This window comes from Strix uralensis, chromosome 1, assembly GCF_047716275.1.
Source record: "Strix uralensis isolate ZFMK-TIS-50842 chromosome 1, bStrUra1, whole genome shotgun sequence".
Classification (NCBI taxonomy): Eukaryota; Metazoa; Chordata; class Aves; order Strigiformes; family Strigidae; genus Strix; species Strix uralensis.
In genome coordinates this window covers 106252009-107138296 of record NC_133972.1, presented here as the reverse complement: position 1 = coordinate 107138296, position 886288 = coordinate 106252009, and the positions used below count along the sequence as shown (strand labels likewise).

At 39.2% G+C, this 886288-nt stretch overlaps 7 protein-coding genes and 1 long non-coding RNA gene across 29 annotated transcripts; 4 read left to right on the top strand and 4 right to left on the bottom strand.

Annotated features, from left to right (window-relative positions):
* Window positions 1-43311: 43311 nt before the first annotated feature.
* Window positions 43312-66552, top strand: SLC39A6 (solute carrier family 39 member 6). 6 transcript variants are annotated; one of them, XM_074876233.1, is made up of 11 exons: window positions 43312-43376; window positions 44549-45304; window positions 46564-46744; window positions 47004-47173; window positions 48430-48642; window positions 50242-50311; window positions 51618-51995; window positions 57502-57609; window positions 59057-59137; window positions 61133-61323; window positions 62101-66552. In XM_074876233.1, exons 2-11 carry the CDS (start codon window positions 44576-44578, stop codon window positions 62251-62253), a joined length of 2274 nt encoding a protein of 757 aa, XP_074732334.1. In that variant the 5' UTR covers window positions 43312-43376; window positions 44549-44575; the 3' UTR covers window positions 62254-66552. The 6 variants fall into 6 exon arrangements, with proteins under 6 accessions (XP_074732334.1, XP_074732375.1, XP_074732364.1 ...); XM_074876243.1 differs by having other exon boundaries at window positions 43346-43477; XM_074876253.1 differs by lacking the exon at window positions 43312-43376 and adding an exon at window positions 43980-44101.
* A 959-nt stretch (window positions 66553-67511) lies between these two features.
* On the top strand, window positions 67512-71902 carry ABITRAM (actin binding transcription modulator). Of its 3 annotated transcripts, XM_074876201.1 has the most exons (6): window positions 67512-67570; window positions 67645-67696; window positions 70463-70592; window positions 71322-71398; window positions 71471-71540; window positions 71609-71902. In XM_074876201.1, the coding sequence occupies exons 1-6, from the start codon at window positions 67522-67524 to the stop codon at window positions 71735-71737; spliced, it is 507 nt and encodes a 168-aa protein (XP_074732302.1). In that variant the 5' UTR covers window positions 67512-67521; the 3' UTR covers window positions 71738-71902. The 3 variants fall into 3 exon arrangements, with proteins under 3 accessions (XP_074732302.1, XP_074732321.1, XP_074732312.1); XM_074876220.1 differs by lacking the exon at window positions 67645-67696 and having other exon boundaries at window positions 67520-67570; window positions 71360-71398; XM_074876211.1 differs by lacking the exon at window positions 67645-67696 and having other exon boundaries at window positions 67520-67570; window positions 71360-71398; window positions 71471-71902.
* CTNNAL1 (catenin alpha like 1) lies at window positions 71550-131998 on the bottom strand. 2 transcript variants are annotated; one of them, XM_074876180.1, is made up of 19 exons: window positions 131841-131998; window positions 110932-111121; window positions 104542-104729; window positions 100234-100353; window positions 97964-98053; window positions 97481-97651; window positions 96266-96466; window positions 93339-93425; window positions 89295-89453; window positions 87579-87671; window positions 87119-87269; window positions 80997-81034; window positions 77774-77824; window positions 77522-77676; window positions 76736-76784; window positions 75851-75907; window positions 75617-75736; window positions 73257-73340; window positions 71550-73144 (listed from the first exon to the last, which is right to left on the bottom strand). In XM_074876180.1, the coding sequence occupies exons 1-19, from the start codon at window positions 131964-131966 to the stop codon at window positions 72983-72985; spliced, it is 2292 nt and encodes a 763-aa protein (XP_074732281.1). In that variant the 5' UTR covers window positions 131967-131998; the 3' UTR covers window positions 71550-72982. The 2 variants fall into 2 exon arrangements, with proteins under 2 accessions (XP_074732281.1, XP_074732290.1); XM_074876189.1 differs by lacking the exon at window positions 131841-131998 and adding an exon at window positions 112402-112490.
* Window positions 131999-185028: 53030 nt separating this feature from the next.
* ELP2 (elongator acetyltransferase complex subunit 2) lies at window positions 185029-234968 on the top strand. Of its 2 annotated transcripts, XM_074876172.1 has the most exons (22): window positions 185029-185175; window positions 185288-185366; window positions 193022-193107; window positions 194859-195009; window positions 196257-196334; window positions 200597-200661; window positions 205849-205915; window positions 206832-206966; window positions 207928-208023; window positions 209883-209983; window positions 211998-212129; window positions 212620-212769; window positions 215969-216157; window positions 217988-218057; window positions 220278-220373; window positions 220501-220558; window positions 225361-225433; window positions 225859-226045; window positions 229571-229692; window positions 230178-230320; window positions 230855-230968; window positions 231957-234968. In XM_074876172.1, the coding sequence occupies exons 1-22, from the start codon at window positions 185044-185046 to the stop codon at window positions 232111-232113; spliced, it is 2481 nt and encodes an 826-aa protein (XP_074732273.1). In that variant the 5' UTR covers window positions 185029-185043; the 3' UTR covers window positions 232114-234968. The 2 variants fall into 2 exon arrangements, with proteins under 2 accessions (XP_074732273.1, XP_074732264.1); XM_074876163.1 differs by lacking the exons at window positions 185029-185175; window positions 185288-185366; window positions 193022-193107 and adding an exon at window positions 194496-194588.
* On the bottom strand, window positions 185980-192033 carry LOC141946421 (uncharacterized). The gene is made up of 2 exons (XR_012629838.1): window positions 191477-192033; window positions 185980-187192 (listed from the first exon to the last, which is right to left on the bottom strand). It is a non-coding gene; the product is annotated as an uncharacterized LOC141946421 (long non-coding RNA).
* Window positions 234969-271683: 36715 nt separating the features above from the next.
* GABBR2 (gamma-aminobutyric acid type B receptor subunit 2) lies at window positions 271684-759416 on the bottom strand. 3 transcript variants are annotated; one of them, XM_074876133.1, is made up of 20 exons: window positions 759102-759211; window positions 724948-725173; window positions 656272-656409; window positions 573752-573922; window positions 535353-535454; window positions 527704-527769; window positions 521327-521518; window positions 519970-520206; window positions 483789-483849; window positions 443964-444044; window positions 440664-440814; window positions 440048-440180; window positions 427633-427740; window positions 413342-413464; window positions 313288-313398; window positions 299192-299416; window positions 292831-293013; window positions 290304-290433; window positions 281260-281377; window positions 271684-274162 (listed from the first exon to the last, which is right to left on the bottom strand). In XM_074876133.1, the coding sequence occupies exons 3-20, from the start codon at window positions 656344-656346 to the stop codon at window positions 273997-273999; spliced, it is 2433 nt and encodes an 810-aa protein (XP_074732234.1). In that variant the 5' UTR covers window positions 656347-656409; window positions 724948-725173; window positions 759102-759211; the 3' UTR covers window positions 271684-273996. The 3 variants fall into 3 exon arrangements, with proteins under 3 accessions (XP_074732234.1, XP_074732243.1, XP_074732224.1); XM_074876142.1 differs by lacking the exon at window positions 759102-759211 and adding an exon at window positions 744532-744768; XM_074876123.1 differs by lacking the exon at window positions 724948-725173 and having other exon boundaries at window positions 759102-759416.
* A 10135-nt stretch (window positions 759417-769551) lies between these two features.
* Window positions 769552-819333, bottom strand: GALNT12 (polypeptide N-acetylgalactosaminyltransferase 12). The gene is made up of 10 exons (XM_074893210.1): window positions 818957-819333; window positions 806055-806224; window positions 805141-805330; window positions 801690-801875; window positions 799259-799376; window positions 791871-792047; window positions 789130-789261; window positions 780804-780917; window positions 773950-774105; window positions 769552-771307 (listed from the first exon to the last, which is right to left on the bottom strand). The coding sequence occupies exons 1-10, from the start codon at window positions 819331-819333 to the stop codon at window positions 771170-771172; spliced, it is 1758 nt and encodes a 585-aa protein (XP_074749311.1). The 3' UTR covers window positions 769552-771169.
* An 8385-nt stretch (window positions 819334-827718) lies between these two features.
* ANKS6 (ankyrin repeat and sterile alpha motif domain containing 6) lies at window positions 827719-878535 on the top strand. Of its 11 annotated transcripts, none has more exons than XR_012629824.1 (20): window positions 827719-828133; window positions 830852-831351; window positions 835191-835235; window positions 838754-838958; window positions 843424-843530; window positions 845008-845156; window positions 850995-851205; window positions 851880-851929; window positions 852744-852947; window positions 854728-854893; window positions 855564-855733; window positions 859288-859477; window positions 860880-860996; window positions 868817-868884; window positions 870154-870270; window positions 871216-871312; window positions 873910-874000; window positions 874321-874388; window positions 877776-877821; window positions 878140-878535. XR_012629824.1 is itself a non-coding variant. In XM_074876079.1 (18 exons), the coding sequence occupies exons 1-18, from the start codon at window positions 827784-827786 to the stop codon at window positions 878141-878143; spliced, it is 2796 nt and encodes a 931-aa protein (XP_074732180.1). In that variant the 5' UTR covers window positions 827719-827783; the 3' UTR covers window positions 878144-878535. The 11 variants fall into 11 exon arrangements, 1 of the variants encoding a protein (XP_074732180.1); XR_012629829.1 differs by adding an exon at window positions 872527-872918 and having other exon boundaries at window positions 873889-874388; XR_012629823.1 differs by having other exon boundaries at window positions 873910-874388.
* Window positions 878536-886288: the final 7753 nt, after the last annotated feature.

Below are 886288 nucleotides of genomic sequence, written 5' to 3'. Positions count from 1 at the left end.
CTATATTACTTATGTACATTACTTTGAAATACATTTTAGTATGCAGGAAAGTATATTTTCCAGATAGATGTATTAGATGTATTGGTTCCAGTACTCCCAGATACGCACCCAGTTTCCACCGCTGTGGATAAGGAAGCTATTGCTTGAAATAGCTTCCTGTACATACCATGTTTTCATGTAATACCCACTTTTAGCAAGAATCTATCCTTGGGAACAAATGGTGGAAGGGCTGTTAAAGTCTCCTTATGCTGTACGATATCACAGTTCCTCCGGCATAACTGCTGCTAGGATGAGCTCAGAGCCAAATACGGTCAGCGTAACTGAGGAGAAACTGTTTTAAGCTGTTCTCACACTAAGAAACGAAGTGCTTTGAATTTGCCCTCCAGAGCGCACATGCACTCTTTCATAGCCTCATCGCACATGAGGTTCCCACTCCACCAGGATGGGGTTTTTTATGCCCGTCTTCACTTCCTCTTCCAGGACAAGACCCACATGTTGAGGTCATGCTGCTCACCCACTCACGAATGTGAAGAGGAGAGGCTTGCTACCAAGAGAACCAAAAGGGACAAATTAATGAGTGTGTCTCAGAGGTGTCCTTCTCCTTTCACTATGCACCACTAGGTAGGATCAAAATCCAACTTCTATTTGCCTTCTAGGATCGTGCAGTACCCAGACCTGTCAAAGCCACATCCTCCACTGCCTTTCTGAAAACCCTCTCTGCAAGGCAGATGGTGGGCCAGGAAGGAAAAGGAAACCTCATCTGCTACGCAGACCTTCATTTTTGGAGTTAGGAAGAGTCTGGAAGCTCCTCGATGGGTAGCTTGTCAGACCTCCCCATTCAGCTGAGATGCTGGCCATGGTAAGACTGGCACGGCAAGAAGCACTGAAGCTGGCGCTTACCAGAGCCACCGGTTCTGACAAATCAGGGGAGAAATGGATTTGTCACATCCCAGATTTATTTCAGTTTGAGATGGAAATGAAAGATGCTGAACTGTGAGGAACATTGTAGCCATAGCGATGATGAACAGCACAAGTGCACGTGAGCATGTATTTTATTAGAAAACTATTGCTGTACGTATTCATTATTTGCTGACTGACTCCTGTAGGCAATAAACACTCTTCTAAAATATTACTGTCTTGGTGGCAGGTTTTTTTCTACATTATTTTAAGATGAAAAGGTTTCAGTTTTCAGAATCTTCCCCCAACCAGCACTTATGTGGACTTAGCTTTACGTTTTTCAAAAAGATGATACATCTACCCATCTGAAAAAACATCTGTTTCCCTTAAGTATTTAGACGCTGAGTTGAAAAGCAACTTACAAACACCTGTGATACATAGCTAACAATCCCATCTAATTCTATCATATGCACTTGGACATATAAGAAGAAAACAATACAGCTGATTTGCTTCCATTGTTCTGAAGATTATTGTGAGAGAAATAGGAAAAGTCTCCTGTTAATTTATGGTATCTGGGAGGAATGAAGTGTGAGATGTCTTCACAAGAAAGGATTAGAAACGAGATAAATTTTTAATAAACTGATTTTTATTTCTGGTTCAAAAAGTTCTTATTTTTATGCCTAGACAAGTAAACATAGATTTGTAATGTTGAAAAGGCATTTTTCCACTAGGGAAGAGAATAAAATAATCCAGCACTACAATAGCATGATGTTGCTATTTCAAACGTCTTGTAATCAGTTTGAGCTATCTCACTAATGAGATATAGCTAGAGCTTTGTTAGGGAATAGATAATCTTTTTAATATTACAAAAAATGTAATTAGACAAGGAAATTTAATATGAAATTAAGAGAAATGTAATATGAAGATATGAAAATAGGTACTTGTTATGTGTAGGCTCTAAGACATATTTATAAATTCGTTGACTTGTAAGATATAAAGGCCAGTCTCATCCAGAAAAAAACCTGCTGCATTCGGAGATACTGTGCTGCCCCCACCAATGTCCTGGCTAGATCCAGACCAGGATCTACTAACTACTGTTGGTACATGCAACTACTGTATACATTGTGTGTACTAATACACAAACTACTTCAGAAAATCTGACCTTAGAGGAGTAGGTACAAGGAAATTCAGGAATGACATATGGGAGTTTAGGTAAGTCCTCAGACTAGGATATGTTTGGCAATATTTTACTAATGCTTCCAAATGCCCTGAAACCTAGTGGACCCTCATGCTCCAAAGAGCCCAGCATCCAGCAGTTTTCAGATCTGGGCTCTCTGGAAAACCTGTTCACCTATTTTGGTGTCTAAATGTAGATAGTTTGCCGAACTCTTCTGAAAAATCTAGTCCTTAGAGTCTGCTTCATTTATCATCCATTTAAAATAAAAGCTGTGACAAAGACTGTTCTAACTAGCAGAGAAATGCAACTTCTGTTGCAGTGTCTTCCCACCACCTTTCAATTGCTCCTAACTTTGTTATACTAATTTATTCTGGGTAGTAATGTTCCAATTATGCTTTTAGCACAGCAGTATTTTCTTTTGAAGTGAATCAGCAAGCTCTGTTGTATTATTTTAAACTCCGCATGGTAAGGCAAGAAGTGATGAGACCTTTATTTAAGATAACCAGCATTTTTCCATTATAAAATGTCTTGCAGCAGTATTTAAGGAACTATGGTTTCCCCATGATTTACTGTCTGGCACCAAGGTTGGCCAGGATCCGTTTTGTTGGCTTTATAAAAACCAGAAAAGGGCAAGTTGCCAACTTCCAGGCCCTGGCATTTTTCACATATGATTTATTTCATCCAACCTGGAAAACTGGCAAAACCTCTTAAAATGCCAAAAAACCACTCCTGTGCTGTTCCAGCATTTCAAGATAGCATTGTGCATGGAGGAGGAAGAAATGCTCATCAACCAGCCACTCTTCTGTCCCTTCAGTTCACCAGAATACTCCTTGATCAGTGGGAGATGTGCCCTGAACTGACTGCGCACAATGTACCTGCTCATTTTGCAGAGCACGTGGCAGTGTCCACAATTTCTCAAAGCCACATCTGTAGCTGAAGAGATAAAAGCTTGGTGATGAATTTCCAAGGTCAAGGCAGGTCACCACAAAGGCTATGTTTGCATTAGCAGATATTGCAGCCAGCAAGAGCAGATGTGTAAAACAGCTGGTTCTGACGACCTTCCATCCTTGCAATACACATTTGAAGATGTCTTCCTTCAGCCAGGTTAAAGTTGGTCCCATGAGCTGCACACCTATTGACACCTGGACTGCACCTTCCAGTTTAGTTTCATGCAAAAGGAAACAAGCTCATGTGTTCAGGGACCCCTCCATAATGTGAATCAGAGCATGATCATTAAGGAGGACTGGGAAACGCATTCCAGGGATGCACTACTGATCCAAACTCATGTAACAAGGTAGATGCATTCAAAAGAGAGTAAATGGCTGTGTTTTCTGTGTCTGAAAGGTGTCATTTCTCTCCAGGGAGGTTTGCTGTGTTCTGCTCCGCAGGGAGCTGTGCTTCTAGGAGGAAGATGATGAAACTCCAATGCCAGGTGAAGAGCTGTGGCTCTGGTGCATTGCCGTGGTTCCCCAGCTGAAATGAAGTGCCGGGGAGGTGTGGAGGAGAAGTGAAGAGAAGGCTAACCTACTGATGTTTACAAACAAATGATACATCTTAAATGGTATCAGTCTGAACATTTGCTTTACTTATTGAGTATTTATTATGAACCCATTCAGTATGAACCCACAGAAAGCAAATGGAGTAACTTGTGAGTTTTGCTCTGTTTCTAAGGCAATAGTAGGAAAGGGACAGTCTACTGCTGCGCCTTTACAGAACACTGTTAACTGCTGCACCCTTATTGATCATCTTATAATGTAAAATTGCATAGCATAGTTGTATCAATTTATCTTTTAAAGAGTTGTTTTATTAGGTCTAATCATCATGTTTCCATTGAAACTGAAGCCCAGCTGATGGAAGTGTGAATATGTGGCAGCTGTGGCCAAATCACCCTTTGATTTGAACTAACTCTTCCAACACCCCTCACCCTGAGCTCTGGCCCCGAGAAGATCACACAGGCTCAGGCCTGGTAGAAATGAATGCTGTCTAGAGAGCTAGCATTGATCAGTCACCACGAAAAGCGTATCTGAAGTGGTACTTGAAGCAAAAGGTTTCACAGCCTAATGCCACACATCACTAATGACTCTAGCTAATATTGTGAGATGTTAATTATGAAAATGCCTATGTGATGCACTCATAATTGGTCAGATTGCAAAAAATAAGTAGACATATTCTTGAAAGACCTGTTCATACAGGGCCTGGATGACAGAAACCCATTTATTTTTCCATTTGCCTGTATAGTATTATCCTGGATCACCGGTTCCTTTCTTTAACTTTCCCTCTCTCTGCCCTTGAACTTTTTCAGTTGTTGGGTTCAAACACTGAAGTCTATTTATTATTTATCTTATCATGGCACTTTGGGAGAGAAGCATGGCCTTTTATTCAAGTGCTTGAAAAACAACATGAAAACATTTCAAGCAGAAATTGATCTCTTGTTTTTACCACTTTTGGGGTGTTTTGACCTTTCAGGGTTTTAGCAGAGCGCTACCTGCAATCATCACCGTAGTTTAGCAACTCTCCCTTCATGATAGCAGTATCATACCCTAGCCAGTTTTTAACCTGTGCTTAATTTTTCAGGTAGTACATTACCACATGGACAAAAAAATCTGATCTCAGTTTTGCAAAATACCTGTGGGATGCCAAAATCCTGCAGATGGGCAGGACGATCCATCTTTTCCCCCACATATTAACTCTCTTTTCAGATGTGTGTCAGGCTATGACACAAATGTAAACATTTCTCTGGTACCAACTTCTGCAAAAGCTTTTGAGGTTTGACTTTTCGAGCAGATTTGAACTTTATTAGACTCTTGCATAGGAGCTGCATAAGTTATTTAATACCTATATTAAGGTAACTTATCTTGAATTTTGCTTATCAACTTCAGGTAATTTTGAGTTTTACTTATCAATCTTAGGATATTTGGGCTATAATGTGCAAGTTAAAAATACAGCAAGATCAGAGAATTAGAAAGAAACAGGAAAGAAATTGAAAATATGTATGGGGTGGAGGTGCCCAGGTGCTGGCAGCAGGGCCTGCAGGGGCAGCCCCTGTGAGGAGAGGCTGGGGCTGTCCCGTGCCAGACACGGCCGGTTCCAGCTGGTTCCAGCCCGTTTCAGTGGACCCGCCAAAGGGCACAGCTGAGCCCTGCAGCCAAGTGGTGGCAACTTGGGCAAAGTGCGTGTAAGAAAGTGCAAAATGCTGCCTGGAGGTGAGGGGTGAGGAAAAATGTAAGGGAAACAGCCCTGCAAGGCCTGAGGTGAGAGCTGAAGGAGGGGGAGGAGGTGCTCCATGCGCCCGAGCAGAGACTCCCCTGCAGCCCCTGGAGAAGATCATGGTAGGGCGGGAGTTTCCCTGCAGCCTGTGGAGGACTCCACGCTGCAGCGGGTGGATGTTCCCTGAAGAAACTGTGGCCCATGGAGGACCCACACCAGAGCAGATGTAGCCTGAAGGACTGCAGCCTATGGGAGGGACCCCAGGCTGGAGCAGGGAAGAAGCATGAGGAGGAAGGAGCGGCAGAGAGGAGCTGTTACAGACTGATGGCAGCCCCCATTCCCCATCCCCCTGTACCGCTCAGGGTGGGGGGCGAGGTAGAGGAGTCGGGGATGAAGGAGAAAAGTTGACACTGGGAAGAAGGGGTTGGGGGAGAAGGATTTTTAGCTTTTGTCTTTGTTCCTCACCATCCAAATCTATTTTACTTGGCAATAAATTAAATTAATCTTCCCTAAGTTGTCTGTTTTGCCTGTGATGATAACTGGTGAGTGATCTTCCTGTCCTTATCTCGACCCATGAGCTATTCCAACCTATTTTCTTCCCCGTCCTGTTGAGGGGGAGTGAGAGAGCGTCTGGCTGGGCAGCTGGCACCCACCACAACCAGAAAGCATTCCTGTCTGACTAGAAGGGGGCAATCAAAACATTTTAGGAAGCTGAGAGCTAAATCATATGCTGTCATGAAACCTGATGACTTCTGAGTTCGTGGGAGTTTGATGTTGTCTTGAGCCTATGACTGGAAATACAAGCACTCTATATAGTCCAACCTCTGGTAGCTGCAGAGCACATTTTGTATTTTAAGGAGAAATAAAGAATATTTTAAAGTTCAGTTGAAAGGTTCAGTGTTAGTTATAATAAACACATTGAAAAATCATAGAAAACTTAGGGGAAAAGCTTGCAAAAGACTTTGGTAGGACCAGTCAGTTTCCAGCTGAACTGAACTTTAGGTAGGCTAGTTCCATTCTTCTATGACAGAAGGGCTCAGTACTGGTTGATGAGCTGTTTGTGACTTTATGAAAAATTCAAGTGCAATCCCTCTGCCAGGACTACATGGATGTGACTGGCAGTTGGGCAGAGCTGGAGCAGAGGTTGCTCAGTAAATCCTCAGCATTATGATGAAGCAAGCCAACCAGCGCCAGACCCCTTGAGGATCCAGCTGCACACCAAAGCCACCACTGTTCCTCAACAGATCATCTGGGAAGCCACTGCTTGTCTTTTTATTTGTGAACTACACCTGGAATTTCCACATCTCACCTTCCCCAAGTAAGGAGTATGTATCCTGTAATTGCTGCCCTCATTCCAAGGCCTCAGAAGATGCAGACTTAGATTTTAATTACTGCACACACAAAACATGTCTGCATTTGTTTGCTTACTTTATACTTTACAGTGTTGCACCTACACTGGAAATCTAACTTTTATATTGATTGGATACTTCTGAATCTTCAATGCTGACCCTGTAAAATTCAGCACTTATGCATGAGTCGTCATCAGTTTTACCATTTTAGATCAAAGAAAGCCATACCATCTGGATTTTGTGGCTTCTGTGACTTAAAATTTATAGTAAGTCTGAAGTCAGTTCATGCACATAGTTTAAGAAAGTCATATAGGCTTCTGAGGGTTCTAGGTCATATGAGATGCAATTTTCTATAGCTGTTTCCATCTTCATATTTCAGAAACTGATATTTGTGTATAATTCTACCTAGATTGGCATGCTTTTTTTCCACTGTATATATGGAATGTCAATCATATCTGCTTTCAGTGGAAGTAAACAGTTATGGAATTTTCTGTGGACTGAGATATATGACATTGTACAATCTTTCTCATCTTGTCTAAAACAAGAAATTTATTCTGAACATACAGATATATATTGTACTTTTTGTGAACTGAGACATAACAACACAAACAGATTCCATATTCAGGGACATCATAGGAATCATAGAACCATAGACTGGTTTGGGTTGGAAGGGACCTTAAAGATCATCTAGTTCCACGCCCCCTGCCATGGGCAGGGATACTTTCCACTAGACCAGGTTGCTCAAAGCCCCGTCCAACCTGGCCTTGAACACTTCCAGGGAGGGGGCAGCCACAACTTCTCTGGGCAACCTGTTCCAGTGTGTCACCACCCTCACAGGAAAGAATTTCTTCCTCATATCTAATCTAACTCCACTGTCAGTTTAAAACCGTTACCCCTTGTCCTATCCCTACACTCCCTGAGAAAGAGTCCCGCCCCATCTTTCCTGTAGGCCCCCTTTTAAGTACTGGAAGGCCGCTACAAGGTCTTCCTGGAGCCTTCTCTTCTTGAGGCTGAACAACCCCAACTCTCTCATCCTGTCCTCATAAGGAAGGTGCTCCAGCCTCTTGATCATGTTTGTGGCCTCCTCTGGACCCACTCAAGCAGATCTGTGTCTTTCTTACACTGGGGGCCCCAGAGCTGGACACAGCACTGCAGGTGGGGTCTCATGAGAGCAGAGTAGAGGGGGAGAATCACCTCCCTTGACCTGCTATCCAGTTAGAGTGCAGGCTTTTGAACATCCTGATCTTAGATACCACTGTCTCTTCAAGGAAAGAAAATACAGCATGTGGAAGTGAGGATCTCCAAATTTTTCTAGCTGAGAATTACATATGTTAGTTACCTAATGAGCATCAGCAAGTAGTGTTCAATGGGTGGATTCCTTAAACTGACAGCCCATGTTGATGAATCATTATATTAGATACCAAGTCCTCAGTCTTCCAGATAAGACTGGCTCTTTTGCAGGCCGTGCGCCTTTCAGTCTCCTTAACTGCTGTTGTATGAAAAATAGCACCAAATATTTCAGATTTATAGAGAATAATACTAGTACTTTAAAGAAGGAGAACCTTCATGATAAAGATATTGCTATTAACATTTTAAAAGAAAAAAATTATACACTTGAGAGAACTGAGTAGCCAGTTATAATGGCTTCATTAAAACTCACAGCATGCTGAACTCAGTTTAAGAAATGAGATCCCTGCTAGTGTTTACAGACATTAGAATTCTTTTTATGAATATATTTTGTCTCCATACTAAATGATTAAAAAGAATACAGGGCAGCTAGTGTAATGAAACTGCTAAAACAACTGTTAAAACACTTTGAGGGACAAATGTAGCCCCTCTTTCACTACTTCATTCTTCTAGTGATGGCAAACAGGAAATTTCAAGAAAAATGAATACTTTTTTTTTAACCTTAACTTTAACCTTAATCCACAGTCTTATGTAGTGATTCAGACTTCAGTCTGATATCTAACACTGGATGTCTCACTTAGGACAAGGTTGAATCTAATCTCTCAAAAGATGCCAGTTAAACAGCACACATATTTCCACATGCCTTCAAGACTTTCTTACTCACAGCCCTTTTTAAGCATCCTTTTGTCTTTAAAAAGTATAGACAGACCTTATGCATTTCCTGCCCAAGAATATCCTATATGAACATTTTAAAGTGCTGCATCTTGCTTTTCATCCCATGTAATATGACAGTAAATGTAATAAGCTTTTCTGGAGGCAATGGGAAGGTGCATGTCTGTGCAGTGGTGAGAACTTTCTGACAGCATTGTTGAGCTCTCATTTGCAACTAGTTTTCCACAATTCTGATTTCTCTAAGACATATGTGTATAGCATAGCAGAACAATAAATATAACACAGGCAAGAAAGAAAGTACAACGTGTTTTCTCTAACTATACTATTAATCATTACACAGTCTCTGTTACATTGACAACTGCAACATAAAGTTCATTTCTTGAAGATTATTACCAGCTAACATATTCTTACAGATTTTTCTTTGATAAATCTGGTATATTTACAGGGCAGATGTTTTAAAACAGGGCCAAGAACCATTCTTTGGTCAAGTGAGGTCAAATGACATGGCACACTTCATCTCCAGATGACTCTCTCCTCTCCACAAACAGAGTGGCTTTATCTGCACCACCTTAGGAGGACTCGGCACTGGTGAGGCCGCACCTTGAATACTGTGTTCTGTTTTGGGCCCCTCACTACAAGAAAGACATTGTGGTGCTGGAGTGTGTCCAGAGGAGGGCAACAAAGCTGGTGAAGGGTCTAGAGCACAAGATTTATGAGGCGTGGCTGAGGGATCTGGGGTTGTTTAGCCTGGAGAAAAGGAAGCTGAGGCCCTTATCGCTCTCTACAATTACTTGAAGGGAGGTTGTAGTGAGGTGGATGTCAGTCTCTTCTCCCAGGTAACAAGCGATAGGATGAGAGGAAACAGCCTCAAGTTGTGCCAAGGGAGGTTTAGATTGGATATTAGGAAAAATTGCTCCACCAAAAGCGTTGTCAAGCACTGGAACAGGCTGCCCAGGGAAGTGGTTGAATCACCATCCCTGGAGGTATTTAAGACATGTAGATGTGGCACTTAGGGACATGGTTTAGTGGTGGACTTGGCAGTGTTAGCTTTATGGTTGGACTTGATGATCTTAAAGGTCTTTTCCAACCTAAATAATTCTATAATTCTATGATTCCTTCTAATGCTTCATCTTGAATATTTAGCATATATCTATGCAATGCTTTTTCCCCTAATTTTTTAATGTTTCTATTGCTGTGAAAGAACTTGGATCAGACTAGGATGAAATGGTGTATTTTTGTGTTTCTTTCAGTACTTTAGTCATCCTAAAGCAGTGTGGTGGTTTAGTCCCTGATGGGGTCCGAGACCACGCGGCCGCTGCCCCTCCCCCACAAAGGGAGTGAAATACAAAGCCCCGGGGCTGAGATAAGGAAAGGTTTAATGCAACAGTGCAACAGCAACACAACAAACAACAACAATAACAATAACAGTAATAACAATGAACAGAGCAAGATATGTACCGATACAGCAGTGAGAGCAGAGAGATCGCACACCACACGTGCTCACTGATTCTCCCACGCTCCCACGCTTGGGCGCCAGGAGGTGACGTCAGCATGGTATTGAATAACCCGGCTAGAGCTTCCCCCCACTGCTGGGGAAACTTAACCCTATCCTAGCTAAACCAGGACAAGCAGGATGGCCTGTCTAATACTGGTCTCATGATGGTTATTATGGGTTATATGGTAGGGAATTTGGGTTGAACACACATGTCTCACTTCATCTGCAGTCCATTCATACTCCAAAAATGCCAGTAACAAGAAATCATGTAGGAGCTTGAACTTCACTATCACACGTTGCACATTGCCCAATGCTTGAGCCTGGGCCCCAGTGTGTTTTCTAAGGGGTGGATATTAGCCAAGTAGGGACTCAAATGCTGGCTTCACCTTAGGTTTACATATGTCCTTACAAAGATATGTGAGGACACTGAGGAAGAATCCATCTGAACGTGTTCAGGGATTGTGACAATTGGTTTGCAGGTACTTCAGTACTCACTAAGACCTAATTGCTTTTTCACTCTTCTAGTAGTAACACAGGATTGTGCCAGGGTCTGGGTAAATCCAGACTGGTGTTTCCACAGCACGGGACATTTTGGTTATCATTGAGGTGCTTCAGCTACCTCTAAGAAGTCTTTGCAACCAAGCATTAATTAGATAAGCTATTAGGGGCAGGAGTAGCATAAGCCATTCTCTTATTTCTGTACTAACTGATCCCAAGCATGCTGAAATCACTGAAGGTCTTTTTATTGATATTCAGTGAACTTTGGATCAGGTCTTGGGTATAGCTCAGTTATGTATGGCAGACGGTAATATTATGCTCTTGTGATGATGTAATATTATTATGCAATATTGTAGACATGGTGTGTTAGTAATGGATACTGTTCTGCACTTTCAACCAAAGTACATATATAACAAACACTGCATCTGGTTTGCACTGCTTTTTCTCATTTCCATAATATTCCCATGCCATAACAGTAAAATTTTGCAATTCCCTTTCAAAGCCTGCTGGACTTTCTGACTCCATGACATTTATCAATAACAAAGTGTGTGTTGGCTGCAGTATATCCTTTGCCAATTTTAAATATTCTGCTTTCACATTTTGTATTCTGCTTTGTTACTTTCTCAATGTTCACAAAGTCTGCTTACCTTATAGTATTCAATATATAGAACTTGCACAATGTTCCTCTTTTAAAATTCTTATTATATACAGATTTCTCTCCTCTCCCACACATACTCTCTTAATTTTCATCACTGCTGTCAAACTTGTCAAGAAAAATAATAAAATCTGAACCAAGGATTCGGGCTGCAGATATGCTGCAGCAGTACAGCAAGTCACAGTTTACATACATTTTCTTAGGTAGAGTCATGCCTACTGCTTATCCTATAACACTAAAGGGATTTTGATCTGCTTAACCACTATGAGGCATGACAACATATATTGTACTGCATGGTTATGGCAGAGCACTGCTATATGCCCCTGCCATAGTAAGGTAGATCACAGATTACTGTTGTAAAGGTAGGTATGCTGTGTGCTCTAAGATCCTCATACTTACTTAGATTTTTCACCAGCCTCACTAAAAGATGTGCAGAAGATGCTCTTCTTCCACTACCTCAACTAGGAAGACCTAGATCCCTCTTGGGGATCCCTCATCTGGGAAGACATAGATGCCCTCTAAAACTCTCTTTCCTATGCTGTTGCTCTCAGCAGAAGAGAAAAAAAAAAGCAGATTGCCTCTTCATGTTGCCACTGCAGCTGCTTTTAGAGGGAGAAGGCTGTGCAAAGCAATGCAGGAGAAAGTGGGTAGGAAAGAATGCTGTGCTGTGGAAGGTGTGGGATGACTTCATCTTTGGCTTAAACCTTTAACATCATATGTTCTTTGAACACATTCCAACTGACCCCACGGGGATCAACTCTGCACTGAACTCTCCATCAGTCTCTGCTCAGTCCCACAGTGTGTGGCTTCCTTGAAGAAAAGAGGGCTACAATGAGCAGATGTGGAAGACAATCCTTCCAGAATCTCAAATGCATCTATGTTGCAACTTCTGGTAAAGGAAAATATAAGGTATCAGAACAATGCAACCATCTCCTGACCCTGTGAGGATTCTAGAACAAGGCAAAACTAGGAACCGTTCTTTTTGCTCACCTGTTAAGCAGAGCATGGGGAAAGGAGCATGTTAAGTCTAAGCTCTCATTCAGTGAAGGCATAGTTCAGGTGCTGGTCACAAGTCACAGACTTCTGCTCAATGTTCCTTGACAATACTCAGGCACTGAGTCTGCTGCAGGTAAAGGAAATTATATTTCTAAAAGTTACCACTCATAATCTCTTCTTGAAAAAGTTCATTAAAATATCACCTTCATTAATCTTTTAATATAAACTTCTCTGTACTTTTTCAAATAGAACACGTATCTTCTTCAGGAATTTCTCTCTGACCCAGTACATGGTCAGGGTCAGTTAGTATAATTCAGTTTTCTTTAGCCTTAAAAATGTTATGCTCCACTTTACTTTTCTTACTCTCTTTATTCTGATACATGATGATTTAATTTTTGATGTGTAGTTTTAAAGAGCAGAAATAACAGCTATATAATTCAGACACTTTCAAACTACATTGGTTTATTTCTCTTTCAGGGTCCACCTATAATTTTAGTAAGTTTAGGGGTAGAAACTATACTCCTCAAATTTCATTAGAAGTATCATATTGCAGAAAATATTAGAGAACAGTAGACTCATCTCTGTAAAATTACTTATTTCAGGTTATTTTTCGAGTTATTTTTCTGTTCACAGTGTTTTTACAGAGCTGTGTTTGGAGGGCACAAGTAGATAAACACATTTCTTCTGCTGTGCTACAAGAACTTGAGATTATTCAATTTTTGCTCAACTGAAATGCAAAACCCTTTTCAGTCACTACTCAGGAATTAGATGGCACTTTCTTCTTACCCTCCCTACATCTGCTGTTTATTTCTTTAGATAATTGATAGAATGGATGGTGTAAAATCAGCTGTTCTTCAGCAACACTATTTTTTCCTGCTTAGAAGCAGAGAGTATGGATAATTTGTAACTGTTTTTATTTTTTCCTCAGTAATAATGGGGACATGTATTTAAACCAAACACATACTCATTATAACAGGAGCCCATTGGCAGATACTAACAGGCAGCATATTAACTTATGCAGGGATAACTATGTTTAACCAATATTAATGGATAAGGAATACTTAATATGAAAGTCGATATAGCATGTGTAAGTTTTTAGCAATGCCAACCTTTAGCCTGTCAGAAAAAAAAAAAAAAAAAAGTAAAAAAAAAACCTGTAGTGCTGGACTGCTGCCCTAAGGAAGCCATAAAAAAAATAACACCAGGAGAGAAAAAAAGGAGACTGAGCCTTAGAAGAGCTCATGGAAAGAAATCAAACCGCTTCACCCAGAGGTGGAAACATCATGCTCTGCAGTACAGTTCTTCCATAAAGACAGAGATAATAGAGATCCGTTGCAAATGATCCCTGGTCAAGTGTCCATGTGTTCTGGGGAAACTTTCTGCTTATCTATGGCCATCAGTCAATCTGCCTTAAACTGACAGGTTTATTAGCCTCATAACTAGAGAAAATAAAAGTGCTCATGTAAAGAGATAGTGACTATTTCCGCTTCAGATTTATGAGCTTCTTCATGGAAAGAATAAAAAGATACTCTATCCTCATCTGAAAAGTCACTTGTCAATTCTCCGAAGTATAATGGGCTTGTTTACTTGGATATTGTGGATTATTTAACTGCTGGTTTGTTCTACATGGGGATATGTATATATTTTTATACAAATATATACATAAATATATGTATGTGTGTTATTTATATGGGCAGCATCCAGGTGTAGTTAAAGGTGTTTTCTACAGAGGAAATGAGGGCACAAAGATCCATTAGATATATTCTGAGATTTCTTTGAAATGAGAGAGAGGAGATTCTGCCACTGAATATTCCAAATAGTCAGGTTAAGAGCTTATTTACGAAGCAACTTGCCAAACACCTTATTAATGGCACATATAAGAGCTCTTTTATTAATACTATGACTAAAATTTTTCAACAGCTCAGTTTTTCAACATATATCACAATTGCGATGTGGCTTCCCAGTAAAAATTGTTATTACTGTAATGTGACTGCTTTTCTAAGCAAAGTTTGTGAAGCCATGATTGCATTTGTGACATTGTAGCTTCTATACTTTTTGTAATATTAATTACACTTAAATACTTTCAAATCACTCTTATAAACTTTAATTAAGCTTATGTACTTTCAATGAATATTTATGTTCTGAATGCCCAACCTTATCCTAAATCACCAGCGGTTTGGCGGATAAAGATGACCAACATATTAAAGTTCTCAAAAAAAGTGATGTTGATTTGAACTATGATTTGTGAATTTATGCTTCAATTTATCCTACTTGGTTCAACAATCACTGATATAGGCCAAGACCAAATTTAATCTAGTCCTTGTAAGAAAATTCACTTGTAGTCTAGGAATATAAAAGATTATATTAAATAGAGCTTAGAAAAATAAATAGGAGTTGTTAAAGAAAACGTGTGACTGTTCAGCTGTACTACTGCAAATGATGAAAAATAAGTTTTAACACTAAAAATATTCAGCCGTACACCCACACAGAAAAAGAGACAAAGAATGAGAGTGTTTATTTGATAAAAGTCCAATTTCATGTAGATATTTCCAATACCTGGCCAAATGAATAGTCTAGCTAAGATGACAGACACTAAAAAAACCCTAAAGAAAGAACAAATGAGGAACCCTTTGGAGATACAATCTCTGTTTTCATTTCATAGCCCAGATAAATATTCAAAGCTCTCAGACACATCATTTTAGATTGTATCTGGACAATAACCTAAAATGTATCATTTAGTTTCTACTTCATTTGGTCACACACTTCATATGTGAAAGAATAACCATTTTGACTGTTACTAAACAAGAATAGCCTAATAATGCTTTGTTTCATTCTCAAGTATTTCACAAAAGGCTTTCCTTTCCTTGGTGTAGAATTACAAATATTGAGTTTATGGCTGAATCTAGTCTATTTAATGAGTTTATATGACCCATTACTACTTATTCAAGTCCTGAAAAATGTAGTGTTCTAGAACAAAGTGTTCCACATTGCGATGAAAGAGAAAGCATACCTCAGAAGTGTATTATTACTGAGCAGAATCTGCTATCAGGATGCTACAATGCATTTATAAATAATGCATGAAATTGCCTCATTTGAACTATTTCCAACCTCTCATGGTGTCAGAGTCCAACAGTCTCTCATCAAGTTCTTTTACATATTCCACACAAGGAGGGTTTAACACTTTAACACCAAGTTTAATTATTTGATATATTTGGTGTTACATGCCATTTTGATTTAGAAGCATGAGACAGCAATATGCTGAAATCACAACACAAGCATAATATAGCAATTGCAACAGATAGTTAACCCACTGGACAAACAGCATGCCCATTGCTGGTCCCTGTGTGCCCACCATCACAAAGCACATCTACTCCTTTGAAGTGTTCAGCAGCCTTTGCCATGGGACCTCTTGACTTTTCCTTATAGGTCACAGTAGACTAGGACTCAGGAAGCTGCATGCTGTTCTTGTTCTGCAGGGTTATACTGGTACACTGAGGCTTAAAAGCATGAATTTTGGATTTTTCTAATTTTTCAATATTTGACTTTTCAATCCAATGGTTCTTTCACATAGTTATCTCCATACAATTTAAAATTTACATTGCAGTAGTACTCAGAGGAACCAAGTACCTTTGTAGTCTCATTGTACTAGGCACTGTCTGAAAGCTTATGAATATACATTTCAGGTCTGTAAGCTTATAGAAGAAGTGACTAGGATATAGATTACATGTAGACCGTATTAGGCTAAATGCATTTGCTTCCTAGGCACTTTCTTATTTTCCCTTTTGCAGAACCTTATGCCTCAGCACAGCCTTTCAATCCAGTATATTTGCAGAAGTTCCATTTTTCTAGTTTGCTGGGCTATCAAGTTATATTATTTCTGGAAAATTACCCATGCTTTTCAAAGGAAAAGTTAAAAACTAGGAGACCTTTTTTATTTTTTAAGGACCTAGCATTTTTAAGCAATTCATAGTGCAAATTGTATCCTTCAGATACAATTGATCTGGGTCAATTCTCCTCATACTACAATGGCTAGTCAGACACTAAGATTTCAGGAATGAATCCTTAGATCCAAGTTGAGAGACTCCAACCAATACTAACTCTGATACAACATCATCCACCACCCAGTTAAACCAAGTGATGCCACCACCTGTGACCTCCAAGACAGCCTATATTCCTCAATCCATGGTGGTCTCTAATGTAGATTAACTTTCACTTGAACAGAACAGAAACTAAACCTAATAAGCAAAGGTTCTGCTGCTGCATTTGTCCAAGGAAATAGAAGTTAAACCTAGGAACTCAAGTTCCTCTGTCATGCACAGTCCTCTCTAGTACACCTTTTCATTTGTACAGCTCAATGATGACTGGTTTCAACATCTTCATCTACTGGATTGCTACATGATAATAGAATAATTCACAGTGGAAGGGACCTCAGGAGGCCATCTGACCCAACCTCCTGCTACCAGCTGAGTCAACTATGAAGCATGGCTGGTGGAGATGCAAAGTGCATTTTGTCATTGCAAATTAGAGGATCAAGCACTGTTGCCTCCTCCAGCTGTTCAACAGCACAGCCCCCATGACCATCACCTGGGGTACTGGACTCCAGAGGCAGTACAATCCCTTCACCACTCTCCTTGGAGCCCCATCCACTGGACTGGTATCTTTCTTGTGGTGGGGAGCCCCAAGGGTGGAGCCAGCTGTAGTGTCACAAATGGCTGAGGAGAGGGAAGAAGTTGCTTCCCTAGCCCCGCTGGCTCTCACCTTGCTCGCAGAGCGGGGTCTGCTGGCCGCTGCCTTTGCCACAAGGTACCTGGGGGCATTGGCTGAGCCTGGAGGTGCCCAGGCACTGGGCTGCATGGGTGCTCCCGTGCCGTGGACACCAGCCTCCTCTTCTGTGTGACATCTCATGTTGCCAGCTAGATATAAGTGTTATAAGTCTCTGAAAACTGAAAGAAACCCTGTAAACATAAGTAATGTAAAATGTAGGGTAAAACCCACACTAAATAAGACAGACATCAATTATTTAAACTATGAGTCTTTAGGAGAGCACATCGTCCACACTCATTAGCCTGAGGGCTTATCCATGCCCTGCTAGGCTGAGTGAGAAATGCAACATGCCAGACTGCATCAGTATTCTAAAGAGTTGCTAATTCATGTCTGTTTTTCCAGGAAATTTCCCTATATCTTTCCACACAAGCACCTAAGCACATTAGTCTAGGCTGTTGTCTCCTCTGTCTCCCCACTACTGGTGGGGTTTACCAGTTCAGGGTCTTAACCTGGATATGGAAAAAAAACATGTGGAAACAAAAACAACCAGAGTCTGAGTCAAAAAAGAGCAAGAATCTGAACTTTTTTCCATTGGGTCAGAAATTCCATGCAATGCCTATATAATCTTCCTTATCAAAATTTCTCTGAATGTTAGATTTCCATGAAAAATTTTGTCTTTGATAAATAGAATTTTCTAACAAAAATAACCTGTTGCTGTAAATGCAGCCCAGCCTTCACCGATTCCTGATCAGATTCTAAGGCTTGCAATGTTTTCATCCCAATGTTCAATTAAATTAATGGGTCAGTCCCCAGCTCCATTACAAACTGAACAGCAGTCAGGAAATAGCTGGACTCCAATGACACTAGCAGGTCACAAAGCCAAGAGCAAAGTTGTATAAGATCCAGAAACAAGGCAATAGCTGTTCCATAAATCCACCAAAGACATAGCTAATACTATTGATTTTACATTGAAGATGACTCCCATAGTCAGTGGCAGTACAGAACTTGAAGTGACAAAAAAACCCCCCCTACTTCCGGCTTGTATCCTTGTAGAGATGCTGCAGGTGATGACACTGGGTCGATCCTTGTAAGCATACACAGAAGACAAAAAGGGGAGCTCCTAAAAGGAGCTTTTTTAGGGTGTCCTGTAGGAGTTTATATGTATCTCTCAACTTGAGCCTACCTGTCTGGGGCAAGTTTCAAAGGCTGTTTGTATTCTGGCTGAATTCACAGTACAGTAGCTGTGGTGCAAACACAAAGCTCCATGTAATACCTGCCTCAAAGAGTTTACACTCCAGCCTTCAAAAATTTAAATGACCCCCAAAAAATTCAAAGAAAGTTTGAGTCAGTTAGACTTGGGAAAATAATGTAGGACATCACTCCTTTTTAATAACAGAAACAGAAACATATCCCATATTTGCCCTTAAATTAGTCTCCACAAGTGTGACTTGGTGGTTCCTACACTATCACAGCATGTGAAATGGATCCTGCCTAGAGCTCTCCTCTATGACCTGGGAGAACCTTGCTTGAAACGTTTAGTTAAAGGAAATTGAAGTGGAGGTATTTTCTTCAAATTAATATTATTTTAAAACTAATTGGTGATGTTAGTGCTGTTTTTCCCTTTAATTAACAATGTATAATGCAACTTCAACTACAATTTAATTACATTATGAAAGCAGAAGGTATTTTCTGAGAGCTCTTGAAGTTTTTTTCTCTTGCTCTTAGGGAATTAATCCCATTAGTATTAATAGTTTATCTGCTTAAATTCCTCATGTATTATTATGAGAACTAAGCTCAAAGTTTAACTATTCTCAAAAAATGTAATGCTTGTAAATTAAACATGTTCTACTAAATCTTAGAGACATTAAAATGGAAAGAGATGTATGGAATTTCAATGTGATTTTGGCTAACTGTGTTAGAGAAACTGGACTTTTATTCACTTTAAGAATCATTGCATTAATGTAGATGATCAATTTTCTCAAATTGAAAATAGCTACTTTGCTACTCTCGGAAAAATTTTTACATTGACAGAGAACTCCTCTTTCCTGCCAAGAAAGGAAGGTGTGAAAGCATTCCTATTTACACTTCTCAAGAGAATGAGCTGATTCTTCTCCCCTTGGCTGCAACAGGAAAGACTCTTCATCGCAGCTCCTTGGTGTTTAGGTTTAGATGGCCACATGCACAGCATTCTCTCGAACGTGGGCATCAGAGAAGTGGCTTTTGGTGTTGATAACTCCTTGACATGGATGAAGCAAATCATATGCCAAAGCAGCTGTTTCAGGCTGTCTGTCAGCTTAGGTAGATAAATTTCTTTGGTTATACATAGCTCATGGTTCCAATTAGCCTGTGGGCTAGAGATCCACCTGTACAGAAAAAAAGAGAAAAAAGTCCACTCCCAAAATAATGACATTCTGATGCAACTATCTAACTTTCAAAAATAGTGCAAAAGGTAAGAAACAACAGATCCTAAAATTCATTTTGACCTAACCTGCAGAGGAAACTCAGACATACACAGCAGGCTATAAGCAGGCCACAAGAAAATCCATTACATCCCCTCAGCAGAGAAATTTTAGAATAACCACTAGAGGCAGAAGACCACCAACACATTGATCAGAGTTGCAAATGTGACTCTAACGAAAATCTAAATTTCCTTTAAATGTACAATGTTCAACTGGCTGTTTTGAATGTGAGTATATCTGCATTCTGAGTGCAAATTTCAAACACAAATGTTGTGCTACAGAAGCAGAGAAGTAAAGAAATAAATACTGGAACTCTCTCAGACAAACACTGTGAAGCAAGCCTACCTCAAATTCCCTAGCTGAGATCAGCTAACGTTAAGAGGAAACGGGCTGACTGGTGGAACTCTTGCTTTGACTACTGGAATGAGAAAATCCTGATGTATTTTTTTGAGGAGACTGATGCAAATGAGTGGTTCTTACCAGAGTTTCTCAAAAGCAAGTCCTATGAAAGAAGACGAAAGAGCTCCATTCTTTCTTTGTGTATGCAAAGGGAAAAGTACTATTAGAGAGACGTTTATCCAGATAAAGAAACTTTCCTTCAATTTCTCTAGACACACTTGAAGACCAATTGCAACAAATATGAATTTGTGTTTGATGGAACAGTAGGCTCTGACAGAGGTTCATAAATGAGGATAGGTCTTTTTTCATGCAGTCAGAATTGCCTCCAAATTTCTGATTCCACTTCTGAGGAGCTTCTGTGATAAACAATGCTGGAAGCTGGAGCAAGAGATCTGAGTAAACTCTGACAATCCCCTGCCTACTGAGCGCCTCAGTAAAACTGACTGATTCTGGATTAGGTGGGAAGTATCCTCCATAAGAGAGGGGAGAGACATGTAGGTAGCTACAACTTTTTATGTCTTGCTGGAGTCTCAGTCTCCTTGTAAGGTGGGAAGTTCTTACAAATCCCACCTAAAGTAGTGACGTTCACTTTCCCCACATTTCTGGGTGCAGATATCATCTTGATCATTTTAAAACAGAATGCTTAAACTTACTGACCCCTGGTGAATGCGTAACTGTGATACACAGACAGACTACAGTAATAGTGGGATTTCAAGCAATTTTGGACAGACAGCTCATTGGGAGTAGTCTGCCTGGTACCTGCTTTCTGAGAGTAGTTCTGGATAATGCTAGCTTATGGATACCTAGGGTAGACCCTCAGGAGAATTGACCTCCCTCCCTATAATTTCTTCGAGACCTCTGGGGAAACCCCAGAAGGTAATGTGCAATTTTCCCGCTGCTAAGAATGTCTTTAGAAATGCTGCAGTATACATCCAGGCAGCCCTGTGGCTATAATGGTTTAGAATAACCCAAGGTTTGGTGACATATCCTTGTTTAAAATTTCCTAAGCCAATTCAACTTTGTCAGCTTTGAATGTTTCTAATTTAATACCTACATCACTATCCTATGAGTAATAAGATGAAAAATGAAATGTAGATGGAATTTATAAACTCTCAGGTAGTGCAATAGTTCCCATCAATAAATAGTAGAAAAACCTTTACTGGGTGTATTTAAAACTAAACTGATGGAAAAAGTTAAGGATTAAATTTCCAGGCATACAGAATTGATCTTTTTCATTTCCATTTTTGTGTAATTTGATTGATACATATTTCCTGGTTTTATCTTATATATTGTATGTGATTTTTTCTATACTCATAATTCTGCCTGTGTCTATAGTAATCAAGGTCATAACTATCCACAAGAGGTCTCTAAATAATTAGGGTGGATAGTTAAAGCGTCAGTGAATCCAATACAATTGAAGCATAGAGCAACTGAACTGCAATTTGATTGCATTAAAAACTATGCAGCGTGTATACAAATGAGGTAGTTTACCAAATGAATTATCTTCTTATAAATCATAGGAGCACTAAAATAAAATCTTGACTCTGTAAACCTAACACTGCTGATTTATATATAGATGTGATGAAAAGACAAAATAAGAAGCTGACTAACATATCAGCTGAGTATATTTAAGACTTACAGATGACACTGCAATCATTGTAAATACACAAACATTTTATCTGGTGGTGACAAAGAATAAAAGAAATTCTAGAATCATAAATGCAATTTAAGATTATTTTCTTTGTTTTAAATATCAGACATATCATCTGATGTTCAAAGCATGAAAAGCATAAGGCATAAAAAACCTATGACATGTTTAAAAACAAAAGCAGAAATAGCAATGAAAACAATCAAGAGGACTTTATTTTTAATTAAACACTGACAGAAAAAATAATGAAGTTCCTGTTCATTTGTGAATGGCTCACACACTCAGGTAATCTTTCCAGCTTCTATGAACAATCTTGTTGAGCAAAATTCAGCTAAAAAAAGTGATTAAATAAATATGTCCTTGTACAAACTGTCAGTGGCAATGGTGGATTCAAGTGAGAAATGTAGAAAGTGACTCATATACACTACTGAGCTGCAAGAAAGAATTACTAAATTAACACCAGTTGTTATTTGAGTTTTCCAAAACCAATTTATCAGTACTTCTACTACAATAGCTTATTTAGCACTCGCTTTCCCTGCGCTGCTTAAAAACTCTTACTTCTACATTTATCTCTGTTCTCCCCAAGCTACATTTCAATTTACTAGTAAGGTTATTTGGAGGTACTGCTTCTAATCTTTAATCTTTGAGAAATTTCTTCACCAGATCATCACCATTCCACAATAGGGACTCATAATCATTGTACGTCATTGAAATGAGATAAAATCAAGGCAGATTCACAAGAGTATTAAGGCTCTGAATTTATATTTAGAAGCTTTATTTCCTATGAAACCAGGGAGTGGATGGTTTTAAACTAGAGTTGGGTATGTAAACATCCATAAGCACTGAGGACTAGAGAATCTGGGCCACCTCCTCAGACCGTCTTCCACTTGTACTGATTTTGCCCATGTAACACTGAAGTGAATTACTTTAACTTTTGTCTTAAAATTGCCTCATGTACAATTGCTGTATAATTATGCCCTGTCTCCACTGTCACTTTATAAAAGCCATAGGATTAGTTAATCTTTTCACCTCCACAATCCAGGTTTAATCAAAGCAACGTGTTTCTGAACACTTAGCATTTTCTTACTGAAAGTACTACAAGACTTAATACTTGTATTGACTAAAAGCAACACTCCTATTTCAGTCCATCTTCCCCCTCCATCTACCAGAACCTCAGACACAGGCGCAGTTTCCTCTCCAATTTAACCTTCTGAGAATGTCAAAAGAGAGAATAATTTATACTCCTTATTGAGTTACATTTCAGAAACTAGCTTTTGAAAACAGTTCACTGAAGCAACTAGTTCTTACGCTTCAGAGAGAAATAAAACATCCTTTTCAGTTATCTGGGAAGTTCAGACTTCAATGCTCTAAGGGCTCACTTGGTCTCTTATTTTTTTAGTCTCAGTCAAAGCTAAACGAGACGGTCAATCAAATGCCTGCTTAACTTTTACAATAAAGGCAAAAATAAAAGATGAAGGCTCTTTAGTGCTTCAAGATCTGGAAGCTGAAGCAACAAAAAAAATAGGAAAAAGTCAACTGGATTTTGAATTTAGTGAATGAGATAAAATTAGTAAAATTATGATAAACACTGAATATCAAGTGACATTTCCAAATAATAAGATCTGTTAAAATGTGTATTATCTTATGTATAGAAAGAAAAATTTTCACCACTGTAATTAAACGTTGACTAATGTGGAGAGAATGAGGTCTGTAGATGTAGAAGGATGATATCACTCCTCATCTTCCTGTGTGAATTAATTTCTATATTTTAAGAATGTTTTAAAAATACAAATGCATACAGCCTGCAAAACTCATAAAGCAAAAACTGTGAGGACAAATACCATGGGTTTAATTATGAGTTTATATTTGTCTGGCTGTATCTTAGTTATCAAAACTGCTACAAAGTCTGTGCTGATACACTACTGGTAAAGAGAAATTGATGGCTATTTAAGTGAAATTTCTGGAAAATACACTGAATTATTGTAATATCTTTCATAATTCTTTGGGAAGATGAAGTGAGTGAAGAACAAGCCTCTAAAAACATTCAAGGACATTCTGATTTTTTTAAAAAATACAGTCATTACCAGCATCTGTTAAGTAGTCACAGGAAAGATCATAAAAGTTAAGAATGAACAAGAATACAACTTGGTCTTCTATGAGAAGATGCAGTTAGCAGCAAGTTTCTGGAGAAGCATGATCTTGTCACAAGCTGTCTGGAGACCTACTACTATCTCCCACATAGTTATGGCAGAGATGTCAGTAGACATTTCACTTCAGCACATCAATATTTTTGAAATTCTAACCCTAAAGAGGTAGAGAAGGGCATTTCTGGACTTTCAAATCTACCTCTCTGTGTTACACGCGTCGCTCCCATTGAAATCTATTTATCAAACACATATAATTTATACATGTTTCTTTTCTGAGTTAAGTAAAGGCGGCCTATCCACCTGTGTCCAAATCAGTAATTGGTTGTCCAGATCAGTAATTGATGTCCTCTTACCAGAACAAATGGCATGTCATGATTTTGAGTCCCATATCCCTACATACTATCAATGGTTTCTTTCCAATACTCCTACTCTTTTTCCCAGGGACCTAACTCGCTCTAGTTCATCATCAGACTGGTTAGCTCCACCCTACTAATAAGGGATAGATAGAAGAATAATTCATTGAAAGCAATTCATTACAGAGTACAATAACAGATACAATAGTTAAGTTCTTACAACCGTTCGCAACTGACTAACAAAGATATGTACAATATCTACCAATGTAAATAGCACCCAATTTGATAGACAACGTGCAAATCTATAAAATCTGCAAAATCTACAAATTAAGTGTCCATGCTACTTGGACACTTAAAAAAAAATTTACTGCACCTCTCAATCTCTCTGTGTCTAAAAGTAACTGGCAATTTATCCATAATTAATTCTGTAGGCCAGAGTACATACTTTTAAATGAGAATTAAAAGATTTCATTAAATAAAATGGAAAATTATTTGGTGATGTCAGATGGGACATTCCAGAGAAGAAAAATATGTTAAATATACCAGAGAATAAAGCACCAGTGTAGAAGACAAGCAACATCTTTCCAGAAGTGCCTCTATAAATAACAAACTTAACTGACAGGAGCAAGAAAGGATTTCTCAACTGGTGAGTTTTTGGCCCAGAGTTAAGAATTTTTGTAACAGTCAGCAGCAAACTGGTTTTAGCTCATTCATTAGCTTCTGAAAACTTGTGCAGCTTTTCTAACACAATGAATCTGCTTAAGTAAGGGTTTAGACTAATTTAAAATTGCTTTGGTTTGAAAATAGTCTGTTGCTTTAGATATGAAAAATGTTCTAAACATTCGATACATATCATTACCAATATAATCTGTGACAAAAGGTTTTTTTATCTGCTTACATTTCACATAACTTTTTGTGATCATTTGCTGTGAACATTCTTTAATGTACTCGATGTTTCTGGGACTCAAAATATTGCACAAATTCATAATTCATCTTACATTTTAAATTATCTTAGCCACCTTTTTAAATCTCCTATCTCCCAGAACTACGTATACTACATTTATGGTGTTTGTTTCTATATTGTATTATTTCACAACTACTGGACTGGTAACTAGCAGCTAGACACTTGATTACTTTGCTGTTTCAGTCCAAATACTAATACTTTCTTTCTAACTTTTCCAGGAATCACTGATTTAACATACAAATATATATATAAAGGAGAACTGCATGCATCTTGTCTTGTTATGTAAAGCAGCACAATGAATCTCTAGACGATTTGTTAGGTACAGAAGTGTTTTTCTGAAGAATGCTGCATGCTGCTCATGACAATACACTGGCTGCGGTCTTGCTGAAAACAGACAGTGGGATCTGCCTACAAGTGATTTTAACCCTTGTTACCAAGCCTGGGCTGCTGTATTCACATCAGTTAATCTGCAGAACTCTCTTGCCTACTTCTTGCCACCCAGCTTCAGTTATTTTACACTGATCCTATGCATTAAATATATCAGTATATGCCATAAGCCCCTACTGCCACGACAGCTCTACAGTTTCTTGACACCTTCACAATGATTATGAAAATCAAAACCTATCATTCAGAAAATCCACTCTGTATTCAAGTTATTGTTACTGAAAGTGTATTGACCAAAATTTTGTAATACTACCAGATAGAAATTGTTCACTGTGATGCATGCACTGACGAGTGCAGCTCAGGTTTGCCTAAATGTCAGATTGATTTGTAATAGCCTGCTATCTATCTAACCTTTTTTCCGAGTTCTTTCCTATCAGTAAACTTAGCATCTTGGTATTAAAGGAATAAATATTTGTGGAATATCAACTAGGAAATCTGCAGAGGTTTCTGATGCCATTAGTTTAAAACAGGAGATTAAATTGTTAGATGTTCTGATGGAGTCCTACAATGGTTAGTTATATGCACAAAGAGGTTTCCAAACCATGCCAGATTTACTTTTTTTTTTTTTTTTTTTTCTTTTTACAGGGTTATTTATATCTGTCAAGTCTTGTTTTAGTGGGCTAAACAACAAAGAATCTTTAAGTAGTGCTTTCCTTGTGTAACTTCACAGGTGGCTTGTGTACCCATCCTAGATGTCTTCTCACTCAACCTTGTGCAAATTCTTTGTGAAGAGACATTTTTATTAATAAGGAGAATAAAGGGTACAGATCATAGTGAAGACAAAAAGGTACAGAATGAATTTATTACTTGATCAGTTCCTATTCCCCACAGACTTTCTAAAGAGAAGATTCATTTTGTCCATGATCCATCCAGACTTTGAATTCTGTATGGAATGAAGATTCAGGATACCTTCTTGATATGCATGCAGTGCTATCAGATGTCAGGAGTTTTGGCAGGAAGTGAAAAACCCTGATCTGTACAATATACAGTACATGGAAAAAATTATGATTCCTGACAGTTTGCAATTCTGCCAATGCTATAGAAAATTTTATAATGGCAGTAAAAGGCACCTCTCTAACCCAAAGACTCTCCTGTCAAGCTTCCAAAATGTGCAGCTAATCATGATGGAATTGGAGCTGTTAAAGTTATAACCATTTTTTTTTTTATTACAGAAAGCACTAGACAAACTGAGTTAGAGAAGGCTGCTATTCCTTCTATCACAATGCCTATACGGTAATGAAATAATTATGTCAAGCAATCACTTTTCAAATAAAAATATGCTTGCAGATTTTGAATATATGGTTCTAAAAACCTATCTATATTGAAGATTAGAAATGCAGTGGTTACATTTAGTTTGATAAGGCACCAATGACTTACAAGCTTCTGTCTCACTTCTAGACTAAGGCAGGAATTTTTCAGCAAATTCTTTTTCTGAAAAAAAGGGCATCCTCTTTGTAGCCACCCTTTAAGTACTGGAATACTGTGACAAGATCCCTCCAAGACCTTTCCTCTCCAAGGAGAGACTAACTCCATCATTCCTTCCTCACAAGGCAGGTTGTTCAGCCCTTCAACCATCTTCATGGCCCTCCTTTAGATCCTCTCCTGTCAGTTCATGTCTTTCTTGAATTGCGGGGACCAGAACAGAACACAGAACTCCAGGTGTGGCCTGACAAGCACTGCATAATTGATCTTGTGAATGTTACAGTTTGGAATGATCTTTATTAATTAAGATCTTTTTTTTTTTTTTTGATGTGGCTTCAAACCCTATTTTTAATTACATAAAATTAAGGATAATATACAAAAAATTTCTTATTTAAATCAGTAGATTTTAGACTTGAGAAAAGTGCTTTGGGAAGACAGGATATGCTTCAAAGGAAACAGTAAACAGTGCCATTTACAGGACACAAAATCTGCAATTTATATAAAATTTACAAAGAGAAAATGACAACAGAAATAAGAATTGCAGATTTGGATCAGCACACACCATACAACAGCAAAACTGTCTTGGGAGCAAAAAAGGCTGAAAGGAAAAGAACACTGCTTTGTCCCTTTTAGAGTATGACTTTCTACCTAGTGACATCATAAACTATAGAGTTGTAACAGTAGCACAGGGAATGATGTTTTCAGGCGAAAGCGTTGCTAGCTATGGTTTTTTTTTTCTATGATTGTAGGGAAGACACTTTCAGTCGAAATAACTATTGCAAATGTGGTTAAAGGCACCACAGATAAACTACTTTTAGAAGATTTATTTGTAAGAAAAAGAAAATGGAATTTTAGACATTAACAATGGAATGCTACTGACACTTCTGCAAGAATACAGTATCCAAAATATTAAAGATTGGCAGCAGCTCTTTCTTTTCTTTGGTAGGTTATACGTGTCTTTTTCGACTTGTTCTGAAACATACCTTCAGGTCTGAAGAACTGGTTATTGTTTTACCATTTTTAAATCTTTCAAACCTAGAAACTTTTTAAAGCTGCTCTTCTGCTTTTGCTTGTTATTTATCTCTTTTCAAGGAAGATGGTAAGACTTGTTTAAAGTATCAGCTTGTCAGTTCCTAATTATAAGCTTTTGCCTTGTTAAGATGTTTGTATACATATTCTTACAAGCATTTACTTAATTCAAAAATTATTATTTTTTCCACAAAAAGACCCTAAATATAAAAATATTGTGTCCAGATCCTGTAAAATTTAGTTTTTGAAAATAATGTTCAAAACATCTGTGGAGAGACACAAGGAATATAGAGAGCTTAAAATACTGTATTTTAAAAATTAAGAGACCTTGCCAGTAATGAATACTAACAGTATACTCAATGATATGATGATTTTGCAGCTGCATTCTCAGCTGGCCATAATTAGAATGAATAGTACGTATATATAGAACAATAATTATTGAGAATCTGTCCCAACATTGTGCCTCAGCTTCAAATGAACAACATCCTATGTGGACTTAGTAGAGTATGCATTCAGGCACAAAATTATCATCATAGAAATGTGAAAATTAACATCTTAAAGTATGAGTTACTTCATGATTAACAACCTTATTTACAGTAAAATTTGGAAAGCTAAGGTATTCCATAAATAATACTATATTCTAAAATGCCATTTGGTTGTCATTATTCTATTAGCAACAGAGTGTTCTCCCTCTTCCACTTGGTAACACTGTTGTATATTATGTTATTTTACTAAGTATGAGAAAGACAGATGTTCACAACCTGCTGTTATGCAACCAATGACCTCAGGTAAGTGAGTGGCTACCATGGAGAAAAAAGTTAAGAAAATGCAAGCCTGTTTACAAAAGGCTTGATCAAAAGCCTGCAGAACAAAGCTGTGTACAGCCCAGGCATACTATCAGACTTCAGTAGACAGGTTAATCTCAGTTTATCCTCTTATTTATTTTAGACTTTCTAAGTAAGTGGTCTGATCCACCTCTATGCTACTTAGCAAGCAACAAGTTTTTGACAAGTTTTCTAACATTATTACTATCACCCTTTCTCACCCCTCGGTTTGATTCTTGACGAGGGCACAAGATGAATTTCTGTTGCTAGGAAGCACAAAATCAAACACTAGGGCTTCCAATATTTTGGTGCTGGAACAAGTTTCCAGTAATAATGACTCAGTGGTTAACCCCTTCTCTTGCAGCTCACGTAGCTGACAGGAAGATTTCACCTATAGTCAAGAGGATACTGCCAACTTAACTCATACCTTTACATCTTCAACCAAATCATCCTAAGCCTCTCAGCAACATATTTTATATGCATATATGTATGTGTGTCTGCTTACTTACATATTCAACTGTTCAAATTGCTTAAGCTCGCAAACCTACTAAGCATACTTTATAGTGTGTGAAATGGACTGTCCATAAAGAAAAGTTTCTTTTTCATCTTTGTATAACCTTGTGGGAAAGCTGGTTTTGCTGACATATGTGTGACTGCATTAGTATCTGGCACCAAACCTCAACTAGTAAGTTCTTTGAGAAGACTGAAGAGACCAGCTCTGGCTCAGTGACTTGCTAATGTGGTCTCCGGCTTTTGGACCAGAGCAGACTCATGTGCTGTTGACTCAGAACACAGAGCTTGTTTGTACCTGCCAACCATACAACACTGTTGTTTTGTTTTACAAAGCTGCCTACAAACTAATTAAGCATTACTAACATGCCTTTTCTTCAGTATTACGTCTTACATTGTTGTACCTCTTCTTTTTCCTTCCCAAAGGAAGAATAGAATAGAATAGAATAGAATAGAATAGAATAGAATAGAATAGAATAGAATAGAATAGAATAGAATAGAATAGAATAGAATAGAATAGAACTGTTTCAATTGCAAGGGACCTACAATGATCATCTAGTCCAACTGACTGACCACTTCAGGGCTGACCAAGCTAAAGCATGTTGTTAAGGGCATTGTCCAAATGCCTCTTAAACACTGACACGTTTGGGCCATTGACCACCTCTCTAGGAAGCCTGTTCCTGCATTTGACCACCCTCTTGATAAAGAAATGCTTCCTAATGTCCAGTCTAAACCTCCCCTGACTGATGCAGCTTTGAACCATTCCCATATGTCCTGTCACTGGATCCCAGGGAGAAGAGCTCAGCACCTCCCTCTCCACTTCCCCTCCTCAGGAAGCTGTAGAGAACAATGAGGTGGCCCCTCAGCCTCCTTTGCTCCACAGTAGACAACCCCAAAGTCCTCAGCCACTCAACATAGTACATTCCTTCCAGCCCTTTCACCAGCTTTGTTGCACTCCTCTGGACACATTCAAAGACCTGCACATCCTTCTTAAATTGTGGGGCCCGCAACCACACACAGGACTCCGGGTGAGGCTGAATACAGCGGGATAATCACCTCTTGATCCGCTGATGTTTGATGCACCCTCTTGGCTTCCAGGGCACACTGCTGACTCCTAGTGAGCCTGCTGTCAACTGGCACCCCCAGACCCCTTTCTGCAGAGCTGCTCTCAAGCCACTCCTCTCCCAATTTATACTTGTGCTTGGCATTACTCCATCCTAGGTGCAGAATCTGGCATTTGGACCTGTTAAATTTCATCCCATTAATCATTGCCCAATGCTCCAATCTATCTAGAGCAAGGCCTCCTGTCCCTCAACAGGGTCAACAGCACCTCCCAGTTTGGTGTCATCAGCAAACTTGCTAATGGTGCATTCAACTTCTGCATACAAATCACTGATAAATATATTGAACAGAACTGGCCCTAAAATTGAGCCCCGAGGAACACCACTGGTGACTGGTTGCCAGGCAGATGTAGCCCCATTCAATACAACCCTTAGAGCTCTGCCCTTCAGCCAGTTCTTACCCAGTGCACTGTGAATCTGCTCATCCCACAGCTGGACAATTTGTTTAGAAGAATGCTGTGAGGGACAGTATCAAAAGCTTTACTAAAATCCAGAAAAACTACATCCAGCGCTTTCCCTTCATCTCCTAGGTGGGTGACCTTATCACAGAAGAATATCAAATTACTTAATCTTTCCCTTTTTGAACCCGTGTTGACTGTGCCCGATGATTGCACTATTCTTTAAATGCCTTTCAATAGTACCCAGTATAATCTTCATCATTTTTCCCAGGAACTAAGGTTAGACTAACAGGTCTATAGCGTCCTGGATCTTCCCTCACACCCTTCTTGTAAATTGGAATAACACTGCTAGTTTCCAGGGGGCAGGAAACTTCCCAGACTCTCAAGACCTTTGGTAGATGATGCAGAGGGGTCCTGCCATAACATCCACTCTCTCCATCAGTGCTCTGGGAGGAATCCCAGCAGGCCCCATGGACTTGGGAACATTCAGCTGATACAACTGGTCCCTTACAATTTCAGTGTCCACAAATGGACACTTGTGGTCCTCCAACTCAGGGGACCGAGCAGCCCAAGGTGTATCATTAAAGTATTATAAAGTATCATTATCCGTATTATTAAAGAGTGAGGTAAAAAAAGCATTGAAAGCCTCAATTTTTTCTTCATCCCTGTTAGACAAATGACCATCCACAAGTATCAGTCCAATGTTTTCTTTAGGCCTCCTTTTGCTACTAATGTACTTTAAAAAGCCCTTCTTGTTATCTGACACAACACTGCCCAGAGTCAACTCTAATTGTGCTTTGGCCTTTCGTGTCTTCTGCCTGCATATATGAACCACAGCTCTGTAATCTCCCTGCAAAGCCTGACCTTGCTTCCAGAGATCACAGAATTTCTTTCTCCTCTTGAGCTCCACCAGGAGTTCCCTGTTCAGCCAAGCTGGTCTTCTGCACCGCTTGCTTGGCTTTACGACACAGTGGAATTGCCTGCTCCTGTGCTTCTAAAAGGTGCTGCTTAAAAACTGACCAGCACTCGTGGACTCCTAAACCCTCAAAAGAAGATTCCCAGGGTACTCTGCTAAAGAGCTCCCTGAGTAGTGTAAAGGTTGTTCTCCTGAAGTCCAGGGTAGCAACTCTGCTGTCCTTTTTTCACATTACACTGAAAATTTTAAACTCAACCATTTCATGATCACTGTGGCCAAGACAGTCACCTACCATCACATCCCCCACAAGTTCTTTATCCGCAAATAGCAGGTCTAGGAGGGCACCTTTCCTAGTTGGCTCACTGAGTACTTGTGACAAGAAGTTAACACCTTCTACAAACCTCAAGAATTTCCAAGATCTGCTCGTCACAGCAAGATATTCCCAGTTGATGTCCAGGAAGTTGAAATCTCCCATATGGACAAGGACTACCAATACAGAAATTTCTCCTAATTGCCTGTAAAATAACTCATCGGTGCTTACATCCTGGCTGTGTGATCAGTAGTAGACACCCACTACAGTATCTCCTTGTTTTCCATCCCCCTAACCCTCACTCAGAGGCTCTCAACCACATCATCACTAAGGGCTGTACAATCAAACCTCTCCCTTACATACAGGGCTACACCTCCACCTTGCCTGCCCTGCCTGTCCCTCCTGAACAGCCTGTAGCCCTCCATCCCAGCACTCCAATCATGGAACTTATTCCACCAAGTCTCACTAATACCAATGACATTGTAGTTCTGGGAGCTGACCAATGCTGCCAGTTCATCCTGTTTGTCTCTTACTGTGTGTGTTGGTGTGCAACCATTTCAGATACACTTCTGAGCCCTCTGTGCTCCCAGGAGCAGTGCAAATGTTCCCCCTGGCATTGCCACCCTCAGGCGATGCCATGCCAACCCTTGGCTCACCTACTGCAATCCTGTTGGTATCCCCTTCCCCCATCAATTCTAGTGTAAAGGTCTCTTGATCAGTCCCACCAGTCTACACCTGAAGAGGCAGTTGCATGTGCAAGGAATATTTTCTTTGTTTTCAGGTCCGTAAACTTCATTAAAAAGACCCAGATGAAGAAATGTCTTTGTATAAGGAGCAGAAAGAGAAGACTGGCATATGCAGGTCACAGCCCAAATTGATCAGGGAAGCATTTGCAGGAAATAATACAGCAACCATACTCTAAATGCAGTATTAGATCTTTCTGCATTTTGCATCTTCCTATAGGAGCATTCTCTGGCTAGCTGCTAGCAATTGTGGAGGCTTTATCACAAGTCCAGAAATACACGATAAAGTGTGAAACATGGTCCAGAAATATATGGTGTTCAGCTTTTTGAGTTTGAAAAAGTCTGGTTTGAATATATAGACTTATGGTTGCAAAAAAACTGAAAGCAGAGATTGCTGAATCTCTGACATCAGAAGGTAACTTATTATTATTTTAACCTTAAAAGAGTAGAGATTTTGTCACTCAGGCTTGCTTTCAGCATTTGGCTGTTTTTTAATATTTATGATTAGTGATCCTTGGCCTTCTCCTTTCCTTGTTAATGTCTGAAATACTAAAGTGCATGTGGATCAATTTTTTTTTTTCCCCTGGAACTGCAAGAGATAGAAATTTATTTTAAAGACATGAATACTGATACTCATTGCTAAAGACATGATTAAGTAAGCAGTACTTTAGGGCTTTAAAATAAATATTAGAAAACAAAATTCAATATGGAGTCAGGAATTCACAACACGTAGGTATTAAGTCCTCTACACTAAATACATTTCATGTAAATTGTTACATGTCTCTATTCCCCTTTTTATGATTTAATCTGTAACTGCTTAGGAGACAGAGCACAGAGAATACCTGAAGGCTTTTCTGAATCCACCAAATTTGAGTTGGCAGTGTGACACACAAGATAATGAAAAATACCCTTCTCCTTTTCCTGCAACTACGCTGTTAGTTAAAACATTGTTAATTAAAACATTCTCCCTGGAGAACAGGACCCTTCTTGCACTTCAGATCTCAGTTTTGCTCCATCCTTTCACCAACTTGTAATAGTTAGTTGAAGTTAATCCTTAAGCATTGGGTCAATGGCTTCAAGTAAAGCTTTTAGAATATACCTCAGTGAAAAATCAGATTCACTAGAGCTGTTCTGCACTACATTAGTACAAGTTCCCAGTCCATCAAGTCAGGAAGCCCTCATGGGGTTGGTTGGACCAGATGGTATAGGCAATGGTTTTCATATATCTGTAGGTCTCTAACCCAAACCTCCGATCTCTGCATTTGGTGACTTAAGCAGACTGGAGGCACCATCCTTTCCCAGGACACCACTTACGAAGAGGTCTGCTTATTATCAGGAGGCCTGGGGACTACAGCTGACTTGTGTAACCACTACATCATTTTTTTTCTTCCCTGTTAAAAACATTCTGGTGACACGTTGAAGAAAATAAACTCTCCTCAGCTCTGGAGGAGGGGGAAGAGATGTGGTCATCTGGTCAATGATTACACAATGCTCATTTTATGGATGCTCACTTGCAACCTGATTTACAGACAGGCTGAGAACCTCTCACGGGACCATTTACCATCAGCACAAGTTTTACTTTCTAATAAGAAAGCAAACTCTGGGGGAAAAAAAAAAAAAAACACACAGAAAAAATTGACAAACTGGGTGCCTAGACTATTGTGCAGTAAGCACAAAAATCCTTTTCTGATTGCTACCAGTGCAGCATCTCTGCAGGAGCTCTCAGTGTTGATGCTATTGTTGAGCAAAACCAGTGTAACAACTCAGCACAGAAAAAAATGGCAAAGGCTTGAACTGAAATTCTTACATACAGAGTAGGATTTTTTTTGCTGTCACTCATGTTCTATTTCCAATTTTGTTTCTCTATTTTACTTTTGTACAGATATCTTGAAAGCATAAAGGGTAGGAGAATTAGTATCTGTTATCAGCATGTAGAGTTCTGTTATTTTTTGAATATGAAAGCATTAATGCATTTTTAGTAACTTTGTGTGATTGACTCAGAACTGTGAATAGCACCTTCCAATTATACAGTAGTAACTGGACTACTCTGGAATCTTGCAAAGTAGTTTGCTCTCAAGCTGAAGAAAGTAAAACAGGCAACTGTTTTACAAGAAGAAAGTTCAAAACCGAGTAAGATGAGAAATATGAAAAAGTTAGAATCTGGAACTTCTCTGATGTCTGAATGTTCTGAAGCATTGAACCAGTCATGGTTCACAGCAGAATATGAAGTGAATGACTTAACAGAATCCAGATGACTGAACCCAGACAAACTGTAACATCTCAAGTAATCCACCAGCTCTCATTGTCACAGAGTTGAAGAGCCACCATTCAGAGTACTAAAGAACAGGCTGCTGTTTCTTCTGGAAGAGATCGCTAAGAACTAAAACTGCAAGCAACAGCAGAAAGCAAAGGAAGAGCTACAGAATTTGACAGCTACGACATTAAAAGTACCCACGTACTTGTATGTCCAAGGCAAATAATATTGTACCTTAAAAGGTTAAGTTAGGAGAGCATGTTTTAGCTACAGCTCTCAGGCCATCAGATCACCTGGAACAAGTCAGAATTGAAATAGCGAGTGCAGCACAGCAGTTAGTGTGCTGTCAGTGCCCAATAACAGCTACACTACTTACCAGGCTGTGGTTTTGTTGTCATTGTCTGGCAGCAAGATAATTTGTTTTAATGACCTTCTGCCATCATGTGAAAGCAATAGCTGTTTTGATTGGATGTGTGGTAAAATTAAAGGCTAATTGGTATTCCACTGACAATGTACAGTAGGTGCCTCATTGTGCTGCTGACAAGATCTGATGGATGCTGCTTCAAGAACATACAGGTTTAAAGGAAATTAGTTTGATAGGAAAAAAATTGCAGTGCCATATTTTCAAGTTATCTACTAGTGTTCTATTTCACAAGAGATATTATACCATCCAAATTTAATACATACCAGGCAGAAGAAATCAGAATGACAATAATCCTAAACGTTATTGTGGCATCTGTCATATGCTGTATGGGGTTATTTTTGTATCACAGTTTTAAAACAAGCGCACCTGAAAACAGCAATAATTTAACAAGAGTGAAGACAACAGAGTACCAGTTTATCAAAACAGGCAGGTCTTGAGGCCAACAACAGGTCTCCTACCCACATCTCCTTTTTCTTACTAGAAATGTTACAGGAACTTCTGAAGATAAGAGCTGAGCTTCTAGACGTCTAGAGACCCTGCAGATGCTAAGTAGTTGCAGAGGTGTAGTGGCTGTAGAGTGTTAGAAGTGCTACATGCGGTTTTAGAATTTATCTAGGTATGTACAACTAGTACAATGCATTCTTAACACTGTCTATTCTGCAGAACATAAACAAGCAGTTGTGGCACGTCCCAAGACCTACCCAACACATGCGCTGCTATTTCTTTCCAGTAAGTGCCAGAGAGAAATATTGCAAAAATTTTTATGTATAGACTATACATTACAAACATCTGCATCTGTGATCTAGCCCTTGGGTCAGAACAGGTTTGCTTCAAATATTATCTTAATTGCAGTCATAAAAGCTTTACTGAGCTGAATTTAAGCTTACATTATTCATTAAAGACAACCTTTTAAAATGGCATGGGAACTCTAGATCCAGAGTGAAAAACATAAATAAGTGGCCTTAGATTCTGAGATGCTGAGTATCCATTAGCTTCTGTGATTTCAAAGGCATTTGGGTTTGAAAACTTTGATTTTAAACTTGAGATTAGAAAGACAACTTCCTGAATGCATGCCTTCCAATCATCTTCTGTATCTAGCAGAGAGCCTAAAATATAGCAAAAACTGCTGTGCTCATATACGCTTTTTGGACCCAGCTCTTAACTCTCCTAGCTTTGCAAAGGTGAGCACCAAAAATTTATTCTAACAGTACAATAAGAAGCTATGGCTTCCATTATTACAATCCATTTTCAAAACACAGAAACTAAAGTGGCATCATTTTTCCGTTATGACAAAGCAAAGCAGGGTGCAAAAAAGGAGCAGACTGTGTCAAAAGGAAAGATGGCCAGCCATACATCCAGTCCTGTGCTCAGCCCAAATAAAAGAGCTACAACAGAGGTCATCCTAATGTAACATCCTTTTTACAGGACACACCTAAAACTGGAGAGAATATGCTGCTACCATGAACGTCATTCTTCATCATGAATTTTCTCACTGCAAGTGAATGCTGCATTGTCGGCTCAGGTAAAGAAGTGAAGGCAAGGAGTGTCAAAAAGCCCAGTGTTATCCCAGTCAGATTCGCAGCTCACCTTTGCTGATTGAGCCTGGGCATTTGAGATTCAGGCTTCTATTTACACAATCAAATAAGAAAAAAAGGAACAGACGAACAAGCAAATTATCACTTCTGTGTTTTTCAAATATAACTTTTTCTAATTAAGCAGAAATTTGTTGATGAAAGAATTGCTACCCCTGTGTTTTAGACACACATAAAACGTGCACATTCTATGATGCAGAATCTCTTTGGCAACTTTTAGAAGTAAATAAAAGCTCTAAGCTCCAGAGGACAAAGTGTACTCAGACACTTTAACTGTTATACTCCTATGGCACAAAGGAACAGAATCTCCATCCTGGGACACCCTGAAATTATGTTGTAGATTCCCCCGTGAAGATACGTAATAACTTATGCTACTTAAAAGCATGTCATGCAGGAATATATGCTGTTATTCTCTTCCTTCAGCATCTTCCAGTCAATAGTATTTACAATAATGTATGAAATTATTGCATATTATTGTATTGTGTATATTGTATATATTGTGTATATATACAGCCTTGCTATATAACAAAATGCATAGTTCTACAATTCTGAATAGGTCTCTTTGGAGTGTTTATCTCTTTTTCTTTACTCATTTTCTCCATATTCTTTTCTAGTATACTTTGCTGCTCCTTATGCTCTCTTCCTTCCTAAAAACTCAGCCTTTCTGTGTCAAGATCAAATACCACCACAATACCCAAACAGCAATTACCACAGGTTACCGAATCTTGTGCCCAGTAGAGACCAGGCTGCTGCTGCTGTGGGTCCAGCCAGTAGGGAGGCTGAGCATGTCTTCTCAATAGGTGGAGGTGCACACAGTACACACACACGCACACACACAGCCAGCCACACAGATACACAAACAGAAAAAGCAGCCCTCACACAATCACCAACAGCACCAGCAGCCACAGCCTGGCTGATTAGGATGAAAGCCCATTAGCAAGGAACACGTACATGGATACAATACAGATCCCTCCAGCAGCTGCTCCTAAGACACTCCAGTGTCTGTCCAGTAACTGGCTGCTGGATCCTCCGGTGTCTCCAGTTGCTGGCATCCGGACACAAAATCCCGAGGCCTGTAGACCCACAGGGGTTGCTGGCACCCAGACCCCTGGGTGCACATGCACACACACACACCAACACACATGCTATGACTCTCTCTGGTAACTGGCCTTAGTCAATCTAGTACCTGGCCCCTGAATCCCCTGGTCTGACAGCTGCCTCATGCACAAAGGCACACACAAACAGGCTCTCTCACAGCTGGTCCCCTGGGTCCTTCCAATAGCTGGCTTGGACCTCCTGGTCCCTCCCATAGCCAACACTCAGGGTGCTCTGGTCTCTCCAGTATGCAGCCCAGCCTTATGGATTCTCCAGTACTTGGGTCCCAAGCTTCTTATCCCACTAGCCTGCTAGTCCAACTTAACGTTCATCAGCAATCACACCTGCTGATGTACACATCCACACAATATGCATGGCAGTTGCTGCCGCTGCAGACACACGGACACCTATGACACTTGGCCGTCCGCCCAGTGGCTGGCACTCAGACCTCCACGCACTCCAGTTTTCCAACTACTGATATCACAGAAGCCTGGGTGGGCCCCTGTGACTCCCGGTCCCCTCTCCAGCCGCCAGCGCTTAGATGTCCACCCACACAGAAGAGACACACCCTCACCCATGAAAACAGTTACAAATGGAGTTCAGTAACAAGACTGGACAAGCAGCAGTGATCACATACAGGGCACGGCCAGAGAAGCATACTGACCAGCAGCCTTGCAACTGGCCCCTTTTGTCACCTCTTCCCCATCTTCTCACATTTGCTCCTCCTCAAATCACCTTGATCCTCCCTTTCCCCACCTTGGCCCTTCCCCTAAACATTTTCTGTCTTGCACAATCCCAAGAATCTCTATCCCTGCATCCCATAATAACTCCAATGTCCCTCTCAGGGTGACATGGTGTGTGTAGTGACCCAGGGAGCCTCTTCCATTGACTTGCCTGGTGAGTTTCACACTTGGACGTGAGGCTGATCCTCCCCCTTTGACAGTCCCCGGCCCAGGTCAGGGTGTTTTCCCTGACTAGTTCACTGGAGTTTCAGCACCTGCCACTGCTCCTCTGTGCTCATGGCAATGAGCCTCTGACCACGTCATGTACAGCTTACACCAAGATACTTTTCTGTGTTATTGTTACATTATCAAGCAAAGCTTAACAATTTACAAATTATTTTCAATACTGATATTCTAGATTAATCTTCATAAGGATTGAAGAACACAAAATACAATCAAAATTACCAAAACCAAGAACTGCAACAGACCCAAACTGTAAAGTTCTTGGTTTATAAATACCTGGTGATCACATGCTCAACCACTAGGAGTTTTTCCACCCACTTCAGTAACTGATGGATCAGGCTAAAGGTAAGACATGTTCAGTGAGGAAAATATAGCATAACTTTAATATTTTATTTCTATTTATTGCTATTTTAATAATTTCAGGACTTATTCTTCAGAAATTATTTGTAAACAGGTCTAAATTGAAATGCCAAGACTGTAGCCAAGAGTTGTAAGAAAATGATACAAGTCAAGGCCCTACCCCAGCAGTTAGTGCTTCCCCAGGCATTTGTGCAGCTAAGCACAGCACAAAAGGATCTAATGCTCTTGCTGTGCAGCTTCCAAATAATTGTTTCTTTTGTTAAAACCTCTCTATTTCTGAGATGGAAAAGAACTTGTTGACGTGAGAATGAGCCACTAAAGAGAGACAGGAGCACAGTAGAAGGTCCTGGAGATTGTTACATAAGGACTTGTGTACTGCTTGTTAACATCTTTGTTGAAGGATGTATGTTTACATATGTTTTGTTACTTAAGAAATGGCTGGTCTGTACACATGCTAATTAAAAAAACCCTCTAAAGCTCAACTTGTAGGTTGCTGAAAATCTGCAGCTATTCAGCAGACATAACTAGTAATACTATTTTATTCCAGATATAATTCTAAGTATTTTGAAAACCAACACAGAACACACATGAACTAAGGACATTGCTACGTTAAACCATATCTTTAGGCCTTCGAGTATAATACTACCAAATACACAACCGCTAACTAGTTGTTCAGTATCATATTGGGGAGAGGAACTTACTGGAAAAATAACAGAAGGAATTGCTGCTTTGGGGATTTCTTTACAATTGTAAAATGGTGTTAATAGAATAAAAGGATTAGTGGAGATTTTAAAAGAAAAAAAAAAAAGGGAGTTTTGCATGTGGTTACACCTGTACAGAAATTGTGTGTTAACAGCTTTGTAGTTTAAAACTAATATTTTTGTAACTTTCAGAGTTTTCATTTATTTTACGCAACGTTTAAGATGTCTAATCACATAGCTGTTCCATGAAAAGTTAAAAGGTAAGGTAATATTAAACTTTTCAAATTTCAAGAAACTTTCAGGGGTAGAAGCTTAGAAGGACCACAGCACAGTGGTTCTCAGCATCAAGCTCAGGGCCGCTTCCCTGCCCACTTTCTCAACATCACCCCCAGTAAGTGTGTAATGTTGGGCTCACACAACACGTTTGTGATGAAGCCTTGCAATAGCAGGCAATTGCAAGCAAACAGCCTAGAACTGCATGAACAGCCAGATCCTTACTGGTCCCAAAATGGTAAGTGTTAAAGCATTTGTCCTGACACATACTCAGCAAAGCAATCAAGAAATTTTTGGGCAACATGAGCTGCAACAGTTAAGCAAGTGGTGTTATTTCATAAACTTTTCGACTTCCATCATATTCTTCCTCATTGATCTTTTTTCCAAGCTGAAAAGGCTGTCACCTCCCGAAAAGCCCTTCTGAACAGAAAAAAAGTAAACAAAAAATCCCAGCGAGGATGATCTTTTCAATTCCCAACATACCCTTTTTGAAACAGCCTGGAGCTACACGCTGTAGCTAAGATGCAGTCCCATGATGGATTAAGACAGCAGTCGAACTGCTTCCCGGTTCGCTCTCTGCTGACTCTCTAAATAACGCTTCCCATTTGTCCACAGGTTAGAAGATTTTTATACATTCATTAAAGTATCCACAATGGACACCAAGACCCTTTGTTTACATGATCACATCTACTCCAGAGGTCATGGTTGGACACGTATTCAGACTAAGTCACTGGATAACAGAAAGAGCAAAAATTACTAGTGCTTTAGTTTTACCACAAGATAAAACTTACTGAGATCAATTCAGGTACTGTGAAACAGATCTGACCTCAAGTTTTACTGCAAATAAGGTTTTTAGGTGGATTGTTTTTAACAGTGTGGGTTCTTTTTCCCTAGCTGATGTGTGTTAACTACTCAAAATAAAATAAAATTTTAAAAAAAGAGAGCATTTGAGCACTGAAGACCAGTTCTGTATGACCTAAGCTCTGACACTTAGATCTGTAAATGACCTTGACAAGATGTGAGAGGAAACTGCAGATTTGACACAATGAAACAGCCAGACAGTGGATGCATTCAAGAGGCTAGAAAAACAGGCTCCATCATTTAGCAGCTGTAATCTGAAAAGATTTTAAAAAAAAAGTCGTTTACATAAAATGCCTAACATTAGCATTTTAGGCATAAATGTTGTGTTACTGAAATATTACAAAGGCATCTGGTAAACAGTATTCATGCAAAATGAATTAGCATTAAAACCCCCCACCCACTCCTGCATTTTATAGCCTGTCTCTCTTCCTCCAGGGAAAAAAAAAAGAGTAAGACTGAGGGACACAGAATTTTTTCAGTACCTCAAAAGCTACTGCATGGAATAAATCCATGACCTCTGCTGTGTTGCTCTCTGTTTCTGGAGTTGTTCACAACACATACTTGCCTTCTGTCAACTGAACCCACAAAAATGTTTAATTCAGTCAGAGAGTTGGAGGTATTAGGCATAAAGGAGATAGATCTGTCACCTCCTGACCAGTGAGCAAGGTGGTACTGTCAAGTGCAGCAGACACCAAATGGAGAAAGATGGCTGAGAATGGTTTGGATGTCAAGTTTAAGTCGTTGGCATAACATTCAGGAGCCATCAGTAAAGCCAGATCCCAGGGCAGGATTCAGTCCTTCCTCCAGCAAACTAAAAAACCTTGGCAATCGATCACACAAGAGAAGCCAGATTCCAAAGCCAGCTGGTAAGCAGAACTACACCCAATGCACTAGCAATATTAATCGATGTGATGGTAGAAAATAAAACTCTGGAAGTGGTGGGGGAAGAAAGAATAAATGCAAGAGAGGCTATGCCTGGGACATACATTGGTCATGGGGTAATGGGAAGTTAAGAAAAGTGGTACAGCAAAGCAACATTTGAAAACTACAGTATGCCTATTCAGAAGAAAGCAACACTTTTCAGCAAGTTTCAAGCCTTTGTCCCAGGTGATCTCAGTCCTTTCTAATTGTCTCTTTGTCCACTTGTGCACAGCGCTCACTGCAATACCCTAGTAGATGTCATCAAAAAATGACATCGCTTGCCATTTACCCACACCCCTTGTTTACAACCAGTCAGTCCACTTCCAGTCCTTGCTTGCCCACACATGTACCCTTTCCAGGCCTGGGAGTCCTCGTACAAAATCCTTTCCAAGACTCCAAGGGATGCTACCATGCCCAGCACGATGACCTGAACCATAGCTGCAAGCCCAGAATGACTGGTGCTCTCAGAGAGCGTTGCTCTGATTCCCATCTACGGTTGATTTTAAGTCCCGTGGGAGTATTTTACACCTCCCAAGGAACCCCCATCTTCCTAACAACACTAAATCCAAAATGCCTGTATTTTCAGAAATAAGGAACCCCTCGGGATTCAGCCATCCTCCTGGGCCATCACCTCCCTAATGCCGACTCTCACCCACTATGCCCTTCCCCAGCTGACACGGTTCCTCCCGGGCCCTCCCGAGCTCTCCAGGCCGAGGGCCTCCCCCGCAGCCGGGCCGGGCCGGGCCGGGCCGGGCGGCCCCTACAGATCCCCGGGACGCCGAGGCAGCGCCCACCGCCCGCTCCCGCAGGACGCCCGCCCCGTGAGGGGCGGCGGCACACTGCGGGGGGGGAGGCGGGGGGGGAGGCGGGGGGGCCTTCCCTAACCACCGCCCTCACAGGCGCCGGCGGCGGCTGCACCAGCCTCGAAGCCGCGCGCCGCCGCCGCCACGCGCTCCGCCGTCCCCACGTGACGCCCGCCGCGCTTCCCCGTTGGCCGCCGGAGAGACGCGTAACGGCCGCCGCACCCGGAAAAGGAAAGGAAGGGGGCGGGGAGCGGCCGGCGGGCGCGCGTGGGCAGCGGCGGCAGGGTTCGGCGGCGGGGCGGCCCGGCCCGGCGGCGGGCGAGGTAACACCCCACCTTCCCCCCTCTCCTCCTCCCCCGCGGCGGCGGGCAGGTCGCGGGGCCGGCAGCTGCGGAGCGGGCCGAGCCGCTGGAACCGCCGCCGGGTGAGGCGGGGCTGGGCTGGGCTGGGCCGGGCGCTGCCTCGCTCCGGGGCTGCGCTCCTCCCCGCTCCCGGCGTGCGCTAGCAGCCCGCGGGGAGCGGTTACACGCGGCCCGGGGAGCGGCGGCGCCGCCCCTCCCGGCCTGTGCCCGCTGGGGGCCGCGGGCCGGGCCGTGGGGAGCGCCTCGGCGGCCGTGGAGAGCGCGGATCTCCGGGGGCGCCGCCTCCTCCCCGCCCGCTGTACCGTTTGCAGCGGGGACCGTGAGCACTGGTGCTGCTGCGGGTGCCGGCGGCGGTGCTGGGCTCCCAGGGCTGAAGAGAATCTTAGTGAGAGCTGCGAAGTTCTCCGCGTTGCGTTCCCTGCGCCTCCCTGGAAAAGGGCTGAGGCGGCCCTCTGACATCGTTTTGCACGCGGCCTAAACATTAGTTAATTCCCAGCCTTGCTAGAGTACCTTATGGAGTATTTATGGTCCACAGCAGTGGTCTGCCTGCCGAGTGAGAGGAGCTGTACGCCAGCAGTGTTAAAACGCAGACAGAATGTGACAGCATCTAAAACATTTTTTTTGTGGAGTGCTGAAAACTCAGCCCGCTGGCTTGCCAAGAGCTCTGGCAAATCCAGCGATGGAAGGTTAGGAATTATGATTTTTAAGCAGGAACGTATAATTTATACTACTTATTCCGTGCTAAGAGTGAAATTGTAAGGCTTCTTTTAAGTGTAAGAAAAAGCCTAACCTAGACCTCAGTTGGCACACCTTTGAGGATGGGCTTATTGTTTAGCTTGTGTTAGAAAACTGACCTCAGGCCAAGCTAAACAAAGGTAAGCTTACACCTGGGGGGTGTTTATGTCCAGCGACCTCCCTGTGGTATGCAGCTTCATCTGTTGCCTGAGGCCACGCATCTGGGAAAAATCCTGAATGTGTAAGAAATTTAAATGGCTCTTTACTGCATCCATACTTTGAGCAGGGTTTGTTTTGGTTTCTTGTGCGTTTCTTTTGTTTAAGCAAATTAATGAACATCTATTATAGAGGAAGATGTGATCAGTTTTATGCAAACTGTTAAAATTTTCTTTTTCTAGATTTTTCACTGCTAGAAAGAAATTGTGATGGAGGCTACGGTGCCGGTCACTCTCCTTGTATTGTTTTCCATACTACTGTGTGAAAGTTATCATGGAGTGGAGACAGCTACTGTTGTGCATACATCGGATAGAACTTTTCCAGAAAAGGTAGCTGGTGTTAATATTGACTTGGCAGTATTAATACAGAGGTTTCACCTTCAAGAACTTTTTCATCGTTATGGAGAAAACAACTCTCTGTCGATTGAAGGGTTTAGAAAACTGCTCCAGAACATAGGTATAGATAAAATTAAAAGGATTAAAATAGATCATGACCATGATCATGATCACGACCATGATCATCACCTTCATCATAATCACATTTCACTGAGCAAAAACTCAGAGAAGACTGTTTGTCCAAACCATGAATCCGATGCTAACAAAGACCACAGGAACAGTCACTCAAAGGAACCTCATAAAGTGGAGAATGTAGAACATCAGCAGAACTTTGTACGCAGCAAGAACACCATTAATGAAATAACAGCATCTATCATCACTGCTCCCACAGATGGCCACTCTGAATTACGGAATGTGCAACCTGGGGAAGTCAAGCTGGTTGCTCGTTTAGGTCTGACCAGCTCTAATGCTGTTAATGCCACAGGTGGCAGCAACGCAAGCTGGCTTGCTAACAGCAAAGCAAATGAATCTCATGCTTCCCCAAAGGAATCGGAAAGAGGAAGTTACCTGTATTCTAAACTGAAAAACCAAAATACCCAAGAGGTGAGACTAATTCTGTTGTATTCTTGGGAATCCAGATCCACCAGGAATGTTGTTATGGCTTATTTGTTAGGTGCTTATCATTTAACTGGGTACAAGCTTTGTGGTGTAACAATACTCATAGCAAAACACACACAAACAACTTTCCTTGAAACTTAACGTTTTGAAGGAATGTCCTGTTATGTTCACAAGCTCAGGAAAACATATGCAATCTAGTTATTCTTAATTTTTCCTAAAGAGAAAGATGTACTTATATTAAGTATAAACGTATGTTTGATTCTGTATATTTATTATTTATATAGTCTTTTAAAATATTACTAAAAATGAAAAACACTTAGCATTTAAAACTTGCTGTTCTGCCTTAAAGCCAGAATCTGTCTTGTGTGCCTAATAATGTGGTGAAAGTAAAAAAAAAATCTAGTTAAATACTGTCATTCTTATCAAAGCTATCTCAAGTGTTAAATAATCCTATGGCAGATAGTGTAGAACTGCAGGGAAGTAACTGGCACCTTCTTCCTTCAACCCCCTCCCTCCCCATCTTCTTTAAGATTGTATGTAGAGACCAACTGTGAAAAAGATTGCTGCAAAATATTATCTGTTACTTTAAAATAGTAACAATTAGTGCTGACAAAGTCTATAGTTGTGTTGTAGATGAAATTTTCTCATGCAGCTTCTCCATTAAAGGCCTTAAAGCAGGTGTCTCTCTGCAGTCTTAATGTACAGAGCCATGCCAGGTAATTCAGAGTGGGTGTTGTGTACTGATTGTAGGTGCTGAATTCACAAGTTGCTACTGTGTTCTGCACAGTCAGAGCAGAAATACTACTGCTGTTTAAACCCAGCAAAACTGTAGGTTGTACAGTGGGGAACTCTTCACTGGAGGAAGTGTATGCAGAACACTTTCCACAGTAATCACTTCTATAAAAAAATTTAACCTTGTTACTACTTCCTTATATGGCATCTAAAACTGAGTGAAAAGTGCTTGGCTGCTTCTATTTGCACAGCAAAGCACATGACCCCCTTGTGCTGAGAATGCGTGATAATTATGCATCATCTAGCCAGACTCCCAGACTAGCTTTCTGGACCAGAAGGGAGGTGGAGGTACAGTTCTTACTAAATTGGTTTGTTACCCATTTTTAATTACTGTTGATAGAACTTTTCATGTGGTGCAACTGCATTTCAACTGAAGTGGGATGTGCAGTCCTCTTCAGATTTATCAGGTATTTTGGTTCTGGTTAATCTTTAATGCATGTGTCTTTTCACAGTGCTCCAGTGCATCAAAACTGATGCAGTCCCATGGAATAGGCACTCAGGTGTTGTTGACTGCTACAGAATTCAGTTACCTCTGTCCAGCTCTTATTAATCAGATCGATGGTAAATACTGCATAGTCCATGCAACTAGTGAAAAAGCTGAAACTCCTCCAAAAAGTTACTCTCTACAAATAGGTAGGTTTTTTTTTTTTAACAGGAATAAAAGCTTATTGGAAACCCGTGTATGTTGGTTATAAATTTGAGAAAGCTGAGAGAAGTTTGTAGTTTTCTTTTGGTACTTGACCATGTCTAGAGAGAAGTCTTTATTGCATACCATTTGTTAACATCTAATTAATCAAATGATCAGGAGTGTTTGATAACAGGAATGTTAAACAAACAAGATCTCATACAACTGTTACTTATTGTTGTTACTTTTCTCTTTTTTTTTAACCAGCTTGGATCGGTGGCTTTATATCCATCTCTGTCATCAGTTTTCTTTCCTTATTGGGTGTTATATTGGTACCGCTTATGAATCGTGTATTTTTCAAATTTCTTCTAAGTTTTCTTGTGGCATTGGCTGTGGGGACTTTGAGTGGAGATGCTTTCTTACATCTCCTTCCACATGTAAGTATTAATTACTGTTTCATTCACTATCTCAAAGCAGAGAATTTGACATCTGTCTGTACTTCTTAGTGATAATTTTAATCCCTACTAAGACCTATTTGGTGAGTCATTTCTCAGCCTTGTAAGGTAGATTCTTTGATGGAAAGGTCTCCCATTTGGAACTGTTTGTGTCATTCATTTCACAGTCCTTACAGGGAACTTCACGCTATTATCTCTCAATCTATTTCCTGTTCTTAATCATATATACTGTCAAATCACCCAGTGTTCCTTGCATGCAAGAATTTTGCATAAATGTTTTTAGTCACTTACTGCAATGCTGTCTCTTTATTTTCTTTTTCCAGTTTAATGAACTTTATAGATAGTGGAAATCACTCACTGTACACTTTAAATGTGGAGTAGATAATCCGCTATCTTCTGTTATCAGCCATTTATGTTAATTGCTTATCCATTTTAACTTTTATCGGAATCAAACATTTCAGAGGTACTGGGAAAACATTACTTGGTAGACTTTAGAGTTACATATTGCTGTTATGTAATATGGACAATGAAATTGGAATATGATTGCTAAATTTCTACCTTTCTTGAAGCTCTTAAACAGACATTCCTCCATCCTGCTCCCCCCGCCCCCCAAAGATAACTTGTTCCATCTTTCAGATAAGATGGATAAAAAGGACTGCAGATGCTGTGGTGGTTTCTGATTCCTGCCTGTAATTCATTAGGTGGTGGTTCCTCCTTTCAGTTAATTTTGTTTGCTTTGTGAGGTTATGTAAATCTAAACATGTGAATGAGATGTCCTAGAAGTTTTTTGGTTCGGAATGTATCAATAGCCAGTGAGGAGGGGAAGAATTTCAGATGGAAATTACTACTAAATTCCTTGCATAAAAAGGCGTTTGATGCCTATGAGCAATCTTAGATGAGAAAGTAATTGGTGTGCTGGCTGTGACTACCACTTAAAATGAAGTTTCCTTGACAGTGTCAGGAATTTCTGTGGGGGCAGTTGCACATCTTGTATTGAGCAGTATACATGTAGCTTCAGTGAGAGGGTAAATACCAAGGTCTACTCTCAATCCTTGCAATGTTTCTTCCTATCAAAAGATTTCTTTGTAACTGTTGAAGTTTGTATCCAGATCTTTTACCCCATGAAAATTGTCAAGTCTGGACTCCAGACTTGAGGAAAAGAATGTGAAGAATACTTTCTATGTTTCTTATCCATTCTTTTGAGTATAATGACTTTCCCCATTTGGTTCTTCCTTTAGTCTCATGGAAACCATCACCATCACCACGAAAAACCTCTGCTTGAACAAAACAAAGGCTCTACCTTCAAACATCTTGTTTTTCAAAGTACAGAGGAGAGTGCTTACTTGGATTCTACATGGAAGGGACTTACAGCACTTGGAGGCTTATATTTCATGTTTCTAGTGGAGCATTTGATCACTTTAATAAAGCAGTTTAAAGACAAAAAGAAAAAGGTAGAGAAACTATTATTTTGAAGCTATATTGTATTGCATGACCATTTTGTGAATACACTTATAAAAACTTTTGAGTATCATATATCTGTCTGAATTTAATAGTGATTGGCTTGATTAATGTTATAATTTCATTTATAGAAGTGATGCATATACTTTTAAACTACATGGTAACTTATACTTTTAAACTACATGATAACTCTTTTGTGTGGTCCTGTTATGGAAGAGCTCTGAACGGTTTCCTTAACCAGACACATAGTACAGGCTTGACACTATAGTGAATTGTTTAATAAGCACCAATCCAATTGCACACTTTGTTTTAGAGTGATTTAAGAAGTTACTGTTCACTGTTGACTTCCTTCTAACATCTCAACAGTTCAGATAGTTATATAATCACCTTATTATTATTAATTCTCATACTGGATGAAATAAGATGGCCTCATACAGTTATTGTACTCCTGTTGAGGGGGGTGCTTACACAAAATGGTAAGGGTGGCAGTAAGTGCTTACATAAATAAGCATCCAGCTACACTAGAAAGTGACTTCATCAGATAGTGTTTTGTTTGGAACTACAGTCTGCCAAGCCCCTTGTTTCTTCCCCTTCTCTCCCCCCAAAAAGAAGAGCAATACAGCTTTCAGATTACTCTGCTGGGGTTTATGTGGAAGGTAAATAATAACTGAATTTTGGCAGGTCATAAATGTTGGTAACTCACCAATTATTGGTGACTGAGTTCTTTAAAGACTAGTGTAGCCAGGAGTAAACGATGTAAAAGTTGACTCAGTAAAAAAGATACAGTGAAAGCTGGCGATATCCTAAGCTTTGCTTGAATGTTAGTAAACTACTAATTACTTGGCCTAGAAATCAGTTACCTAGAAGCTACCACAATGACTGATAATCTCTGTTTAGTTTTATTGTTAAATTGGTCATTAAGGCAGCAGTCTCAGAGCAGATGCCATGTAAGCTCTTTAATTTGCGTCATGGGAGGTTGTGTTGGTGTGGCTTATACTGAAGCTAAACTAACTGCAAGCAACAGGATTGCTTTCTCCATCTCTAACTTATTTGCCAGGAGAGGACATGAAGAGTTCCAAGCAAAGCAGGTATTTTCTATGTCCTCTCAGCCACTGGGAATAGATTTCCTGTTAGACTAGTTATGCTGTTGTAGATACCAAGTCACTGATCATAAATTGTTGTGATACAGACATGAGTGAGCAATGATTACAGATTTTTGGTTTTGCTTTGGTACACTAGAAAACATATACTGACATTACAATGGAAAGGAATTAGTGGAATAACTTCTATTCAGTATTTCATATGTTTTGCTTCTCAGATAAACCCCTCTGCTTTTCCGCATGCAAAAATGAGGGATATTTACGCATGTGGGTTGTTGTTGGGTTTTTTCCTCCTGTGGAGCCTGAGGAACCTTTGTTGTTTTACTGTACTTAGCCGAGTTTCTAATGTTCCTCTTCTTCACTCTTTATATGGCTTCCATGTTGTCCTCTTTCTGTGGAGGCTGCATAAATATTGTGAATATAATGTTGCTCATGTATATCCTGAAAAATAAGTAAAATATTCATAACTGCAGTATTTTCTTTTGGAATAAGAAAAAAAATGAAGATGATGGAGAAAGTAAGAAGTTTTCAGCAAATGAAGAAAAGTTAGATACAGATGATCGTAAGTCTCAGTAATATTGCACAGTTGTTATTTTGTGGCAGTACTGTTTAAAAAACACCTGATTGATGGCAGCTCATAGATCTGTTTCTTGCTGTAGGTTGGATCTCTGCCTACTTGAATTCTTTTCAAAACAAAACCTGTCTGTGCATGGATATGTAGAGGACTAGCTTTACTGGTCTATGCTTTCCTTTAAAAAGGATCGATGGGTTGGAAGTAGTAAATTCACAGTTTTGAAACATTAAGCTGTTAATTCTGGATTTAACAGCAGAAGTTGAAGTCACTTGGTGAAGCTCTTCTGGCTATGCCTGTTGCAAATACAGCTGTACCTACTGGCTTCTACACTTCTCTTTAGACTATTAGATCTTAAGTGCATGATCCGTTATTTAGATTTCTGTATATCTTAAGTCTGGATTTTGTTAGTTTGAGTATGTATTTATTTATAAGGTTGATAATCTAAAGTCCTAGAGTCTACTTGAGGTATTTGGTCTGCAAATGACGATGTGTCCCCAAGATCATGCTGTAAGCCAAAACACACCTCACTAGATATTGTTAGTCCTTGTAGCTAAAAAAGGCATTCAGTTTCTCAGAATAATTTTATAACTAATGAAAGAGTTGTTGGTAATGCAGGAAAAAAAGTGTATTTTTTTGGAAGAATTTAGCAAGTTTTAGGAGTTAAAATAACTAACCTTAGTGTGCCACTAATGTTTATATGGGGATGCTTCATGGTCTGTGTTGATGACTTTATTTTTGACTGTTTATTTTTCAGGTGTTCAAACTTAAGGTCCTGTATTTATATGAAATACAGGAGTTTCCAAAATTATCTGTAGCATAATCCTCTTCTACATTCTTATTCTTCATCCCTAAGAGGAATAAATGGCATATGCTATCCAGACACTTCGTCTTTCTGAAACAATTGAACTAACAGCCTTCATGCTGTGAAACTGGGACACAGAACTTTGTGCTGTTGTGTCTAAATTGCACCAGGTCTTAGATTAAAAGCTTTTTTTACCTTTTAGGAGGCATTTGTGGCCATAACGTAGGGGCTGCTTCAGTAGGAGGGGGTAGAACCTAAAAGTATGTCTTATTTTGAACTATTGGGAAAAATCTTGGAAATCTGATTAAAGAAGAATAAGTTGTGGAAACCCTTGGGGGAAAAGCTTCTAGTACAAAAAACTGGTGTATCAGTCTCAGCTTCGACTTACTAGTTTCCTCTTTACTGCATCACTTATTCAACTTGTTTATTGTATCTTTGCTTCCTAGGTGATTTAAAAAATGTATAACATTATACTCTGGGTTTTTATAACAGGGCCTGAGGGCTATCTGGGGACAGACTCTCAAGATCCATCGCCCTTCCTTTCTCAGCAGCCAATTGTACAAGAAGAAGAAGAAGTAATGATAGCTCATTCTCGTCAAGAGGAGGTTGACAATGAATATGTGTCCAGGGGCTGTAGAAACAAATGTCATTCTCACTTACACGATACACTAGGACAGACAGATCATCTCAGTCATCATCACCATGACTACCATCATATTCTGCATCACCATCATCACCAGAACCATCATCCCCACAGTCACAGTCAGCGCTACTCACGTGAAGAACTGAAGGATGCGGGGATAGCAACTCTGGCATGGATGGTGATTATGGGAGACGGACTACACAATTTTAGTGATGGCCTAGCAATTGGTAAGTGCTGGCTTGGACACTGCACCTTTGTTGTATGTGAGGACAGCAAAGTCTTCTTGCTGTCATTTATCTCTATTAGGAACATAACTAATAAGTGGAGGATCTCTGAAGCCTAAACTCTTATCTGGTAGCAGCTTCGAATGAATAAGAAAAATCAGTTTAACAACCTGGATATCGGTGACAAATGAAACGGAAGTTATGTCCTTACAACTGTGTTTCTTTAGGAAATCTGTAAACTTTGCTTTATTTCCTTCTTTCAGCAAAGTTAAAGCTAACACTTTTCAAAACTAAAGCTAGGCTTATAAAACAATATTTAGGACTTAGAGCTGTCTTAGTTTGTCAATGCCTGCAAGTGCCCAGCAATTTTTAAAAACTTTTTTTAAGACAAGCTTGTCTTTTTGATCACATAAATTAACTGTCTTTCCACTTGAGTCAGGCCACTAGTATCATTGGCTTCTTTATTTCTTTTTCCCTTCCATCTTTACTTGTTACAGCAAGGTCAGGTTCTGTACTTTGCACATCTGGCTTTGCCTGTACTGGTTACGAATCATGTGTAAGTTTCCCCAGAGCGCTGGTGAGTAAGGAGATGGGGTCGTGGTTTCAGTCTGCTTTAGCCTGAAGATTATCTAAATGAATTCAGCAACGTATATATGTGTGATTTTTTTTTTTTGATTTTTTTTTTTGTGCTGTGGGAGGTAGGCATACATTCATTTTTACTGTAAAATGAATTTGGTCCAAGGCATTGTGTTCTCTAAGGTGCTTTTACAATTCCTGCACAGCAGTCCTATCACATCCAGATTCTCAGATCTTACTGTCTGCTGAAGAGCGGCACTGCAGTTCTTCCTAGTGTTTGTACTAACCTTCCAGAGAAGGCCTGTGCTGCTTTTTGTATCATAGGAATGTGAGAGTAGGGGAATAATTAATAGGACATCTGTTAGCTATTACCTGTCAGAAATAGAATTCACGGAGAAGATACCAGTAAAGCCACTGTATGTTGCCTTTGTGCAGGTTTTTGGATTGAGTGTCTCTATCAAGTGTAGCATACGTAGATTCCTTTGGATGCTCAGTGTGCTGTACTCAGTCTCAAAACAGGCTCAGTCTCTCTTCTTGGAAAAGTACTTAAAAATGTTTTCTTAAACACTAGTCATACTCTACTCAATCTTATTCTTAAAGTTGAGCGTAATAGTCCATTTTTTAAAATTTAAACAAATATAGACAGTTAATTTACACATAAACAGAACACTTATCTTGTTCATGTCCCTATTTTTCCCTTACATGTTGTAGTTGTTCAGTCTTTTTTTGACAATGCTTCAGTGAAAATACTTCTTTGTCACAAAAATAACAGATTGAATATTATATTTTGGACTTCTGGCTGAGAGATCAGGTTTGGGAACTCCTTCATTTTTTTCTACAAGGAGAGCTAGACCACAGGTATTTTAAATTTAAAACGTTAAAGTAAGCTAGAAAAAGTGAAGTCAAACCAGTAATCTTCAGTTCTTATGCTAGTCTTTTGGAATCTTGACTTTAGTATTTAAGACTTATCTTTACAGGTATTGGATTAATTTTCAGCTTGTATAGCATACTGGGGTCAATTCAGCAGTATCAGTCTTTCTGTAAATTTTACTGTAGAAACAAGTTCATTCTTGTTTGAGGAGAAAAACCAATAATTATTTTCTCACAGCAGTATTTGCAGTTGTTCAGATTCAGTCAATTCAAAGTATAATGTGAAAAGAGACTTTCTGATTTAATATTTTTGATGAAAGTTGAAGCGTGGAGCAGATCAGTAGTGAAAACGTGGTCAAAAGAGGAGGATTTGCATACAAATGACTCACAGAATCAATTACCTCTTAGCATTAGGAAGACTTGGGAAAGAGCTATGACTTCATAGTTATGAAAGGAAAAGTGTGAGGAAGGTTAATAAAGGCTTATTGAACAAGTGAGAGCAATAGCTTTTAGAAGTCCTGCTGTGTAGCAATGGAAATGTGACTTTCCTTCAGTTCTGGATGTGCTTAAAGTATTATGGAAAGACATCGTTTTGGTGATGTGAAAATGCCAGTACTACTTGTATAGTATTTTACCTGTATTTAAATGAAGATGTGACTGCTTCTGTAAGGTAACTTTAGCCAGAGTAACCCTTCACTTAAGTTCATTCATTTCATGGCATTTGTTATGAATAACTCCCATCAGTTACTTTTTTTACTCAAATGTGATGTGCTAATTATGTAGGAATTAGATTTAAAAGTGCTTATTTTTCTGTTAAAGTATGGAACAGTTGCATCTGACGAATTTGTACAGAATGATCTTCTGTGATTTGAACTTTTCTGTGTAGCTTCAACTAAATAACTAAAATGCCAAACACTATTTTTACACTAATCTTGCATATATTTTTTTCTTTCGTTCTTTTTTGAGAGAAGTAATATCTTAAAGTATATTTTAAGATACCATGACACTATTAAATCAACCTATCTAGAGGGGGTAATACCAGATATATTAATGTAGTCTTCAATTAGTTAATGTTTCAAGACATCTTTTAGCAGTGAAAAATAAAATATAGATATTCCTGTTATTTAAGCTTGTACTTTGGTTGCTATGTATCTGTACAGTATACAGCCATATCTGCCACCTAGGTACTTTGCAAAGCAGTTAGGTTTTGTTTGACTTGCCTGTGTGGTCCCAAAATTAGATTTACTGGATTCTTACATTTTTAGTTTTTCTCTAATAAGTGGTAAGACTGGGAAAACATTGTATAGAGATAGTAATATAGAGGAACCTGTAGATTATTTAGGATGCAGGCATGGGAGAAGGTAATTTACCTTTTTCCTTCCTCTCTTTTTTTTTTCTAGTCTTCTCAAACTGAAGCCTGACTGAATGCTGATGAATTGTCCTGTCTTAGTAGCAGATGACTGTAGCTGTCCTGTCTGTCTCAAAATCTGACTCCAAAACTATAAAGCAATGTTTGGAGGTGGGGGAAACAGACTGATACCTAGAAAAGATTGATAGTGTCTACTAATAACCTTTTGCTAGTCAAGCAGCACTAACTCCAGTCACTTACCTGTTAATTAGTGTGTAGACTACTATGACTAAGTGTTTTAGAGTGAAGTGGAAAATACTCCTGCTGGGAGGGGCTCAAGTCAAAAAAGCTGTTGTCTTGCATGCTGTGCACCTCTGAATTGGACTTCATGAATAGTCTAGAAATGGGTGACCTCTAGAGGTCATCTAGTCAAAGCCTCTGCTTGAAACAGCTCTTGGGAACACTAGGTTGGGTTAGTTGTGGCTTTGCACAGCCAAGCCTTGAAAACCTTCACAGGTGGGGAGATTCTGCCACATCTGTGGCTGACCTCTGCTAGGTTGCACTACTGTCTCTTAATAAGGGAAGTTTTATCTGTGTCCAGCCCAAAGCTTCCAAATTTTGATTTGCAGCTTCTCCCCTTGTTGTGTCATCTGTCCTGACCTCTGATCATCTTGTCAGCCTCTGTTAAAGAGTATTCATATCCACCTTGAACTGGGACACCCCAAAGTGGACAGAGAATCCAGGAACAGCCTCACCAGTGCATAGCAGAGAAGTATATGAACTTGGTATACTGGCCTTGCTTCTTCTAAGACTATGCAGTTTGTGGTTCACTGTACTTTCAATGAGAGCACGCTGTTGGCTTGTATTCCACTTGTCCATCATAATCCTCACATCCTTTTTAGGAAGGCTGCTATTTCAGCCAGCCAGTTCCTACCTTGTACTAATGCATGAGGTTTTTCTCTCCCGTGTGCAGAACTTCCCACTTTTCCTCTTCAAACGTAGTAAGATTTCTGTTGGCCTAGTCTTCAAGTTTACCATGGTCTGTCTTGTCTAAAGCTCTAGTGCTTGATGCGTCAACTCAGCCCTTACTTATTTCCCCCTGCCCCTCAACTTTTGTCATCTGCAGATTTGCTGATGGTGCAGTCGGTTTCATCCAGATCATTAGTGAAGATATGGAGGAAAATGAGTCGCAGTATTTGTCCTGGTGAACTCTTATGTGTTAGTAGCCAGCCATCAAGCCCTGTTAGCCCAGCAGTCCAGCCAGTGTGCAATCATCTAACTGTCAAGCTTGTATTTCCTCTGCTCACAGATGAGACTGCTGTAGGAGATAGTGTCAGAAATCCTACTAAAGTCAAGTTGTGTTATATTCACTGCTGTTGCCGTCTCTATAGTCAGTAATTTCCTCAAGCTGAGTCAAGCATTTGGAGAGGGATTTGAAGAGGATATTTAACATTATCTTTCCAGGAACTGAGGTGAGGCTGACTGTTCCCTGAATCCTGTTCTTTGCTTTAAAGATGGGAATAATGTTATCCTCTTCCTGGAGTTCCACGGGGGCCTTCTATAGCTATGGTTTCCCATAGATGATAGACTGCAGCCTTGCAGTCTCATCAGTCAGTTCTGTCTGCGCCCTTGGGTGAGTCCCATCCCAGGATGCATCTGAGCGTTTCCAGCTTTTCCTAAGCATCTCCGAAACTGTTTCTTTTCTGCTGTTCACTGTCCCTTTCTTTCTAGAACGGTGCTGGGATCAGGCTTTGTGAAGATTGAGATGAAGGTGGTGCTGGTGCTTCAGCCTTTTTTTATGTCTACTGCTTGGTTCCTTTCCCCGTACATCAACAGACCCAAATTTTTCCTGAACATTTTTCCTCAACTAGCATTCCTGTAGAACTGTTTCTTGTTATCTTTGGTGTCTTATTAGTCTTGGCTCCAGCTGGGCTTTGGTCTTCCTCCTTTTTATTCCACTGCTTTTATCTTCCTTGTTGCCAGTCTTTGTTTCTATTTCCTGTGTGCCTCCTTTTTGAGCCTTAATTCATTAGGACACGCTCTGCTTAGCTGGCATGTCTTCTGTTGGAAGTCCTAGTGTTCTTGCACAAACAGGGTAGTTCATTTGTGCACTCTGTTAAACATGCTTTACAAATTAGCCACCTCTTTTGGGCACTTTGTCCCCTTTGACTGATTCTCAGGGTATTTTACCCTGCAATTCCTTAAGTTAGTCTGCTTCATTAAAATCTAGTCTTAATTTTGCTGCTTCCTTTCCCAGCCTCCTTCTGTATCCTCAACTCAATTACCTCATGCTCACTGGAGCTAAGATGCCATTTTTTGCTGTAATTGCCATCAGTTCTTCCTTCTTTTGAGCAGTGGATCATAGAATTCTAATCCTGGCTGGCTCTTCTATCATTTGTATCGGGAAACCATTGCCCACACAATTAAGAAACATCCTGGATTGTGTGCCCAGTGCTGTTACCTTCACAGCTGAAAACACTCATGTGAATAGTGATGTCTTGTGTGGTTGTTCACGGGTAGCCTTATCCCCCACCTTTTCTTGGTTAGGTGGTTTGTAACAATGTTCCTTGTGTTACTCTGATCCTGACCACGAGACTCAATAGGCACAAGGAACTGCGTTCATATGTAGTTTTATACTGGAGCTCTTTGCAGTCAAGGAACTCCTTTATGTAGATAGCCCAAAACAAAATGTGACTTGTATTCTGTCTTTTCTAGGCAGTCTGTACCTATCCATGATGGGCCAAACGAGCTTTTCTGATGTCTCCACAGCATCATCAGGGCAGGCTCTGGACAAGCAATGGACTGCTCTGGGCAGTAGTTCTGGTCAGCAGATCTGCCTCTGCCCTCTATCCTGCATGGGAGGGTATCTCCTATTGCTAAAAACCTTTCCTTTCTTTTTGTATTGCTGGCCCTAATCTGATGTGCTGAAGGAACATTCTGGGCTAGGCAGAACTCATTTATCCTCTCACTGCTGTCGGGGTCATGACCATGTTCTTTAGATTAGTAGCTGTAAGTGGAGTTGGAGGGTTCTTCCTGCTGTCAGGCTTCACTATTTCAAATTTTACCCGTCTGGGAATTCTTGTTTCCTGTTCCAGTGTTACTTTTGGTGCTGCCTTCCTCTTTAGTCTGAAGGGGCTTGGGCTTTTGCCTCTGTAGAACCTCTTCTGAAGACCCTCTCAATCCCTTGTTCATTATCCCCCGTCCAGAGATGCCTGCTCACTACTTTTTGCATCTCCTTCACTGGGTGCCACAGCACGCATCCCAGAGGTAAAGCTGCTGTTGTCACTGTAGGGAGGAGCATCAGTCATTCCTTGCAGCTGAAGACCTGGATAGCAGTGTCCCCCCTCAGAAGTTACATCTGGGTAGAGGCTGCTGGAGTACTGGGGGTGGCAACCCCAGCAGAGAGAGGGGGGTTCTCTCCTGTGGTCTCATTGCCATTGTAGCTCTGCCTCTGTGAGCAGTACTCCTGGGTCCCTTCACATGCCAGCTACTGTGACATGGCCTCGTGCCTCTTGGACACCTTATTGACAGCACCTTGTTTGCTGGCACGCTCCTGCTCGCAGCTGAAGAGGAAGCTGGATGTGGTTCTGCTGCACCCCTCGGTGAGACTCCCCAGGCAGGCGGGGACCTCCCGTGCTGTGAGAGAGCTGTGGTTCAGCTCTTCAGCCCTGCTGCACGCTGCTTCCTCCCGAGCTGCTGTCAAATAAGAAAAATAGCAAGAATAGGAGTGGAGAAAACAAGAAAGATGAGGACTGTTGAACTAGTTTAAGGGGTTTTTGTGGGTTTTTTTCTCCACTTAAAGTATGATAGTTCACTTCGTGGATTCTAGGCTGCTTGCACGTATCTTTCACTGCTGGTTTCATGTGACTATATAGCTTCTTTTACTGTTGAACTGGCTTCTCTTTTTCCAGTGCCTGGCTCTCAAGACAGTTGAGCTGCCTTCTTCCCTTTGTATCTTTAAAAAAATGTCTCTTCTAACAGTATTTCCATTTATTGCATTTTGTTGTTGTTGAAAGGTATTGGGCTTAGTTCAGAAATAAGATAGTGAAGTTTGGTTTGCTTTAACTGGGGGATTTTATGTTGCTTCTGATTTTGGAATTTATGAATCATAAACAACAACTGTTCAGTTAAAGTTTAAATGCTTCCACATGCATAAGAAAAATTTGAGTGAAACTAATGTGTCCTAATCTGATACAAGCATATGCAACAATGCTTCTGCACTTGATGTCTGAATATGAAGTAATGTTGTTTTTTTCCTGTGTTTTCATAGGAGCAGCCTTTACTGAAGGGTTATCTAGTGGTTTAAGCACTTCTGTGGCTGTTTTTTGCCATGAATTACCTCATGAGCTAGGTAAGACTCCAGTATTTCCATATGCTGCAGGTGTAGGTACTTACAGGTGCACTTCAGAGAATTATAAGTGATTTTCTTTATTCTGTGGCACAGTAAAACTTGATCAGAAAACTTAATCTGTGTCAGATTATCTACTTAATACTTTTAATTATTTAAAGACTTATTTCTTAATTGAATTAATCTTCCTTTTAAAAATCTAAATATTTCAGCTACTTTATGTAAAACAGTTTCTTGCAGTTACTTATAACTTGTTCTGTATAGTACAGTTGTTCTTATTCTCCTTAGCAACATAAATTATGAATTGCAGGAGAATGCATGTTAGAATCTGCTTTTCTCACATCTCTGTTTAATTTTATTCTTGTGTTTGTGCTGTTAAAAGGAAGGTCACAATTCATCGAACTCCTTCTGCATAGCATTTGCTGCTATTTCATTAAGTCTTGCAAAGAACTGCTGTAGCTCTAAATTAAACTTGGAACTATTTAGAAATCTTTCCTAGAAATAGTTTGTCTTTCAAGCTCAAGTGATTTAAATTCATGACCTTAACTTCTCATGGGAATGCACACGTCTTATGTTGTGAGTTTAGTATTTGGCCCTTTTCGCAGAGCAGCTCGTGAGAGCAGGACGTAGCTGCTTACTTTAACTTGGAACGAAGCTGATCTTTTCAATTGTCGAATCATCTTGAATGTGCAACTGGTATTTCTTTCTTAGCTGTCATGGCCACAGTCATACTTGGTATATAGAATGAAGAAAGAACAGTTTGCTTGAATTTTTTTAAGGTTTTCATTCCCTAGAAAGTAGAACGTTTGATTTCATTTAATGAAACTTCTAAACCACTTTGTGTATGCATTGAACTATTTATTAAACAGTCTGATATATTTGTCTGTCTGAACAATAATGTCATACAGAAATACATTACCCTGGAGAAAACATACCTGGTTTCATGACATAGGAGGAATTGAGTCTTGTTCATCTTAATATAAATTCTACAGGAATTGTGGAACTTGAATTAATTATATGTACTAAATGTCGTTAGTACAAATATACAAAATTAATGTTATGAATCTCAATTTTAGAGTCAAATGTTTTGTTAGTTTTGGAAGCAAGAAAAATCTTTCAAAATTTAAATCATACTTTTTTAATCAGCACAAAACTTGACAAGAGATACCTTCATTAACAGAGGACACAAAGTGGCATAGGAATATTGAAACAAATGGGACTAGCTGAAGCTAGCTGGGGATAAAATTGGATCCTTCTTCTGTTAATGCTAAACAATGTTTGTAACATACCAGTTCATCTTAATTGCAATATCTTGTGGGAAAAGCTGTTGTAACAAATTACTCAGCTGTGAAGATTGCTTTCATTTACTTTTAACTGGAGATAACTTATGTTTTTATATAGAATCCATTTTATTTCCAAATAATAAGCTTATATTATTTTACTCTATTTTAGATCTAATTTGTATAAACAAAAAAAAATTCTATTCTGAATTATGGAAAACCTGTTCCTGGCTGGTAGTCTGCCATTCCTTCAAGTAAAAATAAAATGTTATGGATTGTTTACAGAAGTTAATAAAGAAATTATTCCTAAATTTATGAAACAGTTAGACTTAAAGTACAAAGAGCGTTTACAGGATAATAAATAGAATCATCACCACTGCTTTATGCAGTCAAGTGGGAATATTTTATTTTAGAAACTTCTTTAGAATGCACATGCAGACCAGGTACTACAGTGTTGGTTTAAATGCAAACTACACTAAAAGCTGCTTCTTCCAACTTATAATTTTAAGGTTATAAACTTACCATGTTTGCTGCTGTGTTGTTCTTCGTGTGCGCTTTTTAATTTTCTGTCCCCCAATGATTTCTGATTGTATGAAGGAAGATATAAGGCAGACAGCAGCATAAAAATAGTTTGCTAATCTTGTAAGGAAGAAAACTCATGAATACTGCAATAGTTACCTGAAGATGAAAACTTTCTTTTGTTTTTTCCGTGTTGTAGGAGATTTTGCCGTACTTCTAAAAGCTGGTATGACTGTCAAGCAAGCCGTGCTTTATAATGCTCTGTCAGCTATGCTGGCCTATCTTGGAATGGCGACTGGGATTCTTATTGGTCATTATGCAGACAATGTTTCAATGTGGATATTTGCACTTACTGCTGGCTTGTTCATGTATGTGGCTCTTGTGGATATGGTAAGTGGCTAGACCTACTTGAATTTTATATAATATAGTTTAAGAATTAATGCTAATTATACTTTTGATTTCAAAATAAATTCTTCCATCTTTTCTCCCTCAGTTAACTTTTTCTGTGCTTTAAGGTGCTGATGAGTATGCGGTGTACCTGCTCAGTTAAATGTTCAGGAAGATTGCTTTTATTTAGATTACTGTTGGAACAGAGATTTTTCTCCCTTAGTTGTTAAACAGAGGCAGTTAACAGCAGAAGTAGAGTAAAAAATTTGCTTCTGACAGAGGCTAGTATGGCAGGTAGCCAGTAAGACTGCAAGTTGCACACTACTGGCACCAAAAAAATGTGCTTCAGCTTTTGCATTAAATCATTACTGCTGCTTGGGATGAAGACAGAATTGTATTAAAACCTGTATTGTACCTCAGAAGTATGTTTGTACAGAAGTACGAAGTATTTGGTGGATGTTTGTGAAAGCTTAACTATTTAATAAAATTCTTGGTGTCGCTTGATTAAATAAGTTGGTAAATAATCATATCCTGAGTAAATGGCTGGCTTAAGACATCAGCATAATTATCATTAAAACAGTGATTAGAACGCTACACATTGTCTCTAAATATGAAAATAGACTGATAATGTTCATGTTGAGTGACACCTAATTCAGTATTAATGCAGTCAACAGGGAAGACCAGAGGAGTAAGACTCTGCTGCCTCATGCCTCATGTTTGAAGAACGGGGGTTGAAGTGGCTGTTTATTTTGAAGCCATTTAACTTTCTTGTTTGTTTAGGTGCCTGAAATGCTCCACAATGATGCCAGTGATCATGGATGTAGCCGCTGGGGATACTTCCTGTTACAGAACGCTGGGATTCTCTTGGGTTTTGGGATAATGCTGCTTATCTCCGTATTTGAACATAAGATTGTATTCAGCATAAACCTGTAATCCTGGTTGCCAGGAAGAGAGCTTGGTGTTAAATTATAAGTGGTAGGTTTTTTCTATTAAATTCCGTAATGGAGAGGTACGTTTGATATAGACTAGATATTTTATTGGTGTGCTTTGTTGTGTTCCTCCCTCCCCTCTCTCCCTTGATAGAAATGAACACTGTAAATTGGGCTTTTTTGTTTAGGATTTAGCATTGCATACGGTACTGTGGAAAGTTGTACTTAGTAAAACATGGTGAAAGTGCCAAATCTATTAAAGGAGTGTTGTTTGGGGGGTTAGGGTTGTTTTTTAGTAAGTTTATTTACTGTATGTAATTATATGTAACTTTTTTTACTTCAATGGTTTCGCTGGTTTAAAGAAATAAAACGACAGTGGTTTTTATTTTAGCACAATCAAAATCAGTGAATACAAAGCAGAGTGAGCAGTGTAAAACCAGAAAAAGATATGTAATAGGTAGCATGTGTTTATATTGGTAGAAACTCATCTTCTGCATCCACCTACTTTACATAGAGTGGCAGATCAGTCCATCCTTTTTGCAGTGAGTCTTCTTTCAATAGCCTGTGGATTTTTTTTGTCTTATTCCAGTTGGTTTCTACTCCAAACAAATTCTTGTGAAATCTTGTTTTAAATGTTTGCACCAAATGTTTTACTTGTTTCATCCCTTCTGATGTGAGTTGCTCTTCACAGATTTCTCAAATGAGCAACAAAAGTATAGCTATTAGATTGTAAAAGCATAGCTCTAGCTCTAATATATGTGAATTCCATCAAAAAGACTTTTAATGTAGTGCTATATCCCACTTATGCTGCCTGAAATGGAAAAGGTGTATTAAAGTCTGCTTGCTATGAAGGGGAGGAGTGCTACAGGCTGAGACAGTAATTTACTACAAAAGCTTCCTTAAGTAAAGTGTTGATTTACTTTGGGAAATGAGCTGAGTGGGAGAGCTGACTACTTCTAGTTCAGTGTGATTGCACACAAACCTGTGCTTGCAAAACAGTTACATTCTTTGCATCAGCTAAAGCTGAGAAATCCAAAATAGCAAGATTTCTTTGACAGCATATATGGGGAAGCAGCATGTTAAGGATAATTGTAAGTGTACACGTAAGTATGTAGTTTGAGCTTACAGTTTTAATATTTTAACCACCCTGAAACTAACTGAAGGAAGGAGAAGGATGAAAAAGATAATGGCAAAATAAATAAACTTTGCATTTGCAAGGAAGGTGAACATTAGGCACTTCTGTATAAATGAGTAAGTAACAGAATTATGCTATATTAACTAGCTAGCTTTTAAAAATTCCAGAAATATAACAATTAGAGCTTATTAACGATTCAGATTTACCACTGTTTCAAATCATCAGCTGAATAAAAAGCTTGAAGAGGAAAAGAGGAAGTGTTTGATAATACTATGTCTGACAGGTTAAAACGGTCTGGCATATCTTTGTCATACGATGAAAGCCGAAACTACTCTGTCACCTCAGAAATAGATGTTTGGAATGAATTGAGAGGTTTTGGAGTTTGTTTTACTAGTTAAGAAATGGGAATTGCAGGACTTCCTGCAGCCAGTGGAATATTAGCTTTGCCTCTTCCTTCAGTCTTCCCTCAGGTTAACAAGATCGAGATTTAATCTTCTGCCCATAGCGATGAAGTCCTGTTCCTTGCCTCCTTTGAAGTCAGGGGCTAGAGAAAGGCATACTTCCTTCAGCTCTGCTAATGCATCCTGAGGGGAGCACTACACTGTGGTAGGGTGTTAGCAGCTCCCCCAGATCTGCACATGTTCATACATGTATCTCTTTGCTTGGTGAGCGATTGTTTGGAGAGAACATGAAGCTTTTGGAAGCACTCACTTTCTTCCCCCTGCAACTTAACTTTCCATCACTAGAAGCTACTCTGGGTGCTGGGCTTTCACCTCCAACAAGAACATGGACAAAATATAGGTGCATTCCCTCCCTTAATCAAGCACTTGACATTTTGTGTCTTTTATTCTATGTTATTGCATTTTGGTTAAGCCTCTGGACTTTTTGTTAGAAGCACACCTCTGAACAGAAGTCATGTATGTCATGGTACTGTAGCAGTCTGCTACATTTTTATAGCATCTCCTTGATCATCCATCCTGTGCTCTTTTTTATTATAGCAATCATATTAAAGTGTTCCCAAGGTTGTATTAGTAGTATTTGTAAGTACGATGAAAAAGGGATACATATCTACCACTTGCTTCTGTATCTTCCATGCTCTTAAAGTGTTTGCTTATTTGAACTCTTTGAAGAGAGAGTAACTTATATTCTTTCAGTGTAAACTCTTATGATACTTCTGCCCTTACCTGTGCTATGTTCCTTGCTTGACTTTGTTGTAGCTAAACTTTGCCTAAACCTGATCTTCATCTTTCCTTTGCTACCTAGAGTGCTTGAATACTTTGGCTCATGGAAGGCTGTTTTGTTTCTGGCATGTGCACATCACTGCTTTCTTCTTTAGCAAAACAAATAAGTTCAAAACAGCCGTGCTGATACATATGCACTAAACCTGTCAAAACAGAATTTTCCATGCCTTGACTGCTGCATTTTCCTATACTGACTTGGCAGTCCTACCTCATTCCAGATCTCCCGAAATGTGGCTGCTTTTCCTTGGGAGGTCTCTTCCTGATGTCTGTATTGCAGTTGAATGTGCCACCCTTTGGAGTGATGTGATTTGACCCTGACCTGTTTAAATGAGTCTCACCTTTGCTAGGGGTGATGGTGCTGGTCACCGTTGGAGCTGCTGTTCATGCTCCTGTACTGCTCCTCACAAGCAAGATTAATTCCTGGGCAAAAAATTCAGTAAGACTTCTCCCCTCCTTCCCTCCAAACCTCCCATCACAGCTCTGTTCTGCTGAAATGCAGTGTCTGAGGTGCAACCTCACTGCATCCTAATGGCTTTTGTAGGGCTTGGGCACAGTGTTTACCAGTGGTCTGGTAAACCACCATGAACTCAGTGTGCTTCAGCCCATGTGTCTCTTGCCTTCTGTCTTGCACCCTCAGCCGTTACAGAAATGGGACATGCTCCATCACTTTGGTCGTGAGGGATTTCAGACTTGGATGAGCTCGGTTGACTTTGAATTTTTTTACTAGTGGTTTCTGTTAGCCTACAACCATAATAGCTGCTTGTTCAGCTGGGCTTCTCTTATCTGTGTGCTGGAGATGACATAGGAAGTAAGCATGTAGCCTAGTGTTGCCCAAGAGATTTTAAGATCTATGACTAATTGTGGAGATAAATCTATACGTGTCAGTCAGTGTTTCCAGTGGGTTCTTGGCTGGCTTTTAATGCGATCAACTGATATTAAAATATCTGCATATCAAAACACATTGCTAATGTAACAACATGAAAAATAAATTGCCTTTAGAATGTGGGCAGAAATGGCTTGGTAAGCTAGGCAGAAGCATGTCCTGCCCATTCAGTGTTCTTTAATCTTTGTGAAATGTCCATGATGGACAGCTGTCCAAACTAGTAATTCAGAAGACTATAGACTGAAACCTGCTGTAGGTTTGTACCAGCAAGATGACAAAAGTTTGTGTTTGTTTTTTTTTTTTCCCTTGGTCAGCCTTATAAGGTAGAATCTGCATCTGTTGCAGTGTACTTGCATTGAAAATCCTCATGGTTTGACAAACTGATGGGGCAGAGCCTATAAGCAGCATTTTATTTTTATGCATGTATTTTTCTGCAGCAGTGTGTAACATGCGTGGCTATTCCAGCTGATAAACGGAAGTGTTTCTGTTTTGTGTATTTTATATGCTGTTACAACTGCCTTATTTACTGTCTGCGTTAGATGCAGGTAAACAGAATAGGCAAACAATGCTGGAATCAAAGGGGGTTTTTTTGGTAACATGTTCTTCTGAGTTTTGGCACGTAACTGTACAGAAAAAGTATGTGTAGTTACTGTGTGCAGTGAGAGTCAAAACAAAGGTGTGGAAGGTCTCACCTGCCCAGCCGGTGGGGTTCAGGTGCCAGTACAGTTTCTCTGCTCCTTTGGGGCCAGGGCATACAGAGGGATGCCAGATGTGGTGTGGGAGCACAGCTTGATTATGTTGATGTAAAATACAGTCAAGGCTAAAATGGGATTCACGGTGGCTCTACTGCTGCCTGAACTGAGAGACCAGCATAATGGAAATATCTGTGGGAAAAGCTGGGTCATTCTGTTTGCCACAAGCAAGAAACAAAAAGATGTTTTCATGAAATGTGTTTTTATTTAAAATACTTTTTTGGTGCATATGTGATCACTATAGCTATTACTGTATTACTTTGTGCTAGAGAAAATAAACCACTGAACCAAATGCTGTTATTTTGAGCGTTTCCTTGCTTATGTACTTATGGCCAGTTACATCTTTTATTTACCTTTTCAGGGAAAAATAATAATTGAATATGTAAAATTATATTTCCTTATGACTTGTAAAAACAACTGCCTTCTACGGGAGGTGGGGTGGGGGCTTGATTTTGCTGTAGAATTGCTCTTGCCTTCTTGGTGCCTCCTCTCTCCCTCCCTCCTGGTCCCAGTGCTACCTAAAATAAAGATTAGTTCAGAGAGAAGACAATGCTTTATTCTGCACAGGGTGCTAGGCCCAAAGCACACCGCACAAAAGAACTTTGAAGTATAACACTCCAAACTACATGATTATGTATTTACTGGGATTAGTGGGTGCTTATCACCCCTATCCCTCATTGATTAGTAACTTGCTCATTGCAATTTAAAGTTACAGTGGGTTTTTAATTTTCTGCGCAAGCTCAAAGGGAGAGGTTTGTCTTTGGGCAGGGGTCTTTGAAGCAGTGGATGTGATTTTTATGATTATAATGAGCATAGTTCTTCCAAAGGACACTAATCTCTAATTAATTCATATTAAACAATTGTAACAACCTTCCGTGTTCCAGGACGTTTCTCTTCTAAAAGGACTGTAGCTCCTGATTAGAAGTTCCTATTAATTATTGTTGATGGTGTGATGAACAGACTGACCCAGCTGCTGCGTCCAATCTGCTCTTGTATTTTATGAGAAACATTTGTGTGGACAGTAATACGCCCTGTATGTCGTTGGGTGCGATGAGAAACAGTTGTGCGGCGTACACTTAGTCTCCGGTAAACAATACTTTCTTTCCCGGGGGTAGCAAGCACACACAATTTAAGCAACCCTGAACAAGGCCCCTTCTTCAGGGTAACACCGGGGCAGCGGCGGCGTGGCCCGGCCCGGCCCGGGGATGGGCCGGGGTACGGTGCCGCCTCTACCGGGGCGGGGGTGGGACACACACACAACATGGCGGCGGGCGGCGCGGAACGGTACTTCACGCGCTGGTACAAGCCAGGTACCGCCAGGCGGGGGGGCCGGGGCCGGGGCGGCAGCGGTGGGGCGGTCACTAGTGTTTGTGCCCTGTTGCAGACGTGAAGGGGCGGCCGTGCGAGGACTTCTGCGTGCTGCAGCACTCCAACAGGCGAGTGGCGCTTGGGGGGGGGGGGGGGAGGTGGCTCCGCCCTCACCCGGCGAGGGGTGCCTGCGGCCAGCCCAGAGCCGCCGGCGGCGGACAGCTGGGAAGCCTCGGGCTTTCGTTAGAGAAGGAACCGCCGGTGGTTCCCGGCAGCACGCGGGCGCCCTCTGCCCCGCCCCGCCGTGACCCACGCAGCGGCGTCCCGAGGAGCCGGGCCGCGCCCCCGCCCGCCAGCCCTTTGCCTGGCGCTCGGAGGGGGGCAGCGACGGGCACTTCTGTCAACGACGGTTGACAGAAACGCCTCGAGTGGGGCAGGTGCAAAATACGGGGCGAGGCGGGATTCTTCTGGAAGATGGGAGGGTGGGAGAGTGACACATCTGAGCCTCCCTATAGCCTTAATGACTACTCCAGTAAGAGCAGTGCAGCTTGAACTCACTCCCCCTCCCCATATTGCTCAGCAGATTTTTAAAAAGGCCCCTTCAGTGTCTGTAAGTGCTGCCCTTTCGTCCCTGCATCCTCTCCTGCTGAAAGGGCCCTTTACATCATCTTCAGTAGCAGAAAAACAAGAAAATCCGTTTCAAAAGGCTTTTCCATAATGGCATTTAGAAGTAGTCTGCTGAACTTGGTTTCCAGGAAATTGTCTCAGTTTGAACAAACATTTATCTTTTTCTGTATACAACTTAATTGCTTTTAATAGTATATTTGTGTACTACAGTGAATGCAAGATAGGAAATAAAATGTCACATGTTGTGTCTGCTTTGATGTAGCTGGATATCCAGTTATTTGGAATAAATCAACCCTCTGTCTGGTTTGGACTCTTAGTAACGTGTGTTACCTTCCCCAGCTCCTGCCCCCCTGCTAAAGCCTCTTCTGACTGCAGGGTGGATTGGTGGCATCGTGAGCATTTCTGGGGTGTTTAGTCCTGGAGGGAAGACCAGAACTTAACTACTATCCCTACAGAAATGGGCAGTGCCAATTGCTCGCATGTTGAGGGAAGATGAGGAGGTGTTTGTTGTTCCCAGTGGGTTGCCTGCTCCTGTTCAGAGTTCAGGGTAAGAGGAAGGGGCGTGCTTGGCTCAGGGCAGAGCCATCGCCTTGCCGCAGCCTTCGGCGCTGGGGCTTTTCCGTGCCTCTTCTGCACAGTTCACTTTCATGTTCTTGGGCAACAGAAACCCGAGTACCTGGGAATAACAGTTATGACGGCAACAGCAAGAAAGGACACCCTCGCATTTGTGCCAAATACTAAATATGTAGTCACTAGCCTAGTTAAAATCCTGTTGATACAGGAGAAAGGAAATAAAAATATAAACACTTGTTCAAATGTCTGTCAAGATTATTTGGCTACTTTGAATTCTGAAATATCAGGGCCCTTGGCTTCTACAGCAGCTTAACCAAATGCTCTATAAAGTATTTTACCAATATTATGTATGGAGCTGTGGCTGTTTGATACTTCTAAGCAGTGTAAAATTATCTTGATTTTTTGTTTTGCCAGATCTCTGCTCTAATAGGTGACAGCTCAAATAGATGATTTCTCATCTCCCCTGTAGAAAGAGGCTGGGGTCAAGAGGAGGAAGCTTTTCTGGTCCCTTTGAGCTGCTGGGACATGCAGAAAGCATTTGCCAGGATCCGGCTCCCTCTTGTGGGGAGCTGCACAGTAAGAGTGCAGGGAGATGGATGCAGCATCCGCAGGGAAAATCTGGTTCTGTGCTGTGATTTTCTCTACAGTTACTGTTAATTCTCATCCTTGCTGTAGGTTTTAAACTCTTATTAAAGAAAACAGAATAGCTTCATCTCTGTTCATTTATTGGCAAGTTCTGGCTCTGCCTGTTTGTGCGTTAAGCATGGTTCTAGCTCAGGGATGAAGGTAGGCCTGGTCTTTACAGTTGTGCTTGTCTCAAACTCTCCAGTTTTGTGACAAGAAATAACCTGCCTTTAGAAAAAGATAAATTGCAAGCAGCAGGTTAACTGAAGCCCAGATCACCAAAGGATTCATCTGCTAATAACTATTCACCACTAACCACCTATAGCTGTTCTGAGAAACATTGCCTTGTGACATTTTCTGACAAAAGCATACTGTGATTTACTTGATTGTCCTGAGTATCTACTTCAGCTATTGGCAGACAAGTGAACCAAGTATGCTCCCATGAGGTACAACAACAGATAGAACAGCTCTAGCTTATTTAAAAGCTGTGGTTCTGTTTAACTAAGAAGTGTACGGCTTCTGATGAGCCAGTCTGGTGTCCCACAATAAAGCACCTTCAGTGGGGGTTGCTTTAGGTCAGAATGCAATTTTCACTCAGTTTGGTAGAGCAGACATCAAGATGCCCTGAAGAAAGTGAGTCCAATTTGATCCTGTATCTGACACTTTTGTAAGTGGGAAACTAAAATTTGTCTCTGATCTACAGCCAACAATTATCCTTCGTTATCCTTTGTTATCCTTCGTTACCTACTCAGCTCCCACGCTGTCTGTCCTTCCTTCCTCCCTGAGCCTGGTAGGTGCCCATCCTGTGATTCCCATTACAGTAAGCTGAACAGTCAGCTTAACTTTCCTGCTAAACTAGAGAGGGAAGAATATTGTGCTTTAAAGAGTGAAAGTAAACAACAGCTCTCTCAACACTGAAAGTCCTGCTAGCATTTTACATTAGGAGCCCATATGAAGTAGTACCAGTTTTAAGTCCTACCAGTACAGGCGGAGGTTGTGGAGTGTGCTTAGAGCATGTAAGAGCATGGTTTCTCACAACTACAGTGGAATAATTGTATTTCTTTTTGCAGAATCTGTGTCATCACCTTGGCAGAAGCCCATCCTCTTCTTCAAAGTGGAAAAACAATTAAAAGCATTAATTACCAAATCAGTGCCAACTGTAGCAGACTCCAGAATAAGGTGTCTGGGAAGTCAAAAAGGGTATGGTGCTTTGATTTGGTTAGTTTTCACTTTACTCTCTCACACTGCCTGAGACTTTCTGTCCTTTCTAGGATAGAAACTCACCAAGTTAGTTACCCTTGCATTTTGTTTTAAAACAGCCCCTCCCCAGTTGAATATAGACTTTCTTAAGAGGGGCCTGTCTTAACTGTCCCAGCCACCAGTGCTCCTGCAGCACAGGTGATTTCCAGTGTTGCTCAAACCAAGGCTAACAGTCGCTTTTAGTAATTTTTTTTCATAGTGTACAGAGGGACTTAAAACATCCCTGAAAAGATAAAAAATTGTTTCCACCAAAATGCTGAGGATTTGGAGACTACTGTTTTTCTCAAACAGACTGAGATAGCAGATGGGCTACTTCAGTGTGTTTCATGATGGGTTTTCAAGTATGTGTAGTTTAACCTGGTTATACTGAAATCAGTGGTGCTGTTTTTCTCCTCTCTCCCCTGATTTTAATCCGATCAAACTACAAGTCTGTTATTCTGCAAGAAACTTAATTAGGACTAAACTTGTAAGCTCTTAAGCTTCTATTCATTTGTGTACATAACTATCTTCCCTTCTGTAGGGAAGCACAGCTATGTAACTTACAAGGACCTGTAACTATCACACTTCCCGGCTTTGTTCTGAGAAACAAACTTACGTTGATGATGCTGATACTTTACACAGGGCTTTTTAATTTAAAGTGTATAATGTATGTTTATTTTTGACATGCAGGGAGCTCAGTTTTTAACAGAACTTGCCCCTCTGTGCAGGATATCTTCATCAGATGGAGAGGAATATACCATTTATAGGTAAGGGGTTTTCCCTTTTTCTTCTTAGCTTGACATACCATGCACTTCTACTGAATCTAAACATTTTTGCAGCTGTATACGAGGGCGACTGATAGAAGTGAATGAAAACATTCTTAGCAATCCCGCTATTCTGCAAGAAAAGGTAAGACACTTTCTTGCTTTTTATTTTCTAACTTTTATTTCACTGCTAACTTCAGTCTTGCTTTTCAGCCATCAACCGAGGGATACATCGCTGTGGTTCTACCCAAATTTGAAGAAAGCAAGAGTATAACTCAAGGACTTCTGACGCAGAAGGAGTACGAGGAAGTTTTGTTGAAACGTCTTAATTCTTCTTCATGAAATTAGTTATACAGGTATCATCTGTATTTGATACTAAATAAGCTAGTTTTATTGTACATTGTAACTTTCATGGTATTGAAAGGCCTAGTGCCTCTTTTTAGAAGTGGAACTTAAATGCTTGATCCATAGAAGAATAAACTGATTCAAATACTTTGTATATTAAAATTTGCTTTCTCTTTTTCTCTGAATTCTGGCATTGCAAGTTTTTAAATAAGCACAGAATGGTATGTTGGAGAGTATTTCTGTTCCACAGGCAGCTTTGCTTCTGCTCAGTGCAAGCGTAGTATGTACAGAAAAACCGTATGCTTTAGCTGTCACTTAATTTAGCTAAACTAATGCAGTATGGAGTTTGACAAAGGTGAATTGAAAATAAAAATGCAAGAGAAGTCTATGTACAAAGAGCAGATAAATTTGAAAAATATGTATTTCACACCGGGTTGTATTTTCATGGCATCCTGAAGTCAAATAATGCCCTTTGTACAGAAGTCTGTCATAATGACTATCTATTTTCTTAACTTTTAAATGGTATAATGCAAAGTCTACATAATACTTCAGTGGTTCTACATGCAATTCAACTTTTGCTCAGTAAGTTGTAATAAAAAAGGAAGCAACAACTACCATCTACAAAGAAAGATGGCAAAAGGCTCTGAGTCAAGAGTATTAATCACTTAGAAATACACTTTCGGAAATATGAATCATGTCAACAAGTTTAAAATTCAGTGGTGCAGCTACTGAAAGAGTTTTTTTTCCCTAGAACTACTTCATTGCAGGTATAACTCATAACTAAGGTAACATTTCAGTGCTTTAGGCCACAGCCTTTCAGACTATATTCCTGATTCTGATTCTGCTTTATCAAATACATAGACTGAAATAGGCCAGAGATGATTTTACAGACTTCAACAGTAGTGTTACATATAGCATATGCAGCACAAGGTTCTTTATACAAAATGTCTATTAGCAGCATCTTTGGGTTGAAACATCCATTAAGACATTCATAAGCATTAATTACAAAACCGGTATCAATAGTGAGCATAGGAAAGGCATTCACATTATAAAAATACATAACAATTAGACTAGTTGGTGGTGTAATTGCTAAGTAATAGGACATCTGTTAATTAGATGTGACAGAGGTCAACAGTTTTAATTCAAATTAACCTGGATTGACTTTCCACAAATGAAAGCAATATTGAAAATTCAGCAAGTGTTATTTTCAAATGGGAGTTCCTGCATTTCTAAGTGCTAGATTTACTTGCTCTCTAAAAACGTCATGTTTGTTACATGATTTTCTAAAGACTTGATTCCAAATGTCTCAGCTCTCCTTTCTGGACTATGCGCATTTGTACCAGTTCGTATTCTGTCTTCTCTCCACGGTGGAGCAGGTTTGAGACAGCCATTTCCTGCTTTATTCTGTATATTTAAAAAAAAAAGATTTCTTAAAAACAAACAAACCCCAAACAAACTCCAAACAAACAAAAAAACCCCAAAACTTTAAAATACTGCAGATGAACCAAGTACTCACCTTTCTCAGTAATTTGCAGCAAAGTGGAAGAAGTTGGCATAACAGAGTCATCACGTTCCTTGTTTTCAGAATGCATGCATCAACCTAAACAAGACAATTAAGAGTAGAGTAAGACCACTCATTACTTTCATTAGGCAATTGTTCAATGCATGAGATGATATTCTATTTCAAACTGGAAGAGGTAATATTTGTCCTTCGTAAGTCCCTTCTAATCAAAAGGTTTTGCCTAACTTTTTTGAATTTCTCTATTTAGTATCTGTAAAGCAATAGCTTCCCTTCTGTTAACCCAAGATTTGAGCTAGGAAGCAGAAGGAACGAAACACATCCCAGGAGAAGGAACTAATAATAAACAGTAATATAAGTGTCTTGGAAAGAAGCTCTTGCCACCTAAGTATGATTCATCACAATTCTTCATGTTTTTCCTTTTGGTTTACATCCTATCAGCATGATTTAGAAAAGCCATGCATCATGTAAGCCTTACCTTGATATGAGGTACACTGAAAGTTAGCTAAATCTTAGAGCATTTGAGTTTATGCCTCAACTCTAACACTCGGCACAGGTCACAAGTCTGGGCCCTTGACAAACATGAATTTGATAGCTTATTATCACTATATAGTGATACATCACTATAGTATAAACAGCCTGAGTTCCTATTTAGTTTAGCTAGAGAGTATAAAACAAACGAAGCAGTAGCCCTGAGGTGCTCAGTTTGGTTTTGAGTGGCTTGAATGCTCTACCCAGTTTCACTCCATGCTGTAAAATTGAAACATCTTTTCCATAGCTCATTGGAAACAAACATCCAGGTGCACAGAAATGGTCTTGCTCACATTGATCATACTGCTGCTCTGGGATACTTGAAGTTCTTCAAAAAGCCTGACCTCTATTCCCTGCTAAGGTTGGCAGATCTACTTCCTGTGGTAACAATGCTGAAACTTTTATGGCGGCTGTATATGTATTTACTTATAACAAATATGAATAATACCAGAACAAACTCTGGGGAGTCTAGGGTAGACTACCTACCTACTGAGAAGCAAACATGTATTTCAGTAATAGTCTTTGGGGTTTGGAATTTGTTACATTTATGTTAAGCATCAATAACAATATGTATTACAATGGTAGAAATAAATACTGCCCTCATAAATACTTTGATCACTGAAGTCCTTTCTTAGTGAGGTAATCTTAATTACAATTCATATTTCTCTGAATGAAGTTCTAGTGGATTACAGTATTATTACTGTACTCTAGTGAATTACAATATTATTCTATATAGTATTACTCTATCTCGTTCTATTCAGCTGAAAATTATCAGTTGCAGCATGATAAAATTCCAGTACCTCTCTTTATCTAGTACGAAAGTTAATGGACGTGTTGACAGAAGTTCTTTAAAAAAAGTTCTCAGCAGCCAAAAGCAGTATGAAGTAGTGGAAGCCTACGGACAGCTTTCCACCTTTTTTTTTTTTTTTTTTTTTTTAGAGTGGTCCAGGAACATCATTGTCTTGGGAAACAATTCTGTAAACTCTTTCATTAACAGTCAAATCCAAAACCCAAACGATAATTTCAGTGCTTTTAGTAATAGGAAGGAAAAAAATCCTATTACGTACTTTACTGATTCTTAGACTCTAAAGTTGATAAACTAGGGGTAGGAAACTATTCCTTAAAACATTAATATTAATGGTATGTCTGTGGCCACTGGGCCAGTTATGTAAAACTTGGATATCCATGCTCCCTAATAACACCCGTTTAAGCCTGTAGCGTAATACTGTCCAAGCTATCAACTGGCAGGCTTCCATGTATGCTGGGTGCCAGTGTACCATATTTTGCCTCTTACCAAACTCTCAGCATGAATGAGAGGGTCAGGTCAGGATAAACTTCACTGAAGCCCTTCTCTGGTAGTGGGGAAAAAAAAAAAGAAAAGAAAAAAGGCTAGAAAACAGTAGCACCTGTGCTGAAGAAGATCCTTTCCTGAGACAAGGTAGTGTGGTAAATGGCTTGGATTACAGTTATGAGTGAGGGATGTCCCAATAGACAAAACGTTTTCAGCAAGGGGAACAGTTCCTACTGTTCTTCCTCTCTACTTCACACATCAGCTTCTCAAAACATGTTAAGTGCAACACAGTACTTCAAGTTGAAGTAAATTTCTCTTCTACATAAGGAACAGCAACGATGACATACTGCATAACAGAAAAATGCTTGCACAACAGCATAAAATTTTGTACTTCTTTTTATGGTCCTCTGTCAATCCAAGAAGTTCAGCTGTCATGAACCATTTCATCTTTTAACAGGAGCATAAATTAGTAAGTTACTGTATTTCAAAACAAGTTAGGTCTTACTTTCAGAAATAAATATAATTTTTACCTTACCTTTGTAAATGTAGCACTTTTGCCCTGAACAGAAGCTTTAGCTGTTATCTGGAGCTGCTTGCACATAGAGATCAGTTTTTCAGCCTCCAACAGAAGCACAGGTTTGTCATCATCGTGTACCTGAAATGCATTTCAGGAAGACAAAACCGCTCTGTGTTAAACTCTCCAGTATTAAGTTAATGGAGAAAACAGCACAACCAGCTTTTAAGCAGTATCACTACTGTCATACATCACCTGATCAGAAAAGGCATGAAGAGCTGAAGCAAGCTTTGTGCCCTCTGTAGCAAAAATCTGAAAGGGGGAGAAAGCATGTAACAAAATGAACCACAATGAAAGACGAGGCTCTTTCTCCTTGTTTTAATAACTAGCGTGCTATAAAGTAAAAAGGTAGCAGGAAATATTTGTGATAGTTATATACATTTATAATTTACAGGTCAGCAGTTTGAAATGACTTCTGAAATAACAATCTACACTACAAATTGCCATTCTCCCAGATAAGCAAAGTTTTTTTCTCCCAGAAAGCGAAGGCTTTCCCTTTACATATGAAAAAACCTGACTTCCAATTATTTTTTGCGCTGTAGCAACTCACAAGTGTTTTGTGGGTAGATGACACCTGCCATGTTTGTTTATTGACCTGACAAAGGTAACCAGTCTCCTGTTAAACACAGACATGTATCTTGGAAATATCACACCACATTCCTTCATTTGGCCCCTTGTCTTTTGTTTGTATTATTCAAATTTTTACATCTTCTTTCTTTCCCATGAAAATACTGCTGCTCCAACTAGGATGGAGTATCTGTTAACACTATCATGGACTGAACTAAGTGATACAATGACTGCTACTAATGCATTAAAGTCCACTATATTTGCCATAATGCCAGTTTGCTATTCCTACTCCTAATTGAAATCTGTCAGTTTAATGAATGCTGTCTTAAGCTGCTACTGGAACACTGAAAAGTTGGCTTTCAGAAAGTACGTACCAGAGTTAGGCTGCTTAAAATCTACAGTTGCCAGTCAATTCATCGTATACTGTACTTATGTGTATGGAATCAGAGAGTTAAGTTCCAATTTCTTCTTCAGTCAGAGTGTCTAATTCCTATTTTGTTAAAAATATATTACCTCTGCTTGATGAAATAAATCTTGAGTAGTTTTCAGAAGTCCTTCTCCTCTGTGTGAAATAATGAAAGCAGAATATATGTCATGCATACACTGCGGATTATTTTACCTGCTACTTGCACAATTTATAGTATCTCTCCCTCATCCCCATTCACACCACTGAACTGTAAAATATCACTCTTTTAGAAGATACTATGTGCAGCAATAACTTACTACAGGAACTGCATTTCAAAATATCATATAAACACCTCAGTGGCTAGCTCACTATTGGGATATTAGCAATGGTTCAGTTCTCATCAGCTGAAAAAGGACAGAAATTCGTGTCTGGCATACTGAGTATTATTGGACTAGTAAGTAAGAAAAAAACTCTTAAAAAAAACCCCTCTAAATTTCTCAAATAAGAAAGCTGACATTGCATGGGCAAGTTTCAGAAGAACACCTTCCAGTACAGCAGAAATCACTAATTCTAATCTACAGTTATATACGTGTGCTTTAATTCCCTTAATTTTGAAAGTATTTATGAACATGCTTAAAATGTTTCCCGTACCCAAGAGATATTTACATAGGTATTCTGCAACAAAACAGATGTTTAGCATTTAAAAAACCCCTAATTTTACTATTAAACAGCTTAGACATTTACAAGAATTTATAAAGTGTAAAGATAGAAATTAAAGCTACTTTCTGAATGTGTCCCTATTATTATACTCTGAAAATGAAGTTGTCTTTTTTCTTATAAACACTGTTAATGCTCTTCTTCCCACCAAAACATGCTGCATATAGTGTAATTACCTGGTAAATAAATACATAGAGTAGGCCATACTTGACATGCCTTGTCCGTGTTGCACAATCTCATTCTCCTGATCCTCCCACTTCTCTGTCTCAGAATCCACATCAGATGTGAGCAGATGCAATTCTAATCCAAGTTTTGCAATTTTTGCCTGTTCCTGTAAACGGTAACCATATTTATGACACTTAAAATACATTCTTCAGACAAGATAAAAAAAATTAAAAGTTTTTTTTACTAAAATGATGGCATCTTACCTCAGTATCTAGTTTGACTGGCTTTAATGCTTTCAGATTTGCATTATGCTTCTGTTTCAAACAAAAAAATAATATTTTTAAATAAAAGGAATTAATAATCATTTTACTAACAAACCATAAGAGGTGGCTCTATACTCAGAGGCAGACTTTGAAAGAGAGTTCCAGTGGTTCAGACAGACTTCTCAGTAGAAGCAGAGAACCTGTTCTGATCTGCCTGTCCCCCTGAAATGGCATGTGCAAACATGGTCTGTGCCCACAGACACCCTGAAGTTTCAAGGACAAGACCTCTTCCACAGTTTTCAGACTCCACTTCCTCATGCAGTACCATCCCTTACTCTCTAAATCCTCAGTAGTACTTCAGGCTAAATAAACAGTCTTAATCAAGTATGACTGCACTGATTTTTCCATCAAAGATGATATCAATATAACAGGGACTTGGAAGTTGATTTATCTAGTAGCAAGCTGATCTAGAATACAACCCATGTAAACGCTGGTGTGACAATGTAGCTCATTATTCTGTGTCACTTTGTTGATGTAGCTGGAAACAAATACTGATACTTTGATCTTTTTATGGGTTTCCATCTTTTATTTAACTCATGAACTAACTGAAATGCCAGTCTGGCTGCAAGCTAGATTAAACAATAATTAGTAGTACGATGTGAGTGGAGTATCCTGATAAGGCAGAGCTTGCCAACTGCATAACACATATATATAGTAATACGTGATTTGTTTCAAATCAATTTGTATGTAGAGAGCAGCAATTCCTGGCTTTAACTTCATGTGCTGGTGCTGTCACTGCACAAAGACTTTAGAAAAACAGACATGGGAGCTACAGTCCACATGCAGAAACTGCACTGGAGTGCAAGGAAGGGAAGGTACAAAGCTGGTGTCGTAACTTGGTGCAGTGTGAGCCACTGGAGGAGGCTGGATAACAGTGCAGGACTGAGATCCTTGTCAGAGAACCTAAAAAGAGCTGCTATTCATTAGTGGGAGTACTTGGGCAAATTAAACTCAGTAATGCCTGCGGGGGAAAAAAAAGTGCTATTCATTGTGAACAGCATTAGAAATAAGCTCCAGGTCCCATCTTCATCTCTCACTTCAAGAGTTTGAGCAAAAATAAAGTACTACTATTGAAGCTCCTACTGCAATTTGCTGCTCAGTTTTATCTCTGAATCTTATGAATGTCTACCCAGATCAGAAACTGTAATTCTGCCTGTGTATTAAAAATGCTGATCTCATATTGATTTAGCAAAAAGTGTAAGAACTCCTAATTGTCATTTAAGTTTGACCATATTGCATATTAGAGATGCAGTTCAAGAAATGCTGGTTTTAAGGCAGAGTCGTGAAAGAAGAAAGGAACACAAAGCCAAACTAGATCTGTATGTAACCACAAACTCTGGGCTACAAGGTATGGCAAATATTTAAGCTGCGGAGTGAATGGTATTCAAAAAAACCAGAACTCAGTTAAGTTGTAACAGTTAAGTTTTTCTATCCACAAGTAACTAAAGAAACCTCAGAATGTTTGTCAGATTTGTAGTTTTCTCCATGGTAGTGTTCACTCACCCTATCTGAATAGGAGAATTGGTAAAAATCAGATAAGCAGTTATTCTGCTTTTAAAACATGATTTGACACCTAATACTACAGAGAAAAATATACCTATGCATTAAGCACACATGAATCATCACTACTGCTCTGTCCTCAACTATAGCATGGTCTAGGATGCCACTCATTACCAGCAAACAGCACAGTCGCAATTAAACAGATGTAACAAAATATGTAATCTAATTAGATCGACAGGAACAGTGTGGTTTCTGTGCAGGCACAGTGTTGGCATTAGCCAGGCACAGCAGAGCTCTGTGATGGCAGTAGGGAGAGAAGAGGCACAGCACTGGGAAGAGAGGCAGTTCCAAAGGTTAGTGCATCAGTTCAGCAAACAAATTACTCTGTGAAGAAACTCTGCTGTCTTATGGACATAATCTACTTTTCCTGACTACTTTCAAACTGTATATTAATCATAACTCCCCCAAATGTATGTATCTTGCAAAATTCAAAAGAAGGCAGCAACCTTTCAAATAACAACAAAGCAGAACTGTCTAAATCCTGGGAACAAAGTTTTTATTGGAACTGTTTTTAAAAGGCATATGAATCAATAGTGAGAATCTGACTTCAAACATCTCTTCTTTAAATTTTGGCTGAAGTCCAGAAGCTGTGTAGCTTAGATAAATGAGGAACAAAAACCCTATCAAAAGTCACTGAACCAATCTATTTTCCAGCCTCAATATTTAGTTCCACAACCGTGAAATTCACCCATGCTCACCCAGCCTAACATTATATTCCATTTAAATCTGGAGATTGGATTTATAATGCATGACCTTTTTCCTTTTCATTAAGGGTCAGAAGTAGCATATTGTGTTTGAAGTCACAAATTGCACAACAGGAGACATGGAGATGGGATCATTTCACACCCAAATTCCTCAACACTACAGGTTAAGAAAGGAAGGAAAGAAAGAAACAAGCTAGAGCTTACTGTACCTTCTGAGATCATTCTTCCCCTTTTTCCTACCCATGAAAAGATGTAAGTATGTAGTAAGTGAATCAAATGACTGATTACATGATACCAACGTGGTTTAGGAGGTTTCCTAACAAACAGATGCTCTTAGAAACAATGTAATATCAATTATAATCAGCTAAGGATATTAATTACCTAACAACTAAACCTGAACATTCAAATTAGCTTTTTTCTCTGCATTAAAAACACCTAAGATCAAAGAAGGAAACAAGAACCATTATTTGAAGAGTCTACAACAGGCTCAAACATGTCCACTTGTTCTAAATAGGTCAACTTGGGCAACAATGTTAAAAAAATCAGATTACCAAGACTTATTTTCAGTATGTTGCAGGGTATTCTTACTGTTTTAATAGTAACAATGCATTTTTTATTATACAGTGTGACAGCTGAGTACGTGGTAAAAAAATGTCATATTAATGAACAGGTATTAAAGCTCATGTACAACCAAAGCATATTATGTAACTAATTATCCTGGTTTTCAGTATGTTATTTATTTAGTAAATTGACAAAGTTCGATATTTTACTGTCAGCCATCCAGTCAGGATGAATGTTACCAAGATATTGCTATGTCCTCATCAAGGTGTGACACAGAAAGAAGTCAATTAGTTAACAGCAGATATAAAGTAAATACAACAATCCCGAAAGCAACTTACCCCTGGTCTGGGCAGTGACAGGTAGACACGCTTCTCTCCTATGAAGAACACACACATTTACACCAAAATTTGTATGCAGATTCTAATCAATGGGATCACATGCCTTACTTCATCCTTCCTTAAGTTGCAGTACTATAAAAGCAGATTACTTACCTGTAATTCCTCCTCTTTGAATATTGCAGAGGATTCCCTCTCTGTCTCATGCTTCCAGGGAGAGACAAGCCAAGAACTCTGTACTGTTCAGATTTTAGTTCTCAGCAACTGGCAGGTAAGAAAGCTTCTCTGAACAGTGTCCCTCAATAAGGTCTCTAGTCCCTTGCATGCAATCCACAAGCGAGTAAAGAAACTCCCTCCAGTGACTGAGTAGCTATCGCTACATGCACTCATTTTATTGTAAAGTACAGAACATACAATGGTAGTTCCATGTAAGGCTTTTCTTGGCATGGGAATGGTCTAAAATTTGGAGTAGGTAATGCAACTAGTGAGAAATACGTAGGCAGGTTTTTCTAAGTAATGCCAATAAAACCCTCATGTTGTACTGTACTATACATATCCCATGTGCACTGTATTTTATAAAGAAAAAAGTTCTATAGCCTTTTACACACTTTTTGAATTATTTCTTATATCCCCAGGAGCCTCAGATATTCCAAGTCTAAGCAAAACAAATGGAGAAAAAAAAAGGATCCTTTTAAGTGTTACCTAAAAGCGGATAAGAAGAGTTTATCTGCGACAGGAAACAGTGCCTGGGCTAACAGCCTAGATTAGAGCTCCAGTTACCAGAAAACTTAATTATCTATGAAGAATTACATTTAGTACAATAGATGCAGGAGAGAAAAGTCTGCTAAATAAAATTAAAATAAAATTAATAAAAAACTTAAGATCTAGTGAAAAAAAGATTTTACCTGAAGAAACAAAAGGCTACTATAATGGATACTCATACCAGGTTTGCTTAGAGATGATGCATCTCAACAGACAAAGGATAAGCAACAAACTCCCCTACAATTTCTATTTCTTCCTCTTATATCACCTCCTAGAGAAATTCCATTCTGAGTCCTCAACAGACAGTTCTCTTATGCATTCATACCTTTTTTAAAGTATGCTCTTCATCTCCTGACACCACAGAAAAAAGATCGTAAGCTCCCTGTCTGGGCAACTGACTCCTAAAAACCAAATTTCAGTAAGTTCACAAGTGTCCCTCAACCCACTTGATAAGAATGAAAAATGTAATTCCTCCTTTCTAAGATCACCTCTTCCTTCCCCGACCCAGTTGTGCGTAAGATGAAATGAGCTATCAGGACACAAGCTGCCAGTTTTCTTCAGAATGCAGAGTTATTCAGATATTAATTGCCCAAACATGCATCCAAGCAAGATTTCTCACTAAAGACTGATAGAAATTCTAAGAAGTGATTTACAACATCCTATGTACCAAAATGTCAGCTAAAGGGCAATGTAAGAAAGCATGTAAGATCTGCCGAGAACAAAACCTAACTTGTAAATTTAAAAAGCTATAGCATGAAAGATTTCCTTGGTGCTACGTAAAGCCTATTGTGCCATGTTAAAAAAATATGTTCAAACACAGAAAGCTTTGACATAGCCAATGCAATATGAATGCATACTGAGAGGACATACTACTCGCACACACAAGGTGGGCATTCAAAATTATGGAAGCCAAGTGAGAAGAGGTGGTAAACAGAAAAAAAAATATTTTTGCTCTCCAAGCAGTCCCCATCATTTGGCTTTGCAAGGTTTAGTTGCTCACTATATTCAGAAAGAGGAAGGATCTCACTATCTATTTCTTGGAATATTTAAAAAAAAAAACCCCAAACAAACCAAAAAACACACACAAACCCCCCACTTCTCTGGACTCACAGATACCAGACCTTTCAAAAGTGCAGATCAACCCAGGCCAGAGATAATTCTACTTAATCAGAAAATACTTCATTACATCAGTATAATCACAGAATTTATATTTGAATCCATTAACAGAATACACATATTTTTTTCAGCTGTTTAATTTCCTCAGTTTGTAAGTCTGATCTCTGCTATAATAGCAAAAGGCTTTTCGCCATATTATGATCTTCCTTCTATTTATTTGAGTCTGCCTTTGTTCTTTCTAATGTGTTTTCTCTAACACGCTTTTCCTTTTTTATTTTTTCATTTAAAATTATTTTTTATTATTTCACCCTCTTTGTCTTCCAATTTTCTGCTTTCCAGTGGTCCCAGTCATGTTCTTCCTCCAAAATGTCTCTATTCCAACTAATATATCCTGCTTTTGACCTCACTTCTTATCTGAAGCATCCCTGCTTCATCCTTCTTTTTAGAACTCTCATTTCTAAATTCTGAAATTCTGATCTGTATCCCCTATTCATCAACCATGGCCCTCCCAGATCCTCAGGGTCATTTAAATCCTCTCAAATCAAGTGGGCAAAACAAAAGAAGAGGGCAGAAAAGGAAGTTATCTTCATAAATCATTCTCTTCTCACCAAGTTACAAGGGAGCAATCTGGGGATTATTCACATTCTTCTCCAGCATGTTGAAACCAAAAAGTTAGAAAAAAAAGAGATTGGATGACATCCAACAGATTGGATCAATGAGAGGTACTTTTGTTAGGTGATTCATCTCAAAATGCAAGAGCCTCAAAGTTAAGTATCTAACCTAAACTAGTAAGAAGTCTGGGAACAAACCGATCCCTTCACGGGCTGAACCAAATCTCCCAGCTGACAGGAGCCACCCTCTAGAAAAGCCCGGCACTCTCCCCAGCCTAGAACAGCCACACAACGCTTCCAACACCAACACTGTGCAGAATGGGTGCTGTGAGAATCCTCATTGCTGGATTAAAGAGAGGTTTAGGATTAAGCAAAAGGCGGCCAACTCTACCTCAATGTACAGTTCTGCATAGCACAGAGACATTTTCAAAATACACGTGAGAGTTACTGGGCTGTGGTGTGCTCACCAACCCCACCCCCCGCCCCTACATGCATGTGCATCCCCCTCCCCAAGACAAGCCCATTTCAATTTGGGCATGAGCTGGTGCAATCACCTTAAAATTGAGTAACATATTGCTTCATTTCCAAGCTAAATCCGGCACTCTACCATGTGAGTTTTGAACCTCAGTATGAGAAACACCTAATTTGCTGATATGAAAGAAACACTGGATAAGGAATTATGCAATTGCTCGTAAAAATAAATAAATCAGTATAAACAATGGGAATCCAGTATAAGCAGAAAAATGCTTCTTTTATTTGATGTGTCCAGCACATTTAGTCACCATTCAATTTTTGCCTCTTAAGCTGTATTTTTGAACTCTCTAACAAAGCCAAACATTTAAATTGGTAGTACAAAAATACAAGTTTTTAAACTGAGGAGAAAAAAAAATATATACCTTCTTACTGTAATTCTGCCTTTTGTTACACACAGTCACAATTCTACTAGGAATAAAGCACTTGTTAACATTTTAGTCTGTAAAATAAAGACACTTTTACCAACCTCAACATTAAGACAAATATGATGAGTTATGCGAAAAATAAAATCTTATAAAATATTGTGAAACTTCATTGTGTTTGGAGGCAAAAGTTTTGTGGATGCCATTCTTATAATCTGTTAGCAAACATAGTTTATTTATTGGGTCATCAGTTGTATTTTCTAGGACAAAAAAATGTTGAATGTGGCAAGGTAACTTTAGGGTATTTTCTGGAAGTAAAAAGGTGAGATTTTTTTTCCTTTTTTTTTCTTTTTTTGACAAGAGTCACTCTGAAGTCCAACAAGAGAAAACAAGCAAACCAAGATTAGCCCACAGTACAGAGGAAAACTGGTGGAAAGACAGGTGGATATAGAACACCAAATTATTTCTAAGGAGATAACTGACAGTTAATATGAAACAAGACAGATTCAGAGAGAAGCAGCCCCTTACTAGGCTGGGCCATGAGACAAGGAAAACAAAGACATGATTTCTTAAGCATTGCTTTGGCAATACGATATCTAATGCACCCAAGACCATATAACGAATACAAGCTATGCTTACTATCTTACCAATGGTGGTATCAGAACACTTTATGTTGAAAAAAGACTGAGGAAACAAGAGACACTAACAAGAACAGACTCATCTGGCTACACCAAACAGGAGAAGATAGTCTTCACTGCACCCAGGCCCATACATGCTATAGCCTCCAACACGCTCAGCAACACCTAGTCATTCTCTTTTCTCTCCTTCAAGCAATGACATTGGGTTGCCTTGTGAAATGATGCTTTAAAGAAATTGGAAAGTACCACTTGTGGAAACTGTTTGTTATCTGCTGTCAACAGCCATGAGAGAAGAGAAAGTTACTAACTACAGGAGAGACTGGGAATCTGTCACAACACTTCGAGAACTATTTGTTTGGAGAGCCAAGTATATGCTTTGCTGTGGCTGCAGGATTCTCCTCCTATTATTTTTAAATACAGTAATATATGTATATATATGTATACACACATGCACACATATATATGAATATATAAAAAGGTTATCATTCAACCCTGCTAGGCCATTGTATGAATATGAAAAAAATCAGATACTGAATGATCAGCCCTGCAAATTCTGAATTTATTGTAATACATTAATATTAGAGTAATACCATATTTTAAGTTGCATTACATAAAATTTAATGCTATGTTCAAAAAAAGTCAGTATGCCCTTGGCTCCCAAAACAAATAAAAAACCCACTGAAAGTTAAAAGGCCCATAAACAGGATCTCCGATTGCTACACATCTTTCTATGGCATACCAGACCAAGGTGGGAAAACAAGTAGGATAATAATCATGTAATTATCAAACACCTCAAATTCCCAATAACCTGTTACACACAATTATTGTAAACTCACTCAGCATTTCAATATATGTTTTCCTTTTACAAGTCTTCAGGCTCAGATAAGCTTTAATCTAGCAACCAGCAGCAACAATTTAAGATACTACTGCCCTGTGGTTGGTTATTTACTGTCCTCACAACAATGCTGGCATAAAAGAACTGATTACACAAAAACCTAATCAAGTACAGAAAGTTAAACTGAAAAAATAAACTCTAAAAATGAAAAAAGGTCTCATGTTAACAGCAAGATGAAGTATTGTATCATTGATAAAGTGTCATCTAACCTGAATAAGGATTTACTTTTTCTGTATCTTAGATACAAAAAAATGATGTCCCTGTATTTAACTAAATCTAAACTTTTAAACCTGAGTGATTTTCTTAAAAATACAAGACATTCATTATTATTATATATTACATTCTATCTGTATGCAATTATACCTTAAAGACTGAAACAAACACGTAGCCACAAGAAGTATGACAGGCTACACTAAAGACATCATCTGAAAAAAAACCTGTTTCACATAAAAATGAAAAACAAAATGGTTTCCATTTTAAACGTAAATTACCCTATGCTAAAAGTAAACACAGAATGTTTTTCTTAAGATTCCAAGGTTTTCTTCTACATGTTGTACAAATACCAATAAACTTACCAACCAGAGAAAATATCCCAAGATAGTGCAGAGTCGTCAGAGATTCCATCCAGGAGAAAGGACAGCAGTTTAAAAATCAAATAACTACATTCACTACATTATGAAGTGAATACAAGGCAAGCTGACAGTAGAGAATATATATGTGTGTATATATATATATTTTCCAGAAATACAGGAAATTAATTAAACGTCACACAATTCAAGTTATAGCTTGATTGTCGTGAACTGATATGTCCTAAACAAACCGAAAGGTGGGAGAAAGCCCTACACCCCCAATATTTGGACACTGCTGGCAATGAGCTGTGTCTAATACTTTTGTGTCCACTGAACAGTTCCATTTGATTTTGCTGGAACTAATCACAGTACAGAATGTTAAATATACCTCATTTTACACAAATCAACCTTTAAATTTTTGGCTGTTTTTCTTTGAAAAAAATCCAATATGCACCTTAATTCAACATCTTTATAAAAGCAATACATTTATGTCTTGCCACCTAGATTCCACATTGCCATATGGGATGTGGGACTGTTTATTGTGATCTTAAGAAAAGAGTATTTCGTAAATACACTTAAAATTTTTAGGCTACATGTTTTGAAAACTACATTTTTCTATTTCTACATAGCATTCTTACCTCTTCTTCCTTCAAACACATCATTGATTTCTCGTAACAACATAGACATGTCACTCAGTTGAGACTCCCAGGCCTCACAGAACACCTCAAGATTTTCTTTTGCAATCTTGCTAGATGGATGTAATGCCAGTGTTTCTGCAGCAGAAATTATCTGGACAGAGAACAAAATGTTTGCTGTTGGAAGTCCTAGTACATAGTGTTGCACATGAATTCACGAATGTTGTCACAGGCAAAACACAAAATTAAACGGTTATTATTAAGTCTTTGTAGTGTATTCATCTGATATTTGCAGGCTTGATGATCTTCCTTGTGCATTCTTTTAACTACTGCCCAACATTAAAGTGTAACTCCTTCTTAGAACTGCTTTGGACAGTTCAACATTAGGTCTCCAAAAAATAAATACAAGCAAATTTTATTGATTCATGTCCAGTAGAAGTGGCCAGATAAAAGCTAAACATACCTGTGGGCCAGTGACCTGAAAGGTATCTTCTGCATGTATGCAAGTAATCTCGAGGGGCTCAGTTCCAGAAACATGTCTCAATAAGCGACACATCTAAATATTTTTTACAAATTTAAAGATAGAAGAATGGTAAAAAATATGCTTTCATTAGTAGTGAAAAAAGGTGCACATGCGCGTGCACACACACACACACACACACACACAAAGTTATTGATAGTCCTTTCAGAAACTTATTGGGGACCGCAGAGCTGTGTGTTTCTCATGGAGTGTTTACAATAAAAGCAGGGCTAAATCCTGACTTGGAATGTGTAGAAAATCACCAAGAGAAAGAAAAGTCTTAATAAATAAATAAACAAACAAACAACAATGATTTCACATATTTATGACTGAATAACCTGAAAGTAATCAGACACGTACGGAACTTGGAAAAACTGTAGCATAAATGACGTCACCAATACAGTCAGCAATTAGCAACCATGTAGAAAATTCAGTCTTTCATCATCCAGGGGACTGAATTATCTTTGAGCAAATCAACATCAAATTAATCTGGGGAATACTAATTATTTCCATAGTAAACAAAATGTGGTCTTTTTTTTTTTTTTTTTTAAAAAATAAAATTAAGAGTGAACTTTGGCCTGAGAAGGAACATCGAAGTTTTCCGATCAAAAGGAGAATTTGTAAGACAAAAAAGACATGTGAAACCAACTGCACTGTCCATCATCAGAAATGCTGTAAGGCCTCACATACAAACACTATTTAACCTCATGTTTATGCCTGGAAAAAAAAAAAAAAAAAAATCAGTGTCTCACTGCAACACTACCTAGTCACAGAAAAAGGGGACATTAAAGCTGAAAATAAAAAGCCATAGCATTGATTTGCCAGTCCCAGAAGTTCAAGGGTGTTGCTTCTGCATATTCATATTTCTGGGACAAATCCTCAAACCCCATAGGATATCAGAATTTTTTAGAAATTAAGTATTAAATGCCATGCAAGTATAGCTGCTGGCATCACCATGTTCCCAATCAAAGTGATGTATCTTTGTATGTCTCCTACTGGTACAGTTACTTCTGCTCATCTGTCAGACGAGAGCAACAAGGTATACACGGCAGACATCCTCTCCACAGGCACTCCCAAGAGCCATGATGTCTTAGTAGTCTCAGAAGTCCTATTTGTTCACATGTGTGAATACGACCATACAAAACCATGAAGGTATTAGTACATGAAACATACACACTGCTTTTCGCAAAGAAGAAAAGATTTTCAGTGGCCCTCTTGTCTGACATAAACTACAAAAGATCTCCAAAACAGTCAAGTTCACTGCATTAAGAAAGTTAACCTTACACTTCCAGCATTCTTAAAATGTGTCTTTGGGTTCAGCTGTTGCTGGAAGCAGAAAAAGACTATCATCTCTACTTGGATCTAGATCTTATTTTTTAATGAATATTTTAGCCCCAATATATACATACAGATTGAGTCTAGATCCAGGAGGAGAATTGAGTATGGCTGTACATCCCTTCTACAACAACTGTATGCCACAGTGACACCTCTGACTCAGACCCTACCAACAACAATTTGAAATTCAACAGCATACTAGGAAAATAAAATAAATAAAAATTACAAAAACACAGACCAGAGCCTTCCTAAAGAATAGATTAAGACAAATCTGGCCACTCATTTTCTAAGTGCCTTACAAAATGAAAGCAGCTGTGAACTCACCTCAACAAGTTGTTCCTTCTGCTCTGATAGCTTGCAAGTATATTCTGCTACAGCTTCAAGATTTCCTTCTACTCCTGTGATTTTTAATGCTTTGAGTACCATATGATCCGTATGGTATTTTAGGAGATCAGCTGCCAAAGATGTTGCTGCACTGTGGACCTTGAGTAGCATTAAAAGAAAAAGAAGAAATAAACCTTGGAAGGAAAAAAAATTCATCCAGTACTAAGTCAAACAAACTTAAGAAACATACTGATCTTTCCACGAAGCAAAAAATTTACTGCCATGAAAGCTCGTACACAACCTGTGTATTATCTGGGGCTTTATTTCTTCTATTATTATTCAAAGATAAAATCCACTGCATTCAAAAAAAACCCAAACCCCACAACCAAATATGGAGAGAAATAAAAGAGCAGCTGGGTAAAATGAGAACATGAAGTTATCACACTGCAGCTTTCTGATAATGTTACAGCTGAGAAAAAAAACAGGTGTATGAATTTGTGGGGCACCAAGTTCAGCATAAGTATTGCACAATGGCTACTCCTCATGAAGAACACACATTAAACTGTGTGAATCAGACTGAAGCCACACAGCATCAGAGTTTATAATGTATTAGAAATTAAGTTCCTATGAATAGATTGAATTCTCAGTGATGCAAAGAAAAGCTTAAATATAATCAGCTTGTGACACAGCCTCAGAAAAGTAAAAAATATATTTTTTACAAGGAGACTGAAGCCAGAGATGGGTCTTGGAGAAGTCTCACTCTCCCCTACACTCCCAAAAAGCAAAGGAGAACCTTCCCCTTGAAGCACATCTCTACATCAAGACACACTTTCAGATCCACAGATCTGCCGAAACTGTGCTGTGAAGGACTCTGCTTGACAACAGCCATCGGCAACAGTTGCTGCTAGTTCTAGTGACTAGTCATAACAGGTTTACTTATGCCCTGTAATCAGCCTCTGTATCGGGTCTGGCTGAGCCAGAATTGGTTTTCCCCTGTAGCAGCCCTCATGGTGCTGTGTTTTATGCTGGGAGCTGGCAGGGTGTTGATAGCACACTGGTGTTGTGGCTCAGCCAGACCCGATACATATGGTATGGAATATCCCTTTGGTCAGTTCGGGTCAGCTGTCCTGGTTGTGTCCCCTCCCAAGATCTTGCCCACCCCGTCCCACTGTGGGGGGGGGGAAATGTCAGAAAGAGCCTTGGTGCTGTGTAAGCACTACTCAGCAGTAGCCACAACAGCAGTGTGCTATCAACACCCTGCCAGCTCCCAGCATAAAACACAGCACCATGAGGGCTGCTACAGGGGAAAACCAATTCTGGCTCAGCCAGACCCGATACAGTCTCATTTTAAAAACATAGGTAAAAACAAAATAGCAACCTCTTTAGAATCAGCAGAGCATTCTTATGCTCATAAGACTATTACGAATATTGTAATATTGCACTCACTTTGATGGACTGCACTGAATATTCAACAAACTTGGCTGTTCAAGAAGAAAATTATTTTTAAGTTCTTATGAATGCAGTGAGCTTGAAATTGTGACACTGGTGGGCCTTGACTCTGTAGAGAAGAGAATGTTAACTAGAATGGTATTCCACTGGACTCTACCTATTTTTACCCCCTTCCCCTGGCAGTACTTCCTGTGCAGTCCAGAATTAAGGGAGGTTTTGGTTTGGGTTTTGTTTTTTTTTTCATGTAAGGAACCTGAATTGTTGCCTCAAAACCTGCTGCAACTGTTTTTTAGAGGAAAAAAAAAACAGCTACAACAATGTGTTATAAGCTATTTATATAGTGTTGCTTGCATGCCATTAAAAATTAGCATGAACCACCAATCTCAGAAATTAAGTCAGCTCTGAAGAAAGGTTATCTGCAAGGCTTGTAATGTTGGAGTAGGATCTGGTAACTCTCATTTATATATAGGCTACATAGAGACTACCCTTTCATTAGAGATTCTTTTAATCCTGATCTAAAAAAGAAATTTACTTCTACTTAATCCTGTCTCTGATCATCATCAGGAAAATATCTCAAGGAAGGAACACACCTTTTGTTTCTTCCATAAAGTGACAGAGATGGGATAAGAACTACTTTTAACAAGGCTGTCTTGTGTTCTCAGCCACCCAGGCTCTCAAAAACATTTTAGTTAGTCACAATACTTAAATTTCACCAACAGAGATCCTGGTTGCTGACTGATACACTGCAGCACCCCAAGTTAAGACTGACAGGACAGTCCTTCTCAGCCATGTATAGAAGCATGGGATCAATCCAATCACTACATAGAAAACAAGAAAAATAACATAACATAATACTCTAAATCAACTTCTACGAGTAGCATCAATCCTGTGCATTTTAAAAAAAGCTCTTACTAAGCAAGCTTTCATACTCTGCAGGTCACCAAAGGAAGTCATACAGAACTTAGGATTTGTTAGTTTAGAACTCCACGCCCACTCAATTTGCTCCACAATTTCTAAAACAGCATGCCACATTTTCACCTGCATTGCTTTTAATATGGAGCTACATCACAGGGCACAGGTAACCCACTATTCTGTATTTTATGCCACTGTCTGTTAGCTGGTTTACAGAAGGAAATTTTCTATTATTGTCATCTGACAAAATTCTTTTAACTTAAGTGTGGTAAATGTGTAGTCTTTGTTGCATGACATTTTCATAAGCAGAAACCTGCAGGCAGGAAAATATGGTAAGATTTACATTTATGGAGCTGCAAGAAAATACAAGGCATTAATGATTTCTTCCACATACTATATTCCAGCCACCTTTGGCTTTATGATCTATGCAATTACATAGTTGCATACTATTTTGACTGGGAACCCGTCCTCCTCAATTCAGCACACGAGAGCGATGTTACTCTAAAAGGATGATCTTACAGTTAAAGCAGCTGAACGTCACTCCGGAAAAGCTCTGCTACTGACTTCCTACATAACGGTGACCAAAGAAAAACCTATTCATCAAAGTGCACAAATTATGTATCCTCCATTTTTGGGAGCCCACCACACTGCCTGACAGGAAAAGCACAAAGCACCTAACTGCACCTGAAGTAGATTCAAAGCACTGTTCAAATCTTCAGGACAGCTGCAAGAACTATAATCCGGAAGATGAAATTTCTCATTTTGCCTCTATTAAAAAAGATGCAGCATGATTTTTTTGAGCAGTCGAGGTTTTCCAGTCACAGCAGCAGAGAGCTCAGTCTAAGGAAGTTCACCATACTTCTCTAACATCTTTGCACTGCTCTGTAGCCTAGTACTGAAACCCTCGCTGTCCTTAGTCTTCAATTTTCCATCTGTTTAAAGGAACAATAATATGAAGCAGTTGAAAAGATATCTAAATGCTCCACAATATTTCAGAAGCTGCCAGAAACCAGTAATTCTGTATTTGGCTCAAATCTGTGGCAAGGCAGCAATGCTATCTGTTAACAGGGGTGGGAAGGACCCTGATCAGCCAGTGCAATCCATCCCATGTACCAAATGAGGCAGCTATCTCGTATTTGTACGGAAGTTCTCACCCAGCATGCTTGCATATAGGAGGAGAATGATTTGCAACAGGCACATACACAGCTGCCAACTGTCTAGAAAAATACCGGAGTATAGGGCACTGTCATAATACATTTCTGCTGTAGAAATCAATAGAAAAGGTTAAGTTCAAACAGCAAATGTAATTTATTCATTTAAGTACAAACTACAAGAAAAAATATTTAAAACTGTGATACATGCATCTCTGGGGAAATTTTAGCCTTTACATTTAAAGCAATGATTATATATATAGTATTTATTTCCAAACACTTCTCTTGTTTTTTTTTATTGTTGTCAGAGTTAGCAAAGAGCCTATGTAACCAACATATTGCTAATCACTTCCAAGTAAGGACACAGAAGATGACTGCATACTAGCTCCCTGATGCAATTCTGATTTAGCTACTCTTGTCTATAAATAGATGCTAGCCTTTTTGGGTACAGGATCCTATTGTACAACTTCACATAAACCAAGTCAGAAATTCAAGCTTTTATGCAGTATATGCTCACTTAAACTAGACCTACCTCTCTTTTAAGTTCATTCATGCACTGACATGTCTTTAAAATGGCTACTTCCAAGTCTTCCATGAGATCCTTTGTCTTCTGGTTTTGCTACAAGCCAAAGAAAGTAACCGACAAAACATTATAAACAAAACCCAGCAAATCCCACCTTCACATCATGTGTCATTACTTCAAGTTGCTTCAGAAGACAGCCTTTTCTTTTTAGATGTAATGTTTTCATTTGCACATCCTGTGTATATTCTACTTGAAAAATTCTTTTATAGAAACATTTATCACCAAATCAAATCTAAATATAATAGTGATGCAAACTAATTGACTGTTTCTGTTCAACAGGAATTTATTTCTAAACCTCACTGAACTTTTTTTCAGGAACAAGTTTCCTTAAGCTTTACAACTTCTGAAAATCTTCTGTCTAAACATCCTAAAATAGAGCAACAGTTTAAGGCATTTGTAAAATTTTCTTTTCAAATATAAACACCCTTTTAAAATAAAGTGGTACCTAAAATATTATACCAAATGTCTATACTGAATTACAAAGAAGTTACTTAAAGCATCCTTGTAAGACTTTAGATCATTGTCTAATTTAAGGAAGTACAGTAGCTAACAACATTTTGTTAAGGTACCTTCAAGACAGTTCCCACTTCTGCACATAGCACCTATCTATGGAACAACCCAAATGTCAAGAGGAAACAATACACTGGGGAAAAAAGTAGCACTGATTTGCATTCTCCTCCAAAATATACTGGAAACAATTATCCTACGTGGGATGGTTAACATGGCCATAGCTGAAGAAAAATTAAGCCCTTCAGCATCTAAATTAACATAAACATACACATACAAAATGTGTGTAGGTATGGACATGCACATACTCCGTTTTATTTAAAGGAAAAAAAACCCCACCCAAGCCAATATGATCATTATCTCAGGTACTCTTACCTGTTCTAAGTCTCAAAGCTACCTATCCCTCAAATTTAATGCTTTAATTAACTTGTAAAAGTGTAACATCACAAAACCACTTTTAACACAAGGAGCATAATGTTTCACAGTCACTAGAGTGTCCTTTTTATTCTTTTACTTATTTAATGTGCACATTTTTGCTCCTTCTATATGCATCTTTTTTTTTTTTTAAACACAAATAAAGAAACTGTCTAGTCAAAATAAGGTTACAGGAAAACCTAAAACAGGACAGTACCTTGCAATCTTATGAGCTCAAACACACACAGGAATGATTTCAGAAACATTTAAAATGCAATCAACAGCATTAGATTATCTGTTGTGTTCCAGCTAGTTTTCATTAACATACAATAATTCAAAATAGAGCAGATGAGTGATGTCAGTCTAATTTAGACCTGACCTAGGTTACAACACACTTCTTACAGTTACTCTGCTTGCTAAAAGAAATATGGTGAGTGGAAAGGGAAATAATTGAGTACTCTAAGAGCTCTACCTACCCCAGTTCATGTATCTCCAATGCACGATAATATTTTTTTTTTAAATCAACAATTCCACTTGAATTACATTAAGTCCCTTGGAAAATATTTACCCTCCAATGAAGTTGCTGAGATGAAACTAAAAAGCCACCTCAGTCAGCTGATGCAATTTTATCTGCTTATTGTGTTTTCAGTCACAGCTAGGCTGGGTTATTTATTAATGAAAATACTTAATGCATAAGCACACATGTATTTTCATGGATCATATATATGCATAGTCTTGTACTAGGCTCTCATTTCTATCACTTGAAATGTAGCATGTGAATTATTTAGAGGTGATCATTTTCCACCAATACCCAATACCCAAGTGTACTCATTTTGGCTGGGACAGAATTAATTTTCTTCATAGTATCTGGTATGGTGGTGTTTTGGATTTGTGATAAAAACAGTGTTGATAACGCTGGGATGTGTTAGCTATTGCTGAGCAGTGCTTACACAGCTGCCTACCAGGGCTAACCATCAACACCAAGCTAAACACAGTTTTAGTTTCTCAGAGATACGGGATTCTACACAATTAATATCCTGTATGCGTCTTCTTTGTAATAACAACGGTCTGTACTATCAGTAAGATTTATATGCTCTTCAAACTGCACTACTGCATTAAGAACACCTGACCGCAGCATCTGATTCAAAGAAGAGAAAAGGAATAAAAATGCTTCCTCATAAGTAATACACTCAGTTGAGTAAGTATCCTATACTTCAGTGTTGGTGAGATTCTGTGCTATACGTTTCCCCAGGAACAAGACTGAAAGCAGGTCAGCATCAGAAACACAAACTGCATTTTCCATCTCTGCTTTTCCTCCCCCTTTTGCATGTATCTTCTATTGTCTTCAAGGAACACGATAAGACAAATGACAGAGGCAGACTTAATGTGCTTCTTCTCTAAAAAGAAAAACTACCAACATTTAAATCTTGTAAAAAAGACCAACAAAAATTGCCTGTAAGTCTTAATGTCGCTTTCCTCTCTCTCCTCAAGATTAAAAAAACAGTAATGTTTTTTAGAATATTTTCCACTTTTCAATAGTTTAAGTGTTTTCAATATTCTGTTGAAAACAAGAAGCAGAAACTGTGGTCACTGCATGGGATCAAGACAACTGAAAGTTTCTTAACTACTAAACCAAAAGACTAACTGTTTTAAGACTGTGCAATGATACTTCCATTCGCCTTCATGTTTCCACTTACAGCTTCATTAAAATTAGTCTACCACCACTAGTAGCCTACTTCAGCCATCAAAGAATCAATGAAGCAATACTACTGGGGCAGAGAGAAGACAGGACATACTGAAGCTGCAGAAGCACAGAACAAACTCTGGCTTTCCTGATCAGCTCTCACTGTGAGGAATACACACATTTCTCTCTTCCTAGACCAGAAGAAACACCGCATTAAAAGTTTCTTTCCAAAGTAGAGGTGAAAAGATTTACTTTGCTAAAAAGCTCTTACAGCTTGCATCCACACTGAAACCAGCTGCTCGAGTTCCATTTTAGCCTGTTTAGACAGCTCCAAAATGTGTTCTCTATGCTCATGACTGGTATAGGCAGAGTCTGTGAAGTCCTCCGTATGTTCCAGGATAACTTCCAGCATTGTCGAAAGGTTCTCTTTTGAGAGAAAATAAAGATTCTCACGAAGACCCTCCACCTTATTCTGAAAAAGAAGCATATCAATTCCTTGGGAATTTAAGTGGTTATACAGTTGTGATGCAAATGCAAAAAGCAGATGCATCATTTTACACTTTATTTTTCTCCTCAGTGCTTTTTTAATTATTCACTTATTTTCAAAGTAATCCAACAATTTGCTTATATCCAGACCTCCAGTTTAAGGTTTGGGATTTTTTTAAAATGTAATAATACCATCAGCAAATTACTGGCCACTTACAGAAGTAACAGCAAATACATTACTGCTTTACTGCTGTCAAGAAAAAGTTTTAAGTTCAGTAAATTTCAGAAACTAATTGTGTATTCAGACTTTGATCTTTCCACATCCATATAAACTATTTCACGTATTTTTCTAAAAATTTACATGTAGCAAATTGAACACTTTGAAGCACTCTTCAAAAATTTCAACCAAATTCTAAAGGGGGGGGGGGGGGGGAGGATAAATAAATAAAAATAATAATAAAATCAAAGTGACAGACTCCAAAGAAATAAGACATGGTTGTTCATTAATTGTTCTTAACTGAGTATGAAATTTAGAAAAGCCTTTATCAGGAAAAATCAAATGAGCTACAAGATACATTTTCAATTCATAACATTTCCTTTGAAAGAGTTTGCTCTTTTAAATGTTTGGATGAATATTTTTGTGTGCAGTTTTAAGAATACTACCAATTACAAAGCAAGAATTCTTCAACAACTATTTTAATGAAGTTCTGATTGGTATCCTGATACTTGAGTTTGTTCAACATCAAGGCATCACCTCAACAAAACATTAAGAGTTCTGAATGCATTCTGATTCAGAAGATGGCAAGTATCAGAAGGTGTATTTTGGCAATGACAATCTTGTCAGATTCTCTAACATTTGGGACAGTTATTTAAGTTAACATTGCTGAAAAGATGAAGCTCCACCATTTGGTAATTTTAAAGTTTTACAATTTTTTTTTCAAAATCCTAGTTTTGATCTAATTTATTAGGCTGTAGAAAACAATACTATTTTTACTCTTACCTTGAATTCTTTGATGCCAGAATATATGCTGATGGGGGCCATTTCATTTTCTCCGTTTGGTCTAGAGTCGGTTACAATTTCTATTACCTGTTCTAAAGCTAATCTCATCCGATGAAAAACTCCATCTTTGTTTATACGAGCAGATTCACAGTCTGGATGCCTCAGACAAGTCTTTTTAAAGAAAGCAAAATAAATATTATGAAAGAGTACGCATGCAGTATAGCAAAATGAATGCTTCCTGCTAAGGCAAGTCTAAAGAATGTGTTAGAATATGATAAATTCTTTCTGTTAAACTGCTATTTTGTTAAGTAGAATTCATACCATACTCAGACTATAAAGATTTTCCTCTGTTCATTCTTTACTCTTACGCTCTTCTTTAACATAAAGTTTAAAGTAGGGATTAGAAAGAAGAGTCAGCTATCCTGCCAGATGTCATACTCTGTGATTTATCCAAGTTGTGTAAGAGTGCGCATACTCACTCACCTTTGAAGCAGTTAGAAGCATCATGGTGCACTTCTCAAGAACAGCTCTAGATGCTGCCATTCTGGCCTTTTTCTTCTCATCCTTCAAATCCTAAACACCAAAAGAAAAAATGACCTGAATATTACACAGTATCTAAAATGTTAACTGTTTGTGAGACTGGAAAAAGGAAACTCTTGCAGATGGATGGATTGTGAGAAAGCTTCTTTATGTCTGACAACTGCTATTTTCAGCCTAACTCATGATCTAGAACTTGCTTTTCAGACAGACCTTAATTTATGCATTTATTCTTGGCTCTATTCAATTCATATTTCAAAGAAGAAAGATCTCAGAGATACAGAGCATATTATGTAAACTGTCACTAATTTTGCTATCTTTATCATACAGCATTATTCATAAAACAGAAAAATGAAAAGAATAGCTGACTAAAAAGTATTTTCTGAAATGGAGGGAGGGTAAGGCAGAGACAGAGAACACCACTTTGTCACTGTACTGCAGTGAAGGAAATACAAAATAAATCTTTTGTCTAACTGAGTGTTATATTTACTACATAACAGTAATAAAGGAAGTTTTAACATACTAAAAAAGCAATTCCTCTATAGAAAGGCACTGAGTACAGAAACTTTTCAAGAACTCTCCAGGGAGAAGGATATACCTGCAAACTGAACTATACCCCTAGAAAAGTTCATCTAAAGGGAAGAATTTAGAGTCCAAATTGGGATGGAGGTGCGAGGGAGGGAAGAGCGCAAGACATGAATCCCTCAACATGTAAGATGATCTAATTTACAAAGTTAAAACTATGATCTTCTCAATGCTTACAAAGATAGCTGAGTATTAGACAGGCAACTAAATGAGACCAGCTGAAAAGGGAACAGTTTACAGGATGAAATTAATCCTAATTTACCCTGGATTAGCAAAAAAAAAATCCAGAAAAATCACAGCAGGTCTGTTTTGACATTCTTATAAAAATCTTATTTAGCAACTACAGAAAATATTTAAGATCAAAATCACATTAAAAAACCCAGCTCATTTCTGAAATTTTGACATTACATTCTGATAAATCTGGCCACAGTCTAGAGTTTCTGGCATACTTATTATAAATATACTAAGGAAAAATACTTTGAGGGATGTTCCTCCCAATAAAACTAACAACGACACACAGAAGCATACACAGTGTAAATTGAGTATATCAAGAAAGTCCTGATACAATTTAAAAAGTAGCAATGAAGCACTCTTTCCAAAAGAGTCAAGTAGGCAAGGAGGGGAGAGCCAAAAACCAGTTAACACTGAAAACCAAAAATAATTGAAAAGAGTATCACTTACCAATAATGCACCTTTGTCTTTCCAAGGAACAACTACTATGAATATTTCAGGAAAAAATAAAGATAGTTCATTTCCAAGCAAGTATTTCCTTTAACTATATGGTGCTTTTCCAGACTGATTCTTTGATACTGAGAATGTACTTAGCAGACTCAGAACACATCAACAGTAAAAGGAGATGCATGAGGTTGGCCAATTGTTTATACAAATTGAATTCTGAATTTTGCTGGATATTATGGACTCTGTATATCTATATCAGACCCTGGTTCAGTTCTGAATAGAGGACTTGATAGCTAAGGGGAAGTAACGACAGGTCACAGCAGAAGTCTTAAGCCTCACCAAACCTCTTATTTACATGGAAGTAGCAGCAGAAAGCTTCCTGCATGAATGAAAGGCTTTGAAAGAATAGCTGCATGTGAGAAGTAAAAAACCATTACCTCAACATAAGACGGTTTTGACTTAAACCTAGAAAAATATTCAATACTACTACTGCTACTACTAGTAATAATAATACAAGCAAATGCTTTAGTAGAATCTAAAGATTTCATGTTAGGTGTTTGCTAAAATAATTACTCTGCTTTCAAATCCCTTCACTATGTGCAAACATCAAATGTTTCTGTCAAGTAACAACAGACAAATTCTCTACCAGAGTAATAACAGAAAAGTTAAGAGCTAAAAGACAGTGACTGAAGTCAAAGGACATCTCAAATTACATGCACCCAGGCTTCTGGAAGATATGCAGATCAAACAACGCAGTGGTATTTCTCAGGCTGAGCTTTAAAATCAAAAGATTGCCTCTGGGTTGGAGCAAGGAGAAGAAGTTAGGTTTCAGAGATAAGACATCAGCAATTGTTTTGTAATAGTTAATCATCCCAGAAGAACCCAAATCTTCCAGGGAATCAGATGAAAATGACACCTCACAACATCTCTCCCAGCTTTTTATTAATACTTACATTTTGCCTATCTCCAGTTAAATGGGCAAACTCTACCATTTCATTTCCAAATTGGCTGAATATTTGTACAAACTCCTGGAAACTACTGACTTTTTCTAGTTGTTCCATTGTTGCAAGAACCTGCAAGACAAGGGAAAATACTGTAGATTTTAAAGACGCTAAACAGAAAACTTTATTACTAAACTAGGAATATTATTATTTGCAGACACTTCTAAACTGTGTTGTTTAAAATGTATATATTTTGTCACTATTTAAACATTAATAACTCAACAGCATTTGTTGTCAACCCTCAACCATTTCCTTCACTCTTCCCAGTATCAAGAGTAACATTATTACAGGATTCAGTTTCCAGACTTAGAAAAACTGTTACTGTCATATTAAATTTAAAAACATAAGTACTTGAAACTAATATACAGATTCTATCCCTATGTTGTAACTCTCAATTTCAAAGTTCTATTTCAGATGCATAACTTTCAAAGTCTAAAACCAGAGTTTCAATCAGACATGTGTTTTAATGGCTGTGTGCATTCAAAAAAAAAGCAATGACATTCCACAAAATAAACCAAAACCAGTTAGAAATTAGTTAATATATAGTTTTATACTTTCTGTTAGAACTTACTCTTAACTCTGAATATTTTTATTAGCTCTATATAAAACAAAGAACTAAATGAACCCAAGTTATATCAAGCTTTTAAGATACATAAAAGCATGCAAAACCAGCATTTTTTAAAACATTCAGCAAAAATTATACAGCTTATAAATTACTGAAGCTATCCTGCTGAAGTCACTACAATATGGTTTATAACAGAGATTAACATTAGGGTTTTTCAGATTAGAGGTATAGTTTTTAATCCCAAAGTGATCTTTCAAAACCACTAAATCTCTTCAGAAGCGAAGACAGTTAAAACAGTTCTTTATTGTGTTTCAGACTGGAGATAAGATACCTCATGAAAATGTAACAAACTGTACTTGAAAGGGAGAAACTTCAACTTATTTTTCCTTTCCTATGCCAAAAGTATCTCCCTCCTCCAAAAATAAAGCAGTCTAGATATGATTATGAAAAACTACCCCTTCTCTGCAACCCAGGTAAACTCTCCTAGAAGCATCCATTCTTTTGTAATACAGCAGCTGCTCAATCTCATAGTTATAATCTATGCAAAGCAAATGCTCCACTAAATCCTGGGAGTACTGTGGAACTGACTGCTTTATCATGCAACATTAGACTGCAGTATCTGAGTATCTTGTTAAGCAGTCAGTTCCACATGGGCTGCAGAAAGAGGAACTTTTGTGATTCAGGTGTTGATGCATGAGCAAGGCTGAGGTATAAAGGACTTGGAAAAAAGCTGCATGAAGATGAAGATGTGAAAACAGCAGTACAAGGGTGGAAAAAGCAAAGAACCACAGGACTGGGAAAATGAAGATGTAGGAAAATGAATGTGGAGAAAGAAGAAAACATACAAGGTCCAACTTTCTCTTCTAAGAATAGGTAAAAAAATAATAGCAATTCTGCTTAATCATTCTTGGTTTAAGCAAGTATAGTGCTTCATGAGTACAGTTTTGGTTGCAAACAACTCTGTTAGAGTTACCCTAGAGCAAGTATTTCTGTCATGACAAACCTCTTGTCAAATAAAAATTTCAGTGAAAGCACATGCATTAGCTACAGCTAACAATTCTAGACATTCCAGGCAGAGCTGACATTCCAAGAAACTACATACAGGGAGAAAATGTATAGACAGCTCTAGATTTGTCTAAAGCTTATTCAAGAAGCTGTTAAAATGCAAAATACCTGTGATGTCTTCCTAATTTTTCATTTTAAACTTTCTTCAACATGAAATACACAGACAGTAATTAAAATGTAGATTTTTTTAATGCAAGGTTTAAAATATGTATCAAAAAAGGCTTTAAGTTCCTATTAATATCTAAATTAGAACTTAGTATTACACAGCTACTGCTGCACTATGAATGTCACCTTTCAGACAGCAGTCGTAGGCTGACATCACTTCAGGGCACATCCATATTTTGATCCAAACCACACAGTGCGGCAACACCCCCACTCTGTCACTAATTCCCTGTTCATTGTTCTGGCACTCCTAACCTGACTGATGACAGTAAGCGGAGCAAGACTTTAAGCTCACTGATGCAGTGACTAAGTCTGATGGACAGTGAAACAAATTTTGTAAGGTAGGAAAGATGCGGGCAGGGGTTTAAAAAATGCACACAAACTAAAAACACAGAGATGGTATCTATGGTGCAGATGATGCAGAAGCAGGAACAGGATCACTGGGATCATCAGCCAGAGGCTGGATTCTGGAGCAGACCACCATTCCAGGAGATCTCAATCACTTTATCAGTCTATGAGACTGGACGTCCAACCACTAAGCTGTTTTACTGTCCTTTGCCCTTGGTTGACTTAACTCCTCTTGATTCATACAAGGAAGATGACGATGACAATGAAAATGAAGGTGTTCAGAAAGAGGCAGCAAAAAACCTGGCACTAAAAGTTTAACATTGGGCATTCTGTCTCTAAGATGAAAATGCAGCCGAGATCTTCTGGAACAGTGACCCACTCCAAGAAGCCAGCATCTGCTCCAGTTGGCAATACTGATGATCCTGTTCCTGCCTTTCCATCCTCTACACCATATTATACTACACTGCCTCTGAGGATCTGTGTGCACTTCTTAAGTCCTTGACCACATCATCCCTCTACCACAATATTTCTTACAGGAAGAAATGCTTTGCTATCCACCATACCAGTGTCTGACACACTTTTCAGGAGTGTACTCTATAAATATCAGGGTATGCCTGTATAAGACACTATTGTTTGTTTAATTTGGTCCTAGAAATGTGAATTGCTCTACTGGTACCATAAACAGAAGCAGACATTCTCAAACACGTGTAGACTACGCATAGAAAGGAGAATGCAGTAAAGCCCAAAAGACCACAAAGACTAGGGTGACTATGGCAGAGTCAGAGTCAGAGACACTCTGGAATATGAGACTTCATTTTAAATACCTTCAAAATTAAATCCTGCACCTATGCTTAATATATTAATATCACTGTATGTATAATAGTTTCATATATATTTAAGACCATCATAAACCACGCTCTGCTGCTGAAAGGATATATCCCTCCTTATCCCTTCATGACACAAGCACCTGCAGAGTTGCTCTGTAACCTAAATCTGTGTTAACACAGCCCCTTTTGGAAAGGTAAATTAATTCAGATCACTGCATGGCTGTAGACGATGGCAGAAGAAAAGCTCACAAAAGACAGCAAAAGGTCTTAAATGCACCATTCTGGTCTCCAGTGCAAGAAAAGGCCAAAACTGCAAGTAACTTCAGCAAATTAATATTGATAAAACTGTTGCCACCGTCACCAACCACTGGAAGGAGAAAAGAGCACTAAGACAGCAAATCAGCACGGCTAAGTCTAAAGCCGGACTGAAGAAGGTATTACTGTAATTTTTGATTCCTGGACTCAACTAAGTGTCTTGGATCTAGAAGGTGCAAAAGAGAGACTAGCATGTCTGGAAAGCAAATTGGGACAAAAGAAGAGAGATAACATGAGGAGTCAAAAGAGGAAAGAGGGGTCCTGCTTCAGATTACAAGTTGAAAATTAATGGAAAAACCCAGGCCCTATCAGGCTCTCATTTTTCAACCATGAGGTTTTTCTATTTTTGCTTGAGCACATCAGGGGAGGAAAAAAAAAGAATATCCTACAGGCAAGACAGTGCAGTACATGAAATAGATTACATTTGAGGTTAAATGGGCCTTCATACATTATTTAAATCAACTAAGTAGTTTCAAGCTAAGTTTCAAGACATAAGTTAAACTGCACAAAAAACTTTTAATCTGTAAACCTCACTTCACTAGCACAGACTTTTATCAGCATTCCTCACAGCTTTTTACCTTAGAGACATTCATAATGCTCTTCTTGTCTTGATCCCGACAGTACAAACATCCTGTCCTTAGCAAGTAGAAGCTTTTATTGGCCATTTTACTGACAGACTCACTTTACACCTTGCAGCAGACTTAAAGTTAAATAAGCAGTAACACAGCGTCTCCTCCAGCATACTAAGTCAATAGAGCAATACAGGTCACATAAAATGTAGGAAGTCACTGAGAATTATGTTATTCCTCCTGACTTACAGCCATCCCCCTTTCAGATATCTGGTAGGTGAACATGTGCAAGACCTCTTTATTTTTCATTTCCCCTAGAGATACAATGAAAATACCACTTCATTTACCACCACTCTTTTGCACTGACTGCAGGTATCAGTTAAAAAACAAAACAAAACCAAACAAATACCTTATTTCTGGAAGTTATAATTTGCTTAATAACAATTCTGTCTGCTAACACCAGCACCTTTGTGACAGAAGAAAGCAACAACCTTGCAGCTTTTACCACACCCGTTTTGTCTGTAAAGATTGTTATGTGGCTATCAGATTCTGGATGATCCAAGTTTGCCACATCCGTAAGCTGTGCGATTGTTTCACCTAGAGGGAAAAAATAAATAATTAACATTTCATACACACAGAAAAGATACGGGGCCATTAAACATGCTTAATATCCTTAGTATCCTTTGAGGGACAAAACTACAATTTCAGAGCTACCTACACCTTTTTTATTTCACTTCACTTCCTTCTACTGACTGTTGGTGGCACCCTCTCCATATTTAAATTTGGACTGTTATTCAGTACTGCCTCCTTCTTCCATCTGTAACATACACGGATTTTCTTACAGTAGTCTACAGATATTTGAGGTGGAAGGGGTAGAGCTGGGGAGTGTGGAGGGGGAAAACATTCATGGCAGATATTTTTCCAATTTTAATAGCAGAATTCAAATCAGTGTTGACACTTGCAGCATCAACCCCCTGAAGGAGTGGGGTGCAGCAAGGAAGGAAGAACTACAAATTCCCCTCTACTTTCCAAATTTCAGATAGCATTTCCATTTCCTATTCCTGTAGAAGTCTTCAGGCATGACAAATAAAGAGATTCCAAACAGAAACTTTACAACTTACAGGACTGAAGCATTATAGTGCAATGACTGTACTTTAAGTTCAAAGGATGACCACCGAACAGTATGTTGTCAGAGACAGGAGAGAAAAAAAAAGGCAAGGAAGTACTGATTTTCAGTTCATAAGGATCTTTTTATTCAACTAGCATTTAATATGATAATAGTTAAATAGAAGTACTTGACTACTCTTACTTTTTATGCAGTTAAAAATTCTATAATCCAATGCAGCCAATGGATATTCTTGTCTGAGAAAAATCACAGGCACTTATTCAATTAAATCTTCTGGAGTACCCTAGGTAATAGTGCAATAGCGGAAAGGCATAGAGCAGTTTCCTATTCCACAACCACAGGACTGCTGGGAGACTGGACTCAGGCAAGCTCTGAGACATGCTTTTTGTTAGCATGCAAGACAAGATGATCAACCCACAACTAGTACTACAGATCATCCTTGAAGATAAAATCTAGGACATTTGATCGAGTCCCCTATGACTCATCTTCAAAACCTCAACTAAGGTAATTCACCTAAACAGACAATATACTCCAAAAGCCTGATAAAGCCAGAGGTTCCACATGAAGAACCTAAGGGTGCATTATTACTCTGGGAAGCACACACAAACACTGTGGAACAAGGAAGACGTGACAGTCCTTCAGACCACAGAGCTCCAAGCTTCAGTGTTAATGTATAGATTTCTCTCCTCTGACAACTGTAATCCCTTGAGCTCCTAAACTGCCTGAATAGGTATTGCACTATGGCAAAGAACTTCCAGTACTTCTGCTAAGTACCAGGCTAGGTCATAAAAGCCACACTACAAATAATTAAGAGGGTCTTTCTAGTGTAAATATGCAAACATGATAAAGAGAATACACTCTGAGATGGTGAGTTTCACAGCTGAAGGGCCTGAAAATTAATAGAAGCAAGACGAACTATAGAAGTAGAGCTATTATCCAAAGAGTGAGGGCAGCCGGATACACTAACAATGAAGCTTTAGGACAAGTCTCCAGTCAGGCAAGGAGATCATTTAACAGCAAAACAGATTGGCCATTGCCTTCTCCACAGTTAAATTCATTTTTCAGGCCAATCTCTAGTTGGAACTGTACAACTTTGTCAGTAGATTAACCCAATCTCTTCCTTTGACCTCAAAATATATGTGACAACAGAAAATGATGTAGGAACACACAGAGAACAATTAAAATAGACATAAAGTGCTTCTGGTAACTAAGGAAGGATGCACCACATCATTATCCCATTTCTTATAATGTGGGATTCACCTTCCTGAAGATGAAAAGTCATAGTTGAAGCATCTAGTTATACAAAGAATAATCAGAGAACATAGAAAGAGCTGCAACATCTGCCTGTCAGAAGCTCCAGAGAGCCCTAGAAACTTGGGACTTCTGACAACAGAACAAAGGGTTCCTTCTCTGCCTACATATCTGCATCGACAGGAACAGGAATAATGCCCTGGGAGTAAGCTATGAGGAAAAAAACCTGTTAAGATTAAAAAGGCTGAGCTAGGGACTATTTAAGCCAGTTGGGCATACACAAGTCCATGGGACACATCTGAGAGTGTCAAAGGAGCAGTTCAGTGTCACTGTAATTTTGCTATCATGTCTGAAAGATCGTGACAACTGGGACAGACTTTCAATGATAGAAAGGCAACTGTCACACCCATCTTCAAGAAGAGTAACAAAAATTCAGGCAATTATGGGCTAGTCAGCCTCACGTCAGTCTCCAGGAACATTATTAAAATAATCTTGGAAGTCATTACCACATGAAGCAGAAAAAAGCAATCAGGAAGAGCCAGCACAGACCTGCAAGGGTGAATAGTCCCTTATCAACCTGAATGCTTTCTATGATGAGATGACACCATCTCTAGAAAAGAAAGTAATGGATGCTGCGTGTCTCAACTTTAGCAAGGCCTCCTACATGATCTCCCATAGTGTACTTATAACTAAATCATGAGATATGGACTGGATAAGTGAACAATAAGGTGGGTATAAAATGGACCTGACTGTTGGGCTCAGGGATGGTGGTAAGTGGTACAAAGTCCAATGGGCAGCCAGTTACCAACAGTGTCCCTCAGGGACTGATACAAGGAATCAAAACTGTTCCCTGGGTGATGGGCCAGCACATTCATAAGTGTGTGAACAATACCAAACTGGGGGAGTCTCTGATACGCTGGAGAACAGGGCTGCTAGACAGAGGGACAGGCTGGAAAGATGATCTGACAGAAAGTTTGTGAAAGCAATAATAGTCCTGCATCTGGACTAGGGTAACACCACACCACAGTACAGCCTGGGATCAGCTGCCTAGAGAAAACCTTTGCAAGGAAAGACATGGGGGTCCTGGAGGACAAAGAGTTGAACAAGAGTCAGCAATGATGGCCAGCTGCACACTGGATTTTTAGTAGAGGTGTAACCAGCAGGCTGCAGAAATGATTCTTCCCTTCTGTTTGGCACTTGTGAGACAGCATCTGGAGTAGTACCACGTCCAGTTCTGGGCTCCTTGGGACCAGAGAAAGCATTGACATAGTGGAGCATGTGAGGTAAGGAGAGAGGCTGAAGGAAGCGGGTTTGTTCCACCTCAAGAAGAGAAGGCCAATGGCAGAGTTTACTGCAGTCTACAACCACCTACCTAATAGCCAGATATGGAGAAGACAGAGACAGACTGCTCCCAGAGGTGCATGGTGATAGGACAAAAAGCAATGGACAAGATATAAGAAAATACTTTTGCCACTGTAAGGGTGGTCAAACACTCTAAGAGGTGTACAAGAAATTGCAAGGTCTCCATTCTTGGAATTAAATGTCCCTTCCAACCTAAGTTATTCTGTGATTCTATTTATCCATTTTAAATTATTGGTTTTCAACCTTAATTTAGTCCTTCTCTGCACTAAAAGACAAGGCAAAAATAGGAGAGTGCTATTTATTGCTTCCATTTTGCTCCATGTCTTCCTTTAGGGCTATGTAGTCAACTGGCAGAGAATACTGAAAATGTTATGACACTAACTCATTCTTGACATGTGTTTTCTCTTTTAAATTAACCAGTCTTTCCTAGTTTTGGAGAAAAAAAATCACAGATGGGCAGCTAAAAATGTGCTTCTTTGAGTTACATTCCACTACTATACTGTCACTGTAAATACTGACACAGTGAAAGACTAATGTTAGGCAAAATCTGCTATATGACCCTCTGCAGTGTTTTATGATTCTATTTTGAGTCAATCAAATTACGAGGTTTATTACAAGGAAATAGTCATAACAAGTCTGAAACACTTCAGATCACTGATTATATCCCTTCACAAGAGACAGATACAACATCTGTCATCCTTCAAAGCCTCTGCAGGATATGCAATTGATTTAAAGACTCCCTACTTTTCTTAGCAACTGAGATGTTTCATGTTCTAAATCCTTTAGTGTTGAAATCTATCTTCCACACCTAACAAAGTGTCCCTTTAATTTCTGAGGCACAATCTAATCTATTGGCTAAAAAGAAATATGAACAGCTCTACAACATCTTCTGTCCTAAACAGCAAGGGCTTTCTGCAGCCCAGTGCCGTCAGAACATGGGATTCTTTTATACAAGTCAATATTCTTGGCTCTAATTGTCCAGGAGATTTTACTGGCTTGCTTGGGAACACCAAAGTTGTTCAAAATGGCACTTCAACAACTGTGTTCAGAGACTACATTCAGAGGACAGTTATCCATAAGAATTTACCTGCACAAAGGACTGTCTTACCTTGTCCAACACCTAACAGTCCACAGAGATAATACTGGCACAAAAAAACCCACCAAGCAAAAAACTAGCAGCAAACATCTTTGACACACTGAATTTCCCATGTATGTCTTCAGTTAGATCTCAAATGGATAGCTCAGAGAGCATAACTCCCCCATGCCAAGGTAAATGTGAGGCTTGACAGAAAAGTAAACAGTCTGTATCTTCACTCTAAATTGAGGCACATTACTGCGTAACAGGAAATAAAATTTAAAATGTAAAAAAGTATAACCATTTGGTGAGAGAAAATACTGCAGACTATTTTTAGACTCTGAGCTCCTCCTGGATACACTGATAGGAAGAAAAAGCACTTGGCCACAACATAACTGGCAAGTCAAGAAATAGAGATCCAGACTGCACTGCTCTTCTAGCAGCTGAGATTATAGATGAAATTTCAGCAATTTTGGCTTGTCAGCATTTTATTTTACTTGGACCTCTGCAGAGAAAACACATGCTTCACATAACAAATGGAATGTTTTCAAATTAGGACATATCTGTTTGCAGCCGAGTTTACTGGAGCGACTATGAATTTTCAGTCTGAAGTTTATCTAGAATAGTCCTTCAAATCACAAAAACAATCATTCATCACCAGCACGTTTCTAGACATTGCAACTCATTGTTGAGAGATTTTCAGAGGATTTCTTACAGTACCATGCCCAATTTCTAAGCTTTTTTTTTTTTTTTTTAAATCACAAAAATAGTATGAACTCCATCCCCAAAGCTTGAGGCCAGCACAGTGATTCAGCAAGGAATACAGCAGCTAGGACAGCAAAAGGCAGGTTTCTCAGGCTTCTGAAGTTATTTAAAAGATAAAAAACAAACACCCACACACAAGTCCACTGTTTAACTGAACAGATCACTTTTAAGTACCGTAACCCACGTCTTGGAGTAGAGTACTACTCCCTTCTGCAGTCATGAAGACATTAGTGTTGAAGGGTCATTTATTTGCCTCCACATCTGAAAGCTCAAGATTGTCTCCCTGAAGCCACACTAAGCAGAGTCTGTCACACCTGTAGGTATTTCCATCTGCTTGAACAGGAAAAGCTTCAAGAAGACATTCCCATGATCTGAAGGTATTTGAATGAAAAAACAAAAACCCACCACCACTACCAACAAAAGGATCATTCTTCTAGATGTCATCTTCTTGAAGGCTGCACTGCAGATGTAAGAATATGCATTTACTAAGAGCCACTGCAATATCATGCAGGGAATAGTACTGGGGAAGTACTGCAGGGAATATGTGGGAAAATAGTTTTTAGCATGACACCGGCATCCTCTTACAGTATCAGAGAATGTAACTCACTATTGGCCTAGACAGAGGCTTTTGGGGGGAGGATGGTGACAGAGGCAGCTCAATCAATTATCCATACTTCACATTCAATCCACACACAGAGCAAGTTTTCAACAAAAGTTGAATCCAGCAAAAAGGCAAGTACGATATGATTTTCATTCTACTGAGAGGAGACATCAGATGACTGATGTGAGTCATCTTACTGAGTCCTGATGAAATAGGGGTTGACACTGACCTTCATTCAGACATTCAGATTTAGAACGCAGTGACCTCAACGGCATAACGCTCAAATTACTTTAAATACTGTTCTAGCTTGCGAGCAATAAAGTCTAAAGTTGTATTTTCAACACTCTGCTGTTTGCAGTAACATCATAAAACAAAGAGCAGTCAGGTAATTCCTTCTGGCAAAAGATTCTACAAAAATCAAGTCAACACACAATTCCATTCCCTGTTCATAAGATGACAGCTATTTAAGTAAGTGACAAAATTGGGTAACAGATCAGGCCTTGAATGAACCAGCAGAAGAGGGTTAAGCAATCAAATAATAAAGTTCTTACATTATTTCTCACACTAAAAATAGTGTGCCAAAAATGGCACAAGCACAATTTCGTGAGAAACTACATACCTGCTCTCCTTGCCTCGATGCAAGCAACGCTCATTTCCTCTTTCAATTCATGATTTTCATTGGCTATAGCTTCCCCTACCGTAACAAATCTTCCAACTGCCAGGTTAACTGCTTGGCCCACTCGCTGAATTGCTTGCAGAGTCTTGTCTGAACGCTTTGGTTTATCCTTATGATTAATAAGAGTAGTTATCTGTGAACAAGAAGAGTTAATTATTAGAATTGTATGCAAGAAGATATTTTAACTTTAGTATTAAAGGCAAGTTTTGAACTGAACTTTTTTACTATACTTCACTCATAAAATTTAGTGTTGAGTCATAAGGTATCATTTAACTTCTCAGAAAATGAAAAAAAAATTTAGAGTATAAGTTTGCTCATCTGCTGTGATCTCAGCTTATCTTACATCTCAAATGAATTGAGGGATTTTTTTTTTCCCTCCCATTTGCAGTATTAAAATAAGCTGCCTTAGGTCTCTCAACAGGCTTTCACACTACATAGTAAAAGTTGAGGAGTCCAATAGTAGACATCAACATCATTTTGGGTTTGCCAGCATTGGAAATCTCTGAAGTTTTTTTACTGACAGGTACAACTAAACACACTCATCAACTAGGATTTGAAAGCTTTGCCTCTTTTTACTGAAATAGCCTTTATAATTGATTAAGGCAGGCTTTGAGAAAGAATGAGCAGTAGCACAGTCTTTACACAAAAAGAAGACCCATTTGTCTTTTAGCAATAATCTGAAGTATTCAAGCCCTCCCCCCATTAAAATATCCACTCTACTGATAACTTAAGCATCCTCAATTACACGTGTTTTCTGGAACTTAGAAAAAGGTTGCCATTTAGATGCAAGTTATTAATAAAACAATTTGTGAGGACACTCTTATTCTGAACTCCACATCCTATATCGGCTTTTCTGCCCAGTACTACAGGGTGCTATACATTCCTTCTTGGATCACACAGTCCAGAGATCAGCTGCATGCAGGCTGCAGAGGACTGAAGATTTGCTCGAAACACCAAACACAAGGAAACAAACAGAGATCCCTCTCCCACCCAAAGAGAAAGGTAGGATTGCAGAAGTAGCTTCTTGACGAAGGCATTAAATATACATGAGAATAGCGTGCAATCCTGCCACTCAGAATTAACTAATTACAAACTGCATTACAAACAATACAGGAGCTTTATATTTTTGGTACGACAACCATTTTCTAGTGAGATGCAGGACAGCAGTTGAATTCTGTAGTTTCAAACATCCTAAATCAGCATAAAAGCCATCATTGTTGCCAGCAAAGACAGTCCTGCCTGTCCTTGCCTCCCTCTCTCACTTTTGCAATGAGTTTATCTGATGTGGGTTAAACCTGAGTTGTGGAGAAGGTGATGTTTGCTATTTTAGTTTTTCTCATAATCAGTTGCCTATTTCAGTTCACTGCATAGCTGTGTGAATACTTCCGGTGGCAAATGGGAAAAGGTACACACTGGAGAGAGAAAGATGGGCAGAAGTTCTCCTTTCAGCAGCAGCATGGTTTAAAATGCCCACGGAACTGCATTGTAAATCACATCTCCAGGAACTCAAAGATGTCTGCTGAGAGAATTTCAGAATTACATGAATTAGTTAAGTGTTTGAACACCTCAGCTGTATCAGCTTAATCACAGATGTCTTTGTCTGTTCCTCAAAAAAACCCCAGAAATCATCATTCACTCATACATCCTCCTACCAGTCAAGCCTATGGTAGGACAAGAGCATAGAAGTTGTACCTGTAATGCTCACATCGAATCCAAGGACAGAGCAGGAAGCAGTGTAGGAACTGTTCCACTTCATAATTTGATCAATGCCCAAGGCTTACCCTTCACATATCACTGAGTTGTATTTCTGGGGAAAAAAAATACTGGTGTTTTTTAACACCTTACTAGGGCTGGCTTTGAATGTCAGGAGCTGGTTAAGTCCAGTTTGCAGTATTAAACTCTTTGCAATGGAAAATGTCAATACTTCATAGAACACTTGGCACCAAAAAAAAGAAAAAAAAAAAGCCAGAAAAAGCTAAGAACTATCCCAATAAACAGTGCTGCCCTATCAAAGAACTACTATGGGAATGGAAGAATATTTTGTCCTGGTATGAAACATCACTACAGAAATGCATAAGAAGGCCCACTGCCTTCTTACATATGCCCTACTTCTCCAACTTGTACCGAAGCCACATGCTCTAAAGGAAGGCCACTTTCTATAATTCATACAACAAATCTGTCCCTCTAAGAGTTCCCTCAGTTCACCAAACTTCAACTCCAAAGCTATGAACCCCTGATGCCCATCCAGTGAAAATACCATCCTACGATGAAAACAGAGTCCTATTAAAGAATAAACTGAGCAAACATCTGAACACCTTCAGGTTCATTATAGAGGAGGAATGACATTCCCCAAAACATACTATTACCATCACTTCAGTGGAAATTCAGATTAATATCACATGGATATTAAAAACAACTGCACTATGCAGTTCTCCTGAATTCTTGCATTGTGGATGCTTCCAGTATACCAAACTATCAAATACCTGACAGCTAATCTAACAATCCCAATGGCAAATTCTTGACCATTCATGGGCAGCAAGCCTACAGAAAGCATTAGACCAAACACTGAAGAAAACCAATTTGACAAAGGGTCACTACTTTGTTTCCTCAACTGATTTTTAAGCAAACAGCAACTCAATGCTATGCAAACAAAGGGCTAATATTACATTCATAGAGTTTCTGACTTCTCAAAAGTATATATAAAATAACACCAGCCTAAGACAAATAGAATACTAGTTGGATGCATGTCCTGGCTGCAAGTTTACCTCCCACAGCATTTTATACCAGTAGAAGTTTAAACATGTTCTGCATAACCCTGAAAAAAATGCATATGCAACTAACTGCAGAGTGAAAGGAATCCCACCGTCTCTTACAAATCAAGGGCATTTTAATCCCATATGTTACTGTAGAGGTAGGCAAATGATAGAAGTCATAAAGATGTCACAGCTTAAGTTGCTTTAATAAAGTCTTAGAAAACATTTTCAGAAATGCTTTCATTTGAGACAGGGGTAAAGTTTACAATTCTATCACTTCTTCAGAACCTTTCAGAGGGGGTCACCAGTTCTGCAGAAAAAGACACCCCCTATGTCCCCCCCACAGAAGGTGAAGCAAGAATCAGAAGCTGTTTTGGCAGGTCCATCACCAGTGTCATCTTAACCTCATGAAGTTCAGCAAGGCCAAATGCAAGGTTCTGCACCTAGGTTGGGATAATTCCCAGTATCAATGCAGACTGGGGGATGAATGGATTGAGAACAGCCCTGCAGAAAAGGACTTGGGGATATTGATGCATGAAAAACTGGATGTGAGCTGGCAACCCAGAAAGCCAACTGGATCCCAGGCTGCACAGAAAGACGCATGGCCAGCAGGTCAACAGAGCTGATTCTGCCCCTCTACTTTGCTCTTGAGACCCCACCTGGTGTTCTGTGTTCAGCTCTGGAGTCCCCAGCGCAAGAAAGACATGGACCAGTTGAAATGGGTCCAGAGGAGGGCCACAAAAATGGTCAGAGGCCTGGAACACCTCTCCTAGATGAGAGAGTCAGGGCTGTTCAGTCTGGAGAAGAGAAGAGAAGGCTCCGGGGAGACCTCATTTCAGTCTTTCAATATATGAAGGGGGCTTATAAAAAACATGAAGAAAGACTTTTTACCAAGGCCTGTAGTGGCAATACAGGAGACAATCTTTTCAAACTAAAAGAGGGTAGATTTAGACTGGACATAACGAAGAAATTCTTTAATGCGAGAGTGGTGAGACACTGGAACAGGTTACCCTGAGAAGTTGTGGATGTCCCCTCCCTGGAAGTGTTCAAGGCCAGGTTGGACGGGGCTTTGAGCAACCTCATCTAGTGGAAGATGTCCCTGCCCACAGCAGGAGGGATTGGACTATATGGTCTTTAAAGGTCCCTTCCAACCCAAACCACTTGTGATTTTACGACATACTCTAGACACCCACTGGAATAGCTTGTATATGCAGATAAAACTCAGTTTGGAAGCCTATGGTTATACACAGCATCTGAGGCTTTGCAAATACCTCCTGGAATAATGAACTCTTAGCTGGGTAATATAATTTCTTCTCAGACTGGCTAACTCAGGCCACTACAGTAACTATCTTAATATTAGAATGGAGGGAAGTTTGTTGAACTCCATCTTTCTTTTTTTCCAGAAAAGTCAAAACCTATATGGATTACCAGTTAAAAACAAACATTGTGAAAGAACTAAACCAGTAATTGGTCAAGCAGTTCGAAACATCAAGACAAACAGCTTCATATAACACTGATTTCAAGTGTGATCAATGTTATGTAGCAAATTCAGCCTGTACTAATATAGTAAAATTTGTGTAGGATGTTTGTTGTAAAAAAGTAAGCAACAAACAGCCCTGAAATAGGAGTAGGTAAGTCATGACAAAAGAAAGAGATAGAGGAAGGTATGAAATATATACCAGTTAAAGGAAAAAGGGCTGTCTTCTGTTCTAGAAACATGAGTTAGACATATATCTAATGTAAAACGCTTAGTAACATCAAAGGCATGAGGAAAGCTCTTCAGATACAGATGAGCTTCTCATAACCTGCCCTGCAGAAAACCGCTGTGCAAACAAGGAGAATGTATAATTCTGAGAAATATCTTTCTCTTTCCTTCATGAAGTGTTAAGAGTGACAGGTATACACTCAGGTATATCCTCTATTTAAAGTTAGGAAAAAGCAGAGGTAATAACAACTGCATTTTTAGATTATTTTCGAAACTTAATCAAACATAATTAACAATCAGGGTTAAAAAAACTAAGAAACAAAATCTTAACTGAGCAAGGAGAGGAATTTCACTAGTATGTTAAGTGACAAACTGAAGGAAACTGTGATGCTAATAAGCAGCACAAAGATTATTTAACTAGTCAGACCATTAAAAAAAAAATAAATCCCTAAGCAGTACAACTGAATGGGTGTAGGGGAGAGGCATACAATACCGTCTGCTTCAGGATACAAATAAAGCAATAAGCGTTAAAAAGCCAATAAGCTAGGCTTCTATAATAATGAATAAGCAAAGTTTTGGCTTCTCACTTTTAAACAACATATAAAACAAAGATATAAAATTGCACAAGATAAATGGAGAAAAGCAAAGACCCACAAGAAACCTAACAGGGGACTTTCTCCCCAATGAACAACCGCCTTCCTCCAAAGATACCCTAAGGGCCTATCAAAAACTGAATTAGTGAAAACTTGCAACGTTTAAGGATATTTCAGGTTACAAAGAACTGCCTTTCCCCTGCAGCCCATCCAGTTGCAACCAGACCAGAACTATTACTGCTGTGTTTCTTTCGTGTTTTTTTTAGAAAAAGGAAACCCCTGTGACTCCAAGAACATTATCTAAACTCTCCTTTAAGCTTAACACCTCCCACATATTTAATCTGTCATATTCTAATCATGTATCATCCAGTCACTAACATTTGTGGTGCTTGGGTAAGAGTTAACAGCTGAAAGACCTGTGAGTCTCTTTGAACAAGAGTATTATGTTACATGATGTTTACTTAAGGATTTACTGATCAGGTCCTAGAAAGGAAACAGTCCTTTTGATGGTACTCATGCTCTGTTTAATATGAGCTTTTACACTATTTCCATGGAATGCTTATCTGAGATTTGAGACAAACAGTTTAAGGAGCGTGCAGTCTCAAGAAACGATCAGTTACAATCTTTTGTCACTTGTTTCCAGCCGCCCCAGAAAAATGGCCTTTTCCCAAGTACTTTACTGAAACTAACACATATAGTCATAACGTATCAAGACGTACTTCATCTTTAAGGAAGCAAGCTCAGTTGTGGCAGTTTTCAAGCAGCTGTTTTCAGAGTTTTTTGAGGGCCTTCAGATACTGACATTTAAGTTGTTATATGCTTCATGCACAGGAAGCATCATGACAGCATGCTTAGCTAAAAATATTCTAACGCCTATTTATTATCAGTGTAATTACGTTTTACATGACAGAATTAAGTGATACTTAAGAGACTGGGTTTCAGAAAGTATTTATAGACAACTGAAAATAAAACCAGGGAAAACATAGCTATTTCACAGCCACTTCTACAAACACAAGAGTTAAACTGAGAAGTCATGTTGGAAGATATTCTATCCACTTCCCTCCCTGGGTAAGTATCCACATTGTATATAGGATGATTTAGACTCTCAAGAGCAGTATTTGTTACTGCCTCTCACTAACTGGTTTTCCTGCTAGAAAAAAATATTCAAGATGTTTTCTCTATGCAATGAGGATAATCCTTAGAGTAACAGCTCTAGAGCATCCTTAGAGTAACAGCTCCTCTTTCATTTTGTGAATTTTCTGCTTTCTACCTTACATTAATTTCATAATGGTAGGGAATTCCTTTCTGAAAAAATGTAATACCAGGAATGGAAAGCCTTTGATAAGAAAATGTAATAGTGCTACATACTAGAGAAGAAGCCTCAATCCCCTACAACAGAAGTGTGCTGCGAAGTAAATTTAGTTGTATTTGATAGGACATGTAGAAAAATTGGTCAAAAAGACCTTTCCCACACTACCCATACTTTTATTAGTTCATCTTGAGTTTGAGGGTGGGGAGGAACTTCTACTATTACATTTTAGGTAGTTTCTCATTAGGTCTTGTGTACTACTTAAGGACAAACAGGTCTTCAGACTCATTTAACCAGACAGAAGCTCACGTTGTTCCAACACCCACTTCTGCTACAGAATGTGACCACACATGTGAGACAGCACAGAAGCAGCAGCTGGCATTTAACATCCAGTCCATAAGGCCTACAAGCAAAACTGTCACCCAGACTTCTCATCACAAAAGACGAGCCTCAGGGATCTTGAGAAGTGAACAAGGAATACCTGCTTACCTGGCCTAGAAATCACAAGTCTGTTAAGATTAGGTGCCTGTCTTACTAAGCATTTCCTACAATTTCAAGCACTAAAATATTTTTTAGAAGTCTGGCTGATGTGCAGATTTTTAGAATTGGAAAGCCTTATCTTCCTACTCAGTTTTCATTTTTGTAGAAAAATCCCACAAATAAACTTTGTAGAAACTCAACTTTGAAAGTTTTCAAAGGCTGAAAAAGATTAACCAAAAATGAAATGCAACTGAGTTAACAACTAATGCGCTAGTCAACTATAAGAACCCAAAACATTATTTGAGACAACTGCCTCTGCTTTATGGACACCTGAATCAGAAGTTTCTTCTTCACATTATTATTCAAAAGGGACAACCAACCCTTTCTTGCAGAAGTTGCGTAGACTCAATGCACCATTCAGGACCCTGAGTCACCACTTCTGTAAAAGAACTGCTTGCAAGAAGTGTTACAACCCTGCTACCCCCTATTTATATATTTTCCTCTTATCGCCTGTGCACTGGTGTCTAGAAGGGCAGTACAAATATGCCGCATGTCCAAAACCACTGAGTTCTGTTACACTTGTGGTAACAGTGTTGTAGTTGTATCTTTAGCTGAAGGCTTTTTAAAAGCATCTTCTGTTTGCTTTTGTACACATCTTTCATAAAAGCCTTCAGGGAATCACATGAAATAAACTACTTTAACAACCTGTAAGCTGGTTCACTTATCTATGGGCAAATGCTAACATGCTTAGAGGAGCCTCAGGCAATCTTTCACATATAGTGCCTAACAAGCTGATAAGCCACCTCCGAAAAGGAAGAAGGAATAATCCAGGACCTGCAGTGACAAGTAGAAGCTGACAAGCAACACAAGAACAGCCCTACCAAATCAGACCACTAGTATACCTAATCTAGTATTTCCAATAGTACCCAAACATGGGTGCTTAGAAAAGAGCATGAGAATAAAACAAGCAAATGAGACACTAGCTATACTGCAGTTGTAACCAGATTTTTGGTTAACTGCAAATGTACACTTCATTTTAAAGCACCACAACATTGAATTGTGCACTTCTCACAAGCACAATAGCTTCAACAGGTAGAAAATACTATTTGGAAGGGGTGATAACAGTCCTCTTCACCTCCTTCAGATCTAGGCTTCAAAACATCCTTTGTAAAGTTTGCCAGGAAAGACAAGAATATACAACTTCAACTTCGAATACACACCTCAGATTATTAGTACCATTGCTATGTACTTGTTACACATTCCTGGAATTGTTAAGAGATCAAAAGAAAGGATTCAACTCATAGGGAGACTCCTATAGTAGTGAATACCCTTTCTTTGTGCTGAGTGCATTCCTGGAAAACCAAGGGCCCTTTAAATTTCAAGATCCAAACCAAACACCACCGAGAAAATGATTATCCAAAATGTGATAGAGATGAACTTGTTCCATTAAGATGTAGTACTTTGATGACACCAATTTATTTCCTCCAGTGTGGGTTATTTTGCGTTTGGGGTTTTTTGTTTTTTTTCAAAGTAATGAAAACTCTGAAAACTTCAGAAATTTTTTTTCAGTGGGATTAAATTATTTCCAACTTTTTTGCAAGTTCTTGTGAAAAGGAACTCCAGAGAGCAAAAAAAAGATACGAACACAGCTGACTAGTTCTTGCAACCTGCGGATTCTCAGATATTATGTGGAGGTTTGAATTACTTCAATAATATTACTAAAGTAACACTACTATAGAGGAGAAATACACTTGCTTTTTAATGTTCACTTTTCACAGACTCCTTACAATCAGAGATCCCCAGGGATCTGCAGATATGAAGTAGAAAAGTACACGAAAACTGACCTGCACTCCTGCCATCCTCCCTTCTTTTTTTCCACACACAGAAGAATCACTGGAGAGAACGCTCAGTGAGGCTTGACCACAGAGCAGAGCTACCTTGTTTACTCTTATTGTCACATGCCTCACAAGTCAGAGGACTGCCCTATGTTCCCCCAGAATTTCTACAGAAGTGAGTGATGATGATAAAGATCTTAATTTTCAGACAATTCAAGTTCGAGCTTCCTTCTCTTTTTGAAAAGATGTATGGAAGTTTACAGACTGAATTTTGCACCTTTAAGTAACTTGATACAAGTTGGCAAAAATAATTTTTTTAATTGAAACTCCAATTTAACCTCTTCTGTTTTATGATGCATGCATCAACAAGTATACTGAACATCAAAAAAATACACGTTTACCTATCATAAAATGCATCCAAACAAAAAACGGCCTTTATTGCACCTTTCATTATGAATTGGCTTTCTAACTCCACCGCTGTCTTGAAGTTTGCTGAAACGCACAACTACCTCAGTAAAATAAGTGAACCTAAGCTAATAGACCCAAATATTGGTTTTAAGGGTGAACAAGCCAGTACATTTCCCTCCTCTCCTGTTGCCCTCCAGTTCAGTTATCTTCTTACCCAAATGGGTAGATTTCATAAACAAAGCTATTACCCTATTTCATTCTGCACCTAGAAATCCTGGGCATGAGCAAGCCTAAATAAACAAAACAAACTCCCAGGGAAGTTCATTGTTTAAAAGTGTACTTTCAGATGTGGTCAAAACAGATGCAGGCATGTTTTCAGCACCAGAGAGATGCAAGTCTCAGAAATAACTCAATTTACTAAGATGATCAGGTAACCTCAAAATGAGAGACTGAATGGCAAATTATTATTGTGGCTTTCTTCCCTAACTTGCCTTTGTTAATGTACCTAAAACTTCTACTGTTTGTGCAAACAAAGCCTGAGCCAGCTCTGAGCTGCTTATTCAAAAAGAAGCCACTGTTGTGGAACAAAAAATTCAGACATTGTAATAAATGATGTAACAGGCACAACACACTGATACCACCTGCAATTGAGAATTCTTTCTATTCAAATCGGGATTGGCTCCTGAAGATGCAGGAGAAGTTGCTTGTTAGTCCCACAAACATGCAGCTTCACTGGCACAAATACCAGCCATTCAGTCTGTCTTGCTGCAGACAGAAGGGTTCCTCCAGCCTTTTTTAGCAAAGACTTCCTTAGCAAGCATTTTGACATACCACTTCAGTGCAGAGCAACACCTGGTATTTCATCTTGAAAAGCACATACTTGCCCTAGGGATTATTAGAGAAGTACAGTGTGCTCTGGAAACGGCTATGCAAATCCAACTACTATCCACCTACAGGAGTGTAAAACAAAACAAAAACTTCGTATCATCCAGGAACCATTACCTTATTTATGTTAAAGAGCCTGTATATTCTTCTGCTTACTTCCTTGAAGAGCTCAAGGGCAACAAAAACTCATTCAGTTGGAAAAATTAAGAATATTTAAGTGTAACACTGAAACACAGTACAGAATATTTGATAATTAAAAGGGAACATTCCATACATGGGTCTAACCTCCTACATGCTAAGCACTTGCAACTTTGGACAATATTACCCTTCTAAACAATTTTGAAACCTGTGAATAAATAAATTTTTAAAAACAACACAAAAACCACCACACTAAAAACTACGTTTACAACATTATGTTACTACAACACAATTTTATTGTTATTTGAAAATACATGATTTGTGTGGTTATAGGTGGTTATATTCATTCTGCTTAATACAAAAAGTGAATGCAAAAATGTTTCTCTAAAGGAAAAGCAACTGCATAATTTTTTATTCTTCCATATACATCTGAGAGAATCTCAGGATTTACTCCTACATGATTTTTGTAACTTGTGTTTAGGGGTTATCTTACTATTTGGGAATTCATTCTATGTATAAAGACAAGAAATCATCCCATTCAGTATCTAAATTAGATTAACAGTTCCAATTTGGCACTAGAGTCTATATCACTACTCATTTTCCCCACTAGCTTTAAACAAGGCTAGTAATGGAATGCAATACAACTCAATGAGCAAAAATTATAACTTAAGGCTCTATCTAGCAAGGGTTATGTTTTGTCTATGAATTTATAAACATAAAAAAAAAAATTCATGAAGAAAGTCATAGGCTCATAGTACCATACAACAGTTTTACTAAACTATAATCAGTTGTTTGCAATCATTAATTCATAATTCATCCTTCAGGGATTTCCCTACCCAATCTATCTAAAACCATCTGTTAACAATGCTGAATAGCAAGAAAGCTGCTCCAATTCTTTTTGTGCAGGATCACTATGAGGCAGTTTTGATTTAGTACTCATTCTACAGGAGAACTACAAAAATTTGTTTAATCTATAGAAAAGTCATTAATCAGATCTCATAAATTTGAAAGATAAGATTCCATTGAAAAAGAGCAATTGATTTTCAGCTATGTCAGTAAGAAGCATCTGACTCCAGCTACTTGAAATATTAGTCTGACTGATTTATCACATCAAAGACTAAGGTATTGAACATTATAAAGCAGTAGCCAAGCTTAACTCAAAGCCAATTTCACCATCCAAGGGTTCACAGAAAAAAAACCCTGAAACCACAGCTGTTTCATGGTAGTGCTGTTGCTCATGTGATAAAATGTTCAAGTGTAATTTTTCTTGTAAAGCAGAATATCATTAGTGATATTAACATCATTAATTATTAATGTAACAAAATAATTTCATTTACCTATTTAGGATATTCTAAGGTACTCCTGTACACCCCAGCATACCTTAAAAACCACAACTGTAAATTATTAACTATTTCCATTTCACTGTTTCATAACAACCTAGCTTCAATGACTAAATAGCTGTCAATTAAAAACTAGCCTCAGTAAAGGAAAACCTGCAACCACAACAGCCCAGAAATACAACTGGTACTGTGACTGAAGTAATCACATTATCTACAGCCAGATGACAAACTCGTAAGATTAACTTTTCTGCATAAATCAAAGAGAAAGAATCAGGCTCCTTCAGGGGCACAAAATACCAAGTGTAGGCTGAGTAACAGTTGAGCTGCTGCAAGCTTCGTTGTCCAGAAAAATAATTTGTATTGAGTGGAAGATTCATAATACAAACCACAAGCTCACAACTTAACCCACAATACCTATGGAACCAAAGGGAGGGGAAGACTCCATGAGTTAGTGACTAATTGAAACTAATGAGGTGCACCTCTCTACACAGGCAGCATACCATATGCTTCCAGACTCAACAGCAGTTAATGCGTATGACTGCATCCGTGGCTCTGTTTCTCTGCGGTACATGATGTAAACTAAGAAACTACTAGCAGGAGGTACAACGCAAGCCTCTACAACCGTAATTCTATTTTATTACTCAACTTTATTACTCAACATACATGATTTTATTACTCAACAGTAGTGCCAAGTCTCAAGTCTAAAGTGAGTACCAAATTAATTCACAAAGAAGAAAATCCTGGAAAAGGGGAGAAAGCTTCTCAAAGCTTGCAAGTTACCAGAATTTTTAAGTACTGAAGGGTAAAGACTAGTACGCAAGAAGCATTTTAAAAGAAGTGTGCTCAGATTTTTTTTTCTCAGATGCACCGAAGAATGCAATGAGTTTAACACAAATATGGATTACCCTACTTTTTCTAAAAAGGAATTTTCCCATCCTCCAAAAAGAGCCACAAGGGACAAAGTGCAAGTCCTGGCACCATACTGGAGCAAGAGCAGCCAACAATGTAAGAACCTTTTAGCACCTGTAATGGTTTAGCCCCTGCTGGGGTCTGAGACCACGGGGCTGCTACCCCTCCCCCACAAAGGGAGTGAAATACAAAGCCCCAAGGCTGAAATAAGGAAAGGTTTAATACAACAGTGCAATAGCAACACAACAAACAACAACAATAACAATAACAGTAATAGTGATAGCAATGAACAGAGCAAAATATCTACCAATACAGCAGTGAGAGGAGCAGATGTACAAAACCATGCGCACCGCGCTCCCGTCCGCATGGTATCTGAATAACCCGGCTAGAGCTCCCCCCCCCTACTGCTGGGGAAACTTAACCCTATCCTGGTTAAACCAGGACAGCACCTTAGAAGTGGGAAAGGGAAAGACCTAGAGGTACCAAAAAATGTCTAGGGACTTGCTGGAACAAATCTCTCAGTGCATCTGCTGCACGGGAAATGCAAGTAAGTTTAAATGAAGGAGAGCTTGGACTGAATGCTGAAGTTCAGGAAGGGAATGAGACTAGATATATTCCTTAATTTTATGAATAGTGTTCAGAGAGTATATCAGACACTTCTATTCAGTCTCTGAAGGAGACTGGCGCCACACATGTGTACATCCCTCAAAAATAAGCCTTATGAAGCTCCTTTGCTACATCCAGAGGAAATAGCCTTCAGGAAGGAGACATACTAAGGTTCACATCCACAGGTATATTGGAGAACTGAACGTGAGTTGCTATTTGGAGTTCCGCTGCTACTGGGTACAATATGAGCAACCTAGGAGTTTCCAATCACCTGAGGACTTTCAAGCCAATGAGATCACAAAACAACTTCCCCAAAGACACTGCTAGCCTACAGACAAAATTCAAAGACCAGTGTCACGGAAAAGTAGCATACTAAACTCCATGTCTACAGTTTTACACTTCCCTTAAATCTCTCTCTTTGATAGAACATGCTTGTTCAGTTCCATGGAGAATAACATCAGTTCCACTAAACGTACAGTAACTTACCAGCTATTACAGTCCATTTCTTCAGGAGTTATAACCCTGATATACTCAGTTACTTCCTTAACACAGCTTTGCCCCATCTCTTTGACAGAAAGGAAGAACAGAGCAGAACTCGTATTTGTGCTCAACTACAAAAGAAAGTGAAGCGATCCCTACTCTAGAATTTATTTATGTGATGTACTCGGAGAATCTGTGTGGAATCAAAGTCACTGCAGAAGAGGCTATGAAAATAGTAGATAAAATGAACTGGAACAACTTGCCAACATGAGATGCTATTCACTAAGATTTCAAGGGACTCAAAGATGCAACAGATTGTATCAACTTTCTTATGCAATCTCCTGCTTAAAACTCAATTGAGGTATGGAGGTTGACTGACGCTTGTACATGGCAAATCAATACAAAAAATTAGGAAGAACAGAAATAGTGAACACCCAAATTAATATGACATACCAGCAAAGACTCAACATGGTGTTTGTTAAACGAATTTCTGCCTCATAAAACCAGATTTCTCTGCAGAGATCACCAATTACATGGATAAGGAGACACCCTGCTGAAAGAAAACAAGGAAACAAAGTCCATACCAAAGGTTTCAAAGGACACCAAGCAGGTCTCTGAAAAAAAATGAAAGAAGGCCCTTTGTATGAATATTTAACTCATTAAGAGACAGAATGATGAGAAGGAAGATGAAGCAAGACAGGAAGTAAATGATTGCTTACTTTAATAGGAGATGACCAATGGAGTTTCACAGAAACCTGCACTGGGACATGGATTATTCTACATAATCATAAAGAGGGAGGAGAGATAAGCAGGTAATAAAATGATGAAAATTTGCTGGTGATCCTAAGTTATTCAGGACAGTAAAGATAAGATCTGACTACAGAATTGTAGAAACACCTTGCAATGCTGACCAGGGAAGAAAATGTCAGACAAAAAATCATTGCAGATTAAAGTGATACAGATGGGAAAGTACCATCCTAGTTTCCTACATGAAAGCTCGGTCCTAGCTGACCATTACATCTCTCTTCTTGAGGTGGAACAAACCCGCTTCCTTCAGCCTCTCTCCTTACATCACATGCTCCACTATGTCAATGCTTTCCCTGGTCCCAAGGAGCCCAGAACTGGATGTGGTACTCCAGATGCTGTCTCACAAGTGCCAAACAGAAGGGAAGAATCATTTCTGCAGCCTGCTGGTTACACCTCTACTAAAAATCCAGCGTGCAGCTGGCCATCATTGCTGACTCTTGTTCAACTCTTTGTCCTCCAGGACCCCCACGTCTTTCCTTGCAAAGGTTTTCTCTAGGCAGCTGATCCCAGGCTGTACTGTGGTGTGGTGTTACCCTAGCCCAGATGCAGGACTATTATTGCCTTTGTTGGACTTCATAAACTTTCTGTCAGATCATCTTTCCAGCCTGTCCCTCTGTCTAGCAGCCCTGTTCTCCAGCGTATCAGAGACTTCCCAACTTGCTGTAGGGGAGTTCACACGCCTGTTGAACATGCTGGCCCATCATCCCAACATTTGGATCATTAATAAAGAAGAATTTGAGAAGTAGCAGCAGTCCAGTGAAGTTCCCGCTGACTGGAAAAGGGGAAACATAATCTCCATTTTTAAAAAGGGAAAGAAAGAAGACCCAGGGAACTACAGGCCAGCCAGTCTCACCTCTGTGCCCAGCAAGATCATGGAGTGGATCCTCCTGGAAAACATGGAAAACAAGGAGGAGGTGAGTGGTGACACCCAACATGACTTCACTAAGCGTTGGTGGATACGGGAAGAGCAGCTGACGGACTTGTGCAAAGCATTTGACACTGTCCCACATGACATCCTTGTCTCTAAATTGGAGACACATGGATTCAACAGGTGAACCAACTGGTGGATAAGGAATTGGCTGGACAGTTGCACTCAAAGTGTTACGGTCGACTTGATGTCCAAGTGGAAAGCAGTGACAAGGGGCGTTTCTCAGGGGTCAGTGTTGGGACTGGTGCTGTTTAACATCTTTGTTGGTGACATGGGCAGTGGGACTGAGTGCACCCTCAGCAAGTTTGCCAACGACACCAAGCTGTGTGGTGCGGTTGACACGCTGGAGGGAAGGGATGTCATTCAGAGTAACCTTACAGGCTTGAGAGGTGGCCCTGTGCAAACCTCATGAAGTTCAACAAGGACAAGTGCAAGGTCCTGCACATGGGTTGGGGCAATCCCAAGCATAAATACAGGCTGGACGGAAAGCATCCCTGCGGAGAAGGACTTGGGGGTACTAGTGGATGGAAAACTGACTGTGAGCCAGCAATGTGTACTCTCAGCCCAGAAAGCCAACTGTATCCTGGGCTGCATCAAGAAAAGTGTGGCCAGCAGGTCAAGGTAGGTGATTCTCCCCCTCTACTCCACTCTTGTGAGACCCCACCTTCAGTGCTGTGTCCAGCTCTGGGGCCCCCAATATAAGAAGGACATAGACCTGCTCGAGCTGGTCCAGAGGAGGCCACAAAGATGATCAGGGGGCTGGAGCACCTTCCTTATGAGGACAGACTTGAGAGAGTTGGGGTGGTTCAGCCTGGAAAAGAGAAGGCTCCAGGGAGAACTTATAGCAGCCTTCCAGTACTTAAAGGGGGCCTAGAGGAAAGATCAGAGGGACTCTTTATCAGGGAGTGTAGGGATAGGATGAGGGATAACAGTTTTAAACTGAAAGTGGATAGATTCAGATTAGACATGAGGAAGAAATTCTTTCCTGAGAGGGTGGTGAGACACTGGAACAGGCTGCCCAGAGAAGTTGTGGCTGCCCCCTCCCTGGAAGTGTTCAAGGCCAGGTTGGATGGGGCTTTGAGCAAACTGGTCTAGTGCAAGGTGTCCCTGCCTGTGGCAGTGGGGTTGGAATGAGATGATCTTGAAGGTCACTTCCAACCCAAACCATTCTATGATTCTATGACCAGAGAAACACAGAATACCTCAAGATCACCTGGTCCAACCTTTCTTGGCAAAAGTATGGTCTAGACAAGATATCCCAGCACCCCATCCAGCTGAATCTTATCCAAGGTTGTGAAATCTGCCACTTCTGTGGGGAGATTATTCCAGTGGCCAATTGTTCTCACTGTGAAAAATTTTCCTCTTGTGTCCAATCGGAATCTCCCCAGGAGTAACTTGTACCCATTACCCCTCATCTTCTCCATGTGACTCCTTGTAAAAAGGGAGTCTCCATCTTCTTTGTAGCCACCCTTTAAATACTGGAATATGGTGATAAGGTCTCCCCTACGCCTTCTCTTCTCAAGGCTGAACAAACCCAATTCTGTCAGACTTTCCTCACATGGCAGGCTTCCCAGTCCCTTGATCATCTTTGTGGCCCTTCTCTGGACCCTCTCCAGCCTGTCCACATCCTTACTGTATGGTGGGGACCAAAACTGAACACAGTATTCCAGGTGTGGCCTGACAAGTGCCAAGCAGAGCGGGATAATGACTTCTTTACCTCTGCTGGTGATGTCCTTGTTGATGTAACCCAGCATCCTGTTGACTTTGCTGCTGCAGCAGCACACTGTTCACTCCTATCAAGCTTGTTATACAATACTGGCCCCTGTATCAGTCCCTAAGGGATGCCACTGGTAATTGACAAAAAAAAAAAAAAAAAAAAAAAAGAGAAAAAGTCACTGATTATATACAGACCTCTAGCTTGATCCAGTAGGGCTATTCTAAAGTCATACCTTCAATCTGAAAACTGCATCAGTGAGTTTTTCGTATAAATGGGAAAACATCAGCTGTTGGTTCTTCTTTGGGCTCTAATATATAACTGCAAAACTTTCAGAAAAACAGAATACTGGCAGAACATTATGTAATGTTATATAACTATATAACATTTACTGAAATGGGAATTATTTTAGCTAGCTTCAGAGAAAGCAAGGAAACAATACCATAGTAAAGAACAGGCTTGTTTTATCCACCTCAAGGCATGTATCACTGTTAACTTCTGCAGAATCTAAGACTGACAGTAACAAAATTCAGAAACATTGGTATCGTGGGCTTTTTGTAGTTATTTAAACTCTTATTTTATAGGTCAAGCCAATTCCAAAAGCTCTGACAGGATCTCTTGTATCAAGGAAGTTGGAAAAACATGTAACATGGGCACACAATCATTCTCCAAAGTGTTGACACAAAATGGACTTTCTGAAGGTTGAGCAGCTAGCTGTAATAGCAGAGTCTACACTCAGGATGTTGGAGGATAGGTCCTCTTCAACTATGAAAACTTTGTTCTTTCAGGAACATACGCACACAGAGCTCAGAGTTCCCTCTCAGTGAACTTCTCCCAAGTGCCTAACTGTGAAGGTGGACAAAAACCTATTCTGCAGTTTCTCAGAGTGCTTCCTTAGAACAGATACAGACAGACGGACTCCTACAGCTGTCAAGATACCCAACTGCTGCTGGACTAGCAAACAGGTACATAATGGCAGCTGAGGAAGTCACTGGTGGAGCCACATCCTGGAAAGTGCTTTTTCCCTGTCTTTGCCTTTCCTCAACTGTTTAAATGACTTGTTATTAAATGAGTCAGCATCGACCACTTTAAACACCCTTCCTGACTTGTGTTGCCAAAAACTTTCCATAAAAAATAAAACCCAACATAATTAGACTGGAAATGGGTAGCAGCAGTGAAGCAGATGTCTAGATTTTAAAGAATTCTGTACTATTTACGTGTGGAACACTGAACTAAAGACACCTCTCCAGGAGAAGAGAATTCTACCTGTGCTAAAGAAAGTTGTGGGGTTTGACCCAAAAGCCCTATTTTCTGAACTGCATGCCACATGCTTTCCACAATACTGTAAAATGATTCTCTTCACAGTACAGATATGTAGATAGTGAAAAAGAGCAAATATGCTTAATACTGTGGCTTAAATCTCCTGTCTTCTTTTGTCATTTGTGGCACTATCAGAAAAGGGCCACATCAGGGTCTGAACAGATCTAGAGAAAATGAAGACCTAGTTTAACTCTGTAAATACTAAGTTTTAAAAACAAATTTATTAATAAACATCTCCAGTAATGACTCTAAGGGTAATTTCTCCTGTCAGGAAAACAGGACTCTTACACCACCACTGGCAGCAAATATACTCTTGATACTATATGGTCTATAAGAAAAATCAAGCTGCAAAGTGCAATTAAAAAAAAATCAAACAAAAATAACCCTCACATTTGCTGAGTAAGAGCAAGCGGTCAAAAACAAGTTTACAGTATTATACATCAATTAGGACAATGTACTATACAGTACATGAATTTAAAAAAGAATCAATGCAGCTTTTCTTTTTTTTTCTCAAACAGATTTAGCTCCACATGAGGTTGAAAGTGAGTTTGTCAGACAGGGTGCCTTTTGTTTCCTCTTTGCTTAAAATAAGTAGTGAAAAGCAGTAGCAACATTCTATTTTTTTCAGTAGTATGCAGGTATCACATAGCGCTTCTCGGCTTTTAACAAAAGGGTAAACTGTGAAGTTAACTTCACAGCAGGAACCAATCCCTTTGCAAGTGTATTTGATACAAACAGAAAAACAAAGTCGTGAGCATTACTAATACACTGCTTATGCAGAATATAAAAACAAATTCTGAGATTAAGTACTCTGTAAAAACCCTTTCTGCATAAATACCCAAACAAAGCCAGCCAGTGAGACCTCTGCTGAACAATCTAGATGAAACAGTACAGACAGAACTGATAAACCAGCACAGTAAGTGGGGCATTTTATCAGGCAAGCAGCTGATACCATCAGCAACTTCAGCCTGAATCTGAACGGAGCTCAGCGCTCACGCTTCAAGAGAACAAGCTCGCCCGAAGTCTGGAGCGCTTTACCAGGAAAACAGTGAGCTCTGAGTGTTCACAAATGCTCAGACACCTTAAACTGTATACAGGGGATGTGAAAGATGCTTAGCACTTCTGGAAGAGGCAGTCATAGGTGTTGTGGGCAACGCAAAATCATACATGACATATTACATGTGCAATGAATCCCCAGAGAAATATGACCACTGTTCTTAAAAGAGTATTCCAGAGGAACGTGCACATCTTCACAGAAAACTGTTAAAAGTAAGAATTTAACATACGCAATTAAATTCAGCCTTTGCAACTGGAGGCGTTGCTGTTTGCTCTCAAGCCTCCTAAAAGTGATCTCCATATTTTACCTCTCTCCACTGTTTCAGGAGTAGAAAATTCATTGAACTTTAATTTTACTTTGCTTTGGAACAAGTGGTTTAATCCCTTCGAAGGGCTGCTTCGAACTGACTGTGATTTCTTCAAACGGAGACAGACAAATTACCATGATAAGCACAGAAATACAATTACCCATCACAAACCCTTCCTGCAGCCCAGCTGTACAAATGCAAAACACGGCTCTCAACAGTGTTTCCAGATGGGCTATGACGGTATAAACATAACTCGACCTCACCAGGACTAGTTGTTTTTGTGAGGCTCTTACACACTGTTTAGAGATTTTGTACAGATAGGGTTCGGCTTGCTAACTTTAATAATCAGCGCTCAAATGTTATGCAGCAAACGCTGTGCTGTTTTCATACATTATTTTTCAAGAAAGAAAAATTGTATTGGGTATATCAAACGCCGATTTTGTAACTAAAGATCTAAAGAGGAACCCCCACCAACACCGAAGTGGTTGGCATATAGTTACTTAGCAGACCACTTGAAAGCCTGATTTTTATTTTTTGTAAGCTCATTTAGCACTGTGCGGGACACGTTAAGAGGTCACCAAGACACAGTCTGCGTAACATTTAACTTCTTAAAATTCGGCTGCTGCCCTGGGGTGCGAAAGAGCTCCAATCAATGCAACGCTCAGGCCAGACCGCGAAAACACAAAGCTTCGCCAAATCCCCTGGAAGTCTACCAGCACTGAGCTGTGAGAAAAGGAGAACGCTCCCATGCGGAAAACCGTCAGGCGAGAGAGAGGGAGAGACGGGGGGAGCCGGGCCGGCGGCGCGGCCCCTCCACCGGGAGGGGAGCGGGTCCCGCCGCCCGGCGCCCACCAGCCCCTGGCCTCGCCGCCCCCGGCCGCGCCATCCCGGCACCGCAGCGCCTTCGCGCCGCGGGCGTTACGCAACGGCTCCGCGACCTTGCGGGGCACTTCGGAGCCTTTTTCGGGGAGGGTCGTGAGAGCAGCATCACCCCCCCCCGCCTCATCCCCACCACACGCACACACGCCCCCCCGCCGGCTGGCGGGACCCCGCGCCCGGGACGCGAGGGAGCGAGGGGGCGCGGCGGAGAGAAGCCGCCCCCGCCCGAGCGGCCGGAGGGAGCGGGGCCACGGAGCGCCGTGACCCGAGCGCGCAAACTTTGGTGGCCGCGCTCCGTCCCAGGCGGGAAGGGGGAAGCCTCGGGGTTGGGGAGGGGGGTGGGGGGGGTGGTTCGGGGGGGGTTTGAGGGGGATCGGGCTGGCACGTTGGTATTTCTACCTGCGACACCAGCGGCACCAGCGTCTGCTCCACCGAGCGCGTGCGGATCTCCAGCCCCGCGTCCGCGCCCAGCCCCGACGAGGACGACGAGGAGACGCCGCTGCTGCTGCACGGGGACGTGGCCATGGCGGGGACCCCGCCGCCGCCGCCGCCGCCAACCCCGCTCCCTCCCGGCCAACTCCGCTCCGCTCCGCACCCGCCCCCTCCCCGCCCCCCGCCGCGCCCCTCCCCCGCCCGCCGGGGCACCGTCGCCTCGCCGGGGCGCCAGGCGATGCCGCGCGCGCACGCTCAGCCCCCCTCGCGGCCCCTTCCCCGCCCCTTGGGACGGGATTTAAAGGGGCAGCGCCCCCTTCCACGCTCTCCGCCCCGCGGCGGCGGCTCTCGGCGCTCACACTTTTCCCGCGCCTCGTTAGGCGCGCGCAGCCCCTACCCCACCCCCCACCCCCCCATCCCAGAGCCGGCGGAGGAGGAAAAGCGGGACCGGTCCCCGCCGCCAGCCGCTCCTACCGAGGGTTTCTCCTTCGGTCTCGCCCGAGGCGGGCGGAGGGTCCCTGCCCCGGCGGGGAAGCCAGACTTAGGCGGTGGCGGAGGGGCTCGGGGGGCCCCCAAGGGAAAAGGCGCCCGGGCCGGTAACCGGCCTTGGGCTGGAGCGGCACCGGCTGGCGCGAACCCGGGGAAGGGGCGGGGAGGCAGCCGGGGAGCCGCGCTCCCCTCGAGGAGTGTTGAAATCACGACTCGCGTACTTTATAGCGTCTGGGAGGCCCGATGAGCTGTCTTAAGCTCAGCTCCATCGGCTTTTCTTAGCAGCCTCCCCGGGAAGGGGGGAAAACCGCCTCCCACCTTTCAATGATTTGTATTCCATACCTGGCACGCTGGCTGCTCTCTGAGAACAGCTATCGTGCGTTATCTGCTACTGCCCAGCTTCAGAGCTGAAGCAGACTATCTATGATGGATCTAGCAAGAAGGCGGCAAAAGGCGTTTCAAAGGAAAAAAGTTTTTTCCTTTGGTTTTGGAGTGGGCTAAACTCACTTCCCCACTTTTGTCTGTAAGCTGTATTCGAGAAGTATCAATGCTTACTCGTCTAACTTGGCTATATGTATTTGATACGGCTGATTCTTCTACAGGCTTGTCTACGCAAAGTTGTCGAAACACAACGGAGCTCTTCTGGCCGTGATCCAAACACGCCAAAGCAGCCCAGTCCAGAGCTGGGGTACCTCGGTGCAGTGCTGTGCGAGGGCCAACACGCCGTACGGAGGGTCTGAGCTAGTCACCCGCTCTCACGTAACTGCTTAGTTTCCTGGTCAGAACTGATGATTTGTGTTTGCTCAGCTCTTGGGCAACACAACTCTGTGAACATGTCTTTGGCTTTTTTACATTGTTAGATCAAGGACTTTGTATCGTTTTCTGTCTTCAAGAAGATTTCTGACCCCTTTTGTGCAAAGCATCTTTTGCATAATTTTGAAACCTAGACATAAGACAAAGGACAGCATTTGTTGTCCTTTGGAGTCCTGTGGAGTTACACATATTTATTAAAAAAGAAAATTGCCAGAACCGCAAGTATAACCCTAGATAACGATATGACCCTGTTCCTAGCTCTTCAGGAAATTGGTTTCCAACATGTTCTCATATTTTCTAAAATGACATCAGGTGTTACAGGAGACAACTGAAGGCTTAAATCTGCCACGGTACAAAAACATCTAAATGATGGTGTAGAGTTGCAATAAGAAATGCTAGTCATGCTTGATCAAAGTGGTTTAGAGCACATGAGATTTCTTGGGGTTTTTCTCCTAAAATACTCATTTTCTTACAACATCTTTCATTCTTTTTCAGGTTATTTGTTTTCTCCTTACTTCTCAATATCCAGATTCTAAGCCTTTGGCAACAGTTGTTTTCTTCTACGTTTTGGTAGAGTAACGAGGTCAGGTGTGGTTGGAGCCTGCCCAGGACTGTACACTGGTACAGAAGACTTCTGGATCATATGAGCTGAAGCATACACCAGACATAGTGTCAGTAATACTGGAGAGAGAGAAGTGCATGCCTTTGCCCTCTTTCCCCTGCCCCTTTCTGCTTAAAGTTGTTTCCTCCTTCAGAATTGTTAATTCCCACTCACTGACTATTTTATGGATATTACCATAATATAAATTATCTAAGTCATCAACATCTACAGATATGAATCTACGATTCACATCAGAAATGAACTAGAAGCACATGCACATGTGGTTTATAATTTGATGTGCTCAGCCAAATCTGCATCACTTAATTTCAAAGACGGCTGCCTGTCTTCTTCAATGCAAGAATGGATCGGACTTCTCAGGGATGGCGTTTTCTGATTCAAAGCAGAGTTAGTAGCAGAGGTTAATGATGAATTTTAATGATTTTTACTTCACATGGAAAAAGAAAACAAGTTTGGCATAAAAGATGTTGCCAAAAATCACAGTTTAAAAATAATTTTCTACACAGATTGGACAAATGGTGGGAACTTTGCAATGCCTGTCTGCAGACAGAAGTCCTATTCCCAACCTACCACTCTCTTTTCCTGCTTTCACTTTGTTTTTACTAGAGAAGCAGCATTAGTGGGTGGTGCTAGTGACAACACTGTCTAGTTCTCCCACTTCTCCTCTTCAGGTGCTTCCAGTTTAAACACAGAAACCACATGCTCAACTTCTGGGTCCTGTGCTGGGCAAACCGAATGTGTTGTGATGGTTTTAATTTAACATAATTGAAAAGCTCTAGCATGCTGCAGACTAACCTCTTTGAAGACACCTTGAGGAGATCTTCAAACATGATAGCCTGGAGCTTAGTTGTGCTTTTTAATTACGTTAAGATAATTTGAATGAGCCAGTGTGATAGATTGCAACCACACCTTTGGCATGCCAACACATACTTCTGAGGCAGCACTCTAAATGTGCAATGCACAGCACTAGAATATTTTGCATACTATCATTTTCAGCTCATGCGATGGATTTTGGAAAGCAATAGCCCATCACCCCAAAAAGAATGTCCCTCGTGCCTGTAGAATGCAAGGACCACTGGCCATGGCAGTCTCTAGACAGCCACCACTGTTTAGCTCTGCCTTGCATCCAAATATCATTTGAAGTACAAGGATGAGTAATGCCTAATGGACTATATTTCTAACTTCATAACTTTGTCGGTGGTCAAGGGGAAGGAAGTGATTCATATCCTTGTAGCATTATAAACATGTCAATCTGTTCCTCCTCGTATTGTTTCCAGACTTCACTCAAAGATGTGACACCTTCTGCTTTCTGTCCACGATCTCCCACAAGCTTGGGTTCTGTGACAGGTTCCCACACAGAAGGTAAACCAGTTTTCCCTCATCTAGCTCCTCACCTTTGTCTTTCCTATCTGAAGCACCTTTTGTAGGAGAAAACATTACTATCCAGCACAGTGCCGTGCCAAAATTCTCAGACTTTTCTCTAAGCTAATGTCCCACACACCCTGACAGTGACAGTGCTCCTGAGAAGGACGGCTGTTTTGAGCCTTAATGCATAGTTAGGCCTCTGACCATGGATGTGGCCTCTTAGCTTTAATGGGAATCGTGTGAAATGTACTAAGGAGTAGGCGCATGTTATTCTACCCACACCATGACTTGTCTGAAGAGGCTGTCAGTCAGCCTCAGTTTGATAGACTAGCTAGCACCTGCTCTTACCTTCCAGCTAAAATGTGTATGTTCCCTAGTCTGTTTAAAGCAAAACAAGATGGGTAACACTTAAACAATTTAAATAATATTTTTGCTAATCTGGTCATTTTGACTGGCATAAGGTCAGTGACGAGGATGGAAACCTTTTCCACAGGAAGAAACCTTGTGTCTAACCCTCAGGGAACAGGTTGTTATAGTTATTGCGTATGTGCTGTTGAGGCACATGCAGCAAAGCAGATGCAATTTAACCAGTCAAGATGGGTTTGAACTTGTGTGCTGTGAAGAGAAGACCAACAGTTTCTGTCCACAAAGAGTAGTTGGTCTAGGAAACACGAACTTCAGGGAGAACAAGAAAATGCTGGTAAAGGCCAGCTGATGGGATCAGAGGGCTTTTCAGTGAGTTTTGATAATGAGCACTTTTCCATGCATGCTTATAATGAATCAGATAAGACATAGGAATTATCTAAAATAATAACACTTTCAGGATCAATTCCAAGAGCGGGTAATTGCTCTTTATCCTCCCATGGAGAGCATCCCAAATATCCGGGGGTGAGAGGAAGCGCTGCCTCTGTTGCTTCCTTATCTCCCAGCTGCAGTCTGGAAAGCAGAGCTGAGTGGGCTAAGTGTCAGATTGCTCCCTTTCTCTTTCCTCCAGGTGAGATTAAAGTTAGAGCACTGTGGGAGGGGAAGGCACATCAATCATCTTTCCAGGTAAAATTTAGAAATCCACTCTAAGGTTAAACTTTTCCCTTGATTGCCTCCAGTTTCCTCTAAAACTTGACAAAGTCATATTTCTTTTTGTTTCAGTGGGGATGTTTTGCAGGCAACTTGTGAAATCAGTAATTTTAAAGATGACTAAAAATTTTAGGCTTTTGAGAAATGTCAAAAGATGGGAGGCAAGCATTGCTTGAAATGTCTAATTTCTGATTATGTCTAATGTCTGATTATTAGTGGTTATTAACTCCAAAGTATGTTACACTTCTTTATAAAACTAAACAATCTTTTATGTTTACTTCATACCCCATAGTAAAATACTTCACTTTACAAAGATAACATTACTTTTTTTACATAGAGAACATTTTATGTGACTATACACTGACTATATATTTTTGTCATTTTGTGAATTACTAGTTCCACAATGGGATTGCAACAGTTATTACAGGAATTACGAAGATGAGGGAGATGTAAAAATTATGTATAGACATATCCAAAGGATTACAGCTAGTGTCTATTTTTATTCTCAGTGTTTATCCAGGATGCCTGTGTGCCTATACAGCCAGAGGATGATTTCAAGCAGTGGCTCCCTTTGAGTTTACAAGGTGGTAGCTGTCAAAATCTTCAGCAAGTAACAGCTATTTGTCTGTGCTACCAAATGATGTACTTCTCCAAAACACTTCTGTCCCTATGACTGTCACAAAGAAAATGAAGAACCTTGTTTGGATGGTCAGATATTGACCATTACCTGTATTCCTGTGTGGTTCTCCAACAGGTGATTCTCTCAGAATGACTTCTTTTAATTTCCAGAAGAAATGACATATCTTTGTTAAAAAAAAAAAAAAAAAAAAAAAAAAAGTGAAATTAGGGAAGAAAAGGCATTTGTCAAAACTGAGTAATTCTTATAATTCTTACCGTTGTTTTGCTGAGAAGATGCTGGCTGGCTCACAAAGGTGAAATTTAATGACGTGTATGTAAATGGGATAGAACAGTCAGAAAAATGCCTTTTGTAGTCCCTGTAACAGTTTGCCTAAATTTAGCTGAAGAATAAATGTCTGAAAACTGGGGGGTTTGGATACAGTTTGTAGAATTTATTCGGAAACTAACAACTAAATTTTCAGTATATTGAGTGGGACTATTTTTGAGAGTCTAGTGTAGGGGCCAAACGTATGGAGTAGGAATGAAAGAGAAAAGGGCAGGCCGAAGGAGGGCACAGCAAAATTCATGTGAGAATAAGTGCCAGGCTGCGAGGGAGACACGTAGGAGGAAGCAAGTACTATGCTAGTCAGAGATTTCGGTGTTCTCCAGCTGCAGGAACTACCTTCACAAGATCTTGTCTGTGTGACAGGCAGGGACTTGTGACTTTTACACAGGTACGATGTACTGCAGGAGATTCTGTAATCAAGACTGGTATTTGTTTAGAGTTTCCTTGTGCTGTCCTTTAATAAATATTACTGGTGTATGGACATGAGTCTAACACTTACTGACGTGAGTGTGACAACTTTTGGAGGTGAAAAGTCTCATCAGTTCAGCTTCATCATGAATTTATCGTTATTTCAAAAGGTATACCTGAAAAATATAGTTTCATCTTGAACTGCTAGTAGGGATTAACATGCAGTTTTATAAAATCATACCCTAGGAATGGTAGAGTACAGGACCCTTTTCAGACTAACACTGTACAGATTTATCAATGAGTTAATATATTCTTCAAAACTCTCAGTGCTGCTGTAATGTATCAGGCAAAATTACCTCCTATGTGGTCAGTTCTTTGATGCTAAGTAATAATTTGTGCTTTTTTTCCTTGCACTCTGTGAAGTTCCTGTTTCGTACACATATATTTTTCAAAGGACTATGTCTAAGGCTTATGCGTTACATCTAGGACCCTGTTCTAAACAGAAGCTGGCACACTAGTTTTAGAAGAAGGCATGAGCAGCTTCACAATATGCAGATACACAATAATCATCCCTCATGAAAGTGTTAAACTGACCTGTACTTGGGGATAGGATTAAGCTTTGATGCCAAATGTTTTATCTCTTTCAAATCTTCTATCACCCTGGCACTGAGGGTTTTGGGCTTTTTTAACCGTTCCTGTGGGTTATAAAATAAATATGGAGGATTAAAGGTTTGAAGAAATCTCTAGCCTGCAAAATCTTTAAGAGCATTTGCCACCTAGCAACAGCAGGAACGTGTGTCTCCTTCGAACAATCTGCAATTGTGTGACTCAGAAGAAACCTCCACAGTGTTTATAACTGCAATTGTAACTTATGTAGGAAGGGAAAATGCAGCAAAAGGCTCTGGTTACATCACTAACAAAAGGATTTCATTACCATAAGAAGTCCCTAACAGGGTGACAAATAATCAAGATTAAAAAGAATGTGTGAGACCAGCAGAAAGGGAAACAATGACGTTCCTATTATAGCTGTGGCCTTTACAATAAATGATATGTCAGCTTTTTCATTTTGAATTGTGCTGAATAACTTGGTGATTTTAATTCATCAGCAAATGAATACTTAGATTAGAAGCTATTTTCTTTTCAAATTCGCATTTGCTAGCTTAGTCATGCAATAAATACCTCATTCCTTGAAAAGTGAATTATCTGTGTATTCTTTTTAAATATACCATTTATAGATGTTAATGATTTAAAAATACTTACAGATACTCTGTTAATTTGCACAGATACATGAGGAAAGTATGGGAATTCTGTGAGAGGAAGGGTAATGGCAACATGCATGAGCTGGCTGACTATCAAAATGCCATGGGTCTGCATTTTGTGATGTTAATGAGACAGTAGGAAAAAATTACATAGATGCTAATGTACATGGGTTCAATTTAGATTGGTCTCATGCATAAGTCTTTGCAGCATTTAAGAATATGTTTCACCGGATATCAGCTATCCCAGTTGCTCTATTTTCCTCTTTTTTTTTTTTTTTTTTCTTACCTCCTTAGAGGAAAGAAACTGGGAATATCCAAGGACACTGTGCCTTTCATACCTGCCAGACCTCCAAACTGTTGATACTTGTAAGGAGTTCTACCCATGTGACATTGTGAAATTAACCTGGATCTGTTCTAAAAAAAATTGACAGCTTCTAGACTTGTGGTCGTAGCATTACTTAAAATTCCCTATTAACAGGGTACTACAAAATACTTTTTTTCAATATATGTTCTTTTTGAAACCTGGGTCATAGTTCCTCAGTTAACAAAACAACTTAAACTCAGCAAAGACATTGATAATATGCATTACTAACAAAATACTTTTAATGCTAAAATATAGACCGTGTATTGTTGCTAAATTAGATGACTGTACTATTTGGAGAAATCATTAGCCTAACCCCTTACAGGCAGCTGGTAGGATTCAATTCTGTTTCTGGCAGCAGGAGAGTACATGCTGGAGTATCAGAATTGGAGCAGAAAATTGTAAGTGCAGCTGAAATGGAAAGGGAAGCAGCAAGCTATTGCCAAGGGAACACAAGGATTTTTGTAATAAGTACATTCAGTGAGTTTATACTAAATATAAAAAGTTCCAGAAAGCATGATGTAAATAACTGAAAATTTATAAACCTCTCTTTTTCAGTCATGTTCAATGTACTAAGAGTATTTCTTAGAACTTGACATTTGTACTGAATTGCCAGTGCAATACCAACTATTTTTTTGAAATATCATAATGTAGACAGGCCCTAATGGGCAGAAGTTTTCAAAGCAAAAGGAGGTGTTGAGTGGAAGAAGCACGTTGACAGATCATTTTTTTGCTGTACTCACTAATGGTAGTCCTTGGCAACACTTCCATTGATGTAAACTGGTGTGGTGCCAAACAAGGATGGCATGTTTAGGTATGCTCAGGACATGTTCCTCTAACAGGGACAAGTTTGCAAATCACAGGTGGAAGTCACCTCAAAGTCCAAGCTTTCTTGTTTCACGGTTATTCTCTTCTAGAAATTAATCAGAATGTGAAATCTAATTTTGTGCTTTGGATAAGGAGAAAATAATTTTCTAATCAACCGTTTCTTTGATCCTGTTTATTTATAAAGAATGCCAAAAGTCCTACTTCTCTGAAGACAAGAGAAACCAACTGATAGGAGACAATTTGTATTTTCAGAGTTTCGTGCTTCTTGTCAGCTATTTAGTCCACAAGTGGCTTCAGGATTCTCAGGACCTCATTTAATGTCTATACCTATATATGTACCCATTTTGATTTTTTACAATACTATATATCTTAACAGAGCAGCACAATTAGAAAAATATCACTCCATTTTAAAACAGTGTATTTTTTGAAATTTAAAATATCACAGAGTAATATATATCCATGATTACATCCTGATGGAATTGCCCCCTACTCTACCTGTCAAGCTCAAATACTGATATGCATCGGGTAGGGAGTCTCATCCCTTTCAGCAGGTACTGTGCAGCAACTGTTATTTTCTCTACTTCTCTGTCCTTCTCAAAAGTGATGATCAAGATGCTGAGGGAATACAGCAAATGATAATATTCTTTTAGCTCTAGCAGAGCTTGTCCTTGACTTTGAAAGACAGATGATTAGGATTCTTTAAAAAAAAAAAAAAAATGGGCACGGTAGAGACAAGATGGAAAGTGTAAATCCACATAGATCAGTGTAGCCTGGTGTCCAGGTCACACGTGTAGCATACAGAACCTGATTAAAATCCCTGCTCAGTCAGCTTTAGACCATGGTCTTGAAACTAGATTCCCACTTCCTACGTGCATGTTCAGCTGTGGATGTTTCAGGGTAGTGTCTTTTTTTGAAGAAGTCTCAGACAGGCTTTGTCTTCATCCTGATACAAAACAGAAACTGCTGTGTTCCCCACAATTAATTCCTACCTAAATCTAGGAAAAATTAATAGATTCAATAGGATATTTTCAGTCTTAACATTCTACTAATGTATTTATGATTTACTACCCTTTTTATTTCAAAATAAAATTGGGACTAAAAAGTGTGATCTGGAGCAGCTCATATGTTTAGCAATGTTCCTGCAGGTTCACCTTTCATCCCAAACAAATGGTGCTGGAGTCCACTTAAGGATTTAAGCATAAATCTTTCTGTCTTCACTCCTACTGTTCTTTTCAATATCTGAAGATACTTTAAGACACTTTCCCCCAACACCTTCCTAAATGAAACTGAATGATTTTGACTTCTAAGTCATGCATCATTTTGGTTCTTCCTCTTAAAACTTTCTTTAAAAAAAAAAGTTATATATGAAATATGAGTTTCAGAGAAAGTTCACCATTCCAAGGGCACTGTATAAAAGGCATGAGCACCTGTCTTCAGACAAGGATTTTGTGTATATAGGCTGATCCCAATAGACTTAATGTGCATGATGAAATTGTAGTATAGCCACGCAGTTTGTATTAGACTGTTACTTTTATATATCTTATCACTACTCCCTTCCAGTTAGCATTCTCCTCATCTATACCTTGAGTTTCTTATCCCTTAGATTTTTTTCCAGCTTTTACACAACAAAATGTTCATACAATTAGAATCGCCAGTTTGCCATAGTCCTCATTTTAATACAGCAAACCTGCTTATAGTTGGTTCTGCAATAATTGGTTGCAACCCTCTAGCAAAGAAGAATAAAACCCAACAAATTGTTTTGGTACCTTACACATCTCCCATTAGGATTCCACTGAAGGATGTTCTTTGGTGACAGTCAAAATCCCTCAGACACTGGCCTAAAACTGTTGCCATGGAAGTCAGCTGTCATCTTCTGAGTCCTCTGGGTCAGGCACAGGCCAATAAATTTTGTGAATTGCCACTTCCTATAGCCCATCTTCTAGTAATCTCAAGCTCTATTCTTCAGAGACTGCTGTATTCTGGCTTCCTACCACCTGATAACTTTCCTTACTTATCAAGGTATCCTCTGTTCAGCACTATGGATGCTCTTAGTTTTTGGCAGGCTAACATGTAAAGATTGCTAGAAGGAATTAGGTACAGGGAACATGCACCTATTGACCCTTACAATATTCATAGTCGTCATAACTCTACTTTTTCCTGTGCTTCTAGGGTTGATAATGAGAGACATTTAACCCCTATTTACTCAGCTCTTTCTACATTTATTTCCTTTCTAATGAGATGGAAGCAAACGATGGGGGGAAACAACCCTTCCCGTCAGCTGCTCACTCTGAACAGTGCTGCACATCAAGTACGCCAGTAGCTGTAGGGACTGACTTCGCCTTCTAATGATGGATATGAGTTATGCCTCTGCTTTTCAGAGACACAGACTCTTCTAGTCAAAGATCAATGACAGTCTCTGACAAAGGGGAAGTAGATTTGCTCCCAATAGGAAGACAATACCTTCTTCTTGTCCTCTCTTGACAGTTTTCCTTCAGAGGAATTGGTCATAGATTTTCCTTGGGGTTTTTTTTAAGAGTTTTTCCTTTGATCCTAAGAATGCATGGAAAGCTGATCCAACCATAGTTAGTGTTTCTTTTCTGGATTTTTTATGTGAGGCTGCTGGAAGAATTGATGTATTCAGTTCTCTGGCTTTTACTATCTATAGATCCCAACCTTGGAGAGCATCCTAGGTGAGAAGTAGCAAATGGTATTATTGTCCCACAGGGCCTCATACTACTCCAACAGAAGAAAGGATGCCCATCATTTAGCTGAGTGGGTATTTTAATGATTACTAGTTGAGACATGTTGCTGTATACACTTTTATCCTTTTCCAGTGGATGACAGACAAAATTTTGAAACTGTTAATTAAAGGGAAACTTAGAAGAATTTGTTAAGTGTTTGTTTGTGTAAGACTGTATTAAGTTCAGCCTTGGTGGAAGACAATACAGGGAACTATGATCAAGGATAAAAAGGCTAAATTTAGCCCATTCCTTTCAATTTTCTATCTGAGGTCAAGGTCTTATTGTTAATAGCCACCTTTCTTTGTGCTAAGTCATGCAGTTTAGGTTATATGCTTCCATTTCAAAAAATATCAGTATGATCCAGCATGGACATTTAAACTTTTCATACTTTTCCAACCATGAAGCTGTTAAGCACTAACCAGTTCATTGTAACCATTCAATCTTAGAAGGCATTCTTCAGCCAACTTTAATATTATTTCATGGAAAAGTTCATTATTGTCAGAGGCACATTTAAAATCTAAGCCCGTTGGCAGAGATAGCCAAGTCTCCTCTGTTCCACAGCACTAAAGCACAGAGGACAGGCAAGGCAGGCAGACTAAGCAGAACAATTTCTCTAACATATTTTTCTAAGATATAAGTTGAATATACATGGAACATTTTTTGCTCCAGTATAACGCAGAGTGAGGAACCTTCAGCTATTGACATTTCTGACCTAGGACTTAAATACTTGGGGAAAGCTGTGAATCACTAAATATGAGATCTGAACAGGAATCTGGAATCCTATAACAAACTAAATTCCCAGATAACTTATGAATATGAATCTTAATGTTTATAGGTATGTAACACATCTTAGTTCAACCAAAATAAAGAGATACTGGATTAAGTTACAATATCTAGTACGAAGTTACAAAGCTTGTTCTTCCTGAAAATGCCTTTGCATCTGAAAGACTCGGGAACTATGTATCAGTCATGGTAAGGAAAACCTGAACTAGCAGTTACATAAAATTTGAAGTGTTTTTTGTGCAGCAGCAGCTACTTTGTACCAGTAATATGGTCCAGACACCTGTGATATCTTAGAAAAGACTATAAAGAGCATTACCATTGTTTGCTGACAGCCTATTATATAGTTTATAACAGCCTGATGCAATGAATATCACTTCTTTCAAATTTTTTTCCAGTGTAGGCTTTATGGAGAACGTTAAACAAAGTTTTCTTTAATTCCTTATGCTCTGCTGCTTGCTGGTTGAAAGCCAAAAATTAGGCTAACATCATTGATTATAGAGTCCCTGGTAATTTCTTTTACATGATTGAATATAGAGCTTTTATCAGATTTCTACAGTGAATATTTTCCAAAGTAAATTCAGAATTACGTTCAACAAATATTTCATAGTGAGACTGAAATTCATTTTATGCAAATAAATTACAGATGGTACCATTCAAATGAATGAGGGTAGAAAATAATGCATAAAATTGATGCATCAAATTAATTTAAATATCTATGGGAAAAATTTAGCCAATATGCTTTTCAACAGCTTTTGTATCCTCTCATAAAAAAATGCCAATCCCACAAACTTTTCTCATTTGGGATTGGAATGATGTTCTCAAAGAAATATGTCTTTACGTCATGAAGTATAGCCCTGCAGCTCCTAAGCTTGCCTTCCCTATTAATGCCTCCTAAATGTATTTTTTTAAAACCTCTTAACTTATTTTCTTTCATGAACTAATATGTCTAACCTGTATTTCTTCTCTGTAATTATTTTCTGTATTTTCCCTGTAATCATTTTCTGTGTCATTTATCGCAAGGGAATTTGAATAATTCAAATATGTACACTCTATTTTGTCATTCTAATTATATCATTTTGATAATGTCTTTATTATTTACAATATAGTTTTATGGATCCCGTCATCTAATAATGCAGTCCACAATAACCAAAAGCCTACAGATGAAATCTCTCTACTTAGATTGGTTGTCTGACGTTTGTCACTTTTTCCACAAAATGAAATTTACCCAGTGCAACTGAAATATTAGCTGGTGCAAAAAGATTGCTGGAGGACGTGTGCCTGTGGTGCTTCTATCCCCTGCCCTTGCTCAGATAATCAGGTGAGCAGCACATCCATCACTTTTAGCAGATGAGTGGTGCCGCTGCCTTCTGAAGTGAGAGACCTGGAGCGACCTTACCTGCAAAGGGCTATTTACACTCATGGTGTTGGACTGATTCCCATATGCAGTCTCTTCCAGGCACAGCTTATGACTTCCACCACATTTTTTAATAAAAACATTACTCAAGTTCTAAATATTTCTGATTTATATAATTTATGTAATATTATATAATATTCTGTTTGTCAACAGGTGCACTACGTTCACTTATAGTTGTCCAGTTACAAAAGCTACTTATTTGCTGTAAGAAAACTGAGGTGGTTTTTGTATATTTTAAATATATAAAACTCCTGAGTACTTGTAATCCATGCTACATCTTATACTTTCCAGTTAAACTCCTCTTGATAGCATTTCAGTATTTACACAGTTCAAGTTTTTGTTTACCTTTCATGTCCTCATTCTGCCAAAGTAATTCTTTTTTTTTTTTTTTTTTTTTTTTTTTTTTTAAATCTAATGTGAGAAAAGCACATAGCTTTCAGTAGCTAGAATTTTAGCTAGAATTGTTGTTAACCAAAATAACACAGTTTGCCATTCCTTTCAAATTAATTTCTCAGGCTGTAATGTGGTCTGTGCAGTTAAAAATGTGACAATAAACAAATAGTCTTATAAATTAATGTACAAGATGTTCCAAGAATGCAGTCAGAAGAGAAGGAGACAAAGAGGACTGGTGAAGGACTGCAGGCTCATTTGCAGTTCTACAGTGAATGCCTTTATGTGGCTGGTGCCTTTCCTTTCCCCTCCTTCTCAAAAGCAAGAGACTTCCAGGAGAGACTGAACTTTAAATTCGTTTTGGCATTTCTTACAGAGAGGAATTAGCTACAGCAAAAAGAGCTAGTGATTTAGGACTAACTTCAACATATTTCTGTAAAGGCAAGACTTTTATTTTACAACATAACTCGATATTTTTTTCTTTCCCTAGTTTGCAGACTGAGTTAGGGGAACATAAAGAGTTCAATTTACTTGGACTTCCGCAGCAAATCTGTAGCTAAGTCAGAAACAGATGCCTGGGTTCTCCTGTCCCTGCTCTAACCATGAGACTCACTGTGTGTTTTTGCTGATACACATGTGATAGCTCATGGTTTCTGAACCAATAGCATTCTGAATAATTAGGAATCTGCCCAAGCAGAAGCTGAATCATTGGTGGAGTATATTTTTAACTGGTGTCATCATCTCACCATCGACTCTACCCAGCATCAGTTTGGCTGTGTATTTCCTTGCAGACTGTCCATTTGCTTCTACTCCATTCTTGCCAGAGAACATTTTCTAAGCTGCTCTGCAGTACACTCCACTACTTATGCAAATCTCTTAAGATATTATAATATACTGCTTAAGAAAAGCTAGCAACCTAAGAGCTACATGAGAGGCAGTTAGGCATCATTTATATCTAGAATATAATTCTGATTATAGAGGCAAGATATACCAAACATTACATATACACAAAGATAGTTACATGTATAGTAGATGACTCCTTAATAGGCATATTTATTAGACTAAAGCCTGAGGATACTTCAGGCTTACTTTCACACTATTATTACCATTAATGCAATGAGAAACTATACCAGCCAAAAAATTGGAGAAGTTATCAGTTCCAAGACATTTAATAAAGTTTCGCAGTTACAGAACAGAAGGATCACTGCAGAGACAGATAACAACAAGATAAGAAGCATAGAGGCTGAGTCGAGTGGCAGGGTTCTTCAGTTGTCAAGCAAATTGGAAAGCTGACTAATATAACAGTTACACTTTGCTGCAACACAGTGCTAAATGGAAAAACACCCTTCAAACACTGGTATTGTTGAATCTTATGGGGAACCATCCAATCCTTGCATAACACAATGAAGAAGCTTTATCACCCTAAACCAAAGGAAACCCAGAGCAGATACTTTTAACAAAAGGATTTAACTGTTTCTCTTTAAATCAAACCCAGAACATTGGCTTTCCACTAAGCAATTCGACCTATATAAAGGAGAAGCGTAGCTAAACCACCCTGGGAACTCTGACTCACAGTGTGAGGCATCCTCCTCGTTGCAGAGGGGAAACAGCTTGCACCACCCTTTTTCCTGGCACAGCCTGTTTCCTCCTCTCCCGTGCTGGGTTGCAGCCCGGCCCACTGACCCACAAGGCTGTGGTGCTTTATGTACTCTGCCCATCTCAAAAAGAGGATAAATCAGTCCACTCATAGCTCCTTGCAGTCTCATACAGAACAGCAGGTAGTCCTTGCTCTCTGTGCAGGCATTCAAAAGGGCTCACAAAAGGGCTTCGAATATTTGTACAAATGTTGACATTTCGGGTGATGTTTTTAACTTCATAAAATAAATGAAAATGTTACTAATCTGACTAATACTTTAGTGAATTTACTATTATTTTTTGGCACATTTTCAGCAATTTCAATACAGTGTGAACTTCTATTGTTCAGTTTATCTCAAATATACTCTGTTAAGGGTGCCAAAAGAGATGTACCTATCACTTCAATGAATCAAATATGGTTGCTGATTCTGAATGTGTGGACAAGGTTTTATGCTAGCCCTCCCAAACCTGATCTTCAGTTCTGATTTACTGGTCTCCTCTCCTACCCACTTGTGGAACAAATTAAATTGAAGGGTATACTCTCAGTTCTGCTGTAATTAATTTTTAAGGTCAAGTAAAACATCATGAGTTCAGCTGCTGATGTGGTACTGGTCCTTTGTGGCACAAACTTCACTATCAGCCATCCTTCCAAGTCATACAAACTCTATCCAGGTCTGTAGCAGATCTCTCCATTTGGTCCCTAGTTTTGTAAGTTCTGGGAGTGGGACTTGATGATCCAACTTGATATGTTCTATGATTCTATGATTCAAAGCTGGACCTCCACCTTTGCAAATTACATTCCTGTTTTTCCTCAAACTCGAAACACTAGGAAAAGTACTGCAGGTAGACCTGGATCCCGTGGTTCTCTGGAATAGAACTTTCTTTCCAAAACTTGCTTCAAACACAACATAACTGTCCTCCAGTTTCTTGCCAAGGAAAAACATCTCCACTCCCTTCTTCTTACGTCCTACTCCTTCATGAGCCCTCCCAAGTGAGATCTATCTTTCCTTTCTCCTATGTGCGGATTTATGCATCGGTTCAAACAGGGGACAGATCAAATGATGATGGTGATCCCCTCCAGCAAGTTTCCACACATTGCCTGTGCACCTCAGAGATAGACTATGGCAACAACCCAGTCATGACTTGGTTTCCAACCCACTGAGAGTCTGAGACTGTCCATCTTCATTAAGCAGGATGTTTTACAGTGAGCAAGTGTACTAGTGCTTTCTGTTCTGCACCAGCTGTTTGAGGATTCAGAAGTGTTTCTTTAAATATACAAATCTCTAACTGGCCTATGAATTATTTTCACGAGACTGTATTTTCTCCTGTATTGTGCTACCTCGCAACTGCCATGTTCAAGTTAGAGACCTCTAGCTGAAGGATCTAGTGGCAGTGCTCTTTGTGCTTTTGCTATTTGTTTGGAAGGGGATTTTCAAGCATGGAGGAAACTGTCATTAGTTCCATGGTTGTATTAAGGTTCCTTTTTATCTATGTCTATATACCAAAGGAGACAGCAAACAATGAATCAATCCCTTCAGCAATATTCCATTGCTGTTATCTTTACAGAGAGTTGGTATCAGTGGTAGTCTCCAGATCTCAGAATCTTATTTCTGTTGCTTCTTGAGAAGGGGAACATCTCTTTTAATATTTTTAAAAATCCTTTTTCTTCCAGTTTATGCATCTTGTGGACAGATGATTAAAATATACCGTGAGTTTGGCAATGACTTCACAGTTATGGCTTCTCAGTTTAAATTGTAAAACTTCTGACATGCTCCATAAAAATATCTTGTAAGTTTTTCTCTTACAGTGAATTTTCATTATAAACTGCTGTATAAATTCATCATGAACATAAAAGGAAAAATTCATGAAAGCTGAGCACACTATTAGCTGTACTTGGCAGCTGCACTGGGTAATATACATGACAGAAAAATGGAAACAGAAAAATTAATAGAGAGTGGATATGAATATGAACTATGTCAGACTTGTTCTAAATCACTACTGTTTGACAAAAGATTTATTCTCCAAAGATAACTTTTAAATTATTGGATTTCCATCACTTTAGTATAAATTATAATTCCTTTGAATATCTTTTTGAAAAAGAAAGTAGAGATTAAAGGAAAATTATCAGATTTACTTTCCAGTTAAACTCCAGTAATGAAACACCTATCTAGAGATGCATTTCTTTCTCAGTGTAGGTCAGGCTAGTAAAAAAATTTACATTATTTCTTTTCTTAATAAAAAATATCTAGGCAAAAAAATATTACACTTTTTTCATTAGGAGATTTCAGGGGTGGCTAACTTGAATTGAGACAGCTTGGTTTGAAATGTTTTTGTTTCTTAGTTCAAATTACTCTCAGACAAGCAGTGTCCCCTGTCATTAAGTTGATACAGTGCACTGTGGGGGCCACGGGCAGTGGCAAAGGCAATCTGTCTGGGAAGCCCAGACCGTTGAGAAGAATGGTAATAAAAGTCACATCTGACGTACCAAGGAAAGGCCAGGGGATCAGTTAGTTTCAAAACAAGACAAAATTATGTGGGTTTACATTTCTCAACTGAAATTTGCTAATTGAAAATGAATAAATCAATAATTTGTCTTTAGGTTGTCATCCATTTTTCAATGGTGGAATTCACAGGAACTACAAATTCTCATTTTTAATAAATACTACTAGAAACTAAAATACATGGTGGACCTCTTAAACACCTTTTACACTAACAGCTACCTAAGAACTTCCTCTCATTTAGACTTCAGCTCTACAGGCCACAGGGGCACAAGAGTAATAACTTTCCAAATTGCTCAATTGCTAGTGCTGTTTCAGAGGATTTATTTCAAATTTGTAAAAGTTCTGGGTCCTGAGCAGCTGGGCTGTCCTGTGAGTCCTATGCCAGTGCTGCGGGGATTGGGATGGTGTAAAAACCTAGTCTGAGATAAAATGGCAGGTCACTGTGCAAAGTGGTGGACTAAGATTTAGGGGATCTCAATTCCAGTTTTGTCTTCCTAGACTTGGCTGCTTGCTGACTTCCTAAGCCTGTATGTCATTTGTAGAAAGATAAATTTCATACCCACAACGGTGACAGCCAGCATACCTTGTCTGTTCGAACAAGTTAGCTGTGTTCCATATATAGCAGTCCCCAGAGGGGCCCAGAATATTTAGGAACGGTGCCTTGGCAAAGAAGTACTCTCATTGCTACAAGCAAAAGAATCCCATCAAAATAATTTTTCTGTTCAGAGTATTTTTCTTCATCATTTGGCCCCTACAGCTTTATTCATGTTCTTCCAGGGACTTCCAATTTTTATGTTTTCTGTGCTGAAGTAGTCAGGACTCTTATTCCAGAGCATTTGTATTTTGGTGTGGGCATAGTGCATCCTTCTGTTCTTACAGAACTGAGCACGGCTTGCAACATGAAATAACAAAGGTTTAATAGATATGGATAAAATTCTATTCTGAAGAATTTTACCTCTAAGCTGTGTGATACTTCCAAGTATTTCAATTTCTAATATGTACCGCAATACAAGTTTGTGTTCATAGATTAGTAATCTGTTAAAGACTACTGGCTGAACCCTTGCTGAATGACATTTTATTTTCCTTGTTTCCATTCAGCATGTGTCTTTGGATTCCTCTTTTTAAACATTATCACAACCACTATTAAGAATCACCACCTTCCCATCACTGTCTTTCCCAGCATTTCCACAGGGACAAACTCCTGCCCAATGCTAACCGGCAGTTTTTTCTTCCAACACCAACAGTTCTGTTTCTGTTTAAGAGAATATGCTCTTTTATTCTTGGACATGAGATGCTGACTTCTTTTCTCTTGGGATTATCTGTGGTTTTTATAGGACTGAGATAGTGAGAGATAAAAGGACAATGGGGAAGGGGAAGGGGAAGGGGAAGGGGAAGGGGAAGGGGAAGGGGAAGGGGAAGGGGAAGGGGAAGGGGAAGGGGAAGGGGGAGGGGAGGGGAAGGGAAGGGAAGGGAAGGGAAGGGAAGGGAAGGGAAGGGAAGGGAAGGGAAGGGAAGGGAAGGGAAGGGAAGGGAAGGGAAGGGAAGGGAAGGGAAGGGAAGGGAAGGGAAGGGAAGGGAAGGGAAGGGAAGGGAAGGGAAGGGAAGGGAAGGGAAGGGAAGGGAAGGGAAGGGAAGGGAAGGGAAGGGAAGGGAAGGGAAGGGAAGGGAAGGGAAGGGAAGGGAAGGGAAGGGGTAGCCATTCACTCAACTCTTGCTCAGGTTTTGGCCTAACACACAGCTCATGCTAAAGCCTGATCTATGCTTGGGAGCAGTGCCATGAGGTGAAAGTGAGAGCAACATGTATGCCAGACACAACAGACTGGAAGCGATAAGGGCCATCTTGTAGCCATCATCTCCTGCATTTTTGCAACAGTCCCTGTGGGCAGTTTTTTTAGAGTTCACTGGCTTACAGAGACAGTAAAGACTAAACTTCCAAGATGGGAGGTACAAGTATGTCAGCTCACCCAAAAAACTTTTGGAGTGGATCCAAGAGCAGCAGGAATGCCTGATACCGGGGATGCCCGCACTATGACGGAGGAGGAAGGAGGAGCACTCCCACCCATCCTTGGCTGGAGACCTGTCTTGCACATAAGTGTGTGAGTGTAACTGGCTTCTGGTAGGACACTGACAATGTTTGAGAAGGATCTCCAAGTCAAAGCATTGCTACTGATCATTGTCCCTTTCCCTGATGACTGATACTGCTGATTAGTTAAATGGATGGCATAACTATTCAAAGCACCAGGAATAATAAGTGTAAAATCACTCGTCACACATGAGATGAGCAGCTACCGCTCTTGTTCCATACTGATGCACCTGAGGCATGTGAAGTTAGGATGCCTGCAGGAACTGCTCAGCTAAGAGAATTTCAGTGGTCCTTCACTGTGTGTTAGTTGCTGCTGACCTGTATTCAGATTTTGCCCCCATCTTGAGTAGTCTGAAGGGCTGTCACCTGTCAGAGTATGGGAAGTGCAATGTTTATGTCACAGCTGAGCAGTTTTAGCTGCACTATTGCCTTGTATCCTCACTGCTCTGGGTTACACCGCTGCAGTTGCGCTGAACTTTGAGTACAGCTCTCTCCATGGCAAATTCCAGGTGATTTTAGAGAGCCTCCAGGTTTAGGAGACTCTGGATTAAATCCCCCAGAAGCTGGTGTTGTTTTCTTCTGCAACTGGAAATAAAAATGCAATTATGATTTTCTTATAAGGTAAAACAGCTTCTGTTGAAGATTTTGGAAATCTGCCACAAGGTCTATGCAGCAGCTGTTGTGAAGCAGGGAGAAATGGCAGAGCACTGGGAACTGAGACCAACAGCTGCAGGATTATTTTTTACAGCTGTCTCATGCTCTTTTCCTTTCATATGCATCTTTTGTTTTTGTGGTATTCGAGAATGGTTTCTCATGATAAAACACCACTTCTGGGTCTGGGGTGCAGGGTGAGCACCCCAGAGTGACAAGAGGTTCTCTGCTTTTTTGTGATGAACTGCCTGAAGAGCACTTCCAGTGGGTTGAGAGAAAACAACATTTTTTCTGTGGAGATGTGCAAGAAATAGTCACTGCACTTTTGGAGCCCCCTGGTAGGTGATACTACTGAGGAAGACTGTCCAGTAAGAAACGCTGTGCATCCCCCACCCCCATCCTGTGTCTGAAGATGTACGCCATTCAGTGAGATCCTAATGGAAAGCTACCAACTCCTGAGCTGCCCTCATAAAGTTTTTGTCCTCACCTCCCAAGTAACACCTGATTAAGGTACCCACCATGCCATAACAGAAATATTCAGACCCCTAGGATCTCCAAGTTTTGCAGGCAGGCAATGGAGGAGCCCAAATGCCCTTTCTGTGTGCCACCTCTAATCTCTTCCCAAAGTCCAAAGTACCAGAAACTTACTGTGTTTCTCAGGAATGCCATAGTGACTCATCGTGGTGGGTCTTTGAGGATGTAGATAGAATAGCCAGGCAAGATTTGAAAACTCTGGACTTTACAAGAGCAAGTGAAATGATGTGATTATCCTTGGATGGAAGGAAAGAGGCATCAGAAAATGTTTTAAGCAGCAACTCTGTAAGCTTTAGGTATATGTTCACAGTTTCCTCAGATATATAATTCTCTACTGAATCTCTCAACACATATTATTCTTCATACATATTATTATAAAACAACCCAATTCCAGCCTTTTGTCACATTTCAGCCCTTCAATCATACTTATGACATGTTGAAAATTGATAGTTTTTCCACAGGATGTGGCTGAAAATTTGTTTACTGATACAAAAATATGAAGTCAGGTTTCTGAGAGCTGAGATATGTTACTGAATTAATCCTGTCTCACACCTTGTCCTTTGTTCTGATGTGTTTCTTAGATAAAAGTTACCTCTATGACAAAAGAATTTGTCATTGGTCCTTTGTCAAAACACTCTCTGCAGAGAATGCATCATTTCAGAAACCTCAGCATATAAAATTAAACTGCTCTAAGATTTCACCATAAAAAGACTTTTAGCATGCTGTAAAAGAAATATAAGTGGCATTCAGTTGCCAAAATTGGTTTTCCATCATCCACACCTTCATCATCTCTAACCAATTTAAAGATTGCATTTGAGAAATCCTCACCTAACATACAGAGGTGTCTTATAGAAGCTGGAAAACTTTTAAGTTCCTTTCAATGGCATTACAGACAACCATTTCTGGTGAATAAGCCTCAGAATATTTATGTATTCTGCTGACAACATAAAACATATCCTGAAATTCTTAGACTTTTTGGCATATGAGAGTGATTAGAAAGCTTTTTAGCATAACTTTCGAATAAAGAATTATCAGTTATGTACATCATTGTTTTATGCAGCATATGATCTGAGCAGTTAGGTAGAAGCAAATATTCTTGAATTTGTTCAGATAGATACTAGAATATTCTCTTGTAAACCTGTATTAATATGACTATGATAACTATTTCATTCTGATTATCTAAAGTATCAGAGGTCACTCAGAAAAGTACATCCTTTTCATCAAAGTTTTTAATTATTTTCTACTTTTAAAACAGGAGCTATTATATTTTTTGACATACATAAAGCTTTTTTTTCCTCCAAATTATAGGTGAAAGAGTCACCCACTTCAGATGTAATAATCTACTGTCACAGTCATGATTTCTTTGCTTAGCACACTTTTTATTGCTTCTGTAGAAATCACTTTTGCCTTTTTCTCTTTCTTACCAACAAAATAATTGTCCCTTAGCAGAAATGGTGGAATTGATTTTTATGATTTCCTCTTTTACTACACTGTCCTATGTCTGACAATCCAGCATGAAAAACTTAAAAGCTCCTCTCTTTTTTGATCTATGTAGAATTCTTCTACAGTGAAGGGGTATCTCTTGTTTTGCTGATGGGATGTTTTAATCATCTTTAATGTCGTGGCCATCACGTATATAGATATATAATTAAACAAAACCAGAAATACATGAGGGACACAGCCAACCCTACCACACAATCACTTACTTGCCTCTTCAGTGCATGTATACATGTCCGTTAGATAGACAGGCATCACATATGACTGTATATGACATTTTAAGCAGGTAGGATAGCACAACCCTACAGAGGATTATTATAGAGGATAATTTTAGCTGAAGATCTTGGAAGTAGACTAGAGCTTTTCTGAAAGATACCTAATGTTGCACTTCAGCAGCAGCTGAAACTTTCTATATGAAGTTTATGAATGAACTTATGAAATTAGAGGTTCAGGATTTAATTCAATCACTCATAAGTCTCTCTAGGTGTAAGCACTCACCATACTTCTCTCAACTGTTCCTAGTCTTCAGAAAACAGAAAGGATTTCCATTTCATGTTTTTCTCGGGGATGTGTTCCATCTCTGCTGTCTCTGGAATACTCGTATGATCTTTGTCCTAAACTCAGAAGGGTCCCAGCTCTCTTCCCAGTTCCCTCAAAAGGCCATAACTCTTATTTGTGCAATGTGATAGTATGTGTGTGAGAATACATCAGTGACACAGTAGAATTCCCAGTTGCTGAAATTGTCCTTTATTTATAGGATGCTGAGCCTGTTATGAAACTTCCATAAAACCCTGGTAAAGCCGCTACTTAAGAAGAAATAAATATAGAAACCAGAAGGGCTGGTTTGTTTCATGTTTCTGCCCTTCCCACAGTACTCACTAAACATGTGTAATAAAACATATTAGACTTCAAATAACATTAAGCATTCTCTGTTCATATAGCCCTACGTGAAGCCTTTGAAAATTTCCTTTTTTTGCATGACATTTCCCTAACTGGGTTACAAATTCAGAAATAGAAGTGTGGGGGAGCACCGGTCTTCAATAGACAACGGCTCAAATGCAACTCCACACCCATGACTTTATATTTCAAGTCTGTAATTCAGGATAGACTCAGAATAACAGAAAATTATATTTTTTCCTAGGCTTTGTCTTTAAATTTTTTGAAATGTTTCATTTCCTCAGGCTGAGCTCCAGCCTGAAACGGATTTTAGTCAGCAGTCAGATCTGTTGGTGTTGCCTGGCAAAACTCCTTTCAGTAACATTTGACTGAATGGGTCAGCCTTCTCCATATCCTTCTGACAAGTAAATGAAAAAAAGAGATGTCCCTTACAATTAAAGGTGGAGTGCACCCATGGTGAGAAAAGTTCTTCTACCAGCAGGGAGTGCTGACCCTTGTGAGGTCTAATCAACCTTTCAGACTTGAGTGCATCAAAATCTGCCCATTTTTTGACATTGTCCTTAAAACCTACCTCCGGTTAGCTAAGCCCAGGCAGATGCTGTCTCACTCAAAATGTGTTGTCATTAATGATGCAGTTCAGATTAGAAATTATGCTTTTGAAGTGATTATCCTGATTGTGTCCACTTACTGCGCTTTGGTTTGTGTCACAGAGAGGCCTTGGCACGTGTGGGTGAGATCTTCCTAAGGTCCCTAAAATAAACTTCCTTTTGGATGAAATCAAACCAAATGTTTGGTTTGGTTTCATCAAACGGTATACTTCAGGACTCCACTTGTTCCAGCCACTGCTGGGCAGTCAGTCCAGGAGACCAGACAAAAGCTGAAACATGTCTAATGTCAACATTGGATCATCACCACAACTTTGGATTCCAATCTACAAAGTTGGATTCACTCCTGATTTCTGATGTAGACATAGCCTTGGCAGGAGAGAGCTGTGGAGATGTTTGCTTTTGGAAGTCAGAGGAAACCATGTTTTGGGTGGCAGAGTCCTGTGTTCATGGTTCTAGTCACCATGCTTCCTGCATTTTCATAATAGAATTTGAAATAAAAATGGGGTTTGGACATAGTAAACTGGGAGGACTTTCTACAGCCTCAAGGTAGCCAAAAAAAAGCCCAAGTTGCTTGATTTTGTCTTTAATGAAGCTGTGTCTAAATCATGACATCTACAGGCACGTGCTTTCAGACTGGATGTTGGGAACTTGTGGAAGACCTGCAAATTAAAATTTTATTTAAAAAAATGGGCCACTTCACTGCCCCATTAAAAGAGAGCAGTAGTGTGTGCATTGGACCCAGCTTGAGTGAAGTGGGAGGTCACTGGCATATGTTTGCACCTGCACATCTTTGTTGTGAACCATTGTCCTCGCCTGGAAACTAGAGTATAGCTGACCTTTCAGGAGTGGGATAAAAACCTACCTTCTGGGTTGCAATGTTACCTTCCTTAACAGCTTTGTATCTCCCTCCTTGGCAAAGTTTTAAGTAAATAGCCTTGCGTCCTCTAAGTCTCAGTTTTTCCTTCTGCTGCAATTTGGTTTTGCTGCTCCACTATCACAAGGAGCTTAAAAGCCAATGATGGGCCCCAAGAAAAATTTATCATTTGGGAGGGAATGTGATGGGACACAGATACTTAGCATAAAACCATGCAGTATATTTTTGTCCCCACTGGTATTTAGGTCATCCCTGGTAAAATAAAGGAACAGCTGGATATGTGCAGCAGCTATTTTTGTCTTCTGGAACAATCGTTTTGGATTAGAGGAAGCTAGGTGCAAATTAAAGAGACCTATAGCTGTCTTAAATTTTCAAGGAGTAATGACTCGTTAGTTAGCCCTAAGAATGGTGAGCAGGAAAATGGAAGATAATCTGTTTTAGCAGAATTTGTGAGCTGCATTGTCGCCAGCGTTTGCCCAGAAGAAACACTCAGTCATGTCAAGTTTACAGCAGCTGCTCTGAAGTCTGAACAATCAAAACACAGATTTCTCCCGACACCCTGAAACCGAAGCAGGCCATGCTGAAGCTCCCGCACACAGATGAAAACTCCCAGCTATTATTTTCTGTTTATTTACCATGCCTGTGGAATGGACCGTGTCGGCACCCTGGTGATTTCCAGTCCATCCCGCTGTGCCTGCGTGGGCAGCGGCACCACGGCTCTCTCGAAGCAGCGGGAAGCAGCCAAGCTGCCTGCAAAGGCAATGCTGAATGTGGTGCTGGGTCTATCGCTCTGGAGAGCTCGCGCTGCCCATGGCGAGAGCCAGGATTTCCAGCCCACGGTGCTGAGCAGGACATTGTTCCTGTAGCAATCCTTCCCCAGGATGAGTGATAAGTAAGAGATTAAACTTGCAGTGTGATCCTGCTTCTGGCTGTTGGAGACTTTTGAAGAGACTTTGATGGTGATCACTTATGAGCTTGGAGATTAAATGCAGCTTCTCTTATTTTAAAATGCAGAAACACCACTCTGGTTACAGTGGATGTGAGACCCTCCTGGTTACAGGAGAAGAGGATAAGAGCTCACTTGGACTTAATCCAGTCCAGCGATAGAGAGAAGTACAACAAAATGAAGCATTTCAAAACATAATTATGCCAGAGACAGTAAACTGTGCCCAAAGGACAAATTCTGCACCAAAAATTCAAACCCTGCCTGCTTATGTGTGTTCAGGAACAATTTTACATCAAAGCAAATTTTTTTTTTTATATGATGGCTGAGTCAGAAGGCAGTGGGATTTTCTCTGTAGAGAGCTGTACAGCTTTTTCTTTAGAGAAACAAGGTCTTGCATGGTTGGCATCGAGTGGAAACCAGGAGAGCTGATGGACCAAGAGTGATAAGAAGTGGGATTTCTTGTCCAGATGAGCCTGATTGTGTTAAAAACTACTAAGAAGCTGTAGCAGAGCAGTGGGCTAAAATCCAAAATACCCCTTATAGCTTTCACAGGGCTACAGCAGGTATCTCCCACTCTGTTGACAGAGTGAAAGTAAGGGGCATGTTTCAGCCTTCAGGGTGATGAACAGAGCTTGAGGAACTGCATTTTACAAAATCTCCTCTCTCTTTTGGATGTATAAGTAACTAGGCTGGCACCTCCAAGGCATTAAGAGCCCAAGACTGCTCGATGGGCAAGGTGTAGGATCCTTTGCCCTTTGTTTGCAGCTTAGTCTCAGATTTTGTATGACTGCAAAGACACTGCAGTTTGAGAAATCTTAATATGCTCATTCCTTGAATAGGAATATCCACTAGTCAGTCCAGTTTCCTCGTAACTAATGACCTTCTTATCTGGCTTGCTTTCCTAAAACAAATTTTCAAACGCAAACACATTGTTATTTTTTCTTCTATTGATTTGCTCAGCCCTGTTCACAGGCCTGCAGGGTTACCCTCTCTGATCATATGTTAATGAGTCATTAGTACTGACTGTCTATTAATGCGAATAAATCACCCTTCTTAGTCACTCTGTCCAAACAAAGAAGTCTATTCTGATAACAAAAATGTTACAACCAGCCATCGAGATTTATTTTATCAGTGAGATAAAATTAGAACAGCTCTTCCTCAGGGCTGCCAGGAGCAGGGCTCAGCTTGCCCTGCCTCTGCCTGGCTGGTCCTCACTATCACTGTCCCCTTGTTTTATCCATTGGTTTATTTAAGCCTATGTGTTCACTTAACTACACTTTGAATCTAAGATTGCATAATCATGTTTCAGTCAGATTTTAACGTCTTTAGATGGGTAAGAACAAAAGGTCAACACTGTTATTAGCTGTGTAACTTTCCTGAAGTGTGACTTTTCACCATAAAATTGGCACAAGGTCATTTTAAGATATTTTTACACTTTCATTAGCAAAGGGGAACTACCCATTCACTTCTGGACAAGGTTAACTAGCTTACAACAGCTACAGGTTAAATATTAAGCTATTGGTCCTTTGTTTCAAGCAAGAAATTGCAGTTGTCTTCAAAAACACTTGAAAGTTCAGGCAATGACTTGTAAATTGTACAAGAAAAGACCGCTTTTAATCATCACAAGGGAACTGTACAAATTTTGAGCCAGACTCTACTGTCTTGCACCTTCATACAACTTTGCAAGAGTAACAAAGGCCATGTATTGTTGTTTGAAAAACTCAGCATATTTTTTTTCAAGAAGAACAATCAGTGTTTGCTTGTGTTATATTCAGCAGGACTAAAAATGCAATCATATGAGATGGCTGAGCTGACTTCACAGCTTGCTATTTCTAAAAAATACCTTTTTTTTTTTTTTCCTGGGTTAATTTCTACCACTTCCATGAGCTCAGCTGCCTCTTTGAAAGGTCGGATAGCACCAAGTTGGCCCAGGGAAGAGCTGGGCACTAGTGGAGTAAGAGGAAGAAGGAAGATGCTGGTGACAAAAAGGAGGAGGAGGAGAGGGAGGAGGACTGCTCCTTTTAGCAGCCCTGAGCTGCTGGATCAGTTCAGCCTATTTGGTCTGACTGGGCCCTGGGGGTCCTACAGTAGATTTCCAATAGCCCAAAGTCTACACAGTTCAAGCATTTAGATCCAGATTTATTAAATGTTTAGGCTCCTGGCTTTTTGCTAGACTTGTAACTTCCTTTTTGGTTTGCTTTTCAAAGAGTTTGGTAACGGATAGGATCTATACCTTAGTGTGTTTGGGTCTGTGGAATTATGATTATGGCAATAACTTTGAAAATATGAACTTAATTCAAGTTACCCATTCGCTCACAGCTTGCAGTAATAGCTGCCATAGGGGGTAAAAAGCAGGTTTCATTTCAGACAGGGACTGTGTGCTTCTAGAGTGCATGATTTTGGCATTTTTTCTAAAATGTTACTGAATTCGGTATTTGTACTCTAAAATGTACCAAGCTTGTTTTGTTTGGCCACCAGCCATTTCTCATCCCTTTGTATGGTCAGGACGTGCTTGTGGCTCAGTTTTCCTTCTTGTTTTCCTCACATGACTTTCCAGGCTGCCTGAATTACAGCACATGATGCCTGAACTGCTAAACCTTTACCTGAGTAAAAGCATATGCCCTCATTTATTATTCAGCCATACTACCAGCCCTGGACTATAGTGTGCTCTAGCCTACCTCTTGAAATCTCCTTAGGGATGTGGTTCAGAGCAGAGGTGAGACACAGTCAGCATTTCTAAAGGTGGCCGTGAGCCCAAGCCCAAGGTGGCCTAAATGAGTAAGTTGGGTAGAAACAGAGGTTAAAAGGTGTCAGAGCTGTGTAGAAATAGGGAAACTTTTTTAACTGCACTGAACACATGAAGGCTTCTAATTCACAAAGGTTCAAATTCAAACATTTATTACGGTTGTGTTTAAAATTGCCTTGAAAAGGACTGGAAAAGCCTAAGTATTCTAGGATAGCCAAGACGCCATTTAAGAAGGTGAAATGCCTCAGCTCATTTTTGTGGTCTCCCAGAACACATGTTGACTTGTGTGAGTCCTTCTAGTTTCCTTCAGCTCAAATTAAAAAAGATGCTTTCCACACACGTTTTTAAACTTGTGCAAAGATGAAGAGGGAACTTCCCAGAAAGGAGATGACTATGTAAGGATTGCTTAAAAGCTTTTCCTGACTGCACCTCAAATGATAGCTGCTTCTGGCTGGATGAATAGTACCTGGCTGTATGCTGATGTGGTCAAGGCAGTGCACTGGGAGAAAGGTCCGTGCTAAAGCTCGGATGTAGATGTGTTTCAGTGGTGCTGAAGTCTTCGTGCTGTGGGGAAAAAACCTAAAAACTCACTATTATAATGTTTTATAAGCAGTATCTACTGTTGCTTTGCTTTTGATAACAGGCACTTGACTATTAATGTAAAATTTCTATAAGGCCTCCCTTATATTGTATTTTATAGATGCCAGTGGAACTCTGATTAACTGTGACAGACGAGTGAGGATGCAGTCCTCTTTCCAGACGGTGAGAGGTGTCCTGTAACATTTGCCGGCCACATTTGCCTGGGTCTGGGGGTGGTGATCACAGCTATGGGACTGCTTTTTTCTTAAGTAATACTCTAATTAATTTAATAATGCAAATGTGGTCTCAGCAGTGCGGCTTTGCTGCATAATGACTAATCTCTGTCACAGCAGGATGCCAAGAATGAGTTTCTCTGGGAAGCTGTGGGTATGCATAATGAACAGCTATCCCTAATAAAGTCTTTTTAATCAGGCGTCTTGCTCAGATCAGTTGGGCTAAATGAGCTTGCACTTTGTAAACACAAGGGTCCAAGTCTCTGACTTGAGTAAAACACTGCATCTACTCAGAACTCAGTGAACATTTAAATAAATTGACATCCTAGCCCTAAGAGTTAACTTTCACGCTCACATGTGTGAAAAGGAAAGCCCATGTAACTCTATATTGCCCCCAGTTAATGTACATAGAGTATGTGATACTGCTTTGTGTGCATTCATTTCATTTTGCCTCTAACAACCTTTGAACACAAGTCATAGCCAAGGACTCTGTATCTGTCAGTATATTTCAGACATACTTGAAAAAAAAAATAGAGCTGTCTCAAAGATGTGAATTTTCTGTACATTTGAAGAAAGTAGATGAGAAAGGAGACAAACTGTATGTACGGGTAGTACTCTGAGTACTTTTAAAAGTACTAATTTTTAAGCAAATTTCCCATTTGTCCACTCTTGCTGTGTGTCATTTTGTGTCATGGGGTGGTCTCAGTGTGTACGAACAGGATTCTTTTCAGATGAAACTGAACTGAGAGATGCTCTCCAGGATTGTCTTTAATGTACTTCAGCCACATATGGGCATATAGTCCATGAGACCAGGCAAGGGGTGCTCAAAAATCCCTGTAATGTACATAGCAGAGACCATGATGTCCTGTTCCTCTGTACAGACCTGGTCCTCTTGCTCTGAACTTGCTTGCTAGTATAGACTTGGCCATCAGTGACCTCGCCCAAGCACCCCACCCTGGTTAATATGACATCAAAGAGTCTGTTAGATGCTGTCTAAGTGCTCCAACTTCAGGAAAGCTTCAGCTGGAGTTCATATCTTATGAGATGGTGGGGAGCCTAGTCTCCCATCAAAGTGTGTCTCTGTTGATCGCATCTCAGTGGGGAGATCCCACTGAAAGCAAGCAGGCCTCCTGAGGTCTGGTGTTCACAGGACTACCTGTTTAACAGAAACAGCTCTGCTTCCAGTTTGGAATTTATGCAGGTATAACTGCTAGAAAAATCTGGCCCAGGAGTCTGGACCATTGCAGTTGTTCTTATGTGTTAAGAATCACTTCAGCAACACATTTTGCATTTGGGAGGCTGTATTTCCTCAAGGATTTGCAACTGAATATTACAGCATTATAATTAGACACAAGAATTGGTATGTAAAAATGACAAGTTTGCCTTCGATGGCCATCCTGAGTGTCAAGGCCAATAACCTTTTAAAAACATAGGTATAATACAGGTATAACAGAATAATCTTTTATTCATAATATCACCACCCAGGAAATGAATCTGTCCTTCTCAATATGACATTGACTTGACAAGATTTTGCAGGCTTACCCCAAATTCAGGTGCATCTTTTTCCTTATTTCTCTTGTTAAATAGAAGGTAAGTCTGCCTTGTGCTGCAATAAAGATAATAATCTAGATTCCCAGTACAGACAAACCCAGGAAAGTAAGATTTTTTTTTTTTTCCTTGCTGTTTCTCTGTTGACTACAGAGGTCAGAGCAGTCAGTCATAAAAATTCAGATGCTGTTGTGGTTACAATCACTTTGTAAAAGAGGTTGGAAGCATCTTCTTATGTTTTTGGGTTGGTGGTGGTTTTTTTTTTTTTTGCTACATATCTAATGAAGTGAGAAAGAGAAGTTTTTTTCATGCCAAAGAGGCAAAGTAGAAAAGTGGGATCAGTTAATAATTTCTGTCTACTTTTAACACCATTGCCAATACTGTCCCTCTAGAATTTCACACTGAACAGTTTTTGTAAAATCTAAGCCTCTAAAGCTCATCTCTTCAGTTTTTATCACACACGACGTGTCTGGGAAAGGGAAAGCCCACAGCCCACCCAGGGACATCACACAGACTCTGCAGTTGTGCTGTCTATGCACAGCAGGTACTGCTCTCATGTCTCATGGAAATCCAGCATAGCAAATTATTTCTTCTGTTAAAAGCAGGGGGTTGCCTTTACTTTCTGGATATAATATCGTGATTCATTTTTTCTCACATACTTGTCCAGTTAAAATTGTAATTATTACAAAGCCATGTCTGGCTTCTGTGGCTCTGGATTTTCACAAAGCAAGTCACCACTAGAATGGGAAACCCAGGATGGTTTGTTGAAGAGTTGATAAAAAGATGTCTAAATTTGGTTACACATAGAGTCATAAAGGAAAAACAAAGGGAAACCCTCTGGGTTAATTCCTGGGTTCCTTTTTCCAATGCTTGATGGCAAGCATAAACCCAAGGACTGTTTCAGAAGGCCAGAACTTTTTGCCTGAATTTTTGACCAAGTCTTCTGGACGTAGACCTCCTTCCTGTCATGCTATGTGAGAGTGTATATAAGAACTATGGTGATGTGCCATCTAATATAATATGCTGCCAGTGAGCAGCAAGGAAATCTGTGAGGGACTACTAGATAAGGCTCAGAGAAAAATTAATCATAGATTATAAACCTGTTTTTTTTGTCTTGTTGTAAAATATGACATGGGATGTTCATGAGAGGGAAATTTAGTTCATGAATAGTACTTGGATTTTTCTATTTAGGCACAACTGCTATCCATTTATTTAAATGTTTTTAAAAGAGAAAGGGAGAAATTATTTCCAGTTCCTGCATTCAAATTTTTCTCTCACCTGATCTGAGAGACCTTCAATGGAAAATGGACTTAAAACTACTCTTTTGTAAAATTAATAACTGATAAAGTTGCATGAATTTCACAGCCATTCTTAGGAGCTATCTGAATATTCTCTGAAAATGAAATAGGGTGTTAAGAATATTTCTTATAAAGAGACCACTGGTGTTATGTGACCTAAATTAATTTGTTTGGCAAGGTGTTAGTCAATGTAGAATCATTTATAGTGTTGCTATTTTCGTCTTCACAAGCCTACATAAACCTACAATACATGTAGCTTAAACTGCCGCTGCGGCATAAATCAGAGACATTAGTGTATCTCTTCTGAGGGTGGTGTATATGTTAAATGTTTGTGCTTGTACACTAGATTAAATTTTATAATTAGTGAGATGCAATAAGCTTTAAGAAATATACTCACTAAGGAGGGTGCCCAAAAGCTTTTAAAAAATTATGTTCCTTAATAATATGTTTAAAGACTGTCACCGTGAGCAAAAAAGCACAGATATAGAAGTTTAAAGGAAATTCTGTCTCTACTCTGCCCTGTAAAGACCAGTGGGTTCACAGCACAGCCAGAACAGCCAATGTGCCTAAGGTGGCTGATGATCACAGGTTAGTGTCTCTGGCAGGCAACCTGCAGCTGAAGAGGGACACTTGAGCCCCAGTCCTGATGTGAGGTGGCGACCGAAGGGCTCCAATTACAAATCTGGCACAAGGACTGGCAGTGAGAGAAGAAACAGGGGGAAACAAACAGTATTTGGCTGGTCACTTCCCTCAAGCAGATTCTCAAGTCTTGTTGATGCCTTCATAAAGCAGATGTGTTTATAATGCTTCAGGAGTCTCAGGTTGTTGGGGAAATTGCCTTGCTTCCACCTCCAGGAACTGGTAATGCTATATTCTTTGGCAAAACAGAAACCCATTGGGAATTTTGGAGAAAAGGCTCAGGTAGCGCCGAACAAGAGCAATGAGAAATTGTCAAAATCTCTTCTGTAAGCATTCCGCAAAGCATTAAAGGTTGGTGGTAGTAAGTTCTTTGCTCACTGCTGTCTGCAGGACTCAGCTCTGCCTCTGCACAACCTGACAATTCCCTACTTAGTTTCTGGGGTTTTTGCATTTGGGCTTTTTCATTCTTCAGGGCCTAATTCTTTTCCAGGTTCTCTAAAATAATCTCTTTTGGATAATCGCTAATATGATCTGAAAACAGTTAGCCAAAGACAGTGTAAAGAAGACAGTGCAAGTACAGTGGTTCAGTAAAATGAGAAAAGACACCTACATTGTTGGAGTGTTCACGTTACTTGAAAAAGTGTTCTCAAAGCACATTAATCTCAGAAAACATAATATGGCAGTTCCATTTTATCCCTAGTCTACCATGAACTGGTACCACACCTTTATCATGGACCTCTGTATTACAGATATAGGAATGTGAGTATTTTAAAATTGCCACTCCTCAACAAAGTGAGCATAGCCTGTCCCAGCTTTTATCAGATCACAGTAAAAACATGTATTTTCTGGATGCAAAATAGTCTTAGGTTTTAAATTAAGTGTACCCACTATGTGAGAGAACCTATAACAACAACAGCTTTAGATGGGGAATGGTGTTTGCCTTTGAAATGTTCCAGACTTTGTCCAGCTTTTTCAAATTGTATTGTGAAAGCAAATAAACATTCACACTTAAAAATACCTTCACTGCTTTACTGCCATAACTCATTCTCACTGTATTTCTTTTGTTGAATATGAATTGTATACAATTTTTTTATAGAAAGCCATGCTCTTCTAGAGAGGAAGCAATTTCCAATTACATTTTCCTCATAAGTAAAAATATTAGACTGATAATGGTTCCTATATTTAATGCCAAATAATTTGCATTGTGATATTAAAAAAGCCCCCCCACAACAACAACAATGGCTGAACGTTTTCAAAGACTCTCTCCATTAACCTGTCTGTAAAACTGAGGGATACTAACACTCAACATTTACCTCAGGCTGGGATGTATAAAGCCTTGGTTAACAATAAGGAATATTGACAAACCTGAACATATGTGCTCTTAGTTTCCAATTGTCTCCATGTTGTAGAGGATCAAGAGTCTGTAATGGGACTCCCTCCCTTTCTCATGTAGTGGCAGACAAAATACTCCAGAACCAAGTGTGGAACACGTAACACTTTGGAAACATTGAGTTTGTCTTGCATTTTGTGGGCAATGGGGGTGCTACAGGCTCAATCCCAATCACACACTCCACTAACTGTCTTCTGCTCCCAGGGTCCCAAAGTTTTCTCCTGTGCCTCTAGAGAACTGTTTTGTCTACTTTATACTTCCATCAAGTGCATTGTGCTGTTTTTTTAAAATGATGCAACACCTCTTTTAGATAATAACATTAAAAATGGATAAAGATATGGCGTTTGAAGTTCTTCTGGCTTTCCCGGTGTTAATATTAGCAGATGGTGGAAATCAATTTGCTATTAATTTACTTTCATGTCAAACACTCAATATAATTAAGCAAAGTGTCATCTAAACTCTGATTACTTACTTTCAAATTAAAATGAACAGACTCCTAATTATCATGCTAATACCTGTGAAATGTTGTGTTCAGTTTCCAAGCTTCATAGGCTTTTTAGTATCAGACTTCAAAGCCTCCTGACAGGAATTATGGGTAGGAAGGTCAGGACTTAAAGCTATGTTTGTTTAATATTATCCTTCATGTGGGAGTACTCATTTCAGTTGTTAATTCCCTTTGCTGAATTTCACACGTGCAAGAAAGCATGACTATCAGTGTTATACTCCAGTACCATTTCCTCCATCTGCACACATCTGGCTACTGCCATAAAAGACAATGTGCTGGTTTTGGCTGGGAGAGAGTTAATTTTCTTCACAGGAGCTAGTATGGGGCTATGTTTTGGATTTGTGCTGGAAACAGTGTCGATAATTCAGGGATGTTTTAGTTACTGCTGAGCAGTGCTTACACAGCCTTTTCCGCTCCTCACACCACCGCACCAGTGAGTATGCTGGGGGTGCACAAGGAGTTGGGAGGGGACACAGCTGGGACAGCTGACCCCAACTGACCAGAGGGATATCCCAGACCATATGGCATCATGTTCAGCATACAAAGCTGGGGGAAGAAGAAGGAAGGGGAGAACATTCGGAGTGATGGTGTTTGTCTTCTCAAGTCACCGTTGTGCATGATGAAGCCCTGTTTTCCTAGAGATGGATGAGCACCTGCCTGCTGATGGGAAGTAGTGAATGAATTCCTTGTTTTTCTTGGCTTGCATATGGGGCTTTTGCTTTACTTATTAAACGGTCTTTATCTCAGCTCATGAGTTTTCTCATTTCAATTTCCAAATCTCTTCTCCATCCCACTGAGGGGGGGAGTAAGCAAGCAGCTGTGGGGGGCTTAGTTGCCAGCTGGGGTTAAACCATGACAGACAATAAAAGATGCTTCTATAAATACATTAGCAACAAAAGGAGGGATAAGAAGAATCTCCATCCTTTCGAAACACAGTGACAAAGGATGAGGAAAGAATTGAGGTATTTAATGCCTTCTTTGCCTCAGTCTTTACTAGTAAGACCAGTTGTTCTCCAGGTACCCAGCTCCCTGAGCTGGAAGACAGGGACAGGGAACAGAATGAAGCCCCCATAATCCAAGGGGAAATGGTTAGTGACCTGCTACATCACTTAAACACACACAAGTCTATGGGGCTGGATAGGATCCTCCCAAGGGGTACTGAGGGAGCTGGCAGAAGTGCTCACCAAGCCACTTTTCATCATTTATCAGCAGTCCTGGCTAACTGGGGAGGTTCCAGTTGATTGGAAGTTAGCAAATGTGACACCCATCTACAGGAAGGGACGGAAAGAGGATACAGAGAACTACAGGCCTGTCAGTCTGACCTCACTGCTGGGGAAGGTTATGGAGCAGATCATCTTGAGTGCCATCATGCAGCATGTACAGGATAACCAGATGATCAGGCCCAGTCAGCATGGGTTTATGAAAAGCATCTCCTCCTTGACTAACCTGATCTCCTTCTATGACAAGGTGACCCACTTAGTGAAGAAGGGAAAGGCTGTGGATGTTGTCTGCCTAGACTTTAGTAAAGCCTTTGACACTGTTTCCCACTGCATTCTCCTGGAGAAACTGGCTGCTCATGGCTTGGACGGATGTATTCTTCATTGGGTAAAAAAATGTCTGGATGGCCAAGCCCAAAGAGTGGCGGTGAATTGAGTTAAACCCAGTTGGTGTCCGGTCACAAGTGGTGTTCCCCAGGGCTCAGTACTGGGGCCGCTTCTGTTTAACATCTCCATCAGTGATCCAGACGAGGGATCGAGTGCACCCTCAGTAAGTTTGCAAACACCAAGTTGGGTGGGAGCATTGATCTTCTTGAGGATAGGAAGGATTTACAGAGGGATCTGGACAGGCTGGATAAATGGGCCGAGGCCCAAAAAGCCCAAACGCAATGTATGAGGTTCAACGAGGCTGAGTGCCAGGTCCTGCACTTGGGTCACACCAAGCCCATGCAATGCTACAGGCCTGGGGAAGAGTGGCTGGAAAGCTGCCCAGCAGAAAAGGACCTGGAGGTGTTGGTCAACAATATGAGCCAGCAGTGTGCCCAGGTGGCCAAGAAGGCCAATAGTATCCTGGCTTGTATCAGAAATAGCGTGGCCAGCAGGACTATGGAAGTGATCAACCCCCTGTGCTCACCACTGTTGAGGCTGCACCTCGAATACTGTGTTCAGTTTTGGGCCCCTCATTATGAGAGAGACATTGAAGTGCTGGAGCATGTCCAAAGAAAGGCAACGAAGTTGGTGAAGGGTCTAGAGAACAAGTCTTATGAGGAGCGGCTGAGGGAACTGGGGTTGTTTAGCCTGGAGAAAAGAAGGCTTATCTCTCTCTACAACTACCTGAAAGGAGCCTGTAGTGAGGTGGGTGTGGGTCTCTTTTCCCAGATAACAAGTGATAGGACGAGAGGAAACAGCCTTAAGTTCTGCCAGGGGAGGTTTAGATTGGATATTAGGAAAAATTTATTGACTGAAAGGGTTGTCAAGCATTGGAACAGGCTGCCCAGGAAAGTGGTTGAGTCACCACACCTAGGGGTATTTAAAAGATATGCAGAAGTGGTGCTTAGGGACATGGTTTAGTGGTGGACTTGGCAGTGCTAGGTTAGCGGTTGGACTCAATGACCTTAAGGATCTTTTCCTATCTAAATGATTCTATGATTCTATAAAGTGGTACACGCCCTGATACTAATAGAAATTATCCAAGTGCATCACAGGCGTGATTTAAAACCTTAATACAGTATATGTCTGTGCTTATATTCAGAACAAAACCTATTTATGTTAGTATTAATTAAAGCCAAATTAGAAGAACAGAAAAACAAGTCTGACTGAGGAAAACATCCTTATGCATGTCATTTGCTTTGTAATTGTGCACATACCTAATTACCCTTCCATAGAGATGAAACATCAGAAAGGACTCTCAAGTCCTTTTACTTATTATCTGCTTTAGTACAATATTTTTCCTCTATAAGCTATCGCATCCAACCTTGTTTTCAATGTTTCAAGCTACTGAAAATTCTTTTTTTTTTTTTCTTCCTGGGGAAAACTGTTTAATCTTTTACAGACTGAACGAGAAAATGTTTCCAGATACTCACCCAGCCTTTTTTATTCCTCTGAGTCATCCAATTCCTCCTATGTCTGCCGCTAGACTTCAAAATAGGATTATTATATGTGGTTTACAGCCTGCAAACTGGATATAAGATTAGCCATTTTAGCTTGATCCTACCTGATAAACTGTGAAATAGTAGTGGGGGAAGAAACCTTTTTCCAAGTAATGGTTTTCCACATTAAGTAATGTCTCTTTAGAAATATTGTTGCCTCAAATAAGGAGAAAATAATATCAATCACTGTGAGTAGGAGGGAGGATGATCCATGCAAAAATACTTTCTTGTTAAAATTTCTTGAAAAGGTCTGAAAATCAGCCTTAGCTGAACAACAAGGAAGAAAATCAAGGAGTGGGGCAAAGATTAGCAAGGCTATCATCATACTTCATTAGCAGAGAATACATGTGCCTTTGTAGCACAGCAAAAAGCAACTTACAGGCAGAAGCTCTTTCAACAAGTGGAAGAAATAAGGAGATCCACCTGCCAAGTTTTAAGAAAACTAGCCACATAGGGCTTTGACCAGCCTGTCAGTGGGAAGTCGAGGTCAGCCTGTGTAGGCAGTACAAAAGCAGCTCTGGGAAAAGTTTCTTGAACATCTCATACAGTGTTAGGTGATTTGCTTTTATATAGCTGACAAAACTCAGGACTGTCCCCAGGACTCCTGACAGCCCTACATTCAAAAAAGCAAAAAGATTTAGTTTCTACTTTGGAGATTAAAATTAATTTAAGTCTGTCATTAGCAAAGTTGCAACCTCAGTGTATAGTGGTAAAAGCCATGCTGAAGGCTCCCTAGCTTTCACCATACACCCTGTATATAGTGCAGCTCATAGACGAGCCACATCAGCAGGTGCTGGGCTCAGAGCACATCACATTCAGACATCTTCATTACCTCCTTCCAGGCCTTTATAAATGATGCTCAGCAAAACAAACCAAGTTTATTTTAAATCAAACTATACTCAAAGAAAAATAAAGCAAAACCTGCACTTCTAAAGTGCCACCAAAATAATTTGTAAAAGGACAATGCTTTTTATTAGAGATGCTAACATTAAATGTAAAAATATTTGCTGGACTCAGGAATGGGACCAAAATACCTCTGTGTCAGAGCAATAGGTTTTCAGGTAGTGAAGACCAGTATCACATCTCTCACTTGCCTTTGCATGGGAGGGCACTCGCTCAAACAGATCAAACCAATCACAGTTCTCAGAAGTGGAGGATAACACTGGGGTCACAGATATTACCTAAATGACATAGAATGACTGAAATCAATGACTACTTGAAACCAAATGACATCGAAAAGATGGATATGCTTTTGAGAGCTAGATATGCTTGTGCAAATTTTTGTTACATGTGAGAAGCTATATAGGCACTGAGATACCTGGCCATTGAATACAAACTGGATGAAAATACAATATATGTTCTTCACTTCCAATGTCTGTCAATGAGATGGGAATGGAAACAAATGTATGACATCATGCTTTAATTGAAAACATAACTGTTCTTGCCTTGAAGGAACTCTGTTGCTTACTAAATGTAGGAATATCACAACATCTCATGATAAAAGATGCCAGTTCTGAAAATCTGTATCTTATTACATGGTTGCTGGAAAAGAAAACAGTACAGAAAATAATAACATTTCTGACAGATAAGAAGCGTCTTCAGTTATGAATGTTGTGTCTTGCATGGTTATTATATTTGCTCTATAGGTTGAGGGGATTGATCAAAAAACTTGGGCAAAACTTACTGCAGCAATATAGGAAATAATAAAATGCACCAACCTGTGATCCACCTCGGCTGTAAGTAACAGCTCTCTAGTGCAGAGCTGGCAGGACAGAAGTGTTTGCTCAGAAATGCAGTGCAAAGCCTGCCATTTGAAGCTGCATTCAGCTTACTGGACTTCAGATCACCTTCGGTCTTGTGGGTGAGTACGTGTATCCCTGGGTCCACAGTAGGACAGGATTGATGCATTGGGGGAAGGTGGAAGAGAGAAATGCATTACCTTCCACTGTGCTCCTCTTTCTAGAGAAAGGACATGGGGATGGGAAGGACAGGTGGTGGCCTGCAATATGGACAGTTGGAGAACCAGGACTTCATGTTAGGGATTTCAGCAACAGGTATACTATTGAAAAGGAACATGAAGAACTTTCACAGGGTTGGAAAGGTTGTCCACTGAGAAATGCAAGAAGAGAAACCAGTTTCACTGGTCAGAACCAGAGAAGGTAGATCTAATTATTGCTGCTACCATGACATGTTAGGGTGTTAAGCAACACAGACAGTTCTATGGAGTATTTCTCCTTTAAAAAATATTTTACAGTGACCTCTTCTTCTCTTGGTAAATACAAAATTTAGTTTTGTTTAAGAAAGCTCTAGGTGTCAACTTGCCATGACTCCGGAAAGGAAGAACTGCAAATGAACAAACTCAACCAGATTTACATGATGGTGAGCAATTGCCATGCATAGATACAGGCAAGTTCTTAAGTATTTGCTCAGACATAAAAAACTTTCATTGTCTGGTATAAATTATTGTCTGTGAAGAAGGAAAAATGGGGAATGTCTTTATAGAAACGTAATAACATAAATATCTAAATAGGGCAGGAGCAGGGGACATAATACACTATGGGAAAAATGGAGGCTATGGAAGAACAGAATATGAAGAATAGATCATGGTCAAGTTTTACTCAGTGTCTTGCCTTTTAAACTTCTGTATGGAATTTAAAATTATTTATAATCATACACAGTTGATTGGGTTGAAAGGGTTTAAGGAGAAGAGAGGTTTGGGGTCAAAAATTGGGGGAAGAAAACTAGTTGAGGGAATGTGTGATCAGAGAAGACATGTCACCTGTAACAAAGAGCAGACAGAACAAGACATTTCAGTGGGATAACGCAATGAGTGAGAACAAGTCATGTCCACACCAGATAGGAGTTAGCACCTTTGCAAGGTAGGTCACCTCTGTTTCATGATGTTTAACTTGGATGCTCCAACTTCATGTTCCAAAGATGTGAAAACTTTAAATTTCTTTAATCTTCCTGTCCTATAATCCAAAAGACACTTTATCAGCCAACTTCTTGTCAAATGAGACATCATAAATCAACAGCATGATCACAAAGGGTAAACCCTAAACCAGATTATCTCAGGCTCCAACGTTCAAGAGGACTTTTGAGTTAAAATGTGATTCTCCTTTTATGGCTATTATAGATATAAACATGAAACTATTGCCATATTATTGGATTCTGTGGGTTAATATATTTTGTAGCTGTGTATAAAATTTGGTTTGCCATAGATCTTATCTTGAATTCTATCATACTCAGAATGAAGCAGATCACTTAGCAAAACAACAGCTGACACATTTAAGTCCCTTAGAAACAAAAATAATTTCTAAAGTTTTGAAAGGCCAAAATGTATACAAGCTAAAAGCAGAAGGATGTCCATGTACTGAAAACTAAAATATTCATGTGATAATGTGCTTGTAAGAATCAAGGTAGGACTTAAAGTAACTGGAGAGAAAGGAAAGAAAGGGAACTACTATATGAGAAAATATGGACAAAAAGACAAATGATAACTCTATGCTGTTTAATTGAACAAACCAATAAGTTGTTCATACAAATAACTTCCTTAAAAATGTCGGTCAATGTTTTCACTTGGAAGTGAACAGTGATGTGAAGTAAAACCCCCATTAGTCACACTTTATTTATTAAAGCTTATTCCAGCATATTGTCACATTGCATCTAATGATCTCTTTTGAAAAAAACAAAGAGTTCTGGACAAATGGAAATAACAGTATGTGGAATAATAGTGATGAAGAAAATAGAAAAAAAACCCCAGGTATTTTACAAAGATACATGAAGATGAGCTATTTTTAATATCTGAAAAGATTTGGATGCAATTATCTGTGATAAAATAAGGAAGGTAGATACTGTCTGTATGCCATAAAAGCAAAACCAAAAAAACAACAGAAAGTAAAAACGCTACCCAAGAGGCCTCCGATCCTTTTTTTTTTTCAATTTCATGAACGCCCACCTAAAATTTATTCCATTTGTTTTTAAACTGCAGCACAGAAGAAGGCAGATCAAATTTCCAATATTCAGAAGAGGATTTTTGTAATGTAATATGGCTACAACAAGATAGCAAAACTGATTTATGCCATAGTTTACCGGGAATATCGAACGCTTCCTAAAGTGAAGAATAAAATGCCACTTTCTTTCTTTCTCACAGTGCAGAGGCAAACCTTCAGAAGATGCAAACAATCAAAGATTTGCTCCAATAGAAGTAAAACAATTTCTATTAGCCTGGGACAACTCCTGTAATGTTTTGCATGTCTAGAGAGAGATTAGGTTTATTTTAGGAATTCTCTGAATCATGAATTGATTAAATAAAGGAAAATAAAATTTTCCTGTATGCTATGGAAATAGCAAGAAGGAAAACATATTCTCTTCACAGATCTCAGGGAAAAAAAAGGGATCATGTTAAAAAAAAAGATCATGTTTAAAACATTTTCTTAGAATTTTCTAGAATATCAACATCTTTCATACAGAACAAGAAAATCTGTGTTTACTTTCTAACAAATGTTACATATTTAAAGGGGGATCAGAAAATATTTTTAGATATAAATTTTGATACAGAAAGTGACAAACATACAAGATAGAAATCATAATGACTTACATATCCTAAAGCTAATCACTACCTCACACCATAAATTTTTATTCACATTGATGCCTTTTATTGGGAGAATTTGGAAAAGGCTGTGATAATTCCATTGATAAACATCTGGAAAAATATACCTAAGCATGACAGAATTATTACAGATTATATCATTCAAATAAAACCAGAAGCTGACCCTATGGTTTTAGAGCTTACCTGCTAATATTTTAGTTGGTTTTGTATTGCATTACAAAGTAAGAATGTTGGTTTTATTATAATTTAGTCATTCCTTCTACTAAAAACTCTATAAAGACGACTAATATTTGATGCAGTTGGATGCAGGCTGTAATAAAGTCCAAGTAAATAACACAGAGGGTTTTTTTGGCTCCACCACGAATATGCCAGCTTCTTTTTCACTTTTCCTTGAGGCTAAAGGTTTATCCTTCTGCCATCCTTATTATTATGCCCCAGTGTTCAAAAGGTAGAACTGTGCTAAGGGTAACAACACCATCTATTAAGCTCATGGTGTGTGCAGACTGTTACAGACCACCCCGGGGCTCGTGCTTTTTCCTGATACCCACCTGAGCTTGTCCTACCGCAGTGACCTTGGGTTCGCTGCAGTCTTCGGGAGAACTCTCTCGCTGGAGACCTGTGTGGAAAAACTTCTCATTAAAAATAAAGTTCCGCCATCTGTCACAAGCCTCATGTAAACAGCTGAATCAAAATGCCTTGTCTTCCCCAGCTCCTGAGTGCTTCCAGTACAAGTCAGGTAATGACTAGTAACAGTCAGAAAAAAATAGGCAAAAGGCCATTGAAAACAGAATAATTTAAAGCCATTTTCACACAGTGCCAAACAAGAAGCAGAAAAGCGAGCAGGTAGAAATAATCTCAGCAGCTTCTCTTTTTCTTGCTTGCTTGACACACATTTTTGTGTGACTTGGTACCATTTATCCAGCACATATATTGTACCACGAATAGTCTGGGAACAATATGCAGCTCCCCAGCTCAGCATAGCTGGTTTCTGTATGAGGCATTTATGCAACTCTTCAGCACAGATCTGTCAACTTCTATAGCACTCTATTTTTTTTTTCAATAGTATAAGCACAACAGATTTACACAATTTAGGGAACATGCCATAGTTTGAGAAATGTAAATGCAGTGCAAACACACTGAGGTGGATGATGGAGCCTTTCAGTCACCAGTACTTTGACTCTATGCTGTCTCACTAGCCACTCAACATCCTTCTATGGGCTGGTTCTTGGGGCTGTGAGGTGGGAACTGAGCAAAGGGTGTGAGGGGTGGCAGGCCAAGGGGGCAGGGTTATGTTATGGATATCAACAAGAAAGACCAGACAACAAATGGCTTAATAAAATAGCAGGTTTTGTAAGATAGGATAAAAAGAGTAATACAGATAATGAGTACATCTTACAACACTTCAGATGATGGGCACCCCATGTTCATGCAGCATCCAATGGGGCCCAGATGGATTTTCCCAATGAATGCTGTGCAGAGCAGATCCTGTCCATGGAGAGACGCTCTCCCTCTTTTGATCATTTGAGCTACTATTGGATTTTCTCACAAGAAAACAACTATTCCTAATATTCCTAAAGGACACTAACATGAGAACTTCTTGCTGCACAGTCAGATAAAGGCAAGGCCATGAAGGAGGCAAAATCTCTGGCACGGTGTGGGAGCTGCCCACAGACAGCTCTGTGACCATGGTGCAGCTGAGGTGATCCCATGGCTGGGGGACCCGTGCAGCCTGGTGTGGCCTGAGGGCTCCGCTGGGTGAGCAGCCCGGCACCCAGCTGCACCCGCTTGGGGTAATGGCAAGGCAGGTCACTCAGTCCTCCACAGGCAGCCCTCTCCTGGGCAGGAGAGCTGCGTTCCAGCCCTTGATCCGCACATAACCGTATTATAAATTACAGATTATCTGAGTAGGCTCTCCAGCTAATAGACAGTTCCCCAGCAGGCTGGAAAGTTATCTCCATCTAACACCCACCAGCACAGCTCAGGCTGGCATGGGGCAGCAAGCTCCCATGCAGATGCTGCTCACACTAACAAACAGGCTGCTCAAGCCTCCGTATGAGACCCAGTAGAGCAGGCATGTGCAGAATCACTACCTCCTCAAATACAATGTCTTCTGCAAGGCACCCAGTGCAGAGGTTAGGGGGGCAACAGGGAAGGGAATAGGAGAGAGGAAAAGGAGACAAGAAGGAAAAAAAGGTTGTAGAAGATAAAGACAGACTAGGGATTCTCTGTAGGGAGAACGTGGAGCAGCAGAGCTAAATAGACTCAGAATTCAATGGCTGTAGAAAATACAATCAGCTCTTAGGGCGACTACAAGAATTATGCAATGGTTTAGGCTGATGTGATCTCTGAAAGTTGCCTGGGCCAACTCCTGTTATCAAAAGAAGAGCTACTGGAAGGTTAAATTGCAGTCAAGAAAACATTTCATAAAGAAGGTGACAGCAAACATATGCTGCAGTTCGTGCAGCAATTTGTGCAGAAGGGCACAGACTGACTCTGCTCTGAACGGCATCCATGTCCTCAGCAATGGTGGTGACGCACTGCAGGGCACAGTCCCCAGCAGGCACTGCAGCAATTTCCTTTTAACAGAACCACAGCATGGCTGAATCTGGAAAGGACCTCAGGAGCTCATGTTTGGAAGGGACCTCTGGAGGTAATCTGGTCCAGCCTCCCTGCTCAAGCAGGGCCAGAAGCCTTGGCCCAGACAGAGCTCCAGGAGAATGTAGGTCTCCACGTCTTGGGCTATAGGGAATGCCTAGGGCCTCTCGTTGAGGCTGGGGCATCAGGAGGTGGTCTTTTAGCCTGTAGGAGATGTATGCTCACTCAGAATCTGTGTCACCAAGTTAAGGACCTGCATGAGGTCAGCAGACTGTGCAGCATCAGAGATGATGAGAAAGAGAGGGACTGGATCTTCTCTGAGAACCTGCAGCTTCAAGAGAAAGTAGAGACTGGAATAGAGTGGGTGAATGCACGTTTCTTCATCTGTAGAATATGCTCTGAAGCAAAAGAAAAGAACTGCTATTGTTGATTACATGGAGCATGGATTTTTTGGATGTAAGAAACGGGAGAACTGGCAAAGGAATGATGAGAAATGTTGCAATTTACCTTGACAGTATTCCTTGGTGAAATGACAATTTTTCATGTACTCAAAATGAGGTAAAAATTCACTCTAGCCTTGTGCAAATTTAGTTTTGTTGACAGTTTATGCAGCATGAAAGGTAAACATCTACTAAGTATTATTATTGCTGACTGTGCAGAAGTTTGCTTCTCATGAGTGAATTTCAGTGCGCACTGCAGGCTTTTAGGTACCTGCCCCTTCGGCTTGGTTTGTTCGTGCAAAGCTATTTGCAGAATGTCCTGCAAGGCTCACTAGTGCAGAGACACTTCTGCCCTCAGTCTCTAGACATCTCTGCTTCAGTATTTTACTTCTTTAAATGGATATATTTGTGACTGGAAATGAAAGAAAAATGAAGCAAAATAACTTGACTCTAAAAGCATTAGCATACGAGAGTTAAAACTTGGATGCTTGGAAAAGGCAACTTGAGTTATGTTGTCCGTGATTGTTGAAGTGATTAAACTGATGCAGTTTATGCTGTTTCTGTAAAACATTCTTTCATATTTTCATGATTTCATGGTGTTTTCCTGATGCAAATTCATTTTCATCTTTTCTATTTCATCCAGTGAGTCAAATCAACTATGTCACAGATTAAGCTAAACAATGTAGGCATGGATCCTCAGAAGCATTTAGAAACTGGGTTCCTAAGTCTCTCTGGTGATTTGAACCTTGGCCTTAACATTTCTCTTCACCTCTTCAACAGTTACTTTGACAAACCAGGCAGGATTCACCTCATCTGGTGGTAACAGAATGAGATGCCTTATTTGTGGCACTCTACATTTAGGATGTAGGAAGCAAGAATGATAAAATAATGAAATAGATATTTGTTTAATTATTATTTCTGATATTTTGGGATCTATTGTGCGGCTTTTTGTTGTTTAGTTATTTTAGTTGCTTTAGCTGCATATTTTCATATGTGAAAAGTATCTGCGTCATCTTGTAAATAAAGTAATTTTGCATAATAAAAAGAACAACATAGATATGGAATTTATTGATGGATGTCTTATTATTTTAATTATCAAAATATTTACTCAATGTCCAAAGAGTATGTTTTTTTAAATTATTATGCATAAGAGGGAGGTTGAATTTCAGCTTTAGGTGCAAAGTAAAACTCACTACCTTAAATCTGAAGATGTATCAAAAATTCCCATTCAGTGCAATTTCCTCTATCTAGTATACTTTATCTGATTTACGATTGCGATTTTTTCCCCTCATGTTCAGTCAATATTTTTCTCTTCTAAATGTGTTTCCCATCAACTATTATTCAGTCTTATAGCTCTGTAAGAAACACCTCTTCTTTTAACAATGTTTTCTACATGCTAGTGTGGTATGAAGTCTGCTTCTGAAGCACTTATTTAAACTGAGAGACACTAAATAGAAAGCACTTTTTCTGTGGGATGCAGGGATGTAGCCTGGGCAGACGCCGTGGACAACAGAGATGAAAAATAATACCAGGCACCTGCGATGCCAACTCTGACTTGAGTGGCACGGGGCACTTTGTGGCCACTGCGGCAGGACAGGTTCAAGCCTTTCTTATAACCTCATCTATAACAGGTGGTACAGCAGTTCATTAAATTCTCCAAATAAATTGTCGTTTACTACAGAAACTTTGTACACCAATATACACCAATATTCACATTAAAAAAAAAGTAATTTTAAAAAGTAAACTGTATTTTGACAGAAAATGGAGAGTTTTTCATTACCTTTCTTAGCAAACAAAGTTTTACTCAACCCAAGCAGGCTGCTGTATGAGCGTTGGATACCCTGTGCCCTAGTCCCCTTTCCCCTGCAGCTCTGAGACTCAGCAGACATTTGTCTCTGCACACTTAGCACTGGGAATGGGGATTTTCTCATACAAACCTATAATGCTGTTTGTATTTCCTACTAACTGAAACCCATGACAGCTCCAGACCAGCAGGCTAGAAGGTTATAACTTTTCATAACTGTGCTCACCAAGTTACTGGGTGTAAGACAGTGACAAGAAGCAAGGAGGACTGACATTACCTTACAGATAAAAAAGTCTGCCAGGTCCTGGTGTCAGTAACTGGAGCCCTGATTCAAAGCCTCATCAAATGCTGGGAATCTCTTTGACCCCCAAGGGCTTTGGATCAGGCTTATCCTTCCGGAAATTACTAAATATCATATAACTTGTGCTACAGTGCTTCAATATCAAATCCATTGTAAATATATGTATAGTGGATGTAGTTGCATGCAAATACATATGTGTGTGTAGAAATAAAATGACCCATTGATATTAATTCAATACATTTATTTTTAAATGACCATGAAGACGTGTCAGGAAAATATTGGAGTTTATTATTTGGTTTTGTGAGATGTTCTTTTTCAGTGTGGAACAATATCCTATCCAACTCATACAAGAACTGCTAGAGCTACTGCTAATACAGAAATTAAGCGTAAAATATGAATTTAACTATTCAAGATTACATTTCCAAGTACTCGTGTGTGTGTGTGTTTGTGTAGACCCTCTCAAATGCATGCCTATTATCATGTCTCATTTTAGAGCTTCTGCTTCAAAAACATAATGCATAATCAGTTTGATTATGTGACAAGCTGTTTCATCTTTTTTTTTTTTTCCCCAAGCAATTTTCTAGGTCATGTTTGCATTAGGTCTTCTTAAAAAAAAAAAAATCAGAGACGTTTTCTGTGGAATTTCTTTCAGCTAGCAATTACAGTCATTGTTTGGAGAGCTAATTTTGATGGTATTTATAAAGAATTAGTTTATTTTTTATCTGGAAAATCAGCAATCCATTATGCAGTGGGAATTTAAGCCATTCATAGAATACTTAAAATACCGCCTTCAAGAAAAATGGAAATAGCTATAGTTAGGATTTGTTCAGTTCAACTTTTTTCACCAGCATCATTCAACTTTCAGTCTTCAGTGAGATGAATTAAAGGAGAAATTGTCTCTAAGAACTTGTTCTAAACATTTTAAATTAAATCTATTCAAGTGACAGTATCTGCTTTTTTCTCTTGAGAAATATATTTGAAAAGGATGCCACAGGCTTACATTATGTGCAACATACACTGGAAGTCTTAACTTTTATTGAACACAGGACCACACTTCCAGGATCAATCAGTGGCAGTTAAAAACTAGTCTGACACTGAATTTTAATGGACCCAGTCAGTAACTTTAGGCATGACACTTGTCCTTCGTCACCCTTTCTGGCAGCCTACTGGTAGATGCAGGCTCAAGGGAAAGAAATCCCAGCCAACCCATGAGTTAGTAGTATTCCTCATGCATTGAAACTCTTTCTGAAGCAGATGATCCCACAGGTGGCTAAAAGGGAGAGGCTGGATTTGTACTCAAGATGTTGAAGGCAATGGAGTTGTTCCTAGCTGTTGCATGGGTATCCTCTGTAAAGCTGGCAAATAATTTAAACTCATCTTTATGTTTTTGGTCACTATTGTTTATTATTTATTTTCTCAGTGCTCCAGCTCTGATCCCTCAGGTGAAACTCTGTCCCCACAGAACCTGTCAGCAGTGTTCCTATGCTGGAATCTGATTTTCAAAAGTTTTAAACGTTTGCAGTGCCAGCTGGAGGCAACGGGTGCTGTGGGTGGTGAGCCCCCCTCCTGAACACTGCTCTATGTCTTCCACATTGGGCACTTCATCACTGAAGAACTATGGTGCATTTGTTATGAATTCTGGTCCCAGGAGGAAATTGTCACCCAGAAAATGAATATAATAATACCCCTCTGCCTAACAGTGATATTATAAAGAAAAACATAATTCATACACTTTTCTGAGACATTCAGGTACTGTGGCAGTAAAAGTCACCAAAAAAAAAAAAAAAAGGCTATGAGGAGAGGGATAATTTTGTGCTAAGAATACTGTACAGCAAATTAGGCCTAGGACCACAATATAACTAATGAGGAGAAATTGAAATACTGAATAGTTGCTTCATTCACCAGGCACTATTCATCCAGGTTGCTACTGGAGGCAAGCAGCCTACAGTAAAAATAGCAGGCAGTAATTTGAGTATGAAGTAACTTCATTCATGATTATTTCATAAGACGTGTATACAATGAAGAGAACTAAAGATAGTCTAAGTTCAACAACTACAAGAAGAACACACCGCCAACCTTTGAGTACTTGGTTTTGCTAATTTAATGACTTTTAAACATTCTTCTATAGAATAAACACCATATAATTAAACTTTAAACTTAACATATGATTGTTGCTTTCATAGGATCATGCAAAGTGACCCATGTCTAATATACATATTCTTGTACACCAACAAGACCCCACCCGATAAAGGAAAGCATAAAAATTTGATTTAATCTATCAAAGACCAGATTTCTTCTCAACATGGATTCAACTAACAATGCATGCAATATATATCCAACACTGTATTTTCCTCATAAAACCAGAGAAGAAGATGAGGCTAAATATGCTGTATGGTTGGAAACATGCTGCAGGAAAGCATATTTGTAACATTACTATATTTTCATGTCATTCTTTAGACATAATTAGAGAAATATATTAAATAGCATTTCTCATTTTTTGACTAGTGTTCTATTTTCCCAGCCTCTATCTAAAAGTTTGCAGGCATAACTGAGTTTGGTAGGGAGCACATGAAGATCACTAAGCCACCTCTGCCTGCAAAACCTGACTTGCAGACATGAGTTTACTATCAAAATAACTGTTTTGCTATTGGAGTAAGAGAAATTAGTCAAATATCTAACTGGCAAATTTATTTTAAGCTAAAGAATTATCAGTATGAACAGTATCTCGCTTATGGGAATTTGTTGATGTAACTCCATTGGCAGAACCAAACTGGGACACGTAAAAGATGTGAACAAGGCTACGGAGTGACTTCTGAAGTCTGTTTAGACACCATCACAACCTTTTCTGATGTTCAGTGAATTGAGGTCTTCTTGTGTCTCAAAAATTACACCAAAGAGGGAAAAAAGAGGAAGATTATTTTTACATGTATTTCTGAAAAGTGAAGAAGTCATGTTGTGGGAAGATGAAGGAAAACACCAAGGACAGATCTGAATCCAGTAAGGACACTAGCAATGAATGAAGACTGGCAGTTGGTGACTAGCCCACAGGGTGTCCTTTTCCATCCTTGGAACATCACTGACCATCACTATTATTTCCTTATAATGCATGTGTTCTTAAAAAGTGTTTTGATTGTTATAATTATCCAATCTTCTAAATTTCTCATACACCATCCTCCATTTCCATTTTCAGACATAAGAAAAGATCTCGTAATGTCAGAACTCACAAAAAAACTTTATTGGGTTATACCAAAGGCCCAGCATCCTATGTGAATGAGGACTCGGTCAGACATCATACTTACAAAAAGTAAGAAACTAGGCTTGTCTAGGCTGATCTGCCTGGATACAGACCCAGCTTCCCATGCTTTTTGGCCATACCACTGTAGTGCTGTTACAGCATCTCCCATGGTGCTTTCAAGCCCATATTCCATGTTGATTTATCCCAGTTCTCTTGGTGTTGGGAGGTGTCGGCGTGGCATGAAGGCAACAGTGACAGACCTTTGCGGCAGAGAGGGGGCAATCACTGGCAATACCTGGTGCTAGCAGCCCTCCGCAATGTGCTCCTTCAAGTTGCCTTGGAAAGCACCATCCCAGAGGTGGTAGCCTAAGCCTGCAATGACCAGCCCTACAAAACCCTGCAGCATGGGGCCACAGTGCCCTCGCACCCTCAGGCACACCTCCAAATCTCTCTGACACAAGCAGCACTCAAGGCCCTGCTGTTTACAGGACATCATCATCAGCAGGTTATCTATCAGATGAGTAAACTTCTTGTGTCAGAGGAATCCACCACCCAGATCCATCTTGGAAAGCCTACACTTTGCCCACAATCACAGTAAGAGCCTGTTTCCTTCCCACAGCAACAAACTCAACTCCTACAACATGCCCCAGCTTTTTGGCAGAGACCGACCTCCTCCTGCCAGAGTCCTGCCTCAGACCCTGGCAGGGCACGTTGAGAAGGGGGTTGCTGTGCAACCCGACTGCTGCGCAGCCATCCTCGGCAGCTGGAGACAGCACTCCTCAGTTAAAGCATGCTTTGATGACTGGATCTGTGCATTTTTGTGCAAGGAGTCATTTGTTCCCTTAGCAGCTAACATTTCTGGCTGTATTTGTATGTGACCAGGCATAGTTTCCTTCCTCTCATACCCACTGGAAAAAGCTGTGCCCAGCTACAACATTTTTGTATCAAGTTACAGCCAGTATTCATGAACATGCAGGCACACAGGGAGATAAAGGCCAGGCAGGAGTGGTTTAGGGTCCCAAGTGTTCCCTGTGCCATGCAGAGTGCTTCCCCTGGTTGCCTGCTTGCTTTCTGCTGCTTCTCTTCCTGCCTCCCCGTTCTCTTCACAGCCACGTAGAGCTGTCTTCTCCCCCCACCACAGGCTTTCCAGCTTTTCAGTTCAGCTTTGATTATTTCAGGATACCCCCGGGTGCAATTTGGGGGCAGGAAGCACAGGACAGCTGTAGGTAGTCATATCTCTGTTTCTTCTCACTTTCCACTTTCTGTCACAGGGTAGTCCATTTATACTTCAGCCTGGCCTCTGCTCCAGGGCCTTCTGCGTTTGTGGGGGAGGCGGAGTGGATGTCTCACAGAAGGTCCTGCAGAGACTCCTACACAGCCTGTGGGATAGCAAGTTGTAAAATTCTTGAGCCTGTGAAGCCAAGTGGCTGAAACGGTTCATGGCACACCCATACCGTGTAATACCCTCTAATGATCCCATTTCTTTAGGCCAGTGACCATGTAAGTAAAACTAGACTACTACTGCAGTATTTAACTTTTTGATTTGGTTTTAATTTCTTAGGTAGGAAGGGCAATAAATATATCAATAAATAAAAATGTGACAGAATTCTCTAATCTGCTATAATCTCATCTTTTGTCTTGAAAAATAGAGGTACTCAGACATACCCAGATCACCCCATTGGGGCCGTGGCCATTGCTCAGTTGCAAATTCCCATTATTTCTATGACAGTTATTCCAGGATATCATAACAAACTGTAATATTAAACACATCCTGAACTCAGTGACTTAAAAATGATCCTTTATCAGAGGGAGTCTCTACAGGTGACAGAAACAAATCAGAAACGGGTAATAACATCATGATCTCTTGATACTCAGCTCAGCTCTTTCCTAGAGCATGTGGAATCAACTTATATGCAAAAAAAAACCAAACCCTGAACAGAAAAGTTTTACAGTTTTTAAACCTTTGAGTGTCGGTGCAATAACGATTAGAACTCTCCCCTCTACAAAAAATAAAAACCCAACAAACCAAAACCCAAACTGATTTCGGTTTCACTGGATTTTACGCCCTGTTTTTTAGCGGCTGTGACGGCGAGGCCTGGCCCGCGGGGCTCCCTCACACCAAGCCCAAAGCCAGGGTCTCTCCACAGCCACCCCGACTTACGCTGACTCTCCCTCACCCCACGGCCGCGCAGCCGGGGCCGCCCGGGCTGGGCCTGAGCCACGCCCCCCGCCCCCAGCCCGCCCCCCTCGCCCCTCAGGCCGCGGGCAGCCCCGCCCCTCCCGCCTCAGGCCCCGCCCCCTCGGGCGCCGCGCAGGGGTCGTTGCTACGGGAGCTGCGCGAGGTCGCGCACGCGGCGGGGAGGAAGATGGCGGCGCCCGTGGAAGTCTGTCATGTCGCCTGCTGCGCCAACCGGGCGGGTGGCGGGGTCGTGTCCTGGGGGCGGGGGGGGCTCCTCGCCTTCGGCAGCTGCCGCGACGTCGTCCTCTACCAGCCGACGGTGAGCTGAGGCGCTGCGGGCCGGGGCCGGGGCCGGGGCTAGGGCTGGGGCCAGGAACCGGAGCCGGGACCAGCAGTGCGGCCTCACGCTGGGTGCTTTCTCTCTCCCGCAGGTGAGGCGGGCGGCCGCCGCCCTCCGCGGCCACGCCGGCAGGGTGAACTGCGTGCGCTGGGTCCGCCGGCGGGACGGCGGTGAGTAGCGCGGCCTTTCTCCCCCGCCTCCCCGTCCTCTCGGGTCGGGCGGCCGCGGGTGGGTGTGTGTGTCTGTGTGTGCGCGCGTGTGTCTGTGTGCGGGGGGGTGTGTGTGTGCGCGGGGGGGTGTGTGCGCGGGGGGGTGTGTGCGCGGGGGGGTGTGTGCGCGGGGGGGTGTGTGCGCGGGGGGGGGTGTGCGCGGGGGGGGGTGTGCGCGGGGGGGTGTGCGCGGGGGGGTGTGTCTGTGTGTAGGTGGGTGTGTGTGGGTGTGTCTGTGTGTGTGTCTGTGGGTGGGTGTGTGTGTGTGTGGGGGTGGGTGTCTCTGTGTGTGTCTGCGTGTCTGCATGTCTGCGTGTCTGCATGTGCGTGTCTGTGTCTGCCGACCGCGGCAGGGGCCCGGGCCGCGGGCGCTGCTGCCCAGCCCCTGGCTAGGGCGGTGAGGCAGGAGGATCAGCAACAGAGGGGCTGCGGTGTATACTTAAAGGAATAGGGATCTGCAGAGCATCCTCTCCCCTTCAGCCCAGCCTCCCTGTAGGGATTTTAATAGGTGGCTCCGCAGGAATTGGACCCAGTGTCACATCCTGCTCAGACAAAGGAAGACAAGTGACTCAGATTCGCAAATCCCCAATGGAGTGGACAAGTCTCCAAGTCCAAGCATTTATTAACTACCCACAATGTACTAATTGAGCACACGGTAATTGGCTAAGTATATAGCAAGTTGTGGCAAGCAATACCATATGCCTTGCATTTCTTAATGGGAAAGGGAAAAGAGGGAGATAGAGGGAATGGGGAAATACAGATCACCGGTCTGGGTTTCTGCGCTGATCCCGCTGGCGAGGGTTCCAGGAGGCACGGGAGGCAGCTGTCTTTTTCACTTGCATCCGTCTTCTTTGCTTCACTGCACTCTCCCGGGCTGCCCCCTTTCTTCCCCCCCTTGATTTATACACACTGTCCTTGGGTCCGTCCCCTAGGTTGACCCACATGCCTACGTATCCCATGTACGGGGAGGGGTAAGGTGTTTCATGGGATGATGTAATTAGCATGATCATGTTAGCCCTCGTTAGCATATTGAGGGGTGTTAACTTTAATATGCATTTTGTGGATAATGAAGCAAAGGTCATTCACCGGACAGATGGCCCTTGAAATTTGTCCAGGTGCACCAGAGCAGAGCCGTCCTGTCTCCACAGGGCTCCCTCCTCCAGCTGCATCTTGTGTTATTCGGGCAGCCTTATCAGCTTCGACCTCCACACCATCCACCCTGTGACTCACAGTTTTGTCTTGCGAGTGTTTGAGGCATTTCTTTAATCAGCCTCAACTTTTGCTTTCTCAGGCTGTTTTTCTTAGTTTCTCGCAGGCCTGGTTTCTTGTCTCTCACATCCCACCCCGTGACTCAAACACTCCAAGTTCTTCTTTGACCGTTGTGATCTCAAAAGATATAGGGGAAAAAGAAGACAGAAGGTGAGAGAGCATATAGCTAACTGCTGCAAGGCATAGTATTAAAAGCAAAAATTTGCATAATATCATAGTACTAATATTTACAAGCCATCTTCCCCACCCCGTGAGTCCTGAGGATCCCAGTGATGTGACCCATGACCCAGGGTTCCATCCATCAAACCAGTCCATCAGTCGAAAAAGTTCTCTGTTCCTGTTGGCGATCTTCATCGTGGCACGGGTCTCCTCTGTAGAGGTGGTGGCATTGTGGATGGTGATGCAGCATTCTCCCTCAGTTAGATTCAGCACACTGCACAGTCCATGTTCCTTCAGCAATGCTAGCTGGATTCTGCAACACCATCTTAGATGCTTGTTGGGTCTGCACCTTTAATTCCCTAAAGGCATACCTTGTTAGTACATATAATTGCTAAGTTAAATTTTTTAAAACTATTTGAGGTTATACAGTCACATTAGCAGGTCTATAAGGATTTAAATGGGAATACAATTTAATATTCAGGTACAATTCATTAATGCTTAATTTGTGGGATCAGACCCCTCCAGCTAGTCTTTGATTACTTCATGTTGCTGTTGGTGGATGTGGTGTTGTCAGGACCACATCCAGTTATATGAGCTAGCACTGTAATCTGTTTGGTATTTGCAAACACCAGTGTGCAGTCACAGGTGACTCACAGGCTTCCTTAATTTCCCAATAAGGTAACTTAAGGCACAACTCCAGGTTAGCATTCCAATAAGTGAACTCATTAAATGTACCTGTAAAATTTCCTGGATTGTTGATTGTAATTGATTGGCAATGATTTATTCCACACTCAGCAGGTATGATTCCACAAATTATATAATAATATAAGCAGATTACAAATAATAACTAGCCAATAATGCCTATAACTATCGAAAGTGCTAAAAGTAACATAGGTCTCCTGTCATCCAGGATCAATGCCCTGTAAAACAAATATATGCATAACAAAACAATAATGGTTAGAAAGAAGGGACAATCCACCTGGTATTGATACGGTATTCTTTCCCATGGGCATCAGTAGCCACCAATGAACAAATATTGATGGGAGTTTTTAGGGTTAGGGGTACTTGCCCCACGGTGGGCAAGTCTACTAGAACAGGTTGTCCAGGATAATGGAGCGGATTTGCAGGGTCTTTAGTCTCTTTTTTCCCGGCGAGTATGGATGGAGGCTTAGGACAGAACGTGGTAAGTCGTGGGCACCCATTAATTCCCCACCGGCTGTTTATCTTCATTACTGCATCTGGCACCCATTGTGGCCATCCTGGTTCAAGGGGTTTTAGGGCCTGCCTTAAAAGTCTGTTGGTGCGTTCCACAATCCCATTTCCTTGGGGATAGTATGGAGTATGGAAAATCCACTGAATTCCTTCATCTTGAGCCCACTCCTGAACCACCCCGGCAGTAAAGTGACTACCGTTGTCTGATTGGATCGATTTGGGTTTAGGCAAGCAGCTAAACCGGCGTTTTAACCCCTTCACCATATTTTCTGCAGTTGCTCGAGATACAGCTTTTGTTTGGGTTAGGCCTGACACTATTTCCACCCCCACCAATACATAGCATTTTCCCTCAGAGAGCCGGAAAGGACCAATATAATCCACCTGGTTGTTTAGTAGGTGGGCAGGGCAATTTCCTGACCGGGTCTGTCCCACTGCAGCAGCATCAGAGCCACCAATCAGAACATCATAAATATATTGATATATCCTGACCCCTTCCCTAGGAGGGATTTGAGTAAGCTCCTGTGCTAGTGCATAATGAGTAATGGTCGGCGAATGACAATATCCCTGGGGCAGACATGTAAAAGTAAATTGCACACCTTCCCATGTAAAGGCAGAGTGATCTGCCTCCTGTATGGTTGCAATCAGTTCAGCTATATTAAGTACTGCAGCTGTTAGAGGACCTGTATTGGAATTTAATCACTGATAGTCAATTGTCAGTCACCACTTTCCATTAGGTTTATGGACTGGCCACACTGCGGAATTATAGGGTGAGTGAGTTGGAGTGATTATCCCTTGTTCCCACAGCTCTGCTATTACCGGAGTGATCCCCTCTCTGGCACCTAACAGTAAGGTGTAAGGTTTCACATTAACAATTTTAGAAGGAGGAAGCACAGGCGCTTGCTGTAAAAGTCTTATAGAGGCAGTTGGGGACCCAAATTTCCATTCCCTTCCTTTTGAATCCACCCAGGCTTGTCCCTTCAATAGGTTAAGTCCCAGGATGTTTGTGGGGAAATTTCCCAGGATCATAATAGCTTCTGTTGCAGTTTCATTCCCAGGTAACCAGCATTTCACCTGAGCAGTCGGCTGTGGCTTAGAGTCCCTGAAAACATCTGTAACCCAGATCTGCTTTTTGTCAGTAATTATGCCATTCCGCTTGGCAACATCAGCTTGGAGTGCTGAGATCTGAGCCCCTGTATCGAGTGCTGAGATCTGAGCCCCTGTATCTACTAGAAATGTAACTGGAGTTTTAAGGGGGCTGAGCGGAAAGGTAATCAACAAGTCTCCTTTAGTATTCTCTGTGAGCCTCCTTAAGTGGACCCACCCGCCATCCCCTGGCTCACTTACTGGGGATGGCACGTCCAGTTTCCCGACCCTAAATCAATCAAGTCCTCTTCAGGGGCAGTTGGTGTTTGAGAAGCAATTACCACCATCTCGTTAGTTTTCAGTTCTGTCCCTCCCTTCGCCTGAAAGATCTGCTCGGTTGGGGGGGGCAGCTTCCTTTTGCCTTTCCAGGCTCGAATGAGCTTTTCTAAAACTTTAGTAGGCATACCGTCCATTAACTCTCGGGGAATCCCCTGTCCAATTCCCTCAGTCCACAAGAGGTTTCTCTTTGCTCTTAAAACATGCGGAGGGGAAGGAGACAGATTTTCCTGCTGTTTCACTCTGCGTACCGAGGGCTTAGGTTTACCCGTTCCCCCAGTAAGGCCCATTCTCTGGCTGTAATTTATTAAGTCCTGAGCTATCTCTCCCCAAGTCATGGGTTCTCCCCCTGCCCATCTCCCCCCTCGTGGGGCTAATGCATTCCGCAAACGATCTTGTAATTGTACTGCATGTGATTTCAAAGAGTCTGGCAAGCCCCGAATTAGGGGAGTCATTTGATTGGGGTTAGCAATTAATAGCATCGGGGAAAACTGCTGCGGAACCAAATGCCTGTCATGCATTAATTGGAGACAAGCAGCTTTCTGCAGACTTTTGGTCAAATGATTTATGGTTGGGGTCTCAATACATACTGGATCCCCCCTTTCCAAGGGGTCCAGACCCCCAGCCCAATAAGCAGCTCGTTGACTTAACGACCACGGTGCTCTCTGGTCATCAGTAACTAAGAAAACCCCTGGCCCCCAGTACCCCTGGGCCTCATCGTCTGATAACAAGATTCGGTCGCCACCAGTCAAAGATACCCTCCACACGTATTCAGTCTCAGTTTCCTGAGCTCGTCTGGTATATTTCTCTTGAATTTTCGCAAGCTCAGTCGCTGGATATGGTGTAGTTCGAATGGTGACCTGCGGAGCTCTTCCACCCTGACCCTTGGTGGTCTCCGTTTTAATAAATGGTCTTAAATTTGCCTTTTCATTTTTGGGGTAAAAAATTTCTTGGCTTATCTCTAAATCCTTTGTTGGATACAAGGGTCTGGCTGCTGCTTTTGCCAGATTTGTAACTCCCTGTTCACTATCCGGAACAGAGCCGAGATCTGTCCGGTTGCAGGTTTCTTGTTCATTCCCCTCTTTTTTGGACCGTGAGATTTTTTCTCGGTCCAAGGCATATAACAGAGCCATGTGAAGTCGCTGAGTGGTGTTACGCTCATCAGCTAATTGGCTTTTCAAAACTTCAGTTTGCTCTTGCCAGAGTTTAGCTTTTTGTTCAGTAACCTTACGTTCCTCAAGCAATTGATCCTGGAGAGCTTTTACCAGATCTTGTAAGGATTTGATCATTTCCCCTTCTAGTTGTTTCTTAACATGTTTATCTTTTTGGGCTGCAGTCAGTGCTGCCCCTAATACAGAGCACACTATAGCTTTTCCTTTGCCTGGTCGCGACCCTTGCACCCCCTCAAGCACACTGATATAGCTTGCCACTGCTTCCGGATTATGCCAATTATCGTGGGCCCAAACCTTTACTAAAGGAGGAGGACAAGCCTTATACTCCTTCAGTTTCTCAAAAATAGTGGAGCAGTCGAGCACCGACATTTCCTGGCCAGTCATGACTTGCCACTGCTTGAACCTCTCCTGGCTTATAGCTGAGGGGTCATTTCCCAATTCTCCCTGCCCTTATTGGATGGAGAATCGGTATCCCTCCGACCCTCTCCCAGCATATAGCTGAGGGGCCAATTCCCAGTTCTCCCTGTCCGAGTTTGTCGGATAGAGAACCAGTATCTCATAAGACTTTCCAATACCGAAGGGGATCCTTCTGACTACGCCAATTTTAATGTCATGTCCCGCTCAGACAAAGGGAGACAAGTGACTCAGATTCGCAAATCCCCAATGGAGTGGACAAGTCTCCAAGTCCAAGTATTTATTAACTACCCACAATGTACTAATTGAGCACACGGTAATTGGCTAAGTATATAGCAAGTTGTGGCAAGCAATACCATATGCCTTGCATTTCTTAATGGGAAAGGGAAAAGAGGGAGATAGAGGGAATGGGGAAATACAGATCACCGGTCTGGGTTTCTGCGCTGATCCCGCTGGCGAGGGTTCCAGGAGGCACAGGAGGCAGCCGTCTTTTTCACTTGCATCCGTCTTCTTTGCTTCACTGCACTCTCCCGGGCTGCCCCCTTTCTTCCCCCCCTTGATTTATACACACTGTCCTTGGGTCCGTCCCCTAGGTCAACCCACATACCTACGTATCCCATGTACGGGGAGGGGTAAGGTGTTTCATGGGATGATGTAATTAGCATGATCATGTTAGCCCTCGTTAGCATATTGAGGGGTGTTAACTTTAATATGCATTTTGTGGATAATGAAGCAAAGGTCATTCACCGGACAGATGGCCCTTGAAATTTGTCCAGGTGCACCAGAGCAGAGCCGTCCTGTCTCCACAGGGCTCCCTCCTCCAGCTGCATCTTGTGTTATTCGGGCAGCCTTATCAGCTTCGACCTCCACACCATCCACCCTGTGACTCATAGTTTTGTCTTGCAAGTGTTTGAGGCATTTCTTTAATCAGCCTCAACTTTTGCTTTCTCAGGCTGTTTTTCTTAGTTTCTCGCAGGCCTGGTTTCTCGTCTCTCACACCCGGGAAACCCGGGTGAGCTGCCCAGTAAAGCGAGGGGGTCCGGTCGGGTGTCTTCTCCAGGCCCCACAGTCAACGCCAGCCAGGGAGGTTGCCCTGCCTGGGGCTGCGGTGGCTCTGACAGGTTGCGGCTCTGATGCTTGTGCTGCCACCGGCCTCTTTAGTAAGGGTTTGGAGTTTTGCATCATTTGACTTTGTAAACTGGTTTACAATGCCTTTTAAGAAATCTCTGACTATAAAGCTGTAAATTTCATAGAGGTCATATCCACGAAGAAGTATTCTTTCAAGATAAAATGTTTGAGATCCTTATGAGGCTTTTGCTTGAGAGTAATTTCAGGATTTAAAGTTGCTTAGTGCAGGCTTTTCAAAGGCATGTATTCTTGCCCTTATGCCTTTATAGAAACTCACTGACAAAGTGAAATGGGGCCGTTGATTGGACCGTTAATGTAATGTGCCTGTTGCTTTTTGGGGGAGGAATTACTGAGGTGAAAACATTCCTTTTTAATAGTGATATAAACTGCCATCCTTTCAACTGGTTGAACTAAAACATTTTCTTCTTAAAACTGATTAAAAGAAATTATTTTCAGGGAACTTGAGAATTACATTTTCATGTGAAGCTTTGAATTCTCTTTGGTTAGATTTCTCTTGTTTTATTTTCCTATCCTCCAAACAAAAAAAGCAAATATTAAATTACACTGTTGGATTTGAGAATCTTTTTGGAAAGATATATTTATCACATTCATGCAAAACTTTAAATATTCCTGTGACTTTTCTTTTTATGTTGTCTTAGAGAATACCTTTGCTTTTAAGCTGTCCTGCACAGCACGACTCATATTAGCTGTACTTTATTTTGATGGAAACTTTGCTTACAGTTGGTACATATTTTGTGAGTAGTAACCAATGTAACTGCTTATGCTGTTGACTGTTGTTACAAAGTAAGTGTTCACAAAACTTACCAAAATGTGGTTTTTTAGCTTCTGAAACAGAGTTAGTTTCTGCTGGATCTGATAAACAACTCATTCTTTGGACATGGAATGGAACAGGAACGTGGAATAATCAGGTGAGCAGAAATAACCTCTTTTTAAAGCTCCCCCCACCCTAGTTTCTCGCATACTACAAATTATATTTTGTCTGTATTTCTTATTCATAGCTCTTCATTTTACCCTGAGTATTGAATGTTGTGTATATCTCCTTCAAATTGTTGGTATACTATCATGCTATGTTTTACTTTAAATGTTGTTTCTTGTTTTCTCTAGTTTATCTTTTTCAAATCAGCCTTTATTAAGAAATTAGCTAGCCAGTCATCAAGTGGATTTGTCTAGCATGTCTAAAAGATCCAGTTTTTCTGTTCGTGAGTCACCAGCTTTCTGATCTCATGTAGTTCTTGCCTTTAAACTGCCTTAAAATCTTCAGACCATGAGGTTTGAGTTGACATTTCCCATACCCTTCTCCTTCGTTTCTTTATATCCATTTTGTAGTGATTTCTGGTCAACCTGTGTAACAGTGTAGTGTTTGTATATAGGTAGTCTTGCAAGAATGATATGCAAGTTGGGGTAAGTGTTTAAAAAAAAATGAAAATGTGCAACAACTGAGTTTTTTCAGAGAAAAGTAAGGAGACTTGCTAATTTATTATTCATACTATAAAATGTAAGGCAAAGAATGGAGTATAGTGTAAAAGAGCTTTCAGAATGAACTGAAATTCAGATAAAATACTTTTTAAATTTATTATCTAACTTTTAAAATCTTACTTATTAGGCATTGGTTTGTGAATGGCTGTGTAGGTAACCCATTTCATAGGCTATCTGAAACTAGATTAGACTTGCCATTTTAAAATGCATGAGAATGCATACTAGGGGGAAATGCACCTAGTTTGATGGGGGAATGTTCTCAGAAATAAATAATTTCTGATCCTGATCCATTGTAAATGTTTAGTTATTTATTTAAAATAACTTACAGATTTCTTTACTAATCTTTTCTGCTGATGTGGTGCACGGGCTCATGGCAGTCTTTGAAAAAGAATGTGGCTAAATGTGCACATTTTAATGACAGTTCTAGACTTGTGTGAATTCTTAAAACCTGGCAAAGTTCCATGTTGGACTGATCAAAAATCCTTACTGGGGCCTGCCAGGCTATATTTTGGAAGGAGACGTCAAGTGTTTTTATGCCCAAATTTAGGCTGAACAACTTCTGGTCACAGAATTAAAAGCTTCTTCTTTTGTTCTTTGTGTTTATGAAGAACTGGTCACAAATTGAATCACCTGTATTTATTCATTAATTAAGAAAGTAGGTACTTAAGTCTAAATTTAGAGGTTTTGTTTTTCATGTTGGTATTTTGAGGGAGGAAAAAGGTGTTTTGATTTGCGAGAACACACTAAACATTGCTGATAGAGCTGCTGTAGCTGCTACTTATTCCATTGTGTTCTCTGCTCTGTCTCCTTCACTAAGGTTCTCCAAACTTTTATGAGATGTTCCTTAGGGTGAGGGACAAGAGAAGGAGAAAAAGGAAGGAAAACTGCTCTTCTTAACTTCTATGGTGGAATGGTGAGGTTTGTATAGTGTACACAGGAACATTTAATTCTGCTCAGCTTTGAACAAAATCTTACCAAGTTAATACTCATTACTGCTGTATCCCTTCTCTATGTTTTTCTGGAATGTGCTATAGCTTAAGCATAGCTTGGCAGATGCTCTGCCATTGCAAGTGTACAATTTGTTTTCAGTATTAAATTATTTTATTTCTTAAAATAGCTTTAAAAATTCTCTCAGATAAGTTATTGGAATTTAAAACTCTGTAAAACTTTCTGATGTGTTCAGCTTGTGAAAAGCATTCCTCTCAAAGGCCATGCTGAAGCTGTTTGTGCTGTGGATGCTGTCTACCAGTCGGATGAACCTGATTTAAATCTGCTAATAGCTTCTGCTGCTTCTGACTCTACTGTGAGAATCTGGTCTCGGCATGGTTCAGAAGGTAACTTTTTTTTTTAACCTTAGAGACAACATACTGGCTTAAAAATGATGAATGCTTTAATCCATTGAAGTACTTGGCTAAATACTAACATCTTTTAATGCAACTACATTGATTTCTCTTCAAACTTTAGTACGTCAAACCACTGTATTGCTCTTTGAAAGCTGAGGGTTATACTAGTTTAACAGCTTTGGGTCAGATTTGTTCTGCATAATGATTTATCTTTTTCATCAGTGTTGTGTTGGCTGAATTTACTTGTTTTTAATATGTGTTCAGAATCTGATGAGCTGAACCATTATTTTGCCCTGTAACATGGGGGCAGACTAGCTGTATGTGTGTGTGAAGTAAAATTCATTAGTAAAATTATTAATGCTGGCATTAGAAAGGTGAGGTTAAACTAGCCACTTGTTTGTTCCTATTGACTTGAGCCCAAAGAAGTTTGGGATAACAGGATCTTGACCTTCTGGTGAACGAGGTCATTGCACGGACGCATGGGAGAACAGCTCTTTGAAATATGTAAGAAATAGATAGGGTGGATAATCTAGATTTAAAGTGTTATTTGCTAGTTGAGTTTTACTGACTGCATCTCTCAAGCTACTTTCTTCCTTACCTGGTGAACTTGAGGATTTCAGATTGCCCTGCCTACATGAGAGAAATAGTTGGGAGTTGCCAATCTTCAGTCCCATGTTCTGGAAGGCATTTCTCATGCTCTCAAAGAACACCATGAAGTCCTGTCCTTTACTTTTTGTCTTGCTGTTGTGAGTTCCAGTGATGGAAGGACCAATTCTGCTTCTGTAGAGAGGTTTTTCTGCTATCCAGTTGATTACTCTGATCTTGATGGCTTACTAGTATAACTGCTCTGGGATCTCAGGGGTGGTTGCAGGTTTCTGCTCATTTCTCTATCTGCTCTTGTAGCAAATGGGTTCAATTTTAGCTTCCTGTGTAGTGGATGCTGTTGTTGCAGGATATAATTTGCAATATTTATTGCTTCTGATGTGTTACTGCAGCTGTGCAACTTAAATACTTGGTAGAGAATAGTGACTTTATCTTCTAACTCTGCAAACTCTGGATAAATTTCTGTGGCCCCACAGAAGGTAACATTATTTAGGCTTATGAAAAAAGTAGAAGTTTTTCAGCTCTTTAAAATAAATTTGAATGGGAGATTTGAACTACATAATGTAGTAGGAAATGACAGTATAAGTAATACTTAACAGTGAATGAGATCAGCGCTGTCTGCTCTTGTTTTCCAGCTAAATGCATTGAAATTCTGCAGTTTGGAAATGGATTTGTTATGGATGTCTGCTTATCCTTCTTGCCTGGCAGCAATGGTAAGTACAGCCGCACATCTTGAATATCAATGCAGGAAATGTAAGATCTAAGAAATCCCCCAAATAGATTTTAATTTGACCGACTCCAGATCCTTGTGCCATATTTTTTGTTTTCTACAGAATCAGCCTAAGCTGTTGCTTGTTTCTAAAGATTTTCACTGAACTCTACTTGGCAATTAGAAAAATACTGGATGATTACAGTTTCTTCAAAATGATGCCCAAATGGAATTCTTTAGTTGAACTCTTGAGACAGAGTGCTTAAGAAGGGAGTAACAGGGCTGTAAGTGAACAGGATGGGACGATGCTGTTAGTTTCACCCAGTCCTTGTGGTGCTGCTGTGTATATTTTTTCTTGTTGTTTGGATTGAAGGGCAAGATCCATAAAAACAATCTGCAGGCCTGCATCAAAAATTGCAGATTAATGAGCAATGTTTATCACCTGTTCAGTCTTAAATGTGAAAAAATTGAGATACTGAACAAGTTTAACCTGACTATTCAGCATGCTTTATGTAGTTTTCTCTTAACATAAATGTTCAGATTTTGTAGCCTGCCACAGACACATTCTTCTGTTGCAAATTTGTAGAAGCTTTTTTTTCTTAAAAAAAACCCCTCAATGTATGCTCAAGCCAGATACATACGTTGAATTAGGTTTGTGTTTAAGTATCATTAGAGCCTTTCACCTGGATGGAGGAGTACCAGGCTACCAAGGGGAAAAAGTACTAAAGTTTCTTACTGTATCTAGAGTTTTCAGCTTTGCTGCATGTGTTCCACGCTGATGTGTTGTTTGATTGTACACCTCCAGAGCTGTTATACAAAAACCTATTTTATTTTTTGGCTTGTGATAATTCTGAGGGATACAAAAACTCTATAAAGATGCATTGTCCCGTTTGGAAATGCTAATGTCCATTTCCAGAGTGTGTCTGGTATCAAAAGCAGCATCTGCACTGTTAAAGAACTGTAAACTTCTCTCTCTCTCTTTTTCCTGTAAATATTCTGTTAGGTGGTTGTTGAGATGAAGTTAAAAGGCTTGAGGGTAAATTAGAATCACTACCTCCATTGTGAATTTTTGTTAGGAGTGTCTGTAGTGCCAGTTTAATGAGTATAAAATTCATATTGCAAAGCAATAGATTATTTCTTTGTTTATGATACTATACAGGTAAGAAATTCTCACTGTAACACTCTAGGGCACCTATTTAATGTTGAAATCATGTTGTGTATAAGAGAAGTGACTTCATTTTGGAAAAATGTTAAATGAAGATTATCATGTTCTTAAAACTAATTGCTTCCGAAACAAAAATTGCATGGAGTGCTTGAAGCTTCTTTAAATGTTGGAATAGCAAGCATTTTGTTTTGCTGTGAAAATCTCCCAGAGTCCCCAAGACCCAGTGTTGCTTAAAGTTGCATTCAGAGCAGGACAATCCTTTATTATGGCCTCTTCCCATCCCAATTCAAATTAGTTATCCAAAACAACACAGTGCTCATAACCTGAAAAAGAGTACTTTACTTTTCTGAAGAACTGAAATTATTTTTAAATGATAAATAATTTGTGTAGGTCTTGTACAGAAATTAAAAAAAAAAATCCTATGCATTTATGTTTTTAATGCCAGTTCCAGTATGAATGATCTGTGCTGCTAAAATCGTCAAGAAACAGTTTAGATTATGAACCATAAATGTATGTTTAGAAATGTTTACCCTAGAAATCTATAAAGGGGCTTTTAATACAGCATAGCCATGTTCTGTGTGTTTTCCCTAAACCTGACGTAGTAGTCCATACAATTGGACTGTTTTTATTCAGAGGAGTATGTTAATTCTGAAATCTAAATAAAGTAGTTAAAATATATTATTAAAAATTTCACTGCTGATCATTCTGTCAGAAACATTAATCTGTAGTGGCAATTTGGAATTTTAATGAGCTTCAGGGGAAAATGATATATGATAACTTTAGGAGTTGCTCTGAAATCTTTATGAAGGTTATGTTGGCAGCTGTATTAAGATTTAAAGAAGCTTTTCTCTTGAGGACAATCTGCAGTTCTTAAGTCAGAAATTAAATACAGAATTACTTTTCTAAGAGTTCTAAACTACTCTCCTGAACTAGAAGGTTTTACAGTAAACCTCCAATTTCACCAAGCAAAGAAATTTAAAGCTCTCATTGAAAATTGAATCATACGTAATATATGCTTTCACTTTCAAAAGACATTGAAGTTCATGATGCCTAGTATTTTAACTGATTGTCCTTGAAAATAAATGATTTAAAAAAAAAAAAGTTAAGAACCATTTCTGTGAAGAAGTCAAATGGGGAAAGCCAACAGACTGCTCAAAAACCTGATCATTTGCAGTTGGAGTATAGCTTAAGCACTTTACTAGCAACCTTTTAGTTAAGGAGTTTTTTTACAGCTGTTTCCGGACTTTTGAAGGAAAGCTTCGTGCTATCTTGTTTGTCTGGTTGCTTTTTGCCTTGCAGTGTCTGCAGAAACTCTGCTTCTGAAATGCTGGGAATAGAATTTACAAGCCTTGATCTGCCCTTTTGTCATACACTGATTCTTCTTACTACCTGGATAATTGTGGTGCCATAGCTTGGCCTCTGACAAATAAGAGTTGTCTCCTCAGAACTGAACTGCAACAGGTGAAAAAAAAGAGTGAGCAAACTTGAAAAAGTTTTGCCGATCACACTGTCCCCATTGCAATTGGACCACAGTTTTCAATTCATTTTTTCTATTTCCTTTGCAGGACTTCATCTGAGTCAGAGCCAAATTCTAATACTCTAGAACATTTATGTGAAAAACTATGTGCTAGTCTGGTTTTGCCACTTACATATTTTTGATAGAACTTTTTGAGTGAAAGCTTTTGCATTTGTCTGGTACAGCAACTAGATCAATATTCTCATCTTTTTTTTGTTAATCAAACTTTTATTCCATTGAATAAGTATGTAATTACTATAATGGCCCCTAAAATGTATTTCTCAGGAAAGGGTGATACAGGGTCCAAGAACATACGTTGTATCATATTTTGTGGAAAAAACCCTCACTCTTGCCCAATTTCCGTGGACGTAAAGATCAGGTCTTCTTTCAAAACAACTCATTACCTCCAGTCCAAAGCAGTCTTTTTTGGCCCCATGTAAGGCAAGGAGAAGATGGAGGTGAAGTGTGACTTTGACACTGGAGAGAATCAGGTGGAGGTGTGAGAATGTGAAATGTGACTTAGACGTGCGAGAGGAATTGCAGATAACTAGGCACAGATTTGCTACAGGCAGAAAGAGGAAATTAGCATAGAACTTAAACTTATTGCAAATATTCAAATTGATTTTTTTGGTCAATCCATAATAAAGATAATTTTCCCTCTTTTAAAGGGATGACATTTAGGTGGTTTTTTTAAATGAAGTAGTTGATTTTAGTGAAATTTAGTATTTTGTTTTCTACCCAGACTTGAGAAATGTGAATGTCTAGTCCTGATAACTTATTTCTTCATAATTTTCTAATTAATTCCTTTTTTTTGCTATTTCAATCCCTAGCAGTACAACTTCATCTTTATGACCCAAAAAGAGTGGAGTAAGGGTTAACTGTTTTTCCCCATCATCTTCTGTGGGAGACATGAACTAATACACTGCCTAACTTCTCTTGTTTTCCCCTTTAGACATATCCTTGTCTTGTTAGATTAAGTAGACTTACGTTTTTTGCATACTTTCTAGATAGCTTGTAGAAGTAAACTGCTACTCAAGACTTGAGTAGGTGTCTAAAAATGTTAACTACTTTCATATCCTTGTGTACAATGAGTAGTGGTCTGCCTTCCTTTTTTTGTCTTTTTATTTGCTGTGTAATAATTATGCTACCTCCATCTATATACCTATTGATTTAGGTTGAACTGTATTGGTTCCGAATCACTTTGTTTTGCTGCTTTGCTCCTGTTGTATTTGGAACAAATGCCTGTTGATACCAATAAATTAAGCATAATTAATTAAAAATCCCTAATACTTGAACTTCCTATAGATATGTGAGCTTGAAGGAAACTACTCTAGCATCTTAACTATTTGTAGATATTATTTACATGCCAAAATAACTTGTAAGTTTTGCATTCTTGAAATACTAGTTTATTTCAAACAGTATTAGCTGTCTAATTTGGAAAACATAAAGTGGTATCATGCTTGCCTGTTTGTATTAAGATATTTATTGATACTATATTGATTTTTATGTTATTTATATAATTTTTAATGTCCTAGAATATTTGATTTTGTAACTTGAGTAATGAAGACCTTTTTTTTTTTTCCAGTACCAATATTGGCTTGTGGTGGTGACGACTGCAAAATATATTTGTTTATACAGCAGAATGGCCAGGTAATTGAAGTTTTTGTCTCTTGCTCAGAACATTACTCACTACTTCTGCTTCTTTTCTTTCCATATGTCCTGCTGATTTTAGGTTCTTCAGTAACTACTATCTATACAGCTATCTCTGTTCAAATAGTTCATCCATTTTTCTAGGTAATGATGAAGCGTACATACAGAATGTTGAAGTTGCATTCGGTGCATGAAAGTGTTGGTTTTTCTTATTTTCTTCCCTCTATGGAAAGATAGCCTGTGTTTCTATTCTCACTGATATAAAATAGCTACAACTGTCCTTCTTTACTGAGTATCCATGTATTGAATGGTTCATATGGAAATGATGTTACTTTCAGTCTATAAAGTCTTATAATAAAACTGTTATGACTTCGTTCTGTGGAATTGTATATTTGTTGCTAAGTATGCCTTTTGTGCTGAATGCTTCTGAATGTGGAAAGAAATATTTGAAGGAGTGTCTTATCTTCTAAAAGCACACACATTTTTCATCTATTATTTGGAAGCTGTAGCTATCTTCAGTTTTTCATATACTTAAATGTTCCTTTGGAGTGCTACAAAGAAATTTTGTCCTCTCTTGCATCTGTTCAGAAGTTTCGTTAGAGTCTAAAGCATATGTTGAATGACTGTCTTCCAAAACAGAAATCAATATCTCTCCTGTCACTTCCTTAAAAAAACCCTCAAGCCACAAACACTGCCCAACAATGCACCAGTGAACCTACCATTCAGAACCCCCCATTGAAACTAACGTACGTAGGAATGACTTTTCTGGATTTGTTCAGGCACAGTCCCCTTAGATTGAAGAATAGATCCTCCTTTTTGCAAGAGAGAAAAGCTACTTTATGGATAATTTTGCCTGTTCATGCTGCAGCATACAATAATATTTATTTTTTTTGTTGTCCATAAAGTAAATACTTCATCCTTTATCTGCTATGTTCAGCGATTTCTTGACCACTAAGCAGGAAATAAAGGTTGCTTCCTTAGCTTTCTTTTTTTCTTTTTTTATTAGGTAGCTCATGAGTTAAACCAGCTTAATGACATTCTCTGGAAATGTGCAATGGCAGAATGCCACTCATGGTTCTCTGTGCATGATTCTCTGCGTGCTAAAGAAAGACTTCTATGTCAGTTGATTCTTTCTCATTCAAAATCTGGAACTTATTTTCTTGTATGGTTCAGATTAACAAATACTGCGCAGTTTGACTGCCAAAAGTGTTCAGAGATCCATAACTTATTTTGCCAGTTGTTGACCAGACTTTCAAGTATAACAGCAGTCTTAGCCATTCTTAAATACAATCAATTTGTGGAGGATAAAGGAAAGTAATTGGAATAAAAAACCCTCCATCTTCAGTTTCATAAGGAAGTTTGTGCTGCTGTCTTTTTTTTGGAAGTAGGAAACTTTAATCATACAAGGATGAGGAGTTTTCTCTTAATTTACATGTGTTATTTTTCACACATTTTTCTTCAATTTTAGAAAGTATTTTCACCAGCTGTCCTGGCAGAGTTGGGGTTCAGAGTCTCTCTTATTTAAATGAGGTGGGACTTCTGTCTGTCTTTCCAGAACATCTCTTTTAGCTAAGTAGACTGTACAGACCTCAAAGAGAAGAGTCCAAATTTGATTCCCCGTGGAGTAAAAGTGCCTGTGTAGCGTATTACGGCTATTAACAGAATAAAAACATCCTTGTGAGCCTTCTGACGTAAATTCCTTCCTAGCTGCTAAAGGGAGGTTCTCCTTTTTAGTCTGTTTCTCTCAGATCTGCTGACACCTTTTCATGGCTTCTGTAGTTCTACTTTTAGAGGTATTTGAAGGAAATGTAGTGTCATCCTGTCATTTTTGACAAGAACTTAGTATAGAAGAGTGATTAGAATCTAAACTTCAGCATCCTTCTCTAACTGGTGAGGACCTGTAGCTCAGTCCTGTTAATTGTGACTCTTGGAAACCTCTTCTTTTAGTTAATGTCCTAAAAAAGATTGTATGAAGCCCAGGGTAGAATGTAAATTGATAACGGGACATTCTAATCAAACTTGGAGGGCACTGTTATGCTCTGAGGGAGGATGAGGCATCTTCAGTTAGCTGGTAAAGGCTGCCTTTTGATAAAGACATGAATTCTGCAGTTCAAATATATTTATTCATAAAAACTGTTTGAAATTGAGTGGGCAGGCTTTAAATCCTTTAAGACTCTCTACCCAGAGATCCCTTACTGTGTTAAGCAGTAGAGAGAAAATGAGCTCTTTGCTTATCTGAGTTCTTGAAAGAGGGTATTGATTTATAAAAGTACCCAGGGAAAAATCTTTCAGAAATCATTATATGTCTTCTTGCTTGAGGTATTACAGGCCTACGGAGGGGAAGTAAGTAAATCAGAAGATCAAAATAGAGCTTTAAAACAAAACATTTCTATGTTGAGCTTGGTTTCTGTGAGAAGATTTTTGCTGTGCATGTTCAAGTATGTTTCCCCCAAACAATTTGGACTAATTGAAAAGTGGAATAAGAGACTCAAGGATAATTCAGGCTCTTTCTAATTCTACAAGACTAACAGCAGGATAGAGGAGGGATATCTAGTGTCCGGTGGAGAAAAACTGAGAAGATTTTGACATCTGTTACCTTATGTGGCAGTTGCCAGATTTGCCAAACAATACCACCAGCCTGGTCCTAAAAGACATATACCCAAAGTGTTGGCAGAGTTAGTTGTGCAGAGTGTGCTGAGCATGTCCACAGACAACCAGGCTTCATTAATTCAGTTACCTACATAACAGCTTTATTCTTTGCCTAAAAGAAAAGAGACCAGATTGCTGCTATGTAAAATGTTCAGAGATTAGTTAAGAAGCATGGGAAAGCCTGTGAAGTATGTGACTCAGACCATGAGTTTTTGTTAGATTCAGCTGTTGGTATTGTAACTTCCAATAATCTTATGTATCCAGTAAGGACCAAGGGAAAAACTGAAATAGAGAAGGAGAAAGTTGAGACTGTAGAAACAAAGTCTATAAAAATGAGAAGAATGACAGCTCAAAATACTTGCAAATATAACCTAATAAAAACTTTGATGAAATCATTTAAAATGACTATGTGCATCTGCAAGAAGCTTTAAATTAATGCAGTTTTAGAACAGAATACATCTGAAGAAACTGAATGTGTGATACCAAGAGACGTAGACTTCAAAGAAAACAGCAAAACCAATACAAAAAATCCCAGGCAGAGGTCATAACACTACTCCTTGCTCAGTTTCAATGGACAATTTTTATTTTTATGGGAAACAATATCTTGAAAACTTTGAGTGCTTTTTCTATAGCACAAAATAATTGCATGCTTGACTTCAGGCTAAGTAGTGCCTAGAACCCTATTTAGGAAGCGAATTAGAAACCTGAGGTGGTACAAATAACCTCAAAATAATTAGTTTTACTCTCTTGAAAGAGGAAAAAAAAATCTGCTTTTCTTAATGGTTCTCTTTGATGTGAGATGAGGGTAATTTAAAAAACCCACCCAACACCTTGAAATTAAAAATTATTAGATGTGTGTTTAGATTAACATTAAAGTCAAGTTTCAGGAGATATGCACACTGTTCAACATGAAAGGAACCATAAAACACAAAAATGTTAGCAACAGTTCAGCCTGAACCGATCTTTCACTTGGGAATAATTTTACCAGCTAACCTTGATGAAAGTAAAATACAGAGCATTATGTCAAAGATCATATAAATAGGTGTTTTGTCTATTATCTGAAATGTGAATTGCTAAAAAGTTGTTTGTTTGGGGTTTTTTTTATGTATTCCTAGAAACACATAGCCTTTGGAAGAATTTTTAGATCACTGATCTCACTTCCTGGGCTGTTCCTGCCTTTAGTTACACATAACCAGTTGGGTAACATAAAAATCTGTCTGGAATTCCACATCCAGAAGTGCCAGCAAGTGCAGAAGTGACAAGCCAGATGAGATTTAGGTGGCTGTGAGAACACATTCTTAATCAAGACCAAAACATTTGGAAGTTTCTGTTAAGCTGTTCTGGTCACGTATCTCATATACAGATCATTCTGTAACATTAACAATGCAAATGTAGAATGAGGAGAAGCTGAGTACTGTTTTTTGATGGAAAGGTGATTTTTGTGAATACCCAGGAAAGTGTGGACCAAAGGGAAGAGGCACTGATTTCTGACTATGTTTAGTTAGCTGTAAAATCATTCGAATGAATTACAGTTGCTGACTCTCTTTTCTGAAGCTGAAGACAGATTTTTGAGTCTTTCTTATTGTGTTGCTCTTTTTTAAATTTTGCAAAAAATAATTTTATTTTTTATTACAGATAGGGAAAGAGAACTCAGTTGCAGTCTTGTGCTGAGAGCTAAGATTGTCACTTAATCTTAACTCTTAGTAGGCCTAGGTAAGGGATTTAGCAGAATAGAATACAAGAAATAATGTAATAGTTATTAAATTGTCCTAAACTACACAAACATTTTAACTATAATGACTATTTCAAACATTTGAAGTCAACTTGGGATCAAAAAATCTTTTTCTGAATCAAACCAAAATGGTAATATTATATGTCATGAATGAAAATATACTACTAATGAAAGTTCTTACTAGGAAATCTGGACTGTGTTTGCATTCGTGTGTTCTTGAGTCTGTGTTCATGAAGAGGCTTTCATCAGTGGATACAGTTCTTGATGTATGCCTTCCCTAGAAACTTAGTCAATAAACATAAGGAATATTTCTGGCCCCATAAGTAATAGTATTATATTACAAATTAAATACTGAAATAATTTCAAAACATCTACCCTTCTTCTTACGCATGATTTTTACCTGCATTCATTTTCCACATCATCTGTGGTTGCATCTGTCACACGTGTAATACAAATTTACCATGTCGTACCTGCATTATGTTGTTGTTCTTGTGCTACTATAAGCCTGATAAACTTTTCATCTATATCATAGAGAGACTACAACCTCTTGAAGCACCTTAAGTATTTATTCTTGCCTGCTCATATATGGGAAGTGCCCTGATGTGACACACTTACCCAATGGTGGCAAAACCAAAAAGGCCTATGTAGAATCTATCAATAAATTGCAATCCTTAGTAACAGCTTATTTTTCCAATTTCAAACAATAGAAGCTGTAAACATACAAGACTTGAAAATCCGAAGGTAATTGTTTGTACGTGTGTGGTAATTAAGTGCGTTTCTATGATATAACAGGAATTTTTATTCAGTTTCAGAAAACATTAATACTCCCTGGCCATGAAGACTGGATAAGAGGCATTGAATGGGCAGTTTGTGGTCAGTATGAAAGATGAATAAAGTAGAATACTGGTTTAGCGACAGTACTACTGTTTTACCTCTCCAACAGATGATTTTGACGCACCGTAGCGCCTCAGCTCTTACGGTTGTGAATTTTTTTTCTGAGATTGTGGTACAAATATTAAAAATCAAGGTAGAACTTTTTGTCCTGTTGAAACATAAGAATTGTTGAATTGTTGTACAGTTATATTTTAGTTATCAAAATTATGACCACAGTAGGATTAATACAGAACAATTATATCTTCTGTTTGCATCCCTCATTTTGTCTTGCTTGCTTTAAGTATGTTTACCTGACTGGTAGCTAAATGCAAACAAATAGGAGTTTTAGCAACTTGTCCTTTTCAATATGCAAATGTTTGTATCTGAGTGAAGAAAAGTTGGCTGCTTTTTCAAAGGGGGGAAAGTAGGAGGAAATAGTTCTTTTATTCTCCCCCCCTCTTTTTTATTTAAGAATAGGAGATTAAGAAGACAACATTCAGATGTTAACTAATCGGATAGTTCTTGCAATGGCAAAAATAAAATAGAAGGAATTAGAGGATGCTACAATCCTGAAGAAAGAGAAGGAGGAAAGGAGTTACTGAAGAGAATTGAGGCTGTCAGAAGTGAAGGCCATAGGTAGTAAAGAAGCATATGTACAATATGTACAGTATCTACCATGTCTTCTATGTCTTATAAGCAGAAAAATATCCATAGTCAATGTGTTTTAAACTAGCAGGGAGCTTGAAATGGGAGAATAAGTTGTTGAAATAAACCAGCAGCTTATTGTATTGAGTATAACAGGAAAAATTAGGATAATGCTGTAGTATGTTTGGAAAGATTGTGGATTAGTCATGGCAGTGATTGCAATGAAAATATGGCTTTAATTTTTTTAAAATTTTTTTTTTAAACCACATAGGTGAAGAGCTTTTCTTAGCAAGCTGTGCTCAGGATTGTTTAATAAGAATTTGGAAAGTGTGTACAAAATCAAAGCAACTTCCAGAAACTGAAGACGATTCCATAAGACTGAAAGAGAATGTTTTTACTGTCAAAGGTACGTAACAGCTGTAAAGTTCTCTTGTACAACTTCTCACTTGTGTATCTGTTTGTGATTTCAGGGTGGCTAACAAGGTGGTAAGGTGATTACCATATCATTTATTTTGTTGCTTGTATTAAAAGAATCTGAGACCGGTTTGACTTCATTATTTTTATTCAGCTCTAAGAAAAAGTGGAGTTACTGTTTTAAAGCTGTGACTATGTAAAGTTAATGATGTGTTAAAAAAGTGGTAAAGTGGTGAAAGAGCTTAATATCAACATGCATTGTTACACATATTCCAAATGCAGCACATAGAAAATATATTAGTGTGGGGAGGGTAAGATGTTGTGCAGTTCTCCAGTTTAATAACTTATCTTTAATTTTCTTTTGAATTCAATGCAGTAAGAGGTGCTACTATTACTTAATCTTAGAAAAATACTGGAGATAACAGATAAGTATGTGTAGGCCTGCTTTTCGGTTAATATACTCTTTGAGCACTGTAACATCAGAAGTTTGCAATGCTGACATTGTGGGGTAAATAATTAGGCAACTTAGGTAATATAATGAAGTTTTTATGACGTTATGTGTAAAAAGTGCTCATGCTACTTGCAGCAAATCCCAACTTCAGTTGTCTGAAGTATCTTAATGCTTGTATTTACAGTCATTTGGAGATGTAAATATGCTTAAGTTAAGAGTATGGGTAGAGGCAATGTCAGAGAGTCTATTTCAAAATTGCTGAGAGTTCTCCAGGAATTCTGTGATACCACTCGGAGGCAATAGGCTGACCTCTTAGTGTCAATCTGGTACTCGGGGCTTGCAGCAAGGTCGGTTTTCAAAGAGCTGTTCAATGTCAATAGTCTACTGAGATATTGGTAGATGCTTCAAGCAGCTGATTTTTTTTTTCCCTGAAGATATCAGAAATGAACCTGCTGTTTCTTGGCTTTTAGAAAGAAATGTGCTTTTCTCTGATTTGTGGTAGATACTGATACAACATACGCAGTTACTTTGGAATCTGTGTTGGCTGGTCATGAAAACTGGGTGTATGCAGTTCACTGGCAACCTTCATTTTCCAGAGGTAAAGCGATACCAAACACTTAGCTGTTATGTTAAGTGCTGTATACACAGAGTACAGTCACATGTCTTTGTATTGTGTTTGCATGATCACTTGTCAGTGTGGACTATGAAAATATTTAAATTCTGCAAATGTTATTTTATAAGTAAATGGATGTTTTGACTGAGTGTGCCACAATAATATATCTTATGACACAGGCTCTGTCTGTCATTGTGTATTTCGTGATGCTCTCTCTTGCTCATGTTTTGTTTAATGAATGAAATAACTGAGCTGTACTGGCTTTATTATAATTGATTTGCTGTTTGGGGAATAAAAATTAATCAGTATGAATTAATAGCTCTAATATTTTACCTTAATACATATATTTGAAATGTCTGTTCTTTGAAAGGTCAGCATTAACTCAAGAGAACTCCTTTCTTTTTCTTGGACTAGAAAGGAACAAATAGCAGCATTGAGAATATCAATCTTCAGTCATTTGTGCATTAATATAACATGCCAGGGATTCCTTGAGTATAGGTTTTCTCTAGCTAGCATATAGCTTTAAGGCATTAATGCAGACATTGAAAAAAATGTTATTTACCGTTTAATTTTGTATCTTGCCCTTGTCTTTATCTTTCTTTTTCAATCCTTAAATTCTGACAGCCTTGTTTGTGGTGCTGATTTGCTGGTATGTGTCTGCCTGGAGTGTAAGGGAAGGAGATTCTTGATTTGACATGCTTGCACCCTCAGAATGCCCTTGTGTATTTGTATTGGCAAAAGTGCCTTTTATTCTGAGGTGTTTTGGAGTTACTGATGGCAGCTGACTTCATCAGTACAAAGCACAGCTTTTTTTCAGTGTATATACAACAATTGAACAGTAGAGTGCAATTAGAATGTCAAAATACCTTCAGTGAAAGACACAGGACTTGCTTTAGAAATATTGGCTTAGTTATCTGTTCTTTCATTTATTTTTCTAAGCACCAATAAAAGATTTTGCCTGTTAAGGCAAGGTTTAGGCAAAATAGTCATGTAAGTTTTACACTGCAATCTGAAAAACTGTACTGTTAGATCATGAAGTTTTCCAGGTGTCTTACATCACGCTTCTGCATACATGGTAGCTGCTTGTGTTCTGTGGCCTGCCCAATCTTGAGTTCCCCAAAATAGATTTTCTTCTTCAGTAGAAGCAGACTGGTCTGAGAGAGACATTCTCAGTGCAGAAGGTAGAAGGTTTGGTGTGACATAAGATACTGCCTCAAGAGATGCCCACCAATGTCTCTGTTCTCAAGAAGGGTTCCCCAGCAGTTCTAGGGGTTTCCCAACTGGGAGGTGAACCAGTTTCCTCTTCCCTGTTTTGGCTGCGTTGGGCAGTTGTCTGGAGTGTTTCACTGCATTCTGGGGAGCAGTCCTTACTGCTGTAAGATGCTAGAGTCTATTGAAGTCTGTAGTGAATCTAACATTTAATTTGGAAAAGAATACAGTAAATACTGGGATAGAGATTATTTTGTTTTAAACTGGAAATCTCTCTGTAAAAACTAATTTGAGGAGTAGAACTGAGAACTGCTATGCAGTCTCTCTGTGAAGCTCTATCTTTTCCTCCAAATTACATTTGATTCAATGTTAATATGGAGCAAATAAACAGTAGAATATGGTTGTTCTCATGTATGTGTTTTATATTTCCTTTGAGAGATTATGGCTGAAAAATAACAATACTTCCTAATGAATGCCTAGTAAGAATGTAGAGCCTGTTAAGTCTGGCATTTAAGTACTGCTTTGCACATCTCTGATGCTGAACAATTTTCTTAGTGTGTTTGGATTTCAGTATGACCAGACTCTTAGAAAGTATTCTCATAGGTTGTAGGGTAATTGTTTTCCATGTACTGTAGATGGCAGCATGCAACAACCAATGAGGATATTGTCTGCATCAATGGACAAAACTGTGATCATCTGGGAACCTGACAAGGAATCTGGAGTCTGGCTAGAACAGGCAAGTGTCAGTCTTTCTTACAATATGTACTGTATTCAAGTTGCGTTTCAGCGTCGTGTGTGCACTGGAGGAAACAAAAACTATAAAACGCGGGGTGAGAAAGGCAAAAGCATTTTCTTGCAAAAATACTCATTCTGATGCTGTGTTGCAAGTAAAACTACATTTTTCAAAAATTATGTGATGCAGTATGGTTTTTTTTTTTTTTATTGCTTGTTTGCTTTCTTATTACCATATTGGGGAGCTTCTAAGGAGTTTGTGCTCACCTGGCATTCATAGTATGGCAAGCCAGGTGCTGCGTAGTAACACACCCTGTGTACTCCTGCTAAGAAGAGGAAGAAACCATCCTGAATTATTTGTAGTTAATCCTTGTGGGAATGTGCACCCAAGCAGTTACTACAGAGCAGCTGACATGCAATTCACAAGCCTGGTTTTACTCACAATAACTTGTTCATGGGCTGTAATTAGGGTTTTTCTTCCCTTTGAGCTGGATACTCATGTTTCACTACAGTATTTTAAATGCTGTTCTAATGGGGGTCATCCTAAACAAACAAGTAGTACAACCAGATTTATCTAGTACTTTGGTAGATGTCTTTGTTTTCAGTTGACCCGCTTTTCCAAATTGCAATAATTCAGCCAAAATTGTTTGTGGTGGGTTATGCCAACCATTGTTTATGGTCTTTTGTGTCACAAAGAAAGTTCTAATCCTCTCTTGGGAGAGGAAAAAAAGAGAATGATAGTAGGTGGATTTAATTTTTTCCCTGTTGCATTGAAAAGTTCTTGTGCCTTTCGCCTTGAAATAGAAATTAGTTCATAATAGGATGATCACATAGAGATGCCATTTGTTGTCCCTAGTTGTAACACTTAATTGTGGCTAAATTTACAAACTTCTAAACCAGCTTGTGCAGTAAAACTTGTTCCAAGTTGTTACTCTTTTCGTACATTCCATTTGCATTGGCTGGATCTCAGATGTGAAGCTTGCAGTTTGGATCAGACATTTTAACTGCAACAGTCGTTTTTGCATTGAGGGATGGAAACCTGAGCTGGAAGCCTGCAGGGAGGGGGGGTGCAAGGGGAACGTCCCATTTTCTCTCTCATTTTGGTATGATGAACAAGAAGTCTTCACAAAATCATTCCTCTGCTCAGAGGTGAGACTAGAATTCTGCCTCTAGCATGGCATATCAGTCACTTTCACATGAGTGGTATTTTTTGGAATGAGTGCTAATAAAATGGACATACTTAGTACATGCTGCCATTTAGAATGAGGTATAGATACATTTCATTGTGATTTTAAAGGCAGCTATGTAATAATGGGGGAATTGTTAAGAGTTAAGCTTGAAAGGAATTGTGTTCTCATCTCTTGAATAACACTTGAAAATGTAACTGTAATAATCTTTTAATGTAATTAAAAACTTGGAAGAGCACTAGAGTAACTATCAGGGGTGTGTGTGTGTGTGTCTGCATGCATACATACATGCAAAGTCACAAGGGAAGCACAAAACAGAGGCCAAAATATGCCAAAGAAGGAATGTGGAGCAAGTTGCAGGGATTCATGGAGAAAGAGGGAGGTGGAAATATGGTAGTAAATCTTGGAAATTAAGAAGAAAAAGAAAGAGTAATTGGGAACCACTTCTCCTTTGGACCTTTTTTTCCATTTTGTACAACAGAGCAATAAGAAAGCAACGGATGACAAGAAACTTGCATCCAACAGACTGGACTGAAACATAAAAAGATTGGGTTCTTGTCTCATCTAGTGTAGTGTTTTCTTCCCCTGGGTGATTGAGCAAGATCCTATCCTGAGGTGTTTATGAAGGGAGGCTCCATTAAAGTGGCATGCAACTTTAATTCCCATGATATTTTAGTGCTTATCTTTGCAATTAAAATATTCTTTAGATGTATTTTTGTGTGTAACGTGAACTGTTACCTATAGCTAAATTTTCATCCCATGAGATTAGGATGAATTTATACGAATGGAAGGCGATTTTCATGAATATTTCACTTCTGATCATTAATTCAGGTGCGGGTAGGTGAAGTGGGTGGCAATACCCTTGGATTTTTTGACTGCCAGTTTAGTCCGGATGGTTCAATGATCATTGCTCATGCTTTTCATGGAGCACTACACCTTTGGAAACAGGCTACAGTTAGTAAGGTATGTTGTTTTGTTATTATTATTACTTAAAAGAATTACACCTATCTGTCACTTGAGGTAAGTTCTGTTGTTAGTAGAAAAGCGTAACAGTACAGTTTAAAATTAATGATTGAAATAGTCCTTCTCTGCAGATAATATTCTGTAGGAGTCTCGCTCCTGCACAGAAAGGAGGTTGCAGTCTCTGAGGCTCTAAAACCTGTTGCTTCCCTGGGAGAACCATAAAGTCAGTGGAATAGACAGAACTCCTTTGTGGTTGTGCTTTGTTCAGAAGTGGCAGCTGAACCAATAATGCAAGTTTCTTTTTAGATTGGAGCATTAAATCAGTATTTGTGTCTATTTGGCCACTCTGAGTTCTAATAATTTGCTGGGGTTTTTTTTGTTTTTTTTTTTTTGTTTTTTGCCTTCTTAATAAGGACATTGATACTTTCAGTTAGAATATGCCTGTCAGTCAATTGAAAACTTCTTGCTTCTTTTGTGACTTTTTTGATAGAAAGAATGGACTCCAGAAGTTGTGATTTCAGGACATTTTAACAGTGTAGAAGATGTAAAGTGGGACCCAGAAGGAGAGTTTATCATCAGTGTTGGTTCTGATCAAACTACTAGACTCTTTGCTCCATGGAAAAGAAAACAAGAGACAGAGGTATGATCTTCAAAGATTTTGTGAGCTTGGTAAAGAGGGCTTTTCTGTCCTGAGTTTGGAACGAGTCACCTGAATATAACTCATACCTTAAATTTCCCCAAGCCATGATCTGTTCAAAACTGTTTGTGTAAATGGAGTTTAGTTATTCAGTATGTGCTGTTTTCACTTCAAAAATACTAGTGGAAGAGTTTTAGCAATCACATAGCATGACTGCAGTTTAATCCTGAGTTCACCTCTGGTAAGTGTTCTTCCAGGATCTTAAAAACCAGGCTGTGCAGTAATTCAGAAGGAGGAACGCATGGCTGGTTCTAATAACCATCTGTTGTCCTTGTTTAACACTTGGCTAAGCACAGCTGCAGGTAGTCATAACGAAACTCAACTTGGGTTGTGGTTTTTTACACAAGCTTAATCTAAGCAAAGTTCTCACTGTATTTTTTTTATACTATTTTGTTTATGACTGTGACTGTTTACCAGAATGATTATCTGAACTGCATGAGTGCAGTTGGTACCTGTGCAAGCGACTTTTCAGGAAGAATTATTCCTGAATAACTTTGTGTGTTCCAAAATAAGTCTAAATTTTGGTGTGGGAAACCCTGTCTAGGAATGCAGAAGTTCCTGTTTCTAGTTGGTCACGCATTTTCCTCATCCACAAATACAGCTTTTTCTGGCAGAACAGTACTAATGTTCTGTTCTGGAAACTGGCAGAAACTAGACTGAAGTCATGTAAGACCCTGTGCAAGCTGTGCTATTAGTTGTGGAGGCGAAGGGCAGCTATTACAACTGTCTCACCAAAGCTTCTATAGTGTACACCAGCACAGGATGTCTGATGTTTTTGGGAGAGTGAATTTGACATCAGTTCCTTGGTTTCCTTCTTCCAGGCCACACAGAAGTGGTGGCAATCCCAGCTCAAGTGCTAAGCTTTGCCTTGTGTTGTAGGAAGGGCATCTCCAGTTTCTTTTCCCTGCCTCTTCCCCTAATCTCCAATCTGGAGGGTACAACAGCCCTGTGAAAAAGGTAGTATGTTGGATTTAACATACAGAAACAAAATCCAGGACTAGCACATGATGTAAGTTGGCAGCATTCAAGAGAGTTGTGAATATCGTGTTCTCTGTGACGTACTGAAGCACCACTCTTCATTATGTATGCTGCTTGCTAAGTTTTTATCCTGTTTTCTGAAAAAACCGATTTTCCTGTACAGCTTTTCCTGCTGTCCCTGAAACTTTTGAATTAATTGATTTAGCAGAGTGATTGCAGTCTTCATATCTAAGTTTGGTGTGAACTGAATTACTGTACTTTCTCTTCCTGTCCTAACAAAGAGCAGCCACCTGGCTAGTTTGACCAGGTGTAAATCCAAGTAGCATCAACACTTTTTGCAGAGTGGGGTGTGGGAGAAAGCTATAGTATCCTGTTGGTAGGGTGAGGTGGAGGGTTGAGATAGAAATGGGTCATTTGAAGGCATGTGTTCGGGACTTCTGAACCCTGAAAACCGGGCAGGTTGTTCTGCTGCTCATGACCTTAGATAACACAGGCTTTTACAATGCCTTACTTTCTTTACCATACTGCGTTTAGCAACTGAAAAATTACAAGAAGTGACATCTGATGTTTGTCTTAACAAGACACAACGGATGGTTCAGATATCTATGAAAAGTTACTATTGCAGCTCAGCATTCACATTTTCTCTATAAAAAGGGAACTAAGTGTTAAATGCAACTAATTATCCCTTATTAAAATCTCAATTATGATATTGTACTGGGTTCAAATGTCAGAAATAAGGGATAACAATCAGCTTCAATTTGTCATATAAATTTGCACTCTGATTTTTCTGGAAGAAGCTTATTTGTATGACTTATACAGCCTTCTCTTTGTCTGTTTTGTTTGTTTTTTTTTTTTTTCCCATGGGGTTTTTTTCATTCCTGTTATATGTTGTGTTCTAAAAAATGCAAAGATGCAACTAAACTGAAGGGTAAAAAGGGTTTATTGCACTGTTTGTTTTTTGTTTTTAAAGAATTGAGGGTTTTTTCCTTATTAGAAAATAATCAAGATCTTGTGAAAACATGAGATTTTAGGATGTCTCAAATGTCCCGTTCAGATTTTATCAAAAGCTTCAACATTTGAAATGCAGTTTACAGCCAATGTAATGCCTTTACTTATGTTTGTATGATGTCTAGTACAATGTAAATTTTGTCTCGGCTGCAATTTTCCAGGAATTGTAATACTGAAGTAGTCAGAATTAATTTAATCAATTAGAATTAATTTAAATTCTGCTAGCTGTCAACTCAGAAGTGCACACTGTATTTTTCCAACTGAAGTATCGTGTAGGAGTAGTAGCAAATGACACTTACTAAAAATCTTTTAATGAAAGTGTATTTGCTAGAAAACAAAGGGGTTTCTTTAAGGATTGATTTTTTTCATATGTAGAATAATTTAGATTTTTAGAAAAGCAATATAAATAATATTTTTTTTTTTGCTAGTATAGTTTGCATAGTGTGACTGTAAAACTAACTTGCCAACCTAATTTCTGGTCAGCTGTTAATTCTGGTTTTCTTGGATTAATACTTGAAGCATGGATATGAATATTTCAGGAAACTAGAAAAAAATTAATACTTCAAATGAAAACACTTCTAAAATCATAGGATCTTCCAGATGTTTTTCCATAAGAAGCTATTTTGGTTGTGTCATTTTTTTGCGAAGCTTCTATTAAATGGTCTCACTAAAATCAAGTATTTAAGGAAAGGGGGGAAGTAGGAACCTGTAGTCTGCTGACAGCAGTGCTGCTGGGCTTTGTGAAAAACAGATGAAGGAAGCAAGGTAGTTATCCCTACCTTTCTTACATCTTTCAGAGCCACAGTTTTGGAAGTAGTAAGTAGCATACAATTCTCCTTCTGCTTAAGCACATTATGTCGTATTCCTGACTGTCTAGCATGAAGAAGTCATAGTAAGTGCAGTGTGCCTGTAGTAACAAAGATAAGCAAATGCCTTAAACATATCTGTGCAGGAACACAGTTTACTAATGACAGGAATTGTTTGGTAGAAAAATAGGATTTAACTGATGTATGTGAGCATTTATGAACGTCAGTAGAAAGTTGCTATTAACTTTGTTAATAAAGTCAGCAAGTAAAGTATTAGTACTTTTTTGGAACTCAAAATCTTGCTGCTTTTCTAGTTGAGCTGTATTTTAACTGTGTGTCTGTTCGTTTAGGTAACCTGGCATGAAATTGCAAGGCCTCAAGTACATGGATATGACATGCGTTGTCTGGCAATGATCGGCCGGTTTCAGTTTGTGTCGGGAGCAGATGAAAAAGTGCTTCGAGTTTTTCGTGCTCCCAAGAATTTTATAGAAAACTTCAGTAACATCACTGGTATTCCAGTGGAGAAGCTGTGCTCCCATGTAAGTGTGCTAAAGCAATGCTAAATGAAGACAGCCCTCTTTTCATGTAAATAAAATTAATGCTTTAGAAAATGTTAAATTGCACTAAACTCCATAAAAATTCTTTTAATAGTTCTGAAACCTTAATGTTGTTTTTCCTTTCCCTTCTATTTGCTTCCGTGCGTGTGGTTTCATATGTATTTTTATGGTGTTGTCTTATAAAACAGGTTATATTTGAAACTAAACAAGACCTAGTGTCTAAAGATTGCAGAGCGTATGGGTAAATTTTAAATAAGTCAGACCAAGTAGACTGCTGTACAAACTTGGCGATTTGCAAGCAAACAATGAAGTCTGGGAGTGTGATTCCCCTTAATTTAGGGGTGTAGTAGTCTTGTCTAGATGTAATTATTGTTGTGTGGTTATGTGTTGTTGCGTTTTTTTAATTGTATGCTTGGAAATAGCGTAAAGCTTTCAGCACTATTGTTAGTTGTTACATATAAATATTTATAAATATGTATTTGCTCATGCTTTATTTCCTCTTGGCACTGGAAATTTTCCTGAGGCCTTTACATTCCAGTTCTTAGTTGTTAAGTATACTTTTCCACTCTGTGGAAAGACAAGACTGCAGAGTTGCCATCTTTTCTTTGGTCCCCATTTGCTGTAAGATCTAATTCTGGTTTTCTCTGCATTCTGTAGAGCAGACCTCATTCAGGATAGCTGCCTCTGTACAGTGCCTTGCGTGCTCTTTGCATTTCTGGCTCAAAACTGGTGTTTTCTCTGCAGCTTCTCAGAGATAGATTAGCCTTTCCGTTTCATTTAACAATTGAAATATCTTGGAAAGAAATTACTCATTTTTGATAGCAAGAAGTTACATAAGTAGCTATTTAGTGCTTTAATTCTGTAAGACTTTGTAAGCATTTGCGTTAATGACATTGTGCAAATAACATTGTGCTTTTATAATGTTGGCAGATGTCATTATTTTACTTTTATGTAGACTTTACTTATCAGCTTTTCCTCTGAGTGCTATTTTTTGATCCATGATATAAAGTGTTTCACACAGGCTTTGTTTAAAGAGGAAAGCTTTATGAGCTCTAATGATACAGCTACTCTTAAATAGCTTTATTGAAATTGTTTTCTGTGAATGCTTTTTTTCATTAAAGTGGGTAAGCTTTTCCTTAATTTTGCTCAAAACCTTTCCCAAAAAAATTCTTAAAACCAAAAAAGCCAGCTTTATATTCAAAAAGGGTTGAATAGGATCAGATTCAGTTCAAATCCATGGGATTGTATTAGACTTTGGGTTGTAATGAAGAACTGGTTTTGGTTTAGAGGCCTTAGACAGGGGTGTGTGTGTGTGTCTCATCCATTTTCTTAGCAAATTATGAATATTTAAATAAATAATATAGTATTTTAAGTTGTCACCTAAGTTATTAATCCAATTCTGTAAAACAGTCTTTGAACTTTTCAGACACTGTAAGGAAGGGGTTTTACTGCTATTAAATCTAATAATTTTCCATCTCTGCACAAAGGTCCCCAAGTGTATATCCTAGAATAAATATAGTTATGGAAGAAAACCTGTAGTTAGGGCTAAAGATGCATGCTTTACAGCAAAACCTTTGAGCTGAGGTCTTGGAAAAGCTTTTTTTACCTAGCAGAGTACTGGTCTTTGTTTTGTCCAGGGTGTGTTCTGGATCAGTTGGGAGTTTTTCAAAGTGCCCCCCTTCACTTCTCTAGAAAGGTCACTTTTTATCACAGGGATTCCTTAAACTGTGGCCTTTGAAATATGAACCTACCTGACAATCTGTGTATGTGTAACCTTTTTTTTTTCTTTTTTTTTTTTTTTTAAAAAATCAGCAATCATCTGATCTTCCAGAAGGTGCAACTGTGCCAGCTTTGGGATTATCCAACAAAGCTGTTTTTGAAGGTACGACTAATGAGAAATAATGATGATGGTGCTTCATGTGAAACTTCTTTTAAAAATTATTGTTCTAGTGTACATCTTTTTGTTAGGTGTGTCATTGTAAGCTTGACTGCAAGTTTAGCACCTAAAAGTAAAATAACCCAAAGTGTTTATTTCTCTGGTAGCACTTAGATATGGTGCTTAAAAATCAAAAAAAGCACAAGTGAGAATCTTTCCTCCCTTTCTCTGCCTTTGGTTTCTCCCCTAAACACCCCCTAATGTCTTGTGCAAACCCAAAATGCTCTTTCCCTGCTTTTCATACTGTGTCCCACACCCCTGTAGGAAGTAACCCCACTCTGCACGGTGCTCCTGAGAGCCTCTTCTGTTGACTGATCTTGAGGAGTTTCATGTGGATGCTGGGGCTCATTGCTCTCCTGTGATGGGTCTGGGAGTAGCCAGGGCAGGATATTATTTGAATTCCCCCAACTGCCATTGTTCCTCTGTTTTCTCCATGCTCACTACCCGTGCCTCCCCTCCCCACTGCCCCCCCAAGACTGATGACTTTTAGCCAAAAAAATTAGTATTGAATAGTGTACTGTGAAATCTAGGTTCACAGTTGTTAAAGCAGAGCTACCTGTTCCTACTTGTGATTTCTCTGGAAAATACCGTGACCTCTGGAGTCCTTTTCACACTCTCCTCAACTGTTAGCACCCTTGTAAAGTAATGATTTGAGGGGGATAAGTCACATTTTGTGTTCCAGTGAAAATAGCCATAAACCTTCTCCAGATAAATGATGCTTTGTGAAAGTGTTTGGGAAGGCAGAATTAGTTAACCATCAGTAACTAATGTTGTTGGAGAGGTGTTGGGGATTGCATTGTGGGGGAACAAGGAGGGAAGGACAAACGTTTGTCTAGAACGATAAAAACAACTGAGTTGAGACGGGGGATGAACTGGTAATCTGGTGTTTAATAAAGTCTCTGGTAAAAATGCACTTACACTGGAGTCTACAAATTAGGTCAGACCTGTTTTTTTTCTCCACTTAAAGCTTTATCAGAAGGTGTGAATTAAAAAAGGAAGCATTTTAATAAGCTTTGTCTCCAGGGTCTTCAATGGCAATGCAGCTAAATTTTCCTAAATCTTCTATGAGAGAAAAGTAGCTCAGTTGTACTTGAAGTAACTCATAAAATGTATTTTGGCTAAAACTCTTTTTTTTCTGATTTCTCATGAGTCCTTCTGCTGAGAGGGGAAAAAAATCCTTCTAGAGTATCATTACACACAGAATAACTAATTTCCATTAATTTCATGCAGCACACCCAGAAGCAGCACTATGAGTAGAAAAGCTGTTAAATTTTCCTGCATTGTTCACCATTGCCCACCCAGTGCTGTCAGCACTGGTGGCTTAGGTTAAAGCCCCAAGACCTTTCTTGCTTACTCTGCAGAGGAATCTTCATGGTGAGCGATGATCAGATAGTGGTCTCAAATTAGATTGATGTTGCTAATTTCATTTTCAAGGGGAGAGAAGATGAGAAGATAATCTTTCTGTTCTGCTTTTTCTGTACCTGCTTTTTTAAACTGCTGTATTTGAATTGTGCATTTGGCATAAAGTTAGATTCTGTCTGAGAACAACTGTTGCCAAACTCTGTATTTTTTTTCTTAAATAATACCTTCAAAGTGAAGGACAGAGTTGAATTTTACCTTAAAATTAACAGGAGTAGTTTCAGTTACTTCTGGTACTTTTTCCTAAGCTAAGGACTGAGCCCTTGGCAGTTTTGCTGAAGTTTGCAAATTGTAGATACACTGCTGCAAGTATGTCTTTTTATTTAGGGGTCTACATTAAATTTAGGAATTCATCATTTGTATCTGAGATTTTTGCCTTAAACATTTTCAAATGTTTAAGGAAAGGTTTAATGTTGGGGAAGCACAGGTTAGACTCCTGATGACTCTTCTTTCAGATAAATCAAAATCTTTAAGAATCTCTAGGACTGTGCTGATGGAGAGAGGTCAGTCTCAGAATGGAATTAGTCCAAAGATTGGAATTTTTTTTTTCTTCTATTCATTCCCATGTGCATTAAAATAACTAGATTCTAATATTCATATTATTGTAACTCTGGAAGCAGAGAAACCTAATTTCAATTACTTATATTGTAAAAACAATAGATGTTTTTTACTTGTATAATAAACTCTCATATTTTCCCTCCTGTCAAGCATGTTCTCTCTAGCTAATGAAGTCCTTACTTTGAACAGGAGATATGGCTGTTCAACCAGCTGAGGATGAAGAAACATTTAATACCATTTCAAATCAGTATCCTGAGATTTATTTTCAACCCATGATCCTTACAGGTATGAGGTTCATTTCTATTGTGTGAAATAGAGAATTAGGGTCATTGGATATAAACTTGAAACATTATTTAGCTGTTTTCAGATTATTTAGTACCATATTTGAGTATGTTGTACAAATGTCTTTTAGAACCTCCCCCAGAGGATCACTTGCTGCAGAACACCTTGTGGCCTGAAGTTCAGAAGTTGTAAGTTTTATTTTTCTTTCTTTTGCTTAATTTGCAAAATTTCCAGAAAGCTATTGTTACATATTAATGTAGTCTGGTCTTGTAACTTTTCCTATTTTACTACCCAATTTGACTTTGTATGCAGTGTATTCCTTGTAAAATAAATAAATTATATGTATATAAATGTTAGGGAACAATGCAGAAAATAGCAATTAGGACTGTCATGTCACAAAATTTTATTTCATTAGTTGTTTCTGTACCAGTGAAATATGTATGTTTTTTAACACAAAGTTATTCTTTTGAGTCTGTAATGATCAAACTTTAATTGTCCCTTTGGATGTTTGTCTTTTGAAGGTCTGTTTAGGGCACTGGTTCCTGGCTTTTTTTTTTCCTCCTTGTTCCAAGAGAATAGTAACATTTCTGGTCTTCTCTAAGGAACTGTGGCATGTTTTCGTGGTCTTATCTGTGCTCTGGAATGTGATGCAGCATCTTTCCATGCTGCAGCCTTTATGTCTGTCTGCTCAGCACATCTGCTTAAAAAAAACCCCTTGTCTGTCTGCATAAGGAGTTCTCTGCTTCTTTCCACTTTGTGAAACAGACTTGCAGATCAAGTTTGTCTTTCTGATATGGAAGTAAAAGCTGAGGCATCAAATCAGAAGCTTTCCCCTAAAGCCTAACAGAATTGTAAGATCACAGAATCATTCAGGTTGGAAAAGACCCTTGGGATCATCAAGTCCAACCATCAGCCCTACTCTGCAAAGTTCTCCCCTACACCATATCCCCCAGCATCTCATCTAAACGACCCTTAAACACATCCAGGGATGGTGACTCCACCACCTCCCTGGGCAGCCTATTCCACTGTCTGACCACTCTTTCTGTGAAAAATTTTTTCCTAATGTCCAGTCTAAACCTCCCCTGTTGCAGTTTAAAGCCATTCCCTCCTGTTCTATCGCTAATCACCTGTGAGAAGAGACCAGCACCACCCTCTCTATAATGTTCTTTCAGGTAGTTGTAGAGAGTGATGAGGTCTCCCTTTAGCCTTCTCCTCATAGGATCTGTTCTCCAGGCCCTTCACCAGCTTCGTTGCTCTCCTCTGCACTCGCTTCAGCACCTCGATATCCCTCTCGTATTGAGGTGCCCAAAACTGGACACAATACTCCAGGTGTGGCCTCACCAGTGCAGAGTACAGGGGGACTATCACCTCCCTACTTCCGCTGGTCACACTATTTCTAATACAAGCCAGGATGCCGTTGGCTTTCTTGGCCACCTGGGCACACTGCTGGCTCATGTTCAGCTGTTTGTGAATTAGAACCCCCAGATCCTTCTCTTCCAGACAGCTCTCCAGCCACACCTCCCCAAGCCTGTGGCGATGCATGGGGTTGTTGTGGCCCAAGTGCAGGACCTGGCCCTTGGCCTTGTTGAAGCTCATCCCATTAACGTTGGCCCACCGATCCAATCTATCCAAGTCTCTCTGTAGTGCCTCCCTATCTTCTTGCAGATCAACACTCCCGCTTAACTTGGTGTCATCAAGATGCAATAGATGGAAGCAGCAGCCAAAACAGAATGTGTCTAGCAGTAGAGCAAAGTGATGAATGTTGAGTAAGACAGTTAGGAACCCAGTTTGGGTATTGAATGCTGACAGGGGGTGGTGAATTACAAAGACAATAGGGTTACGTGGTCATGGCAAGAATTGTTTTGTGGTTGCAGGGTTTTAGAATTTTTCAGCTGTGTTTTGTTCCTTCTTTTCCAAGATTCACAACAACTCGCAGATGAAGGTTGTCACCTCATTTGTTCCCTAAGGATCCCAGTAACATTAGGCTACACTTCCACAAGCTTAAAAGGTTTAATATCAAAGTATAGCACAAAGAAACAAATCATCTCAAGCTCTTATGGGTTTATTATCTGAATCTCCCAAAAGATGATCTCAGGCAGGAACAAGGAGAATGTTGAGCCTTTGCTGGTGATTAACAGCTACTTTTATACATTACCAGTTTTGTGACTTCAGTTGGAGGGGACAGGAAATAAAAAAAACATTGGGAAAATAGTTTGCAGGTTGCATTCATTTGTCCAAGTAGGAGGTTTTGTAGGAGCTCATCTTTACCTTTAACTGGGCAGTTAATCTTCTTTGTATGCTTTTAAGCTCTCTTACTGTGTTTGTACTCAAAAGTGCTTCTAAGAGGGAAGCTGGTAGGTATTAGACCATATCTGCACATTTTGTAATTTCCAGCTGTTACATTAAATGCTTCTCCTGTGCTTGCTATGCCCGCTAATGCACCCACTCACATAAGTAGTTTGATGAGGGATCTTTTAAGTGGTGAAAAGGCGCCAAGGCCAAAATTTTTCTTCATTTGCCTTTGACATTTCTCAAAGTCTAGTCAGACATTAATCTTTGATATTCTGCTACAGAAGTATTGCCTATCTGCTTTTATATCCTGCATTCATTAAAATAACTGCATTTTATGATGGTTGTCAGGGGACTTACCTGAGCAATTTTTCCTGTTTTTAGAGATACTGCGAATGACAAGGGTTCTTTTATGCAAGGGCAACAAGATGTAAAGCATTCATAGACTTTCAGGTTTTTTTGCTCAGGATAATCTTGAAAGAAGTAACATGAAATCGCATAATGTAGATTTCAAGTTGCCATAGCAGCAGAAAAACAGTGTGAGGAACTGACTTGCTAAAAATAGCTTGTTTGTCATTGACATTTGTGTATTCCCAGCACTAACTTGACACAGAATTTTGAAGGATTAGTGTTGGGTTTTGAAAAGTGTTTGCTTGAGTAGGTTTTAGTATGAAGAACTTGCTGAATTTTTTACATAATCTAACAACTTTAAAATAAAAATATGATAAATCCTGTGAGAGTATGCTAATCTTTATCCTCTTGGAAAATTACCATAGAGAGTTTATATGCAGCAGGCTGAGATTAAAGCCGAGGTGTTGACATAAATATATATGTTTATATGCATGTGCATTTCATGTAATACACTTGGAAGTCTTGAGAGATCCTTTTTGACACTAGAAAATTACTGTAATCATTTGTCTGGACACTAAAAGTCTAGTCAGTTTACCTCTGCATAAAAAATTGCTGTGAATTGCACATTGCTGAGGCAAAATCGCTTGTGGTTGAAAATGTCGTTTTGTTATTCATTCATGCAGTTGCTTCTCTCCATTGTGAACCTTTTTTTGGTGTTGGACTTCATAATGAAGGGATTGGATTGCATGTATGGGGGCAGGGGAAGGGGTTGTACTGGAGCATCTATACTTGCAAGGCTCATACACTCTTATAAACAGCATCTCCTATCGCCACTAACTATTCTCTTTACTGGAGACAGCACTGGGCTATATAGGCTGTTGGTCTGACCTGTGATAGTCCTTGCAAAAGACGGTATTTTAGGTTTTATTTTCATTTAAAGAGAAAGATTACATTTTAATGCTTCTATTTAGCAAGAACAAAGTTGCATGCAGAAGCTCAAAATGTTTCTGTCAAGCGCTCTTCAGTACTACATTTAGGAGATAAAACCAATGTAATTGAGAACTTGTTTCACAGGTTATTTTTCCTTCATTGAATTTCAGGAATTTTATACTTTTCATGGAATAAATACTTCTCAGTTTTAGAAAATTGACTTTCAATGGTTTTCACTACGAAATAGTCTCCAGGAATGCACTTTAAAAGTAAGCATTATGATAAAACTCCTGCAGGTGGCAGATTAAGAGAAAGACACGCAATAGTACCTTTCTCATTATAAGATACAATGCAATTTGCAAATTAACATTACACTTAAGCACAGCTACCAATCCCTCTCACCCCTGAAGACCCAGGCACAGTTACTCTTCATGAAAAGCCAGTGCATCCCCAGTCTTCAGACATGAGTGTGGCAGTCTGTCTATGGAATATGCCCAGCAGCAACTCTTCTGGACTCCATTCAACAGATACAGGCAGTAATTTGTCATTTAAACAGATGGCTGTTTTGGCAGCAAGTGAAATCCCATGAACATAATCCCATATAAGAACTTCTTTGCAACGCTACTGACCAAAACAGTTTATTAAGAGAACTGCCCATCTCTTCAGAGTTAGGAATCAAAGGAAACCACCCCCCACAACTGGTATTTAACTGATAGCTGTCCACTGTTTATAGATTGCATTTCCAATTTTACTTTATTTCCAGTCTGTTTTGTGACTGATTTTAATTTGTGTTAGTCTGTGTGGCATTTCTGCTTATTAGTTAAATCCCAGTCTGGATATGTGAGCTTGAATTCCAGCAGAACTCATGCAAAGACTGATTAAAAATCTATTTCTGGAGAACACTAGAAGTTTTGGGTTTTTTAGTGTTGTTTTCCTTTTCCAACATGATTCTTGTCCTCTAGTTCAGAAATCTTTCTTTCTGTATTTCACAGAACAGGCATCCTTTGGCTGGGTGTTTGTGGTGTATTTCTCTGGTGATCTTCAAGTCTGTGGCTTCTGTTTTTTATTTGTAGTGTTAAAATTGCTTTCCAAGGAAGTAAGAATACATTAAACATTGCTTTAGTTTGCTTTGTTAATCGTTAGTGTAGCTTCTGCCATGCTGATGCTTCAGGACTATGGAATGAGCTGGAGAGATTGTTCAGTAGTCAGTTCCTAAATGTGAAAATTTATACAGAAGTTTAAATTCAATGCTGAACATTGTTAGGAATTATTTGGTACATAATACTGAAACTGTGGTGAGAAGTTCCTGGCAGGTGCCTTTCATTTTCATCATCAGAGGGATTTAAATTAACATAAGAACCTTGATGCATACTGCAAAAATGACTGTGATGTGTTAAATACCTTTTCACATTTGTTTCAGATATGGACATGGATATGAAATTTTTTGTGTTGCTTGCAATAATTCAAACACTGTAATTGCCTCAGCATGTAAGGTAAGAAAAGATTCTAGCACCATCTAGTGAAAAGTGCCACTAAATTTCTAGGGCTGACAGAGCAGGGGTCAGAATTCAGTTTGGTCTTAATTCTGTTCTTTCACTTAAATGTGAAAGATTTTGTATAGATGACAGTTGCCTTGAAAAGGTGAGAGTGAATGCAGATAAGTTATTAGTCATAAATTATGTATGATTCATCTGAAGATATTAGTAAGATAAATCCTAACAAATATAGCTATAAAACATTTTCATACCGATATATTGTCAGGATTAGTGAAAATTCCCAGAGGAAAGCTGGGGGAACTTCCCAGAGGAAAACCTGATTGCAAGCCTTAAAACAAGCCGCCTAACATCTCAGTATTTTGAAACATGGACGTCTATATTTGCTTTCATTAATTCTCACTGATATTTTTTCCATCATACAGGCTTCCAAAAAAGAACATGCAGCAATTATTTTGTGGAGCACTACTTCTTGGAAGAAACTGCAGAGTTTGCCATTTCACAATCTGACTGTTACTCAGCTGGCATTTTCTCCTAATGACAAATTTTTATTAGCGGTTTCTAGAGACAGGAATTGGTCACTGTGGAGGAAACAAGACTCATCAGAGTCAGGTAAGATATGTGAAGTGGATATACACATTTGAAGACTTTGTGGTTTGTTCACTGTATTTGGTTTCAAAATATTTGAAAGAGAATTGGTAAAATATTTTAATTGGACGTTTTCCTTGCAACTTTTAAGAATTAATAGTGTTGTAGCCTCCTGTGGCTTTAAGAAGTGCAGTTAATGCATAGCCTCACAGTGTCCAGGGCAGAAATCGGGAGGTCTAAAGCCCAGCTGGAAGTTACTCTGGCTTCAGCAATCAAGGATAACAAGAAATGTTTCTATAAGTATGTCAGTAGCAAAAGAATGACCAGGGAGAGCCTCCATCCCCTGCTAGATGCAGGAGGAAACATCGTAACAAGTGATGAGGAGAAGGCTGAGGTCCTTAATGCCTTCTTTGCCTCAGTCTTTAATAACAAGACTAGTTGTATTGAGGGAATCCAGCCTCCTCAGCCAGAGGACAGAGACTGGGAGAACGACCCCACCGCGTTCCAGGAGGAGACAGTCAGTGACCTACTGCATCCATAGACACACACAAGTCTATGGGACCAGACAGGATACACCCGAGGGTGCTGAAGGAGCTGGCTGGGGTGCTCGCCAAGCCGCTTTCCATCCTTTACCAGCAGTCCTGGCTGACTGGGGAGGTCCTGACAGTTTGGAAACTGGTCAGTGTGACGCCCATCTATAAGAAGGGTCGGAAGGATGATCCGGGAAATTACAGGCCTGTCAGCTTGACTTCGGTACCCGGGAAGCTGATGGAGCAGCTCATCCTGAGTACCATCACACAACACATGCGGGACAACCAGATGATCAGGCCCAGTCAGCACGGGTTTATGAAAGGCAGGTCCTGCTTCACAAACCTGATCTCCTTCTACGACAGGGCGACCCGCTTATTGGATGAGGGAAAGGCTGTGGATGTAGTTTACCTTGATTTCAGTAAGGCCTTTGACACCATTTCCCACAGCATTCTCCTGGCAAAACTGACTGCTCGAGGCTTGGATGGGCACACGCCTTGCTGGGTAAAAAGCTGGCTGGATGGCCGGGCCCAAAGAGTTGTGGTGAACGGAGTTAAATCCAGTTGGCGGCCGGTCACGAGTGGTGTCCCCCAGGGCTCGGTTTTGGGGCACTCCTGTTTAACATCTTTATTGATGATCTAGACGAGGGGATCGAGTGCACCCTCAGTAAGTTTGCAGATGACACCCAGTTGGGTGGGAGTATTGATCTGCTCGAGGGTAGGGAGGCTCTGCAGAGAGATCTGGACAGGCTGGAGCGATGGGCTAAGGCCAACTGTAGGAGTTTCAATAAGGCCAAATGCCGGGTGCTGCACTTGGGCCACAACAACCCCCAGCAGCGCTATAGGCTTGGGGAGGAGTGGCTGGAGAGCTGCCAGTCAGAGGGACCTGGGGGTGTTGATTGACAGCCGGCTGAACATGAGCCAGCAGTGTGCCCAGGTGGCCAAGAAGGCCAATGGCATCCTGGCCTGTATCAGAAATAGCATGGCCAGCAGGGACAGGGAAGTGATCTTACCCCTGTACTCGGCACTGGTGAGGCCGCACCTTGATTACTGTGTTCAGTTTTGGGCCCCTCACTACAAAAAGGACATTGAATTACTCGAGCGTGTCCAGAGAAGGGCAACGAAGCTGGTGAAGGGTCTGGAGCACATGTCGTACGAGGAGCGGCTGAGGGAACTGGGGTTGTTTAGTCTGGAGAAGAGGAGGCTGAGGGGAGACCTCATCGCCCTCTACAACTACCTGAAAGGAGGTTGCAGAGAGCTGGGGATGAGTCTCTTTAACCAAGTAACAAGCGATAGGACAAGAGTAATAGCCTCGAGTTGCGCCAGGGAAAGTTTAGACTAGATATTAGGAAGTATTTCTTTACAGAACAGGTTGTTAGGCATTGGAATGGGCTGCCCAGGGAGGTGGTGGAGTCCCCATCCCTGGAGGTGTTTAAGAGTCGGGTTGACATATCATTTAGGGATATGGTGTAGTTGGGATCTGTCAATGTTAAGTTAATGGTTGGACTGGATGATCTTCAAGGTCCTTTCCAACCTAGACGATTCTGTGTGATTCTGTGTAATGGAGTACAGGAAAGCTGGAAGGGGAATTAAAATGTGGATAAGAATATAATCAGGCCTTAAATGCCGTTTAATTGATGGATGTAATGAAGTCTGCTGTTTGTCCTCCTGCCTTCTGCTTGTGATTGTATGTTTCAGATTTACTGAAATCGAGTACATAGTATGCTGGGGTGTAATGCTTGAGTTTCAAACTGGTATTCTGTTAAGGAAAACCTTCCTCTTGGTGTCTTTACAGGGCAAGGCTGGAAGGTTCATTGCTACACCCATGTCCTGCATACTGCTGCCTTGTCCCTGTTTGCAGGGAATGACACTTTGAGACTCTTGACAGGATTAATCTCTATCTTTGGTGTGGCTTTCTGATAATCCTATACAATTGATTAATTTGACTGGAACTGGCTCTGTCTGGAGAAAAAGCTGATAGTAAAGATTCAGTTGACTTTCTCATTAAGACTTTGAGCCTTGCAAAATCACGAGGAGATTGCTATTGAACATTTTAATGGATTCCTAGAACAGATGCTTGTGCTGAAAATTATTATCATTGCACTGTTGGCTTAAATAGCACATAAACGCTACTGGGCTCTGTAGAGTTTTCCTAGAGACTTGGCAGTGAGATTTGGCCCCTTCAGACATGTCCAGTTGCATCCTGGCTTTAGATTTCTGTTCTATTCAGACTTATATTCTAAAGCCTGGCATATTGTCCACAGTAGTTACATGATGTTTCAGGATAAGGAGTATGAATTCTCATAGGAAGTAGAGGAAATCCTCTTTTCATCTGTTCATCAATAACTCTTCTGTCTACAAAGAACATCACTGTCAGTGTAAAACAAAACTGCTGTTATTGGCATCCCAAGAAGTGGTTACTCAAAGTCTACACTCTAAAACAATAGACTTTTCTACTTAGGAAAAGCATTCCTATTTACTGATCTGCTGATCAGGTTTATTGCCTGATTGAATGCATGTTGAAATGGCAGCCTGTCTCTTTGGACACAGATTAATCTTTACAATTAGATCGTTATGATTTGAGCTTTTGGGGCTTTACTGGTAAATAGGAACTGCAGTGAAATTATTTAGGATACACGTACACATGGTAAATGTTGCACTATACTAAAACTTTGGAAGTCAGTGTTCTTATGAAAAACTTGTATAGAAAGAATGTGAAGGTCTTATACTGGGACTTAAATTCTTTTGAAAGAGATATTTGTGTAAAAGATCAAACTGTTCCGTCTGTTTTAGTGCTCTAAAGACTGATTGATACGGTCTTGATTGGGTGCTAATTATCATTGTGATAGTGTTGGAAAAAAGATATTTATGTGGTGCTAAGTATTCCCAGTTGCTTTGAAGATGAGTGGAGTAATGTCTGAGTATTCCTGCAATTCTTGCATAGAGTTAAGTAAGAGTAACAATTACTTTTAATATGTAAAGTAGTTGAAGCAAGGGTTTTGCTCTATATGTTTTATTCCAGGACCAGTCTTCAGTTGCTGTGCATACACAGACAAAAATACAGCTGTTCACAGTCGAATCATTTGGTCTTGTGATTGGACACCAGATAGCAAGTATTTTATTACTGGCAGTCGGGACAAAAAGGTACTTAATATAAAAGCAATTTTAAAAGCCCAGAATTATTTTAAATGTATTTTAGATTAGTAAATGCTGTGTTATAATGAGCCCATATTCTATAAATATCACTAAAAGTTTGTTGTGTGTATTTCCACAGAAATCAGTGAGACTTTCATATGCTAAAGTGCTTGAGTATGTATGTAGAAGACTGGTCTGCCAGTTGGACTTTCTCCGTGTTTTTCATACAGCAATACAAACATACGTCACATAACTCTAAATTTTTCTTTAACTTTGATAACAGAATCTGGTTTTGTTGTCAGGATCTTTAATGAAATCAGACAGACTGTTGAAAAAGTTGAATCTTTGTAGATAGACATTGTAGACTATTTTTTGTGTCATCCACTTTGTTCTGTGCCCTGGAAATATTTTAAGTTAGTTATTTCTTATGTTTTTGTAAATGCATTTACAAAAAGATTAAAGTGAAAATTCCTAGATGATTCTCTTTTTTTCAGGTCATTATCTGGGGCCAGTGCAATTTATCTGTGACTACTGAAGGAAATATGTTGGATTCAATCAAGCCCTGTTCAACAGTACTGGATGCCGGGGATTCTGTTACTGCTGTTGGTATCAGCCGTGTGCTTACTCCCCATGGAAGGTATTGCTGTTTTTCTGTAATACCATTTTGTGTTTAATTTGAAATTAGTATTTTTCCCCTTTAGTCAGTTTTCTGTGGCTAAACAGCTCCTAAAATCTACCTGTCAAATATTGTGACCATTCTTTGACTGAATGACCTCTACTCTTTTCTTTCCTACCCTTCTTTTCAGGTGGTGACTTCTCCAAACAGTGTAACAAGAGAAAAAAAAAAAAGGGGTGGGGGGGATGAACATACCTGAAATACATTAATTCTTTCAACAATATTGATGTTGTAATAAACTCTTCAGTTTTTTCCTAACCAAATATATTTTGCAGGTTTCTGCTTTACTCATTTTTTTTTATGAAGAAGCTTTGATTTAAATTGTGATTTTCTTTTTTTTAAATGTTATTTTCATGGAAAAGTAAATATTGATTTGAAGGGCAAGGTGCAACACAGTGTTTGAGTGCTAGTTCTTTCTAGCTTGCATTAGAGCCAGCTTCACTGAGCTGCCTACTGTAATCTCTTTCAGAACTAATGCTGTTATTCTCTTGACAGATATATTGTTGCAGTAGGCTTAGAGAATGGGAAGATTATTTTGTACACATGGAAGCAGAGTGGGCAAGAACCAGCACTAGCTGATTGGACCACGTGTGTTGAGATGGATAACAGGTATGTCTTTTGAATTAAGTTAAGAGCAAGGAAATATTATTCTTGAGACTAATAGTGATGGAGTTCTCTTATTCTAGTATAAAGTCATATGAAATGGGTTTATTTGTATATCAAAAATTGTTATCCTTTTAGGAAAAGGTTGGTCCCTGAAAGTCTAAAGATGTCTTTAAGCAAAACCTGGAAATAAAAATATGGGTTATTTAGATTTATTAAAAAAACCCAACAAACCCCAATGAAAACCAAGGGTGGGGGAGGTTAAACCCCAAAATACTTCATGCCATATGAATGCTTTGAGAAATATTACCCTTTGTTGGCCTCACTTTGGGAAAAAAAAAAAAAGCTTTATTACCTTTAGCCATAAAAATAGATAAAAAACACTGCAGAGGGGTGGAAAAGAATCATTGTCTATATATGTCAGCAAAACATTTTGTAGTGGACAATAGCAAGCTTTCAAGAGCAGTTTCTAGCAGAATCCAAAGGCATAACAAGCTATATGTGGTGCTGCTGTGGTGACAGCTAGAGAAACTCTCTGTAGAGAGACTTTGAATGTTTCACTTGAAGCACTCTCCTAGATTTTTCTTTCATATACTGGCATTGGTAGTACCAGAAATGAAATTCGATGGTGACTTTGGCCTGTGTGTGTTTGAAGTGAGTTGGAAAGAGACACCAGATAACAGGAAATCTCAGGCTAAAAGCCAGAAATCTGTCATATCTCAGTAATTGAGATGCTAGACTTGCAGCTTAATGTGGTAAAACTTGAAATCAATAGCTGTTTAAATTATTGATGAGTGAGAGGATAAAATGTCATTAGTGTTAATGGTCCTGCTTATTTTAAGAACTTAATACCTGCTGGTTGTCACAAGTCAGTTTTTCCTCAGTTGGTAGTGTTAACAGAAGAGTACTAATTATATAAATGTTGATGTTTACATTCACATGCCCAATGGTGTTTGACATTTTGCAGTTATGTATGGATTTCTTTTTGTTGCAGCCAAAGTCATGCTCTTGCTGTGAAACGTTTATGTTGGAGACATCATGCGGGCAGAGCTGGACATAATGACCTGAACAGCAGCGAGTGGTTGCAGCTTGCAAGTTGTGGAGCTGATCATTGTGTTAAGATATTCAATGTCAACAGATTTGCTCTTTAGCAAAGACAGCAGGCCTGTCTGTGCAAAACAGATTCACAACGATTTATTTCCTCTTTTAGCCAGTTTGATTGTTGAATTTTCTGTTTTCTGCTGTAGAAAGTGAAACATCTGACATGTAACTTATTAAAGCAGCTTTTGTGGTAGCTTGAAATGTCAACTATTTTTCTAATTCTGCAGTTCCAGGAATAGGAAGTATTTTGTGTGGTTTGGCTGGTGAACATCCTGGAACTGAGGGATGGGAGGTGGGGTAGGGCATGGGAGAAGAATAGTGAGACAGCTTTGTTCACTGTGACTCCAAGGGTATGTGGGAAGCTGCTGGTACTTGGGGGATTCTGTGCTTGGGATTGTGAGTGGAGTACTGAATTTTTAACTCCTTATTCCTGTTAAAATTAACTGTCAGTTGGCCTGCCAGTGCTGATATTGCATGTTTAAGCATGTGCAGTTAACCAGAGATCAGAGTAAAATATACAGCTCTCTCCAGTTGCCTTCTGAATGTATATTACAGTCCTGGTCCAAATCTTAGACCACCTTACTTTAGAAGCAGTAGTTTCTGTTTGCATGCTTGGACAGGCCTGCTTGTTTGTTTTTATTAATTTCTTATGCTGTGCAGAGTGCTGAGCTCACGCTTCTTGGTCATGTGGGGCTTAAAGCCTAACTCAGAGACCACTTAAATTTTCTGGTGTCTTCCCTGTGAGTCTGCTCTGAGCAGAGTGCTATAGAAGAGCTACCTCTTACTCTGCTTGAGGGCTATCCTCTACAGTTTGGCTGGAAAAGCTTATAGATATCAGTAAGCAGGAGCTAAAAGGTGGCAGCCATTCCTTGCACTGCCTTTGGACTCTTCCTGACTTTTGAACTCCTTATCTATTCTGGTGAAAACAGGTTAACTTAGTTGTCAGTGTAACTTAAATAGAATGGTAATAGATGGTGAGTACTTAAGAAAGAAACCTTTACCTCAGCAGGTCTCTATCTGATTCCAAAGTCTAATTTAGAAATCAGTTAAAATTTGGGAATTAAATTATTTTTGTTCTAGAACCACTTGCTACCTGAACTGGTAGTGCAGAAGTAATTTGAATTGTGTTTAACTTTTTACTGTGTTGCATCTTTAGATAGAGTACAGTTGTTACAGTGGGCCAAACTCTTTTCAGAATAATTATGTTTTAAAGATTTTTATATTTTCACTTTTTATTTTCAATTCTGTTTTTCAGCATTAAAAAGAAAATTCTTTAAAATTACTTAGAGGAATAAAAACGTGACTTCTTATTAAAGATGCTTTGCTACATTTAAGTTGTGGTACCCAGTGCTTTCCTTACATGTGTGCTTCAAGCATTTGAGTAGTGTATTTTACTTGTCCAGGAATTTTTAAACAACCGTAGACTGTATCCTGGCAAAAGAAAGTCATAACTTATTGCTCATGAGGTTTCAAAAAGCTGCCAAAAGTGGAACTTTTTTCTACGTCACAATTGTAATTTAGTATCTTACCTACAACTTGATGATAATACTTTCCAATGCTAGTACGTCTTGCCATGCGGCCACTCTTGCATATAGGCAAAAGTGAAACATCATGCTAGTTGTCCCTCTCTCCTATTTTGTGAAATGCTCTCATTAAACAAGCATCAGCTGTTGTATGATTTAGTAATCCATTCCATTACCCCTGGGACTTGTGTGACTCAATCGCATTGAAGAATATACCTCATTGTTCCAACTTTACATCAGACTAGTCTGTTGATCTGCAAAGTCTAAATGTTTGTAACAGACGCTTTTTATTTTCAATTAAGTTAGAGCTTGTCAAGAGACACCTCAACACATAACACTGTACATTAAAAAAAAAAAAAAATTATCATCTTTGTTCACATATCACTTTGCTATAAAGTGAGCGTGACTTTTACATATGCCTTTATCTTCTCAGTAAATCCACTAAAGTCTTCTCAAACCAGCATGTAAATCAACATCGGGGTAGCAAGTCAGATACTGATTTCATTATCTGAACTAATATCAGAAAACTATTTGGATCGATGTAAGTGTGGTATCAAGGAAAAATAGTGTAATTATAGTGATCATTCTGGGGATATCATTGGCTGCCTAATGAAGAACAGAGTTCTTTAAACAGCAAAATAGTACCCTTTAAGATTATTATAAGAGTGCCTAGAAAATTTGGGGTTCGGTTTGTTTTAAAAAATGAAGAAAAGCTAACATTTGCCAGATATTTCCTATATTCATTCTACTTCATTATTCTTGTTATATTGGTTTGATAAATAATTCTGGAATCAAGTGCCTTCTTGCTATATTTCCTTTTTGTTTTGTTCCCCAAAACTGTCTTAATTAGGTTTTTATTTGAAAGAATCTACTGTTGGTTTTGTTCACTGAATGGCTACCACTTCTGTTTTCTTCCATGTGCTTTTCTTTTGTATATACCTACTCGGAGAGACTCAATTCATTAAAAATAATGCATGCATTCATGTAGTATTTCATACATAAAAAAAAGAATAAATTATGGCTTCAGTCATATTCACCTGACTGACCTGACTGTAGTCCTGTTTACCTACCGAGATGTCTAACTGCTATATGTATCCATTTTTATTCTACATTTTCTTCTATGCCCTGTTGTTGTCTCTTGTGAAATGCTGTTGTCTCTTGTGAAATGCCATGCCTCTTTTCATTCCTACTCATCCTTTTTTTTTTTTTCTTTCTTAAAAATGTGGTTATTCTTCATGGCCTCCCCTCAATGAAAACTCTAATTGTGCTCAGGTGTATTTTGGAAGATGGAGTTGGCCTCTGTACTTTGCAAGTTGCTTGTATCACTCTTTTTATAGCAGATAGTAAAATGTCATACAATAAAACCAAAGTTGAGGTAAATGTGATCTTATTTCTTTCCATTTATCTTCAAGACTATCAAATAGTCCTGCCAACTCCAACCTTAGGAAGCTCTGACTTTTCACAACAGAGCCTCTGATATTGCATTTTTTTTCTCTTAACAATGTGATGCAAGATCATGTCTGATGGTCAAGGGTGAAAACTTGCTGTCCGGAATTGGGGTGGTCCCAGCTTTGCACTACCCTTTCCTGCCAGTCCTAAGGTAAGGTGTAAGGGTGGTGTTCAAGTGATAAAAGCCCAGAGGCAGATGGTACTCATCAGAATGCACCTGTCTATAGCAACCTAATACTCTGCATGAATTTTCTAACTATAGCATTACATATTTCTGAGTTTCTGTCTTCATTTCTGTTACCTGTTTGGTCAAAGGCAGTGTGTTTATATTAAACCGCTGTGATCTAGCAGGACACAAACCTGACGCAGTATCCCCTATAAACTGAGGCTCTCCATAGTGCTAGTTACGCTTTACTGTCCAGGGTTTTATTAACCAGCCTTTGCATCCAAAATGTGCAGAGCTGTGTCTATGCAGGTTTAGAGAGCTAAGCTGCTTAGCACCTCTGCAGCCTTCATGTGCTACTTTCTGAAGTACCATGGGCTGATTGACATATGTGTTCATGTACCTTACCACTAAATAATAGCATATGTTTAATTAAATGTTGCTATAAGCCCAGACTCAGACGAGGCCTTGTTTCCCACAGATTTGGGCTCTTTGCAGATTGTGAGTTTTCATCAGTTTTCTTGTGAATAAGTTACTTTTTAAAGCTTTTGTGTGTGGATTTTCATCTCCAGCATGTGACCTCAAGGCGCAGCTTCTTGTCTGATGGATTTTTTTTTTTTTCCTTCTATTTCAAGCCTATAAAATCTGTGGATTTTTATCTTTGAACATTCTACCTTTCAGACAGACCTGGGTTGAAATGATCCAGTTGATTAAAATAACGCGTAAGGATGTGTGCCCATGTGTGTAAACTGAAAGACAAGATTGGTGTACTCTTAAATTAAGAGTACCAGGGTAAAAAACCCAATTTACAAATATGTAACTAAAGCTCTGACAAAATATCAACACTCAGCTCATTTTGCCCTTATGTAATTAATGTTTTGTCTTTTAATGATGGGCTCTACCAATAGGTTTAAAGCTTGCATGGTACTGAAAGAAAAACATTACAGAATATCTATTTTTAAAACTCCTTTATTGTTTTGTCCATGTGGTTGCTATTGGAAAATATCACAATAATGATATCGGGTTTTACCCCAAAATCTCAATTCCAGGAAGCAAATTGCTTCCTACACTGCAATTGGTGGGTAAGTTTCCAAATTATTTCTTTTTTCATTTTAAATTATCAGCTGTTGCATCTTTCTGCATCAACTAGAGCCATAAATATATTTCAAAAGCCTGTAATCATCCCAGCCTGAAACTTGGTGGCATCTGCTTTCAAATACTACACACCATAGTGTTTTATTTCTACTCAAATTTTCATTGTAAGCTTATATTGACGTTTTATCTCCCCCTACCTCATTCAAAGCAATGTAAATAAGCTGGTGCCATTAGCCTCTCCAAGCTGTCCCATTAAAGAGCACCTGGAAAATGCACCATTAGGAAGGAGAGTGTCATGTTCTGCAGGGGGAAATCTTAATTCTGGCATCTTTATGTGGACAAAAAAAAAGCCCATTTATCACTGAGCAAAGATGTTTAAAGACTTCTTTAAACTTACAAATTAAAGAGCTGGTATACAGGAAAGACAAAAGCAAACAATTTACAGTTTCTTTGAGGCTTTTTCCTCTGTTTCAGTGAACATAGCCCTTATAAATCATCTGCTACTGAAAGTGAAGCTCTAGAATTATTCGAAGATCAAAACTCAAGACTTGATACTAGTCAAGTAAATAAAATTATTTTTTTATTGATTGTAAAACATTATGCACTAGAAGAAAGTGTAATAAACTGTAGTCTTTTGGGCTAGTCTGAAATAATGCTTTAAGAAATGAGCTGTTGGCAATGTATGTGGGTATTCTGAAATTCTCTGCTCATTGTACAGTGCCATTGAGAATGGAGTTGAAAAAATTGATGGGATAAACTACAATTTTGCAAAGAATGTTCTAATACCTTTTGATAATATTTGAGGTAAAGCAATCCCATTGATATTTTAGATGCACGCTATCAAAAGTATTTTACTGGCTTTATGCTTGTTCTGAGGAGACTTCATGGCCAATGATATGAACAGACTGTTTTATGTAGTCAGACTTAAAGGAGTAGGATTGTTTTGTCTTACAGTAGAGGCATCTGAAAAAGCAAGCAAGAAACGGCTGGATATTGTTGTTTATAATCTGAGATCTATAACCAAAATCAAATTATTATTGAGATTATCCAAAGCCATCTTAAACCTGTTAGTCCAGGATGTAGGCATCCTCAGGTCTGTGTTGGACCAAAAAAGTGTGCTAACACTGACTTTAGAGGTAAGGATGCTGTGGAGTCCACTGGGATCTGGAGGACAGAACGAGCTGCTTCTGTAACTGGGAAGATGAGAGATGCTGACATTCAGCCCTAGGAACACCTGCCTGGGCTCCACGTGGCAGGCTTGCTAAACACTTCTGCCCGCGGCGAGCTATCAATTGTGCCCATTTTTCAGTTATGAAATGGAAAAGAAGGAGCAGGTTCCATGTTATGCTAAGCCTTAAAAAACCCCTGTATAATCTTCTGCTGTCATCTGTCTTGTGGGCTGGGACTCCAGAAGTAACTAGAAGCTGGTGAAAATTTCAAGGAAGTCAATTATTGAGCTCTCAGCTATTGAAAACATCACTTTCACAACTCTGAGTAATCTCTGTTTTCCCAAATATTTTACGGGAAGAAATAAGAATGCTCCGAGGCTCACTGCCGATTGCAGCTATTGCGGAGATGAGGGAAGAGGAGGAAACAGCTGTGTCCTCATTTAGACTTGAATCTCACTTTAAAGAAGTGGCTGTTGCAAATAAGGAAACTTTAAAATAACTGAAATGGGCAGCAAAAATATTGCTTGCTCTGTTTTAAGGAGCATCTGGAGCTGTACAAAGGATGAGACAAAATCTCTGACAGTACAAAAATCAGAATTTGCCTTTAGTGCATTAGGAAGCTGTTGGAGGTGGGAGTTGCTGAGCACAGTTTAGCAATGCTCTACTACTGCCGTTTTACCAGCAGTACTTTATCAGGATCTGCAGTGGTAGTTTTGTGGTGGTAGGGCAGTGTGTTTACCCCACACCTTTCCCAGCTCTTGACCCTCCAACCATTCCCCCTTTTGCCCTGTGTAGCAGCACATCCTCATACCGTTGTGGGACCTTCCTTCAGACACTCCAGAGGCTGCTTTTGTGCCTGTGCCAACCACCAGATTCCCCTTATCCTGCTGCTTTTTCTGATAGAAAGCCTGGAGGGCTACAGGCTCCCTTTGCCAGTCCCTGATACTCATATTCAAGCACAGCTCCTGCTCTTACCTTGTGTGACCAGCTCTGGTGACTGCATTTGAGTAGCTTGTGTTCAATGGCATTTTTAAACTTTGCTAGCATCATCGTTTTATTTTCTGCAGTAATTCATCTATGTTGTAGTGCAGTCATAAAGCTAAAAATGATCTCTCGCTCTTTCTGAAAGGAGTTTAGAGTAGACCATATGACAAAGCCTGATGCTGTACAATAATAACAGGGCTAGCTCCAGTACCCCAGGGTACCTGTACCAACTGGGCATGCCCTAGACTTGAAGTCCTCTGAGAGCTGCTCAATGTAATTGGTGTTTGCATGATTCAGCCAACATTACTGCTGTACAGACGAGAGGAGAGGAGGTGTTATGCTTGAGGTAATTGCCATGTTACAGTAGTGTCACCCTTATATAAACTCTAGCTGATCCCAACTGAAATAACAAGGGATGCAGCAACCAGATTTTTTACTGCGGAGGAGCTATTTCCCCTTGAACCAAGAGCTTGTGCAAACAAGGATGCCTGATCTCGTGGGGTTTTTTCCTAAGCCTTTTTACTCATCTACTGTTCTTCTAAGAAGGCTTTTTGTGCTCTTCGTCCCTTCTCCATTCTTGCAGGTCCCTAAATCCTCATATAAGCAATCCTTATGTTCTCAACATCCTCTTCTCCCTTCCTATTGTTCTTGTTAGATAATCTTATGCTTTTTAATACATGATCCTAAGAGACTTTATGCATATCTAGTATAACATCCTCTTGGTATTTTCTCTTCTGCCTTCTATGTCTCTGTGTCTGATTCTTCCTTTGCTGGGTTTTGGGCTTTTGGTATTTACACAGGCTGTCCATTCTCATTACCTCCTTTTTCTCTGACAGCAAATTGCCGGCATATGTGTGAGCAGCACACCCTCCCTCCCTTGCTAAAGCATAAGTTGTCTACCTGCCACTGGGGGAATTATTCTCCTCTACAAAAATGAATTTACTGCAGTCTCCCCAAGGGAATCTCTCCTAGTGCTTTTCAAGATAAAGCAATCGTTATGTTTGCCTTTCTGTTTCATAATCTTGGAGAGTCTGCATCCTAGGAGTTTTCATATAAAGATGTGCCTCTGAGAGAATACCTGTACTCCACAGACACACTTTTTAGAGCATAGGAGCTTTCTGCTCTTTAAGCTCTTTGCTTTGACATGGTAGGCAGTGCTATATGGGGCAGTCGCCTATCGATTCTCTACATGATACAAGTTCTCATCACTGTCTGCAGAGAGCACTGAGCTGTACCCTGTGTTTCTCTTTCTCTGCAGAAGAGGTTCAGCCAGGGAGGTTGAAAAAGCTGCAGCTTGCGGAAGTGCCTAAGATGCCTGTAGCTTGCTCTGTGTATGTCTTCAGGGTGAGTCTGTCCAACCTACACTGGCACTAAAGGTGCAATGTAGAATCCTACCATGGGTGCTTTGGTCAAACTTCCATTTCTTTGGTGCATGCATACGATCTTTCTGTATCACAAACATTGCTGTGCCTTCAGCAACAGTCCCAGTTCACTAAGCCCATTGGTATTAGTTGAGGTGGGAGCCCCTCTGTAGCTGGTGAGCATTGATTCAGGCTGGTAGACTGCCCCTATAGTTATAGCTACATGAAATGTAGCCTGGTAAAGCAAACAAAAAGGTGTAAATACTGTTTCTGGTTAGCTACTACTAGGCTAAGGACATCTTCAACTTTTTCTACCCATCAAAATTAATTTGGGTATGTTTTATCATGTAAAAAGTATTATCATAACTCAAAACAGGATTTATGTCTGGGATGTGAAATTCTGCAATTCCCATTAATTGCTCAGGAATCCATTTCTGTAGGTTAGTGGTACTGAAATTTAGCACAGAGATTTCGTTAACTGAAATAAAACCAGACTGTGGTTCACAGAGCAATAGGGTCATGGGATTATTAAAATTGAAAGGGAGGTCAGGAAGTCTCTAGTCCAAACTTCTGCTCTAGGCAGGGTCAGCTATGAGATCAGACCAGGCTGCTCAGAGCTTCATCCAGTCTGGTCTGGAAAATCTCAAAGGATGGAGACTGTGCAGCCTCTCCGAGCAACATGTTTCATTGCTGACTCTCTTCACGGTGAAAAAGTTTCTTCTTATATCACAGAATCATTCAGGTTGGAAAAGACCCTTGGGATCATCGAGTCCAACCATCAGCCCTACTCTACAAAGCTCTCCCCTACACCATATCCCCCAGCATCTCATCTAAATGACCCTTAAACACATCCAGGGATGGTGACTCCACTACCTCTCTGGGCAGCCTATTCCACTGTCTGACCACTCTTTCTGTGAAAAATTTTTTCCTAATGTCCAGTCTAAACCTCCCCTGTTGCAGTTTAAAGCCATTCCCTCTCGTTCTGTCACTAATCACCTGTGAGAAGAGACCAGCACCATCCTCTCTACAATGTCCTTTCAGGTAGTTGTAGAGAGTGATGAGGTCTCCCCTCAGCCTTCTCCTCCTCAAACTTAACAGTCCCAGCTCCCTCAATCTCTCCTCATAGGATTTATTCTCCAGGCCCTTCACCAGCTTCGTTGCCCTCCTCTGCACTCGCTCCAGCACCTCGATATCTCTCTTGTATTGAGGTGCCCAAAACTGGACACAATACTCCAGGTGTGGCCTCACCAATGCAGAGTATGGGGGGACTGAACCTGCTCTTGTTTCAGCATATGCCCTCTCCTTCATCTTCCTGCAACTCACCACTGAGAAGAGCTGGGCTCCATCTTCTTCACAGCCCCCTCCTAGATACCAGAAAGCTGCTACCAGATGCCTCAAAGCCCACTCTTCCCCAGGCTGAACCAGTCCTGTCCCTCTGCCTTCCCTCATAGGGAACTGCTCCAGCTCCCTCACCACCTTAGTGGCCCTCTGCTGCACTTGCTCCAGTTTAACAACATCTTTCCTGTATTGGAGGACCCCAAACTGGGCCAGTAGACACAGACTCATTACAGTAGACCCGTCTAAAGTCTTGTACAGTTTCATCCCCTATGAAGTCCAAGTTTATAATGCGTTCTTCTTTAAACTAGCCTTATCACATCCCTTTCCTACAATATTATTTTGCACGTGCTGGACCGTGTGTGGTGGCCATGCAATCCTGAGACTGAGAGCTGCAGATTTTAACACGTGTGTCTATAGAGCTGGGGCCTTCCCTGTACCCACTGTGCAGCGTACACTGACATCTGTGCAAGATGTGAACTCAGACATCACTCTGACCATGTGACAAATGTACGGGCAGAAGAAAGAGATGATGGTTTGGCTCTGGCTGGAAGCTCTGCTCATCTCCTGCCTCCATCCTAGTGCGGGGTGCCTGCCCGGGGAAGCATGGCATCCAGCCCAAGACTGTCCAGAGCCCACAGCAGAGCTGCAATCCATATTAACTGTTTCCTTGTGACCTAGGGTGGCCAGCTCATCCATTTATTTAGATAATCAAGAGATGACTACATTACACCCAGGAACTATCATATTGGTGGTAAATCCAAACGGCCCCTCACCCTACAAATCCTATATTAAAAATGTACTTATCTTCTATCTCAGAGGAAAAAGAATGGATGCTATTTTAAATGCCTTAACTATGGCCATTTAACTGAAAAATCTGTGTTTATTGCTTCCATATGCCTACGACCACCAGGTGGCAATATAAGAAAAAGGATAAGTGCGTGTCTCCAGCACCTGCCATGTATACCCAAAAAATTGAAATAAATTACAAATATATTCAATGACAGGTATTTGGTCTCGTCTGAGTTGTTTAAATACAGTGTTTCAGCGATAAGCATGTCTCATCATGAAATGCTGATTTTGAAAGCATTCCTTCTTCTCTTTTCATCCTGCAGTTAGGAAACTGTACAACTTCAGAAAATGATGAGCACCTCCTAATCACACAGGGTCTTATTGTCTGTCATATACATTCTCCCTCACCCCAAAATCTCAGTCTGAAGAGGATATAAAAAATTGTAATCTTCTTACTTTACCTTGTTAAAGTATAAAATGGAACTGACTTTCCTGCATCTGTTTTGCTGTCTGTGTTTTGTATTCTGAAAGGTGGTCTAACCGTGTGGATGCCCCAGGAAAGGTTTAAGCTCATGAAGTCCTGTGTACCTCCTGAAGGCAGCTGTGATTTGTAAGCAAAGAGTGACGATATCGGATCATACGATGAAACTCTCCCAGACTCCAGTGACTTATGTTTCAGGAACATCTTAAACCAGAGGAAGCGCCCTTGTCCCTGTTTGCTATCAATGAATTTCCTTTTCGTTCCATGGGTTTGTCCAATTGCTTTTGAATCCATGCAAACCTGTAATTCCCCCAGTGATTAGGGGGAAAGAATTCCCCAGGTTAAGTCTGTGCTAGTAAGATGCACGTCTCTTTTGTTTTGAACATTTAATGCCTCCTTGTTATTGTATTAGTAAGGAAAAGGATTAGTTGTTTTTCACTTTCTCCTTGTCATTCCTGATTTTATAGACCTCTAGCATATACCCCACGCATGGATTTCTTTTCCAGTCTGAAGAGTCCTGCTGTAATTAAGTGTCCATTTTATGGTGGCTGTACTCTTCCTTTCATCGAACTTACTGCCTCTTCCTCAGCACTGCAATATTTCTACCCATAAAGAGGTATTTATTACTCTTTTTGCACCTTTTAATTTATTAATATTTGTCTGGGAGTGCTTAGTCAACCAAACTCTTTATTTAAAGTACCCACAAATAATCTTATTTTTGATTTTGAAACAAGACAAAACTTTGTTATTTGAAGCATTTAAGATACGTGATGCTGTCTTTTGGGTATTTTTGACAGAGTGTAGCTTCTTGTCCTTGAACTGTTTTGTTCTTTCCTCATTTAAGTCATAAATTGATTTTTCTAATATCATTCTGGTCTGCAGTGACAAGTTGCAGAGGCCTCAGAATCACCGCGTGATGTGGAATGATTAGCACTTGCTGTTAAAGGATAAACCTAATACTAAAATAACAGGGTAGCTGCAACCCAAGACTGAAGGTACTGGCAGCATATGTTTGGGATGTCTGTGTAGCAGCTGATATTATGCCTCCTGCATCTTTGCAGCTCCGTCAAAGAATCAGTCAATCACGGTGGTGAGAATTTCCTTTATTGACTCAGTAAAAATAGAGGAGGCTGCTGAGTGACTTCTATGATTTGGTGAGAGCCTTTCCAGCCACGTCAGAAGATGGGTTTTCACACTGTGTGGAAGGCCTCCCAACAGACATGGCAAATGCCAGAAACCTTTTCCAGTTGACCTTGACAACAAAATTAGCAGAGAGGGAAAAGTCTCCATAGGATTTTACAGGTTTAAAAACAAAAAAATCATTGATTTTTTTAAGTCTAGGGGAAAGTGCTCCAGCTCTTCAGCTTGTCCTTTTGCTTAACATAGGAGGGAATTTTTGTACCCTGATGAGTTACTGAGCAGTGCAGTGACTTGTGGGTTTTTTTCTGTGGCAGTACTTTGTTACCAGGAAGATCTTTTAAAAAGCAAATGAAGTTTGAAACATCTCGTTGCTCCTCCACAACTCACTATAATGTGGCTAAAAGAGGGTCACCAAAAGCAAGGAAGGGCTTGCAAGATTGTGCTGTTGGTCTTAGAGACTTGTTCTGTTATGGTGTTGGGAGGATTGACCACACCAAAATGTGGTCTACTAACCATTAAGAAAAGTCATGTAAAAAGGTAATACCCACTTGTCTCCAAATGTCTTGAGGAAGCAAATCAACGTTTTGTTTTGATATGCCTCTAAGAGGAAACAAATGTTAGAAAAGAGTTGCCCAGAGTTGTTCCTATCTCATCCTCCCCTGATGGCTGTTTGATTTGAGAACTGGTATTCTGGTCACAGGCAAAGAGCCAGTCCAAACCGGGCAATAATACCTGATTTCAGCCCAAGCACAGCTTCAGTGTGGCAGAACTACACCAGACGAAAACGTCACAGAGTTTTGAGATTTGCCTAAGAGTTCAGTGGTTGCAAACCCCCTGCCTGTAGCAATGACTATGATGTGTGCGTGGAGCCTGTTCTGCACCTTGTGCTTCTGTGTAGGTGTGGGAGAAAGGTGAACATATGCTTTTGAAGAAGCTCTTGTATCCCTGTTTTCTTCTAAAAGTGCCATATGTGCTGAGTTACTGGGACATAGTTTACTCTGTGATAGGAGTAGCTCTTGACAGAGCTGCTGGTGTGGCAGGCTCAGAGGTCAATGTGGAGGTTGAGGTGCTTTTGGATCTGGGATTCATATTCAGCACCGTTCCCTCAGCTAGTGATGGTGACAAGCCTGATCTTCCTACAGCTGGGCTGCAAGGGCTTGGAGTTGTTCTTCTTTGGGGTCTTTTTCTTCCAGATGTCTTCCCACCTTGTACCTCAGCCTGGTGGAAACCCTTTTTTAGGCATGTACAATATTTTGTCAACAGAGTGACATCTGAAACTGGCCAGAATTATGACTTGGACTGTGATGCCATTCCCATGTTCAAATCTCAAAGCACTTTGACATGTCTCATGGCATTGTGTCTGCAGACGACCAATTCACCTCGGCTTCAGAAAGCACACCATGTCCCAGGCAGACGTTCTCTTTTTTGTCATCAGCTGTTGGCTAATATAAACAATATTCACTTCCCAAGTGGCACAGATATGCAAATGAACCTTTCATAGGATAATGGCCATATGAAGCTTTGCTAGCAGGCATTCACGACATGTGGAGGCATGTTGGTGCCAGATGCTTGCAGGGTTTTGGCTGTGCTATTCTCTTTTCCAGTAGGATAGTCAGTACCAGGCTATTTTGGGAGATCCACTGCGGGCCCAGATCAGTGATTGGTGCTTTTTTAAAAGCTTCAGGCAATAGCACTCTCCAGGTTGCCACAGGATTAACTGGCCTCTACACAGTGTCATTCTGTTTCCTAAAGCCCTTGGCTTGTCTAGCTGCTATGAAGTCTTTTACAAACACCAAACCAATGTCATGTTGCAACATCTCTGAGATGTGATAGTCTTTCATGACACAAACAGAATAATGCATCATTCTTAAAGAAACCTTCTGGGGAATCATGTTGTGATGGGATAAGCAAAGCTGTAACAAAATCATCAGAGTCTTTTTGTCTTTTCAAACTAGGATAAAAACTTGTATCACTTTATATAGTCTTTTAGAATGAGGTAAAAGCCACTCACACTGGTATACATGGAACTGTACAATTTTTGCTTCTTTATTTGCCACGTTAAAAGACTGCCTGATATATTGAGGTCTGTTGCTTTATCAGACACAGGAAAACATTAACCTGGTTTCCTTTTTATTTCTTTGAGGCTTAAAGCTCACCTAAAATAGCTGAATTCAGTTTATAGCTTGGCCAGAAGCAGCTGTACAAATAAGATGGTTCTGGGGCTGGTGATCAAGCCACACTCACAGTCTTTGCTTGCATTCAAGTCACTTCAAAAAGTGACAAGGTCCAACCCACCCAGGACTTCCACTTCCATCTCACCCACTATAAACATTGCAGGACAGCAGCCATAGCAGGATGAGACAGCTCATTGCTTTGGGAGACCAGAAACTAGAACGGCATCAAAATGCCCACTGCACAGAAGATCTTCCCATAATGCCCAGTATTGTGTAATGGGAGGTTGAAAGTAGTAGCAATTGCAATGCAGTGTGGTCCATATGGACTTCCTTGGATGGGGGATGCCTCCCAAGGCATCTCTGACTTTCAGCAAGTTTGTTGTCAGGAGGACAGGTTCAGCCTTTCTCATCAACTGTCTTACTATTTGAGTGGCCACAGAGGAGTTGTCCTGGGTTTCACCTTGGCATTTTGCTCTGAGCAAAATCAAACTACAAGAGGCAGTGGGGACAGCAGGGAAGCCAAAATGTGTCATGGATGGCACAGTGGTTTTTAGTGTCCAAAGCTATCTGGAGCTTTGGGCTCTTGTTCATTCTGCTCACTGCAGAGCTAAGTAAGGCTTTCAGGCTAAGGCTGACAAAAATTTTTCCTACGCAGAGATCTGTGCTACATTACCCTCTCACTGGGAAGACTCCTGTCTTAATACCTCTGCCCATGGAGCTGGAGAACCAGTGTTTTTCCTGTTTTTTATGTGGGAATATTAGGGGCAAAGAAGAGCCCTGAGTGGTCTCTCTTCTCCCTAATCCACCTGCGTGTCCTGCTGTTGGGCAGCCAGCTTGCTACTGCTTGTCCAATGGTCAAGGCCTTCACAAGTGCACTGCTAATAGCAGCTTTTTTGTGATTACTGTTACTCATTCATGCCTCACAGTGCTCCTTTTCACTAGATCATGTTTGCTCCATAGACATTTATTTTAAATAGATCAGAGTTAAGTTTAAATAGACAGAATGTTTGAAGGGCCTGTCATGGTTTAAACCCAGCCGGCAGCCAAACACCATGCAGCTGCTCATTCACCCTCCCCCTGGGGCAGGGGAGAGGAAATTGGAGGGGTAAAGGGAGACTCATATGTTGAGTAAAAACAGTTTAATAATTGAAATAGAATAAAACAATAACAGAAAGTACAAATGGGAAATGCACAATGCAATTGCTCACCACCTGCTGACTGACACCCAGCCCATTCCTGGATAGCAATCCCAAAATACCAAGATCCCACAGTCGCAATCCTGGAAGGGAGAGAGAACCCCCCTCCTTTCCAGCCGACCCTCCTTTATATACTGAGAACAACATTATGTGATATGGAATATTCCATTGGCCAGTTTGGGTCCAGTGCTCTGGATCTGTTCCCTCCCAGCTTCTTGTATGCCTGTGCACAAGCAGGACATGGGGACTTGGAAAGTACTTGATCTCTTAGCAACAACTGAAAACATCAGTGTATTATCAGCGTTCTTCTCATACTGAATCCCATACTGAATCCAAAGTACAGCACTATTCTAGCTACTAAGAAGAAAAATTAACTCTATTGCAGTCAAAACCAGGACAGGGCCTTTACTTGCATTTCTGACAGTGCATGCAATTATTTCAGTGCCAGCATGACTGTTTTGTTTGCCAAATGCTGATCTGATTTATCTCTATACTAGCCTGAAAAGCAGTATAGCTAATGACAGTCAGCTCCAACATATTTTCCTGATTGCCTATTATTGTCTTGAACCAGATTAATTTTCTATTTTCTTTGTTAAAAATGTAGAAAGGGAAGAAGAGGTTGCTTTAGTGATCAATTTTGGACTATTGAGAATAGCCAGAATTTAATCTGCCATCAGGAAGGCAAAACTACAGCCTTGGGTTTTGGTAGTGACTCACTACATAAATTAAGCAAGATGGTCCCCAAGGCTTAGACTTTTCATGCACTTGGCATCATGCTAGAAACATTAAAATATTAACAAACTTTGATCCCAGTGCAGCTCAAAGCTCACTCAGCTCTGTTTTCAAGCTAGAATGCACTCCATCTTTGGAGTCTGTAGTAAACTTCAGAAAACTTAGCCTGAAAGCCAGAGCATTACCATTCAGCAGCATCTAAACTCCCTCTTCAATTATTTAAAAGCCACTCTGAGAGCCTCTTTGGAGTCATGTTACAGATATTTGTTGGTATTACATTTTTTCATTAAAAGACACATCTCTCTGGCCCTGACCAGTTCTTGTGAATGAGATCATTACCATTTCTGCACAGCAATCCCACCACTTCATTCTCCCTAATACCTTGAAACTATCAATGTCCTTCTTGTGTTTATGTCATGAGGATGAGACCTTAAATATCTTAAAGGCATTACTAGGTAGCTAGTGGTTCTCACACATGAAAACCACTGAGATCAAGATCCAGGGAGTGAAAGAGAAGAGGCACTTGAAAGAGTATACCTTTTTCTTTCCCTGAGTATTTCAACAGGAGCATTAGGTACTGGCCAGCTAGCAAAACCTTCCTCTTTCTCCCATGCATCTCTCCCTCCCCCCCCTTTTTTCAGGCACCTGTTGTAGCTGTAGCAAGGAAGCGCCTGTGTAAGGAAGACAAATTAAATCAAATCACTGCCAGCTCTGCCTCCTGCACCGAGCTGCCAATTCAGCACTGACGGTGTTTTCTTCACAGGCTCCCGCAGCTTTGTTGCGTAAGGCTGTCATCCCAACCGGATCTGGAGGCCCAAAGAAAACTGCCTGCTTGCAATAACAGCAGTCTTAGCGTTGCTATTACCTGACAAGTGGGTGGTGAAAAGCTAGAAAACAAAAGGAGGGGTACTGGCCTGTGTTCCATTATTTTTTTTTTTATCTTTACCTTCTCATCCCCCCACTCAAGGCTGATTGAGCTGTGCCTAAGCAAGTTTGGAGTATTTCCGAAACTTACTTCATTTTTAAAAGGTCTGAAAATTTTCTGCCAGTTACGGCCGTGTGAAATCACACATCAGAAAGAGGTCTGTTGTTGCAAAATTACATGCCCATCATCTCTATATTTCTCTCTCTGAATGCCTTCCAGCATTTGTCCTTTAAACTTCAGCAATGCCCTCACTCAGTTTTAATTGTTGTTTCACTCTGATCTTTGCACAGCAAATATTTTTCAGACAGCTTCACCAGAGGAAGCTGAAGTATCACCCAATGGTGATGGAGAAGGGGGAATAAGTACACATCTGGGGTAGGCACTTAGGAGGAAATAGCTCCTGCTGGCATTTGGGGGTCCTCAAGCGACCAGTAGCTCTGGACTATGATTTCCTTTTGAGGGGTAGCTATTGTCACTCACTGGTGTGAATTTCCAGATCATCAGACAGACATTAAGAAGCCCTTCTCACTATGGACTGGCTGTGAGTTGAATGAAAATGAAACAATAATCAAAATAGGCAATTCTGAGTCTTTTGTTGTCATTGGCAATCAGGTTACTAGCAAGTGGCTTTGGTGACCCTGAGATTGAGAGTCACTGAAGCTGGAGAGATAATTAAGAAGGGAAGGAGATGTAGAGGATAATGCATGCAGACCTTCAGTAGGCTGAATTGACTACAGATCACAACTTTGCTTTGTCTTTTTTTCCATCAGAATTTTTTAGCATGTCACTAAACTTCTGTTCCTCAGTTTCCCTCAGACAATGTCGCTGTTCCTCCACCAGATTTCTGCTTCAGTAGAGGGACTAGCTGATTGCAATTTCAAAACACTATAGACATTTCTTTTCTAAGTTATTACAAGATGCTTTATTTAAAACTTACAACTTCCTTACTGTTGGTCTTACAGACTTGATTGTATTCACAAAGGACACCTTCTACTTGCAGAGGGATGAACAAGCAAGTTAAAACTGCCTGAACAAACCAAGTAACATTATTTAAAGTATAAACCAGACCTTAGCAATTAGGCTAAGGTAAAAGCACCTGAAAGAATAAAATTGCTTTCTTGCTGGTTAAGCAGCTAGTCTCCATTCAATTCCCAGCCATGTGAAAAAGTGTATTTTCCAGCCTGGCTTGGTTTTGTTAGTAACTAAAATCTAAGACTGATCACAAAAACATAGGCGACCATGTCACGTTCCTGTCATGGGCAGAATAACGCTGATGGCAGCAGATGAATGAAAACAAAGGGACCTGGCCCAGGCAGGCAGCACAGCTTGCTACACACACACTGTAGTTTGCTGACAAGGGTCCTTGATGTGTGGGATAACTCCATAAAGGGCCAGGTGTACATGCCTGATGGATGAGTGGTACGTGGAGTGCAGCAGACATTTAAATGCATCATGAGGGTGATCAGCAAAAGGACAAAGCTGCAATGCAGAATGTGCATAAGGGAAGCTGTGGCTGGGGTACTTGGGAGTCTGGCTGTGAGGATGCCAGCCGCCACTTGCCTGTGTTTGGCCAGCAATATGCCTGCCCACCTGCCACCTACGTAGGTGAAGAAAACCTGAGGATGATTCAGGTACCAAGCTGAAATCAGCAGGGCTGAAGATCCCTGACTATGAGGAGAGATAGACCACAGAGGAAAGAACACAGATGTAGCTGCAACAAAACCAAATGCGTGGCCTAAACATCTTCCTCAGGCTCAGCTTTTCACAGTATTTCCCTACAGGGCCCACTCTCTGGTGAAGTCAAGTTGCCTCTGCTCCCCAGGAGATGGCAAGCGTCTGTGGGTTAATGAGTGGCGCTGATTCAGTGCTACTGAAATTAAGCTGTAATTATCCTGCATTTCTATGCAGAGTTGGGTTACCTGGCTGCAGGGTGGTTGTGGACGTGTTGCTTTCCTGGGGAGGCTCTGGAGGCTGCTGCAAGCTTTGAAAGAGGAAAAGCCTTGTTTATCCACTGGGTAAAGTTTCCAGAGGGCAGGTAAAAAGCTGTGTCCTTATTAGGAGTACAGAATGTGTAGGGTGTACTTGCCGAAGGGCGTTCTGGAAAGTCACTTGTGCATCTAAGAAGCCCAGTAGAAACATTGAAATGGGATTTTGAAAAGCATTGCAGCAATGAGTTTGGACAATTCAGTGATTTTGAGAATGGCAGGAGTAGGCAGAAAGAATACATCTTGGCACTGCTATCTTGTTTGTTCTGGAATTAGGATAGTCATTTAAAGTCCCTTCCTAATATAGGGGGACAGACAGCAAAGGTAACAGAAATTGGTATGGGAATGCATTAGCGAATAATTTGAAAACCAATATAGTGTACCTCTTTAAAGCATCTTTTATGCAAACAGTGGCCCAAACTGTTTAAAAAAAAAAAATCAATATAACTGCAAAATTAAGTGACAAAGAAAGTTTACTGCTAGTAGAGTGTCCTATTTTTGGCCTAAAAGTTGATGCACCCTGATTGCTGCTGCTGTGTAAGTGTTTTAGCTGTCCTTCAAAGTCAGCAGATGATTGAGTGTTTCTGGAAACACTGTTAACTAACTGAAGAAAGAAGCTGAACATTGAGTTTATGAAACAATTAATGTTCTTGGAGGAAAGTACAAAAATGTTTCCATTTGGAGGATGAAACAAGTGCCTGGCTTTTATTTGACTTAAACAGACGTATTGGGTGTACACTTGCAAGTTCCTGGTAGACAGTGTTAGACATGAAGCTGAAGTCCTCGGTCTGAAGGGTGAAAAGCATCGGCTGCATTTCCACACTGCTCAGGAGAGGTCTTCTTTGCTTCTTCCCTTTTGGTTAGAGAGAGGAGAAACTGTCCTGGATTCCAGCCTGGAAGAGAAGGGTGAGGAAAGGGAAGGAAACCTGCCTCATGATGGGAGAGCTGGTGACGAGTGAGAGGAGCCACAGGAGCGGCCTGGCACCAGGCACGTCTGAGTGAGGGGGGAAGGTGTGGTGGAGGCAGAGGCTAACAGCTGGTGGGGAACTGGCTGTGATCTTCCCTAAAAACCCTCCACTTGTGGTGGGACTGGAGCTGATCGAAATCAGATCAAAATGAAGCCTTAAAACATGAATCTGCAGCAGGTCGGCATGAAGCCAAGCACAGGCTCCCTGTCCAGGTGAGGAGGGCAGAAGCAGTCTGGTGAGGGATCAGGTCTAGTACTGGTAACTGCAGCCCTTACTTTTCAAAACAAGGCTTTCCTGACAAAATTTTGTTCTATGTAATTTAAATCCTTTACCTGAGAGTGGTCACTGATGGATACTGTGGAGTTTAACCACCAGCTGATCTTGGGGACACAGGTAGCATCGCTAAGCTTTGCTGCCTATGTTGTTGCCCAAGCACACAGTTAAGCAGAAGTATGGATGCTATGTGGAGCTGCTGTGCTATTAGTAATTCTCCCCTCTTCAGCGGTGCTTCTTGGCAATGAAATTGTCTTGCTCTCCTACAACAAAATCGATCAGCAGGCTCCTCTGGGGTCTCATCACCACCTTGCTGCTCACACAGCATAAACTGATTTTTAATATTCTTAGCTCTTTATTCTGTTTTGCTGCATTATATATAGCAATTCTGGCTGGTATTAAAAATGAACAAAGTAAGATGCTTTTACAGACCACCTAGACAGCTACAGAATCACCTATGAGCCTACTTCCTCTATGATCAGCTATGCCACAGTAAAAGTCCTTGATAATCAGTGTGAAATTGCATCAGGATTATCATCCAGGCAGCAAACCTGTGTCCATTTAGGTGGAAACAGGTGCTTCCCTGAAAGACTCTAGAAATGCAGCTTAGAATCCTGTATCTGAATCACTCTACACCAAATTAATTGTTTTGTTTTGCTTTAAAAATATATAAGCTGCTAAAGTACACCAGGAATCTTGCTTCTGTAATCTGTAGTCAGGGATCCAAGCTGGCGATGGCTGTACCTTTGCTTTGAGTGAATGAGAAACATAGCGGTTAAATTTTATTTGGGTCACTTGTAACATTTCATTTTCACAGCCAGTTTGGTTGGCAGAATATTTGATTATATTTTTTTTGCATAATGAAGCAATGGAAATCCACAGCAGTCCTCCTCGATAAAAGGCAGTGGGATGATACATATTTAAAAAGTCTGCATGGGCTTTCCTATAAGCATGAGGCTCAGGAAGGGAGAATTTTTCTCCTGTCAAAGCCAACGGAGTGGAGTTAGGCCTTTTCAAAACTGTAACAGCCCTCTAAGGAAGAAGAGAGATGTAAGATACAGTGATGTGGGGGAGGCAGAAACTGCCCCCCTCACCCCTAAAACGCAAGTGTGTAAAGGCATGTGAGAGTCATCCCTTTGAAACAGAAGAGCAGGCAGGATCCACCTCTTTTGGTGGTGGAACAAGAATGGATTTACATCTCATTTGTGTGATCCTCCAGGGCAGGAATCAGAGCTAAACAAAGGCATCTTCTGCGCAGAAGATGAAATCACAAATATTTTACATAACAGCTAAGTTTTATTCTTTGGTACAGAGGACTTGACTGCACTGTATGACCAGCTCAGGGCCTGGTTGATCCAGGCTGCGTGGCACCGGGTAAATGCAGCAGCCGACGCCGGCATGCCTCGGTAGCCGGGATCAGCTGCCAGCAGCGGCCGAAAGCATCTTGCTTGGCTCTCTGAGTCTTTGGGGTGGGGGAAGCAGAAAGCAAGCAGGTTGTATAAATTCACAACAAAACGAGTATACTGAAATTGCAGCACTTCTATTTCTTCCTTCTGAGTGTGGGCATTAAAAAAATACATTTTCAGGAGGCAGGGAGTGGGTGTGTGAGAGAGCGGAGTGTTTGCTCCCCATTCCCACCATCTGGAAAAGGGTGGACGTTTCAGGGGAAAGGATCCTAACAGCAGAGTTCATTTTTGATTAGCGCATTATAAAGAAGTCCCACATTGAGTTGCCCAGTCTTAAGTAACTGCAGAAGAGAAGAAATAGACAAAATTAGTATTACCAGATCAGCAGGACTGGAAGGTATTCATCCAAGTCTCCTAAAGGAGAATGCAAGGATGCAAGAGCTGATCTGCAGGCAGAAGTGTGCAACCTCTTGTCTAAAACCAGTTTGCTGTTATAAGGCTCTTACAAGCATGATGCCAGTTTTTAAAAAAGTTTCCAGGGGAGAGAGGGGAAACTGTAGGCTGGTAAATTTGACACTTGTGCTGGGAAAACTGATAGGAACTATAAATGCAAAAGAATTAGTGGACAGGCAGTAAAAATGACAAATGGAAATGTTAGTGTGACTTTGTGCTGAAGTCCTGTCTCATAAATGTATCAGAGTTCCCTGAAGGTGGGTAAGTCTGGGCTGCTCAGTATAATCCTCTTGGTTTTTCTAAAGATTTGTGAGGACCTGGTTTACCTGAGAGTAAGGATAACTTCACCTCTGGTAGCCCTGAACAGTTGGTAAGAGATGGTGGGGCTGATGCGAGGGTGCAGCTAGTAAAGGAGAAGAGACCATGGAAAGGTGCAAGTGGTAGGGTGCAGGGAGGAAGGTGTAGCAGAGCAGGGACCGGCACTGAGTGGGAATAATCCAGGCAACAGGACAAAGAAAGAGACGGAGGAAGGGAAAAACAGATGTGGGGAAGCAGCTGTGTACTGGATTTTTTCTTTCTAATTAAGAGAAGCTGAAAATGCAGGGGGATGGTAGGAAAGGCGCTGACAGAGGCAGCCAACAGAGTCTGCTGGGGACCATGTGCAGGTGTCACTCTGAGGACACAGTCCCCTGCAGCGACTCAAGTGAGTTGGCTGCAGTGGCAGCCCCCACCCACAGTAGCAGAGTGAGGTGCTGGCTCTGCCCCACTGAGAGACCAGGTCCTGGGGAGGCAGGTGGCAGGCTGGCACCCTGAGACCATTTTAAGTTGTTATTTCTGAGATGGAGATCTCAAAGTCCTGATGTTCTTGTGAGTGTTTTCATTTATTCAGATACCCAGTATATACCCGTCCCCTTTGTTTGGGCTTGGATTGGGAACTGGTGTCTAATCCATCAATCAGGCAAAAGGGGTAATGACAGAAGAAAAAAATATCTCTCTGTCTAAACAGAGAAGGATGAAGGAAGAGATGGAGAGAGACTGCAGAGGTCCTGGATGGGTAAGATGGAAACCATACCTGGCTAGTCTGTACAGCTTCACCAGGTGTCAGCAGGGGCAGGGTGTGGGTCAGAAACTTGATAGGGCTGACCTTAGCAGTTTTCCTTTATATATGGCTAGAAGAATGTATCTGTGTTATTAAGTGGTAGGTGGCCTGTTTCCACATGGGACGCACTCGTGAGAGAAGTTGCTTTAGCAAGGCCTCTCTTTGGTGAGGAAGGGAAACTGAACCTGGGTAGGTTGTCCTCCCACAGCTGGGAGGGCTATGTGGACGTTGGGGGAAAACTAAATACATGAGCAGTAACCCATCCCTTTTGCTCCCTGAAGAGTCCAAATGTTTTTTGGATATTGCCTCTTACCTGTGTCCTGGGGTCTTTGCCTAGGAGGCCCAAGCTGTTTGAGCCGGAGACCGCAGAGGTCTGTGTCCCCTGTTCAAGTCACTTAAGCCAGGTTGTACCCAGTGTTCCTGGAGGTGGGCTAGGGTCCAGTACTGTTTTAGTCAGTGACAGTAACCTGTTTGCCTGGGAGAAGAACCTGCAGGAAAAGAAGGCTCCAAGAGGGATCTTTTCTTTTTTAAAAGGAAGAGAGAGTTGGCACTCAGAGTCTATGTGGCTTTCACAAGGAGCATAGTACAACTCACCTAAGGAACAATCTGGGATTGCAGTCATTGATGGCCCAGCAAGACAGAGAGCAGAAGTAGTTGGAGTGCAAAACTTGTGGCACACGTGCTTCATAATAATAGCAGCAAGTGTGGCCAAAGTAATCCTAGCCAGTGATGGACAGATGAGTCAGATCATCAAGATTAGCAGCCTGGAGCACCAACTCTGATCAGGTTTCTTACCTAGCTGGGAAAGGCAATATTTCCTTTGTGCAAAAGGTTGATTTGTCCGTTCTGTGGATTAATTCATACTTAGGCATTAAAGTGAGAGTGTGATACAACCAGGAGCAGGGCTGAAAGAGGACAGAGTCAAGGCTCTTACTGCTGTCCTCTAAGATGTGAATACTCTGGGTTTTAGGATTTATTCCAGTTTTCTGTACTGACGTGTTGTCTCCCCTGTTAACTCAGAATCATTCAGGTTGGAAAAGACCCTTGGGATCATCGAGTCCAACCATCAGTCCTACTCTACAAAGTTCTCCCCTACACCATATCCCCCAAATCTCATCTAAACGACCCTTAAACACATCCAGGGATGGTGACTCCACCACCTCCCTGGGCAGCCTATTCCACTGTCTGACCACTCTTTCTGTGAAAAATTTTTTCCTAATGTCCAGTCTAAACCTCCCCTGTTGCAGTTTAAAGCCATTCCTTCCTGTTCTATCGCTAATCACCTGTGAGAAGAGACCAGCACCATCCTCTCTACAATGTCCTTTCAGGTAGCTGTAGAGAGTGATGAGATCTCCCCTTAGCCTTCTCCTCCTCAAACTTAACAGTCCCAGCTCCTTCAATCGCTCCTCATAGGATTTATTCTCCAGGTCCTTCACCAGCTTCGTTGCCCTCCTCTGCACTCGCTCCAGCACCTCGATATCTCTCTTGTATTGAGGTGCCCAAAACTGGACACAATACTCCAGGTGTGGCCTCACCAGTGCAGAGTACAGGGGGACTATCACCTCCCTACTTCTGCTGGTCACACTATTTCTAACACAAGCCAGGATGTCGTTGGCTTTCTTGGCCACCTGGGCACACTGCTGGCTCATGTTCAGCTGTTTGTGAATTAGAACCCCCAGATCCTTTTCTTCCAGACATCTCTCCAGCCACACCTCCCCAAGCCTGTAGCGATTCTGTTCTCCCTGATTGTTTAAAGCTCATTTACATAACACCACTTCTGCATTCAGCTTGTTCTTGAGCCCCCAGAAAGTACAATTTAACTTCCAGCTTTCTTGGTGCAAGTATTTAGTGAAGACCTCTCAGAATTGAACCGGACCTATTTCTGCCAATCAGTACCCAATACAAGAGTTTTTGTCTTTCTAAAAGTCATTAGTTACCTTGTTTTTCCAAATGTGGTTTTACCTTGTGTGAATGAACCCATCAGTTAAATTGTGATTAACCCCATGTTCGGCATTACATATTGACCTTGAATTCACTACTTCTTGTTGCAAATTGAAGTACTCTGGAAAGTGGTTAAAGTTCTCAAATATCTTAAAGGCCAACTTTCTCTTGAGTCATTTGGTGATAACTACAATTGTCTGAAGCGTTAAAGCTGACATCTCACAGCTTAGCTGAAAGAAGCTCAGACATACGGTATTTTCAACAGAAGAGACCTTAACCTTGGAAATAGCTTTTATGCTCATCCTCCAGGGATCGTACTTGTGCATCTGAAGGTTTTGCTGCTAAATTTCCTGGGTAAGAAGAGTGGGATAGATCAGGAGTTAGTGGGGTTCATGAATGGTCGATGATGGCTGACATTAACATATGTGTGGTTATTTCTTCTTTTAATATATTTCACCTTTGAGCCCAGAGGTTTGGATGACTTTTTAAATACCTATTTTATGTGTAGTTGAAAAGCAGACAACTTTGTCAGAAAGCCATTTAGCTAGAAACTTTCTTTAACTCTGTCGTTAAAGACACCATGTGGTGTCTTGTTAGAAAGCCTAAACAGAGTTGATAAGAGCTAGGTAGGACTGCCAACATCTTTGTATAAAGAGAACTTTCCTAAATTAGAAAGCTATCTAGAGACAGCGCATCCTCCTTTTCTTGAAAGGGAGACCCCCTGCTTTAAGTTTTCAGAAATGATTGGTGATTTTTAGATACCTCTGTTTTGCATGTCTGATTCCAGACTACTCTAAGGGTCAAGTGGTTTTGAACACTGAAATCCCTTAAATATGTTTTGGGCAGTCAGCCCCTTCAACTGGTTTTCTCATAGCTGTTAGCTTTTGTCTTGTACTGAATAAGTACAAGTTTTCTAGGTATGTGTTCTTTTTTGCTAATTCTGTGTACGGTTTTACTGAGGGATAGTACACTTCTTGCCACAAGTGTCAAAAGTACCCAAAATATAAAAGGCCCCCGTAAATTTGCAAAATCTAGCTTGCTGCTTCCAGAAAGCTACCTTTCTAAAAGCTCAAACAACCTGCTATACTGTCACCAGTGAAGTAACAGTGGAGACACAGTCAAATAAAACAGATAGCAACTCTGAGGCCTGGTTACGTGCCCTCCTGCTAACGCAGCCTCTTGCTTTGAGGATGCCTAGTGCTGCCAAAGCAGCCCCATGCATGTATGCTCCAGCAGCGTTGTAACTATATGGAGAAAGCACTGGCTGTGAAGACATCACCTGAGCATCTCCTGCTAGCTAATGCTTGTTTATTAGAAGGTGGGTTTAGTTGTGGGGGGAAATGTTTTGGAAAACAAAGGGTACAGGGCACTAGTTGACCTCTAAGTCCCTCTTCTACTTGGTGTTTCTCTTTCGTTAGTTTCACTGGCTGTTTGTCATCCCCAGCAAAGTAGCTGGGACCATTGCACTCTTCACCAGCAGCTGTTGAAGGAATTAAACATATACACTGTTATATCTATTGTGGTTAGAGTTCTTCTAAAATACAACAGGAGAAAACATCTGGGCTCACATATACCACAGCAAACATGAACGGATGTCTAAGAAAAAACTACTTCAGTAATTCATTCAGCTTTCACTGTGCAGTCAGACTGTTTGGTGGGGTCTGCCATCATGTAGAGCCCTCCCATCTGGCTCATCCTTTTGGTGTAGACTTCTGCTCTGTTCTCTAGATTTGGCCGCTCTAAGTATCTGTAGTGACAGAACCTAAAACTGGTATTTTCATGTAATTTAGAAACCTTCCAGCTGTCTGACAGACTGTTACAGAGGTGAGGATATGTTATAGACCTATAAATATACAGTACTCTGTAATAACAACAGAAAACCTATGTCAATTTTCTCCTCCCATTTGGCAAGACTCCAAGCATCTGCTGTCTAAGAATATCAACTTTTTGTATCAAATTGGTATACTGAAACAGAATAGGTCCAATTTTCTCATTCCCTTAGTGACTGCAAAAAAACAAAAAAATTGCTACCAGACAACAGAAGATAATGAGAGCTATGAGGTCAGATTTATGTTCCTTATAACATGCCTCTGGTAATAATACAGACATCACATTAGATTTTATTAAAAAATAACAAAAAAAAACCCCTATTTGCTTTTCTTTCCTTTAAAGTAAGTGAAAATTGGAACAGGCAGGGAACAGACCATCCATTTTGCATTTTGGGACATGTTTGTTTGCTGGGTTATCCATACTCACTAAAGAAACTCTCATCCTGTATTGGGTCTGGAAAGCTTCAGGGAAGGACAGGTTTAAAACTCATCGGGCAGATCTAGCTGTAGTTACCATCTGATCACCTGGTCTCTGGTCCTGAGGCAAGTTACCTCTGCTTACTGCTGCCTCCCCCAATTTTCCTGGTGCTGGGGAGCAGACAGGGATACGTGCCTCACCACTGGCCTAGGAGGTCTGCTCTCCAGCCATCAACATGGCAGGCAGAGGCAGCAAAGGGGTGAGCAGCTCCTAGTGGCACATTGCTCTCTGGGTGTTACAGCAATCTCGAGTTCATTGAAGTGATTTGCCAGAAGGCTTCAGCAGTGGAGGGAAAACAAATCAAGCTGGAAGCTGGCTAGTGGGGCAGGAGAAGAAAAGGGGCAGAAGAGCATAAATTCTGTGAATTCTCCATGTGGCAGCAGCTAAGCGATTAAGGACAGAGTACCAAAACCATGGCTGATTGCTTAAGTCATGCCTTTTGGGGACTGCAGCTGAGGCCAATGTCTAGGTGAACACCAGGCTTCAGAAAGTAGATTAGTAACAACAGACATAAGTCTCACTGCTTCTGCTAGGGCAGGCAAGCGGCAGAGTGACCTGCCTGCTGGACTAGCAGTTGCTGTTGCCTGGGGATTCTGACCTTGTGGTAGTGGCAAGATGTCCTCTTATCCCTTCCTTGAGGAAATGATGTGGGAAGCTGTTTGCACCTTTCAGCTACAAGCTGGGGAAGAAATTGTTAGGAGCTGCCAAATCTGGCAGCCAGACAGAGGCGAGGCTGCTGCAGCTAGCAGCGATGCTGAGCAGGTACACCCCGTGGGCACACAGGACAGACATACGCATGGCTGGCTGCACAGATCAGCGTGGACAGAAAATACAGTGCTCAGAAAAACACAGATAGTGCCAATGGCCTCATCCTGTTTCCCTTTCTGGCTGGTTGGGCTGAAAGTGCTTTAGTGGAAAATATATATACATATACACAGCCCAGACCCCTCCAGTAGCTGGGTTTAGACACTCAGTCTGTCCAGACCTGGACACCTGGTCTCCCCAGCTCCTGGCACCTGCATACAAGACCCCGAGACTCGCAGCCCCATTCCAGTTGCTGCTGTTCAGGCACACCAAGGCACACTACAGGTCTCTCTAGCTTTAGGCCCTCAGCCCAGTAGCTGGCTCTTGGATCCTCTGGTCTCCAATTGCCTCAGTCACACACATGAAAAGGGGTCTCTCAGTCGACCTCCTGATGCCAGGGTCTCTCCCATAGCTAGTTTGGGGTTCCTGGTCCCTTCAGCAGCTAATATTCAGACCCTTTTGTCTCTGCTATCTGTACAAGATTTCTGGCTCCTGCAATACCTGGTTCCCAGGACTCTTACCCAACTCAACAGCTAGTCTGGCTCCATTTTTTATGATGAGGCTGGTGAAACACTGGAACAGGTCAGCCAGAGAGGCTGTGGATGCCCCCTCCCTGGAAGTGTTCAAGGCCAGGCTGGGTGAGGCTTTGAGCAACCTGATCTAGTGGAAGGTGTCCCTGCCCATGGCAGGGGGGTTGGAATGAGATGATCTTTAAGGTCACTTCCAACCCAGACCAGTCTATGATTCTATGTTTGCTAGTGATTACACAGCAATATATACACCCATGCAGGCATGCCAGTTTTTCCAGTTGCTGTCATTACAGACAAATGAGCTCTGTGACTCATGGACCCCCACCCTGGTTGCTGGCACTTGGACCTCTGTGCACAGAGCAGAGAGCCCCTCACCCAGGAAAATAGTTAGAAATGGAGTTTAATGAGAAGATAGGACAGGCTGCAGTGATCCGGCACAGGGCATGGCCAGAGAAGTATACTAACCGATAACCTGTTTACACACAATCAGTTATTTTTATCCCCTTTCTTGTCTTTTTTTTCCATGCTTATTCATCCCAAACCACCTCGATCCTTCACTGTCCCTGCCTCTGGTCCTTCCTCTAAACAACTTGTAGTAAGTCTTGCAAAATCCCCAAGTGCTTTTCCCTTGCATTTCACAATAAATCCCCCACGCCTCAAGGCAGTAAACCTCCCCAAGATGATCCAGAGAGCCTCTCCCACCAAAACTCATCTTGATAATAGGTTTCCCACCAGGACGGTGGACTGAGCATCCATCCTCCTGTGATGGGCCTGGGAGTAGCCAGGTCAGGGCGCTCCTCTCTGTCTGATTAGGATATTGGGGTTTGGCTGCCTGTCATTACCCCTCTTTGCTTCTTTGTGTCGGTGGAGATGGACCTTTGCTGATCTGACTGCTCTCCAGTGGTGTCTGGGCAGTGGTGATGTCAGGTTGCTCTGTTTCCCTCACTGGGTTATCGGGGTTTCCTTGGCTGTCATTGTGGGGATGATTCTTTAAGTTCATAATCTAACAGAAATGACACAAATCCAGACTCTGTTCTGGTAAATCAGTTGCAAAGATGAGTTTTGATAGCAAAAATTTAAATCTAGATAAGAGAACTTGCAGAACTCTACTTTTGTAGGAAAGCTGCACATCCACAGCTGTCCTTGCAGTTAAGAGGAGATGAAGCTAATTAAAATTACTCAGGGTTATTGCCAGCAAACTTACATGGAAACACTGTATTTATTATTTAGTAAGCTTTGTACTCTAATCTTCACCACATAACCTCACTGTTATAAATCATAGTATATTCAAAGAGCAGCTAAAAGGGCTTGGGTTTTGCTATATGCTCGTTGCTCATTTGTTTAATTCTTGACTCATGAAGCTATTTTTGTTTCACACTCCTAAATTAAAAATGAATTGGCCCAAGGATGTCAATTTGAAGTTAATGATTAAAAAACTGACAACAACAGAGTAAGGAAAATGTATAAAGGCAGGACAATGAAAGCTATTGACAAAGTTAGCTATAAATCTTGGCATGCTGCATAGTAGCAATACAGGAAATTGTAGCTACTTGCTGGTGTTGTTCACCCCACATTTTTGCTTTACAAAAATAGCAACATTTTATAAAAAATGTATGAGCCCAGAACATCCTGTCAAAAATTCTTTACATGATAAATCAAAATAATATTTATGTAGTATTTTTTATCAGCTAATTAATATGGCTTATATTAACTCTGCACATAGGACTTCAATGTTCTGAACTTGGCAGCAAGGAGGTTTAATTCTGAAATACAAAATCAATGTGCTTGTACATACACAACTTGTTAATACGTCCAGACAACTGTTTCTGATGTAAAGCTCTGGTTGGAAAAAATGTGGAAACTTACTCTATATTTCCTTATCATTTTCTGGAAGACTAACTGATTTTCTAAAACTGCTTTTAATATATGCATCCATACATATGTTTTCCCCCTTCTCCAGACTCTGTTTTGTTTTGCAGTAAACCCTCACCCTGTTTTATGTTTTTCCATCTGGGAAACCATATGAAATAACCATGGTTCAATATTGAATCGTCTTCTCCCTCTGCAAGTTATGTTTTCTGCCCAGTCACTGGTTTGACCAGCATAACAACTTGGGGAGGAGGGGTAAGCAAGTGGTGGAAAACTCACTGTTACCTTCTTTTTTTGTAGGGTTTTTTTTTTTTTTTTTTACTGTTTTTGAGATGTTGTTCAGGTTGATATAAAAAAAATAGTGTAAAAACATTTTCTCCCAAGGAGAAAGAAGGGGGAAAGCATTCTTCTTACTTCTTCATTTATTCCCTAGTTATCTTCTTTTAATTTTGGTTTCTGGATACTTGCCCGTGTTTAGAGTGTTGATTAAAAAATTATCATAATAAGGCAATGGTCTGCTCTCCCTCATAGACAAGATGAACTTGTTTCAGTAGAGTAAACCTAAGATGAATTTACAGCAGCATAAATACTAGAAATAATGGTGAGTGCTGAGGCAGAAACGGGAAAGTACTTCTAGTTGTTGTCAGCCTTTTTTATGACAATTTCAGGGAGCACTGAATCATTCAGTTTATATAACTCTGAGGATATAGACTTGTTTGTACAGAAAATACCTTGCATCTCACATGAGCTAGTGAAGTCCCTCCTCTCTCACTCTCTGGTGCTAATGCTGGGGGATGGGAGAAGAGCAGCAGGCACATGTTTTTTTCAGGCATTTGAATGACGTGAGATGAAAGAAATTTTGCTTTTTCTTTGTTGCATTAGATCCCATGAAATTTTTGTGGGCTTTTGTGCACACCTTTCCTGTGCCCTTCTGGGCTCTAAAGGTCAACAATGCCAGATTTCCTTTAGAAGAAGGGGTTCAAGGTGAGCTGTTGGTCACCTAGCTTCTTCACCAGGAGGAGTTCAGTGGTGGAAGTGGGCTCCCTTCCTCCCATCCTGGGTTGGCTTAAGGGGTTTATCCTTCTATCTTCCTAAACAGTATGTTTGGCCACTGTTTCTTGTTGACAAGCTAGTTACAAAACGATCACTGTGTTTTCTTAGACCTTTACTGTATACGGTTAAACTTCACCATTGCAGTCAGCTTCAGGCTAAAGAAAAGAACAAGTTAAGTGGTTGTTCCTAACCCTATAGTGATTCTGCAGCCATAGCCAAACTGAGCTCAGAGCTGCCCAAAACACAATTCAGTAAGTCCTGATAGCAGTCATCACACAGTAAATGCGAGTAACTTAGCCTACCACTGCAATAGCAACACCGATCTGGTTTATATCTTTGACAGAGGCTTTGTTCTTGGGATTCATGCCAATTCACCTGTAAAAGAAGGGCTCGGTCAGTATTCTAGCAAACTATTAGGCAGCCAGATGAGCTTGACAGTTGTGAGGAGCAGTTTTGGCCACCAAAGAGACCCAAAGAAATGAAAGTGAATAGTCAGAAATGCAAAGGAAACTTCTTGGGGTTTGAAGCCAAAAGCTCTCACAAACAGGACTGGAAAAAAACGAGGAGGATGTTAGGTAGGGCAAGAAGAAATAATGTAATTTATGGGTAGCTAAATGACTGCCTGACAGGTGCAAAAGCAAGTTAGCAGATTGTGGGATGTTTTTATGCAGAAAGGTCTGTCTTTGGGGAACTACAGCTCTGCCCACAGCGATTGCATTGGGAACAGTGCCAGAAAGAAGGTATACATGATAGAGGACTGTCATCAGCAAAGAGGCATCCATTGTATGCTAAGCCAGTGATCTGTGTATTAAATGTAAAGAAAACTACAGTGCACAAAGCAGTGTGTTGATTGATGTATCACAAACATCCAAATAAATCTTTGCCAAATAAGTAAACGTATCCCTGAAAAGCATATGATAGGTTACTCTACCCTTCTTGTGGGATAATGCTATCTTACTGGGACATACAAGCCACCGATAGGAAATTTCCCTGTCACAGATGCAGCAACAGACACCTGTCTTAGACCACCACAGTTTACATGGTGCAGCTTAGTTCCATAATGAATAGAATACCCCTAGCCAAGAGTGTCTGTCCATTCAGCATGGGGAGTCTGAGGGTAAAACCAATTTCAACATCTCACCATGCCAGCTATGGCAAGAATGAAGAGAGCAGTCCCATGTGGTGTAGTGGAGGAATCTCATGATGGGAGTCAAGTGAGACAGTGGAGTCTGAGGAAAGTACTTTTTAAATAATAAACTGGTGACTGGGATTAACAAAGCTAAAAGATGGCCTAAAGCTTTGGGATGAGGATCGCTGATGTAATGAACTTCCTACCTCAGGGAGAGGGTGATGCTTTCCAAAGGGCCAGTTCAAGACTGGAATGGACTTTTGAAGGAACTAATGATCTCCATAAATATCTTTCCCTTTGTTGTGGTGTTAAACACATTTTTGAACTTCCATGATAAACACGAAATTTGTAGTGTAAGTAAAAAAAAAAAAAAGAACTTCCTTTCTTCACTCCACCTCAGTTTTTCTTACATAAGTGCAAACAGTATACTGTAAACACTGTTCCCCTATAGGAATAGAAAAGGAGAAAAATAAGTTGAAGAGTCCTTATTTGCATCACTAGTGTAGTGCTAGTAATGTAATTATAATGAAGGTAATATAACATCTATTTAGAACAGAGTAAAAGAACTGAATATCAGTAAAACGAAAGCATTATTGTGAAAGAGAGAGAAATTAATGAGAAACATCTTTTCATCATTTTGAATATACCCCATTAAATTAATTTGAGCAAGGTTGTCTAAATTCTGATATGTTCATAAATGTTTTTATGCATACCAAGCTGAACTAGGTCCTGAAAGAAAGAAAAGTGCCTTCCTAGACTCTTTCTGTATATGCAGCCAGAGCAGCAGGGTATTCATCAAAGCCATAAGCAAAGTGCATAACCAGAGATTTAATTCTTGAAATTGCATTTGGCTACAAAACATTCAAAACCATGTGGAGAAGGCCTTTATGTAGAGTGTCTTACTGTAGCTTTAGAATGTGATGAACTAAATTAATTCAAGGAATTTATTATTGCTTGCAGTTTGCCTGTGACGAGGGCTGGGAATGCGTTTTCTTTTTGGAGCTTGGATTTTAATCTATGTTAATATTCACATCAACAGCGTAAGTTAATGAGGCCCAAGCTCATTTTATTATCTTTTATCTGTCTGAAGCTCTGAGCTTCTACCCGCGCAGCCTGGGATACGCACTCTGCATGCTGGATGAGGAGAAGCAGTTTATACTTGAGCATTTGTACAGCACAGACGTGAGTGCTCTGTGGTTGGTGTTCTCCATATGGGAAAGTTCATTTTGTTTCTGTCTTGCTTGAAAACAAACAAACAATAAATCAGCAACATGGCCATAAAAAAAAAGGCAGGAAATAAGGGGCATGAAAAAATAATGCAAGCATGCCTGCGAGGTCTGAAACTGAGCTGGGTGCACACTTTGTAGAAGACAACGAGTGGTTGATGATTGCTGACGTACACTGGGAAAAAATAGATAGCTTATTTAAAAGGAGGCTATATTAAAATAGGCACTTTTAAATTCTTGAAACTATTTTTGTCACATTTGGGACTCCTGAAGTGAGTGTTTGCTACTAATGATTTCTCAAGTGAGGACTGACAGCCTTTTCAGAAGGATATGAAGTTATCAGGTGTTCCAGCATTGGTAACAACTACACAAAGAACAATGGAAGTGGCACGTGGACTTAAGCTGGTAGAGAAGCTGAAAAGGGAAAAAAAAAAAAATAAAAGAAAAGGAGAGGCGTGAAACAGTACAGCTTTTCTGCATGTTGTATTGCAGGGAAATGTGGTTTGGAGAGGGTCCGTCCAGCTGCTGAGCATTCCAGTTGCTCTGCCTGCCTGCGAGCACACAGGGTGCAGTAGCAGTCCAGCAGGTGCAGGAGGATGAAGGAGAGGTTTCACCTTCTTGGTGTATTTAAAAAGACTCAGCCAGGAGAGTTTGTTAAAGTCTGGAAGCAGAGAGGAGTAGTGAATCTTGCTGCCCTGGGATCAGATTAGAATAAAACGCAAAGAAAACTTCTGTTGAGAGGAATTGATGGATGTCTGATGTGACTGTTCCCATCCTGTGATAAAGCAAATAACCTAGTGTTCAATGGGGGGAGATGCCTTTGGATTCGTCAGTTCACCTAATACTGAATACTTCCTAATACTGAAATGCAGTGCCACAGACCAATTAAATGAATGTCTTTATATGTCTTTCCACCCTCATTACAATGTTGCTTGTGCCTAATAGGAGTAGTTTTATATCAGATGGCAGTATTGTAAAGAGCATAATGGGATGGGAGGAGTGGCAGGCTAACACAGAGCAAGAAAATGTCTGTGGAGAATTCGCATGTGCTATTCTGAATTTCACAGTTAATTCATTCACCTTCAAAAACTTACAAGCCAGTTTTTGCAGAGATGAGGGCAGTTTTAATAAGCAGTGAACAAACAGGCCCCAGCGGGTGGAGCAGTCAGGTTTGAGTCCAGGTTCTGGCAACCTGAATCAGCTGCTCAAGGATAACTGAGAGTTGATTTTGTCATCTAACTCAATGATCAAGTAAACGTGGGATACATTTACTTGATTTTATTTTGAAATTATTTTCATTTGTCCCAGTGAAATACCTCTGAAAGTTTTGAACTGTAGCAATTACTGTTCTTATTTGTTTGCATGGATTATGCTGGAACAACTCATGCGTTTTTTCCACTTTGCTGAGCTTCACTCTCATCATAAATTGCTTATTTAAGTTCAAATGTCAGTTAATTCTTAGGTAAATAAATTCATGGGTTTTAAAACTAAAACAAAGCAGTAAATACAGAATATTAGCTGGTGGGAAGGGTGAAGACTGAAAGGTCCTCAAAGAACAGGGGTGCTTATTAGAGAACTATTCCTTATTACAACAGCAGTATGACAGATTTTCAGCTGTACTTTCAGCTTGAAGTTGGAGAGTCTATAATCTCAAAGGGAAATTCTGTGGATGCCTCTGAAAACAGTAAAATTTGTATACATAGGATGAATAGTGAAATATGCCCTCTCTCCACACCCTGACTAAGGCAGTCCAGTTAAAAAACATGCTTCTGTGTGTGTAAGAACCAGTTTCCGTAAAATTTTCATAAGGATTAGTATTTTGCAAACTTCACGGTCCTGCAGCCCTCCAGGAATAACGAAAGCCTGGAAAGAGTCTAGGTTATTGAAGTATTGAATTGAATTTCAAACTTTGAGCCTAGTAGAAGCTGAGGTCAAAATTTGGAGGACAGTTGCTCCCATTTTAGTTACTAGCAACACCAAGGCAGTTAGTGATAGTGTTGGCTTCAGTTCTGACAATTTTAACAACTTCATTTGTACAGCTAGCTTTGTGGGATGACAGTGACTATCTTTTGCTAGGGGTGCTTTGTATCTGATGCTGACATTGATGTGTCTTCCTCAGGAGTGATTGTAGCTGAGTCCCTTGTTCATTTGCATCTTTATGACTCTCAAACCATCTTCTTGTATGTGTGTGTTGGTTGTTTTGATATTTTTTCCCCTTTTCTCCCATTATCTCTGTTACTTGGCTCAAATAGTGTCTTACAGTGACCAAAGTATGAGCCAAGGCAAACCGAAGAGGATTTCGTTCTAGTGTTGAGAGCCAGGATGAGTTGTGGAGCTTATGGAATGTTAACCTAAAGCCTTTAACCTTTATCTCACCACCCTCCCTCTGCAGTCCTAGTGTGAAGTTACTGTCCTTGACACCCCTGCTATTGTTAGTGTCCCTCCACCCACCATTCATCATGGGGAGAGTCAATGTTTTTGGAAATGTGACTGCCTTTAAGATGAGCAACTAAGACTTTGTTTCCTTTTATCTTTCTTGAGGAGAAGCTGTTCTATGCTCAACAATTTGTTTTTCTTAGCAGGTCTTTTAGTGGCACCTACATCTGCAGGTGCCCCTCAGAGCACCCTCAGACATGGTCTTAGCACTGCTGCATCCCTCAGAGTTATCTCCTGCTGCTCAAGAGATGACTTTCATCTCTGCTGTTTTGTCTGTGGCGCTCTTCTTCAGACACACCTCTAGTAGGGGTTAAAGTGAAGGGTTTCTCAGGTGAAAGGAACAGTTTTGTTCTCTGGGATAGCAAAAGCTGTGCTGGTGCTGTATTGTACAGATGTGTTGGAAGTAATAGAAACTCAAGGTTTCCCAAAGAGAGATGTTCATATGCTGGAGAGGCACACTTTCTTCTTACAAGGCTTGTGCTGGCTTGTATTACCAGTTGATAGCCTACTTAATAATGTGGACAAATTATTATGTCAGCTAGCTTATTTGGTGAGGATGTGAGGTTCCTCCCTCCTGTAGAGCAGATGTCTCTGTCCCTCTGTCTGGTGGGAGGTGTCCCTGGTGTTTGGAAATACTGGACTACCCTTAGATGGGGCAGAGTAAGAGCCACTTGGGTGAAAGTGCAGCAGAGCAGTTATGAGTACAAAGCTATGCATGTATTTCCTGATGGCTCTTTTCCAGTTTTTCATTTCTGCTTCATTTTGCTTTTTCCTTAGACCTGGACAAACAGGGGATGTTCAGCTGTGCATGCTCAAGGTTTTGCCCTGTGTGGCAGAGTAGGCCAGGGCCACGGAGAATTAATTCTGAGCTGGGGATGGCTTGTGTGTGTATGTCCTTCGAATGGGTTTTGCTTTCAGACGCTTGACAAATTCCCAAGGCAGAAGGTAGCATGGACGTCTCTGCCTTGGCCCTCACGGTGTTTTCCAGACCATTAATGCTGGGCTGCCTGTGCTTGCTCAGTGTCCTGCCAGCGCTCTCTGCATCACACACACTATTTTCCAGTCAAACTGACTTGCCAGAATGGATGACTTCACGTCTGTGGGGTGGTTTGCTACCAGTGGCAGCTCCCCTGCTCAAGCAGGCATCCCACACTGCTGCCTGCAGTAGTAGGTAGGTGGGTGATGTGGTCCCTGAAGTGGTTACAGCTGTAGGTTGTAAATGTAGTTGATACTTTTCTCAGCTTAAGTTGCACCCAATGTGTGTGGGTACAGGGCTCTTGCTGCATAACCTCTTGTCAGGAGATAAAAATCCTTGGTTCTAGTCAAAGCATGTGTTTATCGACTCATAAAATTGTCTGTCCTTTCTCCTGAAGCTCAAGGTCATCTGAGCTCCTTTCTGCTATGCTTCTGCTAGTGAGCCAGCCCAGAGGCTGCTTGCTGCTGGTACCTACAGCTGGCACTCCCACCTCCTGCTCCTGTCCTCAGATCTATTTGACCTATACTGAATTTAGCCTCTAAAGTTCAGTAATTTGTTTAAATGCTTGTGCAATGCTTGGCTCTGATGGCATCATCATCAGTCACTTTCTTGGGGGTTGTGAAGGACATGCACAATGATTGGAGATGCCTCTCCCTCCTTTCTCCTCCTGCCCTTCACTCTTTCCTTTCATTTGGCCCACTTCAGCAAGTCATCACCAGGGGAGGGGGTTTAAACCAGCTGCAGTTTGCAAAGCTGGTGGCTCAGAGTATCTGCAGGTAAGAGAGAGGTCTGTGGCAGCACTGACGGGATGGTACTGCTCCCCAGGGTTGCCCTTGCCAGCAGCCCAACACAGGCTCCAGCCATCTCCTCCCCACCTCTTCCAGTGCAGCCCTAGATCCTCTATTGCTCCTCTGCAATGTCATTTAGTTAGTAGTGATAAGCACAGTAGTTCACTGGCAGAATCCGGATCGGCTCAAGAGGCAGAGGGCTCTTGAAAGTGCACTTGTGAATAGTATTCATGCATATTAAAGTAATGGCCGTAAGTACTATTCACCATCTCAAGAGATGGAAGAGGCTGTCAGTAACTGAGGACCGAACTCAGATACAAATCATGATGTTTAAGCCACTGTAATAAACCTGCCAGTCTTCTCAGTGAGAAGAAAATCCCTATTAAACAAGTCAGCAACAGGGAGGGTCAGTTTGCTGAATGGCCTGCTGATATCCATAGGGTGCTGCGGAAGTGCTGGGACAGGTCTTACTGGGCTGGTGTCCAGTAACTAAGCAAGCCTGAGCACAAAGGGACAGAATCACTAATCCAGTTGTGGGGAGAACAGGCACACCGTACAGGGATTTGTAATGAACAAACAAGTTCTGAAAAGACCAGAAAAGATTTGATTATAAACCTTTAAGAAAAGGTGCTATATCTTTTAAAAGAAAGGTAAAACTGTAAAAGTGCATCTCTTGCTCTTCCCTTACCATCCTTGATTTTATTAATTATTTGAAAGAAGTGCTACAACATTAGTAATCTTCCATGAATTCAGTAGCAGTTTTATGATTTTTTATAGGAAGTGTATTGGCTGTGACTGTGGAAACTCAACAGTTCAAGTAAACTTGCTCCCCTGACATCCCCCTATTTTTCTCTTTACCTCTTAAAGCACTGTTTTACTTTGTTCTGATTTCCTATTACTCTTGAGCAACTCTAAGTTGTTTGCATTCTCCCACAATTTCTGGTTGAATATACATTTCAAAATAAAGTGTTCTAGACTTTTTTTTTTTAACCTTTCTTGAATGAGCTTTGATGTATCTGTTTGAGTTTCTCCTACCATCTGGTATTCTGCATTGAGATCCACGATCCATGCTGTTCACTCCTCGCTGGTATTTTCTCTTTTGCATGTGTTCGGCGGGACTCCTAAGCTGCATCAGAAATCTACAGAAAACACATTTGTGGTGGCTCTGAATTCCCTCATTTTGGTTTTTTTGTCATTTTGTGCTGGTGTGAGGATGCTCCCATTGAAAAGCAAACAACTGAAAATGCTCTTTCCTCTAGCTGTCTTGTTGCACTACATTCCCACCCTCCTCCTGTTCTGCTGTGCAGAAGAAACTGGTTTAGGACACAAAACCCACCACATGCGTGAAACTGGATGGAGGGATTTAGTGTTTGCCTTCACGAAACAATCGGTGATCATTCTCAGAAACTTCTCATTTGTTGAACCAGGGATTTTACTATAGAGCTAGAAGATTGGCTCAACGTCAATAATCAATGTGAAATAGTAAAATCTTTCTTTTTCTTTTGAATTTATACTCATTGTGGTGCAAGAGAGAATAGTGCATGTATTAAGTGTGGTTTGGATGTAAATGTTCAGTATATGTTTAATTATTTTCCCATTTGAAAAAGGGCTTAGACTTCACTCATGAATACTGCAGTAATTGTATTTCAGGGCAGAAGCTCATCTATTTTCTCTAGATGTGAACCCTTTAACTAGAATGTGTATTTTGACTTTTTATTACAAAGTGGTGGTCTAATAGGATTCTTTCTTCTCCAGGGAGGCTTTTATATATACGTATGTTTATATATATATATATACATGTACATACACATTAAAAAAGCTTTTGCTGTGGGGGAAGAGGGCACTGAGTCCAAAAAGCTAGGTTTTATATATTTTATTCATAAAAACAGATTTGCAACAATTTATTAAAAATTGATCTCATGCAGTATAAGGTTATACAAGAAATTCTTCATTTACATTTTATTCTGGCAGTTCCAGTCTAGTTTAAAGCATTTGTGCACTAACATCATTGGAAAATGCCATTGGGGCACAGCCTCTTCATAAATTTACAGTACATTTTTGCTGCAGTATAAAAGAACAGAAACATTAAATAGCTATATTCACTTGGTTGGTCTTGTTATCTGCAGTAAAGTAAAAAAAAATGTTATGGGAGAAACTACAGTATCATTGAGACAAAGAATGTACTGCATGGTTTAAACCTAATAAACGTCACACAGTCAGTATTCACGAAGTTACAGACACACACACACACTCACCTCCAATGGTCCGATACTTCTGATTTTTTTTTTCCTGCTAAGTTGGAATAATATTTCTACAGAGATCTTTGTGTATACATTATATACAATATTGTAATGTTCTCTTTTTAAAAATTAACATTCCTTTTAAAATAAACCAGGCCCTGATGATATTAATAAAGCAAGAGAATACTGTCAACACACATTGAGTGACAACGTCAGTGTTTAGTGCTTAAACAGAGTAATGAATTCTATTTTATCTGTGTTTATACTTACATGTTTTTGTTCTAAAAGCTACAGATATTTCCATAACCTCTCTTACTGTATGTGCCAAGTGAAATATTTTGTGATGCTCCTGATTGTAAGATTCAGATACATATTCATGTTGGTTTTGGCCACTATGAGGTGTGTTTTATTTTTAATGGAGATTTATGCTAGCTCATCAAAGCTGTGGTCAAGTCCCTCAGCTAATGAACCTCTTCAGCTGTGCTTCAGTCATTGTTGATTTATAAACCTTTGTAGAAACGTCATTCCAAAGGTTTGGTCTGAGGTGCACAGGCGTTGGTCAAAGAAAACTGAGAGCCCAGTGGGTGCTTCATGTGGGTTTTTTTCCCCTACTCTTAGCAAACAGCCCTGGCAGTGAGATGCCACATTTCCAGTCCCTTGGAAAAAGAAGCTGCATGTGTGTCTCACCTGTGCCTGAGAGTTTGGCTCCAGAGCTGGTCCAGATGGTATGCCACTATCGTTCCTCCTAATTACTTCAGTTCAGGGAATGGAGCTAAAGTATAAAAACCGCTGTTTTTTTCACAGTCCTTTTAGGATTCAGATAAAGTATTCTATTGGTAAATTTGATTTGTCCTCTCTATTATCCACTACAACTGTCACACACGCAGGTACAAAGCAAACATAGTGTATATTCACATCTATGTGCTCTGCAGGCTTTGCCTGCAGCAGCAAAGTGCTGTGCCCTAAGCCCTCCCCCCCAAGTCCACTAAATTAATTTTATTGTAAATATGTGTGACATAATTCAAACAAACTATGAAAAACAATCCGTCCTGTGACATTAAGACTTTACTACCCATTTGTCCTCAGCTTGTTGAATTATCAGCCCTAGGACTTTTCCAGACTGTTTAGTACATTATGGTTGGTGGTGTTTATTCTGAAATAGGTGCAGAAACTTTGCTAAAATGAAGCTGCAGATGGTCAGCAGTCAGTACCATCATCCCTGGAGAAGGGTTGAAGTGCTCTGCTTCAACCAGCAGCTCTCCAGCTGGTGACAGCTCGGAGCTGGAGCTTCAGCCTCTGCTTGGGTTTCACGTACAGCTGCAAGTCAGAGGTGACCCTGCTCACAGCACTGCAGTCTCAATGACACCCGAGGAATCATTTCTCATAACCCTCCTTTCCTGTCGAACATCATTCCTGAAATGAAAACAAGCAAGACTAACCAGTGCAGAATGTTTCCAGCAATTTAACACAACTCTTGTAAAAATGAGTGTATCTATTTCAATAAATATGGTATAGCTCAACCATTGTATTTTCCTTACATGGATACAGTATAGAATTGCATGTTCTCAGCAGCCACATAAAGCTCAGTGACATTTGAGTGGTTGTTTGTTTTTTTTCTGAGTGTCTTTTTTGCAAGATCCGTATTTCCCAGCCTCCTTGTTGCTAGTTGAAATTTGGGAAGAAACGTTTTTCGGTGACTTCTATGTGAAGAAATAAAAACTCCATGAATAAGGCTACAGATCAAATTCCTTGTGTCCTTCTCCTTTGCCTTCCCACACGAGTTACACGGGCACTCCTGTGATGATGGCCTCAGCGGTAGTTCCTCTGCGGTAAGAGCCAATGTTGTATGCTTGTAGCAGAGTTCTAGGTCAGATGTTTAGTCCAGTCATTGAGTACTTAAAAGCAGTTCAGGAAGCACTGACCTCCCTTTCCTACAGCCCTGAAACCATTACTCGGAAGGAGGGTGGCACGTGTCTGTGCCGAGGACTGGCACTGGGGCTTACGCACGGACTGGCACAGCTAGCGTCAACTCCTCCTATGGATGGCAAGTAGGCATGGTGAAGAATGGGCAGCTGCAAAGACAGCCGACGCTGTATGCTGTGAGAGACACAGAGAGAGAGGAGCATTAGCCAAGAGGAAAATGTAATACCTTATATGCTTGATATGTTTGCAGGTTGCTGCAAGGATATTTTCTGTGCCTCCCACTGTGATAGAAAGGGTTAATGCCAAGAGCATTACACTTGCTGCTGTTGAGTTATGCCACTATGGTGTTATTTCCCCTTGGGGAATTTTTCTGACAGGCTAGATATGACAAAGGAATCTAAGGGTGTGTTCTCAGCATCCCACAACCATCTGAAACTCCCAGGCACTTTCAGAGTAATTGTTAGACTGCTGATATCGGAAAAAAGTTAAGTGTGCAATGAGGGCATATGGCTTAGCAACCCCCTGCCCCTTGCTAAGTGATCTATTGCATGCAGAACCCCAGCTAAATGCATAGACATGCGCGAGGTCACAGCCTGAGTTTTAAGCCATGCATCACTTAGCACAAGGTTGTTGGAATTAAGAACGTTATTTTTGCAACTCCAGCTAAGGTGAACACAGGCTCATGGAGGGAGGGAGGGAATTTGGACTGACACTTCTTCCAAGTAGTTCCTCTTTGCGGTTTAGGTCTGTGCTTTTGAGGTGCTGAATGCTGTTGAGTTCCCACAGTCAGTGCTGTGGGACTGAAGAGTTGACACACTAAAAGCAGTCTAACCTACCACCTACATCAAAATTCAGTATTTAGGAACCCAGCTTCCTGTATCCAATTTTCCAAGCAGACTGACAAGATCATAACTTGTGAGGCTTTGTTTTGGTTTGTGTGTTTGTTTTTTTCAAAGGGACACTAAACTCTGCTCACAGATAGCCCAACTAACCCCTCTCTGTGGAGTGGACGGTGCCATGGGACATGGGCTCTGCTACCCTCATGCTGTCGATACACTGGCACCATACACAAAATCAAAATCCAGTTGAGGTTTTCAGTGATTAAGATGTTATCATACCAGGATTGCTTCTGCATTTGGAGGCATTCACTTCTGAAACACAGAGGGACTTTTTAAAGAGAAGACAGGTGTCAAAGTGACAGAGCTGAACTGAAGACTGACTTTTTGATTGCAGAAGAAAAATGCCCATACAAAGCATTGTTATCAGTACAATAGAGGTTTAAATTTATATTTCCCTGTTAGCTGATATAATGACTATGTATAGACAGGCCTTTATAAGAAGTGTATGTTTGAAAGCTTGCCTTTGGACAGCCTTTCTGATTCAAACATTTCATTTCTTTTTTGCTTTGCTTTAGGAAGCAGAGGCAGTACCAAGACATCCATTGCACTGCTTGGGGACCAAGCAGTATAGCTTTCAAATTCAAACAGAAAGAAATGTAATGCTGCTCCTCTTTAGCTTCTTCACTAAAAACTAAGGCTTGTTTATACAGAGATGTGGTGGAAATAGTTGTAGTCTGCCTAGACAGGAAACTCTTTCTCATTTTTTCCCCCGCAAATGCCCTTTCAAAGTTTGATACAGTATTAATCCACAGTGTTGATCAGTGTAGTGCTGGCAGAGCACTCCTGGGACTAAACAAAATCCATTCATTGTTATTTTGCTACTGTGCCCAACTCTTTCTGGTGCTATCAATGAAATCATGCCTCGTTCCCAAGGAGTGCAGAGGTGGCACGGCTTGCTGCTTCCATGTGCTGAATCCTTATGAGCCTGACACTGCAGATTGTCATTCTCTCTCTCGTTGCAGGGTCAAAAACAGAATTGCCTGCGCTTATTTTCCCACCGGTGGAAATGCCTACTTTGTTCGCCTGTTACAGACTTCTCATTAAAGAGCTTTTTAAAGCTATTCCAAGAGAATCCAGTTGCATAATCAAGTGAATGGGATTTTTTTTCACCTATTTAAGTGTTAGCCATACCATGGACAAAGCATGTTTATTTGGCTATGCCAACAGTGGCTGCAGTGGGTGGCAAATTTTGCTTTAGCTGTACTTAAAGATTACTTTCACTTGAAAACTTGGTTCCTGGAATTGGGGCAGAGGACTGTAGCCTGGAGACCTGCACACAATTAAGACTTTAGGCAAAACTCTTAGGGGGAAAAACAAAACAAAACAAAACAAAACAAGTAACAAAATCCAAACAAAACTGCTATTTTCTTCTTAAGCAAAAGTAAATCTTGTACTTTGTCTCGCTCTTTGTAGGTTTTTTTTCCCTCCAAGATCAGTGGCTTTTCCCTTCCTCCACCCCTGCCACAATTTGCCAATACTTTTGGGGCAACCCCTGGTATCAACACAGGCTGGGGGATGAAGCAATTGAGAGCAGCCCTGCCAAGAAGGGCTTGGGGGTACTGGTGGATGAAAAGCTGGACATGAGCCAGCAATGTGCACTTGCAGCCCAGAAGGCCAACCATATCCTGGGCTGCATCAAAAGAAGCATGGCCAGCAGGTCAAGGGAGGTGATTCTGCCCCTCTGTTTTGCTCTGGTGAGACCCCACCTGCAGTGCTGTGTTCAGCTCTGGGGCCCTCAGCACAGAAAAGACATGGACCTGTTGGAGCAAGTCCAGAGGAGGACCACAAACACAATCATAGGGATGGAACATCTCTGCTATGAAGAAAGGCTGAGAGTTGGGATTCAGCCTGAAGAAGAGAAGGCTCCAGGGAGACCTTATTGTGACCTTTCAATACTTAAGGGTGCTTATAAGTAGGGCCTGTAGTGATAGGAGAAGGGGTAATAGTTTTAAACTAAAAGAGGGTAGATTTAGGCTAGATATAAGGAAGAAATTATTTATGATGAGGGTGGTGAAAACTGGAATGGGTTGCCCAGAGAGGTGGTAGATCACTGGAAACATTCAAGGTCAAGTTGGACTGGGCTCTGAGAAACCTGACCTGGCTGAAGGTGTCCCTGCTCACTGCAGGAGGTTGGACTGGATGACCTTTAAAGGTCCCTTCCAACCCAAACCATTCTATGATTCTATGAATTTGTTTCAAGTTGTCCATACAATATAGATATGTAAAAGCATGTATATGGTAAAGCATATCAGGGAAGGAATGGTTATTATTAGTGGGTTTAGAATCATATAATCAGACAACCGCTGAAGGAGATAGAAAGGAAAGGTGGTACCACACACAGAGCAGTCACTCATCAGGGTACTGTGTTAGAATATGGCATATATCCTCAGCTCTGTACAGAAATACCATTTATTAGGGATAAATAAAATCAAATAAAAGCTTGACTTCCAATGTCAATGAACATGGGAATGCACGGTGCTACAAAGGGGGCAGAGGCATTTGAAAAATATCTTGGTTCTGCTATAGAAAACCACTGATGAGATCCATTGGTAAGTGGGGGGACTGAAACAACCGCTGCTACAATCAGATATCTGAAGATCTGTGGGAGTGTGTAAACTAAGCATTCAGGGATCATTTAAGTCAATTCTTCAGCCCATTAATGTTGATTTTTAGTAACTGCTGAGATGCTGGAGAAGTTCTAAAAGACTACAGTAAAGCAAAATGTTGTACTAGCAAGAAAACTAACCATTCTAAATCTACCTTATTTTAATGGTAGATTTGAGTAGGATCATAGCCTAATATGAACCACTGTCAATGAAGAAACTGAATAACAGAGGCATGTTCATGCTGAGGCATATGGCTGTAATACAATAATACTTTTTTTTTGATGGGAATTTGTGGCTCCAGCAGGGTATTTGACTGTCTTTTAAATGCTGCTAAAAGCAGAGCTTTAGCTCAAAAAAAAGAGCAAGGTGGTTTCTATTATAAGGGTTACACAGCGATTAGCTGTTTTAAAGATTACAAAAATGACCACATATAGGAAATAGTCTATCAAAATGTCATGTTTTAGTGGGGTCCTGCAGAAATCTATCATCACCTTTACTCAGAGGTCTGGAGGACTGTTACATATTGTTGCTGTTAAAATGAGAACAGTATAAATTTCAACAGTGCCAAAATCTAATTCACTGAATGTAGGTCACTGATGAGATGGGACAACATGCAGGAATGGAAGTGCACAGAATAATGTCTTTAAGGGTCACGTAAGATATCCCATTGAATGTATTTGTGTGGCCATCGTGCAGATAAGCTGACTGATGCGGTCTTTAGTTAAATAAGCAGGACTGCCCAGCAGGAAAGAGTTGACTGCATGAGAGATGCCCCAGTCTACTGGGAAATGAACTATTATATCTATTCTAAACTGGTTCAGGCTGCTCTCTGGACCTGAGATGGACTGGCATGGTGCAGCTTCCATCCATGCAGCTAAGCTCCCCCCAAAGAGGGTTACGGAATACCAGATTGTGCCCTGAGCATTGCCTGGGAGAGCAGTTGATACAACTGTGCTAGGGAGTACGCTAATAAGCACCGTGGGATATCAAAGAGCAGGACTTGAGCCTGTCAGTACTGCTTTGCCTAGTATAGGAAGGGTTAATTTATACTGTGTAGCATGTGAACAGGAGAGAAAACAGCCAGCACCCACTTTTTGCTCCTTGTGTCTGATGGTCTGACTGAGTATGGCAAATTTTACATGGCCCTGTGGATAATGTACGGAGAGAGAGTAGGAGACAAAGGGAATAATGAATCATCTATATTCACGCTCTAAGGTTGCTTCACAGTCATACAGACTGCATTTTCCTTAGGTGCAAGGTTCTAAATCTGAGCCAAACATGAAACAAATGTTTTCACATTCTGATTGAGATGATATAAACATCACACCATCAACAAACATGAAACAACTTCCTGCACTACTGAGCCTGAAGTGTGTGTGTATTGCTGTGTCTTCACTTTGGACACAACTGTAGAATAAGGGATCACACTTTCAGTTAGTCAAATACAGCAGTGGTGGTAAGAAAAAATGGAAAAACCTCCAAATCAAACTCTTTTTTTGTACTCTGAAAGAACTTTCATGCTGGAAGATGTCAGCTCTCCTGAGTGCTGTCAATAAGAGGAAGCTGGGATGCTTCTTTTTGCTATGGGCATTAAAAAGTTAACATTTCTGCAGGCAAATTACTATCTTAACATCCTCCTTTCATAGGTTTGTGGCAAAGAGGAAATCTTTTTTAGACTAACATCCTCGAGATTTGTGTTCTTGAATAAGAAATAGGTTCGGCAGACTGTGTGACTACCTCTCTATCAGATGCCCTATTGTATGAAATGAGAAAGTGAAGGTACAAACTACAGCTTGTCTTTAACTCCTTTTTTTTTTTTTTTTTTTTTTTTACAAAAATGATATATTTAATAACCATGGAAGGCCAGAAGTGCTGCCAGACAAGTTGAAAAAAAGCCCATGTGTGCAGAAGGATATTCTTAAAGAGTACAAAGTTTATAAAGAGGCAATCTCTTGCCAAAGAGAGGGAATCAAAAAACCTTAGTCCTGAAGATGGCTACACTTCCCCTCTCTGGCAGGTCCACTGTGCCTGGGTGGTGTGGCTCTGGTACCCAAACTGCCAACGCATCCTCAGGGCAGACACTGACCCTTGGACCTGGCACAGTCACAGCTATGGAAGTGCTGAATGACACTGTTTCGATTTAGCAGGACTTTATTAATTGCTTTCCATAAATGTCAGTGACTGTTCAGATTTGTACTGACCCGCTCTTTAAGACCTTTAGGAAATCTCAGTCTTCTCACCAGTTACCACTAGCTGAGAGGAAGTTCTGTCATCACCAAATGTTTTTCTTTTTTTTTTTTTCTGTATTAAATCTGTATTGGGACAACTGGATTGTCTGAGTGTGTTTTTCTTAGCATCCCTCTTAATGTAAGGGGGCCACGTGCCGATGAGGCTGCATTCACACTATATTATTTCTGACAAATGGTGCTGGAAAACGACAAACCTCTAACAGCTATGCATTAAAGCACTCTGCTGACCCATAAAGTCACGAGAGCTTTCTCAGCAAGAGCGCTGCTTTTGTGAAATAACCAGATATTTCAGCTACTGGGGGTTTTTTTTGGTGCATACGTGTGCATGTGTGTATTAGCTCCTGTGCAGATTTGGGTGGGGGCTTTTTTTGAGTGCAAGGACAGAGTTAGAAATGCACGTTTTCCTTCAGCAGGTAGTACAAGGCAGTAACTGCTATCTGAAATCAGGTTTGCTGTCACTGATGTAACATGTGACTCAGTCTAGTAATTTGTTTAATTTATTCTGTTTTTAAATAAGCTTTTAGGTTGCCCATGTACAAAACAGGAGTCTGACAGCTATTAGCTCAGCTCCTGATAAAGTGGTGCCCACATAACTAGGCTGGGAAAATGGCTGATCCAGGGACAAACGAGCACGGCGCTTCCTGAGCTCTGGCCCATGTCAGGCCCTGCGGAGCTGGTAGCGGGTAGTACGTTTATTGTATAGGTTCCTGGAGAGGAAAGCTGATACCATAAGACTCCTCCTCCATGAATCTAGCAAGTGCTTTGTGCCATTCCTCTCCTTGTAGCCACAGCATTGTTTCTAAGGGAAACTACTTGGTGAAGGGTTTGCTATGCCAAAACTGAGGTCCAGCTGCTATGGCAACGTTGAAAAGCCCTCAGACTGTTTTTATTTCTCAGCTAGCCTAAGATCGAAAGAGAACAAAACGGATATGTACACCATGAACTCCTCTGGCTGGTGTGTGGAAGGATTTGGACTTTTGATAATAGTCATAACATGTGCGTGCACATATGTGCATCCTCTTCTCTCCTTAATATACATTGGTGGTTGGGCACAGCTTGTCCTGTAACTCTCTACAGAAACTTTAGACATCACGTTATAGATGTTTCTGATGAGAAAAAAGTATGTTAGTTTGCCTTTGGGGGCACTTAGGACCTAGTGCCCCTGATACCCTCTAAATTTGGTGGGGATGGTGAGCTGGTGCAGGAAGGCATCACAGTACAACATTGTTGCCCACTGGTGCTTTACATCTTCTTTTGTTTATAATTCAGGCTCTCTCTGTAGCTGTGACTGGCTGAAAGGGTTTACAGTGAAGGTCTTTCCATAAAAATGCATGAAAGAGAAACACGCGGTTGGATGAAATGTAATAGTTTAAATTAACATCTTATCAGCAAGGCATCTGGTGTCCAGGATAGAATTTATGGCTAAAACAGTAGAAAGTTTGCGTGCCCAGCACATGCATACCCGAGAGAGCAAGGGGTGCCTCTTTCTGTACCAGTATATAATAGTGTATACTTACTGTTCTGGAGAGTTGATATCTTCTATAGGATCTTTGCTTGTTCTGGAAGGGTCTGATGACCCCCATTGTGCTGGTGGATTTTGATCAAGATGATTTTTCAAAATGGCTTTCTCACCATCTGGATGAACAACACATTCAGTTTTATTTTACTATGACCAAGTGACCATTTTAAAATTATTTAATTTTAAAATTTCTCAGATATTCATAATGCCACAAAGTAAACCCTTTCTGACTATATTCCAATACAGTCTCAGGTTTAACTGTGAGTCTTTGCTATTCTCTTATGCTTTCAGTGATGAGCTCCTTCATAGGAACTACCATGAAGAAACAGAAAAGGGACAAAACCTCTTTTGTCCTTCCTTTGCTCCCCCCCCACCTTTAAAAAAACCCCACAAACCAAACCTTGTTGCCCACCTCTATGTAGTCCTATCATGCTCTCTCCCCTAGTCATACGCTGTGTAAAAAGATTAATGTAACTGCACCATCATATTATCTCACACTCAAGAATTGTTACCTTTTCATATGAAAAAAAGCTATTATTTAAGTCTTTTCCTAGAAAAACTATAATCTTATTGATGTATAAAACCTTGGTACTCTTGCAATCACATAAGCAATTAAGTGCTGTCATTCAACTATCTGCCATCATTTAGCACAGAAATACAATTCATATCAGTTGCACTGGTCCATAGGCTGTCTGCAGGAAGGACAGCTAATGATTTCACTACACTTTTGCCTGCCATTCTCTTTTCTGAATAGTGATAACATAGAAGATCATCATTTTCCCCATAGGTAGCTTCACTTGATTCTGCTGGGTATCCCGGGAGTCCCTGGCTAGCTGTGCTGAAGCCCATGGCATCAGTCCCCCTGAGAAACACAGACGAACACAGCCATTTTAAGAAGACTGTCTTTGCCGGGGATCTTTTCTATTCATGCCTGCTTTTCCAAAGTCTCCTGCTGTGTTAAGCCAAATAAAGTCAGATGGAAAACATCTGAGTAATGAGGACAGTGCACAGTTTTCATAAATAATTACAGAACAGCTCCAAATCTATCACCGGTAGTTGTTTGCCACACACACACAGAGAAACAGTGATTGCTGCAGGCATTAAGGCAGCATGGAAGAGCACTCAAAGGCAAATTCTTCAAAAGGACAGTGGAGGATTTGAATGTAAAAATGGGTATGAGGGGGAAAAGCAGGAAAATAGTGAAGAGAAAATGAAAATAGCATGAAAAACCCACTGTGTATTGAAGGCTTAATCTGCTTTTCTGTTCTACTAAAGCTCAGAAGCCCCAAATAATGCTTAGGTCCCAGCATGCTAGGAATATATACGTTCTTGATGAGCAGCAGAAATAAAGAGCGAGGAAAGAAGCTGGAAGCAGAAACAGGAATGTTTTGATGGCAAATTCCAACATATATAATTGCCCTCCCAGCACGGTCATCCCTGGCATTATTTTGCAGCATTCACTTTCTGCTGTGAAAAATCTAACAAGCATCTTGGAAAGAAGTGAACAGGGGACGATGCAGAAATGTGCAGACACAGGGTTCGCTACAACTCAGAAGAGCAGGAGAGAAGATCTTTCACTTATGTTGCGTGGAAGAAAAGCGTCTGGGTGAGAAAGGAGGCGACCAGAACACATGAAGCTGCTTCTGTTGGGGCAACAAAATGTCAGTAAAAGAGCACTAAAGAATTCAGTTGTAGCAAGAAGAGTGCTTAAAAGGAAGATATGACAGGATTCAGTGATCGTTTAGATGTGAAGGGAGGACAGCAAAAAGTCAAATCTGACAGTGGCTAAGATAAGCAATGAAGTCTATCATCTCAGGCCAGCCTGAATTTTGCTGGTGTGGCATTTGCTGTCACAAGAGTTCAGTTTTTATTTTCCATTTATTGCATTTCTATGTATATTGAGCTTGACATTTGCATAAAAGCCTTGTGATGTCTATAAACATACACATAGAAAAGAACACATTTTACTTCCATGATTAAAACCAACGTTCAGTCCTGAGCTGATCTAAGCTGACAACGAAAACTGCTGACTTTATGATATAGACCAAAGTTAAAATCTGAGTAATCCTTGTAATTAGGGAATGGAAAAGGTCTATTACTTAACTATTTTAGGGTTCCAACTACTTTGGCCAAGATAAGCAATTTAACCTTTTACAAAGCCACTGAAAATACAATTCTTCATCAAATGACTGGAATATGCAACTGTTGGGCTTTGGGAATACGTGATTTCATATATTAATCTGTGATGTACACCCCTAAAGGGGTTTCTTGTGCTTTCAGTTGTGCTGTGAGAGAGAGAGAGAAGGAGGTGGTCCTTGTCAAAAAGGTGGGGGATTTAGTTTAAAGTAGAGCAGAAATCATATATTCTCTGCCTACTCACCCCTCAACACCAACTGCCCATATATCACTGTGTGTTATTCTTAATAGACCCTTTTCTACCACTCTTGCAGATGACTCTCCCTTAATACACTGCATAGATGTCTGTATACGAGGTTACCATACACAACTTTTAATGTATATGTATAAAATACAGAGAAAATCCACATAAAACTCTCACAATGATGAGATTTTTTTCTTTTTCCTTTGCTTCTTTCAAAATACAAAAAAGTTGGGTAATTCTTATTTGTTAAGCTTTTTGGGAGAGGAGTTGTTAGATTTGTATTCTGCAGCTATGGAAACTAGAATACCTTTCTTTTTTCTTTTTTTTTTTTTTTTTTTCCATTTACCTTTCATTTAAATAATGAAGAGCAAGATTCTCACTTAGTCATATGCTTCCAGGAGCAGGAGCTTAAAGGAAAAACACTATTACCATATGCACTTAAAAAACTTAAGGATGGAGGAAACTGATTTTATATACGTAAACAACTGAAAGAAAATAAATTGAGGGTAACGGTAAACATTTGAATTCCCAGTTTCCCCTGGAAAGTGTAGCACTTCTTTTAGTGTTTCCCCATCTTTTCTTCCTCTGTCCATTAAGTACGCCACTTGAAAGATGCCCTTCATTCTCAGGGTACTGTCTGCCACTGCAGATGCTACGGAATAAGTTGCACTGGGATGATCTAACTACCTTCAGAATTGAATTTACATTAGCCAGAAGCACTTTCTAAGTAATTTTCACCTTTGTAGACCTCAAACTGGAACTCAGAAGTCTGGATAAGTGATGCCTGAGCACTTTCCATTCATGAAACCACCGGGCAAAAAGACAAATAGATCTCAAGGGCCTTGCACGGCACTCACTGATGGGTTCATTAGAAAACAAAACCCGCTGCCCAGTTGTCAGTGAGAGCCAGGCAGCTTTAGCTCAGGACCTTTGCCTACCTGCAGCAGAGAAACAACTTCCAATTACAAAGCTCTGAGCTGCAAGAGCACATCTGATGCTGGCTGCGGAGAGGCTCAGCGAGGAGGTCACTGCTCCCAGCTGCTCACCTCTCCCTCTGCCAGGGGTGATGCTCGCTTCAGACCCACCATACGTATAATCACTCCACGACCTGGTGCTGTCAAAATTACCTAGGCTGGCTTAAACGCATCATGCATTTTAACAACTGCAGAAAACACCAGGTTACTGCCACTGCTGCTATTTCTTCCAAGATTTTAGAAACTGTATTTCTTTAACTAGAAGTTTGTTTTGTTCACTTTTGTACACTGCAGCTTTATTGAACATCTTCATCATTACGCTTTAGTGGCAATATTCCTCCGATGGGTTACAACTTGATGACAGAACTGCTGTTCACCCTGCAGCTTTCAATTCCACAGTTGTTTTCTCTTTGCTAGAAAGCATATTTTATGCTCCACAAAGAAGCAAGTGTGGTTTAATAATGACTTATAAGAGCTGGCAGAGATAACCTTGCTGATTTACTAAAGAAGTCTGGAAACTTTAAAGCTAAAGGTAGATTTTTTAAATCTACTGTAATTTTTCACAGTTCTGCTGTTTGGACCATGAAACAAGACTATCCAGTTTCTGGTTTTTATGTGAACAGGATGAAAGGAAAGTAAAACAAAAGGAAAAATTAAACTGATCACATAATCTGCTGGGTATATCAGAAGAGTTCTCCTGAACTAAGCTCACAGCACCAGGCATGTGAACATGACTTCTGATAATTATGTTTTGAAAGGAAGATCTTTTTTAAAAGAAAAGCCAGCAAGATTCTGCTCTGATTTATACTGCTTAAAATCGGAAGAAAGTCCTTTTACTACAGATTTATTTCCGTGCAAGAAAGCACAGGCACTGAACCTCTGGCAGTTCAGTCTCCCTGTTGAAATGGAAACAAGCTCCAGTTTCAGGACTGGAATCCATTTGCCGGGATTCATAGAAACTAGTATACATATCTTTATGTATCTCTGTATACAAAGGATATAATAAACTATATCCTGCTTTAAAACAGCATTCCTTTAAAGTCTTGTACACCTATTTCGGAAAGCCCTTCCTTTGAATCTGTGGTTTCAATCTCAGGCTTAATGCTCGACTCACGCTAATTTCATAGAAGTAATATTTCCTCCCTTTTATCACAGATGAACTCTGTTTTGCTTTGCATTTAGAAGCAACATGCCTTTGAAATCTGTTTTTCTTTGTGCTGCTTTTACATGGGGAAAAACTAACACTAGGAAACATTGGAGTGGGGTGACAACTGACAGTATGTAGGCATATCTGACATGCAAATGAATGCTCCCAGTCCATTTACAGCAATGAGTAAAGGCTTTTCTGGCTCAAAACAGAAAAGGCTTTCTGAGCAAGCTAGGGTGCCTGCAGAGAGAGAACTTGCAAAAAGGGTTTGTTTATAAGTGGGGACTATTGCAAGGCTGTCTCTTGCTTGTTATGTACTTTCCATAGGATGGCTGTCATTCATCAGTTTTCCTATTACACTACTCTGAAAAATACTGGCAAAGGTAGAAATAAATGGAGATTCTCCTGCAGGATTTCTTCTGAGCTTGGTTTTATATGAAACTCTTGCAATCTATGAATCATTCATGTAGAAATAATTTCATGTAATAAAGTGTCAAATAGAAGTCAAATAGAGTAAGATTATAAGATTCCAAGTGTAGCAAAATTAGCCAACCCCCCAAACCACATAGTATCGTCCCTCTGTATTTTTTTCCTCAGTAACTGTTATCTCTGCAGGAGCTTGCATGGTAGAAGTAACCTCTACCTTCACAGACTCTCTCCTGCTTCTGGCACACAATCTGCAAGGGTGTAGGGAGCCCTTTTGGGAAGCTCTGGTTTGTGCTCGTGCCAGGTTAGTTCTTCCCTGGAGCTGTGCAGCACAACTTTCCTTTTTACGCAGCATCACAGTTACAAGCATTTGTCCTCCTTTTTCCAAATGTCAGCCTGGAAAACTCAGCTGTGCCTCCAAGCTTGGCTCTCCTGGCTAAACAGCACTGCCAGTTACAGGAACTGCCCAAGCCAAGCGTGGGTCTCACCCACAGCCGATCCCTGCCTCTAATCCAGGCTGCAATGCGGCTCCAGGAAGGTGACCAGGTCCATAAAATGCTAGGGGAGAAGCTGATGGGCTGTGCACAGAGCCCAGGTCGCTTACAGACACAGTGACTCAAAATCATCTGAGGAATGTATCAAATGAAGTTAAGGGGATGCCCTTTTAAATTCAACTGGGGAAGCCATCTGACATCCCAGACCCACAGTCCATGGAGAAAGTTGAGAACTGCTTGACCACACAAAGCTATCTAGCTGCACAGACAAAAGCCTGCATTAAAAAAAAAAAAAAACAACAATCAAACCATAAACTACAAACCACATTTTACTAATTGCTTTTCTTACATAGCCAATTGCTGTAGATGTCTCAGGGACATTACGCGTTTGTGAACAAGAGATGAGTGTCTTGGATAATATCTCTCTTTAAATGAGATGTACTCAAATGTGCTGTAAAGAAGGAGTTCCCATGCCAGTAAAGAGCTCCTGGACTACACCAGGAGCTGTTGCTGTTAATAACTAACCAGGAGTCCCAACATTATGAAACTGCCTGAGGTCAGGCAGTTATAGGAGTGCACAGCTGTGTCTACCTATTTTGGCTAAAGTAATTTAACTTTTGTACCCTAAATCCATATTTGATGTAAATGAGGGTGGTGGGGAAGGAAGGGAAGAATCAAATAACCTCCTTTGGCACTTGGCTAAAGGAGTTAGGAATTTTAACTCAGGACAATTTTGACAGATCAGAAACCTACTGAAGTGTACTATGACATTAAAGTTTTATTAGGACTTGTTCGAGATGCATTGCATAAGTCATGTGTTATTATCTGCTATCTGAAGTGCAGTGCCCTGAATTTGTGTAGGCAATAGCAATGGAGACACACTACATGGCATTCTCTACGTTAACTCCTTCAGAACAGTATTTTATAAAGATTGACATACAATTCAGCCATGTCCACAATACAAATGTGGCAAATGATCTGCTATGATTTTTAGCTCTGAGTCAGCTGCTATTTTTAGCATCTCTCTTCACTGTCCTACTCCCTCTCTCTCAGCTCACATTTTTTGAAAGGTCTAAGGTAGGCACAAACCTTTTCATCACCTTAAAAACAACATTGGACTGGCTTCCCCAGTTGCATGGTGGAGGTGAGAGACATGGTCAGTTCTAGGTGATGCTGATAAATTATTTACAATTCCGAAGATTAGCTCAAGTACCATTAGGGATACATAATTTCAAGGTTCTGTACTTTCATTTACAGAAAGTTACAGGAAATACATAGCTACAGAAAGCATAGTTATGTCAGTCAGAGTTAGATTTCCTGTAGCCGTAAGGGCCAGAATTTTTTTAAGTACCATTTAACTGATGTCTGTTTGCATCTGCACAGAAGCAGCAGTGACTCAGCAGCATGAATTCTCCAAAGCCTTGTTATTTTGATTGGAATGGCAAATTTAAATTAAGCACAGAGGTTGACTATTGGGAATGGATGCAGTGAGAAATAGAGAGGAGATTCAGACATGTAGCTAAGGGACAGGGAATTGGGGAAGGAGAGAAAACAAGAGGCAGAAGAAACAGAAACGGAGGGACAGAAAAAGGCTAGCAAGGGTGGCTCAGAGCCCAAAAGTATGAATATTTGTTGTCATTCGAGTCAGGATTAGCATACTCCATAATATTCATGCTTGGGGCATTTGCCACCAGGCTTGGGGCATTTGCCACCAAGCTTCAAACACCTGCTGCAAATTGGGATCCAGGTCTTCCTCATTCACAGGTGAATGGTTGCTCTAACCTATTCAATATAAAGATGGCCAAGGGAAAACACCCTTCTTACCCCCATCCCTTCTTTTGTGTGGAGCTTTATGTGGTAGCTCCATTCAGAAAACCGTGTCTAGCAACTTCAGTATGCAGAATATCTACCCTGTAAATCCCGATAATACATAGTTCCAAGCTACTCTGTACATTAAGGCTCTGTACTTAGAGGTGATCTTAAATATGTAGCTTGCAGCAGAAATGTAGAAGTTGGGGAACCGTACTGAGGAAAAATTAGGAACACAGACAATCTTGGATGCTGCTGCTTAAAGCAGCAGTTAGGCATTGATGTCTTTTATAGATATAGCCACAAGTAAGTGCAAAAAGGTTATATTTTCTCTTTGATTTCTTTGCCAGCATCCTACTGCTAATGGAGTGCAACCTGCTGTGGGAAGCATCCCATCCTAAATTTATACCCAGCGTATCTCTTGAGAATAATTTTTATTTCTCATACCCAAACTCAGATGGGCATTTGGCACAATGTAATGTATCTTTTTTGCTTGAAATATTATTCATGATTTATCATTTTTCCTGGAGCATCTGACATGAGTGGAACATTCTATGTGTTCCTTTCAAACACTTGGTAAAACTGCCTCATCCCACTCACTGATGTTAGTTCTTGCTGCTGATCTCAGCCCAATAATCACACGCCTCCAGCAGCTATTTACGTTTTGCTTTTCCTCCTTTCCCCCCTTCTGTTTTTTAATTTTAAAAAGGACACTGGGAACTCTATGGAGCTCTTCCTTTTTTTTTTTTTTTTTTTTTTTTCCCCACAAGTTACACAACCAAGTGTATACCCAGGCTAAAACAAAAGACACATGAAAAAGTAACCTCATCCAACCAAAATTTCAATACACTTCAAAAGCATATGTGAACTGTTGCTGTTGCTCTAAAATTATTCTTCAACAACTATATTTACAGGAGTAGCTTCTGTTCCACTTAACCAAGATTATGCTGCCACTCCAATAGGAAGCCCGAGCCTAGCATTGCAACAAACATGCAAGTCTACGACTTCCCAACACAGGGCAACTAGTTTTTCACATACTATAGTAATATTCAGCTGTACAAAGTCATTTGCCAAAACTCACAAAGTAGATCCATTCTAGAGTAAGAAATGGAAGCTGTGTGTCCTGGCTTCCACTTTATTGCACTATGCACCAGATCTTATTACTTCCCCAAAGCAAAATAGCTTTAATGGAAGCAATTATTTCGCATGTATGTCTTCAGGGAGCAATGCAAGAGACACAGTAGAAACAACTTAGGAATATTACAGTGGTCATGAAATCCTTTTTTAACAGTTCCTAGGGAAGAATTTTCATACATGAGCGCCTTCAGTTCTACATTTAGAGTCCAAATCAGCACTGAAATATTTACATGCTTCTCTTCTGCGTGCTTGATAGCAGTGTCCAACAGCAGCAGCTCAGACGTCCTACTCAGACAAGCACATATTCAACTGGGCTTCCTACTGCTGAAGGCTGGCTCGATTAACTCTCATAAGATCTGAAACATTCTGTGACTTTCCTTCCTCCATGCAGCACAGAAAACTTGACTTCTGAATACAAGTACACTATGGAAAGTTTCCCACTTTGCCATGTGTATTAGACACACAGAGCATACAATAGAAGACACACATACAGAGAAATAACTACTCAGTGGGTACCACATAGCTCGTTATGTGAATCTGCGGGCTTTCTGTAACACAACCAAAATATATAAAGCTCTCTCTCACCAAGGTCCGAATGCTCTGGAACCAATCCAATGAGATTGCTATTCAAAACTGTGGTGGGTTAAGCTACTAACAAATTTTACTAACTCTCACCTTTGCTGTCTGTAAAGTTCCGTATACTAAGAATGTCGTTAAGATCCTGATAGTGGTTCTGCTTAATGTATGTTGTTTTCTCAGGAGTGTCCTGAAGTTGCATTGTAACCTCTTCCAAGTCTTTGTCCAGCTGCAAAACAGAAAGAGTATGAATCCCTAAAAATTCAAGAATCATTGCTTCAGGTATCTGCAGTAACTGCATAGCTTTCTATAATTAGACTAGAAGGCAGGTGGTAATGCAATTGCCACACTGTGCCAAACACAGTTTTCTTACAGCACTACAACACTACCTCTAAAAATCATGCCACAAGTAACAAACCACATTCATCTGTGATATTGCACACAGGCCATATGAGAAGAATAAGCTTTAGTAGTTGAAAGTTTAAGCAATTCAGGTGTACTGCTGAATGAGAAAGAAATGGGAATTAGAAAGCCCAGTCTGAAAACCTCTCTACTAATTATTACTTAGGCATACAAATGTGGCACACGTAGCTATAACCTCTTTGTTGAGTCAATCAAATTATCGAAAATACAGGAGAATATAAGTGAACTATGGCATCAGTGTCATTGTCCAGCCATGCAAGTGACTGCAGTCTGTTTTCCTAAAGATTATTTTTACTCCTTTTACCTTTCTTAGAGAGACAGACTCCTGTTGGACTTTTTGTTTGTGTCCTGTTAGACTTTTTGTTTGTGTCCCCACATGTGTGAAATTCCGAAGAAAATCCAACTCACAGTTTTTAGTTTTCGGGCTGAGAACACTCTATCCTTCTGTGATTTGAAAACACCCCCATCTTTTGTGTCTTTTAGCTAGCACTAAAATGCCGTTGCAAGCATAACTTTCCAAGAGGGAAAAAAATGGAAATGAGGGGGAAGAAACAAAAATCCCAGTCCTCTCTCCCCCCAAAAGGACCCTTTAGGACTAGAGGGAGAAGGACAGAAGCACAGATGTTTTCTGACTGGAAGAGCCGCAGCACAAATGCTGGGTTAGTACACCCCTACCTTTTAGCACTGGGCTGAACACAGGGTACTCTCCCCACAGGCTAACTTGTATTCAGCTGGCTACAGCCTCAGTAGAAAACAACCACACACGAGCATCCTAATGGTGATCTGGGATGCTCTCTGTAAAGTTGTCCAGGATGCGGTGTCCAGAGTATGTCCCACTCACTACTGGCTTAACTGAATTTTAAAAATGCTAAATTTAGATTTACATCATTTCCTTATAGAACTGGAACATAGCAACTCAAGGTAGACAAGCCAGAGATGTAGCTGCTAGCCATGGCAGGGCATACTCCAAATCCCCTTGACAATGAAACTCTTGTTTGGACCTATGGGTTCTGGGTATTTAATTTAATCTATTTAAGCAAAGCCTAAAAAGATCAGCAGGGCCCTGCGTGCACTAGTATGTCTCAATTGCCCTGACCAGCCTTACCTGTGATCACCATCATGAGACTTGCAAGGCATAGACTGAGATCTTGTGAGTAGAAAAAGCTTAGTAGAAAAAACTACAGTAGGACAGAGAAACTGAAATAGCCAGTAGCAAGCTGAGCCTTCATTAGAAATTGTAAGTCTCTCACATGAAAGGGGCCTGGCAAAGCTGAACTAATTTTCTTCAAAAAGGCAGAGATAACTTTTGCTTTTGGAGTCTTTGGTAGCCTGAGTAAATGCCTTTTGATTACCTAGGCAATTGTTGTTAGTTAAGACCTGGATGAAGAAGTAATGGTAGCAATAAAATACCTTTTCTTCAAGGTATAAAAATGCTTCACAGACTAGACAAGAACAGGTTAATTTTTTGTAATATATAGATCAGTTAGGGTTATCTTGTCTGACAAAATGGGCAGTCTTTGAGGCTGATTTGTCATTGTTTGAGATCTCCTGGGCAAGGATGGACATAATTAAAAATATACCTGTTATAGCTCTAATGGGATTAATACACTCCATGTACTTAGCCTTTCACTCAGTAGAGACTGAAGAAACTACACAGTCTTTGTGCCAAAATGGTCAGCTTACATGATCATAAAGGTCTTTTCTACCTTAAGAAAATACGTGATTCTGTTTCATGACAGATGTAAAAATCAGTCTAGCAAGTTTTTGAGCAAACTCTCAGAGAGGATGGGAAATAACAGCAACAGCAGTCTCTGAACTCAGCCATGAACAGGAACAAAGATAGCTCTTAAATGCCCCTGGGGCTGCGGGTCTCTGTTACACTGGCATGTAAAGGTTGCACTTTTAAAGCTATTGCTCTATGGTGCTCAGCAGGGCCATGTGGGTAATTTGCCTGCTACAAATAAATAGGGGAAGTTTCATTTTAATTTGCTAAGCCACATTTTCATTTTATCACACCTGCTAAGTATTTGCTGTATTAATTAGCTATTCATATCAATCATCTGTTTCCTATTCTTTAAATATTTTTCTATGGGGAAAGCTAATTTTGTCCTCTAAAAAGTAGTCAATATTTAAGCAGATTACAGAATTGCAACAAAAACAAATACAAAAAAATTTCTTAGGCAGTATATACAATAAATAATACCTCTGTAATTTTCATTCTCAAGCGGTGGTTCTCTGACTGCAATCCTTCTAATCGAGATGTGCTGGCCTGATTGACGCTGGTGACTGATGTTGATGTTTTTGAATCTTCTTTCTTTTGATTTTGGGTGAACTGAAATCGTCTGTTCTGTGTGGCTGCATCTGGATTTGTCCTCAGTGTGATGAGCTGAAATGTTTAAAAGCCTTAAGAAATCCTGTCCATGGTTTATTTTTTGTAGCTATTTCTTTTGTATCTCAAAATATCTAACGGCAAACCAAGAGTTCCTTTCTGACTTTCAAGTACAAAATTCTGGAAAGTGATCTCTGCTTGCCATGTGCAGTACTTGAGATGATTTCTGAATAACTTTACAGAGTAGGTTGAACCAAAATGATTTTGCAAAGGGAGGTGTTCAAAAAATTAGGAAAATCTAATTTAAAATATATTTAACTGGATTTTTATTATGTTAAAAATATATTTTAATATTTCATGAAACATATTTTTCTCTTTCATTGATATCTTTACACTTTCAAAAGATATCTTCCTTCTTTAAGAAAAAAAACAACCCAAGCCCTTTTCTTCCCAACCACAGTTTCATCTGAAATTTCTCCTTTCCTACTGTTACAAGTAACACTCAAGCAGAGAGAGGCATGAAACAGGAGTATTAACAGAAAGAACTCATGGGAGATTGCACTCGAGATAACAGAAACTTAATTAGGTTTTAGTGGCCCAAAATAGACCGAATCTGTTCAAATAAATTAAATAAGCCACTTTAAAAAAGGTTAACCTTAAACATATTTAATTTAAGCAAATATAAGTAAGATTTAACACTAAGTGACAATGTGAAAATATCACCTCGACATGAGGAGAGAAAGCTACTAGCTGTTTGGCAAGGGAGAGAGAGCTTCTCAGATTACTCTAGAGAATACAGAATTTATGAGTACTTGCCAAGCAGCATACATATATATTTGTAACCAGACAAAGCTGAAGGAGCTCCCTGCCCTGAGAGCATAGTCATGGCATCATAAATCCAAAGGTGTTGAATTGTCTGAAAAGAGAGAAGGAGCAATCATTTTGTAAGCACAGCACAGCCAGGTTTTGTGGTACAGCCCCATTTTGGAATTGGTTCTTCTTGTTCTTCAGAGCCTCAAACTGTTTTCTGCAGCTGCGGTGGCATGAATTAAGGACCTAACTTCTGATAGAGATCTGACTGAGCAGACACTGAAGCACTTGGTTCCTGGCATGTATTCACAGACCAAGTTTGCAGATCAGGATGACGCTTGAAGACAATAAATTTCCTTTTTCAGGTGATAAAGGAGATGGAGAAGGTTGAGGTACTCAATGACACCTTCACCTTAAGTCTTCACTGGTAAAACTTGCCTTCAGAAATCCCAGACCCCTAAGACCCCTAAAGCAATTGAACACAATAAGTTCACGAAACCTGATGAGGTGTATCCCTGAGGACTAAGTGAGCTGGCTGATGTAATTGCGAGACCACTCTCAATTACCTTTGAAAGGTGATGTTTACTGGGAGAGGTTCCTGAGGACTGGGAGAAAGGAAATGTCACAGATGTGTTCAAGATAGTTGAGAAGGAGGATCTGGGAAAATACTTCCTGGTCACCTTCACCTCAGTCCATGGAAGGTGATGCAGCAAATCCTCCTGGGAACCATTTCCAAACATATTAAGATCAATAAGGTGATTAGAAGCAGTCATCATTGATTTATGAAAGGGAAATCCTACCTGAACAACCTGAGAGCTTTCTTCAGTGACATGCTTGGGCTGGTAGATGATGGGAGAGAGTTATTTTTCTTGACTTAAGTAAAGATTTCAACACTGTCTCCCATAACATCCTCACAGTCAAACTGATGAAGTAGTGACTAGGTAAGTTGTCAGTGAGGTGGACTGAAAACTGGCTGAACTGTCAGGCTCAAAGGACAGTGGAAGCCAGCCACTAGTGCTGTACCTCAGGGGTTCACACTAGTACCAACACTGTTTAACACCTTTATTAGTGACCTGGATGGTGGGATAGAGCACACCCTCAGCAAGTTTGCAGATGATCCTCAAAGATACACCAGATGATTGCACTGCTGTTCAGTGGGATGTCAAGAGACTGGAGATCTAGGCCAACAGGAATCTCCTGAAGCTGAGCAAAAGGAAATACCAAGTCCTGCCTTTGTGAAGAAAGAAGCTCCAAGCACCCACCCAAACAGTCTGAAGAGTGTTTGTTTGGAAAGCAGCTTTTCTGGCGGAAAGGGCACTGGGGACTGTGGTGGACACCAGGTGGTACATGAGCCAGCGGTACCCTGAGCCAGTGGAGGTGATCCTTCCCTTTCTACTCAGCTCTGGTGAGAGCACACTTGGAGTGTTGTGTCCACGTTTGGGCTCCTCAGTACAGGAGATACATGAGCGTACTAAAGAATACCCAGTGAAGCGCCACAAGGATGCTGAAAAGAATTGCAGCCTTTATGATACAAGCAGAGGCTGATGATTGTTTAGCCTTGAGATGGAAGAGATTAGTGGGGGGAACATTACTAATGTGTACAAATACATGATGGGAGAGAGTAAAGAGGATGGAGCCAGACTCCTCTCAGTGGTGACCAATGAAAGGAAGGGAGGCACAAACTGGAAAACAGGGAATTTCATTTAAACGTCCGCAAAAAACTTTTTCTACTGTGAGCATCATCAAACACTGGTATAGACGCTCAGAGAGGTTGGGGAGTATTATCTCTGGAGATAATCAAGACCCAACTGCACAAGGCCCTGAGTAACCTGCTGTAGCTGTCTTCCTAGAGCCCCCTGCCTCTCCTCTTCCCCATTTCTTTGATTCTAATTAGGCTGGTTGTAATGACTGGTGTGTCTAACTCCCAGACCAAAAAAATGCATTAAAATGAAGTTAAAGGTGAAGAACAGTAATTACAAGGCTTCTTAAATTAGCACGCAAAAGTGTTACAAGATAAAAGCTCTGCAATTTTATGTGGTTTAAGTTCAAGCTGAATAGAAGATGTTGGCTCACACTGTACAAGGGATGAGGTTAGATGATCTTTTTTCTTTTTTTTTCTGGACATAAAGTCAGTGGAACTTGTGTCTTGCTGCCTCACATCTGTGCAGATTCAATTTCAACAAAGAGTCAATGCCAAATAGACAAAAAATGCTACCAACACAGAAAACTAATGTTTTAATTCTGGCCCCCCAGTACTGATTTTGCCTTGCTGCTCTACAGGAAACTGGATCAGAATTAATGTGTTAATGTCATTGCAGTCAACGATGGTACGCACTCGGTGGACGACTAGAAGTGAGCACAGTGTTCTGTCTCAAAAGGGATGGAGCAGAAAAACATAATGACATGGAAGTCTGATAAACATGGATAAACATGGCAAAGGTTTCATGAAGAGAGAATACATATTAGGATTGCTTCTAAAGAAGTGATGAATATGCTGAAAAATACTATCGGCATATTGGCCCTTAAAAATATAATTAGACATAGCAGTTAACTTCTAACAGGAAAAATATACACTATGTATGTTTGAATTCTGCAGATCACTTCTACAAGATATCCTTGAACCCAGAAATCTATTGTTTTAAAAATTTTTGGACATTTTTTCATCGAATAACAAGAAAGCCTACAGTTACTGTAAGTAGGACGCAGTATAATGGATATCAACATTTGTATTTGAGGATACCTTTTAATGGAGAGAGTAATGAACATTTTTTTCCCCGATCTATCTTACTCTACTACGGCATTTTCCTCATGTTTTTCTGAACGTGCTTGGTGCTGAACTCATTGGCAGTGGATGAAATGGACATTTAACAGGAGAAGTATAGTAATTGCCATGTTATAAGTAATTAAGATTAGAGCTGACAAGAAGGGGAAAATGTCATGTTTCATTCCCTAGTTTGCCTACATCATTGAATAGTTGCCTATTCAGATTCATAAAAGGGCTGTGGGGCAAAACTGAATTTCACCACTGTTGACCCAGGAGACTGCTGAAGGTTAGTTAAAAGAAATGTGGTTTAGTCTGTATAGCAGAGAAGTAGAAGTACTCACCCGGCCCAAAGCCATGTTACTGCTTGCATCTGTCTGGCCACAGTTTAATAAATAAAAAAGTGCAGTCTTTCAAGTCTTCATTATCATTTCCTGTGCTTGATGAGCCACAGGCTTCAGTATCTCACCAGCAGTCTTCCTATGTCCCCAAAATTGTACTAATTGACTACATACTTGTTAAGGGGGGGGAGATTTGGTGCCTATCTCACACTGACATCTTACCTAGATGTACAAACTGGGTGGTGTTGGATCAAATCTTTTGTGGGGTCCAGACAGACTGTTGTGAAACCTGTGCTGGAGCAGACTGCAGGAGAGAGTGCTTGCCAACTGTCCTGCTGTAACTGTGGCACAGCATGGCGAGAAGAAATGTAGAGCAAAATATATGAGTGCAAGAAGAAGAACTCTCCAGCTGTGAAAACACTCACGTGGGCATTGGAAGTGCTGCATTCCAGCTCCTCTTTCAACCTCTTTTTTTGTATCTTATCCAATGACCATTTTTAATGCAAAATAGCTAAGCATTTGGAAACCTGACTATACATAGTATGAGATGAAGTACTTCACAAAGAAGGCTACAGTTCATGTTTGTATTTTGAGTAGAAAGAACTGAAAGGACAGCAGGGTAATTGGGGTTTAAAAGAGCAGATGAAGGGGTTAAAAAAAGGAAACAGAAAAGTCATTTCAGAGCCTGTGGCAGCAGAAAAGGATGCGCAAAGGAGCATGAAAGCAAAGGGGCAGAAGAGCATGTCACAGCATTAATAATATCTTCTCTTTGAAGAGAGTTCTGACATTCTGTAGAGGTATTTTTGGCATCAGAGTTTTAATATGCATTTTCATACAGCTTATACACTTAAATCTTGCAGTATTTCGAAGTACTCTCCATTGCTGTGTTTATGAATGTTCCCTTAATTTAGAATGAAGTTGTGATTCTTCTCTAAGATCCAGAATAAAAATATGACTATTTATATCTGTACAGCTTTTTAATATTTGAGAAGTGAATTGCAGAACTTGTAAAAACATCCTGGTTAGTCTGTCCTGGAGAACAAATTACTTTGCCTTTTTGCAGATCAGAAGTCAGATGCTATTGCTAGTCTGTACCTCTAATTTCTTTCGGAGGGAACACTTTGAGATACATTTTTTTAGCTTGTTCCTTTTACACATATAGTTCTTGGAGCCCTGTTAGAATCATCACCAGGGACGCCACTTAGCACCAGAACCTATTCACTATAATTTGCTCAATACATTGATTGAGCATGGACCAGTAAAGAGTCACAAACTGGGTGATAAACAAATGAGTATCAGTACTCATCTGAAAACCTAAAAACAGATTCCAGAGGTGAAAGGACCTGCATCTTGACTCTTTTCTTGCAAATGTTTCAGACATCCAACTGCACATGACTCTGATTTGGGGTGATAAGCTAGGTTTATGCAAGTCACTTAAAATGAATGTAATTATATGTCTTACTTCAAAAAATCAAATATATTCTCCAGTACTTGAGGCTTTGCTTAAAGTAAGCTTACATAGAAAACAGTTTTCCCTTCATTCACGATCTGTCATATTCACGTCTAAAGCTTAACTCTACAAGTGAAACGATCAAGTTCCAGCCCTTTGTGGGTCAGTGTCTTCTCAGTTCTTCCAACAATGCACAACAAATACATCCTCAGAATCCAAAAGAACAGAAAGAACAAAAAGCATATGCGCCCCAGTCTGTGCCTCACTTAGCCCATTAATATACCCGTTCATAAATATAACTTCAGTGTCGGCATCTGCAGAGTATTTTCCTCTGAAGTACTGATAAAGCCTATTGCACCACCATACTTGAATACCTTAGAAGTTTCAACATAGTTGACCTTACAGCATGCTAGTGAACCGAAAAGGCCTTACTGTTTTGTAGATAGAGAAGCAGAGATCCTGATTATCGTGCTTAGGGTACATAAGAAACATGGCAGAGTAGGCAACTGGACCTGTCCCTCCTGAATCCCCATTTACCACCATTTCCAAAAAGTTCCTAAAAGTCAGAAATGGAGACTATTCCATTGAAATTACAGAAAACAACCTGTTTTCCCAGACACAGATTCAGTAAAGATTTAGGCATTAGAAATGCATGTATTCACACTCCTGTAACTGCATACTCCACTTTCTCCAAAATCTCATGAAGGTTTGTTCTTCCTCCCAGGATTCAGAAACAAGAGATTATAGATGGGTTTTGTTTAGAATTCACACACGTCCCCTGTACTTGAAAAGGCAATGAACTTTTACATATTTAATCACAGCTACAAAACAGAAGGAAAAAAATCCAGACCCATGCTAAACAAATTCACCTACCTTAGGTACAAACACAAGGCAGAGAGTAATGGTGCTGCAGAATATTATGACTAAAGCAACGATGCAGAACTGCACATTGGGTTGGTCCCGAGTAAGGAATGAAACAGCAGCACCAATAATACACATTATGCCCACGTTGTATACACTCATTCCAATGTACTTGCTATCATTCAAAGCAGGAATGCTGACATTTCGTGTCTCCCAGGCTAGGAAACACCCAAATAACTGAAATGGTAAAAGAAGGAAAAAATATTGTAATTACAAGAGGAATTGGCTGACATCCAGAAAAAGCATTAATTCAAAACTGGTATGTTTTTGTAACTTGACAAATACAGGTGATATTACAATACAGAGATATACACCTACCTTTACCCAATATCTAATTACCTATGTGATTTGTTTTGCTTGCTAAAACAAATTCCTGCTCTCACAAGAAAAATGTGAAACTTGGAATTAGTTGTGATGGGAACAAATTTCTCTAAATGCTATGTCTATCTTTATTTTATACTTTTAGCAATTTTTAGAGACAGTCCTTCCTGTTTGTTTTCAAGGATTACAGTAAAGATATAATGTGCATTGTTCTTTTAGCTACTTTTAGCAGCTGTTCTCAATATACTCTTATCAATCCAATCATTCATTGTATGATTATCACCTACATTAATAAACAGCAGTGCCAAGATGCGTCCCATGGGAGACAAATGTACAATGTAGAAAGAGCCACCCTAGTTGTTCAGACTGCAATTATAATGTCTTTTATTATAGTGGGAGTTGGTAATGGCCTTTCAATTGCAGTTGTCTAATGATTTCTGGCATAAAACATTCTTGTGGCAATTTTTTGTTTGCTTTTTTCTTTGGTGTATTTTTAAATTTTAGCCCCTTTGTTATTTGCAATATGCTTTTGTAATTCAGCAGGAGAAAGTCTTTAGTGTAAGGAATCCATCTTCATCCCTTGAAATTTAATTAGATTTTTCTACAACATGAACCACTGCAAACGATTATTTTCTTTCTCTTGCATTCCTCAGAGAAATTCTGGCAATGCAATAAAACCATAAATGAACTCAAGAAGTTGTAAATAGGTAATCCTGCCTACAGTCTAGGCAAAGCCCGGTGAGAGTGTATGGTGTCCTGTGAAGAATGACAGATAGCAGATGGTACTGAAGGGATAGGAAGGACAGAGGGAGGAACCATCGCTAAGACCCAAGACATGGTTTCTATGTTTTCTAGCTTTTTCTGATCACACTGCAGGGACAGACAAGAAGGAGAAAGAAAAAAGGTGCACTCCCATTGACACTGATACCCCTCCTCCCAGACCATCACATTTATCCACTACCATGTCATGGAGATAATCTTCTCTTTTATACAGCTGCAACCCATGTGGTAATCCAGGAAATTAGAAGTCTATGATCATGGCATTTGGGAATTAATTGCAGTTGCCTAGTAAAAATTTACCTTTTGCTTTTTTCCTGTGGGAAAAAACATTAAAAATTCCAAAGGCAAATAGCTTGGACTAGAAGAACACTGGTTGCCAGTCAAGCAGAAGAGAGTTGGGAACTGACAGATTTATGTTTGCTGGTCAAACTCAGTTTTGCCCTTACATGCTTTCAACTGTAATGTGTCCAACAACTGGACATCAATAACTGCAAATTCCTTGACTATTGGCTTAGTTTTTACCTCAACTAACAATGGCAACAAACCCAACCATTTGTGACTCAGCTGCTTGAACTCCCACAGAAACTAGCAGGCTGCAGCCACCTACCTACTCACCCAGGCACTTCAAACCAGGATTTACTGCTGAACTGCCAGCCCTGCCCTCCCATTGCTGAGCTTGTCTGCAAGCTTATTTCATTCTCTTGCCTACAGCACATATGCCACCCTGCCACATGTTCATGTGCAGACCCAGCTGGAAGGCTTTGGTGGATCAGGCACGTCCTCTCAGCCCATGGAGTGCGGCAGGCTGGAGGTGCTGCCTAGTCCAGGCAAGCCTCTTGCTCACCCACTTTCCAATGCTGCCATCACTGACACAATGCGTATCAATATATGTAAGTGAGGTGGCCCTTCCCAGCAACAGCAGAAGCAGCTGCCCTTGCAATCCTTACCCAATTCTTCCTTGGCACCATTCCCACCCTGTCCCCTCCACACACTCCTGCAGGACATGATCCTATCCAGGGCACTCCCTTGCCTCCTTGTCCTCTTCTGTTTTACTGCTCTCCTCTAGTAGGACTAGAACCCACAACTCACCCCTGCTCCTTGCCTCTTCCCCCACCCTTCCCAGCAGCCTAAGAAGTGCAGGAAGCAAAGTAGTAGCTGCTGCAGGCAGAGCATGGGAGGGGGGCTACTCTTGAGGGGTCAAGGTGTATGTAGGCAGATGTGGGGATTCGGAAGGAGTCCCTGCAAGAAAATGGGCATGTGAGCAATCCTGCATATGCGCAAGACTGGTAAAGCCCCAGCTTTGGCAAGGATATGATGAGGAAATGACCCTGAAAGAATGAGGAAGAACCCAGGAAGTTAAACAACTTCAGGGTGTGGGTTTGGGTGAAGAAGGAAGTTTGTACAATGTCAATGTGGCAGTTTTTATCCAATCAGAAGAAAGAGCTTAAGGAGCATGTGCAAAGCTAACTGTCCAATCAGAAAGAATTATACCATGTGATTATATCATGTGATTCTCACCTGCATTATAAAAGGCTTGCTTCACCACAATAAAATTGGCATTGCTTAATCACACTGATAGTCTGCACTGTCTATATCTCCTGCAGGCAGATACCTGGAGCAGAGATGGGTCTCAGAGCTATTCAGGTAGGGCAATTGAGGTCAGTAAGCCGTTTATTGAGTTGGGTAGCTTTGTGTCAGAGAAGCAGCTCATCCCCTGATATGTTTTCAGAGCTACTCAGGTAACCAAGATGATACTTCCAATAAGGAAGGATGCAGGCAGGGCTCCTCTGCTGTTGGGTCTGGCACTGTGCACAGATGGAGCAGGGAATGTACTGACTCCTTAACAGGCTATGCAGAAGCAAGTTGTCCACTGTACATACCTGGCTGCACTGGGGACATACACTGGTGATACCTTTTTTCAGGATACAAACCTATTCCTCCCAGACACTCCACCATCTCAGAGATTGCCTCTTCTGCACTCCCTACACTCACGGTGCTGCACAGCTCTGCTACGCTTTAAATTTACACTTTGCCAGACTCTGAACTGGCAAACAGGCTTGTCTGGGCTGAGCTGTTTTGAGGGGCAAAAGGAATCCTTGTGTGTATGTCTATTCATGTTTTTAAAGGGATGAGACCCTGATTAACTATAGAGAAGACTTCTATCTTCTCCTGCTACAATTAATTATTAATGAGATTTTTAGGGTTGTGCAGGTCATTCCTCACTCTCCCCCACTTCTCCCAGTATGAACAGATTCCCTTCCAAAAGCATTATTCTGGGAATACAGCCAACACACTTAAATGAGGCCAGCACTTATTACAAATAATGGGCATGAATTTATAGCTGAGGCAGTTATAAAGCGATCTAAAATATCAATTATAATGGAAAAAGATCATTTGGACAATGTTGTGGGGGTTATGGTTTGGCCCATTCTCATTTATAATTGAGAACAGCATGGAAAATGGTTAAGTATCTTCCAGATGAAAGGAAGATATTTATTTATATGATAACTAAAGAAAGGGAGAGGCTCTTGCAGCAAGTGGATTTCCTCAGAATTGTGCACTATAAATTTGACAGCATTTTAATTTTTATTGGCATTTTGGGTAAAATGCTTGCCTCAGGAAGAGGGTTCTCCTTTTCTAAAAGTCACAGCTCATCTTTGAGACTCAAACATGAATAACAGCTGAGAGTTTTCTGCAGTCTGCTGCCAGGACAGTGGTGATTGCAGAGGTGCTCCTTGTTTGCTTGCTACAGGTGCCTGCAGGGCTCCACTGGGTTGGTAAGATTTCTCGTGTGAGATAGAGTCTTCCTGAGTTAACCTGACACCTTGCTTTCCCTCCATCTGCCCTTATTGTCCCCATTCCTGAGGCTCAGCCAATCTGCACAAATGAAAAATTCACTTCTATGACTGCAAAAATCCTGAAAATCCCTAAAATGGCTTGGTTGAGGAATGGGATGTAGACATTGTCAATGAAAGGTCCAGATTCCTGTGATTCCTTGACAAGTTTTGAATATGAAATTTATGAGTTCCAGTTAAAAACACAGACTCTTAGTCCCCCAGTTCAGCTGCTCTTTACTCCTGGTACTTAAACTTTAAACATTAATCTTCTCCAGCTATGTAAATCATGCTTCTCATTAGTCTTGAGACTGATGTGCAATTTAAGGACCATTTGATATTTAAGGCTGCCTGCTGGGATATGCAATGCAGCTGTCTCTCCTCCTATTGCTCCTGGAGGGCTCAAGCTGGTAAAGGCTTCTCGGAGTGTGTCCTCCGGCTTCGGCTTGGGCCCCACACAAAATACAGTGGCAGCCATCTTCATTCAAGACAATGATGCTGGTAATAACCACTGCATAGTTTCGTGTTTGGATAACATGGCACAATTCCACATTTTGCCGGAGATGTGCTCCCTAGCCCCAGAGTAGAGGTTGTCTTCAGAAGGAGCTCTCAAACTTCTTTCAGAGCTGTCAGATTTTACGTAACGAGAGACTGACTGTCTTAATTACTTGGGCACTTGTGTGGGATGTTAGTTCTGATTTCTGCTGAGAATTTTGATTAAACAGTCTTTAGAGAAGGCGTGCATGTACACACTGGGATGGAGGCAGGCAGCTCTTAGCAGTGCTAATGTGCTAAATTCAGGGAGGGGTAGGACACATCTGTCCCCACTGTTTTATACCAGCTCGCTTACGCAGCTCCTTGCTGGCAGTTACAATTCCCATCCTGAGGCTCCTGATGGATCCTATGCATCACAGAAGGAGGTTGAATAACTCAGGGCTATGCATTCTCCTATAGAAAACACTTATCTAAAAGTTAAGGAGCACAATAGTCTACTGTCAAGTCTAATGGTCTAATTTAAGTCCCTTTGGGAATGTCAACCAAAGATGCATTGAGAATGTAACTAGGAAGGCTTCCTACATCATTACTCATTAACTTAAAGCCTTTTCCCATTTTGGTCTACTAAATACTGATCTTGTTGATGTAGAAAGTGTCATAAAATGTTGGTTTGGATTTTCTCTGAAGGTATGGGCCGTACAGGCAAGATTGGTTTGTTTCATCTTGTGTTTGAGGGTAGGCAGCTTCCATTTGACACTGCACTGATTTAGAGTATTACCTTGGTAGCAGTTGATATAGTGGGTTTAGGCTGTGTTGTCAGTGCACCTAAAAAGGCTGTGAGAAAAACAGTATCTGAAGACAATGAGATTATACCACTGTGACTAAAGATAGATTACTGATTACTAAGAGAATTCTGTGTTAAATTCTTAGAAGGAAAATACAATTAGATACAATTAGATGGAAAATACAATGTTTATGTTTACAGGCAAACTTTAGTTTTTAAAAATCTTGTACTGACTAAGTTGTGATAGCTAGGAATATAATAAAAGTGTTTGTAGCTGAAGTATTGGAAAACATTTAACACTGTTTTTCAAAATGCTACTAGTTCATTTAAAATCTTGTTCACCGGAATTACTGCTAACCACAATAACGATTGCTTACTGATCCACAACATATATTAATACAATCAAGTGTCTAATTTGCTATAGACACGCAGATGACAGGCAGGAAATTATTTATCCTCCTATATTCCTTCTTGCCCTGTACTGACCTTAAACCATTTTGTTTATGTGTTTCATTTCAGTCATGTCTGCTTATACTTTGAACATGGGTTATGAGCAGTATTAGGAAAGAAAGATAAAGGAAGAAAATTATACTGAGGATATCAGACAAGAGCAGAGAAATACCAGAGGAAAAGTCTCCAATCTTGTCAGAAGTCATGCTTGCCAATAACTAGAGGGTATGGTTTTGGAAAGATTATATATTGGACCAGGCTGCAGCTTTGCAGCTAATTACCATATTATAGTAGCACTTACTGAGCTCACTTGTGGATCATACATTGCCCTGCTGTGCTGTATGAAAGACCAAAACCAAGCCTTTGCTTCAGAGATCTTACATCTGGGGATTTTTTGTTGGTTTTGGCTTTTTGAGTTGTGTGTGGTTTTATTTTTTTTTTTCCCTACCTAGATTACTGTGATACTTCCCCTCCTGCCACCCCATAAAAAAAACCCCAGTTCTGGACTCTGGCCTGTAAGGACCTCTCAGTCTGAAGTAACTGTGAAGCTGGAGTTGTGGGTTTCCCGACTCATGTTCATTCATTAAATTCAGATCATCACAGACAATATTTCAGTGAAATGGCTGCAGATTTTTTTCAATGAGAATTTTCAAAACTAAGAAAAAGAAAAAAGCATTTTGATTTTTAGGTTTTCACTGGAGAATGGGGCAGTAAAAAATACTGGGCATTTTTCAGGAAGATGCATAGAAAAGTGATTTTTTTTTTTTTTTTAATTGCCAGCACACCAAGTAAAGGTAGCTAACTGAAAGACAAACTATACCCTTATAGGTCTCCTATCTTCACAGTCAGTACAATCTGATGTTTAACCATCACTCGCTCCCCTGATCTGGTATGAGTCAGCTGTGTATTTAGTTCATTTTCACAGAGGTGCTCTGGATAGACAGTACTAAAGGGAAGCTTGATATTTCTACTGAGCATTAGGATAATAGCTAAATATTTTTTTAATTGCAAGATATGATATTCAGCTATTCAGCTGAAGGGCTTTCTTTGTAAAGATCTTGGAAAAGTCCTTTACGTCTCAGGGCAATTGGTATGGTCCTGCCTAAGGCAAGATGGAAGAGCAGCTGCACAAAGCTATGGACATTAACATGCATCCAGATAAAATTTTCCACTTTATGCTCCAGCCTCCCAAATCAACAGGTTAATAAAATATTTTCCCTTCTTTCTATTCTGACTGTATTTGACTTTCTTCTGTGACAATTCTGCTTAGTCATGAAGTACATTATAGTGACTAAGTTGAAACAAATATACAATTGGTTATTAGCAAATATCCATTTGGAATAGCTTTATATCATCTCTGTCATAAGATTACCACTGACAATCACAACACTGTAAAATGATCGAACATCTCTGATGAAAACAAGTGTATGCTACAATTTATTTCTGCTATATAAAAATCGGTGCCAAGAGACATGTAAGGGAATACTGCAATATCTGCAATATTTCAAGAAAATATATGAAGTTTATTTATGGTCATAGCAGGGAAAAATTTATCCTACAAAACCATATGGTAACTTATGTTTTGGATGCTAAAACACTGTCAATGTTTTATTAAAGATACAGCAAATATCTGGTACCACTATAAACTACCTTCCCCCACCACAAAGATTAACTATCTTCCTCTTTAATGATTGTAAGATGGGACAGATGGGTTGGTGCTAAACCCACCATAAATATGAGTTGGAATCATTCAAATTAATTGAGAAGGTAGCAATCCCTTCTTCTGAGTAGTCTTTTTGATCATAAAGGTAATTAGCAAAGAATGCAAGTAAATGTGTTAAAAATCAAAGGCATTTTTAGAAAATAATTGGGAATTTTAACATAGTCTGGAGACTATTCAATTTTTATACACATAAAATCTATTAATTTGATAAAGAGATTAATAAAGAATAGTCATATTGTTGATACAGTCTCATAAGATAATTGGGAGGGACTTGAGGAAATCATCTAGTGCAACCTCCTGCTCAAAAAGCAGGTTTAGCTGTGAGGTCAGACCAGACTGCTCATAGCTTTATCTAGTCTGGTCTTGAAACCTTTCAAGGATGAAGGGTGATCAGCCACTCTGGGCAATCTGCTCCACTGCTTCACTTTACTCAGAGCAAAACAAAAATTCTTTATATCCAGTCTATACTGAGTAAATACAGCAAAAATGAGGGGCACATGTTACACACCACAGCTGTACTGTTCATAAGCTCTTGGGCTAAATCTACAGAGAGGGCTTAAGCACCTGAGGTGGTAGTGAGAAGCTACATCCAGTATCCAGCAAGGATGGTCAGGCCATCCCTCAGTATCACCTGTAGGTGCCTGAACGCTGTTAGTGCCAAAGTTTCTGCTTCTGTGCATGCTAACAGCTACCTGGACTCTGACTGGGTATTTTCTTACTGGGGCCTGTCACACAACCAACTTCTGCTGGAGTTCAGAGAAGATGCATTTCAGGCTAGCGAGGACCATGTACCCTGGCCAAGACACTCTCCTCACCTGCCCACCAAGGGAAGAGCACCAAGTGCTGACTGAAGACTGCCACTGGGCACTGACTGCAGCCCAAACTCTAAACCATGGTACTTAACTACTTTTTGCAAATCTGCTTTCAAGTAGTGGAAAACATTTCCATGAAAACATTGGAAAAGTAATGTTTACAGATTAGCCATCAGAGCAAAGGAAGCTATTGGAGAAGGGAGCAGGGGAAGCAACAGGAATATTTACAAATAGCAACTGAAAGATGTTTGGGTATGTGCTGTAAACAATCTGCCCTAAACTTCCTAAGTGTAAAGAAGCTTTCCTTACTTTAAAAATTGTTTTGATTGTTGTGGAATTTAAAACAAGTAAGCAATGAAATTAGACAAAAACTAGACAGAATGTAACAACAGTTAAAAAGAGGAAATTCCTAATAATTATGAAAAAAAAGTTCTAAAACACAGATAGTGGAAGGGGAAGTAAAATACATGGTAGAAAATGAATGGCTAGCAGCATTAACAGAATTCATAAGGATTTTTAAAAACGTGTGTGCAGAAAAAGGAATCCTAATAATGATTCATTCCTTGGAAGATGACAAATTCAACAGTAATGATGCATGGTAAGATATGCTTAATGAGTATTTTGTCCTATATTTATATAGGAACAATGCATTCATGCCTTGCCAAAACAGTGAAATGCAGTTTATTCCAGCAGTAAGAGAGCTCTTGAAACCCCTGTTAAGACAAACTGTTGTAATCAGAGAGACCTGGTAACTTTCATGCAGGAGTTTTAGGAATTGATTTAGAAGTTGTCTGGACTGCTGGACTTAATTGTTGATATTTATTGGAATTCTGGCAAAGCTCCACTTAAGATGTAAAGAGGCCATATGGGAAAAGAGAAAGTGGAATATCGTCAGTGATTACAGAGCTATTACAGTAATTTCTATCCTAAGCAAATTAATGAAATGGCTGATACATGAACTCAGGCAATAAATGACAAAAAAAGAGATAGCGATATAATTCAACATGCTATTATTTTTTTCAATGAAAGTGTAAGCCTGAATAAAGATAATCACATTTATGCAGCTTACTTGGATTTCTCGGTAATGTTTGTCTTAATACTGCACGGTATTGTTATTTAAAAATAGTATGTTACAAAATCAATACAACAAATTTAAACTGATTGAAATCTAGGTGATAGATTTCAATGTGTAGCTATTAATGAGAAACTAGTGAAGAAAGTTACCGAAGATCGTTAACCTAATTCTGTCCCATATTTGTACATTGAGTTAAGGAGGCTATAAATTCATGGCTGAAAATGATGCAAAGGAAGCAAAGGTGAAGAATGGTAAACAATTAATAGATGTCATTATCATAAAGCAGTAACATTTTTAGAAAAGTCATGGAAATTTGGCCAAACAGTGTAGTTTGCCTAGAAATAAAGGCATCAGGTCATTTTAGAGAAACAGGGACAACATATATGCAAGACCTACCAAGGTTCAAGGTTTCAAAGTCAGAGCTAGACAAATTCAACTTAGTGATTAGAGAGCCTCAGGAAGCAGAGGATTCCTCAGATTTCAAATTAAGACTGAACATTATCCCAAAGATATATTTTAGTTGACTTAACACTTTATTTGCCTTCATATATCAATTACTGAGTTGTGTTGTGCATTATGTCAACTATAGTGACTAAAACAGAATGCTGGAATATGAATCATTGGAAGGAATTAAATTTCTTATTCTTAGTGACCTTGACTATGCATCAGCTTTTCCTATCTGTCTCCACCATGAAATACTGATGTTTCCATCTGTAGCAAGGTTAGCTAAGGACTATATGTTAAAAACCGTGTATCAGATGTGGTCAGTAATATTACTTATAGCTTAAAAACCCCTCAGTTAACACTTACAGGGTAAAAGTAGGATTTGATATGCAGAGCAACAGCCAAACTGAAAATATACCTTGGCCTTGAAAACCTGTTTCTCAGTAGCTGAACAATAGGTAACTGTAATAATATGTCAGCAACACAATGAAACTTCTGTCATATGTACACCTTGAGTCTAATGTTAATTAAATGCATTATCAGGAAGAGGGGAATCAAACTGTAGACAAGTCTAGTATGTGTGGTTAATAAGCAAAGTGCTCTAGAGTCCAATCCATCCTTAGTCTGGTATTGTTCTGGCTGAGATCAGAAAAATATTTCATAGCCCTCAGAAAAATGTTACTGCACTCACTAATAATGGATCACTGGCAAGTTTAAGATGGTGTGATTTCTATCATCCTTTGGAATATATAAAATAAAGGTACTTTTCAACCATGTCTATTTAGAAATCTAAAGCTAGACATACTGCAATGGATGGTCACCATCTACACACAGACAGACCTTGAACTTGTATGTAGCCTTTGAGGAGCTGAACCTGAGATGGTAAGAAAAACTGAGTCTTATGTGTATGGTGGGACTTGGTCAGGCTCACCAAGAAGACTAATACAATGACAGAGGCAAAATTTAGGATGGTTGTCTTCCTATTATTCTCTGGTCAGTAGTCTTGAGGAATCTGAATCCAATAACTGAGAAGCCTTCATGCAGTTGATAAGCACTTCCTCACAACCCTTCAAAGGCAACTGAAGAATTGTGAATCTGACTTTTAATGTTTGCTTAGCTTAATATAGAAGGAACCTGTGCATCCTGGCAAGTAATGCCTTCCCTTATTTTGCCTTGCCTTTCCTGCCCTTTCCTGCCCTTCTGTGCTCTGCCCTACCTTGAGTGATTTATTCACTGCATCAGTACACTTAAGTCATCAGAATGGATAGTATTGCTTTATCTTCAAGCCAAAAAAGAAAAGGACTTTTTTAGGTTAACCTAATTTTTTGTATTCTCATTTTGAGACAACAAGAGGTCACTGTAAATAATTTTAGCCTGAGTAAATCATTAAGCCATTTCACCTTAAATACAGCATTGTACTGTAATTAGCAATAGTAGCTCTTTAGTATAAAGTATGTTAAATTAGAGATAAGTATTTTATTATTACAAACTGCAGAATTTCATATTAGATAAACCTTTATAAAATGATACAGTAACACGAGAGGTTCTGGGTTTTGTTCTGAAGGCAAAGTACGTGTGGTGTAGATAAACATTTTTGGTGATAAGATAAACTGCATCAATCTTGTCCTCATATAACTCACCACAGCAATTATTTAAGTGATTCAGAAGAGTATATTTTCCATATGTAGTGATTTGTGTGATAAAAGGGCACTAGAGTAATAAAAAGTCTATATTTCACTGGTGATTATGAAACACTTGTGCCTGAAATAAGTATGGGGAGTAATGCCAAATGTCATCTGCAAACTGAAACAAACTGAGTCACATATCTTACAGAAAACAGTTCAACAAACACACCAACAAACCAATCTAGGGCAAAGGATTAATGAGAACCAATGCAGTTTGATTACTGTCCAGCATTTTTCAAAGAAAATTACTTGAGAATGTATTTTTTAAATATATGTTATTTTCGCTCTTTAATTTTTAATTGAAAACATTATTGAAGTTATTTTTTGAAAAAAATCCTACCATTTGTTTGAATCCTTCAGTATTTTTAAAGGAATTTAATTTGATTTGTTCATTTACACTGCTCTAAGTGAACCAAACATTTATTTGTTTACTTTTCAAACAGAACCACAGAGAAAGATCTCTTAGGCACTTGTAGAAGGAACACTGGAAAATTCTACCTGGAAGAACACAAAATGAACTGTTCAAAATTTCTATACAAGAAGACTGGAAAGTAACAAAAATATGGAAAATATTGTTTCTTTTAACAAATTTTCTGAGAAAAATCTTGTAAAATTAAATATGCAAAGTGAAAAATACTCTCACACGTGAAGAGCAGGAATTTATTGATAGATATGTCAAACCACTAATAAGGTAATATACTCAAAAAGGGACAAAAAGTTAAGAACTTAATCCCTGAAGGTAAATAAATGACCTAACAGATACAAACCATCACTTCATAGAATGTGAATATTGCAATAAAGTTAAATACATTGTCAGCAACTGGGTATTAAAGCTGTACTTTCCAGTTTAGCTGTATCTCTTTGGAAGATTTGGCTTTAAAAAGAGACAAAATCAGAAATTGGCACTATTCAGATTAGGAAGAATCAAACAAAGAAATACAAGTAGGAATTTCAGAAGCTCCCAGCTCCACATGGGGACTTGCAAATGGGCTCTGCAGACAGGTACAGGGGCTTTGACAGCCTGAAGGAGCCCTTGCTCCCTTTTATTTGCAGCAATCTGTTTTGAGCTGGACTAGTTCACTGGTGTGGAAAGAAGCTCCACATACAATATACTGGTACAATTTTGTGTGGTGTGCTGTGTTTTTTGCATAAAGCATGATGTTTTATGCAAAAGGACAGTTATATCTTACTGCCAAACTATGGCCCCAGTGCTGGTCAATGTCACGGCTCCTAACCCTGTCACAGCTCCTAACTGTGCCTTCAAAACACAAATCCCTCGATGCTGTGATATATGCTGAGGTTACTGTGAACCCAGAGCCACTCAGAGCTGCCCAGTAAGGCATGCTGAGAAGCAGAATATCTCCTAATTCCTGATCCCTTTGGGGGGATCAGGTAGGATCTAGCTCTTGATTTCACAGCCTGCTTGGACATTCTCTGAAAAGCAGGCATCTACACCTAAAGTTGTTGGGTTTTTTTTTTCTTTTTTAAATGGGAATGTGGGAAGGCATCCTTTTGGCTAGTAGCTCCAGGATCAGAGCTCTCACCCAGGAACTGGAGACACTTGGGGCTAATGACTTCTCTGCCTGAAGGCACTCCCCAGCAGACCAGTCTGACCACAAAGCTACTGACTGTGTAGAATTTTTTTTTTTTTTTAAAAACGCTCTCATCCTTTCCTGTTGATCTTCATATTTTCATATTGCATATTTAAAGATCTGTCAGCATGAAAAAAGCAGCATGAAAAGCAGCAGGCCTCTGCAGCCCAGCAGAGCAGCCATTCGTTGTGGAGAAGGAAGAGGACTACTCCAGGCAGCTCCCTCTCCCCGGCTTCCCCCAAGGCAGCAGCACCAGCCACACCAAGTGGAAGCAGCTGAGCCAGTCTTTCACGGGTGTCCTAACGAACAGGCATGCTACAAATACACAGAACAGATGGAACCCTTCGGGCAATGTAAATGAATGTCTATCTAGGTTTAGAATCCAGATGGGGCTCAACTCAAGATAGGTGTTCAGCTGGTCAGTGCTATCAGAATCAGATGTTTTTAAAACCTTCAGGCTTAGGGGCTTTTAATCACTAATAGTCACCTTTGCAGGTTTGGTGGTTGTTTGTTGGTTTTGTTTTTTTTTTTTAAACTATCAAGGTTCAGGATTCCTGGTTCCTGAGGTCCATTTTAGTAACTAAATATTTTTGTGGAGATGGGCCTCAATGACAAAAGGGTTATTTTGATTCAGGCTCCAAATTAATCTTGCATCTCCTGTGACTGTTTCTAAAGGACATTTGCAACTCAGAGGCAAACATCTAGAATAACCTAGTCCCACCTTTTTGGAGAACCTAAAGGAATTCGGATGATCGGGCTTCTTTATTTACAAAGTTGTCTCATTCATAGATCCATCTTCTCACTATTGTATTTCTTTGTTTGTGGTATATCTATAGTATTCAGCTTAAGTGCTATTAATGTCTTATTTATTTTATGTATGCATATATCCACATATTACCACCTAATGAAATTTAGAACAGGTCCAATTATAAAGATGTATTCAAGGAAGTTTTAACTCACTCCCAGCCATCAGGAAAGCAAATATAATTCAGTTCATGCCTATCAGTAAATAGCAGCTTGAAGTCAGTGTTGTGCAGAACAAGCTATGCTTACCATCAGCAGCCCTTTATAAGCGTAGACAATCCCAAGCCAAATTGTCATGTGAGTGTTTTCGCAGTGCTCCAAGATTGGTCGGATGGAAATATCTCTGCCCGCAGGGTCCGGCTGCAAAAATGAAAGGTGAAATATCTGGATTCAAATTTCATTTGTATTCACACCTCAGAGGTACTTAAATCTATTCTTAGTAGATTGAGGATGTGTAGAAAAGAGTGGACAACTTTAACTTGTGATGACTGCAGACCCATGAACCTGCAAAGGAGTACAGTGAAAAGCAAAGATCTGAGGAAACAACTGCATGAAAGCTACCACCAGGTGAGGTCACCTCTACTGCAAACTAGAAAGAAAATGTCTGAAGTCATTCTGTCTTTAACAGTGTCAGTCACATTTATCAGCTTCAGGACATCTAATTTTTCTACAAGGCAGACAGCTTGAATGCACAGGCATGAAAATAAATGTACTTAAAGTCATCCTTCCTTTAACCTGCGGTTCTTGTGTCATTGGCAAATGGCTGATAATGTATGAAACACTGCTGTGTTTCAGGTGTTTTTTCATTGCTAACCATGAACTAAATCAAAGACCATTTACTATGGAAACTACAGCAGTAGCTTAGAAGAGAGTATAAATCATCAAAAATCTGGAAAAAACAATCCTTTAGAGCAAGTAAACATCTATGCAAAATTTAATACTGCTGGAATCTTAGTAGCTTTCCATTTGTTTTGAAAATGAGATTGTATAAAAGTGCAGAATCAAGAGGACTTTCAGACTATCAGGACTCCAGGTTTGTAGAGCAAGAAGTTATAACTAAAGACTCAGAGAAACCTGCAAGAACAACTTCTTCACCCTTTTTTTTTTTTTTAAACAGGACAAAAAACAGTTGAGGCAAATGCTTACTAGTGACTATGCTGTCTAAAATTAGAATATATATTAGGGTCTGGTAAAACTGCTTTTTAATGGTGTACATTGTGTAGCAACACAAGGTGATTCTAAGACATCTTGTTTTAGTTAAACACTGCAGAATATTCCTGTTGCCTATTCTGAGCAGTGCGTACCTACAGTGTGTTTTGCTTTACAGAAAACACTAAAATACTAAAAACTATTTTTCCTTTCTACTTCAAAACACTGGATCTGAACTTCAGCTATACTAAAATCAACCCAGACATAACTTTCCATACCTGGTTGTCCCAGTGGGCTTTGCAGTTTCCCTTTCTGATGAATAACATGTGTAAAAAGTCTTATGCAGAAGTATAATGATTATTATATGAGATAGGGAACAATCTTGTTTACACCAATGAAAACACAGAATTGTATGTGGAAGGACTTCAGAGAGATCTGAATAATTTCCTAAAGCTTATTCTTGCTCCTTCTGATGCTGGTATGAATTTTGCTATGGATTTCAGTGGTCACAGCATTAATCCACAGCTCAGTCTCTTCCAACGGTCTTTTTGTATGTGAAGCATTGCCCTGACTTCATACACTGTAAAAAAATAATGTAACAAATAAGGAGGTAGATAGGGGGGTGGGGGGGAACCCAAACAACCTTGTGCTATGCACTGCACAGTCAAAGGATTCACAGTTTTCTTTGCAAATCCTGCAGTAGGCAAGACATTAACATCTAAAACCTCCTATCCTGGACTTCTGTAGAAACCCTGAACAGGAGAATAAAGATCTTTGAAAGAAGGTGTCCTAAAATAAAATAAGATAAAAACCAAGAAGGCAATATTAACTCTCCCGGAGAGCTTATGACTCCACCCTAATGGTTGCTGATGGCAAGCAAACAACCATTAGCTGAAAAACTGAAATGACTGAAAACATTAAGTGACATCACAACATTTAAGATGCTACAAATGTTTGTCAGGGGATCAGTTGAACTACCTCATTCTCCCTCATCAATGACAAAAGCCCAATGCTAAAATTTAGGTGCACTGAAGGGAAAGCACCCTTTCATGTCAAAGTTACAACCTGCTATGTTCAACATAATGTTTGACTAGTATGAAATAAAGTTCACATGACAAATCATTCAAATATAGTTCTGAATGTGTAACTGATGTGTGAACAGGACGGTACTACAGAGACATTTTCCTGAAATTCTAGATTACACCTAAGACTGCTATAAAACTTTTTTTCCCCATCTTTGAGTTACAGTATGCCAACAATTGCATCCCTCATGGAATTATAGAAGTTACATAAAATTCAAGTTTGTGGGCATCAGAATGTCTTTTTTTTTTTTTCCCCCTTCACACTGGGAAGTCAGCACGGGATTGTCTCTTCATTTCTCCAGGTCTACGTGCTTTCTGCTATGTATTCTTTCTATTTCAGTTTCATACTTTTGTGAAACACAAAAGTTTATAAATAATGTAAACTTCCACTTGGTGTGATGGTCAATGCCATGCATTCATTTCCCTTGTCCCTGGATAGAAACCTCCACTCACACTTAGACTGAAGGATTCCACCACTTTTAACCAACTATGAGTAATCAGAATGATTCCTTATTTCAAAGAATATTACTGAAATGAGAACTCCTGTTAGGCCAGCGGCAGATTATATTTTTATTTTCACTAAGTAGTTGTTCTCTAATGCAAATTTGCTCAAAATTGGAAAGCATATATCCATTTCTTACTCAAAACTGAGACCTGGGTGGAAAAACGATGAAATGGAAACATAACTTGTTTTCAAATACTCTTAGAGAGAAAACAGTTGCATCGTTTCCTTAGTAGGAAGATTGTCAGATTTCATTAGGTAATGATAGTTTAAAAATTATGTTAATTGAATAAAACAGTGTATTCAGATTTTCTATGTGAGATAAGAAAATCTTGTGAAGTGCTCTAGGGGGAGCAGGAAAAGAGAATACCAATTGCAGCATCAGCAAAAGTGTACATAGGGCAGCACTTCTTTCAGAGCGCTTTCCAGATCTGCAAGTTGGTAGTATTTTAAACAAAAATTTGCTGAGGTCTTGTGCATGTGGAGTTAAGTGTTGGCAGGTAGCAATAATTTTACAGTGAACTGATTTTGCTGATTACTTATCACTACTGCAAAATGACATTCCTGTTTTACTGCTTTTAATTTTCCATTCTGTTTCTTCCCTGATTTTGCATGAATTAACTAATCATAGCAAAAAGCTGGTTAAAAAAACATATGATATTTTCTGATGTCAAAAGAATTTTTAAAAACTCTACAATTACAGCTGAACGGAGCACTTCACTGACCTCTCTAATCATCCACCATTTGTGCACTTTGTTACTGCTTTAGAGAGGATGACAACATAAATGCTACCAGTGATTATATATGTATTGGAAATTTGCCCTTTCCTTTTATAGAAAACAATCTAAATGCCCTTCAGATGTCATTCTCAAAAGCCTGAAGACCTCCTATCTTGTGATTAGGCTGAAGCTTTCCTACCTCTTATGAAACCTAATAAGGTTTCTGACATTGACATCAATTTCTGGAGTGTTTTCAGCAGTTGAACATAAACAGTTTAATCTGTTCACTTCATACAAGAGTTGTGTATCATCACCAGTAAAATGCTTGTTTTACATGAGATCTGCTAGGTCTAGAAAGCAACTCAAGCCAGTAAACAGATTACCTATAGAATGTTTATAACCCCTCTGTGTGTGTTCAAATTTTTATTAGTCAATTCTGTAGTTTTGCTGCCTTTTCATTTTCTTTGCTCTTCAGTCTGCTGGTGGTCTAGCAGATTCTCATCATGATAGGTGAGCGATGGCTTAGGTGGGTACTGCCAGAGGGAGGAGTGAAGTTTAAAACCACCCGGAACCAGCAGGAAAATTTGCAGGAGGGACCCTGGCAGGGGCGATGGCAGAGACTGCCGAGTGCCTCCTGTCTTCCTACACATCCTCAAACTAACTGAGCAGCAATGAGACTCTTGTTTCCTTCACATCTATGGGTTGCAATAGAAAACTACAGGCTTGGTTTAAGTTGTTTTCCAGAGTGGCTCATGTTAGGGAAGCAGAAAGGCGGTGGTCCAAGCGCAAGTGCAGTTTTACTTGACAAATTATCTCCAATTCCTTTAAGGATCTGTCTCCACTGGAGTAAACAAATGTATGCAGTGTAACGGACAGCTTTCCTTGTCTTAGACTAAGGTGTGCAAAAATAGGGCAAACCACCCTGAGGCACCTGTGCCTTCTGGTCATGATGTTATTGGATCCATATAAAGACAGCTCTTATCTCCTTTTTTTCATCTATAACTAGAGTTTCATAGTGGCTATTATACTAGCCAAAATCCCTTTAGAAAAGACCCTGTGCAGTGGGGAGGTATTTACATGATGATTAGTGTATAACTTACTTATTTTATGTCTTTATTGACATTCCTTCTCTATAGCTCCACATACATTTTAAAAGGAGGAAAGGTCTATGTTCTATGAGGCATTTTATCCAGCAAATATCTGTGAAGAACAGACTGGGCCACTGCACAGTATCCAAAAGTCCTTGACCGTCCTAGGGTACTTCTACGTGGTCACCTTTTCAGGTCCCATTGCCAGTACAGCAGATGATCCTTATTTACAGAGTTGTGGTGCTGCTGTGTAACACAGCTCACAGGTGGACAATCTCAGCAAGCTTTCTAAGAAACTTTGCAGCAGATTTCCAATGTGACATTTTGCCATTTCTTCAGCTACACTTTTATCAGTGAGAAAATCAAAACATTAGACCTCAGTCTTTTCCAAAGATGGATATGAAACATAAGGTAAATAGTTGCAGCTTCTATGTTTAAAATAAACTGTGCAGTTCCCATAGTATAGGAAAATACAGGATCATACTCTTCTGTCACACTGTTAAAATGGTCTTCATATACCATCCCACTCTTTGTTTTATTTTCCCTTTAAATGACTTCCATCTAACTGGCATAATGACTGTATACTATTGCTAGTATGCAGCATGAATTAGATATCCCTGGCATTTTTAATTTGGCACATTTAACAGTCATATGGAGCTCAAATGTGATTCTTTTTCTGAAACCCCAGACTTTGCTACATTAGAAGATTATCCTTACTTCTTTTTAAATTAACTTTTTTTTTTTCCAAGGATAACTATAGTTAGTTTATACTATAAATTCTGTAAGAAATTAAATTTACTTGCATGTTGTAACAGGACCTTCTCTGTGCTAAACTGCATATCTGTATGGAAAGGTGTTCTACAAAAGGTTTTAAACAGTTTTCACATGCAGTGTGTTGTAGCCAGGCTCTCAATTACTGATGAAAAGAGAAAGAGAAGGTTCAGAGGCTGTCTACTTTTCAATTACTTAAAAATTTGAGGGTATTTTAGAGAAAAACAACTGTGATATGAAAACAACATTTGCCAGGAAATGGATCCCTTTTGTTTCATATATTTTTTACTTTGTGTAGTCATGCCTTCCATGAATGCAAAATAGCAAATGAAATACTAAGCTGGGGTAGCCCACTTGGAATGTCTTCCAATTAAAAATTTGATAGGCAACCTAGAATAAAAGCTTGTTTGTCTTTGTTCATATCTGAGCTTGGGTTCAGATACATTAAGAATCACATTGTATGTTGTATAGTAGCTCAGCTGAGTACAAAATTGTTACTGGATTCTTGCAGTCCAGTCACCAATTTCATTTCCCTTCCAAGATTAATTGAGAAGTTCGGTCATTTCTGTAACAGTCTAATAATCCAGGACAGTGATTTATTTAAAGACTTTTTCTTCATGTATTTTTGATTCAGAGTCATAGGACAATTTGATCATGGAACAGAAAATCAGCTTGTAATAGGTGAGCACAGTACTATTTCATATAGTAAGGGCTGTTTTCCAGTATAGGAATGCAAGATTCTTTTAATAAAAGCAGGGTTTCAACTAAATAACTATCCTTACACCTGGCCACTCCATGACCCCTGCAAGAGAAATGAGAAACACAGATCTGACCTCAGGAGAAGGTAAGGCTGAGGTTCAGAGCAACCACAATGTCCATTGCATCCAGTGTGCATAGTTGATGCTCTTTCACGCAGACCCCAAGGAGAAAAAGATTTTAGACTTGAATTTAGATTTGTTTTTTTCAAATTGTTTAAAAATCTAATTTATATTTGTAAAAACATTTACAGTTGATGACTAGGAATATGCAACTGTAGCAAGATAGCATGCTATATCAGCTCCCATATGAATAGAAAAGCTTCTCATAAGGATCAAAAGTTTATGAAAGTTACTTTTTTTGATTTTTTTCCATAATCTGAGGTGGAAGACAAAATTTTATTTAATGAAATAGTTACAACTGCTTCAGCTCCTAATCTGTGGATTTACTTACTTTGTACTGAAACAATGGATTAATGCTCATGGCACTATCAGAAAGGGAGCTGTTACCTGATTTCTGTACATGAGGAGGAGTTGTCATATGAAGGTTAAGCAAATTGCCTAGGAAATCGGAGAGGGATTCAGTCTATTGTGCTTTACTTCTTTGAATTATAAAAAAATCTTTATTTCTGATAACTAGGATCAAAATAAAAATTTTCACTCCAGTTTTTATTGCTTCAGAGATAGAAGCAGTTTTCTACAGTAAATTTCTAATTAGGAAATTGAATTAGGAATTTCTAAAACTCTAATTCTAGTTCTATAATTAGAAATTTACTGGAAAAAATGTTGGAGAAAACTTTCTCTATTTGAATCTTTTTTTGTTTGGAAAAGATCAGTTTCAATAAATTTAATGACTTGAAGTTACACTTAAAATCAGTTTTTCAATTCTTTATAATGTTCCCCTGTAAAGTTATTTAAAATGAAAATGTGTGATTTTTAGATTGTGACTAACTTTAAAATTAGTATTTATTTATATTAACTATACAGATTAAAAATAAATTACTGGCATTTCAAGTTGATGCAAAACAAGAAAAAAAACTGGCTTTGTGTTTTGTAAAACTTTTAGAAACTTTATCTTAGTTTGCAACAGAGAAGATTCCAGCCACTTCAAATACATTAATGAATGAGGCTAAGGATTGCACTTTAAGTTTCCAATGGTTCCACAGTGGTGATGAGTACTTCAGCAATGCAGTATAGCATTATTATTTTAAACTATAACTCCACTGTTTAGGCTCAGGTGGGAACTGTGTGGGGCAGAAGTCAGCCTTGGGCCCAGTATGCCCTTTCGTCCCAAACCCAGAACAGGAGTGGCTCGGTGGAGTCCTCCAGAGAAGGATTTGCACAGAGATGTGGTATGAAGTGTTTCAGGATGCAAGGTTTCTCACGTAGATTTGAATACACAGCCCTGCCTATGTGACATAAAGTAAAGGATATCTTTAGGTTATCCAGGGTGATTAAAGGTATTTTCTGCTTCATTCATGTTCTTGATATACTGAAATTCATCTCCCGACCCCACCTCAGTCAGTGGACTGGACTTAAGCATTATCTGCCTTCACAAAAAATTTAAAAATTAAACTTCTGACAGTTCAGAAGAAATCCTGTTTATATAGTAACTCCTAAAAATCTTCATTCCAAATGGTATTTTAGCGTAGCATACACATGGGACAGTAATGCTTGGCTAACTAGAAATCATCACACAATGAAATTACATTTTCTGGAACAGCAACATGTATATCCCTATTTTTTATTTGGTCACTTTATTTTCAATTTGGTTTTCTAAAACATAAAACAGATGTACCACATAAGCCAAGGAAAAAACTGCTAACACATTTTGGGGCTTCAAGGATATTATTGTAGATATTTTACATCACTCAACTTGCTACAAATACATAATCTAGGTCTAACTTTACAAGTGGATGAGAGCAAAGAAAGAAAGACAGAAAAAAAAAGAAAATGTGTTAAGAGACAACCACTGTATTTCCTACTACCCCAAAACAATAAGGTCTGGTAATACAGTCACAGTGACAGTCACACTGTAATATCTTTAAAACAAACCTACTTTCTCACTCCCCATCTGTCTCTTGCACAAATAATTCCATAAAGCAGTAAGCATACGTACTGTAAGTTAGTGTGATTGAAAGATGATAAAATGTCAGAAGAGTTATTTATAAGCTCTTTTATTGTAAATGTGTCTACACATTTACTTGTAAAGAGAATCTCTTAGCAGCATTATTTATAACATCACTTTACCTAATGATTTTTATTTTGCTGTTATGGTACTTCATTTTTATTTAAATTAAACTGTTTTTTAAGAGCCAAAAGGTTCCCAGAGATTTCTTGATATTTTTATTCCTATCATCCCCTAATCCAAGCAGTTTCATTTATTTGCATTAATGTAAAACACAAAAAAATAGAGTAAAAAGTAATTGAGTAAAGAAACCCCTGTGATCCCTGCAAACAAATGCAGACTAGAAATGAAAGGGAAAAGGCAAAATCATCTTGTATTTTGAAGTGTTTCAAACAACTGTGACTAAGCCTTCCCACTCTGCACTCAGAGATCTCTTCAGTAGAAATTTTACATTATATTATTTCCTCAGAGAATGTTGCCCCAATTACATATCTAGGGACTGAATAATGAAACGTTTCTGTGTATGTGCATGGAGGCAGCAGGACAAGTGTTACAAAGACTTACTAAAGTATTCTCAGCAGTAGAACATGTGTTTTTCTTTGAAGGGAGGGCAAAAGGCCAAGATATTTAAGAAAAGTAGGTTAGAGGAATGAACACCTTTGTTACTACCCAGACCCTCCTGTGCTACAGAGATTCTTCCAGAAATGTGCACTTCTTGGTATCAGCTTCACAAACTGAGGAAGAATATTTTTCCCTCCTTTCCTGTGAAGCTGCCCTGACTCGTGGCTGACAACCTGGACTTGCAGTTTCTTCTAGTTTTTTTTCCTATCCTAACTAGATTTTCTGCTATGCTGGAGGCCATGCCAGCCACTCTCCTTGGTGGCCGGAGCAATTCAATACCTCCTTGCTTATGGTAATGGAAACAGCGTTAATGTGGAAGTACAGCAAATGCATAAAGGAGACAGTAGAGCAAAATGCACAGGACAGCCATAGAAGGCATATGTGTTAGGGTGGCCCCTGCAGGATCCAAGAGAGAGGCTCTTTCTAGCAGGTAGGCTTTGAGTTGTAAGCGAGCATATGACTTATTGTTCTTTCTGTGGCACTTAGAGAAACAGGATTTAGCACTTTTCCTGCAAAAAAGCCACATTTGCATCCAACAGCTAACAGAATCTATCATCAGTTGCTCCTCCCAACAAGAAAAGCTCTCAGGTCCTCAATTGTGCCCAGCTATTCAGGCCAAGGAGGGCAACAATCTCACCTCTATAATCATCTTACATTTTCTGTTTAGTGCTATAATTCCTTTGATTTATGGATTCTGACAATATTTATTAATATGCCTATTTGCATTGCAGTGACAACGACAAATGGACACTGTATGCACGCAGAAAGTGAAAAATCCCTTCCCTAATAGGATTAAAAACATACATATGTGGTGTGGGAGAAGAGAGAAGCATAAAGTAGGGTTGTATGACATTTCCAGAGGCAAACATCAGTGGACACCACTGTCCCCCTATGTTTCTGGGCTGTGGCAAATAAAAAGGACTACTTCTCAACATGAAGGACATATTAATTTCCTCACCTATTCTTTTATACTCTCCAAAATGGTTAGATGATGGTCCATCAACCCACTACTGGAGGATTTTGTTGCTATTTTTATGACTACATTAAGACATAATTCAGAAACTGTTGTATTAAGTGCAGGTCTTTTCCTAGTTTTCAAAAATTTTGAGCAAATCTTTCATTCTCAAATGTTAAGACTAGCTTAATAATTACATCACAATAGTTGTAGCAGAAGCATCTACATCTCCTCCAAAGTATTTCTAGAATTACGTGATTCAACTCCCCTATCACAAAAGCTGCAGTGTCTAAAATCAACTCCTAATTTCTTGTTGACAGTCAAATATAAGGTGCATCTTAATATATGGAAGTACATAAAAACATTTGTCTTTCATAAGAATTTCGAAGATTTCAATTTTTTCTCCCACCTTGCAACACTAGTAATGTCTCAGATATAAACATTTTTGCATACCATCATAAAAAATTTGAATGGATAAACAATAAATAAATAAAGGTCAGGTCAACAGAAATAATTTTATTACTTCAAAAGATTTAATTTGGTTTTGACCTTTTAAAACTGTTAACGTTATTTGATACAACCTAACTCCATTTTGAAAAGAAAGGTCATTTTGAATTAAAAAGAGATTTTCTTTAGTTAACAAAGGTCAACAAGAACATTTTGGCACTTTTCTCCATGGGGAAACTCACTGAGACTGCCTTTTTCTTACAAGTATATGAATCTTATGACTATTCAATGTTTTATGAGAACAATATCTCAATATCTAAAATAAGGAATATCATCAGCAATAAGAGTGTAAATCCATGATCTTGACAGATTACTTCTGAAGATTCACACGTGATAACATAACTGATCCTATCTTAGAGCAGAATGACACCAATGAACGAACCACATGTCTTTACAACTTTTACTGGCATAATTATGCCAACAAAGCCTACAGACTGGAGGTGAGTATTGGTGACTAAAGTATGCCTTCATCCTTGGTAGAGTCCTGCTTCAGCTGTGAAAGATGTAGCCCTCAGCACATTAATTTACTCTTGGAATCTTACATTGATGGCTTTCCTGCCTTAAAGAAGGATTTTGAAATAAGGCTTAGAATTCCATAGTTATATTTGCATTACAGTTAAATGAGACCACTTTTATAATTGTCTCATCTTCTGTAAAACACAGGATGTAGCTTTCTCTTGCATCAACTCCAGTTTGAAATAAAACATCTTTTTTAGAGAAAACATTCAGTGATGATGAACCTATGTAGCTCTTGCTGAGTCAATTCTGTTGACTGCAAAAAAAAATTTGCCCTCATTTTGCTCCTCATTTCTAAAATGTATTTAGTGTCAGGTTCCCTTAGTTTCTACTATGTTTTGTCTAAGGAATTGAAAGACTATGTAACAAAATCTTGTTCCTATGTTGGTATTTATAGATTTTGGCCCACTAATCTCTTAATGTAGTCCTTGATAAGCCAATCCCAGTGATTTTCACTATGGACATGTTTTATCTTTCTTTAAAAAGTCTCATTGCTCTTCATTGTACCACTGGACCAGCATGTTTCCTGAATTGTGAAGAGTGGAATAGAGCACACTATGTTTGTCATGGTTGCCCTGGAGGCATATCCAGGATTAATTCTACCATAATACCCATAAAATCTCTCAATTTCTCTTTTCTCTATTCTAAATGAATAGAGAGATGTTAAGATAGTTTAAAAGCTATAGCAAAGAAAATAAATAATTTTGAAATCTTATTCACCAAGTATTTCTCCTGATTTCATAGGAATAGTTGACATGAGTAAGAACCAATAATAGTTGCACTAAGCTACCTTGAAAGTTACATGCCCTCAAAACACAAAAAGAATAGCAGTTACAGAGAACTTTGATTTTTCCATTACAACTTTCTTCTACAAATAGCTATTTCAGTGTTGCCACTTCTATTGACGTTATTCAGAGCAAAGCAGGTAGTCATGGGAATTTTTCTTTCTCTCAGTTCAGTAAAACTTTTATGCAACATTTTTCTTAAATAATTTATCTTCTTTCAGCATCTGTCAGACCAGATTTCATTTAACACAAGTCTACCACACAGTTTAAATGTTGCAGGTCTTTTGCTCTGGTATACGACAGAAGAATTTTCAGTTGATAAGAAAGCAAGCCAACATGAAACAAAACCTAGCAACCATAAAATCCATTTTATATTTTCATAGAATTGTTTTTTACATTGTTAAGCTCCATATCATATAGTTGATTTTTTTTGGCTTTTGAAGCATATGTTTGATATATATGTATATATTGGTATATATGTACAAGCAGATAACTCTGAACCTACTCTACCTTGTAATTCCTACATCTTCTTGACAGCAGTACATTTTTTTTATTTATAAGATTATGTTTCAGTGAATTCTTGTATTAAAAGGTCTGGATGAGACAAAATGCTTATTTTCAACCTAAAGAATTAGAGGAAGCATTGATCTGTAACCGTTCTCTGACGTATTTTCATTTTTTTTTCTATAACTAAATATACAGTGTATGTCTATAGCTGTACATTTTTTCTCTTGTCATATGAACTGTAAGTTGTCTTGGTAGATACAGATGATCTTACCTACAAGCATCTTCCCAGTATGGATGTGTCAGGTGTCAGTATAAAAGGATTGTTTCAGCATCCAGTATTGGCAGAAAAGTTTATAATCTTCACTGGCCTTGAAGAATTCATTGAGGCAGTTATTTTTGAGGTAAAGTGCTTCCACTGTCCTCTGAATCTATCCATCCTTTTTTTTAATAGGGTGTACTTAGGGATTTTATCATTCCTCCTGTTTTTTTTTTTTTTTAGGAATGCCTATTACATAATTTTATTTTAGCATGTGAGCATGTGTAATTCTTCTAGAGCACTTCTAGAATGGACACGAAAGCCCTCAAAAACTCTTTCTCAGCACAACCTCTGACAGCTTACATTTACACCCAAGTTTTCATTTCTGAGATCAAGGCATTGAAAAGAAACTGTAAATGGATCAGTGCCTTTGTTCTTCCATGCCATTTTTCACTGCTCCCTGGAGGACTGGCAGAGGACGAGATAAGCACAGGCAGACAGGCAGTATCAGCACGAGGGCATGAAGAGCAGCATATTTCTGAGCAGTGATGGTTGGTGTCAGCTAGGTTCGTCTGACGTGGGATTCACCTCCTTCGCGGTATCCACCCACAGACACTGGCCTGTCACACATTTCAGGACAATCCTCTTCTGTTTGAGCTACCTGAGTGATTATTACACTGTCACCTTATCCCCTTTAAGGTAGCAGTGTGACAAGGCTTGAGGAAAGGCAGGAGTTGCGACCTTCTGGCACTTTGCACTGGACTGCATGCTGCAGTGCTAGAGGATTTCCTTGGAGCAGCACCAGCCTAAATAGCTGTGTAAGGTTAAGCAGCAGTGGTGTGGCCCCAGGAAATCTCAAGTTTGCTGATGTGCTTTGACAAGCTAAGGAAAATGCAGAATGTTCTGCTACAGAGCTCTTAGTTGATCTTCCCCAAAGTAAACCTACACTGAGGATCTCTGGAGCAGCTATCGCAAGAGCCAAATTACAGAATCACAGAATCATTCAGATTGGAAAAGACCCTTGGGATCATTGAATCCAACCATCAGCCCTGCTCTACAAAGTTCTCCCCTACACCATATCCCCCAACATCACGTCCAAATGATCCAACTTGTCAGGTTAGACATCTTAGCTCCTCTGCTGGAAGAAGCTTTCCTTACCAATGAGAAACTGAAGCTGGAGTTTGTGTTCACAACCCATCTGAGGCTTGAAAAAGTGTCAGTGGTGACAACCCTTGATCACTTGATTCTCTAAACAGCAGAGTAGACATTTGGTAAATTGATCAGAAGGTGAAATAAGAGCCTCACAAATACATCAAGGATATAAATAAACCTTGGGAAAAATGCAGAGTTCTGACGGAACAAGGAAAATATTGAAATCTTAAGAAGACTGAAACATCAGACCATGTTGGTTTGAGAAGACTGTGGGGAAGATGTGAAATGGTGGTGAAAAATATTCTCTTTTGCCTTCCAAACTAAGCAGAAATGGAGGAAGGGATTAAAGCAGAAAGCGGCCAGGTTCAAATGCTCCCCCTAAATAGCATCTCCTTCTGCCATTGTCTGTGACAGCTAGTGAGATATAAACTGACTCAGCATCAATCCCATACACAATCCCCCAGTTAACATATATAAACAAAAACCAGAAAATAGTTCTTTCTGTGACTTGGTCAATATTTTTCTGTCCAAAAAGCAGAATTTCATTCTAATTGTATTAACAATTTTATTTTTTGATGAACTTTTATAAAAGTGATTTTCCTTTTTGAAACATGTTTGTGTAAGTAAAGGTGTATTTCCATGGCAACAAGGCCTGATGTTCCCACAATCACCTTGACATTACTTTATGAATACATCAGGCATTCAATACAACAAATTAAACAACAACAATGATTTGTTAGAAATGCAAACCCCACTTTCTTAGAAGGTGGTTGAAGGCTACAAAATTCACCTTTATAGTAATCAGAAACTATATTATTATTTTAGGAACAGGTACTCCTATCCAGGCAAAATAGAAGTGCATCACTTTGATTTTGACTTAATAAAAACAGTGAGTACCAGCTTGAAAAAAAAGTCCATCCAGTGTTCCCATCCAGGTAAGAACAGACAGGGAAAGACATATGACAGTTACTCCCACACTTGTTTATCTTCCACTGAGCAGTGCTAGGATATCAATAGGATATCAATAGGATGGACAAACGTAAAAATTTGAGTAGACCATGATTTACCTAACCTGTTAAAACTCCAAGAGTTACATGTTACATAGAATGAATAAGTGGCATGGTTTATTTGCATACAATTTAGGGATTAGAACATCTGTTGTTCATGAAAAATTTTAAAACTGCCACCAAAGTAAAGTTGGTTCAAAGTACTAGTAGTATTATTTTCAGGAAAAAACCCCAAAATCTTACCTTAAAGTTCAGAATATTAGAGTTTTCATGTTTTTACCTGGATTTATACCAGGTAAATATTATAAGGTAAGCCTGGACTTTGACTTTAAATTTAACCTTTAACTTTAACCAGAGTTAAAACTTACATGAACCTACTCCTTACAGACAGTTTGTGATAGCCTTCCTCCATTAAATAGTACCATATTCCACAAATAATTCTCGTTGTAGTAATTTGGGCAACAAGTGGAATTCAGTATAACCAAATATTAATAAAGATATCTGAATCTTGCCCTTCAAAAGCAGATAGTCCACATTACCTAATTTGAATGTTAAATGGTACCTTAGTGCTGTATGAGCAAACTGTCACAATCTGGCCCTATGAATTTAAATTTTTATGGATGCATATTAACTTCTTATTGTTCTTTAAATATATTTTTTTCCCCAAAGAAATAAAGCGTATGGTATCTCAATTACTATATCTGCTAATTATGACTAAATAAAAGGTTTTAATTTACAATGTAGTATATTTAAATACACTGATTTCAAGTACTGTACCAAATAAAATAGTCACAATATGCAATTTGGATTGAATCAAGTGAACATGAATCTAAACATTGAGATATGCACTGTTCACATGTGGATCAAATCAAACCTGAGGACCAGTGTCTCTTGTGACAAGCAATAACAGCTTCCTCCAATACTCTCTGATCTAGTTAGCTGTGTAAACATGTTATTTTTTAATCAAAAAGTATACTCTTACAATGCAGGTGTTATAGTTTAATTTCTATTCCCAACATATTTTCAAAAATATGACTTCTGCTTCTCTCTTTAACATTCTCTATGTTTGCCAAAATAGTCTCAAACGAATCCAGTAACATTTAACTCTACGGTTAAAATAATTTGCCTATGCCACGGGTTACAAAGACACAGCATGTAGCTTACAGACTGAAATCAAATCCACCAGGTACCATTTGCTGCTTCTGGATTTTTTTGCCAGAATATTTTATTTGGCGGAGAATTAATATAACTATATACCTGAAATTCCCTGATCAAACACCTGCCTATATGGACATACAGTATCCTGGAACAGGATGTGGGCTTATTTGCATGTGTGAATGGCTATCTTCAACCATTAGCATTCCATCAATATGTAAGTGAAGCAATAGAAATAGAAGTAATAAAGACACAGACGAAGGACATGACTGAATACACTTTTTTCCCCATCATCATGTCACTTATTAACAAATGGAGAATGCTCACATCTGTACAAAATAGTGTTTAAAATGGCTGTAAAAGACAGGCAGGTGCAGGCTCTGTTAGCAGAGGAATTTATTTTGTGCGTATGGACAGTGGCAAACAAACAAGCTATGATGTTATTAAAGCTATCCATTAATGTGACTTCCCAGCAGGGTTAATGTGTCTTTACTAAAGGGTGCAAAAGGATGTATTTTTCTAGCTCTGCAGATAAGTGCAATTCTGAGTATATTATGACTTTGGATCCAGTAACCATTATCTAAAAATTGATTGCTATAGTTGTTCATTCTTGTCACCCAGCTGCCAAAGTGGGGAGAGTGCCTACTCTAGATATAATATGCCTTCCTCAAAGTGAATGGGAATCTTATTTTTCACTTTAGTGGAGTCAGGATTATGCCTGTGATCTTTTGCATTTTTCAAGTTTGAGTGGGTTCCTACAACTGCAGCTACTTTGAATCACCACCTGTATCACATCTGGGGTTAGGCATACCGATTTAACAAATTCCTGTAGTCTGAATACCCATCCATGGATGGAGCACATTAGGCACACTTTTGAAGTGCACTTCTGATTTCCTTTCACTTGAAAAGGATGCCAGTTCTTGTCTTCATCCCTGAGAACCATTCCAGAAGCGTTTTCCAAAATTAAAACCCTGATGCAGACAGACACAAAGTTCCTTGGGAGGGAAGGCGCTTCATATCATAAGTCAAGACTTAGATTAAACTGGGTAACTTATATTATCAAACATACATGTGTCTATGTGTGTCTAGTTTCATATGACATTTCTCTGATACAGGGTTGGGGTTTTTTTTTAAAGAGGAAACTGACATTTAAGAAGCTGCAAGTTGAAGATTCATACTTTCTCTTTTAATTTGCATTAGAAAGCTGAACTATAACAAGAAGATCAAAACAGAAGACCAAACCATCTTACAAAAGCTGTCTTTCAAGAATGTAGATATTCAGAATGCTTCTGTAAATTGTAGTCTTCAGGCTGATTAGACATTCATCATGACAGCATCATCATAGACAGAAACCTGGAGGGTTTTTTTAGCTATACCCTCACTCTAGATCTACGTTTTTTAACTTATGTCAAATAGTGATAGCATAGTATCTCGTACGGTAAGCCTGATTTGTGTGGGCAGCTCCTATGTACCATAATACAAAACACTAGTCATTCTTGATAGTTCCTTAGAGGTGTTGCATCCAGCCAGTCACGTGTGATACTGTAGCATGTACAGGTACGCCTCTGCATGTGCAGCAAGTCCAGGACTTACTGAAGATGATCAGGAGAGAAGCCACAGTCTGCCATCTTCTTCTTACTGCATAGAGCTTACACAGCCAACAGTTTGAGCACCTGGCAAAAAGCATGGCCCCCAAGGATTCCTTCTTACAGCCAAAAGAGTGTCTTGTGAGGGAACTAGGCATTTTTGGAGTATCATGCAAATTGCATACTTTCAAATCCTCAGTCTACGTCAAATCCACAGTGACCGGAGAATGGGTGTGAGTGGAATTTAGCCCAGTGTCCTTTCCTGTCTTTTTCACTTTATATCTACATCTTCTGAAGAACTGTTGTAGCTCAGTGGACACTGTTGGAAGGGCAACACAGGCTATTCACATATTCCAACTTCAGGGAACCATGGAATAGCTGAGGTCAGAAGGCACATCTGGAGGTCATCTTGTCCCCTCTGTTCCACACAGGATCAGCTAGGGCCAATCACATACTGTGATCTTCTGTGGTGGTATACAGAGCCTTTCTAGAAGTGACTCCATATTCAGCATGTTTGCCCAAAGCTGGCCAAACTGTAGTGCTGCAAGTGAAGATAGAATAGTTGGTGGCACAATTAGCTCAAGTCCAAGTTTCTGGCTTATCCTGAAGTTTGCATAGAAATACTTTGGTCTCCAAGTGTGGGCATTGGTCTGCACTCAAAATGAAGTATAGATATTCCAGTGGAATATTCCATACACAGATCCGCAGAAAAAAATCCCATATCTTATCTTCTGCTTAGTTTTTATGTATATGGCTTTTCCCCTAACATATGTCCCCAATTCCCAAAGTGCTGGGTATATTGAAAATTTATGCATGCTTTACATTTAATTTAAGCATTTCCATAGCAACTGCTAGATTTTAGGATGTTTTGCTTTTCTCCCAAGATACAGAATATATTCTTCTTAGAACAATCTCCCAGGTTGTGTTTAGCCACATTCATATGACTTTCTACAATTCAATTTTCAATGAAAATTACCATATCATCTACCAGAAGCAAGGGTTTTAACAAACAGATTGACTTTTATGACTTCTTTCATTTCACTCTGTGTTTAAACAAGTAGGTCTGCATCAAATGGAGCTAATGAAGACTGATTGCTCAGAATCAGTGCTTTTGATTGATAGATGCAGGGGTTTAATAAGGTCCAAGTCCCAACTGACATGTGTGTTCACTCTTGGAATAGATCCCAGATGTGTCTTCTCCTTTCTTTCTCTCCCTCTCCCTCTCCCTCTGTGTCTTCTACACAGGCACTCTACTGTCAGAAGAGTCTAAAGGATGAACATGGTTACCAGAAGCCTGATATTCAACCAGTGTTTATAACAACATGAAAATAGGTAAAATAAACATATGACTGTCTGTATGCTGATGTCTGAAACAAAATTAAAGGTACTCGAGGTGATGTATGGTGCACCTAGCAGTAATGAATTGATGACCCATATTGCTGTATGGGTGACCTTAAACCACTTTTAAAAACATCAGAGATCCAAGTTGGAATAAAAAATACAATACAGGCAAAAGAGGAAACATATACAAAGAAAGGAAAGCAGAGGAGGTATGGGAAAGAAGATCTTCCTTGCAAATTTTCACTTCTTTCTCATCTGCATTTTGCCTTTCTAAATGTCACTTCTGGAAAGCATTCCACAACTGCAAGCTGTTCTTCCTGCTCCTTTATTGTCACAATAGTAAACTTCCATCATGTCTGATTCCTGTTCCAGGAGCACAGCTGGTAGAGCATGCATCCTTTATACTGGTATACTTCCATGAACAGTCAGCATAAAGCACAAATCTAATGGAGAGTAGGCAAATTAAGAATTTAAATTTGCCATCAGGTTATGCACACATTACCTTCATTTTGTGCAAGCAGTAATGCCTAAACCAGGTGGTGAACAATCAGGCTTCCTATCCTGTCAGGCAGCAACCTGACGCTTTACTTGCCTGATATGTCACACAAACCTGAGCTGCTATGTAAACAGCAATAAATAACAGAGAAGTGGGTGGTGGCACATTTGCATTTGCAACTTGCACATTTCTTTCAGTCCCATCACTTTCATTGTAGGAAGCAAGCGAGGCAGTAAAGAGAGAGGTACTCTCAGGATCCTGGCAGGCTCCAGGATATAACCATCAAATAAATCAATTAATTTAACCCTAATGTAATTATCTGCTTTAGATGAAGGGCGATTTTAGCTTGCTGAATTCACTTATAAGATCAAACAGTTATCCTAATAAGTTTATACTGTTCTAAAGACGATAGTATTCTCAGTGGCCCTGGTACAACTCCAGTGGCTTGACTGGAGCTGCTCTACACTTACATAAATGAGAGCAGCTTACAGTCAGGCAGCAAGGATTTGATTTCCAATTAAAAAATACATCTTCAAAAATAAAGCCTACCATTACAATTACATTTAAACTGTTGTGGGACCTACAGTGAGAGTGTATCTGTAGCATTGAAATTATGCTCAACTTATGGATAGAAATTTCAATAACATTCAAAATCAAAGCCATTTCCTCTGTTTTCCATGCCCAATCTGTTGTAAATTGCAATGTCCTTGGGAGGAGGTGAGGTTCACAGTAAGGACCTAGGATATCAGATGTTACAACCAAAAGATCTGATGTTTATTTTTTTTGGTAAAAATGAAGGGGAACAATGTCAGACAGGGATTCATAAAAATTGAGCACTTGGTTAAAGGGACGTGATAGTTTCAGCTCCTGATCATGTAAACAGAAAGGCCAAGGCACTTTTCTAAGAAACGTGATAAAAGGCAGGAGAAAAATTTATAAATGTGTATCCTGTATTCCCACAGGTTATTAGAGTAAAGAGACTACCACTGCTGTGATCTCTGTTTTGAGTCCTCTAATGCAAACAACGTGCTCCAAGAGTGCAAACAGAAGATCAGATGGAGGAGTGCTCAGCCCATGAATTCTGGCAGAGGTGGAGGAACTCAGCTGCTCAACAGCAAACAAGGCTTAGGCAGTTCTCCCCTAGAAATGGCACTTGGGCATCTCAAAAGTGTGAGAGTTAGGATTTCAGAAGCCTGCAAGGAGAAGTGGCAGCTACACTGAGGTTGTGAGAAGGTTAATTTGCACTTAGGTGCCTATGAGGCAATTAAGAATTTAGATTAATTTGGGGTCACAGCTCTGTATTCCCACATACCTCCTGCAGCGCTTTGGCTATTGCTGGCCTTCCATGAACAATGCACCACCATGCAACAAATACTAGTGCTAACTCAGAATCCATGTGTCTGTCGCCACCAGCTCCTTTGCTTCCCTTGCCACTGTCCATCTTCTCCTGTCCAAAGGAGATCCCCTCCTTATCTCTGAACATTTTCCGGGTAGCTAATGAATTTAATTCCTTGCATCCCTGGCATTTGTGGGCACGTTCTCTGTTTATGATTTCCTTCTTTTCTGGTGGCGAAGGTGAGAATGAAACAGCCAGGTTGCTACGAGGCTGAGAAAACCTGGGAAGCACTAGGGAGGCAGCCACATCGCCCGTATGGTCCAGGGCTGCTCAGCCCGTGGGAGGCTGAGCGACAGGCAATCCTTTACTTGTGGCATGTGGGAAAGGGATATAGATGTCTGAGAGGAGGCTATAAGAGTAAGGCTACAGAAACCTGGTAATAATTTCTCACTGAATCCAGAGCTCCCCAAGCCAAACAGAAGCTATTATGTTTAACTTCAAAACTACATGTGTATTCAGTCCATCTGAAACACAAAGTTAACAGGTTATAATCATGGCCTCCAATCATAAGAAGTCTATTCAATGTATAACACCAAAGGAGATATACATCAGCTGAAACTATTAAACTGTATTATTTCAGCTATCCACACACAAACTGGTCAAAAGTCACATTGGGACAAAGTTTAAAGAAGAAATTTATTTACAAATTAAATTACTGCCTCAAGCAAGACCTAGTTCTGAATATCGAGAAGAAGGCATGAATCTCAACCAAAAAAAAATTACTTCAGCTAAAAATGAATGTGGATGTTATTATTCTGAAAATATGAAGGTTACACAGATTAACAGTAAAATAACCGAAGGTAGTAATTGATTCCATTATTTCAGTTCATGTTTATTTGCAGCTCAGTTCTCAGTCCTAAAGCTAGAAGCAGAAGTTTGTTTTAGCAGTAGCTAGAGTTGAACCTTAAATAATAATTAAAAGCAATTTCCTTGGAGGAGAATAGATAAGGATACAATGAAAAACCTATTTATATTTATCATGAAAATTCAACCCCCTCTCAAACACAGCCATTAGAACATGAAGAGCAAAGGGTTATATAGACACAGGAATAAATAGCAGGCAATTCTTTTAAATGTGTTAGATGGAGGACATTTTATGAGACTATTCTCACCAGGACCAAAGACAACAAAACAGAACAATTAAGGCAGAGAGAACTGTCACAAAGACGCTCAAGGCTGTATTTACAAAGGGGACAGGAGTGCTGGGTTTCAAGGATGCATGTCTGTCATTTTGATGTCAGTAGTACCTGTGGGGCAGGCCATCTCTGTGAACACCTGATTCCTGTGAAATCTCTGATGCCTCTGCAAACATTTCTAGTATGCACCTCTGTTTCTGCAGCTAGGTGCATGCATAGCACCTAAGGACATTGGTTTACCTGTAGCCTGTCTTATGACCAGCCTTACTACAAAATGTTTCCCAATTGGCTGACTTGTGGGGCCTGATTTGGTAAAGCTGCTTAGGCAGTACCTATCCCTGTGTAAAACACAGCTTGTGGGAAGGAAGGGAAAGTGTCCTTTTCCTCTTCCCTTCCCCCATCCTAACTCTCATCTATCAGGATGGAGGAGAGATGGGCTCCAAACTCTCTTCCACCTCATCAAGCTTGACCCAGCATCTTCCACTTGAGTACCCTAACCTGCTGGAGTACAGTGGTGTTTAAAACCCAAAGTGGGAAGAGAGAACATGAGAGGAAAAGTCACCTCTTCATATATCCTGCACCTTCATGTATAGCTGTCAACTGGAGGATAGGAGATGCAGAAATAAGGCACTTCAAAACCTAATTTGGGCTTCTATTAACTGGTGCAAGTACTTGAAAATGGACCCAGTTCTCCATTTGGCTAAGCAGCAGTGAAGGAAATGGGAGGAAGGCAGGCAGCTAGCCAACAGCAGGGTATGCAGATTAGGAAGGAGGTTGAGAAATTTTGAGATGGTGTACTGGAATACAGAAATCACTGGCCATTGAGTGTCACTAATCCTCTTCTATTTTTGGTCTAACATTTCATTACGTGTGGCACAGAAATCAATCCTGTCAGCTGTTTTGCTGGCTTTAAGAAGAAAACCAAGTTCAAAATGTGGTAAAAGTCAAGGTAGATTAAATATTTCTTGATAAATCACTGTATGACTCAAATAGCCAAGAAGGTAATAAAATAAAGAGGCAGCATGGTCATCAACACTCTGAACTACCATCAACAGATCTCTTCATATTTTTAAATAAAATGATCTCCAGTGCCTGCTTGTGCACAATAAACAAATAATTTATTCTAAATGGGAGTAATGCTGTCATATGTTCATATACTAGTCACTTTTTGAAAAGATGGTGACGGGAAGATGCATATGTACTATCTACATTGACTTTTAAAAATCATTCGTTCAATCAACAGCCAGTCCCTTTAATTTGTTTCCTGAGGATGAAGACAGTTTCTACAGCTAATCCTGACTTTAAGTCCTTAATATTCTAATCCTTCTCATACATGGACAACACTTGATTAGAGGTAAGCTGCATTTGGTAGAATATGAAACTGCTCAATTATCTGTGTCATCATTCAGTTGGCTGGCAAAAAAAGAGGAGGAAAACCATGTATTTTTCAAAGGAATTTTGTGAGTATGACAAGAATTATCAGAAAGACATTTTACCATTCATCTTATTATAAAGTAATAAAAAATGATACTGTTTTAACCCCCCCCCCCCCCCCCGTAGAGTGAAGAAATGGTACCCTAAAATTGATGGTTTTAAAAATAAATATATCTTTTACAGAAATTTTCCCACTCCCAACAGCAGAGTACCTCCAATATATCTTGAAGAAAAGAGTGATTCTGCAATTTCAGTAGTGGGGAACTGTGAAAGTGAAAGATTAAATGGATTGTCTGAAGTCACAGAGGCAGTAACTACACTCCAGTGGACCTAACTGGAATCCTGAGTTAGTTATCAAACCATTATGTCAATCTACTACCCTAGTTATCAATACCTTTGATTGTATTTTGTACTGAGCATCGCAAGATCCTACCTGTACCTTGCTGCAAAACACTTTTTCATGGTGTAAATGACAATTATTGAATTACTATCAAGGACAAACGCAGTAGGAAATGAAGCTTCAACCTTACACTTTGATATCTAAAGTGCTTCTGAGAACTGGAGTGGGAGGGGGAACAGGGATGAATGACCTACCCAGAAGTGTCATGACAACATATAAGCAACACAAACTTCTACTGTGGTAGTAGAGTTGCTTCATTTACATAAAGAATTGATTTATTGCTGCTAATAAGGAGCATTTAATTTCATTTAAGTGGACTTTAAACAGAACATTACAGAAAAAGTCAGGTCTTTGCTATTTTGAAGTAGTGCTCATCTTTCACAAAGACAGGTGTAAATCTGCACTTAAAGACATAATTTTTCTCAATGTTTTTGCATTTTTTGGGATAATTGATATATCTGCACTGCCCTACAGCAAAGACAAAGGAACTGTCACTGTAGATAAGACCGATAGCTCACTTAGCTGCTTCCAGAGGTGCTTTGCAAAGTGTACAAAACTTGCTAGCTAACCATATTCTCTGGGAAAAAAAAAACCACCTTCCCTCAAGCTGCTGGAATTTTGGTTTTCTCCGAAGGAATGGTAAAGTCTTTATTACTTGTATAAAGGTTAGACTCTTTATTATTTTTTTCTCCTGCACGTTTTTCTTCTGCATTTCTTACAAAAGTGAGTTCAACAGATTAATTATGCACAGTCTGCAAAGTACACCCTTTTATCTTTTAAAAATGTGTTGATAAAATTCAGGCTTCTGCTGTCAGTTTGCTTATGTCACACTAGAAAGAGTAAATACTCACAGTTTGGCCTTTTTCACCATTAATTATTTTATATACTGCTGTCCTATTAGCTCCTATGCCTTTTCTGAGTTTTAAGGAAGCATCTGAACTAAACTCTTTTATGATTTTTGTTGTCCTGTTATTTAAAATTTTTTCTTTCATCTCTCTGTTCTTGCCTTCCTATATTTTCCACTTTCATCACTGTGAGCCACAGACATCTACCACTGTTATCAGCTATAAAATTGCTCTTCAGAACTGAAATTCTTACATTATGCTCTCTTTGCTGCTCTTTCCTCAGTCCTTTTAAATTGTCTCACAACTCTCCTAAATTTAACTGAACTGATTAACTTGTGGTCGGCTGTAAATTTTGCTACCTAAATATTCATGACAACTTTTATATGAACTGGTTAAAGAACTGTGATTTTCATACTGATTTTGAGGCATTTTTTGTTAGATCAAATCTATACATTTTTCTGTTTATTTCTAACCAATGAATGTCAGCCTTTTCTGAACTGTTCCTTGTTTTTTGAACTAAAGTAGCTGAACTAAACCACCATCTTCTGACTTTTACTATTAAAATGTAAGGTAATAATACCACAATGCATTTTTGATAACAGAGTAATGATTGCCTGGATCATCAGTTTATATAATACATATAAGTTCTTTTCTTGTGATATACTTACCACTTAAATGTCTTGTGGCAAGATAGATACTGTAAGAAAACCCTTTGAAAATGTATGCAGTTGTTCAAGTCTGTATACATTCAAATTTTGCTGCTCCTCGTACTTTTTCTCAGGTATTCTTGAGAATAGAATATTTCGGTATAATATAGGTATTCACAAAGTGCTTTAAAGAAAATATAAAGGACAGGAACACTTTGCTGTTTTTGTGATGTCTGAAAGGAATGGTAATCTCGTATTCTTTCAAGACACCTAAAAGGTGTTCAGGCCATTTCACTTTCTGCTGTACTTGAAAAGTGGAACTCCAAAGGTATACTCATTAACTACCACACATTTTATTTATTAGAATTACATTTATCTCCAGGCTTCATACTTGAAAGTGGGAGGTTTGTCCTACAAAAGTGTTTGAAAGTTTCTACCTTCTTCATATATGACTATTAGAGCATGTAGGATATATTTAGTTTCTGTTTTTCACAACTGCATATAGTGACTCACACTTTGTGGCTGTTCTCTTCATTTTCAAAGCAATTATTCCTGAAAAGGCTCATATACAGAGGTTGTCAGCTAAATATTTCTTATATGCCTAAAAAGAATTCTTTGCAGAAACCCATAATTTGACAATTTGCTGGCGTCTATGCTAGTTATATTTCACTGAATATTTCAATTTGGATTTTAATCACTTTTGTTCATAGGTGCTAAATTAATGACATGATAAATCCAGGACCAAATTAATCCCTGACTGAAGCACAGATTTACTACCTTAAAGCAAATCTCTGTTTATTCACAAAAACATCAAGAACATGAAGAAACCTTCAGGAAGCACTATATTGAAATTGAAACTTCCCCATACCTAGTAGTTAAAGCATACCGAAAAGAGAAGTTACGTTTAGAGTTTGTTCTGCAGTCACCACAAATAACCTGTATTTTAAATATGTAACTCAACAGTACATGAAATCTGTAAGCACATCTCATGTAGGATTTTACCCTGTTGGCTGGGGAGGAAGAAAAAACTATGACAGCCACAGCAAATTGTCTAGAAGAGTCCTTTCAGACTGAGCAGAAACAGCTCCACTTAACATGAATCTTACATCTAAATGATATTCAAATGACTCCATAAAAACCTCCAGAAATCTTACAAAAACATATGAGCCTTAAAAATATTTAGCTTTTTTATGCTACATTTTTAAAAAAGAATGGTAGAAGCAGAAGCAACCCATTCTAGTGCATAGCCAGCGTTACATGAGGACGAGACACTCATGACTTCCTCTTGTCAGAACTTCCCATGACTGTAATTATTCCTTCCCAATGTCAACCTTGCTGTAGATATTTCCATACCTGTGACAAGGAGAGGAAAAGATATTCTCCTGTGGCTTTAGGGATCATTAGGTATAATCATGGCAAAGCTCCTTTATCAGAACAAATCCTGTTTAGCGTGACACTGTTGGAGGTCTCTTGAGATGGGTAAACCTTAGAGGTTTCCTCATGTAACTCTTATTGTGTCAATATTGCATTTAAGTATGTTTCTCACATATTGCTAGACAGTTTTCCTTTAAAATAATGTATCATAGGTTCACAGGAATTCTAGTGGAAAGGGACCTCAGGGATCTGTCTCTAGTATAATCCACTGCTCAAAGTAGGGTCAGCTATGAAATTAGACCCGGTTACTCATCCAGTTCGATCTTAAAATGGACAGAGACTGTACAGCCTCTCTGGGAAACCTGTTTTAATGCAGGACTATGCTCACCATGAAAAAGATTCTGTCTGTGTCGTTTCAATTTGTGCCCATTGTTTCTCATCCTCCTGCTACGTACTTTCGAGAAGAAGCTCACCCCATCTTCTCAGTAACATTCTCGTAGGTATTAGAAGGCTGATGTTAAGCCACCCTGAACCTTCCTCTTCTTGAGGCTGAACGAGACCTATTCCTTCAGCCTCCCCTCTCAGGTCAAGTGCTCCAGTCACTACCATGTTGGTGGCACTCTGCTGAACTTGCTTCAGTAACAAGCTTATGGATGTTTAGAATGTGGTAGTGCTTTGCTTCAATTCCTGTAATAGTACAGTTCTCTACAAGTCAAACAAATGGTATTCCAAATAAAATTGCAATTTTCTGAATCACCAGTGATATAGGAGGCATGCCAATTGAAACTGTAATCACACGCATTTTAGACTTTAACAGCAGGAATTTTAGGACCACAAGCTGGCTCTGTCCCAGTGTGAGAGACTGAAATGTCCTATGACTGCCTCAAAGCTTGCTTGTGTCTGTGCAAACCTCCAAGAGAAGCTGCTGCGGCCTGTGAATTGGTCTGGGGGATGTCGCCCAGAGAAGCAGGAGTGTATTGAAGGATGCACCCCCTCACTTCTTTGCGGTTGCACTGTCCTGTCCGGACTCTTTACACAAGCCTCAAAGGGGCAGATGTGTGCTGAGTTGGCCCCATCCTTGTGTAGGCCAGACCCCATACATGCATTGCTAATGAACTGACAAGAGGCAAACGTTCCTGCCCTGAAGCCAGATGCAACAAAACCTGTTGGACCAGAGAAAAAAACCTAAAGTTGAGCAGATATGCTAATCAGCAGATACGATGAACTTAAAAAGGCAGCAGAAAATTTTGCTCGGTGTGCATCCACCATCGAAGCCAGATCCGTGTGCACCCACCACCGAAGAACTGAAGACTGAGGACCAACGGGACGCCGCTGGATCCATGGTGGTGACTATTCTTGCAGCCCTATCCCGCATCCTTGCTTTATTTCTGTCTTTTCCTTCCATTCTGTCCTATCGCTACTCTTCTTCACCCTTTTAATAATAAAAACCTGTTTTGGGTATACGGCATTTGACCTCGTTTGTGTCTTAATCTCGCTCTTGGGATCGTATCGAAACCTCCCCCGACACTGGATCGGGACACCTAGTTTCTTGTTCTATCAGACTTAAGATCACACGTGACCTAGTTCACAAAATAATGTTAATTTTTCAATCTCTGTTTAATGTGACATGGCTTTGACAGGTGGATGTGCATGTTTGTAAAATCAGCAACTCTACTTGAATGCTCACAGCGAGTAGCTGAATCTGTAAGACAGAACTGCAACAAAAGGCTTCTGCACATAACAAACCAGGTGAAAAGTACAAAGCAGTTCATGTTTACTCTGAAGCATCTGCCATGGTTTATACTTTATCTGAGATAAGGATTTTAAAATGTCCAACATAAGAAATTATCTATTTAATGTCAGCAAACACATTTTTTTGTCTGATAGTGTTTACAGTGAAAATAGTTAGCAACAAGGTTATATAATAATTTGAAATATGATGAAAAGGATTCTCTATCGATAATTTTTTCTGAGATGGTGGGATGTCTTGTTGAAAGATTTTCTAGACAAAACAGCAGTTCGTGTACTAAGCAGAGGAATGTTACTGTTACTCTGACATTCAGATGCCTCTGACAGAAAATATTTCAATCTGAGAATGCATTTTTAAAAATTAAAGAAAGAAATATGAGACCAAAAATACGAAAGAATTTTGTTGAAGGATCAGTATTTTAAAAATGGAGAAATTTGAGGAGGCTGGATGTTAACTCTGGACTGACTTTTGTTCTACAAGTTGGGTGCTTAGCCTGTGCTTCCGAGGTTGTGAGCAACCTGCCAGGACGCTCATTCAGCCCACAGCTGCCCCTCTGTGCTCCTGAGACCAACGAAGAAACAGACTGCAGGCAGAAAATATACATTAGATCTTTATGATGAATGAGCAGCAAGGTCAGAGCAGCCAGACATGTGCAATGTGATTGATCTGAGGATATGCAGTCCACCTGGCTCTTCAGGAAAGCAGGGGGCATGTTATGCAGGCTCAGACAAATGCAACCGTGCTGTAAAGAAGGTGATGAGGTGAGATGGGGAGAGGGTGTGTGTGGTAAGTAGCTCTCCCAACACTGTGAGAAAGGTGGATTGCCCTGCAGAAGGATATAAATAAGTGGTTTTCCAACCTGTCTTCCAAGAAAAGAGCTATATTATCTAGCACACTCAACTCTCTCATAACAGTTCTGCATTGCTTATTTAATTAATTACATAGAGGCAGTAATTTAAAACAATAGAAAACAGAGTAACTATACTTGCCATTGTTTTTCCCGCAAAGAGATAAAACTTCCTAGATATTTCTCAGGCTAAAGGATGTTCAAAATTCTGAAAGAAGCTTCAGTTTGTCTTCAAGACTTGGAAATTGGAAAATTCAATGCCTAAATTTCCAACTCTCTCTTTAAACTCTGATGCCAAATATAGGTGGAGCACTTTTTGAATGCTCTTTTTGAAATGTCAGTAGGAATATGAGTACTTAATAAAATGTATCTCACTTGGAAATAAGGCTGTGAGATTTTTTTAAACTTAGCTGAATCAAACAAGATTTGAATTAAACATCCACATTTGATGTGGATCATATAGATTTTTCCCACTTTTTCTCTTACGGTGCCTAAAAAAAGGCATTTTCTGTTAAAAAAACCACATTTCATTTGCCCTGAGAGAAAACCCTGTTTCAGAAGCTTGTGAAAAGAACAATGCTGAATAAAACCTGGACTCAACAAAACCAAGAAGAAAGGGTGGGTTCATTCAACCATTCAGGGATTTACAGCTCAGGAGCTCCAAGTTCAGATGTCTCCTTTGCTTGAGGGGATCTGAATTCCTGACTCCTACCTTCCCAGAAAGTGACTTACCCTGCTGCTATAATGGGCTGTGTGCTTTGCATTTCACTTGTTGATGTTCTTTCACTGTATTAATAGATACTAAGTGTATTAATAGATAGTAACTCATATGAATGCTGATGCATATACTGCCTAACCAGCAAATGCCCCAGCCACATGGCTGGAGAATCAGTCTCAGACTGCTCTCATTTTTTTGTGTAATTATGTCAGCATTTAATAAATAATGAAACAACCTCAATGGGGAAGAGTGAGGAAGCCCTTGTTTAGAACATCATATAATCTGGTTATCGGTACCTCCTCCTCAGCCTACATCCAGCCTTCAGTCTTGCAGAAGGTGGATTTTAACAGAACTGAATCAAGTCCCTTCCAGTCTGTCACAGTGCTCAAACCCTAGAGCCAGCAGGCAGAGACACACTAATTCCCCTTCTCTAGCTCAAGCATCCATCTGGCTGAAGCATTTTGTTTTCACATGAAACTATTTGGTGAACTGGGTCTACATCTGTAAGATATTTCAGAGCAAGTGAATTTGCGCTTCAAAGTGATTCCTTTTTTTGCTACAACATTTTGTCCAGCTCTAACAATAAGCTTCATTAGTGAATACTGTTTGGCAAAGAATGACTACAATTGCATGCCTAAAAAACTAAACACAAAAACAAAACGAAGAAAAAACAGCATAAAAAATTAGGAGACCACTAAGATTTTGCAAACAGAAATCCTAAGAATAATAACCAAAGGAATACTGTAAACAGAGTATTTTGGGTTCTGTACGTGAACAGAGCAATACGCTGCTGCTCGCACCCACCAGGTGGCTCTCCGCTCTGGAGCATCACAGATTGTAAAAATCCCTTTTTGTACGAGAAAGGGGTTTGTGCATATTCAAAATTACTAAGATTTGCTTGGAATCTAAATATCCACCTCAGCTGCTGAACAGATGCTCAGCCTAAGAGACGGTGCGAAAGCCTCACGCTAAATTCTTCTGTCTATTTTAAGACTGTTGTTTTTGAACTATTGCTCTGGATCTGGTAGGATTGTAACCCCCTGCTTTACTCAACTCCATATCCCACAGTATATGCAAACGGGATGTATGTCTGAGTTTGCTGGATGCCTGTCTACTCTGAAAAATAATACAGCTAAAGTCTTGTGCACCACTAGTATCCTAATTAAAAAAATCATGCGATCTGACCTTTAAATTGTGTTTTTGCTTGATGGCTGAAACTTGTATTTATCTTGAAATCTTTTCTATCTCTATCCATGCTTAAACCATTTCTGAAATAAAGCTCCCATTCCTTAATCATGGAATATATTGTCACTTTGTTACGGTGTCAGGCATTTATAAGATGTTGTTTTCTTCCCCACCCTGCATACCTGAGATAATGATCATCAAAGTCATCATGCTAAACTGAGATGTCATTACTGGGTTAGAGTCTGAAAAGGATGCAGCAGAGAAAATCAAATCATCTTTATGTGGGCCCAAATCCTGCTTTAATTGAAGGGCAGAGCAGAATGACTCCTGTTTCACTAACTTTAAATGACCTTGGTCTTCTTTGAAATTTTAGAGGAAGACACAGTCCTAAACTCTGAGCACTTCATTTTTTCATACCTCACAGCATTACATCATCTTTCCCCCTCTTCCTGTTTAATAACAAGGTTTTAACATTGAGAAACAAGCCTTGTTTGAGAGCAACAGCAGTGGAGACACAGTTATGTTTGTTTTCTTTCTCATCCTAATTTTTCTTTTTGTATTGATTCTTCATAATGCTGGCACCCAGACAAAGAAAGAGCACTTTGCAGCCTGGCATTGCTTCTTTGTGGGGTTATCGCATAGTCCTCACTTCAATCTTTACAAAGAAGCTGCTTGTAATGTAAAATGTTATCACCAAAGCAAGCTAACAAAAAGAGATTAATTTACTGAGAAAGCAAAGCTATTCTTACAAAAATAGGAATATTTACTGATATTATAGGATTGCTGTGAAATAAGCTAAAGTGGTGAGTATGTGAGGAGATAATCCCTGAACCAGCTCACAGGTGCTGCTCTTTTTTCTCAAAATTCGAACCCAATTTTCATAATCCAAGGAAACCTAAATTTATCATCTAGGTATAATGTGTTATATAATAACTATGTATTTAGAGAGAGTTTTTATTTACAAATACATCTTTGTATTTTTTTTAAAGTAAGAAGATTCCTAAATTTAATGCTAAAATGAGCAGCACAAACTGCCTGCAGCTGAAGACCAGGTTCTGGTTTGCCCACTTCTGTGGTTAAAGTCTCATTAACTTCCTATATTTTACTGGTTGCATCACCAAGAATCATCATTCTGGCGCGCTGATGTTGCACACAAGGAAGTGGAAAGTACATAGACAATCTCCTGGGGAAGCAACACGATTGCACTCTTCTCCACTCAAGGATGCTAAGAGAGAGAATGTGGCCATGGCAACAGCACAGGGATGGATGGGGCCTGCCTCCTAGGAAATGCAAGAAATCCCTCTGCCAAATAGCACATATGTTGCAGATGGTGGTAGCATGGGCGACCCAAGGATGCTTTCTGCCAGCAGCAGGTGTGTTTCCACACATACACCCGACCCCACTCTATGGAATTACAGTTGACAGGATTTTAAAGAAATACAAGAATTCTCTCCCAATACTCTGTTCTACCTTAATGTGCAAGACCCAAAGCAAAATGTAGTGCTTAAAAACTTCATTTATGTCCCTAGCATATCCCTACTTTAATCTTAGTTTACGTATTTTTAAATTATATATGGTATTGACTTGAAAGGAGCTTAAACAGTTTAAATATATTTCCTTTTTTTTTTTTTTTTTTTTTAATGAGAAGGCTACATATGTCCTAAGGATAATTAAGGGGACAATTAACAAAGCAGCAGTCCCACATTTTTTAAAATATGCAATGAAGAACAGACTTTGTAATGTCAGGAATGAGTTCACTTCTAATTTCAAAGAAGTATGGCCATGACAGATATGTTAATCATGAGAAGTATCCTGTTGAAATTAATAGGACAAAGAAACCATTTTGAATAAAGGCAAAATTTTTCAGAAGAGCTAAGAAAGCTAAGAAAACCCTCAAAACCATGAAGCTTATGATAACATCATGAAAACTGCAAGGCAGTAGGCTGATCTTTCTTATTTTCTATGATTAAAATCTAGTTGGACTTATAGATGCATATATAACCATCTTTAATATTACCTGGTATTATTTCTGAAGAGAGAATATTATTCACTTTCTGCTTTTTTAGTGTTTTTAAATTTGTGATATGGATTTACTAACATAGTTTTTGCATTCATTCTTGTTGCTTTGCATTGCCATGAGGAAAAACAGAATAAGAAAAAACTTTCTGCAATTCTAATTGTTACCAACTCAACAGCCCATGGGGTTCATGTTCACAAAAAACTCTGGATGTGGGTCAAGTTCAGACTTGTCTCTTTTTTACCTTGAGGCATTTTTCTGCAAGGCTAATTCTATAGGGCAGAAGCACACAACATTATACTCAAACAGACAGCTATTTTTAGTGCTTAAAGACATATTTTTTCTAACAATGAAGGCATTAAAATTTGTAGAATAATTGTGCTATGTAGCAAAGATTACACAGATACCCTGAATGTGCAGAAATGGCATTTTTTTCATGACTGCACTTGTCTTCTGTCCTTGATAACAACAGCTTATTTAATTATTTTTTTTTAGAGATTCTAGAGTGCCTGAAACACAGTCCCAGTGTTTTTCATGTAAAACAATTCCAGCAGCAGCCTGATATGGAAGTTCTTACAATCAGGTCAAAGACAAAGAATGCAATATTTTAACAGTGGGAAAGGCTAATCATGTAGGAAGCACTGTTTTGTAGCGTAAGCAATATTAGGCAGCAAACGTTAGAGCAAATTACCACAAAGAATGAAAAAAGCTGGATTTTGAGCACTTATCAAGTGCTTTTTCCAATCCCTGCTGCTCTGGTAGATGCTTTTATGAAAAGTGGAGCTGGGGAATTTCACATTTCCAGCCAACAGAGGAGTATCAGAGAGGCTGATATCTGTCAATAAACCTGATATTTACAGCAGAACAAAACATGATGAAAACCGAGATACAGATGTGTCTGAATTACCCTTGGTATCCCAAACAAGGAGATAGAGTGGAGCCCTCCTAACAGACAAGACTTGCCTGCTGATCCAGGAAGATAAGCATTTCAAAAGAGGCTATCAAAAGCCACTCATGAGCAGTCTTTTCTTCCAAAGCAATTTTCCTTGAGGATACAGGAAATCAAGAGTTCATTGATAATGTTTACTTTGTAAAGGAGTCATATGGGCCGGATTATCAGATCTGCTTCACTTACTTTTCACAATTCAAGCAGTAGCAGGAGAGACAAATTTTGCCAGCTAGGAATTCTTTTGGTACAAGACAGTTCATTACCATCACAAATACAGTAGTACCCCACCATTTCTAGCAAAGGAAACGTGTTGGAAAGGGCTATAGTTTTCTTGTACTCTTCTTAGTTTGGCAGACAACTCCTTTAGGCCAGTTGTTAATTAGCAGTCTTCAGAATAGTGCTAAATTCTGCATACTCCATAACCCATGCACAACCATCCCCAGAATCAGGAAACAGGCAGTCTCAGCCATGATCATCACGGATGTGAAAACAAGCTTGTTACAAAAAATCACTTTGTTCTATTAAAAAAACAGATATTTTAATTTAATGCTAATTCAGAACAAATGCAAATACTAAAATATCTTAATTTTTTCAAGACATTTTTTCCCCACAGCCTCAATAGAGATCCACAGCAGTACCTTGTTTAATAAAGCTGTATAATGCTTCCTCTTGAATTACAAAGGTGATTTTTTTTGTTTTGCATCAAAAATATAACACAGAGGTTATAGAAAAACACAGAACTTGTGTGTGTGTGTGATCTATATCTTAATTATTGATTTTAAAAATAATTTAAATTTAGGATTATGGATTTGTCCCCTCCAAGTGTCTGACTTATTATGTAACTGTTTTGGTCATAATAAATAGTTGACTGAATGTCATTCACATTTTTAGTGCTATTGAAAGTAATTTTCAGACACCTCTGATCGTATTCTTGAAAAAATTATGCTGTCACCAAGACCAATTATGAGTGACTGTTTCTTTTCCCTGTCATTCTGATTATATTCACTGTTTCCCTTTAGTTTTCTCTCCTTGCTGGATGGAAAGATGAAAATTACCCATGCTCTCAATTAATTTTCTCAGTCTGCAAATTAAACTTCCTGAAAATTGTTCCTTTAAAAATGAATTTATTGCTTCTGCAACTGCAATCAGTCTGCACCCAGATAATCTCATCTTCACTCTCTCTCACAAATATCTACTAGTCCCAGATGGTTCCACTTTATTACGCTCAACTATTGCATTAGGATAGTCATGCAGAAATGGGTGAGTTCAGAATAAGCAGGCATTTTTTTTTTTTAAATCTGATCCCCAATACAAAATAGGAGTATGATGTTTGAAGATATTGTCTGACTATGTGGAGCTTCACTAGCATTTATGTGATGCTAAAAGTTATAGTCTGCTTATTGTTGAGATGGAAAAGGGTAAGTGACATTTGACTAGCAAGATCACTGAACTGAACAAAGCCTCAGTGTTGCTGACATGTAAACTTTCTGTATTATAGTAAAAATAAAAAAATATTTTGCATTTTTCTACAAAGGATTGGAAAATGCCTAAACCACAATGTGTTTGGAAATGGTTCCCAGGGGAATTTGCTCCATCACCTCCACAGGGAATAAGGTGTGGTTGACTGGCCTGTAGTTCCCTGGATCTTTCTGCTTGCTCTTATTTGAGGTAGCAGTGACCTTTGGTTTTTCAATCCTCTGGAACATCTCCCAGTCACCACAATCTTCCAAAGATAATCAAGAGTGGCCTCACAATGACATCAACCAGCTCCCTTAGTCCTCATGGATGCATTCAGTTGGGTCCCATGTATTTGTATATGGCCACTTGGTTTAATGTTCCCTAACATCATCCTCCTAACAGGGTAAAACTTCATTGCTCCAGACCTTCCCACTGGTCTCAGAAGCCTGCAGTGCCTCAGGGCAAATTTTATCAGTAAAGTCTGAGGTGAAGAAGGCACTGGATACCTCAACCTTTTCCATGTCCTTTGTCACCAGGTCCCCTGCCCCATTCAGTGTCAGGCCCTCATTTTCCCTAATCTCCCTTTTGCTGTTGATGGACCTGTAAAAGTCCTTTATATTACCCCTTCTGTCTCTCTAAAGTTTCAACTGCAGATGGGCTTTTGCCTTCCTAATGCCATTCCTGCACATTCAGAGTGTGTCTCTATATTACTCTGGTTTCACCTGTCCCAGCTTTTGCCTCTTGTACAATTCCTTTTTAGGTCTGAGTTGAGTCAGAAGCTCCTGATTCATCAGTTCAGGCCTCCTGCTGCTTTGACTTGATTTCTTTCACATTGGCATGGCTTACTGTTATGCTTGGAGGACGTGATACCTGAAAATCAGCCAGCTCTCATGGTCTCCATGACCATCCAGCTCTCCATGACCATCTCCTGTGGGATCCTTCCAAGTAGATCCTTCAACAGGCCAAAGTCTGCTATCCTGTGATCCAGAGCTGTGCTCCTCCTATTTGCCACCTTTTCTTCTCTCAGGATTGGGGTCTCCACCACCTCATGGTCACTGCAGCCAAGACTGCCTCCAACTTTCATATCCCAAACCCTTCCTAGTTTGCAAACATCCAGTCCAATGGAGTGTTAGCCATTGTTGGATCACCAGTCACCACTGCTAGGAAGTTCTCATCAATACATTCCATGTATCCCCAGGATTGCTTGTTTAATGCTGTGTTGCCATCCAGCACATATCAGGTCTCCCATGAGAACCAGGGCTTTTGAAAGTGAGGCTTCTTCCCCTTGTCTGAAGACACCCACATCTTCCTGATCAGGCAGTTTGTAGCAGACATCTGCCACAACATGATCTACCCTGTAATCCTAACCCATAAACTGTTGACTGGTTTATCATTTGTCCCAGGACAAGGCTCCATGAATTCCTGATAGTCTCTCACAAAAAGCTGAATGCCCCCACTACCTTCCTCACCTGTCCTTGCTAAAGAGTGTGTGTCCGTCCATTGCAGCATGCTGGTTGTGGGAGCCTTCCCGCTGCGTCCATACAAGATTGTAGTCCTGCAACTGCACACGTGCTTTTGATTCCACCTTGTTTAGTCCCATGTTACATTCATGCATTAGTGTGAAGGCATTTCAGAGAGGTGTTCCAGTCTGTTGATTTCTCAGAAAGTATGAAAGCTCCCCCCATGATGCTGTCCTCTTGGCACTTCCCTGTTTGTGTGCATGTGCTTGAAGTGGGCCTCCTTCACCCTGCTTTGTCATTCTTAAGCTCTATCTTGTCTATCATACCCTTTGCACTTTCCTGTCAATGCAGCCCACCTCTTCCTCAATGGACTGTGGGTCACCATCTCCCTTCATCCCCTCATTCCTAGCTTCAAGGTCTCCTCAACAGGCTTTGCTGCCAGTCTGTTGGCAGAGATGCTTTTGCCTGAATCCACCTAAGAGCTATTTTCCAGAATTCACCTAAGTACTAATTTCAGACATTTGCATTACTAAGTAGAAATCACACAAAGCTAGGCTGAAAGAAACCTCTGAGACAGGATGAAGTATACCCAGCTCACTCTTGATTACACATTCATCTAACATGTCCTCAGAAATCTCCAGTGAAGGAGACTGCACAGTTAGCATGTTCCAGCACAATCTGTCCTTACACTTACTTTTTCTTAGTATCTAACTTAACTCTCTCTTGGGTAAATTCAGCTAACTACCTTTGTTCTATCCTCAGCTGATAGGAGGAAATTCAGACTTCCTGTCATTATAATAATCTTAATATTTCACTTTATGACAAGCTTTCTCATATTTGTGTAGTTTAGAACAAAGAAGGCACAACAAATCAGCAAATTCTCAAACTTCCCTCAAAAGCCATTTTCTAAACCTCTCATACCTCTTCTGACTTTCCTCTGGACTCTTAGCAATTTGTTCACCTTTTCCTGAAATTCAAGCATCCGACATAATGCTCTAGTTATAATGTCATGTCTAAAAAAAATACCTCCTATCTCCCATGCTTTAATGCAAACATTGCAATTCATCTGCTCCTTTTTTACAGCAGTATTAAACTGTAGTTTCATATTTAGATTGTGATCCACCCCTGCCTCTTTGTATGATATTATCACATTTATTACAGATTTTCTGTTTGGTCATTTTATTCTTCCTTAGTAACTGTAGCACTTCTTTCATGTTTATTGAATGTAATTTTATTGATTTCAGACCACTTCTTCAAACTACCATGACTTCAGAATTTTAATTCTGTCCTCCAAAATATTCCCTCCTTACCAGTGGAAAAAAAAAAATCCCAACTTTTTGATGAGCATTTTCTGCTCATTAATGAAACTGTAACAAAACACAGGAAAAGTCTGTAAAGCACGTTATATAAAACATCTTCCCAAATTGAACTGTCATAACCATTTTTTAGTACATTTCTGCAACAAGTAGGTGAACCCACCAGATGGCAATTTCATCCAGAACATTTCCCTAAGTTCCTTATGAGAATGTAACTGGTAGTGTGTCAAAAGCCTTATTAAAGTCCAAATATATCACATCCACTTCTTCCTTTGTATCTACTAGGCCAGTTATACTGCCTAAATGGAAAACAGATTGATTTGACTTGATTTGTTCTTGATGAGTTGCTGTTGGCTGTTTCATATCACTTTGTTATTTTATTATCTATGTGCTTGTAAACTGATTATTTAATATTTATTAATATTAAATAAAATTTATAATTTGTTTTGGTAACTTTTTGGCTATTGAAGGCAGGGTGACTGTTCTACAATTTATATTCTATCAGCAATATTTTACAAAACTATGATCATTTTGAATGTAGTCAAAACATTCTTGAATGCTTCAAAGTCAACAATTTATGATGTAATTGCAAACATTACACATGGTTTTAACTAAATTAAAAATTCTAACAATAACTTGTGTATCTTTGTCCCTGCTTTTGTATTTGTGTTTTGCCTTTTGTTTCTTCTACTATTGCAACTGTGCCTGCTCCAAGGCTGTTTCTTTGCTCTGTAAGAAAAAGTAGTGAGGACTCTACAGAGACATTTCTGATTTCCTTCTCTGAAGTAGGCCACAAATCCCTTTTCTCACCCTCCTTCAAAGTCCTCAGGAAGATCTTCCTTCATGATCCTTACACAGAGTTAGCAAAACAAAAGTAGTTCGCTATGGGCTTGTCTGCTAACTCTTAACAATGATTAGCAAAACAAAACTATGGATTACATGTTTTATCCCTTCTTTGCCAATTGTCTTTGCTCATCACAAGTGTTCAAGAATTCAAACCAGCTCACTGGACAGTGCAGCCTGACAGGTCTAAACAAGAAATCCAGTGGGATCTATGTACATCAATATCAATTATAGATCCGCTTTTACCCCCAAACTTTTTCTTCATGTTCAGCCTCACTAAATAAACATAGAGCAAGGAGTCTGTAACTTCTGAGGGACAACAGTTTTAATTAGCTCATAGTACAATGCAGTGCAGCAAAGGATTGTGAGAAAAAATAAACTAGAAAGTGCTTCAGCCTTGAGACAATATTGCTTACAAGTGTTACTCTTACAAAAAACTTCAGTAACAAAACACTAAAGTTGCTGTAAAAAATCTGGATGCTTTGAACAAGAGGTTAGACCATTATGTTGTGAACTGTCTGGTCTTAACCAGTATTTGAACAGTGTCCCCTCACTGTGTGACTCCCAGGACTACTCTGGATAGAGTAAGGAAGACAAAGAGTTTCCTGTGGTACACAGTCCTACAGCTTCATCTTGTTTGAAGCTGCTGGACTAGTAGAACATATTATCCAATACTTGGATGAACTTAGCACTCAGATGCTACACAGTTAACCAAGACAGAGATAACATCATCCCCATTTATATTAGCAATTTATTTTAAACAAGAGGAACTCCTTTTTGTAACACAGGGCCTTCTTTTGGTTGGCCAGGCTGCTCCTGCACCCTAATGCGGAGTTGAGTCCACTCCCCCATGCTGCTTTCTCTCCACTTCAGGTTTTGCCAAAGTAAAGTCACTGTAATACACTTTTCAGAAAGAGCTTGCCTGTGATGCCTGAGATGTGGAAACCTGGATACATGGAAGGATGAGTAGGAGTTCAGCCCATTACACTACTACCCTCAGCACCACTGTACTGGCCTCCAGTGATCTCCTGGGTAGAAGTGAAAGGAACAATTTAAGCCTATAAAGCCCTTAATAGTTTGACAAGGATCTAAATAATAAAGGCAAAATCCAGTACCGAAATAATTATTTCGTACTGCAGCCTCTGAAAGTACCAGAGAAGGAGAGTCTCTGCAGAAGATGTGACAGGCAGCTAGCATTTTGCCCTAAGAGATCTTCAGTTTTACTCTCCTCACCCATGTCATTTTTTAACTTTTAGCATGTTGTAACAACCATTATTATTCTTCTTGTATTTCAGAGGAAAAGGCAAGATCAAAGTTAGAGAAGGTGGGGAATAATTGATGTAAGTATACAACAGAGGACAGAATTATGTATTACAACTTATACAGTCAGAGCACAGATATATGTGGGCACCTATAACTATTGTAGTGAATCCAGATGTTCATGCTTTCCCATCCTAACATCTATGAAAACTATCTATCTAAACTTACAGATAAAAAAGTGCCAAATTTAATCCAAAACTTATTGAAACGAGTTAAATCACATTAACGCCAGTTCACAAGCTTTTCCTCAGTCATGTTTCTCTCTCTTCAGATCTCTCAGACAAGTGATATAAAGACAAGACAGTTGATCAAAGTAAAATTTAACCGCCTGTGGCTGAGATTAGGGAAAAAAAGTAATAATTGCTAAATGAGAGAAGACACTTGTTAACAGACACACAAAAAACGTAGGTCTGTATTTGAAAAACTGTGGACTTCACAAGTTGCGGGAAGGCTCGCATGACATTAACCGTGTGCTGCTTGGCACTCAAGGGGACAGAAAAGCTGCAACAGTTAAGTATTCAAAAGGCTTTTTTGGTAATTTGAATTTAAAGTTTCAATTGCTGTTTTAATCGTTCTTGTTGGTGGACAGGAGTTCCTATGAAACAGACTGCCAAGAAACTGGCTTGTTTTCAACACCCTTTATATTCCTGTCAAAACTGAAGTGGGATAACTCCATTTGTCAGTCATTTTGCATTTTCTTAGCCCTTTCTTTTCTGTTTCTGCTTTTGCTATTTACAGAAGAAAAAAAGGGAGCACAGAGAAAATATTTCTTCTCCTTCATAACTGCACACTCCTTCTCACCAAAATCTGCAATTTTGAAATTCATGCAATTTCCACAGAGGACAATATAATCTCGTAATTCCTCTAATGTATTTCAAAGTGTGTTTACCATTTGCTGATGCTATCAATTGTCACTCCACAGGGAATTGCAGGCATTCCAATATAGAGCACTCCTGAAGTTGTTTTTGCATGGAAAAGTAGTGTGAGCTGTTTCTGATTTCTCAGAGCTGTTTAGCACTGACCTCCATTCTCAAAAGAAGAAACAAGTCTTGATACTTCCATCAATCCCCTAAATAAACTGTTACATCATATAAACATACTTATGAATAGAAGACACACAATTTCTTCATGCTTATTTTAAGGCAAATGTCTGCAAAGATTGAGTCATGTTTGCCAGATTCATGTATCTTTGCATACCATGTAATCCAGAACAACTATACTGTGTTTCACAGACCATATTAACATGAATAGACCACTTTTATGAATCCAAATACACCCTGGAAAAAAACACACCCAATCAGTATTAGAAGAAATGCTCTCCTCTCCTCCAGCTCACCGTTTCTCTGTCTCTAAGATGCCAAGGAGAGGATATCAACAATGAGACAGATGGAATTAGAGAAGTTTAAAATTAATATGTTGCCTTGAGATAACTAGTACTGATATTTCTAACTTCTTTCTGACCTTTACCCCATGTTTTTGTTATTGATTTTCTTTTTTAATGTTTCCACCTGATATGCTAACTTTGACAGCAACATGGGTCCTCTTCTGCTTGGAATACAGTCCCCTGCAATGCTGTCAGATGCTACATGCCTTTGCCACTTCTCTCTGTGCTTTAAAAAGACATTGCTGAATGCTCTTTTAGGAAGGAAGACACTTTGAATGTCCCATGGCAGGGAGGAAGATGGGGGCTGGAGGGAGTAGAAGAAGAATAGGAGGCCTGGACAATGAAATTGGTGAAAGAGAGAGCTGAAAATTATTCTTTGAATGTTTGCTGAATGTTTGTAGAAGAAAACATTACCATGTTTCACTACTGTCTCTGGACAGGGTCTCCTGTTCTAGTCCTTACAGATGAACAAGCGAGGGCTGGAGTACATAAGGCAGTGACAGTAATGTCAGTGTTTCTGAATGCCTGTGATCTCCCCAGGATTACAGTGCTGATCTGCAGACTGCACTCTGGTCATGAAGAATTTCCACTTAATTAAGGCAACTGAGATGCCTGAAGTAGGAGCACAGGGTTCAGATATTGTCAGTGGAGTCTTTACAAAGTAACCAAGATAGCACAAATGCTCCCTTAAAAACTCCTGCTTCATAAGAACTCTTCAAATGTGGAAATTCAGATTATGGTTTGTATTCTTCTTTCATGCTTGCAGGTATGACGTTCATTGTGAATCAACACAAACTCAGGATGCAATCCAGTCTTCTGACTTTGACACAGATACCTTACTCTTTGTACCATGGTTCTTTCTCATTTCATGATTAACAATGTATTTTCATGCAACCAGTACTTTTCCTGAGGTGTATTCTGTTATAATGAAGACTGTATTCCTTTGTAAAATCAATAATCCTGTTAGCATAAAACTGAAGAACTCAAGTTGTTAAAAGAGAATCATATTTTGAAGGATAAACATTAACATTGTACATGGTAAAAAACTAGAAAGCAGATTTCTTGTCAGTTAATTTTTCTAAATTTTACACTGATTTGCTAATTTGAAACTAATCAGAATATGAGTTCTGCTTACTGAACACTGTAAAATTAACATCTACAGGCAATTTTTCTGCAGCTTGGCAATGCAATGCATCAATCTGAAACCCATGTTTACACCAAGTCCTTTGGTATTTCCTTATTTTCTAAATAAAGGCCACATAAAATGCAGTATTGTTACGATGGTGTAGGCAGGTTACTTCTAACAGCATTCAGAATTGCATGCAGCTCATTTAGTACATCTCCCCTTTACAGGGGATAGAAAGATAGAAAGTTTATTGTTGTGTAGAGCTCTGAAATAAAACAGTTGCTCCACTTCTGGAGCACATATTTTTAACCTGATTTACCTCAGCAAAAATTAGCTGCTTTTTCTTTTAGTAATGTTCCTTCCACATCTGACGTGTGCCCTTTCGTGTGGCAACTGTACTATATAGCATTACTATTGTCTGTATGTGCACACAACACATACAAGACAATATATGCCTGTGTATATGTATATAGGCCAAGGTATATATGAAGAGTATTACATAATTGTAGGTTAGAACATAAGTAAACTGATAACCACTAAACACAATCAGGTTCAATTAGAATGATAATATCAAAAAGGAGCAATTCTGTAGCCTGATTTGTAAATGGTACCTTGTACCAAATACTACTCAAAACCTGCCCCTCAGTGCTCTAATGAACCACTGGATGGCATCAACCTATAACATAATCAGTTGCTCCTGCTTTTATCTTTTTACAATTCTACTAATTATTCTACCATTTGCAACTGCTTTATACACTCTGTGCACTCTTCATCTAAAAGCCCAATCCTGTGAGTCCACCCCTTTGGGAAAAAAGTTAACACAATTTATTATCTTAATAGAGATACTAACTGTGACCTTATCACCATTTCAGTAAATGATTTTAATTATACTACAATATACAGCACCAGCTCTACAATACTGGAATAGAAATCTTTTGTTCTCATTTATACAGTTCATAGAGTCTAATAAACTCGTTAGGGACTCATGATCCTTTTATGCTCAACACACTTTTAAATAAAAATATAGTTTTAGAGTATGAAAGCATGTATTGTCAAAGAATTCTCTTGTTTGATATCTGGCAATATCTGCCAGTAAACCAGGAGACCTATATATCTAGTCATATTCTATGAAGAAGAAATACTGCTTCTTCTAATTTCTGAAATTCAAATACAAGAACTTTTACTGAATACTCATTTCTAATGGCTGTGAAAAGCCATGCGCCTCATGTTCAAAAAAATTCCCTCTTGTCAAAGGTAATTGATTTCACAAAATCGTACATCTGGCCATAAAGTTAATGCTGTCAATGGGAATCTTTGTAGGATGACTTATCTGCATGCACGTCACACTCTGCAGGAATGGGGCCTTTATGGACTCAATTCTGCCTTCAAGTATACCTGAACAACTCCATTCCAAGCCAATGCAAATTAGAAAGAAGAACCAAGTGCTGTTTGTATAATTTGGCATCACTGATAGTCTTCTTCTAAGGAGAGGAAAAGTGCTTGCCTGGGACAGCCAGGTTATTATAGATTGAAACATTGAAATTCACTGGCTCAGCTGTAATGCAATACTGTCAAATCTGTACATGAATTTGTACATACTATTCCAGCTATGCTATGTACATCTGGCATGTGGTACTTGCATGGATGGCCATTGGAAAAAAACCCAAACAACTAAACAGGATTGACAGTATGTCTTATGTACTCCCTATAGAAATTACAGTCTTTTTCACTGCCCATACAGTGTCTATTAGCCAAGATCTACTGGTAGGAGCCTCATAGTTCTAGTTCATGTTACAATTTGCCGTCTCATGCCCATCAGTGTTTATGCCCTCATGCTGTTTGTGCTTCACTCGAGGGCAGGAGTCAGTTTCGTTTATCTCTGAAATATTCAACAATGAGCATCCAGTAACAGTCCCTATAATTCATTTTGGGCTGTCTTAATTAAAATGAGATTTATTAGAGAGAAAGAATGAAATTAAACTTTAAGCAGAGTAAAAACATAGTCAGATTAATGTGATGATAAATTTAACTCTCTAGGCCAGACTCTCTCTTTTTTAAGGTTGCAATTTATTAGATAGATAAGAAGGAATTAAAAAAACTACATTTCATAAAGTTAATTTGCTGCTGCCCAACAGCAATGTGCTCTCAAGGCTGGATCCAATAAATGATGATCCCAAAAGTAAGGACAGAGATGGCTATCTTTCAGGCATCTGCCTTCACAGGTTTGGTGGCTAGATTAGATATGTGGACTTAGATAGATATCCTCAAATGGGAACCAGAACAATTAGTATCTTGAGAGGAAAGCTGCCTAGATTTAGGCAATAGGATAGCAGAATCATTAAATCTTGCCTCTTAGGCACATCATCCAGATTCCTCCTTTTTTCTCCAGCACGAAATCCACTCATCAAACATACCTCAGATTTTATTTAAAAACAAATCTAACAAAGTGGTCTTCCATTTCCACACAAAAGTTGGTATCTTAGCACACTGATCAGAGAGAGGAGAATCGCTTCTTGGTTCATTGAATAAAATGCAAAAAAAAAAGTAACCTTATGATTAGGGACCTAATCTACAAAAGCCAGTTTGTGTCTCCAATCCAATAATGCAAAGTAACAATAATTTTCCAGGAGACAGACAAATGTTCCTACAAAGAAAGAGTCAATGCCTAGTGATTAGGGCATTGATCAGTGAACTGGGAGCTTAAATGGTAAGGAGGGAATTGAAACTGGTGTCCCAGTTCTTGGGCAAACAAGCTCACCATCATCTTGTGCTATATATAGGGCTATGTTTTACAAGGAAGGGCCAACTGTCACAGAGGTGAGTTTTTTGAAGTCTAAGTTGGTCAGAGTGAGTTAAACCTAATCATGTCTGGATTAAGCTGCTTGAGTTTAATAAGAGGACTGATGCTTCCCTCCCAAATACTGGGGTAAAACAATGTAAGAGTTTGCTCCATTCTGCCAAGACTGAGGCAACTCACCATGTGTGTTATCATTCTGGAGGATTTTAAAGCAACAAATGGAGTGTTACTGGTTTAGGTGACAGCTGCACAGTAGTCTTCAGAAGTTCTGGATTTTATTACATAATTGTGCTCAAGTCCCAGTTAAGGTGCTTGAATTTTTTCTCTTTAATTTCAGTTTTTAATTTGTCTGTTGACCTAGCTTCTCTTATTCATATTGCATATCAGCTCAGCATTGCAAAACTAAGAACAAAATAAGGCAATCAGTAATATTATTTGGTAGGCACAAATTTCTCTTCACAGAACCTTAAGCCTTAAAACAAAATTTACTCAACCCTAATATAACTCAGTCTGTGAAGTTGGATGGGCTGATGTTTATGCACAAGAATCCAAGATGTCTGGACTTAGAAAGCATCAAACAGAGTGGCTTTAGCACTGACTGATGCAGATATCAGAAAAAGAGAGAAACTGGTCTTTTTTGGCCCTAAAGATTGATGAAGTGGAGGGATGCAGTCACAGCTTCAGTTTCCTCCTACTTTATTCCATCACAGCACAGAAAGGCCAATGCCACTGCTCACATCTCTTCAAATGTAGTGCCTGAAAGGATCTCTGGCTATGTCTACACCAATAAACTTTTGCAGATAAGTACTGCTGGAACAGTGGTGTGCCTTTTGGGTTGAAAGGAAGTTATCTCTCAGAAAATGACCCCTTTTTAGTTTGGTTTGCTATGATGACTGACTTCAGGTGATGCAGAAGAGGCCAATACTGCTAGTGTGCAACAAAATATCATCATGTCAGCTGGTAACATGCCCAGAATTGCCACTATATTCACTTCTGCAGAGCTGCTCTGGCTGATTGACTGCATATCACGGCCCATACTGTTCTTTTTATTAACAGTGTGGTTAAAGCCATGCCTCTAGCCACACAATGAGAATATCAGAACATATCATTGTGAGGTTTCTGGGAAAATCCCTTGTTGCCTCAAAAGTCAGAAAAATGCTTTTCTCTGTACAGTAATGTACACCTCCCCTCCATTTCCCCACAGGAGCTATCAGTAGGATGGCAGACGTGCAACAGTTTTAGAAAGTCGCCTCAGAATTCAGGCATTCAATTTTTAGGCTGGATTTCAGACCATTAAGGAATTATTATGGCCTTGTATTTTCATCTCAGCTATACAATCTTACTCTTATATTATTTATATTGGGTAAGAGAACACAGATTAAAAACAGATTTATACAGAATAGACAGAGACCAGATTAAAATAGCCTGTCTGAATATTTTATCTAGTCTGACTCTCTGGAAGGCTCATCTAGATTGGTTTAGTTATATTGAATAAAAAATTACTTTTCTAAGAAAGCACTTTCGCTTTCCCCCCTTTGACCCTTTCAATCTCTCATGCTGTCAGTTACTTCTGGATTAAATCCACTTTTCTCCTCAAATCCCAGTCCGGGGAGTCCATGTCATTTGCTTGTAAAAATCCAACAGAATTCATCATCCTATCAGAGAAATTGACTGGAACTCTATCACCATTCCAGTGATATAGTGTCTGATCGGGTGCTCTGTCTGAAGTGGGTAGAATAGTTTTGTGTTCCTGGTATATTAGCCATGTCTCTCATTTCTGCTGACATACATATCTAGCTCTAGTTGTACTTCCAAGTTCCATCAAAATTTAATATTTCAAATGTACCTGTCATGCAACTGGTGTGTTACTCAGCAAAAAGAGGTCAAGGTGCATGGATCTTGGGTGACATTTGAATTACTCTTGCTTGAAGACAAATCATGTGTTTTGTCTCTGTGTCTTAAAAGAAAGGGTCCATAACTCTTAGATTTCTGCCAGCATGTATTCTTCTCTTTATTAAATATGAATTATTTATCATGTAATACGTTTTAAACTGTCAAAGTGTTGAGCAGTTTAATGTAAAATATTCCATTCCAACATTTGCTGAACAAATCCGGATAAATGCTAGCACCTTTCCTCACACCAAAAATAACCTGAAAACAAATAGCATGCCGCTTATCAAAACAACACGGAAATGGTGTTTTCTGATTTATTGCCTATCACATGAGCACTGTTTGAATTTCCTGCATGGATGATTAATACTTTACAAAAAGGAGAATGTATAGTGGACAATCACTGTGTTGGAAAAGCAGATTTGCTCTATTAATAGGTATTAATTTGCCATAAAGTTCACAATGCTTTTAGATTTGAGAATGATTTTGCTAAGTATTCTAAACCTAAATCCAGAATAAGTAAGGACCTCAAAAATCATAGAAATATATTCTTCTAGTTAGGGAAGGATTTTCTAACCAATAGCTAATCCATATTATAATAATGTCAACAGTATAAAAGTCTTTGTAGCAGTGGTGGTATAGCTTAACAGGAGAGACACCAACAGTTGCAAAGATAACATTCAGATTTGTACACACACAGGCTCCAGAAGAGGGACAGGACTTCAAAAAGAAATCAAGTAATCCAGGTTGTTTCTACATAACCCCTCCTCCCACCAACCAAAGCAGTTAACATTCATATGTTCACTGAATTTACTATAATCACAATTTTCCGAAATATTTGTCTCTATGTATTCCTTGTATATAGGGATACACTCATATCTCTCATGCACTTTGACTGGTGCATACATCTAAGGACTTCAAATGTCTTATCTCAGAGACATTAGAAACTTGTATTCCATCTACCACTTTCAGTCACCCTAGAAGCATGGCGAGGTGATGGTGTAGAGAGAAAGAAAAATAGATAATAGGGGCCACATAGACAAAAAATTTTGAACGACTGTAATTTCTTAACAACAAATAGGTTTGGACTCTAGTAATACATGTTTTTTTATGAGGATGCCAAAGGGCATCTCAGAGAGGGCCTGGAGTGTGGCCTCTTATGGCACAAAATGGTTTTCAACTCATTACTCATTCTCCTTCTTGTACTGGCTGGATTGGCCTTTCACATTACCTGGCAGCCTGGGGATTGTTGACTGTTTAAAATAGTCTGGTGGATGGTTGTTTACACCTGTTAACTGCTGTGCCATACAAGTTATTTCATGCTGAATGCATAAGGTTGAAAACTGCTCCCTCCCTTACAGAGTGAATACAGCCAATGTAACATGCACAGTGCAGTCTCTCAGGATGTGAAGTGTGAATTCTGTTTTAGGAGAATGAAATTGTTGCAGGTGAACTGGATTGCGTGAGTTTTAATACATTTTCAGGAAGAGTGGACAACTGAGGGTCAATATGCCTTCTGTTTGCATGTGTTGAGGAATGTGCTAAGACCATATATTTGAAGGGAAGGAAATACGGCACTGAGACTGTGTATGTTCACCAACCCTGTGTGAAGACAGCACTAGAGAAGTGATACTGTTAATGCCCTTATGCTGCTTCAGTCCGGCAGCCAGCTCTGAAGTAGCCTCAGGTGAAATCTTGCAAGTGAAGCCATGTGGGATAATGATTATAATCACATTACGATGCAAGGATTTATGCTGACCACATTGCTGATATTGACCTGAGATCTTTCTGAAACTGCCTAGGATCTTGGGGCTGTTCCTATGGAACCAAGAACTGAGCTGAACTCAAGAGCTGCAAAAAAAAAATCCTGAGATCCTAACAAGCACGAGCATGTCACCATCCGGAGCTGAAGATCCATATGGGGAAACTGACTGAGTGGTATTGGTTATATCCTCCCATTTTCTCCTGGATGGTATAGCTAGCAACAGAAAGTTCTTCTGTAGCTCTGACATGGAAGTAAGGTATGTCATTTCTTTAAGAGGCATTCATTTACAAAACCTATTTGCAATTTCAGATATTGGAGAGGAAGAAATAGCAACTGCAAAATGCGGGAAGCAAGAGGTAGGGCTAAACATGCTGCATTTTCTTAGCTGAAGATGTCTTGTGTCTTGCCCTGTTTGCAGGATGCTCTTTTGTTAGGCTCTCTGTTACTGGTTCATGCACCAAAAAAGGTTTTCTTTATGTGTTCTTTTAATTGAAGTGTGGGCTTGAAATCTATCAAAGAATAGATGTTTAGCTTTCATGAACTTTCAACCTTCCAGTGACATCTGCCATTAACTGGAATGCTTCAACAACTTGTATCTATGAGCCATGATGCATTCATTACACCATAACTACAGGGCCAGAAAGATGCATGCACATTGATGAGAAAATGCGTGTACATCTTTTTTCACTATTTTCAGTATTTCAAAAAGTCAGTGTGACTTTGAGCAACATCAGAATAAAGCACTAAGGAACAGGGACAGAGACACTGAATGCAGGAAAGCCTTCCATTGTAAAGGTATAATGTCAATATGATTGACAGTGATAATGTCAGTCCTAAGTCTAGAAAGATGTAAGCAACAGAACTAATAATAAAGATCAGATTTTTCAATGCTAAGGAGTTCACAATCCATCTCCTTTCTTTACTTGTCTGATCTGGAATGTATTTTCCAAGAAAAACATCTCTAACCAAAGCAGCATTTCTGTAGGCCAGAAAAATCCCACCTTGTAGTAGCCATTATCCTTCTACACTGTTTGGATACAGTGAGATGTAGAAAGAGGAGAGTCCTGATAACTGAACTGCTATACTGAAGGCAATTTTGATGGTAAATCAGAATATGTCTTTCACAGAGATTGAACTCTCTAAGGAGGAAGTTACAGAGCAATTAGAGATGCAATTACAGTAAGTCATCAGAACCAGATGGTATTTCATTCAAGGATTGAAAGGAATAATGTGAAAGAATGTACTGAAGAGGATATTTATTCTGCAGCTTCCAATGATGCAGGCTTCACTCTCTCAGCAGAATGAACAACTTACTGAATAGTCACTGACAGTTGTCCACAGTCTATGGTGACACAAGAGCGAGCTCTGGTCTCTGGGTCCTTGCTGCTCCCTCAATAAAGGAATGAGTCTTACACTGTAACTCTGAAAGTCAACACGTTTGGACTGAAGAAAATTTGACTTTCACATCAAGTGATTTCTACTGAGAAAACAGGTTTCAAGAGGTCAAGATGAAACTCACCAACTTTAACACAATCTCACTGTGCTGGTTTTGGCTGGTCTAGGGTTAATTTTCTTCATCGTAGGTAGTATGGGGCTATGGTTTGGATTTGTGCTGAAAACAGTGCTGATAATTCAGGGATGATTTAGTTACTGCTGAGCAGTGCTTACAGGGGGGCATCAAGGCCCCTTTTCTGCTCCTCACCCCACCCCACCAGCAAGTAGGCTGGGGGTGCACAAGAAGTTGGGAGGGGACACAGCTGGGACAGCTGACCCCAACTGACCAAAGGGATATCCCAGACCATATGGCATCATTCTCAGCATATAAAGCTGGGGGAAGAAGAAGGAAAGGGGGGATGTTCAGAGTTATGCCCTTTTTCTTCCCAAGTCACTGTAACACATGATGGAGCCCTGCTCTCCTGGATATGGCTGAGCACCTGCCTGCCAATGGGGAGTGGTGAATGAATCCCTTGTTTTGCTTTGCTTACGCGTGTGGCTTCTGCTTTACTTATTAAACTGTCTTTATCTCAACACATGAGTTTTCCAACATTTACCCTTCTTCTTCTCTTCCCCATCCCACTGGGTGGGCAGCGAGCAAGCAGCTGTGTGGGGCTTAGTTGCCAACTGGGTTTAAAGCATGACACTCAGCAAAATTAGTAAAAATGCAGACATAATTGCATTTGTTCCTTCATGAAATAGGTAAGCCATGTGGTTCAAGATGGATTAGTTGTATCTATGAAGTAAATACAAAACTCTGGTGAATAAGAGATGTACCAGTGCAAAGCGCCAAACTGTGGCTGATGTGTAATGTACAACGCAACTCTCATGGCAAGGGTATGCTACAGGATTACAGGATTACCCAAAGGAATATTGCCCCATCCCAGAGTAAGTCGTATGATTCTTCTGAGCTAAAACCACTTCTTCCCTGTGAATTGTTCCTGAAACTCTCCTTGATTCTGTTAAGTGTTAAATGTTTTGTGGCTGTTGACCATAAAGAATTTTGTCTCATATGGTCTGGAAGCTTGGGCTGGATTTTGTGCATTTGTTTTTCTGGCTGCCCAAAATTTAGCAACAGCCTCTTGTATTCAATGGTGGAGAAGAAAACTTTAGCTGAACATAAAGGAAATATAAATACATTAATGAATACAGACATTTATAAATGTTTTAATTTATAGCAGTATAAGAGTACTTAATGTGTCATACCTTATTTGTCACAATAATCTGAGAGGAACAGTTGACGGGGGAAGATATTTTAATTGCCATTGTACCAATGGTTAAGAACTAAGCAGCCTTGGGCTTATGATAGCAATAATGAAGTGGACCCGAGTAGGTACAGATAGCTACATATGACACAATATTCTGGTATTCAATACTGAAGACTCAGAAAAGTTTATTGGATAAAAGACAGAATAGATGAAACTGATGTCAATATCTGGCATTCAAAACTTCAAGACTGGTAACAACTATTCCAATAGGCAGCATACATAGGATTTTACACTGAATGTGCATGTATTTCAACCATGCTATGCTGTCCAGTAAGAACTAATTAAATATTGAAGATTAAATCAACACCTAATATTTAACAGCTAGAAAAAGACATTTCCTTTCTTTTTCTAGGCATTTCTGCATATTGAGCTAGCTCTACCATATATCCAGAAAACACTGTGCATGATCCAGTGGAATTAAACCTACTGTTTATGCAAGTTATTCTTAAAAACAGCAACTGTTTCTAAAGACAGCAAAGCTGCTCCTAAAAAGACAATCTTGTAAACTGTACAAAGAAGCAACTTAAATCAGAGCCAGGAAAACTGTCTGAGAATCTAGTTGATAATTTAGTAAGAGACTGATAGATACAATTTGAGATGATTAAATTTAACATATGACCTATCATGTAAAACAAAACAAAAAAAGAAGAAGCATGAACTTTGGCACATTTTGTCCTCCCTGAAGTGTGCCTGTACCTAGGGTACTTTTCTTGTGTGAAACACCTCTGCAGAAACCCCCAGTAGTCTCTACCCAAAAAGCCAATCCCATTCCTGGGTGCCCGAAGCGTAGCTAATAAACCAGTAGAATGACAATGCGTCTAGTTTTATACTGGGTTACAGCACACAATAGCAGAAAACTTCCATTTTCACACTATTCAGCAGGGTGAAAAGTCAAAAGGTTATATCATTCAGAGTTAATATAAGCAATACTTATTTTACATATTTATATAAAGAGAGAACGGGACCGTGTATTACTAAACTTTGCTGATTGTACTAAATGGTTTCAGGCATTAGAACACTACAAAGGACTTAAACTGCAGAAGGATTTGCTCAAATTGGGGGGATTGGACTGTCTTATACCAGATGTTACAGAAATGAGCTCTTCGCCTCCTGAAAGCACTATGCCAACATTAACTGAATCCCTGGAAAAATTTACTTCGGTTTGGGCTGTGCCAGAGTATGAATAAATAACTTTTATGACACAGGTGGGAAAACTAAGACGAAAGATTATGCCAGCTAATACTATGCCAGATTTTTGATTCCAGCAGTTCCAGGGCACCCATCCATATTCCTCAAGAACACTATCCATATCCATATATTTATAATTTTGAATGTGTGGTTGAAACTACGAGATGTAAGATAATGCACATAAACAAGTCTGCATTTCTAAATTTTATTAACGAGACCCAAATCTGTGGCCCATTAGAAGGGAAATAAAACTCTGAAGTGTTGTGGGCAATACATAGTTCACCAGCCATTTAAACTCTGAAGCCAAACTAAAAAATGTGTACTGTTTATATTCTATTAAAATCCTTACCATCCCCTCAGAAAAAAATGCTGAACATATCTGGACAATTTTCAGAGCATCTGGGATGGAGAACCTGTTAGAAAATAAGTGTATGTAACCTGTTTTATTTAACAATTTACCTACATGATTTGCAAGGGCTGCAGAGCTGAGTAGCTGGGATGCTTCTGTGCTTTAACGGTTAATTGGGATGAATCCTTTCTTTTCTGCAATATGCCAAAAGGCAGAGACTGGCTCTGCCATTCTTTTTCCAGGCCTGTGACACAGCAGTTTCAAATCCCATCTGATGGAGCCCGAGCATGGATTAGTACATCTGTTCTCTGACTTAGTCCTTCCCTATCTTTGTTCAGCTCTTTTAATCTTTTTAGATGGTAGGATGGCCTTCAGTTCTCCAGGAGAGGTGACTTATGAATAGTTTGATATGCTGTTACCCTATTTCGGGTAAAATTGTTGTCACCCCTGGCCTGAAACTGTGCTTCCTCAGTTATCATCCATACAGTCTGTTCAGCTCGCTCACTAGATAAGCAGAATATCCCTGGCAGTCAGATGACACAGAGTTATTTGAAAGGCTTGTTCCTGAGACAAGAGACTCTTCCACAGAAAGTACTGCAGGGAAAAGGCCATGAAATGACCATCTCAGGAAATGTTTTCCACAACATTAGCAGCTCTAAAGGAAAGACTGTAATCCTGATATTGTTGACTCACAGTGAGGATTGCAGTAGGATGCCTGAAGCTGTTGTATACCCATGCCAAAGGATGGCTGAACCACACCTGAAGCAGTCCCTAAACTGCTGCAGAAAATAGTCTTTCATCTTCTGGGTTGCAAACTTCTTGTGTGGTCCAGCCACCTCTGCTTTGGAAGGGGCAACACCTGGGGCTAGGGGTGGGCAAACTGGTAAAGGCAACATGCACTTCTGCTGCATCTATTAATTCACCCCGTGTCAACTCAAGTGGATTAAAACAGCAGGGAAGAAAGGTAATCAGTGCACCAACCTGGATGAGTAGCTACACATGGTTTTGCTATAGCATGAACTTGAATGCTTCAGGCTAGTTCATCAGACTGTGAATTGGTATAGGCAAAGCATGTAAATAGATGTTTTGCCAGCTCTCTGCTCTTTTGCACAACAGAACATGGCTTGTGATCTAATGTGATCAGCACTGTAACAGGCCTGTAAGGTGTTTTTCTTTATAACTGAAAACTAGTACCATGTAAGGATGTTCAGCAGCATCTTCTTTTAACATAGATAGGAATAGAAATCTGCTCGTAAATTACAAACAAAAACTATGATATTTTTCTCTCCTACCCCAAAACACATAAAACATTGTAAATCATGAAATAGTTTTGCAATTCTTTGTTTGAGTGCTGTGGTTTGGCAGAGGAGGATGTCAGTCTGTATCAAACTATTTAATCCAGTCCTCACATTAAGTTTCAGGGCCACACTCAACCCAGATGCAGAAATACAGCTCATTGTAGCAATCTTCGTAGTAACGAGAATAAAATTTTAGCTACAATAAAATTAAAATGGCTACTGTAAAGAAAGCTGTGAGTAACTTCCAGATTTTGGATGTTCATGCATGACCCTGGCTGAAATAGAAACAATATTACTGCTTATCTTTCAGGGGTACTGGGGAACAAATAAAATGATTATGATTCTTTTTGATTTTTTTTCCATAAGTCAAAAGTTAATTACTTCACAGATGGCAGAATGGCAAATGGAATGAATGCAGTCAGCTTGCCTAGAAAACTGGATTCCAGGACATATGCAGTGAAATGAAACAGAAAAAAGGGCTGGCAAACAATAAATATCTATTTCCGTTTTGCTTTAAATAGACTCAAAGGTCAAGAAAAATATATGACCAATATTTGTCCAAGTAAATAGCAATTACATTACTAGGTATATTGGTCCACAAGCAATCTCAGACAAAGGGATGAACACTAAATCGGCTAGTAAAAGATATCCCTCCATAATAATTTATTTCTTTCATATTCTCTAATCAGAATAGATTGAGATAAATAGTCCTAAGGTTCACTGCTATTTTGCCTTATTGCTAACAGTGATAGAGATCAAGCTTTTATTACATATTTAAGAGATATAAAGAAAATATTTTAATGTTCTGAAGTGTATTATATGTAGGAACACTATAGACAGTAATTTGCAGCATTCATGGTTTGCACACATGAAACATTTAGTAGCATACCAAAAGATTCCTTTTTATTCTTTTGTGCCAAAGTTGTTTGTCCTCCTCAGTGATTTAACACTGACAGGCTGTTAGTAAACTATACTAATAATGAGAATGGCTAAGGCATCCCAGAATGAGCTGAACTAAAATATTAGGGAGCTAACATTAGAGATGAGGCTCAAAAGCTACAAAAGTGATGTATCAATTCTGGTTATCTGCCTAAATTTAGTTATCTATCTACATTCATTTAGTTATCTAGCTAAATTCATGTGGCGTGACTACATGACTGCACTGGAAACAATGGATGCAAATGAGTGCTGGGTTTTTCTTAGCCCTTAACTTAATCTGCTAGGTTTAATTATTTCAAATATCATATTGTACAGGTTTACATCATGGCCATCAGAGACTTCCTACAGAAGCCAACCAACTCCCTTACGCATCACCTGAGGTTAAGGAAAGGGTGTATTTAAAATCAGTTTTGTTTGAATAGCCGCTACATAGCTGATGTGAAGATGACTGAAACAACATATACTGTCCGAATTACAACACTTCATCACTAATTTGTTTTAAACTTCTTCATTACAGTGGTAAGAGTTCTTTAACTATGAACACTGAGGATCCTCAGCTCTGAACCGCTGTTGTATGAACTTGGATAGGCCGACTCTTGCAGCAAAAGTTCTGGGATCAGATTTTGTCAGTCAATGTACATGAAATATTTTCCATACTCACTTTACAACAGTGACAGCATTTAGATAGCCAGTCATGGATCCCTTACGGTACTAATGGAACAGTATGATCCACTGTAAAGGATTTTTATTTTGATGTGATACTTTGGCACCAGATGTGATTTACACTCATTTCTAACAGTAAATTTTTCATATGTGACCAAACATCCGTTGGACTCGGAAGTGTATTTACTGGTTCTGTTATGTTCAGTAGAACACCAAAATGAAGCAAACTCTCAATGCGATAACTGAGACCTACACGTGGGTCAGCCACAGTGACACATCCCTGCTTAGATGAACTCTCAGGTATGGCAGAACTTTCGGCACCTGTGAAAACCTAAATACAGGACACAGAAGGCTGGAGTATGGAGGTGAAACCAGCATATTCCTGCAGGGACCCTGGGTGCTCAGCTCAGGATTCATCCTCTACAATCAATCATTCTTCAGCAAACACCTTTTAAAAGGGCAGACCACATTTTTCATTTATGTAATAGTCATCCTCAGTACAATAATTTGTACGTTAATATGAAGCCTTTGTCCTGCTGGAATTTCACTGTATAGGTAAGACTGCAAAAGAATCTGAGAGGTTTAAGTGCCTGATTCCCTTAGCTACCAACTGGGACTTCAGTGCATATTCCTCCACATCCCTTAAATATTGTAGTCTGGGGAGAAAAGAGTCTGTTTTGGAAACAGATATACTTAAAAAGTAGTTACAAAAATGAAGTACTATTTAAGCACAACCATGTGGTTATGCCTGTATTTTTAAAACCTCCAGGGCTTGATCTTGGCAATTCTATGCCAATAAACCTCACATCTAAACTTGGCAAATGAGTTGAAATGATAAATTAAGCAGAATGAAAAGGGACCTGAGAGACCAGGCTTGCTGGCATGATCTAATTGGCATGGATTCTGCAAAGGAATTATCTCTTACTGTTCTTTGACTGTAAATAAAATACTGGCTATGGGAGAAAAGGTTAATGTATTTCATTTAAAAATCCAAGTTTTTACAGAAGAGGTTACTGCAAAGCTGTGAAGTGATGGGCAAAATACATGCAAAATCAATGAACTGCAAAAGATAATACCAATATGCACATGACACAAGTGGCTGATTCCCAACATCTTCTTTAAAAGCCCAGTATGGGGTGGGGTGGTGGTGGTGGTAGGGTGTTTGTGAGGTTTTTTTGCTGGTGTGATTTCAAAGAGTGATTCAAAGTACCTAAGTATCAAAGTATCTAAGTTAGACATTTAAATTCCCAGTGCAGTCAATGACAGATTTACAGTCTCTCCACAGTCTCTGGGAATCAAGAAAGATTCAAGAGGTCACCAACCTGAGCTGTTTACCTCTGGCACAGGTTATTACCACTGTAGCAGGCATGGCAGAATGGATGCAATTGCTGCAATTCAGTGCTCACACACTAACTTAAAATCACTGCTGACTTTCTTTTAGGTTAATAACTTAGGTGGCACACGGTGGCAGCCAAAATGTCATTCTGTCTTTTTTGTTAGCGATCTGGAGAGCCCTAGTAGATATCAGGCTTGAATGTTGGGTGACAGTAAACTGGCCAGAGACCATCTGCTAGAGCATAGCTGATGTCAACTGAGGTGCTTCTGAAAGACATTCCAATGCTCTTCCACAGTGGAAGCTGTCCTAGAAGGAGTGCTAAACTGTGCCTGACCACTCCCAGATGCTTCAGCTCGTGAACTAAGGTTGCATGGTAGGCACTTCAGTCTGCTCAGATCCAGAACTGAGAATCCTCCTCTGCAGCTATTTGCCTCTCCTTTCAAACGGGAGGAAGACTGTATATACAGTAAGCAACAGCACTGAGTAACAGCAAACTCACCAAAAAAGAGGAATTCCTAATATTCTTGTTGACATGGACCTGTTTCCACACAAATGCCAAAGAGAGTAAAAATCCACAGGTTAGCTAAAATCCAAGATGGAAAGAACATAGCTGGATTTTGACCCTGCTCCCAAAAGTTGCTCTGCTTTCCATCACACAAATGGGCAACATAAAATACAAAAAGATCTGATTTCATGAATGGATTATGCTAAATACCCTAACACAATCTCATTCATCTGCTACAATTTTGTATAAAGAATGCATATGAAAGAGAAGTGGCAATGATAACATTCGAATCTAGCCCCTTCAAAGTTAATGAGCGAAATGAACATTGAAAACCTAGTGCTATTTTGTGACCTGAATAGAAACTCTTTGCAGAGCTGTACAAAGAAGTAAACCTGGAATACAGGGTAGGACACAATCTTGTTTAGCATCTATGCAACGAAACCTTGGTTATTGTACCAAAACCTGATATTATTCTGTCAGTCTTCATAGAATTCAGATAGATTATCTCTGCAAAGCATTAGTAGAACTGTTCATCCAGCCTTCCAGTTACATAGTGAAGAATACAGAATTTGCTTATGGTTGTATAGGATCATGCTACATCAGATTTTCCTCTAACCTCATACACATATATAGAAAGAAATCCCACAAAATATAGCTTCATGGCACACAGACAGAAAATGTGGAAATATGTCAGGTGTTCTGCTCTTCCACACAGTGGAATAACAGCAGTTTTGTTATATTCAAGATTTTCCAGCATGATTTTAGATCCAAATCTGGAAAAAAACTCCACCACTTAACCATATGCTTCTCGTTAAGTATGAGTCACCTGTTGACTTCAGCGTGACTACCCATATGCTGAAGGTGTACAACATATTGAAATACTTTCTTGGTTTGGAACTAAAGTTAGTAACAAGATATATCCGTCTTGTAGAGACCTGAAATGGTGTGAAGTTCCCAATGTGAAAGATTTACAGATTGTTTCAAGATAATGAAAAATATAAAATAATTATCAACATAATTGGGAAGATCAAAAAGAAAGGGATTACAAAATGGCAAGAAAAATTCTATATTCTGGGATGACTAGAAGGAGATTAATTGACAGTAATACAAAATTGGATCAATATGTCTTTTGTGGTTTGAATGCTACAGAGCACTTTAATTTCAAGTTCCCTACCTTTTGCCCATAGTCAGTAAATAATTCTCTGAGATTGAAGACTCAGCATAGCGAACATTTTTGGCAGGTAAACATGGAAATGCAAGGTTATAATGGTATCCTCAAGGTTAATTTCTAATAAGTACCAAAACTCCCCAACCCCAAGGCCAATCCCTTCAGCTAAATTAATACTATCAAGTTTGAAAAGCGAACAAGCAAAAATTAAGACATGTCAGATAATATTTGGAGTACAATTTCAATGCTTTCACACTGGTCATTTGGGAAAAAGTCCTTTAGGGAAAATACAACTGAATCAGAGTACAAGCTCATAGCAACAATGAATTACAGTTGCAAGGGTGCAAAGGTAGATTTCCTTCCCAATTTATTCTAAGATCAAGGTGACATATTGAAATGAATTCATTACTGTGAACTCTTATTAGCAATGAAATAGTCTGCAAAATCATTAAATATGAAAAATTCTATATATAAGATATTATAAAATTCTAAATTATTTTATTAGCAGGCAATAGAATTTAGGTCAATTATGGGAATATCAGTTATGTTCTATGAGGAAAACCAGAGTAAAACACTTAAACTTGCTTGTGTAAGCTAAGTATCTTACATTTAGTCTGATGAAGAAAACTGTCAGATTCCTATCTTTCTATAAATCATACCAATGTAGGCATTCATCTTCAACTTTAGTTACATAAGCTCTTGACTGTCTCATCAAAGTAATGAACATAACAGGCAAATTCTGTGTATTAATCAGTATCTCTCATATATGTAAACTGTTACTGGTTTGATGCTCAAAGCACAGAAGCCATATATTTTCAGACCAAAAAAGGCTGTTAGAGTTAAATAATCTGCACTGTGCATCAATGAGACAAGATCTTTTATCCAGTGATACCTTCACAGAAAGAATTTTCTCTTTTATTATGCAAATTAAAATGATCAGCCCTAGAGTACATTTTGGAGAAAGCTATACAGTTTTGAATTGAGGGTTGCAAAAAGAGGGGGATTTACTATACGGTCAGCATGGCCTAATGGCTGATTAGTGGTGTATTTAAAATGTTTTGTTTTGCTTCTTAATGGGGGCACTGATAATTTTGATTGTCACTCAGTAAATCACGCTCTTCTTGTTTGCCAGATCAAAAGACTAGCTAACTTGTATCTTCTCTGTGTATAGGTATTTCTGAATTTAACTTAATATTGTATTTGAAAATAAGCAACCGAGATTCAATAACTGGCACAAGAGTTAGATCAGTCTCTAAAAAGCTCAAAACCACTCAGTAACACAAGACAATAGGGTTATGAATTATGTGTATTTTGGCATTTTAAAATTGCATTTGATACCTTTTCCAAAAGCTATTTATAGCTCAGAGGAATATTCACTGCGCTGTGCAGTCCCAGCTCTCCCACTTACATATGGTAATATTTCTGAACATTCAAACTCCTTAGTATCAGTCAAGGCCTCTTAGTGCTATTGTTTAGGAGTAAGTATGTATCATGCATTTTACGCATGAGGTTACATAAGGATATTTTAGGCGGAGCTGAGTATAAACCCCAGGTTTTTAATGAAACAGCTAGAAATATTTTCCCTTGCTAAACTGCACCACAGAACAAATTTCCTAAAATATATGCACTATTAGTGTTGTTCCAGGTCTAGTGTTTTAATGACATAAGAAAAGCAGGTTTTGCAGGCGGAGCTGTTATATTTTATTAGACTGACTGGAAAAAAATCAAATAAATCTATGGATTTATGAGCTCATCATCAGGTCTGAAAAAGAAGAAAAAATTTCAAACTAATGCAGGAAGAGAAAAAATGTTCTAAATCTAAGCTAAACTAAACTAAACTAAACTTAATTTTGTTATGTACTTAAGACAACTTGAGATAAATGGATAGTTAGCTCTAATGGCTAAAAGAAGTATTTTTATTGCTTGCTTGTTCCTGGAGTGAGGAAGACAAGCCAGGCATCAAATATATAATTTAGAATCTCAGCATCATTTATGATTGTACTTCTTACTGGGTGCTATGCTATGGTCCTTCTTATAGTACTAAAGGAAAACATTTGTTCTGAATATCAGAGAGATCCAAAAGTGGAAAAACTATTTATGGCCCAGGATATGAGACACATAAATACAAGAAGATTGACCTCAGGAATACCTTAGCTCAAGTGCTGTTCTAGATTTTGATTACCTGATGATATCTAATGTGGTCTTTTAAAATTTATTTTATTTATAAGTAACACTAAACTAGCATTTTCTCTTTTGGACTCATTGGCAACAGAACATTTCCTCTGTATTATATATACTGTACTGCAGCCCAGTTAGTAGGGTGCTAGAGCTGTTCTTGCTTAAAGGACTCAGGAGGTGATCTTGTTGGCTGTCAGATTCAGCTTCTCTATCCATCAGCATGGTCTGCATGCTTACTGGAAGGCCAGAGCTGCACAAATCATTGTGATTGAAATGCCTGTTACCTACAGAAGTTCATTCTCCCTCCTGGCTTTAGTTTGCTTCCAGACCAACTGAGACAAAAATTTGCCTCAATCCCAATCTGTAGACATAAAGCCTCATTCAATAAAACTACCAACTGTTACTTTTTCATCAGTACTACATCTATGTCAAAGAAGGTAATTGTCAGAGAAATCTTCATTTTTTTTAAATCTCTAAAAGAATTAATGGTTAATGCATAATGCAGGTCACAACTGTAGGTAATAGGAAGAGCTGCACTCATTACCTTGGGATTCTGCACTACAAAGGACATCATACCATCCCACTTTCAGAGCACCACTAAAAAAAGATCAGATTTCACTAGAGCAACTCTACCCTGTCATGTATCTGGAAAACATCCAGATCTCTGAAGGACTCAAGTTCTGTTTCCAGCCTTCATCTCTGGTCTCCCCACTGAACTAGATTATTCAATATGGTTATACTGGCAGTATACACTTATTGCCCTGCTCTCCTCAGTGCAGTAAGTAACCGCAATGAACACTGAAAATCAGCCTGTTATGAAATTCCTTTTTCTTCCAAGGTTCTTACTTAATTCCCAATGACAACTTGTTCAGTCTCAGAAGTACGTGTGGGGAAGTAAACTTTCTCCTTTCCTAGAAACAGTCCAGATGATTTCTTTACATCCATATTACACTAACAGACAGATTTTAAACTTGTGAAAGCAACAGACCTCATAAAAGCAGCTTTGGGAAGACTAATTAACTAGTTCTAAGAGATGAAGTTTCTGTTTTCTTAGTATATAATCTATTTTAATTAACCATGAAGTGGAATGTTAATTACTGTTGTCATTTCATTTTAAGACAGTCACATCAGTTTCAGAATGGACTTCAGTGGATGTTATTGAAAACGCATTTCAAAATCAAACATGTGACAAATTAAAGTGTTTCAAATAAGCACCATTCAAATTCTATTCTGTGAGTAGGTGGGAAAATAATTTTGGCCTGCAGCCTAGATCCCGGATGTCATGTCACTGTAAGGAAAAGCCTCTGTGGCAAGGAGATTAACATACACAGTGCTTTACTTTTCCACTTAACCAGAATTTTTGCAGTAGGCACAGGCTGCATAGACATAGACTGGAAAGGCAAAAAGAAGAGGGGTATTTCTAGACAGAAAGCTTCCCTTCAGAATTTTGGAATATTTTCTTGTACTAGTACATGCATTTTCTTATCTGCACTTTGCAGCTGTCTAGCAGACACTAATGAGGGATTTCATGTTCATACCAATTACTTGAAATATTTAATGTCCTTCTTAAGGTGCATTTACACATCAAAGAAATGACTCAGTGCAAGCATCCCACAATGCTGCAGAGTTAAAAAAGTATGTCCCCACTTTGTGCTGTAATAGAAATGACTTTGAGTTCTTCTGTAGCTAAGGCTACATCGTCAGTTATATTTTAGACCTTCATTTTCAGAGGTTGATAACCCAGGGCAAAAGTGCTGTATCCATACAATTCTGCGTAGACCAAGTAAACACTAAAGTCATACCCTCCTTAGCCAATTAGTGACATTTTCAGGTGGGCAGCAGTCAGGATCCCAAACACAACTTGGACACAACAATAGTGAAAGACATAGTGTATAACTAATAGGCAGCTGGACTCTGAAGCAAAATAACCCATCCTATGCTATGCAACTAGGGTTTTGGAGATCAATTTTTAAGGTCTGAGACAAATCACTAAATTTCTCTGTCTGTAAATACACCCTTCTGAAAATAATAAATTATCTTACTTTATTGGTTTTGTCAGAACTCACTCGATAGCATTCATAAAATGCATCTGTGAAGAACACTGGGTGCTAATTTACCTTTTATCATTTAAGAAAAGAGTTACTGAGACAATAGGTTACAGTTGGTGAGAAAACTATAAAACATGTAGGTTAGGTTCTAGTGATGTGTTGCAGTGATGGTGGCCAATAACTTTTGTAACGAGTCTCAAATGTACAGGATTTCTTAGGGTTTTTTTAAAAAAGACCTGCTAGAAAATATATTCAGCCATCTCTACCATAATCTACATGAAACTAAAGAAAGCTGGGTTTGTTAAGTGAAAGGATTCTGTTAATTGTATATCAATCTCATTTTGTGTACTACCATCTTACTAAAAAATTCTGATCATGCAGCTCAGGGTGGTTGGTTACAGGTCACTGTTGTCTATGTGTGTATTAACCTGCCCCTGCCTAAGCCTGTCTACACCTACAGCATTTCTAGCTGGTGAGAAGGGATGTGATCCATACAGAAGGCAACAGATCAGCTGGGTGGGAAGTGGTGAGCCCAGCAGTGTCTGCGTGAAACACCAGGCACTGAAGCACCCTCCCTTCATTGCACCATGAGGCATCCTCCGTCTTGTCATTTTCCATCCAAATAAATAGTTGTTATTGCCAGAGATTGTTGCTCACAAAGACATCTCACCCTCAGTACATAAACATTATCTGAATTTAGCCTCACATCCTTTAAGGTCTTATTATATCTGTCTCTGGTAAGGAAACATCTTTAGCTGTTAAAATGAATAACATTTTCCTAGCACACATATTTCAATGGCTGGATTTGGTTCATAGTCTACTGCTTCACTCTGTACATACTTCTGTCTTTTTAAGAAACACAAGTCAGCATTGGAAACACATTTTCAGCCTTAAAATAGCTGGAATCATAATTGTAATTATTTTTTGTTTAGAATACTAATAAAAATAAATACAATCACAGATATGAAGTGTATTTCCCATATGAATAGAATGTTTATAAATAATGTAAGGATTTTAAAATCTGTAATTGTCTCACCTTTTTCACTGTTTTAAAAAGAATTTAAAATCTTAAACTTATGGAAATTAAAAATGAAAGTGTTAGTCTGAAAAACAATATAGTTCAAAGCATGACAAAAAGACTGCATTTTATTTTCATGGGAAAGAGTTAATATTCAAAATACCCTGTTTATCTTCTCTATACTAAAACTAACAGTTCTTTTTTTAGTAAAATACATACTTGTCATTCCATTAAAAAAATTTAGTTGCTGAATTTGGATGAGAAAATTTGTTATTATTAGTGTAGGCAGTCTTGGTGTGATTTGTAGGTCAGATGAAAAAAAAATGGTCCCTTTGACATTGCCAGTTTCATGTTTAAGCTTTTTCTTCAGTCAGTACTCCCTTAGATCAGAAACTATTAATCTTTGTGGCTTCTCACTCCTAATAAAAATTAGCTGTTGGTATTTAACCTCCTTTAAAATAATCTTTATTTACTTTCATGTGGTGAAGTACAGCTGAAATGGTTCAGAGGTGCCCTTTAACTTTTGTGACTGTGTGGTGAGTATGGTTCCAGACAGAGAATAAGAACTTCAGTAAGTTTCCCAGAAAATATTTGTATCCTCATTCAGAACCCAGATATTACACTGTCAAAATTACATTAAAATCTTTGCAGAAATGTGCAGCTGCAGATGGAAACCAGATAATGATGTGTGTAATTTCACAAACAGGTGTGTGGAGTGGTGGGGTGGGTAAGAAGAAAAATCTACCAAAAGAGGTTACTGAAACGACAAAATCCTGGGACTTCAAAGGAACCAGGAACATAATTGTCACTGATCCTCACTAAGACCTGGGCACAAAATACTTTCAGGTATCCCTTTTGCAAGTTCAGCTGAAATGGACACAGGACAGGCGACAGGACATAAGTCAGCCGTAAGTCAGCCACAGACTATAAACTTTCTATATGGGTACATAACAGCACAATTCATGTGTGTGTGTGTGAAGCTTTCACACTATCTTCTGAAGCATGTGGTATTGCCTGTCACAGAAAATTAAAATTATTCATATTTCTAATGCATTTCTTAATGTACTTATAGGAAAATTTCTATGTACACCAAAACTGGAGGTGATGTAAGATTGTGAAGTGTTACTATACCCACAAAAGGAAAGAGAAAGCAGACAAGACACTTTCAGAGGATGATTAGGGGCATGAAATACAAGGGGATAAAAAGGTAAAACTGTCCACAGGATACCTGTATTACTAATGCCAATAAAAATTCTGCAGGTCAGAAACTCATAATATTAAGAGAACTGTGGAGAGTGAACCAAGTGGATAAAAGTTTTTAGTGAAATATTAACAAGATCTTCATCCTTTTGCTTGGTTGTAATGGGGACAACACACTTTCTAGAAGAGCCGTGATAGGATCATGAGTGTACGGAGCTGGAACAGTTGACAAAATAGAAGAAGCAGTATAATAAAAAGAGAAAAGATTACAATATTGATAGGCCTTTAGTAGTTAATTTAGAAATAAATGTAATTAGCATAGTTATATGATGAATAAATGTGTCCCAGACACCCTACTACAAGGATTTAAAAGGGATAAACTTCAAAAAAGTATTTCTTTATGTTGATATTAATAGTATATCTAAGAAGTGTTTACAAGTAAACTAAGCAAGGGAAGACTCAGGATTGCTAAAAGCCAACACTACGAAAAGTGAGGTGTCTCCAGCTGTGGAAGGGTCTCGGCAGTATGACAATGAGGGAGGATATTTTAAACTGTGTGGGGCTAGCACTGTCGTATTTGATACTTCCAAGCACCAGCATGCAAAAGAACGAACTGGCACAGAGATGGAGTGGAGGTGGGAAGTGATGATTAACAACATGTGGTGTCCCCGTGACTCAACAAGGAAAGAGGACAGTCCGGTCAGGGAATTTGGCATGCTCAGAGCCCACTGGCTTGGCTTATCCAAGTCACTCATCCAAAGAATCCCTGCCCTGCCTCCTGCCAGTTTGCCCAGTTACCAAACAAACCCATGACCGGAAGGGGCTGCCTCAACCTGCTACCCGCTGAAATGGAGAGCCAAGGCATTTAGTGTGAAGCGCATTCCTGCAACGCACAACAGATGAAAGAGATGACTCAAGTGTTGTCCTTCAGTGTCTAGATTCTGTGTGTCTCAGATTAAAAATGTAAAGTTGCGTTATGCAAAAGGATGCAGGCACAGTGTGAGAGCCGGTATTGTGGTGCCTGACTTTGAAGTGGTCGCCATCTGCTTCTTGAAGTGCAATCCACAGCTTCGCGTTAGCTGCCTGCACTCTGCAGTGCTCTTCTGAAAGACATTCAAAGCAGTAGCACACTGAGCAGTGAGCCATAAACACTACTCCAAGGAAAAAGCTAACAAGGGAGGTGTGCCTTAAATCCCACCCTCCTTCAGCTTTGGACTCCCAGAAGAGGATTAGCTGTGCTAGGGAGCCACATACTGGAGTCTCTTCAGTACAGTAAACCATCTTCCTAGCCTCAGACAAAATCTGTGGAGAGTCTACTCCAAACTTTTTGGACTAGGACACCCAGTCAATGTAGCTGTAGTAGTCCCCACTTGTATAATACATGTCTTATTGAGGACACAGGTAACTGTAGATGTTGAGAAGCTGGACCACCATCACACTTTCAATCCCATCTGCAGAAACTGTTGTTGGTACTAACAGAAACCATCCTGGATATGTTGGGCTACAAAGAGAAAGAAAAAGGTAGCACAGTACAAAAGGTAGGCTGACGAGCAACATCCCAGTTAGGGTGGCTGAACCAAGAACAGTCTGCATACTTTTTTAACAAAGCATCTGATCCTGCTGTGTTTCCAGTCGGCCTTATTCTACGTGTATGTATTAGACTTGCTCTGACAACACACAGTAGACCGAATGCCTAAAGGGATATATGTAGAGTTACAACACGGGTGGTGAACTTCCACTTACATGGGGTACTACGCACAGATGCAGAATTGTAGGCGCGAGAGAGAGACCAAGGGGCAGGGATTTCTAAGTGAGGTATAAATACTGCTAAAGCTCCCCAGAAAGAGTCCAAGTCCTTTTGTCTTCTCAGAAGATGAAATTGAGAAACAGGAAAGAACAGAACTGAAGGAAATGCCAAACAAATAATGAAAGGTAGTTTTGTTTTTTTGTAAATAGCAGAGGTGCAAAGTATGGTGTAACTTACACATGAAGTGTGAATTTTAGACAAATATAATAACTGCACTGAGTAAATACAGGCCACCAAAGCCTGCTCTCAAAGGCTGCAAAGCAAATAATATAACATTAGAGTAAGACATGACAGAAAAAAGTGAATGCAAACCCCAAAGATAAATTAACGCAAAAAAAATTACCACTGTTTTGGTTATGAGAGCACTTCAGAAATTGATACAGGATTACATGCCACTGTGAAGAGTGCTGCACACACAGGCAGAATATTATTCTTGCTTTCTATGAGTTAAGCCTATCAAAAAACCTAAATCATAAACAAATACATATGTATTTTACTAAATGTAAGAATTTGTGAGTTGTAGATCTCATTCATTTACCTTTGCCAGTTACCATAACCAACCAGCACCATTGCTGCTCTTTGTCTGTATCCTTCCTAATTCTCACTTGCATGCTCCTGACTGCTTTTGTCCTTGTCCAATGAGGCATATAGATGCGCACCAACAACTGGGAAGACACTGTCCTTCTCACAATCCAGAATCTTAACAATAAAATAGAAATAAAATGCTACGGAAAGGGATTAATCTTAATGACAGAATGACAAAGGTAATGTTTGGCAGATTCTATTTTAGTGCATACAGACAATGGTGCTACATACACTTTATGTACAAAAAACTCCCTGCATTATAAAAGATCAATAAAGTTGCAAAGTAGCATTTAAAGGATAGGACCTTTATCTTTGTGGAAGATTACAGGTATGATTTGGATTCCTACAGTAGCTTGAATATTGTAGCAAACTTTCCTGTGAGTGGCACAGCTTGTTCCGAGTTGAAAAGTCATGACTTAAAACCTAAATTCAAGTACTGCTCAAAACCCCACTACTGAAATCAGTTGGATGCTTGATGATTAATTGGTTCATGCAACAATGACATGCAGGCAGAAGACACAAAATGAATACCCCAGAAGAATACAGGAGAGCACTATTAACAGATCCAATTACATTTGCAACGGTAGGTGACAGGTCCTTTCCCTCAGTTTAGACTCCTAGGTCAGCAACGATTACTGTCTTTGGTGAGAGGCTTTTCATCTCAGGCTACTGAACAGCACTGACAAACACTGACCTTGCCTGACCATGGTCATTAACTATGTTCACCACCATGAATTTAACACTACTTCTGTTTTACGCTACTTTCTCTGACCCATTTCTTCCTGGCTTCTCACTCAGACCTGGCTCACGATTCCTCTTTGCCAGGATGAAGCCTCAGTGTCAATTTTTCCCTTTTTTTTTTTTTTCTTTTTTTTTTTTCCCCCCAATCTATGACCTTGCCTGGATGGCTAAAGGGGAGAGGCTGAGCAGTCTGTCAGGTCTGACAGTTCCCCCAGGCTAGAGAAGCAAACATGGCTCTTTCAAAATGTGTTACAGTGCCAAGGGGACTAGTAAAAACAGAAAAATAGGAAAGGAAAACAGTCCGCTGGGTCCTACTTTCTGAGCATGCAGTATGGGATAAAACAATTCATGTCCTAAGTGTCAGAGACCAAACAGAAAAGCAAGCTCTCCAGAGGAAAATAAAAATGTAAGTTTTCTTGCATTCATAGTTAGAGCATAGTAATGCAGGTAGTTCAGCTTTTCACAATACACATTTTATTTAAGCAAATTTTCTGTGTTTCTCAACGCAACTATTAAATTATTAGATGCAGTTGTGCAAAATTTCACACTAAAGAAAGTGTATATGCTAATTTGGTACTGTCAGTGGTTAAGTTTGGTGCATGGAAAATATGCAGCAGTGAGAGAGGAGACCTGAGTAAAGGGAAAAAAAATAAGCACCATAAAATATCATACCTTAAAATATCATTGGTTCAGAAGTCTCACTATTGTTCAGATGGGCTGATAACAGTGAGCAGTGGAAATTCTGTATTTCAGGGAAGGATAAATAGACTTTTCTTTAAGTGTCAGATGTTTGGACTCTAATAATAAGCATGTATAGGTTAATGGAAAGAATGCAGCTAAAACTGTCAATGGTGGTTGGATCTACAATTTATAATCTGGGTGTCACCTCCAGAACTAGGATATTTCTTGGAGCACAAACCAGTCTTGCTTGCCTCTCAGGAGAGACTTTCCAGTGAGGAGTCTCAAGTGAATTATGATGTTCTTCCATTCAGCAGTGAGGCTAAAATCGATAGACCATTGTTCAATGTTAATAATAATCTTTATATAACAGCAATTTTTAAAAAAATGACAAGAATATTTATGAAAAAAATCTGATTTATCACACATTGAGAATATGCTTTGCCTGCAGCAGCCATCTGTCTATGGACTTCACAGTTCTGTTTTCTGTAAGAGACAGGCTGTCATATGAAACATTTCTTTCTGCTGTTTATTTTGGGGTTCTCAGTTTGAAGGAGATCAAGTATTTTGTATATTTTTTTCAGCACAAGAAGGCATATTTGAAGGCTGACACATGAATCAAAGGCCCAGGGAAGGTGTTAAGCTTGTATAAAAGTTTAAGTGGAAGTGAAGATTGGGTCAGACGACTGTCAATGGCTGGAAAAGCTTTCAAGCAAAGTGATCAGAAAAGGGTAATACTAGTGTTCAGATCTGAATGAACCAGTGTACTGAAAAGAGTAGTCTGCAAAAAGAAATACATTGTCTGCTCCAACACCAATATGTGCACTTTTGACCATGCCCTTTTACAATTCTCTCCAAACAAGCATTTTTTGTATGTATGAACATTTATGATTAAGAATGTGTATTGTTAACTATCTAAAGATTAATTCATTTTTTTATCATTTTACTTCTATTTTCTTAAGATTCTGGAATTTTGTGAGAAGGACAGTCTCTTCCCAGTTGTAGGTGCATATCTATATACCTCATTGTCAACTATATCTAAATATACATAAAAGGCAGGCTCCTGGGGGAAAAAAAAAAAACCAAGAAAAAAAAAAAGATAGTTTCAGAGGTTGATAAAGATCTGATCTGCATTGGATGTAGATGTTTCAGGGAGAAAATAGGAGGTGCGCTTTACAGCTTGTTTTGCAGCAATATGGTAAACTTCAAAACTGCAGCAATAAAAAAAACCCCAAAAAAACCCCAAACCACCACCAAACAGTAGCAGTGACCCTAAAGTTTTTGTTGAAAAATCACATTATGGAACATTCAGCTGGGCAAAATTAGTGCATATCTCACCAGATACAGAGGTAAAATAGCAGAAAAGAAAGTACTCCAGTTAACCAAACACAGGTGTGTCCTCAGGAGAGGAGAGAAAAACAAACATCTTTCCTTGAAAGAGGAGCAAATGCAAGTTTTCAATGGCAAAAACTGAGATAAGAGATGTAGTAGGTTAAAAATGAATGAATAAAGAGGAAAGGTGTAACCTAAAAAGGAGGCAGCTGAAAGAATGAAAAGAGTAAATGCAAATTATAATTGAGAGAAAGGGAGAGAGAGAGAAAGAGGAAACTGAGGAACGAGGGAAGAAGAACATTTAAATAATTACCTGGATCAGTCCAAAGCCACTAATTTCTGTAATACTTTTTCATCGATTTCAACAGGAATTGACTCAGAGTTATAACTTCTGTTTACATTTCAATTAGACATGCCACTGTGTACAGCAAAAGGACGAGAATTTGCAGGATCTGGTTGTTTCAAGATAAACAGGAATGCTGATCTTACAAGCTTGGGGGAAAATAATTCTGCCCAAATAAGCAATAAAATGGCTTAGAGCATATTCTAGTTTTATGTGTGTTTCACATGGGTTTACTTGGAAAGACTGTGCAGATGTGGTGAATACACACCTCACTGCTCCTTTAGTGGTTTTGTTCTTTTGGAATAGAAGTCCATTTAGGACAAGTTGTATCTGGAAGGGAAGCACAAAATAACAGACAATTCTGGTACAATTTTGTCAGATAGTTGCCACATAAAAGGAGCAGATGTAGGCTGAAATGGAAATACACACTATAAGTGTTATGAAGAAAGACTTGGAAGTGGACTCCTTTTTATGGCTTAGGTACACAAAATCCATAGTTCCTTCAGTTTAGTGACATGTATTATTGAAGTTTTTTCCATTCACAGAAGCAAACAAAATCTTAAGACGTCTAATCTCAGGCAAGAAAGTTTCAGATTCTGCTTTCCTTCAAGGTAAAATCAAATAATCAACCCAAAGGGCCAAATTCCTTTTTCAGAGAAGTTTAAAGGACTCATTATGTTGGCTCACCAAAGCCCACAGCTGCAGAGAACCTAACTCAGGAGCAGATGTAACTTATAAGCGACAGTGACGGAGTCAAACTTTTCATAACTGGCAGCAGGGCTGCTTCTCCCCACATTCCCCTATTTGAAAAACAGATCCCACCTTTCTGCTCCTTCCTCCTGTCCTCCTTCTATCTCTGCAACAAGCCTGGGGAGAAGATGGGTAGGAGGAAAACAAGAAAGGGAGAAGGCAGACTTCACAGGAGATGTCTGGTGTGGAAGTTGCCAGGGTGCATAATTAATTGCTGAACTGGTGAATCAAAAAAGAGTGTAGGAAGAGCACAAGCAGGCTAGACTTCTTACAATAAAAACATCCAGTGGAAAATTGAAATCTGTAGTATATTAATAACATGTGTAAGAAGATAAAAGTTTTCTACAAGTCACTTCCAAAACACGGTTTCTCAGGGCAGCAATCTATTTTGGTCTCAGAAGAGCTACAGCACACAGCCTGGGGACTTCTGGAAAGAGCATTGACCAGGCTGAGCACCTGCACTGAGTGTCATTGTACTTGCTGTACTTTAAAGGAAGCAATTCAGCAGATACATCTGCAAACAGATGAATTTTGAAGCCGAAGTCACGGCCTCCAAACACCCAGTATATTTTATGTCTAGGTAATACGTGAAAACTACTTTCATTTAGCAAAAGATTATGTGTTAATCATCTTAGTGCCCCAGCCAGAAGAGCCACAGGTATTGCCATAATGCTAAATGAAAAGGAAAAAAATTATACGTTTTCTTGCCAAAACATGAATATGTGCCAAATGCTTTTCAAAAATTTAAAAAGTCAAAACACACAGAAGTGTATTTTTGTGTTTTGAATATTGCTAGATATTGGGAAGAAGTCCTGATAACAGACATCTGTTAAATTAAAATGACAAGCAAGTAAAGAAAAAGATAGATTTATAGTATGCCTAAACAAAACTCTGATCATTTCTATTACTCACAGCTAATTCTTTCAGCAGGTGATATCACTTATTGCTGTAGCCCTTATTCCATCAGAATTACCCCCGGGGCAAATACTGCAGCCTAGGGATAACCTGATGAATGGTGATTCCTACACACTGAACAGATTTACTCTGCAAAACTAACAGAGAAGGAGATCCATCACAGGGTCTGCAGATGTTCAGCTGTACCAGCCAAAACACAGAAAATAGGTCACATAAGGGGCTATTCTGTAGCTCAAAGACCTTGGAGATATTCTGTTGTGATAATCCACTCTTTCTAGTGTTACAAAGTGAATTACTTTCACCAAATTTCACGTAGGTCCATAAGGAATCATCAGAAGACTGGTTTTCACAGAGTCTATAATCTGTATTTGATGATCCATGTAATTTCCAGTTAGTGTGGTTCTTAGTGGTTTCTGAGTTCTTGAGATTTTCTGCTTATTAGAAATTAGTTAGAAAAAAAGAATAATACAAAATACTTCAGACTGCTTGCCAGTTTCCTAATGCTTTTCCTTATAACACATCACAGTTTTTGATAAACAGCCTCTCATTGCAGTTTTCCCAGTAGTTACTGACCTTACAACATGCCACCTTCATGTTTTTGCCCTCTGTAACTGTATTTGACCCTTAGAGTCCTAAAGCAGTACTCTTTCACCTGGACTGTCTCAAGTGAATATTTATTTTCTTTGAAGAGAAACAATACAAATAATGAAAAAAAAAAAATAGAAAGGAGGAGGAGATGGAAAAGGAAAAGAAAAAACCCAGCACCTCTCTCAATAATCTTCAATATCTTAATGCAGAATCTGGTGGTAAAAGGAATACTGCGTGTGTTCAGAAAAGCCACGGTTCAGTGACTGAGCACACGCTGGTGGATGTGCAGAATAGCTTGCAGAGTCAGGGCCTGAATCAGCAGTATAAGTTGTAAGAAAAAAAGACAGAGACCAAAAATCTACAACATATGTTATGAGGAGCTGCTTCATGAGACATGGATGACAAAATGCCATTCTGTAGTCTGGATGTTAAGGACAGGAATTTCTACCAGTAGTTTTACCCTACTCTTTTCTTTTTCAAATGCTAAACATTAGGTACAATAAACCACAGTTTGTGCTGGCCATGTTAATGATGTACTTCATTTCACAATGGTCTTCTACCCAGTCTCCAGGAAAAATATTTGTGAACAGTTAATACTTTCTTTTAAAAGCAAAAAATTACAGTGAAATTCACCTGTGTGTAGGACAGCCATCTAAGCCGCAATTTGCTCTTAAAACAAGACCTGGTGGATAGTTTCAGTGGTCTTATTAATATTGTTTGTGCAGAAAACATCAAACCGTGTTATTGTGTAAAGATGATACTAGTAATAAACTAAGATAATATGGAGAAATGACATATTAAACAAAAAGCAAAATACTAATCCAGACAGTTTTGCATTTAAAGACATACTTCTGTTTCTTTTTCAAGCATTCAATGAAGTGAGCAATAGTTCTTGTTTTATTTATTATCAATTTACCTTATTCAGTTCCTCATTCCCTTGAGAAACTACTTGTAGGTTTCATTACTTGATTTCTTCTGTTTCTCTGCCTTTGGTTCCATGGCAACCAAGGTAAAATTAGTAGAAGAGAGGAAATCCCAAGCAGCCCTGAGCTAGAACCTTAGGAAATTCACCTTCTTACTTCACAGAATCAAAGAATCACAGAGATGTTGAGGTAGGAAAGGATCTGGAACAAAGGGCCACCTAGAGCAGGTTTCCCAGGACCATGTTCAGGCAGCTTTAGAATACCTCTGAGGATGGAGACTCCTCCACTTCCCTGGACAACCTGTGCCAGTGCTCAGTCACAGTGAAAAATTGTTTCCTGATGTTCAGACAGAACCTCCTGTGTTTCAGTTTGTGCCCATTACCTCTGGTCCTATCACTGGGCGCCACTGAAAAATACCTGCTTCTGTCCTCTTTGCCTCCTCCCTTCAGGTATTTATACACATAGATAAGATCCCCCTCAGTCCCAGCTCTCTCAGCCTTTCCTCATAGGAGAGATGCTTCAGTCCCTTCTTCACCCTGGTGGCTTCGTTGGACTTTCTCCAGTGTGTCCATGTCTCTCTCGTACTGGGGAGCCCAGAACTGGACACAGCACTCCAGGTGAGGCCTCACCAGTGCTAAGTAGAGGGGAAGGATCATCTCCCTTCACCTGCTGGCAATGCTTTGCCTAATGCAGCCCAGAATACCATTAGCCACCTTTGCCGCAAGTACTCATTGTTGGCTCATGTTCAACTTGGTGTCCACCAGCACCCCCAGGTCCTTTTCTGCCAATCTGCTTTCCAGCTGGTCAGCCCCCAGCTTGCACTATTGCATGGGGTTGTTCCTCCCCAGGTGCAGAAGTTTGCACTTCCTCTTGTTGATCTGCATGTGGTTCCTGTCAGCCCATTTCTCCAGCTTGCCAAGGTCCCTCTGGATGGCAGCACAATGCTCTGGTATATCAGCCACCCCTCCCAGTTTTCTGTTATTGGCAACCTTGCTAAGAGTACGCTCTGTCCCATCATCCAGATCATTGATGAAGATGTTGAACAGGACTGGACCCAGTATTGGCCCCTGGGGTACACCACTACCTACTGGCCTCCAACCGGACTTTGTGTCACTGATCACCACCCTCTGGGCCCAGCCATTCAGGCAGTTTTCAATTTACCTCACTCATCCAGCCCCTACATCTTCTCTGTGAGGATCTTAAGGGAAATAGTGTCAAGGTAGACAATACCCACTGGTCTCCCCTTATTTACCAGGCCAGTCATTTCATCATAGAAGTTTATCCTCCTTATTTAAAAAGGAGGACGTTAAACTCAATGTGTGATTTGATGAGATAAATATCTCTGTATGCGTGGAGTGATAATTGCCAATATACCTGTATGTAACAGGCAGTCCTTAAAACACCACAGTGTTTGGACAACCACCGAAACTAGCCCAGTATCAGGAGCGACATTGTTAAAAGCAGTCGGCCAGCAAACAAAAACAAAACTAAAGAAGCAAAGCTGGAAGAAATGGAACTGTCACCATTTAAATAGGTTAGGATGGAAAATACCATTTAATCAAAAAATATCAGTAAGTAGTTAGTTTTGTTTGAACTTCTCTCTGGCATATAAAGCCACTGTGAAAAGCTTTGCTGTTGCCATGACTGTCACTGCCATATGACAAGATAAGACGAAAACTTTTAAGCATGCAGTTGCAGGGAACAGTTTGAAATTCCTGTCCTTTTCATTTATCAGGCCATAAGCTAATTAGTTGGAATGAGTAAGAAAACTTCCCTCATGGCATATTAATTCACAATGCATATTCATGGGGGTTACTACTCATCCTCTCAAGCATCCTGGACTGCCTACTGAGAGGCAGCATGGTTTGCCCTCCAGTACTGCCCTGCAGAAAAGTGGGTATAACACCACTTACTGTGTTTTGAAGTCTAATTAGCTGTTTGCAAAAAGAATTGAGGTCGGCAGATGAAAAGTGCTTCAGAAATGCAAAATATTATTATTACTATTAATAATAATAATAAAGAACATGCACCAAATAATTATCATTGCAAAACAACACTGATAATTTTACAAGGTTCCCAAACCGTATGAAATGGATGTTAAAGGGAAGTTAGGAAAATACCTTCTTTTCCTTCAGCAAAACCACTTAAATATCTTTGTTCTTGATTTTTAATAGATTCCGTTAATAATACAACTGGCATTAAACGTTATGCATAAGCTAGGTGACTTTTCTAAATAGAGAAAATAATATAGCTAATGTTTTAAAAACAAGTCCATATTAGGGTAACAAATACTGAATGTTAATCAGGAGGATTTTCCAGATTTTCAAGCACTGAATTGGCTGATCTCTTGAAAAACATGACCTATTTTTAAACACTGATCTTCAAAATGCTCTACTTACAGTCTTATGTTCAAAGTATTAGGCTGCAAGGTTTGGAACAATCTAAATAATTGATGATCTCCTAATCAAAAGGGACATACATCAAAGAGAAAAAGCTACAGTTCTGTTCATTGAAAGACTCAGGCAAACATGGAAAAAGGAGGGTAGTGACTGAAAATGTGGGAAAAAAAGGAATTAAATCACTACTGAATGTTTTTTTTACAGACCACTCCTATCTTAAATCCCACAAATTGTTTATGATGAATAATTCAGTTGACAATATCAAGAAAAAAAATGAATCCCAAAGCAAACTAAATTTTCACTTGATTTCCATAAATCATACTTTTTATCCCTTTGTACACAAACCAGTAATAGACCCTAATCCAAGTATTCAAATGTCTAATAGCAAAGATTCCAGTCCTTCAGCTTATTCCACCTAGAGTAAGTATGCCTTTGTGACAGATAACTTGCTAGCTTGGAAATTCATGGCTTCCCTACATAATAAACATCACTGGCTTGATTTAAATAAGTTAAAAATATTTTGGTTAAACTGGTAAAAAAACCTGCAGAATTAGAAGAAGGTTTTACCTTAATAACTGTACACCAGCAAGAGTTCTGATGAGAAATAAATGACTATAAGCCAGGTCAAAATCAATTTAGAGATGTCACAAAATATGTCCAATTTAGAATACACTTTTATTTAAACCCTCTCAACTTCATATGTAAATCACATTGAGGGATACACAGACATCTTAAATCTTTCAGTACCGACAGAAGTAAATTTCCATGGATTCTAATTTTTTAAAAAAGGAAAATAGACTCCGTTTTACATAGGTGCAAGGTATTTCTAACACAGAAGAATATTGACATCACTTCACTATGCAATTTTCTGAATAGATCTTTTCAGGCAAGAATCTTCTTTTTAATTAATGTTTACTAACTGCACTAAAATAGTCCTAACTGCCCAAACACACCCCAAACCCCATAATTTTAATGGCTAGACTTCATTAACCTTTTAAAAATAATCTATCTGCAGTCTGTGTCTAAGACAATAAAATAATTATCTTGGTATTTTCTTTATAGATGTGTCTTAGGTATGTCCTGGCACAGTCAGTTGCCACATATTTTTGCCTTGTTTTCTTTACTGGCTTCTGGGACTATGATCCAAAAGAAGAATAGTTTTCTGCTCCTCTTATATTTTTTCCTTAGGTTACCCTCACCTTCACTCCTGTTTCTCATGTTTGGTCAAGTAAGATCAACAGAAAAGGGCTTCTTGTTTTTCCATATCACTAGTGTATATAGGCAGCCTTATAATTCAGAAAAGTTTAAAAGATTCTGCATCATCCTAAAATTAAATTATTTTAAAAATAAGAATATGTAGTTTATAAGTTGTTTTATGAGTTAACTCCACCATTAAAAGTAACTATTTTTTTGTCCTTTCTAGAGCTTTTATGCAGAACTTCAATAAGGTAGTATTCTCAGTGAGCTGAATATGGTGCATATGTATGATGGAGCATCTATGAGACAGGATGTAGGACTGCAACCAAACAAGTTTGCTTTGTATGAATAGCTACCAGACACTTGGTGAGGTACATCAAAATCAGAGGAAAGCTAGTCTTGATAGCACAATTCCTACACCCTAAGGCAATCACACCCATAATTATTAATACAACAACTTGGAAAACAAACTTTTTTTGAGGAAAAAATTATGAAACTAAATTTTGTCCTTTACAGGATATATATATGTAACGCCTTGTACTATTCAGATACAAAGACAAAATTTCCTGCAACTCTCCTGCACCCCCACAAATATAAAAAACAAATGCAAATTTTCTTCTAACTAGAATGTTTGACAGGGTGAAAAAAAAAAAAAGTTCAGCACCTACACTTGGCACTTTCCCTGATACATACATACATGTTTTTCCCCTTTATCCCTCTAAATTACTGTCAGGCTTTGAATAACACCAAAATAATAAGTGGCTACTTCCTCTAGCTGTCTCCCCTTTCAAAACAGAAAAATAAAGGAAGATAGTACAAAAATGAGTAATGAGTTACTAAGCTATTTTAGAATATGGGCTGAATGTCAGATGCTAAAATCAGATTTTATTCCCAGACTTAGAAAAGGAAAGGTCTTGGGAATAGTTACAGACTGGACAGCCCAACAGCTTGCTATCCCCTATGTCTGAATTGCACCCAAAGACTAAACTAACAGCTCTCCATGTAAGAGAACAAGAGTCTAAAGATCTACAAATTTGCCTTTTATCACATTCTTGAATATTTATAATAATTTACTGAAGGGAAAGTCAGAGCCAGACGATTTAAAAATGGCACACACTTTTGACTCTCTAATTGAATGAGAATTGGATGTCTTAAAGAACATACTAGGGTCCTGTTGCCATCTGAAGCTGAATACAGAAGGACCTACTTAAATTGTAAAATTTCCTTTCACTTCAGGATGTCAGCATGGCACTGTAGTTAACAGGGCTGTTGGAAGTGCAGAAATGCATGATGTAAGGAGAGGATGTTCACTTACAACTCAAGTCTCTTAGCTTGCAGCTCAGACCATTTCCCATTAGATTTCAAGGTACGCAATATGGTTCTTTTCTTCTCTGCCTGCTCCAAAACATGGAAGATAATTGCTTTGTAATGAAAGCAATTAGCTTAAAAATGATGCCATTTTCTATGAACTTGACAGTTGTGAGAAGTCACAGCCATATTTGGTGGTCAACATTAGGTTCATTCACCAATGTACTTATTGGTTTGCTTCAAACACAAGACTGCCAACAAGAAACTGAAAATGTTTTCCTTTAGCCCCTTTTCATGATTCATGTATGAATTTCCTGACACAAATTAGAGTACACTGCTCCTAGTTAAAAGGTGGCAGCTGTTTGCTGAAGGACTGGTTGTCACTAACTATTAAACACTTCTGTCACACAGTTGGAAGCACCTTAACTCTGAGTTTAGATGAACACGCCTCTCTTTCACCAAAGATTAAACAAAACTTGGGGGACAATTTGTTGCAAGCATTGACATAAGTCTCTCACGCTTTAAGCTGTGTACTTTTTTTGTAATTTGCCTCATCCAGCTTTTCCTGTTAGTTTTTACAATACACTCTGACAGTTTGATAGATTAAAAGCCCTCACAGTAACTCCCAGAGCCTTCTTCCATAAAATGAAAATAACTATTTCAAATAGGTTAAATATATTTACACACACACACACACACATATATATATATAAAAGAGGTTTTGAGGTTCCCAGATGTGTATTATTCCATGTTGGGCTCCTGAAAAGTAGCTGTGATCTAAAAGAGACTTTATTTAGCCATGCTTTTATTTCTCTGCATTTAGTACAGCCTTTTACTCTCCTAGTCAGCAGCATGCCACCTGCTCTTTCATTTCCTCAAAGTAGGTCAGCAGTCAGGCATCAATCTTTCATCTTCATTACAGCTAAATCCTAAAGCCTGAGGCAAATGAACCATTTTAAAGGAGATGCAGTGATAGCTGTGGTATTCTCTCTTGTGTTAGCCATTTGTGGCTGAAAAAGTATCACAAAATCCAGATGAATCTAGCCAGTCTTTAACTGGAAAATAACAGGAATGCAAGCAGTTTTCACAAGGTCTTTGTAAAAATTTGGGGCCCAGTTCATAAACACAGAAACATGGGTCCAGTTTCCACATCCTATGATCTCCTTCATATACTTATTAAACTCTGAATTTTTAATGATAAATCATTACCCCTCTAAAAGAAGATAATTCTAGATCTTCAACTAATCTAGTGCCTTAGAAACATCTCACTTCCAGCTTCTGTTTACTCCTGATCAATTTTTAACTATTTTTCTCATGTATCAGCACTGACACACAGTTCATCTCCCCTCTTGGTCTTTAATATTCCATGAAATATAGAGATAGTAATCATATATCCTCCTGGGACCAATTCTACAAAATCAAGCAAAGCCATAGTTTTTTAGACTTCTTTAATAACAGAGGTTTTCAATTTTTTTTATGAGCTCAACATTTCTTGCATGCACCTCTTCCTTTATGGGTTCATTTTTTGATCAGACGTGACCAGATTTAAATAAAATACCATTATCCAGAATTTATTAACAAAGTTTGTAGAAATTAGATTTTCTGTCTAACAATTGTACATATTTGTACTGAACCCTGAAAGCCTTTTGCTTTCACACAGCACTTCTGTTTCTATAAGTCAATGAAGCACAGTGAAGTTCACTGAAGCACTGAACAGTTTTCAGAAATACAGGTATCTGACAATCTCACCAGACACAGGCCATAGCTCACTGATTTTTTCTTCAGCAGCAAAAGATTAGGCAGGGTGAGGTAGACAAGAAAGAGCTTTAAAACAACAAAAGAGGATGTAAGGAAGCCCACATGAAGTGCATGCATGCAAATGTCAGGAGGACAGGGGTGAAGACAACAGTGAGGGAAGCATTCACACTTTTTCCAGGAAGTCAGCATAATGGCTCATCTCTTCAAAGCGCCTGTACACCAATGCATGCATGTAGCATGGAGAACAAACAGGTGGAATTAGAGGTATGTGTGCCATTGCAGGTCTGCATCCTCATTGGGGTCACAGAGATGTGGGGGGAAGGCTCCCATAACTGGAGCGCTGCAACAGATAAATAGGAAGGAACTGGCTAGGAAAGGAAAAAGGGAAAGTAGCCCATTACATGACAGAGCAGCAGCAATACATTGGGCTCTGCCTTGCAACGGATGATGAGCCACTCCAGAGTTTATGAGTTAAGATTAGAGGGCAGAACAAAGTGGTGTATGATCGGGACAACAGGAAAAAGCTTCATGTTTGCAGATTTTGGTTCTCATGGGGGACTTAACTGCCCTTGATATATGCTGGAAAGACAACACAGAAAACCACAGATCCTGGGGATGTGTGGATTGCATTGATGAGAACTTCCTGACACAGGTGATGGATGATATGATGAGAGGAGGCACTCTTCTGGACAGGATAACTAGAAAAAAGGCAGAAGTGGTGGAGGAGGAGAAGGTTGGTGGCAACCTTGGCTGCTGTGACCAAGGATGAGGTACCCAATGCCTTCTTCACCTCAGACTTTGCTGATAAAATTTGCTCTGAGGAATCACAGCCCCTGAAAACAGTGGGAAGGTCTGGGGCAGTGAAGTTTTATACTCAGTTAGGAATATCACATTAAGGAACATTTAAACCAAGTGGACATACACAAATCTGTGGGACTCAACTGAATGCATCCATGAAGGCAAAGGGATCTGGTTGATGTCATTGTGAGACCACTCTTGATTATCTTTGGAAGCTCGTGGTGACTGGGGGAGGTTCCAGAGGACTGGAAAACCCAAAGATCACTGTTACCATTGATATAGGCAAGCAGAAGGATCTAGGGAACTACAGGCCAGTCAACCTCACCTTAATCCCTGTGATAGTGATTGAGCAAATCCCACTGGGAACCATTTCCAAACACATTAAAGACAAGAATGCAACTGGCAGTAGTCAGCAAGGATTTATAAAGGGGAAATCCTGCTTGATCGACCTGATAGACTTCTATGACAAAATCCCTAGCTTGGTGGATGAGGGGAGAGCAGTTGGCACTGTTTATCTTCACTTGAGCAAGGCTTTCAATACTCTTCCATAACATTCTCATAGACAAACAGATGAAGTATGGACTAGACAAGTGGACCATGAGAGAGACTGAAAACTGACTAAACTGCCAGACTCAAAGGATTGTGATATCCAGCAGCATGTTGTTCAACTGGAGTCCAGTCATGAGTGGTTTATCCTAGGGATCAGCACTGTGGCCAATACTGTTTAACATGTTAATGATGCAGATGATACGACAGAGTGCTTCCTCAGCAAGTCTGCTGATGATACAGAAGTAGGAGGAGCTATTGATATACCAGATGGTTGCTCTGCTATTCAGCAGGATGTCGAGAGGCTGGAGATCTGGGACGACAGGAATCTCCTGAGCTGAGCAAAGGTAAATGCCAAGTCCTGCCCCTGAAAGGAAGAACCACAGACACCCGTGCATAAAGGCTGGGTGCCTTTTGGCTGGAAGGCAGTTTTGCAGAAATGGCCCCAGGGGTCCTGACAGAGACCAAGTGGCACATGAGTCAGCCATGAGCCCTTGCATTAGGAAGAGTGTCACCAGCAGGTTGAAGAAAGTGATTCTTCTCCTCTACTCAGCCCTGGTGAGATCATATTTGGAGTACTGTGTCCAAGCCTGGGATCTGTAGTGCAAGAGTGACATGGACATACTTAACTGAGTCCAGGAAGGGACCACTAAAATGCTCAAGATATTGGAGCATCTCATATGAGGAGAGGCTAAGAGCTGGGAGTTTACCTTAAGACAAGAAGGCTCAGGAGAATCTTATCCATGTGCATAAAAACAGAATGGGAGGGAGTAAAGAAGATGAAGCCAGACTTTTGACAGTGATATTCAATGAAAGAACAAAAGGCAGAAACTGAAATGCAGGAAATGCCATTAAACATCTGAAAAAAAGCTTTTTTTTTTTATTGATGAAGATAGTTGAGCACTGGAACACGTTACCCAGAGAGGTTGTAGAGAGTCCATGTTTGAAAATATTCAAAACATGACTGGACATGGTCTTGAAAAACCTACTCTAGGTGACTCTGCTTTGAGCAGGGGCACGGGACTAGAAAATATCCAGTGGTCTCCTCCAGTCTCAGCTATTCTATAATTCTATATTTCAGTTCTTAACTTCAGTTTCATTTTCAGGAGTCACCGTTCTGTATGAGTTAAACAAAAATGGGTAAACACTGGAGACCTCTTCCTCTTTATGACGTATTAGATGAATATGTTTTCCCATTGTAGCACAACTACGTATTAGATGAATATGTTTTCTCATTGTAGCACAACTACCAAGTGCTACAAAAATATGATATTGTGACATACTTGGAAAAGAATGCAGGACATCTGGTGTTGAGAATTACTTTCTAAATATTCTTCCATCAACGTTCAGAAGGGCTACCTGCAGTTTGTCAGAACACCTCTCTTTATTCTATGAAAATGTTATAAAGAATAGAAATAAAATTAAATCCAAAGAGAATGAAAAAAAATACAGAAGTAATTTTTTACTCTGCATAGCTGATGCATATAACAACAGGTGTACTTGCTCACAGAGATCTATTTAGCCCAATACATGTCTCAAATCCTACTATAACATCATTTCTCTAGGGAAGAATCTGAAAAGGCCCACTCATATAGAAACAACTCTCTAGAATATTCTGTCTGCCACTCAAAGATTTCTTGAGTGTGAGGTCTCATCTTCGTATTTAACACCTCTTGATAGATTCCTCTTCCTTGAGTGTGCCCAGCTGCCACATTAATCCCATGTAAACTTTTAGGATGGACCACACTGCAAAAAAGTTCTCCATCTGTACTATGTGTTGTATGTTTTTTGAACCTGCCAGTTCCACTTCATACTCCTTAGCTCTTGTATTGGAATAGACTATGTGTGATCATTTCTGTTCACATTTTCTAAACCACTGAAGATTTTATACTTCCCTGTTCTCAATCATCTCTCTTCTAGACAAAAGTGATCCCAGCCTGTTCCTTGGATGGAGGCTATTCCACACTTCTCAATCCTCTACATAGCTCTGTCTGTATGTTTTCCATCTCCTGAAGGTAGGGAAGTGTGTTGGAACTGTACACAGTGTAGGTATAACTCCACTCTGAATTCATATAGTGGCCTAATATTGCTTTACGTTTTGTTCCCTACTTCTCTTCTTATAATTCCTTACACTTGGTTTGCCTTTTGACTCCTACTGAGCATTGGGATGACATTTTCTTATAACTATGTGCTATTGTATCAAGATCTCACCATCACCTGACATTTATTTACATTCAGTTTCACCTATCATTTAATTTTCACTGAAAACAGAAATCTTTATTGGGATTTCAATTTATGAAACCAGTGTCATAGTGACTTGTGGAAATGACTTGTCAAAGTTCATCATTTTAACAGCTTAAATAATTACTCTGATCACTTCTGATATGACTCTCATTTCAGATTAATTAAAATTTTATTAATTTATTTTAAAAACCCTAAACAGTGTCCAAATAGGAAAAATACCCAAATTATCACACTCTTGCCCTCTCAGTGATCTTTTCCATCTTGCTCCAGCCTAATTCCTTTGTAATGCCATTTCTTATAATGTTGTTTGATAATCTGCCATCACACATACATTTCCATCCTGAATGTGTCTCCACAGTGCTTTAACTGGCTGTTCTTTCTTCTATATTAGTATATGCAAATGAAGACTATGAAAAAACTTTGCTTTAAAACCGTCATCACAGCATTATCGTAAGATTAGACTCCAATGAAAACATTGAAGATATGTGCCTTCAACCTATATAACAAAGCTGAAGAACACCTCCATGTTGGCAGTAAGAAATTTTCACTTTGCTTTCATCTGCCTCACAAAGTTACATGCTAGCTCAATGGTATTATTTAAAATAGAAAATTCCATAGTAAATTCCTTTCTATCATTAGTTCTATAAATTTATGATGTAGGTGTTCTGTTCCACTTTTATTTGCAACAGTATCACAAACTGAGAGGGGACTAATCAAAGTAGTTAGATCAAAATTCCTTTTCTGCAGAAAAGTAACCAGCACACAGAAATATATAAAAGGGGGGATATTGACTTTTCACCTACCATAATCAGAACCATGGGTTGTTTCAATTACGTTTGGGTCCTGTACCATTCCATAAAAGATTCTTGAAATTCACATAAAGTAGGAGCTCACACATTCAAGACTGCCAGAAAGCAAGAAAGACTCCCTGCTCTGTGCCTTTTGGAAAAATACATGTACATCAAGTTTTAGAAAAAGTAGAAAGGAAAAAGAAAGAATTCTTTAATTGGACATGTGGCCCCTGACCAGATACCAGAACTGAAACATCAATGGTCAAGATATTAAATATATATGTATATATGTACATATTAACACACACACTCCTTCATATATATATGTAAATATGCAACATACTGAAATTAAATATTTAGAGAAATATTTTTTCACAAATACATGCTTTTTGGAGTATATAATTCTGTAGCACACATCAGAAGATATTTTTCTACACTACTAAGAGTTAGACAATATTTTATTTGTTAATGAAAAAAGCCAGCATAATGATTTTAAAATGTAAGCAGGGTATTCCCATAAAATGAGGATTCTTGCCTCATAAACCCTAACCTGATGTAGTAATAAAGGAACTATCAACTGCTTAGAAGATTCTCCAATCTTTAAAATTCTTACTTGGGTCACAGATGCTGTTGAAAAGCAATAAAAATATCTCAGAATTAATAAATATTTAATAAATAAAATAGCAGTAGCAAAGAAATCAGTACACCAAGGCACTTAAATCCAAAATATTATTTGAGATAACCAGAGTCCCTTAAAATACAATCATAATAAGGATGTTGATACAAAAAATATATATATTAGAGAAAAAATTATTTGAGAAAAATTAGGATGGCTAATGCAGGTTCTCAAGAGCAAGTAGCTAAAAGACAACAGTGAGATTCTTTAAATGTACCTGAAAATCAAAAAATTTGATCCATGACATTGCTGGATTTAAGGCAAGAAGTAAAAATGACAAAAGAATGAAGTCTCAGCATTTTCTGTTGAGGAGACTGTTGACAAAATTTTTACACCAGATCTTTCTTTTCAGGTAAGAGAAATTAATTACTCCACCAAGATTCAGAAGATTTTAAATAAAACAATACATTAAGTATTCATTATCTAAAGTATGCTCAGAGACAATACTGCTGTTTAATTGTCAAAAAGAAGCTAACAAAAAATGTAGTTTGACAAAAATGTATAGGCTTTTCATGCAAATTGCTTTTAAGCCAGAGGACTGAAGGGCAGTTAGTGCTTCTCCTACATTTTAAAGGCTGTAAGAGATATGGTATAAGAACAATGTCTAGGAATACATAGAAGCATTTACGCAAGCTGTGAGATGACTGCCCTACACAGGCATGGACTTAGACTTCATAAGCAGTGGTACAGGACAGGTAGGCAGCTGCTACAGGTCACAGAACAGCTCCCGTAAGGTGCAATACTCTTGCTGTCTACTTAGACTATACAAAGAGGAGACAATGCATGCTGCATAGACTACCACCAAAAAAAATGACAAGGAGGGCTGCCAGGCAGTTACAGCTGTAGGGAATGTCTTTCTCCCTTTATGAGGCACTGTTTCCACATCTTTCTGGCACACAATCAGTGACAGCAGCAAGCCCAGCTCTTTCATGTCTCCTCCAAATCTGACTCTTCTCAGTTACCTTTGGCCACTATCACCTTCTCAAATTCTGCAAGGCCTTCAAGTTAGGCCTTATCCCACCCTCATTCACTAAGAGCTTACTCCACCACTTCCACATTATTAAGTTAGCATTTACATTAGATTCTTACCACAAACCATTAAACCAGGTCTTACTGGGAAGCCTTGAGTTGACTCTCCACAACCATATCAACACTAGCCTCATGGTACCTAAACCATGGCCACCTGCAGGCTTTAATAACAGCTGCATTGCCAGTCTTTAATAACCACTCACCTGTGGGTAATAATCTAAAACTGAGGTGACATAAGCCCTGAGTTTGCTGTCCTTTCACACAGTCAGTTTTATCAATGACTTGCAGATTATGGCAGTGAAAGTGAGCATAAGGTAAGTTTTAGTAAGTAGGAGAGTTCATGGATTCATGGAGAAAGGAGAAAGTATTACAGGGGGGTGGAGAAGCATGGAAGGCAGGCATATGCTTCCCAGAGTACAGATGCAGCTGCTGGTGGTATAAGAACAAAGACAGTTTGGAAAGTAGACTTTAGGGTGAGTCAGGCCATTATAAAGCACAAAGCCCCCAGTTTTATAGCTTTTAAGAATATATATGTCACTGAAGCATTGGTAATGCATATTGGTCCCGCTAACAATATGGTTAACAGCTGTTATGTGTTTCTTCTCTTTTCTCCAGGGAGAGAGCGGGATGTTTTAAAATAAAAATACATATGCATAAACACATTCTGATGGATATTGATGCTGGAAAGAACTAATTCAGAAACAATCCTTGCTTTTGTAGGAGTGTGAAGCTTTGTGATAACCTGCAATTTTTGTAGAAAAGTTCATTCTAGTGTTTGGCAGATCCCAAAAAAAGCTTTTTCTCACATATGAAATATACATTTGAATTTTTAAAGTATGCTTATCAGAGAAGTTTACCATCTAGAAGAACTTTACCCTCTAAAATGAAGCAATCTTTACATATATAAAACATAGGTATCCAAAGGTCTGGCTTACTACTGTATGGGAAACCCAAGCAGAGAATGGTCTAAGGCACTTGCAGTAAATATCCTCTGCTGGTACTAGCAGGATTTTTAAATAGTTTTCAAAATATCTATATTTTCATGTCCAAATATACTGTATGTGTGTTTTGCAGATGATATGGCATAAACAACTAAGACTGTATTGGTTTCAAGGGTGGGACAGAGTCTTCAAGGTTTGGGTACAAATATGGTATAGTATTACTTATGAATGCTGCTTAAGAGTGCTTAGCAACAGTGAGGAATCCAGAACTAAATACAGAAGTGAAATGACTTGTAGTGCATAGACATAAAGAGGATGGCTTTGTACATAGAAGTTCTTTTTCAGGCCTTCTCCCCACCAGCATAAAGTCTGTTTTACATCGGTTAAGTTTCCAGCAATCTGCCATCTGCTTATTGCCTGTGCATCTGCCCATGCTGTCTAGCTAAGCTAGTTGTGCTGGTTTTGGCTGGTCTAGGGTTAATTTTCTTCATCGTAGGTAGTATGGGGCTATGGTTTGGATTTGTGCTGAAAACAGTGCTGATAATTCAGGGATGATTTAGTTACTGCTGAGCAGTGCTTACAGGGGGGCATCAAGGCCCCTTTTCTGCTCCTCACCCCACCCCACCAGCAAGTAGGCTGGGGGTGCACAAGAAGTTGGGAGGGGACACAGCTGGCACAGCTGACCCCAACTGACCAAAGGGATATCCCAGACCATATAGCATCATTCTCAGCATATAAAGCTGGGGGAAGAAGAAGGAAAGGGGGGATGTTCAGAGTTATGCCCTTTTTCTTCCCAAGTCACTGTAACACATGATGGAGCCCTGCTCTCCTGGATATGGCTGAGCACCTGCCTGCCAATGGGGAGTGGTGAATGAATCCCTTGTTTTGCTTTGCTTATGTGTGTGGCTTCTGCTTTACTTATTAAACTGCCTTTATCTCAACACATGAGTTTTCTCACATTTACCCTTCTTCTTCTCTTCCCCATCCCACTGGGTGGGCAGCGAGCAAGCAGCTGTGTGGGGCTTAGTTGCCGGCTGGGTTTAAACCATGACAATATTGGTTCACCAAGTGTCTCCTTTGTATGCTAGAAACAGAAGTGTTCCACATGGCACTTCACCTCTAAGTAAAAGTACATCAGTACCTATTAAGAGTTTGAGCAGCAAAGCTGCTTTTGAAGCCGTTTTAGTGCAAAGCCAAGGTGCATCTTTTAGATGAGAGAGCATTACTTCATGGTCAAGCACTGCATAAAGATCTTGTGGCAGCTGACGGGATGGTTTGCTTCTCTCCATTGACAGCAGGACTAATCCATCACTGCCACTAATGTGTTTCAGTACAATGTCCTGTCCAGAACTCAGGACATTCCTGGTGAACGATACTGACTATAATAACTTATATTATAAGCTGAAGCTTGTCTTCTCCATAAGATTGCTCATGACTGAAGGTATGGTTTTAAAGGAGTACCAGGATAGCCAGGGTGTGTCTTTTCAGTATCACCCTATTAAACATCTGAAGGAACAAGGGAATATTCTTCCCCCAAAGAAGCATTAAGTACATTAGACAATTTGTTATCCTGAATAGCTATTTTAATGCAGAGTTCACTATCTTCAGAGAAGTCTGGTAGAAGGATTTTATCTGTCTCTATTGCAGTCTCAGCATATTCTTGGAGTAGTTCATTATGCTTCATTTCATCTGCATCAGCATCTGTTTCCTGACATAAACATTAAAGTCTGTCTTTCTCTATAGAGTTGTGTTTGCTTCCAGAAAACAACAGGGAGATGTTACAGGGCTAAGAAGGGATGAACTTTGAATGCCCAGGATAGAATGCAATGGGGAAGATTAATCAGTTCCTGGAGTCTATTTTCTGGAAGTTTTTCTTAATCAGGCTTTGGTGTTTGATGGAGGGAGAGTATTCTTGCCTTTCTTGCTTCTGATATTAAGAACAACTCAAATCACTGACAGAAGAGTGAAAAATGTTCCTGTCTGGATTATAATGTCTCTAAATCTTGACACTTAATATGCAGTTCAAGTAAAAATGTGTCCAGAGATCCCTCAGAGATTTATCTTTGAATGAACAAGGAAAGCATGTGAGGAGATGAGCTTCTAAGCCCTGGCAAGTGCGGCACTGCTGAATGAATGCTGAAATATCCTAAAGCCAGGTACACTGCTCTTTGTTACTCAGTTCCTGACTGCCAAAAAGCATCAGTGTTGTCCTCTGCCAACTCTGAAGTTGTTTACAGCCTTATAAGGAAGCATAAAATCAGTATTAACTTTGGGTCTGGCTTCAGCCTTCAGAGGAATAAATCTGAATGAATGCATCCTATGCATTTGAAGTTTAAAGTGAAGAAGTGCCACTGGGTCTATCGTATACTGAGCCTCCTCAGTGAAAGAACAAAACTGTCACCATGCCTTCTGTGTGAACCAGCCAGGTATCACTGATAGATGATATGTCTGTTGCTTTTAATGGTGATTAGGTTGTGAATCATATATTAGTAGTCTCATGCTATACACCGCAATCTCAGTAGTGTTGTTACCAAAAGAGGTAAATAGCTGCTTTTAATCCATGCGTATGTAATGACTTTACTGGTGTCAGATATCTGCCATCTGATTTCCTTTACTCCAATAGTCTATTTCTCTTAGGACTGGTGATTATACCTTGAAATCCCAAAGAGAGAACAATAGTCTGAATTGCCAACTACGGTGGAAAGGATGGGTCCTGTTGGGTATCTCTGAAAGCTGAGTCCTCAGAACCAGAAGAACTACAGAAAAGTGTTCACAAAACAGCAGCGACATGCCAGAAGTGTGATTACATAACAGCAGCACACGTGACAATAATTATACATTAAAAACCCCCAGTACTATGCTTCCATATACCAGAGTAATGCTTCCACTCTAAGAAACATAATTCCACCCTAAAACCAGTGTTGCTCAACAGCACAAGAAGGAAAATATGCAGACAAAAAATTGAGGTTAATTGAGTCTAAAGATTTGTGAGGAGAGTAACTAGGATGAGTGGGCCATATGATGACAAATGGAATTCAATTTCAGTAACTGTAAATCCATTTTCACCTAAAAACAGTGGAACTAGTTACACATTTCTTAGGGTCTTAATTAGTGCATGGAACTGATCTGGGAATCACTTTGACAGTAAAGTCCAAAATTTTGTTTAATGGTGTACAACAGTGAAAAAGAATACACTAAATATAACAAAATGAATAATAGATAAAACCATTACACAGATCTTCTAAAATATGCAATATTAGTCATCCTAACTAAAATGATGCTTTAGAGGTTCTATGTCATAGGAAAAACAGCTTAATAAGATTGGGACTGTCTACCGAAGAGAGAAGAAGAAAATAAGGTTGCATAAATACACAGATGTATAGTAATGAATGGTACTGCAAAAGTAGTTGTAGAAGATTCAATTCTTTTCTTCCCAAAATGAAAAATAACGTATATTCAATGGGACTGAAAAGCAACATTTACAAGACTGAAGAAGGAAGTTCTTCACATAGTGCCTAATTAGCAGTTACACTGAACTGTGAAAAGTTAGCAAGAGTCAAAACCAACTGACAATTATGGGAATAACAAAAGTATTCAAATAGTTAGTGTATAAAACAGTTATGAGATATACACAACTGTACATTTGAAGTCACTACTCATTATGAATGATGGCTGAAAATTTAAGCATGGCAGATGAACTGTCAGATGTGCACTACACATTTCTAGCATCTACCTCTGAAAGTATTTGTGCCAGTCACTGTTGCAAACAAGCTGCTGAACAAGACAAGTTACAAGTCTTGTTGATGATAGTGGTTCCTACCTTCCTGAGGTTGGGAAGTACCGTTTATTGGGAAGTGAATAATGGAGCCAGAACTAAAATTGGAATTGCTTACTGAAGAGGAATAAATACCAGCAAGTCTCATCTTAAGTAGCTGAAGCAGCAGCCATTCATTCTGCCATTTTGGAACTGACCCTGCCCTATTTCTTTATTTTTGCCAATTTGATACGTGTTTCCATGGGAACAAAAGCAGGACTAGCCACCAGCTGAGTCAATCTCAGCTGCTGGCTCCCAGTTCTCACGTTTTGTTCAGTTTCCTTGGAAACTGATGTCAAATGAGAAAGAGAAGTAAACCAGCTTTTGCTCTTTAATATTTACTCTTTCTTTGGACCTGCTCTAGATACTCTGGGCTGGCGGAAGGTTTACAGCTGACTCTAATGGCTGTTCATTTTCTTCCTCTCTGTAACATCTGCCAGCTACCGGTGGGCCCCAGCAGATGCAAGTAAGAGTTCTCAGTTTCAGCTACTGCTGGCCGGCCGCCTGCTGTGAGCTACAATGGCAGGGTTTGAAAGCAGGCTACAGATTTCAGGAGACATTTGGCTCCCACAGTCTGTAATATTTCAAATTGGAAGGAAAGAAATTAAATTTATTTAAAAAATAGTAGGGGAAACAGATGGGCGTAATGATATTTAGAGAATAAATTAACTAACAAGCTCTGACCTGCATTAGGCTGAACACCCCCAGAAACCACTTCAGCCAATTATATTCTTCATTTTATAATGCACGTTAGACAAAGTTCTCACTAATCCAGCTGTTAGCTGACTGAAGAGCCCAACAGCACAATGTAAACAACACCCCCTAAACACATCTGTTTATGCATATATACATATGCTGAAAGAGAAAAGAACGTGATCTGATTGTTTTGAAATAGTGAATCTGCATAAATCTACTTGAGCACGTGAATTTGAACCAGACATCTTTATCAATTCCAGGCCTATGTTACTCCCACATTTTTTTCATGTGTATACAAACACACGCACGCCCTCTTCTGTATATAATTTTGGGCCAGAGTATTTTCCAGTGCTTACAGCAGCAGTGTCATGACTGAAGATGAATATTAAAGAAAAAAATTATAAAAAATGCAAAAAAAACCCCTTAAAAGAATATTAAAGAATATGAAAGAACACTGGAAAAGCATTCAGGCAACTAATCCATGACTTAAAATTTTCTGTGAAAATGATACGTGATCTACATCTGTTCAGTTGAATCCAAATTTTCACATATCTTTTGTTTGAAAATGTAGAGACAAATCAATTTCACAAGACAAAGGCTGTCCTAAAGAAAAGTTTTGTATTTGGTGGCCTCTTCTCTTAGTTAACTAGTCTAACTATTAGGGTACAGCACCATGCCCACCTTGGACAATCTTTTACCCTTCCTTTTCTTTCACACCTAAGATATGAACTCCTTCCTGAGTTTTCTTTACATCATATCTCAGTTATGTTCACACAACTCTCACTTATCAGTGAGTAACTACCATGAGTAACTTCTAGAATTATATATTCATTTGAATTCACATACAGTTCAAATAATATCTCTGGAATATTAATTTCTTCAGGTACTACATTAGGAGCAGTCTTACAGAAAAGACAATCAGATACCGAGTAACAACATTCATTCCTCTAGTCTTGTTGCACTTGCATCCATCTACTGAGAATATTCTCAACATCTCTGGGTGCTCACAGCATTGTGTCAAGCCAGTTAACACTGTGATTTTGTTCTGGGTTACTTATTTGAATGAAAAACTTAGGCAGTTGTAATTGTTTTAAGTCAGGCTGATTCTGTCTTATTCAAAGGGATGTAAGATGTATTGAATTTACCTAGTCTATATATGGGTTTCCTCCAGCTGAACTTAAAATCAAAATCTAAAATCCCGTCTTCCTCTATCAGTAAGACTTTGCATAGCAAATGAGATAACAATTTTTAGGTTTGCTGCTGCAGCTGCAATCAGGAAAGATCATTTCACTTTATGTTGAGCTTCACAATGTCCCTCCAGAATTCTTCACAATCAGCCCTCGTTTTAATGTTTTGGAATAACTTACTATAACTACTAAAATTTTGTCATTTTGTCATCTCATCACTCACTTCCTCTTACACCAAACAACACAGGTCCCAGCACAGAGACGGGGACTTGTCCTGAAGGACTCTACAGGCTACATCCCTCCTTTTTTTATTTATTATTTATTCCTTAATTCTGTTTCCTTGTTCTAAAGAATTCTATATCCATTTGAGGGCTTCTCTCTTATTCGGTGGCTATTTAATTTCCATGAGAGCCTTTGATGAAAGAAATTGCTGAGTTCTTTTTGGAGACCTAGCAGGCTGTGTCAGCTTCTGTTCACATGCCTGCTGGCTTCTTCAAAGGACTTCACTGAGTTTTTGAATGATTTGTTCCTTCATGAGTGCCATGTCAACTCTTCCTCAGTGTAGGATATTTATTTCTAATTCCACTCCTGATTATAATTTTAATAAGTTGGCCTGCTACAGACATTAACTTACAAGTTTGAGGTTTCCACCCTGTCTTGAAAACATGGCAAGACATTTGCAACTTTTCGCTCAGCTATCAAAGCAGTTCTGAGCTAATGATTACATATTGCTGTCAGTAGTTTGACTATTATTCCTTTGAACTGCTTTAGAAAGCCTGTGAGAATAGAATCTGTTTCCAGTGATTTATTTCTGATCAGTTTCTCTATTCCTACCAGCAACTCTAGTCACTCCTCAGTGAGTTCATCAGAAGGGTTCTAGCATAGCAATCTCCACAAGCTTTTCCACAAAGAATTTTGCTGAACAAAGCAGCAAAGCAATCATTTAATCATTCTACACAGCCTTGTTTTCTGCAAGTAAGGCTCTTATATTCTGATCAAATATTGTCCCCAAAGATTCCCTGGCAAACTTCCTGCTAGCGACATTTAGAGAAAGATTTATTATTAATTTTTTTACCTTTTGCAAGATTTGTTTTTAGATTGCTTTATTGCGTTCTGCATTTAACTTACCAGACTTTATGATCCTTTTTATTTTCCTCATTTGGATACAACTTTGGTTTTTTGAAGGATGTCTTCCCGCTGTTTTGTCATGCTGAGTCTCTTCTTTTTCAAGTCTTACTTGATGTGTAGCATGTATTTACTCTGTGTTTCCAATACAATATTCTTAAAACACTCTAGGCCACCTGCAAAGATTTAACTCTCTACAGTGTCCTCTTTAGCATCTCTTTAAGAGGCTTCCTCAGTTTTATGTTGTTCCCCCTTCTGAAGTCGAGTACCACTCTACTGCTCTTTTTTGGTTGTTGCTTCTTCAAAGCTATCAAAGCTAAGAATGATGTATTTGCAGCTACAGGGAAGTCCTTTAGATATTAACACTTTGGAACAGATTCTGTATGCTATTCAGAATGAAATCAAGGGTTAATTCTCTCTTTGTGGATTTTCTAATCTGTTGAATTACAAAGCAGTCACCTGAATTAGTCTGAGCAGCACATTTGTCCAGCTTACATAGCCATTTTTTGCTTCTGCAATGTTTATGACTCCCTCAAAATATCAGTCAAAGCTGACCTTCTGGCTTGTTGGTTAGTAATATGTGTCCAATAGCATAGTTATACATATGGAATGCATAGAAATTCTGCCTAACTCACTGAAATTATTAATTTGTTAATCTGAATTGACATCAAGTTTTCTTTAACAAACTGCATTACTCTGCCACTGGCATGGCCTATTCAATCTTTCCTGCATATTGATATTTTTGTTATAGCAATGTCCTCATATAAATTTGGGCATTCTTAGTTTCCACATTTTATTTCTACATCAATGCAAGAAGCCCAAATAGGATGTGTCTCATTGATCTGTTTTCCTCTTCTGTATCTTCTAAAATGGCACTTTGTTCTGTTTTTTTCTCCATTTCATGTTTATTACCATCCCAGGACAATTCAGTGTGAAACTTCAAATACTGATATTCCAGATACCAGAATGAAGTTTATTTTAAAATATTGTTAATGTTATCATAAGGTTGCATAAGAGGAAACATCACAGAGATAACTAGATAACTGATACTAAGACATCAAGGATTGCAAAAGTTACTGCCCTGGATAAACAGGCTCTGAAATTCTACAAGAAATATTGGCATCCAGTATGCAAAGTATTACCTTTATTGATTCTAACACTAATGCAAGATCTTTTTACCTTAGGAAGTATAAAAACTAGTCCATCTCCCCTAGCATACAAGTTATTACTTATTAAACATTATCACTGGTTACCTTCCAAGGCCACAGTAATTCAATCTGTGTCATAGATATTTGTGTTGGGAGAAGACAAGCCAGTCAGAGGCTTTCAAGCTAAACTCTAGAATAAAAGAATTACAACCCCATTGTATTACAAGTGAGAGGTGAGTGTGACTGTATGTCTACACACAGACTTACAGCACTGTAGTAAGTACCTAACTGAATTATGATGTGGCTATTGCACAGGGAGAACAGATTCCACTTTGTAAAGGATTTTGCTATTTCAGACTCTGGTTTCATTCCAATGCAGGTGTATCAGTGAGCAACTGAAATTAGAGCACGCTGGTTTCCTACGTATTTTTTGTCTTGTGGCTGGATTCTCTGTGTCTAAAGTGTGAAGCTCCCCTGCAGCAGGTCATTTATAATGTCTGTCTTTAGACAGAGGGATAAACTCACTCTGTGACCCTTCTCTTCGAGGACACACTACTAGAACCTCTCCTCCACAGAGTTGGCTGTTTCCATCAAATCTATAGCAGTGCTATGTCCTTAAGAGCTGTATCTATTCTGTCAGGTTTGACTGAAACCAGCAAACAGTTTGTTAGGCAGTAGGAAAAACCACACAGAGCACCCTTCCACATAAGCATTGCCTTCTTAAGAAACCAGGACAAAATCCCGATGGTTGGAAAAAGGTAGTAGAGTCTTGCCACCGGGGCAAAGCTCTTCCACAGTCACATACACAGAAGCACCATAATTCCTCATGGCCTGTTGAGCCCAGGAAGCCAGCCAAGGTGACAGTGTGTTTACAGGACTGGGATAAACTTAGTCTGGCAGGAATCTAGTCAAGATCTGATCATATCTGAAGAGCATTTTGATTATGACAAAAAAGGTGAATTATGATGAAAAAAGCAAATTCCAAGTTCAGCCTAGGAAGAAGCTAGTGAGAAAAAAAGCGATTGATCTCTTCACTGGTCTGAAACATTAGTAAAAGGAGAAATGTTACAGTCTGTGCAATGAGCAAAACAGATGAATAGAGGTAATGTTATGGATTAATTCCCATTTTTTACACTGCTGCTTGAAGTTTAGAAGCATTTTGCATTAGAAAATGTTTTTGCATTACGTGAGAATCAAGCCTACAGTACTGTATATGAAGTGTACATAGAGAGAACCTTAAAGTTCTGCAGGAGATCAGCATACAGCTATGGAAATTTTTAAGTGGTCCCTGCCTTTACCTGTAACCTGTTTGCTTTTATGCAACCATTTTATTGTCTAGATATCATATAGCAAATAACTGCCCTACTGATGGTTAGAGGATCTGTATACTTTATGGCTCAGTCATTAAAACTTTTAACACAGTCTCTTATGGCAGCCATAGATGTGTTTTTCATAAGGATACCTGACATCTAGGGTCAGGATGCCAGAGACCAGTCTGAAAATTGACAGACCCAACATCCCATCTGATTTCTTCCTTCTGTCAGGGGCAGAGGGTCACCACAAGCGCCTCCACTTGCCTTTGTATTTTTAGATGTAGACTACACATCCTCAGCTTTTAATGTATGGATGCCTTGACTTTACAAACAACTCTGGAAAAGGAGTCTGGATTTTTAAAAAGTGCTTGATAATTTGGTGGTGTTGTTATTCAAATGCACTATTTTTTGAATTATGCCAAACAGCAAAGGACACTGTGAGTTTTTTGGCTCCTCATCTTGGTTACTTTGATTGACGTGTTTATGAAGACACACTTAACAGAGGACCACCTGACAGTAGTCAAATGCAGAACTTTCACACAGGAAGCCAATGAGTATTTGTAGTTAAAACAGCACTCAAATGGTTCATTAGCTAGAATGACTGATTGCATTCATAACTTTAGAGCCTACATTTAGTTCCGTTTCTATCAGTTGGATCACCTTTAATTGAGAGCAAATATCCCTTTAAAATTATTTCATAGAAGCAAGTGGGACAAGGAATATACATGACACAATAATCTTGAAATAAAACAGAAACTTGCCTCCAGTAGTGTTTACTATGCGGTAAGTACTTTGCAAACACACAAAAGATAATATCTGCTCAGGCAAACTCAACTAAAGAATTCACCATTGCAGAATGCACTTAAAAATCCTAAAATAAAAAAAAGCAAACAACAACAACAATAATAATAATAATAAAAGGAAATACAGTTGTCATTTGCTTTTACCAAGGAGTTTCTGAGACCTGAAGAGGTATGTTTCAGGAAAGCAAGTTACAGTTCACTGCTTAAATAAGATAAAAACATATGTACAGTATTTTAATGACCAAATTTGTTTGCATAATACTTTTATTTCCTTCCCTCCCCAAATCCATTATTTTAAGAAAGCATTCTGCACAACTTATAGTAATAGCTAAGATCTCTAAAAGTAAGTCAACTCTATGATGAGCGTTCAAAATATTGCACATTCTCCTCTGTGCATTCAGTGAATGTGAGTTTGCATGGGCTTACACAATTCCCAGAGAATTTCAGTTCTGATACAAAGTTCAGGCAACTGGTGTGCAGCCCTGTGGTCTAGTTAGCACCTAATGTGGAACACACACACTAAGTTTTTAGTGGTATACATTACATGACCAAAGAATATACACTGATAAGTTCAGATGGAAATAACAATAATTTAAAACTGCAATAAATATTATTTTTCAAATATATGGTATTTATGGTTTGATAACTTCATGGTTACTGCTGCTGTTTACAGAAGTTTCACTCAAGTGATTCTGATAAGACTAGATATCAGGATCTTTAGTTATGACTTCCCTCTGATCAGGGAAAAAAGTAAAAGTCCTTCTAACTCAGTCACCCACAGGACTGAAATGAGCATTATTTCAATTGGATTTTGTGACTACTCATCATATGTTTGGTTTTATATGAGCAGTGAAACTGTTAACAACACTGACAATTGAAATATCAGTTGCAATACAGTTAGAACGAAATGAAGTAAACAAGGTTATTGACAAGCTCTATTGTTTCAAGCTCTACAAACATGGAGCAGAAGTATCTCCACAAGACAAATTTTAGTTACATTTTTCATTTTTTATTGACAACCGTAATAACTGGGGAGTCTCTTAAAAAAAAGTTCAAACTCTAGGGAATGACTTAGAGGTATCTTTTCAGACTCTAAAATGATTTCTTGAAAGGCATCCCTTGCAATGTAGGAGGCATCGCTCCAAGATATCTTCTACAAATTATATTCAAATAAAAAGTAAAATCTTCTAATAAAATTCCAGAGCTACACTGCAAAGTAAAAACAAAGTAAAAACAATGGAATAAAATGTATCTTTTCTTGCAAACATTAACATCAGAAGAGAAAACTACCATTCTTTTTTCACTGATTACCATGTACTGGAAAAAAAGACTAACACTTCTAGATTGTTCTCATATTATCTAGTTTTCAGATATCACCAGTTTCCATGTTGGAAGTAATGAACTCTCAAACACTGTTAATCTGCATAAAGATAGAATTTTTTTTCCTAGTTCTGCACTGTTGCTGTCATTTTTCTTGCTGTCAGTTTGTCCAGAAAGCTCTACTTCTAGAAACCTACCAGAATGATGGAAAATTTGTACAGGTGGCATTAAGCTATTAGCTCCTCCCTATCAAGATTTCTAGCATGACCTTTCTGGGAATGACATTAAGATAGGAACAATCAGTATGTATGTATGCACACGCTATTACTGAAAATAAATATAGCAGTAGGTAACATAATTCCTGAACATCTCCACAAAGAATGCCGTCTAAGCAGTGACCTCTCCTGCACTTATCTTGAATGAGCTCTTACTGAAATCTACTAATGGGTTCTGATAATCTATTATTTATTACAACAGGCTCTAATAGAGAGTCTTAGTAGAAGACTCTCCTGTGTTTACAACACTTTCATCTAAAATCTCTCACAAGTGACAGACACGTGACACCTTCAACTACAGATACAATTTCTTTTGGCTGCAGTTATTTCATTTTTATTTGCTTTTAAAAAACAGAACCCTTCTTCCCCCCAAAATACACAGCTTGACCTGCTTTCATATAACCTAGTGCATCTTTAGCTTGGTCTTATAGAAAGCTGTAGATACTGATATGCAACCGTAAGTAATACTTGGGCTTGAGGACATACCTCCATGTTATACTTTTCCACTGTCCTTCTCAAAGGATCCACAACCTGCCAGCAAATCAGGATGCAAAGATCAATCAGTAGCATCCCTCCAACTATCACCAGTAGCTTCTGGTCTTTAATGATCTGGAGAGAAAAAAAAAAAAGAAAAAAAAAAGGGGGGGAGATTCCCATGAGCCATAGATAGATCCCTGTACAGCTTTATTCCTATATAAGGAGAAAAACACAAGTTGCTAATAAAAATGGTTTTTAACAATGAAACAAGAAAAGTTTCCGAAATATCAAAAGATGAAAGCAAGAAGACACAAATTATTTTAGTCCCTTTCATGGTTATTAGAAGTATCTAAAGTGCATTCTGATTTCTAAAAAGATATTGGGAAGACTCTTAAATATTAATATTGAAGTCCAGGTTTAATATTAACTCCTGGAAAATGAAAAAAAAAAAAATATTCTAGAGAGCCACTACTGTCTTTATGTATGCAAATGTGGAAAAGTGTCCATTACATCTCTCAAAGTAGCAGGAGTTGAGATAGTTTTCATTAAGATTTACAGCGTTCACTTCTTCATAACCTTCTCGGATGTGGAAAACACACTTGCAAGGTATTAAAAGAGAAATTAATTTTTGAGGTTGTGTGTGTGTGTGTGTGTGTTTAACATTTGCCTCTGTTACCCACGGAAGAAAGGGTTGATGTATTTTTTCTATATTACAAAGGTTAGAGGCTTTTATGCACGTGCAACTTAAAACATGTTTTTAATTTTGCATGGATTTTAGGTTCAAAAAAGAAAACAAGAGTTGCTAATAAAAATAATAAGCCAAACCATGTATCACAGTCTTGTATAGCTGCATGAAATCCCTGTATTATTTCTACTGTTATACACATAGCAACACAGAAAAAATACACTGCAAGTACATTATTTCAGTTGCAAGGTTGTAAGCATGTTCAAATATCAGGCAAAAATTAACTTTATGTCAGTCCTCTTGTGTCTATGTTCATGTTTTTTAAATTAATATGTACTTCTATTACTAATGAATACTCAGCCAGTATTCAAAGATACTGCCAAATTGTTTTAACATGGACAAACCCACATATTTTTCCCTAGTTTTGGGTATCAGAAACAGTTGGTTTAATCCAAATGAAATATTCAAAAGTATTAAGCCTGAGCTGCTTAATAAACTTATGATTATTTCAGTTCAATTTGATAAACTTATTAGGATTTTGAAAACGCATTACAAAGCCAGAAGTGTCATCTAATCTTAACACAGGCAAGGCTGGTATTCCTGCCTAGAATAAATTGTATTTGCATTGAAGTCCTATCAAGCTTAAGGAAATTATAAAAATGAATGTAATTTGAAATAATGTAAGAGGAACTTCAGAAAGTTTGTTTTTCATATTATTTAGTGAGATACATTTTTTATTTTGAAAGATGTTTCTGCAATATTGTGCACTGCTTTTTGATAATCTGCTAGTTTATTTTATAAATAATTTGGAGTCAACTAAGTGTAAAACAAAGGTCATTAATCAGAATGATTTAAAGGACATGATGCATTATTTTCATTTCTTGATTTAAACCTATGTAGCCACCATCATTATAAAGGATCAGAAAATGATGCTTTCCATACGTTTGAAGCCATAATAAAGCAGTATGTCCATCTTATTAGAGACAGCACCAGCATGCCTGGAGAGGACGGGTGAAGGGGAAAGGTGCAGCTTTCATGGTGGTATGTCTTGCTGCTGGATGGTTTGGCAAGGAAAACTTTGCAAGGAAAAGGTGTCTTGGTGGGAGGTGCAGGGAGAGGAAGACTCTTGCAATGTCTTTCCTCATTAAACTAAAAGGAAGTCAGATATTAAGCAAAGATTCTCAAACACAGCTTGGTCCCTCATCTTCTTCTGGAAATCATAACTATTTCTAACCTTTTAGTTGTTTACCAAATTGCAATCAAAGCTGAAAAGGGACTCCTTATTACTGAGGTTATCATCTGTAGAAAAAAGCCCATGCTTTTTTTTTTTTTTTTTTCTAATGCCTCTAAACAGGACTTGGGTGAAACATACCTACTGCTGCTCCTAGTGCTAGTGGAGACATAGGAGAAAAAAACATGGGGAGTCAAGTCCAAAGAGAATTTGGATTTAGATGAAATGCAGACACCTCAACCCAAATTTCTTTTTCTCCCTCTTAAATAGCTAGGTAGTTTAATTTATTGGCATATTTTAGTTGGTCTTTCTTTTTAACTGATGGGGTTTATTTTACTAAAGTTGGCTGTTTAACCATTATGTGTCTAGCCTCTCTCAGTAGCCAGTGGGCAGAGCAGAAACCTTCAAAGGGTGCTTCATCCCACTGGTCTTGGGTACAGTTTAGGATTAGAGAATTTAGTGTTCTGAAATGTGTCCTTCCCTTCCTCCCCCCCATGAGGGTGTGAAGACAATTAACTTCAGCTAAAAATAATCATTTGAGAAACTTAAAGATATGTGAAAAGAATCTGCCAGAAATGTTTCCCTCTGCTCCACTGAACCATAGAAATTCCTTATTAAAAACTCCAAAACATCGGTAATGACACCTTATCTTTCTAATGAAAATAGTGAACATTTTACCCAGGACAGGTAAAACATGAGGCAATTAGCCCACTGTCTTCCAAATTTATACAGACTATATTGATACTGAAACTAAGTTTGCATCAGATACAGATTTACCAACTCCTGGCAATATTAATCAAACTGGTACAGCAATGCCAGAAGCAAGAGAGTAAAAGGATACTGTTAAAAACAGTAATTCTGATAATCCACTCACTAACAGGGTCAAAAGAAATCTCATATTAACACTTCCTACTCAGGATCATGTTGCTAACCGCCCACCCTTGCTCTTGTGCATTTTTTATTTGTATCTGATCTTGCACTACTGCAGGTCAGTATTCATATTCTAGTTCACATGTAAGTTTGGTAACCTTTTTTTTTTGCAGGTAATTATTAAAACAAATAAAAACAGAAATCCAGAAAACTGCAGCTCTTCCTTGGATACCTCTTGGAGCATTCTTCCCTGTTGTGAATGGCCCTTTCCTGGACAGAAGGGGAGAGGTGCATAACAGCAGCTGTCACTGGCAGCAGGTATTATTCATCCCTTACTTCTGCCAGACAGCCAGGAGGAAGGCAAGCAAAAGAAAGCCCATAAAATAATCTGAGCAAGCGATCTGCACTGCTGTAATGAGCTCTGTACAACACGGTGCTACCAGTGCTGCATGCAGGGTGGGTGGGCTGAAAGCAGGGCTCCTGAAGCTGCCTCATGCACCCATCGCAACCCTGGTCTGCCCTTGGCAAAACCATTGCAGTAATGCAGCTCTGAAGCACAACTCTTCATGAAAACACTAGCTTTTCAGAATGAGACGTTGATTCAATTATTTTTCATGATTAGCAGTTTTGTCCTAATATAAATTTGCTCTGAAAAATGCTGTTGGTATATCACTAGCAGCATTTCTAAAATGCTTGCTGATCTCCCCCCTCCACCCTCAGGAAGCCCAGCTTTCCCTCTCCCCAGCCAGCACTCCCACCCACCACCACTCCTTAAGTTCAGTACATTCACTCCTTGGGAAACACCAGATGCACTGAAGGAGTCTTGACTCAGATCTTGTGAATCCAACAATTTCTCTGTCTGACAAAAGAAAGTCATGAGCAACTGAGGCTCCTTACAATCAAATATATTATTCTTCTTTCAGAGGAAGATTCTTATTTTTTTTCCTTTTCATCTTCCTTCTAGCATACAGTAAATCAGCCTTGGGAGAAATGCACGGTAGCTAATAAAATCCATTTTTGTGAGTGCTCCTGACTCCTCGCTGGAGCCAAGCTCTCATACAGCAGCATCTGTGAGTAATATTTTCTACCATCTGTGATTGGATAGGTGAATCTGTCTCATCCTGGCAGATCTGCCCGCTGTTATAAATGCCATTGCTACCAGTCTGGACTATATATCTGGATGTGAAGCTATCTGTCCTCAAAACAAATTCACTCAGAACAGAAACTGGTAGGCCATTTTCTTCTCAGCAGCATCGCTGTATCAATTTTTTTTCTGAAAACTTGTGACCATGAAGACAAGTTCAAGATCGAAGTCCTTATCTTCTGTGGGCCTTGCAGTCTGATCACAGGAGATATAAAATCTATCTAAAGCTTTGGGATGAAGTTTCTGCTCATGAAACTCTTGGGAATTTTCTAGAACTATCACAGGCTGTACTACCTGCCATGGCGACTTCAACTGTCTATATGGTTATCATTTCTCAGACGTTTTGTGAGTCTTTTTTTCATTTGCTTTTGAAAGCACATCCATTGTACCCTGCAGGATCCTATCCTGAACCGGTTTATGGGATCACCTGGCAGTTTGGCAAACAACAATAAATCATTAGGCTTACTTTTTGTAGTTAAGGCTAAGGAAAGCTTTTTATTTCTTACCTTATTAGAAACCAACTCTGCAAATGTATATGAAATGGACCTTAAAGCTGAACTCCATTCTAAAGCAAGAACAAAGTCTTACACATGAAGACTTACACTCTTCTCCAGGATGCAACATCAGCTTTGGACTCCCTGAGTTCCACAAATAGCTTTCTAGCATGGATAGAATAGTTCATTTCCTCCTGTCTTTTTTTTCAGTTAGTTTCTTTGTTACCAGGAACTTCACCTCCCTTTGTCAGAATAAACTAAATTTAAAGGAAGATCTATTAGCTAAATCTTGGTGGTTTGGTTGGTTGTTTTTCAATTGAATTCAGAGAAGCATAGCAAGGCCAGGAGTATTTCTGCATCTATTTATAGGTTTTGAGATAAAAATATATTTTCTTTGTCCTTGAAAATTTAGGGGGTTTTCTGTTTAAGAGGGCAATTCTGGTTTTTCTTATGTAGACCCCTTCTAGTCTAGCTGACAGATCTGTCCCTTGCCTTCTGGCACTAGCTGGATGCTTAATGCTATTCAGTAACTTTGTTTCAGTTGTCTCTTCCTCAGACTCCTGGGATGGAATCTGTAGAGAGAAACCCTCTTTAAAGCATCCCTCTCTGAAGCTTCCTAGACCTTATTCCATTAAATGAATAACACTGACAGCAATTATTGAAGCCCTCAGATATCTGAAACCCAATGTTCCTCTCCCTGGTACATACAGAAATCATGCTGATAGGAGTAATCCCTGTGAACTGGAGGGGAAAGAGAAAAAATAACAATTTTGTGGAAAAAAATTATAAAGTCTACAAGGCTGGAAAAAGGGACCATATAACCACTCCTACCCTTGCCTTTGGGATATTCTCTCTGTTGCATAAACGACCCTTTCATTTCTCCCAGTATGATTAATAGACACCTTAGGGTTGCTCCCCTACATTTAGTGAGGCAGCACAAGTGGGAGGGTGCCATGAGGTTGGTGACGCAGAATCAGTGGCAGATAGGTGGACTCTGCCATACATGGGCCAAGGGAGATATCTATCTTTGAGTTATTAAAGTCATTAATATTTTAGAGAAATATTCTGTAATTTCTATTGTGTAATGGAATGAGGAAAAAGGACTATTGAAAACACATTATGCATTGTTCCCAATAACTCCACAATGTTTTTTTCAACAGTTATTATGAGTATTTTCTATAATAGGTTCTGTGATTAGTATTGGGAACACTTTTTGCACTGCAATTACATTAGTTTTAATGAGTGAATGCTAACATTTTAAAAAGCATATTTTGTAGCAGCAATCTTTTTTGACCAGTAAGCCACTGGTAGTAAAAAGCTAATCTTAAGACATTTTACTCTCTTACAGATATTTTGATTAATTTGATGAAAGATTTGTATGTCTACTTACAAAATAAAAAATAAATTTGCTTTCTCTGAGGTTCTACTGTGAACCCTGCAGTCTGAGAACTTGATTTTTACTGCTTTCCAGGATAGTGGAATGCATGATACTACTGATAATAATGGACAATTGGATACGATCAGAAAGCTTGGTTTTGAGAATTAAATAGCTAGAGTCACTAGCCTGGATAAAGTATGTATTTCTAGAACGTGCCTTATTTGCTGACTCATACTCAGGATAATTGTGGAGTATCTTTGGGCAGACTCACCCTCTCAATAACTGCATTGCAAATATGAATGTGTTGACTCTACGCCTTGCTGTCAGGAGAAGCTATCTGATTAGAAGACATCTTTCCCCTTTTCCAACTCATATATAAAAAAGGGGAAACATCCTAGGGGGATGCTCCCTAGGGGGAGCAGAAGATAGAAACTTTACAAGGTTAGAGAAGGACAGGGATACTGTGGCAGGTTAAAAAAATTATAAAAATCTTCGTCTTTGGAAGCCTGAGCCTCAGTTATGGCTACAATGCATTAGAGAATTGGAGAGATGATTTACTAACATTGCTAATTCAACCATAACAAACACACAGACTGATATAACATGGTTAGTTTCACAAAACTCTCTTGAAAGGACAAAACCAAAAAACACTGTAGTCTTAAAAACCAAAATGGCACTAAAGAAATCTGACTTGACAGCATTAGAACCAACCATTCTTGCGACAGTGTTTTGGAGAACAGCCTTAGAAACAAACCTCAACACAGTATTAACTTCTCTGCTATGATAAGTAAAGCAAGATATGCTGCCTTGAGAGAACTGCATGTCCCATCAACACAGCAGGTCAAATTCACCTTTGAGAGAAATACATCTGCTGAACCCAAGACTGCACAGGCCGTAAGTGTGGAGGAATTTCCACTGGGGCTGTGAATTCTCATCTTTAGTGCTAAAAGCGATCCCAATCTTCAGGAAAAAAGTGCACAAAGGATTTGAATGGCCTAGAAGAAATGTTCTGATTTTGTTTGAGATAACATTAAAATACCTAGACTTTAATATTTTCTTTAATGAACAATTCTGTGGGAAAGCATACTACATCATTACCAAATAGCTGGGGACATCAATGCACTTGATTACATTTACAATCCAATTTCAAGCTATTCAGGAATAAATTGCCTCATACTGTATAGCGACATGTTCTTTATTTCTCTGTCAGCCATTAGTCTCATAATACATAGAAATTATGGTTGTAGCACCATTTATGAACAGTTACATTTCACACAGAGTTTTCATTGTTTTCGTTGCTACTGAGGTTTAGCCTTATCAAACTGTACCATGCAGAAATTTACATACATAAATTACTTCAAAAGCAGATTTTTCTCCTAGATGTACAGTTCATTAGCTGAACTTCTTTCTGTGACAGGAGCTTGAGATTTAGCTCCCCGATCCATATTTATATGAATGTAAATTTTAGAAATGTGTTTCCTATTGTTCCCTGGCTGGCATTTTGGCTGATCGGCTCTTACGAAAAACAGGATGCTTATTTTATATCTAAATATGGATTCTAGGATTACACTGACTATTTTCAAAGCTTTGGACTTAAAATTTATAGATACAGCTATTTGGGGGAAAAAAAAATTTGGTTTCCGCTTATATCACTTTAGGAATTACTATATCTGGATATTAATAACCCATGAAGCTATACCTGAATAATTTACACTGCACTGTAAGTATTGTGGATTACTTGATCCAATGATAAATATTCATAATGAAAAGAAAAAATAAATCCCAAACATAAGCAAATTTCAAACCTCTGTCTTCTTTCTTACTTTTAAAGACTGAACAATAATGCTGTACATTTCTTTAGGTATCCATATGCTGGTTCATTTTCAGCAGATGGTCCCTAATAGATTGTTGTACTGTTGGTATGGTTACCCAAAGCAAATTTTTGGATCCTGATATATCTCGTTTTCAGACTTATGATCTCTCATACATACTTAGTGAAATATATGTGTATCCTAGGGGAAATCCAGCATATAGCTTTTTGTTATACACACAAAAAGCTCTAGCTAGATTGAAAAAAATGTCCTGGAAAAGTACAAATATTACAGTCTGAAAAGTGACGTGGAAAAATATTTTATAGCAGTGGTTACAGAAAGAATCAATTAGGTAATATGATCTACATGTATTCTAATACAGAATTATGTCTACAAAGGCATTTAAGCAATTAAATAAGATGTGGCCTGTGAGGTTCTGACCTAAACCCTCTGTGAAGATAATCTAAAAAACTTTGCTTTGTCTATTTTAAATGATTAAGGGTATGAGTATCTTTTTTGAAACATCTTCAGAACTTTTGTGAGAAAGATTATAGATTGTAATAAATTATAAATTCCATAGGTGGCTTGAAAAACCTATAGAAAAGTTTATAACTAGAGATTATACTCATCCTATGAACTTTTTTGCAGAGGTTTCCAAATGAGGGATGGAGACAGCAATAAGCAGAGGCAAGTTGTGAGGAGAAGGCAGCGGCACGTAAGCTCAGAAGCATGTGGCCTCCAGCTGCTTTCTTCTCTCTGTTTTTTGTTTTTTTTTCCTCAGGGACAGTCTGTGCAATTGCAGATACTGACAGCTTTCCTGCAGCTGGTACCAGGGGGTGAGAGCGCACAGCCAGCTGCTGCCCACCCTGATTGGAAGGTCAGAACCAGGGGCTGCTCAGAGCAACCCACATGCCCTGCTCCCCAGAAAGGGCACAGACAGTCTCTTACCACTTCCAGTCTTCCATGCGCCTCAGTTTACGGATCATTAAGTATATGAATTAGGGAGGTGGGGTGGCTGAGTTTGTGTTAAAAAATGGAATGGGAAGGCAACAAGCTAAAATCTTTGAGAATTCCTGCCCTGCTGCACTCAGGTAATAAATCTGCCTCTCAAAAACAAGTGCTATCCTTTTCTGAAAACTGTGCTAAAACAGATTTCTAAAGCATAACAAATAATTCTGGAAATTAATTCTTTTTCTTCATGTTGGCACTTAACTGTTTTATACACGAGACCACCTTTCTCAAAACTCCTACTGCCCTTTTCATTATGTATATTTTTCTGGTTTAAGTGAAAAAGACTGCAACAGAAAACAGCCTCTTTTATTATAGAGTCCTATTGCATGCCCAGAGCAGACTCACTGTGTCTGCTCCATGACACTGGCATCATGTAAAAAACTAAGGCAGCACTGGTGTCCTAATAACACACATGGGGGAAAAAAATGTACATTGTAGAGATTCTAGCAAGCTGTAGTTTTTCAGTGATTGACTTTTTAGCCACAATATAACCCTTTTAACATTTTCATGAGCCCATTCTTTTTAAAGAAAATGAAAAGAAAGAGAATTCAGAGAGCTGCATGTATCAGGAAAAGGGACCTTTAGATCTTTGCACACCTCATCAGCTTGAGCTAAAAGTGTAACTAGAAGCTACCATGAGCTGTACAACAGCATAACAGGAAGACAAGGTACATATTTTGTCTGTAGGTTTTACAGACACATAGTAATAAAGAACAGTGAAACCCTAAAATCCTGTGTTCAGATTTTATGCTCTGCCCACACTTCTGTGCAACCATTCCAGGCAGTCCTAATTTCAACTTCTTGCCTCTTATTCCTTTTCCACTCTTATGTTCTTTTCCTAGTCTATGTCCCTACTTTTCAGGCCTGCCGTCCTGTTTCTAAATGTCAATCTTAATCTATTTTTAATCCAGATGTAGTCCCTCAACTGGATTTTGCCACTTGACTCTCAAACTCGGGGTCTATGTTGCACCATACTCAGCTTTCCTGACCACTTCTTACAGACTTCCCTGCTTCAACTCTTTGTTGGCTGTCAATCTTATTTAACTCTCTGGGAACTCTTATCCAAATTCAGTCTCCCACGTCAACTCCTTCTCCCAGTCTATAATCCCAAACTTTTCCCTATTACTTTTCTCTGGAGAGGCTCCCATTCCCTCTGAAGCCCTTAGCAGCTAACCTGATTTCTCATTCTCAGTTTCTTCTCTGTTCCCTACCTCTTGACCTCATGGTTCTTTTGCAGTGCCAGCCTCCCTTCCCCATGCTAGTATCAACAATGTAGGCTGTACGATCTCCTATCTGTCTTTGCAATGCATGAAGACCACAGCTCTCTTCAGAATTCTTTTAAGGACTTCGTAGGCTGAATGTAAGAAAATAAGTTTGCCAGACTGCAGCCTGACAGGCATAGCTAAGTCAAGTTGGACTGGTAAATCGTTTTTCTCTGTTGTGGTTGGTTGTAGGTTTCTAACCCTGTGATAGTACCAATATCTTTTCTCAATACTTTAGCTCTTTAAACCTTTCTCATCTGTGAGAACTCTACAGTCACACAGTAAATTTAAGAACAGAGAAAACCTTATGAAATATCATCAATGAGTAGAATAATGTTGGCAAAACCGTAGCAGCACAAGCCTTAAGGAAAGTTGCTGTTATACAACCCCTGTGCAACTATTTTCTGTATTTACCTTGTAACAACATTGTCAACATAAAGACATATGCCACCAGAAATCTACAGTGGTAGTAATAACTGAGTACATTGACAATATTTTCAGTGAAAATTAAACATAAAACATCCCTCCCCTGGTCTCACAGTTAAAAGGATGAGGTACAAATAGAAGTAGAATGTACTATGTTAAGGATAAGACAAGCTTATCATAGTGATGTCAACTGAGAAGTATTGTACTTTCAAATACAAACTGCAACAAGCAACACTGTGACCCAGATCATCATGCTTTATTGTACTCACCTACAAATGGTCAAACACTTGTCTTTGTAGGAGCACCGTATATAAAGCTTATGGAAGCTTTAAATACCAGTGCTTTGAATTTGTTACTATTCTGGTATTTGTCAAAAGTTAATAGTCTTTATTTGGCATACTGGAGTTGTGCAGGAGCAGTCACTATGCAGGACTGCCTTAATGCCCCCTAAAACCTAAGACAGCACAGTTTCCATCAAAAAAGAGCTTTCCAACCTTCTAAATTTTACCAGAAGGGCTGGCCTCTTCAAATGGTTCAGCTAGCTAAAGCTTCCCCACGACACCTCATGCTCTCCTGCCACTGATATTCTCCTTTCTCTCCCCTTATCCACTGCTGGTCCTCCTGCTGGCGAGGGAAATAGAAAAGCAGTCCCCACCTCACACTGAGCAGAAGATATTCTGCTGCCCAAACCAACAGAAAGATGATGTATCAAAACCAGAATTGCACCTCAATTATAAGTGTTACAGTTATTTTTAATACTAATTCTATTCTACTTTACATTATCTCTACTAACCTCTTTAAAACTCAAAATTAATTTATTTCCCCCTATTGATTTTGTCACTTCCATTTTACAGAAATTGATTCCTTTGCACCCCTCTGTTTCAGATCCAGCTAAAATTAATACATTTTTAATTTGCTTCCTTTGAGCCCTAGCAAGATCAAAGATGGTAACAGAGCTCTGGGAATATTGCAAAATTTGTCAGTGAGCAGCCTGATAGCAAAAGAACTGTATTCTGAATTTTATTGTTTATTTTTTCCAGTAACAAAGCAGTGGATGTATAAATGGGTTAAAATAAAAGAGATTTTTGAGAGCTTTATAAACAGAAGTTAACAAAAATTTTCAACTAATTCAAGGCACTCTAAATGATTTTTTCCACTCTCCACCACACTAAAATGGAGATATAGTGTATTATTATTTTAAATTCTATATATTTTCTCACGATGAGACAGAAATCCACTCATCTCTTCACAAAGCCATGTTGTACACTTAAGATAAGTGTCCAGTAAAAGTTTGGAAGCAAGCTTGCGCTATCTGATGAAGATAAATAGATTCACTCATCATATTCTTTTCTCCCTTACTTAATACCCATGTCCATGAAATGAATGAACCAATCTTTTGAAAAGCCGCACAGAGATTCTTCCACTCTGTGAAGAAATTTCACTGTAAAATTTTCGTGATGAAAATATTCAGGATGACAGGCAAAAGTGGCATACCTAAATGTCAGATTTTACTGTCATATACAGGTGGAAACTGAAGTGATCACAAATTAATCGGACCCACAGTACCTATATAATTTTGGAACTTTGTTCTCCTCATACTGAAAAGCCAGTCTGTTCTCTCGTGGCACAACTAACTCAAAAAAGATTAATATGCTTTTTCATGCAGCACTACCTTTGTTTATTTGTCAGTTTAGATATTGTTTGTGAAAATTTCTATTGTCTGTGCTTCCACAGATTCAAAATACTTTGTCTGTAAACTATATCTGCTGAAAAAGAAAATGTCCATCTTGTAAGTAGAGAATGCCATGTTTTTCAATCAACTCTTAAAAAGTTTTATCTATCCTGGCAAATCAAAGACAGAAAATGTTTACCTAGTAAATATCATGAATAGCTAATTTGTTTTGCATTAAGAAAACAGTTTTTTATGATTCATGCTTGTGTTCTGAAGTGGGATATCCAAATAAACCAAACCAATATAATTCTGTGGAACAGCCATTCTTTAGATTTTACAGAACAAAATGCATTATTTACTTAATTACAGAATATTGAATAAGGTGCCCTAATAGCCTTGATGTTTCCAGTATCACTCAGAGCAAAGCGTCTCATTGGTCAGCATCCAGAGGTCTGAAAGTTTATCTCCCTTATACTGGTCAGTGTCTTTTTAACTGATCTTAAATAATTTTTTAACATCCAGTGTGAATAAACAATAGCAATTTGAAGTTGCTGATGGGCCTGTTGAAGAACAGGCATTACAGAGAATTTGGGGATTATGTTTAATTAACAGACAGTGAAATTTAATATTGAGTAGCAACTTGAAGCTCTAAAATGAAATGTTTTCTAAAAAACAATAAAGCAAATACTTAGTGGCAGTCCACTGAAGTACCTCTTCATTCCTATTTGGAATAGTATGTGTTGTAGAAACGATAAAATTCTGAGGATAATAAAGGTTAAGTAAATGCTTTTATGTGTTACACTGGTAGTATCTTGTGTAACTTCACTAATTTACAAAGATTTGTACCAATATAGCTAAAACCATATTTGCAATATAAAATTTCATTTTTCAAGAAGGTGAAACACTAGCTCAGCTTTGGTAAAAAATTTTTAAGACAGATAGTTTAAGATCCGTGAAAAATATCTACGGGACTCTGGTAGGATGTTACAGTGGCCTCTTTGTACAGGTGCAGAAAAGGTGGTCTCTACTTCCTTCCATCCAGAGTATCCCGTTACTGGTACAGAAATTTCTTATCGTTTTATTTAGTTTTAGAATATTTGTTATTTACTCTTCATTATTTTTTACACTGAATGATATTTGGGATTTAATTAACAAACATTTAAACAAACCTGACTTGACTGTATAGTAGAGGGAAGCACTAGGGCGTTGTGTTGTTAACGTGCCAGAGTGCTAGGTCCAGTTCCAGTCACGGCATGTATTTCCTTAATAACCTGGGATGTAAATCCTCTTAGAAACCAAGTTAGCTCTCTCTCTGTCTATCTAAAGTCCAAACCTTCTTAGGGAAAGGTGTATCTCATGGTGACAGCAATTCCCTACATGTTGCAACTGTAGTACTAACAAAAAGAAAATTAAAAAAATACAGCTTTTCCATGACCACACACAGAGGGAAACAAAGAGAGGAATCTGATGAGGTTTTTGAATACTGCTCTACTTATTTGGGGTGTAAATGACTCTTTATCACTTGTTAGAATAAATCCATTCAGCTGCGTATACGAACTGCATTTGGCAATACTTCTCACTCTATAATAATATTAATTTTGTTTTTCTGTTTCATGCACATTTCTCTTAATGTTTTTTCCATCAAAATTATTTCTATTCACCAGTTTTCCCATTTTTAAATAAAACGATCTGATTAAAAACACTTCATGTGTGAAAAGAAGCTCCATGGGAAAAATATCAAATGAACAATACATACATGAAGTGTTCTACTACTCCTAAGCTGAGCCTAATCGTTTACAGAAAATGTGCTGTACCAAAAATGATGGAGATGACTGCTGTGGTTCAATTCCAATCAGTCTTAGGGTGAGCTTATGCAATTTCAGTCAAAATTGGAAATAGGAAGCTGTATAAACAGCTTTCTGTTGCTTCTTCCTACTAATCCATGAGAAACTTGTGTGTAATACCTGTATTTCCAACAGACATATAGAGAAAACATTTCATAACAGCTGTGAATCTACCAGAAGGAGACCTCTGGATGTTGAAACAACATACTAAATAAGAGTGAGGTTCCAAATTCACTTTTACAGTTTACATCCATCTTCACTGTCCACCTCTCGTTACAAAGACTGAAGGGCTGGTACTCGATTCCAGCTCTCAGAGACTAAAAAGGAGACCAAGAAAGCTTCAATATCAAACCACTCAGCATATTTGAATGTGACACATCAACAGAGTCAGCACAAGTATGGCCAACCAGGAAAGGTAGCAAAATAGAAAATTATATTAACAGGGCAATGAGAAAAGTTTACTTCCCCTCACCTTTTTCTTCATTTTTACATTTTTGAAAATTGCATGAACTCTCCATGTTTTTGCAAACATTGCTCCAAATGCAGTTGTGTATCCCACTGTAAGAATCCATGTTCGGACCTAAAAATATGTATATATAAAAAAAGACAAAGTCATTTAATTTTCAGTAGACAATGTGGATATCATCATTTCAGCCAACTTTTTTCTCAAGAAAAAAATACGCAAAGAACTTCACCAAAATATTGACATTTCAAAGTTGTCTCATTCATTGCTTTCTTGCTTTTTTTCCTCCTCCCTCCATCCCCTCTCCAAGTATAACAAATCTGGATGCTGAATTAACAATCTCTTCCATATAAAAAACTACAACTCTGTGACAATATTCTGCATTTTTTTCATTTTTATTGTGTTCTGTGCAGACAGAGGAAGGAAGTAGTGGAGGACACCAAGAGACTGAGACTATAAAAAGTACCCAGGGAACTAATAATAACAGCAACATTTTGAACAGAAATGAACAGAGAAGTATAGATGTTATTCAGACTAAATAAGAGGAAATTGTACTATGTGAGGTATACATCACTTAATGAAGACCTTGAGCATTCTGGAAAGGTAAGAAAAACTGACCTTAAATTATCATACAGGGAAAAATGGCAAGAGAGGAACATAGCCTTGGTGGGCAGGCCTCAGGGACAAGACCTGAATCAAAGATAATACCTGCAATATGGGCCTAAGAAAAAGGAGATGGTGAGCTTACAGAAAACGATGGAGTAATGGGACCCTAAACTGGCCACAGCTTTGACATAGACCTATCTAGACATTTTCCTCATAGTGAGCTTCCCAGAGAAAAGAAGATTTTTAAACTAAAAAAGATATAACGTCTTTAGACTACAAACTATAATGACTTTTTTTTTTTTTTTTAATAGAAAAACCTCTCAAATTGACCAGAGAGGACAAAACACAAGTTACAAAAGCTTTTTGTGCAATTCCCCACCTGCCCATAGCATCCTTGTAGGTAGGTCCTCGCTTTCAGACTTGGTTTCAGCTAAGCCAGTGACTTTCAGAGTTGTAGTAAGCTCTGTACAGCCCCCTCTAATTCCTTGGAAGTTTCTCTTTTTGTTACCCTGGAGGTTTGGCTGTTTGAAAGCTTTTCTGCCCTGAACAGACTATTTTCTTCCTCAAAGATGGACTAGAGACTACACAGCATAGCGGGTGGAAGACCACATGGGAGGCACAGCAGGGAGCTGGAAGCCTACAGGTGTATTTGAGAGCCTAAGAAATCACAAGGAGGAGGAACGATCTCTTCCTCCCTCTAGAGACTTCACATGGGCTGGCTGCCAAAAAGGGAGACCGCACAAAAATGAAAAAAGAAATAAAAATAAAATGCACTGCACATTGCAGATGTAAAAACTGAGGGAGAGACAATGGCTAAAGACAGGGAAGGCAAAGCTAGAAAAAGGGAAAGGCAGCCTTCTTTCGGCCATGTTGACCATGCATCTTTGGCCAGTAGCGCTGTTTCTTGATATAAAACCAATCTGATTTATGGAAACCTGGACATTCTGAGAAAGGATTTTGAAAAAAATCTTCAGATGACCTAAAGGCAATGTTTTTCATTGGAAACCATCCTCATTTCACATCTGACTTCTGGAGAGTTTGGCATTTCTAATTTGTATCTTTATCACATGCATATTGATGAGAAGCTAGGTGTTGCAGTAAGATGCAAAACTTGGGATCTAAGATAAATATTAGGAATAATCAAATGTTTCCCTCCTAAATGCACGTTATCTAGTTTTTTCCTTTCCAAATGTCTTCAGAATTTTCATTTTTGTATTCAAAAAATGATTTTTCCCTCCAGATTTTCTGAAATAGAAATCCTGATTTTTAGTAAGCACTAATGACTGGGTATCAAGGCAGAAAAGAAAAAAAAAAAAAGAGATGACTCATTCAAAAAATATTGCTAAAGCAATAGGACATGAAATGACTACAGTTCCTTAAAATAAATAAATAAGATACACATGATCAATAATGAGAGAAAAATACACACAGAACAGGTGCCTTGCATCTTGGCAATGAAGAGTGTATACAAATGAACACCCAAAACTGTCTGAGGGGGCATATGCCCCAAAGTGATAACACTGTGCACTATGCAGGGACACACACCTTGAGTGTGCAAGTGTGAACTTGGGGGGTGCTGTCTTATGGGCGTAGGCATTACCAGGTTGCAGAAGTACACACAAAGGTACACATCTACAGGACAGCTGTGTATAGGGGAACCTGCAGCCCCGGAAGAAAGGGTGTGCTGGTAACCCATGCGTCCTGCGAGCAGGAGGTGGCTGCATGTAACTCAGTGTGTGTGTTTATTAGAAAATGTTGCAATTATGTATAGAAGACCATTTAGATATTCATATGTATATATTAACATTATATTAGTGTCTAATGTTGCGATTTATCTGTTGCATTGCTGATACTTGCTGGTTAAACTTGCTATTAATAAAACCAGTAAACCAGCTGTGAATAGATTCAAACCACATGAGCTTTGCCACTTTGTGACATTCTTGAATACAGCATTGAAAAAAAAACCTGTAACCAAAAAAAATAGGAATAGATATTTAGGTCAGTAAAGTATTATTTTTAACTTAAATATTTTTTTAAGTCTTTGCTTGTTAACCATTATCATACATTATGCTAATAACTTCAGTAAAACCACAGTTAGGTCAATTCTGAGTGATTTAAAAAATACGTTTCATATCAATATGTTCATATTAGCCCGTTACATCTTTTTTTGACTTCACATCAATTGAGCTGTGATAACCATACTGAGCATTCAATCTTTTTGCTGCTATTAATAAGTATTCAGCTCCTTTGTGTACAGTTTAGTGATATATTTGGCAAACAGATACATGGTATTTTCATGTCTCTAATAAGACTGTTTTGTTCTCACTGAAACAGTAATTGCCTCTTGGGAATAGTAATAAATTCAATTATGCTCATAATATGTTTCTAACCCGATATTCAGAAAAATGTTATTTCTAGCATGCTTGGTTCAAAAAGTTTTATGTATTCCTGATCTGGATTGTGCAAATTAGGATAATATAACTATTGGCTATATTGGAAACATTCTAGCTTAAACGTACCAGGAGATTTTGTCAAAATGAGATCTCTGCTGCTAAGAACGAGGTGGTAAGTTTCGGATGAAAATAAATTTTTAATTTTGAAGAGAATGACCTCGAATCTGTCTACTATAATTCATTAATGAAGCCAGCAAAATGAAAAATTTAGAAAACAGCAAAAGCCTCTAAAATTCATATATCTGCCCATTTATATTCTTCAATGTATTTTACCTCCAAATCCCACTCATTTGAAAGAACATGATAAAAATAACACCAATAATTGGAGAGCATGACCATGATTTTATACAATCGAGTTTTTAATGATGCATTTTGACAAAAGAAGCTGAGGAAGATCAACCTCCCCCCAGTACCCACCAACTGAGCAGGAAAAGCCCCTCCTTCGAAGATGGGAAACTTGCATTCAAATCCCTACTTCAAACTAGACACAAAACCTGAAAACATTCCTATGTTCCTATAGAAGGATAATTTATAAAAATAGCCACTGTTTAACTTTTTCTTAAAAGGTTAGGTCATTACAAAATTCCTCATGCCTTCACTGAATTTTAGGATACACCTTCAATTATCTGCTTATATTTCCTGGTTACTTCTTTTTTGACTAATTGAATATCTCCCACAAATTTTTTGTTTTCTGTCATTCAAAGATAACTTGCAAGTGTCAAAGGAGATAATTTTTCCATCATATAATAAGCACTGATAGCTTAACAGCCTTATATAAAGTTACTTCCATTTGAATCATATTTCCTCTCAACCTTGAGCTTTAGCTGGCTAGCCTACGTTCTGAATGTTGCTATTTGATATCTTCACACAAATCTATCTGCACCTTTCCCGATATCTTGTTATGAGAATGGTGAAGCGGTTACTATTTATATATCTATGTAATAGACCTACAAAGCTACTTGATAGTACAACTCATTATTAATAGAAGCAGCTATCTAATTGTAAACAATGAGTTAGTGAGGGGAAATTAGTAAGTGGTGAAAGCATCAGAAACATCCTGAGCAAAGAAGTAAAAGTCTCTGCTTGTTTATACGCTCTAAGAATGAAGCTTATAAACAAACCCACTATTTTAGGTACTCTTTCAGATAAACAAAAATATTATTTGCATTTATTTTAAATTATTTTAATATCATTACAATTATATATAAAATTATAAAATAATCTTGGAAAATGGACTGAATTGATGAAAGGTAAAAAAGTTCCACTTTTAAAGAAGTTCCATTTTCCCATATTTGACTACCACTGCCTATGCATTCAGAAGACTGTCATGAACTGACAAGGAATGCCTGGGAAGGTATTGAGCTCATGAAAGCAATAATAAAAGTTTCAAATGCAGTTGATAAAGAAAGTGATGTGTTTTATTCCTCTGTTAAGTTGAAAGAAAACAAAAAAAACAACCTTTTGAACTGAATGTACTACACATTCTCTCTCTTTTTTTTTTTTTTTTGTGCTGCAGCTTTAAATTTGCTATACTAATCCAGTTTGCCAATATCAAGCAAACAACAAGAAGGTGGGATTAAAGATTCAGAATTAAGAATAAATAAAACATCAACACAAAGAACTTCCATGTGTTGCATAAAAAGCTACAAACTTCTTATCACCTCTCCAGGTCACTTATTTTTTTAAAATAACAAATAAGTTATTTGAATGGGATAGTGAAACAGCTTAGTTCTTTAACAATTTCCTCTGCAGTTCACAAAACATTTAGATTATGTTCCTGCAGAGGAATCAGATTTAAGATTCTTAAAAGCATCATTTTTATCATCTCAAGACCTTAGTTTTAACGGTTTCTTTTAAATAAAAACTTTCAATTCTTTCTTTCATAGGACTTGACACTCCAGACACTTCAGTTTAGTTTCTGAGACTCAGATTGATTCATTTTGGGAATATCAATAATTAGCCGGTTTTGCACACGTACCAGGGTGGAAGCTGCAGTGCCCAGAGGGTTAGACTGAGGCTGAACATTACTGCCGAGCAGCTTGGTGGCATCTTAGTATTAGGCTTAGGCACTTAAAAGTGACAAATGTGAGAATAAACCATGCTGTGGGTTTGGCCCTGAAGAGCACAATTATCTTTAAGTAGACAATTCTGTTGAGTTTCTATGGACTACTCATGAGTTGAAAATTAGGCACCTTCTACTTTTCCTGGCAAACTGGGGACATAAAGAATAATTACGATGAACAAAAATGTGTCATCTCAACCAGTTTACACTGGGACTTGATCCTGCTTCTATTAACCATGGCAAAATCCCCTGTGTGAGCACAGGCAGGCCCCAAAGAATGAGTTCATCCATTTGAATTACACTTTTCTCATTTATATCAAACATTTTTTTGACATGTGTTTACAACTTTTAACTCATTCTTTAGAATTTGTAGGGCACCGGCACAGTTCTTGTAAAACCTAAGTGGCAATAACATTAGAGAATTGAATCCTGCTGTTTTCACATAAATTAAGTACAGTCGTTCTTCACATGCTGTGAGATCTCCTGGAGTGATTTCTTAATACATTTCAGACCATTTTTCAGAATTAATCCATGGGTAGTGTAAAAGATATTACAATTGGTCCTCATTCTATTAGGGGGCTTTAAAATCTGGCTGTTGTCCTACTGAAGGAGAGGCAAAATGTTCTAAAAATATTACCTTAATAAATCTTTGGCAAGGTTGTGGTGTATTTGCTTCAGCATATTAAATAATTTTGTTTCAAGGATCTATTCAGCCTTGTAACTTTTGTCTCTACTTCCCCCCCCCCCCCCCCCCCCCCCAAGAAAATGTCATTTACTAAAATAGAAGCTGATCAGGCTTATGTTAAACTCAGTAACAGAATTGCCTTGAATTAAATAGCAGTGAGATCAGTCTCAGACTGAAAGACAGTGAGGACAATTATGGAAGTGATTATACAGAAAAGGGAGATTAAAATTAACAGCTAAACAATTAAGTGGGAAATAAACTAAAGAATACATGCAAAATGAAAAAGGCCAGACTAAAAATACAAACAAAAGCTATGGTTTCCAGAGACAAAGAAATGGATTAGAGGTCCAAATCCTCTTGCAGTTTAGTAGGAGCTGAGTGTCTATCTGTTGCTTTTTTCATTCCTGGCCAAAATTTTAAAATTTGAGGAAAATAATTAGGCAAATATAAAGTCCAAAGGGAGAAAAAAAGCCCCAAAACCTATGGCAATGACTGAAGAGCATAAAGGGTAGGAATAAGGAGCACATCATCAACTACTAACCAAATATCAAGGCTAAATGCTATTTGGTAGCACAGGGTCTAGTCCAAGTGGCTCTTGCCCACAGTACACCAAGACAGTCACAGCTTTGAGGTGGCACTGCCCAGATGATTTCCTTTTAGTCAGTTCCCCCAAAAATGGTTAAACAGAGAAAACTTGAAGTGATAAGGGAAGAAAAAGTATAAATAAATAGACAGAAGGTTCATACATCTTCTCCCTCTCCCTGCTTTACCATTAAAGGCAAGTCCCTGTTTCCAGAGCTGCTCTCAGCCAGCTCCATGACTTTCAGAGTTTTAGCAAATTGCCCAGCATCTCCCTCACCCCCCAGCCTGCACCCACCCCTAGGAACCTGTTCCATAACCTCTCACATCTGGCTTTTCCTCCCTGCTCCTCACCGCAGTCTCTTGGTCTATGTTTGATGTGGTTTTCAGGATGCCTCTCTGCTCTTATACCACCCTGCAATCCTCACCTTGTGCAGCTTCAGAATTTTCCAAGAAAAGGTGCAATGTGGACCATGAAGTTCCACCTTGCCTAGCTGTTCTCTCAGTGGGGCAGACATAAGATTATAAAAAAATCAGTAAAAAGGAATAAAACCTGCCTTTCACATTGCTACAAGACACAGAGTCAGAAGTGTTCATGATCCGTAATTAAGAATAATATTAGCTGAAAAACCCCAAGTGCTTCTGAAGATCTGGATACATTTAAAGGTCACATTTTAAGGTACACCTTTGAGAAGATAAGGTCTATAACATCTACTGTTGCCACGAATGTACATGTTCTCAGGATGTCTGATTGAGAAAAACACAAAGTCCGGATAGTCACACACACTACAGTAGGTAGCTGGACTTTATGAGTGGTATCTTTACTCTTTCCTTCTCTCTTTCTGTCTCTCCACCCCACCCCACTGTTTGGTTCCTTCTTTCTGTACAAAGCCTGTTTCCAGGTGCCTGTATCATGGTTGAGAACAACTGACTGAAATCTGAAAGCCTGAGTACAACCTGGGATGGATGAAGACCCTATTGAACACCACAGGTGTGCAAAAACCTTCATGTGCTCTGTTTACTTTATTCAAGGCAAAACACTGACAGGGCTCACTGAGATCACCAGGAATCACAGAATATCTGCCTGTTTTTGGCAATTCATATAAATTATGCTAATTAATGATATAAACAAGATAAAGCATGCTTAATTTTAGTGACTGAGTAAATCACAAGACTTAGATCCTCTTATCTTTGATGTAACACCTTTGCAGAACTCTGGATTGTAAAGGAGACTAGAAGACAATTGCTATCTCCAGAACAGATAGTGTTCCAGAACAATATGCATCCTATCTTGAACTATTCCAAACAGATCACTTGCCCCTTCCCTATCACTCCAATCACTCAGTGCAGCACACTCTCTAGGAGAAAGTGCTGCTACACATCAGGACTACCAGGACTGAGGAGAAGCAGAGCTGTGCAGTCTACTACTACCTAATATACCAGATCTTTTTGGGTGGAGACTATGGGCATTGTACTGCAACCTGGAGTACTTAAAACAATCTTCTTTTCAGCCTCAGCCTAATCAGTTATATCCAGAGAATACTGGATATAGAGAATACAGAGAACATCATTTTATTTACCTACTTGAGGGAGATGCGTAACAGAGAAGAGGAGACTATGCTCCTCCTTAGGGCCATAGTAGCCTTTCATCCCATAGCAGTTCCAACTTGCAAAGGCATTACTCCTCTTAAACGTAAAGCATGAAATTCTCAGTAGAACGTATTACAGAAGTCTAAACGTTATGATCATATCTAATATTCTCTCTATTTTAAGTATCTCTATTTAGTATGTCAGCTTAAACTCTATTCATAGGATATGTCACTGGCATTGCTAATTTCGAGTCTCTCTCTTCCATGTAATGAATGCTTTCAATTATTTTTCCACTTGCTTGCATTTTTCCAGTTGGCATCACATCTCGTTTCACACCCTTACTTCTAACTTCTTTTTTTGCTGTGATACCATGGTAATTCTGAGATTAAAAACAAAGATAGATCATTCTCATTCTCTTTCTCCCACATATCTGAAGCACTTTCTACTTTGGCATACATATGCATTTAATGAAATATTGTATTGCTTTTCCTTTATCTGCACAACCAATAACGTTGCTATTAAGTAAGACATGATCTAATGGTTGTATAATACACTGACCACCTTCTCAGAGTCACTGCTTTGGATAGCTTTAATTCCAGGTAGTTGGAGTTTTACAGTATGACACCTAATCTCCAGGTCTGACATGGAACTAAATAATACTAAATTTGGTGTTATGAATTCTTACCATAAGAAGACAACTATTATGCATTTAAATATACTTGATTACTTTTCCATAGAAAATGGGCATACCAAGGTAAAAACTAGTTAGTTTGGGAACCAATTACCCACTCTAGCACAGAGTCAACACTATATAATTTCAAAGACTTACATAATACCCCTATTCAGCAAATTATTTGACCATATGTTTAAAGTGCTTTGCTGACTCTAGAATACATTTAACACTTGCTTCTGTGTTTCAGCATATTGATTTATATACCACATCCTCCTACAACCAGTGCCTCACAGAGTGGAAAATGGTAGTACAACTTATCAAAGAAATCCTTTCAAATTTTAAGGAGTTACTGGTGTAATTTTGGATCATGTTTCAGTGTCCTTGGAATATTACAGCATAAAACATATGCCGTATGCAGATGTAGGTTGTAGAGAAGTCAAAAAGACCAGAGATTGCAAAGCACTTCACCCTCCAAACAATGCTACAAACATTGTGCCATAGAGGAAGACCACACAATAGATTTGGAATGTAATACCTACAATTTGGAAAATATTTTTCCTGAATTTTGTGGGTAGCCTCAGGAGTATTTAAGGACATCCTATAAGTGTTGTTAAAAAATTATTAGAAAATTAAACAGAGACCATATATAACATACCTAATTAAATAAACTTGCTGTTGTGTATATACTGCTACTCTGGTCAGATCTAATCACTTTTGAAATGTCAAATACAAAGAGGGTGATTACTTGGCTTAGAGAAGGGATAACACTAACCACAGCTTTTTAGTTTTGCATGTCCTTAAGAAAGCTGAATAAAATTTTTTTATTTCCCTTCATTGACATGGCTCTTGTCTGTGCCTGAGATGTAGTTGTTATACCCACATGTTTTTGGCTCAATGACTTTTCATGATCACTTTCCATTGTAGCTGTTTCTTTTAAAGACTAAGCCACAGTCTTGAACAAAATGGGAATTTTAAACTAATCTCTAATATGGCTAGAATGGGTAATCAAACTCATGCATTTTCAGGGAAATGGACCATCAAGAGAAATTTGTACTGGTCTGATCCTATAAGAACCAGTATCTGTAAGTAGCCCTCAATAAAACCATTAAGTAGATTGCCTACACGGAAATATGGATGTTCATGACATGGAGCCAAATGCACATGCTGTACCCAGCACTTAGTGGATGTTTTGGGGAGAAAGGAGGAGAGACAGAAGAGTTACTGAACACAAAAGTAGATTTGTCTCCCATATTTATGAATACCCCAGCATTAATTCAGAGTTTTCTAGATACAAGGGAAGTTCATTGCCACAGTCACTGTGGCCATGTAATTCTAAGAGAAGCATAAGCTGTACCATTGAAAAAATTATAATTGGAGGAGGAAATTTTATGAGAATTGTTTTAATGAGCAGGGGTTTAGAAAAAAAACTCATAGTCTGCTTCTGAAGGGTTTCCTGCATCTATGAGTATAATACTAATTGCTGTCAGAGCTGGGATTCATAAGGTAAATCAGTAGGCATGCATAGGAAAGCACAATCAGCAATGCTTCTGTACTGGACTGAAACCCTGGAAAGCCAAAACTGGGGACAAATCTCAGAGATTCTGCTCTGTTGATATATCATTTAACTATGTTAAAAAAAAAAAAATCTCCATTTAAGGCATGTGGCAACACTTCTTAATCAAAGTTTGGCTTTAAGAACACGGTATTCTCCCTCACCCCTTTCTTTTATTGGTCCATTAAGCCAAGTGGTTATCTTACTCAAGTGCCTGTCCAGATCTTTCCCTCTGTGGCAGACAAACAGACTTAACTGAATGTCACAGGTATAAATAGAAATAAAAATAAGAGATATGTAAGGTAAGACAGAACAAAGCAGCCCTCACTTAAATTTTGTTGCATTTGGAATATGAGAGTACTGATTACATTTTGAGAAGCAAATTAGAGAAAAAATCAGATAGCAGAAATGTTCTAGCTCAGAGGCACGGTATTTTGGATATTGGTTCATTTTTCAGAGTTAAGACTGAGTTGTTTCACATTTAAAGGAGGACTTAAATTTAGTTTTATATAGCTAAATCTGGATAGAAACCTGTTCCCTAGAACAGCTCCATGCTGGTAAGTACCTCTGGTTCCCACTTTCTTTCCTTCTGTTCAGCAGTGCTCTGCTGCTTCAAGAGGAGGGTTGTAGCCTAGTCATACAACAGCCTACGGTCTGGCAGTGAAGTCAGGAGCTCTGAATACAAATGCCTCAAGGCTGAGCAGACATCAGGACCTAAAATTTGAACCTCCTGCAACTAGATTCTTCTGCAATGGAGGGTGAGAAAAGAATGGGGATTGACATCAACAACTGGCTTCCTAATGACACTTCTGCTCCATTAGAAGCTGTTTCACAAAAAAAGGCATAATTGCTGGATAAAAAATGGCTGCTGGTATCTTCCACTTCCTATTGGCCCCTATGTATTCAGAGAGTTATATACTAGTTTGGTAGAGGTGGACAGAATCATCCTTTTGAAGTTTTTGAGGCACATCTTTCTACTAACTGTATAGAGATTTTGCATTCTAACTGTAGGAAGACTGAATATTCTCTTCTTCTCCTTTCTTTTGCTGCTAAAATTTAGGTGTCTAAAATACAGCTGTGTCCAGGTCCAACTAAGGAAGCTAAGACTTTGCACAGAAAATCCTGTAAGTTCACCTATATTTTCTAGTGCATCTTGGCATGTACTAAAGAGTCTCCAGTGTTTTGAAATGGTATAACTGAACAAGTCACATGATATTTCACTTCTATAATGGTTCTAGTCATTATGGAGGATTTCAGTTGAAATATTGGGATGTATCTGCTAACTAGGTTTAGGCATCCAAATTTCATGCTTTCAATTATTATCTGGAAGTAGAGTTTTTCTCTCTCCAATGATGATATCAGAAATTCAGACTGCTAAAAAAAGGTGCTATGAACTGCAACTTTCTAGAGACTTGAAGAAGGATCAAAAACATAGGGAGGATAACTCCTGAGTAAGTCTGATATTCTTAGACAATGGGCCAAGCATTGTATTAGGATTTTTTGAGGACAAAATATTTGATAAATTAAAATGCTGGTTTTTATTGGTTTTGGAAGGAATACCCTTGTGAAGTTCTTTCCCTTTCTTTGAAATGGCCTCTGTAAGTCAGATTGCATATTACAGTGAGGAATTAAGACATTACAAGCTTCTAGGTGGACATATTTAATTTGGTTTCAGAGTTGCTTGTTTTGATTTAACTAGAATAAATTCTACGTGGATCTAGGCTTGTGTGAGTTTATAGTGTATCCTGGAAGTAGTAGGAGAAGTCTTTGGAGATTCAATCAAGAAGACTGAATAAAAGACCTGGACAAACAGCAGTCATGAAGTCTAAAATAATACGGAATCTATAAAGAAAACACAGCAGCTTCACAGATATTATTAGCTGTCATGCTATGAACACAACCTTTAATAAATCATCTTCATATATATAACTGCAAAACAAGAAAGTACATCTACTCTTTTAGTCTGAGGGCCAAATTCCAATGCATCTGAAGCTTTCACTACTACTACTACTACTACTACTACTACTACTACTACTACTAATAATAATAATAATAAAGCTTTGTGCATGTTTCAGAATTTAGTCTCAGAAAATATCCCAGGAAAGAACTAAGAGAATCAGTGATAAAATGCAAAGAGACATCGAACTACTGAACTCTTCTGTTTGCATTTCTTGCAGAGCTTCCTCAAAGACTATCTTCAACTAGAATATATGGAATTACTTACTGTGCAGAGTGTCTCAAATGTCTTTTCGGAGACAAAGGATCCATCAAGACCAAAAAGAAAAATAGATGCATAAGAAAGCATCCCTCCAAGGATAATAAGGTTGTTCATGTAGGGACTGGACATCTTTATTAGTCTATGGACAAAAGGTGATAGTGCATTAAAGAGGAAAAGATAACTGCTAAGCTATTAGAGCAATAAAGAAGAGCTTTTTGTAACCAGGCAAAGAGATAACCATTCTTGTAGAACTCCATTAAATCTATAGGCATGCACACTATTTGCTGTTTTATAAAGTCTAGCATTGTTTCAGGTTTTTGAATGTTTAGTAAAAAGGTCTCCTATTTTACTGATGGATTAATTAGTTAGGGTTAATGTTAATAGCAGACAGTCAAACATAAATTAAAAAAATTACACGTTCCAGACAGTATAAAAGAACCTGTCTTAACAGATAGACAATCTGTTTCAATGTAAATATATTACACAGTGATTTCAATTAAATAGTTCTAAAATATCGTATTTCCATATTTTTAACATTTTCCATATATATATATGATAGACTCTACAAACATGGAATTTAAGTATGAAAGAAGTAGTGATAGAAGTAACATGAGTGTCTTACTTCTGATTTCTGTTTTTGATGTTGAAGAACAAGAAAGCACTGGCCATTATCATTCCTAGGATGGTGAGGGCAGAGAGGATACTGTAGAGAGGCAGGGAGATCTTGCGTAGCTCCTCTTGTATAATTGTTTTGTCCTTTGGAGGCTCAAGTCCTAGAATTACAAGAAGAAAAAAAGGCTAAATCTCAGTCAGATGTAAAATTTCTGTAAGAAAGTTTGCCTGTCCTTAGTACTATACCTTGATTTAGCATATTTAGCAACTGTGAACCAAATCAGTAGCTGATGAAATCATTGACTTTGACAGACATATGTTAGTCACATTGATTGACAAGAAAGTTTGTATTTCTGGAGCAGGTAAACATCTTCTTTGGAAGAAAAAACACAAGTAAACTCTAATGCAGAACCCCATAAGATATATGCTAACTATCCTCATTTTAAAGTGTAAACAAACACTAAAATGCGTACTATGACTAAATTTTACCATGAGGTTATGCTTTCCTGAAACAAGTGACAAAGTAACGAGTAGAAAACAGCATTGTTTCTCTGCATACTGTCATTATGACCAGGGCAAATTCAAATGGCCTGTGTGGATACCTACCACAGCTGGAGACCAGCCTTGGTGTGGCACCACTGGGGCAGGGCTGATGGCCCTGGAGGGCTGAAATGGAATCCTGGGCTGTGTGCAGGGTGGGGGAAGCCCTGAAGGGGCAGGGAAGGCAGGGCTGTTGGTGCTCTCAGGACTCTACAGAATGGAACAATATGGAAAAATAGATAGAAAAGGTTTTATAGGGACAGACCCACTTTGCAAATCCCTGCAGATGTGGACTTGAATGTCTGAACTTAAAAACTATGTTTAAAGCCATTTACTTGATTGACAGTCAGCTCCCACTAATTAAAGGCTTCTCGGTTTAATGAGAAGAATTACTTTCCGACAACTGGAATAAAGCTCTGCATCCCCTACTTCCCACACTGCATTTTACCTGCTTACTAGATTTTTTCTTCATGCAGAAGATTGGCAAAAGGCCTTTTGCATCACTGTCTTCCTTCAGAAAGGGATTTGTGTGCCCTGCAGTGCCTGAGCCTGTCCTTTCACATCAGCTCTGTGGGGCAGCAAAGACAACCACACCAGGCTGAGCAGCTTCATTTCACAAAATGGCTGCACAGGCAGATCTCTGTGGATCTGCTGATCACAGAGCTGTAAGTAACTAACTAGCAGCTGCCATAGCTAAATTTCATGTCCACTCTTCTGTTTTGTACCTAGAAGAATATTCAAGGATTTGTACAGTAAAATAGCTTTATCCATATCAGCTAGGCTAAACAATTCAGACCATGGAAACTTGCTATCCTTTGGTCTTTATGCCCAACATTTCTGCAAAAAAATTTCCTTTTAGGTGATCACAATAAAGTGGCAGTCAAGGGACCATTTGCTGATTTGATATTGGAGAAAAGTACTCAAGATTTTCCCCGTTTCTCTTTCCCATCTCAGAGCATGCATTTACAGTACACTTCACAGAATTAGGCAACAAGTAACATGCCAAAAATACAATAAATAACTGTCTGAATTAAAAGACCTAATACCAAAGAAAAAAACCTCACCCTGATGTATCTAAAATATACAAAGTATATTAATGATTATTGATTTATTATGATATATTTATTAAATATAAACAACCAGTGATTCAATAAGATGTATTTTCTTATTTGTACACTGGCCATTCAATTCAATTGCTTCTAATATCATGAATTGTGGTTCTTTTGAGTGCAATTTTATGCAATGGCTTAAACAGGGCTATATTTACTACTCTTCATTTCAATACTTAAAGTTACTAAGTTTTTTATACTGCCTGGAAGACGTAACAACAGCGTCCTCCACATCAAATACATGACTGCCTCAATGAAAGTTAAGGTGGCTAAATGGGGAAGGTTCACTGTGAGTCACATAATGCATCTTAAAACAAATATAAGACAGGCTATCTGTGGAAGGAATACCAGATGTGGTCAGAACAAGAACTAGAAGTCTGATCCTGAAAAAAGTCTGAACAGAGAATTTTCCCCATCATCTACTGTCCATAAAGTCATGGAGCTATGAACAAAACCTGTCTCCTGTTAGTTGTTTCATCCTGTATATATTGTCTGGAAATTAACGGTATTGAATCAGTATTCAACCACATCATCAGTTCCTCCTTGCAGCAAAAATAATCTGATGGGTCCCAGACTTTGGCAACTTTGGCAACCCAACTTTGACAACCCAGACAGATTCTGCACTCTTCATTTCCAAAGCTTCATCTCCAGACAGATGTGAGAAGTGCATGTAGATGGCTCTTTTAAGTGCAGAAAGGGATACCAAAAGGAAAGATGGAAAGCTCCAGCAGATGCACAAGTAGTCATGGGTTAGATAACTGCAGTTAAACTCCAGTCATGCTCATGCAAACCTTGGGTGTTGGGACACTGGAGGCAGGTGTAGTAGAGCATGGGATACAGCAACTTGATACTCATCCACCACACAGATCTCACAAAGCTGACTTTACATTCTGTTACTGAATTGCACCATAGCAGAGTTTAAGATTAAATCTTTATTAGCTTTAAAAATAAGGTATATGCCTATATTCAACAGGAGAGACCCTTAAAACTAATTTCAGCTGACATCTCAGAAAGCCATGGGTATGACTGCACTCCAAGTACTGTGAAGGCAGAGGAAGTCCCCATGTTAACTTTGAAGCAGTACGGGACAAAAAATGGAAAGAAGATACAGCAACACAGGCTATATGCCTGCTGTGGACCTCGGCAGTGCTGCTGGGCTGAACATCCTCTCTGGCCCTGGTTCACCTTAAAGCTAGTCTTAGTATTTTGAAATACTATTTTTTAACTGCCTAACAGACATCTCCCAAGGAAAAACAACCACTGCCGCCTTGTGTGTGCAAACACAGCACACAAGAGCATTCCTCAAGTGAGATGAACTGGGGGAGTGGGAAATGGGGATAGAATTAGAACATTATTGATCAGTGACATATCTGCAGCTTGTTGAAATATCAAAGAATATTTGTGTACACAAATAAATTTGAATTTGTCCTGGTCATTGGAATGAAAAACAAGTATACAATATCAAAACATTGTGATTTTCTGTTCAGAACTCTCCTTTTTTCTTTTTAAACACAGCTCAGTTCCTTCCCTTTCTCTTTATACAGTGTCATAGCTTTTTGATATTAAAAATCCTGAAACAGTGCTCTAACAGTATGCAATCTTACAAACTACATACAGCTATCCATGTCATTCCTGTACCTCTTTCCAGTTTTCTCTCCTACCTTGGAACCTGATGCTGTTGTTGCTTATTTCCAGTGTGTCAGCCACAGCATTGTACTCTCCCACCTTGACTTCCTTTCTTTCTGCAGAGAAACAAACAAGAGTGATTGTTTATGGCAGTTCACATGCTCTCAATTATTTAACTGATTTTGCCTTCTTTTTTGACAGTACGTCAAAAGGAAAAGAAATGTGCCTGAAATGCGTGAATTATTAAAGCAGAATGCCAGACAGCTAACATCATTAAAAGAAATATTTCTTATTCTTTAAAGAAACATGAAGCATTTTTAAGAACTCATTTACATAATCAGGAAATTGTTGTTGCTGGGCACAGACATCTCCAGCTGAAAGATCACATACTTGCTTACTGGTTCACACCACACAGGACATTTTGCTGGGAGAACAGACATGGCTAAATCACACATTCCACTCTCATTTAAACAACTAGGACATCTTGCTTAGTGAAATATTTCCCAAAGGAGTTGTAGTGGCAGGATCCAGCCAGTATGGAGTAGACTGGCTAGTTAATAGATATGCTGGGAATCTAATCTCTTGTTCTGACTGGGAATTAACAACTCATTAGTACCCTGACTGCAAAACATACTATGTTATATAATTAAAGCCAATGTGCACTCGAGCTAAAATTTTACTGTTACTCTCATCTCCTATTTTGGGACTATCGTCACATATATGGCCTTCTTGTACCTAATTGAGTAGAGTAACACAGATATAGAAACTTAATTTGTTCGGCTGCCTTGGCCACTGCAGCTGAAACACATTTGTCCCAGCTTTCTGGTAACATCTGGCATAAATTAATTTCTGCTACTTCTGTTGGGGTTTTGGTATGGCTTAAAAATGCAGGAACTTCGTAAATTATCACTTTTACACTAAAACTTTTACATTTTGATCAGAGACTTATAAACCACAGTCACATTGGCAAAAGTTTTCTTTGATGAGCTGGCTCAGCAGAGCCAAAAATTTCCTTTCAGGCCTCTACATCCGGGCATGCACAACCCAATTTACATTTAAATTCTGAGCTCATGACCCTATTTGTGACACTGATTTTGGAAGCTGATGATCTTGAACTAGATGGCAAATTTGAAAAGACTGTATTTCACCCAACAGCTCCACATTAACCTTTTCTCCTTTCTCACTCAAAGTGATCGTGCCTGTTCAGCTCTGCTGAAAGGAGCAGCTAGCTCCATTTTTGTAAAATCTCCAGGTTGATTAATACTAATCTGAGAGCTCACAGGAGGCAAAAGTTTTCCTTACATAAACTACACTTCTTATTGTTAAAATTGTTTATGCAAAATAGTAGACTGGGCTGCAAATCTGGCAGAGATACTATACCCCCATCAAAAGCTGGAGTCTGCAGTTCTGAAAATTCATTTGCCTTTCACATGATCACGATCCACTTGTGGGGCCTTAAGACTAGTTTGGAATAAAAGTGCAATCCCCTGGTATCCAGCAGCAGTTTCACAAAGCCCATCCACACAGCATTACATATTCTTAAGAGTAAATATAAGTTTATACTTTCTGTCACCAGTTGAAAATTCTCTGTGAAATAGACAGTCTGAAACAATAAAATCTTCCCAGTAGTCTTCTAAAAGCTAAAATGCTTACTGCTAAAAACTGAACCAATTCACTTCCATCTGTATTTGTAGCATGACAGCTATTACCTGTAGATCTAAAACACCAAAACACAACCTAGAGATAAGAGAGACAAACACCAGAATACATACCAACATACAATTTGCACATTAGATGCCAGATAGTCCACAGCATCTGTTTATACCAAATAGGGAGGACATGCACCTTGGTGTTGGTCTAGCCACAACTTTACAGCAACAGGCTAAAACCTGATATCTCTGATGAACAACAAAAATAAAAGATTAATTGCTCCACAAACATTTTTGTGTGGAGCACTTACTGGGACTAGATTAGATGTGAGCAGCACATAATAGGTGGGGAAGCATACACAAAAGAGAGCATAAATCTGTGGTCTAACTGATTATGGTACTGCTATTGAGAAACTTTTTCTGTGATTGCTTCATGTGACATACAATGTCATTCCTTTTCAACATTTATAAATTCTTACACGGCCTGCTTTACAGATGAAGTAACACCGAGAATGTGCCTATGATGGTAACTGGAATGTAGTGCAATGTAGATGAGGTAGCCTACAACTAGCTAGCTTGGGTACCAGGAGCTAGCCCTTGTAGGAATGGAGCTTGCTAGAGCTATTCAGAGAAACAAACTTTCTTGGCAGACTGAGCTGAAGAGAGAGACTTTTTTTGACTTTGAAACCCAGGAGTGTTGGAAAAAAAGCATTTAGTACATAGCAACCACATTATCAATGCCTCCTCCTCTACAAATGGGAAAGGACAGTTCATAGAGCACATGCCAAGGTTTATTGAAGTCAAGAAAAGCCATAAAGTTATTTGATATCTTAAAGTAGTTACAGTTGTGGAAAGTAGTCTATGAGGGAAATAAACCATATTTTTATTGATAGGAAGTATATACTATCCATTTCACAGTATCATTACAGGGCTGCTGAGGGAGAGACACAGTCTTTGTGCTCTTTTGTACTCCCAGCAAGGAGTACAACTGCAGCTGTTGGTTTTTCAGTTCCCCAAGCACAAGTGCTGATCAGTGACAAAGTCACCTCCAAATATTAATTAAAGGAAGCAAGGAGGCAGCACTATGGCTCTCTGCTCTCTTGCATAGGCCAACATTGCTAAGAATGCGACTGCAGGCTCTATGTTTCTATATGACATTTCCTCAAATTCCCTTTGGAAATTCTGAATTATTCAAGTAAGTATACTGTTTGTATAACGTAGCTCATATCTATCAAAATCCCTTTGCGTTCAACAAAATGACAGGAGGAAGCGGAACTCCTCCAAACAAGCACACCAACAAAGCACAGTATTCAGAATATGATGTCAGCTTCTTTCTGTAGTGCTTTCATTATTTTTAACTTGATCTTTCCATTCTCATGATAGAACAATTGTATTGAAACCACCCTGCTCAGGTTAAAATGCAGAAGAAAAATATGAGGGAAAATATACTTGTTTCATGAGATAATGTTTGTCAATACCATGACAGGAGCTGTGGGATTTTAGAACTTGAATCTGCGGCAGTTCTTTCACACAGGAACAGAAAAGTATGAAAACTAACCAAACCAGGGAAAACTGGCCCAGAAATATGTGAGTGAAAATTATACCTAACAATTATAAACAACTAATCCTTATCATTAATTTATTGTGACAGAATAGATTACTTATATGGCCAAGATGAAAGCCTTCTGCCAACAAAGAACTGAACTACTCTTAAAGGTGAATTAAAACGTTTCCTTCTACATGTTTTATTACAGAATTTTATAGCCCACTTTAAGTAACTCCAGACAAATTGATGCACTACCACTTAATTAATTGGGTCACATTTCACAAAGCTAATAAAACAGATTTTTTGACTGCATATCAGGTAGTTTAGTACATGTTCTTGTTAGATAAAAGCAAAAATAATCCCGCAACTGACATCAGCTGAGTAAAACAAACTTACCAAAATGCACAACAGTATTATGTTTGCCAGTATGACAGTTACCCACTTACACTGAGAATTTCCAGATGAGACTATGCTTAGTTTCAGTTTATTGCATTATGTGTCATGATTTCCATTTCCACAATTTTATAAGTGTACTTATACACACCTCATGAAGATAGTTTCTACTGAGAGATATTTAAGGATGAGCAAAAGCACTTGCAAGGTATAAGAGATGGGACAGATGGATTTCCTTTGTTTTCCTCTATGTAGACAATGCTGGCTAGCTCCTAAGGATGCTAAGACTTTGTCTATATTTAAAGCTTGTAGCACCTTCAAGTATGTCAGTCTGACTGAAATGGTACAAATAACACTAGTGGTGATTCAGTTAAGCCAATATAAAAATGTTTACACCAGTATAATTTATGTTTATAATAGTAAAGGCATTCTGAAATAACGCAGTATCCTACAAAGTTACGAAAAGCTGTAGATTGATATGTGGATGCATTCATGAACTCCTACATGTCTAGTTGGTTATATCAATGTAAGAAACTATGTCTAGGCCACCAGAACAAAGACAAATTAACAGATCTGCCCTAACTTTACAGTGGTGCCCAAACCACATGGCTGTAAATGAAAATTAAGGACCTCAAGGCTCTAGTTTACTGTAGCTTAACACTACTAATACTTTGTTATGTCACTCTAGCCCTTTAGAAATTTAGAATTCCATGCAAACTACAAAGGTAGACATGTGCAAGTGGTGAGTATTCACTTTCCAACAAATATAAAGTAAGTTTTAAAGTAAATTTAATAAACTTACTATGGACTATTCTCCAGATAAACTAAGGGTCACTGAGGTTTCTCATCTAAAGGACACTTAAGCTATTCTCAACTTAGAAGCAACAGAAAAAAGACATAACCTATAGCTGAAAGCATACACAACATCTAGGTCTTAGTTTGTCCCGACAAAACATCCCTGCATAAGGTTCTGACTCCATGTCTCCTTCTCCTTGAAAAGTTTTTCAGATTTTTTTTTATATAGCTTCTCCGGCTTCTCCATTCAGGAAATTATCACTGTGCTCCCTGAAGACCTTCCTCTAACATGAGTTTGCCACTCTTTGTCACCTGCCCCTCTTGCTTAACCACTGTAATTCAGTGGGAGTGGTTAGATGCTTAGCACATTAGAAAATCTTCCTGCGATATGCAGCACTTAGCAGCCTATCTCAGGATCCAATATTATTAAACCTTGTCCTACAACAGAAACACTTAGCTCTCACACATTGTTCAGCCATGCCTCACAGCCCAACAGGACAGCTGGCAGCTATGGGGAATATTTACTCATCAGATCTCAGAAGAATTCTGGAAAATGCCCAAGTGGCTGCCAACAGGTGAAAATGGGCATGGACCATACACACCTGAAATGTTTAAAGATCCTTAGGAAGAGACTGACACTTAAATTTGGAAATATTTTCATTTCAAATCTCAAATCAATATCCTAGATATGAATCAAAAATGATGCCACTGCACAAGTACTCACACTTTCAAAGACACATCTCACCTATCTGAAACTTCACCATTCAAGCTATTGGCAACTCACTGACAGGTTCAGTCCAGAGACAGGAGAATGGGTGCACAGACACATTACATTATGGTGTCTTGCCTTTCTCCAGTTTGGCTCCTGGTCACATTCCCTTCTAAAGAGTGAATGTTTTTCTTTAGCATTTTAAACTGTCAGTCACCTAGCAATCATTTGTCACTGACAGGTCTTAGCTCTTCTTTCTTATTCCCTCTATTGGTTACAATGAAGGCTCCTGAAGAGCTAATGTGTCACACTGAACGACAGCAATCCTGCGACTAAAGGTATTAAGAGAACCCAGGAAAGAAGATGGGTTGAACACAAGCTGTGAAAAACCTAAACTGGAGACTGAAAACTGATGGCAAGTCCAAGAACACTTCCGATATTTCAGTAAGTCCTGTGCAAATTGCCTTCAAAGTCTCTTCTAACCTGTTTTATTCGTCTCACTCATTTTGAAATCTGTTTCACAAAATAATGATCTATCACAAAAGGTGGAAATGCTGTTTTAAATGCCTTTACATTACTGATTTAAAGCAAGTGTCATGAAAGCTAATTTCCTTCAGAATAAATACAGAAACATTTCATGTTGTGGATCCTGTAGAAACTCTTAGCAAATTAATGTAATCTTAACTTTCATAATATATCCTTGTCAAACAGGACCGGGAAGCTTTTCAGTTATCCTTATCACATATCAGCAATAACCAATACACGTTGAAAGCTTCCAATTAAAAAAATAAATCACAAGAGAAGCTTATAAATAATGAATGAGCAAAGTCTTTTTCATTAATTTCTATCCACTTGTAGGCAACCATTTCTTTGTTTAAAGACAGAAATGCTGAGATTAAGAATCACAGTTCAAATAAGTAAGAAAACGTCTGGTCAGATAGAATATTATTCTTCAGCAGAAGCTGCTAGAAAAGAAAGAAACAAGGAAGAAAAATATGTTACCTTTGCAAGGATTTGAATTACCAACAGTTTTTCTCCTTGTAATTAGAGTTAAAATTCTGTTTTGCCCAAACAAATATTACCTTCATCTTTACCTCCTGCATAACTATTTCCTTCATTTGAAGTTCTTGTCTAGTGTTTTATTTCTGAAATCCCGGATTCCAGTGCACACAACATACAGGAAATCCTGAATTATGAAAGCACTATATATAGCAAGTGATAATTACTGTTCATGGACAGTTCTCAAATGCTTATCTTTCATTCATCCATAAAGCAAAACAGACAGAAAGGTTAAACCAGACAAAGGCCAAACTGTGTATGTCAGCCTTAGAGTCAGGATAAAAGCTAAGAAGTCTTAACCCTGAGCTTATTTCACTATGTTAGTAATGGTATTTAGCCAACAGGACATAGCAAGCCAGCAAGCAGCACATAAAATTTCATTAAGTACCCTGAACTCGTAAAAAATCTAGTTGTTTTATAGCCCAAGAAGATTTTTCCATAAAAACTTCAAGCATCTGTATTTTTAAAAGCTTATGTTTTTACCTTCCTGATTTCACATCTGTCTCCTATTTTGCTTGTTAGACTGGCTTCTAGCTCTGCATAGAAGTTTAGTAATATAGTTCATGTGGTTTAATACCTAAATATTTAGGTATTTATTCATTATCAAAGTACAGTATCAAAGAGGTATACAATGAAATAAAAAAATTATGACTTTGAGTTTAAAACAATTACTTCTTAAAATCTGAATTGGTAACACCATCATTATACCTTTCACTCAGGAAACTGAGAAAGGTATGAACAAATATACAATAATGAAGGCAGATTATCCATGAAGTATAATGACGGGTGTGATGAAGCAAGTGTACAGATTTACATTAATTCTTCTAAAAAGAAGTTCCTGTTTCTTAGGATGCTTAATAAATTCCTTGATAGTTTGAAATAAGGTTGTATAAGAGATCACACTTTTTTTTTGGTTTTAATATTTCTAGTATAAAATCTTAACTGAGAATCATAATCAAACTGTGGAACCACTGAAACATATGTCAGTAATTTGAATTACTTTTAACTTCATTAAGGAATTTAACAGATACAAACAAATATTCAAATAGGTAAGGTATGATTATAATTTAGGATACATGCATGTGCAATAACTGCAACATCTTAATCCCGTTAAGGTTTTTCCTATTCTATTGTTCATCCTCTTTTATGATTTGATTGCCTTTTCAAAGAATGAAAATCCTCATCATTCTGAGAGTTTATTTGCCAAAGTAAATTATTCTTTGAAGTCATACAGTACCTCAGTGTAAGTATACATGTGTTTTATAATATTAGTATTTATCTAAATATAACATGGACTACAAACAAAACCTGATATTTATTTCACTTATCACTTGGAATCACCTCTTCCTAGCAAAGTCCAAAGCCAGTGTGCTTTTCTTGACTCAGAATTTAGAGTGAGAAATAGCAGTGCATGTGTAAAACTACAAGCAGCCAACATGAGAAGGAATTTTCTATTTCTCAATTATTAAATAATAACATGACTTTATTAATTGTTGTGTGCCTTTAAGTACCTTTACCCTCATACACTAGTCCATTTTCTGCAGTGGGTGTGCTAGGAGATCAACCTGTGCAGACACAGAGGCTTGGGCTGGCTTCCCAGGAGACCTCCCAGGAGCTTCCCAGGTTTGAAGGGCCATTCAGGCAGTGACATGTTTGGACATGGATGCCACTGCAGAGTAGTCCCCCTGGCAGCAGCCCAGGGCCCAGCAGCAGCTCCGTCTGTCAGAGTCTGTCCGAGAGAGGGACAACTGAAACCAGGACTATGCAGGAGGTGGAGGTGCCAGTGAGAAAGGCTGTGGCCACCTTTTGTTGCCTCTTGAGATTAATTTCAGAGTGCTGAGATGTCAGAGACTGTGAGACACAACTCAAGACATACCATGATATCGCACTAATTCAAAGATAAGGGACAGCAGACCATAGGATGGCAGAGTATCCATTTTGACAATCTATGAGACTTCCAGAGAAACCCAAGATGACAGAGCAGTAGTGTTTCCAGATCTCTTATACAAGGGTAATAAATGCAATTATTATCTCTCTGCTGCTCTGGAAACTGAGTCTGAGTAGGCACAGTGTGCACTACTAGAAGAGTCTGGCAAAAGAAAGATTTGAATCATTATCAAAATACCAGAGAATGTTTTTTTTAGTTAACCCAAAAGTTACTCATGACCTTAAGTCAAATTCATCAAGCAATGTCATTTAGCGAAGAAATGACTACGAGTAGCACTGCTGTCAGTCTTTTTGGACTCACCAGGTTAAAGTTCATCTGTAGCTGAAAAATGCAAGACACCCAAGACAGTAGCCTAATCCTGACTTCCATCTGCTGTCTTAGCATTTAAGCTTTCCATTCAAACCTGACCGAAGATGTGACTGGCCACCACCAGGGGATCTCCTGACAGGAAGGACAGCCCTGGGGACCTGGATGACCCTGACTCTAGCCCAGCTGCACACTCTGGTTGAATCAGACAGATCAGGGTGACCTTTACATCCTCCGGTATATTTAATATTCTAGTACTTCATTTGATCTGATGCCCAAAAGAAATATTTCACTACACTTACCTAAACATTACTCATCTAACCAAAATTTTAAATTCAATTCAACATGGAGTGTCACTTATTTTTTGCAGTTGAGAAATAAAAAAACCCCAAATCAGTTACTTAATCTTGGATGGGTACTTCTTTTCCCAGAGAGTCTTTTCTGTCAGTGCGGTGATGCACAGCACAACCATTGACAGTAGCCCTGGTCTGTGGACAGCTTCAGCTGACCTGAACAGTGCTGCCAAGTGTCTGCCACTGTGTTTTCAGTGACTGCTCAGACATACAGAACAAGCTGCATGATGCAGTCCTCCTTTTGAGGGTTGGGTGGCCCTTCGTAATTTTACAATAACCAAACTTAAATGCATAACATGACAGAAATAAAAACATCCCCCACCACTAAAGACACATGCTTGGCCAGAAGACAGGATCAGAGCAGCATGCCAGCTATTGCATAGACGTGACGAAGTGTCTGAGTGCCTCACAAGGTTGTTTTCCCTCCACTTAGCAAGGCATGCCTGCTTTCTGGTAATCTCACAGAACGCAGGGATAAAACAAAGCCTCAGTTAGCGCACATTTGGATGCATACCTACGATTATATGATTAGGGCCTTCCCTCGCCATCTGTCAGGGCTGTGCTTCCCCTCCCCTGGGAGGGGAGGGCTCAGCACATGCTGAGCAGCCTTGCAGCAGGCTGTGCCTGGTCTGCTCCCGCTGAGTGGTCACAAAACGAGATGCTCTGGCTTCTTCCTTACATACTGCATCCTTAAACTTTTTCAGAGTTAAGAGTGCATTATTTAGAGGCTGGAGTTGCACAATTACCCTGCCTGAGATGGGAGGACGGAGCAGCAGCTGTTGTGTGTATTACGAGTGTTGGATCTGAATTACTCACTATGTCCTTGAATATCCACTCTTGCCATTACACCAGGTGGCCTGTGAAAACACTGTAGCACATAAAGAGTTTTGAATATCTTCTTCATGATTCAGGGTCAAACTCAAAGTCAGAATTCCCAATTGCCCTCACCCTAAAATACAAAATAAGGTAGCTGAGTCAGCGTTGAACACATTTATCCAAAGTTGCAAACTCTATGCTCTTTTCTGTCTTGCAATTTGTATGGTAACTACCAGGGCTTTTTCCTGTACAAGAAATCCAGTTTTGACTCACCCAGGCTGGTTTATTTCAGGTATTTTATTCAGGAAGAGTACGGGAAGCATGCCCCCCAAAAAATTTAGAGCAACAAAGACCTCACTTGTGTTAACAACCTGCATCTACAAGCAACCCCTTGCTGAGATATAGGGGAGACTATAAAGGCTCCCAAGTAGTGATACTCCCCTAGATCCTCCAGCTTCCACTGCTGAGGTGAAGAGCGCTGTCACTTAAAGAGCCATTGAAAGCCACAGACATTGAGCCTTTCAAGCTGTAACCCTCCCCTGACAACCAGCTCCCCATGCAGAAGCCTGTCTCAGGGCTTAGAGGCACGTGGGAACACAGATTTCCCTGTCCTCAGGGAGGTACAATCCCCATCAGGGACAGGCTTGCTGCTGTTACATTTAGGGACCTCACACCAGGGAGTGAGAAAACAAGAAATGTTACACAACCCCAGGACGCCCATCTAAGCGAAGTATCGCATGATTCATAGCGTGAGAAAAGTGTGTTCGGAAGTGCTACTTTCAGTGTTTTTACAAGCAGAAGTGGCTGCTGGGAAATTCCTCTTCAAAGTCTGTTTCTTGACTGTCTTTTTGATCCCCAAGAGGCTACCTGAGAAGTTTGGAAAGTTTGGGGTACCCACCAGGAGGAGGGGTGCTGTGAAACCATAAGCACACATGTGAGGAACCTAAAGCCTGGGGACTGGCCGAAGGGTGCAGGTGGTGAGGCTGTGCAGCACTATGCCCTAAGGCACTGGAAGACATGAAATCTCTGTGTGAAATACTGGCAGCTAGAAAAAATGCCCATGCCCTACTCAGTTCTTACAGGCTTTAAGAGACAGGTCCAGCAGATGGATCCACTAACAGGAGACTGCTGATCTACAACAGAAGTGGTGGGTTTCCAAAAACCAGCATTTGATAGGTCCTGTGTACCAGCCCAGACCACTAGGCCCCTAGTGATATTTCTCACTTCATGAATTTTTATTTGACACCCTTTTTTTTTGGATGTAAATGTATGTGAATTGTATGTCAGGATAAGGCCAAAACCAGTTTTGAAATGTAAGATGATAGTAACAGTCAAATCAGACTTTAACCCACCCTGATACACATTTTTCATGTTGGTAGAACTGTTTGGCTTCCTTTACCACCAGAACATTTTAGCAAGATGCATTCTAGTCTTCAAATTCAAAATTTATCACCACTACTATTTCTTTGTTTTTTCTTTTAAATTTTAATGGTCTCAAAACTTAGAGGAAAAAACCCAATAATATTTGCAAAAGAAAAGTTCATTCAGGAGATGATTTTGGTTGAGATAGATTTTTTTTTTTCCCACAGAATCACAGAATTGTCTAGGTTGGAAAAGACCTTGAAGATCATCCAGTCCAACCATTAACCTAACATTGACAGTTCCCAACTACACCATATCCCTATGCGATATGTCAACCTGACTCTTAAACACCTCCAGGGATGGGGACTCCACCACCTCCCTGGGCAGCCCATTCCAACGCCTAACAACCTGTTCTGTAAAGAAATGCTTCCTAATATCTAGTCTAAACCTTCCCTGGAGCAACTTGAGGCCATTACCTCTTGTCCTGTCACTTGTTACTTGGTTAAAGAGACTCATCCCCCGCTCTCTGCAACCTCCTTTCAGGTAGTTGTAGAGGACAATGAGGTCTCCCCTCAGCCTCCTCTTCTCCAGACTAAACAACCCCAGTTCCCTCAGCCGCTCCTCGTACGACATGTGCTCCAGACCCTTCACCAGCTTTGTTGCCCTTCTCTGGACACGCTTTTTGTAGTGAGGGGCCCAAAACTGAACACAGTAATCAAGGTGCGGCCTCACCAGTGCCGAGTACAGCGGTAACATCACTTCCCTATCCCTGCTGGCCACGCTATTTCTCACACAAGCCAGGATGCCATTGGCCTTCTTGGCCATGTGGGCACACTGCTGGCTCATGTTCAGCTGGCTGTCAATCAACACCCCCAGGTCCCTCTCTGACTGGCAGCTCTCCAGCCACTCCTCCCCAAGCCTGTAGCGCTGCTGGGGGTTGTTGTGGCCCAAGAGCAGCACCCGGCATTTGGCCTTATTGAAGCTCCTACAGTTGGCCTTAGCCCATCGCTCCAGCCTGTCCAGATCTCTCTGCAGAGCCTCCCTACCCTCGAGCAGATCAACACTCCCACCCAACTGGGTGTCATCTGCAAACTTACTGAGGGTGCACTCGATCCCCTCGTCTAGGTCATCAATAAAGATGTTAAACAGGAGTGGCCCCAAAACTGAGCCCTGGGGGACACCACTCGTGACCGGTCACCAACTGCATTTAACTCCGTTCACCACAACTCTTTGGGCCCGGCCATCCAGCCAGTTTTTTACCCAGCAAAGCATGTGCCCATCCAAGCCACAAGCAGTCAGTTTCGCCAGAAGAACGCTGTGGGTGTCAAAGGCCTTACTGAAGTCAAGGTAAACAACATCCACAGCCTTTCCCTCATCCAATAAACAGGTCACCCTGTCGTAGAAGGAGATCAGGTTTTTCAGGTAGGACCTGCCTTTCATAAACCCATGCTGACTAGGCCTGATACCCTGGTTGTCTATTATATGACTTTTAATGGCACCCGAGATGACCTGCTCCATGACCTTCCCTGGCACTGAGGTCAGACTGACAGGTCTATAGTTTCCTGGATCCTCCTTCCTGCCTTTCTTGTAGATGGCTGTCACATTTGCCACCCTCCAGCCCAATGGGACCTCCCCAGTTAGCCATGATTTCAGGTAAATCATGGAAAGCAGCTTGGCGAGCACATCTGCCAACTCTTTCAGCACCCTTGGGTGTAACCCATCCGGTCCCACAGACTTGTGTGCATCCAAGTGGTGTAGCAGGTCTCTGACCACCTCCTCTTCAACTGTGCTGACCTCATTCTGCTTCCCCTCCCCATCTCCCAGCTCATGAGGCTGGGTGTCCAGGGAGCAGCCAGTTCCACTGCTAAAGACTGAGGCAAAGTAAGCGTTGAGCACTTCAGCCTTTTCCTCATCCTCAGTTACCATGTTTCCCTCTGCATCCAGTAAAGGAGGGAGATTTTCCCTAATCCTCCTTTTGCTGTTAACAAATTTATAGAAACATTTTTTATTATCCTTAACAGCTGTAGCCAAGTTGAGCTCTAGCTGTGCTTTGGCTCTCCTAATCCTCTCCCGGCATAACTTCACTACATCTTTATAGTCTTCATGAGTGGCCTGGCCCCTCTTCCAAAGGCAATAGATTCTCCTTTTGTTCTTGAGATCCGGCTAAAGGTCCCTGTTTAGTCAGGCCAGTCTCCTTCCCCGCCTGCTTATTTTTCAGCACACGGGAACAGCCTGATCCTGTGCCTTTAAGACTTTGCTCTTGAAGTATGTCCAGCCTTCCTGGACTCCCATATCCTTCAAGGCAGCCTCCCAAGGGATTTTGTTAATCAGTCTTGTAATGGTTTAGCCCCTGACAGGGTCTGAGACCACGCGGCCGCTGCCCCACCCCCACAAAGGGAGTGAAATACAAAGCCCCGATCTGAGATAAGGACAGGTTTAATACAGCAGTGCAATATCAACACAACAAACAACAACAATAAGAATAACAGTAATAACAATGAACAGAGCAAAGTATATCTACCAATACAGGAGTGAGAGGAACAGATGTATAAAATCACGCGCCCCGCGCTCCCGCGCCAGGATGTGACATCCGCATGGTATCTGAATAACCCGGCTAGAGCTCCCCCCCCACTGCTGGGGAAACTTAACCCTATCCTGGTTAAACCAGGACAAGTCTTTTGAACAGGTCAAAGTTAGCCCTCCAGAAGTCTAAGGTGGCAGTTTTACTAATCCCTCTCTTTGTTTCTCCAAGGATCAAAAATTCAATCATCTCATGATCACTGCACCCTAGGTGGCCTCCAACCTTTACTTCCCCCACAAGCTCTTCCCTGTTCACAAGAATCAGGTCCAGGAGGGCACCTTCCCTGGTCGGCTCACTCACCAGCTGTGTGAGGAAGTTATCCTCCACACATTCCAGGAACCCCCTGGATTGTTCCCCCTCTGCTGTGCTGTGATCCCAGCAGATATCTGGGAGGTTAAAGTCCCCCACAAGAACAATGGCAAGTGACCGCGAGATTTCTCCCAACTGTTTATAGAAAGCTTCATCCACCTCACCGCTTTGGTTGGGGGGTCTATAGCAGACTCCCACAGCAAGATCTGCTTTATTGGCCCTTAACCTAACCCAAACACTCTCAACCCCGTTATCACTATACTTGATTTCTGAGCTGTCATAGCATTCTCTTACATATAGGGCCACTCCACCACCTCTCCTTCCCTGTCTATCCCTCCTCAAGAGCTTGTAGCCATCGATTGCAGCACTCCAGTCATGTGAGGCATCCCACCACGTTTCTGTTATAGCTACTATGTCATAGTTCTCATGCTGCATCATGGCCTCAAGCTCACCCTGTTTGTTGCTCATACTGCGTGCATTGGTATAGATGCACTTGAGATGAGCTAGTGAATCCAACACCTTTTTGTGAGTGTGGGCCACATTCCCTACCAGACCCTTCTCAGGTGCTTCCACGGTTCCTAAACATCTTTACCTTCTCTCAAATGAAGTGGCAGAGGGAGAGCCCTCACCAGTCCACCATCCTTCAAGCTTTGGCACGCTTCCCTTGAGCTTGTGCCTAACAGGCCCAGTTATCTCCCCATCCCTCCTCATATCTAGTTTAAAGCCTTGTCAATAAGCCCTGCTAACTCCTGCCCCAGAATCCTTTTCCCCCTCTCGGACAGCTGCATCCCACCTGTCTCATTTGTCACCAGCAGACCAGGTGCCTTATAAACCTCGCCATGGTCAAAGAACCCAAAATTCTGACGGTGGCACCAGTCTCTGAGCCACGTGTTAATCAGATATGTTTTCCACCCTCTATCAGTGGTTTTCCCTTCCACTTGAGGGATTGATGAAAACACAACCTGAGTTCCTGAGCCTTCCATTAGCCACCCCAGTGCCTTGAAGTCCTTTCTGAGTGACTTAAGACTTCTCTCTACCACCTCATCGTTACCTGCCTGGATAACCAACCTGGATAATCAGAGGGCCGCACCAGAGCGGTGACCTTCCTTTTATTATCTCTGGCCCGAGCCCCAGGGAGGCAGCAGACCTCTCTATGGTATGGGTCTGGTGCACATATGGGCCCCTCCATACCCCTCAGAACAGAGTCACCCACTACAATTACTCTCCTTTTCTTCTTACTTGAAGAAATCGCAAGTCTTGGGGCTGAGGGACAAGCTGTGGATGCCTCACTAGATGGCTCCTCGTTTCCACCTTCATTTGGCTGGCCATCTAGTTCCAAAGCCTCAAACCTATTGTATAATGACAACTGGGAAGGTGAGGGGGACCGAGAAGTTTTTCGCTTGCCTTTCCGAGGAAGGACCTGACTCCACTCTCCACATCCCCCACATGCCTGCCTTCTGCCCGGTGAGAGGAGGGGAGGGAGTCATGTATTTCTTGTAGAGCTTCTACCTGCTGCCTTTGTCAATCTCGTTTTCACACTCTTTGATTGTTCTCAACCTTTCTACCTCCTCCCTCAGTTCAACCACCTGCCTGAGCAGATCCTTTACTTGATCACACCGTACACAAACGGTGTCTCTGACTCCCTCCGATTCAAGTGTCAGGCTCAGGCACTCTCGGCAGGCAGAGACCTGCACAGCCGCCTGTTGGGGCGGCTCTGTCTGGGTTCCCACATTCCTCATCACTCTGCCTCTTGGCCGTGTTGTGACCATGGTCTTCTCTCTGGCCGGGAGGGAACCAATCCCTGGGTGCTGTTTCCCACACACTGTGCTCTCACGTCCCTGCAGTGCTGTTTCTTCCCTCCCCTCTCTCCGGCACGGGTCAATTGCTTGAAAGTACCTTGTCCAGTGGCAGAGGCTCAGCCCTGCTCTACAAGCTGCCTCAGTGCACTCACAGTCAAGTACTGTCTGATCACCCTGAGCTCGGTGGGCAGTCGCTGCCCTCCCACAGGATTCTTATCACCTAGTCAACGGTCTGTGGTGCTGGTTCCACCCACGGTAACCCGGCAGAGCCCACCCAGCTCGTTAGCGAGGGGAGGGGGGTGAGCTGGTCTCCTCGGCGAGTGACCGTTGGTGTGGTTACACCTCGTACAGAACAGGCCCCACCGGCACTTGGCTCCGCCCTCAGCCCACGCCGCCTCAGCTGCCCGCCCACCGGCTTGCCACCCTCCTCTGAGCCGGCTAGCCAGTAAGAACCTGTAAACTGATCTTGTATTTGAGGAAAGAAACACAGTCCAGCTGGAACCTGTTAAAAGTCAAAGTTCCAGAGAAATAACTTAATTTTCCTGCTACTTCAGTGAACCTCCACTTGCTTTAACCTGTTTTGAGTAATCTCTTTGTACTACTAATCCACTGGAAAAAATAGAAAAGAGGAAAAAGAACCAACAGTAATCTCCTTTTAGTACTAATTAGGAACAACACGTATTCTACTACAAGCAAAGAAAGTAGTGTAGAAGACTGATTAAGATACAAAGAAGAGTTTTGAAGTAATAATTCCTGATTTTTTCTTTAATGATTGCTTCAAAATTTTCCTAAAATATGGTATACTTCAGTGTTGTGCTGGTTAATTTTAAGTTCTGATTTATTTTTCCTTTTATTTCTTCATCTGGAGTTTGAATAGGTATAGAAAATAGGCCTGCATTAAGAGAAAAAACCCTCCTATGGAAAGCTACAGCCATTAAATTATAATTACTCTAAATAATAAAGGTTTAATAATTAATATAGAGCAGTTATGTAATATACCTGACAGACATCTCTGGAATAAAGTTGTCTGGCAAAACACAGCCAGAGCACACAAGCATTTATGCATAAACATAGCTTTGTTTTTGTGTATAACATTAAATACACTCATCTAAGAGTTTCTAGAATCAAAACTGTTATTCTAGGTACTGAGAGAAAACAGTTTGAAAAAACACTCATAGTTTGAAAGAATCTATTCTGCCCAGAAAATTGATAGCATACAGCAATGATGATTTTAGTTTTAACATTAACTTGTTACAAGAGGACAGGATTTATGCCTCTAGGAATGAAATATAACATAAGGCAAAAGTCCTTGAGAAGCTGATTAAAACTAGAAAAGCAGAAGTATGCATTTTTTCTCATGTATCACTGTACTGCAGTATGACAGTGAAGAACAGTAGAGACTTAACAATTGACTGGGCATAAAAAAAATGGATTAAATAACATGTGTAGACGCACAAAACTCTGGAAAATGAATGTACAAAACTAATGTCATCCGTTTTTCATTACAACTGGAATCAAAACTTGAAAAATTCTATTGTTTCAAATGTGATGGACATTTGTCTCCCTGTTCTAGTATAATGTTTTACCTTTTGTCCGAGATAATGTTAAAATTGTACATGCATGATGAGTAAAGAAAGCTGAGGTTTGTATGGATTATGAAAGCAAGGGGAATTCTGGAAGCAGGAAATGACAAAAACAGTTGCAAGAAATAAATATTTCAAAAAGCTTTCCCCTGAAACTGTCAGCAAAATATTACTATAAACCATATACAAAAGTGAATTGTCCCATGAACTTTAATTGTGACAAGTTCAAAAGTCAAAACCACGGTGATTAAACTGTGAGAAGGGTATTTAAATCTTACTTGAAGTGAGTATGTATCTCAGTGCATATGCATGTAAGAAATTGCTACCAATCCCTCGCTACTTACAGCATGCAATGGAAATTTAAATTATAGAATGTTTTTGGAAGGAAAAAAAAATGAATACAGCAGAATCATAATCTATGTCAGGTGTTTTATATAGTTAGCAGAACTATGAAAAGCAAGAACTTTACATATTTGACCATAAATCTTCAACTCTCCACATTTTCATAACCTCAGTACAAAATGGTATTAGAGAAAGACTAGTTAAACTTAGGTACAGTTTTTGTCTCTTCACCACCTTGTACACAATTGATTCTGGAATAGCCTTTACAGATTAGTGGGAGCTAGCAATGCAAGTCAAATGCTCTTACTAACTGCTTTTCAGTATGTGAAAATGTTGTCTTGCTTTCCTGTGTTTTGGGTAGGTACAGAAAAAATCTAGCACAAATCTCTTGTTTCTACATTTAAATAATTTTGATTTAAGCAAGAGCAATGGGATGTAAGACAATAAAGGTCAAAACTCATGAGCATGCAGCAGCTAGAAACATGAAACATAACCTAGAGAAGCACTTCTTGTGTGAGACCAGTGCCTGGATCCTCGCTTCCATATTTAGAAACCCAGGGCCCCCAAATTCCAGCTACAGTCCTTTCCTTATACCTGATGCCCTCCCCACCTCAACCCTGTTACTGTCTCAGCATCTAGCACCTCCTGACTTTCTGAGAGGAAGGGAGATGTGCTCATCTTGGTCCTGGAAGGACCAGGACTAGAAAAGAGAAGGGACAACAAAGTGGCCAGGATTTATGGCACATGTTGCATGCCACAACACGTGCTAAGACAGGATTTGCCTGTGCCAAAAGCCCACCCTGCTTAAATCACTTTTTCACTCAACTAGACCATGTTACTCCTTACTGCACCAGTAGCATGTGTAAACACGGGGGAAAACACAGCTGCTGAACAGAACAGTGCTTGTGTGGCATCCTCCTCTGCTCTGGCCTTGCTGCAAGAGGAGTCGCTGGCTCCTCTTCAATCGCACCATTCACGGGAGAGCACTGCTGTTTGGCAGCGCCCCCGTTTCCCATGTACGGCACCAACATTGAACTGTAGCTTGCTTTGCCTCTGCTGAATAACTTCTGGCACACAGCAGCGGATATATTCCTAGAAATGGAAGTTTCTTTCTTCAATGGAGAATATTCTATAACTTCTATATCCTATTCCGGGAGATAGACTGTTTCTGCAGACGCTTTTCGTACCTGAGCTGTAGAGGATAAGTGTTGCAATTCATGTAACCAGGGTGAAAGCGATTCTCACTTCTGCAACTGGTATTGAGACCTTGTCAACCTGCTGCATAACCTGAGTTATTTCTTTCCTGTGTAGTGTGTCCCCTGTCATTCTGGCACATTTTAAAGCTGCTGTTTTATTCAAAGACAGCACGTTGTGGGTTTTCTGGTATTTCTTCTGCACATATATGGGAGGGATGGTGGAGCTACCATGAAAATTTTATGGACTCTTCTGGACTAGCCATTAACAACACAGCCCTTTCCAGTTCATGCTCCTACTCTCAAAATACTGAATCCCTTCACAGCTTTGACACCACCCTCCCCCCCAGTATATCAACAATATAATTTTTATATGGCAATATACCTCAACTGTCCCTAATAAAGCCAACAAAAAACTTAACCTGTGCCAAAGTTTCCTTTTTCATGGTTTGTTTTTAAATTTCAGCAGGGTTATAGGGCTGAAAAATATTTTGCAAGACTAGAAGGACAGACAAAGAGACTATAGAGAGACCAGAGAGCAGGCTAACACAGGTACAGCTGCGGGACACACACAGCTCAACTGTCAGGTAGGGCAACCATGCTGAGCCCAGTGACAAAAAGGCACAAGTGGCGGGAGGTGCAGAGAGATGGTGGGAGGACAAGGACACTGCCTTGCCATGCTTCATTACAAAAAGTTATAGTAGCTAATCTTGGAGAGACCAGAGCCCAGAGAAACAGCCATGTAGATCCATAATCCTTGTATACCCTCAAAATAAATATTATTTACAGGCCTTTTTACCTATCATTAAGTCCTCAATCTTCTCATATCTGGAGAGTCTAAGTTCTTCAAAACTAATCAACTCTTTTGGGCATATCACTACCATTTTGAAGTTTTCCAGAAAAGGTCCAAAGAGTTACAGGTGTCATTCAACCAGGTCCAGTTCAAAAGAAGCAATTCACCAACCAAAACAGTGTACCTACTCAGTTCGTGATTTTTGTTTATAAATCTGTCCTATTGAGTTTCCTGATTTTGCTTATAAAAACAAAGTAATGAACAAACAGACAGAAAACATAAACTCATACTGCATTTTGATAATGTATAAAATCATTATGATTTTTTAAACTCAGGGCATGATGTTCTGAGATGTACTGTTTGTATTTCCTTCAGTCAGACCTTCCATATCTTAGAAGGTTTTTAGGGGAAATGCTGTAAAACCTATACGGCTGAAAGAAAAGCTTCATTCAGCTGAAAGCAAAATTTAAATCCATCTTATGATCTCACTTGTACGTTGTCTGTTACCTTCAATAGTTAATATTGTTTTTGTGAAAACCTGCCCACTGATTTTAGTAAGAGAAATTGAGTAAGTCTGTTTTTGAAGTGGTCCAATTTCCGGCTCCTGTTTTCTTAATAAAAGCCTCCTTCTTTACACCCCATCCAAACCTTTCATTGAGCTGAAACACAAAATTACCTGCTATCTGAAACCAATAATATGCTTCTTAATTATCTAAATCCCCTTCACTTAAAACAAATGATAATCATTTATTCTATACCTTGACCTAGCACAGAGTGTAATTTAATAATCAAGAGAACACTATACACATAATTTGGTGAAAAATCCATTTGAAGAATCTCGAATTTCTTTGCTTCTTGTATGAAACATTTTCTAGAGTCATTTTCTTAGAATCTCTGTATGACTAATTTAGTTCTATATCGGAAAGAAAACAAGCCTCTTGAAGATAAAGTTGTACAGAATTATCACAACTAATTTTTGCTGAGAGCATGCCAACTCAGATGATATTTTTCTAAAATTATATTACTATAGCTTTTATAGCAATCACAAATAAAAGAAAGAGTTTTAAAGGCAGTTTTAAAAGGACTATCTCCAAATCAAGTTACAATTTTTCTCAGTATTTCATTTTTGGTGGAAATAAATTGTGAATTAATGAAACCAACTTACAGTTCTTATTACTGTATAAATTATAATTTTTTTCTTCTCTTATTAAAAATAAATTAATCTTGCAACTTTATTTGATTGACCAGCAAAACCAAAAAGTGCAAAATATAACTTTTTAAGTATTTAGATCTCTTTCCCAGGTATTAAACAGGATTGCTACATTTAGTAAAATTTAGTAAATTTTAACAAATATTAAAAAAAGGAAAAATAATGCAGAAAAGAAAGATATAAAATGGTACAGTTATAGCCAAACACTCTTTTTTTTTTTTTTTCAGAGCTGTGATCATCAAAATATTCTGCATTGATAACAAATTTGATAAGAGAGAGACACAGGAATAGCTCCGTCTGTATTCAGGCCACTAGATACCAAACTGGCTTACTGCACTGAACAGCAGGCACCACAAGGGGACAAAGTCAGCCACAGCTGTCCACCAAGTCTGTGACAACAAGCAATCAGAGAGGTACTTCAGGAAGCCCCCAAAAAAGCCCACAAAGTCTTCAAAACCCAGGTATGACACTAACAATTTCTGTGCTCTTAGAGTTCATTTCGGCACTGAACTCAGCCTGAGGTGATACATCCCACAAGACTGGTCAGACAAGACAGTCTTCTGCTGACAACACATAAACTACCACACACAACAAAGTCTCACCATTTCACAGTCTGTTGAGTCCCTAAACCAACTACACTGTTCAGGTACAACTGAGCTTTGGCATCATAAATACACATTCAAAATAATTTCTCATACCATTATCTTTTACAAAATTAATGTGCTCAATTTTTCAAAATTAATTCTTATTCCCAACCACCTTTAAAGTCAGTCTGAAGGCTGAAGCCCGACTGTAACAAAAGTCCTTTTCACCTGTGGATGGATCTCACCATTCAGAGTTCACCATGGAAAGGGTAAGAAGTGCAAAAGAGCCTGGCATTATCAATCTTGCTGAAAGCCTCCTGGTTTATGGATGGTGTAACTGTTTGGAGTTTACCATGATTTGCCTGTACAAGAAAACTTCATGTGCCCAAACAGTATAAGATAGGATGATAAAGCTTCTTTTTTTCACTTGTCCTGCTAGCACAAGTCATTCAGGGTAATATCCCTATCAGGACTGCTATGAGGAACTAGTTTTCAGATTTGCTCCATTCTCCAAATTACTGTGCTGGGAAGGAATCTAAAATTATTTCAATCTTAATTTAATCTTAATTGGCATTACTAAAAAATATAGTTTGGGCTTTCTCAGCAAGGATGCTGAGTTCTCAAATTTACAGATTTAATTTTGTTTGATTTACTCTTCAGCAGCACCCAAGTATTTTTGTGAGATCTAAAGCCAGTAAATAGTAAGTGTCTGAACTTGGTTATTTAATCTTTATTATATGAGAATTGACTGCAGATTTCAAACCTACAGAACAGGCAATTGAACAGTGCTTGATTTAGCTCATTATTACTACTGTAGTTAATTCCTCCCTTTCATACACTGTTTATTAATTAGAAGAAGATCTGGTGCATTTCATCTGTCCAAACTTCAATGAGTATGGTGTAGACTTCAATATCTCAATTATCTTTTCCAGGCTCCCTGTCAAGATGTTGAAGAAAACAGGCACTTTTTATAGAGCATGATTTGCTTGGTCTACTGGGGACACATACCTAAGGATAAGACTGAGTTTCATTCTGGAATGGCCTGTATCTTTCTTTAAGGTAGACCAAGACAACTTACCCAGGTGCAAATACCTGGGTAAGTTTTTTGACTTTTCATGGATATCATAGATGAGACAGATTTAATCTTCCGAAATGACCATTTTACAAAAGAAAGATGAATGAAACCAAACATAGATCTAATAAATTATTACCTTCTTACACACAGATTTATTGTGCATAGTAGCATAGCTTTGAAAAGAGTTAAAGAACAAATGTTTGGAAGAAATGTTTGTAAAAAGGCCACTAGACAATACCTGCTCACAAAAAAAAAAAAAAAAAAAATCCTGCTGTCAGTTAAATCTATACAAATAGAGCTGAGCACACAAACAAGTGAGTTCAGCCAAAGATGACTGCTGTTGCACTGATATGTTTGGGCTTAGGCTATGTCTTGAAATTTCCCACTGTTTTAACTAGTTTAAGCTAATTGTTTAGCTTTTCCTGGTAATGAAAAACTTCAGAGGTCTATGACTTCTGAAATACAAGTTAAGGAATTTCCACTTCTGTTTCCAGTTGTGTTGGCCAGGAGATTCAATGACGGGGCTTATCATAAACCTAGGCATGGAGGTCAAACACAGATATGGGCATAATTAACAAATATATCCTAGAACCTACCCAATACTTTTTTTTTGACAAGAAAGAGGAATTTCTGTTAACCTCACTTAAGGTCTCTTGCATTGTTTGTCAGATTGTAGGTTTGATTGCGCGAGATGCTGGAAGTCCTGAATGCCTGGTCAATTTAACTTTCAGAATCTACTCAGAACTTTGTTGGATCATGAACAGAGTTTACAACAGTACAACTACACTGTCTTCATAAAGCACTGCTTAATTAAAGTATTTATATACACAGCAGTAATTCATCATACCATAAGCTACTGCTGATTAAAACCAGTAAGCTGGTTTTAAAACCTTGTGCACTCATTATAATCAACAGTAAGGAAGGATTCCTAAAGGCTTGACCCACTTCCAATGCAATTTGACCCAATTCAGTGTGATGCAGCTCCATTTATATTTTATCTGTTGATTGGGTTTTATCCAACAGATCAACTATTGATTTCTACAGAACAGCACAATTTATAGAATCATTCCAGATGAAAAGGAGAGACATCTATTGTTCAGTTTTGTTTGTCCTTGGCCACTCCATCAGGATTAATTATCTAACATCATCTTCAGTAGAAAAAAAGGCTAGCCTGTTCTGAAAAAATAAAATGTGGATGGCACAACCTTCCTGGGAACTTGTTCCACTGCTTGACTATTACGTAGCTATCCAACAATTTGGCTGACATTTAATCTAAGTATTCTCCTACATCTTTATCTAGCCTCATAATTATGGACTAGAGGCAAAAATCCTTTCTTTGACAATGGCAGCTAAATTGTAGTATAGGAAGGGAAACCTACCATGTGTACAAGCCAGGAAGCTTTCCTCCTGTTTTAGACCTTTATGAGGTAATCAGTGGCAATTTCTTGAACAGCAGTTCACAAAACTCAGATGAGGACAATTCCCAGCAAACTCATATCATCTGAGAAAACGGAATACACAGGAGAATATTCTAGTCAAAGCACAAAGGAGTTTATCAATATTTCAGGGACTGATTGCTTCTGACCCTCTACAAAGACTGGAAAATACACACATAATGGTGACAGAGGGCATACTGTATGTTGTTTATGCTGGATCTGAGACAACAGTATATGTCGATCACTATTTTTTATACAAAATTTAACCAATTGTAAAGTTATGAGCATTTTTCCCAAAGGAAGAATGGAACCTAGTTTTCAAGGTCTAGTTTTCTAGTAGTCCTCTGCTCTGGGAGAATACCAACAAATATGAATATAAAAGGATTGACAGAGGGGAAATTCCTGTAGTTTGTATTTTCTTTCTGCCCATCTTGTGCAGCCTTCCTGTTTCTATATTAGTCAAGAAACTATATGTAAATGCTAAGTGGCAAACCATTTGACTAAATTAGAGTAACATTATGAAACATTTCAACTCTGTGTTTCCATCTCCATCATGAGCACAGGGACAGAATTTGGCTTTCTTGATGCAAAGTGACTAAAAGCCACTTTATGACCTAATCTTTCACCTAGTTAAAATTGGGTCTGTCAGCATAGAGTATTCCCGTTTCTTTATCTGGACCTTGAATGAGCTTACCTCAGCTGCTTGTAACTTTTCAATTGCTAGAGATTTTCAGCATTAGTTATTTTATACTTAAGAATAGAAGGGAAAAAAATACTTGTGAGCTTTTACCTTTGATCCTGTAATTGCTGACTTTTGAGTGCTTGGTTTATGACATGCAAATGTCACATTTCACTCCCTTACTCCTGTGTCCCCCTTTTTTGCTTGTTTTTAATAATCGTTGTGAAGCCGAGAAGATGAAAGGAAAGCAAGAAAATGGAATATACCTAGTCTTAAATAAAGCATTTCATAATATTTCACCCTACATTTATCCAAAACGATGAGAATATAAATGCTACCTGGAATGAATACTGCTTGAATGAGTGTAAAGTACAGACAGTCATGAAATCAATTATATTGTAATGAAGGATACTGCTGAGCTACTTTTATGCCTGTTCTTTTAGTCTATATATTAGTGAGCTGGTGAAAGCACAAAACAACAGATACTGCTAGGGCCTAGAAATCACCTTTTCTCTCACCATCCTTTGTATCCGCAGCTTGTATTTATCTGGAGTTCAGGAGAAGCAGTGCAAAATCTGGAGTTCAAACAAGCATAATTTCATTGCATACCAAGAGTCCATAGTTGGCAGCAGCCCCTAGGATGAGTGCACCTTCCCCCTGGTGCCCATGCCTAGCTATGGCAGCACTATTTGAGGGGAGAAGGCCGCATGTAATTAATTCCTCAAATCTGTCATGAAAGGGGCAGTGCACATTTCTGCTAGTCTCTGCTGCCCAGCACAAGGAGGTACATATGCAGATTGTGAAGGCTCAAAGTTATTCTTCTAGTACATCTGTCGATGCCCTACAGGATACAAAAGCCTGCCAGGGATGCTAGCTGAATTGCTTTGTATGGGTGCATCTGTAGGCAGAAAGAAGAGCCTTTTCTTCCAACTTTTCTGACCATGCAACAGCAGCCAAGGTTTTGCTAAATGGGAGAGCCCCAGGCCAATTACTGCAAATAAATTGAACCTGACAGATCATTTAAGATAAACTTTTATTCCCTTTAGGATCTCATGTTAAGAAAGTCTCAGTGCAAAATTCCATAAGGCAGAGCTGAGAGACTTTGCAATGCTCCTACCTAGACCATTTTTCTTTTTTAATTCAGTAAAAGAGCAAGAAAACATTATCATTACTCTGGCAAGGTCTCCTTTGTCAATCACAACAAATGTCTAAGGTGAGAAAAGCTTGGAAAACTGCTTATATGCTCAAGTCTTCAGTTATGAAGCCAAAGGAGATGCATTTATCTGACTATATCTTACAAAACAGTTAGGTTTCAGATTTGCTCAATTTGGGGAGAATCCATTTTGGGTAGCATTTTCAAAATGCCTGAGTGATTTAGAAATATAAGTCTTATGACTCAGTTGTCTTTCCCCCTAACATTTTATCGTTTTTATTTCTTACATTTAGTCAGCCTCTTCCATACATGTAGAGAGATCAAGAGAGCTAAAACAAATAAAATTCAACTGTGGTTAAAAAAAATTACTGAAATATTAATCAATAAGGGAAACAGAACTATAATTCCAACTCAAGCCCAGAGGAGGGATGGAATATTGTACTTACCCGCTGGCCCATGGCATCAGTAGGGCATTCTATATCCATAGGGCACATTTATGACCTGCAAGCCCAGAGTCCTTCCCAGAACTCATGCTTCTGTAAACCCCACTAATTCGAGAGCCAGCCCACAGTTTAAGTTATGTGCAACACTGATTTTTATCTATCACAGTACATCATCAGCTGGCCTAAAGCTGCCTGAGTCTTGGGAGGCTTTCAGTGATTAAAATAGGCCTACAGTGCTGAAAAATGAAACTGTAACACACAGACAATAATCTAGCATTTGGCTGCAGGTTATCACTTAGATGGCCAGCTGAATTTATCAAACCTGGATATGAGCAGTTAAAAAGCTTTTGATGATCTACAGCTTCCGTATACAACTGCAGCCTTAAATCCAACTTAACATTTTCTGGGCGTGAAAACTCATGAATGATTTTTCAAAAATTTTGCTCTCTCCTCTGAATTCAAGAAGACTTTCATGTATTTGCTGATCTTTGTGGTTCACACTTCAGGGGTTTTTTGTAGTCTTTCCCTCTTGAGGGGGTAAGCACAGACTAAATATGTGAACAACTTCCTCCTTTTCATCAGGCCCTCTGCCATTTACTAACACAACACAACATTTGCCTGCTGTCACATCAGACTGCCACAACCATGCTCCAAATGTCACATTAGCAAAGTCAGGTTAAAATCACTTTGTGTTATAACACTTTCTGCACTGACCTTTTGAAGGGCCAGAATGGGAGGAAGGCTTAGTTCCCTTTGCTCTGCACAGGGAGCCTCTCATTTTCTCTCCTAAATGCAGGAAGCACACGCTTCATATTCAAGAGCCTGATGGAGTTGCCAGCTTTTCTGAACGTGCCACATCCCTGAAATCCACCAAACTCTCTTGTGACTCCATCCTATAACCTATGTGGTACAAGCAGTCTTGTAAAAGAGTAAAACTGATTGCTCAAGGATTTGGGTATCTGTATATGTTAGACACCTTGTTCTTTCCAGTATGCTGGTCGAGGAGCACAGGAATCTGCTTCGTACTCAGCTTTCCATTATAACACTATTCAGGGCAGAATGTGGAGCTATTTGGCTCACCAGGCTTATAAATAACCTGACCTTTTAAAATGGCCACAACAGGGAACCTGTATTACTAATTTGGGACCTATAGCATACTTTTAATTGAGGCAAGGATCCACCATGGCTTTATGATAGATGGGAATATATGTTTCACAGCAAAAAGCTATCCAGCTTGCTCAGTGCAAAAGCTGGTGTGTAGCTATGCAGGTGGACTTTAGGAGATATCCTTTCAGTGAGGTATTGCTCTTTTCCTTCTCCTTCAAACTAGCCCTTATCAGTAGCCCCAGGATGATTTGCAGTGACCCAGCCACTGACAGAGAGGCTGTGCCAGTGTTTCCCATGTCAAGCAGGGCTTCTTAGCCCACCTGGTGAGACCAGGCAAGTCCCAAATCTGGTAAAAAAAAAAGGAAATTGATTATTATACATAAATGCTCCTACACAAGTGATTAACCTGAAAAGACTGCACCTAGTCTGTCAAGGTCAAGCATGGCCTGCATAGTTCTGATTTGGATATGCAGAAAGCAGTTCAAGGAGGAAAAATGTGTCCATGGTGTAGAGGTTAAAAAAAGCAGGGAGGAATACAGTGAAAACACAGCAGGTTTCAAACTGCTTTGTGTCAGTAGTTAGGGATCATATAAAACAGCACTTAATTTTATGTGCAAAGGACAGTTCCCTATTCCTCTGTCTGACCCTGTTTCTTACATGCACAGTATTAATTCAATGCATTTTTCATTCTGGCAGTAGTTTGAACTAAATCACTGCTAAATCATCTGTGGTGAAATCACTTTTTTACAGGTAGATGTACTAGATCAATCTAATGAAATAACTTACGAAGAATTCACCCCTTGTCCTCTATAACCATTTAAGGAAAAAATTATGCATGCTTTCCAGTTGAAGATAACAAATACCAAGATGGATGGAATTGTAAGCAGACATTTTTCTCAACAGTCCACACTCATGTTCTTCCTTTGGTTTTAGTTTTTGAACCAATAACTCAAGAGTAAGAAAAGTATGACTCAGTCCTTTTTTTCCAGGAGCAAGGGGACATTAGAGTCCATAGTAAGTTTTTTAAAGATGTTTTGCTTAAGTCCTAAAAATCTGGGGTTTTTTTGACTCCCAGAGTCTGCAAGAGGGAACTCTGAAAAATGAGCTTGCTCTCAGTCAGCTTATGTGACTACAGAGTGTCTATACTGACACTGGGAATAAAGAAATGGAAAGGTACTATTTCCTGAACTGTCAAGCCCACTTAGTTTCTTTTGAAAGGAAGAGTGATAAATTCCTGTTCAAGCATCTCAGCAAGATTCACTGAAAATAAACAGAGAGATACTTATCACAGAAGTATAACAAATTTAATATAGTTATTTTAAATAATGTGATTCAAGCTGGAAAATGACACCTGTGCTGTTGTAGAGTGTTACTTAAGGTCAGACATCTAGAAACAAAATTCAAAAGTTTTTCTCCTCCTAATTCTATTAATTACATGTGTTCATTTTCTATTACCATGTTTACAGAATCAGAATTCTTTAATTTCTGAACAAGATTCCAGTGATGATGTATTGAAACAGATTGTTTTCACAGAAACTAAAATGTCAGCTTAGAGAACAAGGTGCCAATACAATGACTGCATGATCAGCTATGATTTGAAATTAAATTAGCACTTGTAATGACAGAACAAAACTAAATTATGATTAGGATGCAAAAAGGGGGACTAGTAAATTTGGAAGCAATTTAGTCTTTTTGTACCCTTAATAACTAGCTAATATCTTGATTAACACTGTTCCTGTGCTCTCAAAGGTTTAGTACCAACACCTGCATGAATTCTGCAGCATATGATTCACAACTGCCTTTGGTCACCTACACAGTGAACAAATCCATCTTCACTGTTTTTTAAAAAGTGTTCCTTGTTCATCTCCCTTATCTATGATAGGCCTGCCTGTCATTTTTGTTTTCTCCTAACACTATGATATTGCCTACCATCCCAGAAGTAGTTGTCTAAAGGAAATTTTTGTCAAATATTCTTTGCTATAAAAATCCATCAACTGAGAGATCTGTCAGGCATTATAACCTTATCTTGGTATCTCTAGCCTCCAACTACACAAACCTTTACATGCTGGCATGGTGTACTACTAAACAATATTCCGTTTTTGTCTGTTCAAATGCTGTAATGTCAAGTAATAAATCTATGTCCTTTTAGTGACATAGGTAAACTTCATTTTCTTCTTTTCCATTCATTAAGAATTAAAGTTGTTCTATTTCATGGGTTTGTATCTCTTGGGGAAATGTTTAAACTACAGGTTAGGGACAATGTCATTGCAATAGACAGCATTCTCTATTAATTACATGAAATGAAATATTTTCCCGCAATATATACCAGCATCTGATGGATTTCTTGTAAGTCATCTGGCTCTGTTTATCCCCCTGCAGAAACTGTATTACAACTTCTTCCAGAAAAAAAAGCATCTCTCCGAGATGCTGAGGGGAGACACTTGCCAGCACACAGCTCTGCAGAGAGCAGAAGGTCGGGGCAGCTCCGCAGACCTCAAGAGAGACTCTGCCTCTCTTCAAAAGACAGAGACGACTGGGTGGTGAAAAGATGGGACAGCATTGTACATCACTTGAAATGAAATATCTGAACAAGTTAACTCTAGTAGAGGTAGGATTCTGAATATTGATTGGAAAAAAAAAAAGTATTTTTTAAATTGCAGTAAAAGTAGGAGAGCTCTGAAGGACACAGCTGACAATTCTTTCGGGTCTTTCTCAGACACCATTTCTTTAGTGGGGTACTAATTTCTGTTAACTTTGTGGACCTGGGTAATTCAAACTTTTGTAGAGATTAATTATTGTAAAATTATTTTCCATTGCTTTCCAACTTTTTTTTCCTTGCTGTTACTTTTGAACGTCAGTCCTTTTTCTTGGTATTTAAGACAGCTCCTAAGACATTTTTGCACAAAATAGTGACAGAGACTTATCAGTTCCTATGAAACACTTTGTGCCTCAAAGTATGCCAGATGAACTGGAATCCTATAAAAACTACAGCTATTTCTATAATGTGTGTGCTTGTCCCAGTAATCATTATATGCACAGTCCAAACCACCTCCCAAGGGATGAACTGCTCTATAAAACACAGGCACAGAGACACAATGATAAATAGGTCTCCTCTGCTCCTCACACATGCCTGCCTCTGATGCCTGAGGGGGAAAAAAATGAATCCAACTTTTCCCAACAACTCTTTCATGCCTACTGCAAATTTGGGTGGCACAGAAGTACCCAGCTAGCCTTAAACTAGCTAGCTTGAATGCTGATAGCTGCAAAGCTGTGGTCTCCCAGAGCTGTGCTCCCAAAGGAAAGGCTACCTACCAAAATGCTTATTTTGTTCCTGGGAAGATTTCCAGTTTACGGTTTGCTCCATGTTATTGTTGCTACACTACTAGCAGCAGCCCAGTTGACCAGTTTAAAGCTAGCTCAGGTAAAACAAGATAAGCTGCTGTGACAACCAGCAGCTGCAGTATCAGCATACCCTTTCAGCATGTCCTCTCTGGCCTTGCAATTTATATCTACACAATACAGCTTGATCTAAATGAGGCGACTCTAGCAACTCCAAACACTTAATCCCACTAATATTTCTTTATAAGTAATGTCCTAAGACCCCAAAACAATTTCTGTAGCTCTTATCTGTCCTTTCTCCAGTTTGACAGTATATGTGCACAATTTAGGTACCTGAATCTCAATATGTTATTCCATGTTTGTTTATAAAAACAAAACAAACAGCCCCAACAACTAGTAAATAATACCAATAGAATAGATTACAAGAAGAATAACTGTTTTAGGGGAAAACACTGCTGCTTGTAGGTATGGAACAAAAAGAGAAATTGAACAGGAAATGTGTCCAAAATAATCTGACAATGAAAAGGGAAAACAGCTATAAACATATACAAAAATATAATCCCCTTTATGTTTTCATCTGACAGAAGACTGGTATAAAAGTGCCTGAGATACAGATAATAAAATGACAGGTAATGTTCAGTGTTAGTAAACTACAGAGTAACATACAAGAGAAAAGTAATATCAAGTATACATACATAGTGGTTGGTGCTAATTAATTAATAGCATCCAGGATTTACCTTGGATTTACTGTGGTTGGTTCTTTGAAAACATCAGTGCTGTGCTCACTGCTGGCCAAAGAGGCAAAGAAGGGATGAATGTGGGAAAGCAATTAAAATAACACGAAAAGGTCATTGAGCAGTGTGAGGTATGGAGGTGGATGTTTCAATGCTATGTGTGGCTCTCATTAAGCTCTCACAAAAAGGGAATAAGAGCATCAGGAGAGGCAGGACATTATTAGAATCTATAGATTATTAGAGCAGCTTTTACATGATGAAAAAACTAAACGGATGACAATGACTCGCATTTCTAAAAGAGAGTCATTGATAAGAGAGATCTGTAAAACATGAATGATATGAAGAAAGTGAATAAGACACAATTATTCATTGCTTCTCACACTACAAGAAGGAGGGTATGCCCAATGAAGTTGTGAGATAGCGGGTTTAAAACAAACAAACAAACAGATGGAAGGACTTTAATCATTACATGCATAATTATTTAGTGAAACTCATTGCCACTGGATGTGTTGAAGGCCAAAAGTATAAATGGATTCATGAAAGATATGACAAATTGGTAGAGGATAAATCCACATGCAACTGTTAAACCTGATGGTCCAAAGACACCCTCCAGCTCAAAAAGTAATAAAAACACTTGCCTTTGGGAACTCAGAGTGTGAAACAGAGAAAAAAGAATTCTATATACACCTGTTCTGATACAGATATCCATAACTGGCATATGCCATATCCTTTCCTCAGTGTCCACTACCAAGCACATACTGAGCTGGACAGAGCTTGTTATCTGACCCAACACTGCAATTCTTCATGCACTAGACATACAAATAATTATGGTCAGATTCAAACAGGTTATCAGGTGTCCCATCATCAGCCATCAAAACACTAAAATCTCTGCACTCCATATCCTACCACTTGGTATACAGACAAGGGATAAGTTTCAGTTTTCTATTTGGGGTTGTCAGGAGGTAAATGGTATCTCTTGATAGATTTGTTAATTATCATGCTTTTTTTTAATGTGCCTGTGTATGTTTGTGTGTTGGTGGGGGAAGAAACACCCCTTTCTGTCAAGAACTGACCAGGAGTCCCTTCTTTCAAATGCATCAGCAGAAGGGAAGGTACAGCACTTCCCTTTCATATAGTACCTATTTAGATATAAACAGTTAGAAGACTCATCATATACTTGGGAAATCCCAGCTTTAATTCACTTTCTGCCTGAGGAGAACTGTAATTTTCACCTCTTTCTGTTTATGACCAGGCTATACATATGTCTGGATAATGACTTTCACTATTTGTCCTGCTAAAATCTTGTACGACATAGGAAAAAACCCAAGACCAGAAGGCAAAGGGTGAGAGGGCCTGACACTATAACCTATTAGTAGTTATGATCCTCACTCGGATGAGGGATCCAAGCCCTAATGATTAATTAAGCATTTTACATTCAAATAATACATTGGATTTAAATGAAAAAAACAAAACATAGAACCGATGGAAGAGCAACTAAATCTATGTTTCCTCCTTACAAACAACCTAATCAACAGTCTAGGATTTCATGCTTATCCTACGCTTCCTACTAGAAACAATTCAAAGAAATACAACAAATGGTATTAGCAGCATGCAGTGGACAAGTACTTGTAAATAGAGCATCAGAATCATTTAACAGACACTGCAGAAGAGCAATAGCTTAAGATTAAATACAGCTGGCCTAGCAGAAACCTCAAGATGTAATAGAAGTTATCTGTTTGTCTCAAGGCACAATGAATACATCTACACCACTTTAGAGGTCTGTTTAACTTGTTCATCAAAACTTTCAGAGGTAGCAATTTTATGCACCTTCCAGAGTTTCAAAACCCTTCTCGTTAGAAACGTTTTCCTAATATTTGGCTCAAATCTCCTCTGCTACTACTTAAATCCCGCAGTTCTCAGCCAGCCGATGTGGGCAGGACAAGAAAATGTTTCAGCAGCACTTGTCACATATTTCAACCATCTTCTCTTCTCTAAGCAGCCTAGATCCTTTACTTTTCATAATGAAGTATGTTTTTAATCTTCTGTCATCTTTACACATTTTCCTTAAATCAGCACTGGACTGGTTAGTTGTAGCCTTTTGGTACTGGGTAGATTGAAAGGATACTATTATTTATACATCTCAGTATAAAATTTTTCCTTTTTTACCTCTTCATGTTTTGGCTTATTCATGTGACCCATTCTAATTCCTAGTTCCTCTTATGTATAACTATGGCCTGGTGAATTGTTCCCCAATTTGTATTTGCAGCAGTTTATTCCCAATGTAGCACCAGGCATTTGACCTAAATAAAATGCATTCTGTTTTTTCCTGATTACTTCTTCAATTTGTTAAGATATTGTTGAATCCTTGTCTAGTCCCCTTGTGCTTGCTGGCTTCCTCAGAGACCATTGTACATTTCATAATTACACATTCTAGATCATCTTCTTAATCAGCAACGACAACATTCAGTGACTCCAGATTTAAGGCACACCCTTTCAGGACTCTACTTGGTATATCTCTCCATATTAGGAAGCTATTCTTTTCATTGAAATGGGACTCTACATCAGTTTTGTGGATACCTTGTAGTTTCATATAGATGATACTATCCCAAATTGGTTAACAAAACATCACTGCCAACAGAAGAGGGAAGTGGTACTCTGCAGAGGTAGTGTGACTGAAATGCAATGCCTAAAATATTTGTTGAACCAGCATTCTAAATGACAAGTTATAAGACAAGATAGCACCAATGGGTTTTTGTATACCACAATTCAGACTATCAGGATGAACTGGTATTGAAACATCTGATAGCATGTAGAAAACTATTATTTGGGGAGATTTCAATTGTGAGGGACCTATTAAAGGCTCCATGTAGTTGCCACTGACTGCCCTGGAGCTGAAAAAGCAGGTTTGGGGCAGGGTGGGTGTGGGGATTCATTTGTGTGGTGTGCTGGAAAGCTGCTACAAACCACTATGGGTATTGTTTAAGAGACTTAATTTGACAGGATAAATTAATCACTAAGCTAAGAAAAAAACAGTGGTCACTAAGATATGGATGGATACATTCTAACTACACTACCCATATGCAGATAAAATGAAGTGGATATGGTACACCAGGAAGTCTACCAAACACACATTTTTGTGACCACAGTTAAGCGCTCCAGTTAGGATGCGTCAGAAGTAAGTTTTCTGACTCCTTAATTAATTCCTTTTTTTGCATATCTTTAATGACAGAGTAATCTTTTCCAGAAGAATCCAGCTGCCCAGGATAAACTGCATGCAGTTTGTTTTACATCTTTATTGTTCATTACATGACATTAGCGATTATTTATTGCTTGTTATTCAAATTCAGTTCAGCCAACAGAATTCTGTACTTCATTCACTTTTCCCATAAATTCATATCCAGCTATTCAAAGGTACTCCTTAATCTTTGAAAAAAATTAGTATTTATAAAGAGATTTTATTCTCACTTTGTAAATATGCTGCAGAAGCAGAGGAATTTAAATCCACTGATTCTGGATATTTGACACTACAGATTACAGATATACAATATGAGATATTTCAAATTTGAGTTTTCAGAGTTGTTACTACATATTTTCTGTTTCTTGGATTATATTCCTTCAACATGATCACGGAAAGAAAAGCCATGAACTGGTTTTGTTGTTTATATACTGGACAGGTGTTAAATATAAAAACATATTAAAAAGCAATTAGTCTTATTATTTATATGAACCCTTATGGAAGTAAGAACCAGAAGTACTTAAGAGTCTGATGGATTGTATTTAGAATAATAGAAGGAAACTTTTTCAGGGTTAGATTGATGCCCCTGGAGAACAAGCTGTTGTATCTGCAGGTGATTCTGGAGAACTGCCAATGTCTCCTTCACTGAAGCAGTTGTGGACAGCAAACAAGTCAGAACTAGGTAGATGAACTGAGGCTCCAGGAAAGCAATCCTGGATTCTCGTGTACCTTGCTCTTGACTGTAGAGTAGACATTTGTTTGTCTGTTTCTGTTCATAGAATCACAGAATCCCAGAATTGTCTAGGTTGGAAAAGACCTTGAAGATCATCCATTCCAACCATCAACCCAACATTAACAGTTCCCAACTACACCATATCTCTCAGCGCTATGTCAACCTGACTCTTAAACACCTCCAGGGATGGGGACTCCACCACCTCCCTGGGCAGCCCATTCCAACGCCTAACAACCCGTTCTGTAAAAAAATGCTTCCTAATATCTAGTCTAAACCTTCCCTGGAGCAACTTGAGGCCATTCCCTCTTGTCTTATCGCTTGTTACTTGGTTAAAGAGACTCATCCCCAGTTCTCTGCAACCTCCTTTCAGGTAGCTGTAGAGGGCGATGAGGTCTCCCCTCAGCCTCCTCTTCTCCAGACTAAACAACCCCAGTTCCCTCAGCCGCTCCTCGTAAGACATGTGCTCCAGACCCTTCACCAGCTTTGTTGCCCTTCTCTGGACACGCTCGAGTAATTCAATGTCCTTTTTGTAGTGAGGGGCCCAAAACTGAACACAGTAATCGAGGTGCGGCCTCACCAGTGCCGAGTACAGGGGTAAGATCACTTCCCTGTCCCTGCTGGCCACGCTATTTCTGATGCAAGCCAGGATGCCATTGGCCTTCTTGGCCACGTGGGCACACTGCTGGCTCCTGTTCAGCCGGCTGTCAATCAACACCCCCAGGTCCCTCTCTGACTGGCAGCTCTCCAGCCACTCCTCCCCAAGCCTGTAGCGCTGCTGGGGGTTGTTGTGGCCCAAGTGCAGCACCCGGCATTTGGCCTTATTGAAACTCCTACAGTTGGCCGTAGCCCATCGCTCCAGCCTGTCCAGATCTCTCTGCAGAGCCTCCCTACCCTCGAGCCGATCAACACTCCCACCCAACTTTTACTCCAGAAATTCAGTAAGGCCTTTTCTAAGAAGACCAATGGTGTCACACTTGACAAGCCACACTCTCACTCTTGCTTGATACCTAGATCAGCCTTCAACACTACCAAATGTCATATTACCCTAAATAAGTTGAAACTCTCAAATTCTCCCCAGAATGATACAGCAAATGACCACCCACTTTCTTCAAGTTTTCTCAAGATGCACCGACTTTTGTTCCTATCTACAAGAAGCATGATTTGTGCACATTTCAATGGTATTTGCTTACAATTCAGCTTTAATTTTCCTTTTTAACCTATTCCAGCACAGAAGTCTCTTAAGATTTCTCTAATGCCTGACAGAAATAGGAATATGACTGAAAGCAAGGTGCCTCTTAGGCTCCAGTCAGATTAATCAGAAAAGATCTGTCAAAGGGAAACACTTTGAAGGACAGATATATCTCTGTTCTTGCAGCCTCCTGTATCACAGTATTCTACAATCTCAGTTTTGTTGCTGCCCTTACTGCTCCTTGATATGCACACAACAGTTGCCAAGACCCTCTTTCAGCTCTCACTAGCCAAAAGATTTTGGCCATCTACTTCAACTATGTTTGACAATGAGAATAGTCCTTAATTGCACCCATGGAAAAATTGCCATTCATTCGGAAGGATGCCAGTTTCAAACATCACTTGGATATTTGAGCTAGAGTGACAGACTGCTCTTTATTTGCCAGTAAGGTAGGGAAAGAAAATGCTATTACATGTGCTTTGTATCCTCTGCTGCATACTAAATCATTCCTGGGTGGTATTCATGATCTATAAAGCAGTAAGCAGTTCGGTCACAGCTATCTCTGGCACCATCTGTTTGACCACTTGCAAAACTAACAGGCTGCACAGAAGCTGAAAAAGAGACATGACTAGCGTGAGTTTGGGAAAAACTATATCCAGATTCAAAATTAAACCAGCTATTCAGAACTTCATCACAGCGTGTCAGGCATACTGCAGTTACCCTCTGAACCCTCACAGGCTGGTTTTCCCTTGCCTCTGGCAGACATGGCTGTCTGCTTTTTCCACAGCCAAATGTTTGCAGATAGTCTCATTAACACAAAAGTTTACAGCAAAGAACAGAAAATGAAGCTGCTGAGTCTACCCAGCTGATTTTCTACCCTGGCAAACGAGGAACAGCATTTTTGGCCAAGGAATCCTACTTCTGATATATGATTACCTATTTACCTGTTTTATTTTTCTGCATTAAATTGTAACTGTGCATTTTCATTCAAATTGTTAACAAAACTATAAACCAGTGTAGATGAAGAAATTACTCTTGAGGTATAGAATACTAAGACTGATGATTTGCAGTTATTATTTTTGGATAATAAGCTACTGATACATTTAATATATGCTGCACTCATAACTACAATTAATCTCATAAAAGCATTTACAAGACATGTTTGATGTGGTCTTTTTTTTTTTTTCCTAAAAATCATCATGATTTGTATTATATTCTAAAAAAAAGATTTAATGAATGAGTTGTATCTGTCTCGAGTTTGATAGCACCTAACAGCTATAACTACAAAGGAAAAGCCCATTTACAATTTTTAGTACTGGACTTAATTAACTTCTTTCCATGATTAGAAATTTCCCCAATAGTCCAAGATTTATTAAAAGTTAATGTGAATGTTTCAGAAAGCTTCCTAACCAATAAAGAAGTCTTTTGAACAAATTAATAATTTCTACAATTATACCACGTGTTGAATATAAAAGCCTTGTATAAAAACAATACCAATGAAAATAACAGATTAAAAAAATTTTAATAGTTAGAATATTATTTGTAGTTAAAAAAAGAGATTACTTTCACCTGTGTTGTTATACTGTTCAGATTACTTTCACCTATGTTGTTATACTGTTCCTTATTTCAATTTCTCATACATTTTTGTACATTCTTTTAATTTCAAAAATTAATACAAATCTAAAAAAAACTTAAAACCAGGCTTCAGATGTGTTGACAGATGATTGCTTGCATGAGAGATAATCCAGCCCTTGTCCTGCATTTCTCCATAGAATGCTTGGGTTATTTTTTCCTGTAGGTTAATTAGAACCTTCAGTTGATGATCAAAATCCTAAGTATGTGCCTGAATCAGTTCTAAAATAGTAATTTAGTAATTGCAAGGAATTATAAAATGGGCGTCTGTCTCCTATGTTTGTATTGACCAAACAGTACTTCAACTGATGGTAAAACCATTGGTGTTAAATACCATCTGATGTGAAAACGAAAACATTATAAAGAAACTCAATTTGAATGGTTGGAAACAAAAATCTACATAAAATCAGCTATCCTGGATTTCTATTGCTCCTCCAGACTAGTTCAGAAGATACATGTTGCATCTCCCCATGATCCCTAATCACATCCTTAATGCGCAGAGGGAATGTGCCGATATTTTGTACAATATTTTCTCATGATTCTTTCATGTGGCTGTAAACACTGCTACTATGAAAAAATGGGGAGAGGGGTGAAGGAAGAAGATGAAACAATAAATATTTATCATTAGTGTTGAGCAAGAATTTCTAAATTATATTATCATGAGATGACGTCTGCAAAGTTTTAGTGGGTAGAAATGCTTCAGGGAACATGAGTTAATAGCATCAGTTATAGTTGTGAAGGCAAGAGCAATCCCAAAGATTGCTTCAGTAAATTAGAATGAGTAACAGATCCCCTCAAGTGCATTGCTGTTCATTAATAATAATGCCCATACAGCAGACAATTTCTGTTTAAAGGATAAGCCTTTGTAACTTGGTCAGCAGGATTATGTTTAAAGTGATCTCCTGAAGACAAAGGGAGTGCACGCTTCTTTCTCATGCGTTGTCTGAAAAGGACTTTCCAGCTTTCTCACTACTACTCTCATGAGACCATCCAAATGCAATCATGTCCAGTTTTATCTCAGCCTTAGCCTAGGAACAAAAACATGAATTGCATTCTATAAGCTGTAGAAACAACTATAACATGCCTTCTATGAATCACCATTTCTGCAGAAAACTCTCCCCAGGAAGCACCTCGTCCCAGCTGCAAATGACCCTTGACAAATCCCCGCGGCTACACTTGTGGTCTCTGCTGCTGAGACCATTCCCTGGAGGATCAGCTCAGGCTGAGAGGATGCAGCAGGCTTGGCACTGTGGAGTGTGTTGCCTCCAAGGGATGAGGTCAGCAGTTTGTGTCCTCTGCACACTGAGGGACTGACTCCTGAAGCAACTTTTAGCAAGCAGTTGCAGAATGTCAGAAGTGAGTCTTCAGAGAACACAAACACTAACTTGAAAGAGCTTAACAGCAAAAATCCTCTCTAAATTCCTCTTCAGATTCAGTTTTCAAAAACAACTCTATTAAGAAGTGGATGCTTAGCTGACAAGTAGAGCTTTTCCAACAGCTGTTCGCTGTTATAGATCAGTAGTTTCTATAAGTATGTGGATTTTCTTCTAGAAAAATTCTTGGAAGTATCTGGGAATACCTCAGACCACTCAGGGTTCAAAACACAGTATTTTAAACAGGTAACAAAACTTTCTAAATACCTTGTTGCATCTTCCAAGTAGTTCCTTTTCAAAATAATTGTACATATTTAAAACATCCTGAAACAAATGCAACTGACACACAAGTTTGAAATTGCATACATAATTATAATGAAAATTGAATTTTTTGCAACCTACCTTGGAATTGTGTAAATTTGATGGTTCCCATCCTCTCTCCATTTCTGAAAACAACTTGACCCTAAATAAAATAAATAAATACCTTAAAAGTTTTATAAATCTCTCATAACACAGTTTCATTAACACTGCAATTATTTTCCATTCACTATTAAAATTAACCAAACAAGGCTTAAACCTTGAAGACAGCAGATTCAACCAAGGTTAAAATAACTCAATAACACCTCCTTAAAGGTTTCTTTCACAGATTTCAAATGTCCTTAGAAAGTTGACCTGTACTATCACCCACTTTTCATGGATGAAAATGGAGGTACAATAAAGCCAGTAACTTACTGAATCTCAGAGTACAAGAGATATGCAAACAATTGATTTTCACTATGTGACTGTTTTTATCAAGGATATGTAAGAGCTATCAAAGATCACACAAGAAAATCATTCTCCATCTCATTCATCATATGGTTCTCCAAATGGCTCTATAACCTACTTATGTACTTATCCGACTTGATTATGGATACCAGTAGCTCTTGTGGCTTGGTTTTGTACTACACAAACATGCATGTCCTAGTATTCTTAAATGTAATGCCTTTAAGTCAGTACTATCCTTTGTGCTACATATTGTTACTCCTCAAAATAATGGTCACGTAACACTGAAACCTCCTTACATATCCCTAGCAAATTACTCCTATCTTTCATCCCATCTTTCCGACTTAAATTAAGAAAAGATCTTGTTAAATTTCTTCCTTACTTCAGCTATTTCATAACTGAGTATGAAAGAAGAGGTTTTCATTCACTTATGCAAAGAAGTATTTTTAATATTTTGAACCTGCAGTGGAGTGCTGAGTCCTGTCAATATAGATTGCTGTTTTACTGCATCCCCAGTTTGGTTTACTATTATTGTCTCTGTTAATCTTTGTTTTAGCAAACAGGGTAAGAGAAACCAAACGATAAGCTTGTAACACTACAATATATTTCTCTGTGCAAGCCACCCTTTTTTAGGATAACCCTTTCTGGTCACTAAAGGGATGCACTGAAGGTAACCATCTGAGTTACTGAAATCAGCTCCCTGCAGGAACCGTACAACAGATGTGTAGTACAGCACACTCACCCCACTTTTCCTGCAAGCCACAAAACATGATTTCCCTTTGATAAATAGTAAATGACACCCTTCAACAAGTGTAAACTACCTTGTGCTAAGCCTTAAAAGCCCAAAGCCCCAATCTATGACAAAAAGAGCAAAAGAACACTGGTAATGGGAGTGATTCTGGGGACAGTCACAGAAGGACACAGGAGCTGCTCCCACTGAAATCCAATTGAGCTAAATCTCATCCAGTGGCTGTTAGCACAGCTCCAAGAGAGAATGTAAAACATTAGCAGGCAGATTTATGTGTGCACCTTAGCAGCCTTCATGCAGATGTCCTTTAGTTTGGGGTAGTTTTTAATATCCTTCATTTGTTTGAACATGATCATAATGCATTTGTCTACTTAGTTTAAGTGGCTACTTGGTTTAAGTAAAATATAGTAAAAAATATTAAAGACTTGTAATGATGCTATGCAAGTGTCACTTCATTTTAGACATGTATCTGTAGTCAATCCAATCTTAACCTTGCTAAATTCTCGGTTCTGTGACCTGTGTTGGTCACAGAACCAAGTACTTAAATTTTGTGTAGTTAAATTTTTCACTGTGTGGAAAAATTACTTTTTAATTTGGTTTTAAATTTATTGCCTTTTATTTTAACTCTGTCTCCTCTTACTCTTTTATTACAAGTTAATAGGCCTGTAAATTGTAGTCTACTAAAGTGCTATTTATAGATAAACATACAGCAAGCATCACTTCTATCATCTATGATAGCATATGACTGTCATCTATTATTGGTAGTATACCAGTTCAGAAAATTTTCTAGATTCCAAGTGCAACTGTTTTGCAATATTATCATTGCTTCTTGCAAAATCATCCACATTTTCATCGTTCAGTAGGACAGACATACACCATATGCAGCTACTGACTAAATACGTACGTCCTCATTGACATGTTCTGAAGCTATCAACAAAACATAAATCAAGTCTGAATGCTTTGAATAAATGTAAAAATTTTGATTTAAAAAAATATAGTTATAGATTTAGAAGTATTTTTTTAATCAACTTCCCTTTGCTAAGATTTGTGTCTTATACTGATCTAAGCAGTAGATAAAGAAAGATACGGATGATGGTGCTGAAAGAGTTATGGAACAACTCATGTGAAAATGTCTTTATTATCTGCAAAATTATTCAATCACAGTATTTTACTGTCATTAAAGATTACTGGAAAATGATAAAAAGTCAAATGGGTTATTATAAGGAATAACAATTTCTAAATACTATTTTATGAGGTTTGACATTGTCCTGGGTATTGTTCACAAACTACAGCGTTTGTATGTTACACATGCAGATACTAATAGAAAAAAAACAATTTTGAGAAATTGAAATTGGCTATTTATTCTACATATAATCCTATTAATAAATCTGTTTTCAAAGGTAAAATCAACAAAAAACATATCAGCAAGAAGTCTCAAAGCAGGAATCTCTAGCACAATCCATGATGATGACAGCACATATTTATTACCCAGGCATCAAACTGCAACTGCAGCTGCAGTTACCGCTTGGTTCTTTGCTCCTTGGGAACATGCTGCTTCATAATAATATGTGACAAGTAGCTACAGCATCTCAAGTACCTTAAATGCCTCGAGACTCTAAAATTCCCATGTGCTGGGTGAGGAAGCATTCCTAGATTTTTTTCTGGGGCTTTAGGTAGCCCCAGCAGACACGGACATAGTGTTGTTTACTGCAGTATTTGGTTCTGCCAATGTGGCAGAAAGGAGTGCTCCTCATGAACACTGAGAAATTGTATAAATTGTGATAGCTTCATTTCTTAAAACAGGAATAGGAAGGAAACTAATGAGAGTCACCCATTGCTCTATGCTTTCACAGCCATTTTATGAAAAATAAGACAATTACATTTGGGGTAAAAAATGTGATATAAATATATAATAAAATGTTGTACTTAATTTAATAAATTTACAGCAATACTAGTAAGAAATAAGCCAACCAGTGTTTCAGAAACGTGTTTTGTGGAAATGACGTGCTGATTTTTGGCATGAGAAGTAAGCTATAATCTGATGATGTTCTATGGCTCACATCAAGTCATTTCTCTGCCACTGCGGTAACAAACCATGTGATTCAACTAGAGAGTTATCTTCTTTAGACTTGAGATTCACAAATTACTAAGAGTGTTTTTTCTTTATTTAAAATAGCGGATGTTTGAATAATAGATATTACTAATTTGGGCACTCTCAATGTTAGGTTAATGGTTGGACTAGATGATCTTCAAGGTCTTTTCCAACCTAGATGATTCTGTGATTCTGTAATACACACATTAAGTTCTGACATTACAAAAGCCAATCTTACTACTATTTCATCTTTTATTTTTACCTCAACACATACTCCAGCACATGTGCCAGTACAGACTGAAACTTATGGTGTGATCCACCATAAAACCTAGATCTTATGAAATCATGAGGAATATAACAGACAAAATCCTCTTTTACCTTCCACTGTGTTTTGGTGACACTGCATAGGCATAGATACTTATTAGCAAAAGGATCAGTGATTGTATAGATGAGAAATACTGTTTTAATGAAAATAATAGAAGTAATGCTAATACTAACTTATTCAGAACATGATTGTCAGATTCAAACAATATTTCTCAGTCAAGTAATTATTCTACTTCAAGAGATGTAAAATATGATCTCCTTAATAAACATTTAAATCAACTGCACAAGTGAATTACTTGCACTTAGATCAAACCACATATTTTACTATATATTAAAATAGTTAATTGACAAAGCTTTCCTCTTAATTACACACAGATCATCTCAATGGAGACCAATAGAAACCATGCTTATATCTTAGTGCCTGTTTTATTTTCTTCAATCTACCATCTACAGATTTTTTCTTTCTTTCTTTAGTATATACGAATTCTATAACTGATCTGCCCAACTTTGAGCTGTGGACAGGCATCTTCACATAAGCAATTATCCTTGAAAATTTTATGAGAAGGAAATAGAAAGTATGTGGCTTGGAGTCCAATAGACAGCAGTGTGAACAGAGGATGAAAGAGAAGCTGAATGAGCTCAGTCTGGCGCAGCATGGTACCCCAGATGTTGCTGCTGGTATGTACAGCCACTGCTGCACACAGCATCCCAATAACCTATATTTGCCATCCATTGCAGCTGCATAACTCATAATGCAAGTGTACTTTACTCAATGTTTCTAAATGGACAACCATCCCCTAAGGGAAAAACTACTAGTTGCACATTGCAAGTTAGGTGGCTTGGACAATAGAAATATAGAAGCTTATGTTGTGGATTTTTAAGGTTTCTGTTTGGATGGGGTTTGTTTGGTTTTTTTTTTGAGATACATCTCTGAGCCCAGCTGCTCTTCTTGTAATTGTTTGGCTTTTTTTTTTTTAATTTTTCCTCCGAAAGCTACAGTGCTTTAATATTCTTTATAAATGATGAAAACTAGAACTGGACCAAACATTTCAACAGTATTGGTCTCACAATTGCCACATACAAGGACATCACCTTCTTGTTTCTTCTCCGTACTGTCTTCTTCCATGTGCTTTGTTTTACAAGTCTAACATTGATTTTTGTCCTACTCACATGTACTTTGTTATACAGCATAATGGCATTTCATCTCATTACTAAAAAGACAGTCTCTACCCTTCCTGTATTTAGAGACTTCACCTTTTTTCTTGATTTGATGTTCCTTAAGCCATGAGTCCTTTATTTCTAGTCAGAATAAGAAGTCCACAACAATCATCCATTCACACTCACAAAATATTAGCCAACATTTGCTTTATTTTAGATGCATGGGACTTCCCCTGTCTTTATAGCAGTTAGTCATTGTCTAGCCTTGGAAGTAGCTGTTTTTATTATACTTTATTTTCCTGGTAGATAAAAAGTAGTTATCTTTGTTATATTATGAACATGTCATTATGCTTTTTTGGAGCTATGGAGCACTAGTATTTATTAGAAGTTTCTTTGCATTATCACTGACAGTATTATTATTCAGCTCTGGACATAGGCCCATGCCTGTTCGAATTCTTTCATTCCTCATACACTGAAATCCACAGCCAACACATTTTTTAATTCATGTCTTAAACTTTCTTCATCAGTCAATAAAGCCAGAGTTCAGAAGATTCTAAACTGTTCTCTCAGCCAGGGTGAGGTTTGCACTTTGACTACAATTTATTTTACTGTGTATTTTCTTCTGAGAAGTGTCTCAAATATAGTAAACAGAAAAATAAATTAATAGCATTTATTTCCATGATTTTCAGTACTATACCTACAAAAAAGGTCTGCTTTAGACCATGCTTGCTTCCTTCTCCAACAGTCTTCCCCCATATGGCACCAAACAATTTTATATTTATTCAAATTTGCATTATATACTCAGTTTATACTTGATAACTTATTGTTGATTTTAAATGCCATAATTATATATTCAAGCTAAATTAATAACACAAATACCCCTTCATCAGAGGAGAGATCACGAGTATGTTGACACACACATTGCAGTTGGATGCAAGACAATTAAATGCCACAGGATTTGTGTCCCCTGAGCATTTTCCAATGGGCCAATACATTTCAGGGCTCTGCCTCAGTTCCACTTTACTGTCCAGGAACGTGGGCTACTCTGCCCTACAGGCAAGTCATCTCCCCATGTAACAGTGTTTATCTCCAGTGGCTTTCCCTGAAATGCCTGAGCCTACACAGTCAAACCTGTTCCAAAAGTGACCATCACTACTTTTTTCCAAAAATAAATTAACTCAGTCACTTTTGGGGTTCTTGAGTTAGATATTTAATATAAAGTAATCCATGTAAATAAATGCATGCAGAAATACCTGAAAAGCAGTGGGATAACTAAGGCAACTGAAGTTATATTTTTAATTTAAAACACAGTGCATTATTATCAAAGAATAATGAGTATACAGTTAAAATTGTCCCTTTAAGTTCTGTGACATCTGCTGAAATCAAGGTGTACTTCTGATCCTCTAGTGTCATTATTGGACTAAGTCAAATAAAAGTAGGAGCCAAGGAAGGTGAGTTTGCTAACATAAGAGTTTGCTAACACCCAAAGGGCAGGTATTGCCCTCCCACATTGCTCCTACCTGCACAGTTCTACACCTACCTGGTGGTAGCTCAGCATTCATCAGGCCCCTATGTGAGCTGTAGAGACCTATTAAACCAGCAAAATCTATTCTGTGATTTTTTTTTGGTTTTATTTTGTATCATTTTGGCAAGTGGGGAAGATGTTGTCTCTGAATTGCTTTCCAGTGCCAGAACCACAGCCAGCACAAAGGAGCCCTGGAAGGACGCAGGTGCTAGCAGAAAGAGCTAGGAGGGAGGGAGGGAGGAAGACACCCTCCATTGGTCTCAGCTCCTTTCAGAAGCCTTTCTGTGTTACCATGCAATCCACACAGGCTGCTACTCATGTGTTACACACACTCAAATTACTCATACAGGACTTCTAGCTACAGACATGCCTTCCCTGATATGCACAAACCAGCAAGCTGGCATTCTGTGAGTCTTGGCTCTGCAACTTCTATGTGGTGAAGAGCTACATAACCTCTTCCAGACTCCAAACACCATGTCTAAGACAGCAGTGTTATAGAGAAAGGGAATATCATTTAGTCTATCAAATTATATAGAATAACCCAACATGCTTTTAGGTCTGAAAGTCTAACCTCGCTTCTGAAACAAAACAGCAAACTTCCAGCTGAGGGCAGCTTGTGCACAACTCTTCTGGTTTCAACCTAGCTGCATCACTCAATTAGCTGGAGACAAATAGCTAAGCACAGGAGACATAAGCACGGTGCAAGAGAGGATACTAGGGAGACAGCAATAAAGTTGTCACCCCCTGTGGGATAAAGAGGTAATTGTCACCTTTGGAACAGTGAGAGGAGAGCAGAAGGCAGAGGGTGATGAAAATTAAAATGCTCCATAAAATCAACAATGCTCCTGAATCCATGATTTTATATCCTTAGACTGCTGTGGATAAAATGTTTCTAGAACATTTGATCAAAGCAGACCCAGCGACTGGCTGCTTTTCAAACCTTGAGACTATTTTCAGAGAAGGTTTTTCTGTCAAAATTTTCAAGATTGAAGATTTAAATTTGAAATATTTTATGATCCAATGGGATTTCTTTTCCCTGCCTGTTTTTCTCTCTTATGACATTTTCTGAAAGATCTGGGTAACTGAAAACTGGTGTCTGGAGAGCAGCAGAAGCAGAGCAGCTCAAAGAGCAGGATTGAAGCATAGCTAAAAAATCTGGTCTTGGCTAACATTTTCTAAATGAAGCAATACCACCATTCTCATCTAAACAGATACTTGTGTTCTAGCTATGACAGAGCAGGCATAAAACAGCATTAAATATCTGTCTGCACCACAGGAATAATACTTGAAAAATATACTTGCAAATGAGTAAGTTTTCTAAACACAAAAACGGAGAAGGAAACTGGCAAAGAAGGAAGATAAATTGATGGAACAGAAGTGCCCAGAATTTTTTTTTTTTTTCTGGTAATCAATACAGTGATGGAAAAGAAGAACCAGCATTCATCAAATCCCATATTATTGGAACTAGGAGGCACTCATCGAAACTATTAGAACATCAGTATAACAGAAGAATCAGTGATGTTGTCATGTTGTTCCTTTGCACAGCAGGTAGTGAACTTCTGAAATTTGCATTGAGTGGGGATTGCTTATTTATTTGGTTTGTTTAAAAGCAGAGGACTGGGAGGCGAACCAGTCTACTGACCTCATGGGACACTTCATATACCCTTACATAGCTTGTTCTGTGAACTCTTGGTAGACAGAAAGGTAAACGGAAAATAAGCTTTATCTCAGAGTTCAGGAAACATTCATGATTTTTTAAATAAGTTACAGAAACTGCTTCAACATGAGCGAAGTATGGGATAAGCAGATGTACATGTTCACATCAGAGGCCATTTGGAAATAAACAACACAGGAAAGAGACATATAAAAGCTTTTTTTCTTTCCTTCTTTTTTTATTTTCAGGGCAAAAACTGTTCTGGGCAAAATTATCCAGCAATTTTAACAATAAAGATGGGCTTGGTGCCTCATATTTGCCAAGAGAAGATCTCTGTTAACAACAGCGGATACAAGTAGTCTGTGGCATTGGCCAGAGTTTGCTTTGGCACACATCTCCCTTAAAGGCCTATAGAATAAGTAATAGAGCTTCTAGAAATTAAAAAAAATAAAAATAAAAATTCCCTGGTTCCTTTAGTATGAACCATCTTGAATTACAGGCATTTCTCAAAACCAATTTTCCTCAAAAAATGACTACACCTTGCATCTCCTCATCTCATGATAGGAATGATAGAGTTGTATTTCACGGTTGGGCTAGAAGAAATTGCAAGTGAAGGCCAGCACCTTAAGTTTCAAATTTTGTGAAAAGGTGATCAAGTATAACAACATCTTTATGTGTCTATCATTCACATACATCCTGAATCTAGGATTATTTGAAAATACAAAGTACTGTAAGCCTTACCACCATGATTTCATCTTGCTGGTACTTAACTCCCTTCTAAATAAAGAGTTTCAGTCTATTCAGTCTCATCTTCATAGGAGAGGGAAATTTTTTTTGCCTATCTCCCCTCTCTAATCCCCTTTTTCAATTTCCTTATGTATTTCCTGAGGAAAGCTATACATAACTAAAACACAGATGCTCTTGCTGTGTAGAAGGGTGCCTCTAACTAATATTTTGCTATCTGAACTTTACCGTATTTTGGGCAGAACTTCATCTCTTTTTCAGGGAAGTGCAGGAATCAGATGGGGAATGAACAGAATTTATTTGGATGAAATTTCTTCCCTCCATCTCAGCAACGTCCTCTGTCATCAGTTGTCTTTGCACAAAAGTGTGCTGATGCCAGCACAATTACATAAGTCCAGACTAACTTGTTCCATTAGATTAGTATTTAGATGCATATACACAATTTTACACAGCTACGCTGAAATAAGACAGCACAATCATAGCATTTTTTTTCAGCACAGCAAGCTGTGAACAATTGTGATTTGTGAACAGCTGAGCACTCTGGTTTACACACAGAAGCAAGTCAAAGGGAGTAATGTTCCTGACAAGGTACCAGCAATTCATAAGCAGGCGAAGGTGGGGGGAAAAGGATACTAGCTGGGAAATCATGCATCAAACGGTATTGCACTTGTTGGCCATTGCAGGTGAAGAAAGAAGAAACCTTTATGCTTTGTCACTCATTAATGTGCTTTAGACATTCAGCTAGTCTTATGGTTAGCACCATGCACAGCAGTTAGATGTTCTTTTTTACCATTCTTGCTTGCCATATCATTTTTATCCAGTGATAGAGTTCTGCTATGTGAGCCATCTCTTCCAGTGCCTATGTAAGCTCTTTATTGGATGCCTAAAATATGGTCATCATTAGTGGTCTTAGGTTTAAAAGTATGACAGGAAAAATATTAAAATATATACTTGAAAAACTTTTTTTGCAAGTGCTTCTGAATACTTTGGAAACAAAATGACAGGCACTGGAATTGTTTGCAACAAATGCTTTCAAGTCTGGTGACATATGTAACTGAGTGCTGACTACTAACATTTAGCCAGTTTCCTGATCTATGGTTGGCCTCTGAAGTATGAGCAAAATAATTTCTTTACTCTTGACTCAAACTCTTTCAGACGTGTGCAGAAACACTGATGTAAACAACCTGTCTTTCAGGGTGGCAAGAGAAGAGGAAACAGTCTGAAGCACTAGGACTAGGAACTCAAGCCCTTTTCAGTATGTATTAAAAAGTAAATATGAACTGCTGAAGCAATGTTCAGAACTGTCCTTTTGAGGTTGAGTGCCTGATGATTTCAGTTTCTAGCTGTGTGTGTCTGCAGAAGCAGCATAACAGCACGTTATATTCCACCACCACAGGGTTTTTTTCACTGCTTTTGTAAGAATGAATCAGAAGAGATGGCATAAAGCCTTTTAAGGACACCGTATTAAGCAGCAGTGCTATCTCTTCAACAGTGCAATTTCAGATGATGTTCTGAAGTAATTTCTTCCATTTTCTTTAAACTACATTAATCTCAGCAGAGAGTACAACCACACAGGCTGTATTTCATTTGTTCTGATGGTGACCTGAAAGACTGCAAGAGCCACTACCTCCTCTCCGAGCACTTCTTCCTGTCCAGGCTCTGTCACATTGGCTGGACACAGGAGATTACTCCGTTTACTATGGACTTTCTAATGAGCATGTTATTAGCAAGGTCTTTGCAACCAAAGTAGAGCACACTGGCATTATTCACGTGCCAGTGCTGAGCACAGTATATTCAGACTATTATCTTTCTAAGTGAGCAACTTTAATTCAAAACTGCCTTAATGAGAAAGGAAAAGAAAAAAGGCACAGAGACCAGACAGCTTTACTAATTTCGTTTTCAGTATGAATACCTGTCAGTCGTGGATGATTCTTGCTACTGGCTAGAGAAAAGGCTATGATATGCAAGTTATTAGTAAACACTCATTCCCAGTGTTATATGGCTACTCTACATGCAAAAACTCCCCTGCAAGCAGAAGTGTGAGCTGATGCCGACCAGGAAAGAGTATTTGGAATCAGGCTGGGTTTTTTAGTGAACAGACATCCATGCCTAGAACACAAACACTGATTTTCTCTCTTTACTCAGTACAAGCCCTAAACCCTTTTGTTCAATATTCATGAAATGTTTCTAGAAACTAAAGGATTTTGAATCTTTCTTTGGCAAATCAATTAAGGCAGCTCAAGGCATGCAGGAACTGTCCAGGGCATTAACTTTCTAATATATATTTCCCAGCGACAGTCACTGAAATGGGCCGGTTTTCTATTTCCAAATGGAACAACAATAATCTTTGTTCATCTAAATTTACAGCAAGCTTCTAACAGCCTTTTATTTCAGCCCAGTTGTAGTTTGGCTTTACCTGACAACTGTCAGAATTACTGTGATGTTTAAGATGGCTATTTCTGTAAAGCTAAAAAGCCTAAGCTAAACTACTTCTAATCCTAGGACTCTTAGAATTACTTTTCTTAAAAATTTCAGATTTTATCTATATTACTTTCCATATCAGAAAGCACTCTTGAAGACAGCTATGTCTGATGATAATGAAGTAGATGTTTCATCCTCTTCCACTTTAGCACTGCATCCCTCCAGGTGATGCTTTCATCAGCATCAAATTCTGACCAAAAGCTGCAGAGAACAGCATTAGTGTTGCTGGGCACGGAGATTTGAACAGGCTTGGCAGTGGCAGGAAGGAGGTCTAACCAATATATTCTTCATAAAATCAAATTCAGCCCTTTTCATTGTCCATTTTAATCTTTCAGGCATTCTAACCTCTGTCAATAGCCTGCAGAGAATCAGTGAGATACGATAAAGGAAAGACAGCAGTCTCCATGTTCTTCAGAAAACAGTCAGATCCAAAGACATTGGAAGAGGCTCAGTTTGGTTTCTGAGTTGTGAGTGATCAGTGTCGTATACCATTAGATCCTACACAGTGTAACAGCTTTCCAGCTGGCCTATATCAGAGCTCTCAAAGGAGTAGCGCTCTTCAGGTTCCTTAAAGCAATGCTTAGAGTAATGATGTTACTTTGGGGTCACTTTTTCTACATTTTCAGAACACTAAAGTCAAGGCTTACTGATATTTAAACATCTTCCCACTGTGATGGATGCTTTTAAAAACATTTGGGAAATACTTTGTTGTTTTAAATACACTCTCTGCCTAAAATTAATTTAAAATCAATGTCATACTAAAACTTGAGACATACCTAGAGAAAGTGGTTCTTTTAAAGAAAGATATTATTTGTAAACTTTTCAAGATTCCTTGTGGACATGATGATGGAGATGAAAACAAGGCAACAGATAATATTTCATTGTCACCCCTTACGTCACACTAGCTAATTTGCAGAAATGCAAGTTATTAGTAAAGTGAGTCCTCTTTTTGCTTTTCTTCTAACTCAAGGCAGTGTGCAAAGTCCAATGAAATACCGAAGGGCTAGACATCTCTCTCTTTTTTTTCCCCCCAACATTCTCATACCCAACATGGTATCTATATCAAGTCATGCAGACTAATTCAGATGCACTCAGGCGAGTGAACTGGTAAATCTACATAGGAAAGCACAATCAGTTTGAATCTGGATGTACAATCAGATTCCTAGGCTACCAAGCTTTGTCTAGTGAATCCCCTTTCTTAGCTCAGACATAATTAAACTGCTTCTAGATGAAAAAAAGGAAAAAAAAAAAAAGAAAAAGAAAAGATTTGCCTGTATCTGTAAGGTACTGCTCTGAGTTCTAGCTTCAAGAGGAGCACAGGCAGAATCAGAGTCAGTAAATTTGGAACTGGAAGGGCCATCAATGCATTTGCAAGGGGCTGTATTCATATCTAAGCCCTTTCTTGGAGTTACAAAACTCAGCATGGGGAGCTTTTCACTTCCATCATACCCATCAGAAGACTACTTCTGAACCTGAATCTTCTGATCATTTTAAGTTTTCCTGTAGCTTTCAGGTTCCTCCTTTTTGCCCATATACTTACTTTTAAGCTCACAATATGATTTGGACTAAACAGGTTTTCCCCCTGTGTTTTTTGGCTGATATTTATGCAGACAACAAGCAGTTCTCCTCTGAGCATATTAGGTATTCATGAGCCACCACACGGAGAGGCAAAAAAACAGCTGAGTTATCTTTCCACCAAAAAACTAGTGTTATATAGGAGGTAGGTTTTTACCTGCCCAGTCTGAAATGCGTCTTTCATGCTCAAAGCGTATAGGGAACTTCATGTTCCAGAATGGAGACAAGGATTGAATTTCAGCATCCATTCTGGGCTGCTGTTGTCTGAATCTTGGACACCTACAGTCTCTTTAAATGCCTCTGGTATGTCTATAGCAGACAGTTGCCTCAGTGCATACACTTGCATTTTTTACTTTTATTTCCTCCAGTGTCTTTTACTGGAATCTGCACAATTCTTTAGCTCTTCCTACTAATACTGTAATTGTTCTCTATCTTAAGAGTGCCTTTTAAATCATGTTATCAACAAATTGCATGATTAACTCTCCTACTTTTAGTGTGAGGCATTAATGCACATACTCAATATTATTGAGTTCAAGAGCTGATATTGGCGTTTTGGAGAAATTCTGCTAGAACTGTCCCCTGTCGAGCCCTTTCAGTCCAGCCTGGGGTCAACTCTCCTACAGCTATATTCTAGGTGCCTTTTTTCTCATTTTTCTTGTGACCCTGCACCAAATGATTATGTGAAACCCAGACAGACACACTCTGCTGAATTTCCTGTGCACTCAGACAGGCTTGCCATGAGGTAGAGCTGACTGTGTACTGGGCATAGTCCAAAGAACAGAGACTCTGAACTTCTAGACTCGGGCTTGATCTAGTACATTTTACTAACATTTAGTTTAAATGATGTCTACACGTGGGCTGAGTTGTGTAGTGGAAGTTAGCATCTTGTCACTCGCTCATTGAGTGGCTAAGGCTGTCCTCTGATATTTTGGCAGAATAACACAATTCAGTTATTTAATATGTAAGAGACTTTGAAATTGGTATACCCCTTACTTTTACTTGGTTGCAAAAAAAAAAAAAAAGGAAAAAGTAGATTTTAAAGGAAGTATAAATAATGCTGGAAAGCAGGAAAAAAACCCACAGAATTTTCTTACATGGAAAATGGACTTAAAATCAAATTTCATATTTTAAAAATATTTTATTTGAAAGGAAAATGTTAAACGTTTTCTTTTGAAAATGTAAACACAATTTTCTACATTTTTTAAAATATTGAAAATATTAAGATATTTTAATTTTTTTAAAAAAACCAACTGTGTGTGTATCAGAAGGCTGATGGTGGCAGAATATGACTCAAAAATCCAGATAATTTGTGATTGACTCATAATTGTACTCTTTAGAGAATAATATATACAAATGTACGCAAATTTCCCTAACATTTATTCATAAAGGACTACACTCATTTGAATACAAGGTGAGGTTTCCTTTTCCCCAGATGAATGTCTTAATAGCAGTACCCCAGCCTCATGCCCCTGAATCATGCTGAGCTGGGCTGAATTGCTGCTAGAGCCCCAGCAGTGTGCTCTAGCAACCAAGCAAGCTGATGCCAGTGAAAATCCACTGGGACCACTGCTGGTGCTGAAGGAAGTCCTGAAACTCTGTTCTGTGGAGGATGCTGAACTGATTTTAGGGTAAGATCTTTGAAAGCAAGTCCAGCAGCCCAGCCCTTGCTTTGCCCATTTTTCTGTTTCCAGAGAAAGAGAAGGTTGCCTCATACTCAAAAGCCTCCTGGGTCAATGTCAGTATAGAAACCATTATCAGTTTGGCTGCTTTCTTCGGCCCTGTTTGAGAGATCAGACCTTCAAGGTCTAGGAAGCATTATACTTAGAAGAGCCTGCACTGGCAAACAAAGAAACCATTGTTTAAGGATGCAGTATTCTTCATTTTCCTACAAAAGATCCAACACGACAAGTTCTAAATAAGCACAATGAGTTGAAGCTCACGCTAACACCTCTGTAATTAAAGTATTCCGGCATCAGGCTCTTGGCTTCTTGGAGAGGAGAACATGAAGAAAGACAGCAATAATATCTAAACAGCCTGAAGGAAGACAAATGACAGATTCCATTATTTTCTCTGGCTATCTCCAGTATCATAACCTTTTCCTTATCTCGGTCAACACACACACACCGAATTGAATGGGACTACATTTCTTTTTAATACTTTGACAAACTGCACTGGTCTGTACAATAGCAGCAAACCCTGTGTTCACAGCTGCCCTTAAAAATCAGTTACTTCTATTTTTTGAATACTTGTCATCAATCATCTATGCTAATTGGCCAAGTGTACGGCATTCCTATAGTGTATTAAATGTCCCAAAATAACTAATGAGAAGCCTTTTATTTCATCTGTCTCAAATGAAAATGGTATTAGAATAAAAAAGTATTTCCTTCTCTGCCACTGGCATTCAATGAATATTTATGATGTTTTTCACTACATTGCAGTGATACGACAATGCTGAATTCCAGCTAGAATGAGGATACAGCACTTAAAAGGAGATTCTAGTCTCTTTCTATCACTCATAAAAGGAATTAATAATTTCAAAACAGCTAACACAAACAATTGCTTCTCAAATTAGATCATATTTTATCTTTATATTCTAAGCAGGAAAAGGAGTCTCTTAATTTGTAGCAACAACTATCTTTAAAACACTAATAATGTGAACCCATTTACTAAATATTTGTAAAGCTATTTTATGCACAGTACTAATGCTGACTGATCAAAGTGTACGTAATTAATGGACAAGAAAGCAATCGTTGCAATAATGGCAATCTTATTAGCATATAAATTATCTTGTTTTCAAAAGCTTAGAATGCCCATATAAGGAAGATACCGCTTATATCAGACTGTTTTTCTGAAGCCATTAAACCAAGTCAACTTTCCTCGAAGGGCCATATTGCTGTGTCTCATGGTAACAGAAGAAACTTTATCCTCCCGACAGGAACTCCGAGGAAATGATTAGGAAGTTTCAATGCAGATCTAGATACCAGGTGGTACTGTTGGGCTACATTACTGTCCAAGTTAGATAAAGAATTTATGCAGCACTGTTTTTCAATCCTATTTCTCTCTCTTCTATTACTAGCCATCAGATAACATGCATTGGTAACCCCTGGAGACAAGAGAGGGCTTTATCTATCAGGCTCTTCCTTTTTTTCTCATCAGAAATCTTCCCTCTGCAATGTGGCAAAGGGACTAACAGGAATAGAAGAGGTGAGACATATGCTGATGAAGATATGACTTTTTTGACTCAATGTATTCAGGAGAAGGAATTTTACTTACTAAACTCTGACAATAATTTTTGTGGCTTAAAGCCAGGGACAATTTCCAGTGCTCTCTGATTTATCTCCCAGGGTGGACACGGTCTGTCCTACAGATGAAGACACAATGTTCATACTCTTGTCAGGGTATGTTCATATTCTTGAAGAGAGACACAATGTTCATACTCTTACATTTTAAAGACTGAACTTTATTTTGTTCCCTATACAGTGGTGTGCACATAGGGAGTAGTGGATCCTGATAAAATTGCTCCTAGTTGCAAACCTTTTTATATCTAACCCCTAAGAGACTATCCATATCCTATTTAGAGATGTCTGGGGAGCAAACTCATGTCTCGTCATTCTAATCCGTATTTGATCAACAGTATCACAGAAAATATCTGAAGTCTTCTACTAACATCAGTGAAGGCTAATTAATACAAATTTTTGTCTCAAGACAGCATTCATCTTTCCTTTTTTGTCAGAATGTGTCCAATTGATGACTATTTTTACCCAGAACATGCACTACTTATTAATAAAGACCATAATCTGGAGGTTTCCTGAGCCTTTGAACCTCTTTAAGATTTAGTCCTAGAAGTCGAGCCAGTATTCACTCCACCGAGATTTTATTCATGGAAGTATCCCCATGGCAAATAAAGGACTAAATATTCTAGATCACATCTAAGCAAAAGAAACTTTCTTATTAACTGCTCTCAGTGAGAAGGATGAGACTTTCTATTTTGTATGTGGACTACCATATGCCACTGTAACCTTTTTGTCCAAAGGAAATGCATTTTACATGGGGCCACATATTCCCACTGAAGTTAAAGCAGAAGCCAGCTGCTTGTCTTTATTCAACAGTGCTTAATTTATACAATTTACACATGCAACAGAGCACTATGACAACTCTTTATTTGGTCCTGAGTGAAAAAGATGGTCAGGTGGATATAAAATATTCCCATTTTTAAAATGTGTAAGATAAAGTGTATATAAAAATCAGTATGTCACACATCACAAATATACTGAATATTACTTACAGGTGAGGAAGAGGAAAATGGCAGACAAAGTATTCTCCATTTTGACTGTTTAATGAAATAATTGTAAATTCCATATTATGATAGTCTAGCAGTACAGCACATAAGAAATGATCTTGCAACTATTATGATATTATAGAGTTTTTCTCTAAAATTTTCTTTTTATCAGAAACAGTTTCCTAAAAGAATATCCCCAGTTATAGCTTGAGATGAACCATCTTTAGTTACAAATTTATCTAAGGAATCCACAGTAGGAAAAGCAAGTACTCTTCAAATGCACAACCTCCTACTGGAGTTTTATTTAAAAATTTTCTGTGCATCAAATCCTAGAAACCTCTTGCTCCTGATTCTCTTTTTCCCAATAGATATTAGTTATAATAAAATTATACTTTTTGTTTCTATGTGTCTTAAGTCAAATCAAGATTGTTTGGTCACTGTATCCAGTCAAACAAATTTGGTGTACCTCAGAATGGGGCTAATCAGGGAGACATGATATCATTCCACAACTTTAGCCCACCCTGTAATGAATTAAGGGTGGTGTCGTAGTAAGCCCTTCACAACTCTTTAGGCATTTTGCTTCTTTCCTATTACTTATCTCTTTTACCTGATGATGTAAACAGAAAATCAACTGAACAAAAATGCTGTAGCTCAACGTTTGAAATAAACAGCAGATTTCCTGAAAACAAGGTACATTCAACAGAGGTAAAGTCTTGGGTTAGTTCTCTGTTTCCTGCTTTTCCCATTTTCACCCACAACCACTGCAGAACTTCAACAAGCATCAGAGCCAGCCAAAACTTTCAACTTTTGTCAAATCTGGCTGTTCATTTAAATGTACAACAAATGCAAGAAAAGTTTTTCATGCAGACGCACTGCATGAAACACCATCCATTAAAAAGAAAGATCATGCAGATGTTATAAGAATATGCATTCAAACTGGCTGCTGGTTACACTTCTAACACAATCCACAACACTTAGAGCTGATTCTTGTGTCTGACCTTCAAAACCAAGTCATCTCACCACGCAACAAGTAAATTGTCAGAGTCTATCACAGAATATCTCTTCAGGCAAAGTTGGAAATGGTGCCTAATCCACAGCAGGTTTGACTCGAGTGCTGCCTCTGCAGGGTGCAGTATCAGGATTCACATACGCTAGCCCAAGACTACTGCTGCTGGGTTACTCTACTTCTACACTGAGAAACAACCTTGTGAGCAGCAAGAGAGCAGTTATTTTCAGACTCCCAGTTCCCATCGGTGCTCAGTTTATTGTCCAGCACAGTGAGTTTGCAGATAGCACAAAAGTGAAAAGGAAACAGGAAGAAAAAAAATGGGGGGAAAACTGAAGAGCAGGCCTGAAACAAGAGCATGAGACACTGGTTTTAAAGATGAATCATCTTTCCTTCTTTCATATCCTGGATGGCTAATCTGAAGAGAATTATGACCCCTTCTGCTGAAGCAAACAGTACCATCTGGTTTCTAAGGAGGTTTTATTTTTTCTTATTTTCACCTTTTTTAGCAGTATGGGGGCATATGGCCTTTGAAAAACTGATGGTTTGTGAGTTACATCATCTTTAAACTTATAATTAATCTTTGCTCCACAGTGAAATCAGGTCAGGTCAGGTCAGGTTTTATTTCTCCAATAGATTGTAAAACATGTATTTGTCAACAACTTCCCAGAAGCAGCATTTAATATATAGCTTTCCTACATAACTAGTAGGAACAAGCTTCCATGTTTCTCCTGTTTACTTTATGATAACTTTTGATAACCTATTTTGAGGCTTGGAGGGTTTTTAAAAGTGGTTTCCGCTTCACCCAGACTTCAAATAAAAATACGTTACAATTTCTTTTTGCTGACACAATAGAACATAAAAATGTCAGCAATTGCATTGTCAGTAGTTCTGGGGAGAATTTTGACACTTCCAAGTTTTGGAGAAATATTTATTATTTTTAATGTTAAATGTCTGCAATCAGTGAGTACAAATGCATGCTAATTACTGCATATTTTAGAAGTACATTCAAAGGACTTGCTTTGCCTTTATTAACATTAGAGAGAGACAAACTGGACACACTCTGTCAGTAACGGCATCCGTGTTACCCTGTCTGCAAAGAGACTGCACAGTGGAAGAAGGCTGGGGAGGGTGCCAGCTATTCCCACCTACATCAGTACTACCCTCCTGCAGTTAATTACAAGACTAAGCTAACAAAACATGAAGGCTTCAGGAATCTGGACAGCAAAATAGTCAGTGTTTACAATAAAATAAGGTAGTTGTAAACAAACTAATGTGACTAGAGGTAACAACAAGAAATGTGAGAAGGAGAAGCAAAAACGCCTCTGTCTCTCTGGAGTAAGCTTTGGAATGACTTATACTGAGAAAACTCCTATGACTTACAAACACTGCCACTGCAGAGAGATGTGAATTAATGAAGGGAAAAAGAAAGCCACAACACAAAAAGCAGCTTTTGCCAACATCATGCATGTCAAATACTATTTACCCTCTCAGATCACAGCATTTAAACCAATGGCCTTCTCACTGCCACATAAATTCTTAACATATGCATTGGTAGAGGAATTTAAATCAAATTAAGTACATAGGGATTAATTTCCTGAGAAGGATTAAGATCTTTCCATCTATACAGAATGGTTGAATAACAAGTGAAAACAGATATTGCCACAAATATTTGAAGGAGGCAATCAGCAAAGTAAAAAGCATTTTCATTTAGGTACTGCAAAGGTAATTAAAGAAGAACTATAGCAGGAGAAGCAGATTAGATCTACAGCACAAAGAAGGCCAGGAGACTTTAATAAAGACTTCAAGCTTTGGTCATGACCAGTAGTTTTCTGCTGCAAATATAGAATAAAAGCAAAGGACAGTGCCATCTTGGAGTGGAAGAGAGATGGTGGTAAAGAGCAAATCGCATGCTGTGCACCACAGCATCTTCATTGTTGCTCTGCAAAGCAAACCATGCACATTTGATAAATTACAGTCAGTGTTTAAGTCAAACATAGTCTGAATTATGAATGTAAACTGTGCCCTATTTTGACTGCCAATTAACAAAGGTTAAAGGGACATGAACTTAAAGTTGTATTTACCTAAAAGGTTGCAGTTATTACGAGTAACTTTTCTCATTGTTATAACTGAAAGACAGTTGAAACAACAATAACAGAATCATGTAAATGTAATAGAGCTTAAATATTTTACCATGATGAGTTAATTCTTTTTACAAAAATGGAGAAAATAATTTTACTTTGGCAGAGAAAGATAGCCTCTTTTCCCTTCCTAAAATCTCATTAAAGCATGAGGGAATTGCTGCGTTCCAGAATTCTTCACTTGTTCCCCTTCCTGTATGAGATCCACTGCTGAATGAGATTATACTAGTGACTCACGGGGAGTTTGGAGCAGGTTCCTTCCTGGCTACTCTCTCCTATGTACTGCCAGGCATTACTGAGCATTGTGGAAAGCAGTCTGAGATGTAGTTGGTATGAAAGACACAAGAGAAAATAAGGTTACTGTGTTGTATTAGGATTGCATCACATACAGCTGCGTTTTGTTACTGAGAGGAGTCTGTGGTTTATGTATTTTAAAAAGCATTTGCAAACCTTAAGGAATAAAGCCAACCTAACACTGAAGTTATTATTGTAATTTTATTATCTCCATTTGATACTCCTATTTATAGCTTAAGATCATAAAATACATGCAGTCCACAAAACCTAACTCATTATATCTCTGCTAGCATTGTAGTTTGGGTTGTAGCACTGTCTTGCATGTCGCTCAGAGAAGTGAAATGCATATCACAAACTAGATTTTCAGCCATGACAAGCCCCTGGGCTGCGGCATGGCTTTATTGTAAAACCTAAGTCTGACATGCCTTTAATTTCACTGAGATGCACAGTAAGAATTGTATAATATGCACATTTTGTGTAACGAGTTTATTCTCTCTTACTCTTAGCATTTGGGATATTGTAAAACAGTTCCACAAAGAGAGGCTACTAAACGTTAACTCTATATGGGAAATGTTTCTTTTAGTTTGATACAACCTCGCTTGCAAAACAAGGAACATACTCTTTTAAGGCTTGATTCTATACAGCCCTTCACCAATCTATTTGCAATACACATGCTTAATAGTCAGTGTGCTCTTAAGCACTTCACTTAATCAGAGCCTAAGAGAAAGACCAGTATAAACAGTTTGAAAGCCTCAGGGAAAATATTTTTCAGAAATGAAATAGGAAATTCAGATATTCTGTCCCTGATGTTTTTAAGTATCTGTATTAAAAAGTAGAGAAAGAACACTCTACAGTTTTTAAACATGTGGTTACACATTACATGTTCCCTTCATTTACAGTGGAGAAATATGCAGTTTGACATTTGTAAACAGGCAATAGTTAGTTAGGATCTTCCATGTTTATTTTATAATTTTTTATGGACTTCTTTCTAATACCACTCTTTTTTATCACTCATCATTGGGTGAGCCTTTGACCAATTTACCAATTCATCAAAATGCTTATCTAAAATACCCTGAATGTATAAGGTAGATGATCATCAGGATATACATAAAGCGCATCATCCACTTTCCTGTGGAAATACTCTATAGATTTATTTCAATCAGAAATACAATGCAGTATACTTATGTTTAAATACCTACTAAATAATAAGTTGCAAAGAAAATCAATATTCTAGGTGCTTAGCTGCATCTTTACTTGCCTGAACATTTTTAACAGCTGACATTTACTCACTGATGCACCATACAAATATAGAAATCTAAAATGCCCAGATCTTAAAAATCCCCAAATGCCCAAATATAAAAACCAGATCTGAAAAGAAATAATTGACAAGGTAGTTACAATATTTTTCTTCCTTTCTTGCTTCCATGTATATTCTGTTTGCAGTAATAACTACAGAAATTTATGAGCCCAATGACTCAGATGCCACTACTTCGGTTTTAAGGGAAAGTATGCTTAATATTCATGATCCATAACACTTACTTATCCAAATGTTTTCTGAACCACATCTATAGGGATTTCCGTTCCCTCTGCCACAGCTTTTCCTGTAGCTCAGGAGCAGCTGGGATGCATGTTAGAAGTGCTTTGGACCAGGTTCCCTCCCTCGCAGGTTAGGGGTTGCCTCAAACTAGGGAAATGACCCCTGCTGTGTCCCTTGGGACATAACGGCTGTGCTATGGAAAATAGACCTAAAGCAGAGAAAAAGCTTAATTTGCTCTACAGCACTGTCAGGAAATACCCTCTCATAAACTTTCACTTTACTTTCTGCAGGAGGGAAAACTTGACACTAACACACAGATCTGAAACATTAGGCTGAAAACTGAGCATTGAATCTTTTCTAGAATACTAATTGTGGCCCTTTGACCTCTATAAAATAACCTGCATCTTCAACATGGAAACTAACAGAAAACATTATCTAGATACAAAGAGATCCAAATTTCCACAGCACCACAGTCATTGCATTCAAAGAAAAGGCCATAGGATAAATCCCATTAAAATTAGTAGCTTTAAAATCACACAGAAATTCACAAATCACTAAAAAACTTCAGAGTTTACAATGGAAAGGTGCTTACAATGACTGTGTGACTGCTGAGGTCTACACACAACTCACAATGATCAGTATGTTACCCAGTATTTAAAGCTGTGTTGGTTTGTTTTGCACTCATTCAAAGGGACCAGCAAACAATTATTCCTCAGCAGTACGTGTAGTTTGGCTGATTTAATTCTAGATGCAATTTAACTGATCTATGTGTTCTTACCCGAGGCAACTTATATTTTTAATCCCCTATCAAATTTTGTGGTGTCATAATTGCTTTTTTAAACTTTTGCCTTGTTTCCATATCAATGAAACTGTCACAATGGAAAATAAATTGTGTAGCCAGACACCAGGAAAAGGTTTTCATTAAAAAAAAAAAAAAAAAAAAGAAATTATCTGACAAGATAGATATTTTGGGTCTGAAATGCCAAGCTTCGGGGTTATTCATAACATAACAAAAGCACTAATAATAAAATTTCTGAGATGTGACTGTGATGTTAGAAAACTCAATGTTAAGAAAGTCTAACACTTCCAATTAGAAAATATCATTGCAGCCTCTTTTGGAGATGCTCACATGCTTCTCTGGTCTGCAGCAAACATCTGAGTTGAGCAGAAGAACCTCCAGGCTACAGAAGTTCACCTGTCTCACAGAATTCACATTCAGCTGAGCACTTCTGATCACTGTAACTTCTTCTCCCCTTTGTAACTCCTGAAGAATGTTTTGACTCCCAAAGAACATTTGAACCAAAGCAGCTCAACGTGAACATGCTGAGGCTGCAGCCCCACAGTCACCAGGTAGATGCAGCACCATCATGAGAGTGCATCAGAAAGCAAGCCAAGCAGTGGCACACAGGACTAGAAAGCCAGGTGAGGCAAGTTCCTCAGACTCCACAAATGATTCCACAAGCTATTTCCTCCACTGTAGGACCCTGTCCTTCACTGAGGGTGGTTGAGGGAGGGAGGGAAAATTGCCAGTCTTTCTGCTGCTGTCTCTCACTCCTGGGACAATAGCCTTTGCAGTCTCTAGCTGTGCTTTTTAGCTCTGTACATTTTGCAGCACTCATAATGATGACTGCTTATGCACAACATCATTCTAATTACATGATCAAACACAACTGAACCGCTGTCTAATTCAGCAGCTAGAATGAATGAGGCAGAATTGAAATTGCACAGGCAGAAGAATTTCACTAGAAGGTTTTGGAGCACAATTTACAAGGTGGAAAAGATGTAGAATTTACAACGTATAAAATAATTCATAACTGTATTTTTCAAAGTTTTCCAATTAAAGGGTTGGCTCCTATATAGCTAATTTATGCCTACTGATAATAGGTTTGACAAAAAAACATGTCAATCCATCATAGATGTAAAAACACTGTAGTTTTTGCTGATTTTGAAATACAGCATATGGACAACTCTTCCCTCAAATCATTCTCTATAATCCTTTGATTTGTGTTGATGTACTCTGGAAAAATCTTCAGTCTGTCAGTATTATGGTGACATTCAGAACATTATATGTCAGCACTCAGCATGTAGAGTGTCCTCTGTAGTGATGAGGAAACATCAGCCCTGGACAGCTTTATTTACATGATCTGTGATATTGTTTAACTGTAAATTCACTCTTTGGATTTAACTTATGTTGCTTTGGTTAGAGCTGGGTTGTTTTTATCTAAATTACCTCTTATTATACCTACTGATACTACATGAGTGGCATGACACAGAAACTGTGCAGGTTAAGCTCAGGGTGAAGGGTCACAAGTAAGTGAGAGAGCTAGGTACAGCTTTGCTTATCTTGGTCACATACACAAGAATTAACGTTGTCAAAGCAGTCCAACAAGTTCTTGGATGAGAGGCAGAAAGACTTGTTAGGAGAGACAATAATGTTTCATGAAGCTTTGGCTAGATGTTGGAGGCTGGATATGTAGAAATATAGATACTGTTAAAAGTATCAACAACACAGAGATGTGTGAACTTCTTTTTAGACCATGCTCTAAAAGCATAATCTGATTCTTGACAGTGCTTAGTAGGCATGGTTATAATTTTGATGCATTGAGGTCATTCTAAATCACAAAACAGAGAAAATTACTGTCACACAGAAGGATTCAACAAGTGAAGCATGATGGGTCCTAGATTTGATTAAAACTGTTTGCAACAAAATGAGAGAACAGCCTGCTTCCTGTCCAGTGGCTTGGGTTCATATGCTGACGTGGACCAGATATAAAGTGGGTGATAATGCAGAAGGCAGAATCCTGGGATTATTTTTCTAAAACTTATAGAACAAAAATACTCACAAATTGTTCAAATGAGGTGGTCAGGGGAAAAAAAGGCAGCCTACTTTAGTTTGCAAAGTGCTGCCTTTGGCCGCTGCCTATTTTGCAGCAGCTCTGAAGTTGGGACTCAGCATGAGCAGAGCATGCTGTCCTAGACTGAAGGGGCTTCAGTAAGCTGCACTTTCTGCCTCCTCACCTTCCACGAGTTTCTTCATGTGAAGAACTCCAAGGGGGGAGTCCTACCATACCCTCTACTGGAGTGAAAGATCTTTGTGTTATGAAATCTTAAAAAAGAACACTATCTTAACATTGGTCTGGCAGAGGCTAGATAATTCAAGAATGATCATCACCAGCAACAGCTGAGGCAACAACCTGCTATGAGTAGAGGTGGGGAGAAGAGCAGAAGCTAACAAATACAGAAGTCCTAAAAGCCAATTCCAAAAATACTAGAAAACTATTTGAAAATGTACTGTGCATTTGTCTACAGTAAATGCCATTATAATACTTTAATTTTCCTGTGTTTCACTTTTAGTGCTCACAGGCTCCAAGAATCCTATTTGCAACTGGAGCACCTCTCCAAGGAAGAAAACTAGTTCATCATAGAAATCATGACTGCGAGAAAAGAGGAGCAGTGATGTATGAAAATATAATCCATTGAACATCAGACCTGACAACCTCAGAGCATTTCCAGGCTAAGTCAGCTAATAACAACATTTTTAACAGTACAGGTTAATTCACACTCAGCAAAATGCTATATTCAAGTTAAGGAATATTTTTGCCTTGAGCTGTCATAAAGATTAACAACAGAGGAGAGTATGGTAATTGGTGAAGTCGAAATCTCAGAAGTACTGCAGTGTGAACAGAGAATTAAAATACAGTTTTAAAAGTTTACTTTTTTTTGCTGGCCAGAAAGTAAAAATGTCACATTGCAAAACATTCCCCAAGGGAAAATTTTGTTATTAGGTACACACAAAAATTCCCATCAGGCTGAATTCTAATTCTTGTAACATCAATGTGGGTCATTTTCACTGAAGACAAAAAAGACTCCTTTTAAAAGCTTTATAAAATTGCCCACTGATGGGGTAACCTAGATGAAAACAGAATATAAATTAAAGTTTGTCATGCAACTTCTTCAGCAATTGAGAGAAGTAGTCCAATTAACCTAAATTAACAGATCTTTGTAAATGTAGTACAAAAGTTATCGTAAAAATGGATTTCTTTTATTTCTTTTCTTAGAGTATCCAAATCAGTGATGTAAAGGATAAAAATAAGCAGGTTAGAACTAATTTTATACTTCACAATATATTTCCTAAATGAACCTGCTTTAGGATTTTGGCATATTTAGGAATATATTTATCATTTATGTGCTTTAATGAGTCTTGAAATTGTCAATACTTAATATAAAGCAAACCAGATGTTGAGAAAATTTTAGAGTAGTATGATAACAGCTCTTTAAAGAACAGTAGAAAACACATTCATAAGATTTTCACAAACTGGTTTATGAATAGTTTTCCTATTGCTTCAACCTTCATATTATCTGTACACTCTCTGAGATTGCTCCTTTATCTTTCTTCCGTATTTCATATTCCCAAAAATCTGATACCCAGTTAAGAATTACACAGTTGTGCCAAAAGAATATATATAATGAGCACAACAGATCGCTAAAATATACAGCATTTCTTTGATTTACATGATCTGCATTAGAAGTTGCAGCCTTTTATAGGCATTACTAGATGTTACATTTTAAACTGCTATACTCCACCACATTATTTTAATTGCTCACAGTTACGTGACATCCAAGTCATGTAATTCCATATAGTACACTATCTAGAGGCATTCTCCAAATGTGCTTGAACATGCTTTTGTGTCTGATCGTTCATTACTAACTTAGAGCACTACAACTGATCAGCACTTTAAAAATATATTAATTAATTCTAGAAAGCATTTCAGAAGAAGTTTCATCTAAATTTTCTGTGAGCAAAAAGTATTTTAGAATAACATTTTGAGTTATATCCACAAATTATTTATTAAAGCAGTTTGCTAGGTAAGGACATCCTCCTGCTCACAATGAATTGAAAAGAGATTCACCACTGACTGAAACAGGAACAGGATCAAACCAGTAAAATCTTACTATACTTTGTACAGTGAAATAATAATAAAATGCAATGCCTAATAAAAGAAGCAAGAACAATAATAGTAAAATTTTGCATCTTTATGGCATTTATTGTCCCAGAAGAGTCCCAGTGTAAAGCTAATAAATAATAACTTCCTTATCTGTCTGAAATCTCAGTGAGAGTTTTAGGTACACAGAATGGAATTACCAGAGCTGGAACGATCCCAAGGCAGCATGGCTAACATCTGTTCCCGTGGAAAATAAAACAAGAACTGTAATACCCTCAAGCACTCAGGAATTCAGTTTTATACCATTTCTCAAATACATTATCTCCAAATTCATAGTGGTTTTTAACTCTAGAGTCATGACTGAAAGGCATTCACATCTCAAACTGTAAGCTAACTCAAGTACTTCTGCAGCACTCTTTTCTAGGAGGGAAAGGAGATAAATCAGAGGTAGGTCTGAAGAAAGAGTTTACAGACTGAGGCTGATGCAGGATAACTAATTTTGCTGCTGTGACCACTGTGCATACTGAGAGAATATGCTGCAACTGAAAGCTGTACCATGTTTAGTGAATTGCATCCCCAAGCCACTGGGCAGCTGAGGGATTAGAAGTAACCATGGAAGGTGTCTTTGCTTGTCATTTCAGTTGGAGGTGTAGCAGATAGAAGCAGTAGCATCCCTAAATTTGCCATACGTCTTTTTTTCTTCTCTTAGTGACACCAAAAGTGGAAATATCTATACCACTGAAAAACACTGTTACTCTGAAATGTCTGTAATTCATAGATTTTTGCCTATACATCATTGCATCATCCACAAAAACTCACCTGGGAGCATGGTTCATCTGTACCTGTACCACCTTATACTTGTTTCATTCACACACCATCTGCCAGGTAACCGTAAAAGAGCCTAGCCTTCAGGACCATCATGCTCCATCTAGTAAACACTTACATGGCCCATCTAGTAAATATATGGCCCATGCATGTATGTCTATATCTGGACATATTTCTATGGAATGAATAAAATCTGTTAGTGATTTGTTCTTCAACAAGGACAGTAAAACCAGTTTCAAGAACATCACAGTCAGGTGAGATGATGTTCATTAAACTCTATGCACTATTAAACAAATCAGAACAAGAGGCACTGGAGACTGGAAACTCAGAACTGCTCACTGATGCAGATTATATGAAAGCCTTCCAGGAAATCTTTTCCTTTCCCATTACATTCTCCTAAATACACCTTTTCCTGCAGTCTTCCTTTCCAGACTCATTGTTCTTAAAAAAAGTGGGGGGGGGGGGGGGGGGGGGGGCGTGCAGGGGGAGTGGGGACATAGCTATGGATTTAAGTCCTCTCCCAGGGCCTCCCCATCCAGAACCCAGACCCTGCTGACTCTTTGTCTGTCCCCTCTGCACTCAAGACATTTCTCTTGGGGAAGGAGCAGTCTTCCTTTACAGGCAACAGTCCTTGAAAGGGGCTTGAAATAATTTTAACCTGTGCTATGTAATCATAGCACTCAAGAAAGTTGTTTGCTAGGCTACTGTACTAATTGACACATTATGTGGTACCACAGCTACGAAGAACTGCAGCAGGTCCTAGGGGAATTAAAGCACCCGAGGCTTTCCCTTCTCCATCACGCTTCACCTTCCTTCTGCACTGTTAACAGCAATGTTCTAGTCCCTGCTTGGAGGTTACAGCTGTAGTTTCAGTGACAGAAACAGCTAAATTTCACAAACAGCAATTTACAGATTTGCAACATTATCAACACCACACACCTTGCACTACATTTTCCATTTTGGATTATAATTGTGGGAGAGACTCTGTCCAAACAGTTCTCAGAGCATCTACTGCAAATCCCTAACTCTTTTCCACAGGCTTGTATATGGACAACAGAGACATGTTGTGCATATTCTCTTGCTGATATGGGATCATCACCAGAGATCCATGCTGATGCGTCATCTACCTTTGATCATAAAATACTGTTGTGGTTTGAAGCCATGGTATAATTGGATGGAGCTACTCCAGGTTTTCTATTATATTTCAGAGATGATATTTCATTGGTACACTTACTGCAAGAGGGTCACTTCTCCGTAAGCGTCTGTAAAATTTTATCCTGTGAACTTTTTTCAATAGGCACATGAACAACATTTCCTATCTCTTGTCAAAAAGAACTTGGTGAAGTAAGGCACAGGGCTTTACTGCAGTGAAAGAAGGTACATAATACTTTTCCTTCTTCTACTACACGCTGGAGAGATAGCAAAGGAACACCTTACCTACGTAGTACTTCTGTCTAAATAGAACACAAAAGGCCATCTAACCATCATGAAAAACAATCTCCTACTTACGCAAGAGATACCTCAACCTGTAGTTTCTATGCTGCTTGTCCAGCATGTATAGACTGTCCCCTCTTTCAGTAGGTTTTTTTTTCAAATGGCCCTCTATACCAAGCTCAGACAAAACCAATTGGCAGAGGAAGAAACTGTCTTGAAAACTCTCTTTGAAACCACTGATACCCTCTCCCAACTTAACTGCTGATCTGGAGCAGGACAGAGCTTCCAAATTTCATTTTTTCTTTAGTCTTTCATCACTCAAATTCAAAGAATATAGAAAAGAAAAACAGAACAAGAGAAAACAAAATCAAAAAATATAAAACATAGGTAGATTGGAAGCATGCAGCTACCAAACAAATCACACTTCAGAAAAAACATGTAGCATGGTGGAACTAGTGAAATGTGCTTTGTTTCTTCAGAAGCTTGAAAGAGAACTACCCTGTGAAGCACAAACCTGCACCACTACTTAGACAATGCAATCACCTTCACTAGAGCTTTGTTTCTTTATTTGTAGGGACTTTCACTCTCTGTACCCAAAGTAGCAATGAAGCAGCTTCTAGGACATATTATGTATTATGTTAAACACTGTCTAGATAATGGACAAAACTAAATATAGAGCAGAGGAAGCTAAGAGATTTTAGCCAGATCTTAGAAAATGTTTCACTAGCTTTTCTGAAAATGTTGCTTGTTTATTTTCAACAAATATCCACATATTAGAATGACAGATGCAGTAATAAGTGTTCTACAACTTCAGACTAAAGCCTTTTTTATTTGCCACCTACTACATCTATTAAATCGTCCACTGCTGATTAGCTTGAGGGCTAATCTTGAAATGTCATGGTTAATCTCAGTTCTCACTTTAAAAAGTTAGAATTTCTTTCTGTATGCAGTTTTACATGGTTGGCAGATGAAAATATTTGCACTGAATTTTCCTAATGAGCAAACGTTGTCTATGACCCTATGCAAACTTGCAGCTCTCTGTTTTGAGGAGTCTCCTAAACAAACTGCTCATATAGAGAGCATATTATTTCACCAATCCACTGTACTGTTCTCAGTTGCTCATTTGAGTTGGATAATGCACTGGTAGTCAGGAGGGTGTGAGGAAGTAAGAGATTCACTGTGTTTATCTCCACTGGGGGAAGCTCAGATTCAAGGTTCAGGAAAACCAAAAAGAGATGTAGGAGGTCTTGCACACAGCCAGACCCCAAATATTTTTCTTTCTTGTGCTACATGAGAAACCCTGTAACAGGAAACAAGTTCTAAAAAATCAAAGGAAACACAAGGCATTAAGTTCAGATTAGTTCATATTCATAACCCATGGGGTCAGGTGTGGAAAAAACAGATCCACCAACAGTCGAGTGGGGTTGTGAGCACATGCATTTGTGTGCATACATATGTACATATATACAGTTTCCTGACTATGCATTTTGCTAGCTTATTGAACCCCTCAAATCACTCAATTATGGATAACAGCCAAATGCAAGTTTTCAAATGCTCAACATTAAGACCAAGTCAAATTCGATGGAATATTCAAAAGCATTTCCCAGGAACAGATATCTTTACAGTGTTAGGTATTCCACTACACACTGAAGTTCTACCCATCCACCACCTTTATAAAATTAAATGTACTTTTAAAGCACTATTCTAGATTAACAAGAAGTTACTTGATTAAAATTTCTGCCCTTCCCCCAATACTTTTACTATCTGCCCTACTTCAGCCATGGCAACAAAGAAAATTGACTCCAGGTATAAATAGCTCTGGAGGCTTAATTCAGAACTGTTCATGCAAAATTAACTGCACTGATCAATGCCACTGTAGAAATGTTTGTTAGACCCCTATATGAAGCATAAGTTCACTCTGTTGAAGTCCACCCTAATTCCATCTGATTCTCTGCCAAAGACTGACATACTCTTTAATTTAACAGTCTTAGGGTATGTTATTTTTTCAGGATGACAAGAAATAAATACTTTCTCCCTGCTCCTATTCTGATGCTAACACCTATATTTCTGAGTTTTCTGTGCAGCACAGTGGCTACTGAAGCCTGGGGAAAGCGGAGTCAAGCTGCTAAAATCAATCTTCAGAAATAATCAGCATCAAAATACAAAATGAACTCCATATCAGTAAGCATTTTTCCAGTTATGAAACATGACTGGATCTATTCAAATGCAGGATGCCAGGGACAGACATGAAAGCTATTTCATGGCTGTGGTTTCAATTGTGCAGCAGCTACTGTGATGGAATTTTATCCTACTGTGCTAGAGTCTCTGGCTGATAAAAGGAAAAACAACACTGTATTTCATTTTCTCTCTCCTCCACTGTAATTCTTTTTCCATTACACACAAATAATAGAAGGCCATAAGGATGAGAAATAAATTAACAATTCTGAAGCCTGATTTATAATCACAGATAATAGCAATAAAGTCAAGCAGCAGAATACCCTACTGCAACAGCTACAGGACTTCAGGCATAAACCAGGGAGAATGGTAACATTCATGACATCACATCAGTGACAAAGGTGAAGTGATCAGAAAATCAGAGGAAAGCATTTTTAAAAATAATGTAATGTTTTGCATAAAAAATAAATTTAAAATTATCTCAACAGTCATTGCATTTTTTCCACCACTTGGCTATCCCATGGAATCAATGCAAACTTTTATCATACCAAGAACAAATGTGGTATTTAATATCTTTCCAGGTATAACCAACATTTTTTCACTAACAAATATAAACATTGCTGTAGTTGTAAGGTATGATGTAACCATCCATAGACTTTACAAAGAGAAAACAAAATGAAAAAAATTACTAAAACAAAATCCTTCTATTCTCTCAATAGATTTTGATTCGGTATGTACTAAATATGACTCAGTGTCCTGAGAAGACAGCACTAATTCTTCACTAATTATCAAGCCTACAAGTTATACTATGGTAGTATTACACAAAATAAAGTTAGACCTTTCTTCTTCATTTTTTTTTTATCCTTTAGACAAACAATCTTGCTTTAGGAGAATTATTCTAGCACAGTGGAAAATTCTCTTCAAGTTTCGCACATACATGATGGGCATGTTACAGGTAGTACTATAAACTGCTGTATGACTGAAATGCAGATATATAGATATCCCAGATACATATTTTGTTTCCCATCACTTTATCACTCTGTACTGATTCAACGTAGTAACACTTCAACAGAGACCTCAGTAGATTCTCCAACTCTAAGTTACCTCCAGTGGCTCTACGAACTCCATAAGGGGACTCCAGAGAGATCTAAACTCTGTCAAAATAAATTATGTGAGTACTTCTTTTCTTATCTTTCATTTTCTGACACTTAGGTTATCAGAAAGAATGTGCACTATTTGAGAAGAGGGATCTATTTAGCAAGGAAACAGACATCTGGCAGTTTATAAACCATTAGGGTGTCAGGGTTGCATTCACTTTATAAAACTGGCTTTGTCTGGATTAAGAAAAGTTGAAAAAGTTGTCCGAAGTCCTTTAAGAGATTTTTTTGTTTCAATAACTTTCCCATTAAAAAATAAATAAGTGCTCTGATAAGCAAAGAATTAGAAAAATGTATGCCATGAAAGCCAAGCTAGTCCCAAATCAAAAGGACTCCTGTCCTGAAAGCTTGTCATTGCAGATGGACCATTTTAACCACACAATGCCCTGCTTGATTTGAAAACAACCAGATTCAGGGCATCTGGCTGCAGAATTAGGACGTTGAGATTAACAAAACTGTAGGAACATCCCTGCAGGTCTTTTGTTTGTTCATATTGCATTTCTCATCACAAAGTCCTTTTGTACCTGTAAAACAGTATCCATTTTACCTTTGAAAAAGTGTAGCAGATAACTATATTACTGTTTTCTGATAAAATATTAAGTATATGCTTCCTTGCTCTATATTCAAAATATACATGAAAATTATATGGTAATCAACATGACTGTAAATCAGGTAAGCATGAAGGAAAAATAACAGAAGAAATCTCTTTGGTAAGAGAAAAAAAAATCTAGAAAATGAGCAGAAACTTCAGGAATGTTTAAGGAATAGCTACAATTTTCCTCCTAATAGATTTCTGACAGTATAATTAGAATAAGTAACATCTATGTCCTGAGTTTCTGATGCACAAAAAGAGGATTAGCCCTGTCAAGTCTTTGGACAATAGCCTAAACTGTTTTCTAAATGTTGTCTCCTAAGAAAAAAAAAAATCAGAAAAAAGAACAGAAAACTGAAAGAATGACATTCTGCGTAATCAGGAACTAGCACACTTGACTCCCAGCAAGACTTTTCAAAATTGTTTAAAAAATTCTACAAAAACCACCACTCAACAGTGACTGTATTTTTTGTGGTTTACTATAAATAATTTCAAAGAAAATTAAAATTGGGTAAAGGGATTCATCTTTTATGATATGACAGTATTTCTGATATCATATTCACAGAAAGCATGAAGACGCCTCTTCTTAATAGATGTTGCATTTTAAGATTCTTGTCTACAGCTTGTCTATCTTCTCCTCTTAGCTAATAAACAACATATTTTACTGTATCATTGGATGAGTTTTTGAATATTGAAAAGATTTAGTCCTTTCTTTTACTTATTCTTTTTTCAGAAATTCATTTTATATTTGGCATAGGTACTCTAGAATAAATGAATGTCCTTTTCATGTTTAGAATAAGTTTTTAAAAATAAACTGTAAAAATTTTATAGTAAAATACTTTTTCTGGAAAAAATATTAAAATTAAATTTGGCACTCCAAGACCCAAAACTTAGGTGCCAGTGAAAGTTTTAAATTAGTTCACAAATGACAGCAATTTATTAGACTGAAAAATAAAATTTTTAAAAGTATTTCTGGTAAGAATCAATCTGTTCCTTCAACTTTCAGAACATTTTAATGCAAAACTTTTAATATCTGCTATAAAACTCTTCTCCTTCACACTATCTGGAAAAACGAGTATTGTTTGCTCCAATTATATCCTAAGAAAGTGTAGCTGCTATAGATTTTCTTCTCTCCATATCTTTCTGATCGAAATGTTTTTGTGAATGTATTATAGGAACAAGAAGTATGATCCTAGCAAACATCAGATTTGGGCTGTGCATTGTCACCATGACTTGGTAGACCAATCTTAAAGAGAAACATTTTACAAAGTGCCTCAGACAAGCACTAAATGGAGTGAATAATTGTGCATTAATTTCTTTAAAAACCATTATACCTGAGGGAATAAAGTAAGTAAACATAGCTGAATATGCTTGGTGAAACTTTGATTCATTCCCTACCTATAAGGATGCAGTTCATATGTGAGGTTTTGCTGCTGTCTCTGAAACGAATAAAAAAGAGCCTTCTTTGTCTTAGAGGTTTTGGGTTTGTTTGGGGTTTGGTTTTTTTTTGGGGGGGGGAGCAGTGAAAGGAAATTAAGCAGTGCTAATGAAATCTATCAATTTTACCATAAGCATCTGTCAAGACTAGACAGCAGGCAAAAAGTCTAAGACAGGGAAAGAAAAAGAAAGGAACTACATAGCAATATACAATTTCAACCGCATTGAGAGATACTGTACTTGGAATAACTCAGAACAGAGATGTCTGAGTCCCTGTGGAGTCTGGTTCACAGCTGCTACTGACTGAAAGTTTTATTAGAGATCCAGTCCTGCTGCGGATGCAATGGGGTACCCAATTCTTTTACTGAAACCTTCAGTCAAAATCAGTGTAAAACAGAAAGCAAAAATTATATTCTAATGGCAACTAGATTCTAGTATTTTCTTGCCATATGAATGCTTTTACTTACAAATCTTAAATTAGTTTCAATTGTACTGTGATACAAAACATGGGCTTCTTCAGTAATTATCAAGGACACCAAAAATTTGAGCCTGCACTCATTGATGATGTCTATACATATGCATTTCCTCCTTGAACAAATTGGTGGCATGCATGACAACCTTAGTTTGCTACTTCAACATGTTTTGAGGTTAACTGATACCCAAGCCAATTTAAATTAACATGAGGAAGGAATCTGACAAGCTACTGCACAGTGGCAGAAATGATGCCAACCTTCTTCATGCTCTCGCTGCAAGGAGGTGCCTAAAAGCACTCTTTGTGCACTGTCGAAACATAAATTTCTTCAAAACTCTGATTTCCTTATCTAGCTATGTTGCAGCCCAAGTACACTGCTCAATGAAGCATGTTCCAGTAGGTTCCTTGTTTGATGCTATTGGAAACTGTGAAGACCATTCTCCCTGAAATGGAGTCTGTTCATCTCTCTTGGTGAAGGAGTACGGCTCTGCAGACTCCTGAATACATATGTGCCATTAACTTCTGACTTACATTGCCTCAAATATTGACAAGTTTTAGGGCCACACTTTTATTGCCCATTTTACTCTGCTAAAAACTAGAAGCAATGTCAATAAGAAAAAATTTACTATGAATTTGCAATGGTACAATTGAAAACAGAATGAGGTAATTAGTATATGTGACCAGTTCTTCTTAAGTCATAGTCAACGTGTTTTGAACTTGACTGTGAAAAAATACAAATGATAAGTAAGCTTAAATGGCAGCTGAAGTATGTTGTAAGAATATCTAGGATGCATGGCACAGGAGTTGTAGACATTAGTGTACCATAACTATTACGAAAAATAAATGATGGAGGGGAATAGGAGGTATTTTCAGATCACATTCCATCTACTCCTCAACTGCTAAAACAGTCACTTAAAAGGTCACTGCAGCTTGCAACACTTGTGGTTCCCTTGAGACCACTCTGAGTTGTTAATTAAGATGACATCTCTGCTTAAGAATAGGAACTATACAATGTCATCACTTAGCATCAGAAGACAGATAATGTGCAAGAGTCTCAAGGCAACAATGTTAATTTTTAAGGTAAAGTAGAACTGTGGAAGCTCTGAAGGTATAAGAAATACACAACTGTGTTTCTTTTTCAAGAATATTTAAAATGTAATTCTTGCTTCAGCTACTGACATAAAATCACAAGCCTCTTCCACCCCACAAGTATCTGTTTAGGACTTACCGTTACTCCAAAGAAGTTGGTTTCATTCATAGCATCCAGAAATATTTTGCCAAGTTTGTGATTTGTGTAGTTAAAATCTTCAATCTTTTGATGCTTGTTGGTGGCATTCAGATACTTCATTGCCCGCTGCAGGGTCTTAGCAATCACCCATATTCCATCATAGGCATAACCATGAAATTTGCTGGATTGCCCATCACCACGCTTAGCATTGTATTCCTTTTCATACTGCTGTGGAGTCTGCAGTGGAGAAAAACTTGAGTTTTACTTCAATACTTCACATTTTAAAGTTGCGTCCAAACCTAACCTCAAACTGCACCCGCCAGTTTAGAGACATGTGTGACTAATATAGAAAAGGCCACCAAAACAAAAACTAAGAGACTAAAATTCCAACAATATGTGCTGCCTGACTTACAAGACTGATGGTGAGACTGGAAGAGAGATCTAGGAGACAGAGAGACTGAAAAGCAGTTGTTCTGCTTCTTTGTATGAAGGACAACTTGCTTTATTTTACTTTTGCACAAAAGGCTTCAGTTCAACCAAAGTTACCAGCATATTGGTGAGCCATAATACTGGAACAGAGAATAAGTCTGTATCCTTGTAAATTAGTGGTCTGATTTCACTTTATAGGATAATGCAAATCAAATAACCCTTACTTGAGCAACTACTTGCTTAATATCAGTGGCAATTATCTCAGTGGCAATTTGTCTATGTTTTACAAGTTTACTATGTTCTTTATGGTGTGCTATCTTATGATGAGTTGTCTTTTTGTTGTCTTTTGTGCTTGCTCAGAAGATGAAAGAAGATGAAAAAAAGATGAAAAGCAGCAAAATCAGGCTTGTTTATTCATTGGCCAGAGCTTGCATGAATTTGTTCTGTGATAAAATGTTATGCACTTTATGGAAATACCACACATTTACATATTTAAAACAAGCCCTACCCCCACCCACTAGTTCTGAGAAGCACAACTCACCAGTGAAATTAGCTGGTAGCGGGATTAGGTTTAAACATAAAAGTTTTCTGTTTCTGTGCTCAGCTATGTAACTTGCCATGACACAGCACATGATACTGTAGACTACAATTCAAGCTTTACTGTACATTTAACTGCAATGTTCATACAGGGGGAAGAGGACATATTTGAGGCAAGGGACTCTACTGCTTCCTTACCCCGTAGAGAATTGGAATTGAATTCTAAATATTTTAAAATTGCAAAACAGTGGGAAGATGAGACTAACATGATGACTGCCAACTCTCTTTGTAGAAAAACCCTTTAGCTTCACCTCCTTCCTCAGTGCTTTGCTGTGTCAAGACACTAATGAGACAACTGATGGTATAAAATAGTTGGAGGAAAAATACTAACCCTTCCTGATATGGTCTTTATCATTTTTGAGCTGAGAGGTTCAAAATCCACTCCAATGTAACCTTCCATGGCTGCAAGAAGATTTTTGCTGAGACATTGTGAGGAATTAATCCAGGATTCCCACCAAAGGTTCTCATACCACCCTGGAATAATCCACTGATATTTGCTGCCATACATTTCTTCATCATAAGCCTACAAAGAAAGAACAATAGAAAAGCTAATAGACATTGTAATAGACATATTGAACATAAAAGTAATTGTTTTCTATTCATGTTTTTTCCATTATTAATGAAATTATGGTGTATTTAAAGGATATACAAGAATTTTGAACCATTTACAATAATTACTTGCTAATAATGAAGACTCCTTTCTTGAAGATTCCTGTCTTTAAAATTCAGATCACAAGAAGAGAATTTACTAAAACCTATTTTGCTTTCAATAGACCATTTATTCAAAACCAGAAAAATAAAATACTGGGTTCTAAAACCAGGGGAGATGAAGAGGAACACTGGCAGAAGGCACAGAATGTGCATAGAAAATTCTCCATAATACATGAGTGGTAGGACCACCATGCTACCACCTTTAAACTAATTTAGTATCATCCTAATATCCTAAAGACCACATAAACCAGGATAAGGTTAAACAAGAAAAGTTGGATCCTAGGCACCATCAAATCACAACGTTGCAAATATGAATCACGTGACTGTGCTAAAATGGAGACCACAGGGACTTTAAGCAGTTTCTTCTGAGGAGCATCAAGCAATAGTAAATTGATAAAACATGCAAATCTCAGTGATTTTTTTCAGCAAGAAATTTCTTCAGGTGAAAGTCTATATTGTTTGAATACTAAATACAGCCCACTGTACTCCAAGACACTGAGATGATGGTTATCTCCTTTCAATACATAGCAGATATATATAACAGGAAACAGAAATACTTTATTAGTCAGGCACATATACTGTTGTGCTGATCTATTTACAAAAGATATTCTATTCCATTGTGAAGAGTGTTCTAGGATAAAATTAGCAAATTTTATCTCACATGTTTCTCTCACTGTTTTGTAACTAGATATTTTCCTTTGACATTTCAGTCAGACTCCATTTCAAAACAGCAGGTTTCATGCTTCTTTGGCTCCTAATATAAGCAATACTGGAGATACAAGACATTAAGATAAAAAATTCCAGTTTTTAGACATCACAGTGCAACCTTAGAGCTCTTAACTGGAAAACTGCTACATCTTCACAGAAAATGTTACAGGAGGAGGAAATTATGAAAATGCAAACAGGACATGTTAGTCATTCAGAACATAACTGTTTTGAAAAGCATCCCAAAGATCATACCAAAAGCCTATCAGATAAAAAAGATGAATAGCAAAAACTACGAAATAGGACAGCCTCTTAAATATGTTAATACCTGAATTAAAATTGGGATTAAATCTGTGAAGGCTATTATAATGGTGCCAACTCAGTTCATACATGTATTGTGCACAAACCAGCTTTGTTTGCCCCCTGGTTACAGGAGCTTTTGTTCAGCCAAAATCAAATTTCATGCATTTGTATATAAAACTGCTTGAAAGTGCTCCTGTCTGAAACCCACCGTCTTGCACCTTATATCTGACTTATTCCACAATCCACATAAATTTTTTGTCCTTCCCTTGCTCATTAATTCTACCCTTCCAGGAATGCATCTGCTTTTGCCCTCCTGCCCATCTCCACTGCTACTAAAGCTGTGGAAACACTACATCCCAGGTCCACCTGCGAGGAAAACAGCAATCCCCTCCTGCAATACTTCATGATGTCTAAAAGATTTTCCATTGCACAGTTAGGTCATTTAAGATCTTTCAATGATATAGTGTCTTTTATTTGACAGTTTTCAAATCATTGAGGACACAAAGTGACACCGAATAGTGCTTTTAGAGAAGGACAATCTTCTGTAGCTTCTCCTGCTCTATACAGATTAAAGTATCAAATTGTGTGTTGCAAGAAAGTATTGGCTGTGAACTATTCTGAAATTGGAGCTGTTGGAAATTTTCTGTTTACATAAGCATGTGAGCCTGTTTCCTGCATAATCTGTAAATGTCCTGGGATATGAGCTGAAAATCAAAAGTTTTAAAATAGCCAGAAATTCCATCCTGGAAACAAGGGATCATTCCCAACAAGGTTGCACTAAAACTTTCACATTCCTGCAAGAATTTGGTTAAAAAAAAACCAACCAACAAGCACTTTAAGAGCTGGTAGCTCTTCATTTGAGACTTAGTGGAATGGTAGCGCTTGAAGGTTAGTCTGGTGAAGGCAAAAGAAGGAACAAAATCAGTTCCTCCAAATCTGAGCACCATGACTACGCAGTAATTTTTCTAGTGACAGCACAAGTTTTTAATGTTCAGGCATTTCAGTGTTTGGGTTCCAGAAGACTTATTTCAAAAAAATGCTTTTTGTCACCATTTCTTCCCTGTTGTTTCTGCTAAATGGAGGTTATTTTGATGCTTAAGAGAAACATTTCCTTGAAATACGTGGATCTTTCTTGAACTGTTTGAATGCATACAGATCACTTACAGGTTTTGGTTTCTAAGGGGAAGATTTAATGGCGCACAAGAGCAAGTCAAAGAAAGTTTACAAGTGCTTTGTAGGATCAGAACAGCATAAAGTAGTCATATGTCTTCCCTAATCTTTCCTGCATGCCCTATCTAAGTTGCAAAGCCCTGAGTTGCTGTCAAGCAGCCAGGAAACTGTCATGGACATTTTTTGCCCTTGTGAGACTGAATTTTTTTTGTTTTTAACTTTTCATTCTTGTTTGAATCCATAAAGAGATGCTTATTTACAACAAAAAAAAATTTCTGTGAGATCTTTTTATGTGTAGCAAACAGTTACTGGCAGCTTGTGTAAATGGGCCTGCAAAACCTTACCCCCATTGACTTTTCATCATCTTTCCATCATGTCAGCACGGACAGATCCTATACCCCACCCTTACAAGAATGCCTGCAGACTTCTGAATTGTAAGGAACCTCCATCTGTTTCTCATTAAAAATCAATAGTGCCTTTAATTCCAAAACAGAGACTCAGCAGTAAAACTCTTATCAGCTCAAGAAGAAGAGAGTCCAGTTCTTTTGTAGCAACCATGCTGATTAAGCCTGGCTTTAGTTATTATTAAATGTTTACTAAAAGAGTCACCTAAAGCTCATGCAGTGACCTATGTGTAATAGTTATCTTCTTTAATTGTCTTCAGACAGATAATTGTATCAGCTAAGTGTCAGTCTGGAGGTGTGCATGGCTATACTGCATTCTTTCTATGGTTTAAAGATAATATGTTGGAAAAATTCCCACTAACAATTTTTCTTAAATTAAAATTTTCTGCTGAACTGAAGTTTTTGTTGGGAAGATGCAATTTCATGTTAAACCAATTTCAAGTGAAAAGAATATTATGTCTATCCAACACAGTTGACCATTTTGATTGTTGAAGTGTTAAGTTTTGAGAAAAATACCCTGATTTCCATTCCATGAAAAATATCACATTCATTGCACCAAGGTGAAAACAACATTAGAAAGCTATGATTTCCCATGGAATTAAAATTGCTAACTGTTGTTGACACCAGTGTTAAATGAATAGCTACGCTTATTTAAAACATCATAGGAAACACCTGCTAACATTCGCTTTGGCTTGAATTAGTCCTGTCATGTTTTTAAAGTTTGCCACTGAATTAGACTTTCTTTTAGTCCATTTATCTTTGTGTTATGTTCTCTGCATCGTTTTTGTGTGTGTGTTCAGGAGGAAAGTGCAGGAGATAGTCAAGCAAAATGAAGATGAGCATATTGTGTCTAAGGAAGAGCAATGAAGTTGGTGAAGTCTAGAGAACAAGTCTTATGAGGAGTGGCTGAGGGAACTGGCGTTGTTTAGTCTGGAGAAAAGGAGGCTGAGGGGAGACCTTATCGCTCTCTACAATTACCTGAAAGAAGGTTGTAGTGAGATGGGTGTCAGTCTCTTTTCCCAAGTAACAAGTGATAGGACGAGAGGAAATGGCCTCAAGCTGCACCAGGGGAGGTTTAGATTGGATATTAGGAAAAATTTCTTCACCAAAAGGGTTGTCAAGCACTGGAACGGGCTGCCCAGGGAAGTGGTTGAGTCACCACCCCTGGAGGTATTTAACAGATGTGTAGATGTGGCACTTTAGGGACATGGTTCGGTGGGACTTGGCAGTGTTAGGTTTACAGTTAGACTCAATGATCTTAAAGGTCTTTTCCAACTGAAATGATTCTATGATTCTACATAAACAACAATGGATGTCCTGAGGAAACCTCATAGCATATGATTGTTGAATCCAGACAGAAAACTGAGGCAGACTTTAAAGATTTTCCCACCTACATAAATCATTTGCAAATAATATTCCGGTTATAACCACAATCAGAAAAAAAAAATAATCTCACGCTAGTACAATAGCACCTTCCTTTAACAAACTCAAAACCTTTGGCTGACATCAGGGAATCACAAGTGAAACCTGTCTGAAGATACACCTGAGGAAGTCGGTTAAAAAACTTGACATATCTAAATTATTGTGTTCTTAGACACATAGCTGTAGGAGTCCATGAGTCCACAATATATTTTATGACTACTAACAAGCTTGCTGACATATTGTAGTGCATTAATATATAAATGACCTACTTTGAACTGCCCTCTCCTTCATTCAGTCTCCTGCTGAAACTCTCATATAAATACATTTATATAAGCTTAAATACATGACCTCTCAGATTTCTCCAGGCTCCAGAAAAATCCACCTTATTATTTTTTTACACTAATGTACTTTAGAAGCAGCCATCACTCTTCAAACCACTCTAAGTTACACACTTCCCATGGTAGTACCAAACCATTGCTGCAGAAAGCTGCAGTGGGTATTCATGTAAAAGAGACATCCCCCACCTGAAATCCTTCAGACTAGAGAAGTGTGGACAAGAGGACACCCTGCCCCCCTCTGAGGACTTCTAGGATTTCTTCAGTGGCCTGACATGCCCACGGACTTGGAAAAGAACTGTCAAGGAAGGCACCTAGATACTAAGAGCAGTGGCATAAGCGAGGCCAATCTCTTGTCTAGCATTGGGTTGGAAGACACTTCTGACCAGGACCTCTCAGCTGGGGAATCGCAGCCCAAACACAAGAGATCAGAAGAGGAACTGGGCTGCAGAAGGACCATTCTTTCTTCCAGGAATAGAAAAATGGGAGGTTATCTCTGTGAATCCAATTTAAATGCCAGAACAAAAACATCTACATACAAAGACCTATCAGAGATGAGAAGAATGAAAAAGAAAATAACACTTTCCATTTCCTTTTGGATGCAAATAGATTTTGTTCCTTCCAAATGTACTCTACAATCCATTTTCCAAATTTTACCAGCAACTAGGACAGCTGCTGAGTATGAGCCAACATGTGTCGGAGGCACATGTGGCACTCAGATTTTGAACTTCTGCCCTTCCTTTATTTGCTTGAACAGGTAACTTTCTCTCTAGGTGAACACTAAAAATGCTTTTCCGTTATGTTAATCGTATTCTTGGCTCATACAGAATTAATCTGGTTATTTAGACTAAGAATTCCATACCAGTGCAAAATTTAGGCCACTAAAATCTGCCTGTTTGGGATTTTTTTTTTTTTTTTTGAGCAGGTACAAATAAAGATCCACATTTTAATCCTGCTACTTTCAGTGGCAATCACACTGTGCATGTTTGCAGCACATTCACACACACAAACAAGTAGTGAGGATAGGGAATTTTATTTATGCTGGTCTTAGTACATTTCTTTTAATTCAAAAAACTTTATTTTTTACAAACTAATAATTGCTTTCATATAAAACATGTAAAACGTACAGCAGTCAGAAGCGAATGACAACTGTACAATTAGCAACATTTTGAGCAGCAAAAATTATTAGGGTTGCTTAGTTGGCATGTATAGGAACTGCTTCAATTTCTTATTCTTTCAAAGAAAAACATGCAAAATGACATACACACAGACATTACCACCAGAACACAACTCTTGGACAAGATTCAAATCTTGCCGTTCTCTGTATCTGCTGCTACATACACAAGTGTTTCCCTGGATCTGACATGAAGAGAAATGCTCAAGCATTTGGCATTTAATTCCAATACAGGAAAGCAATAAGAAGCAGCTAACCATGCAGTCCATGACTAAATTCCACTGAAGTCAAGTACAAAGTGTTCTATTGAAAGAGAACTGGAGCTAAGCATGTGTAACCTCTCTTTAGGATATAAACCGTGACAGAGCTGAACCCCATGAAGAAATGTTTATGTTCTAATTATTTTTTATTCAAATGTAACACATTCTTTATTCAAATGTAACACATTCTTTATTCTGATATGCAATTAAATAAATTTACTTACACAGCAGAAAACTTTCACAGCCATTTCCTCATCAAACTGGCCAAGGATAATCCGAACATCATTACCCTGCAGATTGAATAAAATACGTGGCAGTTAAATACAGTCACAGCCTTTCCAGAAACCACTTCAGTTGGCTATTCAAATCGTGTAGAGTTAGCACGGATTACAGCTGCAGACAGCAAAATTAAGTTAGAACTATTTAATTTTCTATAAGTTCAAGAACTTGAAATACTGCAAGAGAGAGCAGCTGAGGTGTTTGAAGAAAATGATTAAGCAATAGCACTAACGAGAATAAAACCGTAATGTTTATCTTGTCAAATATTACTATTCAATAACACTAAAATGTCGAATATTCTTTTGACCCTTTGCAAGATTTCTTTTAAAATTTTGCATATTAAAACCAGTTGAAAATATATGCTTTTCACTGCTTACATGAACTAATGCTGTAAAGTGGAGAGACTGAGATTTGTAAGATAAAAAGCCTTGATATTACGCCTGATTTAGTAGTTTTTAAAGGTTTCGCTCATACAACATCTTCTCTACAGTCACTATAACACATTGTCAATCCCTCCTTTCCTCCTCCCTGCCACCTCCACACATTAAAAAAAAAAATCAACACTTGAAGAATCTATGACTGAAGTCAAAGAGATAATTTTACTTTCATACTTAGAAACATATTAAGAAAATATTCCTAAATTCAGAAGCATATGCAGGAAAATATTTCTTCAGGAACAGGGCTAGTTTTTTTCTCATGTGAAAATTGCTGCTAACATTACAAAACACAGAACAGATACCTTTTATGACTTAATATTACCTTTTCTTTCACACAAAAGCTGAGTTCTCAGCAAAAGCTTGAGCAAATCTAATTTTTCATTTTTTTTATAAAACACTTGGGTAGAATTACTAATAGCTCTTTCCCTCTCCAAGGAAAAAAGAAACAGATGATTTAATGCAAATTTCAGTAGTGAAAACATTTTGGTTTTAATTAAATCAATTTATCAAAGATTTTCCATTTAGATAATTTCAATGTTTATTTCCTGTTCGGCAGAAAATATTATGATGGACAGTGCAAAAAGATACTAGAATGCTTCTTCAGTTAAATGCATGAAATTAGTATCACTCTTAGTATGGTTAAAGTCAGAAAGAACGTAATATGCTTTGCTCATTCTGAACCTGTGCATTTTCAGTAAACCTGCTTCTCTTTATTTTTATATTTAGCCACAGATTGATAAAGTAATGTAAATCTTATCGAAGCGGATTAGATTCTTTTTCAACAAATCTAACAAGGTCACATGAAACTAAACAAACAAATTACACAAATTACAGCAATAGTATTACAGTTTTTTAAAGGACAATAAATAGATTTAGGAATTATGCAGCAAAAAACCCCTCTCATCCATTCTTTCTATTTTTCAGATTTTAAAAATAATTTTGGTCACTCTTGGAAATCTGACTCTGAATCGCTTGACCTCTCTGAACATAAAAATGCAGATTCAATATTTGAAAAAAGAGTAGCAAAGTTGGATTAAAAAATGACACAGCACCTAATTATTAAATTTAAAATTGAATAGATTCCTTTTTATTTTATAACATGATGAGAACCAATTTTAAAAAAACAGAAAATGTGCAGCCTCATAGTTTATGAGCACCAGAGATTGTAGGCAGGGTGTAGAGAATAACCCTATAGTGCATGGGCATCAACACTGCCTGCTGGCTGTACAACAACCTTCAGACTGAAGGCATAGTGTCTGTGGTTCCATGCATTGTTCCATGTGTGGTTTCATGCCTTAAAACATTGCTTTCACCTGATTATCACATAAACCAGAGTACATTTCCCACAGTGACTATTCCTTTACTGTAAAGCACTACAAGAACTGTATAGTCCATCCTTTTTTTTTTTCTCAGAAATAACCCATCCCATTTCAATAACCTTACTGTCTGCAAGGATTATCTTATACTAATGTCATGGTGCAATTAGTCTGGCAACGGCACTCAGACCCAAATCTTGCACATTCGGTCACATAAGCATGTGGCTCTACAATTCTGTCCTGGTTTAGCTAGGATAGCGTTGTTTCCCCAGCAGTGGGAGGAAGCTCTAGCCAGGTTATTCATATGCCATGCTGACGTCACATCCTGGCGCTATAGCGCGGGAAGAATCGGTGAGCGTGTGGGTTTGTGCAGTCGGTCCTCTCACTGCTGTATCGGTACGTACCTTGCTTTGTTCATACTGTTATTCTTATTGCTATTGTTGTTGTTTGTTGTGTTGCTGTTGCACTGTTGTATTAAATCTCTCCTTATCTCAGCCCCGGGGCTTTGTATTTCACTCCCTTTGTGGGGGAGGGGCAGGAGCCGTGTGGTCTCAGACCCCGACAGGGACTAAACCACCACAAATTCCTTCAGTCTATAGGCACGCAAGCAAACAGGCACACAAGAAATTAATCTTGAAAATGTTTTTTACACAAGGCATAGCAAAGCACCCATTCTAATACTGGCAGTCAATCTGTTTTCAAACTTGCTCTGCTCTTGTTCAGGCACCCAAGCAAATGGGTGTATCTGCTGATTTGTCCAGCTGTCAGAAGATGCCAGTTCTGAATATTTGACCATCTCGATATTTGACTAAGGATTTCAGGGAAGCTGGATTTTCTGTCAGGCAGGAATCTCCACTTCCAGCATGAGCTGAGCTTCCAGTGCTAGAGCAGGAAATCTGCAAAGTGAGAAAGAACCACATCCTAACTAAGTTCTCAAGAATCCCTAGTGCTCAACTAAAAATCTTCATGACCCAAGTTCAAAGATCAACTACGGCTTCTAGAACTTGACAATCCCTGATGTTCTGTCATCTTTGGGATGTATGATCAAACCAAGATGCAACACCCAAATCTTCTTTTGCCTAAATTAATGAGTTTCCATGTTAACACATAAATTACTGCTTTTGAAGCACTCAGTGCAGTAAGGAGGACATTAATATTTCTGTGTTTACTAAAAGATTTGGATGGTATCCCACCACAAACTGACTGAAGAAGATCAAAAGAAATGTTCTATTACCACCTATTAAAGAATAAGTAATGAGTCCTCCATTTCAAGTATTATGCCATTAAAGACTACAGCAAAAGAAAGTTGAATTCTGATTTTTTTCCAAAGACTTAAAAGTTTTAACCTTAATAATGTTCTTTTCCATGTTTTTTTATGTGCAAAATGCTAAGAAAAAGAAGGTTGTTCTGACAGAAATATGAAACCTCAGTTCTCCCCCACATTTGTCCAGGTATTAACCCTTTGAGGGGTGGGGAAAATCACAATCCACATATGCTCAGTACTGGCCAGGAATGGATCCAAGAAGATCTAAGAGTCAGTAAATAAAGTGACTGGAGGTAGGATCCAGTGAGAGAAAAAAAAGGCACATGGAAAGGAGAGACAGACCCAATAAAGAATTTGGGCAATGAGTACTTGCACTTTTTAGGCAAAGATGGAGCAAACATCTGGGGCGGTAGCAGTAGGCTTGAGACCATTATCGAATAAGGAGCTTGAAAGGGAGAATTAGGACTTTTCAAGAGTATGGCAAATAGGAAGCTTGACAAATAATTACTGTTAGGACAAATGCAATCTCTGCAGAGAAGCAGAACATAACATTGCATAAGCAAGGAACTTCAGACTGGGATGAAGATCCACAATGAGATGGGGATGCTGCTGGGTTAAGTGGAGAGTACGGGATCGTAGGGTCAGGCTGACAGTGAATATATGGCTGGATATATTTTTCTTTGTCCAGCTTCATAAAGTTGCATCACGAAGAATATAATATATAGTTCTAGTTGGTTAGTCATGTATGGGAAATCATAAAAGATTCCTCCTGTTTATAACCACTGCATCTCACCAATGCTGTGAGATGCAGTGCCTGGGGTTTTATGGCTTGCAGTTAAAAAGAGTGGAAAATTTAGTACACAATCATGTAACCAAAGAATTGTACATTAGAACACATGTAGAAGGAATTAATTTAGGAAAATCTGTACAGTAGCTTTTCCTCTTCCACGAATAACATTTTTCCTCTGTCCAGTGATGCACTCCTCAGTAAGCCTCTTTCTCTCCAGCTCTCCTTTTTGTGTCCCCTTCACATTTTTTCCAAATTTGTTCCTGAAGAATTGCATGCAGGATGGTAAATAAGCCTATTTACCATTTGATGTCAGGCTTGGGTTTGCTGGCTCTGTCCTGCATAAGAGACACTGAAGCTTCAAATTCATGCAACTGGACATAGTTCAAATCACTTGCGGAGATTTTATCCGGATGGATAATGAAGTTTATTGGAGCTGGGTTCACATCAGGGCTCACCAGTCAGGGTATATGTCCACATTATAGTCTCATGCAAAAAAATACATCAGACACTTACTGGGACATAATTTTTTTTCCACCTTCAGTCACAGTGTTAACTGACTATCAACCAGTATGATTTCCTGGCAAGGATATACTATTCCTTTACATCAACCCTCATGGGACTGATGCAAGTTAACACAGCGTAACTCTGTTGTAGGAATCAAAGAAGTCACCCACTGTATCCCAGCAAGTGTCAAGTACTCTGTCTTTCTCACAGAGTTGTAAATTGCTTGCATGGAGCTAAAGTGTATTTGACAGAAGAGTTTTTAATTCATGGAACTAGGCAGGTGATCTATGAGATGATTAAAAACATCCCAGGGGGAAGGCAACTCCCAAAACTGCACTTATATAAAAAGACCAATGTTTAGACCATTTGCCAGATGGTGAGCTGTCATATTTACTCTTCTCAGAGATTAGAGTAGCAATATCAGCATTTAAGCTTTGCCCCTCAGTAAGCAATACATATGTTCCCATATGGACTAAAGTTCAAACAAGAAAATGAAGAACAGTTACGTTTCATTTACCCACAGTTGTGGCAGACTCTCCATAAAAACATGTTTTATAAATGAAGACTATAGCACAACCTCAAAAACGAATGACTCTCTTGCTCCCTTGTTTCTTTCATATAGGTGAGGATATCATTCATCCACTAAATATAAAGTGTTGTTAGTACTACTGGCAGCTGAGTAGTATAAACCCTGAAGACAGTGAGGATCAAGACATCTAAGATGCTCAGCTGAGGGATGAAGAACTCCTCCACCACTTCTAACAGCTTCAGATATGAGGCACTCTTTAGCCTTTTCAGAGTTTTTGAGTGACGCACATTATACTGGAATAGGCAGCTTTTTTTTTTTTTTTTTTTGGCCTGCAGAGCTTCCCTTCTGTGATCAGATTTTAATCTATCTCATTTCTAATGAATAACATCACAATGTTGTATTACACAGCTTTCCAGAGAAGGATTGCTACAATATCTCATCTGCCAGGAAAAGTCAATGTCTTGGCAGGCTCTTTATGAAATATCTAAATTGAACAGCTCAGATACTCTGTCTTATTCTCCACCATGTATCTGACAGTCAAGATGTTATCAATAAACCTACTCAAAGCTGGGTAACTTTGTCAATAGAGGTATCCACATGTTCTGCCTTCTAAATACCTGGATGTCCACTTGGAAGAACTATAGATGAGCCTCTGACCTTAGCTATGGAATCACTGATGGTGAAGGTGAACTAGAGGATGTCAGCTCCCACCATCATAACATGCTGGCAAAACTGGATGATGTCTGTGTTAGTGTGCATGTCACTCACTTAGATTGAGGCCACATCCAAACCTGCTCATGGCCCAAAATTTTAAAATTTAATTAACTTGCCTGTTAGAACGAGAGATCATGTTCAGTCAGTATCCAAAACACCTACTGTATTTCGGAAATCAGATGGAAACGGTTTCATTGAATTGGAATTCATATATTGCACATTTTTTGTCCTACGTGCAAGATACAAGAAAGCTGGAAGCAGAAGTGCTATTGCCTGTGCATGCTTAGAATTTTTAAACATTTAAGTTGATGTACAAATGCATATCCTCCAACATCCCTTTCTCTGAACACAAAAATGAGCTTTAAAGATATCCTTAAGCCTAAATTTACTTTCCAACTGTGATTCAGAGCCTGGATTCAATGCAGGAAAAATTAAGGTGTTGCTGGGAAAAATATAGATCATATATTCCTACAAATCATACCAGATATTTCTATTTTGTATTGCATAATCTTTAATTTCATTAATTTAAACTGTGTTTATGAAAAGAAAACCTATTTTATGGCTATTTGAATCACAAGTATAGTAAGCAGGTACCAGTTTACCTATATTAGGTTTACATCTTGAAGAAAGGAATGAATATTTTTAGAATTGGATAGCTAAATTGCACCTGACATATGTACCTAAGGAAAAGTAACCTTATATTCCCATCAAGAAAAAGCAATTGTCTAGATAATTGCTTATTTATTGTTGTATTAATTTGTTTTGAAGAAGAAATAAAGAGATAACTTTAATATATTGTTTGTTAGAGTCTTCTGGTCTTCCCAATAAAACAAACAACATGTTTTTGACGTACATGAAGGCTAGAATCTCATTGCTTCTTCTACCCTTCAGTCTAAATATACATGCTTATATGCATTTTTTCTTGTTATTACATCACCCATTTGTTTAAATAGCTCTGCCATCAGAATTGTCAGATTTCTGATGCCAGGGGTTAAAGACCTTGTCAAAAATGTTGACTTTACTGATAACACATACTGGAGTCTTTTCAACCCCAGATGGGAAATGCAAACCGGCTTAGACTGGACAAATGGCTTCCTATAAGCATAATCTGTACTTATTTATACTTTAAACTTTCTGGCTTGCATCTCTAAACTGGAAATAATAAAACACGTTTAGTTTAGCATGCTTCAGACCTTTTCCAGTTAGCTTCAGTAGTGGTCTAGCCTATAGAGGTTGATATCCTTGCTTTAATTTTGATTTTTTAATACCATTCAGTTTATCGGGGGGGGGGGGGGAGGTGGTTAACCTGTTTACACGTATTTAAGCATTTGCAGGATTGTGGCTTTGATTGTGAGTCATATGTATTTGGTGCCAGCAACCATTTAAAAGTTCTTTCTCTTTCTGTTCAATCATTTCTCATGTTCATATGCAGTTTAAGATTTATATGTCCTATGTCTAGTTTATTGCTGGTTGCACTGCACGGTAATGCTAAAATATAGTTTTAATTTTATGAGATGCCAGGAACCTAATAAATCATTACAATAAGAGAAGGATGGTAAATTATTCTGCTATCAAATTTGTTTTTCCTTTTTTTTCCTATGATTTATATGAAATAATGCAGATGAAATAAGCAAAGAATTCAATCTAAAATGTGTAATGAAGCTAATGGAAAGATACTCAATGCTTTTGCTACATGATAATTTACCTTAAAGGGTTCTGGTTCCAAACCTCAGGAGCCTTCACGCTCATATCACTAAGATATATGCTTTACGTACAAACATTAAGCCAGCAACAACTTTACTTAGTGTCCCTATCAGGAACTATAAAAATATTTATTATATGCATAGACATTCATTGACTTAAGCAGGACTAGACCCTCAAAACGTAAGTTTTTGACCTTATTATGCAATGGATTGTAGTAGTATATACTTCTTATGCAAATTTTGTTTTATTAACCTTCTTCATAGGAAAAAATAAAATTAAATACAACGGCATGATATAATACCATTTTCTCTTTATTCCTCAAACAGCAGCACATACCTTAAGCTTCTTTACACTTGTGCAAGGATCATTGGAGAAACTCTCAGTATCTGAAATCTCAATGTCTTCACCATACAGGACGCCAGTCAGATCATTCCTCACCTGTCAGAAATTGAGAAAAAGGCAAACTAGTGAACTGAGGCTCAGTGAGGAAGAAGCAGATGGACTATATTTAGCACTGCACATTTTTTTTCCATTTCACCTAAAATCTCGTCAAGGCACTATTCTTTTAAGACAATAATCTACTATCAATGAGTGTACTACATAAAGAGATTTAGTATATGTGACAAAAAGTTCACAGTGGGCTCCCACTTTGCATCATGGGGATGACAATTCTTGTGTATTTCTAGCGCTGTTAAGACCAAAAGCTTTCTTGTAGACAGAGTGATGGTTGAGACTGTATAAAGGGAAAAGACTCACCAAGGAAACTTACATATTCTCAGTGCTGAGTACTGATTTGAAACCACTGTCAGCTGGTCCTACCATGAGTCAGCAGAGTTTAGCTTACATCAGTTAGGGATTGGTAAAGCTTAATGAACTCCTCTATGCCCTCCCCCTTTCTTAAAGCATCCATCTTACCATGGGGCAGTGAGTGGTACGGTTTGCTTAAAGGTGACACATGCAACTATGTACCAACAGGTTTCCACACCTGTTTTTTTATAGAGGCAAGATTCTGTCCTCTTTGAGCTGCCTAATAGTGCAAAGAAGCCAGATGCTTACAAAGCAATCTGGTTTACAGATTTAGGGGTTTTTTCCCATATAACTACTTCAAGGTTTTCTGTCTTAATCACTGCTGATTTTCCTCCAGCCACATGACTGTGAAAGCAGTTTCACGTTACTATTCCTAATAGATGAGCAAAAATAATTTTAGCTGGATATAAAGTGGTTTCAGACTGAAATGAAGAGAGCGGCACTCTGATTTTGATTTAATAAAATTATGATCACATTCATTGCATTCGTTGTATTTTTGATTTGTTTGTTATACGAGAAATAAGAGAAGCAAATCACAGTGTAAAGCAGATATCTCCAATGCAAACACAGAAAATACAATACATGGAAGAGAAATATATGTGATAGTAAACAGGGAAATTTAGAGGTCCATAAATCATATGCAGATACTTTCCAATGACCCTCTGTATGGGTTATTGGAATTACACATTTTAAATCTTCCCTCCTAATTCTCCTTTTCTTTGACCTCCTTTGAGAGAAGTACAGTGCTTTCAAACCAATTTGAAAATATTTGATACACAGTGACATGGACAAGTAAAGAAGAGGAAGTGGTATCTGTCCTTCAGGAGTAGGAACTTCTTCCTTTGAATTGAAATAACCACCCAGTTTATATAATAAGGCATTTTATCCATGCAAAAATAAGACTCAGCTATTGCTAGATTTCCTCTGCTGAAAGTCTATCACACTCATGCTTAAGTATACAGCAAAAGCAAGGGGATGCAATGAGATATGAAAGGTCACAGGTGAGACTTCTGCTTTCTGCTAGTAGCTTTATTTTCAAGACAAACTCATCTCTTCAGTAATCCTTCAGCCTTTCTTTAATATATGTTTGTGAGTATCCTCCCAGTCTATGCATGTTAGTGGTTCTGTTGAGTGCATTTCATGCGTTTATGTTTACCATGCCACTAAATATTTTTTTTTGTATATGCTGCTTAACTGTTTTAGATAGCAACACAGTTTTTGGTAAAAAAGAAGAACATTAAAACTATCTTTGTACTTTTGCAAATTTCTTAAGGACAAAGAAGCATAATCTGGTTTCTGCAATGTGGTAATTGCATTAATGCTCAAACAGCATTTCACCTTTTTATTGTTCCCTTTAAGTTGGTTTTGCCAAGTTTCTTGCAACGATATGACTCTTTTTTCTGAGCAACACTTACTTAAAATCAGCCACTGAGAAATTTCTTTGACACCCTTTCACACCCCATCTGCTAGAAGTCCAATACTCTGCAGCATTCAGAGCTCTTAGACTTTTCATTGAACTACTGATTAACCTCCCAAAAGACACACCTTATTAGATTTGGTGACAGAGAAGCTGGAAGCCTTTTCCCTTCACTGCCACAACCAGATATTGGATGCTTTTCAGATGCAGCTGCTGTGGAGATTTTACCAAAAAAAAGGTGTTTCTTTCCCATTATCACAACAAGATATTAGGAGCTTTATAAGAATTTAAAATTTAAAGTTTACATTGTTGTTCTAGAAGACAATGGGTTTTTTTCCCCTTTCAATGCTATGTCGGGTTCTTTTCTTTCTTTCAAAATATTCTAAATATCTCACAGAATTGAAACTTCTGGTTTTCTTCCTACAGAAGTTCTTCATTTCTTTCAAATAAATTTAACTACAGAATTTTCTGATTTGGGTCCAACATCAGAATTTGCAAAGCCTCACCTCCAGTTCTAGAGCTGCCAATTCCTGTAGCAAATGTTGCAATTTTGGATTAAATTTGTGAAACTCAGAATACAAAATGCAGCATGTTTTGTTTTAGCAGATGCTTGCAGTCCTGGAAAGTGTATCACCAGTGGTACAAGCAGTTTTAGAGCTCAGCCGTAATTGGTTCATTCCACCATCTCTGAGTAAAGAAAATTGTAAACTACTACACTTTGCTTCTTTATTGAATAGAATCATTTCAACTGGAGGAAACTGCTGTAGAAAGTTGTAACAAAACTGCATTAAGCTCTGGTGGGGATCTGCAGTTCCTAAGTCTTTCACTGATTTATAATACAGAAGTAGTTTAATTCCATGTGGTTTTAGTCCCTTGTTAACAATTTAATGAAGGTTGTAACGTTATGTCTGTTTATATAAGTTTTACACACTTTAAGGTATTTAAATTTAAGGTAATGAATTAATTTGGTAAGAGATTAATCCCCTTGCATTCTAGCCGGTCCTCAGAGATTAGAGGGGCTAGGGACGGCTGGACTTATCTCTTAATAGGTATGCCAATTATGGCCGTAACTATAGGCCTGACACCCGATGCACAAACAGCCCCTATGCTGTAGGTCCAGTTGTGTTCAAGAGAAGCAGTCAGGTTCACAAATAGTATGGTTTATTCTTATGCAACATCTACAGATTCTTTGAGATTGCCTACGATAAATGCACAAACTGCGGGTAGGCTATATAGCACTACACACAAAAAAGATTGCAATCACACACACTTATTTCCCAGGTAATCACTTGGTGTAGCTGAGGGCCTAAATCTTACCAAAAGGCATCCCTTTGGGCGGGTGGGGTGGGGGGGGGGCGCGGCGAGGAGCACAAACCCATCGATCTGTCCCTCTGATTTGGTATCGGATTATCGTCCCTCTGAGTTAGATACAAACTTGGGGTAGTATTTATCTAAGTATGTATGTGTGAGTGGGTGGGACTGTGGTCAAGCTATTGTTTCTTGAGTAATGACACAGCACATTCCTTGGTGCAAGGTGTGCACTGTTTTTGTGGGAAAAGAGGAAGAATGAGAGATACGGTCCACAGAGTTCTGAAAAACAATCCTTGAAAGAAGAGAAAGAGCAGGAGATAAATCTGCATAGTCATGTCAAATATGCCTCGAGAAAAGTGGAAGAACGGGACCGTGCGGCCTCCACCTCGCTTCTCATTCCTCCTTGGTGCCACAGCAACACAAATCACTGGATCTCCATCCCATCCTATGTTCTGGGCACCATGTGTTAAGGGAATGTGTGTTTTGCAGTTTTTTTCGCTGTTTTGCTTTTTGCACACTTCCAACACTAACATTTCATTTTCCCAAAACAGGAATTACAAGACCTGACCATCAATAAACCTGGAAGATTTCACAGTCCACTGCTTAGTGACCCTAGTCCTTTAGTCACAGCAAAAAAGAGCACTTTTACGCTGTTTGCATACAAAGCTAGATGAAATCAGTATTTCACAATACTACATATTTAACAGATCTATGTATTGTCAACTTCAAAAATTACTGGAGTATAAATATGTTTACTCAGGAGCAAGCTACAAGAAATGAAGGGTTTGTATCATGTCTAAGGGATGCAGTTGCAGTAAGAAAAGGGCGGCCCTTGTGCTTGAGGCACAAGAGAAGATGGGATGCAAGACAAGTGGCTTTTACCCCTTATTCTTCCAGAGCTGCTCTGTGATACAGCTCATATGACCAAAATAAGATTTTAAAGTTTGCTACCAAGTCTGGCTGTATCTATTTTTCTGTGAAGTGGATGGCAGCAATACTTGCCTACCTCATAGCTGTTGTATCAAATTCAGCTTGAGAGGCAAACAACAAAGTCCCTGACCCTGCACCTGTGAAGGAAGAAATACAGGGGTTTTGAGGTGCCAAGAACTTGCATTGCCAAGGAAGAAATTAATTTCTTTCACCTCTAGCAAATCAAGAGAGTAGACAGAATGACAAAACGGGCTGTATAAAAAAAAACAACAGCGAGTCTAGACGAGACCAAATTGCAACACTATTGAGGTCTGTATCAGGAAAGATGGGTGTGTGTTTAAGGAAAGGAAGGGAATGTTGGAGAGTGGGATGGATCGGCTGTTCCCTAAGAGGGACGCGAGTGCAGAAACACAGCCCCTGGACCAGGGACTTCACCAGCCAGCACCTCTGCAAGAGGAGCAGAACAGGCTTGGGGAAAACAGCCAGCTTCAGCTATGAGGCTACACCTCCAGGCAAGTTCACAGCAATAAGGCAGCTCCAGCATAAAGCTGAGAAGTCCATCCATGAGTGTGGGACAGATTCAGGTCTGGTGAGAATAACCACAGTCAGACACAGTCCCATGATTGCTGAACAGGTCTGTACCAACAAGACAGGTCTGAGGACAAGCCAGGAAACAGGTCCAAACCAACAGGGTCCATGACAAGCACAGCTGTGATGGAGAGAGAGAGACCAGCATTCCCACAGCATCACTGGGGCAGGGTGCTGGGCTGAGCTGAAATGGGGTCCTGGGTCACAGGTGGGGGGGCTGCGTTGGCGGGTCAGTCAGGGGCGAAAAGGGCTCTGGGGTGCTCTCAGAGCCCTGACACTGAATTTTGGTTGTTGGCATGTTTTTTTACTTCCTATATGATCTCTATATTATGATTCTCTGAGTACAACGTATAAATGATCCCCTACCTCGCAGGGATACAAAAGTTGCACACATATTGATTTTGTTTTAGGTGAACAGATATTGCTCACTTTAGTGGGATTATTAATGCAGGCACCTGCTCACCAGTAGTAAATAGCTAGAATCCATTTAAACACAATATTTCATTTTTATCAAGCCAATTTTATCCATGTTTCCCAGGAAAATAATAAATAAAGGCAATATTCCTGATGAATTGTCAATCTAATGATGATAGTTTGGATTCAGGGGTCTCCACTGATCAACGGTTCAAACTAGGTTTCGGATTATATGTTTAAAGGCACAGTTCGCTCATTTAATCCTAACTCTGCCAGTTACAAAATAAATTTAATAACTTTTAGATTAATCATACTACTTTGCTTTCAACAGATATTTCCGATGACCTTTTGGTTCACTAAAGCTGCATGTAAGTACTGCAAGCTAAATCCTTGTTGTTCAGGGAAGTCTAATCCTACCAGATGTTGATCACAAGAGACTCCTAATGAATGAGAACTGGTCAGACCAGATGGATTATACGATCAGATATTTTACTAAGATTTCCTGCTGCTGAGATTTATACCATGTACTTTAAAATGTTGTACTGTAGGAGTTGCAGTACAGAGATATAAATATATGTTTACAAAACAAATGCATGAATTATAAGAAAAAATATTTCCTCATTACATGGACAAAACGTAAATTATGAGTAATTGCAAAGGACATTACAATTTCTGAGATTAGTGGAGATGGAGAGATCTCACCATATACAATGCATTACAAGCAAACATAATTATCCCTATTTTCATTCCAATGAAACAAGCACATTACTCACATTTAGAGGCTTAGAAGCACCGAGTGAAACTTACTTTCAAGAAATACTGTATCTGGAGAAGATAAATTGTGCAATACTAAATACTGATACTTGTCATTGCCCTTAGATACAGATGAAAATTGAGGTATACTTTCATTGATATACACATCATTTGGGATTACAAAAATGAAAGAGGAAGCAGAACCTTATTTTGAGCAGAGAAATAACACAAAACAAAAGATAAAGCGTAGATAAACAAAAAGAAAACAGTAAAATATTATTTAAGGTATTAGGAAACAGTCCCATTTACAGGAAAATTAAAAAACTAAATATATCTTATTGTGCTAAGGAGAAATAAAATCAGAGTGTTGGATTTCCTTTTTTGTTCAAAGGAAATCAGATACTTTAAAAAAATCACATATTGTGTGTGGATTTCAGGGTGAGAGGAAGGGAAGAAGGAACCCTGGGATCTTGGGTTTTCACTTGAGAAAACTGTCAGTATGGGCTTTCAAGAAAAATATTACTTTTTTCATTGAAGTAGGACTCTAGCACATGGATCTAACCTGGAAACAAATGCAATCAGAATAACTCTTGCCGCAAGATGTACCCGAGTGTTTCACACTGAGTGTTTTGGACTAAAGTAATAGTAATTATACTAATAATAACAGAACAAAAATAGGATATTGTATAGTTTTACTTTTTTATATATATAACTACATCTTCCAGTTAAAAAATGCTAATTTTCCTCCTTTCTGTCTGGAATTTCAATGTGGTAAATATGACTTCACATAAAACCTACATATGCGTGACTACCACACATATCATACCTATTCAAATATAAACCTTTATAAAGTCACATACAAAATGCTCTAATTCTCTTCTCTGCTTCCCCCAGTTCTCTAAAGTAGAAAAATTCCTTCTCATGTTTTTTGGTCAGAGAAGCTAAATATAATTATGAACTCTGTTGTTAAACCTAATAGTTGTGGGTAAAAGAATTAATAGGAATTTAGGGTTCTTGTGGTAGGGCTGATGTTTATCAGGGCTTTTTAAGGTGACTTACAAACAGTTTGAGTTAGAAAGTGATTTCTCTGCAACAAAAAGATAAAATCAATCCATCTTATCAAGAAGTGGTATTCGAAGATGCCAGTATATTACAGTGAAATAAAAATTTAGTTAGCAAAAAGAAACAGGGGCCAGCACTATGACAAATGACAAAGTATGTACAGATTAAGTTCCACTGCTAAGGAACTTGCATGTTAAGGATCTGCACAATAGGTTCAGCAGGACTTTGAGCAGTCCAAAGAAACAAACTCTCTTCAATAAGAGTTGTTTCTAAGACATGTAAACACACAACTCAGTAGTATAGCAGAGAAGGAAAAGGCATGGTACATTCCTTATAGGAAAAAATGCATAATGCATTGCAAAGCCAGAAAGGATCCCAAAGATAGTAGGCAAGGATTGAAAGTTAATGATATATGTTGTAAGAAATAACATCAGTTCACATGAAGATTTCAGGTGCACCAATGATCAAAACTGAAGAAAATATATACAGAATATACTTCTGGTTCCTTCAGTGTGAGATACCATCTACAAAACTGAAGGTAATGTGGTTCTGATGGCTTCCAGATAAATAGGACAACCATTCTTCTACAAAGTTTATCAGCCTGACCCTTAAAGATAGCAGAATAAAAGCAAAGGGTCTGGAGGTTGTAATATTACACAAAAGTAATTTTTATGCCAGATATTATGAAAGTAAATAGGGGCCACACTGACAATAGATTATTTCATAATTTGTAAACTGATGCCAGAAGCAGAAGTAATTAAGCAAGAATTTAGAAATGCTGCTTTATTAAAGCAAGTGAATGCAATAGGACTATTGGAAGTTGGTGCAAGCATTCAAGTAACTAGGAGTGCTGAAATACTAAACATTTTATCTTAGAGGGAACATAGAGGCAGACAAGTAAAGGTGCTCTATATTATGATGTGTGGAGTGTAAAATGCAAAAAATAGAATATATCTGGATCTTTTTCTGACAAAATTTCAAAAGGTTTGGAGTATGTGTTTAGACAAAAAAATACTTAAAGAAATAAAAAATCTTTTAGAAACTACTTAGAATACATAGTAAATCTGCTTTACATTGGTGAATTTGGTCTAGATTAGGAAATAAGAACACAACAAGATGGAAAGTCTCATGCTATCACAGAAAAAAGAATAAATCGCAGCTTAGAAAGCTATCATGAATTTCTTTTGAAGCACAATTATATCACCCTCAAAACCAATTCTGTAGTAGTTTTCATGTAGCAAATAGACTGTTTGATTACTGAACCAAAAATGAGTGACTCAACATCTGATTACAGTATTACAGGTGGACAGCATATAGAACTCATTAGTAATTACATACGCACACATTTCAAACACATTTATTACTCAGAGCCCATTTACTAAAACAATTCTGAGCAGAACTCATTGAGAGGGTTAATTCAAACAAAGCAATATGAATGATATTTAAATATTGTTTAAGAAAATGTTATCAGTGCCAAAAGAGCTATGACTTACAAGTACAAAAGAAAGCATCTTTATGTAAAATCCTCCTTGATTAAGCAGAATGAAAGCAACAGTAACATTTACACATTTACAGTCTCTCCATCCATGATGGATGAAATATTTTTTTATTCCAGCACTTACTCAGAAAGGTGTTACACAGATATTGCCAAAGTTAAGATAAATGGGCATTTCTAAGCAATGAGCCATCTCATCCATAAATAGATGTCTAAAACAGGTGAGATGAATTGCACCCTGGAAGTGCCTCTCTCTTTTTCTCCATTAACTATAAATGAAGCTTAGATGACTCTTCGATACAGACAGTTACAGACAGCTGAACTGTAGCTGAATCTCAGGTCTCAAAATATAACCCTGTCTCAAAATGGTGTTCCAATACTGGTAGCATCTACTGAAACTCAGAAACTCCAAAGATCCCTTACCTTCATAAAATGTTCTCAGGACAAGGTCAGAGGAGTGGGCTACTTCCCTGCATCCTTTCTCAATCTGACCACCCAACCTCCAAGGGAGAACACGCAGGTTCTTCTTCTACTACTTGGCTGGTAGAGGAGGTTTTTACAAACCATGGGGTTTCTGAAAAGCTTCAAAGTCTTATCTATCCAGGATTTTTTCTTTCAGAAAACCTAGGCCAGGTTTGAAGTTTTGCTCAGTTACTGTACTGGAGCTATAGTTATTTACTAACAGTTTAATTGCATCAGACACAGGGGACTATGTCAACATTTATGAAAACCTCTGTATTCAGGAGTAAGTGTTGTTATCAACTGAAAACTATGAATACAATCCTCAGGGGGAAACTAAAAAGAAAGAAATGTTTACCTAATATAAAAAATTGGATGACATTTTGATGAAGGGGAGATTATAGAAAACATACCTGTGAGAATACAGATGGTATGAAATTATTACTTTTTCAACAATCTTCCAAAATAGCAATCCACATTCTTCAGAGTTCCTAAATGTGGAAAGGTCTGCAATATCAAGCTAAGATTTAATTCTATTCTATGCCTGAACTATGGGAATAGTTGTCCTCATTGCAATATACTGGGGTATTGGGCTTTAGGCATTTTAGGAGTAGAGGGATAGGTTTGCTTATAATTTGAAAACAGCTTAATAAAGCCTTTCATTAACTTACTTTACACTTGGCAATGCACTGTTCCAAATAGTTTTGTTTAGATCAACTTTGCAAAAAAACCCCTGTGGTTTCGTCCAGGTGAAAATGGGAAAACAGACACCACTTCGGGGATATAAGATCATCACATGATAATGTTGCACCAAATGGTAATGCTAATATAAATAGACATAAAAAATTTACCATATGAACCATGCTTCAGCCGCATGTTCCTTCCTTCTGGAAAAACATAGAAGTTACCTTTCTATCTCTTCTGACCCAAATAGGTCACTACACTAGGGAACTAAATTAGATGCTAACTGGAGTGATATTACTGAGCAAAGACAAGTAATCAGGAGATTTAAAAAATTGGTTTTCTTCTTTTTCTCCATTGTGTATCATTTACATTCAAAGAACTTTTTTCGCTTGCAATTGTCTATTAAATTGTGCTATCCTTTTCTGTTTTCTTAAGACTGAAATTTTGTAGCACATATTACTGAGGACTGTAACTTTAATCCATTTGGAAACTAAAGTTAGAAGAAACTAAACTGAAGATACATGATACTAAAGTAGTAATGTGTTTCTTACAGTATTATGTATTGAAATTTCATACTAATGTTTTATTTTCAGAAATAATCAAAAAACCTTTTGGAGTCTTTAAAGGAAGAAGCATAACATACTAATTAACTTTCTTCTGTCTTGTATACTCACATGCTCATTAATACCATTCCTGTGATCACTGGGATTATTATCTGAGGAAACAATTGATTTACAAACCCAAATGCCCACCTTCTGCACATGCAAGTGCTGTTGATCTGATCATTCTGTCAAAATGCTTCAGCATCAGCTCTCTGTGACAGACCCCATCTTTGCTTTATTCATTTTTATAATGCAGGAAAACAAAATAATTTCACAAATATTTCTGAAGTACAATTTTCTTTTGCATCCTCTTTGTTTGTGGGACCCAGTAAATCATCAGCAGCTCAGACCTTCCAAAGCAGGAGTGGGAATCTGGCTATAACTGTTGGCATCAAGAATTTGCACTCATCTGTACCAGATGAACTGAGGAGTTATGAAACCACGAAGAACTGAGATACTGTCAGTGTTACAGAAAAATCTCTTTCCTTATCACTTTCAAGCCTACAATCCAGAAGAAGGTTGAAATCCACAGTTTTAGTAGTGGCAGTCATCACAATGGGAACCACATCCTTCTCTTTGGATCTCCTCACAATATGCTGTATTTCAAATAACATACATACTATCTTACAGGCTAGCTGAAAGGCTACATAACCTAGGATATGTGCGGAAAAAGATCTTCCCCAGATGTCCAACCATGGTTTCATTTACAGAAAGGACTTCTGTAAATTCCATCTGTAAATCCCAACTGGTGCCCAAGGCTGTTAACTTAGCTGTTACTACATTCTGACCTATATATTTTACATTACTTTGTACAATGAGCTATAAAATTTCTGATAAGAATACTTAATAAGTTAAATTTTATTGTCATTTGATGCTGCAAGAAGGTTCAAATGGCCAAACACAACTAACATATTTTCTATTGGGGAAATTCATTATTCAGTCACTTCTGTGTATACCATTGTGAATGTTCATAGAGCCTTCTATGGTATTCATTCAAGTAAAACTTTTCCCTAATCTTTTGAAGACATCATCTAATGAGAACTTAATGCTATAATTAAAACTTTTGTAGGATGCAGTTGGTCCAGCCTTTAACTGTATGAAAAATAAAACCCCTAAAAAGTATTTTCATCAGTTGCAGAAGAGACAATTTTGAGGCAGAACACTGCTTTAAGAATGAGTCCTTGATGACTTGACTCTACCAAACAAGCATACACATGATGGAGTATGCTGTCCCACTGGGAACTACCACACGTCCTTAAAGATGGGTCTTAGGTAAAAACTTGTTAAGAAATTGGAGCTGCTTACCAGGTCACCCTTGGTATTTTAATAGTTACCAGACAGATTCTACTGGCTAAATGTGAAGCTCCTTTTCAGGACAGCACAAGAATATACACAATCAACAATTATTTTTAATAAAGAAACAGAATAGGACAACAGATATTCAACCACTTTCAACAGCTCAAAACTCTTCTGTTTCTTAAAGCAGTATATTTATATGTAAGATCTTCTCTGCCAGAGCAAGCAGGCCAGGAAAATAAAATGTCCAGAAAACAAAAGTATTAGAGTCTCTGCCCTTCATGTAGGCTTAAAACATACTGCAACAGAAGATTTACCCTAAGCAGGAGCTGAAGATCCAGATACCATGATGATCTTGCTAAAGTAAAAGTAACTAGTACAATCCATGTCCTTCCCTTTTCTTTTTTGGGTCATCAGTGCACCCAACAATACCAATTAAAGTTTTAAATTAGGGGTGTACCTTCAACACAATTTTTCCTCCATCTCACTGGCAAATTAAAATCAAGAGTTTGTTGACTTGTTCAATAAAGAGTTGTTAATCACCCCTTTGAGAAAGAGACATTAACTTTAGGAACCCTGAAGCACTGATTTCTGTGGAAGTTATCCCGGTAGAACAAAGCAGCAGCCATGTCAGAGCTGTATGGTGGCTATGCACCCACCTTTGACTACTGCTGCTACAACTTAAGGACAGCAGTGGCCAAATTCTACCCTACTATTAATCCGCCAACTATTAATCATTATAGGAAGCCCCACTTGAGTCTACGTATCAGTGAATGCTTCCGGAAGAATTGTCTTGATTTTACGGTTCTGTTTCCAGACCAAAAAGAGGAGAGTCACGTGATCCTAGAAGATGTCAGAAAGGCACATGAAGTGGAAGTGGATCACGTGCAAAATTAATGATATCTAACATTTAGTTAGCATGATAATGACATCCATTGCCTCAGGAAAAAGGATAAAATGAAAAAAATGAAAACTCAGGACTCTTAAAAGACACCCAGACATATGATTTCAACAACTTAAATGTATTTTGGAAAGGTGCCATGCACTTGATACAAAATTAAACTCTGCTTTTCTGGGAAGCCCATGAAGTTATGCCCCTGTCCCTTATATGTAGTAGCAAGTTGAAGTTCAAGGCTGCTTAATGGAATGAGAAAGTTGTTAAAAGTCTGCAACATTAAAAATAGTTGACGTTTAAATGGCACACTCTGGCATAAGGTGAGCTACAGTCGTTGCTGTCACATGGGGAGAAGCAAGTCACAGGCTAAACTACTATTTTTGCTTCTAACCTCTCTTTCTCTCTCCCCCTCCTTCCCCCTAGGAACTGATAATGGCACTATCATCTAGATATTGCTGATTCTCCCAAATTCATCATGAGAGACGTGACTGTTCTCTGCTGAAGTCTTTGGCGAGTAACCACTTCTATTAAAAAAACCCAAGCAACTTCAAAATGCGTAGGAACCATAATCACATTTTTTTGGAAAACAGGAACTTAAGTAAGCTAGTTAATAGCTCAGTTAACCCATGTTAGTTAAATTAATCCAATTAATATATGCTATGCTAACTTTAAATTACCTTCACTTTTTAATCTAAATTAAAGTAAGGTAAAGCAAGATAAAGTAGTGGCTCTATTAGAGCATTTTCATCCTATTTTCTAGGACTACTAGATGATTAAACATTATTTCAGAGCTTGGGGATTATCCCTTGGTCCTTCAAGTTTAAAGAAAACACAGAAGCTGTATTAACATTTTTTTGAATATTGAAGAAAACCTTGCAGCAATATTTCCAGCAATGGCGTATGACTGTTATTTCACACTTTATTTATTTCAGAATCCTCCGAAGGATACCATATGGTGGTGATAATTTACTGTACTTGAGCGTCTCAGTTTGATTCACATACTTCCTCCACTGAGATTTCAATTGTCAGCTGAAGCCGTACTCCTGTTACCTGTGAAAAGTCCTTCTAGAAAATAAATCTTCCCCTGGCTCTTGTACATATCTTTTGGAACCCTTTAATGCCTTTGTTAATTGCTCTTGCTCTTTCTCTTCTTTGGCAGACTTCTATGTTCTGAAATTTCTTCCATCTAATATCTTTTCCTGAAGCTTCTTAAATCACAATAATTCTTGGCATATCTTATATCAAGTCCTTTACAAATAAATTCTGCACATTCTTTTATATTATTCTGAATGGGATTTTGAACAGGCATTATGCTGCATCTTGGCATATTGTCTTAAGTAGCCTTACTGTGGTTGCACTCATTCTTAACAGCAATGTAGTTAAAAATACTGTGATGGCATCTTTTAATTTGATTGGCTTCACATTCCCTTTTCCTGCAGAGGAATCTTCCAGGGTCACGTTAATACAAGCTATTTGGTTTAAGAAAGTAAAGCCAATTTTATCCATGACTGAAAAAGGATACAAAAATATAAGCAGTTTATCAGTACTGTCTGAGATGAAGTCCCTAATTCAGTATGGAAACCAGAAGACAAAATCTTCTAGGTTATCTGAGAATTACTTGAAGTGTTTTATGCTATAAATTAAGCAAGCAGTTCCATTCTGTGTCTTTAGGTAACTTGTTGGCAACTTCAATTGGTGAAAATTATGTCTGTTTGTTATGGACTGGTGATCACCTCCTTGACCATGAGTTCTAATACTTTTTACTGTCACAGCCCTTTTCATTTTGACATTACGGATTGTGCCTGGAATACACAGAACACCTGGAATCAGACTTTACCCTTCTGTATTCCCACAAGAACTAACAACAATCTGGCATGAAAAAATGTTCTGTACCTTCATAAGCACATATAATGCTTTCTTTTAGCTCTCTTAGGGAGGTGAGAATACACATAGTGTCATTAAGGGTTAGGCATTTGACTTCACCGGAATTGAACAATCTCCTTAAAAATAACTTCTATCTATTTCTGAGTTTTAAACAAATTCCGTGCATTTGTTACATGTTTTTAATTGGTCGGAATGCTAATACCCATTTAGCATTTTTTTTTTAAACTGTAACATTAATACCCTGTAATATTAATCTCCCTCCTTTAAACAAGAAAGAGACCTAGAAGCACAGGGAATAATCCCAGTAGCCCATACAAGCAAACTGTTCCGGCAAGAAGAAGCTGTACTGGACTGGGAGTCAGGAGAAAGACATTCATTTTGTTTAGGTAATGTGGGGATTTTTACAGAACATTTCTGCTAGAGCTCTGAAGGCATATTTAAGTTCAGAATTGTTGATCATCCAATCTGAATAATTCTTTAAAGTTTCATCTATTTACTAATTTTATTTATTAATTTTAGTGCTCAGAGACTTTGGTGGATAATATCTGGAGAAGCTTGTTTCTGAAAAACCAGGGGCACTCCAAAATGCCAGAAGTGTATGTAGTATGAGAGCTTTTAAGAAACCACCATGATATCTCTACAGGACACATTTCACCATTTCTACCAACCATTCATCACTAATCTGTGTGAATAAATGTTTTAAATATCAATCCATTGACATGGAACCAGATTCTCCTCCACCTTATATAAACACATAAAATTAAGGGGAACCCAAAAGTTGCTACTGACATTTGGATCTAAAAAGGTATAACAGAAAGGAGGAGGGGAATCGTCCCTCTTCCTCTCCCTCCTCTCCCCTCCCTATTCCCCAGGTCACCAGATGATGTGATACTTTTAAGTATCTCCTAAAGGAGAAGAGAAACAAAGAAAGTGAGAATATCTTATAAAGCAGTGTGTCTCTTAGTTTCTAATAATTTCTCCAAACTGTTATATAATAGAGTTTAAGAGATTAATTTTCAGCTTTACAAGGGGAAGTGACATGCAAGTCAAACTTTTTTGATCATGCACCCTTACCAGCAAAAAACTGTTGAGATGCATCCCCAATGTATGTATATTTATTTATAAATTATATGCATGTTCTTGCTACTGTACTAATATATTATGTTTATTATAAAACAAACAAAATAGAAATTTAAAATTATGAGATAAAGATTAAATACTATTTTAAAAATTATTTTATTTATTAGAGATATAAAAAAAACCCTTCTTGCTCTAAAACAATGTGATTGAATATCCTTCATTATTTTTTTAAACTCTTGGTTTAGCGATACAGCAATTTGAAGGCCCGGTTCTAAGTTCAGTTTATTTCAATACTTGGTTTTAATGACTGCTATCTGAAAATGGCACTTCAAAAAGATACGTAGATCCAAATGGAGGACATACATTGCTAGCTACACTTACTAAACCATGATATGAAGTTTTAAGTCCCATCCACCAATTATACAAAGGTTTTTGTTGAATTTTGGCTAGTAAGTTTCCATCTTTCCTGAATCAGTTGTTCTTGCAAACTAATCAGAAGGAGTTGCATTTTTATATATTTAATAACTGGGTTCAAACCCCACAAATTCTTGTTGGGAAGATTTTTAAACTGTCTAGAAAATTCAGTTTCCATGGGTTTTAAGTGTATACATATGAGAGTTTTTATTAGGTGACTGGCTTGCATAATTTTTGGCAACAAAATCATGTAACAATCAAAACATTTCCCAACATCTGTTTCCAAAATGCTCTCTCCATAGCGCAAGTTTCCTCTGAAAAGCAGTGACTTCCTCACTCATTGTTAAAGCGTCACTTTCACGGTTAAGGGACACATTAAGTGTGTTTATTTTTCTAAAAATATCTACTATGGACAGCTTCTTGTCATCACGGAAACAGTCAGCAAGTTTGGACCATCTGTCTTTTTGTAAAAGAAAAATGCATAACATCTTCAAGTTCAACAACTTTTTTAAGCACTTCACCATAAGAAAACCAGTGAACCTCCGTGGGGTACAAAATATTTTTCTGGTCACTCCCCATCTCATTACAGAGTATTGTAAATATTCTACTGTTTAAAGAAATTTTTTTAAATAAAATTAACCACCTTGATAGCACCCTGCAGCACTTCATGCACTTTGGGCTCCAGCTTCTTGCTGCAAGAACTTGCCTATGACTGACACAGTGAAGGAATTTCACATGTGATGCTAGCTCAGTAACCTTACCCTGGAATAATTTTTTTTATTCCAGCTGCTCCATCAGTGGTTACACTTACACAGTTTCTTCATAAAACATTACTCTTATTAAAGAAGTAATACTGTCAAGAATGTATCTTCGGCAGTACATTTTTCCTTTAGTGGCTCACAAAAAGATACTAAATCTGTTTCATTATTGAAGCAGAAGCCAGCAAATACCATAAGCTGAGACATGAAACATCTGTATTTTCACCCAGCTGCACCAAACCTCCTACATGGCATGATTTGTTCTAATATCTGTTTCTTCAACACTTCAGCAACTCTTCAACTCTTCTGTGCATCTTCCAACAGTATTTGCTGACAAAGGCTTCAGTTTGTTGCCATATTGTTTTCAATGCATTTTTTCAGCCATTTTTACTGCAGCAAGAAGAACAGGTGTTGGCCCAATAGTATGGGGCTTTTTGTCTTTTGCTATTAAGTAAGAAACCCCAGAATTGTTTTTAAACATTTATGATTATGTCTAGTTATTTAAAGTACTAGACTGAGTATCACATGACTTTAAACATCGCTGAAAAAATCGTAGAGGTTTGTCTTCATGTTCTGGATGCTTAACTTTTAATGTCATTCTAATCATAATGGCTTCATATACTATCAATAGCTAATGTCTCAAGGCACAATATATTCTTAGGGCGAGGTTCATCATTAGCAACAGTAGCTATAAATCCATATTTCAAATAGTCTTCTTGAAAATTTTGCTTTTGTTTTTTGGCCAACTTCTTGTCAGATCTGGTTACCTTGTTGCTGTTTTTATCCATAATGTGGCTGACGAAAAGCTTGCACTAGCAGTAGGAGAAGCGTCAGTGCTGCCATTTTCTTCTTGTTCACTTGTACTGGCATTATCAGTATTATCTTCAATCTGTGGTTTGTCTGCAGGAACCTTTTTAAGCCACTCTTCCATTTTGTAGTTTAGTAAAAACTAGATAATATAATCCATAAATCCACTTAACTGGGCACATGTAAACTGTAATACATCACAATACGCTGAAGGTGAACGAATGAGTGAGGATGCCACTGCCAACCCCTCCATGCTGTGAAGTACCCACTCTTCCCTTAGGGCACCACAGGAACCCTATATGACCATCTGACCTATGGTGTAAAGCTTAATTTCTTCCTTTTTTTTTTTAGATAAAAATAAATATAAATTGAAGTTCAACTATTTTCTTCCTTCACCCCCGCACACACCTCTGTTTGGAGACCACTGCTCTGGGCATCCTTAGCCCTACTTACTCTGTAGCTGGGCACAGTTCAGAGTTTGCCAGCACCTACATGGATTGCAGCATGGATTGAAGGCAATCTGTGCCCACCTGCAAAAAGACATACACTTCAAGACATATGCCTATATAAAAGACATATGCTTAAAGTACCTAGAGTCCCTATACACTCCTCTCCCAAGACTGAAGACAGCCAATTCTATACAGTTTTTCCACTAAAAGCAATGCCAAGAAAAAACTCAAAATTTAGAGGAAAACCATAAGATTGATTTGCAATTTGGAAATAGACTGTACAGTAAGAGACTAAATGAGTTCTAAGATGGATTAAGACAGAACTGAATCATGATGATACAGTCTGTACATGATAAATTACCTACTTAAGGAGATTTTCTAACTCCAATCTCTTTAATCTAGCAGACAAAAATACATAAAATATAGTGACTGGAAGTTAAAGATGAAATAGGACACATTTTTAATGTGTATGGCTAGCCATTAGGACAGTGACAAAGAATATAGTAAATTTCCCAGTCTTCAGGTATTCTTGAGCATGAATACATGGGAAACAGGATTATAGATATATGAATCAGATTCTGTAGCATTTTCCTTCAGCAAACCAAGAAAATATCTGGGTTTTGACTATGAAACAATGATTTCATGGCAGAGATATAACCAAGCTTTCATATTTCGAAGTTCTTACTGGCATCCACTCTAAGCCCCACTCCAAAAATATACCCTTCACTTATTTGCACCTCAGTGTCTACATTAACAAAATGAGAATAAATACCCACAGATAATAAAAATATCAAGTTCTTTTTAACTATTTAAGATCTACTGATGAAAAACACTGATGACTTCCATTTCACTGGCAGCAACCTGAGCACAAAGCAGCAATGTGATGTACTGGGTCTGTCTGGAATGAAGTTACGAAGTCAACTTTCTTCACAGCAGCCAATATAGTGCTGTGCTTTGCATTTCTGGCTAAAAAAGTGATGACAACACAGCAGTGTTTTGGCTATTGCTAAACAGTGCTTGCACAGTGTCAAGGCTTTCTCTCTGCCCCCTGCCCCCAAAAGTCAGTAAACTAGGAACAGGTAAGAGGCTGGGAGGGGACACAGATAGGGCAGCTGACCCAAACTGACTGAAGGAATATTCCCAACCATATGATATCATAGTCAGCAATAAAAGCTCAGGGAAAGATTTTTACATTATACTACACTGTATTAAGATCTACTGCTATGTAAATCTTTTTAAAGAAAAATACCAAGATTTTAATGCCAGAAGGAAATGTATCGATCACTTAGTCTGAACTCCTGCAAAATAGAGGGCATAACGCCTTAGTCAAGTACTGCATCAAACCCACGTAACAGAGATTGACAGAATCTCAGCCCTAATAAACAAAATCAGTTTTGAAAGTCCTCTCTGCCTTGGAGACAGGTGAGAACTTTTATTTTATTGCAGACACATTCTTAGGGTCACACTTGGAATCTCAGGTCCCACAGAGTTTAGCATTTGCTAATCAAATAATTGTATTTAGCTTTCTTTTTTTCACAGACAGTTTGCAGATAGGCCTAACAATAGCTGAGAATGTTTTCCTTCCTTGTATTGCTGACTGAAATGTAAACATCCATGCTATGTACATCTGAAAATACTTGCATTGTTTTTCGTTGCTGTCTTTCATTCTTATATTAAAGAGGTCTTTCATACTGTTAATTGAAAATGAATGCGCATTCAATTCTAGTCTACAGTTTTATTTTAAATTGACATAGAATTTCTACCATGGTATCAAAGGATCTGGGAGCCCTGTTTAAGGTTACTTGGATTTCTAGTAAATGTAAATCTCTTCATTGTGAATTACCGAAGACTGTTAAACATTAATTCAGCAGAAGTGATATTTCCACAAGAAAAATAAAAATCAATCCATTTAATTACATTTAACCACTTTCTTCTTATGTAAATAGGTTAAGCCAGTATTCAAATCCCAGTATGTTCCATATTGCAGGCAGAACTGCCTGATTTGTTGACTTTGATTACTGTCACTAAACTCTGATTAATAATAGCTGTCACAACATAGCAACTCTCTACCATATTTTTTGGTAAGGGGCTATAGACAAGGGAGGTTAGAGGAGGTGCTAAGAGGCTATCATCTGGAAAAGATAGGTTAAATGTTGATACTCGTGTCCTGTTGTGCTCAGAATTTATGGAATTGATGAGTTATTTGCCCATTCCTGAAGGAGAATGGGGTGTTTATCTTTGCCCCTTACTCCTAAGCATGTTATAACATGGATCCTACAGGTTCTGAGTGCTTGCAGCCAGAATGCTTTATGGTGGTTTCTCCATGCACTCCTCAGTACTTACTTGGAATGAAATCAGAAGAATTAAATATTGCTCTTCCTGCAAGAAATAACAATGTATTTGTGGAAAATATTTTCCTTGAGTTGCTTAGAGATGGCTTTGTCCACTTCGTAAACCTGACTGGGTGGTGACAAACTTGCACCGCAGCATCACCCCTACTGGCTTCTCCTCAGATTCTGCCAAACTCTCAGCCAGACTCTCCTCCCTCCTGTAGAAGACATCTATGTGTCCAAGCTGCTCCTTCACAATAGAGGCCAGCCCTATTCTCCTCATTCATGACCTATATTTTCTGTTGAGCTTGCATCCATCCACTGCAGCAGACCAGCCATGTAAATTCTCGCACCGTCTCTCAGTTATTCCAGTGATGGAGTGTGGTGACTGCATGTGCAGCTCAAGTTCCTCCTGCTTGTTTCCCAGGCTGCATGCATTTGTGTACATTTGAGGCAGGTGTCCCTTCACCCTGCTTTATTGCTCCTGAAGTCTCTCTTGTTTCCATCACTCTGCACTCTCTGCTTTTGACCCTGCTTGTCACTCAACCATGGGTCATAATCTCCCTCCCCTGTGGTTCCTAGTTTAACTTAGCCAATGGAAGGCAGTAGGAATCTGAACAGTATCAGTGATTTTTTTTCTATTGAGACACCTCAGCTTAGAGTGAAGATGCCCATGGGCTGTAAAGGTAACTTAGATGATTAGCTTAGGCTAGACACCACTATTTAGGTGGCTAACATTATACAAAATGAATCCTAAACAATGACAATTCCTGTGAGCAACGGGTTCATTCCAGCCCTGAGTCATCAGTTACGTTGGCATGTTCTCAGCTCATCATTAAAGCTGAAGCTTTACATGGGTCACACACCTTCAGTCCAGTGAACGTTTAACAGGACCAAATCTGAATCTGGCCTTCTTTATAAGAAAGATGGAAAAAAGTCTCTTTTACCAAGCCTATTCAGAATCAATCTTTACCTAGTTTTGTAGTTAAAAATATACTGGAGTCCTCCCTTAGAAAGAAAGGCTCAATCATAGGTAAATTTAAGAAACTGATGGCAAGTATTTTATATGGAAAAAACTAAACAACAAGTTATGCAAATCATTTTAAGGACACAAAGTTTATGCTGAACAAGGCAGTTAAGGTGAGGGGATTTCTTTAGTTTTGTATTTGTAGAGCTGCACAAAGGAAAAGCTATTCCAAGGGAAGGGAAAAGCTAAAAACAACTAGTTTCCAGTGTTGACAAGTTCTTGCCTTTTGCCTTTGACAAGCATTTGTCCTAAAGTGTCTAATATATTTATATAAACAAAAGCATCCATGAAACCATGGGTGATGGAATCCATCACAGAAACATTCATAGCAAATACCATGGTTTTTCGTTTCAGCAAGCTGGACAAACGAAGCAAAGCTGGTCCGAGGGCAGACCTCAGGACCGATTGCAGAAGGTTGACAAGGGTAACATAGAGCACTTGTCTGTTCCACCAGTGCAAAAGCAAACACTTTGGCAATCATTAGACCTGACAGGGGCAAAAAATGAGATTTTTACTAGGCTGTAGGCAAATTAGTTTGCTAGTACATCAGAACATCATACAGGCTGAAATTAAACAAATAAAGCTAAAGTGAGGAAAACGACTGGAAAGTAAAATAAGAGCTGAAGGCTACACTGCAGCATATCATAATCAAAAGATAATTCATATATTTCCATCCTCTCCTTCAGGGCGTACCATTTCAGTGTGATGCAGACAGCCCTAAAATCTTCAGTACCGTGAGAAGTATAATTTTTCAGTATCGCCAAAGAAATATATCAGAGCTGGGAACTTCACAGGCTACACACTGCATGAGCATGGCAATTCGGATCAGTGCTAACCTAGGGGTCTCTGAATTCTTATTTATTTTTACTGTGATTGTCAGGACTAGCTACAAAACCTTACAGTAAAAATACAGATTTATATAATTTGTTCTAAGCATTTTGAAACAGATTTTCCTCCCTTATACCTTCCAACTAGTGTTTTTAATGCTGATCGAAATTGCTGGTTTAGTCTTAAAGAGAGAAGACTTCTTGAAAGATATGTGGGCATCTTTTTGATGAAGCTGGGCAATGATGAAAATTACTTGGAGGAAATGAAAGGATACACTTTTCATTGATGAAGTTGCTGCAGCTGGATTCTGCAATCCCATTCCATTTGAAATTAGTATCTCATATACAGAATCATTTAAGATAGATGAAGGATAGAGTAGACCATACCTCTACTACACTCAATCTCAACAGGCAGAAGTATCACAGAAGGGAAGTTTTCAAGCTGGAGGCATGACAAGATTCAGAGGAGTTCAGCACAAAGCAGGGGGGGGAAAGTGGGCCAAGTAAGGTCTGGGGAGAACACTCCTGCTTCCTTCTTAGTGACTGCAGACAAGCAGTTTGTTGTGTCCTGTGTCTGAAGGCAAGAGAAACTGTGGGGGAGTATGGTTCTATATTGAATAGGATGTTTGTTTTATGGATGGATTCTTGCTTCTGTAGCAATCACCATGCAAAGCACCATGCAAAGCACCACTCCTGATAACTGCAAAGCCATAGCCATAGTCTCCTGTTTCCCACACATACACTTTGAGTAATGCATTTTTCTAAATAATCCTGTTTACTTATTAGGAAAGGCAACTGCATCCCAGGGTATGAAAATGAGATGTTTTAACAGCTTCCCCCAGTCCTTGATACCCATTTGTTCTGTTTGGCAAGTTTCACTTGATCACAGAGTATTATTAAGGAAGCTTTGACCTCCCATTAGGACCTACTAATGCCCATATATCATTTTGTCTCTCATGGCGCAGTTTTAGTTTCTCTTAGCAATTCCTGTTTAGATTGGGGATGCCAAACGTGTCAGAACAAATCTCCACTATGTCTCTATGCTGCAAAGACACTCCTGCTCATGCCACATTACTAGCTGCACGCATCTAAGGAATGACTAGAACAGCCTCTGCAGAAGAAAGACCAACATCTGCTCATTTGTCATCATCCAAGCAACTGCCAGCTCAGTGTCCATATACAGGCTGAACCTTAAAAAAGTTTTGTAAGTGAAACATTCTCTACAACACTATCTAATTCTGTTCTGTCCTCCTCCCTTTAGTACATGTGTAATTTGCAGAATGAAGTACAGGAATTCACCACCCACCTTCCTCCCTCAGAGCAGTGTAGAGCAAATACAAGCATTTCTTGTTATGCATCTGTTTAAGAGTATCTGGACACGTTCCTTGTTTTCCACCTACACCGTACCCTTCTGGAATGGGCTGCAGTCCCATTTATTACAGTAGCAAAAGTACTTGGAGTTACTGCCATAAAAAGATGTAGATGTCTGCCGCTCTGCTGATTAGGGCTCCGTCCTGGTGGTGGGCTGATGTGAGTTTGAATTCCTTTCAGAGGATTCAAAGCGAAGGGAACAGAAAAGAGAATTTCCACTTCCTTGGTGTGTTCTTGAAAGAGAAACTAAGGTAAAAATATCATCATCTGCAGATGTAGCTTCCTGAAAGAAAGGACTGACCTTCATTCAGGCTTTCAAGTACAGACGGTAGCACCCTGGGGTCCAGAAAATGATTCAGGGATGTGAAACCTGCATGTACAGAAGCACATCTCTGTAGCCCCAGAGGAAGGCTTTAACTCCCTGGAAAATGTCAGGATTTATAACACATGGAAATCCTAGTGCTGACTCTTGGCTACCTTTACTAGTTCCTTGGTCTGTGTGCTGTCATCTCTGACCCTGGTTTTGGGAATGTATCCAAAAACAATTTATCCACTGCTCCATCAATTGTGTAAGGAGGAAGAACAACTAAACTCCACGGGTCTTGGAGCTAGGGACAAGGAGCCTAAACACTTCTACAGACCTAGATTTATAAGCCTCCTTAAAGCTTCCTCTAGTGTCAAAGCAATTGCAAAGAGCTCTGGAGATGAAGCCAAGACAGCCACTGCAATAACGTATTTAGTGAATTTAACTCCTATTCAACATGTATACAATTCAGCTTTTGACATTTACAGAAAGGGTTGGATCAAGTTCCCTTTAACTGTATTGACTGCAATCAAAGTTTAGAAATGTGCGTGCTGGAAGCACTCATGCATTCATTCAGCCAGGGAATACTAATACAATGTCCAAGTAACTTGTCTGATCTGGACTAAAAAAGAGGTATTTGGCAAGAATTGTTCATAATGAACTCAACATCTTCAAGTGTATCTTCAATATCATAACAGTTTGATTATTATCATAACATTTTCATTAAGCATCAGAGTTTGATTAATTCTGTATTTTCTAACAAAAGAAAAATATATTTTTATTAAATATGTTCTCCACAAAGCGATGGAACCCTGATTAAACAAACTGAAAATCTTCACTTGAAGAAGGAGCTCATTGTTACAATTCTGTTTGATTAGATCTAGGAAAGAACAGGGAAGGGATATCCTTGTTGAAAATGAAGCATGTCTAAAATCCACAAAAACTTATCACTGAAAGGGACTGCCTGGGATAACCAAACAGTAGATACATAGATTAAAAAAATCCACACATGGGAAGTCTCTTCATATGCTGTAGGCTGTAAAACACTTTCCAGAACCAAAACTTAAATCTGTAATAAAATATTAAAGGTTACACATATAATGTTGCACAGGAAAGTTTAAAAGGGAGAGAATTTGAAAGCATCACCAATGTCTTAGGGTCCTGCAACAGCTGGGATTCTGGAAATTCTAGGAATCTTACCACATGTAAAGCCTACCACATGTGAAGTTCTACACTTCATTTTCTGATTCCTGTTAACAAAATCATACAGATCATCCTTTATGTTTCTTCTTGTTATGGGAAGTTCTTTATTCCCTGTGTCATGTACAACTTTCACAAGTTTATACAGTCTTCTCCCCAAAGTAATGAATTAATACACTGAAAACAATTGATCCCAGGGCTATTCTTTAAAAAAAAAAAGTCACTGTCAACTTCTCTATCTTGAGAAGTATCTTTATAATACTATTTGCTGCAGTCTTCCCTCTGACTGTGCTTCTGAACTGCCTTAGAACTCCCCACATCCATCCTACCATCTCTGTTCCACCCAGCTCCTGCAGGGCATTGCACCAACCAACTTAGATTTCAGCTAAGCATTAAAATCCACTTTAGTAGTTCTAAGAAATCAATTATCTTGCCATCTCTGACATAATCTTTCTTTGATAAAACTATGTTATGATTTATCTTTCCTGCCCTCTGCCTCCCTGTTTATTCTTTCCTTCAAGAGTTTGCTATTCTTGTGACTCATGCAGACACAGCAGTCTGTGCAGCAGCCTATGGGTTTTGCTTGGGGATCCTCTGGCAACAAGGTCCAGGACCACCAGGGAACTCCTGGTAACCCTCTGAGAAACTTGAGGGTGCCTGCTGCTGTCAAGAAAAGATGAGATAAGGGGAGTCATGATGGTGTGGGCCCAAGGAAGCTCCAGTAACTTCTAATGAGCATGATCAGATGCCCTTGACCCAAGGTGCCTGGAGCCTTTGTTTCAGCTGCCTTCTAATTACAGAGGGCCAAGAATCTTTTCAGGTGGTGCTCAGGAGAGGCCTATATAAGAGCACCACTCCCAGAGGCAGCCAACAGTACAGCAGCTTGTACAGAAGGGTGCAAAGAAAAAGAAAGGGCGGTGGAAGAGGCACACAACTGTCTTCAAACCAGCATAAACAGTCTCAGGTATAGTAGTAACACACTACAGAGTAGTTTGCTACCAGGTTTTGGAGCAGGTGACCCCACAAGGGTAGGAGCTTCAACCCACATGTTGCTTTGGATGGTGGATGCAGCCCTCCAAGTTCCAGCCTACACAGAGTGACTGGTGCCTCTCTCTGATGCCAGGAGAGATGGACCTCTGTCCTGCAGGAATTGTACTGTCTTTGAAGAGCTGTGTCACCAAGCAGAATTTTTACAGGAGAAAATCATCAGGCTGCATAAGATCAGATAAGGTGAAAGAGAGAGAGAGAGAGGGTCTTCTTGGAGACACTACAGTTTGAATAGCCCTGGATCCCAAGCTGCAGTGGAGATGCAGGCAGTGCCCATCCCAAGTTGATGACCTCTGGCATCAAGAGGAAGTCTCCTGCTCCACCTAAAGGCTTACAATTACAAAAGAGATTCACCACCCTCAGAGTTGACGATAAGCCAGATGTGCTTTCAAGCAAATATCTAGGTCAACTGACCCTAAACCATAGAAGACTACCAGGAAGAAGTGGCAAGAAATAGTAATGCATGGCTCCTTGCTGCAAAGAACAGAGGCACCCATCTGTAGACCTGACCTATCATCTAGAGAGGTTCACTGCTTGCTGGGGACCTGGAATCCAGGACATTGTGGAGACACTGCCAAAGCTTGTTGAACCCTTTGACTATTACCCCCTGCTGTCCTTCCATGTGGGCACCCATGATGCTGCCTGGAGAGTATCAAAAGTGACATCAGACCTCTGGGACCAATAGTCAGGGGCATGGGGGCTCAGGTGGTGTTCTCCTTTCTCCTGCCAGTGAGGGAAAAGGCTGTGAGGAGGAGGAAGAGGCTGATAATGCATGTCTATAACTGGTTGTAGAGCTGGTCTTGGCAACAGGGTTTTGGTTTCTACAACTATGGGACCCTGTCTGCGGATCAGTGTTTGCTTGAGAGAGATGGGATCCTTCTCACTAAGTGGGACAAAGGTATCTTTGCCAACAGAATGGCTGACCTCCTTTAAACTAGGAATGACAGAGGAGAGAGAGTTACTAGCAGCCCTGTGAGGGAGTGATGGACAGGGAGGCTTGATGAGCGAAGGGCCTGGAGTGATGTTACCAAAAGGGATCACAAAATCAACAAAACAAGGCTTAAGCAGGATCACCTCCAGCATCTGCATGTAAGCAAGGACATGCCTACAAGGACAAAGTTGTGTCCTATTATTCTGGACACAAACAGAATAATAGAGAAATAATCACAGTTCTTAGGAAAATATTAGGTTTTCTTAAAAAAAGTTCCCAGTAAATAAATGTAACCATGATCAGACAATAGCCCTGAACAAAACACACAAGAACACTTAAAAATTACTCTCATATCCTGAGCTAATTCTAGCTTTAATCATTTACAATGAAAGTGATAGGAGACAGACATATCTTTGAAACTGAACTTAAGTAATGGCCATAGTCCTGCACATGCTAACTTTGAGCAGTTTAACAGCAGCTTTATCTTCTTGACTCCAGTGCTTGCAAATTGTCCTTCACAGGGAACAGATTCTGTTAAATTTGCGTACTCTTCTGGGAAGGTTCATCATTCCAAAAGACATTCCATGACTTTTCCAGGATTTTATTTTAACCTCTTAGCAATCAAGACCCTAAATTTTCATAAATTGTTTCAGAAATGGTTATTTCAGTGAAGTGAGCTTATTCTCTTCTGATTTGGACAATATGACACTTTCCTGCTACTCATCTACATCATGTGCACAACTGTGCCCACTTCTAAATTTTATTACTGCACTATCAATTTTAATTTGAAAATAGCCTGCAAGTGCCTGATGAATGGAAGATAATTAGATACCCAAACAAAACTATTGTGTGGGGGAATGCTTGCAAGTTAAATCACTATTTAGAATCATATTTCATCATTGTATTACCATTTTCTAAAAAAATGCACCAAAGCATAGCAAAATCCAAAACAGAACTAGGACAACGCTGTGGTATAAGCAATAAAATTTCAATGTGCAATGCTAACATCTGTTACAACAAGCATTGCCTCGGAACATTTTTTCAATATAATCTAAATGGGAAATTTTTTCTTTGAGTCTGTGTAAGTCTTGGTTGTAAATAGTTATGATTTTTATATCAGATCCGTTAGGAAACAACTACATGGAGTTTCTCATCCCCGAGGTATTAGAGGTCTAGAAGGTACTGAACATTCCACTCCTTTTTCTCATGTTGCAAATTTCATCCTATCATACGTGCACAGTATAAGGTTTAAACATGAAGGAATGGTGAGGAGTTCTCTAAAATATTCTTAAATTTGATTCGGTTTTGTTCAAGACACCTGAAGTGTGACAAGGACTTATTCAGTTCATGGGATCCCTGGAGCCTCTTAGGGTGACAGTGGAGTGTGAACCTTCAGTGCAAGATGACACAACCATATAATACCACTGCATACCTCTAATTCTCTGCTAGGTGATGTTCTAATCTATTTTCTTTTTTTGTTTTTGGAAGCTAAAATGATTTAAATGTATTAGGAAACAGAAGAAAAGGTGAAAAATATTGGAAAAAATACTACTGTCATAAGAAAAAAAAAAGTTTCCTAGTATGGATGATGCACGACAGGCCAAAAAGACACCCTTCAGAAAATTCCAGCAAGTGACCATCTATATTTTATATGCCTAAATATCTTCCTTTCAGACTCCAAAATTTCTTACTGAAAAAAATGTCTCGGTCTCTTCCATTTTAAATTACTGCAGTGATTATTCCCCCTTAAACCACTTATAAACACCAGCAAAGATACAGTTTCCCATTTATATTAACAGTATCCTGTGATATTAGTAGAAGTCATTTTCAGAGACTGCCTTTCTGTGTAAAACTTAACATATCAACTTGAATTATAGGAGAGCATAATTATAAGACAGAACAGGGGAATTCATTCTTCTTCACAAGCTCAAGGGAACTTGAAGTAAGTTGTTCCTAAGATTTTTGCTGTAGAAATCGGGCAAGAACAGGGGCAATATGAAGGAAGATCTCAGGCACTGTCCTTCTGCTTTGCAGGAGGACAACTTAGAAACCACAAGGAGGACAGAATCTCTATATTTCTGTTTATCAAACTCACTGGAACTATCTTTGGTGAAAAAACATTCTTGAGAACAGGAAAAAAACCCAAGCAAAAAAGCAAAAACTAATTTCTTCATAATGTATGAAGTTGGATTAAATACAGACTTTGTTTTGCTAGCATTTTTACATCAGTAGTTCACAGCTTTCAAGGTATACATCTAAGCTTGGTGAAAATTTGCTTTTGTTTTTCTTTTAAACCAGTGAAAGAAAAATGAAAAACCTCTTTGTTTGATACAGTATATATTTCAACACCATATCAAGGCATCTCAAGCATCCTCCAAACACAGAAAGAATAGACTATGTCAATAACTGTTCAGTAACAATAAAAAAAATAAACACTTTTGCATCAAAAACTTCCTATCTAACAACTTATTTTACTTCCAGTCAGCTTTATAAATATTACTGAATACTGGACAGAAGTTGTCTATTTATTTTGTCCTGACTATAGCAACCCATGTTAGATGATTGCTCCTTCCCCAAAAGCAGCTGAGCACATGGAGATGGGAGAAATTTCTGGGTGGAAAGCCGTGGTAGATGGAGATCTTTTCATTTCCTTTAGAGACAAAAATATGAACCAGTAAAAGGAATCTGAAAGGCTTTGTGAAAAGAATGAAATGACACAAAAACCAAAGAAAAAGATGGACAGAATACAGGATGAAGACACGACAGCTTGAAAAAATAAGAAACATTAGGAAGAGATAGTTTGAAATGATGACCAGCAGAAGTAGGGAGGTGATAGTCCCCCTGTACTCTGCACTGGTGAGGCCACACCTGGAGTATTGTGTCCAGTTTTGGGCACCTCAATACAAGAGAGATATCGAGGTGCTGGAGCGAGTGCAGAGGAGGGCAACGAAGCTGGTGAAGGGCCTGGAGAACAGATCCTATGAGGAGAGATTGAGGGAGCTGGGACTGTTTAGTTTGAGGAGGAGAAGGCTAAAGGGAGACCTCATCACTCTCTACAGCTACCTGAAAGGACATTGTAGAGAGGTTGGTGCTGGTCTCTTCTCACAGGTGATTAGTGACAGAACAAGGGGGAACAGCTTTAAACTGCAACAGGGGAGGTTTAGACTGGACATTAGAAAAAAAAATTTCACAGAAAAAGTGGTCAGACAGTGGAATAGGCTGCCCAGGGAGGTGGTGGAGTCACCATCCCTGGATGTGTTTAAGGGTTGTTTAGATGAGATGCTGGGGGATATGGTGTAGAGAACTTTGTAGAGTAGGGCTGATGGTTGGACTCGATGATCCCAAGGGTCTTTTCCAACTTGAATGATTCTGTGATTCTATGATTCTATGAAAAAGTTCTACAGTTAAACAATGACATTTAAAATGTCTCAGTTTTCCTGCCCTCATTCTTATCTCTCCATGTCTTTTTCCATATTTTCTTTTACTGCCTCCTGTGTCTCACATCTCTTATCTTCTGCCCCTTTTTTCTACTTTCCTGCTCTCAAAGTTGAAGGTACAGGGCTCCTTCTAGGATTAAATCACTGGGTACACTATCTATTCAGAGCTTCCAACTTAAATATTGCTGTTATCTGGTAAATTTGATGCTTCGAAGCTCATTCTTTGAGAAAAACTGATGTTTTTCTTACTGCCCTAAAATCTCTTGACAACTATGATTGGAGAGTGGAAATCTCTGTTCTTTCTTTCCTCAGAAGCAAAGCTTGAGAAGTCAGAGTGTAATCACACCTTGAAGTCTGCATAATGTATACCTACAACCATCAAAAACTGGTGTCTCAAGCTTGTTTTCTGGCTGAAATCTGAAAGGTCACCAGATATCTCATTTCTTTTTCCTGCCTAATCCCTCTCAGCCCCTCAGCAACTCTCTCATTGCATCTGCTTGTCCAGTGAATTCTTACCAGAACTGGCCACTAACTCAGATCCTAGTTTACAGACTCCACAGTGAGAGAGCAAGGCTACAATAAATAAACTTCTAGATTAATAAGACTTCTACACTGCTTTCTCCACAGGAATAGACATCTACTATGTTGAGAAGGCTTGTTTACTAGCTGCTTTTCTTTGGAACAATTTTCTTTTTTCCAGTATTACATTTTCTGGGATGAGAATTGGAATTTATAGATGCTAAATGCTTTCAACTTAGGTAAAATGTACCCTGATGACCTGCTGATTTTTTGAAGTAGATGTTAGTGTACAAAATGCAGCACAACCTTAAGAAATCCTAAGAGTGTTAATCATGTCAGCCAGAAAAAGTGCTGTTTTGTCCACTTACAAGGGTTATTTCTCCTTAGGTTTTGCTACCAAGGTATTTTTAGGTTATTTAATTCAATGAAGATCATGACAGATTCACAAGAGAGAATATTTCATCTTTTATTTTTCATATTGTTAATCTATTTCATTAGCTTACTGCAAACTTCTCATTTCTTCTGTCTTTTTGAAATGCCACCTACACTGATAAAATTACATTAGTTCTCAATATTTCCAGAAAGAAGCAGAAAAATCACATAAAGAGATGACTATTAAGTAGAGAAAAACAAAGAGTCACTTGAGATGATCAGAATTTAACTTGTTTTAAAAACAATCCCAGACAAGATACTCAGTGGGAGGGAATATATATTTTTAAAAATCTAGAAATATCATGAATATGACACCAAATGTGAAGTTATAATGCAGCTTCACTGAATTTTAACATGACAGGGGAGCAAAAAGAAACAACTGAAGCCAGTCTAGAGGAAGGTCCTATCACAAAAAAAAAAAAGGAAGCCAGAATCCCTGTTAGTGTACCAGTGACATCAAGTGTCAACTTTCAGTTTGAAACATACTATGAACCAAAAAATGTGTACAAATAAAATGTGCAATATACAGGAAAGAACTGTAAAATACTGAAATAAGGTAAACTAGAATTACTGATCAGCAAATACAGTATTACCTGAAAACCAGTACATGATTACACATTTTTCTGTTTCACAGTCATATTCTGAAGCCTTTACATCTTCTACAATACTGGTGGGCTCCCAACACTTTTGAGTTATTGATAGTTAAGTATGACTTCATTCTCATGACTCTTCCCACTGAAACATGAAACACAGACCACAGAAATATTGCTCGGTTTGCCTAATTCAAAATACAATCCCAAACAGGTAGTGCTAGACAGCAGCAAAATTGGAGGCATCAATTGCTGCATAATCTTCAATCAGCTAAAAGCTCAACTGGGAATTGGAAACCGGACATGGTCAGGATTTTTCTGAGAACTCTGTGTGCAACAGCTATAATTCTTCAGGGATAATAAACATTAAAGCTAGCCTTGCTTTGAGCAGCAGGTTGGACCAGACAACCTCCTGAGGTCTCTTCCAACTTAAATTATTTTATGATTATATACCATAGCAAACACCTAAAGCTGAAAAACCTGAAAATATTTTGTAACCTCATTTATAAACCTTTGCCACAGAATTATTAACTTCTGAAACAGAATCTTCTCCCAGAGGATGAGAACAGGGCAGCAATCCACAAAATCTAGGACACAGAAGCACAACAGGTATGAACTTGTCCTAGTTAAGTAACAGAACTGATGAAGTTTGTATATTATCCTTATACCAAGATGACTTACACAATTTAAACAGTAATCCAATGGAAGAGATATTTCTGGTTGTACAAACAGACGTGAATAATTCGCAAAGGATGCTAACAGTGAGCTGTGCTATTGGCAACCATAGAATTCAGGTGAATTGAAAAGTCATAATCCTTGGGATCCAAGCAATGCCAAGAAAGGGAGCCTCAAGCCATGCTAGCAGTATAAGATATATCGATATCGCCCATGTGCTTCTCCATTCTCTCTACCTGCCTTTTGTCTCTTTATGTGACCTGGAGAATAAGGAAGATATAACAACTGTTTATAAGAAAGAGTTTTTCCACCATATAAAAGGAAATGGGTGATAATGCAAAGTTTCTGCAAGAAGGGTTCCCAAGGGAAATGGCTGAAATAGAAGTAAGAGATCCTCTGTAATTTTGGCCTCCAGAGATAAATTGGAGCAAGACTGATAATCTAAGCAACTAAGACAACTGCCTCATTACAAAGCAAGGTAAACTTACAAAATAGCTTTATGACTTTCAGGGGCAGCTAACTTGTGGCCAAGTTAGGTGATCTTTAATTATCAGGATACAAGATCATAGTACAAATTGCAAAGAGACAGTGATCCAGCCAAAGAAAAAAAAGTGATCATCCCAAAAAAACAGAAGTTAGATGGAAGCTGAAGAGATGTAATTAGAATTCCTGATGACTAAACTATATGGGTATGAAGTCTCCTGTATGTAACATGAATAAGAAGGCAATATCTATCCCCACATGTGTTTAGGCAGAAGGACAACTGGAGGAAATTAAGATAGATATGCAAATTGTTCTAGATTAAAAAAAAAGAGATCTGTCAAACTGATACAGTCTTCCTGTGAGATAGAAAAATGAGAGAGAGAATTGCTCTGTCTTGCTGTTAAAAGTAAAACCACTGGAGTTACTACACAGACTTCTCTAAAGACCCCATTAATTTATTTCTGCTTATTTTATATGCGAGTAAACAGAGATGACATTCAGTTACATCTAGTCTAGTGTCTTTTAATGCATTTTCAGTAAAGAAAAATGAATCACGTCCTAAACTCAGTGGCATTTTACAACAAAGAGATAAGTTTTAGATGCTATTCAACAATTTTGTCACTTTCAAAAAATCTTAGAAGGATAGTTTTGCTTGATGTTCCTTTAGAGGGAAAATTATGGTTTCAGTGGATGCATAGACTTATACCATCACCTGGAGGTCACTAACAGGCCCTAGTGGTCCCTCCTCTGAGACCTCCATCCACACCTTTAGTCCTGTGTCTTCAGTCTCTCCCATGGACCTGCCCAGCAAATTACTAGACCTGATCCTGACCCACGGATTGACATCCCAGCATGGCCATGGACTTGCCTCATTGCCATGGACTTACTGGCCGGATGGTCTGCACCCTTGGCTGAGCCTGGCCTTGACCTCCGGGCCTCCCCTCCTCCCTTGCAGTGGAGCTGGGCTCTGCCTGGCTGTCGCAAGTTCCCTCCTCTGCTGCTGGTGGCTCCCATCCCTCACTGCTCCTAGACAGCCAATTAGTTATTTCCTCCAGTTTTTCCTGTGCTTTCACTGTCTGCATAGGGAAGAGAGAAACTGCATGGAACTGAAAAAGGAAGGATGGAGCTCTGATAATTTCAGAGATTCAGGACTCAACATGCTCTGCAAAAATCACCTGAATTCAAGGAAGTTTTAACTGGATCTTGCATTACTTGAAGGCTTTAATGAATCACACTAAACTGAGTTTTCAGTCTGACACAGAAGGTTGTTGTTTACCTTTCAAGAGGAATGGAAAGATGAACTCAAGTGCAGCACTCTAGTAAAACCTTGAAAGCTGCAGCTTTAATGTTTCTTAAGACTCTAACAGACATGAAGTCCACTCCTCTGTCCCAAAGGAAGACCAAGAATCCCTATGTTTGTTTGCTTAGTCTTATCTTAATAAACCCTACATGATGAATGTTCAACAACCTACCGAGTCTATTCCATTGTTTTCCATGTTTAATCTTTCTCATAAAACATATTTCTAGATTACTGAACTTTTGCATAGACATCTCTGATTTACTTCCTTCTTGAAGACGATACTAGACCTGATGTTCCAACTTACATCTAATGAGCACTAAGTAGTGTTGATGTTTATTCTGTGTGTCTTAAGTGTCAATATTGCATTATATCGGGGGTGGTGAACTGAGAGCTGTTTGCTTCCTTTCTACTTTTTACAGTAGGTCAAGCAATTTGACCTCTTGACCCTTACCCTGTTTGTGCTTCACTGTAGTGCTTTCCATATCTTTCTCTGGTGATCTGCTGCCTAGATAGCCATTTTGCACTTTTTTAACATACATATTATTTATATTAAAAATGTTCTCTACTTGTCAAGATCATTCTGAAACTTAATCCTGTCCTCTGAAAAGTGCTTGCAGCTTTTCTGAAGTAGGTATCAACTGCAGATTTAATACATTTTCTCTATCCCGCTATCTGGAGAAAACCTTATCCCTTTCTAGAGAAAACCACTTGACAGAATCTCATCCTTCTTGTTTGACAGTGAACCACTGATAACTATTCTTTGAAATTAAAATTTCAAGCCAGAGAAGAATAAAGCATATCGTACTTTTCGATAACTTTTTGCTTCAGCATTTGTTTTTAAAACAAACATTCAGCCATCTGATGTCAACTAACCTTGGTGGCAGGAATATTGGTTAAAGACTGCTCTTACAGTATCTTCCTCAAGACCAAGTTTCCCTACTTTTCTTTAGGAACATGTTTAACATTTTTATAAGTCATAAAACATCACACTTCACATAGAATCATAGAATGGTTTGGCTTGGATGGGACCTTAAAGATCATCTAGTTCCAATGCCCCTGCCATGTGCAGGGACACCTTCCACTAAACCAGGTTGCTCAAAGCCCTGTCCAACATGTCCTTGAACACTTCCAGGGAGGCAACCTGTTCCAGTGCCTCACCACCCTCACAGTAAAGAATTTCTTCCTTAGATCTAATCTAAATCTACCCTCTTTCAGTTTAAAACCGTTACCCCCGTCCTGTCACTACACTCTCTGACAAAGAGTCCCTCCCCATCTTTCCTGTAGGCCGCCTTTAAGTACTGGAAGGCCACTATAAGGTCTCCCCAGAGCCTTCCCATCCCTGGGCTGAACAACCCCAATTCTCTCATCCTGCCCTCATAACACAGGTGCTCCAGCCCCTTGATCATCTTTGTGGTCTTCCTTTGGACCTGCTTGAGCAGGTCTATGTCCTTCTTATGTTAGGGGCCCCAGAGCTGGGCACAACACTCCAGGTGAGGTCCCACGAGAGTGGAGTAGAGGGGGAAAATCACCTCTTTTGACCTGCTGGCCACGCTTCTTTCTATGCAGCCCAGGATGCAATTTGCTTTCTGGGTCACGAGCACACAGTTTTGCATCCACCAATAACCCCAAGTCCTTCTCTGCAGGGCTGCTCTCATTCCACTTATCACCCAGTCTGTACTTGTGCATGGGATTGCCCCAACCCATGTGCAGGACCTTGCACTTGGCCTCGTTGAACTTCATGAGCTTCACATGGGCCCACCTCTCAAGCCTGTCAAGGTCCCTGTGGATGGCATCCCTTCCCTCCAGCATGTTGACTGCACCACACAACTTGGTGTCATTGGCAAACTTGCTGAGGGTGCCCTCAATCCCACTGTCCATGTTACCAACAAAGATGTTAAACAGCACCGGTCCCAATTCCGACCCCTGAGGAACACCACTCGTCGCTGCTCTCCACCTCGTCATCGAGCTGTTGACAGCAACTCTTTAAGTGTGACCATCCAGCCAATTCCTTATCCACTGAGTGGTCCATCCATCAAATCCATGTCTCTCCAATTTAGAGACAAGGATATCATGTGGGACAGTCAAATGCTTTGCACAAGTCCAGGTAGATGATGTCAGCTGTTCTCCCCTTATCCACGAAGACTGTAATCCCATTGTAGAAGGCCACCAAATTTGTCAGGCACAATTTGCTCTTAGTGAAGCCATGTTGGTTGTCACCAATCACCTCCTTATCTTCCATGTCCCCTAGCATAGTTTCCAGGAGGATTCGCTCCATGATCTTGCTGGGCACAGAGGTGACATTGACTGGCCTGTAGTTCCCCGAGTCTTCCTTTTTTATTTTTTTAAAAATTAGGGTTATGTTTCCCCTTTTCCAGTCAGTGAAAACTTCAGCAGTCTGCCAATTCTCAAATATGACGGATAGTAGTTTAGCCACTTCATCTGCCAGTTCCCTCAGGACCTGTGGTAGCATCTCATCGGGTCCCACGGACTTGTGCACATTCAGGTTCCTTAGGTGGACTCGAACCTGATCTCCTACAGTGGGTGGTTCTTCATTCTCCTAGTTCCTGCCCTTCCCTTCTGCAACTTGGGCGGTGTGGCTGGAGCACTTGCCGGTGAAGACTGAGGCAAAAAAAGTCATTGAGCATTTCAGCCTTCTCCATACCCCAGGTAACCAGGTCTCCCATTTCCTTCTGGAGAGGGCCCACATCTTCCCTAGTCCTTCTTTTATCACCGACATACCTGTAGAAGCTTTTCTTGTGGCCCTTGATATCCCTCGCCAGATTTAATTCAGGGCTTTGGCCTTCCTAACCTGATTCCTGGCTGCTCAGACAATTTCTCTGTATTCATCCCAGGCTATCTGTCCTTGCTTCCATCCTCTGTAGGCTTCCTTTCTGTGTTTGAGTTTGTCCAGGAGCTTACCACCTACCCCATCTCATCAAGACCTGTTATCCTGTCATAGAGGGAAATTAGATTGCTTTACATGATTTATTCTTGACAAATCAATTTTGGCCACTGTTTAGCATCTTTTTATCTTCTGCGTGAATCCAAACAGATTATCTGCTTGAGTGTCTTTCCAGGAATTAAATTTATCCTGACTGGTCTATAATTCCTTGGGTCTTTATGTGGTTTTTGGAAAGACAGACATAAAGGTTTCTTTCTTCCCCTACAATTCACTTACTTTTTATCCTTTAATTCTCAAAGCTCATAAGGGAAGACTAAGATTTCTTAAGTACTTCATAGTGAATTAATTGTGCCAGACAATTTGAAAAGATCTGACTCATCTAAGCAGACTCTAACCTGTTCTTATACCTCTTCACTAGTTTTAATTATGCTAGTCTTCAGAACAGTCAGCCTTTTTTCTAATAAATGATGAGAAAGAAAAAAAAAAACAACAAACAACACAAAACTGGCATGCCTTTTCTAGTTTTGCCTCTCTGTCAATTAATGGGTCAACTCTTTTCCTTGTCTTGTTCTGATTAACTACCTATAGGATGTTTTCTTCTACCTACTTTATTGTTAAAACCATGCTTAAGGCACTTGGCCCATACTTTATTGCAATTTCTGTGACCAAAACATTGTTCAGGGTGAAATTCAGAAGATTTGGAGGGTGAATAGTATGTGATCTTATCAGTTCTGGGGGCTTCAGTCATTTCTGTCTCAGTAAGCTCCTCCAATATTTTCAGCCATAGACTTACCAGATTTTATCCCTCAATGTTCAGACTGTCCAGATCGATGCTTATAATAAATCAGAGCACAAATGAAACATGATGGAATTAGATTTATTCTTTCCTTTAAGTGAACCAATGTCAGGATGCAAGCCTCCTTCAAAACTGTACACTTTGGCAAATCAAAGAGTATAAAGGAACCTTTGCTACAAAAAAAAATGTGATTTTTTTGCACTTCAGTGCAATGATCTTGGGTATAAAAATCAGACAAAGGAAAACATGGGTAGTTTTTACTGTAGACAGTCAAATAAACCCCAGAAGGGAATTAAGTTTATTCAGTACAGCAAATGTGACCTAGTAAGACAAAGACAAACAAGGCTGTAACAGTGGGTCTGTTTCTTTTAAGTTAATTGCTATTAACGGAGGAACTAGCTCCTTGGAAGTCTGATATTAGTAGCTCTATTTGTGTACTGGAAATTATGCAAATCTTACCTCAGAGAACCTTTGTACATCCTGAGTTAAAGTTCCTACTCTCTTCCACTGATAATATTTGAGTAACTTCAAAATTGCTGGATTCACTGCATTATCAGATGGCACTGTCCGGAAGAAATAAGGATATTTTTTCTTATCAGCCAGTTCTGGGGTTGTTGCTGCAAATGAAAGCTGAAAAAAAATCAAACAACAAAAAAATGAAAGTCACCATAAGTCATCTAGCAGCCAGAAGAAAACCTTTGTTCATCTCAGTGGAACAAGACACAATCCACACATTGCAGTCATGTAGGGAATTTTCATCATCATACAGTTTGGAAGTCCTTCCAGCACCATTTATTCATTTACTTTTAAAGGGATTTTTGAAATACCTTGGCTTTATAAACCACCTGCTACAAAATTAAACTAGGTAATCTTCAAAGTCAGTGATGTAAAATCCTCTGAGATCATGCATCTTACACGTTGTGCACAGCAAGAAGTTCTAAGGGAGCAAATCTGTATTCCCCATCAACTTCCTTCTACGTTCTCTTCATAAAAGTTGAGAATAGCTCCAAGGGGATATTCTCAAACTCTTATATATCTTTAAATTAGAGGGTGAACCTCTAGCAGTACTTCTTCCTACCTTCAGGTAATAAAACAGATCTATGTAGCAGAAAAAGACAAAATAATTATGGCAACCAAGGCTACAGCTCAGAAGTTTACCTAGCTCCCAGTTTCCTCCACTGAAGCAGTCTCCTGTGATCTGCATTATCAAAGGGGACTCAGTGGCTAATTATACACATCTGAAAACACCAGAATTTGTACATGGTTTGAGAATTCTTATAATGAAACAAAAGAGAAAATCTTTTAACACACACCCCCCCACACACACACACACCCCAAACCCCTAAACAGAAAACTTGACTGAATTCTTCTGCCCAAGTTAAAGGCAGCATATTTTTGTGAATGATTTTCAAGCAGTGTTATGAAGTAAATGCCTGCATATTCACTTTTTGAAAATGCTCATATTCCAAAGACACTTGTGGTCATTTCTTCCTGTAGTTTTTTAGGTTGCTAGGAATCTGTTTCTCAAGCTTTTTTTTTTTTTTTTCCCAGCCATGCATAGCAGTTGAGGGTTTTTTTAAAGTACTGATTTAATTGGTTTGACTGTCAAAAAATAAGCTCCCTAATACAGTTATATTAAGTCTTTCAAACTCAATAAATTCAGAAAACATAGGTGAATTCAAGCCTATATAAGTACATACAACCATAGTATTAAGTTTACACTTTCTTCAATCAAGCATTCAGTATATTTGGGCTAGATATCCTTTTTTGAAATTCAGAATAGACAAGTTTAATCTGAAATAACAGTTCTAACCTTTTCTTCATGTTTGTAAAATCTAGATTTCACCTGGCAGAGACAGGACTCATTCTCTACATGATTTTAGACTCACAAAGAACACATTGCATTGTTATAACTGCCTGAATATAAGGTTTTTTTCCTAACTGAAACCCCTGAAATCCAAACAATTTAAAGTGTGCATAACTAGACAGTTTACACTATACCATTCAAAAAGAGAAGATTCTTTCTCTTCACCAGTCAGCAGCTAGAGAATATTTTTAAGACCTCCTACTGCCGTGTAATTCTAAGGTAAAACATTTTTAATATAGCAACTACTTTTTTATTAGATTTTATGAAAAAAAGTATACTATGAGGTGCTGTGATATTGTCATCTTGATTTTCCAAAACCATATTGGTTGACTCACCTAGAACTTCATAACATTTAGTAATCAGCAATGAGTTTGCGAAGAGCTGATTTCAAGGGAGAAAGAATGAAGGTCTGCCAGGCAGACCTAGCCAGCCTTTCTGTCTAGCCTTGTAACACTGAACATCATCCATCCACTTGTCAATGAAAGTGGAAATAAGGACCTGTATCTCTGACTGAAAAAGAGAGAAAATTTGACTTTAGAAATCCAGCATGAAGAGGAATGCTTTTCAGCAGCCTGGCTTCTTGCAGCCTGGTGACTGTAAAGGACTTGCTTTTCAAGTTATTATGGTTTGGGATCGAATGTAATTTGATTGATCCTTCAGAAAAAGACGTAAAGAGCAATGCTGAAGTAATAGTAGTGACAAGCAACGTCAGCAAGGTTTGCCTAGCTCAGGTTCACAGATTGAACAGTAAATTTTTCTGATCGGAACTAAAAAAAGCCTTAGTAATGAGGAGTATCTCTATAGCTGTGAGCTGGCTTTAGGATGAAGATCTATGATATAAGCAAGGCAATTCAGATCCATTCTTTGACATTTTAGTGACTTAAAGTGCCTAAATTAGTATCTAATTGCCCAAATTTCCTTGGGAAACAATGAAGCAAAACCTTACCTCTCTTCATTGACTAAAGAAAGATGAAGAAGACACATAACTTAGATTTCTCAGCCATGTAAAGTGAGATGAGATGAATCCAGGTTTATGTATAATACTAATGACACCTGAATTACAAAATAACATTCCTTTTCATTTTCTTTTTGAAGAAAGGTTTTATTAAAATATAAAATGAGAAAATTTCATGCTCAAACAATTCTTGGAATGTAGGATGTTCAGAGGCTTTTCTTTCAAGCATCACATATACCATAGTTGATACCATAGTTGGTCTCATTCTGCATCACTCTGCCATTTTAATAAGACACTCATGAGAGATGGACAAATAACCTGAAATAGTTATGTTCTTTTTTTTTTTTTTTCTTCTTTCTTTCTCACAAAAGTTAAGTCATTGAAAATATTTAACTTTTCACAAAATAGCCCGTATGAGATTTTGGGGACAGGCTATGAACTTAACCCAGCAATCACCAGCACTCAGTATACTGCTTGAGACGGACAAGGAGGGAAAAGGAAGAAGAAAAAACTCATAAGGTTTTAAAAAGTGGTAATGAAAAGATTGTGTTAATAAAATAAATTGACACAATGTAGGCTTACTGGACAAGTATGTGATATAACACGGCTATATGGAAATATAAGTAAAATATTCATCACAAAAACTTTATGTGATAAACCAAATAAAATCACAACACAGTCCACCCATGTATGCATTGAGATGGTACAGTCCTTGTTAACTGAACATAAATTCTCTGTATTTTAGGGCTAGAGTTCTTTATTCATGGCTGATTTGAAACTTGAACCTATTGAAAGGCAAAGTTTTCACAGTTTCCTCATTTCATTCTACAGGACTGAAAGCCATAGAGATATGATTCTTCTTTTTGTTACAGAACTTCTTTTTATAACTTTTAGTTATTTAGTCAAAAATCTGTATGAACAGCAATCTTACTGCTCATATAACTCCTTGCAAACCAAAAAAGTACTATTTTTCACAGTACTGTATTTTCAGAGCATACATATTCATCCATTGCTAAAAAAACCAAATGTTACAGGTGTTACATAGCTGCCTCTCTGCATACAGGAAGAGTGAGAGATAAAAAAGGTATAAGCAGGATTATAATTCAGCAATAAATGCCTGTGGGGTGTATAATGTCATTCTTTCACAGAGAATTATTTCACATAACTGCTAAAGGTGATGGCCAAAAGCCAGACTTCAAGAAGGGATGAAAGACAGGAAAAGGTTTTTTTCAAATGGCTATAAAATGGAGGACAGAGTAGACATATACCAGGTGATAGATCATAATTGTGTGTGTGGCGTTTGTATGTGTGCATATGCAAACAGGATCTGTGTGTATGTGTATGCAGATCTAGAGAAAAAAAATCATTCATATATAAATAATATATATCAGTTTGAACACTGTCAGAAAAAAATGAAGCTACTTCTCAGGTTATCCCTGAGAAATCTTTCTTTGGAATATCTGCTTACAATTTGATACTATTTGTGAGCAACTGCTTCTGAACTTAAAATGACTGTATGTAGGGAAACATACATAAATTATGACTCAGAGGGAGAGTTCAGAGATGAAAGTTTAAAACTTTTAAATGCAAAATAAGATAACATTTACTGTTCAAGTAAGAATATTAACTATAGTACAAAATAAGAAACAAATAAAGTATTGAAATAAAAAGTATTTATTTCTTCATAAAAGCCATAATTTAATAAAAGTTATGCTGCCTTAATACCACAATGAAGTCCGCTCAAATTCCAAAATGAAAGAATTTAACAGCTAAAATGCACTGTTTCTGACTTTTTATATTATTCCTATTGCTTGTATGCTCACTATTTAGATAAATTATAGTTAGCAGAGTTTTATCAGAATGTATTTTGTCTGCACATGTTAAAGAAAAACAATAATGTTAATACATAGAATCAGTATGAAAGGAATCAGTGCAAAAGAACTTTCAAGCCCATCACCTGAAGTTCATTTACATATGCAATGTTTAGGTTACTGTGGTATTCCCCCTGTAATATACCACACAGACCATGTGGGAGCAAAAGCACAGCTAACTAGAGAGGTCCACGTAGGATGGCTGCAAGCCAGTATTTCAGATGAAGTCCCAATCCCACTGAAGTCAGTGCCAAAACTTTCACCAACTTCCTTAGAGCCCAGATTTCAAGCCTGGAATCTGAGCACCTGGAAATCAGATCTAATCAGTGAGATTTAGCTAAACCGGTATAACTGTAGCTTTGTAGGTCATCCTGATATTTTGCAGTGTGCCTAGACTCAGATCCGTAGTCATGCATATTCTTCTGTTTGAAAGATAAATACAGGGCTGGCTCAAGAGTGAGTTGAGCAGTTCTGATTCATTGCTAGCAATGGAGAAGCAGAGCAGAAACACAGCTAATGGCTTTATCTTACTCTGTGAATAGAAAGGAAGCAACACGTAACTGTTCTGGAATGGGTCCAAAGCAAAGTAATTCAGGAAATGGTGTGAAACAGTAAAACAACAAAACATTAAAGATGATGGAGAAAGGACCCAATAGCACTATGTGTGTAAAAGAGTGTCTTATGGTAAAGAGTTTTTTGCCCATAAAGTGTAGAGCATTTTTGTACTTTAAAAAAAAAAAAAAGCAAAAAAAAAAAAAGCTTGGAAATTATCTAAAATTGAAAAAGTCAGTGAGACAGATTTTACTTTCAGATTAAAAAATTCCCAAGCAAACATTATTCTACAGAAATCAAAGAAATTTCTTTGTCTTCACACTGAATGTTTGATAATGGAGCAGACAGGAGAGGAGACAATGTTATACAACTGTTATGAGAAATGCTTCAGCCTAATATGAGAGATGGCCAGGTTAAGGCATTTGAACTGGTGGACTTCACTGAAAAACTGAAAACTATACAGAGGATTTTATTAAGGAGGTTTTGGGGTCAGGTATACATTTTGATAAATTAAATTTTCTCCAGAAAGATGATTTTTTGTTTTTAAACAGGAAAACATTAATTGTGTTGAAAATCCATACAGTTTCATGGAAGGGTAGAATTCTGCAGAAAGGGAGTAAAATCTACCTCTATAACCCTACATTAAGCTGAAATGAGGTGTGTTAGATTAAACTAAAACTATCAATCTAAAGCGTGTAAACAGTCACCCTCATCTAAGGCAACAGGTTTGTTTAGAAGTCACATTTATTTAAGAGGATTGTATTAGCTAAAGTAAATCAATAACAGAAACCCTTAGCAAAGTTACTGTAGGTCCATAAAACCAGTAGGACAGGAAACCACACTCCCCTCAGAAAGTGGAGAGTGGCTTGTGGAGCAGAGTGGCTAGAGGATCGGAAGCATCCCCCACCACAACCTCCCTAGAAGCTCGAAGGAGGCCCCTGACATCTGGCAGGAGGTGCCAGAGCATCCAGATTTGTCAATCCCAAATTGAGAATGAGGTGTCACTCTTGCCACTTGCCTCTCCAAAGGAGAAAGCTGTGAAACAAAGCTGCACACTGTGTGCAAAGAATATTATACACTGGAGGAAAAGAAGAAAAAAAAAAAAGCGCCTTAGGTAACAGGGTAATCTCCCTTTAATAAAATGTCATCTGCTAAAACAACTGATTCATGTTTTCAAATGGGGAAAATTAGCTTACTGAGCACCACAGAGATTAGCTTAATTTTCCTAGGCTTCTGTACTGTGGCTTGTACAAGCATTTTGTTAACAATCCCTAGAAATTTAAATCTGTCCCTGTTGCTGCAAAACTAGTCTCGATGGAGATTTTTTTATATATGGCATATATCCCGTACCTTTTCTAGCAAGCTCAATTATGCTGATAAATCAACACTGCTAAACAGGACATAAACTGCTGATTCAATAGATTGTTGATATAATTTATTAACATAATAACTAAAGATTGCATGTCATGTATGCTTAGATAAAAAGCAATATTTCTGAAAAAAAGGAAAATGCAAATAATTTTTTTCCAAAAGGAAGGCAGAATGTCAGAAAGCTCCATAGAAAACATGCTTACAATGGCACACGATTGCACATATAGAATCTTGTCATAGGAAAATAACAAGGATGAAACTCAGGAAGATGGTAATTTGCATCAATGTGTACTTGTGACACCACACACCATTCCTTTGTGTGCTTTGCCAGGAGTTCTAATGCTTTGACAAGGCTATGCCAACAATAATAATACTTGAGTGTGGGCATGTGATGACTTGATGGTCCCAGGAGCTTGAAGGACGAGAATGGAAACTAATGAATATTGAAGAGTTAAAAGATTTGCCTGCTGCAATCCTTGAGACAGCATTAGATGATGTCACATAACAAGTGAAAAAATATACTCTTAACCCAGAGACATAGATTGAAGCGTAACAATTAAATTGTATTTTTAATTGAATGGTAATTGATGCTTTGTAATAAATATTAAAAGGCACAAATAATGATTTAGGTTAAATGTTAACTCACTATTTAAAGATTCACAGTAACCTTCCTATACAAGCCACCTTGCCCAGATGTGCAGTCAAACTACCACTGAACTCGATCTTACCACTAGTCAAGTTATGAACAAACTTTAATACAATAACAGTACTTGAAATAAGAAAATAGTGATATATAATCAAGAAGAATATTAAAGAGAACCTTAAGAAATACAAGATAGCATGTAAAGTAAAAAAAATATATATATTAGACTGCTCCTTCCCACCCCAATGCATAAAATGTATCATCTAATCAACTTTGATGGATGATTTAGAGAAAAGGTATGTGGAAATAACATTGCAAAGATGTTTGCAAACACCTCTATGTTTGGAAAATATTTCAACATAAGAAGCTAAGTGCAGCAATTTCACTGATGGAGGCATTGCATAGGTCTTCAAAGCAGGTGAAAGCAACACACAGTAATAAAGACCAAGAAACAAAAATAATGTTTCTTGACAATTTGCCTGCACAGCTGCTGGTGATAAGAGTGTCTCTATATAGACAGTAAAGGAGCTGTTTCTGAACCAGACCTAGGAATCAAAGTGGCAATCTTCCTTACTAGCTATACTCTAATCCTGATCCCCAAATAGCACAGCTGATGCACTAACGTAAGTGGAAAGAAGAAAGAAGGGGGACTAAAGAAAAAAATATTAACAAGAAATTATGTTTTTCCAGCAGTGATAAATCAGCTACATTTTTACCTGTCATAAACACTCTTAAATATTTACTTTAATGAAAGCTCTGGAGACTCCATCATACTTACATTCAGAAGATTTTATGGGATTGGACAAACTTCAATGCTATAACAAATAAAACTAACGATCATTAAAAAATGTTCTGTTAACTCTGTAAGGGCTTTCATTATGACAGTTGCAAGAGCAAAATAAAAGTCTGGGAGAACATCTATGATGGCTCACTAGCTGGTACATGGGCAGGATGCCTCATCCAAATGGGAACATAAAAATACACATTGTATTAAACACACTGGACAAGAATGGATCTCATGGATGAACATCCTTTTCATCATCCATAACACATTACCCATCTGATTAGAGCTACTGTTCCTTTTAAAATCAGATGTTTTGCCAAATACTCCTGCCCAATATCATCTGCTGTTACCTTCATTAATTCTGTGTCTGAAATTGCTTCCACTGACTGCCTTTTGGCACCTGGGAGTTTCCAGAAAAAGCACTTCCAGCTGGTCTCAAGGTTGGAAGGCACCCGCCTCCATGCTGATGGCATTCCAGTGAATTAATCCAATCACAATAAGACTGATATTCAGCTGCATGCTGCTCTGGAGGCATTTCAGGAAGCAATTCTGGCTACTGATTGAATCAATATTTTGAGGATAGAAACTAGTTTGGATAAAATAAAATCCATATGAGAAGTACTTCAGCTGAAAGATGTGTGCCTATACGGTAACGGGAAAGGAGGATTCAGTCCTGTTTGCTTCCCACTTGGGCAGCCTGACCTACTCCCAACACGACTCAGTAGGAAGTGCAGATGTCTGAATGCAAGAAGTCAGACCAGATGGTAAAGTTTGGTCTTTTGGTGTCAGAACTTTCTACTCCCATAAAGTCTGTGGGCTATGTTGAAGAAAAGTAATTGCACTGATCCTCAGCTGAGGGGGTTTTTTGTCTTCAAGTAATGGAGAGGATAAACACTAGTTGAAAATTGTATCAGATCTGCTGAAACAAATGAAGAAAATGATCTAGACATTATCATTACCGCTTCACCTGCCTCTTGGGCTGAAAGATTAAAACTTCCACCCATCTGTTCACACCAGCCAGAGCCTACATTTAACAACTTTGTAGAAAAAAAGTAAATTAAGGGAATGCCTAGAACAACATTTCAGGTGAACAGAAAATAGCATAGTGTTCAGAGCAGAAATAGTTACAGATCAAATCTGAGTCCAAGTTATGGGATTCACCGTAAATTCTAATAAATCGTGCCTAAAAAACTTAATGCATTCACGTTACTTCTGAGACATGCCATGGAGTTATGGAGAGTGTCCTTCAATTCAATGGTTAACAGTGCAACCAGTAAAGTTAATAGAGACTTTACGATTTATAGTTTCAGCAGGCAGCCAGCTGAACATGAGGCAGCATCACCTCAAACAGATTACCCCATCCAAAAGTCAAAATTCAGCATCAGGCTTAACTTGATTCTTTCACTGTTAATGGAAAATAAACAACTGCTATCCCCTGTTCATTGTATATTTCTTCGAACCATTCATTTGAAAAGGTCTATCACAGTTTGAAGCAGATCTCAAAAAAATAAAAAAAAAAAAAAAAAGGAATAAATCTGGCAAACATTAATTGCTTTTCTACTCTCCAGAAAGTATTTTCAGATCGACATTAGGCACAAATCATTTACACCTAACACAGGTGCTTTGCCTACTGCTAGAGGTTGACCAGAGCATTGAAATTGATTTGCAGATCTACAGAAGTTCCTTCAAAATTTGTCTTCATTTCCAAACAGAATGAAAGACAAAATCTTTTGAGCATTTTCATAAATGGAGCTGCAATGAGAAAGAGGGTTGTATATCTTTGTCTGTCACACTCAGTTGCTTAGCATTTGGCTACTGGTCTGGATTATACAAGAATTCAGCTTCAAATCCCTGCTATGCTTCAGTCACAGCATTATTGTTTATCCCAAATCAAGAAGAGTCTAATACACTCATAGTTTCACTACCCAGTTGCTTGTCTCTTGTCTATAACAGATTATCCTCAAAATTTAGTGAAAACCAACAACTCTGTACAATATTTCTCCTTTGATAGAACAGGCTATATTGCCATAACCCATTTAAAAAAAAGTATTATTTCCAGACCTATTCACAACAGCGTGTTCCTGGCTGGCTGCCCAAACTATTATCATTCTATTAGTATTGTTTGTTTGTCAGACTTCATCCAGATAACACATGTTAAAACTACAGCTGTTCTGTCTACATTTGGATTTTAAATAAGATATCTGTTTTATTATTTGTCTCCCTCTAAATGATAAAAAGGAAGGAAAAACTTCCCCAGTACGAAGATACCTTAATTGTGCAATATGGAGGTGTCTTGTTCCTGTGAGTGAATGAACCCTACACTCTATCAGAAATGGGGAGAAGGACCATTGGCAAGATTCAAAATGAGAATTCCCCAGTTCTTCTGTGAAATGGACACCCTAATACAGTCCCAATTTCATCATTTCCACCTTTTATTTCTTTTACTGAAGAAATAAAGCACACCATGTTAACTCATGATTTACTAAAATCCTTACAAAAATACTTTTTGCACAGCCCTAAGTCATGATTTAGTGGTTTGTTTATTTCTTCATTCTCTGGTTCAAACCTAAGCAAGAAATCCCAGATTTTTCAAGCCAAAACAGGTGACATCCTCACTATGCAATGTAGTGATACATGGAGAAGCACAGCTCAGAGATGCCTTATCAGCTCCTGGGAGCAATACCCCAGCACTAATTCTGCACTCTGACTGGGCTAATATGTCTCTTCTTTCAGCTCTGTAACTTTTCTGATATCTCAGTGCTGCATGCTGCAGTCACACCCCACCAGAAGTGTTTAGAGAGTAGTCCAACATCAGTCACTTGAAACTGTACCTTCTCTAAAAATGGATAAAGAGAGGTTATGCTACAGAAATCAAGGACTTGCTGGAGGCAAGATGATGAAATAAAAACTGATAAAAAAATCAGGGAACTTTCTTTGCCAACATACATTGCCAGCAAAACAAGTACTGCTTGCCCATCAGCAAGGGCAACTTGGGTTACATTGTCACTAAAAACCTTCAGTGGAAATGCCAATCACAATTATGATTGTAATATATTTGGCATTAAAATGTCAAACATGTCATTGATCTTCCTCTAAGAAATAACCAAGATCTCACATACTTTATTTTTTTCTTTATCTGCAGTCAATACAGATTTTAACAAGATGCTCTAGATAGAGCAAAACCTTTCAGTAACGTATGCAACTAGGAAATGTTCATGCAGATATATATATAGACAACCTAAATCACAAAACTATTTGTCAACTTAAAGCTGTATTCTGTGCTTTCAAATCTATAAGTGGTTGAAAATAATCTTACAAGGCATTATAATTTGTAAAATAAAAAATGACAAACAGTCTTGGTCCAAGTATAGTTACAGAACAAAAAATCCCCTCTCAAATGTCACTGAGGAAGTGGAAGAAAGCCGGTGCCTCCGGGACATCAGCTAATTGTTGCCTGAGTAACCCTCAATGTGTTTTTCTCAATACCTATGCCTTGCAGGTCACTTCAGCAGTTACGATTAATTTAATAAGTGTTTCTTTATGTCTGCATTTGATTTTAAGTACAGTACTTGCCCCTGGTCTTAGAATGCATGCTGGGTAGAAAGCATTAACGTTATCTACACCATTTAAGATTACGCATACTTCAATTAGATCTCTCAACCATTTTTAACTTAGTTGCTGCCATCATCCTAGTTCCTGCAGGCTGAAAGCTGAATATTTTCTCTAGACCTTGTTATCTTTTTTGTCACTTACTCTATAGAACTGTTCACTACAATCCCATCTATTCCTGAAAATAGTCCTTATCAATCTGCTCTTACAATATTTTCCATAACTTACATCCATTCAGGTGAGAGAAAAGCTGAACTAAATCACATCCATATGTAGTACTAAACCCAGTGTAGCCTTAATTTTTCACATGCAAGTAATATCTTTGTGCTTGATCTTTGTCATGGAGCCAGGAAAGTGCTTTAGAATATAGTTTAATTTTAAATATTTCAAGAGTTATATTGATTTGAGAGAAGGAACTCATATATGAAAACTCAGTACATGCATTAGAGTTTGATAGTGCTTATTAGTTTTGGAAGGCTGGTTTAAATATCATCTTCCATAATTCAATCTCATGTAATTCATTATTTATTACTCACTTCTTATGTGCAGTAATTAAGTTGTAATTTTTAAAGTCACTTGCCTCTTCTCAACCCTCTCATTTGCAAATCAGTATTTTTTTTGAGTTGCCATTAATTCTTATACAACATTTCTGACCAAATTGTTGTCATATTTGTGCTTTTTGCCTTTTTTTTTTTTTTTAACCATATATCTTACGGCTTTGTCTGCTTGGTTTTAACAGTTTACTGACTTGGGCTTCTGTTATTTTGGGTCCTGCTGAGTTCTTTTGGTTTTTTCCAAATACCACTCTTGGACATATTCCTGCCAAATGTGAACATGTCTACTATTTTTACTGCCACTACATGGGACAAACTCTAGATGGGACGAACAGCAGGGCAAATGGAAAGCATCTTTGATAAAGGTGACCAGTGTGATTCCAGATCAGAAAATATAAACTGTTAATACTCAGCTGAAGATTTCAGAAATTAAATTGGTGATCTGGATGGCTTTTCCTGAGGAATTATACTTTACTCTGTGCTAACATACTTTCACTGTGAATTCTGAAGTATGTCCCATGGTTAAAATGATGTCAGCTTTATCAAGAATACACATCAAGAGATGGACTAACAACATGTATCAATGTACTGTGTATCTGGGTGAAAGACAAAATAAGATTAATTATATTCACTGTCTTTTTTACAAGCAGGTTATACAGAATTTCTCTGAAGTTGAACAGTTAAGTTTGCTAAATGAACAGCATTTTTTCCCCCTTTTAGACTTACCTACTGGAGAGAACTATCTATGTCTTTGAGAATTGAGACTCCTGGTATATTTGATCACTTATCCAGTAATAAAACAGAAGGTAAACCACAAGTGACAGACCACCTCTCTGACTAAGCAGTAGTAAAATGAAGGTACTTTTCCTAATGTGTGTATGGTATCTTTACAGCAAGTTCACAGAATGTCCTAGAAATTAATAAGATATTCTTATTTTTTCTTTTCTTAATTTGGTTATCAGATTCATCCAGTTTACTAGCCCTAGGTTGCTGAAATTGCTAATAGTTTATTTATTCTCCAGCTTCCCAGACTCCTGATTTTCCCCTTGCAGAGAGATTCAGATTATTCTGAGCAGAAAAGCACCTCCCAGAGTACAGATAAGGAGTGACCAGAAGGCGGCCAGCTTGAATACAACCTCTTGACCCATTCCAAAACAAGGCTCTGAAGATAAAAAGCAGGGAGGAAACCCTGGCAGGAAATAAGCAACAGCACGAGAACTGGATAAGAGACCATGAGATACATGGACAAATGACAAAAGAGAACAGAATAGCTGCTGTTCAGAGCACAGAAAAAGAAAGACACATTGTAAGAAAAGAAACGGACGAACAGACCAAAACAAAACATGGACAGACACCATGGACAGATGCAGTGAACAGGAGGAATCTTGGCATTATTTATAATCTGCTGAAAGCCTGGCTTTGTGAGTACTTGGGCTGATATATGCAAACACGGGCATCTAACCAGCTGCACAATTACATGTCCACATGTTCAATGAAGGAACTTCAGAGGTCTACAGCCACTGAAAAACCTGGGTCACTTGGACCTCAGAAAACAGTAAGTAGAGGATAACCTATGCTTTCTAAGACTTTTCTTAAGTCTAGGTGAGGGGTTTACCTCCCAGTATATTTGCAGCAGTGTAAAGCTTCAAGTTTGATGTGATTTATATTGGTACATCATAACTTGTATTGACTTGCCTGGGATAAACCTTAAGGTGAGATGAATCACTCCCTAGAAGCATCTGCTTCTCACTACTGTAGGCACTAATGGGAGACTACAGTGACTGTATCAGATGTAGCCACCTACACTGCACTTGGTCAAATGAATCCTATAAAAATTATCAGATCTATATAGATACTTAACCATGTGAAGAAGCAGTGAGGCCCCTAGAAGACACTTCACCCTCCTAACCCCTGAAGATTTTTAAGTATTTGATCTCCATAAGAATTTAAACTAAATGGTTAGTAAAACTGATGGTGCCTTAATTCTTCAAAAATCATATTAAAAGGCAAATATAGATGTCACAAAATGTTCAAGTGGATCCATATCTTTACTGTCTGGAAAATTTCTTACCATAGTGCTAAGGTTTAAGGTAACTGAATTTCTCTCTATCTTAAAAATACTTGGAGATTCAGGTCAGGTGTGTCAAAACAGTCTTAAACTTGTCCTTATGTGAGAGAAGAATTATAACTCCCCAAAACAGGGCCTGAGAGAAGCAGGCCTGCAAGATAAAACAGCCTGTGAGAGACAAGGAATGGGAGGGAGCAGAGGCCCTCCGAGCCGAGGAAAGTCTCAAACACTTGCAAGTAGCGAAACTATAGGCACGGGGTGGATAGTGTGGAGTTTGGAGCTGATAAGGCTGCCAGGATAGCACAGGATGCAGCTGGAAGAGGGAGCACTGTGAAAGCAGGATGGTTCTGCTCTGGTGCATCTTGTAAAGTTTCAAGGGCCATCTGTCCAGTGAATGACCTTTGCCTCATTATCTGTGAAATGCATATTAAAGTTAACACCCCTGAATATGTTAATAAAGATTAACAATAATTACATCATCCCATGAAGCACCCTACCCCTCCCCATACATGGGATACATAAGTATGTGGGTCGACCTAGGGGACAGACCCAAGAAAGTGTGTATAAATTGGGGGGTGAGGGTGGGTGGGGTGGGGGAGCAAAAAGAGAAAGAAAAAGAAGACATGAAGAAATGAAGGTGACAGATGCATCCCTGACAAACTCGGATGGGACCAACACAGGAACCTGCACTGGTGATCTTTTCTCTGTTTTCTCTGTCTCCCTCCTTTTCTTTTTTCCCTTTTCCCTCACTACCATTAAGTAATGCAAGGCATACTATATCGCTTGCCATAACTTGTTACGTACTTAGCCAATTATCGGGTATCCAATTAGTACATTGTGGGAAGTTAATAAATGTCTGTACTTTGAGACCTGTCTCACCGTTGTCCACTCCTTTGGTGATTTACAAATGTAAGTCACTTGTCTCGCTTGTCTGAGCAGGATCAGACACCTTTCACCATAGTGTAATACTTCCACTTCTACATAAACAGTCGAAAGCAACTTATGGGGCAGCTGTTTACTTTGTTGAGTAAGAGTTGCCATTTAAGCCAGTGATTTTTTTGTAGCATCATTAAGCATATATTATCATTAAGCATGTAGTATCACTATATATCATGCCCATAAAACATGCCTCTATGACCAGCAAGCTCATTTACTTTAAACCTCAAGCAATAGCTGAACAAAACAATGCCCATATACTTGCATCTTCTCCTTTTAAGCTTGTGTACGTATATCCACATGGCTAAGGCTGCAGGCAGACCTGTGGTACATACAAGCCCAACCAAAATCTGCTGCTGAGCTTCCACTGATATGACCTGTTGTTAAATCAGGCCAATGCTACATGCCCCTGCGACACCCCAACTGCTGCAGGACAATTGAGCTCTTACAAACAGTGATGGAGCTAAACACTCACTCTCTGTTGTCAGTTTTCTGCATGCTCTGCTTCACCAAAAGACAAGTGCAACACAGCTGAAATATAAGAGGAAATGTACTTTAAATGACTAAATCAAAAAGAAGGGACTACAACTTTAACCCACCCTTTTCTACACTGAACTGCATGGCTTTGCAGAAGCAGTGTAGCAAAACTGAGGGTAAGAGGATACTGCAGCCAAACCCAATCCATTTTTGGTTTGGGGATTCAGGCACAATTATCCCCCTATGACAGCCAGCTAAATATGGAAGAGAAGCAGATGGGTAGAAGGCTTTCTCACTGTCCTTTGCACAAAATGGTGCACCATGGATATGAAGTTTCCCTGGAGATAGTAGGAGCTACAACCAAAAACAGAGTAAAGCCTCAAAAACATATGGTCTGGAAGTGTTCTGAATTAGTGGATCCAGAAAAAAGACAAATATATGAAGTATACTCTCCTTCCCTATGCTGGCTATAAAATTTGTTGATGGTGTCAGGATGTCATTCAAATCGTTGTTTCAAGTCCTTTTGTGTTAAAGTGATATCTACTTTCAAGTTATTGATCAAATGAAAATGGAATGGCCTCACTGCTGATGGAAAGGATTTTTTTTCTGTATTCACATAGAGTACGTAATAATTCAGAAATGTTGATGCTATTAATTATTGATGTTATTGAGAACTCACAGGCTACACATAAAGATCAATACACATAATTTTCCTATGTTGACACCCTCTATCTCTCACTGCCAGTAAAACCATGCATTTATTCAAGTTCTGAGCCTGCAGGACTTAATTCAGTGTGGTGGCTGGAAGGGAGCTGGTTGGGAGGCGGCAGGGGAGGGCAATGACTCCAAAAGGAATATTACAGCTTCTGGGTAATTCTGGGTTTCTGGGTGATTGTTTCAGGAAGGTACAGTGCTGTTTCACAACAGCTTTCAAAGAGTGAGAGCCCAATTTTGGAGGGGTGAGGTTGGAAACAGACATGTGCCCCCCCCACCTCCCCCATACGTCTTCCTACCTCTCCCCTTTGTCCTCCAATACACGACATTTGCCTCCTCCTTGAGGCCCACAATACAAAGGCACAAAACAGACATCCTTCTATCCCTGGCGTGACCTCAACTCGTCACCTCTTGAGCTGCTTGGAAGAGACAAGAATCAGAAGCTGTTCCCAGAGAAGGTGGGGTAGAAGGGTGAGGGTAGAACAAGCAGCCCAACAACTGAAAGGGCTAGAGAAAGTGGTGCCTGCTCTGTCTGATCTGCCCTTCACTTCATTCCGCAGTGATCCCTCTCCCTAGCCCCTGCCCCACAGCTGCCAAAGGGAAGAAGCAGATAGCAGTGGGCCACCAGCCCCCATGTCCTGGCACAGAGGCAAGGCAGGCCACCCCCACAGCACCTCTGCCTGTTGCGGCTTTCATCCAAACCCAGCACTGGCGGCACATGCCAGCTGCTGCTGTTGGGCACGACTCGGATTCATAACTACAGCCTCTTGCAAGTGTGTGAGCCATGCTTATTGTTGATTCTTGGAAATGAAGAAGTTTTTCGTAATGCCAAACACTGTCTTCATTCTTACAAAATCCAAGTATTAAAAAAAAAAAATTCTATACGTATAAGATCTCCCCTAAGCCTTCCCTTCTCCAGGCTAAATGATCCCAACTCTCTCAGGCTCTCCTCATATGATAGATGTCCAAATCCCTTCATCCTTGAAGTTGCCCTTTGTTAGACTTGCTTCAGTATGTCCATGTCTCTTGTGTTCTGGAGAGCCCAGACCTGGACATGCCACTCCAGATGTGCTCTAGTCAGGGCTCAGCAGAGGAGAAGACTCACCCACCTCCCCTGACCTAGTGGTAATGCTCTCCCTAGTGCAATCCAGGTGCTGCTGGCTGCCTTTGCTGCAAGGGCACTTGCTGGCTCATGTTTCACTTGATATCCACCAGCAGCCCCAGGGCCTTTACTGCAAAGCTGCTTTCCAGCCAAGCACCACCCAGCCTGTATGGGTGAGTACCTGGGGTTTCTTCCTCCCCAAGGGTAGGACTTGGCATTTCCCTTTGCTCTGCTTCAGGAGATTCTTGCTGGCCAAGACCTCCAGCCTCTTGACATGCCACTGAATGACAGCACAACCATCTGGTGTACGAATCAATTGTCCTATTTTTGTTACAGCTGCAAATCTGATGACGGTGGGCCCCACACCATCATCCAAGTCATTACTGAATATGTTAAGCAGTATTGGACCCAGTATCAATCCCTGTAGCCTAAATACTAAATAATATATTTTTAAATGCTTACATGCATACTTGAATTCCATGCTTGTCATCTCAAAATATTCCTGATAAAAATAAATTAAAACAGAAAAATAAAACCTGTGAAATAAAAGTCGAAAGATGACTTTTAAAAACCACTAAGGTGCAGTTGTGAGTTAAAGCTCTAAAGCAGAATAATATGTATGGTATATCCCTCTATTTTCCTCATTGCCAACAAATTGATAGTAGAGCAAACACATTATTCCATATGAATGATGCCCCCTAGCCCTATTATTCATACACAGTTATACAGAAAATACCTTCACTAAATCCGAACTAACAGTGTTCAACCTCAATCCTTTGTATTGTTTCTGTATATGCAGTTACTGTGCAGTATTTCAGGCTCAGGTAGCCAGCTTACTGTCTCATTATTTAGGTGACTGTCATTGAAAAAACAGTGTTATTTGAGTCACATAATTCCAATACACGATTTCACAAATGCAAATTCACAAATCCCACAAATGTAGTTATCTCATTGCTTCTGCACTCAGAAACTGCCATCCATCTAAGAACTGCAGATAAGAGACTAGCTTTAGATTTCACCTAAGATAATCAGCCATAAATTTTTTATCACTTCACTCCTCTTCATGAAGCCTGAGAGCTGACAGTCTGAGGATATGAATGGGAAAAATCCACACAACATTCAAATTTATTAATTCAAATTTATTCAATCAGGTTGTTCACAAAGGAAGGCAAATACCTATGCTGAGGTCCACTGTGCCTGAGCTACACACTCCAATCCAGAAAAGCTTAAGAATGTTTCAGAGCAATGGCCACACCAGGTCAAAGCTAAGATATACACTGCTGTTTCCTTCACCTCTGCGCCTGCTCTTTCCTAGACATCTGCTCTCAGCCACTTTAGAGACATTCCCAAAAGAAACTCCCAAACTAGAAATTTGTGGCTCACAGATTTCTTTGGATCTTTTTGTTGTCTTTGCATTTAATATTCCTCATGCTTTTTTTCCTTCCATGAATTTATCTAATTCAGCTACTTTTTGAAGTTGTAATTCTTGGCCCGCATAATAATCCACAGCAAAGAGTTCCACAGCTTAACTGTACTTTACTTGAGGAACCATCTTTTCTACTTTGTTCTGAACATGTTTCTTTCATGTTTTGTTTTGTACTGCATAGTTCTTGCTTAGAAAAGACAGTGAATAAGCTACTGGCTTGGTAAAATTTCACAAGAACTCATGACCAACACTTTTAATTACCTGAGTAATACAGTGTGCTCATTATGATATAAACAATATTTGTATTTAATGAGAAAGTCAGGATTTCAAGATCTGAGTACAGTTGCTTAGCAGTCCAAGGACTAGTAAACACAATTTTGGCAGAGACAGTGGAAATATTCCTTCTACTAACAAAAAAGTAGATGTTGTACATGGGTAAATACTGGTTTTTGGCCTGTTACGATCCTAGATTAATCAGTATGTTTGTGTATCCCATTGGTAATGTTAGAGATGTTATGATTATCTGCATGCCTTAGAACTCCTATATAACAACATGACATATTAAATTCTGTAGGACAACTGGTCTATGCACTGACCTTTTATATGCATATAGATGGACGTCTTTAAAAGTTTATGTTTTATAACTAAGTCTTCCTATACTCACTGCAGCTTCCCACACAAACAAGCAGAGGGTGGAAGCTGCTGGCACAGTGCTGCAACTCTGGCAATTCTTAGTTGGAAGCTAAATCTCTAATCCTCAGGCTGCTTTCAATTATACCAAGATAGGAAATAGCATGGAACTGCTCCCAGGATAAGAATTTTGTAAGTGGTTCCATAAAAGCCCAACCCCACCCCCTGGCAATAAATAGAGAGTACAGCCACACAGAGAATTCAGCCCCCTTCTTTCTTGAAAAGGCAAGGACAGCTGTAAATTACAAAAACCAAATTTAATATTTTCACATATAAAGCTTATCAGCTGATTTACCAGCAAAAATAACCACACAGACATTCTAAAATTCCTCCGGTTTTATCTTAGTAATTGGATTTCACCACAGCCAAGCAAAAATGGACAAAAGAGAAGATGCTGTGAATCCTGAATTTCAGGGTTTGCGGCTGTCACATATATAGCTAGGAAGTCAGCAACACTTGCAGCCGTCAGGAGTCCTGCAGTTCAGAGTTCCTGGGTGTTACAAGCTCCACCAGGCAGCCAGCAACGTTTAGAGCTGACATTAATCACCTACTTTGGGGTTCACAGCTATTACAAGCAGTTCCAGCAACTTGGTGGTGCTAGTAACAATTTATTTCACTTAGCAACAAATGCTAGCATATGGGTGTTGCTTATAATTTCTGAGGAGCTTTTTGCCAACGCTATTAGCTTCCACAGTCAGCTGGGGCCATAGTAATGGGAGATTTAAGACATTTTACGAACATTTCTAACAGTGGTGCCTAACAACAAAGAGTACCTTTAGCTATAGTAACTGTGCATACAAACATTGCTAATATGTTGGCAACTTTCCTGATAAAAACCAAGTGCCTGATACTACCTACAGCTATGGAAGCATTAGTCAGTGCTTCAAAACACTGCTGCTATGTCAACAACATGTATAGAGTTTAACAAGTAATTCTTACAATATCAGGAAATATTCTGCCAGAGCTCTGTGCCGCAGCTAAGTCCCTCAGCAGGGTATATTAGCTCAGGCTCAGCACTGTGCTAATAAAGTCACACAGATTTTGAGCAACGTGAAAATATTGCAAGCTATACCACCGAGAACGCAGGATGCCGAGAACACAGAAAGAGGCTCTCCTTCTGAATATTGAAAAAAAGCGTTTAACACAGTGGAGAGTCTGAGTAGAAAATTTTAATTCAGACATCACTGTCGTTATTCATGAAGATGTCTGTAGATTTACTTTTTTAAAAATCTGAATTAAAAATGAAAAGGAAAATGCACAATGCCGTATAAACAAGTTGTGGATTTACTCCATTATGTCTTAATAAAGAGATGTTCAAGGAAGTAGAGTGAAATAATTCTCAAAATCAACATATTATGAAAGATATATGGTAATTCAACTCATGAATGCTCTAATACAAAAGTGCATTTTAACATTATTCTACTACAGAGCAAGCAAAAACCTATCAAATCCTTCCTTAACTTTAAGTTTCACCATATCTGCAAATTCCACAGGAGGGTTTTTGAAAATTTTTTATGTTTTTATTGGCTGAAGACAAACTTCTATCAGAATTAAATACCTGTGAAATTATTTGTTTCAACTCTTCTTAATAGAAAAAGTGTATTACCTTTAATTTTCTCATTTCATTTTGAAAATGTTTAAATATTTTCTTCTACAATTCTTTAGTTAGCTTGGTTTGCATTTTATATACTGTACATCTATATATCTGATATTAACAATGCTTTGAGATGCATTAAGGCATCTTATGAAAAACATGTCTAAAGGTAATTTTGATTTTTAAAATTTTGGACAGATGTTAAAGTACCCAATTTTACTGCATAACTGACTCTGGTTTTAAGTTAGTTTCTTTTTCACTGCTGAATCCTTCATAAACATGAAGGGCAAATCATGTTAAACCAGTCTGATCACCTTTATGATAGAGAATGAACTTTGTACCTGAAGGAGAAACAAGGGAAGCCACACATCTTGTTTTTGACAAGGCTTTTGACACTGCCATATGATATTTTCTAAGCAGGCTAACAACTATCCTAAGCAGTTTGAACTACTGTTTAGTTGGTATAAAACTAGCTAGAAAACTACAAAAGAAAATTAGCTATGAAAATTTCATGGGCTGTCATATGGTGTACTCCAGTTTTATACAATCTATTCCAGTTCTACTATCTTATGGGACTAAATGATGAAATCACACATAAGCTACTATGTTAGATAACAGTTCAAAGGGAATCCAAGATACAGAAATGCAAGCAGTAGAATTCAGAACAATGGTAAATGAGAGAAACACTCTGGAAAAAATAGGATGGAATTCAGTAAGAAGAAATGAAAAACCTTTATACATTTAGGAACAATGAAACCCACCACATTAAAAAAAAAGGCTAAAACCCAACTTGTTAGTCTTGCACAGGGGAGAAAAGATCTAAGCATGTAATAGTTCACAAGGTTGAATGTGAATCGACAATGGCATTCTGCAGGAAAAAGGGCATGCTGTTGTGTACGAACAGGAGTGTTATCTGTACTCCAGCGGGAGTGGAGTTTATAATCTACTGCTGATATATGTCAATACAGCAGCTGAGTATAAGAACATATTGTTGTTATGAGTACCAGAAGGAGGAGAGGTCAACCATTTCTTTTGTGCTTCTTTCCAGAGGTTATGCACAAGATCAACCCAGAAGCTCCAAGTGATATGACTATTTAAAAAGCAACCATTTTCAGTTGGTGGCATATACTCAGTATAATTTGCCTACTACAATATAAAACTAGACCTTGATCATTAAATCCCATTTCAGCAATTGCAGGATACCACATAATATGAAGAATCTAGAGAATATGTGCTCCAATAACCCAAACCCACAAAATATTCCCTACACACTTTATTAAACTGAAAACTTGTAGTAAAACCCCCATCAAGACAGCAATGATATGCCACAAAACGAGAGCATAGAAAGATGAGAAACACTGCCAATGTCCTTAACCTACATAGAAACGGGGAATTTATTCTGTGAAACTCCCCAGCTCCTGGCACCTGGACATACCAAGCCCCTGAGACCCACAGCCCCACTCCATTTGCTGGTGCTCAGACACACAGTGACACACTACGGGTCTCTCCAGTCACTGGCCTTAGACCCTCAGCCTACCCAGTAGCTTTCCCTTGGGTACCCTGGTCTTCAGTTGCCTCAGTCACAAACACACACATGCAAAGGCCCCACAGTCTCTTTCATAGCTGGTTTTGGCTTCCTGGTCCCTCCAGCAGCCAGATCTCAGATTCTCTGGTCTCTCCGCTTTCTGGCCCAGACTTCTGGCTGCTTCAATACCTGGCTCCCAGGACTCTTACCCTGCTCAACAGCTAGTCTGCACTGTTTGCTAGCATACATCACTGCATACATACCACACTTGCTCCACTTCCTGGCACTGCAGACACAGGGGCCCTGTGAGTCATGGTCCCCACCCCAGCTCCCTACGCACACATGTGCACAGAATAGAGAGCCCTCAGCCAGAAAACTAGTTAGAAATGGAGTTTAATGAGAAGACAGGACAAATGGTGCTGGTCAGGCACAGGGCATAGCCAGAAAAGTGTACTGATCAGCAACCTGTTTACACACAACCAGCCTCTTTTAACCCCTTTCCCCACTATTTCCCATGCTCGTTCCTTCCCAAATCACCTTGATCCCTCTCTTTTTTTCCTGCTTGTGGTTCCTCCTCTAAACTTTCCGTAATAAGTCTCACACAATCCTGAGACACTCTTTCCCTGTGTCCCATAATGATTCCCACACCCTATAGGCAATAACCTCCCTGTTTTCAAAGGTGGTCCCAAGTCTAGGTCTGACACCTGGACAACCTGAGCTCATCACTCCCTTGCAGCAGACCTGTAAGTAGCTGGGTCAGCGTGCTCTGTGTCCCTGATAAGCTTCTGGGGTTCCTCCAACTGCCATTGCCCCTCTGCTCCTTTGTGCTGATGGAGACAAACCTTTTATCTCATACTGCAAAAACCTGAAGAAATGGGTGATATCTCACATAGCAGAGGAGAAGTGGAAGGAGAATTGCCACTAGCCTGAGGTGGCAGACTCATGATCCTGATTCCAACCAAGGCAGCCACCCACACTTATGAGCAGGACACACCAAGTGAAAGAACTGCCTACGAATAGGAAAACCATCATGCCTTGCCCTGCTCTCTGTCTCTTTCTGTAGCCAGTTTCCAATGCTTAAAAGTAAGGCAACAAACAAATAAATGAACAACCAGAAGCAAACCAAGTTATTAATCTTAGAGGTTGAAATCCTTCCTGGTCCTTCAGGGCACCTAGCAGAGAACATTAAGTAATATGATTATTTATGTGATATCCATATAATAATGGTCAAAATCACCCCAACCAACAGAGCTCAAAACCTCTTAACCCTTCCAGGGTTTACCAACCAGTCAAACATTCAATGACTTATCCTAAGCCTAGCTGTTTCACCACAAACTCTCTACAGTTTCTCACACTTTCCCTATGTAAACTCTGTAACATAGTCTACACACAGCCATTAAATATTCCCCCCTCTGCCTCCACCACCTCATTTGATGTAGGCTGTCCCAGAGTTTCACTCTTTAGATCTTTAGAAACTTTTTTAAAAGCTGCTAATTTAAATACTTTATGACCACTGTACATGCATTTGCTCTTTCAACAGAAAGAATTATTCTTCCTCCTTGATAACTTGCCTCAAAACTAGTTGGAAAATATTCATGTACTCTCTCATCATCATTTCAGTAAACAAATTATGATATTTTTAATCTCTTCCCCCAAGATACATCTTCCATTCTCTTCTTCACCTTTTGGGCTGTTCCAGTTTAAATTCTGTGAACATTTTAGCCAGATTTTTGCACAATATTCAATGATTTAATGAGGTATTACCAATGTCTTGTACTATGGTACTAATTGTTTCCTGTTTCTATCAAGAACTCCTTGCCATGAAAAAACTGAATTACCTTTTGCAAACACATCACACACTGTTTTACAGACACAGGTGGCTCAAGCCCCATGTCTGTAGCAGAATTTTTCTTATTAGTTTCGAAATGTATGATTTTGCACAATGAATCCCTTCTTATAATTTCCATTGCTCCTTTCAAAAGTACATGTCTTTCCTCTGGAATTCAGCAAGAAAGTTCTCTTCAGTAATACAAAATGTGACAGCTTTGACAAGAGGATATGCAACTTGAACAGCCAACACACTGATGGTTTAGGGGGTCTTTGTGAGAAGATGATAGATGTGGGTTTGAAATCCTTTAGAAGAAGAAGGGCAGTAAGTCTGCATATAGCATGCTTATGATTCCCAACAGTTTTAAAGCAGGAGTGTGTCTGTGTATGGGCAGAGGAGAGGAGGAATAACAGGAAATGCTGAGGTATGTTACACAAACTTATTGATATTCATTGCTCTTGTGGAGGAAATGTAATTTATTGGGATGGTCTAAGTAATGTTCTATTTTGGGGAATATTCTGATTTACCCGGTTTTGTTATTTACTACAAGGCATAAATACAGCAATGGACTGGTGTGATTGGTGTGCCCTTTTATCTTGTATTTATCTTTTCTAAGGAAATTTACAGAATATTTAGCTTTGTTAATATGCACTTAATTGTGGTGCTAGGTAAGATTCATTTTTACTTGATAAAAAACCAGTTATTATCTCCCTCAATTTAGTGGAAACCACGAGATTTTACAGAAATACTTGAATTTTTTACTGTTGAAGATATTTTGGCTTTTAAGTCTTTTTATTTTATTTTTTATAAGTCTTTTTAATTTGCGTGCTAAAAATTTCCCTAAGCAGTATAATCATGAGCAGTAGTCAATGAAGAGAACAGAAGGTACAACAGAGACAAAGATGAATAATTTTTGATACTAATTAATTACAAATGACCAATTAGAGGATCCATTAATTTCATTTTGTGGCACCAAATCAAATGGCCCATGTGTAAAACAAGAAGAGTGCTTCTTGCAGGGGAAGGAAAAGAACAGGGCCATTAGGGTATAATCTGTTAGCTTTCACACGCAAAAGTCCTAGCGAGGCCGAGGATAAAGAGAAATCTGTCTAGCATTCAGTGGCAAGATCTGTCCCAAATTTGCCTAATTGCTTCGTAAGTGCTATTGAGACAGGAAATGTAGCTGCTACTGCAGTTGTAAAATGAAAGGCAGAGAAGGAAGATGCTTATTGAGTCTATTTTTAAGTATGAAAAATGCACTCGCGTAGTACAATGATGCAGACATTCAGACACACCAGAATGGAAATACAAATAGTACAGTGAAAGAACTGGCTTGTGGTACATTTCAAGATAATGACAACCACCCTAGACCTACACATTATAAAAATACAATGGCTGAATAGCTTATAATGTTTAAAGGTTAGTAGAAGCATCCCACAAATAATATTTAATGTGAAAAACTATTCAAGAACCAGAGGGCTATTGTCCTGTGAGTTCACATAACTTGAAGGCTGTCAATACTTTCCTGAAGTCCCATTAGTTGGAGAAACAACTGACCACACTGACAGTGGCCCTTCTAAACAAAAAGCATCCATTGGGACTTTTATTTTATGCCCTACTACAGTGACAGAAAATTCTAAAAAGTACTCCTTCAAGAGCCAGGTAGCCTCAGAAGAGACAACATATCTTTTCTCATTACTCATAACAGGAGAGAAATCACCGTAAGGTACACCAGCATCTGGCAAACCACTTGTATACAGGTAGTCCTGAAATGCCAAGCTACAATGAAAGTGACCGATGAACTTTATCACAGAGCTAATCCCACCCCTGAACGGATGGATGGGGCACGGCACTGACGTAGCATAATGCCACTGAAGCGTTTCCAACTGCAATTCAGAAACAAAGAGAAACTGTCTACTGAAGACAGATCACAATCTCCCCATGACTACAGCAAAATGCTTCTTCTGAGTAGTTTACCTGGGATGAATCTTGACTGACACTGAAAAAAACCCAGGTATTTATCATTAACAGAAGTATTATCTAAAAAAAGCCATTTTGGAGGTTAACCTATTACAATTTGTCTACCACTGCTGATGGAGATAAACAGATCGAGAAAACAACCCTCAGTAATTTTTACAGTGCTACCAACATCAAACATTAAAAAACTCCACTTGTTCCCTTCCTCAGTTAAAACAAGATTAAAAAGAAACTACAGTGGCATTCCCTTTTTTTCCCCTCTCTGTTCTATAAAGTTCATAGTTCAAGCCTGACCTACTTGTTTAGGTGGAAAAAAGAAAACAAGAATTTATTTTTGCAGGGAGAATGGAGGTTCTTGCATAACAACAACAATGCAGGAACCAAGGCATTAAGTAAAACGCCAAATATCACAAGTGTTGCAATTGAATCCTGAGGGCTGACAGCTCTGTTCAGTCCATGCCTCCAGGGCCAGTGGCAGCTGACAAGCTGGGGCTGAAAATGAGGGAGTTTGTGTACGAATGAGGATCTGATGATGTGTACCCACCGACTAGCTTGTGGGTGATGACTCAACTAAGTTTGTTAATCACTTACTAAGAATAAGGCCCTAATTAACAAGTTAGTGTGAAAGTGGATTTATGGCTTTCCAGCAGTCACCAAATTACAAACCTGATGTCGATTTGAATAAATCAACTATCTTTAAAAAAGCATGGGTTCCCCGCCCCCACCCCATGGATAAATAATAAAATTCCACTGCAATTTAACCCTTATCTTCCTAAATCATTTACCTAGATTTCAAAAAGGTATCTTAATTAAATTAAAAGAACATCCCTCCGTGGATGGTTATCCTATTTGTGAGTTCATCAAACCAGAAGGTTGAATCCTGCAGGGTTGGCAGATGAAAAGTCTGCTTTCTTCACACCTCCCCCAAATCCTGCATCCATCAGTGGCTCTTTCAGATTCAATCACAAATAATTGTAATTTCAGAGTAATTCTAACAGTTCTCAAGACACTGCTGGGGTAGCTGGAAATCACAGCAAAGTGGAAGACCCTCAGTCAGGAACCATTCACAGCTTCTCCTTTTCAGCGTCTCACAAGTGTTACCATGAGTTGGGAGACCCATGAATAACAGACATGGATGCCTTTCGACTAGCAGTTCATAATCCTGTCGTGCAGGTAGGTATATAGGGCGGAACACGTATATGGCCTTTGGCAGGCAGCACATGAGAAGAGTCGGACACCTCAGAGCATTCATTTGTGTAACTCTCAGTAGTCAGAGGGAAATGGCAAGCCGGAAAGCAGGTATGAAACTCTGCCTTTCTGCCAAGATTATGTCTATCTTCTGTGTAAAAGCCTTGTGGCCAGGATTCCCAGGATGTATGCCTCTCTCTAATTTCAGGTATACACGTCTTCCTCTCCCATCATCCAGGACATCACCATAATCACAAGACCACAGCTACACCAAGGAAGGGCACACTACTTGCACCATACATCAAGAGGTCATCACAAACCATGCAAGGCATTCATTACCTCCCTTTCTTGGCCCAATCTCCTTCTCTTGTTACATCTTGGAAGAAAGTGTGGAAGCCACTGGATTTCCTAATAGGTCTGACCACACTGATATGGCACAGACACTTTCACAGCATGATTCCTGGTCACTGTTGTCCAGAGATTTATGCAAAAAAACAGGTTTAAGCAGGAGTCAGGTGTGACACCACTCAGATTACAGCAGTTCAGGCATGTGTACAAGCAGAAGTGTCAGTGCTAGCAGAACTTTAAGTTAAGTAGGGACATGACAACCCACTGTATGTAGAGACCCCATGAAAATTCAGCTTCTACAGCTTTTGTTTCAGGTGCTCAAAGCCTTCCTACGTTCAACGTTAAGTGCACGCACCAGCCCATATTTGAATTATCCCACAAAATTGTTGTAACAAGTTGTTTCATATCGTAAGTGGGTTTCTGTTGCCTTGGTTTCAGTTAACTAGTTATGTCGAAGACAGAGAGAGAGGTTTAGCCACTAACTCTCCATTTGGTTTGTGACAGGCATTTCCACAGCAGCTGGTTGTGATCTTAAAGCTAGAACCATGAGTTCATGTGGTGATTAAGCAGACTGAGGAAAATGGTAACTTTATAAATACTCAGCAGAACATATACTAATACATCTTCCACTGGAGGATTTCAGTCTTTGCCACTGCAATGCTCTTTTGTGCCTAAGAGAGGTTTGAGAGGAACACAGAATACAACACTTGCTTGAAAAAAAAAAAAAAAAAAAAAAAAAGTTAGCCGACATTTCTTATATTACTAAAATGAAGTTTAAGCTTATTTTTGTCCATTTTATGTCTCAGGTACTACTAGAAAGACCCATAGAAATTCTGACTTAATAGACTTAAACAGATCTATATAGAAATGCACGTGTGCTGACTATCAGTATAAAAGCTACAGATAACATCACCTGGGAAATATGTCTAGGAGGAAACAGAAAATTTCCACCCATTGGAGGAAAAGGACTATACCCACTAAATGAGACACAGGAGGAAGAAATTAAACGATAACCCAAGAACCAGGATAAGGAAAATACTAGCTGGTTTTATAAATTCTGTAAAAAGGTAAAGATGGAGTAAAGAACCCATTGTTTTGCCAAGAGGAATTTGTTTGTGTTTCCTTGGTCTGAATGGGAACTTGGTACAACACACAAAGCAGAAATTTCTTGGGAGAAAAATCAGAAAAATTAATTTCTGAAGACCATTAGTCAGTGATTGCAGACTTCCTGTTAAATGAAGTTAGAGGTTTAAAAATTATTTTTCCATGATGAAAAAAAATTAAAATCATTATGCATATACATCTACAGAAAAAAAAAGAAGCTGAGGAAATGCCTTTAAACATGCAACAGCGGGAACAAGACAGGGAATGAAGTCAGGTACGGAGGATAGTGTAACAGGAGCCAAGTCAGAGAATCCTACAGGTGGCTGGAGGGACCTAAGGTCTTCTGGCAGACAGACTGCTCCATTTCCTTAGATAATCTGACAAACACTTAATAAAGTTGGAAAGTTGTTGCTGAAGCCTGAGCCAAGTCTTTCTCACTGCAGTGGAAGAAAGATCCTGTCTCCTCTCTTCTTCCTGCCAGTGACCTCCTTCATGCTTAAAGCTTCTCTCTGTTCTTCCTTCGCACCCCTCCTTGACTACCTTCAGTTCTTCTGGCCTTTCTTTGCAGGTCAAGTTTTCTGGACTAATTATCATTCCCATTGCTTACCTCTGAGCACATAACCTTCAAATGTCATGCTCAGGCATGGACACAGACTTTACTGGGGTTGAGGGTTTATCCCATTATCACATTTCCCCTAGCACTTCTCCCATGGGTCAGAGAGCTGAGCTAATTCTTTGGGCTTTATTATGTTGTTTCCTTTAGGAAGGTAACGACAGGGTCAAAATTCAGACAGCCCTTGGTGGTTCAAGCTGTACTAACTCACTGAACACAGAACAACAGAGCTGAAACAGCTCATGAACTTGTTAGTTTTTGGACTCCTCAAGGACATTCTTCCACGTTTCTTCAAAAGCCAGTGTGTTTCTTACTGTTAGTTGGCATTTTTGTCCCCATTTTTTAAATGCTTCAAATTCCAAAATTGCCTTTCCTGTCAGAGAAATAGGCAAACCAGAGAAAACTTCCTAGTGGCCACTCACCAGTAAGCAAAGCTAACTCAGAGGGACAATGAGGCTACACTGTATTTCTGAACGCAGCCATAAAATATCAGGAGAAGGAGATTCTTATGGAGATTTCTTTTTATGCCACTGCTACTCCACTGCTATCTTTGAGTTTGAGATTATTGCTTTAACTATTCCAACGGCCTTCCAACACAGCACACTTATTAAATCATCAGATAGCACTAGGTAAAGATGGGCTGTGAGCAAATTAAAGGTCAAAATTAGAACTAATAAACAAAATTTCAACAATTTAAAGAAATAGCTTGAAAATAAATTAAGAATTCAATAGAAACATGGACAACCTATCACATTTTCAGGCAGAAATAATCACCTGCACAAACACAAGATGAGAAATGAGTGTTTTTTCAGAAAAGAAAATTGGTTCAGTTTAGCAAACACTTCAAGTAGGCTGTGAACCAAAGAGAGGTTGCCCAGAGATGAGCATAAGGAATGACCAGAGGTCAAACAGCTTTAGGGAAAAATTGTGTTTAACCTTGCTGGAAAGAGACAGTGGATCTGATAGGAGTGTTTAAAATATAAACTGCTTCTTTCATAAAGACAGTGAGAATAATCTTTATTCTTTTTCAAAAAGAAAGAAATTATGAGTTTAGATTACAGCAAGAAAGATTACGGTTAGATCTGATGAAAAAAAATCTGCTAGACAAGCACTGGAGAATGCAGGTTGCACAATAACCATTTTGAAAAGCTTTAAAACCAGACTAATAAAAGAAATTTACCAGTAATGATACAGATATAATTTCTTTTACTCAAAGTCATTTCCAACTAGAATTGCCACGGTGACAAGATAATGACTTCTGTTTTTTTTTTCTCTATTGTGATTATTAGGTTAAATATAGAAATAAAATTAAATTTTATTAAAGATCAAATATTTCACTGTATATATAGTCCCAGTGGCTTGCAAAATGAATCAGAAACTGAAGTGCCCAAACACGAGAAAAATCTTCGGTTTTTACGAGCAAGTGAATGCTGCGACCACCTCTATCTTTCAGACCTATGCCTGTAAGTTCAGAGTGATCACTAACCCAGTCTGAAAATTTTATTTTAGCCCTATGCCCTAATTAATGCCCCATACAGACTCCCATAAGCTCATTCTTTGAGCTAGGAAGCAAACTTTGTGTTATCTTTAGAAATTAAAAAAATTAAAATTAAAAACTGTTAAACTAATAGAAACAAACATACTAAATATGAATGGAAAGTTGAATAAGAAATCATTTCAACTGATTCCACTCTACACCTGATGTAATGTAGAAAGAATACCAAAGAAATGCCCTCAATCTCCTACTTTTCCACTTTCATATATTGTTTAACCTACATTTTTGCAATTTCTCTTGTTATATAAATTATATGCAGAGAGCCAATCAAATATTATATCTTAAAATTTAAATGACAGATGTACGAAGAATTATATTTTTATTACTTTATTTCTAAGCATAATCATTTTGACAGTATGTGAAGCAAGATTTATAAGCCTCATTACTTTCTATAAAAAATTGTATTTTGTTTTCCCCAACAGTAGAATCCCATACTGAATACACAGTTTACAATCTTTGGGCAGCAGTTTTAATTATCTACACCTTTCTTCAACTTTTGGCAGCATTCAACAAATTTTCCATTATCTAGGTTTTCTTTCTGCGTCACTGGATAAGTCAAACTATCTGTACAAGAACTGAATGTTTACCCATACTCAGAAAATATACAAAAGCAGCATGTTTATGATGAATAATAACACAAAAGTCTGAAAAATTGTTTTAATGTACAAGTCCCAAAATAACGGGAATGGCAGACAAGTTATCTGATTATATAGAAGGTACTTCTTCATCTTAGTAAAGCAAAGGCACATTCCCCTTGGTCAGAAGCAGAACAGCAGGTTTGGGGTTTTCTTTTTTGCTCGTTTGCTTTGTTCTTATGATAATGAAAAAGTCAGTCTATCCCAACTGAAACATGACACAAGGACAATACTAAGAGCAGATGCTAACTGCCATCAGTTTTAAAGTACCTAGTGAGCAATAACTGGTTAGCCTTTAACTGAATATATATAATGTTAAAAAAAAAAGAAAGACTGTGGCAAATATTTGCTTCAGCTTCCACTTTTTCACATCCGAATTTATTTTTAAGCAAGGAAAAGAATAAAGAAGATTGCTACCAACATGGCTTTAATATGATTGGTAGTCACAGCAGATACACTCAACAAAATATCCTAATTGCTGCATATTTGTTCAAATACATTACCCAATGTAATTGGTCTTACGGAATAGATTTATCTAAATGTGTAAAAAGACAGATTCTCTTACTGAACATATTTATCTCAATGTGTAAAAAGACAGATTTTCTTTAATATGTTTTTATCTGATGGTGTAAGAGCAGTTATTTTTTAAAGTGGTTTGGAAATAACATGCATGTTTTACTTTCCCATCTGCCTGCAGGCGTGAGTTGGCATTTGCTCTACTGCAGAGTCTGTGGTAGCCTACTGAGTTGCCATCAGGACTGCATAGGATGTTATGTCACGTCAGGCCAATAGTAAATGCAACCAGATTTTTAATTAAAAATCGCAAAACTAAAGATGATACTTGTATAAATGTATACAAAATGACTAAACACATATACAAAGAAATAATCCACTGAAGTATAGTCAGGGCTTTCTCGGTGTTTCTGCGTGGGTAGCACAGGTCTTTTTATTTTCCCTATTCACCTTTTTGTTCATGTTTGCTTTTTAAATAAATTCTCACTAAAACTAGTGGACAAAAGTAATATTGTCTGTCAATTAAGGCTGAGGAAGTACACTGTCCGTAACTCCAAGCTCCACTTAGTCCCCTTAGGGGGAAGACTTTTGTGATTTTATTTCCTTAATGCCTGCAATGCAGTTGATATTTTCAACAAGTAACAGCAAAATATATGTTACTTCACAATATGCTGCATTTCCCAAGACCTCATATTCTTTGGCATAAAACTCTCTAACAGGATCAGTATATTTAACTTGCAGGCATCTTACAATTTGGGAAATTTTTGTGCCAAAAATGACTGCCAAAGTCACGCTAAAGGCTTTGCTTTAGCCTGCAAGTTTGATGCATATGGGGCACATATTGCTTTTGATATTTGTCAAAGACAGTTCCTTCTGTGTGTTGTCATTAGCTACTGGTGAAGCAAAATAAATGTCTGCAGAAATTATGTATAGATATATACACATAACATACACACAGAGTCCAACGCTGCAAACACTCTGTAAACACCAATCCTTGATCATTAAAGTGCAATAACTAAGCACTGAAGGTCACCATATGCCTGCCTTTTGAGCTACATCATGACTAAACACTCAGTGTGCTGATGGAGTCTATGCTGCCTGTGACACCCATCCCTGGAAAGGCTGCAGAAAAAAATTAGTGTATGCTTGTTTTCCTGTAAATCTCTAGTCATATTGTGCAACCTTCATGATGTAAGCAAGAGTGTTACAGGTGACTTAAAGAACAAAGTGGACAAAATGTGATTTTGTAAACTTGATTTCATAATAAAATAATGAAATATTCACTTATGTCTATAGGATTAAAGTACTAATGGATTTCTACTGAAATTACATTTACAATTAAGCAATCATGGCAGACAACTTCACACAAGACTGCAAAATTTAAATATGCAATGTATGGACTTAGGCAGAGTATCTGTCTCCAGGAGTCTTGCCTTTTTACTGCAATAGATTTCAAGACAATTTCAGAAAGACTGAGACACCTTGACTGAAGATTAATGGTAAGTCGCAACTAACAGAGCGGTTTCTTCTACTCCCTTCTGCTTGCATGGTAAGAACAAACCAGATTAGAACACTATTAAGATGTGATTTCCCTGAGAAATGCACCCCTGTACCTGTATACATTGCCACCTTTGATATAGAAAGAAACAATTAATTCATTTGAGCCAGCCAGAACACTGCTCCTCTTCCCCAGCCAAGAAAGGAGTTGCTGGATGTGGTATCTGGAAAACAGCTCTACCCCCAGGTAGTCCAAGCAGGAGGTAGTCCTCCTCCCACAGTGTTAAGAGCATAGGGCATACAGCGTTACCTCGAACACACTGCTGGGCAGATCTGCATTGTCTCCTCTTAGAATAAATGCTTTTAATAAGAACTTGAAAGAAGGAACTACGAAAACTACATGCGATCCTCCTCAGAGGTTGGGAAGGTGCAGGAAAAAGGTGAGCTGTTACTGCAACAACTCAGGCCCTCAAGTAATATTCTGTTCAGTGTTTAATTATTATCTTATTAACTGGGTGTTGGACTGTAATTTTAGAGGCATCTGAATGTAAACTTAAACTAATATATTTCAAACAGCGTGAAATAGCAAAATGCTTGGTGTAATCATCGTTGTTGTCTCAACATCTTTACCTTAACAAAAACTATGGTTGTGGCTACTGTTTTCCCTATTTTCTGTGAGAATGCATGCCAGTCAACCTTTTCAAAATACAATGATTTTATCTACACTTAAATATTCAAACTATTTTTGAGTGTTTAACAAAAGTGCTATATTAAAAGGTTTCGGTTTTTTGCATCATATCTCTTTTAACGTAGGATTTATATGTCTCTGAAAAGGTTAATGCACGGGGCTGCAATGTGTTTTATTAACATACTGAACCAGCCAGATTATAGTTACTTGTGCATGTGAAATGATGTACTAGTGTGGATGCTCTCTGTATTGTTAATGTCGGATAAGGGGAAAATTATGAACCAACTCTTTTCTTTTTATGCAGAAGAGAGGAGCAGACATGCTAAGCAGTGTTGGGTGCTACGTGGAAAGTAAGAACCTGTAAAAGTAACTAACAGTTACATCAGGCAGGCTGCTGGTGCACACCTCATCCCTTTTAACGCACATTATGGCACAGCCAGTTGCTAGTCACCTGTGGTGCAGTAAATTCAAACTATACTTTAAAATGTCATTATGAACTGTGAAATTTAGACTTGTTGAAAAAAACCAAAAACGCAAAAAAGAGCTTATGGGGATTTATTTATTCCTTTTCTGAATAACTTTTTTCCCAAGATTATCCTACCTCAATATGTACATTTTCTTCTTTCCTAGAAGACATTTGAATACTGATTCATTATGCATCAATGATTTTTAACTCCTTTTTAATCATAAACTTTGCTCTCAGCAAAGGATATCTCTCATTCTTACAGGACAGCTTTAACTCAGAGCCCACTTTTGCAATATGCATCACAAGAGTGTTGTTTTACACCCACAAAAAAGTTATTGAGATCTCTTTTCTGGGCACTAGGTTTTAACAGAGCAGTAGAATTAATTATGTCTTTAATTTGTAACAGTACCTGATAGGTTGAAAAATGTCTGGAAGCTAATAAATAGAAGTTGAAAGAGGTCCTTGTGCTTGTCATTTAATGACAACCTGTTTGTCACTTGTGGTAAAAAGCTGGTTTGAAAGAGTTTATTTTCTCCTTTTCCTTCCCCCACCCAAGCTGCTTCTTTACAATGCCCCCTACTTGTTTTCCAAGGCCATGCATGATCAGGTTTTGCTCACTGCAACAGATTTTGGTATGTCAACGGAAAAACGATGAGGGCATTGCTGTGCACTGTTGATATACAAGTGTTAGTTTTGAAATGCCCAAACTTATGATAAGGACTTTAAAAATCACTGTTATGAAGCTGATCTTACTGCTTAATTCAGAATCTTTATTTCAATGCAACCAAGGCTGTATAGCTAGAAAACAAAATAAAGATTACACATATTCACTTACCTGAATTTCCTTCTGTGCAGATATTATATTTCAGCAGACCCTGCCAAATGGCTGCATGCTCAAACAGTATTTTACAATTACATAATTTTAAATATTTCCTATAAATTTTACTCTATAAATTGGTGCAACTTTCCTATAAATTTACACTATAAATTGGTGCAACTTGCAGCCTTTCCATCTTGGTGGCATCTATACTTCAGTCTCAGCAGAAAATATCTAGATTTTTAGGAGTCAATAACTAAAGATTTCAAACCAGCTATGCAGTAGTTCCCTGTTTATTGAAGACAAACATAACATGAACCAGCAATGCTGCCTTGTGGCAAAGAAGGCTGATGGTATCCTGGGCTGTGTGAGGAGCACTGCTAGCGAGTCAAGGGAGATGATCCGTCCCCTCTGCTCAGCACTGGTGAGCCCACACCTGGAGTACCGGGTCCAGTTCTAGGCTCCCCAGTACAAGAGACATAGACATACTGAAGAGAGTTGAATGAAGGGCCATGAAGATGATTAAGGGACTGGAGCATCTCACACATGAGGAAAGTCTGAGAGAGCTGTTCAGCCTGGAGAAGAGAAGGCTTGGGGGGAATCTCATTGATGTATTTAAAATACCTGAAGCAAGGGGGCAAAGAAGATGGAGCCAGGTTGTTTTCAGTGGTGAGCCAGGCTCTTTTCAGTGGTGCCCAGTGACAGGACCAGAGGCAATGGGTACAAAATAAGGGAGCTTCTATCTGAACATCAGGAAATATTTTCTACTTTGAGGATGACTGAGCACTGACACGGGCTACCCAGAGAGGTTGTGGAGTCTCCATCCTTGGAGCTGTTCAGAAGCCATCTGGACATGGTCCTGGGCAACTGGCTCTAGGTATCCCTGCTTTGAGTAGGGAGTTTGGACCAAATTATCTCCAGAGGTCCCTTCCAACCTCAACCATTCTATGACTCTTACATATGTTTTCTACTGGTTATGTATTTTAATAATGTTGAAGTATATATCATGAGATCTATTGTAAAAAAAATTGGACTCTCTTTCCAGGTAACGTTCATTTAAGACTCATACACTTTCAAGAAGAACAACTTTTTTGTTAACTATCTCAAACTTCAAGTTTACTTTATGCTCTGTTGTGTCAAAAAGAAGCACAGTTAATTCATATTAGCATTTGAACAGACTGTTACAACTTTACTGTATTGTATCTTGTTTACTTTCAGATTTTTTGAACAACTTTCCTCCACCGCCTAATGTATTTGTCAGTTTTTCACTGTTATCAAGCTTTCGAAGCAAAATAAGAGATGACAGCAAAAGAGGACCATGTAGAAGACTGTCTTTGATTTCTGCATAATTGTGTGACTACATTTTTTTTGTAACATAGAACAATGTGCATCATATTTTAAATTGGCTGATGGGCTACTGGAATTTTAAACTAAAACAACAACATGAATTTGTCAGAATACCTGTATAACATCAGACCACCCAATTTCTAGTGGAGCTGGAAGAGTCTTGATTAAATAATCCAAGTGATGCTGAGTTTAAACCACCACTCTGTTCCATTAGATAATTATGGTTTCTGTTAAGCAGTTGTATCTAATTTTTAATTTGCTAATTTTATTTCTAGACACTGGGTACTTATATTTTTCATGATAGTTTAAATGGCCTTACTTAACATCTTTCTTTGTATGCACTTATAAGGCCATGGATGAGTCATCTCTTAATAGGCACATTATCATAGAATGGTTTGGGTCAGGAGGGACCTTAAAGATCATCTAATTCCAACCCCCTGCATGGGCAGGGACACCTTCCACTAGAACAGGTTGCTCAAAGCCTCATCCAACCTGGTCTTGAACACTTCCAGGGAGGGGGCATCCACAACTTCAGTAAAGCAAATATTATATTGTACTTTACACTACTGTACTCGTACCTAAGATCACACAAAAACCACAAGGATTTTTAAACTGATTCAGAGAAGATATGACATTCTTGGTCATTATGACACTGAGTAGAGGATCAGCAGAAGTGTTCAGCTTCAGAAATCAAGTTATTTTCAGTTTCAGTTGAATTGTTTTCTGAACCAGCTTAAAGAATTGCAATTCTTAAAAATACTTCAGTATGAAAGGAAACTTCTAACTTCACATTCTCTTTTTCTGGAAAATTGCATATCATTGTAAAGTGTATACTCAAGAATAAAATCAGCTAATAAATTTAGACAAGAATACTAGGAATAGACACTTAAATATCTCCCATCCTGATTCTGACTTCAAGTTATTTTGGATTTTTTAGGGGAAAAAAATACTGTACATGTGCTACAAAAAGAACAGTTCTGGTGAACTCTGGAGGTTCTGAGGTTCTGTAGGATGTGACGAAACTCTGTTTTCGAATCACAAGAACTCAAATATCTTGTTACTACTGGGTGCAATGATAAGAGATTTCTAAAAACCACTCAGGAAAATTTCTGAAAACCACCTCAGAAAATTGGGAGCTTCAAAGAACATACTTTCCCTAAAGCATACCTTGTACTTTCTTCAAATCAAATAGCATGTGATAAAGAGAGTCTTTGAGTTTCAAGGCAAGACTAGCCAAGACAAAACTGCTACTTGCTTTTCCTTCAGTGCAATGAAATGTTATTTGTAAGAAGCAACTGCTCTGAGAAGCTAGTCAGATTCATTATTGGAATATTTAGGGGATGAGGTGGGGGACAACAATTATATTCTGGCCCATACGGAGATACCTCGCATTAGTTACCTTTATGCAGCTGAAGGGAGTCATATTTGCTCAGCATTTATTTTGCAGTTATATATAGCATGGTAGGATTATCAGATATAAAGATACAAATGCTAATAAAAGGCAGAAGTGCCTTATTCCATGTTGCATTACAGATGCTCAAAAGTCTCCTAAAATTGATATATTGCAAAGCTTGCCAAACCTCTTTTCTGTCTAAACAGACTATTTTTAAGTTTATATTGAAAAATCTACAGTTTTCATGAAATTCCCTCCTTGCTGTTAGAGCAATTAAGAGATGCTAGTACATAAGACTATAAAATATATAGAAACTTTCATTTTTGCACTGTAGTATTATTTTAGTGACTTTCAAAAAACCCATGTATATTTCAGTTTTAAGAAATACACCAATATGGAATTGCTGTGATGCTAGAAAAAACATGAACTGTGAAAAGCTATAGTGGAATATAATGGGATTGGATGAAAAGGAAAAAATAAAAAAAAAAAGGGACCTGAGCAAGGACTCAGATTTATACTGTATGCCACAAAACTGCTGAAAACTGTTGTTAACACAGATTTAAATCTGATCATGTGCATGCTTGTGTGGAAAACAGCTACTCTCAGATGCACAAAACCAGGAGGTATAACCTAATTGATACATCTCATTACCCTAAGCGTGGGCAACATGCACAAGAGCATAGAACTAAGAACTGTGAACTCATTTTGAGCAAGCAAAGTGCAGTGCCAGGCAGCAGTTCTAGCTCAGGTCCCCAGCACACATCTCGGTGCGACACCGAGCTAATTTAGCCTTCCTCTCAATAGGAAATAATTTCTGGGGAAAGCTGCATGCTAAAACACAGCCACTGAGTAGCTCTGCCATTCTCTGCTTCAGAATTAGCTTAGTCACAGTATTCCTAGGACTTTTGGACCTCTGACATAGTGAGGTCACAGAGTGTCTTAAAGAAAAGGTGAAGGGATTAAGAAAGATGCAGAGGGAAGTCATTAAGTTTTGTATCCTCTCTTTTATCATGCACCAAGAAGGAGGAACAGAAGGCGAGCCAAGCTTACAAGACATAGAAAAAACAGAAAGACAGCAGAGACTGTGGCTCATTGGAATCCATAACTGAGGAAATCTTGTTGACCAGAAAGATAAACTGTCAGGACACAGCTAGTGTGAAGAGAGGACAGCATTGGAAGAAAAAGTGGCAGGCATGTCTCTAGGGGTACATCCACAGGGACCTTTGTGCAACATGGAGTTACAGTCTTCTAGATGGATTGTCTCTCATATCTCAGGGGACAAAAACAACCCTACTGGTGAATTTACTATTATGTCATTTTTTTATTCATTGATTTTACTTCCATCTTTAATACTTCATTTATGTAAAATCAGATTATTTTTTTTTTTCAAGTAGTTCAAGACCTTTCCACCTGACAGCTATTCCAGACATACCATGTAGGTTGCAGGGACGCTCAGAACAGTTATGGGAAGTTTTCTGGGAAAATAATTTTGTTGTAGACTCACTTTTCACTCATGTACATTTCTGAGTCCAAGACCTCTGAGCAGTTTCCATTGTTCTGGAAGGACCAGGGTGAATAAGTTGGGCTGGATGATGGTAAGACTTGCAGCAGTTACAAGACTAGTCATTACTTTGTAAAAACAGAAGAGAATACTCTGCACTTATTTTTTAAGCTAACACAGCATCTGTCTGAAACCTGGTTTTACTTTATCTTACATCACTACTTACCTTATCATCCTGTTGACAGCTGATCAGAATATATCACTCTAGGACATTGTCACCAAGGTTGTAAATATAAAGCAAACATTAGACATTATTAATAAAGTGGCATCCTAATTCTATTAACAGAAAGAAGGAAGTTTTGGACAGTGAAAATAGCAAACTACTGTATAAAGACAGCATCTTTCAATTTTTTCCATATTGATAAGAGGAAATTCACTGTGAACTGTACTTCAAAGTTCCATCAGCTACAGCTGGAGTATTCTGTCCTGAAGGTCAAAATTAAGATTTTATTTCATTTCTAAATTAAGGATATGGCACAGAATAAATATTGGTGCATTTTAAGTCTCTATCACTACTCTGTGTTCAAAAAATACCCCCCAATTAATAATATTTCTATATTCAATGTGTGAGGTTTTATTCAATATTCCACCTGAGAACAAGACATAGATTTCTTAAATATGATTTTCCTTTCAGCATTATGTTCATTAACTAGAACAGTATTAAGAGAAGGAAATTAAAACAAGGCAAAATAGATTAAAAAAATCCAAGAAATTAGATCTAGTCTGCTGCCTGAAAAAGGCCAATATTGGATCATCAGAAGACAATGAAAGAAACTGAAAACCAGGCTATATGTGAAGTTTATGGGGTTTTTTATTTACCCCAGCTAGTGACATATTATGTCTTGAAATTTAGGGGTTTGCATCACTTATATTTAGGGTTTACTTTTATTCTTCTGAAGCATGTAAAATTGTAATTTAAATAAACAATACTGGAAAAAAAATTAAGTGATTGCTTTTATTTATATTTTTAATCAATACATTTTATTGAGTGCTAAACACAAAAGAAAGACTTAAAGCTGAAAGAGGGTACATTGGACCCAGGCAGCAATACCTAGCTATGTAACATAAATAAGCACAAATGGTCGGAATCAGAAGCAGCAGGGGGGATTGTGGGTACTGTTGGTGGGGGGTATGGGTGCTGTTTTCTAGGTCACAGTTTAAAGAGTGGGAGGGATTCAGAAAGAATTCAGAAAGGTGAAGGAAGCTGGTATTCTCTGATAAAATAAAGTACCGCTGCCTAGTCTTATACAGGACAGTGTTGTTTTCTTTCAGTTGACATTAATTGGGTGGACTTGTCCAATTTCTTTGTTTACAGCAAATAAAAGACACTTTGAGTTTCAGGTCTGGATTGCTGTGGCTTGGTTGACACAAAGCCCCAATTTTAAGACCAGTACTTTTCCATTTTACTTGATGTGCATTTGCAGAATTGTAGAAAGGAGATTCCAACTTTACTAGTTTTACTTTGCTACTGATACTGATGCATACAGATTCTAGAATTGCGTTTGCAATAAGGAAATGGCAATCTGAAAGAGGACTCATTAGAATATGCCACTTAAATGTCAAATAAGAGAGTAAAAATAAATTAGCATTTCTGAAGAAACTGTCCTGAAAGAAAGATACGGACTTTGGGGAATGAGTCTAGCAATGACAACAAAGGCAATTAGGGGACTGGAACATCTCTCCTATGAGGAAAGGCTGAGAGAGCTGTGACTGTTCAACATGGAGAAGAGAAGGTTCGGGGGAAACTTATCAATGTGTATAAATACCTGATGGAAAGGAAAAAGAAGAGGGAGCCAGACTGTTCTCAGTGGTGCCCAGTGACAGGACAATCCAATCAGAAACACAGGAGGTTCTGTCTGAACATCAGGAAACACTTTTTTTACTATGAAGGTGATCAAGCACTGGCACAGGCTACCCAGAGAGGCTGTAGAGTCTCCATCCTTGGAGATATTCAAAAAGCCATCTGGACATGGACCTAGGCAGCCAGTTCTCTGTGGCCCTGCTTGAGCAGATGGGTTGGACTAGACAATCTAGAGAGGTGCCCTCCAGTCTGAACTAGTCTGTGAATCCCACAGAAATGACTGGAGTTGTCGGATACTAACCCTACAACATGTCAGAAACTCACCAGCTCATACCAAAGATAAGGCCTCTTAATTGGTCTCAATTTATAAATCAGTAGGTGGGAAGTATGTACATTCTTAAAACAGAAGCTATAGATGGGTTATGAGGATTATTGAATTAAACAGCTTGTGTTTACACAGGAGGCAAGCCTAAGTGATGATAGTAGAAATGCATGGATTTCTTTGCCCATAAAGACCTTCTAGGTGGTGTTTTAAGTTAATTTACTCTAACTGAACCTTTATCAGAAATCAATTTAGTCAAAAGATAGGTAATACGGAATGTTACATCTGACATGTGGCTAAAATTTTGGAGTTCTATGCAACTTTTAAATTCTCACTTTTGAGCTTTTAAACCTCATAATCTCCTGTGACTCCAGTGGTTGCTTGATCACAGAAACAATAAATATAGGACTAGTGCATACATTTATATAAAGGTAAAAGTCTTAACGTTGATATAAAAGAAATTCTTACCAAAAAAGGGTGATCAACCATCACTGTAACTGATTTCTTTTCTAGAACAGAAGTCAACTGACAATGTCACTCCTCTGTGGCTTATATCTTAAAACAGAAGGTGCTGAAGCCCCGCAGGAATCATTTGCAATAAAAAAATGTATCAAACCAAGTAGGTAGATACACTTTTCCATGCTGGTTGGTGTACTGGTTACAGACTGGATAAGAAAGTGAAGACTATGGCAGGCACCAAGATGAATGCAAAGGGTCAGTGTTGGTGACATGGTGGGAAAATAGTTTTCTTCTGCTCCGTTTGCCACGTCAATACATTTCACTTCTCAAGGAGCATTAAGGAATCATCCACATGACTGACAGGCCAAACACTCTCTTAAAATATCATCCAAACTACCAGCTTTGGTGACTTAAATCCAGAAAAATCATGTTTTGCTAGTCTTGAAAAATGTCTTGTTAGCTAGGATGTGGGATGACTTTACAATTGTTACTTTAGTTGCAGTGATTCAAATTCTCATTTAACTGACTTGGTTCTGCAGTGCTACTTTTATCTTCTAATTGCATGTGGCAAAATATTCAGTCTACGCCTCGCAGCTGCACAGGTGATATTATAATAACATGCAATAATTACAGTTTACTATCTCAGTTGTTATTAACACTTGTATTCAAAGTTACACATAGTTTTCAGCTGTCAACTTCAAAGTTAAGACTGCAACAGGCGAGAAAATCTGCACTAGTAACTGCCTTTTAGCTGTGAGATCTTCTATATCAGTCTTGGGTTTTTTGCTACTTTATTTCCTAACAAAAATGCAGCACTTCATGGAACATCATAAACTACATTGAAAATGCTTTCATGGCAGTGTTTTCAGTTCTCTCAAAAATTTATGAAAATGATAAATACTCCCTGCAGATTTATCTGTCCACATAAGACATCAAATTGTGCCATAAATATTTTTATGTGCTACAGGCAGATGAGCAAGCTTAAGGTGGACATATTAAGTGCAGTAAATCCGTACATTGATAGTATTTGTGCATGGGAAGCCATATCCATGCCATAGTAAAACCAAACAAAACCTGCAGCTCTAACTAGGTGTATACAAGTTGTGCTCTAAAACACTAATCATCATGTGGTTATGACAGATAGGCTTCTGCAGACATCACATTAATGTTCAATGGTAGCCAAACATTTCAACAGAATATTAAGAACTTCTAGAAAAAGTTCACAGCACAAAACAGAGGACATCCTTATGACTCTATTTACGTCCATGATGTCACCTTGCCTAGAATACTGTCTCCGGTTCTCTTTTGCATAATCTGCTTCAAAAATGAGAGGAGAGAAACAAAGTAGGTACAACAGAAGTGTGCCAAAAATAATCAAAATCATGGAATGAATCCCACAATGTGACACTATAGAAACCAATGAGAGACACAAATGAGTTTGCAAAGGAGTTATGAAAACGTAAATGATAGTGGAGAAGATGGCAAGAAAGAAAGTGGAAAAAAAACCAAAAACATGTAAAGTGAGAAAAGGACGGTATTTCTCTAGATTCTCCAGATGAACCCTTCCAGGATATATTTAGATACATGGTCTTTCAAGTGTGCAAGTTAAAAAAAACAAACAAGCCAAACAAAAAGATGACCACTGCTTGTATGCCCCTTCTCCCATGCTTTTACACTTCCACAGGAAGAAAAAAAAAAAAAAAAAAAGACAAAATAAATCATACAGTCCACCATCAAACAGTTGAAGTAAAATCTTAGCAGATGCTGTGGCATTCCACTGCACTTTTGTTGTTTTTTCCAGTATATAATCTTATAGCATAAAACATCACTATAGCTGTGAGCTACAACCCCTCAACATACAGCAAAGAAAACGGGAGAAGTTTCCATAAGACAACAGTACTCTTATCTTTCAGCCATATCCTTGTGGTTTTCCAAGTTCATTCCAGAAGCAGTCTATAACATGGGCCTCTCACTCCCAGTTCCTGTGCAAAGGCCTAATCCAAATCCAGGTGGAGCCTTTCCATTGCCCTAAGTAGATCAGGTCCTTTGAACCCAGAAATTAGTGACTATCGTCACTTCTTACAGTCTCTTCTGTAGGAGATCAGTTGTTGCATTAATGTTTTACAGAATTTCAGATGAAGGGCAAGTTCTCATCAAAAAAATGTTGAGTAAAATAAATGCAGTTCACATAACAATTTGCTTCCTCTGCTGTGAAAGGCACTCTCATACCATTCAAATTAAGGTTTTTCCATTGGAGTTTGCTCATCTTTTCTCTTTCAATTCTATAAAAAGAAAAATCACTAAGGAGCAGCTGCCTGTTCTTCAAGAGCAAAAACCTGCAACCTAATCTAAATTCTGTTTTTCTTGCTATATAAGCATTTTCATTTCTTGACTTGCATTTTAAACTCATTTAGCAGTAAACATACATTTAAAAAAGAAACCAAACATGTTCAATTTTCCACACAAACAATCATGGTAAGTGGCTTAACAATGGAAAAGGACAAAATACTTTTGAAACCTAAAAGCTAACTGACCTCAAACTTAACTTTACATATTACCATACTCTGACATGATTTGGCAGACATGTGTTGTTGGTTTTATCTACTTATTTTTATCAAGTAACTTTAAGACAATCCCTGCTAAGACATCCTAGAGCAGACTTTTACAAGTAGTGCAATTCTCACACAGATTCAACACAAAGCCCCAGTAGTGCAGTTTGCTTTATTTCTAAAGCTCCTGTAATGCAGAAAAGTGCAAACCTCTCTAAAAAAACAAGGAAAAAGATGTGTCATATTTGTCATGGAGCTTTTCAGGGCCCAAAAGGGTTTCTTGAATGTCAGAAATGCTTGATATAAATGAGGTCTTTTTTTCTACGACTGCTCAGCCTGATTCAAGTCAGGAAGGATCAGAGATTAATTGTTCCTACTACAAACTCTTTTTCTTTTTAACCACCTTGTTATTTCTTTTTAAATAAAGATGTATGTACTACTATATTCCCTGTGTTTTTCTGCCTTTTCTAGATCTGCAGAAACATTTGTGCACTGCAACAGGCTTACTTGCAGCAATAAGTTTTCTTCTGGTTGACATTTTTCTGAACTTTTAGCTCTGTAGCTCTTACACAGCACACATCTTGAAGCATTTGAAGCATTAAGTTCTTACTGTTAGTTATAAACACAAATTCATTTTCTCTTAGTTGAAGGTCACATAAGGCGTTGGAAGACAGTTCATGTTTTCCTTAGTACCCTATAGTGTTTAACATTATCATATATTATCTTTTTTCCCCCTGTAAGTTGAATAACACTAGTTCTTTTAATTGCTTATGTTTTTGGCTAATAATCTTTCTTCTTGAAGATCCTCTCCAATTTAACTACTCCTGTCTTGTAGGTATGTATCTACTATTGTGGAAATATTGATTTCATTCAGTACAAAGAAGTAATTAAAATGTTATTCCTTCAAAATAAGAGCACAAACACTAACTAAGAAAAGATTAAAAGCCTGAAAGCTGTAAAATTAGGGTCTGTGACTTATGCATTTAAAAAAGCTAATGATCTGCATCAACTACAAATGCATCAAATGACTGAAATCAAAAAGCTCTATTTCTATTTTTACCACAAAGTCATTGACAGAATAAAGAGACTAAAAGTAGTGCAACATTCATGAATGATTTAGTAAGAGGAGAAGATGCCGATTGCATCTAGATTCAGACGTCAGTATTTGTCAGCCAAATGGGACAGAAAGCTCCTTATAAATGAACCCTTAAAAACAGCTGAAATCGAAAATGGAAGTGCCATCAACATTTTTTATTCATTATCTATAGATAACGCAAATGTCTGGTATGTTGTTCTTACATCTCATAATATATTTTCTTCTGTTTGCTGTATCTTATCATGTGAGACATAAAAAGATACCTCTAAAATGAAAGGAATAATCTTTATCTGACCAAATACATAGTCTAAACATCCTCTACCTCCCCATCCCTATTCATTATAAAATTAAATCATTGAAAAATTAAGCACAAAAAAATGTATTAGACTCCTCTTCTGTAGAAGTCTGACCAGGTCTCCCCACCACATATTTCAATAGAAGTACCTGGACCATACAGAAGGTTACAATTTAGTAGCGTTTTTCATAGCTCCATCATTTTAATGATGGATTTCTAAAATCTGGTTCGAGAGACTCTAACCCAGCCCAGATAACCCAAAGTAGTTATCTTAGAAGGTTAGTGGGTGTTTGGTGATTTTTTGTTCTGTTTGCATTTCATTCAAAAATGGAAATTAGAATTACATCTTATATTCTAAGAGAGATTGTAAGATTAATTACTCGGCAGCTATAAAATATCAAAATTAAACTGTTGATGCAAGTAGTATGCGTGACACAGTACATACTGACCGAAATTATTCTTATCACATTGTGCTTAATTTATGTTCCACTGAGGTGCATTCTCAAAAAAAGCTGAACTGATCCAGATGTAGCAAACTGACTTCGAACTGAAAATATGCAAAACCCCAACAAAATCTGCTTCAGAAAGATTTGCAAATGAAAAAAGGTCAGCATAGCCATCCAAGCGAAAGCAGGTCAAAGTGTAGTAGCAAATGATACTAGGAAAAAGTAAATTCCATGCCCAGAGAAGGGGAAAGACAGACATCTGGAAATTCTTGAGGGAGCAAGGGGAATTTCAACAAATTGCTAAGAAAAGAAAGTGGCATGCTGTACGATGGATAACCTGAGGAACTGGAGCCATTGATTCATAAGAAAATAGATTCTAAAAATGGATAATAAAAAACAATGAAGCATCTCTCCATTTTCTTTAGGGACAAGCTAAAAGCAGAGAAAAGCATTCCATTATGCCACCACTATGAAACTCAGGAATGGAAGTAGATTTTCCCAGTACTGTGATCCACATCAAGACTTTAGAGATTAAAATGAAAAGACTTTAAGAGAGTTTGTAAGGAAACACACCTAAGCAGCTTAAAACACGCAGCACAGCATTCTGTAGATACTTTACTAAACAGTAAACTGAGGAAATATGCAGCCACTTTCAGATCTATCTAAATGAAATATCAAATCTTGTCTCAACTCCTGCAATGTAACACTGGGCAATAATCTTCAGATTCAGTGAGTTTCATGAATTACTTGAATATCACAAGACCTTTCTCTAGATTCATCAAGTACATCAGTTCCATCTAACCAGGACAGTTCCCAATTCTGAGTTATCTCCTAAAATGAAAGAAACCTCCAAAGAGAATACCTAAAACTCAATAAGCTCTACTGAGCCAGCAGTTTGAAGATAAAATTATTTCACTTCCATAAGCTACAGTGTAGGTTTTAAAATAGAATCAGTTTTGCTCATTGCAGTCATTAAGGTCAGTGAATAACTGCCCAGCAGGTGACCAAAGTGATGGTACTTGTCAGTCCGACTGCACTGTGATTAGCACCAAGACACGGAGTCCATTTTTTAACCATATTCATTTGTGTTGCATGCTAATTACATGGTGACAGAAATAGAGCACTTCAAAATATTATGCTTCCATTTGCATCTTTCAACCCGCAAGGCACTATTTTCCTACCTTCCGGTTCTTTTCCAGGATAGCTGAGGTAACATCCTCTTATCCCTTCCAAGAAACATGACAAGTCTCCATTTAATACCAGTGGGAGCAGTAAATTGACAGAAAACAACAACTATGTGGAGAGAGAATTTGGAGGACGAATTATAAAAGATGAGCTTATTCTGGATAACTGCAAAGTAACAAAATTTGTAAATCTGTACAAAATCTTATTTTGGGCTAGCTGAAAAGTCTTATTTTAATTTCCACTTTTTTATATTTTATTGCTATACCACAAAAGAATGAAAGCAAAAATAGTTTCAAGAGGACAGTAAACTTTCTTATTTATAAAATGTATAAATTACTAATTTTGGTCCATCCATTCTGATCTCCCTGAAACTATATTGCCAGTTTTTTTCTTAAAAAAATACCCCATATCAGAAAAACCTCACACAAATTCCTGTAATGTTCCTTCAGTTTCATAAACCATTTATTTTTTAGCACAACTGCTTGCTCCAACAATGTAAGTTTCTTTAGTCTGCTCTCCAAAAAGTGATGGCCTGTTTGAAATCTCCGAGTGACTCAATGATATTTGGAAGTTCATTGTCAGGAAACAACCCATTTTTATTTTTGTGAAATCAGCTGCACCATAAGGCCCTGAGTTATGGTAAGCAACTAAGTAATGCAGCTAAATCACATCAGTGTGGATTAACTGGAAATGAAGTTTATTTATGACAAAATTGAATCTGAATATAGCGAGGTTACTTTCGGAAATAAACTTGACTTGGCAGGAAAAGCATGGGCTTAAAAGGTACATGAAAATAAAACTGTTAAATGTAAGAGAAGAATAAAACATCCATAGGTAGAAGTACAACATGCCAGAGAATAAAAAAAAAAAAAAAAAAAAAAAGAGTACAATCATTAGCAAGCAAAAACTACCAATTGCAGATAAAAAAACAAATGGCAGTTCTGCAAAAACACACTTTCAACCAGAAATTCCAGCCTTTTTCAACTACAAACTAGAAACAGCTATTAAAGAGTCAGCACAAAGGTGACAAAAAAAGAATCTTATGCTGAAAGTACAGAGACGTATTTCCTTGGGTTCTTCAATTAAAAAAATATAAAATTAATATGTTTTAAAGAGTAGGTTCTGATATGGGAAATAAACAGAGCAGCAATTCAAAATACATATTGTAGCACACTCATTTTGGTAAGGGAAAAACTTTCAATAAAACTTCGTGGTACAAAGAATAAAACTCTGTAGCCTGCATTTAAAAAACACAGAATTTTAAGGGAATCAGGAGAACAAAAAAATTCCATGATCGAAAGATAAAGCTTCTAATGTAAACAAATACAGATACATATTTCTCCAGAACAAGTGAAAGCAAGTATGTGAAATCTAGTTAGTTGTATTAAGAATACATCGTACCTAGCTTATTGCAGAAAATGCAGGTTTCATGTGCAAGTGATGCCTGATCTTTATCAAATAACACTGAGAATGGGTAAAAGAGGTAGGTGCTCTGAATGTGTGACAAACAGCTTTCATTTTAAGTGGTACTTTCATGGGCTGTTTTAAACTAAATACTATCAACTGTGTATGCAAGCCAGAAAGAGTGCCAAGCTGCTTGCAAATTCCTTTTAAAATGAACAACATGCAGTAAGAGGCTATGTAGTGTTTTACTGCCTCCCATGCAAATGATCTCTACATTTTTCTCAAAAAAAATTTCAGAAACAGTTTTCAGTGACATTCCTATATTAATTGAGACACTCATGGAGAAGATATTTTGACTAGAAGCTAAGAAGCTAAAAAATAAGGATGAAAAGGTTGTGCAGATGGAAGGTGAATTTGTATCACAGAAAAATCTCCAGCATGTTGATATAATTAAGTCTTCCTAATGAGTTAGAAATCCCAGCTAGTCACACAAGCTATTTTTGTTTCTCTAGCCTTCTTCTGCAGTCGATGGAGAAAGACTTTTCTTGAAGGCAACGCCTAACTTGGGAGTTGATCTTGTTCTCTAGAGGGCAGTCTCTTGCTCTCTCTGCACTGACTACAGAAAGAAATCAGAAGGATTAGAAATTAGCAGCATCCCTTCGTTAATAACCCCATTCCACACTAAACTGGTGCATGGAAAGATTGGCAAGAGCAATTACTTTGAGGAATTAAATATTTTCCCAGGTATAAAGCTGTACTGAAATGTTTTGAGTTTAACAAGGAACCCAGGATATCTGTTAATGCAACATCATCAGGTTAGAAGGCTTCTTTCTCGATGATTAACCAGTGACATGTTTTGTTAAACAGTGACTAAAGCAAAGTGAAACTATATTCTTACTGAGAAACTAATACTAGAAATTTGTCTTTATGTTTGACAAATATTTATCATTTGAAATTTATTGAAGGCAAAACAAACTAACCATTAGAAATGGCTGTATAGGAATTCTAGTGCAAAGGTCCATTAAGGTCTGTTTAAGCTTTATAAAGTGATGCAAACTTGAAGAAGTACTCCTAAAAATTAAATACTGTGCCAGTAAGAAATTATTATTGCAGACAAATTTCAATGACACTTTCTGAAAATGAAATTAAGGTGTAGGAAGGGAAATTCTAAATGACTCACATACCATCCTATCTTGTAAAAAAAAAAAAAAAATATATATATATATAAACACTCTGAAAAATTCCAATGGGAAACACTTTTTCAGGACCACTGATTCTGAACTTCATACAGATAACAGGGAAAGAGAATACATTTAAGTCAAAATGTAACTAGCTTGACTCAAAACCAGAGTTAAACCTAGAGGAGATTACTTACAAACTGGTCTGAGCAAATGAGAGACAATGTTGGATACTCGTGTTTGGCAACCTGCCAAAATAGCAGCCTGCACTAAGGTTGTATATCCTCACTATCTCTGAACTTCTGACTTGCTGCACAAATAAAGGACGTCTAAATAAAAAACAAGCAATAAACTGACTTTGCATTTTTGGGGAACTGTTGTAGGCAAAAATAACTTGTGCCATCTCCTTCTCTGAGGGAGAGACTAAAGGAAGGTGGTGAAAGGCAAGAATAAGATACAGAGAACAGTAAATAGTCAAATGTAAGAATTCATCTCAGAAATTCAACGGGGAAACTTATTTCTATTCTGCCAATGAGAAGCAATGGGAAGAGCAAGTCACATTCAGTGCAAAACCTCTGGAAGACTAGTCTATGCCTGTGTGCTGGCTAGCACTGAATATTATCGTCACTTGGCAGGGGAAGGAGTCTAACTGAATCCGTTATCAACAATGCCAGCCAGTAAAGGTAACGGTGTTGACCTCTTCTGTGGCAGTGACACTCATCTCAAACACACACTTTTTAAAACCTGGTCCTGACAGCATTTTTTCTGAGGAGGGGTATGCGTGCATGTGTATTTTATTTTTTTATATATATAAGTAAATATGTATATAAATGTATTTTACCAACACTTCAATAACAACTTTGTCTTAGAGCTTTAAAGAAAAAACTTTAAGCATGAGAAGTACAGCTGCAAAACCCTTCAGAAATATAGGAAGCTTGATCAGGAGGGCTAGGAAAAAAAAGGAAAACACACACTTCTTGGCTGGAAAAGTCACCTTTCTTCTGTATCAGCCACATTGACTAAATAATAGAAAAGTCATTTTAGTGATGTTTTATTAACTTCTGAGACCAAGCACCATGTTCTCTATCTCCAATGTCCTGTGTTCTTCAGGAGCAAAGATGTGAATTCTTGATCCGCAGGAAGCTAGCCATACATATGGATGAATTGGTGAACATCTACAGAGCAGATCAGGACTGGTTACTGTCTTTTACTCTCAGAAAGGCTTAAATAGTTATCTTTTTTTGTTCACACCCAAAATCTAAACGATTGAACCTGTGAAATCCTCTTATTTCTTCTACCCCGGCAAACAGCAAATGTCTTTATCCTCTACAGGCAGAAAACAGTGACATCATCACCAGCATGGACATTATGGTCCCAATTATACGTTGCACTGCTATGCTTGGCAGAACCTGGGAGTTGTTTGATATTCTTTTGTCTTCCTGAGTTGGCAGAAAATAAAAGTCGGAGATGTGAATTTCCCTACCCTCGGTTAATCTAATTGGGTTGTTCACTCATTTTAAGTGCCAGCATTAACTGTTCAATGATCCTTTTTTGGAAAGCTGTTGTGAGAGGATGTGGAACTGAAGCACAGGAGGATCAGCTGGGAGTTCTCAAAAGCAATAAAACACAGAAGGAAAAAGCAAATGAGAAACAGAGGATGAACTGGAAAGAAAATGCTAAGAATGCCAGGAAAGAAAGACAATAAACAGCAGCTCTAAAATCGGCTTTCCAGCTCTTTGTGACATTCAGTCTCACTGAGACATTTACTCTGTGTACCAGCAGCACATCTAGATATTATTATTTATTTCATCATCTTTAGAACTTTCTATTCACTTTCCTGGGAAATCTGCTGTAGGTAAGGGGACGTGGACAGTTCACAGGCTGTCTACAAAGGTGAAAGGTGGCCTTCCCATGAGGGTGTGTTCAGATGCCATTTCTAATGCAGAAGGCCATTTTAATTTTTAAGTGCAAAAAAAATTACAAATTTTTACAATGCACTGGGTATCAAGTCAAGCAATATGTGCTTTTCTAAACAAAAATACCTTCTTGTCTGGAACTTGCAAGAGCAGAGATAGCATAATAAGCTCTTAGCTTTTAGGGGCAAGTTAAGATAACTGCATAATAACTGCACAGTTATCTGTGATGAGATGACATGCAGGAGAAAGTAGAAAACTTGATTACTCACAACGAAAAATAAAAAAGGGGAGGTGTGGGTTTGCGGCACCTGTTGCAAAATCCTGCACACTAGGCCATGTTATTAGTACAATAGTAAGAGGATTTTATAATATTTGTTAGCAAATTTTTTTTGACACTGCTGACAGAACCAGTCAGAGAATAATCAACACTGCCTAATAACACAGACAGCTGTTCATTAAGCAATAAGAAGAACCTGAGCTAAATATTGTAACATAAATGAGTAGCAAGCATCTTTCAGATGTATTATGTTACCATGAGGAAAGCTGTGGGGTTACAGGCACATTTTGGTTCTAACATACTGAAGTACTGAAAATTTTTATGACTGTGAAATTCAAGGCATTCCAGCAAGTAAACCTTAACCAAGTATTGCAGAGAAAAGGATAAATGAAACATTCCTCTCTTGACATTCAATTAAAAATATTTTTTACTTCAAAGTTTTGATAGTTATTAAAAGGAATGACAGCAAAACCAGGGTTCATCTTGTTTGTGAAGAAAGAAAATGATGATTGTTAAGGGATATCTTTTGGTACCTTTGGTATCAGAAATGGAAACCTTCCACCACAAGTACTAAGTTATGGCACTGAAAACAAATAAGGTGTTTAAATCAGGGTGACATAACCTATCACTTGAAAACACATCTGAGTAAAAAAGACAAAATGTACTTTATCAAGGTGAAAATTGGATTACTGTTAGAAAAAGAGAAAAATCATGACCAATATTAACATTTGCATACATGGAAGATGTTTAAGTTATAAGCATCTCAGTCTATAGACTTTGTTTACCTAAATTCAGTATTTAAATGGCTCTTTTTAGAAAACAGCTCTGATTAAAATCTTTCTAAATTCTTTGGGTTAGACAAAGGCCAGCAGAATTAGCAGATTATAAAACATATTATTGTTTACACTGATTCATATCTAATTATTTAAATCCAAATATTTTCACAACTTTTTAAAAAAGTGAACATATATTAAACTTTGTGGGTGTACAGAGAGATCTAATTTTTCACAAGAACTTCTTAAATATCCTTACAGTAGAACTGTAGTACATGTATTGTATTTTGCTTTCTTGAACCAGAAGAGTGAAAATTAAATACTCAAACACTCTCAAGCATACACATCAATAAAGATTTCCTTCTTTACTAGGATCTTACTGTAATTTGGCCCTTTAATTTCAAGAGTGAGAATATTTCTGGTAAAATAACCAAAATCAAATTAGCTTCCCATAAACTAATACTGAAAGCAGGAAGGAAAAAAAAATTCATATGCACTCTTTTCAGTCACTTAGAGAAGATTCAAATGTCACAACAGACAAAGTATTTCTCTGGTCAGAAGATACTTATTAATAGCCTACATGCATTCTTTAGCCTGCTCTGCAAAAAAAAAAAAAAAAAAAAAAAAAAAAAAAATCAACAAAGCAAAAAATGAAAGTACCTTATTTAAAAATATGATGCTTTGTTCTCAAGAGAAATAAAGAAATCTAAGCAACTGAAACTAACATGAAAAAGCAAAAGCAACGCAAACAGGATAAAGTCACCTGCTCTAAATAAGTAAGAAACTGACAAAGCTTGTTTATCAGAAATTCATTCTATAAAATAGATTTAGTCTAGAGCATGTGTTTTTAAGCATGTATTTATTATTGACAAGGGCAGTAGATTCTTCACTAGGGAAAACATGTCTTCTAACTTCCTTTGATTAAGCAAAAATTAGAAACTTAGTGGAAAGAAATTCTATCACTTTCAGGAGATTTTCCAGCAGCCTTAGAACTATTCTGGCCATCCTAAACATATTACCACTGAAGCAAATAAAAGGTAAAAAAGATGGATATCAGTAAAACAGCTTGGGTACCTAAGCAGTCAGTAGGAAGCTAATAGTACTTTTCTGACTTGATGTTATGTGTAGTAAAGGTATACATCATAAGACAGCATACTGAAAAGCACTCGAAAGTATTTTCTAGTGTTTTTCTAGCAAGTTACTTTTCATTTTTTAGTCTTTTTGCTTGTTAACAAAGCCCTTTTTGTACTGTTTTCACTGTAAGAAGGGCAGCGATACCTGCCTAACCCCCCTGCAATAGTTACCACACTGCTGTTTTAATGGCAGATGCTGAAAAGTGACAGAGGAAATGAGACATTTTTAAATCTTCCCCTTACAGAGTACATAACTCACTGTTTGTGAAGTCCTCATCTATAAGATAGTTAAGAGTCTAGACAGTCTTCTTCTTCATGTGTAACCATTAGAAAGTAATACAGAGAATAACCACTGTAACTTGGATTTAAAAAGCCCTAACGCTGTCAACAGGTAGCACAAGGAGCAATGCACCTTCTCTGCTGTCACAACAGTTGTAAAAGAAAGGTATTGGGAACAGACAGAAACATCCCTTTCTAATTCAAACTTTCATCTCTGTCCATCGGTGGCATGGTAGCAAATAGTCCCTACAGGGTTAACATGGGGGACATGTAGGGTGTGAAGACCAGAGAGGCACCAAAGGTCCCCATATCCGCTCCTCACGTACAGTAGGCAGAAGAAGGTCATTCAACACCTCCCACACCAACCTCCAACCACCTGTGCTTCACCTAGAATTACTTCCAGTAACAGCAAAGCTCCCACAACTCTTAGGAAACTGCAGCTAGCCGTTGCATAGAAAGAAGATGTCTCCCCATACACACATTTGAATTTTTGTAGCTGAGCAAGGGATCACATTATGTTTTGTCTGCTAAGTCAGAGAAGGTCAGGAACATTATAAATCAATGCCCTGCATACGAATCAAGTTCTCTAAATCTTTATTCGCTCTCAGAGAAACTAGAGTGAAGAAAGAACATGAAAAAGATTGCCAAAACGTTCCCAGACAGTTACAGCACATTTTCATAAATTTAAATTTTAAGGTCTTCCAATACATGTAATATTTGGGTCCTCAAACTATTCTTCCTACAGTTTCTGCAACATAGGAACAACAGATAATTCAGTAGTTCCACCTGTGCTGGAGTTAGAAGTAAACCCACCTACTTTCTTCTGTGTTTTCTTGCATTTGCTTTATTAAAACCATGGAACCATGTGTTCAGTTCATTTACCAAGACTACTCAAATGACTTCAAAGTCACTAACGTTGAGTCCTTACAAGTCTTTATGCTTGATACACAAAACGTATACAAAGTTAGGATCTATTTTGTCACATTTATTCCAAAGAAGCAAGCTTGCTACACTACTGTATTACATGTCAGTAAAACTCCCTTTCTTTTACATTAAAGAAGAAATTCTAGACCATGTAATTCTAGACTCCATACACATGGGTGAAGGTCAAGGGAAATCAGACTTGAAAAACCTACCATAATACAGAATGGAAAAGGCAGTGACATTGAGAGCTATAGAAAGGCTTGAAAAGATTTGAAAAGACAAAAATGAACATTAATAAGTCAACCAAAAGCATAAAATGTTCAAGAATGTACTTTTAGCATGGGCTTCAGGATGAAAAAGGGGTATTCTTGTTTTGAAGATTACAAGCATTTCCTTTCACAATTCATCTTCTGTCACAGAACGATACACCAGAATTTCTTCTTTCATCAAAAATTAAGTCCCATAACACTGGACTATAGCTCAGCAGGTACCTAATTCCTCTCCTTCTTGTAATCACACTCTAAAATCAAGAGTCAACAAGGAAGCTAAATAGCAGTGAAGAAACTAAATTTGTAGCACAAATTGGTGTGTGCTCTGCATACACTTGCCAAAATGACAGCTCTGAGAGGTGCCTTTTCTCTTCGTGCCTTTTTCCATTTTTATTATGTTCACTTGGTAATTTCTGATTTCACTGTTTCACCAGAACGTAGACTGGACAGGACCTCTTGAGTCAGAATCTAGTCCCTTGCTATAACAGGCCTGACTGGTCTTATTGATAGGTCCAGAGCATCACTACTCTGCTGATGACAAACCTTTTCATTTTCAACATAAATATGCCAAAAAGTTGCATAAGCTAAAAGGTAATGTTTCATCTTCCCAGTTCATGTAGAGGAAGCAATCAGCCATTCTTGTTTGCAGCTGACTCTTGAAGGCTTGCCCATTGAGCACTTCTAACTAGATTACAATGAATGGTTTAAAAAGACAGGAAGCAAACACTAGTGTTCAGTTTGCAGAGGGAATGGGAAGAGCTGGAAATATTGGCAATAGCTTCAACCACACAATGTAAACTCTCTATTCCACAGGGATTCTTACATTGCATCAAAAACCCAAAACAACCTAATGAACATAGCAGTAGTAGAGACTTGTGGAAATTATGAAGAAAAGCTTCTCTAAGAGACTCCAAGCTGGCACATGGGGAAAAAGCAGGTTCATTCAGACAGGGTTTGTGTGCGATCTTAGTGATCAAAGCGCCTTGGATATGTGGCCATACTGCTTGGAGAGCATGTGAAAGTAATTGTTGAAAATATTATTCCAACATAAAATTTGTTAATTATTTTCAGCTACAAGTCACATTTTGTGCCTTTGCAAGAGGCAGAACTGAGGAAGTAGTATATTACTTAGCAATAAAATAAATTGATATTGCCAAGGAATTTAACGGCTGCTACTGCAAAATACAGAAGTTGCTATCAGAGAATTTGATGTCATGGTGCAGCAGAATACAAATTACTTCAGCTACATTTCAAACTATCTCTATGAAAAATTTCAATTCATAAATTGCTTGCAAAACTTTCAAACCACACATATGCATTACCATGCTCTGACCAGTTTATTTATGAGAAGATATCATCATTCAAATCAAAATATTTCCTAGTCAAAAAGCTGGAAGATCATTCAGTGTAAAGAGAAAACAAAGCTACCCACACATACATGCATAACCAGCATACAAATAGTCTTCAGCTTCTCTTTTTATGATTCTCCAAGCAGATTCAGACAAAAATCAAACCACAAAAATAGAAAACAGAACCACACCCTTCCATCATATAGAAAACACATCAGAAATTGATAAGTATTGTGATTTTTTGAGATTTTTTTCAATTGGGACTACTACAAGAAAACAGAAACATCTCTTTCAGAAAAAATCACCACTGCTTTGTTCCCACATACAAATAAGCAAATACTGTGTACAAGGATGTTAATAATGGTAATAATAATGTAAAAGGCACAAATATGATAATTTAGATGAAAACAGTGGCTTAGCTTTAGCCACAGTGATCTTAAGATGATTATGGGAAAAACAGAGGAAGAAAAAAAGAGGAGTTTAGCAACAATTGAAACATGATTCATAATTGTATATGGACACAGAGCACAAAAGAGGTCATGGAATTAAAGAGAGTTGAATTGTGTTGGTTTTTTTAGTAACCATATTTGATCAAACTCCTTGATTGTATGACCACTGTTGTAACCTAAGGAGTTGAAAATTTTGTTTAAAATAAGTTTAAGTCCATAACAACTGAAATATTTGACCTTGCTAAAACAAGCAATCAAACCAACCAACCAATCCACCAGACATATTGTTAATGATCAGTAGAGCTGAAATGCAGTTATGCTCCTAACAATGACTCTTGACATTCAATAATTTTGAATGAAGACATGTGTGTACTTACTGAATACTACTGGGTTCACTTATATGCCTAAAAGTTAAGCATGTAGTTAATTTCTTTGCTGAATCAGGACCTTATGTAACAAGTTTATTTTTATCAGATGCATATCAAAGAGTATAATCTTAGAGACAATTTTGAATTTGAATGCTGACAGCCTGGCTTCCCTGACTTAAAAATTTCCAGACTTCATGGTTTATTTATAGAAAAATTACAAAGACAGGCATATCCTTTGTTTGATTAAAAGGAATAAATTAGGTAATGGAATAATACTTGTTTAAATTTTGTGACACAATACACAGTGCTAGAATGAGAGATTCATTTTTCTCTTAGCTACTAATTTGCATTGCTTGTACATTACCTTGTCTGATAGAGGCAATATTTTGTAATGGCTAGAAAACTAGGAGACAAACTGTAACTGAATAAAAATGAGTTCTGTTTCCTGATTGTTAGTGTCTTCCTGTGTAATTTTCAATAAATGCAAACGCCATGCCTCAATATACTCATTACAAAAAAAACCCCAGTGGAATTAGTTTTAGGCATCACCATCTACCCAAATGTGACTGTCTGTCAAAGGATCAAGTTGTGAAATTGAGATTTAGTAACAGCAATACAAAACATGGGTAGTTTATTGTTGGATATCAACAAAGCTAACAACTTTGATTACCAGTTCAATAAAGCAGTTTCACATGCAGCATGTGCTTAGGCAATATGGTTAAATGGAGACATGCTGTCTGTTTTGGGCCTCCTTGACTAAGAAAGTGAAGCTAGTTGGTCCGGCCATTTGTTTGTGGGGTTGTTCTCCAAACTGCAAAGGCACCAGTTTTCAGCAAGCTTCACACAAGTCCTCAACCATGTGGAGGAGAGGAGGGAGCCTTTGTCAGCTTCCCTCAATGACAGAAAGGCTGAAACACTCATGTAACCCCACTTTGGTGTTACTTCATAGAATCAAAGAAGAATTCAGGGTGGAAGCAACCCCTGCAGATCATACAGGCCAACTCCCTGCTTTAAGCTGGGCCTTCTAGATATGGTAGCTCAGGGCCATTTGAGAGCTCAAACTCAGTCATGTTTTGAGCATTGCCATGAAAAAAGATTCAAAAACCTCTCTAAGGAACCTGTTCCAAGCCTCTGACCACTCCCATGGAAAAAATTTCTTTATATCTAACCACGTTGCAACTTACGTCCATCACCTCTTGTCCTACCATTGTACACCTTAGGCCGGAGAGCCTGGCTCCACTTTCTTTACACTTCCCATTAGATTTTTATAATTTTATCACTCAGGGGGGAAAAAGAGCTTTAGTAGCAGCTGCAATAGGAATGACTTTGAGACACAACTGATTTAAAACATTTTTTTAAATCCCATATGGTACCTCTCTGAAAATGGTGTAACAAAAAGGAATGCTATTCCGGGCTTTCTTCGTTTCAAGTCGTGGCCATGGTATGGTAAAAAAAGCTCTCTCCAGCTCAGTATTACTATACTATATAGAAAGAACAAAGAACCTCTCCTTTCCTTGTTATTCCCCTGAAATTGGAAAGAATTGAAAACAAAGTCATGTTTTAAATTCTGGTTTCTTTTCTTTTAAAGGGTTTTGAAAATGCACGTCACTTTTACTGAACTATTTTCCCAAGGGCAGCAAAGTCTCAGTTTTAAGTACCTATGTATTAAAAGACTTTTCAGTGAGAAGAAGCAGCTCCTTGACAGAGAAAGGCACAAAGACAAATGACTGGAGACTGAAGCTAAGCAAAGTCTGACTGGAAATATTTTAAGAGTGAGTGCGATTAATCAATGGAACACCTCACTTAAAGGTATCCTGGATTCTCTGTAGAATATTTTAAATCAAGAATGGATGTCTTTTATAAAGATATGGTCTAGCTTAGCCATAAATTACTAGGGTGTACAAAGATGTACAGTAGATGAAAAATTTTGGTCTGAGTTTTAATTGGATGTCAAACTAAATGTCATAGTTGCATCTTCTGACCTGAAGATTTTTGGACTCTGCAAATAAATTATTTTCAATTTCTACAAAACAGAAGTTTCAATAAAAGTTTGTAAGGCCCAGAATAGGAGTGTAAGGCCTCAGATACACAATGGGATAAGCTCTGTGTGATAACTCCAGCCATATGGTCTCAATGTCCCAGCACTGTGAATATTCGTGATTCTAGTTGCAAGATGATTCTTTGGGCTTCTAAAGATGCAACAGCAAAAAACAGAGAATCCTGACAGCTGTTCAGGACCAATATTTACCAGGCATCATCCTTTCCTCCACACTAGTTTATGCTGCTCCTGCCACAGAAAGGGAACAAGGATCTGCATGCTTGCAGCTCTGTCAGGCTGTGTGAATATCAGCAAGCAGTGCAAAAAAAAAAAAGCTGATCTGCCTAGCAAAATAGTTGGTGCTGAGGACCCAGTGTCCACCACATTGTACAGATTAGCTCTAAACTGGTACTGTGAGAGCACCAAATACTAGAGGAAGAAGATTTAGTTGTGTTCCTGAAGCATACATGGCTCTCAGTTTTCCTTGTGGAAGCTAGGTCATGCACTCCAACAGCTCCCCTTGGTAAGAATCAAAGCATGGTAAGTGGGGACAATAGTGGGATTTATGTCAAAACCACACTCCAGATCTGAACTAAAATGCTACTGTAGGTATTGCCTCAGAGTCCTAGCCAACTGGGCCCAGATGCAGTTGAAAAGCACACAGACAATTTTCCTGAGAAGGTACATTCCTGTCTTCATAACTGCAAAAGAATCTGTTACGTCTCTGATATCTTGGGGCATAGAGACAAACTTTTCTTCACAATACAAAAGCTAGAAAATTACTAATGATGAAAACTGAGTTTACCTTTTTTACATGATTTAAGGAACTGGTGTTCAAACATGTAATAAGATTATTTTTGTTTTAGTTTAAGAGCAAAGTAAAAAAATAAATGTATATTAATTCCTTCCTCTCCCGGCAAACTAACGTGATTTGGACACCATTTCCTTTCCATCTTCCCCCAGAAAACAGATTTATATGAACATGTTCTCCAGTTAAAAATGAAAAATATTCTGTTTCCTGAAAAGGACAAGTACTTCCTCTACTGAAAGACACTTGCCTGCCTCTAGACTGTCCTCAAAAATCAGGACAGAGTCATTCTGTCATTTTTTCATTGTGGCTTTCTCACCAAAAAAATTCTACCAAAGTATTAAAAGACCTGAGCAAAGAACTTAGTCAGTCATGCTTATTCTTTTTTTTTTTCCCTTCTGCAATTACTTTATCTTGTGTACAGTGAACTGTTAATATCCACTGTAGTTTCACTTCATGCAATTTCCAGATGAGTAACTTCCTTCTAATACTTTTTCCTCAATTTAACATAATAAGTAGCTTTCTTCATTATCTAAGGAACGTTTTCTGATTTATTTTTTTTAAAAGGTCATTTTCCATGCCTTCATACTATAAATTATAACACTTCAATTTTCCTGTAAAAACATGTGTGTTCAGGTGACTTGCAGGTAAGGCTGGACCACAAAATTTTGAGGATCTAGGGTGACCTCATATGCATGACATGCCACAGGACCGCCCCAAATTACATTTCCTTTAACCTACAGTATAGCTTTAGAAAAACATTTGCTCTTGATTTACTAGTAAGGTAGAATTGAATGAAAGCTTTTGTAAATTGTTCTATTAAATATCTCGGCTATTAAAAATGTATACCTTATTTCTAGCCTTATTTTGTCTAGCTCCCACTATGAATGATTCTTGATATTTTTCTTTGTAGTCTGAAGTGATTATCAAAAGTTTTTATATAGTTCACATGACAATCTGCCTGGGGGTCTGAACAGAATTCTTGGAATCTCTCCTTATAAGGAGATCTTTTTACTGCATTTTAGCAATTTACACAGATGTTCTCTGAAAACTTCAGAATTTATGGATATCTTCTGATACGGGCACAAGAACTAGACACAGAATTTCTTATAGAAATTCCCCTATTTATTTGCCTATCCATCCAAGAATCCTGTCTGTTGAGAGCAGCATGCCCTTTTCAGGAACACTGCTTTTCACAAGAGATGAGTATGATCCAGAAGAGAGAAGTATGAAATGTATTAAGACATGCTGTTCTCTCACTAATCAGGATCACTCTGTGCTGGTGACTTTTTGTTACTTATAATTCCCTAACCTTTGCAAGGCAAACGACTTCTGAGAGATTACTTAGAAACTAACTCAACTTATAATTTTTTTTTTTTCCCCTCAACAGAAATTGTAATTTCAAAGCAAGACGAGTTTGGCAGAAAGTAATTTTTCATAAATCCATATGGTCATTTTTATCTTCCTTTTGTCTGTTTGATACTAGTCAAAACCTATATCACATGTTTCATTTTGTAGGACTCACTTCAGCCTATATCAACTGAAACTACCCTTTACAGTCTTTTAACTTACTAGTGCAGTGTTAGCTTCCTTCCAGTTCATTTGAAGTTCTTCAGTGGTCCAAGACATTAAAATTCATGTTCTTTGACCAATTTTCAGAAAATTTAAATACAAAATTATTTAGAACTTGTTTGAAAATACCTAACTATCATCCTCACAGGTTACTGCAGAAAAGCTTACAGTATTTGTTTTTAAATCCATTCTCCCAAAACACACACAGAAAATACAAGAATATTAAATCAACACTTCTACTGTTTATACATTGTTACTGACAATACTATTTCCTCCTAACAGTGAGCTAGTATCATTGTTAGATTTCCTTTGGTTCCCAATATACTTAAACATGTCTTACTGCTGTTCTCCTTTCTCTTACCATCCTAGAATTGCAGAATAATTTAGGTGGGGAGGGACCTCCAGAGGTCACCTAGAACAAATCTCTGCCCAGAGCAGTGCTAATCGCATCAGATTGCTCAGGACCTTGTTGTAGGAGTCTGGGCCACGCTGGGAGAAAGTTAGTGCAGACAGAAGAATGCAAGGACGAAGACAAGGCCAGCAAAATAAGGCTGGCAAAAACACACAAGACAGCAGATAAGTGAGAAACACCTGTGGTCAGCAAAAGCACACAAGTCTGAGCAAAACAGGGTATGAGATAAGGGAGTTTTGGCAAGTTTTGGGCTTTATGTGCTAATTGCAATTAACCAATGCAAATGCTTGTAGAGGCGCGTGAACAGCGCGTGTAGATGACCTGTAGCCTATTAGAAGATAGATGAGTGCGTGTACGGAACTTAGTAGAGTATAAATGTAACCAGAAAAGGAATAGAAGTGGACAATAATATATAATAAAAAAGATGGACGACCTGATCATCACATTGGTGTTGCGTCGTTTCTGTTCCTGCACGGAGAAATAAGGACCCCGGCTAATGGTGACTCCGACACCTTGTTATGTTCCAAATGGTCCCACTTTCTGATTTCCATTAGTTGTTATCACTTCCTCCTTTTTATTTTGTTTTCATGGTGTCAGACAGTAAGCCAGTTTGTTTTTCATTGGTTTGTTTTTTATAATCAGGGCAATCTGTAGATGTCTGGATATGGAGTAGTATTATTAAACAATTCACAATTATAAACTATGTTAATTTAAACATAAACCTCTGTGTTCAATACTCTTTTTTATTGTTGTTGTTCAAGAAGTTGACATTTCTAACATACTTCATCCAGACTGAAGTCCTCTACCATACATCTTCATTTTTCCCTGTATATATCATAACTTCATTCTGAGTTCATCTTGTTTTCTAGTGTGATCTGATGGTCTTCTGCAAACATCAGGAAATAACTTTATAGTGATTACTTGCTTCACATTTCTCTAATCTGACAGTAATCTCTTAAATATTAATTTTCTTTCGAGAGGTCACTGACACAGCAACAAGAAATGCTATTTTTGAGTGCTCCCTCTTGACTTCTGCCCACTTGATTTTCCTTAAAGAGGCTGTGACTGTTGAATTTAACACTCCAACCATGTCAATCTTTCCACCAGGATTCAGTAATATATAAGGTTGAATTTATGTTTATAGATGAGCAATTATAGCTCTTCTCATTTGAAACTCAAGTACCACCAAGTAAAGAATGCCTTGACCATTGGTATTTTTACATTTTGTATTAAAATAGGTATATTTTCTCTCTTCCCTGTGCTCTTTTCTTACTTTCAGTGCAGTGATCTTGTGACCATTTAAGTCAGCCTGTCTCCTCCCCCTCAAGTTTCCATCCTTGTTTTAGTGAAGAGGGAGCTATACAATTTATTCAGTCTCTGCTCAGGACAGAAGGCAGCCACTGCTTCCTTACGCTATTTCTGTACATTTCTGTCTGCTCTCTTCTTTAGCTTTTAGGCTTGAAAATATTTTTTGAAAGATTTTTTAAATGTTACTAGCTGTCATATTTTTCAATTGTTAGGGTCGTTTGGTAACTAAAAAAGAGGCCCAAGAACTTTGCTTTTAGAACAATAGCTTTAACACTTTAGTGACCACCAAATGTCATTATGGCAAGAAATGTTGTAAATTCTGTTTATCTGCACATAAACACTATTATTGTGCTTTTTGGAAAAGTGCTTATTATCAGCTGGGAAGCAGTAAGTTTTCAGTACCATGCAGTTTCTGGAAAGCAATTTTTCCTTGTTTGAGAAAAATTTTAAGCCTACATAAGCTCACATCACACACTGCACACCTGTTAACATTAATGTCTACCTGCCACATGGAGTTTTCTGAAATCCATTTACTTTGACAACTTTTCAATCCTCTTGTCAGTATACTCAGCAAGAAGCTATACCCTCCAAATCTAGGCACAGAAAGCCACATTTGTATCCAGAAATGATCATACACAACTGAGACAAACAAGTATTTTCCATATGCACTAAAAGCGGATCGTAAAATGAGCAATTCTAAATGCCTATTTTAATTTCACACTTCTTTGTAGTGTAAATCACTAGTTTGGATACTTGATAGGAGTTGTAGTTAACTGCTGGTAAAGCACTATCATTTCCACAATTCAAGAAAAGTATTAAAAGTGACTTCACAACAGATACTTTGCTTTCTTGAAAGCCATTGCTGTTGCAGGAGTTCTCTGCTGGAACTGCTTCAGGAGTGTCCTGGTTTAACCAGGATAGGGTTAAGTTTCCCCAGCAGTGGCGGGGAGCTCTAGCCGGGTTATTCAGATACCATGCGGACGTCACATCCTGGCAGGTCACATTTTCCTGGCGCGGGAGCGCGGTGCACTCGTGGTTTTGTACATCGTGCTTCAAACTGCTGTATTTGGTAGCTATTTTGCTCTGTTCATTGCTATCACTATTACTGTTATTGTTATTGTTGTTGTTGGTTGTGTTGCTATTGCACTGTTGTATTAAACCTTTCCTTATTTCAGTCTTGGGGCTTTGTATTTCACTCCCTTTGTGGGGGAGGGGTAGCAGCCGTGTGGTCTCAGACCCCAGCAGGGGCAAAACCACCACAAGGAGTAACCTAGAAAATGGCCCTAGATTAAAGGTTTCATGGATCTGATGGCAGCTCAAAGAAAAAGTGATGCATGGTCTACCACAGAAAACAAAATTCATTACTACACAAAAGATCTGTATAAAGACTGACATCCCTAGTTTGGAGGTTATTCCCCTCTCCCCAGCACAATCACTACAAAAATCATTACCCCCTCTACAGAAAAAAAAAAAAAATAAAATTGTAGCACTATAACAAAATAAATCAGTTATTTGTATGTGAAAAACAAACAAACAGATCACCTTGCAAAGACTCTACTATCATCTAGAAACACTTAAACCCAAAATTAAAAGTTTCAAAGTTTCAATGCTCTGGCAATTAACAATAATGCCAACACTTTCAGAACTATAACGTATGAAAGATAAACCATCCTTAGTGTTCTAAACATAACAGGAACCACCATGGATCAGCAATTTCAGAATCACAGCATCACAGAACAACAGGAGCTCAGGAGATCAGATAGTCTGACCTCCTGCTCAAAGGAGGGTCAAACCAATGTTATTTGTATTATCAAGATCTCTGTTTTTCAGAAATACTTATTTGCACATGGAGTCATATTCAATTCAACTCGGAGGTTATAGCTCTCCATTTCATTGTTATTGCTTTTAAAGCCTGAAGGAGGATTTGGAAAAAAACAGTAACAATAAATGCATACTGAATTAAACAGGATTAAAATAAAATCTGCTCATCATTTTTAGTTGATAAGGGAATCTGTAGTGATTTCAGCCTATCAGTGTAATTTCACTGTTATTACTTCAATTTTATTTTAGTTTACCATACAAAAATCAAAATGATGACTGAGGGCTACATTCACAGAATCACAGAACAGCGGAGGTAGGAAGGCACCTCAGCACATTGTCTAGTCCAGCCTTCCTGCTCAAATCAAGGTCCAGTTGAGCAGGTTGCTCAAGGCCCTGTCCAGTCACATTTGTGAATATCTCCAGGGATGGACTTTTCACAGTTTCTCTAGGTTTGGTCACCGCTACAATGACATGGAGTTTCCTACATTTCAGTTTGTATCCTTCCTCCCGTCCTTTCACTGGGCACCACTGAGAAGAGTCCAGCTCTGCCTTCTTCACTCATCCCCATCAGGTATTTGTACACGTTGACACAATCCCCCCAAAGCCTTCTCTTCTCTAGGCTAAACAATCCCAGCTCTCTCAGCCTCTCTTCATATGTTAGATGCCCCAATCCATTCATTGCCTTTGTGGGCCTCCATTAGACTCATACCAACATGCCCATGTCTCTCTTGTACCAGGGAGCTCAGATCTGGATACACCAACACATCACTACAGATGAGTTCTCACCAGGGCTGAGAAAAGGGGAAGGATCACCTTCCTCAACCTGCTGGTTACAGTCTGCCCAATGTAGTCAAGCCCAGGATACCAAATACCTTCAAGGATGGAGACTCCACACCACCCCTAGAAAAACTGTTCCAATGTTTGACCACCACTTCAAGAAAAAGAAAATTTTCTTGCCTATCTACTCAGTAGTTCCTTTGTATCCAGACAAGGAAATACATTTATGCTAAAACTAGAGAACACATTTAAAACAGGATCCGATTTGTGCACTGCAAATATAGCTCCCCTTTTTGTGGCTCCATATATTACAAGTATATTTCTAGAGAAAAATTAAACTTAGGGTCACAAAGACATAAGACATCACTGTATAATGTTTGTAACCTTCAACCACAATACTAAGGTATTTCTCCCTGAAAGAACCACCTTTTCAAAACTGTTTTAAGCAGAAAATTATTAAGAATTTACATCTTCATCCAAGAGGAAGCTAAATAGACTAATAAGGGCACAGAATTAGAAATACTGCCAGATATCAGGTTTTAATTTTGTTCCATTTCATCAAATTATACCTATTTTAATAAATACTTCCATATTTTTAGCTCTGATCTGCATGTTCTATCATATTTTTACAGTGCAGAATTTTACACTTTTTATGATCAAAATAAAAATAGAGATACTGCCATGGAAAAAATTCTGGAAGTTCATAAATATTTATTTATACATAATTAAAGTAGCGCATAGGATCTAGGAATCAGCACAAAGAGATAAGTATCTTCAAAATATGTAGATACTTAGTCTGAATTTCCTTGAAGAAAGCTTAGATAACATTAAAATTAATTTTTATTAATATTTAGGTATTGAAATATTAGATTTCTAGACTGCGTATAGAGCCAAAGAGCTAGATGATTACAATTTTTGGTACATGTAGAGTACTTTCATATATGATGTCATAACTCCCTTAGCTGCAGTATTTAGTAAAATAAGGAATGTTGTGATCTATGTGTTAAGGTGGTAAAGAGTCACTATAGTGATTCTAGAAAACACTTGCTCTGAAGTTCCAAAAATTGAGTCTAATCAATACCTAAATTATAAATTTCTCCCCTTTGAGTGCTTTTTGAAAGTTATCCACTAGATTATAGATAAACTGAAGGTTTCCGTTTATAAAAAATATTTCCAGTCACTTGTTCTTGTAAGACAGAAAATTTGAGTGCCCTATCCTGAATTGACTCCAAAGAATTGACAACATTCTACACTGACATAAGTTCAGACATAGCAAATGTCACATCCTACATTTAATAACAATTGAAGCTGACAAGATCAGATACTCTTCAAGTTATATCTTTGGGACAACTGGAGACTGATTGCTCCTCTATACATATCTAGAATCTTTGAAAATGAACCCTAAGCATAATCAATAAAACAGCTATTTTCTGGTTCTATCCTTACCATTTGTTTATTTTGTACAAGTAACTTCAGGTAGCATAGTGAATACAAATTCATTTATAGATTAAATTAAGTATCCCAGTACCTACAAGTTAAATACTGCAGAACACAACTCGTGGGAGCTGGGTCCCAGAAGAGGACCCTGGACTCTGTGCACATTAAGCTTCCTTACATGAACTGGAAATTATGGTGGTATAAAAACACAGCCAGCAAAAAGCCATATACTAAAAAGGGCATATTTAGCTGACAGGATTGCTGAGGGCAATGGTGAGTGACAAATCCCTTTCTCTGCAAAGACCAGGCGGGTCACTCAAGGCAGCAGATCCCTACATCCATGCATGCAGGTCACAGGCTGAAGGGAAGCACCGATACCTGTTCTGCCAAAGCAGCTGGCTACAGTTCATTATTTTTATCTACACATTCACTGCCAGAACATAGGAGCACTCATGGTTTAGAAGCAGTACAATGGTGTAAGTCTTGTGCAGGAGAAAGGAAGTGCAGATGGGGCACCACCTCAGTTTGATGCACTGGAGCTGTCTCTACTATCAACCTAAATTCAGAGTGCCAGCTACCCTGTGCAGTCTTCTCCTGCCTCATGTCAGTGGTGCCCTATTGCACAGCAAAGTAATTAAAAGGTTCATGCAACCAGAAAAACAGAGCATGTGAGGGACAATGACTCCATAACCTACTGGTTATGGCACTCAGATGTGATTTTGACTGTCTTATGGGAGAACTGTAAACCTTCATATTTCTGGGCAAGTGTTCAAATTGTAATATTTTAACAGTCATAAGCACCAGCATCTCCTTTACTATCTTATCCACTGTCAACACCTTAAAGAAAAACAGCGTATTTTGTTTACAGGCCTATTTCTGCTGCTACGTGACAGCAACCTGCATCAACTAGAGCAGGTCTAGATACAACGCACAAAAGCAAATTCATACATACCCAGCCACATGAGATAAAAAGGGAGCTGCCTTGTGCATTTAGGCATTCCTAAAATCAGGCAGAATCTCCATGAAGGGGATTTTTTTTCAGTGTGTTGGTCTTCAACGTATAATACTGGCTGAAAACCTCAGTGGAGGCATACAACTTGCTCTGTACTGAGCGCATAAAGTTGTTATAAAAACTTTGAAGAGATTTCTCCAGATGACTATTAGACTGCAGATCAGGAAAAAGGATTTGGCTAATAACTTTTCATTTTGTTCATTACAGCCACTTCCATAGTGGCCAATTGTGATGTTAAAATTAGAACTGCAATTTTATATATGGTGATTAAACATAGCAAGCAGTTGCAGTATGATGAAGGACAGACATGGTTTCAGAAATACCTGGCAAACACACACATGCTCTGAGAACACCGATGCTTGCTCAGAGTAATGGAATATGAAGTTAGGCTCTTAAGCTTGCTGTACAACACACAGGTAGAGTTAAGTGCCTCAGGATGGGACTCAAATATATCAAGCATGCTGAGCATGGAGGTAGTTAGAGCTAGAGCAATGAGCCATTCCAAGGAGACAAGTACACCAGAAATCCCAGCCTCTGCAGGATTTAGGCAGCAGACTTTGTAATTTCAAAGCATGCTCTGAAAATGCATACACTTCATTCTTGAAAGGTGGGTATGCTTATTATTCCATATAAATATTGGTTAGAGCACCCAAAGCCCTTGTGGTTGACTACTGAGAAGACATACAGAATACGAGACACTCTGAATCAGTGCAGGATCAAGAGTAAACTCCAACAACAAGTTTATGAAATGAATGCTGGGACTGGACCTCGAGGTGTCCTCATACAGTGGGGTTACCAGAATTCATTTCATACATGGACAAGTCTGAAACTCTGTAGAATTCATGTGATCCACATTTCATCATTCACCTAGGGAGCTGAGGCAATAATGTTACACTTGAGGGTAAGGTTTCTTTCTGGGACCATACATCTTACACATTCAGCTTTTGGGAACACATTCATTTTTATATGGTCTTTATATGATTTATATAGTCTCTGGACAGGCAGCTAAGACTTCCAAAGTAGCACTCTCAATCCACTTACTCTCCGTAAACAACAATCATTAGACTTACTACACATTGCCCTCTCCCCTTTACAACTACACTAAGAATGTCACATTCTGTGTGAATTCATTTGTGACTAGAGACACAAGCTGTCTTTCTAAGGCAATTATAATACTATAATAATCTGTCTGTAAAACAGTGGAATAGTGGACAACCACATTTAAAATTTCATTTTCCTGGTTCACATAGCCAGTTAGACCATTGAACTAACTATGAAATTACACCCTGTTGGTTGATCTGCAGTAATAAATGTGGACTTCTGGACATAACCATAAATGCCTACTGTTCAAATAAGCAGTCTGCAAGCCATGACTAATTGGCAACATGTTGCCTTTAAGTCCTTCTAGCACTGCTCCTGGCAGTGGGAAACTAAAAAGTTAGGAATGAGGCTAACAGAAAGAACAAACCACAGAATTATTTGTACAAAGTTTACTACTCAGTTTTGTTGTCTTTTGTTTTAATGATTTAACTGAAGAAAAAAACAAAAAACCCACCGTCTTCTTTTAAGGCAGTGTAAGTAGCAGAATCATCCATCTCTTATTGTGGTCTAACCATTAGACAGTGAATAGGAGACATGTCAAGCCAGCGCAAGCACATTTGTTATGAGGGAAGATTTGTGTTATAATTGAGGACATGCTTCATGCGACCTTAAGTACAGTTTATAAGGTGACTCTATGATAATTACAGTTGCAAAACCAGTAACTTTAGGTCTTAATAAAAGGTGGATGCATCAAGCAGTGAAACTCTGGGCCCCATAGTTGCACCTTTCTGCCCTTTGCTCAAAAAAGGAAAAAAAGAAAAGCTATTTTCTGCATTTTCTCTCTTCTTCCCAAGCCAGAACCAGCATAAAGACAGTTTATCACATCATCAGAAAGACTTCCAAAAGCAAGGACAATACCACATTGGTCACAAGAGTTTTCACACTGACAACTCAAAGAACTCATTATTAACCTTAATGTTAATGTCAGTAAGCATTATCAGATTTGGCAACTGTAACATTACTGAATTTTAATAGCTAAGATACAAGATTTGAAAAGATTGCATGAAATTTGCTAGGTAAAAATTGTTTCTTAAACTTCTGTCTCTATAGCCAAATTTCTTCCAGACTGGTCTCATTACAGTCTGTAATCTGTAATTCTGACCTCCTGTATCAATCGATAACATACAGGATCTTTATATAACAGTAACCTATTGGTTCTCATCCTTCCTTCTCTTTCAGATTTGCAAATCAGATAATTTTTTTAACTTATCGTAAGCAAGCAGAATAATGCAAAACAGGTGAAGGGCAAAAACAAGAGGGGAGCAAAAAGTCACAGGAAAAACATTTCAAAGCAGGTTGCTTATGTAGCACCCACCTATGCATGTCAACCACATTTCTTAATGAGAATTAATCCTGATTTGATGTAAGAGAATGCAATTACATTTATCTGAAACACAACAGTGCCCTATCAGCAATAGACTGAGATATAAAAAGGACTGAAAACAGTTTTAGATAACTATATGTATGTGCTTGTGTGTATACATATATAGGTAGGTACACACCAGAGAGAATCAGCACCTTAGTCTTCATACCTTTCTTTATTTGATTTTCATTTTGTTCATAAGAGCTAAACATAACACTGCTTTTCTCTACTGCTCGCTCAGTCACTCTGTTCTTCTCATTAGCATTCAGAGCCTTCAAAAGAGAATCAGTAAAAAACTGCTTACCTTAAACAATAAATCCAGAGATTTGTTTAATTAAACAAGAGACATTAGGAAAATAATGTCTTTCACATGAGTTTATCTTTATAGCAAAAAACCCCATTATTATCAATGATGCAAGTCTATCCCACTTTCCCAGAATGGATCTTTTCCTTGCAGCTACAGATATTCTTAAACAGAATAGTGGATCTAGCTTTTTATTTATAACTGTAGACTATTTCAAATTGAGTGTTACGATGAAGAACTTTCTTGCGAACAAATTAAATCTTTATGTCAAGATGGCAATGTTTAATAAGGAACACAAAGTCATAGCTCCCAAGCACTTTATGCAATACTTCAGACTGCTGAACTGGAGATCTTTCACTCCTCAATCACATATATTCTTTTTCCCTCATCTGAATATTGAAGGATTTGAACAAACCTTTCAGAAGCTGTGCCACTAATCTTTTTACTTTCAGGAAGGAAACAGACATAATGAATCCACATCCTGATACATATTGTGTCCTCACAGTAGCTTAATTATAAATAATCATAGAAGTTTCCTAGCTTAGTGTTACAGCATAATACAAACAAAGCTCATAGTGGTTATATTGTCAATCCTGTTGTAGCTTATTAATCAGCTTGTGACAGGCTGTCTATTGGATAACTAATGGACTTGTGCAAAGTAAGGGAAGATGAGGACTACAGTTCACTGGGGAAACGCTTTCTTTTACTCTGAGCATCGGGAGCAGAATGTGCATAGCTTAACACAGAGTTCAGACATCTCAAGCTACTCATCTCCTAAAAAATGAATGAAACCAAGACAAGACAAGAAATGAAACTAAGTCTGGAGTTGCAACTGCAGTTAGGAATTACAACACAGAGAGCCAAGAAAAGAATCTTAAAGACTGGAAAGGTGCAATTGTGGAACAATTTTTTGGTAAAAAAATAAGTTTAGACTCAGTTACATAAGTCTTCTATAGCTATAAGTCTTGAATGTGACAAGAAGAAAAAGGAAGTGCCTTACTACAAGTCTGTATTAAGAGCTGTGCAATATGTTCCTGTTCTCACTGTAATCCTAGGACCAAACCTTCTTACTCCAACTACAGATTGTTTCAGCAGCAATTTTGTATGCATTTATTAGTGCTTTTCCAGGAGAGCCTGGAGGCTCTTAAGCTACAGCGATCATATCTGTTTTCCCTGACAGTGAGATTCTGGTTTTGCTATCTGTGATAACTAAGGCTAAAGGAAATAAATGTGTTTCCAAATCACTTTAAGTTCAATTAAAACATAACTATCCCTTGTTTTACAGGCCTTATTTTTCTCCAGTTGTTTTAAAACTTCACTGATGCCAGGAGAAAGCATGCAGCAAGATCTACAAGCCCCCAGGAACTGCCCTAGAGGTATGGAGTACTGAGAATACCAAGAATTAAGACGGGTGCCGTACTGGTCATAACACTAGGTGAATCGTATATCAAGAACACTACAGTGCACTTGAGAATGAGGCCCTTAGAACAGCTTCTATTATATGCAGATTTGTACTTTAGCACTTACTTTTCTATAAACATATCAGCAATGTATTACTTCTTCAACAGAGCATAATTAAGGTTTTTCTGGTTTTAAAGGCCAATAAATATTTTATTTCAATTTCAAAATTATGTAAAGGTGCTTTCTTTTTGCAACTGCTTGATTTATGAGTTTGTTCAATCTATGCCCAGGAGCTGCTGTTGCTGAATTTGTATGAATTATGCTATCCCTCGAAATAAGTAATTAAGTAACTGCTGCCAAAGCAGCATTCAAGGGAAAGCAGGTTAATTTACCACATGAGAAAGCTTTCCTTGTCCTATAATAGGACAGTAGCATGAAGAAAAACGTTTAAGTAAGAAAATGAAATGAAGAAGTGGATTTCAGACTGTGGGATTAATACTATGAAGCAACAAATTTTATCATACCAATTTTGCCTTGACTTAGTGGTATTTACCTTCTTAATGTGGCCAGGTTTGTATGTTCCAGGGACGCCAACAGCTATGGCAGATGGTTCTACTGGCTATGGCAAGGCTGGTCAAAGGGACTGGAGAGAAGGAAATCCCAGGGCTTTCCAAGGTGGCTGTTGAGAAACAACAGGCCAGCAAGCTGGTCTTGTAGAACACACTCAACACTACCTTTCAGAAACAAATTAAAGCAGTCACTGGCAAACAGCATACCAAAATAAACAGCTCCAGCTTCACAGAAATTATAGGTAAGGTGAAAATAATCAGAAGGACCACATTTGGGGAATTGGTGGTGAAAGAAGCTTGAACCAACTTTCTAGAATATTTTAAGTGTTGCAGTAGTCAGAGAAATACAATACTATAATCTGATCATTTTGGAGTAAATTAATAATGATTGCCAAGAATCAACCAAAAAGTGACAAAGTTATATTTTCAGTGAAATAAGATAGTTTTCAATCAATATAACCTTTAAAGCAGAAAAATCATATACAGATGGGTAACCAATTAGCATCCGATTTCCCTGAGCTAGCTTTCAAATGAGAAACATAAAAACAAGATTTGTGTAAAGTCAGACACAGGGAGAAATGCAACAGGGAGCTCAAAATTTAGTGCTGCAATTGCCAAGAAACTATAATAATGCCCCCACTTAACAATGGGAGACTTCAGGTTTGTGGGTCACAGAGTAATGAAAGCAATGGTGATGCTTTGGGCTAGCAGAACTGTGAATAGGATCAAAGATTATCATTAATGGGGCGTTAGTGTCACACAGGTATAACCCCACAAAATGTATGACATTTCCCAGAGGAAGTCAAGAGGAGACAAGCTGACAGCTACGGGCTAGAAGGAAATTTAGCAGCAGTGGGTTGGACCATACAGAAAACAGACATTAGCAAGGTATTAGAAAATGTGCCATAATTAAAAAAAAAAAAATAATCAAATCTCAAATCTGAAAGAGAAATCTGTGTATATCACAGTCATCCTCATTCATCATAGCAAAGATGCCAAACCACAAATGGTTTCACAAAGAAGCAAACCTTAAGTCTGCCTGTCATATCGGGACAGGGAGGAGGAGAGAAGGAAGAGATGGCAACCAAAGCTACCCATCTACTTCTCAAAATGACCTTCAGAAAACGCAGCAGAAAACAGTAATAGACCAGACTGAGAGGACATGAAGGAATACCATTTGTAGCAGGGAAGGAACCTGCAGCAACAGCTGCAAGGTGCAACACTGAAACATTTTGGTAACTGAGCAAGATTCCACCTGGCAGGTCTATCCTAGCTGAGGGGCTGCAAAAGCCACACAAGAAAAGACTTCAACACTGCTATAGAAATTATCAAAACAGGGCAGGGGGCAAGAAGAAAAAAAAAGAAAAAATACAATCAGTGAGACAGGACAGAATACTTTGATAAAAGTTACACAGGCAAAAAAATCTTCCCAAAACCCAAACACACAGCCATTGTTTATTCTGATAATAAATTAAGCTGGATATTTTAAACACCTTACGTTACCAATAAATTGAGCTAGCATTAAAACACAAGGCTTTGTGTTTGGAAAAACGTCAATGCTTGTATGTTATGCTGTGGGTTTTAGGGATTTTTTTTAAAACTTATTTTTCTTCAAGACACTGTTCAGATTCAAGGTAGGAATATATGGAGAAGAGGGAATATCTGATTTTTTTCAGAATTAAATGTGTTTTCCCAAACCCAAAGTATACTGCACAGAAAAGTGACACCCTTGCCTTTCTAGTCTGGGTCTGTTCCCTAGGCCATCACTTATTCATTCCATATTTCTGATCCAACACTAAATGGAAGTGAATGAATAATTATGGAAAAAGAGCTAAGAAGAACAAAAATAATTGAAAAATATTTCTTCTGCCCGAACATGCAGATCATAGTTAGAATAAATATACAGGTTCAGTCTTCAACAGCTTTGAGCTAACTTTAGAGCCATATTAACATACCTTTATTCATGCTTTATGTAATGAACTGAACTTGATGCTGTTAGATCAAAGGAAAAAACTAAACAGCAGAACTACAGTATACAGTCTTCTCCAACAGTAGAAATACAAGACAAACAAGATGAAAAAAGAACAGCTAATCATATTTAAATAAAGTGAATACTGGGTAGAAGCCAATTTCAAACTGATGGAAAGCCAGGCTAAGCCATATAAATCAATTTCATACATTTAAGCAGAAAATGGAAAGAAGGGAGTGCATTTGGAATATAGGGTGTGCATTTCTTACCATACCTCAGCCTGGAAGTTTTCTGAGATTTTCAATTTAAATTTTGTGGACCAAATTTCTGCTATTAACAGCAATGTAATGCTAATGTCTCCCCTGGGACACAACTGAAATAGTGCACTGGGAATCAGGGTCAGTGTTTTTATTGCTTTGAAAGAACTTTTGTCACTAAATTAATTCTTCTGCCCTAGACTAGTCTCCCCTGCTGCACCACAACATTCATTTCTCTAAGGGTGAATATACAACTACTTTCCAAGTCTAAATCTGCTCTACCTTGTGCATGTATGCATCCGTCCGCACACAGAGAGACACAGTCTAATTAGGAGGTATGATACTGCTGATCTGTTTCAACTCCCCATGCATTTTCCTCCCCAGGAGCAACCACAGACCTTCAGGAGGGCCATATCAAAACCAGCAGAACTCCTGCTGACAGCTTGTATCAAGGGGAGGATTTGCAGAACTAAAAGGTCTGTCTCACTCCAAATTCACCAGAGCTTCTCTCAAATGAGGAGAAACTTCACATGAAATTCTGCCTGAAGGTCAGTCCTGCTGTGTTTTCTTCCTGTTCAGGAGCTCCCAGGCATTCCTACGGTGAAGTGAGCAAAACTTCCTTATGTGCTCAGCTAACTCCCGAAAGCAAGACCAGAATATCATCAGGTTTGCACCTTATATAAGACGTCAAGAAGTGTTTCCCCTCACACACTTTGCATATTAAAAATGCACCACCAGTACAGAAAGTCTATAAAATCCCTCCAATCCCAGGAGATAAAATAGGAAAGCAAAGCAAAGCAAAAAAAAAAAAAAAAAAAGATTACAATGGTGAATTGTGGGCCAAGAAGCAAAAGACTCTAGTTTTGTGGTGCATTGGGTCATATTTCAGTAAGAGAAAGGCCTGTTCAAGTGGGACCACCTGCATCTCAGATAGAAGTAGCTAATCTTCTTAGTCATAGACTAGTTTAAATGCCCCTTTCATTGCTCAAATAATAATACACAGAAATTGTGCAGTGAAGGCAAAAGTACCACAAACTCACCGTACTGGAACAAATGTGACAAGGAATGTAAAAAAAAACCCCAGAACCACACATATTTTTTCCAAATGTTTACGTGCCCATGCCAGAGCTCCAGGTAACAAGCATGAGGATTTAGAAAATTCAGATATTAACAAGAAGAAATTTGATTCAGTGGCCAGTATAGAGATCTCCGTGATGACTTGCATTACTTAAGTGTTAAAAACACCAGTTATAACCTGCATATAGTTGTGAAATTCTGTATTAAGAAGAATTTTGATGAGTAACAGAGCCAGCTAATAAAGCCTGTTTAGGCGTCCTATAGATAGACATGTCCTAGGCTTACACACCCTGCCCCAGATCCTACTTTATATCTTTCTGGGCTTCACCCCTCATCTGCATTTTCACAACTTACTTTCTGTTGCTTTTTTAACTGTTCTCAACGCAGTCAGTCCCCTTCCCATAAACAGCAGCTGGACGAGGAGCACCACATGTCATGGTTGGCTCGAAGTTCTCTGTGCTCAGCCGCTCCTTCGTTCATCTGGATTCCTCTCCTCAGAAGCTCATTTTCACAGAAATGTATAGAAACTAATAATGTTTGGGAAATTCTTTGTTAAAATTTGGTTGCAATTGGCCAGTGGTCAGAAATTATTAGGAGGAACTGACAATGCAATCAACATCAGCCTTGTTTCAGAAGGAAACCAAAGGCTAGAAACACCACTGATTTTCTCAAACACCAGCAGTCTTTCTGGCAATTCAGAGATGGGATCTTGAATACCTATGGATCTCTGAGATAATAAACCAAATCTGAGAGTAGGCTCTTTAATACTCAACTACACGAGCTAGAGAACTAACATTTTCCCTTTTTAACATCCCTTTTTAACATGTGAACTTGCCCTATATTGATATGCCCACAAAGTGAGTAATACATCGTAATTAGGGTAACTATAATTTTCTTAGAAAATCTTCCAACATGAGATGCTAAATCCAAAACAAGGTTTCTCTGTTTTGAGTTTCATTATGATCTAATCACTGGATCACCTGTAGCAGCTACTTGCCTAGAAAACAGCAGTTATGATTAGATTATATTAACTATGTAGAAACAGAGGAAGCACTAACATTTATACTTTGTTTCTGGCAGAGGCTTACTTTCAGAGTTAAAGGAAATTATAAATTAATTAGGCTGTGAGGGAATGTAAACAGCACAATGAAAGAAAAAGACAAATCTCCAAAATGAAGAAAGAGTTCCATAAATTAAGATGACCAGTTTGGTCAAAATCCTCATCCTGGTTAAACGTTTATGTTAATATGGCAATCAGAAAAATTGAGAGATAACAGTGGAAAACAGGAGAAACATCAATCTATACAAATTAGCCGCTTCTGACACTAAAAAATTCACATGGAGATATAAACAGTTGATGGATATCCTGAAATAGAAGAGAAGGACTGAATTTCAAACCACCTCCTCTGTTTTGCACTACCTGGACACTATCAGGTATGTTTCAGTGTACGAAATAAAAATATATAACTGGTCTTTTGCTGTATATTGTAGATACTATTAATGGTTCTTCTTCACTCTGTTCAATTGCCTGGAATACACGTTGAAAGGGAATGTGGATAAGATGAATCTGGAAGAATCTGACATAGAAATATTCCCCCTACAGCACAGCAACTGCTCAGTTTTATACCTTCATGCCTTTGTGACCCACTGTCAGATGCACAGAATATTACTGGCACTTTTTAACCAAAATACCAAAGGTTCAAATGGATTCCACACCACAGACTGGAGATAAATGGGCACGTGCAGCCTCCAGTCCATGGTCAGACTGTCACTCAACATAAGGACTGCTGGCACACAGAGGTTACTCACAGGGAAGCTTTTCATTTGCGAAGCTAAGGAATGTGAATCTGCGTCTGTCCTAAGAACGTGTGTTCAGAAAACAGTTTGCAGGTTTCAGCATACCTCAGTGAAAGTCCTTAAGGAAGTCATAAGTGTTTGCAGACTAAAACAACTTGCTATTTCCACAGATACAAAACACTCTATTAAAAAAAATCATTAATTTTGTTACAGTAAGAGATAATTAAATCAGCCAGCAGCTGGAGGCAGCCAGTTGAGAACAGAATGTCCCTTTCTGTTACTGAGCATAAGTAAATCAAAATTTGTCAAGATGGGAGAGGAAAAGTACCCTCTGTTTAGATATGGTACAGAAATAAGGCAAGTCACCTTCAAACTGAGACTCTTCTCAACTTCTGATAGTCTTCCTTATTTCACATTGTTGCAGGCCACCAGTGTCCTGAATTAACCAGTTATGTCAAAAAGACAGTATCATTATCAACAGCATACAGCTGGGAGAGTAGCGACTGAAGCTGCCTTGCAAGAGTTGCTTTTTCCCCTCACATCACTACTATAATGTTGCCTGAGCAGCAAGTGCAACATAATAATTTCCAGCACATTTTGTTTCTGTTTGTTTTTGGAGAATGGAGAAGAGGCAGAAAAGAAAAATTCCCCCAAACAGAGGAAAAGCAGTCACCCAGAAATATAGAATTCAGGGCTAAAAGGCTTTCGGATTAGTTTTGCAGGCAGCCAGACTCATACTATATTTGCCAAGGAAAGTAATTTTTCAGTTGTTATATTCTGTTATTCTTCTTTTTTTTCCCCCTATTCCTCTCAGTAATATCAGTACCATCCTGCATTTCTCTTGCATGGAAGATAGTCATCACTTTGCTCAACCACATGACACCTGTGTAAATCAAATCAAATGTTCCTGCTAGGGTTAAGAGCTCTCTTTCCGTGACTGTCTGCACAGGGACAAAGTGATTGAGTCAGGCATCCAAATGCAAATCCTCTATTCAATAATACAGTGTCAGGTTAGGTTTTGTCTATATGTTCTTTTCCCTCTTCTTGACTGCAACATAAAATGACTTCACCATGATCACGAATTCATATAACTATTTATGTGAGTTTGCTGTGATTCCTTGAGCTGAAGTTTCAAGTTTTGAGGGAGGACAGTCTTGTATTTTATCAGGCTGAATATTACTGCTCCATTTCCGAGAACTACAGATTTCTATCTATTCCCTCTATTCAAGTTATGCTTTTAATCAAAGCTGCTTATGACAGTAGATCCTGAGGACTGAAAGGATTTATACTCCGTTTCCCCACTATCTTACACATATTACATCTGTTGATTTGCAGATACACATATTGCTGTCACCGTATGACATAACAATTTCACAAATTGTATTTAGACTGTTTCTGTTGCTGCTATACCATCCACTAAGCCTTGCCACACTTCCCCCAGCCATGCTGTCATTTGTGTTCTTTCATCATTCAGTCAATCAATATATAAAAACCTGACACGAAGTGGAGTTATGCCATGTGAGGATTTATCTAGTGCCTGCAGGATACTAAACCCAAGCAGCAGAGAATCCCTTGATTTACTGATATCATTAATAACGGTTTAAGACTTAGTCATAGGTGTAGTAGCTAAATACAAAGAAATAGATGCTGTCTGGTAGCAATGCTTCTTATCATTATGTAAGTTAACACATATATTGACAAATTCAGACATTTAAAAGCAAACAATCTTTCTAATTGCCCTTCCTTATTGACTGAGCAACTTCATTAACAAATTGATTTTCAGACTTTAGCAGGCAGAACTTGACTACAAATGAAAAGGATTTAGCACAATGAAATCCAACTCCTTGAAACACCCTACATCACCTGGAAGTTCCAGCTGACAAATTCCAAAAAAACAGAGCTCCAGCCACATACTTCACCACAGAATCATCTAGGTTGGAAAGGACGTTGTAGATCATCTAGTCCAACTGTTAACCTAGCACTGACAGTTCCCAACTACACCATCTTATAGGCCATGGTCTAGGCCATTTTTAAGAGAGTGTTAAAATGACAGTTTCAAGCTTGCTGTTGCTTTCTCCATTCTCCCCAGAGATACACTATTATTTTGTTTCCATAGTAGAACTGATGTTTTTCACATCAGAAAAAATCCTGAAGCATAAGAAAAAAAAGATCTGATATGACAAGCATTGCAAACAGAGTTAACAAGCTACTTTAATTATCCTCCTAAGATTTTCTCATTTGTACTCTGATCATCATCTTCACAAACTTAATTATGCCTCATTTGTTCATTCTGCACTCATCTCAGTGAGTATTCCAGGTGGAAAAGGGGAGTCTGTTTGTAACTGAAAATTCAAGTTTCATATGTTATTATTATTATATATATATTATTATTTTATTATTTTGCTAAAGAATGTTTTGTTTAATTAAAATGATACAAACTTATCATTGGCCAATATGAATATTGAGTAGGAAGCCAGAGGATTTCCACTCTGAAAAACAAAACTGGCTGGCTACCTTGCACAAACAGCCATCAATCCAAAGATCATCACTGGACAGATGATTGAAGAAATTAGGAAAATTATGCTGTTATCATCTGCATTTTAAAGATTAGTATTAATAAATTCTGATTCCTCAGCAGAGGGAACCTTTCCACAAACTTGACCTTTGAGAAAGTCAGAAAGAACAGCTGGGAATAAAAGTGCTTTGTGAGTCAAATACTGAGATACGTAGCCAGTTACTACTTACAATTTATGCACTTCCAACACTTTTAAAGTCAATAGGAATTATTGCATTATGACTGAGTAGAGACAGAGTAAAGATCCCAGTGTACCATAATTTAAGGCCTGAGAAGTTGTTTCCTCTAACTTTGGATGAGTCCTCGATTTGCTCACCATGACTGAACTTCATTTCATTTAGGTTGCTTTTTGAGGTACATTAAATAAATTTTAATTAATTAATCTACTGAGACACACAACTGCTGCCCCATACTCACAAGTGTTTTGAGCACAATGCCAAGCATTAAAATCTAGCACTATAGAGAAGTATCTGTTCTTCTTTACACATAACTTCACTGACCTTCAAAAATGAATATACTAAGTCACAAAATGTTAAGCTTGAAAAGCATCAAATACTAAGTTTCTAAATTTAAAAAAAAAAAAAAAAGATATAGAGATACAAGATAGTCAGCATTTGAATATATTCCACTCCATGCCTTACCTGAACCAAATTCCATCCCTTTAGAGATTCAGCAATGATGGAAGTAACTGTTGCACATACGCCACCAAAAACCATCAGATGATTAGGTCCATATTTTATTGCATCGTAGAAGGCTTTGAGTCCTTTTGCATTGTCACACTGGGAAAAAAGAAAAAAAAAAAAGAGGCAATATTCAACATCACAAATAATATCACTATGAAATAAACTACTGGGCAGGAAAAAGATTCATGGGTTGCACTGATGTAAAAATTGTAAAACATCTTAAGACCCAAACATAAAAAATTTAACCACTCTGTCCTGGACTCTTAATGTGCAAAAAGAACAGGATACGTTCACATATTAGTGAACCCCAAGGTGTAAAAGAACAGGAAAACCCATCCTTACATCATTCAAAATCCCTTATGTCTTCCTTCCAAGCCAAAGCTGCAACGTCTGAGTTTTGATACCACCATTTGACAAAGAATAGAAAACCCAAACCAACAAAAAATCGTCAAGTGAAACCTTTTCTACACTCAGAGCTATTATTTTCCAAAGCAAAATTCACAATGTCAGCAGGACTTCCATAGCTGGTGGAAAGATTGACACTACTCATTGGTCTCTGTAAAGAAAGTTCTGTTTCTAATGAAGACTCCTAAGTAACCTCTCCTTAAGGTCCAACCTCAGTATTCTGTGCAAAAATATACAGTAGAGAGCCTGTTATTTAGAAGGACAACACAAAATCTCAAAAGAATATTCTTTTAAAGTGCTAAGAATGAATTGTTCTGCTCTCATAGCTCACTTTGAGCAGAAGACTGGACTAAATGACCTACTGAGGTCTCTTCTAAGCTGACTACTTCTGGGCTTCTCTGATAATTAGTTTGACCATTATTTCAGGTGTACAGGATTTTACCATAAACTGAGACCAGGACTGAAAATTAAGAAACAAAGGGTGATGCTAGTCAGTACTGCAAAAGATATATCAATCCTTGAATAGAGTAGTATTAATCATTGATAATAACTTATGTAGTCATGGCTTAATTCCTGAGCTTGCAGCAGAGTATTAATAAATTATGTACCTGAAGTTAAGAATTTGATTCCAAACCATATTGGAAGTCAGGAGTGCCAACAGGCTATAATGGTAGCTGCCACTGCTCCACTAGGCAACCACTTCTTTATCTCTCTTTTTGAAACAAAATTTTCTGCCCTCTTTTGCCTCCTCTACAAAGTCTTCCTCAAATACATTCTTTATAAGAACTATCATACACCAGCCTCCAATATTTCATTATTAAAATTCAATAAAACAGTTCATTTACTATCAGCATCCAAGTAGTAATTGTATTGCATTCTGTGGAGAGAATAAAGATTTTGACTAAGAAGTTTGCAAGCTTATATTAATCTCCTTACTGAATTAATATGCTAAAAGAAAAATTATTCTATTTGCATTCTATCCGCAAGAATAGAATTACTTCTCCCACTTATTCAAATGGATACAGATTTTTACTGCATAGACTTTTTAAAATTGCATAATACAGCACAACATTTTCCTTCTTATTACAGAAGAAAAACCCCAAACATTCAGTATAGTAGAGGCTCCCTTGTCAATTTGATGGATTGGTGGCTAGCTCACATAGTGAAGGAATGAGGGTTATGATTACTGGCACAAGCAGTGTCCTCCATTCTTACTCCTCCACTCCCTCAAGGCCAGTTTATTCCAAGCACAGTTAGAACACTCAGCTATTTCTTTACTTTTATAAGCTGGCAAAGACACTAGAGCTTTAAGTACCTGAACGTAACTGACATTTAGGCAGGTCTTTGCTCTCATCCACCTCACCATCTGAAGCTGCAGCAACAGAGATTGTTGAATTAGTTCTCATACCAACTTAAAACCAGATAATAATTTATTTTTTTGCATTGTCGCATGTTTTAATTGTATCACTGAGTAATAGTTTAAGAAGAATACAAGTCATATATAAATAAGGAGGATGTTGATAGTAAAATAACAGTCAGAAGCTGTAGCCCATGAAGGGCTACATACACAAAAACTTACAGAGACATAAAATCTGCATTCTAAACAATAAAGACCTACAGTCTCTTATTTGAATTTAAATTCATACTGAAATTCACCCTTACATCACAAAACACTGATGCATTTTTAACTATTATTTGCCCAGAAATTGTTTCTCACTGCAATAAAGTAACCTTATGCGGTTATGGATCCCAGCAGGTCGATTCACTGGAAGGTTCAGAATTGCTATTATGATAAGATTTTTTCTTTCTTATTTATTTGATCTTTTCATGTTTATGAAGATACCTGCATGACAACAACCCTTTCTCAATCACACAGAGATTCTCTTGGGAAGGTATGCTGAAAGCTTCATTTATCTCCCCAAAGGTGAAAGAGTCACACTGCCAAGATATATTACTGATCAGTCTAAAGTACATACAATAACATGCGGGCTTCTCTTCAGTGTGATTCAGTTAAAAGCCTACCATGTTTTCAACTTCATACTTTCTTCCTGACTAGTCTCAGCTCGCTCTTTTAGGCCACCACAGATTTGCTCCTTGAGCAAAACTTCCAAAATAGTCCAAAGTATGTCTTGGACATTAAAAAAAAAAACCAAACCAACGAACTACTTAATATTGTGGCTGGCCACAACTGGACAGAAACAAATGGAAAAATGAGGAAGAAGGGAGAAAGCAGACTTTCACATCTGTTTAATGTCACATTTCACAACATACACTGAGTATAACATTCTTCCCTGCAAGCAACAGAACAGTCTGTCACAAGCATTCAAAAATAAACATTCAGATAAAAAGAATAGCCCTACCAAGCCAGACAGACAAGCAGTTAGAAAAGGTTTCTTCCTGCCTCTAGTCTGAGGAACATATCCTTAGTGAGCTCCTGAAGCCCTTTTAACAACTTTACTTTTTCAGAGATCCTAGAAGGCCACCATTGCTGCTCATGATCATCTATAGACATATCCTACATATATAACCCTAAAACTGGACAACACTGTTGAAAGACAACAAGTGCAGACACCACTGAAATCCCAACCATATAACCACCAAATGAGGTCTTGAACTGTTGTCACCAAGTGACTAGAACTAGGTCCACGAGCAATGCTATGCAGCAATCTAATTCCAGTACAAAAGACTGAGTAAGAACAAAAATCCACATTAAAAGTAGAGTCTAGAAAGTCCTGGCCACATGTGGATGACAAGCTGACTGGCTTATTAATTGGAGCATGACCAACAGCAATGAAGGAGAAAGAATCCCTCATAAAAAGTCACAAATTTAAATGATGAAAAATATCACTTCAAGGAGCCAACACTGCTTTTGCTAGCTAGTTTTGCTCTTTCACCTAAATTGTCATCAACATCTCTATTTTGCTGAGCTGAACTGCAGCCAGCTCATTTTCAACTCATATATAAAAACAGACAGCTGTGCTGTGCTGCTGATTTTGACTGCACATTGAAACACTAAGGATGGTTGCAATACCTTCATTGGAGAAATGTAGTTTTACCATAACCAGAATTTCAAAATAGATGTGATTTGGTACATGCTACAATTTTCTTCAGAGGAAGGGGCTGAGAGCTACTCACCCCAAACACATTAATTGCTCTGCTTAGTCTCAGTCAAAAGCCAGTAATAAGCCACATATAAATAGCAAACATGTTTATTAATGAAATAATTACATTAAATGTATCTCTTAACATACTGACTCAGTACAGATTATACGGACAATTCACATGGAGAAATACCAGCAAATCACCAAGCAAAAGTCTGTGAAGGGTCCTACCTCTCAGTATGACAAAGACAGATTAATATCACAAGTGGTACCTGACAAACCTTTCCATTTCCAAGGGAACAGAACCACTTATTTTAATTAAAATAGCCAGATGAACTGCTGCATAGGAGAGAGGTTGAATGAGTTTGGGGATTAAAGTGTTAACCTTCCTGAAGCCTCTTCTGAAGGCTGTCAAAATAAAAAACTATGTCAAATAAAAACCTGTCAAATAAAAACTATCATCCTCCACCAAGGATCTGAATGCACTGAGAGGAAGCACTGCCTGAAGCATAAGGGGTGCACAAGGACAACAAACCTTCCTGGGGAGAACAGCACAGCAGCCAAATACACGACCGAGACCCTCTCTGCTGTATCCAAAGGCCCTCTGCAGCTGCAAGAAAGGATGTCCCATTGGAAGGGCACACATCATGGAAATCAGGAGAAACAGCAGAACTGACACATGAGGGTTGCTGGCTGCCAGGAAGGCTGTCTGGCAGGTAGTGAGAGAGATACTGAGGTGTGTACTCAAACCCTCAGGGCTGTAAGCATAACACAGTGCAAATACTTAGTGCACAGAATGGAAATTGTTATGGGTCTGATACATAAAGCTTGCTGACTCCTATAATATTGATGGGTTTTAATTATTATGGGACTAGCAGAAGAGCAGATATTTGTAATTTAACTAATCTCATTAGATTCACGTAGCGATAGCTATTGGGAACTGATGCACTGGTCAGATGCATGATTATATTTAGATTTCTAGCTGTTAGATAGCTATGCCTAGCTGTTTCTCAGTTAGCTATATTCTGGCACAACTTTACTTGTCTAAGTAAAAGTAAACCTGAGGAACAATTTTGGTATCTATTGAGCTATTGACTACTGAGGTTAGAGATCTGTTATGATGAGAGAGAATAACCAACAGCTGTCATCTGCATCATAAAATACCAAACTTTTTCAAGAGATATGAGTGCTTCCAGCAGCACTCTGCACAGAATATCATTGGAAAGAGAAGAAAGTGCTCATAAATATATGATGAGACTTCCCTGAACAGAGAGAAGTACAAAGCCTTATTCCTATCCTCTGCAAAATCTTGCTCAGGAACTAACTCTACATTAGACTATCAGCTTGAAAGGAGCTAAGAGATGAGGAACACCAAAAATTATTTTCATTTAATTTTCATTCCATTTTCATTCACTTCTTTAAAAGTTATCAAGCAATACAGACAATTCAGTGAAGAACATATGGACAACTGCTCTGAACTACAACAAAAGTCAATCAGGTTAACATCCTCTGCCTGGGTTTATGGGCAGGGCATGCTTCTCTGTTTTCAAGTATCTGCAACTTAGGTACTTTCAAAGCAATCATTTATATTTTTGCATTTAATTGTTGTAACTGGATTTTCTTTCCATGAGTTTGACAACTGCTCTTGGAATCACCACTTTGACAACCACATCTGGTGACAATGTAATTATCCATTGAAACAAAAAGCACTTCCCTTCATTTATTCTAAACTTCCTCACACCATGCGAAGTAGGTGTGAAACATCTTGCCAGGGGATTATGAATGTTAAAAGTTCCCAAATACATTGAAAGAAATTGGACTAGTTCATAGATCAAAAAACAATTCAAAACTTCTTGAGAGAGACAGTGATTTTCTCACGAAACTCCTGAATCACAGATCATTGGTGGCTAGGACAGTGTTCTGGGGAAGCAGGATTAAAATCTGGCCCTGTCCTGCCAATCAGCTGCTCCAGGACAATGCTGAGTATTTTCACCAAGTCTGGTCTGAACCACTGTAGCGATCCCTGTGTTCTGCATTTGAAAAACAAAACCAAAAGCAACCCCCTCCAACAACTACACCAAAGTTCTGTGTCTTAAAACTGAGGTTAACTCATCCCAAACTGTGGGCTCTTCTGTATAGGATTTCTCCATCATCTTCTAACTACTAGCAATCAGATTTTGTTTTGGTTTAGAAGGAGTGGACACAGCAGAGGCTGACTTTATTCAGTGAAATATTTCCAAGTAAATTAACCCCCTCACCTTGACATCTCTTGACACACTTTGAGACTTTACCTAGCAACTCCTTTATCTGACGTCTCCTGTGCAGGGAATAGTTCACCAGGTGCTACCACTAAAGTACTGATACATGGCATCCCACTTAATAGTTTATATTCTGCCTCAGGTGCCACCTGCCTTTTAAGTAACTGACTCCACAGCATGGGTAATCACTCTTCTATTGACTCATTTCCTAAGAGGCTGTCTAAACACGTCGTGAAGACTCAGCTTCTTGCTCAACATAATTCTCTTTTTCTTGGTTCACTATCTGGGAACCGAGTCCACCCCGGCAAGATAAACAGAAGTTTAAGTTTCCTGTCTCTCCTTATAAGAGGAGTATATATACTCTCCATTTTTTTAATCTGGTTTTTCTTTGGGGGGTGGGGGGGGTGTTCATTTATATGACTTATATTTTCTGTCTCATCACTATTTCTTCAAGTATATAACATTTACACTGGATGATTCCAATTTAAGAACTCAAATATGAGATGGAGGTGGAGTGTAACAAATAGATAAATCCTGTGTAATGAAAACTGACTCTGCCTAAGTTTCCACCATGATTAAATATGCAATAATAGCAGAGATCAAACTGATTTCCTCTTTTCACAGTAAACCTGCATTCAGACTGGAAGCTGAAGTCTTTCTTCAAAGAAAGTTGAAGCCTTTCCTTGATCTGTACCTGTTACACAGACAGAAGTTCAGATGATTATCAAGGAACATTTTGTGTATTTGTGGTATGAAAATCATTCCTTTTCAATAATGAAACTGCATTGGGTTTACATGACAAGGTTTTGGTAGCAGGGGAACTGCAGAGGTGGCTCCAGTGACAAAACACCAGGAGCTGCCCCCACATCCAACAGAGCCAGTTCTGGCCAGCTCCAAAACAGACCCACCACTGCCCAAAGCTGAGCCCATCAGTGATGCTGGTGGAACCTCTGTGATAACACATTTAAGAAAGGGTAAAAAACCTACTGCAAAGCAGCTGTCAAAGAGGAATGGAAAAAAAAAAGTGGAACAAGTGAAACAGCCCTACAGACACCAAGGTCAGTGAAGGAGGAGGATGTGCTCCAGCGCTCTGGACCATGGTGACACAGGTTGTCCCCATGCAGCTCATGGAAGACAACAGTGGAGCAGATACCCACCCTGTAGGCCATGGAGGACCCCACACCTGAGTAATTTTAGATAGGGTCCACTGTATCCTTTTTTCTGGCTGTACCACTGATCAAATGGAGGAGTCGTTCTAGGGCTGCATAGCAATGAAATTCATAATTCAGGTAACACTGGCCAGGATATCTGTAAGATGGTGAACATGAATTCAAAACATTAACATCTCATTCTGAATCACTAATGGAAAGCTAACATTTGGGCCTTCGAGAGATCCTATTGTGCAATATGAGCAATTAGTCAGGTCCCACAGTATAAGTTATTGAGTTCTGCTGGATTATTCTGCAGCTGGACCCATTATCTAACCAGAATCAAATTGGTGTCGATTCAAATACTCCTGGGCCAGAGAGGATTTTATAACATCCACACTGTATTTGCTCACCTACAACATACAGTCCATTTTATTTAACTCATTCACTTCCGCATCAGTCCAATAATATTACACAAGACAGTTTTACAGTGTTTTCTAATTAGCAGTGTTGATTAAAATGGGTGTTCACACACACAATGTCATTTTGAATTAGAAATTTTTCCAGGTATCCTTAAAGTTGCACATGGACATTCACAGTTTTATAGCATAACTATATAAAAATCAAAACTAAGTTTTAGTACTGTACTGTTTTCTCCAACATCTCAGTGCTCAAACACTTATTAGATATTTTGGTACATTCAGTATCAACAGGGAACCCAATGCCTTTCTCACTTCTGCTTCTTTCTCCCTGCGTAATCTCTACTGCTCCATTGCTATTATGTTTTATGGAAAAACATAAAAATCCAGAGGAATAGTGTAGGAAAAATAATATATTCAAACATATTTAGAAAACAAATAACATGTCCTGTTGTTGAGAATAGGATGGCTCAATTTTCTCTAGCTCTTCCAATTTTTACCAAAATAAGTTCAACATCACAATGATTTCTAACAAAGCAAAGAATTAATTTTAATTAGTCAACAAATGAGGAAAATATCTCTGTTCTTTATTTGCATCAAAATACTTTTAAAAATTCCCCCAGGAAATCAGTTGTGGTTTTGCATTTAAGTAACCTCAAAAGGTGCTAATTGTTTCAGATGCTTCAGCCCCAAGATCATTATCACTTAAATTTATTGTTGCAAACTACTTACTATTTTGTTGCTTCTCATTTTGAGAGAAAGACATGTGCTGTAGTAGATTTACAAGGCATTTGCCAGTTGCAGCTCAAGTACAAAATGAGGAGCTAAGGGAGATAAATTTGGCACGCTCAGCACAGAGTCACTAATGTCAATTGTTCAATTTTGTACTTGCTTCATCTTTCTTTTTCTTCCCTTCATTCATTACCATTTATTATTACACTACCATAAATAGCCTATGTTTTCATAGTCACACTCTGTTGGACTATTTTGGTTAGATTTCCTTTCATTCCATTCCCTGTGCTTTTTAGATACAGGGAAGAAGTCACAAAAGTGAAAAGATGTGTCATTTAAATATGAGAATTGGTTTTCTTTTCCAGATCTAGAGTATGAACACTGCAAAGGATATGACTTTCAGCATGAACAATTGAAAATAATACATCAAAACTTAATACAGAAGTTTTTCATTCTATGTTTAGTAAAATAAATTTTCTGAAACTGCCTTTAAAGAGTCGAGTTTTACCAGTGTACTCCTTTTCTTATGTCTACTACTGACTATGCACTTGGTTTCAATAGGAGGATTGGTTTTTGCTCGGGTCACTTTGGGAGAAGAAAAGATCACCTAATGCAGGGAAGGGTCACCATCTCAACTGTTGACTTGCTTCTTTCCCGTACACTGAAAATTGTTGTGTACTGAAAATGTGAAACTCCTTTTGACTGCAGCTGTGCCCCTTGCAGCAAATAAAAGAAGGGACTGAAATAAGAGAAGAGAACATACAAGGAGAAAATCCAAGTTTATAAATAACAACCAGGAAGTTTGAGCAGATAGAAGAAAACAGAAGTGTACTAGCACAAAACATTTGAAATAACAGCAATGTACATCATAGTACGCCTGCCATCCCACTCTTGAGTAATAAGCTGAAACCCAGATAGGAGTGCAATGGTATTTTGAATCAGTTGTGGGGGAAGTCTGCTATATGAATGCTTTTCCATGATCTACTCACTCCTGAAAAAGACTTTATTTTCATAAGGGAGGGGGAAGATAAATCTTTCTTGATACTTTTCTGATGTGAAATTAAAATAAGACATTGTTCTGAGTGTGAAAAGATATGGAAAAAGAGCTCCTCGGTATCTTTATGGTTAAGTGTCATGTTGAAATAAAGTCTGTTGTATGTGCCTCCATCATACAGCAACAAGGCCTGTCTCTCACTGTGCACAACCACAGAAGTTTCTAAATAAGCATTCACTGGAGATGTCAAGAGTCACAGATGACTCCGAGGCCCTTCAGAATTGTTCTTATAGCTTATGAAAGTCACTTAACTGGAAGACATGAGAAGATCTCTTAAGATATCACAACAATGTCAGTGGCATTCTTGAGAATATATCTGAGTTTTATTAAAAGGTCAGAAAGCATCTGGTATTTTTGGAAAATAAGATAAACCCTTTTACTCTTTTCCTTTAGAGGATGGTGTTCTTCATGAAGAGTGCTAAGTGGTACAAGTAGCTTAGCTCCCTGCACGGCTTTTCCTGAAGCAATATTGTTTGAAATTCCTTTTTTTTTTTTTTAATTTTAATTTGCCAACAAGAATTTTGCAAATGCAGACACAGGTCAGAAGAACAATACAACTGACAAAACAAGAGTTTAAAAGGGGCTTAATGAATTAAGAGTAGCAAAAATAAATTTCTTGACCCAAAGGTCAAGAAAATCTGGTGTAATAGTCTTCATCACACATCTATGATTTTTAATTAAAATATTTTTGTTATGTAAAACAGTTGAATTTTGCCTGTAGTGAACAACACTCTACTAAACTAATTTAAGGAGGAATAATATAGAATCATAGAATCATTCAAGTTGGAAAAGACCCTTGGGATCATCGAGTCCAACCATCAGCCCTACTCTACAAAGTTCTCCCCTACACCATATCCCCCAGCATCTCATCTAAATGACCCTTAAACACATCCAGGGATGGTGACTCCACCACCTCCCTGGGCAGCCTATTCCACTGTCTGACCACTCTTTCTGTGAAAAATTTTTTCCTAATGTCCAGCCTAAACCTCCCCTGTTGCAGTTTAAAGCTGTTCCCCCTTGTGCTGTCTCTAATTACCTGTGAGAAGAGACCAGCACCAACCTCTCTATATTGTCCTTTCAGGTAGTTGTAGAGAGTGATGAGGTCTCCCCTCAGCCTTCTCCTCCTCAAACTAAACAGTCCCAGCTCCGTCAATCTCTCCTCATAGGATCTGTTCTCCAGGCCCTTCACCAGCTTCATTGCCCTCCTCTGCACTCGCTCCAGCACCTCGATATCTCTCTCATATTGAGGTGCCCAAAACTGGACACAGTACTCAAGGTGTGGCCTCACCAGTGCAGAGTACAGGGGGACTCTCACCTCCCTACTTCTGTTGGTCACACTATTTCTAATACAAGCCAGGATGCCATTGGCTTTCTTGGCCACCTGGGCACACTGCTGGCTCATGTTCAGCTGTTTGTCAATTAGAACCCCCAGATCCTTCTCTTCCAGACAGCTCTCCAGCCACACCTCCCCAAGCCTTAGCAATGCATGGGGTTGTTGTGGCCCAAGTGCAGGACCTGGCACTTGGCCTTGTTGAAGCTCATCCCATAATCATTTGGATAAGCTACTATTTAAGTTAGCCCATAAAAGCCAAATTAAAGTCACGGTATGTTCTAATTTGGCTTAAATTAACATAGGACCAGACTACAGTAATTCACCATTTTATAGAAATCTCAGGCTGGAAATGGATAGAGTGCATATCAGCACAGGTAAACATCATCCTTTTTTTTCCCTTAATACCTGGGAAAAGCAACAGTATGGAGAGAATACAACAGTTTACAATTTTATTTTAACCACTACTCATATGGTATGATATTCAGTGCATGAGTAGGCACAGCCATTCCCAGTTGACAGGTACCAAAACCCCTCAAAATCTAAGTATCAGTTATGACCCTTGCTCTTTTTCCCCCAAATACCAGTATCTTCCTCCCCTTCCCTGGCTGAAAAGCAAATTTTGAATGGTGACTTGGGCTTGCCTTAGTTATGCCTGAGAGTGGATTTCTCCAGTAGGTGGAATATGTCTGCAATGCCTGCAGCACTCAAGCCTTCTCCTGACCCCATTGGCCACCATATTTCATGCAGTGCAAATTGTCACAATAAACTGTTATTCACAGGAGAAGTACAATGCTCCAAACAATTTACCATTTCTGGAAATGTTTTGGAAAAGAGGAACTTTTAAAATAATTTAAAAAAAAAAATGCAGCAAAGTGTCTGTGCCACCCAAGAGACTGAACACCCTGGTTCAAACACACTGTGATCTGGTTGGGTTTTATATTCCAGGGAGCTAATTAGTAGAGATTAGGAACCACTTCAAAACCATGGAATGGTGGATTTATCCGACTCATGGCAACGGTCCTGTCACATTCACCCATGGACACTAAATTTCTCTGGCTTTAAAGCTATGCAAGCAAGACATTGCTTCCATGCTGCAAATTGCAACCTAGTTAACAATGTTCCTTTCCAAGATATGACAGGCTAGCAGACTGCCAGAGAAATCCTCAATGCCTGCATTCAACAGCATAGTATGGGATTTCTGTAAGCAGAATGACCAATACTCTTCCCCCCTGGAGAAGCTACAGAGAATCTTAATTAAGCTTGCCAAGAGCAAAGTATTACTCACCTTGATGCATCAGCCCTTGGGCGTTCCCTCCTCATGTTCCATAAAAAACAGAACATGAAGAACAACAGTGAAATAGAGCTGGGCTGTATGCAGGTGAAGTGTCCACAGAGTGCATAGATCAAATCTACAGTCAACCCCAGATCAACCTCCCACATGTTTAAAAGCAAATACATCCAGTGCAAGCCTGGAAACTGCAAACAATCCATGCTAGAAGCTAAGGCCTGCTACCTTGCCCATCTTGGCCTAGTTAGGTCATCCTAATTCTCTTCCTTAGTTATCTAATTTAGTTTGTTAAATGTGGTATATGCTTGTGACAGACAACAAACCCATTTGCCTGTTTGCCACCCAATGTGAACTATAAGGGTAGTAACCCAAAGTAGTATCTCTGAGTGCTACTCACCTTCATAATAAAATCCCAACATGAACTCCCTCAGACATGTCTTGCTGAACTAGTAATTCCTGCTGGTGTGTATAACCCAAGTCCACAGAGATCTCACTGATGCACCATGAAGTTCCAGACCACTGAATCCTCTGTCATTTGTCCAGTTACCTTCACACTGTGGTTATATTTGGCACCTCACTGATTGCTGCTACTAGTTTGGCACATAATGCTCTGCTAGGCACTGCTAACTTGTAGGCAAAGCTCATATGTGTAAGTAGAATTCACAGCTGTGTAAACTGGCTTTTTTGACTTGTCCAAGCTCTACTAAAAATGGCTGAACTAAACTCTAAAGGACTAAACCCTACTGAATCATCACAGCAGAAAATTCTCAGACTAGTTTAGTACCTGGATAGACAAACAGATCAGTTTTTCCATCTACAAAGACCTCCCTGCCTTAAAAATCTCCCTGATTTTGCCAGACTCACTCAGTCGTAACTTGCCCAGAGATTTTAAAAATTTTTTTTTCTAAATCATACAAATATCAAGCTCCTTGAGACAGCCTGCTTTCTGTTACACTATGTACTCCAACAGAGCTAAATTGTTTTAAGATTGCACAGGGAACTGAGCAGATTTTTGACAGCCCTTTGCCAAATAAGTACTGACTGTCACCCAGAATTCTAACAGGTTGAAATGGTATAAAACACTAATAGGATGATTTTAATCATTTTGTCAAGCATGGCTGACACTACATTGTCAAGTGACAAAAAGTAATTTGTACAGCTGTGGACCGATTTTATTTCTTACTGTGGCATCATAAAGTTAAAAGAAATGATGTGAATGAGTAAAAATTTTCTTGGTGTTTTTTTAGGCAACAAACTGAAGGAAAATGTGCAAGTCCTGACCAGGTAAAATACTAAATTGACAGTGACTCTGCCCGCGTAAACCATTCTCAAAATGAGCCAGTGGTCTGAATACCTTAATAGATTTCAAATGTCTTTCTTAAATACAACACTCAGAATGCCTCAAGGGGAGAAAAGATGTTACTGTCATCAAGTCTTCTGGTCCAAAGTAGTGGTGCAGTAGGAAAGACCTAAATAGGTTTTCTGTTGGCTACCTGAAACTGCATAAAAATTGACAGTTGGGGAAAGATTTGGTGCAGGAGGGAGGCACAACATCCATTTTAAAACCAGTAGTGAGAAAGCATACTAGCAAGCCTCTATTAGGATTTCAAGGTTTTGAGAAAATACGAGAGCAGACACACTCCAGTACTGTAGACCAGATGGAACAGTAGTGCCAGGAAAAACGTTTTCTACTTAGGCTGTGGTCAGAAACCATCACCTGGCTGCTACCTTTCCACAGCCCAGGGAGAAGAGTTTATGTGAGTGGTTCCCACTTCATGTAAAGCAAGTTGACAAATTACAGCCAATATTTATAGTCATTCAAATAGAAGTCTGTTGACCTCACACTGAAGTGGATGAAAAGAGTTCACGCTGTCGTTTCCACTTTGGCAAATCAGGATGTATGTATGTGTGTGTGTGCGTGTCAGTGCGTGCATGCACAGGCAGGGACAGAGGGAGGAGGACAACTGTATTGCTGGTTGCCACGGATCTTCTTGCAGCACTATTTGACACCCCAGATCTCAGCTTCAAGAATATGACAGTTTACCAGCAGACTTCTATATACTAATCATAAAAAAGAAACCCACAAGTAGACAAAAAACACCCACCACCCCACTGATCTCTTCAGCAAATAGAGCTGGAAGCACAATACAACTTGCCGAGCTAAGAAGCACATGGTGATAACATCTCAGGTGGCAGTTCATGAGACCACAGAACAGTCTCTTCCTCAGGCACAGTGGAGACTGTATTTCCTAGCAACAGGAAAACCAGTGAAACAAACTGGGATAGATTCTCCCACTGCCTTCTACTTAACACTGCTAGATGCAAACTGATGTGAGACTGAGCGAGTACCAGCTTCCAGCATGCTCAAAATGTAGTGTAAGTTACTACTTGTGTTGGAAGATAGGAGACTCACACCCACACCAAAGAAGAAGAGAGACAGGCAAAGATGGGTATTAATCATAAAATGCACAATATTAACATGGATTTGGGTGGCATACGGTGTGTAAGCATGCAAGCATGTGCCTGAGTTGGGGGGGGTGGGGGGAAATCATCATATGACTCCCCTAACCACAAAAGCTTATTCACTTTAAGCTCAGCTTACCAGAATTTTTCAACAGATAACAGTTAGAAGCAGATATGACAAAACATCTACACCTCCAGATTTCAGAACTCCTCATGCTTTAAATTCACTATGATAACAAAACTCTATTGAGGGAAGGAAAACAGAAAATTTGTCCACTTTCTTCGTTTTGTTGTAACCACTTCTGTGAATTTACTTCATTCATAAACTATGAACAGTGTGCATTCAACCATAAACATTTGAAACAAATAAGAACATAACTAATGAATTGAGATCATAATAGAAAACAAATTTAGAAAAATTATACTACATGAGTTATTTGCAGTGTTACTCAGAGAAATTATTTCTCAAGTTTGTATGTTGATTTGAATGTTAAAACACAAAAGGCTTTTTTAGTACTTAAGACTTGATACATAGACTATTGATAATCAACTTCTGAGTGCCATGTACTTCTGCTCTATATCACAACATATGGAAAACAGATTTGCTCACAGCTAACAAAGTACTAGTAGTTCTTTTCACTAGCTCCTGACAATTTAAGAGACTCTAAAGAGTCTTGTTTTGGTGATTTTTCAACTTGTTTGTGCATTAACTCCATCAGGTATATTATGAGCAACTTTATGCTAGTAGCCCCCACATTCCTCACCGAGTAGAAATAATTTGCCTTCTAATGCAATTCTTGGTTTATCACTGTCAGTGAATTTGCACACACACCTTGAAATGTCATTTAACAGTCTAGTTTGGCCTTTTCAAAAAAAACAAAACATTTTGCAGCATTAGTTCCTGTACTTTCTCATCTTCAGTAAATATTGAAGTTCTTAATTACAAATTCTTAGGGTCCAGCAAATAGGATGCTGTGATTCCTAAGGCCATTTAACCAAAAGCATGTAAAACAATATGACTATCTTATGAGACACCTGTGGAAATTAATCTGATATGAAGTATTAGTTCAGCATAGAGACAATCCTTTTCTTCCAATAAATCACATTTTTATAAGATATCTGTGTTATAAGTGACACACAGATTGTGCAAAAGAACACAACAGCACTGCTTTTTATTTAGAAATAATAAAACAGACAGGATATTGGCACAGCTCTAATCTGTTATAAATAATTTAATTCCCTGCCATTTGCAAATAAGCCCCATTTTAAAACCTCACAGAGTTTCTGAAAGTACTCCTATTAACATTAGTCACTCTGGGACTTTAGCCTTCAAGAAAATATTTATGATTGAGTAATGTCTTCTAAAAGATATTTCTTCTGCTTAATGAAAAATGTTTATTTTGTGTGGGATGATTTTGTTTCCTTTTAACATAAACCACAAAAACAGGCATCAAGGACCTGAGAGGAAAATACCTTTTTTTCCATCTGAACATCTGCTTTTAATTTAACTCAAATAATTTCAGGACACCTTTAGCAGAAAAGTAGAAGCTTACCTTGTCCAGACCATCTTGGTCCTGGCAGTTAAAAAACTCTTCTGAGTGGCAGGACTGAACTACCTCAAGCTGAGAAGAGACACAAACATGAAGCTCTAAATATCAGCTAATGCTCTAAACACAAAGGTCAAAGTCAGCTAACCCTCCTTTTATGCGAAGTCCAACCCCTGCCAGCAAGTGCTTGTCAGACTAATCCTTTTGAGACTCAAATCTAAATGCAGTAACTCCTTGATGCCATTGATCTCTGAAGAAAGAATTTGGTGATATACAAATGTAAAACCTTCTTTTGATGTCATTGATTAATTCTATAAGAGGCTAGCAACGCAGATAATATTAGCTTGGAATTCAGTTACAGTAATGATTGAGGAATTCCTCAAAAAGTACAAAAAGGCAAAAGCTGAATGAGCTACAGGGAACATCAAGGCAACCCCACAAACTGTGGAGCCAAGTGGAAAAGGCCAGAAGCCAAGATTTCACCTTGCCAGATCTCTGAAAGACACAGCTTTGTCCTTCAGGAAGTTGCTGGAGCAGCAAACTGAAGTACATTGCTCATAACTCGTTTGCCTAAGCTCAGCCAAGTGGAATTGTTATGTTCGTCACTGGTGGGCTGGGCTGCCCTTCAGTGGGGCCTTGACGAGGCAAAGGTATGGGTTGACAACACCCTCATGAATTTCATCAAGGTAAATCCGAAGTCTTGCATGGAAACAGCATATGAAATATGAAACATTTCAGGCTGGGGACTGGCAGGCTAAGTAGCACTGAGAAAGGAAAGTGGGAGTCTGGTGAACAAGAAGTTGAACACAAGTCAGTAGTGTGCCTATGCAGTAGTGAGTGCTAACTGCAGACTGGTCTGCATTAGCAAAAGCATAGCCACTGGTTTGATGGGAGTGACTATTCCCTTCTAGTCATCATTGTTGAAGCTGCATTTCATAGTTGTGTGCTCGTTTTTGAGCCTTGAGATACAAAAGAAATATCGTTAAACAGGAGAGGCATCAAAATGGTGAAAGAGCACATAATGCATGAGGAACAGCTGAGGAAGCTGGGCTCCTTCAGCTTTAAGGAGGCAGCTACCAGGATCTCTAATTGCAGTCTTCTAGGCCCTAACAGGGGAAATATAGATGGAGCTTCTCAGATGCCTAATGAAAGAACAAGAGGTCACAGTCCCAAATTACAGCAAGACACCAAGTGATCAAGCACTGGAAGGAGTTAACTAGAGAACCTGGGAAATCTCCATCCTTGGAAATTTCCAACACTAACAGGACAAGGTCCTGAGAAAGCTGATATATCTAGAAGATCAGCCCTACTTTGAGCAGGATGTTGGACTAGATGACCCCCAAAGGTCCTTTTCAATCTAAATTAATTTGTGATATTTCAATAGCAAGTAGCCACAAGAGCTGGAGCAAAGAAAGAAAGGCAAAAATCAGCCTCACAAGACCACATCCAGTCACAGCAGCCTTCAATGCAGCACTAATTCTAGCTAATCCAGCAGCAATTCCAGCATTGATGCAACGAGGTCTGAAAAATTTTGAGCAGCACTCAAACTCTGAAAAAAAATAGGGTCTTCACCCCATTTTTGGAATGAAGTTGTGCAGTTAAAGACTGCAAGGTTTCTAGGCTAAGGCTTGTATCACATCACATCTTTCCACCACCTGTAAGAATCACTTCGCATTGGGAAAGCTGAAGATGACTTAGGCTAGCATTTAAGACAGCACTAAGAACATATATAATGTGCTTGAGAAGGAATGACATTGTTAATTTTCACAGAACAGCAGCATGATCTCTGGCTCTCATGTGAGATTTTATTTGAAATCTTGTTTTTTGTTTTGCTTTTTAAAATTACATTTCCATCATGATTCGTTCTGCTAGCATAAAGAGCATTATTTACAAATTGCTATGGATAGTTGGACAATTGGTATCATCTGCTGTTTTCTTTGTACTAACATCAGACTGTTTTGCTGCAATTTTTCTAACTAGATGAATTTCAATTTGTTTAGTAAAAAACTTTTTTTTTTAAAATATCATTTAGTCAAGCAAGCGATATTTATGTTTTTTCATTTTTTATGGACTTATGTTCACCCAGCAACTTCAAACAGGTGAGGAGAAATACAATACGATAATATTTAGTCCACAAACACAAGTTGTGTCACCTTTTGCTAAGGTCCCAGAATATTTCCTTGCAACTCAGAGTTTGCAAAAGCAATGACAGTATTTTTTGTTGTAATTGTTTAAATGAAATACTGAAATACTATAATCATTTAAGGTATTTATAGCTTAATGTTATTACAACTTCCGCTAGAAAACACCAGATTGTCTAGGCTATATTCCTAGAAAGAAGGCATCTGCTAATCTTGGTAAACAGAGGGGAAAACCAGGATCTGATTTAGAATAAACATTCTTCATATCCATTCACTGCTTTTCTCAGGAGTATTCTTTGAACTGAGACCAGCCCCAGAAGTTGCCAACATATGCTACACCCTTGCTCCCCAATTCACTTCTCTCCCCAGCTATAGGGTGCATAGTGTTTCACACTGGACTTACTACTGCTCAGGAGACATACAGAAGCCTGTGGCTACAAGAGAACAACACTTAAATGTAATTCATGTGTTCCAGCATCAGGCAAGTACTATACTCTATGGATCTAGGAGACAGAAAAACAATATTGGGAAGATTAGTTTGGGGTAGCAAAATGAATGAAAACAGAGAGATGGTAAAATTAGAAGAGGTAAGGGGACCTGAAACAATCCTGACAGGCAAAAATGGCACTGAGTGAAATATGCGCTAAAACATTCTTCATCTAAATTGTGATTGTGAGGCCTTGTCCTTTAAGGACAGATCTCATTTGAATTACTTTAGGTAATTAAATAAAAAATTCTTCTGATTTCCTACCATCTGATTAAAATAGGGAGGGAAATAGATGCTAGTTGTATGTGCAAGGATGTAGTACCATATAGAGTTCCCATCTCTTCCCCGAGTACTCCATAACCCTACCACCACTTCTACCCCGAGACATCACAACTATTTTTATTCCAATCCTTCTCCTTCACACCCTGTTGAAAGTCTTTCCCCATTCATGCCTTCTGCATACTCTTACTCCAGAGCTAGGCTTACTTACAGAGCCCAATTAAAGATAAGCATAATCTTTTCTGCTAGAGTCACAGAAATAAGTGTCTGTCTATACAGCCTCTATATGCTTCCCTGTGTATCCTACAATCTCCTCTATATCCCAGCTACACTAATACTTGATCCTGAGCTCAGAACTGTGTCTAACCCAACACTCTTGGTAACTTATCAACGCTTCCGTCCTACGTTCCCACTGACTACTGGCATCCCTCTTCAAAGGATACATCCTGAGACATCTAAGTACGTACAAGAGGCTGGGCATGCTACTGCAGCAGATGTACCTAGAGCAAATATCCTCAGAGAAACCTGTTCTCTCATAGACCTTCGAGAACTGATTAAATACTTTTATAAGATAGCCTTACCACACTGCTAATTTGGATCTCTAACAGACATCCAACATTTCTTACTGAGCATTCAGTATCATTTTCACTTGGGAGAACATCATGTATGTTGCCTCATTATTGTATGCTCTGTTATTCAGTGTAGTTTACACAAGGCTTTTCAGATCTAGTATTCTCAAATGTTGGCATTCAAACAGAAAGGAAGTGGTCCAACACATTGCAGTATCTGTATGGAAAATGGATTTTTAAGCAAATTTGCATTAGAAATTTTTTTAGTATAAGGAGATGAAAAACAAGATATGCTATCCCTATGCTTTATATAGTACTATTGACATTGTATTTTCCTTTTTTTTTTGTTTTCCAATAAACATGAATGAGATGTCAGTCCCAAATATTCACCACATTAACATTAATATACTCTCTTGAGTGTAACGTACCTGTGTTGATTTGACCAATAAATTACCCACGGAAGATAATTTAGGAGCTTCAAGCGAAGAAGTACCTCACACTAGATGCCTCCTCTTCTTGCTTCCTCATCTTTGTCCTAGATCACTGCCCATGAAGAGAGGGAGATACAAGACCTTGCATCAGCAGACTAGTATAAAGCCACTGTGATACAAGGACCTTTAGGACTGTCACCAGACAATTACCTCAGCAGAGAACAGCAGCATGCAGCAGCTGTAATAGCTTCTGTACAGTTCTTCCCCATCCCCCACAGTGTTCAGCAAACACTATAGGACCAGAGAGAGAATAACTAGCAGTTTCTTGTATATCAGGAATAATCAGCTTCCTATCACCCACCTCATACAGGTAGCACAAGTTAAAAACCTAAGACCTTTAAAATTTTTAATTAAAAGGACAAGTAAGGATTATAGCCAGTCAGCAGATGGGCAGCAGAAGAGTGGAGCAAGCCCAGCATTAAAACTCAACCTGCTAAACCGCAGTGTATGCATTCCTTTGCATGAATTATTCTCTGCAAGAGAAGAGGCGATATTGTTGCATTCCTGATTCTCATATTGACCTGTAGTTTGTCATCAGGCCATGCATTTTATTTCTATACAGGCTCTGAATTGGCTAAAATACAGCCCTTAGTTGCTAATACAGCGGATTCAAGTTCCACAAAGTTATGTATAGGACCCTAATTCATTGCTAGACCCAACAGTGTCATCAGCAAACACTAGAACAAATATTCTTCTGGGTCCAGAGTAGAAGATGAGTTTCTACAATTCCTAACATTTTCAGTTAACAGTAGTGATTAATCACTCGCAAAGTTAATTCTGTTCACACACACAAGAAAATAATTTACTTCTGTTACCAGTTATCCTTAGTTCAGGAGGTAAAGATTTGTACTGTATATTTTAAGCTTTTTCTTCCTAAACATGATGCTGTCTCATCAAGAGCCTGCACTCTGAATTGTTCAAGGTATCAAAAAAAACATTTCAACTTACTGCACAATATTGTTCACAAACACTCAACAAACACTGTAGAAGATTAGACACATCCAGACTGATAAATCTACTGCTACTATTCAAAGTCTATGCTAAAATCATTGCTGGTAAAACAAAAAGAGGAATGCAAGGGGAAATTAAACGTCAAGCATCAGTTTTTGTGTAAGTGATGAACAGAGAACGAGAAGGATGAACTACTGTCACTCATCACTCCATTTAGCCGTCTTTAAGGAAGATGCCGTGAGGACAGCAACCTAAGGAGCCTGACAGAGTCAGAAGACTGAATCTCACCGAAGAGCTACCACCCTGCTGCCTCTGTACACACTGAAGGTGCACAAGGAGTGAGCTGGGGCTGGGACAGCCTGACCAGGCTGGGCAAGAACCAGATAGCACCACCATGGGAAACACACGATACGGACACCTTCTCTGCCTTCTGTTAGATTATGAACACCTGGGAAGCAGCATCTATGTTCCTGCTCTCCCAGGTTTGTTACCTTCTGCTACTTCAGTGTCGCATGGCCAGAAATATTCTCCCCACAAGCATAAGACCTTTAATAAGACTACCATGAGCCTGTCCTCAAAACGGCAAACTAGAAGATGTTTTTCAGGTCACTAAGATCTCCTCTGAGGACAGGCTAAATACCTATACTTATCTGTGGGGAGAAACATTCTTTTTTAGGGTGAAAGTTCTTGTATGAAGGTAGAGCTTTTGCTGCTTCTTTGAGTCCTTATTTAGAAGTCTTGGCACTTACTGAAAAATATGAACTTAGAACAAGCAGAAAAAGCCTAAAAGCTAAGTTGTTATAACAATCCACAATGCACTTTCTCCACCCATGCCCTTAACACAGCTGAGGGTACAGCTTATCATAGTGACTGAAGCTGAACTAACATCTTGCTGCTGATCAGAGCAGGAGGCCCTGACCTTCTGCTCCTGCCACCCTCCCGGTAAATCCTATTTTCACAGTCATCTGATCCCACAGTGAATAGACTGAAACTATAAAAGAGCAGAAAAGTACACAAGTACACAGGTGATTTCCCCCCCCAGCCAGTGAGCTAAATCAGCTTACCCTGAAATCAAGGACAAGCAGGTAGGGGAAGGTTCACGCAGGGAAGGCACAAGAAGTCTCCCCTTCTGCAGCAGCAAGCCCATAGATGGGCTAGCTTCACTGCAAGTGTGCTCTTGATGACAAGTGCAAAGCTGCCTCCCCAGCATGTTTTATAACAAAGGGCTTGTTCTTTGCATCTGCTGAGGCCGTACTCACACCTCTTCTCTTGTTCGTTTGCTGATTTTCCATTCTTACTGTCCTAGCTTTGTGGTTTGGGCACTCACACACGTGCATACTTTCAATGTATGCTTTTAGCTTACAACTGTAATCAAAAATAATAATAATATAATAATCTGGCTTTACTAGGCATCCAGCTAGCTTCCTACCATGTCTAGGTATCACTGTGAAGAAGGACATTTAATGCCACTTACATATAGCTTGATTAAAAGATGATTACGTCAGTAACTTTAACCAGACCCATGACTGTGTACACATCAAATGGGCAGTGGGTGGTAGCCATTAACACTACCAACAGTAACAGTGATTTCTTTTTCTGGCAGCATTTCTGAAAGTCTTGTCTTGTGGCCTAATTTTTAATTTATGGTTTTCAATAGTTCCTTGTAAAAGCAGTTTCATGAAGAATTCTTTTGATATTACACATACATGCCTGATCCTCCTCTTCCTTACAGTGTTATTTGCTACAGTAATTTCACTATCTTCAGAGGACTTGGTTCTAACTACATTAATTTAAGTAAGTTCAAAAGTAGGGCATGGAAACAAAATGAAGTATGGGCGAAGTGCAAAAACTCTTCAACAGTCTCATTTAATTTGACATTTAAAATAAATATGGATTTTATTCAGGGGTGTATTGTCATCTTCAAAAGATTGCTAATCCTAGAAGTCACTTTATTGAGTCTTTGGTTGGTGATTTTTAAGCAATAATTTATTTCAATTAAATGACAGAATCTTTTAATCTCAAGGAAGTGACTTGGCAGACAAGCAATTCTGTCTTTGGAGCTTTCATACATTTATTCATCTGCCTAAATTTCCTAAGACTTTGGAGTTCAGCTGAAGTTTCATCCTGAATTAATGATTTGGGGAAAGCAATCTGTTTCATTACAACTCATAAGAAATGAAACAAGGTGAATGTTAAGGGAAGCAAGGTTAATGTGATAACTTCAGGTCTGAAAAAAAGCAGATGCGAACCCACTGTAGTCACTGGCCAGCACATCTCCATGTGCCAGAGTTAAAATTAGCCCAAAATAGCTATGATTTTTATGTCAATAAAACCATAGCTTTCCCTGAAAATGATACATATGTCATACAAAGCTGTTCAACTCTCAAGCAAGCAAAGTGGTCAAACACTGCTCATACAGTTAAGAAGTATCTCTGTGCCTGGGAGATAATGTTTAACATCACTTAGTTGTAAAATGAGGCAAAATTATTAAACCCAGCAGTAGGCACCAGACCTTGGCACCCGCAGCAATCTGACCATCCCTAACAGGGCTTGAGAACATGCAAAGCTCCATTCACTTATACCAGGCCACCATGAATGACTGTGCCCTGCTATAATACTCCATTTTTGAAATCTTTTTCCCTGCATATCACTGGAAAAACAACAACAAGGCCTGAAGCTTTCTGATAATACTTCCCCCCCCCCCCCCCCCCCTTGTATTTTTCAATTTGGAAAGAGCCCTAATAGCTCCATTTTCTATAAATGGATGTTTTCATTTGGCAGAAAAGCAGCCCATAGACACCAGGGCACTTTTTTTTTTTTTTGTTCTGATGAAAATTGTTCTGCTGGAGTGCATCAGGAATTGTTGAAGTCTTCTTACAGAGTTTATCACATTTGCTTTCCTCAGCCAGCAATAAAAATAAGTTAAAAAAACTAAGCCAGCCACTTAAAAAGAAGTTTCACATTATTAGACCACATTGCTGTAATTATAAAAATTCCACACAAATACTCAATTCCTGGCCTTATTAAAATGTTATTTTATACCTACAGATCCAAACTACATAGCTGCTGTGTTACCTCACCATCTCCCAAGAACACAGTTAGGAAATACAAATAAATGGATTTCAAAATGTGCAACAGTAATATCCATGAAATTGCATAGTGTGCCATAAAATAAAAGCATTTAAGAAGGCTCTCTGACCACATCTCTTGTACTCAATCCAGAAATACACCTCCACACTGCTTAGCCTAACAGTCCAGTTTCTGTTGTGATCCCCACATCTGTTACAAAAAAGGAATTAAAGCAATCTACCATGAATTCTTCTCCTCTCTGAATCTAAGATTTATCTCCAAGGTATGCGCGAAGTTGAGTGCTGTGCAGCGCAGAAATCCTGAAAAGTTCATTACACATCAAATTAGAGGAGCAAGAAATAGGTACTTAAATTCCTTAATACCTTGATGCTATGATTTACAGATCAGCTATTTTAATCATGGAAAGAACCTAGTATCTTATCACTAGGATCCTTTGCTACACCTAAATGAGCAGTGGGAAATGATCTAGGAGAAAACTGTCTTTTCAAACTCAAGGTCCAGGCAGCAGACAGTCCTATAAAATTTTACCTTAGAAAAGAGGTCATGGTGCTGTGACAGAAACGGGGAAAAAAAAAGAAACAAAAAAACCCAAAACAAAACGCTCAAACTAAGAACCAAACAAAAACCAGTCATCACCTTGAGAAACTGCTACAGAATCCAAAACCTAGACAGATCTACAGCTTTTTGCTAGCAGGAAGAAGCCATAGTAAAAAGAGGTGCAAAACATCTTTCAAGCAGAATGAAATAGAGTTAGAACAGCCATGGGGATTCTCACTTTGGTGCACATATATCAAGTTGAATTAGAAAACGCAGTGCTGAGTAATGAAAATAAACATTCTTATGGCTTTAACAGTCTTAGTAAAATAACAGTGCTTATTTCGACGCTGTGTTTGTAAAACCCAAGAGCTTTAATCTCTAGAATAATAGTCCTATCCAGGTTTAGCTTATAGCATAGGTCAGAAATTTAATTCTGTGCAACCCCAAATACCTGGATTTTCCCATGCTCACAACCCTGGAGTATCTGGAAAATTTACACGCTCATTGAGCAATGAGACATTTAAAGGGTGTTTACGAAAACTGCCATCTGAATAGCACTGAAATAAATTAGGCCAAAGTTCAAAATTGTTTTCTCATCAAACTCTGAGATACACCTTATAATAACCTACAGTTGGTTTATATTTTAAAGGCTAACTTACTTGAAAGAGGGAGGAGACAAGCTGATGGAGGCTGTGACCGTACTTTTTCCCCTTATTAAGTGTTTCTATTGCCTGGGGACATGCTTTGTTTTGGGGGGGAAGTATCTCCAAATTGTACATTAAAACATTTATAATAAAATGTGTGTAGTATTGCATGCATTTGATCTATACCTTTCTGTGTATTCCATCATTGTATCATTAAGATTTGGTACAAGGTAGATCTCTTCCTCTTTACAGTGTAAAATTGGCCATATTTCAACTTGTTTGATTTCCTAGCAGTTACATAGTTTCAATGGCTATCACATACAATATTTTCTGAGTATATAAATACACATAAATAATTGCAAACTCTACAAATGATGAGGTTACATTTACTCGTATATCTTGACATTTAGAAATTCTTATGCATTCTAATTACTCTTCCCTCTGTACAACATTTAGACACCTCCAGAGATTTCACTATGATGATTTCCACGTGTATCAAATCACATCTAACAAATCTCAGTAATGCAGAAAAAATCACCACCTCTGAGACAAGCTCCAAATTCACAATTTCAAACTTGCTCAAACTCTAGCAAAAACACGTCTCCTGATTCTTTCCCAACAAAGTACATTCGTTTTTACACTCCTTTAGCCTAATATTAAACATGGATGACATCTTAACAAATAATTTCTTCAAGAGCACTCCGTCTCTCACTTCTGTCACTATATAAGTCAATTTTACTCCCATAGAGAATCAAGCAATCGCTTGGTTTCTCATCTGCTATTGCATAACACCCATGGGGCAATCAGCAAAAAGGATTATTTTTACATTAGCAGAATATTAAATTATTTCATCTGTCTTTTGATTAGGCATTTCAATTGAGGCATTATTTTTGTTTTTCTTACATCTTTCCTTGCTCTCTAGTTTCCTTCAGCTGGAAAAGAGATACAAATTGAAATCACAGCACTATTCCATACAAAACCCATGGGTGGCATATGTTCCAAAACACAGGTGCTGCTGCTTACTCAAAGCACATAAAGCATCAGCATAAAAGGAATTCACCAGAATTAGGCCTGTAGGGACCAATCTTCCACAACTATCAATTCTTTTATGTCCTGGCAAAGTAAGCTCACACCAATAGTTTGGTCTACCCTCTAGGCATCCTAAACACCGCTCAGTGAAAGATCATGCTTCGTAACTGGCACTAACACCTTGCTCTTTGCCATCTTCCTTGAAGTTAATATTTCTCAGCCTATTTTGTAGTTAGATCACAGCCACTTTTTAATTACATCTTAAATACTGTAGCCTGGTATATTAAAAAAAAAAAGTATCATTTACTTCTCTTGATCTAGTTAGAAGAATCTCTACTTCTTGAGTAGCTCAGGAGATTATTTTTCTTGGCCATTAACTTGTCTTTAGAATTTAAGCTTTAAACCTCCCCCCTCTCCAATTACATTTATAACTTCAGGTTAAAATAATGAGACTATGCAATATTCTGCATTAAAACTGAAGTATATATGGGATAGAGTGGTACTCATTAAAAAGCGTTTAAGCTTGCGTGTCTCAAAAATGAAACAGACTGCTTCCATGGCAGTATCATACACACATTGCTACCGCAGTAGATCAAGACTTTGTCTCTCTAGAAGGCAAGAGAATTGTGCAGTGGCAGAAATTAACTGCCTCGTGGCACAGGACTGCGTACCATACTGGCTGTTGCTAATAAAACAAGGAAGCAAAGAACTACCCCTCCCAAACCTTCCACAATAAATCTGTGCCTTTTTAGCCATATTAATGTGGCAAGTTTTTACGAGCATGGCCATTTGCACTCCATGCTACCCATTCAAGAAATTTCTTCAAAGAAAATTTGGTCCTTTACTGCCATCAAAAAAAAAAAAAAACAACCCTAGGAAAAAAAAATAATCACACTACTTGTCATTTAATCTTATAAATGCAGTGCACTAAACCAGTTAGCTTATGATGGATGCTGTACAAAATGAGGATGCAGTACTACAACACGCTGAAGTTGATGGTCAGTATTTTACAAAATTAAACCTAAAGTTGCACTGATTAATGTGTCATACATATGTGATACATTAATTCTACATTAATCTTTTGAGCAGGCCTAGACATCTATCCCTTAATCCTTAAAATTAAGGACAGAAACAATGCAGTGTTTAAGACTGCATGCCTCAGTGCCAACAGCAGAGTCCTTTCCAGACAAGTCCTTTGAGTTGTGTTCAGAAATACAGAACATTGTCAGTCAAAAACTCCCAGGCTCAGACCCAGAATTACCTGTTACAAGGGCTGTCTCAAACACACGTGTGGCAGTTGGATTTTGGCTCTACTAAGTAAAATAGAGGGTAAGATAATGTTTTCCTTCTTCCAGATGCCTCATCGCCCCTTTCCCTAAGGCTATGTTGGCCTCCCTACCCAACCACTCCCTCTCCCACCCGGGTAATGCCTCAGCATTGCCACGTGGCTCTCGAACATATGGCTCAGGCACTTGGCTCTGGAGCTGCCAGGCACACACAACAAAGCTAAAGTAGGTTAATGCTAGAAGACTGCAGAAGTCAAATTACAATCTCAAATAGATTTAAGTGAGCAGAATTAATGAACTCCACTGTTGTTCTTAACAGCATTGCTGTGATCTTAAGTACTGAATAGATTCACTGATCTCTGTGTTGCCCGTTCAGCTGACCTGAAGGCAACCACATGGCTATATCAATGAATGAAGGCTCTAGTCTCTTTGTGCACAAGTGATAACCCTTTTTCTAATAAAAGGGAAAAGATACTTATCTGCTGAAATTGATGCCTTTATGAGAATCTTAACTACACTGCTATTATCTCCATTTACTCAAACAATTTATTTCTATCTGTAATTAGCAATGTGAAACTCAGTTCCCCAGAGACAGGTGGAGGTAGACCACTGCAAAGGTTAGGAAAACGGGGTAGGAAATGAACAACATGTCATGCTCTGTTTAGAGGTTTGCTGTAATTGTGTCTCATCTCCTTAGTAGTAGTGCTTAGATCCATCCACACCTGAGCGCAGGACAGTAGCCAACAAAGAACAGGAGGTGAACAAGTTTTGAAATGCTTCAGCTTTCAACACCCTTGTAAGACTTTGTTATAACAGAAATAATTTTTCACTGTTCTAGCTTATTGGTTCAAGTCCAAATTATATTAAGGTATATAAGTTCATAGTAAGTACATAATGCTAAACTAGAGGTTGGAAGTTAGCATAGATCTAGTACTACCAGTAAAAGGTCAAACAGGGAACCCAGGCAGCAAGGAAACTGGATATCAAACATTCAAATAGAACAAAAACACTACTTGTATTCTTGATCTACAGTTAAACACAGCACCATTTAGCTGAAAAACATGTTCATGTCTGCTACTTCTCACTTGTGTTTATTGCAATCCCCAGTTCCCACTTCTCCACTACCATACATTCATTCCTTTTCTCATTCCCCCAACAGAAGCAATCACGAGCTTATTAGTAACGCATACTAATGCATTGTTAGTTATTTCTTAAAAATGCCCCAAACTTCTCCTTCAATCTCCTCACAAGAGTATCAATTTTCTTTGATGTATGGACTAAAGGACATTTCAGGTTTGTTTTGAAAGTGTTGAGGCAGAAGCTTACTTTTGATTTTTGCATGAAGTTTACACTTTAAAAAAATTTAAGCATACACTTCTGATGCTATTCATCTAACAGCATAAATCTGTCCCGTAACTCTAGATTTTCCCACCATGAAACTAAGAACAGCCAGAGAACCTAGGTACTACAACAGCAGATTAAAGGATATATCTAGTTAAAAGAAATAAATTTACTGAAACGAAATCACACAGTTCCTTGAGAAATAGAAGGGCAAAGAAGTCTCCCACAGTTGTCACTTGTCACAAAAAGAATACTTAAAATAGTAACAATTATATTTTTTAAGAAAAATTAAATTTTCTCCTTGTACTGTGTTATTATACAAGATAACACAATTAAACAGCTTGAGGATGTAATTTTTTTTTAACATGTCTTCTCAATAAGATTAAGATCATCTCATTACTCATTTGGATTAAAACATCTTGATTTACAAAACTGAAAAAATGGTCTTCAGTTTGCTGACAGAAAGCAGTTCTGAGGTTATACTATGACAAAAGACCACAGCCATACCAATGAATTGGCATTAGGTAACGAGATGGAAAAGGGACAGAGTTCTTTTGTACATTAAAACTATAGTGGCCAGTTAAAAACTGACACATGTACAAAGGGATGAGATAATTAACACCTATTAGTTCTCTTTTTGGTCTCTAAATTACAACCTTCTTCCTCATGCTGGCACACTATTAAGAGTCATTTTGTTCCTGCAGTAAGTTAGAGATCTGATGCAGCATTCCCGACTAGTGTCATTTATAACAACTGGAAACACCATAGATGTAAAAGACTCAGGTCAGTCACTGTCAGTTAATAAGTGAGACTACACATTCATAACAAAGAAGTTGTTGCAATCTTAAAAATAACTGAAGTGAGGAACCAACTTAAGGGCTTCCACATAGTGGAAATGAGGAATTTGCAGCTAGACATTCTTTAAAGTCTTAAATCCAGATTCTCAGAAGTATTAGAGATCTTTGTTACCTCTGCATCTCCAAATTGACATATATAAGGCGGCCCTGACCATTGGTAGACTAGGGCTCTACATGTTATCAAAAATATGCCCCACAATCCATGAAAATTTCCAAAACCTCAGAAACCAAACCAAACAATCATTTTTAGAAATGTAAGGTTTGCATTTCTAAGTCACACTCCTTTCCCAGTTCCTATGCTTAGCATTTGAAATCAGCAAGTCTCTGGTGCCACACATAACACACTCAATACTGCTCTTTATATCTATCTCCATCTGCCCCTTGTTCTGGTTTTCTTGTTCCTCTATCATGTTTCTGTTCCAAATAATGGGAATTCTAGTTTCTTGAAGACATGCTAGCATGGGCAAATATCCTTAGAGCAGAGGTACTGTTTGAGGTAGACACCAAGAGCACTAAACATATTAGATACCAGATACTGGACACATATAAAGATTAAGATTTAGGACTAGACAGTCTCCTGGTTAGAGCTGCACTGACAGATGTGAATTTGTCCCTGTTATATATTAAGTTATGCTGCAGAGTTTAAATTTGACCTTAGGATTTTGTCTCTTGCAACTAATTCTTCCTGTTGATGAAGCAAAATTAAGCAGAGGACTCTACTGTACTTCTTGTACAACTATAAGAAATCTGATATTTTCTTCTCCTCCTCCCCTTTACCTCCTAAATGAATGCAAGAAGATGAATGCAAGAAAGCTAACACTGCACAAGAAAAATCAAAGACAGCAATTTGATTCTCCCATTGTTTTGCAGGAGGAAATGCGCCACAGGGGCAGACCACCCAGGCAAGTAACTCCTATGGGATTGATGGTTAGGATTCTCCTACTTTGAAGGCAAACATATGCCCTGCAGCAAAGGGCTGCACTCCATATGGGCAATCTAGCCTTTATCAATTTAGTTTGCATAACAACAGTCCACTTGTGCAGCCTTGCCTTTGTGCTGAGACTAGTATACCGGCTCAGTAGCTCGTGCTTTTTGCCCCAGAGCATCACTGGCTTGCACCCAGGCTAACTATATATCCTGCTCCAACTGGGCTTAGTGGGATGCAGACACACTTCTGACTACAGCAGGCACGATAACGACATTGTTCTAGTCCAGAGCTAACAACTGGACTATATAACATACCTGTTCATGTAGGTGAACAGTAATTTATTTAGTCTAGAGAATCTATAGAGAAACACAGCACTGTAGACATGGGATACTCTCTGTATTTAGGCACACCAAAAAAGCTTTTCTTTCTAGGTGACTTCAGAATCTCCCCTTGTGCCTTGAGACTCACTACCCAGTGAGCTTTGTGTCATGCAGATAGGTGGACATTACTTTCTTTTTTTAAAAGTGGTTTCTAAAGGTGGGATAGCAGTTTTATATATTGGTTACACTTTCCTCCTTGAGTTACAATACTGTTAAAAAAGGTCCACTTTGCAGATGGAAATACTAGGTTCTTTCAGTAATCACAGTAATTTTTTGCCTTCATCAGCACATATTCAGCCACATCCTCCAGCTTAGGGTTTCCCTAAGCATGAAGGACCACAACGAAAGAGAGTGAAGGTGTGTTGGGGTTTTGTTTTGTCAGTTTTGAGTTTTACCCTTTAATCTTTCAGCCAACACCAGTGAGGTTCCTGCCTGGGCTCCACCATGCAGACCAACACTGGGCCTGCGCTAGGCAACACAGTGGAGCAGAAGCTCTTAACTGATTTTCTACCACATCATGTAATATAAAGTATGCATGTTTCCTTAACAAATTGAACAGCCTTATTTCACCTATTTCAATGGTCTAGATATTCGCTAAAATACTACAACTTTAAGATATAACATAATGAAACACTAAAATTCAGCAGAGTTTGGACGTACACTTATACATGGCTAAGTTTAAATGGATTCATTTAATTCTAAAGCATCACTTATTAGAACACCATGTCCGTTATCTGGAAAAGCAGGTATACTTAAGTGATTTGTACAATTCAAATATATGAAGATTTAAGCACAATTCTCTTTCTTCCCAAAGAGAATAAGTGCAATATACTGCAATCAAGAAAACCATTCAAATCATTCAGCCTTCCCTTCTGTACAAAATGTCAGTGTTATTAATGGAGAATTTTTAGCGGATGTTTTCCATAGGGAGATCATATAGATGAATTACATATGTACAATATTAGCATTTATTTCTTTTTATACTTACTATAGTTGTCATATAAATGTTTCCATGAGATGTGTTCTTACGGACACTGAAATTTCATTAAGAGAATAAATATTTCTCTTGTCTTCCAGTAATAATCTACTTCTAGAAACATCTCATTTATAATGCCAGTTATAATCACAGGATTGGTTGGCTGACTAGACATGCCATCATTATAAAGCACACATTCCTCCTGTAAAGCAAGCTAATATTTAGGAGTGATTTTAGAAAGATGGAGGGGGTCTTTCCCTAACCCTTCATCCTGGGAAATGATATATTCAAGTTCTTTATCACAAAGCCGTTTCATACAAGTATTTATTAACAAAGTACTGACGTGGTAATTCTTGCAGAAGCAAACTCATGGTCTGTTTTAAATGCAGAATTACCCAGTACACATCTGATACTGGTCCTTTACACATACAGCAAGAAAACCTTAATGTTTCATGATCATATCAAAATACAACTGCAGTTAAAAATCACAGTTTCACTCACTGGAAAATTCATTAAAAAAATCCCTGCAGTTGTCATAGCTTACAGTTTAATGAATTGGTTCTTTTCCTTTAATTTAAAATCAAGCATGAAATACATAATAAAATGGAGATAGTTATACATTTTATTGGTACGTTAAGGTTAAGAAATAAATATGCAAATAAGGAATTTCAAATTACTTTAGAGACCACGCAAGCAGGCAGGATTTATAAATATGAAAGGAAGTCATCCCTGGTGAAAACTCATGCAGCTCCACTGACATTCTTAATAAATGTGTATTTTTAGAAACACATTTATACCAATTCTATTAACACTTTGGGCTCTGTACGGTACAAATACACCTGTTTCCATATTAATTTTTTTTTCCTAAATTCTGCCCTATCAACAGTTTTCAAGGGGTTGCTTCTGTTCAAGAATTATCCTGAGCTGTTGGTTGCAACACTTCCTTTCACTTTAAGATGAATTTGAAATTTACCACTATTTCAATGTGATGGATTTTCCTTTAAGTGCTAATTCTCCCTCCTCCATACTGTTCATTGCTTCTGTTATTGTTTACAAATTCTGGTTTTGTGCTGACTGCAACTGAAATCCAGAAAGGATCATCCTGTTCCCAAAACCAGCAAGGTTTGAAACTTGCTCTGAGGATCAATCTGTCAATTCCTAACAGAGGTGTTCGCACAGATTCTTCCCTAGACTAAATGCATTACACGAGGAGGGTTTGTTTTACCTATAGCAAACAATCACAGTGAGGAAAAGCTTCATTTTAATCCCCAGGCACTGAATTATAAAGATGAAAGAAACATCACATCTTGCTCTTCTCTTTTTCACTTCTTGAGTGATTTTCTACATGCATGAGTTGTTTTTAGCCTGGTTTTAGTCCACACCTCCAGGAATTCATTCTCTCCTCCTATCCATCATTCTTCCTTTCATAACCCTTCACCTTTTTGAAGTCCCAAAGGATTATTTTTAAGTTGAATGAAAACTAATGACCAAGTAACAGGATGATGCAAACTGAAGCGCTCTAACTTGTATGGCAAGACAGTACCACAAGCTCAGTCATCTGCCAAGCGTTTAGCACATGGGTGCTGTCTGGCCACACAGAAACTCCACATTAGCCACAGCTGCCTCTTCCCAAGGCGTTAGGGCACACGAGGTAGCTGGCAGTGCTATAAAGGCTGAACAGGGACAAAAATCACAGTGGACACAAAGAAAGCTTGAAATTATATTTATCCCAGTGCACGCAGAGATCAGGCAAAGAGAGAGAGACACGACTCAAGTCTCCAGGACACCAGGCTTTATTAAATATTTTTTTTCACAGAACAACACATTTCTAATTGGATTCTACACATTTAATGAGAAGCACACTGTGGTTACTCCTTTCCTCCACAATTATACGATCAGTTACTGAATACCAGGGTCTTCCCCCCCTCCCCAGGAAGAAGAAATCCAGTGAAATTTAAGATATCTTTGAGTACTTGCTGAGCTTTTCCCATTATCTGCACTACAACTACCTTACTACCATCAAAATCCTGGACTGTGCTATCTGCATTTATAAAACAATAAAATAGTAAAGTCACAGCTTTGCACTTCCAAGCAGACACACCTGCCAGTGTGGAAGGTGAAATCAACTTCTCTCTTAATTGATTCTGTGGAATCTCAAAACAGAAACAGAGAAGAAAATAATCGTGGTGGGAGGCTGAGAAGTTTCCATGAAACTTTTCAAAAAGTTTCCTTGCTGTGAATCAGCACAGTGTAAGAATCTACAAAGCCAATGTCCCATCTAAAAAAATGGTGATCATTGTGATCTAGTATGAAATCCCTTCCAGTTGCATTACTAGACCTTCCTCTTCTAACTTTACAGATAGTAAACAACCCTTTACACTATCCCCAAAGCAGCCTGGCCATTCTGCATCAGTTAAACCACAACACTGAGTAAACTCAGTTTTTCACCACATCTTAACATTTAATTCATGATTTTCTGGAAAATAAGATTGAAAGGCAGCAGTTTCTTAGCTTAGCTCTATTGTCAAACCTACTTACAGAAGCAAAGTTCAAGGATGATGAAAACTTCATCTTAAACGCTATCATTCCCTTGAGAAAGTAATAGTTATTTAGAAGTGGCATGCCAGTTTAATGTATTTGTAAAGAGTGTTGGACGGGAGGTCACAAAGTATTTCTTTCCCATCTTCCTGCTACACTTACAGTTTTAGTTCCCAAAATGCTCTAAAGTCCTCCAAAATCCAGATCTCCTTGAACACACGCATATCAACTGAGATTGAGCAACAAGGAATCAGGACCATTCAGTGGTCCTGATATTCAGTGGTCCAGATAACTGCTGATCACCACAATAAAAATACGCAAGCTAAACACAGACTGAGCTCTGCCAGAGATTTACTGATTGCAAATACCAAGCAGTATACTTACTCCAGAGCACAACATCTATATTCTTTTCTCATAAACTCTGTAGTGGTGACCATATGAAGGCTGGAATCGGCACCTTTCATATATCCTAATTATTCTTTTTCATGCAGATAGGAATCTTGTGAAGTGTTGATGACTTAAAATAAGGAAGAGAAGACAAAAAGGAGTGATAGTAACAGGACCTGCACCAAGAGAGATCGGAAACAAAGACAGTCATCACAACTGGAAGACTTTCAGCAATAAGACACTCGGCTGCTGTGGACTCACAGCAAGGAGCTTTTCTTCTTTCCATAATTCTCTAATACAGGACAGGTAGTAATAGAAACACCACAAAAGAATACCTGGGGACCAACCATCTATCTTCCCTTCAACCTATGAAAATTATTCATACCTCTTCTACTATTCCACTTTTGCCCCACATCCTTAGGTATGCCATAGTCTATGTTGCTTGCTGCATTCATGATGTGCTATGAAATGGTTCCTTAATTCTGCATTTTCAGATTTTCTGTTGGTTGGGCTAAGGAGGCGAAAGGATAGATAGATAGACAGACAGACATGAACATCTTGTTGGAAACTCCCAGCTACCAACTTCTGTGCTCAGGAAGTACCTGGCACACAGACAAGCAGATCCAGCCCTCCAGTTCTGAGTAATGAGCATGACTTGGCTACACCATCAATCAAGTTATGCTTTGACACAAACAGTCTGCCAAATCTCAAACCTCTCTACTTTGATTAAGGTCACCAATAAGGCAGACCCATGCCTGAAAGCAAAATACAAAAATCTCTGTTGATAAAGTCTGCAGCTGACAGGAAAGAAAGATTAAAAAACAGGTGAAGTGTCAATGATAACAGCTCTACACAGCTTTCTGGAGCATAGAGATGGGCTGAAAAACCTGAGTTTCAGTACTGCTAGACCAGCTTATTTGCCACACAATCAGGAACATATCCCATACTCAAGAGGAAGGATTGCACTTGAGAGGTGTTAACTCAGGATCAAGCTTTGGGACTGCAGGGAGTTTCCAGATGAGTGGGACCAATTGCTGCAGAAGACAGGACCTGCTGAGGGAAGCTTCACCACACAGCAGACAATACTTTGCTGCCATTTCCCACCAGGGCAGCACATAAGCAAAATGAGCAGCAGGCAGGAGCACTCAGACTCGTGAGAAGATGCCTGCTCTGGAGCAAAGAGGAAAAAGCCACATCCCAAAGCCTGCTGCCAGAGTAAAGGTGTGCGTGGGGACCCTGGGATGCCACTCAAGCTGCTGGATGCTGGGGGTGTTTGCAGTTTACAGGCTGTATGTACCACATCACATGATCAAAGTGAGGAAGTTGATGAAGCCACCTTTAAACAACTTGAGGAACCCTCTGGATTAGGCCTTCATTCTCATAGGGGACTGTAACTCCCCTGACATCTGCACGAAGGGCAGCTTGGCAAGACACAAGTAATAGAGAAGATTTTTGGAGGATTAGAGATAACTTCTTGATATAGGTACAGGATGGGCCAAGCAGATATGATGCACAGCTGGATCTGCTGTTTACTAACAAGGGAAGAACTGGGTGGGCACGTGATAATCCGTGTTAGCATTGGCTGTCATGACCCTGAAACAGGGTTAAAGATCTTAAGCGGAATGAAAAGTACAGACCCCATGCCTGGAAAAATAATGGAATGAGTCCTCCTGGAACACGTTTATGGGCACATGAAAGATTAGGTGACTGGGAAGAGTCAGCATGGGTTTACCAAGAGTAGATCCTGATGGACCGACCTGATTGCCCTACCTCAGGACCCAGAGGAAGAGTAGATGGGTGAGCATAACACCAGGAATGGGCCAAATCCCAAGAGGTTTGTGTGTAACAATTTTAACAGCATTGTTAGTCTTGCTTTTTCTACAATTAATAATAATCAGACTCATAATATTTCAATTATATCAAGAATAAATGCTTGGCTTTACTTATATAAAAGTATATGCTTATTTGCATCTTTGTCCATAAACAAGATTTTCAGAATAATGGAAGGTCAAATCATTTGAGCCCAAATCAACAGTGGCCACTGAGTCCACAGTACTCCTTTGAGTTGCTGGAGTTGTGGATTCCCCACGTCCACCTTTGCATGCCTTAGCTTTGTTGGAAGCATAAGTGGAGCATTTCATGGGAGTTTGTCTTTTAAAGACAAAAATTTACCAGTCCTGTAAAGGATCTGTTAGATACAGTACATGCATCTTGCAGATGCAAATGATAAATATGCACCACATATTTATGTATATATAATATAATTTCATGTAAATGAAGACCAGCCTTTCACATATTCATGAAGTGTCCTTCTGGGCTGCCAGCTGAATAGGAATGCCTTGTGCCCAGGAACCGGGCCACCTGAGCTGCCACCTGCAAGGGCAAGCCAGGGCAGAGGGTAATCAAAGCCAAAAAAGAAAAAGAACAAATTGAAAATCTGATGGAATAAGGTTCGGTCATACCCACCACCCCTCCCACATCTAACTGTAAGAAGAAAGGGACAAAGAGACAGGACTGACAATTGAGGCAACAGGGAGAAGGATGATATGACCGAAGCCAATTTGGGGTCCCAAGATGGAAAACCCTGAGTCCAGCATGTGCTGGTCTGCCCCTATGAGCAAAGCTCCCTGCTCTCCATGAATGACTACTTCTCCATGGCACCCTCCCAGGCACCCCTGGAGTCTCCCCAGTTGCACCCTTCCCCTGAGAGCAGCATAGTGTGCAGCCTGTCCTTCCAGCAGAATGATCTTCTCCCTGCCTTGGAGTGCAGCAGCTGGCACCCAGGCAGCCCTCCCCTGTCGCCCAGGTCCAGTAGAAAATACTTTTTTTTTTTCTTCCTTCCTTTAAAACACAGAACTGAAACTGAACGGTATTACAGAATAATTTATGAGCATGAGAAAGAGGTATCTTTTGAGTATACACCAACAAAAAATGCAAAGAAGTCTCCAAGGCAGGTGGTACACAGTCACCCAGTTTCAAAATATGCACGGACTACACCCAAAACCAGAAAGGATGTAATGTGCAGATTAGCCTTTTATCCAGGTGTCACAAGCCTCTGAATAATTCCACCTGATGCAACAGGGACTTACTTCTCATACATGGCTTTCTGAATAGCTGACAGTCCCATCAATAGAGCTGCTGTCATTGTGAGATTGTAGAAGTGCAAGCACAGATGCAGCTCTCAAAAAAAACACCCTTATCCATTTGCTTTTTGAGCAAAACAATTTCTCATAAGAACATGCTGGTTTATATATTTCAAGACTCTGAGCACTCTCCTCCTCCTGCCTGTTACCCAGGGAGACTATATGATGGCATGGTCACCATGGAAACAGTGGACAAACTTAAGATGTTTTCATTGCTGTAGATAAAAGCCATCTGCATTATTTTTTCATTTCTGTTTCTCACACCACCAGCGCAGACTCCCCAGCCAAACCGTAGCAGCTGTGGTGCTGCATAGCAGCCAGGAAGCATGTACCGCTCCGAAAGCCTGGCCCCCGCCACATCCCCGCGCCTGCCCATGGGGAACAGGGCAAACCACCTACAGGTAATAACAAAATGCAATTGCAGCAGCAGCCTGTCCTCCTTCCTCCCCCGCCCCATAAGAGTCTACTTGGAAGACATTTTTCTGAAAATTTTCTGACCTCATTCCAACAGGGAAAGAGTACATAGTTCGCCTGAACACACAAAAAAAGGGTTGGAGAGCATTTGTGTAGGTTTATACAGAATATATTTCAGCTCAGATTTTGATTCTTTAACTATGGTTCTGGGTTATTTAAAAAGAACTTTTTTCTCCCAAATGGATTCATTTCCATTCCAACACATCCATTCCAAATGTAGCCCTTCCTGGCTCCACAAGTTTCTAAGTTTTATTTCCAAGATCTTCTGTCACAAGTGTGCTCTACTCTCCCAAAGATACCATCTTCTACACATTAGGGACAAATCTTACGCAAACACACCCTACTTCAATCAAATAATTTTAATAGATACCACAAAGAAAAAATTTGCCCACATAGGGAACTCTGGACTTCTACCCTGATATAATTTTGGCAACAATGTATCTGTGCCATTGTTACTAATACAGCATTTCAAGGCTGGTGCCCAGCCTTGAAAACTCAGGAGTGGAATAATAATTTCAATTTTTTTTTTTCCTCTGATTTAGGAATCAGCAATCACCATGAAAGGTCTTGTCCATGGTGTTTGGTATTATTTATGTCATCTCTGTGTTTATTCAGGTATAGTCAAACAGAAATTTATAAGTAACTCTTTTCACAATACGTGAGGTGGAAATTCAGTAAGAACTCTTGAAGCTGTGCCGTTTCTCTGTGGCTAACAAATAAAACCACTTTTTTTCTCTGCAGTAGGCTGAAATGACTGAGTACGACCAGAAAGATCTATTAATTAAGCATCAAATTAAATTTCTGCAGTGTTTTCTAGACAACAACTGGATGTTCTATTACGCATAATTTATTTGCTCGAGGTTGACTTTTGGGTTGCTGTTCTTGCAAGGGTTTTTTTTGGTTTTTGTTCCTTACCAGAACCAGAACTTTAAGAACTTTCTGTTTTCCCAATCGTTAAGCTGAATTTGTGACATTGTTACATGAACATACCCTTTCCATGTATTAAAAAATTATTGTAAAAAGCCAATTTCTTCACAATGGCACTTCAATTAAGATGACACACATCTCAGAGGATGCTTCTTAATTTCAGTAATCATTTGTAATTCTGTTATCTTTCAGTGGATAGAAACAGACTGTTTAACGTTACATGCCTGTTACCTGCTTATGCTGTCTGTAGCCTATAAATCCTCTGTCTCCTATCAAAACAACAGTATAAAATAGTTTTCTTATTTGAAGTTGGGAGTTTCCTACCAAATCAAGACCTGACTGTAAATTAAAGACAGGCACAGAGGGGGCAGCTGGTGTTTTAGACAGCAGGAGTTTATTCTCTGCTTGTTTACAGTCAATTCTACCCTGCAGAAGAGTCTCCAACATAATCCTGCCCCAGGCTGTGATCAGGTCACTTCTTAAACAGCTCTTTAATAAAACAGACTTTTTTTTTTTTTCCCCTCTCATGTTAAGGTTATTTTTTCAAATGCCAGATCATTCTTATTGATTTTTTTTTTTTTTTATTCTGAATTATTTCCAGCTTCTTTGCTGAATGGATAAACCAGAACTGGGTACACTCTTGGAGTAAAGGTCTTAATGTTCAATTAAGAAAAGCTATAAAATGTTCCTATTACTGCTTGATATTGGAATACACTCAAGAATCACAGATATTCGTTCAGGCATCAAGTGCTCCCCAAATCCTTCTTCAAGTTGCTATATCCATCATTATACCCAATTTTTATACCCAACACTGATATTGTACACAAAGCATGAATACAATTAGCTGTGGTAGCTCAACACTCTGAATTAAGAACATAAGTACATTGCTGTTAGTTGATTTTAGATCCCAACTTCAAAACATAACTGATTTTTGAGTTTAAAATTTATTAGACTTTCAAATCAGTGAGACAGCCTGAAATCAATTGACAGCCAGAACTATCTAGCTTCAAGAAAAGTCAATATAAGCTATAGAGAAAAGATAACTGAGATTGAAAGAAATAATATTAAAATATATGATTTGCAACCTTTCTGACAAGATTTGCTGCTTCTGTATACTTTTGTTTAAATAAATGGAGGCAAACAAATGAAAAAATAAAGCTCTAGTACAATGGAGTGGCATTTTCATTCAGATAAAGAATCCATCAGTAGCAGATGCAGAACACTGGATATTTTGTGTTTCCTTCCCAGCCTCATAAGAATGCAGGACTCAAAAAGAGACAGTGGCAGGAAAATAGCTGCAAGACATTAGCAGATTTTGGTCAGTCCGAGACTTAAATCTCTGTAGGCTCCTGAAAGAGTGTGTCTTTCTCAAGAAGGCAGAGATCAGAAAGAAGAAAATGAGAGTCTTCATGAGATGTTATAGTTTTTGCTCCAGAAGGACTTCTAAAACAAAAGCTGTCCTTAAGAAGATCAGTCCTCCTGCAGCGTTACCTATCCAACATTTTTGACTGGTTTTTCCCTTTCTCCAGCGTAGTAGCTGGAGGCAGGGACATTTATCATCCTTTCCGTGGACAAGATAACTACAATTATGACCATCCTCACTAATACAGCCTATGAACTTACTAAGTGAATGTAGCCTATACAGGCCACAGTAAGTGGTCATGCATAATAAGTTTAAAGATCTTCCATTTATCTTATCAAAGGTGAAATCAAGAGGCATTTTGTCACAATTTGTAAGTGTCCATAGGGAAGCATGGAATAATTTTTAATGACCAATCCACCAGCCAGAGTTAAATGAAATCTAATGGCTGCATGTTGTATAAAAATATAATACGGAGCTTTTCAGTGCTCCCTTATGTACTGTATCAAGCTGTAGCAGACAACACACAAGCTTACGACTCCCTCAGTGCAGCAGAAGTGATATGAAGATTTGAAATTGAAGCATGTATGATGAGATTCAGTTTGGAATTTGAAATTCTACCCATCATTTGAAGTATAATAATTTCTCACTCTTCAGTAAAACTTCTCTACCACTGTAGAGAGGAAGAACGATTTGGTTTACAAATATTCTTTGGGATATAGACTAAATCAAGGCAGCTAAATGCTTTCTCTCCAAAGTTGTTTTACTGTAAGTCAAAGCTATATCTGGAAGGATGCCTGTGGAGAAGCAATGCGTGTGAGGACTGATGCCACATTTTGGAAGTTTGGTGAGGTGCAGAGCACCAGTGAGCAGAACAAGATGGGACGAGTACAGAGGTCAGGGAAAGGAGATGACAACAGACCAGTAGGAGGAAGGAATATCTGAGGAACTGTCTTTAAGAAAGGAGAGGTAAACCAGGCAACTGTAAAAGTCAAGGACACTGTAAGAGAGCAAGCCCAGGTAAGGCGATGTTTACAGAAAGTGAGATGTACTGCACTGGAGGGCCTTGCAGCAGGATGCTTGAGAAAAGCTGTTGCCAATGAAATGGCTTGATGAATACTTTTCTTTAACAGAACTCTGCCTCATTTTGTAACTAAAGAAAGATGCTTTTGGATACAAAAGACATCCCTCAACACCACAACTAATTCCGGGAAAGCAAAGGATGAGGATGAGAAAGAATGTTTCAGTAATATCACATTCAACATTAGGAACTAGTGAGAGATACATAAACACTAATACTACTTTGGCACTTAAGTACATATGCTAAGCAGCTCTGGGGAAAAAAAAAAAATCAAGTTATATTTGAGTGCTCTTTTTCATCTGTTTATATAGGATTTTTCATCTTCACTTCAACACTCCTGTTCCTGCCCGACATGGGAGACAGTCTAGCGGGCCTCTTAGAGATTCCAATAGACATACAAGTATTTCTTTACTACACTAAATGTTATCCCCTGCACTGGACCAGTTACTAAGCAACTCTTTGCTGCAATGAAAGCCTAAATCCTTGCCTTCCCTTTTGGCGGCTATTTGGCTTTATGCAGCAGCAAGAAATGCATCTTTCACTGAACCTTACAGTTTATATCACTGTAAATTTAAAAAAAACCCCATGCAATACAAATATTTTAGCAGACTAATTGTATGTAGTTTATCACTGGCTCTTGACTGAGACCAGATGTGACTATAATCAGCAACTCTGGGGTGCCAGCAGCATTGAGGCGATTGTAGACCTGTCTACAGAGGACAGGAACTACCTAAATCTTACCGCTTGACTACAATCCACATAAAAACAAGGCTGAGAAGAAGGTAGTTATTTATCAGTTCCCCTACATATTGCGTTTTTCCTTCTGTGTTTCAAGGGAAAGCTGTTCTTTCATATACGAAAGTAAAAAGAAAAAGTATATATAACAGGTCGTTTCTCCCACACATTTCTAACTAGTCTAAGAATCTGGTTAGATCTTATCAAGCTGGCATCCAGACTACATCTCTATATGCCATAAATCTTATATCTACTCACTTTTGCAGCTTACCCTCACTGGATCAAAGATTTACTAGGTCTACAGACCAGCTACTAGAAGGAAATCATATCTTAATGCTATGTGAAAGACACGTGTGCTGAAAAGACATTTGCTTTTTCTCTCTCACAGGAAATCCACAGAGATAATTAGGTAATCACCATTGCTATTGGAACAAACCAAAACAAACCCCCACCAATTTCATCCAATCCCCACAATTCGTAAATTCTAGTTTATGACACAATACTGAATTTTAATAAATTCAGTTGATTTTATAATCAATAGAAATGTTTAAATAGATACATTTAAAACTTTAACAGAGAGAAATAATACTCTAGGACATACCTAACCTAGTTTAGAATTGCAGGACTAAAGGACCTCATGAGATTATCTACTTAATCCCCAGTCAGTGTATATTCTCATCTTGCTCTATATTCTTGCACAACTACTGAGATCTTACAGAGGAATAAAAGGAGCCCCATTTCATATATACATGAACAAGCATGAGACAAGTCTATGTTAGTTTTGTCTTTTTTTCCACCATTCTCCACAATGTAATTTAAAGCTTTTTGTCTGAGCCATTTTCAAATGTTTCACTTCATTGCTTCCACTTATTTCCATTAAGCAAAAATTTTCTTTATTCTGTTTAATCCAATTATTAAACAAATGTTAAATTAAAAGGTTAGTCAGGGGATTAGGATGGCAGGAAAAAAAGACTGTTCAGCACTATGTTTCCTGTCTAAATTTCCATTTGCATCACATTTCTATCTATAAATAGCACCGATTGCACGTCATGTTAGGTCTAACCAAGGTTAGATTTCTGCTTTTTAGAACAAACAGGCCCGCATTATTCCTGATTTTCATATTTCATTCCAAAAGCTACTCCACTTTCTCAGGAGGAAGATGCATCTCTTACGTTTATGGGTTATCAAGTCAGCTGCTAGACTTCATACGGTGGTAACAAACTCTTTTACCTGGACTGTATAGGCTGGATCATGCCCATCGTGAATGTGTACCAAGGAGCAAGGTTTCACTACAGCATATACCTCAGTTTCTACAAAGGAGCAGAGCGAGAGACCAGTGTGCCTAGCACATGGCAACAGCAGGGAGAGAGCAGGGCTTCTGCTTGCTAAGGTATCAGGTGGCAAGTCACACCCAGACTAGACGACTGGAGGGGCAGTAACTTGTCTCTGCAACAGGGACATTAGAAACTGGGAAGTCACCACTGGAAATGAGGGTAAATCATGAATTCTTATCAATCTTTTGGAGAAGTATAAAGCTCCATTCTACCCATAGTTTACTGCATAGGCTTAAATTAACTTTACATAAATTACCATCTGCAAGATGCCCTAAACACTTTTTTTTGTCTTTGCAGCTTTCCACATATAGTTCATTCTGGGCAATACACTCACTAGCTATGCAAACATTTTTCCATCGCATTTATTAGCTGGTATTGTTTTAGAATCAGTGCTAGTTTGTTTTCCAAGTGTATCATTGTACCACAGAATGATTTAAGAGCTAAATTGTCATACTCAAGACCAAGATTTCAAATCTTAGCTCTACTCATGAGTTACTGGACTATTTTACACAAGTTGCTCAGTTGCCAGTACTTCTGCTTCCCCACCTTAAATCCTGTTATTAGCAAGGTTGGACCCTCTCCTTAAGACTATAAGACACATAGCTGATAACTCTGAGTTTTAAAAACTTTTCAGATTCGTATGTATTTTTTTACTCAAAATTTGAATGTAGAGTTTAGTAGAGCAGATTAGGTGAGAACTCTGAGCCATTTCCATGCTCCCCTCATTCCCAGTTAAGTGCTTTCTATATTATTTTTTAGCATCCTCTGCCCTTGCTCAGGAGTTCAGATAACCTCTCATGTGCTAGGTATATCAAGCACCTTTTGCTTAATGGATAAACTTCCACAGGTGATAAGGAAAAGTGTTTCACTGTTTCAATATGATCAGTTAAATGCATGAATTATTTTCTAGAAGATAGGGAAATATGGAAGGAAGGAAGGAGATATTGCACAGAGATTTCTTCCCATAAGTAGCTAATAAATTGCTTTATCAATGCTAAGAAGCTAACAAAAAATTGTTAGTGTAAAGATAAACACAAATGTAGAGAACAATTGTTTGTCTGCATAAGAAGTAATAAGTTTACTGGGAATACCAGGGGTTTTCGCATCTTCACTGTGAGTGATCTAAGAAGCTCACATAGCACAATCAGAATCATCACCAGGAAAATCACTAGTCATAGACACAAAAAACTTCAAGGACTTTTGCGTTTTCTGGCTTTCCTTGCTTATGTAGTTAGTAGCTCAATGGGATTATAGATGTTGTTCACATCAACAAATAGCTGATCTTACTTCATCTTCTAGACAAAACCAATTCAAAATGGTGAGAAATTTGTAATGTTATTTTTGACAGTGCCATCCCACACACATGGAGCCGCATTCTGCAAAAGAAAAAGATCTATTAAAAAAATGAAGTAAAAGATACATTATTTTGAAAGACGGCTTATCAAACTGTTTTCTGAAGTATTCCATAAATTGCTAGTCTGAACTAAAGATACTTGTTGCTAAGATCTCAGTGCTGACAGCCTCAAGTCAGAATTCGCAGACAACTTCGAGTACCATATCCCAAATGTCACTCAGCTGGGAAACTGACAGTACACATGGACTCAGAGGTACAGCTTTGCTATAAAGTTTCAAAATTAAATAAAGCCACAGAAGATTTAGTCTGCAAGGGTATAACAGAAACAATTCCTGTGTAAAGTAATACAGCCAACATACATGCACTGCTTTGAATAGCAGAACAGGTATGTCTTTTCACGATGTAGGACATGACTGGGCTTCAGGAAGAGCTAGGAAGAACCAAGTAGTCTATTCCCTGACTTACTACCATAAATACATCAAAAATCCACACGCACTTGTATAGATATGGGCCTATGAATGCCATTTGTTTCACTGTGAAACCATCTGACAGCAGAACCTTTCTAAGTCCTCACCTGAACTATAGACTCCACTCAAATACATTTTGAGTTGATCTTCTAACACCTCATCTTTAATAGGTTAGAAATAATTTATAAGCTTAACACAACCAACATCCAACTGATTGAAAATTAGCACTTTTTTTTGTTTTATGCAAGAAAAAAGTAGTCCTCCTCACTGAATAGCTTGGTTTGGCTAACTTTTTAGGATCTCCCATTAAAATCATCAGCCTCTATTTTAATTCAGAAAGAACAAATGGAAACTTTACATTTTCAGATCTATAGATATAGGATGAATTACTATGCTGGGGGGGGGGAAGGGGGGGGCCAGGGGCAGGTCCTGATCTCTTTTCAGATTATGATGCATTGTATACTTCATTAAAAAAGTAAGCACCATACCATAATACACAAACAAGAGTATTGCCCGTAAGAAAACCAGAGCAGTCCTTTTGCTCTGTGTGGCACTTAGCAAGGTCTTTCCCAGCACGTCCAGCTGTGGCTGCTAAAACTAAAATAATACCCAGACTCTCCACAGTTGGCTGCTGGGCAAGTAATGGAACCAAGCAGAAGACTAAAAAATATAGCTTGTAAGGAAAGGTTAAAGGATTTGTGACAGCTTGCCCTGGAAAGTGAAAATTGGTAATCATTCATGAGAGTCTTCGAGTAAGTGAGTGGTAAATTAAAGGAGCTTGGCTATCATTTTCTCCTCCATGTCTGCTGGCAGTAAAGTATGGGCTTGCATCACAGATTTAAGGTAGAAAAAGTTTCCTGTGCCCAACACTGAAAGCTAGAGTATATGACTAGAAGAGGATCTGAATCTCCATCATAGGAGGTTTTTAAGAATAGGTTAGACAAACATGAGAAATGACAGTTACAATCTATCCATTTATATTTGGACAGATATATGGAAAACACAGCCTCTCAAAGTCATAGAATCATAGAACAGTTTGGGTTGGAAGGGACCATCGAGTTCCAACCCCCTTGCCATGGGCAGGGGCACCTTCCACTAGATGAGATTGCTTGAAGCCCCATCCAACCTGGCCTTAAACACTTTCAGGGAGGGGGCAAGTACCTTCCAGCTCTCTTCTCTCCAGTCTGCCTCTCAAGGATTTGCAGAGTTTACATCACCACCATAATTTGAACATCTCACATTCTTCCCACACCACAGACAGTTTAATGGCAAAACATACACAGCTTTCAAGAAATTATTACCCAGGCAAATTAGGATAATAGACAACGAATAGCAGAACTAAGATTCACCAACCAAAGGAGCAGGCAGCAGTATTGCACTGCACCTTGTTTCACCATCCACAGTTTATAGCCCACAGCAAATTAGCTTATGAACCCAACAGTAACAAAAAGGTGAAGGAAAACATTTAAGATCTGCAAAGATGTGACAGGGTATTAAAAAGCTCCCTTCATCACTGAATCCCAGCTGCCTGCCAACAGCAGATGTAGAGAAACACTGATGCAACACTACAGGACCCCAGTAAGTGCTTTGAGCACAGGCCAGGACTGGAAAACAGTGAGAACTGTGAAGTTCAATTTACCAGCAACTGACCTTCAAACCTTGACAGATTTGGACAGTACGAAAGCCTCTCAGGGACAAACATCAACCAAAAGCAGAAACAACAGGAATGAGAGCAGCCAGGATTTGAACAAATTTTACAGGAAGAGGTGCAACAAAGATTCTTTATACTAGAAAAAGCCAGCATGTAAAAAACCCATATGCTGACATAACGTTATACACGTTTCTGAGCAAGGCAGTAGGTGGAATACAATATATTTGTCAATCATTGTATGTAGTTTCCTTTCCACAACCATTATAGCTGCCAGATAGCCGTGCAGCTTATGATCAGATCAGGGCAGATGACCCTCTACTTTAATTTGAATTGGGTCAAACCAGATGAATTGATGGTGACTCATTTCAGAGAATATAGCTTAGCAAAGTAATAAGAAAAGCTGGCAGAATTTATTCTCCCATCTGAAGTAGTATTATTACTAGGAGTTCGAAAGTCTCCTTCACTTGCACTTTACTGAAAGCATGCAATCTTTCTTGTGACTATGCTGTCCCAGTTTTCAGGTATTGTCATCCTGCTGCATGGGGCAACGCTTGGAATCATTTCAGAGCTGAAATCCAGGGAAACAAAAACTCAGTGTTTTTGAAACACTGACTGGTAGGAGGACTCAGAACTGTTATCCAGGGTTTACAGTGGCCTCTGCAGAAAACTGCTAAAATATACTCAGTTTGCTGCTAATTAAAGAAGCCAATTATCTTTTCAGGGACACTACCAATGTCAGAAATAGTTTTCTTCACAGGTTTAAAGGTATCTATGCATGCTTTCATACTTTTTTATTTTATCTATTATGTACTAGATAACATTGATCTTGACTTCTTAGATTGCAAAATCCTGCTGATGTTCAATATTTCAATTGTTTAGTCAGTGGCATGAAAAATTGTTCAGCTTTAGAAAGCATTCTTTAGATATCATACTTTATCAGGCATCAGGTTCAGTTAGGAGCACTAAACCCACAATGACTTCTGTATTGATAATGTATGGAGATCGAAAAAAAATAATCACTGCATCAACCTGCAGGCTGATATCACAGCAGTAATAAAACTTTAGACGCAGGGAAAGGAGGGTTGGCAAGATCTTTAAAAGTTAGCACTTGGGTACTAGTATGAGCACCAAACACGATTGCTCTGCCCCTAACTTGGCCTTTAGCAAAAATGTGAGCTTGCACTTCAGCCCTTCCTATTGACAGCCTGTCTTCTTACCAGAAACCGACTCTCATCAGCACTTCAGTCTAATATGGGTTAAGAAACGGAGAGGCTGAACCACAAATACTTGCCTCATTCTTCTGACTATAATGAAGATGGTAATTTCCAACATCCAGGGGAAATCTTAACTCAGTGCAAGCAGATTCATCAAAACTCACCTTCCAACTTCTAAACTAATTGCAATGCAAAACTGCCATAAAATCCTAAGCACAAACAATCATAAACAGACTGACTGCAATTAGATACATGGATACTAATCAGAATCAGCTACAGCATTTCTTACATCAGCCACAGTTATGGAGAAGAAAGAAAGTGCAAAACTTTAAGGAGTCCTTATCCTTTGCCAGGTCACTCTTTCCCCTCTAACATTTTAACAAATAAAAGAAACCCAGCAGTTCAGGCACACAGTTGGTTTCTCCTCCTATCACAGGAGGTGACCTTATTAGACTGCCACATCAATGACTCTTTGATGCATCTCTGACCCTACACTGTCCTGATAATAAAGCAAAAGCATCAGTAGCCACAGAAGCTACGGATAACCACTATGCCATGTTTCATATACTTACAGTAACATTTTTTATAAGCTACCACTAATTTCTGAAGTTAAGGCTTTGACTGTGATGCTCACCTGGCACTACTGCAGGCCCCTTGCATGAGAACTAATTGCTTATAATATTCTGTGTCTGGTTACAGCCCACATGATAGCCCACAACAGTACAGGACCTCTCTTTGCCCTGGGGTGAAGGACTTCATTCCTTCAAGATCTTTTCTTCCTCATTTACATCATGATAAGGTAGTAGTAATTCAAGTGAAGTGAATTACACAAAGTAGAGAGGACCGTACCTGACCTAACAGATCCCAGCATACATTTAAACCATTTCATGCAATTCTGAGAACAAGACAGAAGGAAAAGAAAATGATAGCTACTCTTTGTCCTGTCGTACTTGATTCAGCACACAGCTCTACTATATTCTACTTCCATTCTCTTTCTATAAGCTCAACACAAGTTCATACTGAAAGCAATTAATTTCTTCTGTGATTTCTCTGTAAGTTCATTATTACATCTACAGGCTTCATATACTTTAATAAATTTGTTTTCATGACATACCTACAGCAAGAACAAATTATATCATCTTTAACATTAAAATAAGGCCCAGAGAGGTTAAAAAAAAAAACTACACACACTTACTACTAATTTTGGGTGCTCAGTTTGAAAGTGCTGAAAACTGCTTTTTCAGAAGACTTGTTTCATGGTACTCTTCCATGTTCAAAGCCCAGCTACTATTAACTTCAGCAGCAGCTGCAAGTACTCAGTGCTTCTGCAAATCAAACACTGAGGTCTCAAGTCAGCAACCCAGAAAATGAGAGCCACCTGTGAAATGCTGTGTTTCTCTGCCGTGACTGGCACTGCATTAGCAGAAATGCTTCTTCACAGCTGTTCAGCTGTGACTAAGACTAGGCAAGATAGCTGTTTGTTTTGTGGAGTTTTTTTTATTTTATTTTTAAAGAAAATAGTAAACTATTTACAAACTCAGGTTGAATTCAGTTAATATGGAGCTTGACAAGTGGGAAAGCTCTACAGACCTCTTCCCTCTGAAGCAGCCCTGGCTGAGGGGTGGAGAAGTACCTGGAGCAGCCAGCCCTGCTGCTGCATGGCCATCAGCATCACAGAGAGTTTGGCTGGCTCTCTTTCTGTGAGAAGCAATCACCTGCCATCTGCCCTTTCTTTCAATGAGGAAGCACGTTGCAAAGAGTTAGTTTCAGCTCTTGGAAGTAATTAATATTTCCTACCTGGGAACAACTTCCCATTCCACTGCAAAGTAGCAGTGGTCTGAACTGAAGTAAGCCATGGAGCAGGAGCTTGTATAGCCCTGTTGGCCCCTTGCCTGCAGCACCTAGTATGCACCATACCCAGCAGGAGCTGTGCCAGCTTGCAGGTGCATGGCTTTGCTTCAACACAAAAATTGCACTTGGGCCACCTGAAAGTTGTGAGCTTCAAGAATTCAAGAGCCACAAAAGCTCGTGTTCAAGATACAGCAGTGATAAACTAGTCTTTCCCAGTTAGCTGCCCTCTGGGGGAGCTCCTCTGCTGATTCTCTCCCTAAAAGGAGAAAGAAAAAAGTTACGTTAGTTGGATGTAAAGTCTGTAGAGGTTTTTAGACCACTTTACAATTCACCCATGATTTTATTCAGGTGATATTTTTCATTTCATGATTGCCTTCAAGATACTTCTATGCTTTGAATTTTATTTTTCTTGCATCATTTTTGCCAAGGCTCAAGTCTTCTAGTAAATAAACTATCCTCATAACCAGGTCATAGGAATAATTCAAATGACTCCCTAAGGACGACAGCTCAGTGTTTATTCTTTCAGAATTATGGTTGTAGAGGTACATGACTTGCACTTCCATTGTATATAACCTTGCTGCCACTCACAGTATTTACATCTCAGCTATAAATCTCTTGTCTCTGTTACTTAGCGCTGGCCAGTGCCTCTGGCCACACACAAGGAATTACAGTAGTAAAATTGGGCTTACTTCTGGCAACATGCTGGAAGTAAAATTTTCAGAGGAATTATTTTTGGATCAAGTAGTCATTTGAAGTTTATAAAACTACATGATGCTGCATTATCTTAGCCCCTTCTATTTCCAATCTTTTTATTAATTTCCTTTTTATTCATAGATATAACAAAATTTTGTAAATACCACTTGCATAAAACATTCAGACTAATGAACAGTAAAGCATTATTTTATGCTAGTAGGCTTCTGTCCTTTACATTAATAGCTTTTATAAAGGACATTTTTATTATTTCTCAGATTGTTTTTACTGAAATACAATGACATTTTTTTCAGTTATAAATAAAAGGTTTACAGTTTGCTTTATTCAGCTCTTTATAGGACTTTGTTTTGTTACTTTTTTAATAGTTGTCAGGCTGCATCTCTCTTGGTAAGTTGTCTGGAATGATTTTTATTGCCTTAACTTGGTCACCTTGTCTCAACCCATATTGCTAGGTAGCTGCTGAACCAGTCACGTGTACACTTGAATCTGTCGCTTGTTCTTTGTGCTAGAAACCAGTCTTCCATGTGTGTCTTCTTGTGCCCTTCGGACCTTACCTCTGGTTTTAGATGCTAGTTGTGTTCTTGGTTAGCAAGAATATTTGAAGTCCCAGGAGTCTGGCTATCACTGCATAGTAATATTTGATTTGCTACCACTGGCTTGATGCTTGCAATCACATTTTCAGCTGCTGCTGACTTCAAAGCTTCATTTGCTAGAAACAAGGTTGTCCGTATATGGTGTGACATGAGCTGTACTAGAAGGCTGTCTTTGCCTTCTGCTGGTGTTTTTCTCTAGTCTACTAACTCTTTCTACACGCTTTGTTATTCTGATATGCTCCCGCTTACCTATCCCTCCTCATCTGGAGGAGGTGGGGGGGAACCAAGAAAAAAAACCAAACAAACCCAAAGTTTTTAGCTGTCGTGACAACTTTTTCTGCCTTGTCATGGTGGAAGCTGTGCTGCAAAGATTAGATATGTTCAAGCTCGTGACAAGAAAACTGAGGCCCATTAACTGTAATAACACTCGACACCTTCTGTTGTTCATTATGCTATCAGGTTACAATCAAAAATTTCCTCAGCCAAACGTTACAGTGTCATCTGTCTACGTATCTAACCCCCCTGAGGCCTTGTACAACTAAGCTAATGTCATTGGCACTACTATGGCACTAAGAAAAAAAGCAAAATGTCCTTCAAAGATAGGTGTATCAGCCAAAAGGCATCCAGAAGGTCAAAAAGTAATTGTTTTCTTTGTAAACTGTTGCTTGAAAACATTCTAAAGGGAAGCATCTAACACGGAGTCTCTTGCCTGTGTGACTGCTAGCTTTTTAACAATTTTCAGTTAGGAATAATTTAATATGAAGTGGAAAATCAGTGAATCACTAGCTGTGAATTTACCTGTGTTTCTGTAAAAGTTATTACACTGTTGATTCCATCTGAAGATCATATGATCTTATTTTAAAGCTTCTGTTTCCCCCAGGCTATCAATTTGGTTTGATTTCTTCTTCCAAAGACACTGCTGTTGTAATATTTCTGCAGGGGTGATCTCCAAATGCCATTTTCAAGCAAATCACTTCAAGCCTTTGCCTAATGTATCCAGGTTTTTATAAAGGACAACCTACATTACAGCATGAGGTCATAAATGTTTCTATATACAGCAGACATTCATGATTATTAAAGTCATAGGCCTGAATATCTGTCTAGTACTGATATCAGACTATTACCCCACTCGTTCTTCTCCCTCCATGCATCCTGGCAGATTTTAATTTCTTAACTCTGAAATTATGTCCAGATCTTTATTTGTAAAATTACTTTTTCTTCTTTGTTTCACAGCTCCACCCCAAGGAGTAAGAAGCTCGTGGGAGTTGAATTCATTTCCCATGTAACATACACTTCATGTTTGCTTCTGCTAGTAAGGGAGTCGCTGTTTAATCCAGCCACTGTACAAGCAGAGTTACAAAGATGTCATACAAGGACTGCCCTTCTGAACAATAGGATTACCAGCAAGCAAATTGTTTTCCTGTTGCATTTGCACAGATTAGCCACATTGGATATAGCAAATAGTACCACAAAGCAAAACAAGTTATCTACATTGCATGACAGTCATTGCTTCCAGAAATGTTATTTTATCAAGGTAAAGAGAGATGCTTATAAAACTATTTTAAATAGTTGTAACTTGGCCTCAAACTTTGCATCTGCAGTAATGTAAATACTGTTATTTACTGATTTATAAACCCTAATTTGCACGATATGTATATTCATATACTTTCAAAAAGATGTTGAAATGATAAGGAGGAAACCAACAGGCAGCGTAGCAGTGTTTTGTACACCTAGAAGATAAACATCACATTATCCTAAAACATTTACAAATAAACACTTGCTCTGATTTGGGAGGCGAAAAAAAAAAAAAGAACCACAAAAAGCCCAAACCAAAACAACAACAACAAAACCCAAACCACATCTGCCTTGGTAAACTAGGTTCACCTGTCCCTCACTGCAGCAGCTTGATAAGAACTGAGCCACTGGGTCAGCCCAAAGATCTGCTCAGGCCACTAACTTTTATTAGGCAGTGTCCGGGATACTTTAGAAGGCAAATGTAGCTTGAGATTGGCTTTGGTATATTTCCAACTGGAAGGTGACAATATACTGAGTTCCAAAACCCATTAAAATCTTATTAAACTGCAGTTAAAACTTTTTAGGCATAATCTTTCCTCCTTTCCCCTTTCAATCTCATTAACAGAAAAATTTTAGATGGCCAAAGTTAGTTTGATTGAATACGTGTGTTAAAACATTTTTCTGTGAAGAAGCACTGAGAGAGCAGTAAATGAGTTTGTAAGATGCATCCATCGCCATCCAACCCATGTCATTTTAGGGTGGGATGGGGCCCAGGATGTGCGGTCCCCTCAGTCCTCTTGTGCTCTGGTTTCTGGTGGAGGGAGAGCTGAGCAAAGGGCTCCATGTATTTTACCAGGCTACCCCATCTGCGCAACTGCAGTGCCAGTGCTGCAGAACTCAAAGCAAACACACAGCCTGGGAGTGCATTACTGTAACAAGAGTCTTTGCTAAAAGATGTGAGTAGCCTCTTAAATCAAAAACCTGTGTTACCCTCACTTACAGCACTACAGACTCTACTGGGATGTTTGAGGAAGTGGAGAAAGCACTGGTATTGTCCCTTGTCTCAAAAAGAGCCATGAAACCGGTACCAACGTCATTAATTTAAAAGAACTTCCCATCTCAGGCTTCCTATGAAGATTCTGCTTCTTCCAAAAAAATGTAATCTGGAAAAGTTATCTGAAGACTGTTTTCAGTCATCTTTTTGTTCAGTCACTTATTTTCACCAGCAGCTAGAATTAGAAATCAGCACTTTAGTGGCCACTGAAAGCAGTCAACCAAAAAACATAAAGCTTTTGTCAAGCGGAGATTTCAACAAATGAGAAAGCAATATTTAAAAAAACCCCAAAACCAAACACACAAAGAAAACTTTTTAAAATATCAGTAGTTACTATTGCATTGGAAGCATCAGTACTGAAGATTTTTCTTCTATATTAATTGTTTGGCTGGTGTATTCAAATTCATCTAGCTGGGATGCATTTTCTGTCTTTTGGAGCTGGGGAAGGGGGAAGGTTAGCCTGAAAGCTACAGGGACTGCTACATCCCAGGTAGAATCTGTATCAAGCATTCAAAATATATTTTAGTGTATACAGCAGAGAAAGGGATGATAGACACAATTTTCTAACTACATATTTAAATGATTTTATTTTCATAACTAGCACTGGAAGTGTTAATACAACATATTGATTGTAAAGTTACGCTCTGGAAAGAAATAATAGCCTGACACAGATGGCCCCAATTGTCGGAAATCATCAAGATAGCTGAGAGAGACAACTCTGGGCCTGCTTCAATTTTATTGTTATCACAACAGCAAATGTAGTCTTCACAGACCAGTCTTGGCCAACTCAGTGACTCTGAGTTGCAGCAAACTGTGCCCAGCCTCCTCTGTCTCTAGGAAATTTTTTCTGTCATTTCTGTCACTGGCGCTTTGGTCCCTGCTCCTCCCCACAGCCTCCTGGATGCTCTCGCTGCTCCACAGGTTCCCTGCCTCTTGCTGCCACCCTGCTCCAGGCAGACCTCTGTTCACCTACACCAACAGGAGCAGCCTCCCATGTCCACCGAGGTCCTGCCCAAACAAGTCCTTCCAGTTGAAGGCAAGAGAGAAAAAATTAAACAAAACAACCAAAACAACAACCCAGCACAAAATATGCCATCAATCATGCCTCCCAGTGAGGTTTTATTCCGTCCCCTTCTCATCTACTACTTTTTCAGTCAGTGCAACTGAGATAGGTAGTTGGTTTTCTTTATTGATCCCTCCACTTGATCCAGAAATTCAACCTTAACTTATCCCTTCCTCTGTCCTTCTCTAACTCTTAGCTCTTCATCTTTCTAGTCCTTCCTTACCCTACAGCTTATTCAGCTCAATATGACTCTAAACTCAGTCTTCTTCTTACTCTTGATTCTGCTTGGCCATTCAGTCACTTCTGTATGTAAGATTTTGTGTCACGTTGAATTTTGCAGGATGTGAGATTGATTGGAGTGTTCTGTCACATAGTTGGATAAATAAAATTTCAGTACTGTAAAAAAAATTTTTTGTCTTCCAGAAAATTATGTTTTCTATGTGTATAGGGGGGAGATTTTTGCCTGTAAAAATTGGAATTTTTACTTTTTGCTCTGAATCCAGAGTTGGAGGAAATATGTCTGAAGTACAATTTCTCCTTCCACCCTCCTCTCATCAAGAATATTTTTGTTTAACTATTTTTTTATTATTATGGCTAGCTCCTATTCTCACTCTTACTCATGTTACCTTATTCACTGTATAAAATATGGGGCTGGGGGTTTCTCATTTAGTGCTGTTACAGTTTATGACTCACCAAATAATTCAATAAACAGTTAATGTATCAAGTCTTTGTCTCCTCCCTGCTAACAACAGCAACCTTTTATGCCTAATTGTCATCTTCCCTACAAAAATCTTCATACTTCCATTCATTACATTACAGAAAAATGTCTATGCACAAGAATACACTCTTTCAAATACTTCCTTTAAATCTGTCCCAACAGGACACTTACAAATCCTTACACATCTGTTAATCTGTTTAACTTTTTTTCTTCCACTAATTGCTTGTGCTTTTCTACCCATTGGCTGCATGCCACCATTATCATACATCTTGTACCAAGAGAACAAGATTTCTGGGATAGGAACATCTTTTTGGCTACTAAAGTTACATCATATGAAAAAGCACTCTTTTCAGGACCTTTCTGGTTATAAGATGAAAAAAACCAAGCACTTTCGACACCAAGTCCTAAACTGTTTTGTAATTACAAGCAGATTTGACCCTTCTTCTTTATGCAAGTCATATTTCATTTAAACCCCAGTTCTGATGTGGTTGCTCACAACGAATATATTTCTAAAGGAAACCAATATCCTTTGAAGTTGAATTGAAAGAAAAAGCAAGCAAAACAGGAAATATATTTCCACTTTTTTATTAAAATGAGAGCTGTTGTAAATGTCAAACTGGACAAAGGACTACAAAGAAAGTCAAGAGGTTAGAAGCAGTTATAGAAGAGATTCTGCTCAAATACAATTTATACAGAAGTTTACATGACTTACAAAGTTTGTGATAGGGTGCATCTACTGTTTTCTTAATATTATAATGTGTACTGTACAGAATTAAGATGGTTTCCACAGTTACTATTTTTTGAGTAATAAAACATCTCAGCTTTAAAAATACAAGTTTTTAATAATATCACCATTTAATTAGACAACTAAAAATGGGTGTCAAAAGTAGTAGTGAAGGAAATCCCTCAAATCATCTTCAATACCTGTGTGAGGACTAGGAACATCTCTTTTGGAAGAGGTGGAAGGCAATCTGCACGCACAGAGATACCACAAATCTCCCCTGTGCTGTTCTCCCTGCAAACAGCAATGCAAGAGATGTGTATGTTGCAAATACTCATGAGTCCACAGCCAGAAAGCAAAAATGAAACTAGCCTGCAATCAACTTCCATGTTGCCTTCCTTCTGCAACTTAATCATGTGAACTTCAACACAAGTCTGAGGAAGAAAGGCCTTGCATCTTAGTCATTTTTTACAATTACAATACAGAAGACTCATGCATTGACTTCTCACATCTACATAGTACTGTTTATGCTGGCAAGGCTTCAAGAAAGGATACCCCATTTTTTGTGGAACTTGTAAGAACAGCATTATTTTAGAAAATATCTTACCATATTTCTCAAACTTTTCTCAAACACTCTGACATGATGCAATTAGCCTGTAACATAATTAGATGCAATTAGACTATAAGAGGGAGGTTTAGACTGGACATTAGGAAAAAATTTTTCACAGAAAGAGTGGTCAGACAGTGGAATAGGCTGCCCAGGGAGGTGGTGGAGTCACCATCCCTGGATGTGTTTAAGGGTCGTTTAGATGTGATGTTGGGGGATATGGTGTAGGGGAGAACTTTGTAGAGTAGGGCTGATGGTTGGACTCAGTGATCCCAAGGGTCTTTTCCAACCTCAATGATTCTATGACTCTATTCTATGACTTTATATTATTCTCTTCTGTTTGGCACTGTATCTGGAATACTCTATCTAGCTTTGGGTCTCCAGCAAAAGTCCAGTTACCAGGTTGGTCAGCAGCCTGGAGCACACAGTCCACCCAGCATGGAGGCACTGAGGGTGCTGGGCTTGTTTAGTTTGCAGGAGAGCAGGCTGAGTGGCAACCCAATAGTACTTGACAAGGAGCCACACAGATGACAGTCCTGGCAGATGGTCTAACAGTGGGCAATAGCTGCAGACTGCAGCCTGGGAGATTCAGCTGGACATCAGGAATAATGTTTTCCTAGAGCAGCACTGGGGCAGGTGGCCCAGCGAGGCTACGGAGTCTCCACCATGAAGACTTTTGAGATTTGGCTAATGGAGCTGTGGCTGACCCGCTGCAGTGTGGGCAAGAGTGCTACTTGGAGCAGGAAGTTAAACTCAATGACCTCCAGAGGTGCCTTCAAACCAACACGTCTACTATTCTAATAAAGTGTAGGCCTAACTGGACAGAGCTCATACTATCATATTTTAAAAGAGACTCCTGCCTAAAAGTTAAGTATACTACAAACACCTACTTGCAAATATGTTCAAAAAGCTGATGCAAATGTCTCCTGAAGTATTTTTGCTTTAAAAATTTTTTAGTATTTTCTGTACATATCTGCCAGTTTAACAGTTTTGCTGTAGTCAGTTCAGCTTTTGTTTGAACTTTTCATCCAACAGCACAAGGTAGGAAGGGACCTAAGAGAATATTTAAATCCATAAAAGGTGCTATACAGCTTGACTAGTAGTTACACCTGAAATATAAACATACCTTACTTTTGACTAACCCTAAAGATACACTTTGAAATGTGGGCACTATCTAACTTTAAGAACTCCGTTTAAAATTAAAATGGAATAAAATTGTTCTGAACTGAAACTGGAGTTATACACCTCCTCATATTGATCCTCACTGAGAAAGAGCTAAAACGTATTTATAGCTTTGAATGGTAGTACTTTCTCTGAAGATTGATTCAGAGATTTACATAAGCGGGTCTACTCACATGCTTAAAGCCAGTTCTCATTTGTGTTTTCTACCCTTCACTGCTTTAATTTTCATTCTTCTTTTTAAAGGGGGGGGCGAAGAGACACAAATTACATTTCATTCCAGTCACATTGTGGCTTTGCCATCTATATGCTATTCAGATTTTAAAATACCAGAACAACCCACTAGCATAAATCCAAACAGTATACATTTGCTATTAATGAAAAAGGCTAGAAAAAATAAGAAGCGTGTGCACTGTCCCTGGAGAAGCAAGGAAAATATTATCATTTTCACATATATTACCTACATGCTACCCCCTGAAACAAAACAAAGCATTAAGTACACAACAAAAACCTTCATGCCAGCAGTACTAAAGGTTGAAGAATACTCTCTCTATCTCAGAACCCTCTCTGGCTAATATCTGTCATCTCCCCAACTCCTCCTGAACTTGCTGCTTCTTTTCCAGATCACATAGCCTCTCTATGAATTATTTGAGGGTCCAGGCTATCCAGGGGTTTTCATGTCATACTACATCTAAAGGAGTGTTGATAATACACATTCAAATACTCTTTTGAGGGGAAGAAGGAAAGAATCTGCTCATCTTGGGACATCCATCAAGGTCACCGTTTCAAGGAATCTGAAGGAAACCATATCCACACCTGATAGACACTTTTATATAGCTTCTGTACTTTTTTTTTTCTTTCCAGTACCATGGCACTTGAGATTCAGAAAAGAAATCTTTAGGGAGCTGACTGTTGTACCAGAAGCACGGGTAAAACTGGACAAAAAGCGGTGCTAGGAGAGGGAGCTGATCCTGTATCAGGCAACTCAGAACTGGGTAAGTTGTTGCGAGCTGTCAGTAACGACGATGTAATGGAAGCTTCCTGCCTTACCGAGCATCACTACCATGGATACAGAAAATATCTCAATCCAAGTTTTTTGGCTTTTTTTTTTTTTTGGCCAGTAAAGTGCTTGCTGTGCTTCACTGCTGAAATCACATAAAGTTCTAAAACCATGTTGCACTGCAGCTGCCAGACATAATGATGGAGTCTGATGCATAGCAGTTCAGCTGGAAACTGCCAAGGGACAAACAAGGAAAAAAATCAGTGCTGCATTTGCAGATACTCACACAATTGCATGTTGCATGTAAATGGTTCATTTTCTATATATTTATTTTCAAATATTGCAATATTAACCTAAATTATTTCAGTTATAAGCTTGACATTCTCTTCCTTGTCAGGCAGCAACACCTTTCGATACTTTCTGGTAGCATGCACTAATTAAAACTTTTTAAAAAAAGTTTATATAGGAAATATATAATACATAACTAATATATATATAAGTATTCTATACATCTTCTTTAATGACCTGGAGCCTTATGTCCCCAAGGTACACCTTTGCCAGTGCCAAACAACAATCAGCTCTTCTGTGTGTGCATATGTTTACATATTTTAGCAAAAACACCAACAGGAACACTTTTTTATTGTATACATCACTTCAGAAATGCAAAATAAGATATCCACTTGGATGATGCAGGAGCTGGAGTATAATCCACTTAATGATACATTTTAGCAGTGTCATTTTTTTTCCCCAAATTAATCTGATGGGCAATTCTAGTACAGAACAGGAATGCAGTAAATTATCCCACCTCCATCTTACAGATAATGGAGCAAATCATTACCCATTGTAACTGAGTTTTAATTTGTTACAGCAAAAGAAGACAATTACAGGTCAACCTGTCAATGGAGTAATTTGAGCATCTGAAACTAGTTGACCTTTCTGGTACGCTGTTCTAGGACCAGAATCGCTCCCCTGCTAAGCAGCAGCAGATGGCCAGAGCTGTGCGGTTCTGCTTCCCAGTGAAAAGTAATTTGTTTTTCAGGATTGTTAGGTATGTGAAGAAAGAAGATGCAGGCAAGCCCTTATTTAAGAATCCCAGCCCAGCAATAAAGCATGTCCACAAAAGGGGCAAACGAAGTAGCTGGCTGCTTGGGGATCCGCTTAATCAAGTTCACCTGTGGCTCATGCGGCGGCTTGGACTCCTACATTAGCCTGGAGTGTCCACGTTGACCAGAGCTACCCAGAAATGCTCATCATAGCATGCTGCATGCCAGAAACAGCACATGCCAGTGTGACAGCACAAGAATGAGAACTGTGGAAAAGAACATTTGATAGAAAATACAAAAGCAGACAAACATGAAGAGGGAAAAACCATGAAGTCAAGAAGATGAAAACATTACAGGAAAAAGAAAACTTCATTTTGTAACAGTGACAAAAAATAAAATTTTAAAACAAAACCCAAGGTTGTGGAAGAACGAAAAAAATCTCTTAAGCTTAGCTAAATAGTTTTCTCTTACACATTGTGGATTCAAAATAGGAAATCTGGAAGAAAACCCTACAGTGAGAGTGTTACTGGTCAATTTCCAAAAGCCAAGAACCAAAAATTTTTTTTACTTCTGTCCTCATATATTAAAATACAGGATCTGATTCACTCCACTATTAGTCTGGTTTTATTCTGTTCAAATTTCTTTTTGCCAGCATGAAAAAGGAATAACCCTGGGGTATTAAAGGAAGCTTCTACAGAGGAACACTTACACTATCCCAAATAACTGAATCTATTTTTCCCTCGATATTCTTAAGGCATGTGGTTTTCAGTATCAGCAGATCACTTTACTGACCACCTTAAATATGAATTTTCTGGAATGTTTATGTAGTATATTGAATACAGAATGACAATGCATGAAGAGTATGTACTCATATCTTAGGTTGCCCAAAAAGTACCTGATGCTAAGAAAAAGATTCATTTCTGGAGGTAACTTTTCAGAAGTCTGTAGTTACTAATAATCTGGATATTTTCTTCTTTAAGCATGCTGCATCTTTTTAATGTGATGTGAAGTTATGCTGCCATTTGGGCAAATGGCATTTGTTAATATGGTTGTTGAGTATTTTTTGAAGTCAAGCAGAGCAGGTTCCCTAAAATAACTTGTTTAAAATGAATTCATATTCAACAGTGCTCATAAATAAACAGAGCTTAAAAAAAATCCACTCATTAGTGGTGAGTGGGAAGCCACTAATTCCCTGTTGTAGGTCCTAAGCCAACAATTCCTGCTAGTTTTAGGCTTTCATTTTTAAAGCTATTAAGATTAATCCTTTTGAAGCAAATAAAGCATTTGAAAAGAATGTATGAAAACCAAAAGAGTGAGTTCTTAATTCTGCAAAGACCTTACGCACTACTCACATTTTTACCAAATTAAAGTTTCTGATCAATTTTGCTGTTATTCACTTAAAGATATCCAAAGAAAAAACTAATTGATACTCCTAATATTCCTTAGACACATGCACCTGATGTGCATACAACATGAGATTAGTTAAGAAAGAGGCAAAGAAATTAAGGTCTTGTATTGGAACCTCTTAGCTCTGATGCATGACCTACACACTAGCGTTAAGTCCCTTGTTTACACTTAGCCATCCATGTAAGAAGCTAATCTGGCTACATGCACTTTTGGCAAACTCTTCCCAGACCGATGAATAGATTTTCCAGAAGGAGGTGTGAACCAAACATTTGTGATCTGCTGGCAATACTTACTGGGTCAAAAGTCCAAAAAGTTTTGCTTGTTGGAATGATGCATCAGCTTAAATTTATGCTAAAAATTCTTACTATCATTGACTTCATAAGGCATTGTGACCCAAATTATTGCTGTATGTTGAATCCCTTGCAGAGTGCTCACAGACGCTAATCTCACTAATTCCTCTTGTGCATGCATAAGACTTCACTTAGTGTAGCTCAAAAAAGCCTATCTGCACTAAATTAAATTTGTAACGCAAATGTCCAGGATATAATGATCAAGCTTAATATACATTACATCTGGTCTTAATAACAAAAGACAGAAATAGGCTATAACATAAACTTAACCTATTCTATGGTTAGTAAATATGGCTTTTGGGGAAAAAAATGTTGTCAATCACGTGGAAAGTTTGTAAGCATGTATATGTGTACGTATACATATATGCCTACACACACACACACAGATGAAGTGCTCAATCTGAAAATTAGTCACCCAAGAATTATGCAGGCAGTTCATGTTGCTTTAATTAAAAACTTTTGCCACACAGGTAGCAATTGGAAGAGTCTGTTTCAGGTCTTCACTTTAAGAAAATTCAGAAATATTGCAACTGAGGAGCATTAAGGTATTACATACAGTCTTCGTCCTCTAACTTGGTTTTCTTTGCACATATGAGCCATCTGCTTGGAGGAAAATGGGAAAAATGTCACTTTTAATAAACATACAATGCCTGTGGCAAATTAAGATTGTATTTGACAATCCTACAAAAGGAAGAGGAGGCAAGTTTGTTAATGCTGATTATCTTCCAGATCTTCAATAGATTTTCAACAGCCATTAAAATAGGCATCTTCAAAGAACTTGTCAGGGGAAAAGTTAAATATGGTTATGCGGAACAAATTCCTTCATACAAAGATTCTTTTTACATGGTTCCTACTCAGGATCATCGGTCTTTCTGCAAGAAGAGGATAATGCTTTGGATCACATTTCCTATTGCATTCAAAATCATTATTGTTTCATTTTGTGACAGTATTCTCTTAATTGTCAAACATTACATGTCATTTTGCATTTCTTATTGTCTGAGCAAACACGTTAAACTTTGTATTTTAAATCATTCATCTTGAAAGCAAAAGCATACATGGACTTTAACAGACTATGCAAATACAAAATTATGCCAGAATCTGGTAACATATAATGAAATTATTATTAATGGGTCAATTTTTAAAATCAGCACAAAAATTGTTATTGTTGCTAAATAACTTATGCCTTGAGAACAGAGCATAGGATATAATGAATTTGTGAGGTCTCATTATGCTACGTCTGCCAAAACCAGTATTCCGTCTTCTACCAAAACCTTTGATCTAAGTTTTACTATAATTTCCACTTTATAAAAGAATTTATCTTTCTTATACATTTATTAAAATTAAGGTTGCATTAAACCAAAATAGCAGGATGAGAAAAATGTTGAAACCAGCTCTGGTTCCACGTCATCTGTGCATCTGGACTTAGATCTCTGCAATCCAGCCAGCAGCCAGCAAACTACTGAACAGCAGCTTCTGGAAAGGACAACTTCTGCCCACAGTACACCTTGCTTGCACTGAAATTGCTCCCAGAACAGCAGAGAACAACTGGGGAAAAGATTTCCCTTTGGCAAAGAACCTAACTAAAACCACTTCCATTTTAAAACCACACTGAAATTCCCAGAAAATATTCTCAGATCAAAAGCAAAACCTGCATTCTCAAAAAAGATATCCTGGACCTTCCCAAAATAGAAAGACAAGTTTTCTGTTGCTGGCAGGTGAGTTGGTGCAAGAGCCGAGCACTGCAACCTGCTGATGTAATTGCTCTTCTAGCAGCTCAGTGAGCTTGTACTTCTGATGCCAAAAGATCCAGGTTCAGCCTCCAAAACCAGACCTGAAGGAAGCTTCACAAGGAAACTGCAAAGCAGAAGCCTACTGCCCCCAAGGGCAGGAGCAGGCATAAAGTGTTCCTGGAAAGATTTTAATTTGTAAGGGGGCACAATGATGCAGACACTTTTGGATGTTGCTGGTACTGTCAGACTTGCCCTCTGTTCTCCTGAGTTTTTGGTCTGCACAATACATCCTTTCTGATAACCAATGGATTATGTATGTCCTTCCCATTCTCCTTCCATCATCAGCTCACCTCTGAGTGACAGAAATTAGGAGATTCCCTTTAGTGGCAAATAAACTCCAGTTTGGTCCTCTAATACCTGTCTTTAAAATTACAACATTCTGGACACTAAAGCTGCTTCAAAATACAGCATTCTAACTGCATACAAAAGGAAACCAAGTTCTGGTCAAAAACAGAGTTGTAACCAACTTTGAACCATCTTTCTGTATTAGCTCACATATACGTCCAGAAAGAAAAAATATTGTAAACAAGTTCCTTAAAGGTGTTTGAAAGTCTGAAGCCAACTCTGACATTATTTTATTTTATTTTATTTTATTTTATTTTTTTATTTTTTTATTTTTATTTTTATTTTATAATAAATGCTACAATATATTTATACACTATATATCGTGTATATACCATACTGTTATTATATCTTCTGACATATCAATATATTAGTGAGAAGACAATACACCATTAAGTGCATTATAAATGAAAAAAAAAGTTCATGAGAGCAGTGTAGCAAATGCCTCTGCATAAACCTCTGGCTGCCATATCTACTCTCTGCCCATTACTTTTGTCTTATGGGTAAAGAAACACTTGGACCTTCTATGCAGCTATCTGGTAACCTTCTGTATTTTTCATTTAGATAACATTAAACTTGACTTAACAGTAAACACATGACTTTCCATGATAAAAGCCATTTCTATGGAGATGTAGAACTTTAAAAGGTGGTGTAGTTAGTCCCTGAGGAACAGAAGTGTCTTTTGTGGTATAGATCTTTATATAAAAATCAATACAGATCAAGACAATTATGCAGATCAGATTATAAAAAATAATTTGCTGTTTCACACCAAAAAAAACCCCCGCCTTGGGCTTGGGGCTTCAGTTCCTCCATCATCAACTAGCACAGTATATGAATCACACTCATGTAATTCATTAGTCTACATAAAACATGAACCTTCAGCAGGAAGTGAACAGTTGCCTCTTTCAATGAGACAAGAGGCAAGGCACAGGTGACTTCTTTTTTCTTCCTTGCTGGTTTCAGGAGGTTTTTGTGTTTTAACCAGTTTTAACGTTTTAAGCAGTGTTTCTTACTGTTCATTCCTCAATGACGACACATGTTGCCCTAAGTCCAAGACACTATGAAGTACTGTTCAGGAGCAGCAACAAAAAGTAAGCCCTTGAATATGGTTTGTTTGGGACATAGTATTCATTAGCTACATGGACAGAGAACGAAGGTCTCCTGTTTGTCCCGTTCTGCCAGGGATTTAGGGCTAAGGAAGAAAGGTTCAGGGAAGGAAGCCCTGGCCTGAGGTGTTTTTACACGACTAGGAACAGTGAGATGGGTTGTGGACAAATGACTTTTGCAGAGCATCATATGATAGATTAACAAATGGGAACAGGTATGAAAAAATACACAGAAGAAGAGTAAATGATAACTATAAACTTACCCTAGGTCCTAACTTGGGATCATCACTCCTCTCCAGCTCCCCCACCTCTGCTAGCCCACAGCTTGGACTTTAATGGACAGAAACAGAGCCTTTGTCTTTTGGCTTGAGGAGCTGGGAGTTTGCTACTCGCAATTGGGAAGCAAGAACTGTAATTGCTGCGTATGCAGTCAGACTGTATTTTCTATTTGAGTATTATGTTGTTTTGGTCCTCTTCTCCACAGAGAACAAGGGAAGATCAATCTAGCAGGACTTTTTTGCTTGACAAATGGTTTTGTTCACGATTCCTAAAAAGATCTAAAACCTCTCTACACAGGCAAATGAATGCAACAGGCACTGCTTGAAAGACATGGAATTTGCAGGTATCAGGCAGCAGCGAAGATGTACAGGATAAGTGAATGTACCTATTAAAAACTTCGGAACAGAGCTGCATGCAACACAAATCAGAGTAGGCACAAAGAATCTCAGAAGAAATTAAGTGGGAAGGGAAAGAGAGTAGAGATAAAAGCATTTATATGTATTTACATAGATTAAGTTGGGCATATTGACAACAAGCCAGTATACACTTATGGAAGTGGCTGGTGACGACTGATTACAGGAAAAGGAGGGGAGGAAAAACAGAAATTTGCAAGTGCTTCTAGGATGTATGTGTCCATGTAACAAGACGGAATAGCTGAAGAGAAGAAAGTGATTTGCCAGAGCCACACAGAAAATCTCTTTAGGAAAACATCACTTGATTGGCCCCAGGGAGAACAGAAGTTAGATTACACATGCATGCTCTATCCTATGCAATGGGGATAGCACTAAAGAAATGGATATATAGAAACAGATAAATAGCACTAAAGAAATGGAAAACTGACTTCAGCTCTGTGGATCATATAAGCTTTTTTTACTGTAACTTTCTCACACATAAACCTGAAATACACTAAAATCAAAATTTTTGTTTTCAGTCCTCATTACTGTTAAATAAACTTTATTTAAGACATGCTTTGCATGGAGACTTGACCCACTCTTCTGAAGAAAAGCACTTAAGCTTACAGAGTAAAGTGGCTTGAAACCCATTCTTGTATCTGCCCAAGTACCCATAGTCAGAAAGGTGCCATCCCAACACGCTGCAAGAGGCAGAGCTAAGGGATATTGTTAAGATTAGAAATAGGCAACATAGAGACAAGGATCATTTATTACCTACTATCCTGAGACTGGCATCATCATTTTTCTGTCCATGTCCTGCCTTCTTGCTGTGTGACAATCTGCCTCTGCTGTGACTTGGCTACTTGGGCAGATCACTTCTCAGCCCACACCCTCTGATGTTATCAGCCTTATTCAGAAACCTAGGAATAACATCTCTACACAGACCCATCAGCACTACTTCTAAATGCGGTGGTGCAACCCTTCTTTAGGCTCTTTCAAATCATAAGACCCATGGCATGGCTCTTCCTTGACTGGCATGCTTAATCAGAAACTTACCCTGGAAAGTTCTGAAGAATAAAATGATTTACACATCCTCTATTCTGGCTAACATTTCCAGATCTACCCAAGCATGTCTCAGAGGTCCCTGTTCTTGCAAACCAGCCCCTAACAGCATTCCAGATCTTATTCTTTCTTAGGACAAACCCCCAGCGTCATGACAGCCTTCTGTAATCAAACTTTTGTCTCAATTTTGTACCTTCCTATGGTTTGTTTTAACACCACTGCAGAACTGCCCAAGAACTGGTTTTGTGTTCATCTCCAGAGGCAGCAGTCCAGACGCATATTAACCTGTGTCAGCCACTGCAAGGGTTACACGCTTATTTATTTAGTGCATTTATTTCTCAAAACCAACAATTGTATGAAAGAAAAAAGAAAAAAATAATAAAGCTATAGATCTAGTTTCAGGATAACACTAAAAAAAAAAAAACAAACTCGCTGGTCAAAATGTTATGTTTGGTCTACTCCTCACTCTGATGCACTCTCTCAGTTTAAAAGTATGTTGTTGATTACCAAGTCATTTATACTAGTGCCTTGTTACACCTATGAAGATAAACAAATATATTTGTTAATGTATATAGATTTCACTGATGCACACATTTTGTTCCATAAAAAGCCAGCAGCTGGATAGATTGCTGCAGCGCTAATGGAAGAACACTGTTCCTTCCTCTTCCCAGTTTCTTAGTTCTAGCAGGAATCTCTCATTTGACCTTGGGCAAGGCATTTAAATTCTCTGTGCCTGTGTCTTCTCATCTGTAAAATTAAGGCTATAATGCCTACCTACTTCACAAGAGGGACAGTGTTAAATTTAATGTATTAATGTTTTAAAGTGTTTTCAGACAGCTGGATCAAAACCACTACAGAATGTAAGTTATTATTAAATTATGCTTCACTGAGTTAATGCTGTTGCATTACTGTATCTGATTAAATAAGGAAAAATATTCAAGTGACACCTCCTGGATTTTTTTTATTCCAGAGGATGAAACTGATGTTCTTTCACCAGCCTACAGATGGGCTTGAAGGCTTATTCTGGAGAAAGAAAGAAGGCGAGGAAATGTAGCAGTCAACCGAAGTGAAAGAGTCCTGCAGAGCGGATGATTATGAGGGCATTTAAAGCAATTGTGAGGTAGAGCAGAAGGCAACTGCGCCTTGTGCCCCACTGTGACACACCAGTCTCTGGTAGAAATACGGTCTCCGTTCATCTCCATGCCAGTGGGACAGGAACACCCCCTCCGTACCATCGCATTAACTACTGCATATGGCCTCCGCTCAGAGTAATGAAGTGCAAGGTCTGTAGCCTGGAGTCGCTTTCCTGGTGGAGCCAACCAGCTCTCAGGCACAGTTCAGAAATACTTTTGAGTCTGTTCAGTCGCAGCAGCTAATCCGTCTATGATGAACGTGGCACATAAAAATGTCAGTTATAAAAAGGGGGATTTATCGCAGGAGGGTTGTTCATACCTGATGCCTCTCCTACATCTCCTCTTGACCTGATGCGCAGATGCCTGGTCTTGTCCTGTGATCTCACATCAGGATCTTGTGTGGGGGGAAGGGGAAGGAGTGTTTGGAGCAAGAGCTGCAGGAAGATGAGAAGGGTTTTTGACAGCATGTTGAGTTGGATGTTGTACTGGTGTTGATGCCGCTGGTCCCAATGCCATCAAGGCATTTCTTGTGGATGACAAGGAATCTAGGAAAGTAGTGATTAACATGCATATCAGTGTGATTGACAAGCTATGTTGTCTTCTTTGTGCTAATGTATTGCATGGACAACACCTATTCTAGGCATATCAGAATCAGCATATAGAGTACAGATTTAAATCAGAAATATTTAGCATCTTTCCCAGGAAACAAAGAAAATTTGTTTGATGGATCTATCTGCTCAATTGACCATGGAGATCAGACTCTGTCTGGTGCGGGAACGTTTTCACCTCGTGGGGTACAAATGGATAGTAGGCAGCATTCTTTCAGATTGCAGAAAGACCAATTCATTTGCTTTCCCATTCCTCCATCCCCAATTTATCACTCGAAAGGCAATAAAAAATAAGTACAACATCAGGTTTGATAACCTTCTGATAGTAGTGTTCTATTAAACATACACAAATCAGGGAACTTGAAAAAAATATAAGCAGGGACAAGCATACTGTCTACCTTCCAAATCTGCCAAAACTGAAATAGAGGTTGCAAAGTAAGGTTGCATATATTTTATGACTTTTCTGACACCATGCTGCATACATCAAGGTATCCATTCTCTCTTTTTCTTTTTTTTTCTTATCAGATCTGCAGAGAGGCTTGACTACACGTTTTATTAAAATACCAGTCAAAGATCACACAGCTTTCTAAACAACAATGATGCTACTTCAATTTCTTGAGAAAAATCCATGGGACATGAAAACTTACCACAAAAGCAGTGATGCCACTTATGTTTGCTTGAATCCCTGCAGAACTGCTGCTGTGTAAAATGTGTGCAGTAGCTCCTAAGATTAACTCTGTATGTTTACTTTCTGTTGGTAGAAACGCTCCTTCTCAATCTTCCTCTCTTCACCAAGGCACAAGTCTTTCACAATGACTTTGCTTTTTTTTCTCCACCTCACATTTTACAAAATCTAAGCCAGTCAAGCACCTGAAGGTGATTTCATAATGACATCTGTTTTATTTATTTGCTTATTTGGCTCACTGGTAATTTTTAAGTAAGTCGCTGGTATAACTCTAACACACGATCATCCAGAATCAGCCTCCTGCTGCCAAAAATTATCTGTGTCCTTTGATTGAAAGATCAGTCACTTCCTTTGGCATTTTTATGCCAAATGTTAACTCTGGATCATCTATCAGCAGCAAAGAGGTAACATTTTGCATTCTGTTACACATGGAATAGGCTACTTCTGAATGTAACTCATATCAGATGGTTTAGTGTAAGGATCTGAATAATGATATTCCTGAGTGGTAAGCATGAAAGTGTATTGTCAGAATATCCTCAACTAGGAGATCACTACCTGACCACTACTGCAGCAAAACAGTTTTCTTCCACCTCTAATTTCAGTGACACCGTATCTTCTAATATTTACAAGTCTATTTTACAATATCCAGTCTATGTCTGCAAGCGAGGCTAGCTGGAGGAACAATGATGTGATGTATGTGTGAAAGCCATTTACCCAAAATAAACTACAGTAAAATAAAGTATGCTCAAAAGTATAATTTAAGACTACCATTGTCATGAGAAGATAAAGTACGTAAATTTGTATTTCATTTAGGAATAGTGCAGCAATCAATGTTTCCAGTAATATTTCAAGTGACTAATTCAGCAGGCTGTTGCAGGGCAGTGTGGCTGTTTATGTAAAAAGCTAATTTCCTGATTTTTTTTTTTATGCACAGAATATAAAACCTTATAGATAACCATTTGGCTAATTACAAGGGAAATGTGAAACAGCACTGTGTGTGAAAGAAAGGTGTAGTGAAGGAAAGCAAAAATTAGACAGAACAATTAAGCAGATACACTGAAAAGTAAGGCAGGGGGTTGGTGTCAGAGGTGCAAAGAACCGGAGGAGGTGCAGAAAAGATGACTGCCCTCTAAACAGGTAAACGTGTAGCCCCCTGCTGTGGATTTTTTTTTTTAATGATCTAGAAATGAACTGATTCGAGAGGTTTCCACGTTTCACTACTCCTGGCACAATAAAACCCCACTATATTTAAAAATTTAAGTTCCACAGGTTGAAAGGTCTGTTCCATAGTTTTTAATCTTCCTAGCTGTTTCACAACAAAAAAGGAGAGGGAACACGGGGTTGTTTGTTCCGTATGATGCAGCAAGTACATTTATACCCCTGGCATTTCCCTTGCTTTGGCAGCTCCCCCACAGAACGCCCTGTGCATGGAGAATATAGAAGCAGCAGGACAGAACATCACAGCAATCACAAACCTCCTGTGTATCTGAAGCTGAGATAGTACCTCCAGCACTGAAGCTAAGAACAATTTCAGTGACATCTGGCTGAATTTGCCAGATGTGAATATGTGAATTCATGCATGGTAAGAGAGGAAGAAATGCAGATCTCCAGTGAATGAGGTGTACAACATTGAAGAACTGAGAAGAAGTGGCAGAAATTAGTCATAAAAGACATAAGCGAAGAAAAACATAGTAGGTTCTTCACTGACCATTTCTCAATCATACTTTAGATTTAAGTGAAAGTTAATAGGTCTTTGTTTTCACCAGATGACAACTTCTTATAAGAAGTACCTTATGCATTTAAGGTAAGAGATCTTGACTCTCTCTATATAGAAAATAAATAAAAATACATAATGATTAAGATTTAGTGATTCTCTGGGTAGCTGATGTGTTATAGCCAACATAAATATGTGACAATTGACACAGAAAGAATTGATGGTCCCAAACCCTCTCTAATCACATTTTTGTTAAAATATATGTACCATTGTCAGTAATGAACAAAGATATAGTTAACCCTTTACCTAAAACTGAGGAAAACTACCAAATTAAGTCACATGCATCAAAGACTTAAAGACAAGTAAGGAAAGTATTTATTAACTTTGTCTATTGCTAAAGCTGGAACTCTGCACATGTCTCTATTGAATTGTACCTATTTTTTCCAGACTGTTTCTTGAATTCATGAAGATCATATTAAATTTTAATTCCATCCCTCAGCTAACACCAAGGAAAAAACATCAACGTAAATTTACAGATTGTGTCCTGAATTTCTGTGCAGATGTCAGGAAGAATATGTTGCATTTCTATTCTTAGATTCCAACAGAAATATTCAAAGATTATGGCCCCAAGTTTGCTTGTTTCTGACTTTCAGAAGGACTTAAAATATATTACTCTAAAATACTTAATTCACTTCAACAGCTATGGAAGTCCTACCACAAAAGCCATTTGAAGCTACAGGATACCACCAGAAGTCAGTTACCAGACCTGTTACGTACAGAGTCTTCAAGAAACAAATGAAGCAGCCCCTGTTTCCACAGACTCTTTGTTTTCGACCAGGCCTTCACCAGACAGGATACATCTATAGGTTTTCAGGCAGAATTTCCTTCACACAATTTTGTGTTTGTTTTTTGTCTCATTGATACACCCCTGTTTCACTCTCCAAACACTGTCCATGCAGGCTCCTACCAGACTTGTGTAAACCATTATTAAATTCTCATCCTGCAGTGCCCCACATAAGAAGAGTGTTAGATCCCACCTTGGATTATACCAGATGATGGCACCACCAGTGCCATATAAGAAGCACTGTATAACTCTGTAGACTTCTGTGGCCTATGAGAAAGCCCACGAGAGTATTCACCCAAGCCACTGCTTGCAAACTAACACATGCCGGTGGTGTGGGCTCCCCTGTACAGAGGAACTGAACAGTACTCATCTGATGATTCAGGATGATGGGAATTTGACAGCTGCTTCTCCCCAGGACTACATGTTGTGTGAGACTATACTACTGCTACTACTACAACTACTACTCCTCCTCCTACTCCTCCTCCTCCTACTACACCTACTACTGCTATTACTGTCAGAAACAATAAATACATAATAATGATCTTCCTTTATATTGAAATGCCATTCTTTCAGATTTAGAACAACACTGACTTCCAGACAGGAGACTATTCTATAACTAACAGAAAAGTTATTTTCTTTTTTTTTCCTATAAATTATCTTGCTTTCAAATAATAAAGATTCCACTTTTTTTTTTTTTCCTGATGTATCTTAAAAATTCCAACCTAAATACATTTGGAGTTTCATGATGAGTAATTGTGATTCTACCACTGTTAATTTTACATACAGATTGACATTTGAGTCAGGTTTAATATAACAGATGAACCCGACTGCTGAGTGGTTCCAGTTATGTTAAGATGTTCAGTGACTTGTAAAAGTTGTAAAAAAATTACTTCTCTGGCAGGCTGAGGAATTAACAGCATACTGAAACACAGAACTCTTCTCAGGTTGTTTGCTTTGTTGGGGATATCTTTTCATCCGCCTGTTATTAAGAGAACTTGTTCATCTGTCAGATGACTGTTGCGACAGTGCAGGAGCAGTGAACAATTCACTCATTTACTTCACTGTGATTTTGCAAAAATATTTATGGTAAAATGCAGATTTGTATAAATACTGGCAAAATGCAGGTTTGCTCATAACTGATTAACATAATTCCTTTTTCATTTCTACTGTTCTTACAGAATTCAAGTTATATATGGATTATAAGACTGTAATGTCCTTCCTTGTATTCATTTCACTATGCACTTCTCTCCCTTGTCTTGCCATTTGTTTAGGTGTTGGGATTTTTTAAGCTCTACTATTTCACGTTACTAACACTTTGCAAATTTTTAGCTGAAAAGGCAGTGGGGTAACGTGCATAACTTTGACTTTTTAACATCGTTAAGTTAAATCCTTAGAAATTCCAACTATCTTTCAGGTTTCCTATTAAATAGTAAATCTAGGTAACCTCATACTTAGTTCTTATACAGTGGTTTTCACCATGAACAAAGCAGGAAATTATCAGTCTGCCAATACTTCAGATATTCCTGAAATTTTTTCAATGCTTCTCACTCAGGGTCAACTTAGCTCATCTTGTCAGACAATCACAGAAGCATAGAATGGATGAGATAGAAAGGGACCTATGGGGATCATCTAGTCCAACCCCCCTGCTCAAAGCAGGGTCAGAAAAACAAAGTTGTCCAGGACTGTGTCCAGTTATGTTTTGAGTATGTCCAAGGATGGAGACTATACAACATCTCTTCATCCAATGTTCAACCAATCTCACAGCAAAAACAAAAATCTCTTACATTCAGATAGAATTTTCTGTGTTTCAATTTATGCCCATTGCCTCTTGTCTTCTCAATGGGCATGAATGAGAAGAGTCTAGCTGTTTCTTTTTTACACCCTCCCATGAGACATTTATAAACATTGATAGGTTTTCCCTTGACCCTTCTCTTCTCCAGGCTAAATAATCCCAGCTCCCTCAGACTCTCCACACACGAGAGGTGCTCATCATCCTTGCAGCCCTTGGCTGGACTTGCTCTTGTAAGTCCGTATCTCTGTTGTACCAGGGTGCCTGGAACTGGCACTCCAGATGTGGCCTCACCAGTGCTTAGTAGAAAAGAAGGATCACCTCCCTCAACCTGTTGGCAACACTCTTCCTAATGCAGCCAGCCCAGGAGGCCGTTGGCTTTCTTTGTCACAAGGGCGTATTGCTAGCTCATGGTCAGCTTGTTGCCCACCAGGACCCCTAAGGCCTTTTCTGGAAAGAAGCTTTCCAGCTGGTCAGCTCCGGTGTGTACTGGTGCCTGGTTTATTGTTACCCGGGGGTAAGACTTTGCACTTCCCTTTGCTGAACTTCGTAAGGTTCCTGTCTGCCCATTTCTGCAGCCTGTCAAGACCCCTCTAGCACACCCACCTGGTATATAGGCCATTTCTCCCAGTTTTGTATCATCTGCAAACCTGCTGAGGGTACAGCAAGATAGTTCAATATGGTAGTTGCACTTTACCTTCATACTAGTGATCTACCAGATATCATCTGTTTTGCCTTGCCTTACATATGGTATTTCAAAACTAAATTTTAAACTAAATTTTGTATGTCATGTGCTCCAAACCGCTTAACTATCTTGGTAATCCTCTGCTGGACTCACACCATTATGTCAATGTCTTATACCCAAGAGCCCCAGATTGGTTCCTTTCAACCAAATCTTGTTGAGTTCCCTTTTAATTTATAGAGCCCTGACTCCAGTCATCAACCATTCTTCCAATCTGGTGTCATCGACAAACTTGCTAAGGGTGCACTCCATCCCATCCTCCAGGTGAATAATATAGGCACTACACAAATTCAGCTCCAGTGTCGGTCAACCTCTGAAGGACACCATTGCTAACTGTCCAGTCCTCTCAGTCTATAGAAGGAATATATTTAGTTAGAGGGACAAGTTCTAACTAAGTGACATGTTTTAGAACTGAAAAAGAGTATTTATAATTTGTTTGGAGCACATGTCTTATGAGGAGCAGCTGAGGGAACTGGGGTTGTTTAGTCTGGAGAAGAGGAGGCTGAGGGGAGACCTCAAAGGAAGCTACAGAGAGCTGGGGATGAGTCTCTTTAATGAAGTAACAATCAATAGGACAAGAGGTAATGGCCTCAAGTTGTGCCAGGGAAGGTTTAGACTGGATATTAGGACGCATTTCTTTACAGAACAGGTTGTTAGGTGTTGGAATGGGCTGCCCAGGGAGGTGGTGGAGTCCCCATCCCTGGAGGTGTTTAAGAGTAGGGTCGACATAGCACTGAGGGATATGGTGTAGTTGGGAACTGTCAGTGCTAGGTTAATTGTTGGACTAGATGATCTTCAAGGTCTTTTCCAACCTTGATGATTCTGTGATTCTGTTTTTCTATTTAAGGAGCTGTCTCTGTATTTTTTCTGACCCATAAAATCCATTCACTGTAGCAAAGTTTATAAAGTATTATTACACTACATTTCTATTTTCAGAGATTTTGAGGACTCTTTTCTGACCAACTTCATTCTTTGTTTATGAATTACTTGCTCTGTTATGCACACAATTTCAACTCATATTTCTGCTTTAGCACAATCAGACCTATATGAATTGCACACTGTTACCAGAGGTAAATTTAAAAGCCTCTTAGGAAACATGCTCAATCTCTTACCATTATAAAGATGAAATCCAAAATAAAGTTTCATATAAATAAACTACATTCATTAAGGTAAGTCTGAAGTTGTTAAAAAGGTGTATTTCTTCAAAGTCAAATGGAACAATATAAAGAAAACGTCTACTCTACACAGGAAAAAAAGGCATGAATTTAAGTTTCACCGCAAAAGGGCTGACAGGGTATTATGCTTCTTACTTGACTGCTACACTATGAATCTCTTTCATATTTTTCTAGTATCATCCATTACAGATATTCAAAAGTCATGAGTCAGGCTCCAAGATATCATGAAACTAAACTTAATCATAATAAATTTTTATTGCTTACTTGCCTTTTGATTTCTGAATGCATGCCTATTACCTTTTCAAGTTTTACTCTGCAACCACACAAGAGACTACAAGTCTATTTTTAAATGAAAGCATTAAAGTGGCTTCCTGACCATTCATCACACCACCTTCCTCACCACTTCCAGCACTCACTTCAGAGCTCTCTCCTACTTGTTTTTTTCTTGCATGCCATGGAAAATCTCCAAGACAACAGCTTTATTTTGAGGACCCAAAGTTTTCCCACATTTCCTTATGCTCTAAAAAAGCCATGTTTGGGCAATCCTGAGTCAAAAGAAGGAAAGGATGATCTGAGGCAACTTTTACATGAAATAATAATGGAAGCAGCAATTTTATATATCAGTTCAAACAAATCAGAGGAACTGGTACAGGACAGAATTGTCTGGGTGTGACTCACCTGTGCATTATGCATTAGGTAATACAAGAAGTGGACTGACTAACACTCAAAGAAGACAGGCAATACCGAGAATCTATACAGGTATTCCAGTGAAGCCAGAAACCACAGGCACGGGGTTCTACTTGTGATGTCTGAGCCAATGAATATTTAATTAACCCAAGTAAAATGCAACAGTAAAAAAAAAAAAAAAAGAAAGCTTGAAGGGGTTTTTTTAGGGGAACTCAGTTGAAGTCTTCTGGAACGTGATACTTGGGATTCACCTACTTTTTCAAATCAGGCAGCATGGGGATTTGGTCAGATCCCAGCTGTGCAAGTGTCTTTTCTGACTGAAGCATCTGCAGGCCTCTGACCAGCCTCATCGCCCATCTCTGAACCCCTTCTATTACTACTGTATTCATAGTTATAATGGAGTACAACTCATATATAGATGTATCACTGATTTATCTAATGTCTGTTTATAATATTGTATCTACTATTTTCCACTTCATTTGTTATGCATTGCACTTTGATTTTAGTGTATTTGCTTTCCTGATGCATCTGCCCACTGAGTGGGAATTTTAATTGAAAACTAAACTTGAACTCACTTAGAATATTTGCAATTTAGCGTATCATTTTATATTATCTCACCAAATCAATTACATACAGTTACACATGTGTGACAGGACAGCCTGAACTGTGGCTGAAGTACTACAATGACGATAAACAACAAATTTCTAAGTTTGGGAAAGGTGATTATGATTATAATGGCAAAGGATCAGTGTCAGAACAGTCCTGTTTAACATTTTAATTTTTGTAAGGAAGGAATAAACAACTGGTTAATTCACTGAAAATTTGCTGATGCTATTAAACTGGGGACTACTGAGAATACTAACAAAGACAAGGAAATAATAGCAAGGAACTTAGTTTAGAAACATGTTTAGAAAATAACAGAAGAGATTAAATTTTCAAAGCTGTAAAATCATTAATTAGCAAAAGCATCCTGCAAAATTAAGACAGTCAGTAACAAAACCAAATCTGAACACAGTGCTGGAAGAAGCACTAGAAGCAAAAAATGAGACAAACATGAAATCTACAGTGGAGGTAAAAAGAACATGTGTTAGGTATAGGCAGATGCTGGAAGGTAGCAGTCCCTCGGGTACAAAGATGTATTTTCATTAGTGGGTTTAATTCTCAGACACTAAATGGCTGGTGTCTCATGTAAAAACCTAGGTGGTATCCAGGCACTCTATTACTACACATACAGGCTTGAAGTATTTCCTGGATTAAAACAAAATCAGTTAATGAATAGGAAAGAGTAAGAAAACTATAAATGCACAACTTTGCAAAGCAGCTGGTCAACAAGCTAATGATCTTCATGTATCTGAACAGTACAAACAGCAATTCCCTATCCATATGCCCAGATACATACTGTGATTCATTTGACCAAACTTAGACAGTTATGCTAAATATTCTAAATTAGTTTTATAGACAGTGAAAAGAAACAGACTCTTCTAGGACAGGATTCGTCTCATCCTAAAGCATACATCTAAATGTCTTGATTATAAAGGCTGACCAGCTCAGACACACATATCTAAAAATATGTGTGATGAATCAGACATCATCTTTCTATCCATCATCATCAGTTCAGTTCAGCTTTGATGGGTCCTATCCATACATATGGAACCTGGTTATGGATCAGGTCTTAAGAAGGAGGAGGAAACATTTAGGAACTTTATAAGGCTAAACTAGCAGTACTTAGATAAAAGTAAGAATGAAAGTATTCTTGATAACAATCAAGGCAGAAAGCCCTACATGTTAAGTGTATTAGAAAGTAGTTGTTTAAATAAAAAGTAATGGGAGCTTTAGAAATACCATAACTTCAAATTAGCTGATTTTATTAGTAGTTCTTTTCCAGAGGTTTAAAGAAATGTCTATAAAGCATAAGAGCTCTCATACTGGAGAAACAAAACTTGAAGCAAGAAAACAGTCATTTGGATTTTGTACTCAGAATTAGCCACAATCCCACACCTTTTCCAAACGTACTACATAGGTACACATATTTACACATACAGGCTTTTTCGGTAAGCTTAAAGTCAAAGTATGCAGTATGTCTGGAGTGTCATTTCTACTCAGAGAACTGCATATTTATATATGCAATGTCTGTAAATAAAGATTAACAATCTTTTACTGATATGTGAAACACTAAAATTTTAAAATATCCTCAGTTTCTCATGCTAATGAGGTTTTTTTGTCATCAGGGAGATGGGTTTCAAATTTCTCTCAAGCAAAAAAGGTCATACTGTGGCTCTGTCTATCAAGAAAATTCACACTGAAACAATTACAGTTTAAACTCCTTATACTTTATGAAGACAGCTTGTATCTTAGTGTTACTTCAAGAAGGAAGAGTAAGTGCTCTCTATGTGCTGACAACTCAAGGACATGTCAAAGTTTCTAGAGACACTTTTACTTTCATATACAATTTTAAAATAAATAGGGCTCTTTTCCTATATCAGATATTGTTCTTTGGACCTCAGCACATCAGTAGGAACAGCAGAGCCAATTGCTATGGGAACCATGCTTCTACAGTGTGAGGACGAAGTAGGAGTCAAGTAGGGGAACAGAGAATGGTGATACTCTTCTGTTCTCTCTCCAGAAAGCTAATTCAGTGAATGATATAACTCCTGGAAATTTTGCCTTGCAGCAAGAAAATATAAGCACTTCATCTGCTTATCACGGCCAGTAGAAAGTGGTGAAATGAACATGATCCACAATCAGTATACAGAGATGACAGTATGATCTTAGATCTAACAGAGACAGCCTTATATATTACAACTGAAATATGAAATCAGCAAAGTTTTACCAGAAATAACATGTGAAATTGCCTGTTGGTACAACTTTGCAGAAGATGTAGTGAATTCTTCACCCTTGGAAGACACTGAATAAAAACTGCACATCTTTCAAAAAGATAAATTACAGTTCTGAGGGAGACTGGTGAACCTGAGGTAGGAGTCATCTGATGGATAGAGTAAGTGGTCCATGGAAGTTCAGGATAATGAAGCCAAAATTATCATATTTCACAAATTAATCCACTGGTAGTTTTGACCAAGTTAGGGCAGACAGCAGTAACAACAAAAATTAGAAACCAAGAACCCGCAGTTCTTGTTACAAGCACACCCCACTCAGACTACTAACACTTCTATCACCATGCCCATCATCACCAAGATTATTGTATTAAAATAACTGACATACCAGTATCTACATGCAAGTATCCCTTTCAAGGCCTCAATGTTTTGTTCTGCTTTTCAGTCATCTGGTTTTCTCTGCTGTTTGGTATGTAGGTTATGTTACAAAGGAGAGGCTTTCCGATATTCCTGCCAGTTCCTCCCATGTTTTCCCATATAGAAAGTTCTTCATATGACCTCTTAATAAATAGATCTTAGTCCCAAGCATAAAGGCTTGGCACTTCACTTGGCTTAAAAGCATGCCTGTATTACAGCACCACATTTCAGCTACCAGCACACCAAACTTAAGACAAACAACCCTCTGACTTTTATATCTTATCATTGCATTTCTACCCATTCCACAGGTTAAATATCTTTATTAACACTGTTTTTCAAGCTTTGTGGAGGGAAGTTTACATTGAATTTCATTCCTCTGGCTGTGGTTTCTGTCTATGTAGACTTAAAGATCAGACCTTTTTAAGGCACCTTTACCTTGTCAGGATTCAGTAGAACAGTCCTTTGTGTAATTGAGAATTGAATTAGGAGTATTTTTCCCATTGTAATACAAGTACCTACATGACTGCTTGTATCAGTATTTAATTATATAATCAGTAATTAATAATTTAATAGGTATCATATAAATATTATAAACCAATTCCAGCTACCTGTCAGATCTTCATGTGAGTTTTCTTACATATTGAGGAATTCTTATTTCTATTGGTGTTGGTTTGGAATTGGAACATTGTTGGAACAAAATGATGAATGCAATTCAGCGTCCCTGCCTTCATAGTAAAAATGAACAAATATTTAATTGGAGACCATTTAATCACAAAATGGAGAAAAATCAGAAAAACCTCATGTTTTCCCTTAAATGATGCATTTAACATCATTTTCAGAAAACTTTCCATTCCAGCCTGCAATCTATGAAATACCCTTGGTAAAGTACTGTAGCAATACTGGATCCACTCAGCAACAAGAAGCCAATTCCAGATAAAAATGTGAATAAAAATGCATTTCTCTCTTCCTCCTGTTGCTAAATACCTCTGGAGTTCACATCCCTCACTACAGCTTCAAACCCCACTTCTTCAAATATAGCACTCTGTTCACAACATTTGGGTTTTTGAATTTCTTGTGGTTTAGATGGTACCAAGCCATGTACTCCAAAAGGATTCCTGTGCTTGGAAATTGCTCATAAGATATTGGGGCAACACTTTTTCCTGTTCCTTCTCTTTTTAAAACCCTGTGAAACGCCTACTTCCTCTTCACATTTCATCAGCCTCCTGTTGATGACTCCTCTCTTGGATCCCTGCCTCTCCTGCTTGCTGTGGGCAGATGAGAAATCACAGAGCACTCAAGAGTCAGTGGTCACGGGCAGGAGAAAGGAGCTCTGGAGCAGTAATGATGTGAGCCCAGATAATGCTTATGCTAACTGCGAGCAAGAAGACCCCTGCAGCGAGAAATAAGAGCCACAGACAGAAGAAATGGACAGCAGGACTGAGTACTTTGACTATTATAGACATAGAAGATTTGGAGAATAACCAGAAGAACTGGGTATGAACAGCCTCAGAGAACAGTGCTTCATTCTTTTTTTTATTCCAGATTTCTTCTGTATGTTTAAAATATTTACTGTACCTCTGTGTCAAACAAGGAAATGCTTCTAATGATATGGTATCAGTTGGTATCTGAAATGGATAGATGATACCTGAAAGTGGAAGACATTTTTATTTTAAATGATTACCTATGCAAAAAAAATTAACAAACTTTAATTGTGATGCAAAACCAAAATGTTTAATCTTTCAGTGGAACTACTCAAATCAGTCAAGTGGTCTGATACCTCTTACTTTGAAAGAAACCCTGGTTTACTTCTCCTGACATTGTATTAGTTGTCCAGCAGTACACCATTCTTGGAGTAGTTTGTGAGGCTGACACACTTTAGCCTAGCCACAAATGATCCAGAACTTAGCAATTTATTTTTTTTTTATTCCTTTCCTTCAGAAGCAAAACAGGTCCCTGATTGTTTTATCATTGCTTTACCTTGAAAGCTAGGAAAATTGCAAAATGTGTCTGAGAATGACAGCAGAATGGTGGTGTTTCTTTAGAGGCTGACTGCACAAATCACGAATCAAAATCACACAAATTGCTCCAAGAGCAATAGTATTCATCAGACACTTGGATTCATTCAAACACAACACAACAGCATAAAAACTTGCGCTGAAGTTGCTCTAAACAAAGTGTACTCAAATGCACTAATTTTTCCAGAACCTGATTATTCTGAGAGATCTCATTTTAGAATCTGAAAAGAGGCATTTTATGAAACTTTTACAATAAAGATTACAAAATATATATGTCTAAGTAGAAGTTCACACAAGCAAAACATCCATAAGGAGACATAAGCAGGGAGGTGTAGAACAGGAGCAAGTGATTTTATGAGTAATTTTGCAAGGGGTTTTCACGTTATTAGGAACAGAAAATCCCAAACACTGAATTTGTCCATGAAAGAGAATGCTGGAAATAATCCATTCTGTGTTGACTGCCATGTTGAATCTTCAAAAACCAGTAATTTAAATGTTGACTTTTTTATATTTTGAATTTTAATATGCAATATAGTTCAAAACTCTCTACCATCTTAATTAATTTTGAAAGGAAAATATAAGTGCATGTAATTTCAAAAATTACATCAAGACTACCTAAACTATCCTTCCTTGGGCTTTTGAAATTAAGGCTTGGTGACACTAATGTGATTTCACAGTCCTTGCAATTTTGAAAGAAATTGTGCTCTGCATGAATAGTTCTCCTCACAATTTTCTCTTGATACAAGAATTAAAAGCAAAACCAGAGAGCAGGATGTTTCCCCAGAGTCACAAAATTCCATCTATGAAAAAGCTATAAATGGGGTGGCATACCCATGCCACAGCCATGCGCCATGTGGCAGCAACAAGCCCTTCATCAGCTCAGGTGAGGGGTGGCCTGGGTGCCCACGGTGGCGGCAGGGAGGAACTTCCCAGTCTTCACTCCTGGCCGCAGCGCTGCCACCACCCCAGTTCCCAGCACACGATATGGCTTTGCTGACCTGGTTTCCAGGTTTTCTGGCTAGACATGAGAGACCAAAGAAGGATTTTTTGTAACTGGTAAAGATGAAGTGGGGGTGGTGGGAAGTGAGTTCTCTGGACCGTCTGCTGAAATCCCACTGAAAGCCGGAGGTGATGGAAACACATTGTTACTACAGCTTTTTACATTAAAATTCCCACAGACTATCTAGGGTAAGCTCTAGCTGACGCAATACAGATCTCCACATAGGAGACATCTACATCTATACTAGCCAGCTGAGGCTCCCTTTATACTTCACGGAGAGAAATAAGCTTTCTCTAGGATACAATTCTTTTTATCTTAAAATAGTCATCTAAAATAGGTCAGATGAATTTTTCCACACAGAAGTGTCTACTCCTTGCCAGCACAGGAAACCCGCCACACTAGCTGAAGGGAGATATCTACAGCCTAGGCCTCCAAAGACAGGTCAGGTGAAACTCAGTCCTAGAAGAGCCCTCCTGCCCTGGACATGCCTGGAAACACCCCCAGCTTCACAATGCCAAATCCCTCTCCTGGGTTGTCAGCCCTCACTAGATCTACCAACCAACTCCTCTGCTCAAAAATCCTTATGGCTCAGAAGCAGTAACATGAAAACAAAAAATGCCAAGCCCAAATCATTTTTCTCACATCAGATGTCTGCATATACATCATCCATATATATAAGGTGCATTCCACCAAGCAACTTCAAAGGCCTGAAATAAATGAAGGGTGACACTAAGAAGATACAGTAAAAAGAATTATATCAATGAATAAAGACTGAGTCCTTTGGGGCCAAAAGATAAGAAAGACTACACTTCTTTTTGCTATATGAGACTTAGCCCAGATAACATTTAGAAAGGGTTAACATAAGGTAACTGTTGTGTACCTTTGTACATCTCTGAACCTCTGCTGCACTGAACAGTGAAACAATAAAATACATCTTAAACTGGATACCTTTCATGGCAGTTCACAAGAATAGCTTATAAGGAATTTAGCCAGGCTCATCTACTTACTCTTTTTCTTAAATATATGATTTAGAAAACAAAGAGCTGTTGCCAGGAATCATAATAAAGACTTTTTGGGGGAAAAAAGTATAGATAACAGAACACCTTTTCTTCTTGTTTTCAGTTAGACAGTTCTAATAATAGGGATAGTGATACGGCAGTTTAGGAAAGCTAAAATTAGCTTTGACAAGTATTTTATGGTTCACAATTTTCATGCCTACAATACTGTATTGAGAAACAGTATTCTCTAAGAGGCAAAATACAATACCTTTCTCATGTGAGTATTAGATGTCAAGAACCAGCTTACCAAACGCGTGGTCTTCTAACAACTTCCTAGGACACCAATTTACAAAAGTTTCCAAAACGTCAAGTCTTTACCAAACATGAATGATATGATGCTTTTTTTTCCTATGCCTGCCCTGGCAGATGGTTTCATAGAGCATCTCAGAAGACATGAACATACAAGATTAAGTTACAGATCATATGCAATGAGTTGCACACATGAAAACTAGTAGCTATTTTTAATGTTTATGAAATAATAATACCAACAACAACAACAACAACAACAACAATAATAATAATAATAATAATAATAATAATAATGTGGTGCATGTTAATGCCATTGCAAAATGTCTATTTTTCTACTTGCTTTTAAGCAGAAATTCCTGTACACGTACAATCCAAAAAACTTAGTGCAATGCTTCGGTTTACTGCATCTTGAGCCTGAAGCAGAAATTCTTTTCTTATTTAGGTACGACATGAAAAACATGCCTTGAAATTTTCACTGTAGAAATAATTTGCTTATCAATGTCACTTTCAGTGACTGTTCCATTGCTGGTTTTTTTTCTTTTAATAAGCACATAAAGGTATGCCTTAAGTAAGCTGACACACAGCTATAATGTTATTGTGTCATTCCATTAGCAAGGAACCAGTTTATTATCAAAGAAAAGACAACCAGCCTTTAAGTCAGACTGGGACATGTTGTATCATTCCTGTCAGAGATGATACACATTAGGATAGACTCAGCCAAGTGTCAACAAGCAATCTGAGTGCAAATCAGCACTACTCAGAAAATCCCAGTGGTAGAGTTAAGTCTATTTGTATGCTCAAGCCATGTCCCAGTTACAGCACGTGAACATTTCCTGTTAACATCATCGCTAATCACAGCACTGGCTTCACAGTCCTTGTATTGGCTAACTCAGAGAAAACTAGGTAAGAACAGAAGAATAACTTTGAAGGACCAAAATATTGTTCTTTATCCACCAGTAAAACTATTTTTAGGTTTGCCTAAGCCTGTAAGAATCCACCAGCCTGGTCACCCTGAGGATGGCATGGAAGGAGAGCCTCCAGATGTCAGCCATACGGTGAAAGACAGAAATAAAGTGATATGCAGACAGCTCAATTATACTTGACTGCTCACCCCCATGGGTAAAAATCTCAAGACCATAATTTCCCCTACTACACTAAAAAGCTGCTCTATGGTTGCATTCACAAATCTGTAGAAGCAGTTTTTCTGCCTTCCCACACCCTTTGTCCAACACTTCAAGGATTAGGGCTCTCCACACAACTCAAGTTCAGCCCTGCTTCAGTTAGAGGGGGGAAACACATCACATCCCTCTCCAAGATGCCCCTACTTGGGGTGGCTGGAAAAGAGGGACATATCAGTCCTGTTAACACTGTCCTGGTATAAATAAATAAACATTGCAGACATCGATGTACCATTTGAGGGATAAGCAGCCATCTACCAAACTAGATCATTTTCACTTGCTTGCTCTTCATTCTCAGTGAATATTTAAGCATTTTTTTACATGGAGGTGCTACATCATGAGTATTCAAGGGATTCCAACTTCCAAGGAATTGAAAACACGGTAATTAGGAAATGCATGTTAAATCATAGGAGACCTGAAAAAAATCAGTCAAAGAAAGCATTCAGTTCTCAGCTCAGTGCCAAAGCCACCAGGTTATAGAGTACTCTGATGAAGAAAGTTTTCCCAAAAGCTCCCACTGAAACAGCCTCATTTAATACAAAGAACTCAGGCAGTTCTTGCAAGAGTGCTCCCTTTGCCTCATAGTTACCATGCGTATTCTGGAGTAGCGGCAGCTTAATTACTTGAAATAAAACAGTAGTAAAGAAAAAGACTGAGAACCCTTCCCAAAACACCCTACCATGCACTAAGGCAGTGCTCTGTCATGGGAGGCAGAGGATGTGGATTCAAAACCACAGGGACACAGAACAAAGTGCAACCCTGATCCCCTGTGCTCAAGTCCTGTGCAACATCATATATTGGGTGATGTGAGTTCTTTCCATTTCTTATTTCAGCAAATGCAACACAAATATTTTTGGATGTAACTTTTCTTTTCTCTCTTCCTAGTTAACTATGCCAAAAAGTCAATTATCTGTCCCAGTCCCAAAAGATCTCACATCCAAGGAGCCAAGCATCTGTATTTTCTACTTAAAAGAAAGTTAACTGAAAGGTTGTATAAGGTCACATATGGCAGATCTGGGCTCACAACATTAATAAACAGAATCAGCTCTCTTGCATCCATACTGTCCCTGAGAAACGATTAAATCCAAGGACCTCTGTAGCTTGTCTGTAATCAGTACTTAAAATTTGAGACTGTGCGATCTACTCTCAGAACCAAGAAGAAAAATCAGAAATCTTAATGCCCCCCATTTTGTTAATCTCTTACACGTCTTTTTTCATGGGTTGTTTCAAAAAGATAATTATAGATTACTTCAATATTTCAATTCAAATTGTAGGGGTCAGTGCAACAGAGCTGAAGTTCTGCAATTTGAATCTATTGAACGTTTATGTGGGGAAAAATATTTTGGAGTTGCTCCTAGAACTGGAAATTATGCAAACACAAATAACAAATAAACATCCACCTACACCTTCCAGCTCAAATAAAACAAGATTAAAAGCACTGAATCTGAGCAAATACCAGTAGGTTTTAATTGCTGCCCACTTAAACTTATGTGTACACTTCCCAGTTATTTAGGCTGAATTGTTACATCTTCATCTTTTTACATAAGAAACTGACATACGCATTTTTCAGGACTGCATATCTATAATTACATTTCTAGTAGGAGCTTATAAATTAATAAATAAACCAATGAATTGTATTAAAAGTAATTTACAAGACATTTTCTTAATGAGTATATGCAGTTGATACATTTGTGTTACATTACTAAACATGGAAGCTATCCTCAAGTAACTTTATAGCATATAGGATCATGTTTGTTATATGTTAAGCACTTCCAAAATTACACATAAGTGCTTATGAACCAAATGCACAATTAAAATTGCATTAGAATTTCTCCCTTGGATAATTTTCTAGAGCTTCAAAAGAAGACATATAATACCTTCTTCCCATTATATAATGCAGTGCAACTGTTATTGGTATAATAATGTCAAATTTTAATAACTTAATCATAACAGTATAGTCCATGTTTAAAGGTTTATAGATAACCAAATATGTTTAGATGCACTACTTTACAACTTCAAAATATTAAGCAGTTTACTGCTGTACATGGAGCCTGTATGCACACATGCATGTAAATGTGCATGAGTCTGAGGCCATCTGCTCCACAACCCGCCTCTGATGCAGGAGACAGAAGTTCAAAAAAAAAAATCAGTGAAAATCCCCTTAAGAACAGGTTTAGAGTCCCAGATCACCCTGGTACGTGAGTCCCTCCTCTTAATTTTGTCGCAGTTGTTTTGGCCAGCCTAAAAGACAGTCCTTAGAAATAAATTGTCTTGAATTAATTTCTGCACAGAAGATTAAAAGATATCTCAGTCCTAGAAGAAAAAGTAAAAAAACACAGCTTTTATCAAATTTGAAAGTGTTACGATGACAGATCTCATCTCAATACTCTTTATATCTAGCTCCTCAGAACCCTCAGCTCTTGTATCAGCCTGTAATTTTTCCCCAAAATTTCCCCTGCTTTACACAGGCAAACACCCTGCCCTGATGGCGCAGCACAGACCTCTGTCCTGCTCACACAGAAGCAGAAATAGAAGGCAGCGATCTATAGACCTGTCATCGGAGAAAGGAGGAAGAGCAAGACGCATAAGACAATGCAGAAGAACAGAGCAGCTCAGCAAACCATGAATTTGGAGAATGCTTTCCCAGTACCTCAGAAACACCTGAAAAGCCATAGGTGTTTGCAATCCCTCCTAATTCACACTCTCTTTGTTCCTGCTTCTAGCACCAGCACTGCAAGGTCCCCATCGCAGTCAGGCATCCACCTCACAGCCCAAACTTTTCCGGATAGCCACATTTGCTGTATTTCAGCAGAGCAGGATTTGCCAGGAAGGGATTCAGTCACAAGCGTTCAAAAGCATGCTCACAGAAGAGGCTCAAATGTTACACAACCCTACACCTACGTCCATTTACCTGCGTGTCGTGGAATGATACCTGGAGTTCATAGTTCTTCAACATCCACGAATGCTTGTATAAATGTTTCAAGGCTAAATGGACAGCGGGCAACACGCCTGCCGTTAGGTTTCTCCGATCAATCAGGCAGCTGGCAGGTGAAAGCCCGAGGAGAGAGAGGCGAGTGCGATCCAGTTCCTCAGAGCACCTGATTATTAGTAACACAAACAGCACCAGCGTGTCTAATTTCCAGTTCCAGAAAACCATCTTTCTTGGTGCTTTTCTCTTTTTTCCTTCCCTTCCCCTGCAGCCCACATCCCTGAAGAGCAGGCCTTAGATTCCCTGGTTGCCCGACATTTTGCAGCTTTCCTTTGCTTCAGTCAGCTGTGTCCCTCTAAGAAAGGAGCTAATTGTTATTAAAGGATAAAGACCTCTCTACGGCTGGCTTTTCCAATTTGGACAGTAATCCAGCTCACAGCAGTGCTGTGAATCAATACTTCACAAGAATAATCTCTCGGCAAATTGCTCTGCCAAGTCTAATTTTAAACGTGTCATTTTAAACATTTCTGTAGCAGAAATATTCATCCATAGGTGACAAATCAATAAACAAACTAGTATGATTCCTTTGAAAATAGATATTCTAGGGATTGATTGAAGTGGTTGCATACTGAACTCATATTTGCAGCAATCTGTAGACCATTGGGTCAGAAGATTGCTTCGGTTTGTTTTATCTTGCACATATCAGATTTTCAATTGGCTTCATACAGACCAAACAAGGAATATGCAGTCTTGAGTATTGATAATATTTTATATAATTCCAATGCAAAAGCTGCATCAGCTCGAAACTGTATATCCTCTGCCTGATTCTGCTCTTCTCAGAAACCCCATGCTTCCCTTAAAATCAATGCTAGCTGTGAGCATATACAGAATTCAGGCCTATTCCTCCCATGTACAGTCACATAGCTTTTGACAGGCATTTCACATATTGTTGTAGCTAGCTAAGTAATTTCATCACACTATTTGCAGTTTTCCAAGTAATATGCCAGGCTACAGAATGGAACGAATGCTGTGCATGCAGAAATGCAGAGAAAATAGTGATGCTGGAGAAAATCTTCTTTGCTGCAGGATAATCAAAACTCACCAGGGTGAGCAGGGAATATATACAGGACCACCACACTAGAGAAGAACCTGCACCTCTGTTCCCCAGCCAACCTCACCCCTCAGGCAAGCACCATCCTCCCTGACCCCCTCACAGCAGCAATGTCACTCTGCTCTCGTGTAAGCAGCCACCTGTGGCGTATTGAAATGGCTTCTTTCACAGTCACCTGGGTGATCCCTTCCCCCCATTCAAGCAGTCAGCTATCCCCATGACAGAAAGCCCCCAACACCTACTGGGATGCTGTCATAGGCAAGGGAGGGAAATGCAAGAGCTAAGCCCAGAGACAAGTAGAGGAAGAACATCTGGCCTGGGAAATGCTTGTTTGTCCAAGAAAAAAAAAGCTCCAATTTTCAGCGCAGTGTCATTATACATGCAGCTAAACAGCAAATTGTTTTGCCATCTTGTGGAAATTCAAGATTTCAAAAGAAATGCCCTGGGCCAAGCTGGGATGGAAACCCAAAACCTCAAAGGTTTTCATGACTCAATAATCCGAAAAGAAAACAAATGGAAGGGCTCATAGGCAGAAGTTTAATTTGGTATAAATCAAATTTGAAATTATATGTTCAGAGCTTGGCAATTTATTTTGTGAATAGTTGACATTTCAAAACAAAGTATTAGATTGCTGCAGAAAGTAAGGGTGTTTTTTTAATTTTAATTTTCAAAACACAATGTTCCAGGTCAATAAATTATTCTGAAACTGACATGCAACTAAAAAGCTTCTACAGAAAATCTCCAAATAAAGTCTAATTATAAATGTTCTAATTACAATCTATATATTGCATGATATGAGGGCATGGAAGTAAATAGATAAATAAAAGTAAAAAGATCAACATAATATTGAATAAAGAAGCAATAACTGTCTGCCTTGAGCCCAGCAAATAGCCCCAAGCAGGAGATACGCTCAATTTATTAATAACCGTCCACAGTGACTCTTATGCCAACTCACTTGTGCAACTGGGTGGGCAAGAAAAGAGCCCAATCAATTATTATTCCTCTCCATGCATTCTTGGACACAAACATGAGGTGAAATAAAAATACCTGGTGCATAACCCTTGCTTTTCTTCATCACCATTGCCTATAGTCAGAAAGCAGCAAGGCTGTAGGGAGCCCTTTCTGCGGGGAAGGAGATACTGTTTTTCTTCCTGTACAAGGCTGTACAAGGCTATGCCCAAATCACATGCAGCAGGGTCAAAATTTATTATGGGATTTCCCTGGAGTGAGAAATTTAGCACATTAGCCGGGCACAACACTAAGTAGGAAGCACACTCTGGTAGCAGAGTCCAGAACAGCAACAGTTTAACACAATGTCTTAATAGGTACTTTCTGCTGCTTAGTCTTATGATTCTATAATGTGATTACTGAAAACATATTTTTTAAACATTTTTTAAACTCAGGATAAAATTATTCTCTGAGCAGAGGGCCAATATAGGCCAAGAAGTTGCTGAAATCCCATTTAATACCTTTCTTAGAGGCTTAAACGGGATTTTGTTGGTGAATAGTCCTTGGACCAGCCTTCTTTACCAGCTTTATTTCAGCACTGACTACACCAAGGGAGAAGAGGGGAGGAAAGTGGGAGGCATTCATGCTGTCAAACCTCAGCAGCTAAGGTGCTCTGAACTGCTCTTCTTCCCATGCCTAAATCTCTTCACCAACTAAGTGGGAACGTGGGGCTCCATGAGTCATAGCTTTGGCTCATATTTAGGTAACAAAAGAATGTGGTTCAAATACCCAGTATCCTCTTCTGTGTTCAAAAAACAAATATGCCATCACACCTCATTCAAACCCCACTGACCAAACAATGGCTTGAAATTCATGAGAGAGCAATGGTGTATCAGAGGCTATGAAATAATTTTCAGCACTATATAGATGGACATACATTTTAAGAGCAGACATTTTAGGGAGCATCACCGCATTCTATAGATACATGCCTAGCTTCAACCTAGACCAGTCTTTTTTTCTCCTTATGCTACTTTTAGGTCTCCTCAGCATTACTGCATTTAACCCATGTCTGACAAAAGAACAAACAAGATCATGTACTAGTGCAGCCTCATGTTACTGGCTTCCTTAAAATATGCTTCCCAACAGAAAAATTTAACTATCTAACCAGATAATTGTTTATTACATAGTATTTTTATTCCTAATTAATCCTGTAATAATTGTGTCAAAACATGCCCATATGTTTTAATTTTGATGAAAAACCTAGACATGTTTGCCATGCACATGATTGATCATACAGGTATAATTTTGACGTTTAGAATAACATCCCCCAAGGCTTAATACCTACAAAAGCACATTGTTCTGCCCCTGTCACACATGTGAAGATAGAGTCTTTCAACTGACTTTACTCAACACCCTCAGAATTTATTACCAAAACATAACAATTGTGAAATCCTGATCTGATAAATCAACTCACTGTATCTTACATTCATTTCTCAAACATGAAGCTGAATTTCCACAATTATTTGAAATAGTACTAATTTTGAGACTTGATTTCTGTGTCAGAAAATGAAGGCCATTTCATTTTAAACCCTGCCTTCCCCACTATTTTGGGAGGCTTTACCAAAGGTAAATAATTGTTCTTTAGCACAGTAAGGATCACTATAGCTTTTGCAAGAGCTAGCTGAAAGCCTTAGGACAGAGCTGGTGACCAGATAAGTAATGGTGACCATAGTAATTTTCAGAGAGGGAAACTGCAGGAGGAAATTGTGCTCCCTCATAGGAGCACAGTCCCTAAGAACTTAAAAAAGAAAAAAACCCAAACACCTGGCATAAATGTACTGCCTATAGCAAATACTTCCCAAAGGCAACAGGAGAAATCTTTTCTGCGTTGTTCTCCTTACCACATTATCCTCTGCCTTTATAGCATTTTAAATTGAGTTCTCAATCCCCTGATCAGTATTTCTGAACCATAAATCACTTAAAGAGTTATTAGTTCATGTAAAAGGTTGACTATAGACTGTATTAACCGTGTTATAGGCTGGCTATATATTTAAACTATATGTCACCTCACGCCACCCACACAAAACCTCCTCCCCCTTGAGTAACACCCATTAACATTTATAAAATGTTCTAATTCCAGCCTCAAATGTTAGTTTTTTCAAAGTAGGTTATCATTCACCATTCTTGTCCCATGTGTCTCTGTTCTTGCTGCTTAATCGCTCGGTGTAATTAGAGTACAGAGCACTCACACATCCTAAGAAACCTTGGTAATGCGTTGAAAACCATTATGATTTATTTTGGATGGCAACTCCTGTTCTTACATCAAGACCAAGCCTCTACCTACGCCAAGAGCAGCTTCAATATTGAGACACTATTAACTGCTTTAACGTGTCCCAGCTTTTTAAGTAGCCGGCTGTTCAGCTAAAATTATTTACTTCCCACAGCATCACCCAAATGACCAGGTTATCTACTTCCAACTGCCCTACCAAGACTGACCATATTTGCTTGTAGCTAGCGAGATGCACCCAGAGAAGGCAAATGAAAATTTATTTTTGCCACAAATCCTAGTGTCTCACTCCTCATATGTAGCCTGAAAATCTCATCTCTGCTTCCTTTCCCTCTTCCCTGGCATTGCAGCACAAAGATCAAATTCATTTCCTCCATTCTGAACAGAAGGCTTGGAGAAAAGAGATAAAATTACTAGTATATACAGCATCACTGATATTATTCCTGAAGTAATAGATCAAATTTTAGTGGCAGCACTTTGAGAGTGAAGATGACAAACTGTAAAAGATTCAAAAGAAAGCCACAGGAATGCATAAAAAGCTTGGGGGGAAAAAAAACCCAAAACCCTCAGTCTATCTAGTTTAATGTTCCGAGGCGGCTTAATCTGTAACTTGCTCTATAATGGATGAAAAAATTATTTCTAATAATAGAAAACTTTTGAACTCATTGGTCAAGGAAAACACACTTTCTACCCTTCAGTAAACTATTCCCTTTAAATGAAATAACCTTTATTAGATCAGTTAGAAAGAGCTGTTTGCTGCTGTAACTGCACTAAGGTCTTCTGTTAATGCTGAGATAACACCTCCTGATACCCACCAGTGACATAATTGTGCCAGTAGTATAGACCTGCCTTGAGTAACAAGGCCCTAGGGACATAGTACTCCCACCATGTCACTCCTTCTGTTTACATCATACAAGCTGTTATTTTTGCCAAGGTCAAACATACTACTTCCAAATATGTATTAATCACAAAAATTACTCTTTTTAAATGACTGGCTTTTAAAATACCTGTACCTTGCATATTTCTCAACCACAACATCTTTAAAAAGCAATAAAATAATTCTAAATGATATTTAATCCTGATAATACTGACAGAGATCCTGAAAGGAACTGTATCCCAAAGGCTGAACAAAACCAGCATTTTATTCCACCAGGCAATTTGAAACTTTAAAGCAAGTAACTATGAATGCCTTTGTTCTTAATTAAAAGTGGCAATTCTAGGTCTCCTCCTCACAGAAGCACGTTGCATTTTCATAGGTGGGCTGGCTTTCTAAAGTGCTGAGCATCCAGCAATTCCCAATGATGTTGACAGAAAATGCAAATCACTTGGTGCTTTTGGAAAGTAAATCTTCAGTTCAGGGGCCTAACTTGAAACTCTTTGTTTTTTAAAAAAAAAAAAAAAAAAGCGATCTGGAGCTGATACCATTAGCATTCTTCACAGCAAGAAATGAGGAATGGACTGGAGATGTCGAATACAAAACTTTTTCTATCACTTTCTCTACATAGTGGTAGCTACTGCTATTTAATTTCTTTTACTACATTGCATAAAGTCTTCCTGCCACTAGCACATCCCTCCAGATTAGATTCTCACCATCAACATGGAATTTGGTCCTGCTTATCATTTTTAGAAAGGGAGAAAATGGAAGGGAAAAAAAGAGAAAGTTGGCTCTCTATCTCAGTCAACCTCCTGTAAATTATTAATACTTAGAGCTCTCCAAATTCACAGGGGAGAGAGGAAAGCAAAACCCAAGATGCTTCTACAGAACTTTAAAATTATACGAAAGACTCCACAGAAATGCAGAGTTTAATATTTTTATACTATATGTGTATACTAAAATATCTCTATATGATGCTGTTAAGATACACAAGAGTGTATGTCTGATAATCAAAATGCTTGAAAAACGTTACGTGTTGTATTTTGTACCACACGTTAATCTGCCAAAAACTGTCACTTCATATAGAGCAAAAATTGTAAAGAAAGATACGTGTTCTTTGCTAGAAAAACATTAAATTCCCTGTGAAAGCAGGAGTAGTAAACAGTAGAAAGGAAGTTAATTAACATCCCAAAAGAGGCCTCTTACTACTTCTCCCTGGACATTTTGGACATAAAATGGTTACTTAGACACCTATTGTGTGTATGAATCTTCACATAATTCTGTAGTTCAGTGAAGCTGCAGCAGAAGCTGAGGTCTACCATAGGTAAATGGTAAATTAATATACAGAACTACTCTAACGAAACTAAAGATTGAACAAATATATTCTTTTAAAGATATATGGTAGTGATTCTTTAATAAAAAAAACCGAGATTCTAGAAATAACTTAATCGGGCAGACAGGGTGCATTCCTCTAACGGGGATTGTGGCAAAATGATCTTACAAAAAAGGTGGATGTAGAAAAGAAAATGGGGTTCAGCCAAGAATTCAAAAGATGTTCTGCAGAACCATATACCCAGTGAAGGAGCACATGAATCTGACATACCCAGCTTGCCAAGAAGCCAGCTAACAAAGTTTTCACGTATGGTCTGTCACAATCTGAAAAGAAGACTTCCGATTCCAGCAGGATCTAATCCGTCAGAGCTCTTCATACAAGGCTGGATCCCCTGGATAGCCATAAAAAAGTCAGAAAGCCGTGGTCACCCTGCACAGCCCACCTTGAGGGTGATTGCCCAGCTCTGTAGCCGGGAAGGGATTGCAGGGAGAGTAGCATCAGCAGTTACAGGGTCAGCAGAGTTTAAGCTGGAAATAGCAATGGACTTTTAAAGGGATTTCAAGAAAATCAGAAAGAAAAGTTTTCCAGGGAGAAGGATTTTGAGGGATCCTGAAGACAAGATCGGAGGGCTTTCTAAAGTACGTATTCTAGTTCACAGTGGAGCAGGCAGAAATCCCCAAGTGAAATATATCCTATATGCTGTAAGAGCTAGATAATCCTGATGGTCCTCTGATCTTAGAACTTGTTAATTATTTAAGAGAAGTGCCATGGCCATAGTAGGAAACCTAAGTCCCATCCCTCAAACTTGTGATGTTCACTTTAAAGCAATTAGTCCATTATCTGGGCCTTTATCTCTCAGGAGCCTCAGTAACAATTTGGACAGCCCTGCTGAATTAGCCCTTATATTCTTTGTTCTTTGTGACTATTATTTTCAGAGAAGGTGGATATTTGCCTTTAATTTGCTAGCTTTCATTTTCACATTTGAGAATACTTATTTGGAAAATACTATGGATAAAATCGTCAGAACTAAAGGCCGATGATAATGAAAAGCTAATGGCACAGAAATTGGACATCAATCACTGACTTGGCAATGAGATTACATGGTTATGCTATCACAATGAAAAAGAAAAAAAAAAAAAAAAAAAAGTGTTTCCCAGTCAGTATGTCCCATTTCCACTCAGTAGGCAGTATCAAGTGGCCCCCATATCCAGCAGATCTTACCCACAGCAAAATCCTCTGCAAATAGAGGAATCCCTGTCTAGCAAAGAAGACAACCCACAAGTATCAGTAGCACAGCGAGGGGAGACCCAGCATGACTGAAATATATTCCAGCTATTCTTAGGGGCACTACCTTCTTTAAGTCAGAGCAATGCTGTGGCTGAACCAGTTTGCTTCAGAAGTCAGGCTACTGGTCCGTTAATGCTGGAGCCTGGGGACCACGAAAGTACTGCAAATCTCACTTCTAGCTTAGCTAGACCCACAAATCAGAGAACAGAGCATCTGGCTCCTGAAAAGCTTCAGGCTCTGTCACTGATTTAGTTCCAGGATTCCTAGTACAAAAATAAATTCAAAAAAATGTGATGTATGTGCACTGTACCCTCTCAGTCTGGAATCCCACAGTCTGAAACAGAGCCCCTGGGATATATGGGGCTGCTGCGTATCAACACACATCTCCACAGGACTGAGTCACACCCGTGCTGACAGGCCTCAATGTACCTCTCTGCTAGTTCCAGCTGCTCCAAAAATTATCTGAGCTAAAATGGATCACGAAAGATTTTCCTCTGTTAACTTCCACCACTTGATTCCCTGAGCCAGACCTCCGTATGCAATGGTTCAGCCCTTCCTACGGAAAAGTATCTCCTTTCCTGCAATAGCTATGGCCTCCTCCACTTGAGTTTCATGAAAGAAATGTTTGGTTCACAGCTTCCGCAGTTTGCTCAAATGTATTGTTCTTCCACCATATGGCATGAAAACGTCCATAAAACAGTGAAATTGAAAGCAGAGAACAAAGCTTGAGACACACATGCATCATCATGCTCAGATCACGAGTGTCAGATGGTGTTTTGTAGCCTTGACATGCAATGCTATTTATGTTGTCACCCCAAATAGTTATGTGCATTTAATTAAAACAATATAAATATTACATTGACAACTTTTTGTGTGAATGCCGTTATTAAATCTCTCTCTTCTAGCTCCTTCCTCTCCCTTCTCCTATCACAAACATTTTCTTCACAGTTATCACCAGGATATACACCCCATCTTTTCCACAAACTTGAGTAATTCACTCTGGTTGATAACCATATCAGAAGATAGGGCCTTCCCCCTCTTTCTTCTAATGTAAATGGAAACTCCTTCCTGGATTTATTCAAAAAATAATTTATCCCTGCTGACAGAGCGTGTTTGGCATTTGAATCAAAAGATTCCATAACAGTGTGTTTTGCAGTATGCATAGGATAAGTTATACATGAAATTGCAAGACATATGCCAGAAAATGATACATTGGCTTTAATCTCTTTGCAGAGATATTTAGAGGATATACATTCTGCAGGTCTGGGATCCGCACCCAGAGGAGTGGGTGCCGTGAATACATGATTTCTCTCCTCTCCCCACCCACATCTTAGCATCAGTGGAGAAGTCAGCATAGAATTAACATAAACACTTAACTTTTAGATTATTCCCTCCAAGTTTACAAAACTCTAAAGCAAAAAGAGGTTATGTCGCAAATGGAGCCGTATTACGCGAAAGTCAAAGGGGACACTGACTATTTAAAGAAATATGTCCCTTCCAAGCAGAACGTCACCAGCAGAGTAGACAGTGATCGTCATGCACACACGCAGTGTACTACATTTTAATGCAACACTCTTTGCATATATCAGACAGCACAAGTACTTGGTAATATTTAAAGGTAAGAAATTACTCAAATACTTCAACATATGCCAGACAGAAGCTCATCTGACGATACAAGACCAAATGTCTGACAGTTCAGTCTGCTGTAAACTGGACCCTCTTTTAGACCCTGACATCTCCTGTGTATTCAGCCGACTGCTACTCTTACATGACCATGACAACACCTTAGCTGTCCCATTTTGAGCACTACTTTAAAAATGAAAATAAGGCTGCTGACAATTTACTACTCAGAGGACTCACAGGCACGTCAGGGCTCACCCCCAGAGTCCCGACTTGGCTTTGGTACACCGTACTTCCCCACACAAATCCAGCTGCTGCTGTCCGAGTGACTTGAATCTATGCCTCCTAAGACAAAGGGCCTAACCAACACATTGTGTGGGCTTCTTTCTGGGGGGGTGCCCTTGCTCAATTCTGTTAGGGCAGAGTTTGTGAGATGGCACCTGGTAGCTGTTTGTCCCTCTCTAAGGACCATCAGGTGCTACTGAACACTGAGCTCTACACTCCTGGATAAACAACTTACTTTGCACCACTGACACAAACCTGCTCTCCTGTTTCCAGAATATGTTCCCCATCCTTAGTAAAAGTAAATATGACTCTTCACTCCCACTTGCAGGAACAAGATATGAGTCGACTTTGTCGACACCATTCATGACTGGACTTTACGGAAAAGGCATCTTTATTTGGAGGCTAAGGGTCTTTTTTAACTTAGAATAGCTGGTCAGAGCGCTCTTTTAACTTAGAATAGCTGGCCCAGACTGGTGCACGACCTGTGCAGCTTTCTTAAACTTTGAGGGAGGAGGGTTTTACTGAAAGTACAGATAATTTTTTAGTAAAAGAAGAAAATAAAGAGAAGATCTACTTATAATATACCTAGACTATAACTTTTTGTCAGATAAATTAGGCAAGGCACTTTCCGCTTAATTACAGAATAGGAGAAGGCAAATATGTATTAAATGTCAGTAAGTTCACATTTTCCTTCAGATTTGGTGGAACCCTGTGCATTTTCCAGACTCACCCTTCTATGCCAACCTGCTATTTAAAGGTATTAGAGTGTATTATTACACAAAGATGAGATTATATCAGGATTACCACAAATTATTTGTAGTACTTAGAAAAAATGAAATAATCGCATCCCCATAGTACGAATATTCTTCCCTCTTTGTGATAATATACCCCACTTACGTCTGGAAGATATTTTTTCAGCTTGCCAAGACTCACTTTGATCTTCAGAAACAAGTGACAGAATTCTAACTTGCATACACAGCCCTCTTGACTATACGTGTTTAGATTCAAAACAAATTCAGCCTGTCTGTGCACCACTTGCAGCACTGCTCCAACAAGAAATCACAAAATATATTCCGTGTTTGAGGAAAGATGTCCAGATGCAGAAGGGCAGATATCCAACTTCCATTAAAGCCCTTGTCTTCTTCCACTATGCCTCTTCCTCTATCTTCAGCATGGTCAGTTTTTGCCTGATGCAAATTAAACACTATTGAAACTGATAATATTGTCTACTAAAATGTTTAATTCATTTATTTTAGGGTTATTCTGCTTTTTTTTCCTGTAACAGATGTGTGTCAGGGTGCTTAAGCAGAAATCACCTTTCCTGACTTACATGAAGTTGTGAACTACTTCTAGTGTATGTAGAGTTTTTCTATTTCATTATTTTGCAAAATATTTCTTTGCATTTTTTACCAACTAAAGCACAATCACGGGGACGGGAAAAAGAAGAAATATTATATCACGGTTATTGATCCAAAGCCATAAACTATCAAGCACCCTTAACTTCTAGGACCTGGTCCAAGGGCTGTTGGAATCAGTGAATTACTGCCATTAATTTCAATGGGTTTTGGATGAGACTCTTTACAGATGATCACTTTATAAATTCTCTCGTTTCTAAAATAACGTAATTACAAAATTTTGCCTAAGAGTCTCATCTAGACTTTGCTCCTGCTCTCATTGAAATGAACAGCACAAATTAAAGTCACTAACTTAGATCAGAGTTCTGCAAATGCCTACACCTGAGCTTTATTAACTGAGCCTCCACAGGAATGTCCAAACAGATAAAGACATGGCCATGGGGTAGCAAAACAGAGTTCACCGAAGTGGATCAGGATCGCACTCCAAATACATTTAACGATCAAAAATAGAGACAGAAGCCTCTGCATTTTTATGTACTTGCTGTAACCTGTGGTCATATTTTGTAACAAAGATGTAATTCACACAATCACAACTGGTTGAGATGTAGACTAAGAATTGTACTTAAGTGCTTAATTCAGTTTAAATGCTTTGAAAAACACCAGGGCTGCTGCTCATGTGCTCAAAGATTAGTGAGTTCAAGTGCTGACAAACAACAGTTGAACTTAGAAGGCACACTGCAGTTCTTCAGATGGTTGGTCAGAAAGTAAAGGCATTATAATACTTTGCTATACAAAGCAGAAATACCAAACAAACAAAATATTCAGATCAATCCTGACAGAAAACTACCTGAATGCATAATAAATAAAAAAATCCAATTTGTTTATTTTCATTATTATTTTTCACGAGCTTTTTGTTAAAGTATTACGCAAAATTGCAATACAAACATCAGATTGCAACAATGGGAGATTCTGGAAAGACACGAGGGAGAACATACGAGTTTCTGAATCACTGCCATACATTTCCTAAGCATTATAAATATACTACACTTATTTCTCAAGCTATTAAAAAATCCCACGTGTTCAAGGCTCCGCATTCTCTTTTCAAGAGCCGACAATGTCACAAGCACCACCTGCGAAGCCCGGAGAGGGAGAACTACTCCCTGGTCTGTGATTATGTAATGATAAGGATGCAGGCCCTTCAGGCATATCTATTTATTGGCGACCTCAGAAAACAGGCTGAGGACCAAGTGGGCATGATGAGCCATCTACCCTCCTGCTTACCGTAAGTGCACTGAAGGAATAAGGTAATGTCTGAACCGAGTGAAAAAGTGTGCACTGCCATTATGTATTTAATGGCTATTCCAGCCATTAGTCTACTCCGTCTTGGTGCGGTCAATCTAGCGCTCTTCATGAACACTAAGTTATTTACTTGTCACTATTAAGCATGCAATAATGATCCAACCATAGTCCAAATACATACATTCGCCTGACTTAGCATTCCATAATCATCCATTTATTAATTGCTTAAAAGCATTCAAAGCTACACAGCAAGCTGGCAACATGACCCTGATTCTTTATGTCCCTAGAGTACAAAACAGTAAGAATGCAATTTTTAAGAAACTGATACCCGTTCCAGAACAAACAGGGCAGTTTTTTTCTTGAATATTTTAATGCTAACTACCTAGTCCAGAACCCAAAATCTGTATTAAGAACTTCAAAATATTTTGACTGCAATCAAGCACAGCACCTTATTGATTATGATATTACTGTATGAAGAAGGAAGATCCTGCCCAGGCTTTACTTCCTATGCATGTGTTATTTTTGTGTAACAGTTCTATCCAAGGGAAGGATTTAAATAGAACAATGAAATGAAAACAGGAGAACTGTGATTTTTTCTAACACGTACTTCACTTTATGAAACAGGTAATGCCATTCAGAAAATCCCCCATAATTCTTTTCATTACGATTGCAGAGTTCCCTGAGATGCATTCTTTTTTTAAGGAAACAAACAGCTACTAGGATGATCTTGCCCGTATTCCCTTTCAATATCTCAGTCTTGTTCACTCAACACAACACAGTGGCAGCACGCTCTCTCCTAAATGACGTCTTCAGCAATATTGCCCTCCATGCATTTCTGCCCAGAGATATCTGAAAAAATACTATGACAAATGTATGTCAATAAAAAGCAGCCACACTAGGAGAGGCTTCTGTAGGAATTTTGGGGATGGAGACACTATCACAAAGCAGTAGAGCTTTCCCCGGAGCAAGCTGAGATCCTCTCAGGATCCTGAGAGTCGAAGGGGAGAAGACAGGGGCTCCCTTAAATTACAGCCAGGAAGATTTTCAGTAGTCGCTCGCTTTACCGGGGGTTGTCTTGGCAAGGAGCCCCCGACGCCAGCATTACCCAAGAAACGACTGCCATCTTCAGGAAGGCCTCGATACTGGCTCAGCGCGTGCCCTCCGCAAACACACCGGTTACTGAAGTTGTGACCAAAAGCAAATGCAGTTGTGGGTGGCTGGTGGTGGGAACCAACTTAACAAAGCCCTCGCCTCGCTCCCTGCCTCTCCCTCGCTCTGCCAGGTAAAGGAAAGCTGTTTCCCAGCGCAGCTCCGCGCAGGGCCCCCCCAGCCCAGCGCAGCGCCCTCCGGCCGGCCCCGGGCAGCGGTCCGGAGCGGGGCACCTGGCAGGGACCCCGCCGCGCTGCCGGCCACTGCCCCCGGGGCTGCAAATTTAACTCTTTCCGGGGAGCGTCTCCGCGCCCCGCCGCCCGCCCGCCGCGCACCCCCGGGGCGGGCGCCCAGGTGCTCCCGCCGCGCCAGCCGGAGGAGAGAAAGGAGGGAGACCCGGAGAAACCCTGCGAGAGCCTCCCCGCCTCCTCCTCAAGCTGCGGGTGCGACCGCTGCCCTTCGCGTCCCAGCGCCGCATGGGATAAATCGGGACGGCAGCGTGCGCCCGTTGGCGGAGAGGGGGAGTAAAGTGACCGGCGTGCATCTGTTGCTGAACGGGTAGTGGCTGGGAGAGGGATGCGGCCGCCGGTTCGGAGCGCCAGCGAGAGGCAGCCTTCCTCCCACCCGTGTACGTGCGTGCCAAGGGCACCCCCGCCACCCGGGCACCCGCCCGGGCCCACCCCCGCGCCGCAAGCGGCCCCCGCCGCGCCGGGCAGCCGCGGCCCCCCGGGGGCGAGCGGCCAGGCGAGCCCCGGCTGCCGGGGGGGAGCCGCTCCGGATATGCGGGGCGAGCAGGGTACGGCCCCGCCAGCTCCGCTTCCCCCGGTCCCTCCGCATCTGCCGGCGGTTGGCGGGGCCGGGCGGGCAGGGCGGGCGGGGAGGCGCCGCGCACGGCCCCGCCGGCAGCCGCAGCCCCGGCCCGGGCGTCCGCGCTGCCCTTGCGCCCCGGCACCCGCAGCGCCCCGGGACTGGGCGGCGGCGCCTCCCCCCGCGCCGGTCCCTACCTCCGTGTCGTAGAGCCGCAGGTCCAGGAAATAGGGGTTGAGCAGGGACTCGTTGCGGATCTGATCCATGGCCAGCTGCACGGCGGGCAGCACCCCCCGGCCGATCTTGCTCTTCTGGTCCTCCTCGGACTGGCTGAGCGGCATCAAGCCCATGATGGAGATCGGCGTGGTGGCGTTGGGGGGCAGCCCGGCCGCCCCCCGGGAGCTGCCCCGCGGCCAGCCCCAGCCCGGCGGCGCCCAGCCCAGGCACAGGAGCAGCAGTAGCATGGCAGTGTTGGAGGTGGCAGCGGCCGGTCTCCGCGGAGAGGGATGCATGCTGCTGGATGGGGGGGAGGAGGAGGAGGAGGAGGACTTGGGGGGGGGGGGGGGGGGGGGGGGCGGACAGAGCGGCGGAAGGGAGCCGAGCCCCTCTCAGTCCGGGCGCATCCCCCGGCGGTAGAAGCCAAGGCGGGAGGAAAAGAGCCGCCTCTCTCAGCTTCCCCGGGAGCCTCGGGGTCTCCTCTCTCTTCCCCCCCTCCCCTCCCCTGGCAATAATCCTTCTGGCAATGGCGCCTACTCCTTCCCAGGTCTGCCAGCTGCAACCACCAGGAGCAATAAATAAATAAATAACCCCCCCGACACCACCACGCACACACAGACACGCTGCCCACCACCCTCCTCCGCTCTCCCCGGCGGCAGAGCAAGGGAACGGGACCTGCCTCTGCCTCCCTGGCTGCTCTCCCCCCTCTCAGGGAGGGACAGCACCTCTCAGGCGCGGAGGGGGGGCCCGAGCAGCCCTCATTGAACACCTCCCTCCTTCCCCCCTCCTCCTCCTCCAAAAGAAAAAAAAAAAAAAAAGAAAAAAAAAAGGATGCTCCGGCAGAAAACGCTGAAGAGGAACAACCCCCCCTAAGAGCCGGGGAGGCGGAGGAGGGGAGCGGTGCCGAGCCGGGGCGGGGGTGCTAGTGCCGCATTCCGCGGGAGCCGGGGCAGCGCAGCGGGCGCCCCGCGGGCCGGGCAGCCGCCGCCGCGGGGGGGAGGTGCCGCCGCCCGCGTCCTTCGGGTCGGGCAGAGCCGCCGCGCAGGATGCGCAGCCCGAGGCCGGGGGCAGAGCGCAGTGTGCGGCGGCGGGGCCGGGCCGGGCCGGGCCAAGCTTCCCTCACGGCATCAGCGAGCAGTGCCCGTGGGTCGGGCACCTCACCCAGGTGCCGGGCTCCACGCGAGCGCAGGTGGCCGCCTGCTCGCAGCGGGGGGAGGTGAGGGGGGGGGTGTTTCTGTGGCCGCTGCCCACCGGCGGGCAGGGGGAGGCCGGCGACTGCCGCGGTTGCCCGCGGGCCCGCCCGCCCCGGCCCGCGCTCTCCGCGCGCGGAGGCGCAGCCGCCCCACGCGCGGCCCGGCAGAAGCGCGCGCGCGCGGGCGCGCTCCCAGGCGCGGGCACGCAGCGGGCTCCGCGCGCACGCTCCCCGTCCCCAGCGCGGCCTCCCCCGCGCGCGCGCGGGCACTCAAACGCGCGCCCACTCCGGCGCGGCGCCTCCGCCAGCCGCCCTCCCCCCCGTCCCCCGCGCGCGCGCAGAGGCGCGCGGCCGGCCCGCGCCGTGGCAGCGCTGCGGCAGGCGGCAGCGCGGGCGTTCCGCAGGAGCAGGGCTCGGGAGTTGGGAAGCGCCTCCTTTTCCCCCGTACGCAGAACCGACCGCGTCCCGCAGCCCGGCGCCACTCGTGGCTGCACGAAACCGCGGCTGCGGCGGGACTCCGGCTTCCCCGCGGGGTCGGCGCAGCTCTGCCGGGCGCCTGGGGCAGGCGAGCCCTTTCCACGCCAGTTCTCCCAACCAGTTACCCCCGCACCCCGCCCACCCGCCGAGGCTTTCTGCCCCGCTCCCGGCGTGTCCCCCCGCCCCGGGGAACACGTTCACACCTCCCACCCGCGACCGCGGTTTGCGAAGTCCCCCCGCGCCGCGCTGCGCTCATTTGCAGCCTACTGAGAAGACCCGGGAGGCGAAGCAGGTCGCGGTGTGTTCCAAGGCAGGTGGGTCCCAGGCAGGAGGCGAAATGCAAAGCTTTGCCTAACCCTGCCCTACACACCTCGCTTTTGATACGTAATTCTCCTGAAGTCACTCACAGCAAACCCCTGAAGATCAATCTAATACATGTAATTTGTATCAGATACGCGACGGTGGCATCTGTGCAATGAATGGGAAAGAATCTTCATGGATTAATAAATTCTAAGACCATCATGATGTGACTTGGGGTGAAAAGGCCTCAGTCAGTAGTCTTGTGACATTCATTGCTTTACAGCCTTTTCCCTCGGAGTGACACCCAGCAGTGTTGACTTAAAGGCGTTAGTAGTGAAGGGTCCACCACATCTCTTGATTAATCATTTCAATCATTAATGAGTTTGCTAAGAAGTGTATCTCACATTCCGTAACAATTTGTCTTATTCCAGCTTCCAGCCAGTGGTTCCCATCCTGCCTTTACCAGCTTAAGGGGACGTAGTGTCAGTGGTCTTCCCCCATGCACATGGGCTAAGATCAATCACTGCGTTTTGCTTTTGTAAAATAGTTAGACCAACTTTCCCTACCCCCAGGAATCATTCTTGGAGGTGTTTCCAAGACACCTCTCCTTTTCCCGCTTTATGTGGAATTGGCCCTTCTGACTCAGTAACCTGCCAGCACCGGGCCACCAGCAGCAACCTCAGCACCTCCCTCAGCACCAGCTGCCTCGGAGGGCTGGGCAGGTCAGGAGAGCTAATCCCTACAGGCAAACCAGCCATTTTGTTGGCCTTGTGGGGCTGCGTCTTCGTGGAATAATCTACACCGTGTTTTGAATCCATACTGTCTCAAAGCATGACCTACTTCTTTGCTTCTGTGCCCCTGATGTTGCATTAGGATAAATCAAAGTATATGTACTTTATTTGTAGAAGTGACCTGTCCGGCAGTTTCTTTGTCACCTGTAAACTTATCAGTAACTTATTTCGCTCCGGAAAATTAATTATCATGACACCAAGAACAGATCTTCCTAGGATGCTGACAGGAATAGGTGCCATATTGATTTTGTATAATGTTATTTTTAATCAGAATTTCCTGTGCTAAATTATGTTTCACCATTCTCAACTTGATCTGCAATAGATACCAAGTTTGTTTGTCAAAATCTGTTTTGCAGAAAATCATTCTTCACTGCTTGTATCTTGTATCATTCAGTGATTGTCTCCAGCAGTTGGCTACCAGGATCCAGCTACTTGGATCACTGAGGTTATTTTACGATATTGGCAGTATATTAGCACACACACTCACACTGACTCTGGAACATCATCGGCTTTCCAAGCTTTTTTTTTAAAAAAAAAAAATAATTTCCCAGTTTTTGAGAATTCAGTCTTGCTGAACAAAAGCTTGAGTCCAAGTTATGTGGTACAACAGAATTAATACCTTGGATACTATTAGCAATGCCTGACATCCTTCTTTGTTACTGATGCACCAGCAAACAAACATCCCTTTGTTATTTTAAGAATCAAATACACCTCCTTGCTTCTTTCCAAACATGGGTTGGCAAGAGTTGTTGCATAGTTCCATTCAGCGTAAAGCTCGAGGCTTGCCCTGGCACGGGAGGCAGCGCCTGGGCACTGGTAGTGCCCACGCAGTGCAACACCGAGTCAGATGCTGGGGAGGTAGGTCAGAGAAACACGCCTAGCAACTGCTATGTCACGGAGCTTATGCTGACCATGGAGTACAAAACCAGTTCCAAAAGCAGACCCAGGAAGACAACATTTACCCCTATTTGTCCAGAAACCTAAAGCAGGCTTTTCAGAGGTAGTCTCTGATGACACCTTCCTCATTTTGGGGGCCCTTGGCAGGAGATCCTTTCTGTGTGTCAGCTGTGCATCATTCTGCCTGTAACGCAAGCCTGGGGTGATAGTTCATCTGTATGCGCATTTCTGATTTGAAGGTGACCACCTTTGGTCAAATGTATTCCAGCTCCTGTATCTGAACTGGAGAAGTCTGGAGTATTGCTGGATATCATTTAAACCAAGCAAGGCTACACTTCACATTACGGTATGTAATAACGTGGTACTTCTGACAATCTTTTTGTCACTGCCTCCCCTGTCGGTAAAAGGAACCCTGTCGGTGCTCTTCCTTCATGGTCATACTCTGAAGCTTAATAAATATTTGGGAACCACTAAGACACTGTAACATTCAAGTTCCATTAAAAAAAGTAAGAAAATATCCTTTATTTTTTAGGCTAGGGATTTACTATGGGGAAGTAAATAAGGCCATGTATTGAACAATGAGGATTAGGCAAAATAAGCCTCTCAAAATCTTTCCCGTATACTCAGTGAGGCATGAAAAATGATGATCAGGCCCAGTCAGCACGGGTTTATGAAAGGCAGGTCCTGCTTGACAAACCTGATCTCCTTCTACGACAGGGCGACCCCCTTATTGGATGAGGGAAAGGCTGTGGATGTTGTTTACCTTGACTTCAGTAAGGCCTTTGACACCATTTCCCACAGCATTCTCCTGGAGAAAGTGGCTGCTCACGGCTTAGATGGGCACACGCTTTGCTGGGTAAAAAACTGGCTGGATGGCCAGGCCCAAAGAGTTGTGGTGAACAGAGTTAAATCCAGTTGGCAGCCGGTCACGAGTGGTGTCCCCCAGGGCTCGGTTTTGGGGCCACTCCTGTTTAACATCTTTATTGATGATCTAGACGAGGGGATCGAGTGCACCCTCAGTAAGTTTGCAGATGACACCCAGTTGGGTGGGAGTGTTGATCTGCTCGAGGGTAGGGAGGCTCTGCAGAGAGATCTGGACAGGCTGGAGCGATGGGCTAAGGCCAACTGTAGGAGTTTCAATAAGGCCAAAGGCCGGGTGCTGCACTTGGGCCACAACAACCCCCAGCAGCGCTACAGGCTTGGGGAGGAGTGGCTGGAGAGCTGCCAGTCAGAGAGGGACCTGGGGGTGTTGATTGACAGCCGGCTGAACAGGAGCCAGCAGTGTGCCCAGGTGGCCAAGAAGGCCAATGGCATCCTGGCTTGTGTCAGAAATAGTGTGGCCAGCAGGGACAGGGAAGTGATCTTACCCCTGTACTCGGCACTGGTGAGGCCGCACCTCGATTACTGTGTTCAGTTTTGGGCCCCTGTTTTGCTGATTAGGGATATCAATTAAACTCAGACACCACAGTGAAAAGAGCAGGCGTATTTTACTAGAAATAACTAAATAATATAACAGAATAATACAGAAAGCATACAGTAAGAAAAGACAGAATAGTGCACTTAAACAAATAGGAAAATACAGGGTAATGCATCACATCATTACTACCTGAGAGAGAGAATAGTGATTAAGAAAGATACATCACCACTTGCATACGTTACCATCATCCAGATCCGCAGTCGATGGGGAGCCCCGGTTACAGCGAGGATTTGCAGAGCCTGTCCCGGCAAGTGGGAAATCCTACGCGGTGTGTCCACCCATAGGTGAGGTTTCCAAAGTCGCTGTGAGTGGGTCCAGCCTTATATGCTAAAAATCAGCAAGCCAGAATAGCTGGCACCTTTGTTTTAAGCGGAAATACCTGGTTTAAATTTCACATTAGGTTCCCCCCAGAGCCTGGCCAGGGTTCAAGGAAGAAACTAAGGGAATTTCTCTGCTTATCTGATTGGATTATGCGCAAGGTCTCACACCAGGCCTCGAGGACAGGCACCTGTCTCCATGACTCTGTTATTCTATTAATATACAAAGGAAGGGAAAGATACATTCATCACATCAGGTCTTGGAGACAGACACCTGCCTCCCTGACTCTGTTGTTCTATTCACATACAACGGAAGGGAAAGACACATTCAAGATAGCTACATCCTCCATGCATATTTCATTAGGGGTTACATACTGAGTTAACAGTTTCAGTTCAAGGCCTGTTGCTCAGGCTTCAACACTTCCACCTTTTACATCGGACTAGGTGGTTTGTTATAACTTAGTATAATACCTGTTAGCACAATGGTTATCAGTTATAAAATATACAGTATTCATCTATAGGTCAACTCTGGCTTGGGCCTATTGTCCAAGCGCCTTAGCACTTCAGCCCCTCACTACAAAAAGGACATTGAATTACTCGAGCATGTCCAGAGAAGGGCAACGAAGCTGGTGAAGGGTCTGGAGCACATTTCATACGAGGAGCGGCTGAGGGAACTGGGGTTGTTTAGTCTGGAGAAGGCTGAGGGGAGACCTCATCGCCCTCTACAGCTACCTGAAAGGAGGTTGCAGAGAGCTGGGGATGAGTCTCCTCAACCAAGTAATAAGTGATAGGACAAGAGGGAATGGCCTCGAATTGCGCCAGGGAAGGTTTAGACTGTGTATTAGGAAGTATTTCTTTACAGAACAGGTTGTTAGGCGTTGGAATGGGCTGCCCAGGGAGGTGGTGGAGTCCCCATCCCTGGAGGTGTTTAAGAGTCGAGTCGACATAGCGCTGAGGGATATGGTGTAGTTGGGATCTGCCAGTGCTAGGTTAATGGTTGGACTAGATGATCTTCAAGGTCCTTTCCAACCTAGATGATTCTGTTCTGTTCTGTTCAGATACACTGAGGCTCAATTTAGATTTAACAAAGAAGTTTATTTCTGACAAATATTTCATTTGCAATCCTATAAAAAAACATTCATGTTGTACACATGTAAGTTTCCAACATGATATATACATAGAGTCATATTTTGTAAACCCTGCTTCTTTCCAATCCTCATCACTGAGAAATTTCTTCTTTCATAGGTACTATCCTTTGTTTATGCATAACAGATGCCCAGGTAACAGCTCATTTTAAATAAAAGGAGACCTAAAGGAAAATTGCATCAAGCTGCTTATTAAAGATCATGTCAGATACAGCTGCTTACCCAGCTGCATTTTTTTTTTCCTTAGAAATCCCCAGAATATTTTGCTACCATGAAATTGTTGAAGTGCATCCCCTAGGATGAAATCCTCTAAAGTAGCACATATCCTTTACCTGTTATGCAAAAAGGCTTTATATTCTTATTTGGTGATCTACACCAGATACCCTCTGTATCTGTTTATTCCACCAGTTCACAAGAATTGTAAATCCTGTTCTTTGATTGAAAATCAAATGTCACTTTCTTCCCAGCATGTTACCCAATCACTTCAGCATTTCAAGCACATGTATCCTTCAACTATATTTCAGTAAAAACAGTTATGTCAAGTATCATCCCACTAATAATAATTTCCAATTTCTCTCTGTTATTACTAGGTCTTCTCACAGTGTATGCACAGTTAACATTTTTGTTCTTTATAGATTCTTTATATTTGCTCATCAGAGAGTACTAATTCATGAATTTCAGGTATCTGTACTGGTATGACTCCCTTGACCACTTTTTCTTCACCTGCAAGTTAAATATCTTCAGAGCATGGACAGGTTCAAGAAACTCAGGAAACTGATTTTTTCCTTATGACCAAGAAAGAAATTGCATCTGCTACAAGTCCTCTCCCACTGTGGGAGATGCTCTGATGCTACATGAAACATGTAATGCTGCCCATCAAGCCAGTGACTCACTTCCTGCATCTTCCATCTTCTTTCCTCTTGCTTTTGGAGTTAGGAGAAGTCACAGAGAAGGTCCTGCCCTGTTTTTGTCTTCAACCCCCTTTGGAAATCCTGGAAGCCTCTGAAAGTCTGTCATCTACAGCCACATCATTCCTGTCAGTGCTGACTAGGACTGGTCTAAACAGGCTTTGTCTATTCATATAAACGTCAGTAACGGATTGAAAAAAAGACTGAAAACTGTTGATTTGGGCATAGTAATTTTAGTATTGCATATACATACATAACTGTTTTCCTTGGTAAATGGGAAGTGAAAGAATACTGCGATGCTCTAATTCAAACCCAGCTATTACTGTTGCAGTCAGCTGCTAGCACCCCAACAGAGCTCTGCTATCCCTCTCTTCCCTCCCTCCCAAGGACTGTCCCACCTACCTCAGCTAACTTGCTAGCATAGTCAAACCATCTTTGTTATGAGCCTCTACAGCATCCTGAAACACTGCCAAAACCCCCCACAGTTTCAAGTGTATATATACAACTGCATGATCCTAACTCTATAGTCTCTCTAGATATCTTGATTGCTATGTCTTTATATCAGGGTATCAGCACAAAGCTCAACTTCAAATTAATCTCCATATCTAAAGGCTTTAAGAGAGCCAAATGAAATGAAAAGACCATCAGCTTTTGCATTACCAACCCAGCAGTATCACTGTGTAACTGCCTGTGTTTTCATACATAGGGAATAGGAGCACAACCAACCAATATGAATTTCCCCTTCCAGTAAATCTTATCACTTCCTATAACAAAAATTGAACACAGTTTTGAGTCTTTGTTTCAGCAGAGCTAGCAAGAAATGCTGCTTCCAATTCATGTTGACCGATGCGAATACAGTAATAACTGTTGTTCCTGGTGTTTGTGCAAGCTCTAACAATCCTCCATTATAAAGGTTTGGTCAAGACTGCACATACAGAGATTTTCGTGGTTTATTTCTTAGAAGGAAGGTTCATATACTGTCTTCTGCTGAAGTGAAAAGCCAGTAAGTTCTAGTTCACATCAAAGACCCACAACGTTTAAATGAAAGGAGAATGGTAGAAGAATAAAAGAAAAAAATTACCTGATGAGTTCAAAGAAATGTGGTAAAGAATTAGGCACCAGACTGCAATCTGGATTGCAATTTATTATTTTTTTCATAAAGGAATACAAAGACTAAGAAATAAGCATTTTTAAAATGAATTCTTTTATTAATTCCAGAAAATCAGCAAGTTCAATCAGTACTTACAACCCCAAATTCTCATTTTGGGGATAATACCATCAGGTAATTTATTAAAGACTCCTTGCATATTACTACTCCCCTCACAAGGTGTATTCAGCACAGGAGATGGAAAATTGGGAAAACATTTTGCACAGTTTAGTTTTGTCAAATACTTCTCCTGGCTTAATCTTCTGGGCCAAGTATGCCCCATATCTAGGGACATCCATGGAACATCAGACAAGGGGAAGGGAAGGAACCTGGGAGAATACAAAATCATGCTGATCCAGTATAACGCCTAAAAAAGGCTAGTAAACACAGGATGGGTTGTATTTTTAGATAGGCTATCAGGAAGAAATAAAATCCATTTGAAAGACAGATTTCCTCATCTCTATCCTAGAATTTTATGTGACGTACTGTGCACTGGGACGATACCTTCATAGGAAAATTTGTTCAGTTGATCTCTCTGTATTTAAAAAATGTCCTTTCTTTTTTTGAACAGAGTGATGGTACAAAATGGAAGAAGGACCCTTGACATTTCCCAGTTTGTGCTGCCAGTATCCCATTATTTCAATCTAAGGTTATCAAGAAGCTTGAGTTGCAAGTTTTGGCTTTATGGGTGCTTCACATGGTTAGTTGCAAAGGGGAAAAGAAACACATGGCTCTAAGTATAAAAGGAAAATGAATACTAAGAAAGGGGTGACCTACTGGCTCTTGATTTGGACCATGTGGAAAGTGTTCCTCTCTCTTTTTCAAAGAGAGCCCTAGGAGGCCAGAACCAGATGAAGTATTGATTTGTGACTGAAGTCCTCCAATTTTTCCATTTCTGTGAGGGATCCAGCCCCTTCTCTGCTCAGGAGAAGCCCAAAGTCCACCATCCATTCCTCAGCAGGTAGCCCTGACCTCCCGCAAAGGAAGTCTGAAGCTGTGCATTGTGACTCAGACGCTTGATGGAGTCCTTCAGCCTCAAAACCTGAAGCCAAACATTATACAATTCCAGTGAGTTGAGAAATGATATCAAGGAGGAAAAAGGGTAAGTAGATAGACTAAAAGACCAACATAAGGGGAGCAAGCTGGTGATGTTGCTATGCTCAGTGTCTGTTTTTGAACTCAACATAAGTGTGTTTGCCTAGCAAATATGCAACCCAAGCTAGCAGGTTCGCAGGTATATGAGAAAACAGCTCAGCTGCATGTCACCAGAAGACCAAAACATCAATACTGCCCTCTAAAACAAGTGCAGAGTGGGAAGACGTATGGAAAATAATTTCCAATTACTAAGTTTCACTTGCATACCACCACCTGATGATGGAATCCTGAAACTAAAAAACTAAACTCATTGACCATGGAGGTCAATGAGAGTTTTGTCTACAACTGTAATAGCTGGGCTCTCATTAACTTACTAATGTAATTCAATCAAGAGTCAAAAAGGCAAATCAGAAATTAATAGAAAATCCTTGCTGTGTTGCTGGAGCTATCACAGTTCTCTCATGCAGCCACCCAGTTTTGATTTGTGACTCCACAAAGTGCACACCACTGCTGCTAACAGGTGTACAGAAGCATTACTGAGTTCAGGAAAGGAAAGTTGAGAGACCGTAAAATAAAGCTGTCTTCTCCCAGGTGCTGCAGGGATCAGAGCCTAAGAGATCAGAGCAATGATTAAAACCACTGACCGCAAGAAAAAAAAATAGTTGTAAACACAGTTCCCACTCTACCGAATTACAAAATATTTTATTAATTCTAACATCAATTTCATCAGTCCATCCCACAGAGACAAAACTGTAAAGGTGCTCACAAAAACATTCTATCTACACATGGGTTTAGAAAGACCTCTGAAGAACCTACATACGCATCTCCTACAGGCAGAAACCCAGTCCCACACCCTAATCATATAAATAGGTATGCCAAAATGGCATGAGCTTATGAGAATTCAAAGAAAAGGCTGTACATTTTTAATAGAAAACATGAACAAAGGCAAATAACAAAACACATCCAAAAGTAATCGAAACAGATGCCAAGACTTCTGAGGGGGAAAAGGTTGAAATTTTCTAAACATAAGCATACCTCTAGCTGATACAGAAAGAAACTTTCCTTATGAGCTGAAACCCTTTTAATCAACATTGTAATGATGATGGTCAATGACAAAATAGATTGCTGTACACACTACTTGTCTGACTGGGTAAGGCAGGTCCCACACCATGGCAGAAAACATCTTGTACGGGTGCAGATTCAACCCCATGTTTTCAATAGGGATGTAAGTGTTGACATGGCCAACTTATCAGAAAAGGAGTCCCAAAATGCAAGTTATACCTGAAAGACAACCCTTTTTGTATTAATATCAGTTGCCTATCATATCAATGAGTTGCAAAAACATTTTTGTTCATATAATCATTTTTACATGAACCATTTAAACTTTTACAATTTAAAGAAAGATACAGTTTCTTAGATTCATTTTCTCTAACTGTAATTTTGAAATTTGTCGAAAGAATTATTGCTGGGTCTGATCTTGCAAGTTTATGAATGTTGAAAATCCACATCACGTTAAAGTAAGTTGTGCAGTCTGGGACACAGTCACATAGCTAGATCCATGTGAACCTAAATAACTTTTCCCAGAGCATCACCTTTAAATATCGTTGTCTTATTTAAGATGAGAAAATCCCCATTTTACTCCAAAACCAGACTTAAGCATGATTAGAAACTCGTCAAGTGCCATGAGCATCTAAAATTGTCACAACATTTAATGTATAGTATTGTCAAGCATGTGCAATCTGTATGCATCTAGATTGTTATTTGTGCAAAAACATGCAGACCTACTCTGCCTTCATGTGCAAATCCACACAGTGAGGGTTTTGTAGTCACTTAGGGCAGAATCTGGCCTACGCTTACTTTCTTGGTATTTAAAAGACAAGAAGAATTATTAACTAGTATCTGTTAAAAGGCCCAACTGCAGAATGTTTTAGTAGAAAAATAAACATTTTAAGTTATTGGCAGATAACATTAGTGCAATTATTTTGACTGCCTTACTTTCACACAGTAGATTAAAAAATATAGTCACTTGTGTAAAGAAACTAAGACACTTCAGAAGCAGTTATGTAGCTGCCAAAGAGAGAAAAGGAGCAGATTCTGTAGCATGATATAACCACTGGACCTACTTTACGTAGCTCTCAATGCTTAGTGCCTTTTAATGCTCCAGAAAATGAAATCCAAGGCTTGTAAACTAATTACAGTTCTTTCCATACAAAAATATATCACTTATGTGATTTTCAAAAGGCTAACTGCTGACTAGAAAGAGCTCATTTTCATATTCAGCTATATCCTAGATGACATCTCGATCAACTTCTTTCTTTGAAGAACCATTTTTGGTAGTCCGAGTTGGTACACGGTCGTAACAATGGTGCTGGGTTACCATTGTAAGCATTTGACTCTGCTTGTACGCACTTCTGGGTTTGTAGATGAAACAAGGTACCATCCTACAAAAGACATAAATAATTTTTGCTTTTCAGGTCCTAAAAATTACAGGCATATCACTGTGTTTTAAAAGTAACAGAAAACATTCATAACAAATAAATACCACACATATCCTTTTCATGAGGCCATGCAGTGAAGCCAAAATGCCTAATTTGAGGATCTCTGAAACTTTATCAGAAGACCCTACTTTTAAACTTACATTAGCATTGCTTTAGAGTGATCAGTGTCTTAACGTCTAAGCCCGTAAAGGATGTGCTAACTTTATTCACTTTCATTGCCTTTTGTTACTGCACCAGAATATAGTCAGAGAAGATCAAAGCCAAGTACAGGCATTACCCAAATTCATCAACTTATTACACATCCTGCAAGTAAAATGTAACTATTGTTAGGCAAGTGTAGATGTTGGATATATTTTTAGAAAAAAAAAAAAAAAAAATTCCCCTTTCTTGACAGGGTTTAGTTTTAGTGGAAAAGGCAAAAGTATTTAAGCATGCCCCTTGCCTGCAGATATGTGAGGAGTTAGCTTGCCTTGCCAGAAGACAGCACAGCTGCCTGAGAGGTGTAAGGTCTGACAGGCCCCCACATTCAGACTCCCTAAAGAATACATTTTGAGGCCTCAGGCCCTCCTATTATGGGAGTCTCCAAGAACATTTCATATCCAGTTCACGACACTTGCTCCAATCCAGGAGCACTGACAACTAGGATAGCAAGCTGCAAGAAGGCAGCATAGCCAGCTGTGGAGAACTGCCCTGCTCTGAGACCGTTCCTTTGGCCCGGGTGACACTCCCACATGTAACCATTTCCAAAGCCTCTGGCAGCTTCCAAAGAAAAATGCCCTGTTTCTGAGCATAACCCTGACTCCTTTGAAAGTCTGCTCCTTCCGTCGTCAGGAGTGTCGCACTAATTGTGCCTTGAGCCGCAGCCCCTGATGTCCAGCAGTGTGTGCTTGCTCACGGGTTTGCTGACAGACTTAGCTGCTGAATGACTTTCCCATTTCTGTCATGATAATTCAAATTTTTGAGTGGACTAATCAGTATCGTATCTGCCTCACTCGTTTTTCACTCAGTGCCCGTAAGAACTTAATTCTTGCCAAGCTGCTGGGAAGGCTGTTCAAATCTTTGATTATGCTACATCCATAAGGACAGCTTTTCCATTGTCTGACACTTCTCCACACAAAGCAAGAGAAATGCGGTACTGACATCTCACCCATCACTTGCCTTGAAAGGTGGGGACTGGTGATTCTGATTTAATGCAAAAAGAAGAGGAGGAATCAGAGCAGAGCAGTACATTCAAATCACAGAGACACAAATTCATCATGAGAAAGAAAGAGGATGTATTATCTGAAACTTTGGGAATTATTTTAAAAATTAATGGTTAGGAATGCAGTGGAAACACATGTTACAAAACTGTGTTTTCTCAATTATTTCCTGAAGTGACTGAGGGTCACTCAATATATGTCATCTTAGGGATTAATGCATACGACCTTGAAAAATTTTGTTAAATGTCAGCATTAAAAATGAAATGTCATTTATAAAGTCAGCCTTTTAAATATTTTGTTTTACTCAGTAATATCACTGTGAACTTCAGTCTGGACTAGATTTAGTGAATGGACAATAGTTCTCACATTCTTCTGTAGAATTTACTCTGCCATCTATCACTGGTGGTAGTATCTAAGCATGAAATTTGTCAACCATGGAGCCTCTAAAAGTTTAGATGCATTATGCAGACACATTATGTAAATATACCATTTTGATATATTATGTGACCTTTTCCTTTAACCAAATAATAACACTCCAGAACCTGACCAAGGCCATCATTTTTCATCCAATTTATTTTCTCTCAGGCATCCCAGGAACTCCTTCAGAGATCAAAAACTACTGAACACAAGGTTTTCTAAGATCACATGTTATGTTTATTAAATATACTCCATACTTCTCACCCTTTGGGGTGTAGGCATTAAGGCTGAAGAAGAGAGGCACAGATCGGCTGAGACCCCACAGCCAGTAAGATGTGTCCTGTGTAGGGGCAGGAGTAGGGTGGAAGGTATTTTTTGATGGTGCATCAAATTACACAACTGCACATTACATTGCAGAAAAGCTCAGGGAGCAGTTCTGGTGCTCACGGGGAGGGTCATGAGAGATGGTTTGCAGAGCAGAAGCAGCTGCTCAAAAGCAGGGAAGAGTGTAAAGTAATGGTGGTATGAATACCGGGAAATAAAAGAAGTCAATGAAAGGAGAGCAGAAGTAGGCCAGCCATGAGACTGGCTTGGGAAGGGGTATATGGACGCACCTCAGTTCTCAGGAGAAGACAGTAGGGGTGAGATGTGAGAGAGAACTAAGCAGCTCGCAAAAAGTGCTAGATGCGGACAGGGCAAAGAGAGACCTCTGCCAACCTTCCCAACCCCTCTGAGGTTAAGAAGGGCACTTCCCTTCATCTCATCTTCCTATTCTTTATGACTGACATACTCTTCATGTATGCACTGCTTCTACCTGGTTCTATGTTCAGATATTAAAAACCAAGATATTTCTCCCAGAGATCTATGCAGGTGCCTGCATGATGTGTAGGCAGTAAGAAGAAAAAACCTCAACAATTCTTCCACCCACTCTCACAAATAACCAAACCAAAACCAAGCAGACACACATACCTCTCTAAAAACAAACTTCTGGTTTTCAGGAACACTGTGGACATTTTCTTGACACAAGTACATTGTCAGGTAGTCGGTCCCTGAATCGACTGCTGCACAGACTTCTGGCTGTCGGGTGTTGTAACGTATTTCATTATGGGATGTGTACTCAAAAAACTGCAAACCCAAGAGAAGAAACAAAGGACAACAGTCATTTCATATGTACACAAAGTATTTATAAAGGAGGATATACTAAGATACTATAATTAAGTTCACATATTAAAGTTGCTGTCGTGGAGAGAAATTCTGCCAAAAATATTCAAGGAGCCTTAATTTCTGCTGTTTGCTTACTATTTTACAAAAATCAATCTCTCCACAACACTGCTTTACTCTGGTAGCACTTAAAAATGTATGAAATGTTGAATAAATGTCCTGGAAAACAGACATTCCAGCATGAAATAACTTACAAAATTCGACTGTAATATTCTACTTTCACATTCTAGATCATCCTTAAAAATAGGATGGAAAACAGTTTGTAGCCTGACATTATGCCTTCTTAATTCAGTTGTCACAAAACAATGTTACTTTTAATTAAGGAGTTGCTCACTGCATAGTTCAAATGCAATTTGGTCAAGGTTCATTTCCAGTTACAAAATACTCAGGATGCATGGTGATTAGCATTTTATTATATAACATTTTAAGATACTATTTGAAGCAGATCAGCTACAGCTGCTTTTAAACATGAACAGAACTTTATTAAAGACAATTTACTGGCTTTGCTTGTTGTATAATACTCTACAGAGGTGTTCTGAACATGCTCTAAAATGTCTTGGCTTCCATAGCAATTATGGTTGAAGACTTCCTTAACATTTTTGTATTTATCATGGACATTTGCCAAATTTTGGACTTCATTAAAGAGTAGCAGAGTTTGAGAGCTGTTTGTGTTCAGCACACTTGTAAATAATTTAGATGACTACAGTGCATGGATGTGTGTTTAGATCTGATTTAGGTTCTACTCAGTAGAGGAGAACTTTACACACGTCAAAAAATTGCTTGTTACCAATACTACAGCTGCATTAGCGGAAACCAATCAAAGGATGAGTGAGAGAAGGAATCCTCTTTTATTTTGTTTCACCCCTGGAGAAAGAGACTGTAAGGCCATGTGAAGCGGGCTGTACCAATTCAGAAATATTGTATATACTTGAACTTACCACAAAACCATCCTTAACAATCACCAAGGCTAATTATCCTTGAAAGAGAAACTGCAAATGGGGTTTTAATGTAAACAAGACCATGTGATTACAAAGTCTGCAGTCATCCATTTCCAGGTGTAAGAGCTCTGATCTAGATTACGCTGATGGTCGTTGTTTCATGAAATCTGTCCCTGCTTTTATCACAATCAGGAATTTCTCTGCTGAGGTGGCTGTCGCAGCCAAACACAGACCAGTGCTGTCCACTGCATCAGCCTGTAGAGCTTCATGGCCTTTTTTTTTTTTTTTTTCTCCTGTCAGTGGTGCAAGTGACTGACCCCCCCAGAATTAACCTGTTTGACGCCATTCATTTGTGGTAAGCTGCAAAGGGAAGTGAGTGCTTCAAGAAAGCTACTTCAAGTCTACCTGCCGACCTAATACCCAGGAGACCCCGATTTCCCCTTGAAACCTAGTGCTAGGACCTGTTCCTATGAGGTAGGCTGCACTACCTTTACGACATTTGCTTTATGCCAGAAATGTCTCATAATCAACAGAAGTCAATTGTGATAATACTGGCCCAATTTTTTTTTTAAATTACTATTATTTTTTACCCTAATAGGCAGGGGCTATTCCCTGGGTCTTCAGGCTTTAGTTCCCAGGTTCAGTATCTGATTGGCATGTGGAAAGCCTGCTACTTTGGGCACCACAGTGAGCTACAAGGGCACTCATTTTAAGCCTACAACTCATGAATAACGAAAATGCTTCACTCCTGCTCGTTTGTGTCTGGATGGATAGTTTTTTACAGCTGCCACTTTTACAAGTCCACGTTTAGAGCCTTACTCATTAGTGGATTTATTAGATATAATAACTCTTTTCAGCAATTCATATTCAGCATCAGTGAAAGCCTGCAAGCTGCTGATTGTATGAGGTGCATCAAGGGTAGATGGAGCAGCTACTAGGTCAGAGCGCTCCTTACTACTGATGTCCTTCCGGAATGGCCTCTCAAAGACTTGCAACAGATTTTGGAAGAGAAGAGCAAGTAAAATGGTTAATTTCCAGATAACATTAAGGATTGCGGTTACAGTATTAGCAACCAAGCCCTCCTGCCTCCTTGCCCAATGAACATTATACAGTTCTTTACCCTATACTGCTTTAAATGGAATAAATACTTCAGGCTTTGGGCTTTTTCAAGCTCCGGTAATACATGATATAAAGCTCTTCCTCCTGAAAAAGTGAATAGTGTTCTTTCCTTGCCCAGTGGCTTATGTGGACAGAAAGGAAGCATTTTCAAACTGATTCATGGCCCAGTAACTAGTAGCCTTACTGCCTTTCTGTCCTTCAGAGAACCAGTAGATTCCCTTAAGTGCTACTGAGAAACTTGATAAGGCCTTTTATCCGGTGCCTACCATTTCTGAGCAATCTATGGGAATCTGAGCAATCCCAGCTGCATCAGTGCTCTGTGGTATGAGAGATGGAGGCAGATTTTGGATACCTCACCAGACCCTAAAAAACACCGTCATCCCTCTCTGTGCCTGGCTACTGCTCTTCTGCCTGCAGGAAGAAGTTTGCACTTGATGGGTAGAACCAGCAGAGAGGCTATACTAAGTCTGATACCCCTTTCGCAGAAAACCCAATGGCTTTGCTAAACTTTTGTCTCTCCCTATTTGCCTCAAATCTATCAGTTGCAAATGGGAATATTGGGGGGTACTGTCAGACAAAGCAGGCTGCTTAGTGCCTTCCCATCTTCTTACCATACCAGGTTGGCTTGCTGCCATCACACATTGGTGCCCTCTGTACCACTTCCCAGCCATAACAAGAAGGTCAATGGACTTTATGGGTGTTGAATTTCAAAGCCTTTCATTCTCATCTACTGGGGCAGACACTTCCACAAAACATCAGCAGCCTGAGGTACAAGCACCAACTAGCCAATATTTTGCATATTTTCTGCCTCTCTTCCATACACACTCAGCTCCTATCACAGTCATATCCTCACCTTCTTGCTATAATGGAACATACTAATTTTAAACAACCCACAGTTAGTTTTCTTACGGCTGACACAAAAGCAACTCAAAAGGACTAAAGGGTACCCTCTCACTTTGGCCATGGATTCAAGGAAAAATAGCAGCAAATTATCAGGGACCTTAGTTTTCTGAGAGTGGTTTTACTTACTGAGACATAAAATGGGAGCAGGTGCTGGCCTTTATAGATAATCGAGAGCACAGAGCTCTCTCCTCTCGACACAGTGAACACAGAGGTCACTCTCAGCGGAGAATTGCTTCCAGTGAAAAGAGCTTTTGCAGTTGTCCTCTACATAAACAGCCACCTGCCACTAGCATACCATGCCAGAGGATGGATGTACTGGAGTGTAAGACCAGTGGCTGACCAAGTTAACCTTCATTAACGTTAAATCCTATCAAGATGTTTTTGGAGAATAACTTTACTGAGCTGTACTCTTGAGGATAAACTTTATTCCTTGATACCATGAGACAGTGTGAATGTGCAGCAGGGAGTACTATTTGAGGAAGAAAGTGATGAATGCTGGAACAAAACTTGCAACAGGAGGAAGGGATGAGACAACTAGAGGATTAAAAACGGGAGCTAGCCAGGAAAGAAGAAAGGCACGTGAAAAGGTGCAAAACATAACCTAGTGTAGGTAGTTACTGGTGAGGGGAGAGACAGAGCAAGGGAATTACAGAAAGACTGGGAGCCAGCCAGCATGGAAAATAAAGTGTTAAATAGCATGGAGTAGAGAAACTGGAGCTCTCTGTGACATGTGGTGCAGGACAGGAATGGGAGTGAAGCTTTGTAATGAGGGTTTGCTGCTAAAGCTGTAGAGCTTGGGATTAGGATGGCAGATTCCTTCCCAAGGGCAAAACAGAAGTTAAAGGCTGCCTGTTGTCAGCAAACATCTGTGAAACTGTGTGGTGAAGTGCCTTGCTCTCCTTAGCGTTGATATAACTAGAGGATGACCAGCCTTGTCACCATCAGTTCCATCAGCTGACAGTGGGGGATGTACATGTGGGAGATTGGACTGTTTCAGTCCTGCCACTGTCACCTGCCAACTGAGCTAAGGAATTCACACCACCAGCCTGTTACCTTTTAAGAACGACTGTCAAAAGGGACAGGAGATGGGAAGGAAATGGAGACAAATATCTTGCTGGTAGGTTTCACAGCTATTTGTGAGCCAGAAGAAGGAGGTGCAAATTCAGCAATCCTGACTTCCATTTCCCATCTCACTTGTGCTTCTATGTCTTGTCTTATTTTAGCTTCCCTCTGTTCCCTCACCCACAGCTCTTCCTGCTGTCCACTCTTCTTGCAACTACTACCTGTCACCCCTACCCATGCCCCCATTTGCCAACTAGTATCCCTGCCCCCATTTGCCAACTGGTATCTCTGCCCCCACATTCAGTCCCCCTGCCCCTTTCCACTAAAGGGGTCTCCAGTGATTCTGCTTGTTTCACACTCCCTTCCTGTAGCTCCTAACTGCTCCTTCCTCTGTCACACATTCCCTGCTCCTTGTCTGTTGCCCTACCTCTGTCCCAAACTACTTCTGCCCTCTGTCACCTTGGCCCCCTTTCACTTGCTCCCATGTCAGCCATCCCATGCCTTGTGCCCATATCACTAATATTGTTTTGCCCACTTCCTGTGTTTGGCCTTCCCTCCTCAGGCTCTGTAATTCTCTTGTGTCATCTCATATTTTCTTTTATCGGTTTATATTGCAGTCTGGTAGTTTCTCCATTTCTCCTTCCTCCTGCTGCCTGGATGTCAGCAGAGGGAGCACTAATTGCACAGCTCCAAGAGCATCACAGCTCTCAGTTGAGTGCCTGCTATTGCAGGTATGCAGAGACATAACAGTATTAATATCCAGTGATGTGGTATCTTTGCAGTAAATTCAGTTAATCTTTTAGTGCTACCTAAACAAAGGATAACTGTAAAAATGTCATCTCATGAGAATTCATCTCTGAATTGTACTCCTCTTTCGTTTTCACCTTTTATTCTATGTCATTATTTTTTCTTGGTGGAAGGGATAAAATTTAAATAAACTTTTTTGCTCAGAGCAATACAAAAAGATTCAACCCCTCTCCTCTCTGTAATCTGTAATGCAAGGAAAAAAAAAATCTATAAATACCTTTCGCATGTGAGCATGTAATCCCATACATGAAATACTTCTTAATCTACAAAACCAATCAACTCTTCCTCATAAGAAAGTGGCTTAACTAGGTTATCTGATTACGAACTTATCATCTATATAGGTGTATAGAAGTATGCTTTACTTGGGCATGGAGCTGAACTGAGGGGGTAAAATGGGTTGGTGTGGTACGGCTTAGCATTCTTGACATACATCTGTCAATACCAAGAACTTTGGCTTTTATGACACAAGATTCTCCTCCTGCCCTTCAGGACAGAAACATTAGAAAAGTTAAGACATAAACTAATAAATAATACTAACTAACAGTTCTAATACTTAAGACAATAAACTTGCTATCAGAAACAAATCTACTTTCTTTTAAGATCCAAAGCACAGTGCTCAGGCTGTTGTTTTCCTTTTCTCATGTAAAATGCAATTCATATTAGAAGCTTTCTCCTCAATACAGATTTGGTTTTCACTCCTGAAGCTTTTATATTTTTTTAAAGCAGGATTCAGAAAAAGAACAGATACACTGCTTATATGCCACATCTCTGGTTCATTTCCAAACTTGTTTTTCCTTTCCTAATTGAATGTTTGGATTAATTTCCTTAAAAAAAACCTAGTCAAGCCACCCAAACTGTCACACAGTTATGCACTTACTCTCAACAAGACCCTGCATATTTCTTCACCCCTACAACTAGGGGCATGCCATATAGTCTAATCTGTCTTAGAAGCCAAAAAATCAAGCTAGACAAGTACATGTTACATGTCACACATCAAACACCAAACCTCAATTCTAGAAGGTGGCCACTCAAAACCATGCAGAACAGCCATTATAGATTGGCACATGGTGCCCCAAACACTTTTACCACAGCGTTACGCAGACAGCTTTATGGCTATCATAACTAAACACTGCTGCACACAGTTTCAATCAGCATGGAGAAAGATAGCAGCAAGCATTTTCAACTTCAGAAGTCAAAACCAAGAGAACAAGAATGAAAGTATTAGAGGGGATCCCTGCTCTCCAGGATTGTGGATCCCAAGCCCAGGAGGACATTTCTGTAGAGTGGAGTACAGGGGAAAATGACATCCAAAAACCTCTTGCGCAGTTAGACAAGCACCAAGAGGAAGAGGCACGATGACAGAGACAGGCTAGGTGATGTTTGCAATCTTATTAAGGGCTTTGGAGATGTGGACAGACAAAAGCCCAGAGATGTGCTGGTCTGCCCAAGACCAGCTGGAGGTGAGTGAACACTGGCCTATAAGCACTACAGCTGCACTGCTGTGCTATTAACCCCTGCTAATGAGCTCTGCGGAAAGGTATAATTAAGGTATGCATGAGTTCCCTGGTCTGGGTAGACACATCTTTAGAATGAAGAAAATCTAACCTGAAGATATATCAAAGTTAAAAGCATTCAGTGCAAGAACCAAAAGTAGATCTAAGATCACCTTGCTGTGACAACATATTCTCTCAGCCCTACTGCAATGCCTTTACCATACTTTTTTACATTACAACCACAGCGTTAGTCAAAATGAAAATAAAAAATGAATCTTACCTGATTTTGTCCCATGCCATGACACGGGTATAGTATGATCCTGTGTCCAGTTACTTGATGTTCATTTGCAGGGTTATAATCAAAACAGAAGTTTGCCATTCCTCTATTCTTCAGCTAATCAAAACAAAATAATATTTTAAAGTATTAATCCAAAGTAAGGAAGGTATACTCTAGTCACTTTACACCCATCCTGCTGGGCTGTGAGGTTTGTATCTCAGAGCTGGTGCAAATTAATGGGAATAGATCAAATGGATCCAATGGCAACATCTCTCTGACTAATGTGAAGTAAAACTGTTGGAACCATCCTGACCCTGGGCATTAAAGCAGCCAGACACAATGGCTTCCCTTAGAAGTGACACCATGTTCCAGTGTATTTGCAGATGAAGTAGACAGGAACTATGAAAAGCTATGCTGAAACCCAAAGAGCGAGCAATTCATGCAGAACAAGAGTGTCTGCCATGTCTTTCCCCCAGCCCAGGATCTACTTGTTCAATTTTCTTATGAAAAGAAGACTACATACTTTTCTCACTTCATCAAATGGGAGATATAAGAAGGATTAGTTTTTGAAAGGACTCCAGTACCCTCTTGAGGTTGAAAAGCAGACAGATTTTAAGACCAGAAATCATGAAAGTGGGCAAGATGTATCTTTGGAATGAGATACTAGGTGTGATATTAAACACTCTTTACTAGAGTTACTTATCTCTGACAGAATAGGTGCATAACTTTTAGATTAAATTTTAAAATATTGTTAGCTGGTTTTAAAAACATCAGGCTAATTAACAAGGATTTGCATTTAAGTATCCAGGAGGCAAAAGTAACTGAAAGTAAGTTAAGCAACGCCATAACAATTACTGACTCCTAGTATTAGCCACTTAACCAAATTTAAAATTACACAGAGCCAAACAGGTTCTGTAAACATAGGTTCAAGCTGAATGTCCCCATTAGGGAGTGTAATTATATCACAGACAAAAAGAATAAACAGAGTAAATCTCAGAAGAGTTACTCAGCAAGGTGTGATTTCACCGCTCTTCCCCAGTCACGATAATTGTATCCTCAGTTCTTAATGTGGAGAATGAACGGACACGAAGGGATTGCAGAAGGCTAAAACCAAACAAACAAGACAAACCTCACAGGACCCACCACAGAGCAAACCACACAAGCTGGAAAATTAAATACTTGTGTTCTACATATATTTTGCTTTCCCAACTTCTACTTTTATTGCTAGCTGACGTCTTCTTTCCACTGCTTTGTGCCCACTCCTGCTGAAAGACAGCCAAAATCTCAGTGCTCTGCACGCCTGGGCTGCCAGCCCAAGGCAACAGCAATACACTGGGGGGCTGGGGAGGACCACCGAGCCGCCACAGCTTGGGGCCCCTTGCAGGGCTCCTGGAGCTGTGAGGCTCTCCTGTCGGAGCCAAATGTATAAATGTAGGACTGAAGCTCTACCCTTACCGGCTTTGCCTCTTAATTCCTCTTTGAACATGTTTCCACTATGCATTTGGTGTAATTTTTCAGTACTGGATAAACTAGCATCTGAATTTGGTGTATGATAAAATTCATCTTTAGTTTTAGTGCCCAAGTTTACCAGAAGCAAAAGAAACCCCTGGGCACCCTCTCTGTAAGTGCTGCTTGGCTTGATGGGAACTCACTAGATCACTGTACCCCTCCTCGAGCTGTCAGAAGAAAACATTTTGTTTATCTTCATAGCACTAGGCAAGAAATACACTTATAAAAACAGGAAGGAAAAGTATCTTTTACAAATTATTTTTAACAGTACCAAGGAACTACATAAACCAAACAATAAGCTTCTCATATTTCTACATTCTACATCAAGAAATGTCAACTTAAAGTCATAACCACTTAAAAATGGTAATTGTATCTCTAAAAACGTAAATTGGTTTTGGTTGTTGTCAGCAACTGTCCTCAGGATCAGAGGGTCTCTCATTAGTATGTTTAATAACGTATGACTTTGCCTGACTGTCTGATGGCTCCAAGGGAAGATAAACGCAGCAAAGCCCTTATCCGTGGTGCCCTTTCAGACAACCCAACGCCTCTGCCACCACTCCAAGCGTGTGCTCTTTGCTGTCAGCCCCCAGCACATGCTCAAGCATGTGCTCCCTTTTGTGGCCTGGAATTTTAAATAATCTATTTTAAAATGCCGTGCACCTCCAGAACTACGGTAACTCCTACGCATGTTATGCAATGGCCAAATACAGACAACAAAACGAAAGCTGTGTAAAAGATTACTAACTTAAGCTTCATTCCAGATAGTTCAAAACTGAGCCTGTACTCCCAGGATGCTACCACGTATGTTCTCTCATTTTTCTCTTTCACGCATAAATGCTTGTGATACGTGCAGACATATTCCTAAACGTACACAGTCCATATTTCAAACTGGTTCTTCTAGTTTGTTTTACACCCAACACTTCATCAGGAAGCCTAATAAATATTGAAGACCAAGTTTGTGGGAATAGTGCATACTAAGCTGTTAAATAACCCGATTTGAAATGACAAAGATTTGAAAATAATCAGATTTGAAAATCTGACCAGAGCACCATTTATGCAAAAAAATAGTAAAATCTATCCTCTGTTCCAAAGCAGAAAAAAGTATGAGAGAATTTGTGACAGTAATATTTTTCATTTGTTGAATGAGAATACACTGTTTAAGTTCCTTTTATGTGCAACAGCTCTATCAAAACAGTAATCATCCATTCATTTCTGAAGCTACCTTTGTTCCCATATCCACCATAAACAAGTCATGCAATAAGAACAAAATTTTCTCCGTGACTTACCTTAATTCTTTTGCAGAATGCTGCATTAGAGAAACAGAAGCAAGAGAAAATGTTGATCACCTTGCCATTAAAACTCATAGTTCAGTTCTAAAAAGTTCTGCCAGGATTATTGGCTGTGTCTTTCTACAACATTTGCCTCCTATTGAAACACTTCAGGTGTACTCTACAATGCCACTTAGTTAACACTCTGTTTGGAGGCTGTGACAAGTAACAAACAGCAACTACAGAGATATTTGCCTCAGACCTTTATCCCTTACTGCTTGGAGAAATTTAAATCTGTTCTTTCCTAACATCTGGACACAATACAGATGGCATTCTGTAAATAAATCTTCGTTTTGGGTTTTTTTTAAGATAAAATCCATTTCATGTAACTGTATGCAAAGCATCAACAACAGATTTTTGACATTAAAACTTCATTACATTAGTTGATAAATACAGCCAGTGGAGCACAGCCAACCTTTCTCTTCATCCACAAAATAGATCAGAATCCTCTTTATTCTGCTACAGTGGCATTGGTGCTGATGCATTAGTATATGGGCAGATGATACTGTAGGACACAGTAAGATGTGAATTTGTAGCAAACCAATGGCTTCATGGCACTGACCAGGTGTAAGCTTTTACCTCAAAGGTAATCCAAGCAGTCACAGGGAATGATTTTACTGAGCGTCTGCCATTTCACACCACCCTTTTTCAAAAAAAGATTGTGAATATCCTCAGATTTCTGTTAACTTCTTAAGTGCAATGCTGAAATGGGTATGGAACACTGATGACTAAGATCCTTTGAAGGAATTGATGATAAGACACTGCTGTTGGAATTTAGTTGCTCACCCCAGGAAGTCCAGATCTCTCTGGGAGGCTCAAGAACATACAAGCACATGTCTCAAGTGATGGTGTGTTCACTTGAGATTAATATCAAACACTTGAATTTCTCCCACTTTCTTTAAAAATGTCTGTCTCAAGCTTTCAGAGGCTGTACAGCCAGCGGAGTGGTGCACCTTTTCCTGTGATGGGCACAAGATCTCCAGGTCTAGTCAGCCATAACCTTAGGTACCAATTCAATCTCAAGTGGCAGCTCTACAGATTGTATTATAATGTAGTTTTAGAGGTATACCCTACACAAGTCTGTTTTGGAGCCTGATACCTGTGAGAACTTGTAAGACAAGACATGAAATAGTCTTTTTGATTACATAAGCCACATAGCTAAGATGTCTTCTTCTGTAAGCCTGTCCATATATCATCTATTACTTAGATAATTTACAGAATGGTCTCTTTCATATCACAGCAAAACAAAATTCTTCATAGTTTTAAAGGCTTAAAATCTTTCTTTCTGATTTTTTTTTAAGGTTATATCTGGTCTAAATTAAAAGAAAATTATGACTAAGCATTGAGAAATTCTTGGGCGAAAATGTGGAAGGAAGCTGACAATAGAAAAATTCAAGTTTTTGATCACCCAGCTGATTCAGTTAGTTGCAGATGCCTTTAAGGATAGGTGGTGAAAAGAGCCATCAGCTAGATAGACAAAACAGACATCTATCAGCTTAGCTGCTTCACATTCAGCTGGAAGATCAGCTAGAAACTGAGAAGAACAAAGAAAAACTTCTTGTATCAGAACATAATATGGTGCAACTGCCAAGTGATCAAACTTACATAAAAAGGAAAGATGAAATCCCAGTTGCTGTGACAACACTGTCTTCTAAAAGCAATCTGGATGCCAAGTTCAAAGCCAAATTCACTGACTGACCAGGATCTTTATCTTCAGATATGCACCTTGAGTGCCAGCTATACTTAGTACACCTTAGAGGGGAGAGGAACTCTGACTATTATGCTGCTTTGCAGCCATGCATTTCCACAGCCACCAGTAACACGAAGAGATCACAGTGCTGCCCAGTTCCTGTTCCTTCACCTAGCTGCACAATGCAACAACGTCACAGTACCAATATTAAACACAAGATGGCTCAAAGTCCCTAGTGGTGCCCATATCATCCCTCCCCAGGGCAGCCAAAATCTGTAAGCAGGGCTAGTCTGGGCTATCTAGGCAGGCAGTCTGCACAGTGCAGAGCTGGGGTTCAGGTCTTTTTAAGATTTCACACCCGCTGAAGCACAAGTACAGCATGCTGGTAAAGCGCATATTCAAGGATGGCCAAATCAGATGCTATACCAGAAAAAGAAGGGCATTAGTGCTCTACACAAGACCCTAAAAGGGATTATTAGCCTTTCCAGAAACACTGATATCTTATTATTTTAACCCACTATATGCCTACCAGCTCCTCTCCTACCATTAAAAAAAAAAAAAAAAAAAAATCGAAGTCAAAATGTTTAGTTCATGTCCCACACAAAGTTCCAAAGCTACGTGCAGCCCAAGGACCAGAAACACGCTGCCTGTACAGCTGTCCAAGGCACTGTATGGCTTAAATATGGCACCTGCTTGAGCCAAGGAAGGAGACAGAATCATACAACCACAGAATGGTTTGGGCTGGAAGGGACCTTTAAAGACCATCTAGTCCAACCCCCCGGCCATGGGCAGGGACATCTTCCATTTGATCAGGTTCCTCAAAGTCCTGTCCAACCTGACCTTGAGCACCTGTTCTAATGCCCTACCATCATCATTGTAAAAAATTTCTTCCTTATATCTATATATATAGATGTAAGATAGACCATGCCTATGGCCCCTACCATGGCAGCTGAGGTGTCCTGAGAAGAAATTTAATGCACTCTCATTCAGAGCTCTCGGAGCTTCTAGCTCACCTTGTTTTAATATGCCACTGCACAAAACGGTACTAGGAGCTCAGATGGGAAGTCAGATTAACCTCTCCAAATTTTCTTTGCTCTTTCATTAAAATAGTGAATAGGGACTTACAATGTACTCCTACAAAAACGCTATGCAAGAAAGGGAATAGCCCTTGACGTTGTGGCAATTTAAGTTGTCCATGCAGTTATCCTTTTATCTAATGCTGCTATCTCATAGAGCAATTTGAGTGTTTTCCAAAATTTTGTCTCATAATGGCCTCTGTAGCCTTAACGTTTGAAATTTTATGTTTTGAACTTCACTCCACTGTTCCAGTACCAGTACTTTTATGGACAGAATCTGACTTAAGTTAAAAAAAAAAAATTATGAACGAGAACACTCATGACACTGATAGTACCACTTCTTAAAGTATGATTTTGTTCAGAATACTGAGTGAAATCAGTATTGTGGCATTCCAGATTTATTGATGCTATATGATTTTAGTATAAAGGGTACTAATTTTACTAGTAAGGAGATGCATTTCCCCCATTTCCAGGCCTCAGGCAGTTTATAAGAATGCAAACATAGCTCAGGCAAAAATATTCAGAATTCTGTATGTTTAAATCAAGTTTTAGGCAGCTAACCTTTTAGACAACCAAGTTCAGTACAGACAGTAAAACTTTATGTATCAGGAGAAAAATTTTAGCACAAGTATCTAATTGACAGTGCATGGCACTGAGTGCTGCTCAATAATTCTCGCATTTATTTCAGTAACATATGGCTGACCTACAGGTAATCTTAGACTTTTCAACTTCAGTGTAAAGATTTTCAAGGGAGGGAGAAACCCCCATATCCCTTGCAATCTCTTTGAACAATTAAATAAGCTCACACTAAACTGAGCTGTTAACAAAGGCGACACTTTTAAACAGAGTATTTTTGTGAACCAAAAAAGCACTACACAGCTAAGGCAGAAGTAAAGAACATGATCAATGATTCATTGAAGTTAGCAGATGGGACTCAATATCCACAAATCAGTAGGTGTCATTTTTGCACTGTCACTTTCTTGAAGTATAACTCTACTTTAATCACATTTTAAATTCTTTGTGCCAAAAAAAAAATGGTGTATTCTTATTATACTCACAACTACATGACAGCATTTAAGAATTGTTTTTAGAGAAATATATAGAGCACACTTAAATTACACTGTAGATACCTCAAGCAGCTCTGAACATGAATTATTATTTCTAGGTATTGTCAACACCTTTCCTGAGGATGACACGTGCAGTTAAATCATGAAAGAAACTGCAAGTCCCTCCCCCTTCCCAGGAGGCTGAAGCACTATTATTGCCACCAGTCTAGGCTTTCTTTTGGAGGGTGAAGGATGGAGGTGGAGGGGACGATAAGGTTACTGAAATGCTCCTGGAAGGTACGTCTTATAATACCTTATTGCTTCAACTGTCTCCGACCTTGTCAGTTAGCGACCTGTCACGAAACAACAAAAAGCGAACCAATGTTGTACCGGGGTCTGGATAATGGCGAATAGTACCTTTCATGCCAATGATCCCACAGTGATACCAACTCAAGTGCAAGCTCCAAGACAAATGGAGGAGGGTGGCTACTCTCTCAGAGGCTCTGAAGGGCTTTGCTGCCAACTGATGCACTCCTATGGGAACTCCTACAGCTACCCCTGGGAAATACAGCTCCCTGTGGGAAACTGCAGCTTTGCCACATTAGGATCTTTTTCATTCAACAGGAAACAAAGCTATTAGGGAAGACTGAGGGGACACATGGTTCCTGTACGTTTTGTATGCCTACAGTGATCAGGTTTTTCCCTCCATTGAAGGAGATCCAGCAGAGACTGAGTAACTGAAGTGCAAATGGCAGCAAGACAAGACTGTTGTGATATGGGCTGGATGCGATGCAGCAGTGTGGGAATGCAGCTTAGCTAGATCTGCTGAGTGATCGATTTACCAGCAAAAATACTTCTAAGTCAATGTGGCATTGGTGATCAGGAAGATTATACATCTGGTAATCAGGAAGGTTTATACATCTTTGCCTGGCAGAAAGGTGCAGTCTTGTCTTCCTAATAAGACACGCAGCAGGTATCTGCTCATTTTTCAGAGGAAGCAGGTATTTGCTGCATCATCTCTGCCTTCACCCCTTCCAAATGAGATTATAGTAATGTGATATACATGGAGCTATAGTTTATATTTATTTGTAAACTACAAATAGCATGGAAAGTCGTCAACTCTTAAAAAAGATTTGATATTGAATCAATGAAAATGGCTCGTGATCCTGTGCTGGTCTAAAGTGACCTCCAGATTAAAAATCAACATGCTAGTTTTGACATGCAGAATCCTATATGATCTAGGAGCACCAGCTCTCTCTCTTGTCATCAGAGCATCATAGTTTTCATCAGATAAAGTGTGCAAACACATATTTTAAAGCACACTCTATTTTCTAGTTGACAACTAAAACCCAGAACATTGTGGTGCTCTCTTTTTTTGCCATGCAACATTTTGACAAATTAAAAAGTCATCCTTTGCTGCCTTCAACACTCCCAAGATGTCACTCGGAAGGTGTAATTCATGTCAACACTACCTGTTCTCCTACCCTTTCACACAACTCCTTTAGAAACAGCATCCCCTACAATAGAGATTCTGATAGAAACCACATTTTAAAGCCTGCCAATTCTAACTGAATTCTATCAAAATCCCAAACTGTTTTCAGCATAAAAATACCTTCAGACTGAGTTAATAGGAGAGAGCTCAGAGAACCACAAGCAGGCCCCTTCTCTGCAGCCACATACCATTCCAAAGAAGCCCGGTCTGTCCTCGGGTACGTGAAGCTCTGGGTACACATTCTCCAAGAACCATTTGAAGTCCTTACATTTCAGTTTCTCTCGAAGGAGTCTCCTTTCTGTCACATCTCCATATGGCTCCTGAAAGACACAAAACAAAAAAAAAAAAAAAAGGAAAAAAAGTATTTTAAAAAACCCAACCAGAACAGATGCTCTCTTTTAAATTATCTGTATACATTATTAGGAACCGTATGCTAGAGCAATGAGTAGGACTTTTAGCCAGGAAAAATCCCCATGTTTGGGTGCTGAATTTGATTTCATTATCCTTACATTGGTTAAATGTTGACTAAAAAGAACTGGAATGATGCACGTAAAACTTTAAAATATTCTAGAAGACAGTTGTCTGAGAAGACTCCCCAAACCTGCAAGTAAGGAAGTCCTTGCATACAGATTGCTGGGAACCTAGAAGGTGTTTTTAAAAATAAAACTTCCTTTAGCTGGATAATTGAAAATCTCAAAGGCAGTGAACGAATCTTGAGAATTTTAAATTATTCCACCATCCATTTACAAATTACCTGTACAGTTTTATACTTAATGGATGAAATTAGTAAAATCTGCTAATGTTTCCTTTGAACTTCATAGTTTTATGGGGTGGAGAGTATGAAATCTTAAAACTCCAGAGAAAAGCTTTCATTGCAGACTTTTCCCTGTCTATAGACTGGAGCAGAGTTCACATCTTTTCACACCTGTCTTCAAAAAAATCTATCTTTATATTGACTAGGGACTTCAGATAGTCAGGCACGAGCTTTGTTTGCAGCCCCCAGATTTTTACAGGTCACTTGACACACTCTTTCATAAAACTACAAATATATTTGCATTTCTCCAAGCTGTGGAAGTATCACTGAAAACACAAAGCAGATATAAAATAGAGGCAGAGATGCCTGCTTGAATAAACAAACAGCATAACATATTAGCTCTGAGGTCTGAACATTAATCTTGAAGCAAAACTTTATAGAATCAAATGCTGCAGCCATAGCATCAATCACTTTTCCATTATGCTATAGAATTGAGTATTTGGATTAGATGAAGTAGAAGGGTCTGAATTTTACTGCTGCAACAAGTGGTTCATAGAGTATTATGGAAACCAGAGTGCATTGGTGGCAGCTTTGACACATGCAAAAAAACCCTGCATGCACTTACATGCTTATACGCACTGCGTTACAACAAGCCAATATGCAAAACTCCCAATACTAACACGCAACTACCCTTTAAATTTCTGTCATCATAGACATCAGCTGCCCAGAACTTCAGAAGAAAAATTGTCAGCATTTATTGTTGTTTTCTCTTTGCATATGACAAGCAGAATCAGCTTGGGGTTGCCTGTGAGCTCCCATCTTCAGATACACAAAATGTGTATTTCTCTCAAAGACAGACTCTAATAATAAAACCTAGATGGCTCTTACGATGTTAAACAATTATTACAAATGCGAGGACCATAATAATCTAATTACCCACTTTAATCCAAAGGAACACGAGATGGAAGCTAACCAAATTCAGCTTCCTCAGTGTCCTCCAGCATCTCTTTTAAAAGCCTAATGGTTTCAAGAGCATTTTTTCCCCTGGCATGTCTGTTGGGATAGGCCACTCAAACATGTGGGGAGCTCCCTGTCCTCCTGCCTGGTCCCTAAGTTCTGGTCCAGTGTAGCTAGAGGTGGGTGCCCAGCAGCCCACCACAGGGCAGCTCTCCCCATGCACAGAACCAGAAAGCTGGCACTCAGAAAACCTTCCGTGCAAAGAGAAACGCCCCGGAAGATTAAGCACCTCCAGAAACAAGCAACAGCAGAGAGTGATTTCTTTTCGGCCTGAATTTTGGACTTTGTGGCAGAGGTTCATTTATTTCTAGACATTGGGAAGATATTTCAGCGTTACTGTCTTCCAGCCTACAGGCCCCTCACAATAAATATATCCAAGCTATGAATTTGCACACAGCTTTATTGTTCTGACCCACTCAATGTTCACAGTATTTATCTCCTGAAAAATTTTGCAAACAAATGATCTTGTAGTTTTTTACCTCACAGAAAATAAAAAACATTATTTTTTTTTTTTTTAAAAACAGAGCTGATACTTCAAACATTTCATTAGGAATATTCTCACCTGAGTTACCAGGACTGATTTTAATTAATCTTTGTAATATTGATTTTGGTGTTTGTTTTTTGTTTTGTTTTTTTAATCAAATGTTGTGCAGCAGTAAATCAAACAGAAAAATCCATTTTGTCTTACATCAGGCCAAAGTTTTACGATTATCACAAGACAGGTAATTTTGCTAAAGATTATTACCATGCTGTCCACTTAAAGATCTACTGTCCATTGAACCTTGTTGATTAGCATTTGTTAACTGTGTGTCTCTTCCGTAATTCTTTATTGATAGAATCCTGTATCAGCTGTTTCAAAGCAGTGCACATTTTAGGTTAAACAGCTCCTCCTGACTTGGGTCACCTTGCTTAACTTTATTCTTTCGTTTATTCATTCATTCATTTAATATTGACACAAACGTGGCCTTCTTCTAGTCTTACAGAATTTCTCACTTTTTCAAAGGAATTAAAAATTAACTATATATACACTTATTCTATGTTTGGGAAAAAGTTTCAGAAGAAATAGACATAAAAAGCACTTCATGTTAAATATGAGCTAAATTAATAGTTATTACACTGAAAACGAACTCTACTGAAATTCCAAGAACTTGAACTCACCAGGCGAGCGTGTGGGTTTCGATGGTAGTAAATTTCTTTATATTCATCCATCCACACTTCAGCTGCACGCACACTATTTGCCAAAGCTTTTGACCGTGAGTAGGGAGCTTGTTTGGGGAAAACGTGACCTACATGTGAGCAAGGGTGGATCTCAAGACTTCCTCCACACTGCCATATCTGAACAAAGAATTGACATTGTGCATCATTAATTTGAATCTTTGCAAGCTGAAGGATGCAGTAACAATAAATCTTTGGAAGGATAATACCTTCTCAAGAACATCACAGCGTACTATAAGCAACACATACAATAATTGATTGTCATTTAATCTCATCAAATAAGACACACTTGTGAACTCAGAGCAAATCACTGGGAGTAACAAGGAGATAACCCCACCTCTGGTTTTATGTGGTGTGCAATTATCCCTTTCTTAGCTTTACTTTCTCTGAAGGCATGATAAGAAATGGTCCACAATATTTCTGCAGGTCAAACTGTGGTCTACAATTCAAGTTATATGGGCATTATCAACAAAAGAGCCATTTTTCTAGTCCAAATTAGCCATACGAATAGCCTCATCAAAGAAACTGGCGACTGATTTCTTAACAGAAACTTACTCTTGTATTCTGCAGGAAAGCTTACTTGATGAACCATGTAAGCTCATCATATTATTGGAGAATGGCAAGTTATGTTTCCATTTCTATGTTCACCATGTCAGAAGAGAGGTATGGGTGCCTGGTCATAAAATATAACTAATCTTTTTCATTGGAAAGCTGGGAAAAGAACCCAAGACCCAATGCACGAAAAGAAAAAGCAAAGTAAATCTGTAACTGACCCATGGTGGTCCAGTCAAGATCAGTGAAACAACCTCTTCTATCTAAACCAATATTCCTACTTGCTGTCAAGAAAAGTACTGGAACCTGAATGTGGAATCGGCAGAACTCATTCTGCCCTCATCCTCATGCCTCTGGCTCTCCAAGTCAGGAAATACATGGCCCTGGAGATAAAGCCCATGAATGACCACCAAGCAGGGACACTAGTCTCAGAACTCTGTAAAAATTTCTGTAATTATTCTCATCTCCTTTGAAAACTGTGGACTTTTGGCAGCTCACCCACACAGCCACTGACTCAAGGTTGATGTAATGAAAGGAAAGCATGGCTAGACATTTTCCATTTAATACTATGCACAATGTGGTAGACAACCTGTTTTGGCTGAAACCTGTTTCCGGTGCCTGAAACAAGGTTTCTGAAATTGTCAGATGGGAGGAAAAGCAGGACACATTGCTGCACTTGAACAGGCTTGAGGCTCTCACCAATAGCTCTGACAGACTTCCCGCACAATTTTTTTTTGAGAACTGGCACTCCAGTGAGCTAATGCCCCTCGTGTATTCAACCATGCATAGGTGGCAGCTCACCTTTCCTTCATAAATGGAGGACAAAGGAAATTAGCTGAGATATGTTTAAGGGGTAGAGAGGTTTACTCCCCAACAACCTTCTTGTATAACAACTACATTTTTAATTACATGTTATTCAAATGAACACACAGCAGGAGTGAAAGCTATGAGGTAGCAAATAAAACTTCTGTACTTAATGACAATAGATCAGGCGAGACTTCTTCTATCTCTCTTCCCGGGACTTTAAGGGATCCAGAAAGTCACTACATATGAAGGCTTTCAGAATACACAAGATGGATGTTGTCTTCAGGCTGGGTTTTTTTGGTTTTGGGGGGGGGGTTTGGTGGTTTGGATTGGGTTGATTCAGGAGTTTTTTTTAAGTTATTTAGGATTTCTGCCAAATTTCTTAATTTAGAAAGTAATGAATGTTGTCTCATTTGATTTGGTTTTGGATAATAATGTCAGACCTTTACATGTGGCACAATACTGTGCTTATAACAAAATTGTAAGCACTCTAACACATATGTTTACTTTTAAAACAAACAGTTGCCTTAAAGGTATAGGTAATTCATTATTAAACTATAGGGAGCACTGGATAAACTTCCTGGATTTTAAATTTCATTTCTTGCTTTTCATGAGAGGTTTCTCTCTTCTTTTTTGTTGCTTTTTGATGAAGCAGTGTATTTGTCATTTGAACAGAAAGATGATTAAAGGAATTATACAAGAACTCTAGAATTCTGTACTGATCTTTTAAACAATTTGCATATTTTTGCATGTAAGTTAGGCTACTGCCATTTTGAAAGCTGCTATGAAACCAGTTATCCACTTTCACTTTAAGATCTCCCTTTTTCAGATTTGTTTCAAAACAATAGCTTTCTTACATTATTTCTATATCCAAGATTACTTTTTTAAAGTGTAAATTATCACACAAGATGTTTGTCAGCCAATATTAAGCACCACTGAAATTCAAGTTTAACAACTTCCATATTTGTTATATTCCATGTAAGCATTTTTTTAATTGATCATTACTGTCTTGATCTGTTTTTAAACAAGAGATGAGGAACAGACCATAAAGACTACTGACATAAAAATGTACAGTTAAGAAGGAAGCACATTCTCCTACTGTCATTATAAAGTCTGATTTAAATGGAGTAAGAGACTGACCATATATCTGTTAAACTGCCGCCAAAAAGAGAATGCCAGAACAGCTGATTTTTCAATAATTAAAATTCTGAATTTCTCTAAAAAAACTGTAAGTTGCTAAGCAATGCTCACTAAATGCTCACTGCTTCTTTCATTGAAAGTTTAGAACTTCTTATCTTCCTATTACAAACAAAAATTAAATATTTTTCAACTAAACAATTCCTCAAAAGGTTTATTTGTTTTTATTTTAATGGAAAACATTTTGACCTCTATATAAAATCAGATACAAATGAACATCCGTAAAATGAAGCAAGGAATTCAATAGAGATACCAAATGCTGAATAAGTGACTCTGGAGAAGATTCTCCCCCAAAACTACTTCAATCTTCTGTAACAGAGAAGCACATTAGATTTCACTTATATTTTGCATGTTCATGTGCATGAAAATACGTTTCTTTACTAGGTCTGGCTACCTCGCAGCTCTCATTATAAAAGCATACTTTTTTCTTCACCGCAAAAAGGAAACAAGGTGACATTCCTTTTTACTTTCACTTTCCTCTTGATGCATGCAGACTATCAATATTTTTTCTTTTCCTTTCAGAGATAGATGGTGGCATTATGAAAAGCTACAGTAAATGTTCAGATCTTGCCTTGGGATCCCTATCCCTGCCAAGGTCTCTGGACAACTGACCTAATGCTGGGTCAATGAAGTAAGAAAAGCTCTATAAGCTCTACCACCTCCATTCTAACATTTTAGAACTCTCTGGAAGAAATAAATACCCAAAAAAAGTATGCTACCTGCAAAACAAAGTCAAACTGCAGAAAAGACTCTGTTCCTGCCCCTCCCTCTGCTGCAATTTTGCTTGCTGGCTTGCGGCTGAACCGCCCAGCGTGGTGCTCATGCACAATCTGCTGGGAGCTGGGTAGACAGAGGAGCCTCCTCAGCTGCATGAACCCATCCTGGCTGCTCCCGACGCAAGACATATTTCCAGATCCGGACAGAAAGAAACAATACAAAAAGATCAGAAAAGAGAGGCAATCAGAGGCATATCATCCAGGCTCATCAACAATGAAATTTCCAACAGAAGAAAGGACTTACCAGTAAATAATTTTGTCTTTTTGCACATGCGTGGTTTCCTCTCATGCTGTGATGGTGGGTTGAAGGACAGACCACAGGTGTAAGAAGCAGTGGTCCCCAGAAATAAACTTACATTGCAGTGCCACTAGCAGGACCAAGAGCAGAGTTGGAAAAAACTATAACCACGTTGCCCTCGCTCCATGTACAGGAGGAGGAAGATGAAAGGGCACATTCTGCATCCCTCAGAAAGAGGAGTTTCAATGCCCATTATGCCCACGAGGTGAAATTTTATCCAGCCAAATAGCATTAAGCAATTTGAAATCAAGGCACATTGACTCGATCCTGCATTCAGCACACAGCCTCCATCTCTCTTAGTCATCATGCTTTTAGCCGAAGTTTTGTCCTTGTTGCTCCTCTCAAAACCACAGAGAATTTTTTCAGTTTATTATAACTGAAGTATGAGAAAGAGGAGGCTTAAGGACAAGTCCTTTCATGTCATCATGGTGGTGTTTTCAGAGATGAGAAGAACAGTGAATTAATTTACAATGTTTTTCAGTATCCCTGCTCCTAATTTTCAGATCTGGCAAGTCTAGAAACCACGGAGACAACAGAATTAACACTGATCTATTCCTCTTGACCTTCTTCAGCACCATGGGCAGCCAGAAGAACACAGTTAAGCAACATCATAGCACTCTGCTCTCTCCCACAGAAACCCTCACCGCAGGAAGCACGAGTACACGGTCTTGAAATCAAATAGAGGAAAGCACGTTGTGCACAATTTGGATCCAAATGCCCAGATCCTACTGGCAATCTGCACTAGTAAAATTAACACATTCAGGCATATCCACTGGCCATTGCACGGTCCGTCCTGCAAAACTGTAGGCCGCCCAGAAGAGAGCCTCTCAATCTGCCTGCAGGCACCTCGCACCAAAGCTCCCACTCTGCTTTCTCATTTAAGCGCCTCTCTTACCCACCATGAACCACATCCCTGCTCTTGGACCGGTGCATGATACGCTGCACGCCTGTGACTGCTGGAGGATCACCCCAAGCCCCCAGGCTGGTGCACCCATGTGCCTGCTCAGCCCCAGCGGGCCATGGCAGCGTGTCTGCACACAACCCCCAGCGCACTGGCTCCTGCGGACTCTGCTGCTGCTCCTTTGTGACTCTCCTGCATGCTAGGCAGCCTCTGATGCTTTCTCTGGACTGTGCGGAGACCACTGTTCTCCATGATGAAGGAGCAAAGTCACTGCTCATACATGCTGCTGTGCCCCATGGTGTCAAACACCTGGTTCAGGGGAACCACATCAAAAATGAGACTTGGTGCCAGAGCCTGGTAGAGATCAATAGATAGCTTGGGCCTAAAGCAGCAGCCAGTGCAGGGGCACTCCATGACATACAGGGCAGGGGTCAGGCTTGTCCCGTCTGCAAGCCTTGGTCTCCCAAAAAGCAAGACATGAAAGACAGAAAGCTAAGAACTGCATGCCGAGAGGGCTGTCTTCAAGGCTTCTACAGCTCCTTGTAGAAAGCCCCCACAGTCCACTGCAGAGGATAAAACCACTGTCATCTGGGGTGGTGCTACCCCTAACTTCTGCTGGTTAGGGGGCAACCATTTTGGTGCCACCAAATCTGTGGCAGCCAGGGTCACAGAAGATTGCAAACACTTCAGCAACGTGAAGCAGATCCTGTAATGTCCAGTTCTGTCAACTGTGTCTGTTTCCAAGTTTGCTGCTTTGGGAGAGATGCAAATTTCTGCTAAGAGGCAGAGCATATAGTACTGCTTTCAAAAGCAGCATTCTCTCAACCTCACGGGTGCTCAGTCTGGTTGCACACGCACTAGCAGACACAAACAAGTGCCTGCAAGAGCCAGTCTTGCTCCAGAGATGAACATATTCAACATGCTGGCTACTGTTAGGCTACATTTGTGGGAGACAGCGTCATGCTCTGATGTAGCTTGCTGCTAAACTGACAGTCTCCTGTCTCTGCTTATTTGTCTGCTGCAGTAGTGTCATAGCTGAGAAAGTAAGAGACACAGCAAGCCCAAGGTCAGCAAGCATCTGTACCCAAAGCTGCATGACTCCCTCACTGTCACCACCCCTTCCAATCCCTTGGGAAGCAAGAAAAAAAATTTTCCCTTGCCAGAGTTAGCTGGGGATGGTGTTCACCACCAGGCTGCTTTCCTGCTTAATCTACCTGGGGTTGTGACTGATGACAAGCATGATCATTTCTTTGTGCCCCCAAGTACAAACCCAATCTATTGCTACCTCTGGCTCCCTGAGCAGCCTCTCAAAAGGAGGCATAAAAATAATTTCATCAAGGGCTATTTCATAGCTCCTGACCCTGTGACTAAACAATTATCCCATGAAAAGAAAATCCCTTCCAGTGGAAAGAGTGGACCCACTGGAACATACACATCAAGGCAGGCTACACCATAACTGGAGACAGCTGGGAGACTCCTGCTTCAGCAGCTCCTGGAGCTCCTGGGGGTGGGTAAGATGCTCTGAGCTTCAGGCAAAGGCCTGCTGAATTTACTGTCCCAAGACAAATAGGCTGTGTGTTTAAACTTATGCGCCAGAAACTTTTCTCTATGTGAGAAAGCAGGTGGTCATGAATTAGATCAAACAGTGATTCTAGCTGAGAAATCCCCCTCCAGAGAAAAACCATGTCAACTCTAGGTCTGTGCTTATTATCCTCCCTTACCCTTTTCTTTCCTTATTTTTGTGCCACCTTTGCTAGGATTTCTGTACTACAGGCAGCAGGAGACAGGAACAGCAGCTAGGAAGACTCCATGCCTCTCTGGTTAACAGGCAGACATCAAATGAGACAGTCTGCTGATGCCTCCTTTCTCAAGAAAGTGGGTTTATAACACTAAAATGCTATTTATCCCTGAAATCTGCTGTCACCTGGTAATAAACAAAACAAAAATTTCAACCCTCCTGTCCCACAATCCAGTGACACACAGACATGCAAATATGACCATAAAACATACCTGATAACAAGGAAAATACAGGATACTAAGTTGCTCCCTGCAAGCCAAAAACGGCCCTGCAGTGTACCTCTTACGCCACTACTAGACTGCTTCAAGCAAGGTAAGTGTGACACCGGGCAAACCACAGGCAGCCAGCACTCAGTGGGAATCAGCAGCAGCACAGGCAACAGCAGAGTTGGAGGACAAGACTTTTTTGCTTATCAGTCTGGACTGTCTTGTATCTCCTATCTCTTCCCCTACCATAAATCCTTTTCATTCCAGCTATCTGCCTCACACCTGAGCACTGGTCCACCCTCCAGTGGGATACACCTCTACAGTTCCTGGAGATTTTTCCCACCACTTTTTATAACCTTTATACAAACTTTTCCTGAAGTGAAACAGAATAAACCCTTAGAGAAGTTCAGGGGCTGGCTTGTCCTGCCCCACTGGTAACTGCCGCCATCTACCTCCTGCTCAGTCCATCAACGACAATGAGAGCTCCAAGTCACATTAGAGAATTATAAATGTTTCTTTCCAACGATCCTCTTCAAGCCACAGAAAGTAAACTTCATCTGATAATATCAACCACTACTTACATTTTATACTGGCATTCAAAACCAAGACACATTCTTAAAAATTATTTTTAAATGGCTATTTGGAAGGAAAATAAAGTTACAACGAAGTGTGAGAACAAGGAAAAGAGATTCCTATAAACATCTCCCAAAATATTCTCATTAAGGAAAAGGGTGTGAAGAAAGAAATAAGAAACTTGTTTTTATTCTCAGGAAAAAAACCTTTCAATTGAGACACTTACCCTAAATGAGAATTCAAGATTTTCTCCTCCCCAGACTTCCATTCCTGTGTCATATGAACCAAGATAATCAAAATATTTCTTGCTCACAGAAAACAATCCACCTGCCATGGTTGGAGACCTATAAAAGACAACAGTAACTCTGAATTGAATAAAAAGAAAAAAAAATTAACAAACCAATGCAACAGCTAAAAAATACAATATATTTTTATTTTCCATTTTCTCAGTCTTTTCTGGATACAAAGTAACAGTCAGCCATTGATCTGTTATCATCAGGCCATTTGAATTTAACCTTGTAGTAAAAAATTGTATCAGAAACAAGCTCCAGAATGTATTAAAATAAAAATAACAATGAAATCAGAGAAGATAAACACTGTGTTAATTTTTGAAATTACAGTGTCTTTGTGACAATAAATGACTAGTCTCTTACCTTCACATAGTAGAACATAACTTTTTTGTGACAGAATTACATTAGTCAGCTCTGAAATTCGAAGTGCAGTATCCTTATATATTTCACTTAAGTAATAAGTAAACAAATATTTGTGCTTTAGTAACTAATAACAACATTCCTGATCCCATTAATACTGAGTGGAAAAACTCTCAGACATCAATTGAGGAAAATTAAATAAATAGAGCCCCAAAGAGATTTTTTTTTTTCTTTGATAAGAAGATCTGCCCACCTGTAATTTTTAAATTTTTTACTAAGTTTGGGAAAAAATTAAATCAGGGGTCAAGACCAGATCGTCATCAAAGACCACAAGACCCAGAGCAACAGCGGACTTAAGGGATGTACTTTCAGTAGGGTAATGTATGTACACATAAATAAACTTGTATTTATTCAATGTTGTTCCAAATTGTTTACAGTCTTAGAAAATTATTCTCTTTAAAATGCCAAGCATATAATACTGGTTGGAACTAAATTCAGCTAACACTTTATGAATTTTGTTAAATTGCTGTTGAGGTAAATATTAACAAATGCTAGGTGCAGTGATCAGTTACTCTTAATCTGTCAAAACTAATTTTACCAGCCATCTTTTTGAAGCAACACTGTCTTACACTGTCATATATTGTTTCAAAGAATGGAATGAGATGAGGTGAGACAGAAGGAAAAAAACCAAACTCCATAACCAGTCAAGCTCTTCTGTCTCACTCCAGGTCTCATCTTTCCAAAGACAGCTGCCAGTGACACCGCTCTTGGCACTGCTGCTTTCTCCAGACACTTGCTGAGCTCACAGTCCTCAGGCTACTGTGAAGCTTTATCCCTCATCGTTTTCCCCTTGGCACGCCAAAGACTATTATTTTTGTTGTGAAGAGGAAAAGCATCATATTTAAACTAAAGGCTTTAAAAACATTTACTCTATTTTGAAACTTTTTAAAATGAGAATGTGGACTAATATATGCTGAGAAGGGCTAAATTACTGTCTCGCTTTTCCCATTTAAAAAAAAAATATCCTTTCAGTTGAGGATAAGATCATTAATAATTGTGAAATACTGGGTATTATTATCCTGATAAGCGACCTAGAAAAGACTGAGAAAAATTAATCATCCTGTATCTGTTGCAGTCCATAAGGTAACAGATTATAAATAAAAGCAAGGACTAACAAAATCATGATGTTAAAAATGCCAAACAGCTGCTTCATTTCTTACAACACACTGCTGGAATACAGCAACTTCCACGTTGAACATAACAGACCTTCAACTGTCAGGAGTTTGTCTACAGTGTCCATCTTCCAGATGCATTGTTTGTACTCTTACCTTCCCTCTCCTAAAAATACAGCATGTAGTGACAAATAATACCGACTGACTGCAACTTGTCTTGAAATAAAATGAAAATAAAACCCACAAGGAAGACATCCACATGAGCTCCTGTGAGTTAGCCCTTCATAGAAACTATGGTGGATAGAGCTGTATTATTTCATCCCAATAAAGAACTAGCAAACTGGTTCACCTTTGAAAACAGTGCGAGAAACCACCACTATCACTACAGCACAGATAAAGTCTTTGAAACTACTTTTGCTTTCTTACTGGTTGATATTTTTTTTTTCTCTCCTTTTTTCATCATTGACCATGATACATTTTTTACAAAGTGGACCTCTTTGCTTTGCACAGAGGACATCCTTCAGTATTAGTTAATCAGTTACAACCTTTCTGTGTGCTGATAAGCGTCTGTGGGAGTCTGCCTGTAGGAGTCAAGAGACTACTTGTGCAATAAGGATTCCATATGGAAGATTACACAGAAATTTCAGCTTCTAAAGCAATATTTTTCCAGGAGCATAGTGAACAGGAGCTATTTTGGAAAAAAGGGGAACTAAACAAAACATGTAATTTTTAGTAATATGCTCATTTCTCAAATATTTTTCAGCACCTGGCACTTCCAAGTTAAATCAAAACCACTTGTAACATTCACAGTTTCATAAGATGCATAAAAATTAACCTGATCACATCGGTCTTGGACTTCCTCCGTTTTTGTTCTCTTTCAGGGGTACTATGCCAAGTGAAGACCAGCCTCCAGTCAAATCCGCCAATCTGTGGCTCACCAGCATTTCCCAAGTACTCAAATGTATTCCAGTCAATAACATCAATAACAGGGCAGACAACAGCTGATTCTTCTTCTGCAATCCTAGTATGTTTTTAAAAGAAGAGAGTGACTTCCATTAGAAACTTCTCTCAAAAACTAGAACTGTCAAGAACAGAGAACGCCTAACAGATACCAAACATGAAGCTTTGCTCCTTTTCAATTCATGCTGCAATACAAGGAAATAACAGCTACAAGAATAACCACTAATTCCTCCTAAGGATGCATCGGGAGGATGCATCAGGATGGACTCCACTGTAGGCACCTGGCAAGCATCAGTCTTCCTGGACAGTGAAGTAAGGCATGTCAGATGGCTTGAGACAACAGCTTCAGCATCTGGCTTGGCTGCCATAGCCAGCATCACATTCTCAAGAAAAATGTCTATTTTGTTTTGTACAGGTAGCTGCATTCAAGATATCAAGGAAGCAGCATGATTGTATAGTTCTGCACAAATGAATAATAAACTAGCTAGCCTCTTGGCCCTTAAAGTCATGATTGTTCTTGCAACTGTGATCACCTGCCAAGTTATACTGAGCACTACAACTAACTCAAAAAGAAGCCATGAACTTAAAAAAAACATGCGGCATGGGAATTAGACCTCCAAGAATGAAACATACATGAAGGAAGTCCCCAGAGACTCTGACAATATAGGAGATAAAAAGGAGAAGCAAGGTAGTACTGCAGAATGACAAACCTATCAGCAAGGCTGATCTTAGTATGATAAAGATCTCAGCTATCTTTAGAATACATCAGTGCTGATGACATTTCTTGCATGTCTACTTCTGCAAAGAGATAAACTCTTTCCTCCCATTTCTCAACACCATGCAGGGTTTTCTGGATTCCTTTCCAAAAGCATTTGCCCTTACAAAAAGACAGTGGGATCCTCTGTCTTCACCTCAACTTCTGGAAAGGTCTCAGTACTAGGAGAGATCAGCTTCCAACATGCAAGCTCAAACTAAGGTCTTTCTGCTAAACCACGTTTTAGCAATCTTCTCTATACTAGTCTTAGACATCTCCTGTTAGTTCAGTGAAACAAAGTGACTTGATTAAGATGCTGGTACTTGTTTTAGCTCTGCATCTTCTGATTTACATATTCCAGAGGAGAAGGAAAACTAAATGTGTTACATTGCCAAACAAGAAAGACTTGTGACGTATCTGTCATTCAAGGGGAGCTAGTTCCTCATGGGATTATTAAGCTTAAAACCTCCAGGCTGACCAAGGGGCTCTGACTCTAATTTTAGAGCAGCTTGGGGTGGTTAAATGCAGCAGAGAACAGCAGCAGTTGCAAAGAAGTATTGTCTGAGCTGAAAAAGACTGCCTTAAGTATGAAATGGTCTCTTGCTGCTGGAGGGAAGATGTGACACAGCTGTTTCCTTCTTTATGATCTCCCATTGAAATACTGTTTGGTACAGTGCACGAAAGGACTTATAAAAATATTCCTATCTCTTGTCTCACTTGCATAACGCTTATGTACAAAGCAATGAAAATGGCATGTACACAGAGGAAATAATCCCAGTAAAACATAAAAATGCTTTGTTGCTCCTGTAAAAGGAAAAGGAGTAAAAACTAGGTAGCTGTCACAATTTCAGTTATGAAAAGAATCAGGTAAGTGAAAAGCCATCACCTTTAAATTAAGAATTAACTGGACGGTACAATCCTCAGGCAGTTTACAAATACAACTATGTTTGCACTACAAAACGCTAACACTGTTGTATTGCTCCCATACATCCGAGTCAAATATGCCATGCAAACATCCCCTCAGAGATATACGTCTGCATCTGCAGCAAGAGCGAAAATTCCAAGACACATCTAGGGCTAACTTTTTACAGGTGGTGATTTAAATTATCCTAATCCTTCCTCAAGATTGCCATCTAGTGGTTTGCTAAAGTAGTGAAGAAATTACAGACTCGTCTCCACAGTTATGTACTGTTCTTCAGAGGACAGTCGTTAAAACCAGGCTTACTCTTTGTTTTTTATCCCTTTTCCTTTCTTCATGCTATCTATACTGTTCATAGTTAACCCACAGCTATCTGGAATACACTCGGTGTGACATTTATAAACAAGTTAAATATGACAATTTTGAGAAAAAAAAATATTATTCCAGATGCAATTTCAAATGGACATAGGGAGTTTGAGAATGCAAGTTCCAGTAGGAATCAGGAAGACTTGCACACCTTAAGACAGCATGTGCTTTTGGAAATCTCTCTCCAGTTTGCATAGGGCTGTTTTTTTCCAGTCCTTCTCTGAAGTCTACAGTACCTGGTGGGAATCTTTATAGGATGCAAATCAAACCACTGACCTTGAAGAAAAGATTTTTTTTTTAAAATTATGTTTTAAAGAGAGCTGGTTTTCTATATACAATATCTAGAAGGTCTGATTCAGGTACTGAATACTGATACCAGTATCTGCTAATGCCATCCAAGGGGGTAAAGATGTAACCTGTCAGCAAGAGGGGCAAAAGCAATACAGCCTCGTGCATGTGATGCAGGGGCAGTAGGGTGCTGCGGTGAGGTGTACCAGTGGCTAAACCAAAACCAGAAAAGTGCATGTGTAGCTGCTGACTACATGTGGGTGAGGCTTCAAGAATATCATAAATATTCTAAGTTGTAACAGAGAGCTAGAATTCTGTCTTTTAAAGCTTTTTGTTGGGGTTTTTTGGAGTTTCTTTGCTTTGATTTTGGTTTTGGGGTTTTTTTAATTAATGTAAGATTTCTGAACTGCCCAGCAAATCTGCAGTATAGACAAAAAACTACATAGCTGTAAAGTACAGTGTCCCAAGACAGATGGTGTCCAAGTAAAAGTGTTGACATAACATTAACTCCTTCCTATCCTACCCTGTGATGCTTTATATCAGAACCAGTTTGGAAAGATGGATTCACTCAGGACTAGGAAGCGAGTTTATTGTCTTCTATTCCAATCTGCTTATATGCATGTTGCCCTGCAACAGGGGATATGTCTCAGGGCACGCATCTTTCCAGACCTTCTTCTCATCCACCACCCAGGCTGATAGAAGCAGACACCTTTCCCAAGGTAGTCTGAAAGCTAGGGGAGGATTTCTCCTCCTGAAAACAAAACTTTCTGTTCTCTGAAGAAAAAGAGCAGCCTGGTCCTCAGGAGAAAACACAAATCTACCTCCTCATCTTCCACACTTCTATTCACTACCCCACTGCCAGGAGACAAACGCTCACAGTGCCCCAGGCACCAGACTGCAGTAACCTTCGGCAAATGTCTGCAAAGAGTCATTTTTCCACTGCAGAAGTGTCTCTTCTTCTGCAACGGGAAAGAAAACCAGCCCAGAGCACAACATCACCTTGCCAGCAGCGGCTCCAGCCAGCCCTCATGGCATTCACAGTGGCAGTCCAGGAACGTCAGGATGTCTCCTTTCGCCACAGACGCCCCCAACAGCCGGGCTCGAACCAGCCCCTCTCGCTTATTTGCACGGATAAGACGCACCTTGCGTAAGCCAGCCACATAGTTTTCCAAAGACTCCTTTAAATGTTCTGTAACAAAGAAATGAAGAAAGAATATAGTTCTGGAACAATTGGTTTATGCCACGCTACAGAAAGCTCTTTTTTCAGTAGCATATTACTTATAGCAGTGCCTTAAAGACACCTGAATTTGGAACTCTGATTCTGCTATACTGCCTCTATTAAGAAAGAACAAGGAAAAAGCACAGAACTTGGATGGACACAAATCACAGTTACTTTCAAGAAACTGAATGCTTCATATTTGCCTCTGCAATTAGTCTCCAAACTGTTAAGTGCCTCTCACATGCTACGTAAAACCTGTTCCATGTAAAAGTTTTATTCTTAACACAATTCATGTGTGGTGGAAAACACCAGTGTTGACTTTCTGTCACATAATTTAAGTGAAAACAGATAACCCGGTAGCTCTCGCTATACTAAACACCAGGACAACCCTGGAGCAATTGGAACTTGCTCGCTCAAATTAGGAAACCTGAAATGCTCTGTACCAGACTATGGGTTATCTATACATGCAAGCACTCATGTTACAACACAACAAACGTGCTTCCCCATTCTAAACCAAATTTGGTGCACAGGACAAATTTTTCACTGGCACACTACAAGAAAAAGTATTTTCCAATTAGATACCTATGTTGTACAAATTTATGGTATGTTACCCAAACAGCATATCTTTTCCTCCCGTGGACTGGCTGACCATAAAAGCCCATCAATCAACATTATTTAGACTTATTCTTCCTACCTTTGTCACTGTAATCATCCACAAGGATAATTTCTTCCAAAAGTATATCTGGGGATGTCTCAAGAACACTATGAACAGTTCGCAGAAGTGTTGACCAAGCCTCATTATAAAAAGCTATCACAACAGAGGTTTTCGGCAGGCTGTAATAATCATACTTCTTCTCTCTGCACCTGTAAGGGAATGGATTACATTTAGTACAAGTGCAAAAGCATTTGTTAACTTTCAGAAAACTAGTCTCGAATGAAGATTTTGTATGCTCTTTACTAACTGTAAGCAAGAACATATAAAGGATCTTAAAAGAACTCTATGTACATGGAAAAGTCATGCAAACACTTTCAGGAAGTTGGTCTTCTAGAAGTCCCATTTCTACAGCAGCATTATGACCAAAATTCTGTAACCCCCCAAAATGTCTAAAACCAAAAATAATAGGAGGTATTCTGGGCTGGTACCTGTGCAGTAGCTGTCTTTGCACAGTATCACCTTAAGTACAAGAACGAGCAATGGTCGAAACATGACTCAGATTACCAAAAGAAAAAAAACAAACAAACCCTAAGTGCCATAAAAACAGTAGCATAAATTACTGATAACTTGTGTTTTGGAAAATAAAACAAGTGTTAGACAGTAAAAATATAACTGTGAAGGAACAGCAACATATAAAGAGAAAAAAATACCAGCAACAGAACTGAGACGTAAGTGTACTGAAGTAGAATTTGGTTAGACTACAGAACTGCCAAGATATAATAGTGAAATCCGCAAAAAACACAGACAGACATAGAAATGCATGTTCTGGCTCTATGGAGAGCCAGGAAGTTTGCAAACCTTCGGATTAAGCTCCAGAATGTATTTCCTATAAATATATACATGAACTTCCCTAAATGAACATAAGCATGCCAAGAAACTTACAGCTGAGCCAAATGTGTAAATTGTTAGATTCCCCTGGTCTGAAAGAATTTAAAAATAATGATGGTATTTATTACCATTTCTCCCCTCTTCTTAGAGCATTCTGTATGAGCAGTTTTGTTAAAAACCAACAGAAATGGTTTAGAGATGTTTGAATTTTTTTATGCCTCCAGCTTACCGCCTGGAGTCACACGGAGCTTGTAAGGGGCAGAAGGACATACTTCAGCTTCTGTAGACTGCTAGGTCACAACAGATATCGAAACAGGTAGGACATCCCTCCTACCAAAACAGAACAGCAGTGAGTCATCCAAAACCTATGCTACAAGGGAGCTGAAGAGGGAAACCAGAACTGATCAGCAGAAAACGTGGCAGCAAAATCCCTTAGGTCAATTTAGGGGAACCAAAATTCCCCAAAACACCCAGAAAATGACATTAAAAGAAAACTGCTTATCTATAGCACATGGAGAATATATTTACTATTTAATGCTGCTGTGTTTGCAATAAAAGAAGACTTCTAGGCTTCTTTAAAGAGCAGGCAATATCTATTAAGATCTGTGGTACAGAAAGGAAAAAAAAAGTCTGAATCTGAATATTTCTAAAATTAAAATTCTTATGGGGAAAAAAAAAAAAAGTCTGTAGAGTACTTTCGTAATAAATACCTGAAAATGAGGAAGCAATGAGGGGGAATGACACTTGGGCAGAGGCTGCACACAGAAGGCTGCTTCTCAAACATGAAATGAATGCTGTGCAACAACACTCATTGTATATGATGCATATGCATGCATACACACATACAGATATACACAGACAGGTACATACACATACACTTACACAGTGAAACACAAAAATGCCCGTCCCTCCAGGCTGTAGCTTGTCCTGAGGCAAACGCATTCACACAGAGAACTGCCTCACACCAGTGGCTGGTGACAGAAGTGATTTGTTTTGCCAAATGTTCATGCATTAACACATGAAAAAGGAGTGACATTTTAATTAACTTTTTTCTTAAAAAAAAACACAGAAGAACTTACTGTATGAATCCAATTTTAGAAATACATATTTACTTTAGCCTGTTGAAAAACATTTATGCTCAGTGCTGCTAGGAAAAGATTCTTCTTATATATCACAGTCACTTGTACCAGGTAATTTCAGTTCATTTCTTGATGGAAATGGGATCTTTACCTACCCACTTCAGAAAACTGAAAAAAGAAACAAATAGAAAACCTCCAGGAAAGTTTTCTCTGGAAAATATGTCAGAACGATTCACAGAATAATAATGTTATGTTCCATTATTTTAAAAAGGAAATCCAAAAGGTCTAAAGAAGCTTATAAGCCTAATTATAGATTAAAGACTTCAATGGATTTGCCTGAAAATTACATGCTGGAGACTGAAAACATAATTTGGCACAGAGCAAGGCAATCCCCAGACTGTTTGTGATTCACTGTGCATTGCCGCCTTCTTCATTGAGCGTACTCTACTCTGTGGAAAAAGGTCAGCCTCCTACGGGACATACCACAGTACACGTTTCTTAGGTTTCTGAAGTCAAGAAAAAGGCCAAAACTAAAAAGGGTGTTTTATTTACTAGCTCTGTGGTGGAAGGCAGCATGCAAGTGCATAGAAGTGACTCACCATGGCGGCAGGGCAGCTGCCCCTTATCTTTCTGTACTGAAAGAAATTTCAAAGAGTTTTGCTAAGTCTTAAAAAATAATCCCATTGGGGAGTTAACAAACCCAAAACATTTAAATGCTGGAAAAATAATAGTGTAAGAACATCTTTTTCAAAAGAATGAATCCCTGAAATGGAAATGCATAGAAGCGTTGTTGAATAACAATTAAGTGGCATGCATATGAATGCTTAACATTACCACTTCACAAGTTATACAAGCTTCAAAAAAACACTACAATTATGAAACCTGACTTAAAGACTAGTGGTCATAACTCAGTTTTTCCATTTCCCAACTTCTATTTGCAACAGAATCACTTTAGCAGTGCATCTTCTGTATTCACCTTTGCAAACTTCAGGATGTATTTTTATTCTCCATGTGTCAGCCAAGTATCCAAGCTCCTACTTTCCAAGTGAATCATTTCACTCCTACTTTGGGTTATTCAGAAAAACAAATGCGTATCAGTTACAATATGTCATTAAAATGACAGGGAGGGTACAAACTAGTGACAGCAGTCCCAAAATATGTTTTTGCAGATACTGGAAATGTATATTTATACTGCCTATACTGCAAGCTGCTTTTGGCTTCTGACTAAAGCACTCTTTAATGCCACCCTCAAATGCGTAACACTGTCCTTTCCCAATATAGGGGATCACGTTAAGACAGGATTAATTGCATCTCACATTAGCCATCTAAAAGATAGGTGCTATCTTTGAGCTAACTGTCTGGACTCTACATGTCCGTAAAGACAGATCCAGAAGGCAATTTACCTCACCCTCCTTAAGCCATTTATCTAGCACAGATAAACAGTGGGCCCCCATCTCCCCCTTGTCCATAGAGCAGACACTTAACTTTTCTGCGGCTGAAGTTAAACAACAGAAAACTACCTACAGTCCCTACTATTGACTGCCTGATACATCACCTTGAACCTAGTCATCATAACTACCAAACAGTTTGTAAAAACATAACACAGACACAAGAAAATGAGTTGCCTGTAAATGTGACATTTCCAAGCATGGACAATAAATGCAGAAGCACTGTCATTTCAAGTCATATCACAGAACCATAGAACGGTTTGGGTTGGAAGCGACCTTAAAGATCATCTAGTTCCAACCCTCCTGCCATGAGCAGGGACACCTTCCACTAGACCAGGTTGCTCAAAGCCCCGTCCAACCTGGCCTTGAACACTTCCAGGGAGGGGGCAGCCACAGCCTCTCTGGGCAACCTGTTCCACTGTCTCACCACCCTCACAGGAAAGAATTTCCTCCTTCTATCTAATCTAAATCTACCCTCTTTCAGTTTAAAAACGTTACCCCTTGTCCTATCACTACACTCCCTGGTGAAGAGTCCTTTCCCCATCTTTCCCCATCTTTCCCCTTTCTAGACGGGACAAGAGAGAGAATAATGCTGGTAGGTACCTGAACACAGACTTAAATCCACATTCACTACACACCATCTTTTCTGGATCTTTCACTACAGCATCTACTCAAACATTTAACTCCACAGAATGGAAACTGAAGCAAAGCATGTAAAAGTGTATCATCACACATCCACATTCCTGTGGGTTTTTCATTTCACCTTTTTACATGACATTTGCAAGTCACAGTCTAACCAAGACTATACAGCTGACCAGTTTAATAATTTAATACTGAAATCTGCTAAACTACAAAGTCTTCTCTTAACAAGCTTTACAATAGGTTATTTATTCGAAACTAAGGAGACATCAGTCAGGAAATGCCTAAACAAAATTAAATGGTCTATTTGGAGAACATTTGTGTCAATTAATGTAATCACTCAATTTATTTCATTGTAAGGAGCTGTTTCTCTTAGAGATGCGTATCTATACACAGGGAGAGAGAGCATGAATGTGTGCACACTGGGCATGCTGCCATGAGTTAATTAGCAATGGTTGCTGACATACTTTTATGTAAGACTTTTACCACAACTGCAACAATGATACGGCAAGGGAAAATACATTTTTAATCTCCAAATTCAATGTTCTGTATGCATATCATATTTTCAGAAAAAATATGAAATGTTCTGTGAGTTTTCAAAGATTTGTTAAGAATACAATCTGTCCGTAAGTTATTTAATGCTTTCTAAAGGTATACTACGTAAGTTTTGCTTTTGAAGTTCCAATGTGAATGCCCAAGAATACAGGCAAGTTCAAGATTGCATAGCTTCTCTCAAGAAGTTCAAAACAGCACATGTCACTGCTGTATCTGATTTAACATGATTTATGTGACTACGGTACGTGACATTGCCATATATGCACCATCATACTGTCACCTAGCAAACACTGTTAGGGTCCTACTTCAGGCTGGGTTTCACACAGTGGGTTAAGAACCAGGCTTGCTGGGTTGGTTACGGTGGGCTGTGGACACACTGACTCACAACACAACCTCCTTTTCTCTTCCTAATTTGAACTGAGTTAAGACATTGAATTAAACAGCAGACACCCTTTTAGTACGGAATGTGATCAAATGCAGCGTTTTGTAGGCTATAAGTAAATACGGCCGATCTGGATGAATGGCAGCAGCCATGGGTGTCTCAATCTAGTTTTACGTTCTCCACTCCCACCCCATAAATGGCAGAGGCAGCAATGTGGACTCAGGAGTCTGCCAGGTACCTTCACCCAAGAGAAAACACCTTCTTCTCCCACCCTCCCAAAGCACAGGACACAGATGTGCTGGGGTTCTCTTCTCCCCCCTTTTCTACTTCTCCCTTTCCTCTGGCTCCCAGCAGCAGCTCAGGGTTCAGCAGGTCCACCCATGAGCACCCCAAGCTCAGCAGCACGACACAGGTCACAGGGCTGGTTTCTGAGCCACCCTGCAGAGTTACCAAGGCCACGTTACCTACTCCAGACTGAACGTGTGTTTGAACAGCTGCTCCTCACCCCTCCTTGGGGGAGGGCAACCTATAGATGAAATCCAGCATGTGAGCCAAAAGCAATGCAGCCCTATTACCTCAAAACCCGGGATACAGAGTTGCGACGTTTGCAGTGGAATTAAAGGATATGATAAATCAGGTTATTCTTACCTCCTCCAAATGCAACCCAACTTTCAATACTAATTTATTTTCTCACATAAAACTACCTTGAACCGTCAGTTCTGTTAAAAAAAAAAGTCTTATCGGAGCATGGAAAGGCTGCACCTGGTTTTGCACACCGACATACCCCATGTGTGTTCGGATATTACAGAAAAAGGTGCTGACGTTTACGGAAGGTGTGTCTTGGTCCGATTACCAAAGCAGATAGCAACAAGGTGCTGATAACTGCCAGAATGGCCGAATTATCTGGGGCAAGGCTGGAACACGTAAGCAGCATGAGTTAAAGTGATGCTGGCCCACACTTCCCCATCACCCAGTCCCAGCCCAGCAGCCTGGGTAAATGCTCCCTAAATTGCATCTGCTGAAACAAACCACATTAGGAGAGAGCCCCCCCAGTACAGTCTACGACACTGTGATATGATCAAGTCTCTGAAACAGAGGCTAGCTAGATTGTGAAATAGTTTTCCAGATTATTTGATGTTTTAAAAAACAATTCCGCCAGTGACAATAAGGTCATGACAAGATAGACTGCCAAACATCATTTTAAGATTTCAGATAATAAAGAACTGTGCTGGCTAGTATAAACATTGTGAGAAGCAAGGAAGAAAGCTGAGAAGTCTGAAATAGAAAAGAATACTTGCCAAGAAGTTTGGGGAAAAGAAATAAAAGCAAATCTGTTCAAGACAGATTAAAAATACATTAAGAAAAAAATGTCTAGAAAGCCCACCTATGAGGGTGGACTAAACCTATATCCTAAAATTCAAAAATTCAAGAAATCCATAGATTCTCCTAATTCCAAATTGTTAGAAAAGGCAATAGAAGCTCCTACCTAGCCCAGATTCCAGATGTGCAGATGAGAAAGCATTTCTGCATGTGTCTATGGGGAAAAAACAATGCATTTTTATTTTATTTTGCCAATTTGAAACAGTGGTTTCATTTTCCTCAAATGGCTACCTGTGTTTGGAATTTTCTTCCAATGTAGTGAGATACACTTAACACCTGCACAGAGCCATATGATCTCCTACACCTACATTCAGAAACTTACTTTGATGCGAGTAATTTGATTCAGGACAAGAAAAATATTTTGCAAAGTAATACAATAACTGAAAGAAGTTATTGTAACCATCACTAATAGTAGGGTGTGGATGCACCTGATCCTTACAATTGTAAAAGCACTGTTTGAATGAAGAAAAAAAATAATCATAATTTGTGGTTACTATCACTGATCTGGGAACTTTCTCAGGTTAAAAATCAAATCAACCAAAACCAAACACTCATCTAGACATCAGAGTAAGCTGAGGATCTCTACCAGAAGGTGCAAAGAAAAATGGTCCAAAAATAATCATGTGGGCTCTTCTGGGAAGCATTTGCAGGTGACTATTACATGCAAGCATAATGACAAAGAAAACTGACAGATTTTTTCAGAAGATAGGAAGCAAAAATAGTAAAATATCCTAAATATCAAAGCGCTTGTGGAAGCATTGCTGTATTTTGTACTGCCATAAACTGCAAGCCTGCTTATTTAAAACAAATAAAACAAGCAAAAATGATGCAGATTTATTACTCCCCCACTTAACTGTACGAAGTAGGAATGAGATGTCCCAGAGACACACTGCTCTGCAGGTCTAAAGCCTGTTTATAAATGCAAGGAATCTCATCAACTAACAATACAGTAATGACTAAAAGGTATTATGATTAATGTAGTTATTAGTAACCAATTATCCATTCCAGAAAAGCTCAGAAAACAAACAAACCCAACCTGAAACCAGTGACCATAATGTCACAAAACTACTAAATCAAATACACCTAAGAGTGTTTTAAGCAAAGCATCTGCTCATAGGAAGAAGAGTGTTGTGTCTTGTGGACTCTGAACGTAAAGCATGGGAATACCGACACCAAAGCAAGGCCTGGGCATGGAGCGTGCCATCAGCTGCATGCTCAGAGTGAAGGGATGCACCCACAAGGCCAAGCCACTGCAAATAAGCTCTCCAAAGAGTTCAGTTTCCCTATAGGCGCTGCAAAAAAAGTCACTGCAGTTACTTCACCTTGAGATAACAGATGAAGGAGAAACTCCAGGGCATAGTCAGGCAGTTGTGGTGGGCTGAGGAGGAAACACCCGGCTGCCGTGCCATTTCCTGGAAGGGCATCAGGTTAAAACTCCTGGCAGGAGCAGAACACCCATCAAAATCAGATGCTGCGACTTTTTTTGGAGTAGAAGAGAGACCAAAACCTAGTCTTGAGGATTATTCTGTGAATTTGCTGGCAAGATACTATCAGATGAGCAGTCTACATAATTTGGTATTTAAAACCTAGTAAACAAAACAAACCATGGTAACAAGTAAGACTGTAAGACAATCACCTTCAAATCTGGGAACAGACAGGAAAAGCAGTTTTGAAAGTTGGAAAAAATCTTAGCACAAGATTGCTATGCTAAACTCAAAGACAGTGTCCCAAAAAAATAAATAATATTATAGGCATAAATGATGGTGACAGAGGAATTTCAGTGTTTGTGTATATCTATCTATACACAGATACTAATATACATACATATAAAAACATACATATATAAAAAAGCGCTCTCTCCAAAACATAGAAAATTATCTAGAATTAAAGAACAAACCTCTATTTTTATAGCTGCTAATTATTATGCAGACCATATTCAATATTTGGGGGGCTTTTGTGGCTACTCAAAAGCATTTGCCAGGTAAGGAATGACAGGAAAGACAAATCCATTTGCTTGCAAGCACAAGTGAAATGAGGCCCAAGGGCTGATTCAGGCTTCTACCATGAAAGAGACAACACAAAACGCTGAGTCGGCACAAAAGTGCCCATCCCTGCCTTGCTCCTTTTGTAACAAGAGTCAGCCAAAAGAAAGCTGGTGTGATTTTACAGAAACCATCCCCGAAATAAATGTGCAATGCGCCCCTACTGTGAGAAACATAGAAAGAAAATAAAAGAAGGTAGAATGTCTAAAATCAGGAAAAATTTTTGAGAACAGTCCTCAATCTAAAAGAATCCATGCAGAAAAACTGGAAATGCATTTCTTACACACCATAATAGTCTGTAAAAGCTGTCTAAAAGACCCTATCCATTGTCTGCCTAATCCCGCAGTCCTGTAAAATGAGTACATGATGAGAAGCCCCACAGGACAGGATGTGGCCCTGCTGCTGCACAGCACGAAGGCAGAGCAGCAGCAGCCAAAATGCACAGCCCAGGCCATCAGCCCCAACACAGCCCTCAGTAGGTCAATATCTGACAGAGGATGCTTGCTTCTTTTAAACCTGCTATAATGGTTGCTTCCCATATGTGTATAAACTCAAGAAATGAAGGATAAACACTGGGAAGACAACCTGGGCCATCTAGACAACTTTATGATTGGGGGAAAAAAAATTCTCTGTGGCAGTGATGTAGCCTTGAAAGTGGTAGCCAGAGAGGCTGTTGAATCTCCATCCTTGGACACTTTCCAAATTTGACTAGACAAGGATGGCCTTCAGCAACACGCTCTAACACTGAAGTTGCCCTGCTTCAAGCAAGAGATTGGACTAGACACCCCAGAGGTTCCTTCCAACCTTCATCTTCTCTGACCCTATGGCATGTTTCACTTCGACCTTTGTACAAACTGTATCACCATTTAGTAATTTCATTTTTATGCATAATATTTTATAAAAAGAACATTCTTAATAGTTTATGTATATATGTTTGTTTATATGTTTAAATATATATATGTACACATATAGGTACAATTATATGCATACACACACAGAGACAATTCTAGCCATCAATAAAACTAAAAAGTTTCTGTGTGATGAAACACGTTATTATCAGCTGCTGACCTCAAGCGCAGACAGTTAAAGGAAGCAGAAACTGTCTAAAGGAAATCATACAAATTGTGAAGTTCTCCAGGTCTGTGTTTCAGTAGAAATGGTATCAGTTCTGAGAAAAACACTTTACAGTGGTCTCTGAGAACAAGGAAGAATAAAGGTCTTCTGAATGTTTACATTAGCAGGAATATATTAGTAGGAGAAACACCTAAAGTTGAAGAAACTTTATAATAAAGTAAATAACATCTGTATAGGATTCATAATCAAATACCATCAACCAATACATTATATGGGGAGCATTCTCAATCAAACTATTATTCTTCTTCTCTTCCTGCACAGTATTTACCAGACACAGGTATTAGCAAATAACTACTGTCACATTTCTGGTCTGATAGCAAGTACAGGATGTACAAAACATAGCACTGAGAAAAATTTTTTGTCATCAGTTTCTGATAAAGCAACACCTTGTATACATAATTTTGCAGACCAGGTTTAAAGGCTTACTGGTTTGGATATTCTCAATCTTACTAGCAAAATTCTAGTTTTCACTAGATTCATGTTTGTGATTTTCACAATTCACACCCAGAGTGAGTTCACTGATGAATGTGGGAGGGCATGAAGGTTAAAAGAAGCAGTGGGGCATCCAGGTGGTGGGGATGTTGTCTACCTTTATTTCCCTTCCTTTCCTCCTCCTGTTTTCCTAGGATCTAAAATTTCCAGTCTCACCTCCGCACACATAAGAATATGCTGAAACAGACCAAAAGCCCAGAATAAAGTCTCCAAGCATAGTATCTGTTAGTATCTCATGAATACTTGATGTCAGTTTTCCAGTAGATGAAATTCCTTATACTTTACAGTAAATGGATTTTTGGAACCAGGAAGCGGCAGAAATTTTGCTATTCACTTCATGTGTTGGCCTAGTATTGCAGCGGCTCAGCAAGAGACACCCTCTCAGTAGACTGTCTGTCTTTCAGGCTGAAGAGCTGTAAATTAATTAGTCACTTCTGTATGGAATCCATGCTGCAAGTTGAACAGCATTGGGTCCAATAGATTTCTGTGGAACTACCAGTGACCCTCCACTACTTTAAAAAAAAAAAAAAAGGAGAGAGAAAACAAGTGCTTCCCAGTTTTTATTCAGTTATTGATAAATGCAAGACATTTCCACCTTATTTCACAGCTGTTTATGGAACTCAGCAAAAGCCTCTGGAAATAACACCACACCTGCTTATCCGTATAATTATAACCTTCAAAGAACTCCAATAGGTTTGTGAGACACGTCATACTTGACAAAGGCCAAGTTGACTCTTTCTCAACAGATCATACCTACCTATTTGCTACTAATTCTTTTCCTTACCACAGCTTGTAAATAATATGCCTGGAAGAGATCCAAGGCTTGCCAGCACACAGTTCCCTGGTTCTCCTCTGAGACTCCACTAAAAAAAAAATGGTCTCTTTGTCACCTTCTGGTCTTCAGGTACCAAAACTGCTTCATTGATCACGTGTAAAAATTCAGCCTTTGCATCATCTTTGTGGACACCTGAAGTTTAGTTAAAGTGTACCATTACTACTTATTTCCTACCACTGTAGCCTCACCCAAAGATCATGAATGGTCAAGCATTACCAACCTTAAAATAAAGAAACTAAACCATATTTTTCCCAGACTTGACTTTTCAACCTATATAGGCCCTACATTGTTTTGGGTTTTTTTTAATTTGTTGCGTGAGCTGGATAGATGTTCTGCGATATTTCTGCCATAATTGAGATTTAGCTGTGTGAAAAGACATGAAGGATCTGCCAGCAGATTCTACAACGGTACAACACAGCCCCATCCTCAGAAAGCAATTATCTCTGAGATTATGTCATTGATGCCTTGCAATCCTTTTGGTCTGGATACATTTTGTCATTTCAAACATACAACTATTCAAATGAAAAAGGATGTACCATTGTAGCAAAATCCATCTGCCCACTTATTTTCATTTCAAGAATCTTTCTCCCATCTATAACGTCCTCTGCTCAACAACTGTGATCTTCCATTTCCTCCAACATCCTGTCTGAAAGAAATGGCAGGAGTCCAGAATAATTAATTGAAATGATTTAAATTCTTTCTGTAGAAATGCAACTAAAAAGGTCCTTTTTAACCTATGGTCTATAGCCTGTTTCTAAAAGGGGAATAAAAGGTAACCAAGAAAAACAAGCCTACTGTCACGCTTAAATTTACAGTAAAAAGATCATGAGCTTGCATTGCAATTTTTTAGGAGCTATCATAGGATTCATGTTTTAGATACAGCATTTATAAGCAGAGTTGGGTGAACCACGGGACAGGACACACTGATGTGAACACGTCAGAGACAGAGCCCTGTTTTTTCCACAGCTCTTTGCTACCATACCACACAAACCTGTTGCGACAAAATAAACTGGCTGAAGCCAAGCTCAAGTGAAACAGAGGAGAGGACTCGGCCAGTAGCAGCCATGGCTCTGCCCCGACCCCTCTGGCCGAAGGCACATACCCACAACTACTCAACCCATTCCTCTCACCAGCCGGCTGCTCACTTACAGGACAGCCCGTGCGGAGGTGAACCCCTCCGCTAAACTGAGTATTTGCATTAGGCCAGAACTGACCATACAGCCCGATCCGCTGCGCAGCACTGACTTCACAACTGTGCCGAACAGTTGCCTGTGAAGTGCAATCATCTCATCAAACAGGATCTAACCCTTAGTTTACAACTGCTTATGTCATCATCCGGCATTAGTGTTATAAATGTAAATGTGATTTGTAAATGTAAATTGTCCCTGCAACCAAGTATCCAGGAACAAGCAAAGTCCCAGTTTAGAAGAACATTATGCATCTCTGTGAGCATTTCTACAACGCTCCTGGTAAATCTGATGATGAAATAATCTGTTTTATACTGTGTGGTGTAAGACATTTGAATACTACACAAGGCTGAAGTCTGGGAAGCGTTAACATTTGTAAACCTGGGAGCAACTGGAAAAGTATACTGCTGCCTACGGTGACCTACCCAGCAGACAGGAGAAGCACGGGAGAAGCACGGCAGCGTCCCCTGCCCAAGGGCTCCAACCCCACTGCTGGGGCTGCCAGGGGAAAACACTCTCTCTTGAGCTGCACAGGCACCACCAACACGCAACTGCCGCTACCTTGCAGAAGGGCGGGAGCCAGGCAAAATCCGCGACTGGTTTAACTTCGTGGGCAAACGCTGTGACTCGAAAGCGGTTGCAGAGGGGGTGAAGAAAGGAGAACGTTTTAAAAGCCCCCGCGTTTCGGAGCGAGATGCAGCCGAGACACGGTGACCCCGCGCTGACCGCTGCCACCAAACGCTCCTCTGCCTGGCAGAGCTGCTCCGGTGGAGCCGCACCGGGGCGGGCGCGGCCCCTCCGCCGCCGCCCCCACCTGCCCCCGGGTCACCGGGCGGCGGAGCCCGGCGGGGCGGGACGGAGCGGGGCGGCGGGTACTCACAGCGGGTGCCAGCGCTCGGGCAGGCGGCGGTGCAGGGAGATGCGGTCGCTCAAGTAGGTGTTGATCTGGTGCCGGCGGACGCTCTCCTCCTGGAGCCGCTTCTCGGCCGGGCTCAGCTCCAGCCGCACCGCCCGGCCCAGCTCGCCCAGCGCCCCCGGGTCCAGGGCCGGCTTCGTGTACACCGGCTTCCGCAGCAGCTCGGCGGCGGCGGGCGGCGGCGGCGGGGCGCGGCGGGCGGCGTGGCGGGGCGGCGGGCCGTGCCGCCAGGCGAGGAAGCCGACGGCGGCCAGCAGCCCCAGGGCCAGCAGCGCGCCCCCGCCCCGGCAGCCCCGGCCCCGCTTGCCCCAGCACATCCCGCGGCCGAGGCGGCCGGCCATACCGAGCAGGCGGCGGGGCCGCGGAGATGGGGGCGCCTCTCCCGGACACGGACACGGGTACAGGCACGCCTCCGCCCCGGGCGGACTCGGCGAAGTTCTCACGGACCTGCCCACGCCGCGCTGCCCCCGCCAGGAAACCCGCCCGGCTCCTCCGCCGGCGGCTCCGCCCTCCGCCCTCCCCGCCCCGCCGCCGGCCAGCCCCGAGGGGCGCGGCGCGGAAGAGCGGCGGGCGGGGGGGCTGCGCGGGGCGGGGAGCGGCTCCCGCCGGCGCCCCCGGGCAGGGGGGAGCGTCCCGCCTGCCAGCGAGGGGGGACCGCGCCCCGGCCGGCTCCCCGGGAGCGGTGCTCTGGGGTTTCGCGGTGCTCGGCGGGCTGCTCGGCCCCGGGGGCCCCAGCAGCCCCGGGGGAGGCACCCGGCTCCCGCTCGCTGCGGGCTCTCAGTGGGGACGCAACTGGTGGAGCCGGTCATGGTCCTGACCCAGCCCCGGGACCTTGCCCCTCCGGTCCCGGGGCTGGGAGGGAGCGGAGAAGGGCCAGCCCGGTGCCTCTGGGCCATGCACTACTATGATGTGGGGGGGAGGCACGTCCCCGTCGTACAGTTGCTCTTACCCTTCGAGGAGGAGGAGGTGATCTGGTCAGCCTGAAGCTCGAGGGAGCTTCGTGAGCGCTGGTAGCTGTGTGGCCGACACGCAGGGGTACCCCCAGGCGAGGGAGGGTTCGGCTGACACAGGGCTGGCACGGCCACGGCAAGCTGCTTTGGTCATTGGAGATGACGGGGACGGCCCCAAGGCTTGCTGTCTCCCGACAGAGGTAGCCAGGGCTGCCGGAGGACGGCATGGGAGGTTATTCGTCACGAAGGGACCAAGAAAATCTTTGGAACTGAAAGAAACAAGTCAGTAGGAAAGCAGGCTTCATCCATTCTGCTGCCTCTAGAAGTAAACAGAACGTGGGCCATGAACCCATGGGAGTTAATGACAAACTCTTCCACTGGCGAAAGCAGTGCTCTTGGTTGAAAAAAGTCAACCTGTGTGGCCTCACAGCTCAGAAATCCAGAAGACAAGTGAGAAACCCAAATTTATTCTCCAGATAATGGGCAGTCCATTTCATGGCTTGACTGAATTATGGGAAAAAAAGCAACTGTGGCATTTAGTTGAAACTTTCTAATTTGCTTCGTACTCAACAACACATCCATACTGCTTTTTCACTTCACCCCCAAAGAGGATGCAGCTCTGTCCAAACTTGCAATCCTGAGGCTATGAGATTACATGAGAATTTGTGATTTTGCTTTTGAAAAACCTTAAGTATAACATAACTGCTAAGAGTTTCTCTCACCTTCAGCAGGGAGCTGAACCTCTGGTTTTGGGGTGTCGTTTGCTGTATGCATTTTTCAAAGAGACTCTTTACTCCACTACCCTCTGCAGAGGACTCCTGTCGTCCCAGAGAAGGACTTCAGCCTGGTATGCAGTACTGGGCAGTGCTCAGCAGCTTTGCTGAGCAGGTAGATGAAAACACATCTGACATAAGGAAGGGGAAAAACCTCGTCGCTACCAGACAGGGTCACAGCATACAGCTATGAACTGTTTCAGGTTTTACATGATAATAACTATCGTATATGACAACAAACACAGAGACTGTCAACTACTGTGGAGGCCTTGCTCTGGACAGAAGGGTGCTGCATAATAATAAGTCATCCTGACGCTGGCAAACTAGCATAAATCAAGTAGTTTAGGTGGATTTGCAGATGAGTGTGTGTGTATAGATATTTCATTATTTCTTATTCAGCTACACACCTATCACAGATAATTATATATGCATAAAATCTACTTTCAAAGCACACGTACCAGCTAGAATAACTTAAGCATAATACTAGCAAAGTATGTGTGTGCAAATATGCATTGTAGACAACTACTAAATACCAATATGCTGGACATGAGAATATATATTTACATAAAGGAAGCTGTGTCTAGCAAGTTTTGGGTCTGAAGAGTTAAGTGGCACTAGTAATTGCATGTCCAGTGATTGCATTGTCTCCTTGCTCTCCGTCCTTCCTGAATAAAGGAAGCCCAGCTGGCATCAGTGGTATTGAGTTTCTATCAGGCTCCCTAGTTTTTGGCTGGTGGAGGGATAGACACTAAAAAAAAGATACAGCCAGCATTTCTGGAACATGCTTCTGGTTTAGATCTGGTTGTCTGGAACAAATATTCTTGGGTTTTTCCCTTTGTGTGAGGTTGCAAACTACTTAGAATTGGGAAACAGAAATATTAAGCATGAGGAGCCCAACAAGGACTTCCTGAAATGTGTCAAAGGAGAAGGAGATCCTCCTGGACTCCCGAAATAAATTATTGGAGGAGATTGGGAAGATGTAAAGAGCAAAATGTAGGACTGAGTGTTCATTAAGAACAGTGAGAAAGAGAACAGGACAGTTCTGCTGCAGGCATTCTTAAGTATTAGAATAAGTATTTTATTTAAGTATTTTAAGTATTTGAACAATATGGAAGAAACGCAATATGATAACATGACTGAAGTTTTTTTTCCACAGAAGCAAGAAAGGTTGCAGCTGGTGGGAAAGTAAGGGAGGTGGCTCTCAGTACTAATAACAACCTTAGAGCAAAGTAGCTGGGAAGGCTTGCTGGGATCATCATCACAGTGAGGATTGAAAGCAATACTAGTAAATGGTAGTTCCCCAGGGATGATGTCCAAGCACATAAATCTGAGGAAATTCAGAAAGGGAAAGTACAATAATGGTGTTAATGCAAAAATCGTTAAGAATAAATCAGTTGCATTCACAAATAACTTTGGACAAGATGTAAAGAATGTGAAGTGGAAGACACTTTTTCTTAAACCTTTTTAAAAGTCTGTGGGCTTTAATTAAGATGAGAAGACTGAAATTTCTGAGCTGAATTACTTAAATTATGAAGATTTTTGCTCTGAATGTAAAAATAAGCCCTGGAGAAAAAAAATCTACAATTAATAAGGCAAATGAGTTCCCTGCTAGCCATAAAGCTTGTAGCAATGTTTTCATGGAAAAGTTCCTTTTAAGCAATTCGTTTTGTTCAGGCTTAATAACAAGGGAAGTTAAAACAATTGGTTTTGAGAGTTTTTTTAAAGATTAATAATGTTTAGTGAGCTATAAATTCAGTTGCTTCAAGAGTTTCAGTTAGAAATAAATAAATGACAAGTCATATAAAACCTATCATTACTTATCTAGGAAGATCTATTCTGACTTCAGCTGTCAAAATTAAAACAGAAGATCGGTGGAATAATGAATACATTTGAAGAGTTTATTTTTAAAAAAGTGAAATCGTATTTTTTCACAAATGAAGAAACAAAATATTAACTAAACCTTTCAAAAAGTACTAAGAGAAGAATACTAAACACAATTCTTATGGACAATATGTAATTGTCCACAGGAACTTACATTATAGCAAATGTAATAGCTGAAATTAAGAATGTATCTGTTGCTTACTGAAATATCCATTTAAATTGCAGGCAATATTTAGTTTACCTAAAATATATGAGCTTATTGAAGGAATTGGTTCACAGACAAAGAAAACTTAAAGCAGTAAGTTAAGATGAACTATTTTACACATCTAATATTCTTGAAAGTTATTCTTATTTTGTAGTGATGACATATACATTGCAGAAAAAAATAGAGGTATTAAATTTTGCAAAAGCTTTAAAATCTTCCTCATACGATGTTTTATTTTAATTTTTTTTTGGTTAGATCTGTATTTTCAGTCAAAATGAAGCAAAATTCTAAAATGGAAATGGGGTGTGGAGAAGTATCAGCATACTGCATTTTAAAAAAACTTCCTGAATTCATACTTTCAGGGGAAAAGAAAGTACCAAATAATGTGTTCCAGAATAATGTTCCTAGTTTTAGCAACAGCCAACACTTACGAGTTCTAAAGAAAAGGGAAAAAATTATCAAAAGAACATGATACATTGCAGATAGATAGGAAATTTTGTCAAGAAAATTCAGCCAAGTTATAAAGCATACCCACTGGCAATAGCTTTGGATCTATGGATCATTGTTCACCATCGCTTTAAGTGGGTGTAAAATAGCATTGTCCTGCAAAGAAACAGCCCCCTCCAACTCCCACCTTGGCTGTTCTTTCTCTCTTCTGTCAGCACAAGTGTACCTGTATTTTTTAAATGTTATTATTCGCCCCATTGTCCTACCCGTGCCAAGGATTTTTTTATTAATGGGTTTGTGTTGAAAGTGTCTGTATTTGAGACAGCTGTGTAGCACAAGCAAAACATGAAATGGGCTGCACCCCGCTTTCCCAGCTGCAGGTCTGCACAGAAGGGTGGGTGTTGAGGTCCTTGGTGCTTCTGCGCGGACCCTGTCTTACAGGGTAGGCTTTGGGTCAAGAGTTAAGCTGGGTGCATAGCGCAGAGGCAGAGCGTAACTGGAATTTAGATGAGAGAAAGAACGGTGGATACAGAGGCCTAAAAATAAAATAGATTAAAACCACAGACTTGATGAGTGAGATAGAAACTGTCAGTTATTTCAGGGATCTTCTATCAGACTGATGAATGCTGCATAATTCTTATACTGATATGCCAATAAAAACAGGTGGCATTCAGTGGATTACTAAGGCAAGACCTAACCTGTACTAGTTTGCAGATCTTGGTAGTACGTATATGTGCATATGTACATATGTATGTCTGCATATATACACATACACACACACACAAACATAAAAAATACCTTGTTCAAAAGGTCATATGCAAGCCAGGATAGCTTAAAAGTAGGAAGGATATGCATGGCAAGGGCATTGATTGGTATATTTGCTTGCTATAGGTATGTTTTCTTGATATATGAATGTACTCTTAGCTAAATACCAAGCATGAACTGCAGGCAGTAGAAGAGATGTTGTACATAAAGGAAGCTGTGGCTAGCAAGCTTAGCTGTCAAAAAATATTGGAACAAAACTGCAGTTCTGTGCACAAAATACGGTATGACGTGACCTGTTACTGAACGTCTGTTATATTGGAAACCTAACTGATTTTTATACATTCTTGTGCAGGAACAGTGAATTAAAATACTGAGTGGCAAATAATTTTTGAAAGTTTGGTCAAAGCTATGGCATATTCTGCAACACATAAATGAAGTAAATTCCTCACAAAGCTATAGCAGCTGGTTAGAGTAGACAAAGTGGAGAGTTGCTATATACACCATGATTAAAATTCTGAACCAAGAACTCAAGGGTGTATTAAGTGGTGGAATTAATCTTAGTCATCCTATACTGTAGGCACTTACCACCATTTTTTTTTTAGTAATTTTTTCAAGGTTATTTCTGTTTCTGTGCCTGAAGGGACCAAAGTTAACATATATTAGTCTAATGATACTTGGCGAAGCATCTGCTTTTCTGTGATGGTATTTCTAATATATGTGTCTGTCTTTTCATTAGGGCAGAGAGATGAGAGTCTTCACACAAAACACATACTAAAATTTTCAGGTTTTTTTAACTCATAAGTATGACTTCCTTGAGATTCAGATCAGTAAGGGTTTACAGTAGAAAATAAGCTCTTTATTCCTTGAATTGTCATGAAAATAATGCCATCATATTTGGGGATTTGAGATGTTGTCATACCCAGATACTCATAATGAAGATTATGACTGAGTCAGCTATCTCTAGTTTCCTGGATTTCTTTGAAACAGATTGCTTGACTACTTGCATTTTTCCCTTTCTGAGATGCTTTCGATTATGATGGTAATTTTATAATCTTCCATATTATGTGATCCTGAATTATATATGAGGTAGAAATGTGCTCATGTGTCATGGTATAACGGTACGTCCAAATGTGTTACATCCTATTACTACCCTAAGAGCAACAGAATTTTTTGTCACGTTACCTGGCCAATTTGTAGTTCTACATCACTGCATATTTGCCATATTATACTTACTTCACAGGTACATTACATGCCCTAATGGTTTCCTAGGCTTTGTTTCACAAATGATGAGTTCTGTGTCTTGCAGAACGATGATTCTGATTTTATCTCACCTTGTGTCACCTTGTATTATGACTAGCTTTAATAAAGCTTACATTGGCCCATTTATCTCCCGGCTGGTGTTTTGTTACCATCTACAATGGAGGCTTCTGTTAGAAAACTTTCACAAATGTTGACCTCACATGTTTGCTCTTGCCTTTTCTGCTTTTTGTGGTGGGCCTGTTCTGTTCCTTGCGCTTTTCTCATCTCCTTTAGTCTAAAGTAATTTTCTCATTCATCAGTTTTTTCTCTGTCATTTTAAATTATTTTAACCTTAGAGCAATCCAACACTGACCTATACAAATTAGCGCACTGATGACATGAAGGAATTTCTTCGTCAAAAGCAATGCATTTTTCCCAGATGAGGTTTGGACAAACCTCCCAAACGATTAATGCACAATCTACACTTGAGAATATTGGTATTGTTTTCTCCTGTATTATCTTCCAACCTAAGTCTTCTCCATTATCTTACCTTAATGAACAGTTTGAAAGGCTTATGTTGTTCTTTCATTGGTGAAGAAATCGAGTCCTATATTTTCCAGAGAGCTTAGTACTGCATCACCATGAGAATATTCTATAGCACTTTGTTCACTTCAGAAGAGACCTGATTATTTTTCCCTTGCCTCATGGTATTTTGATTCTCAATCAGTGACAGAAATCACTGAGTGATCATATCTGTATAAATGCCTAGGATGCTAACTGAAGATAGTAATGACCATCCGATGACAGCAGCAGAATTTAGCACAAATAATTTCCTCTCTCATTTTGCAAACCCCAACAAATATTTCCTATTGCTTACCTGTGAGTTTCTTAAAATAAGAATGGCATCTTTTGCTGTTAGGTTCCTAATCACATTCATGATATCTTTGTCTGGAATTTCAAAATACTAGTTAGTAGAATTTGATGGCATAATCATCAGCTACATAACATAGATTTGTATGATCGACATGTTCAATAGCTTATATCCAAGATAAACTGGAGTGATCCTGTCACTAATTTGACTATATACGAACATGCACTTTGATATGGTAAGTATGACCCAGTTTTCTTCAATCATGAATAATGTATTGCATTAATCACTCCTGCCATTCCCTTTTTCCAGGCTCTGAAATCTATACATAGAGTGAATTGTACTGTCCAGTTTTACTGTAATGATAAATTTGCAAAGGTAATTTTTTTTTCTTTGCTGTAAACGGTGCTTTCCCAGAGGATTGGTTTAAGTGGCCATTAACACAGCCAGTACTCATTTGCTGGAGTCTCTCTCCAAGTGTAATTTCTATGGCCCTTTGCTGCAATGGTCTGGCAATCTGGATTTGCAAGTGGATCAGAAGCAGAAAGCCATGTAACTTGGGAGATAAGGATGCCACTGCCTAAAACCAGGGGATGGCTTCATTTTAGTGTCATTTGGTGGTTTCACTACACTCCCCATAAACCTCTCCTAGTCCTCTCATCCCCAAACCCTCCACCACTGTAGTAAGTGCCATGTTCTGATATTGAAGTCACTGATTGTAATAAAGAATGAACTGCCCAAACCTCTAGGACATGATACTATCCTTCAGTGACTGGTCAACTGGAGCCCCAGAGTTATTTCATCAGTGCTTTATTTATTTTTTTTCTTCATAAATCAGTCTAACCTGGAAAAGATTTCAGGTTACAAGGGAGGCTCAAGCTAGAGAGAAGATACTTAGAAATGCCACAAGAAATCACAATTTTATGCCCAAACTCTTTAAACCATAAGCCTAACTGATTGGTTATCAGGGGTTGGGAAATTTGTTTTTTGACTAATAACTGTGAATCTTGAAATTCAGTGAAGGGACTGGTTTTGAGCTAAAAAGGGAAAACAAAGTAGGAAGGTGCAAGTGAAGGCTGAACTAAGTGGAGTGGGGCTGGCAGAGAGAGACCACACCAGGCTGTAGAAGTCATATTAGAAAGCAGGATAAAGGGATTGTTATGTCGGGTGAGCACGAGTAAGCCCCGGAGCGAAGGCTTGCTGCCGTGACCCCACGCAGAAAAGCACCTAATGCAGAGACGCTTCTTTGTATGGGATCCAGTAACGGTAGCAGGCACACGGCGTGGAAAACGGCTGCAGCCCAGATGCGAGTGGATGCCAGGAAACACCTGGGGAAGGGGCAGGAGCCGCGGTGACCCAGGCGCTGGCTGGGGCCAGGAGGGGTGACACCGCCGGGGCAGGGCCAGGGCAGGGCGACCTGGCGGGGAGAGGCGCCGAGGCCCCCGGGCCGGGCGGGGAAGCCCGTTCCCGTCTCGGAGGAGCGCTCCCGGCTGCCCCTCCCCGCCTGGCGAGAGAGGCCGGGGCGCTGCGGCCGCCCTCGGCCGGCCTCCTCCCGCCGGCGGAGTCCCCTCCTCCCCGCTGCCTTCCCAGCGGCCGCCGAGCCGCCGGCGGCGGGGGGGCGGTCGCGGGCGGCCGAGCTGCTCGGGGCTCGCCGGCGCTGCCCATGGGGGAGTGCGGAGTGCCCCCCCAGGTCCAGCTCTTCCTCCGCGCCTGCGAGCAGGGCGACTGCGAGACGGCTCGGCGCCTCTTGGGGCTGCCCGGCGGTGGCGACCCGGCGGCCCCCTCCTCCTGCGGGACCGAAGAGGCAGCGGCGGCGGAGCCCCGGGGCGGCGAAGCGTCCGCCTCGCCGGCTCCCGCCGTGCCCGTGGACTGCACCGACGAGGCCGGCAACACCGGGCTACAGTTCGCCGCGGCGGGGGGCCACGAGCAGCTGGTCCGGTTCCTGCTGCGGAAGGGGGCCTCGGTACAGAGCAGGAACCACTACGGATGGAGCCCCCTCATGCAGGCGGCCAGGTAGGGGAGGGATCAGGGAGAAGGGGGGCGTCTCCGGACGCCATCTCGCCTCGCCGCGGGGCACCGGCCTAGTCAACGGCAGGGCGGTTACCGCTGCCGCCGGCGCTCGGCCCCTTCGCCCTCAAAATCCCGCTCCCCAGGCCGGGGGAGGGCGCCCGGGAGCGCCGCGGGGGCTCAAGGCGGGTTAGCGTGCGTGAGGGCGGGCGGGCGGGCGGGGAAGGTGCCATGTTGTAGGCCGCGGTTGCTCGTCGCTGGTAGAGCGGGGTGGGGATCCGAGGGGTCACCTGTTGCCTTCCCCGGGGGTGGGTGAGGAGGGGTTGTTGGGTTTTAAATTTGGGTAAGCGTTACGCTGGGGTGTTAGGTTTTCCCTTTCAGTGGGAAGGATGTGGTGATTGAAGCTGTGCGTGCTGGGTTTTTGGGTAAAGCCAGGGCAGAATCGCAGTCAGAGGTGACCTGAATGTGAAAACGCTGCGCCCATCTTTCCTTCTGTGGAAATAAGATATGTATACACCCTTACTTCATGGTTTTGGGTTTTTTTTTTTTTTTTGGTATGTGTGTGTCTTACCTACCTGTTGAGAACTCACCTCTGACATAAAACATACTGAAGCAAACAGAAATAATTAATTTCACTTGGCTTTTCCATATTTTCCTAAGCAGCTCACTGGAGAATTATGGAAAATCATTGCTGAGGGTTTTAATGACAAAACTGGATTGTTTTCCGCATCAGTGACGCCATGCCTCATGTAACCCACCGCTGGGTTGTGGGAGGTCCCTGTATTGCTAATGCTGGTGTTTGTGTTTATATATACCAGTACCCTTTGGGTTTACAGATGTGTTTTGCAAGGTTGGAGGGCAGTGCTTTCTATAATAATTGATTGCTTAATTGAGAGGAGAAATGTTTTTTGGTGGTTTTTTTTTTTTCATAACATTAAAGTACTTGGAAGAAAAGAGTCTGTTTCATTTCTCTTTTCAATTAAAGCCCATAGAAAGTTCCTAAAGAATGAGTCACACAGCTGGTTTCCCAGTAAGAACGAGGAAGACAAGGTTCAACAATTTTGTTATTTTATGAAGGTTAAAAAAAAAGGAAAAAAGTTGCAGGAACATTCCTGGATTTTTTTTTTTTCCCCTTAATGAAAACCGTACTCTCATTCTCTAAGAACAATAAACTCAAATCAGAATAACCATTTCACTGTTTTAAAGAAATGACTTGCTGCCATTTGAAAAGTAGGTATCACTGAAACCTGTGGAGAAAGCATAAAGTGGGAGAGCGTGTTTCTTTCTTCTTTTTAATGGATAACCAAAAAGGAAACGTAGTGTTTGTACAAACGTAGGTTTTGAACTATGTACATGTTTAATTTTCTGGCTGTGGTTAGCCCTGTTGAAATTGGACAGGAGATAGCATATATGCATTAAATTAATCACATGTACAGGGTTGCAGGCTCTACTGAGGTGATGCAGTGAAGGCTACCAGGATAGACCTAGGGATTAGACAGGCCCCTCAGGCTTACTTCTGCAGCTATGTACTTTCTGAAATGAAACTAGGGAGTTCTGGTCTCCTGTTAGCAGTTAGTAGCATTCTTTGGGATTTCCTCAACTAACATTTGCTTTGCTGCAGTATACAAAGGCTGCTTTGAGGATCAAAGTTTGATTGTGTTAAACACTGCACAAACATGTAGTAATGCATGATATCTGCAACAAGAGCACAAAGTACACATCTTGTCAGTGTATTATGTTTATTAAGATATGGGATTCCTCAGCTGAGGAGCAGTAAAGGGTTTCCATTATTTCACGGTTAGCTAGATGGTTGGGTTTATGGCTTGCATGATTGTCTTTTACTCACTGACAAACTTCTGGTAGTCAAGAGGTATCAAAGCTGGGTCACTGGTAAAACTGGTGTCAAGGGTTTAATGCTTTAATACTAAGTTTCCTTATTGGAAGATATCTGATGTTACACAGGATTTTCATTTAGCCTAGTGATCCAGCTATATCCTGAAGTCATAACACAAGCCTCACGTAGCAACTGCAACACAGAGTTGAACCACAGGACAAATGACATGCCCATTACCAGTCCCTGTACGCTCACCATCATGATGCTGGGTGTCCCCAGTTGTCAGGAAGGAATATGTGGCTGGAAGCCAGCTCAAGCCCCTTGCTCTTTTCAAAATTGGTTTCATTGGTTGCTCAGTTTTGGTGCTCTGTGTTGGGCTTAACACAGTCTGGCTGACTCAGGAGGGTAATACTTTCTGTTGATTGTTTTAGGAAAGGCCTTTCACACAGCCAGTTGTCCCACTCTGCTGATAGAGCTGTTTCTTTAAAACAAAGGCCACCCTCTGGACCCCTTTGTGTTGAAAGAAGTTCAGCTTTACAACAGCTGTGACCACTGGCTGTGTTCTTTGAGCTTCATGGGCACATGCCTGTCTTCTCTGAGCCTTCTTCCATTGTGGGGGTTCGTTGATGGTTCACAACTGGAAAGCAAGGGATGATGCAAATACAAAAGCCTGGCTATCAAGTTTATAGAACGGTCTTTTTTTTTTTTTTCTTTAGCTTTGACTCTTTGAAGTTTTTATCCTACTTTTTCAGTGCATGCATGATCCCACATAGTGTATTAGTCAATAAGCCAATTTGGTAACAAAGTTTTCTGTGTTCAGAGTATGTCGCTTTTCTTTGAGAAGCCTCTGCCATCCAAGGTGTTAATTCTCCTTATCTCTTTCTCTTAAGATTTGGACATCTAAGCGTGGCTCACATCTTGCTGGAGAATGGTGCTGATCTCAACGCACAGAATAAGTTAGGAGCCAGTGTCCTCACAATGGCCTCCAGAGGTGGCCACGTCAGCATGGTGAAATTGTTGCTGGAATCTGGAGCTTTTGTAGACAATTATGACCATTTTAGCACAAGTGTACTTAACAGCAGCAGAGATGACCTTCCCGATATCACTCCACTAATGGCAGCTGCTCAGCATGGACATGAGGCAGTGGTACATCTGCTATTAGACTGGGGAGCTGATTGTAATTACACTGTGAAGACTATGGGCTGGAGTCCTTTAATGCTGGCAGCTGTTAGTGGAAAGGTGAGCTTGGCACAGCAGCTCATGGAGAAGGGTGCCAATCCTGATCACCTGAATGTACTACATAAAACACCTTTTGAAATCTCTGTTGGCTTCAAACACAAAGACATGAAGGACTACCTGGAATCCCTCACAACAATCAGACCCCAGGCAGGTAAGGAGCGTTTTTTGTTTCGCTTTCATGAAGTTTTGTTTGTATATTTAGAAATTGAAGGGGTTATTTTATGTGTACATGATGTTCTTTATGATATGCAACTAGACTCTTTTGAAAATGTTGGAGTAGGTACACCTACCTCGGGTGAGGGAGGAATGCCCAGCTTCAGCAGATTACCTCCACGTTAGCATGACGAGATTCCTGTCCTGCAGTAAAAATAATGTGAAACATTTTAAAATGTTTTCAATGTTTTTTACTTTTAAAACACATGATCCAGGTGGTCATTTAGGGAAGAAAATTACAAAGGCCTACTTGAAATGGCACTAAAGAAGGGACATAAAAAACAGAGTAGGATATCAAAGAAAGACTATCACAGACTCAAAGAAAACCTAAAAGATAGAAAATCTAGAAAACCTGTATTGTAAGGGGAGACTGAAGAAGTTCAATCTGTCTAGTTTCATGAGGAGGTGGTTAAGAGGCATGATTACTGAAGTGTCCACATTAAGGACAGGACGTCCAATATTGGAGGACCTTTTTATATGGCAGCCAAAGAAAAAGACCCGTGAGTTTGAAGTTAGAAGAATTTGAATGGATGGTAAGACACTATGTTTTGTGGTGAAGCTTAGACTTGGAGTGACTTAGTAGAGGTGTGCAGTCTCATAGTTGCATTCAAGGTTAAATGCCTTTCTAAAACCCATCGTTGGATTGTCTCCACTGGGTATCACATACAAGGCCTGTGACATGCAGAAAACCAAATGAGGTTAATCTAACAGTTTCTTCTACCACTCTCTGAATATATGAAATCTCCTCAAAGTCCTTTGGTAATGGGCTATATTCTAAGAAAACCAGGTATTAATGTGGATGAATAACAAGTCAGCATGTCCCCTACTTTTCTCTTCCTTGCAGGAGAGGGGAATACTTAGTTAACTTCAGGACTCCATAAAATTTATAAGCAACCTCCTCCCTTCAAATGGGAATATGCCTGTTTCTTTGTGCACACGCACAAATAGGCACGCAGACTGCTTGTGTATGTACAAAACTACATTAAATTAACATTATTTCAATGCAATTCTCAAAATGAAGTTAAATGCTGCTTTTATGGTTTTTACTTTTGCTCTGTAATGCATTCGTTATGTGCACTGAATGGGACAAGAGAATTGATAAAGAAACATTTAGTGACCCTGTACTTAAAGAATGCGTGGTGGTCATGTAGCTTTAGCCATGAGGGTGGAAGGATATAAGAAATTGAAGATTTTGTACAGAGAGGTAATGTCTTATTCTAGGAGATCTGAAAGCTTAGGAAGGTGTGAGCAAACTTAGAAGACAACATTTTTCCTTCAGTCTTAACCAGTATGTCCAGTATCATACACTCAACCAAAAGGACAGAATAGTATATTGTACGTCTTTACCAGTAATTTTCCAAGTTCTTTTAATTACTAAGCAAATTTGTATTCTGTTGACAGTTTTTTGTATGTACTTTCCCAGGATTTTTGGTTTTATTGAAGATAAAGGGTAAACCTATTTGCTGTAACCTGTCAGTTTGAAATGTTAATGAATTTAGTTTTAAAAAATCTTTTGCTTACTGTGGATATCTCTCCCAGATACCTTTCCAAATTAGCTTTTCTTTCTAGCTGGTTCTATAAAATATTGTTATTAATGTCTTATGTTAGTTTTGTTAAAGTATTGTGGATTTGCTTCTCTTTCTTCTTTGGAAGTTTGTTTATGCTAACAGAAATGCATTAAATCTGTTCATGAAATCAGACAGTTTGGTTTGGTCATTGTGTTGGACGTTTGAATGGACGATAGTCCACTCTAAGCTCTCTGCCACTTGTGATACCCAAATAGGCTTATTTAAATCTTACCTAATTATGTCTGTATTACACTGCCGTGTAGACATGTCTGCAATCCCCAAAATTGTTAATTTTTATTTGTATTTGGTGTCATTCCTGCAGGTCAAGCTTCCCTTGTACTTTAAGAAGCAAGGACAAAAATCTGATGTTTGTTTCTGCTTCAGAGAAGGTGTTAACTTAGTCAGATGTTGACTCATAGGTTAAGCCATGCTATCAGACCGAACCGGCTGACTGTACACGTTTGCTCATGACCACTCTCTGAGGAATAGCCATCGTGAATCAGACATCTGTGGGATTCACTAGTGCAGCGCTTTATACCTTGCCTGTGCGTTTGCACATACAGAACATATGTGCAGGCAAAGTTGGCCTGATGAGTCTTGGAAGTCTTCTGTAGTCGTACGACTGAGAGTATTGGAGAAGTCTGTTTAAGTTGGGAGAGTGGACTTGCTTTAAAGCAGATGAGTATTCCTGTCACCTCTGCTGAGCAGGAGTTTCCATCAGCAGAAGGGTACTAACTAACTGGGGCAGAGAGGGGCATAAAAATGTTAACGTTCCACACAAATTTCTGCATTGGTTTTTGACAATGGCTTAAAACTCCTCTTGGAGTCTTGTATATCCTGGGAAGAAAAAAGATCCTTTCTCTGATACGGAAGGCAGCAGAAAAGGAACTTTTCTTCTGATTGGTTGCCATAGATAGGGTGAATTGCCTCCCAAAAGAAGACAACTCTCTTCTCAGGGCTGTTTTCAGTAGCAAATTCAGAACTACCCGAAATGGCCTGGGTGTTGCTGGTGTTCTGTCTGTGTCTTTACTTCGGCTTACCTGGACAGCAGTCCTTCCTTCTGGCATCTCCCTGTGGTCTCCCTGAGGCTGTCTCTCTTCCAGGCTTTTCACATGCCAAGTATGGCATCTGGTCCTTTCCTAAACTAATCTTCTGAAATCTGTTTTCCAGTGGTGAGCTCATGCACAGTTCCTTCTATAAGAGCAGTTTCTGAACCAGGAGAAAATGTAGGACCCACCGCTCTCCTTCCCGCTGTTAAAATAAGAGTTTCTCATGGCTCTTTGGACTTTCCATCAGTTGCTTTTGTTCAGCATTTTCAAATTGCTTCCTTTGGAGTCCAGCTATGAACATTAATTTTTCTGTATTATAAAACCAGCAGAATTTGGCTCAGGAAATCTCAACACCTCCTTGCCTTCCTTAAAATCTTTTTACCTGATTGGTTCTGTAGTGTCAGTAATGCTTTGGAAGATGGACGAGGATATATTTTTCAGGCTTGAGTGGAAGGTGCAAAATACGTCACTATTTTTTCCTCATCTTACCTAGTGTCAGCAGTTTCAAAGCTCTTTGAAGGCATGTCAAAGGAATGATCCTTCACTGAAAATATTAAAATTTCTAATAATTACAGTTTTTATTATGGGGATGGTGATCTGGGAGCTGAAGGATTAATGCACAAATAGCAAGCTGTGTAGTTAAATCATCACTATTATTTTGTGACCTTCACAAATTAACCTGGCAATATTCAAGAGGAAATAAAAATGGCACAGTTTGTAAAACTCCTTTTGAGTCACTTTTCAAAATAATCCTGTGCTATTTGACTGTTGGCTGTTGTGTGGAGGATTACACCAGACCACAGAACCATACTGTGTTTCTTTAATTGATATTTCAGTCTTCCAGGAAGGAAACACAGAAGTTTCCAAATACTGGAAAATTTCCTGGTAGAGAATGGAAGTTGAAAGGCAAAAGCCTGTACTGGTGCTTTATTATAGTTTGTAGCGTTAGCTCTGCACAGAGAACCATACAGGTGAGTCATTCTTCCCAAAGAAAATAAAAAAGTTATCAGTGTTTTCTTTGTTCTTATTAAATGTATGTCTAAACATATGTTTTATGGTATCTTTATGTAAATTTTAAAATAGTTTTTGCTATAAAAATTTTACTAGAAATTTTTGATTTTTTTAATGATTGCTAGTAGAAATATTTATATTTCTTCCAGATACAGAAAAGAGGCAACCTGATGTCTTTCATGCTTTGAAATTAGGTAAGTACTTACAGGATTTTTTCACCACTTCTGGTTCTTGTAATTTCAGAGCATGTTTGTTTGCTAGCATGGGAAACCAAGACATGTTCTGTTTTTACATGTGGCTTTGGGTATTTTCTTATTTTTCTTTTAATTTAAAAAATGTGTTTATTTCTTCACGTTCCAATATGAGAAAATCTTTATGAACTCCTGGTTGTGCTCTTCATGCCAAAATGGTGTGTTACAGTAGTTCCAGTTATTCTAAGACCATGCTACCTTTAATACGATGTTTTTGTCCTTCCTCATAAACTTGAAGTGTGAAAACAAAATTGCTAATTGGTGCAAAAAATATGAGCATTGTATTTGCTCTTTAAAGTTCTTTCAAGGAAAGAGTGTTTCAGATTTTGCCTGTTCTCTCATGAGCAAGAGTGACTTTCATGAGCACACAACTGGTGAAACCGTTCCGTGGCAAACGGAAAGAGCCAGTGCCATCCTGTTGACTTAAATTTGGTTTGGGTTCTGATGGGTTGCACCCCAGTGGATGGCAAGCTGCTTTCTGGTTACCTCTTTTCCTGGATCTTCCAGCATAGAAAAAAGTGCTGAAGGGAAGGGTTTGGCCTGAGGCTTCCTATCTGATGGCTTTGGCATGGGAAACAAGACTATTCACTTCCCGCTGAGATTCCGGGTACTGTTGCAGGTCAGAAAACTCTGCACTGTTTGCAATCTCTTTGACAGGCTAGAGAGATTCAGTATTTGAATCTTATCTGATTCTTGCTCTTACAGTTGGCATTTTGCCATTTAAATGTTTTCAGCTATTTGATAGCATGATAGCACGTTTAGCCTATTGCCAGCAGTATTATTATATAAGCAGTCAGAAAAAAAAATAGTCACTCGGTAGTAAAGTTCCTGATGGATATTTTTTTTTTTCCAAATATTGGAAGATGTCATTCCCATGTGAGATTAAATCTTATGTCCAGTGAAGCCATGAGATGTGCCCCATGAGACCTAAGGGGGGGGTCTCTTATCCAGTGAGTCTGCCCTTACTTGGGACTGAGATGCTCCAGACAGTGAGGAAACATTGGTAGTACATCCTTGCACATGCAGTGAGCCTAATAATGCTTACTGGTGCTGTGCTTTCTATGTCCGTGGCAGAGAAAATCTGATCATAGTGCACTGAAAGTTGGCTCTCCCCCTCCTGACTGAGATACATGCATACAGAATAAGTGAGCTTTAGAGTTGAGCACAGCTGCCTCACATTCCAACTTTTTTGTCCGTGTACCCACTCCTGACTGTAACATAATCATGAAGCCTTTAATATGGTTATGGTTCACCTTGCTTTCAACAGGGAGCTGCAACCTGAAGAGAGCTCTGAGTTAGTAACTGTCAGAGTTTCTGCTGGATTTTTAGATCTTTTTTATTATTACTATTATTATTTGTAAATGAGTGATTTTTGTGAAGGAAAATGCCATTTTTTTCTGAACATCTGTCCAAAAGGATTTCAGCAGTGCATCTTTAAATCAACAGTTATCTTCCAAGTTTTATTGTGGCTGCATTCCTATTGAAAAGTTAGAGGTGTGTTCTAAGTGGGCAAGCCTGGCCTTAGTGTTCAGATCTCATCCTGGGTTTGGTACAACAATTTCACAGTTGCTTTTCAGTTACCCATTGTAAGTCACTTTCTCAGGAACTTTATGGCTTTTCAGACTACCAGAACTAGAAATGGGCAGATGTATTAGTGGAGAAGAAAGAGGTTATAGGTAGCAGTATCAGGAGCACTCTCTTAAATGTTAACTCTTCACACTTAAGCCACGAAAACCTGTTCCTAGGAAAGCCTCACGTCTGTTAGATTTTAGAGAGTTCAGCTGCTCTTCTTGTACCGCTGTGACTTTTAGTTTGAGATTTATAAACGTTAGCGCTAGGCTGGAAGGAGGCTTAGGGGGAGAGCCAAATGAATACTTGTCAGCACACTCCTTTAGTTTTTTTCTGAAATACTTGGCTATGGATGGCAGCACTGTGAAAAGAACAGCTTACTAGGTTAAGAAGTGTCCAGGCCAGAGTTCAAAGTCAATTCTGGAGTCTCTGTAGGTTCCACAGTTTCTATTTAACAAAGTCTGTGATGCGGCTCTGTGTTAAAAAAGCTACCTGCTGTCTTTTACTAAATTGAGACATAAGAAAAGTAGTTCTGTGCTTTTGTATCTTTGTTGTTCCAGTAAATTAGTTGAGTGGCATGGGTGGGTGTTCGTTTCAGTGAGTGCATTCAAGTGCCTGCAGGGATTCTGGGATTCTGACTGTTTTTCCAAGGAAAATGTTCATGCCTATGATTGAGTTGAAGGCAGCCCATGTCATGAAGCAGTTTACCATCTGAAGTTTTTTTTAAAGGTGAGAATTTTTCCATTTGCATGGCAGTGGATGATTTGCTTTTTCTTGCCTCTGTTCCTATGGTAGTAAATACTCAGTCACAGAGATCTCTTTTTCCTCTTAACTTCCCTACTTTTGCCTGCCATATGCCATCAAAAAAGTGAGATGGGTGAGCTTAAGCACTCAAGATAACCCTGACTACTTCATACATAGTGCTTGTTCCTACTTTTGTTAAGATTTAGAAATAAAACCACCCTGTTTAAAATATGTTCAGTAGCATGTTTTGTACTGTTTTTTGTAATCTAGACAAGAACTCAATGACTACCTGCCTCTTTCTGTGAACATTAGGTTCACTTTTAAAGAACTAGAAAGATGACAGGAATAATGCAGTAGTCTTGAGCAAGAAATAGGGAAGTTTTGTATTGGCGATTTAGTTTAAGTATTGGAGGCAGAGTTAAAAAATTCCAAACTGTCTGAATATAAGAAAATTGAGGACTGGAATATATTGGTTTCTTGGGAGGTTGTGGAATTGTATCGATAGAGGTTTTTAGAATCTGAACCACCTTTGTAAGAGGAACTTACAGGCTAGTGTGACATAGGTCATGGTTCTACCTGCTTAAGGCAAGGGATGGCCTGTCCACCACCTTTCAGAGTGCCTTTGTACCCACTCTCTTTGATTCTAAAATTGCTGCTTTCTGTGTTTTCAGCCTGTGGAAATGGAACAGGGATCTTCATCCTGCTGAAGGACAAATCATGGTGTCTCAGCTTCATCAGTTTTCCTTGCATGACATGATCTTATGACAATTTAATAGAAATATACCCTACTTGTGTCTTCACATGTGGGATGCACTGCAGTTTATACAGCCTTTATAGCTTAGTTGTTCATTTCAGAAAATGATTCTTGTAATGCGATTGTATTGTAAGCGTACAGGTAGGGAAAATGAGGCACAACAGTGTCTCGTGTATACCACAATTTTATGTAGCCTGGGAAGATGTACTGATTAAGTAAAAGACAAATCAGTACAAATATTTAGCTTTAGTGTTGCAGTTGCTCTTGTACTTTATTTTTCTTTTTTATTTCCACGAAATGTAGACCAATGTCAGCAAATCAAAATACAGATTAATTCAGTGGCTAAGCAGTTCTCTGTTGCTCATGTAGATTATGTTTTATCACTGTTTTGCAGGAAACTTTCAGCTGGTTAAAGAGATTGTTGATGAAGACCCAAGTCAGGTCAATATTACCAATGTTGACGGTGCGTCTCCCTTAATGATTGCGGCTGTAACTGGACAGCTGCCCCTTGTTCAGCTCCTTGTTGAGAAAAATGCTGATATTGACAAACAGGATAATGTTCATGGCTGGACAGCACTAATGCAGGCCACATACCACGGGTAAGATACATGTTCTCTTTGGGTTTAGCAGTAAAGAAGTTTCTTCTTACATCCCAATAGAAGAAATCTTTTTGATACTGACTCTGGAAGCAAAGGGGTCTTACAAGAAATTGGGAGACCTGTGATCTCAGTTTTCCAAGACTCTTGCACTGCCCTCAGCTTTTCAGAGCAGACCTGAATGCCATTTGGTTTTCAGAAGGAATGGCATGTTTGGAAACTTGAATCTTGCTCAGTAAGTGCTGGGAACATAATGCTTCAGGCAGGCACTAGGAACTTTGGTGCAGATTTCAACTTTCATTCTTTGATGTTTTTTAGTGTTTTGTAAGATAGTATCACCTCCTGTCAGGGTTGTAGGCCTAGATCAAGTTGTGAAGCTTCAAGGCAAATCACCCTTCTTATGTGCCATATTTTCTAGTTTTAAAACTATTCTTATGTTCCCCTATTCAGCCTTTAGTTTTCATGGAGTTTTCTGAAATGCACCCACTGGAGAACTGGTTGTCATTTTCTCTAAAGCTACTTTATAAATGCAGGTAGGCACTTAAAGAGTCAGACCCCAGAAATTGGCTTGTTACTTCACATGTGATCTGTGTCATATACTTGGCATTGTCTGAATACAGGATATTCCATTTAGGAAGATGAACTTTTTTCTGTTGTAGACAAGGCCCTCAGCAAGGTTAAGACTCACTTCACTGCCTGATAATGCTCACGTTAATTGTACAAATGCAGATATCCTGCTCCAGCTTCTGTTTTTAGTCAGCATATCTCACTGTACTGTGAAAGTGCAACAAAGGGGAAAAATAGGAGGTCAATTTGTCATTGCTTTGTGAAAATTTTCTGAAGTAGTTCCTGGGACCTACAGAAGATGAGATTCTCTGCTTCCTCACCAGTGCAGTACTGATAGCAACAATAGGCATTTCACAGAAGTGCCTGAAGATAAGTTTTTCTGGTGCGGCCATTTCGACTAGCAGCAGCCACCGCAGCACACAGCTGGAGTAGAAGCAGCCAGCAGAAGGTGATGTGCAGGGCTGCTGGCATGTCCTCTTGCCAGTACTCAAGCACTCCTTGTTTGTGGGAGTACAGAGCACAGCGGAGTACTGTATGTGTTCAGATACTGCCCTTGCAGTTTCCTGGAGGACTGTGTTATGAAGATCCCCTTCCCTATTATATCAATCAGTCCTACTTTATAGTATGAAATTGTATTAACTTGTTAAGACACTTAAAATTTGAGGTAGTGGAATTTTACTGGAGACTTTCATATTGTTCATGCTTAAGTAAAACAAAGTAAAGGACACCAGCTCAGTGGAAGAACCAGAAGAATATTCCAGCCCTGGAAATAAGGACTTGACTTATTGGAAATGTAGAGCTGTGCATAAAGGATAAAAGATACCCTTAGTCAACCAGGATAACACCGGCATCATAGCCCCTCTAATGCATCATTGAAACCCTCCCAATGTTGTCTGGCATCATAGATAAGTAACGTTAGCAAGCCTGACTCCAGGATCAATAGATGAGCAGCAACAATGCTGCAGGAATACAGTTGCTTTGCAAAGTTTTACTGTGATTAGTAATTGGTAGTGTGGGTGTTAGCGATTAGTCACAGAATCATTCAGGTTGGAAAAGACCCTTGGGATTGAGTCCAACCATCAGCCCTACTCTACAAAGTTCTCCCCTACACCATATCCCCCAGCATCTCATCTAAACCACCCTTAAACACATCCAGGGATGGTGACTCCACCACCTCCCTGGGCAGCCTATTCCACTGTCTGACCACTCTTTCTGTGAAAAATTTTTTCCTAATGTCCAGCCTAAACCTCCCCTGTTGCAGTTTAAAGCCATTCCCTCCTGTTCTATCGCTAATCACCTGTGAGAAGAGACCAGCACCAACCTCTCTACAATGTCCTTTCAGGTGGTTATAGAGAGTGATGAGGTCTCCCTTTAGCCTTCTCCTCCTCAAACTAAACAGTCCCAGCTCCCTCAATCTCTCCTCATAGGATCTGTTCTCCAGGCCCTTCACCAGCTTCATTGCCCTCCTCTGCACTCGCTCCAGCACCTCGATATCTCTCTCGTATTGAGGTGCCCAAACTGGACACAATACTCCAGGTGTGGCCTCACCAGTGCAGAGTACAGGGGGACCATCACCTCCCTACTTCTGCTGGTCACACTATTTCTAATACAAGCCAGGATGCCGTTGGCTTTCTTGGCCACCTGGGCACACTGCCGGCTCATGTTCAGCTGTTTGTCAATTAGAACCCCCAGATCCTTCTCTTCCAGACATCTCTTCAGCCACACCTCCCCAAGCCTGTGGCGATGCATGGGGTTGTTGTGGCCCAAGTGCAGGACCTGTCACTTGTCCTTGTTGAAGCTCATCCCGTTAATGTTGCCCCACCGATCCAATCTATCCAAGTCTCTCTGTAGTGCCTCCCTATCTTCATGCAGATTGACATTCCCGCTTAACTTGGTGTCATCTACGAACTTACTGATAATGCACTCTATGTCCTTATCAAGATGATCAATAAAGATGTTGAACAGAAATGGTCCCAACACCAAGCCCTGAGGAACACCACTTGTGATCGGCCGCCAGCTGGATTTAGCTCCATTGACCATCACTCTCTGGGACTGTCCATCCAGCCAGTGCTTGACCCAGCAGACTGTTCACTCATCCAGGCCATGAGCAGCCAGTTTTTCTATGAGAATTCTATGGGGAACTGTGTCGAATGCTTTTTGAAAATCCAGGTAGACAATATCCACAGCTTTTCCCTCGTCCAATAGTCGGGTCATCTTGTCATAGAAGGAGGTCAGGTTTGTCAGTCAGGACCTGCCTTTCATAAACCCATGCTGACTAGGCCTGATCCACTGTTTGTCCATTACATGACTTTTAATGGCACCTGAGATGACCTGCTCCATGACCTTCCCTGGTACTCAGGTCAGGCTGACAGGTCTATAGTTTCCTGGATCCTCCTTTCTGCCTCTCTTGTAGATGAATGTTACATTAGCTACCCTAGTCAAATTGTGTTGTACCAAAATGCTCAAAGGGTACAAGAACCCTGTGTAAAACCACATTAGGGGTGCCCCAATTTGGCTGTGACACCTCATGTGCATGAATAAATATTTACCCTTGTAACTCTATACTTTATATTCTAGCCTTTCTCCTTGGTCAGCATGGGCCAGCTGTGAATTTTTGTAACTCGAAATCTCTGCAGAGCCTCAGCTTTACCTTTCTCAGAAACAACAGTGGTATGGAGGGTCTCTAGTTTGAAGGAGGGAGCAGGCAAGGTCTGTGTGAGCCAGGGGCACTAAAGGATTGTGTCTCTGTGTGCCTTCGTGGTGCAGGACTGGAAAGCAGGATGGGGGGATGACACAGTTTTAAGGAAGAGAGGAAAAGTAGTGGGAAGTATGCAGAGGAGCTGTGAGGATAAGCAGAAATTTTGTTAGAACAGAGAAGGAACATTCTTCCTCCATTTTAGGTTTATTTTATCTGGAGTGAGTTCAGAAGTGAAAACTTGGTCTGTACAGTAAGAAGTAATGCTCTGGAGGGGTTGAGATCTGTTTGTCAGCTTTAGTATTAGAGTTTGCAGTCACCTATTGCTACTTAGGAAAATTTTTGCTCATGTTGCTTATGCATGTCTGTTTTTATACAAGGTCAGTCTCTGCTCAAGAGGAGTTTTGTATTAAATACATTTTCCCTGGCTTTTTTGCCTGTTTGCCTATTTTGCAGACTGAATTACAGTATTGTTTTTAACTCATGAGGCAAGGCCTGCTTATTTATTCAGGTGTATGAGAAGGGAAAGGGGCTAATGGGAATGGGATGATGAGTTCCATTTACGCAAGTAGCTTTTATGAGCTTTTGTTGGAAGGTATTTGTGTTGGTCATCTTTTAATGCTGATTGGCTGTGCATTTTAAACACCTCAAAGAAGTGATAACGTGCCTTCTTAATTGTATAATTTATATCTCTAATTAAAGTAAAGTACTGTTTGGAGTTTATAAATTATCTTCAGTCAGTTCGGCTTTTCTGTACGTAGTTTCTTACCTGTTCTGAATATGAAGTTGTGTTGAAGTATTAGTGATGGCACATGATGACTACTGGACTGACCTTTGTCTTTCCACCTGCATTTTTGCCCTAGGCATTAATGGCTTGTCACTGGAAAGGTGTTTGGCAACAAATCCAGAGTCAATTGAAAAAGGTCAGTTTAAGAAACTGACTGTTCAGATTAGGTTTTTTAGGCTGACTTTTTGCATGTTGATTAGTGTAATTCATAGCGAGTAAACAGTGATTGACAAAGGAATCATGAGAGCTTCTGAATAGCTTGTGAACAAATTTTAGACTTGGTTAGCTATGGAAAAGGTAAAACTCTGATCTCTAATTGAGGAGCAGTGGTATAAAAGGATGAAAATGGAGTATTAGGGGTTTCTTTTTCTAAAAAAAAGGTTTTAACATGAGCAATGCATTTTTTTCTTCCCTTAAAGAAACAAAGATGTTGTAAAGTATTTGTTAAATCAAGGAGCTGATGTCAATCTTCGTGCAAAAAACGGATACACAGCTTTTGACCTGATAATGCTGCTAAATGATCCAGGTATGTTATTTCAAAGAGCACAGAGGAAATGTACAACATAAACAGATAAACATCCCTTCCAATCTAGAAAATACATTAAAGTTCCTAGGAATTATCCTCTGAGGTCCATCCTTTGAGGTCCAGGCTGCACTGGACCAAGAAAGGATACTGCCTGAAAATGGTGGGGTGTGAGTTAATTGGTTAGATGAGTATATACATTTATGGGATAATGGATTTTGTGCATTCCTCTGGCCTTTGTTTTTGAAGATGCTCCAAAATGTGGTGTTTGTGTCACCAGAGCCAGTTCAGTGGCATTTGACTGTGGTAGCCCAGGTATTCTATAGTGTCATTAGCACAGAGCTATGAACTGGAGCTAGAAATTTCTGCTCAGTAAACAGCAGTAAAGGGACAGGACAAAGAGAGTGCAATCAGAACAAAATTAGTGACTCCTGGCTGAACCTCCCACTAGGTCTTTAAAGGCTGAGAATAAATCACACTTCAGGATTCAGGTTGCTTTTGTGGGAGTACTTTAGAAAAAGGCAGCACATTTTGGGGAGACTTCAATGAAACACATCTAGTTTTTGTTGTAGTTTGTTTAGCCTATATAATTTGTTATTGCTAACCTTGCCTGGTACCTGAATTGCTTTATCTGAAGCCAAAAAATACAACTGCTGATGGAATTAATGTTTGTTTTCTCTGTATTTACTTACTGTGATGGTTTTGGTCACTAGCAGATACCTTTACTTTGTCAAAAGTAGATCACTAATAGTATGAAATTTTAAAAATAAATGCAGTGAATTATTTCATAACTAATTTCTTGTACGACAGAGTAGTTTATCTTGTTACCTGTCAGTATATATATAGGTCAGTTCTGTCTGCCCTTCTGAAAGTGTTTCCTGACTTCTGTACAAAATACAGATTTACAGAATATTTTTCTTTTTTTTTGCTTTCCTGTCCTCATCTCATGCTCATTCTTTTTTCTTCCTCTTCCTTTCTTTTTTCCTTACTTTTTTTGTCCACCTTTTTTTCTTCCCATGTCTTTTCAGCCCCTTCATTGTCCAGGCTGAACATCTCCTTTCTCTTTGGGATTTAATTTCAAGCTTCTTTTCTGCAACCTACGCTTGAAGAAAGAATATTCATTTTTCTCTACTCTCTTCTGTGTCAGGTGAGAAAAGGGAGCATCACAATATTGTTCTTCAGCGAAGTGCGAGAGGAGGCAGTTCACTTGGTCACACATGACTGATTCCAACTGAATAGCATGCTTATTTATTTTGATAAATACGTTTAGAGAGTGATGGTAAGACTGCAGCCCACTGTGTGGAGAGAAGGCATGGGAAACCTAGGTCAAGAGAGGAGGTTTTGGGGGTTCATCTGCTTTGTGTTTGAGAGGTAGATCAATTACAGCTTATGTGGGATTTATAGGGAGAGTGTCAGCATATCAGTCGTAATTTGAGAAAGCAAAACAGAATAAACACTACCTTAATTTGTTTTCTTTTAGACACAGAGCTTGTACGGTTACTGGCATCAGCATGCATGCAAATAGACAAAGACAAGAATAAACTGAACAACAGATCATCTTTGCCTTGTTCTAGAAGTAGGCAATCCTTAAATGTCCCAATGTTGCCAGATGACAAAGGAGGTCTAAAGGTAAATACATTCACTCTTAATAAATAACCAGTGATTGTTTCCTGTAATGTATGAAGCAGAGAAAGTAATTGCTAAGAAGTACTTTGGATCTAATACGTAAGAGGTTTTTTTGGGGGTGTGTGGTCTGAATTCCTCATTGACAGCACTTCCTGGTTTTATGAAATATGTGTTCAGCTTTTTTTTTGTCAGATGGCGAGGCAAAGGGAAGACTTAAGGAAGAGTTTGCATCGAAGCATTTGAGTGCCTAGAAATAGATCCTGTAATTAAGTAGTGGAAGATACTATGTTCATAAGTTTGGAACTGAATTTCCATTATGATCTTAATTTTAAATTTGCCTTTAAAATCCAAATGTACTCCATCTTTAGTAGGCTGGTTTTATACTCATTGCTAAGTTAAAAAAAAAAAATTAACAAAAAAGTTTTTTTGAAATTGGAGTGGATGTGTTAAGGGAATTTGGCTAGTGTCTCCTAACATAGTGAGAAACTGCCTATTTATATGTTGTTCTATGTAGAAATTGCAGCAGTAGTTCTTTTATTTTACTTTTATGGTATTTAGTAGACTCTAGAAGAAGGAAGGATGATTTTGGGAGGAAACTGAAGTTCTGGTAATGTACTTGAAAATACTCCTTGGACTCTGTGTGGAACAGCCCAAAAGACTTTAGAGGCTGTATCTCTTGTCTACTTCTAGGACGGAGGGTAGACTTAATTTCAACCATAAACAGAAACAGGCTTTTGGCATTGAAAATTAAGAAGATCATAGCAGAGATTTTAATATGACGAGTGGAAGAGTGTGCAGTTCAGGTTTATATGTCCTCTGGCATGCTGTATCTTAACTTGAAATTGGCGGTAGTCCAGTAGGAAACCAGAGAGTCAGAAAAAGTGCATGCCACTTACAACGTAAGTCACAGTATCTTTGTTTATGTTTGCAAAAAAAAGAAGGGAAAAGTATTAGCTTATTTTGTTGTTGTTGCTGTTGTTGTTTATTTAGGTGAATAATTTTTGATTATGGTATACCTCAGAATTTTCTCGGGTCCCTGATCTCACATTTTTAGTGTAAATATTATCAGGGCCTTGGAAACACACATGGTAATTTCCAGGCTATTGTTGACATGGATTTTAAAGACCTTTTAAAGTTCTACTTTAGCTCAAATCTGTTTTGCAGTTTTAACTATGAAACAACAAGTGGTTATTTTCATATGATTATTCTATTATTTGATACGATACAACTTCAGTATGAATTCAGATGGACCTATTTAAGAATGCAGTTACTTATATAGGTGATTGTCACAACAGCTTTTGGCTTTACGGAATACAGATCAACAACAGGTCACATGGCAGCTCTTGCAGTGTTATGATGCAAAGGCTTGAGTTAGGGTCATAAAAGATTATGAAGTGAAATTAAGAAAAAATTACAAGACTTGTCAATGATAAAAATGTACATGTGAGTACTGACGCTAACTTAGTATTTTGATGTGTGGAATGTTTAAGTATTTGGTCTCAAAACTACAAAATATTACAGTGTTTACAAGTTAAGTCTTAATCAAACACTTTTTCAGCAGAAACTGTATTCTGTATAGTTCTCTGATATATATATATACACGTAACCTGAAAGACAACGTAGCCCCCTCTTCCATCACTGCTTAATGCTTTATTAACCATTCTGTCTGACCACAAGTATGTTACATATCTTACTCTCCTTATAAATGTTCAGAGAGGGTATAAATGACAATTACAGATTGCCGGGGGGGAAGTGTGTCATCAGACTCATCTCTCTTTGGACCAGCATGTGAAGAGAGTGCTGAAGTGAGGGACCTCTCCTGGGTTTTGTAGCAACAGTGCTTGCATGTGGGCAACTGCTCTGTGCTGAGCCAGAATTGTAAACCAAAGATATTTATGGTGACTCAGCCAGTACATAAATTTTCTGTCTAGATCAGTGCAAATGACAGAATGTGAGGGTCTACAGAATCATGGAAATGTAAAAATGAGAGGGAACTTGACAGGCTTACCTGCCTTTACGTAAGGAGACAGAATGAACATGCCAAGAACATCCTTGATGGAAGTTTCTGTTCTCTCTTCCTTCACTGTGGTGAAGAAGATCCTTTGGTCCCATGATCTCCATCAGCACCCAGTTCCACTGCTTGTCGCTTCTTGCTGTTAGAATTTTTTTCCCCGATCTAATCTGTATCTCTTGCTGCATATTAAGTTGGTTGATTCTTGTTCAGTGGCCACCTTCATTTTTATAAGAACTATATAAATACTTCAAGAACTATCATATTCTTTTCAATCTTTTTTTTTCTTCTAGACTGAACAAAAGTAATTAATTCAAATTTCCTTGTTTGCAGGTTATGTTTCCTAAACTTCTTACTATTTCAAATTTGTATCTGTCAAGGTGAGGGATTCAAAACAAGTCATGAGATTGCAGCTAATGTCTCAGTATCACATAGTGGTGTACAAAAACTACTTGCGCAGTTGTGTGTTTCATGCTGTTATCAGTGAAATTCACCTATTTTGCAGCAGTAAGACATCGTGCATCTATACTTAGTTTGTAGTATGTTATGACTCAGATGTTCTTTTTTTTTTTTAGTACAACTGCTTTGCTATTTACTTCCTTTTCTGAATTTGGACACTTGATTTCTTCTTCTTACATGTCAGCTTGACCCCTACTGAATAATGTCAATTTTTCAGTGTTAAAATTTAGAGCATCTTAAGGTGCTAATGAAACTGTCCAGATAGATGTCTTCCATAGACTCTGCAAAATATGTTTCATTGTTGCTGTTGTTAATGAACATTTCCAAACTCCTGTTTCACTCCACAAAGTATGACCTCCCAATTTGAGATCAAATTGTTGGTAATTTGTCTTTTAATATGTTTTTTGGCTATGCTGGTTTTCCTATACTAATTTTATTTAAACCATATTTTCCTCAGTTGTTCGATGAATGTTATATGGAATAGTGATAAAAGCTTTATTACAGTCAAGCTATGTTACAGCTTTTCTCCCTTCTGCCCACTTGACCAGTATTCTGTCACAGGGAGAGATTGATTTGATGGGATTTATTCCCAACAAACCCATGCCAGCTGTCTGCTATGAGCTGTGGTGATATGCAAAGTTTTTTCCATTATGTCCTTTCAAGTTAAGCTTTTTGATCATTAAATTTTCAGATTTTCCTCTTTGGGGTAAGGGTGATGACGTATTTGTCTTTTGATTGATTTCTGTAACTTCTTCCATCCTCTTAACTTATCTTGAAGATAATCATTATTTGTTCAGAGGTCATGTTGCCTATAATTACTCTAGGGTAATATTAATCAGTCTTGTCTGGTTTTAATTTGTGTAAGCTCATTTAAATATTCTTACTCTCTTAAGCAAATGCACATTCATTCATACCTTCCTCCTGTTAATGGTATTCATACTAAAATATCTGATCACAGTAGGCTGATTTTGAAGTTTGAAAAAAACAAACCCTTTTCTGTGTCTCCTATTTGATCACTTTTGTCATTAACAAGTAAATTTTTTATTTTGTTGTGTGTTTCTTTTATTTGTAATTTATGTGTAATACAGGCCCTTGTACCTTTACCTACTGATTAGGTAGTGGATAACCATGATCTCATTGTTTACGCCTTTCACACAGAAAGTGTTAACTGCTTTGCTTCTCACCATTTTGTGGACTTTAAAGCAAAGTTGTGTCTTTTCCATACGCAAAAATTTTATTTCCTCTCTTTTCTTCCTGCCTGTGCTTCTTTAGCAAGTTATACTCTCAATGTCAGTATTAGAGCACTGTGAATTGTCACATTCAATTTCTTTTTTAGATTAAAGTTGTTTGAGAGCAGAGATTCCCAGTTCTTCCCCTTATTCTTTCATTCCTAATATTGTTTCAGATGTCTAAGGTATTTCTCAAGTGGCAACACCATTTTTCTGTTCTTTGATACTGTTGCCTTCTCCCACTGCTACTAGATTTCAGCCTTCTGACAGACACTATTTTTAACCACAAATGCATTTTTGTAACTTGTGTGCTTTGGTCTAGTTTAAAGCCCTTTACTGCAGCTTCTGTGTATGTGTGATGTGGTAGGGTATATGGAAAGACCACAGCCTTCTGCAGCAGCAGACTGGAAACTTCAGAGCTCAGACCACCATACTCTGCATGCCAGAGGACAAGATGAACCTCTCCACTATTATTCTTGTCTTGTTGAGAGCAGTAGGTCGTTATATGGTAACACAGTGGCTGTACTTACTCCATTTTGGGTTAGTTTGTGGTGTCAGCATATGTTAGCCAAGGCAGAAGCACTGTGAAGAAGAGTAACAAAGATGATAGGAACTTAGAAGTGATCTTTGTTACAGGAGCAAGCTAGCTTCAGTGAACAAAACCAAACCGCATTGTGCAAGCAGTCTCTCTTGTAAGCTCATTGTACTCCGTGTTAAAACTAGATGGATTTTTTTTTTCCCTTTCAGTTCCTTTTGAAAGGTGAATAAACACTGAACTGTGTGGTTTTCATTGCTTTCTCAGAACTATTTGTCTCTCTTGCCTTTTTTCATCATTTGTTGCTGAAAGTAATGTAAATCTTTATTAGTTATGGGTCCAAAGAGATATAAAGGTCTGAGAACTCTATCCATTACTATTGCTCTGTGCAGATTTAAAATCTTTTTAATGATCATCTGCTGGAAGGATTGATTTACAGGGAATAAGTTTACAGTTTATATTACTTCTACTGTATGACAGTTGGGAAGGCATATATCAGTAAGCACTTGAAAAATGTTAAATGCCAAGGAGCGAGAGGAATATGTATGATGAGAAGGAATGGCTAAGAATAAAGAGTAAACTAGGAGAGTGTGTTACCTGGATTGTTATCACATAAAGCTGACTTGATGAAGTATCATCACTTTTACATGACTATTTTTTTTTTTTTTTGAAAGTGTTTCAGAAAGGGAAGAAGAAGCTTTACTAAGAAATAATCAGAAGATAGTTATAATCTGATTTACTTACCTACAGGCTACATAATCTTTAACACAGATTGCTTAGGTCTTCCTAATATAGCCTGTAGGTCTTGTGTAGTCTAGAGAAATGTCCTGCTAAATACTTGAAGCATCTTGCACTGTCTGCCTGTGAAAATGTGTAAGTCTGTAAATACTTGGGTAAATTATATTTTGAGCAAAGATGGTCCTTTCATGTAACAGTTTCGACATATGTGATATGTGTATAGGATGGAGGTTGTAGATGCAGTAGTCCTACAGTTGGTGTTGTTTTCACAGCTGATACTTCCTTGCCTTGCTCTTTTTCAGTTTATAGTCTTTCCAGTCTGGCAGGGTTTAAGTTATCTGTATGGCAACACTGTATGGATTGTGGATCTTTAGTCTGACAGGAATACTGTCAGAACTCTTCCAGTTTGACACTGATTTTGAAAATCTTGAGGAGAAGGTTTCATACAGATTGGATAAACTTCTATGCACACCTCTAAGAAGCAGAAAATATAAATTTTCACATGGTGAAATTGGAAGTTAATGGGCAGATTAACTATTTGCGATGTAGCTGTAAAAATTTCCTATTCAAATTGCCCTAATACTTTTATCTACCTTGTCTTTCTAGATAGTGTGGAAAAATATTGTAAGGCATTTGACAGATGAAAAATAAGGAAAGAGATTAATCTTATGCGTACAAATTATGGTGAAGGATTCTGTTGATAATTGCAAACCACTTTAACATTGCTTTTGTAGTTTATCTCAAAAACTCCTTGACAGATTTATTGCTGCTCTAAGGATTACTTAATTGCACATTTCTTTGCCTCTTTTTTTTTTTTTTTTTTTTTTTTGTAGTTGGAACTAAATTGTTGTGTCTTCTTATCAATCTAGTCCTGGTGGAGCAGGATGTCCAATCGATTCCGCAAACTGAAGTTGACTCAGACATTGCGCCATGGATTTCCTTCCAATCAGTTTGTGCCTTTTCCTGATGAGCCTGAACCATCATTAAATTCTACCATAAAAGCAGTTTCACAGAGTGATACGGACACCTCTGGAAACCTGGATGCTGCTACAGCTCGGATCACAAATAACAAAGCTAGTGGTAAAGCCAGAGTTGTCTTGTGGGAAGTGAGCTCTTGAGGGATAGTCAAGATGATACTATTTCTAATTTATTGATTTAGATTTTATTTAGCTTAATACAACTGAAAAGATCCATAATGTATTTGTAGTATATAGAAAGAGAGATGTTGGTACTCCTGACTGTTGATCATGCTGTACACTCAGTGCAGCATCATTTAAGCAGGAAAACGCTGATGTTAATGTTCTGTTGCAAGCACCATTAAATTGGACAGTAGAGACAGGCCACTCAAAAGTTGTTAGTATCTTTCATAAACTAATTTATGTAATGAAACCCAATTTATTTAAACAAATAATAAATAATTCTGAGAAGAAAGAGAGATTGGAATATCCCAAATCATAAATCACATCTACTGAAATTATACAGTTCTCCATGCAAACCCCCCACAGTTTGTGATGTGAAATAAGACTGTTGGCCTAACTTTAAGTTAGGTACATGACAGTGTCACTGAAAATCTTGGTTCTGTGTGCTTACTGAGGGTAAATCTGTTGAATGTTTGAAAACAATAAGCGATAAAAGTAGGAGCAATGAGAATAAAAACAATGAGACATTATTTTTGAGAAGAAAATGAGAATAAAAACAATGAGAATAAAAGTAGGAGCATGTAAACAATAAAATATCATTTATATATTTTTCAGGTGTAAACACTGCAAAAGGAGGAAAGGATGATGAATTATTGACAACCATGGTATGTCACAGTGTTCTTGGTATGTTCAGCCCAATTCAGAAGGTCATGCAGCTCCCATCACTTTTATTTTTTTTATCTCCTATCCAAGTCACCATTCAAAAGAGACCTATCAGTTGTTTATAGTCACTAGACAGGAACTGACAGTGTGAAAGTGAGATATTACCAGTAGAGGCAACCAGGAAATATTTATTTTAGAATGTTTGTTTGTATTCTATTTCTTTTGTTATGTTGTAGCTTTAAATTCCCCTACAGCTGACTCCCTGGAGGTGTCATTAAATTTGGCTGGTTATCCTTTATGTTCTTTTTTAAGAAGATTGGGTAACTTTTGATGTGGCTGACAGAACTCCAGGGAGCCAAATCAGTTGTTTTGGTTTTTTCCCTTTCTGGAAAACACATACACCAGGAACAGACAGTTGTTCACTGTTTCCAGGTGTCCTATCTGGGAACAGAGAGGACTACCTTGTTATTTCTTTGGAAATTAATTAACATTCCTGTGAAAATCACTTTGATGCAAGATTCAGCCCAACGGAGGAAGAGACAGTTTCTGCCACTTAATAAACTATATTCATTGTGCAAAATGAATGAACGTACTGATGGGTGCCAGAATGTCCATTGCATTCTCTCTGTTATTATGTGTAGTGCATCTTCACGAATACTGCTTTTGTGTCTTGTTTACATTTTATTTTGTTTAAAAATGCCTTTGTCTCCATCTTTTTATTTAACTTACAATTTTGAAACTACATCATCAGCTCCCAGTAATATTTCTTAAGAAGAGGCTCTTTTCTTTTTCCTCTTCTTTGTTTTCCCCTCTCAGCTGAGAAGCAGTGCTCCATTTACCAGGCTGCCCAGCGATAAACTGAAAGCAGTGATACCGCCTTTCTTACCGCCCTCCAGTTTTGAGCTTTGGAATTCCGACCGAACGCGACTCAGGAAAGATGGCAAAGCTGAACAGATGAGAACTGCCTGGCCGCAGAGAGCAATCAAGCATGATTTTAACAACAGTGGGAACTCTGATATAGTAGGCGAACAAAATGTGTACAAAAATACTGTGTTATGTCCAGGCCATGCTGACTAGTGAGCCACACTGTGTTTCTGATTAGAAATTACTTTAAACCTGGTGTCTCGGTAGTGGCTTGTCCTTTTAAGCTCGCTGTTTAGGAAGAATACCCAGCTCTGTGGAAGGAACATAAATGGAACAAAAGTTTTGTATGAAATGAAATTACTTGTTGTTAACCAGGATAAAGTCAAGCCCTAATGAATTTTTTGCAAACTGCTAAGGTGGCTGCTGGTTTCACCTATATATTTTAGTTGCCAAAGTAGGTGGAGTCATTGGAGCGTGGTGGAAACTGCTCTGATTTGGAAGAAGACTAGGGGCAGAAGAAAAGGGTGAAAGTTTCTCAATTTTTAGGAACTGGTGGGGGAGGGAAGAAAGTGAGACATAAATATACAGACATAATATTTTGAAAGATTAGTAATAGATAAATTGTATCAGCTAGTAATCAAGTAGGCTTGAAGGCATGAAGCCTTAAAGTGCAAGTAAAAAGGGAAAAATGAATAAATTCTATTTTTTAGAGAAGAAGCTTGCCTGATTCTACAATGTTTTCAGTGAAAATGCAAAACAAAAGGAAAATAGCTGATTTGTCTTGAGACAGGAAGCAAAACAACCTTGACAGCCTTTGCTTTCCTAGTTAGTAGGAGAAAAAGGAGGAGTGCTTACTCCCCTGACCTTAAATTCTAACAGCCAACCGTAGAGAAGGGTTTACTTTACTAGTCCAGAACTGTATTTCATGTTGGTTCTAGGAATGGGACAATGAAGACAATTTAGGAGGAATATTTTTCTGTCTTCCTTTTTTAAGTGGAAGTTAGCTTAATACCAGTAGAGGTGATCTAGGTGGAATAAGGTGGAGTATTAGAAGGGAAGTGATAGATCACAGGAAGGTCAATGTTCATCATCCTAAAAAAGATGATTGTAATAACATAAGTGGATAATTGGCACCCATATATAAAGCGAGGAGCAGGGCAAGTAGGGGAGAACTAGCTGTCGATCCTTCTGTGGGGAAAGAAGGGTTTTGTTAAGGGAATAAACAGAAGGAGAGAAACCTAGTAAATCAGCTTTGGAAGAAGTGATTTTAGCAACAGGACTAGAAACATGAAAAAGCTGAGCTGCAAGAGCTGTTTGTCAGATGGTTGGCAGTGGCCAGTGATGTAAAAGCAAAAGAACTGAAGGAGGTTGTGGATGTGGCTGAGGGTTTGGCTAGTGTATAGCTAGATCATCAGTTAACAGTAGTCAATAAAATGATGCAGGTAGATGTTTAGATTGAAGGGGATATGAAAATGCAAGTGAAGGAAAGAAAGTTCACGTCACTTGTTGCAGCTTAACTAGTAAGAAACAGGGATATGATGGATGAGAAGTAGGTGGTAGCCGTTTCGTAAGATGGGAGAGACAAAACCAGGATTCTGCAGGAAGGAAGTTTCACATGTGATTATTTTTTCCCCCCCCCCCCACTGCTCGTAATATGTGTGTAGCATATCTCAGGTGCATCACATGTGCTCATTTTGTGTTGGCCAGGGGTCAAGGAAAATTAATGCCTTCATTATGGTGGCATTTCTTTTGTGGAATATATATATTTATATAAATATATATTCAATATATTTGTATATGTAAAATAATCTTATTTCTGATATTGCTTTTGTTCTTCAGTGGAAGTTTCAGAACTATGATAAATAAATAGTTGAAGTTTGATCTTTGTTTTGCTCAAACAAGAAAGATGAAAATTATTTTTCTTTTTATTTTCCAGACATCTGTTAGCAAAGGTACTAGACCAGTCAAATTACCAACATTTGCAAGAAGACCTGCATCTCCTTCAAATTCCAACAACTTCAACCATTCTCCCCATTCTTCTGGTGGATCCAATAACATTGCAGGAATTAACAGGCATGGAGGTGAACTGCATAACAGATCAGGTACTGTGCTGCTTTTATTTTTAATAAGAAATTCATTTGTATCTAGTTCAGGGAAAAAAAGTGTTTGTGATGGTTGTAGAAGATACTAAACCTTTTCTGAGGGCTTCTACTGTTGTATAAGCAAAACTTCTGTAAATTCTGTTGTAACAGGATTGGACTTTGGACACCTCCATAAGGGAACAAAAGCCTCATACCTGTTACAGAAGTCTCAAAGGTTAGCCCCTGTCTCAGAAAAAACATGTTGATTTTATTGAGTCCATCCACGATAGATCAGGTGGATGCTTGTTCATGGCAACATACATTGCATAGTGCTGTCTCTTACCCATGTTGCTTGCTTTTTGTTTAAAATAAAAATCGGTTTTCAGTTAAAAACAAAGCTGCAAGCATTGTATCTGGCAGCTGTAAAGACAATATGGTGAAGCAGCTCAAGAAACCTGTATCCAAGAGTATGAAAGCCAGTTTGGTGTGTGTATAGAAGGCTGACATAGCTCTTCTCCTGTGCTTGATTTTTGTTACCTTTCCTGAAGGCTGCTGAACGGGTCTGAAGCTTACAATTCATCCAGTCAGTTTTTAAAAGAAAGTGAGTGGTGGAGAGAGGTGAATTGAGAATTAACAAATATTTTAAAATGATGGTTTCCTTGACTCTGTTTTTATTTTATTTTTTTCTTAGGTGGCAGTGCAGATAATGTTTTGTCTCAGATTGCAGCCCAAAGAAGAAAAGCAGCAGGCTTACCTGAACAGAAACCCAGCCAACAGCATAGTCCAGTCCAGTCAACTCCTTCATCCACTCTGTCTGATTTGCAGTGTGCCCAAATTGTAGGCAATGGACATGTTGCAAAGGTAAAGAGAAATTGTACTTCCAAATTGGCTAATTTTAATAGGTTGTCTCTCAGTCATGGATGGTTGATAAATATAACTGCATGACATTGCACAGCCTGAAATGAAGAAACACCTGTTACAGTAGTGGAAACTTTTCAGCTCCACAAACCTTCCTTTTAATTACAAGTCTACAAAAGGTCAGACCTAATAATAAAACATGATTTTGCTTTATTATTAATTTCACTCTGTTTTAAAAACAGTAAATGTAATACTTGATCTTAGGGTAGGTCTGCACCGTTACTTTGGTTTCTCATTATTTCTTTCTACGTATTGAGTATTCTGATTGAGTCCAGTCTTTTAAGTTAGTTATTCATAGAATCATAGAATGGCTTGGGTTGGAAGGGACCTTAAAGATCATCTAGTTTCAACTGCACTGCATGGGCAGGGACACCTGGGCTTTACTCTAAAGTGGTTTAGGTAGATTCCCCCTGAAAGCATAACCTGAGTGCAGAACATGAGATAATTTGTACCAGGATCTGCCAACCACAACAATATGTGTGGATCCAGTCTGCTTCACAAGGTGTTATTTTTAAACAGTATGAACATTAAGTTGTCATCCCCAACGTCAGGTTTTGCTCTTGAGTGCAGGCCATACAATCTGCGCTGACTTACCTATCAATTTCCTGGAATAGCTTTACCCTTATGACCTGACCATTTTTGTGCATGCACTTTGAAGTCAACAACTGCTTTGTACAAAATTTTTGAGGATTAAGATTTTAAATCTTCAAAATCTACACAGACACAAGTTGGAAAGCAGCATCATAACAGATGATGTGATACACTACTGTGAAATGTGTGGGGTTATTCACACAAAAAAACATTACATTTCAGAGAGCAAGAGAAAGAAAGCACATAATTTGGGGTTTTAGTTCTAAGGTCTGGTATTCTGAAAATGTTAGAATACATGACCAAGAGCAAAATTTCTCAAGTTTTTGCTTGTGTAATCTCCGAACAGCTTGTTTTGCTTTGTTTTGTTTTCCTTGCATCTTTTCATGAGATTCTTCTTGAAGTTTTGCCCAAAGAAACAAAAATGGCCAGAATATAAAATTACTACATCTGCTGTCTCGTTCTGTGACGTCTTATATGGCAACAGTAAGCAATATATATATTTAATCAGTAAATATCAATGATAAATGAAGTTACAAAGTTGTTCAGTGATTTGATTGAAATTTCTGGAGGACAAAAATCAAAAAAAGTGTGCAACTACCAATGCCAAAACAGTTTCCTTGAATAATCACTTTGTTTCTGATCTGTCAGTCCTGGTTCAGAAGTGACTACTGGTTGGTTTTCAAAGATGAGATTGGGAGCTAAAATTTTTAACTGCTGGACCCCCAAAAGCTATGGACTGACTCATACTGATTCTTTGGTACATGATAAACTTTTCTCCCTTTCTATCCCATGTAACTGCTCCCTGGGTTATAATTGATCTGTCTTTTTCTTTCCTGTAGACAAAGCCACTTTATTATTCTCTTCACTCATTGAAGTCCCCTCTACTGAACAGCTACCAAATACTTTTTCTTTTAGAGGTGGTCTGACCAATATATTTCCAATTAAACTCTCAGCAGTGCCTCTCATCTTGTTTTTATCTTGGAAATAATTTCAAAAGAGCTGCTTCTGTGCTCAGAAAAATCTTATTTTTCTCCACTTATATTAGTTAGCCTATTAAGAGATAATACCTGTGCCTGTGAGCTTTGGCCTGCAGATCTTGGGGCCTGTTGTTACAACAGTGCTGCCACTGAGAAGTTTAACTATTATTCCCACTCACAGTGGAAGACATTAGGGGATAAAGAAGTAGTGAAGTGCAATGCCCTACAGGTCATTTCTAGGAATGCAGTTCATCATACTGTTGAAAAGATTTTTAAATAAAAATGATGCCAGTATGTTGGAACGGCAACAGCTCTTTCAGTGCTCTTTGCTTAGATGTTGAGATGAATTTCGGTCTATCTACAAATAACAAAACATGTAATCAGTGTGGATCTCGCTATAGATGTTCATGTATCACGCGTCTGAGGCAATTTTTGGGACATCAGTGTCTGTTGATAATACAGAATCAGGTATGGATCCACACTGGCTGCAAAAGCTTGAACCAGCCTGCTTTGTTGTTGTAATCAACAACATAAATGCTGAAAATTTAATGTCCGTATCCATTGTGGAAATGCTTGTGCCCTCCCATTAGGGTTGTGCTGTCTAAACATGGAAATAGCTGACGTAAAAATGCAGAGATGTTACACTCATCAATTTTGCGAAAGTTATCCATGAGGGGTGGGATTGTACAAGCTTTAAAGAAAGGAAAATTAAAACTAAGTAACAATTTACAGGGTGATGTAGTTTAAATAAATGCAGACAATGCACTAGAGAGGGAACACCATTCTGAAAAACAACTGGCCAATAACAATACAGGGAAATTTGGGACAAAAAAAATGAGTTTACAGTGCTCTTCAGAGACCTCTCAAACTTGTGTCATGCTACATTACTTCTAATCAATTCAATGCAGGGCTAAGGAGGTAGTACATTCTGGCATAACACAGAGTAATGGAAGAATGTTACCACTCAAATCAGTTCTGTCTTTTTAATCTGCATCTCTTTCATTAACTAGAAAAGTTCCATTTATGCCATAGCACAGAAGCAAAGTTGTAGAGAGACAGGAGCCACTGTCATTCTCCCTTCTTGGCTCAAATTTTTTCGTATGTTTTTCTTGTAGCAGCGTGACTGACAAAAGGTATTTTAAGTTAAACTCTGAATTCAGGAATCCAGGAGAAAATCACCTAAGGCTTCTTTTTAGGTCATATAATGCAAACATTGAAGTATGTGAAGTGATACATAGTTTGAGGAATTTAGGAGATGAGGTACATTAACTTGTTTTGGAAAAGACTGATAGACATACATATATATTCTTATTCTTCATTTTAATTTGTGTATTTTTTTGTTTTCCATCCCTCTAAATGGATTAAATATTTGCAAACTATTTAATAAATTTGAATCATTTGACTCATGTTAGGTAATAACAAGTTTAAGGGTTGACTGGAAACTTTCATTCTGGTGCAGCAAGGGATTTAAATGCATCCGAAACTTAGTTTATGTTTGCTACATATTTCTGGTTAATCCAGCATGAAGTGCTACTTTAAATAAGCATCTGATATACTTCAAAAAGCTTTAATTGAGGTTTTATTTATTTAATTAAATATCTGAATAAAAAGACCTGTTTTCAGTGTCAAAGTAATTTCAGCTTTTATAAAAAAAATAATTGTAGTGCTTGTATATAGTATTATAGAAACAATTTCTTACTTCAAAATTACAGCCTGAATAAATATATTTTTCTTGATGAATTTGAGGGGACAGACTCTCACCTGGGATAAATCACTATTGCTTCAATTATTTCAGTATGAATTACACAGAAGCTTCTAGTTGTGACTGTATGCTCTGCAGAAATGATATGCAACTTAAATAATATTGAAGCATTGTATATAGGTAAAGACTTTTTTTATAAACTGAAATGATTGTATCATTAACTACAGCAAAAACTAGAGATGAACAAAAGACCTCCATCTGGGACTTCATCTACGTCTAAAAGCACATCACCAACTCTCACACCTTCCCCGTCACCCTCCCCGTCTCCTAAGGTTCACAACACAGAGTCCTCTCTCTCTTCTTCTCACAGACAGGCCAAGAGCAATGGTTCCAGCAGTGGTACTATTACAGAAGATGGTGAGTAGGTCACTGTAATTATGGGAGATTCATTCATCAAGAGCACAAAGTGTTTAAGGCTGTAACTCTTCTGGACTAGTTTGTATCTGCATGAGAATGAGAACTTTTTTCTTTCTAGAAAAAATACTGTTGTGTTTCTCACTGTGAGATTGGCATTCCTGCAGTAACTGACTATTTCTCTCCTAGAAGCTGTGATCCCTTCCATTTAGAGGGTCAAAGCTAGCATAGAGCATGTAGGTAGGCTGCTCTTACGTGGCGTCCTTCCTTGCCCCCTTTCTGGCTTAAATCCTGTTTTTCAGCCTTTGCTGAGGCTACAAAACACAGTTTCTCCACTTTCGAAAAGAATTTTTTTTTTAATAAATGCAGTGAAGCACATCACTACAGAAACACAATTTTGATTCATAGCAAGTCATAGCTACATGTAATTGATTTTTAAGAGTTGTATTGCATTTTTTTTTTTTTAATTGCAAAAATAGCCTTATTTTGACCTTATTTTCAACTTCAGGTCAAAAAAGGATGATAATGTTACCACTTTTCCAATAAGATTACTGTCTTTTAAGTTGAAGCTTTAGGTCTAAATTACAGCACTTTGATTTTAAAAAGTCATGTTACTGCATTAGAGACAGGATATCAATTACTTTTCTTCTGTAAACATCTCTAAAAAAAAAACCCCATGACTCAATCTTTTAAATAAGACATGGAGACATCTTTTATCTGGTTTCTGCAAGAGGCACTTTATACTATTTTTGGGTTTTTTTAGCGTCCGTATTGATTTTGTTTTATTTTCATTTATGCTAACTTTGTCCATTGACACTGTACTTCCATTTGACACTAAAGAGAGGTGATATTCGACCCACTTTCTGTCCTCTTACCATGTCTTAGCTGTTACATAGCTGTACTCACTGTTGGAGAAAATCCTTTCATATTTTACTGAGCGCCATTTTACAGTGATGGCTTGGTAACGTAAGAGTTGTCAGTTTAGAAATATATAAAGGGAAGAGAACTTCCCATCGGATAACAAGGGGAATTTCCCAAGCTATTAGCTGTTCTCATCTCACCTGGTGAAGCTGGGCTTTGTGACTGCACCACTAGTGCCACGGTACAGCAAGTTTCCTCTGTAGCAGAGGGATAGGTTGTCAGAAGCCTAAGTAGTTCTGAGTTCATTGTGCTTGTAAGCTTTCATAGTTTAGTGGTCCTTTAATTCAAGGGCTTCTCTTACTTTTGAATTAGCAGCAGCAATAAAAATGCTCATGGGCCCAGCAGTAATCAGAATGAGTACAGAAGACCTCCAATGTTAACTTTTCTTTCAAGTAAACTTAAATGAATTAGAAGATTGATTTGCATTGAAATGTGAAGGAACAGTAGGCAGCAAGGTTCAGAGGTATGCATGATTTCTTTTTAGGCAACCACTTGGTGGACCATCAACAGCTTGTCCCTATTCTGAGAACCAGTGATGTAGAGAATCATGAAAGACGAAACCATGTGAGAGTAAAAGGAGGCTCTGAAAACTTGGAGAAAGGTAATCTTACCCTACTACTACAGAGTAGTACAAAGGAGATGCTAAATAGGAGTAATGTGGCAGAAGTAGTAAGAGCTCTGAGAACCTTTGTTTTCTCCAGGGATGTAGGTAAGGAGACAAGATGTGAGTAGAGCAAAAAAAAGACTTAGTGAAAAAACAAAGGAGAAACAATATGTTATGCAAGAGTTGTAAAACTGAGAGGATTCAGATTTTGTTCAAACTTAATGTGTAATACAGAAACTGGAAGAGGGAAAGAGGAAAAGAAAACTTGAAAGGCCTACAGCTGAAAGTATTGTCTCTGTGTGAAAAGTGTTAGATGTTGTTTATGACAGCAAGGCTCTGGGCTTAGAGACCCTGGAAGTTTCTTCCCATATCACAACCTGTAATTCAAGCACACCAGTGTGATGAAAAAATGAGCAGGCTAACTAACAACCTGTGGTGGTTTAGCCCCTGCCGGGGTCTGAGACCACGCGGTCGCTGCCCCTCCCCCACAAAGGGAGTGAAATACAAAGCCCCAAGACTGAAATAAGGAAAGGTTTAATACAACAGTGCAATAGCAACACAACCAACAACAACAATAACAATAACAGTAATAGTGATAGCAATGAACAGAGCAAAATAGCTACCAAATACAGCAGTGAGAGGAGCAGATGTACAAAACCACGAGTGCACCGCGCTCCCGCGCCAGGAAATGTGACGCGCCAGGATGTGACGTCCGCATGGTATCTGAATAACCCGGCTAGAGCTCCCCCCCCCACTGCTGGGGAAACTTAACCCTATCCTGGTTAAACCAGGACATAATCCACCCCTTTATTCTATACCATGTGCGTCACATCCAGCTGCCACTTAGCAATTAGCATTGACAAAGAAAAATTAACAAAAGCACAGTATAACTCACGGTGTGTTTTCACCCACAATCAAGTCCCCTTGTGGTACGCATCGGACCTCTCCATCCTTCTGCATCACCCACCAGGTGCACCCAGGTCCTTGAGCAAAAACAATCCTGTGGATGGGTTTGCCTTTGCCCGGCGCAGGACTAACCCAGACCATTTTTCCCAGCAGGTCCCTCATGCGCACCACAGGGACTCTATCCCCGTCCACAACACGTGGAAGTTTTGACTGAGCCGGGCCATCTCGATTGGCAGATCCTCTTGTGTTCACTAACCAAGTGGCCTTTGTCAGATGTGTGTCCCAGTGTTTGAAGGTTCCACCCCCCATTGCTCTCAATGTAGTTTTTAACAGTCCATTGTAGCGCTCGATCTTCCCGGAGGCTGGTGCGTGGTAGGGGATGTGGTAGACCCACTCGATGCCGTGTTCTTCTGCCCAGGCATCTATGAGGTTATTTCGGAAGTGAGTCCCGTTGTCCGACTCAATCCTCTCTGGGGTGCCGTGTCGCCACAGAACTCGCTCTTCAAGGCCCAGGATGGTATTTCGGGCGGTGGCATGGGACACTGGATAAGTTTCGAGCTACCCAGTGGTTGCTTCCACCATTGTGAGCACGTGGCGCTTGCCTCGGCGGGTCTGTGGCAGTGTGATGTAGTCGATCTGCCAGGCCTCTCCATATTTATATTTCATCCATCGATCTTCATTCCGCTGGGGCTTCACCTGTTTGGCTTGTTTGATTGCAGCACACGTCTCACATCCGTGGATGATCTCTGCGATGGTGTCAATGGTGAGGTCCACCCCTCGATCTCAAGCCCACCTATATGTTGCATCTCTGCCTTGGTGGCCCGAGGTCTCATGGGCCCACCGGGCTATGAACAGTTCACCTTTACGCTGCCAGTCCAAGTCCACCTGAGCCACCTCGATCTTAGCAGCCTGGTCCGCCTGCTGGTTATGTTGATGTTCATCAGTGGCCCGACTCTTGGGTATATGGGCGTCCACATGGCGCACCTTCACAACGATGTTCTCCACCCGGGCTGCAATGTCCTGCCATACTTCAGCGGCCCAGATGGGTCTGCCCTTGCGTTGCCAGTTGTTCTGTTTCCATTGCTGCAACCACATCCACAGGGCACTTGCCATCACCCACGAGTCAGTGTAGATATAGAGCCTCGGCCACTTTTCTCGCTCGGCAATCTCCAAAGCCAATTGGATGGCTTTCACCTCTGCGAACTGGCTCGATTCACCTTGTCCCTCAACAGCTTCAGTGGTTTCTCGTGTGGGATGCCACACTGCAGCCTTCCATCGTCGATGTTTTCCCACAATGCAGCAAGACCCATCAGTGAACAGGGCATATTGTTTTTCTTCCTCTGGCAGCTCGTTATATGGTGGGGCCTCCTCAGCACGTTTCACCTCTTGTTCTGGTGACATCCCAGCATCTTTGCTCTCTGGCCAGTTCATGATCATTTCCACTAATCCTGGGGGGTCGCGGTTCCCTATTCGAGCCTGTTGTGTTATCAACGCAACCCATTTACTCCACGTGGCATCTGTTGCATGATGTGTGGAGGGAGCCTTTCCTTTGAACATCCATCCCAGCACTGGCAGTCGAGGTGCCAGGAGGAGCTGTGTCTCTGTGCCGACCACTTCTGAGGCAGCTCGAATTCCTTCATACGCTGCCAGTATCTCCTTCTCAGTCAGGGTATAGTTAGCTTCAGAGCCTTTGTATCCCCGGCTCCAAAAGCCTAGAGGTCGGCCTCGGGATTCCCCATCTGCTCTTTGCCAAAGGCTCCAGGAAGGGCCATTCTCCCCGGCTGCGGTGTAGAGCACGTTCTTAATCTCATGCCCTGTCCGGACTGGCCCGAGGGCCACTGCCTGGGTAATCTCCTGCTTAATTTGTTCAAAGGCTTGTTGTTGCTCTGGGCCCCATTTAAAATCGTTCTTCTTGCGGGTTACGTGGTAGAGAGGGCTCACAATCAGGCTGTAGTTTGGGATGTGCATCCTCCAGAACCCCACAGTGCCCAGGAAAGACTGAGTCTCTTTTTTGGTGGTTGGTGGGGCCATGGCTGTTACCTTGTTTATCACCTCCATTGGGATGTGGCGACGCCCATCTTGCCATTTTATTCCTAGGAACTGAATCTCCCTTCCAGGCCCCTTAACCTTCTGTCGCTTGATGGCAAAACCGGCCTTCAGAAGGATTTCAATTACCTTCTTTCCTTTCTCAAAGACTTCCTCAGCTGTGTCCCCCCATACAATGATATCATCAATGAACTGCAGGTGTTCTGGAGCCCCACCTTTCTCCAGTGCAGTATGGACCAGTCTATGGCAAATGGTGGAGCTGTGTTTCCACCCCTGGGGCAATCGATTCCAAGTGTACTGGATACCCCTCCAAGTGAACGCAAACTGTGGCCTGCACTCTGGTGCTATTGGAATGGAGAAAAACGCGTTAGCGATGTCAGTCATGGCGTACCACTTGGCTGCCTTCGACTCCAGCTCATACTGGAGCTCTAGCATGTCCGGCACTGCGGCACTCATTGCTGGCGTAACTTCATTCAGGCCACGGTAGTCCACGGTCAGTCTCCATTCGCCATTAGGTTTTCTCACTGGCCATATAGGGCTGTTGAAAGGTGAGTGAGTCTTGCTGATCACCTTCTGGCTTTCTAGTCGACAGATCAGCTGATGGATGGGGACCAGGGAATCTTGGTTAGTACGGTACTGCCGCCGGTGCACCGTCTTGGTAGCAATTGGCACTCGCTGATCTTCAACCTTAAGCGACCCCACCACCAAGGGGTCCTCTGGGAGGCCGGGTAAGGTGGACAATTGCTCAACCTCCTCCAGGACAGCTATACCAAAGGCCCACCGGTACCCTTTTGGGTCTTTAAAGTACCCTCTCCTGAGGTAGTCTATACCTAGGATGCACGGGGCATCTGGGCCAGTCACAATGGGGTGCTTATGCCAGTCCTTCCCAGTTAAGCTTACTTCAACTTCTAATAGGGTCAGCTGTTGGGACCCCCCTGTCACTCCGGAGATGCAGATGGACTCAACCCCACTGTGGCTTGATGGCATCAAGGTGCACTGTGCGCCAGTGTCTACCAAGGCCTTATGTTCTTGTGGTTCTGATGTGCCAGGCCATCGGATCCACACCTTCCAGTAAATCCGATTATCCCTTTCCTCCACCTGGCTGGAGGCAGGGCCCCTCTAATCCTGCTCACCATCACTCACTTGATCTAAGAGTGACTCCTGCAGGAATGACTTCCTGGTCCCCTCAAGAGGGTCAAGCATACTGCTGGCCATTCTATTCTGTCTGGGGGATTTCTGACTAGACACTGGAGCTGCATCTCTCTTGGAAGACTCCCCTTTCATGGTGGTCTTCCCTTTCAGTTGCTGTACTCGTGCAGCTAGGGCGGAAGTGGGCTGTCCATGCCACCTTCTCATGTTTTCCCCATTGTCACGGAGGAAGAACCACAGGGTGCCCCGTGGTGTGTACCTTCTACTGCCCTTCTCTTGGGTGGGGAAACGCCTGCTTCTAATGGCTGAGACATCGGCCCGTGCAGGTGGAACATAGGACATGTCCTGTTCCATTTTCTGGAGCCTCTGAGACAGTTCCTCTACGGCTGAAACCAAAGCATGTTGGGAGGAAGGGAGACTTCCCTCATAATGCCGGAGCTGCATAGTCACTTCGTCCACTGTCTGAGTGTCTCGCCACCACGATGCTGCTGCTAATGCTTTGGAATGTCCCTTTGGTCCACTTTGCAGGAACTTCTGCCACATCAGCTGTGTACAAGGGACCTGATCTGGATCCAATGGTGACTGCTCATATTCAGATCACCATAGATCACGTCAAACACAGCCATTTCCCTGAGGTTTTGGATGCCTTTCTCCATGTCGGTCCACTTGCCTAACCGACATAGAGCATCATCCTTGTAGGGGTACCTCTCCCTCACAGCGAGCAGGAGTCGCTTCCAAAGGCTGAGGGTTTGAGCCTGTTTCCCTATTGCCTTGTCAATACCAGCCTGCTCGGCTAAAGGTCCCACCTGCTTGGCCTCTCTCCCCTCCAATTCCAAACCAGCAGCTCCACTATCCCATCACCGGAGCAACCAGGTGCAAATTTGCTCGCCTGGACTGCGGCTGTAATCCTTCCGCATATCTCGCAACTCACTGAGGGATAGAAATCGGATGGTTACCTCCGGCTCTTCCTCCTGCTCTCGTGATGGGCCTAGTTCATTATCACCCTGTGCACTGCGAGGGGATTTTTGGGTATATTTGGTTTTCCGTATCGGGGCAACTGATACTGGTACTGCCTGTCCCTCTGGCCCAGCTGCTGTACCAGCAGGCTCACTTTCAGACCCTGCAGCTCTTTCGCCCCCTTGAGGGCAGTGATCAGTGTTAAGGGCGATGCGGTAAGCATGGGCAAGCCCCCAGCACATCGCAGCGAGCTGCATCTCCCGGGGTTTGTCTGATTGACAGCACACCTTTTCCAAACACTCTACCAGTTTATCAGGACTCTGCACTTGTTCGGGAGTAAAATCCCAGAACGTTGGGGGTGACCACTCACTCAGGTACTTGCCCATCTTCTCCCACATACCTAGCCATTTATAACTATCTGCCCCCGGGGCAGGTTTCCGGGTGGTGCTATTGTTGGAGAAGTACCGCATGGCCCAAAACAAGATCTGGCAGACATTTAGAAAGCACAGAGCCGCAAGCACAGTGGCCTGGGTGCTCCAGGGATAGCTGAAACTCTCAAAAAGCGAGAGAATCTCTTCCCCTGGCTCACCCACAGGGGCGTGAGACCCCAAACAAAAGACCAGGCAGCAAACAGGTACCGGTTCACCCCCACAAGCAGCAAAATGAGCCCATTATAAGCAGTCAGTAACCAGTAGAGCAGAACAAGACCCTTGATACATTTTCCACCGAGAACAAACACCAGCACTAGGAGCACAGAGTGGACATGAGGATTAATCCAGCCCCACCACGCAAGCAAATTGCCCAGCATTGCAAACATTTCCTATCAAACAATCTTATCAAACAATTTCTTATCAAAAAAAACAGAAAAAATTACACCTAACAGATTGCTCTAACACACTTCTCCTTTTGTCCTTATTTCAGTCTTCTCCAGCCTCACGTTGGAGCGCCAAAGTTGTGGTGGTTTAGCCTCTGCCGGGGTCTGAGACCACACGGCTGCTACCCCTCCCCCACAAAGGGAGTGAAATACAAAGCCCCAAGACTGAAATAAGGAAAGGTTTAATACAACAGTGCAATAGCAACACAACAAGCAACAACAATAACAATAACAGTAATAGTGATAGCAATGAACAGAGCAAAATAGCTACCAAATACAGCAGTGAGAGGAGCAGATGTACAAAACCACGAGTGCACCGCGCTCCCGCGCCAGGAAATGTGACGCGCCAGGATGTGACGTCCGCATGGTATCTGAATAACCCGGCTAGAGCTCCCCCCCACTGCTGGGGAAACTTAACCCTATCCTGGTTAAACCAGGACAACCTAAAAGAAAAAAAGGTTAATAATATATCTAAGGGCTTCTAATGAAGCTTTTATTTTCTTTCTGTAAGATGATATTTTCCATCAAACTGAGGGAGAAGTTCTCGTGCTGTGTTTCTAAAGCTGGTTGCCTTTTCCCATGGATTAGTGTCAGTTAGGGTACTAAAACTTCTAGCCTGAAAGTGTACCAACCTTTACAGATCATGTTAAGCATAACAAATTAATTGGCCTTGAGGTAAAAAACAAAACTCTAGAATTTTTCACTTCAGTTTTCTGTGGTCTCTTCTATGTAAAGAAGGAGGCTTCCAGAATGGTGCATAAACAAGTGTGTCCATCTCAAGATACTTGATGTCTTTTGAGAAGCTTGGAGAGTGAGATTCTGTTTCATGTTTCTATTAATGATGAAAGACAGTCAAAAGACAAGGAAGTGAAATAAATAAAAGCAAAGTATATTTGGGAATGGAATAGTGATGTCTTTACAATGAAAGTGAGTTTATATGGGGAATACCAAATAAGAGTTTGGTTGTGTAGTGTAATAATTCATGTTCTTCATTCTGACTTTGACTCCTTAGTTTAACTGACCATTTCGGTACTTCTAGGGGTAAAATTTAAATCAGTCACTTGTGACAGCAAAGCGATAAAAATAAACAGAATCCTTAGTTGAGAGAGGTAGCATGTAATTAAGAGGCGTAGTTGCAGGTTATTCTAAATCTGCATTTACGCTTTTTAAGTGGCTAATCACATTTTAAGTGTGTGGGAAGAGTCACTATCAGGTCATCCAACTTTTAATTTCCTTAGACTTTGAGAGGAAACCCAATATCCAGTGCTGTTAGTCTTGGAAGGTAAGCTTATGAAACTTAAATTCTGCCCAGGTTTCATGTTAGCTGTACTTCATCTCGTCAAGATGCCTGGATGTCAGGCACTTAAGGAGAAGAGGTTTGGATATATACCCTGTTGTGTCAGTGTTTTGAATGAGCAACTGAGTGGTTCCTTGCTCTACTTTTGCTTTCCTGGATCATGACATGAAAATACGCCATTCAGTTCATTGCCTGCTTGAGGAGTTTTGTGGTCTAACTTGCATGATCTGGGTCAACCTTCTGGGGCCAAGCACCTGTATTTTAGGCATTGAAGTGTCTAAGTTGTCCTCTAGTGGTTTGGTTTTTTAAAATCCTTTTAATGAGGAAAAAAGGGCAGTACAACAGAAAGGTTTTATCTTAGCAAGTAAGATTAGATGGAATTACAGTATATGGAAGTAGGTGAGAACACAATAAGCCAATATTTTAATTTCTGATGCAGAATAAATGTGATTGGGTTTTTGTTATCATATATCACTGTGTAGAATATATGTTTTAATATATATTTTCAGCAGTTAACAATGCCGAGATCACTAAAATCTTTGATCTATGGGGGTGTTTCTGTTTTCTTTTTCTTTTCTATTATTACAGATGAGCTGACTGGCATCCTTAAAAAATTGTCACTTGAGAAATATCAACCTATTTTTGAAGAACAAGAGGTATGCCTTTTTTAAAAAATTTATTTTTTACTCTTTTAGGAAAAGTAGGGTGCAACACACATTGCATCAGAATTGTGATCCAGAATCTCAAATTTAAAGTTTTACAACCGTTTCTGATTGCAGAGAGGACATTGAAACATGGACCAAGTGGTATTCATGGCATCCTCCAGGACACTGCAAATATCAGTGCTTTTCACACTGAATCTACAATTTTGACACAGATAGGTGCTTCAGACTTTTTTCCCCCTCTCTGTTTTTACGCTCCGCTTTTTCTATATATGTCTACATCCAGTGTGGCTAAACAGTTTATAGGACATGCTGTATCATCCCTGGAAACACAGCTGGAACCTCATTTGTAGATGGAGAACAGCAGGGTGTGAGTCACTGAGATGGCTGCTTTCTCTTCTTTATCCGTTATGAATAAGCAACAGGAGAATTAAATTGGGGAATCTGAGCATCATTGTAGATGAGGCCTGTGACAGTGACTTGCCTGAAGGATGCAATGAAAGGGAGAATGAGTAAAATTCATTAATTACAATGTTTAAGACACTGTCAGATGTGAGCAATAATTGTCTGTTTGTTTGGCCAAAGGCAGAGGGTAGTGAATGGACATACAGTAAATTCACATTGCTGCAGAGTTCAGGATTCAGTACCACAAACACAGATTATTTTGCTGCATCACAATACACTGCGCTTATTATTGTTCCCCTACATGATAGGGAAGGGACAATTTGTAGAAATGAACATGCTCTGCTGAAGGTTGTATCAATATGCAGAGTTTTAGATGTTTGTTCTTATCACAGCCTTATGGATGTATTGATATAATGAAAACTGATATATGAACAAACCCCAGGTTTTTCTCAGGAGGCACTGGAAAAGTACGATATTCTGAAATTCCAAAAATACTGGGGGGGGGACAAAAGAAAAGAATAGAGAGAAATCTTAGTCTTACTCAAGTAGTTGCTACTCTAAGTAGAGGAATTTTTGTGGAGAGTACATATTTTATATTGATACTGTTTAAAAAAAAATCCACTAATATTTTAAATATACTATCATAATTAATTGAATTATTAACAGCAGATTTAAAACCTGACAACAGAGTAGTAAAGTGGGTACCATTTGGTGCTGGTAATTCACTAAAAACTTCTGTGTGCACAACATTTACAGTAAGTATATACAACTTAAAAAAAAACAAACCAACAAACACTTTTAACCTGAATCTTTGCCTAGGTAAATTTGTCTTGTCTTTTTTTCTTTTTTTGAATGTAGGTGGATATGGAAGCCTTCCTTACACTTACTGATGGTGATCTGAAAGAGCTGGGTATTAAAACCGATGGATCAAGGCAGCAAATTTTGGCAGCTATTTCTGAACTGAATGCAGGAAAGGTACATTTTGAAGTACTGTACTTAGTAAATTCGGGGTTTGCTTATATTGTTGATTCAACATACATTTCAAAATTCAGTTGTAGATGTTGGTTAGAAAAGCCAAATGAATGTTTTCCAAACAAAATACTTAATGTATTTGATTAGTGAAAAATATCTTCCTTTGTGGTAAGTCCTGTTCTCTTGTTAACTCTTTCCTAGTTCAGTGACTGTACAGTTCTTTGAAGAGTATTGGAAATTACATCAGAAGCTGCTGGTAACATAAACATTGGCAATATTGCAGTTACTGAATATTGATTTCAGTGATGCTAAAAAGAACCATCTGGCGGCTCTAGTCCAGCTAGAGAATATAATGTAAAAGGAAAGATCTCCTTTCTTTTACCTAACAGTTTTTTATTTCTCTGTCATTAGGTAAACAGCACTTCTCTCATTCCTTATGCTTTCATTGCCTTTTATTTTTATATTGACATAAACAAATTTGCTAAGAATGGCATACAGTAAGCAATGTTCTTGTCAGAAGGATTATGGACTGGAGCATCTCTTTAATTAGGCATGCTGACACTTCTCAGCTGCTTTTTCAGTTTTGAGGACATTTTCTCTCTGATACTGGAAGCTTGGATAAGCAAACCACAGTTTCCCCAAGTTAAGATCAACAGCAGCAAGTGATGAGGCTAAAAGTTAGGGGAAGTGGATGATGCTCCATGCTATAAAGCTATGAAGAAAACAGTGAAAAAGTTTCTATTGCTGTCTGGTAGTTTCAGGAAAAGATTACTACAAGGTTTGCTACATATCTGGGAGGTAAGGATTTGTTACTATTCCTAATAGTACACTGTGACTCTCTGGACATAGACACATATGCTTACACATTTTTTTTGTGAACTCTTAATAAATTCATTTTTTAAACAGAAATTTATGAATACCTTATTTTAATTTGTTGTGCTTTTACAGGGACGAGAGAGACAGATTTTACAAGAAACTATACACAACTTCCACTCTTCCTTTGAGAGTAGTGTTAGTAACACACGACCTCCAGGTCATTCCCAGTGTAAGTAGCACCTGAAATTAATTGAAAAATGTATGGATACTTTTAATTAATACTGGTTAGAAGACAGAATGTGACGAACAGTTACTTCTTTCTGGGTTAATGACTGATGTGTATTTGTGTCTTTTGCTGAGACTATAGAGAAGATTTCAAGGTAAAAAGGTAGAGATACCTGTAAGGTAGAGATACCTGTAAGATTTTTATATGCAGTTCAGTACTATCTGAAATAAGCATAAGATTTTTGTTACACATTACTAAACACAGAGAACAGATGCAAGTATAGCAAACTATAGTACACAGTATACTGTATATAGTGTGTGTGTATATATATGTATAGTAGCAGTGGGAGGTGCGTTTCTGTATGGTACCTAATTTACTTCTGCATACTTTTTATAGGAGACAATTTTCTTTAGTGGGATCAAGTAGATTAAAGATATTCAAGGTTTACCATTTAGTATACTGGCTTAGATAGCTATGTTAGTTATGTATTTATGTATTTATTTTGTATAGGTAATATTTTTGTATGATTGTCTGTAGCTGGTTTCTTTGGAACACATCTGTTCCAGCCACCGGTGTTATCTGCTAGCCATTGCTGGAGAAACTGCCTTTGAAAACGTACTGTCTATAATCAAAATGTACAGAAAGGTGTTGCTGACATGTAACAAATGATACATTTACTACAATCAACCCTAGATATAAAAGTCGCAAATCTCTGTCCTGCTAGCCACCTGAACCAAAGGCAGAGATGTATCTGTTACTCAAGGTTAAGGAGTGGGGCAAAGCCTATTTATACATGTATTTCTGGATCCATGTTTTAGGAGGTTCATGAAAGCCACTGAATGGCTTCAAAAAATTCACCATGTTGAAGTGCCTCTTACTCTTCTTCAGTTGCTTATTTTGCTGCTTGCACCCACTCACAAAATAATTTCATTTGTTTAGTGGCTGTGTTAAACAGTCAGCTGAAAATCGCTAGATATGTGAAAGCAGATACTAACTGTAGTCCCACTGCTGTCTTGGGGAAAACTGGGCATTGCTGGGGTAGTTAGGCGATGTGGGCTACTTTCTGTATTCTGTATAGTCTGCTTGGCTGAAAGCCACTGTCAGGTGTCACTGCATGGACTGTGCAGCTTACTTCCCATTCTCAGAGTAGTCAGCATGTGTGGGAACTTAAGGATGTCTCTTGATAACATCCCAGACTTGAAGAGCCTCTTCTGTAGGTACTACTAGGTGAGCAGAAGCTGCTCTTTGGGATTTGATAACGTGGTGTAATGACCTGGAATTACTGAAGAACTGCAGAAGCATATAGATGTAACGTGTCTCCAAGCAACTTGATAAGCCTAATCACTGACCTTAAAAGCGTCTTGAAGACAGCAAAAGACAGTAATGGTGGTACAGAGCTGGGGAGAACATCCCTTTGTAAGAATGAGGCAACAGTTGCTCCTGCTGACCAGTTGTTGACCTGCAAGGAGGCTGCCATCAGAGATTTAGCTTTTTGGGGTTTTGTGTGTGAGAGGTCTATGAAATAGATTTGGCTGTGAAACAGCAACAGAAGCACTAACGGAGAAGGAAGAGGAAGAGAACATGTAGGTAAAAGAAGTTTCTGCACCAGGTAAGCTGCTTTTTATTGTAAAAAGTAGCAGTGAGACCCTTATGCAGTCTCTGGAACTTGAAGTAATTTTTCCAGGAATGTGTAATATTTTAGAGCCTAAGAGCAGCTGTATCAAGTCAGATTCAAGGTCCATACAGTTGTTTTCAGCTTTTTCAGCTGGTGAAGAGCTGCTTGCTTTCATTTGCTGTGAACTTACCATGTCCTGACTTCTTTTGCTTCATCCTACTGGATCAGAAGATACAGTGGACAGTTGGTCCCTCTTCAGTGCCTCCATGCCACTGATAATTTTACAGATATCTGTGATATTCTTCCTCAGTCATGCTTTTTCCAGGCAGAAGACTTACAGGCTGCTAAATCATTCTCTATACCATAGTTTTTCTGACGTCTTTTCCATTCCTACTGTATCCTTTCAGACTTAGAGATACCAGCCTAGCATACAATATTCAAGATGTAGGCATACTGTGGATTTACACAACAGTTTGTTTTTCAGTTGGGTTCTCTATTTTCAGTTCTCTTGCCCTTTCCTAGTTATTTCTAGTACTCTGCTTTTTATTAATTGGAACGACCTCTCATCTACTACCCAGCTCATCTGCTGAATGAATTCAAGCTCACAGCCTATCATTTTATATAACCACTCATACATCATTTTTTTCTATATGCCTTACTTTATATTTATCTTCATCAAATTTGGTCTGACTTCTTATTTTTTGGGCACTGATGTCTCCTGAAATCCTATTGACAGTCTTCTGTTTGCCTTTCCTTTAATTTACATGGATAACTTAGGAAAGTTTGTCACTTCACTCACTTTCAAAATCATATATTGAATATCTTGAGTCCTCATGCAGATCCCTATGAAATGCTAGTGGTGTGAATCTCTTTACTATGGAAAAAAATCGCTGTTTACTCCCACCTTCTGTCCTCTGCCTTCCTAACTGATTATTTATCCACACAAGAAACTCTTTTTACCCAGTGGGTTCCTTACTGTCTTAAGACCCAGCCTTGGACCTTGTGAAATGCCTTGTAAAAATTCAGGCATCAAGTGGACCTCCTTTTTCTACAAGACTGTTGGCACCTTCAAATAGGTCAGTGAGGCAAGACTTTTCAAATCCCTTTTTGATTGTTTTCCATAACATTTCCTATTCTATTTTATAGTTTATGCTAATCTGCCTGGTACTACTGGCCATCTTGATGGTCTGTGTTTCCCTGGATCTCCTCTTGAACTATTAAAAAAATTTATCATTTTAATTACTTCTCAGTTCTGTGGCAATTTAAACAAGAACCCGTGCTCTGTATTCAGCAGTTCAACTGCTTAATCCTTGTGTTCCTCTAGAAATCTGACTTAGCAATTTGTTATTATTTGCTTTGTGTATTTGTTTCATAACCTTTTTTACCAATACTTCAGGTTAAGATACCTTGGACTCCCACATAAAGAAGGCTTCTGAAATGGGAACCTTCCCAAGCTTTTCCATGGTGAATACATTTAGTTTTTCTGATGTGAACTTCCTTCTCTATCTCGTTACAGTCTAGTCATTGATTGGCATCATGGCATCTGTAACTGGCTGCCTCCTGTGATGTGTTTGAGAAATAATACATGAAATTTTTATGCTTTTTGCATGGTCCACAACCACTGGTTTCTCTGCAGCTATTCCTAGGAGCTTGTCTGGACGCCATTAGCAAGAAAGCCACTTCATGATTTGCCTTTTTAGAAAGGTAGATGTAGCTCGCAGGATAGTAAAACATCCTGCTCTTCCAGCTGTGTCAGTATCACTGTTTTCACACCGATCGCTGTGATTTCCTCAGTATTTTGAGTCATTTCAAAAGCTCAGTACCTCAGATGGAGTGGCTGCCGGTGTAGCTCTGCTTTTATGAAGTTTCCAGCCTGTAGAGGTGTAGAAGATAATGAAGTACAATCCAAATATATTCATAAGACTCAGAAATGAAAAAGCAGGGAGAAAAAACGAAATCCTCACTTTCTGGAAATGTAGCTTATAACTGTGGGAGGTCTGTGGGCTGACTGCCATCACCAAGCCTGCGAATGTCTACCGCTTCTACACCCTTCCCCATCCATAGCTCCAATGCCCACTTAGCTTCAGTTCCCCCAAAATGCCCCAATCTGCACTGCCCAGGCTCAGTCCCTCCCCTGCTGCCAGGAGCTGGGTCAGGAGCTGTTGCTGCTCATCAAACCTGGTATGAGGTGATGGGCAACAGCAACAGAAAAGCATCTAGATGAGTGTTTCTAGAACAGAAAAGAGAACTGCAGTGTTACCTACATTTATACTTCCAAGGAATGCAGTAGAAGGAAAACAACAAGAGGCAGAAAAAGTGAAAGCAAGACCATGAGAAGTAGAGGATTGATGGTATAACTAATTTCACACAACAGGCTTGTTTCGGGAAGATACTACAGTTTCTTCTGGATATTTTTTTGGCAGTTCCAAATCACTTGCTGGCTGTATCCTCAGCTAACTTCTGGTTGAGCACCTCCTGCTGAGGTCATTGCTTCTGAACTCGCTGTGATACTCACTACAAGAACTTGTAGAAAAGTTGTTGAGTGTTGGGTTTTGGCAGATGAGCTATTTCAATTATAATAAAGCTCACTGTTGGGAGAAAGGTTCCTTTGTACGTCAGTTGCTGTGTCATCCCTGGGACTGGAAGTGAGATGATTCTGCTTTACAGAAAACAACAGGCTTTGACATACATTTACTTTCTGTCAGAAGGATACTGAAACCGCTTCTTCCCCACCCCATACTAGTGACACTAGGTTAGGCTGTGGGAGCTCCATATTCCAGTCCCTGCCTGAACTGCATAAGGCAGATGACTGCCCTAACTGCAGTATAAATAATTCAGTGGTTACTGGACCCATAAGCCATTAGGTTCGGGGGCACCATCATTCTTGTTCCTATTCTGAATAGGCAAACAGTACTTGCATGGAGAGTGTTGTGTCCATCTCTTTTTTTTTTTAATGGAAATGAATTGGTGACCTTCAGAAAATTCTGCTGAAATTAATTAATTCCAAGAGTGAATGTTACGGAGCTTTTTGACACTTTGGTAGTTTTCAAGGGAAAAAATTATGACTTGGAAAATTGCCAATGCATGCTAATCACCCTGTCCTTGATAAGAGAAACTACTAGGAAGATACTGCTTCTTTATAACCCAGTGAACTGTGTCAAACAAACACAGAATTAGCTTGCTGCTTCACCATTTAAATTGAGAGCAGATGACCAGCCCATGGAGGCATGAGGCAAGGTGACTGCTCTGAGGAACAAAACGCTCCTCCTTTGTCTGGACTCCAACTTCAGTGAAAACAGCAAGTGGCAGCACGAAGTCCAGATTTCTGAGGAAAGTGAATTAAAAAAATTATATTACCCCTGGAAATGTTTGTTTGTAGTTTGAGGTGACTTTTTTGCTTACATGATTCTGGTAGAAAAGAAAATCAGACTTTTTGAATGCCTAATTGCCAGGACTAATTGTTAGGGGTTTTTTTGAGGGAGAGGGTTGGGTGTCAAGATTCATGCAGTCATTAAGTGGATAATTAAGAGGTTGAACAGATTTGGAAGTTGTCTGCAAGTTAAAATAAGAAATTATGCCAAAGGAAGGAGAGCTGCATGTCAACACAGACTTGCCAAATCCAAAACAAAAAGCTGAAAAAAATTCATGTGGATTATGGAAAAAAAAGGAGCAAACCAACTGAAATTATTTATTCCAGAAGCGTAGAAATAAAATCCCATCTGCTAGTTATAATACATATGTAAGGAAGTATTACATTTTAGATCTTTGATAAAAAATGGAAACAGTTCATGGAGTTCCCTTGCCCAAGTCTGGGGCTTGTAACAGAATTTGCCATTTCTACAAAAATTACATGAAAAAAGCAAAAGAGTATCCAAGGTTTATACTCTAAAGGACACAATCTTCTTTTTCTCTCCTAGGGCATTTCTTAACCTCATTATGAAAAAAAATAACAAAGATTTGTTGGACATAAAAGTAACTGCCAGTTAGATTAGTTTATCTTCTAATATCAAGTTTATTGAAATGCTCAAATGAAAAAGATGATACTGAGTGATGGACTCAGTATAGACATCCAGCTGCTCTCCCCCACCTAAACATAACACTTCTCTTACAACAGGTGGGAAGAAAAGAGAATACCCCAACATCTAGCAGGAGCACTGAACAAAGGGAAGATATAGATATCAAAAGAATAAACTGAATATTCTCCAGATACAAATTAAATGAAGAGTAACTATGCCTGCAGTGCAAAAAAGAATGTGATGCCATTCAATCCATAATTCTTTGCAGAAATTATGGTCTTGTACTTTCTAGCTACATATAGTATGTTGCATATTGATACATACTTACACATACCTATATGCAGATACGTATGTAGGTATTTTAAAAGATACGACAGAATAAAGTGGAAGAGAGTGGGGAGTTGTTTGTATATTTACTTTCCACTTTTGGATTCAGAGTGAAAAATACCAAATGGAAATTATCCAGAGGAGGGAGTTACAGAGATTGTAAAGTAAAAATAGGAGCAAACCCAATATAGACTTGCAAGTAAAAATCATACAGGATTCAGGTAGTCACTTGCTGGAAAGGTGCACACTGAGAAGAGAGAGGTACTGGAAGGGTTTTTGGCAGTAGATGACCTTTTCACAAGTGACTGACTTTTCATACCTCTCTGTACAGGAGAGGGTTTAAGATGAGTAAAATGAATTACAGGGTCAAATTGTTGGAGTCTGGTATAACAGTGATACTGGGAAATGCGGGCCTGTTTCTGGTAGTTGTGCAATTACTTTGTCTTCTTTAAAGCTGTAAGTCTTGCTGGTTGCAGTTTTCCAGATTTTTTTTTTTTTTCTTTTACAGCACCTGGCTGCTCTATAAAACCACAAGAAGCTGTTTCTCCTAAAAGGTAGCTACTGGAAGAAAAGATTTTTTTTTCTTATGGTGAAGTTTGGCATCTGGCTGAGTAAATCCAAGTGTACAAATAAAAATTTGAAAAGTTAGTCCTAACTACACCTGGATAGGAGTTTCTGCAGTAATGTAGTTAAAATTCAAATCCCACAAAGTATCAAAGAAAATAATAAAGAGCTTGCTTTTGTAGCTCAGCTTAAGTGTTGAATTGTTCAAGTGTCAGTGGTCTGGATTTGAGAAGAACAAATTCAGAAGAGCAGGAAGAATGAATGACGATGTAAGAAGATTCATGTTTTCATTCTACTCTTGCCCATAGATGAAGAATCCGTAGGAGGCATAGTCAAGAACAACAAAAGCATGGAAGAAGGCATGAAAACCACCATGAATTATGAGAGCTTCTACATGGAGAAATATATAAACTGAATATGCCTCTCTTGACTGGATACAGATAAAGGAGTCCAAATTAAAAATGTAGTGGTTTCATGAGAAGGAATATAAAGGAAAAGTAATGCTGCATTCTTCATTAACTAAAATACACTTTATCTATTCAATATTAAGAAGTTAGAACAGCAGTAAATATGAAATACCTATTTGTAAAAACAGCACTTTATTTAAGGAAATGCATAATCTGTCACTGATATTTAAACAGAAATAGTGTTAAAATATTTTATATTGCTGATCAGTTGTTTTGAGAATAAAAGCATTTAACTAATATTGGCTGGGTTTTTTGAACAGTAGCAGTAGCAGATCCTTAAAATACATTTTTATAACTTGATTTTTGTAATAATTTTGAAAGGACTAGTTATACTAATTATGAGTGGAAATAATTTTCTGCTTAGTAAATACAAATTTTTGTTGAGCAATTAAACCAGAAGCCAGCAGAAGCCTCTGACACTATATTTATCTTTCTGAAGACTCACAAATACATAACTTTACCACTGGCTGAATTCAGTGTGAGTCCGGGAGTACTAATATAGGTAAAGTCAAGAAGATCTTGGAGCTGCAATGCAGAGAAGTGATCTCAAGTAGTTACTCATGTACAGAACTAAAGATTCTACATTTGTCCACCTGTACTGGTTTTAGTGGAATTTAGCAAAAACAGGGATTGAAGTGGCTGTGGCTGTAGTGATAGCCAGGGCTAACAGCAGCAGTGAAAGCAGTGATGCCCCTGCTGTCCCCCAGCTGCTTCTGGGTGTGTCAGCTGGGTCTGTGACGGCTTCATTGGTTTGGCCATCTGAGGTACCACTCCAAGGTGCTGACAGCAAAGAGCAGAGCAGCTGAGCTGCACCAGGTTGTGCAGCTGTGCCATATCAGAGCTGACCTTGAACACAGGTAGCTAAACCCCTAAGAGGAAGAGGAGAAGAGGTTATAGGGGGGTATTGCAGGAAAAAAAGATGGTTACGAGCTGATTAAGGCAATCAGAGCCTGTGAGTACCCTGAGGTCCCTGGCGGTCATGTTGTTAACATTTCAGGTGTTCATAGTATAGCATGTGCAAAATAATTTTTGTTCCATTTTTCTTTTTCAGTGCACATCTGTCAACAAACTTGGAACACTATCATCATTTAGCATGGTATTTTATGTTTCAGACATGTCTAATGCCCAAGAAAATCACTCCTTATGCAGAATTGTGCTTCAGGATTAATTTCAGCTTTAGGGTAGAAATAAGTTTCTGCTTTTACAGTCTTCAAGAGCTCCTACTAAAGGTGGCATGGCAGGACAGATCTACAGAAATGTTGGGTGTGAACCGTATAGTACTCAGCTAATGGCCATGTCCTTTCCTGAAGAAACATGTGGACAGTTTTGGTTAAAACACTTCAAAATGCAGCAGAAGCATAATTGCAGCTTCCTATTAAGACTAGGAAACAGTTGCTGCTTCTGAGCCAAAGAGTGCAGTGGCACCTTGGAGCCCCTGTCAGTGTAACTGGGAATAAGTGATCTGTAATGAGCCAAAACATCTCGCCTACGATCTATTGCCTCCGGGCCCTATGGCAGCACAGTTTCCCCATACAGTTTTGTGCTTTTAATGCAACAGGTGGCAATCCAAACATCCGGTACACTTTGCAGAGAGCCACCTCAAGCCTGCTAATAGGGAAACCTCAACAAGCTGAGAAGGCTTCAGGCATTCCTGTTAAGACTGTTCTTTTTTTTTTTTTAGGTCCTTTCCAATAAGACATTGAGCAATAGTTCAGTGTGAAAAAAAACTTTGCAAGGTTGAGAGATGCATTCTTTCTACAATCTAAGGGGGTTCAAATTCATACATAGCACTGCCCAGTAGACTGCAGGAACCTCAAGCTATAAGGTAAGGTAGGGGCGTGCTTCATTCCTCTGGCTGAATCTGTCTCACTGTGCAGAAAATAATTCAAGATTCACAGAGTGTGGCCCCATAATACATTGGTCTAGGATGGGGAAGAGTTAGTCTTCAGTTCCTCTAGTTGATATATTTATTTACCAAATCCTAAGCTACATAGTGACTGAGAATGAATAGTGCTGTAAATTTGGGAATGTAAGCCAAAGTGCAACAAAGAACAAGCAGCAAAGAGATTTAAAATGGAATACAGCACTGTCAAAGGAGACAGACCAGTGCACAAGTGTTTACACAAGAGAAAGGCTTCCTCAGACTGTCCCACCAACAAGTCTTACTATCTAAAGAGTTGACTTTATTAGCAAAGGAACATGGTTTTAGAGTTTGGGAACCTTTCGTATCTTCTGCTGCCCTTACTTCTTAAAGGTAGTCTGTTCCTTCTGCCTGATTTAGCTGCCATTTTAAGTGGAGAAACAAAACGGGTTGTTTACCATGGCTGTTTTGTATGGCCCTGAGAGGAAGAAAGTTTGAGACCGACTCCTACTTTTATGTGTCTGTGTGTAAGGGCTGACATGGGTAGCCATAGGCAGTGGAGGCCTGGTCAGTACAGTCAACTGGGGCCTCAAAAGCCAGTATCTGACCAGCCTAGACCAGAGCTTGATTCAGTTGTCCAGACATCCACTGGCACTTGCATGGCCTAAGGCATCCAAAGCACCCATGAGTGGTGCCAGACATGACACTAAGTGAAGGTTATGATCAGTTTGTTTGTTGCAGTCACTTGGACAAAGAGACCATTCAGAGATAGAGACCATTATTTCATTGACGTGTCCTGATTTGTCACAGACATTCAAAGATGAAAAGCTGTTTCCCATTTGCTGTTAATTTTCTGCATCCTCCTTTTTAGTTTAAATGAAAATCTCTGTTAGCAAAGTTGGCTTACCTCATAATGAAATGTGATACCTTCTGAGTTATGCCAAAGAAGTAAACACTGTAGAAACAGTTCTTGTTCTGATTCAGTCTAGAATTACAGACTTGACTAATCTGTCGTTGTTAAACCTAAGATGTCTTATTTTGCTGAGGAGTACTGTTATTTTACAAGAAGCTTTTATGAGGTTCTTTGAATTTCATCTTTTTTCCACACTTCAAGCATTAATCAAGATCAGACTTTAAATAAAGATACTTCGTTATTTGGAAATAATTCAAGCAGTCATCTGTAGTATTTCTTGTGCTTCAGCAAATGACTCAGAAGCCAGGTAGCTTCTCAAGGGAACAACTGGTTTCTAAAGTGAAGTGGAACATAAAAGTTCATGCAAACATTTCTTTAATACCAAAATCACATTAGTTTAGAATTGCCTGGCTGGTCTGACTCTTGACACTAATAGCCTCTAACTTGCCACTTCACTAGATTTTATTTTATTTCAAAGGTCTCTTGGCAGTACAAGGGTACATTTATTAGGAACAGGCTTTGTCCATTAATCCCGAAACTTCTTATGCTCTTATGCTGTATTTAAAGCTCATTTGGAATACTTAATTTTCAGTCTCTCAGAAGTTTGTATTATTGAAATAAACTGTTAATGCAATGTCCTCCCTAAAGTGTCACAGCAAAGAATTGTTTCAAAGCAATTTTTGCCACTTGTCATTCACAGCATTCCAGTGTGCATTAAAACCTGATGGAGTTAACACACAGTCATACAAACAAAAGCAAATAGATTTTTGAAGTATGATTGCTGTATTCCCAACATTTCATCCATTGCATTTTAATTGGCTTCTTTTTTCTCTCAGCTCTCATCAGCAGGTATGTACAACACTTTCGGAGCAAGTCTGTCTGGCCTTAAGACGAGTGCTATATCATGGCTGTTAGCAGAGTGGCTACTGCCATGCTGGAGCACGGTTCTTGAAGGTGATAAATGGGTAAATAATGCAGAGAAACAGGCCCATTCAAGACACCTTCTTATAAATGGTCTAAAAATACTCTGTGTTCATGCATATACTTGATATGTGGCTGTGAGTTCTTGTTTTTAGTAAATGATTTGTACACCACAGAATTGGTGGCCTGCAATTAGCTGGAGCAGAGATTTCCATTTTGCTGAGCTGCGTAAAAAAATCACTTTGCACAGAGAGCAGCCAGCAAAGTGCAGTGGATTTGATCACCGTGGGCCTGATTTCAACTGTTCTCAACAGATTTCTTCATAGAGGTTTTTTCCAAGTCACTCTCTACTGCAAGTTTGTCCTAAAAAGGGGAAGATGGAATAAAAAGAAAACAAATTGAAAAAAGTTAGGGGTAGAAGCACAGATAGTATTTTACTAGATTGGGATTACTGGTTTTCTTTCCAGGCTCTGCTTCTCCTTTAGACTGTTTCTTGAATAGTCAGAATTAATATTGAATGCCGTGGGACTCACTTTCTTCAGCTGCTCAGGACTCCAAAGCACACACTTTTTATCGCAGCCTTGGTTCAAAATCCATTGCTCACATTCCTTTACTTGGAAACACAAAGCATGATTCTCTGTGCTGGTGATTAAATGGTATATGCGGAGGTCCACCCTTCCAGCGATCTGGGACAACCATACACCTCAAATTTATAGATGCTCCTAATACATGGTATCGTTTATCTCCTATCATGCATTTTAATGGCTTATTTGGTGTATGTATCAAGCACACAGAAAAGCTGTACTCCTTAACAATGCCACAGATTCATTTCACAGAAATCACACAGAATCACAGAACTGTCTAGGTTGGAAAAGACCTTGAAGATCATCTAGTCCAACCATTAACCTAACACTGACAGTTCCCAACTACACCATGTCCCTAAGCGCTATGTTGACCCTACTCTTAAACAACTCCAGGCATGGGGACTCCACCACCTCCCTGGGCAGCCCATTCCAACACCTAAGAACCCGTTCTGTAAAGAAATACTTCCCAATATCTAGTCTAAACCTTCCCTGGAGCAACATGAGGCCATTCCTTCTTGTCCTATCGCTTGTTACTTGGTTAAAGAGACTCATCCCCAGCTCTCTGCAACCTCCTTTCAGGTAGCTGTAGAGGGCGATGAGGTCTCCCCTCAGCCTCCTCTTCTCCAGACTAAACAACCCCAGTTCCCTCAGCCGCTCCTCATACGACATGTGCTCCAGACCCTTCACCAGCTTCGTTGCCCTTCTCTGGACACGCTCGAGTCATTCAATGTCCTTTTTGTAGTGAGGGGCCCAAAACTGAACACAGTAATCAAGGTGTGGCCTCACCAGTGCCGAGTACAGGGGTAAGATCACTTCCCTGTCCCTGCTGGCCATGCTATTTCTGATGCAAGCTAGGGTGTCATTGGCCTTCTTGGCCACCTGGGCACACTGCTGGCTCCTGTTCAGCCAGCTGTCAATCAACACCCCCAGGTCCCTCTCTGACTGGCAGCTCTCCAGCCACTCCTCCCCAAGCCTGTAGCGCTGCTGGGGGTTGTTGTGGCCCAAGTGCAGCACCCGGCATTTGGCCTTATTGAAACTCCTACAGTTGGCCTTAGCCCATCGCTCCAGCCTGTCCAGCTCTCTCTGCAGAGCCTCCCTACCCTCGAGCAGATCAACACTCCCACCCAACTTGGTGTCATCTGCAAACTTATTGAGGGTGCACTCGATCCCCTCGTCTAGATCATCAATAAAGATGTTAAACAGGAGTGGCCCCAAAACCGAGCCCTGGGGGACACCACTCGTGACCGGCTGCCAACTGGATTTAACTCCGTTCACCACAACTCTTTGGGCCCGGCCATCCAGCCAGTTTTTTACCCAGCAAAGCATGTGCCCATCTAAGCCGTGGGCAGCCACTTTCTCCAGGAGAATGCTGTGGGAAACGGTGTCAAAGGCCTTATTGAAGTCAAGGTAAACAACATCCACAGCCTTTCCTTCATCCAATAAGGGGGTCGCCCTGTCGTAGAAGGAGATCAGGTTTGTCAAGCAGGACCTGCCTTTCATAAACCCGTGCTGACTGGGCCTGATCATCTGGTTGTCCCGCATGTGTTGTATGATGGTACTCAGGATGATCTGCTCTATCAGCTTCCCAGGCACCGAAGTCAAGCTGACAGGCCTGTAATTTCCCGGATCATCCTTCTGACCCTTCTTATAGATGGGCGTCACACTGGCCAATTTCCAATCTGTCGGGACCTCCCTGGTCAGCCAGGACTGCTGGTAAATGATGGAAAGCAGCTTGGCGAGCACCCCAGCCAGCTCCTTCAGCACCCTTGCGTGTATTCCAACCAGTCCCATAGACTTGGGTATGTCTATGTGGTGCAGTACGTCACTGACTATCTCCTCCTGGAAAGAGAAAAAATCACAGAATGGCTGAGGCTGGAAGGGGGCTTTGGAGATCATCTTGTCCACCCCCCCCCCCCCTCAAGCAGGCCACCTGGAGCTGGTTGTCTGGGACCATGTCCATTGCTCTCCTCTCATCCACTGAGACAGTCATCGTAGAAAGCTATCGGGTTGGTCAGACATGATTTCCTCTTTGTAAATCCATGCTGACTACTCCCAAGCACCATCTTAAAATATTTGGAAGTTATTACCAGGATTATTTTCTCCATCACATTCCCCACAATCAAGGTGAGGCTGATTGGTTCTAGTTCCCTGGATTCTCTTTCTTACTGTTCTTGAAGATAGGGATGACATATGCTTTCTTCCAGTCCTCAGGAACCTTGCCCAGTCACCACGAGCCTTCAAAGATAATTGAGAGTGGCCTTGCAATGACACCAGACAGTTCCCTCAGTACTTGTGGGTGCATCCCACCAAGTCCCATGGACTTGTGTATATCATACAAAATCTCTTGGAATCCATGCAAGGATATTTTGTCATCTACATGTCCCCCCTCAGACAATACCATGGGTGTTCTGCATACACCTCTGCTAGTCCTTTGATGGTTTATAAACATCCTCTTACAAAGAACTTCATAGTAGTTTGTCAGCTGTATTCCAAGCATCCCATTATTTCAGTTGTACAGCAATAGTATTCATGGTTCCCATTCTTCGGGCATCCTGTTGCTAAGAAGCAACTTACACAGTGATCCATCAACTTTGGGGTCATCCTTCCACTTCCTTGGACAAAGTGAGCAAACATGTTCCAGATAAAATTTGCCAACACTTTTTTGTGTTATCAGCATTCAAGCAAGCCCAGCATCATCATGAAGTGGGTGAGGGTGTATTTTAAAATACTGAGACTTTGGTGGGCTCTGAATATTCTGAGAAAAAACCCTAGTACATACTGAAGACTGCAATACCCTATATTTCCTAGACCGACCTAACATCAGTCTTGGCACTCACCACATTGACAAGTACAAAAAAATAAATTCATACAAATAAATTCACAGTTAGGAAACAAGCTATTAGATTTAGAAACAGTTAGTAAATCCTGCAATAATAGAATGCCTCTTATTAGTGCAGCCACAGGTGTTTTCCTGTGTTTTGTCCAGATAACAGACTGTCAAGTCATACCAACTAGTAGTATGATTCAGCCAGCCAGCCAGCAGACCTGGGTCCAACTCTTAGGGAAGCCAGTGGCTACAGGTGCTGTTTTCCACACAGCAATAATTACTCGCAGTCAAGCTCTTCCTTATTTCCTCTGCCTGAGGAGAGATGCACCTTCCTGAAATGTTAACCTTGATAATCAGACAAAGATATTGACTTATAACATTAATATTGTCAATTTGTTGCTCAGTTATAGGACAGTGGTGTTCTCAGATTCAGCAGTGCCCTGTGACAACTCCTAAATATGGTGGGGTTTGTGAGAACACTGCATATATGTGATAATGGTTTTCTCCTTGCATCAAATATGTTTGCTGAGAAGTTCTAACAAAAAAGAAAAGTCCCTTTGTACCTTCCAGTAAATAAGCAATGAACTAAAGAGCCAAATACTGTCCCGATTTGTACTGGTGTTAACTCCACCAAATCCAAACACTCTGGATTTAAGTGTGGGGAACTGTGACAGAATCTGGGTTGAGATAATCTAGAAATGGAGCACCCCACCCAGCATGTGGGACTGCATAATTTCTGTGTAAGCACGATGTGTGCACAAGGAGACTGCAGGTATGTTCTTAGACAAGTAGCTGAAGAATGTGTCTATCATGTGGCTTTAGATACCGCTTTAATTTGTTGGAGCTCACCTCCCTGTTGGCATTCACTGTTGGCCCTGCCACTC

Coding starts and splice junctions, on each gene's coding strand:
- SLC39A6 (XM_074876233.1), top strand. CDS start 44,576: ATGGAGGCTACGGTGCCGGTCACTCTCCTTGTATTGTTTTCCATACTA. Junction 48,643..50,241: donor TTAAAGACAAAAAGAAAAAG/GTAGAGAAACTA, acceptor TTTTGGAATAAG/AAAAAAAATGAAGATGATGG. Junction 51,996..57,501: donor TAGTGATGGCCTAGCAATTG/GTAAGTGCTGGC, acceptor TGTCTTTTCTAG/GCAGTCTGTACCTATCCATG.
- ABITRAM (XM_074876201.1), top strand. CDS start 67,522: ATGGCGGCGGGCGGCGCGGAACGGTACTTCACGCGCTGGTACAAGCCA. Junction 67,571..67,644: donor CACGCGCTGGTACAAGCCAG/GTACCGCCAGGC, acceptor GCCCTGTTGCAG/ACGTGAAGGGGCGGCCGTGC. Junction 67,697..70,462: donor GTGCTGCAGCACTCCAACAG/GCGAGTGGCGCT, acceptor TTCTTTTTGCAG/AATCTGTGTCATCACCTTGG.
- CTNNAL1 (XM_074876180.1), bottom strand. CDS start 131,966: ATGGCCACGTCCCCGTGCAGCAGCAGCGGCGTCTCCTCGTCGTCCTCG. Junction 97,652..97,963: donor TGCTTCTAACTGCTTCAAAG/GTGAGTGAGTAT, acceptor TTCTTTAAAAAG/ACTTGTCTGAGGCATCCAGA. Junction 77,825..80,996: donor TGTCACTGCCCAGACCAGGG/GTAAGTTGCTTT, acceptor TGTTTGAAACAG/AAGCATAATGCAAATCTGAA.
- ELP2 (XM_074876172.1), top strand. CDS start 185,044: ATGGCGGCGCCCGTGGAAGTCTGTCATGTCGCCTGCTGCGCCAACCGG. Junction 208,024..209,882: donor GCAACCTTCATTTTCCAGAG/GTAAAGCGATAC, acceptor CATGTACTGTAG/ATGGCAGCATGCAACAACCA. Junction 220,559..225,360: donor TGGCCTGAAGTTCAGAAGTT/GTAAGTTTTATT, acceptor CATTTGTTTCAG/ATATGGACATGGATATGAAA.
- GABBR2 (XM_074876123.1), bottom strand. CDS start 759,416: ATGCATCCCTCTCCGCGGAGACCGGCCGCTGCCACCTCCAACACTGCC. Junction 535,455..573,751: donor ATGTACAAAGGTTCTCTGAG/GTAAGATTTGCA, acceptor AATTTCTGACAG/GTGAGGAATGATCTGACTGG. Junction 521,519..527,703: donor CTGTGAAAGTTTTCTGCTGT/GTAAGTAAATTT, acceptor CTTTCTTTGTAG/GCTTATGATGAAGAAATGTA.
- GALNT12 (XM_074893210.1), bottom strand. CDS start 819,333: ATGGCCGGCCGCCTCGGCCGCGGGATGTGCTGGGGCAAGCGGGGCCGG. Junction 805,331..806,054: donor GGATGATTACAGTGACAAAG/GTAGGAAGAATA, acceptor TCTTTGTTACAG/AACATTTAAAGGAGTCTTTG. Junction 774,106..780,803: donor ATGGCATGGGACAAAATCAG/GTAAGATTCATT, acceptor TTGGGTTTGCAG/TTTTTTGAGTACACATCCCA.
- ANKS6 (XM_074876079.1), top strand. CDS start 827,784: ATGGGGGAGTGCGGAGTGCCCCCCCAGGTCCAGCTCTTCCTCCGCGCC. Junction 845,157..850,994: donor ATGACAAAGGAGGTCTAAAG/GTAAATACATTC, acceptor TTATCAATCTAG/TCCTGGTGGAGCAGGATGTC. Junction 854,894..855,563: donor TGAACTGCATAACAGATCAG/GTACTGTGCTGC, acceptor TTTTTTTCTTAG/GTGGCAGTGCAGATAATGTT.